Source organism: Aedes aegypti, chromosome 3 (assembly GCF_002204515.2).
Source record: "Aedes aegypti strain LVP_AGWG chromosome 3, AaegL5.0 Primary Assembly, whole genome shotgun sequence".
NCBI lineage: Eukaryota > Metazoa > Arthropoda > Insecta > Diptera > Culicidae > Aedes > Aedes aegypti.
The window spans coordinates 285,408,495-286,334,347 of NC_035109.1; the positions used below are offsets into that span (position 1 = coordinate 285,408,495).

The 925,853-nt window shown below is 38.2% G+C and overlaps 4 protein-coding genes, 1 long non-coding RNA gene and 1 other non-coding gene across 10 annotated transcripts; 1 reads left to right on the forward strand and 5 right to left on the reverse strand.

Annotated features, from left to right (window-relative positions):
• The first annotated feature begins 58,119 nt into the window (after nt 1-58,119).
• Nucleotides 58,120-136,217, forward strand: LOC23687601 (muscarinic acetylcholine receptor DM1). Its single transcript, XM_021852871.1, has 5 exons — nt 58,120-59,078; nt 123,473-123,654; nt 133,048-133,066; nt 134,652-134,765; nt 135,014-136,217. The coding sequence occupies exons 1-5, from the start codon at nt 58,189-58,191 to the stop codon at nt 135,816-135,818; spliced, it is 2,010 nt and encodes a 669-aa protein (XP_021708563.1). The 5' UTR covers nt 58,120-58,188; the 3' UTR covers nt 135,819-136,217.
• Nucleotides 136,218-173,507: 37,290 nt separating this feature from the next.
• Nucleotides 173,508-187,976, reverse strand: LOC5577806. Of its 3 annotated transcripts, none has more exons than XM_021852370.1 (4): nt 187,863-187,976; nt 187,587-187,637; nt 174,350-174,516; nt 173,508-174,295 (listed from the first exon to the last, which is right to left on the reverse strand). In XM_021852370.1, the coding sequence occupies exons 1-4, from the start codon at nt 187,873-187,875 to the stop codon at nt 174,062-174,064; spliced, it is 465 nt and encodes a 154-aa protein (XP_021708062.1). In that variant the 5' UTR covers nt 187,876-187,976; the 3' UTR covers nt 173,508-174,061. The 3 variants fall into 3 exon arrangements, with proteins under 3 accessions (XP_021708062.1, XP_021708063.1, XP_021708061.1); XM_021852371.1 differs by having other exon boundaries at nt 187,587-187,634; nt 187,863-187,973; XM_021852369.1 differs by having other exon boundaries at nt 187,587-187,975.
• Nucleotides 187,977-208,744: 20,768 nt separating this feature from the next.
• LOC5570985 (serum response factor homolog) lies at nt 208,745-856,184 on the reverse strand. Of its 3 annotated transcripts, none has more exons than XM_021850912.1 (5): nt 854,181-856,184; nt 792,784-793,032; nt 213,391-213,469; nt 213,022-213,330; nt 208,745-209,813 (listed from the first exon to the last, which is right to left on the reverse strand). In XM_021850912.1, the coding sequence occupies exons 1-5, from the start codon at nt 854,673-854,675 to the stop codon at nt 209,581-209,583; spliced, it is 1,365 nt and encodes a 454-aa protein (XP_021706604.1). In that variant the 5' UTR covers nt 854,676-856,184; the 3' UTR covers nt 208,745-209,580. The 3 variants fall into 3 exon arrangements, with proteins under 3 accessions (XP_021706604.1, XP_021706603.1, XP_021706602.1); XM_021850911.1 differs by having other exon boundaries at nt 213,385-213,469; XM_021850910.1 differs by having other exon boundaries at nt 213,022-213,469.
• LOC110678281 lies at nt 706,293-708,771 on the reverse strand. Its single transcript, XM_021850913.1, has 3 exons — nt 707,670-708,771; nt 707,284-707,591; nt 706,293-707,204 (listed from the first exon to the last, which is right to left on the reverse strand). Exons 1-3 carry the CDS (start codon nt 708,196-708,198, stop codon nt 706,692-706,694), a joined length of 1,350 nt encoding a protein of 449 aa, XP_021706605.1. The 5' UTR covers nt 708,199-708,771; the 3' UTR covers nt 706,293-706,691.
• On the reverse strand, nt 735,519-735,590 carry Trnav-aac. The gene has a single exon. It is a non-coding gene; the product is annotated as a tRNA-Val (tRNA).
• A 21,857-nt stretch (nt 856,185-878,041) lies between the features above and the next one.
• On the reverse strand, nt 878,042-878,726 carry LOC110679454. The gene is made up of 2 exons (XR_002502502.1): nt 878,594-878,726; nt 878,042-878,536 (listed from the first exon to the last, which is right to left on the reverse strand). It is a non-coding gene; the product is annotated as an uncharacterized LOC110679454 (long non-coding RNA).
• Between the last annotated feature and the right edge of the window lie 47,127 nt (nt 878,727-925,853).

The window sequence follows — 925,853 nt, forward strand, 5'->3', positions numbered from 1 at the left end:
ATGTGTGTTTTTTTTTTGGTTTCCACCATTAATCATGGCCACGTAGCAGTCCTGCTAAGAATTTCAAAATATCTCCGGTTCCAGATAGCTAAAACTAGCAATCAGGGTAAACACAGAAGATTGAGTTTTACGGCAGCCTGTCGCAAATGTTGTAAAACTACTTTAAAACAATAAATAATGCGGTTCAAATTATTATTAAGAGTAAAACAGTTTTAACGTTCTTTTCAAGGACTAAATAATGTATTTATATATATGACCGAAAGAACATTGGGTAGTCATTTGAGTTATATTTTTCCAATGATTATTGACGCTAAACTGATCATATTTCAAACATAATTTTCCCTTCTTTCACTCAAAGGCTGTTCTTTTAAGTTGTGTTGCATTTTTTTCCGCAAAGATACACTAATCATATTTCAGAAATTATTCAACTAAACTAATTCGTGTCAAACGTTTCAGCTTTTTTGTTCTCAGACCAGCTATGCAAGTAGTGAAAATTGCATAAAATTGTATGCGAAGGATTTTATGCAACATAGACTAAATAACACGGATCGATCAGTTGCGTTGTTTTATACTTGTTATAATTTTACAAAGATATAAACATTATATGGAGCAATATTTACGATGCGAGTGAAGTACTGTAGAAGCGACGCTAAATTTTAATTAATTTTGCGCTGCAGCTGTGGCTGCAGCTGTGCAGTGCTAGTAGTCCAATCCTCTTGATGTAAATAATGTGAAAGTTGACTACACATTGTTTCATGCTATAAGTGCAAATAATATGAGTATATTCAAGATACAAAAATGACAAATATCGAAAATTTCGGTAGGCTTGAGGTGAAGATGCATCGAAGCCAAACCACAAATTTTCAAGAGCATAAACCTCGAGAACCAGCCAGCGGTTTGAGCTGAAAACTTAATCGATTGGTCACACGCTGGTGGTGACCAATCGATTAAATTTTCAGCTGGAATGGCTGTTTGGGTCTCTAGATTTGCGCTCTTGAAAGTTTGAGGTTTGGCTTCGATGCATCTTCACAAATATGTCGATTAATTGATATCAAGGTTTAAAACGAATTACAAAAAATGATTCTGGGGAATGGTTTTCTGGCAAATGGTCCATTCTGGGGAATGGCTTTCTGGCGAATGGTACATTCTGGGGAATGGTTTTCTGGCAAAAATCATTCTGGCAAATTGATTCTGGCAAATGGTTTTCTGGCAAATGTCATACAATCACTATAAGCATTTTCAGAATGAATTTTCTTATAGAAGTTACGTTGACATATTTGAGTGAAAAAAGGTTACACTCACAATTTATTTCACCCAATTAACTACGTTAAACCCTTTTTAATGAACATATATGCTTGTAGATTAAAATTTAAATCGATATAATGTTATTTTTTTAACGAAAAATTGATTTTAGAAGTGCAGTAAACAGGTTTGAGAGATTATACAATTTTTTGAATATACTCAAAATTTATTTTATCCAAAAACTACGTGAAACTTAGTCCAATGCATATTTATGATTGCGAAGAAATGTTCAAAGAAATATATTTTGTTTTCAACATAAAATTGATCGCAGAAGTGACTTACTTACTTACTTATTTGGCTTTACATCAATTATCTTGATAAAGCCTCGCCAACAATATTTCGCCAATTCCCTCGGTTCATGGCCGCTTCTCTCCATCCTCGACTGTGACCCACGCTCTCCAGGTCCTGGTGTACCTGATCAATCCACCTAGCTCGCTGCGCCCCACGCCTTCTTGTTCCGACCGGATTCGTGGCGAACACCATCTTTACAGGGTTGTTGTCCGGCATTCTTGCAACATGCCCTGCCCAGCGTATCCTTCCAGCTTTAGCTACCTTCACGATACTGGGTTCGCCGTAGAGTTGAGCGAGCTCGTGGTTCATCCTTCGCCGCCACACGCCGTTCTCCTGCACGCCGCCGAAGATCGTCCTTAGCACTCGGCGTTCGAAAACCCCAAGAGCTTGCAAGTCCTCCTCGAGCATAGTCCACGCCTCATGCCCATAGAGGACTACCGGTCTTATGAGCGTTTTGTACATCGTGCATTTGGTGCGGGGGTGAATCTTTCTTGACCGCAGTTTCTTCTGGAGCCCATAGTAGGCACGACTTCCGCTGATGATGCGCCTTCGTATTTCCCGACTAACATTGTTGTCAGCCGTCAACAAGGATCCGAGGTAGACGAACTCGTCCACCACCTCGAAGGTATCCCCGTCTATCGTAACACTGCTTCCTAGGCGGGTCCTGTCGCGCTCAGTTCCGCCAACCAGCATGTACTTTGTTTTCGACGCATTCACCATTAGCCCGACTCTTGTTGCTTCGCGTTTCAGGCGGGTGAACAAATCTGCCACCGTTTCAAATTTTCTCCCAATAATATCCATGTCGTCCGCGAAGCAAACAAATTGTCCGGATCTCGTGAAAATCGTGCCTCGACTGTTAAGTCCGGCTCTCCGCATGACACCTTCAAGCGCAATATTGAACAACAGGCACGAAAGTCCATCGCCCTGTCGTAGTCCCCGCCGAGACTCGAACGAACTGGAGTGTTCGCCCGAGATCTTCACGCAGTTTTGCACACCGTCCATCGTTGCTCTGATCAATCTTGTGAGCTTCCCGGGAAAGCTGTTCTCGTCCATGATTTTCCATAGCTCTATGCGGTCGATACTATCGTATGCCGCCTTGAAATCGATGAACAAATGGTGCGTAGGGACCTGGTACTCACGGCATTTCTGGAGGATTTGCCGCACGGAAAAGATCTGGTCCGTTGTCGAGCGGCCGTCGATGAAACCTGCTTGATAACTTCCCACGAACTCGTTTGCTATAGGTGATAGACGACGGAAGAGAATCTGGGATAGCACTTTATAGGCGGCGTTTAGGATGGTGATTGCACGATAATTTTCACACTCCAGTTTGTCGCCCTTTTTGTAGATAGGGCATATAACGCCTTGCTTCCACTCCTCCGGTAGCTGTTCCGTTTCCCAGATTCTGACTATCAGCCGATGCAGACAAGCGGCCAACCTGTCCGGGCCCATCTTGATGAGTTCGGCTCCGATACCATCCTTGCCAGCGGCTTTGTTGTTCTTGAGCTGTTGAATGGCATCCTTAACTTCCCCCATCGTGGGAGCTGGTTGATTTCCGCTATCCGCTGTGCTGACGTAGCCATCGCCTTCGCTGTCCTGACCTTCTGTGCCTGTGTTCTCTGCGCCATTCAGGTGTTCATCGTAGTGCTGCTTCCACCTTTCGATCACCTCGCGTCCGTCCGTCAAGATGCTCCCATCCTTATCCCGGCACATCTCAGCTCGCGGCACGAAGCCTTTGCGGGATGTGTTGAGCTTCTGATAGAACTTCCGCGTTTCTTGAGAACGGTACAGCAACTCCATCTCTTGGCATTCCACCTCTTCCAGGCGGCGCTTTTTGTCCCGGAATAGGCGGGTTTGCTGTTTCCGCTTCAGTCTGTATCGTTCCACGTTTTGCCGCGTACCATGCTGCAGCATTGCAGCCCGCGCTGCATTCTTCTCCTCTAAAACCTCTTGGCACTCCTCGTCGAACCAATCGTTTCTTGAGCTCCGTTCCACATATCCGACAACGCTTTCGGCAGCGTCGTTAATGGCTGCTTTGACTGTCCTCCAGCAGTCCTCAAGAGGGGCCCTATCGAGCTCGCCCTCATCCGGCAACGCTGCCTCAAGATGCTGCGCGTACGCATTGGCGACATCCGGTTGTTTCAGCCGCTCGAGATTGTACCGGGGCGGGCGTCGGTACCGTACATTGTTGATGACGGATAGTTTTGGGCGCAGTTTCACCATCACCAGGTAGTGGTCGGAGTCAATGTTGGCGCCACGATAGGTTCTGACGTCGGTTATGTCGGAGAAGTGCCGTCCATCGATCAAAACGTGGTCGATTTGCGATTCTGTCTGCTGAGGTGATCTCCAGGTGTACCGATACGGGAGGCTGTGCTGGAAATAGGTGCTACGAATGGCCATGTTCTTGGAGGCGGCAAAATCTATCAGTCGTAGGCCGTTCTCGTTCGTCAGCCGGTGGGCGCTGAACTTTCCAATCGTCGGTCTGAACTCCTCCTCCTGGCCAACCTGAGCATTCAAATCTCCTATGATGATCTTGACGTCGTGGCTTGGGCAGCGGTCGTACTCGCGTTCGAGCTGCGCGTAAAATGCGTCCTTGTCATCATCAGTGCTTCCGGAGTGTGGGCTATGCACGTTGATTATGCTGAAGTTAAAGAATCGGCCTTTGATTCTTAACTTGCACATTCGTTCATTAATCGGCCACCACCCGATCACGCGCCTTTGCATGTCACCCATCACTATAAAAGCTGTTCCCAGCTCGCGTGTGTTGCCGCAGCTCTGGTAGATGGTATGATTACCTCTAAACGTTCGCACCAATGCTCCTGTCCAGCACACCTCCTGCAGCGCTACGATGTCGAAACCGCGGGTCTTCAGTACATCGGAGAGTATGCGAGTACTTCCAATGAAGTTGAGAGATTTGCAGTTCCACGTACCGAGTTTCCAATCGCTAGTCCATTTTCGTCGCTGTGGTCTTTGCCGATTGTTCCGGTCCGTATTCTCTCGTTGACGTTCCTGTGCTGATGTGTTTTTACGGCTGGCTCGCAGGGCCTGACACCAACCCCCTAGATTTCCGGAGGACCATTCCCCCTAAATGTTCGGAGGGCCATAGTGCGCAGTTTAGCTTAGAGTCCTTCTCTGGCACTCGGACGATGATCAGCCGCCCCTGACATGGGGAACAGACGCTGTTGTGAGCCGCTCCTAACGTGGAGTACAGACGCTCAAGGTTTGCAGAAGCAAAAGCAAAAGCAAACCCCCCCTTCCCTGTCAGCATACGACCAAAGTTCCCACCGGGGGTTGGTTACCCGATCTTCCCCAAGGTTACTCGTACCCCGGCCAGTACCACGAGGAGGTAGGGATAGGAGTTGCTGGGCAAGAGGCTAAGGACCGCACAAAGGGGTCTATTTTATTCCTGCAGGTACGCGAGGTACCAATGGTACGCCATGCCCAGCCATTTACCGCGCCGCAGAAGTGACCTAAACATATTTGAGAAGTAATAGAAATTTTTGTTGACACTCAAAATTTATTTCACCTTAGTATCTAAGAATACCCCTCTATCAATACCCTATTTTCCTTTGAATAAAATTTCAAAAAGAAAGCATTTATTTTTTTTTTGTTAAAAACTTACTGATAGAAATTAGATTATTATATTTTAGTTAAAATAATAATTTTCGATTACGCTCAAAATTTATTATACTTTAAAAAATATGAAAATCCCATTTTACAATATAACAGTCTAAGGCGGTGATATGTAGTTGTTTAACATTTATTTGATCCCAGCCACGATTTGAGCTGAAAGTCTCTTAATAAATATAATAATTATAATAATTTAATTAATTTTAGAAGTCAAGTTAACATAAATGAGTACAAATAGAAATTTATAAATTTATAAATTATTTATAAATAACACTCAAAATTTTTAGTATCTGAGAAATTACGAAAAACCCCATTTCTTGAGACTGTTCGCCTATAAATCAAAATTCAAATGCTTACGTTAAGGCGAAGTAGGCCGTCATTGAAATTTGTACGCGTCGTTGATAATTGTTGCTTATTCATCTCACGATTTCGAATCAAAGAAAATCAGTTGATTTTGCACTGGCACAGCTGAAAAGAAATCAGCATACTTTATGCATGTCAGAGCGTGCAGTGATACTTTCTCAAATCAATAAAAACTGTCAAGATTGAGTTTTATCACTTTGAAATGCAAGCGGAAAAGTCATCATTGTTGCCAAAACGAATGACGGGCTACTTAGCCTTAAGTCATTTTGACATACATTGCTTTTTACCATGTTATGCTTTATACAGTATTGGACCAAACATTTGCAACTTTTTCGATTTTTCATACAAAATGACCAACTTTGGTGAGCTAGATCTCAGTTATTTATGGACCGGTTCGAATGAAACTTTCGCAGAACATCAGATATAACTTGAATTTTAACATATATTTTCGAATATTTTTTTCCAATCACGAGTTTATAAGGAATAACGGTTTGACTATAGTGTAATTTTTGACGAAAAATTCAAAACTTTTAATCTCAAAATCTGATAGCCCTACACAGAAATTGTCTTCAGCAAACTTATTCATCTCGCCAAAATCTACAACTTTGCTGAAGATATCATTTAGCTATTCCTTCAATATATTTAGTTATGTCAATTATAAAACATCGTCAAAAAATTCACTTTTGTCAAACCGCTACTGCTTTTCAACTTGTGATTGGAAAAATCACTCAAAATATATGTTAAAATTCAAGTTATGTCTGATATTCTGTGACAATTTCATTCAAATCGGTCCAAAATTAACTGAGATATAGTTTATCAAAGGTGGTCATTTTGTATGGAAAATCGAAAAAGTTGCAAATGTTTTGTCCAATACTGTATATGCTCATTTAATGGTTGAATTGATCACACAAAAAAATTACCTAAAATATGATTATCACAGTTTTAGGTGAAATAAATTTTGAGTGTAATAAACATTTGTTGTACTTCTCAAACATGTCTACTTTACTTCTACAATCAATTTGATGTTAAAAAATGACATATCATCACTTTGAATATTTATTTAACCAGCATAAATGTTTATTCGACATGGTTTCACGTAGATTTCAGGGTAAACTTAATTTTAAGTGTAATCAAACATTTTTATTACTTTTACATGTTTACTTGACTTCTACTATTGATTTAATGTTAAAAAAAGTGCTATCGCTTCAAATTTTTATTTACAGGCATACTAGCAGGCATTAAAGTTTATGAAACAGGGATCTACGGAAATTTGTCTAAAAATAAAATTTGAGTGTTATTAAAAAACATCTATTTCTATGCAAACATGTTAACCTGGCTTCTACATTCAAATCAATGTCAAACAACTACATGTTGCTTTTGATTTTGTTTTCAAGTTAAGGTTCAAAATCTGGGATTTTTTTTATTCAATGTCAAATAATTTTTAAGTGTAATTTCCTCGTTTTTGTTAACTAAACTGCAGTGAAGAAATTTATGTCGGAAAAAATTGATGTCATCTCTTTGAATTGTGCTTTACAGTCAAGCAGGCTCGTGAAGCAGGGTTTTTCATATTTTCTTAGGTGAAATAAATTTTGAGTGTTACCAAAAATTTCTATTTCCTATTTAACATTTTAAGTTAACCTCTACACTTAATTTTATACTGGAAAACAACATATCATCGCCTTTAATATATCTTCACAGGCAGAAATGTTTATTTAACAGGTTCTACGAAGTTTCTTAGGTAAAATAAAATTTGAGTATAAATAAAAATTTCTATTACATCTCAGATATGTTTACTTGACTTCGATCAACAATTTTATGTTGAAAAACATAACATACTATCTCTTTGAATTGTTATTTAAAGGCATATATGTTTATAAAGCAGGATTTTACGTAGTTTCTTTGGTAAAATACATTTTTAGTGTAATCAAAAATGTCGATTTCTACTCAAACATAACCTAACTTCTATAAGCAAATTTATTTCGAAAAAGCTACGAGTTATCGCTTTGAATTTATATTTACAGGCAAACAAGCTCATGAAATGGTTTCTTGTCGTTACTTAGGCTAAATAAATTTGAAATGTTATCAGAAAATGTCTATGTCTTCTAAAAAATGTTCACTCAACTTCAATCAGCAAGTTCATGTTAAAAAAACTACTTGTCATTGCTTTGGATTTCGTTTAGCAGGCACACATACTCATTAAATTGAGTTTTTAGCAGTTTCTTTGCTAAAATAAATTTTAAGTGTAATCAGAAGTTTCTTTTCTTATTCAAACATCTTCACTTGATTCGTGCAATTAATTTAATGACGAAAAAAGTACATGCCACTGCTTTAAATTTAAAGCTCCATGTTAAAAAAGGGTTTTCTGCAGTTTTTTAGGTAAAATAAATTTTTAGTGTTTGCAGAAATGTATATCTTTACTAAAATTTATCAAGTTCACAACGACATGGAGAAAAAACTACATATCATAGCTATGAATTTTGATTTACAGGCAAACCAAGAAATAGGGCATACCCCTTAAAAACCTTATATCTTGCTACGACTATGTGTAATATTATTTTTCTCTGAAAGGCACAACTATAGGCATCCAAATGGTGAAAGGAAATCGATAATCGGTTTGCTCATTATAAAGTTAAGAATTTTTGAAGTTTTTGGGCATTTTTTTAATGGCAGCCCCTTATTACTGTTTTTCCTAGCTATGACCATGTTGAGTATTTTTCATTTGAAGATCTGCACTGGAAGTGTTGAATTCTGAAACAAAATCGAAAATTGATTGCATAGTGACACTGAAATATTTTTTTATAGGTTTGGTAAACATTTCAGATAGGAGCCCCTCATTCTCCTTCCACCTTGCTACGACTATGTTTGATATTTTTCCCTGCAATGCTGGTCTTGAATGTTTCCAGCGGTGAAATAAAATTATAATATTTTTGCCTGATGGCTGAGATATGAGCTCTCAACAATTGTAACGCTGTTTTTTTAGGAAGACATATTTTCACACCCCCCTTAAAACTCTTTGTTCCTTGCTACGACTATGTAGTATATTTTTATTTAGCAGTTGAAGAGTCAAGCTTCATGACTATGAAAGAAGATTTGAAATCGAATGACTAGTTTTAGAGTAATGGCTGTTCAAAAATCTGTGTAACGCCAATTTTTAGCACCGTTTCGTGACAGTTAAAATAGTACTTAATTAAAACAATCGCTATTTACGTGTCATTTTGCAATACATAGATGCCGCATGCTTTGTACACGTTGATTGAATCGATTTAATAACACTTATGCAGTCTTATTTAAGTCCAATATTTTTATTCCCTGTTTTTTTTTTTAAATTAATTGAAAATTATATCTGGCATAATTTGTTAATATACTTTCGCCTTACAACAATCATCAATTATAATTTAAAGGGTAAATTAATCATAATTACTTTTAAACGCAAGTGTACAAAATCACACGGAGTGCTTGTTTTGGCCACCCTTCTGCCGCCATGAAATTTGACAGATTCTATTTTCGCCAGCCGCGCGCGGATGCTTGTTTACTTTTCAATTTTGATCTAAAAGTACCCTAGAGTGATTAAATTACAAGTAGTGCACGAACTTATTATTGTAAAACGTTTAACTGGCCACATATCAAATGATCTAAGTGGAAAACAGAATGGCGCCAAAGAAAAAGCCAAGTGTTTTGCGAAAGAAGCCGTCGTATGATAAAACTGCGCTTCAGTGCTGTCTCCGGGAAAATTCTGATGGATCTTTGTCAACGTATGCCGCCTGCAAGAAATATGGAATTCCCAGATCCACGGTTCGATACCGTTCAAGTGAAAAGTGGTGTGAAACCACTAAAAGAGGGCCGCGGACAGTGCTTTCCGAGCAGGAGGAAACAGCGGTTGTTTCATGGTTGATCGGGATGCAACACAGAGGTTTTCCTGTGCATCGACGCACATTGCTTTTCAAAATTAAGGAAATCCTGACAGCATTTCCCCGGAAGACCCCTTTCAAAAACGACTGCCCTGGTAAGTGTTATTTATGCTTAATTGCTTGAATCTGGTTTCAGGGAAGAAATGGTTTGCATCATTCATCAACCGCCATCCCAGATTGGCAATACGTACACCGGAATCTATCACAGCAGCAAGTGCACAAGATTCTGAAGCTGATATCCGAGCATGGTTTCTGGGAATTTCCAACTGGTTCGAAACTCAAGGAACAGCGGACATTCTGTCTGATCCCAGCCGAGAGTTCAATGGTGATGAGACGTCGTTCTATCTTCATCCAAAAACTCGAGCAGTACTTGCTGATAAAGGTTCTCAAAACGTCTATGAAGTGGAACGAGCCGATGGTAAGCAAAACATCACGGTAATGTTCACGTTCAGTGCCGCTGGACTAATCGTTGATCCCTTGGTGATCCTGCGGGGTCAACGAATCAGAAAAGAAATAGCTCAAGCTTTCCCAGCTACCTGCGGATTGGGACAGAGTGAACGTGGATGGATGACTACTCATTATTTTACTGAGTAACCACTAACAGTTGGAAGAATGGAGCTTGGAACACTCGGGAGAAATCTTCACTATCAAACAATTTGGCCCCACACTGCAGAAAACGGTGAATGAAGGCATAAAGAAGGACAGTATAATCAACGGATTTCGAGTGTGTGGTTTACATCCTTTCAATGACTGGATATGACGCTAAACAGCGTTCACGTCGTACACAAGAAAAGAAGGAAAAGAAGGCCAGACGAAGGAGGAAACAACGCCAGGAAATTTACGCCAGGAATCAAAATAACCGAAACATCAACAACAACAATAACAACAACAACAGCAACAACTACAACTACAACAACAACAACAATGACAATATCAAAAACATCAACAACAGAAGCATCAGTAACATCAACAACAATAGCAATAGCAGAAATACCAATACCATCAGCAACATCAACGACAACAACCACAATATCGACAAAAGTACTACTAACAACACCAAAAACAACTTCAACGCACATGAATTCTGTGCGTGCAAATTCGTCATTACCATTGGACAAAGAACTTTTGCCAGCGGCACGTGTACAATTTTCTCAGCCGCCAATGAAGGACAATGGACCGAAATTCATAAATTTCCAAAAAGGGGAAACCATCAACCCTTATCGCCCTGAAAAACCTGCCAGGCTTGAAAACCCTCCACTCTTTGACCCCATGCGTCCACCTATAGTCAGACTCACGGAAGAATCTGCAGCCGGGGACCAACGCTTCCTGAAAGCACGTCTACGGGACCCGAAAATCATGGACATAGTGCGGACCTATCTTTCATTCTTGCATGACCAGACCCCTTCAACATGTATTCGTGGACTTACCAAAACTAGCGCAACTTTGACATTAGCAGCAGAAGGACTACCAGCGGACACTAATCTCTTGCGCGAAATTTTCTTGGACGTCCACGAAGAACTCGGAATTTCGCGAGGCGACGCCTTAGAAGATTTGAAGTCGTACCGGGCATTCTTATCCAGCGAGCGCATACAGCGACTGCAGCTTACCAGGGAGAGTGCTAATAAATTTTACTCAGCCGGCTTACAAAATTTTTGAAAATAAAGACGCATTCCTTGGAAGCAGACATCACTGACGTCTCCACAACATCCACCCTACACACGCTACCTGACGCACATAGTAATGTAAGCATTACAAATAATCCAAAAATTTCTTCGTCTTCTCAACAGAATGCGACTGAAATTCTGGTATATTGCCAAAATTTCAATCGCATGAAAAGCTCAGCCAAAATGAAGGAAATTCAACAAAAACTTTTATCTTCTTCTTTCAATGTAATTCTTTGAACTGAAACTAGCTGGGACGAAAGCGTAAGAAGCGAAGAAATTTTTGGAAACTATTTTAATGTATTTCGGCACGACCGAAATTTGCAACACTGTAATAAGAAGTCCGGTGGTGGAGTTCTCATAGCCATCAATGCAGACTTTACTTCTGAAGAAATTGAAACTTTCAAACACAAAGAATTCGAAAATGTTTGGGCTAAAGCTCTAATTAATGGAGAAACGCACATTTTTTCATCCGTGTATTTTCCACCTGAACACGCTAACAAACATTCTTTTGAACTATTTTTCAAAATTGTCGAAACTATTATTTCAAATATGGAACCTGAAGTAAAACTGCATATTTATAGCGACTTCAACCAACGCAATGCCGACTTCATTACAGACAATGAAAATGAATCACTTTTACTCCCAGTCGTAGGCGAAGACAGTACTTTACAATTTTTATTCGACAAAACATCATATTTTGGCCTAAATCAAATTAATCACGTAAAAAACCAGCAAAATTCTTACTTGGACCTCTTATTTACAAATTGCACTGAAGATTTCTGTGTGTATACATCATTATCACCTCTATGGAAAAATGAAGTATTTCACACAGCAATTGAATACTCAATCTTCATACATAAAACTTCTCTCCCCAGCGACTGGGAGTACGAGGAAGTGCCGGAATACAATAAAGCAAATTACAAAGAAGCCAAACGTAGACTATGTACAATTAATTGGCAACATATCATAAGTATTGAAGGAAATGTCAACACCGAAGTAGACAAGTTCCATTCAATTATTCAACAAATAATTAATGAAACTGTGCCAACAAGAAGAAAAAGACGTATACAAAATAACAAATTACCGGTGTGGTTTAGCCCACATCTGAAAAACCTAAGAACAAGAAACAGAAAGCGCATAAATTATACAAAAAAGAAAATACTGCCACCATCTTACAAAATTAGTCAAATCATGTCCTAAAAACTTTTTTCATTATGTAAACACAAAACTAAAAAGTAGCAATTTCCCTTCGCGAATGCTTTTTGACGGAAACGTAGGAGAAAACTCTTCTGATATCTGCAACCTTTTTGCAGATTTCTTCTAAGAAGTGTATACCACCTACTCTGAAGAAGACCGTGACCGCAATTTCTTTTCTTTTTCCCAGAAATTTCTAATTAGTATATCTATTGAAAAACTATCACAACAAGAAATCTTATCAGCACTAAAAAATCTGGACGCAACTAAGGGAGCAGGACCGGATGGCATTGCACCCGTGTTCTTCAAAAATCTCTCAGAAGAACATACCCTTCCCTTAGAACGCCTTTTCAACATGTCTCTAAATAATGGAAAATTCCCAGTAGCTTGGAAATCCTCATATTTGGTGCCTGTTTTCAAATCAGGTACAAAATCTGACATACGGAACTATCGCGGAATTGCCATTATCTCATGTATTCCCAAACTCTTCGTATCTCTCGTAAACGACAAAATTTTCCAGCAAGTAAAAAACCAAATTACTTGTAGGCAGCATGGCTTTTTTAAAGGCCGCTCAACATCTTCCAATCTGCTAGAATTTGTATCTTTTTTTCTCAACGCAATGGACAATGGCAAGCACGTAGAAGCCCTCTACACTGACTTCAGTAAGGCGTTTGACCGAATCGACATACCATTATTAATCTTTAAATTGCAAAAAATAGGAATAGAGCCAGGACTCTTGAGTTGGATTCAATCATATCTATCACATAGGAAACAAATTGTGCGCTTTCAAAATAAATTATCAGCACCCATTTCTGTAACCTCTGGAGTACCCCAAGGTTCTCATTTAGGCCCACTTCTTTTTATTTTGTATGTAAACGACATTTCCTTTTTACTTAGAAAAATAAAATTTCTTATATATGCAGACGACATGAAGCTCTTCATGGAAGTAAGTAATTGTAGCGAAGCAGAAGAATTCCAGAATGACATTAACTTATTCTTCACTTGGTGCCAAAAAAGTTTACTTCAGCTCAATATCAAAAAATGTAATTCAATAGCATTTAGTCGAAAATATGTAACACCACCAATTGAAGTATTTTTAGGAAATCAAGTAGTGCAGAAGTGTAACATTGTAAGGGATTTGGGCGTTATCCTAGACTCCAAACTCACTTTTGTAGAATATTATAATTCCATAATCAACAAAGCAAACAGCATGCTTGGCTTTATTAAGGGTTTCAGCAACAATTTTCAAGACCCATATACTATTAAACCATTGTATACTACAATGTAAGACCAATTCTGGAATACTGTCACCTAGTATGGAACCCGTATCATGTCGTACACGAAGAACGCATAGAATCAGTACAGAAGCAATTCCTTTTATACGCCCTTCGGAAATTGAATTGGACTGTACTGCCACTTCCGTCGTATGAAGCACGCTGCATGCTCATCAACTTGGAAACACTTAAGCAACGCCGGGAATTCATAATGATTCTCTTTATAAACAACATTATTTCAAACCGTGTAGACTCTGCTGCACTTCTTTCTCAACTAAACTTCTACACACCCTCTCGGCATTTAAGAACAAGAAAATTATTTTCAGAAAAATCATGCAGAACGCATTATGCTCAAAACGGACCAATAAACCATATGATGCGTCAGTATAATGTACATTGCGAATTCATTGGCATTACTATGTCCAAAGAGCAGCTTAAAACACAACTAAAGAACAATAGAAGCAATCCATAGCATGTAAGAAAGTATTGTAATTATTGTATGTAGTCTACCTATGCTTGACGAAATAAAAAATATATAAATTAAAGCTGATAATGTCGACTACACAAAGTGCATTGCGGTGGCTGATCGAAAGATCTGCTCAGAATCATTGACCCATGCCAACGAATTTGAAACCACAGGTACGTTATCGATTACAAAATAACAATAATTTGCAAGCATTAATGAGTTGTTTATATAACAGATGTATACGCTGGAGTTTGCAAAGAACCTCCTCATGAAAGTGTGTCACCGTCTAATTCATTTGCTGAAGTACTTGAGAAGCCGCTACACATGATAGAAACGCCTGACCAATTACCTCGTCCACTGAACGCAACAAAGCTGGAATTTACACTGTCTCCTTTCGTGTCAATCCACACCGAAGAAGAAGCACGCAAAAAGAAGAAAGAACAAGCAGAATTGCAAAAACTTGAAAAACGGCTAGTAAGCTCATGCGCAAATGTGATGATCAAGCGAAAATTGCAAAGAAACCGAAAAGAAAAGAGAAGAAATTGAAAAATAAGGATCAGGCAAGGTATTGAACTAATTATAAAGTTGATGAATGATTTTTCAAGAAAATTATCATTTACATATGAGTAAACTCGTTATAAACACAAGATTGTAATGATGTTTAAGGTTTGAAAGGGAGTAAAGTAAAGCACGACTTTTACTTCATACTATGGCTTAATTGGTAGGATTCAATAATAACTCATCATCAATCAGAGGGCCTTCCTTAGCCGAGTGGTTAGAATCCGCGGCTACTAAGCAAACCTATGCTGAAGGTGTATGGGTTCGATGTCCAATAACCATGAGGTCATTTTTTTTTTTAAATTTCAGAACCCTAACCCCATTCCCCATCGTGGTCATTTGTCCACAATATATACCAAATTTTGTGGTCATTTGTACACATAATTTATACGTTATTATGCTTGATTTTGATTGTGTTGTTTTGATGTGCATGAACATTCTAAATCATGACGTCATTATTAAATTTGTTTTAAGAATTATTCAAATTATACATAATGTTGATGTATAGTTAATATTATATTGAAAAATTGAGGACTGAAATTTGGCAAAACCCGAATAATCCTTATATGAAACAAATGCATAATCATGGGTCTAAACATATTTATCAAAACTTAAATTACAGTCAAATCTGGAGGGTTAGGCTCTCTGAGGTAGCTAGGTACTCACACAATAAAAAAATTGTTGAATTTAATTACTTAAATCATGGCACAACTTATTTCGAGTATTTTATATTTAGGTTTGTATCGAAAAGGATGCTGGTGTGAAAGTTTTCACTGGCCTGGCTAAATAAGGAATACTGCTTGGCTATATTAGGAAATGTATGGCCAAATTGGGAATAAGTGCAATACTTACAAAACAACAAAATAATGAGCAAAACAGCATGTTTTTGACAATTTTATATAATTAATAACAAGAACTGATTCGAAACTATCAATAATGATTATTTTGTTTTAAGGAAATGTAGAAAAAACGTAAAAAACAAGTTAATTTAATTATGACGTTGCATATTATGGCCAAAACCGGTGCTTCTACCCTATAAACAATACGTATGAAAGCTTTTGGCCTGTAGCAGGTTTTCCAAATGTACAGTGCAGCCTCGACACGACAGCAGCCGAAAACACCGAACCGACAGTCGCTGTGTGTTTTCACTGCCTGTTGCTGCTGTACGTTTCGCACCAAACATGGAACGTAATGGCAAGCAGACACACACACACACACACACACACACACACACACACACACACACACACACACGTCCTAGCTTCGGCTGGACATATACTAAAATTGGAACGATACAGAGAAGATTAGCATGGCCCCTGCGCAAGGATGACACGCAAAATCGTGAAGCGTTCCACATTTTTAAAAAAAAAAAAACACACACACACACACACACACACACACACACACACACACACACATGGGCAGCAGGGACAGGAGTCCAGGGGCTTGACGAACCCCCCCTCTGCGAGTCGGGTGGGAGCTTAGGAAGCATTTCTTAAGCGAAAAAACTCCATGCATCCGTATGGATTACCACCTTTTGGCACTTCTCTCGAGAAGTGACCGAGCTCCTCCCAGTTAGCTCAAGCAGAGGATGCCTAGGATGTGGTGGGGGTTCAACAGTGGGCTCTGTTGGATCTCTGCAAAAAGCCACATATCCGCAAGCAACTCCGTACAAGCGGCCTGGCACCGCTTTCAAAGTGCCTTAGCCCAACCATTGGAGTGCCAACCGGCACATCAGGATCGATGCCAGTAACATCCTGATTATGGTATACTGGTGAAGGCGTTCAACAACGGACAAGCTACGGATCACGGATTGGATGGCGTTATTGGGCTGACAGTCGGGCCATTCTGCTCCCTGATTAAGGAAGGGTGACACCGACCTGAAACGGCGAGTGGGCTCATGGTTCGATTGCCTCCGTCCCGTTAAAACCTTGGCAGGCCTCCGGATACGTTCGAAATCTGTCCATCAGTTCTGATGAGTACGTAGGTTCGGATGGAACATTCCCGATCTACGCCGATCTGGCACTGTACCCGGCCCCCATAAGGGTCCGTGTCAACCCTCGCATGGCCTCAATGCTTGCAGGTATAGTTGCTTGCAGGTACAGATAACCATGGGATCGTGAAGGCGACTACGTACGGCAGATGGAGATAGCGGCTCGGAGGGGGGACCCTGAAGAATGGAAGTAAGCGTAATTGAAGTTGAGGATGAAGTGACAAATCCGTTTGTCAAGAGTGGATTGGTGAGGACACCGCCGCCGCAAACCCAGCAGGTGCAAAAGCAGCCCACGAACGAGCAGCAGGCTCAGCAGCAGGGTCAGCAGCAGTATAGCGTGTGGACGAAACCACCACAACCACCGAGGGTAGAGACAGCGAAAAAGTTGGTGGACGAGCTGCACGAGTATGTGGATAAGAGAAGTAACGTGCACAAAGACATCAAGGCGTTGGTGATTAAGCTCCAAGGCGCTCTTGGTTCAGCTGTAAAGGAGTGGAAAAACGTAGTGCAGAGAGCAGAAGCAGGGGAGAAGGAGTTGTTAGCGGTTAAAACTGCCTTAGAGGCATGTCGCGCAGCGGAAATGCGAAGGGCAGAAGCCGACACAGCTACGAGGAAGGTCAACGCGGCGAGAAGTATCCCCCCAGGGGTGCAGTCCACGCCCTTCTTTACACCGAAGAGGCCAAGGGCATCGCCTGGAGATGTCAGACCAGGTGGTCCCAAGAGACACAAGGATGTCCGTATCACTGGAGCTAAACCGCCACCAGAAGCAACCGACGTGGTAAACAGCCACACTGAATGGCAGGTCGTTGGCAAAAAGAATAGAAAGAAGGAGAAAGCGAGCAAGAAAAAACCGCCCGAAAACGTAAGGTCGTCAGGACGAGGAATAAGAGCGAGGCTCTCATCGTCAAAGCGAGTGACGACTCGTACGCCGAAGTTCTACGCGCTATGCGGATGAACCCGGATCTTAAGGAGCTAGGGGAAGACGTGCAAAAGGTCAGGCGCACTCGTAATGGAGAGATGCTCTTTGAGCTGAAAAGAGATCCCAAGGCAGGCAGCATCTCGTACAAGGAGCTTACCGAGAAAGCTCTCGGAAACAAGGTGGAAGTAAGAGCCTTGTGCCCGGAAGCGACTCTCCTGTGTAAAGATCTGGACGAGATTACCACGGAGGAGGAAGTAAAATTAGCCCTGAAGGAGCAATGCGAGCTAGGAGAGGTCCAGATGACCATCCGTATCAGGAATGGGCCTGATGGCACGAAGGTAGCATCAATTAAGCTGCCAGTAGATGCAGCTAATAAAGCGTTGAGAGTGGAGAAAGTATGTGTGGGCTGGTCTGTGTGCCCGCTGAGCGTTTCTCAGCAACCGGACGTGTGCTTCAAGTGTCTGGGCTTTGGTCACTTCGCACGGAATTGCCAAGGGCCGGATAGGAGCAAACTATGCAGAAGGTGTGGCGAGGAAGGTCACAAGGCAAAGGATTGCTCGAAGCCTCCGAAATGCCTAATTTGCGCTGCTACGGGGGATAACGAACACCCTACAGGCGGTAGCAGATGCCCAGCCTCCAAACGAGCGAGAGCAACGAAGTCCCAGTGGAGGTAGTGCAAATCAACCTCAACCACTGTGATACGGCACAACATCTTCTGCGGCAATCTGTTGCGGAACATAGATGCGATGTTGCGATAATTTCGGAGCCATACCAAATTCCACCCGGAGATGGAAACTGGATATCAGACGGAACCAAAACTGCAGCGATATTGACAGTGGGAAAATACCCCATTCAAGAAGTGGTGCACTGCGCAGATGAAGGATTCGTTATAGCCAAAATCAACGGTGTCTTCATCTGTAGTTGTTATGCACCTCCACGATGGACGATCGAACAGTTCAACCGGATGTTGGACAAACTGACGGAAGAGCTAACCGACCGAAGACCAGTGGTAGTAGCTGGAGACTTCAATGCTTGGGCGGTCGAATGGGGCAGCCGCCTCACGAACCCAAGGGGGAGCAGCCTTCTGGAGGCCCTAGCTAAGTTGAACGTCGATCTCGCCAATGACGGTACCACCACCACCTACCGTAAGGATGGTCGAGAGTCTATCATCGATGTCACTTTCTGCAGCCCAGGAATGATACGTGATATGAACTGGAGAGTATGCGAGGATTACACCCACAGCGACCACCAAGCGATTCGGTACCGCTTTGGGCGCTGTTTGCAGATGGAATCGAGTGGAGCCCAGATATACGAGCGGAGGTGGAAAACAGAGATTTTTAACAAGGACGTGTTCGTGGAAGCGATGAGGCGTGAGAATAACTTAGTAAACCTAAGCGCAGAGGAGTTGACTGCAGCCCTATCGCGGGCGTGCGATGCAACTATGCCGAGGATGGGGAAACCTAGAAACTGTCGACGACCAGCCTACTGGTGGAATTCGACGATCGGTGACCTACGCGCACATTGCTTCCAAGCTAGGAGGAGGATGCAGAGGGCTAGCAACAACGTCGAAAGAGAAGAAAGAAGATTGCCCTATAGGGCGGCAAGGGCCGCACTCAACAAGGCAATCAAGCTCAGCAAGAAAGCGTGCCTGGAAGAGCTCTACCGCAATGCCAACGAAAACCCGTGGGGGAATGCCTACAAAGTGGCCATGGCAAAGATGAAAGGTCCAGCAATACCACCCGACAGATGTCCGGAGAAAATGAAGGTTATTATCGAAACTCTTTTTCCGACGCACGAGCCTACGGTCTGGCCACCTACACCGTACGATGAACAGGATGTACACGACGAAGAGACCCGTGTAACGAACGAGGAACTGGTCGTGGTATCGAAAGCCTTACCAGTGAAGAAGGCACCGGGTCCGGACGGGATTCCAAACTTGGCCCTTAAAACGGCAATCCAGGAGAATCCAGACATGTTCAGGACTACACTGCAAAAATGTATGGAGGACGGAAACTTTCCCGACATTTGGAAGCGACAAAAGCTGGTGCTGCTACCAAAGCCAGGTAAGCCGCCCGGCGATCCTTCTGCATATAGGCCGATATGCTTGTTGGATACTGTCGGAAAACTGTTGGAGAGAGTGATTCTTAACAGGCTTACGAAGTATACGGAGAACGAGAACGGTCTATCGAACATGCAGTATGGATTCCGGAAAGGTAGATCTACGATAGATGCCATCCGAATGGTAGTGGAAACCATGGAGACGGCACAGAAGCAGCAGAGGAGAGGGAACCGATATTGTGCGGTTGTCACTCTTGACGTTAAAAACGCTTTCAACAGCGCCAGCTGGGTAGCAATTGCCGACTCGTTGCACAGGTTGAGGGTGCCTAAGTATCTATGTCAGATTCTGAAAAGCTATTTTCAGAACCGGACACTGATATATGAAACAGATGCCGGGATCAGAAATCTGTTGGTTACGGCGGGCGTTCCACAGGGATCCATCTTGGGTCCCACCCTTTGGAATGTCATGTACGATGAAGTGCTGAAGCTGAACCTGCCCAGAGGAGTCAAGATTGTCGGTTTTGCGGACGATGTAGTGCTTGTAGTGATCGGCGAATCACGGGAAGAGGTGGAGGTACTGGCAACGGAGGCGATAGATGCCGTGGAAAATTGGATGCGAGAGAAGAAGCTAGCGTTGGCCCATCAAAAGACTGAATTGGTTATGATCAGTAACCGGAAGGCAGTACAAAATGTGAGCATCATGGTCGGTGAGTGTATCATAAACTCGAAGCGAGAAGTGAAACACCTGGGCGTGATGTTGGACGACCGTTTGAATTTCAACAGTCACGTCGACTACGTCTGCAATAAGGCGACAAAGGTGATATCGGCCTTATCCCGAATTATGCCTAACAATTCTGCGATTACCAGTAGCAAGAGGAGGCTACTGGCGAGCGTGTCAACGTCGATCATCCGGTATGCAGCTCCAGCGTGGTCGGCGGCACTGAAGACAGGACGAAATCGTGCCCAGTTGAACCGTACGTTTAGGCTGATGGCAATGCGTGTAGCGAGTGCGTATCGAACGATATCATCGCACGCCGTGCACGTAATAGCCGGAATGATTCCTATCTGCCTTCTACTGGAGGAGGATAGCGAGTGCTACAGGGATCGAGCCACAGGGAGAGGCCGGAACAGAGCGAGAGCCAACACGCTTAGTAAATGGCAGCAGCAATGGAACAACGCGGAGAAGGGCAGGTGGACTTACCGACTGATTCCAAACGTGTCGATATGGACCACTAGAGCGCACGGCGAGATTAATTTTCAACTGACGCAATTCCTGTCTGGTCATGGCTGCTTTAAGCAGTACTTGCACAGGTTCGGCCACGCAAGGTCACCGTTGTGCCCTGAATGCCGAGACATAGAAGAAACACCAGAGCACGTAGTCTTTACTTGCCCACGGTTTGCACAGCAGCGAAGCGAAATGACTGCCATCGTCGGAGACGACGTGAACGTGGAAAATATCGTCCTAAAGATGTGTAGTAAGGAAGATAAGTGGAACGCGGTGAACCGATCTGTTGTTCAGATTATGTCAACACTACAGCGGACATGGCGAGAGGAGCAGCGTCAGATGACGTAGGCAGCCCTGCCGAACGAAGAAGGGCGCCGGACTGTTTTCGACACTCTAAAAGAGCGGACGAAGGGAAAGTGATACTGCTCGGTTCCGGGAGATATTCCTTTGCCGGGGAACTCTCCGCCGGAGTAGGCTAGATCCACCGCCGGGGACTAGCTGAGTAGACGCGACGTAGCACCGGTCCCGGGTCGTAGGAGCACCAGTGAACCGGAAGTTAGCCTCCACCGGAATCGCTGGACTGACTCCGGCACCCTACCGGTCGGCCCGTAAAAAATTGAAGAGCAGCAGTAGCAGCAGCAGAAGAAGAATCGGTATCGGAAGAACTTCCATCGCCGGGGAATTCTTCGTCGGTGTAGGCTAGGTTCACCGCCGGGGACTAGTTGAGTAGACGTGTCATAGCGACGGTTGAGGGTCGTCGGGGCACCAGTGAACCGGAAGCTAGGCTCCACCGGAATCGCTGGACTGACTTCGGCACCCCTCCGGTCGGCTCGTATCGTAGAAGTAGAAGAATCGGTGTCGGGAGAAATTCCACCGCCGGGGAACTCTCCGTCGGTGTAGATTAAGTCCACCGTCGGGGACTGGTCGAGTAGAATACGTCGGAACGCTGGTTTTGAATAGTCGGGGCGCCTACGAACCGGAAGTTATGCTCAACCGGAATCGTTGGACCGACCTCGGCATCTTACCAGCTGAACTATGGAAAGGAGATGGTCGCCGTAACCGTACGAGTGCGAGCTTTGTATGAGCTCAGAGTGGTGCACAAACTGGAGCCGAAGGGCTCAGAATGTTGCATGTAGGTACTAACAAATTGACGGGTCGCCAAAGGGCGAAAATAGGTATTAACAAATTACTAACGAGTGGAGCCGAAGGGCTCAGCATGAGGCACGTCGTTGAACGGTTTTAAAACTGCTAACAGGAGCCGAAGGGCTCAGGAGCCGAAGGGCTCAGCATGTAGAATAACAAATTGAAGTGGTGCGCTCAGCACGTTGTCCTCCCCTTCGAAGTAATACCGGAAGGTAGTTCCGGAGGGTGATGGTGATGGTACTAAACCTAGGAGAGTGTTTTTAGTGGGGAAGGCACTAAGTGGATCCCACACCGCGCCAAAAATTACACTGGCATGAGCATGAACATATACAGGCCAGTCTATGAAGATTTTTAAACTCCTAGTTGCATGAAAAAAAAAAAAAAAAAAAAAAAAAAAAAAAAAAAAAAAAAAAAAAAAAAAAAAAACACACACACACACACACACACACACACACACACACACACACACACACACACACACACACACACACACACACACACACACACACACACACACACACAGGGTTGCAAAATGGTGAGTCGACAACCAGGAAGGAGCGTCCAACATAGCTCTGGTCCTCACAAGCCCCTACCTCACGCTTCCACGGGTCTAACGATGACAAAGACCGCCAGCAAAGGGTTGCGTACTTAGCTGGTAGTGCAACCTGGGCACTGTTGTCCTTCTGACATCAGCTAGAGTGAGGAGGTGCCAGGTGGGAGCTTGGGATTTTTACCCTTCCCAAGCGAAACTTGTACATACAGCCGTATGGAATACCACCTTTAGTACTTCCTTCGGGAGGTAGCCGAGCGTCTGGTCCATCTGACCGGGGGCTCAAGCACGGTCTACCTAGGATGTGGCGGGGGTTCATCAGTGGGCTCTGGTGAATCTCTACAAAAAACCACATATCTGCAAGTAACCCTGAACAAGCGACCTGGTACCGCTTTCAAAGTGCCTTAGCCCAACCATTGGAGTGCCAACCGGCACATTAGGATCGATGCCAGTAAGATCCTAATTACGGCATACTGGCTGCAAGGACAAGGACAAGGTCAAGGACTGTATCAACACGACGCTATAGAGCTGACAATCGCTCTATTCCACTTCCTTAGTAAGAATGGGTGACACTATTCTGAAACGGCAGGTGGGCTAATGGAACGGTTGTCCCCGTCCCGTTAAAACCGTGGCAGGCCTCCTAGTACGTTCAAAGCTCGCCACCTTAGCTGGTGGAAGTAGGCTCAGATGGATATTCCTGACTAGCGTCGATCTGGCTCTGAACCCGGTACCCCATGAAGGACCGTGTCAGCCCTCGCGTGGACCTCACTGCAAGCAAAGATACCCACGGGATCACAAGGACGACTACTTACGACGGGTGGAGATAGCGGCTTGGAGGGGGGACCCTTAAGCATGGAAGTGAATAACATCAACGTAGGTGAAGCAGCGAATCCGTTCGCAAAAAGTGGCTTGCCGAGGTCGCCACCGAAGCAAGGCCAACAGCAGGAGCTGGAACAGCAGCAGCTGGAACACCAGCATGGCGAAGATGAGCTGCACGAGCAGCGAACACGTGAACAGGAGCGGCGGGATAAGTCGCAAAGTGAGCAGGAGCAGCGTGAGAGACAGCAGCAACATCAGCTGCAAAGTGCGTGGAAGTTACCCCCGAGCCAATCGAAGGTGGAAGCGGCGAAAACCGTCGTAGATGAGCTTCGGGAATTCGTCGATAAGAGGCACAACGTGCACAAAGACATCAAGGACCTCGTGGCAAGGATTCAAGGAACCCTCGGATCCGCCGTGAAGGACTGGAGGAAAGTGATGCAGAGGATTGATGCTGTTGAAACCGAGTTAGCGGCGACCAAAAAGGCCCTGGCAGCTGCGGTAGTGCAGCCGGCAAAAACCGGCATAGCCCCTCGGAAAGACAGCAAGGGGAAAGAAAGGTCAGCGGGAATAGGAACTACGCCAAGTTTCACCCCTAAAAGACATAGGTCGTCACCAGGAGACGAAAGACAGGCTGTACCCAAGAAGCCGAAAAATGCAAATCCAAAACCGGCGGATGAAGTGCTCAGTGGGGGACCCGGCGATATCCCATGGCAAGAGGTCCGGAACAAGAAGAAGAGAGGCAAACAGGAGAATGCCAGAAAGCAAAGGCCAATCAGGAAGAAGGCAAAATGCGAAGCTGTTGTCGTCAAAACTAGCGAGGACACTTATGCTGAAGTCTTGCGGGCCATGAGGACGGACCCTCAACTAAAGGAGTTTGGTGCCGACGTTCAGAAGATCAGACGCACCCAGACGGGAGACATGCTCATCGAGCTAAAAAAAGACTCGGTGAACAAAAGCTCGACATACAAAGAGCTAACCGAGAGAGTCATGGGCGAAAAGGTGCAGGTGAAAGCCATGTGCCCTGAAGTGACACTCCAATTGCGGGATCTGGATTGGATCACCACCGAAGAGGAAGTGAGGACCGCCATAAAGGAACAGTGCGATCTGGAAACGGTGCAGATGACAGTACGGCTAAGAAGAGCACCGCTTGGAACACAGGCGGCGTCGATAAAGCTCCCAGTAGACGCAGCCAACAAAGCGCTGGAAGTCGGGAAAATTCGGGTCGGTTGTTCAGTATGTCCACTGAAGATCTCCCAGAGACCGGAGGGATGCTACAGGTGCCTGGAATACGGCCACCTGGCACGAAACTGCGAAGGATCAGACAGAAGTAAGCTCTGTAGATGGTGTGGCGACGAAGGTCACAAGGCGCAGGATTGCAACAATAAGCAAAGGTGCCTGATTTGCAAGGACAAAAGTCGCAACAGACACGCGACGGGAGGCCCTAAGTGCCCGGCCTTCAAGCAAGCGAGAAATTCTAAACCGCAGTGGAGGTAACTCAGCTAAACCTCAACCACTGTGACACAGCGCAACAGCTGCTGTGGAAGTCCGTATCGGAATCGAAGTGCGACGTAGCTATCCTTGCCGAGCCGTATCGAGTACCAGCTGGAAACGGTAACTGGATCGCTGATAAGGCGAAGACAGCGGCAATCTGGACGATGGGGAGGTATCCTATCCAGGAAATAGTGTTCCAGGCGGACGAAGGCTTCGTTATTGCAAAGGTTAACGATGTGTACGTGTGCAGCTGCTACGCACCCCCCCGCTGGACATTGGACCAGTTCAACGAGATGCTGGACGAGCTAACCGATAAGCTAGCCGACCGGAGACCAGTCGTCATCGCTGGCGACTTCAATGCTTGGGCAGTTGAGTGGGGCAGCCGTCTCACCAACCCAAGAGGGCGTAGTCTACTAGAAGCGCTGGCAAGGCTGGAAGGAAACAACCAGCACCTACCGTAGAGATGGTCGGGAATCAATAATCGACATCACTTTCTGTAGTCCTGTGTTGTCGGGAAGCCTGAACTGGAGAGTCTGCGATGGGTACACCCATAGCGATCATCAGGAGGTCCGGTATAGAATTGGTGGCAGAACACAATGCTCACAGAGAGCGAGTACACCTCATGAGCAGATGTGGAAAACGAAATGTTTTAACGAAGAGCTTTTCGTGGAAGCCCTCAGAAGAGAAGAGCAGGTTCTGAACTTGAGATCGGAGGAGTTAACGGCTGCGATGGTACGAGCATGCGACATTGCCATGCCACGGAAGGTCGAGCCGAAATACAGACGTCGTCCGGTATACTGGTGGAATGAGACACTTGGCAACCTCCGCAAAAGATGTCTCCAAGCCAGGAGACGGATGCAAAGAGCCAAAACCGATGGTGAGAGGGAAGAGCGAAGAGTAACATTGAGGGCGGCGAAAGCCGATCTGAAAAGAGAAATTTCGCTGAGCAAGAGAACGTGCTTCAAGGAGTTGTGTCGCGATGCCAATGCAAATCCGTGGGGAGATGCATACAGGGTAGCGATGGCCAAGATCAGTGGTCCAGCCGTACCCGCTGAAACATGCCCAGAGAAGTTGCAGATTATCGTCGACGGGTTGTTCCCACAACACGCGCCAACGGTCTGGCCACCGACACCGTATGGCCAGGAAGGTGAAGAAAGAGCAATCATTACCAATGAGGAGCTCATAGAGGCGGCCAAGAAAATGAAGCCGAAGAAAGCGCCTGGCCCAGATGGTATTCCCAACGTAGCGTTGAAAGCAGCTATCACGGCCAACCCAGATATGTTCCGGACATCACTCCAGATCTGCTTAGATGAGGGACATTTCCCAGCACAGTGGAAAAGGCAAAAACTGGTTCTGTTACCGAAACCGGGTAAGCCCCCCGGTGATCCAGGCTCGTTTCGGCCGATATGTTTGCTCGACACACTCGGAAAGCTGTTGGAGAGGATCATCCTCAATAGACTGATGGCGTTCACTGAGGGAGAGCGTGGACTGTCGGAGTGGCAGTTTGGATTCCGGAAAGGAAGGTCAACGGTAGATGCCATCAAAACAGTGATTGACACTGCCGACAAAGCAAGGACAAAAAAACGAAGAGGTAACCGTTACTGTGCTGTCGTGACGATAGATGTGAGAAACGCCTTTAACAGTGCAAGCTGGGAAGCCATTGCTGTGGCGTTACATAAAATGAAGGTTCCGGATTATCTGTGCAAGATACTAGGAAGCTACTTCGAAAACCGGGTCTTGAGCTACAGCACTAGCGAAGGACAGAAGTCGAGGTCGGTAAATGCGGGAGTTCCACAGGGCTCTATCCTGGGTCCAACGTTGTGGAATGCTATGTACGACGGAGTGCTGACGCTTAGGCTGCCAACAGGCGTCAAAATCGTTGGATTTGCAGACGACATCACGCTTGTGGTCATTGGTGACTCACTGGAAAGGGTGGAGGTTCTCGCTACAGAAGCAGTGGACGCAGTCGAAAACTGGATGTACGAGAAGAAACTGGTGATAGCCCACCAAAAAACGGAGCTGTTGCTTATCAGCAACCGAAAAGTGGTGCAAAAGGCTGAGATTACAGTGGGAGAACACACCATAGCCTCAAAGCGGGAGCTAAAACACCTCGGCGTAATGATCGACGATCGGCTGAACTTCAACTGCCATGTCGATTACGCGTGCGAGAAAGCAGCAAGGGCAGTCACGGCGCTGTCCAGGATCATGCCGAATAACTCGGCGATTTGCAGCAGTAAGCGGAGGCTATTGTCTAGCGTGGCTACGTCGATCCTGAGGTACGCTAGCCCGGCGTGGGGAACCGCAATGAAGACGAAGAGGAACCGAGTCAAGCTTAGTAGCACGTATAGGCTGATGGCCATGCGGGTAGCGAGTGCCTACCGAACCATATCTTCGGAGGCAGTATGCGTGATTGCCGGAATGGTCCCTATCGGCTACGTTTTGGAAGAGGATAAGGAGTGCTACGAAGCTAGTAGTACTAGAGGAGCCCGGAAGATTGCCCGAGCCGACACGATGGGGAAATGGCAACGCGAGTGGGATACCGCTGAGAAGGGAAGGTGGACTTATCGCCTTATTCCAAATCTGGCGAAATGGGTGAGCAGATCCCATGGAGAAGTCAACTTCCACTTGACGCAGTTCTTGTCAGGTCACGGCTGCTTCAAGAAATATCTGCACAGGTTCGGCCACGCAGAGTCGCCGCTCTGCGCTGAGTGCCCAGTCGTAGAGGAGTCGCCGGAACACGTCATTTTCGAGTGTCCACGTTTTGCTGCGGAACGTAGCGAGATGACAGCGGTCTGCGGTGCTGACGTAACCGTAGACAACGTAGTGGATAGAATGTGTAGCGATGAGGTGATGTGGAACGCGGTGAACATGGCGGTGACGAAAATAATGTCATTGCTTCAGCGGAAGTGGAGGGAGGAACAAGCCGGTGAACCGGAAGTCAGTCTCCAACCGGAATCGCCGAACCGACCTCGGCACCCAACCGGTAGGTAAGCTTGATCCACCGTCGGGGACAAGACCGAGTAGATCGTGGAAAAGCCCCGGAAATTGTAGGCTTCGTGGCCGTGCGGTTAGCGGCGTCAGTCGTTTAGGCATATTGTGCCATGAAGTGTGGGTTCGATTCCCACTCCAGTCGGTGGAAACTTTTCGTCAAACGAAAAATTCATCATTGGGCTACTGGGTGTTTCGTGTTGTCCGTTGCCTAATGTTTGTGATTGTTCAGTCTGTGCAGCCTTGAGCTGAAGACGGTGTAAATTGTCTTGCCAAATTGGTCGTCAGGGCACCTGTGAACCGGAAGTCATCCACCAACCGGAATCGCAGGATCGACCTTGGCACCTATCCGGGCAGCATCGGTACCGGAAGAACTTCCACCTCCGGGGAAGTCTTCGTCGGGGTAGGGTAGATTCACCGCCGGGGACTATCCGAATAGTGCGCGAGAACCTGGAGTGCTAAATGGCATGCGTCCAGCACCGAGAGAACTTCCTTCGTCAGGGAGTTTCTGGCACCCATGGTATCGTGAGCCGAATGGCTGAATATGGCATGAATATGGCATGTTTAGATCACAAACTAGGAATACTAACAAATTATTAATGGGAGCCGAAGGGCTCAGCATGGCATGGATTAGGAACTAACAAATTAATGATGGAGCCGAAGGGCTTAATGAAGGGTGCGCGTAGCATGTGTCGCCTCTTCTTCGAAGTAATACCGCAAGGTGGTGCCGGAGAAGAATTCTTTACGGTGACGGTGTACCTAGGAGACTGTTTTTTAGTGGGTAGGCGCCCCATTGCGAATCCCACACAGTGCCAAACCATACACTGTGGCATGAGCATGAACAAATACAGGCCAGTCTTGAGAAGGTTTTTTTAACTCCTAGAGATGCATGAAAAAAAAAAAAAAAAAAAAAAAAAAACACACACACACACACACACACACACGGATTATCTGTGCAAGATACTAGGAAGCTACTTTGAAAACCGGGTCTTGAGCTACAGCACTAGCGAAGGACAGAAGACGAGGTCGGTAAATGCGGGAGTTCCACAGGGCTCTATCCTGGGTACAACGTTGTGGAATGCTATGTACGACGGAGTGCTGACGCTTAGGCTGCCAACAGGCGTCAAAATCGTTGGATTTGCAGACGACATCACGCTTGTGGTCATTGGTGACTCACTGGAAAGGGTGGAGGTTCTCGCTACAGAAGCAGTGGACGCAGTCGAAAACTGGATGTACGAGAAGAAACTGGTGATAGCCCACCAAAAAACGGAGCTGTTGCTTATCAGCAATCGAAAAGTGGTGCAGAAGGCTGAGATTACAGTGGGAGAACACACCATAGCCTCAAAGCGGGAGCTAAAACACCTCGGCGTAATGATCGACGATCGGCTGAACTTCAACTGCCATGTCGATTACGCGTGCGAGAAAGCAGCAAGGGCAGTCACAGCGCTGTCCAGGATCATGCCGAATAACTCGGCGATTTGCAACAGTAAGCGGAGGCTATTGTCTAGCGTGGCTACGTCGATCCTGAGGTACGCTAGCCCGGCGTGGGGAACCGCAATGAAGACGAAGAGGAACCGAGTCAAGCTTAGCAGCACGTATAGGCTGATGGCCATGCGGGTAGCGAGTGCCTACCGAACCATATCTTCGGAGGCAGTATGCGTGATTGCCGGAATGGTCCCTATCGGCTACGTTTTGGAAGAGGATAAGGAGTGCTACGAAGCTAGTAGTACTAGAGGAGCCCGGAAGATTGCCCGAGCCGACACGATGGTGAAATGGCAACGCGAGTGGGATACCGCTGAGAAGGGAAGGTGGACTTATCGCCTTATTCCAAATCTGGCGAAATGGGTGAGCAGATCCCATGGAGAAGTCAACTTCCACTTGACGCAGTTCTTGTCAGGTCACGGCTGCTTCAAGAAATATCTGCACAGGTTCGGCCACGCAGAGTCGCCGCTCTGTGTAAGTTCGAGTTTTGGTCGACTAATAAGATGAAGCATGCGACTTACCTTTTAGTCTCATCCCAGGGGCTTCTAGCTGTTGAGAGTTTAACGTTAGGGTGGCCCTAGACCGTCACGTCGCTGTGGGATGCTTCCTTGGTGTTGATAGGCACACTCACTCGCGCACACACACACACTGGGGTCTTAAAGATTGCTCGGGCCCGGCCCACGCGGTTGGGATATATTTTGGGTTTCACCTTTTAAGGGCTTTTATAAAGCGGAGACCAACAATTGGTCACACTTTTGGGCCTCCTGATGCGGTTGTTCTGGGTTTTAGGACACTCCAGGATCGCACACTGATCTAGCACACACGCGGGTAGATTTTCGGAACCGTTCGGTCTCCACAAATCGTTATCGCACTCGCGGTCACCCACACCCGGGGATTTACGTTTTCTTCTCCCCAAATCACACCGAGGCGGTTATAAAAATGAATCTCACTCGCGGTATGGACTTCTTGGCACCCGGAAATTATCGCGGCTCGAAGGTTATCTCCCAATCCGACTATTTCACCATCTACTCGCTTTGAAGGTTGGCACAAAAGAGAGCGATCTCGGGGACTTGATCCCGGATGGGGATTCTGCGACTCGGCTAATCTTCTCGCTTATCCCATTCTCGTCTAATTCTCCAGCTTAGCCGAGGTAAGGAGTGTGCTTTGATGAGCGAGGATTAAGTGACGGTGCTTCTCAGGGCAAATTTATAAAGAAAAATATACAGTTTTTTTTCCTAACTCCTAATTGCAATCAATTTACATAATTTTATTATTTGATCTAATTTAATGGGACATGTCAGTGTTACATTTCCCCTGGGGCTCAATATAAAAAATGTATGAAATATATTTTTTTGCGAAATAATAATTCAATCAAACAAAACATATTAGTTAACGAAATATAACAAATAATTTTAACAACAAAATACTAGCAACTACAAGTATGAAACAACAAAACAATGTAGGTTGAATAACAAAGAAATAATTGATTAATTAAAGAGTGCTCGAGTCGGATTCACGCATTTGGGTGACCCCCGTGATCTGGCACGCCATCACGGTGAGTCCAAAGGAAATTAATTCGAACTCGTCGAACACTCGTGCATCTCTGCATTTTGCTAGAGACTTGCTGGTTAACCATTTATTTTCCGTCCCATCTAACCGACTCCAGCAAATCACATCACTTCCATCTTCTTATTACTTACTGAGTCTGACAGGTGGACCACAACATATTCTATCTAACGCGATTGGTTCTCATAACTTATCTACCGGAGAGAAATGCTAATCATCCCACTGATCATTACTGAAGGTCAATAGGTTATTCTAGTCAAACATCTTTCCTCTTGAAAGATTTATCTAGTTCCTATCCACCTAAACTTATCTCCTTTTTAGAGATATTTGGCCGGCCTTGTATTTAAAGATTTTTTTTATGAATGGTAATGTATCCTACTCAATGAATGTCGATCTTCTGACGCTGTTCCTATTCACCCTACTCCACGTGAGAGGGACACTGGACGCTACAAGATAAGGCCCAAACGCAATGATAGCGGAACGGCAACGGAATGCGGAGCCGGTTCGCCAGCATGAACTATAATCAGCTTGTCGAATCAGTGTTGATCCAATTTCATTCGTTGTCAGCTCAGTCGAGATGTTGTGATACATGCTGGCGAACCGGTTCCGCATTCCGTTGCCGTTCCGCTATCATTGCGTTTGGGCCTATAGAATCAACACAACCACATCATGCAATTTTACCCTCTCCGTGCACTGAGAGAGAAATTTACTGGTGGATTTCTGAGAAGGAGATCCGAAGAGCCTTCTCCGGAGACTAACAAAATAACCAATCCGAAAGAAGAAAAGAAACAGTGATACGTACGCAAAACAGAAACGAGAGAATACGCAAGAGAACACGCCACGTGCTTACGGTTTGAGATGCTCAGCAGGCCACACGCCTATATTTTTGCCCTCCTCGTCTTCTAACTCGTACGAGCTACTTCCGTGCTTGATGATTACGCGACAAGGCAGATACATCGGTGCGAGCTTTGCATTATAGTATTCTCCGGCATTTGAGGCTTTGAAATTTCGCCTGTAAATTAGTTGTCCGGGCTGGAAATCATCGGGGCGAGATCGTTTCCGCAAATTGTAACGATTCGCATTCGTTTCGTATGCCTTCAGTAGATTTTTCTTGACTAGGTCGTAGATTTCTCCGCTAATTTGTTTTTGATGGTCGGCACGCAATTCTTCAGAATAATCCTCCTTCTTGCGCAGCCGTTGATGATCATCACCACGCAGGGCGATTTCATGATTGTGCGTAATGAAGAAGGGTGTAAAACCTGTTGCTGCGTGCACCGTATTATTGAAAACATGTTCGATGTCCGGAATTTTAACGTCCCATCCCCGCTGATCCTGCTTACAGTACGTTCTAACGGCCGCATTGATGGACCTATTCAAACGTTCCACCGGGTTTCCCTGGCTATGATGTCTGGCCGTCGTCCAGTGTTTGATTCCAAATTGTGTTAGCAGGGCTTCAAACTCTTTGGAGAGGAAAGTTGAGGCATTGTCGGTCAGGACTATTTCCGGGATTGAATTCCGCAGAAACCACCCCTCTCGCAAAGTCTTGCAAAGGGATCCGGATTCTATCCGGCGCATTGGATGTAACTGACACCACTTACTAAACAGGTCCTGGACTACAAGAATGTGCATATATCCGGCTCTGCTTTTGGGTAGTGGTCCCACGTAATCCATGGCAACGATTTGCCACGGATGGTCGGCCAACTTCTGTTTCCCCATGACGGGTACAGTTGGTACGTATGCTGGTTTGCACTCCTTGCAAACTGCACACTTTTGAATCCACTTCCTGGTGTCGGAAGCTAGATATGGCCAATAGTATCGTAGCCTTAAACGAGACACCGTTTTTTCTACTCCGAGATGGAAACTGTCTAGATGCTCCTTCTCGATAATTCTGTTCCGATTTTCTGGGGGAGGAACCAGCTTCCACTCAAATCTCACGTCGAATGGTTCATCATCGACTGCAACATATTTCCACAGTTGGTTATCCTCGAACCGGAAATCGGAATATTGTTCGGGATCTGCTTGAACGTTTTGTACGAGTTCTTCGTAGGAAGTTTTGGAGTTGGAAGATCCTACCGCGCAAATACTACGCGATAGTGCATCAGGCACTATATTATCCAATCCTCGCCGATGTACTATTGTCATGTCTAGGTGTTGAAGGTCTAAGCTCCATCTGCTCAACCTTGATGATGGGCGCCATTTATTGTTTCGGATATATTGAAGTGCTGACGCGTCAGTGATCAACGTGAAATGTGATCCTTCAATATATCCACGAAATTTGTCGATCGCCAAAAGAGCCGCCAGCGCTTCCTTTTCTGTAGCGGAATAGTTTTGCTGTGCGGAATTTAGCTTTTGAGAGAAAAAGCTGATAACTCGCTCCGACCCGTCTTGGAGCTGAGTCAAAACTCCAGCCACTGCGCGATCGCTGGCATCGGTTTGAACAGAGAACTCCTTGTCGAAGTCAGGATTCGAGAGAATGGGGGCTGTTATTAATCGTTCTTTTATGGTTCGGAAGGCTTGCTCAGCCGCCTTTGTCCATCTTACAACCTTCGGTTTCCCGGCCAGAAGGTCTGAAATCGGGGCAGTGATGGTACTGAAGTCGCCGATGAAGCGGCGGTAATAATTTACCATCCCTAAAAAACGACGGATTTGTCGAACAGTTTTAGGGGCTTCAAAGTCTAGAATGGCCTGAACCTTGGATGGGTCGGGCTTGAGACCTTCGTTTGACAACAGGTACCCTAAAAACGGTACTTCTGAGCGACAAAACTGGGACTTCTGTAAGTTTATAGATAAATTCGCCTTCCGTAACCTACTAGCTAATTCCTCGAGGAGCCTGATGTGCTCTTCGAAGGTTTCGCTAGCGACGATTATATCGTCCAAATAGACGAAAATTTGAGGCTCCAGTGCACCCGCTCCCAAGATTTTGTCCATGAGCCTTGAAAGAGTCGCAGGACTGTTGGTTAGGCCAAAGGGTAGGCGAGTGTATTGGAACATACCTCGTCCCTGAACGCAAAATGCGGTCAACGGTTTTGACTCTGGGCTAAGAGGAATTTGAAGGAATGCGTCTTTAAGGTCAATGGTGCTCAGGTAACGCGTTTTCCCCAGCCGACCCAATATTCTCCCTACGTGCGCGAGAGGATACGCATCACGTTTCGTTCGGGCGTTCAACTTACGCGCGTCAAGGCATAAGCGAATCGAACCGTTCGGTTTCTTGATCGGTACCGCATTCAGGGCCCAATCAGAATTCGACTCCTCAATAATACCGAGAGCAAGAAGCCGATCGATCTCTTCATTCAACGCTCTATGAATGGCGGGTGAATAAGGGAAGGGTGTTAGACGAATTGGAGCGGCGCTCTTGAATTCGACTTTCAGTTCTATGGTGTGTTGAACCAGTGAGGTTACCTCTAGCTGGTCGGACATAGCTGGCTTGAAGAGTCACTTTACCCGGTTTATCTCTCGATCCTGCTCGGAGCTAAGCTCAACGAGTTCAGGAGAGGATGTTGGACACTCTTCTGTGTTTATTTGGAATAGATAGGCATTATCCATGGAAATGTGTACATCGAAAGCATCGAAGAAGTCGATTCCCGCAATACATTCTACTGGTAGATCGTCGACTATCGTTGCTTCCATGACCCTTGATTTTCCCTGTACTGTGAAGGGAAGGTATACTCGACCAGACACCTTTAATGGGTCACCAGAAGCGCTGGTAAGATTTAAATTGGATGGGAAAATTTTCGTGTTGTTTACTCTCCAAATAGGAGAGGTGGAGTTCAAAAGCAAAGTTTTCTGACTGCCACTATCCAGTAGGGCTTTAATGGTCCGACCGAAAATGGAGACATCGATAAACGGTCTATTATCCGTGAGAACGGACAAGACTGACGTTTGATTGATGTCAAATTTAGATAAGTTATCGTTATTCGACCTTGGTTCGTAACCAAGTGCAAACAAAATATCTGTTACATCTGTTAATTGGTTTTCGGTTGGCCGGACTCCCTCCGGCGCGCAGAGTTTTTTGCACAAAAGGGGCACCGGTGAGTGGGATGGCCTTTAAACCCGCAAACCTGGCAGTGAACCTTGTAAGGCCGGGTACATTGATAGGTTAAATGTTCCTGACTACGACAGTTAAAGCAGATAAACTTATCATTTAGGGGAACAAAATCCTGTATTTTTTCCTCGCTTTCGTCAGAAGGTTGACAGGGTTTTTCATCCGGCTTAGGTTTACCGTTTTTCTTCGGTTGCTGAGGCCCTGAATCCGGTTCTTTTGGGTTCATCTGTTTGCCTCCTGAGCCCACCTGATTCTGATTTGACCTAGGAATAAATTTGGGGTTGTTGGCTTGCCACTTTCCCCCAAACTTCGTTGGTCGGTTGTCTCGAGATTGGTTGCCGTTATTTCCCCCACGGTTCTCGGCTACTTGTACAGCATGGCTTTGTGAGGGTACTTGGGGCTTGACAAACAAATAGGTGTTTGTGGCATCTATCTCTTGTCCTGCGATTTGTAGAGAGTACAAATCATGCAACTCCCTTCCAATCAGAGCCCGCTTGTATTCCGGACGCAGGTTCCTTTTCACGGCTTGCACAATCTCTATTTCCGGAATCTGGACTGTTAAACTTTTGAATTTTTTTTCAACATCGAGGAAAAATTCTAGGAAGGTCTCATTCTTTTGCTGCCTTTTCTGGTAGATATCCATCAGCACAAAGTGATCCAAATCTGGATGTCTAAAGGTCAGCTTCAAGTTTTCTATCAATTCCGAGTAGGTGGCAAACCTGTGTTTATTGCTGGTAAACCACATTTTAGCTCGACCCGTCAACAAATTGCCGAATGAACGTAGAAGTTCATTTTCGGAAATCTGTTCAGATTTGGTCCAGTCACTCACTTCCCATAAGAAGTCATTCAGACCCATACCTCGATCCTCACCGGCGTATTTCATTGGCCACTTTACCACTGGTACAGTTTTCACCCGATTTTGGAGAGGATCGAAATCGAAATCCTCGAATGGATTTATGCTAGGAGCTGGAGCTGTCGGTGCTCGAAAGCTACCGCCTAGCCAGTCCGATGTCGATATTCTGCTTCTCCCATTTATATTTGGCTGGGTGGGATGCCTCGCAGGGGTGACATTTCCCGGATGCATTTCAAAGGGATGTTGTGAAGCATAAGAATTAACCGGAGCATAATTCCCTTGCGACACAAAAGGGTCGAAATGTGAAGTACTCACTGGAATCCCTCCTTGAACGGAAACCGCATAATCCAAAGGAATATTTGGATTTGGTGGTGGAAAGTTCAAAGAATTCCGATAATTTGAGAATGGATACGAAGTGACCTGCCACGGATCTGACCAATGCGCTGCTGAATGAGGTCCATCCGTATAGCGAACACTTTGGGGTAAGTGACGATTCCTGTCGAGATTTACTGATGCCTCTGGAAAGTGAACAAAATTCCTTGATTGGCTATACACTGCCTCACCAGTTCCTACAGAGGTTGGTATCACCGACGCTACACTTGAACACGGTTCTGATGCAACATAATTCACTGACAAATCGGCAAACGATCGCGCCGAATCGAAACGCACTTGTCTAGATTGCTGCACACTCGTAGAAACTCGGTAACGCGGGGTAGACCAGATGGGAGGCATCGATCCTACTGAAGAAACACTGGTGAACGTACTCGATGACGTCACTACGGTGGAATAGCTCATTGATAACGACACTGATTCATCACGGGTACACACTCGCGGAATTGCTCCTAAGGTGGTGGACACTATCGGTTGTACATCATCAACCACACGCGATGTTGTCTCACTAACTGGATTAATAGACACACTGGAAAACAGATCAGCTACAGTTTGCACCGCCTGACTTTGAAAGGTACTCGCCGGTAACGAACTTTCAATGCTCGAAGCAACTGGATGCACTAAGCTTATGAAATCACCTGCTGTAGCCGCTTGCGCCTCATGACTGGCAGCACCCTCTAATTGCACCAAATTGGGTGAGCCAGGCGGAGTTGGTAAAAATACTCGCTCGGCGAAATTGGCCAAATACATTTGGACTACATTTGAAAATATCCAATTTGCCTCGTTTATGTAGTCACGTGTAGCATACGTTTTTTTGAATAATTTAAGGCGATTGTACAGATGTAGCAATCCTGTCTTAGATGTGTCTTTCAATACATCATCTAGTACGATTTCAGATCGTACCCTATCTAATCTACGTTGGCATATGTTTAATTCTTCTCTCGGTCTACGGTGGTACGAATATACTCGCTGCACCCCCTCTGATTCTTCGCGCAAAGCGTTCTTCAATTTTCTACGAATAACAGTGATCGACCGATCTCTATTATCAATTATATTTCTGATTTCCAGCTCAAACTTGAGCTCGTCATCCGTTAGGAATGGTATTACCATACCCTCTAGGTACGCTTTTTCTAAATCTACAGTCATTTCTCCGCGGTACTGCTCTCAAGCAAATCAATATTATACTGTGGGTTCTCAATTGTATAACTCTAACTACAAAAACACATGCAGAAAAATAACATGCAAAGGGAAATGAAGAAAAATGCAGAAATTTGGCTCGGCTTCGCAAAACAAAATTGGTTATTCTATAGGTATCTTAATCCGCAACGTGCAGAAAAACAAATTTGCCTATTCAATTGAACACGCGCTCTAACACTACCTATCGATTCAATCAGCGATGTGTGGAACGTAGCAGTCACCACGAAAGAGAAGTAATGTGAACCAATTTTCAATATTTCGATTCGGAGAGTTGATTTTTTTATCTCCTTCGGTCAAACACCAATAAAACCCCCCAACGACCAATCAAAAAAATAACTCTCAAGAGCAATTTTTTCGTTGGATCGCCAGAATGTAAGTTCGAGTTTTGGTCGACTAATAAGATGAAGCATGCGACTTACCTTTTAGTCTCATCCCAGGGGCTTCTAGCTGTTGAGAGTTTAACGTTAGGGTGGCCCTAGACCGTCACGTCGCTGTGGGATGCTTCCTTGGTGTTGATAGGCACACTCACTCGCGCACACACACACACTGGGGTCTTAAAGATTGCTCGGGCCCGGCCCACGCGGTTGGGATATATTTTGGGTTTCACCTTTTAAGGGCTTTTATAAAGCGGAGACCAACAATTGGTCACACTTTTGGGCCTCCTGATGCGGTTGTTCTGGGTTTTAGGACACTCCAGGATCGCACACTGATCTAGCACACACGCGGGTAGATTTTCGGAACCGTTCGGTCTCCACAAATCGTTATCGCACTCGCGGTCACCCACACCCGGGGATTTACGTTTTCTTCTCCCCAAATCACACCGAGGCGGTTATAAAAATGAATCTCACTCGCGGTATGGACTTCTTGGCACCCGGAAATTATCGCGGCTCGAAGGTTATCTCCCAATCCGACTATTTCACCATCTACTCGCTTTGAAGGTTGGCACAAAAGAGAGCGATCTCGGGGACTTGATCCCGGATGGGGATTCTGCGACTCGGCTAATCTTCTCGCTTATCCCATTCTCGTCTAATTCTCCAGCTTAGCCGAGGTAAGGAGTGTGCTTTGATGAGCGAGGATTAAGTGACGGTGCTTCTCAGGGCAAATTTATAAAGAAAAATATACAGTTTTTTTTCCTAACTCCTAATTGCAATCAATTTACATAATTTTATTATTTGATCTAATTTAATGGGACATGTCAGTGTTACATCTGCGCTGAGTGCCCAGTCGTAGAGGAGTCGCCGGAACACGTCATTTTCGAGTGTCCACGTTTTGCTGCGGAACGTAGCGAGATGACAGCGGTCTGCGGTGCTGACGTAACCGTAGACAACGTAGTGGATAGAATGTGTAGCGATGAGGTGATGTGGAACGCGGTGAACATGGCGGTGACGAAAATAATGTCATTGCTTCAGCGGAAGTGGAGGGAGGAACAAGCCGGTGAACCGGAAGTCAGTCTCCAACCGGAATCGCCGAACCGACCTCGGCACCCAACCGGTAGGTAAGCTTGATCCACCGTCGGGGACAAGACCGAGTAGATCGTGGAAAAGCCCCGGAAATTGTAGGCTTCGTGGCCGTGCGGTTAGCGGCGTCAGTCGTTTAGGCATATTGTGCCATGAAGTGTGGGTTCGATTCCCACTCCAGTCGGTGGAAACTTTTCGTCAAACGAAAAATTCATCATTGGGCTACTGGGTGTTTCGTGTTGTCCGTTGCCTAATGTTTGTGATTGTTCAGTCTGTGCAGCCTTGAGCTGAAGACGGTGTAAATTGTCTTGCCAAATTGGTCGTCAGGGCACCTGTGAACCGGAAGTCATCCACCAACCGGAATCGCAGGATCGACCTTGGCACCTATCCGGGCAGCATCGGTACCGGAAGAACTTCCACCTCCGGGGAAGTCTTCGTCGGGGTAGGGTAGATTCACCGCCGGGGACTATCCGAATAGTGCGCGAGAACCTGGAGTGCTAAATGGCATGCGTCCAGCACCGAGAGAACTTCTGGCACCCATGGTATCGGGAGCCGAATGGCTGAATATGGCATGTTTAGATCACAAACAAGGAATACTAACAAATTATTAATGGGAGCCGAAGGGCTCAGCATGGCATGGATTAGGAACTAACAAATTAATGATGGAGCCGAAGGGCTTAATGAAGGGTGCGCGTAGCATGTGTCGCCTCTTCTTCGAAGTAATACCGCAAGGTGGTGCCGGAGAAGAATTCTTTACGGTGACGGTGTACCTAGGAGACTGTTTTTTAGTGGGTAGGCGCCCCATTGCGAATCCCACACAGTGCCAAACCATACACTGTGGCATGAGCATGAACAAATACAGGCCAGTCTTGAGAAGATTTTTTAACTCCTAGAGATGCATGAAAAAAAAAAAAAAAAAACACACACACACACGCATGAATGTTGCCTGTATTAGAACAGTCGCTGCCTAACGAACTCAGCTGACAGCATCCGTGATCATGCCGTAGTGAGCCGAACAGGCTGTTTCACATTACAGCCACCGAAGGCTGTGACAATCTTCGGCTACTCGAGCCAGCTGTCGCGAGAATGCTGCCTTGGGCTGTCATTAAACTTGAGATTTACGCTGAACATTTTACACATAATATTACAATATTGTACAAAAGTGTGGATATCAATAGGTATTTTTACGATGAACAACATTGTCGAAGACCGCAAAGCAATCCGATGCTTGTAAAAAAAGTTATTAAGCATAGACTAATCGGAAGTTATGCCCAATTTTGTTATTATTGTTAATTCTTTCACGTGTTAAGGAACTTTGCCTTGCCAATAGGTTTTCATTGAATAACTTTTTTCACAAGTGTCGGATTGTTTCGCGGTCTTCGGCAATATTCTTCATGGTAAAAATAGCTATCGAGGTCTGTGTTCAGAATTTTATAGAGGTCAATGGGCGACCTCTGGCGATTTTTCTTCACCGATCGAGCTGAAATTTTGCACAGTTATTATGGGTCCCAAAAGCTATCCGAAAAGTGGACTGGAGCGAGAATCTAAATTTTGTCCCATGCTAATGAACAACCGAGCTTGCCATCGGAAAACGAACGCACTACAGGAAATGTGATCGAACTGCTGTGCGCTGTTCAAGACGGCCTCGTTACATGTTGCGTGACCACCTCATGGTAGGCTGTCATGGATAGTTCATTCAAATGCTGTCGTGGGAAGTAGAGTGCCTATAAAGAAGAGTGACGTCATGTTCCAATTTTGACAGGTCTTCTGCTCGATTGGAACGCGGATTTGTATGGAAATGACAGTTCGCCGCTGTTCCAATTTTGACATTGAAGCCACTCTTACTTAAATCCACTCTGGTGGGAAGCAGTTGGTGACAGCCGTGGAAATACTGTCATGAGGCGGTACATTTGGGAAGCCTGGCCTGTAGTGTTGACCACTGTCAGCAAGTTACTCGTTTGTTACACATCTGTTACCCAGAAATCTTGTTATTTTGAAACTTATGAGTAACTGTACTGAAACTACCATTAAATAACACTGGTGTCAATAGGGGAAGGGGTGTTAAAATGAACACCTTAAGGATATCGTCTTGCTTTTAATGGAAAAACGAAGAATTTGCGATATATCACAAAATAATGTGCAAAATATGGGATTTGACGGGAACCTAACGAAGGTATGAACATTAAATGCTCCATCCAAGAAAGCACATGGTTTTTGACGAGCTCGAATAACTCAAAAGAAGGCAAATTCAAGCATGTGCTAGAATAAGAGCGCAAGCCCAATGATCGATTTATCTTCATCGATCCTCTCTTCTATGAATAAAGGTGACAAGATGCGGGTTTGTTAGCAATTTTTTACTTCAAGACGCTAGGAAGTGATGCAATCTTGCATCCTGAGATGAAAAAACGACGACCAACTTGCATCTTTTTTTTTTTTTTGTAGGCACTCCGTGCGTTTGGCCACTACTATGCCGATTATCATATCATCTTACAGAATCTATTTATATCCTTATTGCTATCTCTCTCATACCGAGCAGGTAGAGGAAAGAGCTTCCGTTGGTCCAATCCATATCCATATAGCCGTAGTCCATTGGTGTGCGGTGGTTAATTTTGCCATGTTTCCGTGTCGTGTGAGGCAACAGCCTACAAAGAGGGTCAGTTTGTCTCAGTCACCATCTGATACTGACGGAGGATGGATGTGTTTCCCCAATACACGGTCCTTCGTGCGGCGTCATCTGGTGACTGGACGGAGTTTTTTGTGAAGGTGGATTGGGATGATCTTCCGCTTACGAAGCGAAAGCGTAACCTCGAGGCTACGGCACCCCCCTAAACTTGCATCTTGTCGCTTAAAGATCCTCACAAAAGTAGTGAAGAGAACATTACAAATGTAACTCGATGTTCTGTGATATGTCTACTTGCGAAATTGTCCTTCATTTATTATCAAATTAATCATAATTAATCAAATTTATCATAACTAGTTATATCGTACAACATCAAAAATATAGATGTTAATTAACGCAGTGACACGAATTAAGACTTAAAAAGATAAATTTTCACATTTTGTTATCGTCATTAAAATATTATGGAAATATTCATTTTATGTTGGTGGTAAAACATACGAGCAAACAAAACATTTTTGGAATTTTTATCACAGTCCTGAAAATACATTTATAAATGATTATAACCGCTTCGAAAATAGTTCTAAAGGTTTCTGATTCGACATCATATCATTGCCATATTCACCTCATTAAAAAACCTCAACACCTCCGTGCCTAAAATTACAACAGTTCTAATTTTTGAACGTGGTTCTCTAAAATCTTGTTTTTGTCGAAGTTTTCACATTTATTTATCTCCTTATCAACAAGAACATTCCAATTTATGTGCTAAATCTTTCCTGCGTGATAAAAATCATCGAAATTTGTTTTTCATGCGTAACAAGGTCGGTGTTCATTTCACTACCCTGTTAATTTTTTCACCCCTTCCCCTAGGATACATTGTAACCAAACATATAACTTCATGTAGTTACACACAAGTGACTTAGCAATCTATATGTATTTTAGTTAGTTAGGTGTTTCTTTGCAACCACAAATTCAACTTCAATGTAACTTATTCATTTTGACAGCTAAGTTACATGCGAGGCAAAATGCAACATCTATGTAATGTGAACAAAACGTAAGTTACAATGTAATAGCCTAGTAACCAAAATTGCAAATCGTCAACAAGACATGCTACAAATTATCTGAAATGCAACGGCAATGCAATTTGTTTTATTTTTCTAAAATATTGCATTTGTTACCAGTGCTACTTGGGTTGAAAACTAGCTCGTAGTATCCTACTGCCACTTTTTTTTTGAATGATTTCTATGGTTCAATCGTCACGCGCTTGATTCCCTGTTGGTTCACCGACTGGAGAACCCCATTGCACCACATGGAATTTCGTTAACTAGAATTATGTTTCTGTTTTTGGTTATTTTTCTTTTGTTTTTTTGTGAATTGTCTACCTTTAATTTTGTCAACTGGTCGATAAGCTATTTTAAAGTCGTGTTGTCGTAAATATCTAGACAATTTTTCTCCTAAACCATCAATGTATGGTACCCAGACAACCAGAATGTACATATAACGAAATCACCTTTTGCGTTATGCGATGCTTATGTGCGCAAAGTTTCACATAAAAGATGTTGCGAAAAGGCCTTATGCGTACAAAAGTGGAGGCGATATACGTACATATTTTATATGATGAAAACTAACATGTAATGCGAGTGTGTAAATTTTATTGCGAACAAATCTGTACTCTTATGCGACTTAATTTGTGATAACAAAATTGATTTGACAGCTGCTACGGATTGATCCGACTTACTTTGTACGACTATACGAGACGAAACGAAATGTACATATGAACTCATAAAATAACGTTTTATGCGAGGAAACTCATCGATCAAACGATATCATCCACCATGTTGTGCGGGTGTGATGAAATTTGTGTAAATAAACGACTTTGTTCGTAAACTGTTATGCGACTTCTGGTTGTCTGGGTATTGTTATAAAGTTGTTAGTAAGTGATAATAAGGGTGGTTGTTTTTAACAAGAATTTGTTTAACAGTTTGTAACGAGTCTGTTCTATACTTAGCGTGCGTCAATTTCAATGCTCTGTCTACTAATGCTACTATTGTGTTATTTTCATGTATAAAAGGGTTAACAGAGGTAAAATCTAAATATCTACCATTTACATCCTTTGGAACAACCGATTTTGACAAGACAAAAATTCTTGACAACGTTACGAACAGCTACACTAGACTAATAACAGAGACTTTTTATATAAGGATAAGGGGCGAAGAAAATGTTGTTAACATACAAAGAGATTCCGCAAATTTCAAAACAGCGTACAACTCTACGAAAATATGTATGTATGTAAAAGATATGTTTGTATGGAATGTATGTAGGGACTGCAATTAGTGTGAAAGTAATAGCCGTCGAATGTTAGCAAACGGCTGAAAGATTGTGAGTTTTTTGTTTTGATGTGTTTTGAAATTGAACCAATAGAGGAACTTAGTGACACTTGAAAAACGACACAATAAGTTATTTTTAAGCAGTATCGAAAATCTAAACCTCGCATCTTATAAAATTTTGCTCAACCTTATTCATCGATCAAGAAAAACGATACTAATTTACAACGCCTTCGCGGACCCCCTGAGTAGCCTTTACTGCCCCCTAGAGGTCCGCGGACCACCAACCGGTTGCGAGCCCGTGCTTCAGTCAGACTTCTTGTTTTTGTTCTCTATTTTAAGCTCTTTCGAATATGTTACATTAGTGAGCCCTCATCCGGTAGTAACACATTCGTAAGAAGATGTTATATTCAACCACTACGTTGAATTTCTTTTTTCCCTCGTTTTAAATTTAATGACAGCATACGAGCAGACACGTTCTACTCTAGGAAAAAGGAATCGGGTATGATGAAACTAGTTGCATTTCATTCCGAAATTGCTCTCTCAAATAGTTTCGTATGTGCAAGAAAAACATCAAATTTAGTACCCCACATTGTCATAAACTCCCTGAAGTAATGTTTTTGTAGTTCTTTGGAAAGCTTTTCCTATGGACTGTGTTTAGCTGTCTGTTTGAATAAGTGAAGAGTGATGATCCGGTTTCTCGGTTTCTTCGTTGTATAAATGCACCTTTGGGACTGAAGCGGGCAGCCGCTGATGTCGGAATGAAATTTTAATGTGGGTGAACCTGGATCTATGGATAGGGCAAAAGAATTCCTGTTTTGCTTTGGGTATAAATTTAAGGTGAAGATGAATCGAAGCCATACCTCGAATTTTCAAGAGCACGGATCTGGAGAATCAAACATCCGTTCAAGCTGAAAACTTAATCGATTGGTCATTCGCTGGTGTTGACCAATCGATTAAGTTTTCAGCTCAAACGGATGTTTGGTTCTCCAGATCCGTGCTCTTGAAAATGTGAGGTTTGGCTTCGATTCATCTTCACCTTAAACTTTAACTTACTTTATTAAGTAAGTAAGGCTCCAAATGAACTTTAACACTTCACTTTTTGCAAAAAAATAAAATACTAAAATCACTAAGGTGAGCAAATACCTTTAAACTCTAATATGTGTTACTAAAATAACACATATTAGAGTTAAAAAATAACACATATTAGAGTTTAAAGGTATTTGCTCACCTTAGTGATTTTAGTATTTTATTTTTTTGCAAAAAGTGAAGTGTTAAAGTTCATTTGTAGTTTTTAAACATACTCTAATAATCCCTCCCAAAGTTTAATATAAAAAAGTGAAGTAAGGCTCATCAAAAATGAGTTTATACTCGTTGAAACGTTCTAAGGCTTGATTCAGGCTCAATCAAGAATCGTAAATTAAAAAAAAAACTGAAGAATACAACTGCCAAAAAAAAACTAAAGATTACATATACTTTGTAAATGAATTAAATTAACATTTTTTGTGAAATATGCGAAGAAGTTACACTTTTTCTCGGTGAGAATCGAACTCACGACTCCCTGTTCACTAGATAGGGCTCGTTACCCCTACACCATGGACGCAGAAGTTAACCTGAATTCGACTTCAGCTCAATAATCACGTGGTCCGCTTTTGCAAAGCGCACCACTTCCGGAAGAATTAGATGCCCATCCAAACACAACGCTTTCTATTGTATATGCAATGCCTAGCCAAGATCGCATCATTTATTAGTTATTGAGAGACCACACACTGTTTGCCAACGACGTGCTGGCTGAGATTTGTATAGTGCGGTAGCGACGTTCTCAAACGACCGGTTACGGAACATGAGTCCGTTACTCGATAAATACATTTAAATTATGATTCGTGGTTTACAACTAACCAGCCGAGTGGAAGTTCAACAACTATCGAGTTTTTACTGTTATCAATACTACACATAAGCTTCATTGGATTTTGATTTATTTTTAGTTCATAACTCGCCTAATCAACGCATATTATATTCTGCTAAATGGCGTTCGCCCAAACAATTTTCAGCCAAATGGCCTAACACTAATAAATATTAGATTATAGGTGCAAGGGAGCTCAATTTTTATCAAAACTAGTGATTTCGATCCTTTTTAATCTAAATTGAACTCAGAATCATTGGTACCTAAATAAATCGCTCCTGACTTTCACGCCAAAACACATTTTGTAACGATTTAAAGCAAAACGGCCGTAAAAAGCCACTATTGCGGCTATAGGGGATTGTGTACAATACAGGCCTTATTAATTTGTAAAATTAATAATGCCCTATTAGAAATTTTGGTTCTGGTTTACTGACTTACTTAAAAATTCAAGTCAATTTTAAAACCACCACAACACCCAAAATTCTCACGTGAATCTAGCATCCACAAGTGTTATTTTCATTGTTTGTGCTAGTGAATGTAATTTCTGATTATTTTAGTATATTCTAACATAACTTCGCTTCTAGGACAATTTTTGTCATATTTTTCTTACTGTCCTAAATAATGTAATAAAGCAAAGAAGTTCAAAGATTTTGTCCGCCCAAAGCTAGAAACAGCGTCTGATTGTCGTATACTCTGGTGATAATCATTCCACCTCCAAAAATCACACTTTATTGTTGTAAATTTTAGTTTGCTTGGTATCAGAGGATGGAGGAGTTCTTAGAGAACGTGTTTTTCATGGTCACAATAAAATATTTTGCCAAGTTCATAGTTTTGAGGGCATTTGCGTCTTGTAGGTTTGATATGACTTTATTTTTTGTTGAAGTTTAGTAAAAAATAAATACGGAGGCCTATAACAGATTTTCGAGGATAATTTTTTTTACTTCGGTTAAAGACAACTACAGTCGGTAGGTAGAAATTATGCTCAATTTGAAACGTCTTGTAATCGATTCGTGATCTAGGTATATCAAATAAGTCTGCAATGCATCAAAATTAGTATAACTCTAATATTCTCCTATGAACTCATACATGGAAGAAGGGTAAAAATACAAAAATCGACTTTTTTCAATTTTTTGCCGATGAAAGATTTTTTAATATTCCGCAAGCTTTTCTTGACTATCAAGGCTAACTTTTAGTGAAAAAAGATCGGAGGTTCATGCAAGTTCGATAATATGTGTGTTCCAGCACACCGTGAGTCGCCTCTCCACATCTCGATATGCAAGGGACCATCGACATAGGGAGAGATCGAGACATAGAACAAATTTTTAACGAATACTAGAAAATTCCTCCGTTGCCAGGAAAATCAAAAACAAACAGATGTCATTTCGTCTTCGCAAATTGCTTTGAATCTCTAAAATCTAGTCTAGTAACCTTTGATAATGGGCATATCGACATACGGAGAGAAAATTGGGAACGAAAATCACATCGAGATAGGGAGATATCGAGATAAGGAGGATATCGAGATATGGAGAGTGAAAATGTATGCAGAATGAAGGGACCGAAAAAATCATCGACATAGGGAGAGATATCGAAATGTAGAACATCGAGATGTGGAGAGTCGACTGTAACATCAATACTAGCTCATAGGTTTTGAGCAAAACGGAGCCGCTTATCACACTTATATGAAGGTTCGATCCAAGCTCTCCAAAATGAGCCGTTTTTTTCGAAAATATGTTTAAGTCTCCAATGACCCAGGTATGAACCAATTCTTTCATTTGATATAGGCGTTTGCTGGATACAAGGCTTGTGAAGAATATCATGCCATCGTTGATGTTTAAGAAGCTTTCATCACACAGATATTGAACTCGACGTCCGCATGATAAAATTTGAAGGTATGCTTCCAATTCCTCTCTGGTAAGGTGAAAGTAACAGATTAAAATCATGCCCAAAGCAAAAAACTGAGTCTAAATAGATTAACCAATACAAGTAATGAATAATTTTTATGTATCATTCACATTTTCTATTTAAAAACTACCATTAAACATGATATGACGATTTTCGCATTTTTTTTGGGCCATACTGTATTCTCCTGCTGTATCATTGCCATGTGTATCCGCATAAACAAAAATATTGAAGGGCATACTAGAACATAATTAATTAGTTGTTTTTTTTTTCTCGATAAAACAACCCTTTTTCTCATCCTTTCCTTCGATTTCGGCAAAGCCGTAAAACTCTTTGGAGAGTAAAGAGGAAAAAACGGAAACCGTTTGGCATAGTCCGTTCTTTGTTTTGCAACTCCATCAGATTTCGCTTCTTTTTCTTTCGGATCAAGTTGACGGTAATTTTTGCAAATTTTCCGGAGGAAGCCATAGCAGCCGCAATCAATGACCGTCTTCAGGAACCTGTTTGGGAAAAGGTAGGAAATTCTTCACAGTACAGTGATTTTTTAATATATAGCTAAGCTTCCGAGGTTTTTTGGTTTCTCAGACAGAATATGTGTTACGTATTGAAGCCTTAATTCACGAGAAGAGAAATTAATACTACAGTCGATTGATTCAAGTGAGGGTTCAAATTGCAATGTTCAACATAATTGACAACGAATATCATTTTCTTTGAACCCTGCCAGGAAACCTTTATGAGACGCGTTGTTACATCATAGGAAAAGCAATAAAAGGTTCAATTTCTGCCAATTGGATGACAAACGGCAACGCTTTCATGTAGACATTGACCACGTACCAGATGACGCAAGACGCAACTAGGTCCCCCTGTCACTTGTCCGTCACTTTCGTCTGTCCATTTCCCCGTGTCAACGCATAGTGGGCAAAATCGGACCCGTAAAATGGCTTATTTATAAGTCGCTGAATTTAATTCTAGAAATTAAAGCATAATACAGGGCCCAGATAGCCGTAGCGGTAAACGCGCAGCTATTTAGCATGACCATACTGAGGGTCGTGGGTTCGAATCCCACTGGTCGAGGATCTTTTCTTAAAGGAAATTTTCTCGATTCCCAGGGCATAGAGTATCTTCGTACCTGCCACACGATATACACGTGCAAAAATGGTCAATCGGCAAAGAAAACTCTCAGTTAATAACTGTGTAAGTGCTCATAAGAACACTAATCTGAGAAGCAGGCTTTGTCCCAATTGGGACGTAACGCCAGAAAGAAGAAGAAGAAGACATTTTAATATATATTACTACACTATATTGGGGTCAATTTAAGAATCCATGACATTATCAAAAATCATTAATATACATCTGCTTGGTCTTGTAGATTTTTACGCCTATATTTCATTGAGTCCTTGGCGGACCAAGAACATCTAAACTCTCCCTACAATTCTCCGTTTACTTATATTAAGTAGTAGGGATCCGTGTCATATTAAAAACCATCAACAGATTGGCTTTCAAACCAGTATATTGAAGGTAATTATTCCAGGAAGTTTTTGGATGATCTGGAACACCTGTTGTACTCACTGAGTTACCAAAACAAGGATCTTGACGAATCGAACGATTTATCAAAATAAAACCATCTTTTAGAGTCCAGAATTGCGAGATGTTCTTCCCATTACACGGAAAAAAATCTGTTCCTGGAATCATGAATAAATGATGAATATTCATATTCATGATCCGATTTTATATGGAAAAGAGTGCCATGAATATGGGTATTCATGATTTCATGAATAATTTTCGTGGTTTCAGGAACACATTTTTACCCGTGTATAGATAATGAATAGTTCTCCATTTAGAAGTCCAATTTTGACCACTGTGCGAAGTTGGGCAAAGAATCAGACCTTGAACCATTTTTTCCGAGAAACGACGGCAATACTTGGTTGGTCGCAGTGAAGCGAAGACGTGGAAAAAAAAGTCAAAGTGTTGATGGGAAAACTTTCTTAATTTATTTTTCGCTACACTCCAGTTGCTATCAGACATGTTTCCCAACGCTGATGCTGTTGCTGCTGGGAGCACTATCCCGATCGGAGAGCCAGATGTTGAGTGGGATAGTGGCGGTTTTTTTTTTGTCTTCCTGCATCCATTATGGACGGCCAAAAGATGCTTTACGACCCCGAAGGTGGGTCGCAAAAAGAGTTGACGGTCACGTTTGAATTCATTATCCCCTTTCGTAAGGGTGAAGTGGAACTTGTTCTTCAGATTAGGATCTGTAACAGATGACACGATAATGGCTAACTTTTAAGAGCATCCTTAAGTTATTTGATTCCAATATTAATCCCACTTCGGAAAAATTAACTAATACGCCATCCTTTTTTTCTACTTAGATGAAAATAAATATTTTAACATTAGGGTGGCTTAGCTTTACATGAAATATTTAAAAATATGAGGATTTTTAATCATTGCACATATGAATAATATAGTTTGAGTACCTAATATGGCTTACCGAGAATTTCAGCTCATTCGGTATACACGCAAATGATTAAAAGTTCCAGCTTCCGACATCTTTCGAATCCTGAGTTCATCATATAATTATGCAAAGCAAACAAATTGACTGGATCTGTGGAAACTCGTAAGGATGTCTGTTGAAAGTTGTTCTGTTGAAAGTCGTAAAGTCGTAAGGGCACTGAGGATCAACCTCTCCAACATTTTTCCCGTCGTATCTAGTGGACAGACATGTCTATACTCTGACGGGTCACTTGGTGGTTTCCCGCCTTCGGTAGTAGCACCAATTTCTGCTGCTTCCATACATACGGCAAGTGCAGCGTTACATCACGGTTCTGAATATGTCAGGATCCACATTTACTGCCGATTTAAGGGCAACATCCGGGATACCATCGGGTCCCGGTGCCTTATTTGACTTAAATGATTTCACGAGTGCTGCCAGCGCTTCGTCTGCCACCCTCGTCACTTCTTCGCTTTCATCTGCCGCTTACGGAGCTGGGACTCATGGGCTTGGGGGTGAGGCGGAAATCGGTGTACTGATTATTGATCGCGGCAGCTCGGGCGACTTGTTTTGGTGCGCCATGCCACCTTTGATCTCAGCCATTACCAATCTTGTAGTTGGGTTGCGACATGGTGAGTCGACAACCAGGAAGGAGCGTCCAACATAATTGTGGTCCTCACAAGCCCCACAAGCGTTGGCGAGAGCGTGTGACGCAACTATGCCAAGAAATCAACGGCGTCCTGCATACTGGTGGAACGACAGACTCAGCACCCTTCGCGCAGCCTGCTTAAGAGCCAGAAGACGCGTGCAGAGAGCTAGATCCGGAGCCAGCATGGAAGAGCGTAAAGTGACCTACCGACTGGCCAGAGCCGCCTTCAAACGGGAAATATCGACGAGTAAAACGAACTGCTGCAAGGAGTTGTGCCGGGAAGCTGACGCAAATCCCTGGGGCAACGCCTATCGAGTAGTGATGGCGAAGATCAAGGGCCCAGTTACCCCAGCTGAAATGTGTCCCGACAAACTGAAGGCGATAGTGAACGGTCTCTTTCCTACGCTCCATCAGCGTGGCCGCCCACACCGTACGCTGACGTAGATGAGGAAAATGCCGGTATACATGTGTCTAACGCCGAGCTGATAACGGTTGCGAATGGATTGAAGCTGAACAAAGCTCCCGGACCAGATGGTATCCCTAATGATGCGCTAAGGGCAGCAATCTTGGCGTTCCCAGACATATTCAGGACAGCATTGCAGAAGTGTCTAGCGGAAGGCTGCTTCCCAGACAGATGGAAGGTGCAGAAGCTGGTGTTACTGCCAAAACCGGGAAAACCGCCAGGAGATTCTGCTTCATATAGACCAATATGCTTGCTGGATACTATTGGCAAACTTTTGGAGAAGGTCATCCTCGGCAGGCTGACGATCTACACGGAAGGCGAGAACGGATTGTCGAAAAGGCAGTTCGGATTCCGTAAAAAGACTTCGACGGTGGATGCTATTCGGGCAGTCATCGCGTGCGCGGAGAAAGCGTCCAAGCAGAAGAGGAGAGGCAATCGATACTGCGCAGTGGTAACAATAGACGTCAAGAACGCGTTCAACAGTGCCATCTGGGAGGCTATCGCCGCAGCCCTACACAGAATGCGGGTTCCAGGATATCTATGTAAAGTTCTGCAGAGTTACTTTCAGAACCGGGTACTGGTCTACGACACAAACCAGGGACGGATGTCAATTGAAGTCACGGCGGGAATTCCACAAGGATCCATACTTGGTCCAACATTGTGGAACATGATGTACGATGGAGTGCTAACCTTGTCACTGCCAAATGGAGTCGAGATCGTCGGGTTCGCATATGACGTCGTTCTTGCGATAACTGGTGAGACTGCGGAGGAGGTGGAGATGCTGACGACGGAATCGCTAGACTCCATCGAATCGTGGATGACTGGAGTCAAGCTGCAGTTGGCTCATCATAAAACGGAGGTGGTGCTGGTCAGCAACTACAAGGCGGTACAGCAGTTGGAAATCAACGTCGGAGGGCACGCAATCCCATCTAAGCGTTCTCTAAAGCATCTCGGAGTAATGGTCGACGACAGGCTAAACTTCAACAGCCACGTAGACTATGCCTGCGAAAAGGCAGCGAATGCTGCTAACACCGTAGCCAGGATCATGCCCAACATTGGAGGACCAAGAAGCAGCACGAGGCGTCTTCTAGCGACCGTATCATCGTCTATACTGAGGTATGGAGTCCCGAATTGGGCTGCAGCGTTGGGAACCAAACGTAATCGAGATAAGCTGGCAGGTACGTTCCGGCTCATGGCTATACGGGTTGCGAGTGCCTACCGCACTATATCATCGGAGGCAGTGTGCGTTATCGCCGGAATGATCCCCATCTGCATCAATCTGGCTGAGGACATCGCATGTTACCAGCAAAGGGACACCAGGAATGTGAGGAATACCATTAGGTTGGACACAATGGCCAGGTGGCAGCAGGAGTGGGATAACTCGGAGAAAGGAAGGTGGACCCACAGGCTCATTCCTAACGTGTCGACCAGAAAACATGGAGAAGTTAACTTCTTCCTGACCCAGTTTCTGTCAGGCCATGGATGCTTCCGGAAATATCTGCACAGATTCGGACACGCAGAATCTCCACATTGTCCGGCCTGTCCCAATATCGAGGAGACACCGGAGCACGTTATATTCGACTGCCCTCGATTCACGGATATACGAAGCGAGATGATGCCAGAAATCGCAAACGTCCTGAATCCGGACAACATCGTGCAGAACATGTGCCAGCATGAAAGCACCTGGAATGCGGTTAACAGGGGAATAACGGCGATTATGTCGTTGCTGCAAAGAAGATGGCGTGAAGACCAGAGAGCTCCGGGTCGCGATCGGAGTAGGCTAGATCCTCCGTCGGGGACTAGACCGAATAGAGCGGGCGTAGCGTAGTATCGGTTAATAGTCGTCCGGGCGCCTGCAAACCGGAAGCCATCCTCCAACCGGAATTGCAGAACCGACCCTGGCACTTGGCCAAACAACGTCGAGTCGGAGTAGGCTGAGTCCACCGCCGGGGTCCAGCTGAGTAATTCGCGAAATAGCACCGGCAAATGGTCATCGGGGCGCCTGTGAACCGGAAGTTTCCCTCCATCGGAATCGCAGGACCGACCTCGGCATCTGCCCGGATAGCATCGGTTCGGGAGATCTTCCGCCGCCGGAGAAATCTTCGTCGGAGTAAGATAGATCCACCGCCGGGGACTACTCTGAGTAGTACGTAGCGTATCACCGGCTTGAGTCGTCGGAGCGCCAGTGCACCGGAAGCCATCCTCCAACCGGAATCGCTGGACCGACTTCGGCACTCCACCGGCCAGTATCGAATCATGAAGAAGCGCGTAGCCGGAGTAGCCTAGCTCCACCGTCGGGGGCTAAGCCGAGTAGCATCGATCGTCACAAACCAGTTTTGGGTCGTCTAGGCGCCAGTGAACCGGAAGTCATCCTCCAACCGGAATCGCTGGACCGACCTCGGCATCCAACTGGTCAACAAGGAGAGCTCGAACAGCAGCAGCGGAGAACGAGTCGTCGTAGAGCAACGAAGTGCACATGAGCGTCCAGTAGAAGATCAACAGAGCTCTGACGCGAGGCTAGCTCAAGGGAAGTATGCGTCGTCGCACAGAAAGCTGTCCAAAGTCCCGGCGAGATGTTCAACCGCCAATTGGGCAAAACGCTCCAACAGCGAACTAGCAGAACAGTTAGAGGCTGAGATTGAAGAAGTGCATGAGCACAGAAATGCATGAGCACAGCCCCGCCCCGATGAAGTTGCCTGATGTAGTTCCGGGGGGGATCGAGGCACAGGAGCAGTAGGGAAAGTTTTTTAGTGGTTAAGCACGCCTAACGTGAGTCCCACACCGTGCCAACACACAACAGGCCTGGCTTTTGAAGCTTTTTTGTACCCTACTATAAAAAAAAAAAAAACAAGCCCCTACCTCACGCTTCCAAAGGTCAAACGATGACAACTAACAGTAGTGGGCTAGCAGTGTACTCTATTGTTTCCTGAGTAAGGCATGGTGACGCCAACTTTTTTTTAATTTATGGTAGTGTACAAAAAAGTTTCAAAAGCCTGCCCTGTTGTGTTTTGGCACGGTGGGGGACTCACGTTAGGCGTGTTTAACCACTAAACAACTTTCCCCACTGCTCCTGTGCCTGGACCCCCCCCCCCAGGAACTACAACAGACAACTTCATCGGGAGAGGAGTGCTCATGCACTTCGTCAATCTCAGCCTCTAGCTGTTCTGCTAGTTCGCTGTTGGAGCTTAATGTCGTCAAAAACGCTGCTCACTACGACATTTCTACGGTGTCTCTGCGAATACTTGATTTGCCCCATTGGCGGTTGAAGATCTCGCCGGGGCTTTGGAGAGCTTTCTGTGCGACGACGCACACTTCTCTTGCACTGACCTCACGTCAGAGCCCTGTTGAACTTCTACTGGACGCTCATGTGCATTTCGCTGCTGTACGACGACTCGTTCTCCGCTGCTGCTGTTCGAGTTCTCCTGGTTGACCAGTTGGATGCCGAAGTCGGTCCATCGATTCCGGTTGGAGGATGACTTCCGGTTCACTGGCGCTCGGACAACTCACTACTCAGAGTAGTCCCCGGCGGTGGATCTATCCTACTTCGACGAAGATTTCCCCGGTGGCGGAAGATCTACCGAACCGATGCTATCCGGTGGTGGTGGGAAATTTGCGGTTCACAGGCGCCCCGACGATCATTTGCTGGTGCAACAACGCGATCTTCTTAGCTAGTCCTCAATGTCACCATCGATTTAGCCTACTCCGAAGCTGGCCGGGCAAATGCTGAGGTCGGTACTGTAATTCCGGTTGGAGGATGACTTCCGGTTTGCAGGCGCCTCAACGACTTATTACCGATACTACACTACGCCCGCTCTACTCGGTCTAGTCCTCGGCGGATGATCTAGCCTACTCCGGTCGCATCCGTTGGTCTCCTTCATATGCTCGCTACAACAGACTGACTTGTCAAGTGCCGAGGTCGGTCCTACGATTCCAGCTGCCCAAACGACTCAGAGCCATGTGCTGTCCGCTGTGTTGAGTGCTGCTGCTGCTTTCGCCATCTTCGTTGTAAAAGATACATCAGCTGGACGATTGTCCTGTTTACCACGTCCCATTTCTCTTCGTCAGCATACATTTCTTTGGACGATATTGTGCACATTTACGTCATTGCCGACGACGGATGTCATCTCGACTCGCTCATGCTCGAGGCGCGGACATTCGAAGACTACGTGCTCAGAGGTTTCATCAACATTGCCGCACCTGGTGCATAACGGCGATCTTGCGTGTCCAAACCTATTCAGGTATTCAAAACCTATATTCTTGAAGTAGCCATGACCAGACAAAAACTGCGTCAAGTGGAAATTCAATTCCCCGTGTTTTCTGTTTACCCACATCGACAGACACGGAATTAGTCAGTGTTATCCCTCTGCTGTTGCCATTTCTTCATGGTTTCATCTCTGGCTCTTTTCCGAATTCCCCACGTGCCTCGGTCCCTGAAGCACTCGCTGTTCTCTTCGAGTTGAAGGCTTATTGAGATCAATCCTGCAATCACACAGACTGCCTCCGATGATATCGTACGATACGCACTCGACACACGCATGGCCATCAGTCTGAACGAACTGTTCAGCCGGAAGCAGTTCCTTTTCGATTCCCACATGGGGCCAGAGTATCTGAGTATCGACGTAGACACGCTCGCCAGTAGCCGCTTTTTGCTCAACATGGTCGACATGGCTGTTGAAGCTCAGCCGATCATCGATAATCACTCCCATGTGTCTGACTTCCCGCTTTGAGTCGATGGTACACGCTGCATGCTGCACTGCCTTTCGGTTGCTTATCATCACTACTTCGGTTTTGTGTTGGGCTAACACAAGCTTCTTCCCTCGGATCCATTCTTCCACGGCGTCTACTGCCTCAGTAGCAAGTATCTCTACTTCCTCTAGTGATTCGCCGATGACTACGAGCACCACGTCATCCGCGAAGGCGACGATCTTCACCCAACTGACACTGTTGAAGGCATTTTTCACGTCCAGAGTGACCACACCGCAGTACCGATTTCCTCTCCTCTTTTGACTCCGCGCCGTCTCCATAGCTTCCTCGACCTCAACCTCGATAGCATCAACGGTGGATCTACCTTTCCGAAAGCCGAACTGCATGTCGTACAAGTCGTTTTCTCTCCCCGTGTATTTCGTAAGCCTATTTAGGCTTACTCACTCCAGCACTTTGCCAACTGTGTCCAGCAGACATGTCGGGTTATATGCTGAAGGATCTCCAGGAGGCTTGTCTGGTTTTGGCAGCAGCACCAGCTTTTGTTGCTTCCAAATGTCTGGGAAGTTGCCCTCCTCGATATATTTTTGCAGCACGATCCTGAACATATCCGGGTTTTCTTGGATTGCTGCTTTCAGAGCTATGTTGGGAATCCCGGAGTCTTATTGTTTTTTTTTTAGGCTTTCGCCATCGCGATCAGCTCATCGTTCGTTACTGGGCATCTTCTTCGTCGTCATCCTGGGCACCGTACAGTGTGGCCAGCTTGTCGGGTTGTGTCGCGGGAATAGCGCTTCAATGATGGTCTGTATGTTCTTCGAACACCTATCGGTGGTACAGCTGGGCCCCTCAACTTTGCCATTGCAAATTTGTATGTGTCACCCCACGGGTTTGAATTGGCGCTGCAACAGAGCTCGTCAAGACAGGTTTTCTTGCTGAGCCCGATTTCCCTGTTGAGAGCGGTTTTGCCGCCTTGTACGCTGGTCTTTGATCTGCTCTTTCAGCGTCGTTGCGAGCTCTCTGTATCCTTCTCCTAGCTCGAAAGCAGCTTGCACGCAGATCGGCAATCGTCGAGTTCCACCAGTAGGCGGGGCGGTGACAATGTCACGGTTTACCTTTCCTCTGCATGATTGCATCGCACGCTCGTGCTAATGCCGCTGTCAACTCATTCGCAGTAAAGTGCTGAGAATTGTGCTCCAACCTCAACGCCTCAACGAACTCCTCCTTGTCAAACTGCGACGTTTTTCCCCTCCGCTCCTTTGATGGAATCGCACGCGCTTCCAACTGTACCAATATTGTACCGAAGCGCTTGGTGGTCACTGTGCGTAGTAGAAGCATTAACCTAAGAATGCTATTGTCGCTACACTTCGTGTTACCAACATCTAGTTTGCCACGAGCTGACAGCGTGAGTACCGGGCCTCAATGTGTCAGATTAATTTTAAAAACCAAACCAACGATATGGTATTGAACAAACAATGGAAATCCTTAATTTAGGGTAAAAATAATTAAAATCAGTTTTGTGTCAACAACGCCATTAGCGTTCTACTACTAATATTTCTATTCTGTGCGTATACTCCTGACTCACTCGCCAGTTCAAACTTGCTGACTGCCCAGGGCTACAGAAAGTTTTGTCAATAATTGACTCTCGGCCATCCCGACGGTATGTAATGATGTAATGATCTCCATTTGTACCGGTACGGAAGGCTGGAAGTGGGTGCTACGAATGATCATGTTCTTGGAGGCGACGAAATCAACTAGTCGTAAGTCGTTTTCGTTCGTCAGCTGGTGAGCGTTGAACTTTCCTCCTGGCCACAATAAGCAATTTGAAACTATTTTTCTTATAAGGATAGTGTTTCATAGACAAACTCACAGATTTTTCAGGCGTAAGCAAAATTGTTGGAAAAGTCAGTGCTAGGGTTGTTGGTGATGAGCCAACAAGCAAACTTTAGTTGTGTAAAATGTTATGTAAGCTTAAGTGTGAACTTCTGAACTCGATTTTGAAATCATACAGCATAACGGCATAGTTTTTTAACCATAAATCCGATTATTCTATAAAAACGTGTTTATTTCAAGAGAAATTGCATACATTGAAGCGTATAATGCTGATTTCAAAGGTTTAACTTTGCAATAGAATGATCAAATACACAATTTGTGTAACACAAATTTTAGAATCTTATTTTCTAAATCAGTTCCTCTACTTTTCTGGCTTCATTAACTAATGATCCTTCCTTTTTTCTGTCCCATTCCAGAACGCCGCAGCAGTCAGCGTTCACCGACGAACCGATCGACACCACCGGTAGCAGCAACCTGCTTCCCACCAATCGGCGATGGCCTATTACGACACGAGGACGACGGTGGACAGCTTCCTTCTGTCCCGTTATAGTGCCGCTACCGGCATTGCGGGTAGCACCGGAACGATGGGTTCCGTTGAAGACATGTTCTTCAACATTACCCCAACATCATCGACCTCACTGACGACGGCCCTGAGCAGCAGTACGATCGGAAGCCCCGGCGGTAACGAAACCGAAAGTCTAGCGGAAATCGAACCCACCTACTCGCTGGTACAGATCATCATCCTTGGCATCATCGCCACGGTCCTGAGTATTCTGACGGTGGCCGGAAACGTCATGGTGATGATCTCGTTCAAGATCGACAAACAGCTACAAACAATCAGCAACTATTTTTTATTCTCACTTGCCATTGCGGACTTTGCAATAGGACTGATATCGATGCCACTGTTCTCGGTAACGACCCTGCTCGGGTATTGGCCCCTGGGTCCCCACATATGTGACACGTGGCTAGCGTTGGACTACCTGGCGTCGAATGCGTCCGTGCTCAATCTGCTCATCATTAGCTTTGATAGATACTTTAGCGTAACTAGGCCTCTAACATATCGAGCGAAGCGTACAACGACCCGGGCAGCGATTATGATTGGGGCCGCGTGGGGCATCAGCTTACTGCTGTGGCCTCCGTGGATCTACAGCTGGCCCTATATCGAGGGCAAGCGAACTGTGCCGGAGAAGGAGTGCTACATCCAGTTCATCGAGACCAATCACTACATTACCTTCGGGACGGCCATCGCCGCTTTCTACGTACCGGTGACGGTTATGTGCTTCCTCTACTATCGAATATGGCGGGAGACGAAAAAGCGACAAAAGGACCTGAAGAACTTGACCGGGGACCGGAAGAAAGATTCCTCCAAGCGGTCCAATTCGAGGTAAGTGCTTCAAACAAAAGGGGGAGTGGGAGACGCGTGGTTTGAATAATTCAGTTCGTTCGGTCCACTCGAGCGGAAGCGATTCGGAATAAATGTTCAAATGGGTGCACTTTTGCTGCTGATTCTAGCAGCGTGCTCCAGAGACCGTTATTAAAAAAAAATCTTTGAAATATGTGCTTAGTGTCACTCACTACTCGTTTTCTATGGTTTAGTTACATATTTGCGTGGAATTAAATTTTTGGGCCCGTTTGAACGTAATATCGTTTTGATGGTTGAATTTCTCAATATCAAAGGAAATCAGGTATTTAACCCGTATCTTTCTAATGAATAGGAAACAAAGTTCAAAATGTTGCCATTTCGATATCTTTTTTCAACTTTTTATTTTATTTAAATTTTATTTCATATTTCATGTTTTATTTTATTATCATATTTGAATCGTAAAATTTTCGAGGGACAGTAAATGAAAAATCGTTTAAAACTCGCAGTTAGCTCACATTTGATGACGATTTTTTTTTCTTATAACAACGATCCGGGGAGCACCACGCCAGCAGATAGTAAAATATTGCCTTCTGGCCAAGGCTAGGGCGGCGATTGTTTTCTGTTCATTTATTTTCCATCCTACTATCATCACCGGCTTCACACTTGTTACTTGTTACATTTTAAAGTGCCGCTTTGTTTTCAAATTGTAAAACACCAGATCGGCTAGATGCGGTGTTAAAAATGCGATAAAAATCGTTTTTATATACCGGAGGCTGGCTGCTCTTGTTCAACACAACAACGATGAAGTTTCGTTTTGTTTTACTTGTTGCAGTAGCTTGTAGACGTTGTTGGGTGCTGCAGTTTGCTCGGAACAAATACATATTTCGAACATAAATACCGGGTTCGGTTCTACTGGGCTGCTGAGGAACCTCCAAGAGTTTGTAGGTTCGGATGGTGGAAACAAATCGAAATGTTTAACTTGAAGAGAAGCTGGTAACGGGCGAAGAATGTGTCCGACGAGAGTAGTTTGCAAATTTGTGGATATTGTTGAATAGTTGGGATGGGAGAGGGGTATTTTTGTTGGAAATGGTATACATATATACAATCAGATTGGTTTGGCTACTGGCTAAGTGATGGTTATAGCAAGTATAGTTATGCTTTTTTATTGTGTTGATAGAGTGTGATAAGACCAGCGCCAATTGTTCTCTGCATAGTGGTCAGATGTGACGTGTACTGAAAATAGAGAATTTTGATATTTGTGCCATTTTTCGGAATTGCATACAAAGAAGGCCAAAGTAATAGATATTAAGATTATCGAATGATTTCTACTGAGATTTCTTCATAAAATATTCGAGGATTTCTCTCTAGCGTTCGCTCAAGTATTCTTAAAAAGATCCACAAAAATTGTTTTGGAGATTTCAAAAATTTCAAGCATAGCATAGCAGAGGCTGACTGTACATGTCACTGGTTGCTACTCCGTGATTGATTGGTTGGTAAGAATTTTAATTCGATTCAAATGAATAAGTTATAGAATTTTAAGACTTTTATTCTCAAACTGAACATTTTAACAGTCGCAACTGATTAAGCGCAAAGCCCTGAAGCAGCGTTGTCGGATGAGGGAGGGCACACCGAAGCCCTTCTTGAGGATTGCAGGAGTAGTGTCAAAGCAGCCAATAACAACGCTGCGGAAGGTGCCATTGGGTTCGAGGAAGGAAATCGACGGAACGGTTGGTTTGACAAGGAGTGTCAGACGGTTTTGGACGAGAAGAATGTAACAAGGACGATGATGCTACAGCAAGGTACCCGTCAAAATGTGGAACGAAACAAACAGAAGCGAAGGCAGCAAACTCATTTATTTTGGAATAAAAAGCGGCTTCTGGAAGAGTTGGAGTGCAAAGGGATGGAGCAGCTGTATCGTTCTCAAGAAACGCGTAAGTTCTCAAGTGGAGAAAGTAAGAAACTCAATGCATCCCGCAATGGCTTTGTGCCGCGAGCCGAAATGTGCCGAGATTAAAATGGAGGTATCCCAACGGTCTAACGTGAGGTGATTTAACGGTGGAAGCAGCACTATCTGAATGACGCAGAGGTGGAGGATCAAGGGCAGCAGGAGGAATTGGTTCATCAGTACGGCGGTTGAAGGAGACGTGCCCACAATGGGTGAAGTTAACCCGTATAGGCCTGAGTGAAACAAAAATTACTAAAACTCTCATCGCTCAGCGAATACTTAATGGATTTCAATTATTTTTTGTCAGTATACTCGTACACATATCTAGTTTCTAAAAGTACCAAAAGTGGTCAAAGAATTTCGGGAATGTTCCTGTGGCCGGAGTTATTGCGGTGGATCACTGGGTCAGGTCGGGTGACAAGGGTTTTGTGCTTCTGTGCCCCTGAAGGTAGGCAAATTTCAAGTCACAGATAATTTCCAGAATCGGCTGGCTTTTATATCAAGGAGTTTTAAGAAAAACGCATCTGCGTAATGTTTCTTATAATCGATTAAATTGAATAATTATGTCAACTTCATTTGATTGATCCTGAAAATAACCATTTTCAGGTCCCCGGGATGCCTCAAATTTATGATAAAGTGCACAATTTGTATCTTAACATCTGTTTCAAGGTTATGAGAATGCATTTTAGTGAACTACTATGTTCGATCTATACCTTTAGAGATTTGAAACGGTTCAATACCTAACAAATCTAGAACCGGTTCTTCAGGACATCAAGCCCGAGTGGCCGCATCTGGTACACTCTAAACAGTGCAAAACTGTTCATTCATAATGTTGAATATCAGATCTTAATGATTTATGCAATACAAAATGAATGCCATTGGAAATAAATAAAGATAACTTCGCATGTCCCAAAAAATCGCCTTTTTCTACCCGACCTGACCCAGTGATCCACTGCAATAACTCCGGCTACAGGGGTATTCCCGAGTTTCTCCGGCCATTTCTAGAAACTAGATATGTGGACCAGTATACTGACAAAAAAATATTTGAATCCGTTAAATATTCGCTGAGTGGTAAGGGTTTTAGTATTTCTGCTTTCACTCAGGCCTATACGGGTTAAAGATGCTAGGATTGCTGGAAAATTCAAGAGAAAATATCTGAAGAAATCCACTGTCAAATTCCTAGAGGACTATCTGAAAGAATTTCTGAAGCAAACTCTGGAACTTTTCCAAAAGTAACCCATTAAAGGCATTTCAGGAGGGATTTCAAAAGGAGTCCGTTGATGTTTTAAGAGAAATTAAATTCATGAACATTGGTAGAGAACTTCTTGAAGGAATCTTTGATGGATTCTAATTTCCAAGGGATGTTTTAGGGAATCCCAGGTGGGATTCCGAGAGAAATGTTGAGGAAAAATCCTTAAGGAGCCCGGGAGAAAATTCTTGAAGAACCCCGAGAAAAATAGCTGGAACAAATCCTTGGATAATGCAGTAGGAATTTGAAAGCATTCTTTAAGTACTTTCAAAAAGCAGTTTTGGAGGAATTTTTGGAACTATGAACAAAGTTGAAATTTTTGGTAAAATTTCTGAAAAAATCCTGAAACAATTCTTGGTCTAATTCATAGAGTAACTCCTCGAGAAATCCAAATTTTAGTTTTCAGAGCATTTTGAAGTCATTGAAATTGGTTTCCCTCAATACAAAATGTGAAACTTTTGTTTAATGCATTACTTTCTTGATATATCATAAAAAATACCCATGATTCTCGAGAAAAAAAGAGGAAGTATTCATGTTCTTTTTCAATTCTTCAATAGATTCTACCACAAATTCCCGTAGGTATTCTTCCTAATATTTTTTTTCTATCTTTATTAACGAGATTTTTAGCCCTGGGCTAGTTCATCTCGGGACCAACGGCTTTACTTCCCTTCCGAAGGAAGTCGTCACTTTTTGAGTCATAAGCAACTATCTCGGGGATGGGATTCCATCCCAGGTCCTCGGCGTGAGAGGCGTGTATTCTAACCACTACACCATGTCCGCCCCCATCCATTTCTTTGAGAACAATAAAAAAAATCTTTTAAGATTTAATTCAAGAAATCTGTCAGGATACTTTTATAGAAAATTTTGCTGCAGATTCATACGAAGGCTTTCCAGTTTTATTAACAAGAAATCTTTACATGTTTAAATTTCCTAGAAATTATCAAGAAAATTATTTATGAATTTCTTCCACGTTGATTTCACCAGACCTTTGAGAAAAAATCCTATCATGAGGAATACCTCCGGTTGTTAGTTCAAATATTTAACGAACTTATTGGTCAGCTCCAGCTAGCCTTGTTTAGTTTAAGTTTATTGGCATTTTAGATGGCAATTTTATTTAAGTAGAATTTTATTAAATGTATTATCAGTACAAATGGTCACAAATCCAATACAAGTCTACATTTTTAATTGAAGATTCCTAAAGTCTTTAATTAATTCTATTTGCAGTGAATCCTGTTAAAAATGTCTCAACGCTCCAAAGTAACATTTAATGAAATTTTCGCAGGTTCTTCAAGAATTTCTTCTAATATTCCTCGAGGAAAAACTTCAGGAATACTTTTAGTGATTTTTCTCTGAAATTCTTTCAAGCAGTTTCAGGCATTCTCCCAGAATTTCTGTCAGTGATTTTTCTAGAATGCTCAGTTGAACCTTCAAAAAATTTCCGAAGATATTACTCTTCACGGAAACTATCCCAGGATTCCCTAAAGATAGTTTTACTAATTTTTACTTCGGCTTTTCTTGTTGTTACTCTGGTAGATCTTCCAAAGATTCCTAGTGGACTTTGTGGCCATGCGGTTAGCAACATCAGTCGTTTAGGCGTATTCTGAATGCGTAGGTTCGATTGCGGCTCTAATCGGTGGGAGTCAAAAAATCCATCACTGAGCTATTGTATGTTTCGAACGAAGGGTTTTCGAACAAACAACACCAATTTTTCTGTTATTCTTCCAGATATTTTGATTAGTTTTTCTTCAAGAATTCATCTACAGCTACTCCCAGGAATTGCTCCACAAACTTATCCTGGGTTTATTCGAAAAATACATTTTGGATTATTCTAGGAATTCTTCAGTAAATTCGAACTGGGATTCCTCAGGAAATTTCTCTCGGAATTTCTCCAGCATTCCATATCGGATTACTACTCATAATCTTCCAAAAAATTCTCGAGTAATGTCTCATGTCAAAACTCATAGAATCTTCGAGTTTCACACCAGTTAGTACTACATTAATTATTTCATTAATTCATTCAATCATTAAAACACAAATTTCTAGAGGAATTTCGTCTAATATTCTTTCAATTATCCTCTTGGAATTAATCTACGGTTACTTTAGAATTTACAAAAGTTTGATCAGAGAGTACTTTTGAAATTTAACCTAGTTTTTTTTCAAAAGCTTATTCCAAAATCTCTGATAAAATTTCTCTTGAGACATCTCTGAAATATGCCTGTTAATTATTTAGAAAATTCTTTGTGAAATTTCCTAAATTCCTCCAGACATAGGAATTTCTGAAAATATTTTGAGAGGAATCGCTAAAGTTTTCGTCAAAGAAATTTCTGGTTATGTTCTCAAACACATTTTGAATGACAAGTCTGTAAAAAAACACTTTAGATATTTTAAATGATACATTTTACCTGGACTTTGACGTGTCAAGGAAAAATAAAAAAAAAAACTCCAATGGTACAGTTGAGAAATTGTGAATACATAAAATATTATACTTCGTAGTCGCTTATCCTGCTCAATTTTTGTTTGTGTACTCTCGGCCTGAGTATAAGGGGATCGAACCTCATAGGGAATTCGCGGAAAGGACAAAACGCCATAAGTAAGTAATAAGAGTATCGACAGCTTCACAAAACCCGGGACCCGCACAATAACAATTATCAGCTAACTACTCTGTTATCAGTTAATGTATTATTCAAGGTATTTGTATTATTTGTGAATACCTAGAACGGGAAGCTGGCAGCACGGCCTCGCCGGTGGAGTATCTTCGGTACTATGGAGAAAATTAATCTATTTTCACCGAATGTACGCGCATTTTAATGTAGTGAAAGTGATTAAGTGGATGCCCAATATGGCCCACATTAGATTAAGTGGAGAATTGTTAAAATTCGAAATATTCGTGGCAAAAAGTGTAAAGTGTTTACTCGTATATGAAACTTCGCCCCAGAGACAGCCATTTTTGTTTTTAAAACTGTGCGGAGCGGTGGAGTACAGCAACATTTCAGTATCTCACTTGAGATACGAATCAGCGAGGATACTCACACTTACGCGAACGTGTGTGGGTTTATATCCGTGAGGAAGTATCAAGATCCAGATGGAAACCTTCATCCGAAGAGTGGTGGTATGATAAATGGTAGGATCATTGAAATGGAAGGTGAAAGATTGAGACATAGGTAAGATCGTTCTGATGTTTATTTGAGTTTCATCGCCACGCAATCTGAAAAGACGCATCGAATAACGGTAAAAATTTCATTCATATGTGCTACTCATACATATTCGGGGTCAACAAGTGCAACAACGTATTAGTGACGGACCAGATTCTTGCGAACCATCACAAGTGCCACATAACTGTTTGAATGCAATCTGAGCAGAGCGCGAGGGATATTGATAAAACGCATACGAAATGTGCGTGTGTGTAGGTGAGCGAGTATAAATGTGAAATGTTGTGCCTGATGGGTGTGTATGAGGAGGGATGTTGTGCTTCATTGGTGTGGTGATATTAGGGGACTGGGACTTATCTGCTCTTTCACTCTGTTCACTTGCTTGTGTCACCATTTGAGTGGGAGAGATGGGTGATTTACTGTTGCCAAACGTGGAAGTATAGACACACATATTCTTAGGTCAGAGCACCTAAAGTACAACAATGCGCAACAGTGTACGTGAAGTACTTAATAATCTCTTCCTACCGGTCACTAATACACCCTGCCTGATTGAGACAGCACTGAATGGTGAAAGATGTGGCAAAAGCACTGAACTGGAATAAAAAAAAGGGTTATAGGGTAAGCGCTCCTTTAGTGAACTCCTTTGTGGCTTGTTTTGAACTAATGAATGATTATGTGATGTTTTTCTGTGATGTGAGCGATGTGAAGACGTTACAGACTACCAATAATATATCTGAAATTTGATTTTTATTTCAAAGTTATTCAAAACAACTATTTTGTCTGGCGGTTATGTTTCTTTGCACCTCTTTTTTGTGTTTAATTTTTTATATTCGCCATTTATCAACACATATGGAAAGTGAATAGAGTGTGCTTCCGAAAGCCCAAGCAAGTGCGTTCAGTTTGTGCGTCGCCGGAATGCTTTTTTTTTTCTCTCGGTTTTAGATTTGCTGGGCGGCGTTCATCCGAGAGACCAAGCAAGCGAGCTCGGTGTGTACGCAAGACGGTTCGTTTTCGAGACGCCGAGAAGTTTTGCTGTTCGCGCTGTGTGGTGCGAAAATATATTCGTGTTCAGTTGAGGAGGGATTACCAACTGGTGAGCTCATTTCGTAATATTCAAACAAACTTTGTATGGTTCGTCATTACAAATGTCGGCATCAAGATACATATATTTTTGACATTACTAAAAATATCTTTTGAATTGTGCGACATTATGAATGTTGACGTATTTAAAAAAAAACTTATACCTTCTACCAAAAACTTTTCACCTCTAGACAAAAATGCACAGTCATACTCATATGTAATTTTCAAACAAACAATGCATTCTTCGTCACTACAAGTGTCGTAATTCCTTTTTATATAATTAAAATATATACATGTATTTTTCTGTTTTCGCCATTAATAAAAAAAATCTTTTGAATAGTTCGACACTGCAGATGTTGACGTATTTTTTAAATCTTCCACCAAAAACTGCTCGAGACAAAAATACAAAACTAGCTTTAAGTATAAGTCGTATTTTTCTCCTTGTCCATGGATCGCATCACCGACCAAAGGTGACTCCCAGATCTTTTCCTTCCTTACTAATAAACACCCTTCCCGTAGTGATTGTGGAGATGCAGAGGTATTCTCGGTCTCTAGAAGCAACAATCATTACAACCTAACATTCCTTCCCCATCCCAACTGACTGTAAGGACTTGGCCGGCGCCGTTATTGATCAATAATATTAGATCTGCTAAAATTGCACTCCGAGAGTAAGCGGAAACTCCCATCCCTTATTCATTTGGATCCTAGTGCAATTCTTACCAGTTCCGATCAATCACGGAGTAGCAACCATTGACATGTACAGTCAGTCTATGCTATGCTATGCTATGCTATGCTATTCAAGGTATTTGTATTATTTGTATTTGTATTTGTATGTAAGTTATTTGTATTTGTATTTGTATGTTCTTCTTCTTCTTTCTGGCATTACGTCCCCACTGGGACAGAGCCTGCTTCTCAGCTTAGTGTTCTTATGAGCACCTTCACAGTTATTAACTGAGAGCTTACTATGCCAATGACCATTTTTGCATGTGTATATCGTGTGGCAGGTACGAAGATACTCTATGCCCTGGGAGTCGAGAAAATTTCCAACCCGGAAAGATCCTCGACCGGTGGGATTCGAACCCACGACCCTCAGCTTGGTCTTGCTGAATAGCTGCGCGTTTACCGCTACGGCTATCGGGGCCCCTGTTTTTGTATGTAAGGTATTTGTATTATCTCTAATGAAGAAAAGCAGGGATTTCCTACAGAACTCGGGAATCATGTATGTTCTGTATAAATTGATCACTTCTAATAGTAGTTCGTCTTCACTTTCGTGTACTAGAAGTCGAGTCTAGTACACGGCACTGAAGATGGCCTTACAGTTGAGGTCGAAATAAGCGTATCAGTCAAAGGATACAAACTCAAGTGGAATTATATGGCATAATACTAAATTCGGGTTTTTATCTACATAGAATTATTTAATTATTGAAATCATAAAAAATGGAAGAGGGAACTGATACTGATAGTCATCTTAGTTTGAATAAAGATAATCAAAGTACATTACACTAAACATTACCTCATATTCATGGTTTGGAAATTCGTATTGTACAAATACCTTGAGAGAAATTTCATCGTGAACGTACATTCGTATTCACAAGGACTTATTTAATATGAACAATTTTAAAAGCAGTTTTCAATTGAATTTCGGCAAAATGGGAATAAGTTGAGGATAAATCAGTGATTATTGTAGTGCATATATCAGTAAAAACTCGTTTTGACAGAAAATAATGTCGATTAATTTGATTAATCGATTACTCCTGGTCGATGATACGTTACCCATAATGGGCGTCCTTGGACTGTAATCGATTATGAACTAATCAATTAATAGAGATTTTGCGACAACTTGTGCATAATAATTGTTTTAGCTTGAAAACCGAGAACGAATCTTGGAGGTGCTCGCACCCACCTTCCCCATTTTACTAATGGACTTATACAAAGAGTTCCTAAGAAACTTTTTGAGGAAAATACAAAAATTGTTGTACAATATTATTAAGAAAAAACCACTGACCAAATTTCTGAAGAAAAAATGTTGCAGGAATTCCCGTTCCAATCAATGAAACTACTTGCGAAGGAATCGTATAGGTGAAATTCATTACAGGATTTCTTGAAGAATTTATAACGTAAAATTGGTATAAGAATCCCTATGAATTTGAGAAAAACAAAACGTTTGAATTATTGGAAACTCATGGTGCAGATCCGACAAGTATCACTCAAAAGAATACATGAATATTTCTGGAGAAGGAACGCCTGAATTCACCCCTGATAGACTTGTTAGGGCAATTTATGTAAAAATCACAGTCATGAATCTTCTGAGCAGTTTTTATGTGAAACATTACACCAAAATTTTCTCAATCATATATACCATTGCTATCAAGCTTAAAGAGCACAACCCAGAAAGTCTTACAAAAAGTGTGTGATGGCAAGTGCGCCAAAAAAGCTTCTAGGATTAGAATTAAAACTGCAATAAGGGAGTTAGAAACATGTTTTACGTGAACCGTAGTGATAATCGCGAATCCCATTTCGGGAAAGTTGTTCAAATGATTACTCTTACGCAATCACAGTTGAAATTCACATGTACATATTCCATTTACATTCGCGTGCATCCTCGCCTCACTGACTGGTTCCACATTTCCCTCAGGTCAAATAAATATCCCAGAATTGGACCGCTTGCAATTCGAAACAGATGAGCACATTCATCTGCTGGATGCAATCGCCGCTTCCTACATCAAAAGCTTGCTCCGGTTCCGCTTTTTTTGTAGCGTAGGTACCTACCAATACAGTCATCCCACAGTTATGGAACAACTTGCCAAACTTGCCAAGGGTGAAAAGCCACCTAAACAAATATATACAATAATAATACTTTTTGCGTTTCTTTAGAAATCGCTTATTCTTATTTTTCTTCCATCTTTTTGGCATTACGTCTTCACTGGGACAGAGCCTTCTTCTCAGCTCAGTGTTCAATGAGCGCTTCCACAGTTATTATCCGAGAGTTTTCTTTGCCAAAGTTTCCATTTTCGCATTCGTAGGTATATCGTGTGGCAGGGTACTGTGATACTCTGTGCCCAGGGAAGTCAAGGACATTTCAAATCCGAAAATATCCTGAACCGACCGGGAATCGAACCCAGACACCTTCAGCATGGCTTTGCTTTGTAACCGCGGACTCTAACCACTCGGCCAATGAATCGCCTTCTCTTTGATTCATAACTGCAGTATGGGTTGCGATGCTTCACAGTTATGAATCAAACTCATCCGAAGTTTGAGAAAACTTTTGTGTTGAATCCAGTTCTGCTTCATATCTGTGAAATGACTGTGTAGTACCTACACACGAATGGAATGGGCAATCGAAACTAAGCTACAGCTGCAGCGGCAGCACCACGTAGATAATTAAACAAAATTCAATTAAATTTGTACATTCTGTCTGATAATAATAAATTTGCACGATTGGTCACGTGGTTAGATTGGTGGTTCTGGTTGGTTGGGAAGGGCAGTAGGTTAGTTCACACCGCCGCCTGAAAGCAAATAGGTAAGTGCTCGATGGGAAATTGTCGATTGTTAGATGCATCTGCTTTATGACGCATTTTAAAGTTCCTAGAATTGTACCAAACTTTGTGTGAATGCAATTAATTTTAAGTTTATTGATAACAATTTTGGAACTTAAGTGTAATTATGGTATAATTGGCATTATAGTTGAACCCTCAAGATTTTTCTGCTAGACGTCGCAAGTGCGCATGAATCTGTAGTTTTGCAGATATCTCAAAATCCTGACCACTAAGAAAAATGACGTCATCGCCAAAGTTGTTCAGTAGCTCAAGGGCTATCATTATTTTGAAACATCAAATCTACTGGCTTGAATAATGATAGCCCTTGAGCTATTGAACAACTTTGGCGAAGACGTCATTTTTCTAAGTAGTCAGGATTCTGAGATATTTGCAAAACAGAAGTAACAGTTTCATGCACTCTAGTGCCACCTATCGGTCAAATTCAGAATTAAATGAGGTACCATCAGATAGTGCTCCACCTCCAGAACAACTTTACTGAAGATCCCATATATCAAAGTTATTTGGATTTTGAAATATTTCGATTTCAAATTGTAGTCAACTCGAAGCGTTTAAAGTGCGTTCATTATTATGCGACTTCTACGTACATTTGTTGATTTTACCGTATTATAAAGGGTCATACTGTATTGTTGGGTATTGTTCTTAAGAAGATTCTTGAGGAATACATTTTGGTTTGGTGTCGATAGATATCTTTGTTGTAAAATGACAGCATATAAATCACAGCTGTTGTACAAAGTACAAAAGTCATTTAAATAATGATGACCAATCAGAGTCCAGTTTTGGAACCACGTTTTTGATTTCAAAAGACCGATTTTTATCATTAAAAAATACTCATCATGCGAAACATCGCATAACACTGTATCAGCAAAGTTGGAACATTCTGAACGTATAGAGGCCAGCTTTGTTCAGCAACCCCAGTATTATTCACAAGAATGTCCTTCTCGATATCCCGATTGCTCTGGTATCAGCAAGTTATTATTATTCAATTATTTTATCAGTTGGCCTTTAACAACAAGCTCTAAATTTTTCTCTTATGTGGGCAACATGTTGATGGGACGAAACTCTTCGGCTTTAATCGTTCCAGCAACCATTTGTATAGGAATCACTAAAGATTCCTTCTTAACCTGTGGCACGTGCCCGGTTCTGAAAGATTCATTTATAAGGTCCAACAGGTTTCTACTAGGAGTGGTAAAAATCCCATTATTAAACCGAATTTACATCATTTTGACTACATATACTAGGTTTTTCAAAACGATATGCGACAAAAACTACTTTGTTTCATCAGTATTATTTTATTTTGCTGATAAAAGAATAATTTGTGAAAATTGTATGAATATTCTGTAGGAATTTGTATATGTGCACGGTGAACAGAGGCCCCACGGTGACTGGTGACTTAACGGTATGCAAACTTTAAGGAAATTCTCATCATGGGAAATATTAAATACAACTGTTTCGTGAACGTATATCTATCGGAAGCTAATTAAGAGTACAGTTGAAGTTTATTATTACGACATCGCAAGGGACCGTCGTAATAGGGAAAAGTCATTATAGAGAATAGTTACAACATTGAAATATTTTTAAAGGGACCGACAAATTTCGATATCATGAACCTTTGTCGCTTAAAAGCTGTCATTATAACGAGCTTCGACTGTACCGTAATCCGGGGTATCATTGATCAGCGGGGTAAAATTGATCGGAATGATTCATGTTGTAAAAAGTTCGTATCATCATTTATTGATGGAACATATTCATGAGCTAATGAAAGTGAAGATTTTTGCGAATATTGCGTTTACCTTATGCGTAAATTTGCCAACTTTTCGAAACAATGATTTCAATGGGTAAGGATGACACTACCGAAGATTCATGTCTCACATAAGTTCTGCAAACGATATGAACAAGAAAAATGAAATTCTATGGCATCGCTGCAAACGATTCCGTTATCAAAACTTTCATAAGTACGCTCAATTCGGCAACATTAACGAATTATTGTAAAGAATATAGAATTCCTTTAGGAAATTGCCTATCCTCAGGCATATTCCGTGGTTCGCGGTGTTTTTAATTTTGAAATAACTCAAAAAGTAAATGACTTGTTACCGTTTGGCCTTCATATTCGGCTTTGGGGGTCATGATTTAAGTAAATAACGACATTTTCAATATTACCGAACGTTGTTTACATAGGTGATCAATGTTACCCCATATCAGCTGAATCAAAAAATCACTTAAAACATTTTTTTAAACATGCTTAAATCTTTCAGAAAAGAAAATGCAGTATATAGTTACAAGCTATGGGTGGCAGTACTTGTTTTAAAAATATAAAATCTGCATTATTTGCATTTTCAAACGAAATATTTAAGAAATATTCAAAAAAATGATGAATGTTACCCCGGATTACGGTATATTGAAACTCTGGTTTAGTAGCAAAGTACCACATTTTGATTTTGGGCGATCAAAGTTTTTTTTTTGAAATTACTGTTATACTGAGAGAGTCCTTGTGAGAATCCTGAAGAAAGCTGATGAGAAAAGATTCCGATCAGAGTCCTAGAAGGCTAATGAAATCCCTGGAAGGTTTCGGATAAGAACCCTATATGGCAATGTTTCTTAACTTTTTCAGATTTGCGACCCCTTTTAAGGTCTTACAAACATTCCGCGGCCCCTAGAAAATAAATTTTGAAGAGTTTATAACAAAAAAATGTTATTTATTCAAAACAAATAACTCATTTATTTTATAAGGTCATATAGGCATACATAAACTTTTTTTTATTTTACCATTTATTTCCCGACAAAATCTATTGAATATCCAATGATGATTGAAATTGTTATCGAAATATTGTTAAATATTTCTGCAAAATATGTTGTTGTCTAGAATTCTTTTCTAAAAGATGTTTACGTCAAAGATCTTCGACATATTCAATACAATTATTCACATTGAAATCGCAGAACTTACTGCAAACAGTTATAAATTTTCCACGAGTGTGAAAAAGGTTTTCTACAAAACAAATCGACGAACAATGTTATGAGAAATGCGTCAAGATCCTACTAAGAATTTTTCAGAAATCTTGTGCTACATTATATTTATAATTACGTCTGAAGCTCTCCAAGATTTTCAAACAACATGCAAAGCAGTCTTAAAGGAGCTGAGCTTAATTGAGCTTCGTTGAAATATTTCTAGTAAAAACGTAAACCAATTTTAACAAAAAAGCAAAGAACCAAACTTGGCGAAAACATGCATTGACAATCTCTAATCATGCTATTTATTGCACAATAAATCCATAGAACAGGACTGCATGCGTCTCTCACGAGTTCAATGCAAGCTCCCGAGTCGAAACAGGATGAAAAAGTCTTGAAAGACATGTCATTATGAAATACTTTGCATTTTCCTTCTGTGGTATTGGAATGGTTTTACCAGAATCATTGAACTGGCAATGCGTTGATGAATTCATCTAGGAGTTATCAGAAGAGACAATACAACAACTTAGGCGAATTATTTTATTTTTGTGACCTCTTTCGAAGTTCTTGGCAGATTGTTGCAAAATATATCTATGGATTTATGCCACACATATAGGGTGTGTTGGCTTCCAGCACTTCCTTGAGGCGACTCTCATTAGTTCAAAGCAATCCCCCGAGTAGAAACAGGATGAAAAAGTCTTGAAAGACATGTCATACGTTAGAAGAGAAATCTAGTAATGAGAGGTACCAGATCTTCATCTAAAATTGCTTCGAGAGCTTCAATTCAATTCTTCAAATAAATTAAATTTCTTTATTATGTCAATTATCAAAATTCGATGATTTCATTAAGTTGTTACCGTCGTCGAGGGTGAGGTTGGATCAAAAACGCATATATCTAAGTTGATTATTTGATAAATCTCCTAATTTGATTTGAAATATTTTTTTTCCAGTATGGGAATATGTTCGTGGGTTATAATATGTTGACGAAATTAAGAATCAAAAATAAGAATCATTCTCTTTTCAAGTTTGATAAAACTAGCTTTTTAAGACAATTTATTTAAAATCACGATCAATCGTCCCAGATGTCTAATTATTTGTTGGTACCTTTTGACATCTGCAAAGAATACAACATTAAAATTTGACATTTCAAATGTTCGTATTTCAAATTATGTTTTTAATTCATTCTCATCCCTCTGACCCATTGTCGTCCCATCGACGTTAGTTATTATTTATAACTTATCAATTTTTTCATAAAAAATTACACATTTTGTTGCAATGGCTTCGCGGACCCCTTGAGAGGTCGTCACGGACCCCTGGGGGTCCGCGGCCACCGGTTGAGAAACGCTGCTATATGGTTTCTGATGAAAATCCTGAACTGTTTCCTATGAGAATCCTAGAATAATTTTATAATAATCGTGGAAAGATTAAGTGTGAATCTTGGAAGAATTATGATTAAAACCCATAAAGAATTCCGATGAGAATCCAAGAAGGATTCCTATCAGAATACTGGAAGTATTTCGGTAAGAGTCCTGGAAGGATTTTGATTAGAATCCTCGAAAGATTCTGATGTAAATCCTGGAAGGATTTGAATGCAAAACCCTAGAAGGATTCTGTAACGGATATTTTTTCTAAAGGATTCTGATGAGATCTATGGAATTATTCTTAAGTAAAAATTGGAAAGGTTTTGATGATAATTATGATAGGACTCATATGAAAATTCTGTAGAGATTCTGATGAGAATGCTAAAACGATAGTGATCCCCGTTGTTTTCTTAGCGATTTTCAATATTATTTCAGTAGTGATATCGAACACTATTCAATACCAATATCCATTTAAAAAAAAAAGAAATACAGTGACTCAAACTCATTTTCGTACAGGGCCCTGTTTTCACATCATGTTAGTATAAAACAATTCGCACCCATTCTTGTTTACGGCGAATCCAACTCTCGTTCGATTCCATGGCCCACTTTATTTTGCTGGCGTAACGGGCAATGCAAAATGGTTTTCGATCGAAACAACATTCGAACGTAAACAAAAATAGAGATGATTAAACGATCTATAGACTTCGATGAATAACTAAGGTCTTAGGTGTTTTCTACTGTTCGGCAATCATAAACTATATTCATTTGCATAAATCTTTGAAATCGTGGAAAAGTAATGAATTTGTGTCTAAAATTTACCCAATTCCATATTCGTACACCGAACAAAAAACAAATATACAACATTTCTAATTAATTTTTGATGTGCCAGAGGATTGCTCAAGTTCTCGTATTTTACTCGTGTTTTTACGATAAATAAAATTAATTTTAAAACACGATGGTGCGTCTTGCCTCAATTTTGTGGTGCGTTCTGCCTCAAAAAGCGGTGCATCGTGCCCCGCATCGATCATAATTCACGCAAAAGTAGTGTTAGAAAAAGGTAAATTTTCCAATAATCTAGTGTGATTATAATGAAAACTCGTTCAACACCATGTACGATGAACCCAAACCAACTAGATTTGTATATTAAAATACAACATACATGTTGTTTAGTGTTCATTTCGGCACATCTGCCTTAAGTGGTGCATTTTGTCCCAGACCCCCCTATTACAAAAACGTTATCAATGCTCTCCGCTCATTGAAGTTATTTATTCATACATTATACATTATACATTTTTATTGTAAAATCAATACACTGCTAAATAGAGTAATATTTTGAGTATAATTCAAAGCTCATTGAATATTGAAATAACATCAATTATGTGGAAGAATGTACAGCATAGTGTAGGCACAGAAAAACAGACATAACACTCCAACGTCACACTCCGTTTTTTCAAACGATCGCTTTAAATATATTGTAGGAGGTCACTCCACTACCCGCAGCGCTCGCAACGTTTTTGTTCGCGTTTGACGTTTACACACTACCACCATCTGTTGGTCCATCGGCCAAACACACCGATTTTAGCATTGGGCGTACATGCTCTCGACTATGATTTTTATCGCGATTTGTTCTAAGTGTTACGTCTGTTTCTCTGTGGTGTAGAGTAGCTTGTTGTAGAATAAAGTTTATTGAAAATTAACCTTTACCGGTTGTTCAGAACAAAAATTTGGTTTACATTGATTAAAAATAACATTTTAGAAGAATTTTGAAGTCATGACATAACAATTTTCTGAACTCAAAAGGGACAAAATGATTTCGGCGAACTGAATATATAGGTGCTTACAAATATGGTTTAGGGAACAAACAACACAAATCAACGTTATTGTTAAAATTATTGGATTTTCTAACAAAAATCATGAAAAGAACCAGTGTTTTAATAATGTTACCTAAATTGTATATACTTACTTGATACTTGATGGGCTACAATTCGCAGCGATGAATCTGCGCCGAATAGATGAGTTTTCTCCATTGGGCTCGGTCCTGAGCTAATCGCTTCTAGTCGCTCTGAGCGCTAAGTCCTCCACAAATGCAAAAAGCCATCGTGTGCACGGTCTTCGACGAAGTCGGCGGCCTCGTCCGGGTTCTCTGCAAAGATAATATACTTGTCGTTCTTCCGCCATACGGGCAACGTGACCAGCCCAACGCAGCATGCTGTGTTTTATGCGCTTGACAATATCCACCTCTTTATACACTTGGGTCAGCTTGTGATGTATGCGACGCCACCAGAAGCCGTTTTCTAATTTACTGCCGAGTATTGTTTGCAGTACTTTACGTTCATACACACCGAAAGCTCTCCGGTCGACTTCCTTCAATGTCCATGATTCATGGCCATATAGGACAACCGGAAAGATCAGTGTCTTGTATAACGCGAGTTTTGTTTTCGTTTGCAGCCTACGGTACTTCAGCTGGTTACGGAGTCCGTAGAAAGCCCGACTCGCAGCTGCAAAACGTCTTTTCACCTCGCGGGTAACATCATTATCACATGTCTCTAGTGTTCCAAGATACACAAATTCTTCCACCACTTCAAACTTTTCACCACCTAGCACCATTTTGCAACCACTAACACGACCGGACCCACGTTGACTACCAGCTATCATGTACTTCGTTTTTGTGGTGTTGATCGTGAGCCCGATCCTCGCTATCTCCCTCTTGAAAGGCGCGAACGCCTCTTCCACTGCCCGACGGTCAATCCCGATGATGTCGATATCGTCCGCAAAGCCAAGGAGCATATGAGAACGTGTGATAATGGTACCGCTTCTCTGTACACCGGCTCTCCTGATAGCTCCTTCGAGCGCTATGCTAAACAGCAAGTTATAAAGAACGTTACCCTGTTTCAATCCATCTAAGGTTACGAAACATGACGAAATCTCGTCCATCACCCGTACACTTGATTTCGATCCATCAAGCGTTGCATGAATTAGTCTAATCAGCTTCGCCGGAAAGCCATGTTCGGACATAATTTGCCACAACTCGATTCTCTTTACTGAATCGTACACTGCTTTGAAATCTACAAACAGATGATGAGTCTGCAAGTTGTACTCCCGGAATTTATCTAGGATTTGACGCAGGGTAAACATTTGATCCGTCGTTGATCAGCCCTCTCGGAAACTAGCTTGATATTCGCCGACAAAGGACTCCTCATACGGTCTCAATCTGTTGAACAGAATTTCTGATATGATTTTGTACGCCGAATTAAGGAGTGTTACCCCTCGGTAATTAGTGCACTCCAGTCGATGTCCTTTCTTGTACAAAGGACAAATGAGACCTTCCAACCATCTAGTAGGCATTTGTTCTTTCTACCATATCATTGAAATGATACGGAGAAGGAGCGTTGGAGGTTCCACAGCCTGTCCATCGTCATCGACTTGAATTTTGCTACCAGATCCATTTCCGTTATCTCCGTTCAACAATGACTCGAAGTACTCTTTCCACCTGGCGGCCACTATTGTTTTATCCGTCAGCAAGTTTCCTTCGCGGTCGTTGCACATGGCGGGAGACGGCGCTGTTTTTCTCCGGATTCGTAAACCGTCGTTCTGTTCCATAGCTCCTTGCGCCTGAGCAATTACTGCCTCTTTATGCTCCTTTTTCTTTCTGCGATGGATCCGTTTTTCGGCTGCCCTTGCTTCCTTGTACCGCTCTCTTCTCTGACGGGTACCGGACACCAGCATCCGGCTTCTGGCCAAGTTCTTCTCAATCGCCATGCTCTGGCACTCCTCGTCAAACCAACCGTTCCTTGGTCTTCGTTGAGCAGTACCTTCCACTTCTCGCGCTACTGTGCTCACCGCTCCGTGGACTGACTCCCACAGATCGCTGAGGTTGACGCTTTCGTTGATTTCGCTAATTCGTTCGTCGAGCTTTTGTTGGTAGACCGCTGCTACACCATCTGCTGATAGTAGTTGGATATTGAATCGCAACAATTGTAGATTCCTAGAACTCGAAACGTTTGATAATCGCGCTCGAATTTTGCTTACAACGAGATAGTGGTCTGAGTCGATATTAGGACCCCTGAAAGTTCTAACATCGATGACAGCGGAAAAATGTCGGCCGTTTACCAGAACATGGTGTTGCAAAGTTCGCCATTTGGGTGTTGCCAGGTGTGCTTGCGAATATCCTTGCGGGCAAAGTAGGTACTACTGATGGCCATCCCCCTGGTGGTAGCAAAGTTCACTAAACGTAGGCCGTTGTCGTTGGTAACAGAGTGAAGGCTCGTTTTACCAATGATAGGGCGGAAAAAGTCTTTTTTTTTTTCGACCTGCCCATTAGCGTCGCCGATGACAATTTTCACGTCGTGTTTTGGGCATTCTCCATAGGTCTTGTCAAGACATTCGTAAAACGCGTCCTTCACATCATCGGATTTGTCGTTGGTCGGTGCATAGACGTTGATCAGGCTGTAGTTGAAGAACTTGTCCCGAATCCTCAATACGCAGATCCGCTCGTTGATCGGCTTCCACCTAATAGGTTGTAGGTTGTATTTGAATGCGGTGTTAGCGACGATGTCTACCGCTCTGAATTCACGTTCTCCAAATCTTAGCCAACGCACTTCCTGAATAGCAGCCACGCACACGCCAACTTTTCGCAATTCCCGAGCCAAAAGGCTCACTCGTCCAGGTTCATTTAAGGTCCTGACGTTCCAGGTACCGAGTTTCCAATCATAGTCCTTATTTCGTTTCCAGGTCGGTTGCCGTTCGTTTCTTCTTCTTCCTCCATTTTCCGTGGTGAATAATTAATTCGGTATGTTTCCTTACCGGGGTCACGCTACCTAGATCACGTTGATGGGACTGCCATCTTAGGTGTAGCTGAAGTGATACAGAATTTCATACTCAGCTGCTGGATGCCAGAACAGACGCTGTTTGAGCCGCACCTCCTGGTGTACAGACGCTCAGAATGTACCTCCTCACTCTAGCTGATGTCAGAAGGACAACAGTGCCCAGGCTGCACTACCAGCTAAGTACGCAACCCTTAGCCGACGGTCATCATTTGACCCGTGGAAGCGCGAGGTAGGAATTTGTGAGACCCAGAGCTGTGTTGGTCGTTCTCACCATTTTTTTTTTTTTTTTAAGACACCGACACGTTAATGCTTCCAGTGGACGATTTGCCCTTTGAAGGAAGCTTCACACTCACTAGACAACGGACTAGCATGCAACGCCCAGTGGCACAGTCGAAATAAGTTTTCTGTCGAAAATTTTTCTGGCTGAGGCGGGAATCGAACCCACACTCCTTGACACGATGCGGGCTAAATGCTTGGTAACACTAACCGCACGGCCACGAAGCCCCATTTTGCAGCCCGCAGCAATGAAAACTATTCTCATGCAATTCATCTCTAAAAATACTGTCACGTTTCGAACTGTTGATTGTTTGTATTCAATATCCCCCTTCAAACTCTACTCGCTTGATTATTGTAAGTCATAACGCTCTTTGACTCGTAGCAGCATTTAATGCTGCCAATCTACAGTAAACAGCACTGTCTTTGAATCATCCGAGACAAATGTTTACGTACGTTTGGGTTTGCTTGCAGAATGCTTATTATTCATAGGAAATTTGTGTGTCCAAGGGATTCCACATGTTGACCATCTTCCTCCGTTGGATTCATCTTTCCGTTTCCCCAACGAATGCTAAAATAGCTCCTTTCTTGGCCATCCAACGATCTCGTCCTATACTTGATTTGAATGACTTAACAGGCGAATGCAAAGCACAGCCCAATATGGGAAAGCTTTTTGCTCTAGTTTTCCAGCAAGTTCTGAATGTCACCATCGACAGTATAATAAAATCGTTGACAAACAGACGTCGTTCCCCGGGTGATGTCTCCCCTTTAGGAGCATAGCACATGACATGTTGCTTCATCATGTTTGGGGAGCGGGGCAATATGTAGCATACTTTGGTACCCACAAACTCGGAATAACGAAGACTGAGTAGGACGATTGTCTCTCAAAGTTTCACCCATCCATCCATCCATTGAGCTGACAGGTCTGAGATAAAAACATTTGGGTAGGGCTGACATGTGTAGCTGCTCTCGCCGGTTTTGTAAATAGGTATGTGGGATCTACTCCGGGGCTACCACTCGCAAACAGTGAATAGAAAGTTTTCGATGTCTCGCGGTGTGCGGCGATGAAATTGTAAAACGAAGCGGAAAGCCGGAACTTGGTGCGGATGTCCGGACAAGGACAGGGTTGACAATGACAACGTGTGAATGGGGGGCTGAGTTTTCTCTCTGGAGAACTAAATACAATGGAGAAGGGTGCTTTCCATCCAGTTAGCTTCGAGAGCAGTTTTGGGTGTCACCTACAAAGGATTTGGGCTATTGAATGTCACTAGGAGATTTCAATAATGTTATATCCTGCGCTGTTTTGAAGTGCGTGGCTACAAGGCAAGATCTTGCTCAAGATTGTTGGGTTTGAATCCTTGTTCTGTCTTATTGGGTTGTACATATTCTAGACAGGTTCTTATTAATCTAGTGGTAATGGTCGCGGCTACAAAGCAAAGTCATGCTGGAGTTCATGTCGGTCCACAATATTTTTGTGGGTGAAATAAGCAGGGAAGGTAAAGAACACCTTACTAATTTTAGATGATAAACACTGTTTATTAAACAGACTATAGTAATAAAAATGAAATTCAATAGCATTTAGTCGAAAACATGTAACACCTCCACGTATTTTTAGGCAGTTTAGACTTTGTTGATGACAGATTGAAAGAAAAACTGTATGACAATAAAGTTCACCTTCGTTATATTATATCATGTAATCGAGAATCTACTGTATTGTAGCGTTTATGTTTCCACCGCAGTAGTTGACCATAAACCGATTAAGATCGTTAAAATTGTGAATGCCCATAACGCAAAACGATTTCCGCTTGCCACAAAGCAATAGCACCTCGATTCCCTTTCTCGTAGAAATAATCATTCCTGAAATGGGAACCCCAAGAACAGGAAGGCATTTTCTAGCCACAATCAAATGAAACCATGGAAATAAAGAACCAAATGCCTTCCCAGAACCACCGCAGTATCACATCATTCACAAACGTTCCGATGGGAGTTGGGATAGTTTTACTGCCTCGTCCCAGGGCAGCTTGTAACAAAATGATGGCTTCAAAACAAGACTTCCTCTATCTTGTTGAATATAATGATTCCATGCGGGACCCTGTTTGTTGCTTGTCGTCTTCGTCACCATTGCGTCATCGTCAAGGGATGTAACCGGAGAAAACACTATGTATGTATCATGGTATAGTGCTTGGTAAATTCAGTTTGTGGTTTGTGTCTCGATCCTTATTCTTGCTCATAAAAACCACAAAATGTAGAGACAATTGTGCAATAAATGCATAATTTCGTACTATGATCCCAATTTCTGTACCGTCAAACGGGGTAACTTGCAACACTTTTCAACTTCGAAGCTATGTAGAAAAAAAAATTAAGGATTCAGATGAAACAAAAACCATGTGGTATCCTAATCGCCACGTAAAGAATACCACGCGGTATTAAATTTATCAGCATTTGGTTTTCTGGGATCAGGAGAGACGAAAAATATACATTTTTCAAGCTACCCCTGATGTGGGGTAACATGCAACACATAGTGCTACCAAAAGTTCACTATTAAAAAGTTAACCTATATCGTGTTATTATGAATATACAATAGTTTTCTGCAGTAAAAGCATGACAATAATCAAAAACAGAATAATCTACTCTTAGTAAACTAATTATTATTGTTTAAATCAGGAGTATTAAACCAATTCGATTGAAAACTCTATTGGGTGTTTACACTGAGAAATTCTAGCACATCATAAGTCTGTAAAGTTGGAAAGCCAACTTTTCTACAAATATAATAAAATTTTAAGTTATAATTCACATCACTTATATTTTTATACATATTTCAATCAACGCAACATATCACATATTGATATGTATGCCTTGAAATAGTCTCTGTTGGTGTTTTGACATAATTATCACCATATTTCATGCAAAAAGTTCCTAATGGCAGATCCACTAGTTGAAATTAACTTATAATACAGAGTAATATAGATTTTCAAAATTATTCACAATTTTCAGGAAGAGAATAAAAATAATTGTAATTATAATGAACCGTATTGTAAATTTTGAAATATTTTGTACCAAACGTGTATTGAATTGATTGAGGTACACAAATTTTAATGTTGTTGAACAAATATATGTTAACCTTTGCTATTTCATGTGTTTTTAATGACGTGCGGCAAGAAATATCGAACAATTGAGATTAAAATTGCTGTTGCAAGTTACCCCACAAGGGTAGTCAAAAACGTTTTTGAATTTTTATAGTGTTCAAGCATCAAATTATCAAAACTTTTATATTGTCAATTTGTACACTACTAAGTACTGTAACTGATAGCAAATGCCTCGAATGACATATTTCTACCGTTTGTGTGGCACGAGGAACGATTTTCAGCATTATTTTCATACAATCCAACGTGTAATATGATTTTCACCTCCAGCAAACCAACCATAAAAGAAACAATACCCAAACACTCGCCAAAATCTTCTGTTTTATACCTTAGGTCAATAAACGGCTAAATAAATTACAATAATTTAACTTAATTCTAAACCAAACGTTAATTCGGTTACATGTCAAAGTGTTGCAAGTTTCACCCCTGTTGCAAGTTACCCCGTTTGACGGTATCTCAAATGGAATTTTAACCACCATAACGCGAAGAACCAACAACAATTTAACTTTTTTTTTATACAAATTTACCTATACCCTCTTTGAATACGTTCTTCAATTTTCCAGACATTCTGTCTCAGATTTGTCTAGAATTTACTCCAAATATTGTAAAAAAACTAAAGTGATTCATAAAAGAATCTCTTAAGAAATTTCTTTCTTTCTCCTCCATATTTTTCTAAAACATTTTGCCGGAGTTAATTCACGAGTATTACAAGACTTTCTCAAGAAAATATAATCAAAACTTAAGAAATGCAGAGTGTCAAGATATTTTTTTTTTTTTGAGTTTCGCTTAAGTTTTTCCATAAAGATTCAATAAGAATTCAATGGAGAATTTTAGTTTCATCACCCTCTAAAGTTATTACGATCATATTTTTTGAACAAAAAAGAATTTTATCCAAGAATACTTCTCAAAATTCATCAAACACACATACTATATATTTTTCTGTATCCAGCAGAAGGTTCTCGAGAAATAACATTAATGATTACTTTGATTTATTTTTTAAAATTATGAAACAAACGCTAAGTGCAAGACATGATTTCATGAATTTCATACTATTACATAGCGTAACAAAAATTACATTTTTGCGTGTCTCAAGCATCAAGTTCTGTGCCTCTAGTAGATTTGGGGTTGCTGAATCTGATGCCGTTCTCAGAAATGTTCATTTCTTCAAACTTTTTTGTGATCAATTCCACTAAGCATGCAAAATAAGACTTGAACTTTTATTTCAGATATGATTTGGTTGGAATAGCACGATTAAATTCAGATTAAATCGATTTTTTCAACATGCCTGCGGCTTCCATACGGTTCTTCATTTCTCCTATCGGCAAAATACGATATTTTAATAAACCATAATTTTGAGCATCGAAAGTATTACGAAAGTATTGTTAAACACATGATATTTGAATTTTGTGAATGCAAATGCCATACAATATGGAAAACTTTCATGCAAGTTGACTGAAATATGTAATCAAAAACAAGACGTGCTATGATGATCAATTAAGTAAATATCGGCATTTTAATGCTTGAAACAAACACATGTTCCACAGTGTTATTGTTTCAAAAATTACTTGTACTACGTACAAGCATTAAATATAATTGTCCAGTCAATCATGCCATCATGCTGGTCGATCAATCATGTTATTACATTCAATTTTGTAGTGAATTGGGGCCTTAGCCCCAGTGGTTAGAGTCTACGGCTACAAAGCAAAGCCATGCTGAAGGTGTCTGGGTTCGATTCCCGGTCGGTCCAGGATCTTTTCGTAATGGAAATTTCCTTGACTTCCCCGGGCATAGAGTATCATCGTACCTGCCAAACGATATGTGAATGCGAAAATGGCAACTTTGGCAAAGAAAGCTCTCAGTTAATAACTGTGGAAGTGCTTATAAGAACACTTAGCTGCTAAGCAGGCTCTGTCCCAGTGAGGACGTTAATGCCAAGAAGAAGAAGAACAGTAATCACATCCATATCACATCCCGCACTATTTCCATTCAACGGGAGTTCCAGATAGATTTCCCCAAGATTCCTCAGAACTTCCAAAAGAATTCCACAGGATTTCAATAGGCTACCCAGTGTTGTTTCAAACGATTCGTTCCGTATTTTCTCAGCATTTTTACAATATGTGCACAGTATTTCCACATATTTTTACAGGATGCCCACAATAGTCCCTTTAGACACCAATGATACACATTTAAATCCAAGGATTCCCATTTAACCATTCCCACTGGAACAACAGGATCCACACCTTGATCTACAATGGAATCTTAGTGGTGAACTCGCCTGGGGCGAAAAACCACTTTAATAAAGAAAAAAAAATACAATAGAATCTCAGAATCATCATTGGATTCTCAGGATTAACATTGAAATCTTGCGATCCAATGTGCACTGAAACTCCCAGATGCATACCGAATTTCCCGGTTCCTCATTGGAATTCTACGATGCACACTGAAATCTCAGAATTCAAACTGGCATCCACATTGGAATACGAGAACCCACACTGGCACCTTAGGATCCATACTGAAAAAATATAATCACAGTGAAATACCATGATAGACAATATTATCCCTCTATCCACACTGGCATACCAGGATCCACATTGGCATCCAACGATCCACACAGGAAACCCAGGATCCTTACTGGAATCATAATAATAATGCACACTGGAGTCGCAGGATGCACACTAGAATTCCAGGATACAAACTGAATTCTCAAGATTCACGCTGGAATCTCAGAATTCATACAGGAGTTCCAGGATCCATACCGGAATCTCAATATCTGCACTCGAATACGAGGATGCACACTAAAAAGCCGAGAACCATGATGAAATCTCAGGTTTTTTTTTACCAGGATCCCAGGATCCACACCGGAATATCAGGATCTGCACTTGAATACGAAGATCCATACTGAAATGACAAGATCCATACTGGAATTCCAGGAACCACACTCCAGGATCCACAATGAAATCCAAAGGTCCACAAGGAAATCACAGAATCCACACTGGCTTTCCAGAATCCACATTGGTGATCAACGATCCACACTTGAATCTCAGGATGCACACTGTCTTTCCAGAATTCGCACTGGAATCCAAAAAAACAACACTCTAATCCAAGGATCAACAAGGGAATCATAGGATCTACACAGGAATCCCAGGATCCACAATGAAATCCCAAGGTCCACAAGGAAATCACAGAATCCACACTAGAATCTCAGGATTCACACTAGCTTTTCAAAAACTACACTGGAATTCCAGAATACACACAAAAATCTCCAGATCCACACTGGGATCGCAAGATCCACACTGGGATCCCAGGATCAAGAGTGGAAACACAGTAACCACATTTGCTTTCCACATTGGAATTCCAGGATCCACACTGGTTTTCCAAAATCCACATTGGTTTTCTATAATCCACACTGGCTTTGTGGATTCTGCACTGTAATCCCAGGATCTACAAAGGAATCATAGGATCCTCACTGGGATTACGGCATCCATACTGAAATCTCAGTATCCACACTGAAATCCCAGGATTCACACTGGAATAATATTAGGATGCATACTCTAATCACAATAGGGGCCTTCCTTAGCCGAGTGGTTAGAGTCCACGGTTATAAAGCAAAGCCATGCTGAAGGTGTCTGGGTTCGATTCCCGGTCAGTCCAGGATATTTTCGTAATGGAAATTTCCTTGGCTTCCCTGGGAATAGAGTATCATCGTACCTGCCAAACGATATATGAATGCGAAAATTGCAAGTTTGGCAAAGAAAGCTCTCAGTTAATAACTGTGGAAGTGCTTATAAGAACACTAAGCTGGTAACCAGCTCTGTCCCAGTGAGGACGTTAATGCCAAGAAGAAGAAGAACAGTAATCACATCCATATTAGAACCTCAAGATCCATACTGGAATTTCAGGATGTACAGTATGGTACATAAAAAAATGCGAAAATCTCCATATCATAATATATAGTAATTTTTATAGGGGAACCTGGTCCAATTCGGATCCTGTTCTAATTTCGACCATCAAGTATTACTCAATACTGACGCTACTGTAAAGATTGTGTGTACCGTTTTTCTACCCACCTTGCGGCTTGGATCTAACACAATAAATTTGACGCCTCTCAGTTATTTCGTTCGATTTTTATATTACTTTGTTGTTTTGAAATGCTCTAGTGTACCGTCTGTTAGAATTATTTCCAAGTTTCTTTAAACGACAATAATTCTCCAATCTTCCTGTGTTATTTTGTATTGGAATCGCCAAAGCCCAAGCTTTCATCTGACCATATATGGTTTTGATATGTCTATGCACTGTTTGTGCCTAACTAGTTCGAACATCACAAAATGTATGTTAGTCCAATCCGTACCTTTTGATATGGTTCAATATGGACATCTTGATTTTCCACGTGTACTCAGTCTATTCTAAGAGCTCCACGCCGTAAAAGTCTTCTCGACTTGGTAGAAAATCACAGCAGTTATAGTATTGATCAATGGTGCTTTTGTTTCTGTTGCGGTCAAGAAAAAGACTTCGAAAAAGTATAAGAAATACGGTAGATCACCAAAAACTAAAGGAATCAATAAAATAGCTACTTGAGAAGCATATCCATCAATACCACAGCCAAGCTGTATTCAAAATAGTTAGGCATTACGATATAGAAAACGTTTATAAGTGCTAAGAACAATACATCTTACTTTCCCTTACCAGATGTGCTGTATTTTTGTTCACAAGCTCGATAGAATGCGCTGTGTGTACTTAAACCCCCTTATAAGTCCATACTTCTCCAACTTGATGTCCTCAGACTCGATGTTGTCTGTTACAGTGCCTCATACAAGTTCACCTGGTCAACCCGATATTTTCATGCAAAGTTTCAACGTGTTGAAATTTAACTACATTCAAATGTTTTTCGAATGTATTTTGTCAAAATAACAAAAAGCTCCGAAGTGTTAAAATATGCGTTCTTTATATCGATATCTCCCATACAATATGGCCCGTTCAAAACCGAGTTAGGGAGAGTCGGCTGTGCTTAGTTTAGAACCAGTTTCACTAGCAGATTGCACTTAAGTTTTTTTTTAATGAAATCCACATTTTACCTGAGCTAGTTCTAAATCTAATTAGTCACGCATTGAGTTTATTTTTAATGCTTGCGCTTACAGAAGAAACTCAATAAACTTTAGGGTGATGTGCTAGTATCCATCGTTTTAAGCATTGATCAGTGAGAACTGCAATTTTCCCAGTATTGCTGTGAATGATGCTGATACAAACCGATGCCAAACAATTCTTTCTCAAAACTGCTTTAGCATTGTACATTAAGATTTTGATAAATCTTGACCTCTTTTTGTATATTATGCAAAGAAAATGCATCTTGCCGTATTCTCAATCCATCGTATCGTTTTCATTTCTGTCACAATAAGTTTCCAGATTCGTCTCACAATTTACGGGTCACTATAATATATTGAGTAGTCAAAACACAAAATATAAACGCTATAATAAAATGTTTTACTAGAGTATATAGATCTACGGGCAACTCCCTCCATTCCTTCAGCATGATGGAATACACTTATTTCCTTTAAAATTCATTGTTCATCATCAAAATTCAGCCCAAACATATGGACACAATTCCTTTTGACCGTACAACTATGGCATTTGCCCACAGTGCAGCGAAAACAACACAATCAAAGGAACCGTATTTTTACGTCGAGCATCGCGCACACATTGATGCGCACAAGCTATTTTTTCTCAGTACAACGGATTGAACTTTGTTTACATTCTCAATTTTGCGCAGTCATTGAGGAAATTTCCTAAAATTTCGTGAATCATAGAACTTTTACGGCGTGTGATTGGAATAAAATCCCTCAGTAAAGAAGTACGAAGGTTTTTCATAAGGAAAATAAGTGCCCGGCGAAGAAACTTGTATCATAAAGAGGTGTGACTGGTGTCGATCGTTAAGCATTTTTTTCAACGAACACCCATGCGATTTTGGTGAAAAAGTGCAAAGTGGATAATTGAACTGGAGTTATTTAAAGAAATACAGTAGTTTTATTGCATTTTTGGTGTACAAATGTACAAACCATGACAGCTTTCACAAAAATACATTTGGAAAATTAATCTATGTTGCAGGTAAGTTGGAATATCCGCCGTAGTGGAACATTTTAAGTTTGATACGACGAATAATAGCGCTTACGACGAAGTAGAACGAAACCCTAATAACAAACAAATAGGAGTTATATTTGATTACTACCAGAACATAAAACGATTATATATAGGGTGGTCCAAATTAGAAAAGGAGGGGTCCGAATTGTAACATGGTTGGTCCAATTCGGACATTCTGGAGAATTTTGTTCAAATATGTCTAGTCATGTCCTGGTAGGAGATATCACAAAACTCTCTGAGCGAAAAGTGTGCGTACTGAATCAGGCTTTTACGAAAACAAAAAACTTTTGAAGTAGTTCTTTGTGCTGAAAGGATATGACCACAAAACTGTTACTAGGTCCGAATTGGGCCATGTTTCCCTAAGAAAAAAAGAAACTAACCAAAAGTTTTGTTCATTATTTGTTTTGTTTAATCTGTTAAGACTTTGTTTTTCGCTTTAAACATGATTTTATTTATTGCTTTTTCCTTAGGAATTGGAATTGAGAGCAATATCTTTGTTAAGAAAGCTTTTAAAACGTCAACGATAAGGTGAGATTCTTCGCAAGCTTTGTCTCGAACATTCGCCTATGTCAAATGACAGAATAGATTTATATCTGGGGCCCTAGAGACTTAAACATATTTCAGAATATACGGCTTATTCTGGATAGCCGTGGTTGAACCTTCATATAAGTGTGATAAGCGGCTCTGTTTTGCTTAAACCTATGAGCTATCTAAGTTGTCTCTATTCAAAAGAACTTCAATAGACCTTTGTATTAATATTTCATTAGAATTTAATATAAAATAAAGATACATCAAACCCATTAGACACAAATGCTCTATCAAGCAGAAGGGCACTCAAACACCCAACAGACCAAATGGAGAGTGCTCCGATTGAAGAAAAGCTTCTTCTGACTGGAAATGGAAGGATGGTTATTGCGTTAAATACACTTACATTGCGTGTAAATTACTGCTGCCGTTAGCCCACGGTTATGAGGCCCACAATAGAACACAAATTCCTATGGGAAGCGTGCGGGTGATCATCGGTATTTCAGTTTTGTCGCGTAAACAGTGAAAGATACCACTATGGCGTCTATGGACGAAAGTTAGAGTATGGATTGATGAAACAAAAAAACAGTTTTTCAAACATTTTTCATGGTACAGGCGATAGTTTTTCCGCTATTTTTTCGACAATTTTTTCCATGGTGAAAAGTTTTCTCGGTAATGTTTTTATTTTTGTATTTTTCACAGATTGCTGAGAAAATTTTCTTCCGATTTTACTAAAAGATTTTTGTTATACGATGCGTAGGTCAGGAGATATGCATTTTCAAAGTTTTAGGTATATAGGAAAATCGTGAAAATTCATCTAGAGTTTTCCGGGAAAATAGGCCACTATAATTTTTTTGAATTTCACTTGTGGTCATGTATCCACGAGCTCTACCTCTAGGGTAAATTTCATACAAATCGGAGAATCTCCGGCCCAAACCTATCCGATTACACAGCGTAACAAAAAATGACATTTTTGCGTGTCTCAAGAACCAAATTATGTGTCTCTAGTAGATTTGGAGTTGTTGAATCTGATGCCGTTCTCAGAAATGTTCCAGTACGTCACAATTATTAGGTACTGGTCGCTAAAATTGCATAAAACACTGGTTTCCTTAATGTTTACATAACATTTAAAGTATGATCAATCAAACTTTTGAGTGATATAATCCACCAAGCATACAAAAAAGAACTTTAACTTTCATTTCAGATATAATTTGGTTGAAATTTGGACGGTTAAATTTAGATTAAATCGATTTTTTTGACATGTTTGCAGTCTCCATACAAATTTCGTCGTATCTCTTATATGGCAAAATTCAATACTATTCTAAATTGATAAAAACTAACATTTGAGCATTGAAAGCATTATGAATTTTGTTGATAAGTATTGTTTAACAAATGAAGTTTGAATTCTGTGGCAAATTAATCAAATATATTACCATATAAGCTGGCAAACTTGCATGCAAGTTGGCAAAAAAGTAAAATTTTGCATTTTCAACAGCCAATATTTCAAAAACTAGACGAGCTATGATCTTTTTTAAAACGGCAATGAATTCAGCAACCCTTAATGAAGTAAATAGTAGTATTTTCGTGATTGAGACAAAAACGTGTTCCGCAGTGTTATTTAAAAAATGCCTTGATCACTTCCCAACAAAATTACGTTTGATTTCAATCTGTGGCGTAAGGTGTGTTGATCTAGATTTATAAAATACCCAGATCCTGCGAAATATTTATCTCAGAGTACGTGAGTCGATGTTCAGTGAACCACATATCAAACTAAAAACGAAGACACGTTTCACGAAACTGATAGTTTCATTATTTGGTGGAATTTCCTGTTTTCAGAAAGGATCACTGGTCAATTGTAGTGTGACATTTCACAAAACATGCAGTATCAGTAGCGCTCCACCTTTGTCGTTGTAGTTTCCAGAAATTTTTTAATTCCATTCCATTCTTCAATTAGATTCAATCTCATCCGCTTGCTATCGGATCTGAAAACTAGAAACCGCACACAAAACTATCACTGTCGACTGTGCACAAATAAATGTTTCTCCATCCATATTTGTCGACCAACCTGGGGAGCAGTCAGCTTGTCCGAATGGCATGGTTTGCTACATCCGGTCATCCCACTAGCTATAGATATTCTTCAACCCATCTGCCCGTCCACCCGTCAATCGCATCCATCAATCCATCCATCTTCCCCCATCCAACCCACCGCATCGACAACGACTGACATCTCTCAGGACCACAGAGGTCCAGTTTTTGAAAAGGCTGGCAAAAACAATTTCCAAAGATAGTTGTGAGATGAAAAACAAAGTCAAACATTCATCTACAATATCAGATATTTAAGAACACATTAAATAATAAAAAAACAGGATTTTGGTCACTAAATAGCTGCACGTGACAAAAACTCTCAATGTTTGAGCATCAGCATGAGTATAGATGAACAATTCGTAGTTGCTACTCCTTCATTGATCAAACAAAATTGCACAAGGATATTGAGATTGCGGATTTATTAAATCTGAACCCCTGTGCAGCCCCGAGGACGAAACATGTGCATTCGCTATTTCCGCCTCCTCAACTGGTGGTGGCGGGCAGGAAAAACAATCCCTTAAAACTAGTCTGTCAAGCAGTGTTTTCCGCGTCTTGGTGCCTTTTCCCTGTCCCGTGCCCTGACAATCCCGAGAAAGTGGCTACAGTGAGTGTGAAAATGTTGGAAAGCGATAATAAAAAGCTAGAAAAATGAGTTTTCTGCTTATAAGAGTCGTTTGAAAGTGTAGTGCATTCTGCATAGCCATGTGCTTCCCATGGAGCATGTGGTACGAATGGAAGCATCGAGGAAGTTGCTTGGCGGCTAGAGTTAGATGCTAGTGCTGGAAGGAAGGTGCTAACTCTTTCGAATGGATTGTTATTTATTGATGTTCAGGTTGCATATTTTTCTTCTGCTACTGGGAAAGATGGAGATAATGCGAAATAAATATTCCTGCTGGTACCATAAAGCTTAAAATATCAGACGATGGTTTGAAAAGGTTACAAGACATCTTTAAATTATAAACAAATATACATCTTCTTCTTCTTCTTTGCATTAAGGTCCTCACTGGGACAGAGTCTGCTTTTCAGCTTAGTGTTCTTTTGAGCACTTTCACAGTTAATAATTGAGAGCTTTCTTTGCCAAAGTTGCCATTTGCGCATTCGTATATTGTGTGGCAGGTACAATGATACTCTATGCCCAGGGAAGTCAAGGAAATTTCCATTACGAAAAGATCCTGGACCGACCGGGAATCGAACCCAGACACCTTCAGCATGGCTTTGCTTTGTAGCCGCGGACTCTTACCACTCGGCTAAGGAAGGTATATATAAGGACTTGATTATGACCCTCTCATTAATCGACCGCAGCAGAAATTGGATTTTAGTTTCTATTAAAATTTCATATACTTAGGTTTATAATTTCCATTAAAGTAAGTGACAGCCTGATCATCAATCGTATCGGTAATGATAAATGTATTTTTTTTCAGATTTTCATTGTATGTACTTTTTGATCTAGCACCAGCCATGTCGTCGTAAAATTTGAGCTTCTTAGTCGTCCCCCTTTCAGAGTGGCGTTGCTTAGCGCAGAGGGCGCTTGTCGAACTTCAGCCAATTTCAAAACGGCCGCCAAAATTATTTCTTACGAAAGCTACATCCTTTCTCCATACGATGACATTAATTTGTGTTTATGAGAAGAATGATACGTGAAGAAATACCTGAAATTTATAAAAATTCAGCTGTTCTTCAAACTGTTTAACTAGCTAGCGTACGAGGGATCCACCAATATGAGTTAACCAAAACATGCCGTTATGTGCCGATGGGCTTGGTTTCAGCGAGAATTACTCAAACACAATAGACGAAACATTTTTTAACAAAATAGGGTGCAGATACAAGTTGTGTAGCATGTAAAACATATAAAAAAATCTTTTTGATTTTTTTGGGGTTTGATGTTCAGAATATTTGGTTGTGTTTAATCGTGAAATAACGTTTTGTCTCTTGACTTGATTCATAGAAGAATTGATCATCCTGTGGAGAAATTTGAGTTTTCTCGAATGATAACTTTAAAAAGTCGAATGTTCAGAATATGAGTCACGTTCGGAATTTGAGACCAACACCATTATAAAACAGATTTGGAGAAATATATTATTTCATTTGAAAAATGAAAATGAAAACAATAGTTCACGAACAAATGTTTAAGTTTTCTAAAAGCAGGATATCTAGAAAGTTTGAACTTTTTCTGGTATTGAAACTAGAGGCTGTCGAACTTCAGCCAAATATATCGCTTGAAAAATTAAATGTCGCTCTTAGAATGATATCAAGGTGCAAACAATGTTGACAATTGCTCTGGATTTTAATATATCGTCTTTTTGATGCTACAACTAGACAACTCGAAAATCCAAATTTTGATATATTCTACATTGAAAGTTTGACCGTTTCACAAGGTTTATCACAGAAAACATGATTGAAAATTAATCTTTGACTTGTTTAGTTTGAATCACACGCTTATGATCTGTGAATATCTGGCAGATTTAATTAAGATTTATGTTTCAACAAGTTGAACTATCAAAAACGAAATTTGGAGTTATCTAGTTGTTGCATTAAGGGAACGATATTCAAGCAGGTTTTCAAACTCATTCCATCAAATTAAAAAAAAAATATCTGAACTGCTGCGGCAAATTAAATGTAATATATTGTTAACAAAATGTTAATAAAATCTTAGATTTGTTTTACCAAATTAGGATGATAGTGTTGTCTAATATCACAGAACACCTTGATATAAGAAATGAATGTAATATTTAGAATGATACTAATAAAAAAAAAAAACGAAAGCGATTGGCCAAAAAAAAGGCCAAATTAATCCAGCGCGTTAATGCAACTTGCAATTTACAATTGACGTCCTACGAGCTTTAAAATACACCTGATATACATAGAATAAGTTCAAAATACTCCAGATCATTGATTAAGCTAGTTATTAACAGTAAGATGCACCTGACGACAAAGGATAGACACGAACTGCTCCATGGTGTTTATACCGTTTGGAATCATTAAATGTTGTCCCAAATTGTCCCAAATGACGTTAAGTTGCAGATGATCCAGACCTCGCAAAGATCTGTGTGAAATAAAGTTAAATTACTCCAGAGCGTTGATCCAGTTTGAACGATTGGTGTCATACAGGGCGTAAGGATGTATCTGATCTACGTGAAATAAGGTCAAGTTACTCCAGGGTGTTGATAAAGCTTGGAATTTTCAATTGATGTCCTATCGAACGTTAAGATGCACCTGATCTACATACGATAAGGTCAAATCACTCCAGGACATGGATACAGCTCGGATATTTTATATGATCTGTAGGGCGTAAAGATGCTCCAGATGCAAAAACCCTTGTGGAAGAAAGGCGTTGATACAGCTTGATCGTTTGATGCCATACAGGGCGTATAGCTGCATCTGATCCACATCAAATTATGTCAATTTACTCCAGGGCGTTGGTTTAACATGCAATTTACAATGGACGTCCTACAGGTTGTTAGGATGCACCTGATCTACATACGATAAGATCAAATTACTCTATGGCGCTTATAGAGTTTGAAATTATTGCAGGGCGTTAAGAAAAAAAAATGAGAAAAAGGCTTCTTAGTCGTCGATTAAGCGCGACTAAGCAGGACGACAGGGCTTAGCACTAATTTCGTAGAACAAAGTTACCAGAAATAACGAGATTTGTGCAAAACTTATAAGAGAAGCTTCTAGAAATGTACCACCATAAAAAAGCAGGCAGCGAAGAAATTAGCTCTCAATTAAAGTTCTTTCTTGATAAGTGCAAGAATAAAATGTGTAAAAATTAGATTTTTATCTGCACTAGTCTCGAAATGGCAGTATGGTGAAGTCGTGTCTATACTTTCTGGGACACCCTATATGACCGAAGAAGACCAAGTACAATTTACAAATTTTCCACGATTCAAACTTGTGGGTGCCACTCTCTAAAACTTCAAGTATCGGGATCAATCACTGATCGATTTATCAGTGGAATAACTCCCCGACAGTTGCACCGATTGAATACCAAATGAGCATCTACAGTTTCCAAATATCAATTTCCCCAAATTTATTCCATGGAAGCCCAGCAAATGCCAAATGCCACCACGCCACCCTCCTAGAGGACAAATGCACACGATTGAAATCCATCACGCCAGCAGAGCAATGCCAGCAGAGAACAGATACTAGATAGTAGCTGCGATGCGAAGCTCTCACATTTACAATTATGATCACGTAAATCTTCTTTCTCGCTTCGTTATTTTCGCTGCCTGCCTGGAAAGGTAGTATCCTATCCAAGTAGCACGGTCTTCAGTCTTCAGTGACACGAACCGACCAGACAAGCTATAGGTGGGTCACAACTTGAGTTTGTCAGGTTACTATCGGCACGAAACTCGAGACGTTCGTTTTCTGTTTTATTTGTCTTCGGGAATGGGTTCGTTGTTATTTTTTTATCTTCTTTTTCAATTTTTCCGCAGAAGTTTGAAGTAGAAGTTTGTGGAACGTTGATTCCATGAAAGGCAAGTATTGGAAATTTTAGAGACAGGAGTTGACTTACGTGAAATGTCAGAAGAAAACAATGCCAATCAAATATCTCTGAGAAGTAAATGGGATCAGAGACATAGGGTAGGTGTACCAGTTATGGACATAATGGTTCCCTATTTCGCCATACGTAAAAATTTGATTATTTTCAAATTTGCAATCATTTTGTGTGAGCATCAAAGTTTTTTATCAAATACATCTTCTTCTTCTTCTTGGAATTTACGTCCTCACTGGGACAGAGCCTGCTTCTCAGCGTAATGTTCTTATGAGCACTTCCACAGTTATTAACTGAGAGCTTTCTTTGCCAACGATGCCATTTTCGCATTCGTATCTCGTGTGGCAGGTACGATGATGACACTCTATGCCCAGGGATGTCAAAGAAATTCCCATTACGAAAAGATCATGGACCGACTGGGAATCGAACCCAGACACCTTCAGAATGGATTTGCTTTGTAGCCGCGGACTGTAACCACTCGGTTAAACATCCAAAAGTATTCGAACTGTGAAGATTTTCGAGAATTCACATACAATCAAATAAGCTGGTATCCACTAAATTCATAACAAAAAAACTTTCCCTAGAGTCGATGCATTACATACAGTTGTGTTCAGAATAATAGTAGTGAAATCCGATTTTCATACAAAATGCTCAACTTTGGCATGCTGTAACTTTGTTTCCATATGAGCAATCGGCATGAAATTTTGGCAGTGAACTACAAATATGCTCAATTTCATTATCACAAAATTTGAAAATTTTCACACTACCGGCTAAAAAGTTAAGCACTAGGTGAAATCGCTCAAAATAATAGTAGTTTTTCATTTGTAAATTTTTGTTCAGCAACAATTTAGTAAAAAATTGTATTGTCTATACATTTAAAGCTTGGGTGGAAATGGTTGAAACGATGTGTAAAGAAAAATTCTAAAACTCAAAATACAGCAGATATTTAAATTATTAAAACTACTATTATTTTGAGCGATTTCACCTGGTGCTTAACTTTTTAGCCGGTAGTGTGAAAATTTTCAAATTTTGTGATACTGAAATTGAGCATATTTGTAGTTCACTGCCAAAATTTCATGCCGATTGCTCATATGGAAACAAAGTTACAGCATGCCAAAGTTGAGCATTTTGTATGAAAATCGGCTTTCACTACTATTATTCTGAACACAACTGTAGGAGTAAACATGTCTTTGAAACGTTTATGCAGCATGTGCTAATACTCTCAACAAAAATTGAATGTACTCGTTAACTAAAGTTAGAGTGTACCAACTGTATTTCAATGAACGAATGTTTACTCAGTTAATCATATGATGGTGAATGGAAAAACACAGTACTGAAAAGGATGGGTCCATTCATGTTCAGGGCAATATTCTCGTTAAATTAGCCTACTCGACGTGTTTCGTCAGTTTGCCTTTTGGTAAAAAGCAAACAACTCTAACAATGTTTGAAAAGCACGATACCCATGCAAACAAGCTGAAGTTCCATCGTACCATTAACATTTGCGAAAGCTACGCATGAAAGCTATTTTCCAAAAAATAAAACCGTTACTCCACCCTCGCCAAAGAAATGTCAAACGATTGCTCCCCAACTGTGTACTATTTTCTCAAGTGGATTGTCGAGAGTGCATAATTAGGGCATGAAATGCCCACACCCCAATTCCTCGTAGGTCTTTGGATTAGGCACGATTTTGTCGGTCCATAAAAATAAAGACTACGAACGAGGATGAAGACAGACAGACAGGATCGATGATAAAGAGAAATCGTCATAGCACGACTAGCTTCCAAGTGTATTCGATGGTTAGGAGCTTGACATCTCTGATGGGAGACGACCGAGGGCACGAAAGACAAAAATGTTAATGGCCGTAATCCTAAAAGTAAATTTCTAAAATGAAGTTCATTGCCATCAATCACTCTCGGGTGTCACCCTGTCGTTCCTTTTACTTGATTTTGCCATGGGGCTTTCTTTTTTTCGGGAGCCATCCAATTGAAACTATGTAAAAGGGCATTGATTTGTTCTGAAGGGAAGCAATTTTGATGATATATCCTAACTATGGGGCCCAACCAGCCGAAGCGGTAAGCCTACAGCTATCATGTAATATTATGCTGATGGTCGTATGTTCGAATCCCGTTGGCCGAGTAAGTTTTCGGGTGGATTTTTCCACTCAAAACGTAATCGATATCAATCGATTAAGGTGAAGATTTTTTAAAGAGCACAAATCCGGATAATCGAACACCTGTTCGAGCTGAAAATTTAATCGATTGGTCACCACCAGCTAGTGATCAGTCGATTAAGTTTTCAGCTTAAACGGATATTTGGTTCTCCAGATTTGTGCTCTTGAAAATTTGAGGTTTGTCTTCGATTCATCTTCACCATAAAATGCCAATAAACCCATTTCGAGTAGCAACACAAAACTTAAGTTTAACTTGTTTACTTCTGCATGGTGAGATGGCCGAGAGGTATCGAACGCATCTCTCACTTGCTAGATCAGGATTCGAATCCCGGTACATCATTCTATTGATTGCTAGACTTCGATTTTGAGCAGTAGTTGGCTGGTTTAATACGTTTAAATGATGTAATTGTACATCATATTTGTGACGCGAATGATGTGCACCTAAAATGACGTGATATTACAATTTCTTTTTTGCTGTCTATCTAAGCGTAAAGGAAGTCTGCACCACAACAGATAAAATACAACAGATGAGTCGGCATTTGCTTGCCTGAATATTGTCTATTTGTTTGACAACATTACTCCAAACTTTTCTAGAAAATGTTGCCCCAAGATTTATTGAAAGGTGGTTCAGCAATCTAAGCAGTCAGTGGGTTCGGAGTGAGCAGAGTAAGTGGAAGTGACAACTGACGATCTGGTTAGCTGGCGAGTTAGTGTACTCTGTTATTCAATCTACCGTTTCTATGGAATTTTTAGGGGTTATTTACTGCTAGTAACAGCAGATTTTTTCTCAGAAATTTTCTCGCGCGTCCATGAGCCTTCTTGTCGCGGCATGAACTGCAATTTGAAAATATGGATATACAGTCGCCTCTCCACATCTCGATATCGAAGGGACCATCGAGATAGAGAGTGATCGAGACATAGAACAAATTTTCAATGAATACTAGATTGAAAATTACTCCGTTACTAGGAAAACTGAAAACAAACAGACGTCATTTCGTCTTTGCAAATTGTTTTGAATCCCTAAAATCTAATCTAGTAACCATTATTAAGGGCATATCGACATATGGAGAGAAAATCGGGAATGAAAGTCACATCAAGATATGAAGGTATCGAGCTAAGGAGGATATCGAGATATGGAGAATGAAAATGTATGCAGAATGAAGGGACCGAACAATCCAACGACATAGGGAGAGATATCGAAATGTAGAACATCGAGATGTGGAGAGTCGACTGTGAAATTTAAGCTTGACGATGTCCTGCATCTGAAAATATGTGAAAAATAAATCGAATTAGTTAAATGAGGTTAAATGCAATAAAATAAATAATCATTTTGCCTGAAAAATGAACCACATCTTAGATGGTTTAGGGACAAAATGTCGAAAGACAAAACGTCGAATGCCAAAACGTCGAATCCCAAAACGTCGAAAGGGACAAAACGTCAAAGAGACAAAACGTCGAAAGCACTCATTTGTCTAGCGAAGGTTTTCGGAACTAGTGTTGCTAAGGGAAAAAAATTGCGATGCGGAGGGCGTAGGAATCAGCAAAATTTACAAATTTCATCACAGTAACCATGCAATTAATATTCAGAAAAATGTCAATCTTACATCCTAATCTGACGGAATACAGTACTCTGTGAAGCAAATTTAAGGCTGAGTAGCCCGTCATTCGTTTTGGCAACAATGATGACTTTTCAGCTTGAATTTCAAATTGATAAAACTCAGTCATGATAGTTTATATTGACTTGAAAAAGTATCACTGCCACGTGCTAACATGCATAAAGTATGCTGATACTTTATCAGCTGTGTCAGTGCAAAACCAACTGATTTTCTTTGATTCGAAATCGTGAGACGAATTAGCAACAATCATCAACGACGCGTACAAATTTCAATGACGGCCTACTTCGCCTTAAATTGAAGTCTTAGATATGAAGTGATCAAACCAATCAATTTCAACAATCAGTGAATTCTTTATTCTTTAGAAATTTACTCATTCTTTTGTCCAATGAGTGCAATTGAATCGAATGATGAACTTTCTTTTCTTAAAACATATATTTGGGACCAGGAAGTCAGGATATTCAGAAAGTATCGTGTTGATTCGAATTTCCCGGACGCTTCGATTTCCGGAGACAGACCTTAAATCATCCAAAAATTGAGAGTATTAGAAGTTAAGGGGTGTAAGTGAAATAAAACTGGTTTGAATATACAAGCTAATCTTCTCCAAATTATGTTGATTGAAAAATCACGTAAAAAACCTTTGGAAAGCTAGGAAAATGTTTCAGTATTCCCATTTCAAAACCGAACAAGATGAAAAGTACGCCCCTTTGCGTTTGGGTCCCTAATTATCATTTCAACAACTTTCATGCATGAAATTTATCATTATTATTTATCGAATGTTCTCAAACCAAAAATTCATATGCTCTTTTGAATTCAAATCAAATCACATAAAAAGAGAAACCTCAAAGTTTGAGGCAAAAATATTAAGATTTAGTGGCAACGCAAGTGACTTGAAGATGAATTTCAAGTTATTAAAAATTAATTTCAGTACAGTCGTCTTGACTTTATTGAAAACACAATATTAAATCTCTAAGCATAAATATTTTCAAAGTTAAATTTATGAGAAGTTTGTAAAACATAAAATTAGCTTAGCTTAGACTGACTACACATATCAATAGTTGCTATTCCGTGATTGACCGAAGTCAGTGAAATTGCACAAAGAATCAACTAGAAGTTCGGCTGAGATTGACCATAATCTTCTTCAGTGTGCATAATTCAGTGCCTCTATTTATACATGGTCAATAATGGCGCCGGCCACGTCCTTGCAGTTAGGTGGGATTGGGGGGAAGGAATGTTAGTGTGTAACCTTTGCTATTTGGAGACCGTGTTTGCCTCTACATCTCCACAAAGGTTACTGGAAGGGATGTTTGTTAATGGGGAGGATCGTTGGGTCACAGGATTCACTTTGATAAGCGATTAGACCATGATAAATAATTATTTGTGAGATATAAACTTGCGTATATGTAAATATAATATTTTCATTTGATATGAACAATATCTATGTAGAGAAAAATTATGCCGACACTTGAGGTGACGAACCTTTCAAAGTTTGTTGAATAAAGTGAACCTTTCGGAAGTCTTCACTTGTAGTGTCGAACCATTCAAAGTTTTTTAATTACAAAAATAAAGGTTAAAAGAAAAAGGAGTTTTGAAAAAAAAAAAACAAATAGACATAAATAATTTATGAATCAGAGTTTATGTCGACACTCACAGTGACGAACCTTTCAAAGTTTGTTGAAAAATCATATTTACTTCTCACCGTTGTAACGATTAAAGGTGCAGTTATGCATATTTCATAGATTAGAAATAGTAGCATGAAACGAGCTCACCAATTGATCCATCATCCTTGAGCAGCAATAATCCACTTTCAGCTTCACTCGTTTGCTCGGCTATATAAAAGCACTCAGAGAAAAAAGGCGTGCGACCCAAGAGGGAAAACAACTGACGACTTCTCGGGCTTTCTTGACGCACTGCTCAGGAGCAAGCGTCAAGGTCAAAGGATCAAACACTACTAACAGACCGCACTCCTAGCTACCGACGCGCGACATGTTTGATCCTGCCCTCATCACCCGCCCCCACAGGAGCATGCGTCAAGGTCGAAAGATCAAACATAACTCGAGAAGTTTGTAAAACATAAAATTAGGCGAAAAACTCGGAATTATGTTCAGAACACCACCTTTTTTGTGTGGAGAATTTATATTGGCGTTTTTATGAGTAAGATGGTAAGAACAATACAAGTAAATAAAAACTAGAGTTGATTGATAGTTGTACTTCAAAACACGACTCTTGAGTCCTCCTTTCAATGTTTGACTAAAATTTTTATATACCATGAAGGTTAAAAAAGCTCACCAAATCCGACAAGTTTTCTTCACATTTCTCGACGTTTTATCAGACATTCGCATATCTCTTTCTTTTCAACGTTTTGTCCCTTCGACATTTTATTTCTCCGACGTTTCGGTATTCGAGATTTTGGCATTCGACATTTCTTCTTTCAACGTTTTGTCCTTTCGACGTTTTGTCCTTTCGACGTTTTGTCCTTTCGACATTTTGGCATTCGACGTTTTGGCATTCGACATTTTGTCTTTCGACGTTTTGTCACCCAACCATCGTAGATAGTAAATGCTTATGGGACTATTTTTTAAGGAGCAGTGTTTGATCTTTCGGCCTTGACGCATGCTCCTGTGGGGGCAGGCGATGAGGGCAGGATCAAACATGTCGCGCGTCGGTTGTTAAAAGTGAAAAAGTGCCGCGTTCGATTAGTTCTGTTTGATCCTTCGACCTTGACACTTGCTCCTGGGCAGTGCGTCAAGAAAGCCGGAGAAATAGTCAGTTGTTTTCCCTCTCGGGTCGCGCGCCTATTGTCTCTGAGTGCTTTTATATAGCCGAGCACGAGTGAAGCTGAAAGTGAATTGTTGCTGCTCAGTCAAGGATGACGGATCAATTGGTGAGCTCGTTTCATGTTACTATTTCTAATTTATAAAATATGTATGACTGCACATTTAATCGTTAGAACACAACGGTGGGACGTGTGTGTATGATTGCTATTCGATTGCTTCGTTTGGGTCATCCATATGATTAAAACGGTTCCAGGGAATAGATAGAACAGCGTTTTCAAAAGCATGGGAGTCAAAATTCATGTAATCCTGGTAGGTGCACCGGCCGGTGGGACGAGAGATGTCAAAATCCATCGATGCAAAAATAAGATCATGGTAAGACAGTCCAGGAAAACTGACCTGGCCAAACCTCAAAACCTTATCCGTGCGGTTAGAGAAACAGATCGAGTTGGGAGCATCCGCCATCGTGGAAAAATGTCGGCTCTGATAGATGACAACGAATAAGCACTGAGTATCGCTTCCAATTGCTCACGTTTGCTACTCGGACGAAGCAGATCAATGTTGAAGTCCCCTACCAGGAAAATGCTTTCATAGCGAACAGACAAATCAGTCAGTTTATCTGCTGAGAAAGATGAACAGTCATTTGCTGCCAAACACTCGGTTTTATCCAGCGATTCCGAAGTGAGAACAGTGCTGAAGATTTTATTGCAAGATAAGTGTTCTTTATAGTAAACAACGATCCCTCCACCTCGCTTGAAAACTCTATCGTTTCTAACAAGAGAGTACCTTGGAATACTGATGCTACGGTCGCTGTTTTTAGAAGATAACCATGATTCAGTGAAACATGCAATCTTGGATTTGGAGTTGGATAAGAGATTTCGAACTTCGTCAAGTTTATTAGAGTTACGTGCACAAAGACTTTAAGCTTTTTGGGGGCAGATATTTAGCTGATGAAGAAATGGAGCAGCATCCAATGCCGCTCCTGGAATGTTCGTGGAGGTGTGGTTATGTGGTGGTAACATCAAGTGTAGGGGAACTGGGTGTAAAATGCGCCGTTGGGGTAAAACGGGCCACCCTTGTTTTGAACGAACGACGTGCTTTGGAATGCTGTTTTTCACCCGAGATAATGGACAATTTATTAAAATGCTTCTCTATATATATTTTTAAGTGTTTTCCTGGTGAAAATCGTAAAAAACTCGAAAAAACGTTTTTCGCTGTTTTTGTTGTAATTTTGTGTTATTTTCTAGGTCATTTTTCAGGCCGATAAACAACAAAACTTTTGAAACAATCGCCGAGAATCGGCTTGTGCACTCCCATAGTTTGTATTCCATGCGAAAAAAGTGTTGAATTTATCCTTAAAAAGCGTATTGAAGGACTTAAACTTTAATCAACTCGTGGGGCAAAACGGCCACACCTATTTCATAACACCAAAACAGCCGTTTGAATTCAAATTCCAGCAATCGTAATGCCAAGCTGTAGTTACGTGCCAATTTGAACCTTACAAATGCACATTTTTCGAATCAGCATGTAGGGTAACTGGGGGTAAAATGCGCCCCCTAAGGAAGGAAGCGTTTTTAGCTATGAAGAACATTATTATAAGACTTTTTTTATTCATTACCTCATAGACAAACATGTTTTCTATCAAATAGTAGAAACAGCTATCCATTTTCTTTTTTCAGGAGTTAATAAATCAATTTTTATAAAATGCTTGCTTATCTGCATTTCTATTTTTTGCGGGGTAAAACGCGTCACCTGATCTCGGCGTTAGTCGTTCGCGCGCACGCATGCGCAATCATGCTTGCAAATACGTTGCATACATAAGGGCGTTTAATCAGATGTTATTGTTCGATTATAGTAAGGTACCGTGGGGTAAGTGGATACAGAAAAATCAATAGTTAACTTCATTATTATGTACAGCTAACGTGAATAATGGAACTCAAACTTTTTTCTGTGGATAACAAATAAGGGACTATTATACTCCAAATCGTCATTTATTTCGATTTTTCTGATTGTTATGTATTGAGTATGGGAGACTTAAAAATTTGCGCCAAATGATCTACTTGCCCCACCATGGTGGGGTAAGTGGATCACCTTTAAAAAAAATCTGTTCTCGAAACAAATGTAGTGTGATTATGTTTAATAAGAATGATATTACCCTCGCTCTTGTTATTAGTGCTAGCCTTGTTACATTTTAATTTTTTAAATTAAATTAAAATTAATTAAAAAGTATTTTTATTAAAAAGTATATATATATTGATTCATATTAATTTGAACAAAAAAAAAACATTGTAACTAGTAAATATTTGGAGAAAATTCTTCCTTTTATACGCATAAGTTATACAGAAGTATTGTAGGATTATTCTTAAAGATATTTTCGAAAAACACTCATGGTTTAAAAACATTAGTTACATTTACTTTTGAATAACAAACTGTGATCCTTCTATTTTATTTCTGAATATATGTGTATCATCTGTCTAGAACAATTTATATGGTCAAATAAGGTACGATACTATGCTCTCGATTGGAAAATAAGTATATTTTGCTCTTTTACAACTCAGCTTAGATAAACCACGAAAAGTTTCGTGTGAATTTTGAAATTATTATTCTTATAATATTTTTTTATACAAGGAAGGTTAAAAATACTTTTAGGTGGATTAATTCAAATTTTCTATGGCCAATTTGACAAATTCAAGCTGGGAATGGAACAAAATAAAGGAAAACAACATTTGCGGATATTATAGCTTATTAAATTTCTCGTAAGCATTCTGCCAATAAATGTTAATTATTCTTGATCCACTTACCCCACCCCATTTAAAAGTAGGGGTAAGTGTACCATGTCCAATATATTTGTATTTATTTATAAAAATGACATATTTTTCATTGTGATTCATTCAATTAGAACTGAAATGCTCACCATGTGTCGAAAAAAATAAAAGAATTCGATTTTAGACAGAGATACAATGAATTTTTGATTGATGGAAAACAATTTTCAAATTAATTACTTTTTGCAGCTAACAAGTTTGCTTGTGTTAGTGTACGTGTAGTACCAGTTTTGCAATAGTAGCAATGTGGGCGTAAGAATATAACCTAAAACGAAGCAATGGTGCGAAAACATTCAACATATTCAAGTATTTATGCTTTATATTGACAAATGATCCACTTACCCCACTGCTACACTTCCCCCACTGTACCTTATACATGCTGATTCGAAAAATGTGCATTTGTAAGGTTCAAATTGACACGTAACTGCAGCTTGGCATTACGTTTGCTGGAATTTGAACTCAAACGGCTGTTTTGATGTTATGAAATAGGTGTGGCCGTTTTGCCCCATGAGTTGATTAAAGTTTAAGTCCTTCAATACGCTCTTTAAGGATAGATTCAACTCTTTTTTTGCATGAAATACAAACTATGGGAGTGCACAAGTCGAATCTCGGTGATAGTTTCAAAAATTTTGTTGTTTATCGGCCTGAAAAGTGTCCTAAAAAAAACACAAAATTACAACAAAAACAGCGAAAAACGTTTTTTTCGAGTTTTTTACGATTTTCACCAGGAAAACACTTAAAAATATATAAGGTACCGTAGGGTAAGTGGATACAGAAAAATCAATAATTAGCTTCATTGTTATGTACAGCTATCGTGAATAATGTACCTCAAACTTTTTTCTGTGGATAACAAATAAGGGACTATTATACTTCAAATCGTCAAATTATTCCGATTTTTCTGATTGTTATGTATTGAGTATAAGAGACTTAAAAATTTGCGTCAAATGTTCCACTTGTCCCACCATGGTGGGGTAAGTGGATCACCATTAAAAAAAATCTGTTCTCGAAACAAATGTAGTGTGATTATGTTTAATAAGAATCATATAACCCTCGTTTTTGTTATTAGTGCTAGTAATGTTACATTTTAATACCTTAAAATTAAAAAATAACTTAATTTAATCAAAATATAATAAAAAGTATGTATATATAAGCTCATACTAATTTGAACCAAAAATAACACATTGTAAGTAGGAAAACTTGGAGAAAATTCATCCATTTATACGCATAAGTTATACAGAAATATTGTAAGATAATTCCTAACGATATTTTCGAAAAACACTCTTGGTTTAAATATATTAGTTACATTTACTTTTGAATAACAAACTGAAATTCTTCTATTTTATTTATGAATATATGTGTATCATCTGTCTAGAACAATTTATATGGTCAAATAAGGTACGATACTATGCTTTCGATTGGAAAATTATTATATTTTGTTCTTTTACAACTCAACTTAGATAAACTACGAAAAGTTTCGTGTGAATTTTGAAATTATTATTCTTATTATATTTTTTTCTACCAGAAAGGTTAAAAAAACTTTTAGGTGGATCAATTCAAATTTTCTATGGTCAATTTGACAAATTCAAGCTGGGAATGGAACAAAATAAAGGAAAACAACATTTGCGGATATTGAAGCTTATTAAAATTCTCGTAAGCAGTCTGCCAATAAATGATAATTATTCTTGATCCACTTACCCCACCCCATTAAGAAGTAGGGGTAAGTGTACCATGTCCAATATATTTGTATTTATTTATAAAAATGACATATTTTTCATTGTGATTCATTCAATTAGAACTGAAATGCTCACCATGTGTCGAAAAAAATAATAGAATTCGTTTTAGACAGAGATACAATGGATTTTTGATTGATGGAAAACAATTTTCAAATTAATTACTTTTTGCAGCTAACAAGTTTGCTTGTGTTAGTGTACGTGTAGTACCAGTTTTGCAATAGTAGCAGTGTGGGCATAATAATATAACCTTAAACGAAGCAATGGTGCGAAAACATTCAATATATTCAAGTATTTATGCTTTATATTGACAAATGATCCACTTACCCCACTGATACACTTCCCCCACTGTACCTTATAGAGAAGCATTTTAATACATTTTCCATTATCTCGGGTGAAAAACAGCGTCCCAAAGCACGTAGTTCGTTCAAAACAAGGGTGGCCCGTTTTACCCCAACGGCGCATTTTACACCCAGTTCCCCTATACTATAATCGAACAATAACATCTGATCAAACGCCGAGATCAGGTGGCGCGTTTTACCCCGCAAAAAATAAAAATGCAGATTATCAAGCATTTTATAAAAAATGATTTATTAACTCCAGAAAAAATAAAATGGATAGCTGTTTCTACTATTTGATAGAAAACATGTTTGTCTTTGTGGTACCGTCAAACGGGGCTTCTTTTGACATAATTTCCACATTCTTTAACTTTGCGGATTTGTAACTCTTAGAATTATGGATAGATATTGATAATTTTTGCCTATATTTAAGTTGTATATGTACGTACCAAATGTGCAAAATATGAGGCAAATCCATCAAGAAATAACAAAAATACTTGAATAGCGAAAAAAGTGTGTCCTTCAAGACAAAAAAGGGGCTACTTTGGACATTTTCACAATTTGCTTATGAAATAATTTTTCCTTATAACTTTCAAACTGATTCAATAGATTGTCGTCCGCTGTGATGTTATTGAACGTTTGTCATTGATAAACTTTATGTAGAAAATCGCAAAGCTAGAATCAACTACACATATATAACAAATTTCAACGAAACATGCCATTCACTATTCTCAGTTTGAAGTATGAAACTTAAATTTTCAACTTCCTCTCAAATGGAACTATCAGTTACGAATGCTCGATTTTCAAGTTGACATAAACGAACGACGTAACCACTAGGCACTGCGATGATAAATGAGTTATGTACAAAAACTCTTTTTTTTCTATTCTTACTGTTATATGAAAGATATGTAGAAGAATCACATTAATACCGGTAACTAATTTACTATAAGTATGTAATTTTCATTAAAAACGCAATCTATGAAGTAAAGTTTTGCAAGATCGTAAAGACGTAAGTTTGATTTTATAATATGCTTTTAGCTTCTTAGCAGTTTAGAGCTGGCTTAAGAATAGTTCAATTTAAGCATTTGAAAGATGCAGCTGTTCTGTACTAAAAATTCATGTAAAATATGACGAAAAATATTTTTAGAGATTATGTTGTGAATTTGGCATTGGTACGAATTGAAATATGTGTGTTTTATGTCTATTCACTTTAACAAACATTTATTTTTTTTTCATGCTGTAAAATACACAAACCAAAACATTATAATAAAATAAAAGTCGCAAAAATAAGACCTTTGATCAATTATTTTAATAAAATAACAATTTTAAGCAAAACAAATCACAAGATTTTCATGAAACATGACGATTCGATAGTTTTGTGATGCTCCCAATAAGTTTCCACGACATGGGTAAAAATCAAACAATATTTGTATAGCCAATTTTTTATACCTTGTGAATATTTATTCGAGCATTTTTGAAATGTTTTCTTGTTTATCCTCTTATTGTTGATGTTGTTCCAAGAAAAAATCATGCCTAGTGGTAGAGCATATATTGGTCAATAAAAGTGCTGAAGACACAAAATTGCTCAGATTAATATTTACGCTGCTAATAAATACAAAAGGTGAGTGTTCAAAGTAGCCCCTGGAATCAAAAGTAGCCCCGTCCGACGGTAGTGAATAAAAAAATGCTTATAATAATGTTCTTCATAGCTAAAAACGCTTCCTTCCTTAGAGGGCGCGTTTTACCCCCAGGGGACATTTCGATCTACAATAGCCCTATTTAGCACGAGACATGATAAATGAACTGTCGCACGATATGTATTGGAGTTCAATTTCAATTGACCCTAATTATAGGTTCCCTCTGGAACATCCTGTGGTCCCGGAAGTAGTCACTGTAGTCAACTATCCATTTTGAGTCTACAGTTGCCCTATTTACGACAAGACATGAAGAATGAGCCGTCGCATGATATGCTTTGGTGTCAAAATCGAAATGTCCCCTATGCAAGGTTCTCCCGGGGCACTGGGCGGCGCCATGAGTGGCCAAATCTGTACAAGACTCATTTTCAACTTATAATAGGGTATTTTATGATAAGCTAGGGAGAAAACAATATTGCGCGACATATTTTGAGTGAATAAATTGTTTGATCCCAATTCGGATCCACTACCGGCACCGATTCCGGGGAAATGGCCATATATTGGTTGTTTCTGGACCAATATTAATACTTGGCGCACCAATCGCTTCAGAATTAGATCTTCTATCTTCATGTGTAGTAAAATTTTGATTTTTTAGCCGAGACCTTTGCTAAAAACACGTCATAATTTTACTACATAAGACATGCTTCCGGAAATCCGGATTATCACCGGTATCCGGTGGTCATAGTTCATCTCCGTGGATGCACCTCAAAACTAGATTAGTTGACCCGTCCATTACTTCTTAAAGAATTGAAATCGGTAAATTTTTGTCAAAGTTACAGCATTCCAAAGTTGGCCCAATTTTTGCCTCTCCCAGTTATTTTGACAACCCCCTGTATATCAAATATTCCATCTCTGCGATACTTTAAAAATGGGGAGGGTACAAAAAAAAGGGGAGGGCTCCCTGCAAATCTTATTACAACTCTTCATATTGTATTTAAAGTTGAAAACATTATATGGCACATGAATTCCCCTGTCCTGAATATAAAACACTGTGTCGGTTTATTGATTAGATTAGATTTTTAAATAAAAAATGCAAAAAGTTCAAGTATATTTTAAAAATGACCTGGGGCAGACACGAACATTCTGAAAACGCCATTATTTTTGTTTATTTTTATACTTTCAAGCCCGGGGTGTCCGGTCTCTGTGCATTCATATCGACTTTTTTTTGTCGAACAGTGTATCCTTAAAATTAAATTTATGAAAACTTTGTAGAATATCAAATTTGTGTAAAATCAAAACTAGTTTCGATAAAAAGTAGTTTACTTCGAATGTTTCCTCATTTTACAAAAAAATATCTTTGTTTGACCATAACTTCATGAATGCTCAACCGATTCCAAATCTTTTAGCATGGTTTAGAAGCTTATTTAATTATTTCAAACTTTTCATTAATCACATTTCACTAAAAAAAATTTTGAGTATGCTATTCATCAAAAACTGCACAAAAACATGTTTTTTTTAACGATAAACGTTGTTTTTTTTTTTTAATTTTGGCAGTTAAACAATATTTTTAAAGCTGAAACTGGCTTTCCTCATTTATTAAACCTTGGAAAAGAACTTTAAATAATTTTGAAACAATATTATATTTACTCATGTTAAATAATATATGCACTATTCAACTCGTAATTAAAACAAAATGCTTTATAAACAGAAGTTTTATAGGAAAAATGTAATTTTTGGCGAAGAAACTTAAATAATCCAAAGAAATTCGATTTTTTCTTTAAAAAATCATGTTTTTGGGTAGTTTTTGTTACAAAACTAAGCCAAAACCATTTTTTAGACAAATGTGTTGTATGAACAATATGGGAACAACTATGTTTTGCTTGAAGAACCTGTACATACAAATATTTGAAATCGGTTGAGTATTTATGAAGTTATGGTCAAACAAATATGAATTTTTCAGTTAAATGAAGAAAATTTTCGAGAAAATTACAGGGTGATTACTATGTTCTGTCAGTAGAGTAAATGATCGTAGATAAAAGATGTATGTATGAATTTTAATTTCCAGTGTACATCATGTTTTGTACTTCTATAACATTTGCTTTAATAAAGCAGAGATTAAATATTTTTTCATTTACCTTAGTTTTTAGTCATATGATTTGTTTTAAAGACATTACACCTGGCACGCACGTTTTCCAGAGATATTTATTTATGACTAAACTCCACTGAAAAAAATGCCTGATAGACCACAATGTCTTAGACTTACTAGGAAATAGCATAAGACTGATTATGGAAAATTTTAGCGAAAAAAATAAGTCTTTTTTGGTTAAAATATATGCTTCTGAATAACTTACGTGTTAACTGTAATGCTTCTGAAACAACGAATGTGGCTGGAAATTAAGGTAAAAAAATAAAAATGTAATCTATGTACAGTGAAGACAAATGTTATAGATGTCCAAAACTGGATATGCACTGGTAATAAAAATTCATATAACCATCTCTTTTCTATGATTACTTATTTTACTGACAGAAAATAGTAATCACCCTGTACTTTTAACAAAGACTTTTTGATTTACGACAAATTTGATGTTCTACAAAGTTTTCATAAATTTAATATGGAAAATAATGATACTAGACGTTTCAAAATTGGTTATAAATGACCGAAGTTATGGTGACTTCACTGAAGGCCATTTTTTATAACTTGAAAATGCACCTTAAGACGCTTGCACCACCCTAAATCTTAATATTGTTTGCTTAAACTTTGAGGTTTCTCTTAATGTGATTTGAATTCATAAAAGCACACGAATTTTTGGTTTTGAGAATTTTTGAAAAATAAGCCGCACCCTAGTGTCTATGCACAAAAAATCGCTAAAAGGTAACGCGAAATTGAAAATGCTACAGGCTTTTTTACATTTTTTTACGTTCATATTATTCTCAGTGTATAATAAAATCAGAATAGGCCCTTTGCAAATCAATCCACTTATGATTTGACACGAATACATCATCCTCTGATTGCCTGTAGAACAACAGGAGTGTTGCCAAAATAGTTAAACTATTGTAAGACGTATATTTTATATGTTTCTCAGTATATTGAAGTTTATGCGCTACAATCTTCAGATAAGAAAAGTATTGAAAGGCTTAATTATTACCAATGCATGCTTTGTTGTTTAATTTCAATGAATTAATTAGTTGTGTTCGATTTTTTCAATTAATTTGAATTGTGAATAATAAATACACCACAATTGAATATGGTTTTCTGGCAACCTATTCCCGTAATAATAAGTGATTGCCGAGGAAAGCAAAGTGCATTAATTTTAATTTGTGATTTGAAGCATAAAAATAAAGTATTTTGGAGTGATTTATAGACAAATCAAAAGTTTAATAGTGAATGAGTGATCGGTGCGTAGCTTTTGTGACAAATTGGTATTGGAGCGGAGAATTGGACATTTCAAAGTGGTGAGTTTTTCTTAAGCTGTTCTTGTGTTGTTTTATTCTGCAGCTCACGAATGACGATAATTTCGTAAGCATTTATTTCATTCAAAGATAAAACCCATGTTATATAATATTTTTGTGAAAGATGAGGTTTACATGGAAGATTATAGTTCAAGTAATATGTTGAGTACATTGAAGTTAACTCTTGTTACGTAGATTAATTTAAACAAGGACGATAAGTTAGTGCTGCCGAAAATACCCTCAGGTTGCAGAAGCCATCATTTACCCTATGTAAAAAAAAAATTAAAATAAAATTTATAATTGCTAATGTAGGTCATCATCAAATGAGAAACAAATCAATTATTTCAAAATATGTTAAAGCTGTTTCATTTATTGGAGCTAACTGATGTATTTTCGAAATGTACCGAAGACAAATTCTGTTGGACATATATGGGGTAAACGTACCTGCATATGAGCTTTATTCTTGGATTTACATTTGCTAGATTTCCATGTCAGTCAATAGTGAATGAACGAAACAGTGGTAGCCAATGGGATTAGCAATTGAAGACCATTGCATGGAGGCTTGCGCCTATTCGTTTTACCGTTTTTATTTTTCGTTTGTTCGTCAAAACGAAGTCATATAAAGTTTTAAAACACTGTTATGTACGAAATTATAGAAAAAATCAAATATTGATAAATGTTATCCTGGATTACATTAGCACCTTTATTGGAACGGTTCCTATGCAAAGGAGCAAAAAACTTAAACGTTTAAAATGTTTTCTACTATTTTCTTGCTTAATAACGCTTAACACGAAATAATGTGTAATATTTAACTATGCAACGATGAAGTGAAGATCGTCCTCTATCTCCCAGTAGTGATAGTTTTTATCTTGGTCCATTCATTTGCTTGAAAACAATTAGCTACACACTCGATTACCAATAGCTTTTTGGCGAGATCGTAAGTTATTCGATAAATGTTATCCTTTCACCCACTGCAGGCGCTGCAAATGGTCGGAAAAAAATTAGGTTTGGCCGAAAGTAGTTGTATTGTTTCAATCGATGAAATATGTAATCTGAATATGTTATTCGGCGTTTTTATTGTTTCAGAAGGGATTAATCACATATTACGTAACTTTTTTTTAAATCGTTTTCTTAAACTTTTTTTATTAGAAATGCAATCAAACTTGGCTGAAAACACAAATTTTGTTTTTATTTGACAGAGTTTGATCAAAATGTGTATGAAGAGTGGATAAATATCTTTTAAATAAACTTTGTATGAAAAATATCGACAAAATATATGTATTGCTGTGTGCATTTGAAATGCAAATTTCAAATGCGGTAACACCAAACGCGCTAAGATTTCCCACAAGAAAGGCAAAGTCAAAGATTGAGTTTCATTGCTAGGTTGGCTGTAATATTCTTTGATTACTTTGTGTTACCGCATTTGAAGCCCAGTTAAAGAAGATTTGCACGTGAAACGCAAACAACAATAATATATTGATTTATTAAAACAGCTCTAATTTGGAAAACAGCAAATTTCTGCAAAAAAATAAAAAAAAATAAAACGTTTTTTGTTAGATCTAAGGATGCTTTTTGATATGCAATATTCGAATTGGCGGCGACATGACGCGACAAAAGTTATATTCCATGTTCAAAATCATCAAAGTTATCAAAGTGTAATAATGAATATACTAAAACTTCAACAAATATTTTTTTCCGTCTTCATGCTCGATAAAACTATTATTGCGTAACTTTGGGGAAATATTGCATTTCTAAAATATGAATTTTGTACTTCATTTTGACGTCAGAAAAGTCAAAGAAATTTAAATTTAAATTCAATTTCAATCAAGGATCATAATAATATAATACATGAGGTATATTTTAAAATGATAAAAAACATAAAAATCTTGAAATAGTTTTTGGTAGTTTTGGCCGCCCCTTCATATGGAGCCCGACCATTGTGCGCTGTAACGAAGTTATGTAAAGTAATCAAGCAGGCTTAGCGCATATTATAAGGTATGTTCACTCTATTTTCAACGTTCTGACCTAGTCCCACGTTTAATCATCTTAAAATGACTGTTATGGCGAAACACTCCCCATCTAATCTACTCATCGTACAGTCTTGATTACCAAGTATTGACACAAAACGATTTATTTATGGCTTTTCGAGAACGACTTTCACCACCGTGGGTGCTTGCTTCGAATGCGACAATATTGCGTTGCACCCTCGCTCTGGAGTTGCCAAGAAATGTGCGATGTGGTGCGCAAAATATTTAACTGCTATCTCGCTGCCACTCGTTTGAGAGTCGAACCCAACTCCTCTGCAAAAAAGGTTAGGTTCATTCTAATCCTAAACTGACAGCTCGTTTAAAGAGGGAAACTGGCGGCCATCGGTGGCCTAGATAGTTAAAAATGAAATCAATTCATGAAACCTTGGCTCTGAGCATCTTCCGACGAATTGCTCCAAGGATCGACACAACGAAGACGGTTCTCGGTGAATAACGGATATCAAATAGGGTGGGTGTTTTCTTACTTGACTGTGTGTTTTGCTACAAATCATTGCAAAATATTTTTTGCCATGTATATCAGGAGCTATTCATCTAAGTACCAGCGATTCACAGGCTGATTTTATTCTAATGGCGAAAAGCCACTCAAGTAAAGATGAATAATAGCTTGATTTTGTATAATAAAAAAGATTTAAATAGATAGTTTTGATTAAAATTTTAGTTTCTTTGCACCTATAGTAGGACGTGGCACTACTCAGATAATCTAATTTTTAGTAATCTAAATAAAGGAAAAATTAAGAACATGAAAGTTTCATATAACTACTATTTTTATTTATGTTTTGCCCACACCGTGAAGATAGTGGAACAGAAATTAGGAATAATGCTACCAAAGGAACATGTGTCCCTTTAGTGGCTCGAACGATATGACCTAAAAAAAAAAAATTTATTTTTCGAGGCTTTCATATTCTTCCTACAAAACCAAGATAAATAGCTTTCAGATGACGTAAAAACAATACCACTGGCTTTATTATTTGAATTTATACAAATATTTATTCTTATCTAGTCGGCTTTTGGTACATCGACCCTTAGCTGTGATGATTGGGGACGATGAAATTTGCAAAACTGACTGCCAGCTAGGGTTGGACCTGAAAGTTGATGTCGAACCATCCAGTACCAAGCGGAAATGTGTACTCTGACAGTGACGAGCTGATTACGTGAAATGACATTTCCGAGAGGGAAAGGTTTCTTTTTATTTTTTAATATTTTGCAGTATGATGATCATGTTTTAATGAGAGGAATCGACATGAAGTGTTCGACATTGATTGATTTGCGTCCCAGTTTTCAAAGCTAAGATACCGTACCAGTTCATCTTGAGCTGGAAGAAAACCTCAAAACATCATCAAACAATTCACACTTTTATTTGTTTTAGTATAAAACTATTTATTTCTCAAACATAGAAGCTTATTATAAAAAAAGCTTATTGTTAGTCTATTTGGACACGTAGAGAACTATTACTTTTACACATAGCTGTGGGATTGGGAGCGGGTTTTTGAATTAACTAAGAATTATCTTATACAGTACTGGACAGAATAAAGTACGCATTGGCCGTTTTTCCATACAAAATGATCAAGTTTGGTTTCTAGTTGTCCGATTGACCTGATATTTTCACCGCAGCTTGAAAGTAACCTCAAATTTGCTAGACTAGAAATTCATAGTTTTTCATTAACGAACTTTTAAGTTATCCCAAATCTCAAATTTTGATAAAAATGACAAAACTTTAAAGTACTTACTTTACTTTACTTTTGCTGGCTCTACGTCCTTCAAGACATGACCTGCGCCACAATGTTACGCCAACTAACTCGGTCCATGGCTGCTAACCTCCAATTCCTCGATCGCCCCACACTTCCAAGATCCTGCTCCACTTGGTCAAACCACCTAGCTCGTTGCGCTCCTCTTCGTCTTGTACCGGCCGGATTTGAGTTGAACACCATTTTTGCGGGATTGTTGTCCGGCATTCTCACAACGTGTCCCGCTCATCGTACCCTTCCAGCTTTGGCGACTTTCGTTATACTGGGTTCACCGTAGAGTTGCGCAAGCTCGTGGTTCATTCTTCTCCTCCAAACGCCGTTCTCACATACTTCGCCGAAGATCGTCCTAAGCACACGTCGTTCAAAAACTCCTAGCGCTTGCAGGTCCTCTTCGAGCATTGTCCACGTCTCATGCCCGTAGAGGACTACCGGTCTTATTAGCGTCTTGTACATGGTACACTTAGTACGGAAGTGAAGTTTACCAGACCGCAAGGTCTTGTGGAGTCCATAGTAAGCACGACTTCCGGCAATGATACGTCTTCGAATTTCTCTGCTGCAGTTGTTATCCGACGTTATCAATGATCCGAGGTAGACGAATTCGTCCACCACCTCGAACTCATCCCCGTCGATCGTCACGCGTCTGCCTATGCGAGCTCTATCGCGCTCGGTTCCTCCAGCCAGCAGATATTTCGTCTTCGACGTATTTACCTTCAATCCAACCCGATCTGCTTCACGTTTCAGCCTGGTATACTGTTCAGCAATCACCTGGAAGGTTTTTCCGACAATGTCCACGTCGTCAGCGAAACAAATGAACTGGCTGGATTTATTGAAGATCGTGCCCCGCATGTTGAAGCCCGCCCGTTTCATAACACCTTCTAGCGCAATATTGAACAGGAGGCAGGAAAGACCATCGCCTTGTCGAAGTCCTTTGCGTGTTTCAAACGGGTCCGATAAAGCACCCGATATCTTCACACAGCACTGTACACTATCCATCGTTGCTTTGATCAGTCTAGTCAGTTTCCCGGGAAAACCGTTCTCGTCCATAATCTTCCATAGCTCTTCGCGGTCGATGGTATCATAGGCCGCTTTGAAATCGATGAATAGGTGGTGCGTAGGGACTTGATATTCGCGACACTTTTGGAGGATCTGCCGCAACATAAAGATTTGGTCTGTCGTCGATCGCCCGTCCACAAATCCGGCTTGATAACTTCCAACAAATCTGCTTGCCAGTGGCGATAGACGGCGGAAGATGATCTGGGAAAGCACTTTATAGGCTGCATTAAGAATGGTGATCGCTCGATAGTTCTCACATTCTAACTTGTCACCCTTTTTGTACAGTGGCCGAAATTCCTATAAGCGCACACGCATTTTTCAACATTTGCGACTAGTTATTACATAAAACATTGACGATCTGTTACTAAAATGATATTTACTATATTTCCACTTGGTTGTATGAAAGACAGTCAAAATTAATAATTTTCCGATTTTGTGAAATAAAAATATCATTTTTTGGCCAGGAAATTCCTATAAGCGCACAGTGTCCAAGCTAACGCCATTTGTGTTTGCTTCGCTCACACTACAAAAACTTGTCATTTTCTTTTGCTGCCGATGTAAACGGATGCGTGCGGAAAGTTTTGCGATTCGTGCACAGTGTTGTTTGTTGACAGTTTTCAAGATGCCGAAAGGAAAGTTCTTGGACGAAACGGAGCGAAAATTAATCCTTGAATTGAAGGATGTTGGCCAAAGTAACCGTGCAATCGCCAAGAGGATCGGTAGAGGAGAGACGGTCGTGCGAAATTTCCTGAAGAAAGGTGAGAATTACGGCATCCGGAAGAAAAACAAGGGCAACTCCAAGATCACCAACCGTGAGAGGAACCGAATTATCCAGCTTGGTGAAGCCGGGGAGCTGGATTCATCCGGTATTAAGAAGGAATTGGGTCTTTCCATCACAACAAGGCGAGTATCTCAAATACTACGTGGATCTGGACACATGGTGTACACGAAAAAGGCCAGAAAACCCAACCTTACTCCGAGGCATGTTCAGGCAAGACTGGATTTTGCCAGAAACCATATGTCTTGGAAGCGGGAATGGAACAACGTGATTTTTTCCGACGAGAAGAAGTTTAATCTTGATGGTCCTGACTGCTGCGCGTATTATTGGCACGATCTTCGGAAGGATCCGCAAGTGAAGCTGAGCAGAAATTTCGGTGGAGGAAGTTTGATGGTCTGGGCTGCATTTTCACGTAGAGGTAAAACCCCGATTGCAACAATTACTACCAGAATGAAGTCCGAAAACTATGTTGAGCTTCTGGACAGTGTTTTGATCCCATTTACGGAGGATGTGATGGAAAACGAATTTGTTTTTCAACAAGATAACGCTGCGATCCATGTCAGCAAGGCCTCCAAACAATGGTTTTTGGAGCGGGACATCCCAGTTATGGATTGGCCAGCGCGGAGTCCGGACCTAAACCCAATCGAAAATCTTTGGGGAATCCTCGCAAGACGGGTTTACAGTGGAGGACGGCAGTTCGGATCAGTTCGAGAGCTGGAAGCAGCTGTTAGAGAGGAGTGGCGTAAAATTCCTTTGACAATGCTGCAGAACCTCGTCGATTCAATGCCGAAACGAATTTATGAAACAATTCTGAAAAATAGTAAACAAACCAAGTACTAAAGTTGTTGTGTTCTTGTGATATGATTTTTTATGATCTGAAAATAAAGGTGCGCGTATAAGAATTTCCATACTCAAATCCCGTTTTTTCCTCTTCATTCCAAACTGTTTGAAAGAAAAGTCTTAGTAGTTGGTAGAAATATCATATTATCCGAATACCTAAAAGCAGAGATGATTTATTGAAGTATTGGACTTTCATACTACATGTGCCGGTGAAAAATGGTCATGCGCTTATAGGAATTTCGGGCACTGTATATTGGGTATATTATTCCCTCCTTCCACTCCTCCGGTAGCTGTTCTGTATCCCAGATCCTGGCTATCAATCGGTGCAGACAAGTGGCCAACCTGTCCGGGTCCATTTTAATAAGTTCCGCTCCAATACCATCCTTTCCAGCTGCTTTGTTGTTCTTGAGCTGTTTGATAGCATCCTTAACTTCACCTATTGTGGGAGTTGGCACGTCTCCCTCATCCGCCGTACTGTTGAAGCCATTCCTCCTGCTGTCTTGATCTTCCTCCTCTGCGCCATTTAGGTTTTCATCGTAGTGCTGCTTCCACCTTTCAATCACCTCACGTTCGTCCGTCAAGATACACAACTAAAAATATGTTGTAAATTTTAGTTTATTTTCATGCACATATTTGGAGCATCAAAATAAACTGAAATGTCAACGATAAATCGCTTATTTTTTAATCAGATGCACTTTAAATTTACACGATTATGTAGCATTCAAGCATTTTTGGTTGAAAACTAAACGAAATGCCGTAAAAATAGATACATTTAGTTTATTTTTACTCTATACCTCAGTTTACACTACATTGGAATTTGAATATTTTTATCTGTGTACCTCCATCCTTATCCCTGCACATTTCGGCTCGCGGCACAAAGCCTTTGCGGGATGCATTTAGTTTCTTGTAGAACTTACATGTTTCTTGAGAACGAAACAACTGCTCCATCTCTTCGCACTCCAACTCTTTAAAGTAAAAATTATTTTTATATGAAAATATTTAGAGCAATATGTCCTTCTGCAAAAATGTACAATATGATAAGACACACAAATTTGCAGAACATCATTTTTCGGTAAAACTGATTGTTTTCAAAATATTTTCTAAACTAAATTTTGCAATTTTTTGCAAATTGAGAGATTTTCAATAATTTAAAAGATTGTGTTTCAAATGCAGTGATATTTTAATTGAGTAAAATCTATGTTATATCTAGACTGTGGTGAAAATTTCAGATCAATCGGAACACTAAAACATGAGATTCAGATCTCCAAACTTGACCATTTTGTATGGGAAAACTGCCAATGCGTACTTTTTTCTGTTCAGTACTGTACATCACCCGTTCCAAAGATTAAAGTTCACCTAACAGGTGACCCCTAATTCTTGAGTGGCTATATGCTTACCGTGCCTAGAAATGAATGGTTAGTGGGCGTTATAAAAACCTAATTGTTAACAGAGACTTGGAGTACCAGTTATGACTATTTGTTGTTTTTAGACGTGAAAACTGTAATTTTCGATCGAACTTTCATGGCATGAAATGAAACAGAAAATAATTTCCCGAGAAACGGGAATCCCGGGAAATCTCATTTCCCGGGAAATGTTGCCGGGATTGGAAACTCTATTGGACGTTGCCAAGGGGGCAAATACCCTGGGGCCCATGATCAAGAGGGGCCCCCGAGAAGTGAAACACAATCCAATTAATTATTTTTTACATTATTATTTGTTAAAATAAAGTTAAAAATACAAGTTCGATACTATTCCAGTATCTATTGGCTTTGTGTTCAATACTAGGCTTAGAAACAAAAAAGGTTTGTAAAATTAAGCAAAATCCCATACAAAACAAGAAGAGTAGAGTTCATACTTGACAAATCGTATAAGATCCAGACCAAACTTGATTACATTGAATCATTCTCTTCAAGTGCTAGGATAAGGCCAAACAGTGTCCTTGTCTTACACTGAAATTACATTGAAAAGATTCGTCGAAAGATTCTTTATCATGTCCAGTTGGGACATTGGTTGATATGTCATGTATAGTGAATTCATTGAAATAAAACTTCCCGGGAAATACAGGAATCTTGGGAAACAGAAAATTATTTCCCTGGAAACGAGAATCCAGGGAAATCCAATTTACCCGGGATTGCAAGCCCTACTAAAGAAATCTTCTTAAGAAATTTTGAAAAAATATCGGTACACTAGTAGATTTTTTAGGCATTCTCAATGGAATCCTTCAAGGAAATACATGATCAACCTCAAGAAAATATTTAGAAAGGTTTTTTAATTATCAATACACCCAACCAACAGATGTAAGATTTTTGAATTCAACATAAAATTGATTGGAGTACAGCCAAACCTCTTTATACGCTCACTTTTTTGCACCCCCTTTCTAGGCTCCAAATTCCAACTTACGCTCCTGCCTGATGACAACCTACTAGAACCTATGTAATATAAAATAGATATTTCTCGAACTGGACCGATAAGGAGATGCCGAAAATTGATGTTTGACGCCATTTTGGATTTCACGACTTCCGGTTTCCGGTTTCTTTTAACGACTTTCGGTTTGTAAAAATCACTTGAATATAAATCAAAACGGTATTGTTTTGTCGCGCATCCGAGTTGTGAAGCCTAAAAAAATAAACCTTGAAAATCCTACACGGTATTTGCTCGCTTTACTAGTGAGTTTTGTTTTTTTTTCTATTGTTAAGTGAAGTGTTATGTCTTTAGTACATATTTGAAACCAGCGATCAAAGCTACATGACGTCATCCTTCGCTGCACAGATCATTGCGTCAAATAAGCAAACATCAACCGAAAAGTGTGCGAGGCACATTCAACAAGCTCTTCTGTCATGTTGTAATCAAGCATCTTTAGAACCAGCATCTTATTTCCAGAGTGTAACTCTACCGAGTGATAAACGATACCCAAGAAAAAGGGTAACGAGCCTCGTAGAAATTGCCGACTATACTCAGCTCAAATGACATATACTCACGTGTTCCCGTATTTTTGTCCCGCCGTTGACATTATCAGAAGAATCCATCCTAGTTGATTGCTGTCGAACGCGTGAGGAAAAACAATAAACAACATGAGGATTTCCAAGTTATTTGAAATTCTTTGTCTGTGACGTTGAATGCCGGTCTTTCACCGGTAGTCAGTCGCATGACTTCCACCGAACCGTGCCGGTTAGACGTCCATTGCTGAAATTGTCACCGCACTTCTATCTCTTCTGTCTCCGTAAAACGAACGTTGATGCTGGAAAGGGAGAGATGGGGGGTATAATGCTTCTTAGACGCAATTATTGGTACAAATCACCACCCTTTAAGAAAATTTACTTCTAGTCAAATGTTATTGTTGTTTTAGAATTGAATGCCAATTTGAATTTAAAACTTGTATCCTTCTGAGTTATTGGATCATAAAGTGGACCGGTAGCTTAATTGGTAAAGCACTCGTCTAGCATACAAGAGTCGTGAGTTTGAATCCCACCTGAGCATGTGGATTTTTTTTCATAATTTCACCCATTAATTATCCATCTTTAATCTTTAATCTTTGAAATTTGAAAAATCTTGAAAATTTTTTTATAAATACATACGTGAGAAATAGTTCAGTGTAGTATTCTTTGATTCAGATTGTCAACGAAACGAAATAAACGTTTTGCGTAAAATGCTCGTTTTGGGACTACTTCCCCCTCTCTAATATATGTGTTTTTTCCATTCGCGTTCTCTGAGACAAGCAAAGCGGAGAAATATTCCGATTTGCTCTCCACCGGGTTTACAGCGGCTTCCGGTCGCTTTGATGGAAGAATGGAAGCGAACGAATTGTGTACTGAGCAGAGGTAAGGTACAACGTTGTTACGATCCCCCTCCCTCTGTATTTGTATGTGGGTGGACATTTTCCAGCCACGGTTTCCGTTTGTACTCGGCGAATGAGCGATGGTTCTGTTTTGTTTTCCAACCCCACCCCATCGAGAGGAGAGATGCTTTTGAGCATGAATCTTGGTTTTAGATTTCTATCTAGCAGCTGCTGTCGGGTTCGGAGTGTGGGCAGCTCTGGGTTGTTGTTTTATATGACGGATTTGGATGGTTTACTGCCCAACGATGGGAACGTCACACGCAGGGGTAATTTGTGTCAACCATGGCTAAAATTGTTTGCTGTCCTTAATGTTCTTTTGATGTCCCAATATAGACTAAAAATTGTTACAGTAAAGTGCGGCACAAGCTTTAGTGGGATAATACCTCAATTCAAAACAAATGGCCTTCAGAACGAGAACGATTCTTAGCTCTAATAGCCTGAAGAAGGTGTAATAATAATCATTTGATTGCATTGGTGACCACAACCGATAGCATTCCGTGATTTTACTATAAGCACTTTTCAAATTTGGAATCATGGCCACGATTTTATACTAGTTACTCTTATGTGCGTCGTTGATACGACTCACATAGACCCACACACATAACTCCGTCCTTTCTCTTTGTGAGGAATGTTATTGCACATGAATCCGGGTTTCTTGGGAAAGATTGTTTGTTCATGATTCAACAGTTTGAGAAATGACCGTATTTAATTTCGCTTCTTGACCAAATAGATTTTGATACCATCTTACCCGTAGTGCACAGACGGTCATGACACAGAAGTCTAATGATACATCCCTTTCTTATTTCCACTCTTTGCTTGCAGTGATGAGAACACGGCGGTCAATCACTCGGGTGCGATAGCGCAACTGACCAACGCCGAACCGGACGGCTGGCGAAGGCCCCGAAGCGAGTCGTCAGCGGATGCGGAGAGTGTCTACATGACCAACGCGGTCATCTCGGACTCGGGCTATGGACACGGGATGCTCTCACGACGATCTAGTGTAAGTATCAAATTTTTAATTATTTTTTGAGGTGATTTATGGAAATATAAATTTGTTTTGCTCTGTCCTCGTGCTACAATTTACTGTAGCAGTTCTTCAAATGATTTGACAATCACGAAAAATTACTATAAGTGCACATCAAGCTAATTTCCTGGATTCCGGTGTGCTCTTAAACAAGCTCAATGAAATATGTCCTATCAAGTTTCGAGTTCGATGATTGTTGGTTATCCAAAAACCCCTTAGAGCACAGTCCTTCGAACCATCGAGCATAATCCGTTGATCTCTCAGATGTTCTACAATTATTTCACGGACGCCTTTTGAAGGATGTTATTGAAATAAAATCTACGGAAGTATCTGGATGCCATCTTATTATGAATCGTTCTGGTAGGTACACCCAAAAGTCACACCTGTAATCCAGCATAAAAAATGCAAAAGCTTTACTAAAGTTTATTTTGAGTCAATTGAGTTCACTAAGAATATTGCAAACAATTTACCAAATATTTGAATATATCAAGACGCTTACTAATATAGGTTCGTAGTAGCCAATTAACGGCCGTTGAGGAAATGCTAGAAATTTTGCGAAAACATTGTCGCGTTATTTTTTGAAAGAACACATCAGTTATCAGTTAAAAGTCTTGCCATAAAACAGCGAGAACACCGAGAATTTCGAGTTTTTTGTCAACAGTTGTTCTAGGAACATCCAAGAAATCTCTTAAAGATCTTGCTAGTAAAATCTGCCAAGAATAAAGCCAGGAATGTTCTATGGATACTGCTTTATTTTTCTTATCAAGTTCGAACAGAACTGTACAGTCAGTGAGGTAAAATTAGGTCTGGAATTTATTCTTAAAAGAATGACATTGAAAGAATTTTATCAGTAATTTTGTAAATAGAAAAACAATGTCAGTCAAACCCTATTAATTATGATCTCTTGCAAATCAAGCAGGGTATTCTTTACATTTATTTCAGATCCGAATGATCGTTATCGATTGAAGGGTCTGTAGTGACGGAAATTCTTTGTGAAACTGGCAACACTGAATAAAATAAATTGTCCGTAGCGTTGAACAGAAGATGAGAGATTGGGAGGCCGTACTGTACGTAATTATAAATATCATAATTCGTTAAAAGTGTATACTGAATAAACAATTTCAGCATTATGGCTGCAAGCATGAAAGCTATCAATCTTTGCGTATTTCTGCCAAAGGAGATTCTCCCCAACATTCTTCAAAAAGAGAACAAGAAGGAGAACAATTAAAACGACATCCTCTAGTATCAAACACAGTAGGTGGTTAGACGGCACTAGCAAATAGTGAGTAAAAGAGACAGCAACCGATACGACAAGACGAAAAATAAGCAGATGACAGGAGAAACAGGTTAAGACCACAAATTAATATATCAAGACAAACTAGAATATTAATTTGATAACAGACTACGGACGCTAGACGTTAATCACGATCTAAAGCCGGTTTATTGCGAAGTGTACAGTATAGCCCATAAAAAAAATGCAAAAATTGTTTGAACGTGAATATAGCATCCACAAGTGTTATTTTCATTATTTTTGCTAGTGAATGTAATATCTGATTATTGTAGTATATTCTGACATAACTTCGCAATCCAGGACAATTTTTGTCATATTTTTCTTACTGTCTTAAATAATGTAATAAAGCAAAGAAGTTCAAAGGTTTTGTTCACCTAAAGCTGGAAACAGCGTCTGATTGTCGTATACACTTTATTGTTGAAAATTTTAGTTTGTTCGGTACCAGAAGATGGAGGAGTTCTTAGAGAACGAGTTTTTCATGATCACAATAAAATATTTTGCCAGGGTCGATATGCCTCTATTTTTTGTTAAAGTTGAATAAAAAATAGATATGGAGGCCTATAACAGATTTCTGAGGATGAAATTTGTTCAATCAGAGCTCTCCAAAATGAGCCGTTTTAACGAAAATATTTTTAAGTCTCCAATGACCCAGGTATGAACTAATTCTATAATTTGATATGGGCGTATGCTAGATACAAAGCCTGTGAAGAATCTCACGCCATCGTTGGTGTTTTAGAAGCTTTCATCACACAGATATTGAACTCGACGTCCGCATGATAAAATTTGAAGGTATGCCTCCAATTTCTCTCTGGTATGGTGAAATTAACAGATAAAAATCATGTGCAAAGCAAAAAACTGAGCCTAAATAAATTAAACAATACAAGTAATAAATAACATTTATGTTTCATTCACATTTTCTTTGTAAAAACTACCAATAAACATGATATGACGATTTTCGCATTTTTTATGGGCCATACTGTAAGTTATCAGCGATTAGGACAGGATGTTACATATAAAATGCGTAATTATAATTTGCTTGGAGTTTGTACGAGCGACGTAGCATAGGTCAGGAAGAGCGAAAGGAAGCCAAATTTCGAAGGCAAATTAAATTGTATGTTGGGCTCATTTGATCATGCATGTCACATTCTAAATCTGTATGAACACTGAAACCGGACATTTATTAAATTCAAGTTTGATCTGCCAACGTTGAAGGCTGATTTTCAAAAAAACGTTTGTATTACCGACTTGATCCGAACAGGGTCTTTAATAAATGAGGACGTAATGCAAGAAACAAGAAGGTTTCTGAAAAAAAAAAATGGTTTTTGACGTTTATCAGAGGTTATGAATTTTTCCTTTATATGCACAACTGGTCAGTGTTCAGACACATTGGACCAAGTACTTTTAGTGGTTTCAGAAAAACATACCCCAGCCAAATCCCCATTATTTGCATTTTTTGCCGTAACAATTAAACTTATCTATTCAATGATAGATCTGTATGAAGAAAGCAACGGTTAAATCAGAATTGTGGAATCTTTAACGTTTCTTTAGAACGCTATAAAGTAATCTAGTCCGGTTTGTCTGAATATTGACCAAATATGTTTTAATTTTTCATAAGGGTGGTAAATACACAAGCAGTCTCCAAGAATTTATCAAATTTTGAGTCTTATAGTGCTAAAGGGTAGTCGAATTTGAATTACCTGCACATTTAACCAAATTCTAATTCTAATTCTAATTTATTCAATAAAACCATGAAAAACCTTGATGGCTACAGCGTAGCATCACGCCATTGCCGGGCGTATTGTAGAGCTCCATCTTCGTCGGTCTCCAGTTGCCCCGAACGTTTAGGGCGCCAGGTCCTCTTCCACTGCGTACAGCCAGCGTATTCGTGGTCTTCCCCGAAGACGCCGACCTCTACCTGGTTCCCTGCTGAATATTATTTTCGCAATTCTTTCTTCCGACATTCGCACTAAGTGACCAGCCCACTGAAGTCTGCCGTATTTTACACGATTGATAATATTCGCATCTTTGTACACTTGATACAACTCGTGATTCATGCGTCTGCGCCACACACCAATTTATTCAATATAAATATAAATAAACATAAATTCTATTATAATTGTATTGTGTTTCATGTTCCTCAATGTTAATTCATTTATTTATTTATTCGTGTGAATTCATGTCTCGTTTAATCATGTATTGTTTCATTATCAAAATTAGCTGAAATTCAATAGATCACTTAAATATATGCGATATTCAATATCACAGTTCAAACTGGAATGCAGCTTTCCGAAACCGCTAATAAAACTTGCATACAAGTTGCCTTTTACAAATACTAAATTAAATAAAGGTTCCTGTCGCCTTACACACTACACCAAGAAATACGAACAAGCCTAAGGTTCAAAGTTCAAGTCCGAAAGTTTAAATCGTTGAAAATAGATCGGATTAAAAAAAAATAGACGGAACGATACAGACCATTCAGATGGAATGGTAGCGAAAGAGATAGCGCTTTAATCGATTCTCATTCGTAGTTGATAAGGATCGTCATTTGAAAAGGTCGTAAAATTACTTCGGTAATTTGACGTACTTCCGTCCTCTAAGATGTAAAATAACACCTAATCTGGGGTTTTTCAGAAGTTCTACTCGTGCATTTTGACCTGGACCGTGGAAAATGCGAGAGTGCACGTTAATTTGTTTAATGTCGCGGTGTGTTTAATTTGAAAAGTTCAATAACCTTAGTCAAGAGCTTAAGTACGGTCAGTCGATTAATTAGTTATTTGAAACACAAAACCAAATTTGTTTTCTAGATACTGTTCGATAATTTGTTAATGTTTACCAACACGGAGAAAGTTCTTGCAAATTGCAATGCGAAGCCCAGAAAATCGCTGCGCACGTTGTGATCGATCATTGTCATATTCTGTTAAAATGATGATAAACTGATTTTGCGGAACGAAATTGTTCCAACAAGAATAGTAGATGACAATGTCTTTGTTACTGCGTGTTAGGTGACAATTGATTCATTGGTAACCAACATTTCTATTACCACGTGGAGGCTACGTGTAAAGCCATCGACAATCCCCACCGTCGTCAAATGCGTCATCCTTCACCGATGTGATTTCCGAAGTGCGACACATCATCATCTGGAAAAATCTAATAGTCACAGTTCGTTGCCGCAATACCACTATCGTCCATGCGCTTAATCCGGAGTTCTTCTTTGCTGACTCATTCTTAGTCCGGCACTTCTGCTTTGACAACGCATTCAACGCCGTCACTTCTGTTTTGCCGGCGGCATTTATTGCAGCATCTAAAAGGGTCAGTGAATAAAAACCAAAGACAAACTAACCATGCACATGCATTAAACCTCCACACAACTAATTTTGAAGAAGAAAATGTCGATAGAATCAGTTAAGAAATCCGCGCACACACACATTAGGGAAAGCTAGGAAGTATGAAGAAGTAGAAGAAAGGAACACACGACATGAATAAAAACCTTGGTTATAAAAAATGAATAAATTTCTAAATGTTTTTGCTGTTCTCAACAAAATTATTTATTTTTGTAATATGTAAGTGCTTTCCCTGTAACAGTTTTTTTGGTCTTCGAGATTTCTAACGTTCGCGTCGTTCTTCCTGTTTCTTTTTTTGTTTGTTGTTTTGTACGCCAGGGTAGACTACCTGTGAAATCTGTCTCTCCACTCACGTGTCTGAAGTGGACAGGAAAATTTGAATTAGTGTGTTCATCCAGTGATGATACTCGTGAGTGGTGTCTTTGTGAGTCGGTAGAACGACGGTCAGCATCAACTACTTTTGAGCATCACTGAGGGCGATCTCTGAGAAAATAATATTTGAGTTTTATCATGCTATTTTTTGAGAATTTTGATGAACTATAATTAGGGTAGGTGTACCAGTTATGGACATAGTGGTTCCCTATTTCGCCATACGTAATAACTTTTAAGTCTCAAAATTTTGAAGGTTTTTTTGTTTCGTAGTAGTTAGATTTAAGATATATCTTGATGTTAAAACATTCAAAAAGATTTAAAATGTGAAACTTATCAAAATTTTACATATGGCCAAATAGGGAACCACAATGGCCATAACTGGTACACCTACCCTACAGAAAACAATCTAGAATTTAAAAAAGAATCCTTGATAATTTTCTGAAATTTTATGAAACCTGAAAAAAATAAAGAATTTTGTACAATAGGCGCTTAAATCGCGGTTTGTCAAGAGCGCCATGAGGCCACGCTACGGCTCTGCCTGTATGTGCATGAACCTTGTTAAAGAACCTCCAAAAGATCACTAGTTATGATTGTACATCTGAAATATTTATTTATGTTTACAGTCAATTTTCCGTGACTCGATATACTGTAATTTTTAACTCCAAGTCGTTCGGTACTTCCAACTCAATAAACAAATAAAGAGTCTGTCAATTATACTTCCGGAATTTATCTAGGATAATCCGCGAGGACAAAAACTCATTCTATGTTGATCGGGCCAAACGAAGGAGAACCTTTTACACCAATATAGAGCTCTAGAAAAGGGGTTTCGATCAATAAGAATATATAGGTATATATTCTCATTGGAATTCAGTGTATTAAATGGACTGCACGACATTATTTGGAGCGCTGAATGGAAAAGATTTGTCCAGCTGTGTTTGTCGCATTCCAGTCTATGCCATTTCTTATATATAGAGCATATGAGGCCATTCAACGAGCTTATAAGTACCATACCGTAATTCGGGGTGTAGTTGATCAGTGGGGAGAAGTTGATCATTCATGTACCGTAAAACGGGGTAACTTTGATAATGCGGGTAACTTTGATAATGCGAGACTCTCAACATACTAAACGAAATAACAAAGTTCCTGTTAATCTGTTAAGCAAAACGAATGCAAAAGTAAAGAGTATTAGTATGACACTTCATGTTAAAGCTATTTTCGTTGGAATCAAGTACATTTGAGGATTTATAAGCATATATGGAAAATTTATAAGATTTTAGCAATTTTGAAATGCTCTCAAACAATCTGTTCTACGATCACTATTTGATGAAGTCATAATGAATTCGTCACTTATACTTGATAGCCTAGTTATAGTAGAACTCGAATTCGGTCTCAAAACTCTTAGCGAATACTATTTTTACAAACTGGGACCATTTTTGTAATCTAAGTCAGAAATTTCCATATAGCGTTAAACGCCTAAAGATATGCAACGCCCTACAAATGTTCTGTAATTCATTCAATTTTGTTCGCGTGATGCTCCATTATCAAAGTTACCCCAAAACAGAAAACCGAGTTTCGATTATATGAAAAATTATATATCCATTAAGAATAAATCTTTTGGAAATCTATCAACTGGAATCGATAGTTAGGATACCAGTGCTTGTTTTAAAAATATGAATTAAAATTCTTTTAAACAGCATGCATAAATATTCAAGTTTTCTTCGAAAAAACTATCAAAGTTACCCCGTTTTACGGTACCCAGAAGTATAAACTGTCAAGAGAGCTATGATTCGATTTTAATTGGCACAATTTCTGTGACGTCGTTTTACCTGATGGCTGTTTTTGATGCTACTAAGTTCGGTTTGACATTCAAGATAATTAAACCATGGAAAAACAATTTTTTTAAGGAATGTCTGATGAACTGTTGAAGGGTTCTTCTCTAAACAATCGACTATTGACATGGCTATATAAAGACACCATTCAAATAAACTGTTTCATACATTTCAGATATGTTCTGTGAATCCAGTTTTGAGTTTGCACTGTGGATAAACAATCATTTTCTGAGTAAAAAATGTATTTTATGTGCGCGATTTGCTAATTTCAAAGAAAATTGCATACAGTAACCCCACAGTTATGGATAGCACACAGATATGGATCAAAGGTGGATTAAAACGGGAATATTTCATCAAATACAGGTGTAATTTCACAAAACACATTTTACCTACGTGAACCATAAATCTGTACAGCATCACAATCAATCATAATATGCTTGAGTATATTTCTTTCTAATGTAGGAAATAAAATATCAACCGTATTTCCAGAAGCGTTGATTCTTAACTGTGGGGTATTGAAACCCTTACCACAATTATAAATCAAAGATAAGACGATTCCGAAAGAAACGCCAAAACGTATGCTTTCACTAACACACCATTCGTTTACCTCGCAGATAAATTGCTTTTATAGTGTTCTGATCCATAATATGAGTCGATTTGATCCATAATAGGGATCCTTCTCTCCCACTGATCCACATCTGTGGGGTGGACATAGTTTGAAATTTCTATTGAAATCGACACTTTTTGGTAATTGACCACGTATTTTGATGTGTATTCTCAAAAACAACTATATTCTGCAGTGTCAGAGAGGTAATTTTGATTTGTACAACGTCACCATGATTTTTAATCATACTTTGTTCTGAAAATTGACCCTTAGTTGATCCATAACTGTGGGGTGACTGTACCTTCAGGCGTTTAATGTGGTGTGCTCTGTAAATTACAACATTCAAATTTTAAATTGATTGATATATCATTACGTTGTAAGATTTTTGAGAATTGATCCAGATTCAGTGACCACAAACTCCAAACTTTTGAGTTTTAAAATATATTTTTGTAGTTAAATGAACATTTCGTCGAAATTTTTTTGTATGATTCGATAGATATCCAACCAGTACATGTTTTAAAAATATATGGATAATAATACATGCATTCTACTAGGAGTTACAGAACTGAATCGCTCGAAAGTGATCAACTTCACCCTATTTTACGGTACTTATAAAAGCTGTTCACTTCCGTATTTGAGGAGCTCCATCGGGATCTTGTATTTCCCTCATCGATGGGTCTATCATCATTTTTACTAACCTATTTTAATTCATTTTCATTGTTCAACACCTGTTCTCCACTTGACAATTGTTAACGCTCTAGTAAAAAATGATCATCTGTCAAAACTGAAAAACGATTTTCTTCCGATTGATCAATAAATCAAGAAAAACAAATATGTCCGTTTACCAGAAATGGCAAAATTAAGAAACGGACGTTTTCATTTTTCTAGAATTTTTGTTCGTTCGGGAGAAAACTGCTGTTTCAATTTTGGCAAATGACCAGCATAACTACGCGGACATTTATGGAGGGAAAGGGCCAATGACCAATGAGCAATGACCACGGTCCATACAAATTTTAAAATTGATCCCGAGGGGAGAAGGGGTCTGCCAGTCCGATAATATTACCACGTGGTTAATGGACAGTCCTGGCTTTGCTTGTGCCGCGTACCGTTTACCGTGCAAAGAATATCCGCATAACACTAAATTTTACGATTCAGCAGTCATCTTTTATTTGACAACACGAAGGTACGGTGGTGCCACCTGCTTATGTTTTCACTATGAGTGAAGTGTATGTAAACAAACAGCGACACTTTTAGCCGTATATAAAAACAACTGATTTTCCATGTTTTCTATAGTTGAATGAAGGCAATTCATAAAACATAGATCTAAAATCAAATTTGCATTCGTTTATAGTGTTTGGGTGGGTCCTAGTCCTGGAAATAATTGAAAACGTAAAGCGTGTTGTGGGACAGTTGTTTCTCAAGGAAATTTGTAGCATCATATTTTTGAATGAAAATTAACATTTTCCGTCTTGGAAATGAATGACACATACATAGGTCAGTTTTGTAATAAGTATACAACTGATATGCATTAGAAGCAGTGATTCATAAACTTCGTTCTTCCTTCCACTCTGCTGAACTTTGATGGAGAGTTTGCAAGCATACATCGATACCCTCTCGGGCGGAAATACAAACTTTGAGCTCATATGCACAGATCGGCTTCAAGTGGACCAATGAAACATTTATAGTCAAATCCACGATGAGATTGGAGAAGACTATTTATATATGATTTCACTGCTGCTGACGAAATGTCTTCCTCGTAAGATGGGAGCTCAAGGAGGATGATGAAAGTTGTCGATCACAAATTTCCAGCATAAGAAATTCATCCACAGGTTCCACCCTTTCGTCGATTTGTTTTACGGTAGTAGATGGAATCGTGGATCTTCTAAATACTTCGTATCCAACGGAACTCTGAGGAAATGCTAAAAATAAAAATAAGTATCAACATTCACATTGAAGTTGATAAGTTAAACAAACAAGTTACCTGTGGTGAACAAATCCAAAATTCGTGTGTTTTCGCTCTCATCTGTTGTCACATGCTGATAAGCTGTTCCTCGTTTTGAGTCCGTAGATTGTTCTCCAAGTACGGAATCGTTCAGAGTACTTGTACAGAGTCCAATGTTGAAGTGTCGCCCAACCACTTTTTACAAAAGCAGAGCTCCATAATAAGGGTTGCCTTGTACATATCCGGTGCTGTTTTTTGCTGCGATCCTACTCCACTTCTGTGTTAGATCAGTCACGGTCAAAAAAGGCACAATTGAATTCCTAGAGTCATTAAATACGTATTACTTTACATAGGACAATGGATCATAGTAAATAATTACTTACTTTAATAAGTGATACAAAATCGCCATCAAGTGTTTGCACTTTCCCCTTCCAGCCTTGCAAGAACATAGGAAGGTCCAGTTCTTGAAGGACATTCTTGTGCGAATTTTGATGACATGTGGTTCGGAACTGGGTGATCAATTGCCCAGCCTTGAACACCCCCTCACCTTCGATGAGTAAACGACTCCCTCCAACAGCGTTGTCGAAAACATCCGTCAAGTTCACTATCACACTGCAGGTTTGATTTGCTTCTTACAATGCGTCCTGGTTGCAAATAGAGGGTTACAAAAATGCATCAAATCATAGTCCAAAACTAACTGTTCATGGAAAAAAAAGTCACCACACATGGTAAACATATTGTTTTACAATTTTCACTAATCATTGTCATTAAAAACATATATTTTCATTCATGATTTTACTTTCAAAACCTTGTTTATTTTTTGAGTGAAAAAGACATGCTGATTAGAGAAGCAAAATTTGGCAACATAATTATTATAAACTAGTGGGCCCGGCAAACTTCGTCTTGCCATCAAGTAGGCTGTTGAAAAACGCTATGGATCGTCCCATACAAAATGGCAGTTCCGTTCACGCTCGTTTTTCCGACTTTCCCGGTGAATATCCTGAGATTTTTATACACACAAACACGTCGGAACACTTGACGAACAAAACGGAAAAATAATCATTCAAATCGGTTGACCCGTTCGGAGGCCATTTCGTGACATACAAACATCACTCCATTTTTATTTATATATATATAGATTCGACGGAAAATGCGCACAAAATCATTACTAAACTGTAATTATTCAGAAACTCACCACAATTGTAATTACAATGCGAAACACTTGAAACAACACGTTATCACATTTTTCACCTTTCTTTGTTTACACTCGCTTCACTCATACAAGCTGTCATATTTTGCTTCGTGGTCGCGAATTCATGCTGCCTTTTGTTTCTGAGGTGAATTCGCTTATCTTCTGTTCTAGCTACACTGTATCGCTCTCTACTGAGCCGTATACCGGCATTCAGTATTTTGTTCTTGACGTCTTTCTTCACGTATGTTATTACTAGGCTCTCTTCACCGAACCAATTGTTTCGTCTTCTACGAAGAACTTGACCGAGTATATGATGTCCTCAATATTATTATTATAACATGCACGATGATAATGATAATAATATTAAACCATTATCTTTACAGATAACCACCAACGGCCTACCGAGAAAGCCGACCACATTCTTCGGCGGCATCAAGGAGTGGTGTATCGCGTGGTGGCACTCGGGCCGTGAGGATTCCGACGAGTACGGGTACGACGCCGAGGAGCCTTCGGATCTAGGGTATGCAACACCTGTATCCATAGAAACTCCCTTACCAAGCTCAGTTACCAGGTAGACCACCCGTCCCGACCCCCGTGCGGGACACTCTTTTGCTTCTCGTATATAATATGTATTAAGGCGGTGCTTTTTTGGTGTTTGAAGTATGGTTTCTGATTATTTTTCTGTTTTAAATGTTATATGTCCCGTAACTTTTTATTGTAATATCCGAATTGCACTAATTCATTTCTCTCTGCATCCGAATCATATAGATGTACATCGTTGAACGTCATCCGGGATCCCTACGGGACCACGGGCCGGGGCAACGTGGTCAGTATGATACCGGACATCTCGCCGACGCCGATGCGGCCAACGTTGCCCCCGATGGCCCATCTTCAGGATATGCACGGACCAAGAGATTCACGCTCACTACCGAACAGCAACCGGCTGGGTTCTCGCTCGGTTAGCCAGGACTCTGTATATACGATACTGATACGCTTGCCGCCGGAAGGTGGATCCGGTGATGAGCGAGCACCTTCGATCAAAATGATCCAGGACGATGTGCCAATGTCGATGACGGTTCCACCAAGGCGACCTCTACCCTCCCGGGACTCGGATTACATCATCCCGGTAGGACGGCGACAATCTACGGCTACGACGGATATCCGGCTGCCGTTAACGACCAAAATCATTCCGAAACCGTTGTCCAAACAGCAGCAGATCCACCAAGCGAACATGCTGCAAACGGCACGGCAGGTGAAGAAGAAGAAAAAATCTCAGGAGAAGCGTCAGGAGACGAAGGCCGCCAAAACGCTGTCGGCCATTTTGCTGAGTTTCATCATCACGTGGACTCCGTACAACATTCTGGTGCTGCTGAAACCGTTGACGGCCTGCACCCGGTGCATACCGCAGGAGTTGTGGGACTTTTTCTACGCCCTGTGCTACATCAACTCGACCATCAATCCGGTATGTTACGCCCTGTGCAACGCTTCATTTCGGCGGACCTACGTACGGATACTGACGTGCAAGTGGCACACCCGAAACCGAGAGGCCATGACGAGGGGGGTCTACAACTAGGTTTAAGTAGCAAAAAAGGGGTGGGGTTTTGTGATTAATCCTAGGTTTGCTATTGAATTGATGTTAGGTTCGCGTTCTTCTGGGTGCTCCGAATGGAGTGAGGGCCGCAGGGTGGATCAGTCAGACGACACGGAAAAGTACGCAGCGATTAGAGTGTTTGCTTTGCTTGCTCGTTTTAGGCTAATATCGATATCGATACCTAGAGAGATGAATACAAGTCTTATTTTATTGATTTCTGTCACATTCTGCATGGTCAAATTATTGGTGCGATATTTGAAAAATTAGGAAATTTTGGGATCTTTCCACCTGATGATGTTGTATTTTCATCGTAATTGTGCAAAAATCTATCACGTCTTTCGCGATAACTTTTGAAAATATGTATGAATCTTCATAAAATTTTCATCTTTGGTAAGTAGGCCTTGATCGGATTACCGGTGTTTTTCTGCGCTTGTCAATTTTTTTCCGTTTTTCAGGTGGATTTCGGAAAGGATTTAAAGGTGGATTATCAAACGAGTGGCCATCGAAGATTTGAAGAAGAAGAGGTACTAGAAGGTGTACTGGACTAGTTTCAACTGTTCGAGTTCAATTTGGTGATTGTGAAGAAATTGATTTGGCTTTGTCGACTTCAAGACAAAACGACTGTTGAAGATAATTGAAGTTCGAAGGAGGAAATTCGACCATTCTGGAATCAACGAGGATTTGATGAAGAAGACGTGAACTAAAAAATCAAGCTTCAACTCATCAAGATTGATTTGAGTGCTGGTGGAAATACTTGGTTGTCTTTGACGGCCTCAAGCCTTTGGTGTGGATTGAAGTCTCTATAAGTATAATTTTATTTATTTTTTTAGTATTATTCTTATTTTTATTATTACTTGTTATATTATCAATTGCACTTCAGTATTTTTTCATATATTTTCACTCTCCCCGTCAATTTTCCAATATGGAGACTGACGGGGATGGAACATCTGGTGAAACTGGTGAATCATCTTCCATCAAACGTTTTCGCATTAAAACTTATCCCTCCACTTTTTTAGGCCCTTTTGTTGTTTTTTTTCGTAAAAAGGAAAAGCCTATAAATGTTCTTTTGATATCTTCGGAAATTTATAAATTATACAAATCTGTCAAGGAAATTAAAAAAGTTTCACTTGACAAATTGAGGGTTATATTTGGATCCCGTGATGATGCAAATTCATTATTGGAATCTAAACTTTTTTTTGATTCATATCGAGTTTACGCTCCTTGCGACTCGTGTGAAATAAACGGAGTCATTTACGATGAAAATTTGAACTGTGAAGATATTGTAAATTACGGTTCAGGTAAATTTAAAAATAAGGCAATTCAGCCAGTTAAAATTTTAGATTGCATGCGTTTATCGAAATTAACATTTACCGATAAACAATCTTCATACATGCATTCTAATTGCATAAAAATTACATTTGAGGGTTCTGTTCTTCCCGATTATGTAGACATTGACAATGTTATTTTTAAAGTTAGACTTTATTATCCGAAGATTATGCATTGCGATCGTTGTCTCCTTTTTGGTCACACATCGCATTTTTGTTCTAACAAAATTAAATGTTTTAAATGTGGTGGTAGTCATTCATCTACTGATTGCAATAAGAATTCAGATTTTTGTATTTATTGTCGTAAAAAACACAATTCTTTAAAAGATTGTTCTGTTTACATTTCGCAACAACAACAATCTAACCAAAAAATTAAAAATCGAAACAAATTATCATATTCTGAGGTAATTAAAACTTCTCCGGAATTATCCTCAACGAATATGTTTGCTCCTCTTTCAAATAATGTTGATAATGCTGTATCAAATGATGATCTTGCAAATTTCATTTATAAACCTCCTAATAAAAGGAAACGAATTTTTAAACCAGTTATAAATAATGATTGTTTTTCAAATCCTCAACCATCAACATCATTTGATATTCATTTTCCCCCTCTTACTTCTCCTACTTCTTCTCGTGTTATTCCTGGTTTTCAAAAAAATACAACACAAGTAAACACAGACGAAAATAAGGACAATTCAAATTCAACTTTTCAAAAAACTGAAAGTTCAGATGCAGAGAATTCTGTTTTGAATATTTTGGAAGAATTGATTGATTTTTTAGGAATAAACGATTTTTGGAAAAAAATAATTAAGAAAATTTTACCATTTTTGGCCTCTATTTTTGAAAAGTTGAATTCAATTGGACCCCTCATTTGTTCTTTGTTTTCTTCGTAATGGCTTCATCAAAAATTAATAATTTAAATATTTTACAGTGGAACTGTCGAAGTATTATTCCAAAAATTGACAGATTCAAAGCATTAGTCATAAATTATGATTTGGATATATTTTGTTTAAATGAGACCTGGTTAGTAGAAGCTAAATCATTTCGAATTCCATCTTTCAATATTATACGTAAAGATCGCAACACTTCAAATGGTGGTGTGTTAATTGGAATTCGTGAAAATATTGAATTCAAATATTTAAATTTTTCAATTGATTCAGAAATTGAATGTGTTGCAGTTTCTGTTAAACATAAAGGTTTAGAATTTTCAATTATTTGCATTTATATTCCTCCCCAAGCAAAATTTTCTTTGTTAGAGTTGAAATCTATTTTTAATAATATTCCTTCACCTTTTTATATACTAGGAGATTTAAATGCTCATAATTTGGCATGGGGATGCCTTAAAATTGATGGTAGAGGTTCATTAATTATGGATGTTATTGATGAATTAAATTTAAATATTCTTAATGATGGTTCTTTTACAAGGATTGTTGTGCCTCCTGGTCATCATTCTTGTATTGATTTATCTCGTTGTTCGAATAGTTTATCCATGATTTCATCTTGGAAAACTATTGAAGACGCAAACGGAAGTGATCATGTGCCTATATTGATTAACGTTCATAATCCTAATAATATACAATATAATCAAGAACCTTATGTTCCTGATTTAACAATAAATGTGGATTGGGCTAAATTTTCTGATCTTGTTTCCTTTGCTTTGCTTAGTTTTGACAATTCACTTTCTACCATTGAAAATTATAAATGTTTTTCAAAATTATTAATTGATTGTTTAAAAAAATCTCAAACTAAAAAAATGATGCATTCATCATCTAAGAAAAAAAATCCAGCATTTTGGTGGGATAATGATTGCACAATTGCTTTGAAAAATAAATCAAATGCTTTTAAATTATTTAGACGATTTGGTTCTAGAGATCAATATATTTTATATTGTAAAGCGGAAGCTCAATTTACTAGAGTTGTAAAATTTAAAAAAAGGAATTATTGGAGAAATTTTATTGAAAATCTTGATCCTGATACATCACTATCAACATTATGGACTGTTGCTCGAAATATGAGAAATTATAATTTTTCTACTTCACCAGTTTTGGAATATTCGGAAGATTGGATTGACCAGTTTGCTTCTAAAATTTGTCCTGATTTTACACCTATAGATATAAAACTTAAAAAAAAATCAACATATAATTTTTTTCCTAATCTTTGTACTGAATTTTCTATTGAAGAAATGAATTTGGCGTTATCAGTTACGAAAAATACTACTCCTGGTATTGATAATATTAAATTTATAGTTTTAAAAAATTTACCTATTGATGGGAAGTTACATTTACTTTCATTATATAATACATTTTTGTTTCAAAATATTTTTCCTGAGGAATGGCGTTTCATAAAAGTTATAAGTATCTTAAAACCTGGGAAAAATCCTTCACTTGTTGAAAGTAGAAGACCAATTAGTTTGTTATCATGCCTTCGTAAATTAATGGAAAGGATGATTTTAAACCGTCTTGAATTATGGGCAGAAAAAAATAATATATTTTCTTCATCTCAATTTGGGTTCAGAAAAGGTCGAGGCACACGTGATTGTGTAGCTCTTTTATCATCATATATTGAATTATCATTGAACAAGAAACAAGATGTAGTTTCTACATTTCTTGATGTTTCTGGTGCATACGATTCTGTACTGATAGATTTACTTTATAATAAAATGATTGATTGTAAACTTCCTTTAATAATTGCAAATTTTTTGTTTAATTTATTTTCATTTAAAATAATGCATTTTTTTCCATAACGGAGAATCGAAAATGATCCGTTATAGTTATTTTGGTCTTCCTCAGGGTTCTTGTTTAAGCCCATTTTTATATAATTTATTTACTAGAGATATTATTTCTATTATTCCTAATGGGTGTATCTTTATTCAATTTGCTGATGATAAGGTTATTTCTATCAGTGGTAAAAGTAGAGAAGTTATTCGTCATTTTATGCAATGTTGTTTGGACAACCTTGGTACATGGGCGCATAATAATGGTTTTAGTTTTTCAGTACAAAAAACAAAATTTATTATATTTTCTCGGAAACATTCTCCAATTGATATTGTTTTATATTTAAATTATCATCAGATAGAGCAGGTTTTTGAATATAAATATCTTGGAATATGGTTTGATTTTAAACTTAAATGGAACAAACATATTCAATACATTCAAAAGATTTGTTCTAAGAGAATAAATTTTCTTCGAACAATCACTGGAACTTGGTGGGGAGCTCATCCCAGTGATTTGATTACCCTTTATAAAACAACTATTCGTTCTGTAATGGAATATGGCTGTTTTACTTTTGGTAGTGCCATTCAAACTCATTTTTCTAAACTTGAAAAAATCCAATTTCGTTGTTTAAGAGTTTGTTTGAAATTAATGAATTCTACTCATACTAAATCTATTGAAGTTTTAGCTGGTATCATTCCTCTTAAATACCGTTTTCATGAACTAAATTGTAAATTTTTACTACAATGTTTCTCCAATAATCATCCAATAATTAATATATTAAAATCTTTGTTTGAAATTAATCCCACCAGTAGATTATTGAGTTCATTCATTTATTGCTCCGCTGAAAATGTCATATTAGATTCATCTCCTGGTTTCTATGAATATAACATGAATGTTCATTCTTTTCATCCTTATGTTGATTTTACCTTGCATGAAGAATTGAAACATATTCATTTTAGTGCTCGCTCATATTTTGCAAAATTATTATTTCAACGTAAATTTATTGGGGTGGAACCTGAACAAATTTATTTCACAGATGGATCTTTGATCAATAATACAGCAGGTTTTGGAGTTTTCAATTTTCATATTGCACATTTTTTTAAATTAGAATCTCCTTGTTCAATTTACATTGCTGAATTAACAGCTCTCCATTTTGCTTGTTGTTTAATCAGAAATTGTGCTCCAAATATATACATGGTGTGTTCTGATAGTTTTAGTAGTCTTCATGCTTTGAACACAATAAATTTCAATTTCAAAACAAGTAAAATTATTTTATCTATTAAAGAAATATTGAATGATTTGTTTTCTAGAGGATTTGTCATTAAATTTGTTTGGGTTCCTGCTCATTCTAATATTTATGGTAATGAACAAGCTGACTCTTTAGCAAAATTAGGTGTTTCTCGTGGAATAATTTATAATCGGGCTATTTTTCCATCAGAATACTTTACTAAATTGAAACAAAATTCTATAAATAATTGGCAAATCGCCTGGAATACAAGCGATAAAGGACGTTATTGTTATTCCATTTTACCTAAGGTGAAGCGTTTCCCTTGGTTTCATCAATTATCGGTCAGCCGTAATTTTATTTGTTTTTATACCAGACTTATGTCTAATCACTATATATGTAATAGTCACTTATACCGCATAAATATCAAGGACTCTAATCTTTGTGAATGTGGTGAATCATATGAAGATATAGATCATATTGTCTTTAATTGTACTCGTTTTGATTTGCCAAGAAGAAATATTTTTGAAAAAATTTCAAGATTGGGTCTTAATGTACCTACATCTATTCGAGATATTTTGGCGCTTAAAAATTTAAATATTTTAAAAATTTTATATGGGTATTTTAATGAGATTTCTTATTATAGTTGATACTGCTCGCTTTTTTATATTTATTTTCAGATAACCAATCCTTTGTACCACTCGGAGTTTAAGTTGTTTTAACTTAAGTTACTTGGATATACGAGGACCCTCATGATGACTCCAACGGCTCCGATATGGATCATTTCCGGATGAGCCTTTAGTTTTTAAGAATTATTATTGTAATGTTGTTCGAAAAGATAAAGAGGTTTTGTGCCTTTTTGAGAAAGATTTCCAAAAAGAAATCACTCAAAGGGGTTTTTCCCTCTTTCAAAATTCAAGTTAAAATAAAAGATAATAATAATAATAATTCATAAAATTTTCACCACTGGATAATCCATTCTTCCAGATCAAAATGCTGTAATAATTTTTTAGTTATGACAACTAGAGGCACCCAGTATTTAAAAAAAGTGGCAAAATACGAAATGGAACAGACTTTACACTTTAGCTTTCAAGAGGAGATCTCTGTAGATCTGAAGGCCTGAAATCGAAAGTGTTAGATAATAACCATTATTATTGACTTTATTGAACAGATTTTCAATCCATATATGTACTAGTCTATCACCACCATTTATTTGGCAAATACTCCCTTGCAATGCATGTCAGGTGCATGTCATTTGAGCCGATTGTAATGGTGTTTTTACCTCGAAATACCCGCACCTTGCCAGTCATGGATCATCATTTAGCACGTCGTCTCCTTTCCAATCCATCATTCATTCGGGGGTGCTGTTCTTCAATGAATATTTCAAAATTCCCCAACCCAGTTCAGGAAATACACACAAACTCGGCCAGTGATACACTCGTTTCCATTCACTAATTGTTCGCGGATTACCCGCTCATTCTTCCCGTGACTGTGATGGTGGTGTTGCGCACCCCGTTTGAAAATGGATCCCGTTGTTGTCGTTGAAAGCCAACTGTCGATGATTGATTGATATGCATTGAATGGACAATATGAATGGCACTCGGTGAGCCAATTTGATCCTTGGCGTTGCAGCCTTCGGTGCGATTCCACTGACAGCAAGACGCTAATTGGCGCACACCAAACCGGCAGCCTCATCCGATGCCCACACACGATGACTGATTGCCTGGAAATTGTGGCTATGCAATGATACTGAAATTTAAGCACCACGCATAAACTAACGATCCTCGGACTTTGTGTGCAGATGGCCACTGGCATCCATTAATCCTCATTAACCGGATGGATTCGACCCCCCGACCGAGCTCACTTGGTGTCCTTCCGCTTCCATGTAATGACATTAGTTTTCGAAAGAAATGGGTTCTTTTACCCCGTATTCCTGCTTGGAGTTTTACGGCCGCTGGGTCGACGAATATCGTGGAATCACTTTTCTTCATTTGCCAGCTGAGTGACACAAAAAAGGAGGCGCAGTGTCTACATGGCTGACGACACACTTTCAACGTTCCAGCCACTGTCTCTCTGGGGTTTCTTTGGGTAGACATGAAACGGCTGGTTCGTTTGGAAGAAAAAAAAAACACAGCTTTGTTCAGTAGAGTGATGCAAATTTTGAAATGTTTGCTCCCCTATGCTTATACGATTTTCGTTATGGAAAATAGCATTCTCCCAACGTTTAAAGTGATTCGGAATAAAATTGACTGTGCACACGCCATTTGAAGTTTATATGGACATTACTATGGAAAACGCCAATTTTTTGTGTTCAGCCCTCTATCTCTTAGTCATAATATTTTATGCAAAAGTAAACAAATTCTTTTAATGTGAAATTCTTCCAGCTACAACATTGCGGAAAACCACTTTTTGATTGGGCCTCAGGATAAATTGTTATTCATCATCATAAAGTTGGTTTGCATGTAGCATGCTTCACCAACTGTTCGGCAGGCAACAGTGCTGCTCCTGGCGGGAAAAATAGATCAAAGTAATCCAGGCTACTATGTTCTACATCAAAAAAGCAGTGTTGCTCTGAAAGTAATTGAATGATCATCTCAGCATGGTTTCGACTTTGTTATCAATCATAACAAATTATCCTTACGTCCAATCAACATGTGGTCTTCGAGAAGTTGTAGCTGGGAAGTTTTCACATGAGATGAGTTTGTTCACTTTCCCATAGATTATTATGACGAGCAGTTAGAGAACTGAACACACAAGGTTTGCCTTTTCCATAGTAATTTCCATATAAACTTCAAATAGCGTGTGCACAACCAAATTTCTTTCGAATCACTTCAAATTTGGGGAGGATCATTTTCATCATAATTGACATCGTTTAAGCATAGGGGAGCAAAAACTTCAACATTTGCATCAGTCATTTGTTCAGCTGAAGTTGAAAAAGCCTACTAACTCAAACTTACGGTGACGAAGCTTCTCTCGTCGGTGGCCAATAATATACCGTTTTGATTCATATTACGGACAGCTTCAAATTCCGGACACTCTACTTTGTATAGGAAACATTTCACACGAAATGTTTCATTTTTTGCTGTTCAAAATTTCTCAATTTCGAGGCTCGTTTTAGTAAGCGTTTTCCATAAACATCTTTGAAAATTTATAATGCCCAACTACCTTAGATGGCTTATTAGTGGTTGGACGATTTCAATTGATGATTTGTCTTTTCTATTTATGACTTTCATGAGCTGTCCGGAATTCGTATCAAAGTGTCCAAAATATGAGGCAAAAGTAAGGAAGCGTCCGGAATGAGAATCCTGAAAAGGGCACACATTTTGATTTATTCAAAATTATTCAAGTTGCGAAAGCGTATTCTTTATCCACCATTCGAAAGTTAAGGGCTTCTGACGCTCGATAACACTAAGGAATCATACAGAATGATTTATTTTGTATGCTCTATGCTGGGTTATACTTCACTGATGCCTTAAGTGTCCGTAATATGAATCAAAACGGTATAACAAATCTCATGTTCCGAACTTGATCGAGGATTCATAAATTGAACTAATCCGTTAATTGAATCAGTTCGTAAAATGAGGGAGTTATGTTTATAGAATCAAGTTTTGCGTTTTGGAGTCTACATTTATAAGAAATCAATTTTTATTATATAAAGGAGTTATACTATTTTAGCATGCTAAGCATATTTTTAAATGATATGGTTCTTAATTAGGCTACTATGTGTACAAGTTAAGGTCTTCCAAAACTACTTGGAGTTTACGCATACGATTCAACACACTCATATGGTGAGCATTCATTTATTTATTTATTTGGTTCTATATGAATTACCTTGATAAAACCTCGCGAAAAATATATCGGCAATTCGCTCGGTTCATTTCCGCTTCTCCATCCTCGACTGCGACCCACGCTCTCCAGGTCCTAGTGCACCTGATCAATCCTCCTAACTTGTTGCGTCCCACACCTTTTCATTCCAACTGGTTTCGAAGTGAACACCATCTTTATAGTGCTGTTGTCCGGCACTCTTGCAGCATGCCTTGCCCAGCATATCCTTCAAGCTTTAGCCACCTTCACGATACTGAGTTGGGCGAGTTCGTGCTTCATTCTTTACCGTCACACACCGTTCCACAACACGCCGCCGAAAACCTTCCTAAGCACGCGGCGTTCGGAAACCCCAAGAACAGTTCCTCCTTGAGCATAGTCGAACGTTTTGTACATCGTGCATTTGGTAAGGGGATGAATCTTTCTTGACCGCAGTTTCTTCTGGAGCCCATTAGAAGACGCGACTTCCACAGATGATGAGCATTCGTATTTTTCGTCTAACGTTGTTGTCAGCCGTCAGCAGCAAGGATCCGAGGTAAACGAACTCACCCACCACCTCGAAAGTATCCCCGTCTATCGTGACACTACTTCCTAGGAGGCAGACCCTGTCGCGCTCAGCTCCGCCTACCAGCATAGGGACAAATAATTCAAAATGCCACTTTAAGCATTTGTGTCGTTTTCTCCTAATGAGATCCACATTTTAACGCCATCCGAAGTATCTTCGCGTTAAAGTCCCTGTCAAACAACAACAAAAAGCCATCCGAAGTCCTAACAGTCACTTTACAATATTTGCTAGCTACCATCATGAAAACATTTCCCAAATTTGAGTTTTTTACGGATTTAAATCGTGTAGAAAAGTTGGTTGAAAAATGGGGGTGGTAAAAATGATCAAATGGATGGGACCATTTAGTATGGAGAACTATAAGTCAGAAACCAAGTTTCTCCATGAGTTTGCTCTGTAGTATGGGAACGCTTATTCCTTAATGAAATCATCGGAAAACCTTAATATTAAGGCAAAAGAGTGAAAAATGTTAAATTTCACCGGAAAATTAAGGAAAAATCTATGAGTTTATGTCCAAGGGTTGGGACACCGTTTTAAATTTTCTCACAATAATATTCATGTAAGAGATGAGCAAAAAAAATCGGAACCATTCAAAATGTCCGGATCCATCTAAAGAACGAGTGATCCGTAGTTCTTTTTTTAAAAGAGTCGGTTCATTTGATCAGCACGGTCAGACACGGAACAAGAACGAACAGCTTCATTCCCCTATTCTCCTTTGTTCGTTTCTCGGCTTATTGTAACGCTTGTCACGTGCCTTGCTTTGCGCGCCACACCACACATGTAAGTAGTTTTCTGCTGCTCCGTACTCTCAGCGCTCTCAGCATAGACAGACAAATTTGCCCCAACCACTTTCATACAGGCAGACGATAGACAGCGAGAAAAAGTGCTCATTTGAATGGTATATCACATTTTGCATCTTCTTTTTGGGGGAATCGGCCGAATATAGGCTAGGACAAGTGGATGAACTTGTTATTGATTTTCCTATCAATTTTCATACAAAATCTATTTTTTCTCTGCTATAAATTCACTCTAGGTGAACCACTACTCCTGGCCTATGTCGTGAGTTTCTGGAGAAGAATGTACGAAAAATGAGAGTGCGAAAGATAACGAAAGGTACGACGCATGTCGCGCAACAGGGAGCGAACCGCTCTTTGTTGAATTCGTTAGGTTCAGTTCGCTCTTTTTTGTGAGCCGCTGAGCCGTTCAAAAGATCCGGTTCACTAAAATAAGCCGTTTTTCCCATCTCTAAGTCGTTCACGAAGCAGACAAACTTATCGGATCTCGTGAAAAACATGGCTCGATTGTTAAGTCCCGCTCTCCGGAAGCGGAATATTGGACACCAGACAGTAAAGTCCATTAATCTGTCGTAAGCCCCCGACAAGATTCGAACGAACTGGAGTTTTTGTCCGATGTGTTCACGCATCTTTTGCACATCTTCCATCGTTGCTTGAATCAATATGTGAGCTTTTCGGGAATGCTGTTCTCGTTCATGATCTTCAATAGCTCTACATGTTCAATACTGTCTTATGTCGCTTTGAAATCGGGCGTAGGGGCCCGGTATTCATGGCATTCTCGGAGGTTTTGCCGCACTAAAAAGATCTGGTCCGTTTTCGAGTGGCCATCGATGAAACCTGCCTGATAACTTCCCACGAACTCATTTGCTATATGTGATAGACGACAGAAGTTCATTTGAGATAAGGTACAGTGGGGTAAGTGGATCATTCTTCAAAATTAAGCATAAATACTTGCATATGTTGAATGTTTTCGCACCATTGCTTCGTTTTAGGTTATATTCTTACGCCCACACTGATACTATTGCAAAACTGGTACTACGCGTACACTAACACAAGCGAACTTGTGAGCTGCAAAAATTAATTAATTTGAAAATTGTTTTCCATCAATCAAAAATCCACTGTATCTCTGTCTAAAGTCGAATACTATTAGTTTTTTCGACACGTGGTAATCATTTCAGTTCTGATTGAGTGAATCATAATGGAAAATATGTGATTTTAATGAATAAATACAGATATATTGGACAAGGTACACTTACCCCTACTTTTTAATGGGGTGGGGTAAGTGGATCACGTATTATTATTATTTATTGGCAAACTGCTTACGACAATTTTAATAAGTTTTAGTATCCGCAAATGTTGTTTTCCCTATTCGCTTCAGTCTGTATCGTTCCACGTTTTGCCGCGTACCATGCTGTAGCGTTGCAGTTCGCGCAGTATTCTTCTCCTCCAAAACCGCCTGGCACTTCTCGACGAAGCAATCGTTTCGGGAACTTCGTCCCACATATCCAACAATGCTTTCGGCAGCGTCGTTAAGGCCCAAACACAATGATAGCGGAACGGCAACGGAAATCGCAACCGGTTCGCCAGAATGAATTATAACATGCTAGTCGATTCAGTGTTGCTTCACTTTCATTCGTTGACAGCTCAGTCGAATCGGTGTGATTCATGCTGGCGAACCGGTTCCGCTTTCCGTTGGCGTTCCGCTATCATTGCGTTTGGGCCTTTAACGGTAGCTATGACTGTCCTCAAGCAGTCATCAAGATAAGCCCTATCTAACTCCCCATCATCCGGCAACGGTGCCTCAAAATGCAGTTCTTATGAATTGGCGACATCTGGTTGTTTCAGTCGCGCTAGATTGTACCGAGGCGGGCGTCGGTACCGTACATCGTTGATGCCGGATAGTATTGGGCGCAGTTTCACAATCTCCAGATAGCTTTGTCGTCGGTTATGCAAGAGAAGTGCCGTCCATCGATCAAAACGTGGCCGATTTGTGATTCTGCCTGTTGAGGTGATCTCTAGGTGACCAATACGTGAGGCTGTGATTTCATGAAGGTAATATAATTAATGTGTCACTTATTACGCGCGTAGATCATATGATGTATATTGCAAGAAGTTATTAGATGAAAAAAACGGTCGTTTATTTCAACCATTCACCCAGCCTAATATTATTAGTCCACAAAACGTATTCTGCTTATCAGACAATTAGTTGTTATACTAGTAGATTTTGTAAATCTTATGACCTACCTTTTCGGACTTTCTTAATATACTTGGAATTTCTGTTTTATCCACCAAGAATCTAGATTATTCAAATATTTGTTGGGTTTGTACTTAATTTTAAATTTTTCATCAAGTAACTAATTATGGTCATATATCTGGTGATCTACGAAGTTCTTGAATGACGCAGATTGTCTACATTATTTTATTGATTTTTTTTAGATTTTATAAAGCTTGCTTCTTGACACTTATTTAGCAATATATAGCTCTGATCTATCATGCAAATGTAAAGATTTTCAAAGATTCATACATCACGTTCATAAATCTGATGACTATATAACAGAGTATTTGGGAGTTCAGGGCATGATTTAACACAACTCAAGGAAACGACAAAGCTGAAGTTGAGAACAAGTCGCAATATAGTTAAAAAGCTTATCATTGTTATGCATAATTTCTAATTGAATCGTCTCAAATAGCCAAACGAACTTGTTACAAAATGTTACGTTAATGAGGTATACGTGAAAAATACTTCAAAAAACGAGGTTTTAGTGTTTTCCAGATTGAATATCCGGTTTTCAAATTAAAGTGGATACTATATTGATGATTGTTACCCTTACCCTTCACCGTAAAATGAACTTCATGGTTTTCATGATGGTAGCCAGGGGGAGGTTATAACAGCATAGCTTCCCTCTTACCGATAAAAAAAAAAAACAAAATCGTCTGGTTTACTGCGAAGACTATAGATAGCCATTCATATTTATACGAAACTACATCATGATAAACTTTTTGAAGTTTACTGGAATTTCAACAAAACAAGTTTCTGATAAAGATCTTACCATAAATCATCCAACGACTTCGGTAAGAGTTCGTAACAGATTTCGCAGGCTATGTTTCAAAAATTGTAATTAAATCCTTAAGAATATTGGAGAGCCTTCCAACTAGCATTTTGTTACTTCAAATTCAATCCATTCTATGAATAAATCGTCCATCGTTTCTCTAGATCTAGATAATCCTCCTTATAGTTTTCTTATAGTTCCTTAAGATTTCCTCAGCAATTCTTCCTCAATCCGACATATATTCAGAAATTTCAAGAAGTTTTTCAAGTATTCTTCTGAGGATTACATTTAGCCGCATCGTGCTAAGGAGTGTGGGTTCGATTCCCGCCTCAGATCGAAAAACTTTTCGAGAGGAATGTTTTCCGACTGTGCCACTGGGCGTTGCATGCTTGTCCGTTGTCTAGTGTGGTACTTCCTTCAAAGGGCAAATAGCCCACTGGAAGCATTAACGTGTAGTGTCTTTTTTTTATAAACTCTCACAGGGTCATGTATAGTACAAAAAACGTTCAAAATAATTCTATTGTGAAGCACACTCCAATACATTTTGGATCCTCAGAGTATATATTTTGGACCCCCGGCATGTATTTGCGAGTGGACACAAAGCCTGTTGATATTGTTTGTTTAGTATATTTGCACGTATTCCAATCAATCGATTAACAGTAAAAACCGGAAGATTTTTACACTTTTCGCTCAGAAATTTAATAGTTTACATTTGAAATTTATCGGACAGCTTCAATTACTGTGTGTAACGTGTTACATGCATGGATGAATCGATTGAATGAAATCAATTTCAGTCAAGATCATATCTATTTAAATTACAAGTGAACTGAGTTGGTCTTTGGATTCAGAGAAGAATTTTTTTTGGAAAGTGGCCCAGAGGGTCCAAATAAAAGGTTCTAAGTTATATTGGTTACCCTATTATCAGTAATTTCCCCTATGTTACCACCTAAGGAATCCTTATAATTTTCACAAGGCATTTTGAAAAAAAAAAAAAACGAATATATAATGTGCATGTTTAGAAAAAAAAAATCATATAAATTTACGTCACATGTGCTCGACATATTACATCAAGTTAACGACGTAATTTTCCGTCACATTGAACTCAACATTGTTTATCAGACACATTGGACGTAATTTTACAAGAATGGCGTATTTTGAAGTGCAAATTATCGTCAAGTGTACTATTAGTTTTTATTGGTGTAGGCTTTATTTATTTACAGGTTTTATTTTATAGATTTGTTCTGAAAAATCCAACAATTTGTTGCGAAGTTTCTTTCCTTTTTTTTCCTTGCATCTGCTATCGTACCTCCAAAACTCATACCAACATGTTTCCAACATTTGATGCGGAGGTTTCTCGAGGAAATATTAAAGCGTATTTGACAAAAAATTTCTCCGAAGAATAAATAATAATAGAAATAGAGAATAAATTATGATGGAAAATTCCTGAGTTGTTTCAGGAAGGAAATTCCCAATAAACTTATTGTTAAATTTCCGCAGAGCTCTTCGAAAAAACTATGCTGGTATCTCTGATTGGCTTTCTAATGGATTTTCTGGAGGTAGATCTGGTTCTCAAACTGTATTTATTTTGAAAAAGTGTCAGAACCTATCCTTGTAAAAATATTAAATGAGTCTTTGGAGGAATTCTAGTGGTATGGAAGGAGTATTCAGATTTCTGGAGTTGTAAAATAACTGTTGAAGTTAGTTCTCTAAAACCTGTGAGAAAAACTTAGAGAAACTTTTCAAGGGTTTCTAGACAAGCTTCTGGTTAAACCTTTCGATGCATTTTATTGAAAATTTTCAGGAAAATTCCTCATTTTTTCACGATTGTAGCACTTTTTCTCCTAACGGTGTCTATTAACCCATAAGGTCTGAGTAAAAGAAAAAAACTAAAGCTCTCACCGTTTAGCGAATATTTAACGGTTTTAAATATTGTTTTGTCAATACAGTCGTTTACATATTTAGTTTCTAAGAGTGGCTGAGTTATTCCGGTGAGTCACTGTGCCAGGTCAGGTATAAAACCCTACTTTTAGAAACTAGGTGTGTGTACGAGTGTACTGACCATAGCTGATAAATTCCAATCTCAGTGTCCAAATTTCAAGCGAAAATGAACGACTGCGCCTTTTGTATTCGGTTCAACGGGAATCTATGCCAAAAGGTCGAAAGACAAAAGTTCGAAGGGACAAAAGTTCGAAGGGACAAAAGGTCGAAGAACAAAAATGGAGGGAGAAAAGGTTGAAAATGTATTTTCAAAGAAGGCGTTTGCAATTCGTTAAGTATATGTTGAGCGGTGAAAATTTGAGTCGCTTTGCTTTTACTCAGGTCCATACTGGTTAAAAGGTGCCAAAAAGCTCCGGAAACACTGCGCAAAGGTATGATACGGAAAACTTATTTAAACCTATTATTATTTAGCCTTTACGGTATATCCAGCGTTCTAATCTTAATTAGCCTTACGTTATTACTAATGATTCAGGCAAGAATTTGCTCCAGTAACCTCTATTGGTTGATTTTTTCATAATCGTCTGGAAATCGGAAAAATTGATCCTGTGGTTTATGAAATGTTCCTAATCGCATTTTAAAGATTCACTCTCTGTTCCGAAAGACACATCCTTCTTCTCCGATTTTCCCATGTGAGAAATTCACTGTTTTTAATTAAATTACTACACATTCCCAGAGGACGTCCCACTCCAAAGTCAACGGTTCCACGTGGAAAACCCGTACAAGGATGCCAACGAATAACTCCATGTGTGGTTTTCTTCATCGAATCCTTGTCCGAGCTAGCACGACAATAAAACCGCTGCAAAACTGATAATCAACGCGAGCTGGATTTTGTCCAATCTCGTATTTTTCATCATCCACCTTTTTCCACACAGTAGCTCGAACGAGCTTCACTTCCGTCACGTGGTTAATTAAGATTAATGATTGCCATTTACGTGAACTCCGGTGCCATTCGAAGGGAGGTCCCTCGGCAATGTGGAGCAGGATAAGTTTTCGTTTTGTTCTGGCGGTTAGTTCACACCGAAGTTATAATTGCTTCGTAAAATATTGACTACCACGCCGGGAAGAGGATGTTTCCAAAAGTTATTGATTCGGGACACGTGTCTGAGCTTTAAACTATGTAATCTGGAACGCATTCATCGTTCGGAGCACAAGACAAGCATCTAGCCGTATTGTGCAGCATAAGTCCCGAGCAGAAGCACATAACAAGATTATTACACGTTTCTAACAACACAAGTTGAAAGAGATGGTTTAAATTTTTGACATTGCTTTTGTTTGTCATCACTGGTAACATAATCTATCTATATAAATAAAAATGGAATGGTGTTTGTATGTCACGAAATGGCTTGAGAACGGGTAATCGGATTTGCATAATTCTTTTACTGTTGTATTCGACAGGGGATGCGTCGTGTTCGTGCGGGCAAAAAGTCTAGGAAAGCTTTCGGAATAGTCAGGAAAACGGGAGAAAACGAATCTGTCATTTTGTATGGGAAATTTAGTGCAATTTTTCAACAGCCTACTTGATGGCGAAACGAAGTTTGCCGGGACGACTAGTATGTAATAATTTTGTTATTTTATAACATACTTGAAACACATTCTGTATTGGTATTGAATTAAGAAATATCCTGAAGAGCACTCATCAAATAAAATTCTACTGTTGGAATTACTTTGCGAATTATTCCATGAACGATGATTGGCATAAAATTCACCTATGACAAAACATTTCGACCTATTGTGAGTCGATTTTTGCAAGTCAGTTTGAAACAAATTAATTTGCTGCCCAGTGCTTTGAAAAGGCAAATAAGTAGCTACATATAAAAGCAGATTTATCAAGCTGTGTTCCAACAGATACACCCAAAGTTTCAAATCTTTGGTTTCAAATAACGAAAAAAGTTGATATACTAAACACCTATGAATGATGATAGCAACTCCCCCACATGCTCCATCCAGGTGACCATTACGATAAACAAAAATCTGTCATAATCTTTTTTCTTCCGTCTGATCGGGTATATCATACGGACATAAAGGGCTCACTCGGGTTAATTTTATTAGGATGCTGGTTCTGTTGTTTGTGACTTCTCTCCTCGGGTACAAGCGACCATGTTCGCAGAAACTCTACTATTCTGTGGAATTTATTTGTCCTTGTTAGCCCCAACCCTCGGGGATTTCCCGATACCACTAGTTGTTTCCATCGCCGTTCTTAGGGAATGGCCATCCCATCGTGGAAATTATTCCTTGGAGAGTTGAAAACGCTTGTCACGTTTCTTCTTGTTAAAACATACTGAGAACCCTGAATCTGAACTTCAACAGAAAGTAACCTTTTTTGTAAGCATATATTAGTGTCCGTAAAAATGCTGATAAGATTAAGCTTCTGATTCCATCGAATAATTTATCATCGTGATGCACAACAGCTTTGAAAACGAGCAAGCAAATTCATACACATAACCGCTGCTAATAGATCAAGCTAGATCAAAACCAAAAAAAAAAAACAATATGAAACTCAAAAGTGAGATTAACAGTAATTTCTAGTCTTATTAAGGAAGTAAAATGCAAAAAAAAGAAAGCGCAAACTATACTAAGGAAAGTGAGTGTGCAGTGCGTAGCAGTGCAACATTATGCTCCTCCTAGAAAAGAGTATATCATTTATCAGTGTAGGTACTTATTAGAGCAAATTGTAGCAAAATGAAACAAAAAATCCTGATGGAAGAAAATACCTTTTAGAACATAAGCTAACCGTAGTACATAAATGGTAGGTAGCGATCGGTTGGTCGAAAAAAGAACCGATCTAGGTGTGGTACGAATCTCGCATGGTTGACTAATTTTCCTAGTCTTGAACTGTTTCCATAAGTTGTATTTGTTAATGTTTGTGTTCATGTCGATTACTTTCAGTAGACTCATCTAACGAAAAAGGCGATTGGTTGTTTTACGGCCTAAACACATTACTTCGTATCGTACTCACGAATTCAATCGCCTTCCATCTGTCAATCTTACTACATCGTTGCTGTTGCTTGATTTGCTAATGTCATATTATTGATGTTGTGTGCTTGTTATATGTTTTGATTTTTCTTATTTTTAATTTGGTGTATCGTATTCAATCGATGAGTTATTTTTTTAATTTTCTATCCATTTCCGATGTTTGATTTTTTTTAGCAAGAACATACACTCTTAAAAATAATGAAAATTACTCTGGACGTAATTCTGGTTATGACTGAATGACACATGATGTAAGTGATGGAACGACACAAAAACGTGTCCTTCAAGATGTATTGAACAAAAATGTAATTTTACATGTTAAAGGACACGAAAACGATGGAACTGTGATCGAAATTTCCCGAATCAGACACTAACGTATTTTAAAATGGACACAAATTTACGTCATTCGGCTCGCTTCTTTTATGTGCATCCCAAAAGACGTAAATCACATTATTTTTTGGTACTGTGTAGCTAAGGTCGCAAGGTAAAAAATGGAGACCTTTTGAATGACTTAAAACACTATTTGGCAAGCTTTCATATTTAACTCCTTTTGTATTATATTTCTTTATATGAATAGCATAATTTTTTCATAAAAGTCTATCTAAATTTCTCGGATTAAAAAGAAAGATCTTCAGTTAGCAGTCCAAGCCATTTTAGATTGAAATAAAAAACTTTGATGGAGGCTACAAAAAATTCTTTAGCTTCGTTTCAAAGACTTCTCCATAGATTTATCATGAATTATTGTCAAGTTCTGGTATCCAGACAATATGTTCATCTCAACATGGTCTAGTTTACGATGTATTTTTGTTTGTTCTCGTGTTCATAACAATTGCTTATGGATCCGGAAAAGTTTTTTTTTCTTCTGTGTAGACATTCTTAAAAAATATCTTCTTGATATTCGCTTTGAGAGTCTTCTAGTTTAGAAATTCTTCTAATTCTAATTCTTCTTTTATTTAAATGATTTATTTTCAAAACATTAAGAATCAACATTCAATCGGTTTAGGATCTCTTGAAAAGATTCCTTCATAAAACTCTCCAAGCTCTGCACCATTACAATTCAAGTTATAGTATGAGTTCATCATTATCTAGTATACATCTACAAAATTCTACAAATTATATTTCTGCAAGTTTTTAGAGCATGTGTTAAAATAACTTCCAGGTATTCCGTCTCCACTAATTTTTCTAGGCATTGCTTCCAGATTTCCTTTTCGAATTGTTCCAGAAGTACTGCAAAACTGTCTTTTTTAAGATGTTTTTCAAGATATTGCCTCAGAAATAGCTCATGATGAGTTTTTAAAATATCTGCCGTTGTTTTTGCTACGATCTGTTTTCTTCAAGTGATAACTAAACTTCTAAGCAATCCAAGATAACTCAGGGAATCCTCCAGAAATTGTTGCAAACATTCCCTCTGGGATCTTTTAAAGCATATAACAACGATTTCTTTCAGCAATTTCTGGGAAAAGTCTTTCCAGTGTTTCCAGATCTATTTTACCAAGAGATTCCACCATTTTTTTTGTTTTTTTTTCTAAGGATTCCTTCTTATGCTTTTTAAGAATTCCACTTAGGATAAGGCTTCAAAGATTTAACGATTTTGGAGGAATTTTAACAGGTGTTCGGGAATTTGCTTCAAAATTTTCACCAGTTTTTTTTCCATGACTTGTATTGTATTTCTAGGTTTATCATTTTAGTTGTTTTTCAATGACCAATCGAATTAGGCACTAGGTTCTTTCATAGCAATTACCACATAAATTTCAAAGATTGGAGCAATTTTCAACTAAATGAGTCTGTTTTTTAAAGTTCATGGGCTCAGTTATTGACTGAGAGCTTTCTTTGCCTAAATTGCCATTTTTGCATTCGTATATCGTGTGGCAGGTGCGATGATACTCTATGCCCAGGGGATCCAAGAAAATTTCCATAACGAAAAGATCCTGGACCGACCGGGAATCGAACCCAGACACCTTCAGCATGGCTTTACTTTGTAGCCGCGGACTCACGCTACTCGGCTTTGGAAAGCCCCATTTTAGGAATCAGTGAATGATAACAAAAAACAATTCAAAACATTTGAAGATGTGCAAACAACTTGATATTTTTTGTAGAAAAAAAACTTGAGACATATTTTGATAAAATATTATGCCACGATTTTGAAATTTACTAACATACTCATAAAATATTCCCAGAATATAAATGTACAACAAAACTACGATTAATTTAGCTATTATCCTTCTGTTGCTTCATCGACGTCCTGTCTTTTTTTTGGAAAATATCTCAATCACGATTGGAATCCTTATTGATGAATATTAGTTTTTATGTTTTGAGTTCTTATTTTTTAACATACCCAAAAATTAAATGATAGGTTGATCTTTTTTCAGATATCTTCTTCTTCTTCTTTCTTGCGTTACGTCCCAACTGGGACAAGGCCTGCTTCTCAGCTTAGTATTCTTATGAGCACTTCCACAGTTATTAACTGAGAGCTTTCTATGCCAATTGACCATTTTTGCATGTGTATATCGTGTGGTAGGTACGAAGATACTCTATGCCCTGGGAAGTAGAGAAAATTTCCAACCCGAAAAGATCCTCGACCAGATATATCAAATATTTTATAGCTGTAGCAAGTTTTAGAAAGAGCACCTAATTTTCAAATGTAGGAAAGGTTCTTCCCCAGACAACAGACGTCGAAGTCCGACTATCAAACTGTGTAAGACAATTAACGGTCTTTTTGAATGGCAAAACAAGTAGCAACATTGTTATGGCGCTGCCATTGCTGAGTTCCTATGACGATCACAGTGGTGAATATGAAATATGTCAAGATACTGATATTCACCACTGATTGACGCAATTCGTTGTGTGGCGGCGCTAGAGATTGCAAGGAGTTTCTGTTTGAATATTTACACAGGTTTTCAGGAAATTTTTGTTCTAGCATAAACATCTGTTATCTGTGGTTCTTCTAAGTATACGTTTGCATTTGCGTGGCTTTAAAAGAGATTGCTTTTTTTATATAGAAAGAATAAACAGCTATGAAAACAAACTTTACTATAACTATATATTCTATACACCCTCATCGATTGAATAGCTACACTCTATTAAGCCTTTTTTCAGTAAATTTTGGGATGCTGAATCTAATACCGCATTAAAATCGTCGCAGTATATCACAAGTTTGTACTTAGGGCAGCTCCACCGGTGGTCCATTCTTGGTCCAAATTAATTAAAAAAAATGGATTGTCGCGTGCTTCGATTGTTGAATTTTTTTCGATCCATTTCGAAAGTGTTCAACAAAAACAGATATGTTGGTGATGTTTTGCGTATCCATCTCTAGGTAGTGGAACTCCTGTTGTAACTAACCGAATAATTTCCGGAGGATTTACGACCTAGGAGATGAACTTAAAATTTCTTGAAGGAACTCCCGATACAAATTTTTGTGGGAACGAAATCCTCAGAAACTTTTGGAGGATCTCTTGGCAGAATTAATGGATAAACTTCCGGGGGAACTCCTGGATAAATCTGACAAGATTCCTGGACAAAGCCCAATCAAATTCCTGTTAGAACTGTCAGCAGGATTCTTGGAGCAACTCGCAGTGAAATTCCTTAAAGAAGCACGGTGGAATTGCTAGAGGAACTCCGGAAAAAATCCGGGAGAAACTCCGAAAGCGTTTTGGTAGTAACTTCCAAGGAATTTCCGGCGGAGCTCCCAAGCAATTCCCAAAAGAACTTCGAATAAGTACCTGGATGAACTCCAAAGAAACTCCCGGAGGAATTTCATGGCATTCGCGGCAGAGCTCCGAAGGAATTCCAGGCGGAAATCTCAGGATGAAATCTCTGATAAATTCCTTTAGAAAATGCTCCGAGTAGTTCTTGGGGGATATCTTTGGAGGAATCCTTGAAGTTCCCGGAGGAAATCTTGGAGAAATCCCTGGAGGAAATCCTGAAGAAATCCTCAGATGAATTCCTAGAAAAATCCCCTGAGGATTTCCTGTAGAAAATCCCCGGAGGAATTCTTGGGGATATCTTCTGAGAAATCCTTGAAATCCCCGGAAGAACTGCTATTGGAATTCCTCTGAGGAATGTCAAATACCCAGAGCAGTGCTTGAGGATTTCACCGCAGGAATCGTTGAAATCTCCGGAGAAATTCCTGGTGTAAATCCCCAGCGAAATTCCTGGAGGAAAGCTCAGGATGAATTTTGAAAATAACCCGAAGGAATTTCTGGAGAAAATCCCGGGATGAATTTGAAATCCCCGACAGAATTTCTGGACGAAATCCCCAGGGGAATTTTTGGAGGAAGCTCCGAAGGTTTTCTGTTGGGACATCCCTGGAGGAATTCTTGGAAAAAATCTCCGGAGGAATTCCTGGAAGAAATCCCTAAACGAGTTCTTTGAAGAAAACCCCAGAGAATTTCATGGAACAAATCCTCAGAGGAAATATTGGTCGAATTCCTCGGAGAAAATGCTGTTTAAAATTCGCTGAAGAACCCTGAAGAAATTTTAAGAGGACCTCCAAAGGAATTCCGGCAGGAAAAAACCCCGGTTAAACTCCGAAAGAATTCCCGGTGGAACTCCGAAAGAATTCCCGTAGTAACTACTACAGAATTCTAGGACGAACTTTCGAGAAATTTCGGATGGAGCTCCGAAAGAATCCGGCAAGTATTCTGAATGAATTCCTGAGAGAAATCTGAAGAAATTTATAGGGGAACTCGGAAGGAATTCCTGGAGAAACTGCTAAGCTAATTCTTGGGGATTGGTATTGGAATTCCCTTGAGGAATACCTGGAGAAAATTTCCGGAGGACTTTATGGGGATATCCCCGGATGAATCCTTGAAATCTCCAGAGGAATCACTGGATAAAATCCTGGTGATAATTATCGGAGGAATTCCTGGATGAAATCTCAGTAGGTAAACCTGGAGGAAATTTTTTGGAAAAAAAATCTCCAAAGAAATTTCTGGACAAAATCTCGGGTGAATTTCTTGGAGAAATCCCCGGAGGAGGCAGAAAAGCAAATCGCTTGAGCAAAAAAAAAACCTCTAGAAGTGTTCCTGGGAGAACTCTCTGGAGGTATTCCTGGAAGAAATCCCCGGATTAATTTCTGGAGAAAATTCCCGGAAAATGCCTGGAGGAAATCTTCGGAGAAATTCCTGGTACAAATCCTAAGAGAGTCATTAGAGAAATTTATGGTGAAAATCCCCAGAGGTATTTCTTAATGAAATCTTCTTGATGAAATCTTTTACCCGTAACGCGAGTAGATCACCTTTTCGTGGTGCGTTACGGGGTAAGATCTACCAATTTGAACCCTAGTCTCATATTGTTTGTCGGGCTAGGGTAATATGTCTGGTAATTCAAGGATTTGCGGTACAAAGTCGTTGTTACTGGGAACAGTTTCTGAAAATTAATCTATTTTACCTAGCAGATGGTTAAAGACTCGGAGTTGGTCAGTCTCAAGACTACACTTGAAGCCAGGATAACAATCATGAGGAAATCCCCGAAGAAATTCATGGGAGAAATCTTTCGAACATTACTACCATCGAACAACTCGAGTGACAGAGTCGTGTCGAGTGATTTTTTTGGTCGACAGTGACTCCAGTAGAGTCATTGTGATCGACTCGACTTATGAAATAGGCCCCTAAATACACGAAAGAATTCCTGGAGGAAGTCCCTGGAGGAGATCTCCGGAGGATTTCCTAGAGGAAATCTTTGGACGTATTCTCCGGAGAAACTCTCTGAAAAAAACCTTCTAAGGAATTTATGGGGAAACCCCTGGAGGGATTTATTAATGAAATACCCGGAACACGAAATCCTCAGATGAAGTTCAGATTGAAATCTCAGGAGGTATTTGTTTTAGAATTCACCTGAGGAATTCCTGAAGATATTGCCCAGAAAAGTACTAGGGGGATATCTTCGGAGGAATTCCAGGAAGAAATGCCAGAAGAATTTCCATATCAAATTTCCGGAAGAATTCCTGGAGGAAATCCTCTAACGAATTGCTGTTTGAAATCCCCTAAGATATTCCTGGAGAAAATCCCCAGAGGAGTTCTCGAGGATATATCCTTAGAAATCCTTGAAATCTCCGGAGGAATTCCCCGGAGAAATTGCTATAGGAATTTCCCTGTGGAATTCCTTACAAAAATCCCCGGAGGAGTATTTGAGGATTTCCCCGGAGGAATCGTTGAAATCTTCGGAGGAATTTCTGGAGGAAATCTACGGAGAAATTCTCTTAAAAAATCTCCTGATGAATTCCTGGAGGAAATCCCCGGAGAAATTTCTGGAGGGCATCCAAGAAGGAATTCCTGGAATTTCCACATCGGAGGAAAATGAATCGGATTCCTGGAACATCGGATCGAATGCCTGGAAAAACTCTTGGAAATTTCTGTCGGAGGGCTTTGTTGAGGAATCTCCAGATGTATTCCCGTGTAAATTCGTGATGGAATCCATGTACGAATTCCTGCAGTAATTACTAAAGGATTCCCCAGAAAAAATAGTTTTGAATAAAGATTTTCGACCTCTTGTCCTTTCTTTTTTGATCTTCGACCTTTTGTTCTTTTGACCTTTTGTCATAGATTCAGTTGACTGAAATCAACAAATGAAAAACATTTCACAGTGAATAGGCCCTATTCATCATAACGCTTGAATTCGAAATGGTCGACCCTTCCCTCCTCTCCGTAACGCTTTGCGTACGAAAATTTGAAAAAATGCTATTGACTGTTTAACGATAAACTTGCGACGATCGACGCGCCACCATATTTTATATAACGGAGGGTATTAGAACTAACTTGGAGGTGATGTTTTGGACGTTATTTGGCAATTTGGAGGTTAAAATCCCCTCAAAACACTAGCGGTTTTGCGGTGGGATGTTGACGTTTGATGACGAATGGGGCTTAACGCTTGAGCCTACCTCCTCTCGCCCGCTTCGAGCATTACGTAACTTGTGGACAGCACCATACGTAAAAACGTTACTGCTTATGTTTCTGATAACGGTGATGGATTCAGTGACCCTAAATTAATTCAAAACAGATATTTTGTGCTTGGAAAATTGTTGCGCTGTGTTATTTTTCACCGTTTATCACTCTCTGAGATAAAGATGAGCTATTATGTACCAAGTTTAATAGCATTTGAGACCTCATTATGATATAGTTTTCAACGTCAATGGCACTTCTGAGAGTGCATCGTTCGCAGAGTAAAATTTCGACAGCTAATCTGGATCTGCTTTAATTTTGAGCTAACTCCTTTTTCACAACAAACAATAAATGCGTGAAAAGACAAGAAGATTAAATATCGCTATAAATCAAATAAAACTCGCGTTTAGTACCATAACGACGTAGCTGCAGAGATCGATTTTTCTTTCGCTTATAACTTAGTCAGGTTCTTTGTTCCGATTGTTTTACTTGTTTCAGTAATGCATTGCAAAATCTAAATCACCTTTACTTCAGAGAGGAGAAATCAAAAATGTTAATTAGGATTTGTTCTTGCTCTGTGTTTAAGTATTTCAATAGCGTTCTCACACTTCATCTAAACTATCATTGTCAACTCCTCATAGTGACCAAACTCGTAGCTCTCCTTTTCCCCCTAAATCCTCTAGTCTGTACTTTGTTGTAATGTTTAAGAGCCAAATTAAAGTAGCCGACTGTAAAAATGAAAACGAAACGGATCGTACGGACAAACCAAACACACATTTGAAACATTGCTCACTGTAATTAGGTTTCCCCAGTTGAAACAAGGAAATATATGGTGGTTCAACCTAGAATGAATAGAACACTGCAAACACTGGGTGAAATAGGTAGAATTCGATTATAAAGTAATAAAAACCAAAATCAAGAAATCTATCCCGAAACTCTCTCTTTGTAGGATAGTAGCGAAACTTTGAAAATATGATTGAATCAAACTGAGTAGTCAAATGTACCCTAAACCAAATCAAGTATGATGATGAAGCAGCACGAAAAGTGAAATCAATGTACAGAAAGATGGAAGTTCTTGTTTCGTACAAGAGCTGAAAGAGTCGAAACATTAGATATATACAGTATTAGAGGAATTTAGAGGAAATCCAACTCATCAACCAATTAGAGACGATCGCTTAAACGTTCAATATTAGCTTAAGAGATTGTTTACGTCATTTTAGGTTGTTTTGTGAAATGTGTAATGTAAATTATGTTCAAACTTAATCCAGTTTACGGTGCGTGATGTTTGATGTGATTACTTCCACGATTTATCGCATTATAATTTGATCGAATTTGCACGCAAGCTACTTTTTTATGGCAAACTAAGTTGAATCCAACTTACGCTATAATAATGTGCGAAGTAACGCTGATACCACGCATCGCATAACGGTTTGTAACGCAATATGTAACGCTCATTCTCGCTCGTGAAATCGAAAATTGAACCTGATGCCGAGATTCATTTTTGGCTCAGTAAAAAAGGCACTCACTCAAAGCAAAGTGACTCATTCTTCCGCGCGTTGATTTCAGATTAAGGTTTTGCCCGTAGAGCTGTTGGATGCCGAAATGGCAATCGAGGCGGCAGATAACTGGAAGCATTGATTTTTTATAACCAAGTGAAACAGAAACCTAACATAAGCAGAGCAGACGCGCATGGAAAGTATTTATTATTCTGCAGACAATAATACAAGTAATTTAAAGAAACTATAATTGTAACTGGAACAAAAATGGTATTATGGTTAAGCTTAACGATAATTAACTGAAAAATCCACACTGATAAATTTACGAATGAAATACAAGAACAAAATCGCTAAGCGTACACAGATATAACAGTTTTCATTCATTTGTTAAAAGGAGTTTTATATACAAATTATAACGAAGTATAACTAAGTTGTTGTTTGAAACTTTTTCGTTCAACGAAGTCATTGTAATTTATCCAACATAAAACAAACAGAGAACCTTGATCGCATATTAGGATAAGTAATATAAGTATAACTTTGACTAGTCACACAGAATATCTTCTAAAAAGCAAAATAGTTTTGTAACGCAAATAGAAGACAAATGTAAAGTGAAGATCGTATGTCGCTTAGTGTAAGTCAAAAAGGGAAACAGTACCGTGAACCTAGCGAAAATATTAAAATTGAACACAACCAAAGCAAGTTCAAAAATTGATTAGTTTTAAGTTTGAAAACAGGGTGATTTGAAATTGATTGGGAAATCAAATTTTGTGAGATTGTATGAGGTAAACACTATTTTTCATTAAAAATTAGAAACCCTTAGAACCAAAAATGTTGTTGTAAAGGTTTGCTCGCACGTGAAATGCACTGAACCCAGCTGTATTTATCCGCAACCGTTGGGATACAATCTCAACATTTTTTAACCTGAAAATCTGTGTTCTCTCAAAAATGTCGAAGTAGCCTATTATTTATTGTTTCGATTCTGGATTAAACCATTCAACTTATTAACGAGTCACATACATCAACGTGAAGAACAAAACGAACCCGAAACTAATACACTGAAACCCAATAGCAAATGCAAATCAAGAATTCACTACTCTAAAAGATGATTTAATCATGAACAAAAATGAATTGTATATTGAATCATATATAAGTGTTGACGTATAGCAAGTAACCAAAAAACATACAACCAAAATAACGCACATTTTGATGTATCATATTGAAAGGGGAGCATAACTGAATGCAACACTGTGAGTGGTGTAGCAAAAATTGAAGAAATCAGATGAACCTTGCTAGGAAAGAGCAACTGAAAGGCAGTTTTATGGAATTTACCAATATTTTTCATAGCAATTTGTATACTCATCTTAGAAAGTAACCGGCTGACAAGGATTAACGCACTCTTGTCGGAAAGAGGGTGAAACGTTTACCAGCTGGAATGAATCAAATATTTATACACAAACACGTTCCAGAGGGAACAATCAGAGCAGTGTATTACTTTGGCGACAAGAACTGACAAAGCCACTCGTGAGCGAAACAAACGACACAACTACTTGTGGTGGAACGCATAATGATAAAAGTCAAGCCTATGTTGTTTAATGGTTAGGTTTTCCATATATTTACAGGGAAAGAAGAATTTAACGGAGAAATAGACAGATACATGGATAAGCGCTGGATTAGTGAGTTGAAGGAGTACAAACGAAGATCATATTTTGGTAACGTTAGGTAGAATTTGAATTCACGGATGTCTTCATTAGACAGCTTAAATGATAGTACTACACCTATGCTACGAAAAAATGGACAGAACGACAATGAGAATCTTTTGAATAAATTCGTGAAGTAGATAAATTCAACGTTTCAAGCATTCTTCCTAAAGAAGACAACTTCACACTGTCAAACTGATTTTATGGCATGGAATAAAGCTCTTAATACTTTTGTTCATAAATACTTCGAATTCAAAATTTTGCCATTTTCATTGGAATGGAATTTCGCAAAATAGGAAACTGTTCTCATGGTTCTGTCTGTTTTTGGTAGTGTTTGTTTTTTTTTAATCTGCGAAAAGTCTGTATTCTAACTTTTTTTTCTTATCAGTGAATCAAGTGAGATATATGCTGATGTTTGATGTTCTACGTGCCTCAATATTAGAGATTAATTTTGGTTTCAAAATGATAAAATCTCATCGTTTTCCAATATTTGAAGCTTTGTATCAAATGTTATCGATTTCAACGAAAATAGCTCTGACAGAAATTGTCATGCTAATACTCTTTACTTTTGTATACGTTTTGCCCAACTGATTAACAGAATTGATGTTATCTCGTTTAGTATGATGTGGATCTCTCATTATCAAAGTTACCCGCATTTTCAAAGATACCCGTTTTACGGTGGTAGATTGTAATGTTTAGTACACATTTCCTTCCTTACTATGATAGATTCCATCATCACTTGTTCTAAAAGTATTTCCGGAATATTTGCAAGCATCCCTAGAATATTCTTACGAAACCGCCAGAAATTTTCTCAGAAAATGCTTCGAGCTTCCAAACAAAACTAAATCCTGGATAAATATTTATCCAGGATTTGTTTTTCATTCTTCCGTCGGTTATGTAATCTATGGAATATAGAACTTTAAAAACACTTATGATGAATTTGAAGTAAAGATTCTTCCATAAACTATTCTAAAGATTTCGAAGTATTTTTTCCTGGATTCCTTAGAGTATTTTTCTAAGATTCCATTAAAAATACATTCAACTTCTCAACTGATTCCTTCGAATATTTTGTCTTGCATGTCTTCAGGGATTGTATTACAAGGAATTGTATTTTTGAATTTTTACAAGGGACACTAAAACAAAAGATTCATGAAGTGAATCTTTAAAGTTTAAATTATAGAAATCCTAAGGCGTAATTATGGATGTAATTTCCGATTAAGTTGAATATACATTTTATTGTATTTAAAACAAAAGTTTTTACAGGATTCCGTAGATGAATTCGTGAAGGTGTCTTGAGATAATTACTTAATTGTGAAATTTTTGTAGAGATTTGATAGAAATTCTTGAATGAAGTTAATGAAATATTGAGGAGCAAAAATATCTTGATTGCTGAGGACTTTATGGAGAAATTTGAATTACTCACCAAAACGAAAATGTAAAAGCTTAATTTTTTGGAATACGTATTGGATGAAATTATAAAAATCCTAAGAAAAACATGTTCAATGAATAAGTAGATGAAAAACCGGATTTAGTACTATACCATTTAATTCCACTAGAGTTTGTATCCTTTGACAGATACGCGTATTTTGACCTCAACTGCAAGGCCGTCGACAGTCGAGTCTAGTACACGACACTGAAGTTGTCCTTACAATTGAGGTCGAAATACGCGTATCTGTCAAAGGATACAAACTCTAGTGGGATTAAATGGTATAGTACTAAATTCGGTTTTTCATCTACTTATAGGTATTCCACTGAACAGCCCGAAGATTTATTATGTTGAATAAAGTAAAGAGGAATCTTGGAAGGAATTCCTGGTGAAAATGTAGAGTTATGTCTTATCGAATTTATAGACGAATTCCAGGATGAATTCATCTCAAGATAACTCAACATAAGCTTGCAAAAAACCTTTCGAAATATTCGAAAAGTCCCACAATACATTGTTTAAATACATATTTCAGGATGCGTCTGTATCAGGCAGTTTAATCTCAATGTGTTTCTTCAGAACAAATTTCCTGAAAAAATGATTACATTTTTTTTAAACCCTGTTGATCCTAGCTCCGTCCCTTTCCTTATGCTCTAAAGTTCTTTATTCTTTTTACCTTATTTTTCTCGATATACAATTTGAACAAGTTTATAACTATCGCTAAAACCAGAGGTATGCAAGACCGTTTACTTTTCATGTTATCTTTAATAATTATAGAAGGCGTTTCCTCATGCCTTCTATAATTATTAAAGCAACCTACTAAACGAAGCGAACATCTTTTATGAATAGCCCTACCTCCATTACTTACGCTCTCTCGCATAAGCCTTACTTGATACTTGATGGACCACAAAAAGGCGACATTCAGAACTGAAAAGGTGATAATAGATGGCTCTTTTTCAGTGATAGTAAAAACGAAATCCTGAAGCAAAAAAAAGCACCACGGAAGATGAACTAAACACAAAAAGTTATGTTTATATTCCACGATTAATGGCGCTACGCTCGGTTCTCAAATTACTTTAACTTTCATCACAAGCGCTTGGAAGAATTGGTAGTCGAGAACTGTCAAAACGTATGGAAAATAAACCGAAACGGAAGGGTAAACAAAACATGCGAGTGCTACTGTGTTACTGAAAAAAGTAAATTACTTGTAATAAGGAAACTGGATCGGAAATGTAGTGATTAGAAATCAAGCGTAATGTGAATACATAGCTTTTTGATTTTAGTACTTCTTTTGTGGTGCTTTCTTTGGTTTCATGATTTCGTTCTCACTACCACTGAAAAAGAGCCATATGTAGCCTTTTAAGTGCGGAGCGCTATCTAATGGTATCTTATTTGTTCCGGAATTCGATAGCTATGTGGCGCTAGTGGCAATGAAACTTTTATTTTGCTAATATCTCAGGAGCCTATCCACAACGAAAAATGGCGTCTTCGGTAAAGTTGTTCTGTGAGTTGCGCACCTCATCCCAAATTGGACTGTCAAAAAAGTTGTAGAGTGCACAGGCAGTGTGATAAAAAAGCCCGTTTGCTTCGGATCATTTCGACGTAGGGTAAGTGTACCAGTTTTGGCCACCCTAAGGAAAAATATTGTTTATTTATAAATCAAAAGACCTTTTGTTACTGTCTGGACATTGATCGAAAGCTTTCAATCCATGCTCAGCAGGGAAAATATAAAAACTAATCAGAAACTTTGTTTTTGTATTAAAAATGGTGGTGGCGAATACTGGACCACTTGCACCAGTATTCGCCACGATTTTAATTTCGGTTCCTGAATTCGCCACTTACGTTGATTTCTTATGGAGGGTGGCGAATTCAGGAACAGGTGGCGAAAAATAGGTGCAAAGGAGCAAACAGTTTAAGGAAAATGATTTTTTTCTATTATTTTCTGAGAAAATTTTGCGGTTTCCAAGAATGTTTCCGTATCATCTCAAAGCAATTTAGCAAACACTAAACAATTGGCAACCATATATGAAGTAAAACGGTATAAAATCTGGGGTGGCGAATAACTGGTATATGGCGAATACCGGTACACCTTCCCTATTCGGTGCATTTATTCGTTGTTTTACAAAGAATAAGTGCACCGGAGACACCATCAGGATTCGACGTAACCCTGAGCTGCTATCACTTTTTGAAGAAGCGTGCACACTTTTGTGACGGTCCAATTTTGGGTGAAATAAGCAATGAGGACTATCATTGTTTTAGCTGGTGCATTCACAATTTCGCCACCAGGAAGTGTCAAAAATAAACTTTGCATATAAATGCTCACAAGTACCATCTTTCTAAGATGGTCATCTTATCGAAGATGGTCTGCTACAACATTTCATCACCCGTACTAGGTAGATTTAGAAAATCCCTAGTTATAATCTGTATATGTGTCGCTTAACAAATTTTCAATGCCAACGGGATTTTCAAGCATTTTTAAGTGCTTTTAGGCACTGTAACCCTCAGGCACTGTCGTATATGGGTGTATAACGTTGTATTAGGGTTGAAAAATGCTTCATAAGACTGCCGTGTTGTGTGTTGGCACAGTGTGGGACTCACGTTAGGCATGCTTAACTACTTAAAAATTTTCCCTACTGCTCCTGTGCCTCGATCTCCCCCGGAACTACATCAAGCAACTTCAAAAGGGGAGGGCTGTGCTCATGCACTTCTGTATTCATGCACTTCGTTAATCTCAGCCTCTAGCTGTTCTGCTAGTTCGCGAGTGGAGCTTAATGTCGTCAAAAACTCTGCTCACTACGACATTTCTACGGTGTCTCTGCGACTTCTCGTTTTGCCCAATTAACGGTTGGGGATCTTGCCGGGGCTTTGGACAGCTTTCTGTGCGATGACGCATACTTCCCTTGGGCGGGCCTCGCGTCATAACTCTGTTGAACTTCTACTGGATCCTCATGTGCCGGTTTCGTTGCTCTCCGCTGCTGCTATTCGACCTCTCTTGATGGATGCCGAGGTCGGTCCTGCGATTCCGGTGGTGGAAAGCTTCCGGCTCACAGGCCCCCCGACGATCATTTGACGGTGCTGTTTCGCGAATTACTCAGCTAGACCCCGGCGCTGGACTCAGCCTACTCCGAATCGACGTTGGAAGGTCAACTGCCAGGGTCGGTTCTGCGATTCCGGTAGGAAGATGACTTCCGGTTTGCAGGCGCCCCGACGACTTATCACCTATACTAGGCCCGCTCTTCTCGATCTAGTCCCCAACGGAGGATCTAGCCTACTCCGATCGCGGCCCGGAGCTCCTTGGTCTTCATGCCATCTGCTTTGCAGCGACGAAATAATCTGCGACATCCCTTTGTTCATCGCATTCCAAGTGCTTTTATGCTGGCACATGTTCTGCACGATGTTGTCCGGATTTAGCACGCTTGCGGTTTCTGGCATCATCTAGCTACATGTATCCCTGAATCGAGGGCAGTCGAATATAACATGCTCCGGGGTCTCCTCTTTATTGGGCCAGACTAGACAATGTGGAGACTCTACGTGTCCGAATCTGTGCAGATATTTCCGGAAACATTCATGGCCTGGCAAGTTAACTTCTTCATGTTTTCTGGTCGTCCACATCGATACGTTAGGAGTGAGCCTGTGAGCCTTAATTTCTCTGAGTTTTTCCACTCCTGCTGCCACCTCGCAATTCTATCCATTCTGATTGCGTGTCTCACATTCATTGTGTCGTAAACTGCCTCCGACGATATAGTGCGGTAGGCACTCGCCACCCGTATAGCCATGAGCCGGAACGTACATGCCAGCTTCTCTCAGTTACGTTTGGTTTCCAACGCTGCAGCCCAAGCCGGAACTCCGTATTGCAATATGGACGATGATACGGTCGGCAGAAGACGTCTCGTACTGCTTCTTGGTCCTTCAATGTTGGGCATGATTCTAGCTACAGTCGATGTCTTTTTACGATATCCGAACAGCCTTTTCGACAATCCGTTCTCGCCTTCCGTGTAGATCGTCATCCTGCCGCAAATGACCATCTCCAGAAGTTTGCCAAGAGTATCCAGCATGCATATTGGTCTATATGAAGCAGGATCTCCTGACGGTTTTCCCGGTTTTGGCAGAGCTTCTGCACCTTCCATCTGTCTTGGAAGCAACCTTCCGCTAGACACTTCTGCAACGCTATCCTGAATACGTCTGGGAACGTCAAGATTGCTGCCCTTAGCGCTACGTTAGGGATACCATCTGGTCCCGAAGCTTTGGCCAGCTTCAATCCTTTCGCAACCATTATCAGCTCGGCGTTTGACACTTGTATACCGGAATTTTCTTCGTCTTCGTCATCGTACGGTGTGAGTAGCCACGCGGTGGAAATGCGTAGGAAAGAGACCGTCCACTATCAGCTTCAGTTTGTCGGGCACATTTCAGCTGGACATTTTGGACCCACGGGGTAGTTTTCTTAAAAATTTCGCATTTTTAATCAAATTTAACCAATTCAATTCGGAAGTCATTTGGAGAAATAGGACTATTTCGCACTTGCATCAACCCTTTATACATAGAAAATGTATTTGTTTTATATGAAATAAATTTAATTCAATCGTTACAACACATTACACACTGGAAGTGAAGCCGTCAGAACTTTTTCAAATGTAAACAAAAACTTTTTGCAAATTTCTGGACTAAAAGTGTAGAATTTCAACGGTTTTCCAGTGTCAATCGATTGATTAGACTATGGGCAAGCATATTTTACAACCACTATCGTGGACTTTGTCGCCAATCGATAATATATGCCAGGGGTCCAAAATATATACTTTGAGAGTCAAAAATGTATTGGTGTGTCCAAAATAATGAAAAATAGTGCTTCGCAATTTAATTATTTTCGACGTATTTTAGAATGATGACAGTGTGGGCATTTTAATATCGTAAGTAGAGGAAGTTTTTCTCAACATTTTGGCGGGTTCTTTGACGTGGTTACGCTGCGCAATCAATTAATTGGGACATAAAACCAAAATCACTTCCATACAAATTACGACCGTTACGCTAATTCAATATCGTACCAGATGATATCGGCTTCAACTACCAGTCCACTGTAACTCTTCCTTCATTCGTCCGTATCATGAACATATCAAGGTATGGTAACTTTTCGTTCTGTCCAATCTTACATAGATAAAAATGTTTAAATTACAATGTAGTGTAAACTGCGACATAGATTAACAATAAACCAAATTCATCTACTGTTACGGCATTTCGTTAGGTTTTCAACCAAAGATGCTTGAATGCTACATGATCGAGTAAATTTAAAGTGCATTTGATTGAAAAATAAGCAATTTATCGTTGACATTTCAGTTTATTTTCACATCCAAATATGTGCATGAAAATAAACTTAAATTTAAAACATATTTTTAGCTATGTACATGTAAGTTTTATATTCTCGTTCTGTAAATCGAATATTTCGAACTCCTCCTGGATAGTATCTTTTTCGATCGATAACAGATCGTCCACATCTATCGTTATATGTATAATGTAAGAAATAAATCATGATTGATGTTGGCTTTCCTTGGATTTCGACCCACGTCACATCTATTTATTTTTTTTTTTTTCATCTTTGTCAACGCATCTTTTGCGATTGTTGGTGTTTCCCAGTGAAATTAGAAAAGTTTTGTTTGTGTAAAAAGATTAATTGTCTATGGTGGTACAAGCCCCGTGTTCTTTGAAACCATTCCACCATATTGATGACAATCTTGGATGTTCCCAGATTATTTCGCGACCCAACAAATCTTTCGATGCTGCTAGAAGTTCCAAAATGTACTTACAATTTCTATTCTGATTTCGCAGTACCAGGGAATTGAGCAAAGATTTTGCACGACAAGTTCGTTGGCGATTATAACTGTTTGGATGAGATGCATTCCCCACGTCATACAACAGAGCAGCTCACACAGAAAAAAATCCGTTCTCGTATCCGTGAACAACAGACGTGAACTCGTCAACAAGCAAAAATACCCCGTGAACTAGATCATGTTTTTGCGTAAACATGATGGTAGTTCATGGTGTATTTTTGACAGTTCACGTTTTCCAGAACTCTTTTTTGAGCGTGCACATAAGCCTTCGGTAGCTGGATGTTCCAGTTCCACTTTCCACATCTGAGGAATCGTAGGGACTGTTCCATCTTAAATATAATCCACTCGTGTTTTGTAAACCTAGGACCGTATAAACCTAACCATCGGGTATTCGCGTTCATGCTTGAGATGTGACACTCGTTAGTTTGACATTTGTGAAATGTTTTCACGGTTTTTCCGAAACTATCGCTAAAAAAGCGGGAATGAATTCCATGTTCATGTTATTTGTTCACCTATGACAAATATATACTGGAATCTTATTTGACGTATAATGTGTCTTTTTACTTCATGATTTCATGACTCACCTTACCACTTTTCATCATCAAAATCGGAATTATTAGTGACATGGGGCCTTCCTTTGTCGAGTAGTTAGAGTCCGCGGCTACAAAGCCATGCTGAAAATGTATGGGTTCGATTCCCGGTCGGTCCAGGATCTTTTTGTAATGGAAATTTTCTTGACTTCCCTGGGCATAGAGTATCATCGTACCTGCCACACGATTTGCAAAGAAAGCTCTCAGGCAATAACTGTGGAAGTGCTCATAAGAACACTAAGCTGAGAAGCAGGCTCTGTCCCAGTGAGAACGTTACTGCCAAGAAGAAGAAGAAGGGAGAAGTATCAAAATTCATCAATAGTACTTACGTTTATATGAACTGTGGTCATGATTCCAGATCCTGATGCATGTTCGAAATTGCCACGAAATTGCCAGGAATCATAATTGGCAGATAGCTTAATCCATAAACAGTGCTTATATTTTCATGAATTTTAATCATACTTCCAAGTTCATGATTTAATGTTTTAAATTGACACTTTTTTTTTCGCTTAAAATTGAAATCGTAACGTACAGCTGGTGTTGCGGTAAAACGGATCTTAATTTCATGACTTTTGGTCTACTAGAACGATCGTCATCTCACTTGATTCACTTTTTTATCAACGACTAACAGACAAATAAATCGTCATACAATCGAAAGGAACAAATCTAAGCATAACAACTCCCGTAACTCCACCTAGTGAAACCAATAAATATTCAAAAAGAATCAAACATTTCAACTCGAATCGTAGGTAACAAAAACACGTATATAACTTAAGTCATAATCCAATGGATCATCTGTATCTGTAGACTTAGAATTCACAACTGCTGACAGCATGGCATCACTGGAAAGTGATGCCACGCTGTCTATATTTGCGATGTCAAAGCTAGACAATGCGTTTCTCCATTCATCAGCACATGAAACTCACAATCTCTCCAGAATTATCACACTCATTGTCTCCACTCACAATTGCATGAATAAAATACTCACTCACCAGCGAATATATTTAAATGGATGTTTAGAGGTATATTAGATATTTGCAAACAAAATCAGCTCTGACTTTTTTACAGTTGGAAATTTGCATACCATTCCGATAGTTTCCCCACTGGATGGTACACTACATATAGGACTACCACCAACCGTAGTAGAGAATCAGTCCAGCACTTAAGCGAAGAAGCATTTATATGGTTGTTACCCTTCGATCTGTGTCATTTTGATAGGAACACGTACGCATACACACAAACAAAAATCGGAATTGGAATTATGGGGAGGAGGACGCATGGAACGTCGAATCCAAGAATGCATGTATGTAGGAATAAAAACGCTGTAAGCTTAGAAGTGAGTGAACGGAATAAGCCTAACAAGCCAGCTTAGCCGGTATCCTAAATACAAAAACAAACAGAAGAGAATTGAGATTATCAATATAGTATTTGTGAACGAAACTTTTTTTTTCCTTTCGTACGGCAGATTTTTCCTATAAAAATAAATAAATGTTGTATAAGTCGAACATACAGAGGGGAAGTTCTATACATGTATCAGCAGCAGCCCGTGAGGACGAAACAAAGGAATGCATTGAAGATTTTTTCGTGAAAATTGAGAGAAAAGCAAAAACTGTACACAGAATTAGAAAATAAAAAAAGAATATGATACAATGTGGAAAACATGTTTATTTTATAAAAGTATTATACGGGTATGCCAAAATATTATGATTATTATTGATTATTATGAAAAAGTGAAAAAAACTAGGTTCAAATGATCTATATATAAACAATTTAAAGTATATAATGAAACTGAAAAGATTAATAAATGTATGTCTAATAAAAGAATTTTAGTTTTATTCAACATTTCAATTTGCAAGGCAGAATTAGCTCTCTTTTTGTACATCTTCTTGTGCATCACATTTGGAACTTTCTTCTTCTCCACCTACTTCTTCTTTCTGATCCACTTCCTCCTCTTTAGATTCACTAGCCTCGACTGTTTCAGCTTTTGTGTCGCACTTTTCTGCTTCATCTTCTTCCTCGATGGCGTTGACGTCACCGTTTTCATCGTTATCCGGTTTATCAATCGTGGTGGTCTTCTGAGCCCGACTCGCTAGAAACTACAAAGACACTTCAGTACAGGAATCAGATAGATATAAGACTAAGAAATTTACCTGTTGACGTCGGATTTCTGCCGTGGCCAGCTTCCCCTCCAAATCTTCAATGCTCGGTGGAGTGGTGGTGTGTTCCTCCAAGCGCTTGAGCCTCAGCGGGGGATGTTTCTTGATGAGGCTATCCGGATTCTCGTCGTCCAGGGGAATCTCGAATGCCTCGGAGGGGGCTAGGTTTTTGGCAAAAAAACATGATACAATTTGTTAAGAGAGACAAATTATATGTAGCTCTTAAAAGTCGTACAATATTTCAATATACACAATATATTTCAAAATTACAACACATTTAGTTACATATAACAGTTGTCCGACATTTCGCGGTAAACCATTCCGCGGTCAGCCATTTCGCGGTGTACCAGCCTCTACCATTATACCAGCCTCTACCATTGTACCAGCCTCTACCATTGAGGCCAGATGTCGGGTCCTAATCGGATTAAATTGTACCCGAGGTAGGACCAATGCCTGGTTGACATTGGGTTAAAGTAGGGTTAGTGTTTAATCGGTGATCAAAATGTAGTTGGGTCGATATCAGGTCAAATCATTCGTATATCGATTGTAGTTATAAATTACAGGATATGTCACTTTGTCTTTCCGTATAATGGAGCAGTGAAAATAGTGACCAGGCTGCGAAAGTTGAAAATCTCACTTACGTCGTTTCGTAAATACAGAGATCAAACATTCCAAAAGTGAAAACCGAGTTGGCAGAACGTGTAGAATTTCGTCTGCGCAACGCGTAAAATCGAAAAACTTAGTTTGTTTACTTCTCTGACTTGAGGCTGTTCGAATAAGTTTTCGAGATATATTGTTATCTTATAATAATGTTATTGTGCTGAAATGTTTGCTGAGAAATTTAAATAACAATAGTAGATATAATTGTGTTTTAATTTTGTTATACCTTGCTAATCGGGTATGGTCCCTGGACCATGAGTCTAAAGGATGTGTGAGAATGTCGAGAGCAATCATTCCAGAAGTAGGGGATCTGGGTGTAATGGCCACTCCTATTTCACAACACCAAAACAGCCGTTTGAATTCAAATTCCAGCAAACGTAATGCCAAGCTGTAGTTACGTGCCAACTTGAACCTTACAAATGCACATTTTTCGAATCAGCATGTATACTATAATCGAACAATAACATCTGATCAAACGTCTTTATGTATGCAACGTATGTGCAAGCATGATTGCGCATGCGTGCGCGCGAACGACTAACGCCGAGATCAGGTGGCGCGTTTTACCCCGCAAAAAATAAAAATGCAGATAAGCAAGCATTTTATAAAAATTGATTTATTAACTCCAGAAAAAAGAAAATGGATGGCTGTTTGATAGAAAACATGTTTATCTATGAGATAGTTAATAAAAAGGCTTATAATAATGTTCTTCATAGCTAATAACGCTTCCTTCCTTAGAGGGCGCGTTTTACCCCCAGTTACCCTAATTACTGCTATCCCAGATTACGCTGGAGTTTTTTTTTCAGTGACCTGCAGCACTATTAAAAATATGGAACTGATGACTTGCCATTTTATTTGCTTGATTTAAGGCTAAACTTAACCCGTTGATAGCCATAGTCTATGGCCATCCATGCGAGTAGACAGCACGATGTTGATGTGATATACAATGATCTGAATTGAATCGCAGTCGGCCTGTACAAATCAGTAAATTTTTAGCTTTGATGGCGACAGCGAGCAACTCTAAATTTGTCTAGAACTGATATAAATTGTTTATGGAAAATTACACGACTGGGATAGAGGCACAGATACTACACACGAAATATTAAACAAAGTTTTTTTTTTCAAACTGTAAGATAACTCCAGCTTGCCAACGACAATCAAGGCAGACTTGATGAAAATCGCTAGTTTTTTTTTTGTTGTGCACCTTCGATCTTTCCGGAATGACATGGGAAAAGGGTCACAGTTTTCCATGCTATCAATATTCATTTTCATTAAAAAATAAAATTGTAATACTTTTTATTCAATCATAATAAAAACTGTTATCATGAAATTACTTTTGAATACTGTTGGATTGATTCTCATTCGATTATTGTCACCTTTGACGAAATGCAAAAATATGTTTCGATCATTTACGCACTTTAATCATGTTTATCCAGTATTTAAGATCCGGGCTCACAGTGACATTTCGTGACAGCAGAATCTCGGCTCACTTAGACGTACATAAATTTCGTATCGGTTTCTCCCTCCCAGGTGAGACTCACTATGTATAATAGAACACACTATTCATAAAATCAAATCCTTAATTGAGGATGGTACACAAGCTATGTCACGCTGAATTGGAACTTTTTCAAGAATCTATGACAAAAGGTCGAAAGGTCAGAAGGTCGAAAGACAAAAGGTCAAAAGGTCAGAAGGTCGAAAGACAAAAGGTCGAAAATCTATTTTCAAAGAAGGATAAATTTACCACCAAGCAAGTCGTTTTCGACCTTTTGTCTTTCGATCTTTTGTCCATAAACCGGATTGACCACATCTTTGGCAAAATTGATTGTTCAGTTTCGGAAATTTCGTCAGTGGAAAGCTGATAGAATAAAGAATCATCTGAATGTTTTCAGTGGTGTGTTTTGATAGAAAAATGCTGTGTATTTGGCGTTTAAAATTTAGTTGAAAGTGTGGAGTTTGGATAATCACCAAGAAGGAATCACCCTCCACGCGATGCTTATACAACTTACCCAGGCAAGTGTCGGTTCGCAAGTGAGGCAGCATGAATGCATCTTGTAGGGAAGTGACAGTAGTGAGATCATTCAGAGATGCCAACCAGCTTGCTGTGATCAATTCTATGGCCACTCTCCAACGCAGTGGATTCTATTGCTCACAGAAAGTAACACAAAGATGTGGGAATAAATTGAACAAAAATATAGCCAGCTCCTAAACAAGCTAAGTGTTGAACTTTTAACTCACGTTTTTCAGAATATCAAAAGTGTCACTTGGTCCACTTTGACTTAACGTCGGTCAATTATGTTACTTATTCGGTAACTTGTGTTTTGGAAAAAGTAACACATGCCTGTAAAACATATAAGCGAAAACGGAGCTCCACAGTATCGGTCCGAAAGTTTAAAACGAATCATAAATATTTTTCATTAGTAGATTTGCTTAATCTGTTTAGACTCAGTTTTTTCATTTTGGACATGAAATTTATCTGTTATGTTCTCTTTATTGAAGCAGAGTTGTAGTTAAACCTTTAAATTTTATCGTACGGTAATCGAGTTCAATATCTTTGTTATTGAAATTTTTGAAATGTAGAAGGTGGCATGAGATTCTTCATCGGCTTTGCCTCGAGCATTCGCGCATATGAAATGATAGAAGGGATTTGTACAGGGAGCGCTGAAAACTTAAATAGTTTGGCTTAATATTCTTATTCTGAAAATCCGTTTCTTCTTTTAAAAGTCCTTATGGACCTCAGTAGCTAATTTTGAAAAATTTTTTTGAATAATGAAAGCACAACAAATCTAATAGACGCAAATACTCCCAAAATCAAGAATCTAGCAAAATATTTTACTTTAAAAAAAAAAAAAACTAATCATTTCGAACATTTCATACAGAAAACGAATTTTTGTATCAACGACTAAGAACAGCTCATGATAACCTATATCAAAAACCAACGGGAATGACAGAAATTAACAAAATTAAGGGAAAATTCTCTGGTTACAAAATCAATTTTCGCATTCTTTCGAGAAACTAAACGATAAACTCATCTCGGGAGAAAAACTTTCAACTTTTCAGTTGGCTGACCGAATTGGGTTGTTTAGTGAAGACAAATTCACAGTTTTTCGTAGCTTGATCGAAAGAGCGCAGTTTTCTGGGTATGACACGATTTTATTGCACTTTAATATCTTAATGTTGATATTATAAATGAATAAAAAAGATTTGAATCCGTCGACCTAATGACATTTCAATTTACGTAATGACAGCTCGTCCCGAAGTAAAATGTGCCGAGGGGTGATTCAAAAGTGATTTCCATACTAATTTCAAACTTTTTTTTTAAAATAGTTCCAGGTCACGGAAAATTGTGAAACTTTGGATTCTAGTTTAATTTTTAACGTAGATTCAGAATATGTAAGACACTGGATACCCCTATATAAGCCAATTAAACGGAAGAAGAACAGTACAATTACTACAATTGCAGACAAATGGTAGAGTTTTTCACAATTCAGACGAAATTGAAGGTCACGTTGTCAATTACTTCAACCAGCTTTACACTGCTCAAAATCATCAACTAAGTATGAACTTTCACAGCAATCGAACAATAGATATGAATTGTGAAGCTAATAAAGAAGCAATGAATGAAATTACAACTGAGGACATATTTGTTTGCCATTCAATCAGCGGCTGGCAGAAAAACGCATGGGAGTGATAGCATTTCAAAAGAATTTTGCGTAAAAAGCTTTTGACATTATTTATAGACAATTGAATTTAATTTTAAATTAAGCGCTCCAAGGAAACTTGCGTTTAGAGTTTTTGGAAGGAGTAATTGTTCTGTGCAGAAAAAACTCTAATCATCCATTAAAAACAGCATATAGACTCTTCACTTTTTAAATTGTGACTACAAATTATTAGCTCGAATTTTAAAGTAACGTTTGGAAAAAATAATGATAAATAATCACATCCTTAATGAAAATAAAAATGTTCTAACTCAGGTAAGAATATGTTTGAGGCAGTTATAGGAATTAAAGTAAAAATACCTAGCTGAAATTAATCGTAAACGAATGGTAGGAGAGTTGATTTCATTCGACTTATATCACGCTTATGATCGGTTCGATCAAAATTACTTCCTCAGTGTTATGAGTGAAATTCGGTTCAACAATTATTTGAACGCAATACTGGAGATAATTATGCATAAATTATGACATAACTAATTCTTATAAAAGGAAATCTATCCCAAAATTTCCCATTCCAAAAATCCAAGCGCCAGGGCGACCCACTGAGCATGTGTTTATTTGTAATGTATCTGCATCTGTTAAAAGAAAAGTTATGTACAATCTGCGATAACCGGTTGGAACTGGTAGTTGCTTACGCAGACGACTTTTCCGTTATTATAGTTGAAAAAAATAAATCATAAAATTGGAGTAGTTAGCAAAGTTTTTGAAGATTTTGGGCTTTGTTCAGGAGCAGTATGAAATTTAGCAAAAACGATAGCTTATATTATATTGGCTAGAACAATGATCGTTCCAATATGTATGAATAGTTGAATACACGATTCTGTAAAAATCTTTAGGATAACTTACTTCAATAGGACAATTTACCACAACTGGACTGAAATTATTTGAAGTACATCACGAATAATGTGGCTGTACAAAACTAGACTTCTTTCTTTACACCAAAAGATTATTCTTTAAAACACATTTATATCATCTAAACTGCGGTTTGCAGCGTCAACTTTAAGTATTCTAAATGCCATATTAGCAAGGATAACGTCTCAAATGGGATACCTTATTTAGGGCAGGTATTCTACATGGATAGTGATGGATCAGCTTCTCTTTGATACAGGCGGCTTAAATCTTCAATTGCCGATGCATACATGCAGGCCCTTTTAACAAATCGATTTTTGCAATGCAAGCAAAATTTACCTTTCGCAAATTCATTTCGAGAGTTTATGAGCAATTCACCCCACATTCAAGAAATTCCGGCTCTATACCCTTGTCTCAAAATGATTGCTAAAGGAGTGCCTTATCTTCCGGAGCACACTATTGAACATCTATCAGCAATTGAGCCACATAAATATTATAAATCTAAGTTAAGTATACTGAAGGTAATAATATACAGTTTCGGGGTTCAGATAGCCGTAGCGGTAAACGCGCAGCTATTCAGCATGACCATGCTGAGGGTCGTGGGTTCGAGTCCCGCTGGTCGAGGATCTTTTCGTAAAGGAAATTTTCTCGATTCCCAGGGCATAGAGTATCTTCGTACCTGCCACATGATATACACATGCAAAAATGGTCAATCGGCAAAGAAAGCTCTCAGTTAATAACTGTGGAAGTGCTCATAAGAACACTAATCTGAGAAGCAGGCTTTGTTCCAGTTGGGACGTGACGCCAGAAAAGAAGAAGAAGACTATACAGTTTCATTGCATCCTGGAGCAAGATACGTTTCGGTGTCCTTTTAAAAAAGATTTGGAGTAACATACAGAATAAATCTTTATCACCAGATGAGATATTTTGCTATTAAAGGGCGAACACGAAATTATTGCGACACATTTAACAGGGCATAACTTTTCTACCATTGAGTAAAAATCAATTATATTTTGCACACTTTGGCATTGATGGGTATTGTTTACATGCTGTCAAACAAGGTAAAGAACTTCCCAAACCGCGATCAGCGGCAACAATCGATGGCTAAAACTCGGGCACGGAAGCTCTACGAGAAGATGCTGACAAAATATGGCTGCTGTGTGATGGACGACGAAACGTATATAAAAGCCGATTTTTAGCAAATTCCGGGGTTGGAGTTTTTCACCGGCAAGAGCAAGTTCGATGTGCACGACAAATTTAAGAAGAAGAAAATGTCGAAGTTCGCCTCCAAATATCTCATTTGGCAGGCCATCTGCTCTTGCGGACTGAGAAGTGAGCCTTTCGTGACAAAGGGATACAGTAAATGGCGAGATCTACAAATCTGAGTGCCTCGAGAATCGCCTTTTGCCGTACTTGCAGCAGCACGACGAAGCTCCGCTATTTTGGCCAGTTTTGGCATCGTGCCACTATTCTAAAAGTGTCCTGGAGTGGTATGAGGCCAATTCTGTCCATTTTGTTCCAAAGGACATGAATCCGCCAAACTGTCCGGAGCTGCGCCAAAATTTTTTTTGTCCCTTGCAGTTGCCCAAAATTTTATGGCTCATAAGGTAATCTAGAATGCCGTGAAAAGTGTTCTGCGATCTGTCAAACTTGGGTACCGTAAAACGGGGTATCTTTGATAATGCGGGTAACTTTGATAGTGCGTAACTCACCACATACTAAACGAAATATCATAATTTCTGTTAATCAGTTAAGCAAAACGAATTCAACATTAAATAATATTAGTATGACACTTCATGTAAGAGTGGTTTTCATTTGAATCAAGAACATTTGAGGCTTTTTATACGAATATTAAAAATTGACACGATTTTAGCATTTTCGAAACGCTTACAAACAATCTGTTCTACGATCACTATTTGATGTAGTTTTGAATAGTTAGTCACTTATCTTTGACAGCCTAGTTATCATAGAACTTGATTACGGTCTCAAATCTCTTAGCGAATAGCATTTTTACAAACTGGGACCATTTTTGTAATCTAAGTCAGAAATTTCCATATAACGTTAAACGCCTAGAGGTATACAATGCCCTACAAATGTTCGTTATTCATTCAATTTAGTTCGATTCATACTCCATTATCAAAGTTACCCCAAAACAGGAAACCGACTTTCGATTATATGAAAAATTATATATCCATTCAAAATAAATCTTTCGGCAATCTATCAACTGCAATCAAATGCTAGGATGTCAGTACTTGTTTTAAAAATATAAATTATAATTCTTTGAAACAGCATGCAGAAATATTCAAGTTTTCTTCGAAAAAACTATCAAAGTTACCCCGTTTTACGGTACCTTTTGTACTACCGAGGGACCAAATGCAGTACTAGAAGTGGTACACAATCTGAGCCCGAGTGTGACGGACCTGGTACTAGGCAATAATGAAGCGGGAATTTCGGAAGAGCAAGAAGACAGTCAAAGACGAGAAGGACATGTTAAGAAAATGGAAAACAAAACTGAGAAACTGGTACCGGAAGACACTGTAAAGACTTTGATGGAGGGAATCAAGCGAAAATGCCTTCAATTTTACACTCAAGGCTCCATCGATTAACTTTTCTTTTGATTTTTGAAGTAAATATATGTATAGAACTACCCTAAAATTTTGGTTTGATTCTGAACATTATAAGAAAATTGGCATGACATTTTCGGTGTCGCAATCATTTCGTGTTCGCCTTTTACTTGCTAGTAAATCGTAAAATACATCACGGTATCGGCAAGATAGGTTACAGAGTCAAATTTGTCGAGGTGCAAATGAAAATCTTGAGCATAAATTTTCAGTTTGCATTAATGTTAGACATATGACAAATCATATGCTTTCAAAAGAAGAAACAATTACAGACAGGAGGCTTAACTTCAGAGATTTTATCTTACCAGAACTAAACAGGGGGCCCAGATAGCCGTAGCGGTAAACGCGCAGCTATTCAGCAAGATCAAGCTGAGGGTCGTGGGTTCGTATCCCACCGGTCGAGGATCTATTCTTAAAAGAAATTTTCTCGACTTCCCAAGGCATATATACTCTATACCGTATCTGCCACACGATATACACATGCAAAAATGGTCAATTGGCATAGTAAGCTCTCGTTAGTAACTGTGGAAGTGCTCATAAGAACAGTAAGCTGAGAAGCAGGCTCTGTCCCAGTTGGGACATAACGTCAGAAAGAAGAAGAACAAAACAATATTGAAGCGAGTGCAAAGCGCAAAGCTATAAAATAATTCATATGTGAAGTTTATTATAGAAGAAAATTTAAATCTCACTACAGAAAAGCACCAGATATTGATTTAGATTATAAGTTGTTGCAATTATGTATATGTGTGTATATATTTTTAAATAATGTTCTTAATAAATGTGTTTATAAAAAAAACTGTAGTTCAAACATATTTTATCAGACATTCAAACTGTGTGATCGGAGTTTGTCGGTAAGTGCTATACTTAATAAAAATCACTTTTCATCTTGAACAGCACGTTTGAACAAAGCAGAAGCACTGACACAATGGCAACAAAAATTCTTACATTCACAGAGAGTTTAAGGTGAAACAGTTTGAAATCAACTTCTAAGATAGCACTTAAACTTCAAAGGTACAAATCTCTCGAAGAAAGCATCCAACAACAGTTTACTTTTTATTTTAGCTTTGTGCACTAGCAGAAAGCTTAACATAAGAAGATCAGAAACGTTTGCCAACTATTTCTCGAGTTTAGTGACTTTGAAAACGTGAGCAGGAACACAAGTCGGCCATTGTGACAGCCATCTTTGGATTTCGAAATGTTTCACCTTAAATCATAAATTTCGTCCGGAAGAAATGATTTGCAATAAAATCGATAGCTCTATTAAAATACAGCAAAAACTTGTTTGTACAATGATGTTTTGCAGCTGTTTGTCTGTGGTATGAGTGTTGCAATTTTGTGTGATGTTCGATTATTTGAGAAACGATCCATTATTCCCTACCTGTGTTTCAGACTGCAGTATAATGTGAGCCATATTAAGACTTTTGATCATAAATTTAAAGTCCTGTTGATCCTTAACTGAATTGATCGCATATTATCTGTACCAACTCTGAAGGCATTGCATATATGTAATCAACCTGAACAAACTGATCATTCCTGTATAGTTTGATACCTTGACCGATTATGTTCTTAAGCAGTGAGTTTGACACATTTTTGGTGTCATATACTTGTAAAAGTAAGCCATATGTGTTAAGCTATCTAAGCCAACATTATGTTCGAGCCATCGAACTCACTGATGTTTGATCGTACAATTTTTTATCACTACAAATATTGAAGGGACTTTTGGTTTCATCCTGTTGGAGTTTTCTATTCGCCATTTTGGAAAATCCTTACGGAATCCCATTTTTATCCTAAGGGCTTCTGAGAATTTTCAGTGGATTCTTAAGGTTACTAAGTGGGACAAGGGAGTCCTAGAAAACATAAGGGTTTTTTGTGGGAGCCTGAGAATGTATAATTGGTTATTGGAGATGCTGCGTGGAATTTCGTGGTTCCTAGTAACCTCCTAAGGTTTATATTACGTTTTGTTAATTTCTAGCGCAATACTATGCATTTTTAGTCGTGATTTCAGTATTTCTGGCAAAGTTCCGCAACAAAATCTTAAGATTCTAAGCGATATTCTCAAAAAAATAAATAAATAAATAACAGAGCTTTTGAGCAGATGTCAATTAAGCCCAAGCAATCGCGTTTGTTTGTTTTTTTTTCTCGTGCCGTCGGCGGTTCGGTTCTCGGTTTCCTGTATGGAATCAAAGTCAGCAGCGATGGAATCAAGGTCAATTGTGTCCAGTTCACGTTGTGCGGTTGCGAAAAAATATTCGTGTTCAGTCGAGGATGGATTACAATCTGGTGAGCTCGTTTCTTATGATATCACATTTGAATCGAAGCAGCGTTTTTGTATTTTTTAAACAAACTATGGATGGCTCGTCACTACAAGTGTCGGCATAAATCCTCATCTTTTTTTAAAAGTTTTAGTATACACATACTTTTTTTTCGTCATTACTAAGAATAACCATTGAACATAAATGTCGGCGGACTATAGGTTAACGATTTTTTAAAAAACTCAAACCTGTCTTTTTCCGTCATTACTGAAAATAACTTTTGATTAGTGCGATATTGAATGTCGACGTACTACAGAGTTACGTTTTCTTGAATATCACTGCGGAATACGTTTTTGTCTCAAGCACCAAAATACCGCTGTCTGCTAAATTAAGGGTTGCTGAATCCATTGCCGTGGTCAAAAATATCATAGCACGTCTAGTTTTTCAGATATTTACTGTTGAAAATACAAAATTTAACTATTTCATCCAACTTGCATGCAAGTTTTCCAACTTGTATGGCAATTTATTCGTTTAATTTGCCACAGAATTCAAACTTCATGTGTGGTACAATTATTATCAACAAAGTTCATAATACTTTCGAAGTTAAAAAGTTAATTTTTGATGGTTTTGCCATATATGAAAAACGAAAAATTTTGTATGGAGACTGCAAGTATGTTGGAAACAATTGATTTTATCTAAATTTAATCGTGAAAATTCAGCCAAATTATATCTGAAATGAAAGTTAAAGTCATATTTTGCATGCTTCGTGTATGAGATCACATAAAAGTTTGATACATTATACTTTAAATTTCATGTAAACATTAATGAAAACCGTGTTGTATACAGCTTTGGCGACTTGTAGCAAAAAAATGTGACGTGCTGGAATGTTTCTGAGAACGGCATCAGATTCAGCTATCCCAAATCTATTAGAGACACATAATTTGATCTTTGAGACACGCAAAAATGTAATTTTTGTTACGCTGTGTATCCTATAGATTATTTTTTATTAAATGGTGAATGTAGAGATACAGAGGTATTTTTTGGTCTCTAGAAGCAACAATCATCACACCCTAACATGCCTTCCCCATCCCAACTGACTGTAAAAACTTGGCCGAAATGAATAGTGAAAAATTTTATTAATTTGTGTACAAGATAAGATAATACAAGATAATTTCGTGTCATTTGTTATTATAACAACAAAGTAAAAATATTATTTCACACCTAATGTTTGGCGAGACAGCCGCCTAGAATAGACCTTAATAATCAATTTGCGATTATGGAAGTTTTTTGAAATTCAAAAAGGAATTTTTGCAATTCCGTTGCAAATCAATCAACTTTTCATTGAGAAGTTGATCCACATAACGGCCTACTTTTCCTACCAAAAAAACAGTGCTAAAAAGTAGTACTTTTCAGCACTCTTTTCGGTGCTAAAAAGTAGCACTTTTCAGTACTGTTTTGGTAGTTGTCAACCGAATAACTCAGTCTCTTCATGCCATTTGTGCTTATTCTGCGCGGTGTGTGAGTCGAGACGAGTCGTTCTCCTCACGTGAGGCGACTAATGTTAATCAAATGTCATTTCATTCGATTCGTCTCGCCTCACACACCGCACAGAATAACCACATTTGCATCTGATTCTTGGGTTTATTCTAAATCTGGCGTGAGGTGACAGTTCTTGACTCGAGTGAAGTAACATTCCATTTGGTTTACACGGCGAGTCACTTCACTCAAGTCTAGAATTATTACCTCGCTATACGAGACCGACACCTCAAGTTTATCTTACCTAGTTCTTACCTCAAGTTAGTCTTACAAGTTGTCTTACCTGTTCATTCCTCCAATACGGAATATAGATTTGCATCATAGCGATGGGAGTGAGAAAATTTGTGACATTCATGGGTGCTACTGAATCACAGCCTACGTGATTGGAAAATACTGAATTGAAACAACGCATGGCTGTATGCGCATGTGGGTTCTCTTGAAATATTTGTTTGTTCTTTTAAAATTCATCGAGCTGAAACGGAATTTTTCGCAATACCAAAAAATGTTGTATGCAACTCGTTGCAAAACTCGATTTTTTCAGCACTCGTTGTATTTATCCAACTCGGCGAGCCTCGTTGGATAAATGTACAACTCGTGCTGAAAAAAATCATCATTTTGCAACTTGTTGCATAAATAACTATTTCATCATGGTTGTCATGATGAGAAAATGTGATTAATGCTGCGATAGCGCAAGTAGTATTTGAATTCGTCCTCTTGATGCCACAACTAGATAACTCCAAATTTGAAATTTTTGACTTCAATATGTCAAATAATTATTCTTAATTATCTGCAATATATCCACAGCTTATAAGCTTGTGATTCAAGATACACAAGTTGAAGTTTATGTTTCAATCACATTATCTGCGGTTAACCATCATCTTGTTAAACGGTCATATTTTCAAAGATGCATATCGCAAAATTACGATTTTCGGGTTATCTAGTCTAGTTGTAGCATTAAAGGGACGAATTGTTTTGCTTTAAAATTTTGTCAGCTCAGTTAAACTTTATTTTGAACGCAATGTTTGAAAATCACCATTTGCCGTATATTACTATATTTAAGACTCTATTTCAATGTGGTAGAATGTTAAGGTATTCGCAACATTCAAGTAGTTTTGACCGGCTTTCAACATAGATGTGAGTGCAATCAATCCTATGAATCCATTTCTACTGCGTTTTGTTTTCCAGAAGTTATGCTTTGGGGGGCCTTTTTTAGCCTAGTGGTTAGAATCCGCGGCTACAAAGCAAAGAAAGTTCTCAGTTAATAACTGTGAAAGTGCTCATTGAAAATAAAGCTGAGAAGCAGGATTTGTCTCAGTGAAGACGTAATGCCAAGCAGAAAAAGTTATGCTTTGGAGAACTGGAGCTTCGGCTTTGTTTTATCTACACATTAACATACAATACGATGAGCTCAATCAAAATCCACCTCCTCCTGGCTTGGATAAGACACTCATATAATTTCTATGTAATCGTTTACCCGTCGTAAACGTTATTTCGTCAAACTGTACATTGCTGGATAACGATTTGCCGAACTACCATAATAAACGATAATCCATGGATTCTTGCAAGAAACATTCCTTACAACCTTACACGCTTCACTCACGGTATGCATTTTTGGTTCCACTTGAAGCGCCATCATCGTCCGCGGAAACTGCTGCCACCGCCGAATTGGAAGGGCCACATCCCATCGTTTTCGTTTCGTCACCGCCGACGGAGAATTGTACGATTCAGAAAAGCAACGTTAGAATAATCCACAACCAGATCACAGCGCTTGATTTTTAATTTTGTTCGTTGGCTAATCCAACAAACGCAAGACAACCATTACAAAGGCACGTGAAGGAAGTAGTGCTACATCAACAACGAAACCGAGCCAAGTTACCGTTGCCTGACATGATTCGATTAAGTTTTCTTCTAGGAATGTGCTTTTGATTGACTACACCGGAACTAGTACCGAGTCCGCTCGATTCGAACACCCACGCTAGACTGAATTGAACGCAGGATTTCTGCCGAGCGAAAGGATTTCCACTTTCCCTTGGAAGAGTGGGTGTTCAGAGGGATATTATAGCAACAAGGATGTGTGACGTTCCGCCTCTATCCGGAGTAATCATGCGCGGCTGTCGCTTTTCGTCAAGCTACAACTTGGTTGGCTTTCGAAATTACCCTCAGCGTGTTAGGGAAGACGGGGTGATATACGCCCTCAAGAGATAAACACAATTTTAACTGTGAATTTCATCGAAAACGATATTCTAAATGGGTTTACAGAGAATTCGCAAAAATAACTTTGTAATTTCTTAAAACAATCATTTAATTGGGAAAATCATATCTAAATAATTTAATTTAAATAATAAAACCATATGCGACAGCGGGGTATAACGTGCCCTCAAGTTCCAAATGGATTTTTTGCGGAAATATCGTACTATTTTCCAAATTCAGATTTTATAAGATACTATGAAGTTCTATGTCAGGTTTGAGTTTGAGTATTCTGGCATAACTTGTACCCATCATAGATGGTTTCTGAGCAACCATGAAGTATGGCACATTTTTTCCTACGTCATTTACTCCCAAGGCTACCAAAGCATTTTGTATTTTGTAATATTTTGATTGTGATATGTTTTTCTTTGATAGGCGTTAACATTGGTGGAGATATCGTATGGAATGCTCAAATTTGACTGAAATACCTTATACCTTGGAGATATTGCTGTGGCGCATTTTAAAACTAGTTCCCCTACCAACGGTCATTAATGAAAATGGTTATTAATTGCCTGTTGGTCACCTTTCTGCGGTGGTCGATTTATTTGCTCGCTTCATTGCCGGGGCACAAAGTTCAAAGGTCGTGCTACAGCTTTTGATTGTGCGACAAATCAATGCTGAATGATTTTCAAAGCGAACCGAAAGTGATGACGTAGCGTTGTTTTTTTTTGCGGCTTGGTCATTACGTCGCAGCCGATACGGAATGTGTTGTTCAGCTTTGTGGTCTAAGAACGCTTTCACTTATTGATTGGTAGCTATAATTGTTTAGAACTATAACTTATTATTGTGAAAGTAAACAAAGAAGTTAAGAAAATTTGTCGACAGGAACGGAACGGAATTTGAAGCATAGAGTGATGTGCTTGCTTATTTCAATCGTATTATGATATGATCTCAGTATTGCAGTGAATGATGTTGATGCAAACCGATGCCAAACAATTCTTTTCCTAAACGGCTTCGCATTGTGCTGGAAGTCAACTTATAGGCAATTCCCGCCTAAGGAATCTTGCTGTTATAAGATTCTTGACGTTTTGAAGTTTACATGTACACGACGAAATACGTGTCAAATACACACATTGAAATTGAAACTGCGAAAATAAACGACGTGCTCCGGTGGAGATCGAACCCATGACTCCCTTTTCGCTAGATGGGCACTTCAACCTGCAAGTTGCGAAGCCCCTTGAGAGACCCCGACGCTCGAGGACGAACTGAACTCGATTAACCCAAAAGCACATGGAATCATCGCTAAAGGGAGTTAAATTTTCAACACAAATGGTTGTCACCTTATCTAGATTTTGGCCTCGAGGTTTGGCTTCGATGCATCTTCACCTTAAGTAAAATCTTTTCTTATACATAGACTGTTCTTTGGAGCTATATTGTTCCAATAATTATCAAGTTTGACGCTGATATTGAACTTCCTACCGGAATATGGTGACAAATGAATACATTATTCTGCCCAACCATAGGCGGTTCTTTTCATTAACAATTCTAAAACGAAAATTTATTAGGATCGTTCAACAATTCTACCAGAAATATTTTGGGTTTCGGTCTACTTCGTCATATTCGTCGTATCAAACTTAAAATGTTCCACTACGGCGGATGTTCAAACTTACCTGCAACATTGTTTCATTTTCCAAGTATAATTTTGTGAAAGCTGTTATAGTTCGTACACTTGCACACCAAATATGCAATAAAACTACTGTACTTCGATAAATAACAACATTGTACTTTTTCACCGAAATCGCATGGACGAACACGATGCGAGCGAAATGCTTACCGATCGACTGAGCCACACCACTTTACAAAATAAGTTTCTTTCCTGTGTACGTAAAATTGAGAATGTAAACAAAGTTCAATCCGTCGTACTGAGGAAAAAAACAGCTTGTGCGCCACAATGTGTGCGAGATGTTCGGCGTAGAAAACGTAGAAAACGGTTCTTTTGATTGTGTTGTTTTTGCTGCACAGTGTGGAGCTGTCATGATTGTTTGGTCAAAAGGAATTGTGTTCATATGTTTAGACAGAATTTGGATGGCGAACAATGTATTTTAAAGGAAATCAATATGTTTCGTCATGCTGAAGGAATGGAGGGAGATGCCCGTAGATCTATACATTCTAGTGAAGCATTTTATTATAGCGTTGATATGTTGTATTTTGACCACTCACTATATCACAGTGAGCCGTTAGTTTTGAGGTGAATCTGAAAACTGATTGTGACAGAAATGAAAACGATACGACGAATATAGAAAACGAAAAGTAATAATTTCATTGCGTCATTTCTTAGAAACGATCAAGATTTATCAAATCCTTATTGCACAATTCGAAAGCCGTTTTGGGAGATAATTGTTTGGTATTAAAGGCTCTTTTGATCAAAGCTTCCAATATATTGGATATAAATTTTTCCTTCTCTTAACAAGTTTGTCTTCATAGAGCAGCGGTTCCCAACCTTTTTGGAGCCGCGACCCCCTTTGAAGCTTCACAAACGTCTCGCGGACCCCTAAAGATGGATGTTCTTATAATCAATGCTTATGGAAACATAGAATCTCTCAAAATAATTTAACATTCTGGTCGTCACGCGGTTAACCACCGCCATAAGCACCACGCTGTTGCTGAAAAAAATAGCGAGATTTTTAAAACTGTGTTGTAGCAAACACATAATGCGACTATTGAAGTGTTATCTGATATACTGGGCAGGCAATCCTACAAACCATATCTGTAATCCAACACTGATCTGAATGGTGAAATCGTCAATGCAAGAATCTTGCTGTGATCCTTTGGAAGAGTCCGCAAAGAATTGCATCAGGAATTTACCTATTATTTTTACAATAAGGAACTTTCATGAAGGGTCTTGACAAAATTCAACATTTCATGCAGGCCAAGTTGGATGAACCACTTGGTGTTTTTCATCATCCAATTGTCTGAAAAAAAAAAACAGTAAGCAGCATGTACGAACGGTTCAGATTAAAAAATTTGGGCACTTCAACGGGGTGAATTTTCTTGGCTGAGTTGTCTGAAACTTGGCAATGAGAAGCGATTGAAAACAATGCAAATCGTGAACAAATATGAGCTCAGTTGTTCTAAAAAAAAAACCCTATCGAAGTAAATCATGAGTTCCAGGTATAAAATACATACTTTCAGGTAATTGCAGATCTCATGGGTTTCTTAAAAAACAATTATCTGCCTTTGGGATAATTGTTAGCAAATCAGGAAATCTTCGAACACCTTGTCAGAACCATAAACCATCTTCAAAGAAATCTACCCAAGGTTGCTGTGAAAGATATCGGTCTAAAATTTCACTAAAAATCTCGAAAGAGTGCCACGAATGGTTTGTGTGGAAACAATGAATAATTTCGTTTTATTTAATTTAATCCATACAATAAACACCGGAGGTCTGAGGATCATTCCGATGATTTCGTCAGTAAGCTGGCAAAATCTACAAAGGATTGGGCCGCAAATATTCCACAAATCTTCCAAAAATGATCATAGTTTTGAATTTTCAAGATCACACTGGATACAACTAGAATGGATGCGCATTGAGTATTCATAGCTAACTTGCAATACTTAACTATCAGGATGACATTGAAGATATTTTACAGTATTTTTACAGTTTTAGCAAACAAATTTGCAACTGGGTAATAATGTTCACTTGAAACCAGGATGGTACAAATTCCTAACATTTACTCAGGAGGAACAATACTTCGCGGACCCCTTGAGAACTCGCCACGGCCCCCTGGGGGTCCGCGGACCACCGGTTGAGAAACCCTGTCATAGAGTGTTAGTTTTAAATAATTACTGAAAACCTGTTCGTGAATATCTCAGTCATACATAAATCTGCTTTCAATCAAATTGTTTTATTCATGAAAATGTGATGTTACAACAATTCTTGACAACCACATGACAAAACATGAAGTTCGTTGACACAAAAGTCAATTTGGTCAAATTGAGATGTGAAATTGTGAAAAATAATGAAATCGTTCTGGTGGGCTTCGATCCCACGACTCCCGATACGCTAGACTGGGCGCGTTAACCAACAACACCACATAACATACATCTTCTTCGGCTCTCTTAGATGTCCAATTTGGCTCTCTTTAACGTGCCTGATTGTGACAGACTTGGGACTGGCATCACGCCAGAGGCTTTCTCAACTTCTACTCGACGCTTTCGGTTTGCAGGTGCATCGATTACTTATAACCAATAGTACGTTCCGCTAAGTCTAGCCTCCCCTACTTCGAGTACGCCGATGTTTTCCTTAATCTTCTCTCCTTAACAGACTGACTTGTCGAATGCCGAAGTCAGTCCAACGATTCCGGTTGGAGTTTGGGTTCCGATTCATTGGAGCCCAGCGCTCTACACTCGCTAGACATTATTTGCACCGCCATATTGGTCATCATATTCCAATGATCGGAATAGCTGAAGTACTCACCAAAAACAACCGCCACCGTAATTTGTATTATGTTGAACCTCATACAGTAGAAGACAGCACAGTATGGCCCATAAAAAAATTCGAAAATGGTCATATCATGTTTTATAGTAGTTTTTACATAGAAAATGTTAATGAAACAGAAATATTATTCATTACTTTCATTGTTTAATCTATTTAGACTCAGTTTTTCGCTTTGGATATGATTTTTATCTGTTATTTTCACCTTACCAGAGAGGAATAGGAGGCATACCTTCAAATTTTATCATGTGGACGTCGAGTTCAATATCTGTGTGATAGAAGCTTCTAAAACATCAACGATGGCGTGGGATTCTTCATGGGCCTTGTCTTCAGCATATGCCCATATCAAATGATAGAATTGGTTCATACCTGGGTAATTGGAGACTAAAACATATTTCCGAAAAAACGATTCATTTCGGAGAGCTTTGATTAAACCTTCATATAAGTGTGATAAGCGGCTCCGTTTTGCTCAAAATCTATGAGCTAGTATTGATATAAGTTGTCTCTAACCGATGGAACAAATTTCATCCTCAAAAATCTGTTGTAGGCCTCCGTATTTAGTTTTTATTCAACCTTAACAAAACAAAATAAAGGCATATCAAACCTATAAGACGCAAATGCCCTCAAAACTATGACCCTGGCAAAATATTTTATTGTGATCATGAAAAACACGTTCTCTAAGAACTCCTCCATCCTCTGATACCAAACAAAATAAAATTTTCAACAATAAAGTGTGATTTTTGAAGGTAGAATGTTTATCACCAGAGCACACGACAATCAGACGCTGTTTTTAGCTTTGGGCGGACAAAACCACGTTCAAACAATTTTCGCATTTTTTTTAAGGGCCATACTGTATGTTTCGGCGTTTCTTCAATAGCTCTATAGGCCTCTGCACTGTTTTGATTTTGTATGGAATTTTGACGTTTACTGGCCTTGTTGTTTACAAATTTCGAGAAAGAATGAAAGGGAGAGGTACATTTTTATGCGGAGCCCCATACTCGGGATAAAATGTTAATATTGATTGCCAAATTTCTCGCCTGCCTCGATGTCCTCGGTCAGGGTGATGCAGAGCGGGCGATTACACATACCGTGTCAGACGATGAAGTGCTTTACGCACGGTATTGAGTCGGAACGTGCTATTTAACTTCTACCGATTCCGCTTGGTCTGTAGGGCCGCGCCCCAGATGCGTCTCCGCCGAAGTGTCTTCACAGCAGTATTTTGACAAAAATTTTCTCAGAAACATCCACAGAAGGTCCATAGAAGTGTCCACAGAAACATCTACAAAAGTGTCCACAGAAGTGTCTTCAGTAGGTTTAACAGTAGTGTTCACAGCAACGTCCATAGAAGTATTCACAAAGGTGTCCTTAGACAAGTTTGCACAAAAGTGTCTACAACAATGTCCCCAGAAGTATCTGCAAAAGTGTCCACAGATATTTTGAAGACGTGTTCGGAAATTGTCCACAGAATTGTCAACATTGTCAGAGGTGTCCAAGAAAGTGTTCACATAAGTATCCAAAAAATTGTCCACAGAAGTATACATAGAAGTTCCCAAAGAAGTGTGATCTACCGACATTTTCACAGAAGGGTCCATGTAAGAGTCCACAGAAAAAATGTGTTAACAGAAGTGTCACTAATACTGGCCCTCACCGACTAAAAATAGATGTATATTACTTCGATAAAAAGAGTGATTTGAAATAATAGCACCAGAGGCGCGTCCATATTCAAAACCATGCGTAGGACAAATGTTGGTAATCTCTATATGTCCACGGAAATCCAGAAAAGTTTTCAAATTTGTGGAATCCCAAACAGCAAATTTGAAGTGACTGTTTTCATGCCGGTCAGTAACACAAGACTGAGAAAGCTTCAAGATCATTAGTTAAATCAATGCTACCCAATGTACGGCCTGCTAAGAGTTTCGAGACTTTTCACATTATTGGCCCGTTTTATAGTCTGACAATTTCTTATTAAAATGTATCAAGTCTACAATCCTGATTTGATTTCTAGCTCATATTTCAAATTATATTTTGTATTTGATTCTTTGAAATTTATTGGATGAATAACTCAAAATTATTGAATTTATTGATTCTTAGCAAGTTTTTTTGGAGTTCAATGAGCAATTCGTATTGTAGCACACATTTAAAACATGAATAATAGGTAAATATTTCAATTCAGTAGGGATTTGGAATTTTGGCAACAAAATAGATCCGTTTTTGGCAAAATGTTGCCGATGAATACCATTAAAATTTGATTTTGTGTATTTTGTTTTAGTCATATGAAAAGGTCAGCTTCACGCCTACCGCATTCCAAAGCTCCTTCTTCGCCACATCTCTCCGAATCGAACCTACTGCAAGGCATCTCCGCGCTTATTTGATTCGAGATGGTCATATTTTCGCAACGTTTCATAAAACCATTAATCACTATAGGCATCTCAACTAGAATTCCAAAATCTTTTTCTCAGGCATTCACACTTTGTGACCAGCCCACTTGAGTCTGCCAGTATGTGATTTGGAGCAGCTCGTTTGAACAAAACCCAACATTTGGCACAAGAACAATAAAAAGTATATGACTCAGACAGAGTAAACTTCGTCACGTTCAGTTTACTGTTCTTTTCTTTTGGAATAACATACATTGTGTAGGAAGAAGCCAAGTATACTGGCTGCATGAAATGAACAAAATATTCCATACGAGATCCTGGTGATCCCTAACTAGGTATAGGACCCAAGTAACAATTTTAGTTTTACAAATTACTTCCAGGGTGCTATAAATAAACGCCCATAAAACCAAGGTCAAGGCACTGTTGTCTTCCTCGTATCCACCAAAACCTCTTGTAGATTAGAACATGACTAGTTGGCCCACTCTGAAAGAGGCTATGAAGTGTATAATTATGTTACACGAATAAAGCAAAATAGCATTTATGGTAGCTATTTTGAGGCCACCTGTTCTAAATGAATGTCGCTTCATCTTAAAAATGATTCTATCATAACGTCGATCTTTCCAGATTTATTCCAACGCAAACAAAACAAAATAAGATTGAAAACACGGCTGTGATAGTTTATTTCGTAGTGCTTTTTATTTGAAGTGATTTATTTGGATATATTTCCCAAATCTTTAATGCCGAGTGAGATTTACTGTGAAATGTGATGAGAAAGGAGTAAATTTGCCTGTGCCCCCTCTGAAAATGACATATTACTAGTTATTTGGCATTTGCTAAAATAAACCGCCAGGTGAAGAATTGAACTTTCTTGGTTTGATTGGGCAGTAATTGTGCTTCAAATTATATTCAGTCAGTTTAGTCATGACACCATAGCATCTGATGAGCGAATTCATGGAGATAATATGATTTGAAAAAGTGAAATTGTGGCAATCGGAGTGAAATTAATATGGCGGAACCATAACACTGCGCAACACGTTTTTGTCTCAAGCAACAAAATACCGCTATATACTAAATTAAGGGTTGCTGAGTCCATTGCCGTTTTCATAAATATCATGGCACGTCTAGTTTTCGAAATATTGACTGTTGAAAATGCAAAATTTGACTGTTTCAGCCAACTTGCATGCAAGTTTGCCAGCTTGTAGAATTCAAACTTCAAGTATAAAACAATAATTATAAACAAAGCTCATAATATTCTCGATGGTAAAATTTTATTTTTTGGTGGTTTAGAAAAGTATTGTATTTTGCCATATAAAAGAAACGAAGAGTTTCATATGAAGACTGCATGCGTGTTGAAAAAATCGATTTAAACTAAATTTTATCGTGAAATTCCAACTAAATTGTATCTAAATTGAAAGTTCAAGTCCCATTCAGCAAGTTTGGTAGATTATATCACAAAAAAAGTTTGATAAATCATATGTTAAATTTTATGTAAACATCAATAAAACCAGCGTTTTATCCAACTTTGGCGACCTATAGCTAAAAATTGTGACGTGCTAGAACATTTCTGAGAACGGCATCAGATTCAGAGACCCAAAAAAAAAAAAAGAGACACATATTTTGATCATTGAGACACGCGACAATGTCATTTTTGTTACGCTGTGAAATTGATAGATTGTCATCGACAAATGCTGTTTTGCCATCATTAATACACAAATAAGGGCGCACTGTTATGGTTCGGCATATGTGGATGTAAAATTGCTTCAAAAAATGCTGATTGAAGATGATTTAGCTTTTTTCGCTTTTTATGGTCACCAAGCAGCATTCAACAAAGCTCAGTTCGGTTTGTTACTCCGTCGCGAGTGGACGTCTGCGTTATTTTCTCCGCGAGTGAAGATGAAAGTCATTCCTTTGGCCAAGGGCGAAAATTCGAGATAGTGCAAAAAATGTTGAAAATTTTACGAAATTAAATAATTAGTTTTGTTTCGTTAGTGTTTTGTTCCCATACTCCTAGATGTTGAGAATTAAAATATAAATTTTAAAAGTGGCTTCCGCGTGATTTGTTTGGAAGCAATTTTGCTCCCCCATTTACTTTTTTCAAGTGTGAGTGTGAGATATGAAGAAAGAGAAGAATTCGAAAGAAAATTATATACTTGTGTGAGTGATACGGCGGTAGTGGTAAAGTTTGACTGTGTAGCATGGGTGTAAGAAGGCGAGCTCTCCGAAGGGCTGAGTATCCGGTGAGTTTGTTCTGATTCGCATGTTTTGTCTTTCAACATAAAGGGCCTTCCATTAATTACGCAAGACGATTTTCAGGATTTTCAACCCCACCCCCCTATGGTAAGATTTGTTATTTTCATACAAACAAATAATTGAATGGCACGTATGAAATTTCAAACCCCGCCCTACACCCATAAACGCTTACGTCATTATTGGACGGCCCCATGAGCCTGTGCATGCTGTAAAATGTTTGATTTTTGTGCGCGCTGTTTTCAAGTTGCCCGTGGGAGAGAGTGAGACAGCACCTGTACACGACGCACAGAAAAAGTTAAACGAACAAAAGAATTTAGGGCACGTACAGACTCATGAGCCGCCATCGTTCTGCAGATTTACTTCAATGTTGGTAGAAAATAAGACAGTATTGGGGTCGGCAGCTTGTGGACCTGGACTGTATGTGTGGTGGAGGTGATGGATTACGATGTATTGTAATGCAAAGATGATGCATCGGAACTGAACTGAAACGGGAGACCGTGTTATCTTCTCTATCTTTTGTCTCACTCTATCAATTTTCATCAAAACGCTGCAGAAGCAAATATTGAGTTGAACCTGAAAATTTAATGGGTTGTGCACTACATGTATAGTATTATATAATTTTTTTTTTTCACATCGACATATGGAGATTTGCTTCTAGGGTGATTATAATGACGTCCCGTGCGGCCTTATATGTCAAATTCCATTTGTTCATCGCTCAATACGCTGTTTCGTCGCTTTCTGTTGTGTGTGCTTTTTTTGTGTATATTAGAATATCAAATACTAGATCTTAGTATTCGTAGGTGTGTATGGAAACATAATGATTTTTCCTTCTGGTCAAAAACATACACGAACTTATAGGGCTACCGATCAATTTCCGACAGCAGATTATCAACTACACGTATGGCAGCATTTATCGAAGAATTGTTTATATTTATTTGTTTTATATTATATTGTATTGTATTGTATTATATAACATATCATATTGTGGCTCATTCGTAAATTTGATACCGCTAAAGGGGGTGAGTGAGTGTCCTTAAGATGTTACAGCTTCTACGAAATTCGAAAAATATTCATACAAAATGCGTTACGAGGGGGTGGGTGGGCGTCAAAGATGATCGTTTTTAGCGTTGTGAAATTTATGAATGAACCCTTATATTATATTACATTGTATTACAATCAATTCTCCCTTACTCGATGCTTCGTATCTTAATATCGAGTTAGAGAACCAGAGCAAAAGTGAGTTTTGATGACTAACTCGATAGTCCTTTGGATCGCAATAGCACTGGTTCTATGTTCTGTAACTCGATGGTCCCTTCAATATCGAGGTATGGAGAGTTTACTGTAGATTCTATTATATTATGTTATGTTATATTATGAAAGCGGCTGACAATATCGGATCTTTACAGTGTATTAAATTACATACATGTTTTTCTCACTCTTTGGATAAAAGTAAATAAGGCAAAAGTTATGTTGTCACATAGTAAACTCTACGCTAGTCTATGCAAGGGTCTCCACAAAATTTTAAATGTGTTTTCCTTGTTTTTTAACTCTTTCAGTGAATTTCATCAATTTTCTGTCATACGTTAAGTCGGAATCCTAGATGATGTACAGAACGAGCAAATCATTCAAATCTGTTAATCTGTTAATCTGTTGTAAATTATTTTAAATTTTTTTAGTTATCCCGGGGAGAATGAAACTGTTTAATACGATGTTCGATTTGAAATTCCACGTCCTCCATCTAATTTAATCTGACTTTAAAAGCAAATAGTGACAAACAAACATTATTTCATTGTATTGATACAAAAATTGTAGTGTGATGATGTATAATTTATGGTTTTATATATACTATTTTATTTCGATGCATTATTGCAAAATTATAATATATTTTTATTTTATATTTTTTTATTATTTTATATTATGTCATGTACTGTTTTGTTTCACATTTATTGAATTACATTATTTTACAGCATATTTTGTTTACTAATTGTTTTAATTCGTATTCCTTATAAATAATTACTGTATGATTCATTATAGCTGTTAAATATTAGTTATTTTGTGATATTCATTTTTTTATATAGCAGTCGATTCCCTAGGTACATGAACATTATAAAAATATATGCTACTACGCAACCAAAAGATAATTCAACCGCTTTACTTTTCAGAAAAAACAAGCCGGTTATTCGCAGAATGTCGAGCTGCAGCTGAGAACCACGCATTTGAAGCGTTACATAATTTGAGGGCAGCGCCATATCACATTTCATATATGAAACAAAAAGTTATTATTAAACATTCACTATTTAATATGTGCTGTAATATTTCACAGAGAAAGGGCATCCATAAAAACAGGGCTAGAAGCTCTGAAAGAAATCGATAAACGATAGTTTTGTTTAGATTAGTTAAAAATAATTACCACACATATATATGCCTTTATAGCCACTGGCATAGTTTACGGCTATAAATAAATACTTGATTTCTTATACTTCTTAAAATTGGAATTGGATATCGGTTCTCTGTGATTTTATTTTATTTTTATTTTTAGGCTGATACAAATTTGATTTCGACTCTAAACATATGGAAGCTGAAATTTTGTTTTCGATGTATCCGGAGCTTTATTAACAAATTGATGAGTTTTTATTTTATTCAAATTATTTATTATTTTAATTACCCTTCCTTCGACCAGCCTAATATCATCAGTAGGACAAATATTAAAAAGATAAATATGTGTTGGCCGATATAATACTGCTTGCACTTAAATTCTGTTTTACTGCGTCATAATTTATTGCTACTACCATTTTATTTTCATATTTTTTACCATATTATTATATATATTATAATCTGTTCTAGTATATAACATTTCACTATCATTGAATTTACCATGTTTTGGGGAGGGAGGGAGCATCAGGGCATCATTGAAATTACAACTGGACAATGAAGTGGAGTGCCAATCGGAGTCAGGAGGAAAAGTGTTAGTCGTTCGCGTCTAGTACTTTTCTCTCCAACAGTTGTAAAAGATTTGACGCGCCCTTCTTCTAACAAACCTTTCCGTGGAAAGCTCGACAAGTATTGCAAATTCTAATACTCAATCTGTTGGATCATATGGCTGGAAGGAGATTCTCTATTTCCCGCGGGTTTCGCGTAAGTGTTTCTGCTTACGGGTCCGCCACCCCCCTTTTGGCCCTTCATACAGCGGTATGTTGAATGCAGATTGGTAATAAAATTTGACCTTACTGTTGAGTGGAACCGCATGCAGAGCAAGACTCAAGCAAGGATTGGTGGCTACCTACATACATACATACATACCAAGCAGCATTCAACAAAGCTTGCAGTTTGGGTATGCTATTATGAAGAATATACGCAACAAAAATGAAAACGTTTGTCGTTTTTCCGTCAGGAATAAGTGTTCGCAATGCATTGAAATGCATTCGCGATGCATCTGAAGAGCTCAAATATCGATTTAAGAGGTATAAATAAGGTAAGTTATCAAGATTAAAGTGCAAAAAAATCAGTTTAAAAGCAGCTTTTATAACAACAATGTGTATTGTATCAATCTTTTATCATAGCCACCACAAATAAGTATCATTTAGCCACCACAAGCAGTTTAAATGAGGTATTCTACGCTGCAATAAAGCTGGTTTTGTCGCCACAAAACTTTAACTTTATAGTTTGTCTCTAGAAGGTTTTGAAAACACCTAAGAGCTGACTTACAAAATATCATCTTCTAGCAACGTTAAATGTCGCCTCTAGCTATCATAGCATTCACTTAACTGTCTTAAAACATTAATAAATCCACACGAATGCCAAATTGCTGTTGAATTGTTACTTGAAAGTTTTCTAACAGAATCCTGCAGATTCCTTAAGGTGAAAGTTTATTGAGCACGTAAACATAATGTTGACACCCACTCGAGCCACCCGCTAAAACATCCTTTCGAGCCACCCAACAAGGCGCAGCACAATGTTATGTGCGTCGGTCAAAAATAAATCATCATGTTCCACGTATACCTCCACCCACAGGATTATGTAGGCAGTATTACTTCAACACGTTTTATACAAAGGTATTATGGTCGATATGAATTCATCAACAACTTCATAAAAGCTCAAAATCACAATTTATTTCATTTGGTAGTAAAAACATGTGTTTTGACCAAAATTATAAGCATTTTTCACACCATGCGTGTGTTGTTTACTTTTTTTGACCGTTTTCTCCTCTCTTCTCTCGCTTCTCACATACGGAGAAAGTTGCCATCAGTATGCATTTGAATTCTACATTCAATTGTAGTGTATAATATTACGGTTGTTAAGAAAATTTTCCGGTTTGCGGTAGCCGCAGAGTTCTACCGCAGCTGTCAAAGTTCTACCGCAGGCTTCGAAATCATTCCATCATTGAAGCAAACAATTCAATCATAGTATGCTTAAAAGAGAAAATGCTATGAAAAATAGTAACAAACAACGATCATCAAGACGGTATCCAAGGTATCATTGAAGCCTACTGATGATTCACCAGTGCAAATCAGTGATGTGACAGCTGCGGTAGCTTTTCGTTGCACCGTAAAACGGAAAGTTTTCCCTAAAATTGCAATATCTAATATTCATTTTTGCTGTTAAATTGCGTCGTACATTGGTTTTCTCACGCATAAAAATGTTTTGCAACCCTTGTGACTTTGTACACCTTTTGAGTGTTATGAAATTGTAAAATACGTGGTTGTAGCAATTTTATGAATAGAACAGGCACCGAAAAGCCAGCATACAATATCTCGGTGCGTGAAAATGAAGTGATTCGGTAGTGCGTGGTATTTCACAACACAAATCACAGCAATAACTACGTGTTTCCATTCAAAAACTGGTAATTTGTGTAAAACACATTATGGAATGCTATCAGTTTAGAAACCACTCCTCTACAATAAGGTTAGTAACTTCAAATAACCATTTTTTGTGATCGCTCTCGAAAACACTGTGAGAAGTGTGGAAGGAGAGAGCGGAAAGTGAAGGGAGAAGTAAGGTGCCATATTGGAGGCCATTTTGATACTCAAGGAGATATGTCTTTAAGGGATCCTATGTTCGTAAAGCGGGCTTATGAAAATTTTCAGAGTGGATGCTTGAGGACACTGAGTGCAATCTGGGTATTCCTATCGGACATCAGAGGTTTCTTGCGGGATCCTGAGAATGTAAAATTAATTACTTGGGATGCATCAAGAAATCTGGTAATTCCTAGTAAACTGCTAATTTTGAAGCCGTCCTGTGGGTTTCAAGCGAAATACTGTGGATTATTAAGTGTGTTTTGAGAATTTTTGTCAAAAAATTAAGGGTTCTCAATAGGCTTCCAGCGAAATTTGGAGATTGCTAGCGGTAGTCTTGAAAGTCCTAATAGACTTTGGAGAATTTCCATAGGATATTTGAGCATTTTTAACAATATTGGAATTACCCTACCCTACGTAAAATTGCTTAGAAATGGACCATTCTGAAGTCTGACCATTATTTTGTTCCAAAAGGGTGATGTAACAACGTCCTAATGATTGTTCTGTAACAACGTCCTAATTGGTTCTGATTTTGGCACGGTTCCGTTTTGTTGCCAAAAACGGAACTTTGAATTTACTAGAAATACATCAACAATTAATCACCTATGGCTTTCTTCGATATTTACAAACAAACAGACAAATTTGAATTTCCATCAAACTTCAAAACAAATTTTGCAGAAAGGCAAAGTTGGCCAGAATGATCACCAAAAATTAGATTTATGTTTAGAATTTGTATAGCATACCAATTCACAAAATCTTAAGTAAACTACTAAACCCGCAATATATTTTTCGGTAGCTTTCTCAAAGATTAAGGAACAGGATTTTTTTCGAAAGATTTTGACGGAATTCTAAGCACAATTTTAACAGAACCCTGTAGTGCATTTTGGAAGAATCTTGTCTTCTTCTTCTTTCTGGCGTTACGTCCCCACTGGGACAGAGCCTGCTTCTCAGATTAGTGTTCTTATGAGCACTTCCACAGTTATTAACTGAGAGCTTTCTTTGCCGATTGACCGTTTTTGCATGTGTATATCGTGTGGCAGGTACGAAGATACTCTATGCCCTGGGAATCGAGAAAATTTCCTTTACGAAAAGATCCTCGACCAGCGGGATTCGAACCCACGACCCTCAGCATGGTCTTGCTGAATAGCTGCTCGTTTACCGCTACGGCTATCTGGGCCCCATCTTGTGTGTAGTCCAAAACATGATTATGAACTTTGGGCAGAATTTGAAGATAGTAGCACGTTATACAAATGAAGTTTTTTTTGTGATTATTTTACCGAACTCTGAATAAAATATCAAGAAAACCTAGAAATCATTCTTACAGAATGCAAAGCAGGATTTTTAAAAGGATTTTGATGTATTCATGAGTGCTTACAATTTTTACAGAGTCCAGGGCAAGATTATAACATAATACCAGAAAAGATTTTTATACAACTCTTGGCATGATCATTTAGGTAGGACTGAATACACTTTTATTGAAACTGGCAAATTTAGGTAAAAAGTATTGGTCACTCAAATAATATAATCAAGTATTCTGATGTCGATCACTCATAAAAATTAATCAGCAATTTATTGGTCGACAACCTTCTTTAGGACGAAGGCCTTCTTGATAGGTTCCGGACAGAAACCCCCCTGTCAATTTCCTCGAAAAGCACCGTCACCAACAGGTGCGTGTTTAAATTATTCATCATGCACACGCTTTACGCACCGAGAAGTAATTTAACTTAAACATAATCCACCCACTTCCCTCTGGTCAGCCAACAACTGCGTTATCAATCTCTCCAATCGAAACTGATGTCAATTATGGGTGTCAGCAAAGGTGGGGACTCCATGTTTGTTGAACTCATTTGACTGCTACAACAAAAAAAAACCTCACTCATAAATCATTCATTTTGAGGCCACATTCCGGCAAAACCGATTGAAATGTTCTTCGTGGCTCGTGGCGTGAAACTTTGATAATCGTTGCGGTCAGCAGTGCACATGGCATAGTGTCCAGGTGGTGTCAGTCGTCAAGTAATTGCCAGCTTTTATCGATTTTCTGCACTAATTTGGTATTTATATGGTGCTCTATATCGGCCTGTGGAAGCCTGATGAGCTATCTGGGTCGATGCAATTTTTTCGCTTCCGATATGTCTGTTGCATGTGTAAATTATCCACACGTACAGTGGATTGATGGCATCATTATAATCCAGATATGTTTATGGTATAGGGAGCTCAAATAGGTATAGCAGTCAACAGTTAGATGTTCATGCTGAGAGTGGCGGGTTTGAAATTCAACTGGTAGAGGAGTTTCTCCGGGTTGGAAATATTCTCGACTTCATAGGGAATAGAGTACCCTTTGTACTTAATATACGAACAACAAATATAAAAATCGTCTATTGACAAAGAAAGCTCTCATATAATATATGTGGTAGTGCTTATCAAACACTAACCGCAAAAGCAAGCTTTATCCCTGTTGGCACGAAAGTCAGAAATAATAACAGCAAAATTGTGAACAGATGGATAACACCGATGTATCACGAAATGGAAAATTCATTCACTCAATAGAAGTATCAAAATCAATACTTATCCAATAATGAGATCTCTTTCGGCTTTCCATCGCAAAGAAAATCCCTTGATGTCCTATACTGGTGTTTAAGTCCATATGTTTCATTGAACAAAGTGATTTTTCATCTTTGAGGTTTCAATGGAATTTTAGTATGAGCATGAGAAAAGATGACTACTTTGTTGTTGTACTCTGTGATTGAACAGACAGCAAAAAAAAAATCTTAAATTTACATGGCACGTAAACTTTTATGATTGTCATGTAAAAATAGTTATAACTGAATATTTAACGATTGATTTGGTCTTAATCGACTCTAGTCATCTTTGTAGCCAACTGATTACTCATGCTGGTTTTGATTCTGATCATATCCCTGTTACATTTAAAAATATCACATGGAGCGATTCAATCCTATCAGCTCCACATTCAATTATTTTCGAACCAACTGGAATAAATACAAAACGATATATAGTAATCTTGATGTTAATATATTTTTGCAAACTAAACATGATATTGACAATGCTTTTCAAACTTTAACAAATTCCATTGTTAAAGCAATGGACATTGCAATACCATTATGTGAAGTAACATTCGAAACCGTGATTATAGACGATGATCTTAAACTTTTCATTTGTCCTAAAAACGTGAGGAGAAGGCAATTGCAACGCTCTCGCGATCCCCCTATAAAAGTTATATGGAATCCAGATTCTTCCAATAAAGCAATGAAAAAACGTTTAACTCAATTAAGAAACCAACATTTTGAAAATATATTTTTGGAAATTATCTAAAATAAAAAAAAAAACATCAGAAGCCAATTCTGGCATTGAAGGAGGAAAACAAATTATTATTAACTAATAGCGAAAAAGTTTAATAATTTGCTATGCAGTTTGAAAGCGCGTACAATTTTAATTTAGAACTCGCTAGTCCGATTGAAAATCAAGTTACTCAGGATTTCGAAATCTCAATGAAGAGGACGTTTTCTAAAATTCCTGGAAGAATGATTTGGAAGAAGTGAGCAAAAATATGGAAGCCTGTGGCGATGATGGATTTTTTTACATCCTTATCAAGTAATTTCCAGCAAGCTAGCTAATCATTCTTGGTTGATATATTAAACAAATGTTTTCAAATATTTTCTTGATAAATGGAGTAATGCCAAGTTTGTACCAATTTTAAAACCAAACAAAAATCATGCAGCAGCTTCTAGCTTTCGTCCAAACAGATTGCTTTCCTCCATCAGCAAACTCTTTGGAAAGGTTTGAAATTTTGAACAGAATTCGACAGTGTTTGGCATAAAGGCTTGTATTGTTAAATAAAAAAAACTTTGATATTTTAATCAGTGAATCAATTTGTCATCAAAATCGACGACCAACAAACAATAAATGAAGGAATTCAAAAAAAAACTCTTTCCAATTCAGTTTTGTAGACAAACATCATCAGGTTGGACGTTGTACCAGTGGCATAGCTAGGGTTTTTGAGGCCCGGTGCGGAGTTCGATATAAAATAAAAGACGCCAATGTGAAATCGACTATTGTAATAAACATTGTACATATAGCTTTTGGTGAGCTTGCAGGCAATGAGGCTCCTGCACCTAAGGCTACAGCACGTGCACAGTAACTCTAGTTTAAAGGGAAACATGCCAATAAATTAGCCACTTGTTCAGAAACACATTTGTTTACTGAAAATTATCGAAAGGACTTTCAGTGGATTGACATGAAAGTGGAAATGTTAGCTGGCGAAGTAACACGGGAAAGCAATGATTCATTACAGCCTTAATTGGGTTGTTTAATGAAGACAAATTCACAGATTTTCGTAGCTTGATCGAAAGAGCGTAGTTTTCTAGGTACGACACGATTTTATTGCACTTCAATATCTTAATGTTGATATTATAAATGATTAAAAAAGATTTGAATCCGTCGACCTAATGACATTTCAATTTACATAATGACAGCTCGTCCTGAAGTAAAGTTTGCCGTGGGGTGATTCAAATGTGATTTCCATACTAATTTCAAACTTATTTTGTTAATAGTTGCAGGTCACGGAAAATTGTAAAACTTTGGATTCTAGTTCAAATTTTGACGTATATTCAGAATATGTAAGAAACTGGATACCCCTAAACAAGCCAATTAGGTATTCTAAGAAAGTTTACACATTTCATCAATGTTGTGTTTTTAAGTCGGAGATGATTTTGAAATTATTGATGAAAGAAATGCTTAAAGATCGATAAATTCGACCAAGGTTTACTCAAAATGAATTTTAATGATTTCTCCAGGAGTTCATTTTGTGATTTTCACGTACTTCATAAGGATTTCGTTTTAGACCTTTAAACACTCAACGTTGATTTTTTCTTAGGGTAAGCATAGAAGTTAACTCAGAGATTCCGTCAAGAGTTCCTTCAAAGATTGTTTTAGAAATATTTTAAGAAAATCATAAGTGCTCAAGGAATGTATCTAATTTCACCATCATTTTCTTAAAACTTCCATCAATTTTCTCATTTACAACATCTTTGAGATCTCAACTATTATTTCCTCCAGGGATTTTCTAGAATTTTCTTAAAAATTATCGTTCAGACTTCAACCAGAGGATTCCTGCAGGAATTACACAAGTGATTGTTTCTAACATTCTTTCAGGAATTATTCTAGAAATTATTGAGAAATTTCCCAAAGATGTATTCGGCCCTCAGATATTTTCTCAGAAATATATCCAGAAAGAGATCAAGGATTTTTTTCAGAAGTTATTGGTGAAATTTTTCAAAATCTGGGAAATATTTTAGAAGGAAATCTCAAAGTAACATATGTTGAAACTCTATTTAGTTTGTAACCCTTAATGAACTCCCATAAAATTCTCTGAAAGAACTCTTGAGCTCGACGGATTGCTGTAACAATTGGAATTACTACAAGATTTACTGTAGTATAAGCTGTGGTATGGAACTGTAGGGTGAAGCCATTTTCTCGCACTTGTTTTTTAACTGTTTGCATACTTGCGCCTGCTCGCTACTAAGATAAACTTTTGAGGAAACCATGTTGATTTTACTTGAAAAATACACGAGAAATTGTTTGGAAGATTCATTAAATCTCTGTGCAACTTCGATTGTTCTGGTCAATCACGGAGTAGCAACTACGAATTGTACGGTCATGTATGCTCATGCTCAATATGTGTTTAGTTGAGAATGATCAAATATCTACTATTTTTGATTACTTATCGTTCTTTCTATTTCAACATCCTGTCACTAATAATAGTTTACGGAACAAGTTGCAGAATGATGATTTTTACAGCACGAGTCGTAGATTTATCCTATGAGGCTTGCCGAGTAGGATAATTTCGGCGAGTGCTGTAAAAATCGAGTTCTGCAACGAGTTACGTACAACATTGTTTGCAATTTCATAGAAGACCACTTGAGGGTTTCAGAAATCATATCGGAATGCATTCACCATTATTTTACATTTTTTTATGATTCATTACGCAACTCAAAACAGTTGCGTAATGAGAAAGCGTTGCGTAATGAATAATAACAGCACTGGTTTCGGTTACGGAATGACTATTCTCGCACTGCATACATCAGTTCAGGAAAGTAGGCCGTTTCAGGACAGATTGGCATGATGAAAAACAGTTTATTACTATGAGAAATTGCAAAAAGAATATTCTTGCACCTTGCACCAACATCATCACTTTCCAGGGGAACGAATCGTTTGTGGAAATGGCTTTCGTGGAAACGGGTCATTCAGGAAACTGAAATTCGGAGAAAAGTAGCACAAACCTGAAATCATGTACCTACTTTATTTCAAGCGACTTACTCGTGAAGCTGGTTAACTACATTTATTGTTTAATTAATTATGATCGTGGTTTACGGCTTACCAGCCGAGTGGAAGTTAACATTTCTTTCCAAAAAATCAATTAAAGTCCATTTTCAACATTTTATTATGAACGCTTATTTGGTGTAATATAATAAGTTACGTACTTAAGTAATAGCGAAAAGAAGAATAAAGAGATAGAAATGAAACAACCAATGAATGTGCAAGCGATTTTTTTTTCTTTACAAACTGTTGGATTTTTGTTTTCGCGGTGGTGAATCCACCAAGTAGGATGAGAACGTACAGTTCGCCTTACAATCTAAGAAAAGCTTACAGTTTGAGATGCACATAGCTGGTTATGGTACATGTAAATCCATGATTTTGATGCATATCAAAGCTAAAAGTAAATGAGACAGTTTTTGCATCATACAATATTATGTTGTTGGGTTGGTTTAAACTTAAAGCTTATGGAACTAGTGTTAAAGAAACCTTAATCTAGGGTCAACAACTCGAATCTCATTCCGATTTTTGTTTTCGTTTCAATGGAGGACATTTGATGCATCCTCAAAACCTCTCACTCTTTGTTAGGATGTAAATAGCAATGGTGTGTCGAATGAATTTTGGTTTGTTTCAATTTATTTTAGGGGTGATTATTATGGTGTTCAAGTACTTTTGGCCTTTTGTAATAAATAAATCTATTAAAAGCATTTAGTTTTGATTGCTTGTTATTACAACAAGATGATTAATGCAGAAAATGTTGAAAAGCCTTTTGCAAATATCTAAGTCTACTATTGGATTTTGCATGTTTTTTTACGGCAATTTACGATTTGTCAAAAGAGAAAACGTTACAGTACCTAACAAATATTATTCCAAAGCTCATAAAGAAAACCTGTAAAAGCGAATTGTTTATTCTGTTAGTCTAATTAAAAGCAAACACTTTCAAACTCAGTCATCGACTTCGGCCTTGATAGTGACATCCTTGGACTGCGGAGGACGCCTTCCGGCCGTAAATGTCGATGATGATGACGCAGGAGACGATGAAGATCTGGCGTTGGAAGTGTTCGATTTGGCATTGATGGGCTGAGCAGGATGGTTCTGGTTTCCGTTGGCATTTTTGGGATCCGGTTTGAGGGTGGACATGAGCGACAGGGGTATGGTGATGAATTGTTGACCGCCATCTGTAATGAAAATAGAAAATAGATTAGTTTTCATTTGTCCCGGAGGAAGACATTTTTCCGAAATCTTCAGTATTTAAGTCATGTGAATCAAGCTTGTCCATAAATTAGGTAGAACTATTAAAAACAATAGATCACAGAGGCTTTTTAATTAAGAATTAACGTTCAAAAGCTTCATAAGATGAAATACTACAGAAATTTTTAAACATTGATCAATCAGATATATTGCCGATCTTTCATAAGAGGTACAAATCTCTCAGATCGGACCAGAACGCGGCAGCCATTTATGTCAAAAAAAAAAAACCAAGAAGGCTTGGCAGGCCTGCTTCAGACAGTAATTTAATAGTATCTAAATTCCCTGGAATTGCCATTCTGAAAAGAAATTCTCCATGACACCAGTTAACAGAAGTTTAGATGCGCATTTGAACCTTATAATTTTGCTTGTGAACGAGGCATTAGTAAAGCTTATGAACAAATAAATTGATTCATATTACGGACACTTAAGACTTCTTTGAAGTAAAAAACAATCTAAAAGCATATAAATTAAATCATTCTATGTGATACCTAAGCGTTATCATGCTATCAAAACAATTACCGTTATGTCTCTAATTCCAAACCGACTCATATTCCGAACACTCGGGTTTTGTATGGCGACTAGGATGAAATATTTCACTGAAATATGTCATGAAATAACCAGGAAATGACAGTTAATTGCAGTTGAATTAAAATGTCTTCAAATATATTTTATACCAAGGACTAGTGATGATTCTCTTGTTCGAGACCACTAGAACTAGCTCAGATTAATTTGTTGCAAAATTATTCATTTGAATACGATTTTTTCGTGCATTCCGAATTTGAATCAAGGTGTTTGAAATAAGAGACAGAATGAGACAGTGTTCGGCATTTGAATCAAAATGTTGTTCCATATTTTTGTGTAACAACTTGAATAAACATTTTTATCGGCACACCTAACAGCTATCGGATAGGCTTTGCGAAGAAATACAAATTTTCACAAATATCAGCTAATTTAAGCCTATCAGATGCATTTGAAGTCACTGTTGACGTTAAGTGTTCGGAATATGAGTCAAAACGGTGCCTTTCAAATGGTTGGTGAGGATTTGATTTCTACAACTTGAATAAGCTTAAATAAATAGAAATGTGGGCCCTCTCCAGCCGTTAGAAAACCCTCAAACCTGGAAAAAGCTCATTAAAATGAATCTTTAAATTGGAAGCTTTTAAACGGCAAATTTTGAAACATTTCAATTGATTACCTGCTTTGCTCTTCTACAGTTGATCAGCAGGAGTTTTCTCGTTTTATTTTGTATGGCGAAAGGGATGTAACTTAATTTTTTTTGTAAATGAAAGCAATAATCGAAAAAATATTGGGTAGGCGTGATAGTCATCATCATTACGTTCAATCGGTACCAAATATTTTTTCGAACAAAGTTCCGTATTTTGAGAAATAAATCGTTAGATGCATTTCGCCATACAAATATTTTCCCCGTTACCTGTTAGCGATTTTTCGTGCATAGACACTAGCGCAAGTGCGTTACTGTATGGCGAGTAGCGAATCAGGGGATGCATGTAACCCATTGACATCTTTCCCATAAATAGTTGAGTGTCCGGAATTTGAATCAGAACGGTATACAAATAAGGTCTGTCATGAAATACCGTTTTGATTCATATTACGGACACTTAAGGCCTCAGTGATATACACCTAAACAAAACACAAATAAATTGAATTGTTCTGGATAAAACTTTAGCGTAATTAGCCCTTGTAAACACTTAAATTTTGAATGGTGGGTGACCATTCGGACTGTACATCTTGAATTCACATTAATAAATAAACATTTTCGGCCTTTTTTTGATTTTTACTTTTGCTTCATATTCCGGACACTTTGATTTGACTTCCGGACAGCTATTTTAAAACACCATTAGAATAGTTAGATTATTTAATACACGTGTTACGTGAGAATGATGATACGAACCCCTGAGCATTTGTCGGACTACCTACGATTCCATGTTTGTCAATCTTCGGTGTTTTCGACTCTGCTTTGTTGTTGTTGATCGCTGATCAACTAGCAATATGATCACAAACAACAGCAAAAGAACCAACTTGTTCTGGCACGAAAACACCGAAGCTGTAAGTACTATTGTGATTTATAATTGTAATTTGAGTGTTTTAATAAATATATTTTAGCTTTATAGCATGTGGCAATAGATGCTGTTGTGTTCGTATGTATTGCCCTGCTGAAAGAACGGTGTCTTTCACTGTTTGTAACAACACGTACTAAGCCGTTAGAAAGACGTCAAAACTAGTTGAGCATTGTAAATTTCCATGGATCGCCATATAAAATGTTTATTCAAATCACCTTTCAAATAGGGACACTTTTTAATGGCGCATTTTGAAACATTTCCAGTGAAATCTTTCCCATACAAAGTAGAGTGTCCGGAATTCTAATCAAAACGGTAGGTTGTTCCAGGTTTTTGACAGTTGCCCGGTTAACCTACTTAGTTGAACGGACCATGTTGTGCGCAATTGTGTGATGCATGTGCAATAAATCGTACTGTGACAATCGTGGAGTCTAAACGGGTGAAAATGTCGCAGTGTAACGTGGCGTAACCATGCTTGAAGAGATGACAAAATTGTCATAGAAATCTAAGCATCCGTGATAGACTACATACTAGTGATTTAACAATTCTTTTTGTATTTCATTAACAATTTTGATAAAATATCTTCTTAGAATCCTGCTCTTCATTTACACTTGAATTCCATATGCAACTCAATAAATTTTCCAAAACGTTTCTAAAAGTATTCCTCCGAAAATTCATTGAGTAATTCAACCAAAAACTCTCCGAGAAGTCTATTTTCATTGATTATATTGAAGAACTTGCGCTGCTACAAAGCATGGAATTGCTGAAGGTTTCTGGGTTCGATTCCTGGCGGTCCAGAATCATTTAGATATTAAAACTTTCTTGACTCCCATGTTCTTGGAGGAAAGACTGAAGTTTTTTTTAATTACTTTAAAAATCTAGAAGTTCTTACAGTAAATTAATTCCGTACTATATCCGTCAAATTTCTCAATAAATTGCTTTATAATTTGTTTCAGTTTTGGGATAATGTGTTCTGAGAGGGTAAGAGAATTTGCAAATTTCTGGTCTACGTAGATTGTGGACGACCCTTTTTCTAATTATTGTTTTGCTTACTTACCCTCGTTATGAAGCTGTATTTGACCCGATTGCAGCAGTCTGACCAACACGTCCTGAGGTAGATTAGCCAATGCCGTAGCCGGGTAAATTACATTGCTTGTGACTTGGGATTGCTGATGTTGTTGTTGTTGCTGTTGCTGTTGATGCTGTTGATGCTGTTGAAGTGCTTGCTGCTGTTGTTTGTATTGCTCCTCGAGGATGGACAGTTTGTTGCTGTTGGCAGCCGCTTGAGCCGCTGCCTGAGCCGCTATCGACGACGACGACGACGACGGTGTTGAAGTTGACGTACTAGAAGACGACGTTTGTGGCGCTATACTAACACTGTGATTATTACTATTAATGATTGTTTCATTTGGTATTTTACTATTACTACAGCTAGGTCCAGGTGGCGAATCGGGAGGCGAGTAGTCCTCGGTATCGCTGCCTGACGACATCGGTGAACGATCATCCTGAAAGAGAAAAAAAGCGTCGAAAGAGACGGATTAGTGCTAAATCAATTTGTCACGGGTGCGATGAAATTGTGCAATTTTATTGGACCTGAAAAAGCGAAAACGCTTCTAGGGGAAGGATTAGCGTGTGCCAAAGGCGGATAAATTGCTTATAGCCAAACCCGGAGATGAGAGCCGTCATACGCGTTTGAACCATAGAGTAAGGTGGGGTAAAAGTCTAAGAGGGGCAGTTTGTTTTTAACATGTTTTTAAAATTTCAAGATGGTTTGAATACTATTCAAATAAGAGAGCTTCACTTTATAGAAATCTATTGGGAGTTGGGAATTTTATGACCATTAATTGACAGACATGCAATATGTACAGTAGGGTGGGGCAAAAGGTCGACGTTAGTAGTGTAATATTTACAGGGACAGGGTTAGTGAAAAGACAGTTCGAGTGAGACAAGAGTTTCTTTTTGAGATTTCTTGCTCAATTCAATACAAAAGTTATAAATGTCATGATAGTTTGAATGCAATTCAAGTAATAGACTTTCACTCTAAATATTATAAAAATTGATGATGTATTGAAGGTTCATTGTGTGGTATTTGTTTCGTTTTCACTGTTTCTTTTTTTGTTGGAAACGTTTATTACACTAAGGTCGAACCGTTGCCCCACCTTCCTCTAATGATTGCCGTTCCATAGAATGATGGCCCTTCAAGCCAATATGTAAGCACGAGGCCTGTCCATAAGATGACAGAATCGCAAAAAACGCGGTTGGCATGTAAGCAGAGCAGCAGCATAAAAAGTATATCACCGCACATAATGCGTTACTCAGTAGCAATATGGAGCTGAAATGAGCCAACAATGGGCAGGTATTTCATTAATGAAATATTCCACCCCAATTTGGCGGGTCCAGGTAAGCGATAGGATCAGAAGTGATCCACGATAAGGAGGAGATTGTTTTTTAACAGCTCAATGTTCTAAATATGGTCCAGGGGGATCTGATTGGTCAATCTTGGAACTGTTGGTGCCAGTTGATGCATTTTTTCAATAATGCGAAACGTTATGATGGTTGAGCGTGGAGATATGAGACGAACTTTTTTTCGATTCAAGATAAATGGCCTCACGACTGACAAGTGTTGCCGGGGTACAGTATTATGCATTGAAGTCATGAACTTCTTCAAGAATTCCTGACCAAATCTAGTAAATTCGAAAATACTGATCGTAACTGGCGGAACTTGCTTATTCACTTGAGTCGAAGAAACTGGGCTGGTGGCTGCTACTCGGAAAAAATGTCTGATTGCTAATTTCGATGCAGGTATAGAAAGTAGCACTGAAAAGTACTGATTTCTTGCATAAGGTAGTCTTAAATCATTCGTCAGCAGAAAGAATTAGTGTACACACAGCACAAGCGTACGATGTGCACAAATCAGGTTAATAATCAATCTGCCAACCCTTCCCGGTGTGCTTCTTTGTGTCACAAGTAGTTATCGTCGTTATCATCATCATCATCCATGTAACCATTGCACACGCAGCTCTTCGCGGTATGCAGCGTGGTCACTCCATTTAGGCATCGTCACCGGGGTTTCACCTGCTTTGCATCGCACTTTGGCAGAGCGAGAAGACGTGCGCTGTGCCGATGCCGAAGGATCGTTGTTGCGTTCGATCGTTCGTTGATCCACTCGATACGGAGGGACCGTCGCACATAGGAGTAACTGGGTCAAATTTCTTGGCCAAATTTGATTTTTAAAGATTTTTATCTTCTTTTTTCTGGCGTTACCTCCCAACTGAGAGATGATCCTTTCACCTGGCAGCCACCGCCGTTTTATCGGTTAGCAAATTCCCCTCAGTACACTTGTTCGGTATTATGCCGCGCGCATAAAATCTCCGCATATCATTCCAGCTCATGCGATCTTCCTTCGTGCTGCCATTTCTTTCTGCGATGTATTCGCTTTTCTTCAGCTCTCACTGTCCTGTAACGCTCTCTGTTCTGCCGGATACTGACCACAAGCATATGGATTCTGGCTATATTCTTAACATCTGTCACTCTCTGGCACTCTTCATCGAACCTCTAGTTGCACCTTCGTTGCTGATCAATCACATCCCGTGCCGTTGTGGTCACAGATTCAGGGATAGGGCCCCATAGGAATGATGGGTCTGAAAAAGTTTTCTTTCCCGATCTGCGCATTTGCATCGCCGATGACTATCCTGACATCTTGTTTTGAACTTTCTTCGTAGGACTTATCTAGGCTCTGTGAGTTATATCTTCCTTCATGTCATTGGACTTTTCGTTCGTTGGTGCATATGTATATGTTGATTAAGCTGTAATTGTAGAACTTGCCTTTCATTCTCAACACCCAGATTCGGTCACTTACTGGTTTCCACCAAATTCATTTGCTTCTTATAAATTATTTAATATAATAGCCTGTAGCAAACTTATTTAAAATAACTTTCAATGAAGCAGGAATTAGAAATACTACGTTGCAAATTACGTAAGCGAAGTAATCGTATGTGCAAATGAGTTATTTTTCTTCATGTGTTTGACAGCAAAGCAGAAGAACTATAACCTTTTCACGTGTCTCAAAGATCAAATTTTGGGTCTCCAGTAAATTTGTAAAAAAATCTGTTGCTGTTTTCAAACATGTTCCAGCGAGTCACAATTTTGTGCTAAAGTTCATCGAAGTTGTAGAAATTACTAGTTTTATTAATGATTGCGCAAAGTAGGACTAAAACTTGTGTGTGAGACATGTATAGTTTGATTGGCGTGGTCTGATTTAATATCAATGCAATCAAAATTTTGAACAAATTTGCCACCTCTATACAAAATTCGTCGTTTTAGTGGTTGTTTAATGAAAACGTAATTAAACTTAAGTAATTCATTTACTATTTTTATTTCTGAGTGTATTATTCTTAAAAAAAAACAGAATACTATTATTTTCTCTTATTTTTTTTCGTTCCTCACACATTCTCCCAAATTAGTACACGTAAAATCTTTAATTATCTTATCGGAAGTAAATTATTTCATGCAGATTCTTTTTCTAAACGTTTATGAATGTTTCCAAACCTATATTATGCACTTTTACAACTCCCAAAAAAAAAATATTTCGAAAATTAATCAAAACTAAGGAAAACTTGAAAAAAGACTAAGTTTTTGCAGTTTCAACGCTGGTTTATATATTATGGTTAGTGAGTTTGTTTTCCACATTTTATAAATCAAATATTTCACACAAAAATCTGGTTGTCTGGAATCACACAAAGCTTTAAAACGACATGTGAAACGTCGTTTCTTGCTAGCCGTCCACAGGAACACGTCTTATAAAATTGGAAAACAATACGGACCAATTGACTATAAAAAGAATTCAGTATTACAGTTGGCTTATACCAAGATCAGCAGCGTTTTTGGAATGAAAGCATTAAAAAATGTTCTGCGATGTTTTGTGATAATTTTAACTATAATTTTCACTTTTCAAATCAGCTGATTCATAAATTGTGGGTGATTCAACTGTGTGGGGCCACTGTAAGTGTATAATCGGCCATTTATACGTTTTTCAACATTTTAACCATTATATTGATTCTGCTACTCCTATGTGCGTCGAAGAGTGGACGAACGGCTGCTGCTGCCACGGCACGGTCCAAAATGGTGAGTTGTTGCCGTTTGCCGTTCCCGATACTGCTGCAGTCCAACAGTCTGGCAGTGACGAAAGCGCTTGTAGGAGCAGCCAGCCTCATGCGGATGATAAGAGGAGGTACCTAGAGGTGCTGCGGTGACAAACGAGATATTCTCTATTTTGATGTTACGGGGAAGGTGATCCGAATTTGGATGACGGTAGCAGATCGGTTTGTATTTTTTGTCGAAACGATTTCCCCCACATATGGCAATGGAAAACATCATGTTTCGAGATGTCGGCAGGTGGAAATTGTCAGGCGATGTAGGGGAAAGTGGGGGGGAAGAGGAACAGTGGAAGCCAGTGCTCTGATAAGGCTCAAGGAACGCGGTTTGAAGACTTGATTTTCCATAATTTTCACAAAGACAAATTACAGATGCAGACATTTTCTCGTTCGGATCGATACAGCGCAGTGACGGATCCTTTCTGAGCGAGTGAGTTTCATTGAGTGCGACGAGAGCAAAAAGCTTCACTGAACAAGGTTGAATGCTATCAGATGAGGTGAAGGAAACACGTGAGCGATACCGGTATGTCACTTTGAAATTTTTGAGCTATTTTGTTTAAAAATTATGATAAATTCAATTTCATTGTATATGAATATTAGTGCTTATGTCAAGGAAACCCTCAAAAAATTATAGGTGGAGGTTAGAATTTTGAATCGTTAAAATATTTTATAGACATTTCTTCCAGTGTATGAGATGTGCAAGTATATCTTCAATCGCTACATTGGATTCTTCACAATATCCCCATCTCCCTTAAACCTTGTCAATAGCCAGACAGGGTGCAGCATTAGCCGATGATACTACTTGTATCGAATAAATTATCAGCACCAGTTAGACAAACTATTGCCAGCACGTCTAGTGACATCCAGATGTTTGGCAGTGGTGTATTAAGGAGTTCATAAAATTTGTATTGGTAAAGTAATTTATGGACGTTCTAGTTTGAATGTTTCACTAAATATTTAATCATAGAGTAATGTTTAATTCGTTGATTTCTTTGCATGCTCCTGCGGGGTGAGCGACGAAATCAGGATTGTGTCTGGTTTAAGTAGTACGGTTGCGAAATGAGTACCGGTCATATATGTTTATTAGGGTGCCAATGAAAATCGATTTTTCGAATTTCAAAAAATGGTAGTGCTCAAAAGTTTTGTCTCCCATGCAAAATTTGAGCTCAATCGGACTTCATTAAGTGGACCCCCAAAGCGGTCAAAGTTTGGCTTTTTTGACCCATGAAAAATCTCCAAAGGGGGGGTACATGAAATTTCCGAAATCGAATTTTTTTTTTGATGCCAGATGTCTTAGAAATGCATGAAACGTCGAGATCTGGTGTTATTTGAAATTTTTTTTTTTTGAAAAAATCGACCTTTTGGGACTTAGTAAATTTTTGAGTTGGGGGAGTGAATTGAATTTGAAATGAACGATTTGAATTCAATTGCTGAGAAATTCAAGGCAATAGTATTGAAACATATCCATATCATTGTTGGCCACTGAAAGCATATTATATGTGATATTTCATTAGGGTGGTTTATTTATTTTCGATTAGGGTGGTCCTTTTTGTAAAAAAATAAAAAAAAATAAAAAATAGAATTTTAATTGAATATTGAAGACAATAGTATTGGAACATCTCTCACATTATCGTAAGCCATTTTCTACATTTAATATGTGGTATTTTATTAGGGTGGTTTACTTATTTTCCATTACGGTGGGCCTTTCTGTCGAAAAATCATAATTTGAATGGGATATTAAAAACAATAGTATTTTATCACCTCTTCCATCATTGTAGGGCATTTCCTTCATTAGATTCGTGATACTTTATTAGGGTGACTCACTTATTTTCCATTGGTGTTTGCCGAAAATTAAAAAAAATCATGAAATTTTGAATTTGATCCTTTTAGTATTTTAACACCTCTTTTATAATCGTAGGCCATTGTCTTCATTTTTGTTCAGAGAGGCTTTAAATTCCTCTGAATTCATGCGCTTATAGTTCCATTTGATATGCGACATCATCGTAGGACACTGTTAACATATTTCATTAGGGAGTTTCTCCCATTTTCCATTAGGGTGCATCATTTTTCGTACAGTTTGAAACCATGATTTCTCGAAAAAGTCTCGTTCACTTTCCTTAATTATGGTGTCATTGTAAAAATTTTAACCTTAATATCTACAGACCAAAAGATTATGGTGTGGACTACTACATAATATTTGCGTAATGTTCGACGAAAAATGTAAAGATAAGTTAGTTAACAACAAAAGAGTTTTCTAGAAAGCCTCTCATTGTTAGAAAGGTCCTTTTGAAAAGTTTTGCGTGATTTTAATTCGGAGCTGAACCAGTTCGGAGTCCTCGTCTCATACAAAATCCGCTTGCTACTTCGTGATTTCAGATGCACTCATCTCAGAGATCAAGCATTGAGCCTCAGTGACCTTTCCAATTTAGTTTTGCAAATTCCGAAGGAAAATTCTGAAGGAAATACCGAAGGAAATTCCTTAGGAAATTCCAACGGAAATTCCAGAGGGAATAACGAAGGAAATTCCAGTGGAAATTCCAAAAGAAATTCCAGAGGAAATATCGCAGGAAATTCTAGAGGAAATTTCGAAGGAAATTCCAGAGGTAATTTCGAAGGAAATTCTAGAGAAATTCTGAAGGAAATTCCAGAGAAAATTCGGAAGGAAATTCCAGAGAAAATCCCAAAAGAAATTCCAGAGGAAATTCCAGAGATAATTTCAAAGAAAATTCTAGGGGAAATACGGAAGGAAATTCCAAAGGAAATTTCGAATGAAATCCCGAAGGAAATTCCAGAGGAAATTCCAAAGGAATTTCCAGAGGATGTTCCGAAGGAAATTCCAGAGAAAATTCCGAAGGAAATACCGAAAGAAATTCCAGAGAAAATTCCGAAGGAAATACCGAAGGAAATTCCAGAGGAAACGAAAATTATAGAGGTACTTCCGAAGAAAATTCCGAAATAATTTCAAAGCTTCAAAAGAAATTCCAAATGAAATTCCGAATCAAATTTAGCATGAAGCTCCAAAAGGAATTCCGAAGGAAACTCCAGAAGAAATTCTGAAGCAAATTACAAAATAAATTTCGACGAAAATAACGTAGAAAATTCCAAATCAAATCCCGAAGGTAGCTCCAAAAGAAATTCCAAACTAAATTCCAAAGCAAATCCCGAAAGAATTTCCAAAGAAAATTCAAAAAGAAATTCCATAAAAATAAATCCGAATGGATTTTTGAAGGATGTTCCGAAGCAAATTCCAAAGAAAACTCGGACGAAAATTGCGCAAAAAATTCCAAATGAAATTCCGAAGCCAGCTCTAAATGAAAATGCAAAGGAAATTCCATAAGAAATTTCAAAGGAACTTCCAAGCGAATTCCAAAGGAAATTCCAAAGGCAATTCTAGAAGAAATACCGAAAGAAATTCCAAAGGAAACGCCGAAGAAAATTTTGAAGAACTGAAGAAGGAAATTCCGAAAGTAATTCCAAAGAAATCCAAAATAACTTCCTGAAGCAACTTACTGATAGAAATTCATGAAGAAATTCCAAAGGAAATTCTGAAGTAAATGAGATATGAAGTTCCGAAGAATACAAAGGAATTTTAGAGGATACTCCCAAGAAAATTCCGAAAAAACAATTCGAAGGAAATTCCAAAGTAAATTCCGAGAAATTTCAACGGAAATTCTGTTGAAAATTACGTAAAACAGTCCAAAGAAAAATTCCGTAAAAAATTCCAATCAAAACTTCTAAATAAAATTCCGAAATCTCCAAAGGAAATTCCAAAGGTTATTCCAAAGGAAATTCCGAGGAAACTCTATAACAAGTTTGGAAGTAATTTCAAAGAGAATTTTGAAGGAAGTAATAAAGGAATTCCAAAGGAAATTATGAAGAAAATTTATTAAGTAGCCTCAAAGAAAACTGCAAAGGAATTTTAAAGGATACTCCTAAGGAAATTTCGACGGAAATTCCAAAGTTAATTCCGAAGGAAACTAAAAAAAAAATCAACGGAATTTCCGAAGCAAATTTCAGAGGAAATTCTGACGAAAATTGCGTAGAAAATTCTAAAGGAAATTCCGAAAAAAATCCAAAGGAAATTCCGTGGAAAATTACAAAGGAAATTCCAAAAACTCCATAGGAAATTCCATTAAAAAAAAATTCAAAGCAAATACCGAATGAAATTCAAAAAGGAATTTCTAAGGAAATTTCGAAGAAAAAACCACAGCTCCAAAAGAAATTCCAAAGGAAATTTCGATGGAAACTTTCAAAATATAAGGAAAATCCCGAAAAAAAAATTAAAAAAAAAAAACTAAATAAAATTCTAAAAGAAATTCTGAAGCGCATTCCAAAGGACATTCCGACGACTATTCTGAAAAATAGCCAAAGCATATTCAAAAGGGAATTTCTAAGGAAATTCCAAAGAAAATTCCAAAGCAAATCCCGAAGCAAATTGCAATGAAAAAAGGAAGTTAAAAGAAAATTTCGTAGAAAATTTCTAAGGAATTTTCTCTGGAATATCCAAAGCAAATTTGTAAGGAAATTCTCAAGAAAACTCTGTAGAAATTCCAAAGAAAATTGTAAAGGAAATTTCTAAGAATATTCCGCACTAAATTTCAAAGGTCCAAAAGAAATCCCAAATGAAATTCCGAAGAAAGCTCCAAGGAAAATTTCGAAGGAAATTCCAAAGTAAATTCCAATGCTTCGAAAGAAATTCCAAATAATATTTCGAATACACTTCTGAAGGAAGCTCCAAAGATAATTACACAGGAAATTCCGAAACAAACTCTAGAAGAAATTCGGAAGGAAACTCCAAAGAAAATTCCAAAGCAAATTTCGAAGGAAACTCAAAAAGAAACTCCGAAGTAAATTTCGAAGAAAATTCCAATGAAAAGTTCAGAATGAAATGCCGAAGGACACTTCATAGGAAATTTCGAAGGAAATACCACAGAAAATTCAAAAGGGCACTTCTAAAGATACCGAAGAAAATTCCACAGGATATTCCGAAGCAAGTTCAGGATAAATTTCCAATTTTGATGAAAATTCCGTAGAAAATTTCAAAGGAAATTTCGTAGAAAAGTCCAATAAAAATTTTTAAAAGGAATTTCGAAGGAATCGCGTGTACTATAGCAAGCAGAAGGCAACGTACTTTTGTTTCGGGAATGAAGGAGCCCAAGGCTGAGAATCTCTTTTGAAAAAATAAACTAATCACTTTTGTTGCCCTTCATCGTCGCCCATCAAGCTATTGTCATAATTTGAATACGTCAAAAAATATTTCATTCCTTTTTTATCTGTATTTTGATTATGGCAGTTAGAGTTGTGCTTCACTGAATTCACTGATTATTGTTATTGGAACGTTTTATATTAACTATTCAAAAGAAAACCTTAATGAAAATATCTTAACGAAGAGTTGCATGCCAATGAAGAATCATGATTCAAAACTATACAAACAAAGTTGATTTGTTAGATCTGTTGAGAATATTTTTTTTTAATTTACAAATTAAATGATCACCCTTATGCAAAACTGAGGACAATAGCCCCAATGAAATATCACTTATTATATGTTAACAGTGGCCTACGATGACATAGGAGATGTTTAATTACTCTTGTATTTATTATTACATTCAAATTCTCAATTTTCTTCAAAGGACCACCGTAATGGAATATAAGTGAGCCTTTCCAATGAAATATCACGAATTTTATGAAGGAAATGGCCTACGATGATGAAATTATGATTTTTCGACAGAAAGGCCCACCGTAATGGAAAATAAGTAAACCACCCTAATAAAATACCACATATTAAATGTAGAAAATGGCTTACGATAATGTGAGAGATGTTCCAATACTATTGTCTTCAATATTCAAGTAAAATTCTATTTTTTATTTTTTTTATTTTTTAACAAAAAGGACCACCCTAATCGAAAATAAATAAACCACCCTAATGAAATATCACATATAATATGCTTTCAGTGGCCAACAATGATATAGGATATGTTTCAATACTATTGCCTTGAATTTCTCAGCAATTGAATTCAAATCGTTCATTACAAATTCAATTCACTCCCCCAACTCAAAAATTTACTAAGTCCCAGAAGGTCGATTTTTTCAAAAATTTTTTTTTTCAAATAACACCAGATCTCAACGTTTCATGCATTTCTAAGACATCTGGCATCAAAAAAAAATCGATTTCGGAAATTTCATGTACCCCCCCCCCCCTTTGGAGATTTTTCATGGGTCAAAAAAGCCAAACTTTGACCGCTTTGGGGGTCCACTTAATGAAGTCCGATTGAGCTCAAATTTTGCATGGGGACTTTTTTCGAGGAGACAAAACTTTTGAGCACTACCATTTTTTGAAATTCGATGGCAAAATTTTTCCCATACATTCCATTGGCACCCTAATGTTTATGCAAATTATATCTCTATAGTGTTCAAAAACGAACCCTTCAAACAACCCTTTCACATATACAAACTTCCAGTGTTTTCTTCCTCATTTCTTTCCAACTGTTATACTTTTTTCAGAAAATATTGATTATTACACTAAGGTTGAATTTTTGACCTACCTATCTCTGTGACTGTTGTAGTTCCCTCTCTTTGGCAATACATAAATTATCGAACGTTTTCAAATTTTGAATATATTTGAATGTTTTAATATCAAGATATATTTCTCGCGTTGAGTATCATACAGGCGTATCTGCAGTGATCGATTTCTCTTCGTCGATTTTCTTTTTGGCTTTGTATACGAAACTTAAACGATTTTCGGAACATTTTACGATCCTGCATGACGGAGGACAATTACTATTATCTTCTAAAACATAAATAGCAGTCGAAAACATTGACCCGGCTGAGTAGTTTGCAGAAGAGAAAATCGACGAAGAGAAATCGATCACTGCATGATACTAAAAGCGAGATTTGATATCAAACTATATGAACACACAAAATGATAAATAATTGAAAACCATTAAATTATCACATATGGCGAAATAGGGAACCATTATGTCCAGAACTGGTACACCTACCCTTCTACACAGTGTAATCAGTTCACTCAGCACGCCTATGCCCACGCGCGCATCATTGTCGTCCGCTGTGGCTGTCATCAACGTTAATTCAATTGACGTTTGTCACAAAAGCACCTGGTCCCTTGGCGCGCAAAGGCCTTTGAAATGATGAGTGAAAATAAAAAACGATCGACAAGAGAGACATTTCGTCTATCGTTGCAACCACATGTGGATACAGCAAGTACTCGGAATGATTGAACACCGCACCTGTCCCGGTGTCCTTTTTTGGGCGGAAATCTACCAGTGCGTTTTGACCATATTGGATTATTATCAGCCGTGGAGGCCGCGATTCCTATCTTGTTCGTATCAGCCAGTGATAATATGTTGTTTGTCATATGGCACACCACTGAGCAAGGGCCCTCCGATATGGAGCTGATAGGGGTTCACCTTATCGTATCTTATCTGGCCAAGGAACGCTCCTCGCCTTGAAGATGCTCGATTGTCGAGGCGCTCATAATGCAGCTGTGGAATCTATCATAGGGGAAGGTGGTTTAGAATGCTAACTTAGGTCTCAATCGCATTTCCAAGAGAAATAGGTAAAAATTCTTACAAGAAACTTATAGCCACAGTACTATATTTCCTATTGCCGAGACAAATATTTTCAAAAAAAAAAAAAAAAACGGTTTATTTAGAGTAGAGAGTCTTGCCCGCTAATTCTCGGAATGAAAATCACCGGATATATCGGAAACTCTCGAGTCCCGGGATATTTTTGGAAAGTCCTGGAATTTCCGAAATTTAAATGGAAGCACCATTAGTCTTCAGCAAGTCACACATATTCTTAGATGACACAATCTTAGACGATTGTTAAGGAGTGCCTGTCCTTTACCTGTAAACAGAGATTTTGAACATAAATTAAGTTTGAAGAGCTTATTTACGCATACTTCATCAGTTGAGAATTGGTTTGCCCACATTTGTATGTTAGCGGAGGACAGAAGTGTAGCTAGGGGAGTGCGGTAGATTTTCGGTGAAATATTGAAACAATTGGAATACTTTAAAAAACTCCATTACTCGATATCGACTCATGAAAAAAAAATAACAGGTCACTTCCAAAAATGTCATTCCTTTTACTTTGATTGAATATAAAGCATTGAAACACGCATCTTTTTGCTCAAAAAAATTAAATGCACAGAAAACTTTGGTCATTTTCACATGTTTGTCCGGAAAGATCGAAGGTGCACAACAAAAGAAAACCAGCGTTTTTCCTCAAACCTAACTTGACTGTCGTTATCTTGCAGTTTGGGAAAGTGTTGTTTCATATTTCGTTTGTATTGCTGTGTGCGTTTGAAATGCAATTATCAAATGCGGGAACACCAAACGCGGTAAGATTTTCAAACAAGGAAGGCGAAGTCAACGATTGGTTTTCTTTGCTAGGTTGGCGGTGATGTGGATCATGGCTACTTAGCAACCGCGTTACTTTGTGTTACCGCGTTTTAAGCTAAGTTAGACTGGATTTGCACGTCATATGCAGCCCAGTTTCCGCTGTCACGAACCGTCAAATGCAGCCCTCCGTTTTTATGGATGAAAAAGTGAAAAGTATTGTATTCAAAATAAACTGTTATTTAAAACCTCAGTGTTCGGAGCAATTTTTTCCACAGTTGCAGATAAATCTTAACACAAGATTAGTTACTTCAAATGTATGCTACGTTTGCTGTTTATGCTATTTATGATTTGGTGTCATGCAAACTAAACTTTTATGTGCTGAGAGGTTCATGTGAGGGTTTGAACGGCTTGCACACGATTTGTATAAACGCAAAGTGGAATAAGAAAAAACTCAGCAATCACAAAAAAATACCGTCTTCGCGAGTCTCGTCTCAAGGAACGATGATATATGTTTCCATTCAAAATTATTATTTACACGCAGGAAAAATCTACATTGTTATGTAAACCTTGCACTCATTGGAACCTGAGAGAGACTCGCGAAGAGGAAAAATATCAACGTCATATGCAGCCCAGATTCTCCTCTCACGAAACGTCAAATGCAGCCCACCGTTTTTATGGCTGAAAAAGTGAAAAGTATTGTGTTCAAAGTAAACTGTTATTAAAACCCTCAGTCGGCGGAGCAGTTTTTTCCAAAGTTGATGATAAATCTAAGCAGAAGATTAATTATTTCAAATGTCTGCTACGTTTGCTGGCATGAAATTTCACTCAAACGGCTATTTATGATTCGATGTGTTGCAAACTCAATCATATTTTGCTGAGAGGTTCATGTGAGGATTTGAACAGCATGCGCATAATTGGTATAAACACAAAGTGGAATAAGAAAAAAAACTCAGCAATCACAGAAAAAGAAGACCGTCTTCGCGAATCTCGTCTCAGATTGGAACCACATTGAAAAAAAAATCATCGTTACTATGATGACCCCCACAAACATATTTCCAAACTTTTGTTCAAAGACTCGATATTTTCATGAGTCGATGATGCCTCTAGATATCGATTCAGGGAGGTTTGATTGTACACTAATATTATTTTAAATTTTGGGATGAAGCATAGGTACCGTTTTGTCTCCAATTCCGATCATGACATCCGATCAGGTGCAACAAGGTAAGAATTGATATTTTCACTACTTTTGAATGTAGTTACTTGAATCATAGAAGAGTTGATCATCCTGTGAAGAAATTTAAGTGGTTTTCTTTAAAAATCGGCATAAAAAGTCGAGTTTTTGAAATTTGAAACGCATGATCATTAAATAAGTTGCCACAATTGACTGGGTGTTAACTAAAAGTTTATTTTTTGTTATTATTTTGTTCCCTGTGCAAATAGCTAAAAAAAAGTTTCCAACTTTTTACTCTAGCATCCATCCATCCATCGTGATATTCATCAATTATCTTGATAAAGCCTCGCCAACAATATTTCGCCAATTCCCTCGGTTCATGGCCGCTTCTCTCCATCCTCGCCTGTGACCCACGCTCTCCAGGTCCTGGTGTAGGGGGACATGGGGCAAGAAGGACACCCGGGGCAAAAGTGCCACCTCTAATTTCACGTAGTTCAAATCAATTTTTTGATGTTCAACGCAAGATAAGAATAAATTGAGTACTAATTGAGGGTTGTGTAAATATTACAGTTAAACATGTTCAGTACAAAAAATTAGAAAAATGTATTTAACTCACCAACGCAAAAAATGCGAAATATTATAAGAATGTAAGACTGGAAAACAAGGTTTGACTCCCAATAAAAACAAAACATATTTGTTTTTCCGCACAGTATTGATGATTTTCAATTGTTTAATATAGCTGTGAGGAAATTTTTTCGAAAAAGTTCTTTTGACATTAAGTTTTACATATATAAAAACAGTATGTCTTATGGGGCAAGAGGGACACCGCAATTTTTTCATATAAAACCACATGAACTTTTATTTTTCTTGTTTAAAATTGCATTAAATCAATGCTTCCTACTAAATAAAATCAAAATAAACCATCTTGGACATTCAAAATGGTTTCTGAAATTTTTGACTATTATTGTTACAGTCAAATAAGATGAGAACTAAATTAATTTCGTAAAATTACTTTTTAACTATAAGTCAACTATTATCCCTCAGTTTTTATCTTTACTTACTCTAGAATTTATCGTTTAGGTGGGGAAATAATAATATACAAAATTTGTGGCATTTTGCTCTGGTGGTCTTCTTGCCCCATACGAGTGGCACTCTTGCCCCGTGCCTCGTTGAAAAACCTTATAAGAAGGGACATTTTCAAAAATCTCAAATCATCATGTGTTTCTTATATTTTTGAAATCTATCGATAACATCATTTAGAACAAGAGGTGAGCTTGCCCCTACACTGGAATAATCTTCAAAAATTGTGCTAATCAACCATGATTTGAACCTATATATCTTAAGGTGTCCTTCTTGCCCCCAGCCCCCCTACCTGGTCAATCCACCTAGCTCGCTGCGCCCCACGCCTTCTTGTTCCGACCGGATTCGTGGCGAACACCATCTTTACAGGATTGTTGTCCGGCATTCTTGCAACATGCCCTGCCCAGCGTATCCTTCCAGCTTTAGCTACCTTCACGATACTGGGTTCGCCGTAGAGTTCAGCGAGCTCGTGGTTCATCCTTCGCCGCCACACGCCGTTCTCCTGCGCGCCGCCGAAGATCGTCCTTAGCACTCGGCGTTCGAAAACCCCAAGAGCTTGCAAGTCCTCCTCGAGCATAGTCCACGCCTCATGCCCATAGAGGACTGCCGGTCTTATGAGCGTTTTGTACATCGAGCATTTGGTGCGGGGGTGAATCTTTCTTGACCGCAGTTTCTTCTGGAGCCCATAGTAGGCACGACTTCCGCTGATGATGCGCCTTCGTATTTCCCGACTAACATTGTTGTCAGCCGTCAACAAGGATCCGAGGTAGACGAACTCGTCCACCACCTCGAAGGTATCCCCGTCTATCGTAACACTGCTTCCTAGGCGGGCCCTGTCGCGCTCAGTTCCGCCAACCAGCATGTACTTTGTTTTCGACGCATTCACCATTAGCCCGACTCTTGTTGCTTCGCGTTTCAGGCGGGTGAACAAATCTGCCACCGTTTCAAATTTTCTCCCAATAATATCCATGTCGTCCGCGAAGCAAACAAATTGTCCGGATCTCGTGAAAATCGTGCCTCGACTGTTAAGTCCGGCTCTCCGCATGACACCTTCAAGCGCAATATTGAACAACAGGCACGAAAGTCCGTCGCCCTGTCGGAGTCCCCGCCGAGACTCGAACGAACTGGAGTGTTCGCCCGAGATCTTCACGCAGTTTTGCACACCGTCTATCGTTGCTCTGATCAATCTTGTGAGCTTCCCGGGAAAGCTGTTCCCGTCCATGATTTTCCATAGCTCTATGCGGTCGATACTATCGTATGCCGCCTTGAAATCGATGAATAATTGGTGCGTAGGGACCTGGTACTCACGGCATTTCTGGAGGATTTGCCGCACGGAAAAGATCTGGTCCGTTGTCGAGCGACCGTCGATGAAACCTGCTTGATAACTTCCCACGAACTCGTTTGCTATAGGTGATAGACGACGGAAGATAATCTGGGATAGCACTTTATAGGCGGCGTTTAGGATGGTGATTGCACGATAATTTTCACACTCCAGTTTGTCGCCCTTTTTGTAGATGGGGCATATAACGCCTTGCTTCCACTCCTCCGGAGGCTGTTCCGTTTCCCAGATTCTGACTATCAGCCGATGCAGACAAGCGGCCAACCTGTCCGGGCCCATCTTGATGAGTTCGGCTCCGATACCATCCTTGCCAGCGGCTTTGTTGTTCTTGAGCTGTTGAATGGCATCCTTAACTTCCCCCATCGTGGGAGCTGGTTGATTTCTGCTGTCCGCTGTGCTGACATAGCCATCGCCTTCGTTGTCCTGACCTTCTGTGCTTGTGTTCCCTGCGCCATTCAGGTGTTCATCGTAGTGCTGCTTCCACCTTTCGTTCACCTCGCGTCCGTCCGTCAAGATGCTCCCATCCTTATCCCGGCACATCTCAGCTCGCGGCACGAAGCCTTTGCGGGATGTGTTGAGCTTCTGATAGAACTTCCGCATTTCTTGAGAACGGTACAGCAACTCCATCTCTTGGCATTCCACCTCTTCCAGGCGGCGCTTTTTGTCCCGGAATAGGCGGGTTTGCTGCTTCCGCTTCAGTCGGTATCGTTCCACGTTTTGCCGCGTACCATGCTGCAGCATTGCAGCCCGCGCTGCATTCTTCTCCTCTAAAACCTCCTGGTACTCCTCGTCGAACCAATCGTTTCTTGAGCTCCGTTCCACATATCCGACAACGCTTTCGGCAGCGTCGTTAATGGCTGCTTTGACTGTCCTCCAGCAGTCCTCAAGAAGGGCCCTATCGAGCTCGCCCTCATCCGGCAACGCTGCCTCAAGATACTGCGCGTACGCATTGGCGACATCCGGTTGTTTCAGCCGCTCGAGATTGTACCGGGGCGGGCGTCGGTACCGTACATTGTTGATGACGGATACTTTTGGGCGCAGTTTCACCATCACCAGGTAGTGGTCGGAGTCAATGTTGGCGCCACGATAGGTTCTGACGTCGGTTATTGTTGAGAAGGATGGAGTCAGGCATATAGTAGGCATATAGTATCTCGATGATCCAGAAAAAGAAAGAACATAGGAGGCTTTGGGATAGAGAAATGTCACTATGACGAATAAAATGGTTCAGTCTTTCAGCGAAAGTAATGAAGCACAGACGTGAAAATGAACAGAGACTTGAAGATCCACCTTCCGGTCACAACAGTTATGTCGGAGAAGTGCCGTCCATCGATCAAAACGTGGTCGATTTGCGATTCTGTCTGCTGAGGTGATCTCCTAGCATGCATATAGTAAAAAACATGTTTGACTCACTCCTTTCTGACATTTCCTGCCAACACTATATTTTTTTTTAAAGTTGGATCACAGCAATCTTCGTGGTGGAGCAAATTATAGTTGTTAACGAACGTGTTTCCACGAGACCAAAACCAAAAAGTGTTTCCAAAAAATGTCATACTTTATTCTTTATTTTTGCCTGAGAGAGAGAGGAGACAGCTGGCTTAGATTGCGAGCTCCCAAACGTCAAGAGAACCTGTCACCAACTGTCACTGGAAAACCAACACATTCGGAGGACAGAACGTGAAAAAGCGTCAAAATTGAAGAAAACGTAATTAAAATTTGTAGGTCTTTATCGATGATTTCACATTTTGAAAAGTAGAATACCTAGATATAGTTGTGTGTTGGCGAATTGCTGTTGATTTTTATTTGGATTTATATCCTTTTTTATTGTGAAAAACATGAAGTATATATGATTTTGACCAAAATAAGTTCATCTGACCGTTGTGCACTACCCAAGAATTGAAAAAAAAAGGTCAAAGCAGGCTAGAAAGCTTGCCAGCTGTCAGTGAGCTGTCTCCTCTCTCTCTCTCTCTCTCTCTCTCTCTCTCTCTCTCTCTCTCTCTCTCTCTCTCTCTCTCTCTCTCTCTCTCTCTCTCTCTCTCTCTCTCTCTCTCTCTCTCTCTCTCTCTCTCTCTCTCTCTCTCTCTCTCTCTCTCTCTCTCTCTCTCTCTCTCTCTCTCTCTCTCTCTCTCTCTCTCTCTCTCTCTCCTCTCTCTCTCTCTCTCTCTCCTCTCTCTCTCTCTCTCTCTCTCTCTCTCTCTCTCTCTCTCTCTCTCTCTCTCTCTCTCTCTCTCTCTCTCTCTCTCTCTCTCTCTCTCTCTCTCTCTCTCTCTCCTCTCTCTCTCTCTCTCTCTCTCTCTCTCTCTCTCTCTCTCTCTCTCTCTCTCTCTCTCTCTCTCTCTCTCTCTCTCTCTCTCTCTCTCTCTCTCTCTCTCTCTCTCTCTCTCTCTCTCTCTCTCTCTCTCTCTCTCTCTCTCTCTCTCTCTCTCTCTCTCTCTCTCTCTCTCTCTCTCTCTCTCTCTCTCTCTCTCTCTCTCTCTCTCTCTCTCTCTCTCTCTCTCTCTCTCTCTCTCTCTCTCTCTCTCTCTCTCTCTCTCTCTCTCTCTCTCTCTCTCTCTCTCTCTCTCTCTCTCTCTCTCTCTCTCTCTCTCTCTCTCTCTCTCTCTCTCTCTCTCTCTCTCAGATTTTCACCTCTATTATTTGCTCTGATTCTTATTTATTTTAGGTGCACGCTTTCAGAAAAGATTTATTGATTCGCCAATGATCGAAGGAGTGAAGTATTATGCTCCATTAACACAAAAGACCATCGGAGCCTGGATGGATAATTGTCATTAATAATCAAGAAAACTGATTTGATTTGTCTTTGACTAGCAGTACTGTTAATGTGAATAGGGACAAAAAACAGGTTATTTGTTATTCGTAACTTCGTGTGAGTTCTAGTGCTATTCATCGTTACTAACAATGTTAGAATTTAATATTCGTCTAGAAACTTTGTGGGAATAGAAATAATATTGCGATCAGGGAGGACTTTCTTGGCAAAACCTATCACAAATGCAAGGAAGTTGGCGCTGAGGGTTTCGGTCGGTCGTTCGCTATAGTAGACTAAGGTCGCAATACTTTCATTGCTTAGAAAGTGAAACCTTCTGATTCCCATGCAAATTTTCAAATTTGTAGCGGGTTCAAGCAAAATGTTAGAACTTTTATTTCTCGATAGCCAATTAATTAGTGCCTTGCTTGCGTAGAAAGGCGCTCAATATTCACATTCGTAAGTTTTCCACAATCTACACCGATTAGTCCGACCATTCAAAAATTGTATGGGAACTCGTTCGCACCAGTAAACTTTTAATGAATCCTAATGATTGATTGTTTAAAATGAAACAAAATAATTGAAAATTATAAGAAAATAGTTTGTCTCAATATAAAAAGTTGAATACGAAGATAATTTTGTTGCAAAACACATCGAGTGAAAATTAATTACAGTTCAATCAACAACATAGAATCATTGCCTGCTAAGACTTAACTATGGAATTTGTAGCCAAGAAATGTCAAAATCGAATCACCCCTTGTTGATGTTTAGCTAGCATAAAAAGCTGGGTATGTTGAATTTATTTTCAATACATTGAACAGTAGGGCTCCTGTGATTTTCCAGACAACCAGAAGTCGCACAAAAATTAACCTAAAAATTCGTTTTCTTGATCAAATAACATCACACTCGCACAAAACGGTGTTTGACATTGTTTGAGTGACGGTTTTCCACGCATATAACGCTTTTTTACGAGTGCATTAGTGCATTTTTTTTCTTTCCGTATACACGTACAAAGTACGATGGCTATAAAACAACAAGGGGTGATTCGATTTTGACATTTCTTGCCCACACATTTTATAGCTAAACATAAGCTGGCCATGATCTGCGTTTTTTGATTGAATGATCAAAAATTAAATCATTAAATCATTACGTATTTACCGATTATATTCAATTTTACAATATTTTAAGGATTTCATTTATATTGTATTTCATATTTTAGGTAACAAGGTGGAAAAGTGACTGGTGCTGGTGAATTTAATGAGATCGTTGCCCTAATGGATAGATTCCTAGTGTAGGGAAACTATTGCAGGAGATTGATTTTGCTAGGAGCCCGCCTTGATCTTCCAAAATTAATTTCGACGAAAATGATGCAGTTTGCGAGTAAAGGCTCCTCCAAATCAACGCGATGTTATACGGCGACAGCGACAAAAAATCGCCGCCATTTTGCTGCAGTTTTAGCTACGCGATTTCGCAGCAATTTTTGTCTCTCTGGTCTGGATGGTTCTATATAAGAGTGCTTGCAGCGACAAAACAGCGAAATCGCAGCGATTTGTTGATGCTGTTGCTGTAAAAATCGGGTTGATTTGGGGGAGCCTTAATATTTGTCAAATGCTCTCACTATAGGAAAAAAAACACGCATAACTTTTATAGGTAGTTGCAGCCGTATCCAAAACGTCAGAAACTGTCAATTGACCCCTTCACCCTGCGACCTAATCATGAGGACTCCAAACTTATAAAGGCAAACCTTATTTAAGATAGATAATTGTAATATTATAAGGTGGCATCCACAAATTACGTAACGCTCTATGGGAAGGGGGGGAGTAGGCTCAAGCGTTACGGCTCATACAACAATTAAAAAAAATCATACAAAAAGCGTTACGGAGGGGGGAGGGGGTCAAAAATTTCCAATTTTAGCGTTACATAATAAATGAACGCTGCCTAATGAATCCTTTTTTTATTGAAAATCTTATTCTGAACTTAATCATAATTTTGAGGAGGTTTTTGAGAGGTCCAATATGATCAGGCCTATAGAATGAATCGGTCATCACAAATCCTAAGAATTCGGCAGTGCCAAGGGTACTGATGAGAACACAATTATGCCAGAAGCAATTGCCAAGAATTATAATTTCTCATCTATCAATTTTGTTTCGACATGGACCCGATTGTAGAACGCAGATTTACGGTTTGTTCTCCAGCCGGCGGCAAATGGCTGGTCGATCATTCAAAATTTGGCTCTGCATAACGTCAATTCAAGCTCTGGCTAATATTAGCTCCTGCTTCTTGTTTAGCTGAAATAGATAGCAATGGTTAAAAAAATGATTAAAAGTTTCCTAGTCAAACAGCCAGAATATACAATTTATAAATTCTGACTCAGCTTACCTCGATCTTCACAACGAAGTTGACAAGATTGTGCACCAACAGCTTGCACTTAAGGCCCAAGTAAAAATAGAGCAAATGTCAAAAGTGAAAATGCAGTTTCTTCGTTAAAATCTACAAATCGAAAAAAAAAAACACACACAGCTGTTTTAATTGCAATATAAAAAGGCTGTGTGTTTTTATTTTTTTCAATTTGTTGATTTCAAGGGCGAAAACTGATTTTTTATTTATGACATTTGCTCCACTTTTAACTTGCACCTTAAGGCTAAATGTATGCTGATACTTTTTCAGCTGTGTCAGTGCAAAACCAAATGATTTTTGAATTTGAATCGAAATCGTGAGATGAAGTAGCAAGAATCATCAACGACGCGTACTAATTTCAATGACGACTGGAAAATAGTTGCAAACTAACACTCATCGACATCGCTGGACCACAATGTTCAATCAACGTTCTCCGACAAGATAGCAAAATACCATGACTTTTCGAAGGAGTTTAGCAAGATGTGGCACCTGGAGGACGTCCGTATAGTTCCGGTAGTCCTTTCAATGACCGGGATTAACCCAAAATCTCTCCTAAAGTCCCTAGTCGAGCTGATTTTGAAGAAGGACCTACACAGCACCCAAAAGTAAAGTGAGGCGGTGCCTGAACCACCACAACTGATAAGCTCATCTAGCTGACTCAGGATAAATAAACCAATAAATGAGATCCACAGAACCTGATGCCCTTTGGCATACAGATTGCCCGGGGTAGGTGAAAGTTCCCAGCATTTTTTACCGAGAAGTGCCAAAACTTTACAATAGTAAAAATACTAAATCGTATCAATATCTGTTAAATTTTGTTACAGTCAGATTATAGATATAAAGGGTGTCCACGATGAAATTGCCACACACAAAATTGATTAGCAAAATTCGAGTTTTCATCCGATTGCCATCAAATTTCCAGGGATTGAAAAATAACTATTAAACTTAATTTTACCATTTTAATCGTATTTTGTTTACAGTCCATACACAAATGCCCGCACCTTGGCCTTAAGCCCGGCCATAAGATTCTGCACAACCTGTGAATCAACCGTTTTTTGCATGTAAACCCATACTTTCTTCAGTTCATCGACTGTCTTCACTACCTTAGGTCGTTTAAGATGGTGCTGCTTCATAATCGCCCAGTACTTCTTGATCGGGTGGAGCTCCGGAGTGTTGGGAGGGTTGAACATTTTCGGCACGAAATTGACCTTATTGTCCGCATACCACTTCAGCACGTCCTTGGAGCAGTGGCATGAGGCCAAATCCGTGCAGAAGATTGTTGGGATGTTGTGAGCCTTCAGGAGAGGAGGCAGCCGCTTCTGGAGGCACTCTTTTATGTACACCTGTCCGTTCATCGTGTCCTTGGTCACGAAAGGTGCACTTCGCTTCCCGCACGTGCAGATGGCTTGCCAAACCAGGAATTTCTTCGCAAATTTGGACATCTTGTGAGTGCGGACATGCTCCGGAACGCTGAAGTTATCCTTGGCCGTGAAAAACAGGTTACTGGGGATCTGTTTGAAGTCGGCCTTCACATATGTTTCGTCGTCCATGATGCAACATTCAACTTTCGTCAGCATGTTGAGGTACAACTTCCTGGCACGGGTTTTGGCGGACTTGTTCTGCTTCTCGTCGCGATTAGGGGCTTTTTGTACCTCGAACGTTCGAAGCCCAGCCTTAGTTTTGGCCTTCTGGACAAAACTTCGGCTTAGGTGCATGTTCTTAGCCACATCCAGGCGTTCGGATTTCGGTTGAAGGCCCCAGCTCCGCGGTTGTGATTTTTGGTGTTGAACGGAATACTTTTACCTTCACTTCTGAGCTTTCGATCGCAGGTCAATCGTTCCTCGAACCGCCTAATCACTCGCGACACCGTGGAATTCGCCATTCCCAACATTTTAGCGATGGAACGATGCGAGAGATCCTTGTTCTCGTGATAAATGAGCAAGATTTTATGACGCCCGAGCTGTTCTTTCGACTCCATATCCGCGAGTTTTGATGAGAGGACTTTAAAACTTGCAGGATGTAAATAATGCACTATGAACTAAATCCACCCAAATTTTCATTAAATTCTACTCAACGGTTAAAAAGTCAGAGCAATTTCATAGTGTGGCAATTTCATCGTGGACACCCTTTAGAGTTCATGAGCTTTTCCATAACACATTCTGTCACAAAAAAATAGAACAATTAACACCAGCAGTTATAATTTTGTTTTGCTCTTCTGATCAGGATGCTCTACTATAATAAAAATTATACGTGAAAAACTCGGTGCTTAAGATATTCCCACCTTTTATTATGGGAGTTGGTGAGTTGGGGGCTTAATAATATATTTCGAAGGAAATTAAGAATATAATAGTTGGAATTTAAAAAAGTAGAAGTGAGAGATGTTGAGAACTCAGACAACCAGAAGTCGCATCAAAGCTAACGTAATAACTCGTTTATTTATACAAATTACATCAAACCCGCAAAATACGATAATATAAATTCGTCAGATTGATGAGTTTCCTCGCATAAAATGCTTTTTTCTGAGTTCATTTGCACATTCTGTTTCGTCCCTTACACTCGTACAAAGTAAATCGAATCAATCCGTAGCAGCTGTCAAATCAACATTTGTTATCATAAGTTAAGTCGCATAAGATCATATGTTAGTCCGGTAGAAAATTTATACACTCGCATTGCATGCTATTATTCATCACATAATATATGCACGTATATCGCCTCCACTTTTGTACGTAGAAGGCCTTTTCGCGACATCTTATAAGTGAAATGTTGCACGTACCATGCATCCAGGTGATTTCATTATACGTACAATTTGGTTGTCTGGGAAGATATAGAAAATTATACATTAATCCCACTCTCACATAAAACCCTACTGGAATTTAGTATGTTCCCCTGTAAAATTTTTCTAACAGCCCTGGAACAAAATTTGTGTCACCCTCTCGGATACCAATAAAATCTCTTGAATTCTTTTTTTGCCCTGCTAAATACTTTCAGGCACTAATACACATTTACTGAACTTTTTAAGGGAGTGTAAAAAAGAGGCCATGAAGCAAGCTGCGGTGCCATAAAATATAATTTAAATTGTTTAAAATGAGGGATGTTATGTGGCTATAGCGAAGTATAAAATCTGATAGTTTCCCTCATAACTGGTATCGTATTCGCACACTTAGAAAAAATCATTGAAATTTGCGTCATATGAGCCCGACATATCGAAGCAAGTAGTATGACGTAAATTTAAATTATCCAAATAGTCCTATCTTGTTTTTTTCTCAGCATTTATCGATTTCGCAGTGAGCTCATGATGGCTGATTGAAACGTAGATCATTTATTTTATGTGTTTACCAAACTGAAATGTTTAAATATTATTTCTTAAAGCATTTGGACAGTATTATGATATTTGGTGACAAGCACTGATTTCAGATGTGTGTTTGGTGTGAATTTACCAAAATCTACCAATTTCTGTTATAATTATCGATTAAAATGGAACAGCAAAAGATTATAGTTATAGGAATGATACTTTATAACCAACTGAGTGATTTCAAGTATTCTCTGTAATCAACTCACCTGTTAAAATCTGAACTGCTACGGCAAATGAAATGTAATATGTTGTAAACAAAATGTTAATAAAATCTCAAATTTGTTTCACCAAATTGAGATGATAGACTTGTCTAACACAGAACACCTAGATACAAGAAATGATTGTAATGTTTGGAATGATACTAATAAAGAAATAAAAAAAGTATTCTCTGTCCTGTAAGGACTATTAAAATAATTAATTTAATTTTAATAAAAACTGGTACATTTTACTTAATTAGTACATTTTGCATCACTTTGCTCTACATCCATACCCCGATTGTCTGTCCATCATAACTAGCCAAGAAGGCCTCGGGAGTGGACCGGTTACGTTCCGATTGCAGTCACCTGCAACCGTTTCTCCGCCAAGCACTCTCTAGGCCTCTCGTGTAAAATTAATCTATTAATTATGAGTACCAGGAATCGCGCACTCGCGAGACAGGTTGGCATCATATAAGCTAGCCACCAATCCGGGTGTTGGGGGAGCTCCTTGGCCCCGTTGTACAGTGGCTGCAATCCTTACACATGTTGACCAGAAGTACAAATCCTACTCAAGTTGTTCGGGAATCCAAATTCAATGTAGAAATGTGATAAAAAATGGTCACTTAGAGGAAAACAAAATCAATGCTTTTTTATAAACTTGCAAAATTAATACAAAATGAGCCCGCGATTGAAAATGCTTAATATTTTTGACTTTTGACCATCTCTGGGCCACTGTGCATCGAAGGAATTCCAAATCAATGTTCGACAGCCGGAGAAATGTGCGTTTTTTCACATCGTTCCCAGTGCAGCAAAACGTTGGCCTTGTTTGAACTCGTCCATCAAGTGCCGCATCTTCACATAATTTATAAGTTTATGACGGGGTGGAATGCGATCGACTCGGTCGAGAAAATCCGGGTTCGATTGATTTCTGCTCGGATCACAGAAAATGAGCCTTTCACCTGGGGGATTACTCACGAGTACCAGGACGATGGATGGAAAGCCTTGGCCATCAGGGACTCCACATTCCGAACAATATCTCAATTACATTGCCACCCAAAAATTCACAGCAAGCGACATTTTCGTCGTGATGGGTGGTCTTTTTCTGCTGAATCACACAAATTTCGTATTCATCACAGCATGATGTGATGAAGTGCGCAAACATGAGAGCATAGTTGGTGATTTGAGTTTTTTTTTCTTTACAGTGAACCCCGCTGGGAGGAAATTCCCTGTGGGAGGCATGCTCAGAAATGGCATTGAGCTCGATGTGAAGTTTTTGCTTTCAGATCGATGCACTGTACAAGTACTTGGTACAATATTTTTTTAAGAAATATATGTATGCCAGAACGTTGACGTTGTCACTCTGGAAAATACTCCTGAGTAAAATACGGGAGACAATATTTTGTAAACCACTTTTTATTTTGAAAATTCAGATTGAGCGTTTTGATAATTAATTCAAATCCTAACATGGTTTCAAATTGAAGTACCACAAAGTTGAGCTAAGAGCTTGAGCTTGATCGCCAAGATCAGCTGCACTTACACAAGAAACCAACTAGATGACTGCGTGGGACAAACAGACACCCTCAATGTATAAGTGCTGGTGATCTTCTTTTTCTAGGCAACAATGGAGCCTGCCACGTCATAATACAGACCAATGAAAGGAAAAGGGAGGAATTGATTATGCATTAAACTGGCTCCCACGGTAGACCGGATATACCCCTGCATCTACGCCTTTTTATGCGGGAAGGTGTAATTGTGGTGTAAAGTATCAGTAACGAGAAAAAACTTTGCAAAAAGCATTCCAAATCTTCATGTATAAAAGGAACATTGAAAAACTTCGATTTCAATGGTTTCATTCCATTTCCTAATTAGAAAAATGTACCTTGACCAAGCTATAAGTTGGTCTTGTTTTAATTGTCGATTACTTCTTGCCTCGACAAAGTACCTTTGACTCACCTTACACAAGCAATCACTAAAAGAATTCATGTTATTTCATCAAATGCTCCACTTCCTTCTCTGACATCCATTTTAGGGCAAGAATTGAACCTCCCGATCAAAATAACTTCAAATACTTCTTCCGATTTCAAATGGGCAGCGGAATGCGGACCTCGCATGCGATACGGATGCCAAAGCGTTGGCGTATCGATGATCAGCTATGATTTCCGAAAATTCTGCAGCCAGAGACTAGAGTTCACCAACCCCGTGAGCGCTAGCAAAAAAAAGCTCCCCAACCCGAAATTTGACATTCCAATAAATAATCGAGATTTCATTTCCCATAAAACGCATCATTTCTCATTACGCACATCAAACCGTCCATATATCGAGGACTTTCATCAGCGACTGGAACGCTCGGTTTTTTTCTGCCCTTAGGGCTCATTCCCGTCGATCATCAGCAATTCAGGGCATGTTCCCTGTCACTTTGCTGGAGCACATCAGTCGAGATCGGGCCATAATGTCCCCAATGCTTGCTCCCCTACCCGATCCTTTCCGTTGGATTCTGGCGTAAAAGATACCAGGACCTGACTGATGATGGTCACTAAACGGGGAAGCAATGTGTCTTGTAGTTCCCCCGTGTCGTCCCCAGTTCGTCTGGATGAAGAGCACACGATGATGGACCACTAACAAACTAGAGCGAGAGCAAGAAGCCCATCGCAGGATAGTGGTTCCGTTTGTTCTGCGAAGTGGTCATACAGAATTGGACAATATATTTGCAACTTTTCACCTCTTCCCGTTTTCCATGAAAAATTCCATGAAAATGGTGGTAAAATATAAACTTGTTTGTTATCCACAACAGATAACACGCAGGCTTCGTCTTTTGGCGAATGCAAAGACGTTTTACATCCCTGAGGTAACTCAGGTAAGTCAGATGTGAAAATATTGTATAATATTGGTCCCAAAATGCTGCCTTGAGGAACACCAGCTCTTACAGGAAGTCTTCCAGACCTGGAGTTCTGATAATTAACCTGAAGTGTACGATTTGACAGATAACTTTGAATTATTCTTACAATGTATGTTGGAAAATTAAAGTTTTTAAAATAACGATCAAACCTGCATGCCAAACACTGTCGAATGCTTTTTCTATGTCTAGAAGAGCAAGACCTGTAGAATAGTGGTCGAATTCCATGGCGGAATCCAAACTGTTAATGGGCAAAAATTGAATTTCCATTTATCTGGACCATTCAAAATGACCTTTTCAACAAGTTTACTGATGGAGGAAAGCAAACTGATTGGACGATAGCTAGAAGCTTCTGCAGGATTTTTGTCTGCTTTTAAAATTGGAACAACCTTAGCATTTTTTCATTTGTCAGGAAAATATGCTAATTGAAAACATTTGTTAAATATATCAACTAAGAATTATAAGCTACTTTCTGGAAGTTCCTTGATGAGAATGTATACAATTCCATCATCGCCAGGAACTTGCATATTTTTGTTTTTTTTTTAACAGTTCTCACTTCTTCCAAATCAGTCTTCTTGGAATTTTCGAAAACGTTCTCTTGATTGAGAATATTTTCGAAGTCCTGATTAATTTGATTTTCAATTGGACTAGTAAGTCCTAAATTAAAATTGTGCGCGCTTTCAAACTGCATAGCAAGTTTTTGAGATTTTTCGCAATTAGTTATTAATAATTTGTTTTCCTCTTTCAATGCCGGTATTGGCTCATGAGGTTTTTTAAAATTTTTAGATAATTTCCGAAAGGGCTTAGAGCCAGGGTCCAATTGAGAAATCTTAGTCTCCAATGACAAAAAAATTTGACTTATTGCGAGTCAATTTTCGCAAGTCAGTTTGGAGCAAATTGACTTGCTGTCCAGAGCATTGAAAAGGCAAATAGGCAGCTATGAAAGTATATTTACCAAGCTGTGTTTCAACTGAAACACCTAAAGTTCCAAATGACGAAAACAGATGATGTTTTATACGCCTATGAATGACGATTGCAACTCCCCCACATGCCCCATCAAGTCGATCATTTAGATAAACAAAAAAGTTAGGATCTTTTTTTAGTTTGAAATATGTTTCGGTAATAACCGCTATATGCACGTTATTAACTGTAAGAAATTTAAACAGCTCGTCCTCTTTACTATTCAAAAAACGAGCATTCCAATTTAAAATATTTTAATTATTATTTATTGAATCCATAAGAAAAAAAAACGTAATCCAAAAACAATTTGATTGGCAAATTTTACACCAACTTGGTCTGCTTCAGTCATAGTGGTGGCTTTGAACATTGCATCAATCATTAGATTCAATTGTTCAGTTAGAAAATTAAAAATTAGAGGCAGACATATCAGTTGAAGTGAGTATATTTGATGATTTTCCGTTAGAATTTTCGGTGGACGAAGAGGCGGAGTAGAAGTTTCCTGTGGCGGCAGGTTTTTTTCCATTTGATTTGAAACAAGTAGAATGGGTACTCATAGTACGAATAGGGGAGGAGTTCAAATTACCTGCTACGATATCGGCAAAGGATTTTCCTTGGGTAGATACATTCGAAATTAAAAAAATAGAACGGCTACCCGACGGATTAAAATTAGTTTGTGAATGAGCATGGTTATGATCTTCCTGATGGGTATGATTCTTGATCAAGCGATCGTTAAATGAAAAATTAGCATTGTTCGATACTTTACCAGGCAAATTCCGGAAACGACCGTTATCGTAACGGATATTATCTTTCATCTACCTGACAAAAATTAAGGGCAAGCCCTAAAATTAGACTTATGATTGTCCTCGCAATTTGCGCATATGAACTTATCGATATCTTCCTTCACTGGACAGATGCCTTTAGCGTGAGAAGAACCTCCGCAAATCATGCATTTAGCATCCATGCGGCAATGTTTTGTACCATGACCTCACTTTTGGCACCTACCGAATGGGGTTCTGGAAATTTTCTCCTGGTTTCTGGAAATGTTCCCATGTCGCACGGACATCGAACATTTGTCGTGATTTTTCTAAAGCTTCAATATTATTTACATCTTTTTTGTTAAAGTGAACTAAATACTATTCTTGAAAAAGCCCTTTCCGAACAATGCCAGATTGGGTTCTCTTCTTCATAATGATTACTTGGACTGGGGAAAATTCAATTAAATCATTAATTCCACTTTTGATCTCTTCAGGTGATTTAAAGTCACTTGAGAGACCTTTCAAGACGACTTTGAACAAACGTTCAGTTTTGTCGTCATAAGTAAAAAAAATGTGCTTCTTCTCTCTTCAAGATGTTTGAGAAGAAGTTCGCGATCTTTAAGAGTTTCCGGCAAAACGCGACAGTCTCCTTTCTTTGCGATTTGGAAGGAAACCTTGATTTCCCTAATGGAGTTCAAGATCTCCTGCCTAAATCCCCCAAATTCGGAACAACTGACCACGATAGGCAGCACTATTTGCTTCCTCACTTTAATCAAAGAGCCTGGGCTAGAGGCTGCTTCGATTTGGTGCTCGGTAGAGCATCGAACTGATTGCTCATTTCGATACAATTATTCATTTCACTTCTGGAAGAAAGTTCGCATTCCGGGGAAACGTCCTTTCTTCCATTCTTGCCACGTCTAGTGACAGTTTTTAAATCCACTTTTTTTTAAAGGAAGAATTCAGATATTCACCCTTCCTTTTGTTTGTAGTTGCAACCAAATTTAATGAATAAACGAAAGAAGACGAGACCTAAGAGGTTTTTTCCCACGACGGTGTCCAAGAAGGATTACCACTGCTAGCTTTCGCCAACTGGTCCAACGAAAAATCGAAGGTACGGGTCCAAACAAGGATCCTAAAGGGATCAATAGTAGAAAAAATAGTACTGAAAAGTACTGTTTTTGTAGCACTGAAAAGTACTGTTTTATTGTTACTGGTAGTTTAAAAAAACTTCCAAGAGCAGAGAGAATTCGTGTACGCGCAGCACGAAGGTGCGATGCGCACTGAGAAACAAGTTAACTTATTTTTCTATTTTTGGCCTATGCTCGTCACCACTGTGTGCGCTACCGCACTTGATCTCTCGCGATCTCTCTAAATGGTATCACGCCGAGCTGCTGCTGTCACAGGAGAGTGAAAAACGGTGAAATATTTTACTTATTTATATGTTTATTTGCACTGGTTTTGTTTTTCTTTCTCCCCTCGGCTAGCCAGCAGCAAGTGTAAGGTAGTTTGATTTGTAACAAGTTCAGAATTTCTTTCGCTGCGAGGCGTATTTTTGTTGTGCTTTTCTTGTTCTCTGGCAGGAGGAATAATGTTCACGTTTACGATTGCCCCCGTGATACGCGCTGCCGTCGCCGCCCGAAGAGACTGTTTGGCTGCTCCAGTTGGCAGCGGGTGACCAAAGGGAGCAGTCCAGATGAGGTCGACAATGATGTTCTGCTGCTGGTAACTGGGATCTGCTGAGGGCTTGAACATATCCAGAGTGCCAATGGGACATGATGTAAAAAGTTTGCTCCGTAGGTTGAACATGCGCAAATGCAACAATACTTGCACGTAGTCTTGTTGTATGAAGTCATAGGTGGAATTGGTTAGGAGCCATGGGAGGGATTGTCACAATTAAGACTTGTGGCTTTGAACAAATTACTTGGGTTTGAAAAGAACATAAACACCCTTTTTTTTCTTAAATTTTATAATTCAATTTATAATTCCTTAAATATATTAAAAATATTGTTTTGCCTTCAATTTATTTACAATTTAATATAATCTCTGTATAAGAGATTTGAATTGTGTTTGCCGACAGCTTATTGTATTAGAAAATGTTATGTATATATAATTACCTAGATATGTTACAAATCATCTGAAATGCAATGGCAATGATATGTTTTTTTCTCTTATATTGCATAATTTAAAAGTGTTGCTTGGGAATCTACATTCACAATTTTCCATTATTATCAATCAGTATAATGAAACCCCCTCCTAGTAACACTTTTGAAGCGGGGGATGCATCTTCGACTTGTCCCGGGTTTATTCGTCGTCGCTGGAAAGCAACCAGCCAAACAATTCGCGAGATTGTAATGGACACCACACATATCCCACAGCGGACTCCAAGTTGAGGCCATCCAAATCGTATCGTACACTCACAAATTCCTCCCATCCAACCGAGGAGGCACAAAAATTGCTGTCTATCAACAAGTCAACATCAACCATCACCAGCAGACACCACCACTGTCAGTACGCAATGAGCTGGTACCAGTCCTCGAGGTAACGAACTTTTCCATCCAAGCCACAGTCAGTGGCAGTGCACAGTGTTTGGAATAATTGATTTCACGATCAAAATATGATAATTTTTAAACTATTGATTGAACTTTGTTTAGTATTGCTTTTACACAAAAGATGTTGGGCAACATCCCGCATAAGAAAATATCATTTTGTTTACTAGAAAAAGCAATTCTATAAAAGTAATGCAAATGGTTACCTATTTTAGTTATGGTTTTCGTGTGTTATCCCAGCTACGGTAAAACCACACTCAGACGTCAAGTACTCAAGTGACATTATCTATTGTAGTTTACAAATAGTCGAATAAGGTATCCGAACTTGGAAATGTATCCACCATGTGACAACCATTTTAAACCACATTATCTTCATACTCACTCAAGCTTATTAGCGAAGTGATTTTCGTCTTCTTTTATTGCAGAATTAAGTAAATTTAGGTCTCCGTTTAATCAAAAGTTTTTAAAAAGGCATTTTGGTAAGCTTCGAGCATGTTTGGATGTAATCCCAAAAAACCGTATTTATTTTCCTCTCTCACAGCCAGAAACTCTGTGATAAATTCATCAAAACACGACGATTGTTGGTAAAACGGCTAGTACTTTTGTGAATCATTCAACCACTCTGTGTGTAAGCAAAAAATACTGCTGTAGACGATAATCGGACTAATAGTAAAACGTTGTTTCCATTCTATTTAGATTCGACCAAATTTCTTTACGACAAAATGTCGGTTCGACTAAATGTCATGTGCTTTCTATTGTCAATCAAACGTTTTCAACCAAATGTCCATTGGACGAAAGGTCCGTTCGACAAAACGCACCTTCGAATGAACGTCATTCGACATAAAGCCATTCGACCAAATATCTTGCAACCGAATATCATTGATTCGTTTTCAATAGGTATATAGTTACCGTGGACACTCCACCAGTACCGGCAGCTAACCCCAATAATGCACAACATGCGACCGGATGCATCGTAAGCACCTTGCGCACCTAGCAACAACGACGAGTGACGACGACAACGACGACGCATCATCGGTTGGTCAACATTTTTAGGCTACTTGCAGAATCAGCAGATTAAGTTATAGCTCAAACTAATATATTAAATAGGGCCGATAGGATTCCGATCAGGCAGTCACAAGTGGTTATTATGAGAAGATAGTCGAATTGTGTTAATTAATTGTGTAAAATTGAATAATTGTCGATAAAGTAACAGTGAATATTTTTTTTTTTAAATCCGATCACGATTGCCCTGTGGTTATTATACATTTCCCAATTTATCGCAGTTAAGTAGCTGTTTAAGTTTTTACTTTCTACTATTGTATACAACAATAACTTTTGTAAACAAAAGGTTTTTCTCAGTATTGTGTATAGTAGCAATTCGATAATCTAACATTTTAGCCAAGACTGGATTTGAGGGAGAGCAAAGGGGGCACTTTCCCCAGACCTTTCGATCAGAGCGGCCCTCTAGGATAAAAAAAACGATTGAATTAACACTTTGCAATAATTTCTGTTTTGGTAAAACAATATCTCAAATTCAATATGATAACAGTAATAACAAATACTTAATAACCACAATTTGAACAATAGTTTGATAAATACTTGTAAATATTCTTAAAGCGATTGATTTATGTTGAACTCAATATCGGACCATAAAAATCAATCGATATTTGTTTAGGTATACAGGTCGGACTCGATTATCCGGCGATTCTATTATCTGGGATTTGGTTATTCGGAATTTTAGATTCGATTATCCGGAATATGTTTTATTCTTGTTATCAGTTCTTATGCATAAATTTGAGATAATTTAGTATTGCAATATACAATATGAATGGCTTAGCAGTTTTGAACGTAAATTGGAAATCGGGGTGTTGAAAAAGGTTAATTTCATGTATGCTGGTCAAAACACATTTTTCTTCTAAAGAATGCTGCTAGAAATATTTTCTGGGTACGCCATTGCATAATATAAATAAAACAACGAAAAAAATAACATTTAAGTTATTTTATCGCAAATTTTAAATTTTCTTTAAGTGATTCGATTATCCGGAGGATTCGAATATCCGGAGTGAAAAAAATCAATACTCCGTATAATCGAGTCCGACTTGATATACACTGTAACCTCAATTTACGAACTAAATCGGGTTATCGTAAATTGAAGTGGTTCGTAAATTGATTCAGTTCGTAAAACGGGGGAGCTTAGTTCGTAAAAGGAGGTCTACTTTTAAAACATAATATTCATGACTTAGAGAAAATATGCTTTTTCAGTATTCTAAGCATATTATTGATTTATTTGATTCTTAATAAGGCAAAACTGTGTGCAAGTTGAGGTCTTGCAAGAAATCTTTGGAGTAAGAGTGTATGATTATTCACGAGTAAATTGAGATTATTTTATCATTAAAAAGTAGAAGAATATCTCACAATACTGCACCCCAGAAGATTGTTATATTTCGTAGAACTGTTTGTATCATCAACTAAGTGGGTGCAATAGATGTTCTAGTTCATTCCAAAACTTCCTGGAATAAATAAATTCAATCTTCTGGTGTAATAAGCGATCTTTTGATGGGTTTTAATATGACACATACCACTTACCATTAATATATATTAACAGGGTATTATATAGATAAGTACCGATGTTCTTGGTCCTACAAGGACTCAGTAGAACACAGGCCTAATGGTTTGATTGTTTTGCATTGTGGCATATATCTCTTATCCCTTCGTATAATAACACTGAGAGACCCTTACAATTCATAGAAGTAAACTAAATATTGTGATTTTTTGTACCGATGATATTGAACCTCTTAGAACTCCATTGAATGCTGGTCACTTCTTACGGATGTACAGTATCGGATATATAAAATGCACCAAAGCCGTTTTCCCACACAAAATGGTCAACTTTAAGGAGCTATATCTCCGCCGTTTCTCAACTGATTCTTTTTATTTTTTCTGTGACGAACTACAAATTACCTTAATGTTTGATAAATATTGAAAAAGTTGTGTGAAAACTATTGGTTTAAAAGTTACAGATAGGTTGAATTTTGACATAAAAAATGCACCAAGACGAAAAGTGAGGTATTTGCAGGAAGTTCTTTGATGTATGTATATGTATGTACACTAGGGTGCGGCTTATTCTTCGAAAGTTCTTAAAACAAAAAAATCGTGTACACTTCTAAATTTAAATCTTATAAAAAGTTTGGCGCGGTAAATGGCTGGGCATGGCGTACCATTGGTACCTCGCGTACCTGCAGGAATAAAATAGACCCCTTTGTGCGGTCCTTAGCCTCTTGCCCAGCAACTCCTATCCCTACCTCCTCGTGGTACTGGCCGGAGTACGAGAAACCTTGGGGAAGATCGGGTAACCAACCCCCGGTGGGAACTTTGGTCGTATGCTGACAGGGAAGGGGGGGTTTGTTTTTGCTCTTGCTTCTGCAAACCTTGAGCGTCTGTACTCCATGTTAGGAGCGGCTGACAACAGCGTCTGTTCCCCATGTCAGGGGCGGTTGATCATCGTCCGAGTGTCAGAGAAGGACTCTAAACTAAACTGCGCACTATTGCCCTCCGAACATTTAGGGAGAATGGTCCTCCGGAAATCTAAAGGGTTGGTGTCAGGCCCTGCAAGCCAACCGTAAAAACACATCAGCACAGGAACGTCAACGAGAGAATACGGACCGGAACAATCGGCAAAGACCACAGCGACGAAAATGGACTAGCGATTGGAACTGCAAATCTCTCAACTTCATTGGAAGTACTCGCATACTCTCCGATGTACTGACGACCCGCGGTTTCGACATCGTAGCGCTGCAGAAGGTGTGCTGGACAGGAGCATTGGTGCGAACGTTTAGAGGTAATCATACCATCTACCAGAGCTGCGGCAACACACGCGAGCTGGGAACAGCTTTCATAGTGATGGGTGATATGCAAAGGCGCGTGATCGGGTGGTGGCCGATCAATGAACGAATGTGCAAGTTAAGAATCAAAGGCCGATTCTTTAACTTCAGCATAATCAACGTGCATAGCCCACACTCCGGAAGCACTGATGATGACAAGGACGCATTTTACGCGCAGCTCGAACGCGAGTACGACCGCTGCCCAAGCCATGACGTCAAGATCATCATAGGAGATTTGAACGCTCAGGTTGGCCAGGAGGAGGAGTTCAGACCGACGATTGGAAAGTTCAGCGCCCACCGGCTGACGAACGAGAACGGCCTATGACTGATAGATTTTGCCGCCTCCAAGAACATGGCCATTGGTAGCACCTATTTCCAGCACAGCCACCTGTATCGGAACACCTGGAGATCACCTCAGCAGACAGAATCGCAAATCGACCACGTTTTGATCGATGGACGGCACTTCTCCGACATAACCAAAACTATCCATCATCAACATTGTACGAAACCGACGCCCGCCTCGGTACAATCTCGAGCGGCTGAAAAAACCGGATGTCACCAATGCGTACGCGCAGCATCTTGAGGCAACGTTGCCGGATGAGAGAGAGCTCGATAGGGCCCCTCTTGAGGACTGCTGGAGGACAGTCAAAGCAGCCATTAACGACGCTGCCGAAAGCATTGTCGGATATGTGGAACGGAGCTCAAGAAACGATTGGTTCGACGAGGAGTGCCAGGAGGTTTTAGAGGAGAAGAATGCAGCGCGGGCTGCAATGCTGCAGCATGGTACGCGACAAAACGTGGAACGATACAGACTGAAGCGGAAACAGCAAACCCGCCTATTCCGGGACAAAAAGCGCCGCCTGGAAGAAGTTGCTTGCCAAAAGATGGAGTTGCTGTACCGTTCTCAAGAAACGCGGAAGTACTATCAGAAGCTCAACACATCCCGCAAAGGCTTCGTGCCGCGTGCTGAGATGTGCCGGGATAAGGATGGGAGCATCTTGACGGACGGACGCGAGGTGATCGAAAGGTGGAAGCAGCACTACGATGAACACCTGAATAGTGCAGAGAACACAAGCACAGAAGGTCAGGACAGCGAAGGCGATGGCTACGTCAGCACAGCGGACAGCGGAAACCAGCCAGCTCCCACGATGGGGGAAGTTAAGGATGCCATTGAACAGCTCAAGAACAACAAGGCTGCTGGCAAGGATGGTATCAGAGCTGAACTCATCAAGATGGACCCGGACAGGTTGGTCGCTTGTCTGAATCGGCTGATAGTCAGAATCTGGGAAACTGAACAACTACCGGAGGAGTGGAAGCAAGGCGTTATATGCCCTATCTACAAAAAAGGCGACAAACTGGAGTGTGAAAATTATCGTGCAATCATCATCCTAAACGCCGCCTACAAAGTGCTATCCCAGATTCTCTTCCGTCGTCTATCACCTATAGCAAACGAGTTTGTGGGAAGTTATCAATCAGGTTTCATCGACGGCCGCTCGACAACGGACCAGATTTTTTCCGTGCGGCAAATCCTCCAGAAATGCCGTGAGTACCAGGTCCCTACGCACCATTTGTTCATCGATTTCAAGGCGGAATACGATAGTATCGACCGCGTAGAGCTATGGAAAATCATGGACGAGAACAGCTTTCCCGGGAAGCTCACAAGATTGATCAGAGCAACGATGGACGGTGTGCAAAACTGCGTGAAGATCTCGGGCGAACACTCCAGTTCGTTCGAGTCTCGGCGAGGACTACGACAGGGCGACGGACTATCGTGCCTGTTGTTCAATATTGCGCTTTAAGGTGTCATGCGGAGAGCCGGACTTAACAGTCGAGGCACGATTTTCACGAGATCCGGACAATTTGTTTGCTTCGCGGACGACATGGATATTATTGGAAGAAAATTTGAAACGGTGGCAGATTTGTTCACCCGCCTGAAACGCGAAGCAACAAGAATCGGGCTAATGGTGAATGCGTCGAAAACAAAGTACATGCTGGTTGGCGGAACTGAGCGTGACAGGGCCCGCCTAGGAAGCAGTGTTACGATAGACGGAGATACCTTCGAGGTGGTGGACGAGTTCGTTTACCTCGGATCCTTGTTGACGGCTGACAACAATGTTAGTCGGGAAATACGAAGGCGCATCATCAGCGGATGTCGTGCCTACTATGGCCTCCAGAAGAAACTGCGGTCAAGAAAGATTCACCCCCGCACCAAATGCACGATGTACAAAACGCTCATAAGACCGGTAGTCCTCTATGGGCATGAGGCGTGGGCTATGCTCGAGGAGGCTTGCAAGCTCTTGCGGTTTTCGAACGCCGAGTGCTAAGGACGATCTTCGGCGGCGCGCAGGAGAACGGCGTGTGGCGGCGAAGGATGAACCACGAGCTCGCTCAACTTTACGGCGAACCCAGTATCGTGAAGGTAGTCAAAGCTGGAAGGATACGCTGGGCAGAGCATGTTGCAAGAATGCCGGACAACAATCCTGTAAAAATGGTGTTCGCTACGAATCCGGTCGGAACAAGAAGACGTGGGGCGCAGCGAGCTAGGTGGATTGACCAGGTGCACCAGGACCTGGAGAGCGTGGGTCACAGTCGAGGATGGAGAGAAGCGGCCATGAACCGAGTGAATTGGCGAAATATAGTTGGCGATAGATAATTGATGTAAAGCCAAATAAGTAAGTAAGTAACTAGAATTACATGCGATGTTCATTAGGTGGCCGTCTTGCCCCATGGTGTCGAAAAATAGGTTATCTTGGATGATATTTGAGAAGCTCCAAAACTAATAATTTTTGAAGATATTTTCTTTTAAAATGGCGCAGTGGTTATGGAAAGATGTGAAACTAACATCATGAGGCAAAACTGGTGGGTTTTATAGGCTTAAGGCAAAGTAAGAGAACAATTTGCTTAAGGTGGCACACTTGCCCCAAATTCCGCTAAGCATTTTTACTTAAGAATAACTTTTGCAAATGGCCTATGAGTTTATGCATGCCTTTTATTAGAAAAAAATTAAGTCCAAAACTGTAAAATGTGCTATGGAGAAGTAGAAGTGAACCGTTCGGATTTCAAAAAAATATATACAATGAAAAACAAAATATTTTTATCATTAAAAATTCATAAATAAAATTTTAATTTTAATTTACACATAAATCCCATTATTAATATTTTTATTTTCCAGAATCTTGATAGGCACAGATGCGTCGGACAAAGTTTCATAATAAAGAAATTTTCTATTAAAAGTTTTCTACGACCAAGTTTTGGCCGATTTTCAATTTTTTTCTCGTCAGGATAAATACTTTTTGATAATAAACTAAAGATCTTGAAATTAGTCTGAATGAAAATGATTATTATGATCAACACTTTAAAAGTAGCCATTTAAGAGTTATTTCTAGTTTATTGCAAAAAAAATATACACTAACTTATAATATAAGACATTTTCATTAATTGTTTAGCATTTTCCATCAAGTACATCAAGTTTCCCGGAAAGCATCCAACAGCAGTGCACTTTTTATTTTGGCTTTGTACACTAGCAGCAAGCTTAAAATAAGAAGATCAGAAACGTTTGCCAACTATTTCTACAGTTTTGTGCCTTTGAAAACGCGAGTAGGGGTACAAGTCGGCCATTGTGGCCGCCATCTTTGGATTCCGAGATGTTTCACCTTAAACTTTAATCCTATTTTCCCAAAATATGAAAAATGTCACTTGGTCCACTCTGACTTAACGCCGACCATATGTGAAAACAATAGTTGTGAAATTATTTAATTTTAAAATTGAAATCAATGATATAAAACACTGTGAAAGTGGCAACATGCTTACCGCACCACGGTGGAAAGATTTCAACAGTTCTATACGCCACCGGACCATTCGCGTGTGATGGATTGGATCTGATTTAAAATGCAGAAATGTAGCTCAAATTACGGTGACACTTTTGTGAGGCTGTCTTCGATGGGGTACGCGATTCTTTTTTCGCGTAAATTGACCACAACAATCTGCAAGAGGTCTAGAATCGATTTCTTGCCGCCTTATTGGTGGACTGGTCGGCCGGTGGACTAGCGAGCAATCAATGCAATGCAATGGTGGACGGGGATAATTATCAGCAGGAAAACTTTACATAGGAGTCGTTTCACGAAGTATTCCGAGCAGAAGAAAATTGCTGCAGAATTCCGAAATAAGGTTATATACCAGATATTTCGATACTTACCACCTGAATAAGACTTGCATAAAATGTAAATAAAATACCTCAAATAATATCTCATGAATACAACAACAAACATCAGACTGATAAGTGGATCAGGTATAACACTACTTAAATAATACATGATGAATTTACAAATAGATAGTGAAATCGCAAGCAGTCCTCACTGATGTAATTTTTATTATTTTTAAACAGTATTTTCAATACCTTATTGAGGTGTGGACTATTGAACATACTAAAATGTGGTGCGCATAGATAGGTACGAGTCACTCGTTCCTGCTCGGGTATACAGGTAGGCTTGGAAACATGAAAACATTTTTGCTACATGGTTGTAATTACGCATCCATGCAAGCAAAAGTGCTGTTTGTAGAAAATGCAGCTAGCGCACGCGAGAACGGCCTTGCTTGAAAAAAAGGAGAGGGAACACTCGGCACGCCCGGTTATCGATTTGCTACAGTGACCGACTGCAGAGCTGAAACGACGACAGGTTGTCAGTCAATCGTAGCTTGAGGCCATTTTGAATAAATTAAGGTGGAGTGGAAAAAAAAATCAAGTGTAATTATCGACGGCCATGTTCTCGAATGACGACGGAATTTGAGTTGTACGCAAGAAGAATGCAGTGAACGTGATTTGTACTTGCATCAAGGTCACTTACCTCAATTTGTTTTTCTTGTACATTTAGTGATGCTAGAACAGTCAACTCTCCCTAACTCAACGGAACTATAGTTTTTTATCACTTTTATTCAAAACTAGTGATCCCGGCAAACTTCGTCCTAGACGCTATGAACATCCCATACAAAATGACAATTCCTTTCACTCCCGTTTTTTCAACATTCCCGCTGAATATCCTGAGCTTTTTATACACACAAACACTTCGGAATACTTCAGGAACATAACTAAGAGCGAATTTTCAAAATCCGATAGCCCGTTTTCGAGCCATTTCGTGACATACAAACACCATTCCATTTTTATTTATATAGATATTACATTGACCACAGCCTATTACTAATGCCTCTATTATTGGTACAGACGCCCTATTTGAAATTATTGGGCACATGATTAAATTCAGCGTGAGTAACCAGTTGTCTACAGGGGTGACTAGAGTCGGTTTTTAGAAGAGAAAACATATTTTTCTCTGCGAATAAATCCATGAGCGATGTTTTGCTTTAAAATCACCAATGAAAAATAATCTTATCACGAGTCAATTTCCGCAAGTCATTTTGAAACAAATGAACTTGCTGTCCAGTATATTCAATAGTCAAATAGGCAGCTATGAATGTATTTTTAGTAAACTGTGTTTCAACAAAATCACACCAAGATTCAAAAATTTTGTTTTGAATTTTCGAAAACAGTTAATGTTTCATACCCCTACGGCCCAAACCACACAGTTTTTCAACTCAAGGGTGAAAGTATCTCTTACAACTAATCAGAGTTGTCAATTGTTGCAATTATGACCTACAATTGCTCTGTATAGCAACGCAAAAAGCGCAAGAGGCGGAGTCTGCTGCAACATATTTAAATTGGCTTATTTGTAGCAAAATACTTAAAAGAAAAAATGAAAACAAAAATATCAACGAGAATCGAACTTCCGACCTCAAGATCACTACTGCTTCTCTACTCACTACTCCACCAGCTCCTCTAACAATTGCTTTGCTAATGTACTATAAAAGCGACCACATTACCTATAAATCAGAGTTTGCTGCTTATAAGTATACTGCACCACTCGGAATACAAGTTCATCACTGGCGAAATTAGGCCACGTCTGAAAGAATCTAAGGTTTTCGCAAAAACTTTCACGCAACACATCAGAAACACTATTTAAACAAGCAAACTGTTGCAAGACCATTTTTTGTTAGATGATACGTAATGTGCTACTCAACCATATTGCAACTGGATTCAAACAAACAAACATCTAGCTGTCATACACGTAATTTAGTGCAACTTTCGCGTTGTAGGCATAGGAACGAAAATTGAATGCAAGTTGCGGAAGCCTCAAATGAAAGTTATTTGAAACATAACATTGAAATCATCGGCATTTTGGGAGAAGTTTCAAGATAAAGATGTTTGAAAAGTTACTGAAAGCATCTTGATAAACTTGACTTCATTGTTATTTGCGAAAGACTTTTGCAGCAAATCTTGTAGTTTCAAAAAAAATTTTACGTTTGGCGAAGTGAAATGCATGTTCATTGGAACTGCGGTGAAACTTTATAAGCACTTGATATTAATATGCAACCGAGCTAGAACTATGTAAGTTTTTTTTTTAATTTCTTTTTGAGTATCATTCCAAACATTACATTCATTTCTTATATCTACACAGAAAGCTAAATCCATGTAAAGTTCAGCTTAAAATCATGCACATGAAGGGAATGCCAGATTTGCCACAAATTTACACGTCACATCGTGTAAAATTACAGTAACATCATGCAAGTTTCCGCTATATATCGTGTAATCTATCATGAACTCTAACCGATTACGCGACAATTCGCATGAATTTACATGATGTCGATGTCATTATACACGATGTGTCATGTGAATTTGCGACAAATCTGGCATGTGCATGATTTTACGCTGAAATTTACATGGATTTTTCTTTCTGTGTAGGTGTTCTGTGTTATAAGAAAACACTATCATCCTTAATTGGTAAAACAAATTTAAGATTTTATTAACATTTTGTTAACAACATATAACATTTGATTTGTAAGTATGTAAGTTACATTGATACGTTCTTGAAACCATTTTTGGAAAGCATCTCTTTGGAAGATGTTTCGCGTGCTACTTGGGGGATGATTCCACCACATGTTCCATCCAGTCGATCATTTCGATAAACAAAAAAGTTTGGATCTCTTTTCAGTTTGGATCCAGGTTTCAAATAACCGCTTCAGTAATAGGCCTCCAAGCTCGAAACGCAACATACTGTTAGCCATCTATACTTTGGTAGCGCAACTAGTCAGATGATGAGAGATTCGATTTTTCACGCATCCATCACATGCCGCTGTGGGGAAAAATGTTTTATTTTCCTTATATAAGACGGCGGCGTGCAGGAGAACGGCGTGTGGCGGCGAAGGATGAACCACGAGCTCGCTCAACTCTACGGCGAACCCAGTATCGTGAAGGTAGCTAAAGCTGGAAAGATAAGCTGGGCAGGGCATGTTGCAAGAATGCCGGACAACAACCCTGTAAAGATGGTGTTCGCCACGAATCCAGTCGGAACAAGAAGGTGTGGGGCGCAGCGAGCTAGGTGGATTGACCAGGTACACCAGGACCTGGAGAGCGTGGGTCACAGTCGAGAATGGAGAGAAGCGGCCATGAACCGAGGGAATTGGCGAAATATTGTTGGCGAGGCTTTATCAAGATAATTGATGTAAAGCCAAATAAGTAAGTAATAAGACGGTTCACAGTGAAACAGTTAGGCGGAAAAGGTAGGAATATCAATTTTCTATGTTCTACATACGTTTGTTTTTTATATTATTCCACTACTTTCATAAAAAATGAGATCCGGCTGGTAGGAGCACTAGTTTGAGGTTGGAAAACCAGAATATGTGAGGTTAGTTTCATTGTAACTTTCGCCTGAGCGATTTTTGAACTTGAACAAAACACATTTCGAAACATTGTCCGCTGCCTCTAAAAAGAAATGAATTCTCTACCATTGAATTTCATTCTATTTCATACATGTTTTCACTTAAGCGGTGAAAATAAATATTTTGTTCCGAATGTTTTGCAACCATGAATGAGTTTGACATTGCTCTCGTCAACCATCATCATGACGACAGCAGCACACCCCACCGGACGAATTGTCGTCTTGGGAGCGAATAACTGCTATGCACTACTATGAATACTATTCTGCAACATTTTTGAACCTTTCACTTTTCGGAGAAATGAGACATTCGGCGAACTGCATTCCTGGAAATGACATAGGGGAAAGCAATATTCTGGGAAATGCAGAGCTCTTCTTTGAAGGCATCTGTGTTATGGAGCCGTCCCTTATTTACGAGGGGTTATGAGTGAGGGGTTTAGGGACAACATGTCGAAAGACAAAACGTCGAATCCCAAAACGTCGAAATAAGAGAGCCTAAGAAGAGACAGATATATGAAAGAGAATGTAAGGTCATGAATGACTTCGATTTAAGGATGACCGACGGCGCTGCAGAATCGTTACCCTTTCTGTGCGTAGTTGGTTAACGCGCCTTCTCCAGCGTTCGTAGGGAGTCGTGAGAATGATGCCACCAGAACGATTCCATTATTTTTGATGGTTTTACATCTCAATTTGTCCAAATTGGCACTTGGGTCTATGAACTTCAGGTTATTCTAATTACTAATCGGCAAGGGGCCTTCCATAGCCGATTGATTGGAGTCCGCGGCTACACAGGAAAGCCATGGTGAAGGTGTCTGGGTTTGATTCCCGGTCAGTCCAGGATCTTTTTGTAATGGAAATTTCCTTGACTTCCCTGGGCATAGAATATCATTGTATTTGCCACATCACACGAAAGTGATGTGAAAGTGCTCATAAGATGTCATTATAATCCTGGTTGCATACATAATAAAGAGATAGAAAAAAAAATTTCATAAAGAACTACTCGGTTTAGAACATTATTCTGTCTCGAATCTTAGAAAATCGATTTCTAAATCAGTCGCGCATTCTCGCTTGCAAGGATAAGGCAGACGTTATTCCTCCCCACTTTCCACTCTCCTCTTCCACCATGATTGGTGATTTATCGCTCCGGGCTGACAATCGATTACCGAGATTGTCGCGCATCAGACGAAAACGACAACAACGAGCAACGAGAGCACCCATCAAATGATTGTCGATGTCCACATTTGGGTGTAACTTATGCGTGGTGCGCGATTCCAGCATGATGCTCTAAGTATTGCGGCAATAAATTTTTTCAGTGCTGATCGACATATTCGTCGCCGATCGCCAATCTTCCGCAACCCAATGATCATTTTTGCCCTGGGTGTGTTCAGGTTTTGCTCTTTTATGTAATCATGGTCATTGGTTATGAGATTTTTCCTGGAGCATAATGCTCGCATAATGTTTTCATTAGCTTCCAATGTGGTTCAGTCGTAATGATTTCTGACTGCTGATGGGATGTGGATGGTCATGGTCATCATTTTCGATGGGACTTCACTAATGATTATCGAAAGGAAAAAGTGAATCCGATTAACTGGAAGTGAAAGGATAATGATGGAACCGGACGACACTATGGAAAATGATTCGCATGAATATGAACCCAATCGAACAAGATCGATTCCACCTGAGTGCATTTCGTCTGAATGGCAAAACATGGAAATAAAAAAAATCGATTTACCTTATATACAACACGCATGAAGCTCAGAACAAAACTTAAAACATATCATTTCATGCTCTGTGTTATACATGTACAGGTCTGGTCGACGCACGCGCTTGCACACACATTCAGGAGGCTTAACATTTTCGAAAGGTCGTGATCCTTCTTCGGACAGTTCCCGTATCGACAACCCCCGCACTTGTTGGAGGAAGGTTGATTTTGCGATGCTGCTGACGATGTTGCTGTCCAGTGGTTCCGGCTCGAAGAATTGTCGCTGTGAAAATGTTGTATAGATGTGTGGCAGGTTGTTGTGCACTTATCGCCAATCCTGTTTTCTCTCTCTCCCTCACGAATAACTGTATGCATTTATGTTTTAAATTCCGAGCTCTCAGAGTGGGCCTTCATTTGCATACAATTCAGAGGAAATCTAGATCGAAATCGAAATCGATCAATTTGCATGGGCACATGCACTGGAAAGAGGAGCAAGAAGAAGAAGAATGATGAGATTTGTGTTGCGACGGTTTTAATAGTTCGTTCGGATGTTGGATGCTTTTTGCGTTGAGGACTGCACAGTGAGGTGGCCCATTTTTGTAAGGGAAAATATCAACTTGTTAAAATCTTAAGCTACACCTTCAAAATTTGTTCATTTGTACCCTCGGTAGCTACTGTGGAAATTTGAGCAAAATCCATCAAGTCTTAGTGGAAGATAAACGAGCTTGAAGTTTATATGAGAAAGTTGACATAATTGATAAAAACACGGTGAAACGGCTCCAATTACGATGAATTTCTTCAATTGTTGATTAGTAGATTGTCCATATAATATTGAAAAGACTACCACAAACCAGAAGTCTTTCATAAAGAATCATAAATTTGATAAAATATAGTGAAACCTTCATGATTCGATGTTCCTTGACTCGATGTCATACTAAAAACAAAATTTCATGTTTACCATGATAGTTCCAAACAGCTTTCCAAAGCATTTCTGTTCCATGAATCTATATTTCCATGAGTCAATGGTCCCTTCAGATATCGACTCATGGAGGTTTTACGGTAGATACAATTAGATAAGTTGTCACTGATCTGATCAGCTTTATCTTTTATTAGGAGGATTTTTGTAACTTTTCAAGTGGATCTATATAACGATGAGAGATTATCTTTTCTCTGGCTTTTTTTTAGTTTATAGCAGTGCAACACTAAAGCTTTTGGGAAGTTTTTCACTATATGTCGAAAGATATTCTTATGAAAAACATTCCTTTGTATCAGTTTTCGCCACTTTAATAGGTTCAAATATTCAAATTATTATTTCACTCTAATCAATGCTCACTACTAATCACCCAAAATTCAAATGAAATGAAATACCGCTAACTGAACGTCGCCTTACGATATCCGGTACGCTTGAGCCACAGAACTTAAACTACGAAGAAAGAGGTGTCAGAATGGATTACAATTTTGTTTATATTTAAATTAATTTTAAATCAATTTTTAATAGATGAATGTTATTAGTAAAGTGATGATAATAATATAAAGTTCGGGTGTGATTATTTACACAAGATAATTATAAAAATTCACCTATTAAGGCTAAGCAGCCCGTCATTCGTCTTGGTAGCCATGTTGATTTTGCAGCTTGCAATTTAAAAGTGATGAAACTCAGTCATCTTAAGTAATATTGAATCAGAAAAATATCACAACTTGTGCTTACATGCAGAAAGTATCCTGATAAATTTTAATGTCAGTGTAAAACCATGTGATTTTCTTTAATTCACAATCGTGAGACAAATTAGCCACAATCATCGATGCCCAGTTCAAATTTCAATGACGGCCTACTTCGCCTTAATCAACGATTCCCAACTAACATTTAGTGCAAATGTAAACATTCTCTAGGCCCTCGTTATACGGCTTTATGCTGAGTAAAGGCGCTGTACATAAGAAAGAAAGCTTCTATGCGATCCTTTTTACCAACAAATCTGGCGAATCTACTCAGCTACTTTTAAGCTGTGTTGGCAGCTCTTATTTATACCGATCATTGCTCTATCTCGACAGTTATACGACAAGTAGCTGTGTAACATCTTCGGAAGGCGTTTTCTCAACCATTTCGCAACTGTTGAATAATTATTATACAGCTTCACTGTATTATCGATTAAATATTATTTTTAAGCTGTTTCACAGCTTCCGGAATTCATATCATAAGTATCTGAATTTAATGTTCCCAACGTTACCTGCCACTGCTTGGAATCGAACTCACGATCTCTGCATCCACAAGTCTCGACGCTGTCCTTGTTGCCACCACAGTCTATATCGAAATGCAAAGAAAACCCACCGTTTTGTTCTACATCGAAAACGGTTCACACAATATTTTATAATGATCGTAAAAGATGCCATAGCCGCGCTTACACCACTTCATCAGGCTGTAAAAGGATGCGAAACGTCAAACGCAATGTTTACATCCAACAAGCTGAGTAGATGTGCCACAAGTTGTTGTTTTACAGCATACTGCTGTTTGCTCGCTGTATAACTAACGACAAAGCGCTTCTAAAATATATATTGAGCAGCATAACAAATAATATTGTATAGAAGCAGCCGGATTGATGATGGCGAGTTTTATTCCACATCATTGGGTTGCTATCTTTTACGGTGTTGAGTTACAGCTTAGTGAAAGCAGCAAAAGCGATAACTGACGAAATTTATTCAGCTAAGATTTGTAGCTGCAAAACGTTTGCGTTACAGCTGTATTAACGCTAATCGTTCTATTTTTGATAGCTTTCATTTTTTGCTGCGTTCGCTGCTTCAATTCAACTGTTATACAGCACAAATCAAATAATCTTGGCTTATAGCGCTAAAATTGTTAGTTGGGTTATAAACAGAGTGTCCGGTGTCCGGATATTGATACCGTCCGGGTTTTGATTCATCACGGTATATAACTGCTTCAATTTCCGTTTTCTCTAAAACCAATGGTTTTGTAACTAGAAACTACCCACTTGCGAAAACTCTTAAACCGTTTTCAGAAGTTATTCCTGAGGTAAAATGGTCGCCTTTTGTTTGGAAATCACTTATGTTAGGGTGCGGCTTATTTTTCAAAATTTCTCCAATTCCAAAAATTTGTATACTCTTCTGAATTTGAATCACATATAAAGAGAAACTACAAAATTTGAGCCTAAATTATTAACATTTAGAAGTGGCACGGGTGTTTTGAAAGTGAATGTTCAACACTCAGGCAAATGGACTATCAAAATACATAGGAACCACTTACTTAAATTCGCCACAATAAATCGGGTTGAAATTCGTAGTTTTGCTTTATGAAACTAAATATAACACAAAAATGTTTTCGTGGCGACCTGGAATCGAACCAAGGATCATGCGATCGTTAGGCCCGTGCGTACACCACGCGCTTATCGACGCCTTGATGTGAGTTGATGCTAAAACGATACATGAAGCGTTCGTATTGCAACAACCGTTCCACCTTTTATAAGACCAAATGTATGCATTTCGATAATCTAGTTCACAGCTTGAAGTTTTAAAAAATGGCTTTCAGTCCAGGAACCATTACTTTGTTGTTTTTCTACCAACTTTGAAACTTTTAGCATCATTTTCTTCAATCAAAACTACAGTCGCCTTTTCACATCTCGATATCGAAGGGACTATCGAGATAGGGAGAGATCGAGACAAAGAACCAATTTTTGATGAATACTAGATTGAAAAACACTCCGTTGCCAAGAAAGTAATACACAAACAAAATTCATTTTGCACTCCTAATTTGTTTTGAATCCCAAAACTTCGGTCTAGTAACCTTCGATATTGATCATATCAACATACGGAGACAAAATTGAGAACGAAAAATCAACAGATACACATCGAGATATGGAGATATCGAGATAAGGAGGATATCGAGATAAGGAGAGCGAAAATGTATGCAGACTGAAGGGACTTATGAAATCATCGACATAGGGAGAAATATCGAGATGTATAACATCGAGATGTGAAGAGTCGACTGTAGTTTAATTTGAAAGAAGTTTACTTCAATTTTTTCCCCATTTACTCAAAATTTCACCTTTGTTTGACCATAACTACATGAATACGCAACCTTTTCTAAACCTTTTTTAAAGTTAATTTAATTGTTTTTACACTGTTCATACAACATATTTTATTAATAAATTGTTTTGACTTTACAACAGTTTTTATATAATTTTGAATCAAAAATATTTTTTTGTACAAGCTGTCTTATAAACTTAAGTTTCATTGAAAAATGCAGTTTCCGGCAAAAAAAAACTTAAAAAATAAAAAAAATGTTTTTTTCATTAAAAAATCATGTTTTTTGGGTAATTTTTTTGTCGAATAATTAAGCCAAAAGCATTTTTTTATAGAAATGCTTTGTACAAACAGTTAAAAAACAACTAAATTTTCTTCAAAAACATGAAAAAAGACTTGTAGTCAATTGAGTATTTAAAAAGTTGTGGTCAAACGAAGAAAAATGTTTTCAATAAAATGAGGAAGAATTTAGAGAAAACGATTGTTAACTAAGACTAGTTTAAATTTTAGACAAATTTGAAGTTTCACAAAGTTTTCATAAGTTTAGTTTTGAAGATAATGGTGCTAAAAGTTTTAGTTTTTTTTTTGGTTAGAAAATAACGAAGTTATGACGAATTCACTCAAGATCATTTTTTCTAACATGAAAATTTACTTTGAAGACGCTTGCGTCACCTCCAAATCTTAATCTTGTGGGCTTCGTAGCCGTGTGGTTAGTGCCACCAGGCATTTAGCCGCATCGTGCCAAAAAGTGGTTCAATTCCCGCCTCAGGCAGGAAAACAAGAAAGAACAGAAAAAGAAGACCGTCTTCGCGAGTCTCGTCTCAGGGATTAACGATAATTTAGGAGTTCTACCAGATTTGAAAGGCACATAGTATATAAGCATAAAATAAATAAAACTTCCTCCCTTCAGAGACAAATACACCACCATCAAATTTGCAAGTAAAGTCAGTCAAACGTTTGTAAATGCTTGACCTTAAAAGCACAGTTCGAACGAAACCTGTAAATTTCTGAGACATATAATGCACATAATTGGAGCGTGGAACATCATGGATATTTACATGATATTTCATGTAAACTTCAATTATATGTCATGTAATCCAGCAGGATTCTGTGTGATTACATGACATATAACACATTTTTACATGATTTCAGACTTATATTTACATGACGTCATGTTTACATCACATAAATGAAGTTTACATGACGTGTAATCTTCATTATTTTTAGCTGTGAGGGATATGGAAATTTCCACTCAACATAATTTTAGTTTTACTTTATTAAACATCAATAGTGTAACCTGTAGAGTTGAGATGACTTTTGTACATTTGACGCGAAATAAACCAAGTTCAAAGTTCACTCCAGTGTTCCTTTTTAATGAAGTTCAGAAGCTATTTATCTAAGTACCATTGTTGCACAGCCCGATTTTGTTCAAAAAAAATGATCGAAAGAAATGGTTGTGCTTAAAATTAAGACTCCCTAGCACCGGAAGTAAACCTTGTGTTCCTATAGTAGTACTACTAAGAGAAACTTGTTTTTTTTATTAGACAGTTTTATAAGACAGATTGAAGAAATCAGTATTTTCGGTCATCAATCCAACCTTTTTAATACATAATTTAAAGGAAAAATATGAAAATTTTGTAAAAGCACAATTTTGATTTGTGTTTTGACTACGCCCCGTACTCGCATAACAGTCCCCTATTCTATGGGATTCCCTATATAAATGGGACTGTTATGCGAGCATGGGCAGTGAAACTAGTGCTACCATAGCAACAGAAACTATAAATAGTGCTACTATAGGCACGTGTGACAACATCGTTGCACGAACGATTTTATATACAAAAGTATGAGTTTTCTTAGTAGTCATATTTTTGAACAAAAGCAAAGTAAAAAGCCTTCAGGTGACGTAAAACTAATGGCGCAGGCTTTATTTTTCGATTTTGTACGAATACTTGTTCTTAGCCATGCAACGACCCTAGTTAAAATCAGGGTTATTTTTAGAAACAGTTTCATCCTTTACTAACAAGAAACAGACTGCCGAGAATACGTAAATCCTAGTTGGAGATCTTCAAATCAATAACGAAAGAAATTCATCTACTGCACTTCTACCTATGGTCGAGAATGTAATTGGAACCGTTTTCCCATTTATTTGGTCGACTTCTCCATACAAACTTCAAGCCGTTTCGTTTAGTCCCCTCCTAAAACTTGATGGATTTCGCTCAAAATTACACAGTAGCTTCTAGTGTCCAAATGATCGAATTTGGAGTATATAAATGAAAATTTTTGCGCTTAGCTGAAAATGGCCCACCCTACTGCGCAGTCCCGTGGACGACTCTGAACATGGACCAAGCTGGACTTCGGATGGATGGACGACAGACGACGGACAGGTACACCACGCCACGAGATCACAACTTTTAAAAGGCTCACCCCCGGAGCCAAATATGAAGCCGTACCACCTTTTGACAAATGAATAAACAAATGATGCTGCTGGCTCGCTGCTACTTTTCCTTCTCTTTCCAATTATGTCTCATACAAACTAACTCATTCGACGAATTTTGATCCTTCTGGATTGTGTCAACAGGCTTACCGCACACCGGAGCAAATTGATTGACGCTGAAACAGAAGGGTTAGTTACACACAGTAGGAGACAATACATTTGCAACTTTTTTGATTTCCGCTACAGAATAGTAAATTAAGTTATTTGTGTAGCAATCTGAATAAGATGTTCAAAATTCTCTAGGCAAACATTGAATTATAACAAGAATTTTTCCTTAGTAAGCTAAAAGTTAATCATTTTGTATGCGGAAAAGACGCAAATGTATGTCCAATACTGTACGTGCATACGCAAATGTTACATGAAAGTTATGAAGCAGTGCGCCAGACGATCGGACATTATGCTTTTGACGAGTGATACCAGAAGGACACATGACAGGTATTGGCAGTAATGGGGTGGTCACTTTGCATACCGAGCGAGGGCGCCTTTTGGCGAGAAGGTTTGGCATAATTGACTGTTCTATTTATTTCTCGTGAAATGTCATCTACATAAAGATTGATGCAATGGAATTTGTGGTCAAACAACGAGTATGATTTGCATGCTGGTAGTCATATTCATTCGGATTTAGACGATTCATTAGTTGATTTGCAAGAAAGAGGGTTCACGTTCACATTTCGTTCCCTATTAATAGGCATTTTTGTTCCTTTTTAACCTTCTAGTCAAACGTAGTGAAAGCAAGATAATCATTTAATCTTCAACGTTTCTTATTCATTCTCAATCAAGAGAACGTTTTCGAAAATTCCTGGGAGATTGATTTGGAAGCACTATTATTTAAAAATTCGAACATATGAAAGCATTTGTCTGAACAGTTGGGCATCAATGTTAATACTGTACATGTTTTTGAGTATATATATACTTAAATGCAAGTTTTCTTAACTTAGAATTTCCTAAATATTTTTTTTCCATTATCTACCTAAACGTCTTGATAAAGTGTCAAATTTGAAGCACAATTGTACCGGCAAGACATTTATTTTGTTGTCATCAGCAAAGTTCACAGCACTTTCCGTAACCATAATAATAACGTCTGTATTCAAATGAGCTCGCAACAACAGATAGAAACGAAATCAATACTCTCCCGCTTCCAATCACAATGCTGCCCACAATCTGCGAAAGCCATACAATTGTCACAAATTACGAGACCTCGGCCGCACCGCAAATGCGATATAATTAAATGGCGCTATACACCACAAAGTTCACATGTTTTCCACCGCAACGGAACTCCCTATAACAATCGTCATGGAGGACCAATTGAACAACTGAATATTGAATTAGCACATCCCAACGAACGATACGAAGCCGGACGCAATACGCGCGCGGAACTTTGATCCGATTCGAATCCTTTGCGATTCTTATTAAAATTGTGGGTAATATGGTCGTTTATTTGATTGCACCGAGCGAACAATTGTTTTCGCAATTGCATAGTGCGGCATTATGGTGACACACAGAAAGACACACACACGCGGTACACCGTTGAAAGCTGCTTTCTGTGGACTGTTCATTTGCTATTTATTAAATGCAAATTGCGGAAAAGTTGAATTGCAATTTGCGACGATGAAAACGACGACGTCAATGCACAGCGGCCCGATACTGACTAAGGGTAAAAAAATCTAGCTCATCCTATCACATTTGAGATAAAGAACTTTTTTGTATGTTGTGAAGATGTTTAGATTTGTATTTGACATGTTTTCTATTTGAAAGTAACAACAAGTGTATAGTATGGAGTTCTTTCAAAAAAAGATAACTATGTCTATTTTGAACCAATTTATAGGTTATAGGAAACATCGATTTCCGTTTGGTTCATATCAAGGATCGTTCTCATCAAATTACCTCGATAAATCATGTTTTAACATTGAAGTCGATCCTTTGAACGACTTGAATGAGCTGTGTACTTTTACCCAACATTTGCCTTAAATGGGATCACTGTGCGATGACAAAGGCACTGTTGCGCGTGTTTAAATTCGATCAATTCGCGAACAACAATCGAAGAAATTCACTTAGCTCGGTTGGAAATTACAGAGCGGTGTTCGGGCAAAAGACGAAAGTGACTTTCCCGATGAATAGAATCATTTCTCTTGCTCCGCAGTTGGTTTGCTTTTCATAATGCTGGAAGGGGGCATTTCCAGCTCAAAAAGCAAATATCAATGCAAAGAAAAAATGGCATTAGGGATCGTTTAAAAAATTAGGTTTCTCATAACTGCCGTAAATCGCAAATGAGTTCCATCTGTAAAAAGTAGGCATTGCGAAAATGGAACGTGAAGTTTCTAAACTCGTTATTTATGGATCGATGCACGAGTTCACTATTTGACGTTCTAGCGGTGCCGTGTTATTTATGTGACCATGGAAACTAGCTAAAACCTCAAATAATGAACTGGAGCATTGGTACATACGAATATTGAAAACATTCTCGAGGATTTGAACATGTTCAAGTATCAATGAAACACGGTTAATTTTTGTTTTACTCATTATTCCGAACAAACCATATTATCTCAATAGTGCAGTTGAAAGAGCATTGGAAAATATGTGGAAATCTGAACTCAACTCAATTTTGACGAAACTGTAGATGGGACTGACTTGCGATTCACTGCAGATTAGTACGTGTATAAGATATTGGAAAGAGCGTGCGAGACGATTTGTTACAATTTTAAACTAAAACAGCAAAATTGTAAAATTTATACGATTTGAACTTCCAAGTACTAGCGTGTTTGGAACATTTCTCAAAATTTCTCCATAGTAATTTCCATATAAAACTACATACATGGTCTTTGGGCCACCTTTAAATCACCACATAGAAAGCTGAAAATGCCACAGAACTCTATTTTTATGATAAGGATGGTAAGGAGCATATGGGAGATTGGATTTTTGAACATTTTTAAAATTTGAATCACCCTAGTAAGCATCGTATACTGCAAAAGGTGATTCCGTTATGCGTACATTTTGATTGTATGGGTTCTCATACGTTTTTGTTTTTTTTAGGCATGATGTTTTAACTGGAGCAGTGCCTGCTTCTTAGTAAATCCATAGTCATGGAAAGCGATAATATTCAACTGCAAAATGTGAATATGAAAAAGCCACATTGACGCGCAATGATAGATTTTAATTGAAAAAATACTATACGGTTATGACTAACAGCTGCGCATAAGGATTGTCATATGAAGTGCTTAATTTTCGCATGCTCTAGTTTTGTCCTCGTCAAATGTGACGTAAAAGCCTTTGCAGGAATCACGGAAAGGGGTCCTTCAATATGAGCCATAAGTAACCTGATCATAAGTACTGTGCAAATGGGTAGAACAAGAAACGGTCATGGAATGATTCCGCTACCGAAATTACTTGAGCTGTATGGTGATCAAAGTATTTTGGACAGACCGTTACGCATGTATAATATGGCCATCTACGGCAAAATCAAATGGAAATGGCCAAATTATATACGCGTAACGCTCTGTCCAGAATACATAAAACACCCTACGCTACGGAGAAGTAGAGCTGATTTCATAACGTCGGTAACTCCTGCCATACAATTCAAAAGGAGCTTTTCATTCACAAGAAATTCTTGTCGTTATCATTAGAGATCTTATGAATATCTTTATTTTCCTAAATTCAAAGAGCGATTCTCTAAATACATAATGGTCGAAAAGAATTCCATAATTGATATCTATGATCCTTTATAAGAGTATCTTATGATATTATACCCATTTATATTATGAACGCAATGATCGATGGAAGTTCACAAGTCTTTCTTATGAGTCTCATTAGATGCTTCTTATGTCTTTATTCCATAAGAAATTCGTATGAAATTCTTACGTGTTTTCGATAGGAAGTCGACTGTTTTTCACAAGTGTTAATAATAATTGTCATAAACGCGCTTATGAATCTATATCGTGAATATTATGTTATTACCATCGCTCCACGTAATTCGTATGAAATTGTTAAGAAAATCGTACTCCATTAGATTGTCTTATGAAATCCAATGATCAATGCGTATGATAACCAAAACGAGTTTCTTATGAAATTATATCTGTCTGTGTAATGAGTATTGTTTCATAAGTCTGCAATGGAATTTTATAAGATTCTCGAATGAAAATCAAAATACTTCTTATGTCTTTATTCCATAAGAAAATCTTATGTACCTCATACGTTTCGTTTCCTCAGTGTAAGAGAAACGGCAACCTCGCTCTTGACTACGTGTGGAAGCGAGCGAGGCGAACGCAGTAATCGAGTGAGTGTTTCCTAGTATGTACACAGGTGCAAATTGTTAATGACTTCAGAGGAAATACTGCTAAAGGGTCATGCACAAATTACGTCACGCTCCAAGGGGGGGGGGTCGAGTCAAGTGTGACAAGCCTTACAAAATTTTCGGTGAACTCATACAAAAAGTGTGACAAAGAGGAGGGAGGGGTTGAAGTTTAGCGTGACATAATTTGTGTACCATCCCTAAAGGAAATGCCAACAAAAAAAATCAATTTAATAATTCAACAGCAAATCTTTGCCACCCATTCACGACGCTTTGAAAACACTTCCTGTAAACTTAGCACGTTTACTTATTCCGTTAGTGGTGAATTGAAATTAAAGAGGATATGGGAGTATATGTGTGAAACTTTTCAAATGGGTCCAACAGAAATTGAACACGTGTGTGTATGACTACTTGAAGCGCAAGCACTAGCAGTTTTTTGCCTACCCCGTGTGGTTAGAAAATCGATGGTTTTCAAATTTGCGTTTTTTCCAAGTTTTAGGGGGACGGACCTGGTGTAGGGGTTAGAACACACGCCTGTCACGCCGGGGACCTGGGATCGAATCCCATCCCCGAGATAGTCACTTATGACATAAGAGTTATAGTGACGACTTCCTTCGGAAGGGAAGCAAAGCCGTTGGTCCCGGGATGAACTATCCCAGGGCTAAAAATCTCGTTAATAAAGATAGAAAAAAAAGAGTAATGTAAGTAGACACTAGACCTATTCATATTTTCAAAAATGTCTGGAAACTCCCCAGTCAACCTATACTTTGATTTTTCATTGCGAAATGAACTTCTGGCCAAAATTTCACTCAATTTAGAGTAAATTTAGTTGTGCTTCAAATCAATTATGTGTTTTTGGGCTATTTTCAAGCTTTAAAAAATCATAACTACCGAACGAAACATCAAAATGTATCGGAAATACTTCTGCATAGTAGTTTATCCAATTCTACGAACTTTTGCAGAACACAATTTTATGATTGGAGCAAGTTTTAACATAGTTTGGTTGAGGTTTGTTTCTTGAGGTTCTTGAAAATCTCTTTTTTCAGGAATTGTTTTCACTGAACAGCATGCCTGCATGAAAATTTCAGATTTTTAATTTCCAGACATGATGACAATGCATTTCTTAAAGTCAATCCCGTTCAAAGTAACCATTTATCTAACGAAAACAAATTGTAAAAAATAAGTAATTATGAAGCACATTTATAAATCCACTGTGGGTGAGCCAAGAGCACCACCGTGAGCTTCAATGAATACAAAAAATGAACACGTTAGCACTGCCTTTTCTCAGTCGATGATGATGATTGTTTTCAAATCGTTCTAAATGATCAGTGAAATGCGATCAAAACAATCATCACTCGGAAAGAAAAAGCAATGCTAACGTGTTCAATTCATTCGTTTCCGGTACATGTGTCATGCATGATTTAACTATCATCAGGTTGCGATGCGGTGCTCGATGTTTGGGCATTTATTGTAATTTATTGCCTTTAGCAACATGTAATCTGTTGATGGTCAATGAATTCATAAATGTATTATGTTTAATTCCCGTTGACTACGGCCTGAAAAAATAATACCAATGCATGTTTTATATACCATGTATATTGAGGAAACTGTAATTTCTGGGTACAGCGGAGTACAAATTTGGATCAAACAATGTTAAAACTCAATTTAATCTTGTTAGCGTGTTCGACAAACTTTAACAGAATAGAACTAGCTTTCAAATAGTGGTAATAGCAAGTGGTTTTGATTTTCCACATGCTAGTTATGATTTTTCAAACCTTGAAATAAGCCCAAAATCACATTTTTAACTTGAAGCATACTGAAATCTTTATCGAATGAGCTGAAAATTTGACCAGACATTGTTCTTAGCATGAGAATTCCGAATACTGCTTGACCCGTAGATTTCCAGACATTTTTTTAAATATGAACAGGTCTACTAGACACTTATTATCCCATATTAAAAACTAATTCTGCAAACCTCAATGAAGGATGTTGCTGAAGAAACAAATCCCTTTTGAACTAATTTTGTTTGGGTTTTTTGTACATGTTTATAGAACTATAATCCCATATTAAGCTAAATAATAGCAAACAGATTCAAGAATATCTCTTCCGCTATCCGTCTGATTGACTTTCTGTCTTCAGTAAATTTATTCATTATGGTTTGAAGAATGTGTTTTTACTATGGGATAATAAGTTTGTACTTAAATTACAGTACTAGCGTGTTTGGAACATATCTCAAAATTTCTCCATCGTAATTTCTATATAAACCAACATTGTCTTCGGGCCACCTTTAAATCTGAAGCTGAATATTTCACAGAACACTATTTTTATGGTAAGGATGGTAAGGAACATATGGGAGATTGGATTTTCAAACGTTTTAAAATTTTGAACCGCCCTAGTAAGCATGACCCAATGACTGAGTTTAGAATTCAAATCCCTACAGACCACGTGGAGCCCTTTATTGGGTCACCAAGTGGCGCGGTAGCTTAGTTATTAAAGCGCTCGTCTACCATACAAGAGTCCTGGGTTCAAATCCCAGCCGAGCACGTGAATTCTTTTCATAATTTCACCCATAATTTGTCCATCTTTACCACGCATAATGAGTTAATTAATTTAATAACCATGCGGATTGGATTACCGAACAGCTCAATATAAGCGTCAATTTATATTAGAGTGTTACTGCCTCTCTGTAGTAGTCATGTCGTCACTTGAGTGAGAACGACACGTCTTTACTCTTCCACAATACAGTTGTTGTGGAAGCGATGTAGGTACGATAGGCAAACAGTTTCAACACTAAGGGCCAATTTCTTCACCTTCGCTTAAGCCGTAAACCACGTTTACCCATACGAATAAACCAGGTTTAAGGCTTAAGCGGTGGTGAAGAAACCGCTTATAAATAAATCGCACTCACTCTTTCCGCGTGTGTAGGGACTCGTCTAGCATACAAGAGTCCTGGGTTCAAATCCCAGCCGAGCATGTGGATTTTTTCATAATTTCACTCATAATTTGTACATCTTTAACACGCGTAATGAGTTAATTAATCTAAAAATAGCATTTAATGCGAGGTAACCCATCAATCAGATGATTTTATCGACCGTGTGTTGCCGATGTGAAGAAATTTGTATGAACAAACAAGTCATTATGTAAACTGTAATGCGACATCTGGTTATCTGGGTACTACACTATGGAATTTAAATAGGTTATATTTGTTCCGCATGTCTCAAAGATAAAATAAGGTGTTTCTACTAAATTTGCTGTTGCTTAGGACGGGGTTGGTGGTCTAATGGCTATCACTTCTGCTTCATAAGCAAAAGATCATGGGTTCAATCCTAGGCTCGTCGCTTTCATCGTACTCTGTAGTTGTATTTTTCACTTGCTTCTATCTTCCACTTCTCAATCTATCGCAGTTGATCTATCACAGTTCTTAGCATTTGCTAGAACCAGAGACGGACAAAACAAACGTTTCCCTACGCTTCCACTCTTCCATCTTTATAGCACGTCTTTCCTTACAACTGATATATAGACAGTCTGCTAACCAAACAGCAAGCCTCTCTGCCATAAAAATTACCGCCCCTTTCCCTTCCCGCATGAACTGGCGTAGACGCAGTGATATATACGGTCTACTGTATAAGTCAGTTTAATGCATCATCAATTTTCTTCCCTCTTCCCCTCATTGCTCGGCATTCTGACGTGTTGCCTAAAAATAGAAGATCACCAGCACTTGAACACTGGGTGTGTATTTTAGTCCCAAGCAGTCTTCTGGTTGGTTCCTTGTGTAAGAGCAGCTGATCTGGCGATACTGGAGTAGCATCCACGGGCGGCCAATCAAGCTCAAGAGCATGCTCAAGCTCTACTAAATTTGTGGTGCCGCTCTCAGAAAAGCTCCAGCACGTTATCAGAGGTTGTAAAAGCTGTAGAAAAAATGGAGTTTATCGGTGTTCAAATGAAATTTGAACTATGATATATGAATGTTTAGGTAAATCAATCCACCGAGCATGTAAAATAGGACTTAAACATTTGCAGGAGATATAGTTTGATGAAAATCTACTGATTTCATATAGATTTAATCGATTTTTTCATCATGCTTGCAACCTCCGCACAGAATTCGTTGTTTTTTATATGGCCAGAGACAATACTCTTCCAAGTCTTCAAAAAGTACCGTTTTAGTAACGATAATATAACCAAAAACCATGATTAGCATTCTTCAGTACCTAAACACTGATTCCAATAGTAAATTAGGCACAAAAATCAGCTCACAAGCTGGCAAACTTGCATGCGAGTTGACTGAAATAATAAAATAATGCATTTTCAACAATTTAATCTTAAAAACCAGAGGTGATATGACATTTTCGAAAACGACAAAACTTTCAGCGACCCCAAATTAAGTTAATAGCGGTATTTTGAAGCTTGAGAACTCGAGGAACTTGTTCCGCAGTGTTAACGGGTGTTCAGTAAAAAATGATATTGATTTCAATACCTTTCTGTTATTGTTAAGTAAAGAGTGTTTTTTTTTCTCTTCATGTGAATGGGTGACACGTTTCTTTTTTTTCGTACGTACCGAAAGAAAGGAAACCGACCAACTTGCCCCAGTGCCATCTGCAGGATTTTTTCTGCTTCCTCAGTGGCCTAGTGTAAAAAAATAATTGGCGGGCCAAGGATACGCAGCAGTTGACCGCGAGTATCCGGAATTGTATCCTGAATATGGACGTCAGTGCCTTCCAGTGCTGAGAGAGCATCGCGAATTAGTCTCGTCGTATCAGGGCCCTTTATTCAATATTCATTGACTTTTTTTTTTGAATAATGAACATTATGTTGTTATGAAACGAAAATCTTCTGGTGTTAGCAACCAAAGACAATCTTCCCGGTTGAAAAAATAGATAGTATTAAGATGAAAATGTAAGTTATATCCTGAATAATTGAATAAATAAAATTAAAAAATAATAATAATAATCTTATTTGTTCCATAGAAAAGAAAGAATCCCTTTTCAGTGTAATGAAAAATTGAGGCAGAAACAGTTTTTCTTAGCGGTGTAATTTTTCATGAAAAATATCATCCATTCCGACTTATACATCATTAAAACCAATCCCATATCTTTTTCAGATGTTTTAGAAAATTTGCAATTGCTTTGATAAAAAATCTTTGTTTTTCCGATGCTTCGATCGAAATATGGGTTTTCAAAGAAAAGGCTTATATGGTCATTTTCCACAAAATTGGCCATAACTCAAAAACGAAAAAAAAAGTACATTTCAACAATTTCAGCGATTAAAGCTTATGAAATTACCTTCTTAAAAATATATTTTTTAAAATCTTCCACTGATTGGAACATAGTTTTTCCGGCTTTTCTTTACGAATTTTCTCAACGGTGGAAAATTTTGTGTAAAACTGTTTCCAGTTAATATTTTTTTTTACTCCTGAGAAAATTTGCTCTCATTTTCATAAAAAAAAAACTTTGTTTCTACAATACTTCGTTCTTGAGTTATGATTTTTCAAAGTAAGTAGTGTCAGAGGAAAACAAAAAAAATTCCAACTGAGTTTTCCGGGAAAATAAGCGACCCTGAATTTTTCTCAATTTTTTTTTTTTATATATTGATGTGCCCTGCCTGTGGAAAAAGTTTCATGAAAATCTGAGACCCTTCGGCCCACTTTGTACGGAAATAAAAAAAAATCCCCGGATGCTTCAAGATACATTCAATTTAATCATTTTTTTTTGAATTTTCTCTATAATTTTCCCTAACCCCAGCACCGTGCTGCGTCGAAAATTGCCGGACGCTTTGAAAGCCGAACAGTAGCCTATTTCACGGAGATTTTGAACTAAATTTCGATTTTCGTCTGGAATCCATAATTGCAACGTCTTAAATGTTCTCAATGCATAAAAGTTGTCGAAACAATAATTTTCAAACAATAAAAACTATTTCTTCGAAAGGCCTTTTCAAAACGCACCAACGATATTTGCCAAAATTTGGATGGAAACGTCATATCTTATAGCTAAAAAATACTTGTGCAAAGATTTATTTATTCCATTCGGCAAATGTAGCGTCTACGCGATCTACGTTTAGACCTGGAAATGCTCAAAGGATAAACGCACGGGGGTTCGTGGCTCCGTTGGTTGAAGTCTTTTGAATGGCCGTGCTCTTGAACATATTCTCGTTATCATTGTTACCCCCTTTCGCTAGACGCCTCACTAAATTACTTTCTTGACGCGTTGTTCCGTGCGGCTTGTGCCCGTAGGACAAATGTGCGGTGAATTTTCATACCATACTAAACAGCTGCGTAGTTTGGACGTTAGAAAAGATCGGGCGTGGGTGGCGCTAACAGCGAAAGATAATTACCTCGGAAACCTGCGCTCGTGCTGAGCTGATAAAGCGCCTTGGTCGTTGGGGAGTGCATGTTATTTGCATACCAAGGCGAAGGGGCTACAAATTGCGCACTCGCGGAACGCATAACAATAACGCCAGTACGCTGGCTGAGCGGTGAACGTGTCGTCGTCCTGCAACTGCGAAGTGCTTATCTTAAGTGGCTGTAGAAATACGCCTTGAATGGAGCCTCAGCATGTTGTCCAACACGACTGCATTTGCAAATTATCTAAACGGGTATTTGTCGGAAAATGTACACTTCTGTGGCGATTTTAATAAATTTTCAAGATATCAAAGAGTTTGTTTTGTGTTTTGTGTTTAGGCGAAAGCGTCGTGCGTGGAATGAGGGACCCTTCCGAGTATTTTATAATTTTCAATGAATCAATAACAATGCATTTAATAAATGCCTATAGGGTAAGTGATCCATTAGTTGTGGGTGTTTCTATAGTTGCAGTAGTGCCATTTTCACTGATTTTATTAGACTAGTCACCGAACCGACACTGCCAAACGACGTATTTGCTTGTTGATACAAGCCAGAATAGTAAAAGAGAGCGTTCAAATTGCCTTAAAGCTGATGAAATATTACTTCCCTTCATTCTGCATACATTTTCACTCTCCTTATCTCGATATCTCCCTATCTCGATGTGATTATCATTCCCAATTTTCTCTCCGTATGTCGATATGCCCATTATCGCGAAGACGAAATGACGTCTGTTTGTTTTTAGCTTTCCTGGTAACGGAGTATTTTCAATCTAGTATTCGTTAAAAATTTGTTCTATGTCTCGATCTTTCCCTATCTCGATGGTCCCTTCGATATCGAGATGTGGAGAGGCGACTGTAGTGGAGATATTATTTTCACTGACATACCGTGGGTTACTGCGATGAAATCATTTTTCTCATTAAATCAAAGGTCGTTACTTCCTGTTTCAACATTAACATTATTGCGCTTCTTGAATACAGGCGGTTAAATGAAGTTCAATAGTGCTTAGTACCCAGTAGTCGCTGAACTTCGAAGCAGTTGTCTGTTTGGCTCCACTTTGATTAAAAAATTCATTCAGAACTGTTAACAACTGAGCCATGTCTTCGAGCGTTCCTTACATAACTTAGAAACTACATAAATCAAACAGTTATAGCTGCTAAAACGACAAGAATGTTAATGTCGAAATTATGGTGAGGCGACATGTCGAATAGGCATTTACTTCCCGAAAGCTAATTTTCAGGAGCGTCCTGCCATTTAGTACCAATAAAATCCTCCTTCGAAACTTTACAACCTCTGAAAAAACGTCGAAAATTCACCGCAACAATTTTAATGTGCTCTCTTTTTGCCACCTGACACCCACCGATTACTCTCGTGTACATGTAAACTAAAACCGCTTTGTGCCGCAAAAGGGATTTCACCGAATCCCATTCTGGTCGGAGCAGCAGCTACTAAAATGCCATCCACCGAAGTCCAAAACCCGGCTCATAACGACGCAGCTCCGCATTGCCGAGTGAAGTTAACAGCTAATCAATGCGAATTTTATTACATTTCAATGATTCTGAAGAGCCCTGATGAAGGGGCACTTGCTCTCCGGCAGTACAGTTGTGCAGGTTGTGCCTTCCCTCGGAGACAAATATTTAAACTTTTCAATTAACATTGACAATAAAATGAGTCTGGCCGGTCGTCTCACCGTCGGTCGGTCGTAACCGCCAACAACCTGCCGGCCGAGCTTACGAGCGATTGAAGTTGAAGAAAAGTTGCTTCTTTCGCTACACTGTGGGTCAGGTAAAGGAATTTTATAATTTTTATCGTTAAAGGCCGGTTTGCTACTGACAAGAAAAAGAATCGCCTATCTCGATGCATGGAAAATTTCTCCCAAGAAATGGTCAAGAAAATCACTTTTTTTTGATCACAGTACGCAGTTGAGAAGAAATGTCACTTCAAAGGGGGCTCTCTGTAGGAAATTTCTTGATCCTTTCAGTCAAGGAATTTCTTTACTTTTCTTGAGCGAAACAGCATACTTAGCTTAAGCCTGATTCGCTGCTGACAAGTAATTTCTCGGCCTATCTTGATGCATGGGAAATTCCTGCAAGGAAACGATCAAGAAAGCTCATTTTTCTGATCGCAGTACGCAGTTGAAAAGAAATGTCAGTTAAAACGGGAGTCGCTGTAGAAAATTTCTGCAAGGAATCGGCGAGAAATTTTTTTGGCGATTCCTGTTCAGCAGCAAATCAGGCTTTAGCAATCGATAAATTAAGTTGCATATGTGGAGCAGCCCTTACTGCTGTTCCTTACTAGGTTCTTGTTTTTCCAAATTATCATTTGATACATGAAATATTTAATAATAGACTTTTGTTCTTTGGGTCAATATTAGAATTAAATAATAAGAGAACAATCAAATTTTCATGCTACAATTTTGTGCTAAGCTCAGTTCATTCAAATATATTTTAAGGACTATTGCAATTATTTTATTTTGAAGATTTCTCGTTTCTTATTATTCCTCAAAAAATCAACTAAAAATAAGATAATCTGGTTTCGTTTCGCGTGTTTTGCTGGGCAGTGTTTTGGTAAGCCCAAGCAAGACGCTTCGTTTTCGGGACGCCGCACACTGTAGCCGTCACTGAAAAACGTGATCGAAATTGTTTTGACCTTGAAAACATGATTTTAGTACTATAGTGTCTTCGGGGAAGTTTTTCCATTAAATAATCGCTATTTTATGAAAGTGTCAATTTGGTGATTAATCCACCTAAAAGTGAGAACGAAATTTCATTTTTCGTATTTATGAATTTAAAAATAAACTTTATTCGGAAAAGTTTTAGGTGATTTTAGAAGAAACAACTTCGCTGAAGACACCGTATGCATATTTTTTGATTTTCATGTACATTTGTGGAGTTTTTTGTGGAACACCCCTAAAAATCACTTTTTTCATCATAACTTGGTTGGATGATTTTGTACAATTTTCAATTGTTCTAGTGTTATTTGTTACTTGCAAAAACGCATAACTTTCTCCACAAGAGCATATTTTTATCTCTCATACTTTTCGAGTTATTGAAGGTTTTATATAAAATTTTGCACCTTTTTGACACTAAAAATTATAAGGTCGCGCACATTTCCGCAGTCTGAAACATGTTCATCCAATGGTTTGAAACTTATACTATGAAATGCAGAGAAAGCCGCTTTTAGCCTGCTTTAGCCTGACGGTCAAAATAAAGTCTGAAAAAATGTTTACTTACATGCAGATATAATTTACACTTATTCACTACACCCTATATTGGCTTAACTTGTATATCTGGCATCACTGTATCGAATTTTATGCAATCAAATCAACAATGACATCAATCAACAACAGATCGGAATAATCTGTTCAGACAGGTTTACCACAGACAAACAGACTAAATATCATACACTCTTTTCATCGTTCACTTTTCTAACGTTAGTTCCATATATGAAGTAGGTGGTCAATTAGGGATTCCGGCTCCGACTACTTTTTTTGACATTTCAATGTCAAAACAATTTCGATCACGTTTTTTCAGCGACGGCTACAGTGTGCGCCGCCGGGAGTTTGGTTTCGTTTCGCGTGTTTTGCTAGGCAGTGCTTCGAAAAGCCCAGCAAGACGGTTTGTTTTCGGGGCACCGAGAAGTTTTGCTGATCGCGCTGTGTGAGTGTGAAAAGATATTCGTGTTCAATCGAGGATGGATTACCAACTGGTGAGCTCGTTTCATGCTTATGATAACACATTTTTTCATGAAAGCGTTAGTTTTATGTAATATTCAATCAAACTTTGTATGGTTCGTCACTACAAGTGTCGGCATTAGGCTTGTATTATACAATTCTAATATACATTCAAAATTTTTGATATTACTTTAGATATTTTTTAATTGTTCGACATAATGAATGTTGACGTAATTTTTTAAACTGCTACCAAAGACTTTTCTTCTTGAGACAAAAATGCACAGCAATACACTTATGTAATTTTCAAACAAACTATGTATGGTTCGTCACTACAACTGTCGGAATTATTCCTGTTTTATTTAATTTATAATATATGCATATTTTTTTTTCTTTTCGCCATTAATAAAAATTTCTTTTGAATGGTTCGACATTATAGATGTTGACGTTTATTTTGAATCTTTTACCAAAAACTTTTCGAAACAAAAATAAAAACTAGCTTTAAGTATAAGTCGTATTTTTCCTCCTTATCCATGGATCGCATCACCGACCAAAGGTGACTCCCAGATCTTTTCCTGTTCCACTAATAAACACCCTTCCCGTGATGATTGTGGAGATGCAGAGGTATTCTCGGTCTCTAGGAGCAACAATCATTACACCCTAACATTCCTTCCCCATCCCAACTGACTGTAAGGACTTGGACGGCGTCGTTATTGATCAATAATATTAGATCTGCTAAAATTGCACTCCGAGAGTAAGTGGAAACTCCCATGGATCGCAGTGCAATTCTTACCAGTTCCGATCAATCACGGAGTAGCAACCATTGACATGTACAGTCAGTCTATGCTATGCTATGCTACGCTGCTAGAATTCCGCCGAGAATTCCTCCAGGAATTTCTAAGGAAATTTCTCCGCGAATTTCATCCAGATTTCTTTCCGGGGATTTTCTCCAAGAATTTCACCTGGGATTTGATTAAAAAAATCCTGCGTGGATTTTTCTTCAGAAATTCCTTCGGGGATTTTTCAGAGAATTTATCCGGAGTTTTCCTCCAGGTATTTCACTGGGAATTTGTACAAAGAATTTCTCCTGCAGTTTCCTCCAGGAATTCCTTCTAGCATTTCCTCCAGGGCTTATTCCAGATATATCAAGAATTCCTCCGGGGATATCCCCAAGAACTCCTTCGGAGAATTTCGTTACGATTTCTTCAGGAGATTTTCAATAGAAATTTCTTTGAGAATTTTCTCCAGAAACTCTTCTGGACATATGCTGCAAGAATCAATCCTGGGATTGTCTCTAGGAATTTCTCCGAGGATTTCGTTCACAATTTTTTTCTGGGGATCTCGTCCTAAAATTCGTCTGGGGATTTAGTCCAGAAATTACTCCGGGTATTTCATTAAGAAATTCTTCAGGGGATTTTCTCGAGAAAATCCTTCGGAGATTTTTTTCAGAGAATTTCTCCGGAGATTACCTCCATCAATAATTTCTCTGAGGATTTGCACCCGGTATTTTTCCGGGAATTTACCTCATTAATTTCTCTTTAGATTTCCTTCAGCCCAGAAATTCATAAAGAAATTCTTCCGAGGATTTTCCCCAGAACTTCCTTCAGGTTTTTTCTCAGAGATTTTATCCGCAGGTTTTCTCCAGGAATTTCGTTGAAGAGTTGAACCAGGAATTTCTCCGGAAATTCACTCCACGAATTTTTTCAAGATTTCCTCCAGAAACTCCGTCAAGAATTCCTCCGAGAATTTCAAGAACTCCTCCGGGGATTTTCACAAGTAATCCCTCAGGGTATTTCGTCCATAAATTCTTCCGGGGATTTCCTGCAGGACTTCCTTCGGGGATTTTCTCCAGAGATTCTTTCGGGGATTTTTTTCAGAGAATTTATCTGGAGTTTTTCTCCACAAATTTATCTGGGAATTTGCAGCAGGAATATTTCCGGAACTCACTGCTGGAATTATTCCGGGGATTTTTCCTAGGAACTCCCCTTCAGAGGTTTCTCCAATAATTCTTCCGATTTTTTTTACAAAAATTCCACTGGGGATATCGTGTAGAAAACCTGCTACGAATGCGAAAATGGCAACTTTGTTAAAAAATATCTCAGTTAATAACTGTGGAAGCGCTTATAAGAATACTGAGCTGAGAACCAGGCACTGTCCCAGTGAGGACCTAATGTCAAGAAGAAGAAAAAGAAAAACCGAAGATTTCTCCTGGTATTTTCTCCAGAAATTCCTTGGAGGATTTTTCCAGAGTATTTAACTGGAGATTTCTTCCAGGAATTTCTCTGAGAATTCACTCGAAGAATTTCTCCGGGATTTTCTCCAAGGATTTCCTCCGGTAATTTCAAGGATTCCTTCGGGGGTATCCCCCAAGAACTCTTCCGGGGATTTTCTCCAGGAATTTCTCAGGGGATTTCATCGAAAAACTGCTCTGGGGATTTCCTCCAGGATTTTCTCTATAGTTCTTTCAGGAATTTCTTCGGAGTTTCTATAAAAAATATACCGCAGTTCCTTCAGCAATTGCTTTGGAGCCCCTGCAGGAATTTCGTTAGAGGTTCTTCAAAAATTTCTCCAGAGTTTCTCATGGACCTTCATCGTAGTGCATCCGGAAATTCCTTCAGATTTCCTCCGGCAATTTTTTTGGAACTCCGTCGAGATTTTTTTTTTTTGGGATTTCCTCTAAAGTTCCTCTTGGGTTATTTCTCCAGAAACTCTTCAGAGTTCCGTTAGTTATTATTTTGCATTCCTCTGAAGTTCAACTAGGAATTTTGTAGGAGTTATTTCTACAAACTCAACCGATAGCTTCCAGGTAATTCAATTCCTCAGAACATCCTTCAGATTTCGACTGAAAATTCTACCAGACACTCCTATGGAGTTCTTCCAGAAATTTCTCAGGAATACTTCAAGCGATTCCTCTGGATTTCATCCGATTATTCCGGGTAAGTTCCTCCGGAGCACCACCGGAAATTCCTTCGTATTTTGTATTAAGTTTCTGCAGGAATTTCTTCAGAGTTCCTCCAAGAATTCCAGAGTTCTTTCAGGAATTTCTTCTGAGTTTCTATAAAAAATATACCACAGTTCCTTCAGCAATTGCTTTGGAGCCCCTGCAGGAATTTCTTTGGAGGTTCTTCAAAAATTTCTCCTGCGTTTCTCATGGACCATCATTGTAGTGCATCCGGGAATTCCTTCAGATTTCCTCCGGCAATTTTTTTGGAACTCCGCCAGGATTTTTTTTTTTTTTTTGGGATTTCCTCTAAAGTTCCTCCTGAGTTATTTTCAGAATTTCTCCAGAAACTCTTCAAAGTTCCTTTAGTAATTATTGTGCATTCCTCTGAAGTTCAACTAGGAATTTTGTAGGAGTTATTTCTACAAACTCTACCGATTGCTTCCAGGTAATCCTCCAGGATTCCTTAGGAAATTTCTCGAGAGTTCCTCGTGGAATTCCTCCGGAGTTCCTCCATGATTTTTTTAAGTGCTTCTTAAAATTTCTCTGGATTTCATCCCTCAATATCTCAGAACATCCTTCGGATTTCGACTAAAAATTCTACCAGACACTCCTATGGAGTTCTTCCAGAAATTTCTCTGGAATATTTCAAGCAACTCCTCTGGATTTCATCCGGTTATTCCGGGAAAGTTCCTCCGGAGCACCACCGGAAATTCCTTCGTATTTTGTATTAAGTTTCTGCAGGGATTTCTCCAGAGTTGCTCCAGAAACGCATCTGGAGTTTCTTCAAGAACGCATCCGGAGTTCCTCTTGGAACAGCTTTGGAGTTTCTATAGGATTTTGTCTAGAGTTTATCAGATCTAATCTAATATCTATCTAATGGCTTCCGCTTCTGCTCCATAAGCAAAAGGTCATGGGTTCAATCCCAGGTCCGTCCCTTTCCTCGTACTTTGTAGTTGTATATCTCTCACTTACTTCTATCGTCCATACCTAATCTATCACACACACAAACTATTCGTTCATAACAAACGCTAGAACCAGAGACGGACGAGAAACAGTTTCCCTAACGCTTCCATGCTTCCACGCTTCCACGCGCATGCCTTTTCTTACGCCTGATACATAGGCAGTCTGCTAACCAAAAAGCAAACCTCTCTGCCATGCTCTTCCTCCAACCCATACACTCCCGCATGAACTGGCGTAGACGCAGTGGTATATACGGTCTACTGTGAGAGCCAGTTTAATGCATCATCAATTCCTCCCCCTTTCTCTCATTGGTCTGCATTCTGACGTGGCAGGCGCCAGTGTTGCCTAAAAATTGAAGATCACCAGCACTTATACGCTGATGGTGTCTGTTAGTCCCAAGCAGTCATTCGGTTGGTTTCTTGTGTAAGTCCACGGGCGGCCAATCAAGCTCAAGCTCAAGATTTTGTCCAGAGTTTATCCAGAAATTCCTCCGGAGTTGCTCTGGAGCTCCACTGGGAATTTCTCAACAATTCTTCTGAAAAAGTCTCCGGAGCTCCACCTAGAAATCCTTCGGATCTAAGGAGGAAATTTCTTCAAAGTTCCACCGCGAAATATTTCGGAATTCCTCCACGAATTCCTTTTGGTTGCATCCGAGGTAATTCCTTAGGAAGTTCAGCCGAAATTTCTCAGGAGTTTTTTCCAGAATTCTCCGGTGCATGTTTTTGCGGTTTAGTCTATTTTTACTTGTCTATTTAATTTTGACAGGTCTATTTTTGGTAAACAATTGAACCATAAAATGGACCACCGGTGAAGTTGCCCTAAGGTTTCAAGTTTAAAAATTTATTTGGCAACACTGTTTCCAAACTTTATTTTTTCTTGATTCCTCAAACGATTTTCTTTAAAATGCTGAAAGTTATTTTTCTCTTTGAAGAGGACAACTTAATAAGGTTATGCAAATTTATGGAGTTATGCAAATTTTGTAATCACGGGATTAGTATGATAGCCATAAAAATTAAGGCTTTTGGCATGTTTCACGGGAATGAAAGTTTTACTAAAATTTGGTCTATATCTCAAATTGACCCATGACGAATGACTTATATTTGAGGTTGTATTACTTTTAGGTCAATTTTTGTTCATCATGAAAGCTTTTGAAATTTTAACGCGATATTTCAATTCTGGTCCATAGTACGCTGAACTGACTGAAAAGCCTGCTACCGTTTTGGTGCAGACAGACGTAGGGAAGCAAGTTTTAATGGCCGCGCGCAAAGTCAACTACGGGAGGAAAGTACCCCGGGCAAAGATGATCTTCTCGTTTTAATTTAATTACTCCGTTTTTCTTGCCATAGTTGAACGAGCGCAACTCTCGACGGCTCAATAATATTTTACTTCGCGCGTTTATCAATCTCGAAAATTTATTTATAATGTACTTTTTGCAGTTAATTAATTAGTTTAACGATTACACTGGGGAGCGTTTGAAGCGAAGTGTGGAACATTGGGTCGCTGCGCAGGGGCATTAAGTTTAACGAGTCCACTTAGGTGACGACGACGACGACGACTCGGAGCATTGCAGTCATCGAGCGTTGAAGTTGGGTCGTTTGGCGTCCAAGGATCAGACACGTGAACCTGAACCGTGTCGCGAAATGGATCGTATTCGCAGGCCTTTGTGGCGTAGATGGCGTCGGGACAGCGATTATTGTGACGCCTTACGCTATTTCAATAATTTGCATTAAAATAGTTGGCTGCACTTAGGTGAGTCAGAAGGAAAGTCGGATGACTGGCATCTAGAATGCTTCCTCGGGACGATACGAGAAAGGGGAGGGGAGGGGTTGATGACATACAGGAAATGTTTCGTGTGATCGTTCTCTTTGCGTGGCGTCTGTGTTGTGTTTACAGATGGTGACAGCGGCAAGATTTATTGAAGTGGATATCTGGCGATTATGCATATGCTTGCATCACCAACACGTTCGATGACATAGAGACAAATCGTTGGTTTCTGGTCAATTGACAAATTTATGCGGAGCATTTGACAGTACATTAGTTGTTTTTTCTTCGGATTTTCTGTCACCAAATTGTTAGTTTTGCTCGGAAATTTTACGTACGCCGTTGCTCGATTTATGATTCCACTTATTTGACCTTTGGCACATAAGCAGTCGCGCCCTTGGGCATCGAGAGTTGCTTGCGCTGAGCATAACAAACGAGCTTTTTCCATGATGGGTGTACTCAATAAAAGTGGCAAAAATTGGAGAAAGGACGTTTCTCCGGAATGCACCCTTTCTTTCAAGGGTGAAATGGTTAATATTGACAAATGTATCGAAATGAGTAATCTGATGGATGCTCTAGATAATTTTTCCGAAACATCAAATCAAAGCAGCCTCTAGACCAGACTCTTTGATTCAAATGAAGAAACAAAGCGTGCCACCAATCGTGGTCAGTTGTTCCGAATTTGGAGAACATAGGCAAGAGATCTTAGACTCCATAGGGAAAATCAAGGCTTCCTTATAAAAAGCAAAGAGAGGAGACGGTCGTGATTACCGAAAACTCACTCTTAAAGATCTTGAAGATAAAAGCAAAAACTTTTCATTTATGACGTGAAAAAATGAGGGTTCAACTTCAAAACATTAAGTTAAAAATAAAAAATAAAACACAAAACTAAATGATAAAAAAAAGCTGACGGCAAATAAATAAATAGATGAAATTACATACATAAGATATCCGGAATTATTTGCGGAAAGGGGGATTAAGGAATTTCAACCTGGCAAAAGTTTCTAAGAAGAGTCTTAAAAATCGATAGTTCTTACGTTAGCACAAAATCTTAAAAATGAGTGATAGTTTTTTTTATTGCAACTATATGTTCTTTCATTGTTTTCTTTATTAATATTTTTTTTCAAATAATTTTGCATGTATGAACTTTTTGCTTAAACTCTAAGCTACGTTCTACCAAGAAAACAATTTACGGTCTCAAAATTTTTAGCTTAATCAAATTCGTTAAGGTATATCGAAGAGTGGCTTTATAACTTTTGATACAAATCGCTTAAAAATAAGTCAAAAAATACTGTGAGATTTGTTCATTATTAAGTTGATCCTGAAATGTGTTCCCGGATTATACAGGAATTATCTAAGAAGCGTTTTTTTGGAATTTATTCTGGATAATCTTTAGAGAACATTTATAGGAATTGAAAAACTCCAGACATACTTTTGCTTCCAAAATTAGCATAGCGGTAAAAGAATATGTGGAGGAACATTAAGCAAATGATTGGCAAGGGAAAATAATAGAAGAAATTCACAAAGACATTTGAACAGATTTGCCTTTATACATTACCTTAGAAATAGTATAATCAATTTAGCAAAAATCAAAATTCTGGAATTGATTTCATGTGAATTTCCAAGGAAGAATTCCTAGAGGCTTTTTGGAGGAATGATGAGCAATCTGGGAGTCAAGGAAGAATACCTGCTTGATTTCAAGAACAATTTCTGAAGAAGATTCTGTTGAAGCACCTTGAGAAATTTGTTTTAATTCATTACAGAAATTCCAATTATCCTGTAGTTTTTCACCTCTAGAAAAAATATTATAGATGATCACACAGGGGCCTTCCTTAGCCGAGTGGTTAGAGTCCGCGGCTACAAAGCAAAGCCATGCTGAAGGTGTCTGGGTTCGAATCCCGATCAGTCCAGGATCTTTTCGTTAAGAAAAATTTCTTGATTTCACTGAGTATAGAGTATAATCGTACCTGCCACACGATATACGAATGCGAAAATGGCAACTTTGGCAAAGAAAGCTCTCAGTTAATAGCTGTGGAAGTGCTCATAAGAGCACTACTCTGAGAAGCAGGCTCTGTCCCAGTGAGGACGTCAATTCCAAGAAGAAGAAAAAGATGATCACTTATTTTTGTATCATTATCCATATGTTGTTTCTATCTGCTTTAACATTTTGTGTTTCTCCTTCCTTTGTGTGACGCTTTCTTAAGCAACTTCGTACAAAAGTATTATAGGATATACTCCAAAAACCAACAATTAAAAAAATGTATAGGAAAATTAATAAATTATGTGAGTTTTGTAAAATTTCAGGATTTTTATACATATGGTTCCTGATATATGAAAGTCCATATATAATCAACATAATGCCAAAAATTATTCCAATATTTGCAAAAACGAATTTTAACATAAGACATCTTTGGCAATGTTCATGAGAAATACAGCCAATATTTTTACATTAAATTTCTACAGTCCTTCAACAATAGTTAAAAATATTCCTTTCAAAAAAGTTAGTTTGGAATTTCAGAAAGTAGAAAAAAAAAGTTTTTAGATTAATCTGTTCACTATCATGAAGTTTTGGAGTTCATGCAAAACATTCTCTAAGATGTTAGATACTATTACCTTCGGTAAAAATCCCATCCATATTAAAGTAAATCATTGTCCATTATGAAAAAGATTAAAATAAACAAGATTTTTTGTAGTTTACCCTACAGCTATTCCTGTGAATTCTTGAATTTCCCAATAAAAATTCAGTATTTTTTTTCAAATTGAAATAAAAATTAATTAATAAAAAAAAAAACAAAACAAAAATTAAGTCAATGAAGATATTAGTAGAGTAATTTGTAAAGGTTGTGCTACCTTTTCCCGAATGTCGTTTCCCCGAACGCCAATTCCCCGAATGCCAGTTATTTGATTTGCGGTTTTTACGAGTTTAACCGTCCTCAGCGTTTTTGACAACATGTGTATGGACGATAATGAGCAAATACCTCCTTCTTTTGATTGCTTATCGTTCTATCTTATTCACCAACCTGCCACTGGAAATTATTCTAGCGATTGTCCGACATTTCCACGAAAACAATTTCCCCGAATATTTTTTTTAGAACGTAGGTTGTTCTTCCTTATATTACTCTCGCCTTCTTATCATCGTAGGCAGTTCTTTGAAGCTTTGCTGGTTTGATATTGTTCTGCTTGCAGCTGCTACTGATTTCATCATAAATTTGCCCTTCTTTTATTTGAAGGCTGTTCTGCATAGATAAATATATCAATATAAATTAACAGAGCTGCTGAAGCTTTAATCAGATTTTTTTCTGGTAATTACACGCTACTAGTTCAAATGCCATTGTGAGAACGAATACTACAGATTCTAATATTTTGATCCAACATTTGCAATGCTTTCGACCTGCTTAATTAATTAAGACTTAATTACTCTTAATTATTTAAGTAAATTAGGAGTTTTTTTTTTTCAAATAGGGGATTTTTTCTGTTTAATTAGTGATTATTAGCATTTTTAGTATTCATTATTAACATGTTCTCTGTATTTAACGTTTTCGACTAGATTACCCATTTAGGAACGCTTTGGAAAAATTGAAGTTTGGGAAAATTGTTTCTATAAAAAAAAAGATATTTATCTGGAAAACTAATATTTGTGCTTATTTTGCGCGGCGTGTGAGTCGAGACGTGTCGCACTCACATCGGGTGACGTGAGACGACTAATGTAAATCAAATGGGAACGAGTCGACAATTGTCACCTCATTCGACTCGTCGCACCTCACACGCCGCGCAGAATAAGCACAATTGATTGTCAGGGGGAGAAGAAAGACTAAAAGGGAGAGTCAAGGTTTAATTATGTAGTGCAAGATATAATAGATTCTAAGGATCAATGGTTTCACTGTAGCTATAGTCACAAAGTGAAATGAAATTACGTTTAAACTAGTGGACATATGACACGAAGACGTTTGGCATCTTTGTGTAATAATGCGAAACAATGTGAAAGAACAGTCTATTATTAAGAGAAGGGAAATTTAAGATTATCAGCCAAGTGTCACTGAATATTGGAACAGTATACATATAAAGAACAGCCTATTATTCTAAGAAGGCAAAACTAAGCCGAATATTTATTCGTCCAAATGTTCATAAGCCAAATATCTATAGTACAAAGATACCGCTTCAAAAAAAAACTGCCTATCATGTACTCGCTTTTTTCATCAGGGTATCACAAAAATTAATCTAAGTTCTACCGAAAAGCTAAACATTACATATAGTCTGCAATTGGATCAAATGGACAAATTGATGTGAAGTTTTGCGAAAAAGTTACACGTCTTCTGAGAATCGAACTGAGCTGAAATCGAATTCAGGTTAACTTCTGCGTTCATGAGTCCTCTCATGGCGGAGGGGTAACGCGCCCTAATTAGATATCAGGGAGTCGTGAGTTCGATTCTCACTGAGAAGACGTGTTACTTTTTCGCAAAACTTCACATCAATTTGTCCATTTAATCCAATTGCAAACTATATGTAATGTTTAGCTTTTCGGTAGTTGTTAAACTTCCACTCGGCTGGTTAGACGTAAACCACGATTCTTAATTAAAAACAAGTAATCTAAGTTGTTTTGAGCCAAATGCTCGTGGCACATTATTTTGAACATCTGTTACTTTAAACACATATATTTTTATCACAAATTATTCAATTTTCGTCTAATCTATCATCAGCTAACACGTTGAATACTTTTTGGCAGCAGAAACATGGATAGCTTTCAGTATGTCATTTACATTACGATTTTTTCGGGGAAATGGTACATCGGGAAAATAATATTCGGGGAAATAGTTCATTCGGGAAAACTTCATTCGAGGAAATTGCATTCGGGGAAATAGAATCTCAAAGCCAAAGTTGGAAAAACTGTTAGTGCACTCTCTGAAGAATTTGTGAAAATAATCCATTTTTGATGATCTTGAAGACAACTTCGGTAGCATTTCTTAGACCTTATTTTTTTTGGGAAAATCCTCAAAAAATTATTGATGAAAAACAGGATGATATTTTCACCTTACATTTATGAGTAATAAGTATGTAGTTCACCTTACTGGAGAAATGCTCAAAATTCAGAAGAGGTTCTTTTGAGCAATTTCAAACAGATTCTTCGAACAATTTTCATAGTAAGATTAAAAAGCCTACATAAAATTCAGGAAGAAAAAACTGTTAAATAATAACAACCCATCCCGGACAGGATTTTCCGTGAGAATCCCAGTAGGAACACAGTGAAAACTGATACCTGAAAAGTTCGTGTAAGAATTACAAAGGGAAACAGATAAAATCAACGCAAATGTATGCAATCTACGTAACTACCCAAGGAACCACTAGCCCGCTAATTCGCCTTTTTGAGATTATAGGGCTGTTGTACTGCTAATATAGGGCATGTCAGCACAATAACAGCCGTATAGCAGCATGGCGGACGAATTAAAGTGCTATTTGGTTACTTGGGTAGTGAAAATTGTGATTCTTGCAACGTTACTTTGGTAAACCAAGAGTGTGCTATTCAATACTCAGATTGCCCAACTTGTTTTTCCTCCTCTAGAAATCCTTCTACTATTGATTTGGCCTTAATCGTTTCTTGTCACTTTTGTAGCCAACTAATTACTTATGCTGATTTGGATTCTGACCATGTCCCTGTTACATTTCAAATATCCCGTGAAGCGATTCTCAATCCCATCAGTTCCACTTTCAATTCTTCACGAGCCGACTGGAATACATATGAAACAAACAGTAGGGTCTCCTATTAAATGCATTCCTATAACGTGCACTCCCATTACGCACACTCCTATAAGACACACCAGAGCGTTATAGGAGACCCAGGGCTTATGGGATTTCATAACTTTGGGGATGTTGTTGAATATCTCGTATGCCAAAAGAAATAGCACAGTACTGTCTTCGGCGAAGTTTCAGTGCTAAGTACGATCTACCTTTAGGAGTTGAGGATCATCCTTTTAGTTGAGAACTTGGCCGGTAGGGGCGCTTTTTCTGATTTGCACTATGTGAGATAAGGAGGGATGAGAATGCAAAATTTTGTAACATATGATATCTCGAGATCCTGATGTTTTGGAAGGTTGATGTCTTCGGAAGAGTTGTTCAGTTGCTCAAGGGCTGACATGCGGTGGTCATTCTGATACGGAATTACGCCACCAGGCGGCGCTAGTGGGCATGGAATTTTTGTTTTGCGCGTAGCTCAGTTGCCTGACCACTTAGAAAGATGGCGTCTTCGGAAACACCCCCAAAGTGATGAAATCCCATAAGGCAGCGTCCATTTATTACGTAACGCTAAAATTGGAAATTTTTAACCACCTCCCCTCCGTAACGCTTTTTGTATGAAAAATTTAAAATTTTTGTATGAGCCGTAACGCTTGAGTCTACTCCCCCCCCTCCTCCTAGAGCGTTACGTAATTTGTGGATGCCCCCTAAGTCCTGGGTCTCCTATAACGCAGATTCCAATAACGCCCCCCAACCATGTGTTTAATAGGAGACCTGACAGTATATTTGATGCTAGCATTTCTTTGGAAACAATACTCCATATTGACAATGCTCTCGAAACTTCCCATTCTTGGAGCAAGAGGCATTGCAGTACCAAAATTCTAATACGTGATTATAGACGATGATCTTAAACTCTTGATCCGTCTTAAAAATGTGTATGAAAGGCAATTTCAACGCACTCACGATCCTGCTATGATAATTATAGGGCAGGATCTGCAGAAATAAATTTGAAAACGATTTTCTCAAATAAGAAACAAACATTTTGAAAATAAAATTTCTCGATTGGAGCCTCCTTTTGGAAATCATCTTAAATTTGGAAAAATCTTTGAAACCAATACCGGCATTGAAAGAGGAAAACAAATTTTTACTAACTTATTGTGAAAAATCTCAAAAACTTGCTTTGCAGTTTGGAAACGCGCACCAATTTTCGTAATAGAAACTTTATCGAACTTCGTGCTGGCCGCACGATTTTCGCATGCAAAATTGGTCAATTGACAAAGAAACCTCTCGGTCGATAACTATGGAAGGCTTCGAAGAATACTAAGCTTAGCCGTAGGCTCTGTTCTAGTGAGGATGTAATGCCAGCAATAAGGGAGAATAAGCAAAGTCAAACATAAAATCACGAAGAACAAGATCTTCTTGAGTTTCATAAATGAACAACAATTTATGAGTTCTCGTCATTTTCTCATCACAGAAATCAATGATTTATTAAAATGATCGCTTATCACACTTAACACAAATCTGAATGGAAGTATGAATGTCATCAATACAGCAAACATATACTTATCGCCCTTGGTGAACACATCAGATGACGCCTATCATTTAACCGAGTAAAGCGCTGTTTAGCAAGACTTACCTGAAAAGAGAAGAAAATAATAATTTAATGTTACTATTTTAGAAACAGATTTCCCAATTTGTGAGAAGAAATTTTTTAAATGAAGTATGTTGAGAAACTCAGATCCACATCGATGACCCATTCCTTCATAAAATTCATACTTCCCAACAAACCCTCGAGACAGCGAGCATATTTGTTCTCAATTTCCTGCCGTGTGTCATACCATAATCGCACTGGATTCGTGCATCACTGCTCGGTTTCCGCACGTTAATGTATTCCAAGTCAATTAAATTAAATTTACCGAACCAATAGGAAATTATAAACGAATTTCAATTGAACTGCTTAAGCGCGGGAACAGGCTAAGAGAGGTAACCATGTGGAGTGCAATTACTTTCTCGGTTCGGTTCTTCCGAACTTCACTTACATCCATTGATACGGAGAAGATGGCATATAATGTGGTTTGGCTCCATTGAAACAAACAACAGACCGCAGCAGCACTCCCGGTAGCAGTCGCTTACTTTTTTATAAATTTCTTTTAATAAATAAACTTAATTCAATTTAATTCTTATTATTCAATTTTTGCCCTCGTGCACTCGGCAGTGGCTTACGCGAATCCGGAGGAAAAGGTGCTCCGATCGGGGAGAGGAAAGCGAATGAAATCGTTTTATTCTACTCCTACGCTCCTTTGCTAGCTGGGTCCCCAGTGCACCGTGATCCATGATATGTGTATGCGATATTTCGAATGATTCCGTTAAACACCGTTCAAAACGAAGTTTCACAGAAATTTTTAATTTCTTTTCGTATCATTGCAAACATTTCGTACATATTTTATGGTAAATGAAGTAACTGCGATAGTTTGTTTTTGAATAAAAAATAACTGATTCCTTCTACATTCTGTTTTTTAAATTCATTTGACTTTATCATCAACAATGCCAAAAAATCTGCATATCGTTTTGTGTCGTATCGTCGTGGAATAATTCATATAGTATACCCTTAATCCATGAAGCGAAGCTTTCCCTTCGAACCCTTCGCACAGCCGCCAAGAAGTAGTTTACTCCCCAGGCCAAACACACGGGCAATTGCACGGTTATAATGTGAATCGAATTGAATGTAAGTCCCAGCAGAGGATCCCTCGTAATCGATTCATATGGGGCCGTAGCTCCATGGAAATAAGCTCGTGGAACTTTGGGGAAAAGGGGACATTCGGAGATACGGCACTTATCGTTTTGTGCATATGCTTGCGCGCATCATGTACATAGGTTGCATTTACGTACGGGTGAACGGAACTCTACGGATGAAGTTTGTTGTTATCTTGGAGGAGAAACTTCATTCTTAGAAGAACAAAAATATGTTGAAATAGAATGTATTTTGCTGGACTGTCTTTTGCTTTATTTTTTTTTGGACCGCATTGTTATAAATCTTTCAAACGCAAAAATAGGTTAGGGTTACATTAACAGTTAGAGTACTTCTATAATTGGAGGTTTCAAAACTAAGTGTTGACGAATTTGAAGATTCATTGCTGTAGCTTTTGAAATAATCATTTTAAGACTCTAGAACCCATCTTTCAATCATCAAAACTTAGAAACCAGTTTTTTCGTTCAAATTTCAAGAATTTCTTATGAAAATCTTTCATTTCATTACAATTCAATTCCCCACTAAGACACGTTCCAGCATAAAAAATGTTGACCTTTGAGTCGCCGCAGTTTTTAATATATTGATTTTTAGTCAATTTTCAACTACGACTTCTTTTATTTATAGAAGTGCACTATTAAATATAAAGTTTATCCAATTTTCCATCGTGTTTACAAAACTCGCTGATTCTTTTAACTTTTTCAAAACACCGAAAATCAAACCTTTTTAATATCAAGAGAACTACAAAACCTTGTCGGTTCGTATTCTTAAGTAAATGAAAAATGATTTTTAGTATATAAGAATTATTAATCGGCATACAAGCTGATAAAAATGCATGCAAGTTGACCTTATTCGATATATCTGAATACAGTGAGCATCTAATTTGTTAGGCATGATGAATTTAAGGCAAAAAAATCAGGAATCTGAAAAAAAAGGTACATTTTAATGTCTTATTTGGCTTGGGCTACAAGTCCGATGACCCTCCCGGAACTACCTCATAGTATTACTTCAGGGGGCTGTGGGCTTATTGACGCCTCTTTGCCATTTCGTTACCTCTTGCTGTATTCGCTGCCTGGGATTGGTCTCTGCAACGTCACTTTCATTGTGGGGCTGGCCACACGCCTGGGCCACGAGAGACTTTTTATTATAGATGCTCCTGTGCTTGTTGGTTCTCTGGACTTTACTGCGATACTTGTCATGCTCTTCAGGCGGACCGGTTGGATTCCGAGGTTGGTCTTGCGATTCCGGTTGAGGGGTGACTTCCAGTACGTAAGCGCCCCGACGACCAAAAGCTGACGATTCGTCGTGATCGGTACTACTCGGCGTAGTTCCCGACGGTGAAGCTAGCCTGCTCCGATGGAGAGTTCTCCAACGGAGGAATATCTCACGAAAACGGTAAGGTTACGTGTTGTTCTTTTTCCGTTGTTGGCCGGTAGAGTGCCGAAGTCGGCCCAGCGATTCCGGTTGGAGGATGGCGTCCGGCTACGGACTACTCAGAATAGTCCCCGACGATAGATCTATTCTACTCCGACAAAGATTATCCTGACGCCGGTCCTGCGATTCCGTTAAAGCTTACGGTGCAGAGATGCTTCCGGTGGAGAGAAACGCGCCAACGATCATTTGTCGGTGCTGTTTCGCGATCTATTCAGCTAGTTCCCAGTGGCGGACCTAGCCTACTTCGATGCGATGTTGGTCAGTTAAGTGCCAGGGTCGGTCCTGCAATTCCGGCTGGGGGATGATTTCCGGCTTACAGGCACCCCTACTTCCCATCACCGATACTACGCTCGAAATACTCGGCCAAGTCCTTGACGGAGTATCTAGCCTACATCAATTGCGTCTCAACGCCCTCTGGTCTTCTCGCCATTTTTGTTGCAGCGACGACAGGATTTGCGTTATCGCTCTGTGCACTGCGTACCACGTACTAACGAGTTGACACATTTTCTACACGATGGTTTCTCCTCGATGTTTGGGCAACCTTGGCAGTGTGGCGTGCCCGAATCTATGGATACTTCCTGAAACATCCATGACCTGATAGGAACTGTGCCAGTTAGAAGTTCACCTCTCTATGCTTCCTATCATTCCTCGTCGACAGGTTTGGTATGAGCCGGTGGATCCATCTTCCTTTCTCCGCGCAGTCGCACTCGTGCTACTACTTCGTCATAGACCCGACTCTGACCATCTACCGTACGTTTGTGGCTTCTCTTTGTTGGTAGCGCTCGATATTCTCCTCCAAAGTGATACAAATGTGCACTTTGCCCCAAGCAAGAACTCCATACCTCAGTATCGATGACGAGACATTAGCTAGCAGACACCTCTTACTTCTGCAGGAACCGCTTAAGTTTGGCATGATTCTCCCTATTGCATTCATTGCCTTCTCGGATTTTTCACATGCGTAGTCAACGTGGCTGTTAAAATTCAGTCGATCGTCGATCATTACTCCTAGGTGCTTCGAAACACCTTCGGTGCAACCACATACCTTCCGACAATGACCTCCATCTACTGAACCGCCTTGCAGTTGCTAACTAGCAGTTTAGACTGTTTTGTGGTGAGCTATCTGCAGTTTGACGCCGCTCATTCAGCTCTCGATTGTCTCAATTGTTTGCAGTGCTGTGCAGTGCTGCGACGATGGCCTGAGATTTTCACATATATTCTAACCACGGCGTTCGTTTCTGCTTCGACGCTTTCTTGGCACACTCGAGTACAGTTCGAATTGCGTCCTTTGCGAAATCGAAACTGCATTTTCGACAACCCGTGCTCACTCTTCGTACACTTCACCAGCCTGTCGAAGATGATCCTTTATAGAAGTTTTTCCGAGCGTATCCAGCAGGCAAATGGGCTTAAATCACTTCCTTGGCTTTGGCAGCAGTACCAGCTTCTGAATCTTCCACATTCCTGAGAGGTTACCTTCGTCAAAACACTTCTCTAACACTTTCCTGAACACGTCCAGATATGCCATGATGGCAGCTTTCAGTGCACGTTTGATATTCCATCAGCAGCGTCTACAAGCTCGCAGTTAGATACTTGCCGGTTCTCGGCGATTTCTTCTGCATACGGCGTTGATGACCAGGATGTTGGATCGTGTTTTGGGTAGAGACCTTGCACGGTCAGCTTCAGCTTGTCTGGACACATCTCAGCTGGCGTCGAAGGGCCCTTGATCTTGGCCATAACGACTCGATACGCATTACCACATAGATTGGTGTCTGTATCTAGCCACAGTTCCTTGCAGCAATTTGATTTACTAAGCTTGATCTCCCATTTGAGTGCAGTCTTAGCTTCTCAAGAAGCGGTCATTCGCTTTATTCTCTCCATTTCCGTCCTTGCTTTCTGAGCACGCCTTCTGACCCTGAGACAAGCAGCACAAAGATGCTGAGCGTGTTATTCCACCAGTAAGCCGTCTGTTCCTCGGCTCCAGTCCTCGGCATAGTTGCGTCATAAGCCGATACCATCCTATGTGTTAGCTCGATGGCGTCGATATCCTCGTTAACGCCGTCTCGACGAAGTGTCTAAGCGAATAGTTCCTTGTTAAAAGCTTTCGTCTTCCACTTCCACGTCTTCTAGTTATTCTTCCCTTTTGTAGCCGCAGGGTTTCATATTGACCGATGCGGCAGCGAATCGCTTGAAGGTCGCCACTCACAAACTCTCCAGTTCATATTCCTCGACAATGCAGGACTGCAATAAGTAACGTCGATGCCATCATTCCCTAACTTGATGGATGATCTAACTTTGCAAAGGCTTCCTGCTCGATGTATTCTCTCGCATCGGTCAATCTGCTGCCCCATTCCACAGTCCAGCACTCTTAAAAATAATGGAAATTACTGTGGACGTATTTCATAGTATGACTAAATGGCACATGATGTAAATGATAAAACGACACAAAAATGTGTCCTTGAAGATGTATTGAACAAAAAATGTAAATTTACACGTTAAAGGACACGAAAACGATGTCACTATGATCGGCATTTCCCGAATCAGGCACTATGGTATTTGAAATGTGACATAAATTCACGTCATTCGGCTCGCTTCTTTTTTGTGCATCCAAAAGACGTAAAATCACATGATTTTTTCGGAGTGTGAGGCATTGAAGTCTCCTGGAATGAGTGTCAGCTTCCTTCCTATCAACTTGTCAGTTAGCTGATCAACCATCTGGTTGATCTGCTCCACTGTCCACCTTGGAGGTGCATAACAACTGCATACAACGTCACCGTTGATTTTGGCGATGATGACAACACCTTCGCCTGAATTGTCCACCACTTTCTGGATAGATATTCTGCCGATAACATGTCGCGCAGCAGTTGATACGGGTCTGCAACAGTCGCCACGTCACACATATTTTCTGTCGTTAACTGTCACAACACTGCTGTGCGGTGTCGTAGTGGTTCAGATTGATCTGAGTTTTCTCCTCGCTCTCTTGTTGGCATGGCATTTGAAGTCACCCGTTTGATGGTCGTTTCCACCTTCTGAAGTGCATAGCAAGCCTTTGGCCTCTGATTACTTTTACGTTTTTTTTTACTTTTGATGGCGATTCAAGACATGACCTGCGCCATAATGTTACGCCAACTAACTCGATCAATGGCTGCTAACCTCCAGTTTCTCGATCGCCCCACACTTCCAAGATCCTGCTCCACTTGGTCAAACCACCTAGCTTGTTGTACTCCCCTTCATCTTGTACCGGCCGGATTCGAGGTGAACACCATTTTTGCGGGATCGTTGTCCGGCATTCTCACAACGAGCCCCGCCCATCGTACCTTCCAGCTTTGGCGACTTTCTGGATACTGGGTTCACCATACAGTTGCGCAAGCTCATGGTTCATTTTTCTCCTTTATACGCCGTTCTCACATAATTCGCTAAAGATCGTCTTAAGCACACGTCATTCTAAAACTCCTAGCGCTTGCAGGTCCTCTTCGAGCATTTTCCACGTCTCATGCTCGTAGAGGACTACCGGTCTTATCGAGTATACCCCATTAGGCATAAAGACGTTAGACCCAAGGCCTTTAGGCCTTAAGGAGGACTTATGGAGCATGAGGACTTTAAGCATAAGGCTGTTAGACATAATGTACGTTAGGCATAAAATACGTTAGGAATAATGGACGTTTGGCATAAAATAACTTGCATATGCGCCATTTGAAACTCGTCTTTTTCAAGTGTTACAGCTCAAAAAGAAAAGTCCAAAATTCAAACAAAAAGCGTGACGAGGGAGTGGATTAATTGGTTGGTATTAAATGACTATTTTCGGTGTTATGAAATTTTACAATAAACCGAACGACAGATATGGAAGAAGATTATTGTCATGGTTATTGTTATCATTCTAATCGAGTTCAATCCATCTTTGTAAGTATCCATTTATATTTGCGATGTGCAATCAAAGTATTATTCGTTTCTAAAGATGTTCATTTTTATGGATATATCACATTTTTTGATATATTTCTCTTACATAATTGCATTTATTCTAAACAAGGGAAATTTTCCATACAACTTTGAGTGCTTATAATATAATTACTCGAAGACAACAATCAAGAGTCAAGTCAAGAATTTATGTTATGATAGGTAACATTATCTGCAACAAAAAAATCTGGTAGTCTGACAACCATCTTCTTGGTGTTACATTGCTTCTCCGAGACTGCTTATCAATTTACTGTAGCGAGAACAGTTAATTTGTCTCTACAGCGAACAATTTCCGATGATTTTCAATCAATTTATTCAAAATTTGTCGAGTTTAAAAAGTAAAGTTTGATTAAATTTTTATTTTAGATACAAAAGTCAAGCTCAAATTTAATATAGCATTAAGTATGTGGTGCATTCAGGATCAAAATAATATTCTCGATTTTATTGCATAGAGCTCTTACAACTTTTCTGATTACCCAGTGTTCCACATAATCAGTCAACAACAAGACGAAACGAATCTGTTGGAAATATTTACATCTAAAATTCCAATAGAACAGCAAGATTCCAAATCACAGCATATCATTGGAAGAAGATAATTTCTCAAACAGTTTTTTCCTCCAGTCATTACATTAACCGTACAAGTATAAAGAATAGATAATTCAAAGAAGGGAAAATGTATATGATGGAAATATTAAAAGCAATAATGTCATTAATTATTGAATTGGTATGTCTCGAAAGAACAGCTTATTTATAAAAGAAGAAAAATTTTCTGATTAAGATATTAGTAGCACTAACTCCGATAATTTTATTGAAATTATAACTATAAAGAACAGCCTTGCATTCATCGTTGCTCTCTTTGCATTAATTTTGAAAACATTTTTCAGTGTTGTATGATAAAGGATCGTGAGGTGTTTTGGCGAAGTTATAAACAGAAGAATGGATCTATGAGGTCAGATAAGCCTTTATTAAGCAATAGTGTAGAAATGCCGTTTTCCTTTTCAAGTTGCGGGTCCCTAAGTTGGTTACGTAATCCAGAAAAGGAGATTGTCGCAGCCAGAACAGAACTTGTTTTTACTACACGGGAAACATCATTATCACATTTTACAAGTGTTCTATGGCTCTTCAACAACTTCAACTACATCCCCATAAAACACCGTCTCAGCACCAACACAACTGAACCTGCTTATTTCTCTACATGCAACCATATACGTTAGAAAAGTAGAATAAACGGCTTAACAAGTTTATCCTAGTAGTCCATCTTTAAAATAGTGAAACCCTGCTCTACTGCCCTGCAATCAATTCCAATAAAGTCATCAAGGAGTATGTACGAGAAAAGGCAATATTGAACAGTAAATTCGGAAACTCATCTCCTTTTCATTCCATGTAATTTTACAAAAAAAGTAGGCACCTCGTCTATAATTCTTACGTTTGATTGTATTTATCAGCCTTATCAGCTTTCCCTGTTCTTGTTATGATATTACCATCTTCTTTTTAAGTTTATAATATTACCTGCCACATCTAGATTTTCGTAACTGAGTCGAACGCGACCTAGAAATCAATAAACATGACATGTTGAACAGGCAGATAAAATCGGGTCAAAAAGCTGACAAAATCGAAGAAGCACGGTTCTGATGAAATATTGAATGTGGACCTGCTAGTTTGGAAATGTACATGAAGATGTTGTCCTGGCGATGGTCTCCAGAAAAGTGAAAGATCCAAAATCTGGTGTGCATCCAAAAAGTCAGGAAAACCACTGGGAGGTCCGGCCACGATTACGCACCTATGGCAGCTTGGGAAACTCTTGCAAAGAATCATCCTTGACTGGTAGATGAAATGTACAGAGCTGAACGGATTGTCGAAGATATGGTTTGGACTCCTCAAAGACACTATAAAGGTGTATGTAATTGTACAGTGCTCGAAAGGGCGTCGAAGCGAAAACAGACATGAGATTCGTACTATACCGTGGTCATCCAGTTAGGGAATGTGACAGCGCACTCTCCTCAAAACAAGACATTCTTCATTGTTTGGAACGGAATATGTGGTGAAGTGAAGAAGTTGAAAAGTCGATGATAAACCAATAGACGCTATAGAGAAATGGATAAGAAGAGCCAATACTGCAGGTTACTCAACACAAAAGTGGTAGTCAGCAACTGCAAGTCAGTTGATCAGTGTCGGATAGTATGCGATTGCATCGAAGCTAATGTACTAAAGCGTCTCGGAGAGATGATCGACAATCGGCTGAACTGCAGTAGCCACGTAGACAACGCATGTTAAAAATGGTAGACAGTAAAATCGTATCTTTCAGTCAAAATTTATAATACATCTTCTTCTTCTTCTTTCTGGCGTTACGTCCCTACTGGGACAGAGCCTGCTTCTCAGCTTAGTGTTCTTATGAGCATTTCCACAGTTATTAACTGAGAGCTTACTATGCCGATAACCATTTTTGCATGCGTATATCGTGTGGCAGGTACGAAGATACTCTATGCCCTGGGAAGTCGAGAAAATTTCCAACCCGAAAAGATCCTCGACCGGTGGGATTCGAACCCACGACCCTCAGCTTGGTCTTGCTGAATAGCTGCGCGTTTACCGCTACGGCTATCTGGGCCCCCATAATAATACATGAACCTTTTTTTCCTTTGGTAACTTAATTCATTTTTTTAAAGAAAAACAAAGCTTATTATTTTGGTTTGCCAAATCCGAGCTGCCGTGCCTTCAGGTTAACCCTTTCCATAAAATTTTGCACGGTGGTCTCTTCGACCTTGTTCGTCGCCGAACGCCAGTTTGATTTAAACTGCTGCTCGTTTTCCATCGATTGATTAGTTGTTTCGAAATTCCATCTGACCAAGGCCCAATACCGTCTGTTCTGGGCTGTTGAGAAGGTTATGGTCTTTGGGCTCCAAAACCACGTTTTTCGCATCGTACCACTCGATTGCCTTTTTCCCATAGTCTGGGCTGAACAGCACAGGGCTATTATATTGCTTCAGGAATGGCAGTAGGCGCTTTTCGAGGCACTCCTAGACGTAAATCTCATCATTGATGGTTCTCGTTGTGATGAAAATGTCATTCTTTGGACCACAGGTGCATATTGCAATCCGGGTGAGGTATTATTTCGGGAATTTAAATAAAATTTTGACACGCTATTCCTCTTGGTTGGATGTCATTTTGGAAACTGGAGAGCAAAAGGTGAAAATTCGTTATAGCAATCATTGTAAATACACTCCATATTCAATTGCAGAATTTCAGGTTTTTATAATGCATTTTTAAAAGAGACACATCAATTTGAAGTTGGCCAATTTTTGCACGTTCCGGTCTTTAAATCTCTGGCCGAAACTGGTTCTGGTGGCCTATATTGACCAACGAGATTTTCAAAGCGAAAAAATGATTTCAGCTCAGTTCTGAAATTTGTCATACATAATAATCCTTATTATGGATTGATAGCTTGCGTCTGACATATTTGATGTATAAACAGGGCTTCTCATACAATTTCTCAATACATTTTCCCTTAGGCTGGCCAAAACTGGTGCTTTAACCCTATACGTTTTCGCCGCGATGATGATAAATTGCAATAAGGCTCCCCCAGATCTAAGCGACTTTTTACGGCGACAGCGACCTACAATCGTCCGCGGTTTTGCTGATGTTATGCTGCATGCACTATTTGATGAGCGCGTCTAAGCCACAGTGACGCGATTTCGCAGCGCATCGCGTCGTGTCAGTCAAGATGGTTCCATAGAAGAGTGCATGCAGCGACTTAACAACGAAATCGCGATGATTATTTGCCGCTGTCGCCGTAAAAAGTCGCGTCGATTTGGGGGAGCCTTTACTCAGACGAAGATCGAGTGCTAGCACTGCCGTCGTCGGAAAAGTTCTGCTTCGTAGTAGGGTGCAGAGCTACTTGGGCACTTACATGATTCACTTCGGCATGGGGGGTTTTTCTCGACAGAATTGTCTTAAGCTTTGCAATAACAAGCTTTCCAAAACGACACATATTGAAACCAAATATGAGCTCAGTAGCTTTCAAAAAACCCCTCTGACCAAATGAATCAAAAGTGCCAAGAATAGGATCCTGCTCCCTATACTAGGTCCCTTAGCAGGGCACAGTGGCCCAAAGCTGGCCAAAAGTAAAAAAAAATGAAGTTTGCAAATTCCTTCTCGAATATTTTTACTTGATTTCTTTAGTATTGAATAACAATTCCCCGAAGTTTCAGATCGATCGGTGTATATTTCGATTTTTCACAGCATGTGACCTGGAGAGATGTCAGCTAAAATCGACCCTTTTGAATTTTTCATATTTCGTGAAGGATGTTCTATAGAAATTACAGTTTCTGAACTAAATCATGAACAAATCTTTCTCAACCGGTCTCATTCGAAAGAATATACCTTGCTTTGTTTTGAAGATATTTTGAACCATATTTGACATGTTTACCATTTAAGAATGTCAAGAAGTGTATAACATAGAGTTTCTTCAAAAATAAGGCATATTTTCAAAGGTAGTGCAAGATATCTGGGAAACGCTATGAAATGATTATTTACCCCTCAATGTGTGGCAAATATTACATAGCATTCGATGTACTATGGCTTCTCTTGCGCTTTTTTGCGCCAAGATAAGAAAAAATATTTTTAGTTACACTGCGAATCAGCCCATTAGACCATCATACTTGTTAAAAATATCGCATTTTTTACCATTATAAGCTCCCGAATAGATTCAAAAAACACCTTGGGCTTGCCCACGATATTTTACTTCAAGTTGGCATCGAAGTAATGACGTTTCATTCGATTTTGATCTGGATACGGATTTCATAGATTGAATTAAACAAATGTGCTATTTTGAACTAATTCTGTCAAATGTACCGGAAATATCGATTTTCTGTTTCATCGACTATCACTATCAAATTACCTCTAAAAATGATGTTTTGTCAAATAATTAGCATTTTTGAACGTTTTGAATGAGAATTGTACTTTTTTCCAGCGTTTGTATGGGATGCGGCCACTGGTAAATGGTCATCGTGGCACCTATGAATAGGAAGTCTCTCTCACCCGTATTCAAAAAACCCTTCGGCTGAGTTATGGTGGGATATCTTCTACCGCCTAAGAATCCTGCATCCTTGTTTCAATTTGGACAGTGAAAAAGATAGAAAGTATCTATTTCTTCCTTCAACAAATTATTTTCTATTCAGTGAACAAAATGCCCGATAAAAATATTATTTTCAATAAATGTATGAAGCTAAATGATGATTTTTGATCAATTTATATTATACCCAACATAACTAACAACCGCAGTCAGAATAGTAGCAAACTTACAATCTGCATCGGCGTGCGATGAAAACACACATATATCGCGCTCAATCTCGAGCCCCATGGAAACTGTGCTCCGAACGAGTATCAACAACAGTCTTCCCGATGGCTTCTTGGTCTGCAGCCCGGGAGAGGACACCGCCACCCGGACAGAATACGAGCAACCCGCCAGGGGTAAAACAATAGCTACCGGTATACATATCGCGCTTCTGTCTTGCGCAAACACCGAGACCCGGGAAGAGGAGCCAAGATTCGTCGCCTTTGATCCTTCCCGGCGGGCGATGGTGGAAGTGGCAGAAGCAGCAAAGGCACGGCGGTATCGCATCGTCTTGGTCGGCAATCGAAAGCGGGCGCGCGCGCCCAAGAGTCAAGGTACGTGTCCGGGTGCCTTTCACGAAATTGCACATTTTCCTCCACTTTTGCTGGTCCCTTTTGTCTGTTTGTTATTATTCCGCGTGCGCATATTAAAAGTAGATTATTGTTTGTTACTATTTTTGTGTTATCCAATTTAGCTATAGGAACGACGGCGAATATCGTCTCTCGGTGCAAGGAAACGATAATGTCACGCAAAGGGCAATGGGAAGTTCAGGGTCTGTTTGAAAGCTGCCGAGTTGCCGCCGTGGATTGCGAGGCTTGACCATTATCTGGCATGGACTCCTTGGTGAAATGTGTGTTCGCTCAGAGGCAATTTGAAGATGCAGTTCATTGTGGAATACTTTGGCAACCGTAGCGGAGATTTTCCCAACGGGTCGGCAATTTGCTATATAAGATAAAAGCGGATATTGCCGTTGAAATAATCGATTCCGGTACGATTTCTGGCTATTGGGTACTTGGATAGATGAAAACTATTGACTTTCTTTATGCTGATCAGTCTAGATTAGATCTGCCCAACTTTTTTTTTAATCGCGAGCCAAACGTCAGATACAAAATAATGTGACGGCCCATTTTTTTAATGTAGTGATTTCAAAATGTTTGGTATAATCAAATGAAAGCGATAAACATACCTTCTCCGATAATCTGTCCGAAGATTCTGTGAGAATTCACTAAGGATTTTATCAGAATCCAGACTGAATCTTTTTGAAAGTTCTGCCCTGAAACATGTGAGAAAACCATTTTCAGAATAGTTTTAGAAATTTTCGTAGGATTTTGCCAATGTCTCCTCTAGTGTTATTTTCAAATCCTGCCCAGGGTTTCATAGAATAGAATCCCAAATTTCCCAAATCCGGTGCAGAGTTCTGTGAAAATTGTCCCAAGAATTCCTTAACCACCCAACAAAGACTAATTTTAAAATTCTGCTCTAGAATCTTGAGAAGTCTGTCCAGTTCAGAATTCTGTAAAATTTCTTAAAGATCATACTAGAACCTAGGATCTTCTTCTTGGCATCAACGTTCTCACTGGGACAGAGCCTGCTTCTCAGCTTAGTGTTCTTATGAGCACTTCCACAGTTATTAACTGAGAGCTTTCTTTGCCTAAGTTGCCATTTTCGCATTCGTATCTCGTGTGGCAGGTACGATGATACTCTATGCCCAGGGATGTCAAGGAAATTCCGATTACGAAAAGATCCTGGATCGACCGGGAATTGAACCCAGGCACCTTCAGCATGGCATAGCTTTGTAGCCGCGGCCTCTAACCACTCGCCTAAGGAAGGCTCCACTGTGGTAAAGAGCGGATGTTGAAGATCGGAAATAATTCGGTTCCGTTCCAATTTCTGAACGTTCTCGGCTCCTACGGTTACACTGTTGGAGGTCATCCGGCAAACGTTGCCCGTATCCCCCTCCGCAATAAACGGCTAACAATTCATAAAAGTATCACTCACTGTCGCACCTTTCAGCCTAAGTCCAAGTTCAATTGCCAATACATGTCCATTATAATCGAATTAACAAGCACTCAATCATCGCATCACGGTTTGAGGAGAACAGGACCGAATGGAGCTTGCAACAACAGTAACGGCAGCTTCAGGCTTCAATCAAGGGAAGAAAAATGGCAATATTAGCTGACACGGTTGACCACTGACATTTAGCAAGCAATTGCAACTCCTACTCTCTTCACAGTCAGTCGTAGCCTACACACATAGGGTGGAAACATCGATTTTGGCCATATCGCAAGAATTGTAGCCATAGTGGATTTTATACTATTTTACGAAGAAACTTACCATGACTCATATCGTTTTTAGTACACTGCATTCACATGGCAGAGTTGCATTATTTGAATCTTTCGAACTTTTTCAGAAGGTAAAATAAATAATTCAGTTTCCCCATATTTTTTTCTGTTATGCATCTTATTTGTAAACTCATGATAAATTGATGTGATTTTGGAATTCAATTTGGGGATCGAAGTGAAAAGTGAACCCGCAACTGCGATGCATATCGACAACTGTTGCCTCTACCCTATCGGACACGGTTGGGTCTCTTGTGCATAGCGAATTAAGGAACGATCGATGCAACGGCAGCGCACCTATCAATAACACAAAACCGAATGGTCGTCGTCGAATAGTTTAGCTGCATTAGAGCTAGAGCTGCTTTGAATTGGACAACTATTGTGCTAACTAAATGCCTACTCTCAAAGTGCGGACACTGCGGTGGAAAAAGCGATGATGGGAACAATCTATTTACCATTCAATATCTCGTATGAGCCGTCTTGTTTACGGTTATTAGGTTCGAATTTAAATGCGTTCGCTTAGACGATTTGGCTGCACGTGCACTCTGGGAAACACGGTAAATGTATTTTTATAGATTTATGATTGTAGCAATAATCCGTTAATTCATTGCATTCTCGGGAAATTTTTTTATTGTTTCTTCTTCTTTGCATTTCGTATAAGAGTATATTTCTTAGTTTAAAATTATATGAGCGCTTCTTTCAGGTTTCTTTGCCGAAATTGCCATTTTAACGTTCAGGTATAGGACGTTGCAAAAATATTTATCAGAGGGATAACGAGCGACCTTAAAGACATTATTCACCAATTTACTTGTGTTTATTATATTTTTATGTGAAACGTAACACTGTAAAAGACGTAAACCCTTTGGTTGATTGAAGTCTACAAGCAATTTACCGTTTTGATCCATATTACGGGCACTTAAGACCTCTGTGATGTATAACTCATCAAAAAGCATATAAAATAAATAATTCTGAATAATTCCTTAGCATACCAAGCCTTGAAAACACAAAACTTTCGAAATATTGTAATTCCGCAACGAAATCAATGTGAGGAGATATCCAGAAGAAATTCCTACAGCTTTTCATCCAGTAATAACTTCAGAATGTCTACAGGCATATAGTTCATCGGAAGATACCTCCAGGAGTCCGTCAGTGATTCGTCGAGATTTTTATTTTTAAGGGGTGCTTAGCTGAATTTCTTCAAGAAAAATCTAAAGCACTCAAACGATACTACCTCAAGTATTTTTCACAGATATTACTCTGAATAGAAATCTTGCCATTACACCAGGATTTCCTCCAGATGTTTTTCCAATGATTTTTACTCCGGTATACAGATCCTTGAGAAGTTTTTCCACGAATGTTTATTTCAGAGTTTTTCACCCAAATGGCGAACTTTGCAACCAAATCGACCATGTTCTGGTAGATGGCCGACCTTTTTTCGATGTTACAGATGTTAGAACTTTCAGGGGTCCTAATATCGATTCAGACCGGCTTTAGGACATTTGGTCGAAAGACATTTGGTCGAATGGACATTTGGTCGAATGGATGTTTGGTCGAATGACTTTAGAAAATTTCGTCGAAACTTTATTTAGTAATGGTTGATTGAAAAATCGATTAATTCCGCAAAACCAAAATCAAGCTAGAGTTTTTGCTCAATGGATGATCTTAAGTTTATTTTGGGCAAACATATTTTTCATCTGAAGTCAAACACGAATATTTATACATGATAAATATGGCTTCAGGACATTTCGTCGAATGACATTTGGTCGAATGACGTTTGGTCGAATGACATTTGGTCGAAAGGACATTTGGGCGAATGGACATTTGGTCGAATGGACATTTGGTCGAATGGCTTTGGAAAATTTATTTTAATCGAATGATGTTTAGTTGAACGGAATCATTTGGTAAAATTGATTATTGTTTCCTTAGTTTTGCAAAGTTGATAAGATAACGTATTCTTTTGAATAATCTGAATTATTAACTGTTGTTGAATAAATAATGGAACATTTTATAAGACTACATTTTTAAATTCAATACACCTATTTGTATTTTGAAGTTATGCCAATATCTAAGATTTCAATGATTATATTTTGTCCATTGACTGAAATTTTTAGCTTTAGTGAATTTATTATTCTTTTAACATATCATCATTCTTTGAAAAACACCTCAACAAGTTATGTTATTACTCAACGATGTGAACATAATGTTTTCTTCATTTATTATTCTTTTGAAATGTCATCGTTCTTCGTAATAAAGATCAGCTCATCTGATGGAAGCATTCTCAGAGAGTGCTCGGAATCTTTCTTTGAATTCCGGGTTTTGCAATTCACGGACGTGGATAAGAATTTTGAATGCGGAAATCAGAACTCTACTTATGGCCAATTGACTAATTTTGACTTCCAGCTCAATAACATTCCTCAAGCAAATATATGGCTTTGCATACAATTCTGATGACCTCGGGTGAATAACAGAGTTTGCAGTAGAAGCTTTGGATTATTAAAAATGAAAACTGTGCTAATTCTATGTATCGGTTAAGTGAAGACGAGTTGACTGAAGTGAAAAAAGTTGGCTTGTTTCCATTTAAGATCAGCTTATCTCGAATCTCAGAACATGCCTGAACGAAAAAGCAGTATGAAACATAAAAAACGCAAGAGGTAGATATATACCTTGGAAGAGCATCATCCTTCCTTCCTTCTGGCGTTACGTCCCCACTGGGATAGCGCCTGTTTCTCAGCTTAGTGTTCTTATGAGCAATTCCACAGTTATTAACTGAGAGCTTACTATGCCAATGACCATTTTTGCATGCGTATATCGTGTGGCAGGTACGAAGATACTCTATGCCCTGGGAAGTCGAGAAAATTTCCAACCCGAAAAGATCCTTGACCGGTGGGATTCGAACCCACGACCCTCAGCTTAGTCATGCTGAATAGCTGCGCGTTTACCGCTACGGCTATCTGGGCCCCAAGTATCAATCAAATTGAATATCAAAGTTTTGCTAATCTCATATAGATTGTTGGTAAAATCGCAGATACTTTTCAATTATTCAATCTCTCTTGCATTAGTGACAAAATGCTACATACTATTCTTTCCACGAAATGACGGTTCGACCAAATATTATTAGCTTTCTGTTTCAATTAAACCTTTTCGATCAAATGTCCATTCGACGAAATGTCCATTCGACCAAATGTACTTTCGACCAAACGTCATTCGACTAAATGTCATTCGACCAAATGTCTTTCGACTAAATGTCATAGATTCCACACGATATACGCATGCAAAAATGGTCATTGGCATAGTAAGCTCTCAGTTAATAACTGTGGAATTGCTCATAAGAACACTAAGCTGAGAAACAGGCGCTATCCCAGTGGGGACGTAACGCCAGAAGGAAGGAAGGATGATGCTCTTCCAAGGTATATATCTACCTCTTGCGTTTTTTATGTTTCATACTGCTTTTTCGTTCAGGCATGTTCTGAGATTCGAGATAAGCTGATCTTAAATGGAAACAAGCCAACTTTTTTCACTTCAGTCAACTCGTCTTCACTTAACCGATACATAGAATTAGCACAGTTTTCATTTTTAATAATCCAAAGCTTCTACTGCAAACTCTGTTATTCACCCGAGGTCATCAGAATTGTATGCAAAGCCATATATTTGCTTGAGGAATGTTATTGAGCTGGAAGTCAAAATTAGTCAATTGGCCATAAGTAGAGTTCTGATTTCCGCATTCAAAATTCTTATCCACGTCCGTGAATTGCAAAACCCGGAATTCAAAGAAAGATTCCGAGCACTCTCTGAGAATGCTTCCATCAGATGAGCTGATCTTTATTACGAAGAACGATGACATTTCAAAAGAATAATAAATGAAGAAAACATTATGTTCACATCGTTGAGTAATAACATAACTTGTTGAGGTGTTTTTCAAAGAATGATGATATGTTAAAAGAATAATAAATTCACTAAAGCTAAAAATTTCAGTCAATGGACAAAATATAATCATTGAAATCTTAGATATTGGCATAACTTCAAAATACAAATAGGTGTATTGAATTTAAAAATGTAGTCTTATAAAATGTTCCATTATTTATTCAACAACAGTTAATAATTCAGATTATTCAAAAGAATACGTTATTTTATCAACTTTGCAAAACTAAGGAAACAATAATCAATTTTACCAAATGATTCCGTTCAACTAAACATCATTCGATTAAAATAAATTTTCCAAAGCCATTCGACCAAATGTCCATTCGCCCAAATGTCCTTTCGACCAAATGTCATTCGACCAAACGTCATTCGACCAAATGTCATTCGACGAAATGTCCTGAAGCCATATTTATCATGTATAAATATTCGTGTTTGACTTCAGATGAAAAATATGTTTGCCCAAAATAAACTTAAGATCATCCATTGAGCAAAAACTCTAGCTTGATTTTGGTTTTGCGGAATTAATCGATTTTTCAATCAACCATTACTAAATAAAGTTTCGACGAAATTTTCTAAAGTCATTCGACCAAACATCCATTCGACCAAATGTCCATTCGACCAAATGTACTTTCGACTAAATGCCATTCGACCAAACGTCATTCGACCAAATGTCTTTCGACCAAATGTCCTAAAGCCCGCTAGAACATATACTACTAGCGTCTATATATGATAAATTATTCTTGATAATGTTATTCTTCTGCAGCCTTTTTGAATTTGAAAACGGGACGTTTTGTTTCATCCAATTTTGTTAAAGTTCAAAAATATTTATGCTCAACTTTGAATCATTATGTTGAGTTTATTATTCTTTCAAAATATCATCATTCTTTGTAAAAAAAACCTCCTAAATGTTTGTGTCGTGCAGTTATGGAAATATTAAACATTGTTGAATTTATTATTCCTTGAAAATGTCATCGTTCTTTACATAAAACTGCTGATATTTATTCAATGGCAATCTGACTTAGGATAAAAATTTGAAATTTGGGAACTAGAACTGATACAGATGTACATTGTAAAATTGCGTCATCTTGAATTGTCTGTATATAATGCACTTTTATAACAATTTTATTTCCAACGATTTTGTCGAAGTGAACTAAAAGTATTACCTATATAATTCGTTTTCCTACTAATTGTTATGATTGTGACTTCAAGCTACATTACATTTCTTGGGTAAACACGTGGATTTGAAAACGGTGTCGATGGGTTCAATTGATAATAACTTGATAATTGGTTCAATCGAAAATAATCAACCAAGAGAATTTTGTTAATCCTGTGTATTGTGTGAGGTGAGACGAGTTGACCCATGTAGCAAGTTGATTTGCCTTCATTTGATATCAGCTTGTCGCGATTCATCCGACCCGCAGAATAAGCCTGAATGAGAAAAATGACATCAAGTAACGCCCCCAACGCAAGAAGTCAAGTTTGTGGGGGAGTCTGTGTTATCAACTGGAATTCCATAATTATGCATGTCACATATTGAAGCTTTGGAGTTTGTCTAAGATATACCAATACACCAATGCAGGTTTCTTGCAGTCTATCATGTTGTACCAGCATATGCAACCTCTAGTAATAGGACTATACAGACCGTCACCTCTTCCAATGATTCTATCACTGAGTTTTATCGTCAAAACTACACTCTGTAAAATAAACTGAAAAATCCCTATTCGACAAAATTTTCGACTAAAAATCCTTTTTTACAAAATATCATATGCTTCTATGAGCAATAAAATTCTTTTCGACCAAATGTCCATTCGACGAAATGCCCATTCGACCAAATGTACTTTCGACTAAATGTTTGCGTTTCAATACAAACTTTTCTCTTCACACTACTCATAAGGTCCTGTACAACACTTGGATCAACTTTTTTTGCGGCAATCCACTTTTTCTTCACATCTTCCGTCCGATTTTACTTCCTTAGGATGCTTCCGAAGTACTTGCTTCATGATGGCTCAGCATTTTCAATTGGCCGCTGTTCCGGTGCGTTCTGGAGGTTGAAATGCTTCAGCATGAAATTGACCTCCTTAGCCTTGTACCACTTCAAAACCTCTTTCAAGTAATTCCGCGCGGCAAAACCGGCCAGAAATTTCTTTCCAATCGATGGTCAAAAGTTCGTGGTATTGATTTAAAACACGAGACACCGTAGAATGTACCATTTCCAGCATTCTGCTGCTGGCACGATGAGATAGATCTGGATTTTTAAGGTACGTGCGCAACATTTCTTTGCTCCGCTGCTGTTCTTCCGACTTCATCTTCACAATGATTGTACATCTGCTAGTGAAATTTACTCAGCGTAAACAAATACATATTGAAAAAATTACACCCAAAATTTCAATAAAAAATACTCAACTGTTAAAAAGTTACAGCCCTTTAAAAGTGGTGCAATTTGATTCCGTACACGCTTTAAGATAACTAAAACTAGGCAAACAATTTTAATACAGGTCGGACTCGATTATCCGGAGTATAGATTTTTTTTTTCACTCCGGATAATCGAATCCTCCGGATAAACGAATCACTAAGAAAACAATTGAAATCTTCGATAAAAGAACTTAAATATTATCTTTTTTCGTTGTTTTATTTATATGATGCGGTGGCGTAGCCAGAAATTGTTTCTAGGAACAGTAGGGGTCATTTCAATAAAAAAATTTTTTTTACCAGCACACACAATAAAAACACTTTTTCAAAGTCCCTTTTTCTAAAATACGTTCAAAACTGCAAAACCATTCATATTATGTATTGAAATACCAAATTATCTCAGATTTATGCATAAAATTGAAAAACAGGAACATCAAAAAACAAATTCCGGATAATCGAGTCACTGGATAATCGAGTTTCGTGATCGACAATGTTTCGCAAGTTGTAACAAGCTTGATGAATAGCAGCTTCGAAAGAGAGTCCCAAAGAGAGAGCGATGATAAAATTCATTTTTATCGTTCAATTACCATAGTTGGGGTTTATAGCAATGGAGGTTGTTAAGATGGATCTGATCACCAACTGCTATCCTTCCTATCTAATCACAACTGTAGCAGTGTACGATAAACAGCCTCTCATGATGTGCTGCAAATCATGATTGTTAGAGCAATAAGTGAGAGATTCTCTCAATTTTGTCAGGATTCAATCCCTGGTTGTGTTAATGACGAAACTTGCCTCCCGTGTACCACAGTTCAGTGTTTCTGACCGCAATGGTTCGCATAATAATTTTTAATATAACCCAATGAATTCACTCCACCTAACATGTATCTCACACAGAAGGATTAAGTTCGAGTCTACATAGAATCATCAAAATTCTTGTAAATATATAAACATATGTTTTAAGTAAACTTTTTCATATTTTCATTTCTGGATTATTTTTGCAAGTATTGTGGAACCTACTTAGCACGCTATGTGACTACGTTATGGAAGCTTTCAAGTTCATATAACTACTTAAAAATGAAGCTGCTTAGAACATTACATTGCAACCTCAAACAAGCTGCTTCGCTTTTACAATTACCTTCTATCGGAACTTTTGGTTACTTGGGTGCAAAAGTATTATTCACTAATTTATGTATGGTTATTGTAAACGTTTGTATAAAACGTAACATTTACTTCTTGATTGATTAGCGTCTACAAGCCATTTATTTCAGTTTCTGAACTAGAAATTGAAAAAGAAACAGTAATTAAGATTCGGTTTTGAGAACGAAATCAACCTATGGAGATCTTCAGAAGAATTTTCTCTAGCTGTCCATCCAGTTATAACTTCAGCAAGTCTGCAGGCATCCATAGAGTTCATCGAAGGATTCCTCCGTAACAACTCCAATATATCACTTTTCTATCAATTATTCTTCTAGGATTTTCTTACTCCAAGACATTCCCTTTAGGGTTTCTTTAGGGATTGTATTCTATGGACTATATCAGTATTACTTCCTATTTGTTTCTCGAGATTGGCTCAAGAATACATTTCAAAATTGAATTCATAGTTGTTTCTGGTCTGAAATTTGTATTGAAAAAATCTTTGCAATGTTTGTAATGTTTGCAATGTTTATCTGATTTTTTTTGAAAAAAAAATACCATATATTTGAAAACTAGGGCTACAAGACTATTAAAATACTGGAATGCAGAAAACAATATTTGAAAAACTTAGTCGACAAAAAATCCACAGGAGCTCAACTTTTTAACACCGGGTTGTTCCTATCTGACATTTTGGAAGGGGCACAGAAAATAAAACATACCCAAATTTTTGTTTTGCCATAAACCAAAGAAAAGCATCTAAAAATTTAGTAAACATGTGTTTATGACCTAAATTGAGCGTTTGTTACTGAAATTGGGACAGGGATCTATTTTTAAATTCCGTCCAAAATAAGAAAGCAAATCTTATACTAGTTACAGGCGCATTCATTAATGTTGATGTTATATGAATACGTACAACTGATTCTAATCTCAGATGACAAGTTTATTGTTCAGCTATTTATTTTACTTAGACTGAAATTTATATGTTACGCCATTCAAATGGAATGAAATGGAATGGAAACCACCATACTTCACTTCTTCCACTACTACCAGGAGTGCTGTTTTTAGTTTGGCGAAACCTTTCTAGTGATGTCTGAAAATCTTGGGATGTATTGCACATGTAGCGCTCGAAAAAATGATTGTAACAATTTCAGCTAGTCTTGTACAAAAACTAAGATAAAAATTTAAAAAAATAATTGGCATAGAACTACTACACTATTTATGGTATTTTCGCGTTTCTATGAACAAAGGGCCGTCTCAGTAAGGCGTCCTATACTAAATCAATGTTGAAAAATTTGTTATTCTCAACATTAGAAAAAAAGATCGCGTAACACCAGGTGCTTCGGGGAGCATGATCTGAAAATCGCTGTTCTAATAGAATAATTTTTGATTTACTGTTTGGACTTGGTCCACTATGACGAAACCGAAGAACATCGAGATTTAACAACTACAGAAAAGCTAAACATTACATATATTTTGCAATTGGATTAAATGAACAAATTGATGTGAAGTTTTGCGAAAAAGTTACACGTCTTCTCAGTGAGAATCGAACTCACGACTCCCTGATTTCTAGTTAGCGCGCGTTACCCCTACACCATGAGAGGACTCATGGACGCAGAAGTTTACCTGTATTCGATTTCAGCTCAATAATCACGTGGTCCTTTTTCGCAAAGTGCACCTCTCTCCGAAGAATTAGATGCCCATCCAAACACAACGCTTTCTATATATATCCAATGCCTAGCCCGAGAGCGCATTATTTTTTAGGTAGTGAAATGCCACACATCACTCTCCACCGACGTGGCGGCTGAGGCACTTTGCGAAAAAGGACCACGTGATTTTTGAGCTGAAATCGAATTCAGGTTAACTTCTGCGTCCATGAGTCCTCTCATGGCGTAGGGGTAACGCGACCTAACTAGTGATCAGGGAGTCATGAATTCGATTCTCACACAGAAGACGTGTAACTTTTTCGCAAAACTTCACATCAGTTTGTCTATTTAATCCAATTGCAAAATATATGTAATGTTTAGCTTTTCGGTAGTTGTTAAACTTCCACTCGGCTGGATAGCCGTAAAGCACGATTCATAATTAAAAACAAGTATCGAGATTTAGTTTATTCTGATTGAACCATTTTTAAGTCACTGTAGATTTGAGTGTTGGATTTTAGCATAAAAGAGGAGCGAATTTTTAAATATGCGTTCCTATAGAGTAGATCAAGTTAAATTCTAGAGTATCTGCCAAAGTTACAAATGAATTTAAGGTGAAAGTTCATTGAGCACGCAAACATAATGTTGCCACCCTCTCGAGCCACCCGTTAAAGCACCCTCTCGAGCCACCCAATAAGGCGGAGCACAATGCTATGTGCGCAGGCCAAAAACAAATCATAATGTTCCATGTATACCTCCACCCGCAGAATTATGTAGGTAGTATTACTTGCACACGTTCCATACAAAAGTATTATTGTCGATATGAATTCATCAACAACTTCATAAAAGCTCAAAATCACAATTTATTTCATTTTGTAGTGAAAACATGTTTTTTGACCAAAATTATAAACATTTTTCACACCATGCGTGTGTTGTTTACTTTTTTTTGGCAGTTTTCTCCTCTCTTCTCTCGCTTCTCACGGACGGAGAAAGTTGCCATCAGTATGCAATTGAATTCTACAGTCAATTGTACTGCATAATATCTAATATTCTAATCTAATAATATCTGTTAAATTGCGTTGTACATTGTTTTTATCACGCATAAAAATGTTTTGCAACACTTGTGACATTGTACACCTTTTGAGCATTATGAAATTGTAAAATACTTGGTTGTAGCAAGTGTATAAATTTCAATACAATTTTAATTCCAAGCATAAAAACTGACATCACTTCCAATCAGTGAGAGCGGCGCATCCGATTCATAAACAATGTTGGCTCAGTGAATTCGCGTTCCGGTGCTGTTTTGAGCACAAATTGACGAATATAAGTGATTTATTGCTCCCAGGAGCATTGTGCGTAAAAAATCAAAGTGTTTCAAGTATTGCATTAGATTTTTGAATTGCTACGGTGAGTAGAAATACGGTTAAAAGTGAGTTTAAAACGGGCACTGAAAAGCCAGCAAACAATATCTCGGTGTGTGAAGAAGAAGTGATTCGGTAGTGCGGGGTATTTTACAACACAAATCACAGCAATAACTACGTGTTTGCATTCAAAAATTGGTAAATTGTGAAAATTACATTATGGAATGCTTTCAGTTAAGAAACCACCCCTCTACAATAAGGTTAGTAACTGCAAATAATCATTTTTTGTGATCGCTCTCGGAAACACTGTGAGAAGTGTGGGAGGAGGGAGCGGAAAGTGAAGGGGGGAGAAAAAGGTGCCATATTAGAGGCCATTTTGGCAGTCATGGAGATATGTCCTTAATAGTATCATTTTAAACATTACAGGCTCTATTCTAAAAACAAATGTGATGTAATTGTGTACAGTTAGAATGATAGTCATCCATACAACACTTTTTTGTAGGAATTGCCATTTTTCGATTGCATAATTTAAAAAAAAGTGGGATAAACAAGTTTGGCCCCTTTAAAAAAAAAAACAGAGACGAATTCACATTTTGATTTTCCCCGCAAGAAACTGGTTGAATCGTAATTATACATACAATTCCATCGTTTGTTCTATTGACCCCGTCCAAACCGTTATACAACGTCCATCAAACCGTTATGTCAGCTGTATTGTTTTTTTTTTCGTCTAAACACTTTCAACTCTTGCTCGGCTGTCACTATTCGCATCGCCATAAAAGGGTCGGCAAACCGAAGCTAGCAGCAACATTTGCTAGTCAACTGGATCACCCACGCAAAGTGTTTCAACAATTCCGATCTACGTAAACAAAGAATAGTGACGAAGTCTCCAAAACAAACGTCAAAACATTTCCCCACCGATATAGCAGAAGCATGATAACCTACACGCTTCTTATCCATCGCGAAAAGAACGCCCAGAGACACGGCGACGACATTTCTATCAGGTATCTCAGATAGAGAACGGGAACATCGGAGAAGGTCCCGGACAGTAGCAGTCACCCGCGTCCATATTTGGAGCGATCGTCACCATAAATGGGCACGCGTTACCACCGGTAGCAGAAAACGGTAGCAGGCAGCTGCCTGCGCAGCGATGCGTATTCTGGAGAGTTGTGAGCGATCGACATCCAACGACAGGACAGCGGTGCAGGTTCGACGCGATTGCATCGATCGTGATTCGTTGGATCAGGCTGCGTAATAAAATTGCATTGATAAGTAAATTGCGTCTACCGCCTCCGCCACTGAACGGTTGTCCACGTCCAGGGCGATAAAATGTGGTAATTGAAACTGATTACCGCAGCCTATCGATGTGATCTTGTTGGTTGCTGTAACCGAGGTGGAAGGAGGAAGCATGCACAAGCTGGAAGCACGCCCACTTTGAAGTTTCACAAAGCTCGATTGTGGTGGGAGAGAGCGAGAAGGATGCGGTGGCAAAAGAGACAACCATAGGCTCCGTATGAAGCTTTCGCTCGCATACATCGAAAGCCATCGATGGAAGCCTTATTTACTACCACCGAGAAAGCTTGCACGAACGAACCCGAACGATGGTTTGATAGTGTGCGATCGAGCTTACAGCGTGCGCCCGAAGTTCATCTCGACGAACCGCTGAAGTCAGTTGGCGTGTTGAGTCGCTGGGGAACTGATGTCGCCGAAGCGAATCTCTCCGGCTGAAGTGACAACGGCGACAGCGGCAACTATGACGACTACGACGACCAGCTGTTTGCATCCAAGGCCCGGCGGGCGATGCTATCGCGGTGCAATTGCAAGACCTGCGTGACTTCTCGGCTGATCCGTGGTACCAATCGATTAGTTACGGCCTGCGCCGGGTCCAGGGGTTTTCAGATTTGGGAAATTCTGACCGCAGCTTGCGGAAATGGTCGGAAAATGCACCAGATGGTGTCCGCGTGATTATGCCGAATTGTCGAATCTAGTTCGCGAGATCGTGAGTATGACCGAAAGCGACACAACGAGACGATCGCGGCCCGGAGGCAGCGGTCAGAGCGAGAGATAGCAAGAGAGGGTCACAAAGGGTCGCGCAGCGGGATCGGGGAAGAGTCGTCATACGTCATGCGGAGAAACGCGACTTGCTTGTTTTGTTATTTTTTCGCCTTTGCCGTCCGTTGGTTCGTCTTCTGGCGTCCTTTCCTCAGAGCGCTCCCGTTGATCATCATTCCCGCCGATCGGCTAGAAACTGTTTTGTTTCGCCGTTTTGACAATTTGATGATGAATTACAATCGTCTTTTGTGGTCCCGAGCTGGCTGCTGTTGTGCCGTCCGTCACCTTTCTGTTCCGTTCCGTTCGTGAATAAAGTGGGTCACAGACGTACGCCGATGGCTATCTCTTATCGTTTCTCGGGAATATCCCTGGGTAGTTCAACAGTTTTCGGTTCTATTCATCGATTCGCGTGTATTGTTCGATAATTAGCTTTTGTCCACGGCATTGTTAAACTGGCTCAAGCTCAATACGCATGGGAATCGATCGATCGATCGATGGCCCCCAGAGTGTTTCGCGCAGATCTATTAGCAGCGACGATCAGCGGTGCCAGATTTTCAGAGCCCTAATTTCGTAGTGTTGACGACTTGACAAATACGGAAGTTAAAAATATTAAATAAATGTAATGACATTATTTATCAAATTGCTGGTCAAATTCATTGGAAATTCAAATTGGATATTGCATTGAATATTACTGAATCGACATTATTCTCAACTGGTATTCGTCATAGCCGTAACCATTTAAAACTTAGGAATGTCGAAATTTAAGTTTTGGATTGCAAAGGAACTTGAACCTAACTTTTGGACTTTCGGAATGATGCTACATTTTTCAGAAATGAGCTGAAAACTCTAACCAACCAGAATTTCAGGAGGTTCAAGGATGTTTTATAAAATATCTGGAACTATCTGGAAGACAAATTGTAGGTTTCTGTAAATAACAATTCTCAAATAATAGTCAGATTGTAATCACGGATAGAAGCTAAGGTTTTCGTCAAAAAGCTATGCAATTGGGTTTGTGGAGGAAGCTGGGCATTTTTGGAAGAAGATGGCAAGATTACCTCCACAAATCTCCTAAAAAAAATCCAAACAAATCTCTGTAGGGGCTCAGGTAAGAAAACCACCAAGGATTATTTTTCTTAAACTTCTCAGGAATTCATGAAAAAATGGCAAAGAGTCATAAAAGATTTTTTACGAAAAACATCATTAAAAATTCTTCGATGATCTCTGTAAAAACTTTTCCAATAAATTAAAAAAAATCTAAAACAAACCATACTGGGTCAGGTAAATACATTCAGGAGAAAATATTTAAAATTTATCTAGCGATTCACCCACATTTTTTTCGCATTCTTCTCCTCCTTTAAGTTTTCACTGACAATTCTTTTCATGTTGTGAGCTTCGTGACAATGCTGTTAGTGTCGTCAAGCAGTCATGTGCATCTTACGCATTCACCATTGAATCTTTTTTTGAGGAATGATTCTCGTCTGTGCCATTCAAGCATGTCTGTTCATAGTCTAATAGTGCAAATGACATATTAGTATTAAAGGTGGTGTCCGCTTTATTTTTAAGCAATTTCTCCCAGGAGTTCGTTAATAATTAAATTTTTCTGGGTTTCTCAAGGGATTTGATCCAAGATTTATTTTTGGATTCCTTCTTAAATTATTCTGAGACTTTCTACAGGACGATCGCGGATTTCTAGTGAAATCTTTAGCTGTACATTCAAGGAAACTTTCAAATTTTGAAAAATGTATGTTGGTACATTTCTCGATGCTGATAATATCTTTGAATTGTTGATGATTTTTTTTTATATATTAAGTCTTCTACCTTCTCTCCTGACCAGCAAGATTTTTTCTTGGTTTATGACAAGATCTTTGTTTTGGAAGTTCCTTGAGGGGTAGTCCATAAACCACGTGGTCGTTTATGGGGGGATGGGAAAGTCTGGCCAATGACCACGGTCCATACACATTTTAAAATGTTTATGAGAACAAATGACCACGAGGGGTGAGGATGGTGTCTGAAATCCCAAAAAAAAAAAAATGACCACGTGTTTAATGGACAGCTGAATTATTGGAAAATACTTGGTGAACTCCAGGCTTAATTCTTAGGAGATTTATGTCGAATTTGTTTTTGAACCTTGGTTGGAACTGGCGAAACCCGTTCTGAATCGCAGTTTCAACCCCGACCCGATTTAAGTTCGATCGAACTACAATTTGCTTGACGTTGGTTTATTTATGAGTTGATCATCGACCCAGTTCCTAAAAACGAAAACGACATTAGTGGAGTGCAGAAGAAAATAGCAGAATGCTTAAATTATCTGTGGTGATATAAATTCTTGATTTTTTATGAATATGCCTGATAAGATTATCTGTACATTCATTCCGAAATCTTTGTTCGAATTTCTAAAACTTTGATTTCAAGAGCCTTTGTTTTTGAGAGTGTGTGGGTGGGGGATTCCGTTTTTCACATGCTCCATTTTTTGCAACAAAATGAATCAGTTTTTGACAACATTTTTAAATACCATTTAGATTTGTATTTTTTATAAGTAAAGTTGAATCGTTTGTTTTAGTCAATTCAAAAGCAGACCAAATTCATGGGTCCTATATTCCTCCCAATTGCACTAACTACTAGGGCTCCCGAAGCCCCTTATTGAGATTGTTCGTGCAATGTTTCATGAAGTCATTATTTTTTTGAGTAGGTATCTCAAAAAGGGTTTTAACATCTTTTATCAGGTATTTTTACTGTTTAACCAGCCGACTTGAGTTCGCCGGTAGATGATATACTTAATAACAATAATTTGAAACAGCTCGTTTGAACGAGACTTTTTCGGCCAAATGGCGGTTCAGAAATATTATTTGATATTTAGAGGAGATTTTCCAAAATAACATCACAACAAATTATACTTTGTTGATAATGAGCAAGCGATTATTCTAAGATTTTTTCTTCTACCAGGGTTACTTCAGAAACTCTTTGAAAATTGCTTCAGGAATTGGTTGAGATTTTCCCTTAATTTATTATACGTACATCCCAAATATTCCCTTGGAGAGTACTTAATGCATTTCCCCTGATATTTCTCTGAGAATTTCTACAAAATGTGAAATTTTTCATGAACTTCTTTAGAAATTCCTACTAGAATTTCAACAGGGATACGTCAAATGATTGCTGCACAGTTTGTTAAAGAATTTTTTGATATATGTCTTCACCCGAACAGGCGGAAAAGGCTTAGAAATAATGAATTTCAATATGGATAACTAAAAATGATATTAGCTTGATAGGAAATAAAAGATCTGGAAATTATATCTAAAATTTACTACTGGAATAACATTGGCATAACATATTTACCTTTAGCAAGATCTGACTAATTACTGTAAGCTATTTGTAAGAACTGCAATTATCAAATTTTGCTAAAAATCAGAAGTTCAAGGAATTAAATTTTTGATATTATATCAGATCTTTTATAACTTATGTCAATCAAGTCTATGTCACGTTTTGATTGTTAAAACTTTGTTTCTTCTTGGGAATGTGTTCAGGTTCTTCACAGTATCTTTTAGAGCTCTCCACTCCAAGGATTACTTCATACATGTTTACAATTATTTCTAAACAAAAATCTCAAAAATACCTTAAGAGGTTCCATCATTGATGCTTCAGGAGTTAATTCTGGGTTGCTTGAAGCATTTTCCATGAAATGCCTTCTAAAATTCTCCGAAACTATAAACTGTTGTGACGGGAAGTCATTCCATCGCGATTTCGTTCGGATATTGGACAGAAACAGGTTCTTCGGAGTTGCATCTAGGTACAAGACACTTAAAACTGTAATTAATAAAAACAATTATAACAATATGAAATATCACATGAAATAATATATACACTTTTAGAGTTTCGTCCAGACGCCAATAATATATGGTACAAAAACAATAATTTACATTGACAACAAAAACAACAGATATTGACGTTTTCTTAACTTGAAATATCTAACATACAAACAGGTGTCATAGAACTTGCATGCAAAGTTTATACTGCAATTTCGGGTAAAATTGATCATTTTTTACGGTTTTTCTAGTCTGTTTTCTATAATGTTAACAATTCCAAACAACTAAATGCAGCAAAACAAGTACGAAGGTGAGCCTCATCGACTCATGCGCCGAAATTTTCAAACGAATGTCATATTATTGTTAACAAATATCTCTAAAATAAAAAATCAGGGGATCTCATTTCGGGGTGAAATTGATCACTTGTCAATGCCTTTATTGTTAGTTTTCAAAACAACTCTACATGATAAAGTTGAGCTCCATGAATCCGAATATGCTTGTCAAAATCTTAACAATGCAATATTTATATAAATAACGAATAGTTAAATTTCAAGAATTACGCGGAAAACGCTTAAATGTATGCAATTTCCTAAGGAATTCAATGATATCTAACAGAAATTCAATTATTTCAACCATATGAGCTAATTGGTACGAGTTTTGGTGAAGAAATCTGGTTTGGGGATATATCTCAAGCATCCTCACAAACTTTCAGGTTTATACTATGTTCAAATCCTTGCTTAGAAATAGAAGTTTATAGGTGTTTGTCAATACTGCACCGTGCATGATTTTGAAATTTTACATTATTTTCATAGTAATAAACATTCTTCAACGCAAAAAACTTCACAACACACAATTCGACAATAATTACGACAAACAACGTTCATTTACTGCAGCTTACATTGATATGTATGCTCCATTACGCATAAATAAAATCGTGTGATACGATGATCAATTTCACCCTTCTGATCAATTACACCCGATTTTACGGTACCATAAAATTTTTATGCAGGACAATTGTAGTGTTGCTTACTGTTAATGCTGCTAATGGCACAGGTGAATGTTTTCAAGAATAAGTTTTTGCATCCATAGAGTAATATTAATCTTAATCAATGTTAGAGTAGTTCTTGGAAAATATCACAAATAAAAAACAGAAGAAATTCCTACTGTACACTTTAAAAATACTGTGAGGTAATTCCATGAACAAATTCTGACACCTTTTGGAACCCCATGTGCTATTTAAAGAAAAAAAAAACCGGGGAGAAATTTTTTAAGAATACCGCGGAGAAAAGTCTAGGGAACAACTAATAACTATTTCTGAAAAATCCTAGAAAAATCCCTAAATGTTACTCCTGGAAAAGTATTTGAAAGAAATCCAATACAGAGTAATTCAAAAATGAATCTCTAGAAAAGTTTCTTTCAATGCATTCTTGTTAAAATTGCTATAGTAATACAACAATACCCTATACATTTTTACGCCTTCGGGAAGAATAAACGGAATATTGATGTTCCTTGATATTTCTGAAAGTGAGGAATCTCTAGATTAATCTGTGAGTAGATAACCGAAAAACCGGAAGACTGCTAAAGGAACTTAAAAAGAAGTTTATGATAGAGATCCTGGAAAACTCCAGAAGACAAATATAAACAGAAAACGTGGATTTTTCCTATATCGTTTGTCAAAAACAAAACATGAACTATTTGTTGGAAAAAATATTTACGAAGAACTTTGATAAACTGGGAACACCTTTACAATAAATCCCTGCAAAATTTCGCGAAGAAAAATTCTGAAAAAATAATAAACAAACACATTATGGTCCATATATGTATGATAAGCAGCTCTGTCTTGCAAAAAAAAAATAGACTAGTTCTGATTTAAGTTGTATCTAACCACAGGAACAAACTTCTTCCTTGAAAACTCTTATAGAGCTCTGCATTTGTTTTCTTTTATATATTAGGAAAAAGGCGCATTAAACCCATAAGACGCAAAAGCCCCCAAAACCATGATCCTGGCAAAATACTAATGCTCTCTAAGACCTCATCGATCCTCGTCTGATACCAAGCAAGCTAATATTTTCAACAATTAAGTGTGATTTTTGTTGATTCAAAGTTTAACACCACGACGAATAAATGCTTTTTTCTGACTCTAATGGTGGTAAGCTCCATCGAAGTTAATACGCGATTGGCGTATTAACTTCGATGGAGCTTACCATCATAAGAGAACAAAACTTTCAAATTTGTTGACTTAAGTTCATTATTAAGGTTAGTGAAGAACCATGACAAAAATTGTCCTGTGAACCGAAGTTAGTTAAAATACACTAAAGTTATCAGAAATTATATTCATTCCTTTAAAATAACTAATATAACGGGTGTGTATGCTCAATTCACGTTGAAACAATTTTTGCATTTTTATGGTCCATTATGGTTGTGGTGTAGAGGTTCCCAAACTTTTTATGTTCGTGGCGCCCTTAACAATTTTCTGGGAATGGCGCGGCGCACCAGTATAAATAAAAACGCGGAAGTTGAACATTTTAATTATTTTAATTTTAAGATACTTTGAATTCATTTCATTCACAAGAAAAACATCACAATAACTTAGAGGTAAGAAACATCACCGAAAACATAATTTCTATATGATTGCTAGCTTGCTTTTCTCAGGCTTATATGACAGAATTAATAAGGGAATATTCCACATTTGAGGTGAAGATACATCAAAGTCAAGCTACAAATTTTCCGGAAAATCAGGCATAAAAAAAATATGATCGATTGATTGCAGCAGCTAGTGACCAATCGATCATGTTTTCAGATATCTGGATCTCCAGTTTTTTGCTCTTGAAAATAGGAGGTATGGCTTTGATTAATCATTACATTAAACATTATTGGCAACATTAAATTAAGTTACAATTCATGTTTCAATAAAAAACGTCATTTTCATTTCCACATTTCACATTTTTTTTAAAGAAAAAATAATTTTTAGAAAATAATTGATTTTTGAACAGCTTTTTGACATGCGTTTCATTTTTTTTTTGGATTATTGGAGATTGAAAAGGTGAAATAATATTTAATACAAAAATCAGTAGAGAATGTGATAAATGTGTATAACCGGTCAATCAAAATCGTAGACTTTCGTAAGAAAAATATTAAATGTGGCCTTCAGACCTGACGGAAATGCATTATTCCAGAAACTTACTTGAGGAAAAAAAAGAATATGTTTCAAAATTACAAAATTGAATCTACTATCCTTCTTTCTTGTATAGCTTAACCATATAAAGGATTTTTTTTTAACAAATAAGGAAGCCAATACTATCAGAAAAATGATAGAAATGTTCAATAAAAGTCAATGAATGTCTTCACATAATTTAAATGTTAGGTAAATTTTCACCTGATTTATTACCTTTACCTTTCAACAATTTTTTAATATCTAAAATATTGAGCACGTACTAGAACTAGATCATGAGCTCATTTTCAATTTTGGTAGGGGAGCGGTTCCACGCCGTTTCGCAAACCCGATTATTTTTGTATTTTTTGAATCGCCTGAAAGTTTGCATACAGATTCTTTGTGACCAAAAATGCCATTATGCACTTTCAGACCGCCATTTTGAAACTCGCCTTATTTTTGAGAAGGGCGTATCGGAAAATGCATGGCAAATCTTTAAAAAACTGTAACTCGAAAACGGTTTGTCCGATCGATTTGAGATCTTCTACAAAGTTGTAGATATTGCTTAGGACTATATGGAGAAAAATATGCACGGTAAAAAAAGTTACAGATTATTTTTTATTTCAAAAACAAAATTTTAAAATCGATTTTCTCCAGAAAAGCAGTTGTGATTTTTTTTATTTTTGGATATGTTTTAGGGGACAACTTATGTGATTAATTGCACAATGTTTCAAAATGGAAGAATTATGGACAAATAAGTTATGATTTTTTAAAAAATTACAGATTTTGAAAAAAATCGAAATAGATGAAAACAATAATTTTTTATGTGATTATTTGAAAGAACATAAAAATTGCAATCAAAAAGTACCTAGGTAAAATTTTTCTAGGTTGCATCAATTTCGAGATATACTCATATTTATATAAAATTTTCAAATAAAAAAAGAAAAATAGGCCCTTTTCAAGCATATTTCGTGTTTCTCCATTCCAGAAAAAAATTATTTTGATTGAGCGAATCGTAGCTGAATCGTTTATCGTTTGATCAAAACATTTATGCTTAAGTATTGAAAAAAGAGTGCACGGTAAAAAATATAAACGATATTTTCAAATGAAAATTTGAAGCGAATAGTTCTTAAAAACCGCAACATTTTTGATGTTTTAAATTTTTGGATATATTTTGCGGTTGTTGTAGGTATTGTTAAGGACTATTTGGAAAATTTATGCACGGTAAAAAATAATGACAGATTTTTTTAATAAAAAAATTAAAATCGATTTTCTATGAAAATACATCTGTGATTTTTATTATTTTCGGACATGTTTTAGCGGACAACTTATGTGATTTATTGCACAATGTTTCATAATGGAAGAATTATGGACAAAAAAGTTATAATTTTATAAAATATTACAAATTTTGAAAAAAAAATCGATATAGAGGAAAACAATATTTTTTATGTGTTTATTTGATAGTACATTAAATGCATTGGAAGAGTACTTAAGTAAAATTTTGATGATGATGAGAGGGCTTTACCCTGGGGACCAAAGGTACACCGTTGTGATAGAATCACGTTTTTAATGCCACGTTTAGATTTACCGTGTATATCTCGGAAGTGATGCATCTCAGCTAAATTTTACATAATTTTAAGAAATTTTTCATATATAAAAACATATAGTTATTTTTCTGCACTCAAAAAAAAAACGCATTAAAAATATCGTTTTACATAAATTTGTTTTATTTATTTTTTTAAATAATTTATTTTTTATCCAAAAATTTTCCGTTTTGAGGCATTGTGCAAGAAATTACAAACAATATGCTGCTAAACATATCCAAAAATTAAAAACATCAATTTTGCGGTTTTTAAGAACAATGAACTTAAAATTTTCATTTGAAAATTTCGTTTATACTTTTTTTACCGTGCATACTTTTTTAAATACTTTAGTATATAAGTTTTGATAAAACAATAAACAATTCAGCTACGATTCACTCAATCAAAATAAAATATTTCTGGAATGGAGAAACATGAAATATGTTTGAAAAGGGTCGATTTACTTTTTTTTGAAAATTTTGTATAAATATAAGTAGGGTAGGTGTACCAGTTATGGCCATAGTGGTTCACTATTTCGCCATACGTGATAACTTGAATGTCTCAATGTTTTGAAAAGTTTTTTTGTGTTCTAGCAGTAAGATATAGGATATATCTTGATGTTGAAACATTCAAAAAGATTAAAAATTTGAATGCTATCCGAATTTTGCATATGGCCAAATAGGGAACCATTATGGCCATAACTGGTACACTTTCCCTATATCTCGAAATTTATGCAACCTAGAAAAAAATTACTTGAGTACTTATCGATTGCAATTTTTCTGTACTTTCAAATAATCACATAAAAAATTATTGTTTTCCTCTATTTCGATTTTTTTTCAAAATCTGTAATATATAAAAAAATCATAACTTTTTTGTCCACGATTCTTCCATATTGAAACATTGTGCAATAAATCACATAAGTTGTCCCCTAAAACATATCCAAAAATAAAAAAAAATCAAAACTGCGTTTCTGGAAAAAATCGATTTTAAAATTTTGTTTTTGAAATAAAAAATAATCTGTAACTTTTTTTACCGTGCATATTTTTCTCCATATAGTCCTAAGCAATATCTACAACTTTGTAGAAGATCTCAAATCGATCGGACGAACCGTTTTCGAGTTACAGTTTTTTAAAGATTTGCCATGCATTTTCCGATACGCCCTTCTTAAAAATAAGGCGAGGTTCAAAATGGCGGTTTGAAGGTGCAAAATGGCATTTTTGGTCATAAATAATCTGTAAGCAAATTTTCAGGCATTAAAAATATACAAAAATTAAATTAAAAAAAAAGTCGTCATGTTCGGTGGAATTGCTCAGGGATCAACACGCGGTGCCCCTGGAAAAGTTCTACGGCGCACAGTTCGGGAAGTACTGGTGTAAATAATTGAGAAAATCGTGAAGGAATTTATGCTGGAACTCCAAGCAACTTTAATTGACGAAGCTTTAAATGAGAAAACATTCAAAAATTTCTAGGATGAATTTTATTTTCTGGAAAAAGGATCCTTAAGGATCTAATTGATAAAATTCTGTAAAGCCGTCGGAGAAATTTTCAATTGAATTCAGAAATATCTTAGACTGAAATGAAATCTGTGAAAATTCTCAAGAAATTCCTAAAAAAATAGTAGCTTTATATGAAAATCTTGGAATAACACTAAGAACTAAGAACACTAAGACCGGGAATCGAACCCAGACACCTTCAGCATGGCTTGCTTTGTAGCCAAGGCCTCTATCCGCTCGGCTAAGGAAGGCCTCAGTAATATGTGGAGCGATTCTTTGAGATATTTCTGGAGGAACTTCTGGAGCATTTTTCAGTTTAGTTCCTCGTGAAATGCCTCAAAGAATCTGAGAAGAAAATCTGGCACCGCTGGCGACGATCTTTTTCCTCCGAAAGCACTTGACGGACAGGCATTAAACAGCCGAACTACGGGTTGCACAATTTGACTAAATGACAACGCCGTTTTCTAATATCTTTTCATCACCGCGCGTAGACTCACCAGCTTATTAACACCCCACCGAGGTGGGAATGATTTACACTCAACGCAAACGGGGCATTTTTTAGTTTTCGGACGGATCGATTGACAGGCTCATTGACACGCGTGCGTTTGGCTGATTGACAAGCAGATAAGACAGGATTGTTTACACTCTCACTGTTTTGTACCGGGTTTTGCCATTGACGACTGTCTATAGAGATCTGGGCTTCCGACAAGTAAACACCTTGCGCGCCCAGGCCATTGTTCATAGTGCTTGCAGGGACCAGAAATTAGGCATGGGAAAATTACCCAGAGCGTGGACTCGAATAATGACGGCGAAGGCGGCTGGAATTCAAGTCTTTTGTTCAGGACAGGACAAATATTTGCATGTAATCTCACTCTGATTGGTTGGCGTAGACACCAATTTGAATATGGTTCCCACTGGGTGAATGGGCAGTTGTCAATAATCTCATTATACAAATCGGAATCGATCGACTTCCCACAGAGCGGAGTTTATCTGGGACAATTTAATTTTACCCACAGACCTTTCAAGAGAAATTATGTTTGTAATGATAAAACTTTCAAATTCGTCATAGAGAAAAATGCTTTTATCAAAAATAAAATTTTGCTAATGGAAGTGTCACAGATTGTGATTTGAGATTGATTGATTTGTTTCGTAATATTCAAGATTTTGCTTGTTTAACTGTAAAGTGTATCACAATAAATTCTAAACAACTGTTATAAGCTAATCGTGAGATAGGCAAATTCGGTCCATATGAATACACACTAGGTGAAAAATCAAAACATCGGTTCTTTACCACTCTGAAAATGCAGCACCCATGTGACCGATTCTTTGCAGACAAAGCTCGACACAGTTTTCGTCTTCACGCTTGTGACCTCACCCAGCATTTCTACGAGCTGACCCACAAGACCCAACACCTCCGCCTCACCGTTCCACTTCGTGGGGCGGTACTAATTGAGAACCGATGTTCAAATTAGTGGCAAATCAAGTGTCTCTTCGGTGAAGAAGACCGCCGTACGCCGCGTGCTCTCTAGGAGCGAGCCTCTTCTCGAAGTGATGCTCATTTCGGCTAATAACTTTCGTTGAGCAACCGAAGAAGAAGTTACCGGGCCGATACACATTTCGTGCCGCCCGCATATCGGTGGTGGGATGACGACATCGGCAATTGCTGAGGAGGCCAGCAAACGGTGGACAGTAATGTCTCGAGTTCAAAGTCACAACATTTCCCCATTCTTGGGCTCTGAATTACACGTTGCCTATGTTGAAAGTCAAGGGTCTCTTTCTATGCAAAACTCCGTAGCATCCACCGCGTTTGGCACCGATTCATACAAACGACTCGGCGAAGTGCGCGTGGTTTGTCGTGAGGTATAAGCTACAAACAGCAGCATGTTGGTACACCCAGGTAAATCCAGCACAGTTATATATGCAGATTAGTCCACAGATCACAAAATCAACTTACTTTTTCGATACGTTTTTGAGATCTTTGGTATTCTAGTCGGATTTTCATGCTGGTGACAAGTGACTTAGTCACTGTTTTGACCTAATCACTGTTTTCGACCTAGTCACTAAAAATCACTATTTGCAAGAAAAAGCCACTATTTTCGTGGTAACGAAGATATCTTAAGGTTAGCCTCTGAAACACAAACAGTAAGACAATGATGTTTCACTAATTTTTGTTATACTGAAGACAACCTAAGTAATTATAAGCACTAATAATAAGCCTCAAATCAGCATCGGATATACATATGCGTATGAAATAGCACTTCAAATTCAGACACAACACTTCCACTGCATAGAAACTCTATTACTGCATCATTAATGCTTCTAAGCCTGATGCGTACAGGCATTGAATATCCATCAAATTAGTTCTAAATTCGCATATCCTGTTTATTTTATGAGGTGAGTATTTTACAGGTTTGTAAATGTTCAACACGAAAGCACTATTTACAATATTTACATTAACAAATTTCATTTCAGAACAATTTGACAATGCACTGGTAAGTATTGAATATTGGGCCCGCCAATGAAATTTAAATTCGCAGGGCATTAGCGGCGGTAATGCTCCACACGGTTGATCTTTAGCGTTTTCATGTAGAAAGTGACAGTAACCTAAGGTGGTGGTGGGCTCTTCAACGCGGACATGGTTATTGAAACTTACTTACATTACTTTTGATGGTGCTACATCCTTCAAGACATGACCTGCGCCACAATGTTACGCCAACTAACTCGATCCATGGCCTCCAGTTTCTCGATCGCCCCACACTTACAAGATCCTGCTGCACTTAGTCAAACCACCTAGCTCGATGTACTCCTCTTCGTCTTGTACCGGCCAGATTCAATGTGAACATTATTTTTGCGGAATTTTTGTCCGGCATTCTCACAACGTGTCCCGCCCATCGTACCCTTCCAGCTTTGGTGACTTTCTGGATACTGGGTTCACCGTAGAGTTGCGCAAGCTCGTGATTCATTCTTCTCTTCCATACGCCGTTCTCACAAACTCCGCCAAAAATCGTCCTAATAACACGTCGTTCAACACCTCTTAGCGCTTACAGGTCCTCTTCGAGCATTGTCCACGTTTCATGCCCGTAGAGGACTACCGGTCTTGTACATGGTACACTTAGTACGGATGTGATGTTTACCAAACTGTAAGGTCTTGTGGAGTCCGTAGTAAGCACGACTTCCGGCAATGATACGTCTTCGAATTTCTATGCTGCAGCGTTACCAATGATCCGAGGTAGACAAATTCGTCCACCACCTCGAACTCATCTCCGTGGATCATCACGCGTCTGCCAATGCGAGCTCTATCGCGCTCGGTTCCTATAGCCAGCAGATATTTCGTCTTCGACGTATTTACCTTCAATCTAACCCGGCCTGCTTCACGTTTCAGCCTGGTATACTGTTCAGAAACCACCTGGAACGTTCTTCCGACAATGTCCACGTCGTCAGCAAAACAGATAAACTGGCTGGATGTAGCTGGTTAGGTCAGTGACCAAATCCAGGAGGACCGCCTTTGTTGTCAAGCAGGCGTACACAACAATGTTCGCCTAGATGAAAGAGCTGCGAGTATACCATGGTACTAACGTAGATTGGCCTAGTGAGATCTACTGCAGCATTCTAGAATGGGGGCGCCTGATTGCCCCGTACTTGTGGAAGGTTTCCTTTCAACTGCTCCAGGCTTTTTGGTTTCGTTCGTGCGCACGTCATGCAATGGTTGACAATGGTACGCACTAGGCCAGCGGCCAGTATCGTTGACGTAGTGTCGACAGAAGTAGACCAGGACCAACGTGCAACGTTTGGATGTGTTCTCTTCTGGCGATTATCCAAGTCAAGCGATGCTTGTTTGGTAAAACAACGAGGTGCCGTCAATCGGTATTCTCGCATTGTGGAGCTGGCCGCCATCTCGAACTATACCATAAATGACTTGTGGATGGAGGAAACGAAGTTTCGAACGTTGTCAAACTTGACGATTGGAACAGAGAAGGCGCTATTCTTCCAGGAAGTGTTGCTGCTCAACCCCACGGACAAGGTCGAGAAGAGTGAGATCGATATCTCGCGGAGAGAGTGGTCCAAGCTCCAAAGGCTGTTTGTGCTTGCGACACATGCAGTTCTTATTGAACTCAACACTCTCGGCGAAGTAGAGCGCCAATTTGAAGCAGATGACGCATACTGGAACATCGAAAGATCAAATCCTCCTGAACTTCTTCGATCGACGGCAAGGCAACCTTCTTGCTTTGTCGATATTTGCTCTTGGAACATATTTTCCGACCACGGATGCTGTTCTGAACTTAGCCACCGCGGTCCATGCTACCACAGGGTACTGTCCACAGGCTCATCGAGATCCGTTCCTCGTGAGATAAAGTGTGCAGGGTTATCTTGAGATGTTACGTGGTTCCAGGTCGCTTGATTCGTCAATTCCTGTATTTCGGCGACGCGGTTGGCGATGAAGGGAGCCCACGTAAACGGTAGTCCAGAAATTCATTTCAACACGATCGTTGAGTCCGTCCAAAGATTGATAGGAGCGTCGTAGTTGAAGCTTTCCAAAACCTGACCCAACAGATTTGCTAGAAGCACAGCGGCACACAGCTCCAGGCAAGGAATGGTCTCGACCTTGGATTTCGCGACAAGTAGGTGCACTGTATACTGACTCTGGTCGTGAATCCAACGGATATACACGCATGCTCCGTACCCCAGCTGTGGAGCATCGCTGAATCCATGTTGTTGCAGCCGAAGGTAGCTGGGACGGAAAACATGTCGAGGAACTCGGAGTAGGTCAAAACCGGAAAGTTTCCGCTTGAATTCTTCCCAGGCTTGCGCATACCCGTCAGGTACGGGTGAATCCTAATCGAGCTGCAGCCTCCAGAGGGTTTGGAGCTTCATCTTCGTTTTTGCAATCTTTAGAGAAGCAAAGCCTAGTGGATCGAACAGACTACTTATATGCTTGCTGAGCACCGGAAATTCGGTGCAATGAGGAGGCTTGAATAGCAAGAAATCGGTTGACGGTTCCCATCACAGACCAAGCGTTGTAAAGGAGGCTTCGTGGTTCAGATTTCGGAGTGTGCTTGTCTCTCAGAGCTCAGGCGGAATGGTGTCAAGCAAGGTTTGGCTGTTTGACGACCAATGGCGGAGAGTAATACCAGCTGATACGAGCATTGCGATCAGTTGTTCACAGGTTACGGCGAGAGAACTTTCGTCATCTGAACCAGAGAGAAGTTTATCGACATAGAAGTCATTGCGGAGGGCTGGTGCTGTTTTTTCGTCATCTGCTAGGTTCTGGAGTACCCTGGTCGACATAAATGGAGCACTGTTGGTACCGTACGTTATGGTGCACAACTGGAACGTCTTTAACGGAGAATCGGGATCATCGTGCCATACGATTCGCTGTAATGGATGGTCCGACGGATAGACTAAGATTTACCGAAACATCTTTTCAATGTCGGACGAGACAACAAACTGGTAGAATCTGAAGCGCATGATGATCTTGATCAAGGAGTCTTAAATTGTAGGCCCAGGAAACAAGAAGTCGTTAAGGGACAGACCAGATTTCGAGCGGCATGTCTTTTTCAGGGCCGGCATCCCGCATGTAGTGGAGCTGTTCATATTCTTCGATGAACTTGTGATGAAGGATGTATCTTCACGTAGCGACCTTCGGCGTTCCTCGTATTATTTTCGATAAACTGTACTTCGCAAAACCATTCCAACGGAGACAAGCCTCGATTGTCTTGAACTTCTTCGAGCTGCCTGAAGCGGTCGTCCAATTCTTTGATGACCCATGGATTGCTGAATTGGCAGTAGCGAGGATTTGCGTGGTCGTGTCCATCCAGTAGACATTCTCTGGATATTACCCAGCCGAACTCCGAGTTTTGCAGCAATGGAAGTCGATCCCCGAGTTTGATTCACCCGTACCGAAGAATTTAGAAGAAGTGTGCGGCGTTTAGAATGATGTCGACGTTGCCGGACACAGCGAAGCTCGGATCAGCAAGATCGATGTGAGAGGGGATTGACCAGTCACGAGATTAGTTATCCACGGGAGTACCAAAATAGAGCTGTTCAGTGAAAACAGTGCAGCTCGAGACATCAAAGTGACGGTGGTTTGGAATTCGACGGACTTGTTTCCTACTGAGGGCAAATCCTTGCGATAGACGATTACGTGGTAGCTGCAGTCGTACACAAAGCGCTCCAGAGATGAAGTTGCGTTGCGACGCACAATCCAGGCAACCTTTATACGGCCCCTGTCATCGCGGATGTTTTCAAGAGCGTTACGCAAAACAGTTTCCAGACACGCATCCTTGTAGTGTGTGCCGATAGCATATTGAGGAGTTCTGGGAGCGCTCTGATTGGCGGCACTGATAGAGGGGAGCTGTTGCTGGATGGAGGGAAGCGAAGCACTCTTGTTTGAGATCGATCGGATGGTCATCGGCTGACAGCAGTTCTAACTACATGGCGATCTCGTGATACTGGTAGTACACTTTCTCCAATGTTCGTCTTTTTATCATACAGTTCATCGGCCAGTTATACAGTTCTTTCGCTCTTGTAGCGTCTCTCTCGCATACAGTGCAATCTTCAATGAGCGAGTTGTTCACTGTTTTCGTTTTTGTTGCGATCTAATCACTTCTTTGCACTTTAGTACAAGATGGCACAAATCTTTGCCGGGGACGCAACAACACTTTTCGCGTACTTTTTGGCCATTTGCAAATTAAAGAACACTTGAAGATTTTTATGCAATTAATTTGCTTGCCGATTCAGGTAGACGTATCGTGACGCATCAATACCCGGACGCCTAAGACGAGACACATATTTAAACACTATTTGCACCATGCTCTAGTTCAGTTTTTGAAAAGAGATGCTTTGAAACTATTGAACTTATATTTAAGTTTGATGTATGTTATACATTTTGTTATACAAGTAATCGAAATCCGGACATCAGAATTAGTTATCCATTTACGACGACTTGATAGTATATATTAGCCAAAATCTAAATACACTAAAGTCTTTTTTTACACGGTTTTTTTTTGCACGCTTTATTTTTACACGGCTTTTTTACACGCCTTTCGGAATTAACACGGTACTTTTTTTGCACAAAATTTGGAAATAACACGGTTTTTTTACTTATTTACACGGATTTCGGAATTAACATGGCTTTTTTTCCTATTCACACGGATTTCAGAATTAACACGGTAATTTTTCCACGGATTCTAGAATTACCACGGTTTATTTTAACACAAATTCCAAAATTAGCACGGTTTTTTTTTGCACGGAATTTTTTTGCACGGCACGGGGGACCGTGTAAAAAAAAACCTTAGTGTATTAGATTGTATGACATTTGCCAGAAAACCATTTGCCAGAATCAATTTGCCAGAATGATTTTTGCCAGAAAACCATTCCCCAGAATGTACCATTCGCCAGAAAGCCATTCCCCAGAATGGTCCATTTGCCCGAAAACCATTCCCCAGAATCATTTTTTGTAATTCGTTTTCAACCTTGATATCAATTGATCGACATATTTGTGAAGATGCATCGAAGCCAAACCTCAAACTTTTTCAAATTTTCAAGAGCGCAAATCTTGAGACCCAAACAGCCATTCCAGCTGAAAATTTAATCGATTGGTCACCACCAGCGTGTGACCAAAAGTTTTCAGCTCAAACTGCTGGCTGGTTCTCGAGGTTTATGCTCTTGAAAATTTGAGGTTTGGCTTCGATGCATCTTCACTAGGGCGGTTCAAAAGTTGAAAATGTTTGAGAATCCAATCTCCCATATGCTCCTTACCATCCTTACCATAAAAATGGTGTTCTGTGAAATTTTCAGCTTTCTAGGTGGTGATTTAAAGGTGGCCCAAAGACAATGTAGGTTTATATGGAAATTACTATGGAGAAATTTTGAGATATGTTCCAAACACGCTAGTACTGTAATGTAAGTACAAACTTATCATCCCATAGTGGAAACTCATTCTTCAAACCATAATAAAGAAATTTGCTCAAGAGAGCAATTCAATCCGATGGATAGCACAAGAGTAATTCATGAGTTTGTTTGCTATTATTTTGCTTAATATGAGATTATAGCCCTGCAAACATGTACAAAAATCCCAAACAAAACTAGCTCAAAAGGGATTTGCTTCTTCAGCAACATTCTTCATTAAGGTTTGAAGAATGAGTTTTCACTATGGGATGATCAGTTTCTACTTACATTACAGTACTAGCGTGTTTGGAACATATCTCAAAATTTCTCCATAGTAATTTCCATATAAACCAACATTGTCTTTGGGCCACCTTTAAATCACCACCTAGAAAGCTGAAAATTTCACAGAACACTATTTTTATGGTAAGGATTGTAAGGAGCATATGGGAGATTGGATTTCTAAACATTTTTAAAATTTGAATTGCCCTAATCTTCACCTCAAGCCTACCGACATTTTCGATATTTGTCATTTATGTATAGACTCATATTATTTGCACTTATTGCATGAAACATTGTGTAGTCAACTTTCACATTATTTACATCAAGAGGATTGGACTACTAGCACTGCACAGCTGCAGCGCAAAATTAATTAAAATTTAGCGTCACTTCTACAGTACTTCACTCGCATCGTAAATATTGCTCCAAATAATGTTTATATCTTTGTAATATTATGACAAGTATAAAACAACGCAACTGATCGATCCGTGTTATTTAGTCTATGTTGTTAAAATCCTTCGCATACAATTTTATGCAATTTTCACTACTTACATAGCTGGTCTGAGAACAAAAAAGCTGAAACGTTTGAGACGAATTAGTTTAGTTGAATAATTTCAGAAATATGAATAGTGTATCTTTGCGGGAAAAAAATTGCAAAACAACTAAACAGAACAGCCTTTGAGTGAAAGAAGGGAAAATTATGTTTGAAATATGATCAGTTTCGCGCCAATAATTGGAACAATATAACTCAAATGACTACCCAATGTTCTTTCGGTCATATATTTAAATACATTATTCAGTCCTTGAAAAGAACATTTAACTGTTTTACTCTTAATAATAATTTGAACCGCATTATTTATTGTTTTAAAGTAGTTTTACAACATTTGCGACAGGCTGCCGGAAAACTCTTCAATCTTCAGTGTTTACCCTGATTGCTAGTTTTAGCTATCTGGAACCGGAGATATTTTGAAATTCTTAGCAGGACTGCTACGTGGCCATGGTTAATGGTGGAAACCAAATAAACACACATATATTGGTTTCTCATATTCTGTCGCTTGCTCTACAAAACAAGTCGGTTATGAAGATTAATGTTTTCGGAATCACTCGAGTAATCTTCAATGAGAAATTAGATGAAGGTCATGGTAAATATTCCATTATTGAATCACTTTCAATTTAGTTTTTTTTTATTTGAGGACATATATTGATTGTCCATTTCCCGATATTTGTATTTTTTACATAAATCCTTTTTACAGACATTTTTATTGACAGCAGTCCTATATGTATTGATTTATTTTTAGCTGTAATTATTTAAAATTGAGATGACAGAACCTTGTTTACATTACTTCCATTCCTTCTGTTAACTGCAGGCAGAAACACACAGTACAATTATAAAGACTAGCCAATAATATAAAGAAGGGTAAATCTCCTATGAAGCATATAAGTCCTTGAATAAGTTAGACCTAAAGAACAGCCTAATCTTCAAAGAAGGGAAAATCATTAATAGAATGTTGAAAATACAGTTGCCTATAAGGGGTTGTCCATTAACAACGTGGTCAATTCTTTCGTCCGTACAAAAATTTAAAAAGAATTGTTTGTATCGTGGTCATTGACCAGGCCCCCTTCCATCTTCCCATTAATGATCACATGGTTAATGGACGACCCCTAATAGCTTGTATAAAATTGATGACTATTTTAACATTAAAAAAAAACAGTTATTTCTCAGAAACTATGAAAACCTCGGAAATCTATTACACCTTCTTCTTCTTATCTTGTGTTACATCCCAACTGGGACAGAGCCAAATCTCAGCTTTGTGTTCTTACGAGCACCTCCACAGTTATTAACTGAGAACTTTTATTACCAATAGATCATTTTTGCATGTGTATAACGTATTGCCGATATGCATATGCTCTATGCCCTGGGAAATCGAGAAAATTTTCAATCCAATAAAATCTTCGCCAGGAGGAATTCGAACTCACGTCCGTCAGCTTGCTGAATAGCTGCATGTTTACCCCTACAGCTATCTATATAATAAGTTTATGATATCATTATTAGTTTAAAACATTTTATCAAACAAAAAGCTTAAAAACTTACGTCACAATTATTTTGCATATAATTATGTATCGTACGCTGAAAAACAATGATTCGAAAGATTTTACACACCTAAATATTGCTACACAAATCAAAGTAATGTAGTAATATCTTTTCTGGGAAATGGTCTTTCTGGGGAATGACTTTCTGGGGAATGGTCCATTCTGGCAAATGGTTTTCAGGCAAATGATCCATTCTGGCAAATTGATTCTGGCAAACGGCTTTCTGGCAAATGGTTTTCTGGCAAATGTCATACAACCAAATATTAAAACACATTTACCGTTATTTCTGCCTCGGTGAAGTGAAAAGAGGGCAAAACAATTCACTAAAATGGAATTGAATATCCTGAGTTCATGTAATCTGTTTTGTTATCTGACTTCTACTGCATTGCCGTATTTGGAGAAACATGCACAGTTATTTCACTTAAATTCACTTCCTGTGTACTCTCTGTGCTTTAAGCAATATGTAGTCATTCGGTTTTCTTCTAAATTTCACGCTTAAATGCAGTTTCTCAGTATCAACATTGAGCCTGATCATTCATCGTCCGGAATTGAAAACATTCCAATGCATTGGTTCTTACTCACGGACAGCCTTTTATACACATGAATTAACACAAATTTGCAATTTTTATAACATCACAAGTTTTCAAACTGTTCTTTCCAAAGTTGAGCAAACTATCAACGTAATATGACACATTTTTTCATGTATTTCAATGTTCAATGCGTTAGTTGCAGATTTTGATATGCATATTCTGCCCTTCTACGCCTACTTGTCCCATGTTCTATGCAAACCTTATGGATCGAGGGACAAATATGCGTAGAATGGCAGTATTGGCACTGATGAATAAAGGACATACAAAACACCCAACAGACCAATGGAGAGTGCTCCGATTGACGAAAAGCTTCTTCTGACTGGAAAGGAAAGGATGGTTTACTGCGTTACACTTACAATGCGTGTAAATTACTGCCGCCGTTAGCGCACGGTTATGAGGCCCACAATAGAACACATTTTCCTATGGGAAGCGTGCGGGTGGTCATCGGTTTTTCAGTTCTGTTGGCTAAACGGTAAAAGATACCACTTTGGCGTCTATGAACGAAAGTTAGGGTATGGATTGATAAAACAAAAAATATGTTTTTGAAAATTTTTCATGATACGGACGATAGTTTTTTCTTAATTTTTCCGACAATTTTCTCCATGGTGAAAAATTTTCCAAGAAATGTTTTTCTTTTTATATTTTCAATAGATTGCTGAGAAAATTTCCTTTCGATTTTACTAAAAAACTTTTGTTCTACGATGCATAGTTCAGGAGATATAAATTTTCAAAGTTTGAGGTATATAGAAAAATCGTGAAAATTCATCTAGAGTTTTCCGGGAAAATAGGCCACTATATTTTTTTTGAATTTCACTTTTGGTCATGTATCCACGTGCTCTACCTCTGGTGAAAATTTCATGCAAATCGGAGAACCTCCGGCCCAAATTGTCCGATAATAAAAAAAATCCCCATATGGCCAAATAGGGAACCACTATGGCCATAACTGGTACACTTGAAATAAAATAACTATTTAATTCATGAATAATACCCGAATGTCCGGATATTGGTCCCGTCCGGATTTTGATTCACTACGGTAGTCGACTGATACTCGCGACGGTCGTTTTGATACTGATTTATTTACTTTTTAGGTACATTCTGACACTCTAGCCTGATCGTATAAAAGTTATGCTACTTCAATTTGCACCACAGCATGCATGATCAGTGCATTTCAGCCTAATATAATTCCGCCTGATAGCATTTGGCCAAACGAGCCTTTAAATCAAATGGCGTTCTGCCAAATGACCCGGAACCGCGTTCACTGATTACTAGGGAAACACTCTGTTTGACTTGAAAATCAAAATGTTGAGGAAGGGTCGTTTGGCCAAATGTAGTTTGGACGAAAAATACACTAATATGAAACATTAGAGACAAGATGTAAAGGTAGGCCAGGATGTTACCAGGAAGGTATCAATAAAAAGGTGCAGATTTCGACTGTAAGTCTTTGATTCCTAATATGTATATTATTTCCTGCCAAAGTAAACATTACTGCCGGCCTTTATATGCATATAAGTGGATAGCGGTAATGATTATTCTGACATTATCAATTGAAAGAATAGCCTATTTTTCAAAGAAAGTAGAATCTCACATGAAAAAATCAACATTCATAATACCAACAATCACTGCCAGTGCTTATAATTTGAAGTAGAAAAAATATATAACCGAAATATCAGCAAATGCAATGTCAACATCATGTCTTTAAAAAGGCCTTTGGTTTTGCTTAAAGCCTGTCCACGTTAAATTTCGGACACCCAAATAATGGCAGCAAAAAAAAGTTACTCATAATTCAACAAAAACAATTGTTTATTTCAAAATAAAAGAGTTATATCTACAAAATAAACAGTTGACAAGGATGTTAATCCTTCTTTCTGTAAAATTCTCGAACTTTCTGTGGTACACCCGCCATCCGTGTCCGAAATTTATCGTGGACAGGCTTTACAAGAAGGGATAGCTCTACAAGTCTAAGCCCCCTCTAGTAAAGTTCAAGCTAATGCAAACATTCATGTTAAGTATGCACCTTGCTTGAGGGATTTGGGTTATCGAACGGGTCAAGCTCTCTCTAGATTTGAGTTCACATTACACTTAATGGATTTGTTGTTTGATTACCAATGCACAACGCACGTTCACTTTTGTTTATATCATGTTCTTTTTTCTTAAGTTTTGAGTTGATAGAACCCAAACGTTGTGCAGCTTAAACGACTTTTGTTTCTGCTTCTCCGATGTTTCGGCGTATAACTCAGTCTCTTAACCCTTGAAAAAGGTGAAATATTCACCGAAACGTCGGAGAAGTAGAAACACAAGTCGTTTTTAGTTGCTCAAGTCATCACAGTGAACAGCATCATCAAATTAGGCGCTAAAGCACTGACTTAATATTAATTCAAAAAGCTTAAGTTTAGGCCAGGAACGTGTGTTGACTCAATTTTTAAATGTTTTTCGTTGGTTTATCTTCAAAAAAATTTTTTTTTTCGATTTATGAAATTTGATCGCACTTTTTGATTTAAACTCCAGTTTTCAATGTATTTTGTTTTCTGTGTCCCTTCCGAAAATAACTCCGGTATTATAATCAAACCCCCAGTGGCGTTTTTGTAAACTAATTGAACGTCACACACGTTCAAAAGTGTCAAACTACAAAATTGGACCCATTTTTTAATATAAGTTTACATTTTTATTTACAAAAATTTTGGATTTATATATTTTTATTTTAAATTCTTTATTATCTCCTGAAAATAATTCAATGTGCTAAAAAATTGCCAACAATTTATCTGCAACCATTATTGAAAGTTTCGTCAAACTCATTCACAAATTTATTCAAAAATGCTATAAACGTTTCGTTTCGCACTTCTTTGATATTTTAATATATCAACATAGTAGACTGCTACCTATGTCCCAGACTCAACAAAAAAATCTTCGATAATTTTTAGCCAGTAATTTTTTCATAAACCAATATTTCGCCAGAAATGAAATTATTTTCATTTCTGGCCAAAAGTTTGACAATGAAACTACGATTTATTTGAATACCTGAAGAAGATCCAATACTGATCGAAACGTTGGGTAAAAGTGTATTTAATTTGTGTTTGGGTGTATCTGGGTGTATCTCCGACGGCGGCGGCAATGAATTAAGCGAAATGTAGATAAATTAAGCGATCGGGAGGGTTTCAGCACGCTGCTGCTGAGGATCGTTGAGGACCCGCGCGCGGTAAACGACGACGGTACGTTCCATTTGAAAAAAAAAAAATCAAACCACTAAAACATCGATTTACATACACTTAATTTATATCAGACACACATTATCTCCTCGTTTTTGCTTCTATGCTCGCTTCAGCGGAACATTCGTGGCTCTTCCCTTCTGCTTGTGCTTGTGTAGATCCCCGATTCCTATCGGGTGCAGAAACAAACAGCTACTTGGTCGTGACTCTGCTAAACGTATTTAAAAGGGGGTTGTGCGATGTTGAGGTGTTTACGTTGTGTCGATTTTTTGAACCAGAATTAACATTTAGAAGAGATTGGCGACAAATATGTAACTAAAGATGGTAGTGCTTTCAATGGCACTAGGAGTTTTTAAAACAAATAGATAATCAAATTAAAAAATAATTGAAACTTGACACAAATCTGAGTAGAAGACAAAGATTCTTGGAGTTTCTGTTGAATTCATTATTGCACTCGTCTCGATAGCTTTTTTGTCAAGAATGTTCGTTGCCTATGATCAGTTTTACAAATATTTTTGAATTGTTGGGTCAGATTCAAATGATTCAACTGGGACAGAGATTGCTTCTCAGTGTGGTATTCTCTGAGCACTTCCACAATTATTATCTGAGAGCTTTCTTCATCAATTGACCATTTCGCATTCTAATATTTAGTGGCAAGCTCGAAGATATTGTAATGCATTGGAAGACAAAGAAAATAGTTCCTTAGAAAATGATCGTTTACCGGTGGGAATAGAACCTGCTACCCTGACATCAGCGCGTTTGCCACCATCGCAATTTGGGCTTTAAAAATGACCCATTATCCTCAACATTTTTTAAAGAACAAAGGAAGACCAGACAGCATCATCAGCAACTATTACCAACCACGCTGCTGTGGAAGACCAGCATGGTTGTGAATTACCTATTAGCAATCGAAGGAGTAGATAATCAAAACAACTTCACTGCACTAACTTCGCATAAACGTTTTCATGCACAGCAACAGTCGAATTAGTTATGAAAACATCATTTCAAGTGAATCGGCTATGATTTGCATACCATTATTATCCGAGCCCAAAAATGACCGTTTCTAATACAGCCCGAAGCACCTGAGTCTCCGCTGAGTTTGTTAAACGATTTCTGTTGACCGCCATCCGCCACCTCTAGACATTCCAATCCAATGCCCCTGTCCCTCTTAGATCGCTTGCGGTTCATTTGGACTTCAAGAGTGACCCTCTGAGCGCAGCAAAAAAAAAAAAAAACTTTGCTTCTGTTTGGCAGCAGCACGCGGCTTGTCCCTTTGTTACCTCATTAAATTCCCTCCCGTGTCAAAAGCGTCAACAGTGCTCCTCCTGTTTCCAATTTCAATCACTGTCTTATGCTGTTGCTGCTGCTGTTAGAGTTGCTACTCTTTTTTTTTGCTAGGGTAAACGCACCCTTAGTAGTAAGTTTTGACACGTTTTTCACTTATAAATAACTTAGGGATATGTACTTACAAATAGGCATAATAGGCACAAATAACCTAGGGGCCCAAACGCAAAGAGTTATAAGTAACTTTTTGGTCGGTTAGAGTTCAGTAAAAAAAATATTTTTTTTTTCTATGCATTCCAAATGTATTTTAAGCTATTTTTCAAACAGAATACAAATACAATAATTTGTAGAAGATAGACATGTCTGTTTTTGGTTCCCATACAATTTGTTAGGGATAAAATATTGCTGAAGGAAATTCAAGAATCTTTTTTGTAAACTAGATTTTTGTCACTTTGCGTCTTATCTTCTCAATTGAAGGAACCATGCTAAAAACATACCTCCACTAAAGGAACAGTATTCCTATTATTGATGTAAGGATTTTTGCAGGGAAAGAGAATCGTCAGAAATCTGAGTTATAGAGAGATTTAGAATCTATGTTTTCTCTTAGATGCACCACTAATGTTACGCTTGCCCTACTACTGTTAGAGGTAGCTTGCGTCCAACAAAACGACTGTTCAATTTCTATTCTGCATACAGTTTTTTGTTGGTTTTGTTTGTGCGGAGGTATTTTCCACGCGTCATCATCGGCTCGTTAGGCCGATGATGTGGTCAGTCGATGGCAGCCACGCATATCGGTTTTCGGGTGGGCTTCAGTAGACGACGAGTATATTTATGCCCAGTAAAAAATGTAAATTTCTTAAAAAGAAACTTTTAAAATCAAGGAAACGGTTTTTTTGATTTGCAAAAAAATTAAAACAGTTTAGACCAAAAATGCTCATTCGGTATTTGAGCTAACATTTTTCCTTAATGTTCTCAAATCGAAGTTTCACATGATCAAGATATTGTTGACTATTTTCATCTTTTGTCAGGCTTAATAATTTACAGGAATTTTGGGACATTTCATAGATGTAAAACTGGCCAATTTGAACAAAAAACAAGTCCTTTATTTCGACAGTGGAACTCTGAGGGGCACTGAGAAAAGGAGATCAAATTGAATTTATTTTTTTACTGTGTACAACTTTTCACAGTTCTCCGTTGTTCACAATCAACTAAACAAATAAAGACACGTGCATATGAGCCCAGCTGCAATGAACATAGTTTGATTTAAAAGGCGCTTTATGTATTTTATATAATACAGTACATTGCTTAAAGTGAAGAAAAATGTTTCGAAAATTCTACAAGTATCCGACAGCAGGAAGTGTCTACCAAAAGTTCAAGTGTAAAACAGCTTATATCTTCTTTCCAAAACTGGTTAAGAACAACATAATGTCCTGAAGTTTAACCTTTCGGTTGTCGCGTGAATTTTTGTAACGCGAGTAGTCGCGCGTTGTACTTTGTACAACACGCTTGGTTTTGCAAGTATCCCAGGAGCCTGACTACTAAGAGAGATGGCGTCTTCGGCAAAATTGTTCAGTGGCTCAAGGGCTATAATTGATCGAGTTAGTTGATTCTTAATTTTGCCAATAGGTGACGCTAGTGAGCATGAAACGTTTGTTTCGCAGATCTCAGGATCTTGACCACTTAGAAAGATGGCATCTCTGGCAAAGTTGTTCAGTAGCTCAAATCCCTTCTTTGTTTAATCCTTGAAGGTCGAGATTAGATAAAATAATGATGGTGCTTGAGCTACGAATCAACTTTGTCGAAGATGCCATCTTGGTAAAAGGTCAGGATCCTGAAGTATCAGCAAAACAAAAGTTGCATGCTTACTAGCGCCACCTGGTGGCAAAATTTTTAATCAACTAGCTCAAACAATGATAGTGCTTAACTTACTGAACAACTTTTCCGAAGATGCCATCCTTCTAAATGTCCAGGATCCTGAAATATCTGCAGAACAAAAGTAGAAACTCCATGCCACTAGTGCCACCTAGCGGTCAAATTGCATAAATGAGGTAAAGATAGCGCTCCACCTCCAGAACAACTTCACTGAAGACCCCATGTTTCGAAATTATCTGGATTTTGAGATATACTGATTTATAAATGCGGTCTAATTACACGAACGCGATTGACTGTTTAGCCATAAACTTGCGACGATCGACGCGCCACCATAATTCATATAACAGAGGGTATTAGAACTCACTTGGAGGTGATGATTTGTCATTTTGGAGGTATCATCACCTCCGAACACTAGCGATTTTGCGGTGGGATGTTGACGTTTGATCACGAATTCATTCTAGTTAATGATTTAATTCAGACTGATTTCGTACAACTCATGATGTCCTATTTATATACCACTATACCATATACAATAATGTGTTGTGTCTAAACTGTTATACAATTGACGGATTGAGTATTAGGCATTTCACGGCGAAATTCTCTCTCTTTCGCTCTTCAACAAAACTTGAAAACAATGGTGCCAGTACCTGTCAACTTTGACAGGTACTGGCACCGTTTTTTTTTTCAGATTTTCCGAAGGAGGGAAAGAGAGCGATTTTCTGATGACGTCACCGTGAAACTGTCAGACAACAGCTGTGATCAGGAATGATCTGGAAGATAAGTATATATTTGGGTTGAATAATGCCTTTTTTCTAAAGATTTGTTTTCTTCTAGCTATGTTACTTGAATGAAAAAAACTGATGAAAGTTAAGTACTCAGTGTTTCTAGTTTGGTGGATTTTTCGTGTTTGTGGCTGGCAGCTGTTATTGTTGTTGTTGTTTGAGAGGGACTTTAACCCGAAGGTCATTCGTCCCTTATTGCTGGGTGGCTGCCGGCATGAGGAATGCTGCGTCCACTGCACACTGGCACTATGGGCGGTTTCCATACAGACTGGCGGCCAAAAATATGTTTTCCATCTCATGTCGTATTTATGAGTTTTATGATACAAATTTGATATTTTATTTTCAAAAACAAGTTTTTGAGACTAACTTTTGAATAGGGCCTATAGCGAAATATTAAACTTTGTTACTTATAATATATGCAGCCATTTATGCGATTAACGTTGTGCAAACCATTATAAATATTCAAACTTATATAGAAATGATGATTTGAATGATTTAGTGAAATCCAGTTATTTTCTGAATTAGTTGTTAGCTATTTTCAATAGAAAATGGTTAAAAATATTGAAAAATTCAAAAAGCCTTAATTTAAAAAAGTGCAAATTTGTGCAGCTAAATTCTTCACGATCCTTTAGTTTACATCTCAAAGTACCCTTGGAACTTTATTTAAGCCTGGGACAACTTGGGACAAAAAAGTACTCGATGTGTTAACTAGAAGCTTATTCGATTTTTTTTACCGCTTTATTAAAAAACATCATAGAAGCCACTATTTTGAAGCTTTTTTTATTTTTTTATTGTTTCTAGGAAGCCTTTCTTGTAAGCTTTCAAATGGTGTAAAACCATTTTACGTAAGTATTATAGAAAAAAAATTATATTCATTTGAGTAAACCATAGTTTTTGTTAATAAAAACCAGTTTATCTCCATAGGCTCAACTTTGGCACCTCATATCTGAGTGTGCAATGCAAATCATGCCCTAATATTTTGAGGATTTCTTAGCAGACATGTTTACAATGAAATGGCGAACAAGAATTGAAATTTGGGGCACATCACTTTTATGATTATTGGCCACCTGATAAGCCATAGTGACTGGGCCAGGAGCAGAATTTAGCCAGAAAAAAACCTCCAGCGGTTTAGGAGTGCATTTTTCCGGGTTGGTGTCAAAGAAGACTTATCTTGAATGTATTTGTTCTTTAATTTGATGATAAAATTTTGTTGGAAATTTCGCCGCATAGGTGGCGCTGCAAAGCAAACTTTTTCATTTCACGTCCTAGAGCTTTCGCGTTTTCGGCAAAGTTTTAAAACTTGTATAAATACGACAAGTTGTAGAAGACACCAAAGTTCTAGGACTTCAAATAACAAATTTATGGTAAACAATGTGAAAATCGTTTTAAACACCATGCATCACTTAAATTCGATGATTTACGTGTAATGTATATATATTTTGATTTTTGAACAAATTGTTTTAAAATTATTATAATTTTTAACATAACTTTACTCAAAAAGTTGCATGTTTTTGTTTTGTTTAAAATGGAATAATTTACGATTTTGATGTAGATGTGTAAAAACGTTAAATTTAAGTGATTTTCACATTTTTTACCATAACTTTGTTATTTGAAGTCCTAGAACTTTGGAGTCTTCGACAACTTGTTGCATTTGTCCACGTTCTAAAACTTTTCCCAAGACGCAAAAGCTCTAGGATACGAAATAAAAAAGTTTGTCTTGCAGCGCCACCTATGCGGCAAAATTTCCAACTAAATTTTATAATCAAATTAAAGAACAAAAAAATTCAAGATAAGTCTCCTTTGACATCGACCCGGAAAAATGCACTCCAAAAGCGCTAATGGTGCGGTGCTAGAATAAACTACCCCAGTGGCTTGCTGCTAGCCTGAACACCACTTTTTACGGACGAAATTCAAATTAACGACTGTTTTTATGAATGATCAATATCTTGAAAAGAAATCAAAATAGAGGGTCATGATGTTCAGCAGAATTGTTCAGTAGATTTAGGGCTAACATGCGGTGATCATTGAAATGGGGAAATCTGCCATAAGGCGGCGCTAGTGGGCATCGAAATTTTGTTTTTCTGATATCTCAGGATCAAGACTACTTAGAGAGATGACGTTTTTAAGATCTATAATTATTCTACCAGAGAGATTCGAGGTTTTACCACCAGGTGACGCTGGTAAATACTAAATTTTTGTTTTGCCGATATATCCGAATCAATTAGTGTTTGATCGTTTGACATTGGCACTTGTTTCAGCGGGGGTGGTTGATGGGATCAGGAACAAACCTGCCGCGCGTCGCTTGCGTAGTGATGACTCCCATAGTCTTACCTTAGCCCACTAACTCAATATCCTTTCCACAACAATTTTAAAGATGCAGAGGTATTCTCGGTCTCTAGTTACAATGGTTGTCTAACATCAATTGCTTCCCTTCTCCATTACTCTGGCTGGTGGCGGAATTCCGTAGCTCAATGACCACTACATGTTAGCCCTTTAACTATAGAAAAACTCTTACTAAGACAAAAACCTTTTTAATCATCAAGATCTAGTAATATCATATGTTCCAAAGGTTTTATTCTCATTCCACAAAATTCATATAGTGCAAGTTCGAAAAAGCACCCCTACTGGTCAAGTTCTCAACTGAAAGGATAATCTTCGACTCCTAAAGGTAGATCGTACTCAGTACTGAAAATTCTCAGAAGACAGTACCGCGCTATCTATCTTTAATGCATACGAGATATTCAACAACACTCCCAAATTAATGAAATCTCATAAGTCCTGGTTCTCCTATATCAGAAGGCCGGTTCCAAGGGCACGTTCGCCACCAGTTCTGTACCAACATTTCAAAAGGGCATATCGACATTGATTAACATTGGAATCGCAAGACGCTGTTGAGCCTAATTTAACTCGATCACGTTTACCAATCCTACAAGAGCGAAAACCAATCTTTCTGAAAGTAGTGTTGGTTTGCGTGGGCGGTCTAAAAAGGGCTCAACAGCAACGTTTCTGAAAAAAGGCCCAAGACCTTTTGGACAAGAGCAAAGCAGGTAATCCATTGAGGAATGTTGCCAGCTACGACAAAATTTTGAACCCTTAATGAAGAACTAAGCATTATTTTTATATTCCGATCGCGCTGGGCGGCTTCGTGGCCGTGCGATTAGCGGCATCAGCCGTTTAGGCGTTTTGAGCCACGGGGTTGTGGGTTCGATTCCCGCTCCAGTCCGTGAAAACTTTTCGTCTAACGAAAAATTCATCACTTGGCTACTGGGTGTTTCGTGTTGTCCGTTGCGTAATGTTAGTGATCGTTCAGTTTGTGCAGCCTTTGGCTGAAGACGGCGTAAATTATCTCTTAATTTTTATGATATTACTCTTTCCATATTTTTTCTTCAAAAGTGCTACCAGCCACATGAACATTTGTGTTTCAGCCGACTGTATGGCATGCAACACTTTCTTCAACATTGGTGATCATTCGGTACCGTTATGTTTAAAAATTATTGTTATCTACATATAACACCTCCATATAATTGGCTTTTTTTATAACAATCGAGCATATATTATCAGAACATGAAAACTTGAACGGCTGTTTTTGAAAGTTCTTATCCATGCTTTAACTTTGCCGAATATCTCGGATCAGTATTTCCACATCTAGACGTTGCATTTTTCAAATATATAATTAAAACTAAGGTTTTTTATCGACCGATTTTTTTACGACCTCCCTTTAACGGTCGTAAAAAACGTATGGGGCGTTTTATTTGATACGATATTCTATTATCGGATGCATAAGTACTCTTGGCTTATTAAACAAACTTTGTCGAATATGCTCACTATCGCCGCCTTATGGCATAATCTCGAATTTCTTTACGAAAATAATGATGGCAGTTTGGCTACTGAACGAGTCTTAACACATCTGCAAAGCAAGGTAAATGTTTCATGAGCACTAGCACCACCTAGCAGTCATTTTCCGAATTATGAGGTTGCACCAGATAGAGCTCCACCTCTAGAACAACTTTACTGAAAACCCCCAGTTTTGAAATTATCAAGGTTTCTAGAAATGCCGATTAAGAAAATCAAACTTTGGTCTACTCGAACCATAAAAAGAGCGTTCATTATTATTATGAGTTCTAAGTTCATTAGACGATTCTACCGCAATATTTAGGGTTACACAAAAACCAAAAACCTTCAAGTGTTATACTTAAGAATGCTTCCTCACCTTTGACTTATATTCCGGACACATTGATTCAAATTCCGGACAGCTCATAGAAGTCGTAATTTATTTATTTATTTATTTATTTACTTGTCTTCGAGTTTAACCGTACAGACAGATTTACTTATTATCTAATTCTATTTCTAAACATAGTTTTCGACACATTAAAATCAAAATTTACAAACACTTCATTAAATCGACAACAACAAACATCAAACGGGTTATTCTGACCATAAAGCGTACGGTGGACAGGTAAACGGAGAAAATCAGTGTGTCAGGTAGTTCTGATTGGAACATTAAAATTCACCTTGTATAATAGCGCAGGGCAGTCAATATTTTGTTTTAAAATGTCAAAAACGAAAAGCCGTTGCAGAAGAATTCTCCTGTTGGCCAACGTTGTCAGGTTCACCAGGTTGCATCGATGTTCGTACGGCGGTAGTCGGATAGGATCATTCCATGGCAACCGTCGAAGTGCAAATCGCAAGAAATTCCGTTGAATTCGCTCGATCCTAGCACTTTGAGTAGCGTGATAGGGGGCCCACACCAGCACTCCATATTCTAGTATGCTGCGTACAAGAGCACAGTAGAGTGTTTTCAAGCAGTGAACGTCTTCAAACTGCTGCGCATTACGTTTAATGAAGCCCAAAACCGCGTATGCTTTCGCCGTTGTTGAAGCAATATGTTGAGCGAAGTTAAGCTTACTGTCGAGTAGCACACCTAAATCCTTCACTGAGGTGACTCTGGCGATATTCACTGATGACATTTTATACTCGAAGTTTGTGTTTCTCACTCGACTGAAGGTGATAACGTTGCATTTTCTGGTGTTGAATTCCATTCCGTTTAACAGGCACCAGTTTAATAATGTGTCAATGTCCGTTTGGATGGCACAGCACTCCACTAGCGATGAAGCAACTCGAAAGAATTTCAAATCGTCTGCAAACATAAGCTTTTGTGATTTGATAGATTCGCAAAGATCATTGACGAAGAGCAGAAACAGTAAGGGGCCCAAGTGACTACCTTGAGGCACACCAGACGTTATTTCAAACGGGTTTGAGCTCATTCCGTTTATGCGCACAAAGGCACTCCGCTCAGTGAGGTAAGAGAATATCCATCGAGTCAGCCAATCAGGCAGGCCCATCTTGTTTAATTTGCATACTGCTAAAAGATGAGGAACTCTGTCAAACGCTTTAGTGAAGTCGATATAGATTGCATCAACTTGCTGTCGTTTTTCCAGTGCATCTATCAGCGTGGACACATACGTCATCAGATTCGTAGTCGTAGAGCGTCTTTTCACGAACCCATGCTGAAATTCCGAGATTAGATGGTGCACATGTGGATAGAGCGAATCGTGAACTAGACTCTCGAAAACTTTGATAAAAGTCAAATCATTAATTCAATTCACCAAACTTTTAGAGAGATATCTAAGGCAGTTAAACATTCCAAAGTTTTAAAGATATCTTGAAAAAAATGCTTATTGAAATTATCATTCAAAGTGAGACCTTCTAACCGGAAAAAAATGAAAGATTTCATGTGAAATATTTCCCATACAAAAAGAATTACTGAAATTGGAAACAAAACGGTACTTATTTTAAATTTTTAAACTTTAAATAAATTTTCCAAATTTTTTTTCGTATAGTAATTTAAAAAAAAATTTAATTAGATTGGAGTACCTCCGCCCTAAATGCTTATCTTTGACAGATACGTGTATTTCGACTACCACTTGCAGTCTTCTTCAGTGTCAGTTACTCGTATCCACTCTAATAACCAATCGATTAAGTTTTCAGCTCAAACGTATGTTCGGTTCTCCAGATTTGTGCTCTAGAAAATGTGAGGTTTGGATTCGATTCATCTTTACCTTAAATCGGGGTACCACAAACGTTTGACATCGGCAAACATGGATCTCCGTATAGTGTTGAGTATTACAAACCGGTAGTTCAAGCTTTCAAGAGGAATCCCAACAGTTCAGTTCGAGATGTGGCTAAGAAACGAAATCTATCAAAAACTTTCATGCAAGATGTGTAGGGGAATTCGGGCCATAATGGACACATCAAGCAAATGCTTTTTAACTCCATTCAATGACATGTATTTCAAATTACCCCCGGCTTGTTTTCAAGTTTGATATTAGTACAAAGTGCTACATTCATTCATGGTAATAAAAGTTATATCATATGCCAGAAAAGTGAGATAGGAAATTAGGTCCAAAACAAGGAAGGGCAAAAAGTTATCGGGGCAAAATGAACACTTGAATGAAATTTAATGATTCCAAACTATTTAATGTCTGTCAGTCGTTCCAATGTGTAAAAGGGCTCTACTTCTATTATAAGAGCAAAAATTTACCTTCAGTGTTCATTATCTTCTCCCGCCGCCAATTTGAAGCAGAGAAAAACTTAAAGTCAAATTTCAAAGGACAATTTAAGCAAAACATAAACTTTTTACCGTCACATATTTCAAATGCAATACAGGTTCCATGCAGTGTATGAACTTTTGATGAAGTATGCATATTCTCAGAGATTGATGGGGTTCCATCTCGCCCCGGGTGCTCATTATGCCCCTAATCCCCCTACAAATTCCAAAAATCGCGATGAACGGCAGAATACGGCAGGTAGATCACGTGCACGGAAGCTCTGCCCCCAGATGTTGACACAACCACATTGACTCGTTATGGATAATAAGACGTATGTAAAAGCAGACTTACGGCAACTTCTGAGGCTCCAGTTTCTCACTGCTCATCATAAATTCGATGTCCCTGAGAACGTTTGAAAGTAGATGTCAATGTTTACCAAAAATAAATGATTTGGCGAGCAATTTGCTTGTGTGGAAAGCGGAGCACCCCATTCGTGACAAAAGGAACGGTCAATGGACAGGTGTACCTAAAGAAATGCCTCCAACGGCACCTACTTCCTCTTCGGAGGTCACACGATGTTCCTACGATTTTCTGGCCGGATTCGGCCTCGTGCCGTTACTCGTAAGAGGCTTTGGAGTGGTACAAGGCTAACAGGTCAATTTCGTGCCGAAGCATCTTAACCCCCTGAACGCACCGGAACTGCGGCCAATTGAAAACTACTTGGCCAACATGAAGCAGGCACTTTGGAAGCATTTGGATATGAAATTGAAATTGAATAAAACAAACATGGGAAAATACTCCCTGAAAGTTTGAAAATGATTGGTTAAACGTGCGAATTTTGTCAAATATTTGTGTGTGTCGCAATTTGATTCCGTACACCATTTACATGTTTATATAAAACAATATCGATGATATTAATCATTAACATTAACAAGATTATATAAAACAATTTTTTTCGGAATTATGTATTTTGCGCCTTAGGTTCCGGAACCTGAAGATCTCTCCCTTTATTTTCAGTGTTTACGAGGGAAGTAGATTCAGAATCACCCTCAATTTTATTTGGAATCTCTATAGATCTTCCTGATATTGCAACGAACAAATTCCTAACGGTTGATGTTTCCTCCCCCTTGAACCAATAATATACCCCCATTCGATTGATTGCAACGATCAAATCCTCCATCCGTCCCGTTCAAGTGAGATAAATCTGAGATATCGACAGGTGTCGACTGCGTTCATTTTTCGTCCATCCCGCTTCGACAATTTTTTGGCGGTAAGTGACAAACCAAGCACAACCAATCGTAAAAACCACATTTGTTGATGATTTCATTTTCTCTCGTTCTGTGTCGATCCAGCGCCGTTGTTTTTTTTATGGGTGATAAATGCACGGACGGCAGAAAGTTCATTGCTGGCTTTTTTTTTGCAATGTTTCGTTTCGTTTGGGTTCAGCCAAAGGTTTCCGCGAGACATAACATTGCCCGAAGGGTCTCGTTAAGCTTTAAATCATGTTAATTAGATAATTAATTGGGCTGTTAAGTGTGCGGCTGGGTAGAACTAAAGAAGAAGAGATTGAGAAAGAGGGTGAAATGCTTTCAAGGACTGATTGTCACGATTTGAAAAGAGAAATGCATTGATTGATTAATGTTGATGGAATGATGGAACAATTCTGATTTATTTTGACTTTTTTTACATGACTGTCCTAAAGAATCTTTAACTTTCAGCTGTTATCTCTCCGAAACTGTATATTTCCAAAATAGAATATTTTGTGAATACTTTGAAGCCCTTTTTTTAGTGAAACCAATAATACTGTAAGATAAAACTACTACGTCCAATTCATAAAGTAGCCCTAGGGGTACAAATGAAAATGGAAAATAAATTTAAATTCACTCAACATCAAATCATTGACCACCACTTTTTTCTCTCTCTTACTTACTTTACACAGCATACCCTAATTACGGCGTGCTACGAATCGTTTGCCTAATGTGTGATAAATACAGATTGTTCACATTTCGAAATTAAATCCATTCCCTTTGCACCATCGATCGTTGAAGATACGTTGAACTGTCCACGTCAATGCGAAAGCAGCCGTCAAGAACCGTTCTGTGGCAGTAGGGGTATGCGATATGTATTTTTTCATGCCGTCAAGAAACAATATTCTTCAACATCAGCATCATAAACGTGCACAGCCCTCACTCCGGAAGCACTGATGATGATAAAGACGCTTTTTACGCGCAGCTCAAAATCATCATCATTAAATAGATCTAAACGCTCAGGTTGGCCAGGAGGAGGAGTTCAAACCGACAATTTTAAAGTTCAGTGCCCACCGGCTGACGAACGCAAACGGCTTACGACTAATTGATTTCGCCGCCTCCAAGAATATGGCCATCCGTAGCACCTACTCTCAGCACAGCCTTCCATACCGATACACCTGGAGATCACCACAGCAGACAGAATCACAAATCGACCACGTTCTGATTGATGGACGGCACTACTCCGACATCATCGATGTTAGGATCTATCGTGGCGCTAACATCGACTCTGACCACTATCTGTTGATGGTCAAACTGCGCCCAAAACTCTCCGTCGTTTATAACGTATGGCACCAACAGCCGTCTAGGTATGACCTAGAGCGGCTTAAACAATCGGATGTCGCCAATGCGTACGCGCAGCACCTCGAGGATGCATTACCGGAAGATGGTGAGCTAGATAAAGCCCCTAGATGAAGTAAAAGCAGCTATCAACAATGCAGCTAAGAGAAATGTCGGGTACGTGGGCCGGAGTCGACGGAACGATTGGTTCGACGAGGAATGTAGGCAGATTCTGGAGGAGAAGAATGCAGCGCGAGCGGTCATGCTGCAGCAAGGGACTCGGCAAAACGTGGAACGTTATAGACGGAAAAGGCAACAGCAGACCCGCCTCTTTCGGGAGAAAAAACGCCGCCTGGAGGAGATGGAGTGTAAGGAGATGGGACAACTGTGCCGGTCTCAAGAAACACGCAAGTTCTATCAGAAGCTCAACGCATCCCGCAACGGCTTCGTGCCGCGAGCCGAGATGTGCAGGGATAAGGATGGAAGCATTTTGACGGACGAGCACGAGGTGATCGAAAGGTGGAAGCAGCACTTCGACGAACACCTGAAAGGCGCTGAGAGCACAGGCAATGAAGGTCCAGACAACGGAGGAAATGCCTTCGTCGGTACAGCGGATGATGGAAACCAACCAGCCCTCACTTTGAAGGAGGTTAAGGATGCTATTCACCAGCTCAAGAACAATAAAGCTGCTGGTAAGGATGGTATCGGAGCTGAACTCATAAAGATGGGCCCGGAGAGGCTGGCCATTTGTCTGCACAGGCTAATGGGCACAATCTGGGAAACAGAACAGCTACCGGAGGAGTGGAAGGAAGGGGTAATGTGTCCCATCTACAAGAAAGGCGACAAGTTAGATTGTGAGAACTTTCGAGCTATCACCATTCTAAATGCGGTCTACAAAGTATTATCCCAGATCATCTTCCGTCGTATATCACCTGTAGTAAACGAGTTCGTGGGAAGTTATCAAGCCGGCTTCGTTGACGGCCGATCGACTACGGACCAGATCTTTACTGTACGGCAAATCCTCCAAAAATGTCGTGAGTACCAGGTCCCAACGCATCACCTTTTCATCGATTTCAAGGCGGCATACGACAGTATCGACCGCATAGAGCTATGGAAAATCATGAACGAGAACAGCTTTCCCGGGAAGCTCACGAGACTGATAAGAGCGACGATGAAAGGTGTGCAAAATTGTGTGAAGGTTTTAGGCGAACATTCCAGTTCGTTTGGATCGGGCCGGGGACTACGACAGGGTGATGAACTTTCGTGCCTGTTGTTCAATATTGCGCTAGGTGTTATGCGGAGAGCTGGGCTTAACAGCTGGGGTACGATTTTTACGAGATCCGGACAATATATTTGCTTCGCGGATGATATGGACATTGTCGGCCGAACATTTGAAAAGGTGGCAGACTTGTGCACCCGTCTAAATGCGAGGCATAAATAGTTGGACTGGTAGTGAATGCGAGCCGTGAAATACGGAGGCGCATCATCAGTGGAAGTCGGGCCTACTATAGCCTCCACAAGTAGCTGCGGTCAAAATAGATTCGCACCCGCAAATGTACCATGTACAAAACGCACATAAGGTCGGTAGTCTTCTACGCGCATGAAACGAGGACGATGCACGAGGTGGACCTGCAAGCACTTGGATTCTTCGAACGTCGGGTGCTTAGGACGATCTTCGGCGGTGTGCAGGAGAACGGTGTATGGCGGCGAATGATAAACCACGAGCTCGCCCAACTCTACGGCGAACCCAGTATCCAGAAGGCGGCCAAAGCTGGAAAGATACGATGGGCAGGGCATGTTGCAAGAATGCCGGACAGCAACTCTGCAGATGTTGTTCACTTCGGATCCGGTTGATACAAGAAGGCGTGGAGCGCAGCGGGCTAGGTAAGCGGATCAATGCGTATCGAATTGGTAAGCGTGGGACAGAACCGAGGATGGAGGATGGAGACCATGGGAGAGATGCGGCCACGATTCAGTATTATCTGTTTAGATTATAACTAAATAAATGAAAATGAATGATGGAATAATTCTAAATACCGCATACCCTTAATTCACAGCCTCAGTCAGTCAGTCAGTGTGCCGATCGATGGGTGTTGATGGCTTTCTGATATGTACTTTGTTTCGTTTCGTTTTCTTCGTGGTCACCGACGAAACGATCATTTATCATGCCACGATATATGCTGTACCCTTGGGGGCTACGGGGTCCCGGCTGAATGATGCCCAACGGGATCCCCGTTCATTGCTGGGTGAAGCCTGGGGGAGTGAATCGCAGACGATCAAATGAAAATGAGCTCACTGCATCTCGAAGATTTTTGCCAAGATACAACGTCGTCCAGAGATGTTCTGCCCGGTGCCAAGAATTGGAACCAAAAGACGACTTCAGCATCTTCCGTCCCAGGGAGGTGTGACACACCTGTTTTACCACATCTCGGGAGCCACAAAAGGAGGACACCTTTTAATTAAGGGCAAAACATAATAAATTGGGTGTTGTCCGTAGTCGTAATTTTGCTTATATTGGTCTCCTTCAACCCGACGAGGACACGCAATAAATCGAGTGTCCACACCACGGGGCCACAGATTTGCATTCTGGACCAAGGTGTAAACTGGACATTAATCGCTCCGACAGCAGCAGCAGTCAAGTCTAGTCCTTCTTATCTCTGCCGACGAACTCTGAGAAGCGAGCGGTTGAACTCTGTGTACAAATAGATCAACCCATCCTGAAGCTCTGCACTGAGGTGGCCCATTTTCATATGGAAAGCGTCATCTTGTAAAAATCTTAGATTACGTTCTCAAAATTTGTTCATTTTAATCTCAAGAAGCTACTGTGAAAACTATTGTCAGAAAAGTTGTGTAAACTCGTTGATTTATCGTCAAGAGATTACTGGTTACATTTGGTGATATGAAGATCTAGACTTAACGGAGTACTAAGATAACCTTAGAAAGTCATTGGACTTCAAACCTAATAGAACACGTTTGTTAGAGTCTACTTCGAGGGTTCTCTGGTTATGTCTGTAGATTTGAGGGTCTTTACTCACAGAAATTTTTAGATATCCATAATCAAGAAACAGTTAGAATACCAGTTACACCTATAGATCTAGAGGCCTTTATTCAAAGAAGTTCAATGATTACCGGAAAATGTTAAACTTAGTTCTACATTATTGTATGGACTCTCCGAAGTTCTAAAATAATCCGTAAAATCGTTGGACTCCAAACTTCACAGAACACATTTGTTTAGGTCTACTTGGGTACACATAAATCTTCAAAAGATTTATGGTAACGCATGTAGATACGTAGGTCTTTTATCTGAGGGTCCAAATGAACGAACTTGGGAGGTGTAACTTACATTGATTGTAGTTCAATCATTTTGGGCCACCCTACTCTTCACAGCTGCATTCAATTCAGACAGGCCAATCGATCGTTCTTAACACCGGTAGCCAACAGACGAGTGCAAGTCGATAAATTTACCTTACACGAATCGTATCTTCACGATCGCTCCCCGATGAATGGAGGAACATCTTAGATCCTAGCGGAGGGTTTGCGGTGGACTACATTAATTTTATCGGATGCGCGCTTCATCTACTAACCTGCACACTCACCGAAGACAACTTTGCCAGAAGTCAGTTGGGGTAATTCGGAAGATTTATAGAGTGTTTCAAAGTGCATGCCTAAAGAAAAGGGGAGTGAGCTGCCGTTTGGGTGAATGGTTAATGGGGTAAAGATTTACATACACCCGTAAAAGTGAGGAATTAGTGATTTAGTGATTGACTTCTCTATCTTTTGGGCGTATTGTATAAACCGAAACAGTGAAAACTCCTCAGCCAAGTGTTCTATGAACATTTCTAAAGTTAACAAATGAGAGCATTCTCAGACAAAGCGACTATTTTGAACTTGTTTATCGTATATGCACGAACATACTCTTTAACATACTGAAACGTGAAAATGTGTAGTTTCGTTTCAATATTTTAAATTCATATATGTTTTTTTTTTATATTTGCGACAAATAGAAAAAAAAAATCCGCCGTCATGTTCTGCAGTTTTTAACACCCTTTATAATCTTATGAACCCACGCGATCATGAATGGGAGAAGAAAAGATACTGTTGAAAATCCTGGAAGAATTCTAGAATGGTTTCTGTTGACAATCCTGGTAATATTCTGATAAAAATCCTTAAGGGATACTGATGAAATTCCTGAGAGGATACTGATGAGAGATCTGGAGGAGTTCTGATAAGAAACTGGAGGGATTCTAATGCTTATCTTGGAAGGATCCTAATGAGAATCCTGAGTGAATTCTGATTAGAATCATGAGGGGATTTTGATGAAAATTTGGAGAGGATTCAAATTAGAATCCCGAGGGAATTAAATGAAAATCCTGCGAGGCTTCTAATAAGAATTCTGAGAGGATTCTAATAAGAATCGTGGCAGAATTTTGATAATTATCCTGAGAGGTTTTTGATTAAAATTTTGAGAGGATTCTGATGAGAATCCTGAGAGGATTCTAGTGAGAATCTTGAGAGGATTCTGATGAGAACTCTGAAAGGATTCTGATGAGAATTCTTAAAGGATTCTGATGAAAATCCTGAGAAGATTTTGATGAGAATCATGAGAGAATTCTGATGAGAAAACTGAGATTCTCCTCTGATGAGAATCCTGAGAGAATTGTGATAAGAATCCTGAGAGGATTTTTATGAGAATCCTGAGAGGATTCTGACGAGAATCCTGAGAGGATTCTGATGAGAATTCTGGGAGTATTCTGCTGAGCATCCTGAGAGGATTTTGATAAGAATCCTGAGAAGATTCTGATGAGAGGGTTTTGATGAGAATCCTGAGGGGATTCTGATGAGAATTCTGGGAGAATTATGCTGAGAATACTGAGGGGATTCTGAAGAGAATCCTGAGAGGATTCTGATGAATATCCTAAGAGGATTCTGATAAGAATTCTGGGAGCATTTTGATAAGAATCCTGAGAAGATTCTGATGAGAAGCCTGAGAGACTTCTGATCAGAATTCTGAAAGGATTCTGTTGAGAACTCTGAGAAGATTTAAATGAGAATCCTGAGAGGATTATAATAACAATGCTGAGAGTATTCTGATAAGAATCTTAAGGGGTTTGTAATGAGAATCCTGAGGGGATTCTGGGAGAATTCTGATAGGATTCTGATGAGAACTCTGGGAGGATTCTGCTGAGAATCCTGAGAGGATTCTGATGAGAATCCTGAGAGGATTCTGATGAGAATCCTGAGAGGATTCTGATGAAAATCCTGGAAGGATTCTGATGAGAATCCTGAGAGGATTCTGATGAGAATCCTGAGAGGATTCTGATGCGAATCCTGAGAGAATTCTGATGCGAATCCTGAGTGGATTCTGATGAGAATCCTGAGAGGATTCTAATGAGATTCTGTGAGGATTCTGATGCGAATCCTGAGAGGATTATGAAAAGAATTCTGGGAGGATTCTGCTGAGAATCCTGAGAGGATTCTGATGAGAATCCTAAGAGGATTCTGATGAGATTCCTTAGAGAATTCTGATGAGAATCCTGAGAGGATTCTACCGAGAATCCTGAGCGGATTCTGCTGATAATCCTGAGAGGATTCTGCTGAGAATCCTGAGAGGATTATGATGAGAACTCTGGGAGGATTCTGCTGAGAATCCTGAGAAAATTCTGATGAGAATCCTGGAAGGGTTCTGATAAGAATCCTGAGAGAATTCTGATGCGAATCCTGAGAGGATTCTGATGAGAATCCTGAGAGAATTCTAATGAGAATTCTGGGAGAATTATAATGAGAATTCTTGGAGGATTCTGCTGAGAATCCTGAGAAGATTCTGATAAGAATCCTGAGAAGATTCTGATGAGAATCCTGAAAGGATTCTGATGAGAATCCTGAGAGGATTCTGATGAGAATTCTGGAAGGATTCTGCTGAGAATCCTGAGAAGATTCGAATGCGAATCCTGAGAGGATTATGAAGAGAATTTGGATTCTGATGAGAATCCTGAGGGGATTCTGATGAGAATCCTGAGAGAGTTCTGATGCAAATTCTGAGAGGATTCTGATGCAAATTCTCAGAGGATTCTGTTAAGAATCCTGAGAGGATTATGATAACAAGCTGAGAGTATTCTGATAAGAATCTTAAGGGGTTTTATTGAGAATCCTGAGGGGATTCAGATGCGAATCCTGAGAGGATTCTGATGAGAATCCTGAGAGGATTCTGATGATAATCCTGAGAGGATTCTGATGAGAATCCTGGAAAGATTCTGAAAAGAATCTGCTGAGAACCCTAAGTGGATTCTGATGAAGATCCTGAGAGGATAATAATTCTGAGAGGATCCTGAAAGGATTCTGATAAGAATGCTGAGAGGATTCTGATACGAATCCTGTGAGGATGTGAGGATTCCGAGAGATTTTTAAGAGAATTCTGATGAGAATCCTGAGAGAATTTTGATGAGTATCCTGAGAGGATTTTGATAAGAATCATAGGAGGATTTTAATAAGATTCCTGAGAGGATTCTGATGAGAGGATTTTGATAAGAATCCCGTGAGGATTTTGAAAAAAATCCTGAGAGGATTTTGAGGAGAATCCTGGAAAGATTCTGATGAGAATCCTTAGAGGATTCTGAAGAGAATCCTTAGAGGATTCTGAAGAGAATCCTTAGAGGATTCTGATGAGAATCCAAAGAGGATTCTGATAAGATTCACCGAGTAGTTGTTTTTTTGATGATAGCTCATGAAATTATGGTTGCTGCTTTATGATACCTATTTTTGATTTCCATATTCCAACCGAAACACTCAAAATAAAGTTCTCTTCTCAAAGAATGTTCAAGTTTTGTGCCATTCTTCAAAATATTTGGCTTGGTAAATATTTTCAATCGGTGGACAATTTTCAAGAAGCTTAAAATACTAAATACAATGTATATCTTTCTGATAGAAGATCTTCAAAAGACAGAGCACATTGCAAAACTTTTACTCAATCAATACCTTTGATGCCTCAAAGCTTACCATAAACCTTATGTTATATGTACTTATCTGAACAATGTTAATGAGACAGTCAAAAACACATCAATATTCCATACCTGTAAATAGAAAGAAAAATGGAAATAATTAAGAGAATGTTTTTGATCAACTCTGATAAATACATTATTATTAGAATTGTTTTGCTATTTCTAAGCAGCTCTTTTTAAATTAAATATGACCCAAAAAATAGCTGGATATGCCACCCTCTGAACAAAAATATACTTGAATTTTTTTTTTCTGAAACTGTTTTCACTATTCAATCAGTTTTTATAACTTGATGCTTCATAAACTTAAGGTAAATAGTGAAAATTTCATCTCTGACGAAAAGATAAGTAAGATATCCAAATAAATTTAACTGTCAAATTATAATTCGTTATAAAATCATGTTTGTGGGTTGTTTTTTCAAATAATTTAGTCATAAAAAAGTGTTTAGTGTGTTGTAAACACAGTTTGAAAACATCCAAATTACCTTTAAGAGCATGTCAAAGATTTTGAATTGGATGAGTATTAACGCCTGAACGATTTTCAATTTTTCTTGGACGAAATGAAAGCTAAAGATTTTGACTTTTCAAGAAAAATGAAAAGTTTCACAAAAAATGATTTTGCATGAAAAAAAAAACAAAAATTTCCGTTTTTTTCGTGTTCTGAAGGCCTTGGGACAAAAGGGACTATTGCTGTTCTTATTTTTTTTCTTGAAAGTTCAGAAAGTTCAGAAATATCAATTTTATGCGTTGTATGTTTTTTAAGTTTTTGAGACTTTTTTACTGAAAATAAAAAATTTGTCATATTTCATCGACACACACTGTAGGTCTCACCGCATTAGCTTTTTCTATTTTTCAGAAAATCGTAACTTTTGAATAGCTTAACCGATTTCCATCCTATTTTTATGGAATGAAAGCTTGAAATTTCAATTTTCCAGAGTAAATATTCAACACTGAAAAAAAATACATGAAAATGTATAAAAAAATCCTAAAAAACTAAAAATTTGTTTATGTATTTTCATGTAAATTTTTTTTATAGTTTATCATTTTTTTTCTGAAGAGTTGAAATCTTAAGCTTTTATTCCATTAAAAGATATTGGAAATCGGTTTAGCTATTCACAAGTTATGATTTTTTTTTTTAAATAAAAAAAATCTAATGATGTGAGACCTGCAGTAGTGTGTGCCAATGAAAAATGACTGAATTTTATTTTCAAAAAAATAGATATCGAAAACTAAGAAACATACATCGCTGAAAATTTGACAGTAAACGTAAAATTTTCTGAATTTTCAAGAAAAAATAAGAACAGCAATAGCCCCTTTTGTCCCGAGGCACACGAAAAAACGGAAATTTTTTTTTCATTTATAAGACCAATTTTTGAGATTTATATTTTATATTTTTCTTGAAAAGTCAAAATCTTAAGCTTTCATTTCGTCCTAGAAAATTGAAAATCGGTCATGCGGTTCAAAAGTTCTAAATTTTTTTAATTCAAATTTTGCAAGACCGCGATTTTTCTGGTAACCCTATTTCGGACATAAAAAAATCCAAATAGGGAACCACTATGGCTATAGCTGGTACATTTTTCCTGCATACTTGAAAGAACATTTAAAATAATGCAGAGTTAACCAATAAGCACATAGAGTCGTATATTTCGGAAAATCAAGCTTATAATGCTAATATAGTACTTTTGAAAGACGACTAATGCTATATTGGCGATTTGGAGCGTTTAAAGCTTCATTGTGACTTTGGTACTACGAGAGCTATACAACAATCAACTTGAACACATGCGTTTTTTTGATTCTCACCTCCTCTGAAGGGTACATGCTTAAACCCGCTGTCCAAGCTGTTTCACCTATATAACATATAGTAATATCGCGTTCATTTTCGAAAACAATGTAAACTTACAAGCCTGAAAACAATTCACACGTCATGTACCAACACTATCGTACAAATATGTACACTGCTGCAGCATAAAACAGCTCTTCGGTAAAATTCAAAAGCAAGTCCCACTCACGCACCTCTGGAAGGTGACCTGAGAAAATTAGTACCCCAAAAATTACAGGACGTTAATTTGCAAATGTGTATCGTAAAATTTAATTGCTACTCTTGCAAAAAAGAAAAAAAACCGCTCAAACCGCTGGTGATACTCCGGTTGCTCCCCTTCTTGCAATCAAACACGAGGTGCAAACATTGAGAGGTACACCAACTTCTGCCGCTACTGCTGCTGCTGCTGCTGGAAACGATCGAGTCGAGGAAGAATTTTGGGTATCATGTTTCAGGGTGCTCTTTTCGAATGTAACACTTTTTGCGTGACTTCCGATACGTTTCTCGGTTTTCTTGAATGAACTTTTTTTTTGTGAACCAGAAAGCGGTAATATCTTATTGAATTCAACTCTTTCAAGACTCTCATAAGCCTTCCAAAACTATAATAATATTCACACATAAACCAAAAGCTCTTTGTTTGAAACCTTCATTTTTTCTCCCATAAGCAGGTGAAATCAACTCACCAGTAAAAATTCCTAACTGCTATGGTAAATGTAATATGTTGTTAACACAATGTTAATGAAAGCTTAATTTTGTTATACCAAATTAGGATGATAATGTTGTCAAACACAGAACACTTAGACATAAGAAATGAATGTAATGTTTGGAATAATACTAATAAAGAATAAAAAAACTCTTTCAAGCCGCAAAATATCGGTTGAAATATTAAACACAACATTTGCTGTCACTCTGTGTATTTCCAATGTAATTTCAAACGAAACTCTCCAACTAATTGAGCCGAAAGTTACTCTATTTTGAATCTTAAGATCAAATTATCAAATAATGACGATCCACTTCTTGAATTCTTGGAAGCTTTAGACAAATTTTCTGAATATCAAAACAGAGCAGCCTCTTACTGAGTCCCTTCGATTCAAGTGAGGAAACAAAGGGTACCGCCAATCGTAGTTAGTTGTTTAGAATTTATAGGATTTAAGCAGAAGATCTTGAACTATCTGAACAGGGGAATAAAGGTTTTCTTTTAAAATCGCAAAGAAAGGAGACTGCCGCATTTTGCAAGAAACTTTCAGATCTCGAACTTCTTCTCAAACGTCTTGAAGGGAATAAGCATACATTTTTCACCAACGGAGATAAATCTGAACATTTGTTCAAGGTTGTCTTGAGGGATCTCTCAAGTGACTACAAGTCACCTGAGATAACCCCTGAAAATCTGGGGGATTTCAGATCTTATCAATTGAATGGAAACCATTTGGTACTTACAAATACCCTATTAAAACATTCGTTACTTCTCAATTCATAAGAAAGCACTCAAGACCACCAGGTGGATTGAACCCAGTTGTTTTTTTGTTCGGGGTCCTTGGCTGCACTTTTTTCCCGAGTTCACCGCGGCACCCAGTTCCTCCGAGGATGCACGTCTCATTTATCAGTGAGCATTAAGCATAAAAACTGATGCTGCGATAAATGTGCACCTATTTATCTTGCGGGTACCGAGGAACTTGGACCAGGCTGCCAGCTCCCCTCTGTGCGGTCTATAATCATCTTCTTACAGGTGAACCGTTACGAAAGCACGGACTTCAAGGATCCTTCGGCATTTCGCAACTTAATTTAATTTCCCCTTCCAACAACTGATGCCTCGCCGGAGAAAATGTGGCACCATGATGTATCATTTTTCGCGCCTTGTTTCGGCGTTTTGGCCGTTTCGGTCAGGTTCATTGGAGGGGCCTCTGGCGGCTGCGCTTTGCCCCCGCGAGCGGGGTCCGATCATGGGTGTAGTCAGAATTTCCGGATTCAAAGGGTATTTAAAGTTAATCACGCAAATTCATAATTTTTGACATAGGGATGGTACACAAATTATGTCACGCTAAATTTCGATTTTTTCGACCCCCTCCCCACTGTTTGTCATGTTTTTTGTATGAGTCCTTCGAAAATTTTGTAAGGCTTGTCACGCTTGGCTTGACCCCTTCCCCCATTGGAGCGTGACGTAATTTGTGCATGACGCCATATTTTTAATTTTTAGTGATATTTTATGTTATTATAATTGTTTTAATGAATAGCAGTTTTAAGTATCTGGAAATATAACACTGAAGCACATTTTTTCAGTCCAATGTTTGAAACTAATCCCGTCGCATTTCAGGTATAGTCCATTTTAGGAAATGGCAACACTGATGATATTGCTGTTACATTCACACGTTACGACACAGTCTGCTGTCAAAATGGCATTCATAAAATAAGCGATCAGCTGTTCAAAAACGTCTCGTAAAATGGAATATTCCTCCATGTACTCCTTTAAGATCGTTTCTAGATAGCCTTCCACAATTTTTTCAAGTTACTTTTTTTATAAACCACCGAGAAATATGGGAATTTTACAAAAAAAAAAAAAATCGATTCCGTTGGTCTCTGAATCATTCATCAATGAATTCAACTAATTAAACCTTCAATAATTAATCTAAATGTTCTTTAAGAAGTTTTTTAGGAGATTCTGTAATTAATTCTTCCAAGAACTACTCCATCTTCCTATCTAGAGATTATTTAAGATAATTTACCTACAACTTATTGATAGATTTCCGAGAAAATGCATTCAAACATTCCCAAAAAAAAAAACATAAGAGTTGTGTTTGATCTTTCGACCTTGACGCTTGCTCCTGCGGGGGCGAGTGACGAGGGCAGGATCAAACATGTCGCGCGTCGGTCGAGTAGTGAAATGAAAAAGCGCCGCGGATCGTTAGTAGTGTTTTATCTATTGATCGAGTCGCTTGCTCTTGCGTGGGCGAGTGATGAACACATGTTCGGGGTACAATGCGTTTATCGAATAATATCGCGAACACGATTAGGTGTGATTATATCATGGATCACATCACCAACCATTGGTGACTCCCAGATATTTACCTTATCCCACTAACCCCAATATCCTTTCCATGACAACTGTGGAGATGCAGAGGTATACTCGGTGTCTAGTAACAACGGTTGTCTAACTAACATTCCTTCCCTTCCCCGATAACCGTAAGGACGGCGCCGTTATTGACTTTTAAAATTTGAGCTCTTGATTTGTGCACATTGAAGAATGGTAAGCTAATCCCAAGCCCCATTCATAAATTCCCTGTGTAACTTCGAATGTTCTGGTCTATCACGGAGTAGCAACTACGAATTGTACGGTCATCTATGCTCATGCTCATGCTCAAACATTCCCACAAAAAAAAAACCATAGATACCTCCGATAATTCTAATGAAAATTATAGGAATAACTCCTGAACAAATTCAAGAACGCACTTGGAGAAATCAAAGAATGGTTTGGAAGATATTTGTGCAGAAACTCTTGTAGAAATTTACGAGTGAATCATGGAAAGCGCTTGAAATTGAGCAGTAAATCCTAGAGACCGGAGATTCACCCCAACCTTTTTTTACCACCGTTATACTGCCCATGTTTGCATAGTCGACGTAAGCGGCATTGACATTTTCAGCATTCTAACCACCTTATAGTTATTTCTTATGGAAATTTTATATTTTTTTATGGGACGTTAATATTTTAGCCAATCTTAAATTGTTTGTTAATTGTTTAAAAAAAATGGCAAACTATTCTGAAAACGTTAATGGCGCTTACGTCGACTATGCACATATTGGCAGTGTAAAGGCGTCGTAGAACTAATCACCCGTAAAAAATCAGGGTTTTGTTATGTTCTTGAAAAACGTTACATCTAGATATGGAAATACTGAACCGAGATATTCGGCAAAGTTGAAGCATGAATTGAGAACTTTTCTAAATGGCCATTCAAGTTTTCATATTCTGATAATAGACGGCAACACAGACGGGGTTGGTGGACCGCTTCTGCTTCTTAAACAGAAGGACATGGGTTCAATCCCAGGCCCGTCCCTTTCCTCGTACTTTATAGCGATTTTACCCCATTACCCCGAATGCCATTTCCCCGAATGTCATTACCCCGAATTCCATTATCCCGAATGTACCATTACCCCGAATTCCATCACCTCGAATGCTGTTTCCCCGAATTTACAATTATCTTGACATGATGATATTGATGACATTTCCCTATGATATTGGAATTCGGAGTAATGTACTTCGGGGTGATGGGTTGTTCGGGTTAATGGCATTCGGAGTAATGGGGTAGGATCTTTGTAGCAGTATCTCTCTATCTTCTATCTTCCATCCTTGATCTATCACACTCAAACTACTCGTTCATAGCAAACGCTAGAACCAGAGACGGACAAGGAACCGTTTCCCTAACGCTTCCATTCTTCCATCATTAAAGCACGCCTTTCCCTACGCCTAATACTAAGGCAGTCTACTAACCACAAGAGCAAACCTCTCTGCCATGTCTTCCCCCGAATCCATACACTCCTGTATGAACTGGCGTAGATGCAGTCGGACTCCACGGTCTACAGTGGGCCAGTATAAGTAATAGAAATATAAATAGTAGAACACTAGTGGCGTTATAATAATAATTTATACTATTGATGTTTTTGATTGTTTCTTTAGTGCCATGTTGTAGAGAATGTTTTATTTTGGTTAGAAAAATTGATAGACCCGGTACTCAAGCTGTCAGAGCATGGCAAACTAGATGTTGGTCACACAAACAGTCGCGATATTAGCATTCTAAGGCTAATGCTTCTACTGTATAAGTGCAACATCAATTCCTGCCCCTTCCCCATATTGGTCTGGATTCTGACGTGGCAGGCGCTATTTTTAGGCAACAATAGAAGATCACCAGCTTTTATACACTGAGGGTGTCTGTTAGTCCCAAGCAGTCATCTGGTTGGTTCCTTGTGCAAGTGCAGCTGATCTGGCGATACTGGAGCAGCATTCACGGGCGGCTAATCAAGCTCAAGCTCTCATAATAGACGGCAACACCATTCGACTGTTAACATAAGAGCCAATTATATGGAAAATTGTATGCAGATACCATTTTTTTTAAAGATAACGATATCAAATGTTCACCAAAGTTGAAGGAAGTGTTGCATGCAATACAGTCGGCTGAAGCACAGAAGTTCATGTGACTGGCAATACTATTTAAGAAGAATTGAAAAAAAACATAATCATAAAACTTGAGTGGAAAAGAGAAACAAAATGCTTAGTAACATAGGAATACCTACACTGTAAACAAGTTTTATAAAAAGGGTTTAAACTTTTGTCGTACACTACTCAAGTGAAATCGATAAAACTTAACATATCAATTCCCGCACGTCTTTTAATTCGAATCAATTTGTTACGCATTGCGCTCGGGAAAATGAAGCACAATACTTTTTATGCTGGCAACACTGATAAAATGGTTCGAATAAGCAAAATACAGTCAGGTCTCCTTTAAGACACTTGGATGGGGGCACTATCGGAGACCCAGGGCTTATGGAATTTTATTAATTTGGGGGTGTTGTTGAAAATCTCGTACTCATTACAGATAGATGGTACAGTACTGTCCTCGACGAAGTGTCAGTGCTCATCTACCTTAAGGAGTTAAGATTATCCTTTTAGTTGAGAACTTGGCGGGTTGGGGCGCTAGAGCTTGCACTATATGTGTACATGGAACTTTTGTTTTGCGAATATTTCAGGATTCAGCCAATACATTCGAGATTTAGCCAACAAGCGGCGCTAGTGAGCATCAAAATTTTGTTCTGCAAATATTTCATGATCCTGACTAATAAGAAAGATGGCATTTTTGAAAAAAATAAAATTATTCTAGCCAAGAGGTTCTAAATTTTGCTAACAGGTGGCGAAAGTGAGCATAAATATTTTATATTGCAAACATCTTAGGATCCTGACTACTTAGAAAAATGATGCCTTTGGCAAACTCGTTCAGTAAGTCAAGGGTTGTCATTTTTCGAGCCATGCAATTCAATATTTTGCTCCAGACGGCTCTAGTGAGTATGATTTGTTGCCAAAAATCTCGAACCTCTTGATAAGAATAAACAATTTTTACGAAGACACCACCTTTCTAAGTGGTCACGATCATGAGATATTTTCAGAACAAAAGTTTTATGCTCACTAGCGCCACCTGTTGGATAAATCTCAAATCATGTGGCTCATATAATGATATCCTTTGTGCTACAGAACAATTTTTTAGAAGACGTCTTTCCAAGTGGCCAGGATCCTGCGATATCCGCAAAAAAAATCATGTTCACTAGCGCCACCTGGTAGCAAAATATCGATTTTCATGGCTTGAACAAGGATAGAATTTGGCTTACTGAACAGGTTTATCGAAGGTGCCATCTTTCTAGGAAATCAAAGATTTGGAAATATCGGCAAAACATGAGCATGAGCATAGATGACCGAACAATTCGTAGTTTCAACTCCGTTTGAGTGCTGATGAGCACTGGCAATACACACCACGGAGTGATTTAGCGAGTGGCAATACGCTCAGTCAGTTCAAAGCATTCGGCGAATGGTTTCTTAATGCGGTCTTTCGCGCCTCGCAGATACAAGTGTATTGGTATTCACTTCTCTTCGTGTTTCTTCTGATTCTCGATTTTACACATTCGGTTTCGACGCATTCATGCTACACTCTTTCCAGTACGGTTCAGCTATCACTGAACATTCGGTAGCAGCAGATGTTTTGCTATTTTTTTTTATCGGCGGCGTTTGAGTGAATGGATTTTCCCATATTTGCCGACACGTGAATCACCTTACGCATGTTCAGGGGGACACCACGATTGCTGATGCCGTTAATCACGACTTCTCGCTTTGCGACCAAACTTACGCCGTCCTTAACCACATGTGGCCGGCTTGACCGCACTTGTGGAATTTCCTCTTGTGTTTGCCACCATTCTTGTTTCACTAGTGACCCACGTATGCCGTCGGTCGCTCTTCGACGGTCACACCCTGCACGCTCTAGCTCTTCTGCTAGCTGCCGTTGTTTGTCCCAATCAAAATTGAAGTAGTCTTCGCTAATATTTTCGAGCACCGCCATAAGGGGATCATACGAGTCTGGCAAGTTAAGGAACAGCTGGGACCTCTATCCTCGAGTTTCGGCCGGAGCGAGAGAGATGCCGAACGCCAACAGGTGCGATCGCATCGCTGCTCCCTCCTTCATCCGTAGGCGACCAAGCTCTTTCCGCAGTAGCGTCTGACTGGTCACAGACTTTTTGGCGAAAGTTTCGCCCTAACTTGACCACATCTCCTTCGCACTGCCTTTGTCCCGTGGAATCCGACGAAAAAACTTTTCGCTTTCCGAACTGCCTCGTCGAAAGCCACTTTTTCCGTCCGCTTCAGCTTCCGGCTCATTTTCCATCAAGGTCCGCAGTACACCAGCCACATCTTGGAACATCTTCACGCGAAAACTCTAATTCTCGAATCTCAGTACACCGGAATATTAGGGGTTTACGTACACAGCTTCCTTCGGGGTGCCCATAACCTCTTGTAGGTAGCAGAGAAACACGCGGTTTACAACGGTGTAACTAGTTTATTAGTGACTAGTGGTCCAGGCCTGGGAGGGAGGCACGAAATATAGAACAACGTTTGTTTGAACTGCAAGATAACTCCAGCTTGCCAACAACAATCAAGGCAGGCTTGGGGAAAACCGCTAGTTTTCTTTTGTTGTGTACTTTCGATCTTTCTTGACAAACATGGAAAAAGGGCCACAGTTTTCTATGCAATAAATAATAATTTTCATTGGAAAAAGTAAAACGATGCGTTTTTCAATGCTTTATATTCAATCAGTTGGAAGGTGCTCACGTGACATTACTTACATTTTGAGTATGAATTGATTTTCATTCAATTTTTGTCACTTTTGATGAAATGCGAAAATGTGTTTTAATCAGTTACGCACTTTTTCCATGTTAGTCCAATGTTTGAGATCTGGGCTCACAGTGACAGTTCGCGACAGCGGAATCTCGGCTCACTATGACGTACAGAAATTTTGTATTGGTTTCTCCCTCCCAGGTCCAGGCAAACTTCGTCTTGCCATCAAGTAGGCTGTTGTAAACGCCATACAAAATGACACATTAATCTTCCCCAGTTTTCCCGATTACTCCGGAGCTTTCCCAAACTTTTTGCTCACACGATCACGTCGCATCTCTTGTTGAGTGCAACAGTGAAAATCTGGTGACAATCCGTTCATCCATTCTCAAGTTATTTAGTGATATACAAACACCCCTCCATTTTGTTATATAGACTAAGTTACAGCTTGATAGTTGGTTTGGAACTAACCGACTAGGGTGAAAGTTTGCAATTCATAGCCCTCCCGGTTGTTGCTTCGGTTGCCATGGTTTCCTAGACTACGACGTTGATACCGACTTGGTCGGTCTAGGCAAATTCCAGATTGCTACAATTTCAATGAATCATGGAAGGATTTTCGCTTAACGCAATTATTTCAAAAGTTATGATGATAAAATTGAAATTTTCTTCGCATGGCAGTTGTTTTGTTTTTCGGTAATCAGGAGAGGATGAATGCCAACAGTCCCTTCTACAGCCTGGATGTTGGATTATTTGCTAGAATAGGTTATGCGTGTATGGAATTAGATTTGAACGTGCAGTTTGAACACTCCTAATCGAACCTGCGTGTAAGCAGGTCAAAAGACAAAGAACTTATCGCAGCTTTGCGTCGGCTGGAAATGAAAGCAATCGTGTGAGATCGGAAGATGCTAATGCAGAGCTCAAAGCTGCGCTTCGTGTGACGAGTTGAATAAGTTGCGTATCGAAGCAAAAAGCTCCGAGATTGAACCGAAACGAAATTCGTTCCAATGGTTCGCGGGCTTGATTTGAGACGGATGAAAGCATTCTGTTAATTATCGTTGTAGCGATAGCGATCAGATGCAAATCTTAAAATGGCATCTTTCATTTACTACACCCACCTCTGGCTACGCCCATGACATACGACCACTTACCAACTTCACTTTGACCGGGTCGGACGGAATCCCTTCGAACTCTGCTGTGCCCTCTTCTGATTGAACGATCAAATTCCATTTTTCAGTGATTTTGTTTTTGTTATCGTTCCCATTCCATCTCGGCACTCGTTCCCTTCTTCCAGCCCAGTCGCCAAAATTCTTCAGGATCCATCCAGCGAACCAGACGAAACGGCGATAAAAATTGAACCCGATCGAGCGGAACCGATTAGATCAATTTGTTTCATCGCTAATTTGCTACAGTCGTTTATGATTTATTGAGACTCTTGGGTGTGATGATTCGTTTTTGTGTTCAACACCTTAGCATTTCTCCCGTGTGCTCTAGACACGCACACCGGTTGGGGAAAGACAGTTCGACGTGAAGTCATCAAGATACACTAGACGACAAAATCAAAACTTTTTAACGCACTTTGACCATTTGCAACGTTTGAAATCAGCCTTCTATAATCCAAGAAATGATCTTTGGAGCAGAGCTGGAAAAAGTTCTGAAATTCACACTACAGTAGTTAAGCGTAGAAAATCACAAACAGCGGAGCCAGAGAAACTCACGCGTATCGCTGCTGTAGGCAAATTGCCTTGAAAATGCCAAAACACCCGTTGCTAAGGGCAACCCAAAACTACTGTAGAAAAATGTTCTATTTCCCGCTGCATTTACTGCCTTCAATGACACTACTGTTTTATAAAATTCATGTACCCAACATAGGCTACTTGATGAGATTCACAATTTTGAACTACAGTATTAGAAGAATCACGTGATTTTCGCAAAAACTCAAGCCTCAAGGGTAATGTCTGAACATGGTTTTCTGGCGAAACTTAATAGGCTACAACGTACAATGCTAGATGGTTTGTAATCCAGCGTTCGGATTACAGAAAAAGTGTCAACCTAATTTGTAGGTGTTCAAGTAAATTGATTACAACTTTTGAGTTGTAAAGCAAAATTGTTAATTTTCTATGGAAATATAAAAAATATGTACAAAAAAAATCATTTTCCCCTAAAATTCTTAGAACGTAATCTTTGGTAAATCAGTGACAAAGTCCGTGAACTAGTGTTATCGGACAACCGACAACCGTTCTGTTGACACGCATTGTGCTAACTAATTTGATTTTGGGATTTGTTGATCTTCCGCTTCAGACAAAGATTGCCCATCCAGGTTAAAGCCAAAACCAAAGCCGCTCGGTGAGAGTTAATCATCAACGCCAGTGTCATGCTGGATTGTGGATTGTCTTCAGCAGGTTCAAACAACGACAACAACTTGAGACCGATTGGACCCGAGCGCGTGCAAAGACTTGACAGTAACTAACAATCCGTTACTAATGTGACACAGTCAGTCCGGGTGATTGGTTGACGACAGGTGGCCGGATATTTTATCGATGAAGGGGATTTCAAAATGACCAATTGGTCAATGAGCTGTCAAGAGTTCCACTTTGCATCACAACAGGTGACAGTATCTTCGGGAATGTTGAATTTCTCTGGTCATTTGTTATTGTAGCTTTGCGGGCAAAAGTGTTTAGTCATCGTGAAATTCATCTGTACCAAATGATCCATTTCGTTAGAAGTTACATATATATTTTAGAATGTTTCTTATATCAAAAGCGATAATGAAATTCTTCGTATAATAATGATCAGTTTATAATTTCAAACGATTTTAGCTAAGTGTGCATTGCTTTCTATAACAAATCCAGAGAAGCTGTTACTCGTTGGTATGATTAAATTTGACTATTTATAGTATATCTACTTTATTGTATAAGAGTGTTCATTTTTATATGATTCTTATTTTCGTGAACCTTATCACGAAATATGATAACACATGCTTTCATCCTTACCGCTTTAAAAATGATGCGTTTAGATATTTGTTCAACAAACTTCGAATGATTCGTCATTTTAAGTGTCGACATTATTTTCTTAACTTGGAAATTGTTTATATCAATTGAAAATATTTTATACAAAGGCATGTTTATATCTCTCAAATAATTGTTAATTATGGTCTAATCGCTTATCAAAGTGAATCCTGTGACCCAAAGATCCTCCCAAATAACAAACATCTCTCCCAGTAGCCTTTGTGGAGGTGCAGAGGCAAACACGATCTCCAAATAGCAAAGGTTGCACACTAACATTCCTTCCTCCAATCCCATCTGACTGCAAGGACGTGACCAGCGCCGTTATGGACCCTGTATAACTAGAGGCACTGAGTTATGCACACTGAAGGAGATTATGGCCAATCCCAGCCGAACTTCTAGTTGATTATTTGTGCATCCTCACTGACTTCGGTCAGTCACGGAATAGCCACCATTGATATATGTAGTCAGTCTAAGCTAAGCTAAGCTGTTTGTGCTGTGACGAAATCAGTGATTTTCATAGAAAATACGATCATTTTAATTCTCAAGCTAAAAAAAACTGTTTATTCAATGTTTTTTTTTTTAAAGAGTTGTAGTTAACCAGTTGTGCTGCGAGAAAATTACACACTAGAATATAAATTCAATGTTAAAAGTAAGCGACCTAAAACAAGCTTCTCAGTTGTTCTTTTTTACAATTTCGTTTTCATGGAATTTTGAAAAAAAAAATCTGTGTTCCTCGATTGACTACCGCTTAAACCAGCTTATTGTTGAGAGCGATAACCGCAATTTCTTGACATGTCCGTTGCGAAAAATAGAAAAATACCGTGGTATAAAAAAGCACCAGTCTCCTGGAAACTCGCTTCCCAAAATTTAAATTTTCTCAACAATGCAAACCATGCTGTTTTAAATGTTTTGACATAGAGCAGCATATTCATAATTTCCCACATTATGATTTCCCACGTTTATGAAGGATGTCTTGCTCCAGGTGATAATGATTTCCCTTATAAGAATTCATTTAAAAACTGCCAGTCGTATAATGTACAACAAAATTTATTGAATAATTAGGAAAAAATACAAAAACAATTTCGTAAACAGTGGGCAGTTTTGGCGAAAAATAAAGCCTTTCAAAAGTTCAAAGTTTTTCCTCGCAATTCCTCCAAAAATGTATTGATTCTGTGAAATTTTATGCTGAGATATTTCGCTGAAAAATCTATTATGAATTCGCGAAGTTTATCTCAGAAGCGTCAAAATTATTTAATGTATATTTTCTGTATTTGTTTTCTTATTTTTCGGCTCCAAATCGAATTGCAAAAAAAAAAATATCTACGAAAAGTGTTTTAGAAATATCCTTTGCCTTCGAATCTTCAGACAAAATTTATTTGTAAAACCCAGAAATACTGCTGCTTCCGAATAGCGGTATAGAAATTTGTGGAGAACCGTTAAAACATAGATGGGAAACTAGAAGGGAATTATTTAGATATTTAAAAAGGTGTGTGTAACTTTAATCAATTATTTTTTAAACAATAATTTTGAAAAAAAAAAAAATAAATTGATCGAATATTGGCAGAATATATACTCTGGGGTTAAATTCTTTAGCAATTCCACGTTGAAATTCCTGATTCCTACAAATTTCCAAATAAATGCAAAAAAATCATTAAAAAAAGAAAGAGGTACAGTACATAACGAATTTTACCAATGTTTTTAAAACTACCGCCATGCTTTCGCTTTGGACTTCTACAGTTCTACAGTAATTATTAAAAATAGTCCTTCAAAAAAAGTTTGTTTGGAATTTCCACAAGTGGGAAAAAAATAATCCCAGACAACCAGAATGTACATATAACGAAATCACCTTTTGGGTTATGCGATACGTATATGTGCAAATATTCCGTATAAGATGTCGTCGAAAGGCCTGATGCGTATAAAAGTGGAGGCGATATATGTGTATAATTTATATGATGAAAATTTACATATAATTCGAGTGTACAGATTTTATTTCGAATTAATCTGTAACCTTATACAACTTAGTTTATGATAACAAAGTTGATTTGACAGCTGCTACGGATTGATTCGACTTCCTTTGTACGTTTATACGGAACGAAACAAAATGCACTGATGAACTCAGAAAATAACGTTCTATGCGAGGAAATTCATCAATCAAACGATTGCCATCACCATGCTGTGCGGGTGTGATGTAATTTGCACAAGTAAACTACTTTTTACGTAACTTGTTATGCGACTTCTGGTTGTCTGGGATTTCGTTACCAATCTGTTCGCCATAGTATTATGGACCTTCAGTATTCATGCAAGACAGTTTCTGAGATGGAAAATACATACATCTTCAGTACAAATTTCATCTGTTTAGCACCAATTCTTGTACATTATGCAAAAAAAAAAATCTAAGAAATTAGAACAATACTTTTGCAGTAAATTTTACAATTCCTACTTAAGCTTCCCTGTGAGATATATTTCAAATTTTGCACCCTATCGGACGCGACATTTCTCCAGTCTTGCCGACACAAAGGCATATCACCTCAATTGATTGGTTGTCTAGCGACGATTTTTTCAGTCTGGTCGAAAGTTGGAGGCGCGTTCTGTTGTTAATGAAACAGACAATATCGTCTAAAATATCGTAAAAAAGTTTCAGAAAAATCTACTGTGAATTCTCAAAAATTTTCGACAGGAATTTAGTATACTTTTGAATTTCCATTTAAGCTGAAATTATCCAATAAATATCTTCCGAAGATCATAAAATTTTTGTGTGCATGTGTTAATCTAGAAATCTGATATAAATGTGGTATGATAGATGATTTGTAGAGTTAGTTGTAAAGAAATCCTTAAAACAATTACTGAGATATTCTTGGAGTTTAAAAAAATATAGAGTTGGAAGATTTCTAGATGCTATTTATGAAAGATTCTTAGGATTATTATAAAAAATAGAGTTGTTTAAAGAACCTGAAAGAAAACCAGGTGGAATTTCTGGAGATTTTTTTTTTTAAATCCAGGTACTAATTGCAAAACTGATTAGTAATCTATTAAAAAACCCACGGGAGAATTGCTAGAGCGGTAAAAAAAATATCCGCGGGAAATACCTGGAAAAATTTCTAGTGATTTTCTTGGAAAAATTCAAGGAAGACTTCTCGGAAGAAGCATAGTATAATTCTCTGAACAAATAACTGATGAAAATTTTGAGTATTTTAGGCAAGAGACCTTTAATGAACAGTTGAATGTATTCCGCTAGAAGCTTTATAGGCATGTTTGATTAAAAAAAATAAATCAGAGAGAGTTTTGCTAAAATGCGGGGAACTACATTATATTACCCTCTAATACCCAACCCCGCCTTTAGACGGGGTACACTTTGGAATTTTGTGTATTTTTTTTTGTAGCTCGGAAATTGAAATGATTTTGGCTTAAACCTTGACTCATAACACGCATATAACAAAGTATTCAACGATTTTGAAACTTTTTCGTATTTTCGAAAATTGTTTGAAAAATTGTATTCTTATATAACATACAAATGCCTGGGATTCATTTAACGTGTAAAATAAAAAAAAACGTATATTTTATATTTTTCTACTATCAACCTATCACAGCAAATTTCTGCTATTAAAATAATTTCAAATCTGTTTTTCCGTTTATTACACGGAAAATAAAAGTATTTCTAGAATAATATTTAAAAATTAATACATCAAAAGCACCGTAAAAACTTGATTTTTTATTATTGCAAAATATCAGTAACTAGATGAGGCTTTGAGAAAAAATGTAAAAAGGATAGGGATGTTCAAAAATAAAAATTATAAGAATCAAAAACCAAAACTCATAGATATGCGAATTAAAATAAATCATTGCTCAAAACGTGTTTAGAACGATTTTAGATAACAAAAAATGATATGAAGATCGAAAATAAAAATTTGGGTGACTTTAAAATTTAAATTAAAGTTTAAAAATATTAAAAAAAATAAAAAAATAACTTAGAGTTTGCCAAAGTTGCCATTTTCGCAATCGTATATCGTTTTTATTTTTCTACAGTACAGTAAGGATCCGAATTTTTCAGAATCCACGATGATTTTTTTTGCTTTTCTCAATTTTAGAGCGAGATTAAGCTATATCCTTACTTACTTACTTATTTGGCTTTACATCAATTATCTTGATAAAGCCTCGCCAACAATATTTCGCCAATTCCCTCGGTTCATGGCCGCTTCTCTCCATCCTCGACTGTGACCCACGCTCTCCAGGTCCTGGTGTACCTGGTCCATCCACCTAGCTCGCTGCGCCCCACGCCTTCTTGTTCCGACCGGATTCGTGGCGAACACCATCTTTACAGGGTTGTTGTCCGGCATTCTTGCAACATGCCCTGCCCAGCGTATCCTTCCAGCTTTAGCTACCTTCACGATACTGGGTTCGCCGTAGAGTTGAGCGAGCTCGTGGTTCATCCTTCGCCGCCACACGCCGTTCTCCTGCACGCCGCCGAAGATCGTCCTTAGCACTCGGCGTTCGAAAACCCCAAGAGCTTGCAAGTCCTCCTCGAGCATAGTCCACGCCTCATGCCCATAGAGGACTACCGGTCTTATGAGCGTTTTGTACATCGTGCATTTGGTGCGGGGGTGAATCTTTCTTGACCGCAGTTTCTTCTGGAGCCCATAGTAGGCACGACTTCCGCTGATGATGCGCCTTCGTATTTCCCGACTAACATTGTTGTCAGCCGTCAACAAGGATCCAAGGTAGACGAACTCGTCCACCACCTCGAAGGTATCCCCGTCTATCGTAACACTGCTTCCTAGGCGGGCCCTGTCGCGCTCAGTTCCGCCAACCAGCATGTACTTTGTTTTCGACGCATTCACCATTAGCCCGACTCTTGTTGCTTCGCGTTTCAGGCGGGTGAACAAATCTGCCACCGTTTCAAATTTTCTCCCAATAATATCCATGTCGTCCGCGAAGCAAACAAATTGTCCGGATCTCGTGAAAATCGTGCCTCGACTGTTAAGTCCGGCTCTCCGCATGACACCTTCAAGCGCAATATTGAACAACAGGCACGAAAGTCCGTCGCCCTGTCGTAGTCCCCGCCGAGACTCGAACGAACTGGAGTGTTCGCCCGAGATCTTCACGCAGTTTTGCACACCGTCCATCGTTGCTCTGATCAATCTTGTGAGCTTCCCGGGGAAGCTGTTCTCGTCCATGATTTTCCATAGCTCAATGCGGTCGATACTATCGTATGCCGCCTTGAAATCGATGAACAAATGGTGCGTAGGGACCTGGTACTCACGGCATTTCTGGAGGATTTGCCGCACGGAAAAGATCTGGTCCGTTGTCGAGCGGCCGTCGATGAAACCTGCTTGATAACTTCCCACGAACTCGTTTGCTATAGGTGATAGACGACGGAAGAGAATCTGGGATAGCACTTTATAGGCGGCGTTTAGGATGGTGATTGCACGATAATTTTCACACTCCAGTTTGTCGCCCTTTTTGTAGATAGGGCATATAACGCCTTGCTTCCACTCCTCCGGTAGCTGTTCCGTTTCCCAGATTCTGACTATCAGCCGATGCAGACAAGCGGCCAACCTGTCCGGGCCCATCTTGATGAGTTCGGCTCCGATACCATCCTTGCCAGCGGCCTTGTTGTTCTTGAGCTGTTGAATGGCATCCTTAACTTCCCCCATCGTGGGAGATGGTTGATTTCCGCTGTCCGCTGTGCTGACGTAGCCATCGCCTTCGCTGTCCTGACCTTCTGTGCCTGTGTTCTCTGCGCCATTCAGGTGTTCATCGTAGTGCTGCTTCCACCTTTCGATCACCTCGCGTCCGTCCGTCAAGATGCTCCCATCCTTATCCCGGCACATCTCAGCTCGCGGCACGAAGCCTTTGCGGGATGTGTTGAGCTTCTGATAGAACTTCCGCGTTTCTTGAGAACGGTACAGCAACTCCATCTCTTGGCATTCCACCTCTTCCAGGCGGCGCTTTTTGTCCCGGAATAGGCGGGTTTGCTGTTTCCGCTTCAGTCTGTATCGTTCCACGTTTTGCCGCGTACCATGCTGCAGCATTGCAGCCCGCGCTGCATTCTTCTCCTCTAAAACCTCCTGGCACTCCTCGTCGAACCAATCGTTTCTTGAGCTCCGTTCCACATATCCGACAACGCTTTCGGCAGCGTCGTTAATGGCTGCTTTGACTGTCCTCCAGCAGTCCTCAAGAGGGGCCCTATCGAGCTCGCCCTCATCCGGCAACGCTGCCTCAAGATGCTGCGCGTACGCATTGGCGACATCCGGTTGTTTTAGCCGCTCGAGATTGTACCGGGGCGGGCGTCGGTACCGTACATTGTTGATGACGGATAGTTTTGGGCGCAGTTTCACCATCACCAGGTAGTGGTCGGAGTCAATGTTGGCGCCACGATAGGTTCTGACGTCGGTTATGTCGGAGAAGTGCCGTCCATCGATCAAAACGTGGTCGATTTGCGATTCTGTCTGCTGAGGTGATCTCCAGGTGTACCGATACGGGAGGCTGTGCTGGAAATAGGTGTTACGAATGGCCATGTTCTTGGAGGCGGCAAAATCTATCAGTCGTAGGCCGTTCTCGTTCGTCAGCCGGTGGGCGCTGAACTTTCTAATCGTCGGTCTGAACTCCTCCTCCTGGCCAACCTGAGCGTTCAAATCTCCTATGATGATCTTGACGTCGTGGCTTGGGCAGCGGTCGTACTCGCGTTCGAGCTGCGCGTAAAATGCGTCCTTGTCATCATCAGTGCTTCCGGAGTGTGGGCTATGCACGTTGATTATGCTGAAGTTAAAGAATCGGCCTTTGATTCTTAACTTGCACATTCGTTCATTGATCGGCCACCACCCGATCACGCGCCTTTGCATATCACCCATCACTATGAAAGCTGTTCCCAGCTCGCGTGTGTTGCCGCAGCTCTGGTAGATGGTATGATTACCTCTAAACGTTCGCACCAATGCTCCTGTCCAGCACACCTCCTGCAGCGCTACGATGTCGAAACCGCGGGTCTTCAGTACATCGGAGAGTATGCGAGTACTTCCAATGAAGTTGAGAGATTTGCAGTTCCACGTACCGAGTTTCCAATCGCTAGTCCTTTTTCGTCGCTGTGGTCTTTGCCGATTGTTCCGGTCCGTATTCTCTCGTTGACGTTCCTGTGCTGATGTGTTTTTACGGTTGGCTTGCAGGGCCTGACACCAACCCCCTAGATTTCCGGAGGACCATTCTTCCTAAATGTTCGGAGGGCCATAGTGCGCAGTTTAGCTTAGAGTCCTTCTCTGGCACTCGGACGATGATCAGCCGCCCCTGACATGGGGAACAGACGCTGTTGTGAGCCGCTCCTAACGTGGAGTACAGACGCTCCAGGTTTGCAGAAGCAAACCCCCCCTTCCCTGTCAGCATACGACCAAAGTTCCCACCGGGGGTTGGTTACCCGATCTTCCCCAAGGTTACTCGTACCCCGGCCAGTACCACGAGGAGGTAGGGATAGGAGTTGCTGGGCAAGAGGCTAAGGACCGCACAAAGGGGTCTATTTTATTCCTGCAGGTACACGAGGTACCAATGGTACGCCATGCCCAGCCATTTACCGCGCCAAGCTATATCCGAGGTGTTCAATTTGATAATTTTGATTTAATAACGTAATATTCAGCACGAGATATTACACTTCCATAACAGATATTACACTTTTGGGGAGGGGGGAACTTCTTCGAAACGTAACGACCCATACCGAATTTTTGAAGTCTTTTGTATGGAGTGGGTAGGAAAATTTTCAAAAGTTGAATTCTGCTTGACATTTTTTGACACATTTTTCATCTAATTTCATCATATGGGATCAGGGATGGGAAAAGTACTGCATCAAACATTTACCGCCTCTACATTTACATGTTTCTACACGACCATCAAAATCCAAAGCAAACCATGACTGTTAAAAACAAAAAAAGGCATGGCTTTTCAAAACTGTAATATTTTTCTTCCCAACGTTTTTTCAAACCCGAATGCGAAATGACTCAAGCACAGTGGAGACACAATTTTTGCGGTTTTCGGGGTTTTGCATTTTTGCTCGATAAAGGCAGCACGAAATTGAACTTTTTTATAAGTATTGCAATGTTACGATTGTGCTCTTGATGTTAGAGCTAATAGATTTCAATTAGTTAAAAACACAAGCGAAATATTAGCGATTGAATTGTTTAACATTTTTTCAATCATTCACCTCGGAATGGCTGCCCGAAAACAATTATAGTGGAGAGACAAAAACAGTCAAGCAGTGTGTGGACCGTTGGCAGCGCAACGCCTGATGGTATTTATGCTGCTGCTGCTTTGTGTTTTGGTTTACTGGCAGAATCGATGAACTGTGGTGAATTGTGGCCACAGCTCCCAAGCCTGTATGGGATTAGAACATGACGAAAAATATGGTATTCTAAATAGGTTGACAAAGTCAGACCAAAAGAGGGTAGACAAAATCAGAGACCGACAAAACTAGGTCAGCACTGTACTGCCCATAAGTGCATATGTATTTATCAATTTCAAGTCAGTTTGGAGAGTTATCAAATGATATACATCATACTGAAAGCTGTGCACGGTGTCTCTGATAGAAAACATTAAAATAAAAAAAATCAGTATCGCTGAAACACCCACCAAATGAAAGCTTAGGCTTTCCCCTTTCATTTGAGACCGGTTTGAAAATGTTCTATCGGGGGGTCCTGAACATTTTTTTTTTTATTTTAGTAAGAGATACGTACCATAGGTGATCTTCTTCCACCAATAGTATGATACAATGAATCGCTTGTACCATATGATGACAACTCAATCGAACCGTGGAAGGCCATGACAAATATTTCTGGACAAACATTTGAAAAGGGATGGAGAGGTCTTGAGTCTTTTTTCAGAAACGTTGAGCCCTTTTTAGCTCGCCCATGCAAACTAATACCACTATCAGAAAGGTTAGTGTTAGCTCTTCCTGATAGTAGTATTGGTGAGTGTGATCGAGTTAAATTGGGCTCAACAGCGTCTTACAAAGCCATTGTTTACCAATGTCGATGCGCCCTTTTTAAATGTTTGTCAAGATTTTCATAAAACAAGCTTGTTTTTGTTTTGGCAGTGTTGTTGTTCAGTTGATTATAAATTCAGTAAATAGTAAAATTGTTAATTTTTTTATTAAAATTTATTTATTAATACAAAACTAAAATAGTTGTAAATAGTATTTAAAAATTTTAAATAAAAAAAATGTTTAGAGATTTAAAAGATTTTCAATAAATAACCTTTATTCAGATTCAGCTATATGCTACCGTCTTAAAATTCAAATATATTTTCATAAGATATTGCTATTTACGATTAGTAATAAACAAAGCGTTTCAGAAAACATTTATTCATGGATCATTACATTACAAATGATTCCACAGATTCCATAAACAACTAAATTGGCATACATGGTAGGGAAATTGGCGCTGTGCTATAACGCTGCATTGCTTAAGTTGTCGCGTTCTAAGGTGGTGTAGCGAAAAATTTGTGCTTGTGTCGCGTGATATGTTTATAAATTCATTGTTTTGGATCAACATTTTGGTTTGCTGATTAGATATTACAATTACAATAAATATATCCCAATTTCACACCTAATAATAAATATATAGTTACACTACATTCTATCAGGAGACCTGAAAGATGAAACCGAAAAGCCACGAAGACAATCGTTCGAAGATTTGCGTATTGTATTTAAAAAAATATGTGTCTGCAACCGTTATCAGCAATAGTGTTTGATATTATTGAACAGCACATTCCTCACGACATCAGAATTAAATATATATATACATTTTTTTTTTTTTAGTAACCAATTTAAACTTTTGAATATAGCACCGATAAATATAAATACAATTTAAAAACCTACCACTCGACGCATGTAATGAATTGAGAACAACAATCTCACCAAAACTAAAGGGAAAACGTGGTAGACACAGTAATTCAAAAAGTAAGTGCTAATCAAATTTTTTGGTTGCCGAATCTACACGGTTTACCACCTAATCTAATTCAACATCTGTGCAACCTAAAGAAACCATTTGTTCGCTGATGACTTGTTTTTGATTAAAAAAAAATGTGATTTGAGCACCAGATGAACGTTGCAGTTGAACAGCTGTCTAAGGGGTTTGGATGTTGCAATCGCCCCAACAATCGCTTTCAAAATCAGCAGACTTAACCAATCAGTTCAGAGGTTTTTCGAGGTAACACATCTGCACTTTGATTTGAACGATAATGCAGAAACTGAATTAAAACCTGTAATATACTGTAATGTCGATTATCGAGCATAATTACGACGTCATCGGGACTCAAGGCCGATGTAAGACTACTGGCGTAAAAATACTGTTGCTGCTTGCTGTTGCTTCTGGCGTTCCAGAAAAATATGGCAATATTGAGAAAACTTGGAAGATACTGTTTCTTTTGAATAATTTTAAGTGCTTTTTTGCTGGAGATTTGAAAATCGTCAATCCGTTTTGCGTGATAATGAGAGATAGCTCAACATTTCCTTGCCCATACTGTACCACACAAAAAAGATCTATCCAATGTAGCTGGTCATCCACAAATACTTGGTCACATACGCGTCCGCGAAATGGAAAAGTCTCGGCTCGGACCATAAACTGGCGGAGCAGTACTTCAATTGTATTTACTATCCACTGCTCGATGGATCACCCGACGAACAAATTGCCCACCACCTTCCTTGCATATAACACTAGGTGTTGGAAATCTAATTGACAAAAAAGTATAATACATTGATCCAAATAACGTCGAGGAATGGGTAAGCATCAGCAGTTTGATTGTGTGATTCATAAAGATTACCTTAACATTAATTCTTTTATCACAGGTGAGGATCATCAGTTGCCAACGCCACAGCAAATGTGGATTCACCAGCTGAAACTGTCAGAAGCTTTTGGAAAATCGGCATGTTTTGGAAGTGAAATCTAAGTTTGCTAGCAATTGTAATTTATCGTACTGTTCTGTAAATTATCTCTTTTCAATTAAAACATGTATTTCAGGCGCTTGATCATTTTGATCAGGTACATAAAAGTTGTTTTCAAACGAGTCTGGATGATGATTTTGCAGAAAAGGTTGAGAACTTTTCAAAAACATGGATTGCTTACCCAATAGCTCGAAGTTCCATATTTGCGCTATAATATCCAGGAGTTTTGTAAAATCACAAGAAGTGGTATGAGCAAATACGGGAAATAAGCCAGTGAAACCGATTTTCAAGTTGCTTGGAATCATGTTAAGGTTCCGGAGAACTCCGAACCATATGATCGACAGCTTTTTTGAGCTGTAGTAATGTACAATAGTGAGCATTTGTAAGCCGTATTAACCGTATTTACTTTATCGATATGTCGTGTTTGTAATTGGTTTAAATAGAATGGTATAATGCTAAACCCTTTCTATTAATTAGTTAACTATTTGTAGTAGAATTTCTCATGACTACCTAGATAAGCATGAAAGAAAATGACTGTGTGAACCATAATTTAGAAATTAGTACTTAAAAACGGCATTGTACTGTTTTGAAAAAAAAAATGTTCAGGACCCCCCGATAGAACATTTCCAAACAGGTTTCAAATGAAAGAAGAAATCCTAAGCTTTCATTTGGTGGATGTTTTAGCGATACTGATTTTTTTATTTTAATATTGTTCTACCAGAGACACCGTGTGTGAGATTGTTCTAGAAAATTCGAGAAACATACCAAGTTGCGTTGTCACATTGGTAATTGTAACCGCATAACAGTCACTTTGAGATTATACGAGAGCCTCGTAATGTAGTAGCAATGAAATTTCTGTAAGAAATATTTCCATGCTATTCACCCAATAGGCGATATTTGCTACAGCAAATTTCGGCCTCAAATAATAATTTTGAATTGTTTTGTCCTATACTGCCATAAAATGCTCACTTGGAATATTATATTCTATAATACTCAATGCCTTATTTTGGCTAATGTTACAAATATGCAGCTATGGGCAGTATATAGGTTTTCAAAAGTGTTAATTTTTCTTTAAAAAAAAATATTCAAATTTATTGGTGAACATATTTGAAGAGTAAGATTAACTCATTGTTATCATATGAGGCAAAAAGAGTTTCAATAAGCCGTATAATCACGGACATAACATTTTCAAATATTTTTTTGGGGGTGACCCCAATTTTTTTGCAAGGGAGTGTATGTAACAATTTTGCATGTTTTATATCAGCGAATTTTGTTTGCAACCAACCTGTGTTAGCCAGTGCCACCGATACAAGACGGTCAAAACTGATTACACCTTTCGTGCCTTATTATTATTAAACTTCGATTTCTTTATCACACAACAACAGCGGCGAACGAAGCGGCTCAGTACGCAGTACCTTAGTCAGAGTCACCATCGGAGAGAGCTTTTGCCAATCCTCATCCGTCGTTTCGCACAAGTCGTTCGACCGATTTCGCTTTCGACCGAGGTGCTCAATATTTCTTCCAGCAGCAGAGTCAGTGGCGTGTCTGACTGCAGCTCGACTTGACTGCCGGGGTTGGCTGCGATGAAATGAATTATTATCATTACGAAGATAAATATTTTAATACTTAATCATAATCTTTCGCTCTCGGCGCTATGAAGGAATTGGCAACTAACGTCTCGTGCTGCACAGTGGCCGCCCTTCATACACATTTTGACCAGAAATTCAAGTTTAGTGTGTAAAAGAATAACATATTCAAAACACATAATAAGGTTTATTCTTTCTAATGAGATCAATTAAGCTAGATTTGGTTGAAATTAAGATTAGTTCAGAAAGCGCGGTTTCAATGGAACAATATGCAAGAAAATTGAAATACTGAGAAGGTTTAAATTTCACTAACAGCTCTACAGTTCAAATAACAAAAAAAAAAATCAGTGAGCGAATTTGTCGACTTTTGAACATCTTTGGGCTCCTGTGTGATGGCCAGACTTGTGCTGCAGCTCAGGGAAGCAATTGGGTGCGAAACAACGAAAAGCAACAACTCCCTTTGGGCTATTTGGGTTGTTGTGGTGCCGTGCGAAAACGTGGTACCAATCTAACCATGCACCACCAAGTAACGATCGTCCTAATCTTTTATCGCCCGTGTGCGGCGACGGCGGGCTGCTTATTGATTTGTTGCTTTATTTATTGCCCCTTTCGTCGGTCGGTCGGTCGGTCTTCAACGGTGCGGGATTTTATCAGTACAAAAAAGCAAACAGCAAACTGCGAAAGGTAGCCAAATTGAGAAGCATTTAGAGGGCACTCTGTGCTTTATCAAAAAGAAGCCAGTAAAGTCATAAGTCATAAGCAATAGGTTGAACAATTTTAGTTATAAAAAAATAAAATAAAAAAGGACTCAAAGTTATTTTCAAGGGTAGAAAAGTAAAGAATAAAATAAGCAAAGATACATTGAGAACTATTAATAAAAAAATATCAAGATTCTTATAAAGAATTGTAAATTAGCAATAAAAAACTAAAAATAAGAAATTTAAATAAACACTAACAATATTAAAAAAATATCAAGAAAATATTTGAAATTAGCACCAAATAACAAAAAAAAAATCAATAAACGATTAAATAAACAATTTAAGGTGAAGATGAATCGAAGCCAAAGCTCAAATTTTCAAGAGCATGGATCTGGAGAACCAAACATCCGTTTAAGTTAAAAACCTAATCGATTGGTCACTAGCTGGTGGTGACCAATCGATTAAGTTTTCAGCTCAAATGGGTGTTCGGTTCTCCAGATTTGTGCTCTTGAAAATTTGAGGTTTGGCTTCGATTCATCTTCACCTTAAAAGAAACTCTAATGCAAAGACACAAATAGCACTGATTGCTTGTTTCTAAATGTTTTATTGGCTGTTTTTAAATAATCATTTTTCAATAGCTTGACAATATTTTCCCCAAATGCGAAATGATCAGATCGTTTGGAAGTGCAAGTGAGCCTTAGAATTGCCACCATCAGACTTACTAACAAGGTAGATACGATCATCGGGGCGTTTGCTGCCTCATGATTCGCACCGCACCAGTGACCTCCAATAATATATCAAATTGATCAATTTTGGCAGCTAACAGGTTGGAAATTGAAATTCAATTTATGATCGCGTTTGCACGACTACCGAATGTGTATGTTTTTGCTCACTACTGGTCGTTCAGAGAGGGTGGATTATGATTTGAAAGGTGTACGTTTTATTTTGCTGCAGGCTGGTATTACTGCTGCAACGCGTTGAGGGGCGTTATGATGATTTACAAGGTGTGATTGTTGACAAAGATTATAATTGATTATTATCATTTTGTGATGATTAACAACAACTAAATTTCGGGGGATCGAGTTTTGTACACTACAGGGACATCATTCTCTAGACTCAACATTACCCTGTGCGGTGAAATGACCAACTTAGCAGCGTTAATTTTAAACAGAAGCATGAAACGAGCTCACCACTTGATTTTCCATCAACAACTGCCCGGCATAACGCGAAACCCGAAAAGACTGCAAGACGGTGTAAATTGCAATAACTAGTCTAAAATTTTACATTACGCTGGCGTGTAACTATGAACTGTGTCCCCTAGCGCAGCCACAAGTCAGTCGAAATTGTACATTACAGCCCGCACTAAAATCGATATAATGACATTTAAGTTGGAAATCAAAATACCACAAATCATTCGAATAATTTCCCATCATACCCGTGTCTCCAAGGCCATAAATTCCACGCTCACCGCCACCGAATCCGTCCCACCCTACTCAACGTTTACTCGTCAGTACTTAAGAGCCAACTCGTCCCCGCCCGCTCAGTGCCATCGCCCCGTTTAGTGAAAGGACTCATCCAGCATCCAAAGTGGCACATGAAGCGTACCGTACCGGGGCCAGAGAAAAAAACTCGAAAACATTTTCGCACAAATCACCAGAACACAAGAAATATGTCAAACGAATAAAATATTATCCATAAATTACCGCATTTAATTACGCCCGGGCAGTTTGTTCGATAAATTTGATTTCAGCCTGTCGTACAAACATCGTTTTGTGCGATCGCTCTCTCGGTTCGATTATTGCGCAAAGATGGTGCGTCATCGCGATCATGTCGTCCCGAAATTCACGACAAGTACGCGACCTCGCCTCGCCCGACCAAGAGTGACCGAAAGAAACCCGTCAAACCAAATTTGATGAGAAAATCTCGCGAGCCGACGGAATTCAGGAAGAGTGCCCGCCAAGACAATCCGTCGACGGCGACTCCAGTACTCGATCGATGGATCCGGTTCGATCGGATCGGGAGGAGGCGTACGTTGCATGCGTAGAAATAATTCGTCTGGTCATCGAACTTCGTCTGCAGCTTCCTTGTTGATGGTCGTTAACTGAAATGCGGGTGTGCATTTCAATCGGTAGTGGGAGAGGGAGGCGAATAAGTTTATACTGTGAATGTTTTATTTTGAGATTTTTAGAATAATTGTGTGATGTAGTAGGCCTTGTTTTCCGGACTTGAAAAATCACGGGGTATGGAATTTACATTTTTGAAATCCCCGAAAACCCGGAATTGGGCAAAATCGTATAAAAACTAATTGAAAATGGCCAAAACTAAACAAAAGTTACTAAATTTGATGTATTATTTAACGTTTAATATGTGTTATAGCTCTAGAATTAAGGTCAGTAGAGTCAACTATGTATTTTTTCACTCAACTTTGTGAAAACCATCAACATTCGGATGATTTAGGGTAGGTGTACCAGTTATGGACATAGTGGTTCCCTATTTCGCCATACGTGATTAATTTAATGTCTTCAAATTTTGAAAATGTTTGTGTGCTGTATTAGTTAGATTTTAGATATATCTTGATGTTAAAACATTCAAAAAGATTTAAAATGGAAATTTAACAAAATTTCACATATGGCCAAATGGCTTTAGGACATTCGGTCGAAGGACATTTGGTCGAATGACGTTTGGTCGAATGACATTTGGTCGAAAGTAAATTTGGTCGAAGGGACATTTAGTCGAATGGACATTCGGTCGAATGAATAAAACATTTCGTCGAAAGATTTTTTAGTAAATTTTGATCGAAAAATCGTTCGGTTTAACAGATTCAAAACCGAACTAGATTTTTTGCACAATGGTTGATTTTAAGTTTATTTTGGGGCAAACAAACTTTTCATCTTTTCAACAGGTCAAAACGAATCTCTCTAAATGATAATTGTTACCTACGCTTTACAGCGTGGTTAGTATATGTGCTAATTCTTGGAAATGTTATTATTCTTCAGTCATTTTTGAATTGGAAGATGGGACGTTTATTTTACCCAAATTTGTATGAGTTCAAAAATAAGTGTGTCTATTTATAGCTCACCATTCTTTAGAAAAAATCCTTTAAAATATTCTTGTCCCTCAGTTATTGAAATATTGAACATTGTTGAAATTACTATTCTTTGAAAATATCATCTTTCTTTATACATAATTTTATATATAACTGCGGATCTTTATCTCTTGACAAGTTGAAGAGTGAGTGCATAGACCGTGGGTTAGAATTTGGAAAGCGGGAAATTTGGACACATTGGAGTTTGCAAAAAATAGGGTCAATTTTGATGCCCATGGCTTTAAGAAAGCGATTGTGATAAAGTACATCAAAAATCTGTAAAAAGGATACGTTTTTTTACTCGCGTGAGGTGAGACTAGTCGACTTTGGTGACTTGCTTCCCTTTGAAATCAGCTCGTCATGATTCATTCAACTCGCAATAGAAGCCTGAATGATATCAATAACTTCAAGTAACGCAAGGGGTTTATCGGTGGTACGAGGGAGTCTGGATGATCAACTGGAATCCTAGAATATCAGTCATCACATACTGAAGGCTTGAAGATTGTTCAAGAAATTCTAGTACACCTAGTTCTAGTGCTGATTTCTTGCCCTTTATCATGTTGTCCTAGCATTTGCAATCTCCAGTAATATCACCTACCATACATGCTTTCCCCTTTTCTATGACTCAATCACTATGTATTAACGTCAAAATAACACTCTGTGGTATAATCTGAAAATCCTTATTCGACTAAATTTTCGACTAAAATTCCTTTGGTTCAATATTATATGCTATTAAATCAATTAAATTATTTTCGACCATATGTACTTTCGACTAAATGTCATTCGACGAAACGTCATTCGACTAAAATTCATTCGACCAAATGTCATAGATTCTGGCCAAATAGGGAACCACTATGGCCATAACTGGTACACTTTCCCTATACATATATTATTTCTTCAACTTTTCATGAAAACATCGAGTTGGGGAGATAATCTTGCAAAGGGAACTGCAACAGATACTATCAACTTAGGGCACGTCCATAAATGACGAAGGATAAGAGGGAAAGGAAGAGTCTACGATTTTGTGACGAACCATATATTAGGGGGAAAATAAACTACGATGTGGGAGGGGGGTGTCAAAAATTGGCCAAAAAATTCTACGTCATTTATAAACGATCCCTTAGAAAACATCGAGTTAGAGAGGTATCGACTTACAGAGGGATCAAAGCAGAAACAAAAATACTTAATCTACCCTCGCTAGGTAGAATCTATATTGATTTTTCTTTGTTTTTATCCTCACCTTGAAAAAACAACAAAGATTGGCAAAGCTTGACGCAAGATTGACAGTTTAATGTTTGATTGATGATACTCAACGGCCTATGATATTTGGGACCCAAATGATAAGGTTCATCCGAGCAAGCTATTATCTGTTCCGTGCATCGGATCGTTTACTTCCTGTATCACAGCATATATTTCCACCACACGGTGTATTTTTGCTTATTGGCGAGTTCACGTCTGCTGTTCACAGATACGAGAACGGATTTTTTTCTCTGCACCAACGACAAACGGGCATCGTTGTTTGGTTTCTTCTCCTATTTTTGTGTCATCTTCATTGGTACAATCCAGGTACAATCATACTGGTGGTGGTGCGGTTACTTTGATGGTGGCATAAATGTAAGTGAATTGAGTATAATGAGTCCCTGGATCAAAGTATGCTAGGTGGAAGGAACGGCGCATTCCATCGTCTAAGTTTGTCAGGTACCAGAAGGCTGGCTGTAGAGGCACGTTCACCGCCAATTGGGAAATTTGTGCCATAGCCATATTTGAGCCTATTTCATCATATACCTGATAGGAACGGAGAGGTAAGTAAAAGATGGGAGGAAGTAGGTATGGGATCCCTTGAAGAGGGAAAATCGCATTAGCGAAATTAGTGCATGTAGCTTCATACCACATGCGTTCAAACAGCGCCCTGAAAAGGGCACTGCAAAACGCATGAGCGTACAGATATATCCTATAGCTCATTACCACAGCGAGTTAAGAAACAGAATGTCCTGAAAAATCTGGCTTATGAAATCAGCTTTACTAAATAAGTGATTACTAAGTAATCGGAATCGCCGTTGCGCAAAGATTGTACAGTTACATATCAGGTGATACGAAGTTCCATAATCGAACTATCAAACACAAATGCGTCAGCATGTTGAATATTTGCCATATGATAGTTGAGTCGGCAGTGGCCTGTCAAGGCTCTGACCAAAAGACTGCAATTCTGCTTTGACAGATTTGTTAAATACTTCATCACCCTTGGAGATGACTCAGTAATGCACAATTTTGTTTGACTCTAAACTATACCAGTATTGCTTTTGCTGTGTTGCCGCCCAATAATTGATCTGAAGGTTCAAGAAGCTCTTCGAAATTGGAATACCTGGCTCAATGAAATCATGCGATGCTCCATTGCTAGCTAGCTCATCAGCCAATTTATTTCCAGCGAAGGAAGAATGGCCAGGTACCCATACAAGGTTTACAGAGTTGACTGAATCCATCAATTTGAGTTAGACATGCGATAACAAGCTTCGATCTTGAGTTTTATAGCAGCCTGACTATTTGAACAGAAGTATATGACTTTACCCATTACGCGCTGTTGAAGTGCTGATTGCACTCCACACATAAGAGCAAATATTTCCGCCTGAAAAGCGGTGCAGTTTCTACCAAGCGAGTAAAACTGATTCAGCCTTAGCTCACGAAAATATACACCAATACCAGCTCTATCTTCAAGAAGGGAATCAGTAAAACATACTATTGTGTTTGATATACTTCTTTCAAAACTGTCAGACGTCTACTCCTTCCGTGGAGGAAATTGTGTGGTAAATGTCCTGTGAGGAAAGTGACAAGCAATTGTGAGATCACTTGGAGCAACGACAATTTTGTCCCAATTCACCAAAAGAGGAAACAACGAAGTGTGTGTAGATCTACGATTCACAGAACTTTTCTCCAGTAGATCCAGTACCCATAAACGGTAAGAGCAAGAAAGTGTTTCTTGTTTAAGATGTATGTGTAGTGGCACAAAGTCGAAAAGAGCCTCAAACGCTGCCGTGGGAGTCGTAGAGAACGCACCAGACATCGCCATCAAGCACATCCTTTGGAGATGGCCTAATTTGGATTGGGTTGTTCTCACTTCGCCCTTTTGCTACCACACAAGACATCCATATGCCAATATTGGTCGAACAACTGTTGTGTAAATCCATTTGATAAACTTGGGTTTGAGGCCTCAAGTTTTATCAAAAATTCGCCGGCATTGATCGAGGGCCATGCAAGCTTTTTTGTTTCAGAAATCAATATGAGGTGTCCATGATAGTCTAGAATCAAGAACGACTCCGACATACTTTACCTGATCAGTCACATTAACCCCTCTACCGGAAGCTTCATTTTTTACCGCAAGAAAAAAAATCGCGATAACTTTTTTGTTTCTTGGTATTTTTGCGCCATTTTTCCACAAGTTCTCAAAAAACTCTTTTTATTTTGGAATCCGTGTCAATATTGATCATTGGTCATCTGGATCCAGAGATATTCCGAAATTCCTTGGGGGACCGACGCTTAACCATAACTCACGTATATATCTCAGGCTACAGATTTTTTATCGTATTCAGATATTCACTCTTCGGACCAATACATTAATGAGAGTATGTTGTGAAAAAATAAAGAAATTTGGAGTAGCCGTATTTGAGTAATGAGCATTTATGTTGCTGGTACCACGCTGGCCAAATAAAAATCTTGAAAACTTCAAAAAACCTCATATCGTAATTTTCAGATATCTCTAAGAATTCTTAACCAATTTGTATGATTTTTTCAGAGTATAGTATAGAGTATAGAAAATGTCGGTCCCCCAAGGAAAATTGGAATATCTTTAAAACAAGATTACGGAGATGAACCAGCCAAGGGCTGAAAATCTTCCTAATAAAGATAAATAATAATAATAATAAAACTAGATCACCAATCATCAATATCGATACGGATCCTCAAACAAGAAGAGTTTTTTGAGAACTTGTAAAAAAATGGTGCAAAAATATCGAGAAACAAAAAAGTTATCGCGATTTGAATTTTTATCTTGCGGTAAAAAATGAAGCTGCCGGTAGAGGGGTTAATCTCAGAGCCAAAAATACGTAAAGGTCGAATTCCGTCGCGGTTTCGTCTTTCCGTAAAAACAATAATAGATGTTTTATTCGGGTTAACCGAAAGGTCATATTGGCGACACCAACTCTCGAGCACCTGAAAAGTAATTTGCATCAGGTCGAACAGGGTGCCCACGGACATACCAACTGGCAAAGCTAGATAGTCGTCGGCAAATCCAGAAGTAGGAAACCGCTATTATTGAGTTGCCTCAATGGCGTATCTGCTACGAGATTCCACAAAACTGGTGATAAGAGTCCCCCTTGGGGGCATCCGCAAACATTCAATTTTTGAATAGATGCTTGACGCAACGCCGAGTGTTTGGTAAATCCAATTGGTGATCAGTGCAGTGCAATGTTGGCAGCCCATGGATTCGTGCTAATTCCAATATGGCATTGAAAGACATTTTATCAAAGGGACCCTCAATATCCAAGAAAACACCCAAGCAGGATTGCTTCTGGGCGAATGCTTTCTCATTATCGTATATAGCTTTGTGTAAAAGAGTTACTGTGGAGTTTCCACATAGTCACATGAAGAGGCATGTTTGCCAAATAAACACCATGGATGTGATGATCGAAAATGCGATTCAGTCATTTCAGAAGAAAAGAGGTAAGTCTGGCTGGCCTGAAACGCTTCGATTATTCATACGACGGTCGTTCTCCTTTCAGGATAAACGTTACAGTAATATCACGTCAGGATCTGGGAGTATTCCCAGTAGCAAAACTGAGTGCTTGTAGCTTTTTCAAAATATGTTTGATAAACTCAAATCCCTTCTGGAGCAGAACAGGATAAATTCCATCTACTCGTAGAGATTTCAAAAGGAGCAAAACTATTGATTGCCGATTGAATCGATTCAGTAGTTACGATACTGCGAGGAGCCGAAGTCAGAGACTCATTACTGCATGAAAAGACATTTGGTTCATCCGTAGATGCTATGTCCACACATCCGGGGAAGTGTGTATAGAATAATTCTATTACTCCTTCATCAGAAGAAGTAAAGTCACCATTAGGTAAGCGAATTTCGTTCACTTGGAAATCCTTAGAATTTTTAAGGATTTTGTTCAGCCGACTGACTTCAGTGAAACTGGAAATATTTTTACAAAGATTTTTCCAGCCGGATCGTTCAGCAGAACGAAGAGCTTTCTTGTAAGCCTTGCAAGCTGACTTGAACGACTTTGATCCAGCTGAACGGCGTCTGTTCCAACTCCTTTTACATTGTTTCCTGAGTCTAGTCAGATCGGCATTCCACCATTGGGTACCTCTTGTAGTCTTCACAGACCGCAGAGGGCATGCATCAAAAATCTTCTTTAAAAGCTTCCATAATGTAGGATGTTGTAGTATCCACAGCATCAACCAAGTCACTTGGATTTTCAATGGATGGAGAGTATCCATGGCATTTGGTCGCAACCAATTCAGTGTAGAGTTCCCAGTTTGTTGATCGGAGTTCCTTAAACGCAAAGTCTGCGCAGTTACATTTGACTGTTCAAAGAAGATGTAGCGATGATCAGATAATGATTCCTCATCTGATACATGCCAATTCGTCAACTCGTGACTGATTCTATTCGAGCAGAGCGTTATGTCTTACACTTCTTCTCTAGTAGATACCATGAAGGTTGGGCGATTGCCTATGTTAAGTAATCCAAGATCTGTACTACTTAAGTATTCCATCAGATTGGAGCCTCTCACATTGATAGCTGAACTGCCCCAGATGATGTGATGATGGCATCACTGCCCACAATCAGCGTAAGGTCGCAGTGTACGACAACTCGTTTGAAGTCATCCGTTGGGGATGGTTCATCATGTGGTAAATATACCGAACAATAGACGTATTTCCTGTTGAGCACATACATCTCTGGTAGTTAACTTAGAAATAAGTGTAGCAACGATTACATTATTAACGAGCACGCGTGCACAGGGCATGGAGCGCAAGTTTGCCGTTTCAAGTCTGCAAAGATTGATCGTTGCTGTTCTTTTATGCTGAAGATTGATCTGAGCTATCCTAACCGTAGCCACTACCCAAATAAGGCAGAATTAAGCTTTTTGCAATCTCAGCACGAAAAAGACCAGCAGCGAAAAAACCAAATCGGTATCTATTGAAAGTCGCCAAAGGCGAAAAATCACAGAATACACTGTGTAAAACGCATAATGCGAAACCATATAGGTGATAATTCAAAATAAACAGCAACATATTCATAATCCCACCCTTATTAAGCCTCAGGCTTAAGACTGAAAAAGGGCAGCCGATTATCTCGGAGAAACACAAGGTCACTTGCCCCATTGCTCCGGATAGCACAGGAAAGGTACAATACTGCAGAGGACGCCGCACAGTGCTTCGTCCCTTGGACAAAAGTCAAAAAATCAACTTTCATATTCAACCGAATCAAGTAGGCCATGATGTTAACATATGTTTTGAGCGTATAGTACAGATGTAAGAAAGTTCGTGCAGTTTTCAAAACAAACTAAAACACCACGTGTAGACAAGTTGTTTCATCGTTCTATATTATTCATTGTTTTCGTGTCAATGCAGTCCCTCTACAATTCGCTTCATTCCCATCCTTATTATATTTTCAAAATGAAAATTGTTATGGACCGTATTGAAACAAGTAAGTAGGAGTCATTCCATTCAATTTTCTGTGATATATTTTAACAATTGTTGAAAAAGATGATTTTGAGCTCCATGCTTTTTAATACAGAAGAAAATTAAAACACCTATCTTCTTTTTGCCCGTACAAAAAAGTACCTCAAAGTACCTTTCTGAAATCCACTTAAAACAAAATTTGAAGTATTTTTTAAATTCTGGAAGAGATTCCAGCTGCATATGTTTGCCAATTGTATGTCATCTTATGATTTTTAGGATATGCTGCCACAACCATGAATAAAGATTGTTTCGAGCAGTAGTTTTCTGCCGCTCCAGCCAATCGGAAAAAAAATGTTCTGAATTTCATGTACAGTGGCTATGGCACTGATTCTTTCTCTAAGATATTTGAGAACGAGCTAAAGACGTTTTGCAAAATAAACCAAAAGTGGGCTAAATGTGGAAGATCATACAAAATTTTCGTGAAGCAAAACTCCGACTGGTTAGCAAAACCAGTTCAGCTCCCGCGCAATCAGGAAACTGACGATGCAGATATTTCCAGCTCGGCTGCAAAGGCTGGCATTGGGCCTCACAAACCGTTCAATGAATGTTCAAGAGAAACTATAAAGGGACGTGTTGTAGATCTTATCAACGAAGAGCTCGCATTCGCTGACAGTTTATCAAATTCTTCGAGTGGGGATCAAGTACAGGTCATGACTGCAGCACAGGCATTAGCTTTGAACATTGATTTAGATCTGTCGGAGCGAAAGTTCAATTTGCTTCGAACCACTTTGAACGAATTACATTTCTGCATCAGAAACAGCTGCTACAGTCGATCTACAACAGCTCATGAATTGTACTGCATCCAGTATCATGAAGGATATCTCGTTGGAAGCTCTACTGCTGTTAAACTGGTTTGCAAGTGGGGCTTCGATGGAAGTTCAGGACACAGTATGTACAAACAAACATTTTCGGAAGCAGGAAAATCGGATGAAAGTTTGCTGACCGGAACCATTGCGACGTTCAGTTGGAAATTATCGAAATAAAAGAAAATAAAACCCTCTGGTCAAACGACATTTCAATTTTCTTTTGAAGCAATAATTCAGTTCTCGGATGATTAATAGCTCGTAAATGAATTGTGTTGCTAATAAAAAGAAACTTTATTCAACCTTTTTTATTGGATTTCATTTTATTCATTGGAATAATCCGTACTTCAATATTTTTATAAAAAGTTGGTTATTGAGACACATTTATGGTTACGGATGTCACATACATCGTTCATGCAAACAACTCAAGTATTTTGTCATTCATTTTTATTTTGGACATTTCTTCCAAGCGAGCACTGTTCTATGGTGTCAATTGTAAAATTTGACGTATAAGCCACTCATGCCATTACTGATGTAATATGTGTCATTTATGCCAATAATGAGTTTTTTTTTTGTGTATAACGAGATCCTCCTCAACATCGTAGGGCAAAACCGCATAAAACATCCCGTTATGACTTTTGTCCCCAAGGGTTGTAGGACAAAAGGTCGAAGGACAAAAGGTCGAATGGACAAAAGGTCGAAGGACAAAAGGTCGAATGGACAAAAGGTCGAAGGGACGAAAGGTCGAAGGGTCAAAAGGTCGAATGGACAAAAGGTCGAATGAAAAAAAGGTCGAATGGACAAAAGGTCGAATGGATGAAAGGTCCAAATTGTACCGTTGAAAGGATTATCGTACATTCAGTTGCTAACATTTTAATCACAAATTCCTCCCTTCTCATCTGAAGTTTTTCCTTCTTTTAGATGATAGCTGTTCTTCAGAACTATCGTTTGAAGCAATAATTTGTATTAATGCTGTTATTTTTCAAACAAAAGATTCATTTTCCGAATGTCACTTTTCACTTTTCACTTTTCAGATTTCACTTTTACATCTTACCTGTATTTTTTCTTTCAATTGAAATGTTGCCTTCTTATAAATATTGCCTGTTCTTCATGCTTTACAGAGTTTATAAGCATTTCAATTGCACTTCTAACAAAGGATTTTCCTTCTTTTGAAGTTTTGCTGTTTTAAGGCTATGCATTGGAGTTTTATCTGACTGTTGGTTTCGACTGATTTAAATTAGCATCAGAGAAAAAGAATCTTCCTCTTTCTGGAATTAGGTCCAAACTAGGGTAGAGTCTGCTTCTCAGCTACACTAGCATTTACTGAGAGCTTTTCTGATAATTTGATCATTTTTGCATTAGTGCATCATGCTTTTTATTAGGAGATGATCTGCAACCCGAACCGATGCAACACTTTAACATATGCAGAAGAAACAGCCAAGGCAAATTGGTTCTCCTAGCCGTCTTGAACATTGTTACAGGTAACCAGCCTCCGCAGAGCGAACCCTCTGCTCTGCAGTCAACTCATGGCGGCACGCCATAGGTACTATAATTCCAGTATAATCTGAATGACAACCGCAGTTACTGCATTCCAGCACTCGGCATCCCAACACATATCACATTGAGTGGCATGCACCTCGATGCACTTAGAGTTACATAATTACCAGGAGAACATAAATGAACTAACAAGTCTCCAACCAAATCGCCTTTCAACGCATCAGAATCGTAGTGTGCTGCGCTAGGTTCACAAATATTCTGAAAGCGCGCGCTAGGGTAGATTCAACACATGCGCTGCTCGGTGCTACGCTCGCCATCGGTATCCAAGTTGTAAAACAACTGCTCAGTAACGATGAATCTCTACAGCTATTTTTACCTTATTATACAGGTGTCTAGATGGTCTACATGGTACGGTCGAAGACGCGCGATCCGAAAGCTACAATTTCGATTCTCGTTTTAAAATTTTGTCTTCACATCAATTATTGTGCTGTTTTTGAACAACGTATGTTACGAAGCGCATGAGACGCATTGAGAAATTACCCTAAAAAAAGCGAGGAACACCAACATAGATCTCAAAATGTACAGTGCACGGGTGAGCATGAAAGGAATGTGGCTCTTGCAGATAAGACTACAGCACGTACACAGTAACTCTGGATGCACTACGACCTGAAAAGTCTAACAAAATTTCACCCCGAAAAGATAGTTGACCAGCTGAAATTGAACCTCCCTCAGTATGGTCTTTCTGAAAATATGCGCGTTTTCTTCGCGTCTATTTTAGCTATAGCGCTTGTAACTTGCTTTTTTATCTAAAGAGTATAGCCTTTTGTTCTTCCTAAATTGTTGTCCATTCGACCTTTTTCGTCATTCGACCTTTTGTCCATTCGACCTTTTGTCCATTCGACCTTTTGTCCATTTGACCTTTTGTCCCTTCGACCTTTTGTCTATTCGACCTTCTGTCATTCGATCTTTTGTCATTCGACCTTTTGTCCTTCGACCTTTTGTCATAGATTCGTCCCCAAGTGCCATACGTTCGAAGCACTGTGCGCCCTGGTACTCCACAGGCTCCGTTTGCGGTAAGGCTTTATTTAGACTCCCTAATCATTAATTCCTAGGCACGATAAGCATGAATCCGCATCATACCATGAATTAGGAATCACCTTTGAGGTGGACTTTTACTACCGGATCAGGCAGTCCGTAGTGTTAATTCATAGCCAATTGAAACAATCGCTACCGACACTACGTAGCTGTAAAGGCTCATCGGGAAAAGGAGGTTAATATTGATGAATTACAAGGATAACACAACAAAAGTTTGTAAAATAGTAACCAATTTTTTCAGGATTCTGTATCACTTAGGTACCATGACCCCACAGTTATGGATCAAATAGTGCAGAGTCCAACCTATAAAATTCAATAAAACGACATGGAAAACTTAAAATTAAAATTTAAAAGCATTTTGAATCGTTTCAAATTGGAACTTCGGTTAGTAAACTGTTTTGAGTGTAATATTTACATAGGATTACATAAAAATTAAAAATTGCGTCGGTTTCTGAAAACCATATTATGGATCAATTTTCATATTATGGATCAAATTGTGACATATTACGGATCAGTGCGCAAAATCAAGAGATTTTAAACTCAATGCATCTGTATTGCATGATTTGGTGAAAGTTAACAATGTGTCACATATTACTGCAAAAAATAGCATTGTTAGAGCTGGAAACAAGGCTAAAATGTCCTTTTTTGTGATATACTGCATTGTAGTAACTGAGGCATGAACTGTTTTCGCTCCACACCAAGTTTTCCACACATTTTTGTCTGCTAAAAATGAAATTTACCAACCTTGATGTTGTATTAGTTTTATCCTTAGTGCTATTGTCTGAAAATGTCGAATCCAATTCTTAAAATGGTAGAAATCTACATTCTTTGGAAGTGATCCATAACCGTGGTAAACAATCATTTCCTGGTCCATATTATGGATCACTAGTTAGAAGTGCTAATATTCGGTATTTAGAATCAACAATCAAGAAAACTGTTTTCTAAAGATGAATTCACACTAAATCGAAGCGAACGAACATGTTTTATGCTATAACATATGAATTTTACCACTTGTGGGTGCTTATGAATGCTGACGGCACTTCTTACAGAAAACGACCATATAATGATAGCTGTGTGGTACAAACTGAACATTTGTCAAATACACCGTTATCAAGCGGTTGAATGTTGTGCTTAACTTTACAAATGCTAGAAGACAAATAGTATAACATGGGAAGAATATGTTTTACGTCAACGTTTATGTTTTGAGCGAGTTATCCGATGTTGAACGCCAAAGTGATCCGTCACTGTGTGTGATCCGTAACTGTGTGGGCATGGTATATGTCTAACAAGGGTACCGTAATTCGGGGTGTAGTTGATCAGCGGGGAGAAGTTGATCATTCCTGTACCCACATGTCTATACATGATTATAAGAGCTTTGACCCGATTTCATTTATCACAATTTCTGAGTTGTGGCAATACCTGATAGCTACTCATGATTTTCATAAATTTGGTTTAGCATTCAGGGTATCATGGAAAAACAGATTTTTTAAGAAATGTTTGATGAACTGTTGAAGGGTTCTTCTCCAAACAATCGACTATTTCCACGATTATACAAAGCTACAATTTTAATGAACTGTTTCATACATTCCAGATATGTTCTGTGTACCCAGTTTTGAATTTGTATTGAGTATACAAATTCTTTTTTTAGAGAAAAAATGATCCTTTTGCAAGAGGGTTGCTAATTTCAAAGAAAATTGCCTACCTTTAGGCGTTTAATGTGGTGTAATCTGTAATCCACAATTTTCAATTAAAAAATTAACCGATTTATCAATAAGTTGTAAGATTTTTGAATCTTGATTCAGATTCAGAGACCCCGAATTTAGTGAATAGCATATTTCTTTATTTTAGGAAACCTATCGCAGTAATTGATCAACTTCACCCCGGAATCAAAAACACCACTTTTTGATATCTAGAAAATGTTTTCGTTAGTATGATAATAATTCGTCAAAATTTCGTTTGTGTAATTCGTTAAACATTCAACCAGTACAGGTTTTAAAAATATTTAGATGATAATACATGCATCCCGCTAGGAATTATCGCACAGAATTGCTCAAAAGTGATCAACTTCCCCCCAGTTTACGGTATATAGGTACAGGACAAAGTACGCAGTAAATACAATTATTCCTCTGTGCGTTGTCGGTGTCTGTGAAAGAATACTGTCAATCCCAATGGTTCAGACAATTTTCGATGGAAATTTTTTGGATCGTTCGTAAATTTATGAAGCACCGATGTCTACACTACTTTCTTGTCATATTAAAACAAAATCGATAAGCACCCGCGTCAGCTGCAACCGCTGACACATTTCACGCTAAGTAGCCGGTCATTTTCCGGGTTATTGTGCGATTTAGTAAACGCCCTGTTGCACCACAAAACTGACCTACTAGGTATTAATCGTCTCACCGGTCTGCGGTCGTGTTATTATCCTGTCTGCCATTATCGATACCAACCGCGCGCGCCACTCGACCTCCAGCTAGCCTCCAGTTGCGATACGACCTAATTGTGCTGCTCATCATCAATAGCCTTCCGCCCCTTCACCTCGAGCTGCTCTCCAAAGTCCACCCAGTGAAAAGAGTTGTTCGTAAATAAGGGAGAAATCTGCCTTTTTAATGAACAACAACTCCGTCCACCATCCTCATTGCGAGAGGAGCCCAGCGAGCGATTTAAGCAACAAGTAGCATCTTCAATGCGACGACGACGACGACCGAATCAACCTGATCCATCCTCGGAATTACGTACAATCAGTGTGTGCAGTAGGGTGTCCCAAAATTTAACTAAAAATGATACAATCAAACTTTTGCATGGAGTTTGACGTTTAGAGATAGCCCTTATAAAGTATTTTAAAAAGTTCGATTTTCGTTACTAACTTCAAAGAAAATTACTAGTTTATCAGCAATTCATAAATACTCTTTCATTTCATTGCGAATTCCTAAGGATCCAAAGTATCTGTAAAATGTTAGTTTACAAAACAAGTTACAGAATGATGATTTTTACAGCACAAATCGTACATTAATCTAACAAGGCTTGCCAAGAAAAGTAGTATGCAACGGAACTGCCTATTTTTTAATATTTCCTTTTACTTTATTAATATTACTTTTTTTTAATTCAACGGGGCAACCCCTAATTTCTCAGAGTTTGCTCTTTAAAAAAATGTGGGGTAATAACCCATGGTGCCTTCGAAGGCTATTCGCTAAGTAATTTTGTTCAATTATTTACTAGATACTGATAGCAAGGATCTTCAAAATACGATTTGACAGGAAAAATGTCATACAAACCCTGAAAAGTTGTATTGCTTCAGGACTGCATATTACCCTAGAAACTCCTAAAAAAATTGTTTATCACATACTTAATACCGTTTGCAGATTCAACCCCCAAGTTCTCCGACAAAGTGAAGTTTGAAGTACACCCTAGTGTACAGGTCTTTACAACCCAATCCCAAACACACATGCGGGACGAGACGTAAATAATAGTGGTAATAACGAAAATCCATTGAAAATCGAAAATTTTATTCCGAACCGTACAATAAACTCATTAAAAGGTCCTTCGTTTCGGCGCTTTATTTCCAATGGAAGGCGGGCGAGAGTAGGTCTTGGAGTGACACAGAGTTACGCGGAAAATAAAAGTTTCAAGAGTAACAATGCAGCACTGGGCCTTGGCTGCGGACCGTTTCTCGCTGGAGAGTCCACTGACTGACTCTTTGTGTTCCACTCGACTTTAGCAATAAATAGGACACCATGCGACTCCATGAGTGATGACCCCGACGACGACGACGAGATTACATGAGTGTAATGATTCTTTTTCTTCACTTTGGGGGAAAGTTGAGTGGACTGTTATTGTGATGAAATTAAATCACAAAATTTATTTCGTCGAACCCCACTATGTGCTAGGTTGGTCCCCTTCTAAAAAAACTTGTTTCGAAGAATTACAGATGTCAATCATTTGATAAGTATTTGGCACCCGTAATTGACAGAAATTTATGTATTTCACGGTGGTACACCTCTCTTTATTTATTTATAGTTTTAATTCTTTTATTGGCATCATTTAAAACATTACATTGAAATCTCATACCTAGGTGAAAGAAAACATTACCATCCTAGTTTGGTAAACGAAAATAAAGATTATAAGACATATTACATTTCATTTGCCGTAGAAGTTTAAGATTTTTACATGTGAGTTGATTTCACACTTTCAGTTAACATAGCCTAACTTAACCTAAATATATAACGTATCCATCACGGAAATAGAAGATTGTAACAATTTTTGTCTAAAATTATAAATAATTTGATTGTACATTAGTTCCAATGTTATAACATTGGATATTTTATGTTACTCATCAGTACTATACCAGGGATGAAGCTACAGAATCATTTTCAAAATGTTATGATGAATCCTCTGCAGAGCTTTCTTCTTGGCATTACAACAACTAGTCCATATTAGTACAGCCTACAACATGCCTGGCATGAAAATTTATTGTTTTTAAGATGTCCCTTGCTTCAACAATGAATTTTGTTAAAGTTTCAAGAGCATTGGTAATATCAAGTTTTGTTTGCAAAGAAATGTTAACATCAAGATAAGAGTCAATACATGTGTTATATATATTCCAGTCGGCTCGAAAATAATTGAAAGTGGAACTGTTGGGATTGAGAAACGCTTCATGGGATTTTTGAAAAGAAACAAGGACATGATCAGAATCTAAATCACCATGAGTAACCAGTTGGCTACAAATGTGACTATAGTCGGTTTAGACCAAATCAATTGTAGAAGGATTTCTCGAAGAGGAAAAACAAGTAGGGTTACTAGGGTATTGATTTGAGAAGTATCCCGAAGAGCACTCATCAAATAAATATCTGCCATTGGAATTGCTTTGTGAATTGTTCCATGAGTGATGTTTTGCATTAAGCAAGCTTTATCTTGTGATCCACATGACATAGAATATACAAGTTTTCGAAAAAGGTGTTCAGGATGTCAAGGACATCCGAAAGGCAAACAGTTTGGTTCTCAATTTTGCCGCTAGATCTGATTAACATTCTAGTGATTGAAGTATGATTTACTACATGTGCGAGTGATTCAAGCCTGACTAACATCATATTCAAACTCTTCAAGTCATAACCACTTCATCTAGAAGTGATTCAGGATTGTAAAGATAGGCAAAAATAATTGAAACCCTTCAAAAGATCCTGATCACTCAAAAGAACGAGTGATACGTTGCTTTTTTTTTTGGCAAGAGTCGGTTCGTTTGATCAGCATGGATCAGATAAAAAGTGACCCGAAAAAAGAACGTACCATTTTTTTTCCCTGTTCTCCTTTGTTTGTTTATCGGCTTTATTATAACGCTTTGCACGTGCATTGCTTTGCGCGCCACGCCACACATGCATGCAAAGCGTTTTCTGCTGCACTCTCAGCTTAGACAGACAAATTTGACAAAATGGGAGAGAGAGAAAGATACTAAAGGAACGACGCATGTCTTTCAACAGGGAGTGAACCGCTCTGTTTCCGTTCGCTCGGTTCAGTTCGCTATTCTTTTGCGAAGCGCTGAGCCACTGAACCGTTCGAAAGATCCGGTTCACTAAAATGAGTGATTCGGATCGAATCCGTTCATTGACATGAGCCGTTTTGCCCAACTCCACAGGATTGATTCAGGATTGAATATTCAAGTGATTAATGTTCGATTGATTTCATGGCCCTTTATCTATTCAAAAGATTTAAAATGTGTATGGACCATGGTGATTCACGCTTGATTCGCTCCATATCCAACTGATTCAGGTTTGATTCTCTTAATGTTCGAGTGATTCAAGTCTGATTCACTTCCTATTCCAGTGAATTATATTCAAGTGACGAATGTCAGATTTACTGCATTTTCACCAGATTCAGATATGAATTACTTGGTATTCAAGGGGTTCGAGTTTGTTTCATCGCAAACTTAGATCAATCAGTTTTGTTTCACTGCAGTTCCTAGTTATTAAGATATAATGCTGCATGTTTATGCAGTTTGGGTCTTCACTTCACTTCACTACTTTTTCAAGTAATTCATGTCAGATTCTCTTTATATTCAAGTGTTTTAGGTACGATTGACTTTATTCTGTAAAAACCCGCCAATTTTAAAACCCGCTTTTTCGGAAGGAAGTTGTAAACTCAGAGATTCACCTTTCCTATGTTCGTGGTTGCAGCCATGTTCAGTGGACTAAACGAAAGAAGAAACTTCTAACAGATTATTTCCAAGACGGTGTCCAAGAAGGATTAACACCGCTAGCTTTCGCTAACGGGTCCAACGAAAAATCGAAGGCGCGGGTCCAAACAAGGATCTAGAAAGGATCAATAGTAGAAAATGGCACTTAAAAACAATGTTTTGTAGCAGTGAGAAGTACTGTTTTATTGCTTTAGGTAGTTTTAAAAACTTCCGAGAGCACAAAGAACTTATGTACGCACAGCAGGAGGGTACGATGCGCACTGCTCATACAGAGTAAATGCATTTTGGTGCATATGGCAACAAATTTCCTGCTATGTTATAAATTCAATCGCTTAATTTTTTGTCTATTTTCATAGGAAAGTATGATAAGTTCCTATACAAACAGCTGCAATACCGCCTGCGGTGGTGAAAGATCGCGTGAAAATGCCTCGTTAATCGATGCTGCTATCAATAACAGTTCACACGATTATTACCGGATCGCGACCAGAGTGAAAAATGTATTGATTAATAATTTTTGTCACGGCCCTTTGAGCCACTATTCTCCTGACTCGACACTGCAATAGATGAGGCAGCTGCTCGCAGCTAACGGTCATCGCTAGACGTTGTTGTTGTTGGTGATAATTTGCGGGTGTTTAGCGAGACTCGGTGACACATGGGAAAGAAAGCTCGATCGGTTTGGTAGCGTAACGATCGATGGGAAAAATAGATGAATGAAACTGTGTCGTACTATTAGCTGATGGTTAATGAATGAATGAACCGCCACCGCGTCGATGTTGAGTAGTAGCTTATGTGGGAAAACGTGACAGGTCTCGCAGTAGTGGAGTAACGACTTTATCAATTGAACGAGGGCAATAATTGATTGAATGAAAGTTCCGGGTGGCAAGTCGATGAGAAGATGAGTTGTGATCGATTTCACTTTTTTCCTGTTTTTCTGTTTTGGTGCCGATGTGTTGATCTGCTTTCACAATCAAACAAACAGCATTTAGTTCATTTGCAGTACATTGAAACTTTCATTCACGTAATATCTAGGTACGTTAATTTTATTTTATTATTCAAAAAAATAACAGTTTCAAAAAACAACAAAAGTCATGACTTTTCTTAATCTCAATCGAGTTACGTAAAATTTTATTTACTTTTATTCGACCCATTAAATAAATAGAGATATTATTGCAAGTAAACACCCAATGATTTCAATTAGAACCTAAATCTTTCTCCACCCCACGAATCCAATCGCAAATGTCGTTGACCACTTGTCGTCGTGCCGAACCGGATCGAACCACATCGAAGAGGAAGCGAACAATTTGGGCGCCTCATTTGCATACGCTCATCAATTAGTCATCCGTCCTGCGCGCCGAACAGCGAGGCAAAAGAACCCGAAAAAAAAGTCTCTCATTCAGTTGCTATCACAAAGCAAACAGTATTGTCAAAATCCGTGGAAGTTCCCAATCCCAATAATCATCCATCCGCGCTCAGGAAGCGAATCGCGCAATGGAACCCAATGGAACACGAGGTGCGGGCACGATTGAAATCGAAATGCACGGTGCTTCTCGGACCGTTATTATCAGGAAATAATCCTCATAAAATCTGAGCTCAACAGTCGTTTTCTAGGATGAGTTGCATGTCTGTACTAAATTTAAAATCAATCGTAAGGCAAAATTTGATGTTACGTTCTTTTAGGCTCAAGTGCTTTTAAACATTACGGAGCTGATATGATATTACTACATACACACTCACCTTCATCTGACCAAATTATAGGAACACCTTTCATTGTGATAACATGCCTTCTTGAATGTTTCAAATAAAGAGCTTTTGGTTCATGTGGGAATATTACAAGTTGAGTTTTGGAAACTTGCGTTCTTATGTTAAGAAATATTATGAATTTATTACACATGTCATTTCAAGTTAAGCGTAGATCATAGCAATAAATTGTACTTTACAACAGTGAAAATATGGTACTAACCAGATTGTTTATGCATCATCCATCCAATATTAAACCAAGTTTACATGTTATATTTCTTCTGATTCCGATTTTTCTGATTTTTTCAAGGTTTATGAAAACCCATTTATATACTACTAATTTACTTGGAGTGTAAGGACTTATGCCATCAAAAGGGCAAAAAAAAAATGGGATTCAAAATGGGTTCTACTTTTTTATATTTTGCCAAGACTTATCCAATTGAAACGACTGGTAGGCATAATTGGTTTTGATGGAACTTTTTGTCTTTGATAATAACGGTCTGGAAAGCACCGTGAAATAATTTATTATTCCGTACAGCTTTACTTTGGTACCTTTCACCGCACCGTCGCGCAATCGACTAGAGAGAGGCGCATACGAACAACAATCACCTTGGATGACCTCTTCTTGGCTTAAGGCTTAAGGCTTTAGGTACTCCGGACGAACGGTCAATTTGCATCAGAATAAAAGTCGGAAGCAGTTGTCATTTTCCGGTTCTCACCTTTCTCGCCTCTGTTCTTTTCCTACACACGCAAAGGGATTGATCCGCCGAAATTGGTATTCGAGACACGGCCTATCAGTTAATCACCTTTCTCGACGAGGAGCGGACGAGAACGGTGATCGAACGACGACGAAGACTACGGCTACGACATCAGTTCCGTATGTTAAGTTCTATTGCTGTACAGAGCTTAACGGCGAAATGCGGATAGAACAAGGAAACCGATTTAATGAAGTGTTCACATGGTTTCTAATGGCTTATCTCACATCACATTGGACAACGGTGCTTTACGATGACACGATTCCAATGATTAGTAAACATACGGAAGTACTGAAGTACTGAAGCTTATGTTACTATAATATTTATCGATGTAAAACTTAAATAATGGACTGATCTCCCAGCTTGAGCATAAGCATTGATTACCGTATCATCGTGCTGTGCGTACACAAATTATTTCTGCTCACCAAACCTATCAAAACCACATGAAGCAATAGAATAGTTCTTTTTACTACTATAAAATAATGTTTCAGTGCTACTTTTTCCTACTTTTGATCTCTCTTCGATCCTTGTTTAGACCCGTGCCTTCGAATTTCCGTTGGACCCGTTAGTGAAAGCTAGCGGTGGTAATCCTTCTTGGACACCGTCTTGGGTAAACCTCTTAAATGGTCTCTTCTTCTTCGTTTATTCACTGAACATGTTTGCAACCTCGAACAAAAGGAAGGGCGAATCTCTGAATTCACAACTTCTTTCCAAAAAAAAGGGGTCCTTTAACTGACACTAAACGTGGCAAAACTGGAAGAAAAGACGTTTCTCCGGAATGTGCGCTTTCTTCCAAATGAGAAATCAGTGCGATGCTGTAGACAAATTTTCCGAACATGAAATCAAAACAGTCTCTAGCCTATGAGGATCTGTGATTCAAGTGAGGAAACAAAGAGTGCTGCCTATCGTGGTCAGTTGTTCCGAATTCGAAGGATTTAGACAGGACATCTTGAACTCAATTAGGGGAATCAAGGTTCCCTTCCAAATCACAAATTTGTCGGGAACTCTTAGAGTTCACGAACTTCTTATCAAACATCATGAAAAGAAGAAACACAAATGTTGTACATATGACAACAAAACTGATCGTCAGTTCAAGGTCACCTGGAAAGGTCTTTCAAGATTTTCCCAAGTGCAAGTAATCATTATGAGAATGCGAGCTCAATCTAGCATTCGTTGAAAAAGGCTTTCTCGAGAATATTATTTGGATCACTTTATTGAAGGCAATCTAAATTATCTTACAGTTATAGAAAAAGTTCGTTGTCCGTGTTACATGGAAACATTTCCAAAACTGAAGGATTTTTTTAGAACCCTACTCAGTGCCGTCGGTGCCAAAAGTGGGGTCATGGTACTAAACATTGTCGCATGAATGCAATGGTTTGCGGAGGTTCTTCTCATGGAAGTACGTCCTGTTCTGGCCTCGTGGCCATGCGGTTAGTGTTACCAAGCATCATGGGCGTAGTCAGAGAAAGACAGAGTAGGGCGTTGGCCAGCTGCGGAAAAAATCCAAATCAAATAGTTTGTTACAAAGGTGATTTTTTTTTTTTTTGAATTTTTATAAGATGATTTTAAGAATTCACATTCATGTAACTTTTTGAATAGTTCTTGGAGTCCATCCAATATCAGACTTCTGCTACAGATCCTACCAGAAACTATTCCAAAACAGTTCGCAATGTGTCTTGTGAGTAATTTGCCAAAAAAAAAGATTTTAAACTCGGAATTTTTTGCCAAGAACCTCTTAGTAAGCTCTAAATGAATTCATCTAGGAATTCTTCGAAGAGCTCGTCAAGATATCCAAAAAAGAAGATTCCCCATTTGTATTTAGCTTATTTTCTATGGATTCTTCAAGCAATATCTTCGATAATATTTTTCCATAAATCGTTTCTGGAAGAAGCTCAAATTTATCTGTAGAGCAATATCTCAAGATAGTATTTGCCTTTCATTTTTGCAGAAGTTAGTACATGATTTTATCCAAGAATTTACTCTACAAAACAATCTCTCAAGACTTCAAAAACCTAAAAGGGTTCATCTATGGAATCCTGCCATTTATTTTAGAATACAGGGAATTATATCATGAATTCTTCTACATATATTTTCATGAATTTCTTCATGCTAATCATCTTAAACATGATCGGAAATTACACCCATAACTACACTTTATGAATTCTATAAATTGAATTTTAAATAAACTTATCTGTTCCCTGTATTTTTTTTCTTCCGATATCTTCAGTAATTCCTCCAAGTATATTTTCAGAAATGGACTCTCACTGGGTTTGGCATTAATGACTCCATAATTTCCTTCAAAGATGCCACACAATTTTTTTTTCTTGGCAATCCTTGATGAAATGCAACCTGAAGTCAAATAGAGAAACCTCTGAGGAAGCCTCCAAAAACGCCTTAGGCAGTGATTATTCAAGATATTTCTTCAAGATATTTTTTCAGTAATTTGACCTACGTTGTTTTAAGATTTTATCTTATCAATTACTTAAGGAATGCTAATTTGAGTTTTCAAGAGATTTGCAGAGATTATCAGAAAAATGAAATTTCTTTAGGATTTTCCCTGTTTATTTCTCCAAGTATCCGTTCTCCTATAATTCTAATAATTACTCAAGATTTCACAATTCCACCAGTATTTCTTAAAAGATTTGTATTTATAGATTCTCACTTTTTTTCCTTCTGGTATTATAACAGAATTTAGCTAAAAGATCCAGAATTGATTTCTTCAGAAATTTGGTACACTGGAAAATAGTTCAGAGATTTCTTTAGAACTATATTTATTTCTTCATTCGTGTTTCACTAAAATTGATTTATGAACAACTAAAAAAATACCTGCTTCCAAAAATTAACCCGTTAACGCCCAAGGTATCCTACAATTGTGCTCTCATTCCGAAATTGTTATCAGTAGTTACGTTCCTATAAAATAAACCCAGTTTCAGCAAAAAAAATAATAATAAAGTCTCTGGCAAGGATTCAGAAATTTTTTTTCTTTAAACTGTCTATCGATAAAGCGAAATTCAAAGCAATAACTGGTAGATTTCTCGACGGAAACATGACTGATGTAGTCTATTTAATTTATTTGTGCAGAAATATATTTTTTGATTACAATCTAAATTTATTTCAATTAAGAAAATTACGAAAATCCCATATTTTATACCAGTGTTTCTCAACGGGTGGTCCGCGGACCCATAGGGGGCCGTAACCACCACTCAGGGGGTCCGCGAAGCATATCTCGGCATACTTCAGCAAAAATAATGTTAAAATCAACTTTTCAAAACTGACCACGTAATTTACCATTACCTACCTTGATACCTTGATGGCTACAGCGTAGCATCACGCCATTGCCGGGCGTATTGTAGAGCTCCATCTTCGTCGGTCTTGGGCGAAACTTCTCCAGTTGCCCCGAACGTTTAGGGTCGCCAGGTCCTCTTCCACTGCGTACAGCCAGCGTATTCGTGGTCTTCCCCGAAGCCGCCGACCTCTACCTGGTTCCCTGCTGAATATTATTTTCGCAATTCTTTCTTCCGTCATTCGCACTAAGTGACCAGCCCACTGAAGTCTGCCGTATTTTGCACGATTGATAATATTCGCATCTTTGTACACTTGATACAACTCGTGATTCATGCGTCTGCGCCACACACCATTTTCGAGTTTCCCACCGAGTATTGTGCGCAGCACTTTACGCTCGAAAACACCGAGACTGACTCTTTCAACGTCCACGCTTCGTGCCCGTAGAGAGCCACCGGAAGAATCAATGTTTTATACAGGGCGAATTTTGTTTCGGTTTGTAAGCTGCGGGACCTAAGCTAGTTACGTAGTCCGTAAAAGGCCCTATTCGCAGCCGCAACACGTCTTTTCACTTCGCAGGAAACGTCGTTGTCACATGTCACAAGTGTTCCAAGGTAAACAAATTCTCCAACAACTTCAAACACATCCCCATCAAACACTACCTCAGCACTTACACCACCATGCCTGACTCTATCTCTATCTGCAACCATGTACTTCGTCTTGGTAGAATTGATGGTCAAGCCTATCCTCGCTGTCTCCCTCTTCAGAGGCACGAAGGCCTCTTCCACTGACCTGCGATCGATTCCAATTAGGTCTATATCGTTCGCAAAGCCAAGGAGCATGTGCGACCTTGTGATAATAGTGCCATTTCTTTGCACGCCAGATCTCCTAATAGCACCCTCAAGTGCAATGTTGAACAGTAAATTCGAAAGTGCGTCTCCCTGCTTTAATCCGTCTAATGTCACGAACGAGGTTGACACCTCGTCTGTGATCCGAACACTTGATTTCGAACCATCCAGCGTAGCACGTATCAGCCTAATTAGTTTCGCCGGAAAACCATTTTCAGACATTATCCGCCAAAGCTCATTTCTTTTCACTGAGTCGTACGCCGCCTTGAAATCAATAAACAGATGGTGAGTCTGCAAGTTATACTCCCGGAATTTGTCTAGGATCATTCGCAAGCTAAACATCTGGTCCGTTGTCGAACGGCCCTTACGAAAACCAGCTTGGTATTCGCCGACGAAGGACTCCTCGAGCGGGTTTACCATTATGCTGTATCAATAATATAAGTGCGTGTTTTTTTTGGTCTAGTGTGGTTCTAATATTATTTCTCAGATTAGATAGTTTTCCATGGGCAATTTTTTTTTCCGAGGATTTCGTGAAAATGTTAGATGTTTTCGTCGGACTCCACTCAAACGAATGTTTTGAAGGATTTATTTGAACTATCAGCAGATTCATAAATGATGGTATTAGGTTTTATTAGGTGGATTTCACCATTTTTTTTTTTGGCAAATTACTAATGTTTCGATAGATTAATGCGATCTGAGTCTCATCGCAGTTTTTATGGATTATTAGTGAAATCTTGATGGATTACCTCAATCAATCACCCCGAATTTGTGACACTTGTCGATTTGAAGGTATGATGAATTCCTTTCGTTATTCTTCTAAGATTCTTGGTTAAATTTAGAAGTAATTTATGATATATGCCTGGTAAAATTTTCGAACAGTTCTTGATGAGATCTTGACAAGGAAGATTTCTTTTCGATGTTTCAGTGGAACAAACTGGACACATTCTTTAGAAAACCTATTCGAATAGCATAACAAATTTATAAGAAATCTTTATTGCTTTTTGTGGTGAATGCCTCCAAAATTTTTGATTGGAACATCCTCTGTCAAAGAATTCCTTAAAATGTCTTTCGAAGAATTATGTTTTTCCATATGTTTTTCAAATATTATAATATTTTAAAACCACCTCACCTATTGATTTTGTCTGATAGTCAAGCATAGCATAGCATAGCATAGCATAGCATAGCATAGACTGACTGTACATGTCAATGGTTGCTACTCCGTGATTGCACTACGATCCAAATGAATAAGGGATGGGAGTTTCCGCTTACTCTCGAAGTGCAATTTCAGCAGATCTAATATTATTGATCAATAACGGCGCCGGCCAAGTCCTTACAGTCAGTTGGGATGGGGAAGGAATGTTAGGGTGTAATTATTGTTGCTTCTAGAGACCGAGAATACCTCTGCATCTCCACAATCACCACGGGAAGGGTGTTTATTAGTGAGAGAGGAAAAGATCTGGGAGTCACCTCTGGTCGGTGATGCGATCCATGGACAAAGGGGAAATATACGACTTATATTTAAGGCTAAGTAGCCCGTCATTGGTTTTGGCAGCAATGATGACTTTTCAGCTTGCATTTCAAAGTGATAAAACTCAGTATTGATAGTATACATTGACTTGAAAATGTATCACTGTTCGCGCTAACATGCAGTAAGTATGCTGATACTTTTTCAGCTGTGTCAGTGCAAAACCAAGTGATTTTCTTTGATTCGAAATCGTGAGATGAATTAGCAACAATCAGCAACGCCCCGTACAAATTTAAATGACGACCTACTTCGCCTTAAAGCTAGTTTTGTATTTTTGTCTCGAGAAGTTTTTGGTAGAAGCTTTAAAAAATACGTCAACATTCACAATGTCGAACAATTCAAAAGATAATTTTTAATAATGCCAAAAAGAGAAAAATATATGTATATTGAAATTGTATAAGAAAAACGCATAATGCCGACACTTATAGTGACGAACCATACAAAGTTTGTTTTAATATTACATAAAAGTTACGCTTTCAAGAAAAAATGTGTTATCATAAGCATGAAACGAACTCACCAGTTGGTAATCCATTCTCGACTGAACACAAAACTGACACTGACAGCAAAACTTCTTGGCGTTCCGAAAACAAACCGCCTTGCTTGGGCCTTCCCAAATACCTACCCAGCAAGACGCTCCAAAACAGGGAAAAAAATTCTCCAGCGACGAAAACACGCGCGAAACCGTGAGCAAAATCCATCGCACGACGCAAAACCGAACCGTCCTGCTTGGGCCTCACGAAGCACTACCTCTACTGATTTTGTCTGATGTTCAATATTTCAAAACTACAACTTGATATTCAACATTTAGACCTGGCCAGTGTTAAGTCAGATCAGGTGACTTTGTTTACAATAAGCAAATAACGTATCCATAATCTCAAAATTTGCTGTGATTATGGAATTTTTCTATTTGAAACAACAAAAAAATTTTTGTGTTGACAAAGCATAAAAAAAAGGAAATGGAAACATTTGCAAATCTTCAAAGGCCACAAAGTCACTTTGTCGCGTCTGACTTAACACCGATCTCATATTATCCAGATGATTCTTTAGGGTTTTAAAAATTTACATTTTTATTGTAAAACAGTTATAGCAATTTCTCCCCGGGGGCCACGGAAAGTTTGTAGAATTTCAAAGGGGGTGGCAACTTCGAAAAGGTTGGGAACCACTGTTTAATACTATTTGTCAAAAAATCTAAAATTAATGCAATGACGTCTTGTTTTGTCGATATAAATTTTGTTACAGAAGTCTGGTAAACATGATCGGCCAGAAAATAAGTTTTTGAGTACATCCAAAATTTATTTTATTTCAAAAACTACAAAAAGCCTATTTTGAACTTTTAGTCTGCAAATCAAAAATTAAAAACATTTTTTTAAGACTTCCACGCCCCTTGTTTTTCTTTCATTCCTTGGCGAATAATGAAATAGTGTTTGTATTTTCCTCATGGATTGTGTTTTAGTTTGTAACTGCTAATATTTGTAAAACTAGAATGAATTATGCATCATTGGGATCTGTTTTTTTCGGTTGATGTTATCCAATTAAATTAATAAAACAAAGACTTGTATTTGTTTCACATCAATCAGATAATAGAAGTCCATTAATAATTTATGATTTGAAATAAAAAGTTTTTATTATACTTTAATTTATTCTACTTGTATTACGAAAAAAAATAATTTCGTAACTGTTTGGTTTGAACCAAAATATAATACGATGATTCGTGAATTCGTTTATTTATGTCCAAACATCTTATGCAAACAATCTAAAGTCGGAAAAACAACGTGTCGCCGCTTTGAGTTTTGATTTAAATTAAAACAAAAAGTCAAAAAATATGATGTACCCTATTTCTTTGGGTTAAATAAATTTTAAATGTTATCTTATATTTAATTCTTGCTAAAACATGTTCACCAGACATCTTAAAGCAATTTTTTGTCAAGAAAAAAAAAAAAAAACAACATACCATTACTTGTTTTTAATTATGAATCGTGGTTTTCGGCTAACCAGCCGAGTGGAAGTTTAACAACTACCGAAAGCTAAACATTACATATATTTCGCAATTGGATTAAATGGACAAATTGATGTGAAGTTTTGCGAAAAAGTTACACGTCTACTCAGTGAGAATCGAACTCACGACTCCCTGATCTCTAGTTAGGGCGCGTTACCCCTACGCCATGAGAGGACTCATGAACGCAGAAGTTAATCTGAATTCGATTTCAGCTCAATAATCACGTGGTCCTTTTTCGCAAAAAGCACCTCTTTCGGAAGAATTAGATGCCCATCCAAACACAACGCTATATCCAAGCCTAGCCCGAGAGCGCATTATTTTTTAGGTATGGAAATAGCACACTACACTAGCCAGCAACTGCGCTGGCTGAGGTTTCTATTGTGTGGGCTTCCAATGAGTCGCGACGTTTTCAAACGACCGGTTACCCCATTTGGCATAATGCCTCTACTCCATTTGGCATAATGCCATTTGGCATAATGCCGTTTGGCATAACGCCATTTGACATAATGGCCAATTGGCATAATGGCCAATTGGCATAATGGCCATTTGGCATAACGGTCATTTGGCATAATTTGAAAAATACATTTCCACAAAAAAATCTCAAACTAGGACTCGATAAGTGCAATGTGTCATCTTCGACTCTAGACAATAGAATTGAATTACTTCCGAGTTCCGACCGGCGCCTTTCAAATCACACTTGTAGATTTGAGTACTTATTCGTATCGCTTCATGAGTAATATGAGGAGTATAAAATTTGCCACCATAGAGTGATCTCGCTTTAATCAATCGTATTATGCTCTCTGAACGTCTGTCTTCTTTTATTTGTGATAATGTTGTAGTTCGATGTTTGACCGAAGCTTGGATGTCACAATTTTGTCGCTGCTGAAAAAGCAGTTATTTGAAACCATTACCTAAGCCTCTGAAAATATTGTTTTATTTTACTTCTGAGGGCGTAGAAACCAAATATAAAGAACTACCAATGTTCTAAAGAAGGACAATCTCAAGAGAGAGGCTTTGTCTTAATTGCTACAAAAATCAGTTGATACTGGTTAATAATTCAGTAGGGCAGTTAACATCTCGTTGAATGGCTGAAAATCTGGCCTATTTTTGACAGTACATGTATTCCTAATGACGTGTTCTACAATTAGCGAGCCTTTAGGCATTCAACAATTGGCGAATTTCTCTATTAGAAATTATACCTTCTTTCAAACATAAACTGTTCTTTTTAGTTTGCAGCGTAATGAATCATAGGCACGCCAAGATTGAAGCTGACTACATCAGATTGTGTTGATTCGAATTGCCCGTACGCTTCGAATTTTGGACACCGGCCTTAATTCACACAATTTTTTTTTTGGCAATTTTTATGCATGGATAATATAGAAGAAGCTGCAATTATGGAGTTTGGCGAAAAACACGTGTCCTTATTTCTCTGGGCCAGTAGTTTGTTTAATAAGACTGTTTTGGCTGGGTCATGAATCGAAACCTTAAAATTCCGATGTCTTGGCACGCTACATATTGAACACATCAGCAAATGGGCTGGGACCAAGGCCTTTTGAGAATTGATACCCAACCGACTGGGGTGAGTAGCAATCACGCTTACCACTACACCATCGACACCGCTACGAGAAAGTCGGAATAAGGTTAAAAAACACCGAGAAACATGCCACTGCCCAGCTTTCGAAAGAGCACGGTATAAGAGTAAAGATAAGCTAAGATTCAAACTTAAAAGAATAGCTCATGTTTGGAAGAAGGTGAAATTCACTAATCTATATTAGTTGCTCTGTACCAACGCGTAATTTTCATTTCTGTAAAATAGGAACAATTGCCTGCACTATTTTGCAGGTTCTGCCACTTTAACTTCTCCTCTAGATATATAACGTATACGTGAAATTCAAAAAAATCCAAGAGAGTACTCAGCCGCAGATGGAATTTCATAGCTTATGGGAGTCAAGCCCATTCTTTCATTTGATCAAATTGTACACAATTTTGGTTCGGTGTTTGTATTTCAACATACTCAAACTTGAAACCTTTCTAATGATGCTATATTGAAATCAATTATCCCATATGCTTGGATCTCCATCTCCACGATATGCTCAATCGCAGATGGGGATTTTTTTTATTACCGTACGGGTTTGGGCCGAAGGGTCTCAGATTTTCATGAAACTTTTTCCACAGGCAGGGCTCATGGATATATGAATAAAAAAAATTGTGAAAAATTCAGGGTCGCCTTTTTTTCCGGAAAATTCAGGTGGAAATTTTTTGTTTTCCCTTGACCCTACTTACTTAGAAAAATCATAACTCAAGAACGAAGCATCGTAGAAACAATGTTTATATATGAAAATTTAAGCAAATTTTCTCAAAAATCCAAAAAAAAAATATGAACTGGAAAAAGATTTCCACAAAATTTTCCGCCGTTGGGAAAATTTGTAAAGAAAAGCCGGAAAAACTATGCCCGAATTCGTGGAAAATTTTCAAAAAAATATTTTCGAGAAGGTAATTTGATAAGCTTTAATCACTGAAATTTTTGGAATGCACTTTTTTTTCGTTTTTGAGTTATGGCCAATTTTGTAAAAAATGTCCAGATGTGCCATATAAGACTTTTCTTTGAAAAAACATAACTCAAGAACGAAACATTGTAGAAACAAAGTTTTTATATGAAAATTTAAGCAAATTTTCTCAGAAATACAAATTAAAAAATATGAACTGGAAAAAGTTTTCCACAAAATTTTCCACCTTTGGGGAAATTCATGAAGAAAAGCTGGAAAATCTATGCCCGATCTCGCGGAAATTTTTTAATAAAATATTTTTAAGAAAGAAACTTTATAAACTTCAATTCAATTTTTGAGAGAATTCGCTTAAATTTTCATATAAAAACTTTGTTTCTACAATGTTTCGTTCTTGAGTTATGATTTTTCAAAGAAAAGTCTTATATGGCACATCTGGACATTTTTCACAAAATTGGCCATAACTCAAAAACGAAAAAAAAAATGCATTCCAAAAATTTCAGTGATTAAAGCTTATAAAATTACCTTCTCGAAAATATGTTTTTGAAAATTTTCCACGAATTCGGGCATAGTTTTTCCGGCTTTTATTTACGAATTTTCCCAACGGTGGAAAATTTTGTGGAAATCTTTTTCCAGTTCATATTTTTTTTTTGGATTTTTGAGAAAATTTGCTTAAATTTTCATATAAAACTTTGTTTCTACGATGCTTCGTTCTTGAGTTATGATTTTTCAAAGTAAGTAGTGTCAAGGGAAAACAAAAAATTTCCACCTGAGTTTTCCGGAAAAATAGGCGACCCTGAATTTTTCTCAATTTTTTTTATTCAAATATCCATGAGCCCTGCCTGTGGAAAAAGTTTCATGAAAATCTGAGACCCTTCGGCCCAATTTGTACGATAATAAAAAAAATCCCCAGATGAGACTTTTCATTGCTGATGTTTTTGTCATCAGCCTCAAATTCACACTTTGTGACAACGAGTATTTCTTAATGTGTTTCCTTGTACTTCACATTATTTATTCAAAGTTAAAATCATGGTCAATATTTTCCCCTAAACTTTACCTGTCTTAGACATATATTTCAAGCATCTAAATAAACGTTTTGAAATGTGTGAGAAAAATTATAATACGTTCAATTATGCCAAATGGCGGTTATGCCAAATGGCTATTATGCCAAATGGCCATTATGCCAAATGGCTTTATGCCAAATGGGGTAGAGCCGTCAAAGTTGTATTTCCGACTTTTTCAGGAGGTTGGATGTGCAGAAGTAAGGTTCATTTGATTATGCTATGGCACCACCTGGTGAGCGAATTTCATAATAAAATTGCCACTGAGGCTTAGGAGTTTCTAAAGAAATTCATCGAGAATTTATGTGTATGTACCTCTGAAAGCACTTTGGTAAACGGAAAGCTATACTTGTTTATTGAAGTAGTTGTTGGTGTTAATTCAAAAAGAAGCATTTGGGGGAATCCATATAAGTATTTTTATTTTCTTTATATAATTCTAGAACATGTATGACAGAGTGCGGGAAAAAAAGGGATCAGTGTCTAAGGAATTGACATTGTTGAAACAACTGATTATAGACATAAACATTGACAGTTTTCGTAAAACAATCCGGAAAATGCTATTCCAGAAGGACTTAAGGCTAAGTAGCCCGTCATTCGTTTTGGCAACAATGATGATTTTTCAGCTTGCATTTCAAAGTGATAAAACTCAGACTTGATAGTTTATATTGACTTGAAAAAGTATCACTGTACGCGCTAACATGCATAAAGTAAGCTGATACTTTTTCAGCTGTGTCAGTGCAAAACCAATCGATTTTCATTGATTTGAAATTGTGAGATGAAAAAGCAACAATCATCAACAACGCGTACAAATTTCAATGACGGCCTACTTCGCCTTAAAGAGGAATATTTGGAGGAATCTGTTGAGAAATTGAATGTATCATAAGCGAAACTTTAAAACAAATATCAATCGATTTTTAAAACTTTTTCCAATCTGGAATGTTCCAAACCGTTATTGGATTAGTTCCTCAGAAAACAAAATGAACATAAAGTTGTTTTGTTCTCCACTTTGCGCACTGTGAATGAAAAGAGAGGATGGATGTCCTTCATAGTTTAAGGCTCAATGCAAAATAGTGCAGAGGTTGTGTATAATGATTGTTTTTGTTTTACGTAAAATTCATAAATGAGCTTTAAAGTCGCTCGACCCTCCAGAAATCCTGGCTACGCCCTTGTCAAGCATTTAGCCGCATAGAGTCAAGAAGTCGGGGTACGATTCTCGCTTCAGTCCGGAAAACTTATCGTCAGAAACGTATTTCAGCTGTGTCACTGGGCGTTGCATGCTAGTCCGTTGTATAGTTTGGTGCTTCCTTCAAAGGACACAATAGTTCATTGGAAGCATTAACGTAATGAAGTTTAGAAAAAAACAACAAGTTTAAATGTGTAATTGATTTGAGCAAACGAATCGTTAACGCTCGTACCAGGCAGATGAACGGCAACATTTGTTGTAACCGTAATTCCCCAGGCAGAAGCTCCAACAATCTGCGTTTTTCAGTAGGCGATCGCTTGCTTAATACTCATACTCATCAGGTTAATTTTAATCATGCTCATTCACAAGCCTTGTTTCGGATAGGATGTTTTCCCAACGTTGTGATTATTTTTACTGAGCCAAACGATGTTGACAAAAACAATCAAAATAACATTTAACTACTAATGTATTACCACCGAGGAGCAGCGTGCCTGCATTTTCAATCAACAAAACATTTTTGTAAATTCCTAGGGGTCAATTTGAAAGAAAAGAGAACTATTATTGAAAACAAAACCAAAATATACAAGCCCCTGGCAATGACATCTTCATCAAGAAACTTTTAGAGCGTAGCTTATCATTCTTGGTTGATATATTTAACAAATGTTTTCAGTTTGCATTTATTCCTGACAAATGGAAAAATGCCTATGTTGTACCAATTCTTAGACCAGGAAAACATCCTGTTGAAGGTTTTAGCATAAATCAACTTGCTTTCCTCTATCAGTAAACTTTTTTTGATGGTCCACATCAACGAAAATTCAATGTTTGCCAATGAACAGTTTGGATTTCGACATGGACATTCGGACTCATCAACTTTTACTAGTAACAAATTTGATCCATTCCAAAAATTCTGAAGGCTATTCTACTGGTCTTGCTCTTCTAGACATAGAAAAAGCATTCGACAGTGTTTGGCATGAGAGCTTGATAGTAAAATCAAAAAACTTTTACTTTCCAAAATACATTGTAAGAATAATCCAAAGTTATCTGTCAAATCGTACACTTCAGGTTAATTATCAGAACTCCAAATCTGGAAGACTTCCGGTAAGAGTTGGTGTTCTCTAAGGCAGCATTTTGAGACCAATAATATACAATATTTTCATATCTAATTTCGATTTCGTTTGTAAAGGACGAATCATGCTTGCCTGTAGTAGATTTTTCAGCAGTTAATATGCTTGTTTCATATTTCCAAATTGTTTTAAACATAATATAAAGTTTTCATGAATTTGATTCATGAAGCAGACATTTTTTAAACTTATTTAACTTCTAACTGAGTTAAATACGGTTTATGGACAAAAGGTTGAAAGGACTTGGTGGGAATTTTTTCCTTCTTTGAGAAAAGATATTCGACCTTTTGTTCTTTTTTTGTACTTCTACCTTTTGTCCGCTCGACTTTTTGTCTTTCGACCTTTTGTCATAGATTCGTTAAAAACAAATCTATTTAATGAAGGATATGGAGAAAACCATTTTGAATTAGTATACCATTTCAAACGATTCATAGAAGCACATAATTCCGAGCTGCGATGGAAACCATTGGTGGTCAATCGTCTGCCCGTTACGACGTTTCCAGCTCATAACAAACAAGTCACAAACGCCACCATGCAGAGTGTACCAGGCCATCACCGAGGAGATGATCCGTGAGATCGCTGCAGCACTTCAAACTGCGCTCACCTCAGATCTTCGTTTCTTCAACGATACCTCAGAAACCTAGCCTAGCCCGTACGGTTGGAATTCGTTGAAGTCGTCCGCGCTCCGTGCAGCCTCTCCGAGGGGGGGCCTTGATAAATAATTATGAGCTCATAACTATACCATGAGAAATCCGTGTAGCAGGCCGTTGATAGCGATCAATTATAGGAGATTCAGGGAACCGCGATCAACTCGGTAGCAACTGGGGATCAGCAGTCGCCGAAAGCCTCGTTCGATCAAACCATCATTGATAATGATCGCATTTGTTTGTTTTAGTCGGTGCGGCGGCAGGCATATCCAATCCATCTCACTGCACAGTGGGCAAAAACTTATCAAAGTTGGCAGATAATTCAATTTCCATATAGCTCTTACATGAAGTCTTTCAGACTTTGAGTTCTGATAATTAATCTAAATGTACGATTTGACAGATAACTTTGGATTATTCAAACAATGTATGTTGGTAAATTAAGGTTTTTGATTTTACAATCCAGCCTTCATACCGAACGCTGTCAAATGCTTTTTCTATGTCTTGAAGAGCAAGGCCAGTAGAATAGCCTTCAGATTTGTTGGAAAGAATCAAATGTGTTACACGTGAAAGTTGATGAGTGGTCGAATGTCCATGGCGGAATCCGAACTGTTCATTGACTAAAATTTGAATTTTTCATTGATATGGGCCATCATTCTGTTCAAAATTGGACGATAGCTGTTCAAACTGATTGGACGATAGCTAGAAGCTTCTGTAGGATTTTTGCCTGGTTTTAAAATTGGAACATCCTTAGCATTTTTCCATTTGTCAGGAGAATATGCCAACTGAAAACATTTGTTACATATATCAACTAAGAATGAGAAGCCACTCTCTGGAAGTTTCTTGATGAGGATGAAGAAAATTTCATCATCGCCAGGGGCTTTCACATTTTGGATTTTTATAATAATAGTTATCACTTCTCGTATATCAGTCTCTAAGGAATTTTCTAAAAGGTTCTCTTGATCGTGAATGTATTCGAAATACTGAGTAGAAATAAACCATCTTCATAAACGCACCTCAAAATGACACGAGGTTTAGATTTGCATAAACTGTACGATTCTTATCTGGTTTTGGTCAGTTTTTTCCCACTGTGCACTGACTGCCGTGGTTGATATCTCCTATCTCTGGCCAGCTCGCCACAACCCCCCGTCCAGCTTCGCGTGAAAGCTATTAGTAATCCATCGCTCGCACGCACGCACCGAAAACCAGTGGCAAATCTTGATGGGCAATTAATCCGGATTAAGACGCGGCAGGCAAGTAGGTAACTCCCGGTCCTCGTCGATGGTGCTCCGATTTCAGATTAGACCACGCTGCGACTCTCTCGTCCCCTTGTCCAATGCTGTTTGCTCTGAGGAAGATGAAACGAGTCGATCACTATCGCTGACAGATATCGAATCACACGCACCCTCTGGTGACTAAGGCAGCGAGCCCTGATAGCGTACACTGAGAAAAGGTTTCGCTTAGATGTTACCTGAATAGTCGATTTTTTATCATGCACTGTTATCCCCTTGATATAGCAGATGATGATAAACAAGCTCTCAATTTTGTCAAGATCCAATCCCATGTTCGCTGATATATTCGATTTTTTAAGTTTACTATTTTTCCCAGTGAAATTCACTTTCAAATTACTCTAAGTGTAGCAGAGCTTAACTGGAGCCAGGGATCGGTCCAGACATCGGAATCGGAATCGGATCGTTGCGGTCAAGATGTTTTGTAAACGATAACAAGTTGTTATTGTGGTTTTCGGGGTAATTGATTGCGATCGGCTACGATCAACAAACGATCGACCCAAACTGTATGACGTGACGTGTGGGTGATAGGAGAAAGGGGTCGGAAGAAAACCGGAACGACACATAACTGTCTTCATGGTTAGCTGGCACAGACAGGTCGAAGCCATCCGGATTCGGTGAAGGGGGATTTTACAATCCAACAAATGAGGCGATCCAGCATGAATAATAATGAGATGGGTCGGATGGGGGAATACAAGAGTTAACGATTGTAGAGTTAATAACATTTGTGTTGGGTTGATGATCATAATGTTTTGCTAGAAATGACAGAGTTGAAACCTATAAATTATTCTTCAACAAAAATTGAGAGTTTTGAATTATGTCTAGGCTGTGAAAAATTTTCAAATTTCTAGCGTCGTTAGAGGCATTCTCAGATATAAGTCAAATGTGCATATTATAAAACTTTTATAATACTACTTGAAATAGTATTACATTTATTAGTTTAAGGAGGAGACATTTGGTTAAGGATAAAGGGATTGGTCCTTGACAAGGTTTGTGTTGGGTTATGTGGTTATGTGTTGACCAATTATCAATACTATTATTAATACTATCACTCCAACGACGGTATTAATTTTGCACTAGTAGCATTGAAAAAAGTTACCACAATCGAGAGTAACCAATGGCTACCAAAAGGGTAACAAATAGCTTCAATGTCCAGGGGTTCCCAAAACATATTAGTGGTGTTTGACGGAGCCAATTCTCCATTGTAGTAATTTTAATATAATAATGGTTAATATCAATACTATATGTAAAAACATACGAAATCCATGCAGCGTACCCTGCAGCCATGTCGTAACTTACCTGAAACGAAAGAAAAATGAAAAGGTTTGTTAGAAAAGTTCGAACAGTGATGCAATGCAACCTACATGAATAGATAAGAAAGATTAAAGAATCCGTGCCAGATTTGAGTTTTGGCTTGGCATTTTTTGAATTACTTTTAAGCTTTCTCTATAGGAGTCAGAAAGGTCACAAATCAACTATCTAAAAGGTTCGGGCATGGGCGTAGCCAGAGGGATGCAGGGAAGGGCCGTTACACTCCCCCTCCCTCCATCTTGGCTGCCGAAAAAAAGGAACATCAAATGGATTGTTACGTAGGTGAATATAAATATTGATTCGAATTTTAAAAGATGGTCTTCAGAATTCATGTTTACGCAAAATTACGTAATGAAGCAATTGTATGTAAACAATGGGTGGTATGAATAAAAAGCGTTGAACTTTACTACATGTAGCATCTACTCAAAAACAAAATCCACAAAGTTTACTAAACTTTTGGTATGAATAAAAAAATCTTTCCAACATGAATCCATTCAGAGTGCAAAGTGATGCTGCACGTAAAGAAAAAATCCATTCAGAGTGACGCTTAAAACCAATAAAATCATGCATATAAATGGGAAGCCAAATGTGTCACTTATTCACACGACAAATCATGTGAAAATATGAATATTACTACATTCCCGCTGTACATCGTGTACCCGAGCATGCCATTTCATGTAAGTTATGTAATTTTATACGATATGAATGTTAAATTTGCGATAGATCTGGCATTCAATTATGAGTATGTGAATTCTATAATGATTTGCCAACTAAGATTTTTCTGCGATTTTTGGAATTTTAGTTAAAAATCTGAATCCTATGAAGAGATCTTGAGATTACAGCAACAAAAAATTATGAAATTACTAGACTTCTTCGGATTCCAGTACTGATATTCTGATGTAAAATCCGATAATCTCAGAAATACCAAAACAATTTCAAAAGATCATAAACCCAATCAAATGTCGGATTTTTAATATTATCACAATAATTCCAGAAAGACTTACATAATCCCAGAATTATTGTAACAAATCTTGAATGTCTATCGGAATCCCAGAATATCCTCAAAATCTTGGATGCCACAATTCTCACGTAAGTTCAGTAATACTTTATAAATACCTGAATTGCCAAAATTTACGCGATAATTCAAAATTGTTACGGTAATCATAACGGAATCTCAAAACTCTTTTTTGAAATCTCAGAATTTTTACGGAAATCTCAAAATCTCGCATAACTTGAGATCTCGCCCTAAAAGCCATTGGTAACCGAGTGTGTAGCTTGTAGCTACCGAGCAAACGAATGGATTTTCATGTAATTCAACAATGCTACAATGAAGAGAAGACCCTCCTCTATCTTCTAATGGTGATAGTTTTCATCCAGGTCCATTAATTTGCTTAGTATCAAGGAGCTACACACTCGGTTACCAATGGCTTTTAGGGCGAGATCTCAAATTATGCGAGAAATGTATTTCAAAATATCAAAGCTGACATTATTTTTACATGATTTTTACTCGCATTTTAATTATTCCATTTAACTCAACAATCTTGAAGCATGAGAAGCATCCTCTAAAGCTATCTATCAGTAGCTTCATACCAACGCGTTGTATGTATTATGTTGAAAAGGTGTAGTGTTCCCTACAAATATTCTTTTTGAAATTGATCCTGATAACTCTCTCTTTAATGACTCCATGAAGTTCTTCACTAATCTTCAACGTACAAAAACGTATGTTTTGATTTATCTCTGAGATCTTCTTCAAGAACTCTTTTGGAAATACTTCCAGAAATTTAATTTTGTTATTGAAAATCATACAAAATTTACATCAAACCAGGTACGGAGATGAACCAGCCTAGGGCTGAAAATCTCCTTAATAAAGCTATACTAATAATAATCAAACCAGGAATTCCACTGAGAAAATTCCCAATCATTATCTTAAGCAGGGATTCTTAAAAAATAATACTTCAAGATTTTTTCCACTAATTTGATTCGATTAGTTCTAAGATATTATCCTATCAATTTTTACAGGAATGCTAATTGGCGATCGAAGTTTGCAAAATTCTTCATAATTGGAAGTTGTATAGCAATTTTCCCTGAATATTTTTCCAAGTACTCCGAATTATTCTGGTAATTCATCCAGGTTTTACATTAAATAATCTTATAACGATTCGAAGAAATTACTCACAGTATTACTCTAGAGTTCTACAAGAGATTTTGGCCAGAAACGTATATACCAATTTTCCCTGGAGTTATTTTTAGTTTTTCTTAAGAAGTTCATAGGAAACATGATTTTTTTTTCAGGATTCAATGATTCTTCTGATTATTTTTAAAATAATAATTTTATGTATGCTTATCTCTAAGAACACTATCAAAAACTAGTCTGTTGAACGAATAAAATTATTCAAGATATTACTTACTGAATTCCATAAATTTCTTTTAGGGTTATATTTCGAGAAAAAGTATCATAAATAAATCCTTGAAGAAAGAAATTCTTGGGAAAAATATGTTGAAATCAAAGTACAAAATGCTGGACGAATCTTTTAAATAATGCTATGAGAAATGTTAAAAAGAGCTCATTTCTTAGCAAATAACTGTTAGGAGTTTCTAAAATATCCACAAAGTAGCTAGAGAATGAATCTATGTAAGAATTTTGATTATCTAGGAGTAATCCTTGATTTTTGTTGATTTTGAAAAAAAATAACAAAACCAAGAAAGAATTTAAAAAACAAACAGCAAATAATTTTACATTTGTTTTTTTTTTTGTGGATATCACTGAAAGAACTTTTGGAGAAATTTTTAATTGTTTTTCATTAAAAAATCCTAAGAAAAACTCATCGTGATATTTTGATAAAAGAATCTTTGATAGAATGGTGGAACATGTATGGCATAGTCCTGGTAAAAATACTAGGGGTAATTTCATAAGAAAAAAACTTAACGATATCCCAAGAAACAAAAATTGATAGAATGCCAAAGAAATTTTGAACTTGTTCCTAAAATAAACATTGATCCTCTAGATAAATACGGAGTGTAATTCCTGTAGCAATTCAAGTGGAAATGTTAGAAGGAATTTGTTGAAAAATTGAATGTATGATTTGTGAAACTCTTAGAGGGATACTTAATAATACTTAGAGGAATCCAGTAAAAATACTTGAAAAATCTCTAATGTTAGGGATGATTCTTTGCAATAAATATTACTATAAATTACTATAAATATAAAAAAAACTTCATGATGTTCATTTGTTATTCATAGTTGTATTCCCATGAATTAAACCTCTTTGGGGGGGGATCCCTAAAAATTCTTGAAATACAGTTGTCCATATACAGTTCATATCTAGTTGTTCTATAAGATTATTTCCCATATTTATCAAATATTGTTCCATGCTGTTCGACCCATTACAATGTAAAGCAGTTGAAAAAAAAAACTTCATTTGAGGGGTCGTCCATAAATTACGTCACGTATACAGGAAGAGGGAGTGGAGTTTCAGGGAAAGGTGACTACCCATATAAAAATTGAAATCCATACAAAGGTTTGATACAGAGGAAAATGCTATGGCAAAGTTTTGCGTGACGTTATTTATGGAGTCGAAATCAAATTTTGGGTATTCTTTGCTTATGCAGATGTCCCGGATCAGCCACCCTAGTTTATAAATGGGATTTAACATTGGTTTTATCTATAGGTCATGAAAACTAATGGATCAAAAGAAAACCCCGACGCTTTAGAACAATCTTGATGAATTGGCCATTTTACGGATGTTCCGGATCTCCCAAAAGGCCAACTGTTGCCACGCATGTTCAACATTAGGTCATGATAATATTGTGACCATTACTTACCGAATCTATACAAATAGGAGTCATTTGAACTGAACTACGAATCGCAGTATTCATTATTTTGATAAACACTTTTTTTGGGACACTGAGATGATCCCCAAAACAGGTTCTGCTGGGTAATATAATGAAAATCACGGTGGCCCTAATTTTTTTCGACATGTTTCGACTGTTTTTCATCGACTCTTGCAGCTATTTTTTTTGTATATAATTGCAATCAATTGTCATGTCAAGCGGATTGACGAAAATTTTGTCAGAGGTGAAAATATCGGATTTTTGACAAGCAAAACAAAACATGTGTCAATTAGAGGTGACACTGGGCGTTGGGGAGTTAAATCATGTTACAATTCCTTCTCAAAACGCTTCCACCCCAAATCTCAATTAAAGATACAATTTTGTTATTATTCCTTGGTTGGGTTGAAAACATACGGTCAGTTTTCAGTGCCCCTCTGAGCAAATGGATTTTGCATCATTTTTTCACGCTGTAGCACTTTGCCAAGTTTACCTTTGGGGCAAATTTAAATGAATTCGGATGGCAGAAAATCGTATGTGTTTCAAGATGACTAATTTCATTGTTAAGAAAATGCCTAATTGAATTGAAAATATATTATGCAGTACAGTTTTTTTTTATTGATTAGGCTTCTTCTGTGCTTCTCAGTAGGTTCGCAGCGAACGTCTTCTGAAATGTTTTTCTCGACCAAAGGTTCAAGTATTGCTTCTTCCCTTCTTCACATATCCGATCGCGTCTTAGCCTCTATAGTGACATTTATCCACCTCCAACTACCGCAACTTGGCCCGCAACTGCGCCTCAAAGCCTCAGCAGGTCCCATCGACGAGGACAAACCACGTCAGCAACAACGCTTAATTTAAGAAGTCTATTTAGGTGTCAAAATCATTTGTTCCATGCGTTGTCTACGGCTTCAGCCTCTCCCCCGCCCCTGCCAGACATTCCAATCAACATAGATGCTTGAGCTTCTCCGTCACTTCGAAGTCCCATCACCAACGCAACAACAGCACCAATCTGTCCGGGAATCAATTTCTATCGATTCGCCAAACTCTCTGCCTGCGCAGTACCACAAATCTGCTGCTGGACGTGTTGGCGAAGACGACGACGACGCACTATGGGTCAGAAATCAAAATTTAGCGTCATCAGTCAGACAGTTTTGTTAATTATGCCAGACGATTATTGATTGTTAACTGAGGATTTCATTCGACTTATTACAGAATTGGATTACATTTTTGGAGTTGAACTTTTTCATGTAAAATGTCATCTTTTGCGTTTGGGCCCCTCAATTAAGGCAAAGTAGGCCATCATTGAAATTTGAACGCGTCGTTGATGATCGTTGCTAATTTATCTCACGATTTCGGATCAAAAAAATCAGTTGGTTTTTCACTGACACACCTGAAAAAGTTTCAGCATACTTTATGCATGTTAGCGCGTACAGTGATACTTTTTCAAGTCAATATAAACTATCAAGACTGAGTTTTATCACTTTGAAATGCAAGCTGAATAGTCATTATTGTTGCCAAAACGAATGACGGGCTACTTAGCTTTAACCCTTCGTTAATATTCTGATCAAAATTTAGTGTGTATTTTTATGCAAATATCAACTGTTGTAACTATGCGTAAATGTGTAAATAATTTGACACAAGTTTGTTCTGCAAACTATTGAAGCAATGTATTGATGCTACGCTGTGTGCTAATTATTCACTACTTATTGTCGTAGTTTATCTGGAAACATTATTTTTTTCCATTAGGTTCGAATTTTTATCTCATCTTATTCTATGGCATTTTTCAAAAGAGTTTAAAATACATAAAAGATATCTTTGATATACAACACTATATTTCGTAACATAAAATGTCAGTGAATTTTGTTAAATGTTACAACAATTTTTATTTTTCCGACTTCTTGTGTAAATTTGAGTGTATATTAATATTAGAATAATTTTTGTTCGCAATGTAAGTGCTTGGAAATTTGTCACGATTTGATGATTTCTGGCCCACAGTGCAACGTTCGGAACTGCCGGTGTCCGGTGTTGTTGCTGGTAGGCCAATCGAGCGATTAAGAGGCGAACGAGGGGGACCGAGATCGCGACACCCAACCCCTGGCTGTCATTCCGAGTGGTCGATGTGATAGAATATGTAGTTGCAAAATTGTGATTGACATGAAAATTACACCTCCTCAGTCTGCTGCTAAGAGTTGATCCGGGTGACAGCACCCGGAGAAGACGAAACTGGTCGTCAGAGTGGGAGAAGATCTGCTGCCACGTTGCATCGTTATACCTGATGGTGTGCCAGAGTGTGTATCAAGAGTCTCATCATCATTCTTCTGGGATGGCTCGAACCAGCTGACTTGAGCTCTGAGAGGATTGGATTTCACAAACAAACAAATTGCCGATCGACCCAAGCGACTTGATCATTGACTACCGGTCTTTAATCCCTCCTCTCAGAGGGAACCATATTAGGAGCGTGCTAATCTCATTAGCTCGCTCAATGAATTTTTGTGTTTTTTGAGTGGAGTGCTCTTGTGGAACTGTTGGACAATGTTTTCATTTTCTTTCCACGTTGAACGCATGAAGAATTTTTATCACAGATTAGCTGATATGAAATTATTATATGCATGGATGAGAAATTCGTCTCTACAAAGCTTTCATACATATGGATCGATGAGCGTTGCAAACCAATGACCATTTCAACTAGCATGAATCTAGAAAAAGGCCCATACAGTCGTAGCGATAAACACGCAGCTGTTCAACAAGACCACGATGAGGGTCGTGGGTTCAAATCCCGCTGGTAGAAGACATGTTTGTAATCTAAATTTTCTCGACTTCCTTGGGCATAAAGTATCTTTGTGCCTGCCATGATATGCAAAAACGGTCAATGTCAAATAAAGCTTCAATTTAAGGAGCTCATAAGAAAACTAAACTGAGAAACATGCTCTGTCCCATCGGGAGGTAACGCCATGAAAAAGATGAATCATCTCGAAATTATTCTGAAAATAACTATCGTCTGATATTAGAGCATTCTTAAATATCCAATCAGCCGTTAAAATTAGTTAAAATTTAGACATATTCCAAGACTGAGCATCATTGATTGGTAACATAATTTGTTACCGAGATGTTTAACCCTAGACTAGTTCATCTTGATCTCACGTCCTTGGCGTAGGAAGTAAGGGTTCTAACTACTACACCTTGGTCGTCTCCAATGACACTATTTCTAAACAGCGACTTCGATTATTCTGGTTGATCGAGAAGTAGAAACTACAAATTGTACGGTCATCAATGCATTTCATTGGGGGAAAATATAGACCCAAATCTGCACCTAATTCATGCGGCTCATTGCGGCAACCGGAAAATTTCGTGGAAAAAAAACTCAAGGAATCGTATGGTGGCAGATTTATTCACCGGAATTGTGAAAGTACTCGTTTCCCCCCCCCCTTTTCCCAATTAACATGCTATTGCGGTCAACTGAATTTAATTTTACTTGTGCAGAATATTCGGTATATTATGGTGGAACACTAGGACGATTCAAATCTTTTTTATCATCCTAAACATATAAAAGCGTACTGAGAAAATTTCAGCTTTTACGGTGGTGATTTAAAGGGTGACCAGACAATGAAGGTTTCTATGGAAATTATTATGAAAAAATTTTGAAAATATTTTCAAACTTGTTAATACTGTAATATAAGTAAACACTCATTCTTCAAACTTCAACGAAGGATGTTGCTAGAAAAATCCCTTGTGAGCTAATATCTCGTCCTCTATCCGTTAGATTGAACTGCTCTATACAGCAAATTTCGTTATTATAGTTTCAAGAATGAGTTTTTACTATAGTTTAAGTATGTACTTACATTCCAATACTGACGTCCTTGAAATTTTTTGTTTCAAAATTTTTCCAAAGTAATTTCCATATTAACCAACATAGTCTTTGAGACACCTTTAAATCACCTCCTAGAAAGCTGAAAATTTTCAATTGATTGGATTTTTTTTTCTTTTTTTTTTTTTTTTATTTTCAACCATCTAAACGTAACACACTTTAGTGCTCATGAGCAGAAGAGCCCGTCTTGCCCACTTTGCCATAAAGTTTGATTTTTAATACATAAAAATATTTAGAACTTATTTCTGACTATTCAAATAATACTTTTTCCGACTGAGAAATGGAAACTACAACTGCGATGTCGGCAAGATTGCAAGATTGGCAAGAGTGATGTGAAAGACCGCCGGGATGAAGAAGACCCCGAAGAAGCTGAGAATCAAGAAAATCGCCGACCCAAAGAAGCCTGCACCCAAGGATGTAAATCGTACGGATTCCGATTCGGCGGAACACCCAAAAAGTCCTTCTCAGAACTACTAAAAATATCATTTGCTTTCAAGGGAAGAGTTGTCTGCTGTCTCTAATCCGTCGCATCATTGACGATTGATCGCCCATTCGCTATTCATCTGTGACAGCATCGAAGCTAAGAAAGCCATCGGCTCTTTTCAGGACCATCAAATGTGTGGAAAAGAGTTAAGGTGAAGATGAATCGAAGCCAAACTTCAAATTTTCAAGAGCACGGATCTGGAGAACCAAACTCCCGTTTGAGCTGAAAACCTAATCGATTGGACACCACCAGCTAGTGACCAATCGATTAAGTTTTCAGCTCAAACGGATGCTTGGTTCTCCAGATCCGTGCTCTTGAAAATTTGAAGTTTGGCTTCAATTCATCTTCACCTTAAGATAATAATATTTGCGACTTTATTATACACTTTATTTCTAAATTATTCTCACAGCTTCAAACAACGTTTCATTTGTCATGAATATTTTATGACACGACAAATTAATACTGCATTCGCGGACGCTACTGCAGTACCGTCGGGGTGAAAGTTCAACATTACACAACGATTGTAAAATAGAGTGGCTCAATTGAGTAGTATGGTAAGAACGTAAATTCAGCCGTTTTGCAGTCAGCAACACGCGTATGTTGCGAGGTAGGGTAATGTTAACCCGTATAGGCCTGAGTGAAAGCAAAAAAACTAAAACCCTTAACACTCAACAAATACTTAACGGATTCAAATATTTTTTTGTCAGTATACTGGCCCACATATCTAGTTTCTAGAAATGGCCAGAGGAACTCGGGAATACTTATGTAGCCGGAGTTATTGTGGTGGGTTACTGGGTCAGGTCGGGTAGAAAAAGGCGATTTTTTGGGACATGCCAAGTAAACTTTATTTCTTTCCACTGGCAATCATTTTAATTTGCACAAATCATTAAGATCTGATATTAAACATTACAAATGAATAGTTTTGCACCGTTTAGAGTGTACTAGATGCGGCCACTCGGGCTTAATGTCCTGAAGAACCGGCTCTAGATTTATTAGGTACTAAACCGTTTCGAATCTCTCAAAGTATAGATCGGACACAATTGATTACTAAAATGTGTTCTCATAACCTTGACACAGATGTTAAGATACAAATTGTATACACTTTATCATAAACTTGAGGCATCCCGGGGATCCGAAAATGGTCACTTGTAGGATCAATCAAATGCAGTTGACATAATCGATTATCGGAAGGTTTACGCTGATGCGTTTTTCTTAAAACTCTCTAATATAGTGGCCACATTAAAGCCAATTCTGTAAATTATCTGTGACTTGACATTGGCCTACCTCCAGGGGCAAAGAAGTACAGAGCCTTTGTCACCTGACCTGACCCAGTGATCCACCGCAATAACTCCAGCCACATGAACATTCCCTAGATCCTTTGACCATTTTTATAAACTAGATATGTATACGAGTTTACTGACCAACAATAATTGAAATCCGTTAAGTATTCGCTGAGCGGTGAGAGTTTTAGTATTTTTTCTTTCACTCAGGCCTATACGGGTTAAAAAAAATATAACCATTTATAACAGAGAAATTTCCTTGCTTAAGGTGATTATAAAACGAAGCCAAACTTTGAATTTTCAAGTGCACAAGACTGGAGAGTCTGACAACAGTTTGCGTTGAAAATCAATCAAATTGCTTGCTTACTGGTGGGGACCAGTGGGATAAATTTTCAACGCGGAGCGCTGTTTGGTTCTCAAGTCTTGTGCTCTTGAAAATTTGAGGTGTGGCTTTGTTCTATAATCACCTTAAGTTTCCATTTTGCATTTGAACATGGATTGAATATATCTTAGAAAAATTATTATTGGTTTTCAGCTTCAAAATTCCGTTTGTTCATGGCTAGTTTATCAATTATATGAGAACTGCAAAAAAGTTGCTCTTCGAGAGGAAGCGAAAATCTCATCCTTTATTCATTTGGATCTATTACCCCGAAATCAATTAATCCGAATGCCATCAACCCGAATGCCACTAACCATTCGGAGTAATGGGGTGGAATATTGCTCCCCCTATTCAAAGCGTTTTGCGAACTTAGGCTTTTTATTGCAATCATTTTTGATGTGCCTTAAGATCACCCTCGCCTATGATACTTTTAATGTTACCTTTCTCTACAAATAAAATTAAATCGCTTTATTCATACCAGTTACACTACATTTCCCACGTTCAACCGTTATTGATTATATTCATTGCATGACGTCATTCTCGCCACTCCCAACAACCCGTTCCTCACATTCATCAATCATTCATGTTTCGCTATCATTGATAAAATCTGGCGCATGCGCCCTACCTCGGCATGCATCGAACCAATTCTACCTCCCACAAAACTCTGCTCACCTGTTTCAATTCTTATTAACATCCATGTATCGGGTCCGTGTTGTCACCAGGACCGGAAAGCTAATCGTCTTTCCTCAACCGAATCTCATTTCCACCGCCAATCGCGCGTTGGCATATTCGCGAATCTGCTTAAGTAATTTCACATTCACAAACGACAACCCTCCCGCCAGGAAAATGAGTTCCTTCAAAAAAAGGCGAACAAGAAGATCTAGAAAATCGGGCATGCTCTCAGCTAGTTGCTTGGGTAATGAAAATGAGAGAAAGCACTCCACGTGACGAGCGCAAAAATGAGGAGAGGAAACTCATTTCCATGTCTCCCTTGGCAGCCACCGAAGTGAATATCCTAATCAGCGACGGCGTTATCCTTGTAGGATAAATTAAGGGGAAATTAGCGACGCCGGGCCAAGATTCGAACCCGGCGTGCGCGCGTCTCGGACATTAAGTCCTCGCAGAGGAAAAACAATGAGCAATTTACTTTCAGGAGTAGGAAGGATAACGATCGTCTCGCATTTTCGCGGAATATCGATCGGTCAGGTTCGTAAATTGAATGTTTGGAAAATGGTTTTCCCTCGGAAAATTCGGGCTTCAGCTGACCAGCTCCCGGTATTTCGGGTGGAACCTTCCTATGGACCATGGTCGCCTGGTGGCCATCTCATTAAGCCGCTGATAATGAGCTAGTTGACCACCGTGAAACGCTTTTCGGTAAAATCCAAATTTTTCCGCCAGTGGTGTTCAAAATGAGTGCGGGTTGGGCGTTGATCGGGAAACACAAATTAAGGGGAAAGTAGTGCCCTGGTAAGCACATGGTATAGTACTCTTACGCAAAAGAGTACGAATTACCGCACCGACCGAGAGAAAATTGGCACAGCTGGGCTTCGTCACGTGCTAATGGGACGCTCTCCTCAGCTGCGAAGGATATTCACGACGATGTTCTTTTTGTGACGACGGCGAAGCACGCGACCTGTCATCCCGAGAGTCACATTATCAAATTACTTAAGCATGGCGCCGGTTTTCGAGTCTCAGCAGGGGCGAAGGAAAATCGGCGGTCTTCGTCGGAAGAGTTTTCCACATTTTCCATCCTCAGTCAGTCGGTGTCAGTGGGTCATGTTTTGGTATGTGTGTTTTTTATCAATTTATTGGCGAGAAGATAAAATTTTCCGATTCCAGGCCGGCAGGATTGACTGGAGGTTCAATGTTGATGGAAAAGTATGGCGGGAAATTCTGTTATCAGAGCGACATGCGCATTGCGGTTTTCTTTGAGGGTAGCATGTCGACTGTTACATGAAAAATGAAATCAGATCTTCTACTCTTATATTCTAGAGCCGGATCTATTCTTGGCACTTTTGATTCACTACGGCAGTGGTTTTTTTTTTTTTTTGAAAGCTAAAGAGCTCAAATTTGGTCACTATATGTGCAGTACTGATGCGCTCCTTATAGTAAAGTTTCAGACAATTCGGCCATTGTTTACGATTGCGCTGGCATCGGCATCAAGTCAAGTGAGAACTATTGGCTGCGTTTTTTCCTAATTTTGGTTGATCCTGCTATTTTTTATGTTTTTATGAAGCAGGCTCCCTGTTGGTTGTCACTGTCAAGTTCGGTGTGAGAATGTGAGATTCTGAGAGAAAACGAGAGCACCAGGATTACCGTTCTTCCGGTTACCGAAGATTCGTTTTTTTTTGACAGCCGAGTTGCAATATTCGAATTACTGAATGTTCTGTAATCTGTTCGTTCAACGAACGTTCAGCTGTTGAGATTTAGGTGACAGATGATCGACTGTGGCGATTTGAGCTGAGTGTGTAGTTTATCATGTCAGTCAAATAAAACGGTTCCTTCCTTTGGAAAATAAACGAAAGAAATGAGTTTCATGATCGCTCTCTTTTTGGGGCTCTCGTTCGCTGCCGTTGTTTATCAAGCTTGCTACAACTTGCGAAACATTGCCGATCATGGGACAAAACAGACACGATATTTTTATTAGCTTGCTTTGATCGTGCTCCAAAATCAAATGAGAGCGAGCTCTGCAATGCCTGGCACTTCCACAGTTATAACCTGAGAGCTCTCTCAGCTTATTGATCGTTTTTGAATTAGTATATCGTTTAGCAAACGAAGAAAGTCAAGAAAATCAAGAAACCATCCCAGATACTGCAGCGTGTGCTACAATTACTCTCCATCTTCTTCTTCTTCTTTCTGGCGTTACGTCCCAACGGGGACAAAGCCTGCTTTTCAGATTAGTGTTCTTATGAGCACTCCACAGTTATTAACTGAGACCTTTCTTTGCCGATTGACCATTTTTGCATGTGTATATCGCGTGGCAGGTACGAAGATACTCTATGCCCTGGAAATCGAGAAAATTTCCTTTACGAAAAGATCCTCGACCTGCGGGATTCGAACCCACGACCCTCAGCATGGTCATGCTGAATAGCTGCGCGTTTACCGCTACGGCTATCTGGGTCCCAAATTACTCTCCATATGAGCTCGATAATGTGTGAAACCTACTCAATTTGGTGTAATTTCTTTTAAGCATGATGTGGTCACTAATATTATACGATGACGATTAAGTATAATCTACAAGCAATGTTAGGGCTTTAACGAACAAGAATGCCAAATATGACGCTAAGAACTGCGATATTGGCGATCCTTGATATTCAGGTTCAGAAGTGAAACTCACGACTGATCATCGGTAGCAACCTTCAGATTAAGAAGGGTCTACTAAAGGTGACCCTTCTCAGCGGCTAAAGAGACCCTGTATAAACTCTTCATCTGTAGGGTCGGCAAGTTTATCCTGCTGTTTTGCGGAATGCGGAGAACACTTGAGTTGCCTTTTCACAACCCTGTTTGTTTCTTCTTCTTCTTTTTCTTCTTCTCCTTCTTCTTATTTTTCTCTAACACCTCTTTCTTGTCTATCTTTGCTATCTACATTGTATCCAATTGACTCATTTTCTTAAGAATATTCTGATCTTATCTCATGCTCTATTTCCTTCTTCGTCATTTGGGGCCCCTTTTTTCTCCTATCAACACTTGCAACATTTGCTGCTTAACTGAATCACATGGTGACCGTTTTGGAGAATAGGCGTGAGATGTTCTCACCTCTCCTGGTCGGAATTGACCGAAATTTCATTTAAACGCGGATCTGGAGATATAACCACGGGATTCTGTGGGAAGAAGAGGGAGGGGGTGTTGATGCCGGTATATACCTTAGGGCACCAAGTATTATCTGTGTCCCTTCACTCACTTTCCATCTTTTTCTGGTGGTTACAATCATCTGACACGACAACACATTATCTTGTTTAGGGGGTACAACAAACCTTTACAGAAGGCAGTAGTGTGTGATCCTTTGACCGTGACGCTTGCTCCTGCGGGGGCGAGTGAAGCGGTCAGACAGGATCAATCTTGTTACGCGCGCAGTGCAGTGGGGGGGGGGGGGGGGAGAAAAGTGGCGTGATCCGCGATCTAATTTAGTAGTGTGTGATCCTTTGACCGTGACGCTTGCTCCTGCGGGGGCGGGTGAAGCGATCATGTTATGCGCGTAGTGCAGTGAAAAAGTGTAGTATTTTGCGGTAAGCTCAGTGTGGCGACGGAAAAAACAGCCTTACATCCAGGTAAAATCGTTCTTTATTCTTTATTATTATTTACTCACCTATTACCACTTGAAACTAAATACGTGCCAGGGTCGAAAATTTAATTTTCGATTCGGGAAGTGTAAAAACATTTCATGTATCCATTTGATATCTGGGTGTTTTTATGCGGGGCTTGCTGTAAATGAAAATGACCTCAGAATGTGTGTGTATTTACTGCCATTCTTGAAATGGGTCGTTGGAATTTCAGTAGAGCTATCACCTTTCATCTCCCGGGCTAAAATTGTCTGCATATATAAAGATATCGAAGGGTATCAATAAATACATGCATACAATTTTCTTCCATAAAAGCACTGCCGGTCAGTGGGAGGTGGATTGTATACACACACACACACACACACATACAACAAACCTTTACAGAAGGTTAAAAAGCTGATGCTCCTGCCTAAACCTGGAAAACTACAGGAAATCAAGCATCTTACCGGCCCAAAAGCCTGCTAGATATCCTTGAGATGCTCTTGGAAAGATTTATTTTGACCATGCTAATGCAGTGTACTGCGAACGAGATCAGTTGATCGAAGATGCAGTTTGGTTTGCGGAAAGCAACTTCGACGGTAGATGCAGTCCGGAAAGTACTTGAGAGCAAGTACAAGCAGAAAAGATGAGGCGATCAGTTTTGTGCTACAGGAACGGTTGAAAGGGAGGCCAATACTAATGCGCTGCGCAAAATTCGGGTCCCGGACTATTTGCGTAGGATGCTGAGAATCTATGTCGTGAGGGTCGTGCTAACCTGAGCAGAAGAAAGTAACTACTGAATACCAAATTGAGGTATTCCATACCAGAAAATTTCCAATACTTACAACCTAAATGAGGTATGAATGAGCCCTGCATAAGAGGTAAAATACCTCAAATAATACCTTCTGCATATTCTGCATTATAATCCCAAAATGAGGTATTGCCCAGTGAACCACGTATCGTATAAGAATATGCATTCAAAATCACATATGCATGCGTCCAAAATCAGAATTGTACAAGATGCCATATTAAGCGTTTACAATGTCAATACAAGTTGTATATAAATCCCCAATACGATTCATAAACAACAGTCTGTGTTGACAACAAACATGTCGTAAATAGTGCAACATAGAATCACGTTGTGTTATATAAACTGACAGATCGTATATCAATCCAGTAAGCATCGTATGAAATCGCAATAACTTAGCAAAAATTGCCACCCAAACTTTGTCTATCTGCTGACGATGGAACAACAAAGTATGTGTCGCTGCACATGAAACATATATTAACATTGGCAAATAACCACCCATCGGATAAGTAACCCTTGGTGGTACAGTGGTAAAGTGCCCGGTTCCTGATCCAAAGGTCCCGTGTTTGAGACTCGCTGGAAACTTTTTTTTTATTTTCATCCAAATTTTGTGGCATCGTATATCTGATCGCAGAAAGTCCGAAAAAGTTGTGCCAAGTACGAATATAGCCTCCACTTTGGTAGGTATATAGCCTTTGCGTGCATTCTATACGATTGAATTGATTCATATAGAATGATGTATAACAAAAGTTATACCGACCAAAATGTTCACTGGATGACAACTAAACAATACCTAATAATGGTATGATACCAAAATATGGTATGCATAAGTTATTACGAGTTATTCTTTCCTCCTCGTGGAATGCGTCTTATCCTTACATATATCGTATATCGTGTATATGTAGGTACCATGAACTGGCGCGTTGATGACGGTTATATTATAGCGATCATCAAACGATTCGACGTATTATAATACCAGGTGGGCGAAGGGCAGTTCGGAAACAGCGCGCTTCGACGGCGAAGTATTCACTGAAGCCCTGAGGCGTGAGCGGAACACTCTGGACCTAAACGGTAATGAGCTAGTTGCTGTCATATCACGAGCGTGTGATGCTTAAATGCCGAGAAAAATCCCTCCTAGAGAGAACAGGCCGCCGGTATACTGGTGGTGCGAATCAATTGCAAATCTTCGAGCAATCTGCCTTCGGCCTAGACGAAGAATGCAACGCGCACGCACAGAAACACAAAGAGAAGAATGCGGTGCAGCATTCAGAGAAACAAAGTTAACTCTCAAAAAGAAAATCAAGAGTCGAAAACGGGCAGGCTTTGACAGTCTATGCCAGAGTTCCAGGTCGAGTCCGTGGGGTCACGCCTACAGAGTGATAATGGCTAAGACCAAAGGTGCAATAGCGCTCCAAGAGAAAACGCTCGAGTTGCTGCGAACGATAATCGATGCATCATCCCACAAGCCCATGGCCCCCAGCGCTGTATGCGGCGGATGAAGGAGAAGAAGTGGACTCTGGACGCTATCCAGACGGTCGTTCAGACAGCTGAGGTGGCAATCGAGCATATGAGGAGCGGCATCCGTTACTACGCGGTAGTCACTCTGGACGTGAAGAATACGTTCAACATCGAAGCAATAGCCCACGCACTTCACCGCCTCAAGGTGCAGTTGTATAAGCTTCGCCAACAACATCACCCTAGTGGTCTATGGCGAATCGATGGAGGAAATATAGTTACCAGCAGCACACTCTATCTCCAGGGTGATGGTCAATAACCGCAAGTCCAAGCAACGCACGCTTATCTTGGTAGGGGATTGCACCATAGAATTCAAGTGATCCCTTAGGCATCTTGGGGTAATGAACGATAACAAGCTTAGCTTCGCTAGCCACGTTGAATATGTCTGTAAAAAGGCATCTACAGCTATAGCGGCGCTTTTGAGGATGATGGCTTCCAGCTCTGCTATAATTGCCAGCAAACGCAAGCTTCTGGCAAACGTGGCGCTATCCATACTAACGTACGAAGCACACTATGTCTAAACCAGCAGATTATGCAAATCGAGTGTACCTCGGATTTTTTTCCGCTAGAGTTTAGTAGTTGGGTTATATTTTCATAATCGGAAGGTTTTAAAATATTTCATCGGTGAAATTTTGATTTTTTTCACTTTTTAGCTTTTTTCATATACAGACTATGTAAATCAATGAAAATCACGTTTTCCTACACATTTCAGCCCATACATAATGTATGGGAAAAAATTCACCGGTAGAATATTTTGTAACCTTTCGATTATGAAATTATAGACCAAATACTGAACTCCAGCGAACAGAAATCCGAGGTACATTCGATTTGCATTATATGCTGCTTTAGACATAGTGTGCTTCGCACGTTAGTATGGATAGCGCCACGTTTGCCATGCCAGAAGCTTGCGTTTGCTGGCAATTACAGCAGAGCTGTAAGCCATCATTCTCGAAAGCACCGCTATAGCTGTAGATGCCCTTTTACAGACATATTCAACGTGGCTAGCGAAGCTAAGCTTGTCATCGTTACCAGCAGCGCAGGACCAATCTGGTCAAAAGCGCTTACAACGAACAGAATCCTAAATCGGTTGGAAAGTACGTATAGGATCATGTGCTTAGGAGTACCAAGTGCATACCGAACTTTATCTAAAGAAGCCATGTACATCATAGCCAGGATGACGCTTATCGGGCTCATCATCAAGGAAGATGATCAATGCTTCAACCAAAGAGGTATCAGAGGAGTCCGCTACGCGTGTATAGAGGCAACGCAAAGAGGTTGACAGCAGGAATAGGACAACTCCACTAAGGGTAGATGGACCCATCGGCTAATACCAAATGTGCATAAAAAAACCATGGGGAAGTGAACTTCCACCCATTCCAATGATTGCTATAGACAGTACCTGCATAGGTTCGGAAACTCAGAATTTGGTGTGGAGGAAACAGCGGAGCATGTTTCGTTCGATTGCCCCGTTTCATTGTTGTGAGATATTGCATGCTTGCTACATGCGGAAAGGGTACGTCCCCCTATATTGTCGCGAATAGAGATAATGTGTACGGATGCCGAGTGCTGGAATGCAGAATGAAAAATTGTTCAAATCGGGTAGGAGAAGCAGTTTGCCTAGGTTACTTCTGATACTAGTGCTGTATGCCCTGGCCTCTCCCTGAAGAATTACCGTAAGGTGGTTCCGGGGAGATAAGGATCTTAGGCCAAGGGAAATGTTTATGCACTCTGTACACCACTTGAGCAATTCAGCGAGGACGGCTTACGTACAGCGCATGGGCTGGTTTTAGTGGGTGGTCGGTGGCGCGGCGTCCCCACACTCCCTGAGTTACCTTCTCAGGGGTCTGTTTGCAGATTGCCCCCTAGGATTTCTCACAAATATCTTCATCATTTCTGGCGATATCACATGTTCCCTTTAGGAAACTATTGACATTTCAGCCGCGAGAATACCACATCCCTCTGCAAACCGAGCAAAGGAAAACAGTTTCCTTCTGCTGACTCACCACTCTACTACCCTGGTCTCTAACACCTTCCAAAGCTTCTAATCATCGAGTAACTGAAACGTCCCGCAAAAACTCATCACCCCGATCTTAACGACAAAATTCAAATCCGTAGCCACGTGGCCTTCTACCGCAAGCCATTTCCATCGCACAGTTACCCTAACCCAGCTAGGTATAAGCAAACCCTCGGTTTCATACTACACACACATCTAGATTAGAAATCTAATGAGACGGTAGCAAGAGTCCATACTCGACTGGGAAAAATGCTCCTTGCCGTTGCAAGTGACGACGACGACGACGACGATGCGGTCAAGAGAAGAAAAAGGACGAGAAAGGATACTCTGTCCAGTCAACAAACTTCATAGTAGTCGTCGCTGCCGGCTGACCAGTCGTCGGTCGCTCAATGGTGTCTCACGAAAAAGGAAAGAACATGGAAGAAACTCCCAATAGAGTGACTTTGCATATGCAATAGGGTACGTCAAGAAAAACTAACCCTAGGACGAAAGATATAATCATAAGCAAATATAATTATTTATAGCATTTTTGTAGAACACATGTATGAACTATGTACAAAATCGTTTAAAGATTCTTCCAGATTGATTTATGTAACATGATCATCTTTAAAATATATGTACGATATTGAATTGCAAAACCTTGAATAGTTCTGATTTCAACTAACATATTTCTTAAAACACATCAGAAAAATATTGCCAGAGGGTTGAGATATTGCTGTTTTGTATAAATTTAAAAAAAAAGAATGTTTCAAGCTTTGAAAACAGCTGCACAAAATGTTAAAATATGACAATTTTCATCTAAAAAGGTCGGTTCTCACAAAGTTCATATGTTTTCCAAAAATGCTACAAAAGAGCATATCTTTCATTCTAGGGTTGAGCACCATGGGGTTCAAGACATTGAGTTTTTCTGGGACACCCTTATACACAAGTGTACTTTCCCCTTATTCCCATAGAGCAGCAAGAGAGTCGTGCGCATGTCATGAAACTTTCTCATTCTGTGAAATAACAGCTGACTGCTGTTTTGGAGGGTTTGTTGGAAGGGGGTGAGATATCGTTGAGAAATTCTCCTGGGAAATGAGTACGTGACCGGAATGCGAAACTGATTTTCCCAGGAATGTACATCATAGATGTTCGATGCGGTGGGACTCGGGAGAACATGATTTTCGAAGAGGACGAATGAAATCATGAGGAAGGATCAACAGGTGGTCACTTCGAGAACGATATTTTAGGGTGTGAGATTTGCTCTAGAGACATTCCAGAGAAGGGGCGGACGACAGACAGTCTGGTTAGGGTCGAAGCTATTTCACTGATTTTAATAAGATTTGGTCAAGTCAGCAGGGGTAGAGGAAGGTATTCTCCATATGGGTATCCGAACAAGGTCACGACAATAGTGACGATTAGGAATTAGTTCACTGCTGGAAGGTTACCGAAACACGTACAAGAGAGCGTGTTTTTTATGCATCCCCACAGTTTGATAAGTTAATATTTTTGTACCAAGAGATCAGAATGGTTAGCGGTATAAAAGATTGAAATACAAACAAGATAGGTCCAAGGATTAGAGAAGAATTGAACTTTCCCCTTAGCATAAATCTTTGACCGCTTTCATCTGACGAATGTTATTATGGTATTCCTAAAGCAACAGAACATTACTTATCGATACTACTTGTTATATCTTTTGATCCCTTTTCGATCTCTATTAGAACTCGTTGTCTATATATTTCGTTGAGCCCTTTGACGATACACCACATTATTAAGTGTCAGAAACTGTAATTAACGAGAAAAAATCAACTAATTTGGAATCCACTACTCAAAAGATATAGCACTCGAGCAAGTATGAAAATGGTAGAGATTTTTAGGGCGAGCTTGATTTTAGGGCATATTCCAGATGATTGGCGTCAAGTTCGAGTTGTCTTCATTCCTAAAATAGGTAAAAAAGACAAAACAAATCCCAAAGCATTTAGGCCGATCAGTTTGTCATCCGTGATGCTTAAATCATGGATAAGGTATTGTGCGAATACATAAATTCTAAATTTATGAAAGCAATGCCTCTTTCACAACACCAATTTGCGTATCAGAGTGGCAAATCCACGATCTCAGCACTACATTCGTTAGTCAATAAGATCGAAAAAACTCTACAAGCTAAAGAAATTGCTCTTGTAGCATTTCTTGACATTGAGGGTGCATTCGATAATGCTTCTTACTCGTCTATAGGATCGGCAATGTTGAGGAGGAATTTCGACCCATGCATTGCTACCTGGGTACATGCTATGCTAGCCAATCGACAGATCTCCTCTGAGCTAAGTGGTTCGTGCGTCACTGTAAAGGCTACAAGGGGGTGCCCACAAGGTGGGGTACTTTCACCGTTGCTTTGGTCACTGGTGGTGGACGAGCTTCTAGATAGCTTAGAAAGGAGAGGCTTCGAAGTGGTAGGATATGCAGATGACGTGGTCATTATTGTACGAGGCAAATTTGAAGATGTTATATTCGAAAGGATGCAGCTAGCTCTTGATCATACCTTTTCCTGGTGTCAACGAGAGCAACTAGGAATAAATCCTTCCAAAACCACCATCGTACCTTTCACAAAACGTAGGAAGGTACAATTGAGAACCCTTCTCCTAAACGAAACACAACTGACTTGCTCAAAGGAAGCCAAATATCTTGGTGTCATACTTGACTCCAAGCTAAATTGGAATTCACATCTTCAAACAGTGGTGCAAAAAGGCCTCAATTCACTCTGGGTATGCTCCAGAGCACTTGGTAAGAAATGGGGCCTGAAACCAAGTATGGTTATGTGGATCTATAAAACCATTGTTCGTCCTAGAACAACTTATGCTTCTCTTATCTGGTGGCCTAAAACAAAAGAGGCTACGGCAAGGGCAAAGTTAAACAAAATCCAACGTATTGCCTGTATAGCAATTACTGGTGCAGCACGCAGTACACCCACCTCTGCCTTAGACGCGATGCTTAATCTGCCCCGGCTGGATCAATTCATAAAGCTGGACGCTGAGAAAAGTGCGTTGAGGCTGAAACGAACAAAAACCCTACTATCAGGTGATCTTACGGGTCACCTCAGTATATTAAATGAATTTTCTATAAATCCAATTGTAGAAAAGTGTAGTGACAGGATGGAAATGGTAGTCAACTATGACATACCCTATCAGGTGATCATGTCTTCTCGTCAAGAATGGGAAGAAGGTGGACCCAACATCCCTCCAGGGTCTATAAAATTCTACACAGATGGTTCCAAAATGAATAATCTGGCAGGTTCTGGAGTCTACGGACCCCGAACAAAAACCTCAATTCACTTAGCACAGTGGTCTACAGTATTTCAGGCAGAAATATATGCTATCTTAGAATGTGCGTTACTATGCCTGAAGAGGAAATACAGACACGCAAGTATATGTATTCTCTCCGACAGCCAAGCGGCTCTTCAGGCGCTTAACACTTATACGTGTAACTCAAAACTAGTGTGGGAATGCATTCTAGCTTTGAAAAAACTAGCTCTCTGCAATCGAGTTAACCTATATTGGATCCCAGGGCATGCGGGTCTAGAGGGAAACGAAATTGCTGATGAGCTGGCCAGAAACGGATCTGCTAATAGGTTCACTGGCCCCGAGCCATTCTTCGGAATATCAGACCGTTTCTTAAAAATGGAACTGAACAACTGGCTGGTTAGCCAGACCTCATCAAACTGGGATGCATCTCCTAATACGAGTCAGTCAAAAAGGCTTGTAAATATAAACCCAAAGAAAACCCAACAACTATTAGGTCTCAGCAAAAGGGATCTCAGTTTATACACTGGTCTAGTAACAGGACACTGCCCCAGCAGATACCATTTACAAAAGATCGGTGTTGTTCAAAACTCTAACTGTCGCTTCTGTGACGATGAGCGAGAAACATCAGAACACCTCATCTGCTATTGCAGTGCACAAATCCATCGTAGGTCCAGGATATTTGGTAAGCCCTTCTTAGAGCCTGCCGATATAAGGATCGCAACCCCCAGCAATGTTATAGGCTTTATTAAGCTAATTGCACCAGACTGAGGGAATTCTCACACTGCAGCTTAGGACCATTATATCTCAATAATAAGGTGTTCATGAGCTCAGAAGTACATAGATCATTTAGTGACATACATGTCACTGGATGATGTATGTACTATACATACAGTAAAAGGGGATATCACAATAGTTCAAGTTAATTGGACGCAGTGATTCAACACCCGACAAAGAAGGAGAAGTATGAAAATACTTCAACAGGGAGATCGAAACTAATCGTGATTTGAAGATGTTGGTCTATTTTTAGACCTTGCTTCAGAGTATTCCTATATAGCGCATTTTTATCATCATTCAATCTAACCAAGTAACCAACAGGTGTGTATACAAAATATACAAAATATGTGATATTAAAGTGAAATTTGCTTGAGTACAAAAATGGTCTCCAATAGGGCCCTCACTTCTCCCTATACATGACGTTTCTCCTTCCTCTACTTCTTACAGTATGTTCGAAAGCGATCACAAAAAACATAAGTAACAAAACTTATCGTAGAGAGATGTTTTATTAACTGATGGCATTCTAAAAAGTATTTTTCACTATTTAGCAGTTATTTAATGCAAACACTTTGTAATTGCTGTAACACTCACTGCCTTATTACTACTTCTTCACGTACCGTGTTGTTTTTTCTTAGCCTCTATTGTGCCCGTTTCAAAAATCTTTTTAATTTGTATTTTTACTCATCGTAGTAACGCAAAAACTTTATGCGATATTGGAAACAACATGACTTTCCTCACATTGTATTTCTGATATCAATCTTCTTCTTTCTGACGTTTCGTCTCTACTGGGACAAAGCTTGCTTCTCAGATTAGTGTTGTGTTCTTATGAGCACTTCCACAGTTATTAACCCGTATCCGACCGGGTTAAGAAAAAAAATTCAAAAAAATCTCGTGAAGCTATTTTCTATCCGATTTGCAAACTTCTTTCACTATATGAAATCCAAACTCTTCTATTTTTCTATGCTAGGGAAAGTGGTCCAAAATTTTGCCTGTGGCCGGAGTTATTCCGGTGTCCTCCTGGGTCAAGTCGGGTGAAAAAATGATCAACTTCCTTTTCTCAACAGTTTTATAAATTTAACTACTCAAGTTTTGTAGGAACAGTCAATCGTGCAACATGAAAGATATTCAATTGATTTAAGGAGTCACTTTCATGGAAGTTTCCTTGAAAAACTGAAATATGCCTTCCGGAAGATCCGGAACATCCGTAAAAGTGGTCAAATCGTTAAAAATGACTTGGAAAGCCGCGGTTTTTTTCAATCTCACTAGTTTTCAGCATACATGGACATAAACGATGCTTTGAGTGCATAAGACCCTGTATGGCCATCGGGGGGCTCACCGGAAGATCCGGAACATCCGGTAAAGTGGTCAAATCGTTAAAAATGACTTGTAAAGCCGCTGTTTTTTTTCAATCTCACTAGTTTTTAGCATACATGGACATAAATAATGCTTTGAGTGCATAAGACCCTGGATGGCCATTGGGGGGCTCACTGGAAAATCCGGAACATCCGTAAAAGTGGTCAAATCGTTAAAAATGACTTGGAAAGCCGCGGTTTTTTTTTTCAATCTCACTAGTTTTCAGCATACATGGACATAAACGATGCTTTGAGTTCATAAGACCCTGTATGGCCATCGGGGGGCTCACCGGAAGATCCGGAACATCCGGTAAAGTGGTCAAATCGTTAAAAATGACTTGTAAAGCCGCGGTTTTTTTTCAATCTCACTAGTTTTTAGCATACATGGACATAAATAATGCTTTGAGTGCATAAGACCCTGTATGGCCATTGGGGGGCTCACTGGAAAATCCGGAACATCCGTAAAAGTGGTCAAATCGTTAAAAATGACTTGGAAAGCCGCGGTTTTTTTTCAATCTCACTTGTTTTCAACATACATGGACATAAACAATGCTTCGAGTGCATAAGACTCTGTATGGCCATTGGGGGGCTCACCGGAAGATCCGGAACATCCGGTAAAGTGGTCAAATCGTTAAAAATGACTTGGAAAGCCGCGGTTTTTTTTCAATCTCACTAGTTTTCAGCATACATTGAAACCCCCCAAGTGGCCATAGCTGATCATAAAACGTTCTATTTATTAGTTTCGTCCTTGAATTTAGAAAACTAGTGCAATAAAAAACAACGAGAATTTCCGAGACATCTTCTATAATAAGGCCAGTTTTACGGATGTTCCGGATCGTTCGGGGGACCAATCAGTAGCCAACTAGAGTCACATGGTGGCCTAAATACTGAAAACAATAAATTTTCAAAAAATTGTAGTGTTGTAGGGTAAGTCACGTTAATTGTCCACTTTTCCGGATATTTCGGATCGTCCGATGAGCCCCCCAATGGCCATACTGGGTTTTTGCACTCTTATGCACTCAAAGCATTGGTTATGTCCATGTATGTTGAAAACTAGTGAAATTGAAAAAAAAAACCGCGGCTTTCCATGTCATTTTTAACGATTTTATCACATTTACGGATGTTCCGGATCTTCCGGTGAGCCCCCAATGGCCATACAGGGTCTTATGCACTCAAAGCGTCGTTTATGTCCATGTATGCTGAAAACTAGTGAGATTGAAAAAAAAAACCGCGGCTTTCCAAGTCATTTTTAACGATTTGACCACTTTACCGGATGTTCCGGATCTTCCGGTGAGCCCCCCAATGGCCATACAGGGTCTTATGCACTCAAAGCATCGTTTATGTCCATGTATGTTGAAAACTAGTGAGATTGAAAAAAACCGCGGCTTTCCAAGTCATTTTTAACGATTTGACCACTTTTACGGATGTTCCGGATCTTCCGGAAGGCATATTTCAGTTTTTCAAGGAAACTTCCATGAAAGTGACTCCTTAAATCATTTGAATATCTTTCATGTTGCACGATTGACTGTTCCTACAAAACATAAGTAGTTAAATGACAGTTTAGTATTATAAAGCTGTTCAGGAAAGGAAGTAGATCATTTTTTCACCCGACTTGACCCAGGAGGACACCGGAACAACTCCGGCCACAGGCAAAATTTTGGACCACTTTCTCCAGCATAGGAAAATAGAAGAGTTTGGATTTTATATAGTGAAAGAAGTTTGCAAATCGGATAGAAAATAGCTTCACGAGAATTTTTTGAATTTTTTTTCTTAACCCGGTCGGATACGGGTTAACTGAGAGCTTTCTTTGCCGATTGACCATTTTTGCATGTGTATATCGTGTGGCAGGTACGAAGATGCTCTATGCCCTGGGAATCGAGAAAATTTCCTTAACGAAAAGATCCTCGACCAGCGCACTACTAGACCTATGTGATAGTAATTTCATGACATCAAATTGGCACATTTAACGTTTTTACTTGAACTAAATAAAGAAACCATTTTCAATATGATTAATCACCTCATATTTTTCATAGCATAATAAAAATATCAAGCAAAATTTATAAGTACCTTGTAGTTAGCAGTAAAGGAAAAATAGCTAGTCTGAGTTGACTTACAACATGGAGAGTGCTTTGGGATGACCCGAGTAATTGAGTCGGTTTTCACCGCTCTTTTAAAACTCTGAGATCTACATCAGAGAGCTGAGGAGTTGAGCATTGTTATCATTCTTCTTCTTTTTCTTCTTCTACTTCTCCTTTTTATTGTTTTTCTTCCTGGCACTGAATAGAGTCTACTTCTCAGCTTAAACGATTATAAAAACATTCATTCACTGGGAGTTTCCTTCAATAGTGTTTTGCGATATTAGCGAGTAAGTCACCTTGAGGAAATTGGTCTCTAACTTTAACCAAAGCTTATCGAATTGACCAATTCAGGATTATGATGTCATTTTCTTATCATCTCATAAGCACAGAGCCATTCTAAAAAAAAAATTAGTGCCAAAAAGTTTTGGAGCTTCTCAAATATTAACCAAAATAGTGTATTTTTCGGTAGTATTGAGCAAGTGTGCCACCCATATGAGGCAAGACGGCCACTAAACTAACAACGAATAAAGTAAATAACGCATTTTGCGCCAACTCGAAGGGATGTTAGCAGCACCCTCTCAGACTTCAATGAAGCTTTCTGGATGCGTAGACCATGACTAAGTTAGCATACTTAATTTTTCCAAAATTTATCTGGACTATCTTTTGAAAAGCGCTTCTATCCTTTTTTTCAACTCCTTCAAAAAGTGTGGTATGGAGATTGTTGTAGATAATTGTCTAAATGTTTTAATAAATGTACTGAACAAATTTCATATCAGGCCTACACTGAAAAAAATATATATTTAAGGTCGATTTAACAAAAAGGCCATTTTGTATTTTAATTAAATTTTGTCTCAAGATAGGTGATTATGTTTACCTAAAAAAATAAAACTTGACCATTTTTTTTAAATCAACTTTAAATTTTGCAAATCATTCATTTTTCTATGTGGGCAGGAAATGATTTTTTTATGGAATTCTTAATAATTTACAGTCAGCTGTTTAATTTTGTTTGAATTTTTTTTATTTAAGATAGAATAAATGTCAGAAAAACTTGTTTTTTTTTTTTCTCAAAAGTGTCCATCTTGCGATGTATAAACGGTTGGTAGGAAACATTAATATATCTTGAGACAATGTTTCAATAAAAATGGCAATTCTTTATACCGACGTTAAAGGTTGGAAATCTGTTTTTGGCAGTGTAGGCCACAAATAAGTTTTTTTCAGTATTTTTATTAAAATTTTAGATAATTATCTGCAAGCCATCCATACAACACTTTTTTGTAGGATTTGCTATCTTTCGATTACATTACTTTGCGAAATCGTGTGAAAATGTTTGGCCTTTTCATCCCTTGGAATATATAGAATTTGGGGAAAAAAATACAATTTAATTTTCATCTAAAGATGCTTGAATGCTACATGTGTAAATTTTAAGTGCATTTGATTAAAAGTAAGAGATTTATCGTTGACATTTCAGTTTATTTTGATGCTCCATAAATGTGTATGGGAATAAACTTAAATTTACAACATATTTTTAGCTGTGTGGTTTAGGTCTACATATCCACGAAATTTCAGTGAAATCTGAGAGGGTGCTGCCAGCAGTGATGCATTTTGAACTGAACGCGAGCCAAAAAAGAACGGAGCGCGTTCAAATTTTGAACGAGAACGCAGTAAACATTGAACTCTCGAGCCAGAGCCTGTCGCTGCTCTCGAACGGATTACAACGGTAATCAAAGCATGGGTTTAGGGTTATACCTGGAAATTATTTTTTGAATTAATGCTAAGTTCCATTCAATTATAATAAACAGAGCATTTCTAGCTTTGAGTACCGTCAAAACAACTTTGGCACGTTCAGATGCCGTGAAATCGGTCAAAACCATCTGCGTTCATTTTTCTGCTCTCTAGCGTTCAAATTTTTGAACTGAACAATGAGCAAGCCTACTTGATCACTCCGTTCAAAAAATTTAACTGGAACGCGAACTGAACGCGTTCAAATGCATCACTGGCTGCCAGCTCAGAATACGATTTGGCGCGAAAAGGGCCAAATTTCGAAAACTTTTTCAACCAGCCTCAAGTCAGAGAAGTAAATAAACTTACCCTATTGGTCCTACGTATTTCGCAGACGAAATTCTTCATGTTTTGCTCTAAACCAACTCGATTTTTCATCTTTGAACGTTTATTTTCCGGATTTCAAAAACGGCATGAGTTAGATTTTCAACATTTATAATCAACCGCTACTGTTGGGAGAAATAATAAACCACGAAAAAAAACAAAACATCACTTGAGTCGATTCAACACTGGTACAAAAACTTCGTAAATAACTGAATGAAACAGCTTATCATTTTGTCATACATTTTTTTATGGGAAATAATAAATAACTACCTAGTTTTAGAACGTGTGCTAATTGAATGCAAAATTTAAGCAATGTACACGGCGAAAAATGTTAAAAAAATATGATTAATTTTATAACTTTTTTTTAAGACACTGTGTGATTCTTATTAATAAATTTTCTAAAAATCGCATGAAAGCTACCGAAAAACTTTAATATTGAATGTTTGGAGAAAAATCCGTTTGGAAGCAAAAAGCTTTCCACGTGTATGCTTTAGAAACCACAACAGGTGACTCATTTTGGTTTACTTATATGATTTTGTTAATGATAATGTCAATTTCATAAATTTAACTCCATTTCACTATTTTTTTGCTATTGCTATTTTATTGCATATCACTCTATTTTTCATCAAGAGGATGAACAGCATAGCGGCCTACTTTGCCTAACAGAACAAACAGTACAGAAAAGTTAACAGTGCCGTAAAGTAGCACTTTTCAATTCTATTTTGAAGGTCCACTAAATTGAGTATCTGTTTCTCTTCATACGCCATTCATGTTATTTCTATGGATTTTTCATTAGGTGGGTGGGTAACTTCTGATTCTACGTCCGTTGGGCGATCCGAATCCGATTCAGGTGATTCAAACTTAGATTCGGAATGTTGAGCGGACGTAAAAGGGCAGTAAGGTCAGCTACTTTACTTTATTTTAGGGTAGAGTACTCACTAAGGCAGTTTGGGACATGATGAGCACTTCGACAATATGGCTAGAAATTACTCGTGGCATATTACCTGTCTTTCCTCGCATATATAATATAGATCGGTATCAATGAGAACCCGAACATTTTTGACAGTCGTACTTCTGTAGGACAGTCTACCTGATTGAAAAATATTGAGTCAATCGTAAGAGAGGATGTCCACGTGGATGCTCTTGAAATACACTGCGGGACACGTTTTTGTCTCCAGCATCAAAATACCTCTATTTACTTAATTAAGGGTTGCTGTTTACAGAAATATCATAGCACGTTTAGTTTTTGAGATATTGATAGTTGAAAATGCAAAAATTGACTATTTCAGAAAACTTGCATGCAAGCTTACCAGCTTGTTAGGCAATTTATTTACTAAATTTGCCACAGAATTCAAACTTTATGTGTATAACAATACTTATCATCAAAGTTTATAATATTTTTGATGCGGAAAAGTTATTTTTTGGTGGTTTAGAAAAGTATTTTATTTTGCCATATAAGAGAAACGAAGAATTTTGTATGAAGACTGCAAGCATGTTGAAAAAGATCGGTTTAATCTAAATTTAATCGTGAAATTTCAACCAAAATATATCTAAAACGAAAGTTTAAGTCTTCTTTTGCATGCTTGGTGGATTTTAGGTAAACATCAATAAAACCAATGTTTTCTACAACTTTGGCGACCTTTAGCTAAAAACTGTGACGTGCTGGGAAATTCATGAGAATAGCATCCGATTCAGCAACCCCAAATCTACAAGAGACACATAATTTAATCCTTGAGACACGCAAAAATGTCATTCACAATCTAAATGTTCTAACGGTGATCCATGGAGAGCAGCGAGAGTGAGAGATCTGTTTGTCGGTGTACATTCTCTAATTATCAAATTATCACGTTTGGGGCTATTCATTCGAATGTATGTTTTACCAATTTTTGAAAATCTAGACATTACAGATGCTTTGCAGTTGGATTGCCCATTTAATTCAATTTAAATGTTTTTTTTAATCTGAGAGGACCACACGATTGAGTTGAAATCGAATTTTGGCTGACTTTTGCTTGGCGTAGTTGGTGACGTTCGTGTCTGGTTGATTGGTAGTCGTGAGTTCGAATCTCACCGAGAAGACGAGTGATATTTTCTCAGATTTTCAGTTTAGTTTGTCCATTTATTCCAATTTCAAACATAAATACATAATTGTTATGTGCTAAATGCTGTGATGAAGATATGTACACAACGAACATGTGACAAATGTATAAATTGAAGTCATGTTGGCATGTGTATATTTCGTGTGGGAGGTACGAAGAAACTCTCTTTGTCCTGAGAATTTCAAAACAAAATCCCTTCGCGAAAAAATCATTGACCGGTGGGATTCAAACACACAGCTACGCGCTTTCCGCTACATCTACTGGGCCTCAAAAATGGTACTGCTAAAAACTCATAACGAAAGGATTTTAAATAGCTGCTGTTTAATCTAAAACTGATATAGATTTCTTCTCCAAAAAGATGTATATATTTGATGTCTTTAGCAGATCTAAAGCTTCTGAAATTATTCCAAATGAAAGCTGTTCCCTTCTGTCCACCCCTAAACACAAGTGCGGAAAACTTGATGTTTACACAGTGTCTTCCGCACTTGAAGGCATGACCACTTGAAGCTTTTTTATCGGCCTCATTCCATTTCCATTCCATCCAGTGGAGCACATCAGCGCGGTCATTTCGACGACTGTTCCACATAGCAACATCACCCATCAAATCTGGACACGAACTTGGAACCATCCCACTTGATCGAACATCCCCGGCGACCACTGCCTGGTTGTTGAGGAGGTCGCATGGCCAAGACGAAGACGACTGTGTGTCCAGTGCAACTTCATCATCGTCATCGAGTTGGAACATAAATAACATAAATTTCATAAATGTTTATGTTTTCTGCGAGATATGATAGATGTTCTCTTTTCCTCCGGGTCGTCGTCGTGGTCGACGTTCGGCAATCCCACTACTGCTGACCGCTGCCCACAGAGACAAGTTGGTACCCGGACTGCGTGCAGTTTAGTTGGAACCTGGCAGATAGGGTGGTGCATATTCAGTAGGAACAGTTATTTTTATAATTACTTACAGTTTCATGAATCAAAAGAGCAAGAATGCATTTCGATCGGAAACATGAGGACAGGAAATATGAAGATTGTAAAAATTGTGTATTTTCGGACTCCCTAGAAAAAACTCTATGTTACGCTACAGCTTGCAACGAGCTGTAATTAATCTGTATGTGTGTTTCGCAAATACAGATTCAACATATCAAACATTTTACGTATTTTAAAAATTTTGCATTACCCTAGCTGCCGCATCCCGATCACGTGGGACTCTGGAGGTGACTCTGATTATGCGCACACAGTCAGTCACTCAGTCAGTCAGTCATACGATTCATTGCAATGCCGTACGGAGGTTGGTCCTAGTTGGTGACTGACTACTGGCAGAGACTGGTCGGTGGCAACCAATGACCACATCCAAGTCAAACGAAGCGGCATGGGGTTGGAGAATTTGGGTTCCCCTTTGGTTCGGAATTCATAAATATATAAAATTGTTGACGGAAGATGAGAATCTCGGAAGGCAGAAGCGCCCAGCGAGTACAGTTCCCGTCATGGGCGTAAATGGGCATCAGACCTAGGGGAGATCACGGCCTTTTGATATTGGAGGTTCGGAATGATTACGCTTTGTATAACCTTTGCGTCCTTGCCCTATTTTTCAGAAGCTCTGAATCGGCTTCAGAACATCTTGGAAGTACTTGTTAAAAACCGGAACCAACCTAAATGTCTACATTTAGTCTGATGGAAAATTTTTATGGATATAAGGAAATAATAAAAACCATCAGAGCACCCAATTGAAACGAGATGGATAGGAATAGTGAAACTTTCAACTAACTATCGCTAACATTTCGTGAAAGAAGGCGAGCTCTCCTTCTCATCTGTTGGGTCTTTCTGGCAAGCAAAGGCTCGATTGAACGACTCTTTGTGTAAACTTACTTCTGGGAGGAGATTTTTTGTCGCTTGCGGGTTTCGCGTAAGTATCTCCGCTTACGGGTCCGCCATTCGATTTTGGCCCTTCAGATGGAAGTATGATTGAATACAAATAGTCATACAGTCTTGATCAAATTGTTCCGTCAGCAAAGACCATCGTTACCGGTGGATACCTTACTGCAATATATGGTAACCGTCTTTTCCAAAATAAAGCTGTTGGTCGTACTTAGATTGGCGTTTCAGTCTTGACAAAATTAAAAAACTGTCACCACCATTGCTTTTCCGATATTCGACCAGGTACTGAATTCCGGTGCGCAGCTTTAAATTCGATTCTCCCATCGAAAAAGCATCCTAAACTGACTGCGGTTGTGCGGAAAAAATCGATCCACCAGACAGTTACAGGTTCTACCGAACCACACTGGACGAAACAACTGTATCAATTGAGTCCCTGAGGAAGGTGCCAAACGGACCGAAACGTGGGACAGAATAAAATAACGGTTTTTTATTTTATTTTTTTTTTGTCAAGACTGAAAAGCCAATCCAACATCAACAAGAAACTACAGTTTAACTACCAACGATAAAATTTGTACGTACATATTTGTAAACAAGGCGTATGGCACCTTGTTCATGAATTTAATTATAACGAATTTTGACTACTTATCCACATTTGGACTACTACTGAAAATCGCAAAAAATCGATCCGTCTTAAATCGAATAGAGTAGATATTTGTTATTCTCCACCCAAACTAGAAATGTTTGTTGAGAATCAATCAAGAAACTTTTGAATAATGGTAATATGTTAAACGAAAGCTTCAAATCCATGTAAATCTAGAACAAAATTAAAAAAAAACTTGTCAGAAGTCTTGATTATGCGATTGAAATAGAGGTTGCGAATAATGAAGCATGTGTACCAATATTCACATTGTTTTTAATTCCGGTTCCTGAACTCACGTTGATTTTCCATGGAAGTTAGGAACACCATTGCAAAATAAGGTAAAAGGGGTTAAAATGTTGAGGAATTATTTTTTCTATTATTTTCTCAGCAAAGTTTTTGAATGTTATTTTCAACTATCGTAAAACGGGATAACTTTGTTAGTTTTTCGGTAGACACCTGAATATTTTTGCATCTTGTTTCAAAGATTTATTTTATATATTGTTAAAACAAGTGCCGCCATCTAAATTACACAGCGTAACAAAAATGACAATTTTGCTTATCTCAAGATCAAACTATGTGTCTCTAGTAGCATTGGGGTTGCTAAATCTTATGTCGTTCTCAGCACGTCACAATTTTTTGCTAGGGTCACCAAAGTTGTATAAAACACTGTTTTTCATTGATGTTTGCATGTAATTTAAAGCATGATTTATCAAACTTTTTTTTTATACAATTTACCAAGTATGGTAGATAGAACTTGAACTTTCATTTCAGATATGATTTGGTTGAAATTTCACGATAATATATAGATCAAATCGATTTTTCAACATGCTTGCCGTCACCATACAAAATTTTTCGTTTCTCTTATATGCAAAATACAATTATTTTCCAAACCATAAAAAATAACTTGTGAGCAGTGAATGAACTTTTTTGATGAATATTCTAATACACTTCTTCTTTTTCTTGGCATAACATCCTCACTGGGACAGAGCCTGCTTCTAAGCTTAGTGTACAGTTATTAACCGAGAGCTTTCTTTGCCAAAATTTCCATTTTCGCATTCGTATATTGTGTGGCAGGTACGATTATATGGTATGTCCAGGGAAGTCAAAGAAATTTCAATTACGAAAAGATCCGGGACCAACCGGGAATCGGACCTAGACACCTTCAGCATGGCTTTGCTTTGTAGCCGCGCACTATAACCACTCGGCTAATGAAGGCCCCATATTCTAATATACCGTTTTGACTCATATTTCGAACACTTAAGGCCAACAGTGACTTCAAATGCATCTGATAGGCATAAATTAGCTGATATTTGTGAAAATTTCAATTTATTCGCTAAGTCTAACTGTTAGCTGTTGGGTGTGCTGATAAAATTGTTTATTTTAGATTATTTAGTATTGTTTTTACGTTAAAGTGTGGAACACCATTTTGATTCAAATGCCGAACACCGTGTTCATTCTGTCTCATATGCCGAACACCTTGATTCAAATTCCGAACAGCACAAATAAATCATATTCAAAATAAATATTTTGCAAATAAATTTATCTGAGTTAGTTCTACTGGTATCAAGCTAGAGAATCATTACTACTCCAGAGGTATAAAATAGATTGGAAGACGTTAAAATTGAATTGCAATTGACTGCCATTTCCTTTCAATTTGATGACATATTTCAGCGAAACATTTCAGCCACTTCGCCATACAAAAACCGAGTGTTCGGAATATGAGTCTGTTCGGAATTTGAGACAAAACGGTACATGACGTTTGAATTCTGTGGCAAATTAAATAAATAAAATGACATACAAATTGTAAACATTGTAACAACATTTTGATTCAAATGCCGAACACTGTGTTCATTCTGTCTCATATTCCGAACACCTTTATTCAAATTCCAAACAGCACAAATAAATCCGATTCAAATAAATTCGCAAATAAATTTAATTGAGCTACTTTCATTGGTCTCGAACTAGAAAATCATCACTACTCCCGAGGTATAAAATATATTGGAAGACATTAAAATTGAATTGCAATTGACTGCCATTTCCTAGCTATTTTTTGACATATTTCAGCGAAAAATTTCAACCAAATCGCTATACAAAATCCGAGTGTTCGTAGTATGAATCTGTTTGGAATTTGAGACAAAACCTACAATTTCGAGATTTCATAGCATTATAAAGTCAACATCGGCACCGGCTACGTCCTTACGGTCATCGGGGAAGGGAAGAAACGTTAGTGTGACATCCATTGTTACCAAAGACCGAGTAAACCTCTGCATTCATGGTGTCACGGGAAGCAGTTTTTGTTAGTGGGGAGGATTCAAAAGCTACACAATCTGGATTCACCTTGGTAAGTGATGCGATTCATGTAACCTCAATTTAAAGTCACCTATTGACATATATGAAGACGGAATTTAAAATATTTCGACACCACTGATGACGAACGGTATAATTTTTAAATATAAAATAGGACATATTTGTTGTATTTTCATATTACGGTCCTTAAGCAATGAAAGAATGCTATCCGTTTTATAGGAGATCGAATATACCTCTGCATCTCTACATGATTATCGATGGGAAAGCCTTTGTTAGTGTGGAGGATTTAAGAGTTACAACATATGAACTCAATTGGTAAAATAATTTGATTCATGGAACATCCAAACCAGTGGTCCTCAGCACTTTGACCCCTGGGGGCCAAAGTATATTTTCAGAATGACTTTGCGGGCCGCATAATATTTTTTCGAGACGTTCATTTTTTTCAAACACATTTTTGGTGATTTGGAATAAATACAGTTTTTTTTAGATTTCATTATTTTATTACAGGTTTTTATCATACAGTTTTCAATGCTACAAAATTGTCCACTTTGATTCGTTACAATTATATATACAAAGGTAACTACACATTTTTTGCATTTGTATCATTACTTTTCTTGTACATGTTTTTCCTTAGCAAGCTTGTCAATGTCAATAGTTAGATTCGAGGAAGATATTCTTAGCAAATTCTCCAAATGTTGGTCTGTCAAACGGTTTCTTGCTTTTGACTTAACATTTTTCATGTTTGAAAACAGCTGTTCGCAACAATATGTAGTAGCAAAAAGGGACAACATTTTCAACGCATGTTTCCGTAGTTCAGGAAACTCATCAACGGTAATGTATTTCGAATAAAACTCGAGCAAATTCGTTTTCTTAAAAACATCTTCCAGGATAGTGTTTGTTTGAAGTTCTATTAATTCGAGCTGTAAACAACTTGGAACCGTTTCTACGTCAACTCCCCATGGCATAGACATGATTTTCAAACTTATCTCATTTGCCTTGATATCATTGAAGCGATTTTTAAACTCTTCTCTGAGTGTCACTATCATATCAACGTATTTTTTGGTATCTGTAATTGAGCAGTTGGACATACAGTTGAAGTGCGAAAAATCACGTTTTCCCAATTGAATCTCCCATAAACGCAATTTTGTTTCGAAAGCTCTCACGTGCTGCAACAATTCATGGACGAAAATTTGTTTACCCTGAAGTTTAACATTTAATTCGTTCAAATGTATCGATATGTCTGTCAAAAACGCGAAATCCGACATCCAGATTGTGTTATCGAAGAACTCAACCTGTTTTCCTTTCATCTCCATAAAACGTTTGATTTCATCTTTCAAGTCGAAAACCCGTTTGAGCACTTTACCTCTACTCAGCCAGCGAACTTCTGTGAAATACGGCACATCACGATACTCGGCACCAACTTCATCCAAAAACTCTTGAAACTCACGGTGATTAAGTCCATGAGCCCGAATGAAATTTACGCTTTTCACAACATCACTCATAACATTTTTCAAGCTGATATTTTTAGCACATAAGTTTTCTTGATGTATGATGCAATGATATTGGAGGAAATCCCCGTTTCCTACCAGTTTGGCCTTTTTTCGTAAATAAGCCACCGCACCTTCATTTTTTCCCATCATGGCTGGAGCGCCATCCGTTACAGCTCCTGCATTTTTAAGAACGACCCGAATGATTATTGTAATAAACTATTTTTAAATAAGATTTGCCTGCAAGATTAATCAGCTTCAACCCATACCTATCAAGAGTTGAATCCAAAGCATTAAAAATATCAACTCCTTTCGTGGTGCCTTTCATAGGGAAAAGCGCCGCCAACTCCTCAGTAATGTTGAATTTCTCGTCGATTCCACGGACAAATATTGCCAGCTGAGCAGTGTCACTTATATCAGTGCTCTCATCAAGTGCTACCGAGTAGAAAACGAATTGCCCAGCCTTTTCTTTCAAACGGCTTTCGAATTCTTCGCCAATTTCTTCGATTCGCCTCGTTACGGTTGGAGCGGAGAGGCTGATTTTTTCAAACACTTTCTTTTGGTTAGGACACAATATCTCAGCCACCGATACCAAGCACACCTTTATAAATTCTCCTTCCATAAATGATTTCGATGACCGCGCTATTTTTTCAGATATAACGTAGCTTGCCTTCACCAAAGATTCACTTTCAGAGTTTTGGTTTTTAAACACACTGTGCTGATGAATCATTTGCCTCTGCAGCTCTCTCAACTTACCGGCACGCAGGTTACCCGAAAGATTTTCGAACTTGGATGCATGCTTTGTATCAAAATGCCGCTTTATATTAAATTCCTCGATCACTGCTATGCTTTCATTGCAAACTAAACAAATCGGTTTATCTTTCACCAAAGTAAAAAAATACATTTCCGTCCACTTATCTTGGAACACTCGCTTTTCATCAGAAATTTTTCTTTTCGTACCACTGGCACTGCTAGCAGCCATTTTTCGATCGAGTCACGAGTCTACGGAACACAGAAAATACGCGTCCAAGCGAAACAACGAAGTTGAATGAAATGACGATGGCTTGTGAATAACGCGAGACAAGAATGAATACTTGAGTATATGGTGTGTATGATGAAAGTTGATAGAATGTGGAAGCAATCATACACTTGCTTCACTACTACAATAACGCAACTTCAAATCATTCATCACACACATCACAACTGTTAATGATCCACAGTTCAGAAGTCGTGCTGATGTATTTTGTACAACATGGGTGAAGCAAACTCGCTCTTCGTACACAGCATCAGTGCGGTGCTTCTAGTGGTGGTCAAATGCGCTACGACCGGAAGGTTAATCGTTACATACATATATAACTGGCTTATTATTCCATCAACGCAGTTCTTCAATATATACAGATATGATAATTATGTTATTTATTTTCTCCATTATGAGTGTAATAATGTTTCCAAAATCTTCCGCGGGCCGCATTTTTCAACATTCTCAAAATCGTCCGCGGGCCGCACAAAATGCTTCGGCGGGCCGCACTTTGGTGACCACTGATCCAAACCATACATACAAATCCCAACAGATCTGTATTAGTCTGTGGCGCAAAAGTCAACACTTATTGTGCCAAACCATTCAAAGTATTTTTTTCGAAATTACAACAGATGAAAAAGTAACATTTTTTAATATGTATTAAGTAAATGATGAATTAAAGTATGCCAACACTTGGATTGACGAACCAACCAATGTTTTTTTGTATCGTAACATTCATACCGTTATCATGTATCATTTGAAATAGAAGCATGAAACGAGCTCACCAATTGATAACCCACTGGAAAATACATTATTTATCTCTTGGAAAACCACCAATTTTCAATCGGGAGACGGGAAGAGATGTAATTACTTAAGTGGAAAACACCTATCATTCACCTTTTCAGTAGCATGTTCAGTAATCCAGAGAAATTTTAGAATATTTTGTGATTTTACATGCATACTCAGAAACGACTTTCAGAAAACATCTTTGCAGTTAACCCCTCAAGATTTTCTCACATTAATAATGTTATATAGTTGCATTATTCAATATTTTTTAAGAGTAATGAACATCATTCTTATTAAAATTCAAAATTTTTTATGTAAACAGAAAAAAAAACTTTGAAAAGGGCCTAGCAAATGTAGGGATTTTATCGGTTTGAAAATTTATAACTCGAAAACAGTGACTTTGATTAACCTTACCAACATGAAAAATCGGTCAATTTTTTTTCTTCTACTTGCAAGAACTTTGTCAATTTTGAACCGAGTTTGATGAATCCACCACGGTGAGATCGGGAATCTAATATAGTTTGCAGAAATGAATAATTTTGAAAACTGGCGTAGTTTCAAAATAGGCAGTCAAAACTGAATGATAAATTCATTGGATCATTCTTAAACATCGAATAAATCATTATATGATGGTCCCTAGATATAAAAATGCTATCCTGAACAGCTTCGGATCAGATTGGACCATTGTGGCCACATGTTCATCTGATATAGGTCCCGATAGGGATCCCAAGAGGACACTTAGGGAAATTTACATACTGTTAGCGTTCGACGGCTTCAAGTTCATGATTTTTTATATAAGTAAATAGACATGGTAAATAGACATCAATAACAAGATATGACCCTATTCGGATGTTCCAATATAGGAACCCGTAGGCCTTATATCGACACACTTATCGACATTTCGGTACCAGAGTATTCTGACGACTCGGAATTCATGATTTTCCATATTATATTGAATATGGTATAAATCAAATGGCGGACTTGGATCAATCAAGGTATTCTAAGTTCGGTTCCGGTAGGGCTCAAATGGGACATTTTTTGAACCGGCCTTTACGAATTCCTCCAGAAATACCTCCAGGACTTTCTCCAGGAATACCTCCTGAGATTCCTCCAGGAATTTCTCCAAGAATACCACTAGGGATTCCTCCAGGTCTACCTCAAGGGATTCTCCCGAGAACTTCTCCAGAAATACCTCCAAGTTTCTCCAAGAATACCTTCTAGAATCCCACCAGTCGCAAATATCTCAAAAGATCTCTTCAGGATCACTTCCAGGAATTCCTTAAGAAAAACTCCACGGATTTCCTTTAGGAATACCTTCAGGGATTCTTCCAGGAATGCCTCCAAAAATTCCTCCAAGAATACTTTCTGGGAATCCTCCAGGAATACTTCCTGGGAATCCTCCAGGAATACCTCCAGAGATTTCTTCAGGAATACCTCCAGGGATTCTTTCAGTACTATCTCCGGAAAAATATTCCCATGAATTACTTAAGAAATATCTTCAAGGATTGCTCCTGGATTGCTCCTATGATTATTTCAGGAATTCCTCAAAAAAAAAATGCTCCAGGAATACTGGTAGAATACGTCAGAATACTCTGGTAAATACCGAAAAATCATTAAATGCCCCGTTTGAGGACTACCGGAACCGATGTCGGAACATCCGACTAGGGCCATTATTGTTATTGGTCTACGGCATAATATCTATTTACTTACAAATGAAAAACCATGAGCTTTAAGCCGTCGAACGCTATCAATATGTGAAATTCCCTAAGTGTTCCCTTGGGTTTCCTTTTGAACCCGTACCAGATGACATGTGACCACAATAGTCCAATGTGATGCTAAGCTGCTCAGGATAGTATTTTTGTATCTAAGTGACAATCATATAATGATTTAATCAATGTTTGAAAGTGATTCAATGCATTTATTATTGAGCATCCTGTTTTGGCTGCCTTAGGTACCCCACGCGACTTTGGCCCCATATTGATTCTACGCCAGTTTTCAAAATCATCCATAACATTCTGAAAACCATATTGGATTCCGATCTAATCGTGCTGGAATCATCAAAATCGGTTGAGAATTTAAAAAGTTATTGAAAGTGAAAGAAAAAAAATGGATCGATTTTTTATGTTGGTACTGTAAAGGTTAAAGAAAAAAAAAAATGATCGATTTCACTGCGGAACACGATTTTGTCTCAAGCACCAAAATACCGTTATTTTCTAAATCAAGGGATACTGAATCCATTGCCATTTTAAAAAATATCATAGCACGTCTAGTTTTTGAGATATTGACTATTGAAAATGCAAAATTTGACTATTTCAGCCAACTTGCATGCAAGTTTGCCAGCTTGTATGGCAATTTATTCGCTCAATTTGCCACAGACTTCAATCTCCATATGTATAACAATTATTATCAACAAAGGTCATAATATTTTCGATGCTCAAAAGTTATTTTTTTATGGTTCCGAAAAGTATTGTATTATGCCATATAAGAGAAACGAAGAGTTTTGTATGGAGACTGCAAACATGTTGGAAAAATCGATTTAATCTAAATAAAATCGTGCAATTTCAACCAAATAGTATCTGAAATGGAAGTTCAGGTCCTATTTTGCATATTTGATGGATTGGATCACATAAAAGTTTGATGAATCATACTTTAAATTTAAGGAAAACATCAATGAAACCAGGGTTTTATACAACTTTGGCGACCTGTAGCTCAAAATTGTGACGTGCTGGAACATTTCTGAGAACGGCATCAGATACAGCATCCCCAAATCTACTAGAGACACATAATTTGATCCTTGAGACACGCAAACATGTCATTTTTGTTACGCTGTGTTTTTCATAAGTAAATGAAAAGCGAATTAAGTACTATACCATTTAATTTTTTTAGAGTTTGTATCCTTTGACAGATACGCGTATTTCGACCTCAACTGTATGGCCGTCTTCAGTGTCGTGTACTAGACTCAACACACCACATTGAAGACGGCATTACGCGTGTCTGTCAAAGGATACAAACTCTAAAAGAATTAAATGGTATAGTACCTCATTCGGTTTTTCTTTTACTTATAGCTATTCCACTAAACAGCTCGAATATTTATTATCGATTTTCATGTTGGTACTGTGAAGGTTAAATAATCATTCCTTGCTTAGCGCTTGTACGAGTCGGTTGACTGATTCCCGGTCTCATCGCACGGCACTCTTGCAAAGTATTTTAGGCCTTTTTCTCCCACCGCCCGCGTGGGTTTTTGGTTCAATTTGTGCTCACAATCAATATTAAATTAGTGCAATTGTGTGCTTAGGCGATCGCGCTTCGCGAAGGAAGCGAGCTAGTGAAACTAGCATCGTTCCACCATAAGGAAAGTCATCACCAACTGCATCAACGGTGATTGATTTTTTTCTCCCCGCACCAAGAGCATCAACAAGGCAGAAGGCAAATCGGTCGTTCTGCTACCTACGGTGCGTGGACGAGCTGCTGTATACGGATAAGTATCAATTTGGATATCTATTGAATTGCTTTTACTTCTCCGAACAAACAGTGCTGAGTTCAAGGTTGTTTTCGCTTCTCCTCTGTCTCTCTCCCGGTGCGATTCTTTCGACCGAATTGGGGAGTTGGGTACAAAATAGCCCACTGATTGGTTAAGTTTTTTTTTTCTTTTTCTTTTTTTTTTCTTTGTAATTTTGCTTTGCTCATTTAGGGGAGGTGTGTACAAAATAGTCCACTGATAGGTTAATTTTTTTTTCTGCATATTTTTTTTTGTTTTTTTTTTATTATTATTTTTATTATTTTTTTTTTATTTGGTTGCGGTTGATTTTTATCCCGCATGGACGATTCGGATGGAGGCAATACGCCTCCAAAAGATCTCGTTGCTCGAACGCGGTTTTACCAACCGTCTTCGGCTGGGCCTTGGGTTGTCTATTTCCGGCGCAAAAATAAGATTTTGAATGTGCTCTCGATCTCTCGAGAGCTGACGCGTAAATATCCAGGGACCGTTATTCACCAAGTGAAGCAATCCAAGCTGCGTGTAACTGCACCTAGTTACAAAGCAGCGAACGAGATTGCTCAGCATGAGGCTTTTGCTGTGGAATACTTTACCTATATTCCGGCACGAGAAGTCGAGGTGGAAGGGAAAATCATCGACGCGAGTCTGACATGTGAAGACATTAAGACTGGCAAAGGTGTTTTTGATAACCGGTCAATTCCTGATGTGGCTATACTGGATTGCAAACAATTGCAATCAGTTTCCATGGAAGGAAATAAGAAAGTTTTTTCGCCGTCAGCCTCGTTTCGAGTGACTTTTCCTGGTTCCGTCCTCCCGAAATTTGTTTGCATTGATAGTGTTTTTTACCCAGTGCGTCTTTACGTGCCGAAGGTATTCAATTGTACCAACTGCAAGCAGCTTGGCCACAGTGCTAGCTTTTGCGACAACAAGCCCCGTTGTGGCAAATGCAACCAAGCTCATTCAGAAGATGCTTGCACACTGGAAGCTGAAAAATGCAGCTACTGTAGCAAGGATCTGCATGACTTGCAGAAATGCCCGGCATACAAAAAGCGCATTCGAAATGAGAGTCGCTCAATTGTGAAGCGCTCCAAGAAGACGTATGCGGAAATGGTGAAAGCTTTGAATCCGCCTGCAAAAGAGTCTTCATCAGCCATCCCAGTTGGTAACTCTTTTCAAGAGTTGTCTTCCGATGAAGCGAACGACGACGAAACCGATGGGGGAGATTCTTCGGAGGTACACGCACCCGGTAAAAGAAAGTCTCCATCTTCTCCGGGACTGCGCCGTAAGGTATTGAAATCTTCCCTCAGAAGTGTGCCTAATTCCAAAGGAGGTGGGGCAAATTTGAAAAACCCGAAGAAACAGGTCTTTGATGCTTCCGTTCCGTGTTGCAGCAAAGATCTGCCGCCCCCGCCTCCACAGATAAAATACACTTCGAAAAGAAGCTCTAGACAAGAAAGCAAAAGAAATGCTACTGAAGTCCCTCGCTCTTCCTCGAAAACGGCCCGGGCTAAGCGAGGACTGATAACTTTTACGGCCCTTGTGGATCGCATATGTAATGCTCTCGGAGTTTCAGACTCATTCAGAGGCATACTCGATCTTTTTCTCCCCGCAATAGAAGGATATCTCAGGGAATTGACTATCTCGTGGCCCCTCCTTGCTTCGATCATATCTTTCGATGGCTAATTCATCATGCGAGGTACAAGATATGATCACAGTGCTACAGTGGAACTGTCATAGTCTAAAACCTAAATTAGACACATTTAAGTTTTTGCTTCACAATTCCGATTGTGATATATTTGCACTCTGTGAAACATGGCTTTCTTCTGAAGATGATCTTAACTTCTACGATTTTAACATTATACGCCAGGATCGAGATGATAATTACGGGGGTGTGCTTTTAGGGATCAAAAAGTGCCATTCATTCTACAGAATCCCCATTCCGACTCATCCAGGCATAGAAATCGTTGCTTGCCAAATAAACGTAAAGGGTAAAGATCTTTGCGTAGCTTCTGTTTATATTCCTCCAAGAGTTTCAATAAACCGCCGTCATCTTTGGAATGCAGTTTCCATGCTCTCATTCCCGAATTTAATACTGGGTGATATGAACTCCCATGGTACTGGATGGGGCGAATCTTATGATGATTATAGAGCGGCTATTTTCTATGACTTATGCGACGATTTCAACTTGAACATTTTGAACACAGGTGAAGTGACACGTATTTCATCCGACGGCAAAGAAAGCCGCCTTGACCTGTCTCTGGGTTCAAGTTCACTATCATTCGATTGCATGTGGAAGGTTATCGATGATCCCCATGGTAGTGATCACTTGCCCATAATAACCTCTATCAAAAATAATTGTGAAAGGTCAGAACAGTCAATTCAGGTTCCTTTTGACCTCACTAGGAATATAGATTGGCAAAAATTTGCATCAGCGGTAACTTTCGGTATCGAATCATTCAACACTCTCCCACCGTTGGATGAGTATCGATTCCTAACAGAATTGATTTATAAAAGTGCATTAGAATCCCAAAAGCAACGAGTTCCAAGTGCATCCTTCAAAAGACGACCAGCCACACCTGGTTGGGATGATGAATGCACTCAGTTGTATCGAGAAAAATCTAATGCCTTTAAAGCTTTTCGTAGATATGGTACCTCAGAACTTTATTTAGAGTACTCGAAGCTCGAAAAAAGACTGAAGAATCTTATTAAAGCGAAGAAGCGTACCTATTGGCGACGTTTCATCGATGGCCTCTCACGAGAAACTTCAATGACGACGCTTTGGAGAGTGGCTCGCAACATGCGAAACCGCTCATCCTCAAATGAGAGTGACGAATACTCCAATCGTTGGATATTCAACTTCGCAAAAAAGGTCTGTCCAGACTCAGTTCCAGCTCATCCGCCTTTTTGGGAAACCCAGAGAGACGATGCGTTGGACAGACCATTCACTATGCTGGAATTTTCTATGGCTCTTCTTTCATCAAACAACTCCTCTCCTTGACGCGATATGATTAAGTTCAATCTTCTTAAAAATCTCCCCGATATCGCTAAAAGACGGTTGCTTGACTTGTTCAACTCATTCATGGAGCACAACATTGTTCCACCTGAATGGAGACAGGTCAAAGTAATAGCTATTCAAAAGCCTGGGAAACCAGCGTCTGATCATAATTCGTACCGCCCGATCGCTATGTTATCATGTTTAAGGAAATTGTTAGAAAAAATGATCCTATCCCGACTCGATCACTGGGTCGAATCAAACAACATGCTTTCCAGTACACAATTTGGCTTTCGCAAGGGCAAAGGAACAAACGATTGTCTAGCGTTGCTTTCATCAGATATTCAACTAGCCTTTGCAGACAAGGAGCAATTGGCTTCGGTTTTCTTGGACATTAAGGGCGCTTTTGATTCAGTTTCCATAGAAATATTGTCAGAAAGCCTGCACAATAGTGGACTACCTGGAATGTTAAATAATTTCTTGTACAATTTGTTGTCAGAAAAACACATGTGCTTCACTCTCGGTCAACTGACAACTTCCAGAATTAGCTATATGGGTCTTCCCCAAGGCTCATGTCTAAGTCCCTTGCTTTATAATTTTTATGTTAAAGATATTGACAACTGTTTGGAAGAACCATGCACGCTTAGACAACTTGCAGATGATGCTGTGGTCTCTATGAAGGGCCCACGAGCGGAAATCTTGCAAAGACCATTGCAAAATTCCCTTGATAATCTATCCACTTGGGCTAGAAATTTAGGGATCGAGTTTGCGCCGCAAAAAACTCAACTGGTTGTATTTTCTAGGAAGCGGAATCCAGCCCAACTAAAGCTTAAGCTATTGGGAACAGACATCGACCAGTCTTTGACTTCAAAATACCTTGGGGTCTGGTTTGATTCAAAAGGCACTTGGCGAACCCATACTAGGTATTTAACGGAAAAATGCCAACAAAGGATCAATTTTCTACGAACAATTACCGGAACATGGTGGGGTGCTCACCCGGAAGACCTCATAAAACTCTATAAAACAACAATTCTCTCTGTTCTAGAGTATGGCTCTTTCTGTTTTCTCTCAGCAGCAAACAGCCACCTTATTAAATTGGAACGAATTCAATATCGTTGTTTGCGTATCGCCTTAGGTTGTATGCATTCGACTCACAATGCGAGCCTGGAGGTGCTGGCAGGGGTTTTACCACTACAGAACCGATTCTGGGAGCTCTCGCTAAGAATACTTATTAAGTGTGGGGTGAGCAACACACTCGTTATCGAAAACTTCGAAGAAATGCTCAAACTGAATACTCGGTCAAAATTCATGAGAGTTTATCTCTACTACATGTCATCTGACATAAGTCTTCCATGTTATAACGCTCCACGTGTACACTTCACCAATGACAGTTCCTCTGTTGAATACGATCTGTCCATGAAACAAGCTATTCATGGAATCCCAGATCAACTTCGATGTATAACAATTCCACGTATTTTTAACGCAAAGTATCAGAATGTCGATTCCTACAGGAGATATTTCACTGACGGGTCCCGCATCAATGGATCCACTGGCTTCGGTGTCTTCAATGAAAACTCTTCCGCCTTCCGAAAACTTCAGGAACCTTGCACGGTTTATGTTGCTGAGCTGGCAGCAATCAACTTCGCTTTGGGGATGATCTCAAACATGCCCGCAGACCACTTCTTCATCTTTTCGGATAGCCTCAGTTCTATTGAGGCACTTCGATCGATGAAACCTGTAAAGCATGCATCTTACTTTCTTACAAAAATAAGAGAGCAGATGTGTGCACTGGTCGAAAGATCATATAAGATTACCTTTGTATGGGTCCCCTCACATTGCTTAATTTATGGCAATGAGAAGGCGGACTCTCTCGCAAAGGTGGGCGCTGAGGAAGGTGAGATTTATGATAGAAGAATTTCACACGATGAATTTTTTCATTTAGTACGTCAAAGTTCTCTTCACGGTTGGCAAAGCGATTGGCTAAATGGCCAACTGGGACGGTGGTTACACTCCATAATTCCTAAAGTTTCCTTGCGAGCGTGGTGGAAAGGTTTGGATGTAAGTCGAGATTTCATTCGCGTGATGTCAAGACTTATGTCCAACCATTACTCGCTAGGTACACATTTGCACAGAATTAACCTCGCGCTGAGCAATATTTGTAACAGGTGTGGTTCCGGTTATGATGACATCGATCATGTAGTTTGGAAATGCCCGGATATGGACGCCTCCAGAGCGCAACTTTTGGATACCCTTGCGGCCCGAGGTAGACAACCCTATGTTCCAGTTAGAGATGTGTTGGGCACCCGCGATCTTATTTATATGGTCGCAATTTACGATTTTCTTCGCTTGTCCAGTATAAAAGTTTAATTCCTCTGTATTCTCTTCTCCAGTTTTTTTTTTTCTGTGTTTTGTCCCTTGTATGTTGGATTGAGGATCCTGGCCATCCGGCAGACGAATACCGGCAAGAAATTGGTACCAACGCCACTACACGTTAATCGCGATACCACGATATACCTCCCGGATGTGCTGCAGAAAACCCTAAACCCAATCCTCACCATGTCCTTCCTTCCAAAAAATGTGACCATTAACCTCGAGTTGCCACGAGTACCCTGGCTCCTTCCCATACTAATCTTAGTACAAAAAAGTGAATGATTTGTAAACAATACAAAAAATGAATTTCGGCTCCGTAAAGCGTTAAACGCGATTGAGCCTCAAATAAATGAACTAGAAAAAAAAGGTTAAATAATATAAGATTACGCTTCCAAAGACGCACTAATTTAAAATTTTGGTTGATCCAATGCTGAGAAAATTTGCTAAATTTTTCATTAGGGGTACTCACTTAAAGCTGCGTAAAATGAAATTTCGCGTAACATGTTCGATGAATTCTTCCAAATGAAATATTCCTGTTATGTGTCAGAGCAATGACAGATGAGAAATTAATAACGAGTCAACGAGTCATTCCATCATGTTCCACGTTCCTATTCGATGTTCAAAGACTATGTCAAATGTTATAAAATCTCCTTATTAAGAATCGCAAGTAATTAAATCATCGAGATAATGAACCAAAGAATGTGCCTGTCATCAGTTTGAATTGCGTTTTTTTTTTCTTTTCATTAAGTGACAAAGGTGAACTTTTTTTTATGAATTTTGTGATCGGAAACTGAAACGAAACTAAAAGCTTCATTTGATTAAAGTTTACCAAGGGTTTGTTCAGTTGGATTTGGATATGGTGCGGTTGTGGTATGAACTATTTAGAGTAGCTTATAATATGAATTGATTGATGAATGGTGCTTTAAATTTGATGATAAATTTATTCATTGACTTTATTATATCATTCACATATAAATATGAACACAGCATATATCATATACGGCGTATCTGTCTGTTTCTGTACAATAAATGAGAGTTCTCGCTGTTTATTCTTGGTTGGAGCTACTATCGCCATCTGTTAACATCAAATACTCTCCGACCGCCTTCTGATAAACATGTCAGAATCTATGGACAAATCAACTTCCATGATCCCTGTATTCGTTTTTTATGCTTCACCAGACAATATTGCAAGACATTTTTTATGCACTTTTCCTTGGTTCGCATTTTCAAATCGGAAATCAATTGTTTTTGTTACTTTGATGACAGTTACTATAGTGACAAACGCATTCTTGGATTGTTAGGCTGTCTAACTGCCACAATATGAAATGTTCCCTTCGTCGTTTACTTATTTTTGTAAAAGATTTCGTTTAACCACGATATACGCGCAATTTTAAGTGAATACCCTGTGGTAGCTAGAGTTGATGTAGTAAAAATAAAGTTTTGCTTTATATGAGCGTGCATGTTTCATTTGAGCGTGTATGCTTGATAAGAATGGGTATATTTTATCCAATCGTGCATGTTTTATTTAGGCGTGTCAGAATTGACAGCTAGAGCTCGGAAAAGCGCGCACGGCAATGAGAATATATACCGAGGTGAGGAAGACGACATTTGGTGTGAGTGATATCCGTGTACGGTGCAAAATATTTCACAACTACAAGCAAGCGAGCTCTCATAAGAAGCCGTGTAAATTAGTGACGTATTAGATTTTTGTTTACGTTTTTTCTTGTTACTTATACATAGCCTTTGCTTCTTCTTCCACACCTTAGTATATATTCTCATTGCGCGCACGGGACTTTGTTTGCGTGTCGAATGATCGATCCCGACAGTTTAGTGAAGATTGCTGAAGCGGAAAGTTGGTACTGAAGACATTAGTGCAATTTTCAGCCGTCAGAATTCGGCTGATGGTGGAATTGGCCGAAAGCAGTGTGGATCAAGCGTGGACACTACAGACCCCTATTGTGTTTTTTGATAAATGTCACAACGTTAACTAAAAATTTAGTAAACACAATTCCAAAAATGTTGTTGACGAAATAGCTGGGAAGTAATATAAACTAATTGTCTTTCGAATGCGCTATAGAGAGTTTCAATTAAACTTGTAATCACAGAGATTGCACGGGAGTGTATCTCCCCATATTCTCGTCAAAAATTCCTAGAGAGGGGGGCAAGCTTAAGTTTGGGGGGTAGCCCTCCTTAATATACGCCAATGATTCCCGTAGTCAGCGTCCTCGTCCTCCGGAGTTCCAGTGGCAGAGCAGCGCGCATATCAGTAGTGCATTGTTATGACAACAATTCGGATGCTGTCAAGAGTGCCGAAGACTTGGTCTTCTTGGTTGCTGATAAAATGCTCGTCGGAACCGGCCGAGAAATGATGGAATATTAATAATTGTGATATGGTTTGGTGCATTTTGATGCGCGTGGGTTGACGGAAGGGTGATTCGGTGAGGGACTTTTCCGTTGCATTATCTTTATGCCTTTGCGACCAGGACGACGACAATGATGATGATGATGATGATGATGAAGAGTCTCATCTCGTTTGGAACAATTGAATTCGATTGGGTCGGAGCAATGACAGTGCAGGAATGGCTGTTATGGATTTTTGGGAATTTTAATTCGACAACTGATTCTTTACAAATTTAATGCTCGAGGTGGGTGATGAATAATTCATACTTTGTTATAATATTTTTATGAGAAATTTTCGTGATGGCCAATGTTTCACTTGTGATGGGAATGAGTTGCGAGTTTATTACCAATTCCAATGGAGTGGAAATCCCGTATAACGTAGTACAGTGATCAGTAGTAACAATACATACCTGCAAAGAGAGAGAGTATAAAAAAGTGGTTACAATTGATTGTTTTAAAGAGTTTTTCAAGGTGATATGAGATACATGCAAATGTGCCACCTATGAATAAAAGAAAACATATACATAACATATACTAGAGTTAGTATCCTTTGACAGATAAGCGTTTTTCGACATCAACTTCGAGGATGTCCAATCTGCCAGAATTAATTTCACCCACATCACGTCTCATCCCTCACACCTCCAATTCTCACATCCGGTGGTGTGTCTCATCACCACCCTCGGGAAGAAAGTCCCAATAAACAGTCGGTGCTATGCGAGACCGAGATCCTTATTTTCACAGATGGAGTCACCACACAAGCAAAGGTGGCAGGCAGCAAGTGGCGGTGGAAATGAATTCCTGGGAAAGGTTGGGTCTTCCTTACTTTTTGCCGACATTGGCAACGAGACGCTCGTCTTTACTTTGCCAACAGACCGGGCCAAGTAGACAAGCCGTACTTGGAATGGGGGGTGACGATGATGATACAATGCGGTCCGTCGTCGGTCGTCCTTTTCTCATGTATAGATATAGAGATGGAGACGTAGGGAGGGACAGATAGGAGTCTTGGGATGATTTTCTGGGGATTTTCATCAGGTTTGGGTTGGGGCAGTCGATGAGGAAGGTTGATTTCTCCAGATGGACGTCGACGATGTCGTGACTGGTCTTGGACGATACTCCGGTCGACGGTTGTCCTCTTCAGCAAACATGAAATCTTGGCCACTTGTACTATATTAGAATAGCTGGGATAGTTTAGAGCTATTGGCGATGGAATTTTGTTGCTGTAAATGGCAGTGCAATCTCTTACGAGGGATGGGTGCACTAGTTTTAGGAATAGATTTTGTTCGACAAGTTGGCTCAGCACCGGAGAATGAGATTAGTTTAGTTTTCCAAAAGAACAGTCACACATGCTAGTGTGGTAGCAAAAGAAAAGGGTTATGCATATGCTCACGGAGACAGGTCATTTCTTTCGGGAAGAAAGGACGGAAAAACGAAAATGGATGAAATCGCACCATACGATGAGAAAGTGAAAGTCTTCCACATGATTCTTTCACATATGTGCTTTTGGATTCATAGCACAAGGGAGGGTGAAAATTGAGGAAAATGGAAAACAAACGAGATCTGTTTTCCCCTACATTATATAAGTCGGATGAAGTTCCTGGTAAATACCATTTACTTACTCTACTTCGGAGCCACCCAGTTGTGGTCACCACATGGGACCGAAGCAGAGTAAATAAATGGCACCAACCTATTCGTACGATTATATAGATGTAATCAAATAACGTTTGAGTGGATGAATGAACGAAACGAACATCTTCCACTCTGGACTACGATAAGACCAGAGGCACATCGTGACCATGTGCTTTGACGAGTAGTGTTGAAGATTAATGAAGACGTAAATATGCTCTTGGACGACGTTGCTCAGGCAGAAGTTGATCTTAAAAGCTTGGTCACGCAATAAAAGGATTTGTCGAGGGTAATTCCTTCACGAGTGCCTACAGGTTTGAGGCGATGCTTAGCAAACGATGAGATGAAGGATGTTTGGAAATTTGCGGATTGACACTCCTAATATGTGAAACGAAAACTAAAATCTAGAAATAATGAAGTAATGAGAAATGTGAAGTTTCAGATACATTTAATTAAAACTTTATTCTATTATTTATATTATGATATAAAATATGCACAAATATCACCTCCATATTTTTACGCATAAGGCCTTTTGCCAACGGATTCTTCGAACATATAAGCATCGTATTACGAAAAAAGGTGATTTGTTATAATTCTAATATAAATTTTGGCAATTCTTGGAACCATTTTTAAGTTTAAAAATTGCGTCGATTGTGTTTGGTTCTCAAAAAGTAGTTGACACGATTACTAAATAGTGAACATATATTTTACATTCCTCAGTTCGATCTGCAATCACTTTAATCCCAACCCTACGAGACCAATTCCACTTGACCAATGGACCCTCTCATCGTCGCCGACGCGCGTATAGACGTCATCATCCACCTGATGGCAATCGATCGTGTGCCGAATCAGAGACACGATGCACCGTCATTACTTGCGCTGAAGACATTTGGTCGATCACGGCATCAGTTGTACTGCCCGGTAGATTGGGAACACGTTTCGATTTGATTATGATTTATGTGAATCAAACATAACAATTTGAGCCCCAGTGGACCCCGAGGCCAGGCTAATAAGTATCTTTGGACGACGATGGCACAATCGGGTTTGAGGAGGAGGAGGAGAAGGCATCCACGCACAAAACGTTTTCACACCGTCACCTTTGAATAGGGATTTGAAGACGGGATTCGAGAAGGTGTAAATGAATCCCAAACGACAACAACGACGACGGACGGCGCAATTGGAAAAGAGTTTCTGTGGAACAGGTAGGTAATTGCTGCGTTGAGTTATTCCGCCGGGTTGCGCAGTGGTTTAAAACGCAATAAGAATACGATGATCAGCTTTTCCGGAGTCAGAGAGCGAAAATATGGTTATTTAATGAAATTTACATAAACTACTTGAAGAGTAAAAACGTTTATGCACCTATAGATCAATGCAAACGATTAAGCGGTGCCATACCGTGCCGAACCCTATTTTCAATATATTTTATAAACATCTAATAAAAGTTCTGTCACTCAACACGTTATTTAACGAAACATCTTGCTTATCGTGTTGCACATTGCGATAAAAACTACGTGTTATCACAAATTTCTTAATTAACAGAGCATATCTTGGCTTTAAATCCGGTCACCTGGAGCAAATGTTGCAAATGATGTCCCTTAATCCAGACATGTATTCCATCGTTAATTATTTACTAAAGTTTACATATCACATTTAAATCAATTTAACTCAAGACCGGATGCTTGTACTGAGTACACGCACCTTGAACAAAAATCTCGCTTTTCATGCACAGGTGGTGGCGATGGCTAAATGCGCGACCGCTCTTGAGTTAATACCCTGGTTGCTGGAACAGCAAATACAACAGTTTTCCGGCAAAAAGTGATGTTTGATTACTTATAATGCTTTCAGCAGCAAATTTTTGAGTTTGTTAATAATTGCATAAATTGCAGATTTTACTTGCCGAATAAAAACACAAACGTGTAAAACATAGGGCTTTACTACAATATCCAGATCTAGAATCAATTCTTTCTAATTCCAGACAGTCCCTTTAAGCACAATTAATTATGTATATATTTGAAGCATTTTCCATGTAGTATCGTCAAACTTATTTACGATCATATTGTTCACAACTGTGTGCCAAACACTAAAAAAATATTCTAATCACACTAGCAGCATAATTCTTTCACCACAAAAATATTAAGACGGAATAACTTTTTTGTTCTTCGATATATAGAATATAGAATCTTTTAAAACATTTTAGAACTACATTATTTTGTTTCACATTTCTCCAAAAAGTTGCATATGGAAAAGTTGTAAATCTAGCTAGAACCTACAACTTTTCTAAGTGCAGCAAACCGTTAACTTAAAAATATTGTGAGTTACAGGCGAATTTCGAGTTTCTGAGTATATTTTTGAAGATAGTTTTCTCAATTTATAACACTGGCAACACTGAATCGACTAGAACGGCATCCTATTAGGGCTCGGAATAAATTACAAAAAGTGAAGTGAAATCGAAAAATTCTGAAGCTACGCCATCGATGAAGCAGGAATCTTAACATAGATAAATCTGCTGAAACGTTATACAATCTGGTTTTTCGACGATTACGTTCTAAAACACGAATCAGTTTATCCCATAATTATCGCTTTAAGTGATTCATGGTGGTCTTTGCACAGTTTTGTCTTTATTCTTAACACAACACACACAAGCGTGATCGTGAAATATTTCGTCAATCTGTCTATCACATTCTGTCGGAGTTTGCGGTTGGTAGCGATAAACCAGTCAGTCTGTTATCACCATCGTAAAATATACACAATGTCTGACGATACCATCGTCTGTGTTACGTGCAAGAAGGAAGAAAAAGACCCTAAAAAGGTCATAGAGTGTGCACAGTGCCACAAATGCGAGCATTTCAAATGCCGAAACACATTTGGAAATGCAATACGAAAGCTTAAAGGAAAGGACTTCTTTTGTACCCTAGAATGCCAGGAGTTCTTCCAAAGGGCTTCAGAGAATTCTTCGACTGACCCGGATATACTCAAGGAGCTGCATACTGTTCTTATGGAGGTCAGAGCAACCCGCTCGGAGGTGCAGGACATGAAGAGCACGATTTGCGAAATGGAGAAATTTCAGAATTTCCTCTCCAGCAAGCTCGACAGTCTTCTGAACGAGGTCAAGGCACTTAAAGTGGAACATGCAGCAATGAAGGCAGAAGCTGATCAAATACGGAAAAAAACATCATCAATTAAGCTACACGGTGGATGAACTGGAGATGGATGTGGAACGGTTGAGCAGGATGACCTTGTCGCGAAATATGATAGTCCTTGGAATACCCCCAAGAAAGGATGAAAACGTCAAGGAAATCATCGGAAAAGTGTCGTCCGCGATCGGCTATGAAATCCCGGATGGAGCAATACTGAAGGCCAAACGTCTGACATCGAATGGAGAAAAACTACGGAACACCGAACCCGCACCGATAAAAGTAGTGTTTGTGAGTGAGCAGTACAAAGAGGAGTTATTTGCCAAAAAGCGTTCCTTTGGTCCGCTGCTGTCTGCTGCTGTTGATCTACCGTTGCCTGATGGTTCACGTAAAATCGTTTTACGCGACGAACTCACACCACGTGGAATGGAACTCTACAAACAAGTACGTGAGATACAAGACTGTTTAAACTACAAGTTTGTGTGGCCCGGCAGAAACGGTGTAATGTTGGCAAAAAAATCCGAAAACTCAAAAACAGAGTTCATTCGCTCTCGCTCAGACGTTGCGGGATTACAGCGGACTGGTGTGAAACGCAATTTGGATACATCCACGACCAACTCATCTACACAGTCATCGCCTGTGTCGGAACCGGCGGCGAAGCGACGTTAAGCAGGCCCACTGCGGACACACTATGAAGATTTATTTCAATGTTTTCAAATTATTTTTATGATTGTTCTGAATCGTGGTTGAAAAATAAATACTGTGCAGTATCAAATACGTCTTTGAAAATCATTCAGTTAAACATCAGAGGGATGAATGAATTGTCCAAGTTTGACAATGTAAGAGAATTGTTAGATCGTTATGGGGAACGGGTGGATATAATCGTTCTTGGCGAAACATGGTTGAAAGATGACAAGGCTGTATTATACTCAATAAAGGGTTATAAAGGCTATTTTTCATGCAGAGATAGTTCGCATGGGGGATTGGCGTTATTTGTTCGACAAGATATGCACTATGATCTTTGTTTGAACAGAAATGTGGATGGCTTTCATCACATCCATCTGCAACTTCAAACCAAGGGAAGACATCTTCAAATACACGCAGTATACAGACCACCAAGTTTTGATGCAAGGCGCTTCTTCTCGGAAATAGAAACTATGTTATCGTCAGGTAGTAGTAATCATGACCGTTTGATACTTGGTGATATGAACGTTCCTGTAAACATTGTCACAAATAACATTGCGTTAGAATACATCCGGCTTTTGGAATCATACCATGCATTTTTGACGAACACCATGGTTACCAGAAAGGCAAGTGGCAACATTCTGGACCATGTTGTATGTTCAGGCCAGATTGTAGATAACATAATAAACGAGACAGTTTACAATGATTTGAGCGATCATTGCTTCATTGTAACAAACGTAGAACTCCGGCATGAAGTCTGTAAACAAATTTTCACGAAAAATGTTATAGACCACGCACGTTTGAATGAGTTGTTTGCTCAAAACAGTACACAAATTCCGCCCGACTGTGATGCAAACGGTAAACTAGAGCACGTGATTAGAACATATAATTCTCTGTTAACTCAATGCACTAAGAAAGTGACTTTGAAGACAAAACTAAAAGGCCACTGTCCTTGGATGACTTACGATCTGATAAGACTGATTCGTATAAAAGAAAATGCGTTAGGCAGATATCACCGTAACCCTGATGATGTTGCAATAAAAGAAACGCTTCAGCATGCATCGAAACTAGTTCAGCGGAAGAAAGCTCAATGTAAAAGTGACTACTACTACAAGCAACTGGAACGTGCTGACGCCAGGACTGCGTGGAGATTCGTCAACTCAAATTTAGGAAAGCAGCCAAATATCAACAAAATATCTGCGATATCTGTGAACGATCGATTAGTTTCCGATAACAGCCACATCTGCAGTGCTTTCAACGATTTTTTCTGTAGCGTAGGATCCTCCTTGGCAGCCAAAATCAATAGTGATCGAAACATCAGCAAGTTTGGTACGCTCGTTCCCCAAAGAAATTCTCTATACATAAATCCCACGACGATCAGTGAAATTACAATCATGATTCATAACTTGGACTCAAAAAAATCAGCTGGCCCTGACAATATACCAGCCAACTTTATCAAAACCCACCATTCGTTCTTCGCTCGTTTGCTAACGGATGTGTTTAACGAAATAATATCTACTGGTCAGTATCCTGATTGTCTTAAAATTGCTCGGGTGGTGCCCATATTCAAATCAGGCAATAACAAAGATCTTAACAACTATCGCCCAGTATCTTGTTTATCCATAATGGATAAAATATTGGAGAAACTGCTGGCTACAAGGATCATCAGCTTTGCACAACGCTTCAATCTAATCTTCGATCATCAATATGGTTTCCGGAGTGGATCCAGCACACTTACAGCCTGTAGTGATCTCGTTGATAACATTTACGATTCACTAGATCGCAGACGACTCTCTGCCGCGCTTTTTATTGATCTTAAAAAAGCATTTGATACAATCGATCATCACTTACTAATTGAAAAATTAGAAATTATGGGATTCAGAGGAGTTACAAAATCATTATTGAGCAGCTACCTAACAAATCGTCGTCAGTTTGTCGCTATAGCAGGATATAAAAGTCCTCCTGGATTAATGAAAACGGGGGTGCCACAGGGTAGCAATTTAGGCCCCATTTTTTTTTTGCTATTTATCAATGATCTTTCTAAACTTCCACTGAATGGTAAACTGAGGCTTTTTGCCGATGATACGTCTTTGCTGTATGAAACCAACTCCATCGAGAATCTGCAAAGGCAGATCAAGGAAGACATCATTCTACTGCAAGATTTTTTCAGCGCAAATCTGCTGTCTCTGAACCTCAGCAAAACCAAGTATATGATCTTTCACTCTCCTCGTAAACGGCTTCCAGCTCGCAATATCTTGGAAGTTCGGGGATGTGTGATAGAAGAAGTAGCAGAATATTCGTTTCTTGGTCTTTCGTTGGATAGTACAATGAAATGGAATGCCCATGTAAACATGCTGAAAAACAAACTAAGCTCTATTTGTGGAATATTCCGAAGAATCGCCGAGTGTATCCCAAAAAAATGGTTGATGAAGTTGTATCACGCATTGTTCCACTCCAGACTGCAATATCTGGTGACCTGCTGGGGGTCGGCCAGCAAATCTACTTTGAAAGAGGTTCAAGTACTTCAAAATCGATGCTTGAAAATAATACACGGATTTCCAGTACTGTACCCGACTATCGCACTCTACACACGGAACACGGACTCGATTCTTCCAGTGAAAGCTCTTCAATCGTTCCAAATGTTGTTGCATGTACGGAAAATACTCAGCGACCCCTCAACGCATCATAACACGCATCTCAGGAGAATTGCTCGTAACAGAGAGTCAAGATACGAAGGAAACCTATCATTGGGAAGACCGTATACAGAATTCGGCCGTAGAAGATTTGAATATGCAGGAAGCAAACTGTTCAACGAACTACCAACCGTTTGTAAAACTTCAGCAACTCTCAATAAGTTCAAATTTTCATAGAGAAATCATTTGAAAGAAAACGTTAATTCTTACCTCCGTTAATGCGCCTCCACCCTCCTTCCCTTATATGTGTTTATATATAAGTATTCACCTGCCATAATTTTTCTTATATCTCCGCCAGCCACCGCCAGCCACCGCCAGCCTCGCCACCAACCGCCATTGCCCTCCATCAGCAACCGCCCACATCAGCCCAACTCCACCATCGCCAACATTTAATGTCTTGCCAAGAAAATCAGAAATTTGTAAACCTAGGTTAACATTAACCATCAAATTTCACTTCCTTAAAAGAGCGACTATGCTCACTGGAAAGTGTATCATATTGTATGAAAAATGAAAATGTGAACTATATAAACGAAAAGATGAGGAGGTTTTATGCCTATTGGAGGAAGATGCTTAAAAGAAGCTCACCTCCAATGGGCTTTTCCCTGCTCCAAAAAAAAAAAAAAGAAGAAAAATTTAATTTAATTTAAAAATTTACAAAAATGACGTTCTCATAGTTTTTGCAGCAAAAATGCCTGTCTTTCGAATTCCCCTAAAAGAATTTTATCAAACCAACTCCATGAGTTATGGGCATCTAAAGATTTCATAGTTTTTCACTTAAATTTGCAAATAACTTCTAAATCACAAAAAAAAAACTAAAAACTTGCAATGTTCAGCAAAAACGTGTATCATTACTTCCTCTATAACTCTTCTGATGACCACATTCACATACAACCGAAAAGCAAAAAAAGTTAAACCAAAATAACTGATTTTACTGGTCCACCCAAAGTTAATAGGTTCAGAATTAGCTTAGCTGAAATGAAGAGTAAGATCAAATGTGTCTTCTACTAAGTTGTTCAAAATAACATTTTTTGCAGAAAAACACTGCCACAAATTTCATCAAACTTAAAAGTTTGAATCAAAATTTGAAGCTCAATAAGGGTCACTCTATTCAACTTTTTTCTAAGAAGACGTAAAACTTTATTACGAATAACTTCTCTGAAAACATCGATGGTCTAAAATCAACGAGAACAGAGAAAACACTTGTTTCCTACTGAATTATCGATTCGAAGCATTGTGCATTGGTCCCAAAGCCATATTTTGAAAGATAAAAATGTTTGCGCCTAAACCATCAGTTTTGGATACCTGATGTCTTTGGGAAAGTTTCTCCGTATTTTCAGTCATTTTTTTAGTGACGTGAAATTATGGTGACCCACATGGTTAATGAGATTAGAATATAAACGTTTTTGCTGACACATTTAGGCCTATAAAATGTTCTAACATATTTAGAACAGTCGATTTGGAGCCACTTAATCGATGAACCCAATTTGTCATTTCTTATGGTTCGCGGGTTACGATTTTTTCTTACAAATAAGGTAGGGCGGTCCTGAAAAATAATGTTTTTCTTGATAACTTTTTTTGTGATAATTTCTTGTAAAAACTTCATTCCGAGCACTTCTTGAACATTTGACTGAGCAATTTTGTTGTTGAAGAAACTGGTGTTCTATTTCTTATGGTTGCAGAGTAATCAGAAATTTTCTTCGAATAAATGGTTGTTTTTAAATTCTAATTTCGGTTGTTCTAGCAAATATATCTCTTTTCGCTTTTTTACAATATAAATTTCGGTTCATGGTGAATATATCCAAAAGCGATGATTTTGTTTGAATACTTTGTTTTAATCATTTTCAGAACTTTCAATGGTGCACATTTTTGCTGGAGCCACCAAAGAACTATCTCGATTGATTTTCAAGTTATGAACGGTTTTCGTTTAAAACATATTATTTTCAAAATTTTGTTAATCTCTGCAAACAAAAACGTCCTCACAGTTTTTTCACCATAAATACAAAAGAAGATTATCTTTCTAATGGCGATAACATATTGAGAATCTGTTTGTGGCTTTCAGAGATATTGGCATTTAAAAACAACCATTGTTTCGAAGAAAATCTCTAATAACTCTGATAGAACAGTAGTTGCCTCGGAAATATGTTGCCCATTCAAATGTTATAAAAGCGCTCGGAACAAAATTTTGAAAACGAAATTATCGCACAAAAAGTTATCTCCATGGTATTTTTATTTTGTTAAAAAAATCATAATTCGCGAGCCATAAGAGATAGAAATTTGGATTCTTGGACAAAGTTGCTCCAAATCGGTCTAGAACATTGTTGAGCAATTTATATGGGCCTAAATGCGTCAGCAAAAAAGTTTATATTCTGATCTGGTTAACGTCTCGACCACCCTAATTTCACATCACTGAAAAAATGTCTGGAAATATGGAGAAACTTTCCCGAAGACACTATTTTTCTGAAACTGATTGCTTAGGTGCAAACCTTTTTGTCTTCCTAGTTTTGGCTTTGGGACCAATGTGCAATAATCATCTGGATACGGATACCATGTAAAAACCTCAGAAAGCAAAGAATATTTCTCTTGTTGGCCTATTCGCTTCCGAAGCTTTCGCGCCCAGTCTAGCGTATTGGGAGTCGTGGGATCGAAGCCCACCAGAACGATTCTATTATTTTTCACAATTTTACATCTCAATTTGTCCAAATTGACTTTTGTGTCTACGACCTTGAGGTATTTTCAAAACACCGTCAGCTGGTTTAAGCCGTAATAGACATGACAACCCTAGTTGAGTATAAAAACGTTTTTTGCTGTTTTCGTTGCAATTTTGTGCGATTTTCAATGCCATTTTTTAGGATGGAAAAAAAAAAATTCAAATTTCTGAAACTATCGACGAAAGCCAACTTGTGCACTGTCATAGTTTGTATTACTTGCAGAAAATATGTTAAATTTGTCTTTAAAAAAGCTCATTGAAGGTTCTAAACTTTAATAATCTCGTGGGGCAAAACGTCCACTCCTATTTCATAACACCAAAACAGCCCAGGCTTTGGAAAATTTAGCGATCATTGACACACGAGTCATAATTTCATTCCATTTATCCGCCTGCATTCATACAACACGCATGACATTTATCGTTCATAGAAGATAACGTGTCATGAACGAAAACAAGAAAGACACACACCATCCACTGTTTGGCCCCGATCACTGTGTGTCAACACTTGTAACATTCGCTGACCCACACTCATTCTGGTCAAGAAACAGAGGCGAAATTTTTTTGTTTTTTTCTGCTATGTTTCAAACCAAACAATTCAATGGTCAAATAGATTATAATTAGGTTGTTAAAGGCTGCATTATCAGAAAATATGAAAATTATTAACAATTTATTGCAAAACATAAATCCTCCCAATGACTCGATACTTTTGCAGCTTGTGAGAGTTGCTGCTCTCGAGCGCTCTCTTGCCACGTACCAAACGAGAGAGTGAATGTTTACATTCATAGGGCTCTCCGAATGCGATGTGCTACGAATTGTTATGGTTCGCGAACTGTTACACTCTCCCAATATGGTTCGATCGGTTTATTGTGATCGAAATCCAAACACTACTGAAACAGTCGTTTGAGTTCAAATTCTACCAAACGTAATGCCACAATGAAGTTACGGGAAAATTGGAACCTTACAAATGTAGATTTTTCGCATCAGCATGTATAGGGGGAGATCCCCCAGTACCGGACAGCACCCAATACCGGACAAAGTCGAAAAATTGAGAAATCATGGTCCAATCAAGATGGTGTATTAGAAGAAAAGAAAGCTATAATGGAGGCTAATGTTTGCGTAGAATAACATATCCTTGAAATATGTATGCCTTTTTTGAAAAGTAGAAAAGTTTGAAAATCTTAAAAAAATTGAGGTATTGCCTTAATTTTGAGCCTATTTAGTAATCATTTTGAATATGAAAAAATACAATGGATCACGCAAGCATGATCGAACATAATCCTAATTTGATAGTATGAATGTATTTTGTACCATAAATGAACAAAATATGGACAAATTACAATTTTTGTTGAGCACCTTCTGTCCCCCAGTTTCGGACAGCTTGATTTGCTATATGATATATTTGTAATTATTGCACCAGTGTTTCTAAATATAGGGGGAGATCCCCCAGTGCCGGACAGCACCCAATACCGGACAAAGTCGAAACATTGAGAAATCATGGTCCAATCAAGATAGTGTATTAGTAGAAAAGAAAGCTATTATGTAGACTAATGTTTGCGTAGAATAACACATCCTTGAAATATGCATCCCTTTTTAAAAAAGTAGAAAAGTTTGAAAATCATTAAAAAAATGACGTGTCTTTTCAATTTTGAGCCTATTTAGTAATTATTTTGAATATGAAAAAATACTTTGGATCCCGCAAGCATGATCGAACATAATCCTAATTTGATAGTAAGAATGTATTTTGTACCACAATTGAAGTAAATATGGACAAATTACAATTTTGGTTAAGCACCTCCTGTCCCTCAGTTTCGGACAGCTTGATTTGTTATATGATATCTTTGTAATTATCGCATCAGTGTCTCAAAATACTTTCACTTTTCATGGGTTTCGTCGACCATGGTATCAAACATGCAATAAAATTAAGAATAATGAACATTCATAACACCATCGTAAAATGTGCTATTTTTCATCATATATGAAAGTGGTTTTTGATAGGCATCTTGCAAACTAAAAAAAACTCAAATTATTTTTTGTAAATGTTGCAATTGCATTGAATTGGTAATAATAAACTATTTCTATAGTGTACACATTCAATGATGTTCGAATTTACAGAATTTGAGGCATTTCCAGATCGTGTCCGGTATTGGGTGCCACCTGATCTATCAATTTGGTACTAAAATACATCATCAAAACTCAATGTCAAAATACATATTTATATTTTCAAATTTATTTTTGTACACTATAAAAATGATAATATTTATCATAAATGGGTAACACGAGCCCATAAAATCAATATTTTTCGAATTATGAATTTAGGGGCTTAAGTGTCCGGTACTGGGGGATCTCCCCCTATTCATTTTTCATGGTTTTCGTCGATCATGGCATCAAACATGCGATAAAATTAAGAAGAATGAACAATCGAAACAACATCGTAAAATGTGCTATTTTTCATCATATATGAAAGAAGTTTTTGATGGACATCTTGCAAATTAAGAAAAACTCAAATTGTTCTTGTAAATGTTGCAAATGCATTGAATTGGCAATTATATAATATTCCTATAGTAAAAACATTCAATGATGCTCAAATTTACATAATTCGAGGCATTTCCAGATCGTGTCCGGTATTGGGTGCCACCTTTCAAGATCGATCATTTTGGTACTAAAATACATCATCAAAATCCAATGTCAAAATTCATATTTATATTTTCGAATTTATTTTTGTACACTATAAAAATGACAATATTTATCATAAATGGGTAACACGAGCACATAAAAGCAATATTTTTCGAATTATGAATTTAGTGGCTTAAGTGTCCGGTACTGGGGGATCTCCCCCTACTATTTTTGAACGATAACATCTGAACAAACGCTCGAATCACGCAGCATGTAAGCAAGCATGATTGTGTGCGTACGTTTACAGCACTAGTAACGTCGAACTCAAGAGGGGCATTTTACCCCGCAAAACAATGCATATGCAGTTAAGCAAGCATTTTACGAAAAATGATCAAAAAACCCTAAAAGAGCTAAAATTGAAAGCTGTTTCTACTATATGATAGAACACATGTTTGTTTATAATACCATTATTAAAAAGGAGCATAAATAATGTTTTCCACATATAAAATCGCTGCTCTCCTTAACATGGGCATATTACCCCCAGTCCCCTTAATATGATTAATATCATCATCATAAATATAAAATCCCAGAGTTGTCTGTCTGTCAGTAACGCTGTGAAATGTTCCACAAAAAAGTTTCATTCAGCGCTATAACAGCAATTTAAGCGCCCTACAACAGTCGATTTGAATGTTAGAACATACAATGGCAAATTGTAGGTTTATGCTATGCTATGCTATGCTATGCTATGCTATGCTATGCTATGCTACAACATACAATGGTAAATTGTAGAGCACTACAACGGCTTTTTGATACAATATTACAGAGTTTTCTGGAAAATTGTTCTTTCTCATGCGTAGAATATTCTTGAACATTTCATCATTGTCGTTTTCGTTCTTATGGTACTAGGTCGGTGAAAAAAACGTAAACAAATCAAGTTCTAGCTAATTGTAGTTTTGTCGAGCTTGAATCTGATTGGGGTTGAATATATGATTCAGAACGGGTTTCGCCAGTTTTAACCTAGATACAAAAAAGAACTCGACATATGCAAAAACAAGAATGAGATAAATGTGCACAGAAAATTGTTTTTTTTTCTCAATTTACAGTGAAACTTCCATGAGTCGATGTTTCATGACTCGATATTGGCTCACCAGACAGTGTTTGGAATTTAAGCCGAATAAGCCGAGCGAACCATATTCGGAGAGTGTAACAGTTCGTGAACCATAACAGTTCGTGGCAGATCGCAATCGTAGAGCCCTATGAATGTTGCTATTCATTCTCTCGTTTAGTATGTGGCGAGAGAGTGTTTAAGAGCAGTAACGAGCCATTCAGGCGATTTATGTTTTGTATAAAATTGGCAACAACTTTCATATTTTCAGGTAATGCAACCCCCAGCAACATGATTATAATCTATTGGATCATCGGTAGCAAACATAGCACAGAAAATGGAAAATGTTCGCCTCTGTTTCTTAATCAGAATGAGAATGTATCAGTCTATTTTTAGTATCTTTTTCTTTCAAATTTCGTTGGAACGTTGGATAAGCTAGTATTACATAATACCCCAAAAGTAATATTATTAACGGTTTATTCAACTGAAGTATGTATTAAAGTGATTTGTTCGACTCTTATTCAGCAAATACGTTTGTTTGGACATACTTAAGGATACATGCTTTAGGCTCTGTTCTGTGTTTATAATCATCACTTACCAAGGTGAATCGTTCCCACTAACAAAACCTCCTTCCCGTGACAACCATGAAGATGCCGAGGTATACTCGATCTTTAGAAACAATGGATGTCACACGATCATTCTTGCCTTTCCCCAAAAGACGTGGGCGACGCCGTTGTTGACTTTATATTATTTTGAATTCTTGAAATTATACACTGAAGATGATAAGCTATTCCGAAACTCTATCTGTTCCTTGTGCAATTTCGATTATTCTGGTCAACGGGGGTTGTAAAATCAATAAACGGAAAAGAAAACCTATTGTCCGGTTAAATTAGTTTCCTGGACCACTGGGTTGGCTAGCTTGACACACATCGCTCAAGACGTTCGGAACTCTAAGCTCTCTGTCCGAAAACAGTCCGCCACCCTACGCGTGGTTGTTTATTTATGTTGCCTCAGAGAATCCCTCCGCCGCCGCAACAACGCCTGTGTGGGAGCTTACGTGACTTTGCCGTTTAGCTTTGAGCTCGGTCAGAGGCGCAGCAGACGGAGCCTTGGTTTGACCACAGCAATGAAGATGAATGAAGATGGATCTTGGGTTATTTATTTTTATTCGGCTAGATCCGTGGACTGCCGCTGGCTGGTTGAAGTTATAAAGTTGTGCGACTTGCGGAAATCGGCGTCCGAAAGCCAGTCGGTGTGGGTAGACATCAAAACGCCACCGCACTTCTCTGCTGTAGTCCACGGCCTGCAGATTGTTTGCCGTATTCAATTAATCCAAGAAGCCGGTGACCGACGGCCGGCTTAATATTTTGAATGGGTACGGTCCGAATCCCACGACGAAAATTTGAGTTGGCGAATATATTGTGTGTTTCGTTATAATTTTCTTAATTTATGTCTAAGACTACTTTTCGTTTCAACATTGGTGAGAAGGGGATAGGAATATGCGCCGTCACGGTGATAAATTCGTTAGTTGAAAGCTCACATTAGCATACATGAGGTCACTGACTCATACAAATACAAAACAAAACAAAAACCGTAGGTGATGAGGAGCGAAACTTTTCTGATGAGATGTTTCACATAATCGACATTTGGCGTAATAACATCTTTTGGCTTCCTTCGACATTCTCAATTTATTTTGGGATTTTAAACTCAATATTTTTTACAATCAACGGACTAGACTAATGAAGTGAAATTCACCAAATTTACCATTATTTTAGGTTTTTGATATGATCTGATGATACTGTATGCCATTATGAAAAATATATGTTTTATACTTTTGAATATTTATTCGACTCACAAAATTTGAACGAAAACGGAGTGCTTTTGAGAAATTATCATTTTCAATGGTTGTTTCAAGGCGATCATCAAGAATTCTATTTGAATTTAGATGCTCGGAATCCAAAACTTCCTAACTTGAAGTTATAAAAGTCTGTCAATGTTTCGTGAATCACTTATATTTTTTTATGAGAGCATTCATCAACTACGGCGAATCCAAACTGTTCCCACGCTCCATAAATCGCGAAATCCACCACCCACCGTCGAATACATCGCCGTTAAAACGCTCGCCGAGGGTGAGAGAGCAACCCGGCAGCAAGCGCACATTTGAACCCACCTCATTATGCGAGAGATAATAAGGATCCGATGAGGACAGCAGAATCTCCAGCAAGTATTTCGCGAAGCTCCATGTTTTTCATGTACACACCCCAAAAATCTAGACGGGGAAAATCTTAACGGTTCACAGCCCGACACGACCTTCAACCGTTTCTAGCTGAATCGTACGAAAAAAAAAAAACAGAAAGAAAACTTCTCGCCATCCAGACACTGGTCATCGTTTCATCCCCTATCAAGGCATGTGTTTCATTCTAGAAGGTAGACGTGTCAGCAGCTATCCTGGTCAGGCCAACGACAGACGAAGTTCTGTTTTGATGTGGAGTGGGCAGTATGGTTCAAATCTTGTCCTTCAAAGCATTACGGAGTATTCAGTGTATTATATTTATTCTACTATATCCCGTAATGAAAACTAGTCAGTTCTGTGGTAAAAGAACAACACATTTAAAAATTATGTATTAAAAGTGTCTTAAAATACAACGAGGATGACTTTCATCTTTTCTACACCCAAAACATACTATATAACAACTATTAAAAATTCAGTTCACAAACGAATGCAACATGAAGATATCCTCCCCACATTGAACGAGCATCCTTAGTAGATAAAAACCATTTCCACCCACACAGACAATTTTTTTATCAACCCGATTCGTGGTTGCAAATTTTCCTGATACCAAGCGACCATCCCTTTGAGAATACCATGCATTTTCTTCAGCGCGCATGCTTCTCCACGCGGGAAAATTATCACCGTCAGCCGGAAAAACTCTACACAGCTTGTTGCGAGCTGGTGGAAATGCTTGCCGTAGTCTATCTGTCTGTCTGTTTGTAAGGCACAATGGTTGTGTCTGCTTCGAGAATGCCAGCCGCACGCAATGGCTACTGGTAGAGATGGCACAATTCGCTCCGGTTTTCCCGGAGTGCGAGATAGCTGCCAGTGTTCTGCGCACTTGTTCCCTAGCATGGACATCAAACGTGCTGACGATGCTTTGATGAAATTCCTGAGGATTATTTAATTTGCAACTCGGTTTTTCGACGAGGGAAGGCTTTTGATGTTTTTCCGGGGTGACTGTGAGCGGAAAGTCCACGGAAGTGGAATTGTTTTGGGGTAATTTTGGGAAAGATGATTCTATGGAGCCATTGTTTGGCAATGAAGTAGGTACACTTTGAAATTGATGACCAATAGTGGTTTGAAACTAGTTTTCGCTCAATGAAACCATGAAACGAATGTAATAAAATGATGGCCTATTTTTATCAACAAAAGTAACACTGCTAAAAAATAGTAATATTCCCAGAAATTTTCATAAAATTTTAAATCTAGAATAACTATGATATATTTTATCTGATCAGTTACATTCATCTCAGAACCAAAAAGACGCTATGGTCGTGATTGGATTAATCACGGTTTCGTCTTTTCGTAGACCAATAGATGTTTTGCTCTGGTTAACACAATAACGACACAAACCCCAACATTCATGAAAACCTGTGTATTATTTCGAACAGGGTTCTATCTAGCTGCAAGAAATCTGATTGGAAATTTGTCCGGTAGGTGGCTCAGGTAAATGGCTGGGCATGGCGTACCATTGGTACCTCGCGTACCTGCAGGAATAAAATAGACCCCTTTGTGCGGTCCTTAGCCTCTTGCCCAGCAACTCCTATCCCTACCTCCTCGTGCTACTGGCCGGGGTACGAGTAACCTTGGGGAAGATCGGGTAACCAACCCCCGGTGGGAACTTTGGTCGTATGCTGACAGGGAAGGGGGGGTTTGCTTTTGCAAACCTGGAGCGTCTGTACTCCACGTTAGGAGCGGCTCACAACAGCGTCTGTTCCCCATGTCAGGGGCGGCTGATCATCGTCCGAGTGCCAGAGAAGGACTCTAAGCTAAACTGCGCACTATGGCCCTCCGAACATATAGGGGGAATGGTCCTCCGGAAATCTAGGGGGTTGGTGTCAGGCCCTGCGAGCCAGCCGTAAAAACACATCGTTGATAGATCGACTGTAGTTCGTTGTTTGTGATATATTGGCTTTTCAGTCTTGACAAAATTAAAAACTGTTATTTTATTTTGTCCAACGTTTCGGTCCGTTTGGGACCTTCCTCAGGGACTCAATTGTTACAGTTCTTTCGTCCAGTGTGGTTCGGTAGAACCTGTAACTGTCTGGTGGATCGATTTTTCCCGCACGACCGCAGCCAGTTTAGGATGCTTTTTCGGTGGGAAAATCGAACTTAAAGCTGCGCACCGGAATTTAGTACCTGATCCAATATCGATCACCATTGCAAGATCGTCAATTTCATCATAGGAGATTTGAACGCTCAGGTTGGCCAGGAGGAGGAGTTCAGACCGACGATTGGAAAGTTCAGCGCCCACCGGCTGACGAACGAGAACGGCCTACGACTGATAGATTTTGCCGCCTCCAAGAACATGGCCATTCGTAGCACCTATTTCCAGCACAGCCTCCCGTATTGGTACACCTGGAAATCACCTCAGCAGACAGAATCGCAAATCGACCACGTTTTGATCGATGGACGGCACTTCTCCGACATAACCAACGTCAGAACCTATCGTGGCGCTAGCATTGACTCCAACCACTACCTGGTGATGGTGAAACTGCGTCCAAAACTATCCGTCATCAATGATGTACGGTACCGACGCCCGCCCCGGTACAATCTCGAGCGGCTGAAACAGCCGGATGTCGCCAATGCGTACGCGCAGCATCTTGAGGCAGCGTTGCCAGATGAGGGCGAGCTCGATAGGGCCCCTCTTGAGGACTGCTGGAGGACAGTCAAAGCAGCCATTAACGACGCTGCCGAAAGCGTTGTCGGATATGTGGAACGGAGCTCAAGAAATGATTGGTTCGACGAGGAGTGCCAAGAGGTTTTAGAGGAGAAGAATGCAGCGCGGGCTGCAATGCTGCAGCATGGTACGCGGCAAAACGTGGAACGATACAGACTGAAGCGGAAACAGCAAACCCGCCTATTCCGGGACAAAAAGCGCCGCCTGGAAGAGGTGGAATGCCAAGAGATGGAGTTGCTGTACCGTTCTCAAGAAACGCGGAAGTTCTATCAGAAGCTCAACACATCCCGCAAAGGCTTCGTGCCGCGAGCTGAGATGTGCCGGGATAAGGATGGGAGCATCTTGACGGACGGACGCGAGGTGATCGAAAGGTGGAAGCAGCACTACGATGAACACCTGAATGGCGCAGAGAACACAGGCACAGAAGGTCAGGACAACGAAGGCGATGGCTACGTCAGCACAGCGGACAGCGGAAATCAACCAGCTCCCACGATGGGGGAAGTTAAGGATGCCATTCAACAGCTCAAGAACAACAAGGCCGCTGGCAAGGATGGTATCGGAGCCGAACTCATCAAGATGGGCCCGGACAGGTTGGCCGCTTGTCTGCATCGGCTGATAGTCAGAATCTGGGAAACGGAACAGCTACCGGAGGAGTGGAAGCAAGGCGTTATATGCCCTATCTACAAAAAGGGCGACAAACTGGAGTGTGAAAATTTTCGTGCAATCACCATCCTAAACGCCGCCTATAAAGTGCTATCCCAGATTCTCTTCCGTCGTCTATCACCTATAGCAAACGAGTTCGTGGGAAGTTATCAAGCAGGTTTCATCGACGGCCGCTCGACAACGGACCAGATCTTTTCCGTGCGGCAAATCCTCCAGAAATGCCGTGAGTACCAGGTCCCTACGCACCATTTGTTCATCGATTTCAAGGCGGCATACGATAGTATCGACCGCATAGAACTATGGAAAATCATGGACGAGAACAGCTTTCCCGGGAAGCTCACAAGATTGATCAGAGCAACGATGGACGGTGTGCAAAACTGCGTGAAGATCTCGGGCGAACACTCCAGTTCGTTCGAGTCTCGGCGGGGACTACGACAGGGCGACGGACTTTCGTGCCTTTTGTTCAATATTGCGCTTGAAGGTGTCATGCGGAGAGCCGGACTTAACAGTCGAGGCACGATTTTCACGAGATCCGGACAATTTGTTTGCTTCGCGGACGACATGGATATTATTGGGAGAAAATTTGAAACGGTGGCAGATTTGTTCACCCGCCTGAAACGCGAAGCAACAAGAGTCGGGCTAATGGTGAATGCGTCGAAAACAAAGTACATGCTGGTTGGCGGAACTGAGCGCGACAGGGCCCGCCTAGGAAGCAGTGTTACGATAGACGGGGATACCTTCGAGGTGGTGGACGAGTTCGTCTACCTCGGATCCTTGTTGACGGCTGACAACAATGTTAGTCGGGAAATACGAAGGCGCATCATCAGCGGAAGTCGTGCCTACTATGGGCTCCAGAAGAAACTGCGGTCAAGAAAGATTCATCCCCTTACCAAATGCACGATGTACAAAACGCTCATAAGACCGGTAGTCCTCTATGGGCATGAGGCGTGGACTATGCTCGAGGAGCACTTGCAAGCTCTTGGGGTTTTCAAACGCCGAGTGCTAAGGACGATCTTCGGCGGCGTGCAGGAGAACGGCGTGTGGCGGCGAAGGATGAACCACGAGCTCGCTCAACTCTACGGCGAACCCAGTATCGTGAAGGTAGCTAAAACTGGAAGGATACGCTGGGCAGGGCATGTTGCAAGAATGCCGGACAACAACCCTGTAAAGATGGTGTTCGCCACGAATCCGGTCGGAACAAGAAGGCGTGGGGCGCAGCGAGCTAGGTGGATTGACCAGGTGCACCAGGACCTGGAGAGCGTGGGTCACAGTCGAGGATGGAGAGAAGCGGCCATGAACCGAGGGAATTGGCGAAATATTGTTGGCGAGGCTTTATCAAGATAATTGATGTAAAGCCAAATAAGTAAGTAAGTAAGTAAGTGGCTCAGGTAGTGACGAATTTCTTCAATCTTCTATATTTCAAGATCCTGATGAGCAAGAAGGTTGGTGTCTTTGGCAAAGACTAAGGGCTATCTGGTGATGATTGGATAATTATTTGCTAGGGCAGTTTTTAGGCAGTTGTAAATCTAATTAGAAATTCATCCCCTAGGTGAGGCTAATAACCAATTTTCTCGAACTTTCTATATCTCGAGAAACTGATCCCGAGCAGAAGAAAATAACTACTGAATACCAAATTGAGGTATTCCATACCCAATACTTACAACCTGAATGAGGTATGAATGAGCCCTGCATAAGAGGTAAAATACCTCAAATAATACCTTCTGCATGTTCTACAAATACCAAGCTGATAACTAGATGAGGTATTGTAATACCTAAATAATACTTGATGGATTTTCATATAAAAGTGAAATTTTTCAATAATTGTTCAATACCTCCAGCAGTCCTCAATAGCTAACGAATACCAAAATGAAGTATTTTTAACCTTTTTTCAAATACCATTATAATACTAAAATAAGGTATTAATAACTGATCAATACCTAATTGTGGTATGATACCAAAATATGGTATGCATAAGTTATTGTCGAGTTATTCTTTCCTCCTCGGGATAAGCTAGAAGGAAGGTGTCTGCGGTAAATTTGTTCAACAAATCAATGGCTATTTGGCAATGATATATCCGGTTGAGAATTCATCCGATAGGTGCAATAAATGTTTACCCTGCTTTTCGATTTTGACAACACAGCAATACAGAAACAAAAAAAAATTGATCATTGGTCAATCAACAATCCTGTTAATCTCAATATTTCTGTAGGCCGTTTTGAGGCTTACCATGTTCAAAATAGGAAAATTCAATTCGTGCTCATTATCGCGGTGATAGAAGTTTTCATTAAAACAACCGTTCTATTTTGGCACGGTTCGATTTGGGCACCATGAAAATTTTCGGCATGTTTTAAAAATCGAACAGGTGATGAGATTGAGAATTCACCCGCTGGAAGGTTGTTGTCTACAATATATATTTTTAGTCTGCGATGGTAGGATTTTGCTATCCTCTAATCCTGATAAATTCCTATTTTTTTTTTAAGAATAGGCTACCAGCTACGCTAATAGGAGAAGAGCATCAATTTTCGACCTAGCACTAATTTTTGATCCGCATATTGGAACAAATATCTTATATGTTGAAAATTAGTGCTTTCTCAATACTTACAGTGGAGCAAAATAATTTAAATGGTTTAATTTTTATGGAGAAAGATATTTAACTACAATTTCACGAAGATCAAACCTTTTTGTTTAAAGAAAAACAGTTGTGAGGATATATATTTTTCTCTAAAATATATTTTAATATGGTGAAATAGTTCATTAAACAGTTTTTGCCATACGAAATTATTCCATTTAACTTTTCAATTTATTTGCATGCATAGAAACACGCGTTGAGTATCGAATCTTTAAGTACCGGAATCCCTTTGCGTTGATTAACCATGGAAATAATTTTTCACATCATTTCAGTACATAAATGTTGTTGATATCGAGTTAAGGAACATAGATTGATGAAAATGTTTAATAACTCATAACTCCGAGAAATTTTCAACAAGTTTTGTTATAAGTGACATTACATGTTCTTACTATGGCATTTATTTATTTGTACTCAGATTGCTCTAACTTTAAACCTCAGCGTTCAAGTTGAGCATCTAAACCGTCGTCTATAACATTAGGTTGGATTGTTATAAGAAAGATTATTGTTGTCTGAAAAGTACATAAAAGACCGACACTCTAGCGTACGAGGATCTTAGGATAAAATTCTTCTTAAAAAAATACGGCAGCGCCACTAAACGAACAAAACTCATCCTTTTTAGGAGGATTTCAGCCACCCAAAATTATTTGCCGAAAAACTAACCTTCTTGCTTATCTTAAGTCCTCTGAAAATATCACAAATGACATCTGGGGAACAACATTTGGAACAATTTTATCACTATCAGACAGATATTGGAGTTCTGAACTGTTCGGTAAAAACACCATTTTTTTAGCTAACTACTATCACTAAATTCATAATATTGGAGAAAATATGTTACTAGCACTATATATTGAATGAATACTTTTTCAGTTTTCCACCTCAGATGACCCTTGATCTATTGAACAACTAGTGCACATTGGGGAAATCCGAACCCAAAGGTGGAAAAAATTGATAACTTTCACAATAGAAAGATAAGAAATAAGTTTTATAGCTTGTTCGAAAGGAAATTTTCCCAGGAATCGATTGGTGATGGTTTCATGGACGTGGGGCCGCTTTGGGATAAGCTATGGTGCCCGTTTTGCCCCGATTCCTTGAAAGTTTTCGATTTTTATGTTGTTTTGTGTAATATTGTTTTATTGTGGAGAATGTTTTCGATGAATTCCATCATCCCAAATTCATTCATCATTTTTTTATAGATAACCTTATAAAAAATGGAAATTTAGGAGATTAAAGGGCCAAATGAACAATGAAATATTTTTTAACAGGATTTTTTGTTTTTAATTTTTTTAACGTGTTTTTTTATTGAAATAAATACTAAAATAGTAAAATAACTATAAATGTAGCTTGCAGAAATAAGTATTAGTGAAATTTATAAGAAATGTATGATAATTATTTATGCTCTATGCACAATATTGTGAATAATTTACCTTCTTATATCACAAATTCCAAACATTTCCAAACGATATGCAATAGTTTGGGTACACAATGTTGATCTAAATGATCGATTGCCGTTAGCCTCATTGATAGCAGGTAGTGGGAGCATATAGTTTTTTGGCTATTTTTGCCCCAATTCCCCTAAAAACGATTTGGTTCAGAATTGATTAAAAAGATATCGCCGAATTAAATTTATTATGTACTGATTTGTTTATTCTGTATCTAATACAATATTTAAAGCATTAAACGTAGGAGATTATGGGGATCTTTTACACATAATTAAAAAAATAACCAAATAAAAAAACAAAAATGAATCCACCAACAAACCATCTGCCGTTTTTTCTGATTGAAACAAATTACAAAACAGGTTAGTTACACAATCACTACTATAGTAATTTCATGAGAGTTCAATTTCATTTTACAAGAAATTATTCGGGAAATAATTTTGTCATTTTACGGATATTTGGTATTACAATATTTCAATTGCCATCATACACTAGAGAAAAAGTGACAATAAAAGCGAAAATGCAGTTGCTAACAATGCTAAATTCTAGATTTTTTTCCAAAATCGATCATTCATTTGATTAGTATAATATATACTACTATGTTTGTTATGTTGCCGCCCTCTACAAACAGATTGCTTGTTATTTGACATTTATGTCCCTCTTGGTGAATCATACTGTGTTAAAATTGTAAACAGTTATTATGGTTACATCTGTTTGACTGAATGTTAAGCATGTTCAATAGCTTTCTAAAATGCATAACATAAAGAAATTATTTTCTTGTTTTATATGTTTTCATAAAAGAGCCCGAACAAACTTGAATAACATAAAAATAAACGCTGAGTCACCAGATAGCATGCATTTATATATCTTAGTTTGTTCTCATTTTGGTTGAATAAGCAGGCAACATAACAAACATAACATAAATTATACTAATGAAATGGATAAATGAGTTTGAAAAATATTGAGAACTGAGCACTACTACATCTTATACAATGAAAATGTGGCATATTGAAATATATGGAAGACTTTGTTTGTTCACTTTTATGATCACTATTTCTGTAGTAGGGTGTAGAGCTACATAGGCACTTCCATGATTCACTTTGGCAAGGGGGATTATTTCAGATAAATTGTCTGGAACTTTGCAATAAGAAACACTTTAATACGATGCATACTCTGACCAAATATGAGATTTGTAGTTTTCAAAAACCCCACTGCCGAATATTGTTATAATCTTCTTCTTCTTTCTTTTCTGGCATTACGTCCCCACTGGGACAGAGCCTGCTTCTCAGCTTAGTGTTCTTATGAGCACTTCCACAGTTATTAACTGAGAGCTTACTGTGCCAATGACCATTTTTGCATGTGTATATCGTGTGGCAGGTACGAAGATACTCTATGCCCTGGGAAGTTGAGAAAATTTCCAACCCGAAAAGATCCTCGACCGGTGAGATTCGAACCCACGACCCTCAGCTTGGTCTTGCTGAATAGCTGCGCGTTTACCGCTACGGCTATCTGAGCCCCCCTGTTATAATAAACATTCGTAAAAAGACAAAATTATTTCCCGAATAATTTCGTGTAAAATGCAATTTTACTCTCATCAAATTTCTACAGTTATGTTTGTGTAACTAACTTAATCCTGAGTGATTTATTTCAATCAGAAAAAAAAAACTGCAGAAGGTTTCTTAATGGATTCAGCTTTGAGTTTTTTCCTTGTTTTGTTTATTTTTTTAATTTATGTGTAAAAAATCCCCATAATCTCCTATGTTTTATGATTGAAATACTGTATCACCCACTGAATAAACAATTTAATACATAATAAATTTAATTCGGCGATATCTGTTCAATTAATTATGAATTTTTAGGGGAATCGGGGCAAAAATTGCCAAAAACTATATGCTCCCACTATCTGCTATCAATGAGGCTAACGGCAATCGATCATTTAGATCAATATCGTGTACCCAAACTATCGCATATCGTTTGGAAATGTTTTTTTTTAATTTGTGATATAAGAAGGTAAAGTATTCACAATATTGTGCAAAGGGCATAATTAATTATCATACATTTTCTATAAATTTCACTACAACTTATTTCTGTAAGCTATATTTATGGTTATTTTACTATTTTAGTATTTATTTCAATAAAAAAACACGTTGAAAAAATTAAAAACAAAAAATCATCTTCAAAAATATTTTACTGTACATTTGGCCCCATAATCCCCTAAATTTCCATATTTTTATAACGTTCTCTGTTGAACATTGTTGAATGGACTAGAAATGACGGAGTTCATCGGAAATAATCTCCATAATAAAACAGTTTTACACAAAACAACATGAAAATCAAAAATTTCCAAGATTCAGGGCAAAACGGGCACCATTGCTTATCCCAGAGCGATCACACGTTTATGAAACCATCACCAATCGATTCCTGAGAAAATTTCCTTTCGAACAAGCTATAAAACTTATTTTTAGTCTTTCTATTGTGAAAGTTATCAATTTTTTCCACCTTTGGGTTCGGATTTCCCCAATGTGCAGTGTTGGTAGACTGACATTCAAATCTCAATCATGAAAATGAAAATCAGTGGCTAACGCTCATGCCATCAAAAATGAGACAGATACATCGAGTGTCTGTCAAAACCTAATGTTATTGTCTACATTATGGATTTATTGTCTACATTAGAAAAGTTCATTATAATTCTAGCAGGGTCTTCCTTAGTCGAGTGGTCAGAGTCCGCGGCTACAAAGCAAAACCATGCTGAAGGTGTCTGGGTTCGATTCCCGGTCGGTCCAGGATCTTTTCGAAATTTCCTTGACTTCCCTGGGCATAGGGTATCATCGTACCTGCCATACGATATACGAATGCTAAAATGGCAACTTAGGCAAAGAAAGCTCTCAGTTAATAAGTGTGGAACTGCTCATAAGAACACTAAGCTGAGAAGCAGACTCTGTCCCAGTGAGGACGTTAATGCCAAGAAGAAGAAAAATTCTAGCAAAAAAATAGAAAAAATGAATAAGGGTTTTATGTAGGGATGGACCTGGTGTAGTGGTTAGAACATTCGCCTTACACGACGAGGACCTGACATCGGATCCATCCCCGAGATATTCACTAAACAATTCAGTGACGACTTCCTTCTGAAGGAAAGTAAACCCGACTACGGGTACATAACAAAATTATATCAGCTTATGTTATTGTGATATGAAGATTCTATCGAGCATAGGTTGTTACAATTTTGATGCAGGATGTCTTTAAAATAACTAAATTAATAACAAAAAGTTCTAAGAATTGTAACATAAATGTAACAAAATGTGTTTTTAATTTATCAAAAGCATATCAAGTCTAGTTATAATTTCTGATACAAAGTATCAACATTATAATACTGTATGATATACGGGGTAACTCATTGAGTTACGAGCTTTTTGATCAATTATATGAAAATTCTAACAAAACTTGATATTCCGTGCAATAGACAGAAACATATATGGTATTAACCAATTTTTTTAAAAATTACATATACGAAAATTCTTATAAAACTTCATATACGGTGTAATAAACATACATTTTATGTTTTGGAAGAAATTCAAAGTCACCATAAGTCACTTTTTAATCACTTAAATTAATTACATTAATTAAATTAAGATCTTAACATTTTGTTACCGCTTGGCTGGTCTTACAAACCCAAGAAATTTGTTTTCATTCTACTCAAATCAAAAATATATATTTCGCTTGATTCAAAAACTCAAGCTGATTAAAATGCACAGATGTGTATTTAGTTTTATTATAAAATTGTTAAAAATAAACAAAAAGAAATATATTCAAAATAAATATAACATAATATGATATATTTTTGTTTCAATATTTCCTGAGAATAACGGTGTCTAACAAAAATATATCATAATAAGATATGCATATCATATTTTGACATAATTTTATTATATTCAGTTATGTACCTCTAGTCGGGAAGCCGTTGGTCCCGAGATGAACTAGCGGAAAAATTCTCAATTTGTTGCTGCCATATAGCCCTTGATCTGCTGAACAACTTTACCGAAGACATCAACCTTCTAGATCATCAGGATCTTGATATATAGAAGATTGAAACAAAAATTGTTACTAGTGCCACCTAGCGGATAAATTCTCAACTAGTTTTGCTATTGCCAGATGTCCCTTAGTCTGCTGAGCAGCTTTGCCGAAGACACCAACCTTCTAGTTCATCTGGGTCTCGAGATATCCGATGAATGGATGATGTGGCCAATTTTGGTATGCCAAGACATTCCGAAATAGCACTGGAACCACTTGGATCATATTTCCAAGTTTCTTGGACTATAAACTACAAATTCATCGGAAAGTTCTGAAAAATTCAACAAACTCCATCGAGAAACAAGATTTATGTTCTATGTGAACGTTTTTCTTCAGTGCATTTTGAATCCAAACGAACCCTACGAACCCTACAAGGATAGGGACTTGCCATGTCAACATGACTCAATAGCTATGTTGTTATATTCACCAAAATGGTTTTGATGGGTGAATTTGACGCAAAGCGCCGACGATATTTGTTGAAAAGGATTCATCGAATGTAGCGAGGTTGTTGCTCTAGGGCCAGATTCATTTCTCGAGCGCTCACACGGAAAAAACAACACTAAGAAAAAAACATAATCACCGAATAACTAAAGTTTAATGACTATTTTCTATCATTTATTCTGGGATTCTTCCGGAAGATCATCTAATATTATAAATTGAATCACGTTAGGATTCATCAAAAAATTCTGAAAACTCTTAATGGATTTCTCGAAAAATTTCACTGAGATTCTTCCTGGAATCCCTCATCAGTTCTTCCGTAAATTTCTCTGGTATTATCCCAAAATTCTCTCTGAAATTCTTCCGGTAACCCTCATAGAATCCTTTATATGAAATCCTTCTGAAATTTATCAGGGAATCAATCTCCAGTTCATTCATTAACCTATCTCGAGCAGTTCCATATTCTGGAAATGCTTCTCGGATTCTTCTACAGAAAACCTTTCACAGCATATTCCAAGAATCTATTCTTTCGAATAACTCTTCTAAGATCCTTCCATAAATTTCTCGGGAATTCCTCTTAGTTTTCTTTGGAAATCCTTTTGAAATAATTATAGTTCTATCTCTGATCGCTCTGTGATTCTTCCGAAAATCTTCCAAGGACTTTCTCTTGGAATATCCCGGTGTACGTTGTATTTCTTCCGCGTTTCTTCCGTAAAATTTCCCTGGAATTCTGCCGAATATGTTTCTATGATTGCTTTCCAGAGGGATATAATTCTTTGAAAAGATCTGGGACTCTTCTGAATATTTTTCAAAAAAAAAAAAAATTGGGATTTCTTACAAGAATTCCTCCGGAAATCCATCTGAAACTATTGTATGAATCCATCTGATTTATTTTCCATAAATCCATCAGCGTGAATGCCCTTGGGACATTATTGGATATCTCTCTTAGATTCTCTCAGGATTATTTTCCAGGAATTCTCCCGAAAATCCATCTAAAAATGTAGCAAAAAATCTATTCTTTCATTGTCATATTATGCCGTCCAAATTCTTGGGATTCTTCTGGGAATCCCCATGGAAGATTTCCGGAAATCCTGTGGAAATTCTTCCAGATATCTTTATGGGATTCATTTAGCAATCTTTTTTATGGCAATCCATCCGAAATATTCAAGATTTTGTTCCGAAATTCTTCCGACAACTCCTCAGAAGTTGTTTGAAAATCCTCTTGGCCTTTTTTCTAGAAATCTCTCTGGGGAAATTTCGAATATACGTTTGGAATATTCTGATACGACCTCTGTGTAATTCTTCGGGAAATGTTCTTGATTTTTTCGTTATTTATTTGTTAATTACCTTGGAAATTTTCTGAATTCTTGGTCGAATGTTCAGAAAATTCTATTTGAATTCGAATGAAAATCCCTTAAGAAAACTTCCGAACTACTCTGGGACTCTTAAAAGAAACTCAGAAATAGTTCCGGAAATTCCGTTTGAAGTTCTTCCGTATATTAGAGTTCTTTCAGATAACGCTCTGGAATTTTCCTGGAAAATTCTCAAGAATTATTCTAGATGTCTTAGTGAATTCTTCTACAAACCCTTGGAATCTCCTGAAAATCTTACAGGGATTCTTTCGAAACAACTTCTTTCGGATATCACTATAAAATACATCCAAAAATGCCTTTGTAATACTTCCATAAATCCTTATGTGACTCTTTCCGAATTTTACGGAAATCCTTAAGTATTTATTCCAGAAATCCCCTCGAAATTCATTCAGAAATCTCTCTGATTCTTTCGAAAATTATCCTAGAGTTTTCCAGAAAGCCCTTCTACAATTCCAAAGAAATTCCCAGAAGTATTTTCAGAAGGATTCCAGAAAGATATTCGGAAAAGTGCTAGAATTATTGTCTGAATAATCCCAATGGTATTTCTGGAAGAATACAGTAACTATTCACGGTAGAATTGCGGGAAAACTTCCGGTAGCATCTCAAAAGGTTTTACGGAAGAGTAAGGATACCTCCTAAAAAAAAATCCGTTATAATATTTGAAATAAATTATGAAGGCTTCCAGCAGGATTTCCGGAAGAAATCCAGGAGTATTCCAGAAGAATTTCCAAAAGAATCCTAGGGAGATTTCTTGAAAAATCCAAGAATGCCCAGAAGAATCCTAGAAATAATTCCGAAAGAACTTATTTTAGTAGGAAGTATTCAGAGTATCTTCAGAAAGATTTCCGAAAGAATCTCGTAAGGTTTTCCGAAAGATTCCTTCAAATATATCCGGAAGAATTCCAACAGGAACTCCTAGAAGTAATATAAGCATATTGACGAAAAATATACTGAGGCATTTTAGAGGAATTTCAGAAGGATTTTCGTTAGAACCCTAAGGCATTCTCGTAAGAATATGCGAATGAATGTAAGAGTAGCATCACCGGAATAATCTTAGAAACATTTTCGGAAGAATCTCAGAGTTCTAAGGAATTCAAGAAGGATTTGTATTGGAGCCCTTGGAAACCGGACAAAGACATCGCGATGTAGGTCGAGTACCGAGAGGAGTAACATAGTTATAGATCATGGAACATCTAGACGCCTGCGAATTGGAAGTCATCCCTCATCCTTTGGATTCACAGAACCGTTCTTGGCACTTGACTGGTCTACAAAGAGTTATCGATCTCGGTTCAATCTCTATCGTAGAGAAAGTTTTCCGTCAGAGTAAGCTTAGTCCACTGCCATGGAATGGTCCTAGTAGATCGTCGGCAAACGGTAGTCTGTGATCCGAAGTGCATTGTGGAATTATAAGATCTGTGCAAATTTTTCGTAGAGTGCCGTAGGGGTAACTTCACCTGTGGTCCATTTTTTTTCCAAATTTATATCAAAAATGGACCTGTTAATATTAAATAGACCAGTAAAAATAGACAAAACCACACGCGCATGCATCGGTTGTTGTATTTTTTTCGATCCATTTTGCATTTAATCAACAAAAACAAACAAATAGTTCTTTAATAAATGTTCGAATCCTCTGAGCAGAATCTCAAATAGAGAAACTTTAAAGTAGATGGAGTACCGTGTACCTTTTAATTCCGCTCCTAAATTTAGGAGCGGAATTAAAAGGTACACGGTACTCCATCTACTTTAAAACAAATAGTTTTGAACCAGCAAAATTCTAAAATTTATTGCCGGGAGGTGGAAGAGCTGCTGCTGCGGAAGAATTTATGGAAGAAGTTCAAAAAAATTCCCGGTTGAACTCCGGAGGAACTTCCGAGGAATTGGTGGATGAAATCCAGGTTAATTTCTGGAAGAAAGGAATTCCTGGAGGAACTGCACAGGGTTTCCAAGAGCAACTCGGAAGGAATTCCGGAGGAATTCTTGGACTCTTGAGAAATTCCCGCAGGAACTCTGGAGGATTTCTCGAAGAATCTAGGAAAATTCTCGGAGTAACTCCAGAAGAATTCCTAGAAGACGCCGAAATATTTCTGAGGAATTACTGGAGGAACTTTTAAGAATTTCTGGAGAAATGAGCTCCAAAGGAATTCCTAAAGGAACTCCACATTAAATCCATGTCGAACTCTGAAGAAATTCTTGATGTGCCTCCAAAAACTTCCTGGGGGAACTCCAAAGGATTTGCTGTCGGAAATGCTGAATATTGTTTTGAGAAACTCCGAAGTAATGCCTGAAAGAACTATGGAGGACATCCCGGAGGAACTCTGCAGAAATTTCTGGTGCATATTCAAAGGAATTCCTGATGGAACTCCAAGGAATTTCTGGAAGAACTCCGAAGGCTCCGAAGGAATTCGTGGCAAAACATTTGGAAGAATTTCTGGAGGAACTTTTAGAGGAACACCAAAGGAATACCTGGTGAAACTCAGAAAGTATTTCTGAAGAAACTACGAAGGAATTCCTGAAGAAACTTTGAAGCAAATCGTGGAGGCATTACGTAGAAATTTTTGAAGGAATGCCCGGAAAAACTCTTGAGGAATTCTCACAAGAACTCTGCAGGAATTACCGGCAGTGCTCTGGAGAATTTCCCAGAAGAAGTCTGGATGAATTGCTGGAGGAACTTTGAAAATTTTCATGGAGGAATACTCGAGTCATCTCAGAAGGAATCCCAGGAGGAACTCTGAAGGAGTTCCTGAATGAACCCCGGGTGAACTTCTGGAGGAACTCCGGAAAAATTGCGAAGGAATTCATGGGGGGAACCCGGGAAAAAATCTTGGTGGAACTTCGGAGGAAATGCTAGATAGAAACAAACTAAATTGCTGAAAGAACTCCGGAGGAATGTCTGAAGCAACTCAGGAGGAATTACCGACGAAGCCCCGAAGGAATTCTCGGACGAACTCTGAAGGAATTTTGAAGGGGTTCCAAGAGAAACTCGGTACAAAATCCTAGAGAAACTCGAAAGGAATTCCTGAAGGAACTCTGGTGTAATTCTTGGAGAAACTCTGGAGGCGTTTCTGAAAGAACTCCGGGGACATTGCTTGAGGAATTCCGGAGAAATTCCTAGAGAAACTATGGAGGATATTTGAAAGAATTCCCGATGGATTTCCGGAAGAACTTTCCAGGAATTACCGGATGAAATCCAGAGCAAGGAACTCTAGAGAAATTTCTGGAAGAACTCTGTAAGAATTCCTGGTGGAAATTCCGAAGAAATTCCGAAGAACTGCTGGATGAAATCCTGAGGAATTGCGTTACCATAACTCTGAAAAACTCCTGGAGAAATTTCAGAAAAAAATCCAGGAGGAACCCTGGAGTAAATCTGAAAAAATTCTGGGTGGAGCTCCGAAAGAATTCCCGGAGGAATCCCAAAGAAATTCCATGAGGAACTCTGAATAAAATCTTGTAGGACTTTCAAAAAAATTCTTGAAGGTACCTTGAAGAAACTGCCGAAGGAATATTTTTTAGAGAAACTCCGGAGAAATTCCTGATGGAACCATTTGGTGAATCCTGGAAAAATCCTGAAGAAAATCCGGAAGGATCTCCAAAGAAATTCCTGAAGGAGAAATTTCTGGATGAAACCCGAGGAATTGTTGGAAGAACTCTGAAAGACTTCCTGGAGAATCCATGAGGAAAATCCAAAGGATGGTGGAGCTTAGAAGTGATTTTCGTAGTAACTACGCCAACTACGGTAGAATTCTCGGAGGAACTCTGAAGAAATTCCCGGTGGGCTCAGAAGAAATCCCCGGCAAAAATACAAAAAAAAAGTCGTAAAGGAAATCCGGAGGTATTTCTAGAGGAAGTCCGAAAGAATTCCTGGAAAAACTCTGAAGACGTTTACTAAGGGATTGAGGAGGAACTCTGAAGTAAATCCCTGGAGGTTTTTTTTTTGAAAAAAATCACCGGAGGAAATTCTGGAGCAAATCTCCGGAGGAATTCTTGGAGGGAATCCCGAAGGAATTGCTGTAAGAAATCCCTGCAAAAGCTCCGGAGAAATATCTTGAAAAATTCTTTAGAGGAAGTCCTGATTTTATCTCCGGATAAATTCATAGAGCATGCATTTGTGGTGGAAATTCCATGAAAAATGTCAGGGGAAACATCGGAGGAATTTCTGGGGCAAATCCCCGGAAGAATTCCTAGAAGAAATCTTAAGTGGAATTCCTGGAGTAAAAACCTTAAAAAAATTCTGGACGAAAGCACTAGATGAATTCGTGGAGGAAATCCTCATAGAAATTCCTGGAGTAATTCCCCGGAAGAATTTCTGGTGCAAATCCCAATTCCTGGGAGAATTCCTAGGAGAAATTCCTAGTGGAAATCTTAAGTGGAATTCCTGGAGAAATTCCCTGGAGTAAAACTTTTTTAATGAAATCCTCGGAGGGATTCCTGGATTAAATCCATGCAGAAATAACTTTTGCAAATCCCCAGATAAATTCCTGGATTCCTGGAAATCCCCATATGAATTCTAAGAAAAAAATCATCAGAGAAAATTCGCAATGAAATCCCCGGAGAAAATCTCTGAAAAAATATCTGAACGAAATCCCGTGGGGAATTCCTGGATGATATCCCTGGAGGTATTGTTATTTGAAATCCTCTGTGAAATTCATGAAAGAAATTGGCGGAGGAGTGCTTAAAAAAAAAACTCCGAAGGAATTTCTGGAAAAAAAACTCCGGAGAAATGCTTACAGCAAATTTCCTGAGGAATTCCTGGACGACATTACGTGGAGAAATTCCTGGTGCAAATTCTCAGAGATACTCCTGGTGGAAAACCCCGAATAAATTCTCTGAATAAATTCCCGAAGGAGTTTCTGGATAAAACTTCTGGAGGAATTTCATTATGAAATCCCCGGAAAGATTCCTGTTGCAAATCCTTAGAAACATTTTCGGAGGAAATCCCCGGATAAATTCACTGAAAAAAAAATCCCCAATTAAATTCTGGAGAAAATGCATGAAATCTGCGAAGAAATTCCAGTACAAAAACCCCAAAGGATTTCTTTGAGGAATTTCTGGAGGAAATCTCTGGAGAGATTCCCTTAGCAAATCTTCAAAGTAATTCTTTCAGCAAATCCCCGGACGAATGTCTTAAAGAAATTCCCTGTGGAATTTCTGTAGGAATCACTGGTGAAATCCTCTAGGTACATTGGAGTAACTGCGGCAGAATTCCTGGAGATTTATTTAGGTGGACTTCCCCGGAGAAACAATTTGATGATTCCTGGATGATTGTTTTCTCGCCATTCTTCTTGAATCACTATCTTCCACTTCGTAGATTATCAAGGCTGATTTAGGGAGAGAAATTCGAACTGGTAATTACGATTCCAGAACATCTTTACAAAAAAAAAAGAAAGAAAGAGTTAAAAATTCATTCATAGAACTACAAGAATCTCCAACCGACTCCAAATCAAAGAAGGCACTTTTCCAATTTAACATGGTCACCGTGACTGGGAAAACGCGAGAGCCCATTTCATGGATGTTAATCAGAATTTTCCCAGGGCAGCATCCTCCCGCCGGTAGTCGACAACTGATAACGTACCGAGCTCAATGCAGGCAGCCAAAAATAGAAACCCGAGACGCGAGTTATTATCAATCCGAATTTCCTCTTTTCTGGGCGGCTCCTGTGCCGCCACATGACACACCTGTTGCTTCCGGTTTGGAGCTTTTCTTGAGCGGAATTTCATTACCAGAACACCAGACGGAGAGCAAGCAACAGACCGGAAGTTAAAGTCACCATCAAAGAGGATCCTGCGGCCAACAGACAGCAAGTCTGCTAGGTAACATGAAAACAAAAATTGGAATGTGAGCGTAGGGTTCCATGCGAATGAGTGGAAGATTGGTGTTTCCTTGGGCTGAGAAATTTTTGAATTTGAGCGAAATCGTTATCCTTGCAGATGGAGAAGCTGCTTTGTGAATAGCTTACCCAGCTTACCAATTTGAGTGGTAAGATCGTTAAGATGGGAAAACTAGCAGCTGAGGAGTGTTCTTGAGCATGAAGTTTGTGTCTCATATTAGTGGAGCCTGAGTAATGAGTGATCGAACAGGGACGGAGCTTTGATTGCAGGAGGGTTGTTTTTTATTTCCAATTGACCACTATCAATGGCGGTCAGTTTGGTCTCGTCAATCGGTCAACTAATTCGTTCCAACAAATCTGAAGGCTGTTCAACTGGCCTTGCTCTTCTTGACATAGAAAAAGCATTCGACAGTGTTTGGCATGAAAGCTTGATCGTAAAATTAAAAACCTTTAATTTTCCGACACAAATTTTTAGAATAATCAAAAGTTATCTGTCAAAACGTACACTTCAGATTAATTGTCAGAACTCCAAGCCTGAAAGTTTGTCTGTCCTTAAGGCAGCACTTTGGGACCAATATTATACAATATTTTCACATCTGACTTATCTGAATTACCTCAGAGAAGTCAAAAAATTTTGTTTGAGGATTACACTGGCTTCTCCGCGAAAAGAAGAAGCCTGCGTGTCTCAGAAGTAGATTGCACAAATATTGAATATATTTTCTTCACACTTTCAAAACTGGAAGATTCCTTCTAATGCTTTCTAAACATAGCTAACAATATTCCCACATAAACCATAAACCTTCAAGCAGACATGTTGTCACGATGAGAAGGGTTCCAATAAATTGGTCGGATGATGTTAAGTGTTTAGTGATCATGCTTGATAAAAAATTACCTTTCAAAAATCACATTAAGGGACTTCAAGCCAAATGTATGTGATGTTTGGAATAATATTGTTAAAAAAAAATTAAAAAAAAATCTAATCCGAGCGTTTCCTACATTTATCATCAAATTTTCAGCGGTATTTCCTTCTCAAAAAAAAACCTCAACAAAATCAACACATGCGCACTGACCAAATTTTCCCCTTCACTATAAACTGTTCTTATTCTCGACAGTCTCTCACTGTTGTTCTCCTTTTCTTGATCCAACCCCTCATAGGAATCATTCAATTTGTATATGAATGACTCACATACTTCAACCCGTTTGGAAAATTATGACAACCGTAAGGCGCCAAGTCTGCCACCGCGGCTGCAGGAGTCCTTTCAAGTCAAAACAGCTGACACCTAGGAAGGAAAACCGTGACTGCCACGGAATTTAGAAACCGGAAAACACGTGGCCTTCGCACGCGAGCCAGGACAGGATTCCCGGACAGGAAAATTTGCATTAATAAGAACGTTACAGGGTAGCATACTTGCGGAGAGCTCTCTCCCCAGCTGATTGGAGTTTTTCGTTCAAACATGAAACAGCTGATTTCTCGAACGGGGAGCCGCCTGGCGGTGAGAGTGAAAGTGATTACGTGACCACTTTGAGGAGGAATTCGGGGGTTTGTGATGGAATTTCCGGAAGTGTTTGATTTTAAAGGTATTTTCAGGTTTGTGTGAAGAATAGTTTGCTACCGGGGGAGCAGGATTCGGCGCAGGAATAGTTCCGGCCGGACGGAAGGTGTTTGTGTGTTTAATGGAATGTTTTCCAGAATGGAGGTGGATTTCGAATTCTATGTGAAATGCTAAAAGGATTTTCCATTTATCGCTTGACAGAAATAGAGCCACACTCGACTCTGGCATCTAGAGGTTGGTAAGGAGCCAGATCCTTATCTTGGCACATTTGATTCACTTCGGCAGTGACGATTAGAGCTGTGGTAGGGCTCGACAACGCAAGAAGCTGTTTTTCTGCGTCTGACAGTTTTTCCTCGTTTTAGGTGAGAAACTTTTCAAGGATTTCAATAATCGTCGAGTTTGGATCGTTTAATTTTTGATGGAAAGTGACAGTGCAAGCTTGAGACGCTTGAGGTTTTCGTAATGTCTGTTGTGTGATTTCCAGATTTGATTTATGACCACTTCGTAGAACAAATAGAACCACTGCGCAGTGGTACTTTTTACCCATGGAAGTCAAGGAATCAATCGATTCTCATTCAATACATTTGATGGATTTTTATAAAAAATCGTTTATTGTCTTGTTTCAAAAGAACTGAATTCAAAATATAAAATTTCATGAATAAACACCCATTTTTGTGAAAAACTTTATGTGCTACGAATTGTCTTGGAACAAATGTGAAACCATCTACAAATTTGGTTCATAGTTCTGTATAATTAATCCATTAGCAATGATTGATGCTCGTGAAATCTCAAACAATTTTGTTGACTGCTACATTCTATCAAGCCAATAGTCAAAGCAATTTACTGAAATAACTACAATCTCCGTCAAAATTTCCCCTTCGCACATTCCAATCGTCCCGGCAAGAACAGTAACAGCCCCACTCGCGTTAATTAGCCTTTTAAATCTTCAACACTGACAGCGATACAATCTTCACGGGCAATTGAAAGCTTCATTTTTTTTTTTGTACGCTGCTCCACTATTCAGCTGCCCTCTTCATCATCCATCACCATCGCCCAACCTCTTCGCTTGCCCACCACCTTTCGTCATTCTGTTGTCGATCTTGTGATTTCGCACTCCCGTCGCGCGAGAACCAGACATCAACATCTCTCGAGGCAGTTTCTGCGTTGACTGATTCGCACAGTGCGCTGCTGCTATTTAAAATTCTCGTACTCATTAGAAGCCTCGCTTTCAACGCATCGATCGAAATTGGGCTTTGGAAGATGGAGCGCAAAAACTCCCGAGATCAGAACATCGTTTGCCTCCACACCCCCATCTCGTCTTCGCGTCATCGTCTCGATAGCCTCATTTCAACCTGTCGATCACCACCGATCGATGGTTTCCGAGTTGACATCGTCGTCGTCCTCGTCGTCGTCATCGGTCGTGATCCTCGGGGAGCGCCTTCGTGGTTTTCCCTTCTAAATAATCGTTCCAAGCGATACACATAAAATCTACTTTTTTCCCTTCGATCGCATGCATATCCCGACAAGAAAATAATAAAATACATGAATCATATTGAGATATGATTATCCACTGTTGTCATAAATTTAGATATCGAAAGTTGCAAGTAAACAAGCGAGAAAAATGGATTTTATCTTTGGCGCTCTCGTTCGCTGGTCTTATTTATCAAATTTGTTACAACTTGCGATACATTGACGATAATTTATGCTACAGATGGGTTGTTTCTCTTTGCTTCGTGAAAACCGAAATGAAAATGAAAACGAAATCTGCAATGCATGCATTTGATATACTTTAGCGTTGATATCTGATCAAGTTATAATTCTGACAGATGCAGTTAGTCGGGTTGTTTCCATCGGTCACAAATTCCAGTGGCACTTTTTTCCCCATTCTCTTTGCATCTTCGTGTCGCTCAATCGATCGTCGTCTTCTTCGTTGATCAAGTTCTAAATTTCCCCCTTCGCTGCCCTTCCAGAACGCCTCTCAGCCGTCTCCTTCTGATTTCGTATTTAGAAATTCTCCACAAAGCAGAAAAGCTCACTTGGCAAGCAGACACGTCCAAAGTGATCATCGTAAATTCTTCGAAGAAAGCCTCCCTACTTCTTGGACTACAGAGAATCGTCGTCTTCCTCGTCTGACGCAGTCGTTAGAGGTATTTTCGAACAAACAATCAAGTAGAAGCTGTCAACGTCAAGGTTGATCACGCGTTTTGCGTTGTCTTTCTTTCGTGAGGGATTCGCGATATGTTGCGTGGATTTTGTCATGGAAGGGGAAACGGGATGGAGTGGAGCGTGATCTTTTTCATCGGAAAATTGACTTAACTTGATGCTGAAGATTCACGTGTAAAAATTTTAAATTGAATTTTACGCAAATTGTTGTTCGGTTGGAATGTTGTTGAGATTTGCTTTGGAATGACACCAGAGAGCTAGAAGACTTAGATTGATGCCTGACGGAATTGTATCCAATGCGCTTTTGACTCCGTGTATATGCCATTCTATCAAGTAACATCACTGCTCGTAATTATTTTTTGTTTATTTATTTATTATAAAATACATTCATCGGATTTAGTATCCTAGTGAGCAAGGCTTAAAACTATTTTTAAAATGTAAGACTAATAAAAAGATTTATGAAGCTCGCAAATACTCAAGGACTCTGTTTTTGAAAACACCGCACGACAAATCAAAATCAAATAATTGTTGAACACGAGAAAACTCAGCTATCATTGCTGGTAGAGGAGCGTTGGATCCGTAATTAGTTCTATGCTGAGCCTGAAGTAGAAATGTGTATCTCCGAAACGGTCTTGATGGGATGTTTATAGGTAGAAGAGAAAGTAGCATTGGGGCATCAACTTCACCTTTCAGTAGTTTTGCAACGAAAAGGGCTTGGTTGGCTCGCCTCCGGTTTTCCAGGGTGTTTATTTTAAGGAGTCGACAACGATCAGTGTAGGGAGGCAGATTCGCAGGATTGTTCCAAGGCAAATGTGCGAGTGTGTGTCGTAGGAAACGTTTCTGGATCTTTTCGATTCGTTCGATCCATGTTGATCGATAGGGAGTCCAAATTATGTCGGCTGTCTCAAATATCGAGCAAACAAGCGAGCAGTAGAGTAAAGTGGGGCAAAAGTTCGAGTGAGGCAAGAGTTTTTTTTTTGAGATTTCTAGCTCAAATCAAATCAAAACTTAGAAATGTCATGGTGGTTCAAATGCTATTCAAGTAAGAGACTTTCACTCCAAATATAATAAAAATCGATTGAGATTTGGAAAAGTTATGGCTATTTGTTGTTTTTCGACGTAAGTATTGTAATATTCGGACAAACTTTCGATGCATGGAAGAAAATGAAGATAAAATATTTTTCAATATTTTATGTAAGGGCGTTTCTAGGCCTATCAGTAGGATGCTTTGACGTTTTTGCATAAATAGTTGGAATCAATTTTTGGCCCATAGCGAGGCAAAAGTTCGACCCATGTATAAATCCACGGAAAAAATTTCAAATATCCTGAAATCTACATATTGTCTTCAAATTTAGCGAAATTTGCCTGATCGTGCGAAAAATTTATCAAACATTTTACATTTCCACTTAGTTTTGCGAAAAACTGCTATTTTTTGGGTGTATTTAGTGTGTATTTTTCGGCAAACATAAGTTTACGGCTGGTATAAAGTATGCCTGGCATAAAAGTATTGATATTTTGTCTTTTAGCCAACGAACTTTTGCCCCACACTAGATTCGAACTTTTGCCCCACCGGTGGGGCAAAAGTTCGTTTAAGACAATCAATTTTGAAACTGTTATAACTAAAAATGGGTAAATATTTTGACACAAGTTTGTTCAGCAAAATTATAGCCAATATGTTGAAGGTTCGCTGTATGGCATTTGTTTTGTTTCATCTGCTATTATTTTCCTGGAAACTTTGATTATACCACTAAGGTCGGACTTTTGCCCCACCTTACTCTACAGTGCTTTCAAGCAGTACGGATCGGTGAATTCACGAGAGATTTTGGCGATAAAACCTAATTGTCGATTAGCTTTATCAATCACCATACATCTGTGTTGATTGAAGGAGAGATTACTGTCCAACATCACCCCTAGGTCCCGAACAAAGGTAGTCCTATTCAAGGCACAGCCTGCCAGTTTGTAGTTAAAATTTATTGGACCTATTAAATGAAAGCACAAAACAATTCGAAACGCTTACAGACATCTTGTTTCGTTCACACCAATCGTAAAAATGGCTTACTTAGCATGTTTTGAAGTCTAACACAATCGTCCATACTGCGTATCACTAAGAATATTTTAAAGTCATCTGCGTACAGGATACGGCTTCCACGTGGAAGAACATTGGTGACATCGTTGGAAACAACGGAGAACAATAAGGGCCCAAGGTTACTGCCTTGGGGAGCTCCAGAAGTACTTTCAAAATAACTCGAGCAACTAGCACCGATTCTGATTTTAAATTTCCATCCAACAAGATATCTTCGTAACCATTTGATAAATCCAACAGATGCTCCAATTTTTTCTATTTTTTAGAAGAATATCATAGTCGATTCGGTCGAAAGCAGCGGTTAAACCAGTGTAGACAGTGTCCACCTGATATCCGTTCTCCATGTTCGAGATACATGTGTTAGAGAAGTTGACCAGATTCATTGAAGCCGATCTCCCAGGGAAGAATCCGGGCTGGTCCGTGGAGATGGAATTTTTCAATTCGAAGTGCAGATATTCGTTAACGATAATTTCGAATAGCTTGCATCCGGCACTGAGAGAGGTGATTCCTCTATAATTACTGATATCGCGTTTAGATCCTTTTTTGAAAACTGGGAACATGAATGATTCTTTCCATATACTTGGGAAGCTACCCTGCGTCAGAGAAAGGTTGAATATGTGTCAAAAAGGTGCTAAGAGTGAGTTGATACACTTCTTGTAAACGACGGCAGGAATTCCGTCAGGACCAGGTGAATGAGAGTTTTTCAGTGCTTACTGCTCGCAAGATCATGAAGTCGGTTACGTCAGAAATGTCAATGTCTGCGCCGTGGGGGAGACATCGCAAGTGGCACGTTCTATGTCAGAAGAGGTGGATAGAAAATTATTGAAGACACTCGAAAAACACTATTAAAGCAAATAAAGTACATTTTCGTGAGGGGTCGCTGCATTCCCTTCTCTAAAAGATATTGATAAGGGCAGTCCGGTTTCCTTACGTTTACTGTTCACAAAACCCCAGAATGATTTCGGATTACGACAAAGTTGATTTTGGGTACGAACATCATAATCTCGATAGCATGAATCATTCATCGACGTGTAGGCTCGGCTAGCGCATAGAAATTGGGTCTTGAAAGCAGGAGCACGATTTTTACGAAGACGACGCAGTGCTTTCTCCGTTTTACTGTTCGCAGCACGTGGGTTTCCCATGGAGGGTATCGCTGTGATTTACTTCTTGGAACATGCGCAACAAGCCAATCATTCAGAATAATAATAAAATTAAGAGTGGCAGTGTCGACATCTGTACATAGGCTGACAAACGCCAAATTTATGTTGTCGAGGAAGGTCAGTACAGAATCGAAGTTTATCTTCTTGAAATCTAAATGATGTTCCATTTCATGCGCACAGATTTCTTCAGGCACAGCCAGAAGTACCATTTCCAAGGGTGCAAGTCGACAGAGCTATTAATTCATCAATCGCTTCAGTAACAGCTACAAGCTCTGAACTGGAGACTACAAGGTCCAGAATGCGCCCATTTTTGTAGCTAATCAAGTTCAGTTGGTGAAGATTATGGAACGCCATACCATCAATTATGGCATTGCATGAAGCAATCATCATCTTTTATCCAGTAGGCTCGTGGAAGGTTGTAATCCCCGAATATTAGTATTTCATCGATTTAGAAATTATATTAGAAATTAGTATTTCATCGTCTTAAATTAGACTGTAATTTATTTAGAAATTCTGCATCTGTAACATTTCAAACATTACATTAATCTCTTACTTCTAGATGTCCCGTGTTTGAAAACACTATTATCCTATTGTTTTTTTAAATTATCATTTATCGTGTTTGCGGCTAACCATCCGAGCAAAGCTCGAGATCATATTAAAAACTTATTTTGATGTTGTGAAGTCGCGGATTTTGATAACTCAGTCTGTTGCCATTTTACTCGTTTTGACGGTTAGAATATCAACACTGAGAGCTATTGCCATCGGTTAAAGCAAATTTAAAACTGATTCTGCTATCATATAGAGAGCAATTAGAGAACTAACTGAGATATAAACATTTTTGATTCATATTAAAACGTGTCTGCGTCTAGATAAATGCATCATTTTTATATCCTCGTCATATTTATACATGTAACTCTAGATGTAACACGAATTAATTAATAATTAAATGAAAAGAAAATAGAAAAAAATGTAAAATGATAGCTGAATGTAAACAAAAATAATATCGGATATTTCAATGATAAATTGATACTAAATTATGATACATAAAATAATTCTAGCAACCCTGCCGTTATAGAGTGGCGATTATTATCGGCTCGTTTTTCTCCTCGAACGCTATGTCTGAACCAGACGATTATTAAAATCGAATGCACATCGAGTTTTTTCTCGCTGGAGTTCAGTGTTTGGGCTATATTTTCATAATCGGAAGGTTTAAAAATATTCCATCGATGAAGTTTTGTTTTTTTTTCAATTTTTAGGCTATTTTTCGTACTAAATTCCATGAAAATCCCGTTTTTCGACGCATTTTAGCCCACACAAAATGTATGGAAAAAAATTTACCAATAGAATATTTTAAAACCTTCCGATTATGAAAGTATAGACCGAATACTGATCCCTAGCGAGAAAAAATCCGATGTACATTCGATTTTTATAATCGTCTGGTTCAGACATAGCGTGCCTCGATTTATCGTTGAAAAACGAAATCGCAAGTGTACCACAGGCATACTATATGGTGAGCTGATTAACGAATAGTGTGTTAAAAAGGTAGGGTTTGGAGTTATTTTGCGACAAAGTACGTAAGGAAAGATACAAAGAACTAAGGATTTTGATACATTTCGCACAAATTTACCCTTCTTTCAAACATCATATTTTTAAAACTGTTGAAAATAAATGAATTGCACCTTCTTTCAAGTATAGGCTGTTCTTTGAAGCTTTATTTTTTAGCTATTTTTTGTTTCCAACTGACAAATTGGTGGCAATCGATAACATTGAGCTGCTCAAGTTATCAGCTAAAACAGATTACTGCAGTTACTTCGATAGGCTGTGCTACTTTTCCCCCAATGTCGGTTCCACGAATGTCGTTTGCCCTAACGCCAGTTCCCGAATGTCAGTTTCCCGAATATCCCGCTTCCCCGAAAAGTTTTTGGCATTCATAATTGTCATAACCTTATACATTTCAGGGTGGTGAACGAACTGGCCATCTGATATGTACCCTTCTTTATTTAATTGGCGGTTCTTCTGAGTTTTACCGTACTAAGCATTTTTGCCAACATGTGTATAGCCGAGAATGACAGAGTACCTCCTTCTTTTGATTGTTTATTGTTCTTTCTCTTTCACTATCCAGCCACTGAAGACTATTATGGCACCTATTTAAACTGCACCGGGGAACTGGCATTCGAGGAACCGATGATTCCGAACGCAATTTTGTTTGTCACGTGGTTTTATTATACCGCAATAATTTTTGGCGTCCAATCTTCTATTGGTTTAATTATAAATTTTGCCTTCTTTTAAAAATAGACTGTTCTCTGTCACGAGTCATTTTAGTTTTATTTAGTTATGCTCTCTAATGTCACTACAATTTTTGACATTCATAGCTTGGAATATTCCTGAACAACCACCATGCTTATTGAGAACCTACGAAAATGTTTTGCTATGGGCTCGGTGGTGATGATCTCTATAAAAGCTTCGAAAATGCCGATATTCATTCTAAATCAATCATCTTGTCAAACCATTATACCAAACGACCTTATGCCAAACGGCTTTATGCCAAACGACCTTATGCCAAACGACTTTATGCCAAACGGGGTACAATCTGTTGATATTCTGCTTTGCGGGTTCGCACACGCGCACGCGTCACATGACATATTCACTATGACTACCCGTAACGCGGGTAGCTCACCTTTTCGAGGTGCGTTACGGGGTAAGATCTACCATATTGTACTCTTGCTGTATCTGTTCTTGTGAATACTTATAAGTTAGGGTCGGAAGAGTATAAGAGAGTAACAAGCCACTAAGACCCACCTATTTGTCCTAGATGATGAGGAGGTCGAAGTGGAAAAATGGCTCAATCAGCATCTGAAGTTGGTTTTAACTCATGAGACAATTTCTTTCCGAGTTCAAGAGTTTATCTTTCGATATCTAAGAGGGAAACGATTCCGAATCAGTTGAGTAGCAGACATCTTAACTTCTAAAATAAGCTTTTTGTTTTAAGGAATCTAAATGTCTCATGCGATAAAACCTGTTCGCAGTTTCAAAAAACGACTTTGAACCTTATAAGTAGAAGCAATAATTTGATACGCTAGAGTACCGATGCATGGTCAAAATCAGTATCATTCAACCAGCTTAGTGGTCGAACCTGATAAAGGGGCGTGCTTTTGAGAGTTTAATGGTGACACACTGTTTTCTCCAAAAGGTATAAATAGCGGTATCTTTTTCTAAAGAGGCTCTATGCAAAATGGTAAAGAATGATATTCGTATAAAAAACGACTACTTCATCATTTCTCAATAGTAATCGAGTAGAACGACATGCACTAAACAAAGGACACGGATATACCACAAAAGATCAAAGAAAACTGGTCGCAGTGGTTCATCCCGAACAGAAACAGAAAAAAAAATTCACTATGACGGCCCCAAGACACACGAGTGTTGGTTCTTGGGTGTGTGTTTGAGGTAGTGTTTTATTGTGCAAATCTGCTGGTGTTGGTTGATGTTGCTCACACGCGTTATATGGAATGGTCATCTCCCATGAAGTTGGACACTGTGTATGGACCGCTGCTTGAATGTTAATAATGCATAATTCGATATACACCAGCACTGCCCATAACTGCATATTTGTCACATTCGACATTTTCGTCAATTCGGAGTTAATACCGTGGAGAGGCATCAAATAATAAACACTTTCAATCAACTTATAGAAATCTGTGAGATTGTTCAAGAAAATTCGAAAAAAAAAACAAGTTGTTTTGTCACATTGAGATAATACATGAGTCTCGTAATGTAGTAGCAATGAAACTTCTATCAGAATTATTTTCTGACTATTCACCATACATGCGATATTGGCAAAATTTCTGCTTCAAATAGGCACTTTTGAGTTCTTGGTGATTTATAGAAATTTTAGTTTCTTCCCATACTGCCATAAAATTCACACTACTTCTTCTTCTTCATGGTATTAACGTCCTCTCTGGGACAGAGCCTGCTTCTCAGCTTAGTGTTCTTATGAGTACTTACACAGTTCTCAATTAATAGCTTTCTTTGCCAAAGTTGCCATTTTTGCATACGTATATCGTGTGGCAGGTACGATGATACTCTATGCTCAGGGAAGTCAAGGAAATTTATATTACGAAAAGATCCTGGACCGACCGGTAATCGAACTCAGACACCTTCAGCATGGCTTTGATTTGTAGCCGCGGATTTACAGTACTTTACAGTATTTTTTTGCCGAGCATTTACTTATCCACGTTGTTGGCCTATGTTTGTTTCTTTCTCACGGCGAAACATTGAGACTTTTATTTTGTATTTTATCCAGGTTTCTTACCAAATTTTATTGAGGAGGAGCAAAATCACTAGTTGACTTTTTGATTTACGTTTTTTTTTAGGAATTTCATTTCAATATTCAACAGCACTTCATTACAATATAAACAGTGCTTCATTACAAGATTCAATAGAATTCCTGGATGTGATTACCACATTCAGAAGTGGACATGGACCAGCTTTTGTTATGAATCTATAGCTTCATAACGAGATATGTAATATTGTATTATGGTATATTATAACATTATCTGTCGATTGGATTATATATTTTCCAAAAAAATATTATTGGTATTTGCTGTGTAAAATTGAGTAAAAATTAATAAAAATTATAAAAGATTTTTTATGTTGCCTGAACCTTATTGAAACTTAGCTACAACACTGATAGCGTTCAATTCCACCAAAGTACAATCCTGCCCCCTGAAGACGATCTCAGCTCGCAGCATCATCGCAGCTCAACAAAAGCTATTTCAACAAACGACACCAATCAGGACTCACCGGAGTTGAAACAAAAAAACTAATTTAAAATTCTGAACGACATTCGATTGTTGTTCGATTTAAAGGCGCGGGTGAGCAAAGAAGACGACCACGGCACGGCACAAGAACGCGACTACTGAATCCTACCGGCGCGCGGCGACGCGGTCGACTGGGGACATTGCGTTGGTTGTTATTATATTGGCCAACATCTTTTGGTGGCATCAGCGGGGTATGAGATTTACGTGAACCATCGCGCGGCAGTTTTCGCATTGTTACAGAGCAGACCGCCGCCGCGATCGGAACGAGACAAACATTCCAGGCCATTACCATCTCAGCGACCGAAGCCCTGCCTGATCCAAGTGAACGTTTCCGCGAGGATTCGGGTTCAATGCGGGAGCTGCCAAACTGGATCACTGGCAGTTACTACGCCGCGCCGGGTACGTATGGTAGGGTAGGGTTGAAGCGTATATTTTGGGCCTTTCTTGTTAAGATACCATGTAACGAGCGAACATTGCCAATCGACTCCTAAATCCAGGCGGAGAATAGCATTACGCTGACGCAGTAACCGGCTTCCGTGTTGTTCCTGGGAAGAAAGGTTTCTACGGTCACAGCCAGCCCAGACGATATCAGTGGAGCGTTATCACACATTCAGGGTTGGTAGCGAGTGAAATCCTTAAATATTTTAGAGACCTCTTCTGTCAACAAAGAGAGCAAACTTGAATTAAGATAAAGATACCTAACATGAACCAGGAGATTAAAAATATGGCCTTTCATTAGAAATAATGACTTTTTAGAGAATTGTATGGAAATAGTCATCAAATCCAAAAAAGAGCGTCCTGTTGCCTGCCCTGTACTTCAGCCAACGTTCGACTCGCGGTTTCGTCCCAATGGTTCAACGCGAAACTTTCCCACATACGAAATGTGCGTACGCGGAAAAGTTGTGTCCTTTACACAACGCAACTTGCGGCAGGTAGATGATGCATATGCCTGCCAGTAGTTTGTTAGTTGGTGAAGGTGGTGATCGGGACAGGAGGAAAACCTGCGAAAGTTTACTCGTTCGTTATCATCTTCTTCGGTTCGGTTCGGCTTGGCAGGTTTTTCTTGTCAGTTTGCCGGGAGAGATTTCTCGCAATTATTTTGTTGCTGATTTCTGGTTTCAGTTTATTTGTTCTCGTTGGGTTTGCTTCTAGGAGATGCACCTACTAATAGGCATTATCTCTAGGGTTGAGTTGTGCAGAGATGGACAGGTTGATACATTGTAAGTGCTAATATGACAACTTAAGAAGATGAGCGATATAAGGTTTAGAAGACAATGCTCAACAATCTTTTCTGTTAATACTTGTAATTTGATTACAAATGGTCGTAATTGTGCCTTTTGTTCTCTCATATCAACTCCAAAATTCACATGCAATTTCGATGCTACTATAAAAGTTTTAATCACAACCGGAGAGTGGGAGATGATAAATGTTCTTCTTCTTTTTCTTCTTGGCATCACATTCTCATTGGAACAGATACTTCTTCTCAGCTTAATGTTCTTATGAGTATTTCCACTGTCATTAAATGCGAGATTTCTTAGCCAAAGTTGATACTCTATGCCCAGGGAAGTCAACAAAATTTCCATTATGAAAATATCCTGGACCGACCGGGAAAACTCAGACACCTTCGGTATGGCTTTTTCCTTTTTGTTTCATTTTCATTTTTATTTCGCACCCATAAAAAGCATTAAGTCATGCTGAATTATTGTACTATGATGGGCCTCCTTTCACACACATTGTGTAAACTGGATTGTTTAACTACAGTCACCCCACAATTATGGATAGCACACAGATGATTGTACTCCGTTTAGCATGAGGTCGTTTGCCATAAAGTCGCTTGGCATAAAGTCGGTTGGCATAATGATTGACTTGAAATGAATGTCGGAATTTTTGAAGCTTTTATCGAAATTAACACCAATGAGCCCATAGCAAACTTGTTTGGTAGGTTCTCAACATGCGTGGTGTTTGTTCAGAGATTTTCCAAGCTAAGAATGTCAAAAATTGTTGTGACATTAGAGAGCATAACCACGGGTCTGGTGGAAGATCTTTTCGGAATAATAATTTTCACTACATCCCAGAATAAAGAGTATCTTTGAACTTGTTACGATACACATATTTGAAAATAGTAAATTGGCAAAGTAAATTCGCAGTTATTAATAAAGTGAACGATCATAGAATATTTCGCTGCGGATCAAGCTCTGTCCCAGTTTGAACGTAACACTTGATCATAATTATTTGATAAAAGAAGAAAAAATCATTTGCAAAATATCAAAAGCTCAAATCCAAAGATCTACTGCAGCATAATGCAAAAAATACCTATATACGAGAGCAGATTACTTTTCATTTAAAATGTTTAAGGCTTTAACGCAACAAAATCTTCTCACCAACGCAAAACAAAATTCCACAGCATAAATTATCAACACTTTTTAAAAAGAAAATATTTGTGGCAAAACTGTTCAACGATTCAATATAAATTTAAGTTTTGGAAGTGTACATCGAAAACACCATCTATTATCGAAAGATGGGAAAACTTGTGATTGAGATAATATTTTTTCCAACATAATTCGAGAGGAGAACATGCGTTTGCAAAAAAAAAAATGAGTTGAATATTGGCAGGTTCTGAAGTAATTATTACTATGACAGCACGTCTTGCAAGAATAGATAAAAGAGCAAAATATAAAAAAGGTTAACATTTAACTTAACCAAAAAATAAATTTTTAAAAGAGTATAAATTTAAAGAAGAGCCTATTTTTTAAAGAAAGCAAAATTTATGATTAAACCAAAAAAAGATTGGACGCCACAAATTATTGCGACATAATAAAACGAAAAGACATCAACAATTGCGTACAGAATCATCGAAGTGATTGTGCTACTTTTCTCCAAATGCCATTTCTCCGAATGACCGGTTACCTCGAAAAGTAGTGCAATTTAAATAGAAGCTATAATAGTCTTCAGTGGCTGGATAGTGAACGAGATAGAACGATAAGCACTCAAAAGAAGGAGGTATTCTGTCATTCTTGGCTATGCAAATGTTGGCAAAAATGCTGAGGACGGTAAAACTCGCAAGAACTGACAATTGAATAAATAAGGGTGCATATTCGATGGTTAGTTCGTTCACCACCATGAAATGTATAAAGTTACGATAATTATAGGCGCTAAATTTTTTTCAAGGACGTGGGATAATCGGGGAAACGGGATATTCAGGGAACTGGCATTCGGAGAACTGGCGTTCAGGGAAACGACATTCGGGGAAAAGTAGCACAACCCATCGAAGTAACTGCAGTAATCGATTTCTCTTTTCGTCAAAAAACTTCAGCAGATCAATGTTATCGATTGCCGCTCTTCTGTCAAATGGAAACAAAAAATATCTATAATACAGCTCCATGGACAGCCGATGTATAAAAGAAGGCGACATTTATTTAAATTTTAAATCAACACTCTTTATACCTATAATTATGGTTACATCATGTTTAGAAAAAAATAAAAAGAATGTTTGAAAGGAGGGTAGATTTGTGCTAAATATATCAAAATCTTCAGTGCAAAAAAATATTCTAATAGCGAAACTCAAAAGAAAAATTAATAATTGAAAGAAGGGTAATTTCTGGATAAATAATAAAATAATATTAGCAATAACTTTCCTAATATGCTCTGGTTTATTCAACAGCATGTGAATGTTGAATATATGTTTCATTTTATTTCAATTGACTTCAAAACAAGCCTGATGCCATCAGAAAGATTCAATAGAAACGTAAAAACGAATGTCATCTTAAGCAAGCATGGGAAACATTCACTCGAATATTGCATTTCTCTTGCTCACATCCACAAGCGGTCAAGAGCGAGATTGCCGTTTCTCCGACCAAACTGAGTGTTTAAATTTCCAATGCGCTTGCTTCTTGTCCGCCGAGCGACAAGTTAAACAAAAACGGCAACAGAATGATTCACTACCGACTCCTTGTGCTGAAGGCATCCGATTGCTGTAGCGAATGATTCTTTACATTCCGATTCCGCACGAGTGGCATTCGTATTTGAGAGCTGAAGAGCGTTCACTGACTGGTAATACACAAGGCGAAATGTTTCAGTGAACGCAAAATCTGTACATTTCGCAGGAAGCTTTCAGTGATCGAATGATGAACGCGTTCTTTCGTGTCTCCAATTTAAGAGAGGATGGATGCTCTCTTCGCTCCGTATATCTTTTCATTTTCGGTTTATCTCAATCGTTTACGATTCGTCGGGATTGCGCTCACCCTACACAGTACCAAAAAATAATGTGATTTACGTCTTTTGGGATGCACATAAAAGAAGCGAGCCGAATGACGTAAATGTGTGTCCAATTTCAAATACGTTAGTGTCTGATTCGGGAAATGTCGATCCCAGTTCCATCGTTTTCATGTCTTTCGACATGTAAAATTACATTCTTTGTTCAATACATCTTCAAGGACACGTTTTTGTGTCGTTCCATCACTTACATCATGTGTCATTCAGTCATAACCAGAATTACGTCCAGAGTAATTTTCATTATTTTTAAGAGTGTAGTAGCGTTCGGCAGTGATTGAACATTCGGTGGCAGTAGATACTTTGCAGATATTTTATCGGTAGCGTTCGGCAGTGATTGAACATTCGGTGGCAGTAGATACTTTGCAGATATTTTATCGGTAGCGTTCGGGTGAGTGAGTGAATTTTCACATGCTTGATTTTAAGAAATTCTTGTTTTCAGACTTATTATGCCAAATGACCTACCACGGTACCAAGGCCCTTACTCGAAAAAAATGCACCAGACAAAAGTGTTCGCCAAAAAATTATTTTAAGTCGGATATTCTTTAAATTTTCAGGGAATTAACTAATACATATGGTATATGTTTCTACATAATTACATCATTCAATGTCTTTTCCTTTGCTGAAAGCCCGCACCTTTCCCTTAAGACCCCTCATTACATTTTGTGCAATGGTGGAGCCAACCTTTTTGGTCACTTTCATACATGCTTCAATTCCAGCTCGTTTTTAAACACCTTGGACGATTTTTGAACCTTGAAGATAGCCCAAAATCTTTCTACCGGACGAATTTCTGGTGAATTTGGGGGTTGGCGATTTTTGGTACAAAAACAGCGTTATTGTCTCTGTACCAATCCAACGTCGATTGCTTCTGGAGGCACTCGGTGTGGTAAATTTCGCTGTTGATGGTACCCGTTGTAATATTCGGTTTATTCAGTTTGGCATATAGCCTGCCAGAGCAAGTATTTTTTTGAGAATTTGTCCATTTTTTTCTTCCCTATGCCTTCTGGAACATCAAACCTCCAGCCCCGGTATCTGTTTTGCGCCTGCCTCGATGTAGGTTTCGTCATCCATAATCACACATTTCGGTTTCGTTAACCTCTCTCTATACAGCTTCCTTACGCGAGATTTGGCCACCGTGTTTTATTGATCACGCCGGTTCGGTGCCCTTCGGACCTTGAATACACAAAGCCCAGCTCGTTTCAAGGTTTGCTGAACGAACCAGGCGGAACACTTGGTCTTCAGAACCGCGTCATCGAAACATCGAAAAATTCGGAATACGCTTGGAATAATCAAACACCTTCCGGGCCTTCACAGGGTCAGCTGTCTTTGATTTCCTTCACTTCCAACCCGGTCGTCTGGGACTCCTTAATGGATTTTACCACCCGAGAGCCAGTTGTATGGGTGATTCCCAGTTGTCTTCCGATTCATTTCATGCTCGCAGTCGGATTTTCCATGACTGCGCGCCAAATTCTCCTGCGATTTACATGAAATTAGGCACATGTAAACAATACACTCCAATCTAGTTATTATTGCCATTTTCGCATTCGTGTGTGTGGCAGGTACGATTATACTCTATGCCTAGAGAAGTCAAGGAAAATTTCATTACGAAAAGATCCTGGACTGACCGGGAATCGAACCCAGACACCTTCAGCACCTTTGCTTTGTAGCCGCGGACTCTAACCACTCGGCTAAGGGAGGCCCCCACACACTCGGTTACCAATGGCTTTTAGTGCGAGATCACAAGTTATGCAAGATTTCTTCCAAGGATTTCACCAATAATTAAATTCAATTGCAATAGTCATGCCGCTAGGGATCCCCTCAGTAATTACTGCAGAAAATTCTTTCAATTGTTCCTCCCCAAATTCTTCCTCAAAGTTTCTCAATGGATTGTTTCAGGCATTCTTCTAGGGCCTCATCCCAAAATTTTTCTAAAGATTTTACCAGATATTCTCTCCGGAATTCCACTCAAATCTTGTCTCATAATTCCGATAAAAAATGTATGAACCGTGATCTTTTGTCAAACCCACAAGTGATAACTTCCACCAATAACATCAGTAACTCCAACAGAATTTTCACAGCAATTTCATCATGGATTCTTCCAGAAATTACACCTGGGGTTCTTTCAAAAATTCCACCAGCAATACCTCTATTATTTCAGCCAGTATTTCCTTCAGGAGTTCTGCTAGTTATTCCTTCAGGAACTCCGCCAGTAATATCACCAGGAATTTCGCCAAAAATCCCTAAAGAAATTTCGCTCGTAATTCCTTCTGAAGTTCTTTTAGGAAAACTACTAGAGATTTCTCCAAGAATCTCACAAAGTCCAGGAAGTCATGAATTTCTACAGCATCTCACATAAGTATTTCACTATCAATTGTACCAGGGATTCCTCCAGAAATTCCACTAGATATTTCTGCAGAAATTCTACCTGGTATCTCTCTAAAAATGCCGCTAGTGATTCTATAAGGTATTTTCCAAGAAATTCATCAAAATTTTCTCCACTATTTATATCAGGGATTGGTCCGATGATTTTATCTGTGATTTCTTCAACAATTTTGTCGCTGATTTTTTTTTTAAATTATTCCCTTGGAGTTCCACCAGGAATTCCAACAGGATTGAGAATTCCACCAGGTATTGCTCCAGCAATGTTACCAAGGAGTTCGCCATGAATTCAGTTAGTGATTACAACAGAAATTACACCAAAAATATTTTCAAGGATTTCTACGAAAAAAAAATGCTGTGTAGATTTCTCCAGTAATTCATCCCTTCCAGGTATCGTTCTTGAATATATTCTGAGGTCTTTTTAAGAAATTTGTCTTTGGCCTCCACGAATTTCTTTAGTAATACCTCCAAAGATACCTTCAGAACGTCTCAATCAATTTCCTTCAGGAATTTCTACATTAATTCTTCAAGAGTTTTCTCCAAGAAATTTTCCAGATTTCATCAGGGTTCAATCCCTACAATCTTTCATATTTTTTCAAGATATTCTATCATATGTTATATGTTTCATGGGTTCTTCCAAGGACATCTCAAGTTTTTCCTCCAGAAATTCCTCGTAGATTTTTTCCAGGAATCCATCCAGTTTCCTTCAGGCAATCCATTAGGATTTCTTCAAAAGGTTCTTAAACTACAGACTACCTACTCGAGCGGACGTCCGTTTAATTTTATATCTTTTCGCAGTCTCGGATATTAATTTTAAGCAACCGTTTAGAACCTGATTTCCTACCAGATGTTACATAGGAAAGATTCTGGCAACAAATCTTCAAGCTATTACTTCTAAAATACTTCTGATGTTTCTGAGTTCCTGAGATTCCTTTAAAAGTACCTTCAATGATTTCTCTAAGAATTTTTGAAATCCCCATATTCATTCCTCTAAGCAATTCCCCGGGAATTTCCCAAGTTATTGTTTTCTTGTTCAGGATGTCTCCAAAAACTTTCTTCAGGAATCCCTCCTGGGTTCCATACAGTTCCTCCTTTTAAAAAAGACATTACGCGTTGATGCTTCCAGTGGGCTATTTGCCCTTTGAAGGAAGCACCACACTAGACAACGGACTAGCATGCAACGCCCAGTGGCACAGTCGGAAAACATTCCTCTCGAAAAGTTTTTCGGTCTGAGGTGGGAATCGAACCCACACTCCTTAGCACGATGTGGCTATATGCCTCGGTGACACTAATCGCACGGCTACGAAGCCCACCCTTTTGAGATTTCTTGAGAAAATTCGTCAGGAGTTCTTTGGAAAAAATGTCTTGAGATACTTTTAAGAATTCCTCCAGTGATTTTTATAGGCATACCTTTATGATTTCTTCCAGTTGTTCGTCTTTCATGGTACAGTTTCTGCCATTTGAATATAGAATTATCCAGGATTTCTTGTAAAAAAAAAACAACTTTTTTTATTCTTCCAGGGTTTCATCCAAGTATTTTTAAAAGTATTTCGATAATGTTTTAAAATATTTTTGAATTATTATTTTCAGGATTTTTTTTTCTAGTTTGTGGACTTCGTGGCCTTGCGATTAGCGGCGTCAGTCGTCTAGGCGTATTGTGCCACGGGGTACGGGTTCTATTCCCGCTTCAGTCGGTGAAAACTTTTCGTCAAACGAAAAGTTCATCGCTGGGCTACTGGGTGCTTCGTGTTGTCCGTTGCGTAATGTTAGTGATCGTTCAGTTTGTGCAGCCTATGTGCTGAAGACGGTGTAAATTGTCTTTTTATAGTTTCATTATTTGCTGAGAGACTAGTCAGAAAACTTCTTCCAAAAGTTCATACATACTTTTTTATAGAAATTTCCCTTGAAAATCTGCTATAAATTGCTTCGAAAATACCTTTGAAATTGCTTATCCTAGGGGAACTCGTAAAAGAATGGAGAGAAATTCTTGGATGGTTCCCTGCAGTGATTTTTCATAAAGAGCGATCAGTGCAAGAATGAATGGATGTTTTCTTGTTTAATTCCTACAGGAATCTCAAGATGAATCGATAACAGGAGTCTTTGAAGATGCTTTGATAAGGTCTTGAATTAAATTCAGGTGAAATTTTATTATAGAGTTATTTGGAAATTTACTGATATTTCCTTGACCAAGTGGAATTTCTGCTAGAATTCATGGAGAACCTAGGAAAAAAAAACTAAAAGGGGTCCTGAGTTTTCTCCAGATTTTTATAAAACATCTAAACAGGTACTTCATGAATTCTTTCCAGATTTTTCGAGGAAAGGCTTCAGAAACTTTTACAGTTATTCGTTCAAGATTTGTTCCTCCTATTTCAGGAGTACATAAAGGGGATCATGCAAGGATTCCGCTAAAAATCTTCTAGAAATTCATCCACCCACTCTTACAGGGGTTTGATCAGAAACTCCTCCAGTATTTTGTTTGAGGAAAGCTTAATCAATTTCCTCCGGAAATTCTTGCACCATTTTCTGCAGTAGTTACTGTAGGAAACTTTCCCAAGATTCCAACAGTAATTCTGAGAGGAAAACTCATAATGATCCATTGAAATCTTACAAGTGTTCCTCTCGGATGTCCTAATTCGTTTATTCTGTTTTTCTTTAAGCCATTACCACAGAAACTCCTTCGAAAATCCTCCCGAAGAATCGCTCTAGAAATTATTCTAGGAATTTTTAGGAATTCTAGGACAGTTTTATTCATTTGAACCAAAACTGTTCGAAAATAAAATTAAGATCGCCCCGGTGGAGATGCAAAATTTTGATTTGGTCTAGTTAACTGACAATATTAAGAATAGTTCACGACCGCTTAATCTGACCTTATGATTTAGTGTAGTTAACTTACATTTATAAAATCACTACTTCGCACCAGCATTACTTTTCGAGCATCCCTAGGCTATTCGTAAGCTATATTGGAAGTATGTTTGGAATGATATCATTTCCCCAAAAAAGTGATGCAGTTCAAAAAGGTCTTCAGTGTACTTGGAAGAACGATAAGCAATCAAAAGAAGGTGATATAACTAAACACATATTGCCAAAGATGCCGAGGTCGGTGCAACTCTAAAGAACAGGCAATTAACCCAAGAAGGGTGCATAACAGATGACCATTTTGTTTAGTACTATGAAATGTATGAAGTTACCACATTTCTGAGTACCAAACACTTTTCGGGGAAATGGATTATTCGGGGAAAAGGGTTACCGCATACTCGCATACCGCATACTCGCATACCGCATACTCGCCGAAGTGCTGAAGGATCGCGGATTCGGCATCTTAGTGTTACAGGAAGTTTGTTGGAAGGGATCAATGGTGCGAACGTTTAGAGGTAACCATAGCATCTACCAGAGCTGCGGCAACACACACGAACTGGGAACATCTGATGGGTAATATGCAGATGCGCGTGATCCGGTGGGGGCTGATCAATGAGAGAATGTGCGAGTTGATGATCAAAGGCCGGTTCTTCAACTTCAGTATAATAAACGTGCACAGCCCTCACTCCGGTAGCACTGATGATTATAAAGACGCTTTTTACGCGCAGCTTGAACGCGAGTACGACAGCTGCCCTAGCCACGACGTCAAAATCATCATAAGAGATCTAAACGCTCAGGTTGCCTAGGAGGAGGAATTCAGACCGACTATTAGAAAGTTCAGCGCCCACTGGCTGACGACTAATGGTTTTGCCGCCTCCAAGAATATGACCATTCGTAGCACCTACTTCCACCACAGCCTTCCATACCGATACACCTGGAGATCACCACAGCAGACAGAATCGCAAATCTACCACGTTCAGATTGATGGACGGCACTTCTCCGACATTATCGACGTCAGGACCTGTCGTGGCGCTAACATCGACTCTGGGCACTATCTGGTGATGGTCAAACTGCGCCCAAAACTCTCCATCGTTAACAACGTACGGTACCGACGGCCACCCCGGTACGACCTAGAGTGGCTCAAGCAACCGGATGTCGCAGCGGCATGCGCGCAGCACCTCAAGGCGCGGAGATGGAACAATGAAGGACGGGACAACGGAGAAAATGCCTTCGTCAGTACTGCTGGCGATGGAAACCAACCAGTCCCCACTTTGATGGAAGTTAAGGATGCCATTCACCAGCTCAAGAACAATAAAGCTCCTGGTAAGAATGGTATGTGAGCTGAACTCTTAAAGATGGGCCCGGAGAGACTGGCCATTTGTCTGCACCAATCTGGCAAACAGAACAGCTACCGGAGGAGTGGAAGAAAGGGGTAATATGTCCCATCTACAAGAAAGGCGACAAGTTAGATTGTGGGAACTTTCGAGCGATCGACTCTCCAAATCTCCAAAATTTCCGTCGTCTGTCACCTGTAGTAAACGAATTCGTTGGAAGTCCGGATTTATTGACGGCCGATCGACAACCGGATTTGTTGACGGCCGATCGACTACGGACCAGATCTTCATTGTACGACAAATCCTCCAAAAATGTCGTGAATATCAGGTACAACGCATCATCTTTTCATCGATTTCAAGGCGGCATTTGACAGTATCGAACGCGTAGAGCTATGGAAAATCGAACGAGAAAAGCTCACGAGACACTAGAAGGTGTGCAAAATTGTGTGAAGGTTTCAAGCGAACATTCCAGTTCGTTTGTATCCCGCCGGGAACTACGATAAGGTGATGGACTTTCGTGCCTGTTGTTCAATATTGTGCTAGAAGATGTTATGCGGAGAGCCGGGCTTAACAGCTGGGGTACGATTTTTAAGAGATCCAGTCAATTTGTTTGCTCCGCGGATTATATGGACATTGTCAGCCGAACATTTGAAAAGGTGGCAGACCTGTACACCCGTCTGAAACGCGAGGCAGCTAAAGTTGGACTGGTGGTGAATGCGTCCAAGACAAAGTACATGCTAGCTGATGGAACTGAGCGCAACAGTTCTCTGCTAGGTAGCAGTGTTACGATAGACGGGGATGCGTTCGAGGTGGTCGACGAGTTCGTTTACCTTGGATCCGGCTGACAATAACGTTACCAGGCATTACAATATCGTCTGATCACTTAGATCATCTTTGGATGGTGGAGAGATATTATCCTCAATCCAAGAGCGCTTTGATGTGATACCATCTTTCGATATGATGCTTCAAAAGATGTCCTTGACAGTTGTTTGGTGTACAAATGCAGAGTCGCGCAAATAGTGAATCCAGATTGAATTTTTCGAACTTTCAAATCTACGTACCTATCGAGTAGATCAGCAAACAGAAAGAGTCTATTCTCGAACAATGGGATTTTTCAGGAGTTTTTTTTGTGAAATTTTGTGGCCTTCGGCAATTTTTTAAGATCCTTGTGTGTGGATTCCTTACGAGATAGGCTAATATTTTCAAGATGTTTTGCAGATTTCGAGACAAATACTTTGGCATTTTTTTTTATGAGACAATGAATGACAACGACAAGGCATGGGGAAACACCCTGTAGGCGAATCTGTAGGCGAATTCCGGTGCGTATTTTCTTCGAAGAAAAAAAAATGTTCTTGCTGGTGGATTGTGGAAGAAAATTTTCTTTCCTTCGAAGAAAATGTGCGCCGAAATTTAACTACTGGTCCGTCATATATGACAACATATTGAATGATAATGTGTCGATTTCTAGGATGATTTACAGTGCATTCTTTTAGTCATTCTTATCGATTTCTTGTGAGAAGATTTATTAGTGCGTTCACTGATAGATTTAATTTGTTCTGTTGAAAATTGTGCGGCTGATTTCTAGTAAAATTTCTGATTTGTAGGTAGTTTATCTGAATGTCTATTCAAATGAATAGCGAAATTACGTTGTATGAAATTCCATTTTTGTTGTTAGTTTTTTTTTTCGTATATTATTGGTGGAGCTTTTGGTTAAAGCATAAAATATACAATTTATTTCAAAGATCTTTTCGTACGCCCAACGGTAGTTTCACGCACAGATTTCCATCGTCCAGGTCCTGATAAAATCCGGTTAATGGTAAATTGATTCATTTTCAGGGGTTCCGAAACCAAAGGACATCTCTCGGTAGTTTACAAATCTACAATTAAAAACCAAATAATGAATAGCATTAGATTTGTATCATTTACTTACCGATATGGATTCCCCTAAAATTTGCTGCTTTGGGTTTTAAAGGTACTCGCTGGTTGCACTGTGAACTCGCAAATAATGTCACTGATTTTCATATTGATTACTTGCGCGTGGACTGCTGAGTTTGAATGATTTTATCTAGTATCATATAAACCAGAGATATCGATGAAAGATCGATCAAAGAGCGCTAAGATTATATCTTGTTATACGATCCGTATCTCTCTCAGATGATCATCTGATAAGATAAAATGCAATGCCTGAACGTTACCCGTTAAATACGGAGGCGCATCATTAGTGGAAGTCGGGCCTACTATCCTAACTCCAGAAGAAGCTGCGGTCAAAAAAGTTTCACGCCCGCACCAAATGTACCATGTACAAAACGCTCATAAGGCCGGTAGTCCTCTACGGGCATGAAACGTGGACGATGCTCGAGGAGGACTTGCAAGCACTTGGAGTCTTCGAACGTCGGGTGCTTAGGACGATCTTCAGCGGCGTGCAGAAGAACGGGGTGTGTCGGCGAAGGATGAACCACGAGCTCACCCAATTTTACGGCGAACCCAGTATCCAGAAGGTGGCCAAAGCTGGAAGGATACGATGGGAAGGGCATGTTGCAAGAATGTCGGACAGCAACCCTGCAAAGATGGTGTTCGCGTCGGATCCGGTTGGTACAAGAAGGCGTGGTGCGCAGCAAACTAGGTGGATGGATCAAATGCGCGTCGATTTGGCGAGCGTGGGGCAGAACCAAGGATGGAGAGATGCGGCCACGAACCGAATGTTGTGGCGTGAAATTGTTGATTCAGTGCTATATGTCTAGATTTTAACTTAATAAATGAATGATGATTCTCAAAACTTTATTAGCGCAATCGTAAACTATATGAAGAGCTGTAGTTGTAAAGGGATCCAACTTTATATTTTAAACAAAATCTCACCTCAAGCTTCTCAATTCACTTTTCGAGCAAAAAGCTATTTATTGTTGTAAATTTAATTTTCTCAATTTTAATTTAATTTTTAATTTTAATGCTTGGAAAAGGAAGCTGTAATACAGGTCTCCGAACTTGACTGTTTAAAAAAAACGAAGTTTTTGGAGAAAGCTAGGGAAATCAACGGCAAGCCTTGGGTGTTGACAATTTATAAGTCTGGCGATCTTTTAGAAATAAAATGTACTAAGCTATACATGAGTCCCTTAAAAACATTCTTATTGTTGGTAAGCCCAGGACCAATCATCGTCCCCCTTAATCCATTCATCTTTTCACAGCACCTTGCGCAAGTGCAATGTTTGTTCAGCTTGATGCGCTTCCCTGCTCGGTTAGTTGGGGCGTAGGCTGGCAATGTCCGAGGAGATTTGAGCCGTGATAATCATCGAATTTCATCAACTTTTCAACAAAATATTGAACAGAATAACGAAAGCAGACAGCCGCCCGGACGAGAGCTGACTGATGGGGAGTTCACACAGAATTCGATGCGTCTCGGTTTCAACGACGGACGGTTTTTGTGTAAAAGATCCATAAAAACCGCCCTGTCAAAAGTCGGTCTCGGTCGTTGCGTTGAGTCGATATATGACCGGTGGCGATAGTTATCATCGGCACCCACGGGGAAGAGAGAAAATCCCTCGTCTCCGTCCGCTGGATGCATCGTAAAGATCGTTTTTGCCCTGAATGCTTTCGTTCGGATGACGGTGGTAATAAATATGAGGGGGGCCAGAAAAAAAGCTGTTCGAGATCAGAATTGCCCGGTTTAGTGAAGGTGCATTGCGCGGCGTTTTTGTGCGATAGTCTACCCTCCCGAAATGCTCTCGTGTTGGATGACTGCAACTGCGTTGAGATGCGTCGGAGATCCGAGGTCCCGATGATTGAGTTTCAACTGCGGTCAAATCGACGCTGACAGGATGACAGCACAAGGCGGCGCTTCATCTTATTGCACATCGTGGGGCCACAAACTTGATGACGTCTCCCCTCTGCTCAAGTGTGCCGATTGGATCTCGACTTATGGAAATGCAACGGAGCGGGATGAAATTGTTTGAAGTCTTTTTGAAGGCTGCCTGAGTGGTCTCTCCCGTCTTTGCTCGCCGTTGAAAGGTATCCTAAATGATGGATAAATGCATTGAATTTGTTTATTGATGTATCAATTAATCCTGGTTGCAGTCAGGGCGGAATGACTGTGAAAGGCGATCGAGCTGTAACGGAAATATTCGACTGAATCTGTTAATCAAATAATCGAAATCTTCCAACGGAGAACAGTTGATCTAGTAAGCTCTATTTCCATACGATCTGATATGCACAACTGATCGTGACTTGCTCACACGCTGGTTTTCACACCAACCAACCTACGACGAAACATAAACGCATCTCCCCTTCCCCCTTATCTGAGGGTCTTCCCAAGTCATGCTTCTTCCATGTCACTGGGGCTGAAGCTAACGGGAAAACAAAAGTTGAAATCCAATCGATCGCACATCAAAGCGCGCCTCATTCCATCTTCAATCTCTTGAACCCAACGTCATCTCAACAAGAACAGTGATCGAACCTTATACAGATATCCCTCGATTTTATGCACTTCGATTTCATGAACATTTTATTTCAATGTTCCACTTAATAATATTCAATCAATTCTAAACATGCGTTTAGTGAACAAAAAACTTGTGAGTTCGTTCAATACCATGCTCATAGGAGAAAAGGGTGTACGATTGTTGCGTTGCCTGGTAAAGGAGTATTTCGTAGATTGCAAGTTACCACCAAGCCAAAAAGCCGCGACCCAGTGCACCGAGCCGTGGCACATTTCATTCTAGGTCAGCAGCAGTTAAATCAGTTGCTAGCTGTCCAATCGAAAGTCAGAAATGAAAAGGCATGACAATTGCCGGTCATGCCCATCTTCTCCGTTACTAGGAAAGGAAAGAAATGTTTGCATTGATTGCACTCGCCATATACGTCAGAATCGTAGAACATGATTTAGAAAATCGTTCATTTCATAGGGTAAAAACCATTGCTCACCTAGTTTTTGTAGCCTATCTTGCGCAATTTTTTCTCAGCTTTCTGGTTATCTCAGAATTCAAAACGAGCGGTGCGCTAATGGTGAAAAATCGATTCTTCTAACAAAATTCAAGATGGCGGCCAAATTTGACATGGCCGCCAACATTTTTCAAACTTTAAATGAAAGCTACATCCTTTCTCTATACGATGCCACCAAGTTTGCATGAGACCATATAACCATGCGGATTGGATTACCGAACAGCTCAATATAAAGCGTCATTTTATATTATAGTGTTACTGCCTCTCTGTAGTAGTCATGTCGTCACTTGAGTGAGAACGACACGTTGATATCCTTCCCACATCTTTACTCTTCCACAATACAGTTGTTGTGGAAGCGATGTAGGTACGATAGGCAAACAGTTTCAACACTAAATAAATCGCACTCGCTCTTTCCGCGTATGTAGGAAAATAAGATGGATGGATATGGGTTATGAAAGGGGTCCGCGTGGTCTGTAGGGATTTGAATTCTAAACTTGTAACCAACTCATTTATTGGGTCACCAAGTGGCTCGGTAGCTTAGTTAGTAAAGCGCTCGTCTAGCATACAAAAGTCCTGGGTTCAAACCCAGCCGAGCACGTGAATTTTTTCATAATTTTACCCATAATTTGTCCATCCTTACCACGCGTAATGAGTTAATTAATTTAATAACCATGCGGATTGGATTACCGAACAGCTCAATATAAGCGTCAATTTAAAAATTTCATGCTCACTAGCGCTGCCCGGTTGCAAAATTTTAAATCAACCGCCTCCAACAATTATACTCCTTGAGCTACTGAACAACTTTGCCGAAGACGCCAGCTTTCTAAGAAATCAGGTTCCTGAGATATCCGCAAAATGTTTCGTGTGCACTAGCGTCGCCTAGTGGCAAAATTTCTAATTACTTGGCTCAAATAATGATAGCCTTTGAGCTACTGAACAACTTTGCTGACGGCAGCATCTCTCTTAGTTGTCAGGCTCATAAGATATCCGCAAAACAAAAGTTTCATGCTCACTACAGAGACATGCATATGAATTTGAACGCGTTCTGATCATGTTCTGTTCAAAGGTAGTGCTTACGAGAGCCGTGTTCAAGCTCAAACAATTTGCAATGTTTGATCACAGTGCGCTGCTCATCTCGTGGCAACCTAAGACAAGACGTGACAGGTCAAAGTACAAAAAGGAAACCAATTGCCTGTCAAAAAAGACCACTTCTCATTGGTCGTTTTGGCAAAGGCCTACTTTCACATCGTTGAGTTGGATTGCAACAGGGCACTTTGTTGCTAGCCTGGCCGTGTTGCTAGTTCATAGATTGAAGTTTTATCAACAGTTTGGAAAATAATGATGAAATCTTTTTGTTTCAAATCTATTTATATTCGCCAGTTCTGAATTTTAACCTGACTTTTTGAAAATATAGCATCCTCTATTGTACTAAATGAATGCCCCGTGTGAGAAACAATCAAATTATAAGCCCTGATATTTAAATTTCTTCACAAGATGCGCTTATAAAGGATTCTGGTAACACTGGATTTAGTATCGTCAAGGTTATCGACTGAAAAACCACGGGGCAGTCTTAGTTAGGCTGTCACGTCCTGCCCTAGCTTACCAAAAATTAACTTTGTTTGGACACTTAATGAAAAGTAAGCCAAGTCAATTTGTCCCATTATTGAATTTCCACGCATAACTGTCCCACTACTGTATTTCTAGCGGACTTTGGGGCAAGTGTGCCATAGGGGCAAGTGTGCCACCCCTGCTTTTTATAAAAACTACAATATATATTTTCTCTTTGAACTTAACAATATGTTCTCTTATAGTTCACAATACAATGAGCAAAATATGATGAAAATTGCTCTATTTTTCACGTATTTACATCGACTTGAGCAAAGACAACCTGTTATGTCCCAATGACTGGGTGAGTGATAGCCAATGAACTGGTCCGGTCTATGGTTACTTTCATTCTCATTTATTTTTCATTCTTACTTAACTCTAGCATTCTACCGAGGTGGTATGCTACAGCCCATTTCGCTGCGTGTGCATTACGGTAGGTTATCGTTCTCGAACGCTGGATGTTTATGCTTACAAAGCATAACACTCATCGTTCGATTCCACGACCTCCTTCATGCCGCACATAGGCGTAAACAGGGGGTGCATCCACCACACGCCCTATCATATTTTATTTAAATTTTTATCTACAGTTAAAAATTTAAATCTATCTGATACAATATGTTTTCCTTCACTCTAAAGGTACAATCCTACAGTAACGTGATGATACACACTAATCCTCGATACCTCGTATCTTGGACTTGACCTTCTCAAGGTTACGCATCCACCACACGTCCTATAAAATTGTCAATCCTCTTCCATAAAAAAATGTTTAAAATAATTAATATTTTTATATAAAATGAATAAATGTTCAATCCTATCCAAAAATTTGTTTAAAATGTTTAATCCTATCAAATAAAATGTTTAAAAATGCGTATTCCTATTCAATAAAAAGCTTAATCCTACTCTTATGTACTATGTCTTCTTTATTGTTATTACTGATTTTTACATTTGTACCCATGTCCTCCACTACGTGGTACGGACCATCATATCTCGGGTCTAGTTTTTTCCCTGTCTCATTTTTAATGAGAACAGAATCTCCTTTCCGGTAAGTTGTTTCCTTTGATTTTGTATTTATGCCTACTATCCTTTTTGTCTTTTCCTGAATAAGTCTGTCTCTAACTTCGCTATGACTGATCTGTAATGTTGCTTTTATTCTTTTACAGTAATCTTCAAAATTATACAGAGGCTCAGGGCGGCTGTCCACCAAGTTAGAAGGCATTTTTGAAGGTCTCCCAAAAACTAGGAAGAACGGAGTGTATTTGGTTGCAGAATGTACCGTATTATTATATGCAAATTCATAATACGGCACCCAGTTTGCCCATGAAAAGAGCTTGTTGTCACATTGGACCCTTAGAAAATTCCCAAGGCTTTTATGAGTATTTTCTAATGCTCCAATTGATTGGTGATAATATGCTGTACTGTTCAGCTTTTCAATGTTCAAAAGTTGTGCGACTTTAGTAAACAATTCGGACATGAATTCTGCTCCTCTGTCTGAAGCAATTCTATCTGGCACACCATACTTCAGTATGATACTTTTCATAAAAGCTTCAGCTACAGCTTCCGTTGTCTTGTTCTTAATTGGTGTTGCAGTAATGAACTTTGTCAGTTCGCACTGCGTTGTCAATATATATTCATATCCATCAGAGGGTAAAAGTGGACCCACTAAATCTAAATAAATTTTTTGAAATGCACTTTCAGCTGTAGTGGTTACTATCATCGGTGGTTTCGCAACATTAATTGATTTATATTTTTGGCATTTCTCACAAGATTTTATAAATTTTGCTACATCTTGGTTAATGCCTTTCCAATAATATTTTTGCCTAATGGTGTTAATTGTTCGTTTAATACCTGCATGACCTGCAGTAGGCAATATGTGATAATCGTTCAGGATTAACTTTTTCGTAGTGTCGTCATTGATGATTTTTACTTTATTTGATATTTTTAAAATTGAGGGTACCCTTTTTGCTAAATCATTTTGCATAATATTTTCATAAAATTTGTGCGCACAATCATCGTCTATTTGAATGTATAGTTCTCCGACACCATATTTTTTACATATTGAACCAAGTTCCTCCATTGTTCGTCGTAACGAGACCAAGGTATCTGTTGGTTTAATTATAATTTCTTCTCTTTCAGGAATCCATGTAACGTTATCAGAAAAATTATTTGTTTTTACTTTCAGTTGAACTATTTTTCCACTTGAAGCGTCATGGCCATTGATCACCTCTTTAGTAGAATTAGTATTTTCCTTCTTCGACTGCATTCGGGTCGTTACGAATGCCTCATTGCTGAGTTTTTCTTGCATGTCTCTCAATTCGGTTGTTGAAATACGTGATAGCGCGTCCGCCACAGCGTTTTCACAACCTTTTTTGTAGAAGACGTCAAAGTTGAATTCCTCGAGGGCAAGACGGAATTTTGTCAGCCTACTCGAAGGATCCGTTAATGTGAAAAGGTAAACTAAAGGTCTATGGTCGGTATACAACTCAAATTTTCGTCCATATAAATATACACGAAAATGCTGAATTGCCCAGACTATGGCCAAAAGTTCTTTTTCGATTGTTGAATAATTTTTCTCAGCGCTATTTAAACCTTTGCTGGCATAAGCTATTGGTTTATCATTTTTGTTGCTTAGTACTGCACCGATTCCGTAACCAGATGCGTCAGTGTGTAGTTTAAATGTGTTTTTCTCGCTAAAATCTGGATAATCTAACACGGGGGGTTTGATGAACCGCTCTTTCAATTGTTGAAATGCAGTTTCACATTCTTCACTCCAATTGAATTCTATTCCTTTTCGAGTTAAATAATTTAATGGTAAACACAAACTCGCAAAATTTCGTATATGCTTCCTGTAGTAATTCGCAAAAGCTACAAATCTCTTAACTTCATCAGAGGATGAAGGACTCTTCCAATTTTTAATAGTTTCAATTTTCTGTGGATCAGGTAGTACACCTTCCTTTGAAATAAAATGTCCTAAATATATCAACTCCTGCTTCAAGAAATTACATTTAGCGGGGTTGAGTTTCAAATTGACTTCTCGTAGTCGCTGAAAAACAGAAATCAAATTCTTATTGTGTTCGTCAAATGTTTTCCCAAACACAATAATATCATCGAGGTAAATCAAACATTTAGTCAAATTTAATCCTGACATTGCTACTGTCATTAATCGAGAAAAAGATGATGGGCTTGTTTTCAATCCCATCGGTAACCTGGTCATTTGATACTGACCGGATGGCGTCGCAAACGCTGTAATGGGTCTGTCCTCCGGTTTTAATTCACACTGGTAATAACCTTGTGACAAATCCAAATGAGTAAAATATTGAGAACCTGCGAGGGAATCGATTACTTCCTCTATATTGGGCAATGGAAATTTATCGTCTTGAAGATTTGTATTGACTTTCCTATAGTCAATAACTAATCTCCATTTCTTTGAATCATTGTCTGATTTTTTGGGAACTAGCAACAAGGGGCTGTTCCACTCAGATTTGGTTTCTTCAATGATACCATCTTTAAGCATATTTTCCACCTGTTTGCAGACTTCTTCCTTCTGAGAGAAAGGAAGCCTGTAAGGTTTACTAAATGCTGGTTGGATGTTTGGCTTGACCGTTAATGACGGGCAATAAACATTGGTGGTACCAAGCTTATCGCCTTTTAAACAAAATATATCGGAATATTTCAAGCAAATTTGTTTAATAGCTTTTTCATCACTACCAGATAAGTGATTTAATTTTAATTCTTCCAATAATTTGCTCGCTCGAATTTTGTCGTATTTTTGATCATCCTTTTTCAATTCTATAACATTGTAGTTTTCAGCTAATGCTATCCTTGGTTTCAAATCTTTAATAACAACTGGTTTATTTGAAATATTCACCAATCGCACCGGTATTTTACCATTCACGGGATTTGCTATAGAATTGGCCACAAACACATTTGGCTGAACTTTCTGGTTCAGTACCACACATGTTTCGGCGAATTCTGTTTCTATGTATGTAATATATTCATATCTTGGTGGTATTGTGAAATGTATTTCACCACTCGGAATTGTGAATTCCATCTTCATTTTTGCAAAGTCAATTTTTGCTCCAAATTTTTTCAAAAAGTTTGTACCAATCAAACCAATAACGTTTGCTGGTAATTGCTCCAGTATATGAAATCTAACAGGATACTCTGCCAACTCATGGCCTAAAGATGTATCCACATATCCCAATGTATGTGTTATTCCATTTACTCCTCTGACTTCAATGGTTGATGACTTATTTATTTTACAATTTTTCGGAATATACTCTTTGTCCAGTAGACAACAGGATGCTCCGCTGTCTACTATCAATTCTATACTCCTTCCAAATAATTCAAATTTGGCTCTTAGTGCTTTTTTAACACTGAAATTAGCGAAAAAAATCTATTAAGTTCGCTTCCTCTGCTTGGTTTTGCTCCTGGTTCACAGGTTGACGTTGACGTGGTTGTTCGGGTGCTTGCTCAGCTATATTTGCTGTATGCGCCCTGTGATCGTTCCCGTTGTGGTTAGCTCGAGGTGGTCTATTTCCTCTATGGCCTCTGCCATAGTTGTGTGACTGGGGTTGTGAATTCATATTGTCATTCCTAGGGTTGTTGTAATTTGAGTAATTGCCTCTACCTCGGCCATAGCTTCTACCACGAGTATTTTGATACCCACGGTTTCCACCATAACCTCTGCGACCTCTCGCATAGTAGTACGGGCGTTGGTTTGATGTACACCATAATGCCATCATGTTTTCATTCATATTGTCTGTGCTGGGCGTTGCCTGGCACTCTAAGGCATCAGAGATTGCCTTGTTCAAAGTTGTTGGGTTTCGGGCCTTTAGAAAAAATTTAGTTGACGGATCTTTCAATCCATCAATAAATGATTGAACCGCAATAGGTTCTACAATATTTACAGCGGCGGCTTCATGCGCAAATGTGCCCATAGAAACATGAGCTGCTGCCAGTTTGGCCGACAATTTCTCCATTTCAGAACCAAAGTCAGATATTGACTTTTGGCTTTGTTTTAGAGCGCTCATTTCATTCTGAACCGCTCTTGGTGTTACTCTGATCGCGAATTTGTTTTTCAAAGCCTGTAGGGCATCCGCAACGGTTACAGATCCATCGATCGCACCGTGCGCAGAACCTACTAGCGTAGTCTTTAGAAATTTAATTATTTTGTCTTCTGGCACCCCTTCAGAGTAGTCCTGGAAGAGCTCAACTCCCTCGATGTAACTAGTTAGCTTAGCTACTGTTCCATCGAACGGCTGAATTACCTTCAGGCCTAAACTGAGATCAAGTTTCGTGGCCATGTTTTCAAACTCTTCTTCAAACTCTGTTTCTGAGCCTTCTGTAGAATCTTTACAATTATTGTTATCTAATGATTCCTGTTCTAACTCTAGAGTGAATAAATTTCCCAGTATCGATTCTTCCAAAGGTGACTTTAAAAGATTTAGACAATCGTAAATAACTGCTCTTAGCCTTTTATACCTGGCAAACAAATGTTGCCTAGTTACATAGTCAATTGAGCTGCTCTTTACTATTGCTTTTAAATCTTCTTTAAGAGCTATCAATGTATGCACCTTTTTGTCTCGTGTCTCTACTTTAAATGTATTATATTTTTTCAAGCTTTGATGCAGTTTGAAAATAGCATCTTCGATGCTGAAAAATTTATCCATTCCATTTTTTTTTTTTTTTTTTTTTTTGCTTTACATCTACTTTTCACTCACCACTGTGCCATTTGTTCGTCCATGTTCGTCCATGAATACATGTACCCATTCGTACTTTTTACCTAAAATTGTAATTTTCTATCAGTATCTTATCCTATATGTGGTTCATTCATTAGCTACTTCCCTTATAAATCCATTTGTCGATATGCCTCCATCGCCATGGATAATTCACCGTAGTTCCACTGAAGGTTTTGTACGTCCACTGGTCCACATTCGATGGCTGCTACTGCTGCCACGCGATGAACTGCTTCAATGATGGCCTTCTTGGATTCAAATTCCTCTATGGTGATTAACAATCTTTTCCTAGCGAGGCGTTCCCAATGCATCAATTCTCGCTCGAAAAATTGGTAGCACTGTCTCAGCTTTTCTTCATTTAGTGTTCTTCGATCTCCCATCATGTATGATTGTTCTTAAAATTCGTTGATCACTTGTTAATTTGTATACCGTGGTCACTAGCATTTGCTTCTCTGTGCACTTTTCCAATTTAACGACTTAGTTCATAGTCTTTTCGTTCACTTTTTGGCACTAATTTTCTTCGCGCCGAATGTGAATGTGAATCATTAGGCAGGCAAATTTGCCAACCGTGCGGTGCGCTCCGCAACACGCTCCGTTTGCTGCCGGTGACACTTCATCAGACTTTTTACGAGTAGATATCCCACGGCTACTCCAGCCATAAGACATAGCGCTACGGTCTGTGCTGTGTGATGACTTTCTGTTGTAGTCACTGCGGCTGGGGCGACGATTTCGTCCGCCGAAAACCAACCCATTTTGCTGCACTTTTCCGATCACTATATCAATTAATTAACTTGCACTTATTGATTCGTTGGTGTAGTTGCGGGGTTAATCACATAATTAACTTGCACTGATTGATTCGTTTGGTGTAGTCACTGGCAAAGGATCGCCATGTTATGTCCCAATGACTGGGTGAGTGATAGCCAATGAACTGGTCCGGTCTATGGTTACTTTCATTCTCATTTATTTTTCATTCTTACTTAACTCTAGCATTCTACCGAGGTGGTATGCTACAGCCCATTTCGCTGCGTCTGCATTACGGTAGGTTATCGTTCTCGAACGCTGGATGTTTATGCTTACAAAGCATAACACTCATCGTTCGATTCCACGACCTCCTTCATGCCGCACATAGGCGTAAACAGGGGGTGCATCCACCACAACCAAATTTGAGTGGATTTTTATAAGATTTCGTTGTTTCTAAATAGCATGGTGAACGATAAATTATTAAAAGATTTTTATAACGTACTATACATCGTGAAACTATTCAATTGTGTAACTTATTGTGGCATTTGAACGAAAAAAGTATTTAGTTTTACACACGAAATCCAGTTTGGTTGAAATGTATACTTATTGGGGCAAGTGTGCCACCTATTTGGTAAACAAAAATTATTGGTGTGAAATTTATAAAAATTAAAACATCATCAACAAAATCATAATAATAAACTAAAATGAGGCACCAGTAGTAGTTTTTAAAGTAAAGTAGGGGAATAACTGACATTTTTGCCCCCCTAAGCATTTTTTTCTCAAAATATTCAATAATAACATATTTTTGGCTTATTAACTAACGTTTTACATATCTACATCAATATTTTACCGTTATTTAGTGCTGGTCTAGTTTAATATTGTACATATTCGCCATAATATAAGGGTAATACATATATTGTATTGAATGGGGACAAAAATAACCATTTTAGTTATTCGAATTAAGTAATAGAGAGTTACGCACGTTTTGAACCTTGTTATAAAGCCCCCCCCTTGTTACGGTAAACTAAAAATATTTTTTTGAATTATCGATTAGCGTCTGCTTTGAAAGTAATATTAATAGGAAATAGAGAAAATTTCATTACAAGTAGAACTACATGCGATGTTCATTCGGTGGCACACTTGCCCCATAGTGTCGAAAAATATGTTAATTTGGATGATATTTGAGAAGCTCCAAAACTAATACTTTTTGAAATTATTTTCTTTTTGAATAGCACAGTGGTTATGAAAAGATGTGAAACTAACCTCATGAGGCTAAATTGGTGGATTGTATAAGCTTTAGGCAAAGTAAGAGAACAATTTGCTTAGGGTGGCACACTTGCCTCAAATTCCGCTACGCATAACTGTCACACTATACAATTCGCTGCCCTGATCTCGAACAAAATATTCAGTCGGCAGTTTTGAATTAGCTGGTGTTTGGGAAAATCGTTTTGAATATCTTCTTACGTTGAATTTACACCCCATGTGGAACACAACCTGTTTTATGTGTTTGTATTTTCGGGATGCATTCATCATTCATCCGTTTTTCAATGAATTTCAGTTGAATTTCACTATGATCACAAAATTCTTCTACTTTTTGGAACCACAATCAACGATTAGAAATTGATCGTAATTTTGGATTCATCACGAGGAGTACAGAAATAATCCCACTTGTAGAATCAGTAATCACTTTAATTTCGAGTCCATGAATTGCGACAAATCAACTTCATGATTTAGCAAACCAAGTCTAAATAAAAATAGTTTGACCGTTTTTAGGATGATTTGGCTACTTGCTGGGTTATTCCGAATACCGGTTCACTGGCGGCCATTATATTGGCGAATCTGAAACCTGGCTTGCATATCATATCATATATCAACATATCAATTTTCATTAATTTGCAAATCAAGTCTAAAGGTGGTTCAAATGTATTTGAATGACTTGACCACATGTCGGATTGTTCCGAATTCCTGGTTCCCTGAGGGAAGTGGCCTCTAAACTGTCGGTTCTGAAACCTAGCTGGCAATATCAAACTTCATAAATTCCCAAATCAAGGCTAAAGACGGGTAATTCAAAGGTTCTTGGATGACTTGATAACATGCCAGGTTGTTTTGGATACCCTGTTTCCTAGCGGAGGTGACCATTATATTGGCGGTTCTGAGACTTATTTTGCGACTTATCAAACTTGAAGAAGTCAAGAAGAGGTCAATGCCAAGTCATAAGAAAAATAGTTCCGAAGGTTTTGGATGACCTGGCCACATACTGGGTTATTCCGGATAATTAGTTCTTCAGTGCAAGTGGCAAACATGTGGGTGGTTCCAAAACTTAATTTGCGATGTATCAAATATCATGATTTTGCAAATCAAGTCCAAAGAAATGTCAAATCGTTTAAAGATTCGTGTCGTGAATTTTGAGTTAAATATTTACTCTGCAGAATAACCTTTATTCGCAGACGAGTTTCTGTCTCACTAACTCACTAACTCTACTCTTTCTTTCACTAACTCATACATTTTCTCATTATCACACACACAGAAGGCATTGCTTTCCATCCCAAACTATAAAATCGTATTTCTTCACTTCCACACACGTGGCTCCGTTTGGCACATGTCACTTGAGCCTTCATTAGGTGCCTTAAGGCTAAGTAGCCCGTCATTCGTTTTGGCAACAATGATGACTTTTCAGCATGCATTTCAAAGTGATAAAACTCAGTCTTGATAGTTTATATTGACTTGAAAAAGAATCAATGTACGTGCTAACATGCATAAAGTATGCTGATACTTTTTCAACTATGTCAGTGCAAAACCAACTGATTTTCTTTGATTCGAAATCGTGAGATGAATTAGCAACAATCATTAACGACGCGTACAAATTTCAATGACGGCCTACTTCGCCTTAACATAGTCTTTAGGATATACGTCCTCTACATTCGGTACTATCTATACGTAAGAACGGTAATCTACAGCAGTATGCTTAGCACATATTTGGTCACTACTTTCAGTGGGACTGTTATGCGTAGAAACCCACCAAAAACCTCGTATTTCTAGGCATAACAGTCCTACTTTGAATTTCGTAGCTAAATTTACTTTATTCCCATAATAAAAACTCTTGACTCTAATAAACACGCTATTGTGTATACTATTGTAAAGATTTTAATTTAACTTACCACACACCTGGTCAATACGAGGCCTAAATGTGTTAAAAACTATAAAAGCGATTTTCTCGATTGCATATTTTGGAACATGGGAAAATTATGCGTATAACGGCAATGTGTGTCTATTATGTGAGTGGGGCACTACAAACACAGAAAACCATTGCAATTCATCTTCGGCTTCCTAGCAAGTAAGAATTCATTGTTTGTAATAAATTAAAAGATAATTTAGACTTTGATTTCTGTTTCAGCATCATACCCTTGAAATACGACGAAATCACTGGTTGAACAGTAGCGGTGGTTGAGACTTATGAACGTGAAAGTTTCGGGATGTCATTCGCAGTTTCCCTTGGCTCGATGTGTTCGATTGGAAGTCAGTGCAGTCTGTCAAGGCGCAATCGTTTTATAACTTCTTCCGGGCAAATTTTAATCATTTTATGAATAAAACGTATGCTATACAGATTTGAAAATTACGTTTCTTTAGCGCTCGCAAAGAATTTTGTTCGTCATTTACTGCGATACAAATAATGAACGCTATAAGAATGTCGATTTGTCCTGTGGTAGAAATTGATGTTCATCTCACATTTTAATTAAACTACGATTCATCCACACCGGTGCTCATCATATGACTGCCATTCGATTTTTAACAGTGTTTCGTCAAATGGCACAAGTTCAGTTTATGTGCAGATAAGTACTTGAGTGTTCTGTAATTATTGTTGCTTAATAGTGAGATTCCGGATCATTTATCCCAGTTTTAAGTTGCCATTGATCATACTAGCCACTGGTCGTAACCCAAACATCGAATCCGTGCTGTATAAAAATCTTGGTAAATGGCATGGTGGAACTCTAAGGCCGATAAACGTAATTTGGTGCTCGTCGAGAATTTTGGAGATCACAACTCCATGATCAATCTAGTTATCGTGTGTGTGTTCAAGAAGCTGAACATGAACACGAGAGCAATCGAAGGATCATTTTAGAACGCTCACAGAACATGAACGTTCAAACGGCACCGGGCGGTTAAATCTTCAATCTTTTGGACGTTTCGTTTACGAATAATCAGGATTAAATGCCTTCTTTCAAATGCTACATGTTCTTGTATGAAACTGCATTACGCGAAACGTCCATTATGTCAAACGTCCGTATGCGAAACGTATTTATGCGAAACGGGTCACCCTCTTTTTCTATATATTATCTAGATCGCGAGATATTTCATGTTGAACATTTAAAACCTAGGATGTTGTACAAAGTACAACGCGCGACTACTCGCGTTACAAAAATTCGCGCAACAACCGAAAGGTATATCGTAAATTTCATCGCTCGTTCTTTGAATGCGTTTACGGATGAGCTGTAAAATTTTCTAACATATATTAAAATACATTTAGCAGTTATAACTGAAATTTATTTAAAACCTGGATCCAAATCCAAAAGAGATCCAAACTTTTTTGTTCAACTATTGACTGGATGGAACATGTGCCGTTTAACTTTTTTCGTCATTTGGGTGTTTCTATTGGAACTTATGTCTTGGTAAACATACTATCATAGCTGCCTATTTGGATTTTCAATACACTGGGCAGCAACTCAATTTACTTCAAACTGACTTGCAAAAATTGACTCGCAATAAGTCATTTTTTTGTCATTGGTGACTTTAATATCAAACTTTGTTCTTGGAACAATTCACAAAGCGATTCCAACGGCATAATTTTTTTTGATGAGTGCTCTTCAGGATATTTCACAATTCAATACCCTGATAACCCTACATGTTTTTCTTTTTCTAGAAATCCTTCTACGATTGATTTGGTCTTAACCGACTCTAGTCACCTTTGCAGCCAACTGATTACTCATGCTGATTTTGATTCTGATCATGTCCATGTTACATTTCAAATATCTCATGAAGCGGTTCTCAATACTATCAGCTCCATTTTCAATTATTTTCGAGCCGGCTATATATAAAACAAATATCGATAGTAATCTTGATATTAACTTCTCTTTGCAAACAGAACTTGATATTGACAATGTGCTTGAAACTGTAACAAATTCCATTGTTGAAGCCAGGAGCATGTAACCGCTGGTTCCATATTTGTGGCTTGTTGGCTCCTCCACAAGCTTCCTTCTCATTTAACCAACCTGCCAGTGAGCACCTAAAACCTAAATCCGACCCTGTAAACAATGTGCTGACAGCCTTGCTGGCGGCTGCATCCTTAGTTGTCAGTCAAAATGTGCAGAGCCATTTGATTATTTTATTAGTACTCGTTCCAGGCACTCGCACTCACACTCATTGACAGCGGTTTAAGCGAAGATCAAAACCCTACGAGTTAAAAGAGTTGACCTAATAGCTTCGCTGTGTGAAAGGGTACCCAACCTTTAGGTCGAAGGGATCAAAATACCAAATGTCAAACTTCGGGTTTTCAAAAAAAAAAAATACCTATCAAAGATAAAAGGGTCCGAACGACGATGAGAATCTCTCATTCTGTCGAAGACTAGTTTAGATAGTGAAGTGCGCGCCGTATAAAAGTAAAAATTTAAAGTCCATAAAGTCAAAAGGACGTTACAAACAGATTAAAAGTGCTTAATTCTAAATTTCTAAATGCTAATAGTACGCTAAACAATAGGAAGTGATCAAAATCTGCCACTACCAGTGAAAGGAAGAAAACCTGTAAAAATCAAAGAAAAGGTCCGTTACCGGGCCTTTTCTTTTCTTTTGGGACATCCGGAAACATCTTCCGGAGATTTTTGATTCTCCGCAGGACATCCCAGGGCCATTTGTGCAAGCGATATTTGCGCGCCGTCCGCGAAGCCGAACGCCATTTTGAACCTCAGCGAGGACAATAGGCGCTATACAACGGCCATATTCCAACGCCATTTTGGAAGCTGGCGATTACAACCGCGTGGCCTAATTACGGTCGCCTTGATCCATCTACCAGTACCCACGAAGCCCAAATCATCTGGCCGGCCGTCGAAGGCCCACCAAACCCAATACCCCGCCGGGTATTCGTCAGCGTCAATCTACCATTCCGTCGAAAACCCACCAAACCCTGCAATCTGCTGGGTATCCGTCAGCATCAACCGGCCACTCCGTCGCAAACCCACCAAACCCTGCATTCTGTTGGGTATCCGTCTACATGATCCGGCCCATCCGTGTCGAAGCTCGATTCCAGCGTCGTGTCAGTGGCTCACCAGGTCACCGCCCATCGACCGGTTAGAGAACCGGCCAACCAGCATCCTCCGCATCGCCTACCGTCCCCGAAAAACCGCAAGTACACCAAAATGTCGAAAAACCCCTCACTAAATGATATGCCCCTGCGTGGGCGAATAAAATGATAGTATTATAAGATGAAATTTTGGTAGTTGGCCTTTTTTAAGAACGCAAGCCCTACATTATACACCCTTTTGATTTCTGATCGTTTTCCGTGCCCAGAAAGGGGTATCCAGGCCTCGATCTAACTAGTCCGCTGTAAGATCTTTACCTTGCACTCGGATCCACTTTGATCATTGGAAGTTTGGAATTGACATTTGGTATTCAGAATCCAGCTCCCGCTTAGGTGAGTGCCGAAGGAGTGTTGTAAGTATTTGTGACGTTGCTAATAAGAATAAACGACCCCGTGCTCGACATAATTTCCCACCCACAATTATCCCACTGAGCAGCCGAGGGGCTACAAGCATTGCAATTCCAAAATGTGAAGTAAAATTTGAATCCGTAATTATAGACGATGATCTTAAACTCTTGATCCGCCTTAAAAACGTGAGGAGAAGGCAATTTCAACGCACTCGCGATCCTGCTATGAAAATTATATGGCAGGATTTGCAGAAAGAAATCAAGAAACATTTTTCTCGATTAAGAACAAAAATTTTGAAAATAAGAATTTCTGAATGGGCCCCTTGCTCTAAGCCTTTTTGGAAATTATCTAAAATTTTGAAAAAGCCTCAGAAGCCAATACGGGAATTGAAAGAGGAAAACAAATTATTACTAACTAATTCCGAAAAAGCTCAAAAACTTGCTATGCAGTTTGAAAGTGCGCACAATTTTTATTTAGGACTTACTAGTCCAATTGAAAATCAAGTTACTCAGGACTTCGAAAACATTCTCAATCAAGAGAAAGTTTTCAAAAATTCCTGGAAGACCGATTTGGAAGAAGTGAGAACTATTATTCAAAAATTTAAAAATATGATAGCTCCTGGTAATGATGGAATTTTCTACATCATCATCAAAAAACTTCCAGAAAGTAGCTTATCATTCTTAGTTGATATATTTTACAAATGTTTTCAATTAGCATATTTTCCTGACAGATGCAAAAATGCTAAGGTTGTACCAATTTTAAAAGCAGACAAAAATTCTGCAGAAGCTTCTAGTTATCGTCCAATCAGTTTGCTTTCCTCCATCAGTAAACTTTTTGAAAAGGTCATTTAGAACAGAATGATGGTCCACATCAACGAAAATTCAAATTTTGCCAATTAACAGTTCGGATTCCGCCATGGACATTCGACCACTCATCATCTTTTACGTGTTACAACAAATCTCAACAAATCAGAAGGCTATTCTACTGGTCTTGCTCTTCTAGACATAGAAAAAGCATTCGGCTTGAAGGCTCGATTGTTAAATTAAAAAACTTTAATCTTGCAACATACATTGTTAGAATAATTTAAAGTTATCTGTCAGATCGTACATTCAGGTTAATTATCAGAACTCCAAATCTAAAAGACTTCCTGTACGAGCTGGTGTTTCTCAAGGCAGCATTTAAGAACCAACATTATACAATATTTTCGCATCTAACTTATCTTAGTTACCTTAGGGATGTCAAAAATCTTCGTTTGCAGATGACACAGGTCTCTCCGCCAAAGGAGAAAGTCTGCGTGTCATTTGTAATAGGTTGCAAGAAAGTTTGGATATTTGTTCTTCATACTTGCGAAAATGGAAGATTTCTCCTAGTGCTTCCAAAACTCAACTAATAATATTCCCACATAAACCAAAAGCATTTAATTTTTTGAAATGAGATACAAATAATTTGCTTTGATTTTATGGACAATTCCTACGTCAATTTGTCTATTAAATCGAGTTATCCCTGTACCTCCCCTCCCTCGCTGTGCACATAATCAAAGACAATCGAAATCACACAATAAGCGAATCGACCCACGAGAGAGAGAGACAGGGAGGAAAAAAGCAAATCAATTTTGATTATGCGTCGATTATGTCAAAAATATAAAGTTCATAAATATTTCTCTACAACCAGTCCCTGAGAGAGAAAGAGATAGCTGGGAGTGGAAGAGCGGAGCAAGTAAACTAAGTAATACACCGCATCGGACTGGAGATAGACCTATGAACGGTTCCTCATCCATGGGTTGGTTGATGGACTCCGTTTCATGTGCCGGTATGGTCCACCGACAGACAGACGAACCAAACTCCCGAGGAGACTGATCGGAGCACGATCGACACAAAGGTTGATCTTGGTCAGTGCGATAAAAACAATGATTCTCGCTCTCGGGGCCACTAGAAGCCTCTCCTCCGATGGCCGCTTCGGATTGCGTTCGATCAAGTTCGCGACGTTTTATTATTGTTATTATTATTGCGGCCCATTATATTCCGATTGTTATTTATGAAATTTGAATTCAATGTCCGAAAGGCCCTTTGATATTTACTGAGTGATCAGTGAACATGACGAAGTGAAATCACCGGGAGCTGGGATTGACATGATTTCATCGAGTGCAGCTTCAGTTGGGTTGGGATATTGTGGCAACTTACAAATTCTATGGACGTCGACCTTTATGAAGCTTTAGTGGAATTTCTTCTTGAAACTTTTAGAGAATACTACCAGCCAGAACTGAACTTGCGTATTGTCAATCGTCTTCTTCTTCTTGGCATTACGTCCTCTCTGGGACAAAGCTTGCTTCTCAGCTTAGTGTTCTTATGAGCACTTCCATAGTTATTAAATGGGAGCTTTCTTTGCCAAAGTTGCCATTTTCGTATCCGTATATCGTGTGGCAGGTACGACTATACTCTATGCTATGTAGTCAAGAAAATTTCCATAAGAAAAAGACCCTGGAAGAACTGGGAATCGAACCCAGACACCTTCAGCATGGCTGTGCTTTGTAGCCGCGGACTCTAACCACTCGGCTGAGGAAAGCCCCAATTGTCAATCGTAGACATTCCCAAAAATCAAATATTTAGAACAGATTCTAGATGTTATGCGTTAAAAAAAATTAAACAAAATCTACTGCTTTGCTACAAAGATTGGTATTTGATTGGAATTCTACAATATATACACACAATATTTTCCAGAATCCTTGAAGTTCAACAGAAAATATGCTTCTGTCGAAGATCTTAACAGAAATCAGACGCAGATTACATCAAATGGAAAAACAATTTCGTCGATGTTTATACAATTCAGAGTTTAATTTTAAGCTCTCAATCCTCAGGATGTTTTGAAAATTTTCAAATTCAAACCATAGCTTAGTTATCGTGGTTTGTTTCAGAATCGTCAAAAATTGACCTTTAGTTTTTTTTTGTTAAAAGTGATCTAGATAATACAAAAGGCAGGATTGGATCTAAACATTTTGGGGAGTAAAGTAGGTGTTACTGAACAAAGCCTAAAAATAATGATGGCATCGGGTGTTTTAAATCAAAAATACTAATTCGATAGAGATCGAATTTAAGTTATAAAATGTAAATAAGTGTGGCAACACTTTATTCGACAAATACTATTTCTTCTGAATTTATTAAACTGAAGGCCATTTTCTTTACAAAGCTTGTGTATCCAATTGATATTATTCGATGCTAATGCTCTTATTAGAATATATGGAACTCAAAGTATTGAAGAAGTATAAAGAAAAACGAGTTTCAATTAGGTTCTATTAGGTTTCATTCATACGTTAAATTTGTTGTTTTTTTTTTGTGGAGCAATCGACTGTATATTTTAATTGTGGAATTTACGGCTAAGCAGTCTTGGAATGATTAAAACGAGTTTTGTTTCAACCCAACGTTTCGACACGGGGATTGTTGATTTGTTCTTTAAGAATTGTCGTTTTACAGATAATCCTACACAAATATGTAGCTCACGACATCGAGACGATAGAGATATGTTGGCTCAATAAAAGTATGTTAACAAAATGCTCACATTGTGCCCCATACTTCAAATGTCTGGAAATCGTGAGCACTTGGAGCGCGACCCCCGTCGAATTTATTGCCCATGCCGTAATTAATATATCACCCTCGAAAACTCAATCGCCCGATCACAATCGATAAGCGCGTCATGCTCGCACATACACGATCAAACTCACGGCGAACAAGACCCGAAGAATGGGGGTCAATTCAAAGTGCCCCCCATGCAGTGACAGCCGCAGAAGAGAGCGCAAGATAAACCGTCCGCAATAGAATTCATAGAAATAAAAAAAAATAACTCCTCGAAAACACATGACCATCATCCAGTTGCTTTGGTTTTCTCATAGCAAACAGACAAGGCAAAAAAAAAGCCGAATGCTAGGTGAAAAAATAAGTCCACTAATCCGATCTGTAAAATGTTTTATTGTGATATTTCTGTTGTTGTTGCTCGCCTGGATGTTTGCAGCACTAAATGTTAGACCGGTTCATAACCCGTCGGATGAATTTCGTCGCAGACTTTTTTTTTCTCAGGAGATTAACAATGTTTTCCAATTTATTTTTTTTAAAGGTACATAATTACAAATTATTATTCAGCATGAAATGTTCTCAAATTCCACCGAAAGCTGTAAACAATGTTTCCAGAAATTTTATTCAACATTTGTGCCGATTTGATTTGATGGAAGTTTCTATTGAACTTAATAAAAATCAGAGGATTTACAGTCAACTCTCCCTTACTTGATACTTCGTATCTCGATATCGAGTCAGAGAACCATTGTAAAAGTTCGTTTTAGAGACTACCTCGATGGTCTCTTGGATCATATTTGCACTAGTTTTTACGAAGAGTTGACTCTATTACACAGCTAAAAATATGTTGTTAATTTCAGTTTATTTGCATGCACATATGTGGAGCATCAAAATAAACTGAAATGTCAACGACAAATCGCTTAGTTTTCAATTGAATGCACTTTAAATTTACACGATCATGTAGTATTAAACGTGGTGCTGTTACAAAAGATGAATTTGATTTACTTTTACTGTACTCTTCTGTTTATGCTACATTTTATCTGTGTATAATAAATCTTGTTAGAATGCCATCATGATGCTTGTAAGATTTCTTTAAATGCCAACAAGTTTTTTTAAAAGTATTCTTCTCAAATTCTGCAATAAATTTAATTTTTGTACACAAAAATTTATTTTTTTTTAATCCGTACAATTTTTATATGAGCTTTATCTAATAGTACATTAGAGCAGTGCTTCCCAACCTCTTCAGAGCCGAAACACTCTTTGAAGCATTGCAATCATCTCGTGTACTCCTTTAGATAGATGTTCATTAATTCAATGTTTATGAAAACCTTCTGAAGCTATCAGAAATGTATATCTTACTAGTGGGCCCGGCAAACTTCGTCTTGCCATCAAGTACGCTGTTGAAAAACGCTATGGATCGTCCCATACAAAATGACAGTTCCGTCCATTCTCGTTTTTCCGACTTTCCCGGTGAAAATATAGGGATTTTTATACACACAAACACGTCGGAACCCTTGACGAACAAAACAGAGAAATAATCATTCAGATCCGTTGACCCGTTCGTAAGCCATTTCGTGACATACAAACACCATTCCATTTTTATTTATATAGATAGATATATAGGGAAGAAACTTCGAGAAAATTTGAATCGCATCTGTAATCCACCAAAGGCGAGTTCGTCAATTCAAAAGTTCTGCTATGATACTTTGGAGGAGTCCACTAGTATCTTTTCAATAGTTTGACAATGAACTTCATAAAAAAATCTTGACAAAATCCAACAAAATATAATTCCGGGCAAGTGGAATAAACCAATTGAGCTTCTTCATCATACTTTTTAACACTGCTTTTCTCTCCATACAATTGTCTGAAACAGAAATAAGAAATAAGCCGCACTTTATCTACGGTTAAGTAACGAATTATTTGGCCTCTTTCATGATTCATTTTGGTATGTGAGATTTTTAAAGGCCGAATTGCCGTAAACTTCTTAATAAAAAGCACTTCATAACGACATATATTGTGGACAAATATATGCTCAGTTACTTAAAAAAAACCTGTCGGAGTGAATCAAAAAACCGCTCTATATGGGAATATTTCAACAAAATAATTTACTAGAAATTAGAAAATATATTCTCAAGAACTAGTTGATTAGGTTTTCATCATAAATCATAAGCTGTTGTAAATATTTTAAAACTATCTGCAAAAATTACGCTAGGAATGATAGACTTCAAAGAATTTTGCGAAAGGTTTAGATGTAATTTTACTTTGTTAAATCACAAGAGGCATGACAGCAGAGTCTTCAATTTTTCGAACTTCTTGCCAAGAAGCTGGCAAAATCTGCTAAGTAATTTGGTAATTATCTCTGGTTTGCAATCTTCAACTGACAGAATGTCACTGAAAGTGTTGTCCCAGTGTTTTCACAATTGAAAGAAACGAAATAGGCTAAAGTTTAGAAATATCTGAGAGCTTGTAACGGGCGACTAGATTCGAACCCGAATCGGTTGGATTAACCCCTTCACTTAAGCGCCAAGCAAGCTTCAAGTTCCACTTGCATGCGAAGAGGCGAGATTTGTGTACCCGGCGAGACTCTCAAGGCGAGTTCTTCAAAAAGAAAATTACCACCGAACCGACGATTCGCTCCACACCACTAGCTCCAAATCTTAAATTTAGACGGGATAATCAAAAGGGGAACCACTGTGAAAATTAATTTAGGCAAAACGAACTCAAATTATCAAAACTTCTCTCCTCTATCGAGTCATGAATTTTCGTATAAATTTTTCTTTTGGTCTTGAATGGGTTAGACTTGCACAACCTATTGTCGGGGTTCTGCTTTACCGACACTCAGTGATTAAAAATAACTTCCACTGAATTCGTTTCCCGGTAGCTACCGTACTAGTGTCCCTCTATTTAAACAATTTATTATTCTAGATCTGAAGTATTCCCGCTCATTCTTCGGGTCGAACTACTAGTTTTAATTTGTTAAAGTGCCTAAAGGAATGTTCTGACCTGTTTTTTTTTCTGCTGCGATTGGCCGATGACGATCGACCTGTTGCTCCTGTGCTGTCAGTGATTCGTGCCTTGGCTACGATGGCTTGCCGTCTAGAACCACACGTGTACACGGTTTTGCTTGTCGATGGCGGGCCCGCTGATTTCACTCGCGAGTGTCGCTTCGAGGCCAACAATGGAGTGGAACCGGCAATTGTTATTATCACCCCGGAAGTAGTGGCAACTTCCGATGGCCCGTAGATGCGCTGGGGCTGGATCACTAACCCGCCACGAGACCAGCTACAAGCGGTCGGGTCTTCGGACCTGCTCAGAAGTCACGCGGCGTGCGTAACTCCCTACACCTACCCGGACGAAACACCTTCACTTGAAGGATATTTGGTCCTTCAAGTGAGAACAAATTAGCACAAATTAGGTCATATTGATTAACAAATTGTGTTCTGACTTCAATTACCTTGACCTCGAGCGATTTCCGTTCAAATATTTTCCAAGAAGATATGGAATTAACGAGCTTGTTTTTTTTTAATCTAACAAAGAACATGGAACAATTAGGATACACAATGAGATCTTTACATTCACAACTCACTAGGTTTGCTCTAAAGACTTGGCTCACTTGGGCCTATAATCACGATCTCAACCACTAGATATTCTCGATTTCTAAGAAAAAATTACAATTAACATTAAATTCTGGTTTCTAGGCATTCACAGGTACAACTCACATTTTGACTAACGATTGGCTAACACTAGATACTCAAACTATTGGCTTCCACTAATTTTGGGACTGCGTCCGTTCACTATGCCGTTCGAATCGAGAAAGAACGATAATTTGATAAAATAAGATGGCCTTCAAATTTTGGCCTTCCCGAACTCACGGGGTTCCAAGGACACACATACAATCTAAAAATAACATACATCTAAAAATAGCAAATATTTTTTTCTCTAATCCATTGGCTATACTGCCTATTTTTAGGATCGGAGCGATGTGATCTGTTTCGCGATCCGTTAAAAATGGGTGTTTCAAATTCTCGCCACCCATGGCGTTGCGATCGGCTAAAAGTGCTCGAATACCAAATATCGTCTCTTATATACAATCTTTTTTTTACTCTCAGCTCTTTCGTAGCCCGAGAAGTAGTCGATCCAACGCATTTAAAAATTTAAATTTCGATACATATATTGGTATCTCTTGTAACATTGTTACAAGCTCAACAATTTGCTACATGGAAATAATGCTCACTTGAAACAAGTTGCAACGTTCCGCTATGTTCTGATAAAGCCAACGGCTTAAGCACCACCTTTCGAGGAATGACCGTTAACTCTGTTCAAATATCCGGGCATGAGACTGCTTCCTCAGGTTGCGCCAACAGTTATAGTCCAGAACTGAAATTCCACTTTGATCAAACAGAATTCAATTAGGGTTGTCATGTCTATTACGGCTTAATCAGCCGACGGTGTTTTGAAAAAAACCCGAAGGTCGTAGACACAAAAGTCAATTTGGACAAATTGAGATGTTAGATTGTGAAAAATAATAGAATCGTTCTGGTGGGCTTCGATCCCACAACTCCCAATACGCTAGACTGGGCGCGTTAACCAACTACGCCACAGAACGGGTAACGATTCTGCAGCGCAATCGGCCAACCTGAAACCAAAGTCCGTCACGACCCCATTTTCTCCTTCACAACCCTACATCTCCTTCGGCTCTCTGAGATGCCCAATTCGACTCTTCTAAGCGTGCCTACGAACAACAGTGAGAGATTTTGTTCTGTATCTCAATTTGTCCAAATTGACTTTTGTGTCTACGACCTTCAGGTTTTTTTCAATACACCGTCGGCTGGTTAAGCCGTAATAGACATGACAACCCTAGTTGAGTAAAATTGAGCGGCGATCTCTCTATCGCAAAAGGGGTCGATATGATGAGATACGACCACGTCGAAAGCCGGACCCATACTAACCATCTCATTGAGCCAACGTTGGCTTATGAGTAGTGTGCAGGGTTGCCACTAGATTTTTGAAAATGTCTGGTGAGTTCAAAATAAAAAGTCTTGCAAAGTCTGGCAGACACCATAGTGCAGGTATACTACTAGACTCAAATTTCAACGGTAACAAAAAATATACAACATAGAAAAAAAAAACAATCTAAATTCACATCAGCACTAAAACATGGCCTTTTTTATACGTTTAAGTCTGTATTGGAAATCATTTTAGTATTTCAGCTATGGTATTTATAAAATAAATCCTTTATGTTTGTTTATGGAACATAGATTCTTATGATTATACAAAGTCAAAATAATGAATCCCTGAGAAAGTTTCACTATGTATGTTTTCAAAACTCTATATCAAGTTTATTAATGAGAGTCTAGGGTAAATATGATTTAAATTCTAAAATACAATCGCATAATAATCAAAGTCACTAGGATAACCCCTCTACTGCCATCATCATTTTACTACCATAAAACAATATTTTATTCACGATGATTTTTTTTGTTTTTCAATAGTTTAGCAGTTCTAAAAAACTCCTTTGTTTTTGAAATCTGTATCGCTTTTGAATCATTGGTTATTTGGTTTTAAAAAAATTCCGAATTTATTTGGGGGAATGACATTTCCCATATAAAACTCCTTTGGCCGCCATTTTGTTTTTACTCAATTTATAAAAAAAAAATACATGGGCAAAACAATGTCAAGGTTTAAGGAGATTCTTTCACAAAAATCATAAAGATCGGTTGAGTTATCTTCAAGAAAACTAAAAACTACAAAATGATGTTATTCGAAGTTTTCAAGATCTCTTTACGGCCAGAGTGGAACCAAACAATGTAATGTGTATTCATACATTACCCAAAAACTATTGCAACAATTTACTTCATTTCTACACAACAGGCTCTCATCAAACTATTGTTTTGAAAAGCGAATTTACCAATCATAAGAAATATTCTAAATTAAGTAAGTATGGCTAACCGTCGGTCTGTAAAGTCTGGCTGAATTTGAAAAAGTCTTGCAAAATGAGTAGTTTGTCTTTTTGTCTTTTCCTCGATCAAAAGTCTTGCAGTGCCAGATTAATCTGGCATAATGGCAACCCTGAGTGTGGCACAAACAAGGCAACAGTGCGACGCTAAAAATAAAGAAGGTAATATAAAGAAGCTCTTCTTTACACATTTGAAATACTTGCAAAAATAAATATATATTTAATAAGGTTAACGATACTTGAATATTAATTTGAAACCGAAGATGTGGAATCTATATGAGAATGAGTTATCGACCAGAAAAAAAATATGCTGAAACCCAAATTTTTCACGGATTTTGGTAAAAATTTATTAGTTGAGTTTTGAAGCAAAAATTGCTGCCTCGATGGATTAGGCGTCAAGCGCTTCGAACGGTCAAAATCCAAATTACCTCAACTCGTGAAACAATTTTGAAAATTTCTCACGTATGGCAGAATTTTGTTATATTCAATATTTTTGGGAAATAAATCTTTAGACTAGCTTTTTCTGCAAACTAGCAATATTTATTTGAAAACATTATTCAAAAATGAATCTTTTCAAGATTTCTGAACAAAAATGTATGAATTATTTATTTTCATATGTGGAAAAATAGTTAAAAATCCATGAAAAAATATTTATGTAAATATGGGAAAATTTAATTGAGATCTGAATTGCAATATATTTTTCAAAATTGTTTATTGGCTGGAAAACCCCAAACAGGTAAATTTTCCTAGAGATCTTTAATTAATTGCAGCAATAAAAAAATGTGGTGATTTCACGTCGAGAAAGCTTGAGAAAAAAATATTTTTAGATTCAGGATACATGCAGTTATGTCAACAATGTTTCGCAATGCCAGAATTCGCTCAAGACATATCGCCAAAAAATCCACACAATGCTTTTAAAACTTTGTAAAAATTCTTTGATCATTAAGACAGGCATTTTGCAAAAAATAAAATCCTTGATTTATTTTGACAAAAATCGCTTAAAGAATTCAATCGATAATTCTCCAACAAATGCTCTTATTAACTCTATCCTAGTTTCTACTAAAATTATTCTTCATGTTGAACTAAAACTTGAGTCATCGATTACTTAAGACGTGTTAACGCCATAAATTCTACTTGGAACAATCTAACATCTTCGAAGAATCTTATTGGATCATAATTCCAGTGGAAATCTCTGAAAAAATATTAATATATTCTGGAGGAATTCTTTATGGTTTTCCTAAAGATTTTCTTATTTTTGATAATACCTACCCTACCTTTATGATAAAATATGAAGAGACACACGGAGAAAAAAAAATGTAGCTATTTTCAAACTGTTTCATAAAAAAAAGTCCTTAAAATCGTAACCTAGATGGAATGTTAAGTAGTTTTTGTCTGTATTATGAATTCTATTAAATATAATTATCTTCTACGTTTCTTACGAATTTTCCTCAAATATATTTTATGGTTTTGTAGATAAATGTGTTTAGCCCATAAAATTAGAACAAAAATGTTTTGAAACGTTTTCGATATCTAGAAACCACAATACTCTGTATTAATAGACAGCTCCTTTCACATAATGCAGTTCACATTTCTCCGTACAAATCAAGCATTTCAGATGAGTTATACATCAACTTTCAGCGTTTCTGTGATTTGTCGAACTTGCTTGAGAAGTTCAATCCCTTAAAACCTCACGTGTCCTTAACACCCCATTTTACGGTAGTTATTTTCCAAAATTTAGCTTACAAAGCTTATGTATGCTACAGTTCATAACATTTCATGAAAATAAAAATCCGATGCTGCTGTTTGAATATGCATTGCATATGCTATGGCTTCCGTAATGCAAGAATTACACGAAAGGATTCCAATTCGTGCCTCTTCTGGCCGCTGGATGTTTTCCACGAAGAAAAAAAAAACTAAATTTAGATATTTAGTCTGGGATAAGCCAGTAAATATGTAATGCACTTGATAATTACCTTGTTTCGTCGTGCGTATTCATCACAGAATTTGAGGAAAAAACTGGTGCTTCACATCCGATGACATGCAAAGATATTGTCGGATAATGCAAACAGTCATAATCCCTTAATGTTACGATTCTCTGTCTCATTTCTGGTATAAAAGCCACAGTACACTATAGTTTAATTAAATTTATCGCTAAGCGGATTTAATGAGCGAAGTATTATTTCTAACTCACCTCATTATAAAATTATCGAAGATAATTTCGCTATAATATTTGCCGTCCAATGAAAAATTGTCAAACACCGAGAAATCTTCTAGTAACACTCATTTTAAACAACCCAATTGCTGGTGAAATCAAACTAAACTTTGGTTAGAGAAAAGGCAAATCTTGATTTGAAACAAATATAATCTTTGTTGAATTTAGAAACAAACTCTATCTTAAAATAACCTAATCAGCAACATTGAATCAACGAAGGTGGTGAATTAAAAACAACAAATTAAAGTTTATAAACAACCGTTTTTTGGGTACAATCTGTTTATTCTCCGTGCAGCCATACAGTCGGCTGAAGCACAGTTGTTATGTGGCTGGCAACCAAATTAAAAAATAAACAAAACCATAAAACTTGAGCGGACTAGAAGAAAAGAGCAACATAGGAATACGCTCCAGCAATAATCCAGTTTTTGAAAGGTTCAAAATTTTGTCGTAACTGGCAACATTTAGCAATGTGTGAAACTCCACCGCTAGTGCTAGTGAGCATGAAACTTTTATTTTGCGGATAACTCTGGATCCCAGCCACTTAAAGGCACAGTGCTTTTGGAAAGTCCAAACAAGACGGATCGTTTTTGGGACGCCGAGTTTTGCGGTTCGAGTTGTGTGAATGCGATAAGATGTTGGTTTTCAGTGGGTTGCTGACTAGTGAGCTCGTTTCATGCTTAAAATAACACATTTTTTCATGACAGCGTTACTTTTATACAATATTCTAAAAAACTGCGTATGGTTCGTCTCTACAAGTGTCGTCACTATGTCTACTTTATACAATTTCAATATACGTATATTTTTCTCTTTTTGGCATTACTAAAATTATCTTTTCACATTATGACTGTTGTCGTATTTTTTAGCTTTAAGATGATTATAGAACGAAGCCACACCTCGATTTTTCGAGTGCACAAGACCAAACAGCGCTCCACTGACGAAATAGGCCTATCTGTCAAGATAATCAACATATTAGAGTTTAAAGGTATTTGCTCGCCTTACTAGTGATTTTAGTTTTTTTTTTGCAAAAAGTGGAGTGTTAAAGTTCAATTAGTAGTTTTCAATATACTCTAATAATCCCTTCCCTAAATTTAATAAAAAAGTGTAGCACTCCGCGTTTAAAATTTATCTGATTGGTCACCACCAGCAAGCAAGTAATTTGATCGATTTTCAACGCGAACTGTTGTCAGATTCACCAAACTAGTGCACTTGATAATTCAAAGTTAAGTATAAATCGTATTTTCCTCTTTATCCATGAATCGCATCACTGACCAAAGGTTATTCGCAGATCGTTTCCTCCCTCACTTATAAACACCCTTCTCGTGATTATGGAGATTCAGAGGTATTCTTGGTCTCTAGAGGCAACATTGTAAGGACTTGGCCGGTACCGTTATTGATCAATTATATAAGATCTAATTCCAGTACGAGAGTAAGCGTAAAGTCCCATCCCTTGTTCATTTGGATCGTAGTGCAATTCTCCGATCAATCAGGGAGGAGCAACCATTGACATGTACAGTTAGTCTATGCTAAGCTATGTTATCTCAGGATTCCGGCCACTTAAAGAAATGGCGTATTCGGTGAAGTTTTTTAGTAGCTCTAGAGCTATCATAATTCCAACAAAGAGTTTTGAGATTTTTCCACCAGGTGGCACTAGTGAGCATGAAACTTTTGTTTTGCGGATATCTCAGAGTCCTGAGTCCTGTTCATTTAAGCCAAGAGGTTCAATATTTTGCCCCCAGACGGCACTAGTAAGTATGACTTGTTGCCAAAAATCTCTAACCACTTTGTTAGTATAAACCGTTTTTACGAAGACGACATCTTAAGTGGTCATGATCACGGGATATCTCTCTGGTAGAAAAATGATAGATCTTGAGCCACTGAGAAGCTTGGCTGATTCCGAGAATTTGCAAAACAAAAATGTTATGCTTACTAGCTCCACCTGGTGACAAAATCTCGAATTTCATGGCTCAAGCATGATAGTCCATGAACTACTGCACAACTTTGCCGAAGACGCCATTTTTCTAAGTGTTGAGGATTCTGGGATAACAGCGAAACAAAAGATTCATGTTCACTAGAGTCGCCTGCTGGCTGAATTTCGAATTTCATGGCTTAACTCGTTAGGAAGTTTCATATTTCATACTTTTATGATTAAATATCATCAAAGAATAAACTCCTCAAGCGCTATCATTATAGAGATAGCGTTTGAGGGATTCATTCTCTGATGATTTTTACAACATAGAAATATGAAGTATGAAACTTCCTAATTGATGTGGACAAATACATAAAAAACAATGCGCTCTCGGGCTAGGCATTGGATCTATATATAAGCGTTGTGTTTGGATGGGCATCTAATTCTTCCGAAAGAGGTCACTTTGCGAAAGAGGACCAGGTGATTATTGAGCTGAAATCGAATTCAGGTTAACTTCTGCGTTCATGGGTCCTCTCATGGCATAGTGGTAACGCGCCCTAACTAGAGATCAGGGAGTCGTGAGTTCGATTCTCACTGAGAAGACGTGTAACTTTTTCGCAAAACTTCACATCAATTTGTCCATTTAATCCAATTGCAAAATATATGTAATGTTTAGCTTTCGGTAGTTGTTAAGAAATCATTGCTCTGTGTGTGTGTGTGTGTGTGTGTATACAATCCACCTCCCACTGACCGGCAGTGCTTTTATGGAAGAAAATTGTATGCATGTATTTTTGATACCCTTCGATATCTTTATATCTGCAGACAATTTTAGCCCGGGAGATGAAAGGTGATAGCTCTACTGAAATTCCAACGACCCATTTCAAGAATGGCAGTAAATACACACACATTCTGAGGTCATTTTCATATACAGTAAGCCCCGCATAAAAACACCCAGATATCAAATGGATATATGAAATGTTTTTACACTTCCCGAATCGAAAATTAAATTTTCGACCCTGGCACGTATTTAGTTTCAAATGGTAATAGGTGAATAAATAATAATAAAGAACGATTTTACCTGGATGTAATGTGGGGGTTGAGGGGTGGTGAGGGGGTGAGGGGGTGGAAGGGGTGGTGGGTTGGTGTTTGAGGGGGGGGAGGGGGTGAGAGCTGAGGCTCCCGGGTAGGGTCACTTTACAGGGCCCCGAGGATGGCCTCTTCACTGGCCGCACACTAATCTCTCCAAAGGGTAAATAATCTGTGGGCTTGGGCCCCTTTCCACAGCACTAAACAATCTTCCGGAATCGTCCGGAAGATTTTTCTTCTTCGTGGGCCCACTTGCGGAGTAGCCACGCTAACCGCACTTTTGTAGGTTTACACTGCCCTTAGTTTTCTTTCACTCTTTTTCACTTTTCCGCCGTTTTCACTGGCCCCGTGGGGCACTTTTGGCCTTCCCCACCCTCAGGCAAGGAAAGGCAAGGTCCGGGGTGGCCCCGGCCACGTCCCGGATACACTCCCCTGCAATCTTTTTTCCTCCTGCTTTTTTCACTCACTGCGGGAATCGCAAACAATGGGTGACTTTCACATTCACTTTTTCCGGCTCAAATCCGCGATTCCGAACCACCCGGCAATTAATTGCGGTAATTCCGCACGCACTTTCACAATTCACGCCTGAACTGTCACAGAGGTTGTTAAGAAATCATTGCTCTGTGTGAGTAAACTGTGGAGATATGAGACAATGATGACGTCCATGATGATCATAATGATTTTTTGACTGCTCGGTATCGTGATTGCCAACTCACGCATGAAAAATATCAATTGTGAGTTATTAGAATTTGAGTTTCTCACAGCATTGCCTGCGATAGTGAATGGTGGATTTTTTGGAGCATCTTACGCAGCCCTAATGATATTTATATGGAATTTGAGGGAATCTGGGAAGACTTACTTCTTAGAGAATTATAAGATAATCCTGAAAGAATTCCAAGAGAAATGTAAACTAAAGTTTGTAAATAAAACACGGAAATTGTAAAAGGTATGATAAGGGATGGTACACAAATTATGTCACGCTAAATTTCAACTTTTTTGACCACCTCCCCCCCCCCTTTGCACGTTTTTTTATGAGTCCTCCAAAATTTGTGTAAGGCTTGTCACGTTTGGCTTGACCCCCTCCCCCCCTCGGAGCGTGACGTAATTTGTGCATGACCCCTAAAGGCTTTCTTTGTTGAATTTTCAAAGGTTTTTTTGGAAGAATTCTTGGTTGGTTCCTTGGAAGTAACTCTTGAAAGTATTTCAACTTGCACATGTATGCAAGTTATTTTTTAAACTGAAAATATAAATATTACAAAACTACTGGATATAAGATGAACATTTCAAGGATTCAATACTAAACGATCGATCCGTGGAAATAAACTAAAAGAGCAATAATTAAACATACATGAAATTTGCGAAGTTTGTGAAAACCAATATCGTAATGATGCAACACGCTGGACCTCCTAACCTTTTCCACAAAAACTAGCTACGTCAATATCTTCAACCCATGAACCAGTCTTCATTCGTGGATTCCTTTGAGCCAACCAACAGCGAAAGGAAAGCGAAATATGCTTTCTATGCGCAACTCCGAGGGCCAATCTCCCGCTTAACGTATCAATCGATCAATTCACACATAAATCATACAGTCGAAATCGATATATCTCGTCTCTTGGAAGTCGCAGGGGTCTTGGCTAGGGAGGCATTTCTTCCAATGCTCACCAAGTTCATGCACAATCTATCAAAACATAAACAGATAAATATTTTCCTCGTTGCTGTGTGCGGTTCAGGTTCGATTCTGTTGTTCGTCGCCAGCAGAGGTCTATCGATTGGTCTCCTATTGGCACTTGGGCAGGGCACTAGCCGTGGGGGGACATCGCGTTGACCATGGCGGGGACCAGACTTAACGGAGAGAGAGCAAGAGGTGAGAGTATCTTAATCGTAATAAAAATATGACTCTTGAGGAACTGCGAAGATAATTTCATTAGGTATTTATTATCATTTGCTTGCTTGACTGGCGGATCGTGACCAATAGATAAAATATTGTTGAAATGAAGTAATGAATAAATAGGTGCTCGAGATGATGGAAAGCATCGGAGATGTTTCATGTGTTGGCATTGGGTTTATCAGCGCATTAATTTTAAATATGTGATCTATGAACCTTCTGTGAGGTTCTGATCCATACTGCTTTTACACGTTGGATATTAGGTACGATGATGATGCCTAGTAATGGACATAGATTATCAAAATATTTGCCTGGGCAGCATACTACTACTTACATACATTCTACTTATATCACGTTTAGATTCTCAATTGTTCGATTTCTCATAGAAAACGATGTTATCGTCTAAGCCGCTTTCATGTAATGGTTGTACACTTCAACCTCTGTTAACGGCCATTCAATTAATAATCTATATCTTTATGAGGTAACAAATTAGACGGTTGAAAATTAAACCAATCCCTGTTATATTAAAAATCAATGCAATTGTTTTTGTAAAGAGAGACAAAGATATAAAAATCCGGTCATCATTGACACAAATTCTAGTAACCTGTTTCCGTAAAAGGCATCTTTTTTCGTCAATCTTGTACATACCTGGAAAATAAGAAGAGAAATAAAAAAAATAACAGTTAGTCAAAGTCAATTCGAAATCTGACGAAAATATGAATGAATGCTCATTCTTGTTAATGGAAATCAAATATGAGGTAGCTCAAACACTTAAGTTCATCAAAACATTAACTAAGAAAAAAATAAGAAGAAACAGCTTCGTCTTTTAGGGGCCCAGATAGCCGTAGCGGTAAACGCGCAGCTATTCAGCAAGACCAAGCTGAGGGTCGTGGGTTCGAATCCCACCGGTCGAGGATCTTTTCGGGTTGGAAATTTTCTCGACTTCCCAGGGCATAGAGTATCTTCGTACCTGCCACACGATATACCCATGCAAAAATGGTCATTGGCACAGTAAGCTCTCAGTTAATAACTGTGGAAGTGCTCATAAGAACACTAAGCTGAGAAGCAGGCTCTGTCCCAGTGGGGACGTAATGCCAGAAAGAAGAAGAAGCTTCGTCTTTTGCACTACGCCATTGTCTTGCGGTCTATTCACATTATCAGTCGCGCTAATGGATCGCAAATTGAGTCCATTCAATTAGTTGCGCGTCTAATCGTCGAATTTCATCGCTCATTTATCGGTCAACGACTCGTGCAGGTCGTTATACCAGATAGGTACCTCTCCCCGAAACGTGTGAGGGCGTAGCGACTGCAAGAACATCGGTACACTTTCTGAAGAAACAAAAAAAAAAGGAATCAAGCGACTGACCGCGCGCGCCAGAGAACCCGTGAATAATAATAAACAAGCCAAACCTCTTCCGAAAGGCTGTGCGGCACGCAAATCTGCACCTCCTTCTGGGTACCGCCACTCCCTCAGGTCGATCCACGTGCGCTCATCTATCGGAACCTGTTTCATAACTTACATTGTTTTCGATTTGGCATGAATTATAAAAGCACTGGAAAAGACCGAGACCAGTGGACGAAAAGTCGCTACTAGTACAGTGAAATCTCCATTTGCGTGATGGGTTCAGGTGAAGTGTAATGAAATACAACGTACGTACCTTGACGGCTACAGCGTAGCGTCACGCCATTGCCGGGCGTATTGACGAGCTCTGTTCTTATCCTCAGTGCTTTCTGCTCGTTCATGGCAGCGTTGACAGAGGATTTGATGCTCGTCAGTTTGATCTTGATTGCGGTATGTACATTGTGCCGCTCCTTGACGAACTGGACGAGTTCATCGACCTGATTCTTTACATCCGTTAACCTCGAATTTTCAGTTTGCTTCTATCCTTGAGCAGCATTGTTGCTCGATTTCGGTGTATAATATTTTAATCCTCGTAGTTGTCCTTGTGTCTCACATTGCTTAAAACTACAGTCTGTTTAACAGGATGCGACAGTATTTTGTACACCAAATTCACTACGGTTCTCCTTTTGCAATTGGCGTACTACTGACTGTGCCACCCGATCGTATGAGGCCATTCTGCCAGCCTGTTTGCATTTCTTCGTCCTCCCATACCTACAAAAGTATTCGGTGGTAAAGCTGCTCACTTTTTTGCTTCAGAAGCTCGTCCGAGATCGCTCGTTGACAGCCTTTTCTATCCTGTGTTCGGTAGGTTCACAGCTCGATCGCCATCATCAATGTTCATCCTATTCTCGCCACATTTCCCTGTTTACCGTTCAACAACTGCTAAAAGTGCTCCTTCCACCTGGCAGCCATGGCCGTTTTATCGAACAAAAAGTCCCTTCTCGACTGGCACTGGTACGGTATTGTGCCGCGTGCCACTGACCGTTGCATGCAATCTTTACATATCGTTCCGATTCATGCCATCTTGAGCTTCAGCTTCCACACATTCTGCCTATTCTTACTGCGGTTGATTCGCTTTTCTTCGACTCTAGCTATCCTGTACCGCTGTTCTGTCCGGTACCGGCCACAATCACACGGCTTCAGGCAACATTCTTCACGTATGTCACTCTCTGGCACTCTTCATCAAACCATTCGTTTCGTCTTCGTTGTTGACCAGTGCCGTTCTGGTCTCAGCTTCGTGGATAGACTTTCATAGGCTGTTGACGTCTTCAGAAACGATAATTCTTCCCAACTGCTCGTCTAGCTGCTGGCAATACGAAGCAGCTACTCCATCAGTCGACAAGCTTTGGATATTGAAGTGCAGCGTCCGGTTATTTCTGGAACATGTGACGCTGGAGAACCGCGCCAGATTTATAGCTATAATGAAATACTAATCCAAGTCGATATCAGGGCCTCGAAACGTCCTGACATCCATGACATCTGAGAAATGTCGCCCATCAACCAGCACGTGGTCTATTTAGGAGCTGGCATTGCCATTCGTATGACGCCAGGTGTGTTTGCGAATGTTCTTGCGTGCAAAGTAGGTACTGTTGATTGCCATCCCTCTAGCAGCAGCGAAGGTTACAAGCCGCAGTCAATTTTAATGTGTAACGGAATGAAGGCTTTCCGTTCCAATAAGGGATCGGAACGGAACAAGAATTTTGATGATGACTATCTTGACATCTTGTTTTGGGTACTACGGATCTTTATCTAAACTCTCATAGCACTCATCCTTCATGTCACTGGGATTGATGTTGCGTTGGCTATATGCTGATAAGGCTTTAGTTGAAGAAGTTGCCCTTCATTATCAACACACAGATTCGGTCACTTACCGGTTCCCACCGAATAACTCGCTTCATCTGCTTTAACTCCACGTTCTGCACTGTCGCCGCCGCTGTAGTAAATGTGGTACTTGAATGAAGTGTTGGGATGGGATGGGTGATGGGATCCACTACTCGGAATTCACGTTCTCCGGTTTTCGGCCAGCGTATTACTTGGATAGCTGCCACGTTCACGCTGACATTACGCAGTTAACGAGCCAGGAGCCCAACGCGCGTGGGTTCATTCAAAGCTCTCACGTTCCAAGATCCAACTTTCTAATCACTTTGTTTTATTCGTTGTTGGGTCTGTTGCCGTTAAATCAGTCCGTTTGTTCTACTTTTTCCACCTAACCAGGGTTGCGCTACCTACATCGTGCTAGAGAAGCTGCCTCCTTGGTTCTGACATGATATAGCATTGTTCGCTTGTTCTTCACATGATGACCACGGTCATAGCCATCACAACCATCTACCTTTATCGGGGATTTGAAGCTGTAGCTCTGGTTCTCAGTAGTTCTTTCGGATATGCTACTATGATTAGCTGTCATGCGCTAGCGGTGTTACCTTAGATAGGCATTAAACTCAAAAGATAATAGATCGCTCCTTGTTGTTCGCTCCTGCGTGAGTTTGAATTGCAATTATATAGCTACCGATGATTACTGGTTACCTTCATAAAACTGAACGCCTATACTCTAAAGAGTTTGCGAGTTCAAGAAGATATGTCCTTGATCCTCAAAAACGATATAGTTACCTTTTAGATATATCCCTGGTTTTGCACGAACTTCTACCTCCAAAGTTCATAATAATCCAGAAGTATTTTCTAATGAAATCACGTAAATTGGGATTTCAGTGTACACAGGGGTAGAGATATCGGAGCCGCTAGGGAAGAGCAAAAAAGTGCTCTAAAAGTAAAATCGTTCGAAGACAGAAAAAAGTAAAATAAAACAAAACTATCACGGTAAGGGCAACTTCTCGAAAGCTACGGTAGCCGTATATTCGTCATCGTCGTCCAACGAAACAGCGGAGGGTGCGATTGAATAAAGCAAAAAAAAACCTACTGAAGAGAAAAAACAAAACGGAGCATAATAAAAACACAATGCTGCAAGAAGCTCGAAATTCTTGATCGACCGGTCAAAGTGGATCGTGATAAATGATTCGGTTGCTGATCGGGGGTATTGAATCCCGAACTGTTGAACTGCTTTTTCAACGCCAATTTCTGTAGGGTGGATTGGTCCCGTTCACCGTTTCGCTGCTCTCCATTAATCTGCGTCTTATCGCTTTTCCCGCAACAACAATATATGAAAATGTTTATTGTGTCGGTAGATTAGCCGTCTTTCTCATCTCTCGTTTGCAAGTGGGACCCCTTCCTCCGGGGACCTCTAGAGATCCGTCGCATTGATGGCCAGTAGCCAACGATTCGAGAGCAGGCAGAAAACAAGCGTAGCGATCTCGATATGTTTGCCACACATCGTTTGCGCATTTGCGAGGCTCTGAACTTTGGGCGATTGTTTCTTTTTTTTAAGGTTTATGGGGTCTACGCACCAGTGACCCTTGGGATGGTATCCTGATGTGAGTTGGGTACATGAGCGGGTAGAAAACTGAAGGAGAAGGATTATATCCATTTTAGAATTTTGGCTTCTACCAAATATTATGATAAGCCATGTAACTTGCCAGGGGCTCGATAGCTATAGCGGTAAACACGCAGCTATTCAGCAAGACCAAACTGAGAGTCGAGGGTTCGAATCACGGTCAAGGATCTTGATGCAAGATATTCGTCAAAAAATTACACATATCGTTTTTATCGAATACTAACGTTTTCTGCCAAAGTCATATCAACTGGTACATCTACAACCATTGTACCGGTTCCCTAAATCACTTTTAATTTGACTTTTCATTTGACAGATAGTTTGGAACTTTGTGAATGGAAACAGGTTCCATGCAAATTCCATCGTTGAAATGGTATTCGATGTAGGTACCCGCCGAGGAATGCAGTAACCTCTATTTCCCAAAATAAACGATAACATCAAAACCCGATCGCGCTAAACCAGCAGCATTTTTGCAATCAGTTTTCCGTACTCTCGTTGCCTCATCTCAGATCTCTCCAACCCAGGTACGGCTAAAGGTATCGTGAGCCCCCAGGCACGATACCTGCTGCTATCGGTCATATGATAGTCGAGGGGGATGAGGTCGCGACTACCGGCGTCGTCGTCGTCATCATCACCATCGCCGGCCGTCTCCACGTCATTTCCAATGGACCGCAGCAGCTAGCAGTGAGCAGAATGCGCGCAAAAAAAAAAACTCCACCGACTCTACGTGGAACCGCCGCCAGGTCGTGGCTGTTGTTGATACACATCACGGTGCTCCCAAGACCGGTATTATCTCACTTTTCGTACCAAACGCTTGAGCTTACGACAAAAATACACGTTCACCGAATTTACTATTGTTTTGTATTGGCGTACCGTTTTGATTCATATTACGGACAGCTTCAAATTCCGGACACTCTACTTTGTATGGGAAACATTTCACGAGAAATGTTTCAATTTTTGCTGTTCAAAAGTTCTCAATTTCAAGGCTCGTTTTAGTAAACTTTTTCCATAAATATCTTTGAAAATTGATAATGCCCAACTACCTTAGATGTCTCTTTGGTGGTTTAACGATTTCGATTGATGATTTGACTGTTCCATTGATGATTATCATGAGCTGTCCGGAATTCGATTCAAAGTGTCCGGAATATGAGGCAAAAGTGAGGAACCGTCCGGAATAAGAATCATGAAAAGGCCACACATTTTGATTTATTTAAAATTATTGAAGTTGCGGAAGCGTATTCTTCACCCACCTTTCGAAAGTAAAGGGCTTCCGATGCTCGATAGCACTAAGGAATCATACAGAATGATTTATTTTGTATGCTCTATGCTGGGTTATATTTCCCTGAGTCCTTAAGTGTCCGTAATATGAATCAAAACGGTATATTTTTTTTTTGTTTTCTGAGTTCCCCCCAAAATTCTGAGTTTACACCCCTAAATTTTATCTTAGATTTTTGGTGAATTCCGCATTACCTTCTGAAATGTCAGACATGAAAAACCCCGGTGTTAAAAATCAAAACAGTAGTGGTTTTTGATTGGCGAAGTAAACGTCAAACATAATCACAAGCATTAAGGTTCATCTTCTTTGAAATACTTTGGCTTCCCGCTCAAATAACAGCAAATTCTGACGGTGTGAATCGATAGAGGATTGATCAGCGCATAAATGCAAACAGACAAACACGTTATTTGTCTGGTGATATCCGAGAAAATTAGGAAAGAAACCGATGCTTTGATTGCCGAGAATACGTAAATTCCCCTACGTCAAATCGGCGGTCACACAATGGCAACCGACTAACAATAGGCAATACACAACGAACTACTCTCGATGGAACAACGACAGCAGCAGAATGTGCGATGACGCTCCTACTGCGGTAGTAGAAGTGAGCTATCAGCACCAACAACAATTGAATATGAAACTCGACTGTGTGATATAGAACATAGGGCATATGCCAATATATTCAGCTCGTGTTTGAGGTTATGGCTTTCCGTCTTCAATTAAACTCAAAAACGTATAACAACTACCGAAAAGCTAAACATTACATTTACTTTGCAACTGGATTAAATGGACAAATTGATGTAAAGTTTTGCGAAAAAATCGCACGTCTTCTAAGTGAGAATCGAACTCACGACTCCCTGATCTCTAGTTAGGGCGCGTTACCCCTACGCCATGACAGGACTCATGAACGCAGAAGTTAACCTGAATTCGATTTCAGCTCAATAATCACGTGGTCCTTTTTCGCAAAGTGCACCTCTTTCGGAAGAATTAGATGCCCATCCAAACCCAACACTTTCTATTGATATCCAATGCCTAGCCCGAGAGCGCATGATTTTTTTTTAGGTAATAAAAATAGCACACTACACTAGCCAGCAACTGTGCTGGCTGAGGTTTCTATTGTGTGGGCTTCCAAATGGGTCGCGACGTTCTCCAACGACCGGTTACGGAACATGAGTACGTTGCTCGATAAATACTTGTTTTTAATTATGAATCGTGGTTTACGGCTAACCAGCCGAGTGGAAGTTTAACAACTACCGGATGGGCATCTAATTCTTCCGAAAGAGGTGCACTTTGCGAAAAAGGACCACGTGATTATTGAGCTGAAATCGAATTCAGGTTAACTTCTGCGTTCATGAGTCCTGTCATGGCGTAGGGGTAACGCGCCCTAACTAGAGATCAGGGAGTCGTGAGTTCGATTCTCACTGAGAAGACGTGTAATTTTTTCGCAAAACTTTACATCAATTTGGCCATTTCATCCAGTTACAAAGTATGTTTATCTTTTCGGTAGCTAATTTATGCTTATCAGATGCATTTGAAGTCACTGTTGGCCATAAGTGCTCGGATTATAAGTCAAAACGGTACTCCAATCAACTTTTTTGTGTTTTTGGCCAAACGACACTCCCTTATCCTCCAAATGATCACGGTTTATGAATCCCTAGCGCGTTTTTGTGCACTAATTTTCAACAGGTCAATGAGGTATTATTATACCGATAATCATGTTGAAATGTTACCAATGACAAGCTGCAATTCCATGTCACAAAAATTGTTGAAAATCAATCGACTTTTTAAAGGGCGGCATCCATTTATTACGTAACGCTAAAATTGAAAATTTTCGACCCCCTCCCCCCCTCCGCAACGCTTTTTGTATGGAAATTTTAAAATTTTTGTATGAGTCGTAACGTTTGAGGCTACCCCCCCCCCCTTCGAGCGTTACGTAATTTGTGGACGCTGCCTAGACTCCAGCAATATATCATAAAACAACTAGGCATATTCAGACACTCAAGTTTAACGGTTTTTGAACTCTTCTATGCTATAAATGATACGTTTGAAACTTCAACATAAAGTTGTATGCTGCGTTCTATAAACATTTCAAAATTTCAATCATTTCAATTTCAATCTTCCTAAAGTTTTATAAGCTTCAGGAAATCTTAACAAAAACTTGTATCAAACTTATCAAGAAAAGGTTTCAGTAGGTCTAGTAAAAATCGAATTATGCCTTATGTAATTCTAAAAATCCCTTTTCGCTGTTACTTTTATAGTTTTTTTTGAAAATTTACGTGAGATTTTGTGCTAATTTCTGCTTTATTTTCTTATATTACACAACACACATAGCCACTTATTGTTGCGAATTTTCTTGATGTGTCTTCAATCTTTTATTTTTTTTTATTAATTGTTAAATCAAGAGTGATTTCCCCATATGGACGCCAATAAGTGCACACTACATAAAGCGGTAAACTGCCTAATACATTTCAGAACTGTTGATATTGTTGGATTACCAGTGGTTATAACGAAAGGTAATAAATGAGGATTTAAATGTGGGTTGACCCCTTCCCTTTTATAACATCAATGTCTACTCGGGATTGGAAACCCTAAATAGAACTTTGTACTTATTTACTACTGTTATGTTGAAATCGCTCTCGCGATGCGCAAACTGGTCAAAAGAGCTAATTTAGTTTATGATAAAATAAAAGTTGATTTTACTGTAAGACTCGTTAAAAAAATCAACAATAGGAAGGGCAGCTTTGGCAAAGTATGACGGCTAGCCACCCACAATGAAAAACTGAATGTCTGAAAGTATTTTTCAATGTATACTTTCCTGAAATGTACTCAAAAAAAAAAGAAGAATAGAGAGAACTTATCAACAAACAAATATTTTAAACATCCAACTGTGCTCTGGTAATATGACCCAAAACGCACTTTTAAAGCATCATAACTTTTGTATTTTACTGACTATTGCTCTTAAATTTGGTGAATATAAATCTTTTGAAAGAAGTTATAAATTAGAAGATACGAAAGAGTTGAACAAAAAAGTAATGTTTGCAGGTGTGTTTGGGTCATATTGAGCCTGATTTTGGATATTTTGCAGTCGTTCATAAACTAAATATAAATGATAATAAATCTGGTTATAGTTTACACAGTCATTTTTTTTTTGTTAGAAACGACGTTTCAACGCAGGAATGGTGTCTTCTTCAAGGGAAACTGTAACTATTTCATTATTTTTATAAGGTTTTTTAAGTTTTAAATTAAGGCCGCACGGGACGTCATTATACTCATCCTATCCATTTGAAGAAGCAAATTTCAAGTACTACTCCATTTATCGGGGTGAAAAATTTATCACTATATTCTATATATGTAGTGTACAACCCATTAAATTTTCAGCTTTATCGGTACACTTACTTACTTGATACTTGATGGGCTACAATTCGCTACGATGAATCTGCGCCGAATGGATGAGTCTTCTCCACTGGGCTCGGTCCTGGGCCAATCGCTTCCAGTCGCCCTGGACGTTAAGTGCCCTTAAGTCCTCCTCAACCGCAAAAAGCCATCGTGTGCGCGGCCTACCACAAAATCGGCGGCCTTGTCCAGGTTCTCTGTTGAATATTATCTTTGCTTGTCGTTCTTCCGGCATACGGGCAACGTGACCAGCCCAACGCAGCCTGCCGTGTTTTATGCGCTTGACAATATCCACCTCTTTAAACACTTGGTACAACTCGTGATTCATGCGACGCCGCCAGATGCCGTATTAGAGTATTGTTTGCAGCACTTTACGTACGGTACACTAAAACTTGAAATTTGCTTCTGCAAAGTTTTGAGACAAAATATAGGGAAAACAACACGGTCTTCCGTGTCACCTTAAGATAATTACTTACAATGATACGTTCGTTTTGTTCGTTTAACGATCTATCACCAAATTTACAGCACGTACAAGCAAAATATTAAACTCGACAACTAACGACAGACCACGACTTCCTTTGGAAGGGAAGTAAAGCCGTTGGTCCCGTGATGAACTAGCCCTAGGATTAAAAATCTCGTTAATAAAGATTGAAAAAAAAAACTTAAAAATCCTTATGTAAACAATAAAACAATTACAGTTACCCCTGAAGAAGACGCCATTTCTGCATCGAAACGTTGGGTTAAATAAAAAAAAAACTTATTTTTAACAAAAAAAAAAGACTACGTTGCCGATATTTTATTAACCAATGATAATACATTTTCGAGCTACACGGGTAGAAATATGAATGCCAAAATCATGATTATGCACCCAAATATCATGATCCCAGAGTGTTTTCATCTTATGAAAATACACCATGATTTGGACTCACGATATCATGAGTCAGATTGTCGTTACGCAACACAAGTATGTTTTTCGAAAATCAGACTCGTGCATCCATTTCTGATCTATTTATAATTATGTCAGACAACTTAATAATAATAAATCTTCGAGCTGTTTAGTAGAATACCTATAAGTAGATGAAAAAACCGAATTTAGTACTATACCATTTAATTCCACTAGAGTTTGTATCCTTTGACAGATACGCGTATTTCGACCTCAACTGTAAGGCCGTCTTCAGTGTCGTGTACCGAATTTAGTACTATACCATTTAATTCCACTAGAGTTTGTATCCTTTGACAGATACGCGTATTTCGACCTCAACTGTTAGGCCGACTTCAGTGTCGTGTACTAGACTCGACTTCCCAAGTAACCACTGGCCCTATAATTCACCTTCTTGACCTTTAAGAGCTACATTTGGCTACTTGGGTTAACTCAATCTAGGTTCGCTTGGATTTGGCCTCATGGAACCGGTACCAAAGGCTCCGAAGTTTGGCAATTTTTACAAGACGGTATATTTTGTATCGTAACGAAATAGTTGCAAAATACAGTCGTTGTGAACTGTGAAACAATGTTTTTAGTTTTTGGTGAGAAATGCATAGGGTACCCGGAGTAATGGTTAATTTATGTTTTTGGTAAAAGCACGCACGAATTCATCAAAATATGCTGAATTTAATGAAAAATTTATTCAAATCCTTGTTATTTGTGTTTGGCAATATTGTTCACTTAGGTTTCCATAGCAGATTCTTTGGTTCTCATGGGAGCCTCGCACAAATAAAAATATTCAAATTCCAATGTAATATAAATTGAGGCATAGAGTAAAAATTAACCAAATTCATCTATTGTTAAGGCATTTCGTTAAGTTTTCAACCAGAGATACTTGAATGCTACGTAATCGTGTAAATTTAAAGTGCATGTAGTAAAATAAGCGATTTATCTTTGACATTTCAGTTTATTTTGATGCTTCAAATATGTGCATGAAAATAAATTTAAATTTACAACGTATTTTTAACTGTGCGAGAAAGTGCCCAATTCATTCAATCATACAAAGCATCAAAAATTTATACAGAATTCATTTGAGATATCTTCAGTTATCTCAGGTTACATTGGTCACTCAGTGGCACACCAAAATTTGTAGAGAAAATTCATCAGAAAAATCTAAAGTAACATTGATCACACAGCGGTTGCGTTACAGGTTCCGGGACTGATGCCATCAACAACGTCAATGCCAAAACGGGCCCCACGATTTTTTAAAATTTCGCCCAGGCATTGCAAGTAGCTTTGCTGAACCCAACGAGTGAGCGCATATAATTCTCCGTCGGACTTGACGCTCTCTTCAGAGGAAGTAGATGACAACTTGACGTAGACAACAGAGGTAGAGTATAAGCAAACGACCCAGATAGCGTAAGATAGTATTAATGAAATTAACTCATCAGGTTCTTCAAACTCTGTAAATGAAATATTAACTTTTTGTCGAAATTTTAACAGGATGAGAAGCGCAGCCAAATTGACTGAAATTCATCGCAAAGTATTACGATGCGCTGAATTTTCCAACGATGTTGGTATCAGTCAAACTGAAAAACTTGGATGCAACAAAAGTAAATGGACCAATCTTCATGAAGACTTTAGCAATTGAATCAACTGCTTCCTTATTTTGTCTCTTTAATATGTCACTGGAGTCTGGAGTCTTTTTACAAATATGGAAAAGCTCATACCTTGTTCCCATTTTTAAATCTGGCAAGAAATCTAATTTAATTAATTATCACAGAATTGCCCCTATTTCGTGCATTCCGAAGCTCTTTGAGGCCATTATAAATGAAAAAGTATTCATCTAAACCAAAAAAAAAAGGCGATCGACAAACACTAATTTGCTCGAATTTGTAAACTATTCGTTGAGTGCTATGGAAAATGGAAATCATGTAGAAGCTTTGTACACAGATTTTAGTAGTTTGACCGTGTTGATATACCCAAGCTTATATATAAACTGCAAAAAATGGGTATTGAAGCCAAACTGCAAAAACGGATTGAATCATATTTAGCCACACGCAAGCTAAAAGTGAAATTCAAAGGAAATAGGTCATCTTCCATACATGCCACTTCAGGGGTTCCACAAGGCGTTCATTTAGGTCCGCTTTTGTTTGAAACTTTATTTGGAAATAAAAGCTGCACAGGACATACATACTTTTAAATATGAAGTACAAATTTTCCACACTTGTTGTCAGAAAAGCTTACTACAACTGAATCTAAAAAAATGTAACCTGACATCAGACAGAAAAAGAAACATTCCTAATATAACAATAACTTTAGGCAATCAAAATGTTGAAATATGTAGAAGAATTAGAGACTTAGGCGTAATTTTAGATTCAAAACTTTCTTTGATTGATCACTACACTACATAAATAAAGCTAATAAAATGTTAGGCTTCATTAAACGCTTCGCTTATAACTTCAATTATCCATACTCTATAAAAAGATTGTTTATTGCCCTATGTTAGATCAATACTTGCATATTGCAATATAATTTGGTCACCTTTTTCAACAGTACATGAAAAAAGGATTGAGTCTGTGCAAAAACATTTTTTATTACATGCTCTTCGCAAATTAGGTTGGACCGAATTTCCATTATCATCTTACAAAGCTAGATAGATGTATGTTGATTGTTATTCAAACACTAAGAGCGCGTCGTGAATATGCAATTATTTTGTTGCGTTGCGTGGTAACGGAGTATTTCGTAGATTGCATACTGAAAACTGTTATGTTATAAACTTTACAACACTTATTCCAATTGCTCATGGAAAACTATTTTGGATCAAATAGTTATCCAATCGGAAGTCAGAGATGCAAAGATATGATAATTTCTATTGCCGGCCACGCCCATCTTCTCCGTTATGAGGAAAAGAAAGGAAAATGATGATATGACACCTACTTGAAGAGAGGCCAGCGACTCACCGACGCCTCATAGATGTCAAGGAGTTGGATAATGGGAAGGGTAATGGTCTAGGATTCACAATAAGCGAGTGATGCGACCGGATTGAAATTTAGTGTATGTGTAGTTTAGTATACTTTTTGTAATTGAGTGTAAGTGTGAATGTAATGTTTTCATCATCGTTGGGAGTGACGTTGCTAAGAAAGTTAAAGTCACTCCATGCGTGTTCGTCTTCCAGGGATGAGACACAGGTATTTCCACCTTGTGCCCTAGCTAAGAAGCTTTGGTTTGAGCGCCGTAACTCGCTCTCTGAAACGAGAAGATAAATTGACCCAACCCCATGCTACAGAAATAGCCCAGAATTAATAATAGAGATTAAATCGGAACAAACTCACCAAATACGTCCATTTATCGAAACGCCGAGTAAAAGCACGTTTCCTCAAAAACTTTAATATTAATCTGTTGGGAATTTGAATCGACATCCTCTGAATGGTTTCTAATCTGACTTTGGATTGAACTAATTTCTGCGTAGCACAATAATCATCATGGAAGGCGGCTTTCATACTTTACACAGGTTTTCAAAACTTATAATCAGAAAGCATAGAATTAAAAATGAGGAAAATCTCACAACCGTATGCTTTTTTTATCTTACTTTGTCAAAGTCACACTTATTCCAAACGAAAAAAAAAACTATCTGAATGGCGTAACACTAACGGAACCATGCAAAAATCTAGCACGCCACAAGCCATCTTTAATACCTTCACAAATAAAAAATAACACTTAAATCACTGCACCATCAGCCAGTCTTATTGCAGCGGTTTAGTATTGTACAAAGCATTACCCGTCGTGAATATGCAATTATTTCATTTATAAACGATATTGTATCTCATAAAGTAGATTCTCCAGAATTATTATCTAAATTGAACTTTTATGTACCATCCAGACGTTAACGTCATCGAGAACTATTTGCAATCAACTATCAGCGTACTAATTATGTCAAATTCGGGCTAATGAACCAAATAATGACTACTTATAATACACATTACTATTTAATCGCCTTAACTTGGTCCAAAGCGAAGCTAAAACAATACATCCGCACATTATCTAAAGAAGTAAAATTAGGTAGAAAATTCTCTGTAACGGTCTACAAACATGATTGACGACAATAAATAAATAAATAAATTTATAAATATTTGACGGACTTATTTTTTTCTGATGATAACGGACTCCGCTGCACCGTGACATACCTACTCTCACTATCTCCTAGCAACCAGCAGCACAGCAGCTCCGGCTGACCAAAAGCCCCTTGGCAAGCCGGTCGCCGTCGTCGTCGTTGGTTTTGTGGCCTTTCTGTGAGCTGTGTGTTCGAAAAAGAATATGTGAGAAGAAACGCTTAGGAGATCTCAAGCCAACAACGCCGGAGCACGGTTTTGGCCCAGAGACCGAACGACGACTGTTGGCGCTTTACACGTTGATGCCGAGATGCTGCGTTCGGCTTGCTGAGGGCCATCTGGAACTTCGATATTCATTTAATCTAATTCCGGCGCCGGAGAGCGCACTTCCGATGGGGAATCTGTTACTTTTTCCCCATAAACTTGCCCAGAACGGAGCCGATTCCGGCCTACGGGATCCAGGTGACGTAATATAGCCCCCGTATTCAAACATGTGCATCCTTATTTGGAAGGTTGTTAAATTAGCTCTCTCGCTCGATGATTCGTGCGCACCGAAAGGCATTGATGTGGTTGCTGCTGTATAGAGCACAGGAACGACGACGACGACATCGTGTAGAGTTTATCGTATGAGCGGCTTTGCTCCAGACAACAAGTAAGCAAGTGGTGTGTGCGTGAAGAAGTTTTGTGCTTTTTTTGACAGCCAGCCACCGGTGCGCGGTGGTCCCTGCTGTAAACCATTGAAGCGTCCCTATGCCTCTCGTCTGCTATCTAAAGGTGCTGTCGGGTCGGTCCATTGCGAAGTCGCGTAAAAGTTTTCAAGCATTTTGTGAGTTGATTATCGATGGGTTTGCGAGATAGTGCTCCCTCGCGGTGCGGTGGTAACAGATGACGATATCGACCGAACCTAGGCATCGATGAGTAATGGTAAAGTTGGGTTTGATCTTGATTTTAGACTATTTGTTCAATGTCGAGTAGTGCAATTTGATGCACGATTTGGGTGATTGATGCAGGGCCAAGCAGAGGGAAGAATTTGATGGGACGCTTTGATATAATGGTTATTCAGCTCAGTAGGAGATTTAAGATTGACAATTTTTGGAAACTTCTGAACTCTTTACAAATCTTGCAAATTAGTTTGAAATTGGGAGTTAAGCACTTTTCAATTTTACAGCTTGATTTTTCCTTCACTGAAAATATATATTGTTTTATATTACGAAATCGTTCGTTTGAACTACGAAAGTATTCGTTGTTTTCTGCAACGAAACAGTTTCGCAAAATGTATGCAACCAGCTTCGTAATATGATTCAAGCTCGAAATCAAAAAAAAACAATGATTGTTATAATGTACTAAACATTTCGTAATCGAAATTCGTTTGTTTCATATTCAGAATGAACATTTCTACGCGCTTCTTCTTACCTCCCTCGGCTGCGGTCGTGTCATGTTGTATTTTACGAAATGGGTCTATGAAACCTTTCGTTGCAGAAAACAACGAATGATTTCGTAGATTAAACGATCAGTTTCGTAATATTAAACAATTCGTAATACGAATAACACGATAACGCACATCTACGAATTGTACATCGTACATCTTACGATTATTTCGTAAATTCACTGAATCGCGAAATTCTGCCAAGTACAAATAATTCGTACAATGAATGAAAATAGCGTTATATGTACGAAATCTTGTTTTACGAAATGGATTTTGGATAAAATACGAAGAGATGTTTTCAGTGTTGATACGGTTGTTTCTCAAAAACTTTTAGGAATTCCTCAATGCAACCTTCGAATGGAATGTTCTTCACCCAAAAAATAACAACTTTTGTAAACATGTCAAGCCGGTAATTCATTTTTTTGCAGCGTTCCGTGAAAATTGCAATTTTCAACATTTTTGATAATGATGTATAAAACGTTTACATTTTTGCATGACTGCCTTTGACGTTCTCAATGTTTTCCCTAACAACTGTTTTTGAAATGTCGACAGAAATACCTAAAACAGATCACTCACCAATTATTCAATAAATTTGTTTACGGATTAACCAATCAATAATCACGAGATAACTTAAAAACATTTTCAGGCTCATCGGACCGCCTCATCCGATTGATATGTTAAAAAATACAAGCACAGTAACAACAAAACATTTGCGATCTTAACATTTCGTTGCTTTGACGGTCAATTACTATCGTATTTTCACAATTTACGAAGCCAATCAAACTATGTAGCAATAATTTATACAGCTTGCCTGTTTTATAAGACTTCCCCTATATGTTAAACAATAACTTTGGATTATGCGAGTTCTACTCATAAGTACCCAAATGTTAGGTTTCAGTACTTGATAATAAATAGAAAATAATTTACAATTCGTTGCCACATTCGGGAAGAAATTGTTGCCAAAAACTGTGTCCGGCCATTTGGCCAAATGCCGTTTGGTCAAATGCCGTTTGGCAGAACGCCATTTGGCCGAATGTCATTTGGCCGAATGAGTCGTTTGGCCGAATGCCGCTTGGCCGATTCAAGAACAAAACTAAATAATCAAATTTTTCATCGCTGATGTGTAGGATTCATAAGTGTGGCCCAATAACTGGTCTGCTAGTTAACTTGTTGATCTTTATTACGTGATGGGACTCCAAGGAAACACATAAAATTATCCGTTAATTCAGGACGAAGAAGTGAACGCGCGTCAAGACTCTGAGCTCATGGCTGGTTCGTCTCTGGGCTACCAACGGTGTGCTAGGGTTTGAAATGTTTTTGATAATTTCTTAAGAAATTTTTCCTTCTTTTAAACATAGGCTACTCTTTCAACTTGTACTAGTTTCATTACTTTTGGCAATAATTTAGCTTATATTTTTATTGGAAATTTTACCTTCTTTAAATCATTGGCAGTTCTTTATAGTTATACTAATATAACAATTATTTGAATTACACTAGCTTTATTTTTATAAGAGATTTTTCCTTCTATTGATCATTAGCTGTTCTTTCATATTTAAATATTTTTCATAGCTAATGGAACTAAGGCTTTTTTTACGTTCATAGAATCTTATTAAAAATTAGACCGAACGACTCGGTGAAAACTTATGTTAAAGAAGCTAACTGTTTCTCCGTTGTAAAAAAGAAGCCAAACATGTGGTTGCTAGAAATTAATTAAGTTACCAAGTACTCTCAGAAGGATTTAAGCAAATCGATGCTACAGAAAGACGAATAAGTCGTAACCCGTTTTACTAACTGTCAAAAGCTGACTACAAACGCAATGCAAAAACATATGCTAGCAGAGAAGTGAATAATTGTTACATTTAGAAGGTTCTTCTTTCAGCATTGACTGTTCCTTGAACTAACACTATAGAGCTATGTATCAATGATGATTTATCCTTCCTTGAGAATAAACTGTCCTGTGGAATTCAGCTTTGAAATTCATTTCAAATACATGCTAACTGTAGTTCACTACCGTTTTCAATTTCGGCAAAACGGCATTCGGCCAAACGGCACTCGGTCAAATGGCATTCGGCCAAATGACCCGTAACCGCCGAAAAAGGGTGTTACCAAAATCAGGGGAAGACAAAAGCGGGTGTTGCAAAAATCGGTAGAGCACTGTATTGACCCATTCACAGTAATCACGGTTTTTCTACAGAATTTTCAAAAAATATCCACCGGAACTATCATTAAAATTTTCCCGTTCTCATAATTCTTATATTATTTCTACACAATTCTCACAGAATTTCAAAACGTTTCGCACAAAGCTCCCAAAGAATTCTCACACAATGGTTTTGGAATTCTTATATTACTGCCCAAGTAATTCCCCAGAATTATCCCAGAAATTCTAATTGTTTGCCAAGTGAGATATACAGGATTCATTCCGCACTCACACCGGATACTTTCAGAATTCCCAAATGGTTTCCACAGGACATTCACAATAATTCCAAGTTTCCAGTAAAACTCCTAATGGTTTTCAAACGATTTGCTCAATGTTTACGTGGTATTTCCACAACATTTCCACAGTATTTCAACATAATTCTCACAGGGTTTAAACAGTATTACCACTGAAAGCCCAGGATTCTAGAATATTCTAGGATTCCCATTAAACTACCAGACTACCGGATTCCCAATAAACTACTAGACTACCAGCAGCCAAACTGTAATATCAAAATCCTCACTGTAATTCTAGGATCGACACTGGAAATCTAGCATCTATACTGTTATTCCAGGATTCACACTGGAATCAAAGGAATTAAATCCCCACTGGTAACTCAATATCCACATTGAAATAATAGGACCCACATCGGAAGAACCCATTATGGATCCCCAGGATCTACATCGGGATCCGAAAATTCACACCGAAATTCTAGAAGCCACACTGGAATCCCAGATTCATCTCCAAAAACCGAGGATCCACGTTCCAATCCCAGGATCCACACTGATAACGCAAGATCTACACTGATACCGCAAGATCCACACTGGAATTCCAAGATCCACACTGACACATTACTATCCACACTGCGGTTCCAGGTTCTACACTGATATACAAAAAATGTACAACAAATCATACTAGAATCCCATTATACGCATTAGAAGCCCAGCCACAAACCGCATTAGAATCCTAAAATCCACGCTAAACCCCAAGGATCCACCCTGAAACACCCACACTGGAGTCCCAGAATCTATTCTGGATTCACAGTATCCACACTAAAATCCCAGGATCATCACTGGAGTCCCAGAATCCGCACTGGAATCCCAGGATTGACACTGGAATCTCGTGATTTACGCTACAAATTTTAATTCCACACTAGAACACCAGAATCTACCCTGGAATCTCAGAATCCACATTGGCTTCCTTTGATGTATACTAAAATTCTAGAATCCACATTGAAATATCAGAATCAATACTGGAATCCTAGGTTCTACATTGGGATTCCAGTATTCATACTGAAATCCCAGAATCCACACTAGATTACCAGGATTCACACTGGAATACGAAGATCAACTGGAATCCCAGATTCCATACTGAAATCCTAGGATCCACACTCCAATATCAATATCCTCACTGGAATCTAAGTATCTACACCGGAATTACAGCATTCACACTGGAATCCCAGAATCCACACTGAAATGCCAGAATCTACACTGGTATTCAGGTTTCAACTGGAACACAAGGATTCGTACCGGAATTTAATAATCCACACTGGAATATCAGGATCCATACGGGAAAACTTGGATTTCTGCACTGGAATTCTGCATTTCCCATTAAAATTACAGGATCCACATCGATATCGGTCCACGCTACAATCCCTGAATCTACGCAAAAATTCCAGGATCTACACTGGAAATCCTCTCATCCTATATACTAAAATGCTAGGATGTACACTAGAATCCCAGAATTGATATTAAAATTTCAAGCTCCTCAATTAAATCCCAGAATTAACACTGTTATCGAAGGATCCATACTGAAATACCAGAATTCAAGCTGGATTCTCAGAATCCACACTATGATTCCAAGAGTAACACTTTAATCCTAAGATTTACACTGTCACCAAATGATCCGCACTGAATTACCAAAGTCCGGGCAGGAATCTCAAGGTCCTCACTTAAATCCCAAGATAAACACTGGATTCTCCGGATTTACATGAAGATCTCAAGATCCACACTGGAATTCCAGTAACCGCACTGAAATCTATAGATCCATACTGGAATACCAAGATCCACACTGTCACCCAACGATGTACATCACACTCCCAGGATCCACTTTGAGATCTTTCAATCTACACTACAATGTAAGTATTTACACTTCAATGAAGGGATCCACATTAAAATACAAGAGCCCACACTGTTGTTCTGGCATCCACATTGGTTTCCCAAGATCCACATTGACATCCTCCGACCCAAACTTCACTGAAATTCTACGATCCATACTACAATCCCAGGATTCACATTGTAATTAAAGGATTCACATTGAAATTCTAGGATTCGCACTGATGTTACAGGATCCACACTAGAATCCTAGGATCCACATATGAATCCCAAATTCCACAATTAATTTCGGCACGTTGAAATCCTAAGATCTACACTAAAATCCCAAGAATCCACGCTGACATCAAAGGATCCACACTGAATTACCAAGATTCACACTAAAATGATACAAGTCACTCTGCAATCCTAGGATCCATACTGGATTCACAGCATCCACACTGAAATGCCAGGATCCACATAAGAGACTCAAGATCCACACTGGAATTCCAAAATCCATATTGGAATCCCAGGATTCACACGGAATTCCAGGATCGAAACTAAAATACTGCGATCCACATTACAACCCTAGGAGCAATTCTCGCTGAAACCAGGCCGCCATCGGCACCCATCGTTAGAATTCCAATTTTATGTCATTGATCGCTAGTTTTCGATAAAACTTAAGGGTGGTCCTTTCGGTTTTCTCAAATTGGTGGACCCCTCGTACGTCAGCAAGCTAAACAGTTTGCGAAAAATACCACTTTTTGATAAATCTTGGGTATTTCTTCACGTGATATGTCTCATTAGACTGATGCAAATTTTGAAGTTTTTGCTCCCCTATGCTTAAACGATGTCAATTATGATAAAAATCACTCTCCTAAAATTTTAAATGATTTGGAAGAAATTTGGTTGTGCACACGCCATTTGAAGTTTATATGGAAATTACTATGGAAATGGAGAACCTTTTGTGTTCAGTCCTCTAACTGCTCGTAATAATAATCTATTGAAAAGTGATCATTCTTCTCATGTGAAATTTTCCCTGCTACAACTTTGCCGAAGACCACATTTTGATTGGACGTAAGGATAATTTGTTATCATTGATAACAAAGTCTAAACCATTTTGAGATGATCATTCAATTACTTTCAGAGCAACACTGCTTTTTTGCTGTAGAACATAGTAGCCAGGATTACTTTGATCTATTGTACCCACAAGGAGCACCACTGTTGCCTGCCTTGCAGTTGGTTCAGCATGCAAAATGCATACCCAGTTTATGATTATGAATAGCAATTTAACCTGGCGTCCAATCAAAATGTGGTCTTCGGCAAAGTTGTAGCTGAAAAGATTTCACGTGGGAAGATTGTGTTCACTTTTCCATAAAAAATCATGACGAAGAGATAGAGGGCTGAACACAAAAGGATGGCGTTTTCCATAGTAATCTCCATATAAACTTCAAATGGCCTGTGCCAAATGGCCTGTGCACAGTCAAATTTATTCCGATTCATTTCAAACTTCAGGAGGATGCTATTTGCCATAATATGTATGAAAGAATCTGATCTGAATATAGATCACTGGGCGTTCGAGGCTTCTGATCTTAAAATAGAACACTGGGTTTTAATGGGTTAAACGTATGAAAGATGTAACTGTACGCCATATTTGCCACGGGTCTGATGCGTTCCGCCAATAGTATCATTTTATACATAACATTTATTTTTCATCTAGATGGTTTGTGTTGGACAACACCATCATCCTTATTTGGTAAAACTAAATAAGGCTATCATTACCATTTAGTTAACAGCATTATCTAATCTAATCCAATCTAATCTTAGTGCTTGCACAGCCAATATTGAAAAGCATCCTGGAAATACTGAAATTTCTTCCAGTATTTTCTTGTCAGCATTAATATTTGCAGCATATCAATGATTTGAAACAAATATTAAAATGGTCAGGCCCACTGTGCAGACTTGGGGTTTTAAGGTAATAGGGTACCGACTGTTTACTTCGTTCTTAAACGCTAACAGTTGGCGCCAGCGGCAAAAAGTACAGGCAACAACCTTTCGAACATTCAGTTTCGTTCATTGGCCGCCGAGCGACGACACTGTTGTTTGTATTCCACCCACTGATCGCGCTACGCTGGATTCTCAAACTTTCAACATCAGCGCATGGAAGAATGGTAGTCAGAAAACTGTCAAAACGTATGGAAAATAATGAAAAACGTAAATTACTTGCAATTGGGAAACTGGATCAAAAATGTAGTGATTAGAAATCAAGTGTACAGAGGATACATAACTTTTTGTGTTTAGTTCATCTTCCGTGGTGCTTTCTTTGCTTCAGGATTTCGTTTTTACTACCACTGAAAAAGAGCCATCTATTGCCTGTTCAGTTTTGAATATCGCCCTATTCAAAAATTTCCGGCGATCGGATTGCTCACGAACGAATAACATGGTAGACAGAAAATTTTGAAATATTGTGAGGGAAGAAACGTTTCATTTAGGGAGATAGGCAAAATCGTTGGAAGTGTCGTTGCTAATAAAGTTAATGCGCACTCTAATGTTGTTTGTCCTTCTCCTAGGATGGGACACAGGTATTTCTCCCGTATGTCCTGGCTCTAAAGCCTGGGCTTAAGCGCCCTGACTCGCTCTCTGAAACGATTAGAAAAGTTTCTCTGATCCCCATCCCGTAGAACAGCAATTTATGTATGTAAATTGAAAACGAATCACAACGAAGACACGCAAAAACGCCACAAATCCTCAAAATGGCATTTTGGACCACTTTTCCTTATTTGGTTTGATATGTGAATAAAACTTAAAATAATAATAATAAAAATCAGAACAATCTCACTCAGTTGATCGAAGGCCGCGGTGGAGCTGTCATAGTCATGTGAGCTTCCATCTACTGCGCTTCCATCCCCTTTCGCTCATGCCAGAAAACGCTCACGATCGATCATACGTCAGGTGCACATTTATTCCACTTTTGCCGATTCACATTTTTTGCACTAATTTTTTAATTACTGATTTTCATATCATCAAAGTTTACAACGCAAAGCTTTGTTTTGGAAAGAATTGTTTCAAAGCACAAGCTGAATTCCGAAAAATTCCACAGCGCGGCACCGAGGTAAACGTGATAGAAAATTCAAAACGCAGCCGCCCGCGCGCACGGATTGCTGCGATCGTCCACAAATCTCCCACTTGGAGGGGAACGTGCCATTTGAGCTGACGTACTGAAATATCGTGGCAATGGAAGATTGCAATAGTTTTTATCTTAATTTATTGTTAATTTCATTCGACATTTGTCCCAATGCTTCATCATTGAATATTCTATGTGATTCATATATATGATTATTTTATTTGAAATTTGTTCCAATGTTTCAACATTGGACATTCTATGTAACTCATTGGTACTATACCAGAGAGGCAGCTGTAGAATCATTTTCAAATCTTTTTTTTCTGAATAGTCTACAGTACTTTCTCCCTGGTATTATAACAGCTGGTTCATATTGGTACAGCATTAAAATGCACATGTCAGGCTTTAAACATGTGCGAAGATCAAGCGTGTTCTCAAGACAAAGCTTCGATTTTCTGTTAATTTCTGTTGACATTGTATATATTTGTTACCTTTGGCTTGATTGTCTCAAATGTTATTTTAGAAAGTTGAAATTTTATCTAGCATGTGCCCGCGATACCTAATAGGGTCCTAAAACCCTGTCCCAATTTTAGTGCCAAACGCTTAAGTTTAGGCCAAAAACACATGTTTACTCAATTTTCTAATGTTTTCCGTTAGTTTAAGCCCAAAAAACATTTTTTTAGATTTGGTCACATCCTTTGGCTTAAACTCAAATTTTGGGTGTATTTTGTTTTCCGTGCCCCTTACGAAATGTCAGATAGGAACAACCCCAGTGGTCGAACTAAAACCCCTGTGGTGTTTTTGTCGACTAAGCGAACGTCAAACATGATCAAAAGTGTCAAGGTTCATTTATGAACCAAATTTTTAAATTAAAGTTTAAACATGTTATAGCCATTATTTGAGCGGGAAAAATTGCTAAAGTAGTTACAATAACATGCTTTTTCGTGTTATTAAATAAAAACAAGATTTCATTAAAAATTTTAGGACCCAATTCAATGGAACCCCTCTCACCGTGTTAACATGTCTACTTGCATGTTTCAAATAAAGATATTTTGGTTTATGTGGGACTTTTACAAGTTGGATTTATGAAACGTTAGGAAAAATCTTCCATTTTTGCAAGTTTGAAAAAAAAATATCCAAAAGTTTTTGCAATTTACTACAAATGCCACGCAAGCTTCGTCCTTTGGCGGAGAGGCCTGTTTCATCAGCAAACAAAGATTTTTGACATCCTAGCTAAATCATTTGTGAAAATATTATATTGTATTGGTCCCAAAATGCTGCCTTGGGGGACACCCTCCCTTACAGGAAGTCTTTCAGACTTGCAGTTCTGATAACTAACCAGATTACACAGCGTTACAAAAATGAAATTTTCGCGTGTCTCAAGGATCAAATTATGTGTCTCTTTTAGATTTTGGGTCGCTGAATTTGATGCCGTTCTCATAAATGTTCCAGCACGTCACAATTTTGAGCTACAGGTCGCCAAAGTTGTATAAAACACAAGTTTTATCAATGTTTACATGAAATTTAAAGTATAATTTATCAAACTTTTTTGTGATTTAATTCACCAATTATGCGAAATAGGACTTGAACTTTCAATTTAGATATAATTTGATTGTAAATTTTGCCATTAAATTCAGTTTAAATCGATTTTTTTAACATGCTTGCAGTCTTCATATAAAATTCTTCGTTTCTCTTATGTGGCATAAGACAATACTTTTCTAAACCACCAAAAAATAACATTTTACCAGCGGAAGAATTATGAACTTTGTTGAAAAGTATTGTTCAACACATGAAGTTCCAATTTTGTGACAAATTAAGCAAATAAATCGCCATGCAAGTTGGAATACTTGTATGCAAGTTGGCTAAAATCGTCAAATTTAGCATTTTCAACAGTCAATATCTCAAAAACTAGACGTGCTACGATATTTTTGAAAACGGCAATGAATTCAGCAACCTCTAATTGAGAAAATAGTGGTATTTTGGAGCTTGAGACAAAAACGTGTTCCGCAGTGTTATGATATATTTTTTGCTGTGCATTTTTCCTTTCTCTGTTTTTCGTTCTGCGTTCACTGATTATGCCTAGTACTGAATCGATCCGTCGAGTACTTTGAAGCGATAATGCAGCATGATCCGTGAGCTGAGCAAGCGTAGCAGAGCTTTATTTAACCGGCTCATTAGCCGTATGCAAATGGCAGAACGAAACTGTTTGGACAATTTAACCGAGAAACCCCCAAACCGAGGATTTTCAGGCGGTAGTATAACAAACTGATCAGTTAAGCGCCGAGTAGTTGATCAAGCTAGACGCCATCGTCAATCGGTCGATCGGTTGCTGATCGCACCAGCCCATGCAAGAAAACGCCGCCAGAAGGGACCGCGAGGAGGCATTCTTTTAAATCTTTCTGACACGTCATAAAATAATAACCGCTCGGGCAAGGGTAATGAAGGATCCGGCGAGTCAGAAAATTAACAACTAAAGCCAGCTGGAGATGGACGACGAACGAGGGGGCCGACCTGATGATAGATTTATTGCATAATGAAGCCAGACGTAAAGTGTTTAGCGGGTCGCTCGTACGACGCTGTGAGTCGTGTGTGTGGAGTTGTGAATCAACAGCGAGGGCGCGCTGCGGCAATTGATCGAAGTAATTGGAATTTTTTCGAAGGTTTCACCGAATTTTGCGCCTGCAACAGGTTCTATTCGCACACCTCGCGCCACAATGGATTATTAATATTTCATAATGATCACTTAGTGAAAATCTCGTTACGGGAAATTTATTGGATTCATTATTTTTTCGGGCACGATAATGGGCCCTGCCTTCATCGACTTTTACCAACGCAACGCGAGATGGATTGCCCATTAGTGGAACTTGCTTCCATCCGAACTGAACCTGCATGCCGGTTGCTGATACATATTGCTTTCTCCGCAGGAGCACGAACAGAAGTCCACCTTTCGCGATCTCGTCTGGATCACCCTTTGGTCTTAGCAGAAGTGGAATGTTGAAAGCTGTGACCCATTTTTTCTTAGGGTTCGGTATTGCAAGTCCTGTACACAGAAACATCCATTTACGTATATGAAATTTGTATGCTATGAGTAACGTAACATTTTTCTGCACATAATTATAAAACTTTTGATCGCTACCTTGAAAGTTGTGCCTTAACAAGGAAAAATTGTAAAGGCAGTTATATGCTTTGTGACAATCAATGATATGTCTTCTTGGTCTCTCGGACTGCTTGGAACATAGATCTTCAGATTTATAAGGGTAGCCAGTGAGGATAATTAAACAACTATGATCAGTGATGTTTGTGCTTAAATGCCTATCCAAGATTATCCAAAAATAAGAGTGGAATATTGAATCTAGAGGATTTTTTTCTAGTGCTACCAGTGAGCAATCCGATATAAAGTATTGAGTCTAACTGTTGTCCAGGATTATCCAAGGGCAGGAAAGGATTACAGGGCTTCGGATTAACAAATCCATTGATTTTCCGGTGTACAACCGGAACCAGTCATCTATCGCAAACTAATGAATAGGATTCATACAAAAAACAAACAAACATAATTTATCATTTCAGAGTCCAAACATTTCCTGGGGTTTTGGGAATCCAAAACATGCTTTGAGAACAAGCCTTCAAATTGTCTAATGATCTCTCAAATATTTATGAATAAGGTTCAAGTAAACCTAAACGACTATAATATATCAAGTTTTGAATCGAAAATATGTCTAGGATAATCTTAGTCTTATACGGTTGATGGACTTATACAAGGTAATTTAGGTATTTTTTTAGTGTTTAACATGTTAGCTCTGGTGTAGCAGTTAAGATCCAAGCTCTCATGAACCAAAGTAGCCACAGCCCCAATGGCGTGTAATTCTCTGAATAATGATGGCTGCCTCAAGAAAGGCTTATTGTTCCTGTCGGTTTGATGATGGCGTCCTTTGATTCCTGGCCTAGCCCATCCTGACTCAGATCCGGTTCGAAGGACCAAATACAGCCCACTTCAAGGAAACGCCAACCCAATGACTCTTCCCCAAAATATGGTTTTTCGATCCGGTTTGAAGGACCACCATACTGTCGAGGGCTTCCTTCGCCCAATCCCCAGCATCGAAGTGGGTGGTAGTTTGCCCAAAGAAGGTGTTTAGATTGGGGGTGGGGGAGGGTGAGGATGATGTATATATTTGCAATTAAATTAAGTCCACAATTTCATAAAATTTAGTGGGATTCATGGGTCTTCTCTCTGACCGCATGTTCCAATGGGCTGGGCAGCACTAATGTTAAGGAAAATCTGTTTTTGTGTTATGTCCCTCCTAACCTACGCTACTTCCTTTTATGAATTGGAAGAGAATGAGTGCTTTTACTAAGATTCGTCATTTCTACCACAGACATATGTGGGATGGGTGTGTAATGATAATCCTAAACTCCACCAATGATTAAAATACCCAGTACAGGCATCCATCATCTTCCAACTTGTATGTTTTATGAGTAAAGTAATGTAAATTATACAATCGTTCCTCGATATAACGTAACCTCCCCAGCAAACACACAAGGGGTATTCACTTAAAGCTGCGTAAAGTAAGATCCTGCGTAATTGTTGCAAAGATATTTCAAATGAAATATTACTCTTCTGACTCAATCCGATGTCCTGATACTCATGCATAAAACTTAAATCATGTTCGTCAAATAATTCTGACAAAGATCTCCCAGAAAACCTACTAGTTAACCCTCCTGATATTCATGAATACAAACTTCTGAGATTTTCTTCAGAAATGGTTCCAGGAATTCAACCATATTTTTTTATATAGTGAATACTGCTACGAACTATTCAAACCATTCAGCCAACGATACCTTCAATTTGTATAATAGTGTCTGCAGGTGTTCTCTTACCAGATATTCATCAATTACTCCAGCTATTTTTCATGAATTCTTACAGCGGCTTTTTTCAAGAATCCAGCAAAAATTCGTGAAATACTCTAAACATAATTCCAAAAAAATCGTGCAGGTCTTCGTCCAAAATCTGAAAAAAAATCTTGGAAAATCACCAAGAATTGTATTATCAATTCCTGCAGAAGTCTCCAAGCATTTATCCAAGAACCTTTCAATGTACTACTTGAATTTCTTCAAGGATTCAATGTGAAAAGAAATCCTTTTTTGATAAAATCAGGAATTTCTTGGCAATGCTCTCAATGATTTTTTTCAGTGAGTTCTGCTTGTAAATCTTAACGTATTCGTTTAAACAATTTTCAATGATTTTTTTCATTACAAAAATGTACGCAGAAATTTCTTAAAAAACTGATCAAGTTTCCCAGATCTCTCAAAGAATTCTCGTAGAATACCGCCGATAATCCCAACAAATATTCGATCAGAAAATTTTCCTTGTAAAATCTCTAGTTAGTTCCGATTTTGAATGCAATTTTCTTACAATTTCTCCATGAGTTTTCTTATTCATTGTATTAAAAACCTCGTGGGATTTTTATTTACAAAAAAAAAAAAAAAAACTACGGATGAATTACAAAGGATGTATTTTCAGGATTTTACCATGAATCCACATAATAAAACTCTTGAAGTTCCATTATTGCCTGATATATATGTTCATGAGCTACTCGACATCACCTTTTCATATATTTCTGAAAAATCTCATCTATGACTTTTTTTTAGAATTTAGAAATCGAGTTACGTTTTATCGATTATAATCGATCAATTCGACTGTTGTTCTAGACATGGGCATAGCCAGAGAGGACAGGGGAGGGCCGATGCCCCCTCCCCTGGCTGGCGAAAATAAAAAAAAAACAATATCAACTAGTTTGATACGAAGGATAACATGGTCAGTGACAGACAGACCGTACTAGATGATATGTTGGCGTTCTATAGATACGTTAAGAACACCATCAATTCTGATTTTTTCAATACTATTTTAATATAGGTTATCTTATCCATTAAATAGACTAGTTCCATTATCACAGCAAATAATGCGAATGTTTTGATAATTCGAATGTCGGGGTACGATTTTCTGAAACCTTAAAAAAACACTTGGTCCAGTTTTCTGCACACCGACCATATATTGTTTTAATTTGCTACAGATTGTTGTCAACATTCATATTCATAAGAAAATGCGTATCTATAGAATAATAATAAGTAATAATTCTACGAGTCCTTCTCAAAATCAGACTATCAAAGATCTTTCCAGAAATCATTTAGAGAATTTGACTTTGCCTTGGCCGATGGAAAAAGCACGGAAATTGAGCTTATGGTTGACTCTCAGAATTTGCCTTCAGCATTCACATTTCAAAAATAATTGCGTTCTAATTTACTTACAGAAGAATTCTTCAAATTTACCAGATCATTTGACGACTCTACGAACAGCTTTCAATATATATTGAGTGTAAAGTGTCAACAATATCTTACGGAATTCAAAATGATCTCAAAACAAATTCTTCTAGGAACTCATCGAAGAATGTCAATAAAATTGGATAAGAGAAAGCTTCACATATTCCTAAGGAAGCTCTCCTCATATTTCTTCAGATGTTTTTCTTCAAAGATTTCATGAATAATCACTCCAAGGTTTATTCCAGAAACCTTTTCTTGAAATGCCTCGAATTTCTTCAATGGGATTTTGTTCAAGGATTTTGTTTTGAAATGTGTATTTGTAGTGCTATTAGAGCTTCCCTCAAAACTCAAGGCTTCATTAGTTGTATCAAGTGTTCTTACAATGAACTCACAAAGAAGTTCATAGGAATTCCTCCAATAATTCTCCTCACAAATTTTTCTGTTTTTCATGAAATTTTTCATTTGTTTCCTCTAGTAGATAAACCTGAAATTCTGCTTTTGGAATTATATATTTCTGGGAATCACTTAAGGTGAAACATCTCGGAATCGAAAGATGGCCGGCACAATGGCCGACTTGTTTTCATAGCCCGTCCGTGGACTATGTATTGCACATCGATATGTTACTGATCTTAGTCTATTCCTAAATAGTTAGCAGTACCTGATTACCAGGTTGCTAAAGGGATGTTTCGGTATACACCAGAGGTGCATTGAAACGCATAGATTCAGAGTCAGAACAAGACTGCCTTGTTCCTTTCACATGGGTTCCTTTTATTTGCCTTTACAATTGATCGGTTACAATTTGGTTACAATGTCAGAAAGAGATAGATGGAGACGCCTGGGACGGCGGTGACAATATTTCGGCGATAGCATTTTTGGGTTGAAACCTGAGCCTTAGCGCATCGTCCAAACGGACGACCACCAGCGTGGCTAAAGTACAATCAGCAAAACATGTGGCGCACTCGAGTGCCTCAATGCAAACTGCTTACGCATGTTGCACCGAGGCCATCGTTCGCACTTACGCGGACCTGACCTATTCTGTTGTAACAAAACATAATATGCATTTTATTGCTTGCGCTGATTGACAAGGGAAATATGTGTTCGGGTCGATATGTGTATAGCACACCTCCCCCCTTTTGAAAATGATGTAATGGAAAGAAAGTGTAATGGAATCATTTATTTGATTGCCGGTCCCAGATGCCTTTACAGAGTTTTACATGAATTTGATTTTGTTAATATTTCTTAGCTCTATTTTTTTTATAAATAGCTTTATTACTAGACTAACCGAATTTTGCACTCCTCAGCATAAAGCTGGGAACTTTCACCTACCTCATCATGTTACTTATTTTTTTTTAATTTCTCTTTTTTTTTATGTGAGGTTAGGCTCGGTGGGGCTCTAGTTAAAGTTATGGAAAAAGAAACTAATTTATGCTTTGATTATTCTATTTTTGTGTACATTTGTGGTTTTACCTGTAAGTATATGTTGGATTTCACAATTTGGTTCTACAATTTTTAATATTTTATAAGGTCCAAGATAAAAAGAATCTAACTTGCTTCTGTTTTCATTTTTTAAGTAAACTATGTCATTAATTACAACGGAAATGGGATTGAGGTTGTTATCGAATTTCTGTTTTCTTTGATATTTATGGTCTAATAGCTTTTGCTTTACTATTTCGTGAGATCGACTCAACTTAAATTTCAATTCGTTTTTATAAGATTCGAAATTATAAACTGGTTCGTTACTGTTTTCTAATACGTCTTGAGGAAGGTTAGCCTTTCTGCCAAATATCAACTCAAATGGGGTGAAACTATGATCCGTGTGAGGGGTTGAATTGTACGAAAATTCATAAAATTTGATCCAATCATCCCAATCTGATTGATGCTCATTGGTGAATGATCGCAGATACTCATTGAGGCATCTGTGATTTCTCTCCAAAGAACCAATTGATTGTGGGTGATATGGTGTTGAAAAGGTTTGTTTGATTTGGAGTAATTTGCTAATCTGCTCGAGTACCGTTTTGACTCATATTCCGAACACTTAAGGTCAACAGTGACTTCAAATGCATCTGATTGGCATAAATTAGCAGATATTTAGGTAAATTTTAATTTCTTCGCAAAGCCTAACTGTTAGCTGGTGCGTGTACCGATAATAATTTTGATTCAATTAGTTTTAGTATTGTTTTAACGTAAAAGTATGAAACAACATTTTGATTCAAATGCCGAACACTGTGTTGATTCTGTCTCATATTCCGAACACCTTGATTCAAATTCCGAACAGCACGAATAAACCGTATTCAAATGAATAATTTCACAAATAAATTTATCTGAGCTAGTTCTACTGGTCTCAAACTAGTGAATCATCACTACTCCCGCAGTATAAATTATATTGGAGACGTTAAAATTGAATTGCAATTGACTGTCATTTCCTTGTTATTTGGTGACATATTTCAGCGAAACATTTCAACCAAATCGCCATACAAAAACCGAGTGTTCGGAATATGAGTCTGTTCGGAATTTGAGACAAAACGGTACTTCATTATTGTATTCAGTACCCTGATCAGAACGTAATTCTAGAAAATGTCCGAAAGTCAAAATAAAATTTTCGACTAATGCTCTAGCTATGGTGTTTGCTTCCTTGTTTGGGATAGGGATTATGGTTATGTACTTTGTGAGATCGCATTGAATTGTAATGCAATAACGGTTGTTTTTATTTGACTTTGGTAGAGGACCTACTGTGTCAATGGATATTACTTCAAAAGCTTTAGACGGTGTTGTAGTTATAACCAACGGTTCCTTTGTGTGCTTGATAATCTTATTTCTTTTGCACAATTCGCAGGCCTGGACGAATTGGGCAATAGACCTTTTCATATCGCGCCATCTATATTTTTCTCGGAGTCTTAAGTACAATCTAAATTGACCTACGTGTCCTCCAGTGGGTGTATTATGATGATTACTTAATAATGCTTGAATTTCTTCCGGGTCATCTATAAAGGTTGGTTCTTTATAAATGATAACTTTTAAAGTTTTCAATATGTTATTAGCAATAGTTTTGAATAAATTTATTGGTACCATGGTAAAAATAAAATCGTTTGCCGGCAATGCTAAATTTTTCGCGCTTATTCTTTTTGCAATTTTTTCAATTTCTGGAAGAGCACACTCGAATGCGTGACTTCCATTTCTAACGTCTTGATGCACTTGTGCAACAATCGTTTTGCAATTTTTCTTCAATATCATAAATTTCAATGTATTGCCCACTACGGCTGTGCACAGCTTCATCATTTTTCTTGTTTCCGTAGGGCGTTCAGTTTCATATGTAGAGAGGTGATCAGTCTCCTTTTTTTCATTTTCAATGCTAATATCCTTTAAATTATTTTTAACTAATTTTTGTGCCTTACGGGTCATAGACCTAGTATTAACTATCATAACATTAGAAATTTTTAATTCGTCAGATGTAGTAGCTATTCGCGATAATGCGTCCGCTGCTACATTTTCCTTACCTTTAATATATACAACATCGTAGTCGTATCCTTCAAGATCGATACGAATTCTAGTCAATTTCGAGGTTGGATTCTTGATTCCGAATAGATACACAAGAGGTCTGTGATCTGTTCGTACTGTGAATCGTCTTCCATACAAATAGGCTTCGAAATAATTTATGGCCCAATGTATGGCGATTAGTTCTTTTAGTATGGTCGGTTTATTTCTTTCTGCTGGAATAAACGTCTTACTTGCGAACGCAATAGGTCGTTCTCCTGCTTCAGAAATTTGAGATAAGACAGCTCCGCATCCTATGTCTGACGCGTCTGTCGTTAGTATAAATTTTTGGGTAAAATCGGGGTATTGCAATAATCTTGGAGACATCAGCTGTTGTCTCAACAGATCGAATGCATTTTGACATTTATCAGTCCATGTAAAAGTAACGTTTTTCTTCAGTAATTGGTTTAATGGGTAAGCTATGTCAGCAAAGTTTTCGACAAATCTACGAAAATAATTGCAAAAAGCAACGAATCTTCGCACATCGTCTACATTTTTGGGAATTGGATAGTCCCTAATGGCTTTAAATTTGGAGTCGTCGGGCAATATTCCCTGATCGGTTATTTTATGACCAAGATAGGTCACTTCGGTTTTTAAAAATTTACATTTGGATAAATTTAATTTTAAATTATATTTCCTCATTCGTTCAAATACTGATTCTAAATTTGACAAATGATGTTTCAACGAACATCCGATAATAACAATATCATCTATATAGATAAATGCACGCTCAGGTGTTAGACCTGCCATGGCAATAGCCATCATCCTTTGAAAACTATTTGGACTAATATTTAATCCAAAAGGTAATCGTTTGAACTGATAGTGCCCAGAGTTGGTAGAAAATGCGGTATACTTCCTGGAATTACTGTCCAAGGGGATCTGATGAAAACCTGACAACAGATCCAGTGTGCTAAAATATTTTGCTCTACCAAGTTGGTCTAGTATACTTTCAATTCTTGGTAGCGGAAATTTGTCTGGCATAATTTTCTTGTTTAGTTGCCTAAAATCAACAACTAAACGCCATTTGTTTTCTGAATTATCCGATTTTTTCGGGACCAGCAAAATCGGGGAATTATATGACGAAACTGAGGGTTCTATAATTTCGTCTTTTAACATTTTCTGAACTTGCCTTTCGATTTCTTCACCTTGGGCATGAATAGTTTTATAGTTGGGTATATACACAGGAACATTATCGTTAAGACTGATGTTCTGCGTATAAAAATTATTGATTGACAATTTCTCATCTTCTAGGTTAAAAATATCTTCATATCGAATGATCAATTTTTCGAGTTCTCGTTTAGCTTGTGGAGTAAGGTGTTGAGTATCAATGTTTTTCAAAATTTTATTTCGCCTTGGGGTTTTATCAGTTGAGTGTGTTTTGCGTGGTACTACTTGGAAGTTACTTAGTGGTTCCATATAAGGTTTAAAATCTGTGTAAGTAATATAAACTGCTTTATCGGTGGTATTAATGAATTTTAATATAGGTTCTTTAGCTGATATGATCGTATTTCCACAAAAAATTCCAGGTTGAATTTCCTGTGAGTGTACCACCATATCCTCTTGTAAATTTTGATTTGGTATGTAACGGGTAACTTCGCATCGTGGAGGTAAAAAGAAATTGTTTTGGAAATTATCTTCAATAGGTATCAAAATAAGCTGATTGTCTACAGTAAATGACAACATCCACGGTTCGTAGTCAATTTTACACTTATATCTTGTCAAGAAATCTTTTCCAATGATTCCGTCCGTTGGAATAGGGAAATCATTTGAAACTATTTGGAATTTCTGCTGAATAGGTATACCCTCAACTAATATGTTAGCGAAAGTACTTCCTAAAGAGTGAATTCCTTCATCTCCTATACCTGATATGACGCATTTTTCTTCAGGGTAGTAAATTTGAGACGATTTTACTTTACGACTTTTAATGATAGATATATCAGAGCCTGTGTCAACAATAAAAGTACACTGGGTTTCCGATAGATCTACTTTTAAAATAACGTAATTGGAGGTCGATGCATTCACTGTAAATGTCGACCAAACTGTGTGCCTAAAAAAGTATTGTTTTGTGCCGGCTGTTGTTGCTGTTGATAAGTGGATTGCGGCTGCTGATAAACTGGTTGTTGCTGATTTTGTTGGTAACCTACAGGCGGTAATTGTTGAAAAACGGGTTGTATTGCCTGTGGTATAGGCTGCATGAAATAGGTAGAACGTGTTTCGTATCGTCCTCTTCCTCTATTCCATTGGCCTCTGAAATTTTGTCCTCTGAAGTTTTGACCTCTAAAATTTTGTCCTTGGCCATAACTGTGTCCTTGGCTATAATTGCCTCGGAAATTTTGAAATCTTGGTTGCCCATGATTACGAGAAAATGATCTTTGGCAAGCAGAAAAATTTCTTCTGTCGCTGTTAAATCCACCACGGCCACGACCACGTTGGTTGGGATTGTTGTTTGTATAGAACATTTGTGCCATCGAGGATTTCTGTCTTTCTTCAGAATAGTTTTCCTGAAGTTTTTGGATGGCTTCATTGATCTTAGTGAATGTACCGGCTCTTAGAATCAGCTTCGAATCCGCATGGTCTATTCCGTTAATCAGAGATTCGATACCACTTTTAGTAGCCATTTGCATAGCCTTGTCAGTAGGTATAGTTTCGTCAATGTAGGTTGCTGCAAGCTGTTGGGTTAGTTTCTCCACCTCTTTGCAGAATTCTTCCACAGTGCCCCTTTTTTTTAGAGCACACATTTTAGCTTTAATGTTGTCCGAACTTATTTTCGGAGCACATTGGGTTTTTAGCTTATCCAGTGTTTCATTTAAATTTTGTGCCCCCGTTATTGACTGACGTGCAACTCCAGTCAACCTTGTTTTGATAAATTTAAAAACAGTTTCGTCTGCCGCTGTTTTCTGCGCCACTGTCGCGTCTGCAAATTCTCCATTGACGGTATCAGAGAATAATGCAACGGCATCGAGAAAAGAGTTGAGATGGTCCGGAGACCCATCATAAGTTTGGATGAGGGATGTCCCCAATTTGATGTCGACAGTAGGCATTTTTACTTCCCTTTTAAATGATAACCTTTTAGAAATAATAGCCGCTCTAACTACTGTTTTAAATTTAGGTTTTAATATAATTGAATTATTTAGTAGTTTTAGAGAGTCTTCAGTTATTGTTTTAAGAGTTTGATATTTTTGACATTCCGTATTCCATAAATCTGATGCGATGGAATTTTGTGCGCTTAGCAAAATAGTTTTATATTGTTTTAAAAGCTTTATTAAAAATTCCTTTTTTTGTACGATATTTTCTTGAGATCGTGGTCTTTTTATATTTTTGGTAATATTATTGAACTCTTTTGTGATACTAGCTTCAATTATCTGAAGCTCTTCTAACATTTAAAAGATATAAAAATTCTTCAGTAGATTTGAGATAATTATTATTCGCTATTATATATATATAATTGCATTGTTTGTTCGTCCCGTTAACTTTCTGCACTCACCCTGTAAATTAGATTGAGGTTACCTGCTTGCCTGCTTGTTGTCCGGGTTGCTCACTGCTGCTTCAATAGGATTGTTGTTTATATTGTCTATAATTTTCATTGCTCACTGTTGTGTTGAGCAGGCGCCTTTTCTGTATTTTCTCGATCACCGGTATTAATGTTGTTTTGTTGCTGTTGACGCTGTTGTTGTTGTTGTTGGAGCTGTAGCTCCCTCGTCAATGCATCTGCCTCGCGATCGTCGTAAGTAAGTCTGATGTAATGGAAGACTTCCCCTGTCTGTGCATCGACTTGGTACACATTTGTTGCAAAGAACTGCATTTTCTTCCTTTCAATGGTCTTCCAGTAACACACAAATTTCTTCACAAGTCACTTCTTAGTACAAAATCGCTAACACGCGTCCGCCTAGGTTTTTTTCCGACGCTTCTTGATGTGTCATGAGTCCCTTGTCCGTAGTGATCACTACCGATCCAGTGATACTTGGGCATACCGTCGATGCATAACTTAATAGTTCGTCTGCTCTTACAGACCTACGATTCACTAAGCCAATGTTACTGAGGCTTATTTGTTTAACTTTGTACCGATTATACGATACTTCCTTCGCTTGTAAAAAGTCTTCTTTCATTAACAAATGGATAAATTGTTTACATATACCATTTGATACGACAATTGTACTATTTTTCTTCGTTGCCAAGTTGGCCACTAAATCTTGTAATTTGTTCATCGTTAATAAGCAACAATTAATTTCATTTCACTGTACTCTCCGTCTAACGTCCTCCACAAACGTTTGTTTTCCCGTATCACTGTCCAGCCATAATATAATATAGCTAACTGCGTTACGATGGTCACTATCGTTAATATAAATTCTTCTCTTGACATACTTCTAAAGCACTGAGTTTTTCACTTTTCTATCGTAAGCTCACTAAGTTTGCTTAGTTTGTTTGCCTTTTTTATGACTTGCCTAGTCATTCGCCTTTGGATTTCTCCCCACAAACTTAAAACAAGCTGAATTGTTACACCAGCCGATATGAACCACAACCAGGTTGTTATGGAGTTCAGTGTTGTCGTGTGCTCTAACTGGTTGTTCACAATTTCGATGTGACTATCACCGTTATGATTCACTTGGGCTTTTGATTCCTCGGAGCCCATTCTTCGTGGTGTTTCACTAACTTGCACGGGTCTGGATTATTCACAATTATTCTCACTTGACTTTTTCCGACGATTACTGGTTCGGATTAACTCACGGTCGCCATTTCATAGCCCGTCCGTGGACTATGTATTGCACATCGATATGTTACTGATCTTAGTCTATTCCTAAATAGTTAGCAGTACCTGATTACCAGGTTGCTAAAGGGATGTTTCGGTATACACCAGAGGTGCATTGAAACGCATAGATTCAGAGTCAGAACAAGACTGCCTTGTTCCTTTCACATGGGTTCCTTTTATTTGCCTTTACAATTGATCGGTTACAATTTGGTTACAATGTCAGAAAGAGATAGATGGAGACGCCTGGGACGGCGGTGACAATATTTCGGCGATAGCATTTTTGGGTTGAAACCTGAGCCTTAGCGCATCGTCCAAACGGACGACCACCAGCGTGGCTAAAGTACAATCAGCAAAACATGTGGCGCACTCGAGTGCCTCAATGCAAACTGCTTACGCATGTTGCACCGAGGCCATCGTTCGCACTTACGCGGACCTGACCTATTCTGTTGTAACAAAACATAATATGCATTTTATTGCTTGCGCTGATTGACAAGGGAAATATGTGTTCGGGTCGATATGTGTATAGCACATTGTGCCCCTAATCACGTTTTCAAAGGCACTAAACTGGAGAAATATATGGCAAACGCTTCTGATCTTCTTATCTTAAGCTATCTGCTAGTGCACAAAGCCAAAATATAAAGTTGTAGGATGCTTTCATCGCAAGATTTGTGCCTTTGAAGCTTAAGCGCAATCTTAGAAGTTGATTCAAAACTGTTTTACCATAAGTAATTTTTCTATACCATAGTAAATTCAAAGCATTTCTTTAGAAATTTGATTGGGATTTATCAATCACTCCATAAACTCCTTTATTGATTTCTCAAAAAGATGAAATTTTTATTTTTTTACATATTCTTGATGAAATTCAAACCGAGACTGTTTTTTTTCTTCAAAAGTAGCTCTTTAAACTTTTCCAAGAACTCTTTCGAAGATTCTTCCATAGATTTCCAATTCAAAGTAATTGATTTGAAATAGTTTTGAGACAATCGTAGAAATTTCTCCAGAAATATCTTTTGAGCTTTATGATGTTTGCAAAGTATTTCCCACAATTGGAAGTTCTGCTGTACATATTTTCGAGCATTCTTAAAAAAATCAATAACGATTTCTGTAGAAAGTTCTCTAGGCAGTTTTTTTTAATTCGTCAGATCTTTCTACGATCCTTACTGCAGTTCTCTTTAAAGTTGTTCGATAATTCTTAATGAGATTTTGGAAAAATAAATTAATAATTGATTCGCCTAAGAATTATCCTGTAGTTTCCCTAGAAATGAAAAACAATGATTTTTCTACGAATTTCTCCAACTATTCAATCAAGAATCATTTCACAGATGCAATAGAAATTCTTTAAGAGATTTTCCAGGAATTCATATTAGGGTTTCCTATCATTTATCTATGAATGCCTCTTAGAACACCAAAACTTCCTCTGCAGAATTCGCAGGTTTTGGTTTTTAGAATATGGCCTCTTGGCTTTAACAAATTTCTGCATGGGATATTCTTAGAAAAAAATGTAGATGGATCCATGGAGGAATTCTTGAAAGAATTTTTTGAGTATTTGTAGAAGGTGTCCCATAAGAAACTCCTCGATGAATTTTTGAAACATTCTTGGGTACATTAATTTAGAAATCTGTATATGAAATTCTGATGGAATCCTTTCAAATTATTTTTTGGGAAATTTTAAGAAATGCTCCTGAGGAATATATTCTCACTATTTCAGAGAATTTTCTAAAGAAATCCGTAAAGATATTCTCATATAAAAAATATATCTTATTTTTCACAAAGGTATCTCTGAAAGAAATTATGATGTATGAGTTTCATTAAGAATCTCTAGAGAAACTTCTCTGGGAAGAACTCGGTAAAAGTTTTATTTTATGAAATTCATGAAATTTTTTGGCAAGTTCCAACATTACCAAGAGTTATGTTTTGGGAAATATCTTGAGTATATCAAAAGAAAAATGTTAGAAGAAATTTGAAATTGTTTCTATGAAAAATGTTGAATCTTTTTAGAAGAATTTTTAGAAGAATTTCTAGTGCAATTCTTGAATGAATTCAAGAGAAAATATTTGATGCCATTTTTAGATCTATTAGTTGAACTCTCAAAGCAATTTTAGGTTGAATTCAGAAAAAAATCGTTGGAATAGATCACGGAGGAATCTTAATATATTTTTTTTTTTGAGCTTATGCCTTCAGTTTTTAAAATTTTACTTCAAGACTGCAATTTACCTAAGGAAAAAATGAGAGCAAATTACTTGGAAAATCTCTTCATGAATCCGTAGACAATTCCGAGGGAATTTATTTCTGATTCCTTGGAGGAATACTTGCGAGATGCCTGGAGAAATTTGGGAGTCATTCCTATAAGAAATGCATGTGGAATCTTGTTTTGGGAATTCTTAAACTCCATGAAATCATTATATGCCGTGGTGTGACTGCCGTTCAATGGGATTTCAGGCATTTTCCGTTTCGGAATGTTTTAAGGCGTCAATGTACTCCTTACTCAACAAATTGGACCAAGACACGTTTCGAACTTCTATTTGCTAACTTTGAAAGAAACTTCCTTTTTCTTCAAAATTTACCGTTCTATACAAAAAGGGTTAGGAGGTTGTGTATAATGTTTTGCATGAAATTCGTAAATATGTTTTTGAGGTCGCTCGCCCCCCTCTGATGGAAATCTTGGCTACGCCCATGGCACTATGGGCGATCAGGTGGCCAATAATCGAAAAAATTACTTGTTCTGAAAGGTTTTTCTTGTACATCATTCCATAGTAAACACTTCTATTAAGATATTCCTGGAATATTAGTTAGAGTTTTTAAGAAAAATCGAAAGTTCAGTGTAAACACAAGGTACACATTGAATACAATATACTGCATAATCGTAATATTTTATACAGATCCTTACACACTAGCCGAAAGCTTATTAAAAAAGCTATCTAAAAAAATAAAATGAAATAAAATTTCGTACCTTAGGACGGAAATATGCGGGAAGTGCACTGAAAAAATGTATTTGATTTTTTATCGCAGCTTTACGCATCCCATACTTTTTTGTTCCAAGTTGTCCCAGGCTAAAATGTATTTCCAAGGGTACTTTGAGATGTTAACTAAAGGATCGTGAAGAATTTGACTGCACAAATTTGCACTTTTTTGATTGAGGGCTTTTTGATTTTTTCCAATATTTTTAAGCATTTTCTATTAAACACAGCTGAAAAATAATTCGGAGGATGGCTGAATATCGCTAAATCATTCATATAATCATTTCTTTGTAAGTTATAATATTTATAATGGTTTGCACAACGTTAATCGCATAAATGGCTTATATACATCATTAGTTACAAAAAAATTTATTTCGCTATAGGCCCTATTCAAAAGTTAGTCTCGAAAACTTGTTTTTGAAAATAAAACATCATATTTGTATCACAAAACTTAGGAATACGACATGAGATGGAAAAAATATTTTTGGCCGCCAGTCTATATGGAAACCACCCATAGTGGTACTAGAGCACAACGCCTAAATTCACACTAGTTGAGGCTGTGCGTTAGATTTTGGAGAAATTTGTTCTAAGTGTTACATTGTGATTTTACTACATTTTTGTTAGTAGTACAAAAAACGTGTAATTAATGTTCACTACATCATTTTTTGTATCAAAACTTGATTATTTGAAGTCCTAGAATGTTGGTTTCGAATGATACAGACTGAAGCGGAAACAGTAAACCAACTTACCGCCGTTCTATGTATATTTGCCAACGGTACATAACGTTTACATAGAACATGGGACAAGAAGGCGTAAAAAGGCAGCTCACGGGATACAAAAAGAGCGTGGCAAAAGTGTAGTGCCAAGAGATGGAGTTACTGAACCGTTCTCGAGAAACGCGCAAATTCTATCAGAAGTTCAACGCATCCTGTAAAGGCTTCATGCCGCGAGCAAAGATGTACGTACAGGGATTAGGATTGGAGCATCTTGTCGTACGTCGAAAGATGGAAGCAGCACTACAATAAACACCTGAATGGCACATATGCCATTGGAATAGAAGGTCAGAACAGCGAAGATGATGGCTACATATTATTTTGTTAGAGTTAGAGCGGTCATATGACTCAAAGGTAAAGGGAGTCTATAGAAGATTTTGGCAAATGATAGAAACGAATAGATGGATAGGCGTCATAAGGGAGCGACAAAATTGAAATTTTATAAGGTGGTGAAAATTGAGAAAGCCATTGTAGAGTCTGTAAGCATCAAAACGTCTTGTATTTTGCCAAACTTCCCTACTGAAGAAGGGCTGGCTGAAAGCATTGCGCTTTGCTACCAACCCAAGTCAACCTCAGCTCCAAGCGGCTCTTGGAAGACAAATCTACCAAGTTTACAAAACAGTCATAAGTATGTGATAGATTATTGTCGCCTAGCCTTAAACACTCATAAATTACATTTACGTTATGTTACCTAAATGTTATTACGTAAATGGAATTTGCATAATAAGATTAACATAAATGGAGGTTTGATGACATGTTCTATAATCAGAACATTTAGTTAGATATAGATTTTGACAGCCTCTTTGTTTCTATTCCATAAACTTAATATTCAATGGTAGAAATATGTTTTGAAAACGGTTGAAAATATGATCGAGATTACATTGGAAAAATCCAAAATCTTTCAAGTCTACTCGAACACGACTTCAAGCTTCTGTCTGACAGTAGCCTAGCAAAAATCAACGTCAACAATAATCACGTCACGTGTTCCATTACACAGCTACCGTTATCGACTCTTGGTCTACTCTTTATCCATCAAACATCGACATCGAACGCGATCGGTTAACGTGAATATGGAAACAATAAAAACCCTTCCATCTCACATAACTACGATCCCGTCCCGTCCGAACCTACAACTCAAGGCCCCATCATCATCCACGTCATCATCGTCACTCCAATAGCGGCTACAATGTTATTTATGCTTCTAAAAGGTTCCATTTATCCCACACACTAGGAAGGTACCTACTCCTGTCCTGTCCGGCACTAGATCTCGATAGTCGCTTAGCGAAGTTGCACGCGTGCGCCTCTTCGATCTCCCAGCCAGCACGCCATTCAAAGTAGATCACACATATGGTGGAAGACACTTGCGCTCGGCTGCTTCGCTAATGCCCCATGTCGATAGGAAGAAATGACGCTGTGAGCTTTCCTGACTAGTTGAAACTAATAAAATTATGCCTAACTTGATGTGCTATATTGATACGATCATCATTATGCATCTAATTCGCTGATGTCAAAATAACTCAAATTTTGCACCATAGCATATAAAAATAAATCAAATTTTATTACAAATACCTCTTTGCAGAAAATTCCACACCGTACCCGTTTCCTAGTAACATGATGTGTTTTTAAACTGATATGGTCATTTATGGGTAACTAGTTTTGTACATATTTTGAAACGGAAAATAACTTAGAAATAAACTGCCGTTCTACGCATATTTGTCTCGCGGCCCATAAGGTTTGCATAGAACATGGGACAAGTAGGCGTAGAAGGGCAGTAAAGTTTTCGAAATTGTTAGTGCCAAGGGACTATTTTTCTAACGTCTTTCAAATCAATATGATAATCACTTTTTTATTAACTTTTCGTAAACTTTACTTCGGGGCAAGTTGTCATTATGTGAATCGAAATGCTGTTGTGCCTACAGATGTAAATATTGTTTCAATTATTTATAAGACCAATTAGGGTATTAAAGCGAAATAGGAATAGGTATATTCCAATAATAACATCTGGAAATTTTTATATCTTGGTATGATATACATTTACCATACAGTGTTGGCATGATCTATAAGTCGGGTTCCTATCTAAGCGCTGACATCGGCGGTTGATTACGAGATGAGTGAGATCTTTGAGGTTGGGCTTAGATCTTCATCGCTAATCACGATCTTGGTTGGCTTTTCGGTTTTGCGGTTTCCTTCCATCGCCTTACAGTTTCTGAGGCAAGAGAGCGTCGTGGCTTTGGCTTAATGGGTGAAGGGTACGACGAGGGTGTGATCGGATGCATTTTTTCTATGTTATGTAGGTGATACATACTTGTCGTGTCGTGTGGTGCTTTCAAGTTGCCGATGTGGAACATGAGCGAGCAAGGAGTGTCCCCGAACTGTTAATGGGGTGCGAAACGGATCACATCATTCCCATAGCGGAAGGAAAAGGTTGTTCTCCGATGCAGGGGTATTATGTATTGAGGACACGATACACTGAAATTTGATCTGCTGAAGAAAAACGTATTCATTGGGCAGCCTAAATTTTCTAATAAATTTGAAAAAGAAGGGAATAGAGCCTTCCTTCATCTTACTGGGTTGAATTCTGTCTCTGTGCGGACGTGATGCCGACAAAAAGAAGAAGGGAGATAGTCTTGAGTAAATTTTACGTATTTAGAAGGGAGGGGGTTTGATGAAACATCATTTATTTTTAAAAAGAGGGGGAGGTCAAAAATCTCGCAACTAAAAGTATAAATTCAAATTTCTTTACTGTGTCCAACTACGCTAAACGGTGCTCTAACTCTTTTTCAACCGAATCTAAATAACCCTTACCCTCAGAGGACACCACACGTTGCATCAGCCCCCTAAGGGGGCGCCGTCTCCATCAGCCAAATCGGTACCATCCGTATGGAAGACGTCGGAGATCGTTGATTTGTTTATAATTATGATAAAGTGTGCTGGCTCCACAACACTCATCGCTCCGTTCAATCTCAGACTGATCGACCTGGATGGCACGAGACACAAACCCATCTCCACCTTCATCATCATCATCGCCGTCCTCGCTCCTTCAAATACAAACAGTGGTTCAATTGTATTTTCATACAGGACACACATTTTAGGTTTCAAATGAAGTTAACATCTTTTCCATTGCTCCAAAAATGGAAACAGTTTTGAATTTTCAAATAAGCTATTTTTACCTACACGATAATACTGCCCTGTACGAATATGCACTTGCGTCACTGTACGCCTCGAAGCTACGTCATCGCAACGGCGCGGTAAAATGTTTGTTATTTGATAATTAACCACCTTGTTACACATACTGGCCGCGGCGATCGCGAAGAAGACGATCGCACCATGATGGTATCGAGCTTCGAGCTTCGGGCGTTCAATCGATAGATAGATAGATAGCTACAAAGTGTTTTACGACGACCAGCGCTAAGGCGAGCACGCGTTCCGTCTGCGTGCCACCTAAGGGAGGTTCCTTCATTTCCAGCTAATTATTCTCTCATTTGCCTATCGATCGATGACTCTCACTTCTCTAGTGGTGGCCTTTTGCCGCGGACCGGTGTTCGAAGAGCCTCTTGTCAGCGGACAACGTCTTCGTCGTCGTTCGGTTGACTGGATTCCGGCACCTTCAGGATCCAGCTTCGAATAGCACTTCGCTGGCGAAGAAGACAAGGGTGTGAATGAGTGAAATTAATTGAAAAATTCCTTTCGTTAATGGCGAATGAGGAGAGCGTGATGCGATTTTACTTTCTGATGGTGGATTTAGGCTTTTCGGTACGTGGCGATCGCACAAGTTGGTGGCGATCAAGGATAGTGCTGTTTTGGGGACTTTCGATGATGATGAGCTGTTGAAGATCAAACACGATAGATAGAAGCTTCCAAGGGATTGTCTGGGTCCAATTGAGAAATTTTATTTTCAATTTTTTTGTTTCTTAATTGTGCAAAACTTTTCTTGATTTCTTTCTGCAAATCCTGCCATATAATTTTCATAGCAGGATCGCGAGTGCGTTGAAATTGCCTTCTCCTCACGTTTTTAAGGCGGATCAAGGGTGTAAGATCATGATCTATAATCATGGATTCAAATTTTACTTCACATTTTGGAATTGCAATGCTCCTGGCTTCAACAATGGAATTTTCCAAAGTTTCAAGTGCGTTGTCAATATCAAGTTTAGTTTGTAAAGAAATGTTAACACCAAGATTAGAGTCAATATACGTTTCATATAAAGTCGGCTAGAAAATAATTGAAAGTGCGATATGATTGAGATTCGCTTCATGGGATATTTGAAATATAACAGGCACATGATCAGAATCAAAATCAGCATGAGTAACTAATTGGCTACAAAGATGACTAGAGTCGGTTAAGACCAAGTCGATCGTAGATAGATTTCTGGAAGAGGAAAAACATGTAGGGCTATCAGGGTATTGAATTGAGAAATATCCTGAAGAGCACTCATCAAATAAAATTCTGCCGTTGGAACTACTTTGAGATTTATTCCACGACCGATGTTTGGCATTAAAGTTATCAATGATTTTTTTTTTGACTTATTGCGAGTCAATTTTTGCAAGTCAGTTTGGAGCAAATAAACTTGCTGTCAAGAGCATTGAAAAGGCAAATAGGCAGGTATGAAAGTATATTTACCAAGCTGTGTTTCAACTGAAACAACTAAAGTTTTAAAAACTTTAGTTTCAAATGACGACAGTAGTTGATGTTTTATACGACTATGAATGATGATTGGAACTCTCCAAATGCCCCATCAAGTCGAGCATTACGATAAACAAAACAGTTACGATCTCTTTTGAGTTTAGATCCAGGTTTCAAATACGTTTCAGTAATAACTGCTATATGCTCGTTATTAACTAAAAGAAAATTAAACAGCTCACCCTCTTTACCATTCAGAGAACGAGCATTCCAATTTAAGATATTTAAATTATTATTTGGATGCGTTAGACAACCGTAATCCAATAACAATTTGATTAGTAAATTTCACACCAACTTGGACTGCTTCAGTCATAGTGGTGGCTTTGAACATTGCATCAATCATTAGATTCAATTGTTCAGTTAGAAAAATAAAATCAGAGGGAGACATACATGTATCACTTGAAGTGGGTACATTATCTGTTGTTTTTCCGTTAGAATTTTCGGTAGACGAAGAGGTGAAGTAGAGGTTTTTCCCATCTGATTTGAAACAATTAGAATGGGTACACGTAGTATGAAAAGGGGAGGAATTCAAATTGCCTGCTACGATATCGGCAAAGGATTTTCATGGGTAGATACATTCGAAATTAAAATATTTGAACGGCTAACCGACGGATTAAAATTAGTTTGTCAATGAGCGTGATTATAATCTTCCGGATGGGTTTGATTCTTGATCAAGCGATCGTTAACTAAAATATGAGCATTGTTCAATACTCTACCAAGGAAATTCCGGAAACGACCGTTATCGTTGTTCATCTGTCTGGCACGAGCCTCAACGACTCGCATAGGCGAAGGGAAAGCCCAAAAAAATGACTTATGATTTCCCCCGCAATTTGCGCATATGAACTTATCGGTATCTTCTTTTACTGGACAGACATCTTTAGCGTGAGAAGAACCTCCGCAAATCATGCATTTGGCATCCATGCGGCAATTTTTTGTACCATGACCCACTTTTGGCACCGATGGCACTGACCCCACTCTGGTAATTTCCTCCAGGTTTCTGGAAATGTTCGCATGTCACACGGACATCGAACATAAGTCTTGCATTTTCTAAAGCTTCAATATTATTTAGATCATTTTTGTTTAAGTGAACTAAATGATATTCTTGAGAGAGCCCTTTCCGAACAATGCCAGATTGGGTTCTCTTTTTCATAATAATTACTTGGACTGGGGAAAATCCAAGTAAATCATTTTTTCCAGTTTTGATCTCTTCAGGTGACTTATAGTCACTTGAGAGACCTTTCAAGACGACTTTGAACAAACGTTCAGTTTTGTCGTCATAAGTAAAAAAATTGTGCTTCTTCTCTTCAAGATGTTTGAGAAGAAGTTCGCGATCTTTAAGAGCTTCCGGCAGAACGCGACAGTCTCCTTTCTTTGCGATTTGGAAGGAGACCTTGATTCCCCTAATGAAGTTCAAGATCTCCAGCCTAAATCTCCCAAATTCGAAACAACTGACCACGATAGGCGGCACTCTTTGCTTCCTCACTTGAATAGAAGAGTCTGGGCTAGAGGCTGCTTCGATTTGGTGTTCGGAAAATTTGTCTAGAGCAACGAACTGATTGCTCATTTCTTTGCAATTATCAACATTGACCATTTCACTCTTATAAGAAAGCGCACCTTCCGGAGAAACGTCATTTATTTCATTTTTGCAACGTTTAGCGACAGTTTCAAAACCGTCTTTAATTGTGCAAACAATATATTAAACGTTATCACCATCATGTAACCTAATGCGTTAAAAATCATGAAACTTAACAACAAATTTACATCTTATCACATAACTTCACGCCTAACCACATGCAATCATTGAGCTCAACACGCAACTAAATTACGCTTAGCCTGCCACTGTCCACTTTGTTAGTCCGTCTCCCATTACCTCTATCCCTTAATCCCCAATGTCACGACTGACACGAACTCCACGACTTCTGCCTCTAAAAACGCATCGACTCGACACCCGAGACGATGTGACCGACCACCCCGTGACCGATCCAAACGGAAGCAGCCTGTATTCGCTCCCATCTTGTTAATGTTAATTGGGTGTTATTAATTAAGGGTGATAATGATTATCGATCATTTTCACAGTCCAGCTCGCGGTGGTCACAGCCATCCACGACTTAGAGACAGAATGCGATGCATTGGTTGAAGGGTAGCGTGGTGGCGGTGACCGACGGCCTATCTCTTCCTGTGCTTCGCTTGCTGTGACCAATAAGACGACGATGACGACGATCAAGCCGAGCAGCGATGATCGCTCTCAGATGAGCTTCTTCCTCACTCGCGTGTCGCCACGGTCGTTGTTTTCATTGGGGTGATAAATCGATTAGAGATAGTTTGAATGCCGTCCCTCCACCGGCCAGCCCTTCCTTGACGCCTTGACGCTCACGCGTGGCGCTTCATCGGGTGCTGCGTTTCTGGCTGAGAAGTGCGACCACTTCACTGTGGGCCAGAAATTGAAATTTTTCGGCAAAATTGCGACAAAAAGATCGCAAGAATGCGACAAAATCGAGCTAACAGCAATACAACCTCAAATGTACATGAAAAAGTTGTGCTTGAAGCATTTTGGAGCATAGGAGAGGCCCATATATCCGATATGGTAAAGACGCAGCTATTCAGCAAGACCAAGCTGAGGATCGAAAATTCGATTCCCACCGGTCGAGGATCTATTCTGGTTGAAAATTCTTTTGAATTCCCAGGGCAAAGAGTATCTTCGTACCTGCCACACCATATACACATGTCTAAGCCTGAACATAAAGCCAAATTAACTATGGCCCAAAGCCGGCGGTTCGTCGTGATCGATACTACTTGACGTAGTTCCCAACGGTGAAGCTAGCTTTCTCCGATGGAGAGTTCTTCAACGGAACGGATCTCCCGAAACCGGTTATGTTACGCGTTGTTCCTAATTCGTTGTTGACTGGTAGACTGCTGAAGTCGGTCCGGCGATCCCGGTTCACTGGCGCTCCGACGACTAAAGCCGGTGACTCGCTATGGACTACTCAGAATACCTCCCGACGGATCTATCCTACGACGAAGACTTTCCCGGTGGCGGAAAATCTCCCGAGCCGACGCTATACCGATATCAGTCCTGCGGACCTGCGGAGGGAAACTTCCGGTTCACAGGCACCCCGACGATCATTTGCCGGTACTGTTTCGCGATCTACTCAGCTAGTCCCCGACGGAGGACATAGTCCCAACTACTCAGAGCCATGTGCTGTCCGCTGCGTTTCGCCATCTTCGTTGTAACAGAGACATTAGCTGGACAATTGTCCTGTTTACCACGTCGTCAGCACATTTGTTGGACAATATTGTACACATTAACGTCATTGCCGACGACGGATCTCATCTCGGCTCGCTCATGCTCGAAGTGCGGACATTCAAAGACCACGGTGTTAGGGGTTTCCTCTACATCACCGCACCCAGTGCATAACGGCGACCTTGCGTGCCCAAACCTATTCAGGTATTTCTTGAAGCAGCCATGACCAGACGAAAACTGCGTCAAGTGGAAATTCACTTCTCCGTGTTTTCTGTTTACCCACATCGACAGGCACGGAATTAGTCGGTGGGTCCATCTACCGAACTCAGCGCTATCCCACTGCTGTTGTCATTTCCTCATGGTTCCATTTCTGGCTCTTTTCCGAATTCCCCGCGTGCGTCGGTCCCTATAGCACTCGCTGTCCTCTTCGAGTTGAAGGCTTATAGGGATCAATCCTGCAATCACACAGACTGCCTCCGATGATATCGTACGATACGCGCTCGACACACGCATGGCCATCAGTCTGAACGTACTGTTCAGCCGGGAGCGGTTCCTCTTCGTCTGCAGTGCTGTCACCCACACGGGGACAGCGTATCTGATTATAGACGTAGACACGCTCGCCAGTAGTCGCTTCTTGCTGCTGCTGATCGCTGACTGGTTGGGCATGATCCGGGATAGAGCTGATATCACCTTCACGGCCCTCTCACATGCATGATCAACATGGCTGTTGAAGCTCAGCCGATCATCGATCATCACTCCCAGGTTTCTGACTTCCCGCTTTGAGTCAATGGTACACTGTCCAACCGAGATTCTCGTCTTCTGCATTGCCTTTCGGTTGCTTACCATCACTACCTCAGTTTTGTGATGGGCTAACACAAGCTCTGCCCTCGCTTCCAATCTTCCACGGCGTCTGCTGCCTCAGTAGCAAGTATCTCTATTTCTTTTAGTGATTCGCCGATGACTACGAGCTTCACGTTATCTGCGAAATCGACGAACTTCACACCCCGGGGGAAGCTCCGCTTCAACACTCCGTCAAACATAGCGTTGAGGAGAGTCGGGCCAAGAATAGGACCCTGTGAGACGCCCGCCGTGATTGTTGTGCACCTTTTTCCAGCGTCTGTTACGTAGACCAGTGTGTGATTTTGAAAGTAGCTCCTCAAAATCTTATAAAAATACTCGGGGCATTCAACCTGTGCAGCGATTAGACGATCGCAGCCCAACTGGCACTGTTGAAGGCTTTTTTTACGTCCAGTGTGACCACTCCGCAGTACCGAAGGTTCATCAGAAGGCTTGCCACGTTTCGGCAGCAGCACCAGCTTTTGTTGCTTCTAAATGTCGGGAAAGTTACCCTCATCGATACATTTTTTGCAGCACGATCCTGAACATTCCAGGGCTTTCTTGGATAGCTGCTTTCAGAGCTACGTTAGGAATACCGTTTGGTCCCGGAGCTTTCCTGGTTTGTAAGGCTTTCGCCACCGCGATCAGCTTATCGTTCGTTACCTGGGCTTCTTCTTCGTCATCATCCTGAGCTCCGCACGGTGTGGATGGCCAGCTGGTCGGTTCGTGCCACGGGAATAGCGCTTCAATGATAGTTTTCATCTTCTCTGGACACCTATCGGGTGGTACAGCTGGGCCCTTTAACTTCGCCATTGCAACTCTGTAGGCGCCATCCCACGGGTTCGAATTGGCAATGCGATAGAGCTCCTCCAGACAGGCTTTCTTGCTCAGCCTGATTTCCTTGTTGAGAACGGTTTTTGCCGCTATATACCCTGGTCTTCGATCTGCTCTTTCAGCGTCGATGCGGGCTCTCTGCTTCCTTCTCCTATCCCGAAAGCAGCTTTCGCGTAAATCGGCAATCGTCGAGCTCTCCCTGTATGCTGGGCGGCGACTTTTTCTCGGTTTAACCTCCCTTTGCATGGTTGCATCGCACGTTCGTGCTAATGCCGCTGTCAACTCATTCGCAGTAGAGTGCTGAGCATTGAACTCCAACCTTAACACCTCAACGGATACCTCCTTGTCAAACTGCGACGTTTTCCACCACCGCTCCTTTGATTGAGTCGCACGCGTTTCCAACTGCCGTGCGCTACCAATATTGTACCGAATCGCTTTGTGGTCACTGTGGGTGTACTCCTCACTCACTCGCCAGTTCAAACTTCCTGACAGCCCAGGGCAACAGAAGGTTACGTCAATAATTGACTCTCTGACATCCCAACGGTATGTGCTGGTGATATCCGTGTTGGCAACATCTACGTTAAGTCTTGCTAAGGCCTCCAGTAAACTACTCCCACTTGAGTTGGTGAAGCGACTGTCCCATTCTATGGCCCACGCGTTGAAATCGCCGGCTATGACGAGGGTCTACGATCTGTAAGTTCTTTTGTCAGATTGTCAAGCATTTCGTTGAACTGGTCAAAAGACCATCGCGGGGGTGCGTAGCAGCTACAGAAGAAAACTTCGTTAATTTTGGCTATAACAAAGCCTTCATCTGCACGATGTACCACTTCTCGGAAAGGATATCTTTGCACAGTCCATATCGCCGATATGATAGCCACATCGCACTTGAACTCCGCCAAAGATTGCCTCAGCAAATGTTGTGCTGTGTCACAGTGGTTGAGGTTAATTTAAATTACCTCCACTGTGGTTTAGTCATTATAAAGGCCGGGCATTGCAGGCCTTCTGTAACGTGGTTATTCTCAAGTAACACATAAAACATCATATTGAGCAGATATCTGAAGATGAAGTCCTAATCAGGTCTTAAAGATAAAATCCAATACATCTTTGGTTTTAAAACCGTCCAGGTGATGTTTACGAAAAACATAATAATCTGGCAAACTAGATATGCCAATCGTGTTATATTCCTGGCCAATTAATGTATATATCACTTGGCTAAATCTTTCCACACAACCAAAAACCCACCGAAGTAATTTTAGTTACAAAGAAGCTCCCAAAAACATGATAATTGGATACAACAAAAATAAAACATATTTAGCACATTCCGTATTGATCTGTTTCGATGAAGATGTTATAATGATGATTTTTTCTGTCAGTTGTGGAACATATTTAGCATTGTCTGAATGTCAACAGTTGCTCTTCGAATTTTGATGCAGTTAATTGTATTTTGAAGCCAATGAAAATCTGTTGCGAACATTCAAGTAAAATTCATGCAAGCGAAAACTGAAAATTACAGAAATTACTCACAAAAATAGTTTATCCAATAAAACCCGCCAATGCTGAATGAACATTTTCAACGACGATATTTGACATCGTAGATAAATGAAACAGCACGCTTCGAATTTGCTTGTGAATTTGCTGCTATGAACACGTATTTTATACGTAATTAAAACATCATTCAGAACACAACTTTTTTTTCTTCTATCTCTATACCAAAGCAATGACGTTATACATTGCCATTCAAAATAATAATAAATGTAGAATTTTTAAAGCGAGCAATTCACAAATTAACGCCAATACAATGACGATTTCCAGCTCGGAAACCAAGTATTAGTTCGACCCCATCTTTAGGCTTAGTATTTTTTGAGCATCACATTTGTATTGCCATAGGTATATTATGAATAACCATTACAAATACTTTTAACCTGCACTGTACACTTCTGGTAGGAGTCACCATGTTTCAGGCAGGCGCTTCAGACAAAAATTTAACACAATTTAATTGATTTCACGGAACACGAATTGCTATTGCGCATCTAATGAACGGCGCGTTAACCCTCTAATACCCACATTTTTATTTTTGATCTTAATATTATTTTTAGTTATCTAAAATCGTTCTAAGCACGTTTTGGGCAATGATTTATTTTTATTCGCAAATCTATGAATTTTGGTTTTTGATTTTTATATTTTTATTTTTGAACATCCCTATCCTTTTTCATTTTTTCTTGAAGCTTCTTCTAGTTACTGATTTTTTACAATAATAAAAATTCAAGTTTTTTGGTACTTTTAAAATAAATAAATTTTAAATATTTTTTCGAAAATATTTTTATTTTCCGTGTAATTAACGGAAAAACAGGTTTGAAATTATTTTAATACCACTAAGCTCTTCTACTGTTATAGGTTAATAGAAGAAAAATATAAAAGGTACGTTTTTTATATTACACATTAAATAAACCCCAGGCATTTGTAGGTTGTATAAGAATACAATTTTTCAAACAATTTTCAAAAATACAAAAAAGTTTCAAAAGTCATAAAAAACTTTTCTTATATGCGTGTTATGAGTCAAGGTTTAAACCAAAAATAAAATCATTTTGATTTCCGAGCTACGAAAAAATTCGCAAAATTCCAAAGTGTACCCCGTCTAAAGGCGGGGTTGGGTATTAGAGGGTTAATTATCAATGAGTACAACACTCGGTTTCACTGCAAATCTAACCCGGCACATGAAATATCATACACTTTGTACACGAAAGTCGCCTTATATTTGCTAATTTGAAACTAGTTAGAAGAAATAATATGCTTCATGATTTTTTTTTTATCAGAGTACTTGTAATTGGAATCATTGTTTATTTTTGTTTTGTTTTCGATTAATTGAGCTGTCAACATATTTCAAGCAGAATACAATGTGTGCTTGTATTCTCTCATTCTAGATTACGTCTAGATAACTTGGTTATAACATACTGGTGTCTATTTTGTATTATGTAACCATGATATAACTAATCAGAATGCTTCCAGAAGTATGAAATATGTATTGTAAAACATCTGTTGAGACGAGGAAGATGTTTTGAAAGCCATCAGATTTGCACTTTTTCGGTTATAAATGTGCATGAAATTTGGTATTGGACATTCGAACCAAAACAGCGGTTATGTACGAAAGGTGTATTTTGAACCAATTGTGTATTTATAACCAATTGTGTTACTTGGGTTATTCTCTCCGTTAGCGCAGATCAAACACTTTGGAGGCTTCCGGCCTGCTTGCGCTAGCTAGCTTGCTAGCTCGCACTGCTCCTTCATGACAATCCTTACATCTTCGTCCGTAGAGATTGAATTCAAGTTCTTGCTTGACCGCCACCGGGCACACGGCTCTCACTTGGACCGTATTACCCTTGGCTTTCTCGGGTAGCTCCAGGATCATATCTCCGGCGCGGGTGCGCCTGACTTTCCGTACGTCTGCCCCATAGCTGTTCGAGCTCCGGGTTTGTCCGCACTGCACGGAAAGCCTTCTCGTACGAGTCATCGCTTGCTTTGACTATAAGCGCCTCGCCTCTCTTTTGGCCCTTATTTTTTTTTGGACCTGCTCTTTGTTTTCGTCTTTCGATTTTTTCTTTTGACGATTTCCCATGGGACATTGTTGCCTTCCTTGGTGGTTGCTGCATTCGCTGGGCCTGTCTCGTTGACGGGAGCGTCCTTGTGTTTCTTGGAACCACCCGGTCTTGCATCTCCGGCAGATGCTCTTAGCCTCTTCGACGTGAAGAGCATGCTTTCCGTCCTCTGGGCATTGTCCCTCTTTGCGTTGGTTTCCCTCGCAAAAGTGATTGGCATCACCGTTTGTTGAGTCGACGCTTGCCGTATTTGTGAAGCAATCTTGGCCGCCGACAACTCCCGACAACGGCCGCCCATTCCTTGACAGCTAATCAAAGGATTCCTTGCATATTCAGCACCAGTTGTCTTGAAGTCTTTGTGCACATTGCTTCATTCATCAACGAACTCGTGCAATTCGTCCACCAGTTTCTCGTCGTACGTAGTCGCCTTTCATGATCCCATGGTTATCTATGCAAGCATGGAGGCCATCCAAGGGTTGACACAATCCCTTATGAGAATCGTGTTCAGAGCCGGATCGGCAAATATTGGGTTTTGATCATCCGAGCCTAGTACTCATCACTTAAGATGGACGGATTCCGAACGTATCCAGAGGCCTGCCAAGGTTTTACCGGGGCAAGGGCAATCCCATCCTTACTCTGGGAGTAGAATAGCATGGCTGTCAACTCGGTGTCACAAGGTAGTTTTTAATCCGTAATCCGAGTCCTGTCCGTTGTTCAGCGCTGTGACCAGTATACTATAATCAGATTTTTACTGGCATCCATCCTGATGTGCCGGTTGACATTCCAGAGGAAACTGTACCAGGTCGATTGTTCAGGGCTACTTGCAGATATGTGTTTTTTTTTTCTTGTAGAGATTGAACAGAACCCACTGATGAAGACCATGCTTGAGCCTCAGCCTTGAGGTCAGATAGATCAGACGCTCGGCCACCTCCCGGAGGAAGTGCTAAAGGTAGTATGGAAGAGTTTCGCTTGGAAAAGCCAAGAATACCACCAGGTATTACCACCAGCTCCCAGCAGGCACACCAAGCGAACCATCATTTCATATAATTAATTTCTTGAGAGTAGCTATCTGGACTCTTGTCGTGAAATATTGATATCTGACCCATTGTACACTTGGGACGGAGCCTATTGACCACGGTCATCACGATTTGACGTTCCCATGTCGATGACGCATTCCATTCTACTACCACTCAATTCACAATTCAATTTGGGTCTCTTCTGAGAGAAGGTGGAGGTGACTTCCTTTGATCGTCGTCGTCGACTGCTGGGGCTCCAGTTTCCAAACCTCTTCTGCACGCACTTGGGAGCTCTTTGGAGTCGTCCCCGTCTAGTTGGAGGCCGTAGCATTCACGGCCCAGGCGTTCCCAGATATGTAATTATCATAAACGATTGCCTAATTGATTTGAATACATGAATATTAACTAAGGCTAAGGAGAAGGAGAGACCCACGATCAGGTTTTTTTTTCGGGGATCGCAGCAGAGGCTCCTGTGCGGAAGCTGACTATTCTGTTCGATTGTGTGTTTGCTGCCCAAATGGACGCATTTTATTATTGGCTCAGCTACTGGTTGCTGGTTTTGAAAGGGAGCTTTGAAAGTGGCATGATTAGATTTTATAAATATTTAAAATTGATAAATTGTGTTTCCACGGGGGACGAGTGTTTCCAATCCGGCTTAGCCCGTTGTTGATGCAATTTGCGGCTGAAAGTGAAATGAACATAAATCTTGCGATCTCGAAGTCAGGCTTGGGGATAACTCCTGGGAAGTGACAAATTGGACGTGCTCAAATTTAAAACAATCATCCTTTCTCCGAAAAATTATTCTTAGTTTGCATAACAGGCCACCAATCGGCACTAATGCCTTCCTGTCGTTTTGAGCGCCTGAATCGTGTTTGTTTCCCACACTATCTCCTCTATTAAAATAAACAGCAACCTGCTTATTCATCGAAGATCGTTGTCCTGCTCCATCCAGAACATGCCTAACAACTCCCATTCATGTCAGTGTAGAAATGTATAATCCCTCAAACGTGCAGTTTTCACATCTTTATCTCTGCATCTTGACCACTCATCAACGTGAGCCCACCATCTGTTCCTTCAAGTAGCGAACAAAATAACAGCTTCCTCTTCACAACCATCATCGTCGTGGTCGCTCATTCAGCAACCGCATCCACCTCTCATAGATGTCATCATTAGCCAATTATAGATAGAGTCATAATATATTTTTATTACAGCTGCTCTTTCTCCAGCTTGTTGAGGAGTGCTCCCCACTTCGACCATTTTCTCCTTCGAATCCCTTCAGTCTTCGACTTTTATTTTCATTTTATTGCCTGTAGATTAGCACATTTGCTGTTAGTTCAACTCCTCCCCTATTGTATGCACCGCAACTTCGCTTGCATAGCGTTTAAAGCCTTAGCGCCATCCGTGCCCATTCCAGGGTCGGACCTCGAAACGATTCCAAATGAACGACTTCATTCCCTGCGAGGGGAGGGCAAAGTGGATCAAAATGCACTCATGGGGTAAAATGGCCCATGTAGTTTGCATTTAGTTGAAACTAATAATATTTTTTTAACTTTACCATTTAACATTTATTAACACTTATCTTATTTTACACATAATTGACATAACAAGCATCCAACTGATTGCCAATTTACAGTGAATTGGGTCCTAAAATGTGAATGAAATCTTATTTTTATTTGAATGAAACCTTGACACTTTTGATCATGTTTGACGTTCGCTTAATCGACAAAAACACCACAGGGCTTATAGTTTTAACATTGGGGTTGATCCTATCTGACATTTCGGAAGGGACACGGAAAGCAAAATACACCCAAAATTTGAGTTTAAGCCAAGGAGTGTGACAAAGTCTAAAGAAAATGTTTTTTGGACTTAAACAAAAGAAAAACATAAAAAAATTGAGTAAACATGTGTTTTTGGCCTAAACTTAAGCGTTTGACATTATCATTGGGACAGGCCTTTAGGACCCTATTGGAGCCCCCATTGAGCAGTACTTATGGGTAAGAAAATATTGAAAGTGACTCCAATAGTAGTATAATATCATCCCAAGAACAAAATTTTTGCTATTTCACTTTAACCGAGTGAGTTCGTATCAAACAAAGCTAAAAATAAGCTTCTTTCCACCATCATTAGGATAGCCCATAATGATCAAATATCAAAAATCTTAAGTTACACCCCCCAAAATTTGTTTATTTGGACCTTAAGTTTCAATTGCACAGTGCGTGCAATGCACGAACATTCGTACAAGTTGCATGAATGTGCGCGCGAACTATGTAATATGTGCACGAACTACAAGCGAACATTTTGTGGAAACATATTTGAGCATTCAAACATGCTGGATCGTGGAACTTGCGTTGCATAGCAACTATTAAGTGCTATGTAGTATAAAATGAAAACTCGATTTTTTATTTCACTTGTGATCAGAGTGACAACATTAATGCAGGAACAGAAGTAATTATCTCTCATCTTTTCTTGATATGATTTAAGCAATCATAAAATCGTTGTTGCAGCGATAGGTTAGTAGTGTTTGATCCTTTGGTCGCGTTGTTTGCTCTTGCGAGGGCGAACGATGAACACTTGTTCGGCATACAATTCATTTATCGAATAATATCGCGAATCCGGTCAGGCGTGAATATATCAAGGATCGCATCATCAACTAAAGATGACTCCCAGATCCTTACCTTAGTTGGAAGGGCCCTGATTGGTTGACAGATGGTCATATTTGCTTCAGCTGTTGGCTAACGCTTGTAATTTTCAAATGCCTTTCCAAGGAATTATGCAGAGGACTTCAAGGACTCCTCCAGAGATTCCTCCGAAGATTGTTTGAGCGATTTCGCTTCATGTTCCTCCGAAAATTCTTCCAGAGACTCATCTAAGGATTCCTCCAGGAAAATTTCTACAAGGATTTTTGCAGAGATGTCTTGAAGGCTTTCTCCAGATTATACCGTGCTGCATCGAATTTCAGGACGCTTCGAAAGCCAGACACTAGCCTTTGCCACAGTGTTTTGGACCAAATTCAGATTTTCTATGCCTTGAAGATTAATTAAGATGTTTTCTACATTTTACATGCAGAAAAGTTGTAGGAAAAACTTTTTTTTTATGATTTAAGCTCGGTGTCCGGGATTCGAAGCATCCGGAACATCGAATCAACACGGTATGTAGTATCAACTCAAGTGATTTCTCTAGACATTTCTTTCATCGCTACAAGAACTATTCAAAGATTTTTTATAGGTCATCCAGGGATTCGCCTTGAAATTTCTCCAGTGATTTGTTCTCAGCCTCCAAAAATCCTCCAACTAGAAAATTCTGACAAAGATACATGATTTCATTCTCACAAAGACATAGATTTAAAAAAAAAGAATATGAATTAAATATGTTTTTGCGCGAATTTTTTTAAGGAGATTTCCTTAAGTAATTTATTTTCTGAAAAAGTCATGAGAATTTTCTGGATGAGTGCCTGGAGCGATCCCTGGAGGAAACTCTAAAAAAAAAAATTGGAGTTATCCTTAGAGGAATCTCCGTTTAAATTTCTGAAAGGATCCCTGGAGAAATTCTTGAAGGAACCAATCAAGGGATTCCCGAGGAAATTTCTGGAGGAATTCCTGGAAAAATCTCTGGAATATCAAATATGCTTTTTAAATATGCAGTCTTTATTTTTTCAACAGCTTTTTAGAATAAAGACTGCGTAGACATAGAGTGAATTTCATTATTATTATATACACTCGTTACTCTACCTTCTCGAAAAAATCATTTAGAGATTTTGTTGGAGCAATCCTCGGGGGAAATCACTGTGGAGATTTTGCTGGTGGAATCCATGAAAAAGCCCTATAAAGATTTTGCTCAAAGGCATCGTCGGATGGTTTAAGCCGTAATGGACATGACAACCCTAGTTGAGATATTCCCGTTTCATTCCAACTCTGATCCATATCTGTGTGCTATCCATAGCTGTGGGGTGACTGTACCTGCCACAAGATTTACGAATGCTTGTTTTTAAGGCTAAGTAGCCCGTCATTAGTTTTGGCAACAATGATATTTCCTAAAAAAATATTTCGAATTCCTACTGATATTTTTTGATAACATTCATAAACATATTTAGAGCAGATTATAGCGGTTTTCAAAGTTTTTTTTTGCAGAATTGTTGAAGATATTCCAGCGAAATATTTCATGGAGTTTCAAGCAGTTTCAGTTTATCCTGAAAACTTTGCAATTAGTCGGGTATTATACATAAATTCACAGAATTTTAGCTGTCTTTCCATTTATTATCTAGAAATAGATGAGGAAACTAGAACAATTGGTTGTGAAGGTAAGTTTGGTCTATTTCCAAGAAACATTAGAAGCTGAATAAAAGTTCATTTAGCCGAAGTGTTCAACTCTTATGCAGCAAAAATGTTTGTTGGGTTTTGTTCAATAAAAATGATTAAAAAGGTATATAAATATGAAGAATGTTCATATTTTTCATTATGGTATTCAAAACAAACAAAAGTTGATCGAATCAATGATCGTAAAGACAGGACTGGTAGCCGGGTTTCTTTTTAGAGCCTTGGTCTCTAAATGCAAGTCTCAAAGAAGTCTCAATTTTTAATGGAATGTTTCTAAAGTATCTACTCTAACCGAAATGGTCTCAAATGTCTCTTTTTTCTCTTATTCTGCTTGCATTAAATCCTGATCCAAAAAAAACTTCAGGAATTACCAGAGCGGTTTTATTGTAGGGACCCCCACAAGGTTCTCTCCAGAAATTCTTTAAGAGATTTCTTTATCAATTATCTCAGCAATTTTTGAAAGGATGCTTAGAAGAATTTCTCCAGAATTTGCTTTAGAAAATCATTGACAACTCTAAAGCTTCTACCTCCAGTAATTTCCTCAAGTACTATTTTGATTTTGTTTTTTTTTTTTTTTTTTCAAAACTATCCTAGAATTTTCTCCAGATATTTTTCACTAATCCTTCAACCAAATTATCCAGTTGTTACTCTAGAGATCTTCCAAATATTTCTACAGAATTTCTTTCAAGTTAATCCACAAAGGTTTACTCCAGATTAAATATTTGAAAAAAAAAATAGCTTTCCAATGTTTTCGAGAAATTTATTTTAGAAATCCTACGGAATACTATCCCGAGATTCGATTGTTTTATTTTGATTATCTTAAGAAATCATTTTGGACACATCCTCAAGAGATCCTTTTTCAATATGGATTAAATTAAAAAATTACAGGATACAGTATCAGGAATAACTTTAGAAATACCTCACGGATTTATTAAAAAAAAATCGTTGGCGTTTCACTGGAGACATTCCTTGTAAAAACCCTAAGAAAACTTTCAAGTCTTACTTAGATCTTTCAAAATTTCTGAAAAATGTTTGTATGTCTGGGAAATTTCTGTATAAATCTTAGAAGGAACCTCTGGATAATTTGCTGAAGGCATTCTTAGATAAATCTCTAGCTGAGAGCATATACAAATTCTGAAAGATAATTTTAAAGGAAATTCATTGAAACATCTGGAGTAGAGAAAGTGTACCAGTTATGGACATAGTGGTTCCCTATTTGGCCATATGCGAAATTCGGATAACTTTCACATTTTTAATCTTTTTGAATGTTTTAACATCAAGATATATCGTTATTCTTACTGCTAAGACACAAAAAAACTTTTAAAAATGTTGAGACATTTGAATTATCACGCATGGCGAAACAGGGAACCACTAGGGCCATAACTGGTACACCTACCGTAGTTATTGATTGGAATTTAGAAGACGTTCGGATGATATTCCAGGGAAATCGATGAATGAATCAATGTATAAAATCATGGAGAAATTATAAATTTATTTATTAAGGAGAAATTTTATTTATGTGGTTCTCCTTGGAAAACCCTTGTTAAATTCTTGAAGAATCCTATATATTTGGGTTCTTTTTTCTGGCAAGCGATTTCTTATTTCATATTTTTCAAGCACTCAGTCGCTACCAGCCCTGTAAAGACGGAAAGCTTACTTATTCTTGTGTTAACGACTGGCCTGAAAATGAGGGAATTAATGACAAAAACCTAGGAAGGAAATCTACTTTAAAGATGTTTCAACAATTTTTCATCCTATACAAATTGCATGGGAGTCAAAAAAAACAAGCCATTCATCTAAGAAATATGTTATTTCTTTCTGTTGAGCGGAAAAACCACCTGAAAATATCGTTGGAACGGAAATAATAGAATCACCTCAACTCAACTCAAAACCGACTAAAATGTCACTTACACTCCTTTGCACGGTGCTTCAATTACCGTTATTATCAAATAAAATATACCATCCAAACGGCAGTCAGCAGTTGATTCCTGACATTGTTCTGCACCTCTGGGCCGAATTTGAAAAAAATCCTTAGGCAGAATTTTGAGTTACGCCCTTTTGAAGTTTATATGATAGAAATCACATGATGTATTTGTAGTTTTGTTTTTTTTTCATCCGGTATTGAAAAAATCATCTTTTTTCTAAAAAATTTCTAGACCGACATTTGAAAAGGGCCAATGCTATGTTTAGTTATTACGTTATTACTAATCAGCCAATACTCGACACATGATATCTACCAATCTTAAGCCTGATAGTGATTTTAGGAAATTTTCCAAAGCAATCAAATATGTTTAAACAATTCTTGGACAAGATATCTAAATACGCCATTTTGAAGTGTATGGAAAGAACATAGTGAATTTCGTTCCATCTATAATCAACGGTTGGGTGCATACACAATCATTCCACCTTTGCGGTTGTTCTTATTTCATTCAATTCATCAAGTTGCATAAAGTTTACACATACACATATTTTCTAGACTGACATTAGAAAAGGGCCAAAGTATAATTGAAATATATACACATCAATATAGCTGAACAAACTATATCAAAGTTGATGGAACACTAGAACTTCACATATCTGTATATGTATTATATGTCTGTATTCTATTTAATTCTTTTATATTCTAATGTGTTCTATTGTGTGCAATTCTACTCTATTTAAATGTATTTCATTCTGATCTACCCCACTTGATCTTATACATTTTTTTACAAATAGACACTGTATTAATCAACAACTGCGCCCCAAAAGATTTGAACGGTACACCTTCGATGTTTGTATGGTTTTATAGCGCTCCCAGGTCTGTGAAAAATAGCTATGCACAGATTCTGACTCCTCATCCGTGCTTCTTATATGCTCTAAGAAAATGAAGCTTCAAATGGTTATTTCACTGTAAGTTGAAATAAGGGTTTTAACTTATATACAAGTTTGTCGAGAGCTGCGAGGAGCTGAGTCTGCCGAAATCTTCAAAATATCAAATAACCATGTTTGATGTATACTTCTGCAATGCGACTGGTCGAGGGCTAGGCTAACATAATGAGCAGGTGTCAGAGTCTGTGCGAAGCGCTTTTTCACAGACCTGTCAGCGCTTTCACCTTTCAGTCGTCACGCGGTTTGCTACCTTCAGAACCACCACGCTGATGCTGTGTACGATAAGCGAGGTTTTTTCACCACTGTTGTACAAAATACAACAACGCGACGACTGAAGTGTTAAAGTCGTACAATCTTCGAAAGTGTACCATTCAAATGATTTGCACGCAGTTGTTGATTACAACAGTGGCTATTTGTAAAAATATGTATAAGGACAAGTAGGGTGGATCAGAATAAAATAAATTTAAATAGAGTAGAATTGACTAGAACAGAACAGACTAGAATAGAAAAGAATTAAACATAATTGAATAGAATACAGATATACGATATACATACAGCTATGTGAAGTTCGAATGTTACGATCAACTTTGATATAGTCATTGTTTAGCTATATTGATTTGTATGTATTTCAATTATACTTTGACCCTTTTCTAATGTCAGTCTAGAAAATATGTGTACGTGTAAATTTTCTGCAACTTGCTAAATTTAATGAAATAAGAACAACCGCAAAGGTGTAATGATTATGTATGCACCTAACCGTTAATTATAGATGGAACAAAATTCACCATGCAATATTCCTTTCTTACACTTCAAAAGGACGTATCCAGATATCCTGTCCAAGAATTGTTCAAACATATTTGAATGCTTTGGACCATTTCTTAAAATCACTATCAGGAGTTAATTGGTAGATATCATGTTTCGAGTATTGGCTGATTAGTAATAACTAAACATAGCATTGGCCCTTTTCAAATGTCAGTCTTGATAAATTTAAGGAAAAGGTATTTTTCAGTGTCAAAAAAACAAAACTACAAAATTTTATAATAATCTCTTTGTTTAAGCAAGTTAAAGTGGCATACATCATGTGATTTTTGTCGTATAAACTTCAAAAGGGCGTAACTCAAAATTCTGCCTAAGGATTTTTTTCAAATTCGGCTCAGAGGTGCAGAACAACGTCAGGAACCAACTGCCGACTGCTGTTTGGATGGTATATTTTATTTGATAATAACGGTAATTGGAGCGCCGTGCTTTGCGTTTGAGCCCCTCAAATATAGTAACTTTCAATGTCCAGTCCAGGGTTGAAATTTTTCCTAGCTTCACTATACACAAAATACTCGCCAACGTTTGTCCTACCCATGGTTTCGAACGAGGACGCGCCTCTGCTGTGTGTTTATGAATGTTCTTATTTTAAGAAGCCATAACGGAAAGTTCATTGATTCACAATGAACGAACGCTGAAATATCAACTTTGGCAAATGAAGCTCTCAGCTAATAACTGTGTCGCTTATGGAATACTAAGCTGAGAAACAGGCTCTGTCCTAGGTGAAACACAATGTCAATAAGCTGAGGTATCAAATTAATCGTTTAAGGGTTTCTAGAAGATGGAAAATAAGTAGAGCTATTAGGGTATCAAATAGAGAAATATCCTTAAGAGCACCCATCAAATAAAATTATTCTATGAATGATGTTTTGCACTAACATGTACATTGGAAAGGCAAATAGGCAGCTTTGAAAGCATATTAACCAAGCTGTGGTTAAACAGAAACACGCAAAGTTTCAAAAACTTTGGTTTCAAGTGACGAAAAAAAAGATGTTTTAAACGCCTATGAATGGTGATTGCAACTCCACCAGATGCTCCCTCCAGTCGATCATTACGATAAACAAAAAAATTTGAATCTCTAAAGAAACGAACTCTAATAACAATTTCATCAGTAAATTTTACACCAACTTGAACTGCTTCAACATTTGTGGCGGTTTTGTACATTGTATCAAAAATTTGATTCAGTTATAATTAGTTCAATTAGTTCAATTCGGTTACCATTAGGGAGAAGATTACAAGGGTAGGAGCTGGAATTAACTGCGACAACATAGGCGAAAGAATTTGGTTGAATATAATTTACCAAATGGATTTGATCTTTAAGTAAAAAATCGTCACTGAAAAATGAGAATTGTTGCATATTTTCCCTGGGGAATTCCAACTACAAAAAGCGTTGCCATTCATCTGATTGGTACAAACCTGAAATATTCGTTTGCTTTAATGGCAATCCCAAAAGTTAGACTTATGGTTGTGCCCGCAATTTGCACATACAAACTTTTTTGGCATTTTTTTTAACAAATCATGCATTTGAATCGAGGTGCCTGGGCTAGAGGCTACTATGATTTTGTGTTCGCTAAATTTGTCTAAAGCATCGAACTGATTGCTCATTTTGATGTAGTTAGCAACATTAACCATTTCACCCTTGTAAGAAAGCGCACATTCCGGAAAAACGTCGTTTCTGCCATGTTTGACTTGTCCAATGACAGTTATAAAACCCACTTTTTTCGAAGGAAGTCGTGAATTTATAGATTCACCCTTCCTTTCATTTCATACTAAGAGTTTTTTTTTCAAGCAGGTGTCCAAGAAGGATTACCACCGCTAGCTTTCGCTAACGGGTTCAACGAAGGAACGAAGGCACGGGTTCAAACAAGAATCGAAAAGCAATCAATAGTAGAAAAAAAAAGTCTTGAATAGAACTGTTTATGTAGCACTGAAAAATACTGTTTTATTACTTCAGGAGAAGGAAGTATTCTGTTACGTTAAAAGTTTCTTATTATTTTTTTGTGATTTCTCTGCAAAATACGATTGAGCTTAAGGCAGCATTTTGGACCATCTTTCCCTATCTCTCTCAGAAGTGACGCTGCCGCCGGTACCGGATTGACGGCAACCCATATGATGTTAAACATCATGCACCGCGCGCAGGAGGAAGAGGCTCGTGTCTAAGATTACCAGCCTCCGCATGCATCCCCCAATAACAACTAGGTAACAACCGACTGAAGAGTTTAACTAGCCAGCCATGTGGATAGGTGATGACGACTCCGGCTGCAATTGCTGCTGCGCCGTGCCGTGACTCAGGTTTTGCATTTCTTCACGGATCATTAACACAAGTCCAGTACGAGTGTGCACTGTGGAGTCGTCGTCATTACATATGCTACTCGGTGCGCCACCTGTTCCAGGCGCGTTGATTTTCGCTGCGTGATGCGGAGATTTGCGCTGCTTAAGAGACTTGTTCATTATCGTTTAATTTGGTTAGAGGGGCGATGCTGGAGGCGAAATTCGGAAGCTACTTAATCAGAAGTTGCTAATGTGAGCCGAAATGGTGGTGCTTTTTCCAATTGAAACCGAGTTCAGTTAATGAGACCTCCATGGACAACAAATTTCATCCACGTGCTGATAAACTCGTTTCCTAAATTGGGTATCAGTTACGTTTAAGGCGAAGTAGGCCGTCATTGAAATTTGTATGCGTCTTTGATGATTGTTGCTAATTCATCTTACGGTTTCGAATCAAAGAAAATCAGTTGGTGTTGCACTAACACAGCTGAAAAAGTATCAGCATATTTTCTGCATGTTAGCATGTACAGTGATACTTTTTCAAGTCAATATAAACTATCAAGACTGAGTTTTATCACTTTGAAATGCATGCTGAACAGTCATCATTGGTGCCAAAACGAATGATGGGCTACTTAGCCTTAATCAGAAGCAATTCGAATTACAGTCAAACTTCCATGAGTCGATATCTGAAGGGACCATCGACTCATGGAAATATCGAGTCGTGGAACAGTAAATTCGAAAATTCAATCCGTCTAACTTCACAAACGTGGTTGCCACCTCGTATGCAATCCTAAATTTGAATTTTAGTATTAGTCTTATTAGTTTCGCCGGAAAACAATGTTCAAATATTAGCTGCAACAGCCTAATTCTCTTCACTGGAAAGTACGCTGCCTTGAAACCAATAAATAGAGGGTGAGTTTGTAAGTTATACTCCCAGATTAGATAGCTAATACTTCACTCAATTGAAATGAATTGTGAGGACACGCATTTTAACACAGTAGTTCCAGGAAAAAGCACGGCATTATCCCAAAATTCATTGGTATTATAAACGATTGATCTGTAAAGAATTTGACCACTTTTTTTGTCATAAGGGTGACCAATATTCTGACACCCAGAATGTTAGCTGATCTAAATTTTCTATTCAACCCCACATTTTGCACAAACTTTACTCCTTATGACATAGCTCATACAACAGATATCAAGAAAAAGCAGTTGCCAAATCTTACTGCAAAGACCACAATCGTACTCACCACAGCCCATCATCAGACAAAAATGCACCAAATTCGTTTCTCTTGCCCGGAGAAGAAATGATCCCTCCACAGGTCAACGACGAGGGTACTAGCCGATAAGTGACTGTATATTTATCTTAATAATAACCCGGCTAATAATTATGATTGAAATGCAAAACAGCGTGCTAATAGAATTGTTAGTCTGCATAGTCGTCGGGCAGGCGCGCTCCTCCATCGATCGATCCAGCCTATGATAGCTCGAGGAGAGTGCGCGCTCTGATGGCACGTTCCTCGGTTGATCGCCACTAGAGCCAGCGTCAGACGGTTGTTGCTTAGGAGGATCTATGAGGGGGATCTGTCAGTAGTAACAATAACAAGCATCAGCAGCAGCCACAGCGGTTCAGTTGCGTTCCATCAGCAGCTGGTAACGATGTCCGTCTTGAATGGAAGCAAAGGATTGAGATATGACTCGCCAGCAAGGGTAAAAGGTGGTGAAGGTGGGTGTGTTTCTTTGACTCCGCTGAACTGCGTCTTGTGAGGGGAGGGCAAGGGGGGAGGATCTCATGACAGGCCTATTCAGAAGCGCAGTCTCAGCGAAAGGGACGATGACTACAACGATGACGATCGAACGGATAATTGATGAGCAATTATCCGACCCGAAGTGAGAGTGATTGAAAGTCCATTAAATGTTATTGCTGATTTATGATAATTTTAGCACCCCCTCTCGCGTGAAGAGGCTGAGGATGTCCGAGCGTGCCATTTGGGTCGATGATAGAACGGTTTTTTTCTTCGGACGCTTGGATAACAGTAAGGTTGATGGATTTAGAAGAAATGGGACCTTCAAAACTATCAATTATTGCAAATGGGTTTAGTTCAATTCAGGGAGTAGTAATAGCTTTTGGCATCTTAGTTCAGATGCTTCAGCTGATTTATGCTTCAGGATAGCTAAGTTATATTGCAATCCTGAATCCAGAGTAATATAGGAATTTTAATTTAGAATCTTTGCGCATCGTACTCCCGTCTAAACGAACATGATTTCAAACTCAAAATAGATCCATTTTTTTTTTAAATGATCGCCTGGACGGAGCATGTAGTGAAGTTGCTATAATCATTCATAGGCGGATAAAACAACAACTTGTTTCGTGATTTGAAACCAATTTATTTGAAACTTTGGGTGTTTCTGTTGAAACACTGCTTGGTAAATATACTTTCATAGCTGCCCATTTACCTTTTTTAATGCACGATGCAGCAAGTTAATTTGCTTTAAACTGACTTGCGAGAACGAACTCGCAATATGTCAATTCTGTTTGTCTTCTTTTGAGTATCATTGGCATCACTGTGACAGAGCCAGCTTCTCAGCTTAGTGTTCTTATGAGCACTTCCAGGTAAATAGAAATATTAGTAGTAGAACGCTAATAGCGTTGTTGTCACAAAACTGATTTTAATTATTACCTTTAATTAATTTATTAATTAATTTTACCTTTAATTATGGTTTTTCATTGTTTGTTCAATGCCTTGTCGTTGTTTATGTTTTTATAATTAATTTGACACTTTGATGTCCGGTACTCAGGCTGTCAGTTCGTGGCAAACTAGATGTTGGTAACACGAACAGCAGCGACATTAGCATTCTTAGGTTAATGCTTCTACTGGCAGGTACGATGAAACTTTATGCCTCGGGAAGTCAAGGAAATTTCCATTTCGAAAAGATCCTGGAGCGACCGGGAATCAAATCCAGACACCTTCAGCATGGCTTTGCTTTGTAGCCATGGACTCTGACTACGCGGCTAAAGAAGGCCCCTAATTTGAAGTGACCTGTGACCTGAGTAATTTAAGCATTCTACACAATTTTCAGAGAGAGTTTATTGATTCATGTCAAATTACAGTGCTTTCTGATTTTGGCAGCACATTGTCAAATATTTGTAATTGGTTATCAAGTGTCCATACCCAACATTTTGAGTTAAAACAAAGTCAAAATGAAAATGGTGGCGACTATTGCAAGCTAAGAAACGTCTCTACAATTAAAACACCAAAAAACTTACTGTTATCAAAACTAAACGCTAAATTTCACACATAATTATGCAAGAAAAAGAAAAAAGTAATGATTATTAAAAAAAATCCACTGATTCCGCAAAATCTAAGCTACGTTTTACCATCCGTTTTCATTCTTATGGATATGACAGCAAATCCCTCAAAAATAAAATTGAAAATTATATCCCTATTGTATCGATTGTATTTTCATCAGAAGCATCAATTGAAATCCTTAAGACAATTCATATGTTCTGAAGAGGTATTGCAAGCAGTTTCTTCAAAAATTCGTTAAACAATCTACGGGAGGCATGTAAAAATGAAAAAAATTTCAGCAGCAAAATTTTCGATATTTTCACCACTATTTATTTCGAATTTAATCCTCATGTTGCTTAAACAATTTCAACACAAATTATTTCTTCAACATGATTTTTTCTTTCAAGAAACTACTCTCAGCGAAATATTTCCCAAATCTCAGCAAACGAACATAGTGCTTGATGAGTTCTCGTCATCAATTCGCACGGTGCTTCAATTACCGTTATTGTCAAATAAAATATTCCGTCCAAACGGCAGTCGGCAGTTGTTTCTTGACGTTGTTCTTCAAAAATTCTTAGTCAGAATTTTGAGTTACTCCCTTTTGAAGTTAATATGATAGAAATCACATGATGTATGCCACTTTAACTTGTTTAAACAAACAGATTATGACAAAATTTTGAAGTTTTAATTCTTTTTTATCTAGTTTTAGATTTTAAAAATATTTTCCTCAATATATCTAGACTGACATTTGAAAAGGGCCAATGCTTTGTTTAGTTATTGCTAATCAGCCAATTCTCGAAAAATGATATCTACCAATCTAACGCCTGGTAGTGAATTTAGGAAATTATCCAAATCTGTCAAATATGTATGAACAATTCTTGGACAGGCCAATTTGATAGACCCTTTTGAAGTGTATGAAAAAAAATATGGCATGGTGAATTCCGTCCCATCTGCAACTAACGGTTAATTGCATACATAATCATAACACCTTCGCAGTTGTTCTTATTTCATTCAATTGAGCAAGTTGCATAAAATTGACAAGTACACATATTGTCTAGACTGACATTAGAAAAGGGCCAAATCAAGGTACCTGGAATGCCTTGATACCTTGGGCCAAATTATAATTGAAATATATACAAATCAATATAGCTGAACAATGACTGTATCAAAGTTGATCGAAATCCTCGATCATTGCATATCTCTATTTATATTATATATCTGTCTTCTATTCTATTCCATTTATTTCTTTTCTAATATAATGTTTTATTATATAAAACACTATACTATAATGTTGTATTATATAAAACACAAAAAAGGTCAAATATCATATATCTCAAAAAGTATAGGAGATAGAAAAATCATGTCTTCGACAAAGTTGTTTCAAATTGCCAATTCTATAACTTTGCGGAAGATACCATATGTCTATCTAAATGTTTAAAAAAATTGTTTTTCTATCTCACTGCTAGGTGGATTGATCACAAAACTTTTTGCATCAGAAGAGTATTTTGAGAGTTCTTTTTGATCTTTCGACCTTGACGCTTGCTTCTGCGGGAGCGAGTGACGAGGGCAGGATCAAACATGTCGCTCGTCGGTCGAGTGAAGTGAAAAAGTTCCGCGATCGGTTAGTTCTGTTTGATCTTCGACCTTGACGATTGCTCCTTGGCAGTGCGTCAAGAAAGCCCGAGCAGTCGTCAGTTGTTTTCCCTCTCGGGTCGTGCGCCTATTTTCTCTGAGTGCTTTTATATAGCCGAGCAAACGAGTTAAGCTGAATGTGGATTGTTGCTGCTCAGTCAAGGATGACGGATCAATTGGTGAGCTCGTTTCATGCTACTATTTCTAATCTATAAAATATGTATGACTGCACATTTAATCGATACAACGGTAGGACGTAAATATGATTTTTCAAACAAACTATGAATGGTTCGTCACTGTGAGTGTCGACATAAACTCTAATTCATGAATTATTTATGTCTTACATTTTTTTGTTTTCAAAACACCCCTTTCTTTTTATCTTTATTTTTGTAATTATAAAAAAAAACTTTGAATGGTTCGACACTACAAGTGTAGACTTGCGAAAGGTACACTTTATTCAACAAACTTTGGATGGTTCGCCACTGTAAGTGTCGGCATAAGAATAAGAGTGTTCTATGATGTTCCAGCCAATCGAGTTTTTGTTTCTTTTCAAATAAGTAAAATATAATAACACATGCTTTCGTCCTGACAGCTGTAGTAATGTTACATTTAGATATTTGTTCAACAAACTTTGAATGGTTCGTCACCTCAAGTGTCGGCATAATTTTCCTTTACATAGAAATTGTTCATATCAAATGAAAATATTATATTTTCATAAAAGCATATTTATATTTGACAAAAACTATTTATCATGGTCTAATCACTTATCAAAGTGAATCCTTTGACCCAACGATCCTCCCCATTAACAAACATCCTTCCCAGTAACCTTTGTGGAGATGCAGAGGCAAACACGGTCTCCAAATAGCAAAGGTTACACACTATCATTCCTTCCCCCAATCCCACCTGACTGCAAGGACGTGGCCGGCGCCGTTATTGACCCTGTATAAATAGAGGCACTGAATTATGCACACTGAAGAAGATTATGGCCAATCCCAGCCGAACGTCTAGTTGATTCTTTGTGCATTTTCACTGACTTCGGTCAATCACGGAATAGCAACTATTGATATGTGTAGTCACTCTAAGCTAAGCTAAGCTAGCAGAAGGTGTGCTTTAATATATTCAGAAACTTCTCCGAACAAAATATATCTCTAAAATCAACGGTTTGGGTGCTATTCAAAATGCGCATGAAATCAACAAAATCCAACATAGTGGGTTGCTATGATGAGTTTTCACCTTTTTCTTTCCAGTTCGCAAAACAACGTTCAAGTAAGAGGAGCAGTGTGTCGCTCGTCAAGAGAATCCGAAGTTCTTGCACGAAACTTATGTGAAGGCGGATTACTAGCAGCTTCCGGGACAGGAGTTTAATACCGCATCAGGAAAAAGGAAAGATGGCTGAAGCTTTCAATCGAATTTCCTGAAACAATACCTCGTTCGGCATACCATATGCACGTGTGATCTAACAAGTGACATTTTCACCACTACTGGAACCATCATTCAAGAGATCTACATCTGGGAGTGCCTCGAAAAGCAACTGCTACCATTCCTGAAGCAACATAATAGACCTGTGCAGTTCAGGCCAGACTTGGCGAGCTGCCACTATAGGAAGAAGGCAATCAAGTGGTACGATGCGAACAACGTGGTTTTGGTACCCATAGACCACAACCCTTTCAACAGCCTAGAACTCCGCTCTGAATATCGAACGGTTTTATGAAATATGGACCTGGATCAGATGAAGTTTCAAAATAATCAATAAATCCATGGAAAACGAGCAGTATTTTCGATAAGGGCACTGTGCAAAATCTTATGGAAGGGGTTAACCTAAAAACACGACAGTTCGGATTTGGCAAATCAATAAAATAAACAAATATTTTTCCTTTAACCTTCCTTAGTCCCTGACAAAAAGCTACAAATTCAGCCATTCAATTAAAAACCGATCTAGTGGGCCACCAAATTCCGTGAAAATTTGCTATTTTGTTCCTTATCAGAAATAAGGATACACGTTTTTCGATTTTTTTTTTTATTAGGGTGACCATTTCCTAAATAAAATGACCAGAAAAAACGCGATTTTGCCATTTTTTTTTAAATAATAACTTTTGAACCGCTTGACCGATTTTTAATTTTCTTAAACAAAATGAAAGCTATAGATTGGCTTTCTAATAAAAAATATAAAATTTTACAAAAATTGTTTTTTTTATATAAAAAATACAAATAATTTCCGTTTTTTTTCGTGTTTTGAAGGCCTTGGGACCAAAGGGGCTATTGCTTTTCTATTTTTTTTTCTTGAAACTTCACGTAAATTTTACGTTTACTGTCAAATTTTCAGCTATGTATTTTTATTTTTTATTTTTTTTTTTTGAGATATATATTTTTGAAAACAAAAAATCAGTAATTTTCATCGGCACACACTGTAGGTCTCAGCGTGATAGATTTTCTATTAAAAAAATCATAACTTTTGAACATCTCAACCGATTTTCAATCTTGTTGTTAAGGAACAAAAGATTAAGATTTCAACATTTCAGAAAAATATAAAACTCAAAAAAAATGTTTTACATGAAAAAATATAGAAAAGTATAGTTTTTTAGGAAGATATTTTCATACAAAAAAATTGTTTTTCTGGGTTTTATATTTTTTCTGAGAAGTTGAAATTTTAAGCTTTCATTCCATAAAAAATGATTGGAAATCGGATGAGCTGTTTAAAAGTTATGTTTTTTTTTTTAAATAAAAAATCTATTCCGCTGAGACCTTGTGTGCCTATGAAAAATGACTGGTTTTTATTTTAGAAAAATATATAAAAAATATTTTATTTTTCTTGAAAAGTCAAATTTAGCTTTTATTTCGTCCAAGAAAATTGAAAATCGGTCAAGCGGTTCAAAAGTTATGATTTTAAAAAAAAAAATTGGCAAAATCGCGATTTTTCAAAAAAAAAATCGGAGATCCGGATTTGGTCACTGTGGCCACCGGGAACCTGCTACATCTGAAAAAAGTCCCTTTGGAGACCCTTATTTTGACAACCTGTAGTTTCGTAACTAAACAAGTAATCTGAACCGTTTTCATATTGTTGAATAGATATTCACGTGGACTGTGAATAGAGATTCTCAAATCACTTAATTATTCATACCCAATATCGGAAACCCGGAACATCCGAAGAGTAAGTTTCCATCGCAGTTTTGTATATATAATTTACATCGGTACTATTCGGATGATGGATATTTTGGCATAATATTTCTCTGTAATAAGCAACCAACCAATATCCCCTGAAAAATTCGGTCCAGTATGGTCCATGCGGAACCGGTTCCTGGAGTCCCGGATTATGGCTAATCTGGACAATCCGATGAAATGACTCGGATTTATGCACCAAAACAAATTTCTTACGATTTTTTATATTGTATATTTTAGATATATATATATATATACGTTATGTCGGTTCCCGCCATCATCCAACACCAACACTTTCACCTGAGCCCATAGCAACAGTAGAGATCCAGAACCAGCCCATTGCACGCGCGAGGACAATGCGATGAGCTAAGCAAGTTTACACCTGTCGTGGGTACCGACGGTTGCACCGAAGTCACACCACCCGGAGGAATGCAGATTCAGCAGGTTAAGTTAATAAAAAGCGATTGATGAGTGATTTCAGTTTAGTTTTAAGTGTGAAGTTGTAGAATCTAGGTTAGTTTTCGTGAATAAATGTTTTTTTTATAAAGTCTCGGCGGATTAACGCTTAGCTGGCGCAGTCAACGGTAGTTTGTGGAAGTAGTGTATCGAAAAGTGTTTTGAAAAACGCAAAACCCGACTAAGCAAAGTTCAGGGCGAACAACTGGTGTACCGGGAAACCATCGGTGAGGGAACATCATCCGAGTAGCGTGCATCCAGAGCGAGGAAGGACCCACAAACAGAACCAACTCCCAGGATTCCTACACCACCTTATAACTCCAGGAGGATGCTGCTAATCCTACTGTAAGTAGACACCAACACGGTATTTTTTTTTTCTTTCAAAAACTAAGTGCTAAAAGTGATCTAAGTGGAACCATTGAGAGTGAGAGGGAATATCGAACTCGAACATTGTTCTTTTCTAATTGATCCTAAAGTGCGCGAATCAAACCCTCGCGATAACAAAGTTAAACCCCCGCGAACAAATATAGCATAATCGCGCGCGGTAGAAACGAATAAAGTGACCTACGGGAGAAGTACAAAAACAAACGACAAATTATAATCACACGCTTTGAAACCCGGTCTAAGACGACAGGGAGTGTAAGCAAAAGAATCTTATTTCGCTCGCGTGTAAATTTAACAAAACCAAACACGCCATGTCCGAGCCATCCGCTCAAGTTCAAGTTACAGAGATTACACCTGAACAGCTGATACAACAAGTCGCTCAGCTGACTAATACTCAAGCGAGCCTAATTGCGACAATTAATGCTTTACAAGACAAGGCAAAAAACCCATTTACAAATTTCTATATTCCCGATCAAATAAAGATCATCCCCCAATTCAGTGGAAACCGAAAAGAAGCTCTAGCTTGGATCGAGGACACTCAGGAGGCGATCGATCAGTTTGAGGAGTATGAACTCGAGCCTGAGTATAAACAAATCATTAGGGTAATTAAATCCAAAATAGTGGGCGAAGCAAGAGAAGTGCTTATAGCTTCCGGAAACCAATCGGAGTGGATCGAAATAAAAGAGATTCTACTCAATGCATTTGGCGATAAGCGAGACATAACGTCTCATATCCAATCGCTATTTTACGTAAGGCAGGGAAAGAAAACTCTTCAAGAATATTTCCAAAAGGTTAAAGCCATCGACACAGCTATTAAAACAACAGCCGCGCAGATGGAGGACTACAAAAGGTCCACAGAAGCAGTAAATAAACTAATTAGCCTGATGACCCTTACAAGGTACATCGACGGGCTAAATGGGGAAAACTTAGCAATGTACGTTAGGAGTTATAGACCAAAATCCTTGGAGGAAGCCCATGAAATCACAATTGCCCATTCAAACGCTTCCTTCAGGCAGAAAATGGAAAATAGACAAGCTTCTTCTAGCTCTTCTGGAGCAAATGTCCACCCAAAATTCCAAAACAAGTATGAGAACACCAGAAACCAAAATTCCAATAACTCTCAAAATTCAGGACCACAGAAAGCAAACTCTGGAAGGTTCAAAAGGAACAACGACGAAGACGTGTCTATGAAAACACACATTTCAAAAATGCAGATCAATAACAACGAAGGGAAAAGGGATAAATATTCGGAAGAATCAGACGAAGAGGAAAACCCAAACGACACATGCAAACTAGAGTCCGACGAGGATGAGTATTTCGTAGGAGATGAGATAAATTTTCAAATAGCCGGACGCGGAGAAACAAAGAGCTAAATAATTTTATTCCGTACATAACCATTCCGACCACAAAGGGCGAAATGAAATTTTTGATCGACACAGGTGCGAACAAAAATTACATATCCCCGGAACATGTCAATTTAGAAAACGCGAAAATAGAAAAAGGCCTTAAGGTAACCAACATAAACGGCACCTTTGCAATTAAACATTCTGTGTCGTTCGACCCGTTTTTAATAATGAAAAAAATAAAATTCTACGTTTTTAAATTCCATCAATTTTTTGACGGTCTAATTGGGTATGAATCATTACGTGATCTAAATGCTCAATTGGACATTGGGAAAAACAAATTAAAAGTAGGTAGGAAAACTATCGAACTGAAGAAACGATTCCCCGAAACACAGAAACTTAATCTTAATGAACAGGAAGTCCAGTATATCAAGATAAAAACGGTAAACGAAGGAGATTTTATTGTAGGAGAGGAGAGAAACATGGGAAACTTTTCTATATTACCTGGTATTTACAATAGTAAAAATAACACTGCTTTTGTAGCCGTGAAAAATCACAACAAATCTAATTTGGAAATCAACGTCAACGAAATGGCTTTCAAAAACAACGAATTTATAGAAACTCAAGGTCCAAAATATGTCAAGAACAACAAATTTAAAATTCAAGACGATTCTCTGAGCAAACCGGAAAAAGAAGAGTTAGAAAAGGTGATCTCCGATAATTCAGAAATTCTATATTTCGAAGAGGATAAATTGTCATTCACTCATCGGATTAAACATAAAATCAGAACAGTTGACAATATCCCAATCCATACCAAGTCTTATCGCTATCCACAAATATTCGAAAGTGAGGTACAAAATCAAATACAAAAGATGCTGAAGGACGGTATTATCAAAGAATCCATATCGCCTTATACGTCACCTGTATGGGTAGTTCCCAAAAAGGCTGACGCATCTGGACAAAAAAAGTTTCGACTGGTCATTGACTACCGCAAACTTAATGAAAAAACTATTTCCGACAGATACCCAATACCTGATATCACGGATATATTAGATAAACTCGGTAGAGCAACGTATTTTTCTACCATCGATCTAGTATCCGGATTCCATCAAATCCAACTAGATAAAAATGATTTCGAGAAAACGGCTTTTTCTGTGAGTTCTGGGAAATACGAATTCACTAGAATGCCATTTGGTCTCAAGAACGCCCCTGCGACCTTTCAAAGGGTTATGGACGCCGTTCTTCGGGAATTCATTGGAGTATGTTGTCTCGTATACATGGACGACATAATAATTTTCTCTAGTTCGTTCGAAGAGCACGTCAAGGATATTAGGAAAATACTTCAAAAGTTGAAAGAAGCGTGCCTAAAAATACAGTTGGACAAATGCTATTTTTTTAGACGGGAAGTTCAATTCTTAGGACATACCGTTACCGAAAAGGGAGTCAAGCCGAATAGTGATAAAATTGAAGTTATCAAAAAATTGGCCTATCCCGAAAAATGAAAAAGAACTTAAGCAATTTCTTGGAACTATAGGCTATTATCGCCGGTTCATTAAAGACTTTGCTAAAATGGTAAAACCTCTTACGCAATTACTGCGAAGTGATACAGACTTCACTTTCACCCCAGAGATAAGACAATGTTTCGATAAATGCAAATCCCTTTTGACTATGGACCCCATTTTGGCCTAACCTGACTTTGGCAAAGATTTTATACTTACAACAGATGCAAGCGATTTTGCCATCGGAGCTGTATTGTCCCAAGGACAAATCGGTAAAGATCGCCCTATCGCCTACGCATCCAGGACACTTAGTAAAGCCGAAGAAAATTACTGCACCACTGAGAAAGAACTCTTAGCCATCATATGGGCAGTAAAACACTTCCGCCCCTATCTCTACGGACGACGTTTCAAATTAATTACAGATCATCAGCCATTAATTTACTCCATGACTAGCGCGAATCCAAAAATTATACGATGGAAACTAGATTTAAGCGAGTTTGATTTCGAAACTATCTATAAGCCCGGAAGAGAGAATGTCGTCGCAGATGCCCTCTCAAGGCTTAAACCGACAGATATAAATGCTAATAACCAAGATGACGTTGAAGATGAACATGACAAAGACGAAAGCGACGAAGAGACAGTGCATTCAGCAGACACCAGTGACGACCATTATATCTGGACAACCGAAAAACCAATAAACATGTTTAAAACTCAATTAGTTTTCAAAATTTCTCGACTCGGTATCGAAAGTCACGATCAAGTTTTCCCTAAATATCATAGATTCACTTTTTCAAAACCAGACTATAATGAAGAATCGCTTGTCAAAATTTTCAAAGAGAAGCTTAACCCAAAAGGCATAAACTGCATATATTGTCCCATATCATTAACCCAAGTAATCCAAGAAACATACAGGAAACACTTTTCTCATAGCAAAATCTTCAAGATTTATATTTCACAGGAACTCTTGCAGGACGTCAGGCTACCGGAGGAACAAGACGAAATCGTGCGTAAGGTGCACGAGTACGCACATAGAGGAATGAAAGAAAATAAACAACAAATTCTCTCGAACTATTTTTTCCCAGAAATTGACAAAAAGTTAAAAATTTTCATTAATAACTGTCCTATTTGCAAGAAATGTAAATACGACAGGAATCCTCCAAAATTAATTCAAAAAACGAATGAAGCAAATCGACCCTTTCAAAAGATCCATATCGATATTTTTTTCATTAAAGGCAGAAAAATGCTCACGGCAGTTGACGCGTTTTCCAAATTTGCAAACGTGATAGCTCTTGAAACAAGAACAATCATCGATCTCAAAAGAGCAATCACGGAGCACATTCGAATTTTCGGCAGACCGGAAGTAATAGTCTGCGATCAAGAGCCTGGTTTTACTTCAATAGATTTTATCGGTTTTCTCCAGGACCTGAACTTTGAGATACATCATGCGAGTTCTAGTAACTCAAACGGAATAGTGGAACGCTTCCACTCGACGCTAATTGAACTATTTAGGACTATGAATCACAAACACACCGACTTAGAATTCAATGACAGAATGAACATTTTGGTTGACTTGTACAACAACACAGTACACTCTGCTACAGGGTTCAAACCTCGCCAGGTAATCTTCAATTACCAGAACAAAACAAACGCTGACGACATATATCAAAATTACAGAAAGACACAATCAGCTATTTTAGTAATGATGGAGAAAAGGAAAAGACAAGTAGAAGAAGAGAACAAAAGAAAATCACTGCCAAAACAGCTGGACCAGGGCAAAGACGTATACGTTAAAGTTACACAACGAATTACAAAGGACAAAGAACCTTACAAAATCTCTAGAGTACAAGAAAATAACGAGTTAACTTTCAAAGAATCATTCGGAGTAAAAGTACACAAAAATAGAATTAAGAAGTAATTTTCTTGGCCTCTTTTCAGATTTGTACAGCTGATTACAGCGACGACTTATCATGACGTATCAACAAAAAACGGACTGCTAACAATAAAACTAGATACAGTTAGGATACGAGTAGGCTACGAAAGACTTATCCACAAAATCGACCTTAACGACATCAGACAGAACATCGACTACATAGAGAATCTGGCAACGAAACTTAATATCACAGATCATTTAGAACAAACCCTCCAGTTCAAAATTAAAAAAGCGAATGAAAAGCTGACCGGTTTTTATCCTAGAAGATTTAAAAGGGGACTCGTAAACGCGTTGGGAAAAGTCATTAAGTTTGTAGCAGGTAACCCAGACCAGGAAGATTTGGATTTAATCAATCAAAATTTTGAATTACAGGAACAGACCAACAATAAGATAATCGAAAACCAGTCAAAGCAGATTCAAATCAATAATTTACTTCAATCCACGGTCAACAAAGTTTCGAAAACGCTGAGGTCAATCAAACTACAAATCGATCAAGATAATCTAAAATTTTCAAAAGACCTTGAGCAGATTAACCTGATTTTAAATCTCGATATATTGATTAAAACATTAGAAGACTTAGAGGAGCAGATAGTCTTTTCGAAATCGAATCACTTAAATAGAAACATCCTGAGCTTGAAAGACAGAGAGTATATTTGGAAGTCTTTAGAAAATCAACATATTAATATTAAATTTGAAGATGAAATCTATAAATTCATTCAATCAATCGCTTCTTTGCAAAATAACCACATCATCATAATCATCAAAATTCCTATAATTGAGCAGAAGCAGTATAAACTGATGCAGTTGGAACCCATCAACACAAACGGAAGCCGAATCGATACAAATATCCGCTATGTGGCCCAATATCAACACACGTTCTACGAGCAAATGGAAAGGTGCTTCATCTGCGACAATAGCTATCCAGTAAACGATGAATGCGTCTTCAACATACTCACTAACCAGAAGGCCAGATGTTCAACTTTCAATCATCCAGAGCAACCAATCATCAAAGAGATCAGCCTTGGAACCATACTGATCGACACAGACAAGACAGTGTACGTTGAGGACTCTTGCGGCGACTCGCGCATCATAGCAACACCAACAATAATCGAAACAGGTAACTGCACAATTACAGTGCAGAACTTTACATTCAAAAGTAATCCTAGACCAACCGAAAAACACGAATTTCTTACGCCAATTTTTGGTAAAGAGATAATAATAACCAAGCAAAGGACGGATATGGAAGAACTTCACCAGATGAATATTAACAATTTGGAGGAGATCAAAAGCCTTAAAATCCACATGACGAGTTCTCAGACACTTGGAGGAATATTTATTGCCTTCTTTGTGTCGTAATCATCTTCTGCATCCGTAGATACAAAAGCCATAATAGGACCCAACCTCACCAAGCAAAAGAGGAGGACACAGTCACTCTACGTATCGCGAGAAGCAACACAGATCCAACAGATGAGTTTCCCAAGGAGACCACCGCAAATCAACAGAAAGAAAAATCATTCAGTTTGCCAAAATCATTTTTCCCGGCCAAATTCACGTTCATCGACGGTTCATTGAAGTCAACCGAGGACGCCTGACACTTAGGGGGGAGACGTTATGTCGGTTCCCGCCATCATCCAACACCAACACTTTCACCTGAGCCCATAGCAACAGTAGAGATCCAGAACCAGCCCATTGCACGCGCGAGGACAATGCGATGAGCTAAGGAAGTTTACACCTGTCGTGGGTACGACGGTTGCACCGAAGTCACACCACCCGGAGGAATGCAGATTCAGCAGGTTAAGTTAATAAAAAGCGATTGATGAGTGATTTCAGTTTAGTTTTAAGTGTGAAGTTGTAGAATCTAGGTTAGTTTTCGTGAATAAATGTTTTTTTTATAAAGTCTCGGCGGATTAACGCTTAGCTTATATATATATATATATATATATATATATATATATATATATATATATATATATATATATATATATATATATATATATATATATATATATATATATATATATATATATATATATATATATATATATATATATATATTTATATATATATATATATATATATATATATATATATATATATATATATATATATATATATATATATATATATATAGATATATATATATGGTTAAACTGGTCTTTTCGTATCACCAGAATGGCCACCGGGAAACCCGTAATATGGGACCACTAAGTTTTAGCACCAAAGCTAGGCATGTGACGGCTCAATCTTCATGATTTCAAATCCCTATGACTCTCCTAGTTCAATTATAGATGAATGACCACTTTGGTTTTTCTGAACCACCGGAATAACTCAGGAATGACCATCGGGGATATCCGTATTGTAGGATATTTGAGTTTTTGTACTAAAACTAGGCATGCGACGGCTCAATATTTATGATTTTGAATACCTGTGACTCTTTTAGTTCAATTCTAGATGAATGACCACTTTGGCCAATTGTGACCACCGGAGGCATATGTATTGTAGGACATTTCAGTTTTTGTACCAAAAATAGGCATGAGGCGGCTCAATCTTCATGTTTTCTAAGTGTTCAGGCAACTGAGCTATGCGCAAAACAAAAAATCCACGCTCACTAGCGCCGCCTAGTGGCAAAATTTCGAAACTTTTGGCTCAAATTATGTTAGCCTTTGTGATACTGAACAATTTGGCCGAAGACATTATATTTTTAAGTGGTCAGGCTACTGAGCTATGCGCATAACGAAAATTCCACGCTCACTAGCGCCGCCTGGTGGCAAAATTTCGGAACTTTCACTCAGGCAAATGGGTTATCGAAATACAGTCGACTCTCCACATCTCGATGTTCTATATCTCGATATCTATGTCGATGATTGCTTCGGTCCCTTCATTCTGCATACGATTTCTCTCTCCATTTCTCGATTTCCTCTATATCTCGATATCTCCATATCTCGATGTGTTCCAAGTTGATTTTCGTTCCCAAGTTTCTCTCCATATGTCGATATGAACATTATCAAAGGTTACTAGATCAGATTTAAGTGAATCAGAACAATTTGGAAACTCGAAATGAAGTTTGTTTGTTGAATATTTTCCTAGTAACGGAGTGATTTTCAATCTAGTGTTCATTAAATTAGTGTTTTTTGTCTCGATCTCTCCCTATCTTGGTCCCTTCTATATCGAGCTGTAGAGAGGCGTCTTCAGTGTCGTGTACTACCGCATGTCAGCCCTTGAGCTACTGAATAACTCTTTCGAAAACACCAACTTTCCAAAACATCAGGATCTAGAGATATCATATGTTACAACATTTTGCATTCTTGTCCCTCATGGTTCATATATCCCATAAGCCCTGGGTCTCCTATAACGCGGATTCATAAAACGCCCCCCAACCATTTGTCTAACAGGAGACCTGACTGTATATTATTTATTTCCCCCTTCCGGGTTATGGCAAAATTGGAGGGTCAAGGTGACAAAAGTAAAATTTTATACCTGTTCCGGCCTAATTGACTTCCTTAAACCACGGGGGAGCAAAAACTTCAAAATTTTAATCGGTATAATGCACAAAGGTAGCAAATGTATATTGCCTCAAGAGTATGTGTATGCGCTACAAATGTTTTCATGAAACTCTCATTTATTCTGCGTCATATTCTTTATCTAACTTATTGATTGCTGGCGTATTCATTCAAGAAATGTAAAATATCGTGTTTGCCTAATCTTCCTTCACATCTTACCATAATAGAGAACCTTTTTAGTGTAACGAGTGGAAACATAATGTTTTATAACGGTAATAGTATAAGAGTAACAGTATATTTAAAATGCTTCAATATCCACGTTGCAGTACGATTAACATACCTGAAAAGATAAGAAAAAATATTTTATTAGTTCAAGATGATGCTGGAGAGTATATTATAAAATAGGACTAAATCATCAAGCAATAAAAACAATCCTATTCAAATCGATCAACCATACGTTAGGCATAAATCGATCTAATACACAAACACATATAAATAAAAGCAATAACAAAAACTTAGTAAAGCATTCAGTTGGCTACTGTGGCGGTGAAAATGATAACATAAACTTGAGGAACATTGGATCTACTCGGTGCACTGAAGCTACAGAGAGAAACGAAAAAACGAGTGTTTCTAGAAAAAAAAAATCGATGTTCTCAGTTATGCTTACATTTCCCTATATCAGTTTATTCGAAACACCCGAAAAGTTATAATCCAAAAGTTTAACTGTTGATTACATTCCGTTGCACAGCAGTCGCAAACACACATCCACCCCTTCGATCACCGTTGACATTTCGAGGCGACAGGGAACTGGAAAAAGATATTTCTTTTCCATCCTTTCTGCCAGTCCGGTCCAGACCCGGACAAGCCAAATTACCTAACAGTAAATTGACTAATTGGCGTCACTCGAAAAATATTCGCGCATTCACGGGCATCGGCAGAGGCTGATTGCAGCCACCACTGACGGGCTGCCTGAATCTGAACCCCTTCTGAAGAGATGCCCAAGAGGGTGCCACGGTGCCCCGACAGACCGTTATTATGCAAAAAAATTGTCCATCAAATCTGAGCACAGGGCTCGATTCTTGAGGTCATTCTGCATCTCTGGGCCAATTTTTAAAAAAATCCCTAGGAGAAATCTCGAGAAATGTCGATTTTGAGTTTTTGACTAAAAATTTCAATATAATCCATATTAAAATTTTGCAATAGCACTGAAAAAAGAACTACAAAAACGCTAAAAAAGTTGGCCAAACTGTTCTCAATTAGTATAACATTGTTACCGTTGTTATATTTACAATTATTTACAACTGACTTAACTTACCAGAGTGGCTTAAGTATGCTTTTACATGGCATAAACCAGTAAGCTTAGTTTAATAAAATAAAATCAATAAATAAATTTCATTATACTATTGATGTTACGTTCGATAAACGTGAAACATTCAATGCTGAATATAAATGATTAACAGCTTATTTTTCGACTTTCATACTAAATGACCAGCCCACCAAAGTCTGCCGTATTTATTTTGATTAATAAAATTTTCTTCTTTGTTCATCTGATACTACTCTTGATGTACACAGATAAAAATATTTAAATTTCAACGTAGCGTAAACAGAAGAGTATAGTAAAAGTAAATCAAATTCGTCTATTGTTACAGCATCACGTTTAATTTTCAACTTAAGATGCTTGAATGTTGTATGATCGTGTACATTTAAAGAGCATTCGATTGAAAAATAAGCGATTTGTCGTTGACATTCCAGTTTATTTTGATACTCCAATTATGTACATGAAAAAAACTGAAATTTACATCATATTTTTAGCTCAACAGGATTCTAACTACACGGGAAACATAATTGTCATATGTCACAAGTGTTCGAAGATTAACAAAGTCTTTAACAACTTCAAACAAATCCCCATTAAGTACAACTCATTTTTATAGTTTGCACTAACGTAAGAACTACACGACATTCACGAGACGCGACGGAGACAAGACATAACACTTATCGTTCTTACAAATCAAGACAAGACATAACACTTATCGTTCTTACATTAAGTACTACTTGAGTATCAACTTCACTAGGACTTGCAATCTATATACCTGCAACGATTTACTTCGTTTTATTTTTTTTTTCAAGATTCATCGTCAATCTGTTTATTAATTTCTTAATTTCGCGTTCGGCTCAGTAACAAAAATCTAGCTGTTGCAAATACAATCAAGTGTAAGAATTGTAGACGAGGAGCCTTTATTTGTAAATTACATGGAATGAAAAAAGATGAGCTTCCGAATTTACTGTTTAATATAACGTTTTGTCGCTTATACTCATCGTAGACAATCGTCGCCGTCAAATAGAAAAAGTCGGCGACGAAACTAAAAGAAGCGTTGACATCGTCACTCAACCAGCATCGGATGACGATTTGCCGCAGAGATCCAGTCACATAGGCTCGGCGCCATGACGAACAAATGCGATTTCTTCGTTCGGGAGCACCAAACCGACTAAAAATATGAATCGTGTCTTCGACAGATTATGAGTATTTTTTGCAAAAATAAACCAAAAACAAAACAACAAAACGCGTCTGGAATCGAAGAAACGATCTCTCAATCGTCAACTCCACGCGCTTACCAACAGAACTATTGTAGAATCGCAATTATGTGATACCATTCGTTGTTTGATGCGTAGCAACCGAATATACAGTAAACGCTTTCTTCATGTATGTAAGGGTAGCAAGCGGAATGAAGAAACATTTGCTCGTTAACGATTATGGGTTAAAGTTAGTCGTGCGTTCTTTCGTCGATGACGAGACGACGACCTGCCAGTGTTGTTATACTGGATGACGATGATTTTTTTTATTTCGTCGTTGATTTTGAAGACAATGACTTTATTGGAATCGATCGCAGTATAGTAAAGCAGGGTTTCACTATTCTAAAGATGGACAACTAAGATAAGCTTGTAATACGATTTACTCTACCCGAGCAGAAGAAAAAAACTTCTGAATACCAAACTAAGGTATTCCATACCAGATAATTTCCAATACTTACAACCCGAACGAGGTATGAATGAGCCCTGCATAAGAGGTAAAATACCTCGAATAATATCTCAAGCATATTCTACGAATACCAAACTAATAATTAGATTAGGTATTGTAATACCTAAATAATACTTGATGGATTTTCATATAAAAGTGATATTTTTCAATAGTAGTTCAATACCTTCAGCAGACCTCAATAGCTGTCTAATGAGGTATTTTTAATTGTTTAAAGATTATTTTTCAATTCCATTATAATACTTAATTGAGGTATTGACAACTGAACAATACCTAATTTTGGTATGATACCTAAATATGGTATTAATAAGTTATTCGGGAGTTATTTGTCCCTCCTCGGGTACCCAAACGTATATGATCGCATGAGAAAAAACAGGTTCAGATGTGTTGGTGCTGAGGCAGTTCTTGATGGAAATGTAATTAAAGTTGTTGAAGAGCCATACAACATTTGAGACGTATGATAATAATGTTTCCCGTGCAGTAAAAACACGTGTTCTAGCTGCGAATATCTTTTTTTATGGATTACGTAACCTTAAGCTGACTTCAAAGATCCATTTTTTCGTTAACAACTTCGCCAATACACTTCGCGATTCTTTATCGTGAACACTGAAAAGTGTTTCGAAAACTAAAGCAATTTTTTAATGATAATGCAAAGAGAGCAACGATTAATGCAATCTTGCCTAAATGAAACATCATTGTCAATTTGCCCTGTATAAAGCGCTTATTATTGGCTCTCTAAGCTCATATTTTTGAGAACAGGAGCGAAAACTATTGAGCGAATAAAATAGGCAAACTTCAGTGAGCTGGTCATTTAGTACGAATGCCGGAAAAGCTGTAAATATTTCTAATTATAATAACGGTAACAATGTTATACAAGTTGAGAACAGTTTGGCCAACTTTTTTAGCGTGTTTGTAGTTTTTTCAGTGCTATTGCAAAATTTTAATACGGATTATATTGACATTTTTAGTCAAAAACTTCAAATCGACATTTCTCGAGATTCCTCCTAGGGATTTTTTTAAAAATTGGCCCAGAGGTGCAGAATGACCTCAGGAATCGAACCCTGTGCTCAGAATTGATGGACATTTTTTTTGCATAATAACGGTCTGTCGGGGCACCGTGGGTGCAGTTTGAGCGCGTGCTCACAATGGACCTGCCCCACCAACCAAATCCACCGACAAGGCACGTCGAACGAAGACACTTCGGTGCAATATCCAATCCATGCGCCAAAACCCAGAGCCCACCGAGTGCCATAAGATTCAATGAAACGGACACGTAATGCGCTCGTTCGATTTCTTTTTATTGAAAATAATCGTAAAAGTGCTGTGATTTTTATTGCCAGGGAAATCTGGGGCCTGGCTCGGGTCTGATGATCATCACCAGCAATGATCGTCAGATGGAAGCAGGTTTCGGGTGATTTCGGTTGTCGAAATGGAGGATTCCGAAATTAGGACACTAGTTTGTGCGGGATTCGATGGGACCCCAGAGGGTAACGTTCATAGTGGTCTAGAGAGGTGAAACGGCTGACACTCTCGGAAACAATTAAAGGTGCTTAAGGGCCTTAAATCATATTTTAATCGGACAATATTGTACGGATGATGTTTTTATTTCGTCTGGTGAATCTCGCGAAAGTCACATCGCAGTACCGTGTCGTCGCCGTTGAGGTTTGGGCTGGGACGTTTCTTCATTGCTACGAGGACGATAAAGTCCACAACTTGGTGAAGAGAGACGACCACAAACGAGGAACATGATGTTTCTGCTTGAGGGCAATAAAATGTTTCAAAGTAAATATTTGCGCCGTTTTTGCGACTTTGGAACCGTAATGTTCTGTCGTCTTGACTGTTTTATGCTTTCGCAGGTGATGGGCTTGACCTAGGTCTTGGGAATGAGCCATTCGTTACGTCAGGTTAGGCTCTTCATTGATATTCCACTAGCGTTTTCCTGCAATTTTTAACCTATTTCTTCAGAAGAGATACCAGCTGATCTACCGGTGAATTCATCAAAAGTTGAATACGGAATTCCTCCAGGGATTGTACCAGGAATTCCAACAAGGAATCCAATAGGAATTTCACCAGCAATTAATCCAGGTAATGGGATTCCTTTCAAAGTTCTTCTAGAAATTCCATCAGGAGAGTTTCCATCAGAAGCTATTGTAAGGATTACACCAGGGGTTCCTTCAGATATTTCACCAGGAACCCCAACAAAATCTCCTCCAAGAATTCCATCAGGAGTAGTTCTAAAGACTCAATCATGAGTTCCATGAAGGATTACATCAGGACTATCGTCAGGGTTAACATTATGATTTTTTTCTTCTAAGGACTCCATCGGAAGTTCCCCTGTAGATTGTATCGGAAGTTGCTTTAGGGATTCCATCGGAAGTACCTCTAAAGATTCCATCGGAAGTTTCTGTAGTGATTCCATATGTAATTCCTTCAGGGATTCCATCAGGAATTCTTGCAGGGATTCCACCTGAAACTCCTCTAGGGATTCCATCAGGAATTACACCAGGACTTCTATCAGTGAGTCCACCGGTAATTCCTCAAAGGGATCCAAGGATTCCATCAGGAATTACTCCAGGTTTTCCATCAGAAGTTCTTATAGGGATTTTATCAAGTTTCTTTAGGGCTTCCATCAGAGTCCTTCTTGGGATTTCATCCTTAGTTTCTAAAGGAATTCCATCAAGAGTTCCTTCTAAGATTTCACCTGGAATTCCTCAAGAGATTCTATCAGGAGTTCCTCGAGAAATTTCATCAGGATTTCTTTAGGGAATTTCATAAAGAGTTCCTCTATGGATTCCATCAGGAGTTCATATAGAATTTCCATCAGGAGTTCTTGTAAGGAATTTGTCAGGAGTTCCTCTAATTATTTCATTAAAAGTTTCTTCAAGAATATCTTTTGCAATACCTCCAAGGATTCCATCAGGAGTTTCCCCAGGGATTCCATCAGGAATACCTATAGAATTTCCATTAGAGTTCTCCTACAGGGATTCCCTCTAATGGTTCCATCAGGAGTTCCTTCAAGAATATCTATAGGAATTCCTCTAAGGATTCCATCAAGAGTTCCTTCAGGGATTCAATTTGGAGTACCTTTAGAGCTTCCATCAGAGTTCTTCTGAGGATATCATCTTGAGATTCTCCAGAGATTCCACCAGAAATTCCTCCAGAGATTATATCAGGAGTACCTCGAGGAATTCCATCGGTATTTCTTCTAGGCATATCATAACGAAATCCTCTAGAGATTCTGTCAGGAGTTCTTCGAGGCATCTTTCAGGAATTCATTGAGGGATTTCATCAGGAGTTTCTATAGCAATTCCATCAGGAGCTCTTCAAGGGATTCAGGAGATTCACCAATGATTGCAACTGGAGTTCCTTCAATAATATCTTTAGGAATTCCTCCAAGGATGCTATCAAGAGTTTCTCCAGAGATCCCATCAGGACTTTCTATAGGGATTCTATAGAGATTACCTTTAGGGCTTCCATAAGAGTTCTTCTAGGAATTTCATCACGAGTTCCTCCGAGGATTCTATCAAGAGTTCCTTCAAAGATTTCTCCTAGGATTCTTCCAAAGATTCTATCAGGAGTTCCTCCGGAGATTACATCATGAGTTCTTCGAGGAATTCCATCAGGATTTTTTCTAGGAATATCATAAGGAGTTGCTCTAAGGATTCTATCAGGAATCTTGTCAGGATTTCCTCCAGGAATTTCATCAGGAGTTCCTATAGGGATTCGCTCCAATAATTCCATCAGGAGTTCCATCAGTTCTCCAATAGGAATTCCCTCCAATGATTCCATCAGGAGTTCCTACTAAAATATCTCTAGGCATTCCTCCAAGGATTTCCTTAAGAGTTCCTTAAGGGATTCTATCAGTAGTGCCTATAGAGCTTCCATCAAAAGTTCTTCTGAGGATATCATCAGGAGTTCCTCTAGAGATTCCATCAGGAGTTCCTCCAGAGATTATATCAGGAGTTCCTTGATCAATTATATCATGATTTCTTGTAGGTATATCATAAGGAATTCCTCTAGGGATTCTATCAGGAGTTCCTCGTGGCATCTTTTCAGAAATTTACCCAGGGATTTAATCAGGAGTTTCTATAGGAATTCCATTAGGAGCTCTTCAAGGGATTTCATCAGAAGTTTCTTTAATGACTCCAACTGGAGTTCCTTCAATAATATCTTTAGGAATTGCTCCAAGGATTCCATCAGGAGTTCCTATAGGGATGTTATCAAGAGTACCTTTAGGGCTTCTATTAGCGTTCTCCTGGAGATTTCTTCGAGAAATCCTCCAAAAATTCCATCAATGGTTCCATCAAATATTTTACCTAGAATACTTCCAGAGATTCTATCGGGAGTTCCTCCGGAGATTACATCAAGAGTTCCACAAGGAATTCCATCAGGATTTTTCTACGAATATCATAAGGAGTAGCTCTAAGGATTCTATCAGGAATCTTGTCAGGATTTCCTTCAAAGATTCCATCAGGAGCTCCTATAATTCTATAGAGAGTACCTTTAGGGCTTCCATTAGAGTTCTCCTGGAGATTTCTTCAAGAGTTCCTCCAGGGATTCCATCAATGGATCCTTCAAAGATTTCACCTAGAATACTTCCAGAGATTCGATCAGGAGTTCCGGAAATTATATCAGGGGTTCCTCGAGGAGTTTCATTAATATTATTTAAAGGGTGTCATAAGGAGTTGTTCTGAGGATTCTATCAAGAGTTCTATCTAATTAGGAATTCCTCCAGGGATTTCATCAGCAGTTCTTATAGGAATTCACTCCAATGATTCCAGCAGAAGTTCCATCAAGAATCTTTTTAGGAATTTCTCCAAGGAGTCTATCAAGAGAACCTTTAGGGAGTGCATTTAGGGCGTCCATCATAGTTCTTCTGAGGATATCATCAGGAGTTCCTCCAGAGATTGCATCAACAGTTACTTCAGAGATTCCATCAGGAATTCTTCCAGATATTATATCAGAAGTCGAGGAATTCTATCAAGATTTCTTCTAGCCATATCATAAAGAACTCCTATTGGGAATCTATCAGATGTTCCATCTGGAATTTTATCAGGATTTATCCAGGTATTTCATCAGGAGTTTCTTGAGGGATTGCATCAGAAGCTCTTCAAGGGATTTCATCAAGAGTTCCTCGAATAATTCTATCTGGAATTTCTTCAATAACATCTTTAGGATTTCCTCCAAGGATTCCATCAAGAGTTCCTCCAGGGATTCCGTCAAGAAGTCCTTCAAAGATTTCACCTAGGTTCTTTCGAGAGATTCTATCAGGAGTGTTTTCGGATATTACATCAGGAGTTCCTCAAGGAATTCCATCAGGATCATGTCTAGGAATATTATAAGGAGTTGCTCTAAGGATTCTATCAAGACTTCTATCAGGAATCTCATCAAAAATTTCTCCAAGGATTTCATGAGAAGTTCTTCTAAAGATTCCGCAGGAAGTTTCTTCAGAGAACACACCTGGAATTCCTCCAGAGCTTATATCAGAAATTCCCTTAGGAAATGCATCAGGTTTTCTTTTAGGGATTCCATCAGGAATTTCTTAAGGAATTTTAACGTTAATTTCTTCAGAAATTGCAACAGGAGTTTCTATAAGAATTCCCTCAGGAGTTTTTCTCTAGAGATTTGATCAGAAATTTCCATCTTAAACACCCTCAGGGATTATATTAGCAGTTGTTCTAGGGACTACATCAGGAGTTCTTCTGAGGATTACTTCAGAAGTTCTTTTGGGGATTTCATCAGGAGTTCCTTCAGGGATTTCATTGGCAGTTCCTTTAGATATTCCACCTAGAATTCCTACAGGGATTCTATCAACAGTTTCAGTAGACCTTCAGAGATTTCACCTGGAACTCCTACAGGGGTTCTGTCAGAAGTTTCTCTAGAGATTCCAGCAGGAGTGGAACCTGGAATTTCTCTAGAGATTATATCGGGGGTTCCTCAAGAAATACCATAAGGATTTCTTCTTCGAAATTTTTCAATAATTCTCACCAGGCATATTATAAGGAAACCCTTCAGGGATTTCATCAGGAGTTCCAATAAGGATCACGTCAGGAGTTCCTTCAAAGATTCCATTAGGAATTCCTCCAGGGACTACATTAGAAGATCCTGTAGGAATTCCATTAGGAGGCCTTCTAGGGATTTTATCAGGAGTTGCTCCAGGGTTTTCATTAAGAGTTCCTGCAAAGATTCTAACTGGAATTCCTACAGGAATTCTATCAAAAGTTTCTCTAGGGATTACATCAGAAATTCCTCCAGGGATTACATCAGAAGTCTCTACTAGGAATTTCATCAGGAGTCTTACAATAGATTTCATTAGGAGTTTCTGCAGAGTTTCTATCAGAAATTCTTCCATGCATTACTTATGAAATACTTCTAAGGTTTCATTATCAAATCCTCCTGGGGCTCCATCATGAACACCTTCTGGGATTCCATTAGATGTTCTGTCAGGGATTATATCAGGAATTCTTCCAGGGTTACTTCAGGAATTCCTCTGAAGTTATTCTGGGTTCCATCAGGCTATTAACTACGTATTGCTCCCGAAATTTATAATAACAATTTAAAGGATGCCTCCCCAAATTCTTCAAGAAATATGTCTCGGTATTCCTTAAGGAAATCCTCCCGGAAAAACTCCAACGATTTTCAAGGGTTATCAGGAATACCATCAGATATTTTACCACAAATTTTTTAGGTAAGTATTTTGTCACCGGAATTATGCAAGAGATTTCTTCCGAAATTTCTCGCTGGATATCTTCAGCAATTCTTTGGGGTTTTCAGGAATCCCTCCAGCAATTTAACCGTACTAGAAGGAATAAATGGATAAATACCCTTGGGCATCCTCGGATAAATTTTTGCTATTCTTGAAGTAATTCATTCAAAAATCCCAGGTCGAATACCTCGTAAGGTCCCGTCAGAGATACAAGATCTTCGAAGCAAACACTAGAAGAATTTATAAATGAATTTATTGAAGATTTCCTAGAAGAATCCCGGGAAATAACCCGGGGGAACCTCCCAAAAAAAAAAAAAAAAATCCCTTGTAGAAATTTTTTTTTAATTCTTTTGCCGCATTTCTTGAAGAAACACTGAAGGCTTCCTGACGGAATCCCAGGAAGAACTCCTTGATGAATTCTTGGAGAGCTTTTGGATAGAATCACTGTAAGAGTTCATGGAGTAAATTCCTGTATGTATTTCTGTAGGAAATTTGTAGGGTTTCCTGGAGGTATTCCTAGGGAATTCGCTAGAAGAATGAATGGAAGCTTTTTGATAGAAGCAATTGCTGGTGGAACTGTTTGGAAGGAGTTCATTTAGAAAACTCTTTAAGAATTTCTAGAGGAATTCCTGGTGAAATCGCAGGAAAAGAATCCTTATAGTATCGATTTAAAAATCGTGAGTTTTGCTCGAGGAATTCCTGAATAAATCTTTGGATGATTTTTCGGTGGAATTCTTGAATGAAGCATTAGATAAATCTCTGCAGAAATCCCTTTGGAATTTAGTGGATAAATCCCTGGAAGAATCTGTAGAAAAATTACTCGACAGAATCGCTGCATTACTTTGGAAATTCCTGAAGCAACTCCTGGTGAAATTAAAGGAGGATTCCTAGGAGGAAGTCCAGAAAAAAGTCCTGGTGAAACCATTGGTGAATTTTTTGGTGATTGAGAAGCATCTGAAAAAAATCGTTGCGTGATTCCTGGATAATGCATGATCGAATCCTTGGAACTAACTTCTAGAATATTTTTTAAAGAAATTGTTATAGCCATCTTCAGAGGAATTTTTGGAGGCAGCCTTGGAGTAAGCTCTGAAGAATTACTAAATAAATCACTTTAGAATTTTTTTGTATTGATCTTTGATGGAAAAATTGGAGAGAAAAAATAGAAAGAATTTCTGGTGGAATCCTTAGTATAACCATATATATTCCTGGAAAATTTTCAAAGTAGAATAACTAGAGGAAACCACAAAAGATTCTTGATAGAATATTTTAAGAAATTACCATAGCCCTACCCATATCGATGACTGTTCAGAATAATTCCCGACAAAGCTCCCCTTACAGTTTTAGAGTTTTTCCGGAACACTTCGTGCGAATTATAACTGGATTTCCTCATCACTATCACTTTCTTGGGGCCCAGATAGCCGTAGCGGTAAACGCGCAGCTATTCAGCAAGACCAAGCTGAGGGTCGTGGGTTCGAATCCCACCGGTTGAGGATCTTTTAGGGATGGAAATTTTCTCGACTTCCCAGGGCATATAGTATCTTCGTACCTGCCACACGATATACACATGCAAAAAAACGGTCATTGGCATAGTTAGCTCTCAGTTAATAACTGTGGAAGTGCTCATTAGAACACTAAGCTGAGAAGCAGGCTCTGTCCCAGTGGGGACGTAACGCCAGAAAGAAGAAGAAGATTCATTTCTTCGGGTACATAAATTTTGAAAGATTTGCACTTCCTCACTACGATCACAGCCTAAAAATCGTTGAAATATATTAAATTGAGCTAAAAATCACCCCATTTTACTCTGTGTGTCAATTTGAATCATTTATGTTTTAAAAGCAATTTGCTATAAGTAGCACCACGATGCATTGATCCTCTTTTTAACCTAATGAGCAAATCGCGTCAGTTACTTCACTCTGATCCAACCGTCTTCCTCAGCGCAACCCAACTCAAACATGTCGTCATGCACGTGTCTCCGCAACAGCATGGCCTGACCACCGCCACCCGTTTATGCTGCAATCACAAACTACAGCCGTAGCAACTGTGGGGGCAAACGGCGCGAGGCCCCAGCAAGAAGTCAACCCGTTGGTTGCCTATCACGCGTCGATAATGGCAGGTTTGAAGGTGACGATAATTTGCAGTGTTTTAGGGGAAGGAAAAAGCACGTTATGTAGGTACCCTTCGCTGTTGCAACGACGATGACGATGAAGACGATAGGCACCTACCAACATAATTGTGCGCGCAAATCAGGCAGAAAGTGAACCGTTTGCCGGCGACCCGAGCGATTAGATTAGACCACCGATAGGAAATCGCGATTAATCTATGATTGATTTATGATTGCGTATCCGCTCGGGGTGGAGGCAGAAGCAGCAGTAACAGTTGCAGCAGCTTGCGATTGGAATGTCAATTGGATGTTTTTCCTGTGCGAGTTGCTCGTAGTCGTCATCGGATGACAAGGTTGAATGGTAATTTAAACTAAAGGAAGTGACAGATGGCAATTTGCAGATGTTTATTTTCTGCTCCCAGTCCAGGGACGTGATGGGGTAACTTATTCGAATCGTTTGGCCATGGGAGATAAGTTTTCCATCCCGCGAGGCACATCTTTTGAAAGTTTGAATGCCTTCCCATTGTTATTGCTATTATTAGGTTAACTATTCACCATTCGGGAGGAGGGATTGGGCTTCGGTGAGAATTCCGCGAAATAGAGGTAGCGCTTTTCGGGTTCATCCATCATCCGGCAGCCAAGTTGACGGATGGATTGGGCAACCGTTGGACAGAAAACGGGTTCGTCGCTTTTCAAGCAGGAGAGTCACCGCGCGGCCCAAATTAACGACCGCTAGTCCATTAATCGTTAATGAGTTCATTATTTCGCACGATGAAAAGGAGCCTCCGATTCGGGAGTTTGTCAGCGACGGCGGGTTTATTTGGGGGGCTTGGACTGGGGAGAGGGGGAAACGTTCATCGCAATAACCGGACTTAAGATGAAAGCACTGAATGTTGATGTCGGAAATACCGGCGATAATCATTTATCGATTAATCAACTGCTGATGGCAAAAGATGTAAGTGAGGCTCACAGGGTCGAGGGAAGACAGTGAAGTGGTGACCCTATTTTCATAGAGTTTGGCATCAAGTTGGTAGTTTGGATGAGTTTTTGTTATTTGACAGTGGATTTAACAACCTCTAGATCGATGAAAATCATATTAATTTTGGAAACACATATTGAAAGAATTTTCCGAATGTTTCGTCCAGTAATTTCTCCGGAGATATTTCTGTCAATTACTAAAAATATTTTGGAGATTCTTCCAGATAATTTTCCTGAGAATACTGAATCTGTTAACGGTAACCGATGTTACGAGCATTTATGAGGACTGAAAGAAAAAAAAAGCTGTTTGAAATCATAAAGATTAAAAGGATTGTGTCCCATTTGGAATAATGGCCGATTGACATAATGGAGGGATTCCACGGAGGCATGCAAGTCGATTCTGATCGACCATTTCAAAAATATCTGAAACTTTGCACAGTTTTTCAGTTCCATCTAAATCGTCATTTTCCGATATCAAATCTTCAAGTTGAGTCACGACTAACTTTTCAAAAGGGTGTATGTGAAAATGGTTCAAAAATATTCAAAAAGCTGCACAGCGAAAACGGTTCGTTCGATTGTTAGACAACTAAAGAAACAAAGTTAGACAACTAAATAACGATTCCAAAAAAAATACACACAGTAAAAATTTTTTTTTTTTTTGCATTAAAAAACATCATTTTTGTCACAAAAACTCAAATATCTCAAAACCCTATCGGAATACCAACGTAATTTTTTGATGGAAAACGGTCCATTATATTAGCTATCTACCATAAAAATTTGGTGATGGTAAACCAATAAACAAAAAAGTTATGATTGAAATATTTCACAAATTTGACACTTAGTGAAATTTTTTTTTTCATTGTTAATTTTTTTTAGGACCGCAGTTTGTTGCTGATTTTTTTGTTAAGGGTACCACATGAGGTTAACAAGTTGTTTTCATGATATTTTATTTAATTTTTCATAACTATTATAGCATCTATTAGAAAGTTAGACGTGATCCAGTGTTGTGATCTAAAGTCTTGATAGTGTCATATTTTTTATTGTACGTAACTGAAGAAAAATTCTCTCAATAGTGTTGAAATCTTTTGATAAAAGAAACCTATAAGAAATCTAATATTGAAGACAAAAGCTACAAAAAAAGTTTTCTATACAGGTATACGACTAGTTTACCTGCAAAAAGTTTAACTCGTAGAGAACAAGGCGGGTCTTTACCCAGGTGATCTAGTATACGTAAAGCAGGTCGGTTTTCTCGGCGCTGGTTTTCTCCACAAAGTTAAAATCTGATTACACCTGGGTATAAACCCGACTTGGTAGAGAATAGACTTTGTTAATCATATTTGGGAGAAAGCGAGTAACTTCAACAACATCAAAAACATGATAGGTACATACCATGAACATACTCACGAAAAAGCTAAAAATATACTACCACTATGGTTATAAAAGATTTAAGGTGAAGATGAATCGAAGCCAAACTTCAAATTTTCAAGAGCACAAATCTGGAGAACCGAACACCAGTTTGATCTGAAAACTTAATCGATTGGTCACCACCAGCTAGTGACCAATCGATTAAGTTTTTAGCTTAAACGGATGTTTGGTTCTCCAGATTTGTGCTCTTGAAAATTTGAGGTTTGGCTTCGATTCATCTTCACCTTAATTGTAAAATTTTTCTTCAGTCAAGCAAACGACACCAAACTAGTCAGTAAAAACTTAGAAGTGATTTTGTTTATTGAAATCTAACGAGCAACATGAGTAGTCGCTTTCTCAACTGTTGCAGGCCGTTTGCAGAAAAAAAGTGTTCGAAAGAGCTACGAAATCTCACCGAAAGCACCATAGCTAAACTGAAAGCGGCTGGTTATGCTCCAATGTCTACATTGAATACAAATTTACGCATTTGTACGTCCTGCCGTTTAAACGTTGACAAACGGGCAATCTGTACATCATCGGTGGATCAGGTTGCAGGAAGTTCGAAAACAACAACAACTGAGGAATTACTAGATGCACCGACAACAACTGAGGAGTTACCAGAAGTACCAAGTGCAGATAGTCTTGCCACGGTACCATCAGCGACATCTGTTTCAACAAATCAATCAGAAGATGAGTGCATCCAGAAGGTCAACATCGAACGCTTCAACGAAGGGATAGCTGGAATAAAAGTGACTCCGATTAAATGGACGAAGATGGGTTACGTCAATTATCCCGAGATAAAATACCGTGAAATCAACGAAGCTGTACGAAGAAACCTCTTCAAATTAGGACCTGAGAATGTGGAAAATACAGACTACGATGAGGTAATTATGAATATGAAGGAAAGGTTCTCGAATCTAGCCACGACAAGGAAAGAAAAATTATTGATTTTGTCGATGCTGCCAAGCTCGTGGTCTATTCAAGACGCCATTGATGAGTTCAAAACCAATAGAAATACAGCAAAAGAGGCAAAACAATTCAAAAATAACTGTCTTGCAACCAAAAATGCTAGGTCGAGTACTTCATTAACAGATGAGACAAAAGAAAAAATAATTCAATATTTTGAAGACGATGAAGTAAGTAGAGCTATGCCTGGCCAAAAAGATTATGTATCTGTAAAAAAAGATGGAAAGCGTCAAGCAATCCAAAAACGATTAATGATGAAATTAACGAAAATATTAAGGTAGGTTTTTCCTCATTTGCAAGCCTTCGTCCAAGGCAATGCAAGCTTCTATCCAATTCAGGAACACATAATGTTTGTGTGTGCACAACACACGAAAATATTAACCTAATCTTACATAGTTTGAAAAGAATCAATTTATCAAAGGATATTAAAATGTTAACTGGTAGTCTTTTGTGTGAAAATACAACATCAAATTGCTATATACGATCTTGTTCGGATTGTCCAGATTCTTCATCATTGGAAAATACTTTATTCGCTGAGTTTGAAGAAAATTATATTGATCAGTTATCATTTGAGCAATGGGTGACCACGGATAGGTGTGACCTAGAAACTATTGTAAAACCTGTAAATGAGTTTGTGTCATTTTTTTGCTTGAAATTAGAAAGTTTAATTCCTCACGACTTTATTAAAACAGAGCAATCCCGCTTTTTAAAAAATACGAAAAATACATTACAAGATGGTGAATTTTTAGTCATTTGTGATTTTTCTGAAAACTATAGCTTTGTATTGCAAGATGAAGTGCAGTCCCATCACTGGAACGTACAACAAGCTACAATTCATCCATTCGTTATTTATTTCAATGGAAGTACGCAAATTGAACATTTTAGTTTTATTGTAATTTCCGAAAATTTAAGACACGACTCAGTATCTGTAAATTTGTTCATTGCCAAAATGATTAACTTTTTACGCGTTGATAAGGATAAAGAAATCAGAAAGATATATTTCATGTCTGATGGAGCAGCATCGCAGTACAAAAACCGTAAGAATTTTTCGAGCCTATGTCAATTTAAATCAAAGTACGGAATTGATGCAGAATGGCATTTCTTTGCTACGTCACATGGCAAAGGTCCTTGTGATGCTATTGGAGGAACCATAAAGCGCATGGCCACAAGAGCAAGTTTAGCCAAAGAACGTGAGCATCCAATTCAAACTGCAAAAGAACTATTTGATTGGGCGAATCGCAGAAAAGAAGAAGATTTAACAAAATTATCATTTTGTTTTACTACTACTGAAGAGTACGAATTAACGGCATCAGAGCTCAGCGAGCAATATAATAACGCGAAAACGATCCAAGGATCCCAAAAATTTCACTGTTTCATTCCATTGTCAGAAAATAAAATTAAAGCAAAACTATACTCGAACTGTACTGATAATGATGCAAAAGTGTTCGATATTGTAAAAAAATTGAATAACAATAAATAAATAAATAAGTATTAATAAAATGTTTTCATGATCTCATAACGCATACCCAAATCCAAAACTTTCAAAGTTTATATATAACATTTAGAAACTCATCGATCATACTCTAAAAAAAAAAAATATCCTGGTAAAAAAAAAATTATTTTCGTGTAATCTGTTAATTCATTTTAATTTATACATATATACATATACCGTCATGTAGTTGATCAGCGGGGAGAAGTTGATCATTCCCGTACCCACATGTATAGACTGTTATTAGAGCTATGCCACTATTTCAATTATCACAATTTCTGTGTTGTGGCATTACCTGATAGCTACTCTTGATTTTCATAAATTCAGTCTGGCATTCAAGGTAATTATTTCATGGAAAAACAGATTTTTTAGGAAATGTTTCATGAACTGTTGAAGGGTTCTTCTCCAAACAATCGACTTTTTCCACGGCTATACAAAGCTACAGTTTTAATAAACTGTTTCATACATTCCAGATATGTTTTGTGTATCCAGTTTCGAATTTGTATTGAGGATACAAATTCTTATTTAAAAAATAAATGATCTTTTTGCAAGAGGGTTGCTAACTTCAAAGAAAATTGCCTACCTTTAGGCGATTAATGTGGTGTAATCTGTAATTCACAACTTTCAATTAAAAAATTACCCGATTTATCAATAAGTTGTAGGATTTTTAAGTTTTGATTCAGATTCAGAGACCCCAAATTTAGTGAATAGCATACTTCTTTATTTTAGGAAACCTATCGCAGTAATTGATCAACTTCAACCCGGAATCAAAAACACCACTTTTTGATCTCCAAAAATTGTTTTTGTTATCACGATAACAATTCGTCAAAATTTCGTTTGTATAATTCGTTAAACATTCAACCAGTACAGGTTTTAAAAATATTTGGATGATAATACATGCATCCCACTAGGAATTATAGCATAGAATCGCTCAAAAGTGATCAACTTCCCCCCAGTTTACGGTACATATAATATTTATACATATAATATACATAATACTAATGAATACATGAAAACGACTTGTTTAATTCACGCAAGGCCCTTAACAATAAAATCAGCAACAAACTGCGGTTCCCGTAATAATTTACACCGAAAAAAAATTTTTTTTTCTTCTAAATGTGAAAATTGTGACATGTTTGAAATGCCATAACTTTTTTGTTTATTGGTTTACCATCACCAAATTTTTATGGTAGAAAGCTAATATAATGGACCGTTTTCCCTCAAAAAATTACGTTGGTATTCCGATAGGGTTTTGAGATATTTGAGTTTTTGTGTCAAAAATTATGTTTTTTAAGGCAAAAAAAAATTTTTTACTGTGTGTATTTTTTTTGAATCTTTATTTAGTTGTCTAACTTTGTTTCTTTAGTTGTCTAACAATCGAACGAACCGTTTTTGCTGTGCAGCTTTTTGAATATTTTTGAACCATTTTCACATACACCCTTTTGAAAAGTTAGTCGTGACTCAACTTGAAGATTTGATATCGGAAAATGACGATTTAGATGGAACTGGAAAACTGTGCAAAGTTTTAGCTCAATAGAAAAAAATGAATTAAAAAATTTACCAAATTTTGGTGTTATTGCTTGGAATCACTCAATGAGCAGATTCACAATTGAAAAAAATGATAAACTGATTATTTTCCTTGAATATAAGCATTTACAAAGCAATTTACCGAGATCGGCTCCACCGAGCACATAGCAAAAGTTTCTGACTAGTTCTCAGCAAATTAGAGCAAAAGGCAGTGACAACAAATGCCGAACGCAATTTAGGTTGTGAGTACATCGTAATGTATTAATCTAAGCAAACTGAAAAAAATCTCAGAAACAGTCAATTAAATAAAATCCTGAGTAGAGTTTTTAATTTTAATAATTGTAAATTGAGAAAGCAGGTTTATGTATGACTGAAATACTCAAGAACAGGGTTTCAGAAAATATTAAAAAGCGTAACTTGATAAAAGTACCTAAAACCTATGAAACTTGGTAAAAGAAGGGGAAAATGTATAAGCAAAATATTGAAACTTGTTATCCAAATACCTATTATTGCAGCATTGTTAAAAATAACCTTCATGTGAAAGCCGATTTTTTAGTTTAAAATGTTTGAAGCTGTAATACCAAAATATCTTCACACAGCATACCTTGAACGAACAGCACATTTTAAAAGTCCCAGTTGGGACGTAAAGCCACAAAGACGAAGTAGAATAATATCGGGATTAATACCTCTAATACTTCCAATATTCATTAACACACCAGTCGTCGCGCTGTTGTATTTTGTACAACACTAGTGAAAAAACCTCGCTTTTTGTTCACAACAGCAGCGTGGTGGTTTTGACAGTGACCAACCACGCGACGACTAGAAGGTTAAACAAATTTAATGTTCAAACAAGAATGTGATGACAATTATGTTTTAAACAAAATTAAAAAGCGTTAAACGCGCAGCTATTCAGCATGACCATGCTGAGGGTCGTGGGTTCGAATCCCACCGGTCGAGGATCTTTTCGGGTTGGAAATTTTCTCGATTCCCAGGGCATAGAGTATCTTCGTACCTGCCACTCGGATATACACATGCAAAAATGGTCAATCGGCAAAGAAAGCTCTCAGTCAATAACTGTGGAAGTGCTCATAAGAACACTAATCTGAGAAGCAGGCTTTGTCCCGGTTGGGACGTAATGCCAGAAAGAAGAAGAAGAAGAATGCCCAGTAGGACATCGATCGAAATTTCCTAGCTGTTTCTGCGCCTCATGGTAATTTGACAATGACAATGTAGATTTTTTCGAGGTTATGAATATGTTAACGCCCTATAACACAACACCAAAATTTCCTAGCGCCCTGGTAGATTTTGACCTCATCTCACGTAAGTTTTGACGAAGGCATGAGAATGTGAACGCCCAGTAGGACATCACTCTAAATTTCCCAACTGTAGTAGCGTACTAGAGTAATTTATTCTTGTCTCACGTAGATCTTTGCGAGGCCATAAACAAATTAACTATCTGTTGGACAATAATCTATGACATTTGGTCGAAAGACTTTTGGTCGAATGACATTTAGTCGAATGACGTTTGGTCGAAAGTACATTTGGTCGAACGAACATTTTGTCGAATGGACATTTGGTCAAAAATGTTTAGTTTCAACAAAAAACTTATTAGATTTTGTTGAACCGACATTTCGCGGAAGGGATTGAATCTAAATAGTAAGGAAACAAAGTTTTACGTTCAGTCTGACTATTGTCTCTAATACAAGAGTGATAGAATAATTGAAAAAATATCAGCCTTTTTACCAACAACCTATTATGCGATTAGCAAAATTTTCTTATTCAATTTGATAGACGCTCTCCCAACATATTGCATTTTTGACGTTCCATGTTACTTTTTCGTTCAGGCCAGTTCTGCGATTCGAGATAAGCTGATCATAAATGGAAGCAAGCCAACTTTTCTTGCCTCAGTTAACTTGTCTTTGTTTATTTGTTTATTTGTTTTGTCTTACATACATAGAAGTCCCAAAAAGCCAATTGGCCATAAGTAAAGATACCTAAACTGGGCTTCGTGGCCTTGCGGTTAGCGGCGTCAGCCGTTTAGGCGTATTGTGTCACGGGGTGTGGGTTCGATTCCCGCTCCTGTTGGTGGAAACTTTTCGTCAAACGAAAAATTCATCACTGGGCTACTGGGTGTTCCGTGTTGTCCGTTGCCTAATGTTAGTGATCGTTCAGTCTGTGCAGCCTTTGGCTGAAGACGGTGTAAATTGTCTTTATAAACCTAACATTCACTTCGCCATAAAGGTTTTCCTGAAAGCACATTTTTCCTGCCGTTTCAATTCAGATTCTGCATTCGAAAATCTTACCCACCACGTCCGTAAGCTGTAAGACCCGGATTCAAAGAAAGATCCCGAGTACTCTCTCCGCATGGTTCCATCAGATGAAGATCAGCAGTTCATCATGAAGAACGATGATATTTCAAGAGAATAATAAGTAATAAAAATATTATGTTCAAATCGTTGAGTAGCAAAAATAACTTGTTGAGCAGTTTTTCAAAGAATGGTGATATTTTGAAAGAATAATAGATTCACTAAAGCTAAATATTTCAGTCAATGTACAAAAAAGTGCCTTCAAAAATTTCATTTGATCAATTATTAAAATCCTAGATTTTTGCATAACTTCAAATTGCAAATAGAATGATGTATGAAATTTAACAATAAGATTACATGAAATGTCTCGTTTTTTAATCAACAACGTCATTTTACCAATTTTGCAAAACTTAGAAAAAATTAATCAATTTTACCAAATGATCTTTAAATAAACCATTTGAAAACAAGTTTTCAACAAAATTTCCCTTCAACTCAACATCATTCGACCAAAATAAATGTACCAAAGCAATTCGACCAAATGTCCATTCGGCCAAATGTCATTCGACCAAACGTCATTCGACCAAATGTCATTCGACGCAATGTCCTAAAGCCGTTGGACAATTATTGAAATTCATTAGTTCCTAACCCTGGTGAATTTTTACCTTATCTTCTGTAGATTTTTGCGAGGTCATGAGCATTTTAACGCCCTGCAGGACATCAATATTAATGTTCCAGTTGTATCAGCTCCCTGGAGTGTGCACCGTTTTTTTTTTCAGTTATGTTTACGCCAGTTCAATCAAAGCAGAACTAGATTCTTATTAAGAAAACTGAAATTGATATTCAATGATATGCTTTATAATATATTCAAATTTGTTATGCCTCAACAAAGGATGCACATTAAAAAAATAAAAATGCTGTTGCCTTGAGTCAACATAACTTCATTTTTCAAAGCTTCTATAAAATTTCCTTCGTAAATTCTTTCGAAAATTCTTCTGAATGTTTTCTATTAAAATGTTTCTGAATGTTTGCATTATTCTTAAAAAATCCTGCAGTAATTATTTTTTTCCTCAATAAGATCTTCGAGCTTCTCGAAGATATAAATGAATCTCTAGTATGATCTCTACAGAACTGCAACTATTGATAGAATGAATCCTAAAGTGATTGCTGAAGTAATTCCTGAAGAAATTCTTAAAGAAACTGCCGGATGAATTTATGAAAAAGTTAATGATACGTAGAATTCATTATATATTTTCTGAAGAAAGTAATTGAAGGCTTCCCTGAATGGAATGCTTACCTCTTAAAAAACCTATTCCAAAATCTGTTTCAAGAAAAATTTCTGTTGATCGTAAGAAGTTGACTTAAGTCACCTGGACGTCCTCACTACAGTAGTTTTAATGCGTTAATCTTTTCGTGTCCAGACATGCTGTTAATGCACGAAACTGAGTATTTTTTTTACAGTAGTTCTGGGTTGTCTTGAGCAACCGGTGATATGTTAGCTTCAATTAATTTTCCATGAAGCTGCGGTAGGCGTTAATTTCACTGGTATTGATAACTAACAATTTTCTCGGGGTAATTTAAGAATGCATGTGTTACAAAATAATTAGATTCAGAAGAAAATGTACACAATTAAAAAAAAAAAGAATATTGCCAATATATTTTATGTATTTTTTTATGAATTTCATCTATCTATCTATCTATCTATCTATATAAAAAAAAATGGAATGGTGTTTATATATCACAAAATAGCTCAAGAAAGAGTAATCAAATCTTAAGAACTCTTTCATAGTTATGTTCCTGCAGTGTTCCGACGTGTTTGTATGTAAAAAAGCTCAGGATATTGAACGGGAAACTCGGAAAAACGGTAGTGAACGGGACTGTCATTTCGTACGGGACTTTTTATAGCGTTTTTAACCAGCCTCCTAGATGGCAATGCCAATTTTGCAGGGATCCCCAGTTTAAAAAAAACACTGCTAGATTACGTAATCTTTTAAGATACATAAGGACGAGTTGTTGAAAAACTACTGGAAGGATCTTTTAAAGAGTTCATGATGGAATCCCTAGAGAGATGTTTGGATGATAAACTGCAATAATTGTTCTTAGAATTTCTGAAAGGTTGCTAAAAATAATTCTGAAAGAATCACTAAATAAGTTTCTGAACATTTCTCTACCATTTACCATATACCATGAGTACCTTGAAGGTAATTTAATCTTCACAAATGTACGATCGACGACGACGATTTCTAGGGAAGAATCCAGGAACATGAAACACCACTGCTACCATCCAAAAGCTCAATCACTAAATATCGAGGGACATTACATCCTATTTACCAGAACATGCTTCCGTATCTTCCAGAAAAAAAATCCTATTTGAGCCAATAGAAAACATGTCGATAATGGCTCAAATTCATTGTGTGCAGGGCATATCTATTCCTCGGAACTTTTGTTTCGAAATAGAAGTTAGATTCCTCTTTTGAAAACTCTTATTAACGTGCTATTTTTCTTTTCTTATTTTCTCACATTAAAGTATTTGTGACATTTTTCTTGTGAAGCGCCATCATAAACGTTAAAGAGTAGAAGCGCCCTCTAAGCTATAAATACGCATAAGGAACATCTGTACTCAGAGGCGCGTCCACATTCAAAACCATGGGTAGGACAAACGTAAGCAAAATATTCATGTCCAAGGAAGTTCAGAAAATTTTCAAATTTATGGAATCCTTGACATAAAATTTGACGTGACTGTTTTCATATTAGTTATTACCACAAGACTGAGAAAGCTTCAAGATTATTGATATGATCAACTTCATAAGTGATTTAATATATTATAAAAATCTATATCCTTTTCGAACCAGTTTACTTTTGACGGACTTGACAAAAACTAGAACTAACTGCGAGACTCAACAGCTAATATTGTTCTATAATTTCCCTATGAAAACATAAAACTGCAGTGAATTTGTTTTTTTTTCTTTGTATTCTTCGCAGAGTTTTGCAATAAAGATTCGAAAGGTTTCTTAACAGAGCTTGCAACTGTTAGCGGATCTCTTGTAAGAGACCTCTAAAGTCCGTATTTTAATAAAAATGGTAGCTTAAGTCACTTTCTTCCTTATTTTGCTTGCAGTGAATCCTGCTGCTAAATTTAACAGCTCTATAAAAAAATCAGAGACTATTACGCATCTATTTCACATTTTTTCTAGAATTTTTTCTTTTCTTCGAGAAAGAGTTTCTTTAGAGATCCCTCCTTGTATATTTTAAACGGCTTCTTCAGAGATTCCTCCAGAAATCCCTCTTCAGATTCCCTCACTTATTCTATAAGGAAATCATCCATCGGTGTTTCAAGAGATGCTTAGAGGAATTATTTAATAATTTACTACATGGAATCCTCAAACACTTTGATGCTTCAGTAATTTATGGATTATGGTAAAAGTAATTCTCAGTAATAGCTCCAGATATTTGTCGACTGTCACCTTTATGGATTGCCCTAGTTGTTTCCTTAGGAGAGAGTTTACAAGAGTTTATCCAAGAAAATCCAGAAAGGTTCATTCCAAAGATTTTGAAGCATTTTTCCTGGCATTTTCATTTTCTTTCCTACAATAACTCATCTACATTCACACAGGAATTGCTGTAGTCATTCAAAGTTTTATCCTACATATCTTCCAAATATGCTTTATATAAAATCTTACTGAATATTTCGTAAAATTTCTTTATTTAGGTTTTCACACCAGATAATACTTCTGTAATCATTTTAATAATTCTTCCGCTCTGTCCTATACAATTTTTTTAAGAAACCCATCCAATAGTTTTCAAGGAATTCCTGTAGGGTAGCAACTAGCAATTTACTTAAGAATTCCTCAGAGATTTCCTCGATAGTCTAGAAGTTCTAACACCCAACCTTGTGGGAGTTATTCAAGGGTTACTCTAGAACTCAATCAGGATTTATCAGACATTATTTAGGGTTTTATATTTGAAATTCATCCCAAGTTATATGAAAAAAATCTATTAATATCTGAAAAAAATCAAGACACTTGGAGGCGCCCCTGAAATAAAGCCGATTATTTAAGGTTTTAGAAAATTCTCAAAAGTTTCATGGAAGAATTCCTGAAAGAATCTTAAAGAAATTTTGAACGACAACTTTGTGGAAAATGCCTGGATAAAATACTGTTTGAATTCTTGCAAATGTTCTTAACGAGAATCTTGGAGTTGGATGGTTGAATCATTAAATAAATTCTTGGATTACTTCCTTGAAAAAAAAATCTGAAGAATATTTGGAGGAAATCTTGATGAAACATCTGAGGTAATTACTGTAGCTATCTTAAGTAGATTTCATAAAAATCACGGAATGAACTCTTAGAGAAATCTTCGAGCAAATATTTCTACTTGAATCAATTCCTGGAGCAAATAATGTAGAAATTCATACAGAAATACGAGTAGTAATACTTGTCGTAATGTCATGAGAAATTCCCGAAAACGTATGTTTCAAATATTATTTGAGAAATATCTGATAAGAAACAATTTTATCTCTTTATTTATGTTTGGTTTCTTTTTTTAGGAAAGTTGTCTCTAAAGTTTCTATTCTCTCTTTCTATTCTTAGTCGTGATTGGAAGATATGATGATATCAACTCAATTTGATTTGCGATTCATAGCAATGGTATAAATTTGATATCACCGAATCTAGAAACTTTCGGGCAATAATTGTAACTCTACTTTACAATCTAAATTTAATTGGTAAATGGTTCAACGTGCAGGAACTCCATCTAATATTTCGTTGGAATTTCTCCAACAATTCTGCAAGCATTTCTAATGTCTCCGACAAAAATTCTCCACAATATTCTCTCTTTTTATGAACCTAGGTAGCCAAAGCGGCTACTCAGCAAGACCAAGCTGAGTTTTCTCGACTTCCTTGGGCATAGAGTCTTTGTACCTTTCATGCGTTAGATACATGCAAAACTGGCTAATTGTCAAAACAAGCTCTCGATTAATAACTGTCGAAGTTCGTTTAAGAACAGATGAGAACAAGGATTTGTCATATTTGGGATGTAACGTCAGAAAGAAGAATAGATGAAAAAATACTCTATTTTTAATGAATCATGGAAAATGAAAAATCTTATCATTTTCTAAGAATTCATCAAGAATGTCTTGCGGTAATGCAGAGAATTTCTATGAAATATGTTTAAGATACGTATACTCAGTACACGATGCTACCGGTCTTGGGTTAATCCATAAATTGTTCTAACAATTCTTTAAAAATTGCTTGATAGTTCTTCCTGCAATCCAGTCATTCGTCAAGAAATACTTCCATAAATGCTGATGACAATTTTACCAAGAACATCTACGGCTGACTGTAAAAATGATGTTACTTCGTGTTGAATCATGGGTAGGACAATCCTTTGACTGTCCTACCCAGGTATTTTTGTGCGTAGGACATGTCCTACCTGTCCTACCCACTTCCCGCGCCACTGTCTGTACTAATGAAAACGACACTCCGTTTATTTATATAGGTAAATGGCTTACTGCCTGTGTCGTAATAGCTATCAGTATACCACTTATTTCGCTTATAGATCCTGAGGCCTATATTCGATAAAGTCATTAGAAGACGCAGAACATGCATACAAATCAATGCAATACTCCGTTTAATCATTTAAAAGTTTAAGAGTCTATGCCATTATTAAACACCATCAATATACAACTGGTTAGGTTTTTAGATCCTTAGGTCTCTATTCCATTTTCTCCTTGGAGGACCAAGAACATCCCCATGCAACCAGAAGTTTAGATAAAGGGTATGTTTCTGCTCACTTTTTAATTAATAAATCGAAATTTGCAGTTTACAAAAATCTTTTAATTGTTTTAGAGTATGATATTTATCTTCAAGTAAGAAAGAAGTTCAATTTAAACTTGTTCTAAACTTTCTAGATGTTGATGAGTTCATTAGTTACTCTTCTGAGAATCAAGTTCTGTTAATGTCCGTAGTGGACTCTAATTCTGCGAAAAAGTTTGACTGAAACTTGATTTATACCAAAAGTGAACTCTGGAGGTCACTGCTTGAATAAAACCCAAACTATTGGTTGCTTCGATCGCCATTTATCTATATAATGCCCTATTCACTTGTGTGTATGAATGGTTGGGGTATATACCATTTTAAAAACCATCAAAGGATTGCTTATCACATCAGTATATTAGTAGCTCTCACACGGTTTGGAGTAGCAAGCATTCAAAAATTCTGATGTTCTGTGATTTTCACACAAAAACTTAACAACAAAATGCTGCACCTTTTTTCAATCACTTACGCCTTTTTTTTAAGAACACTACGCTGAGAAGCAGGCTCTGTCCCGGTGAAGAGGACGTGAATGCCAAGAAGATGAAATTTCCTACATCTAAGGGTATTTTAATTTTTTTTTTTTGATTGTTAATTATTAATTATTAAGGAACGAGACGATACGTTAAACCCCTTCCTACTTTACTTTCACATCCACAATTCTATTGTATAACTTTAAGTGTTGGTAAACTCAATCCGTTCGGTTTCATTTTCTCGATCTCAGTTTTTTGCAACCTCACTTTTCGTGTGGGATAATTCCTTCTCGAGATGACATATTGATTGCTCAACAAACAAACGCTTTCACCCATACTCTGGTCGGTTTCATACCTAATGTATGTGGGAAAATATCCCATTCCCAGCCTCCAGTGCCAAATTCACAAAAAGGCTACATTTCACCTGCCGGCTCAGAAAGCCTCTCCAAAGCTTATCCTCGAGCACTACTTTGCGACGCAAAATAAAAATGTCACAGATCTTCAAAAAGCCGAACACAGCTTAGCTCAGCCTTCGACAATTACCGCGCCATGCAAATCAGCGACTCACGGGTAGCAGCAGATCATCGCTCCGAAAACCCCATGTAGCTTTTGACAATGAAACCACTTTGACCGATTTGGAAGCTGCTTACTGCCTCCGCCGTCGTCATCAAAGTCTGCGCGATGCACTTGTGCCCTCTCTCACCTTTGAGAGTAAGCTGAACCCCGCGCCGCGGTCGCTTACACTTGTCTGCGCGTAACCATTCTTGGCTTATCCCAGAATGGCGTTTGTTTACTTATCCGTTTCTGGAGCCTCGCCATCGACACGGTGCACAGTGGGAGAAAATTGATCCAAAATCCATGTAAAAATCACGAGGAATTGATTGGTGATAGTCGAGTTTTGGGCAAACTTCCAAATGTTGCCCGATTTTGCCTCATCTTGATTATAGCACTTCCCAAAGTGTGTGTTTTGGGTCAATTTTTGCCCACTGTGCGCTGCTGAATGGATGAGGACTCCTCATTGAGGAGAGTTCATTCACCAATCGGTCGCCATGCCACCGACCCGAGCTAACTAACTAGTGACCGAATAAACGGGATCCGGATTTGGATCGGCTCGAAACAGTTACGTCGTCGCACGAGTTCGACTATACATTTTTGGGGTGGCTGCGTGAGCAAATATGGCAGCGCTAATGTCAACCTCGCTCCTGAACAACGGCTGCGGGTATTTTTTTTCATCGGTGGTCCCCAAAGAGCGAGTCTTTGAGGCACTATGTCAGTCGGTCGAGCGGAACAAATAAGGAGGCTCGTGCTATAAAAGTTAGGCCCCCGGGTGGGCCGCAAAAGGCGAGGTTCTTGACATCACTCGAGGAACGGGATCTGGGTTTAACGTGGCTTATCGATTTCGCTTGGAGCCAAATTGACGCCAAGGCAAGCGGTGGTCAATAAATTACCGCCGAAATTATAGGAATTTGCCTTCATTGGCAGTATACCACAAACAGTGTAAACCAATTCATAAATCATTCGTTTACTCACCTCAAAGGATAATTTCAAACATGGATCACTCGGACGAACTTAATGTGCACTACAAGATCATAGCTTCCATGTCGTGCGAGAAAGAAAGAAGAAGAAAAAAAATTGAGAATATCTCTCACTAGTCGCTGTTCATCGTCTTCTGCTACAACTCTGACTAAATCGGGGTAACTAACAGTGGCATGAAAAACCCATCTGAACAAGCTCAAAACTTGGGGGCACTATTGCTATAGGATGGTCGGGGATTGTTTATCACGCCAGTAGACAGGGTGTATACTACCTGGAAAACCTGGAATTTTCAGGGAAATTTATTCAAGCTGGAAAAAACCTGGAATTCTCAGGGAATGTGGATTACAATCGGGGAAAATATTTTGACTTAACGGCAGTAATTCATGGTACCATATGTTCATTACAAAGGATATTTGTGTGAAATTCCAGGGATAACCATTATTTGCCAAAAACCCTCTTCAATAAAAAAAAGGAAAAATTCGGCTGCGCCGATATCCTATCAATACGCCACTTGAGCGTTTCAATGAGGATCTTTTCGGGTAAGTTGCGTCAACTTAACAAAACATCACATATCTCCACGCAGCAAAAAAAATCTTAGATTGACACGTCATGTATTTTTAGCTTCAATCATGTAAAGCCATTTGTAATGCATTGTTCAATAATGAATCCTACAAACACAGCTATTGTATTCAACATTGCTACTCTAAAAAATTGTACGCAAAACGACTTTCCTTAAAGAACTTTGCAAGCGAAAGTGCTTGCTTTACATGATTTTACGTTGAAAAATCAATCATCAATAATGAAAGGACACATGAAATGATCAAGCCGTCGATCCACCCATGTGCATTATTTTTGACATATTGTTCAGCGTAGAATCGTGTAAACCGAGCATTTTCGTTTGCAATTTCGCTTTCAAGATGCAAGAAAGCATACAATATTGGCGAATGTTGGATGCAAGATCATGAAATGTTTCAAATTAACTCATGATTGCAAGCATTCCTGAATGCACTGAGGCAGTTTACATCATTTATCGCTGAATATTTAGTTATACCTTGTTTTACATGATACCCGTAAAAGTTAAGGTGCATTGTAAATTTAAGGTTTTTTCTTGCTGTGTAGGTATATTTGATCAGTATAGAATTTACATATCTAAGGCTGGTAGAAGGTTTCTCTTTAGAGACTTGATCTCTATTTTTATACAAATCTCTTAAAAGTTTCTATTTTTGATGCATGGTCTCGAAGGTCTCTGTTTAAACCGTAAGGGTCCCTAGAGGATCCTTTTTCCTTATCTTGCTTGAAGTGAATTCTGATGCAAAATTTTACAGGGTCTAGAGAAGCATTCCGAAAGACTTCAATTCTTCAAGAATAACTTTCCATATTTCTAGAGAAAAAGTTTGAAGAATTATTCTAGTGGTTTATCCAGATATTTCATCTAGAATACTTTCAGGGACTAATTCTTTTTAGAAATTCTTCAACAGATTCCTCTACCGAATCTTCCAGCAGTTTTTCAAAGGATGCTGAATTTGTTGGATGAGAATTTGTTTCAGGAAATCCTTGAGCACTTCAATTTCACTACCTCCAGTAGAGGGATTAATGTGCAAAAATTTCCAAAGACTATTCTATGACTTCCTTGAGTATAATACCTCATCAACTTCCAAAGATTCCCACATAATTTCTTCTAAGAAGACCCACTTAATTCATGAGTTTTAAATGAATTTCGTTCGGGGATTCTTATTTTTCCAAGAAAACCGACAAGAATGTCTACGCCATTTTGTCCACATTTACTCCAAGGTATTGTTACAACAATTATTGAAGTGAATCTATTTGGAACGTTTCAAATTCGACCTGTGTTCTGTAATTCAGCATCTCTAGATTTTTTTTCTTTGAATTTTTCCAGCATTTCATCCAAGGATTATTGCAGTTCTTTCAAACATTTCTTATTGAATTTGTCAAAAAAATTTCCATGGTATTTTGAAAAGGTAATATAAGGTTCCACACCAATTACTACTACAGTTATTTTTGCCAAGAGATCCTCCAACAAACCTACTCAATTTCTTAGATGTTTCATTTTTCCAAGAAGTTCCTTCATAAGGATTCAATATTGATTAGTTTTTCTTTTTTCAATTATCTTGGCAATTAATCTAGAAAATCTTTTTTAGTATTATCAAGAGTTCGTCTAGAAATCCTTTTTAATCAAGAATTACTTAAGAACTTACACAAGTTTTTATCAAAAATTATGTTTTTTTAGAAATTTGTCAAGAAATACTTCTAGAGAGTAGTGTTTGATCCTTCGACCTTGACGCTTGCTCCTGCGGGGGCGCGCGATGAGGGCAGGATCAAACATGTCGCGCGTCGGTTGTGAAGTAGTGAAAAAGTGATCGGTTCGTTAGTAGTGTTTGATCCTTCGACCTTGACGCTTGCCCCTGCGAGGGAGCGCGATGAGGGCAGGATCAAACATGTCGCGCGTCGGTAGTGAAGTAATGAAAAAGTGATCGGTTCGTTAGTAGTGTTTGATCCTTCGACCTTGACGCTTGCTCCTGCGGGGCGGGCGATGAGGGTAGGATCAGAGAGAAATGAAAAAGCGCCGCGGATCGTTAGTAGTGTTTGATCTATTGATCGCGTCGCTTGCTCCTGCGTAGGCGAGTGACGAGCACTTGTTCGGCATACAATACGATTATCGGATTATTTTGCGAATCCGGTTAGGCGTGATTATATCATGGATCGCATCACCAAACATTGGTGACTCCCAGATCTCTACCCTATCCCGCTAACCCAATATCCTTTCCATGACAACCGTGGAGATGCAGAGGTGATCTCGGTCTCTAGTAACAACGGTAGTCACACTAACATTCCTTCCCTTCCCCGATGACCGTAAGGACGTGGCCGGCGCCGTTATTGACTTTTAAAATTTGAGCTCTCGATTTGTGCACATTGAAGAATGGTAAGCTAATCCCAAGCCCCATTCATTAATTCCCTGTGCAACTTCGATTGTTCTGGTCAATCACGGAGTAGCAACTACGAATTGTACGGTCATCTATGCTTATGCTTATGCTTATGCTTATTTGTCAAGAAAAACTTCTAGAAGAATGAGTGGACAAATCTCTAAAGACTTCCTGAGAAATTTCTTAGAGCTACTGGAGGAGATTCCAAAGAAACCTAAGGAGCAATCTTTGAAGTAATTCTTGAAGGTATCCTAAGAGAAATTCTTAAATCTTAAAGAAGTTTTTAATGACAATTCTGTCGAAAATCCTGAGAAATAAATAATGAAAATCGCCTATATGAATATTTAAATAATATTTTTTGCAATAAACTCGATACAATTCGAAAATGGCTACTTCTAGAGAAATAATTCATATAATCATTATGGTTCAGAATCATTTCAAGATTCTTATTTTACCATCAGCACGTATTAATTTTGCCAAAATATTAAAATTTTTAAAATCGACCAAAAGTTGTTCTTAGAAACACTTTTTTATTAAAAAATTCAACATCATGAAACTTTGCTCCAAACATCTGTTAACTATCAAGATTCTAAGGTGAAAATTTAAAAAATATTAAAATGGGATTTTTATGCAATTTGAAATTAAAGTTTTATATTTGAATTTTTCATGAAAAAAACATGAAATATTTTTTCAGTGTATATTTTTTTCTTGTAGGCCAAACGGTTCACTACAACTTCTTCATAGAACATTTTTCTCTAAAATCAACAGTTTCAGAGTTAGAATATTTCAAACAAATTGCATGCAAAACATTATGGGCCATTTTCATAAGTTATTCTCGAGTCAAAATGACCGATTTTTTCTTTTTTTTTAAGACACCAACACGTTAATGCTTCAGTGGACGATTTGCCCTTTGAAAGAAACACCACACTAGACAACGGACTAGCATGGAACGCCCAGTGGCACAGTCGAAATACATTTCTGACGAAAAGTTTTCCGGACTGAAGCGGGAATCGAAACCACACCCCTTGGCTCGATGCGGCTAAATGCTTGGTAACACTAACCACACGACCACAAAGCCCATTTTTCTATGGAAAACACTTATTGTATCATAACAAAAACGTGTGCAAAATTTACTGCAAATCGAAGTTCTGTGGCTGACCGATTTGACATGGAATTCGTCATATTTAAAATGGAGCCTTCGAGGGTGTTCTAGGAAAACCGAAGGGAGAATCACCGGAAATAAAACCTTGAGGACTAAAGGCTTTCTCGTATCATATCTGAAATTATATAAGTAGTAATTCTTGGTGGAATCTCTGAGGTAATTTCTGTGGTTATTTTTGGAGAAATCCAGGTTATATTTTTATGAGATATCCAAAACAAAATTCATGGAGAATTCGCAAGAATTCTTGGAAGGTTCTTGAAGTGATTTTATGGGTAATAATTACTAAATGAACTCCTGAAGAAAGATCAAATTCTCTTAAATTGAAATATCTAGCCATCTATCTATCCTGAAGATATCTTCGGAGTTTTTACTAGATCTTTCAGCAAATTCATGAGATGATTTCCGATGAAATTCCGATCGTAATGTCTCGAGGAATTAAAAAAAAGAGTTATTCTCAAAAAAATATTAGGTCTGATTCCTCCTGATTCTCTTTAGGTTTCGTTTTCTTTTTTTTACTACTTTTTGTTATTTTTTCAAGCAAGTGATTTCTTAATTACCTATTTTCAAGACACTCAGTCCCTACCAGTCCTGCTTCATGAACAATTTTTAAAATGATTGGGAAATATTCAAAATGGGGGAAACCGATTCCGGAAAAGTTATGTGGAATTAAACAACTTTCCTTTTAAAATTTCGTAATAACCATAATTCATTTGAAGCTCTTGAACGTTTTCGAATGAAATTCAAACAATTAATCATTTATCTAAATTACCTCATTCAAATGTTATACAGGTCGGATTCGATGAACTGGGAGCATGATAATCCATGTTCAGAACACGATGATGGACAGAGCTCGTACAAACGAAATAAAGTACACCATTATTTTTATATAAAATTCATTTGAATAGAACTTAAGATTTGATATTGTTAGCACATTGCTTAAAATTGTCAAGAATAGTGAATACACTTTAAAACACTTTAAAAAATGTCATTAGTTTATATAAAATTAGAGTATATCTTGAACCTGGAATTGGGTTCGATAAAACATGTTAATATTAGGGAATTAAATTCCGGTAAACGAGTAAACACTCTGGTAGAGTAAAACATCTATCCCCAATAGTAAATAGTCGAGGTAATAGTAGTTTACGAAACAAGTTGCCGAACGATTATTTTTACAGCACGAGTCGTAACAGGATAACAACGACGAGTACTGTAAAAATCGAGTTCTGCAACGAGTTATGTACAACGTTTGTTGCAATTTCGTAGAAGACCATATGAGGGTATCATAAATTATATCGGACGGTATTCACCATTATTTTACAATTTCTGAAAAATTGTTGTGTAATGATTCATTACGCAACTCAAAACAATAGCGTAATGAGAAAGCGATACGTAATGAATCATTACAGCACTGGTTTCAGTTGCGTAATGACTATTATCGCACTGCATACTTCAGTGCAGGAAAGTAAGTCGTTTCATGACTGATTGGCGTGATGAAAAACAGCCTATTACGATCAGAAATTGCAAAAATGTGATAAACGCATTCTTTTGGGTGCTTTTCCTCACTACTGTTGTTTATCAAGCTAGTTACAGGGCTGGTAGCGGTCAGACAGCAAAATAATAGTGACTTTAGTGACCAAAATGATCAGAATAGTGATCTAAAAGTGACTTCAAAACTACAAATATTAATCATAAAAATTACGAGAAGTGAAAATTCGTTCTTTGAACACGTCGAATCAACACGGTATAGAGTATCCTATTGCATGTCGCGTAAAAAATCTCATACGATCCTTTCCGTCATATATCATTACGTAATTAATGAACGACCCCTCATAAGCTGAAGGATATATTTACAATTCTTCATAAGTGGTATTTTAAAGACACGGACACCGTTCTTCAGCCATTTAGCTGCACAGACTGTAACTTAACACTAGACAACGGACAAACATGCTCCAGTGGCACAGCCGAGAAATATTCCTTACAAAAAGTGTCTATTGGCTGACGCGGGAATCGAACCCACACCCCATGACACGATGTGATCACTGCCTGACGACACTAACCGCACGACCACGAAGCCATTATTGGTGCAATATTGAATTTGTGTTCTATAGGCTGTCTAAATTGATATTGGGATCTTCCTTAGTCGAATGGTAGAGTCCGCGGCTACAAAGCAAAGCCATGCTGATGATGTTTGGGTTCGATTCCTAGTCGGTCCAGTATCTTTTCGTAAAGGAAATTTTCTTTGACTTCCTTGGGCAAAGAGTATCATTGTACTTTGGTAGTGCTTATTGAACACTAAGCTGAGAAGCAGCCTCTGTCCCAGTGAGGACGTAATACCAAGAAAAAGAAGAAGAAAAAGTTTGTTTAGAGCTCAGCCAAGATTTTCTCAATTCATTATTTCTCACAAAATTTAAAACGTTTTTCTTTCTTATGAACAGGTGAATTAAATTCAAATGTTCAGTAGTTTTGAAGCTTCACTAACATTTGATATTGTACCATTTCGAAAATCGCCTCTTTCCTGCCAGAACCAACATCCGAGTTCGTCCGCCCATGTCGTCGCTGTCCGATTCAAATTTATGCAAATTCACACGCGGGTGATGTAATAAAAAAGCTCTCGTCCAGTATCCAGTACCACCGAAAGCAGCCACCCACACTTCGGGTTCACATGCGAGCGCTAGTGTTGTCGCTCTAAAAGCAAGCAGAATTATAAGCCGCCTTCGCGTTTATTTAGCGGACCATCTTCCTTCCTCATCTGCGAGAAAAAAGTGTTGGTGTGGGACGAGCAAGAAGACGCCGAAAAGTCCAATGTGTTTATTTTTATGTCGCACTCGGTTTGTGCCCCCCAGTGAAACGTTACTGGTTTCGAGGCAGAAACTTGAAGATCAATCTGAGTGTTGGGCATCTTGCATGAACCGATGAGCTAGAAGTTAGCACGAGCATACGAAGATGAGCTCGTTTAAAAGCACATAAAGTCAATCGGTTTGTTTTAGCTCCGTGGCGGTGTTCCGCTTCATTTTCGACGTTGCGAATCAATTGCACACTTTAAGGTGAAACATCTTGAACTCCAACATCAAAATGTATTTAAATATTATAGACATAAATCTCGTGAAGAAAGCAAAAAAAAGTACAGTAAAAAATAATATCGGCTGACGTAATTAATGGCAACGAACCAATAACCGGACGTAACTTAATTTGATCACATTCATTTGATTATTCTGCTCAACACGTAATAGGATTCGATTAACGAAAATGACAAAAAAAAATCGTATTTTGAGAGATTACACAAAACTTTTTTGCAAATTTAACTTTTCTGTCTCAGCATTAGATTACCAAGAGTTATCGGACACGGCTCTTACTAATAAGTTCTGGGTTCAAAATCCCAGTGAAAATTGCATATTTTTGTCAATTTCCTAAACTAGTTATATCGATTTCCAGACCTCAATCTTCGGCTGCCGCAGAGACAGGTCGTCGAATGGAATTTGGTCGAAAAGGATTGTAAACACTTAGTTGAATGATAAGGTACAGTGGGAAAAGTGTACCAGTAGGGTAAGTGGTTTATTTGATCATGTTTAGTACAAGTACCTAAATATTTGAATTTTTTTAGCACCAGTGCTTTGTTTTAAGTTTTGTACTCACGTTGACTTGAGTTGTATTTTTTTTCAACTCATGCTAAAAATATTAATTTTGATTGAACCACAGAGAAAAAACTTAATTTTTAAAATAAATACGAATACATTGGACATGACACACTTCCCCGCATTTTTAATGCGATGGGGTAAATGAATCAATGGGCTTTATTTCATCACATTTGTCGTGTTAATGTTTTGAGATTTTTAAGTCTCTCGTACTCAAAGTATAATATTCAGAAAGAACTCAACATATGACCTTTTGAAGTACATTAGTCCCACAGTTGTGAACCATTGAATAAAGTTCAATTTATAATGTTCACATTAGCTGTAGAACAAGATGAAGTTATCTATTGAAGGCTTTTTTTTTAGCTTGGATGATCGAAACATCACTTGGTACAACATACAAATAACGTTAATGTATGTATTTGATATTTGATCATTTGGCCAAACATAAATTACATCGAAGGTCAATAATAATTATATCTATGTGATAATTAAAACGATTTTGAACTTTGTTAGTATATGTACTTTCTCCTAGGAAGGATATCTTTTCTTGCTTAATTATACCATTCTTTCATCGTAGTTGAAAGGATAGACAGAATGTTTTGTTTTACTTTATTTTTTAGATCTTCAATGGAAATTGTTTCTCTCACTTAAACCTCGATTGAGTTTTATTGGTTTTCGAAGAACTAGGGACAAACCGAACTAGATAAATACTATGCAATAGTTTAAAGAACAAAATAACACATACATTGTGGTTTCATTCAATTGGAAACTAACTGTTTCAATAGCAAAACTAATGATAAACAGTAAACTTATTATCAAACACAACAATTTTTGTCCAAGCATTTTTTATAGAAACGTTTTTTTGTAAAGAAATAGTCGATCAAAGTCATGGGAAAGACAGGGTTAGCCTAAGTATTTGAGAATTGTAAATTTATTATTCTTTTCAAATATTTACATTCTTTAAACTAACACTCTACCAACAGAATAATTGATCAATGTAAACATAATAATTGCTTCAAAATATCATTCTTCGAAAAAGTGCTTTGATTCCTCGGTTAGTCGAATATTACACTCTGTCGTTATTCTTTAGGAATGTAATCGTGCTTAAGACTTAACTGCAGATCTATAGCCAGTGGAAGTTTACGGTGTGAGTGCTGGAGATTTCTTTTGAATTCCAGGTATTAATGCACTCGGTCGTGGACACGAATTTGGAATACGGGAGCCAGATTTGGAACGATAGAACACAAACATATGTACTTGGGCAGCTCGAACTGTCTGAATAAGATGTACTCATATACGTTGAATCCAATTGATGAAGGAAGCATTTTAAAAAAATTGGAGGGGTTGTGTGCAAGACACGACCGTTGACGTTGGATAACCTTAGGCTGGTTCAAAAAGGATATGATTTCGAAAATGGTCTTAATGAAGGACCGATTATTTTGGGCGGGCCCCTGAAAAGGGCCAAAGGCTTTGTTAGCTCGGATACTGTCATAGATAAATAGCACTACAGGATGTTATCAGTTGATTACCATGGTTAAACGGGGAATCCTCGACGCAAGTGTATAAATTTGAATAAATTCTCTGCTTATACGACGAGCCAGCTGAAAGTTTCGTGGTGTAGATGGCACACATCAGCAACAGGTATTGGATCACAAGTCGAAATCTGGAAATATAGCTCAAGTTTGAAACCCTGAGCGATTTCATAAGCCAAGCTCTCGATTTGCCTAATAATAGTGGTAATGGTACCTAACGATTCTTGACTGCACCACAGATGACGAGTTTTTCATAAACCAGACGCTGATCAACAGCTCAGCAGGCTGCTGGCAGCGAGGTGCTCCTCGCTAAGCAGGTTCGGATGAGCTCTTACCAGCTCGAAAGCGAAAATGGAATGAAACCGAATCCGGCGAAGGAAGCATGTTTTAAACCTTTAGATTAGCAGATGATGCTCCTCCCTTTCGTGCTCTTCTCTTTCTGATCGACCTATCAAGGAAATGGGTATGTGCCAATAATGTGTTGGACATAAAATTGAGAAAATGGTTGAATATAAATTGTTGGAAGGGTTGAAATTCCCTAAATATTCAATACTTAATTATTGATAATCAATAGTTTTCTTTATAATGAAGCTAAATTTGTGATCCATCGGTGCCAAATTGTTACAATGGGTCGATGTGAATTGGTTTCAAAAGCGTTCGAAATATGTCGCAATTTAGTTAAATGTGAAAATTTAAGTAATCGAAGTGTTCCCTCAAAATATGGAAAATTAAAGACGATGTTGAAAATGCCTCTCTATTTTAAAATCGTTGTGAAATGTTGAGCACTCTCACCCTGACGGCACTGCAGCAGCGTCCACGGATACATTCTCAAATTGTCGTGTCATCAATTGTTCATGACACATGAAATTTTGAATGAAGCTGTGAAATTGATTTAGGAATATAAGAAGTCATAAATAAAGTCGGAAATATTTCTCTTTTAACTCTTTCCCACTAATTTGATGGCCCTGAAAAGGGCCGCTGGTTTTGTTAGCTTTAAAGCTCTTACAGATAAATAACACAGCGGGATGTTATCAGTTGATTGCCATGGTCAAACGGGGAATCCTCAACACAAATGTATAAATTTGAGCAAATTATCTACTTATACGACGAATCAGCAAAATGTTTCGTGGAGTGGATGGCGCACAACAACAACAGGTAGTGGATCACAAGGCTTAAGTCGAAATCTGGAAACGTAGCTCAATCTTGATACCTTGAGTCGAAATCTAGAATTGCAGGTCAATTTAGGGCGATTTCACTAACCAGACGCTGATCAACTGCTCAGCAGGCTTCTGGCTGCGAGGTGCTCCTCGCTAAGTAGGTTCGGATGAGTTCTTATCAGCTCGAAAGCGAAAATTGAATGAAACCGAATCCGGTGAAGGAAGCATATTTTAAACCCTTAGATTTGCAGATGATGCTCCTCCCTTTTGTGCTCTTCTCTTTCTAGTCGACCAATCTGGGAAGAGGGTATGCGCCAATAATGAGTTGGTCTTAGAATTACTTGAAAATTGCGGAAAATGATAATGCGTGAGAAATTAGTCGAACATGAATAGTTGGAAGAGTTGACATTTACTAAATATTCAATGGTAAGCTATTGATAAACAATAGTGTTCTTTAGTATGAAGGAAAATTTCTGATCCATGGGTGCCAAAATGATAAAAATTGTTCAATGAGAATTTCTTTTCAAAAGCATTCTGAATATGTCGCAATTTTGATACATGTGTTCTCATAAAATATGGCAAGTCTAAGAAGCTATTGGAAATGCCACTCTATTTTAAAATCGTTGTGAAATGTTGAGCGTCCACGAATACAGTATCAAATTGTCGTGCCATCAATTATTCATGACAAATTAAATTTTGTATAAAGCTGTGAGATTTATTAAAGAATATTTTTCTTTTAACTCTTTTCAACACATTTGATGGCCCTGAAAAGAGCCGATGGCTTTCTTAGCTTCGATGCTGTCACAGATGAATAGCACTGCGGCATGTTATCAGTTGATTGCCATGGTCAAACGGGGTATCCTCAACGCATATGTATAAATTGGAGCAAGTTATTTGCTTATACGACGAACCAGCAAAATGTTTCATGACGTGGATGGCGCACAACACCAACGGGTTGTGGATCACCGTGCATTAGTCGAAATCTGGAAACGATGCTCACTCTTGAAATATTCATAGATTTCACAAGTCCGACGCTCGATTATTCTGGTATTTTGTTCCTAACGGGTTTGCTTCTTGACCACCGATGCTAAATTTATCACGCATCGAAATCTGCAAGCGCGGATAAATTGCGGTGGCAATGACGATGCAGTAGTTCGCCGCTCGGAGAAGCTCATAAGCCATCGTCATCCCCGCCGCAAATCAACCTTGCGTCTTCCTGTTCCGACGGCACAAATAGGCCAGGGGAAGTGGTTCACCTAGAGTGAATTTATAGCAGAGAAAAAGTAGATTTTGTATGAAATTTGACAGGAAAATGAATGACAAGTTCATCCACTTCTCCTGGCCTATTGAACTGTGACGCGGGTGCAAAGGTAAAGCGAAAATGACTCGCCCGACTGTGTTCACAGTCCGACCGCAAAAAGAAGACTGTGGGAAGAAGCAGGACCGGTGCGCTTTTAGAGTGGGAAGCGGAACCCAAAAATGTGCTTGAACGTGATTGGTTAGATAAGAATGAGGTCAACATTTTACGATTTTTCATTAGTTTGTTCACACTTTTGTCCATCTAATCCAATTGCAAATTATATGTAATGTTTAGCTTTTCGATAGTTGTTATTAGTTTGTTGCCAACAATCAATAGTGTCTTCCATTTGAATCGACACGTAGATAAATTTTCGATCGATTGATGTATAAATATCGAAAATCTATCGATAAATGGCTGAGTTATTAACGGTCAAAACCTGATCACTTTTCGTTACAATTTTTCGTTTTTTGGAATTGTACCTCCATATGTTGCCGAAGGACGTAATCCAACGTCAAAACGCTTGAAATCAAGTGAACTAAAAAGTATAGAATGTGTTTTCCTACTCATGGTGAATCAGTTTAATGCAATTTCCAGCAAAATACATGTAAGAACTTTTTTTTATTAATCCTGATTGCTTATATCGATAACAAATTTGGCAATTGTATCTTAGAATAATTGAGATCACAGCGAAGAATAATTAAATTAAAAATAACTAAACAAGACTTATTAAAAATAACTAAACTGGGCTTATTTTGTGTATCGGGTGTGGTGAAACCAATCGACTGAGGCTACTAAAGTTTCATCCAGGATAATCCGTTTTTATTTGAAATCAGCTCATCATGATTTAACTGAACAAAGAAAACCAATCAAAGCAAGAAGAGTAGAAAATAATGTTGGGGAGTCTCAGTCGCTAAATATTGCTTGTTACATAATGATGGTTTGGAGGTTGTTCAAGAGCTTTTACCAGTAGGTATACTAAAGCAGACTTTAAAAGCCCGAAAATGTTTTCAACATTTTCTTACTATTATGTTGTTCCAACTAGCATATGTATAGTCTCATATACGCATTTATATTTTTCAATCATTCAATCACTGTGTATCGCCAAAATGTCACTCTTAACGATAATCCGAAAAATAATACATCCGACGAAATGCCCTTTCGCACACATGTCATATGCTTTTCAATGCGATTGAATACTTTTCGACCAAATGCTCATTCGACAAAATGTCCCTTCAACGAAACGTCTTCTTCTTGGCATGACTTCCTCATCGCGTGGCAAGCACGACGATACTCTATGCCCAGGGAAGTCGAGGAAATTTTCATTACGAAATGATCCAGGATCGATCGGGATTCGAACCCAGACACGTTCAGCATGGCTTTGCTCTTTAGCCACCGACGATTAAAGAAAAAAAAAGCTCTGAATAATAAAAGGTCGCAGTTTGAAAACAACTTGCAATTCACTGGGCATTTGGAATTTTTATTGAACAAATGTTTGATTTATTACAAATCTCTTATTTTAACAATGTCGAATAAGTAATATACATTAAATTAAAACATTCAAAGAAATTTTGCTTTTTACAAAATTGTTCGATTCGGTAGGACAAAGAAGTGTGAAGAATTATCCTGATTGTTTTCACGATACTTCCAAACGAAATTCAATATGATTTTTTTTTGCAAAATAGGAGATCTACAGTATCTCAAGGGGTTTATGGAATTTGAAGTCAATAGGATCACTTGAAGCCCAGATGCATACCACCAAACTAATGGTCAAGTTTTTGCTATCTTCTTTAACTAAATTGTTAGCTATGGACTGATTCATCGCGAGACCAACGGCTTCCATCGACGAATTCCATCTAGAATGAGTCGAAAAAAAATTAAGTCGTGCTCGATAACCTTCGATTTGGATTCAATTTCGCTCATGGTTCTGGTATAGTAGAATAAATGCGCAAAATTTACTGCTAATCGAAGATGGTCGAGATCTGTGACTGACCGATTTGACATAGAATTCATCAATTCCCTTTCGAAGGAACCTGAATTATAACCTTTACTTCGTAAGTGACTATATCTCAGGAATGGGATTCGATTCCAGGTCTTCGGCGTAAGAGGTTTGTATTCTTACTATCACACCAAACTTTTCCTTTATACCATTTTGTATGAAAAACTGCTCATGCATTCTTTGGTCTGCTCTGTGCTACTGGATGAAACGTTTCATTCGTAGTTGGAATGTGTTTATGATATGCTGCGTATCACTTACTAAAACCGGAAGTTCCAACTTTTTCCATTATAATGAAAAAAAAAAAACTGGATGCTGCTATTGTGCAAATATGTTGGAATGACTGCTTTCGATCGTTATAGAAATAAATGATTTTCATATACCGTAATCCGGGGTAACATTGATCATTTTTTTTTAGTTTTTCTTAAATTTTTCATTTCACAATACAAATGTTACAAGTTTCATATTTTTAAAACAAGTACTGGCACCCACCGCTCCTATCTATGTACTTTATTTTGTTTTTCGAAAGATTTAATTATGTTTAAATAAATGTTTTAAGTGATTTTTTGATTCAGCTGATATGGGGTAACATTGATCACACAAGTAAACAACGTTCGCTAATATTGGAAATGTCGTTACTTACTAAAATCAGGGCCCCTGAAGCCGAATATGAAGACCAAACTCTTACAAGTCATTTACTTTTTGAGTTATTTCAAAATTAAAAACACCTTGAACCGCGTAATACGCCTAAAAGTAGGCAATTTCCTCAGGAAATTCTACATTCGTAATAGTAATTAGTTAATGTTGCCTAATTGAATAAACTTATGAAAGATTTGACAACGGAATCGTTTCCAGCGATGCCATTTTTAGTAACACTCGCATTTTCCTTTATCACATCGTCTGCAGAACTCATGTGAGACATGAATTTTCGGTAGTGTCAGTGAAAATGATAGAAATCATTGTTTCAAAAAGTTGACAAATTTGCGCATGAACTAAACGCAATTTTGGCAAAAGCCTTAATTATCATTAGCTTATGAATATACGAAAAACAGGCACCATTCATGGTTCGAAAATGTTTCATCAATAAATCTTTATTTGAACGTTTAACAAGAAGAGTCATCCCGATCAATGTTACCCCGCTGATCAATGTTACCCCGGATTACGGTATTTACAAAAACTGATCGAAACTTTTAGAACTTTGTTTCTGTTTGTTTTTTCTTGAATAAATTATCGGGTACCAAACATGTCACTCTCTAAGAAAAAATACACTAAATCCGGGCTTTCTGGACCAACACACCTGTCTATAATTTGAACACATACTGAAAAATCGATTGTTTGTTGATTTCTGCTTCACTTTTTTAAATTTCACAACACATAAAGATCCGTAGCAAGTGTTACGAGGCTTCTTGATCTTGAAATTAGTACCGAGTTGGAAAAGCATAAGCATAAGCATAAGCATAAGCATAGATGACTGTACAATTCGTAGTTGCTACTCCGTGATTGACCAGAACAATCGAAGTTGCACAGGGAATTAATGAATGGGGCTTGGGATTAGCTTACCATTCTTCAATGTGCACAAATCGAGAGCTCAAATTTAAAAGTCAATAACGGCGCCGGCCACGTCCTTACGGTCATCGGGGAAGGGAAGGAATGTTAGTATGACTACCGTTGTTACTAGAGACCGAGATCACCTCTGCATCTCCACGGTTGTCATGGAGAGGATATTGGGTTAGTGGGATAAGGTAAAGATCTGGGAGTCACCAATGTTTGGTGATGCGAGCCATGATATAATCACGCCTAACCGGATTCGCGAAATAATTCGATAATCGCATTAAACGCCGAACAAGTGTTCGTCACTCGCCCACGCAAGAGCAAGCGACGCGATCAAAAGATCAAACACTACTAGCGATCCGCGGCGCTTTTTCATTTCTCTGAGCGAACGACGCGCGACAAGTTTGATTCTGCCCCCATCGCCCGCCCCCGCAGGAGCAAGCGTCAAGGTCGAAGGATCAAACACTACTTACGAACCGATCACTTTTTCACCGCTTCACTACCGACGCGCGACATATTTGATCCTGCCCTCATCACCCGCTCCCGCAGGAGCCAGCGTCAAGGTGGAAGGATCAAACACTACTAACGAACCGATCACTTTTTCACCGCTTCACTACCGACGCGCGACATTTTTGATCCTGCCCTCATCACCCGCCCCAGCAGGAGCAAGTGTCAAGGTCGAAGGATCAAACACTACTCTATTCAAAAGATGTTTTTATTAATGACGAAAACTGAAAATTACATGTATATATTTTAAATTATATGAAACAGGAATAATGCCGACACTTGTAGTGACGAACTATACATAGTTTGTTTGAAAATTACATATGAGTATTACGTTGCATTTTGTCTCGATATGGTACAAGTTTTAAAAAATACGTCAACATTCACAATGTCGAACAATTCAAAAGATAATTTTTAATAACGTATAAAAGAGACAAATATATGTATATTGAAATTGTATAAGAAAAAAACATAATGCCGACACTTATAGTGACGAACCATACAAAGTTTGTTTTAAAATTACTTAAAAGTTACGCTTTCAAGAAAATATGTATTATCACAAGAATGAAACGAACTCACCAGTTGGTAATCCATCCTCGACTGAACACAAAACTGATACTGACAGCAAAACTTCTTGGCGTCCCGAAAACAAACCGTCTTGCTTGTGCCTTCCAAATACCTACCCAGCAAGACGCTCCAAAACAGAAAAAAAAATCTTAGGAGCCGAAAACACGCGCGAAACCGTGAGCCAAATTTATCGGACGACGCAAAACTGAACTGTCCTGCTTGGGCTTCACGAAGCACTACCCAGCAAGACGCTTGAAAACAGGAAAAAAAAAAAAAAATTCTCCGGCGACGAAAACATGCGCGAAACCGTGAGCCAAATCTATCGGACGACGCAAAACCGAACTGTCCTGCTTGGGCTTCACGAAGCACTACCCAGCAAGACGCTTGAAAACAGGAAAAAAAAATTCTCCGGCGACGAAAACATGCGCGAAACCGTGAGCCAAATTTATCGGACGACGCAAAACTGAACTGTCCTGCTTGGGCTTCACGAAGCACTACCCAGCAAGACGCTTGAAAACAGGAAAAAAAAAAAAAAAATTCTCCGGCGACGAAAACATGCGCGAAACCGTGAGCCAAATCTATCGGACGACGCAAAACCGAACTGTCCTGCTTGGGCTTCACGAAGCACTACCCAGCAAGACGCTTGAAAACAGGAAAAAAAAAATTCTCCGGCGACGAAAACATGCGCGAAACCGTGAGCCAAATTTATCGGACGACGCAAAACTGAACTGTCCTGCTTGGGCTTCACGAAGCACTACCCAGCAAGACGCTTGAAAACAGGAAAAAAAAAAATCTCCGGCGACGAAAACATGCGCGAAACCGTGAGCCAAATTTATCGGACGACGCAAAACCGAACTGTCCTGCTTGGGCTTCACGAAGCACTACCCAGCAAGACGCTTGAAAACAGGAAAAAAAAAAAAAAAATCTCCGGCGACGAAAACATGCGCGAAACCGTGAGCCAAATCTATCGGACGACGCAAAACCGAACTGTCCTGCTTGGGCTTCACGAAGCACTCAGGACGTAACATCAGAAATAAGAAGAAGAAAAAGAGCGATTTGCTCTTGATGTCTCTTGCAATTTATTTAACCCTCTAATACCCAACCTCGCCTTTAGACGGGGTACATTTTGAAATTTTGGCTATTTTTTCGTAGCTCGAAAAACAAAATGATTTTATTTCTGGCTTAAACCTTGGATCATAACACGCTTATAAGGAAAGTTTGTTATGGCTTTCGTAACTTTTCTGTATTTTTTATTTTTTTAATGTATTTTTGTAACCTACAAATGTCTGGGACTCATTTAACGTATAATACAAAAAAATCATACCTTCTAAATTTTTCTACAACCAATCTATCACAGAAGAAGAGTCTGTTGGTATTAAAATAGCATAGCATAGCATAGCATAGCATAGACTGACTGTACATGTCAATGGTTGCTACTCCGTGATTGATCGGACTGGTAAGAATTGCACTACGATCCAAATGAGTGAGGGATGGGAGTTTCCGCTTACTCTCGAAGTGCAATTTTAGCAGATCTAATATTATTGATCAATAACGGCGCCGGCCAAGTCCTTACAGTCAGTTGGGATGGGGAAGGAATGTTAGGGTGTAATGATTGTTGCTTCTAGAGACCGAGAATACCTCTGCATCTCCACAATCACCACGGGAAGGGTGTTTATTAGTGAGGGAGGAAAAGATCTGGGAGTCACCTCTGGTCGGTGATGCGATCCATGGACAAGGGGGAAATATACGACTTGTATTTAAAGCTAGTTTTGTATTTTTGTCTCGAGAAGTTTTTGGAAAAAAATACGTCAACATTTATAATGTCGAACAATTCAAAAGACGTTTTTATTAATGACGAAAACTGAAAATTACATGTATATATTTTAACTTATATGAAACAGGAATAATGCCGACACTTGTAGTGACGAACCATACATAGTTTGTTTGAAAATTACATATGAGTATTACTGTGCATTTTGCCTCGATATTGTAGAAGTTTTATAAAATACGTCAACATTCACAATGTCGAACAATTCAAAAGATAATTTTTAATAATGTCAAAAAGAGAAAAATAAATGTATAATCAAATTGTATAAGAAAAGAGCGTAATGCCGACACCTACAGTGACAAACCATACAAAGTCTGTTTTAATATTACATAAAAGTTACGCTTTCAAGAAAATATGTGTTATCATAAGCATGAAACGAACTCACCAGTTGGTAATCCATTTTCGACTGAACACAAAACTGACACTGACAGCAAAACTTCTTGGCGTCCCGTAAATGAACCGTCTTGCTTGGGCCTTCCCAAATACGTACCCAGCAAGACGCTCCAAAACAGAGAAAAAAAAAAATCTCTGGCGACGAAAACACGCGCGAAACCGTCAGCAAAATCTATCGGACGACGCAAAACCGAACTGTCCTGCTTGGGCTTCACGAAGCACTGCCCAGCAAGACGCTCCCAAACAGGGGGAAAAAAAATTCTCCGGCAACGAAAATACGCGCGAATCCGTCAGCCAAATCAATCGGACGACGCAAAACCGAACTGTCCTGCTTGGGGTTCACGAAGCACTCAATTAGTACCGAGTTGGAAAAGTTGTAAAAATTTTGATTACATATCATTCAAAATTGTTTTGAATAAGCGTTGGAAAGAATCAGCAATGAACACTGAGACTTGGCCGAGTAATGTGAAAATTCGAGAGTATGTCAACCAGGCTTTCCAAATGTACAGCCTTTCCATTACTCTCATGATGCAACTGAGCCGACTGTCTCTATGTATACGAAACGACCATCTACTACCACATATTCGACTACCAACCCGAAGTGTCTTGGCAACAGTTCGCACATACATGCATGAATACTGTATCGAAGCTGTCACAACTACACCAGCTCAGTCAGAATCATCGTGCCTCAATCGTAAAACGCCGATTCAGCTGTTAGTTTTCCATTTCTTTTTGTCTAGCTCTTCGTTGATGATGTCGCAGTGACATCCGTCTCAAGGCGGCGACATTCATCCGGTGACTCGAGAGGGCTGTCGTTACTAGACTGTCATGACCAAATTAACTCAAGAGCGGTTGCGCATTCAACCATTGCCGACACCACCTCGCTCGAGCTGTGTATGAAAAGCGAACTTTTTTCAGGGTGCGTGTACTCAGTACACGCATGCGACCGATCTTGGGTTAAGAACAAGCAGAGCTTGCATCTTCCTCGTATTAGCAACCAAAAAAAAACTCGTTTTTAGCTCGCTGCCTCTTGGAATATCGTGTTCGTGTTTGAGCCTTGGTGGATTGGCAGCATAGCCTAGGACCTTATCATTGATTTGCGATAATCGATACGAACCTACTATCGTAGAAACTTATGTTTCTTTTGTTTTATCAACTGGTTTAGCTTAAAAATTTTAGGTTACATAGCTTATTGCGCGCGTCCATGGGGAGGTCATGAGGGGAGGAGAAACATTGTTTCTTTTTTGCGATTGTGCAATAACTTATTTTTGATTTTTATACATACAGTCTTATCATGTGGAGAGGGAGTAGACAAATCTCTAAAGTTGTCTTACGTAATTAATGGACCCCTAAGTGGGGGGGTTGCAAATAAAAGGGCGAGATTTTTGGTATCAGACGATAATCTCAATTAATTATGCCAGTCAAAATTTAGCCATTTTCAACCCTCCTGCCCCTATGTATGTTTTGTATGTTTATTTTAGAATTTTTTGATTGCTGCTCTAGTGAGACCTTTAGACCGGAGAGTTAATACTCAACATTTTATGAAGAAGAAGGCAGTAACTTCTCATCAAGCTCTGTTGAAAAACAGTTGCCTGTAAATTAGTCGAAAAGGCGTGGGAGTATAAACTATTTTTGTAATTCTTGTTAATAAATTTGGCTGTTAGGCAAAAAAAAAATAAGAAAATTTTCTTGATTTTACTCAACAAATCGATCGATTCAAATTAGATTTATGTTAAAAACTGTTCTAAGAGCTAACTTTGAAGAAGTTTACGTAGAATCTAGGTGCTTATGAAATTCGTTTCAAATTCATATTCGCAAAATCAAAAAAAAATAGAAGAATTCAAAGATATGAAGAATTATTAAATTAAAATTTCATCTTAACTCAGAAGACGAATGACAAAAAATTAAAAATGTAATAAACTTATAGTTGTTGTCCTTTCTATTTAGTGTGACAGCGGTATGGGAAAAATATCTACTGCAGCCCAGTAAGCTCATTCACTTATCAATGCTGTTAACAATTACATAAAAAAATGTTTAATAATTGTTTAATTATAACCCAAAGAATTTCTTCATAAATTTGTTAAAGTGATTCAGGAATTCAATTTTGTATAATAATATCCATGAATATCTGTAAAACTGTGAAAAGGCGTTCTTCAAGATAGTTCGCCAAGTGCATTACTCATTTTGGCGCCCCATGAAGGCTAGCGCCCTTGGCGATGGCCAACCTGGCCAACCGCAAGCTACGGCACTGATCATGGTATTGCTGAATAGCTTTGCTAAATTGATAGATCTGAATTTATCCGAAAAACATAAAATTGAAATCTGTATCGCTTTGCTTTGAATTAGTTCAATGTAAATTTACTTCCTTGTCATTATGCTAGAAAAAGTGAAAACAATAATGAAAAATTTCACTGCATTTGAAACGTCTACTAAAGTTTAAAAAAAATATTCAGTGGACATTCAAATATACTGTAAATATTCAATCCGATTTGATGCATGCTTGCATCGTTCTAATATCAAACTAGCAGAGGGTACCTAAGAAATTGGCCCTAAAATTAAAGTTCGCTTAATGTGTCATTATACTTTAAGTCCCCTGCTATATAATCTGTTGAGATTGTTTGCCTTTTGACGAATTCCACCCAGAATGAGTCGATAAAAATAAAAATCGAGCTCGATAGTCTTCTTTTGGTATGATAGAATAAGTGTTTTCCATAGAAAAATTGATCATTATGACTCAAGAATAACTTTTGAAAATGGCCTATAAATTTTTGCATGCAACTTATTTGAAAAAAATCTAACTCCGAAACTGTTGATTTTAGAGAAAAATGTTCTATGAAGAAGTTATAGTGAACAGTTTGGACTATAAGAAAACAATATACACTGAGAAAATATTTTATTTATTTCCATAAAAAAAATCAGAAATAAAACTCAAATTTTAGATTACACATAAACCCCATTTTTAATATTTTTTAAATTTTTCTAATCGAATCTTGATAACAAACAGATATTTGGGACAAAATTTCATGATGGAGAAATTTTTAATAGAAAAGTTTTCCTTAGAACAACTTTTGATCGATTTTCAAAATTTTGATTTTTTGTCAAAATTTATATGTTTTGATGATACAATAAAAATCTTGAAATTATTGTGAACCACAATGATTATACGGATAATTTCTCTAGAAGTAGTTATTTTTGAATTATATCGAGTTTAATGCAAAAATATTATTTAAATATTAAAATAGGCCATCAAGGAAAATAAGTAAGTGGGAAGAAATAAGGGCTTTACTCTCGAAAACGTATAAAAATTGATGGAGAATCAAGAAAAACTAATAAAAATGGCCTGTTTACTATTTCAATAATATTTTTGCATTAAACACGATATAATTAAAAAATGTCAATTTCTAGAGATATTATTCATATGATCATTATGGTTCAGAATCATTACAAGATTCTTATTGTATCATCAGATCGTATTTATTTTGACAAAAAACCCAAATTTTGAAAATCGACCAAAAGTTGTTCTCAGGAAAACTTTTTTATTAAAAATTTCTCCATCATGAAACTTTGTCCCAAATATCTATTTACTATCAAGATTCTATGGTGAAAATTTAAAAAAAATATTAAAAATATTTTTAATATTTTAATATTAAATTTTAATATTTTTAAAATTTTTGAATTTTTCATGAAAAAACAAAATATTTTTTCAGTGTATATTTTTTTCTTGTAGACCAAACGGTTCACTAGGGTGATCAAAGTATTTTGGACAGATCGTTACGCTATTACGTTAATTTGGCCATTTACGGCAAAATTAAATGGAAGTGTCCAAATTGTATACGCGTAACGCTCTGTCCAACATACATAAAACACCCTACAACTTCTTCATACAACATTTTTCTCTAAAATCAACAATTTCGGAGTTTGAATTTTTCGAATAAGTTGCATGCAATAATGTATAGGCCATTTTAATAAGTTATTCTCGAGACAAAATGATCGATTTTTCTATGGAAAACACTTATTGTATTATACCAAAAACATGTTCAAAATTTACTGAAAATCGAAGATGGTCGAGTTCTGTGACTGACCGATTTGACATGAAATTCGTCTTTTAGGCTTAAAATGCCTTTCTCATTTCTAAAAGTAGTTGAATTCGGGTTCTGGACCACTTGGCAGCGTCCATAAATGACGTAGCAATTTTGATACTCCCATCCCCCATCGTAGCCTTTTCTCCCATACCTGGTTCGTCACAAAATCGTGGACGCCCCCCTCCCCCTAAAGTACTACGTCATTTATGGACGGGCCCTATTCGGCTTGAAATTTCCTCGACTTACCTGGATCTAAAGCAGGGTGCAGAACAACTTGAACACTTCCATGATTTGCTTTGGTATGGGGTTTTTCTTGGTAGAACTGCCTGAAACTTTGCAATAAGAAGCACTTCAATACTAAGCGTCGTGTGGTCAAATATGAGACCAGTAGCATACAAAAACACCTCACTGCCAAAGTGAATCAAAAGTGCCAAGAATAGGATCGGACTTCCTATCATCGTGCCTATCTTAAGTTATAAACATAATATCACACGGCATTGTAGAAGAGCTTGGCTTTTTTCTTACAAAAATCAAATCAATTATTATTTTGGAATTTTTCTTTAATTTTATTTTTATTTACGTCTTTTTTTCCTTTATGAATGGATTGTGATAGTTTTTGTTTATCGATATGATTATTTTTACATATGTAGCAACAGTATAAAAAGTTTTGATATCACGTCTTATTCATTTAATGTCCTTCTTGGACTCATTTCTGTTGAATCACTTTTGATTCAATTCCAGTACATTAACTATGGTTTTTTATACCACATAGAGAAGTGAGAAACAGCAAACAAATTACATGTTATCAATATTGTCCACCAAGGCACACAGACCTTTGAAATCTTTCCAGTCATACATTGATGGAATGATTTTGGGCAAGAGTTCTGAATTTAATTTAATCAAAAGGATGTTAGCCAGATTTTGAGCAGAAAGCTTTGTTCGAGCCGGCGACAATACAATTGCCAACGCACTGAAGGATCTTTCAACCGATACTTGAGTTGAGGGCACAGTCATAACAACGAGAGCGACCGCTGAAAGTTCAGGATGCGTGTCCTTACGGGCTGTCCAGTGCTTCCATGTGTCATACTTGTAGTTTTGATGTGTTTCCAAATCCAAAGCATTCAATTGTTTTTCGAATGTGTTTACAGGATCGTTTTGTGATGACGATGGCAGGGTTCCTCCGAATAATCGTGTCATAAAATCATCCAAGTTTGAAGTGGACGTATTTTGATCAGCAGCGTCGCTCATCTGCGGGGGCGTATCAGGATTCAAAGATTTGATCCTTTCGGATGTGGCAATGATGAATTTCTATATATAAAAATTAAAGAAATTGTTTACATGTTATTGACCCTGAGTGACTTGACCCTGAGCTTATTTATGAACTTACCCTGGTTTCCTCTTTTTCCTCCGGAGTCAGTACAGATGATGAGATATAATTAAACCTGGGATCGATCAGCAGAGAAGCTTTGAAGGCCAAATTTTGCTTCAGCTGCTGTAGCCTAGTCTGTAATGATTCTGTCAGAGCTACGGCCAGTTCATTGGTTGGTTGTTTTTTGACTTCCATCATACAGCGAAGCCAGTGAATGTAAAAATCGCCCAAAGACACATGTTTGTTTTGTAACGCATCGGTCGCGATACGTATTGGTTCTAACGCATTCTTGTACTCATGGACGAATTCCCATTGATCTGACAAATCTGAAGTGATAAATATAGTTCAATTTGATTTCTAAACAATATTAAATAGGGTAATTAAAAAAAAAAAATTTCACCTACCCAGCTCTTTGAATTGCTTGCCCAACTCTTTGTAGAACTCCTCGTGCTCGCAGAGATTCGAAATCAGGTCATAAATACCTCCCCATCGCGTGATCGCATAGAGCGGAGGAAGCGGGACATTTTTCAAATCAAATGATGGTTGATAAGCAATTTTCCGGCAATGTTTAGCAGCAGCGGTTACGCTACGTATGCGGCTGTCCGTGTACTTGATAACGTCTGTAACAGCTAATTGTAAGGTGTGTACAGCACACCTAACTAGGCTCACCTTACTTGAAAGTTCAATCATCAAATCTGACAACAGTTGTTCATCGTCGTTCTCAACATCTTCATCGCCTTCGCCGGACATAAGGTTTTCAGCTTTTAAGGATTGCACATATTTATCCAATTCTTTAACGGCCGCCAACATATTTGCGCCATTATCACAAGTCACGGTAAAAATTTGATCGAAAGCGATATCGTAATCTTTTACAACTTCCTCAATTTTCTGCATGATATATTTGGCAGTCTGACGTTCACGTAATTCAAGCATCGCTGTAAAAAATGAGCATTAATTCTAAAGCTACCCTTAGTTTTCCATGTATATAAAGATTTCATTTTATTCTTAAAACGGCGATATTACATCATTGTGATTTTTATCACAATTTTCATCGTGAATTTAAAAGAAGGGTACGGAAAACTGTACCTGATGCACCATGTAGTGGTTTTCAGGTTTTTTGATTCGCGGAGCATTTTTTTTAATTAAAATTATATTAAAATTTTTAATTTTTGATTTATATTAAAATTCAAAGTATTTAAAACAGTTGATTGTAATCTGAAAATATATTCTTTCTTTCATTTTGCAAGCTACTCCATTTCAAATTTTAACTCAGATAATTCGTCATCCTAATGGTTTGAATTGCTGTCATTTGAAAGAATTCAGGGGTTTTCAAATTGGCACCTATTTGTTTTGCTCTAATAATTTGACATGTTTTTTAGGGAATTTTGTTTAGGGAAATATAAAAAGCGGTAACGTATGACGAATTGGTAGAATAAGTGTTTTTCGTAGATAAATCGATAGTTCTGACTCTAGAATAACTTTCGAATATGGACGTGCAATTTATTAAAAAATATCTAGTTCCGGAACTGTTGATTTTAGAGAAAAATGTTCTATGGAGAAGTTATAGTGAACTGTTTGGGCTACAAGCAAAAAACACAAACTGAAAAAGTATTTAATTTTTTATAACGTTTTTTGATATTATTTTACACTATCATCATCTGGTGAGCATGTTGACCGAAACACTGTTTTGTGCAACAAGACCTGCCGATGGCGGTAGTGCGAAACGTCAAACGCAAAGAAAAATGATGCGCGCACCTCTAGATGTGAGATTTCAAACATAGAAAATTTGAAATGATCGTTAAACAAGTGGTCAATGGAAATTTTGTCAGTGTTACGTCTGTTCGCCTGTGTTTTCATGATCGATAAATTTTGAATAAAAAAAATGAACTACCAACTACTAAGAACAACTGTTTTGGCGATTTTTTTTTTGTCAAAATTAATACGTTTTGATGATAGAAAGAATCTTCAGAAGAATTACTTCTCCAGCCATTTTCGAGTTATTACAAGTTACATACAAATGTATATTATTTAAACAATAAAATAGGCCATTTCCATTCCATCAAGAACAATAAGTTTTAGAGTTTATAGGCCATATTTCTCTCTATTGACTTACTTTTCACGATGGAGAACCGTGAATGATTAAAGACAACCATTATGGTTTACAATAATTTCTTAATAAGATGCTTATTGTATTATCAAAACTTATTTATACAAAATTTCTAAAATCGAATTAAATTTGTTCTAATAAAAACTTTTGTATTGAAAATTTCTTCATCATGAAACTTTGTCCCAAAAATCTAAATTTCGATTTTTGATCAGAGCTGCGGGCAGCAAAAGATAAGAATTATTCTGCGCAAATACATATCCATGTGACCTTGATTAACTGAAATTCACAGCATTGATGTTGTAATGATTTGATGAATACGACGGATATTTATACATTTAGTTGAGTCCAGCATAGTACAGGCAACTCTTGCTTACCTGATATTCCGTATGTCGATATCGAGTTAGAGAACCATAGTAAAAGTTGGTTGTCATGGCTATATCGACCCCTTAGATCACAGTTGCATTAGTTTTCTGTTCTATAACTCGATACCTCTCTATCTCGATGGTCCGTTCAATATTGAATCATGGAGACTTGACTGTAACAGTGAAAGCCGATTTACAAAATGCTCAGAATAAGAGCAAGAGAAGAGAGAGAGAGAAGCTGCAACTTTGTTCTCATATGTATCTTCCAAAATTCCACCAAGTATGTCGCACATTTTGGCGTCCCCATCACTTTAACGTTAGATGAATATATTTCGATGAAATAGACTGAACTCAAATAATAAAATTATTGGTTTCAGATCACGTGTTAATTATGTATGCCCTAAATATCTAAAATAATTTGAATGTTTAGCCGCTAATTTTGTTGTTGGTGATCTTAAGATTAATTTTCGCTAACAAAAATCCTTTGAGGTACGTTTTTGACAGTGATTTGACTCCTTTTGATTTAAATTATCACGAAAATTTTTATTTTTGACGAATTCCATGTCAAATCGATCAGTCACAGAACTCGACCATCTTTGATTTGCAGTAAATTTTGCACATGTTTTTGGTATGGTACAATAAGTTTTTACCATAGAAAAATCAATATTTTTGAATCGAGAATAACTTTTGAAAATCGCCTATAGATTTTTGCCTGCAACTTTTTTGAAAAATTCTAACTCCGAAACTGTTGATTTTAGAGAAAAATGTTCTATGAAGAAGTTGTAATGAACCGTTTGGACTAAAAGAATAAAATATATAGACTGAAAAAATATTTTATTTATTTTCATGAAAAATTCAAAAATACAGTCAACCCTCCATGAGTCGATATTAAAGGGACCATCGACTCATGGAAATATCGAGTCATGGAACAGCAATGCTATACAAAGCGATCTCAAGGGACCATCATAGTAACCATGAAATTTGGTTTTTAGTATGGGGCCGTCCATAAATGACGTAGCATTTTTTCACTGATTTTGTACACCCCCCTCCGACCTCGTAGCATTTAGTCACAAATGATAAACCCCCCCATGGAAAATACGTAGCATATCAAGCACCCCTCCCCCTAAATTTTTTATTTGTTTTTCTCAGCGATTGGGCTAAAATGAAACATTAAAATCCAGAAATTTCTACAAAAATATAGAGATTAATTGGTATTAAACACTGAAACATTAGGATAATCTGACGAATGATAGTTTAATATACCGTAACGCTAAAAAATCCTTTGGAAAATAGTTTACACAAGCATATTTCCTGTTCAAGTTACATAGTTTTGATTCCCAGTAATTTAATTTGTAGTACTTTTGCTGTTGTTAAAACTTAAACAGTTTACAGCGGAAAATGTAAAAATAAGCTGAAAATCTTGCTCGGATTGATAGAGCTAACAGCACTCAGTCAGGGTTCATAAATTTTCATAATATATTGAACAGACATTTTGTTTTTGTATAATAGGCATTTATTAAAATGTTCGTGGTTGAGAAACAGATTTCAGTGAATATGATCAACAAAATAATTTAATTTGGAATGGATCTTCGTCATTATTCTCTAAATTCAAATCCATTCAGGAAACAGTGGCCAGATAGAGAAAAAATAACAATTGTAATATTTGGAATGTTTCTATAATAAGCGATTTTTATCCAACCACCTTTATCAATAGTTCAGCTAAAATTCATCATCGTACTCCATACTGAAATATTCTTACTCAACTCATAATAAAAATGCTCTTTCGTTGAATTACCGAGTGATTTGAAATCTGAACGAAAGGAAAATTTGATAAATCTCGAATTTAATGTCCTCATTATTATCCAGGCTGTTCCATGAAGAGCATTGATATATCAAAACAAATCGGTGATTTGACTGAGTGGAGATCTCCTGCAACATTTAACGCACTGAATAAAATTCTTGTTTTATATGTTTGACTTCAATAAAGTTAATATTTGCCTCAATGATCATAATGTATTCTTTTGAAGAATTAAAGCTGATTCTATGTCTAGTAAACGGTAAAACAACATTTTACAAGTCGATAAAGCATTGATTTTTACCTAACTTATTAAGCTTTAACTTGTTTGTTTATAAATAAAATAGTTTAGACTCGAATACAATATGATATTCACATTCCCTTTTTTATTATTATCTTTATTATCGAGACTTTCAACCACATAACTATTTAAAGCTTCATAAAATCTGTTTGATTGTATTTATCACAAGAATTTAAAATTTCTTAGAAGTTTTCAACCTGTATTGAAGTTAAATCATCATTTCATAATTCAAGTTTGATAAGTCAGACAAAGAAGATTGATAGAAAAAAACTGTGTGTCAGTTTTTTCAGTGCTACTCTTTTTACCAAAATTATTCAAAATGCTACGTCCACTAGCTGGGACCCCTGCCTCCCCCTGGCACCTGTTCTTAGAAAAAAAAATTATTAAAAATTTCTCCATCATGATACTTTGTCCCAGATCTATTTATTAGCAAAATTATATGGTGAAAATTTAAAAAAATATTAGAAATGGGTTTTTGTGCAATTTAAAATTAAAGTTTTATTTTTGAATTTTTGAATAAATAAAATATTTTTTCAATGTATATTTTTTTTTCTCTTTTTCTACAGTCCAAACGGTTAACTAAAACTTCTTCATAGAACATTTTCTCTAAAAACAACAGTTTGGGAGTTAGAGTTATACAAATGAGTTGAGTTTTACAAATGAGTTACAAATTTATGGGCCCTTTTCAAAAGTTATTCTCAAGTCAAAAAGATTGATTTTTCTATGCAAAACACTCATTGTACCATACCAAAAACATGTGCAAAATTTAATCCAAATCGAAGGTTATCGAGCACGATTTTCATATTTTTTCAGACTCATTCTGGATGGAATTCGTCTTTTTCAATATTCATACAAATGTTTTATTTTTCCGATTTTCATTTATGAATATCTTCCTACTATGTTTTTAATTATTTCAGATTTTGTTGTTGTTGACTATAAGGATCAGAAAATTTTGAGTTTCTATGGTTTTTATTTCAACATAAGGAACGGTCCATTAATTACGTGAGACATTTTTCGTGAATTTACAACCCCCTGCTCCCATGCTATTATGTTAACTTAAATTCAAAAACATTTGCATGGCGCGTAAGATATCTCATACCCTTACCCCCCTCCTCCCTAACCCTTACGTTATTCATGGGCAGCCTCTGATAATCGATAAATCGAAGCCAAAGCCTAAATATTCAAGAACAAAAATCTAGAGAACCAGACAATAAAGAGGGTGAATGATATAATTTGATTTATTATACAGTCAACTCTCCCAAACTCGATTTTGAAGGAAACAATGAGTTAAGGAGGTATCGAGATTCTGAGCATACATTTTAAAACTGTCAAATATTCATTATTTTAGAAAAAAAAAAATAAAAAACAAAATCTCTTTAACTCGATATTGAATTTACCACCGAGTTTTGAGCATTATTCTTTCAACCTGAAATTGTTTGTGTGATTGTTAATCTTCATTTTCCAATCAGAATAATCATTACATTAATATTTATTAAACTTACAAATATTTACAGGAAATTTTTAATCTTTTATGCAAATATCAAGTTAGGGAGAAAAATTAGCAAAGAAAACTGAAATAGATAATAGACTGGCCCTCAAACAAAAAAGTTGTAAAACTCGATGGGGCACCCCCTAGATATAAGCCTTAGGGTAAGAAAAGCGCTCTCTCAAAATTTCAACTCAAATGGTTGTTCTACCAGCTGACGCATTCGATTTGAAGTTTGTATGAGATATTCGTCTCAAATATATTGAAAATTGACCCTATGTCACTGTTTCGTTCCGTATACTGATTGTTCGCGTTCAATTAAACTCAGAATGACAAATACACTAGTTGATATCTTAATGAACATAATTGCAGAAGGTTGTATCTGGATTTAATATCATTTTCATTACTCTTTCAGTTGTTGAATGTTAGGCTTAGATCAGCACTCCCGTACAGTCACTTATATACATGCGACATGTGCCTCAGCTCGCCCAGCGTCATAGGTGGCTATGATGCGTTTAGTGGCTACTTTCAAGCTATGTTTAAAAACCACAAAGCAGTATTGCATGATGTACTTCAGAGAGTTAAAACTTTATCAACTTTAATCATGATACAACCTTCTACAATATTGTTCGCTATTATATCAAGAAGTGTTTTTGAAATTCTGGGTCCAATTGAAAGTGATTAACAATTCTTCTGAACCAAACAGTAGATGATGTGCTGTTTCCCATATGTTTGAGCTAAAAATCCCATATTAACTTCAATTCAAATGCGTCAGCTCATGGAACGACCAAATGAGCTGAATTTTTCAGAAAGGCTTCATCTAACCCCAAGGAATAATCCTGGGGGGTGCCCCGTGGAATCATACAACTTTATTTTTCTCCCATACTAAGCTGGGCCAGTCTAATAGATAATATTGAGTCAGAGAGGTATAGACTTACAGAGAGATCAAAGTATGCTAGAAACTGTGCATTTATTCGAGTTAAAAAAATCTCGATTAAGGAATAGTTGACTGTATACATGCTTTGATAGTAATCGAAAACAGTTCTAATATCGAATTCGTGTTTGAACCTAGGTTGGAACTGGCGCAACTCGTCCTGAATCACAGTTTCAACCCCAACCCGATTCAAGTTCGACCGAATTACAATTTATTTTACGTTGGTTTGTTTATGTGTTGATCACCAACTCAGTTCCTAAAAACGGATTCGACATAAGATTCGTGTTATGGTCCTTGAGAAAAAAATGTATATAAAATTGCAAAATTTTCAAATTTAATCGTTCAGTTTATCCTGCCAAATACTGTTAAGGCGAAGCCAAACCTCCAATGTTCCAGAGCACAAATACAAAGAACCAGACAACCAGTGTGTAACCAATCGATCAAATCTCGCTTAATTTATGATCTCGTCCTTAAATGCCATTAGTAATCAAGTGTGTAGCTTGTTACTGAACAAACGAATAGATTTACACATGATTTAACAATGCTATGACGAAGACAAGATTCTCCTCTCTGGTGATAGTTATTATCTCGGTCCATCAATTGGCCTAAAAACAATGAATTACACACTCGGTTAGCAAGGATTTCAGGGCATAATCATAAGTTATACGAGAAAATTTCAGCACAATCAGTCGTCTGGTTCTCTAGATTTGTGCTCTCGAAGTTTGGCTTCGATCCATATTCACCTTAACCGGATTACATGTTTGTCCAATATTTTGGTAAAAGCGCAAACAAAAACTTACCTAGAGTGCGGATGACCACTTCTTGGCCGTCCCAAAACTGAACATTGATGCCCAGGATATGACGGTTATGACGAGAGGCTGAATCTATTTTAAGCGACAGCAACTTCCCCTTCACCTCTCCGCGGATATGGTCTTTTATTTTTTCGGCACACACACTCAAATGTTTGATGACCTGTTCAGAATTGATGGTCATTCCCAACGCATCGGCAAGAGGGTCAAGAAGAAGCTTAAACCCTTTGGATTCCAATTTATGCACGGGAATGTCTTCCACCCCCGTCATTCTCACCACCGATTCCACTATGGTTTGATGGTCAATCGCGACTTGCACCTTTGCCACACGCCTCTTTTTCGCAACACAGCCTGAACTATCTTCGTCTTTGAATAATCCTCTCGCCCGAGCTAACTCCGTGTGCTCCGAGCGGAGGTGGCGAATGAAATTTCCGGAATCCAGCCGCTGTGGCTTTTGCTTATACACACACTCCGAATTTTTTTCGATTCTGCACACCAAAAACCCGTTCTCAAGAACCATACAATTTTCCGCAATACTGCGGAAAGATCGCTTCTTCGTTCCCGTGACACTTCTTTCCGTGCAACTTTGACCTGCTATGATTTCATTTCCGCTACATGCTGCACTATTTCCTACCGCATCCGCATATTTTATATCAACTCCTTCAACGCAATTTTCACCTCCATTTTCCTCACTTCCACCGGTATTAACTTTCAATAATTTCGAATCACTTTCGTTATTCCGTGGGCCCTCCGCACGGCTAGCTGAGGTTTGCTTTTTCGGATGATCCATTTCAAAAAAAAACTTTTTTGGTAAGTGAAAACTCCAACGATCCGATCGGAATCAATACTATTGAAAGAATGGAACATACGACCACGACACGAACGCACAGCGCTGACTAATCTCAAGTTAACCACGAAGGAGAAGCGCGACATAATGAACACACAAACACAGTTTTAACCGACAGCAGCTATGGATAGGTATGTTGCGTAGCGAGTGTCGATTCGTTGAAAAACGTCATGTATCATCGGACGCGACAGTCATTGAGGAATGAATGATGTACAGCAGTGCGAATGAATCGTCATATACAGCTTAGGACGGCAACAATACATGTCGCATGAGAACAGATCGGTAGGCTGTCACATGTGTCTCTATATCGAGACTGTCATAGCGAGACAAAGGCGACATTCATCAAACTGCTGTCACGATGCAGTACATTTGGAAAGCCTGATGTCAACTGATTAAATTGTTCCTGGAAACCGGAAAACGTTGACCTCATTTAGTAACGACTGTTTGAGTTATTTTATGATACGTGAAGCCATTGATGAAACTATGTAACTTTGTGTTGATGATGGGAGGCTGTAAAACTTTGCAAGTGGTGTATTTATAATGTTTGATAAGTATCGTTATTATGAATAAAATGATGTTAGAACTAGTTTTTAATATGTTGTTGTGCTCGATTGTTAATCTGCATATGGTCAATGCTTATTTGTGTAACAATGCTTGTATTTTATATTAGTTTAAGTAATTCAATGAGACCTTAGAAGGTCAGTTGGAGTATCTGAAATAAACAAATAAACAAATATATTATATACTCTGCGAAAAACAAGGAAAAATCAGCCCACGTACAGTTTTTAGAGTGTGTATAAATTACACACATGATGTGTTGGTCTATAAGAGTTTGATTTTGTGCAAATCATACTCAATTTTGTGTAACTTCGTCTAAACGTGCAGGTCACAGCATTATGCTGAATTTGAATTTAAATTTTATGCAAACCATATGTATTTTGGTAGAAACATTCAAATTATCCTATATCACCTAGCGGGCGAATTCTCAAACTGATTTTTCTCTGCCAGACAGCCCTTGTTCTACTGAACAACTTTGCCGAAAGCAACAACCGTCTAGCTCATCAGGATCCTGAAATATCCGTTGAAGGGATGTTGTGGTTAATTTTGGTACCCCAAGACAATCCTGGACTACCTGGAGCATGTTTCCAAAACTTTTAGACCTTGAACTAGAAGAGTTTTCCGGGAACTTCTTAAAATTTCAGCAAAATCCATCAAACACACTTCGTTTTTCAAAATGCTAGATGATGATTAGATGGGACATTTAACTAGATGATGGTTAAATGGGACATTTAAGATGGCTGTTGTATTTTTTCAGTAACTTTCAAATTAACTTATATCACCCACCGCTCTAAGGCAAAATGATTATTTTTTCCGCAATATGCTGTAGCTAGAATACCACTGGTTTATTGCCTTTGAAAACGTGAGCTGTAACGGCCATTTGGATTTCGAGATGTTGCACCTTAACCACACCATCCGTCGGGCTCCACCCGAGGAGTCTTCAAGTGATGCACTTAATGAGTGTGAGTACTTTTGGGCGGGCGTGAAATTGGCCTTATCCGCACGCTTCCAGCTGCTCCGTTCCGAAATTTTATGAAACTGCATGCGACGGTCAGTGGTGGTCCATCCGGAAGGTTGGGCTCCACTTTAGAGATGCATTGAAATGTTTAATTCCTTATAATATTGCGTACTTTATGACGATGATTAGTGTAACTGTCAGGGCGATTGAGTTGAGCGTTGCTCTCGCAAAAAGGATAGTCTTTCGTTTCAAGGTTTTATGTGAATGCGGCGAAAGCCTTTTTTTTTTGTTTCATCAAACCGAAAATTTATATTTTTGAGACAGTATGAATGAAACCAGTCCCGGCAGTCGTAGTGACTCACCAACACGGGCCAAATGCGTGGGAAGAGCGGAATTAATGAATTTTGGCGTCGTCGCAACCGTTCCGTTTGATTTTATAACGCTACCTACTCTTTTGAGTGTTGGCCGTAAAACTTAATTGCTGAGAACTGAAGCCGGCAGCTTTCGCATGAAACGCGTCTTTATCATTTATTTGTTTTAAAAAAAAACTAGATTGTATTCCAATTTTTATTAATGTTACAGTGGCGTATCCAGGAAATTGCTCAGGGATAACATTGAATAGTACAGGACGATCTAACATATGGCCCGAGGCTTCATTTTGTACAGCCCACGAGGAGTTTGAAAACTCTTCTCATATCTGGCCCATTGACTGTTTTACTAATGTTAGAACACACAAAGACTATTTATTAACTCTTGTGATATAATTTTGTTTTTGTCATTCTTTACATTGTTTAGATTCTTATACATTTTCTTGTCTTTGTGAATGATGTAAGAGGCCTTCCTTAGTCGAGTGGTTAGAGACCGCGGCTACAAAGCAAAGCCATGCTGAAGGTGTCTGGGTTCGATTCTCGGTCGGTCCAGGATCTTTTCGTAATGGAAATTTTCTTGAGTTCTCTGGGCATGGAGTATCATCGTACTTGCCACACGATATACGAATGCGAAAATGGCAACTTTGGCAAAGAAAGCTCTCAGTCAATAACAAGTGGAAGTGCTCCTAAGAACACTAAGCTGAGAAGTAGGCTCTGACCCACTGAGGACGTAATGCCAAGAAGAAGAAGAAGAAGAAGAACTGGGCACCAGAACGTGAGTATATCACTCTGAAAAATAGAATTCAATGAACATCTTGAGCTGACAATCCAAATAGTTTGTTGAAGGCGGTGTAGTCGAACTCTTTTTGAATTTTACCTGGTTTCATGTCATAGGATACGTCACTGAGTTTTAACAAATCATCTCCGATATTCAATATCAAAAATCGTTTGTGCCAAGCGATCGTCTCCAATTGACTCATCCGGACAGGTTATTGTCACCCGAAGACCTCACGAGCCACACAACTTCAGCAGCAAAACTTGTTCGACTCAGTCGTAGGTGGTAGGAAATCTTCGATTTCTTTTGACAAGCCCGTATCCTACTTCATTGCTTTCAGCACACAGTTGCTTAACCCCGGCGCGACCCAGAATCAATATGCACAGTGAGCGACTTAATCTGCTCAACGCATTTTGGCTGCCATCTGCGAACGAATGCAAAGTCAATGATTTACAGTTTTACCGCAACAGCGCCACTTCAATATCGACCTTTTTCGATTTTGCCCCCACTGACTGAAGCTTATGATATAATTTACACCGATCCAGACGATAAATTATAACGAATGCCGATTGCCGCACAGTTGTCAACTAGGCAGTTGTCGCACTAATTTGCAAAGGTAGGCCTATTGGCAGTTGAAACAAACATCCCGGAGGGACTCGTAAAACTATGCCCTGGATGTCTCCCGCAGAACACAATCGGCGACAGTGCCGAGGACATGTGCCTCCAAGCGACGACGACCGTCACGAAACGATCGCATTAAGATCGAGAATAAATAAAATAAAGAGCATATAATTCAACATTAATTTACTTTTAAGAAGATTTATTAGCATTATTACGTGAGCTTTTCCCCCGGCGGCTTGGGACGACGGTCTTGGTGAACTCCGCGATAAACATGTAAATTGGGATGCGAGGGTGGAACGAGTGGACCTGCCCACGAGTCTGATTTAGTTCCAGTCAGAGGATCGCGCGATTGTCGGAATGGGACGAACTTTGTATGTAAACAAACAAACTTTAACGCGGTGCGGTTTATTTTTTGCATGTGGACCATGTGTGTAGGAACTGAAGGCGGTTCGGGAGACGATTTATCGAGACAAACGTCCTGATAACGCATGGTTGCATCACGAGGAATGAAATACCAATCAGATGTCACGAAGATGTTCAATGACGTTAATGTCGATTTCTTTTTTGTTTATAGTAAAAATTAATCACAAAAGTAACAATAGTTTTGATTGCATTGCAATCAACTTATTATTATATTTGAATCTCGACAACATTCTAACAGAAGAATCCTCAAAAATTTAATTTCCTTAAAAATTACCATAGATGAACGTCAAGGACTTCCCTAAGTAGCATGTTAAATAGGATTTGAAACTATTGAGAATGATACAAAATGGTAAGTAATAAGTGGAACCGTGTATGTACAAATTCTCTCTGCTCTTGGAAGTTTTTGAAACTACCTAAAGCAATAAAACAGTACTTTTCAGTGCTACAACAACAGTACATTCAGGTACTATTTTTCCTACTTTTGATCCAATTACGGTCCTTATTAGGACCCGGGCCTTCGATTTTTCGTTGGACCCGTTAGCGAAAGCCAGCGGTGGTAATCCTTCTTGGACACCGTCTTGGGAAAAAACACTTTATAGAAAGCCTCTTCTTCTTTCGTTTATTCACTAAACATGGTTGCAACTACAAACAAAAGAAAGGGTGAATCTCTAAATTCACAACTTCCTTCCCAAAAAGTGGAATTTGAAACTGTTACTAAACGTGGCAAGAATGGAAGAAAGGACGTTTCTCCGGAATGCGAACTTTCTTCCAAGAGTGAAATGAATAATTGTATCGGAATGAGCAATTAGTTTGATGCTCTAGAAAAATTTTCCGAACACCAAATCGAAGCAGTCTCTAGCCCAGGCTCTTTGATTCAAGTGAGGAAACAAAGAGTGCCGCCTATCGTGGTGAGTTGTTCTGAATTTGGGGGATTTAGGCAAGGAAGATCTTGAACTCGATTAGGGGAATTAAGGTCTCTTTCCAAATCGCAAAGAAAGGAAACTGTCGCGTTTTGCCGGAAACTCTTAAAGATCGCGAACTTCTTCTCAAACATCTTGAAGAGAAGAAGCACAAATTTATTACTTATGACGACAAAACTGAACTTTGTTCGAAGCGTATTGAAAGGTCTCTCAAGTGACTATAAGTCATCCACAGAGATCAAAAATGAAATAATTGATTTACTTGGATTTACCCCAGTCCAAGTAATATTATGAAAAAGATAACCCAATCTGGTATTGTTCGGAAAGGACTTTCTCAAGAATATTATTTAGTTCACTTTAACAAAAAAGATCTAAATAATATTAAAGCTTTAGAAAAAGCAAAACTTTTGTTCGATGCTCGTGTGACATGGGAACATTTCCATAAACCTGGAGGAAATTTCCAGAACCCCACTCAGTGCCGTCGGTGCCAATGGATGCTAAATGCATGATTTGCGGAGGTTCATCTCACGCTAAGGACGTCTGTCCAGTGAAGTCTTGACAAAATTAAAAACTGTTATTCGGACAAAATTTAAAAAAAAAACAGTTTTTAATTTTGTCAAGACTGAAACGCCAATCCATTATCAACATCGGAACTACAGTTGAACTACCAACGATGTCCAGTGGAGGACGATACCACCAAGTTTATAGGCTCTAATTGCGGGGGCAACCATAAATCCAATTTTTGGACTTGCCCTTGGCGTAGGCGAGTCGTCGAGGCTCGTGCCAGGCAGATGAACAGTAACATCCGTTACGATAACGGTCGTTTCCGGAATTCCCTTGGTAGAGTATCGAACAATGCTCATTTTGATCGCTTGATCAAGAATCATACCCATCAGGAAGATAACTAATTTTAATCCGTCGGGTAGCCGTTCGAATCTTCCAATTTCGAATGAATCTAACCAAGGAAAATCCTATGCCGATATCGTAGCAGGTAATTTGAACTCCTCCCCTATTCGTACAATGAGTACCCATTCTTCTTGTTTCAAATCAAATGGAAAAAAAAACCCTGCCGTCACGGGAAACTTCTATTCCGCCTCTTCGTCTACCGAAAATCCTATCGGAAAATCATCAAATGTACTTCAAGTGATATGTCTTCCTCTGATTTTATTTTTCTAACTGAACAATTGAACCTAATGATTGATGCAATGTTCAAGACAATCACTATGACTGAAGCAGTTGAAGTTGGTGTAAAATTCACAAATCAAATTGTCTTTGTGTTACGTTTTTCTAATGAATCCAAATAAATTTTTAAATATTTTAAATTGGAATGCTCGTTCTTTGAATGGTAAAGAGGACGAGCTGTTTAATTTTCTTACAACTAATAACATACATGTGGCAGTTTTTACTGTAACTTATTCGAAACCTGGATACAAACTCAAAAGAGTTCTAAACTTTTTTGTTTATCGTAATGATCAACTTGCGGGGCAGTTGCAATCATCATTCATAGGCGTATGAAACATCAACTTTTTTTTGTCATTTGAGACCAAAATTTTGGAAACTTTAGGTATTTTTGTTAAAACACAGTTTGGTAAACATACTTTCATAGCTGCCTAAAAATGACTTGCGGAAAAGAAGACAATTTTTTTGTTATTGGTGACTTTAATACCAAGAATCGCTCATGGAATAATTTGCTAAACGAATCCAACGACAGAATTAACAGACAGTTAAGGTATGACCTTCAAGAGACCCAACTAGTTTGTTTGCTTCGCGAACGACATGGATATGATTGGGAGAAAATTTTGAACGGTGGCACATTGGCAAATATGGGCTTCGTGGCCGTAATGTTAGTGTTACCAAGCATTTATCCGTATCGAGTCAAGGGGTGTGGGTTCGATTCCCGCTTCAGTTCGGAAAACTTTTCGTCAGGAAAGTTATACGACTGTGCCACTGGGCGTTCCATGCTAGTCCGTTTTCTAGTGTGGTGCTTCCTTCAAAGGGCAAATCGTCCATTGGAAGCATTAACGTGTCAGTGTCTTTTTTTTAATTTGTTAGCTGGCCTGAAAAAAAAAAAACAAATGCCGAAAAAGTATATACATGCTGGTAGGCAGATCAAAAGAGCAAAACATTATTATAACCACTGGTGTTACTTATTCATTTAGATTATTCAGACAAACATACGTAACAGCTAGAACAGTTTACTATATAGAACGTAGTCACGAGAAAACTAACTGTCAGTGAACAAACGTCAAACTCGAACAAAAGAGATGCGAACGTCACGAGTGAGCCGTCGGACAACTATCAAATATTAGGATTGTGACGCAAACCTGTAGAGGGTCCAGAGAAACCATCAAATACTCTTGCACAACTATTCCACAGATTATTCAGGAATTTCTACTGAGATTGGTCTAGAAAATGCTTCAATAATTTTTTTTAAAAATTCCCAAAATATTCTTTGAGGAGTTCTTTGAACAAATCTAATTTTTACTCGTAATTTTGCCAGCATTTCATCATTTCATCCAAATATTACTTCTACAGTTTAACGAAACATTTCTCAAAAACTGTCTCAAAAACATTCATGCCATCTTCAAAAGTTTATTTTAGTTTTCACATTAGTTTATACCACAGCATTTTTTTTTTTCAATAATTTCTTCCATCATTCCTAGACAAAATTGTATAGATTCAGTCAAATGTGATTTTGAGAAATATCTTCAAACAATCCTGCGGAATTCTTTCCCAAGATTCGATTATTTTTTTTCGATTATCTTACCATATTATCTGAAAAATCTTTTAAACCTTCCTCAAGAGTCCAGGGATTATTTCAGAGATACTTGTTCATGATGGTGATTTTAAAACGTACACAGGTTTTATTAGAGATTACACTAGGATTCTTCTTGAGAATATTCTAAACAAAACCCAGGTGAAATTCTTGAGATATTCTAAACATGGAGAAATTCCTTGGGAAATAATCATTTTCCGGAGTAATATCTGAACATTTGGGCAAATACCAGAATTGCTTGAGAAAATCATGAAAAACACATACAGTGATACTTGTCGTAATGTGACGAGGGATGCTAAAAAAGTCTAAGATCTTAAAGTAATATCTACTCTGAAGCTATGATAGCTCCTATGAGGTTTCGTTTTGTTTTTTTTGGTTCATGTTTGGTCTCTTTTCAGCCTGTTTTTGATTCATTTTGTGTTTTTTCCATGTCTCGTTTTTCTGGCAATAGGTCTCTAATTTACTATTTTAAGGCACTTGATAGCTTGTGGTAACGACTGGCATGAAAATGAGGGGGTAAGAAGCAAAAGGGTGTCAATGACAAAAATATATTTTGAAGTTTTTTCAGCAATTTTTCATTCTATACGATTTATATGGGAGTAATATAACAATTTTTCTCTTTGTTCCTAACTCGAAACTGATCACAACTCACTTACACTCCTTTGTGTTTGAGCCTTTCAAATATAGTAACATTCCATTTACAATCCAGGGTTAACATTTTTTTAATTTCACTATGCTCAAAATATTTGTCCTACCCATGGTTTCGAACGTGGACGTGCCTCTGACCATTTTTATTCTCTTTCATTGATGCGCAGCACAAATTATGCCACGCTAACCATGTTCATGGCTGCCATGAATAAAATGCGTCTTACCCTTAATGATTGTGTGCGATATGTCCATTGCCTTCCCAGATATTCTAGAGTTTGCACGAAACATTACTTGGATGTTTTTTTGAATACAAATTTTGTTTAAATTTTTATAAAATAATTGAATCTCGAACCCCGAATTATCTATTTTCAAAAATAATTCGTATGCGACAGCCTCGGACAATGAATTTAAGCATCCCTCAACATTACTCTGTTTATTACAGCCAATCTCACTTTGTGCGAAGCATCGTACACTGGAATGCGTTACCCATCAGTATTAAATTATGTTCTACTGTTATTGAATTAAGGCGGGGTCTTATCAGATTCAGCAATGTGAATTATGTAGTACGGAACCTTCAGGAACTAGGTTTGTGGTTTTCATTAAATAAAGTTAATATTTGTATCAGCCTTAAACATCTTCTTCTTTCTGGCGTTACGTCCCAACTGGGACAAAGCCTGCTTCTCAGATAAGTGTTCTTATGAGCACTTTCACAGTTATTAACTGAGAGCTATCTTTGCCGATTGACCATTTTTTGCATGTGTCTATCGTGTGGCATGTACGAAGATACTCTATGCCCTGGGAATCGACAAAAATTTCCTTTACGAAAAGATCCTCGACCAGCAGAATCCGAACCCACGACCCTCAGCATGGTCATTCTGAATAGCTGCGCGTTTACCGCTACGGCTATCTGGGCCTCTCTTAAACATATTTGATGCCAAATATAACCGAGGTCAATATAAATAAAAGAAATCGCCTAACAAATAAGGTAGGTTGCATTTGAGTAAATGGAACATCTCAGCGTATAAAAATCTTTGGAGTTGTGATGGTTTTCTTATTCCCGTACGTTAAAACAGATCAGAATCCAATTTTAATATTGTATAAAAATATTAAAAAGCACTTATCTTACGAGGGAAGCGACATACAACAGTGAAATTCTCATTTCAGTTTATGGTGTGAGGAAACCTAAATAAATCAAGATGAAAACTAAAAGTGCCTTGGTGATCGAGAGGAGGGACACTATTTGCCATTGTTACGTCCATCTTTGGATTCAGAAATATTGAACCTCAATAGATCTACTCTTCCTTTGAATTTGATTGATTGTGCTATTTTTCTCCGAATGTCACAACTCTGAATGTCTGTACCCCGAATTCAATGCCAGGATAATAAACAAGAAATAACAATAAGCAATCAAAAGAAGAAGATATTTACTCATTTTCGATTAAAAACTTTTTGCCAAAAATGCCGAGATCGGAGGAACTTGAAAGAACAGCCAACCAAATAAAGAAGGGTGAATATCAGATGACCAGAAATGGGTCATTCTAGAAAAAGGGATATACGGGAGATTTACATTCGGTTGATTGACGTTTGCGGAAACGACATTCGGCGAATTGACACTCAACAAATTCTAATTATTGCTTATTGATTATCATTTGGACACTTGGAGAACTGACGGTCGAATGTTAAACGTTAAGTTACAAAGTTGTAGCCATATTAAGCCAGTTCAGTCAAGACAAGCTGAAAATATAAGTTGAAAGAACAGCTTATTTTTAAAAGAAGGGTGAATCATTTATGAAATGCAAATATATGAAGATGGTTCATATTGACATGATCAAGTATTAAGATATCTTAGACTCCTCTCCGGTGCTTATGTATTTCGAAATAAGTATTTTCTTGTTGGTGATCATTTTAAAATATTTTAACATACTGACCAGAATGACCGTAAAACAGTTAAAAGGACGGTCATGAAAAAGTCGAGAAAGGGAGATATAATTTTCCGGTAAATGGTTCTTCCGGGTAAAGATTTTCCGGTAAATGGTTCATTCCGGTAAATTGCATTCCGGGTAATGGTTTTCCGAGTGATGTCGGAGAACCTATAGATTATCAAGGAAACTATATTTGTATAAAAGAGAGCTGATTCGTGAGATTTAACCAGGTCCGTCACACTCGGGCTCAGATTGGGTACTACTTCTAGTACTGCATTTCATCCCTCGGTAGTACAAAAGGTACCCAAGCTTGACAGATCGCAGTACACTTTTCACGGCATTCTAGATTACCTTATGAGCCATAAAATTTTGGGCAACTGCAAGGGACATGAAGGTCTTTAATTTGTCTTTGATTTAACCGGATTCTTCCGTATAAATTGTACTCTTTTTATGAAAAAATCTTAACAACGAACTTTTAACACCATATACGCATATTTATCGATCTACAGCAAATTTTAAACGTTTTTATCCGAATATTTTGATAGGTAATCTCAGAATAACGCATTATGAAAAAATTGCATGGAATATAATTTTGATTCCAATACAGCAGTGTTCCCAATTTAAGTGATTGTCATTGTGCTTTGAGAGGTTTTATGAAAATAAAGCATATGTTTTTCCATTGTGCTAAATGTAACGAGGGGACTTATTAAGCAACTCTATGAAGACGTAGATTATTTTTTATATTAATACTATTTTAGTTCTTCCGTACTTTAAACATGCGCTTTTTTCTCATATCGGTTCCATTTAAATTTAAAATATTTTTCTCTAAAAAAATCTATGAAAAATGATTTTATGATATCTGGAAAATTTTTGCTCCAAAAATAAATTGATATTTTGCAGAAGGCTTCTGATTGATGATGCTTTCGGAGGACATTCCTTTTTTGAAAATAAAAAATATAGTTCGACGCATTTGCAAGCCAATTTCTAATAATCACTTATTTTGTAAACTTATTTTGTTCATTTCCTGGTTCACCGAATGTGACCTCAGAATCCGTTCTTTGTCTGGTAATTTTGCCGAAGTGTCAATACATGCAAAGAGGATGTCCTTACTGTAACACATAGGTTATTTCTTGAAGTTTGAGTCGTCGCTTATCTGGTCTTACCTATTATATATGATTGTCTCCTGTTTCACAGAAAGTGCCCTCAGAATTCAATGATTGCCTGGTAATAAGCCATATATGCAAGAAACATATTATAACAACAATGCTGCGGTTATTTCATGAAGTTTGAGGTGTCGCATTCCTAGCTTTGAGATTAATCTATGTTTGTCTCCTGGTTTACTGGTATATGATAAAATTGACAATATTGAGAGTTGATATCTTCCATTGGTTATATATGTTGGCCACATATGTTGCTTCGGGTTAAATTTACATTTGTTCTTTGGCCTTGGCTTCTACCCGGAAAGTACTCCCGGAACCAGGTTACGGCTTTCGCCCCATGGAAGAAATTAATCCAAATGATGTATTTTTGCATTGATCTGTTAGTTAAAGTCTAAAAATGGCTATAAAATTTATCGTTAGATATTGTTTTCTTTGCTAAAGTTGAAAAAAATGTGACTAGGGATCACTTATTTCCGGTTGGAAAATATGTTCAGACCAGAATTTCCGGATTGAAGACTCAACTCGCAGGAAATCTAACTCATCCTATCGATCGTAGTAAAAACCGCATCTCACGAAACTTGTTACTAAGCACCAGTCGATTCAAAATAAAATGTCTGTCCCAGGGCTTATAGGGTTATCTCAATGAAAACAATGAAACGAATAACAAAACAATCGCATGGCCAAGTGGTCGGTGTTCAGACAGACAGAACCAAGTGTGTCTCAATTATTTCATGGAAACGTACCCTAAGCGTTCGGAATAACAAAATATTGGCTTTTTTACTGTAATAATGGAACTTATCTATTTAATGAACCATCAGTATCAATCAGAATTGTCGGAGTCCTTGACTAATCTTTGGAAGGCCAAAAAATTATCTAGTCCGGTGTGCTTAAACACCGACCATATAATCAGCAAAATAGTAAAAAAATGAATCACTGCAGTTTTGCTGTTATAGAACCTTCCCGAGGAGGAAAGAATAACTCGCAATAACTAAGACATACCTTATTTTGGTATCATACCATAATTAGATATTGTGCAGTTGTCAATACCTCATTTTGGTATTATAATGGTATTTGAAAATACTTCATTTTGGTATTTGGTAGCTATTGAGGACTGCTGGAGGTATTGAAATACTATTGAAAAATTTCACTTTTGTATGAAAATCCATCACGTATTATTTAGGTATTACAATACCTGATCTAATTATCAGCTTGGTATTTGTAGAATATACAGAAGGTATTATTTGAGGTATTTTACCTCTTATGCAGGGCTCATTCATACCTCATTCTGGTTGTAAGTATTGGAAATTATCTGGTATGGAATACCTCAATTTGGTATTCAGTAGTTATTTTCTTCTGCTCGGGTACTGAACGCGACTTTTTTCCGACAATACTCATTGAACACTAGGCTGAAAAGCAGACTTTGTTCTAGTAAAGACATAACGCCAGAAGAAGAGGACAGTACATAAAAAACGGATGTTTTACGACAAATGTTGAAACTGAACAAGTTCAAGGACTCTCGATTTCTGTCACCCACTACCGAAGGCTTTGCTTTGCCTAGCTGCAAGTCATCCAATACTCGACGTCATCATCGTTTGTCGTCGGATTCCCATCAAAACGCAACGGCACACGGCGGTGAAACGTTTCATTCATGAACTTGCCACGATCCGTGTGTGGGCAAACTCGCTCCGGATCGGCCTTGAAACCCTGCAACTAGCGGCACTTTTAATCAACAGCAACCAGCAACTTCAACCTGTGAGCCGTTCATACTTTGCGGCTTGCGAGTTCGAATCTATCCCGTGTGGCTTTTTTTCTCCTTGCCTCCGGCAGAGTATGCTTTGCGGAGGAGGACCTCACTCCCCGGGTTCGATTTCCGCAACTGCGCGCGTGCAGCTAAGCTAAGTAGCACTCATTGCTGCAAACAACTCGACGGGGTGGATGAGCTGCACGCAGATACACTTTAAGAGCCCAAATAAATTACGACCATGTAGCACTCTGACTGCAGCCCTGCAAGCAATGTTGTTGGCCTGGAGCAGTGGAGTATGCGGACGCGATTTGATTCATTCATGAGTAAGTTTGCCACACTCTACTAAGATTATCGCCGAGAGTTGGCTGGTTGAAGATCGCGCCCCCGCAAGCAGCGTAATCCAAGCATATACACACTTCGGCATCGGCGTCGTCGTCGTCGTAACAAAGCGCACGCAGATCAACCTGAGAAATGGCCCCCCTGGGTTCGCTATAAATATAAGAGTTCTATGATATACGAGTTGAGTGTTGTTCGGCAACACGTCCCTGCCAGCCATGCGCCTGCCTTGCGTTGGTCGTTTAGATTTGAGGGGGATTTTTGTGTTTTGTTTAATTCATTATCAAGGTTTTATTCGACTCTGCTGCAGTGTGTGGCGGTGGGGCGTGGGATAATAAGTATACGACAGCCAGTGACGACGGATTCTGGGTCCACTATACTTAGGCGACGACGAAGCGAATCGATAGGCGATGGCGGGCGGAAAGGTTGAAGAGCAAATAACAAATTTCCAGCTGATCCAATCCCAAGTGGGTGGACCTGTTGAGGCGTTTGAGTTATACCGATGATGCGGCGATGAATGGAGTTAGCTATTGTGTGACGTTAGTTACGTAAAAGTGGGCGCTGTGCTCTCCAGCCTTTGTAGAACCTTGCTGTTGCTGCTACTTGTGGCGATTGTGGTGAAATCTATTCTAAAATCCCACACCCAGAGGCGATTCGAATTGTTTTGCAACGTGCTCAAAAAATTTGAGGAACCCGAAACGGCCGATGACTTCACGCTTTGGGGACAACTCGTGGCCGGACACGGTTCAAGTAGCGCCACGACATCACCAGCAGCAACAGTAGAGTGCGAAGTGAAGTAGATCTCGATGTTGTTTTCTTTTCAACGCACCCAGATCAATATTTATTATTGTAATATTTACGCTGGTGTTTACTCGTGGGACTGAGACAGAGGCCCCCTTCAAAAGCGAAACACTTTTGAAACAACAGTTCCACTTTCCGGCTGGATTGTGGACTTTGTGCGCTGGTTTTCATCAAGATACTCGAGAAGGGACGCCCACGCGTTTCGGCCACGGGTCACATATCTCGATGGAGCCGTTATTCGCAACCTGCGCTTTCGGACGTGTCCAGTCAAGTTAAGCCACACTGAAAGCCCAAGCGTTGTGCTCCACGTTGAAGTCATTCATATTTATGGCGTCGGCGATGGTCGATGATGAGCGTAAAATTGTATATCCGTCAATTTTGTTCGAATTCAATTTGAAGATGTCTCAAACAAATAAATGTCCGATACACTGGCCAGACTTATCTACATGTTTGACAAAAAATCAGTTAACAAAAGTTTAACCGTTAAGCAAATAAGAGATCCTAGAACATTTGAATTATATGCAGTATACCCTTCTATTACGGTTGCAGTGAGTAACGTGAGGTCATCAATGCGATTTAATCCGATTTCTCGACTTGTTAAGGCCCAAATAAAAATGGTGCAATAGTCAAAACTGAAAAAGCAGTTTTCTCTTTTTAAACAGACAAATCGAAGAAAATAAAAACACACAGCTCTTTTATTTGCCAAATAAAAAGGCTGTGTGTTTATATTTTCATCAATTTGTTGTTTTGAAAAAAAAAACTGCTTTTTCAGTTCTGACTTTTGTGCCATTTTCTCTTGCGCATTAACGAGACCAGCTAACAGTTTTGGCAACTCAAAGGAATTGAGACTCTTTTGGGAGGAAAATCCTCAAGGCATCCATCATATATCAGAAACATCACCAACAACTACGACCTTGATCTACAAACAGTACTGGTTAGAATAAAGTACGATTGGCTGTTTTTCCCAAACAAAATGGCCAAGTTTGGAGGCTTGGATCTCAGATTCTAATGCCCAGATTGACCTAAAATTTCCACCACAGCTTGGAAGTAACTTCACATGTGCTTAGCTGGAAATGCAGAGGTTTTTAATAAACAAACAGTTGAGTAATGGCAGATTGAACATTTTCATTTATAAATAAAATTCAAATGGGATTACTTAAAACAACATGCCCTCCCGTAAAGTTGGACACAGAAATTTGTAAGATACCATTTTTACAAAAAAAAAAATTGTTTTAAAAATATTTTCAAAATAAATTTAGTCTTTTTCGCAGAATGAGAGGTTTTCAATTATTCGAATATTTGTGTTTCAAATATTGTAACTTCAGATTTAAGTAGAGTTCTGCAGTTATTTCCGAGCTGCGATAAAAATTTCAGACCAAATCGGGCCACTAGAGGCCGAAATCTAGACCTACAAACTCGACCATTTTGTATAAAAAAACGGCTGATGCGTACTTTATTCTGTCCAGAAAATCAGTTACATACCCTGAATCAGAATTTGCTGGATTTACCGCCCGCAGTTGTTATTCCGTTATTGCAAGAACAGCTGTAGTGTAGGTACTTACATAGGGAACTCGGCATCAGTAGCATCCTCAATGTATAAGTAGTGGTGCTCTCATTATTACAACAAACAATAAGGGCACCGGCTGCGTCCGAATTCAGGCCAATTTGGGAATGGGAGGGAAATATTGACGTGTCACTTGCTTTATGGAAGCCGAAGAGTCCTCTGCATTTCCTCAAGTACAAGGAGTTTGGATATGGGAAAGGATTTGTTTTGGTGAACGGCAGAGCTATAAATTGGAATGAATACTTGATGACCGAATAGAAAATCCTTGGAAAATTTATACTGTTGAACAAAAGTTCCCAAAAGAATAAAACATTGAAGAAGCCGATGAACTCGATTACTGGTGGTAGTATAGTCGTTCTGGCACTACATCAAATAGCGCCTTTCGCTATGTCACTTATACATTTTCTGATCGAATCCTACCGGAATATTTCGAAAATATTCAAAAGAACTCCTGATGGAAACTTTAAGGTTTTTTTTAGAATGGCCCCAAGATTTTCAAAAAACATAAATAGAAACTGATTTTGACACATACCATTTAATTAACAGCGTAGATTTGACTAGCGATGAGCGAAGTTGAAGCGATGTTCCGGACAACAATTTTTTTTTCTTTCCGATTAATCGATGTTAGGATCACTCAAAATCGAGTGAACCGATTCTCTTCACTCGATTTTTTGTTCCAAATGTTGAGTTGAAGAACCATAAACGTAGTTTTTAAATAACCATAAGCGTTTAATGAACAAATTTCAATTTCAAACGTTGTTTAGAGTAAGGTGGGGCAAAAGTTTGACCTTAGTGGTATAATCAAAGTTTCCAGGAAGACAATAGCAGTTAAAACAAAACAAATACCATACAGTGAACCTTCAACATATTGGCTATAATATTGCTGAACAAACTTGTGTCAAAATATTTACCCATTTTTAGTTATAACAGTTTCAAAATTGATTGTCTTAAACGAACTATTGCCCCACCGGTGGGGCAAGAGTTCGAATCTAGTGTGGTTCTAAAGTTTGCTGGTCAAAACACAAAATATCGATCCTTTTATGACAGGCGTACTTTACACCAGCCGTAAACTTAAGTTTGCCGAAAAATACACACTAAATTTTCATCAAAAAATTGCCCAAAACCGGGTTAATTGTAATATACTCCAAAAAAGCAGTTTTTTGCAAAACTAAGTGGAAAAGTAAAATTTTGGTGACAGTATTCACACGACCAGACAAATGTTACTAAATTTGAAGAAAATATGTGGATTTTAGGCAATTTGCAAATTTTTACGTGATTTTATACATGGGTCGAACTTTTGCCCCGCTGATTCGAACTTTTGCCCCACTATGGACCAAAAATTGTTTTCAAGAATTAATGCAAAAACTAATACACCTCAAAGCAACCTTATGGTAGGCCTAGAAACGCCCTTACATAAAATATTGAAAAAGATTTTATCTTCAATTGGTTTCATGCAACGAAAGTTTGATCAAATATTACAATATTCACGTCGAAAAACAACAAATAGCCATAACTTTTCCAAATCTCAATCGATTTATATGATATTTGGAGTGAGAGTCTCTTACTTGAATAGAATTCGAACCACCATGACATTTATAAGATTTGTTTTGAATTGAGCTAGAAATCTTAAAAAGAAACTCTTACCCCATTCGAACTTTTGCCCCACTTTACTCTAATTGAAGGAATTTTATAATTGTATTAAGCCTTACTTTGGGAGCATTGTTTCGTAAATTTTCATATAAGCCTCGAAATCGTATTGATTCGAAAATATCGATATGATTCGATTAAATCGATTAATCAATTCGGTATATCAAATTCGAATCGATTAAGTAAAGCCTGTCCACGTTAAATTTCGGACACCCAAATAATGGCAGCAAAAAAAAGTTACTCATAATTCAACAAAAACAATTGTTTATTTCAGAATAAAAGAGTTATATCTACAAAATAAACAGTTGACAAGGATGTTAATCCTTCTTTCTGTAAAATTCTCGAACTTTCTGTGGTACACCCGCCATCCGTGTCCGAAATTTATCGTGGACAGGCTTTAATATCGATATTACGGTAAAATATGCACAATACTACCTTTGATAGATACGCGTATTTCGGTGTCGAGTACTAGACTCGAATTCGAGTCGAAACAAATCATACTGTAATTAAATGGTTTAGTAATGGAATAAGCTTTCATTTAGTCATAGGTATTCCACTTAACAGCTCGAAGACTTATTTTCAAAATTTTCTGTCAAATTCAAGAGCTGGGCTTAATGAATTTTGTTTTAGAAATTTCGGTGAACTTCTTGGACCCTGGAAGATTGGAGGTTCGTTTACTTTTTGGAATTTTTGAAGAAATTACTTTAACCCATCATGAAATTGTTTAGAACGGAATCTCAAAAGATTCATCCTGAGAAAGTATATAAATTATATAAAAAAAATAGAAGATATCGTTGACAACGTAAAGTGAGAGTACCAGCTATGGAGCAAGTGGTTTCTTATTTCTTATATTCTTATTTGAATGTTTCCTCATATCAAAAGAATTTGGGTGTTTTGGCAGAGGGATATAGGATACGTGATGTTTTAAGTTTCGATCAGAATAAGCAGATCGAACCATATTCGGAGAATGTAACAGTTCGCGAACCGTAAAAGTTCATGGCACATCCCATTCGGAGAGCCTATGAATGTATTTTTACATACAAAGGTATCGACCGTGATAATTTTTTTTTTTTGAATTTATTTATCGGCATATCGGTCTATTCTGCTCGAAGTAAGAGGGAGCATGGAGAAGAAAGCAATGAATACTAGATGGATAGGTACCGTAAGGGAACGGTGAGAGAAATTGGATTAGATGTTGAAGAGGGCATACCATATGAAACAGTATTACTTGAAACGTCACTTCCTTGTGGCTAACGTCCCCTATGGGAACGGCTAGGGTGTGTTTTGAGAATGACACTACCAAGACAGCCAAAAGGAAGGAGGTTTCAAGCGCCCTAATACTGTTTGGCGATCAAGCAGGTTCTATCGATCGATGGCTTATATTATTGGGGAATCATTACACAATCATGGATGGTTTGTCCATATCATGTGTATTTCTCCCCGATAAGCCACACATATGATCATTTATTTATGAACTGCGTTTTTTTTTTTTAGCCGGTTGTTATTATTTTTACATACAAAGGTATCGACCGTGATAGTTTTTTTTTTTTTTTTTTGAATTTATTTATCGGCATATCGGTCTATTTTGCTCGAAGTAAGAGGGAGCATGGAGAAGAAAGCAATGAATACTAGATGGATAGGTACCGTAAGGGAAACATGTAAACATTCACTCTCTCGTTTGGTATGAAAAAGGAAAAAATATTGTGGAATCGTTCAGAAATTCCTAAAAAAAAACATACTACAGAAATCATTGTTGGAATGTCATTTATGTAAAAATACGAAAAGTAACTTTTTAAATATCTCAAGAAAAATCCTTTGAAAAAACACCACTATAGCCAACAAATCCTGTAAAAATTTAAAATTACCATCACTATACCCACAAATTTTGAAGGAATGATAGTATTTCCTGCCAGCGGAAATGCTAAGAGATATCTTGATTACGTTTTCTGATTAAATCCTTGAAAATTTTCTGACGGATATTTCAAAATATTTTGAAAGTACTTCTGATAGATTTTGTTGGAAAATCCTCTGACGAATTCAAGAGTTCTCCCTTGAGGAAATACTGTAAGGATAGGTACATTACTTGTTGTGCTTCTTGTCGTATTTTTCACAAATCCTTGTGAAATTGTCTAATGAAAATTCTATATATCTTCTATATCCCTGGGCAGGAAGATTAGAAGTTTATAGATTTGTTTGGGACTGAATCTTTCGATAAATTGCAAAAAAAAAATTAAGTTGTTCGAGAAAGAATTACAATAGAGTTTCCTCAGTGAAAAAATACATTAAAGAATTATCAATTGAAAAAAATCGTCAACTGATTCTTAAATTAATTAACTCATTACGCATGGTAAAGATGGACAAATGATGGGTAAAATTATGAAAAAAATCCACGTGCTCGGCTGGGATTTGAACCCAGGACTCTTGTATGTTAGACGAGCGCTTTACCAACTAAGCTACCGAGCCACTGGGTGACCCAATAACTGAGCTGGTTACGATGTAGGTACGATAGGCAAACAGTTTCAACACTAAATAAATCGTACTCGCTCTTCCCGCGTGTGGTAGTTTACATGAGATAGATAGATATGGGTTATGAAAGGGGTCCGCGTGATCTGTAGGGATTTGAATTCTAAACTTGTAACCAACTCAGTTATTGGGTCACCAAGTGGCTCGGTAGCTTAGTTGGTAAAGCGCTCGTCTAGCATACAAGAGTCCTGGGTTCAAATCACAGCCGAGCACGTGGATTTTTTTCATAATTTCACCCATAATTTGTCCATCTTTACCACGCGTAATGAGTAAATCAATTTAATAACCATGCGGACTGAATTACCGAACAGCTCAATATAAGCGTCAATTTATATCAATTGATTCGTTAAATAATCGCTTGGGAAATTCTGGTTGTATTTATTGTACTTGTTCAAAAGGGAATGCCAGAAAAAAAAAATCTTGAAGAATATTTTAAAGATTGAAGCTGTTAAAGGTAAGTTGGATTTCTTGGGAAAATCATTTCAAAAGCTGCTGGAAAGACCCGTAAACAAAGAAATATGATCTTTTGAAGGAGTCTTTAGAATAGTTCTAAGTTTAAACATATTTCCTAAAAAATCTCGGAAAAATTAATGTAAGATGTTCTAGGACAATAATCAATGGATTTTCTAAACACTACCAGGAGGAACTGCTGAGAACTTTCTGAATAAATTCAAAATATGTCTTTAAAGAAATCAGGAAAGAATCTGCAGATTTTGTTTTTGAAAATCTAATTATTTAATTAAACAAATAAAAAAATGAGTTTAGTACTAGAGCACTCAATTCCGCTAGAGTTTGTACCGTTTGTCAGATATGCGTATTTCGAAGACTTGTATCTCAATATTTTAATGTGGTGTAACATTTCTAGAAATGTCTCAGAATTCTGAGAGCGGCATTAGATATAGCAACTTCAAATTGACAAGAGACACATAAATTAGTCTTTTATATTGTTATTTTTGTTCCGAGATTCCTAGCCTACGGAAAATGAAAATCAACACGATAGGGTGCCTATACCAATGGCTATTGTATACCAGAAGATTGGACTATGGAATAAAACGTATATTTTTAAAAAAAAAGACACGGACACCGTTATTTTCTGTAGATATATTGCCTCTGGTTTAGTCGCCATATATTAGATTTTTTTCTTATCAAAAAGTCATATAAATAATTAATTATCCAAAAAACATTGCTCTCTTGCACCAGTTGTTTTCGTTATGCTCCAGTAGTGGTTCAACTGATGAAGAAGTTTTTAAATAGATGTATAAAAATGAAGAAATGTTCCAGAGATGATCTTTATGGTTCATGTGAAAGATTTCAGTTGCTGCTCCGAAGAAAAATGTAAAGCCCACGTAAAAAATAAATATTTTGTTTTAAATTCCTTTCATCATTACCGAACGGCTATACTAACAGCAACAAATAAATTAATAACGCCGACGTAATTATTATCGGCTATGTATCATGAATCGGACGTAAATGAGTTCGATCACAACCATTTTACAACAATATTCCTCTTTTTAACGTATTCAAATCGTCTGAGCAAAATCTCAGTAGAAGAACATAAAAATAGAGTGGAGTAACTTGTACATTTTAATTCCTCATTAAATGACTTAAATTGACAGATATGCGTATTTCGAGAAGATGTAATTTTACACCTTATTTGCGACGAAACTGATGTGCAGCTCAAATTACGTGACATTTCATGGTCGTGGGTTCAAATCCCTCAGATCTTTGTATAAAACGAAATTTTCTTGACTTAGCATCTATCACACGATATACACATGCATAAATGGCTTAATTGGCATAGAAAGTGTAGCATACTACGTTTAGTACAAATCACACTAGTCAATAACCATAATGAATAGGAATACCCAAATCATTATGGTTATTGGCTAGTGTTATTATTTATTACTAAACATAGTATACTATAAAAGCTCTCAGTTAATAACTATGGAAGGGCTCATAAAAACACTACTCAAGCAGAGAAGTAGGCTCTGTCTCAGTAGGGACGTAACATCAAAAGAAAAAGAATCTTTTAAATCGCCGCTGCATGTTATATGATTGAATCGTATTGTACGGTTTTTTTTTCTTCAAATTATGGGTTTGAATTTTACCAAAATCCTACTCTTTGTATTGTTTTTAAGTTAAATTTCAATCAAATATTGACGATTACCTGTTCTGGTTGTCTTGAACCTTAATGGAAGCCATTTTATTGTGACTTTCTTACTTAGTATTCCATCCCAACAAACCTCCTGGAATTCAATCAGCCTCCCAACAAGGCATTCCGGCCGATTCATCCACAATCAATACATACTGTTCCCCAATTGGGCAGCGGTTGTCATAAAATAATGAAAATCCACCACAATTGACCGCTCGCCACAACCCCCTCGAAGAAACGTGCGTGAATTCACCAGCTCAGCAATAATGGTTCAATTGAATGTGCCACCCTCTGTTTTAATGGGAAGACTGGCGGCATCCAATCATAAGCGTCCGGTCGCCCTATTAATAATTCATCCCCCACCGTTGCGCGTAGATTTCTGCCAATTGGGTGACAGAAACTGCGTTTTCGCTGCGGTGCGGCCACAAAGATTGGCACCCCTCGCCTGCACAGCAAAAAAATAAATTGTAATATCATGTATACTAGGTGCTCATCAGTCCCGTCGTAAAAAAGTTTAAAATTACTTCTATTCCGTTTAAGCTGAAAACTTAATCGATTGTTCACTCGCTGGTGGTGACCAATCGATTAAGTTTTCAGCTCAAGCGGGTGTTTGGTTCTCCAGATCCGTGCTCTTGAAAATTTGAGGTTTGGCTTCGATTCATCTTCACCTTAAACGTACAAAACTAGCTAGCGTATGCACAATAGTCGTGAAAAAATTTCACTTCAGTCCAATTTTTGATAGGTGCATAGATTTTACGTCGGTCGATGTTAGTTTTTTTTTTTTGCTGTGTTGCTAACGATAGATTTAAGGCAGAAAGACGACAGCGCGAGTAGGGTGGGTGCGGAACTCCACCGGAAAACAACCCGAATGGACAGCACAATAATTTATTCTTGACTTCACTGCGGCGACTTCGGAAAGCAGACGCAACTTCAGCAAGATGGACGTTTGCTCACCGCGCGAGTGGAAAGACTAATTACATTTAATTTATTGGCTTATTTATTGCGAGCAGTTTCGACGGACGGACGGACGATGCGATGGCCGAAACGATGGACGAGTGCGAGAGAGAGCTGTCGGGTCGTCACCTACGCCTACGCACAAGTCGCCACAAACATGACGGAGTCCCAAATGCGTGCGCACTGAGGGGGCCGATGGGGAAAAGAGTTATGGCGAAAGCTGTGTGAAAGACATCCTTCGTCTAACACCGAAAACACATTCGTGATCTACAGAAGAAGCTTGTAAGTGAGGGCGATGCAAGTATCAAAAAAGATTGCACATCCAGTCGCCCCAAAGCTCTGCAAAGAATTCAACATAAAATTTTTATGAACTCACAGTTTTTACAATTAGTTTTTTTAGAAATAACCAATCACATTCTAATAAATTAAGCTGGTATTACAGTCCATTTTGGAACAGCATACAACATGGCGGGCCTGGACCCAAAGTTTTGATTTTTTGTTAATAAGTGGATAGATACATTTTATAAATTTGTTTTGTTTGGCTTGAATGTCGTCAATGTGATTTTTGGAAGTTAAATTTTTATCTATCATGAAACTTAATTTCATCTGACCAATTTATTGGAACCCCTCACATCGTGGCAACATGTCTACTTGAAAGTTTCAAATAAAGAGTTTTTGGTTCATGTGGGATTATTATTAGTTGAGTTTTGGAAGCATTAGGAGAAATCTTCCATTTTTGCAAGTATGAAGAAAAAATATCCAATCTTTTTTGCAATGGACTACAGATGACACGCAGACTTCGTCCTTTGACGGAGAGGCCTGTGTCATCCGCAAACAAAGATTTTTGACATCCCTGAAGTAACTCAGGTGAGTCAGATGTGAAAATGTTGTATAATATTGGTCCCAAAATGCTGCTTTGAGGAACACCAGCTCTTACAGGAAGTCTTTCAGCCCTGGAATTCTGATAATGTACGATATGACAGATAACTTTGGAGTATTCTAACAATGTAATTTGTAATTGCATGAAACGTCCAGGTTCGTGAGTCACATTAATAACTTCGCTGGCTTTTCTATCATTCTTTGGATAAATATCCAAAACATCTGCGAATAGCCATTAGCCGTTGAACTATTTCATAAAAAAATATTTCAACAGATTCAGCTCATCAACACAGTTTTCACATTTGAAACTAGACCAAAAGCATACGAGCACCTCAAATCGGAGAAAAGCGAAGCGACGCTTATCACTCAATCTGTGGTCCCCTCCTGTCTTGAATGTGCGAGTGTGCCGCCGAACCGGAGACCAAAATAGGAAGGAAACGGATCGTAAAAATATAATTTATAAGCTACTTTGCCTCGATTTCCTCTCGCATCGCCAGCGGCCGGAGCCGAAGTCAGTGCAAAAAGTTTGCGGTTGCGTATCGAATCGGTAATTATCGATTGATGGCTGATTAAAACGTATTTACATAAATAAATAATTAGTATTCCGCCTCGGTGTGAAGCCGAAGTGCTAGCCCGGCCGCGCAACTAGTTTTCCAATAAATGGCAACTCAGCGTGGCAAGTGTTGGCTGAAAGTGGGTGCGATTCTTTTTGCGCATTTGTGACAGGTTTTAATTTCTCCAACTTATTAAAGCGATAGAGATGGGTTGGGAAATCGCGCTGAAATGGTTGAAAGTGATGCTGTGATGCTCACTTTTTCAGGGAGATAAGATCTAACTTATATGCTATGAAATCTTGAGATTATTGGATTGAGATTCCAGTACCGTACCTTCGTGCTGTGCGTACACGAATTCTCTCTGATCTTGGAAGTTTTCTTAAAAATTACCTAAAGCAATAAAACAGTACTTTTCAGTGCTAAAATTAAAAACGGTACTTTTCAGTGCTACTAAAACAGTACTTTTCAGTACTATTTTTTTTACTATTGATCCCTTTACGATCCTTGTTTGGACCCGTGCCTTCGATTTTTCGTTGGACCCGTTGGCGAAAGCTAGCGGTGGTAATCCTTGATGGACACCGTCTTGGGAAAAAACCTCTTAGGAGGTCACGTCTTCTTCCGTTGATTAACTTAACATGGTATCAACAACAAACAAAAGGAAGGGTGAATCTCTGAATTCACAACTTCCTTCCAAAAAAGTGGGATTTAAAACTGTCACTAAACGTGGCACGAATGGAAGAAAGGACGTTTCCCCGGAATGCGAACTTTCTTCCAAGGGTGAAATGAATAATTGTATCGAAAGGAGCAATCAGTTCGATGCTCTAGACAAAATTTCCGAACCCCAAATCGAAGCAGCCTCTAGCCCAGGCTCTTTGATTCAAGTGAGGAAGCAAAAAGTGCCGCCTATCGTGGTCTGTTGTTCCGAATTTGGGGGATTTAGGTAGGAGATCTTGAACTCCATTAGGGGAATCAAAGTTTCCTTCCAAATCGCAAAGAAAGGAGACTGTCGCGTTTTGCCGGAAACTCTTAAAGATCGCGAACTTTTTCTCAAACATCTTGAAGAGAAGAAGCACAATTTTTTTTAATTATGACGACAAAACTGAACGTTTGCTCAAAGTTGTCTTGAAAGGTTTCTCAAGTGACTATGAGTAACCTAAAGAGATCAAAGAATAAATGATTTACTTGGATTTTCCTCAGTCCAAGTAATCATTATGAAAAAGAGAACCCAATCTGGCATTGTTCGGAAAGGGCTTTCTCAAGAATATTATTAAGTTCACTTTAACAAAAAAATATCTAAATAATATTAAAGCTTAAGTAAAAGCAAAACTTATGTTCGATGTCCGTGTGACATGGGAACATTTTCAGAAACCTGGAGGAAATTACCAGAACCCCACTCAGTGCCGTCGGTGCCAAAAGTGGGTTCATGGTACAAAAAATTGTCGCATGGATGCTAAATGCATGGTTTGCGGAGGTTCTTCTCACGCTAAGGACGCCTGTCCAGTGAAAGAAGATACCACCAAGCTTATATGTGCTAATGGCGGTGCTGAGCATAAGTCAAATTTTTGAAATTGCCCTTCACGCAAGAGAGTCATTGAGGCTCGTGCCAGGCAGATGATCGTTACGATAACGGTCGTTTCCGGAATTTGCCTGGTAGAGTATCGAACAATACTCATTTTTCAGTTAACGATCGACTGATTAGGAATCATACCCATCAGGAAGATCATAATCATGCTCATTCACAAACTAATTTTAATCCGTCGGGTAGCCGTTCGAATCATTCAATTTCGAATGTATCTACCCACAGTAAATCCTCATTTTCAAATTTTCATTTCATTTCACTTGTTTCAAATCAAATGGAAAAAAACCCTACCGCCACAGGTAGCTCCTACTCAGCTTCTTCGTCTACCGAAAATTCTAATGGGCAATCATCAAATGTACCCACTGCAAGTGACATGTCTGCCTCTGATTTTGATTTTCTAACTGGACAATTGAATCTAATGATTGATGCAATGTTTAAAGCCACCACTATGACTGAAGCAGTCCAAGTTGGTGTGAAATTTACTTATCCAATAGTTATTGGATAACGTTTTTCTAATGGATCCAATAAAAAATAATTTAAATAATTAATATCGAATGCTCGTTCCTTGAATGGTAAAGAGGACGAGCTGTTTGATTTTCTTCCAGTAAATAACGTGCATATAGCAGTTATTTCTAAAACTTATTTAAAACCTGGATCCAAACAAAAAAAAATCCTAGCTTTTTTTTTATCGTAATGATCGACATGATGGGGCTTGTGGGGGAGTTGCAATCATCATTCATAGGCGTATAAAAGATCAACTGTTTTCGTCATTTGAAACTTTAGGCGTTTCTGTTGAAACACAGGTTGCTCGTGGCACATTTTGCTCGTCCCGGGATTCGGGACAAAAATCTAAGCTTATCCCGGGATTCCGGGATTTCTGAAATTTTCAATTAAACTAGTATTTTGGTTGATACAATGTTTTTTCAATGAAAGAAAAAGATAATGTAACTTTCCAAGATAACATGTTAATTATAACAAATCACATTTCATGTATGATTTCATTATTCTGATGGAGTAACTTAACAAAAATAAAACTTAGCTTGACTAATTACGGGTTTGCTAGGGATTTTTCAAATTAACTGTATTTATCACTTATGAATGGATTTTTTTGTCGTCCTCTTGCGACGCCCATCCACCTATTCATTCCATCATTTGCAAAAATTTTCTATACACTCCCTTTACATTTGAGTCGCATGACCGCTATACCCATAACAAAATAATATAAAATAATCACGGTTGATACCTTTTTCTACTTATGAATAGAAGTATGAAAAAGTCATAATATTAAAGCAACTTGCTTCAAACATTTGAAAAGTCATTAAAACTGTTCTACAGAAACGATTAAAGATCATTGAAGGTATTGTAGAAGATTATGTTAATTACCCAAAATTATTGACTAAACTTTAGCTGTACTTTCAAATTTGCTTTCTCAGCATAGGATTATAAAACCGGCTGATGTTGAAGAGAAAAGCATTGAAAATTTGCAACTAGACAAATAAAAATATGTGTTTCTTACTAGGTAAATTGATCGTTTCATGAAAATAATTACTTGTTTATTCTCTATTTCATGATGCTTTTCTATTTTATCAAATAAGGCTTGATAGTGCGGAAATTTGTTATTGTTTTTCATTGAAATTCAGTGGTTTTCTTCAAATTCTACGTACATTTCGGGAATCTCGGGATTCCCGGGATGTCAGAACTAAAATCCCGGGAAACGGGAAATCCCGAAATTTGCCAAATCCCTGGATTTTTTGCCCCGGGATGTCCACTCTAGTCTGGTTTTAAAATTGGATCAACCTTAAATGGAAACATATTTGTCAGAAAAATATGCTAATTGAAAACATTTAAACCAAAAGCTCTTCATTTGAAACCTTCAAGTACACATGTTGTCGCGATGAGAGGATTTGCAATAAATTGGTCAGATGAAGTTCAGTATCTAGAACTCATGCTAGATAAAAATTAAACTTTCAAAAATCACATAAATGTAACCCCTAATTAATATAAAATCAAAACTTTGTCTTAAGAACAAGCTTTTGATATTCAAACAAATTTTCAGGCCAGCCATTTTGTATGCTGTACCAATATGGACCAACTGTTGTAATTCCAGAAAGAAAGCTCTGCAAAGGATTCAAAATAAAATTTGAAAATGATTCTGAAGCCTCCTCACTGGTATAGTACGGATGAGTCACATAAATTATCCAATGTTGGAACATTGGAACATATGCCGAATAAAATTCTTTTTTATTTCAGATAATATTCGTTGCAATCTTCTACTTACAAGATTAAAGCATCATATATTTAAGTTAGGTACATTGAAATTTGTTTTTGGATTCTCTTATAAGCATGTGAAATCAATTCACCAATTCATCAAATGAATTTCTACGGCAAATTAAATGTAATATATTGCTAACAAAATGTTGATTAAAGCTTAATTTACTTTTACCAAATTAAGTCACCTAGAAATAAGAAATAAATGTAATGTTCGAAATAATACTAATAAATGAATAAGGGAAAATCTTTGTTTCAATAATAATAAAGCTGTTTTGAAGCTGTCTCTCTTATATACAATAGGTAGTGAAATTCTGTTCAACAGTAGCCTAACGAAGTCTTTTTGTTAATCAATAAAGCAAATATTAGAGCTAACGGATCGATTTCACGGCAACATACCCAGCAACGAATCTAGATAATTGTGGTTATAGAAAAGGTAGCATTTTGTTTTCCTTTCACAAACCAAAATGTATCACATTCCTCAGACCTTTCCAAAACCTATCACCCCAAAATCTCGCAAACCCATCGGTCTAGATCCGCAATTTGTTATCGATCGTGTCAATCAGCACTCCCCCTTGCATCACCTCGACCATCATCAATCTTGCTTATCTTGGGACAAAGATCATCTCCCAACTCGCTTCGGGACCCCACTGATAACAAATTCCATTACTCATCCACTTTCCACCGGCGTTCAGCGTGTGGGCTGTCGAAGCCATTCTACCGATGTCAAAATTTTCAACGATCACCGGTCAATATTTACCAATTGACCATCGGCGAAGCAAACAAAAAAAAGTGTGCTTCAAAAACAAAATCTGCACACGAGTCTCCGCCGCCGAGAGACAGACCGCGCCAGGAGGAGGAAATTGCACAACTTGTTACTGTCAAAATTTCTGACAGCTGCTCAATGGTAGCGTATAACCTTTCGCGCCTCTCGCTGCCAATAATCGGGCCCCCATACCCCATGGGGTCTAATATATTTCAGCACTTTATAAGATGTTTGTTTTATCACAACTTTGAACAACCACCTCGGGCGTGTACCTACCACAACCACCTACAGGAAATACGCTGCGCTGAACGCACTATGGGCCAGAAAACAAAGTTTTGTCACAAAAGACAAAAATATCATATGAGAAACTGTATGTTACGATTTCTTATCATTGAGAACATGGCGGGAAGAGCACACATGATAGAGACAAATAAACTCTGACTGCGTGTTGAATCCCAATGCCAGTCATCGATCGATAGAACCGTTCGAGTGACTGTCGTCAATATAAGAGCACATTGAAGCCTCCTGTATTTTGCCTGTGTTGGTAGCAAAGCTCAAAGCCTTGAGCCAACCCTTCTCCAGTAGAGAAGCTAGTTAGAATACAGGACGCTTCGATGCTTACTGACTTTAAAGTGGCTTGCTCAATTTTCACCACATAATACAATTTCAATCTTGTCGCTCCCTTGCGATGCCTATCCACCCATTCATTTCTATCATTTCAAAAAATCTTCTACAGTATGGCCCATAGAAAAATGCGAAAATCGTCATATCATGTTTTATGGTAGTTTTTACATAGAAAATGTGAATGAAACATAAATATTATTCATTACTTGTATTGTTTAATATATTTAAACTCAGTTTTTCGTATTGGACATGATTTGGACATATAATAATAAACGCTATGAGGTTCAAAATTTTGCCACCATGCGGCGCTAGTGAGCATGAAGCTTTTGTTTTGCGGTTATCTTAGGATCCTGGCCGAAAGATGGTGCCTTCGGCAAATTTGTTCAGTAGCTCAAGCGCTATTATTATAAAAGTTATGTGATTCAAAATTCCGGCTCCAGGCGGCGCTAGTGAGCATAGAACTTTTGTTTTTCAGATAGCTCAGGATCCTGGCACCTTAGAGAGATGGCGTCTTCGGCAAAGTTGTTCATTAGCTCAAAAACTATCATTATTCTAGCCAAGAAATTCAAAATTTGACACCAGGCGGTGCTAGTGAGCATGAAGCTTTTGTTTTGCGGTTATCTTAGGATCCTAGCTACTTAGAAAGATGGCGCCTTGGCCAGAGTTGTTCAGTAGCTCAAGCGCTATCATTATAAAAGTTTTGAGATTCGAAATTTTGCCACCAGGCGGCGCTTGTGAGCATAGAACTTTTGTTTTGCGGATAGCTCAGGATCCTTACCATATAGAAAGATGGCGCCTTCGGCAAAGTTGTTCATTAGATCAAGGACTATCATTATGAAAGCTATGCGATTCAAAATTTTGCCACCAGGCAGTGCTAGTGAGCATCGAAATTTTATTTAGCGTTTATCTCAGGACAAGTGTTTGACTTTAAATTTTCAAACCTAATGTTTTTAGTGTAGGCCACAAATGAGATTTTTATCATTTTTTTTTTTCAAACATATAGAACACAAACTTTTTTTGTAGGAGTTGACATTATTTTGAAGAAAATCTGGTGAAGAAGTTTGGCCGTTTCCAAAAGATAGACCAGATAAATTTTAGAAAAACCAGTTAACATTACGAAGACTAACAATGAAAATTGAATTCCTTCGAACAAAATACTAATAGATGTTCTACACTTTTAATTTTTTTCTTCAATTTTGTATCGCTACTATCTACGTTGTTGATTTCATTTAATCCCATACACTACTTACACAGTCTTTCAGTGTGAGTAACAACACAAAGCATTTCGAATATCTATCCGTATATTCGTGAATACAAGGATTTACCAAACTTTTTTGATTATATGATGAAATTGGTTCTGTAATGCCGTATAGCGCTTGAGCATATGAAATATTATTTAACTGTTGAAGTATTTTGCGACATGGTATTGCAATTCGACATTGAAAACATTCGAATATGCTTAACTGTATTAGAAGGCCTCATAAATCTGTTTAAGGCTCAAGAATCCATCACTCAATCATCAGCGATCATCAAAAATTAAAAAACAATTTTTTTGTTGAAATTCCAATTAATTTTTATGAAAATTTATCATCGTAGTTCAGATATCAAGTGCAATGCAGTGATAGATTTTCTTGAGCATTGCTTCAATTTTGAGCAAAAAACTGGTTTCGAAAATGTGTAAAACGATGATGTTATTTCTTTCTTAACATTAATGGTTTGAATGGTTACGCCCCAAAGAGGGCGTAACTAAAAAATTTGTCAACGTTTTCCTTGGAAACTCCTCTCAGAGGTTACAAATAACTCAACAAGCCAACTTTGAACCAAGTTTTGATGGAATATTTCTTTTGATAAAAACGGTCGATGAAAACCCGTTAAAATACCTAATATTTTGAATAAGTGGACTTATACTATCATAAGGGGTGTAACTCCAAAATCGGATCTACTATTTTTAAATTTTTGCCCAGACTTGCAACTTAATCAAAGAAAACGACTGGTAAGCTCAGATTTCATGGAGATTTTTTTCTGATAATGACGGTCTGGGGAGCGTATCGTGAATACGCTTTCAGATTATCATTGAAATCATTTTATTGATAGGCTTTGCATCAGCATAACTGATGGTCTCTTGAAGGTTTACGAGGTAGGACTATTACCAAAGAATCGCTATTAAATACCTATAAATATTAGGGTTCAACACCTGTGTAGGGTTACCAATTGTTCCATCTATTAAGAACAGAGCTTTGACTCTACAAGCATAACCAGCGATCTCTCGACGATTTGGCAATAATGTTCATACTCCAGCAGGCTCTTACAAACCTAATCTGTCAAGTTTTGAGTCAAATAATTGCTTACGGTTGTATGTACTCTTTTGAGTATAAACCATCTAATCCAAAAGTTCTCAAACTTTCCGAATGCACGATCCACCTAGCCACGATTCTCCAGAGTAAAGCAGAAGAATAAAAAAATGTAGAACAAACAAGGTTGTGGGTTTCAATTTTTATAAGGTTTCAGTGATTGAGTAATTTTGCAACCTTTCCCAAAATAAACTAAAACTAAGATAGATATGCGTTAAATTGAGTTGAATCAAAATGTACATTTTTATTATTTACATTTTTGATACTTGAAAGCAAATTGTGGTTCATAAATTAAAGCTGAGGATTCTTTGGAAAATATTTTTAGCAACTTAATTGAATATATTACTTTGAACTTTTTTGTAATTAATTGAGTATCCATAGAATTTTCTGGAAAGTGATATATTCAGCTAAAATATAACGATCCATAAATTTTTGGTTTGGTTTAGAATCTTTTGTTAAATAGTTCGTCAAACTTAAGAGTTGAAAATTATCGTAAATTCTTCAAATATTTGTTTCTGTTATTGATCACCATTGGAATTTGTTGGTGGATATTTTATTCAACTGGGATGCTGAAAACTGTTTGATAGTTTTTAAATATCTTCCATTATGCTGCGTATTATTGAATACTTAGGTTTTTATAAAGAGTTGTTCAATCAATTATTATACTTGAACATTTATTATAATTTTTACAATTATACTTATTAAGATCCCTTGCAACATATTCCAGTAAACTTAAATACATATTTGAATTTGTTGGAAAATCTCAGAGTATTTTAGATACCATACTAATTAAATTCTGGTAGCTGACTTGAGAACCTTTCGTATTCTATCCAGATCATCAAAATAAAGATTGTTCCAAACCTGAAGGTGAAGAGATTGCACCAGTTTCTTTAAAATGGATTATAGATCAAAAATGCGCATCTCAATCAAATTTGCGCTTCTCCTTCGAACTTAACTAACACCTTAAAAAGTCGCGGACACCATCTTCAGCCATTTATCTGCACGTTCTGTAACTTAACACTGGACAACGGGCAAGCATGCTCCAATGACACTGCTGTGAAACATTCATTACGAAAAGTTTCAATGGCTGACGTGGGAATCGAACCCACACCCCATGACATGAAGCGATCACTGCCTGACGGCACAAGCCGCACGGTCACGAAGCCCACACTAACACCTTACGCAAATTTAAATTATTGTCTTGGTATTTATTGTGTGACATTTGACAAGTATGCAGTAAGTATTCGACAACAGGGACAGAAAACCCCAAAATTAGAATTTGTCACAACCTCACTGATATAGGCTCACGACCCCCAGGGAATCGCAACCCTTAGTAAGGGAAACGCTCTACAGAGTTATTGGGTAACAATAAACAGTACTAAAATCTAAGTGAAATATGCATGAAATTCAACCTTGTTCATAATCGTTGAACTCAATTTTTATGAAGTATGTTTTTTTTGCTCATAAAACCGTTTATTCTCGAATAATGTACTTATTTGAAGGGAAATTGCCTAAATTTCGGCGTATTAGGCAGATTTTTCAAGTTTAACTTTGTAATAAAATAAACAAATAGGGAAGGTATACCGGTATTCGCCATGTGCCAGTTATTCGCCACCCCAGATTTTATACCTTTTTACGACATATATGGTTGCCAATTGTTTAGTGTTCGCTAAATTACTTTAAGATGATACGGAAACATTCTTGGAAACCGCAAAATTTTCTCAGAAAACAATAGAAAAAAATCATTTTCCTTAAATTTTTTGCTCCTTTGCACCTATTTTTCGCCACCTGTTCCTGATTCGCCACCCTCCATAAGAAATCAACGTAAGTGGCGAATTCAGGAACCGAAATTAAAATCGTGGCGAATACTAGTGCAAGTGGTCCAGTATTCGCCACCACCATTTTTAATACAAAAACAAAGTTTCTCATTAGTTTTTATATTTTTCCTGCTGAGCATGGATTGAAAGCTTTCGTTTGATGTATTGACAGTAACCGAAGGTCTTTTGATTCATAAATAAACAATATTTTTCCTTAGGGTGGCCAAAACTGGTACACTTACCCTACTCGAGTTGTAAGAATTTTGACATCATTTTCAGATTCAGGAGACCCAAATTTATAAGATAGGGATATTTTTAATTCTGAAACCTGCTTTCTTGTATGGTGATCAATTTCGCCACAGTGTGTCATTGTACCTTCTTGACATTAAAACTATTTTTATGATATGTCAAATATTATTTTATGAAAACTACATAAACTGATAAAGATCGATGAAGTATTGGTTTTGTCGAAATTTGTTTGACAATATTTGAATTCTGAAGGATAACACAACAAAAAGTTGTAAAATAGTGATCAATTTGCCCCCGGATTACGGTATTAACTTTGTTCGTAATGCGCTGAAAGTTCACACGTGACGCATGCAGATCATATTACCTGTATATCAAGTGGTATTTGGATAACCTCAAACAATCATTGTACTAAAAACATGTTAGAAGAAAACTAAGTGAACTAGTATAACCTCAACTGGTCGTTTAACTCAAAACGTGACAATATATGTTTTTCTGTATGAGCCTATATGGGTAATAAAGTTGCTCAAAAACAATTTGAAGATCATTCGTTACGCTTTAAGATCAGAAAACTATTTGCTCACTGAGTTCATGGCTTATCTAGAACATCAAGGCATATGAGCATATAACTTGCATAGTTTTGAATGAGCTTTTTCACATAAGCCTTTGTGATATCATTCTACATAATTTCACATAAGCTGAATTCCGCAGGCGAGAATTCCATTTCAGTAATAATTCTATCCATGTAATCTTATATTTACGTTCTCGTTACTCATTTCGTAAACAGAGGTTTCAGTGTATTAAAACTAATTTTATTTTTTCCTAAAATTTACAATTCTAACCAGGCATTGTAGCATTCGCTATCATTTGATTTCGAATCACAGTCAAAACAAGCGAAGAAAAGCATCCCATCTGTAAAGGTCTATGGCAATGTTTTGCAAGTTGTTACAAGGTTGATAAATAACAGAGGCGAGCGAGAGCCTCAAAGAGTGAAAGCCACGATAAAACCTATTTTTCTCGCTTGTTTACCATTTAGGTCACATGGCTGCAGCTTGTTTGGAGGGGTTTTATCATGCTACTTTCCTCCCCGATTCAATCAAAGTTGTAGCAAACGATGATAAACGGGCTTTCATGATGTGTTGCGGATCATGATTGTTACAGAGAGCGATAAGTGAGAGATACACTCAGTTTTCTCAGAATTAAATACCTGACCCTAACAAGTATTCCCAATTCAATACGAAATGCGTCTTAATCATTCCAAACACCCCATTTGTATGTTTATTTGAGTTTGTATTACTTTTACGTTGATTTTTGTGTATGATGGCAGTGCTTAGAATTTTATCGCGAAGTTTTTTTTTGTCTGCCCAGTAAACACAAAGTCGCATACGATAGCGCATAAGAGTACAAAAGTGGAGGCGATATACATACATGCGCCATAAGGCTGCATGCAAAATGTACGTATATCGCCTCCACCTTTGTACTCTTATATCCTTTCATATACGATTGTGTGTTCACTGGGTGGCCCATAGTCCACTACCCAGGAAAGAGCACATAGGAGCAAACCGAAGTAAAAAAAACGATCGCTTGAAGAAATCCTCAATCCGGCCTCAATGATAAAACATTAATAAAAAGTGAGATTTTAAAGGCATCCCAAAACAAATAACGGTGCTGAAGACGGACGACGTAGACGACGATCGCTGGCTAAAGGAAACATGGGACCTCGCAGCAAACGCGCGCCCCCTCGTCAACGTCGCTTCGACCCGAACAAGAAAGAGTTGTTAAGCGAAGTAACGAAATCTTTTGCGCGTGCTGTCTCTGCCCTGCCCGGTTGGCTGCTGTATCTCACCCTTCTCTTATAGGGGAAACTAGGTGTAAAATGCGCCGATGAGGTAAAACGCGCCACCGTAATATCTTCCAGATAAAAGGTATTTTATCGATGTCTCTATCAAGTCTATTATAGATTTTTTTTCAATTTCTACATTACAAGAAACAACGATTTTCATCATTTTGGAAGTAAATGGTGTTTTCGATAAAATTCGAAGTTAATATTGAGTTTTTTCTCCCTAGGAGCCGCATATTACCTCGTTTTCCCCTGCTTGCACCGGTGGAGCAGCGAGATAAGCAAGCCCAACAAGTGACAACGCGCAACCTCGGTCAGCTGCGGGGTGGACAGCGAGGTGGCCAAAAAATGCATCATGTTGACCGGAGCAGCGGACGCGTGCCAATTTTCAACCGGGGGTACCAACACTTAAAGCTGACTGAGCCTTTCTCCCCGGGCAGTCGGTCATAAGTTTCAAAGTTAATTTCAATTTCGTTGATTCGAATGGGACATGCCTGTAGTGCCCCGACCGAGCGCGATGGGCCGGTAATGGGTTGAACTTTATTCTGCAGAATGACTTAACATCAATATTGTCCGGGGACGAATTTATTGCGGATGGTTTGGAGGCCATTCGCTTGCTCTAGCATACGTACACGATCTGCCACCCAGCTTAGTAATCTGAGAACAGTAGAGATACTATGATGTATAGCAAGCCGTATTAGGAGTATTCCCGGTATTTTTTTTTTTTTGATCAAGGGATGAATAGAAACGCATAAAATAAAATAATATCTAACATCGATTCGAATCATAATCTCATTGTAACTTAAACTCAGGCGTGGTTATTCAGCGTCATGAGTTCCAGAACTAACAGAACGCTACGCTTCAATGTCCAACGCTTGGCGACTGATGGAGTAGCTGCAAGGTACCACCAGCAGCTAGACGAGCAGTTGGGAAGAATCAACGGTTCTGGAGATGTCAACAGCCGGTGGGATCCTATTCACGAAGATGTGACAACGGCGCGGGAAATGATTGGCACTGGCCAACGATGCAGACAAAAAGACTGGTTCGATGAAGAGCGCTAGAGAGTGACAAAAGTGAAGAATGGCATCAGGGTACGGCTCCTTGTAGTCGATACCAGACCGAACAGAGCGCTATAGGGCAGGAACAGCCGAAGAAAAGTGAATACACCGCAAAAAGAAAAGGCAGCACTAAGAAATGGAGAAATTTTATGCAACGGTTGATGATATATATTATATATAACATATTATGATTGATGACTATACAATTTGTACTCCTAACAGTCGAAATTGGAACGAATGGGGAAAAGAATGAGCATATCATCATCAATTAGCACAAACCAAGGGGCCAAATTTTAAAATTCAATAACGATGCCGGAAAGAAAGGAATAGTCAGACAACAATTGATACTAGAGATCACATTTGCATTTCCACCGTTATCATTGGGGAAGAAGTTTGTATTTGTTGAATAAGTTAAGGATCTAGAGTTGTTTTTGGTTGGTAATGCGATCTTCGGTAATTCATGTATGATTTAATCTACAATATTACTTGATTAGCTAAGCGCTAACAGCCACGGTTACAAATCAAAGCTATGCTGAACGTTTTTTGATTCAATTTTCGGTCGGTCTAGAATCTTTTTGTAATGTAAATTAGCTTGACTGAGGGCATAGAATTTCATCGTATCTGGCACATAAAATGCACCAAAGCCGTTTTCCCATACGATTTTTCTAATTTTTTCTTTGACGAACTACATATTACTTCATTTTTAAATAACTATTGAAAAAGTTGTGTGAAAACTATTGGTTTAAAAGTTACAGATAGGTTGAATTTTGACATAAAAATGTATCATACAAACTATGCGTCGTATCCTTTCGGTGTCTTCAGCGCATTTGGTCCTAATCGCGCAATGAACGAATGCGCTGAAGACACCAAGATTCTACGACGCGTAGTTTTTCTGCTACATCACTTTATGTCTTGGTGCATTTTTTATGTCAAAATTAAACCTATCTGAAACTTTTGAATCAATAGTTTTCACCCAATTTTAACAATAGTTTTCGAAAATTGAGGAAATTTGTAGTTCGTCACCAAAAAAAAATGAAAAGAATTGGTTGAAAAACGGCGGTAATATAGCTCTCTGAAGTTGACCATTTTGTAGGGGAACTGTGGGTAAAATGAACAGGGGGGGGTAAAATGAACAGGTTTGTGTTTTACGGTAATTTTGCTATAAATCTATGCAAACATTGCACCATCCTTAATCCTTAGACTAAGGAACTACTTCGACAACTCTAGCCTGATCTAGAACTGTCAAAAGCTGAAAAAGTAAACAAATACAAAGTACGCCTCTCCGTTTTCTCTTATGATGTAAATTTTCACTCCTGGAATTTAAGGTTTTTACGACAAAAACCGTCAAATATCGATTGAACTGCTTTGCACATCATATCTTTGAAGTATTTATGATGAGTAGACGGAAATTGAAAGTATTTTTATCTTCTAATTTCTTAGAACAAATGATTTGAAGATATGGTTTCTTTGGGGGTAAAATGAGCCACTCGAGATGGGGGTAATATGAACACCATCGCAGGGTGAAAACTACCGGATTTTATTTCAGATGCCGAGAGTTTTCCGGCGAAAATACAAAGACATACATGGACAATCATCCAAATGGTCGCGGCTAAACGTTCCATCGATTTTAGATTGTCCCTGAGATATGCATTGAACATGTACCAGATGCCGAGCATCATGCCGAAACCCGTTCAATTTGAATGGTGTTCATTTTACTAAGGGTATGCGAAATACCGAATGATTCCGTCAAATACGCTTCGAAACGAAATTCCGCGGAATTCCACGGAACTCGCACAGGCGAAATTTGTATTTTGCTAATTCGTTTCGTTTCGCCAAATTGTTAAAATATTTCCACGGAAAATTGAAAACAAACGGAATAAAACGGAATTTCGCGAAATTCGAGTTTAATTTCGAACAAAAAAAAGCAAAGCGTTCGCTTCTACTCCTAGCAGCTACAGTCAAAAATGGGTCCGTATTATGGATCAAATCGACTCATATCATGGATCAGAACACTATAACAGCAAATCATGTGCGAGGCAAACGAATGGTGTGCTAGTGAAAGCATACTTTTTGGCGTTTCTTTAGGAATCGGCTTATCTAAGATTCATAACTGTGGTATGGGTTTCAATGCCCCACAAATATGAATCAACGCTTCTAGGCATATGTATGACATTTTATTTCATACGAATGGAACAAATGTGTTTAAGCATGTTATTGTTGATTGCAATGCTGTATAGATTTATGGTTCGCGTAGGTAAAATGGGTTCTGCGTAATTGCTACTCTATTTGATGAGATATTCTCCGTTTAATCCAATTTTGATCCATATCTGTGTGCTATTCATGACTGTGGGATGACTGTAGTATTGACTGGTCCGCATGATATGATAAACTGCACTGCCGTTGTAAAGTTTCCAAAAACGCCCATTTGCCCTAAATTCCTCGCGGCGAATAGCCCAGGAAAAGAACAACTGCGTTTGATGAACTACCGCAATGTTATCTTCCATAAGAATGAAGAGAGCGAAACCACGGTTTGCTCCAGGGAACATCGCGTGTCCTTTTGAGCAAATCCGTTAATATATCGCAAAAATTGTTTGTACACAAATGTCAAAAAAAGCTGCGGAGCGTAAGTCCCTGATGTTCTGGATTTGCTCAGGTGGTGCACACTGAGGAAACGAACGTATGAGGTACACAAGATTTTCTTGTTCTCTTTGACATAAGAAGTATTTTGTTCTTCATTCGAGAATCTTATAAAATTCCAGAACAGACTTATAAAACAATACTCATTACATAGACAGATATAATTTCATAAGAAACTCTTTTTGGTTATCATACGCATTGACCATTGGCCAATCGATCAAGTGTTCAGCTTGAACCGCTGCCGGGTTCGTTAGATTTGTGCTCTTGAAATTCTGAGGTATGCCTTCGATTTATATTCACCTTAAAAAGGAAGATGCATACATTATTTCGTATCGAAAAATGAATCTAGGTTTATTCACGCTGTACCACACCACCAACACCTCTCTCCTCTTATAACGTGAAATAATTTCCTCACAACCCCCAATTAAAAAAAAATGCGAGTATTGATAATATATCATTACAAGTATTGGAAGCCAAATGCCGCAAGGCAAAGGTGTCTTAACCTTTTCAATACCGACATCAAGTTTCAAAATTTTCTAGTTTCGCCATCTTTCGATCGATTTTGATGATTTGTTTTAGTAAAAATCACAAATCCGTTATAAATTTGATTCATGCATTGCAAGCACCATCAAAATTGGTTCCGGATTTAGATTCAAGTTTGGTGGGGTACCTAGGGTATTTCACAATAGAAAAGCGCAACAATTTTTTTTTCGATTTTCGCAAATCCCGATTTTGAAAAAACAAATAAGCCAAACATTAAATTTAGCTCATTGAAAGATGGATTGTCTGAACGAACATGGGTGAACTTGTCAATCTTATTTGCGGTTCGTCTATGCTATGTAGTCCAGGTTCAACTTTTTTTTTCGAAATTTTCAAATATTTATTAAAACACTCTCGAGGCTCAAAATTCAGTGAAAATGTGATTTTGTAGTCAGTTTTAAACAAAGAATCTGAAAATGAGATAATATCAACAATCCTTAATTCTTCCAGAAATCGTCCAGAAATTCTTTAACAGATTTTGGAATAGGATCATTTCTCCAGTATTTGCTCTACAAAATTATAGAAATACCTTCAGTATTTTCTACAATTTTTACTCTAAAAGTTTGCATTCATCCAGATTTGATCCCTCCAAGAATTAATTCACAGTTCATGCAAGGCTTTTCCAGAAAATTTATTAGGAACTTCTAAATTAACCCCAACAGGCAATCCTGGCTAAGTTGCTGTCGCAATATCTCTTGGAGTTTATTACTTTTGCAGTTCTTTTAAATTTATCTCGATTGATTTCTTAGGGGTCGTCCATAAATGACGTAGCTTTTTAGGGGGGAGGGGGGTCTTCACGATTTTGTGACGAAGTGAGACGAGGGGGAGGGAGGGGTCCTAGCTAGTAGACGTAGCATTTTAAATCAAGTCCGTTAAAAGAAACGCGCTGAAAAAAATTGCATACAATTATTTGTAATGAAACCTTTTTTTTTACTTATAAACTTGGGTTATAAAATTATGATTAAGCTTCAAAACATTCATATGACAAGATTGAAAAAATATCTTTGAAACTTTAGATTTTCTTGATAAATGCAATCAAACAGATGTTTTGAAGCTTTCAATAATTATGAGATTATTATATTATATTCGCGTCTAATATAATAAATTTATGAATAAACAAAATAAGTTTAATTAATTGAATAAAAATCAATGCTCTAACTACTTGGAGTACATTTTTTTGCCATTTGTTAACATAACATAAAGTCAGCCGTTTTAGTTTAACCCATACTTTCTGTTGGGGCTTTATTTCTTCAAGAAAATAAAATATTCTCTTCTTGGCAAATATTACATTTGAAGCAAGATATTTATTCCGTGAATTATGCCTTCAATGTTGCAGGAGATCTCCACCCAATCAACTCATCATTTGTTTTGATATATCAATGCTCTTGATGGAATAGCCTGAATATTAATGAGGATAATAGATTCGAGTGTAAACAAAATTGCCCTATCATTAAATTTTGTTAATGACTCGGTAATTTGAAGAATTTTTATTATTTAACGGTTTTATTATAGGTTGTGTAAGATTATTTCAGTGTGGAAACGATAATGAAAATCAACTGATATATTAATAGAGGCATGTATAATTTTCTAAACATTCCAAATATTTCAAGTGTAATCTTTTTTGTATCTGGCCACTGTTTGCTAAAATGATTTGAAATTGGATAATATTAAAGATGATTCATTTCAAATTAATCTATTTTCTTGATCATCTTCATTGACATCTATTTCCTAACAACGAATAATTAAAAAAAAAAAACAATCCTCTAATATGACGAAATTTTTGTTCAATATATTATAAAATATATTGGACCCTAACTCGACAGTAACGAGCTTCATCAATCCAGTCATTTTTTTCACATTGTTTATAGTAAACTTTTTTTTTATGGTAAGAACAGCAATAGTAATATAATTTAGTACCGTAAAACGGGGTAACTTTGATAATGCGGGTAACTTTGATAGTGCGTAATTCACCACAAACTAAACGAAATATCATAATTTCTGTTAATCAGTTAAGCAAAACGAATGCAAAACTAAAGAATATTAGTATGACACTTCATGAAAGAGCGGTTTTCATTTGAATCAAGAACATAGCCTTTTTATGCGAATTTAAAAAAAAAAATACACAATTTTAGCATTTTCGAAACGCTTACAAACAATCTGTTCTACGATCACTATTTGATGTAGTTTTGAATAGTTGGCCACTTATTTTTGACAGCCTAGTTATCATAGAACTTGCAATCGGTCTCAAATCTCTTAGCGAAAAGCATTTTCACAAACTGGGACCATTTTTGTAATCTAAGTCAGAAATTTCCATATAACGTTAAACGCCTAGAGGTATGCAATGCCCTACAAATGTTCGTTATCCATTCAATTTTGTTCGAATCTTACTATATTATCAAAGTTACCCCAAAACAGAAAACCGACTTTCGATTTTATGAAAAATTATATATCCATTCATAATAAATCTTTTGCCAATCTATCGACTGTAATCGAAAGCTAGGATGCCAGTTCTTGTTTTAAAAATATAAATTGTACATCTTTGAAACAGCATGCATAAATATTCAAGTTTTCTTCGAAAAAACTATCAAAGTTACCCCGTTTTACGGTATATAAGAAACTGGAAACAAAAACCAAGGAAAATGTTTATTTAAAACTTTTCCAAATTACTCATTGAGCGCTACTGTATATCAAACTGTTAGAATAGATTATCCTTTCATTACAGTCAGTTATTAATATCAAACTTTGTATTGATTCCATTTTTTTGTTTCAACCCAGTCACTAAGGAAAACAAATAAAACAATATAGGGGGGGGGGGGTGCTCGATATGCTACGTATTTTCCAGGGGGGAGTACCAGCATTTGTGACGAAATGTTACGAGGGGGGAGGGGGGTGTAAAAAATCAGTGAAAAAATGCTACGTCATTTATGGACGGCCCTTTAGGTATGTATTGATGGATTTTTTAAAATTTACATTAATTCAATACTCCAGCAAATACTTAAGCAAATATTCCAGTGATTCCTCTGTTCTACTTATTTTTCTTCTCCTTTCTTGCGTTGTGTTCCAACTGGGACAGAGTCTGCTTCTCAGTTTAGTGTTTTCATGATCACTTATCGACTTGTGTCCCCAATCACATTCACTCAAGCCACAAAGCGTAAAGTACAGCATAAAAAAATGAATATCATTATTCCATGTTTTATGGTATATATTAGCATAACATCACATCCACATGATTAAGAAAATTGTAAGGCGTTTCTAAAAATCAAATTAATTTTGGACTCCTCTTAATATTTTTGAGATTGTTTTAAATGTTTGTAACTGCTTTTCGACCCACTTCTAAGTGGTTACATTTAAATTAAAGCCACTCATTGCCTTGTGTGAGTGTCAGATATGTTGAAATGAAACCTTATAAAGTAATTAAAAAGATTTCAAATAAACAGAAAAGAGTTTTACCAAAACATGTAAGGATTCCGCTGAGCAACGCTAAGGTTTCCATATGGTAGAAGATTTAAAAAGACGTTTTTATGCCTATTGTCAAATTTCCAGCTTTTGATAGCAAAAAAAACTTACACGTGTATTCCGCGAAACAAATTCAAAAATTTCGTTTCGTTTCGAAAAATTCCGTGAGATATTTGATTTCGTATCGAGTTACCGTAAAACGGGGTAACTTTGATAATGCGGGTAACTTTGATAGTGCGAGACCCTCAACATGTTAAACTAAATAACGAAGTTTCTGTCAATCAGTTAAGAAAAACGAATGCAAAAGTAAAGAGAATTAGTATGACACTTCATGAAAAAGCTATTTTCGTTGGAATCAAGTGCATTTGTGGATTTTTATGCAAATATTGAAAATTTACAAGATTTTAGCATTTTTGTAACGCTTACAAACAATCTGTTCTACGATCACTATTAGATAAAGTCATAATGTGTTCGTCACTTACCCATGAGAGCCTAGTTATAGTAGAACATGAATTCAGTCTCAAATCTCTTAGCGAAAACCATTTTTTCAAACTGGGACCATTTTTGTAATCTAAGTCAGAAATTTCCATATAGCGTTAAACGCCTAGAGGTATGCAACGCCCTATAAATGTTCCGTAAATCATTCAATCTTGTTCGATTTATACTCCATTATCAAAGTTACCCCAAATCAGAAAACAGACTTTCGATTATATGAAAAATTATATATTCATTCAGAATAAATCTTTTGGCAATCTATCATGTTCAATCGATAGCTAGGATGTCAGTACTTGATTTAAAAATATAAATTGTAATTCTTTGAAACAGCATGCATAAATATTGAAGTTTTCTTCGAAAAAACTATCAAAGTTACCCCGTTTTACGGTACACGAAACATTTTTAAATTTCGTTTCGTTTCGTCATTATCAGCGCAAGATATTCCGCGTATCGTTTCGTTTCGTATCGACATGGAAAAAATCCATATCGCATAGCCTTACATTTTACCCCCAGCATGTGTTCATTTTACCCCCAGTATATGTTCATATTACCCTCATTGTATGTTCATTTTACCCCCAAGTATATGTGCATATTACCCCCATTACATGTTCATTTTACCCACATGTTTGGAACATTGATCCTGTGGAAAGAAATTTTCAAAATTATAATAATGTTGATAACATTTTATTTCCATCACAATATTCCAACTTGTTACATTGCATAAACATCCTTCTTCAATTCTGAGCAATTGAAATTGAATCTGACAGTTTCATAAGCAAGAAAACATGGAAATTGCATAGGGTGTTCATTTTACCCCCAGTTCCCCTATGGGAAAACGGCTTTGGTGCATTTTATGTGTCCGATACTGTACGAATGTAAAAATGACAATTTTGCCAAAGAGAGTTCTCAGTTATTAACAGTAGAAGAACTCATAGAAACCTAAGCCGAGAAACAGGCTCTGCCGTAGTGGAAAAAAGAAAAAGAAAATTACTTGATTAGTGCAATACACAAGTGGCACGCCAAATATACTTGATCATGAATTATCGCATGACCCACAAAAGAAATAGTGCATTCAAAGCATCAAACACAAAAAGTTAATCTTTCGGTTTTAGGACATTTGTATGCAATAAAAATCTACGCGTTTTATATTCAACTTTATAAGCAGAGAACAAGTTTATAAATTTCCTCCCTTCTGCGCCAAGGTTGAGCTGTCATCGGAAAATATGTAAACATTTCTTTCCATTAATCCATTCTCGGAAACCATAGCGTGAAACACCGCAACAAAACAACTCCACAATACAAGGGAAAACAAATTTCGGTCCGGTTCATCTATCGTCTCCGTAGTTTTCCCCCATTATTCTTTCGACCATGCTCGGCAATAAAACAAAATACCACAACCCGGTAGCAGAAAGCACCGACCTAATTGGAGCAAATGCGCACGCACACACATGCACATATAAAAGTGCGCAAATGGCCACACGATTTTCTAAATTTGAAATATTTACATTCTCATCCGCGAACGCCAAGAATCAACACCGCCATGTGCTATGTCGCGTCGTCATCGTGATCGTGTAGCCAACTCGAAGACACGCAAATCGACTGACGGTGCTTTATTTGTCGTTTTTGTAGAAAAAAAAATAGATAGAACTTTAAATGTCATTTAGAAAATTATTACAATGTTACTTGGGATTTGTTGCAACTTTGATGACGAACTGGTCTAAAATTTTCAACATCAATCCAAAAAGTCATCTTTCAGCCTTCAATGAAAAAGTCAACCATTCAAATTCAAATATATTGTTTTATTTTGAAAAATTAACACAATTAAGGCATGTTTCATTTAAACATTATCCAGAAGTTAAAATAAGGCTTCTTATGACAGTAATCGACTATTCAGTGTTTGATGAACAAATACAAATCCCTTTTCCTGTCTCGATTATAAAAGCATCATATTTAACTAGTTTGAAACAGAAGCATGAAACGAGCTCACCAATTTATGTTCCATACTCGACTGCGCAACAAGAAGCTGCTCAGCAAAATGCGTAAACCGACCAACACAGTGACACCGGAGTGACTCGAAAAAAAAAACAAAAACGCTTGCTTGGGCTTCACAAAGCACCCTCGGTTCAGAGGTATAGAATGAATATATACAAACTTTAATAAAATGATTATATGCAACTAGGTTACAAAAACTATTTTTTCGATAATACCAATGAATAAATCAACGTGTGACTTGTATATTCAAATATGAGAGGATGCACTTTTGACTGCGAACCGCGCTCCGATCGAACCGGTTTCACTCCCACAACCGATTTTGTTCGCTCCCCGCAAACTGACAGGTGATCTCTACAGCACCGCAAAAAAACACAATATATTTTCCGGAAATGAGTCATTCCCCTCAATGTATTAGGTATCTGATGCTGTTCTGACTTCGATGATTGCTGACTGCGTCGTTCTTCATCCCGTCCGACACATGGAAAACACTTGTTTGAATCGTTCCAGGAAAAGCATTAAACGGGACACGGATTATGTGCCCCACATTTAAACGAAAATAGAACATCGAATTGATCGGTAAAAAACGGCAGAAAAGCGTACCCGGGAAATGGGAAAACTACTTCAGTGACGTTGGCGTAGCAAGGTTTTTTTTCTGAAGGGGTCCAAGCGTGCGTTGCACTTATTTTTATGAATCTCGTAGTTTTCGCAGGTAGTCTTTGTAGTTTTAGTGATGTTACCCGATCCATGGTTAACCCTCTAATACCCAACCCCGCCTTTAGACGGGGTACACTTTGGAATTTTGTGTATTTTTTCGTAGCTCGGAAATCGAAATGATTTTATTTTTGGCATAAACCTTGACTCATAACACGCATATAAGAAAAGTTTTTTATGACTTTTGAAACTTTTTTGTATTTTTTAAAGTTGTTTGAAAAATTGTATTCTTATATAACCTACAAATGCCTGAGGTTCATTTAACGTGTAATATAAAAAATTGTACATTTTATATTTTCTACGATCAATCTATCTCAAAAGAAGAGCTTTATGGTATTCAAATAATTTCAAAACTGTTTTTCCGTTAATTTCACGGAGAATAAAAAAAGTCCAGAAAAAAATTTAAAGAAACATATTTTTGAAAGTACCGTAAAAACTTGAATTTTTATTATTACTTAAAATCAGTAACTAGAAGAGGCTTCAAGGAAAAATGAAAAAGGATAGGGATGTTCAAAAATAAAAATTGCAAAAATCAAAAACCAAAATTCATAGATTTGCGAATAAAAATAAATCATTACCCAGAACGTGTTTAAAACGATTTTAGATAACTGAAAATGATATTTAGATCGAAAATAAAAATTTGGGTATTAGAGGGTTAATCTGCCTTGAATCATATTGCCCATGCAGCAGTGTGGATAATTTCAATTTTAAATACAGTCGAAGCGCGTTATAACGACATCGCAAGGGACCGTCGCAATAGAGAAAAGTCGTTATAGAGAATAGTTATGACATCGAAATGTCTTTCATGGGACCGAAAAATGTCGCTATAGAGAGCTTTTGTCGTTATAAAAGTTGTCGTTAAACGAGCTTCGACTGTATATATAAGATTTGTTTATAATGAGTTGTATGTTTTGATAGTTTTCATAAGTTTTTTTTTAAATCTGGCTGGTATTCCTTTACTATACCAAAGTTTTATTCAGGAATTCTTTTACGTACTTCTGCAATATCTGGAAGAAAACCTTCTAGAATTTTCCAGTTTTCATTCTTTGTTCTGCCTTGATTATTTGAAAATTACAGAAAAATGCATCGCTATAAAGGGTTAATAAACGACTTAGAAGATTTATTCAAAGATTTACGATCCTCACAATTTTACCAAAACTATCTTATAGACATCTCTGATAGAATGCATCGAGGAATTGATTCAGTGAATCCTGCTGGATTTTCTCAAGTGTGTTCCATAGAGAAACTAAGGCTTTTATTAATAGAATTTCATGAGAGATTTTCATGTTCTTTTTTGTAAGAGGCTTCTTCGAAGGTTCTTACTGACTTTAATTTAAATTTCGTTAGATATTTCTCCATTGAATTCTTTCAAAATTATCTATTAATTTTCCTGAAATTTCTCTTTTGCTTTCCACAGGAAAATAAAAAAAAAATCATTGTTTATTCCAGCTGTTCTCATACATTCCTTCACAAATTTTTCCTAGACTTTTTCCTAGAATTTCGTTCTATGATTATTTTATAACTTCATTAGGATCAGGCAAGACTTTTCCTAAGATTTATCAAACAACAATCATAATCAGAGGTTCTTTCAGGAATTTAAGATTCCGTGAAAATCAAAGTTTATTCATAAAATCCTCCATTATTTCTACTAGAAATATGTCAAGAATTTAACCTTACTTCAAATTTAGAAAATTTTCCAACAGCTTTCTAAGAATCAAAGCAATCACCACTTCGGAAAGTCTTTGAACAATTTCTTCTGAAATTTCCCTGGGAATCGATTCAAAAATATATCCCGGTATTTCTATAGATATCTTTCTGGATATTTATTCATGGTTGTTCTAAGGTACTCTTCTGGGACTTGCTTTTCGCGAAAGCCTTGATAATTATAAACAATTTTTGTGAATTCCTCCAGAGATTTTTAAAAGAATTGTCATCAAAGGGGAAACCAGATGTGCAAATATGTTCTGAAGATATTTGGAATTTTCAACGGAATTTCCAGATTTTTTTTTTATGTTTTAGAGAATTTAGCTTTTCTTGCACTTCGCCCTGGAGAAATCTTTCACAGAACTCACAGAGCAGAATCATTATGAATTTTAGATAGCACTCCTCACGAAATTTCATCGAAAAATATTGATTCAATTCCCCAAGAAATATCTGGTGAAGTTTTGTTTTCGTAAAGACTTCTGTTGTCTGAGCACAATAGTATATTTGTCAAATGTTGTGCATCCTGAAATAGCGAGGAGTCAATAAAACACGCAAAGAAACAAAAATAACTCTTTGAAAGACAGATAACATAATTACAGTTCACCTTATTCAATAAACTTGGGTGTTTTAGGTGTATCGTTTATTGTTGATAAGGCTTTTGGATTGTTTTCCACGAAAGTCGCTAGTATATGCTAAAACTAGAAAGTGTTCCTTTCGAGTTTCTTCAATTGGCGAACTCCTCTTACGCCAGCATGTTTGCGAAAAAGCCCATTTTTTGATAAATCTTGAGTATTTTTTCACGTGTCATCGGATATACAGTGCTGTTCTGAATAATAGCAGCGCATGTCTATTTTCATACAAAATGCTCAACTTTGACATGCTGTAGTTTTGTTCCCTTTCAAGCAATCGAGTTGAAATTTTCTCCACAGAACTACAAATATGCCCAATTTTGTAAACACAAAATTTCAAAATTTTCTAAGGCCCTGCCGGAAAGTGAGATACTAGGTGAAATTGTTCGAAAAAATAGCAGTTTTAAAAATTTGAATTTCGGCTTGACATTATAGTTTTAAATTGTATATCACTTACCATTGGAACAATCTCCTCCTACTTATCAAACCTACACCTAAACCGAAAATGTTTAAAATATTTGTAGAAGAAAAATTTTAAAATGAAAAACTGCTATTTTTTCGAAAAATTTCACCTAGTGTCTCACTTTTCGGCAGGGACTCAGAAAAAACTGAAATTTTGTAGTTACAAAATTGATCATATTTGTAGTTCTGTGGAGAAAATTTCAGCTCGATTTCTTGAAAGGGAACAAAACTACAGCATGTCAAAGTTGAGCATTTTGTATGAAAATCGACATGCGCTGCTATTATTCAGAACAGCACTGTAGCTTCCATTCGAAGCTAAACAAAATTTGGCAGCCATTTTGAATTTGGCCGCCATGTTCAATTTCGTCAGAACCATTTTTTAGTTGTTTTTAGTGGTTCGTCAGAATCACCGTTTATTACCATTAGCTGGTTTAGAATTCTGGGATCACCATCAGAAAGCTGAGAAAATCTGACTCTATAAAAACTAGGTTACAGAAAAAATATAGGCTACAAAAACTAGGTGAGCCATGGTATTTATCCCATGAAATGAACGATTTTCTAAGTCTTGTTCTACGATTTTGACGTAAACGACAACTGCAGTAAATGCAAGCATCATTTATTGTACAACAAAGAAACAAGTTTTCAATCGTTGGTGTTTTCTACGAATTGAGTGAAGAATAAAAGTACCGTACCGTGGAACACGCCTAAAAGTAGGCAATTTCCTAAGGACATTCCGCATTCTCTATGGTAAATTGTGAATTATGCTTAACTGAACATATTTATGAATGTTTTGGCAACGGAATCAGTAAACTCGTACAAGTGAACCAGCTATTAAAAATTCAAACCGATACCATAGAATGAAGACGTAACGTATGTTTTTGGTTAGTGTTTTAGACACTTTTATCGACAAAATTAGTGTGTTTCGAGGTGTCCAAACTCAAGCTAAACAGTTCCATATAACTGTCCAGCTCATGTAGGGGACACGTCCGAAATTTCATAATCTGTGAACACTGAAACGCCATATTCTGTGTAACCTAATAACTGCCCAATAGGTATTGTATTCTGGTGTTAAACTTTTAAAATTTCTCTTGGTTAGTGAAAAACGGCTAGTGTCCGGGCATAGAGACTCTCCCCTATTATGAAAGTCATTGATTGTAAAAGTTGAAAAATTTACGCATGAACACAACTCAATAATCTCAATGTTTGTAAGCTCATAAATAAAAGGAAGAGAATTCATGGATTGAAAATATTTCATCGATAAATGATAAATCGAACTTTTTACGAGGAGGGTCATTGCGATCAATGTTACGGTATCAATTTCAATTGGAGGCCATCTTAGATTTTAAAGTAGTAGAATAAGTTTTTCACCTTGTAAGCACTTGATGAATTTCGAGGCTACCGTAACGCTTGCTCCTTACTGGAACAGTCACTTAATTGGTCTTTGTGTGGGGCGAGATGACAACAGTGTGTTTGTGTCGTCTCGGCCCGATCGTTGCTCATCGATCAATTCGCGATGACGGAAGCAATTACCACAGTTGACCATATGCGTGAAGCTCCGATTTCTTTACATGGCAAAGCATAGGGAGTCAATTTTCAAATGCTTTTAAAAAATTCAAAACATAATTTAATTAAATTCAGTCAAGTGTACGGGGTTAGATTTATGATAAGCTATAGAATCCGCAGAATATTGAGGGAAAAATATAAAAATCAAAATAATGTGTCTATAATGTAGCCCATCAAAAGTTTGTCAACATGTACTGAAAAGATTTTAAATAGCTATTGTGGTTAATTTTATGTAAGCATTTGAAATTTCACTTCCTATACCTTGCCGGGTAAAATTTTCGACGCTTCGCGCGCAGAGTAAACTTTTTCCAGATGGCAGCACCGTACCTCCGTCAGAGCGAATAAGTCATAGTGGAGTGGATTACAAAGGAAGGCGTGTGTTCCCTGTCTGCGTGATGGGTGATGTCCCAGTTACAGTTTGATTTTACACAGTCTTAAACCATTGATTGGAATGAACAATCAATTGAACAACTGTGATAAGATAAAAATGAAAGAATTTGGTTTTTTCAACGGAGGCCTCAAAATAATAAGCGCTAAGATGATAAAAAATAATTCGACTGCTTAAAAACAATATGGCGTCGAATTCCAAGATAGCCGCTGGATTTTCCACAGGACTGAAACGGCTGTCATCCACGAACAACTGAAATGAAGCCAAAAATGTGGTGCTGGAGAAGGTGCTGATTTGACAGCTCGTTTAAAAATACCGTTTTAGGCACGAGACACACTCGTTTTAGAATGCGACATTCATATTTTACCTATCAATCTGGTGTTGAGTGCGTATTACTTTATCCAGTTTTTCTGTAATTGATAGATAATTTAGCTACATTTTATTTAGCACAACGATAAACGGTTATCAATAGTATAATGTTTTACTCATACGACATTTGTCGCTTCCGCACGGGGTTTGATGAGGGCAAAGCCTAAATTTGTTTACTCCAGCACTAGCTCTACACAGATGCTGGTAGGCTTCAAGAACTAGCGCTTTCTTTAGGGAGTTGGGATTTTCCAACTTTAAAATGATACTCCTGAGTATTGGCATTACGTCCACATTGGGACAAAGTCTGCTTTTAAGCTGTTCAATTTTATTATTTTTTCACAAGTGTGTTAGGCGGCAGTTAAAACGATACTTCATGGCTCAGAAAATCAAGGAACTTGATTTTTTCTCTGTTTACTCTGTTTCCTGTTTAGAAATGTTTACATTCATACTGCAGATATCTCTTCTAGGCTTATTAATATTCCAACACGCAAACTATAAACTTCATTCAATGAACAACAATGTATATGGTTAAAAAATGTTTGTTTATTTCGAATTATGGTTTTAACGGTTTTCATTTATTGAATTAATATATTCCTTATTCCTGAACTCAAAGATATGTCAAAAAATCATTCTGTTATCAAAAACGCATTATGAAACAAAAGTTCTATTAAATAACCTGTTTTAATAACTAAAAAGGTTGAGTAGCAGTTTCGATTTCAGTAGGGGCGTAACTCCAAGAAAAAGAGCAGTACACGTAATCTGTTTTTAGTGGTAGTTTCAAATTCAACATGTTGCGAAAAACTAATTCAACTACTTAAAATCAAGATGGCGTCAAAATCCAAGATGGTCATCAAATTTATGCAGACAAACAGACGTCACACTCTCATCGATGTCCATCGACCAGCTTTTTAACGATCGATTCGAATATCTGGTAGGTGGTCAATCGACCACCCGCAGCGCTCGCGTCGTTTTTGTTCGTGTTTGACGTTTATACACTACCGCCACCTGTTGGTCCATCGGCCAACTACAGTGTTTTTAGCATTGGGCGTACATGTTTTCGCGACTATGATTTTGATCGCAATTTGTTCTAAGTGTTAAGTCTGTTTCTCTGTGTTAATATTCTTATTCTTCACTTGACTTGAAGAAAATACCTCCGGTTGAAAACTTGGTTCCTTGTTGTACAAAAAATAATGTTTGCATTAATTGCAAAGCATTTACGTCAAAATGGTAGAATAAGATTTTGAAAATCGTTCATTTCATAGAGAAAATACCTTGCTTACCTAGTTTTGTAGCCTATTTAACTCAGTTTTTTACTCAGCTCTCTGATGGTGATCCCAGAATTCAAAACGAGCGGTGCGCTAATGGTGGAAAAACGGCTTTTCTGACGAAATTCAAGATGGCGGCCAGATTCATGTGTGCCGATGGCGGCCTGGTTTCAGCGAGAAATGCTCATCTAATGAAGATTATCGTCTAAGAATTCCAGATAGAATGACCATGTACAATTCTGAAAATATCCTCTACATTATAGAACTAAGAAACTTGTCTTATATTCTTTACATAGCTCAAAGTACTACTTCATGAATTATGCTACAATTTTAATAAGCAGTGTTTTCTTTAGAAGTTCTCATTTGTTTGATAATAACATTTAAGATTACTATAAGAAGAAAATCAATTATTATGTCTCAAATCCTGCCAAAGTATCTGTTTCAAATTCTTAAATGATCTTTAGGATTCCCTAGTGATTCTTCAGTTTTTTTTTGAATTCTGTCAATAAATTGCACTAAAATTTTATCCCAAAGTTTTTTGAAGAAATCCAAAAATTGTTTCAACAAAACTTATTCTAAACAATATGATTCGGTAAACAATGTAGGAAGAACATCTCCAGATATATTTTAAAGAAGATTAGCTTACTAGAGTTTGAACTTGATTGGTCGCCCGTGGTTGCTACTCCAGTATCACCAGAGCAGCTACACTTACACAAGGAACCAATCGAATGACTGCTTGGGACTAACAGACACCCTCAGTGTAGGAGTGCAGGTGATCTACTATTTGTAGGCAACAATGGCGCCTGCCGCGTCTGAATGCTGACGAAAGAGAGGATGAAAGAGGAATCGATGATGCATTTAAAACTGGCCCACAGTAGACCGGATATGCTCGATCTGTTTGGTTAGCAGACTGCCTATGTAACAGGAGTAACGTGCTATAATGATGGAAAATGAAAGCGTAGGGAAACGGTGTTTTGTCCGTCTCTGATTCTTCTATTCTTCTAGAACGAATAAAACAGATCAACTGTAATCGTTAAGTAGTTTAAATTTCAAAAAAGTTTGAAAACCCCACCTCCCATACCTTCCTTACAATCCTTACGATAAAAACAGTGTTCCGTAAAATTTTCAGCTTTTTCGATGGTGATTCAAAGGTGGTCCAAAGATTTGGGATTTTTGCAGATGTTCAAGGCTGAATTCCCATATGGAGCTTCACAATAACAAACAAATTCATGAATATCTCTTCTCTCAATCTTCATATTGAGTTGCTGTCTTCAGCAAATTCCTATATTAAGCATTAAAGAATGATATTTCACTAGGCTATGTAAGTTTGTACTTACATTACAGTACTAACGTGTTTAGAACATTTTTCAAGATTTCTCCATAGTAATTTCCATATTAACCTACACCGTCTTTGAGCCACCTTTAAATCACCACTAAACACACATGAAAATTTCACAGACTACTATTTTTATCATGAGGATGGTAAAGAAGGTATGGGAGATTGGATTTTAAAGCTTTTTTGATTCTTGAATCGCCTGTGATAGATTAAGAGTGGAAGATAGAAGCAAGTGAAAGATACAACTGCAAATGTACGAAGAAACGGACGGACCTGTAATTGAACCCATGACCTTCTGCGTATGAAGCAAAAGAACATTAACCTCGTCCTTCAGATATATTACAAAAAATAAAAACTTTTACCTGAATGTCTTTTCAAATTTATTTGTGAATTGCATTACAAATATGGTTTTGCAATTATTTTGCTAAACATTTCATTCCAAATGTAAGATTGATAAAACATGATAAAACAACAATTTTCAGTAAACTCTTCGGATTAAAAAAAAAAGTTTTTGAGCAATTGTTTTACATATTTGATCTAGAGAAATTGTTGGAAAACATGTGGAACAGAATTATGAAAATCTCCTTCGAGAACTCCAAGTGAAAATTTAATTATAATGTTTCACCGAATTCCGAACGATGAATTTTCAGTAGATTTTTGACAATATTCCGAAGATTGAAAATCACACAAATGTGCATGGAAATTGTGGATTCAAGTCTTACCGGCTTCATAATCTTTTGGCATAATGTCATTACAATTACACCAAAATAAACTTACTCCTTAAGCTGTTAAGTTTTTTTGGTTTTTTTTTTTCATTTTATAGTAAATGTATTTAAAAAAAAGTTTGGCAGGGGGTAGAGTTCAACCCTCCCCGTTGCTTCGCCAATGTCCACCGGCGATGCGTGCTGTGCAAACGCAACGCAGAATCACCCCGACTTTCTAAATTTAGTCTTAGTGAAATCTGGGAAAAACACATCTCAAAAACAGTTCGCGTGCGGTGGCGGCGGCGATTCGTTCTCGCGCTTCCATAACAAGTTCTGCTGCTATCTAGACCAAATAGGTCCGCAAATAAACGGACTGCGCCGGTCGGCTGCCACTGCGAGGCGTGTAGGTATTCGTATTTGAAATTGTTTACTTCGGAATCAGATGGCCTCTCGATGGCTGCTAGACGGAAATCTACCGTGATGGAAGACTTGGCTCTCGAGCGTCTCATGAATGGACTGATTTTAAAAATAAACAGTCCCAAGATTTAGACACAAAATTTACGTTTGGATGGAAGCGTGTATTTCGATTGCTATTTGGTTCCATCCCAGGCGGTAATGACTGCCGGTCGGTGATGGGATTTGCGTGGGAGTGATGTTTACTTTGTATATACGTGAACGTAGGCCATTTACAGAAGAAAATTTGGTGACGTAATCTTGGTACCGCGACTTGGCAAGACTGTTACTAAAATCGTATGGAGTTTCTCACAGTTTTTCGAAGTTGATCAAAATTATACGTATTTAAATAGTTCTGAGTAGATTATTCCCGTTTTGCTTCATTGCTTTTGTTGTCAGTGTTGTGTATAAAAATCCTACACAATTTTGCTCCCGGAATTCGCAAGGGAAACATCTGGTCCGTTGTCAAGAGCCCTTCACGAAAACCAGCCCTGTGATTATCATGACAATTTTGCTTTTGATTGTATCCCTATCCGCAAAAGTTGGGACAAACGGTTGTGAGCGAGCTTGCTTTTTTGTTTGTTTTTTTTTTCTGTTTTGATGTCAATTTGATTCACTGGTGTAGAGAGAACATTGGTTTGAACGCCGGTTCGAAAACCGATCCATTTGTAACTTGATTGCAACCACGGTTAAATTTGTCATGCATATCCTCGATTGCGTCCGAGGCGTTCTGAACCTGGCACAGAACGGATAAACAGAAAACAGTTGAAATCCACGCTTATCAATTTCTTCTTATCGTGTCTTGTTGTATAATATAGTGAAATCCTTGGTTTTTTGATTAATTTACCGCTAAATGTTACCTCAAATAATCTTCTTAGGTGATCTGCTTGAATAGAACATTAATTCAAGTCTCAAGAGTCTTGCGATTTATGCCAAGAAGTTCCATATATGATGGTAGAAATTTATCCGCGTGGATTTCAATCGTTCTCATTATTTGAACCGAAGTATACATGTCTCGGATTTGGCGTGATATACTGGATTGCGGTTTGCGCGTTTGCAACTCAACACTAGTCGCAAGGCTCAAACCAAAGTTGAACATCGATTTTGTTCATGGCAAGACTGCTCTTAATCTATCACACTTAACCTATTCGTTTATAGCAATTGCTAGAACCAGAGACGGACAAAAAGCCGTTTCCCTACGCTTCCATTCTTCCATCATTATAGCACGCCTTTCCTTACGCTTGACAAATAGGCAATCTGCTAACCAAAAGCAAACCTCTCAACTATAACATTACCTTACCAAAAAATCCTCCCGCATGAACTGGTGTAGATGCATGCAGGAGGTCTACTGTGGGTCAGTTTTAAATGCAACATCAATTCGTCCCCCTCTTTGGTCTGCATTCTGACGTGGCAGGCGCCATTGTTGCCTTAGAAAAGAAGATCACTAGCACGTGTACACTGAGGGTGTCTGTTAGTCCCGAGCATTCATCTGGTTGATTCCTTGTGTAAGTGTAGCTCATCTGGCGAAGATCACACTCTTTCTAAAATTATTCAAGACAAAATTTCACAAGACAAGAGGTAGGAAACCGAAAGGTCAAAATTGGTAAAGTTCGAAAGAACAAAAGCTCGAAGAGAAACAGAAGAATAACGATGTTATTCAGAGCTATTTCCCATCCATTGTACTTATTGATTATTTTTTTGTTATCTAAGTAGAATCAATGTTAAGATGGGTTAATTGATCTAATTAACAATTTCAACTCACATTTTGGATTAAGTTTAATAAATTCAGTTGGATAATTGTGACTGTACTGTACTGTATTTAACTGTAATTATCACACTCATCACTGTAAGAACTGGTATTAATTTAGACATTTAGCTTTGCTACTGATTTTAATTCAGTTTGTTTCATGTAACTTCTGTGCTTCACTTATTGTTGAATTTAGTTTTATGCTTCTTAAAAAACAATATTTAACGCCGATTGTTTGAGGATTATAATTTTTTCAATATTTTTCTAAAGTAAGTTTATAGCAATTTCAGCAACAGCAACAGCAACTTCAACAAAAAAAAAAAAGATATTTTAAAACAGTTTACGGTATATCCATTAATGAACTCATTCTTGAGAAAATTATTCCAGGGATTTACTAAGCATTTCATTTTTTTTTTTTTTCGAGAAATATACCTAATTACGATGATTCCAGCGATTCCAACACTGATTTTTTTTTCTAAGATCTTTTCTAAAACTGTTTGATAATTTCATTTGTCCAGAAATTGACGTATTGCGTGAATAAAACAATGTGAATTGATATCACAACGTAACAAGAATAACAGTTCCGCGTGTTCCAAAAATTATTACCAATTATGCATCCCTAGTAAATTTTAGATTGATGAATATAATTTTCTCTGAGAAAGGTTCCAATCCATCACCATTTTTAGCTATAGGTCACCAAAACTATATAAAATACTGGTTTTATTATCGCTTATTTGAAGTTTAAAATGTTGTTCATCAAACTATTAAGTAAACCTTTCCACCAAGCATGCAAAACAGGACCACAGATAACAGACGCTTAAGTCCGATTTAAAACAGATAACAGATATAACAGATGTTTATGCTAAAACAAAAATCTTTTAAAAAACAGTGTAAATCTTCAAACTGAAACACGTTGAAATCACTAGCGCTACCACATATTTCACATTCGGCACTGACATTGTCATGGGAACTTAGCAATAACAGCGCCACCACGATGTAACTACTTGTCTTGTCATTCAAAATGACAGTTAATTGTCTTAACTTGTTCTACAATCGGACTTAAACGCTTGTTATCTGTGGTAAACCTAAAATAATTAACAGTCATTTTAAATAGCAACACCGTGGAGGCGCTGTTATTGCTAAGTTACCATGACAATGTCAGTGGCGAATATGAAATATGTGTTAGCGCTAGTGATTTCAACGTGTTTCAGTTTGAATATTTACATAGGTTTTCAGAAGATTCGTCAGATCTCGTCGGTCCCAATTTAGGAACTTATCCGGATACAAACAACCAATGATGCAAAATCGACACACATCCTTAAAAAGAAACACTCTTCGTTTGGAGAACTCGTGAAAATGGTGAAAAAATTTGAATACTGTTTTTGTTGTAGGGAGGTTCACAACCTTCTTTTGTGGTAGGCAACATCATTCACTTTGTACATTTTCAAAATATAACAATACATGCCGTTTTGATCAGGTGTAGCGAAATTCTTATTTGCATTGTAAGCCTATTGTGTAAGAATTGTAATGCCCTTTTTTTCTTTGATTTTCGATTAAAATTGTATTTGAATTAACTTGGTACAACAAGAAAAACTTGTTCAACAGTTCTAAACTCTTATGTTTACCTTAACACTAAAACTCGTGTTAATGAAAAAGTAAAACCTATGCGAAAATAAAAAGAAGTTAGAACAATCTATTTACTGTAGAGGTATTATTTTTCTTATTCTCAGATTTGTCACGCTAAAGAGGCACTTTTTGAACCACCTTCGAATGGACATTTGGTCGAAAAGAATTTATTTGCTTCAAGGAGCAAATGATATTTGGTTGATAGGATTATTTTTCAAATTGGGATTTTTCAGATTATCGAATCGCGACGAGCTGATCACAAATAGAAGCAAGTCAACTATTGTCACAATTCTCTTGTTTGACTATGTTCGATTGAAATAATTATCAACTTACTATCGATCAAAGTTATCGACTTCGTTACCAAAGCCACATGTTTGTCCAAGGAATGTAATTTAGCTGAAAGTCATAATCACAACAATAATTCACCATGATTTCCTACGTATCCAATTTACAGACTTTTGATGCACATCGTAAAATTGTTTCCTAAACGCCACGGGCATCAAAATTAGCCCTGTTGTTCTACGTATAAGAGTGCAATACATGCAGAAACTTCAAACTGTTCAAAATTGTTCAATGGCCAACTGTATCAGGTCTGTTCCAAATTCCAAATTCCAAATTCCAAATTCTTACCCACGGTCACGCTTTAAATAAAGGTTCCGAGCACACACTCTGGAAGGTGCTATTGGATAACGATCGGCGGATATATGAGGATATAGAAAGATGACATTTTGAAAGAATAATAAATTCAATAATGTTAAATATTTCAATAACTGAGTAACGAGAATATTTAGGGTGATTTTTTCCAAAGAATGATAATATTTTGAAAGAATAATAAAATCAATAGATCATTGTATTTCCAACGTTCAGCAATAAATAGACACAATTATTTTCGAACTTTGGGTAGAATGTAACGTTATGTCTTCCAATACAAACATAGCTCTAGAATAAGAACATTTCCAAGAATAATTAATAAATAAATAGATAAATTAGTTATCCTAAATAGACACTAATACCTAAACTAACCAGTGTAGATGTACGTTATTAACTTCAAATGAAAAGTATGTTTTCCCAAAATAAACTTAAGATCATCCGTTGTGAAAAAAATCTAGTTCAGTTTCATATTGTTGAACTGAACAATTTTTCGATCAAGTATTACTGAATAATCTTTCGATAAAATGACTAGAACAGTTCGACCAAACGTCCATTCGACAAAATGTTCTTTCAACCAAATGTCCTAAAGCCCCCTTACTTATTACGCTTTTTGTATGAAACCATACCCTAACGATCAAGAAATTGAAGTGACATTAAATGTTGTTATATAAAAATGAGCATATTCAATCAGTCTATAAAAAATCTATAAATTTTGCATTGTAGGCTCGTAATACTCTTCAGAGCATAACTAGTTCATGAATAGAAATTTCCATATAACATAAAGTTATGATGAGTTGATCGTCAATGTTAAGCCAAAGCCTAATGCTCTTTATAGTTCCTTGCATTTTTAATACGTCTAAAAAATCAAACATACTGCAAAATATCTCTGATATGTATGATTAATAATATATATTGTGTTTCGGATACCCTGGTTCTCGAACAATTTTTTTCGGACTATAAAATGTGATATGACGACTGTAGCTGCAATTAAAGTGTACTTACCGCCTCGGTACAGCAACATAAAGACATCAATAAGGCAAACACAAGCACAGTTAGGAAAAAGCAACGTGACTCAAAAGCGTTAGTTGAACTTGCCAAATAATAAGGAAGAAAACCAATAAAAAATCAAACTTAACATCACGATTCAGTTGTAAACTTCGTCAACATTTATTACCAACGTTCGATTGTTTGTTTTTTTTTTCTCACATTAAATACTGCACAAAACCATCGAATATACAGATCGATTTACGCTCCCACCGGTGGGTGGAAGCTTCCTTAATCTTACACTTGGATTGAGTACACTGACTTTGTCATTTCAACTACATTTTCTTTAAGATCTGTTCATTAGTTACTGTTTTAATTAGATAGAGAGAATAAGTTAATTTAAGCTACCACTTTTCGTATGCTTCTTTTTCGTTTGATTTGGGGTAGATCATTCTTACTGGGAAAAATTGTCATATTTTTTTTTTCATTTAGAGATATTCTAATCCTAGAAATTTACCTTACTATCAACTAGATTAAGTTCTCGATTGCTTCGTTTTCTACTTATATTTACAAATGGAAAAATACTGCATCAACTTGGAATGTTAATAAATTAAACATAAACATGGAATTAACAACAAATACTAGACATTTCTTGGACAAACTACTTAAACACTAGTTTCTTCACACTACTTCTACCTAACAAACCTAAATGAAGGTTTCTGAACTTAGACAACTAATACGGCACACGCGGTTCACATTGCTCTCGTACTCGCACATACAGTTTTTTTTTCGATTGAGGAGAATGGAGAATGGATGAAATCTGGTGCTTGGGCACGAATTAGATTCTTTGATTTCGACTCGTTTTTTTTTCTTGTGACGAATCATTAATACTAAAATGAAAACAATTTATATAGATTGCCTAGCCTAACCTACGACGACTTACTAACAGGGGGAAGATTGATCTTCGATTCTACTAACTGTATAGCACACTGGGAATGATGGGGGTTTACAATATCAGAGTTTTCTGGTTCGATTTTGATGATTTTTTTAGTTGGAAATAAAATTTGAAATACATAACAATTGCATTTGGGCACACGAACAAAAGCTACAACAGAAGATTCACATTCCAAAAGCACACTTTTAACACGGAAAGACAGATAAGAGGGTATAACAGACAAAACACTCAACAAACTACATCTAAAATGCTGGGCATGCTCATCTGGACCACTTGATAGTTTCTCGGAAGAAATTTGCATAAATCCCCATTGAACACGATCGATTGATTTTTGGCACCTTAGCAGCAATAGTCAATTTTCTTCGCACATCCCGCTCATTCGTCGCCCCTCTAAGGAGCTGCTCCTGCGCTGGAGATTCGTCACTGCCTCTAATGTAATTACTGCCAATTAGCGACCCCCTGATTGCTTCAAATTGCTGTTGCCGCTGGCTGATTTCTCGTGAAATCTTCAAGCCCCCCGCATCAGTAACCCCCGTAAGGAGTACCATTATTTAGCACTGCGACGTGAAATCCATCGCGTATTAAAGGTAATTAAAATGACGAAAGCGGACGCGCTGGACGCGAAGATGCGATAGGTGTCGTCACCCTAGGGCGGATGAGAGTTCAAAAAAGTTTGAAAAAAAAACAAGATTCAAAAAAGTTTGCAAAAACAATCTCCGGTATCTTTCTTTCCATGCTTACGATAAAATAGTGTTCTATGAAATGTTCTGCATTCTCTGGTGGTGATTTAAAGACGGTCCAAAGAAGATGTAGTTTCTTCGAGTTGGTAAGTTTGTACCTATATTACAGTACTAACGTGTTTGAAACACGTTGAAAAAATTCCATTGTCCTTGATTAGATATTAAGAAAGACATTGAAGATTGGATTCGCAAACTTTTTTGAAATTTTAACCGCCCTAGTGTCACCCACCCTGGCATCCAAAAGCGCCAGTCTTTCTCTCTCGAGATGAGATTGCGTGAATATTCAAAAGCGAAGAAATATTAACCATTAATCGCACCCTCGTGCGCGCGCTTGGTTTCGCGATACGTGATGATGATGAGGGCCAGGGAACGATTCATCATAAAATTTTCGCCAGTGGATAACAATAATGATTGTTCGGATGGTGGAGAGTATTGTGATCAACAGCAATATTGTTTCGCAAAAAACAAGTTTTTTTTTTAAATTTCTTAGTCGAAAAATGTATCGTGCGCACGCTTGGCATCGCGATGCGTCATGATGAGGACTAGGGAACGGTTTATCTAAAAAATTTCACTAGTAGATAACAATTACTGTTAATGGATTGGCGAAGAATATTGTAATCAGCACGAAAAACAAGATTTTTTGGAAATTTTTGGGTCGAAAAATATGTATCAAGTAAATCTCTTTCTACGACAGTTGTTTTATGACGGTTCATTTAAAAGACTAAAATTCAGATGAATGATTCTTTTGATAATTTATAATTTCACAAGGTATCAAATTAGACAGCCGCACTAGATGGTTTCCAAGTTATGAAGAAACAAGAAAACCTTCTTTAGTTTCAATAATTGATACATATTTCAGTCGCTATTTGGGAACACTGTTTCATTAGATTCAAATAAATCTCCATTAATTATAACCACAACAAGACAAATGGAGTACACAATAAAATAGATAACTGGCAACACTGTTCACGTTACAAAAATTATCGCGCATTTTTATTTGAAACCATTGTTTGCAGTCAATCAGAAAGATAGGTAATTTTATATTTAATGTGATGCGGAAGTATGTCATACAGTTTAATTATAATAAAAACTATGGTATTTGGCAACACTGGCTGAAAATGTCTTAAGACATGAATTATATCAAATCATTTGGATACAAAATTTCAATGTTGGGCAAATTCAGCATGAGTCAGTAGAGCCTCCGAGGATTTACATAACACCGCGTTGTTTCAAATAACGACGTTTAAAACAGCGTTATTTGAAATAAACGACGTAAACAAATCATATCATATTGTAGAACATTGATTTGTAAGTCAACAAATTTTCAAATAAGGATTAAACATCGTTCTTTTATTTTTTAAACCGACGGAAAAACAGAGCGAAAAAACCGCTTTGAGAAGACTTCAGTGTAGACTAAAATATCGTCAATAGCAAGTATGATTCCTAAGGCTAAGATCTGCTGCAAAACAGCAAATTAACACAGGTAACAACCCAGGTAACCAATAAGCATTTGAATAAGCCGTAAATCAGTCTTCTAATTGCATTTCATGTGCACACTGCCCTAATATAGCATACTGATTGCTTAGGTGCCTCAAATTAGCAAAAGAACTGCTATTCAAATGTTTTCAACTGTTAATCAGCATTTCAAATGCGCAATTTGTTTTGGTTTCAGAGCATCTCAACTGCCTTTATACTGCCACGAAACTGCTAAGAGAAACAAATATTTTCATGATATTTCTCACTGGCCTGCATGGCACCCTTTCCTGCCTTCCAAGAAGACATGATTTTAGTAGTATAATTAATCAGTACTGTTTTAGTAACAAAGAAAACTGAAACACAGTATGCGATAGATGTGATTACATGAACGCTGATAAATTTCCGATTCTATTTTCATTGCTTTGCATTGAAATAAGAGGGACCCTGGGAGTAGAAAATAAGAACACTGGGACAACAAACACGAGACCAAGACAGTAAAATCATATTGACTGTTTAACGATAAACTTGCGACGATCGACGCGCCACCATATTTCATATAACGGAGGCTATTAGAACTAACTTGGAGGTGATGATTTGGAGGTTATTTGGCAATTTAGAGGTTAAAATCCCCTCCAAACACTAGCGATTTGGCGGTGGGATGTTGACGTTTGATGACGAATTGAAATCCTATCGAGCAATTAATTGAATATTGTGCCTACATCGTACAAAATAATATAATTATGTTCAGTGTTTACGATTAGGTTGAATGACATGAAAGGGTGTGTCGGTGACCTACTCGAGGGTCACGTTCATACCAACGCCAACGACGACAAATCCCTTCTCACTTTTCTAACCATGTACTTTGGATGCATTACACCAACACGAGAGAGATGCTGCCAGAGTCAATGCCTTTTCTAAGTTCTATTTCGTTTACTCATCCAAAACACAAATCCTGTGGCAGCAAAGTTTAAATAGAGCAAACAATCAATTCACATTAACATTTCATCTTTAGACTATCCTGCAGCGCGATGCGCTCAACAAGCTAAGGGTCGCAGGATTAAATTCCCGGTAGGTTGACGAATAACTAACATATGTAGTACAAGAGAGACGCGATACGAACAGGGACCAGCAGTGAGAATGTGATGAAAAATGAAGTTAGAAGGGGAGAGGAGAGTAGGAGGTTGTGGTGTGGGGAGAGAAATTTTGTTTTGATTGGTTTCATGTGAGAGTGAGACGTTACGTTCAAGACGTTTTCATTTTTTGACAGTTCGATACGAAATTCCTGAAGGGTTAGCATTTAAGCAGCCGTATATCGGGACAAAACCTGCATTTTGGTAGCATTTAAGGCGCATATACGGCTCGCTGGCATTTAATGACCTGCAGTAAAGGCGCATATACTGCTACATAAATGCTTTTTAAATGCTTACTGGTTACCTGGGAAATCTGACATTGGTGTCTATCTTAATTCTGTGCCATATAAATTTACCAAACTGTTATGCCTGGCAACACTGCTTGAGGTAAAACGTCAACTGTCTAAGACTATTTCATATTGAAATGCGACTTTATTTCGATTTCTTAAAGCACTGCTTGCAAAGAGATGAAATACTTGGGACATATGATGTATTGTTCGAATGCAATTATTAAAAAATTATTTACATCTCAATCATTTTTATCCCTTAAAATTAAAAATTTTACTACTCCAGTAAAAAATTGATTCAGCAAGGTTTCAATGTTAAAATGATCTGCAAATTTACTATAACTCTAAATGCACGGAATCCGGAAAGAGGGTTGGAGAAATTTCTGAAGGTTTCCATTAGGGTGCGGCTTATTTTTTTGTGCATTTATAATAAAAAATCCTATACAGCCATTCCATTAAAACCCGATCCAGTGCGTCACCGAATTCCATACGAAATAAGGATACACGTGTTTTTGGATTTTTTCGATTAAGATGACCGTTTCCGAAATAGAGTGACCAGAAAAATAGCTTGACCGATTTTCATTTTTTGGAGCTTTCAGATTTTGACTTTTCAAGAAAAATATAAAATTTCAAAAAATTGTTTTAAATATGAAAAAAATCCTTTTTTTTTTGTGTTTTGAAGGCCTTGGGCCAGAAGGATCTATTGCTGATCTTATTTTTTCTCGAAATTTCAGAAAATTTTACGTTAACTGTCAAAGTTTCAGCGATGTATGTTATTTAGTTTTTGAGATATATTTTTTTGAAAATAAAAAAAATATTCATTTTTCATCAGCACACACTGTAAATCTCAGCGCATTAGATTTTTTATTTAAAAAAAAATCATAACAGCTCAACCGATTTCCGTGAAAAAATATAAAAATTTCTAGTTTTTTTTTTATTTTTTCATGTAAAAAATATTATTTTTCAGAGTTTTACATTTTTCTGAAAAGTTGATATCTTCAGCTTCCATTCCATAAAAAAGGTTGGAAATCGGTTCAGCTGTTCAAAAGTTATGATTTAAAAAAAAATCTAATGCGCTGAGACCTGCCGGTAAAAAATGACTGATTTTTATTTTCAAAAAAAATATCTCAAAAACTAAAAAACATCGCTGAAAATTTTACAGTAAACGTAAAATTTTCTGAACTTTTAAGAAAAAATGAGAAAATTAAAAGCCCCTTTTGTCCCGAGGCCTTCAAAACACGAAAAAACGATTTTTTTTTGATTTTTTTTTTCATGTTAAAAAACAATTTTTGTGAAATTTTATATTATTCTTGAAAATTCAAAATCTTTAGCTTTCATTTCGTCAAATTGAAAATCGGTCAAGCGGTTCAAAAGATATAATATTTTTATAAATGAAAATTTTGCAAAATCGCGATATTTTTGGTCACCCTATTTTGGAAATGGTCACCCTCATAAAAAAAAACCCAGAAACAATATATAGATAAGGAACAAAATAGCAAATTTTCACGGTGACTTACTATATCGGTTTTTCATGGAATGGCTGAAATAACAATGTTATGTAGACTTCACTGAAGGTCCTAATTTGTAACTTGAATATTCACCGTTAAGTCGCTTGCGCCGCCTCTAATTGATCATATTTTTAGCTCAAATTCTAAACGTAAATAATTTAAGATCAAACTTTAGGGTATCTCCTTTTTATGTGATTTCCATTTAGAATAGAACAATATTTTTTGGTTTTGGAAACTAGAGAAGAATAGGCCATATTTTTTTGTAGGAATTTCCTTTAAATATTATTGAAGAAAACATCTCAGAACAATTTGATGATTTCGACGTTCAAGGCAAGAAAAATTGAGTAAAATCTTACACAATGCTTTGAAAAAAATCCTTTATTGGATTCCAGGTAGATTTTCTAGAAAAAGTTATTCATAAAATCTTAAAAAAGTTCATGCATAAATCTCTGGAAAATTTTCTGAAAGAATTGCGTAGGCAGCTTTAGATTAAATCCTGGAAGTTGAATGAGAAACTCCTGAGCAAATGTCTTGATTTTTTTTCTAAATTGCTGAACAAATTTTAGGAGAAATTTTTTTGAGGAAACTCGAAAAAACCTTTGAAGAATTTCGAGAAAAAAAACTTTAGAAAGTAACTTGAAGTAGTTCCTGACCAATGTTTGCAAGACATTAATGAGGAACATTTAGATTCTTTTTCATTCTGAATGAATAAAGAATTCTGGGAGAATCAGCCCAGATCCATGAAGTTTTCCTGAAAGAATTCCTTTTGGAATGCATGGAGATAGTTTTGGATGAGTGTCTGAAAAGAAAACCGCCAGAGAATCAGTAATGATATTTCTAGAAAACTTTCTTGAGAGGGACATTTCCAAGAAATTTTTTAATCAAAGTTACTTATTCAAAATAATTCTAGTATATTTTCAGAAACGATCTTTTTTAAAAAATCCAAGAAAAAATATTTGGGAGAAACTTCATACACAAATTGTGAAGTAAAGTGCCCGTTCAATTTCTGCACGGATCTTTTTTGGCATAGTTCGTTTTGGCAACAAACCCGTCTGATTCAGACAACACGGACAACATACAAAAAAATGGATTATGGTTCAGTCACCAATCCTGTTAATCTCAATGTTTCTGAGGGCCTTTTGGAGGCTTACCAAAATAGGTACAGTTAATTCGTGGCCATTATTACAGTGATAAAAATATAAATAAAATCAACCGTTTGATATTGACACGCTTCGTTTTAGACAACAAAAATTTGTGTCATGTTGCCAAATTCTAACAGGCACTGTAATTGGTATAGAAAGTTGAAATTGAATTCCAAAGTTGTCATACCGGTAATTCCTGGAGCAATTCAAGAAAAGAAATGTGCGTACTAAAAGTTTTCAAAAAATGTTGTTTTCTGGACAAATTTCTTGAACAAAAATCCAGTAAATTACAAGCGACGTTTTTTGCAGAATTTCAGGAAGAATTCATGAGAGCAGTTCGAAGGATTTTTTGTGAAGTTTGAGAAGTTCCTAAAAAAATCCCGGGATAAATTTGTGCTGAAATTTTTGGAAACAACTCTGAGGCATTCACAAAAAAACAAAAGATATTGTTCATAAAAACAGCTTCACAAAAAGTGTACATTGAGTAACATTTGTGTTTTTAGCTTTGTTGAACATCCAAGTTTGCTGTTTTGCTGTTGAATCTGAAAAATTGAGCTATTCATCATACTGATTGAGCAGCTTTGGAGGAAACACAAGTATTTTGCATATCATTGGATAAAATTTACTGCCTGCTCCTACTATTCCGGGTTGTCTATTTTTTAGCTAAAAGGATATATTGAGCTCCATTAAATGTTACATTACCAGTGCTGCTAGCTAACAAAACAGTTTCGAACCCTTCGAGTTACAATCCATGGCAATCAACACCTACTGCAATTCTTCTCAGCAATCAAAGGAACAACCTTTATACAGATTCGATACATTTAGTAATTTTTCATTTTATTTGTGCCGTGTTGCCAGCTATTTGAAGGTTTTCACTTCGTGCCAAGTAACCACTGCACAATGGCTCGAATCAACATTTTAACAGGAACAATTGTTGATTCTGAAAGTTTTAACTTAGGGTAAACCCGAAAAGTCAAATATTTAGGTCCAACTTTTTTGTCTTAAGTTTTACGTCAATGCGGTCTTCAAAAGAATTCTAGAAGAAGTAATTAAACACTTTTGCAAGTTTGTAATTGCAGTTATATTTAAATTTAAGTGAAAAACTATGAAATCTTTAGACGTTCATAGCTCATGGAGTTAGTTCGATTTTTTTTTCTAGCGACATTCGAAATGTCAAACATTAGGCAACTGTGGAAATGTCATTTTTGTAAATTTAGGAAATTCTCTTAAAACCTAGACTAAAAAAACCTCGATAGTCGCCTGTAACTCACAAGATTTTCAACTTACAGGCATGCTGCCCTAAGCAAAGTTGTAAGTTATAGCTAGATCTACAACTTTTCATATGCAATTTAATTGAGAAATGTCAAACAAACAAAAATGTGTAGCTTATAAAACATTTTACTATTAATTAACACATAATGTCTTCAAGTAGTAGCAATATAAAAAGTCAGCTGCATAATAACCCTATATAAGCACCCAGGATGAATTACGGTGCCATTTGGTTCCTTATGACCTAAAAGGAGATGTGACAACTTATATTTTGTTTGTTTTCTTCTCCTCTTGAATGATCTTTGTGTTGCCAGAAATCTGATGGAATTTGTAAAGTATAGATATAAAAGCACAGCACAGATGATCATGTAAGAATCGTTGCAGGCAACATTGTTTGATTGGCCAATCAGAGGCCCAAATTGAGATACTTGTTTTCCAGTATCTGTCTTAGCTCGAGACTTACTTCATCAAATCAAAAAATTCTAATTCATTATTATGTCGCATATAATGTGATACATTCAAATGCATGAGCAAGTCATCAGCTTCCAGAAATTTTGTATCAGGTATAAAACATTGGAATAGATTTAGACCAATTCCAGGTTATTAGACATGAATATAAATGCCGTTAAAGTTTAACGGTTAATTCTGTGTTGCCAGCGTAAAAACAAAACAATTTTGTTCCACTTCTTAACTCAATGAATTACACAAAAGGCTTATTTCAACTATGTTGAAGATTCAACTTGAATAACTAGGTGCAAATTTTAAATACTGACCTTTATCGATTATGCTTGAGCAGTGCTTTCAGTTAACAATATCCTGATAAAACTGAGAACTTATTCCTGACTAGTTGATTCTGCTAGCTTATTATGGATTTGGAATTTTGAACTTCCTACTTCTTCTTGGTATTATGTCCTTTCTGGGACAGAGCCTGCTTCTCAGCTTAGTGTTCAATGAGCACTTCCACAGTTATTAACTGAGAGCTTTCTTTGCCTAAGTTGCCATTTACGCATTCGTATATCGTGTGACAGGCAGTGCTGTAAACATTCGACACTTTGCGCGACGTTCGTTTCGTTGCCATGGTCAGCAGTCACAGCACGAGCGTTAGAATGAACGTCGACAAACACAGAAAAATGTCAATTGAATGTCGTCTGATACGATGACATTTGCATGAATCATAAGTTTTGCATAGAATTCAGACATCGGATCATAAACAACATGAATAGTTCGATCTTGTCTGTTATGTCGAATATGACACACATGCAGTGGAAGCAAAACAGAAACAAACATAACCGCAACGCTTCCTAACGATGCTATCGTGGTCAGTGGTATTCAATTGACATTTTTCTTTTCAACATTCGTTTGATCGCTCGTGTTGTGAATGTTTAAGGGAAGCACTGCCAAATATCAGCGAAAACGTGTCGACTACCGTGATTGCTTACAACACTGGTGACAGGTACAATGCTACTCTATACCCAGGGAAGTCAAGAAGTGGACTGACCGGGAATCGAATCCAGACACCTTCAGCATGGCTTTGCTTTGTAGCCGCGAACTCAAACCACTCGGCTAGGGAAGACCCTTGAACTTCCCTTCGTTCTTTTTGCAGTGTTGCCAGCTACATGAGCATTTTTACATCCGTAAAGCATTTTTGACAGTCGTAAAAAGAGATTGGATCAGCAGGTTGCATCAGCAAATTGTACTGATACGTTGTTGAATGGTCAAACCCTCCACACTGATCGCCCCGAAATCCCATCATAGGTGAATAAATCAAAAAAAAAAAAGAAACATTTTCCAACTTCACGGAGACACAACGTAAATATTTATGTCATCCACAAATTACTTTCATTCGAGTGGACGTTTACAACACTCGACTTTTGTGCAGTCAGGGTCGGCATCCTGAAGATCCTCATCATCATCATCATCGTCGTCGTCTCCGTCGCTGATCGCTATTCATCGCATTCTCAATTCAATTGGCACTCGAGCGTGTGTGACGAATCCTTCTTCTCGTGGTGCAATTTCGGTGAAATTAAAACCCCCTCTCGATCCGGAACATCAAATCGCACTCTTGACGGAGGAGACTCCCCCCATGAGGGGGGGGGCGGCACCGCATGACTGGTGAATATTACCGCGTGGAATTTTGCCCAACCAGAAGCAACAATTCAGTGCTTTTCATAAAAAATAATGTGTCGTTGTGTGAGTGTTCGTTGTTGCAATATGGCATCATCGAATACGGGTGGAGGGAGGAAGAAGGTAATTAATAGGACGACGATGGACATAAAGAAGAGATCTTTAAAACCATTCGGCCGCGACGGGGCGTTATTGTGCGCTGCTGCTGTGTGAGATCTCGATTTAATATTTAAAAATTATTGTTAATAAATAATTATTGATTTGTTACTTTCTGGGAAAATGGGGAGTGAAAGCGTATCGATGGGACATCTTCGCAAAAGTGTCAAAATTGGTGATGGAACACGGTTGGTTTGAATCACAGATATGGCGAACGGTAAGGACCGAAGCAAACGATTGAACCATTCATTTGACTTTTGTTTCTGAAGAGGCGAAACATTCACAGTGTAATGGTCTTTGATCGTCTGAAAACATTTCCTTGATTTTTTTTTTTAGAGGACGTTACTAGATTTTTTATAAAATTTACAACGATATCTAATTTATTCTCTCTAGGATTCTTTTCAGAAATTCAAGAGACCCTGCTTTTTCAATAGTGTTTTCAAGGATCGATATTTCTTCCTAAATTCTTCTAGGAACATACTAAGAAACTGCTGCAGGAATTTGTTTAGAAATTTTATGGTATTACACTAGAAATTTTCTTATTCAGTTCTTCAAAAAATATTCTAAAAATCCTTTTGCGATAATCAGACCAGAAATTTAAAGTCTTTTTCCAATTTTAAATTTTGTAAATGCTTATAAAAAAAGTATACCTTCCAGATAATAATTTAGGCATCGTACAAAGTTAACTTTTGAATTCTTGGATTATGATACTGTTCCAAAGATTTCTCAAGAAATAGGGGCCTGCAAAATAATTCATAGGGATTATTCTAGGAAAGTTTTCAGGAGATACTGGAGAAAATCTTGAAAAAAAAAACCGTGAAGAATTACTTAAGGAATTTATGGAAAAATACTCAAAATGCTCCTGCAAGGATCCTGAACATAACACCTGTAATGCTTTCTTAAACAACTTCTAGACCCTGGAAGAGATCTTAACTCTGCCTGTTAAAAAATCTGGATGAATTATTGTGAAAATTTGCCGAAAACATTCTAAATTTTCAATAACATCAAACAAAGGGCTTAACTAAAACAAATAACTTTATAAAAGTCCGTTTTCATCTAATGTTTCTTTCTAAAGCTCAAAATAGATCTTTCCACATATAACTACTTGATGTACCGCAGTGCAATGGCACTGTGCAAAAATTTATGAGTCGACAAAAAATTTGAAAACTCGACTGAGAAACTGATAAATAGTTTTTGTTATATTTTTCCCTTGAAGCTTAATTAAAACGCTTTAAAATGTTGTGCTTAGATTTTTTGTACATTCTTTCCTCTAGGATAAATCATTTTGTGCGGCCAAATACTAAGTGGAACATCCTTTAAAGGATAAAATTTTAAATTCCATTTCAGAGTCCTCCATTATGTTTTACTTAACGAGAATAAGGATCTCATAAATTTCTCTTGATGCTTGGAAATAACCTGAACACAAAGATTTAGCAGCAGAAAGGAAATTTATTAACTATGTAGGTTGAGTAGAGGCTTGAACAGGAATGAAAAAATTTGCACTATGGAAACTTTGGTTGCTAGGGAGACTATCGGTCTCCAAGGAGGTCATCAGAACACTGCGATACCGATTTACTCCAACATACCCCAACCGCCATCCCTCCTGAGTCAGTAAGTCCTTGGAGAATCCTCAGTTCGCGGAAAAATCCAGGTTCCAGAGCCTTGGTGAACGTGTCCGCTATCTGGTTTCATTATTTGTGACCACCGCAATGCACCCAGAGCTGTCTTGGAACATCTTGAATGCTGTGCCTGATTGGACTTGCTTCAGGACTTCGAGGATTCCATGCATCAACTGCCCTTCGAGCTTTAGCTTTTTCATACCCTTCATATAACGGACCACTCTTTTCAGCGTTTGCCAGTGCGCTTCACCAAGGATGCGACACAGGATTTCCAGCTTGTACGGGCAGAAAGCATCGGGGCCTTGACGGCGTTACTGGCTTGCATGCCAAACTTCGTCAATACACGGTCTACGGAAGCTTCTTGCGTTAGGTACATACATCCAGTAGGGTAATCGAATCGGATATTGATTCCCAGAAAACGGTTAACAACGTCGCAATCCGTCATCTGGAGCTTCTTGGAAAGAGCACGCTTGATCTCCTTTACCAGGTCCAGCAAATCTCTACGTAGATGATGATGCTGGTCGTCGATGCTGGTAGTCATACCGGGAACGGGTAAACCAGAAGAAGGTCGTTCAGCTCATTGGTCCAACAGCGAAGGCTTTGCTTAAGAACATACAGCGATCGCTCCAGTTTGCAAACGAGGTTCGTAGGTGTCGGTGAGACTCCTTCCGATATGGTCATGTAGACATCTTCTTCAAGCTCACCGTAGTCGACTTCGAACTTCAGCTGGAACCCCTTTGCTACCGAGCGCGTCTTATAACGAACTGGTTGCACGCATTCTACATCTAGATACTCGAACTCGCACGGAGCAACAACCAAAGGAGTTTCGTCACGTATCTCAGAGGCAACGTAAAATTGCTTTCATCAAATTTAAAATCTCTGGTCAAGGATAACCTCTTCTTCTCTTTGTCTCACAGACAATAGACGTAGCGATCTTTACATTAGGCTTGCTTTTTGGACCCAGTTGGCTTCTACTAAACGTGGATACCCAAGCAAACGCTTTACAGCCGAAAACACTTTATTTACTCACGTCCGGCGTGTGACCAGTCTACATTGGTTGGACTCCTGTTCGTTAGGTATACCGCCATTAGGACCGCTTCGTTCCACAGATTCTTCGGAACTTTGGCTGCAATTAGCATCGCACGTACCTTTTCGACGATTGTCCGATTGAACCGTTCTGATACCCCATATTTCTGTGGTGTGTACCGTGCGATTGGCTCCATTAGGATGCCCTTGGAAACGAGGAAATCCCGTTGATCGTTGGAACAATACTCGCACCTTTAGTCGACAGTCAACTTAGATATTGAATGCCCCAGAGCTGGACTAGCCATGGCCTCGTACTCTCGGAACTTCTGTAACACCTTGGATATCTTCTTGATGGGATAAGCTACTGCGTGTAATCATCAATAAAGGTAACGAAGTAACGAGAACCATCCAAAGCCGCTGGTGTGATTGGACAAAGCACATCGTAGTGCACTCTTTCTAGAAGTCTTGCAGCGCGGATTGTAGTACCCGTGAATGGTTATCGGCACTGCTTTCCGAGAACACAAACATAAAAAAAGCAGTTTACCTGGCTCCTCGGGAATACCTGTTACCATATCATGCTTAAAGAGTGCCTGCAAACTTTTGCTTCCCAAATGGGTCGACTGGCCACAGATTACCGTTCACAGCTCCACAGATGTTTGCCGCCACAATATCGACGCGGAGCTAATAAAAGTCTCCTCGCATGGGACATCTCGCAATCAGGTCACGACCATGCTCCAGGATTGCTTCCTTATTCGTGAATGTGACATCCAGATCCGTTTTTGCCATCTTCTTCACAGAAGGCAGGTTTGCTCTAAGATAAGGTACGAATAGGACATCCTTCAGGCTGTTATAGTTACGATCCCTGTTGACGCCTTTGATCATGCCTCGATGCCAGGAAATCAGATATTGATTGTCCTTCGCCACGTTAATGACGACAGGTTGCTTTAGCTTTGTGAGGTCAGCGAAACAGTGCTTATCAATTCACAAAGTGATCTGAGACTCCGGAATCCAGCTTGAAGGAAACCATCCCCTTGTCCTGCGTTTGGGTGCATCTTCTGGTCATGAAAGCCACCGGCTTGCCTCCAAGCTTCAGCTTGCTCATCCGTCTTCAATTTCACACGGCAATCCTTGGCCATGTGTCCCTTCATCTGGCAGCGATTCAGCTTTCCGGTGAACTTGCCAGGCCTTTGCTTTGATCTGTGGAATTCTGCAGGATTTTCTTGGTAAGAATCCACTCGGTCGGTTTTCTTGAGCTCCTCGGCAAGGAGTCATCCATTGAACAACATCCAGCCAAGATTTTCCTCAATAGATTTTACAGCGCCGTAGCTAACGGATCGAACGACTCGGGAAGAGTAGCAAACAACTGCGAAACAATATAGTTTTCTTCAAACTTCGCTCCAGCCAGCTTCAGTTACCGGATCAGCTCTTCATAGGATTTCAGGTGATCTTTAACGGACGAACCTTCCAGCATCCACAGCTTCACAAGTTGCTTCCTGACGAACGTTTGCGACGAGACGGATTTCTTAGCGTAGACGGTTTCAAGGCTTTCCCAAATCCCCTTGGACGTCTCCTTGTTTCGCACTAAATCCAGCAGATCGTCATGGATGAATGCCACTTCCGCCGTAGGATCATTCTTGATGACATCCAATAGCTTCACGGACTTCAAATATATCTCCATTCGAAAACGCCAATTGTAGAAACCGGTGCCCGTGAACAGCGGGATCCAGTGGACCAAAACCTTACATGAGTCGCCCATAACCTCATGATGGTTGGAAACAACTGAAACACAAAGGTTCAACAACAGAAAGGAAATTTTGTAAACTAGCTTGAGTGGAGGCTTGATCCTGAATGAAAAAAAAATGCACCAGGAATTTCCTACTGTGCTGGCTACAAGAAAAACTTCTTGAACTCTGGAATACCTGGTAACATCCCAAATGAAATGTTTGGCCAAATTCAGTACGTTCAGGCAGTCTGCCAAGGATGTACAACGTGATTTCTTTTGGCAACTTCAACTTCGATTTTTACATTTGTTCTGTATTCAAATGTTCTGTGTGTATATATGAACCTCAAAGCATTTGGATCATTAGAATTGCTTAGACTGGAACTAAGCCTAAAACTAAGCACTTTAATGTGTAATATGATTTTAAATTTATATCCAACTCACTTTTTGCCAAGAGTATACATTTCTTAATTATTACACTCAGCATAAACCAATCGTGTTCCATCAGCTGACAATACAAAGGTGAAAGGTGTGAAAGTTTCCCAAATTAAATGCTTTGTTAAACTTAACCACACACACCTCTAGACAAACATAAGGAAAGGACACATTGACATTGGTGATTAGACTTTGCAAACCGCTGTTGAGTTCAGTTCAACTTGGTCACGCTCACACTACTATCAGGAAGAGCTAAAATCGATCTTCCTGATAATGGTGTTGACCTCTTGAGCCCTTTCCTAATATTGCTCCAGACATTGAATTTCGCCTGAGCCCATACGATAACTACCTATATGAACTTGTCCTCACAATTTATAGCAGAACCCACACTCACGCAAACAATAACCCTTAGAACAATAGAAAATAAAGCATATCTAATAAAAATCGAAACGAAAACCCTGCTTTGGAGGAATTGGTTGCTCGCTCACGCACACACAGAAGAAAAAAGACTACCGTTGCGCGTGTGCGTGACTCATGTGCGCCGTGTGTGAATGATGCGGGATGTGCGAATGGTGCGAGTGACCCGAATGCGGAGGGTACGATTGCGCGTGGGACAACGGTGAACCCTGCCCGCTAACCGGATAGGGCTGCTGCATCAGGCTCTGATCCAGCCCGTAGTGCCCCGTCTGCGGATGGCCCAGATGAGCATGCCCGTGGTGGCCGTGGCCGTAAACTAGCTGTCTTACTTTCGAATCTTCGTCGCCGATGTTGTAGCTGAGTTCGGTTTCCTCGAACCCGGTGGCAGACATCCGCTGATCCCCGCTGGACCCCGTCGGGGGATCCGGCGAGTTCAGGCAGGTCTGGATGAGCGCTTTGCCCGCTTCCGACGTGATCATCGGCTGGAGCTTGCGCGTCGCGAACGTGTACACGTGACCGGTCTCGGAGGCCACCAGCAGCATCACTTGCGTGCCGGTCAGAGTCGAAAGTTCGTAGGCCTGAAACGGAGAAAGAGAAGAAATCACTGGTTAGTGAAATTATTTTTTGACATTTTTAACAGCGGATTGATATTTGCCCTTGTCCCATCACCCTTTGCTATATTCGACCCGGTATGTGTGACCTCACGGTTTCATGTCCACAAAACCCGCTCAAACGAACCCGAAAGTGGGAATTTATGTATGAACATATGTTTCTCATCTGCACATAATTCTTTCCTCTCTCCGCGGAGACTCCACAAACCATTTCAACAGCATTTACCAACCTAAGAAACGGAATCACTGTTCCTGATAGTTCCTTTTTTTTATTTACTTTATTTGTTCCAATGTTTCAACATAGGATGTTCTAAGTAACTCATTATACCAAGGAGGAAGCTTCAGAATCATTTTCAAAATTAGTATTAAAACAGCTAGTCCATATTGATTCAGCATACAACACGGCTGGCCTGAAAATTTGTTTGAAGATCAAAATCTTGTTCTTAAGACAAAGTTTTGATTTTCTATTTATAAGAGGATAAAGACATTTCACATATTTGTTAAATTTGGCTTGAATGCCCCCTCAAAGAAATTTTTGAAAGTTAAATAGCATGAGCCCTAGATATTGAACTTCATCTGACCAATTTATTGGAACCCCTCTCATCATGACAATATGTCTACTTGAAGGTTTCAAATTAACGGCTTTTGGTTTATGTGGAAATATTATAAGTTAAGTTTTGGAAGCGTTAGGAGAAATCTTAAATGTTTGCAAGTATGAAGATGACAGATGACACACAGGATTCGTCCTTTGGCGGAGAGGCCTGTGCCGTAGATCCTCCTTCCTCAATTGGGAACCACTGTGTGCAAATCCGACTCGCATAAAAACCAACCAAAATCAACAAATGGTGACGCTTTGGGCTTAACAAACGCTGCGCTCACAAGGGAAGATCCATTTTAACACCTTTTTGCCCCGAGGTCGGTTTCGAGAGGGCAGGCGGCTGAAATAAAAAGCTTTCGCACCTCTCCCGCTTCTCCACCCCGCTGAACACCGTTTCATGAGTTGAGATCGCGCGCGCGGCATTCTCGGTAGGATGTTTGAAATTGCACTGCAGCGGCAAATCTGGACGAGCAGACCTCGGTACAAGGGATGGCGAGGTGGCGGAGGAGATATGCTGCTGCCACAGTCAACCGAGATGCGCGCTGCTACCGGGTAAGAACGATCACTTCCACCAAGCATAAGGAAGAGTGGCGAGGTGTTGAATATTGAATGCATTTTCGCTTGAATCTGTTTTTATTATTTCGGGTGGATTTGTGGTGGTAAGGGGGCGGAATGCCATCGATGTGGGTATGGGGAGATAGGTGGAAGCGCATTCAATGCAGTTCTTCTGGTGTTGACTGCTTTTGAAATACGCGCGCAATGTTGCAGAAAATTAGCATAACCCACCACCGGCATCGCCCCTGCATTGTGAAAAAGGGGGAATAAGGTGTAGAAAAGAGGGGGGAGGGTATTTGTGCCCGGGTGTTAAAAGGGAATGTATCATTGTAGCGAGGGAGTAGAGAATTTAAACGAGCCGCCCATGTGATCGTGAAGTTGCTTAAACATATCGAAATGGAATTGATGGGAGGTCAGAGGATTACTCCAAACAGTTTGAAAGTGAAAAGGACAATCAATGTGGAGCAGTGCAGAATGGCAGTATTAATAATTTAAAAGAGGATCATTTTTGAAATGTTCAACGAATATTGAGTTTCTTTATCTCTTTCTCGGAAGATGTTATAATGGATATTTTCCATGATCCATTCTTGATAAAATCTCTACGAAATTTTGCTTGAAAGAATCTTCAAAGAAATCAATTCCTAGAATGAAATGTTTGGGCCTAGGCGGTTTGTAGATATAATCTCTTGATTACAAATGACACACAGATCTTTGAATAGATCCTCAACGCTTTTCGTGTGAGATAATTTTAAGATTACAGACCAAATTTGTAAATTAGATCATTTAAATTGAAATTTGGATCCTTGCAGACAATGTTATGTATGCTGTCTCGTAGATTCCAAGCAAAAACATCTACGATTTTTCCGAATATTTATTTTTACTTCAAATCAGAACTCTCACTACCACACGTAGGTAATAGTTTATGAGTTTACTTGTCATAAACTTTCAGTCATTGGTTATTTCGGGATCTTCAGAAACTTTATGATGAGTATTAAAATTCAAAGCGTTCTAATGACACATCTTAAACAAATTCTTGAAAAATCATGAAAGACCGTTTCTGAGTTCTTGTTAAGATACTTTGTAGATCTCTTATTATTTTCAAAGGTTTTTGTAAAGGTTGTAGTGAGTACTAAGGGATTTGGATTAAATGATTTTTCTATGTAGATCAGTGATTAGAGTATCCAAGCGAGATGCTTGAAAGCTCTCAGATAATCTGTACAAATTAATTACGGGATTATTAGATTATGTCAAGAACATCATAACATGAACTTTGTTACTTCAGATGCAAGATCTTTGGTGTAGCATTGTGAATATCTTTAATTCTCATATAACATGCTTGAGATTTTTCTCGCTTGATCTTTATCTCACGCAATTCAACAGCCAAAACATCATGCATGATTTTGCTCATCTGTTTGACTCATTGGCTTGCATTTTCACAGTCTTTTTTCACGCATAGCAATCATTCTTTGTTTTCCTGCAAGAATTATAACAAACCCTTCTAGTGCAAACAATTAAATTGGATTTTGAAAGATTTCTGATGGGATTTGTGATTGAATCATCAGAGGCGTCCCGTGAGGAATTTGATTACCTGTGCACTGACTCGCACAAACCGTTTATTTTGAATTATGAATACGAATTTTTCAATTGATTTTTTTAAATGTATTTCAGCTTAAAACGTAATTTCTTATTATTAACACCTTAAAATGTAATTTCCAATACTGTATGCAATCTTGAAGTGTCTGGAAGCTATTATATTTGTTGCTTATTGTACGTATTTTTTGTTTGTTTTCTTCGTTTCAATCACTAGTTGTAAGTTTTAAGAATTTTGGATGATTCCAGTATACAATGTTTAGGGAAAAGGAAAATTCTCAAAATTTCGCTGATACCAAGGCGATGAAAGAAAAATTTTGCGTATTGATCGCGGTATGGGATAATATTTGACATAAAAATGTATATTTACAGTAAAAAATACCTTTATATGCATAAATTTCAATCATTTTTCGTATTTTGCGAACTGAGATAATAAGTTTAATATCATATTATCAAATTTAAAGCAAGAAGAAAGACTCTTTAAAGAATGTTCGAATCCTCTGAACAGAATCTCAAATATAGAAACTTAAAAGTAGATGGAGTACCGTGTACCTTTTAATTCCGCTCCTAAATGCTTATCTTTGACAGATACGCGTATTTCTACTACCACTTGCAGTCTTCTTCAGTGTCAGTTACTCGTATCCACTCTATAAGAAGAAAGACGTTTAACTTGAAACTAAACGATTAGCACATTTTTTTATATGAAACTCGGCTTAAAAATAAATAAATCATTCTTATGAGCAAAAATCTGAACTTTTCTGAGATTATCATATAAACCTTCAGAATTCAACTATTTACGCGTTATTTTCCAAGTTTCGCGATGAAGGATAAATTCCGTGGATTTCGTAGCTTTCGCGAAATTCCGAATCTCCATTATACCTAACGTTGTTATTCTATATAATAATTCTTATTATTTACAGCTTGTCAATTGTATCACGATATCTTAGCTTTTTGACGATGTCCAGCGCTGATACATCTCTTTGTATACTTTTGTGGATACATCAAAGCTTTCTAGTGAAATGATGACTGACTGTTGAACGCTGAAACCCACTTTACGCCCACCGCAATTTATCAGTTGTCGGTCTGTTGAGCAAGAAAAACTATATTCACACATAGTTTATAAATCAATTCAAAGCCACATGATTTTTGTGTATTTAATAAGATAAAACATAATCAATTTGGCCAATATGTTTATAACACCTAGTATTGGTTCAAATCAATATTGCGCCTACTATCGCGCGACACCTGGAAGCTCCATGCAACATACATACACACAAATCATGTATGGCGTTGACGCTTTCTCTTCCAACCACAGACGTCGTGACGCCAGTTGCACGCGCTTTCTCAATTCTTGCAAACCAATGCGAGCGTCATGGGCAATTTCTCTCTCGGGTGCACAAATTGGAGTGAACCAGATTTTACCTATACAACGCCACTGTTGCTCTTGAAATGTCAATACAAATGCACATTCCTGCTGTGTCCATACACGCTATTTTCGTGCACAAGAAAGAATGCACGGCTGAAATGAACATTCTCTGCAATAGGGTAAGGGATCCAATTTTCGACCCTGTGCTAATTTTCGAACCATTGATAGAACAAACGTGAATTAAAGTACTATTAAAAATTTTGAAACTCTCATAGATCATTGGAATGTGTCATTGCTGCTATACTTGTAAAGATCTAATGAAAATTGCATTTATATCACGTGATTTTGATTTCAAATTCATTAATTTGATTTTCAAATGTCTGGATAAGTCCTGTTTTCTTCCAATGATGAAAAATCGTCACACATGCAAAAGACTCAAATCAGTATAAAAACTGATCAAAGAAATACCTTATCAACAAAGGTTGTCAAAAATAGTTCAAATTTAAGCATATTGTATTGAATTGTATTCATTTTTAAGCAAAAATACATTTAATTATACATTTAAAATTGTTCGAAAATTGAAACACCATGTTTCAATTTTCGACCGGTCAAAAAAGCATGCTATGATTTCAGCAAACGATGTGTTTTAGTTTTCGACCCACCATCAGAAGTAAACATTCGTTCAACACGCTGGAGCTTATTCTGTGAAGTTAAGTAGTTGTTTCAACGGTTTCCATCAAAAATGGTGAGAAATATACTGATCTTCCATCAACCTTATATGTACTAACCTATTACAGCGTCCAGAAAAGTATAGATAAGTCTACGCAGAAACCGACATTCAAGAAGCGGTTTCAAAGGTGGTCAATAAAGAACTCACGCTGTGTGCTGCTGTGCAGCAGTAAGAAATTCCGTTATCGACGATATATTCGAGATTGGTGAAGAAATCGCAGTCCGTCATTCGTCCTGGACCGGCCACAGTACTAACAATGAAAGAGGAGACAGAACTCGAAGAGTGGATATTCAACAGTCAGCTATGAGGATGGCCAGTGATACTTTTCGGAGTCTCTTAAAGGGTTTCTTGATGCTGCTGAAAGTCCTAACAATTTTAAAAACAATCAGCCAGGTAAACCATTCAAATTCAAGTTTCACCCAAACATCACAATTCGAACTCCTGAATTCGTCACGAATGCTAGTGCCAAGAATTCTCAGTCGGACATAAAAAAGTGGTTCGACAAAATCGAAGATTATTTGAATGCGGAGGGACACTTAGACATACTGAATGACCCAGAAAGAATCTTTAACGGCGACGAAACGTCTTTCTATCTCAATCCGAAAACAAAGTCAGATTGGCACTGCGTGAAAGCCGTAAGGTATACGATATCGAAAGAGGATTCAGCAACGACTATATGCCAAAACAGCTTAAGGTGCAAGAAAAAAATGCACAAAAGTCAGAACTGAAAAAGCAATTTTCTCCTTTTAAAACAACAAATTAATGAAAATAAAAACACACAACCTTTTTATTTGGCAAATAAAATAACTGTGTGTTTTGATTTTCTTCGATTTGCCTATTTAAGAAGAGGAAACTGCTCTTTCAGTTTTGACTTTTGAACTATTTTTACTTGGGCCTTAAAAAATCCAAGCCGAAGACTAAGAAGCAGACAAAATCGAGAGCCGTTAATAAGTTTTTTGTTTTGTTTTAATTACACAATAATGAAATAAAATATGTGCTCTAAATAAAATGGTGTTGGGGTTGGTTGGTATTCAAACCTATGACCTTCCGCTTATAAAGCGAGAGTGCAACCAACTACGCCACGTTGACACCCCCCTCCCAAATAATAATTTATTGATACAAAAGTCAACAAGTGTCCACCTCTGTTCGCCTTGGCCAGAAATGTCTTGATCTTTCCACGTTCGCTTTTCAAAATAAAAATGCTCCCAAATAGAAAAAAAACATGATTTCCATTCCCTTTAGTGAGACAAGCACAAACTTTATATAAATTCCATTCATTAGTGTTTTCCTCATACAATACAACAATTATATTGCTGCAGGTCGAAAATTAGCACAAGTATGGGTCGAAAAATAAAACAATGGGTCGAGATATAGCACAAAAAGATAAAGCCATTTATCCCGGAAAATACAAAAAATATGATGAAATATCACCTGAAAGAAGCTATACATAAACAAACAACATGTTTTTTTTATTCGATTGCCAGATTTGAATATTAATTAAGGCATTTTTGCAGATTTTATAGAAGTTTTCATCTCATTTGCTGGTTTCATGGGTCGAAATATAGTGCTTTTACTGTACGATGGAGACGCATGGCAGTTTGTCTTGTTTGCTTCGCTGTTTTCGCTTGCTGGTTGAGCAAGACCATGGGGGGGAGAATCAAACGGTTTGTTCACTGAGGGCGATGGACCAGTTGAAGGTGAAGAAATCAAACAACATTTTCAAGCAACTACACATTATGAATGTTGGAAGTATTGAGAATTATAATATATATTTCATTTGTTAGTTTGAAATCTTTGACTGTGCAGTGCACCAAGTGCACCTTAGGACGAGACGCCACTGTGAATAATTTTTGACGGTTTGACCGTGAGGAAGTGATTTTGCATCAAAATCTGATGCCTGAGTTTTGCGAAGCAGATCTCAAATTAGTTTGTTCTCGCCAGAGAACTCAATGATTGAGATTAGAGTGTGAGTCTACGAACACTGCTTTGGTGCGTACCTGACTACATTTTTGAAGAATTTTGAAAAAGTACGAAAAATTAAGCAAACATGTTGTCCGCAATCCACCAAAATTTCCACACAGGTTTGGTGAATGGAAAATCGCCAAACGAGCAAATTGTACAGCAGAATATAAAAAAAAACTTCTATCAAAAAATTATAAAAATTGAGATTTGTAAAACATACGACAAGTTGTTGCATTTATTTCCTAGAACCGAATAAAAATGACAATGTATACGTTTTATTTTCTGCAAAGGCGTAGCTATGCCCATTATAAAGAAGTTGAAACGTGCATCCATTTTTTCCATAAATGCATGAAAACCTTTTAAGATTTACAGTAGATTAAATCAACTCTGGTCTTTCCAGCATGATTTTACAACATTCTTGGATACCTTGAATGGTATCAATAAAAAGTAGTAGATATGAGTTTACTATGTTCTCGGCAGTTAATGCAACATGTGGAACAGGTTTCTGTCATTTTACTAAACCATTCCTTTTGAAAATAATGAAAACAGCCTGCTTGGTTGAATAAACATACCATTTATTGCGAGTTACTGGTAGTCATTTCTAAATGTTGTTTTTAGAAATTCGTTCCCATTTTATTTTGAAGCACGATCAAGCAGACGGAGGTATAAAAATGGAGCAGAAGCCCTTACCTCGGCAGATGCCGCCGAAGAGTGGCTAACGATGCTACGACGTACGCAGCGCTTCTCAAGAGCGTCATAGAAGACCCGATGTTAAGGGGACAGGATCCGCCATTGATCTCGGAATTTTCAAAAGCAGCTTTTTTCGTTTAAAATCAAGAAAATTTACAGGAAAATGTGGTCACTGTATTCTATTGTCCAACCGAAACACTGTTCACTAATTTTTAGTTTTGTATGTATGTATGTATGTAGGTAGCCACCATCCTTGCTTGAGTCTTGCTCTGCTTGCGGTTCCACTCAACAGTGAGGTCAAATTTCATTACCAACCTGATTTCAACATACTGCTGTATGAAGGGCCAAAAGGGGGGTGGCGGACCCGTAAGCAGAGACACTTACGCGAAACCCGCGGGAAGTAGAGAATCTCCTTCCAACAGTATGATCCAACAGATTGAGTATTGGAATTTGCAGTACTTGTCGAGCTTTCCACGAGATGGTTTGTTAGAAGAAGGGCGCGTCAAATCGATTACAACTGTTGGAGAGAAAAGTATTACTCGCAAGCGACTAACATTTTTCCTCCTGACTCCGATTGGCACTCCACTTCATTGTCCAGTTGCAACTTCAATGATGCCCTGATGCTCCCTCCCTTCCCAGTATATTATCAATGTTATATAGTATAATAAGTAATATAATATATAGTATCAAATGTAATATAATAAAATTAAACATAATATAATATAATGTAATATAATGTAGTATTTGTAATCTCCCGACTTAGTGTCCTGAAAATGGCTAAAACCGTAAATGTACGATATACAGGGCATATTCCACTAATTCCATGTAACAATTCTGTAAAAACAAAGTTCGCGTAACGTTCAGTAACTTCACTTAATTGTCCAGCTGTAACTTCAATGTTGCTCTGATGCTCCGTCCCCTTTGCAGTATATTGTCAATATAGTACACATGTTATATAGTATATAGTATTAACACAGACAAACAGACGTAACACTTAGAACAAATTTATTCAAAATCCATCGCCCAGTTCACACCGTCATCATCTGGTGAGCATGTTGCACAAAAAGGTGTTTCGTGCAACAAGACCGGCAGATGGCGGTAGTGTGAAACGTCAAACGCGAAGAAAAACGATGCGCGCGCCTCTAGTTGTGAGATTTGTAACATAACGAATTTGAAATGATCGTTAAATGAGTGGTCGATGGAAATTTCGTCAGTGTTACGTCTGTTTGTCTGTGGTATTAATATATGAAAGAATTCAATGCAATTTAATGTAATATGATACAGTACACACTATATATTTTAACCCACCGTCGGTCGCCCTAGTGTACTGAGTACACGCACTTTGCGAAAAGTCGAAAAACACGTTGAAAATCCCTTCAAATTGATCCGGGTGTTGGTCCTATTCCAAGATCTACTCTTCTTCTTGCTTGTAGAGAAGAAATTTTTCGAAAAAATCAACGAAAAGTATTCGAAAACATCGTGATTTTAACCTAAGTTTTTGGGCGTGTACTCAGTACACCAGTGCGACCGCTCGTGTAACTTTTTTTTACCGGGCCCGTCACACGAGCGGTCGCATCGTGTACTGAGTACACACGGAGCAATTTTGATTGTACATCCAAAGCTAGGCAAGATAGAATATGGATGTCTTGGACAAATTTCTTCAGTCCAACGGTACCAATTGGTCAGTGGACAGAAAACACTTTGGAAAAATCCTCATCTTCCTGTGGCCATCGGATTGTGCCCCGGGGGAACCGATGTAGTGGTCATTTCGCAATGCAACATCTCGTACACAAATATCTCAGGACCTAGATTTTTTAGCAAGATGGTGTCTTCGGCAAAGTTGTTCAGTAGGTCAAGGGCTAACATATGATAGGCTGCTTGTTTCGAAATTCTGCCACCAGATGGTGCTGAAGAGCATTTAATTTTTCAAACACCGATATCTCAATATCCTGATTACCTAGAAAGATGATGTCTTCGACAAAGTTGTTTAGTAGGTTAAGGACTAACATATGATAAGCTACCTAACAAGAAAAACTGCCACAAGATGGCGCTAGTGAGCATGCAATATTTTAATCATGGATATCTCAGGATCCCGATTTTTTAGAAAGATGGTGTTTTCGGCAAAATTGTTCAATAGTTCAAGGGCTACCATGTGATGATCTTCTTGATTCGGAATTCTTTCAATAGATGGCGTTAGTGAGCATGATATTTTGCGAACACAGATATCTCAGGATCCACGTTACATATAAAGTTGACGTCTTCGACAAAAGTGTTGAATAGGTCAAGGTCTAGCATGTAATAAGCCACCCAAATTGAAATTCTACCAACAGATGGCGTATTTTGATCGCGAATATCTCAATTAAGTCAAGTACAAACTTGTGATGGGCCATACTTGTTTGGGAATTCTTCCACTAGATGGTGCCTCTGAGTATGCTAAATTTTCAACCCAAATATCTAGGATCGTGATTGCTTAATCATAAAAATGACGTCTTCAACTAAGTTGTTTATTCTGTCCAAAACTGAAGCATGTTCAACATGTAATAAACCGTTTGATTCGAAAACGGTGCTCTTCAGCATGAAAATCGCATCAGAATATACTTCAGAATTTCAAAGACAGTCAAATTTCCAGTCGATACTCGAAAGATCATCGACTCATGGAACAGATATTCTTTAGAAAGCTGATAAAAGGGAGCATTATAGTAATTATTATTTTTTTGTTTTAAGTATGGTTTCATGAGTCGATATCGAACTATGGAACATAGACTAATACAGGTTTGACTATATTTAAAAATATGACGATCAAAATCCTGCAGTTGGTCGCATATATACGAATCGGTCGTTAAAAAAATGATCGATGGACACCTATGAGAATGTGACGCTTTTTTGTCTGTGCTGAAATCGAAGAACTGTCAATGGTGTTTACAATTGAGCAATAGGCTTTTTCACGAGACGTCTCAAATCAGCTGATTCGGAAGGTCTGTGACAGTTCTTCTATGCAAATGCCGAACGTGTTGGTGGTTCTAGAAGGTAAACAATTATACAAAATAATGTTCAAATATTATGAAGGCGTAATAGGTTTTCTAGAAAACATCTATTCTGTGAATTCGACTGAATTTTCTGATAGAATAGTCAATAGCATACTGAAGTAAACGTAGTATTTTTCTGCTTTCAAACAGTATATTTTAAGCACATTGATTGGTTTAAATAATGCGAATAATAGCCTTAAAACTGGTGCTAGACTTAGTACACGTGGCTTTTCATTTCTACTTCCATTTGAAAAAAAAAATAAAAGGCCTATCAAATATCTAATGAGCCTATGCATGCTATAAAACGTTTGACTTTTTCTGTGCGTGCTGTTTTCGAGTTGCCCGTGAGAGAGAGCGAGACAGCTCCAATATACGGCGCACAGTAAAAGTTAAAAGAACAAAAGAACTTATGGCACGTACAGAGGCTCATGAGCGGCAGAAAGCTGTTACACAAAAACAAAGATGGATGTGTGTTAGTGCAAAGTGATATGAGAAACTCGGTTTCTCATGGCGACTCACGGGCTGGCACGCACACTACAAAATTGTTCGAATCACCTCGAATGGGATAGTCATTGCCTGTGTTGTTTACAAATCCATTCAAAGTGCTCTTTGTGCTAGTATTACCATATTATGATTATACTAGCACAAAGAGCACTTTGAATTTATTTGTAAACAACCAGTAAGTGAAATTATCGGTCACGGCGATAGGCCTATTCAAATGACGTCTCAAATCAGCTGATCGGGAAGCACTTTGACATTTCTTCTATGAAAATGACAGGCCTGTGTTAGCACCGGTCCTCCACCGATGTAAACAAATGCATAGACGGATCTGTCACATGAAAAGGCCTATTATCATAAGCCAATCTCTCAAGCTGATTTTCCGGAGGAAAAAGACGTGCCATAATATCAAACCCGACCAGTACTGCGAGAATGTGCTCTCACGAGATGTGCAGCAACGAATTTAGATTATCACCAGCAACGAGAAGTTTGCGTCCTACTTTTCTACTTAATATAAAAAAAATATTGTTCAACTTGAATCTAGAGTTTGAAGTAGAATGAACCCTATATGTTTTATTTTATTTTGTGCTTATCTATTAATTTACTTGCAGCGAAACATTTGACAAAACGTGTATTGATGAGCCCAAATGATCAGTATCATAAGATGTTCAGAAAATTAAATGCTCACTGGCGCAGGGTTACATAATTCACAATATAATTGCCAATAACATGTGAGCACTTTCCTTACCTAATAAATTTGATGAAGACGTAAAGTTTTAAAATAATCGGGAACTTGAGATTCTGTATTTGAAAAAAAAATTAAACCAGGAGCTCTTTCTCTAGCCTGATAGAAGTATTTGAAATCTAGCAGCCCATTGCATTTTAAATTGAATGTGGAAGAATTTTGAGTAGGTATATTTTACACTTAACACGTTGGTCCATGACATACAGAACAACTTCATCAAAGACAGCATCTTTGTAATCTAATTTTATTTTCCTAACCAGGATCCTGAAATAATTCAATTCGAAAATTTTGTTTTGTGGCAGAATTCCGAATCAAACTGCATATCACATGTTTAGTCCTTGATCTACTAAAAATCTTTGCTGAAAACACCATCTTGCTAAAATATCATTAGGGCTCATTCACAAATTTCATAACGCTGAAGGGGGTGGGTGGGTGTCCCCATGATGTTACGGCTCATACAAAATTTGTAGAACACCCATACAAAAAGCGGTGGGTGGGTGTCAAAAATGGTCATTTTTGGCGTTATGAAATATGTGAATGAACCCTTATCTTAAGATATTGGCGATCAAAATACAGCATGATCACTAGTGCCATATGGTGGTAGAATTTCAAGTTGGGTGGCATATTACATACTAGACCTTGACCTATTCAACACTTTTGTCGAAGACGTCAACTTTATAGGTAACCTGGATCCTGAGATATCTGTGTTCGCAAAATAGCATGCTCACTAGCGCCATCTATTGAAAGAATTCCAAATCAAGAAGATCATCACATGGTAGCCCTTGAACTACTGAACAACTTTTCTAAAAACACCATCTTTCTAAAAAATCGGGATCCTGAGATATCCGTGATTAAAATATTGCATGCTCACTAGCGCCATCTTGTGGCAGTTTTTATTGTTAGGTAGCTTATCATATGTTAGTCCTTGATCTACTAACCAACTTTGTCGAAGACATCATCTTTCTAGGTAATCAGGATATTGAGATATCGGTGTTTGAAAAATTAAATGCTCTTTAGCACCATCTGGTGGCAGAATTTCGAAACAAGCAGCCTATCACATGTTAGCCCTTGACCTACTGAACAACTTTGCCGAAGACACCATCTTGCTAAAAAATCTAGATCCTGAGATATTTGTGTACGAGATGTTGCATTGCGAAATGTCCACTACATCGGTTCCCCCGGGGCACAATCCGATGGCCACAGGAAGATGAGGATGTTTCTAAAGTGTTCTCTGTCCACTGACCAATTGGTACCGTTGGACTGAAGAAATTTGTCGAAGACATCCATATTCTATCTTGCCTAGCTTTGGATGTACAATCAAAATTGCTCCGCGTGTACTCAGTACACGATGCGACCGCTGGTGTAACTTTTTTTTGAGCGACTGACGGAAGGTTAATAAAACATAACGTAATATTCTGAAAAACGCCAACCCCAGTATCCTGAAAATGACTAAAGCTATAAATGTACGCTGGATAACAATAACCAATCCTGTAAAAACGAAGTTCGCGTCTCGTTCAGGAACTACAATTCATTGTAAAGTTGCGTCTTTAATCTTCCTCTTATACATCTTCTTTTCCCAGTATAGTGTCAATATAGTACATATGATATATAGTATATAGCCTAATATGAAATAATATGGAACAATATAATATAATATAATATAATATAATATAATATAACATAATATAATATAATATAATATAATATAATATAATATAATATAATATAATATAATATAATATAATATAATATAATATAATATAATATAATATAATATAATATAATATAATATAATATAATATAATATAATATGATATGATACAATATAACATAATTTAAAACAACATAATATAATAAGATATAATGTAATGAAATATCATATAAGATTAAATTATGTAATACGCCGACCATAGTACACTGAAAATTACTGAAGTTGGGAGTGTACGCTGTACAGGGCATAAAGTAAGAATTCCAAATAACAATGATGTAACCACGACGTTTGTGTCAAGTTGTGTTGGGACATAAATACCAGAATTGCGAATACATGTATATCATTGTAAATTAAATGGTATAAATATCATGTTCTTCCGTTGTATTTAAAAATATAATATGTAATATAAGAACTATGATACAAAATGCAAGAAACTATTGATTATCCTCCTTTTTGGTTAATTTTAACCCTAAACGCTGAACAAATAATGATTACAATTTTGGATCGAGGTGCACAAAAAACTACAAATATTATATTTCGCGCATAACGGTACTTCCAGATTTATCCCGGTGCATCAGAAGAATTAGTAGTGATCACCTAAGCACCGGGGTACACAAAATGCATTCCTGCACAAAAAACTACAATTTTTTTATTTCGTGCATAACGGTACCTCCAGATTCATCTTTGTGCCCCAGGAGAAACGGTAGTGATCATCTAAGGACCGGGGTGCACAAAATGCATTCCTGTATTTATTTATAATATCTTCTTATGTATATAGAATTGGAATTTATGCCCATATAAGATTTATATAGTTGTTCATAATCATTAAAATCAATGAATATGATGAATTCAACCTCCTTCAGCATAATCTAAAAAAAAAGGACGAAATACATTAAGTAAAGATGAACAACGTGCTGAAATTATTAAGAAAGTATCTACGATATGGAGACTTCATGATGCTCCAAGAAGTTGAACCAAAATAATTAAATCCCTGTAATAAATGTTATGCAATCTAATTTAATATAGTTAATGAAATTTGAAACAGTATACAATATAATATAATAATAAAAATATAAAGAATTGATCAATGTATTATGGAAAATATTATCATATTATATAGATAATAAAAGATCCAACCACAATCGTTGAAGTTAATAGTGCCTAAGAATGTATGAGAGTTTCAAATGCACAACTGCCCGGAACGATGCTTATGGAGCCTCTACTGCTAAGAACTGAGCTATAATATAAATATTGAAATTAAATCCTTATGAAATATTACTCCAATTAAAACTGTGCTGTGGAAGCTGAAAAAAAAACATCTAGAATGGTAGAACAATATAAAACGGAAGTATCTCCAGTAGCCACTCTTGTTCCTATTTTCGATTAGAAAACATCAATGATGCATGTAAATATAATAAAAGAAAAGAACGGATCCAGAGCTTATGTTAACTCCATTGATTTTTATCTTTTCCGAATTCTGGCTAGGATGAAAATCTTCCGATGATATTAATCTGTAAAATTACACCTGCATTTGAAGGTGTTATGCTACAATTATTCTGAATACTTAAAATGTAATATGCCGTCAACCAACGTCCTGCAATGGAATGGGGTTTAAGGCGAAGTAGGCCGTCATTGAAATTTGTACGCGTCGTTGATGATTGTTGCTAATTCATCTCATGTTTTCGAATCAAAGAAAATTTGTTGGTTTTGCACTGACACAACTGAAAAAGTATCAGCATACTTTATGCGTGTTGGCGCGTACAGTGATACTATTTCAAGTCAATATAAACTATCAAGACTGAGTTTTATCACTTTGAAATGCAAGCTGAAAACTAATCATTGTTGCCAAAACGAATGACGGGCTACTTAGCCTTAAGAGTGACAATTTTTGCGTTACGTAATATTCGGATCGTCACTTAGTACTTAAAACGTTTTGAAATTTTCAAGCGTGTTATAATTGTTAGAAGCCATCTAGTGGTGGTTAGGAACTTTACGATTATGTGGAGCTTCTTCACCTTGAAATCTTTTTACATAGAGATATGGACAAGTCAAGAACCGCACTTCAGACATTTCTCATACACAAATAGGATACCTTATAGCGTAAGGGTTGTCCATTAATTACTTAAGACAATTTCAACCATTTGACAACTCCTCTCCAATCATAGTAAGAGTTTTTGTATAAAAAATTAAATTAAATTGTACTTATCGTCAGAAATTCCAACCCTTTCTAAAAACCTTACGTAATTATTGGGCAACCCTTCATTAGTTGTTTTACCACCAATGAAAAACAACCAAAATAAAAAGGAACCAATCAAGCTTATACAAACGTTAGCGTAACACATGCTCTAGGTAAAAATTTTCCAGGGTGTATCAAATCTGTTTCGTTTTTAGAACTACATGAAACATTGAATCACAAACACAAACGACATGCAACGCTCTCACCAGTTACTGCCAATTCAAAATCATAGCCATCCATCCACTTCCAACTGTCAAGAAGAGGTCGAAACTCCCGTCGCAAACGCTTGAAGCTATCGAGACTTTCTCACGCACACACACTCATCGTTTCTTTTCAATTTTTCGCAACATTTTTGTTTTCGTTTCTGATGAATTTCACTTTTTTCTTCTCGAAATCACATTCAATTCTTCCATTGATTGAAAACTATAAACGAACATTGTAAAATGATGAAATCAGCATATAATTTTAACTATTTCATTTGTGACAAACTCAATTTAAACACACTACACGGACTATAAACGAAAATGCATGCTATCGCAACGACAGCACAAACCGAACTGAACTCGATGTAAAAAATGGAATAACCTAAATTTTGTTCACTAATTTTTAGTTTTGAACAGAAAAACTACGATGACGGAGCGTTGAACGTTAAGGGCGAAAATGTGGTCAGAGCCAGACGTACCCAAAAAGGTGGGATGCTCTTTGAGTTGAAGGATAATCCTACAATTTGCAGTTTGGCTATTGAGGAGCGTATGGGTGAAAAGGCAGAAGTGATGCCCGGATATTGTACTTGTTTGCAAGGATCTAGACAAAAGTACATCGGAAGAAGAGCTTAGTGGGGCACTTAAGGCTAAGTAGCCCGTCATTCGTTTTGGCAACAATGATGACTTTTCAGCTTGCATTTCAAAGTTATAAAACTCAGTCTTGATAGTTTATATTGACTTGAAAACGTATCACTGTACGCACTAACATGCATAAAGTATGCTGATACTTTTTCAGCTTTGCCAGTGCAAAACCAACTGATTTTCTTTGATACGAAATCGTGAGATGAATTAACAACAATCATCAACGCCGCGTACAAATTTCAATGACGGCCTACTTCACCTTAAGCCACAATGTAAATTAGGTGACGTGTAAATGACGATCCGATTGAGGAAGGTGTATGGAGGTACATATACATCAATGATTAGTCTGTCAGTGACCGCTGTGAAGAAGGTATTGGAGGTAGACAAGTATCGATTTAATTGGTCGAAATGCCGATTAAGAGCCGCGAGTGGCTTCAAATGCCCTGCCTACTGTAGAGCGATAAAAGCCAATGTTATTGGAGATAACTCTGATAAATCTGAACCACTGCGACCACTGCGACACCGCACAGCAGCTATTGTGGCAGTCAACGACAGAAAATATGTGGCGTGGCGATTATTGCAGAGCCGCATCAAGTTCCCGTGATAACGGTAACTGGGTGGCGGATAACACAGGAACGGCGGCGATACATGTTATGGGCAGATTCCCTGTGCAATGAAGGCTCTCCTTTAGCATATTTTGGAGAAATGGAAGGGATCCATCATCGACGGTACGTATTGAAGGTCTGCATTGTAGGTGAATATGAACTGGACAGTTGGTGTGGGGTACACCCATAGCAACCATTTAGCGATTCGCCACCGCTATCGAGCTAACACATAGAACGGTAGTGGCGTGTGACACAACTATGCCGCGAAAACTGGGGTCGAGGAACAGACGGTGAACAGATTACTGGTGAAAAACACGCTCAGCACGCTTCGCACTGCTTGTCTCTGGGTAGGAACGGAAGGACGGCTTTTCGAGAAGCTGGGACCGCACTCAAGGGCCTTTCGTCGCCAGCCGAAATGTGCCCACACAAACTGAAGGTGATCGTTGAAAGCCTCTTCTCGAAACAGGATCCAACATCCTGACCATTAACGCCGTACGGTGTAGACGCAGAAACAATCGCCGAGGACCGGCAAGTGTCTAACGACGAGCACACGCCTAATATCGAACAAAACCCCTGGTCCAGATGGAATACCGAACGTAGGGCTGAAAGCTGCCATCCTGGCATATCAAGACATCTTCAGGAAGGTATTGCAGAAGTGTCTTGACGTCTTAACTTCCCTCGAATATGGAATATCCAGAAGCTGGTGTTGCTGCCAAACCACGTTGATTACGCATGCGAAAAGTCCAAGAAGGCAATGAGTACAAGGGAGAATCATACCAAACTTAGGCGGTCCCAGCGGCAATTCGAAGCAGATGCTAGCTAATGTCTTGTCATCGATACTGAGGTATGGAGATCCACCGTCGGGGATTATTCTGAATAGTTCGTAGCGAGTCACCGGTGCGCAAGTGCACCGGAAGCCGAAATCGCTGGGCCGACTTCGGCACTCTACCGGCCAACAACGGGGTAAGAACAACGCGTAACATTACCGGTTTCGGGAGATATTCCTCTGTCGAGGCACTTTCCATCGTAGTATGCTTCACCGTCGGGTAGGGTAAACAGGTATAATAACCACCCCCCCCCCCCCCCAAAGGTAAAACTGCTCTATCGTATTGGCAAATGCAGTACTTCTATAGTCTTGAGTATCAAAGTGTTACTCTCTTAGTTGGTTATGTTCTGCATGCAACATTCTCTTGTCAGGTAGCGTATAAAAAAGTACAAGACGTTTTCTGTAAACGGTCCAAATTTTTGACGTTTCAAAACAAACCGGGCAATATGCCCTCCAGTAAAAAAGTTCCGTAGCGTTATAGAAAAGTTTCCAAGGATAATTCCACCACTTGCTAAACTTAAAAGGGTCCATTAGCAGTCGTCTTCCGGTAAAAGTTTTTGTTATAAGTACAATAGTAATGGATGGGCTTCATTTACAACGAGGCTTGCCTATCGGACCCAAAATTTTACGCCAAAAAGCTGATTTTCGATATTTTTGGTATTTCTATTGGTTGTGTATACTTCCCAAAGATCTTATATGCGCAACATAATTTTTTCGCGGATATTTGAGATATGTAATCATATTTACGTGTTAAACAAGTCTCAATCCCTTGAAAATGAAGTGGGGCGTATTGCCCGGTTGGGGCGCATTATACCAATTTACCCTAATATCGGTCACAACGAATCGCCGGCTTTGGGTTGTTAAGCGCTTGCGTACCGGAAGTCACCCTTCAATCGGATTGCGACACTGTATCCAACCGGTCCGCCCACAGAGCATGACGAGCAGCGCAGTAGAGTCCAGTGAGCCAACAAGCATGAGAGCATCTACCATGAAAAGTCTCTCATGGCCCAGGCGTGTGGTCGGCCCCAAAATGGCAGAGACAAATCGCAGCCAAAGCGATTAGAGCAAGATATTACGAAATGGCGTTGAGGCATCAACAAGCCCTCAGCCCCCTGAAGTTATACCATGAGGGGAGACATCGGACTAGTAGCCCAAGCCAAATAATGATGGCGTGGTACAGAGCCGTTTCCCTTTTTTATCTCTGTACCACACTCAAGATGTGCAGCCGTAATAGACCAATGAGTAATAAATAGATCGTTGAGTGAGAAACACAGAGCCCAAATCCCATTCCCATCCCAGATAACCGGGGTACATTTTAGCCAAAATAATGGTTATACGATGTATAACAGCTTATAGAAGCCATTCTGGGACTCCGGTTAGAACATAGGTATTAAGAACTTTCGTGCATATTCATAGCTATAATCATTTTGAGATTTCAGCAGGAGTACTGATGTCGGGATGTTATTTTGCGATTCCGATAAGCATTCTGTAATTTTTGGCAAGATATTCTGGGTACCCAGTAGGTATGCTGGGATTGTTGTGGGAATTTCAGATTTCTGGGGATATCTTTGAGATGCGGGGGGGATGGATTTGACTGCGGTTAAGAATATTCTAGATTCCTTTTATAATGTTTACAATCGGAGTCATTGGGATTTGTTGATATAATTTGAAAATACTGCAAATTCTGGTGCAAAACTTTGGAAGTCCAATACAATAATTTGATTCTTGTAGAAATCCTTAGGATTCAAGAGAGAATCTTTGAAACTTTTGAATACCAGAAGCCTGAACTTTAAGAAAAACCAGAAGAACTCTCTGAGATTTCTGAAGGAATCTGTGATTTCAATAGGTATCCTAGGGTTTTCAAAGGAGATCGTCACTAAATTTCAACGATACCCATCGGTGTCTCTATGATTCCCATTAAAATCTCATCATTCGTAACTAAATTTCAAGGCCCCACGATTGCCACGATCTTAATCTGAAACATAAACCTACTTGAAATTCCCATCTAAATCTCAGATATTACAGGATTAGAATTCTTTTCAATTCTAGGAATTTCATGAGTTCTACCAGAATACCGAGAATACCACATATAGTTTAAGTAATTTATCATTTCTCATCAGAAAACAACATCATGGAAACTTCGAAGTTCTCCCATAGTTTAACCACAATCTTAGTAATTAAATCTTTTCGCAGGTTTGTATATGTATTTCCAAGGGCTTTAGGACATTTGGTCGAAAGTTATTTGGTCGAATGACATTTAGTCGAAAGTACATTTGGTCGAATGGACATTTGGTCGAATGGACGTTTGGTCGAATGACTTTAGAAAATTTCGTCTAAATTTTATTTAGTAATGGTTGATTGAAAAATTGATTAATTCAGCAGAACCAAAATCAAGCTAGAATTTTCGATCAATGGAAGATCTTAAGTTTATTTTGGGCAAACATATTTTTCATCTGAAGTCAAACACGAATATTTATACATTATAAATATTGCCTACGTTTTGCAACGTGGTGAGGCTGTAGCATAATTACATTTTAAAGACAAAAATTTCATATATAGACGCTAGAACATATACTACTAGCGTCTATATTTGATAAATTATTCTTGATAATGTTAATATTCTGCAGCCTTTTTGAATTTGAAAACGGGACGTTTTGTTTCATCCAATTTTGTAGAAGTTCAAAAAAATTTATGCTCAACTTTGAATCATTAGGTTGAGTTTATTATTCTTTCAAAATATCATCATTCTTTGTAAAAAAAACTCCTAAATGTTTGTGTCGTGCAGTTATTGAAATATTTAACATTGTTGAATTTATTATTCCTTCAAAATGTCATCGTTCTCCACTTAAAATGCTGATATTTATCCAATGGCAATAGTAAGAATTTGAAATTTGGGAACTAGAACTGATACAGATGTACATTGAAAAATTGCGTCATCTTGAATTGTCTGCATATAATGCACTTTTATAACAATTTTATTTCCAACGATTTTGACGAAGTGAACCAAAAGTATTACCTATATAATTCGTTTTCCTACTAATTGTTATGATTGTGACTTCAAGCTACATTACATTTCTTGGGTAAACACGTGGATCGGAAAACGGTGTCTATGGATTCAATTGTTAATAAGTTGATAATTGGTTCAATCGAAAATAACCAAACAAGAGAATTGTGTTAACCCTGTGTATTGTGTGAGGTAAGACGAGTTGACCTATGTAATAAGTTGATTTGCCTTCATTTGATATCAGCTTGTCGCGATTCATCCGACCCGCAGAATAAACCTGAATGAGAAAAAAGACATCAAGTATCGCCCCCAACGCAAGAAGTAGAGTTTGTGGGGGAGTCTGTGTTATCAACTGAATTTCCATAATTATGCATCTCGCATATTGAAGCTTTGAAGTTTGTCTAAGAAATACCAATACACCAATGCAGGTTTCTTGCAGTCTATCATGTTGTACCAGCATATGCAACCTCTATTAATAGGACTATACAGACCGTCACCTATTCCAATGATTCTATCACTGAGTTTTATCGCCAAAACTACACTCTGTAAAATAAACTGAAAAATCCCTATTCGACTAAATTTTCGACTAAAAATCCTTTTAACAAAATATCATATGCTTCTATGAGCAATAAAATTATTTTCGACGAAATGTCCATTCGACGAAATGTCCGTTCGACCAAATGTACTTTCGACCAAACGTCATTCGACTAAATGTCATTCGACCAAATGTCTTTCGACGAAATGTCATAGATTCATTTCCAAGATATACACAAAAGATCCAGATGTCAAGTTAGAACACATAAATCCGTTGAACATGGGATGAGGCTATAACGGAAATCATCATAGCACAATTTTATAGACAATATTTTAGGGCGTCACATTAATAATCACAAAAAAGTTGAACTTGGTGACTAATGCACATTGAAAATATTCCGAATGATACCAAAATCAAACCCATTTGCGATTACTGAATTTTAGCATAAACCCTGAGAGCATTGAAACACATTTCGAATGCAACCGTGCCCGACTGAAACGCATTGCAATGCATTTGCAACGAATACTTCGACCATGTTCTTCCGAGGGAAAGCCTTTCCTTTCTCCTCCGAAAAAAATGTATGCTCTTTACTCCATGGCAATCCACCCCAGGATCGTGGAATTTATTGACTTTGTCGAAATGTAACGAGGAGAACTGCGCACACAAAAAAAACGGCTAAGTCCCAACATAGCTGGAATCGTTTGCAATCGGGAAAGTGGTTTGTTGTGCCTGGAATTCGGGAAGTTATTCCGATTAGATATCCCCGGAATCGTTCCGAGCTTCCGCGACCAACTTCGCCGCCAGGAGAAGATAAACTTTTAATGGGTTCAACGATGTCGTGCGCGACTGCTGCTCGCCCAGGTGGATGCGAATTTTCGAGATACCTCTCATATTCCCGAGAAATCCATTGAATCATAAATCACGTTACCATCAGTCGGTAAATCCTCTGCGGCAAATCATCGAACGACACGCGATAAGATAATATAAGGACGTGCAAATTATCAGCCCACCTTTCGGAGCCACACAGAACTGGTCAGCCGGGTTGAGTCAACAAGGCTTAAAGAAGGTTCCAAAAAATATTCGATAAAATTGTCAACCTCCGGCTCAATCAAGGCGTATAGAGATCGTTATCTCCCGAAGGCTGCCTTTGCTAACTCGTTATTGGCGGTGGAGAAACTTCGTCGTTTTTTTTCTTCGATTCAACCACCGCCGCAGCTATCTTATCTTATCACGAAGGTATGGATGTCGTTAAATTGATGTGTAAAGTTGATAACGATCTCTCCTATCGAGAGTGCGCGCAGTGAACGTAAACACCGTCGTCGTCGTCGAGCCCGAGGCGATCTTTTAAGAGAAAGACCAATCCATAATTGTTCTTTTCGGGTGGGGAATCCGTGCCCGTAAAAAAAAACTTAATGCAAAAGTACTCGTTTTGAAATTCAAAGTATCCTTGGCGTGCCGCGTTCACGATTCGCGGGAGCATAAATAAAACATTCGCCGGCTGCAAACACAGAAAATTGTCCCGGTAATTGTAACTGGAGCCCCCGAGAAAATAAACTATCAAACCGGATCCCGCGAATCGTGGGTCGTTTTTCAAAGCGGAGGAATTTTCGCGCACACTTGCCAGTGCACAGTGGTCCGAAGGAGGCCAAAACCTCAAAAATCTAAGTCGTTTCCACGGAAACTCTATCTTTTTTAGCCCTAGGCTAGTTCATCTCGGGACTAAAGGCTTTACTTCCCTTCCGAAGGAAGTCGTCATTTTAACTTCAAATGTCATAAGTGACTATCTTGGGGATGAGATTCGATCCCATGTCCTCGGCGTGAGAGGCGTATGTTGTAACCCCTACACTAGGTCCATCCCCATCGAATATTTGTCTTGGATGTGATTTGCTATTGAATGATTGAGAGAAGTACAGCTCATCTTATCAACAATAAACGTACAATTACCAATACATTGTTGTTCAATTTGATGAACCATACTCTCCTAGCATATTGATCAACCCCTTGAGTTTTGACGTTCACACTTAGTTGAGCTCGAATAATTTTCATTCTTTTGCTTAGACCCGCACAGCCAAGCGATCAGCAACTGACAAGGGATGGTCACGATGGTGTTACACGGGGTTTTCAACCGAACTATTTTTGTTAGATTCTACATGTCGAAATATGAAAAACCCCAAAGCCTTTCGGGTGATGGACCAGTAGTTTAGCCAGGAGGGGCTTTGAAAGGGATAATTTTGTACAAATATAATATTATTAATTTAATTGAAAATTTGACGAAAAGATTTTTCTCGGTATTTATTATTATGTATGCCATAGGCGTAACTAGGATGGGTTCTTCTTGTCATACTTTTCCAATATAACCAAGTTGATTATGGAGTCAATATTCCGATCACTCCATAGTTTTCTAATATCTATCATAGAACCCGAGATAAACTTGATGTTTTTTCAGTAGTATAGTAAGAAGAGCTTGGAAAGGGGCCAGTTGAATAATGAAGAAAACATGGAGATACAAATAGTACTAACAAGATATACTGCCAAGAAAATCCTCCAAGGTCATAAATGGGACTGTTTTCCATATTGCAAATATCTGTAGAATTGGGATACGAACCAGTATTGTGGCCAGTAAAAGCATAAATATAAGCAAATGTTGGTACCGTATAACGGGGTAACTTTGATAATGCGGGTAACTTTGATAGGGCGGGACCCGCCAAATACAAAACGAAATAAGATAATATCTGTTAATCAGTTAAGCAAGACGAATGCAAATGTAAAGAATTTAGTATGACACTTCATGTCAGAGCTATTTTCATTTGAATCGATGACATTTGAGACTTTATATACGAATATTAAAAATTGATGCGAGTTTAGCAATTTCGAAACGTCTACGAACAACTTGTTCTACAACCACTATTTGATGTAGTTTTGAATAGTTCGTCACTTATATTTGACAGCCTAGTTATAATAGAATTTGAATATGGTCTCAAATCTCTTAGCGAGAACCATTTTTGTTACAAAGTCGGAAATTTCCATATAACGATAAACGCCTAGAGGTATGCAATGCCCTATAAATGTTCGTAATTCATTCAGTTTTGTTCGATTTATGCTCCATTATCAAAATTACCCCAAAACAAAAAATCGACTATCGATCATATGATAAATTATTAATCCAGTCAAAATAAATCTTTTGGCAATCTATCAACTGCAATCGATAGCTAGGTTGCCAGTACCGTAATCCGGGGGCAAATTGATCACTATTTTACAACTTTTTGCTGTGTTGTCCTTCGTAATTCGTAATATTGCCAAATAAATTTCGACAAAATCAGTACTCCATTGATCTTTATCAGTTTATGTAACCAACTTTACATGAAATGATATTCAACATATCATAAAAATAGTTTTTGTACCAAAAATTTAAAATGACACACTGGGGCGAAATTGATCACCATATAAGAAAGCAGGATTAAGAATAAAAATCAGAGGGGGTTGTGTACAAAACACGATCGCATGACGTTAACTACGCCAAGTGATTTTTTTGCATTTGAATTTTAGTCGATTTTCATAGTTGCAGCCTTCCTTTAGTTCAAACTCTAACATAATATCGTGACGGTCCCAGATTTTTAATTGACACCCAGTATATTGCCGTAAGATGTAGTTAACATCAAAAGAAGAATGAGCGAATAAGCTGAAAATGGTATGCTTTTATAGTGCGCTTCCCAACCCAAAAGATTTTTTTATTAACGAGATTTTTAGCCCTGGGCTAGTTTATCTCGGGACCAATGGCTTTACTTCCCTTCCGAAGGAAGTCGTCACTGAAAAATTTTAGTGACTATCTCGGGGATGGGATTCGATCCCAGGTCCTCGGCGTGAGAGGCGTGTATTCTAACCACTACACCAGGTCCGTCCCTACCCAAAAACCCAAAAGAATCGTGGAAGACAACATGAACGAGTTTGGTTGCGTAAGAAAGGGGTCGACATTTTCCCAATTTTCGACAGTCTATCGTCAAAAATCAAAAGTTTTCTCCATTTGAGTAAAATATTGTATAAATTTCCGACCGATTGGTGGAAAAATATTGAAAATCTACCGATAAATGGCTGAGTTATTACCATTCAAAATCTTACATAATTTCGTAGCGGTCGCAACATTTTAGATTTTCAATTGATATCCAGTATATTGCCGTAAGACGTAGTTAACGTCAAAAAATTCCCTATCTACTAAATTTGAGTCCCCTTAAACTGAATCTGATATCAAAATTCTTACAACTCGGGTATTTGATCATTTTATAGCAAAATTAAACTTTGAAAATTTGCCTAATACGCCTAAATGTAGGCAATTGCACTTGAAATGAGCACAATATTTGAGAATAAACGGTTTTATGAGCAAAACATTATTCTTGCTATGCTATATGATATCAAAAATGAATTCAGTATTTCATACTTAAACTTACACAACATTTTAAACACTCAGAGTTGACATGTAGGCATAGTATGGATGTTTAGCACCGACATTTCTAACTGTATTGTTTACACCTTAAAAAAGTGTGAATATGTCTATGCAAAACTGACCCTAATAAAAATGAAATAGTTCAAAATCATTATTAGGTATCTATAAACTTGAAAACATAGAATGTCTGTGGTGCCAATGAAACCTTCAGCATCCTTGGGAGGAAATGTTGTTTGGTATTGACCTGATCAAATTCGCCCCAGTGATCAATTTGCCCCCGGATTACGGTACTTGTTTTAAAAATATAAATTAAAATTATTTCAAAAAGCAAGCATAAATATTCAAGTTTTCTTTGAAAGATATCCCGTTTTACGGTATATATTTTTTTCAGAATATTTTCTATTTTCCAAATATATTGATTATTATAGTTTGTTTGAATTATGATTACTTGTAATAAAATAAGAGACAGCAGTATAATAATTGATGCATATTACTATTTGCATAACTCTAATATTAGTATTTCACTAATATTCTATCAATTCCCTCACTTCGGCAACACTTTTTCTAAGTAAATTTATTTAGATCATTTCACTGGTATATATCTCTCTATTCAGCGTCCTTCACATTTTCCCAAGTAGAATAGAATGTCCTCAGAATTCCAGGGATTGCTTTCGAGAAGGTCACGATAGTGTTACATATGGTGTAACTTGACTGTTTTTCAGAATCGTATAATCAGAAAGGGCTTGTTTTCAGTCACCGGTCAGAATAAGAAAAAATATCAGAATATATATTGAAGGGCCTTATTGATAATGTAAACATGGGAAAAATAAGAGTAAGATCCGAGTTTTTACGAGCCTAGTTTATCCACTTACTTGGAAAAATGCAAAGTATTCTGGAGAGAAATAATGACTGTGTTAAACAATCAGTTATAGTCTACATAAAAACTGTTGCAAAAGAGTAAAAATTTGTAATATTTTGTTTGTTTCAGTGTTTTGTAGCAGCATTATATATTTTTACCGACCTTAACACCCGAAAACATTACCGGTTTCTTCCAAAAGCGTTACGTAATTTAAAGATAGAGTAAAACCATTTCACGTTTGTTTGGCACTGTGAGTGACGTAAGTTTTCTAGCAGTACAATTGTCTCTTATTTTGTTTTACTTTTAATTTTATTATTTTGTTATAACTAACATTAACAAGCATACAAACAGCATACATTAGTTCCACAGCAGGCTAAAAAAAACAGCAAACAAATTGAAAAAAGGTAAAGTGGCAAAACGTTTCCATATTGGACCCTTACTGGCTACACTACTGCTTCATTCTTGACAATCCCTTTCTTATTGCACTATTGAAAAATAAAATGCATGACTTCTATGAAAGAAATTAGAAAACAATGGAATGCTTGGAATATCAACACTGAAAACAATTTGAATAATATGTCAAGAAGTACCCATACTGGTTACGCCTATGGCATGAAAAAATACATTATAAACATACAATGATGTACATTCTGTTCTCTACCATCACAACAAATACTGAAAAAATCTTTTCGTCAAATTTTCAATTAACTCAATAGTATTATATACGCACAAAATTGCTCCTTTCAGAGCCCCTCCTGGCTACATCGCTGGTCCATCACCCGAAAGGCTTTGGGGTTTTTCATATTTCGACTTGTAGAATCTAACAAAAATAGTCCGGTTGGGAACCCCGTGTAACACTATTGTGATCTTCCCTTGTGAGTTTCAGCTGATATGTTAGCAAAAAATCAAATTTGTTTATAGCAGCATCTGTGGGTGCCGCTGACATTAAACGCCACTTATGCTGAGATGTCAGCAAACGAACTTTAACTGAGATTTGCACAGCTGAGATCGGCATTCTGATTTAAGTCTAGAAAGATTCGCGAATCAGGCGAAACTGACAAAATGTACACAATTTATGAAAATATAGCGTTGAAATTGTAGCTCGATTGTCTATTCACTGCACTTGAACTTTTCCCCTATCGATAATTTAACTATTCAAAAAACGCAAATTTGTAGAAGACGAAACTTCACCTCATACCAAACCACACACTTTATTGATTACGCCTGTGTTTTTGTTTATTAAAGTGATGGGCGCATCTGAAATCGAAATCAAAACACAGCGAGAGTAAACGGCGACACTGCAAACAAAAAATAAACAAGGCGTACATGGCGGGCTTAATTGAAAGCAGAATGTAAACACGGCGCAAAAGTAATAGGCGATACTGAAAATAATATCGATTACAGGCTCATAACATTGGGCGATGCCAGATCCTTGAGTGCGTTTAAGGCGAAACCTTATAATATTTTTTTAGTACGAAATAGCTAAGGAAATTGTAGGAGATGTGTGTGGTATTGATGAGGATTTTAAAACTAGGTTTATGAAATGTGTATTAAAGTGGAAAGGTTAAAGTTTGAGTATATTTTCTCCAATTGGGATTAAACATTGCACATGAGAATTTCATTGGTTATTTTCTCATTGTTATTGATTTGTCAGATAGGCCCTTATCGCGAATCCCTCTCGAAGTGTGTTAAATGCTACTTTTTTCATTTATGTTTTGCTAGTCGAGACGAGCTGATCACAAATGGAAGCAAGCCAATATTTGTCACCTCAGACAACTCGTCTTACGAAACCCAATATGCAGAATAAGTACAATTGTCTTGTTTGGTTACTTCCCATCCTACTATTTCTCAATTCTCACATCATAACTATTCCAAGCTACCACCTCAATAACTTTTATTCATCAGAAGTTATCAACACTGTCAGAAAAGCCATATATTCTTTAGAAATGGTATATAGCTGGAAGTACAATAAACCGATTGATAATAAGTAGCAGAACGTATCCTATTCCCGGCACTTAGGATTCACTTTGCCATTAAGATTTTCCTAAAAGCTAAGTTTTCTATCTTAAGTCACATTTCCGCTATTCATAATCTTACCCATAGCCTTAAGCTTTATAACCATGAATAAAAACCATTAGTTCTTTCTCCGAATGCTTCCATCGAATTGAGAACACGAAATTAAGAAAAACAATGACATTTTGTTCAAATAATAGATTCAGAGATCAATTCATCATTGTGTTCATTTGGTTAAGCAATAAGGGTTTTCGAACGATAATGTTATTTCGAAAGAATAATTAATATTTCGATCAATGCAATAAAAAACTCGTTATGTTCACATTGAAGAGCCAAAATATTGATTTTTGAACAGTTTTTCAAAGAATTATGCTATTTTAGAAGAATAATGAATTCACTAGATCTGAATATTTCAGTCTTTAAGTTGACTAAAATTTCCATTGAAATCCCAGATATTGGCAAACACCACAAATTAGTTACATAGAACTTCTTTTTTTGTCATCCGAAAACAGTTGATCATTGAGATTGTTAAAAAAACAAATCATCATTGGAGATGGGTGAGTCACTCACGATTCGTTCCAAAGAGTCGACTCTCGAAAATGAGTAAACGAATCATGGTCCTTTTCATGAGAACCACTATTCACTAACACCACAATTTCATAAAGAGAGTTAAAACACAAAACATGTATTAAGAGTTCAAGCAGCAATATAACAAATGTTCCCATGAAAACATTTATTTTTGGAATCCTATGTGAAGTTCATAATTTATTTTTGTCATTTGTCAACAAAGGTTTTTCTCCGAGAATTCTCATCCAGATTGCTGTAATTTTTAATACTTAGTTTTATGCATATTTTGAAGCTGAAGTTATTTGTAGTTGTTAGTCTTCAACTTGTGTTTAGAAAAAGGCGTTGAAGAATTCGCACTCATTTGATTTTGGAGCAAGATCTAAGCAAACGAAGAAAAATGTCCCATCTGTATCAGTCCATGATCGGCAATGTTGCGCAAGTTGTAGCAAACCTGATAAATAAGAACAGCGAACGAGCGTCTCAAAAAGAGAGCGATGATAAAACCCGTTTTTCTCACTTATTTACCATTGGGGTAGGTGTTTTATTGCATTGACATGATAAACCATTCCCAAACATCTTGCAGCCATACTGCCATACTGATTTGGAGCTTGTTTAGATGGATTTTAATATGTACTGTTATCCTGTAGATCTCATCAGAGCTGTAGCAGAAGATAATAAATAGACCCGCATGATGTGTTGCGATTCATGATTGATACAGAGAGCGATAAATGAGAGATACTCTCAATTCTCTCCGAACTCAATCATGTTTAGAACTGAATGGCTCTTTATTATCATAAAATAACATATTGTGAAAATTTTTGGGATATTCGATCTAACAAAATGTTTGCGTGAAGAATCACATTGACTTTATCATAATTATCAGTCCAAAAATAAACATTTCAGAATAAAAGTCCGTAATATAAAAAAGGGCAAAAATACAACAAAATAAACTACCTAAATGAGAGTTTGAGGTTTTATCTACAAATGTTCTAGATCGAACCACTATGCCCCGGCCTGGAAGACAATTGTTACTCGGACCCCAATGCGGATGATACAGTAACGCAAGACAAAACATACGAAAATTTGTATTCAGAGAGATCTCTTTTATATTTAACACTGCATAATAATCGACTTCAACCTCCTCGTGAGGTTTTCGGAACGGGGTGGAATAAGAAAATCCAAGATACAAAGGGATCTCCGCAAATTGAGCCAACCGGCACCGTAAATAAGATTCGGGCGCAAAGAGGCTGCAGGTTGCATCGAAACCCATTGAATTTACAATTTCTTTTATTTATTAGAAGTCCATCTTGGTACTATTGTGCTAGAAAAGTCCTCAACCGTGCGCCGTTCAATATCTGGCTGGAAATTATCTATGACACATCTGGCTTCATATTGAGCTGCACATCAATTTCAACCTGCTCAACGAAAAATAAAAACGCCTTCCTCCGCGCTTCGGTTGTCCAAACATTCAATCGCTGCGCTATCAACAAAAGGGCATTATTTGTACATCTTTTGTATCGGACACGGCTAACCGAAATCATAGTCGTAAAATCTGAACCGAACGAAAGCGAATCCATTGAATCCCGGCTCACACGAACACAATCGGTTTGGCTTCCCCCTGATGCCGAACGGGAAAACATTTCAAAACCCGAGCGCGCGACAACCCGGGTGACAATTATCACGATCTCTATCTGAACATAAATCTCGGAACAAACGAGATCGGTGGTGGGCTTCGTGCCGGGGAAGATCGGTGCCGTGCCGAGGTGCGGAACGAAAGCGCGAGAAGCGATCTCATTCGCGCCTGCCTGCAGGATTTTGCGCGGAGGTGCTGGAATTGGTGAGGATTTCTGGATTCAACACCGTTTCTTCGTTCGTTCGTTCGACAGAAGCAGCATCCCTGAACCGATGCGAGGCGGTAATTGATCAATTGTTTGTTTTCGAGCCGAAGCGGTAGATCGGGAACTGGAAGCAACGGAAGAAGCGCGATTGGGATTCGATGTTCAATATGTTCGAACTTGATTGGAATACAATCGGGCTTTGCGGCGGCAAACAAGCTACTGCTGATGCACGGGAGCGGATAATGTTGAACACCTGCAAAAGTTTGGCTTCTGGAGTGCAATTTCTATATGGATTATGTGCACAAAAATAAACTCACGTTAGTGGTGGAAGCCCAAGTACTTCAGCCTTTGCGAGTATAATGGAATTACGAATTTGCTATAATGCCAACTTGTGGTACAATTTTCAAAGCAATTATAACGGCAGGCTATTATTTGATAAATGCTGTTCCAGCGTTGTAAAAAACTCAAATTTTCATTACTCACGTTTGAGATTTATCATGTGTGAGTAAACAATCACTCAGCTCAGCAGTCAAAAACTCATGGATGAGTTGGCTCATGCCATGGCTGTTTGACTCATTGTCTCGTATTTTCAATGTTTTCTCTAAATAAAGATTCAACTTCCAAAAACTACATTGTCGACATTTCAGCTAAATGTAAAAAATACATAAAATGTCCGTAACAATTTATGAACAAAAAAAAAACAAAACTTTGACTTATGAACAAACTGCTGATTTTCAAACACATTTACAGGCAGGCTATACTGTACCAATATGGACTTGCTGTTGTAATTCCTGAAAGGTCGGTCTACAGAGCAATCAAAATAACTTTTTGAGATGATTATATAGGTGAATTTCTGGCATTGCATTAATGAATTTAAAAGAGTATCTTGAAACGTTGAAGTTAATAATAATTTTCAATATTTATCAAACTCCCTTCAATATTTTTGTTTTAAATACCTTATTGTGATACTTTTATGTTCTTCCTCACCGAGTACACTTCTGACAACAATTACAACCCAAAGCTACCTCTGGACCAATCGCGATGGACACTTGCATCATCTTCAAGCATTTACCATCAATTTAATGCACCATCACCTTCTAAAATACCCGGTGAAGCGGTGATTACACAAAGCGCTCTATTGTCTTTCCTTCGTAGATCTTCGGCACCCGTGACCCAGAGAGACAGTACCTACTCCTGCTTCATTAAGTTGCCACCTTGAGTCATACACGTATGAACGGCGCTCCGCCAACCAATCCAGTTTAACCTGTTGTATCTACTGCGCAGCTTCCACCGAGCACACCGAGCTCAAGTGGTCTGATAATAATTGATGGATGATCAAGAAATCTGCACGCCATGCTCTTCGGCCTAACGGCGCGCGGTCAGCTCTTCTTCAATTAATCTCTAATTAACAACGAAAACACTGGTTTCTTCTTTTTCGGCAATCAACCCTGGCCGTTGAGTTCGCTGATTTTGAAAGCGAACAGGTTCACCATCACCTCGCCATGTAACCGTGGAAGGTCAAGCCCAAAATTGTTGTCCCAAGTAGGGGAATTTGAGTTGTGCGAACGGCTGTAATTTCTCCCCGTTCGTCATTCGTCATCAGGCATCCCTGGGCATCGAGTTGAGGGTATTACTTACGTTACCTTGGTTGGCCCTCACCCGCATAATCAGTGACTGACAGACTGACGCCACACGGACGTTGATTTGAGCTCATTTTTCATAGTGTTCATCATTAGCGAGCGGACAGCGGCCGCGCTTTATACACATTTTGGCCAAAAGAACTCAAAAATGGTCATTTGAGAGCGTTTCTTAGTTATCTTTAAGAATATTTGGAAAAACAAGTATTATGAAAAAGTTCCATGTTACAGACTTGTTGTCATTCTCAAATGGTAAACGTGTCAAATACGATTCAAATTTAAAATCACATAACAAGTTCTTATGTATCGAATGATGCCAGTTGAGCTAGATTTAGTTGAGATTAGGTACAGAAACAGATGATGTTATTCACCATAGATTTTTGAAAAATATCTCAAAAGTTCACTGTTATGAAAAATCGAAATGTATATCAATCGATCAAAAATATTGGACATAGTAATTTCCTAGTTAATTTCAATACTGAAGAAATCAGATTAGCTACAGCAACAGATGGTGTAACATCCAAGATTTTAAAAATTTAATTATCAGGGAAAGAATTTGCTTACTTAATTTCTTGATTTTAAGCCATCTTAGGGCCACTGTGCGGCGGTGGCGTCGATGGTGCGAATTAGCACTCCTTCGGTTGCGAAACCACGTACATGTGGGTCCTAATGAAGAGACTTTCGAGGCTTTCGAGGAGTCAACTCGTGGGTGCTGGAGGTCAGTTGTGAAATTTGCGCAACTCTTCTGCGTCCAATTAAAAATGCTTCTCAACGACTCATTACTGGGGGAACGATCGATTAATAGACGTAACAGACATCCCACGCGAAAATGTGTATTTCCGCAGCTTGTTGTTTGCAGGCTGGTCTTTCTTTCCGATTGAATAATTTAATTTATTTTTATTATTTTGCGTTTGCCATCCACTGGGCTATTGTAATGTCAATCCTAGCCTGCTTCAGGTCGGCGGGTACAGAAGTGGGCAATGGCTCAAACGAAATCCCCTGACTGCCTAGTGGGCGGAGAATTATTCATCGGTTGAGGAGTATTCTGTTGTGGTCTTGGAGAGCAAGAAAAGTTCTCATATGGTGACTACTTTGTATGTAAATTGGTTGCTGAGGGCGATGCTCACTCGATCATTAAATCACTGAAAGGCCTATTGATGGTCTTCTAGAAGAACGTTTTCCAAACTCAATTCTCACTGCGGTGCTTTGTAGTCCATTATTATCAGGAAAAAAATCTACATCAAATCTAAGTTCAACACACAATGTTTATGAATTAACAGCATGTCTAGGTGAAATTTGATAAACAGAATTAAACCCGTTTTGAATAAATGTGCTTTTGATGCTAAAAGTCAACAAACTCGGAGGACACAAAGTGATCCTAATGAGCTTAAGCTTGAGCAACTCCAGTATTGCTAGATCAGCTGCACTTACACAAGGAACCAACCAGATGACTGATTGGGACTAACAGACACCCTTAGTGTATAAGTACTGGTGATCTTCTATTTTTAGGCAACAATGGCGCCTGCTGACTAATGTGGGTAAGGGGAAGGAATTTATATTGCACTTATACCGTGGTCCACCGTGGAGTCCGACTGCATCTACACCAGTGCATGCGGGAGTATATGAAAAGGGAAAAGGCACGGCAGAGAGGTTTGCTCTTTGATTAGCAGATTGCTTATGTATCAAGCGTAAGGAAAGGCGTGCTATTCGAATCTACAAAGGTACGGTGCTGCCATCTGGAAAAAGTTGACTCTATGCGTGAAGCGTCGAAAATTTTACCCGGCAATTCAAAGTAAATTTAATTTCAAATACCTATATATGCTCAGCATATGTTGATAAACTTTCGATGGGATACATTATGGACATATTATTTTGATTTTTATATTATTTTTTTTTTCAATCATCTGCTGTTTCTATAGCATAGTCTAACCCCGTTCAATAAACAGATTTTAATTAAGTTGCATTCAAAATCGCTCGTGAAAATTGACTGCTTTTGACATTTTGTTTTTCCGAAGTTTTGTCGCTTTCAACTTTTTGGCATTCGACGTTTTATGTTTCGAAGTTTTGTCTTTCGACATTTAGTTGAAAGTTTTAAATATAGTTCGTACTAACTAACTAACAATAACATTTTTAACCCTTAAAAGCCCGGTACGCACCTTCAATTTTCAAATGGTCACAATTAGGAGTTCACTTGATAAATTATTTGAAACAAATAATTAAATTAATGCGGTTTGTTGGTCTAACAATCGTTGGATGGGACATCCTTCCTGCCCCCATCTTTTTATCTGCGATTCCAATTGTTTATCTTAGATATTAGTGGAACAAAACGCTCAGTTGAGAATGGTTTTTTGATAGTTTTGCTTTTTGTGGATGTGGCCACAATCGAACCGATATCGAATGTTCCGGATTATGGTTCCATTGTGGACATTGAAAGAATAATCCTGTATTCTTTCAATGACCACAATTTGGCATTTCAACGAACATTTTTTTTTAAAGACGCCGTCACGTTAATGCTTCGATTTTTCCTTTGAAGAAAGCATCTCAGTAGACAACGGACTAGCTTGCAACGCCCAGTGGCACAGTCGAAATACGTTCCTGACGAAAAGTTTTCCGACTGAAATGGGAATCGCACCCACGCTCCTTGACGCGATGCGGCTTGGTTACACTAACCGCGCAGCCACGAAGCCCATCATATTTCATTGCATAGATGTGAATTGATGCGTCTCCTGATTTGATTTCTAAGCAACATTAAATACAACCTCATGGCACCACAATCTGGAACATCCGGAGCCGGAATACCGGTTGCATTGTGGGAATTGAAAGTATAAAGTGTTATTTGTCACTTATATGAACATATACACTCCCGTGCAAAAGTGTGGGTTCACCCCCTCAAAAACATACAAAAGTGCCGCCTCAAAAACATATGCTCAGTCCATATCTCTTTGATTACACGCCCAATTGAAACTCTTCAAGCCGCATTCGAAAGGCAAAGAGTTATTCTTACTTCGTATGTATTTTTCCAAAAACATTTTTTCGAATTTTGAATACTAAATTTTTACATGAAATTGTGACATTTTTCAAAAAACACACTGAAAAATCATATCCAATTTCCTCAGCATTGGAGCGACCAAAATTTTAAATCAATGTGTCATTAGAATCGTAATCTTTTATTCTTTGAAGAGATCCCACGAAATTTTGGCGAAAAATTCTGAAAAGTATTCAAAATCAATGAAACGGTCAGTCAAGTCATAGCCTTCCTTAGCCAAGTGGTAAGAGTCCGCGGCTACAAAGCAAAGCCATGCTGAAGGTGTCTGGGTTCGAATCCCGGTCGGTCCAGGATCTTTACGTAATGGAAATTTCTTTGACTTCCCTGGGCATAGAGTATCATCGTACCTGCCACACGATATACGAATGCGAAAATGGCAACTTCGGCAAAGAAAGCTCTCAGTTAATAACTGTGGAAGTGCTCATAAGAACACTACGCTGCGAAACAGGATCTGTCCCAGTGAGGACGTAAATGCCAAGAAGAAGAAGGAACCAAGTGTGAATGTGTGGGTTTCCAAAAACCCGGTGAAAATTGAGTGTTAGACGCAAACATGTGCCAAATGAATGTGATGAAAATTGTGCTTGAACAAAGCGACTCCTTGAAAAATTTATGTTTTATTGGTGAAGATTTAGAAGACAGGTATTTGTCAAGTAGCTGATGAATCTGAACATCTGAGAGTTGCCGACCCACTAATTGAGAAACTAGGAATTTGGATTTGCTGGACGACGCAATAAGAATGAAAGCGTGAAACACAAAATTGGTAAGAGAATTCCATTTATCCACTTATTGTGCAATAATTTTGTATAAATAAGCGCAGATACGAAACATTTATCTAAACAACGGGACTGATTTTTTTGTTTTTCATTTATTTATTCAAAGCTCACTCCGCGAAACAAATCCATTTCAATTTGCCATAATTTCAGCTTGGTTTAACACCTCAGTAGCCACGCTATTTTGTTTTCTATAACACTGGTGGTATAACCTCGCGCTTCGTTTGCAGCATCAGTGCGGTGCCTCTGCCGGTGGGTCAACAGTGCGACAACCGGAAGCTTGATTGCGGGATTTTGTTTTTTTATTTTTTCGTTTGAGTTATTTTTTTTCTTTTTTTTTCATTTTAACGCTATAGTCTTAGAAATAACTGATGACCCTAGAGGGATCGGTTCTGCTTTTATATATGTTTGAGCAGAAAACTACGGTTGATCTATCAGTAATACGCGAAACATAACTATTCACACAGTAAATAAACAAAAATCTTCTCTTTTGAATGCCGACATTCAAGAGATTAAACTACAGCACCTTAAAAACAAATGCCAATGGGTCCATCGCCAGCTTTTCAGGCAAATCCTGACAATATACCTATCCCAAACTCCACCTCCGTAGCACTTATGAGGGCGTCGCTGAGTCGGTGGCCTCTCATTAAGTAAGTGCTGCATCAACATTTCCTTCCCTAAGTAACGGTAAAGATGGGCGAGGCCGGGAATAGCAATGTTCAAGATATTGGTGTTCTTTTTCATGATTGGATCATGGTTCATTCCTCAGCCTTGTTTCTGAAATCAATCTGGATAAGACTATCGAAGAGAAACATGAACGTCGTTAGTATCCAATCTACGAAGTATACCGTAACTACGCTAACGCTAAAATGTCTAAAGACAAAACGTCGAATGCCAAAAATTCGAATCTCAAAACGTCGAAACCAGTAATTTTTCTAGCGAAGCTTTTGGGAACTAGCTGGACGCTAATTACAGCAAATGGAGAGAATCTCTTTAGTAATGAGAGGTACACTGGGGCAAGATGAAAGGTAAAGGTTTGAACACGATATCAATAGATGTGATCAGGAGTTCCTTCCCTACTTGTTTGTTTATGCTATGATACCTTACCATTTCTTGAAGAAACTACTAATTGAGCTTTAACTCTTTACTTCACTTTTGCAAAATAAAAAATAAAATACTAAAAATCACTAGTATAGTAAGCAAATACCTTTAAGCTCTAATATGTTACTTATCTTGACAGACAGGCCCATTTCGACTGCGACTTACAGACTTCTATAGTGTCGAGTGCCCGAAGTCTGTTTAAAACATTAGTGAATGTTTGAATTTGACGTTATATTTTTATCTATTGTCTTCGCATTTCTTATTATTATAAGAGGTCAAAGTTTTGCCAGACATTATAGATTTCTTTTAACGACCTGTGCATTGTTCTTTCGACGTTTTTTCCTTTCGACATTTTGGCATTCGACCTTTTGGTTTTTCTTTTCGCTACGTGGTCAAAAAAGGTGCGTTTGGCATAGAGTGAATTATTTATTCTTTCGGAGGATAATCATTCTTTCAAGAAATTTTTGTTTTCCTCCAATGTTCTCTTTTAGACCTTTAGGTTCTTTCTTTTGAAGAAAAATCTTTTCTATCAATTTACTTACTATTGACAAAAAAACTCTTCAGTAGTTACGTTCCTTTATTTTGTGCAACAATAGTCCATTTTACGAAACGGCAACACTGATGATATTGATGTTAGTTTCACATGTTACGACACCGCCCACAGTCAAAATTCAGCGATGAGCTGTTCAAAAACGTCTCGTAAAATGGACTATAGTGGGTAAACCTTGCTTATTGTACACAGCATCAGTGTAGCAGTTCTGACTTAGCTGAATCGCGCGACAACCGACAGATTAACCGTCTGGCTATCACTCAATTGGTTAGGTACCTTTAGAACCAGTTTATTCTGTGCAATGAACGCAAATATTCGACATCTCCGTTGAATGCTTTAAACAATGGATAGCGAGCATTTATGTCGAAAAATAAGTCTTAATTCATTTCGGATCTTTTCTATATACAGTCGCCTCTCCACATCTCGATATCGAAGGGACCATCGAGATAGGGAGAGATCGAGACAAGGAACGTTAATTTAATGAACACTAGATTGAAAATCACTCAGTTTCTAAGAAAATAATAAACAAACAACGAGTTTCCAAATTGTTTTGAATTGCTTAAATCTGGTCTAGTAACTTTTGATAATGTTCGTATCGACATATAGAGAGAAAATTGGGAACAACAAATCAACAGGAATACATCGAGATATGGAGAAATCGAGATAAGGAGGATATCGAGATATGGAGAGAGAAATCGTATGCAGAATGAAGGGACCGAAGCAATCATCGACATAGGGAAATATATCGAGATGTAGAACATCGAGATGTGGAGAGTCGACTGTATTCCTCTGACGGATGGCGGAAATTTAACCTGGTGTGAAAAATTCCATCAGAATCGATGGTAGTTTAATATTCCAGCAATAAACTCTTTCGTTGATTTTGCCTCATTTCTTAAGAAATTTCGCACGAATAAACTTTGTGGGTTTCGTGGCCGTGCGGTTAGTGTTACCAAGCATTTAGCCGCATCGAGTCAAGGGGTGTGGGTTCGATTCCCACTTCAGTCCGGAAAACTTTTCGTCAGGAAGTATTTTGACTGTGCCACTGGACGTTGCATGCTAGTCCGTTATCTAATGTGGTGCTTCCTTCAAAGGGCAAATCGTCCACTGGAAGCATTAACGTGTAGTGTCTTATAACTTAAATCTAAACTACATTTTTCCAAGAAAACTTATTGTGTTCTACATTCATAAGAAATTCACAAAAATATTTGATCAATTATTTCGCGAAGTACATCAACCGTCGTTCAGAAATATTACCAAATATAAAACAAATTGCGTCAAAAACTCAATTCTCTGGATTTTAAAAGAATTATCTACTAAAAGTGGTTTTGACTCTTGCCTTCTAATCTTCATAGGAAAAACCAACAAAACCAAGAGAAATCAGCATAGCGATAAAAGAATCTGTGGAGAAACAGCTAGAAACATGACTGTGAAGAGTTTTATTAATATAATTATAAATTAATTTGTACGAATCTTCCTTAAAACATTTCTTTAGAAATAGTTTTTAAAATGATTGGAAGAATCCATATTCTGGGGATGAATTCTTGTACAAATCTAGGGCGGAATTCCTTTCTGGTAGAAATTTTGAGAACTCCAGAAGTTAGAGAAGGATATCTACTAGGTTTACAGGATAATTTATCGGGAAGATTATGATGGAACTCATTTTTTTCATATTCTTTAGAGCTGTTTCAATTAGTCTCCTCTTAAGAAAAGATTGTAAATAATCACTTATCTTCCGTTGTTTCGCTGTCCATCTGTTGTTTCTACTAGCTTGAACATTGTTTTATTTCTCCTTCCTTCGCATGACGCTTTTTTGAGGAACTTCGTTCTCAAATATTTTTTTCATACTCTAAGTAGCAGCACTTAAAATCAAAAAACAAAAAAAATAAATTCTAGGAGTTTTGAAAATTTTCAGAATTCTTATATGTATAGATTCTGTTTTCTGAAAGTACATTAAAAATTCCTCAAAGTAATGCAACAATCCGTCCATGTTAACGCCAATAATTATCCATTATTAAAGACGAATACGAAAAATGAACAAGATTTTTTGTAGTAAACAAAAACTACTAAACCAGTTTTTGTGAGGTATATCTTCAGAAATTTTGTCGAAATGTTTCAGAAATTCAACGGTGAATTCTTGTATTTTTTGACAGGGACTTAGTGTTTTCTTAAAAAAATCAATTTAAACTAAAATTACACACCAATTTTTTTATAGGTTCTTCCAAAACTTTTTTGTATGTGTAACCTTAAAAATCTTATATAAATCGGTTATGGATATGGAGTGATTTATAGAATAATTTGCGAAGAAATCCCTAAAAAAAATATTTAAAGAATGTCTGGAGTGGATTTTTAACCATAAATAGAAAGTGGATAGATTTCTAGATAATATTTATGAAAGAATCCCTGGATTAACATTTGAAAAAAAAAATATGGGGTGATTTTTAGAGCCTTAAAATACCTGATGGAGTTCTTGGAGATTTTTTTCGAAAATTTCAAGAATTAATTGCAAAATCCTTTGGTAAATCTGTTGGAAAAAATCGTCAAAAAACCCAGTGCTGTTTGAAGAAAAAAAAAATCGGAAAAATACTATCTCTGCTTAATTTGAGGAAGAATACGAGGAGTTTTGAAGGAATGCGGGGAGTAACATCAGATTTTTTCAGAAATCTAAAGAAACACTTTATTTGTGCAAATGTATCGGGTCTGTATAACACTATTATGTATAGATGTATTCAACTATATGTTTGTATGAATGTATAGTAAGTCAATAAATCAGTTTTCTCCTGACCACTGCCATGGCAGAACGATCGTATTTACGGTTGCTTCTATTTAACTAGTGAAACACGACTTATGGTCGATTCTCGGCCAAACACAATTAGACAATTTTCTGTAATAAATGTGGATAGATCTGAGCATACCTACAAGAAGCATTTTTTTCTTGAGGGAAGTTCTGGATACAATATTTATCCAGAACTTGTAAATTTTCCAAGCAATTATTGTAGATATTTTGAAAGTTTTGTTGAAGGAATCTGTAGAGAAATTTTAGGAAGAACCTCAAAGGCAAAGTTGGAAAAACTGTTGAAGAACTCTATGAGAATTTGTGTATAGAATCCTTGCTTGGTGACCTTGAAGACATTCTGGGTGAGACTCCTAGAATTTCTTGTACTATTTCTTGGAGAAATCCTTAAAATACCAGGAAATTCTGAACAAATTTAAAATGAACAAGTGGATGATATGTTTACTTGTTTAAAAGAGAGCATTCTCTGGTGGAATTCTTCAAGAGATTTTTCAAGTAATATTGTTATAATTGGTGTATGCATTTAAATTCACATAAAAGTAAAAAATGCTCATAAAACTTATTTATTTTTGATACAGTCAAACCTCAACCTTTCCAAGAAATATCTATTCCATGACTAAATATTTCCATGAGCCGATGTTCCCTTCAAAATCAACTCGTGGAGGTTTCGCTATAGTATGTTACTTCTGATATCAATCAAGCTAAAGACCACGTTCAAGCTCAAGCTCAAATATGATATTATCGGTTCATGAAAAACCTTGTAAACATCACTGATTACTGATTAGAATTTGTGGACGCATGTCATCAGAAAGATTGATTCATATTACAGCCTCAGCGAACTTGACTTCGATTCCAATTCCGGACAGCTCATGAAAATCATAAATAGAGAAGATAAATAATCGATTGAAATCGCCCAACCACTATATAGACGTCTAAGGCAGTTGGGAATTTTAAATTTTCATAGATATTTATTAATAATGCTCATTGAAACAAGCTTCGAAAGTGCAGTTTTTTGAATGGCAAAAATTGTAACATTTCGTGTGAAATGTTTCCCATACAATGAAGAGTGTCCGGAATCAAAACATCAAAACATTGTTTTTAATTTTTCATTTATTCCAAAGAAATTTACGGGTGAACACTAAGTTGATGAAGTTTCTCCGATAATAACGGTCTAGGGATCACCGTCCTTATAGATTCGCTACCATTCGCTCCAAACACGGATGAGTCAACAAGCTGCCTCCAAACACTGAGATCTACCACTACCAAAGAGGTGGCGTTAATCGTGTACAAACATTTATCTTTTAATTAAAACCCCATTTGAGCACGGTTTTATCGCTTGGCTAAGTCTAGAATCTAAATATTCATTTTTCTTGAAGACGACCAAGACGTGCGCTTAGTCCTCTTTACGCCGCTTCGCACCTCGTCTTACCACACCGTTTGAGACCGGAGTTTTCGTCTGTCGAACTATTATTAGTTTTAACGGTTCCATCGCATCGCCCGCTGGAACCCGGCTAAGGCCTGTCAGTTCAGAGGCGAGCTGCGAACGGCCGACCAGCTCCGCGCTCCGTCGTTTATCGTCCAAGATCTGCGCCTTTTACGATTGGTCATTGTGTGGGGATAGTTATTCGGTTGTTTCCACACACAGAGCAAAGAATCTGACGGGATCGATCAACAGATTGATCGGTTCTTTCCCTTCGTGTCCCAATCGAAGTCGCTTCGCCCATTGTTGACCGAACCGATCAGGCTAATCGGTTTCGGATTTCTTTTCTCTATGGATCGCAGTCTTTGTAATAATCCCGGGCGGGGTCTCATTCCGGGGAGAGCTTGGCACCACCGTTTCTGAAAAGCCGATTGGCAACTTTTGCAATCGCAATTTGGAGCTAAATTTTCCACTTGCTTCTATTTCTTCTTCTTTCTGGTATTACGTCGCAACTGAGACAAAGCCTGCTTCTCAAGTTGTTGACTGAGATTGTTCTTCGACAATCAAGAATTCTTGAGTTTGTGTTTTCTGTGACGAACATGAAGATTCTATACCCTGGGAAAAAAATCCTCGACAAATGGGATTCGAACCCACGACCCTTAACATGGTTTCGCTGAATTGCTGTGCGTCTACTACAACGGCTATGTAGGCCCCAATTCCACTCGCTTATTACCCTTAAAAAATCAAATCGTGACAGGCGTTTCGCACGGAAATGGATTGCTTTCATATGTGTTTTCCAATGCATGGCATTAGAGAAGTCATTGCATTTGGGAAAACTGCAACCGACTACGCATCGGGCACTGAAGCGACGGACGATGGTCGTCATGTTCTAAATTTAGAGACACATTTTGCGCACCCGTCAATTCCCAACGCATAAGCTATGAGCGCACTGCAATGAGTGCTCGTACAGCGAGAGTTCTTCCCTTTGAGGGAAGCATTAGACATGTGACCTAGTTAGCTAAACTCTGTCAGATTGAGGCATTCGAATGGTAAAGATATGTGTTTTGGCACGTGACGGAGATTAAAGATGGCATTCAGTGCAAAGACATGTTCTTATTGAGACTTGTTCAATCAACTTGATAATATTTTTCTGTATTTATTAATTAAAAGATTTCATTAGGTTTTTTAAATATTTATTAGGAATTAATAAAGAATCGATTGTATTTATCAGCTTAGAAACCCCTCAAAGTTCAAGATTTCTTCGAGGAGACCGTTCTTCTTTCTTTTTTAATTACGTCCTCTCAGGAGCAGAGCCTGCTTCTCAGTTTAGTGTTATTATAAGTATTTCCATAGTTATTAACTGAGAGCTGTCTTTGCCAGAGATGCCATTTTCGGATTTGTGTATCGTGTGGCAAGTAAGATTATATTCTATGCCCAGGGAAGTCAAGGAAATTTCCGTTACGAAAAGGTCCTGGACCGATTGGGAACGAACCTCATACAATTTTGCTAGGAATGCCTTTACGAATTTATCCACACATTTATCAGGAAATCTTCCAGGAACTTGTTAAGATTCCATTCTGAAATCCATTCTGAAACAATTGGGAAATTTACAAAAATTATGTTATACTTGAAACATTATTCCTCTTGAACTTTTCAACAATGTTGTAAATCTCGACATAATCCTCACCGGCTCGTTAAACATTTTGCTAAGCCCTCCATGACCTACCTACCAACCTTCCGCTAATGGATCAAAAAAAAAAAAACGGCTTAAAACGAGGTTAAATAATCCCCACTAAATTCCCGGATAATGGTCGGCGTGTGCTCTCTTGAAATTACCCGAAAAAAAAATATTTGCGCGCGCCCAATTTAAGCCGACATTACGACGACACACCAGTGACAAGATACACGCGCGCCCTTTTTTACGTTCAGTGAGAAGACCCCAAACCGCACCGGACAGTAATTCTCTTTCGTTGTCGGTCTTGCCTCGACCTACCCCTTAGCAAGTCATCCTCCGCAACTACAATGGAGCGCTAGTTCCCAGCGCACTGACTGCCGGGGACCTCATTTGTATAGAGAACGAAGAAAGCCTAAACGACAATTTCGAGCTAACCACCGCGTGCCATGTCCAGGGTCGCACAAAAAAAATCTAAAGCCCATTACACGATCTGAATAGGGTGATGCTGCTCTCGGCTACGGGGAAAGAGACGCAGGCGAAAGCGAAAATCTCCTCGCTGCTGGCAGATAACATTACCCAATGGTCGTCGGTCGCTGAGTCGGCAGCGGCAATCTGCACGAGTTGAATCGAAATAAAATCAAATTTTTATAAGCGCAAACATTCGCTGGGTCGGCTTGACCCGAGGGCCACTCGGCTTACACCCGGGGCGGCGGCTTCGGTACCGAACACTGACTGGACTGGCTACCGCGTTCGCTCCAACAGAGGCACCGAAACATGTAATGAGCTGGGCTGACCTGGACCTGGGTGTCCCGGCAGAGTTGCCGAAACGCGGCGCACATGTTAGATCGTTTTCCCCGTTTTCCTATTGTGCGATCGGTAGAAATGCGTGGAATTTTGGGAATTCGTTAGAATCAAGCCGAAACAAGACGACGGCCTGGGTCCGAATGGTGCCTCGCCGACGGGTTGCAGTGGAAATGCAACCAAAGCGTGACATTTGCGCTGCTGTTGAATGGACTGGACCGATGACGACGACGACGACTTTAATCCGGAGGCGCTTTTGTGCGCAAAGGAAAAAAATGTGATTTGTAATGGTGTGTGTGTTTTTTTTTCGATGATGTGCGAGAGCGGATTAATCTCAGCCCAAATGTTTGGTTACAGAGACGGAAGACTGTGCTACAGTGATACCTCCATGAGTCGATGTTCCATGACTCGATATCGACTCATGGAACCATACTAAAAACATAATTTCATGGTTACTATGATGGTTCCTAGAAGCAGCTTTCCAAAGAATTGCTGTTCCATGACTCGATATTTCCATGAGTCGATGGTCCCTTCAATATCGACTCATGGAGGTTTCACTGTATATAAATTCGGTAGTTTCCTGATTTTCGACTGGGCACCGTAATATGTAATCCAGTGAGGTAGTGTTGTCCGAGCCTTGATAGAATGAATGAGTAGAGTTTACCGTCACTCATTATTCTCCTTTTTCGTGGCATTACACCTCTATTGGGACAGTTCATGTTTTTTATTGTAAAAGGCTTCTTTGTAAAACTTACAATATTTGTATTCGTATATCATATGACAGGTAGATGATACGTTATACTCAGGGATGTCAAGGAAACTTACCTTACGATAACATCATGACCGGGAATCAACCCCATAAACCTTAAGCATGGCTTTGCTTCTCATAGCATTGTTAATATTGAATGACGTTTAGAGCTATGAATATACACCCGATTCTGTTTTTGCACGGATTTTTTTTTACGCGGCCGTACAGTTTCCATACATTTTTTTTCCGCCAAAACCTTTATTTTTGCATGAAACGTCGAGAAATGGTGATACTTTTTTGCACTGTTTTTGAAATTTTGAACTGAAAACTTTTTTTGCACGGTTCGCTTTCCCCGCGCAAAAACTGAATCGGGTGTACTTCGTTAGCCATGATGACTTTGCAGCTCACAATTTCATAGCAATAGAAATTAGTTCTGGTATTGTCATGAAAAAGAATCACTAAGGTATGCATACAGAAAAATCTAGCCACGAGTTTTTAGCTAAACCATAGAAATTTGTCACGATGCAATCAAAGCCAATACCAGTAACAAATCTTCATTGTATGTAGGAAAATCTAAAAATGCAGTGCTTGGGTATTTCACCGTAGTTTTTAAAATAGAGTCGAAAGAACGATATGTGCGTGAAAAGACAAAGACGCACAAAAACGTGGATAATGTGGTAATGGCTGACGGAACAAACGTAACAGCAGGCTTCAAGCAGCTTCCAAGTTTTGCATTTTTTACGGCACCTCAACGAGCTTGACTTGATGATCATTTTAAGACGAATAAGTTGTAGAAATTTGATAAAAACTACATGGTAAGCTATTTGTAGTTGTGGAACCACTGGCCACTTCCCCTTCGCCAAGATTCATTCAATTTCATCCATTTTTCAAAAAGTTATAAGCATTTGAAATGCGGCAAAATTTCAATCTCAAATCTCAATCATTTAACCTATCCCCTGTAGCTTCCAAGCATTATAAGTTTTTGATGATTTCGAGAAGAACTAAATGAGGTGATTATTGTGCCATAATAAGTATGAAATGATTTACACGTATTACAATAATCTAGAGTCGACATTACACAAAACTTGAAGTATCCAACACAACCGTTTCATTAGGGACTAATAAATAACACTTATTTAAAATTGATATCAAAATAGTTTGGGTGTGTTTAAATGACGATTATTTATATTCAAAAGCGTGTATTTGGAATAGAAATAATCGTTTGGTGTCGTAGACATAAAAGGGTGGGCTCAATCCGCGAATGAATGCCTGGCGAATTTGTTGAAACTTCTTGTAAAATTGTTGATAAAATCACTGAAGAAAATTACTATTTTCTTGATAACATTGAATTTCTTACAAATATGATACATAATTTCGAAATGTTTCAGGTTCCAATTTTGTTGAGCTTCTTCAGACTTTTCTCCAAAGATTCCTCCAGAAATTCATCAGAATAAACTCAGCAGGTCTGTCAGGAATTTGGCCAATATTTAAATTCCAAGACTTAACTAGAAATTTTATCACAAAACCTAGCAAATAAATTCCAGATTTTCTATCAGATATGTCTGTATAATATTCACCTCTTCAGACACTTTGTCATGCTGATAAAAAAAAATGTTTGCATTAGATTAATATAAAACAGTAAAACATTACTTTTCTGCTGTTTTAGTTCGAGAAGCTGATCCAGACTATCGTTGCTTTATCATCAGATCACGAAAATAGTGACTTTAGTGACCATTTTTTTTTCTGAAAAATGTGACTTTAGTGAATTTTTGTTGCAAATAGTGACCAGAACGAAAAAAGTGACTCGCTATCAGGTCTGATAGTTTCTATTTAATCCCAATGCTGTGAAACTGGTTTTGCGATTTTTAGGAGTAGTCAATGGAATGCACCACTTTTTGATACCCTGTAAACATAAAATAAGTGTCAAATTTCTCTTGATGATGATTAATACCTTCAAATATTACAAAGTTCTGGAGTTTCATGAATGCTATCCGACAGGAGATGCTCGATCTCATGATCTGCGATGACCTGCTACCGGACAAAACTGTGAACTGGCATGTTCCTGATGAAGAATCATTGTCAGATCATAAGTATACCCGGTTCTACCTTAAAGCTGGATAAGATATAACAGAAAGCTATGGAAATCCAAAGAAAATTAACTGGAATCTCTATTTTTTCATTTAATGACCAGAAATCCATATCATGTTGAACAAATTACAACTGTTTTAGAGTCGGAAAGTGCCTCTGATTACAGATCAAATGATCTCAGCATATCATGCTAGCTGTCCTGGTCATCCAAAAGGGATGTACCTTGGTTGAACGACAAGCAGACATAATTGAGGAAGAAATCCAGACGGTAGTTAATAGAGCTAAAATAACTTCAATACAAAAAAGCCTTTAGGTGAAACATCTCGGAATCCAAAGATGGCCGTTACAATGGCCGACTTGTTACCCTACTCACATATTCAAAGGCACTTAACATGAGAATCAGTGGGTGAACGTTCCTGATCATCCTATTTTAAGCTTTCTGCTAGTGCACAAAAGTTCACTCTTGTTAGATGCTTCCTTCGCGAGATTGATGCCTTCGAAGTTTTAGTGCAATCTTAGAAGTTAGATTCCAAGCTGTTTCACCATAACATAATACAACGAAGACTTACGGCAGACTTCACAAATTCCATTCGGTTCTAGGTAACTTCAAAAACGTAAACGCCAGTTCCACTGTCGACTCTCTAGAAACATTGGAAGTAATGATGAGAACTCATCTCTCTAGATCGATCCCATGTTCGGATGAAGAGCAGGTCTTAGATAAGGCCAGCTATGTATGGACGACAAATGCCCATCAGAAAGCTTACAAAATTTTCACATCAACGGAGGTCGTAAGGGCTTTGTGTTCTTTTCAGCCTTTCAAATCATCCGGGAAAAATAAAATTCTTCCAGCTTTATAACAATGGGGAAAAGAGACGCTTTGTCCGCTCTTAACTGAAATTTTTCAAAGTAAGTGTTCCTAAAGTGTGGTTCGAGCTATTCCAAAAATTGGAAATAGGGACGAAACAACTTCCAAAGTACTTAGAACTATAAGCCTTTCCTCTGTTCTCTAAAGACAACTGAAAAAAAGATGACAGCATCAAATCTACAAGCCTAAACTGAACTACCCAAGTAACAATGAAAGCTGAACAGCAAGAGTATTGGCTGATCAATGGTGTACAAGGCTGAACACCATGACAGCTGAACAATAATTTGAAGCAAAGCTTATTAAACACTCTTATTCAGCAGTATACTCAAAGCTGAATATTGAGTTGAACAAACTATTTTTCATCTATAGTATTAACTTTTGTGCAGCCAACCTGAATGATATTGATTAATAGTAGTTTACGGAATAAATTGCAGAATGATGTCTTAAAAATGTGCTGTAAAAATCGAGTTCTGCAACGAGTTACGTACAACATTTTTTGCAATTTCGTAGAAGACCACCTGAGGGCATCAGAAATTATATCGGAATGCATTCACCATTATTTAACCATTTCTGAAAAATTGCTGTGTAATGATTCATTACGCAACTCAAAACAGTTGCGTAATGAGAAAGCGTTGCGTAATGAATCATTACAGCACTGGTCTCAGTTGCGTAATGACTATTCCCGCACTGCATACTCCAGTGCAGAAAAGCAGCTTCAAATTGTTACCTGGGTACCGTAAATTCGGGTGAAATTGATCAGTAGGGTGAAATTGATCACTGTGTCACTCGATTTTATTTCTTCCTATTGGAGCACAAATTTCAATGTAACCTGCAGTGAATGAACGTTGTTTGTCGTAAGTATATCCAAATTGTGTGTTGTGAAGTTTTTTTGCGTTAGAAATGATCATTTCTATTAAAATAATGTAAAATTTCAAAATCTTGTACGGTGCAGTGTTGACAAACATCAATAAGCTTCTAGTTCTAGACAAGGATTTGGACATAGCATAATCCTGAAAGTTTGTGAGGATACTTAAGATATATCCCCAAACTAGATTTCATAACCAAAACTCGTACCAATTCGTTGATTTGGTTGAAATAATTGAGTTTCTGGTATATATTAGGAAATTCCTTAGGAAATGGCATACATTTAGGCGTTTTCTGCGTTATTCTTGAAATTTAAACATTCATTATTTCTATAAATATTGTATTGTTCAGAATTTGGCAAGCATATTCGGATTCAGGAAGCTTCAATTTATTAAGTAAAGTTGTTTTGAGAACTAACAATAATGGCATTGATAAATGATCAATTTCACCCCGAAATGAGATCTCCCGATTTTTTTATTTTATACATATTTTTTAGCACTAAAATTACATTTGTTAGAAAATTTCGATACTTGAGTCAATGAGGCTCACCTTCATACTTGTTTTCCTGCATTCAGTTGTTTGTCATTGTCAACATTATAGAAAGCAGACTAGAAAAACCGTGAAAAGTGATCAATTTCACCCGAAATGACGGTACCTCTTTGCAAATCTCAATTTGCATATCAAGCAGGTAAATCCACAATCAAGGCGTTACAATCGATTGTTGGAATACCACGGATACATCCAAGCAAACGAGAGATTCATAAAACCTAGTCTAGCAAATTCCCGGGATATACTGAATCTAAATAAATCTCAGGGTATTGAGATGGCCTAAGATGCCCTCAGTAGTAGGTTTTATTTTAAAAAGATAGTACAAATTCAGTCCTCTGAATGTTGTTTTTGTCAAGATGAAAACGAAACTGCTGAGCATTTACTCTGCAACTGCGGAGCATTGCTCAATCAAAGTATGTTAACATTTGGAAAAGGGTTATTAGAGCCCTTGGAAATTTAGAAAAGTGGTCATAATAGGGTAATAAACTTCAAAAGACGAGTTGAGCCTAATTCGGACAGACTGATACATCAACCAATGTCTATCACATCTCAATTGTGAGAGGATATTTGATGAGTATCAGATAAAATATATGTCATACCACAATTTTTCTAAATAATGGAAGCAAAAGGCTCATAAGACTCTACAAGCGAGGGAAACTAGGGCCCCAACAGATGTTTCAGAAAACGGGCATCTATTCACCGAGACCATCCCTTATTCTTCCCTTTTTTCCCCCTTCGAATCGATTAGGAGCCCAATTACCGTTTTCACAATCGCACTTCAATTAGCCGCATAATTAAAACGCTTTCGATGACCCTAGCGCAACTCCCATTATTGGAAATATTAAACTCTTCGACATTTGACCGTAGGGCTTAGACACTTCACTCGTCGAGCTGTCACTAACCAATATAATGACAGAAGGAGAGACAGCACTACGCTTCAAGCCGCGCCTTCGACTACGGCGTGACAAGCCACTGAAGAAGTCAGCTGCCCCTCAACGTCTGCAACAAAGTCTAATTTATTATCGATTGGATTCAGGCCCCCCTCTCGCGCTCACGGATCGCATCATATCGGCCAGCATCCAATCAATTAATTGAAAATAGTGTTAATTATGTGACGTGCGTGTGGCTATGATGAAGATGATGATGAATGCGTGAGGAACGACTAAGAGGCGGATTGCCGGTTGGGGTCGTTAAACCGGGGCTTCGCAGATCGTCCCATAGAAGACCATAGGCGAGGCAGCAATAATCGTGCCAGCGCAGCTGTTGATCGATATTTTATCGATCTTTTACCTAAACTCACTCTCATCTAACGCCTCTTGATCGATCGAGTTGAGCAGGTCGATGCGTGGAATTGGCGGTGATGATGCGTTGCGCTTGGAATTTTGACTGGATAGCTCTGTATAACCTCTGGTGTGGTGAAACGAGATGGAAGACGATGTTTCAAAGGTTGAAATATTGTGGGTAAACACAAAGCCATTCAACTGGTAGTGGGGATCCAAATCCAGAGCTTGTAACAATGATCAAAAATGGTCAAATAACAAAGGAAGTAGCTATTCTTGTAGAATACTAAGATCATGTGCAGAATATGTCCCAGTAGGGAAGTAACATCGCACTTTCTACAGCTATTAACTGAGGGTTTTCTTTGCCTAAGTTGCCATTTTCGCATTCGTATATGGTGTGGCAGGTACGATGATATTCTATGCCCAGGGAAGTCAAGGAACTTTTATTTACGAAAAAATCATGGACCGACGGGGGCCCCTCTACTTAAGAGATTTAAAATTAATGCTCTTCTAAAATTACAAATATAAAATAATAGAAGCAAAATGTTCAAGAGTAGTCTACGACGATCATCCAATGTCCAACACTATGACATTAATTCTTGTTGCATCACTCCGCCTAACTTCAAAGCACGCTGCTCCTTTGGATCATTCTCCCTATCATCGAATCATAAAAACAAGTGCGAAGATATAATTGGATGATTTGGGGGTCTCTCATTCTCGCGATAGCACCTTCGTCTGATTCTCCAGTTCGACCAGAATATGCCGTAAACGAAATTCCAAACAAACAAGTGTCATAAACAATTTTTCGCCATCCTCAAAAAACCGCCGAAAGTTGATCCCTCATCTCAGCGGCATTATTTTTCTGTTTCGCCCATCCCGAAACTGGAGAAAAATTAATGAACACATTTTATTGGACTTTTATTTATTTATTAATCATCCTCGTGGGATTCCTGTGGGACGACGCCCGGTCAAGGATCTCTGGATCCGCGCCAAGAGAGAAAAAAGAGAAAGGGGCGAATAATTGGTCATTTTGCAATTACCGAGTTTCCACCGCCGCCACCAGATGGCAGCGCAGCGTCGCGTCATCAGAGACCCTGTGAAGAAGCGGGTGGAACTCTTGCAGCCCCTAATGTCCGACAACAAAACATAAACGTAAAACTTTTACGACGCGCGCGTTTGTCCCCCTGGTCTTCTTGTCCCGCCAAACCGCCAAAGTTTTGTGGCAGATTTTGTCGTCCGCCGTCGCTGTTAATTATCTTTTCGCGCGCGCTGTTTCATTTGGGTGATCATCAACCGAGTGACAGCAGGGGAAGGACGGTCCAAGAAAGGGACATCACAGTTACAATGCTGATAAAAGCTGATTGGCTGCAAAAAAAAATCTTTGAGTAATCCCTCTAGTAGAACATGGGGACTAACTACTGCTTTTGAAGTGGTTTTAATGATCTTCACGTAGATTGTAGATTTATCAGGGTATTGAATTGTAAAATATCCTGAAAAGCACTCATCAAATAAAACTCTGCCGTTGGAATTGCTTTACGAATTATTCCATAAGTGATGTTTGGCATTAAAGTCACCAATGACAAAAAACTTTGGCTTATTGCAAGTCGAATCTCGTAAGTCAATTTGAAGCAAATCAACTTGCTACCCATTGCATTTAAAAGGCAAATATGTTCCTATGAGAGTATGTCTACCAAGCTGTGTTTCTATAGATATACCCAAAGTTAAAAAAATGGTTTCAAATGAAAAAAAAAAAAAAAAAATTATACGCCTATGAATGATGATAGCAACTGCTCCGCATACTCCATCCATTCGATCATTACGAAAAACAAAAAAGTTTGGATCTCTCTTGAGTTTTAAATAGAAGTTAAATATAAGTGAGATCAACATCATTTTTCAATTGAAAATGTTCGGTTCATATGAATGAGTTTGTCTGCACGTGACCCTTTAGACCAATTTATCCATCCAAAGACACATTACCTTTCCGATCACCAATCAAAACGATAAGAAAAGCCTATCAAAAAATCACCAAGAATGCAAAGTAATTATTTTATTATGAACAAGAGCAACCTGAAACCGATGTTTGCGCTCGTGTTTTGAAGCGCAGTTTTATGGTTTAGTAGGTTGTCCTGACGGAGGACAGGCTGCAACAGCTCGAGGTGCAAAAAGTGGTGTTTTGGCAAACGAAGATATCCCCTACTTGTAAAATGTAGCAGCTCGGTACCTTGATTTTTCTGAGGCAAATTCATTTCTCCCTCCCGATTCAACTCGTCTTGTTAAACTTGACTTGACAGGGTGGACGACACACGCTACAAGAGTGACGAAATCGCGGGTCGTCGGCTTTGTGATCGGAATTGTTCCTAAAGGTCCGCCTTTTCGGTTGCATCTGCATCGCGGCGTGGTTTCCTGTGCAAAAATGGGTGGAACCAGAGCTTGATCGAGTTTGCAGCTACCTCATTTGGAGGAGGATAATTGCTGCCGTTACTAAAATAAATTAGTCGTTACTTTTGCATATTTTTAATTTTTTTGAATGTTTTTTTCCCGTTTTTGGGGCGAATGTGGTGAACCGAGTTCAACTTGAATGGGTCGTAACATTAGGATGTTGTTGATTGAAGCAAATTTTAACGACGTGATAAGTGAAACGAGGAAGCTTGGAGCCAAGTAGGATGATTGAAGTACGTACCGACTTACCAAATGAAAAGTCGATATCGATATTTTAAACGTGGTGAAGGCTTCAAAGAACGACATTTTGGGGTTATGTAGAAATATTATTAGCTGAGTTTTGGGAGCATTGGGACGAATCTTCCATTTTTGCAAGTATGTGGAAATTTATCCAAACTTTTTTGTAATCTACTACCGATGACTGGCATATTTCTTTTTTTATATTTTTCTAAGTAATTCAAGACACTTACAGATAGCCCATCAGTTTTGGAGTTCTGGAAGGGCTTTGATCTACAGTATGGCCCACAAGTCTTATTTTTGTTGTTTTTGTGAGTGAATGTAATTTCTGATTACTGTACTATACACGCTATGTCTAAACCAGCAGATTATTAACCTTTCGGTCGTCGCGCGAATTTTTGTAACGCGAGTAGTCGCGCGTTCTACTTTGTACAACACCCTTGGTTTTACGAATATCGCAGAAGTCTGACCACTTAGGAAGATGACGTCTTCGGCAAAGTTGTTCGGTAACTCAAGGACTATCATTGTTTGGGCTAGTTGATTCAAAATTTTGCCACTTGGCGGCGCTAGTGAGCATAAAACATTTATTTCGCAAATATCTCAGAAGCTTGATCACTTAGAAAGATGGTGTCTTCGGCAGAGTTGTTCAGTAGCTCAAATTCTTTCTTTGTTTGATCCTTAAAGCTCAAGATTTTGCAAAATAATGATAGTCCCTGAGCTTCTGAACAACTTTGCCGAAGGTGCTTGTCTAAAAAATCGAGATCCTGCAGTATCCGCAAAACAAAAATTTCATGCTCACTAGCGTCGTCTGGTGGCAAAATACCCTATTTCTTGACTCAAATAATGCCCAAATAATAGCCCTTGAGCTACTGAACTACTTTGCCGAAGACACTATCTTTCTAAGTGGTCAGGCTCTTGAGATATCTGCAATCAAAAGTTTCATGCTCACTAGCGCCGCCTAGTGGCAAAATTTTGAATCAACTAGCTCCTTAACTTACTAAACAACTTTGCCGAAGAAGACATCCTTCTAAATAGTCAGGATCCTGAAATATCTGCAAAACAAAAGTAAAACTTCCATGCCCACTAGTACCACCTAGCGGTCAAATTCCGAATTAAATGAGGTACCATCAGATAGCGCTTCACCTCCAGAACAACTTTAATAAAGACCGCAAGTTTCCATATTATCTGAATTTCAAGATATAACGATTTAAAACTGTGGTTTACTCGAACCGTATATAGTGCGTTCATTATTATGTGACTTCCATGTACAATTGTTGATTTTACCGTATTATAAAGGGCCATACTGTAAATAAAAACTGTCGAGTATTGTTCTTAAGAAGATTCTTGAGGAATACATTTTGGTTTGGTGTCGATAGATATCTTTGTTGCAAAATGATAGCATATAAATCACAACTGTTGTACAAAGTACAACAGCGCGACAGCCCGAAGGTTAAGATCGAATATACTTCGGATTTTTTCCCGCTATATATCAGTATTTGGTCTATAATTTCATAATCGGAAGGTTTCAAAATATTCTATCGGTGAATTTTTCCCATACATTTTGTATGGGCTGAAATGTGTAGGAAAACGGGATTTTCATCGATTTTCATAGGCTGTATATGGAAAAATAGCTAAAAAAATGGAAATTTCACCGATGGACTATTTTAAAACTGTCCGATTATGAATATATAACCTAAAAACTGAACTCTAGCGGAAAAAAATCCGATTTTCATAGGCTGTATATGGAAAAATAGCTAAAAAGTGGAAAAAGTGGAAATTTCACCGATGGACTATTTTAAAACCTTCCGATTATGAATATATAACCTAATAACTGAACTCTAGCGGAAAAAATCCGAGGTACATTAAATTTACATAATCTGTTGGTTTAGACATAGCGTGCTATATTCTGACATAACTTCGCTACATTGCGCAATGTTTGTCATATTTTTCTTACTGTTTTAAATAATGTAATAGAGCAAAAAAGTTTGAAGGTTTTGGCTGCTCTAAATTAGAAACAACGACTGATTGTCGTATACTCTGGTGATAAACTTTCCACCTTCGAAAATCACACTTTATTGTTGAATATACTAGTTTGTTTAGTATCAAAGGATGGAGCAGTTCTAAGAGAACGTGCTTCTCGTGGTCACAATAAAATATTTTTTTATTTTTTTTTATATGGGCGAATGCTGGAGACAAGGCCTAAGAAGAATCCCACCCCATCGTTGATGTTTTAGAAGCTTTCATCACGAATATATTGAACTCGATGACTGCATGATACCTAACACTTGAAGGTATGTTTCCAATTAATTTATTGTAAGGTGAAAGTAACAGATAAAAATCATGTCCAAAGCAAAAAACTGAGTCTAAACTAAGAGTCTAAGATAATGAATAAAATTTATGTTTCGTTCACATTTTCCTTATGAAAACTACCATAAAACATTATATGACGATTTTCGCATTTTTATGGGCCATACTGTACTGGAATCCCAGCCGAGCACGTGGATTTTTTTCATAATTTCACCCATAATTTATTCCATCTTTACCACGCGTAATGAGTTAATTAATTTAATATGAAAATGAACATAATTCCAATGATTCTACATACTATAGTGATAACAATAAATTCCACTTCTTCGAAATCAGTTACAGTTAATTGTGGAAAACGTTTTCTTGATTGACAACGACCAAAGGCGCTTGAGCAGCTTGATTTTGAATGGGATTACTAATTTCTCAAATATAATTTGAAGCTTTTTCGAACTTCAAGTCCTCCATCAAAGCTGGGTTCCTTAAGGTGAAACAGTTTGGAATCAACTTCTTAGATTGCACTAAAACTTCAAAGCCACAAATCTCGTGAAGAAAGCATCCCACAACAATGCCCTTTTTATTTTGGCTTTGTGCACTAGCAGAAAGCTTAAAATAAGAATATCAGGAACGTTTGCCAACTATGTCTCCAGTTTTGTGCCTTCGAAAACGTGAGTAGGTTGAACCGGCCATCTTTGGATTCCGAGATGTTTCACCTTAAGAGATCGTTGACGGATTCTACGCTTACGTTGTCATGAACTTTCAAAGTGTATCAGAATTTATCAAGATCATGCCAATACTACTTCAGGTTTCAATTGTGGAAGAATTACTTCTAGAAACTGGTAAGCAGCAGCTCAATGGATTTGGGCGAAAAAATCATTTAAGCCAAACCCTTATTACTTTTTTATTAGAACTCGCAAAAGTATTGCCAAACACCTTCCAATGATTATATTATAGAAAGAACTAGTCAAAAAAGCCAAGAGTATACCAAAATTCTTCCAAAATTCAAAGTTTCTGAAAAACCGAATTTAGTACTATACTATTTAATTCCACTAGAGTTTGTATCCTTTGACAGATACGCGTATTTCGACCTCAACTTTGGAAATATTCTGGAATGAAAAAAAATTTGTTTGTAGTAACTCGGTAACACTAAGCAATTGAAATCTCATTTTATGAGACCCAGAAAGCCATACTCAGCAAGAACCCGCAGAGGGCCGTGAATTTTTTTTCGTTATGGAAATTTTTTCCACTTTCCAGGGCACAAATTATCTTCCTGTCTGTCACATGACAGACACTTGTGAAAATGATCTATTGGCCATGTAAAATAATAAGCTGAGAAGGAGGCTTTGCCGTTATAGAGGCGTAATGCCGAAGAGAAGAAGAAAAAGAAACAATTAAGTTGAGGAAATGAGCCACAAAAAAATTATTTCACATTTTTGCATAGTTTTGAAGCAACATGGCTGACAAACAGGGCCGGATTAACGAATGTGAGGGCCCGGGGGCCATTATCTTGTGGGGTGCCTTTTTCCAGAAAAACATTTTAATGGTTTAGAAAAGACTAGATATTTTTATATGTACTTTATAATGTTTGTACAATCAGAAGTGAATTAATTTTGAAATGTTCAACAAGTACTTTAAATCCCTAGAAACGTGAACCAATTTTGAATTCAAAATCATTTTACTAATGTTTTCATGATATTTTATACATATCTTGGTATATTTTATATGTTTACAGGTTAAATTCGATGCTTTTTGGTGCTCAATAATGAAATTAATTTGATGATTCCCTTTGTCGTACTACAAACTAGACTAAAAATTTGATCCATGTTCGTTTGGATAATCGCACTAAGGCCTTTCTTTGCAGTCGAAAACGATTTGCTTGGTGGGAAATTTTTCTTTTTTTGATAAAAAATTTTAGACCTTTTGTCCTTTCTTTTTTGTACTTCGACCTTTTGTCCTTTCGACCTTTTGTCTTTCGACCTTTTGTTATAGATTCGTGTCCGGGTTTTGATATTTTGTCATACCCCTTGGTTTAAACTCAAATTTTCAGTGTATTTCGTTTTCCGTGTCCCTTCAGAAATGTCAGATATGAACGAACCCAGTGTTGAAAAGTTGAACCTCTGTGGCGTTTTTGTCGACTTAGTGAACGTCAAACATGAACAAAAGTGGCAGGCTTCAAATGTGGACCCATTTTTTAAATTAAAGTTGATATATGATATCACTGATATTAAAGGAGGAAAATTTGCCAAAGTAGCAGCAAGAACATGCTCTATCGTATTATTTATAAAAATCAAGATTTTATCAAAAGTTTAAGGATCCTAAACGTAAACGAACTATGCACGATAAACCACAACAATTCATGTTTCTGAAAAAAAGTGAGCTGTATGTTATTCTTCTCTCATTTAACTATTTTTTTTTGTTTTTGTTTTAATTGATTTGTCGCGATTTAAAGGCGATCTAAAAATTATACAGTTGTGCTCAAAAAACTCTTAGCTACCATAAGGAAACAAAATTTGACAACTTCAGCATAAATTCAAAAACTTTTACGTACTGGCTGATAATTGATTACTGACGATTTCAAATTATCTAGGGCACGCAAATATTTTTCCCAAGGTAAAATTTCGGACAGACTTTCTTTTTTTTTTTTTTTTTACTTTATTTGTGTGAATTTTAACTCATCAGGCTAGTTCTTCACTCAGGACAGACTTTCTGATGGAATTGTTTTGCATGAGAGTTATCTTTAAGACACCCTACCCTCGATATGTTACCACTAGAATAAGTTTTCAGGTACCTCTCCAAAGTATATCTGACACATATTTGTGCTGGAATTTTGAAAGAAAAATATACGAAAAAGTTTGACGAAGAAATGTTTATTACTTCCATAAAATCTGCTGCAAGTAAAACCAAAAACCAGCTTAAAATGCAAAAGTTATTAAATCCCTTCTCAAAAAATTAATAAAATTCTTCCATTTAGATAAGGCAACAAAAGGTGGGGTTAAAATATTTCGAAAATTATGGTTAGTGATCATTTTTATAAGCAAAATTGTGGCTTTAGAGACATTCTGATGCAACTAGTGATTTTTTAGTGACCAGGCCAAAAAAAAGCGACCAAGTCACTAAAAGTGACTCGCTACCAGGCTTTCGTGCTCTTACTTTTGAAGATTAATGTACCAGCACAAATAGCTTAACCTTTTTTTCAAAAGTTCCGATAGTGTCCCATTGCGTGGACATCTAGTAATTAAATTGTTTGTTCCTCCACTATCTTACTGAAAATTTCCGCTTCCAATACAATTGTTATCACAACGCCAAACGATAAGTAGTCACATTGCAATGTCCACTTCAATCCAGTGCAAAAAAAAAACAGCGCAAAACCCTGACTTCCATTGTTTAACCACTCTGCTCTTATCAGTTTGTTCTCGGTATCAGTCAATTCCCCTGCTCAGGTGTAAATCACAAGCACATGCCGACCCACACGACTTTATCAATCTCAAAGGCTCTCTCAAAATCAGCGCCACGCGAACTTAAAAATGCAATCAAATCATCCGAAAAATCATTGCACTCCCGTCGATACCAGTGCAAAATCATACATTCAAATGCATCTTCCTTTGAAGAGAAACCAGACATGAAAAAACACCATGAAAATCCCTATCCCTCACCATAAGCCATATGGTTTACCACTGAGAAGTGGAAGATTCAACCGACAAAAAACGCACCAAAACGACTGCCGAAAAAAAAAACAGAGGTTGATGTGCTGCAAGCTGCAGCATCAGCAGCATGCAAAAACGGAATCATAAGAACAAGAAGCATCGCATCACCGCAAAAACCCAAACCGTTCGTTGACTCTCACTCTCATTTGACAGCTACTGGTTGCGCCGCTGGCACCGGTAATGGTCACTCACCCCTTGCGCAGAGCGTAAGAGCTCAGAGAGAAACATAACGGCTCTCCGACAGTGTGAGATCACTCAGTCAGGGCGAATGGCGAATGGATGAACACAAACATTGCGAACGGTGTTGCCAGACCTTTCGTTGGAGTTGATTATAACTTTTCTGTTTATTTGCAACAATATTCAACTTTTACTCTTCAAAATTCGATTTCATTATGTATGCAATATGCTTAAAATGATTATCCTTATTCATCTCTTCAATTTGAAGAAAAGGTTCGTAGTAGCGCTATTCAAAATTGTTAGTAATGAATGTAATAAGAGTCATAATAAACTCAAGTCAAAAAATCAAAAAGTTTATCTGACAACAGAGCCGATCTAACTCACGTTATTTCGTGAATGAAGGTGGTCGTTGCGAAATTGAAACAAATAAACAACCACAAGCAATTAAACCCGTGGACAATGGCAAACAGTAGATAAGATAACGTCGTCTGACACATTGATAAGTGCCAGATTGGCAGCACTGACCGCCACACCATGAATGAAATTCAATTAGTGTGAATTACATCAGCTATTTAATGCTTTGGTTCGAAAGGTCCAGCAAGATTAAACTTTGTGTTTATCCCTAGCCGACGCACAAATCCGGAAAGCCACTAACACTTCTCACCAACACATCTTCACCGAATGCACTCACAAGCTGATTTTGACAGTTCCCTACCCATCGACCAACCAAAACAACACTGCACTCTTTGTTTTGAGGTTAAAACGCCGTGTTTTGACCCGGAAAAGAGTCCCCATCCCACCAAAAACCCCAGTACACATCACATCCACCTACCTTTTTCATGATTCCGGTTTTGCGCTTCGAGAAGGTCGTGTACCGTCGCAACTTATTGTCGATGTATTCCATCTTAATCTTGACACGGCCCTTTGTCTTCTTCCCGTTGCTCGGTGGTGACTTCTTCGGCTGCAGCGAGGTGTAGCTTTCGTCCACAACATCCGAGCCAACGTTGCACCCTTCGAGACCGGTCAGACCCTGCGAGCCGACCATCTGCCGGCCATCGTCGTAACAGTCCGAGTTGGCTCGTTTGATACCGCGGCTTAAACTTCCGCCTCCACCTCCGCCGCCACCGCCACCACCGGCACCGCACTGTGGTCCATTCCCGGCACTCATAAGACCACCCCCGCGAGACATGACTTGACCCACGAGGCCTCCACTTGGAGGCCGGGCCAGCGAAACGTTCGGATTTCCGTAGATCTCCGGCGTTTCGCTCATCATACTCATACTGTAGTTCAAATTGTAGCGCGAGTCACGCGCTGCATTGGGATCCATTATTTCCCAAATTTTTGCGGCTTTTCTGGGGACTGGCACCAAAGGAAGATTCACGCTCGCGGCTTTCGGTAGGTTCTAGCACACGAATTGCTTCTTCTTACCACGTCACTACCCGGTTTTTCGCACTTTTCCAATCAACCAGAACGTTCACACGCACGGGAGTATGCTTTCGGACGTTTCCGGTGGTCTTTGACCTCCGGAAGCACTCGCGTTCGAGTTCGTTCCTATCGCACTGTAGTCTTCCGGGAAAGGGCCGTGTCTGTCACTGTTTTCCGTATTTCGCACACCACATAAACCGACGGTTTTCCTCGACGAGGAAAATTCGCACCCGTAAAAATCCGCGACCCCGAATGAACTGAAGAATGCTTATTTCGGGCTGGGAACGGGTGGGCACTCACTCTCCGCTTGTTTTGACAGATGGATGAACTCGGTCGCTCGTTCGTTGCGTTGGACGGTACACTTCTTCTCTTCGCAGGCAGCTTCCGCAGCAACAGTTTCGTTCCTCAGCCGGTCGCTCACGTTATCCACACGATGGTTGTTCGCCTTCCCTGTAGCAGCCGCGCCAATCACGCACCTTGTCCTCCTACACACCTCCGCGTTGGGCCGTTGAAAGATCACGCCGTTGCTTCTACGCCGCCGTCGCCTGTTGTCGATGTTCGGTCACAGAGTAGCTCCTTCTTTTTTTGGGATCTTTTCTAATGTTTTGATCCCCTTTTCGAGATTATTTTTATCTCTAGGTTTGATCGCTCTTTTCTCGTACAGATTGGAATCTTTACGATTTCTTTCTTTTAATCTCTGATGCTTGCAAGTGTCGCCGCTGTTATTTTGTTTCTTGCCGGTAAAATTACTTTACATGTCAGCGTTTGAACAGCTAAGCTAGTGGCAGTTGATTGAACTTAGGTTTTTTTAGCGATTCAACAGGTTGTGCAGAATCTGTATTAATACGTTTGCTGACATCTGGTTCCTCAGATTTACGAGATATTCCAATAACTTTTGTTGTTTTTGTTAAGTATTCAACTGAACTAAACTCCTCCTAAACTGAAGTTGAGATTCTTCTATTAGTTCACAACAGTCACACTCTCACAATTCCAAAAACACTTGTGGATTTTTGCCGTTCTCCGCCACCAACTCTCGACGATCGCAATCGATTTGCACAAAAACCTCTTTTTTCTCCAAAATTGCACACGATCCCGTCACCGGTTGCGTCAACTTTCCGCTCCCTATAGTCAATCTGCGTCCTTCAAATTTCGGCTGTCACCCGGACGGATCTCTCCAAAAAACTGATTGCAGCGAACCCCGCTGTATGTTTTTTCCTCCTTTTTTCACGTCTCGCCGATCGCTTTCGAACGATCGATCGCCGCAAAACAAAAATCGAAACGCAACACGCACAAAACACACACGATCGACAACTCTCTAGCTCTGCACACTGACTGACTGACTGACTGATTGTTTAGCGCACCGCTCGCACGAGGAACATTCTACATATGGCTCCAGCTGACCACTGTCGATATAATAAAATTACGAAAATAAAATAATATAAAACCGATCCAGCGGCGGAGACGATCGTGCCTGCCGAACTGAGCCCTACAGTGCTTTTTCCGTGTGTGCGAGAGCTTCGTAAATCTTCGGCCCACACGTTCCACGTGTTCGCCTTCTCTACTCCATTCCGCCAGCCATTGCGTATACACGAAAGCGCTTCGTGTACCGATTCAGACCTCTCACACACATCGAAGGCTTGCGTTCACGATCGGCAATGCCCAACTAGAGCCTCGTGCCAAAAAGAGACAACTCCTTCTTCGGACTCCAGAGCGTCAAATTGGACCTCAAGCACGAGTCAATCGTCGCAGTAGTATAGGGGGAGAGGCGGCAAATTATGGTTACGCCTATTTTTAGCAGAAATTCACATGTGGGGATGGAAGCGAGCACACCCCTCGCCGATGATCGTTGGGCCGTGTCCGTATTCGCAGACTGATTAAAGTCTTGATCGCGTGTCCAGAGTTTACGCCTCGCCGCCTCAGTAGGGATCCTAAAAATAACCCGTCGGCGACACCACCTGCCAGTGTGTCTCGCTAGAAGACGTAGTGGGAGATGCGATCAATGGTGAAGACAACTATAGCCAGCAACAATAAGGATTTAGGGCTGTTTACGGATCAATGGAGAGGTCCGAAATCGGACTGTCTGGCCATAATTTTTGGATGGAAGTGAGAGTGGCTCGCGCTGCCGATGTTGCTACCGATCTCTGCCCGTTTGGGACCTTTGAGACAACACGACTTCGGCGAGACTATGAACGGAGGTCCCGCAACGCAAATGGGATGATTATTGTTGGGTGATAAACTCAATTTGTCAATGGAGCGCGTGGAGAAGCCTTTTTCGGGCTCGAGGATGTAATCCAATCATCACGCGTGGCGGTGGATTGTGAGCCGATGAACTTGAGAGCGATTTCCCTAAACGAGACACGCAAGTCATGCCTTGCACAGGTGGATGTTACTCGTTTACGTTCATTGATGACTGGGCTGAGATTGGTTCTGCGGGACAACTGGAATAAAATGATATTGTTCGGTTAGGAATACTCTTTCTCTACTTCAATCAAGTTCAAAATTTGACAGATTTTGCATATGGAAATTCATTTCATAAATTCAACTACCGGTCTGATTCGAATTCCAAAAAGCTTTGAATTCCGAACACTGCTTTGTATGGGAAATGTTTCAACATTTGATGTTCAATAGTTTCTCACAGGCTCACATGTCAGGCTACAATATTTACAACCATGTTTCATAGATATTTGTTTTGAAATTAATAATGCAGAATAATTATACAATTCTTCAAACAGTTACACTTCACTGACTTCTTCTGAGTATCCGTAATATAAATCAAAATGGTATTCATATTGACGTCTGTGGATTTTGAGCATTAATTACTGAAACATACTTGCTGAATTGCTAATTACGTTCCTAGGGAAGTTCCATATTCGCGTTAAGACTTTCTCAATAAAATAGAATTATTCATGCATGCTTATTGGATGCTTGTTTCGCTAGATTGTCTTAAGGTAATTATAAAACTAGATGCCTTAAGGTAATTATAAAACGAAGCCAAACTTTGAATTTTCAAGTGCACAAGACGAAGAATATGGCAACAGTTCGCCTTGAAAACCAATCAATTTGTTTTTTTTTGCTGGTGGTGACCACTGGGATAGATTTTCAACGCCGAACGCTCTTTGGTTCTCAAGTCTTGTGCTCTTGAAAATTTGAGGTGTGGTTTTTTTCTATAATCACCTTAAAGTTTTAGTGCAATCTTGGAAGTTGATTCCAAACTGCCTCACCTTAATTATGGTTTATTTCTGCTTCCACAATTTTAACCGAGAGCTTCCATGAGCCTCTGTATGCCATAAATTCTTTTGTTCTTTTGACTTTTACTGTGCGCCGTTTTATAGCATGCATAGGCTCATTGCAATTAGTACAGTCTTGAAAAGTTCTCAGAATTGAGTATGGACCAACACACAATTTGTGTTAGTATACGTCCCTTAAAATTGAACCAGTGCAATTTTTTCTCAAATTATATCATACACAAATTACCTCTCGAAATTAATCGAGAAACTTTCTCGGGACACCTATAAGATTTCCCACGGAATCTATAACACTGATATTCCTGAAAGATATATTGAGGGTACTCCAGGTGAAATTACAAAAGAAATATATGGAAAAAAGTGTTTGAGAAATACGTATGTAACGATCTCTGGGTGCAAACCATGAATTAATATTTCAAGTTATTTACGAAGAAAGTCTCATAGGAATCTACAATATAAGTACAATCAATGTTCGGACAATGAGGAAGTACCTCAAGCATATATAGAATAGTTCATTTCTATAATTTTATGTGTTAAATATAAGGATAAGATATACTTATCATATAAAACTCTCGAGAAAATGCTTCAAACTCATCTAGAGTTTATGATTTTATGTTTTTATCAATCCATAAAAATATGCCAGATGCTTTTGAAAATACATCCTGAGACTCTGGAAATAGATAGATATAGATAGATATCTTTATTTAAGAGATTTTCTGCCCGAGGCTGGCTCATCTCTTCCTCTGCAAATTATTATTCTATAAAAATAAAATATATAAATAAATAATTCCTAGGAGATCTTCTGGGGCCCAGATAGCCGTAGCGGTAAACGCGCAGCTATCCAGCAAAACCAAGCTGAGGGTAGTGGGTTCGAATCCCACCGGTCGAGGATCTTTTCGGGTTGTAAATTTGCTCGACTTCCCAGGGCATAGAGTATCTTCGTACCTGCCACACGATATACACATGCAAAATAGTAAGCTCTCAGTTAATACTGTGGAAGTGCTCATTAGAACACCAAGCTGAGAAGCAGGCTCTGTCCCAGTGGGGACGTAACGCCAGAAAGAAGAAGAAGATCTTCTGGGAAACTTACTTCTTCATGAGTGTCATTGCAAATTCCTCCTGACTTTCCACCACTTCATAAACCTTATCGGGACCAATCAGTGATTCCTTAAAAAATAATTCCTTGAATATCTTCAGCAATGCTTGCAATATTTTGTGGAGTCGTTCCAATTTGAAATCATTAGTAGGTTTTCATACAAAAATAATAATAACAAAATAATTTGCTCCTGCTCAATTTTTCCTACTTTTCGAAGCAATGAGTTGTATATTTTTGAATGATACTACAAGCGATTCATGCTTTACATGGGTTCCACAAAGTTAAAATAATTTATTTTACTTTATTAGAGGAAACACTAAAATGTTAATAAGAAGGGGCCTACTAAGTTAGGGAACCCTATATTATGAAACTCGGCTCCGTAAAGCCTATTCTTTTATTTAAGCCTGCAAAATAAATGATTTGAAAAAAAAAGTTCCGTAAAGGATATAAGCAAGGAAAATTCCGTTCTAACTAAAAACGAAATTGCCGAATGCTATTTATTCTGTAAACGTAATTTTGATTATAATGTTCAATTCTGCAATATAAACGAATTACTGTAAAAAAAAAATGCAAACTTCCATTTGAAGCAAAGGTTTGCTTTGAATAGTTCAAATAGTTTTGGTCAAATGTGTTTTTAATTTCAAAAAAATTCAAATGACTTGTATGAGTTAATCCTTTTTTTTAGCTTTATAGGCCACGGCATAGTAATACTATTTCAAATATTCCTGAATTTTGTTTAATTGGGTAATCAATGTTACCCCAAATCAGTTAAATCAATAAGTTGTTCAAGACATTTTTAATATGATTTTTTACCTAAATTTCCACAGCTGAACCTCCGGTTAGAATTTCCTATTCATCACAATAAAACAACCCAATAAAATTAGCTATAGCCGAAATACAAGGACTAATAAAGCCTATCATTTAAATATATTTCTCATAACAATAACGAAATAATTAGTCCTTCAGTTTCACAGCTATTCGGATGCTAACTTCGGTAAATGTTACAGTAAATGAACTGTAAGATTTACTTAATGTGTGCAACTGCCCAACATTCAACACCTCTACCTCTATTTTTAGAACCTGTGTCAATTTTGATTATTGTCCATCTAGTTTACGGCTTATTCCGAGGATTTATGGGGACCGACATTCGCCATACCCAAGTAACCAAATAGCGCCTCCCGTGCTAATATAGGGCTTTTATAGAGCTGACACGCCCTATATTAGCCGTATAACAGCCATATCAGACCAAAAAGGCGAAATAACGGGCAAGTGGTTACTTGGGTATGATTTTTTAACCATCATTTGGTTTATAACAATTTTTCAGAAAACATATATGGGCGATACAATGTCCCCAAGTAACAATCCCAAAGCTTTTTGATCTCAATAGGGTAGATGCACCGGTTTTGGCCATACGCCAGATGTTTTTTTTCCTTCTAAGCAATGGGGGGATAATCTGCTCAACAGACTCCGGACCGAGGTCCGGGAGTGTGGGGTTGGGGACCATTTACTACGTGCAAGCAGTAAACAGGACTACACCCCCGACCCACTAAACCATTTCCATTGCCGCCAAACCCTTCGTCTCTCCGGGACCACCAAGAAGGCATTGCTTCGGAGAGGGGCTATTGAACATCGCATCCTCCAGGTTAGCTGCGTAGCCATGCAGCAACGAACATCGATGACACGCTTAGGGGGGTCCACCATGGTAGCATGCTGGCGCATTGCCATCTTCCCGGGTGGTCCTCACCTCCCGTTGTCCGCTGAAAGCGGGAAGGGTCGACCGAAACTGATACTGTGGGCTTCGCAATTTTACCTACTGAAGGCTCAGGCCCTATCAGCTAGCACCAACTGGGATTGCTGACGAAGGGGCCTCCACCTGCCCCGAACAACCAGTGGCTCGTATCCAACCCAGTAGTCCGGCGCCACGACAGCAGCGCTACCAGGATGTTCTCCCCGCGGCCACTTAATCGCTGTAAGGGTTGATTTCGACCGTAGGGCACCGGTATGACCTACGTAGCTGTCTGCGAACTCTTGGACCACCTGTTGTTTAGCGTCTGCACTAGCCACTCCTCGAGTCCCCTCGCCACCTCCTTTGTAGTTCCGAGACGATATGGGTGATAGCCGATGAAACGGCATTCCAGCCAAACTCGTCTTCACACATCCTCTGGACCAAATTGTCCGGAGTCGTGTCCCGACCGCATGTGGCTAACATGCGGTCACGCATTGTGCGGAAACGCGGGCACACGAACAAAACGTGTTCCGCCGTTTCCTCTAAACCTGCACAAACTGGACATTCGGGAGAACCCGCATGACCGAAACGGTGTAGATATTGTCTAAAGCATCCATGACCCGAAAGGACCTGTGTTAGGTGGAATGTTAGTTCCCCATGGCGCCTATTGACCCAGATATCTAACCTCGGAATCAACCTGTGAGTCCACGCTCCCTTGGTGGAACTGTCCCACGCACGCTGCCATTTGACCATGGAGGCCAGTCTGGCAGTCCTGCGTATGCCTCTTGTGCCGCGCCTTTCGAAGCACTCTATGTCTTCCATGATAAGGATACCAATAGGCATCATACCGGTGATGACGCAGAGTGCATCGTGTGACACGGTACGGTACGCGCTCGCAACCCTCAGGCATATTAGCCTATAAGTATTTTCTAGCTTACTACGGTAGCTGTTGGTACTTAAAGCCGTGCCCCAAGCCGGGCCACCATACCTCAGTATGGACGAGGCAACACTGGCCAGAAGCTTACGCTTACTGGCGTACACCGCAGAGCTATTGGACATCATCCGGAACAGTGCCACAATAGCTGTGGAGGCTCTCTTGGAGGCATAATCAACGTGGCTACTGAAGGTAAACTTATCGTCGATCATCACCCCCAAGTGTTTGACGGAGCGCTTCGAAGTGATCGTGCAGTCGCCTACGCTGATCACCGCTTGCTGCACCGACTTTTGGTTGTTGATAACAAACGCCTCAGTTTTGTGGTGAGCCAATTTAAGTTTCCTGAAGCTCATCCACTCCTCCACAATTCCGATCGAGTGGGCTGCAGTCAATTCCACTTCTTCGATCGATTCACCTTAGACCTCCAGCGTAATATCGTCGGCAAAGCTAACGATGACCACACCCGCCGGAAATTTTAATCTCAACACCTCGTCATACATGACATTCCATAACACCGGACCCAGGATGGAACCTTGAGGGACTCTTGAGGTTATGTGAAAGCACTTCCGACCCACCTCTGTCTCATAAACGAATACCCGATTCTGGAAGTAACTCCCGAGAATCTTGTACAGGTACTCGGGTATCCCCAGACGCAGGAGCGCATCAGCAATAGCCGCCCAACTAGCACTATTGAATGCGTTCCTTACATCCAGAGTCACTACTGCGCAGTAGCGAATCCCCGTCCTCTCACGCTGGAGTGCTATCTCAGCGGTTTTCTTTACTGTCAGAATAGCGTCTACGGTGGACCTCCCTTTCCGGAAGCCGAACTGGTTGCTTGTGAGACCATTTACAACCTCGGTGTACCTCAACAGTCTGTGAAATTTCCAAATAACAATATGCAATATAGTAGCCCTTTCCTTATTGCAAATCTTCAACAAGGAAAGTTTAATTTTAAATATATAGAACTCCTTCTAAGATATAAGCGTTCTTATTTCAGAAATTCACTGTTTGTAGACCTTTTTTCACAGTAACTCCTCTCCACAAAGAACCATCCCTTTTTTTATGAATTTCTTAAATTTTAAAGTAAAACTCAATTATATATGCTTTTCAAAGCTGCAGAAAAATCAAAAATCCGTTCAATTTTTTTTTTTATTTTATCTAGTTCGTTTATTTGAGGCTCAAATGCGTTCAACGCTTTACGGAGCCGAAATTCATTTTTTGTATTTTTTTTACATACAATTAATTGACTTTTTCAACATTAATGTGGGATGGAGCCAGGGTACTCGTGGCAGCTCGAGGTTAGTGGTCACAATTTTTGAAGGAAGGACATGGTAGGGATTGGGATCAGGGTTCTCAGCAGCTCATCCGGGAGGTATAACGTGGCATCTTGATTTTTGTTTCATGGCGTTGGTAGCGATTTCTTGCCGGTATTCGACTGCCGGATGGCCAGGATCCTCAATCCAACACAAAGGGGATAAAACACAAAAAAAAAACTGGGGAAGAGAACTCAAGAGAATTAAACTTTTATACAAGACGAGCAAAGAAAATCGTAAATTGCGACCATATAAATAAGATCGCGGGTGCCCAACACATCTCTAACTGGAACATAGGGTTGTCTACCTCGGGCCGCAAGGGTATCCAAAAGTTGCGCTCTGGAGGCGTCCATATCCGGGCACTGCCAAACTACGTGATCGATGTCATCATAACCGGAACCACACCTATTACAAATATTGCTCAGCGCGAGGTTAATCCTGTGTAGATGTGCATCTAGCGAGTAATGGTTGGACATAAGTCTTGACATTACGCGAATGAAATCTCGACTTACGTCCAAACCTTTCCACCAGGCTCGCAAGGAAACTCTAGGAATTATGGAATGTAACCACCGTCCCAGTTGGCCTTTTAGCCAATCGCTTTGCCAACCGTGAAGAGAACTTTGACGTACTAAATGAAAAAATTCATCGTGTGAAATTCGTCTATCATAAATCTCACCTTCCTCAGCGCCCACCTTTGCGAGAGAGTCCGTCTTCTCATTGCCATAAATTAGGCAATGTGAGGGGACCCATACAAAGGTAATCTTATATGATCTTTCGACCAGTGCACACATCTGCTCTCTTATTTTTGTAAGAAAGTAAGATGCATGCTTTACAGGTTTCATCGATCGGAGTGCCTCGATTGAACTGAGACTATCCGAGAAGATGAAAAAGTGGTCTGCGGGCATGTTTGAGATCATCCCCAATGCGAAGTTGATTGCTGCCAGCTCAGCAACATAAACCGTGCAAGGTTCCTGAAGTTTTCGGAAGGCGGAAGAGTTTTCATTGAAGACACCGAAGCCAGTGGATCCATTTATACGTGACCCGTTAGTAAAATATCTCCTGTAGGAATCAACATTCTGGAACTTTGCGTTGAAAATACGTGGAATAGTTATACATCGAAGTTGATCTGGAATTCCATGAATAGCTTGTTTCATGGACAGATCATATTCAACAGAGGAACTGTCATTGGAGAAGCGTACACGTGGAGGGTTACAACATGGAAGGCTAATGTCAGATGACATGTAGTAGAGATAAACTCTCATGAATTTTGACTGAGTGTTCAGATTGAGCAATTCTTCGAAGTTTTCGATGACGAGTGTGTTGCTCACTCCACACTTAATAAGTATTCTTAGCGAGAGCTCCCAGAATCGGTTCTGTAGCGGTAAAACCCCTGCCAGAACCTCTAGGCTCGCATTATGTGTCGAGTGCATACACCCTAAGGCGATACGCAAACAACGATATTGAATTCGTTCCAATTTAATCAAGTGGCAGTTTGCTGCTGAGAGAAAACAGAAAGAGCCATACTCTAGAACAGAGAGAATGGTTGTTTTATAGAGTTTTATGAGGTCTTCCGGGTGAGCACCCCACCATGTTCCGGTAATTGTTCGTAGAAAATTGATCCTTTGTTGGCATTTCTCCGGTAAATACCTAATATGAGTTCGCCAAATGCCTTTTGAATCAAACCAGACCCCAAGGTATTTTGAAGTCAAAGACTGGTCGATGTCTGTTCCCAAAAGCTTAAGCTTTAGTTGGGCAGGATTCCGCTTCCTTGAAAATACGACCAGTTGAGTTTTTTGCGGAGCAAACTCGATCCCTAAAATTCTAGCCCAAGTGGATAGATTATCAAGGGAATTTTGCAATGGTCTTTGCAGGATTTCCGCTCGTGGGCCCTTCATAGAAACCAAAGCATCATCTGCAAGTTGTCTTAGCGTGCATGGTTCTTCCAAACAGTTGTCAATATCTTTAACATAAAAATTATAAAGCAAGGGACTCAGACATGAGCCTTGGGGAAGGCCCATATAGCTAATTCTGGAAGTTGTCAGTTGACCGAGAGTGAAGCTCATGTGTTTTTCTGACAACAGATTGTACAAGAAGTTATTCAATATTCCAGGTAGTCCACTATTGTGCAAATTTTCTGACAATATTTCTATGGAAACTGAATCAAAAGCGCCCTTAATATCCAAGAAAACCGAAGCCAATTGCTCCTTGTCCGCAAAGGCTAGTTGAATATCTGATGAAAGCAACGCTAGACAATCGTTTGTTCCTTTGCCCTTGCGAAAGCCAAATTGTGTACTGGAAAGCATGTTGTTTGATTCGACCCAGTGATCGAGTCGGGATAGGATCATTTTTTCTAACAATTTCCTTAAACATGATAACATAGCGATCGGGCGGTACGAATTATGATCAGACGCTGGTTTCCCAGGCTTTTGAATAGCTATTACTTTGACCTGTCTCCATTCAGGTGGAACAATGTTGTGCTCCATGAATGAGTTGAACAAGTCAAGCAACCATCTTTTAGCGATATCGGGGAGATTTTTAAGAAGATTGAACTTAATCATATCGCGTCCTGGAGAGGAGTTGTTTGATGAAAGAAGAGCCATAGAAAATTCCAGCATAGTGAATGGTCTGTTCAACGCATCGTCTCTCTGGGTTTCCCAGAATGGCGGTTGAGCTGGAACTGAGTCTGGACAGACCTTTTTTGCGAAGTTGAATATCCAACGATTGGAGTATTCGTCACTCTCATTTGAGGATGAGCGGTTTCGCATGTTGCGAGCCACTCTCCAAAGCGTCGTCATTGAAGTTTCTCGTGAGAGGCCATCGATGAAACGTCGCCAATAGCTACGCTTCTTCGCTTTAATAAGATTCTTCAGTCTTTTTTCGAGCTTCGAGTACTCTAAATAAAGTTCTGAGGTACCATATCTACGAAAAGCTTTAAAGGCATTAGATTTTTCTCGATACAACTGAGTGCATTCATCATCCCAACCAGGTGTGGCTGGTCGTCTCTGGAAGGATGCACTTGGAACTCGTTGCTTTTGGGATTCTAATGCACTTTTATAAATCAAGTCTGTTAGGAATCGATACTCATCCAACGCGTTGCAACGGTGGGAGAGTGTTGAATGATTCGATACCGAAAGTTACCGCTGATGCAAATTTTTGCCAATCGATATTCCTAGTGAGGTCAAAAGGAACCTGAATTGACTGTTCTGACCTTTCAAGATTATTTCTGATAGAGGTTATTATGGGCAAGTGATCACTACCATGGGGATCATCGATCACCTTCCACATGCAATCGAATGATAGTGAACTTGAACCCAAAGATAGGTCAATGCGGCTTTCTTTGCCGTCGGATGAAATACGTGTCGCTTCACCTGTGTTCAAAATGTTCAAGTTGAAATCGTCGCATAAGTCATAGAAAATAGCCGCTCTATAATCGTCATAAGATTCGCCCCATCCAGTACCATGTGAGTTCATGTCACCCAGTATTAGAACTGGGGATGAGAGCAAGGACACTGCATTCCAAAGATGACGGCGGTTTATTGAAACTCTTGGAGGAATATAAACAGAAGCTACGCAAAGATCTTTACCCTTTACGTTTATTTGGCAAGCAACGATTTCTATGCCTGGATGAGTCGGGATGGGGATTCTGTAGAATGAGTGGCACTTTTTGATCCCTAAAAGCACATCCCCGTAATTATCATCTCGATCCTGGCGTATAATGTTAAAATCGTAGAAGTTAAGATCATCTTCAGAAGAAAGCCATGTTTCACAGAGTGCAAATATATCACAATCGGAATTATGAAGCAAAAATTTAAATGTGTCTAATTTAGGTTTTAGACTATGACAGTTCCACTGTAGCACAGTGATCATATCTTGTACCTCACTTGATGAATTAGCCATCGAAAGATATGATCGAAGCAAGGAGGGGCCACGAGATAGTCAATTCCCAAGATATTCTTCTATTGCGGGGAGAAAAAGGTCGAGTATGCCTCTGAATGAGTCTGAAACTCCGAGAGCATTACATATGCGATCCACAAGGGCCGTAAAAGTTATCAGTCCTCGCTTAGCCCGGGGGGTTTTCGAGGAAGAGCGAGGGACTTCAGTAGCTTTTTTCTTGCTATCTTGTCTAGAGCTTCTTTTCGAAGTGTATTTAGTCGGTGGAGGCGGGGGCGGCAGATCTTTGCTGCAACACGGAACGGAAGCATCAAAGACCTGTTTCTTCGGGATTTTCAAATTTGCCCCACCTCCTTTGGAATTAGGCAAACTTTTGAGGGAAGATTTCATTACCTTACGGCGCAGTCCCGGAGAAGATGGAGACTTTCGTTTTCCGGGTGCGTGTACCTCCGAAGAATCTCCCCCATCAGTTTCGTCGTCGTTCGCTTCGTCGGAAGACAACTCTTAAAAAAAAAAGAGTTACCAACTGGGATGGCTGATGAAGACTCTTTTGCAGGCGGATTTAAAGCTTTCACCATTTCCGCATACGTCTTCTTGGAGCGCTTCACAATGGAGCGACTCTCATTTCGAATGCGCCTTTTGTATGCCGGGCACTTCTGCAAGTCATGAAGATCCTCGCGACAGTAGCTGCATTTTTCAGCTTCTTGTGTGCAAGCATCTTCCAAGTGAGCTTGGTTGCATTTGCCACAACGGGGCTTGTTGTCGCAAAAGCTAGCGCTATGACCAAGCTGTTTGCAGTTGGTACAATTAAACACCTTCGGCACGTATAGGCGCACTGGGTAAAAAACCGTTCAAATTTTGGTTTTATATAAACCCAGAACACAGACAATGAAACTTTTTTTTTTCGCACAAGCAGAAGGTTAATAACTAAGGAATTGCATTTAGAACACTAAACTGAGGAGCAGGCATTGTCATTGTGAGGAATAAATGAAAATAAAATAAGGAAGAAGAGGTATGAAAAGAAAAAGAGTCTGGTAGATTTAATTTCACTCCACAAGTGTTTTTCCTTTCGTAACATACACATAAATTGACATGTATCAAAAAATTATTAAAGTTAGCATATTTTAGAGTATAATGAGTTTTTTTTATTATGTTGGTATACGCGCCGTTATTGACTTTAAAATTTGAGCTCTCGATTTGTGTACATTGAAAATGGTAAGCTATTCCCAAGCCCCATTCATTAAATCTATGCTCATGCTATTAAAATGTCGAGGGTGCCATCAAAATAAAAAGGTATAAATCCGCAAAAATGAAAAAAAATGGTAAACTTTTAATGCTTCACCGATGGAATATTTTAAAACTTTCCGATTATGAAAATATAACCCAAATACTGAACCCTAGCGGAAAAAAATCCGAGGTACATTCAATTCGCATAATCTGCTGGTTTAGACATGGCGTGCTTCAATCATGAGATTGTCCTGGTTTCAACCATTTAATTGAAGGATTTGCAGACAAAGTCTAAATTGTATTTATCTATTATACAAACTATTTCTTTCGATTCAACAATAATGTGGCAAAGGCGACAGTCAATCAGCATATACCCACTTAGAGTCCCAACCTCCGGTTGACACCATTGCCGTTTAGCGGTTGACTGATATTTCCATATAACAGTACAGTCGCACGTGCACCTCGCAAGCCCAAGCGCAATAATCGGCTGAAACTTCCTTCCGTAGTTGGACGGCGATAATGGTCTATTCATTCGGACGCCCAAAGAAGGAAGAAAGACGCAAGTTGCGAAAAAAAAAACAGTAGCCTGAACCTCTGGAAATTGATAGATTCCGTTGAGCGATTAAAACAATTTCTTTGTTGTTTTCCAATTGGTAACTGGATGGGTTCTTCCTATACCCGGAAGAGCACGCTGAAACGGCGAAGAAGGTGTCGCAGCCGGACGGTGACAGGTTTCCGCGGTTTTGTGGCTTATCGATTTAGCCGATGCACAGTGTTTTATTTTGTCGATTTTATGTTGTTTGTGAATAGCGTCTTAATCGTTCATGTTAGCGATGTAGTTTGTTCGATGAAGTTACATCGTATATTCAAAAGCGCTCAAAATCGACAATATGAAACACTGTGCGATGTTGGTTGTTTGCCTATCGAATGACAGACTGGTTGCTTTGCTGGTGCACCGGGCCGGGGATAAAGAATAATGTGGCCAATAATAATAATAATACGGATCCAGCATTGACGACAATTGCGTTCGTAGATCGATCGATGTGTGCCATACTGTGCCGGTCGGTGGAGCGTTGCAACGGTCCCGGGCTCGGGCTGGCCAAAGCGAGTTCCGGAAAAGGAACTGTTGAATAAAATCAGCGTTGCGCACGAAAGTAGCGCACCATAAATGCGCAATCGAAGCCGCAAAGGAAGTGCCGGTCGTTTCGGTGTGGGTTGAATTGATAATGAGAAAATTTGGGACTCCCGATTGGAATATATCAGCGGATTTCGATTGAGGTTGATAAATATGATATTTGATGGAAATTCTTGTATATCTGAAGGTATAAGAATTTACATTATAACATATGCTATCTCTAGATTCTGAAGATGTGGAAAGTTGGCGTATTCGGAAAAGTTGTACAGTGACTCAAGGACCAGCATTATTCTAGTTAAAAGATTCGATATTTTGCCACCAGGCGGTGCTAATGAGCATCAAACTTTTGTTTTTCGGACAAAAGGTTCGAAAGCGCATCTCGTCGCTTCAATTCATCTAAGGTTACGAAGAAGGTCGAAATCTCATCTCCAACCTGCACACTTTATTTCGATCCATCTAACGTTGGACGAATCAGTCAAATCGGTTTCGTCGGAAAACGGTGTTCTATCTGTATCTGCCACAACACATTGCACTTCACTGAATCGTACGCTACCTAGAAATCAATGAATAGATGGTCAGTTTGTATGTTGTATTCCCAAAGCTTATCAAGAATTTGACGCAATATGAACATTTGATGCGTCGCACAGTGGTGGGGCTTCATGCAAAGGTCGGAAAAAAAACCTCTAATACATCCCAAATCGCTTGATAATGGTATTCTATTAATTATCTTGGATACCTGATACCAACCCGTTGGAAATAAATGCCCAATGGAAAATTCGGTTTTCTAGTGAAATTTGTCCAAATTAAGTTTTATCATCAAATTATTATTACAAAAAAGTTGCAGAAATTTGTGTATAAACCTAAATAAGAGATACATACTTTAGTTCTTTGAAGTAATTTCAGTATAGTTTTGAACGAGTTATGACACATAATACAGATTTGAATGATGAAATAGATACATTATAATGAAAAATGTAAATGGAATTTACACCTTTAAGCCTGATTCGCTGCTGACAAGTAATTTCTCGGCCTATCTTGATGCATGGGAAATTCCTGCAAGGAATCGATCAAGAATGCGCTTTTTTCTGATCGCAGTACGCAATTGAAAAGAACTGTCAGTTCAAATGGGAGTCGCTGTAGAAAATTTCTGCAAGGAATCGGCGAGAAATTTCTTTAGCGATTCCTTTTCAGTAGCAAATTAGGCTTTAGGGGCGAAAAGGAGCAAGAAAAGTTATTGCACTTCAAATAGTATGGATGGTTTGCTGTTTCATGATGAGTGACTCATTTTCTCGAAACACTTCTCATAAAATGGATGAAGTTTTTAAAATTTATCAAAATTTTAGAGAAAGATTGCAAAAAACATGTTTCACTACAACTGGCAACTTAATATGTTAAAATTTATGTTATATATTGTCAAACCAAAGGCTTAAGACTACGCTTTCAAATGAAGCCTATTTAGCTTAAATCGGTTATGATTTCTATGAGATACAGCTGTTTGAAGTTTGCTAGGTGAACCATAATTGATGGATTTTAAGCAGTCCAATTTTGCTGACATTCCCGCACTTATGATGCTGGCAAAAACCGAAAACGTCTTCTCCACTGGGCTCGGTCCTGGGCCAATCGCTTCCAGTCACCCTGAACGTTAAGTAAGGTAACCCGGGGCAAGTGAGAATCCGGGGTAAGTGGGACGTTTCGTCATAGCTCAACTAGGAAAAGTTTTTCATGGGGGTATTCTTCTAGAAAGTTGAAGATACAATGACAAGGAATGTATTTAGTAATAAACATATTGTTATTTTTATTACCATGTGGCTCATGTAACAGTTGTCAGTTTAGCGCCATTTTCAACTTGCATGATAAATTGTGACACGTTTCACGTCTTGCATTGACTCGCAAAAAATAAATGTGTTTTAAATCGAATTTCCATTAGTAAGCTATACTTTTAAGTATTATTACAAGCTGCTAACGATAAATCAGTATATTGTTTTCATTTCATATGAAATTTTCGATGGTCTATCTTACCCCAAAATATATTTGTACCTGAGGTAAGTGGGACCTATCAAAACAAAAACCAGAATCAAAACTTTTCGTACACGTTTCATACATTTTCCAAGAGAGTAGCACTAAAACATTCAAACAAATTATTTTTATAAAAAAGATCAACCTCAAATTACGTAATTGCATACGAGGGAGAAGATAAGTGTTATTATTCTTTATTTTTTAAATTATTTTTTATTTTTGAAATACGTCTTCAAAATTGAACAAACACACAGCTGAAATTTGAAGTGCATCATGTTAACGATTACTTCTCTATTTTATTTGAACTTTATTTGTTATTTCTACCAAATTAAGAAGTGAAGGAAAACAATTCCATCCCATAAGGTGGTTTTCTGCCATGCATATAAATAATAACAAAACATATATATTATTTCGTCAATTATTGATTGTTTATGTGCTACATTTTAATTAACAACTTATAAATGATATATTTTGAACATGTTTAATTCCTCTTTACGCTTTTATTGAGGAATTTTCAGTTAATATTAAATGGTAGGTAACATACTATTAAATTAAGGGTTTCTTCCTAAAACGTAACGTATCTTATGGTTGATCCCTTATGTACATCAAATATGTACCTAAAATTTAAAATCTATGATTTATCAATCCTATTATTGTAATGCTTGACTTACTGATGTGGATTGACGCATGAAACTGGATGTGTCCCACTTGCCCCGTTTAGCGAGGCAACTGCGTCCAATGGCTCATTCTAAAACTTTCTTCCAAGGTTTTCACAATTTCGAAATTATTCGATTAGTTTCATGCACACACCAGCAAATATGTTGCCAAAACATGATTGTGTTGTTGGATTTGAAAAATATTGACACTTGAAAATGTTATTGAACAATTTGCTTGAACTATCGTTTTTTTCGTTCCCACTTGCCCCGCGGTACCTTACCCTTAAGTCCTCCTCAACTGCAAAAAGCCATCGTGTGCGCGGTATACCACGAAGTCGGCGGCCTTGTCCTGGTTCTCTGTTGAATATTATATTTGCTTGTAGTTCTTCCGGCAAACGGGCAACGTGACCAGCCCAACGCAGCCTGCCGTGTTTTATGCGCTTGACATTATCCACCTCTTTATACACTTGGTACAACTCGTGATTCATGCGACGCCGCCAGATGCCGTTTTCTAGTTTACCGCCGAGTATTGTTCGCAGCACTTTACGTTCAAACACCCCGAAAGCTCTCCGGTCAACTTCGTTCAATAAAGGACAATCGGAAGGATCAGTGTCTTGTATAACGTGAGTTTTGTTTTTGCTTGCAGGCTACGAGACTTCAGCTGGTTACGGAGCCCGTAGAAAGACCGACTCGCAGCTACAATACGTCTTTTCACCTCGCGGGTAACAACATTATCGCATGTCACTAGTGTTCCAAGATACACAAATTCTTCCACCACTTTTGTGGTGTTGATCGTGAGCCCGATCCTCGCTGTCTCCCTCATGAAAGCGACATACGCCTCTTCCACTGCCCGACGGTCAGTTCCGATGATCGTCCGTAAAGCCAAGGAGCATATGAGAACTTATGATAATGGTACCGCTTCTCTGCACACCGGCTCTCCTGATAGCACCTTCGAGCGCTATGGGAAGATTCAAATATGATGTCCATCGTTTTTCGGGATTTCAAGACCCCCCTCCCCCCTCTGTCACGCTTTTTCCAATACCTTACACATGCACTGTCACACTTTCATAGAACCCCCCTCCCTCCCCCAAACGATGGACGTCATTTTTGGACGACCCCTATATTGAACAGCAAGTTAGATAGAGCGTCACCCTGTTTCAATACATCTAAGGTTCCGAACGATGACGAAATGTCGTCCACCACCCGCACACTTGATTTCGATCCATCAAGCGTTGCACGAAGCAGTCTAATCAGCTTCGCCGGAAAGCCATGTTCGGACATAATTGGTCACAACTCGTTTCTCGTCACTGAATCGTACGTTGCTTTGAAATCTACAAACAGATGATGAGTCTGCAAGTTGTACTCCCGGAATTTATCAAGGATTTCACGCAGGGTAAACATTTGATCTGTCGTTGATCGGCCCTTTCGAAAACCAGCTAGGTACCGTTTTGATTCATATTACGGACACTTAAGGCCTCAGTGAAGCATTACTCACAAAATAGTATGTAAAATAAACCACTAAGTATGATACCTCCGCGTTATCGAACCTTCAAGCCTCTTAACTTTCGAATGGTGAGTGAAGATTTTGATTCCGAAACATGAATAATTTTAAATAAATAGAAATGTGTGGAATTTACATGATTCTTATTCCGGACGCTTCCCTACTTTTGCCTCATATTCCGGACAGGTGAAACAAATTATGGATAGAAAAGTCAAATCATCAAATGAAATCGTTGATCCACTAGAGAGACGCCTAAGGAAGTTGAGTATTATAAATTTTCATGGATATCTATGGAAAATGCTTGTTAAAACGAGCCTTGTAAGTGAGAACTTTTGAACAGCGAAAATTGAAACATTTCGTGTGAAATGTTTCCCATACAAAGTAGAGTGTCCGGAATTTGAAGCTGTCCGTAATATGAATCAAAACGGTATTCACCGACAAAGGACTCCTCATACGGTCTCAATCTGTTGAACAGAATTCCAGACATGATTTGCTACGACGAATTAAGAAGTGTTATCCCTCGGTAATGGCGCACTCCAGTCGATGCCCTTTCTTGTAAGGGCAAATGAGACGTTCCAACCAACTAGTAGGCATTTGTTCTTCCTCCCATATCCTCGAAATGATATGGTGAAGGAGTTCGTGCAGCTGCTCACTTCCGCGTTTGAGAAGTTCGGCCAAGGCTCGTCCTTCCTAGCAGCCTTGTTGTTTTTCAGCCCATTGATAGCTTTCTTTACTTCATCTAGCGTTGGAGGTTCCACAGCCTGTCGATCGTCATCGATTTGAATTCCGCTACCAGATCCACTTCCGTAATCTCCGTTTATCAATCACTCGAAGTACTCTTTCCACCTGGTGGCCACCATTGCACTATGGTCCAGAAATCAGTTTTACGCGGAAAGATGCATTTTGAGCTTAAGAATGAAACATTAGACAAAAACGGTCTTCTACAAAGTTGTTTGTATTAGTAAGGCCCTTTGTTTGGTGTTATTGAAAATTAGGGTGGACCACATTTTCATAGAAATTCTGTAACTTACTTTCTTATTTGTAGAAATTATATTATACATGCTTCAGCAAAGTTGTAGACCATTCAATTTCAAGCAACTTTGTCCAAAACAGTTTTTTTGTATCTCTTAAATTGACCTATTTAGAGCTATTTTCCTACGGTGACATAGGGTGGTCCGAACAAAACTGGTTTTCTGGCTCTAGAGTGTTCAATTCAAATTTCTCATCAAAGTAATCTATGAAACACTTTTAGAGCTTTAAAAAATGCGTAATTTAGTGAGTGAAGAAACTCTCTTTCTCCTTCCGTTTGGCAGTTATTGTTGTTTTACTCTCAAAAACATGCCTACTTTGATTGAGAATATCTCTGATTGGAGCAAACATCAAACATATCTTTTGACGGCATTTTAAAGATAAAATAAAAAAGTATATTATATCAAAAAATTACAAATGTGTTATTTTTGTAACTCTAATAAATTGTCTTGAAAAACAAATATTTTTTACCACAAAAACTTTAATAACTTTTGAACTAAAATAGATATCAACAATCTTTTCGTATGAAAATTTTCGTTTTGTTAAGTTCTGAATGTCGTTCATAGATGACTTTGACGAGAAACTAGTATTAAAAAAAACTAAAGTTAAAAAACTTATTTTTGTTAGACCACCCTGCGATGATTAGGAAAAAATGCTCTTGATTGGTCAAATTTTGTGCTACAGAAAAACTTTTTTTGGCAAAGTTGATCAAAATTTTATGTTTTACCGCTTTGCCTGAGAGTATATACCAGTAGTTTTGCAAATAAAAAAGTTGATTATATGATTTGTGTGATATTGTGGACTACCCTAGTTTTAAATCACACAGTATGGAAGCTTACATTTTTATAAACAATTTTGTAGCAGATCATTTATGTCTAAAATTTTATTTTCATGCTCAAAATGTAAAATAATAAAGAAATACATTCTATGAAAATCTTCAGAATAGTTTTAGAGCACTATCTTTCTTATTTCTGATTTCTCGTCACAGCGGTCTATGAACGACTTTCAGAACTTAACAAAACGCAAATTTTTATGCAAAAATATTGATGATAATAGTTAGTTCAAAAGTTATTGAAGTTTTTCTGCTTAAAATCTTTTGTTTTTCGGGGCATTTTATTAGAGTTACAAAAATAACACATCTGTAATTTTTTGATATAATATACAATTTTATTTTGTCTTTTAAATGCCGTCAAAAGATATTTTTTATGTTTGCCCCAATCAGAGATATTCTCAATCAAAGTAGGCATGTTTTTGAGAGTAAAACAACAATAACTTCCAAACGGAAGGAGATAGAGATTTTCTTCACTCACCAAATTACGCATTTTTCAAAGCTCTAAAAGTGTTTCATAGACTACTTTGATGAGAAATTTGAATTGAAATCTCTAGAGCCAGAAAACCAGTTTTGTTCGGACCACCCTATCGGTCAATTTAAGAGATACAAAAAAACTGTTTTGGGCAAAGTTGCTTGAAATTGAATGATCTACAACTTTGCTGAAGCATGTATAATATGATTTCTACAAAAAAGAAAGTAAGTTACAGAATTTCTGTGAAAATGTGGTCCACCCTAATTTTCAATAACACCAAACAAAGGGCCTTACTAATACAAACAACTTTGTAGAAGACCGTTTTTGTCTAATGTTTCATTCTTAAGCTCAAAATGCATCTTTCCGCGTAAACTGATTCCTGGACCACTGTGCATTGTTTTATCCATCAGCTGGTTTCCTTCACGGTCGTTGCACATGGCGGGAGGCGGCGCTGTTTTTCTCCGCACACCATTGACGGATTCGTAGAACCGTCGCATGTCGTTATGTTCCATAGCTTCTTGCGCCTGAGCAATTACTGTCTCTTCATGCTCCTCTTTCTTTCTGCGATGGTCCGTTTTTCGGCTGCCCTTGCTTCCTTGTATCGCTCTTATAAAATTAAAATTGACTTATAAAATTGACCCCTTAATCTGTTCCTGATTGACACGTCAATCAAAACAATCACACCTAACGACGAGCAAGGCTGACTTTGATGTATAACCCGGAAAATTTAATAGCCTGAGTGTTTCGATTTTCCAGGAATCAAAATTTATCTTGCAACGCGTAATATTAATTAGTTAATAATTCACTTATGTGATATGAAACGCTACTGTTCCTAAGAGTTCATTTCTACAAAAAATCCATAAATAAATTGATATCGTTTACATTGTTATTCCCGGCAGTCAATCGATCTCCAATGGCCACCATCAGCATCCATAACACACATAAAACGCCATCAAGAGGCATCTTCTACCCATCCCGAGGCCGTCGAAAAGCAAAGAAAACGAGTATTGTCCGCTAATTCCGAATTCAGTGATCGTATCATCGAACGTTCCAATTTAAGGCAAACTCTCCCACGGTGCTTCCTGCACGTCTACCAGAGGCTTTTCGATACTGGGTATTGAACGTCCTGAAGAAAGGGGTAAGATGGCCAGAGGAAAACGTATCACGAAGAAAGCTCCCAAACCCAAACGTGGAATATTAGAGAAAAATACCGCGAATAGCTCTAGTCTCTGATGGGCGATCGACTGCTGGCTCGGTTGGATGCTCCGATTGCCATGGCGTCGTTGGATGCATCTAGTCAGGGATGCACAACAGCCTCAAAGCTGCTTTCCTCGTGCGTGTTTCCACTCGTCTACGAGCAGCAAAGAAGCAACTCTGCGAGAGATGAATTACCGTTACCACATATCATCTTCGGAAGGTCTAGTCTAGGCAGAGGGGTTCCCAACGTTCTGATTAATTGGACTATGTGTGTAAAAGTTGTAATTCGATGCCGTTTTTAAAAATTTGTAAGCGTTTAAACTTCCTTCCAAAAAAGTGGGATTGAGTACTGTCACCGGAATACGCGCTTTGAGATTCAGATTTCACCCCGCTTGAGAAATGCTGCCCAATAAGGTAGCGCAAAACGGCAAAACACACTCACTGACTGACTGCACAAACACCAAACCCTATGAAAAACTGCGGCTGATACGGATCGCACACGCTTCTTCTTTCGCAGTGAAGTGCGCGTCCTCGTCAACCACCATCGGAGGAAAATTTTTCTCACACATCCAGTAGAATAAGTGCATAAAATTAAACTGGTGATCCCTTTGGGAAGCGGGGGGCCCGAAGAAGGAGCTGAAAACGCACAAACTTGTGCGCGATGTGATTTACCGCAGCCAGGAGATCGATGCGCGCGGGTTTGGCGAAATCGCTTGTCCTCGGTAAGTTCACGTGGACCACAGGAGGAAGATGTTGGAGGTTGGGCGAGTGCGTGTTCCCTCGAAGGGGTACTTTTGCTAGATAAATGGATGGCTTTGGTGGAGCAGAGTTTCGCCGCTTGATTTATGCTGTGCGTATGTTTGTCAGAAGAATGATAAGTTGATGCCCGCAGAGAGTGTCAATTGCGGTTGAATTGACGGGAAAATTGATATTTTCACCTACTAGGACAAGGCTTGCGCTTTAGGAAGATCGATGGGAATCTTAGAGTTGAGACGAAATGAGTAGCTATCATTTTCATCAATATTGTTTGAATATCATTGCAGTGAATAGATAATGCTTGAGCTATACAGGGTTCCATAGAGATACCTACTTGGGTTGGTCTGATTTTTTTAAACACCGATGATTATATGGAAAATTTTGAACTGGCGATTGTCGAAACAAATGAAAATGGAACTTTCAGCATCGTTTCAAAGAGCGTACAGTACTGTTCTGGCGAAGACTACGGGTAGTTCTTGAACGGGACCGGTTTCGAGACGAAGTTCTGCCAGGATGTTGCAAATGAGTTGTTCGACTGCGTCTTCGTCTTCGGTTAGCGTCTACGATCGGAGTTGACCCAGAAGCTGATCGTCTTGATAGCCGACGTACTTCGTAAGTGACGTTGGGATTCCGCGATCTCAACGTTCGCTGGCTGCCGATTAGGAGCCGTTGAACTTCAACGCGAAGATTTTGGATTTGTGATGTTATTACTGTCCATTGGGCTAGAAGTGCATCGGCTGAAAAGTATAAATTCAAAACCGGGTTATAATACGGAATTCCCTGATTCTACATACCTTGTCGGTTGAGTTTTTGAATCAGTTTTACATCCGCGGGAACTATCTCACCCATAGTCATGGATCAGGAAGGCCAGGAAACGCCTTTGCGTGTAAAGTGACAATTTTTCAGTGGGGTGTAAAAACGATGACTACTGAGATGCATTCTACAGGTTGTATTGCTGTTCGCATTTGAGATGCAAATCTTGAATAAACGTCCTTCAAATGCGGAAACACAAAACAATCAAAGGACTCCTAGCAACGATTGTATAAATCAAGGCCGACCTAGCAAGAAAAATCTATCTTTGACACCGCATTACTTGAGAAAAATCTTACCGCATTTGGTGTTCCCACATTTGATATTTGCATTTCAAACGCACACAGCAATACCTACCCATACAAGGCTTACAGAGTTGACTGAATTCAGTTCCTCAATTTGACATGCGACGGATTTCACGCCAACTCGACACGCGATTGGCAGCACCCCTTCAGAACTCAATGAAACTTTCTGGATGTCAAAAGTATGTGAAACTTATATACTTTGCATATTTTGTTTTTTCAAAATCGATCTAGACTAACAAATGGAAAGTGTCAAAGTTTTTTTACTTTTTTTTATAAACCCGTATAACTCGAAAACGATAAGACCTACAAAAAAGTGTTGTATGGGGGACTGTCGGCAATTCGATTTTTTTAAGTCCAAAATGAATTTTTTATTTTATTTTTATTTCGCTTCAAATAGTTTAGTATGATCATATTTTCAAGTGACGAATGAGTTTTAATCACTAAATAGATTTTATTTGTTTATTAGGAGTAGTTAAAAGAAAAAAATAGAATAATACAGAGTTTTTTTTTAATTAAATACAATTGATCTCGCACCATTAGAAAATCAACTGCGTCTAACAATCCGATGGGTTTTTTATGATTGGAAAGATATCACAATAGACGGGGTTGGTGGTCTGATGGCTACCGCTTCTGCTTCATATGCAGAAGGTCATGGGTTCAATCCCAGGCCCGTCCCTTTCCTCGTACTTTGTAGTTGTATATCTCTCACTTGCTTCTATCTTCCATTCTAAATATATCACACTCAAACTATTCGTTCATAGCAAACGCTAGAACCAGAGACGGACAAGAAACCGTTTCCCTAACGCTTCCTACTTCCACGCGCACGCCTTTCTTACGCCTGATACTTAGGCAGTCTGCTAACCACAAAAGCAAACCTCTCTGCCATGCCTTTCCCCCAATCCATATACTCCCGCATGAACTGGCGTGGATGCAGTGGAATATACGGTCTACGTGGGAGCCAGTTCAATGCATCATCAATTCCTCCCCCTTCCCCTCATTGGTCTGCATTCTGACGTGGCAGGTGCCATTGTTGCCTAAAAATAGAAGATCACCAGCACTTATACACTGAGGATGCCTGTTAGTCCCAAGCAGTCATTCGGTTGGTTCCTTGTGTAAGTGCAGCTGATCTGGCGATACTGGAGTGCATCCACGGGCGGCCAATCAAGCTCAAGCTCAAGCTCATTGGAAAGATATCACAATAATTTTTCATTTCTTATTTGGTCAAAGCCAATCTGAACAGATGTCTGGAAAGGGTCGATATTACTCCTTAAAACAAGGTGAAATACTGGTAATTAGCGACTCTTCTGAAAATTATAATTTTATCATACAAAACGCTGCTCAAGGATATCACTGGAATAATTCCCAAGCAACAATACACCCATTCGAGATTTACCATAAAAAAGATTATAAATTAGAAAACGTTAGTTTTATTATAATATCAGAAGTGTTGACCCACGACACAGTAGCAGTTCAGCTATTTATTTCAAAATTGATTAATTTTGTTGAACAAAAAATAAATTTCTCAAAAGTTATTTTTATGTCAGATGGAGCTGCAGCTCATTATAAATATAAAAAAAAGTGCCAGCTTATGTTATTAATTAAGAAAATACATAGATTTGAAGCAGAGTGGCACTTTTTTGCCACATCCCACGGCAAAGGCCTCTGTGACGCTATTGGTAACACTCTCAAGCCAATGGCAAAAAGAGCAAGTCTTGCAAAAGACTATGGAAACACAATCGCAACTCCGTAAGAGCTATTTGACTGGGCAGTGAAACCAACTGGTTCATGTTTCACCTCATTATATTCCTGTTATATATCTAATGAACACTTAACAGCGTAAATCCCTGCGTATATCGTGATTAACTGTTTATCTAAAATGTTTCACGAAATTGCGTAAACGGCGTAAGAAATTGAGTTTCAACAATCAACCAATCCAAGACTGCGACGCTCATACAAGCAATTGCTATGGAACACGATATTTAAAAACAAACAACAAGTTTCGAAACCCAGTAAGGCAAAGCATAAAAAACAATTTGAAAACGTTGATGTAAATAGGATTGTCCAAACATTTGGCAGAGTTTTTTCTACATAATGGCTGGGGAAAAGTCAATGTGGTGACCTCCAATGGTTTTTTTTAAACAAACGGCCTACAAATGAACCTTTTTATAGCATAATGTTGTGTCTGAGCCTAACCATTATTGGGGCTGTTCCTGTATTACGTAAGGGGTTATGGAAGGAGGGGAAATTTGAGATTTCTTGCGTGCCATGCAAATAACTTTTCATTTTCATACAAAAATCCTACCATGTGGGGAGGGGTTTGTGAAAAAATTCAGAAATTGTCTTACATAATTAACGGACAGTCCAGCTTTTTACGCTAGCCTGCCATAAATTTTGAATCACCCCCGTTTGAAATTTCTTGCACACACCATAAATATTATGGCTTGATCATAGCAAGCTTAGTGGTGAAGGAAATTAGTTATGTTGACAACAAGTGTTTGACGCATTTTTGTGTTTAAAATATTTTTTTCAATCTGATCGTTTTTCTTTTTTAGGACACCAGTTGATCAAGTTTTTTGCCATTGGTTCTAATTTTTGCTGAAAAATTTATGGCGCAGTTCTCCGATGCAAATTGATGTCTACAAGGCTTTAGTTACTCACATTACGAGTACCAGTTTACGTTTGTTTATAATATTTTATGTATTATAAGATATTTCTCAGGACGTACTCTGTTCAGTCTATGGTTGGCTTGGATTTCTCTAAATAGTTATTTGTATTTACTGAAGGCATTATTCGGAAGACATTTCATGGGCAGGAACTGTCTGTACCACTATATTGCTTCCTCTTTCATCAGAACCAATAAGTGGGCTGACTTTCGTCAAATAAAGAACAAAAAAACATTCTTATCCAAACTGAACGCAACGCGCATCGGCTCCCATTATTTGCCATCGAAAGAGGTGCTCTGCAATTAAATATTTGAGGGTTTAGGATAGCGTTGTTTTCCGATTATGAAAACTTAATGATTGTGGCAAACTATTTTAACGCAGTCGTACCATTTTGACGATAATACGTAAGTTGAATGAGGAGTTCTTGTACTATCAGTACAATTTAACAATCTCCGTTGACGATCTGGAAAGAATTCTGGCTATCGTGAAGAAAACAGCAAAAGGGTTGAAAATCTTGGCCGAAGCGAATGGAATCAAAGTTCGTAATTCAAATAAACAAACTATTGACAAGCTTGTTTTTTTTTGGGTGACTAGATGCTCAATTTCTTATTTTCATCGCCTGGAAGCCAAAAAAGGAATATTTCAGTTGAAATGTTTCATCACCAATATCTCAGTTTACGCTACTTTAAGTGAATACCCCTAATATGTTATAATTTCAGCTGGAATTGGTGGAATTGTTTGATAAGGAGCGGTTCCACAGAAAATGACGACTTTTTTCCCAAATTTCATTTTAACATTTTTTTATTTGGAGAAAGCATGTGCAAAATATGCTTTCTTTTTGTCCAAAAATGCCTTTTTGCATCATCGGTTCGCCATTTTGACTCTAGCCTTACTTTTGAGAAAAGCCTAAGAAAAAAATCCTTATTAATTTTCAAAAAATTATAACTAAAACTATTTGTCCGATCAGTTTGGTGTCTTCCGCAAAGTTTTAGGTTATTGTTGGGATTATCTGGAAATATACACTGTAAAAAGAATTTTGTATATTTTCATATATCGAAAATATAGCTTAAAAATCAATTTTCTAAAAATTCGTATTTTTGATTTTTTTTTTTTTTATTGTTTTAAGCTAAGTATGCTGTTCAGCTCAAGAAAAGTAAAAATTTCTGCTCAAGAAATGGCTAACAAACTTTCTACAGTGAGCTCCATTTGAATTGACATTTCTTTTCAACAGCGTACTGCGATCAAAGAAAAATGCTTTTCTTGAGCATTTTTTGCAAGAAATTTTCCACGCATCGAGATAGGCGATTACTTTTCTGTTGAAGTGCATACTTCCCATTATATGTTAAAGTAGACAAAAAATGAAGTCTTTTGCACAGTGGGTCAAGATGGAGTAATCATGGACAAAAAAGTTATGATTTTAAAAAAAGGTGAATTTTCGAAAATGGTCATAATAAACTTTTTAAATGTTTTTCAACTCGATTTTATGAAAGCACGCAAAATTTACAACAAAAAAGGTATGCGGGAAAATCAGGCTAACTTTTACCGTTTTAAAGATACAGCGATTTTAATACAAAATTATGATATAATTTTCCATTTTCGTGCATTTTCGAAAGTTTTTCGAGGCTAATAAGCCTAGAAATTTATTTATTGTCTGAAACAGCAGATAATTTTTGACTAAAATGTTAGAAAAAAATATTGATTTGGTTATTTTTCATGGTATGAGGCGAAATAAAACATTTCCCTGTAAAAATAATTTATTTATTTTTTTTAACGAAACACAACTTCAACATTCAATATTGTGATATTTCAAAAGTTAGAAAAATTGATACCACATGATTTAATTAAAAAAGAGCAGTCTACATTTTTGAAAAATAAAAAAATAACTTACAGGAAAGAGAATCTGTAGCTATATGGGATTTTTCAGAAAATTACACTTTTGTACTTCAAGATGAAGTTCAAAGTCATCACTGGAATGCGCAGCAAGCAACTATTCATCCATTTGCGATTTATTTTAAGGAAAGTGGCATGCTCAATCATTTAAGCTTTGTAGTAATTTCCGAAAGATTTGCGGCATGATTCTATATCCGTTAACTTATTTATATCAAAAATGATTAATTTTATACGCCAAGAAAAGCACTTAAATTTGAACAAAATTTATTTCATGTCCGATGGAGCTGCATCACAATATAAAAATAGAAAAAACTTTTCTAGTCTTTGCCAATTTAAGAAAAACTATGATGTAGAGGTTGAATGGCATTTTTTCGCAACATCGCATGGCAAAGGGCCCTGCGATGCATTAGGGGGAACAATAAAACGCATGGCTACAAGGACTAGTCTAGCTTAAGAACGTGAACATCCCATCAAAAATGCCAAGGAATTATTTGATTGGGCTCAAAAGCAAAAGGAGGAACAACTAACACAATTTTTTTTTCTTATGCAACTACAACAGAGTATGAACATATCAAGGAGCAGCTTAATGAACAATATTCGAAAGCAATAACTATTCAGGGAACACAAAAATACCATTCATTTATTCCAGTTTCCGTAGATAAAATAGAAGTGAGGCCAAATTAGGAAACCTGTATCAAAATAGGACGCTCCATCGTTGTATAAGAACATGAAATAAAATGCTTTCAGAAAAAAAAATATTATTTACTAGTGGTCCCGGCAAACTTCGTCTTGCCATCAAGTAGGCTGTTGAAAAACGATATTGATTGTCCCATACAAAATGACAGTTTCGTTCGCGCACATTTTTTTCAACTTTCCCGGTAAATATCCTGGGATTCTTATACACACAAACACGTCGGAACCCTTGACGAACAAAACTGAGAAAGAATCATTCAAATCCGTCGACCCGTTCGTAAGCCATTTCGTGACATACAATTCCATTCCATTTTTATTTATATAGATTTTATCAACTCGAAAAACATCCGAAAAAAACCAAAAGTTGTGAATTTTCAGTAAATTTAATTTTAAAATCGCTGTATCTCGGAAACGGTAGCAATTAGCAAAATTTTCTCATATACCTTTTTTGTTGCAAATTTTGCGTACTTCCATAAAATCGGGTCGAAAAGCATTCAAAAAATTTATTTAGACCATATTGAAAAATCAACCTTTTTTTAAAATCATACTTTAAAATGTAAAAAAATAAAAAAAATAAAAAAAAAAACGATTTTTGAGAAAATGGATTATTAAGCTTTATTTTCGAAATAAAAATAAAATTACAACATTTTTTTTACAGTGTATATTTTTTCCAGATAGTTCCAATAACCTAAAACTTTGCGGAAGACACCAAACTGATCGGACAAATAGTTTCTGAGTTTTAATTTTTTGAAAATTGTTAAGGCTTTTTCCCTAGGCCCTTCTCAAAAGTAACGCTAGGATAAAAATGGCGAACCGATGATGCCAAAAGGCATTTTTGGGTATAAAGAAAGCATATGCCAAATTTCAGCCAAATCAAAAAATACAAGAGTAAACCGACATTCGAATTCAAATGGAACCGCTCTAAGGTTAAAACTGTCCCTGGTACTCAAAAATATTATTGTTTTATGCCTATTAGTGATACACAAATTGCAGCCAAACGGTATACCAATTCAGAGAATGAACCAAAAATATTCAATTTATTCAGTAAAGCCCAAAAATAATGTAAGTATTCATGTGCAGATACTACGTTTTAGGATATATAGCAATAATAAAAATAATAATGCATGATAAAAACAAACCATACATTTTTTTCTTCATAAGCATAATATTGACCCTTTTCAGACACCAGTTGAGACAGGCTTTGACCAAATAAGAAATGAAATATTATTGTAATATTTTTCCAACCACAAAAAACCCATTGGATTGTTGGACGGAGTTGATTTTTTCCTAAGCGGTTTGGTGCGAGATTAATTGTATTTATTAAAAATAATACTCTGTATAACTCTGTTTTATTTCTTTTAACTACTCCCAATAAAACAAATATAATCTATTTTGTGATTAAAACTCATTAATCACTTGATAATATGATCATACTAGACTATATAAAGCGAAATAAAAAAAAATCATTTTGGACTTTAAAGTTCAAGGTTAGAATTTTTTCCCTGAAATATACCCAATTTGCAACTTACGACTTTTAGTAAATTTAATTGCAAAACTTTTTGCTTAGAGATGATCAAAATCTGAAATAGCCGTTTTTTTAAATCGACTTTAAAGTTTTGAATTATGTTTTTTTTAGTGTAGAAAATGTTTTTTATTTTTTCAATATTTTTTTTCTAAAACTTCAGGAAATTACAACACTTTTTTTCTAGGTCCGTTTTCGAGTTATACGGGTTTATAAAAAAGAGTAAAAAAAATTTGACCCTTTCCAAATGTTAGTCTAGATCGATTAAAAAAAAAAACAAAATATGCACAGTATCTTAGTCTTACATACATCACAGACATCCAGAAAGTTTCATTGAATTCTGAAGGGGTGCTACCAATCGCGTGTCGAGTTGGCGTGAAATCCGTCAATATCAACATTTTTTTACTTCCATTACCTGTGTACCGTAATCCAAGGTTACATTGATCAGTTTCTTGGATAATTACCAAAAAAATCAAACTTCATAATTTCGGACATGAAATGATTGTATAGAAGTGGCCAAGGTCGTTATTGAATTTATGCACCCAATATTGCCAGTATAGACGTTTTTAGTCTGATTAAAACAAATATAAATTTTAGGCTGACATAATCGGGCAAAAAAGGTGCTAGATAAAATTAGGGGTAGACAGAATCTGAGGCTGACAAAATCGTGTCATAACTGTATAATATTTGCTCTCATCAATCGGAGGATTTATTCAATTTTAATACAGCATTGTTGTCATATTTTCAACTAGCGCATTTATTTATTTTAGAAAATATTAGGAGAGATAAAGATTCAATATCCTATGTACACACAAATAATGTAAGGTACCGCGGGGCAAGTGGGAACGAAAAAAACGATAGTTCCAACAAATTGTTCAATTAAATTTTCAAATGTTAATATTTTTCAAATTAAATAACACAATCACATTTTGGCAACATATTTGCTGGTGTGTGCATGAAACTGATCGAATAACTTCGAAATTGTGAAAACCTTGGAAGAAAGCTTTAGAATGAGCCATTGGACGCAGTTACCTCGCTAAACGGGGCAAGTGGGACACATCCAGTTTCATGCGTCAATCCACATCAGTAAGTCAACCATTACAATAATAGGATTGATAAATCATAGATTTTTAATTTTAAGTAGATATTTGATGTACATAAGGGATCAACCATAAAATACAAAACGTTTTAGGAAGAGAACCTTTATTTAATAGTATGTCACCTCACATTTAATATTAACTGAAAATTCCTCAATAAAAGCGTAAAGAAGAATTAAAAATGTTCAAAATATATCATTTATAAGTTGTTAATTAAAATCAGCACATAAACAATAAATAATTGACGAAAATATGTTTTGTTATTATTTTTATGCATGGCAGAAAACCACATAATGGGATGGAATTGTTTTCAATCACTTCTTAATTTGGTAGAAATAACAAATCAAGTTCAAATAAAATAGAAAAGTAATCGTTCTCATGATGCATTTCAAATTTTATCTTCGTGAACAAAATTTTGAAGTCGTTTTTCATAAATAAAAAATAAATAAAAGAATAAAAAGAATAATTACACTTTTCTTCTCCCTTTTATGCAATTACGTAATTTGAGATTGATCTTTTTTTGATAAAAATCATTTGTTTGAATGTTTTAGTGCTACTCTTTAGGAAAATGTATGAAACGTATACGAAAAGTTTTGATTCTGGTTTTTGTTTTGATAGGTCCCACTTACCCCGGGTACAAACATATTTTGGGGTAAGAAAGACCATCAAAAATTTCATATGAAATGAAAACAAAATACTGGTTTATCGTTAGCAGCTTGTAATAATACTTAAAATTGTAGCTTCTTGATGGAAATTCGATTTATAACACATTTATTTTTTGCGAGTCAATGCAAGACGTGAAACGTGTCACAATTTATCATGCAAGTTGAAAATGGCGCTGAACTGACAACTGTTACAAGAATCACATGGTAATCAAAATAACAATATGTTTAGTACTAAATACATTCCTTGTCATTGTATTTTCAACTTTCTAGAAGAATACCCCCATGAAAAACTTTTCCTAAGTGAGCTATGACGAAACGCCCCACTTACCCCGTATTCTCACTTGCCCCGGGGTACCTTACGTTTGAGAATGACAAAATACGCTAACTATCCAGACCCTCTTCATAAGATTCAACCCGGGCTCCCTGAAGCCCGAATTCGGCACTGAACATCCCAACATAATCAGAATATTTGACCTCAAGCTTCACTAGCACATGAGAAAAAAAAAACTATCAGTGCCAGGAGAATTTATGATTGCGTGTGTGATAAACAACCAACGGACTCGGATCAATTTGATGCAACCGATCTGATTGGAATAACAATGATCTCCCCACTGACCGAACCCTGCACTGGTTTGTTGTTGTCAAGCGACGCATATCGATCTTTGACGGAATGGGATCAGGTTGGAGAATACATCGAAGGGACTGCAACTGCAGTCCGGCCTATCGAAATTGCATCAAAACGCGTTGTTGCACTTTATCGAACATTGTTGACGGACTGAAGCGGAATCGATGCTAACGAAATGTGGGAAAAAGTCACGTTTTGAGTCTTTCTCCTTAATGAGTCGCAGCAATTGAATGTAATTACAACACGTCAAAGACGTTCTGTACGATGTGCTCTGGCTGAACGATGATGGTGACATGGCGAGATGTTTCATCTTCCCACACGCAGGAATCTGGTGGCAATACTCACTCGTCGATAGTGGAAATCCAGAAGTTGATTTGAGAGATTCCATATCGTGTTGGAGAAGATATTTTTAACTCCCTGGTCGAACTAAGATCCCGTTATTGTGGCGAGTGTCCGAGGAATTCAGGTTTCATATTTTGTTGTACGAACAACAAATCAGAGCCGTAAAGATTGCTGTGGCTTTTGGTTCATCGACTTTGCCAATGACAGGTAGATGCACTGTATTTTATCATATTGATGTCAGGGAGGACTTTTTAACCAGAATTTATAAAAGATTCGCTCATTAGATGCGAAATTACCTTACCTCCGTTTCACTTCGATCAAATTTTAAGAATGCTGTAAACTGCGCGAGATATGTAACAAATTTACTTTGGATGATCAATAAAACTCGATAAAAGTGTGCAGTCAGAGTGGACCAAGTGCTTATTACCATATCAACGAAAATGATCAGCGTGCTGAGGAATGCGAGGAAATGAAAAACATTTCTAAAAATTTGTCAGATTTCTCGACTTTGAATAATTCTTTTACTTATCCAACAAAAGAAATTTATAAATATTATTTAATTCGATGCATTTGGTTTTGATTTTTAACAATTTACAGTAATACCTCGATATAACGTAACTCGATTTTTATTTTTGTTACGTTACATTGAGGTTACGTTATATCGAGGCAAAATATTTTTTTCTAAATTTCGTTCAACATGTATTTTTTTGATGAGAAAATGAATCTAAAATTGATATTTATTCACCTTACAGGTATTTTCGGTCTTTCTTACATATTTTTTTCAATATTTTTCCCTATCTTATTTTTTTGTTTTTTTTTTCATACATTTTTATTATTAATGTTTTATGATTACGTCTCAATTGGAGTAATCCTTAAATAATTGCGCCCTGGAAAAATCTCTGGATGAATTCTTGAAAACTCGGAGAAACTCCAAAAGAAATTCATAGATGAGATCTTTCAGGAATCTATGAAAAAGTAATATTCAGCAGTTCATGAACATTTATAGCACGCAATTATGGAACTTTAAAAGATTTATTATTACTGTTTGAGTTTGACGTGCAAATCCAATCTATCTGAGCATCAAATGCGGTAACACAAAGTAATCAAAGGATACTTAGCAACCCTGATGCATATCACCGCCAACCTAGCAAAGAAAATCAAATTTTGTCTTCGCCTTCCTTGTTAAAAATCTTACCGCTTTTGGAGTTCCCGCATTTGATATTTGCATTTCAAACGCACACAGCAATATGAAAAAAATCATGGTAAAATTCTAAAAATAAATTCTTTGTAATTTCTTAAAAGAGTTATAGAAAAAAAATCCAAGAATTATTCAATAAAATGAATGAGATAATTCATGAAGAAATTGCCGTAAAACTTCACCCAAAAGCAGAACTATCCTTGAGAGATTTTCCAAGAAAACGCTTCTGAACGAATACTTGTTGAGATTATTATGGTATTCTAGGAGAATTCACGAGGAGGAATTTCTGCATATTTTTTGTGATAAAAACAATCCGTTGAAAAATCTCTAAACGAATACTTGAGGAATCACTTGCAGAACTCACTGCAAAAATCAGAGAGAAATTTCTTAAGAAATTCCTGATGTTATCAAAGAAGGATTTCTTTCCATATAGAATCCTTGAAGAAATTTTAGTAGTACATAGAATGTTTCTTGGGTAAATACTCGGAGATTTCTGCAAAAATGCATAATGTAATTGGTGAATAAATTCAGAGAAGAATGTTTTTCAGGTTTATCAACGAATACCTGTACGATTTTTTAAGAATGATTTGTGGGGCATTCCATGAAGTAGATATTACTGGATTGTTCTTTCAAATTCATAAAAAAAATACTGGAATAATTTAGGAATCTGGATCTGAATAGAAACATCTGCAGATGCTCCGGGTATTGAAGGCACTGTTGGCTGAATGGTTTTAAGAATTCATCATCATTATTTTCTGGAGAATTACTTGGTGAAATGCTCAATCAAAGGCACAGTTAAATTTATAGATACAGTTAACTCTCCCTTACTCGATATTCCGTATCTCGATATCGAGTTAGAGAACCATAGTAAAAGTTGGTTTCCATGGCTAACTCGATGGTCCCTTGGAACGCAGTTGCACTGCTTTTGTGTTCTGTAACTCGATACCTCTCTTACTCGATGGTCCTTTCAATATCGAGTAAGGGAGAGCGAGAGATGACTGTATATAAATACAAGTTATAAAACTATTAGAGAAATTCAAAATTCATAGAATCTAGTATTAATTGGAATACAGTTCTTGAACATATTCGGGAGAAATATTTGAAACATTTTCTGGTGGAAATCAATTAGAACTTTCTGATAAATTTTCTCAAGGAATCTTGAAGACAAGAACCCGTTAATGCAATACGGATTAAATGAATCTCTGAAATTGCTTTGGAAAACAATCTGGTTGAATCCCTGGATAAATTCTAAAGAAATTCCCAGAAGTTTTTACACATGAATATCAGGAGGTTTAACTAGTGAGTTTTCAGAGAGATCTCTGTCGGAATTTTTCGAGAAATATGTTTCAGGTTTTATACATGAATATTGAATTATTGGAAGAATATCTTTTTGAAATCCATGGATAAATCACAGAAGAAACATCTAATTCTTTGAGAAATCATTTGAAAAGTATCTGTAAAAACTCCTTAAGCTATACCTAAATATTTTCTTAAGCATTTTTAGAAAACAAAATCAAATAAACGTTAAATGGATCGACGATGGCAGCGTGGTCCGGTGACTCACAAGTCTAATCTGAGTTTGGTTTAGTGTTTCTAAATGGAATGTCTAAATCAAAAATTATTTAAGTTTTCATAGAAAACTGAAGTGAGTAGCATGATTGGTTCCAGTGGGAGCGTAAATTCCACAAAGATAAATACAAATGATGTTTACCAATGCACAGCAATGTCAAATGTTTATTGTAGTTAATGAATTATGTTAATAATAAAAATTGACAAATAAATGGGATTAAAATAAAGTTACGTTATAAAGAGGTTACGTAATAAAGAGATAACGTTTTATCGAGGTATGACTGTATCATATTTCGATGGGTGGTCAGAAAATGCAACAATTTCTGTGCAGACAGAGTGAACCATGTGTTGAAAAGCAATACACTGATTGATTATTGCATTTTTTGAGTCAATTTCAGAGTCCGATAGAAGTTTATAGTAGTTCTATGGTGTATGTATGGAATATGCTAGAACCCGCTTATTGGACCAGTATATTTTGGTCGGTACTCAAGATTTTCACTTAGTCCACTCTGACTAAACACATTTTTGAATATTTTTGGCCATCAATACTCTGACCCTGCAAAACTTTAATTTTCAGGCTATCGTAATGCCATTGATTTCAGTATTGACCATATGGATTCTTAAAGAATTTACGGTACTGGTGTCGAAGGGTCTTGATAATCTGTTTTTCTTAGAGATATGCACCCAGTTTGAAGATGCAAGCATTGAATGATTATTATTTTCCTAGGAATTGGTCAGTCAGAGTGACCCAACTCACTGAACGGTGGTCTTTAGTTCAGTCAGAGTGGACCAAGTGCACATAGTCCATCAGAAAATCGTTCTATCAGAGGTTTGGATTATGATTTTTTATGATTATCGCTTCACATCATATTGTTTGGCAGTAACACAAAAATGTGTAGATATATTGAACCAAATTTTAAACGAGTTCAAAAATTACAGAGCGTTAGACTTCAAACCAATTTTTCTCAAAATATGAAAAATGTCACTTGGTCCACTCTGACTTAACGCCGACCAAATACACTCCCGTGCAAAAGTTCGGGTTTTTTTTTTCAGTGTGTTTTTTTTTTTTGAAAAATGACGACTGCTTGTGCATGTCGGGAGTCAATCATTATTATTAACCTCCTTTTCCCGAGCAGCCTAAATAGCCGCGTAGTGTCGACACCGGTTGTTTTTTTTTTTTTAAAGAAACACACTACACGTTTATGCTTTCAGTAGGCAATTTGCCCTTTGAAGGAAGCACCACACTAGACAACGGACTAGCATGCAACGCCCAGTGGCACAGTCGGAAACCATTCCTATCGAAAAGTTTTTCGGTCTGAGGCGGGAATCGAACCCACGCTCCTAGCACGATGCGGCTAAGTGCCTTGATGACACTAACCGCACGGCTACGAAGCCCTGAGCTATGAATTAACACTACGGACTTCCTGTTTTGATGGTAAAAGTTACACCTAATTTATGGTGTGATGCGTACCGTGCCTAGAAATGAACGGTTAAACGGGTCTAAATAAAACCTTACAGCAAACGGAGTCTGTGAAGTACCAGGGCGCCCTTCACAGCACCTTCCTGTGCTACCCGGAGCAATGGTGCAGGTGACCTTGTGTTTCTCCGAGATAATCGGCTGCCCTTCTTCAGTATCTAGCATGAGGCTAAATAAGGGTGAGATTATGAGCATGTTGCTATTTCATTTAAATTATCACCTAGATGGTTTCGAATTATGCGTTTACACAGTGTATTCTGTGCTTTTTTGCCTTTGGCGACTTTCAATAGTTACCGATCTGTTTTTTTTGCCGCTGGTCTTTTTCGTGCTGAGATTGCATAAATCTTAATCCTGCCTGGTTTGGGCTACGGTTAGGTTAGCTCAGATCAATCTTCAGCATGAAAGAACAGCAACGATCAACCTTGGCAGACTCATGCAAAATGGTGCAACCCAAGTGGCGCTAGTTCAAAAACCTTACTTTCGTAATGGAAGTTTCTATCTAGGTAACCTTGTGTACTCAGTTTTTGCTACTTTCAGCAAACTTGAAATGGCAAACTTGCGCTCCATGCCCCGCGCATGCGTGCACGTTAATAAAGCAATAGTTGCTACACTCATTTCTGAGTTAACTACCAGAGATGTATATGCTGTCACAATCGATGTTTCTGTTGGTGACCTCAATAGGAAATACGTCTATTTCTCGGTATATTTACCACAAGATAAACCGTCCCTATTTCAAACGAGTTGTCGTACGCTGCGTAACAAAAGACCTTTGGCTGATTGTGGGCAGTGACGCCCATGCTCATTACAACATCTGGGGCAGCTCAGATACCAATTTGAGAGGCTCTAGTCTGATGGAATACTTAAGTAGTACAGATCTTGGATTACTGAACATAGGAAATCGCCCAACCATCTTGGTATCTGCTAGAGAAGAAGTGTTAGACATAACGCTCTGCTCGAATAGGATCAGTCACGAGTTGACGAATTGGCATGTTTCAGATGAGGAATCATTATCTGATCATCTGATCCGTTGATACTACAACATCCTACATTATGGAAGCTTTTGGAGAAGCATGTCCTCTGCGGTCTGTGAAGACGACTACAAAAGTGACCCCATGGTGGTATTCCTCAAGAAACAATGTAAAAGGAGTTGGAATAGATGCCGTTCAGCTGGATCAGAGTCGTTCAAGTCGGCTCGCAAGGCTTACAAGAAGGCTCTTCGTTCTGCTGAACGATCCGGCTGGAAAACCGTTGTACAAATGTTTCCAGTTTGAGTGAAGTCAGTCGGCTGAACAAAATCCTAAGGATTTCCAAGTGAACGAAATTCGCTTACCTAATAGTGACTTTACTTCTTCTGATGACGAAGTTTTAGAATGTTTTTTTCAATACACACTTCCCCGGATGTGTGGACATAGCATCTACGGCCGAACAAAATGTCTTTTCATGTAGTTACGAGTCTCTGGCCTCGGCTCGCAGTATCGTAACTACTGAATCGATTCAATGGGCACTTATTAATTTTGCTCCTTTCAAATCTCCAGGAGCGGATGGGATTTATCCTGCTTCAAAAGGGATTTGAGTTTATCAGATATGTTTTGAAAAAGTTACTTGTAAGCAGTTTTGCTACCGGATACATTCCCAGATCCTGGCGTGATATTACTGTAACGTTTATCCCGAAAGGAGGACGTGCGTCGTATGAAGTAGCGAAGAGTTTTAGACCAATCAGTCTGACATCACATCCGTGATGTTTATTTGGCAAACATGCCTCTTCATGTGAATCAACATGCTTACCAATCTGGAAAGTCCACTGTTACTCGTTTACACAAAGTTGTATACGATATCGAGAAAGCATTCGCTCAGAAGCAATTGGATATTGAGGGTGCCTTTGATAACGTGTCTTTCGATGCCATATTGGAAGCCGCACGAAACCATGGGCTACCTACAATGATTACCAATTGGATTCATCAAATGCTCGAAAAGCGACATCTCTTCTCGACATTGCGTCAAGCAGCGATTCGAAAATTGAGTATTTGCGGATGCCCCCAAGGGAGAGTCTTGCCAACACTTCTGTGGAATCTCGTAGCAGATACGCTATTGAGGCAACTCAATAATAGCGGTTTTTCAACTTATGAATATGCCGACGACTATCTATCTTTGATAGTTGGTATGTGCATAAGCACCCTATTCGACCTGATGCAAAGTGCGCTTCAGGTAGTCGAGAGTTGGTGTCGCCAATATGGCCTTTCGGTTAACCCGAATAAAACATCTATTGTTCTGTTTGCGTAAAGACGAAACCGCAATGTAATTCGACCTTCACGTCTTTTTGGCTCTGAGATTAATGTAACCGATCAGGTAAAGTGTGTCGGAGTCGTTCTAGATTCCAAACTTTCTTGGACATCTCACATTGATTTCAGAGTCAAACAATCTTGCATGGCCTTCGGTCAATGCCGGCGAACCTTTGGTAAAACTTGGGGCCTCAAACTCAAGTATATTAAATGGATTTACACAACAGTTGTTCGACCAATATTGACATATAGATGTCTTGTGTGGTGGCAAAAGGGCGAAGTGAGAACAATCCAATCAAAATTGGGCCATCTTCAAAGGATGTGCTTAATGGCGATGTCTGGTGCGTTCTCTACAACTCCCACAGCAGCGCTTGAGGCCCTTTTCGACGTTGGTGATGTTGAAATTGCGCCCAAAACTATTCGTCATCAACGATGTACGGTACCGACGCCCGCCCTGGTACAATCTCGAGCGGCTGAAACAACCGGATGTCGCCAATGTGTACGCGCAGCATCTTGAGGCAGCTTTGCCAGATGAGGGCGAGCTCGATAGGGCCCCTTTTGAGGACTGCTGGAGGACAGTCAAAGCTGCTATTAACGACGCTGCCGAAAGCATTGTCGGATATGTGGAACGGAGTTCAAGAAACGATTGGTTCGACGAGGAGCGGCAAAACGTGGAACGATACAGACTGAAGCGGAAACAGCAAACCCGCCTATTACGGGACAACAAGCACCGGCTAGAAGAGGTGGAATGCCAAGAGATGGAGTTGCTGTACCGTTCTCAAGAAACGCGGAAATTCTATCAGAAGCTCGACACATCCCGCAAAGGCTTCGTGCCGCGAGCTGAATGTGCCGGGATAAGGATGAGAGCATCTTGACGGACGGACGCGAGGTGATCGAAAGGTGGAAGCAGCACTACGATGAACACCTGAATGGCACAGAGAACACAGGTACAGAAGGTCAGGACAGAGAAAGCGATGGCTACGTCAGCACAGCGGACAGTGGAAACCAACTCCCACTATGGGGGAAGTTAAGGATGCCATTCAACAGCTCAAGAACTACAAGGCCGCTGGCAATGCTGGAATCAGAGCCGAACTCATCAAGCTGGGCCCGGACAGGTTGGCCGTTTGTCTGCATCGGCTGATAATCAGAATCTGGGAAACGGAACAGCTACCGGAGGAGTGGAAGCAAGTCGTTATATGCCCTATCTACAAAAAGTGCAAAGTGCTATCCCAGATTCTCTTCTATCGTCTATCACCTATAGCAAACGAGTTCGTGGGAAGTTATCAAGCAGGTTTCATCGACGGCCACTCGACGACGGACCAGATCTTTTCCGTGCGGCAAATCCTCCTGAAATGCCGTGAGTACCAGGTCCCTACGCACCATTCGTTAATCGATTTCAAGGCGGCATACGACAGTATTGACCGTGTAGGGCTATGGAAGATCATGGACGAGAACAGCTTTCCCTGGAAGCTCACAAGATTGATTAGAGTAACGATGGACAGTGTACAAAACTGCGTTCGAGTTTCGGCGGGGACTACGACAGGGCGATGGACTTTCGTACCTGTTGTTCAATATTGCGCTTGAAGCTGTCCGTAGAGCCGGACTTAACAGTCGAGGCACGATTTTCACAAGATCTGGACAATTTGTTTGCTTCGTGGACGACATGGATATTATCGGGAGAAAATTTTAATCGGTGGCAGATTTGTTCAGTCGCCTTAAACGCGAAGCAACAAGAGTCGGGCTAATGGTGAATGCGTCGAAAATAAAGTACATGCTGATAGGCGGAACTGAGCGCGACAGGGCCCGCCTAGGAAGCAGTGTTACGATAGACGGGGATACCTTCGAGGTGGTGGACGAGTTCGTCTACCTCGGATCCTTGTTGACGGCTGACAACAATGTTAGTCGGGAAATACGAAGGCGCATCATCAGCGGAAGTCGTGCCTACTATGGGCTCCAGATGAAACTGCGGTCAAGAAAGATTCATCCCTGCACCAATTGTACTATGTACAAAACGCTCATAAGACCGGTAGTCCTCTATGGGCATGAGGCGTGGACTATGCTCGAGGAGAACTTGCAAGCTCTTGGGGTTTTCGAACGCCGAGTGCTAAGGACGATCATTGGTGGTGTGCAGGAGAACGGCGTGAGGCGGCGAAGGATGAATCATGAGCTCGCTCAACTCTACGGCAAACCCAGTATCCTGAAGGTAGCTAAAGCTGGAAGGATACGCTGGGCAGGGCATGTTGCAAGAATGCCGGACAACAGCACTGTAAAGATGGTGTTTGCTGCGAATCTGGTCGGAACAAGAAGGCGTGGGGCACAGCGAGCAAGGTGGATTGACCTGGTGCACCAGGACCTGGAGAGCGTGGGTCACAGTCGAGGATGGAGAGAAGCGGCCATAAACCTTTTTTTTTCTATCTTTATTAACGAGATTTTTAGCCCTGGGCTAGTTCATCTCGGTACCAACGGCTTTACTTCCCTTCCGAAGGAAGTCGTCACTATAACCTTTATGTCATAAGTGACTATCTCGGGGATGGGATTCGATCCCTAGTCCTTGGCGTGAGAGGCATGTGTTCTAATCACTACACCAGGCCCGTCTCACTAAATCGTGGAAGTTGGGCCTACTATGACCTCCACAAAAAGTCCAAAACGCTCATAAGACTTTACGGGCATGAAACGTGGACTAAACTCGAGGAGGACCTGCAAGCACTTGGAGTCTTTAAATGTCGGGTGCTTAGAACGATATTAAGCGGTGTGCTGGAAAACGGTATGTGGCAGCAAAAGATGAGCAACGAGCTCACCCAAATCCATGGCGAACCCAGCATTCAGAAGGTGACCAAAGGTGGAATGATACGATGGACAAAGCATGTTGCAAGAATGCCGGACAGCAAACCTGCAAAGATGGTGTTCGCTTCGAATTTGGTTGGTACAAGAAGGCGTTGTGCGCAGCGAGCTAAGAGAGCGGATCAAGTGCACAGCGATTTAGCTTGGGGCAGAACCGCACAGTGGTCCAGGAATCAGTTTTACGCGGAAAGATGCATTTTGAGCTTTAGAATGAAACATTAGACAAACACGGTCTTCTACAAAGTTGTTTGTATTAGTTAAGCCCTTTGTTTGGTGTTATTGAAAATTAGGGTGGACCACATTTTCATAGAAATTGTGCAAATAACTTTCTTATTTATAGAAATTATATTATACATGCTTCAGCAAAGTTGTAGACCATTCAATTTCAAGCAACTTTGCCAAAAAAAGTTTTTTTGTATCTCTTAAATTGACCGATTTAGAGTTTTTTTTCCTACGGTGACATAGGGTGGTCCGAACAAAACTTGTTTTCTGGCTCTAGAGTTTTCAATTCAAATTTCTCATCAAAGTAGTCTAAGAAACACTTTTAGAGCTTTGAAAAATGCGTAATTTGGTGAGTGAAGAAACTCGCTATCTTCTTCCGTTTAGGAGTTATTGTTGCTTTTCTCTTAAAAACATGCCTACTTTGATTGTAAATATCTCTAATTAGGGCAAACATAAAAAATATCTTTTGACGGCATTCAAAAGACAAAATAAAATTGTATATTATATCAAAAAATTACAGATGTGTTATTTATGTAACTCTAATAAAATGCCTTGAAAAACATAGGATTTTAAGCAGAAAAACTTTAATAACTTTTGAACTAAAATAGATATCATCAATATTTTTGCATGAAAATTTGCGTTTTGTTCAGTTCTTGAAGTCGTTCATAGACCGCTTTGACGAGAAAGCCGAAATAAGAAAGATAGGGCTCTAATACTATTTTGAAGATTTTCATGGTATGTATTTCTTTATTATTTTGCATTTTGAGCATGAAAATGAAATTTTAGACAAAAATGATCTTCTACAGAATTAATTCTAAAAATGTAAGCTAACATACTGTGTCATTTAAACTAGGGTGGTCCACAATATAACACATATCATATAATCAACTTTTTAATTTGCAAAAATACTGGTATATGCTCTTAGGCAAAGTGGTAGAACTTGAAATTTTGATCAACTTTGCCAAAAAAAGTTTTTCTGTAGCTCAAAATTTGACCAATCTAGAGCATTTTTTCCTAATCAGCGCAGGGTGGTCCAACAAAAATAAGTTTTTCAACTCTAGTTTTTTTTAATATTATTTTCTCATCAAAGTCGTCTATGGACGACTTTTAGAACTTAACAAAACGCAAATTTTCATGTAAAAATATTGATGATATCTATTTTAGTTCAAAAGTTATTAAAGTTTTTGTGATAAAAAATATTTGACTTTCAAGACGTTTTATTAGAGTTACAAAAATAACACATCTGTAATTTTTTGATATAATATAAAATTTTATTTTGTCTTTTGAATGCCGTCAAAAGATATTTTTTATGTTTGCCCCAATCAGAGATATTCACAATCAAAGTAGGCATGTTTTTGAGAGAAAAACAACAATAACTCCTAAACGGAAGAAGATAGCGAGTTTCTTCACTCACCAAATTACGCATTTTTCAAAGTTCTAAAAGTGTTTCTTAGACTACTTTGATGAGAAATTTGAATTGAAAACTCTAGAGCCAGAAAACCAGTTTTGTTCGGACCACCCTATGTCACCGTAGGAAAAAAGCTCTAAATCGGTCAATTTAAGAGATACAAAAAAACTTTTTTTGGCAAAGTTGCTTGAAATTGAATGGTCTACAACTTTGCTGAAGCATGTATAATATAATTTCTATAAATAAGAAAGTTAGTTACACAATTTCTATGAAAATGTGGTCCACCCTAATTTTCAATAAAACCAAACAAAGGGCTCAACTAATACAAACAACTTTGTAGAAGACCATTTTTGTCTAATGTTTCATTCTAAAGCTCAAAATGCATCTTTCCGCGTAAAACTGATTCCTGGACCATAGTGAACCGATGATGGAGAGATGCGGCCACGAACCGAATGTTGTGGCGTGAAATTGCTGATTCAGTGTTATCTGTTCAGATGTTAATGTTTAGAATTGGCTAGAACTTGAAAATTAATTAACTGTGTAAAGCCTAATTAGGTTTTACCTAGACAATAACACCTAGACATTAGATATTCATGTAATGTAATAATGTAATGATACTAAATAAGGAATTAAAAAACAATAAAAATATAGGAAAATCTTTCAAGTGGTTTTTCTTTGTTTGTTGCAAACTATTATCAAAGATTTTCTTTGAAGCGGAGCAATAACCGCTTCGCCCCTCTCAAATCCGGGCCTGGGAATGTGATCTACTCTTGTTGGAAACGATGCTTTCGAACAATTAGGCAACATTGTGTTTCAAAAACCAGAACACTGATGACACTTTTTAGTGATACGGTTGATTCTCCCGCCGAATCCCTTCCGCTCCCTTCGCATTGCAAGCCCATAGGGACTCCTTCGCCGCCCAAAAAAGGAACACTACCAGAGTGGCCGCATGGAGCGCAATGTACTTGGCATTCTCCACGCGGACTCCACCGTCGATCCGTAGATGGACACATCACGAAATGTGTCGCCGAGTTGTCTTCCAGAGCTTCCATCAGTCAATAGCCCGTCAGCTCCTGCAGCGAGGTTAGAAAACGCTGTATGAAGAGTCTCACCGATATACAATGGTCGCAAAAAAGATAAAGCTTGGCCAAAACCAGTTAATCGAAGAAATATATAACCTATACATTCCATTAGGTACATTTATCATTTCAGTAGAAACTATCAATGAATAACGCAACTTTTTTAAATTTCACATTTGTGTACATAATTGCATAATTGATGTAATCAAGTTTGATTTAAAACATGAATTTCGTTTGTATTTGATCGACTCTAATCGAAACGTGTGTAAAGAGTGAATAAATGTATATAAAATTATGAACCATAAGCAATATCGTCAAAATCTATGTAATATATTCATTTTTACTCAATTTGACGACATAGAAGTCAAAAACTTTCAATTTTAGTGCTGTTAATATGAAAGAATATAATAAATAAGATATGATTCATAACAATAAAAATGTCAAAACAGTTTTAGGTAATTTTGACCGCATCTCTGTAGAAACCCGACCATCGTACATTGGGTGTAATGTTTAGCAGTCAGCATGTGGGGAGAAAAGGTGCATTTCTCCAGTGTCATCGATCGGACCCGGACAAGATGTGTGATGAGATTTTTGCTTGTCTTTCCCCCGCAGTAGCCTTCCCTTGCACATGAGCACGCTGCCAATCCATACCGTGTGCGTGATGCTGTCTGTCACATTAAAAATTCAATTCGCATTTTATTGGGTTTTTCATTCCGTGATGATGATGATGGCGATGGAGTGTTGTACGGTTTTCCGAGAAAATTTCATCGTTTTGCAGAAATGGCGATCTTAGTATCTGCGAGGTTCCGCGTTCAAGCGCGTGGTTAGACATTGCGGCTCGGTTTTATTTTCCCAGAGAGAAATGGTTGATGATTTTACGGATCGTGATAAATTTTTAAATGTACACAGCTTAGTTCATGGTTTCAGTAAATTAACCTCCCTACCGGTCGCATAATATTTTATCACATAAACTTATGTTTGCTGCATGTCTCACAAATTCTTAATAACACTCTTATATTAAGAATCTGTGCCGATTTTAATGAACTATTGATTAAATATATCTTTTATAGTGATTTATTGGCTATACAATATCAGTAGATCTCATGTTCTCTTAAGCTGGAGAAGTAGCTATTTCAAGATATATTGAACCACCTTAGTAAAAGTACAAGTACAAAATTGTCATGAAGCAAACATTGTTTCGCACCATGATTCACCCGTTGTAGCCATTGTCACCACCGTAAACCATCCACTCTGATGTATAAAATTAGAGTAAATTCAAATTTATCTCCGTTTCGTTTGCCACCACCAAGCAGTATTATGTTGTGGGTGTGAGTCATAAAAATTATACCTCATAAATGAACCGAAATCTCGAGCGGCATTCCTTTCCGCGAACCGTCGTCAGTGGTCAACGATTCGAGAGATGCGGTGAAAATCATTGCCAAAATTTAAATCTCACTCTCGTTACCTCTGACACCGGTTCGGTTGTCAGCGACAAATGAATGAACTTTTTCTTGCCTTTGCGACACGCCAAAGCGCCAAGAAATGACGAAACAATTTCCTCAAAATTAGAAGCCATGCTTGGCAAGAAATTGAATTAAGATCGCTATATTTAGGCGAAATGAATGAGGGTTTATTTTTCTACAACAGAACCGAATGTTTCATGTGAGTCTGGCGCTTGTCTCCGTTCTTAGTTGATCCAAGGTAGGGGGTTTTCTCGGGTGGGTGGAATAGCTGAATAGTTTAATAAAATAAATCACTTTTCACGCGACGATTAGGTTTTCAAAATTAGTGGTCGCTTCTTGGTAATGATGAATGGAGAATTGAAATGTTTTTTGCTTCATAACAAATGTGTCTCTTCTATATATAAGACAAAATATAAATTTCGGATGATTTCCCGACCATAATTATCAAAGCAGAGCGGTACTGTGAATTCCTAGCTTGAGGGAAGATATAAAAGCTCAAAAGTTGAAGAAGTTCAATAGCTTAATACTCCTGTGTTCTTACCATCCTATTTTATGGTACCGTAACCCGAGGGCAAACTGATCACCATTAAACAACTTTTTGTTAGGTATTTTTCCCGTAGAAATTCAGATATTGTCAAAATTATTTCGACAAATTCAGTTCCGTTATCCGGGGGCAAATTGTTCACTGGGGTGAATATGGTCAGGTCGGTACCAAATGGAATTTCCTTCCAAGGACGATTAATGTTTCGTTGGTATCAAAGACATTCCATGTTTTCTTGTTTATAGATGTCTAATGATGGTTTTGGACTATTTAATTAATAATTTAATTTTAAGATCAGTTTTGCATAAAAATATGCACAGTTCCTGAAGGTGTGAGCAATACTGTAGGATTTACAAATTTTAATTATGTAACACATTTTTTGGGGCCTCCCTTAGCCGAGTGGTTAGAGTCCGCGGCTACAAAACAAAGCCATGCTGAAGGTGTCTGGGTTCGATTCCCGGTCGGTCCAGGCTCTGTCCCAGTGGGGAAGTTAATGCCAAGAAGGAGAAGAAGAAGAAACTATAATCTAGATTTTATATATACGTAAAAATCGAGAGAAAAATTTTTTTTTATAGGATTGAATTATTTTTATGAAAGAGAAGGTTTATATTTAAAAAAAAATTCAAACAAGAGTGTCGTGTAACTAAAGAGATATGGCCAGCCCTAGTTATCTCATTAAGATTGTTAGCGAATGGATTTCCCAATTTATTAGTAATGACTGACATTCCAAATTAACTTCATTTCTATCCAATCCATATCTTGGAAAATGTGGAGTTCATGCAATGACGAAATAAAAATAAACATACATAATTTTTTCTTTGGTTCTTATAAATAGGTAAGTATCACACATTTGAGTAGTAAACGTATCCTCACTCTTTCATATATCAAATAATTGATCAAAAATTCTCCCAATCCGTCGAAAATATTAAAATACGAGCCACACAATTATCCAATTGTAAAATATAATGTATGTATTTTTCTCCAGGCACTTTTATTTAAACGTGACAAAGCCAGGAAAATCAATAACCCTTATCATAATGAACAACTTTGGTCAAGCTACTAAACTATCCGCAAAACCAAAATTTTCTTGCTCACTAGCGCCGCCATGTGGCGAAATTTCGAAACTTTCGGCTCAAATAATGTTAACCCTTGTGATACTGAGTAACTTTGCCAAAGACGCCATATTTCTAAGTGGTCAGGCAACTGAGCTATGCGCAAAAGAAAAATTCCATGCCCACTAGTTGCGCCTGGCGACGTAATTGGCGTTAGCCCTTGAGCTACTGAACAACTCTTCTGAAGACAGCAACCTCCCAAAACATCAGGATATAGAGATATCATTTGTTACAAAATTGAGCATTCTTATCCAAATCAGAAAAAGCGCCCCTACCGGCCAAGTTCTCAACTAAAAGGATGATCCTCAACTCCTAAAGGTAGATCGTAGCACTGAAACTTGGCCGAAGACAGTACTGTGCTATCTTTTTTGGCATACGAGATATTCAACAACACTCCCAAAGTGATGAAATCCCATAAGCCGTGGGTCTCCTATAACGCAGATTCCTATTACGCCCCCCAACCATGTGTCTAATAGGAGACCTGACTGTAGTCCCACATTGAAGTCGCCTCAGTGTCCTCTAGACCATAACCTGTTGAAAAATAAACTACAAAAACACTACAAATGCAATGCCTATGTCAAAAGTCCTTTGAAAATACAATTAGAATATGAAATATGGAAGCAAGTCTATAATTCGTTTATAACTTTCTACTTCTACAATTTAACTAAATAATAATTGTATGTAGAGAATTACTGTGTTTACAACTGTTGTATTTGTAAGTTGGAGATCAATTTACAAATATTGTAATAGATTTCGTAAATTTTAATTTGAAGCACAATAGTTTTGACACACAAAACCCGAAAAAAATCTTGTTGCTCATCGTTTATATCCATAACTAATTACGTGAAATACACAGTCTTGACAAAATGTACAAAATCGTTATTCCTTTTTTTACCGAATGTCGGTAGAAACGTTGAAATTTCGTTGAGCCAAATGTTTGACTCAATGTTTGAAAATTGTACAGTATTCTCAAGATTATTTTCAATTAATGCTCATTAATTGAAAATAATCTTGAGAATACTGTACAATTTTCCACAGGTTACCTGAGCGCTCGGAATGGAAACCACTTATATTCCAATATTATAAGTATGCGGTAAGTTGGTTGAACCGAATCAGTGCCTTTCAGAGATCTCAAATACGTTTCAGCATTTATTGTGCTATTGACAAAGATACACGGAGAAAAAAAGATTTTACAATCAAATTTTATTTAATTTCAACCAATATCTCAGATTAAAATTTGCACAAACTAAATTTTAGGTTGATTTTACTATGTAAGTTGTTGCACCATACTAAAATTCAATGTTGTTTTAATCATGGAAATATAATTTGATTTTACCATTTTTAGTTTGAGACAACCTAAGTATTTGTTGTTTGGTTATCAGTTGTAAAAACAACAAATATATTAGGTTGTTTTAACCCCAGAAAAGGGGTTTGAAGGAACAAAATGTATTGTTTGTTCATAACAAGAATTTTGGTTGAAAACTATTTTTCTTTCAAATGATTAAAACAAAAAGATATTTTTTTCATTCAGCATGAATTTATTGTTGTAAATTTTCAAAACTATAATAAGAACAAATAAAATAAACAAAAATACAGTCGCCTCTCCACATCTCGATATCGAAGGGACCATCGAGATAGGGACAGATCGAGACATAGAACAAATTTTTAACGAATACTAGATTGAAAATCACTCCGTTACCAGGAAAATCAAAAACAAATAGATGTCATTTCGTCTTCGCAAATTGTTTTGAATCTCTGAAATCTAGTCTAGTAACCTTTGATAACGGGCATATCGACATACGGAGAGAAAATTGGGAACGAAAATCACATCGAGATAGGGAGATATCGAGATAAGGAGGATATCGAGATATGGAGAGTGAAAATGTATGCAGAGTGAAGGGACCGAAAAAATCATCGACATAGGGAGAGATATCGAGATGTAGAACATCGAGATGTGGAGAGTCGACTGTAATAGCAAGTGTTTTACGAGCAGCTCTTCATGTGGTCTGGTTGAGTAACCCATTGATCAGTGGCGCTCTACTCTAGGAATTTGCATTTTTCTGGGTCGGGGGAATGATAGATTTTCCGGAAAACATCATCTTAAAAAAGAACGTACATCTTTGTAGTTTTGTTGCAAAGTATGAATTCAAAATTTACTTCTAAATTTTCCAATGGATAACAAGATGCCAATTCTAGATATATGACAGCTGCTTGAAGTAAAGGAAACTGAAATATAATTTGCTATTCAATGTTTATTTGCTATTTAAATGTCAGTATGCTTGGATAAATATGACATGCTTAGCAAATAAATTAATTATTCCATTAATTATTCATAAAATAGTTTTTACGGTTTGATTTTTATTCGAAGGCCTGAAGCAAATCGCTGTGAAATTAAACTAAACAAACTAAATATTGAGTTCATTTTAAGTCATTAAATTGTTGTCTTAGTTTGGGGGTCGTGCTCCAAGGGGAGGGAGGGGGTCAAGCCAAGCGTGACAAGTCTTACAAAACTTTCGGAGGTTGACAAAAGGGGGGGGGGGTGGAGGCTGTCGAAAAAGTTGAAATTTAGGGTGACATAATTTGTGTACCATCCCTTGATTGAAACTTAAATTTGGGATTGTTTTTTCGGAATCTCACCAAACATAAACAACCCAGTTTATAGCAAAACTAAATTAGGTTTTGCTTTAAACGAATTAATATTTTAATTTGATTCAACCATAATCAATTTCGAATCAAAATTAAATGTTCAGTTTACAACTTATAATTTTTAAGTTAATTTAAACAAAATGAGAACTTGGCAGCAAAAAATTCATGATTCATTTTTCATTCATGATTAGAAACAACCAATTTTTTAGATTGAAAATCTACAAAAAATTTGGTTGTTTCAAACTAGCTTGATTCTTCTCCGTGTAGGTGCCTTCTGAACATGGACGGACATCCATATAAATCACTTTCCAAGACAACTTGTTGAATCATGTGGACTTCTAGCCTCCCCATAAAAAAATCACGACTGTTGGTATCCCACTTCTGAACTTTGCAGAAACGAAAAATATATGAAAAAAATATTAAATATAATACGTTCTTATCAATACAAAGTATTAATTATCGTGGATATAGGGTAACCAATATATTTTAGACCTCCTGGGGCATTTTCCTGCAAATTTCCCAGTTTAAATGGAAAGACCAACGCAATTCGCCTGCCATTTGGAAAGATAGTACTATTCCGCACTTGCATCAACCGTTTGTACAAAGGAAATGTGTTTATTTTATCTGAAATTAATTTAATTTAATCGGTTCATCCATGCAACAACACGTTACAACACGTTAAGGACTGTTCATTTTATAAAGTGGACACTTTGTTTATGCTATATCTTTTTTATTTATTGATAGAATCGTAATCGGTTTTCTGTGTATCGTTGACCTATTATTCTAAAATGCTATAAAAATATAAAATCTTTAAAATGCTTTTGGTTGAAGAGTTAAATAGTTTTTCCAAAAACTCTTAAAAAAAGCTGTCCGTCAAAGTGTAACATTATTTTTCGCAAAACAAAAATCCTTATTTTTATGAACAAATTGTATGTTTGTATCCTTTACTATTCTACTAAAGGTAAAGCTTTTAAAAATATCAATTATATTCCACCATTCTATGACATTAGGTAACTTTAGTGATTTACCCATTTATGGCCAAATTTGCTGATACACCATCCTTTCACTCCCAGCTAAAGAGAACAGTAAAAAGCGTGTTCAAAACTAGTTTGGATTACTAAAGAAACTATATTAGTATAAACGAAAGCTAAATCGTGAGATTAAACCACAGTCCTAAGTATAAATTTTACTGTTTATGGTAGTTTTACTAAAAAGTCTCATACTTTTAAAATCATGTACGCATATTTATCGATCTACAGCAAATTGTAAACAGTTTTCTCCGAATTTTTCAATTGGTAATCTCAGAATAACATATTATGAAAATAATATGTGGAAAATAAAATCTATTTCATTACAGCAGTGTTGCCAATTTTGATGATTGTCAATGTACTTTGATAGGTCTTCTAAGAATAAAGCAATTGTGTTTCTGTTGTGCTTTGAATGTGACGTGGGGACCTACTAAGTAACTCTATGAAGGCGTAAGTTATTTTTCATATTAATACTATACTAGGACTTCCGTCAGGACGTACTTTTACACAAAAAATTCTACTCATATCAATTCCCATCAAATTAAAAAAAAAATTCTTTAAAAATATACGGGAAAATTGATTTTATTATATCTGTAAAATTGTTGCTCCAAAAATAACTTGTTTTTTCCATCAGGCTTCTGATTGATGATGCTTTCGAAGAACAAGCCTTTTTTGAAAATAGAAAATATAATTTATCGAATTTTCCAGCCAATTTCTTACAATCATTGATTTTGATAACCTCAAAAAATCGACCGATCTAATCGTTGTTCCATATTCGTGTGAAATTTAATTATTTTGGAGAATTTTTATTATAACAACATTGTACAATACTTACTAGTCGAACGATGTGCAAAAAATCGATTGAAATTTAATAATAAAGATACAGCATGCACAAGGTGTCCACTTTATAAAATGAACAGTCTTTACACACAGAAATTGAAGCCGTCAGAAATTTTTCAAATGTAAACAAAAACCTTTTTTCAAATTTCTGGACTTAAAGCGTATAATAATTTTCCATTATCACTCAATAATTGATAATAATCTAATCAATTATTGATTAGACTATGGGCAAGCATATTATACAGCCAGTGTCATGGGCTTTGTCGCCAAATGATAAAAAATGCCGGGGGTCAGAATATGACCCTTGAGCGTCAAAAATGTATTGGTGTGTCCAAAATAATGAAACACAGTGCTTCACAATTCAATAATTTTTGACGGTTTTGGATCCCACATGACCGTTTGGGCATTTTTATCTCGTAGAGTAAGTTTTTCTGTACATTTTGACATGTTCTTTCACTTGGTTACGTTGTGCAATTAATTAATTGGAACAAAAAAAAAACTAAAATCACTTCCTTAGGGGGTCCAAAATACGACCGTTACCCTAAATACTTTTGCTCTAAAACAACTGGAACTAATGTTATGAGCCTCTGCATGCTATAAAATGTTTGACTTTTACTGTGCGCCCTGTTTTCAAGTTGTCCGTGAGAGAGAGCGAGACAGCACCAACACACGGCGCACAGTAAAAGTCATGAGAACAAAAGAATTTATGGCACGTACAGAGGCTCATTGTTGCTCATACTCAGTTTGTTGTTATTATTACCGCCACCCGACGATGCGGATCAACAGGTTGCTGGTCACTCACTCTCATGACGTTATGTGCCGTTACGGCAACACGCGTATTTAGTATGCGAGAACTTGCGTTACTGAATTTCTTCTATCTAACGCTGCGTCACGCGAGTGACTCTGCGTTACCGATGTTTTATGGTTGAATTATCTGGACATGAACCGTCTGACACGCACAAGTTGAATAGATCTACTTTGAATTTTATTTACCCAGATATCGATGCCATGTCTTTTTTCAATTACAAATTACAAATTACAACAATAAATAACTCATTGTGAATATATAATTGTTACATTTATAATAAAAAATGAGTGAGAGAACGAATATCTAATCGATTAATGAGTAATTCCATCTTAGTTCCTGAAAAAATATTTTACAGTGCATTGGAAGTGAGTGCACTCTTAAAAATTTCAACCCAGAATTTGAGTACACAAAAACGTACACGGAGAAATCAGACTACCCAAAAAATAAGTTCTTTAAACTCAAATTTGGGTAAACTGCATTTAGTTTTTACCCAAGGTTGGGTAGTTTTACCACTCCCGCAACAGCAATGTTGTCAAAAACAGAGAGAGACGCACCGACCCAGCGTTGAAGTTCAATGGAATAAGTCAAATTTGGGTTCTTCCATGTTTACTTAAGCCCCAAGCACAATGTGAGCGGCAGCACGGTACAACGGCAAAACGGCAAGCCCATCTTGATTTACACTTTGCTTATCAATCCCACACTCAGGCAAAAATACTATGAGTATTCATCATTTCTCCTTATGTTTATTAGCCACAAGAAATCGGTAAGTATTTCATTGATTCACCTTATGAATTGATCTGAATCACGCCAGTGTGGTGTGTTGCTGATTTCATAAAACAGCATTATGAACATTGAAATAAAAATGATGAATTTCTTATATAAGCAATATAAACTACATTGCTTTTTATGACACAAATTATTATTTCATTATTAGTTTTTATATTCAGTTGACAATACATTTCATACAGAGTATTAACAGAAATGTCAATGCTTTCACCTACTCATTATTAGGTGAAATTTATTTTAATGTTGAGCAAACGCGTGGAAATCGAATTTCCAACTATTTTGCCGTGTTGTGATGCTCAATAAAACGCAGCAAAGTAGTATTGCACATGCTCATATTTTACGTTGGTCAAGCCTAATGCAAAAAGATATTGAACAAATTGGCAATGGCATTACTCGTACTACAATATTTTGATGACGTCAACTCGACCATTATTCTCCGTTTATTAAAATCTACATTTCCATTTCCTTTTTCCAATTATCTGGATCCACGCGATTGTACATTGCCGAACTTCCTTTCTGGACTTCTGAAAAATTTGACGCAATATGTTGGATCTCAACGATGGCGGTGATTTCGTTCTACAAATTTTCATAATCACAACCTAATGAGTTTTTCACATTAGTGACAGCTATGTGAATCGTAAGGCAGCCTAAAGAAATTGTTATATGGTAATGATGTGAAACATACTTCGCACTTATGATTTTCATCGAATTAATATGAAATCCATAATAGCCTTATGAAATATGGTATCATTAAGAAAATGACTCATGACGGCAATGGGAATCATAAGGCGTGCAATGAAATTTGTAAAAGTTCAATATATATAATAATTTTCTCAATTATGGCTATCATTTCAACGGTATGAAATCCATATTAGCCTTCTGAAATAGGTTTTTATAGATTTTTCAATGCTTCATAAGGGAAAATTTATGAAATTCGTTAATTTATTTGTCTGAGTGCATGTTGACCATATCCTTTTCAACATAGACTTGACAAGTACTTTAACCTTACTTTAAGGGCTTTAACGTTGAGTTGTTTTAAACCACTACGGAGACTTCGAAAGCTAACGCTGGGTGGATTTATTTTTCACTGAGTTGTTTTTTTCGCTGTTGTCAAACGGAAAGTACCTAATGATAGGAAGGAAAGCCGGAAGAGCCGAATTGCGTCAAAGGAAAAAAAAAAATTGGGTTGATTTGTGGCTCCGTGTAGCTCAGACCAGTAACACAGATTTGGCCAATTATATTTTTATTAATTCAGATTTTTTTTTCAATTTTGAGATCAGTTTTTTTGTTCAAAACCAACAAAGCGTATATGAAAATGTGTTCACTGTATTGTAACACATTTTCACAACCGAAGCACACTGAACATATTTTCAGCGAATAAATCTCAGTTTTAAACAGAAACCCCCCTTATGCGTGAAAAACTGCATTAGCCAAATTTGGCCTATTGCACTAAACTACCCCCATTATATAGAAGTAGGTCTCTTTGTTTTTTTACAACATTTATGTGGAAGAGAGAGACTTCTGAAAAAAAATTTATTTACGTTGTTTTTCTCCGAGTAGGGTTTGCAATCTCGGAGCCAATTTTGTAGTATTTGTAGAACACTTACAATATTGTAGCTGTTGCCGCTGTGTGCACTGCTTACGCTCACATTATAGCTACAATCGGACAATGACAGTAGCTGACAATAGTCAGCTGGATCGAAGATATGCAGACAGTTAAGATAGGAGAAAACATTGTTCTTCCTACAATAGAATAATTTTATCTAAAGTGAATTTAATAACACAATTCAATTCATAGTTCTTTTTAAATCTAATCGGCGAAAGTGAGTTAAATATCATGCATCTTAAATAGTACACTTAAAAACTAAAGTATTCACAGATCATTGTTGCGAGAGGAGATATGGTAGGAATCATAACGAGGATTCACCGAAAGTGTAAGAAACACTATACTATGAACTATATATGTGCTAATAAAAATCTCATTGCAGTTTAAAGCTGCACCAAACAGAAAAAAAACTGTTCTTCGTGTTGCTCACAACCCGGTAATCAAATCCTAGGTATTTCTCCGCCAACAGTAGCTTAGTGCTTTAAATGCTATGATAGGGTTTCTCAATCAGACAACAAACACGAATTTTGTTTTCAATATTTGTAGAATTCTTTAAGAATTTATTAGAGAGTATGAAGAGTAATAGTTGCTGTTTTTTACATGGTATTGATTTGTTCGGCTTTCTTGTTTACTTTACATTAGAAGTTTATATAATCGATATCTAAATTTAGCTGACGCTTCATTCATTACACATGGTTGAAATTTGTAAGTCATGCTTGATCTGTAGTAGTAGTAAGTAGTTTTAATATATCATGATATGTCTATCTAACTTTTTTAATTTATTTTTCTGTTATTTTTTATAACCCATACTGCACTGTTATTTTACACGATTATATTCTTTTCTCATTACTCCAAACACATCTCAGCGATGGAGTGAACGAACGATTTCGCTACACTGTAACAAACTTCACATCGACGAATGCAATCTCATATTTTACATGAACGATTTAATTTTCAGTTTTAGACTATTCGACCCAGGCCGAAAAAATGTTAGAAAAAGGAGGAAAAAAACACGTTATACGGGTAATATTACCGATATCATTTGTTGAGTACAGGGTTTCTCTTACATCATACGCGTACGGTCACATTCTCCACCATCAATCCCCGGATTTTTTTTCTTCGGTTCGGTTGTTGTTGCCATTGAATCCGTTCTCTGTTTAAATGTATAAAAATTGGCGAATCGAGTTGGTACAAAAATATGCCTAACGCTTACTCGTTTAGTCGAACAATTTTGCCTTTAGTGCTGTTTGGCGGCGAACAACCACTTCTACTCTAAAATACAGTAAAGTTTTTCTTGATTTCATATATCATATCCATTTTTGACGCATTCTCTGCACCTAAAAACTATTTTCAATAGCTTCCGTCCGAATATTTTTGGGTAATACCTGTAGTTTTGCCTTGGGGTACTGCTACTTTCGGAAAGAGTTCGGCTCTAGGATCTATTTATTGTTACTTGTTGTTTCAGAAGCTACTGAACTGGTCTATGAAGGAGAACGCAAGTTACCTACGCTACTACACGGTCGTTAGAAAGAGATAGAGTAAAATTTTTGTTTTTGTCTTACGGGAACTTCTTCCTATCCGCGGATCATTTTCGATTCTTAGAAAATGGTCCGTTACAGAGGAAAACGAACCAAGTTAGGTTTATCAGTATAGTACGTAGTTTTTAAGTGACACTAGGAAAATCTATAGAGTAAATATTTGATTCTGCGACTCTGTGATTTGTTCAGATTTCTGGTTATTATTCAGTGTATTCATTCAGCGATCTTTCTAATAGAGGAAAAATAATACTGCAACTGTCTTTATATTTCGAAGATTTTATTGGTTTGAACGATGATTGTAATTTGTTCTGTTGCAACACGAATTCTAAAATATATGGTTGAAAATAAACTTTCGTTCTTTCTTTCTCTCGGATAAATAGCATTTATGGAGTTTTATCAAGGTGATTATTGCACATGGTTACACGGTTTGTTATTAACGATTGGAATGAGTAGAACCACGGTGGAGCTATGGATTTATCATTCGCAGCCCTAATTTGGCTATATCAGAATGGGTAGACGTTGAATGAACTTACACAGTAGCAAGTTAATCTGAGTAACAGTTCATCGTGTAAGAAAGGATATGATTAGCAATGTGGTAGAATATTCATTGAAATAATTCTTAGATTCAGTTTGTTCTGTTGAGATACTTGAAGAAATAAACTCTGAAAAAATTGAATCAATGTCCCTTCTTCAATTTTTAATTCATTTGTAAATTTCAATATGAACGGACGTTTATCGTTCACATCGTTTCACACATTTTCTATGAGAGTTTCATGTACAAAGTTTTGGATGTGATTCAGCAATGGATAACTTCAAAAAAAATCATGATTTTTCTCATATCTTTCAAAAACATCTTCAAAGTTATCAAATAATCAAGTACATATCAAAATAAGATCACATCAGGACTACATCGCAGAATTTCTTCATAAATTTCTCCATAAATTTCTTCATAAAATTTTTAGGTGGATTCCTACGTGAATTTCTCCAAAGATTCCTTCAAAGATTACTACGGATTTTTTTACAAGGTTCCTATGAGAATTCTCTTTTTTTTCTATATTTATTAACGAGAATTTTAGCCCTGGGCTAGTTCATCTCGGGACCAAAGGCTTTACTTCCTTCCGAAGGAAGTCGTCACATAAGTTTTTTGTGTCTATCTCGGGGATGGGATTCGATCCCAGGTCCTCGACGTGAGAGGCGTGTGAGAATTCCCTTAAGAATTCTAACAAACTCCAACGAGAATTTGTATACGGAGATTTCTCCGGAAGTTTGAGCAGTTCCTGCAGGGATTCATTCTGAAATTCCTCTGGAAATTCCTCTGGAAATTCCTCTTAGAACTCCTCTGAGGATTCCTCCGAAAATTTCTCCTGAGATTTTTCCGGGTATTCCTCCAGGGATTACTCCGAGAAATCCTCCGGGTATTTCTGAAATACATCCAAGGAATCCCTGAAGGATCTCTTCTAGAAAACCCTTCAGGTATTCTTTTATGGATTTTTTCAACAGTTTCTTCAGGACTTCTGCAAGGAGTCTCTTCAGGGAATCCTCCAGAAGTGAATCACTTCAGAGATTCCTTCAGGACTTTTCCAGGAATTTCTTCAGAACTTCCAACAAGAATTTCTTCAGAACTTCCTTCAGGGATTTCCTAATTATATCTTCTGGCAAAAAATCTCCAGAATACCCTTAAGGAAACCCTCCAGGGATTCCTAAAAGAAATGCGTCAGCGATACTGTCAGTATGTCTCCAGTGCTTTGTTTAGAAATTCGCTTATTTATTCCTTCATAGATTTGTTCCAGAATTCCTCTTGAAATTTCTGGATTTCCTAAAGGTATTCTTTTCGAAATTACTCCAAGAATTCATCCTGAATATCTTTCAAAGAATTTCACCTCTATGATGCCTGCAGGCATTTCCTCCAGAAATACCTAAAGAGATTTTTTCATTATTTTCACTGGATTTCTTCGCTAGGAACTTTCACTCCAGGAATAACTCGAGTGATTTTTGCATTAATTCAGTAATTCCTACGGGTAATCTTGTTGGAATTCCATCAAAGATTACTCCGGGATATTCTCCAGAGATTTCCTCCTCCAGGAATTCCTCCAGAAACTCCTACAGTACATTCTTCAGGGATTTCTTCCACCTGGGATTCGTCCAGGAACTCTTCCAAGAATTCATATGAGAAATCTTCCAGTGAGTTTTCTAGAAATATGTCCAGGAGTATTTATCCGAATCCATTCCAGGGATTTCATTATTCATTCTTCCAAGGATTCCTTCAGAAGTTCCTACAGAAATTCCTCTCGGGGTTTTTCAGTAATTGGTTCAGGGATTTTCCACATATTCTTTCAGTGATTCCTCTTATTATTCTTCATCCTAAAATTTGTCCAAAAAATCCCCAAAATTTTAATCCAGGAATGCCAGAGTTTTAATTAGGGATTCCTTCAGATTTTATTCCAAGGATTCCGAGTCGCGGGAAGGATTCCTTCAAGACTTCAGTTCTTCTACGGCTTACTACGGGAGTTTTTTCAGGGATTTTTCCAGGATTTTCCAGAAGAATTCTTGAAGGGATTTGTTAAGAGGTTTCCGAAATAACACCTAGTGGAAGTTTTGCGGCATATTTTCTGGAGATTTGCTCCTCCAGGGATTTCTTCAAAAATATATTCCAGGATTCCTCTTAGCATTGATCCTTGGGCTCCTAGAGAAAATGTTCCAGTGATAGTTCCAGGAGTTTAACCAGAATTATTATCAGGACCTTCCAAATTTTCTTCATGATATTCTCCACGCATTCATTTACGAGGTTTTCAGTAATGTGTCTGTAGATTTTTCCACTTATTCCTTCAGAAATTCAGAAAAGTTTTTATTGGTAAATCCAGAGATTTTTCCAGAATGCTTTTTGCTTCCTGAAGAAAACCCTGGAGGAGCCCCTGGAAGAATCTCTGGAAAAACTTCTGGAAACATGCTACGATGAGTTTCTGAAAAAAACACTTTTGGAGATATCACTAAAGGAACTCTTGGAAGAATTATTGAAGAAACTCCTATAGGATGAATTTCTAGAAAAACTCCTTGAGGAATTCCTGGACAAATTCCTGAAGGAACTACTGGAGTAATATCTGAAGGACCTCCTGGAAGAATTTTTGTACATACTGTGCAATTCCTGAAGGAACTCCTGTAGTAATTACTAAAGATACTCCTGGAGGAATCTCTGAAGAACTCCTGGAGTAATTCCTGAAGGGACTTCTGAATGAACTTCTTTAGTAATTACTAAAGATTCTCCTGGAGGAATCTCTGAAGAACTCCTGGAGTAATTCCTGAAGAATTCGTGAAGTTACTTCTTGACGAAGTCTTGAAGGAACTCCTTGAGGAATTTTTGAACAAGCTCCTGAAGGAACTTCTTAAGGAATTCCTGAAGGATCTTCTGGATGAATTCCTGAAGAGGCTGGCGGATGACTGGAGGACTCCTGGAGGAATTCTTGTGGGAGCTCCTGAAGTAATTTTTAAAGAAACTCCTGGGGGAATTTTTGTACATTCTCCTGAAGGAATTTCTGAAGGAAATCCTAGAGTAACTCTTGAAGATGCTAAAGATACTCCTGGAGGAATTCATGAAGGAACTCCTGGAGGAATTTCTGGGGTAGCTCTTGGAAGAATTTTTAAACATACTCTGGAAGGAATTCCTGAAGAAACTCCTGGTTTAATTCCTGAAGATACTCCTGGATGAAATCCTGAAGGAATTCCTAGAGGAATTCCTGAAAAAACTCCTGGAGGAATTTCTGAATCAACTCCTGAAGAAAGTCCTTGAGAAATTTTTGAACAAGCTCCTGAAGGAACTCCTTAGAAATTGATGAAGGATCTTCTGGATTAATTCCTGAAGAGACTAGAGGATGAACTCCTGGATGAATTCCTGTGGGAGCTTTTGGAGTAATTTTAAAATGAACTCGTGGTGGAAATTTTGTACATTCTCCCGAAGGAATTTCTGAAGGAAATCCTAGAGAACCTCCTGAAGATGCTAAAGATACTCATGGAGGAATTACACAAGGAACTCCTGGAGTAATTCCTGAAGGTACTTCTTGACGAAGTCCTGAAGAAACTCTTTGAGGAATTTTTGAACAGGCTCCTGAAGGAACTCCTTGAGCAATTTCTGAAGGATTTTCTGGATGAATTCCTGAAGAGACTGGAAAACGAACTCCTGGAGGAAATCCTGTGGGAGCTCCTGAAGTAATTTTTAAAGGAACTCCTGGGGGAATTTTTGCACATTCTCCTGCAGGAATTTCTGAAGGAAAAACTAGAGTAACTCCTGAAGATACTAAATATACTCCTGAAGGAATTACTGAAGAAACTCCTGGGGGAATTTCTGAGGGAACTGTTGGAAGAATTTCTGAAGGAATTACTGGAGAAATTTCATATGAAACTGTTGAACGGACTACTGGAGGAATTTTGAAGATACTCCTCAAGGAATTCCTGAAAAAAATCCTGGAAAAACTCCTGAAAGAATTCCTGGACGAATTCCTGAAGGAACTGCTGGAATAATATTTGAAGGATCTCCTGGAGGAATTTTTGCACATACTCTTGAAGGAATTCCTGAAGGATCTCCTGAATGAACTCCTGTAGTAATTACTAAAGATACTCCTTGAAGAATTCATGAAGGTACTTCTTGGTGATTTCCTGAAGGAACTACTTGAGGAATTTTTCAACAAGCTCCTGAAGGAACTTCTTAAGAATCATCGTGCTATCAGAGTCAGAAGGTCCTTAGATAGCGCTGATAGTGAACTAAAAGGACATATGACTATATTGAAGCACTTCAAAATAAGTCCAGTGTACTTAGTGAACGAAGATTATATGTTGAAGCGTAACTTTTTTGATCATCGTTTTTGGGTTGCTGATGTAACTCGCCAGGATTGGGACACAGGAGGACCAACTTTCCGATCTGGATCATTAATTTTTTTCACTGATGGTTCAAAACAAGATAACATGGTAGGGTCAGGAGTGTTTGGCCCAGGAGTAAATGTATCTTATGCACTGGGAAGTTGGCCAACAGTTTTTCAGGCCGAAATTTATGCCATTCTTGAATGCGCTGACATTTGTCTTAAAAGGCGCTACCGGAATGCTAATATATGTATTTTTTCGGATAGCAAAGCAGCCTTGAACGCTTTGAAGTCTAGAACTTACACATCAAGACTTGTTTGGGAGTGTTCCAAGCTACTGCAGCAGTTGTCCTATCGTAATAAGGTTAATCTATATTGGGTTCCTGGCCATTGCGGAATAGAAGGAAATGAAAAAGCTGATCAGTTAGCAAAACAAGGTTCTTCCATGCAATTTATAGGGCCTCAACCGTTCTTCGGAATGGCCTCTTGTGCTCTGAAAATGCAATTAAAGAGCTGGATGAAGGCAAAAATTAAACTAAACTGGAAGAACGCAATGGACTCTCGTCAGTCCAAACGATTCATCGAACCAGACGCCTATCAAACGCTGAGGTTGTTAAACCTCAATAAACACGATCTAAGTACTTATACTGGCTTATTAACAGGCCACTGCCCCAGCAAACGTTACCTTAAAATTATAGGTAAATTGCCAGAAGATATGTGTCGTTTCTGTAAATTAGAAAGCGAAAGCACTGAACATTTGTTGTGCAAGTGTGTTGCACTATACCACAAGCGTTGTAGATATTTAGATAAAGGCTTGCTAGAGCCTAATGGAATTCAGTACTATCATCCAAAACAGGTACTACATTTTATCCGAAACGTAGTACCTGATTGGGATGCACGCCAATAGCTGTGGAGATAGTTACTTCATATAGAAACATATTTCTACAGTACGGCAAAAACAAAGAGGATAACACCACAATAGATCAACTTAATGGTCGCAGTGGTATCATGTCCCCACAGAGAAAAAAAAAACTCCTTAAGAAATTTCTGAAGGATCTTCTGGATGAATTCCTGAAGAGACTGGAGGAATTCTTGTGGGAGCTCCAGAAGTAATTTTCAAAGGAACTCCTGGGGGAATTATTATTATTATTATTTGTCTTTATTAAAGAGGCTTTCAACCTGGCGGCCGGTTCACCTCAAACATCCTGGGGGAATTTTTGTACATTATCCTGAAGGAATTTCGGAAAGAAATCCTAGAGTAACTCCTGAAGATACTAAAGATACTCCTGGAGGAATTCCTGAAGGGATTCCTGAAGGAACTCATGAAGAAACTCCTTGACGAATCCCTGAAGGAATCCCTGGAGGAATTTTTGAACATACTCCTGGAAGAATTCCAGAAGAAACTCCTGGATTGATTCCTGAAGGTACTTCTGGAAGAAATCCTGATTTTTGTACAAACTCACTAAAGGAACTTATGGAGGAGCTAATGAAGGAACTCCTGGTATAATTCTGGAAGATATTCCTGAAGAAACTCGTAGCAAAAATTCTCAAAAGAATCCCTGGAGAAATTCCTGTAGGAACTCCTGAAGGAACTGCTGCATGAATTCCTGGAGATACTGCTGGAGAAATTCTTGAAGGAATTGGTGGACGTACTCCTGGAGGAATTCATGTAAGAGCTCCTGAAGAAATTTCTGAACGAACTCCTGGAGGAATTGTTGTACCTACTCATGAAGGAACTCCTGGAGTAACTCCTGAAGATACTCCTGGAAGAAATCCTGAAGGATCTGCTGGAGGAATTCCTGAAGGAACTCCTGAAGGAATTCCTGGACGAGTTCTTAAAGGAACTACTGGCGTAATATCTGTAGGACCTCTTGGGGGATTTTTTGTACATAATTAGAAGTAACTCCAGAAGCAACTCCAGAAGGAACTCAAGTAGTAATTACTAAAGATACTCCTGGAGGAATATTTGAAGAATTCGTGGAGTAATTTCTGAAGGGACTCCTAGAGGAAATGATGAAGGAATTTCTTGATGCATTGCTGAAGGAACTCCTTGAGGAATTTTTGAACAAGCTCCAGGAGGAACTCCTTGTTTTAAATCCGTAAGATACTCTGGAAGGAATTCCTGAAGGAACTCGTGGTAAAAATCCTTATAGAATCCCTGGAGGAATTCTTAAAGAAACTACTTAAGGAAGTCCTGAAGGAACTCCTTAAGGAATTCTTGAAGGAACTTCTGGATGAATTCCTGAAGAAACTGGAGGACGAATTCCTGGAGGAATTCCTGTGAGAGCTCCTGAAGTAATTTCTAAAGGAACTCCTGGGGAATTTTTTACATATTCCTGAAGATATTTCTGAAGGAAATCCTGAAGTAACTCCTTAAGATACTAAAGATATTCCTGGAGGAATCTCTGAAAAACTATTGATGTAATTCCTGAAGGAACTTCTCGACGAACTCCTGAAGGATCTCCTGGGAGAATTACTGAAGGAACTCCTGAAGGAATTTCTGAGGGAACTCCTGGAGGAAGTTTTGAACATACTCCTGAAGGAACTCCTGGATTAATTCCTGAAGATACTCATGGAAAAATTCCTGAAGAACTTCTAGAGGAATTCACGAAACAACTTCTGGAGGAATTTCTAAAGCAACTCCTGGAAAAATTTTGAACAAATTCACTAAATGAATTCCTGAAGGAACTTCTGGAGGAGCTCCTGAAGGAACTCTTGGTGTGATTCTGGAAGTTATTCCGGAAGGAATATCTGAATAAACTGAAAAATTCCTAAAAGTACCACTGGCGAAATTTCTGTAGGAACTCCTGAAGGAATTCCTGAAGCAACTCCTGGATTAATTCCTGGAAACACTGCTGGAGATATTCCTGAAGGAACTGGTGGACGAACTCCTGGAGGAATTCATGTAGGATCTCCTGAAGTAATTTTTGAAGTGGAGGAATTTGTGTACATACTCCCGAACGAACTCCTGGAGTAATTCCTGAAGATACTCCTAGAAGAAATCGTTAAGGAACTCCTAGAGGAGTTCCTGAAGGAATTCCTGTAGGAACTTTTGGAAGAATTTATGTAGGAATTCCTGAAAGAAATCCTGAAGGAATTGTAGAAGGTACTCCTGAAGGAATTCCCGAAGGGAGATTTTTTACTGGAATCATCCCTTGTGAAACTTTCAGAGATATTTCATACTTTTTCTTGAATGAATTCATTGAAGAATGATATTTTTTCCGAGATTCTTAACGAACTTGTTTTTTATTTCGACTTCAATGAATCTCAGATTTCTCGAAGAGTTATATCATCACCTTATTTTATATAAGGATGCTGCAATCATTGGAAATTACATTAAAGTTAGATAATAATCCAAATTTTGACACCGTATGCTACGCACAAAAAAAAATATTCCAAAGATTGACAGTCTAGGGAAGGGGTTGGGTATTGAAGAGCTAAAAAAACTCACGAAATTTTTTAGAAGGTGAAATTTTCTTACAAAATTGTTGTTGACATATTGCTCCCCAACTCTACTTAAACTTGTTTTAGCTTGATACCTCATATTTTTTTATTTCAATGGCGCTACAATTTATTGCAAACTATTTCGCTTTTAGTAGTTATCAATACTCTGGGCGAAAATCTTTAAAATTTCATCTAAACATCTTGATGAACCCTTTTTTTATGAATATTCCAGCAAGAACTAATCATATTCTTGTATCAGATATTCAGATATAAATTTGTCTTCTATTTAAAAACAAAACATAATTCTTAACAAAACAAATAATAATACATAACTAGTTCCAGTTTAAATTAACTACAAAAAATAAAACCTCTATGTTTCTCTATGGATTTTACTAAAATCTCAAGACTTTCTGTTTAGACATGCCTCAGTGGACTGTTCCAGTAACTCTGCTAGAAATTTAACCAACAGTTTTGCAAGGGTTTGTTTTTTCTTCCAAAAAATTTTAAACAAAATCCTTTTAAAACCATTCCTAAACAATTTGAGGATTCTTCGAAAAATTTCATCAGAAATTTTGAGCAATTATTGAAACATTTCCTGTGTAAGGGTTATTAAAAAAACTGTTGATTTTATCAATAATATAAATATTCTTTGAATTTCTCTATAATACCTGCAAGATATATCTGAGAGGTAAATTTTGAAAAGCATACCTTGAAGAATATTTTTGAATATCGTAGGAAACCATTATGAAACATCAGGAATAATTCTGTTCAATACCGCTTAAAAACGGTACGCTTGGAACATATACGGGTTTCGCGATTTTAAAACCAAAAGTTGGTCTACAAAACTCTAGTAAAAGAAGAAGTGTTACTTGGAAAGTTGATCAATGGTATAGTATTCAAATACAAGCCCACTGGAAAAGTAATAAATTTCTGTTGGTATTCATACAACAATTCATACAGAAAATCATGTAGAAAACGGTGAACTATTTTCGCAGACATTTTTGGTAATTGATTATATTTTTTTTTTTGCAAATTTTAACAATTTCTCAGACTCAAAAGTGCCTGGATTAAAATTTGGATGATATTGTGAAATAAATGCTTTTCTCGAGTAATTCCTTTAGAAATTCTTGGGGGAAATTCAAAATTAATTTTCATGCATTATCAAACTATTTCTGTTCGATAAATTTAACAATAGTACACATGTCACAGTTTTTTCTATGATTCGACAAGTACTGATTTAGAATTAAGATCTATTCAGTAGTAAGTTCAGCAATGAGTTAATTCAAGTCACACCACCACATTGCATTTCACACCCCATTATCCCTCCGATTCTATTAGATTTAAAGCCATCTGCCAATTCCCATTTGTCGCATACATTTATTCATCTGCTCCTATCTTTGTCTATCAATGCCCTGCATCCCGTATCCTACATGTAGTTCCATTGTTATTCAGGTGATAAAAAATATATCATCATTATACATTTAAACTTTATGAAAGTCATACTCATATCATGCCGAACATTTACCATTTGTGTTTCTTTCCTACATTTGTCCTGCTGAACTATCCCGAACTTCTCGTATTTATGATTTTATCATTTGTTTTCACTGTACCTTTGACTGGCTACCGACAACACATCACATACACATCTAAAGTCTTAACGGTTGCTTTCTACCTTATCTCGTGGTTTCTATTTGTTCATCATTTCTATCAGTAAGACAGCTACCTTGTAATGTTTGTAATGGTCTTTCATAATCATTGTTTGCATTTCAGACGCATATCCTAAGTTTCATCAATTGTATTCCGATGCTTTCTCTACTTGGTGGGTATAGGTTCTACTAGTTCAAGTTTCACCTTCCTGTATCACTCGCTCCTGCTTGTCGTCAACATAAGTAAATCCACTCCGGAAGTGAAAGTCAACTTAACTATTTTCTGCCGTAAAATATATCAATATGAGACACATTTACCGAGTAATTATTGTTTCCTTCTTTGTATCATTTTATTAGATGAGTATGTGTTTTGCTTCTGCTCCATCGTTCACACTTTGATTGCTTTGCTTACATTAGCTAGATAAGTACTCACATGTGGGCTGTTTCGGTATTGATATAGTTTTCGCGATGGTCAACAGCTAGGAATACGTGTTTTTTCGAAACTGATTCTCGTTGTGTTCAACAGTGAAACTGCTTGCACTGAACTCGGTTTAGTATCAGATTTAGTACCAATTTCTCCGTCGTTATTGCCTTCGAACACACCAACGCACATACGCGTACATCTACCACAAGCTACGAGCACTGTTCTAGTGTTTTATGCAGTGTGTAACAGCTTTTCTCTTCCTATGCAGCATCCTAGTTAACAATGGTTTGGGTGAGTATGATAATCTTGAGGTTTGTCCTCTTTTTGTCACATTAGGCTCTCTATAAACTAAGATCTCACAATGTTCTTTCAGTTTTTTGCCGCTGAATTTAATTAATTTTTCCGACCTATAATATGAATTTGAGTTGAAATTGTTCTATTCTACTGAAATACTTATTTTTGTCTGTAATTACTTTTAATAATCGAATCTACACTAGAAAAGTTCTGGTTCTGATGCTATCATTTTTGCTCCCGGTTCACACCTTCCTAAGGAAAGTTAACCTACTGGGTTGTTGCGTCGCTTCCGACTAGATTTTACTCACCTTCAGCTTCCAACGGTTCGCCCAAAGCTCTGTTCCGTGTGTAACGTGCAGTTGGTATATTGTGTATATAAAACGTTTATTCATCACGCTCCGACATCGTTTAATTTCCGATGTTCACAACACTTGATTTGTTATGTTTCTTGTAGATTTTGGAACATTTCGAAATATTCAAATGACTAACATTCAAGAAAGGTGGAATCAAAATACATTGAGAGTGTTGAAAGTTAGTTTACAAATGATGAATACGAGCAGACACTATTTCTAAAAGTAAGGAGTAGAACGTTGGCAGTTTCTGAGTTTGTACTATTATTAGCCTAAACTCAACAAATATTTCTTGCTACATACAAAATGTGGAGTCAATCCACAGCAGCACATGAGATTACAGGTATTGCTCAAAGACGATCCAAGAACGGTTTGATTTAGAGTGCCAAAAGGTGACGCTGACAGAAGGCGAATGTTAGTGTCTTTGACACCCTTCATAACAAAGAATGGTATAAAGAAACAAGAGTAGAGAGTAAAGAATGAAGATATGGTTACTGTGATGTAGTGCCTTTGTTTCGTTTCGAAGGCGCTACGTCCCACAAGACATGACCTGCGCCACAATATTACGCTAACAAAGTCGGTCCATAGCTGCTAGCCTTCAGTTTCTTGGTCGTTCCACACTTCCAAGATCCTGCTCCACTTGGTCAAAACATCTAGCTTGTTGTGCTCCTCTTCGTCTTGAACTGGCCGGATTTAAGGTGAACACCATTTTTGCGAGATTGTTGTTCGGCATTCTCACAACGTGTTCCGCCCATCGTACCCTTCCAGCTTTGGCAACTTTCTGGATACTGAATTCACCGTAGAGTTGCGCAAGCTCGTGGTTCATTCTTCTCCTCCATACGCCGTTCTCATATACTGCGCCAAAGATCGACCTAAGCACACGTCGTTCAAAAACTCCTAGTGCTTGCAGGTCCTCTTCGTGCCCGCGAAAGACTACCACTCTTATCAGCGACTTGTACATGGTACACTTAGTACGGAGGTGAAGTTTACCAGACCGCAATGAGTCCGTAGGAAGCACGTCTTCTGGCAATGATGCGTCTTCGAATTTCTCTGGTGGAGATGTTATCCGACATTACCAATACCCAGAGGTAGACAAATTCATCCACCACCTCGTACTCATTTCCGTCAATCGTCACACGTCTGCCAATGCTAACTCTATCGCTCTCGGTTCCTCCAGCCAGCAGATATTTCGTTCTTCTTCTATCTGGCATTACGTCCCCACTGGAATAAAGCCTGCTTCTCAGCTTAGTGTTCTTAAGAGCACTTCCACAGTTATTAACTGAGAGCTTACTGTGCCAATGACCATTTTTGCATGCGTATATCGTGTGGCAGGTACGAAGATACTTTAAGCCCTGGGAAGTCGAGAAAATTTCCAACCCGAAAAGATCCTCGACCGGTGGGATTCGAACCCACGACCCTCAGCTTGGTCATGCTGATTAGCTGCGCGTTTATCGCTACGGCTAACTGGGCAGATATTTCGTCTTCGAGGTATTTACCTTCAATCCAACCCTTTCTGCTTCACGTTTCAGCCAGGTATACTGCTCTACAACCACCTGAAACATTTTTCCGACATTGTCCACGTTGTCAGCGAAACAGATGAACTAGCTGGGTTTATTAAGAAGACCGTGTCCCGCATGTTAAAGACGGTCCGTTGCATAACACCTGCTAGCGTAATATTGAACAGGAAGCAGGAAAGACCGTGGCCTTGTTGAAGTTCTTTGTGTGTGTGTTTGAAAGGGTCCGATAACGCAACGGATATCCTCGCACAGCATTGTGTACTATCCATCGTTTCCTTAATCAGTCTAATCAGCTTCGCGGGAAAACCGTTCTCGTTCCGTAGGTCTCCGCGGTCATACCATCGACCATAGGCCACTTTCGATCGATGAATAGGTGGTGCGTAAAAACTTGATATTCGCGACAAACACTATGAAACTGTAAATGGCATTCAGAGCAAAGCAGCGCCATGATGTCACCGCGAAGGACGCTTGCTGACAAA

What these genes read in the sequence shown, in the direction of transcription:
- LOC23687601 (XM_021852871.1), top strand. Translation starts at nt 58,189, where the DNA reads ATGGCCTATTACGACACGAGGACGACGGTGGACAGCTTCCTTCTGTCC. An exon ending in TCCAAGCGGTCCAATTCGAG is followed by an intron (nt 59,079 to 123,472) that starts GTAAGTGCTTCA and finishes CTTTGCTTGCAG; the next exon opens with TGATGAGAACACGGCGGTCA. An exon ending in GAGGAGCCTTCGGATCTAGG is followed by an intron (nt 134,766 to 135,013) that starts GTATGCAACACC and finishes CGAATCATATAG; the next exon opens with ATGTACATCGTTGAACGTCA.
- LOC5577806 (XM_021852369.1), bottom strand. Translation starts at nt 187,671, where the DNA reads ATGGGATGTGGCCCTTCCAATTCGGCGGTGGCAGCAGTTTCCGCGGAC. An exon ending in TGGAACCAAAAATGCATACC is followed by an intron (nt 174,517 to 187,586) that starts GTGAGTGAAGCG and finishes CCAAAAACCTAG; the next exon opens with CCCCCTCCGAGGCATTCGAG. An exon ending in CAGAAATCCGACGTCAACAG is followed by an intron (nt 174,296 to 174,349) that starts GTAAATTTCTTA and finishes GTGTCTTTGTAG; the next exon opens with TTTCTAGCGAGTCGGGCTCA.
- LOC110678281 (XM_021850913.1), bottom strand. Translation starts at nt 708,198, where the DNA reads ATGCTTGAATTACGTGAACGTCAGACTGCCAAATATATCATGCAGAAA. An exon ending in CAAGCAATTCAAAGAGCTGG is followed by an intron (nt 707,592 to 707,669) that starts GTAGGTGAAATT and finishes TTATCACTTCAG; the next exon opens with ATTTGTCAGATCAATGGGAA. An exon ending in AGGAAAAAGAGGAAACCAGG is followed by an intron (nt 707,205 to 707,283) that starts GTAAGTTCATAA and finishes TTTTATATATAG; the next exon opens with AAATTCATCATTGCCACATC.
- LOC5570985 (XM_021850910.1), bottom strand. Translation starts at nt 854,675, where the DNA reads ATGGATCCCAATGCAGCGCGTGACTCGCGCTACAATTTGAACTACAGT. An exon ending in AAACCGGAATCATGAAAAAG is followed by an intron (nt 793,033 to 854,180) that starts GTAGGTGGATGT and finishes TCTCCGTTTCAG; the next exon opens with GCCTACGAACTTTCGACTCT. An exon ending in TCGGCGACGAAGATTCGAAA is followed by an intron (nt 213,470 to 792,783) that starts GTAAGACAGCTA and finishes TTTCTCTTTCAG; the next exon opens with GATGATCGTTCACCGATGTC.